Source organism: Cetorhinus maximus, chromosome 3, assembly GCF_964194155.1.
Source record: "Cetorhinus maximus chromosome 3, sCetMax3.hap1.1, whole genome shotgun sequence".
NCBI lineage: Eukaryota > Metazoa > Chordata > Chondrichthyes > Lamniformes > Cetorhinidae > Cetorhinus > Cetorhinus maximus.
In genome coordinates this window covers 22383176-23425734 of record NC_135881.1, presented here as the reverse complement: position 1 = coordinate 23425734, position 1042559 = coordinate 22383176, and the positions used below count along the sequence as shown (strand labels likewise).

Sequence of the window (1042559 nt, the reverse complement as noted above, 5' to 3'; positions counted from 1 at the left end):
GCAGATTCAACAACTCTCAAGAAGCTTTACGCCATCCAGGACAAAGCAGCTCGCTTGATTGGCACCCCATCCACAAACATTCACTCCCTCCACCACTGACGCTTAGTAGCAGCAGTGTGTACCATCTACAAGACGCACTGCAGAAACACACCAAGACAGCACCTTCCAAACCTACGACTACTACCATCTAGAAGGACAAGGGCAGCAGATAGATGGGAACTCCACCACCTGGAAGTTCCCCTCCAAGTCACTCACCATCCTGACTTGGAAATATATCGCTGTACCTTCACTATCGTTGGGTCAAAATCCTGGAACTCCCTTCCCAACAGCACTGAGTGTACCTACACCACATGGACTGCAGCGGTTCAAGAAGGCAGCTCACCACCACTTTCTCAGGGGCAATTAGGGATGGGCAATAAATACTGGACTAGCCAGCGATGCCCACACCCCTTGAATGAATAACAAAAACTTAGATTGTCCTTGGTTAGGACTGATAAAGACTGTTGAAGGCAAGGCTGTTGGTAAACTTCAACTTTTATTAAACGTTCTTCTCACTATGTACCGTCCAAGGCTTCTCACACCACTATCTCAGCATACTTGTGTCATGTGATGTTACATCACTGATACAAAAACTATCAATTTAGTAAACCCTTTACACTAAATCTTCCCCCAAGTCTCTGCCTCTACTAAATATATTATTTACATCATCTTACAGCCCCCCACCACCACTGAGGCCTTCACTCCTGCTTCACAGAGATAACCGTTGTGATGGTTTCATCAATTCTCCCAACCTTATTTTCAGTGCTCTCAGAGGATCTCTTTGTTTGCTCTCTAACTTGGTAGAGTAGTGTGTGAATCAGCAGACCACCAGCTCACTGTTCTGGTTGTCTTCCTGATCTTCCACTCCGTTGAAGGTGGTTGTCTTGTAGAAGTTTGCTTCTGTTTCTTCTCACTATTCCATTTTCACTTTCCACAAGATGAGGTGTAGACGGTTAGCCTCGATCCATCTGGAGTAATAGTCAACAACTCCCCTGTGAGCTTGAAGACATCCATTCCAAGACATCGCCATGATCTGGATGGAAATATGAATACCATCAGTGGTTCTTTTTGTTCCTGGCGATGGATCTCACAGGTGACACAGTTTGAAATCATGTCTTCTAATGCCTTTGAGATCAGTGGCCACCAAATGGAATTTTGTGCTCTAACACAACACTTTGTAATGCCCAGGTGTCCCTGGCGTATTCTCTGAAGGAAGAATCTGAGGACTCTGGGTCTGGCTAAGCTCTCATCCTAAATCAGGTCATCCATAACACTCAGTTGTCTGTTGCTCAAAGCATTGCTTCAGGATGAGATTATTAGGAACATGTTCTGGCCATCCTTTGGAAATCCTGTCCTGAATTGTTTCTGTTTGTCTTGGCTTTCCAATTTGTCGTCTTTATAGGTGAGTTCTAGGTCTGTTTAAGCTTTTCGGCGTCATAGTAAACACTCTTAGTTTTGGATCACATGCAAAGTTTATGCAATTTCTCTCCCTTTACTGAAGTGTAGCAGTCAACCATCCCTTGACCCTCAGTTCAATGTCTCCTGGACTGTGGAGTTGAATGGCCAATGGCTGGAGAAACTGTTGCTTTCACCACTTCTGTGTCTGAAAGAACTGAAATTCCTGCTCCAGTGTCTAATTTGAAGTTTGTTTTATGTCCGTTGACCATAATGCCTGTGCTCCAATAGTTCTTATTACATCCTGTAATTTCTCCCATGAATGGCTCTTCATTCTCTTTTACACCTTTAATTATTTGAATGCTGCATGTTTTAATTTGTTTCTCCTTAAATATCTGAGTTGGGAGCTTTTTTGCTGTGGCATACACCTTTAAAATGTCCTCTCTTACAGGAATAGCACTCTGCATTTTTGGCAGGACACTCCACACTGATGCAGCCTTTTCCCACTACAGCAAGAACACAGAAATCATCGCTATCCTGCCCTCTTTGCTCTTTCCCTGCTTTTGAGCAGCTGAGCTGCTACTTCTGGTGTCCTACAAACTGTACTGTCGGTTGTTTTTCTCCACAAAATCTCCCTGTTTCCTGGAATAAATGCCCAATTTCAACTTCTGACTTACTGCCTGCGTTGTTAACTGCACAGCCTTAGATCGTGTTAAATCCTCCCTCGACTATAGACAATCTGATAGTCTCCTCTGAGACTCCCACAACAATGCAATCCCGAATTAATTAACCTTTCAGGAGCCATACTTGCAATCCTCAGCTCATCGATATACATTGTTAATGAAGGACGCTCCACGCTCTCCTGGTCTTTGGGTATGTCTATTGAACTTAGCCTTTTCTATGATTATGTTCCTTCTAAGGCATAAATATGTATCAAAAACTTTTATTACATCTTTACATATCGCTGTTTCTTCTTTTATGCCCTGTCTGACCATTAGCTGTGGTGTAGAGAAGGGCACTGACCTGTTCCCTGCTAGACTCCTCTGCTCGTCCCTAAGTGGCTCTATGCCCGGTTAACCTATGACACCTGTTCTGCCTCTTCTCGGCTTTATCCATGCCTTCCAGATGTTCACGGCTCTCTGATAAGGGTAAGATTTTCTCCATGGCTCTTCTTCACTCTAGCCATTCTTTGAGTTTTGAACTTTCCTTGCAGTCGTTTTGCTTGCTGCTTTTTCAGTTGCTGGGCCATTCACTCAAGGTGATTATCTTTACCATTGTTACCATCTGTTATCATTGTGGGTCTTCGCTGAGGCTGTCCTTGGTTAGGATTGATGGAGACTGCTGGAGGCAAGGCTATTGGTAAACTTTACTTCTCATTAAATGTTCTTCCTAACTATGTACAGCATAAGGCTTAGCACAAGGCTTCACATAGGACGCTTTCAACCAGAATACTCTGTTATCATGTGATCTCATATCACTGATGTAGACCATCTATTTACATTAGCACTACAATTTTAAACAGCAGTTGTGTACCCCATTGCACTATTGACCACTTGTTGCATGAATGTACATAAACAGCTCTGGCGGAGAACTGTTAGTAATAATAAGAAATAACTTACATTTGTATGGCATGTTTTCACATTGTGCTTTGCAAACAATGGATTACTTCTGCACTGCGGTCCCAGCTACATAAGCATCTAGAGGGATTGGAAAAGATCACTGCAGTCCATCTGGCCCATCTCAGTGTCCAGGAAATATCGGATCTCACCACACCACTTATGCCCCTCACCACTGTTGTTATGGAGGTAAAAGCAGTGAATATGCACACAGCAAGTCCCCACAAGCTGTATGAATGACCTGATGAAACATTTTGGTGATGTTGGTTGAGGAAGAAATGTTAGCCGAGTTACCAGGTGAGTTTCCTGCTCTTCAAATACGGCCATCTTTTGCATCCACTTGAGTGGACAGACAATGCCTCTATTCAATGATGGCACCTCCAACTTGAGCATTCACTCCCTGCGCTGAATCAATCTAGGCCTTGAACCCAGAGCCTTCTGAATTGAGAGACAACAGTGCTACCAGCTGCACCAAGTAATGCACAATGAGAATTGCACACCAGTTGCTTGTAATAAAACCTTTCATTTTGTCTGGTACCCAACTATCAGTGATACTTTGTGGGGGGTGGGGGGAAGAAATGGGTGAGTTATTATGAAGGTATCACTTTCTCTGTGGTTTATCCTTCTGATTATTGCTGTGACAATTGCTATGCTGAGGGGGAATTCCAAATCCTGAGAGGGGTGTTAAAATTTCAAAAACTGGAGTGACCCCCAACACACCCACTTTTGGCTTTAATTGTGGTATTTGAGGGTAAGTGAGTAACCTCTCGTGAGGCAAGCCAGCTATTTAACCATGTTAATAAGGTTGTGTGCCTCAAGTTTCACCACATCTTTAACACCAGTGGGCGGGGTTTTTCACAGCTCGAGAAAGCTGAAGGGAAGCAAGGATCCAACAGGTAAATCCAGCACTGCTTGTGGAGGAGCAGAAGTGCTCCCTCTCCTCCACCACCCCCACCACCACCGGCCCCCCCAAAACAAGCAAACATACTTCCCTCCCTGCAATCTACCGACCTTACAATCCCCACCTCTGGGTCATGATGTCCCCTTTCTCTCCATTCCCTGGCTTCAGCTTTCTAATAACATAAGAAATAGGACCAGGAGCAGGCCATTCGGCCCCTCAAGCCTACCCTGCCATTCAATAAGATCATGGCGTGCCAGGCCTTCTCACTCGCTAGCCTCGCAACCTGGCTGTCTGCCATTTAAGTGAGGTCCTTCCTATAAATTCAGTAAGCCCTCTGCATTAGCTACGTTTCTGAGTTTCCAGGCTGCCACAACCTCCTTGCTTCCCAGAAAATATCAGGGTTTGAGTGTCGTGTCACATTACAAACATGTTCATTGTTATTGAGCTGTTTGTGCTCTGGCCAGGTTCTGTTCTATCTGCATTACCCTACCTAACTTGTATTTCAAGTTTCATCTACTTTCTGACTTTAACAAAATCTCATGTCAATGTATGTACTGGACTGTTAAGTTTAATGATAAATATAAAGATCTCCAACTGATCCAGTTGCTAGTATTTGCATAACTTGTTTAATCTCATTTATTCACACCTTGCTCATTTACACCATCTTTCAACTCTGATTTGGGGCAGAATATTTCTGATCCTCTGCCCTTCTATTTAGATATTTGATTTCTTAATGAGACTTCAGTTAAGAACCAGGGACAGGAGTAGACCATTCAGCATCGCAAACCTGTTCTGCCATTCAGTTAGATCATCTCAACTCCATCTATCTATCTTGCTTAATAGCCTTATCTAACAAACATCAGTCAAGCTCACAAAAACAGAAAAATGCAGGTCTGACAGCACCTGTGGAGAGAAAGACAGTTAACGTTTCGAGTCCGTATGACTCTTCATCAGAGCTAAAGGGAAATAGACTTTATTTTGCCTTTATTAATCAAACTCAGTTTTGAAAGTTTCAGTTGACATTGTGACCTCAAAAGTTTTTTGGGGGGAGAGATTTCCAAGTTTCAGCTATCCTCTGTGCAGAAGTACTTCCTGATTCAGGTTCCCAACCTTCCCCCTTTGGGTGGGAATCTGCCGGAATGGGCTGCTGCTGGTGACTCAGGAGAAAAGGTATTTCATGTGCAGTGCTCCAACTATCCAGCGAAATCCAACTGTGTTGTCTGAGCACCTATGGTCCCGCTGTTATTTGGGAATACACTACTTCATTACCAGCTGTGAGAATGATGGCATCAGGGCCAATAAAAATTATTTGGAACTGGGTGAGTCCTGAGGGAGAAACAGAGGAAGAGGGAGAGAGACACACAAACTGGGGGAAAGAGGGAGAGAAGAGCATGAATTGGGAGGAGAGTGAGAGTCACAAACTGGGAGGGAGACAGAAATTTGTAATATCAATGATACTTCTGTTGAATTAGCTGTATTTACTTTGTGTTTCTCATTGTGTTCAATACTATAGAAATGTCACGGGAGTAATTCATTGGGAGGGAGAGGATGAATTTGAATTCTTCCCACTTTTTTCTCCATGCAGATAATCCTGTAAAACAAAATCCTAAAAGGTCAAGTGGTTCTAGCTGGACAAGTAATGGGAAACCATCACTGATGTGTTCACTGAACTACACTGTCTCTTGGCCTAACAAGTCCTTGATTTTGAGTGAAGAAATTTTTCCTTATCTCAGTCCAAAATGGCCTGCCCCATATCCTGAGTCTGTGGCCCCTGGTTCTAGACTCTCCAACCAGGGGAAACATCCTCCCTGCATCCAGTCTGTTTACCCCAGTTAGAATTTTATACGTTTCAATCAGATCCCCTCTCATTCTTCTAAACTACAGCGAATACAGGCCCAGTCGAACCAATTTCTCCTCATGCGACAGTCCTGCCATCCCTGATATCAGCCAAGTGAACCTTCACTGCATTCCCTCTATGGCAAGTAAGTCCTTTCTTAGGTAGGGGGACCAAAACTGCACGCAACACTCCAGTGTGGTCTCACCAAGGCCCTGTATAACTGCTGTAAGACATCTCTACTTCTGAACTCAAATCCTCTTGCAATGAAGGCCAACATACCATTTGCCTTCCTAATTGCTTGCTGCACCTGCCTATTTACTTTCATTGACTGGTGTACAAGTACACCCAGATCCCTTTGTCCATCCACATTTCCCAATATACCACCATTTAAATAATACTCTGCCTTTCTGTTTTTCACACTGAAGCATATAACTTCACATTTATCCACATTACACTGTATCTGCCATGTGTTTACCTACACATGCAACTTGTCTAAATCTCCCTGAAGCCTCCTTGCATCCTCCTCACAACTCACAACCCTGCCCAGTTTTGTGTCATCAGCAAACCTGGAAATATTGCATTTGGTTCCCTCATCTAAGTCATTTATATATATTGTGAATAGCTGGGGCCAAAGCATTGATCCCTGCGGTACACCACTAAACACCGCCTGCCACTGGAAAAAGACCCATTTATTCCCACTCTCTGTTCCCGGTCTATCAACCAATTCTCAATCCATGCCAGTATATTACCCCCAATCCCATATGCTTTAATTTTGCCCACTAGCCTCTTATAAGGGACCTTATCAAAAGCCTTCTTGAAATCCAAATACACCACATCTACTGGTTCTCCCTTATCTATTCTACCAGTTACATCCTCAAAAAACTCCAGTAGATTAGTTAAGCATGATTTCCCTTTCACAAACCCATGCTGACTTTGTCTAATCCAATTAAAGCTTTTCAAGTGTTCTGTTACCACATCTTTTATAATAGACTCTAGCATTTTCCCCACTACTGATGTTAGGCTAACTGGTCTGTAATTCTCTGTTTTTTCTCTCCCTCCTTTTTTAAATAGTGGGGTTACATTTGCCACCCTCCAATCTGTAGGAACTGCTCCAGAAAATAGAATTTTGGAAGATGACCACCAATGCATCCATTATTTCCAGGGCACTTCCTTTAGCACTCTGGGATGTAGATTATCAGGCCCTGGGGATTATTTAGCCTTTAACCCCAATAATTTCTCTAGCACCATTTTTTTAACTAATGCTGATTTTCTTCAATTCCTCCCTCTCACTAGACCCTTAGTTCCCTAAGGGGCTCCTTTCTCATTGCATAATACCCAGTCTTGGATAGCCTGCTCTCTAGTTAGTTCTTCAATGTATTGGTGTAAAAAACCATCACGCACACACTCCAGGAAATCCTCCTCCACAGTATTATTGTTCGTTTGGTTTGTCCAATCTATATGTAGATTAAAGTCACCCATGATTACAGTTGTACTCTTATTGCATGAGTCTCTAATTTCCTGCTCAATGCCTTCCCTAAAATCTCCATTACTGTTTGGGGGCCTATAGACAACCCCCACCAATGTTTTCTGCCCCTTGCTGTTTCTTATCTCCAATCAAACAGATTCCACATCATGATTTTCCAAGCCAATATCCTTGCTCACTATTGCATTGATTTCCTCCTTTACTAACAATGCTATCCCACCTGCTTTCCCTGTTTGTCTGTCCTTCCCAAATATTGAATCCCCTGGATGTTCAGTTCCCATCCTTGGTCACCCAGCAGCCATGTCTCCATAATTGCAACTATATCATAATCGTTTATATCTACCTTATTGTGAATGCTCCACGCATTAAGAATACAATGCCTTTAGACTTGTCTTTTTAACCTTGTCATCTTAGCTTTATTTGGCACTATGACCCCATTAGTTTTTTACCCTTGTTTTTTCTGCCTTCCGCTTTTGCTTCTTACTTTTCTATCTTTTGTTTCTATCCTTGTTTCCCCTCCTCTGTCTCCCTGCTCAGGTTCCCATCCCCCTGCCATTCTAGTTTAAATCCTCCCCGACCACACTAGCAAACCCCCTGCTGTCCCCGCACCGCCCCCCGCCACCTCACACCCTTCACTGACAACACTCGTCCCGGTCCTGGTCAGATCCAACCCGTCCTGTTTGTACGGGTCCCGCCTTCCCCAGAACCGGTCCCAATGTCCCAGGAACCTGAATCCCCCTACACCACTTCTTCAACCACGTATTCATCTGATATATCTTGTTATTTCTACTCTCGCTAGCACGTGGCACTGGTAGTAATCCTGAGATTACTACCTCTGAGGTCCTACTTTTTAATTTACGTCCTAACTCCCTATATTTAGCTTGTAGGGCCTCATATGTCTTGGTACCAATATGTACCACAACCACTGGCTGTTCACCCTCCCCCTTCAGAATGCCCTGAGCCTCTCTGAGACATCCATGACCCTGGCACCAGGGAGGCAATGTACCATCCTGGAGTCTCTTTTACGGTCGCAGAAGCACCTGTCTGTTCCCCTTACTATTGAATCCCCTATCACTATAGTCCTGCCATTCTTCTTCCTCCCCTCTTGTGCAGCAGAGCCACCCCGTGGTGCCATGGACTTGGTTCCTGCTGCTTTCCCCTGAGAAGTTGTCTTCCCCAACAGTATCCAAAACGGTATATCTGTTAGAGAGGGGGACGGCCACAGGGCACTCCTGTACTACCTGCCTTCCTCTACTCTGCCTGGCTGTAACCCATCCCCTTTCTGCCTGTTCAGTCTTTACCTGCGGTGTGACCACCTCTCTGAACAAGCCGTCCACGATAATCTCAGCATTGTGGAAGCTCCATAGTGAATCCACCCGCAGCTCCAGCTCCGAAATGTGGTTAGACAATAGCCGCAGCTGAACACACTTCCTGCACACATGATCACCAGGGACATTGGAAATGTCAGTGACTTCCCACATAGCGCAGGAGGAGCGGATCACGGGTGCGAGCTCTGCTGCCATGACTTCCCTTTAGATTAAGCTCATTAATTACTCCCTTTAAAGAATAATTATGCTTCAGGCCTTATTCCACTCCAAACACTCCCACTACAGTCCAAAATCCTCACTTTATTTTGTTTAAGCTAATGGACTGCAGCAGTTTAATTAGTAGATAAAATAGAAGTGGAAGTACTCTCTTGACCCTACTTACCAATCAGCTGCCTCCCCTGTGTCCCATCACTTTTTGAATTGTGACGTACTAGCATCTCTTTCAGCCCCGAGTCTCCCCGGAACTCTCGCTCTGTCCTCGCGCCGCTTTCAGCCCCAAGTCTCCCCGGAACTCTCGCTCTGTCCTCGCGCCGCTTTCAGCCCCGAGTCTCCCCGGAACTCTCGCTCTGTCCTCGCGCCGCTTTCAGCCCCGAGTCTCCCCGGAACTCTCGCTCTGTCCTCGCGCCGCTTTCAGCCCTGAGTCCACCTCCCGCTCTTTTTAAATCTCTGCTCTGACTCTCAGCTCCCGCTCTTCTTAAATCTTACTGAGGCCACAGTTCCTCTCGCACTGGAGGCAAAGGGGTGAGGGCAGAGGTGCGGGAGATGGGTCAGACACGGTTGAGGGTCCTGTCAACCATAGTGGGAGGGAACCCTTGGGTTAAGGAAAAAGGAACAATTTCAAAATTTGCGGACAATACGAAACTTGGAAGCATTATAAATTGTGAGGAGGACAGAACTTCAAAACGACATAGATGAATTGGTGGAATGGGTGGTTAGCTGACACATGAAGTTCAATGCAGGGAAATGTGAGGTGATACATTTTCGTAGGAAGAACATGGAGAGACAGCATAAAATAAAGGGTACTACTATTAAGGGGGTGCAAGAGCAGAGGGTGTGTATATATGTATAAGTCATTGAAAGTGGTAGGTCAGGTCGAGGGAGCAGCTAATAAAGCATACAGTATCCTGGGCTTTGTTAATAGGGGCATTGAGTACAAGAGCAAGGGAGGTTATATTGAACTTGTATAAGACACTATTTAGACCTCAGCTGAACTATCGTGTACAGTTCTGTATGCTGCATTTTCAGAAAGATGCGAAGGCAATGGAGAGGGTGCAGAAGAGGTTTATGAGAATGGTTCCAAGGATGAGAAACTTCAGTTATGAAGATAAGATTGGAGAAGTCAGGACTCTTTTCTTTGGAGAAATGAAGATTGAGGGGAGATTTGATAGAGGGATTCAACGTCATGAGGAGCCTGAACACAGTTGACAGGGGGAAACTGTTACCACTCATGAAAGGATCAAGAGCAAAAGGGCACAGATTTAAAGTCATTGGCAAAAGAAGCAAAAGTGATGAGAAAACAGCTTTTCATACAGCAAGTGTTTCAGGTCTGGAATGCACTGCCTGAGGATGTGATGGAGGCAGGTTCAACTGAGGCACTGAAGAGGAAATTAGATGATTATTTGAAAAAAAAACAATCTGCAGGGTAACGGGGAGAAGGCAGGTGAATTGCTCATTCAGAGAGCCAGTGCAGACTGGGCTGAATGGCCTCTTTCTGTGCTATAACAATTCTGGGATTCTGTGAACGGTGCAGGTTCAATCCACACACTGATTGTGGTAGTTTATGGAGGCCTGCCTCCTTGCCTTGCCCCACACTTGCTATGGAGAGGTGCCCCTCAAGCTATATAACCAATTGTCTCTCTCGAATAAAGAGAGATGCCTATAGTCCTTCATGCATAACAGTAATCATGCAATTTATTTATCATCATAAATTCTGGACTGGCATCCTCCCCAACATTTTTCTCTTTTGTAAACACAATTAAAGCAGTAAGGCCGACTCCTCCTGCTCCTAATTTGAATGTTCGTATGTTCCCTATACACAAAGGTCTAGGTCATTTAATATACATCAGTATAAGCAAGGGTCCCAATACTGACCTCTGGGAAACTCCACTACAAACCTTCGTCCAGCCTGAAAAACATCCATTATCCATTACGCTGTTTCCTGTCACTCAAGCAATTTTGCACCTGTGTTGCTATTGTCCCTTTTATTCCATGAACTATAACTTTTCTCTCAAGTCAGTTGTGCAGCACTCTATCAAATACCTTTTGGAAGTTCATGGGTGCCACATCAACAGGTATTGCTTTCATCAACCCACTCTGTTACCCCTTCGAAAAACTTTAGTAATTTAGTTAAACACGATTTTTCCTTAAGAAATCCATGCTGGATTTCCTTAATTAACCTGCATTTGCCCATGTGGCTATTAATTCTGTCCCAAATTATAGTTTTTAGAAGTTTCCCTGCCACTGAAGTTAAACTGACTGGCCTGCAGTTGCTGGGCTTATCCTTACACTCTTGTTTGAGCAAGGGTGTAACATTTGCAATTCTTCAGTCTTCTGGCACCACCCGAGTCTAAGGAAGACTGAAATGTTATGGCCAGTGCCTCTGCAATTTCCACCCTCATTTCCCTCAGTATCCTCGGATGCATTTCATCCGGTCCATAAGATGTAGGAGCAGAAGTAGGCCATTTGGCCCATTGAGTCTGCTCCGCCATTCAATGAGATCATGGCTAATCCGATAATCCTCAACTCTTTCCTGCCTTTTCTCCATAACCCTTGATTCCCTTACTGATTAAAAATCTGTCTATCTCGGCCTTGAATATACATAACAACCCAGCATCTACAGCCCTCTGCAGTAAAGAATTCCACAGATTCACTACCCTCTGAGAGAAGAAATTCCTCCTCATCTCGGTCTTAAATGGGCACCCCCTTACTCTGAGATTATGCCCTAAAGACGCTCCCACAAGACAAAACAACTTCCCAGCATCAACCCTGTTAAGACGCCTAAGAATCTTATATGTTTCAATAGGGTCGCCTCTCATTCTTCTAAACTCCAATGAGTACAAGCCCAACATACTCAACCTCTCCTCATAAGAAAATCCCTCCATCCCCGGGATCAACCTAGTGAACCTTCTCTGGACTCCAATGCCAGTATATCTTTCCTTAGATAAGGGGACCAAAACTGTTCCCATTATTCTAGGTATGGTCTAACTATTGCCTTGTTTTGTTTTAGCAAGACTTCCCTATTTTTATACTCTCTTCCCTTTGAAATAAAGGTCAACATTCCATTTGCCTTCCCTATTACCTGTTGAACTTGTACATTAGCTTTTTGTGATTCATCCACAAGGACCCCCAAATCCCTCTGTGTTGCAGCTTTCTGCAGTCTTTTTCCATTTAAATAACATTCAGCTCCTCTATTCTTCCTGCCAAAGTGCATAACCTCACATTTTCCCACATTATATTCCATCTACCTAGTTTTTGCCCACTCACTTAACCTGTCTATATCCCTCTGTAGACTCTTTATGTCATCCTCACCACTTGCCTTCCCACCTATTTTTGTGTCATCCGCAAACTTGGTGATAGTACATTCACTTCCCTCATCTAAGTCATTAATATATATTGTAAATAATTGTGGGCCCAACACTGATCCCTGTGGCACTCCACTAGTTATCCTGAAAATGCCCCCCTTAATCCCAACTCACCCAGTGTCTTGTCAACTTTAAGTACAGAGAGCTTATCCATTACCTCATCCTTATCAATTTTAAACCCTCCTCCTCTTTCACCATGGCCTGGGTGGCATCTTCTTCCTTGGTAAAGACAGATGTGCCACAGGGTTCGGTCCTTGGGCCCCAACTATTTACCATCTATATTAATGACTTGGATTCAGGGATAGAAGGTACTATAGCTAAATTTGCAGATGACACCAAAATAGGTGGGAAAGTAAGTTGCAATGAAGAAATAAGAAACTTACAAATGGATATGGGCAGGTTAGGTGAATGGGCCAAAACTTGGCAGATGGAGTTTAACATGGATAAATGTGAGGTTATCCATTTTGGTCAGAAGAATAAAAAGGCGACTTATTATTTAAATGGAGAGAAACTTCAGAATGCTTCAGTGCAGAGGGATCTGGGTGTCCTTATGCATGAATCGCTGAAAGCTAGTATGCAGGTACAGCAGGTAATAAGGAAGGCAAATGGAATTTTGGCATTTATTGCTAAAGGAATCGAGTATAAAAATAGGGAAGAGTTGTTGCAACTATACAAGGCATTGGTGAGACTGCACCTGGAGTACTGTGCACAGTTTTGGTCCCTTTACTTGAGGAAGGATGTAGTTGCACTGGAGGCGGTTCAGAGGAGGTTCACTAGATTGATTCCAGAAATGCGGGGCTTGTCTTATGAGGACAGATTGAGCAGTTTAGGCCTATACTCGCTAGAGTTTAGAAGGATGAGAGGAGATGTAATTGAGGTATATAAGATGCTAAAGGGGATAGACAAAGTAGACATGGAGCAAATGTTTCCCCTTCTGCAGCATTCTAGAATGAGAGGCCATAGCTTTAGGCTAAGGGGTGGCAGATTTAAATCAGAGATGAGGAAGAATTACTTATCTCAAAGGGTCATGAATCCATGGAATTCACTACCTCAGAGTGCTGTGGATGCCGGGATGCTGAATAAATTTAAAGAGGAGATAGACAGATTTTTAATTAGTAATGGGTTGAAAGGTTATGGGGAGAGGGGGGGAAATTGGAGTTGAGGCCGAAATGAGATCAGCCATGATCGTAATGAATGGCGGGGCAGGCTCGAGGGGCTGAATTGCCTACTCCTGCTCCTGGTTCTTATGATGTCAAGTATTCACCTCCATCATGCCTCCTGTGGGTATCATTCTACATTACATTCTGGCCAACTGAGCTGACTGACCCTCACAGTAAATAAAGGAAAGTGAATAAGCAGGGATGGATAACTTCCATCACAAAGATGACACAGACATGATGGATTAAATGGGCTCCTTCTTTGTGCTATGATTCTATAGAATTAGTTAAAGATTTGGAGAGATTGGGGAAGAAACACAGAAACCCTAAAATTTACCATTTTTGGATGTGCAACTTTCACACAGCAGGTTTTATACTTCAAAAGTGTATTTTTATAATGGGATGTGGGCGTCACTGGCAAGGTCAGCATTTGTTGCCCATCTATAAACACCCTTAAACTGAATAGCTTGCTTGGCCGTTTTAGAGCCAACCACATTGCTTGTGGATCTGGAGTCATATGTAGGCCAGACCAGGTAAAGATGGCAGCTTTCATTCCCTAAAGGGGCATTAGTGAACCAGAAGGGCTTTTACAACAATTGATGATAGTTTCATGGTCACCATCAGTGAAGCTACCTTTATATTCCAGATTTATTAGCTGAATTCAAATTCTACCAGCTGTAATAATGCGATTTGAACCTTTGACTTGAGAGTCTTAGCCTGGATTATTAGTCCAACAACATCACCACTACGCCACTGTCTCCCCTGTGAAATAATTGTCCAAACCACCCCCAGTTTTGAATGCATCAGGTGCATTGGGATAAAATTGTAGCTTATATTTCAGATTTCTATTCAGAATGATGTGTGCCAGAGGACTGGAGAATGAGCAATGTATTATTATTGAACAGACAGAGCTAACCCGAGTAATTAAAAACCAAGATAGTTTAACATCTCTGGCAGGGAAAATATTGGAATCTTTAATTAAAGACGAAATTACTAAACACATAGAGGGGGTGGAAATAATTAGAAGCAGCCAACGCGGATTTCAAAAAGCAATATTCTGCTTGACGAACCTGATTGAGTTCTTTGAGGATTTTAAATTCAGCGTTGGTCATTCAGGAAATCAAGGAGTGCTTTTCAAAAGATGGTAATGAATATTGTGAAACTCCCCCAAAAAGCCTGTGGATGCCGGTGCCAATTGAAATTTTAAAGACTGAGATCAGCAGATTTTCATTAGATAAGGGATGTGGATCAAAGGTGGGTAAATAGAAGTGAGGTACAGTTGATTTGTAAAATCCTGGAAAAATTTATTAATTTTGCTTCCAATCTCCACCCCTCCATCATTTTCACATGGTCCATCTCTGACACTTCCCTTCCCTTCCTTGACCTCTCTGTCTCAATTTCTGATGATAGACTGTCCACTAATATCCATTACAAGCCTACCGACTCCCACAGCTACCTCGACTACAGCTCCTCACACCCCGCTTCCTGTAAGGACTCCATCCCATTCTCTCAGTTCCTTCGCCTCCGTCGCATCTGTTCTGATGACGCTACCTTCAAAAACAGCTCCTCTGACATGTCCTCCTTCTTCCTTGACCGAGGTTTTCCACCCACGGTCGTTGACAGGGCCCTCAACCGTGTCCGGCCCATATCCCGCGCATCCGCCCTCACGCCTTCTCCTCCCTCCCAGAAACATGATAGGGTCCCCCTTGTCCTCACTTATCACCCCACCAGCCTCCGCATTCAAAGGATCATCCTCCACCATTTCCGCCAACTCCAGCATGATGCCACCACCAAACACATCTTCCCTTCATCCCCCCGGCGGCATTCCGTAGGGATCGTTTCCTCCGGGACACCCTGGTCCACTCCTCCATCACCCCCTACTCCTCAACCCCCACCTATGGCACCTCCCCATGCCCACGCAGAAGGTGCAACACCTGCCCCTTCACTTCCTCTCTCCTCACCGTCCAAGGGCCCAAACACTCCTTTCAAGTGAAGCAGCATTTCACTTGCATTTCCCCTAACTTAGTCTACTGCATTCGTTGCTCCCAATGCGGTCTCCTCTACATTGGAGAGACCAAACGCAAACTGGGCAACCGCTTTGCAGAACACCTGCGGTCTGTCCGCAAGAAAGACCCAAACCTCCCTGTCGCTTGCCATTTTAACACTCCACCCTGTTCTCTTGCCCACATGTCTGTCCTTGGCTTGCTACATTGTTCCAGTGAAGCCCAACGCAAACTGGAGGAACAGCACCTCATCTTCCGACTAGGCACTTTACAGCCTTCCAGGCTGAATATTGAATTCAACAACTTTAGATCTTAAACTCCCCCTCCCCCCATCCCCACCCCATTTCTTCCCCCTCCCCTTTTTTTTCAATAATTTATATAGATTCTTCTTTTCCCACCTATTTCCATTATTTTTAAATCTAAAACTAAAACTTTGTTAGTCTTTCCACCCCACCCCCACTAGAGCTGTACCTTGAGTGTCCTGCCATCCATTCTTAATTAGCACTTTTCTTAGATAACATCACCACCTTCAATACCTCTTTGATCCTTTTGTCTGTGACATCTTTTGATTATCTGCTCCTATCACTGCTTGCTTATCCCTACAACCACCCCACCCTCAACTTCTCTCTCCCCCCGCCCCCCACCTTAGACCAGCTTATATTTCACCTCTCTCCTAACTATACTTCAGTTCTGCCGAAGGGTCGTGAGGACTCGAAACGTCAACTGTTTTCTTCTCCACCGATGCTGCCAGACCTGCTGAGTTTTTCCAGGTAATTCTGTTTTTGTTACAGTTGATTTCATTGAATGATGAAATGGCTTGTGAGACTGATTGGCTGACTCCTGTTCCTATGAGGAGGTGACAGATATGCTGGGTGAAGTGAAGTGGATGCGGACGTTAATGAACTCTGACAAGGTACCTCAAAGGAGGTTATTGGAGAAGATTAAGGGGCACATTGTACACCATGCGTTTTGCATGGGATGTGTCAGCTATGGCTCAGCTGGTAGTGCTCTTGCCACTGAGTTGGAAGGTTCTAGATTCAAATCCTATTTCAGGACTTGTGGGCCAAAAACACATGGCTGACACTCCAGGGCAATACTGAGGAAGCTGCATTGTCCTTTAGAAGAGGTGCTAAACAATTAAACCCTCTGTATCACAGTCCTATTTACTCACCTTTGATCCATATCCCTTACCAAATGAAAATCTGTCGATTGCTGTCTTTAAAATTTTGGTTGACACAGCATCCACAGGCTCTGTGGGAGAGTTTCACATATTCATTGCCATTTCTGTGAAAAAAGCACTCCTTGATTTCCCTCATGAATGACAAACGCTGAATTTTAAATCTCCAAAGAATTCAATCAGGTTCGTCAAGCAGAATATTGCTTTTTGAAATCCGTGTTGGGCTGCTTCTGATTATTGTCGCCCCCCCCCATCTATATATTTAGCAAAAGGTCCGTGACACTATTTTGAAGAAGCGCAGGGGAGTTATCCCTGGTGTCCTGGCCAACATTTACCGCTTGATCAACATCACAAAAACTAGTTTATCCGGTTATTATCACATTACTGTTTGTGGGAGTTTACTGTGCTGCGTTCCCTATGTGACAACAGTTACTACACTTCAAAAGTACTTCATTGGCTGTGAAGTGCTTTGGAACACTCTCATATGGTGAAAGGTGCTATAGAAATGGAAATCTTTCTCTTCTTACTCTGGTGCTATTCCTTTCGTCAGAACATTTCTTCACTGACACAGTATTCAGCATGCCTGTGACCAGCTCCCATGCTTAGCTCCTCATCTTCAAATGTGGGGGTTGGTTAGCTCAGCTGGCTAGGTGTCTAGCATGGTGATGTAGAATGACACCAGTGGTGTAGGTTCAATCCTGTGGTACTAGAAGCTGTGGTAACTAATGGAGGTTAGCCTCCTTTGCCCCATGCTTGCTCAGTGGTGTCCCTCAAGCTATATAACCAGTATTCTCTCCAAGGGAGAGAGATGCCTATGGTCCTTTGTGGCAAATTAGTTACTTCAAATGTGACAGACATCCTCACCCACTAGAAAGGGTCTACACAACCAGGGTTACTAAACGTCCAGGATTGTCCTGGAGTCTCCAGGAATGAAGGATGAATTTCCAGGATAAAGCATGAAAAAGCTCAGAGGACAAAATATCATAGGAACAGTAGAATATTTTATTTATTTCTTTGAATACATTGACATGAGGGAAAAGCAAGTTGTTCAACTGACCTTAAGACCCATCCAATCAATGAGGTAATGTGGAGATCCCCCCGCCACCCTTTCTGATTGCTAAGGGAAGGTAACACACTGTGAGTATGGGATGGGCAATGGTGGGTGACACAAAGGCCTGAGTGTAGGGAGGCAGAATGGTTGGAGGCATGTGGCCAGGGGTTGACATCTCCAGGAGGATGGTCAACACTGAGGAGGACTGCAACAAATTACAGGAAGAGATTAATTAACTTGCAGAATGGGCAAATGTTTACCAAATGAAGTTCAACGCCAATAAATGTGAGGTAGTACAATTTGGTACGAAGCATAAAGAGTTGGAAGTCCAGGTGGATTAAAGGAGCAAAGGGCTCTTGGACTACAAATGCACAAATCACTAAAAGTTATGCCATTACCGAGGTCATAAAAAGAGCAAACCAGACACTCGGCGTTATTTCTAGTGGGATAGAATTGAAAAGTAGGCAAGTTGTGCTACACCTGTATTGAACCTTGGTTAGACCACACTTTGAGTACTGTGTGCAGTATAAAATGGATATAGAGGCACTGGAGAGGGTGCAGAGAAGTTTTACAAAGATGATGGACAAGAAATGTGAGGGTATACGTATCAGGACAGGATTGACAGGCTGGGCCTCTTTTCTTTCATAAAAAAAAAGGAAGGCTGAGGGGGTGGCCAGCCAGAGATTATTAAAATTATAAAAGGTTTTGATAGAGTGGATACAGAGAGAGTGTTTCCTCTTGAGGAAGAGCACAAATAGAGGTGATAAATATTAGTCACCAAGAAATCTAATTGGGAATTCAGAAGAAACTTCTTTACCCAAAGAGTGGTGAGAATGTGGAGCTCGCTATCACAGGGAGTGGTTGAACAAATAATATAGATGTGTTTGAGGGGAAGCCAGATACCATATAATGGAGAAGGAAATAGAGGGTTACGATGATAGATTTAGATGAGGAAAGATGGGCGGAGGTGCAAGTGGAGCATATCAACATGAACTGGTTGGACTGAATGGCCTGTTGCTGTGTCGTATATCCTATGTAATCCAACGAATATATCTGACCAGTGTTGGCGACTCTTCCCACTCCAACAGTAGGAAAGTATAGACTTCTGTATCGCAGCTCAGGATGAAAGCAGCAGGACCACCAGCACCTTCTGATCACGAGATGCTTTCAGTGCTTGAAGGCATAATACATTCGAAGTTGGTGGCACTGATTGGGGAGGCCAGGCCCCACACAGAAGGTTATGGTGTGCGGTGGCTGCCAAATGTACTTCACTCTCCAATCTCCCTTCCACTGACATGAAGGGGAAGGAAAGCTGAGCTAGTTCAATGTTGTCCATTTTACACCAACGTTGCAGGCCAAAGTTAGAAAATGATCACCTGTCAAAATGTTATTTTTCCTTTCAATAAGCGGCAGAAGTTTCTTTTGTGAAGGAAAAACTGCTTTGAAAGATGGCAGGGTGTTTTTGTTTCCTTAACTTGGCCTTTGGTACCATCGGAAAGAAGTGTCATCTTTCTGACCTGATTGTTCCCATTCAGGTCGTGACCGGTTGGAGGAAATAGCAAAGGAGCCTCTTAACCTGTCTGACAGACTTTGATTTACACTGACCTCTCACTTCTCTAATGATGCTTGAAAAGGGGCCAAAGATTATAATGCAGGATGAAAGTCTCTGTTCAAACTATTGCCAGATAGAAAGGCTTTTAGTAACAGAACTAACAGCACTTACAGGTGAAAGCTTGACCCCTGAAGTACCAATTATAATTAATAAGCTCACCTGCTGCATACAACAGGAGGATAAAATGTTTTTCTTTAGAGATGAATTGGATAGATAACGTGGAGAAAAGAGGCGTGGGATGATTGAGTCATACATTACAGACGGGGAACAATGGTCCAGCATTCACATTGCAACTGCACTCCCCCCACCACCCCTATATCGGTACCCAGGCGTCCCTGGGGAAGCTAATAATCCTATCAGCAGGCTGAATTCCAAGAGAAAATTAAAGGACTCCAGAAGAGCCCCCTTGCGGAATCCCAGTCTCCCCAGGACCGCCAGTCTCAACATTGAGCCATGGCCACAGTGGCCCCTTGCCAAATAGGTTCAGGATCGGCCAGGGCATCTGTGCTGCTAATCTCCACCACGGAGGCCTCAGTACAAGCCCCTTGTGCACTTGTGCAAAGACACATTAGCGAGGAATATCCCCCACCTACAGACTAAATGGTGGACTAATCGCCTTAAACTTAGCAAATGGGGAGACTTGCTTGGCTTCGGGGATTTGCATTTGCTAAATAGAAATATCAGCACAGAAGAAGGCCTTTCAGCCCATCGAGCCCATGCAGGCTCTCTGTAGAGCAATTCAGTCATTCCCAATCCCACGCTTTAACCCCCTAGCCCTACAAGATTATTTCCCTCAAGTGCTTTCCCATAATCACAGCTGAACAAAGAGGTACACAAATAACCTGAAAGTACCTACCTGGTTTCTTGTAACCCTTTGGAAGCAATTCTTTTAATTTTTAGACTGAGTAAAAGACTTACATTTGTTTGGCGCCTTTCAAGTCTTCATGACATCCCAAAGTGCACTGCAGCCAATTGAGTAGTGTTGTAATGCAGCAAAGGCGCCAGGGTCCCACACAAAGCAAGCTGATAATTAGAAGATAATCTGCTTTTTATTTAGGTGTTGGTCGAAGGACAAGTATTGCTGGGACATCAAGGAGAACGCCCCTGCTCTTCTTCAAAATATTGCCATGGGACCTTTCATGTCCACCTGACAGAGCAGACAGGGATAAAAACAGAAAATGCTGGAAATACTCACGATCCGGCAGCAACTGTGGAGAGAGAAACACAGTTAACATTTCGACTCACTGATCCTTTGTTAGACAGGGAATTAGTTTAGCGTCTTATTTGAAAGATAGCACCCTCGACTATGTAGCCCTCCCTCAGTACTGCACTGGGACCGTCAGCGTATATTTTGTGCTCTTGCCTCGAGGGGAGCTTCTGACCTCTGACCCCCTCTTTAAGCAGCTCTCCTTCATGGGGCAGAGCCCATAGGGGCTCGCTGGAAATGCTTACCCTAACCCACACGCAAGATCCCTGATGAAGCTGTGAGGTGGATTTGTGGCAAAAAACAGGGGAGATTCTATGTAGGAAAAAAAGACACCAACTTTCTCTGAACTACCCTTGAGCACCCTCAAGATTTAATCAGCCTTACCAATCAGAATGCTGCTTTGTCCCAAACCTCTTTACCTGAGGACCTGGGTTAAGCAATTGGTGGTGAGTAAACTGAATCCACAATGCTGGACTTGAATGCTTAAAGCTTCAGGGTGTCTGGTGCACCGTGGGCTGCTATGGGTCAGTCCCTTCACTGTGCTGGAGGCAAAAATATCAGTCACACAGCTGATGAAAAGCATTGAGACTTGGAGCAAGAACTGTTGAAAGATGCCATGTGAAGCCTCGATATGAGAACAGGCACTCATCTATCCAGGTGTGGAAGGTGAAGGAATGAGCAGTTTGGCGCTGGGGCTCTGAACATCCAATGGGGAAATGGGTGACTCACCTCATGAAGGATATATTGGCCTTGGAGGGGGTACAATGCAGATTCATTAGAATGATACTGGAGCCAAAAGGGTTCAGTTATAAGGACAGGCTGCATAGGCTGGGCTTGTATTGCCTCGAATTAGTGAACCAGAGAGTTATTACAATCTGATACTTTCATGGTTAACATTACTGATGCTAGCTTTTTATTCCTGATTTATTTAATGAACTCAATTCAAATTCCCCGGCTGCCATTTGAACTCATGTCTCTAAGTCATTAGTCCAGACTTCTGGATTACTCGCCCAGTAAAATAACCACTGTGCCACTGTCCCCACATTTCTAGAGAAACCCAAAGTACATTGTGAAAGAGAAAGTCATTCTGCCAGGTTTTAGCTAAATTAGCTAACGCAGAGGATATTTTATACGTATTAACTCTATCTCTGTTTGATGTGGAGTCATGGAGAATGTTATATATAGTCCTTGGGACAAATTAACTTGAATGGAAATGTTGACCTTATCTTGTTGTACTGTTTTCTAATGGCCTAAAGCATGTTTGTCTACACTGCACTGACTGGTGGGGGCAGACTTTCCCACCAAGTGGGCTTGGCAGAGCTGGTCAGAGAAGGCAGATTGACTGCCTAATAATCACTGTGGGAGACCCAGTCCATTTTGAATATTGGGCCTTATTATCGTTGATCCAGTGGACTGTGCCTATAAATTGAGTACCCCAGAGCCTGCTGGGTCTGTGCTGCTGCAGTCAGAGTAGCCCAGCTGGCCTCCAGCCAGAAGAAAGTAGGTCTATTGGAAGAGGGGGAGAGGTGGTACGGTGACCTTTGGGTTAGGCGGGAGAAAGAAACAGTCAGAGTGGTGCAGTCCAAGCTGATTTTTGTGTGGCCTGTGAGGAATTCTCCACACAAAAATAAAGACATTATTACCCCTGCGATCTTCTTGGGCCATGAGCAGTAGCATCGGGGCTCTATTGCGATCATAGATTCTGATTTAAATGTTTAAGTTAGCTCTTTGAGGGAGCTTGCTTTGCACAAATTGGGTGCCATATTTCCTACACTACAACAGTGACTACACTTCAAAAGTACAAATAGTCGCTTGGTAGTACAGAATTTGAGTATTGCTGAAAAAGGAGACTTTTTGTCAAAGCTTTTTGTCTTGCACTCATCAGGACAATCACAAGAATACCAATGTCAGGGGAAGCAACAACTTTATGTTATATGTCAAGAGAGTGCTGACTGATTGGCAAGTGGACACTGATCACAGAATCACACACCATCCTGAAGTCACATCTATGGCCGCAGAAATGCCTGTCTGTTCACCTAAGCAATGAATCCCCTATCACTATTGTTCTTCCATTCTTTTTCCTCCCCTCCTGTAGAGCCAGGCTGCTCATGGTGCCACAAACCTGGCTCTGACTGCACTCCTCTGAGGAACCAGTGCCCTCACCAGCTTCCAAAATGGAAAACCGATTTGTGAGTGGGACCTAGGGGGCTCCTGCACTACCTGCTTAGTTCTCTTGGACTGCCTGGTGGTCACCCAATTCCTTCCTGCCTCGAGGCTTCTAAGCTGTGGTGTGACCACCTCTCTGAACATGCTATCCATGTAGCTCTCAACTTCGTGGGTGCGCCATAGTGACTCCAGCTGCCACTTAAACTCCAAAACCCAGAGCCCTAGGTTCTGCAGCTGGCAACACTTCCTGCACATATGGTCATCTAGGACACAGGTAGTGTCCATGAATTCCCACATATTACAGGACACACATTCCACTCGACCTAGCTGCCCTGCTATGTCTTAGCTTTATTTTACTTTAGTTTATTTATATTATTACTGGCCCTGACTTTCCCTTATTGCTGGTGTTTCTCACTTAAATCCAAGTATAGTTACTTCTTTAAAGTAACTTTCTAATTTAGATTTAGAAATAATTTAGAATTAGAATAATTCTAATCTAAAGTAATTTTCTAATTTACAGCAATTTAAAGAGAGTCCCAAACAGCAGTTTCTTAGCAGCCAACGAACGTACAGTTTTCCTGTGATGTCACTATTTGCTTTTTTCACTCTCCTTTCAAACTATACTCCCTCACTCTGGGTTGCTTCCTTGTAGGTCCACAGCCTCTCCGATTCCCAGGTTGGTAGAGGCATGTAGAATGCGCATTTGCGTGTACTGGAGCTACATAAATTAATACACAGGGCCCTATTCTCAGCAGACAGAGAGAACACATACACACATTGTGCCTGATTCAGCTAAACAAAATAAGTGACAGCCATTCACTGGTTCATTTCTCAGGGCAATGCCTTGACTAATCAGAGTCAAGCTGCCTGGTTTAAATTTCAAACAATGCTTGGCAGTTAATTGTCAATCACCATTAACTGGTGCATTCTCCATGGCAACGCCTCTACCAATCAGTGTCCACTTGTCAACCAGTCAGCACTCTCTTCTCATACAGTATAAAGTTGTTGCTTCCCCTGACATTGGTATTCTTGTGATTGTCCTGATGAGTGCAAGACAAAAAAGCTTTGACAAAATGTCTTTTTTCAGCAATACTCAACTTCCAAAGTACTTCATTGGCTGTTAAGTACTTTGAGTCCTAAGGTTGTGAAAGTCACTATATAAATGCAAATCTTTTCTCTCCCTTTTTCTTCACTGTTAGGTTGCCTCTTCCAAGAATGGCAGGAAAATGGAGGCAGCCACAGCAATGCGGCAGCAACAGGACTATTTTCCAAGGCGCTACCGCCCCATTTCCATCAGGCCTGGGAATTCCACCTATGATTTCAACTCAGAGCACCAAGAGCTCACAGATTGGATTGGGGAAGGGGATGAGTGGGGGAAGACGGCTGATGTCCACAGCAGGGAAACAGTTTATTTTTATTTTTGTGAAGGGCCCGTTGTTCAGCTCATGGGCCATTATTCATTTTTATTATTCATTCAACTAGGGATGTGGGCATCGCTGCCTGGGCCAGCATTTATTGCCCTTCCCTAGTTGCCCTTGAGAAGGCGGTGGTGAGCTGCCTTCTTGAACCTTGAAGCTTACTTTGCCTTTATCCTTAGATTTGTCTCGACAGCTTCTTTTGCTGCTCTGGTAGGGAGCTAGATTCCATTAACTCATCTGGGCTTCTCGAAATGAAGAGTTTTCCGTATCTTAACATTAATAAACCAGAGCAATTTTCTTTCAAAATATCATCACGGCCATGCCATTTCTCCTCGTTATCTTTCCTCCGAAAATGTTTGCTTTTCTGGACCATTTCTACTGCAAAGATTAATTCAAACAATTCGGCCCTTGCATTCCAATTTTTGTCCCCAGCAATGGCCCCTTTGTCACTCACGCCTAGTTTCTGTTTTGTTTCTGTTACTGAGTTTATCTATTCTATTATTAAACAGAAGCTTTATCTTTTTATATTAGATTAGCACTGAGTATATTGATTCAAGGATTTTTTTTTTTTGCCTTCAGTTAGGATTATTTGGATTTATTACCAGGAGAAATATCAGGGTTTAGTCAGTAATTCTGCATGCGTGCATTTTGTCAGAAATTGATGCTGAGAGTCAATAGTTCCCGTCAAAGTTATTAAGAACCAAGTCAGAAAGGGCTAGAGGCCTAAAAATCATCTGGCTATTACTTTCCATCACTGTGGGTTTTACTTATTGCTAATTGAGATTGTAACCACTGAAGGGATTAAGGGATTTGAGTATCAATACACCATTATAGAAAGCAAATTTTTCAAGGAAGTGATGATGGGAAACTGGTCTATTGTCTATGCGTGATTTCTCAGCTCATTATTTCAAACACAATTGCAAATGGGTTTACGATTTTGCTGCAAACAGTGACTGGAGGAAACCCTTATGAACACACTTACAAAGTTGCCTCGTAAAGAAAGTATTGATCAATTTGTGCCTCCCTGGTTTTATGCACAAAACACTCCTCGACGTTTACTTTGTCGATTCCATCGTAGAATTTCAAAGTGCACCCGTGGCCACAGAACGTGGCGCTGTCACGCTGACAAAGACAAGATTAATTGTCCTCAGCTTCACTCCGTTGCTCAAACTTGCGACCTCATCTTCCTTATGCCTGAATCAAATTCTTGGCCCCTGTGCCTTTAGCCCAAATCCTCCGCGGCACAGCAGTCACAGTCGGACTGCCGCTCCGCTCGCACTTTCCCGTGCCACTGCGGAGCTCCGCATTCCTGGGAAGAAGAGCCAGTGGCTGCCGTATTCTGGTAAGCATTCACCAACACACTGAGACGCTGGGGCATTTAAAGTGTGCTTTACAGTATGTGAATGGGTGAGCGAATGGGTGAACGTGTAGGTGCGTAAGTGGTTAGGGTGGGGTCGGATGGCAGACGGGCAGGGTGGCAAGCTAGGTACGGGTGGCGGGTGATTAGGGTGGCAGGGTGGCAAGTAGGTGAGGTGAGGTGGGCCGGAGGTAGTCGGGTTGGGTGTCGGGGGCTGTTGTCAGGGTCAGGGGTTAGTCAGGTCAGGTGGCGGGGGGGATTCAGGAGGTCAGGGAGGATGTCGGGTAGCGGGGGTTAGTCAGGTCAGGTCGGAGAGGAGGCAGGGAGCAGGTGGGGCAGTCAGATCAGATCTTGGGAAAGTCGGGGGGAGTGTGTGATGGGGATTAGTCAGGTCGGGTCGGGGAGTGGAGTCGGGTGTCAGCGGGTAGTTGGGTGGCCAAGGAGGTAAGTCTGGAGGGGGGTTTCAGTTTATAATTACCCAGGAGTTAGGCTGGGAAGTTTCTGTCTAACATTTCCCGGATAGACATCTAGGTAAGTAAGTTTGAACTGTCCAAAGTTTCTGACTCTAATGGAAACCGGAAAACCTGGGCCTTTGCATAACATGAAGTGTTTTTTTTATTCGTTCACGGGATGTGAGCATTGCTGGCTGGGCCAGCATTTGTTTCCCATTCCTAACTGCCCTTGAGAAGGTGGTGGTGAGCTGCCTTCTTGAACCACGGCAGTCCATGTGGTGTAGGTTTTGTGTATGAGCTTGTTTCTGTGATAAGTATATGAGGAATAGAAGGATATGTTGATATGGTGGGATGAAGTAAGGTAGGGAGGAGGATTACGTGAAGCATAAATGCTGGCATAGACTGGGTTCAATGGCCTGTTTCTGTGCAATAAAATTTTATTTATTTTATACAATCTCCAAATTGTATAAAAATGAAAATTATGATAGTTATCATTTTTGACAATATATGCAAATCTTACAAAAACTGAAATTGAAATTGCATAAAGAACAATTTATCTTTACTGCTCATTATAATGAATTTCATCAGTGTTCAGTACCATTTATAACTTCTCAGCCCATTCTCGCATGCAGCCAGACCTTGACAACATTCAAGCTTCAGATGATAATGTGGCAAGCAACACTCGTTCCACATAAGTGTCAGGAAATAGCCATCTTCAACAAGACAGAATCTAACCATATCTCCTTGACGTTCAATAGCACTACCATTACCGCATTCCCTACTATCAACATCCATTGACCAGAAACTGAACTGGACCAGCCATATAAATACTGTGGCTACAAGAGCAGGTCAAAAGCTGGGAATTCTGCAGGGAGTAACTCTCCTCCTGACTACAAAAGCTTGTCAACAAGGCAGAAGTCAGGAATGTGATGGAACACTCTCCACTTGCCTGGATGAGTGTGGCTCCAACAACACTCAGGAGCTTGACACCATCCAGGACAGAACAGCCTGCTTCATTGGCACCCCATCCACCAACTTAAACATTCACCCCCCTGCCCCCTCACCACTGATGCAAAGTGGCAGCAGTGTGCACCATCTATAAGATGCATTGCAGCAACTCACCTGCAACGACTCCTTTGACAGTAGATGTATTGATTGTAATCTTCCAAACTTTACTAGGTTCTGTAAAGGTCCCAGCAGATTGGAAAACTGCAAATATAACACCTCTATTCAAGAAAGGAGTGTTATGACCACAGACAATGTTAATTGCTGCGTAAACCAAATCCCAGAGGGAAACTTGGCTTAAGGGCCATATCCTTTTTTTTTGCATTCTGAAACTGAGAAGAAGATCTGTCGATCTCAGTAGTAAGAGGTCCAGTAACACTTTTGGGATTTTAAAAATTATAAGTAGAAGCTTTATTACCAAAAAAAAATAGAAAACTTCAACACACAAGATTACAGTAACACAATTAAGGTTAATCTTACAAAACATTCCCCAAAAACTCGATACTTCGTCAAACCCATGAGCAAACACCTTCCAGGCAACACTTCCTTATAGATGTTGACATGAAATCCAGTAATATTACATAAGGCAAACTGCTGTAGCTTCAATAAATTACCTTTAATTAACAATCAAGGTATAATAATATACCTTTTTTCCCTTTCATCTTATTTCCATTGTTCCCACACCCCTTTGAACCTCAAACTCTTCTAAATATAATATCTTTCATGTTCCCATCTGGTCTTTGCTTTTGGTTCAATAACACATATCCCCACTGATGTTTACCCATGGAACTACTGCAAGGTGCAAATATGCTTCTTTCCACTTCTGACTCCCCTTTGATATTCAAACAACCTCTCAACTTATCTAAAAATGCAAATGTTAGATCTAACCTATTTGCTTCTACCTCAAACTTAACATCTCTATTCTTTTCATGTTTCCAAACCCCCATACAGCCTGACTCCTATCAACTCTGCCCAGCTTAATTAAATCACTCACACACACACACACACAGAGCCTTCTTTACAGAATAACACAACATTCCCCAAAATATTTAAAAAATAACATCCATTCTCATAGAAGGGAGACAGAAAGCATAAACTATAGGTCAGTTAGCCCAACATCTGTCATTGGGATAATACTCGATTCCATTATTAAAGAAGTGGTAGCAAGACATTTAGAAAATTATAAGGCAAAGTCAGTATGGTTTTGTGAAAGGGAAATCATGTTTGACAAATTTATTTGAGTTCTTTGAGGATGTAACAAGTAGGGTGGATAAAGTGGAACCAATAGATATTATTTTTGGATTTCCAAAAGATGCCACATAAAAGGTTACTGCAAAAGATAAGCGCTCATGGTGTTGGGAGTAATATATTAGCATTAAATAAAGTAGGACATCAGAAGAGTCACAGGTGTAGGTGGGAAGAGAAATGTAATGTTGGCCTTTTCCCATGGGAGAGTCCCCATGGGAGAATCTAGAACTAGGGGGGGGCTCTGATTTAAGACAGAGATTAGGAGGAATTTCTTCTCTCAGAGGGAAATTATTCTGTGGAATTCTCTTCCCCATAGAGCACTGAAGGCTCAGTCATTGAATATATTCAAGGCTGAGTTAGACAGGTTTTTGATCTACAAGGGAATCAAAGGTTAATGGGGGGCAGACAGAAGAGTGGAGTTAAGGCCAAAATCAGCTCAGCCATGATCTGATTGATTGGTGGGAAAGCTCAACGGTCTTTATGATCTTATAATTACCTTCCAATCCCATGACCTCTACCATCTAGAAGGACAAGGGCATGGGAACACCACCACCTGAAAGTCTTCCTCCAAGCCACTCACCATCCTGATTTACTCCCTCTCTAACAGCACTGTGGATGTACCTACACCACATGGACTGCAGTGGTTCAAGAGGGTGGCTCGAACCTTCTCAAGGGCAATTAGGAATGAGCAATAAATGCTGGCCTAGCCAGCAATGTTCACAAGATGGAATAAATAATAAAAAAATTTACAACAAGGATAGTAAAGCAAAATACTGCGGATGCTGGAAATGTGAACTATAAACAGAAAGTGCTAGAAATACTCAGCAGGTCTGGCAACATCTGTGGAGTGAGAAACAGAGTTAACATTTCAGGTTTTGCTGAAAAAAGAGAAATGTTGAAGATTTTTGTCTTGCACTCATCAGGACAGTTTGCAAGAATACAAATATAATTGTTGTTTTCCCCTTTATACTGATATTCTTGTGAAGTGTCCTGATGAGTGCAAGATGGAAAGCTTCGACATGTCTCCTTTCTCAGCAATACTCAAGTCCTGTACTACCAAACAAAAATTTCAGGTTTTATTTACCTTTCGTCAGGGCTGGTGTTAACCCTCTTTTTCTCTCCACAGATACTGCCAGGTCTGTTGCTTAATATCAGCATTTCCTGTTTCCATTCCTTACTTTAATGAAATTGTAATGACATAAAATGCAATTTCTACCTACGTTGTTATCTAACGGGTTCTGCCCAGAGTGCATATAAATGTCGGCAGTTTTTCTATGCCTGCTCTTTAACCCTGAATTTAAAGTGCATGAAAACTATTTTGGCTAACACGGTACTTTACCAAGTGCTGTTTGTTGGGATGCAAGCTCTTATTTTTATGCATGCACTCATGTAAGAATTAAACACATTTAATTTCCGTGAAGCATCGGCCCTGTGCAAATGCCAAGAACAAGCAGCTCGCACAGGGAAGCTTGTGTTCCTTCAGATGGACCTCTGATATCGGTCACTTTTTTATACACCTGACTGGCTATGAGCTCATACCATAATAGGCAGTGGGCTGGATCTTACGTGCCCTTGCCAGGCACGTTCTTGGTTGGGGGGTGGTGATACATAAAATGGGGTGGGCGTCCACCCTGCCACCTTTCCGCCCAGCCCCAAGCCCATCCCCTTAAATATGGTGGTGGGCAGGTGCCAAAATTGGCAGCCCGCCCGCCATGTTTAAATAAATAATTAAGGGTCACAGAATCACAGAATCACACAGTGCAGAAGAGGCCCTTCGGCCCATCGAGTCTGCACTGACACGTGAGAAACACCTGACCTACCTACCTAATCCCATTTACCAGCACTTGGCCCATAGCCTTGAATGTTATGACGTGCCAAGTGTTCATCCAGGTACTTTTCAAAGGATGTGAGGCAACCCACCTCCACCACCCTCCCAGGCAGTGCATTCCAGACCGTCACCACCCTCTGGGTAAAAAAGATTTTCCTCACATCCCCCCTAAACCTCCTGCCCCTCACCTTGAACTTATGTCCCCTTGTGACTGATCCTTCAACTAAGGGGAACAGCTGCTCCCTATCCACCCTGTCCATGCCCCTCATAATCTTGTACACTTCGATCAGGTCGCCCCTCAGTCTTCTCTGCTCCAGTGAAAACAAACCAAGTCTATCCAACCTCTCTTCATAACTTAAATGTTTCATCCCAGGCAACATCCTGGTGAATCTCCTCTGCACCCCCTCCAGTGCAATCACATCCTTCCGATAATGTGGCGACCAGAACTGCACACAGTACTCCAGCTGTGGCCTCACCAAGGGTCTATACAACTCCAACATGACCTGGACCATGACCCCACCACTGAACATCAAGCCATTGTTTCCAGGACTGTTACTAACCTCATCTCCTCTGGAGATCTTCCTTCCACAGCTTCCAACCTCATAGTCTCCCGACCTCGCACGGCCCGCTTCTACATCCTACCCAAAATTCACAAACAGGGCTGTCCCGGCAGACCGATTGTGTCAGCCTGTTCCTGCCCCACAGAACTCATTTCTTGCTATCTTGACTCCCTTCTCTCTCCCCTTGTCCAGTTCCTTCCCACTTACACCCATGATTCCTCTGACACCCTACATCATATCAACAATTTCCAGTTACCTGGCCCCAACTGCCTCCTCTTCACCATGGACGTCCAATCCCTCTACACCTCCATCCCCCACCAAGATGGTCTGATGGCTCTCCGCTTCTTCCTTGAACAGAGACCCGAACAATCCCGATCCACCACTACTCTCCTCCGTCTGGCTGAACTTGTTCTCTCGCTGAACAATTTCTCCTTAAACTCCTCTCACTTCCTCCAAACAAAAGGTGTGGCTATGGGTACCCGCATGGGCCCCAGTTATGCCTGTCCCTTATGGGGTATGTGGAACATTCCTTGTTCCAGTCCTACTCCAGCCCTCTCCCACAACTCTTTCTCCGGTACATTGATGACTGCTTCGGTGCTGCTTCATGCTCTCGTCTGGACCTGGAAAAATTTATTAATTTTGCTTCCAATTTCCACCCCTCCATCATTTTCACATGGTCCATCTCTGACACTTCCCTTCCTTTCCTTGACCTCTCTGTCTCAATTTCTGGTGATAGACTGTCCACCAATATTCATTACAAGCCTACTGACGCCCACAGCTACCTCGACTACAGCTCCTCACACCCTGCTTCCTGTAAGGACTCCATCCCATTCTCTCAGTTCCTTCGCCTCCGTTGCATCTGTTCTGATGATGCCACTTTCAAAAACAGTTCCTCTGACATGTCTTCCTTCTTCCTTAACCGAGGTTTTCCACCCATGGTGGTTGACAGAGCCCTCAACCGTGTCCGGCCCATCTCCCACGCATCCGCCCTCACACCTTCCTCTCCCTCCCAGAACCATGATAGGGTCCCCCTTGTCCTCACTTATCACCCCACCAGCCTCCGCATTCAAAGGATCATCCTCCGCCATTTCTGCCAACTCCAGCATGATGCCACTACCAAACACGTCTTCCCTTCACCCCCCCTGGCGGCATTCCGCAGGGATCATTCCCTCCAGGACACCCTGGTCCACTCCTCCATCATCCCCTACACCTCAACTCCCTCCCACGGCACCTTCCCATGCAACTGCAGAAGGTGCAACATCTGCCCCTTTACTTCCCCTCTCCTCACCGTCCAAGGGCCCAAACATTCCTTTCAAGTGAAGCAGCATTTCACTTGCACTTCCCTCAATTTAGCCTACTGCATTCCCTGCTCCCAATGCGGTTTCCTCTACATTGGAGAGACCAAACGCAGATTGGGTGACCGCTTTGCGGAACACCTTCGGTCTGTCTGCAAGCATGACTCAGACCTCCCTGTCGCTTGCCATTTGAACACTCCACCCTGCTCTCATGCCCACATGTCCGTCCTTGGCCTGCTGGATTGTTCCAGTGAAGCTCAACGCAAACTGGAGGAACAGTACCTCATCTTCCAACTTGGCACTTTACAGCCTTCTGGACTGAATATTGAGTTCAACAATTTTAGATCATGAACTCTCTCCTCCATCCCCACCCCCTTTCCGATCCCCCTTTTTCCCAATAATTTACATAGATTTTTCTTTTCCCACCTATTTCCATTATTTTTAGATGTATTTCCATCCATCGTTTTATCTCTACCTTTTAGCCTATTTCGATCCCTTCCCCCCACCCCACCCCCACTAGAGCTATCTGTACCTTGCTTGTCCTGCTTCTACCCTTAATGTCACCTATTAGCACATTCCTTAGATAATATCACCACCTTCAACACCTTTGTCCTTTTGTCTATGACATCTTTTGGCTATCTCCACCTATCACTGGCCCTCTATCCAGCTCTACTTGTCTCACCCCCCCCCGCCACCTTAAACCAGCTTATATTTCATCCCCTATCCATTTTTCCTTAGTTCTGTTGAAGAGTCATACGGACTCGAAACGTTAACTATGTTCCTCTCCGCAGATGCTGTCAGACCTGCTGAGTTTTTCCAGGTATTTTTGTTTTGGATTTCCAGCATCCGCAGTTTTTTGCTTTTATTCAACATGACCTCTCTACTTTTGTAATCTACGCCTTGATTGATGAAGGCAAGTGTCCCATATGCCTTTTTCACCACCCCTCTAACACCCCTCTGCCTTCAGAGATCTATGGACAAACACCAAAGTCCCTTTGTTCCTTAGAACTTCCTAGTGCCATGCCGTTCATTGAATACATCCTTGTCAAATGACTCCTTCCAACGTGCATCACCTCACACTTTTCAGGGTTAAATTCCATCTGCCATTTATCTACCCATTTGGCCATTCCATCTATAATCTTCCTGTAGCCCAAGACACTCAACCTCACTGTTAACCACCTGGCCGATCTTTGTGTCATCCACAAACTTACTAATCCTACCCCTCACATAGTCATCTATGTTGTTTATATGAATGACGAATAATAGGGGACCGAGCACAGATCCCTGTGGTACGCCACTGGACACTGGCTTCCAGTCACTAAAGCATCCTTCTGTCATCACCCTCTGTCTCCTACAACTAAGCCAATTTTGAATCCACCTTATCAAATTACCCTGTATCCCATGTGCATTTGCCTTCTTTATAAGTCTCCCTTGTCAAAGGCTTTGCTGAAATCCATATAAACTACATCAACTGCACTACCCTCATCTACACACCTGGTCACCTCCTCAAAAAATTCAATCAAATTTGTTAGGCATGACCTCCCTCTGACAAAGCCATGCTGACTATCCCTGATCAAACCTTGCCTCTCCAAGTGGAGATAGATTCTCTCCTTCAATGTTTATTGAGTTCCCTTTGAATGTGCTTCAATCCCATCCCTCCATTTTTCAGGCAGCTTTTTCTAGAGATTTTAATTTCCTCATTGTTTTCAGCACCTAGGTTTCCCTCTCCTTCAGGTATGCAACTTGTGGCTTCTTTTTATTCTTTATGGGAATGTGGGCTAAGCCAGCACTTTTTCTTGTCTATCATGAAGGCTCAGTGTGGAAAAAAAATTTCCCCTCATATCCTCTGTTTTTTTCCACTGACTATCTTAAATCTGTGTCCTTTGGTTACCGACTCAGCTACCAGTGGAAACGCAATCAAAAACTGTGTGTGTGTATGTGTGTGTGTGAATCTCCCTTTTCCTTCTGTGTGTGTGAATCTTCCGTGTGTGTGTGTGTGTGTGTGTATGTGTGCTGGGAGTCGGGGTTTAGGGAGAGGTTTGTTGGACTGAGAGTCCTGTGAGGGCCACAAATAACATCAGTACCAGGTCAGCCTGTATTTTGCGATGTGTTGCCAGCAGCTGCTTGATGTGTGCCAACCCCCTACCTTCAAGAGGATGATCTGCTGGTTCTTGGCTGAGCTGGAGGTCACATTATATAAAAGCTAAGAGGATTAACAGTTAACGTACAAGTGGTCAGTGCGATCTCCCGGGCTGGTTTCCGTCACTTGACTGGAGAGGAATTCCAATTTTGCGTTGCGTTGTTGCTGATTAAAACGCTGTGGCTTGTGGAGACTTGATGCCCTTTACCTGTTCCTGAAAAGAAATTTGCATAGCTGTGCTAAATATTTCATGGCTTCATGGTATTTAATTGACAGCTTTAAAAGTCCCTCTGTGAACAGGCTTAAGTTAATTCCAAAGACCTATTGATTTCCAGTGTGACAGAGCTTTAATGAAGTGGTGCTTGACCCTAAATCCTTTCATCTTTTGGAGTTGATTCTGAAGTTGTTTCTGTTAAATAAACTGCTGGAGAATCTGGCACTAAATTTGAAATTATTGGGTATGACTTTCTGCTTTTGTGAGGCCACCTGTTTGAAAAGCTGGAGAGTTTCGATCTGATCCCTCAGCACCTGTTTAAATAATTAAGTGTGATGGAACGAGACAGGTCCATCAAAGAGATCTTGAAGTGACTTCCGAGTTATAAATCCTTAATCGGAAGTGTCTCCATTATCTTCCTCAAATACAATTTTTTTATTCGTCCACGGGATCTGGGCATTACTGGCTAAGCCAGTCTTTAATTGCCCATCCCTAGTTGCCCTTGAGAAGGTGGTGGTGAGCTGCTTTCTTGAACCGCTGCAGTCCACATGGCCTAGGTACACCCACAGTGCAGTTAGGGAGGGAGTTCCAGGATTTTGACCCAGCGACAGTGAAGGAACGATGATATATTTCCAAGTCAGGATGGTGAGTGACTTGGAGGGGAACTTCCAAGTGGTGGTGTTCCCATCTATCTGCTGCCCTTGTCCTTCTAGATGAAAATGTCATGGGTTTGGAAGGGGCTATCGAAGGAGCCTTGGTGATTCTGGTATTGCTAACTTCTCCTGCAGTACATCTTGTAGATGGTACACACCGCTGCTACTGTGCGTCGGTGGTGGAGGGAGTGAATGTTTGTGGATGGGGTACCAATCAAGCGGGCTGCTTTGTCCTGGATGATGTCAAGCTTCTTAAGTGTTGTTGGAGCTGCACTCATTCAGGCAAGTGGAGAGTATTCCATCACACTCCTGATTTGTGCCTTGTAAATGGTGGACAGGCTTTGGGGAGTCAGGAAGTGAATTACTCGCTGCAGGATTCCTAGCCTCTGACCTGCCCTTGTAGCCACTGTATTTGTATGGCTAGTCCAGTTCAGTTTCTGATCAATGGTAGCGCCCAGGATGTTAATAGTGGGGGATTCAGTGATGGTAATGCCATTGAATCCTATTTTAATTCATGTGGTGGGGGAGCCCTTACTGTTCGATGTCGAGGTTAACAATCTATTCAGCAGCTTCAGCTGACACAGTGAGAATGGTTGCGATGCCACCAGGAGTGGCTCTCTCAGGGCGGGAGTCCAGTACGTGGGCAATGGTCTGACTTGGATGGCCACAGTCACAATGTGAGCCGCTCCTGGTGTTCCACTTGTGGAGCAAGTGACCACATCGTCCCCGGCCCATCCTCAAGCAGCTGAAGGTTGTTCCAGATTTTCCATGGAAGGTTGAAACAGTCACGTGGTCCCCCTGTTAAAGTAAGTTTTCCAACGTGCCACTTAATGCTGTCCAGATGGTGGTCACCAGGCTCCCAACCCAAAGCAGTAATAGCCCACTGGAAAATGGATTGCCGGACCAATCGGAGAGGATTCCTCCTACCAAGAAGCTCTCTGCTGCCCTCCAGTGCTTTATTCCGGTATTGCTAACTTCTCCTTAAAATCAACATTGAAAGCAGCAGAAGGTGAATCTTTCATGCACAGCTCACAACAGCATAGAAAGTACAGTGCAGGGAGAGACCATTCAGCCCGATTGGTCTGTTCCAGCATCTATTCTCCACATGATTCAAAACAAAGAACTGCAGGTGCTGGAAATCTGACATAAAACCAGAAAACGCTGGGAACCCTCAGCGGGTCCGGCAGCAAGAGTAAAACAGAGTTAACGTTTCAGGTCAACGACCCTGGATTAGAACTAGAAAGAGATAGCTATGTAACACATTTTAAGCAAGTAGTGAACCAATTGGATGTTTAACAACATTTCAACAGTTTCGTGGTCACTTTTACTGATACCAGCTTTTTGTATTTCCAGGTTTTTAAAACTGAATTCAAATTCTTGTAAGAACAGCTGATTCTTCTAAACATCGATACATTTTGGACATGTCACTTGGCTCAAGCAACCCGGCGTTTGGACATATTAAACATGAATGGTGAATTCCTCCCCCCCCACCCAATCCCTGGATGAGAAATCACCATGAAAGGGTTAAGTGCCCCTTGCTTAATGTTCCTTACAAGCTTTATGCACTCACTGACGCTACATCGCGGCCTTGAGTTGAATCCTTCAAGATTTATTGGGAACACTATTAAGCTTCCAAAGCCTGCATTCATTCTGATGCTGTTGCAGGCATTTTACAAGCCAGCAAGGTATAACTGAGTGAATGGAACCCTGGCTGAAAAATGAATGATTGACGCAAGTGTCCAAGTCATAAAGTTTGCATTTGCTGAGACCCTGAAGTGACATATGAACGCCAGGGCCAGTGGATTACTGAGCTCATTACAGCCTTGGTCCAAGCAATAGAGCTGAACTCCAGGGTTGAGGTGAGAGTGACTGCCCGTGACATCAAGGCAGCACTTGACCGAGTGTGGCATCCAGGAGCCCGGGCACGATGGAAATCCATGGGGATTAGGGGAAAGCTTGCCCACCGGTTGGAGTCAAATAGAAAATAGACTAACTGGTCGACACCACATTGCTGTGGGAACCTGCTGTGCACAAATCAGCTTTCACTTTTTGTATATTACTGCAGTGACTACACTTCAGAAATACTAAGTTGGCTGTAATGCACTTTGGGATGTTCTGAGGTGCCATATAAATATGAGGCTTCCTTATACCTATAACTGTAGTTGTGCCTCAAAAAAGCAGTAGATCACCAAATGCCATCTGAAACTTGACTGTGTACTCAGTGTGAAGATCACCGAGAGTGATTTAATACTCCGCTCGAGTAACGGAGGACCCGAGTAACAAAACAAGCTCAGGGCACAGGTAATAAATAGAATTCAGAAGGTTATGAGGAGGTTCAAATACTTCCCACCTGATGCCTGCACAAATGCACTTTATAATGGTAGTGGGGTGGGTGGGGGTGGTGTTGGGATCATTGCCAGCCGCAGTATGTGCTGATTCTTTCACACGGTGCCTACCCTAGGAATCTGTGCCCATTGTAATACCCCAACCACGGCCACAGCTGGGATCATGAATCTATGTACAGGCAGTGAGATGGAATCAGATTCATGCATCAGTACTCTGCTAGAACAATCCATTGGCGTGTTGTTACAAGGCTCAACTCAGCTCATTGAAAAGGTGTCTGGACATGCACCTCAAGTGCCATAACCTCCAGACCAAATGCTGGAAAGTGGGATTAGATTTAGTGGTTCATTTTTTGGCTGGAGCAGACAGGATGGGCCAAGTGGCCCCTTCCTGTGTCATAAACCTTCTATGATTTAAAGGCTGTCATTGTCCAGTAAGACTGGTAGAGTTGTGTAGCATTGCGATAGACTCCAGATTACATAAGAACATAAGAAATAGGAGCAGGAGTTGGCCATTCGACCCCTCAAGCCTGCTCCGCCATTCAATAAAATTATGGCTGATCTGTTTGTGTTTCGATTTCTACATTCCCATTTCCCCCCGATAACCTTTGGTTAACTTGCCTAACAAGAATCTATCTACATCCACCTTAAAAATATTCAGTGACCCCGCCTCCACCACCTTCTGAGGCAGAGAGTTCCAAAGTCGAACAACTCTCTGAGAGAAAAAATTTCTCCTCATCTCTGTCCTAAAAGGGCAACCCCTAGTTTCAAAACAGTGCCCCTTGCTCCGGACTCACCCACAAGAGGAAACATCCTTTCCATGTCCACCTTGTCAAGGCCGTTCAGGGCCTTATACACTTCAATCAAATCACCCCTCACTCTTCTAAACTCCAGTGGAAACAAGCCCAGTCTGTTCAACCTTCCCTCATAAGACAACCCACTCATTCCAGGTATCAATCTAGTAAACCTCCTCTGAACCACCTCCAACGCATTTACATCCTTCCTTAAATAAGGAGACCAAAACTACAAACAGTATTCGAGATACGGTCTCACCAATGCCCTGTATAACTGAAGCATAACATCCTTACTTTTATGTTCAATCTCTCTCGTAATAAAGAATAGCATTCCATTAGTCTTCTTAATTACTTGCTCTACCTGCATACTGACCTTTTGTGACTCAGGTACTAGAACACCTAGATCCCTCTTTTAGCTGTTCTTCGTTTAAGCAATACTCTGCTTTTTTATTCTTCATGCCAAAGTGAACAACTTCACTTAGCCGTCACGTGTTGCATGCTTTGCAACTTTGCCAGGGCAAAGGGGGCAACTAATCAAGCCACCTTCAGAGGAAGACATGGAGGTGGAGGTATGTAAAGAATGAAGATGTAGAAGAGGAAGAGGAAGGACAAGTCCCACTTATGCTGCAACAACAGGTTATCCAGAACATGCTGGTCAAGTCATCCCAATTCCCCAGCACACGGAATCTTACCCAATGTGAATACCAGCCTTGTCCAGCCTCCGTCTTCAGGACTGCATTCAATCTTTCTCTCATTTATTCTCCCTGGTAAAAATATACTCACCAGCCAACTGGGCACATCAATTATTCCATGAAAAGATGTTGCCAGTGGCAAACATGATCAACTCCAGGAACTAATGATCACCAGGGAACAAGCCCCGACTGCCCGTCTTCAGGGTCCTGGTGCTCCTCCCAGATGTAAACCTGTTGATTTGAGCATGGGGAGAGGCCAGAAGCTGCCTCAGTTCTGTCAGATAGTGTCAGGCATCTCTGCTCAGCTTCTTCAAGAAGGCTGGGCCAGCTGAAAACGGGCAGCATCTTGGCAACGGGCAGGGCAGTCTCCCTGAGCTGGCTTTACAGTGCCATTGGCTGGGGGGATTGGCAGGGCAGCAGGCACCATCCATCCTCCGAGAGAATGCCATCTGCCTCTCTGGTGGCGTACTGTCACTCACAAGGGGCTGTACCCGAGCACTGGCATGGGAAGGCAGGCAGCAGGTGGGCTGTGAAGCCCCTAGGCATCCTTCTACGCAAACTCGGGGAACTTGTGGAGAGGGGCGAGCTGAATCCTGAAGGGCAGCAGTCAGAGCTTCCATCGAGACTCCAGATCTGTCGCCACCAGTTCCATGGCTGAGGATCCCATTGCCACATGCAGGGGCACCAAGGGTGATGCCACCTCCTCTGATCCCAAACAAGTCGGGCATGGACTCCTCCGCACCTTCAGGCATGGTGTGGAAATTCTCTGGTGTGACACTCAATGCAGTGAAAAGTAGCAGCTACACATCAATAAGATCGAGATAGAAGCAAACTGTTTAAAATGGTGCAGGAGGTCAAGAATAAGGAACCACAAATACCAGATTATAAAAAATATATCCTTTCACGGGACGTGGGCTTCACTGGCTAAGCCAGCATTTATTGCCCATCCCTAATTATCCCTGAGAAGGTGGTGGTGAGCTGCCTTCTTGAAGCGCTGCAGTCCATGTGGTGTAGGTACACCCAAAGTGCTGTTAGGGAGGGAGTTCCAGGATTTTGACCCAGTGACAGTGAAGGAATAGCGAAATATTTCCAAGTCAGGATGGTGAGTGGCTTGGAGGGGAACTTCCAGGTGGTGGTGTTCCCATGCATCTGCTGCCCTTGTCCTTCTAGATGACAGTGGTCGTGGGTTTGGAAGGTGCTGTCAAATGAGTTTGTTGAATTCCTGCAGTGCATCTTGTAGATGGTACACACTGCTGTCGCTGTGTGTTGTGGAGGGAGTGAATGTTGAAGGTGGTGGATGGGGTGCAAATCAAGCAGGCTGCTCTGTCCTGAGTGTCGTTAACATCTTTCACAGAGTGCTTACCCTTGTTTTCCTATTATCACATTCTGCTTTCTTACCTTTGCCACTATCAGCACCTCCTTTAGCCCTTACCGCTACCATTAACACCACCTTTGTCTTTTTGTTCATGACATCTTTGTCAATCTCTCCTTAGCCCCCAACTATTGCTGACCTTTTATCCAGCTTCACCTGCTCCACCCCCCTTTAAACAGTATAAATTTAATCACATTTTTACTACTCTTTAACTCTGAAGAAGGGTCATATAAACTTGAAATGTTGACACTGTTTTTCTATGCACAGATGCTGTCAGACCTGCTGAGTTTTTCCAACAGTTTCTGTTTTTATTTCAGATTTCCAGTATCCACGGTATTTTGCTTTTGTCCTCCATTGTTTCAAGCTTCTTGAGTGTTGTTGGAGCTGCACTCATCCATCACACTCCTGACTTGTGCCTTGGAGATGGTGGACAGGCTTTGGGGAGTCAGGAGGTGAGTTGCTCGTCGCAGGATTCCTAGCCTCTGACCTGCTCTTGTAGCCACAGTATTTATATGGCTAGTCCAGTTCAGTTTCTGGTCAATGATAATCCCCAGGATGTTGATAGTGGATGATTCAGTGATGGTAATGCCATTGAATGTCAAAAGGAGATGCTTAGATTCTCTCTTGTTGGAGAGAATCATTGCCTGACACCTATGTGGTAAAAATGTTACTTGTCACTTGTCAGCCCAAGCCTGGATATTGTCCAGGTCTTGCTGCATTTGTACATGGACTGATTCAGTATCTGAGGAGTCGCGAATGGTGCTGAAAATAGTGCAATCATCAGCGAACATCCCCACTTCCAACCTTATTATGGAAGGAAGGACATTGATGAAGCAGCTGAAGATGGTTGGGCCGAGGACACTACCCTGAGGAACTCCTACATTGACGTCTTGGTGCTGAGATGACTGACCTCCAACAATCACAACCATCTTCCTTTGTGCTAGATATGACTCCAGCAGGTGGAGAGTTTTCCCCCTGATTCCCATTTACTTTAGTTCTGACAGGGCTGCTTGATGCCACATTCGGTCAAATGCTGCCTTGATGTGAAGGGTAGTTGCTGTCACCTCACCTCTTGAGTTCAATTCTTTTGTCCATATTTGAACCAAGGCTGTAATAAGGAGCTGAGTGGCCCTGGCGGAACCCCAACTGGGCATCAGTGGGCAGGTTATTGCTCAGTAAATGCTGCTTGATAGCATTGTCAATGACCTCTTCCATCACCTTGTGAATGATCGAAAGTAATTGGTCAGGTTGGATTTTTGTGTACAGGACATACCTGGGCAATTTTCCACATAGCCGGGTAGATGCCAGTGTTGTAGCTGCACTGGAACAGCTTGGCTAGGGGCACGGCAAGTTCTGGAGCAGAAGTCTTCAGTACTATTGCCGAAATATTGTCAGGGCTCATAGTCTTTGCAGTATCCAGTGCCTTCAATCGATTCTTGATATCACGTGGAGTGAATCGAATTGGCTGAAGACTGGCATCTGTGATGCTGGAGACCTCCAGAGGAGGCCAAGATGGATCATCCACTCGGCACCTCTGGCTGAAGATGGTTGCAAATGCTTCAGCCTTATCTTTTGCACTGATGTTCTGGGCCCCTCCATCATTGACGATGGGATATTTGTGGAGCCAACACCTCCAGTGAGTTGTTTAATTATTCACCACCATCTACCACCGACTGGATGTGGCAGGATTGCAGAGCTTAGATCTGATCTGTTGGTTGTGGGATCACTTAGCTCTGCCTATCACTTGCTGCATCTGCTGTTTGGCACGTAAGTAGTCCTGTGTTATAGCTTCACCAAATTAACACTTCATTTTTAGGTATGCCTGGCGCTGCTCCTGGCATGCCCTCCTGCACTCTTCATTGAACCAGGGCTGAGCCCCTGGCTTAATGGTAGTGGTAGAGTAGGGGATATACTGGGTCATGAGGTTACGCATTGCGGTTGAGTACAATTCTGCTGCTGCTGATGGCCCACAGCACCTCATGGATGCCCAGTTTTGAGTTGCTAGGTCTGTTTGAAATCTATTCCACTTAGCACGGTGGTAGTGCCACACAACACAACGGAGGATATGCTAAATGTAAATTTAGGACTTTGTCTCCACAGAGATTGCACAGTGGTCACTCCTATATTGTCCTGGACAGATGCATCAGCGACAGGTAGATTGGTGAGGACAAGTTCAAGTAGGTTTTCCCTCTTGTTGGTTCCCTCACCACCTGCTGCAGACCCAGTCTAGCAGCTATGTCCTTTAGGACTCAGCCAGCTCGGTCAGTAGTGGTGCTACTCAGCCATTCTTGGTGATGGTGGTATATGGTAATCAGCAGGAGGTTTCCTTGCCCATGTTTGACTTCATGGAGTCTGGAGTCGATGCTGAGGACTCGCGGGGCAACTCCCTCCCGACTGTATACCACTGTGCCGGTGGGACAGGACATACCCAGGGATGGTGATGGTGATGTCTGGGACATTATCTGTATGGCATGATTCCATGAGGATGACTACATCAGGCTGTTGCTTGACTAGTTTGTGGGACAGCTCTCCCAGGCCCTCAGATGTTAGTAAGGAGGGCTGGGTATGCCGATGTTGTTGCCAGTGCCTCAGTTGATAGTGGGTGCTCCGTATGGTTTCATTCCTGGATTAGACCAGTGAGAGATTTAGAACAGAGACCAAGAGAAACATCTGCACCACAGAAAATAGGGAGTGGCTGAGGGACAAACTATGTCACCAGTTGAGATTGGATTGAATAGCTAGAATAAACAGAAGGGATTAAAGCGATATGGGAACAGGGTGGATAAATGAGATTAGGACTATTTGTTCATGTGGAGAGTCAACACCGATAAGGATGCAGGGCCTGGTTCTGCACAGTAACTTCTATTTTAATTTCTCTGTACTTAATTTCAAAGACTTGAATTAAAATATTGAGCGGTGATTTTTTTTTTGTGTGTTCGGTGTTAACTGGACAATAATGGCCTCAAAGTGGGGTTGATAACATCAGCACTCCGTTAACACCAGCAATGCAGCCATTTTGAAGGGGTCCTGCTGCTTGCTGCCTCGTGCCTGCCTGTTTCTGTTTATAGGTCTCTTTTAAAGTGGAAATCAGAGTCCCATGGCATAAACAGAACCCATTTGCCATTTTCAGTCAGAACAGGTCCGACCCTATGCCATGCACTTCCCAATAAACACCACAAGCAATTGGGGTCGAAGGGGCCCCACCAATGGGGCCTCTTCTGCTGAGTGTCGACTTCTATTTTGTGGACTCCGGAGAGGAGCTGCTCTGCTACCGCTCTGCTTCCACCGGGCAGGAGGCGGGGAAATGCAGCCCATCCATCTCGAAAGCCTGTGGCGGCTCTGCACAGCCTCCCTCACTCCCTGTGTGGCTCACTGGGAGCCAGGCTGATGTTGATCAACAGCCTGTTTCCCTCCGCTCAGCCAGGAATCAAACTCAAAGCTCAGCCTGTCCTTTGCTATGACAAAGAGAAATGATCCTTCTCCGGCGACTGTGACTGTTTAGCTGCAACACTCCGAACACGCGAGAGCCAATTCCTCGCTGTGGGAGACGTGCCTCCACAGTTGTTATTAAACCTGGCCTTCGGAGAAACACTCTGTTCCTGAAGCAAAATTATACAATCTCTGTCGCTACTGGGTGAACATGCAACGGAAAGAATTACATTTCCTTTCAAACCCCAGGAGTTTGGTTTTTAGGGAGGGCAGGCGGGGGCAAAGATGGATCGAACTGTTGCTTTTGGCAAATTGAGATTGGTGACCTTTTCTTGGCTCTTTTCTTCCACTCACTAATATGACAGGCTGCATTTCAAGTTTTCTGTTCAGTGCCGTGTACAAGATTCAGAGGGTGACTTATTCAAAGGCCAACCCATTATGGAGTACTGCCAGTCATTTACTTTTGCAGCCCATTGATTAAAGCCCATTTTCCAGGCCCTGGGCTGCCTTCACTCTCCAACATGATGGACAAGCTTGAAATCAAACTGCAGACCAAAGGTAGGGAGACAGGAGCAGTCGCAGGCCATTCAGCCCCTGAATGTCTGTTCCACGATTCAATTAGGTCAGAGCTAGTCTGTGGGCGGATTGGTCCGTGCCCGCTGGCGTCGGGCGTGTTGGGTGGCGAGAGCGGACAAAGTGGCGAGAAGACCAAAAACCGGTTTCGCGATGTCATGAAATCGGTTTGTGATCGTCCGCTTAGCCTGTCGATGGCGTCGGGAACCTCATTGTAATACATCAGCATATAATTTTCAGGCCAGCCCGCCGGACTCATCCCCCCACCCCCACACCGCCCCCACCAGATTGTCCGCCCACATCATGGGGAAATCACGCCGGTGCAGAATACGTCTTGACAAGTGTGACGTGCAGAAGTCGGGACTTACCTGCCAGGGCCTTGCTCACATCGCGGACATCCGAGGAGCAGAAGATGCTGCAGCCCGACACGAATAGCACACTGGAGGAATGTCCATGCCACGCTGGGTGGATTCTCACGGACATGGCTCTGCTGCGAAGCAGCTCATGGAAGTTGGAAAGTCACCGTTGATGCTCACAACAAATGATGGTCGAGGGGGTGGGAGAGGCAGGGCTAGGATAGAAGGGGAGAGGAAGAGGTATTGGGTGGGTGAGTTTTGGAGGGTGGAATGAAGGTGTTGGGGGAAGCAGATGTCGAGGGAAGGTTGGGCAGGAGGGAGTACGGGGGAGGAGGAGGTAATGGGGGAGAAGATGGCAACTGGGGAGGTAGGTGTAAAGGGAGTGGAAGTTGTAAGGGAAGGACTTTGGAGGGGAAAGGAGTGTGGAGTGGGGAATGAGTAAGGGTGGAGCAAGGAGTGCAGAGAGGGGAGGGAGTTCAGGGGGAAGAAGGAGTGCAGAGAGGTGAGGGAATCCAGGGGGAGGAAGGAGTGTGGAGAGGGGAGAGAGTCCTGGGGAGGAAGGAGTGCAGAGAGAGGGGGGAGTCCGGGGGGAGGAAGGAGAGTGGAGAGGGGAGGGAATCCAGGGGGAGAAAGAAGCAAGGGGGGAGGAAAGAGTCAGGAAGGGGGAAGGGCTAAGGGTGGTGGAAGAAGTAAGGGTGTCTGAAGGAGTCAGGAAATGGGAGGGAGGGGTGGGGTGGGGGAGTCTGGGGGAGGGTGAGAGGACTAAGAGGAGGGGAAGGGGTTCGGGGAGGGAAGGGTTCCATGGGGGGAAGGGGTCCAGAGGGAGAAGGGTTTCTGGGGGGAAGGGGTCTGGATGGCGGGAGGGGTTCCAGCGGGGGGAAAGGGTCCGGAGGGGGAAAGGGGTTCTGAGAGGGAAAGGGTCTAGAAGGGTCCAGATGAGTGTGCAAGGGAGGGGTCTGGTGGGTCCATGACACCCTCCTAGGAGTGAACTGAGGCTGGGCGTGGCATGAAGGGATGGTGAGAATGACCGAGGGCAGAGTGAGACGGTAGGGTTGGAGGGTGAGGGTTTGATGGTAGCAGTAGAAGGGATGGTGAGGGCGGTTGGTGGGGACCCAGAGGTAGACACGGACCCTGGGGGCAGGAAGGAGGAGGTCGGGGAGGTGAATGTGGATGGGGGTGTGATTTTCAGAAAGGAAGGGAACGTGCACGTTTGCCTGGACATCCCTGAAGGAAAAGGGTTGTGGCTGGTAGGTCACGGAGGGGAGGTGGAAGGTGATGCCGGGGGGTGGGGGTCAACTGTGATGTGGGAGAGGAAATGGCTGGCTGGGGGAGGGTAAAGGATGGGGGAGCAAAAGTAAAACAGAATTAGCACCATGCTGTCCAAATCGAAAGTGAAATAAGAGTCGCTGTGGGTGAGATCAGGTGCTGCATGGGAGTGTGATCATTGGGTGGGCGGAGATGCAGGTCACTCAGATGGACAACTGAGAGTGAACCCCAGCAGGCAGCATTCAAAATGCTCAGGACAGTGAGATGCATGTCTTCCAGGATGAGTTGGAAGGCCAAATCTAGAAGTTCATCGTCTGACTCAGACCTCACAGATGCCTCTACCCCAGCCGTCCTCCGAGTGCCGGGAAGCTCGGCTGAACCTGCCTCCTCCTGCTGCGGACACGTGTCCGTGCGGTGACCACCAGATTGTGAACCCGAGCCTGCTCGGTTCCACTGAGGTGTGTGTCCCTGTGCTGGTGCAGGGTGTGGGTAAGCGCTGTGATGGGTCTTCCAGGCTGCTTATTTCCAGCTCTTCAATGGAGGAGGTGTCCTCTTGGCTGGAGGTGAGGACGTGGATGGAGCTGAGGGACTGGCTGGCTGAGGATGTCAGTCATTTAGCAGAGCTCCCTGTGAAGCGAAGTAGAGATAATTAGTGTATGGCAGCAGAGTCAAAAGCAGGAGAGAGAGCACTCATAGTTGCGTTGAGAGAGGAATGATGTGGTGCAGGATCCTTATGTGGGTGATCGCTGCCAATGTCACTGACACCTCAGGCACAGTCCACGTCCTCACTAGTCAGCGCAATGGCACGCTCCTCAAAGTGAAGGAGGGGCCTGATGTGGGCCACTCCACCCCTGGTCTGGGACCTCTTCTTGCTGTTGTGAGCAGGCTTCTCCTGCAGGAGAGTGTGAGCAGGACACATGGCACTGTGTGGAATGTTTGTGTGGTGAGCGGAGCCATGGACGGGAAGAGGACCTGAGCTCCAGAGGATATGAGCCTGATGGAGATGTGAGACTGTGTGTGAGAGTTAGTAATGTTGTCCCTTGAGGTGTGAGATCCCCGTGGATGTGTGATGGGTTTATGAGTGTGTGAGTTGAGAGGGACGAGAGGAGTGAGTTACCCTGGCAGAACGGATGAAGCCATTTATCCTGTAGTAGCACTGGGTGGCTCAACTCTTTTGCAGGGCATTGGCGCTGACCACCACTGCCACCGCCTCCCATGGTGGATTGGTGATGCCGCTGCCCCTCTTGTGGCCAGAGCAGGGTACAGGATATCTTGGCAGACCTCCACAGTGTCCAAATGGTGCTCGAGGGACATGCCTTTCGGGACCATCCTGTCTTCCGTGCGGCAGCTGTGAGCGGGAAGCACTGAGATGTGTGTGCGCGCCCGGATTTTAAATATGGCGCCCGGGGTAATGAAGTGCCGAAGTGATGGTGCGGCGGGCGAATGAGAACCCACCCGCCATGGAAACGACAAGTTTCCCGTGATTAATGCAGCGGGTTTGGGACGACACGGCGTGAAAACCACATTGCGGCCGACGGGTAAAATGTCGTTTTACTTGCTCACTACTGCACTTAGTAAAAATCTGGGATGGTTCCCCCTGTATTCTTAACTCCGTCTACTCAGTTCCCTAACCTTATAAACCCTGTTTAATAAAAAAATCTATCAAACTCAGTCTTGAAACTTTCAATTGACCTATAGCTCATAAGCTTTGATGGGGGAAGAGCGTTCCGGATTTAAGGGCAGTAATATATCAGCCTTGAACTTTCCAACTATAAAGCAGTCAGGCATTGGTCAGGTGATGCTCAATAATTTTAACATTCACATAACTTTAGAGTAGTAAGCACACTTCAGGTAAGGCGGAGTGATTGAAACTGCACATTACTGTCCTCGAATACACAATACGTTCTTGGCTTTTTCAGGAAGGGAAAAGTAAGGTACTCATTCTTAGGGTGTGGGTGTCATACAAGTCTGGCACTTAATGCTCATCATGAGGTGCCACAGCAGTTTGATACAGTTTGAATGGTTTACTGGGCTACTACAGCAGGCAGTTAATGTCCACCAGGTCAGTGTAGGATTGGAGTCATACAGAACCCAGACTGGGCAAGGATGACAGATTTTCCTTCCCCAGGAGATTTCAGTCAACCAGCTGGGCTCTTATGAAAATCTGACAGCTTTGAGGTCGCTTTTCCTGATTCCAGCTTTTCATCCCTGATCTCTTTTCTCCAAAAAAAAACTCAACTCAAACCCTGGGACTGCCAAGGTGGGGGTTTGGTGTTCTCGGTGTTTCCAGTGGCTCGGTCAGTGGTGGGCCGTCCGTCTGGTTTCACTCCCGGATCAAACGTGGGAGATTTGGAACAGAGACCAAGAGAAGCTTCTTCACCGCGGAAAATCGGGAGTGGCCGAGGGAGAAACTGTCACCGGCTGAGATTAGATTGAATGGCTAGAACACAATAGGTAGAATAAGCACTTCCATTTTCAATGTGGCCGCCATACCCCTTGGAGTCCTAACCTGCTCAATGTTAAATATGCCCAATGTCAATTGGACATCCATTCACAGGTCGCCCATTGGGGGTGCGGAGATGAGGGGGCAGGTGGTGGGGGGGTGGTGGGGGGGTAGGGTGGTGCTAACCCAAAGTAACAAACTCCAAAGCCGGTAGAATATTGAGCGTTTCACCAAGACAAGTCAGAAGAAGCTTGTCATCAAACTGTGGAGTGCTGTGGTCAAACAACACCTTGAACTGAATGCTGAAAAATCTGAAAAAAAAACCCAGAAAATGCTGGAAATCCTCAGAGGGTTACGGCAGCATCTGTGGAGAGAAACAGCGTTAACTGGTCACTGAATCACAGAATGGTTATAGTACTGAAAGAGACCATTCAGCCCATCATGTCTGCACTGGCTCTCCGACTGAGCAACTCACGTGGTGCTATTCTCCTGCCTACAGGCATCAAGTGGTCATCCCATTGCAGCTGGTCGCTCGGGGCCTAACCAACCTCAGTCAGCTCAGGCCCCCAGGAGGTGGAGGCGGGTGGGCAGGGTCAAATGGTGAGTGCAGGCTGCTGGAGCATTCCCCCTCCTCCTGGTTCCATTTTAATTTCATAAAAACTTACCAGCAGGCTTGTTCTGCAGTAGCCAGAGCTCCCTTTATGGGTGACTGCAGGGTTAGGCCATTGTAGGTTCTGAAGGAGGAGTCGGTGCTCGACATAATAAAGGTCCTGACCACCTAAAACAATTTTGCAAAAAGTCCTGGATAAAGAGAGCCTCCTTTCAATAATGAAGCCGGTATTCGATTCAGGCACCAGCCATTGCCAACTAAAATAAGGACCTGCCAAATCTAGCGATGGTCCAGGCACAGGAGTCAATTGGGTGCAAGAAGCCCCACTGCTAAATTTGCCTTTGTTGAACCTGTTTTATTCCAGTACAAGTGGTGAAACAATGTGGAGTTCCTCGCCTAAGGTTCTTAAGGTTAACTCAAACCGTTCAGGGAAGGGGGAAAGTAAATCCTAGCATTATGCCAAATTAAGTTGCAGGAATGGTAGAGTCATTACGGGCACAGAAGGAGGCCAGTCAGCCCATCGAGTCCATGCCTGCTCCCTGTAGAGTAATCCAGTCAGACCCATTCCCCTGCTCTATCCCCGTAGCCCGGCAAATATATTTCCATTAAGCGCCCATCAAATTTCCTTTTGAAGTCATTCATCGTCTCCATATCCTCCACCCTCAGAAGTTCCAGATCATTACCACACTTTTAATGAAATTCCACTTATTTTTTGCTGAACAACAACAACTTGCTTTTATATAACGCCTTTAATGAACCCATCCCAAGGTGCTCCGCAGGAACATCAGTAAACAACATTTGACATTGAGCCACAGAAAGATATTAAGATAGGTGGCCAAAAATTTGGTCAAAGAGGAGTGTCTGGAAGGAGAGGGGAGGTAGAGTGGCCAAGAACTTGAGGAAGGGAATTCCACAGCGTTGTTTCAAGCTATTCACTTTTACATACTTGCAAGCACGTGAATACATTGGAGGGTGATTTTGAGGGAAGCAGCTCATCCAAACAATATCATATTGTAGCAATGTTGTTATCTACAAGCACTTCACCTTGCCTCAGCAATGCAAACACTGTTTGCCACAATGCCAATGGGTTTGCTGAGCAGCAGCTGGTATACGTACAACTTTCTGTTTCTGTCAACAGGAGCAATTGAAAGCCAATATTTGTGTTATTCTGGGGGGAAGTGGGGTGGGGTTAAGTGAGAGTGGACGCTGCAGAGGTTACCTTATGTCATCATAAATGTTTTATATTAAAACCGTCCGCACGGTATTTTAAAAAGTGTGTATTATTTTGTGATAAGTAGCAGGGAGTCTGCACAAATATGAATAACTTGCTATTATATTGCACCTTTCACATTGTAAAGCATGCCTTGGTGTTCCAGAGGAGCATAAGCAGACAAAAATTTGACAGCAAGGCACACAAAGAGACATTAAGGCCAGTGATTACAACAACCACAATGATGGTGAAGCTACAACACAGGGCTGCAGGAATGCTAAACAATGGAAGCAGCATCCCTGAGCCAATGGATCAGATCAAAGCTCTGCCACACTGCCATATCCACTTGTGGTGTTGAATAATGGCACAAATAATGGGAAGGGGAGGCTCCACATACATTCCCATTCTCAATAATGGCGGAATCCAGCACAAAATTGCAAAAGGCAAGACTGAAGCATTTGCAACCACCTTCAGCCAGACTTGTTGGATTATCCATCCATTTTAGCTGATTTCTACAAGCAGACAAAAATATGGCTGCCCCCCATGTGGCTTTGCACAAGTTCAACTCCTTTTCCAAACAAGGGATGGTTTATGTTGATATCACATCATTTGTTGTGGACTAACAGTTCTGAGGTTCACCCAGTCTAGTTTGGATAGGAAAAGCCATCATGCTACAGTGGGGCGGTGAAAAGAGCAATTCACTTCTGTCTGCCACCAACTGAGTTTTGATCTTCCCTTTTGTTCAGCATGAAACAGAGAGTCAGGCAGTCTGGAAATTCCATAGTCATTTGGTGTTGGTCCATCCTTAAACAAAGAGATGTGTGAATTCCCTAGATAGCTGTGAATGTCCATATTTGATTAGGTATTGACCAGGGACTTGATACTGACTGTAGTTCAAATGCCAAGGCTTACATGATTTGTAGCAGCCATTTTAATAGCTTGTTTGTGTCCAGTTTCTAAAAATATTGACTGAATGCTCATAATACACTGGGCTTGACAGGAAGGTGCTCTGCCTCGTTGGAGGATGAGGGTGAGGATGAGAAGCAGCCAGAGGCTTGTCAGGGCCAACCAGAGATTGGGATTATGCAGTGATGCACTGAACAGGATGGCAGTGAAGTTTAGGATCCCCTGATCCAGGAAGGTTTCTCCTGAGCAGGGCAGATCCTCCAATGGCAGGATCGAGTCCAGACTGCCAGTTTATACATAGCGGGCCTGATCCAGAATACAACCAGAGATCCACTTCTCATGGGCATTAACAATCATGATGCATCGTGTCTTCTGCCAGTGCAAATAGCTACATGGCCACATGCCCACGTGGCACTCTCACACAGCCAAGACATAGCTCACAGTTTCCCAGAACATCTGGCATCAGGAAAGCTAGTTTAGGATTATGCCATTTTTACTCTCATTAAAGTGCAGGCATTGAACAAAAGGTTTATAACCTGCACCCAGGAGAAATCCAATGTGATGTTATTGCCATCTCTCTGGCCTCTTGTGAGAGCCTTCACATGGTGCTCGTGGCTGGAGCAGCTGCGGAAGCTTCTCGAGCAGAAGGTGTCTCAGTGGCTTGGATGCCTGTGGTGACCATCCTCAGGGTCGCAGTGTGCCCGATGGCCCCTCGAGAGGGCGCGGCAGCTGCATTTGTGCAGGAAGAGCCTCAGTCACTGGGGCATGAGGTTTATTGTGTGTGCATGAGCTGGGGGTGGGGGGAGGGGGGCAGGGAATGGTTTCAGGAGATGGAGGTCCCTTGAGTAGATGGTATCATTCTATCCTGCCTCAGCCCTGTCATGGTCCAGCTCCATGATGGCACACAGCAGGCGTAGGAGAACATCTGTTTGGGCATCCATGCACCATCACTGCAACGGACCAGTCAATACTTAAGAATGCATAAAACAATCCCCTCAGGCCGCTGCTCCTCTATCCCTTCCGTGGACGGCTGCACGAGTCTCTAGGGTGGTGGCCACCATTTCAATGGAACAGCTCGTGTGCTCATAGTTCTGATATGTTGCGGTGCCCATTCATGAACGGTTTCCTCCATTTTCATTTCAAGGGTCCGCACTGCCTCATGAAACTCTGACCGATGTCCACACACCTCCCTTTGCTGCTCCACTAGCGCCCGCTTTGTATAAGGGCCCCACGTGGCTGAGCAACTCTGGCTGGCTGGATCTCTCCTCCATCTTCCAATAGAGACTGCCCTCAGCTGACACCACCCCCATCGCCTGCTCCTTCTCATATTGCCCTTGTGTCACTCTTTCTGTTACACACAGCTAAGTTAGTGTCATCTCTGCACAGATCCGAGATATAAAAGATACAACGCTGATGTCCTCAGGGATAGCATCCTCCTCAAAGAATACCACCGGCTAACAGCTAACACAGCTCTCCCCTTGGCACAAGACCTCAAACAAGACCCCACACGCTTGTCTGAAATTCCATAGACCCCGCTGCACACCCTGCAAACTGACCACAGGCCCACCTCTCAAAGGCGCTCCTCCTGGTTGACTGCAAATATGGCCAACCGCAACCCGGTAATCAAACCCGCGTGGTGAAGTCCCAGCTTTCAACCTTCCGCTGAAATTCTGGACAACCCTCAACCACTTGGATGGGCCGGGGACGGTGTGGTCACTTGTTCCACAAGTAGGACATGACGAATAGCTCAAATTGTGACTGTGACCATCCAAGTCAGACTATCGCCCGCATACTGAACTCCTGCCCTGGGAGGCACCGCAACCATTCTCACTGCTGCAGATAAGCCGTTAAATGGATTGTTAATCTTGACCTCGAACTGTAACCGCTTCCCCCAGTCACGCGTATAATAAAAAAATACATCTCTGTAATTGCAGCTTCCGAGAATGTTGATACACATCAGCCACTGGAGAAAGAGGAGGCCTAAATTCCTGGAGCTGCTCCGTTAGTTGTGATATTGGAAGCACCAGCTCAGATATTTACGCCACTTAAAGATTAGGCTTGAGGCGATTTCTCGCATGTGGTCGCTCAGTGGGCACAAGAGCTAGGACATGGGGATGGGGTGCCACAGGTGCTGGCCTGCTGGAGGGTGAGGTCACATGACACTGCCGCAGAGGGATAAGATGCAGGAGGCCTCAGGCTACAGGATAAGTTTGTTGGGCCTACACCAAGAAATGTCACGTGCCCTGGGGAGCTTGCCAGAGAGTTTTCACACAATGTTGCAGATGATGGACGAGTTCAGCTCCAACATGTCTCAAGGCGTTGCCCAGGATATGGAGGCCGGATGGTGAGCTCCATCAGCACCGCCTGGAACCCACTATGATGGACATCTCTGACAGGTTCCTTGGCAGCACAAATTGTGTCTGTTCTCCCCACGTGTACTGCCTGAAACACTGTGTGTGTGTTTCTCGGTTCCAGTTTGCAGCATCAGCAGTTTAGGTTTACCTGGCGTTGGTTGAGTGAGGAACGCGGGCTGAGACAGCAGGAGAAATCCATATTCGGCCTCCAAGTAATGCGGCGGGATCTTTAGTGTCCACATCCTCAGTCAGGGAGGCGCTTCTGCGAATGCTGCACCCCCTCAGTTGGTGCACTCATGTATCGGCCTGGTGTATGTACTGAAATCTTGGGTTGGGGGAAGCGGGATGGGTTCAAAAGCAAGGAAGTTATGTTAAACCTGCTTAAACCATTGGCCTGAACTTTTCGCTCGTCAGGCGTGCGTGATCGTACCCCACCCCGCAACCCCCCTTCCCCACCCCGGCCCGGTCCAGATTTCACACTGGCTGGCCAACTACCGGCCAGCCAGCATGAAACACACCCTGAGAAAGGTTCAGCACTGCCGGTGGGGGCGGGAAGAGATTTAAGGTGAGAGGAGAAAACTATAGAGGTGATGTGCGGGGCAAGTTCTTTACGCGGAGGGTAGTGAGTGTCTGGACTTCGCTGCCAGAGGAGGTGGTGGAAGCAGGTACGATAGTGGTGTTTAAGAGGCAGCTTGACAAATACATGAATAGGTTGGGAATAGAGGGATACGGACCCCGGAAGTGCAAAATGTTTTAGATGACAGGCAATATGATCGGCGCAGGCTTGAAGGGCCGAAGGGCCTGTTCCTGTGCTGTACTTTTCTTTGTTCTTTGTTTCTTTGAGCTCCCTGACGGTGGACAGCTGCCTCAGGGACTTCCACAGAATAAACCAAACAGCAAAAATGCTGCAAATTATCTCCATGCAGCACAATCAAGCGCCTGAAAGCATACCTCATAAAAAAAGAGCAGTCCCCAGGTATCTCTTATTTTATTTCCCCGCGGAGATTTCACCCCGCCCTGGATCGAGGTTTGAGCCAAAATGTAAAGGCCGCCTGGCCGATTGGCCGGTCCGCCAACCGTAAAAGTGGACGGGCCACGAAAATTGCCTCCTTAATGGGCTTAATCGCCTGCTTAATTGTCAGTGGGCACGCTTCCGACTGCCGCACGTGCCCGCCCGCCTGCCGAGCGAGATATCGCACGATGGCATCGGGGCGCCCGCCCAGCGTCATCTCACAGCCGGACAGATCGGGGCGCCCGCCCGGCGTCATCTCACAGCTGGACAGATCGGGGCGCCCGCACGGCGTCATCTCACAGCCGGACAGATCGGGGCGCCCGCACGGCGTCATCTCACAGCTGGACAGATCGGGGAGCCCGCCCACAGGGAAGTAAAATCCTGGGCCATGGTCTCAGCCTCAAATGGAATTTTGCATCTAGCTCTTGGCATCGCCACACCTTAGGAAATATGTGAAGGCATTAGAAAGAGTGCAGGAAAGATTCACGTGCATGGTTTCGAGGAAGAGGAGCTTCAGTTCCGTAGAAAGGCTGGAGAAGTTGGGGCTTCTCTTCCCTGGAGGGGAGAAGGTTGAGAGGAGATTGGATTGAGGTATTCAAAATCATGATCACGCAAGGTGACGCCGGGCAAGCATCCTGACCTCATCGCGCACTCGCGCAACATTTCGCTCGGCTGGCATGTGTGGCAATCGGAAGAGCGCCTGCTGACAATGAAGCGGGCAGTTAAGCTCACTACGGCCCAATTGTAAATGATTTTTCGTGGTCCGTCCAACCTTAGGGTTGGCAGATGGACCAATCGTTCAGGTGGGCTTTACATTTTTGATGAAACCTCATCCAAGGGCAGGATGAAATCTCCATTAGGATATAGGATAAAAAGAGATATCTGATCTATGAAAAATAAAAAGAAATATCTGATCTATGAACTTTGCCCTTTCTATGGCTGTGTTCCTTCTAAGCTTGAAATATGTATCAAAAGCTTTTATAACATCCTCATATGTCACCGTTTCTTCAGTTATGCCTTGTTTGACCAATATGTCATCTGCACTACCACCTATGGTGTAGAGAAGGATACTGACCTGTATCTGGCTGAGTTTCTCTGCTAGTCCCAAAGTGGTTCTGTACCTGGTAAGCCTATGATGCCAGTTCTGCCACTTCTCAGCTTGGTCCAGGTCTTCAACTCGGTGAAGGACTCTAGTAAGGATAAATTAGATTTTCTCCATGGCTTTTCTTCACTCTAGCCTTTCTTTTGAGTTCTGTTGGTGTTTTTCCCATGCTGTTCTTTGCTCACAGTCATTTTGCTTACTGCTTTTTCAGTTGCTTGGCTTTTTCCCCTCAGTCTTTAGTCTTGCTGGGATTTTCACTCAGTGCTTTTCTCTGTTGGCTTTACCGCTAGCACCATCTGTCATCATCGGTGTTGGTCTTAGCTTAGGTTGTCCTTGGCTGGGATCGACCGCAGGAGACAAGGCTTTTGGTAAAATTTACTTTCTTTAAACATCCTGCTAACTATATACAGGACAAGGCTTAGCACCAGGCTTCACATAGAACCATCTCTCAATAGACTCTGTTGTCAAGTGATCTTACAAAACTGATGATGTAAACTGTCTTTTTATATATTTAACATTAACCCTTTACGCTACAAGAAGCAATGGCCACATGAGGAAAATCAGTTTCACATATTGAGTGGTTAAGAGTGTGAATGCAGTGCCTGAGGCTGTGGAGGCAGGTTCAACAGGGAAAAGGTGAGGGAGTGACTCGAGATAAATTGCTGTTACCAGGATCCAGCACAGACATGACAGGCCGAATGGCCCCCTTCTGTGCTGTAAACTATTCTATGATTCTAAGCTTCTATGTTTACAAATATGAAAGGATGGTACAGTGTAGATAGGAGCAAATCGCTTCCGGTTGTTGAGGAGCTAAGGATGAGGGCCCACAGATACAAGCTTGAATGTCAGAGATTTCGATCGGGGGCAGGAGAAACCTTTTCACACAGAGAGTTCTGGGACTGTGAAGTCCACTTGCAGGGTTAGTGGTTCAGGCAGAAACTGTGTCAACACTCAGCATTAGATTGGACACGTGGATGAAGAGGGAGTGTTATGGGAGAAGGATGGGTAAATATGATTAGAACTATTTGCTGTCATGGTGGGTGAACATCAGTATGGACTGGCTGGGCTGAATGGTCATTTATATGTTCTACATTCTTTTTATTTTCTCTCCAGAGAGACGTTCCTATTCTGAAAGAAACCGCTCAATCAACAGTTACTACAACAGAAGAAGGAAAACTAAGCAGGGAGGGCACCAGGAGAACTTACACAAAACTACTCTGTCCCTGAGGAGATAAACATTACATTGACCTAATTTAAACAATGACATGCAAATTGGCAATGTCTTTTTAAAAAAATCTTTCACGGGATATGGGGGTCGCTGGCTGGGCCAGCAATTATTGCCCAGCCCTAATTGCCCTTGAGAAGGTGGTGGTGAGTCACCTTCTGGAATCGCTGCAGTCTATGTGGTGTATGGAGGGAGTTCCACGATTTTAACCCAGTGACAGTGAAGGGACAGTGGTATAGTTCCAAGTCAGGATGGTGAGTGGCTCAGAGGGGAACTTGCAGGTGGTCGTGTTCCCATGTGTCTACTGCCCTTGTCCTCCTAGGCGGTAGACATCACGGGTTTTGGAAGGTGTTTGAGTTCAGAATATTCAAAACTTGAGTTCAGAATGCTGCCTGACAATTATCGGGTGCGTCAGCTCCTAAGAGCCTTGGGACTGAATTTTTGTTCTGTTCTCCTGATTATGCATCACAACGTTGGAGGGAAAGTCGATGAATCCAGTGGAACCCAATTCTTGCCAACACAGAAGGGATGATGTTGATACATTGCCCTCGGTGGCCCAGAGGAAGGCATTCACACATGATTATACACTCACTCAGGATCACAAAGTTGACAATAATTAATCAAGTAGTTTGTGTTTTTGCTAGGAATCTTTGCACTCTGATCCTTTTTTTCCCCAAAACCCACGACCACTGCCACCTAGAAGGACAAGGGCATCAGATCGATGGGAACACCACCACCTGAAAGTTCCCCTCCAAGTCACTCACCATCCATGGAAATATATCACAGTTCGTTCCTTCACTGTCACTAGCTCAAAATCCTGGAACTCCCTTCCTAACAGCGCTGTGGGGGTACCTGCAGCGGTTCAAGAAGGCAGCTCGTGGCAATTAGGGATGGGCAATAAACGCTGGCCCAGCCAGTGACACTCGTATCCTGTAAGTGAATGAAGAAAAGGATCAGAGTGCAAAGATCCCTAGCAGAAACACAAACTTCTCGATTAATTATTGTCAACTTTGTGGTCAACATCACAACATAAATACACTTCTTCCCCAGCAGAGGGAACCCTACCACCAAAAAAAAGGCAGAAATGATCTCCAACAGCCACTTGTGCCAACGAAGATTAATGTACTGGTGATAGGAAACCATCTGTTACATATAATGCAATATTAAACTAACAATTTAATTATAGGGGCAAGGAAAGTAAAGTGACAGTAGTTTGTTTTATAATACAACAGCATCATGATGGAGATCTAAGGCCATGAATCAATTTTGAATATCTTTATTGAAATATATGTTTGAAAATGCGAAGACAGATTGAGTTTTATCTATAGAATGATAATTTCAGCATTGGGGCTACATTTTACGGTCCCCTCCCCACCCCCCTACGAGTGGACTGGCAGCTGAGGGGGCTTGTAAAATCGGATGGCATGGTAAAGGGCACTGTGCCCATTGCCTAATATGTTGGTATTTTACCACAATGGATAGGTGTCAGGCAGGCTACCAGCCCTTGGGTCAATTAAGGCCTTTAAGTGGCTAATTAATGATCACTTAAGGCTCCCTCCCACCACCACGAGGATCTTACCAGCAATGGTGGTGTCTGTAGTATAAGGATCTGGTACATAAAGGGTTAATTTGGGACTGAATACAGTACCCCCACCCCCACACCCCCACACTGTGATGCAAGATGACACCTGACCCAGAGCCAGGATCAGTCTGGAGATGGACACAGTTGGGTTAAGACCTAGAATGGAGACAGCTCCTTACCTATACCTTCTACTTTAAATATGTGCATCGATATGAGTTGTTAATAAAGACTTGCTGTTAACATACTCCAGACTATGAATCCTATTTCACGGTGCCCTAAGTAGGATTCTTCAGTGCCGATGCCATGACTTGGTTTCATGCCAATGGACATCTGGGACAATATTGCTCAACAACAATGAGCTTGCGTTTATATAGCTCTTTCAATATAGTTAAATGCACAAATAAAGGGATAGGAAAAGAGTCACTTCAGATTGACTTTGCTACAAGTTATCCTGGCAACAGTAACTTCAACTCACTTAAAGCAAGTATTACCAGTCACTTACCTTGTCAGTGGTGCGCAAAGGGTCAGGGCTTCCATATCCCTGTTCCATTGTGATTTTCTTCAGGACAAGCATTCTGAATTCGGAATACCGTTCCTGGGCTGCTATTTACCAGGGAAACTTTGTAGGCGGCAAAGAGGACCAGAACACGGACATATATGCGGTAGATCTTCTTGTTTTATCTGTGGTAATACCGCCAATGTCTCCCATACATGATGTGAAGACCTGCAAGTGTTCTGACGTCATTTACAAGATGCATCTTTTATCTCTCCATTCTTTTCCCCTCATCTCTCATCATCCCTCCACCACCGCCCCCTGCCCACCATCAAACCGTTCTTTTTCATGCTATCCTTTTGGGACCTTTATTATTTGACTTGATTATTTCATCTTTCCTCTCTGTTCCAAAGCTGTTCAAGGTGCAGGAAAGTGTTGTATTCAAACATGGCTCCTTGTTTGGGCTGCCTAACTATGAGTGGTTTGAGTCTGTGTTTGAGCAGCAGATACCCGCCTGAGAAATGGGAAGATGGTTTGAAAGACTTGAGAATCGGTGGGGGAGGAAGGGGGCCAGGAATGCAGTGGAGGCTGAGGAGTTCGCAGTGGAGGTGGGATTGGAAATAGGAGGAGGGGGATCGGGAGCTGGGGCCAGCCGGGAATCAGGGAGCACTCAGGAACTGGAAGAGGGGACCCTGGGAATTGGTGTTGCTTGGTAATCAGAGGGCATTGGGAATCTGACTTAGAGGGAGGCTGGGTATTGAAATCAGGGCATGAGGAGCAGAGATGAAGACACAGTAGGGTTGACCCTACATCTATATTTTTTGATAGAACTTTTTTTTTAGTACCTGTTCACACCTCCATCTCGATTTGTGCCTAATCCTCTTGTACTAGGATCAATTGTGTGCTCAGTGTGAACAACAGTTAAGGGACCACAGCAACCTTAACCAATCCCATAATTGTAGTGTAGGTGTTTAATTCTAACTATATAATGTGCTAATAAGATACAGTGTACATCATCGTAGGAAGTGAGGTAATATTGCATGGTTTGCTCTCTCTCTTACAGCCTCATATAAGATACAGCCAGCGCAATAAGATGTCTTAATAAAGCTCCTGTTTTTCATACCTCAGCATAATCAGTAAATATTCCACATTAGTAAACAATACCGAGGATATTATATGGTGGCAGCGAGTGAAAGAACAGTTATGGAAAAGTCTCTACCTTTAAGAGAAAGCTTCAAGAACATCATGGGCTCCAACTAAGCAGAAGCGAGTCTGAATTGGTATCAGAGATTTGCTAGGTATTGAATTATATTGGCCCTCGTTGCAAAGGTGAACTGCGGGCAGGTGAGTATATTCAGTCAAATGCTGCCTTGATGTCAAGGGCAGTCACTCTCACCTCATCTCTGGAGTTCAACTCTTCTGTCCATGTTTGAACCAAGGCTGTAATGAGGTCAGGAGCTGAGTGGCCCAAACTGGGCATCAGTGAGCAGGTTATTGCTAAGCAAGTGCCGCTTGATAGCACTGTTGATGACCCCTTCCATTACTTTACCGATGATTGAGAGTATACCCTTGATGGGGCGGTAATTGGCTGGGTTGGATTTGTCCTGCTTTTTGTGTACAGGACATAGCTGGGTAGATGCCAGTGTTGTAGCTGTACTGGAACAACTTGGCTAGGGGAACGGCAAATTCTGGAGCACAAGACTTCAGTACTATTGCCAGAATATTGTCAGGACCCATAGCCTTTGCAGCATCCAGTGTCTTCAGCTGTTTCTTGATACCACGTGGAGTGAATTGAATTGGCTGAAGACTGGCATCTGTGATGCTGGGGACCTCCGGAGGAGGCCGAGATGGATCATCCAATCAACACTTCTGACTGAAGATTGTTGCAAATCTTCAACCTTATCTTTTACACTGATGTGCTGGGCTCCCTCACAATTGAGGATAGGGATGTTGTGGAGCCTCCTCCTCTAGTGAGTTGTTTAATTGTCCATTACAATTCACGACCGGATGTGGCAGGACTGCAGAGCTTAGATCTGACCAATTGGTTGTGGAATCGCTTAGCCTTTATTGCTTGCAGCTTATGCTGTTTGGCACCCAATTAGTCCTGTGTTGTAGCTTCGCCAGGTTGACACCTCATTTTTAGGTGTGCCTGGTGCTGCTCTTGGCATGCCCTCCTGTACTCTTCATTGAACCAGGGCTGACCCCCTGGCTTAATGGTAATGGTAGAGTGGGGGATATGCCGGGCCATGTGGTTACAAATTGTGTTTCAGTACAATTCTGCTGCTGCTGATGGCCCACAGCGCCTCATGAATGCCCAGTCTTGAGTTGCTAGATCTGTTTGAAATCTATCCCGCTTAGCACAGTGGTAGTCCCACACAACACGATGGAGGGTATCCTCAATGTGAAGGCGGGAATTTGTCTCCAGAAGGACTGTGCAGTGGTTACTCCTTTCAGTCAATACTTAATATTTTTAAAAATAGAGCAACAGGTCTGCAAAGATGGCTGCCTGAGGATCACCTGACTTCTCTGGTGGACGGAAACCGCTCCCCGTCTCAAGAGGGAACCAAAGTAACCTTCCAGACTGGTGTTGAATCAATGCCCTTTCCTGAAACTAATTCAAAAGGGTATTATCCATTGAATGGGTCCCTCAAACGCAATGAGCGGAATCGTCCCAGATTTGCACGAAATGCGGTAGTGATCAGGAAACAGAACATTTTACCTGCTGGCCACAATGGCGGCTTTTCACACCGTATTATCCAAATCCCACCTCATTAATTATGCATTTCCAGGAAACACACCATTTTGACGGCGGACAGGCCCTCATCGCCCGCCAAGCCGCCACTTCGCCTCTTCCTCACGCCGGGCGCCATATTTAAAGTGCAGCCGTGCGCACACCTCTCAGTGCTTCCAGCCCAGGACTACTGCAGGGAAGACATGGCCCTGAAAGGCAAGAAGACTGCAGCCCCCTGATCCAGTGACGTGTCCCTCGAGCGTCTTTTGGATGGTGTGGGGGCATGCTGTGATGTCTTCTAACCCCCCCCTCTGCGGGGCAAAGGCCAGCAAGCAAGGCCAACAATCCATCATGGGAGGTGGAGGTCAGCACCATTGCTTTGCAAAAGAGGACCTCCAGCCAGTGCCGCAAGAGGATGAATGGTCTCATCCGCTCTGCCAGGGTAACGCACTCTTCTCATCTCAACTCGCACATTCACAAACCCATCACACATCCACAGGGATCTCACACCTCAAGGGACAACACCACTAACTCTCACACACACCCTCACATCTCCATCAGGCTCATACCCTCTGGAGCCTGCGTCCTCATCCTGTTCACGGTTCCGCTCACCACACAAACATTCCATGCAGTGCCGTGTGTCCCGCTCACACTCTCTCCATCTGTTTTCATACAGGAGAAGCCTGCTCACCTCAGCAGGAGGAGGTCCCAGAGCAGGGCTGGTGTGGTCCACATTCGGGCCCTCACTCACCTTGAGGAGTGTGCCATCGCACTGACTGGTGAGGAATGTGGACTGTCCCTGCGGTGACGGTGAGGTTGGCGGTGAACACCCACATAAGGATCCTGCAGCCCATCATCCCTCTCTCAACACAACTGTGACTGTTCTCTCTCCGGCTTTTGACTCTGCTGCCATGTACTACTTATCTCTACTTTGGTTCACAGGGAGCTCTGCCAAGGAACTAATGCCCTCAGCCAGCCAGTCCCTCAGCTCTATCCAGCTCCTCACCTCCAGCCAAGAGGACACCTTCTCCATTGAAGGGGTAGAAATAAGCAGCCTGGAAGACCCATCACAGCGCTTACCCACACCCTGCACCAGCACAGAGACACACACCTCAGTGGAACCGAGCTGGCTCAGGTTCACAATCTGGTGGTCACAGCGCAGACACGTGTCCGCAGCAGGAGGAGGCAGGTTCAGCTGAGCTCCCCGGCACTCGGAGGACTGCTGAGGAAGAGACATCTGTGAGGCCCGAGTCAGATGACAAGCCTCTGGATTTGGCCTTCCAACTCTTTCTGGAAAGTCAGCAGAAGGCGGGTAATATCACACAGGCTGTTGGAAGCCCTCAACATAGTGGCACGCAAGTTGGAGGAGTGCGGCCGCCTGCTCTCTGATGAAGTGGTGCCAACATGTGCCCGTATGGAGGTCTCCATGGGAAGGATGGTGGACACCATGGAGATTCTAGTCCAGCATAATGCGGAGATATATGCAGACGTACACTCCATCGCGGGAGCCATGGGTGAGTTCCTGCATGGCAACATGAGAGGGAAACAGGGCACCTCAACATCCCTCCAGGTGCTCCTTCCCCTCAAGAAGTCAGGCTGGTGCCCTTGGCCACTCAAAGGGAGGAGGAGCGGCAGCTGGACACTCCTGGGTCATCCACTCAGGAATCTGAGAGGCTGTCTGCTCCCTCCGAGTCCCCTTTGCCTGTGACCCCCTGAACCTCGTCCTGTGTCACCACAGAGGGAGCAGCTGGCACACAGGAGGACAGCCAAAGCAAGCCGGGGCCCTCAAAGCTTCAGGTCTCCGGTGGACCCGCTTCAAAGTAATCAGAGGCAACAGGGCCAACCATTGCACAGGCTGTCTCCAGCTCCATCCCTGCTGTGGATGTCAGGGCAGCACCTAGAAGTGTAAGGCCTAGAAAGGTTAAGAAATTCTGATTACAGTTGGTGTCCCTTCTTGCCACACTGACGGCATTCAAGGTCTCTGCACCAAGATTCAGATGGATGGTGACCAGGTTTTCCACAACGGTAACATTCTTGGCTGCTTGCTATCTTGTGTGCGTGCTCAGCTGTCACATTATGCACTCGAGTTGATGCACTCAGCTGCTGTGCAGCCTGCTCCATGGAGACTGCAATCTCTATAGCTTTCTGCAAAGTGAAGTCAGCCTCTGTCAGGAGGAGTTGCTGGATTGCTTCTGTACAAAGGCCACAGACCAACCTGTCACGGAGTGTATCGTTCAGTACTTCCTTGAATTCACAATATTCAGCGAGATTTTTAAGTACCGCACCATACTGCGCAATTGTTTCCCTCTCTTCTTGGTTTCATTTGTGAAACCTAAATCTTTCTGCTGTGACAAGTGGCTTAGGAGAAAAATGCATCTCTAGGACTTTTATAATGTCATCATATGATTTTGTGCCAGGTTTGTCAGGCTGCACCGAGCTTCTTAATAAGCCAAAAGTTTTTAGCTCCCATCACACTTAAGAAAGTTGCCACCTTTCTATCATTTTCAATTCCATTTGCAAGGGCAAAAAACTCAAAGCACTCAGTATAGGAGTTCCACTGTTCAACAGTCTCATCGATATGTCCCATAGGTCCATTAAGTGTAGTTATTTTCCGCCTTAAATGAGATACCACTTTAAGAGCTGTAACTCTTTTACTTCAGGCTTTCTCTGCAGCTGTCAACTTTCTATCTTTGAGTTCCCTGTGCTTTTCTGGTTTTGGCGGACTCCCAGCAAGTGTGGTCATTCTTTTTCTAAACTTCTGAAGAATCACTGTAGAAACCACTTCGACCTCAAGGTAATTTTTTTTGTTTTGTTTTGTGTTTATTTTGCAGATGTTGCTATTTTTTGAACTTCAAAGGGGTGTCTGCAGCTAGCCAGTCCTTGCCCAGTAATTTTCCCGCGCTTTTCGAGCTAGAGAGGATCCTAGTGATTTTTTTCTTTTAAAACCCTCAAAATTTTTAGAACTGCAGCAACTCTTTTCTGGGCGATTCTTTTCTTTTCTTTTAACTCTACAGGGCCTTGTTGTTTTTGAACTTTATGCTTTGGGAGTATCGCCGGGCATGCTTATTCTTACTAGTAATTTCCGTTTACTAGCTCTTTCACTTTAGTTTCGCTTTTCGAGTGACATTACCGCAAAGGTCCGTCGTCCTTGTTGCCAATTTGTTACATTTTAATACTGGTACTGCCGATAACTTTTTAAAGATTAATCAATACACACGTAGATGCAGAGGTGATTGAACATTGCTGCTTCCATTTTATTTCACTTCAGCAACCAAACTAACAAACAAAATGGATTCTGCAATCCCATAATGCACTGGCTTGCAAAGTACGGCAAGCTAAACAAGACATACAGTACATAACACCATCGAACTCTCTGTCCAGAAATAAAGTCAATGTGTCCATTTACACATTCTCATCCAGTCTTGCCAAGAGTAAAGAAGGAAATTGACTCTATGTTGAAGAGGGGGGGTTAGGGTTAGGGTAACAGAACCAACAAGCTTATGCTCGGAGATGGTCCCAGTGCCAAAGCCCAATGGATCGATCAGAAATTGCATAGATCTTATAAAACTGAACAAAGCAGTTGAATGCGAAGTTCACCCATGTCATCTGTGAATGAGAGCTTAGCTAAATTGGGAAAGAGTTCAATCCTCATGAAGCTAGATACATGGCGGGTTTTTGCACCATATCATCCCAAACCTGACACATTATTTATGCACTCCCGGGAAACATGCTCTCAGTCGCTGCTTCATCACGCCGGGCGCCATATTTCAAGTCCAGACACATGCACACATCTCAGTGCTTCCAGTCCATGACTGCTACAGGGAAGATGTCCACAAAAGGCAAAAATCCTGCAGCCCCTAGGTTCAGTGACGCATCACTGGAACGCCTTTTGGATGCCATGGAATCCCACTACGATGTCCCCTACCCCTGCTCTGGCTGCAGGATGGGCAGCGGCGTGACCAACCAGGCTTGGGAGGCGGTGGCAGCGGTGGTCAGCACCAACGGCCTTCAAAAGAGAACAGGCACCCAGTGCCGCAAGAGGATGAATGACCTCCTCCGTTCCGCCAGGGTAACTAACTCTTCGCATCGCTCTCAACTCACACACTCACAAACCCAGCACACATTCACAGGGATCTCACTCACTGCCAGCTCAAGGGACGTCACCAATCACTCTCTCACACACACCTTCATTGTCTTCATCCCATTCATAGGACCAGTCCTGGGGGCGGCAGTGATGTGGTGATATTGTCACTGGATCAGTAATCTGAAAACCTAGGGGGCCTGGGTATGAATCCTGCCACAGCAGATGGTGGAATTTGAATTCAATAAAAGTCTGATGATGACCGTGAAGCCATTGCCAATTGTCATAAAAACCCATCGGGCTCACTAATGCCCTTTAGGGAAGCTGTGCTTACATGTGACTCCAAGCCCACCAGCAATGTGATTGACTCTTAAAATGCCCTCTGAACAAGGGCAATTAGGGATGGGCAATAAATGTTGGCCTAGCCAGTGATGCCCACAACCCATGAACAAAATGGGATGTTTTTATACAGTGCAAGTTGTTGCTTTAACTATTGTTATTCCCTTGTTTAAGTCTTTGCGATAAATACGTTAGTGAATTGGATTAGAGTTTCTCTTAACAGGCAGAGAGCTGTGTTTTTCTGTATGTGTTTTGGGTGCATGAAAAAGAGCTAAAAAAAAATTCCAAATATTTCCCTGCCTATCACCACCCTCATCCATTTTCCACACTTCCTACATGAAGCTGTTGACAAAGTGATCAGAAAGAACGGGCTTGCATTCGCATAGCGCTTTTCAAAACAGGGCCAGCCCAAAGCCCTTTGCAGTTAATGAAACACTTTTTACTGTTGTCATGTAGAAAAACATGGCATCCAATTTACACACAAGTTCCACAAACAGCAATGAGATAATGAGAAACAAAAACAGAATTACCTGGAAAAACTCAGCAGGTCTGGCAGCATCGGCGGAGAAGAAAAGAGTTGACGTTTCGAGTCCGCATGACCCAAGGGGTCATGAGGACTCGAAACGTCAACTCTTTTCTTCTCTGCCGATGCTGCCAGACCTGCTGAGTTTTTCCAGGTAATTCTGTTTTTGTTTTGGATTTCCAGCATCCGCAGTTTTTTGTTTTTATCAATGAGATAATGAGATCTGTTTATTTAATGCTGGTTGTGGAATAAATGTTGGACAAGAGCTGTCAGCTCTTCAGAATAGTAGCATGTGGCCTTTTTATATCCACCTCAGAGAACAGACAGGGCCTTGGGTTAACACTTCATCCAAAAGGCAGCATCATCCCCTAAGTACTGCACTGAAATGTCAGCATGAATTAGGTGCTCAAGTCTTGGAACAGGCCTTGAACCCATAACCTTCAGAGTTAAAGACAACAGTGCAACCAACTGAGCCTCAGCCAATGCCGAGTTATGAGCGAGGTTGACATCAGGACAGCTGCAATGAATCTGAAATACACATCAGGTCCCAAAGTATCTGAACTGAGAAAATGCAGTCCAAGAATTTGGGTGGAAACCCTTGTTTCAGAATTTACCTCAGGAGGATGTCTCTTCTGGCAAGAGGTGAAGCATTAACCTGTCAAGTTTTTAGATGCTGACACACCTGCTGTGCATTTTCAGCACTTTCTTTTCTTGAATTTTGTGAGTGAGCTGCGTGAGTGAGTCTTTGTCCAAGTTCTGTTTGCAATGCTTCACCTGAGTCAATATTCACCCCACTAGAGGGCAGTCTATCTCATCACCGAGCAGCTGAAAGTACAAAGAAGGTGAGGCAGTTCTTCCAAGCATGAAGTCTTAAATGCATCTTCTTAGGCAGTTTTCCATTGGTTCACTGACAGCGAACTGTTAAAACTGAATAATCCCATTAATCAAAGCATAATTTGAGTTGCGTTGTCAATAAATACTGGAAAAATCTTTGAATACACGTTAAAAATTCCAACATGTTCAAAATATACAACACAAAACTTGAGATATTTCAGAACATTTTTTAAAAATTCATTCATGGGATGCGGGTGTCACTGGCAAGGCTTACATTCATTGGCCTTGAGAAGGTGGTGGTGAGCTGTCTTCTTGCACTGCTGTAGTCCCTGTTGTGTAGGTACACCCTCAGTGCTGTTAGGGAGGGAGTTCCAGGATTTTGACCCAGCGACAGTAAAGGAACGGCGATATATTTCCAAGTCAGGATGGTGTGTAGCTTGGAGGGGATCTGAACTAAACCTAAGATAAAAGCAAAACACTGCTGGAAATCTGAAACAAAATCAGAAAATGCTGGAAAAGCTCAGTAGGTCTAGCAGCAACTGTGGAGAGAGAAACAGAGTTAACATTTCGAGTCCATATGACCAATTTCCACCCCTCCATCACTTTCACATGGCCCATCTTTGACACTTCCCTTCCCTTCCTTGATCACTCTGTCTCAATTTTTGGTGATAGACTGTCCACCAATATGCATTACAAGCCTACCGACTCCCACAGCTACCTCCACTACAGCTGCTCACACCCCGCTTCCTGTAAGGACTCCATCCCATTCTCTCAGTTCCTTCGCCTCTGTCACATCTGTTCTGATGATGCCACTTTCCAAAACAGTGCTTCTGACATGTCTTCCTTCTTCCTTAACCGAGGTTTCCTCCCGACTGTGGTTGACAGGGCCCTCAACCGTGTCCGGCCCATCTCCTGCGCATCCGCCCTTACACCTTCCTCTCCCTCCCAGAAACAATATAGGGTCCCCCTTGTCCTCACTTTTCAACCCACCAACCTCTGCATTCAAAGGATCATCCTCCGCTATTTCCGCCAACTCCAGCATGATGCCACCACCAAACACATCTTCCCCTCAACCCCCCGTCAGCATTCCGTAGAGACCATTCCCTCCAGGACACCCTGGTCCACTCCTCCATCACCCCCTAAACCTCATCCCCTTCCCACAGCACCTTCCCACATGTTTGACCTGATGCCATGAAACTTCATGGGGTCCGAAGTCGATGTTGAGGACTCCTAGTTCAACTCCCTCCCCAATCTATACCACTGTGCTGCCACTTCTGCTGGGTCTGTCTTGCCAGTGGGACAGGGCATACCCAGGGACGGTGATGGCGGTGTCTGGGACATTGTCTGCAACATATGACTCCGTGAGGGTGATTAGGTCAGGCTGTTGTTTGACTAGTCTGTGAGACTGCTCTCCCAGATTTGGCACCAGCCCCCAGATATTAATAAAGAGGGCTTTGCAGGGTCGACAGAGCTGGGTTTGCCATTGTGGGTCACATGTTGGCCAGACCAGGTAAGGACGGCAGATTTCCTTCCCTAAAGGGCATCAGTGAACCAGATGGGCTTTTACAACAATCGACAATGGCTTCGTGGTTATCATCAGACTTTTAATTCCAGATTTTTTATTGAATTCAAATTTCACCACCTGCCGTGGTGGGATTCAAATCCAGGTCCCCAGAGCATTACCCTGGGTCTCTGGATTACTAGTCCAGCAACGATATCACTATGTCACCATTACAGAATCACAGAATCACACAGTGTAGAAGAGGCCCTTCGGCCCATCGAGTCTGCACCGACACGTGAGAAACACCTGACCTACCTGCCTAATCCCATTTACCAGCATTTGGCCCATAGCCTTGAATGTTATGACGTGCCAAGTGCTCATCCAGGTACTTTTTAAAGGATGTCAGGCAACCTGCCTCCACCACCCTCCCAGGCAATGCATTGTTGACCATCACCACCCTCTGGGTAAAAAAGTTTTTCCTCACATCCCCCTTAAACCTTCTGCCCCTCACCTTGAACTTATATCCCCTCGTGACTGACCCTTCAACTAAGGGGAACAGCTGCTCCCTGTCCACCATGTCCACGCCCCATATAATCTTGTACACCTCGATCAGGTCGCCCCCTCAGTCTTCTCTGCTCCAACGAAAACAACCCAAGTCTATCCAACCTCTCTTCATAACTTAAATGTTTCATCCCAGGCAACATCCTGGTGAATCTCTTCTGCACCCCCTCCAGTGCAATCACATCCTTCCTACAATGTGGTGACCAGAACTGCACACAGTACTCCAGCTGTGGCCTCACCAATGTTCGATACAACTCCAGCATGACCTCCCAACTTTTGTAATCTATGCCTTGATTGATAAAGACAAGTGTCCCAGATGCCTTTTTCACCACCCCACTAACATGCCCCTCCGCCTTCAGAGATCTATGGATACACACGCCAAGGTCCCTTTGTTCCTCAGAACTTCCTAGTGTCATGCCGTTCATTGAATACTTCCTTGTCAAATTACTCCTTTCAAAGTGTATCACCTCACACTTTTCAGGGTTCAATTCCATCTGCCACTTATCTGCCCATTTGACCATCCCGTCTATATCTTCCTGTAGTCCAAGACACTCAACCTTACTGTTAACCATCCGACCAATCTTTGTGTCATCCGCAAATTTACTAATCCTACCCCCCACATAGTCATCTATGTCTCCCCCTTATTGAATAAACCAATCAAACTCAAAGGGGATAGGGTCCCTGGTCCAGGTGGATTGTACTCATGTATTTTAGAAGAATTTAGGGATGGATAGCAGAGGCATTGCTACACAAATTTAATGATTTGTTAGAAAAAGGTTTGGCGCCAGATCACTGGAGGATAGCTAATGGAATTCTTATATTTAAGAAGGAGAACAGAACATGGCCAGTGATTTATAGACCAGTCAGCTTAACATTGATGGTAAGAAAAAACAATGGAATCCCCACTAAGGAGAGAATATGAGAACATCTAGAAATAAAAAAATGTAATAATGAATAGTCAGCGTGTATTTCAAAAGAGAAATTCTTACCTGACCAACATAATTGAATTTTTTTCTGGAAGTAATAGAGAGAATAGATATTGAGTTGCCGTAGATATAATTTATATGGATTTTCAAAAGGCCTTCATAAGGTGCCCCACAATAGACAAGTGAATTAGGTCAGGGAATGTAGAATTAGGAGATTAGAGACAGAATGGACTGTTTGCTGGCCTCAAGACAGTAGAGAGTGGGAGTAAAGGGTAGTTATTCAATCGGTGGGAAGCGGTGTTCCACAAAGATCGATGCGGGAACCACTGCTGTTCACAATTTATATCAATGATTTGGACTTTGGAAGCAAAAACACACTTTCTAGATTTGTGGATGACACCAAATTGGAGGAGATATTCATAGAAACTTAGAAACTAGGAGCAGGAGTAGGCCATTCGGCCCTTCGAGCCTGCTCCGCCATTCATTATGATCATGGCTGATCATCCAACTCAATAGCTTGCTCCCGCTTTCTCCCCATATCCCTTATCCCTTTCACCCCAAGAGCTATATCTAACTCCTTCTCGAAAATATTTTTGCCTCAACTACTTTCTGTGGTAGCGAATTCCATAGGCTCACCACTTTCTGGGTGAAGAAATTTCTCCTCATCTCAGTCCTAAGCGGTTTACCCCGTGTCCACAGACTGTGACCCCTGGTTCTGGACTCACTCACCATCGGGACATCCTTCCTGCATCTACCCTGTCTAGTCCTGTTAGAATTTTGTAGGTTTCTATGAGATTCCCCCCTCAGTCTTCTGAACTCCAGCGAATATAATCCTAACCTACTCAATCTCTCCTCATATGTCAGTCCGCCATCCCAGGAATCAGTCGGGTAAACCTTCGTTGCACTCCCTCTATAGCAAGTACATCCTTCCTCAGATAAGGAGACCAAAACTGCACACAATATTCCAGGTGTGGTCTCACCAAGGCCCTGTACAATTGCAGCAAGACATCCCTGTTCCTGTACCCGAATCCTCTCGCTATGAAGACCAACATACCATCTGCCTTCTTTACCACCCGCTGCACCTGCATGCTTACCTTCAGCGACTGGTGTACGAGGACACCCAGGTCTCGTTGCACATTCCCCTCTCTCAATTTATAGCCATTCAGATAATAATCTGCCTTCCTGTTTTTGCTACCAAAGTAGATAGCCTCACAGTTATCCACATTATACTGCATTTGCCATGCATTTGCCCACTCACTCAGCTTGTCCAAATCACACTGAAGCATCTCTGCATCCTCCTCACAGCTCACCCTCCCACCCAGCTTTGTGTCATCTGCAAATGTGGAGATATTAAATTTAGTTCCCTCATCTAAATCATTAATATATATTGTGAATAGCTGGGGTCCCAGCACCGATCCCTGCGATACCCCACTAGTCACTGCCTGAGGAGTGTTATGATCCTAGACCAGACCCCCAAGTTGTTGGTAAGATCCAGTTAGGAACTGGTAACGTTTTGTTTAATGTAGACAAGGTTTGAGATTTAAGATTCTTGCTCAGTGAGAAAGCAAACTGTGGTCGAAAATACCACACTACCCAATAAATGACAAGTGCAACCAAAGCAGAGTCCACGGATTTCACAAACAACCCACCCAGACATCAGTAAGCATGGTGAGTCAGCCAATTTCACTGAAACTCTTTCTTTCTCATGAGGGATTCTAGTCTTCGCCTTCGAAGAGTTAACCTCAGAATTCTCTCCAAATGTCACTCCAACTCGGATAGCATCAACAATGGCCACCTCGCAGGGTTTCAATCTCGTGTCCTGAGATTCTGTTCCCCTGGATTCCCAATTATGCACTCAAACACAACTTCAGCTCTTCGGCTACACTGAGCAGGACACTACTACTCCAAAGGGAGACATTTGCCCCAATGACCTGCAGGTCAGAGTCACCAACCTTTGGCTCTTAAAGTCTGCTCCCCACAGCCTTTTTCCTGTTTGGAGCCTGTTTCTCTGCTCCTCTATTTTTTTTACTGAACTGGGACCTTTTTCTGTCCCTGTCCCTTATCTGGGATACTTCTTCTGGCACCTCTCCCTGTCCCCCTCTCCCTGTCCCCTCTTCCTTCCCCCTGTCCCTGTCCCCTCTCCCTTCCCCCTGTCCCCGTCCCCTCTCCCTGTCCCCTGTCCCTGTCCCCTGTCCCCTGTCCCCTCACCCTGTCCCCTCTTCCTTTCCCTGTCCCTGTACCCTCTCCCTGTCTCCTGTCCCTGTCCCCTCTCCCTGTTCCCTGTCCTCTCTCCCTGTCCCCTGTCCCCTCTCCCTGTCCCCTCTCCCTGTCCCCTCTCCATGTCCCCTGTCCCCTCTCCCTGTCCCCTGTCCCCTCTCCCTGTCCCCTGTCCCTGTCCCCTCTCCCTGTCCCCTGTCCCCTCTCCCTGTCCCCTGTTCCTGTCCCCTGTCCCCTCTCCCTGTCCCCTGTCCCTGTCCCCTGTCCCCTCTCCCTGTCCTCTGTCCCCTCTCCCTGTCCCCTGTCCCTGTCCCCTCTCCCTGTCCCCTGTCCCTGTCCCCTCTCCCTTCTCCCTGTCCCTGTCCCCCGCCTAGGACACTGGTCCTCCTTGGCAACTTCACTCCCGGTCACCTGACCCAGGTTTTCACTCTGTTTTTCTCTCTGCGCTGATACGCTGGGCTCATCCTGAACCCACAGAGCTTACACTGCTGAACTGCGCATGTGTAGCCAGCCGGTGGTCTGCACATGCATGGAAAGTCCGAGGTTTGGTGCAAGTTGAAGTTCCTGATCTCTGCTCTCAATGTTAAGGTAAGTTGACTTTCATCACAGAAAGACAACAGCAAAGGACATTAATAAGCTTGCAGAATGGGCAAATAGTGCAACTGGCAAATAAAATTCAGCAGAGATAAACGTGAGGCAATATATTTTGGTAGGAAGAGTAGGGAGGTCACTTATTACTTGGAAGGTGCAAGTCTAGGTGGGATAGAGGAACAAAGGGCTCTCGGAATACAAACTGACCAATCACTAAAAGCTGAACTAGAGGTTAGCAAGGCCACAAAAGAACAAAGCAAGCAGCTTTATTTCTAGAGCAATAGAATTGATAAGTAGGGAAGTTGTGCTAAACCTGTACCGAGCCTTGGTTAGACCACACTTCGAGGAGTGTGTGCAGTTCTGGTTCCCATATTATAAACAGGATCTAGAGTCACTGGAGAGGGTGATGAGAAGATTTACAAGGATGATACCAGAAATGTGTGACTATACATATCATTGACAGGCTGGGTCTCTTTTCTGTTTAAAAGAAGGCCGAGGGGCGAACTAATAGACGTCTTTAAAATTATGAAAGGTTTTGAATGAGTGGATACAGAGGGAATGTTTCCTCTTGTGGGGAAGAGCACAACTAGGCACCATCATATAAGATCGTCGTAAAGAACTCCAACAGGGAATTCAGGAGAAACTTCTTTGCCCAAAGAGTGGCTGCCACAAGGAGTGGGTGACGTGTAGATGCATTTAATGGGAAGCTAGACGATTTTATGAGGGAGAAGGGAATAGAGGGTTATGCTGATAGATTTAAATGAGAAAAGATGGGATGAGGCTTTAGTGGAGCCTAAACCCCAGCGTGGACTGGGTGGGCCGAATGGCCCATTTCTATGATGTATCTCCTATGCCATCCTATGTGCTCTGTTCTGCTTCTATTTCTCAAGTCATAGGCCCAAATCTTGGAGATTGGACACATGTTGAGAGATGTGTGTCGGGACTCTGTGGAAGTTCTGAAGTGCAGACACACGGGCTGATTTCCTGCTGCCCAGAAACCCGCATGAATGTCTCCGATCCTGAGCTTAGTGCAAAGACTTGAGCTAGATACATAGGACTTACCTGGATACTTACACAGAAAATGTTAGGCAGTTTAATATCTGGTCTAATATCTGGGTAACTCCACAACAAACCCTCCCAATCACATCCCCCCCACCCCCCACCGACCATCCGACGACACCCTGACCATTCAAATAACCCCCAACCCAACCCGACTTAACCCCTCCTCGACTCAACCCAACTACCAGTCTAACCACCCGAATACCCACCCGACCCATCTACACCTAACCACTGACCATTCCCACAACCACCTAACTACCACTCACCAGCTGTCCATTTATCCACCTACCTGCTCTCCCATCTCACCCACCTACCCACCTCTTCCAACTATCTACCTACCTACACCCACTTACCCACTTCACCCGCCAAGCCATTCATCCACTCACCCAGTCACTCATCCACTCACTAACCCCCACTCATTCATTAAAAGACCGGGCTTTTCAAAACTTACCCGAATATGGCTGCTTGTGCCATAAAAAGGGGCGTGTCCTCTCCTTCCTCCAACTCTACTATGCTATCTGGAGTTAGACAGGAGACTCTGCGCTGTGCGTTTCTCTATCAGCTGGGTTGGTAAAATCTTCGTGGGCAGTGGCAATGTGCCCACTATTGCCACTGACTGGAAGGCCTAGGCCATAATGTTTTCATACCCACTAAATAAACAATACCTGGACAGCGAATGTAGGGGATTCCAGTGCATTCGTTTTTGCTGAAGTAAATGTCCCTTGTTTTTATTTATTAGCACCGTGCATTTTCACAATTAAGTTTCACATGAATGGTCGTAGTTGATCACCAATGGGGTACTCTCAGTCCTTACTCCGAAACCATAGTACGAAGGGGTGCTGAACTGGAGAATTTCCACCCAATAAACGATAATAAAGAATTGCATTTATATAGCCTCTTTCACATCTTCAGGTGGTCCCGAAGCACTATCCAGCCAATGAAGTACTTTTGCAGTGTAGTCACTGCTGTAACATCGGCAGCCAATTTCTTCATCACAGTGTCCCTGTCAACAATGATATGCTCATGACCAGATATTTTTTAACTATTTTTTTTTATTCTTTCATTTCAGAGGGCAGCTAAGAGTCAGCCATATTGCTGTGGGCTTGGAGTCACGTGTTAGGTCAGACCAGGTGAGGATGGCAGATTTCCTCTCCTGACAGATATGAGCGAACCAGATGGGCTTTTACAACAATCAATGATAGCTTCATGGTCACCATTACTAAGGTTAGCTTTCAATTCCAGATTTTATTCATTTGAATTTAAATTCCACAATTGGAATGAGATTTGAATTCATGTCCCCAGAACATTAACCTGGGCCTCTGGATAATGAGACTAGTGACACTACCACTACGTCGCCCCTATGATATTGATTGAGAGATAACTTTTGACCAGGGCACCGAGGCAGACTCCTCCGCTCTTTGTTAAAATAGTGCCATGGGATCTTCAATGCCCAGCTGAGAGGACAGACATAAAGTACTAAATGTGGTACAGAGTATAGATACATACACGCGGATCAATGCTCTGAGTCTTTCATCAAAATACTTGGGGGAAAGTTAAGGTTATCCGCAAGAGCAAAAACAAATCCAAAATTGGCACTTCATATTATATAATCAATATATAAAACCAATTTAAAATCTCTCGCTCTCCAGCGTAGTAAAACTACGTGCACAGTATTACTGAAGCAGAATTCTGTCCCCTCAGGGCAAAAATTGCCGCTGCTGTACCTGCTCTATGTATTATACATTAGCTTGATTCATTCAATCTGGCAAACAATTCCATATGCTGTGCAATACTCTGCAGACACAACTGTCATAACTCTACACTGGGGATAAATGAGCAGTCACAGGCTTTTGTCCTCTGGCAGCACCTTTTCCCTTTCCCTTGCCGTTTCACAGTTTGCCTCATCTATGTTAGGACAAATCTGATTAGGATCTCGGAGGAATGCTTCACGCTGTATCATTTTTTTTTGAAGTTTACATATGGTCAGAATGAATGATCGGTTCTGTCAGTTAGACTCGCACCTTTTCCTTTGAGGAGGCTGTTTAAACCTCACGGCCCACGCCCCTGTACAGGCGAAGGACAGAGGGTGCCAACTGTAAGCTTGTTGGCCTGACGCTCGCCTGAAATTGGGCCTCGTTCTAATCGCTGGGGAGAGGTGAGCCATCGAGGTTCTTTGTTTGTGTGTTCAGGGGCAAGCAGCTCTCAGTGGTGCTGTGGGGCAGGGAGGCGAACTCCTGCTTCGCCCATCTACACAATTAAATGTGGCTTTCAAAAAAAGGTGCTTTTTAGTGACAGCTCCTTTAAGGGCTGCTGGTTAGGCCGCAGGCAGGGGTAGAAAACCTGGGCAGGGCAGGTCCAGCGTTTTTTTTTTCATTCAGCACTGCCCAATTTGCCAGGCAGGCCCCATAAACGGGCATTAGATTGCTCATTAATATATACAAAGGGCCTAATGCCGGTTATAGGTGACTGCTAAGGAAGCCTGGTAACTGGACTTTATCAAATTGGCGGCACCCATCATACAGGTGGGAGAACGGGCACTGGGCATTGAGCCTCAAAACTGCTTCTTTTGTCCCCAGTTCATAGCCCAGAAAATGGGCAAAACACAGATTGATTTCTCTCCCATTAACTCCTCGTGGGCCTCACTCCAGCATTTTACCTTGTCCTGAATCTTCCCATCTGGCACTCATGGCATGGTGTTCATATTTGGTCCAACGGTTTACCTCTGTCACTTGCCAACTCTTGGCAAACCCAAGAAATAACGTGCCCAAGGGTCGCATCACCCATCACGTTACAGTCCCCGAAGGTCTCATCAGTCCTTACAAGCCATTATCTCCATCCAATCACCTAGAACGTGGCCCTGGAGTCCCACATGCCTGGAGTTGTACCTCAGGATCGGGATCCAGGAGGCCACATGCTTGGTAATTTTCTACACTGACAAACAGCCTTTTGAGCCCTGAAGATTAATTAGGGTTTTCAGAAATTGGGTCATTCAGTTCTCTCTGGGCTGTTGTATTTTCTGTTGCAGAGGTTGTCAAGGCAGCTGTCGTGTTCAGTGGTTTAATCGATCTGCATTTGATTATGTTAGTCTGGTAACTGATCTATGTACACTTGCTTGATTGTTTAAGCCTGGGCAGAGCCTCAGGGAGCTAAAGTAAACAGGCACTTCAGGACTCGAAACGTCAACTCTTTTCTTCTCCGCCGATGCTGCCAGACCTGCTGAGTCTTTCCAGGTAATTCTGTTTTTACTTCTGGAGAAAGACCTGAGAAGACCTGAGCTGTGAACATGTGTGGAGACATCTTGTAATTGAAGAGGCATTTCAAATCACTGTAAATAAACCTGTTGTAGACTTAAAACTAGTGTCATTGCTGCATTTCTCTGAGATAAATCATACACATAAAGTATACAAAAATCCAGAGAACTCACAACAGTAGCCAAGGAAGGTTACGGATCTACTTAACACTGGGAGGCCACAGTAAAGAGATGACTGTTGATTAAGGTCTTCAGACCCTATTGGATAATTTCCCTCCTTTAGTACTATTACAGTGATGAGCATTATTAGATCTTTGTGTTAAATCTACATCCACATCTTTACTTCTGCTGTCACAGAGCATTGTTCCTGGGAGAGCACACTGAGAATTAGGCCTGGATGAAAATGAATGGACATACCTACATGGGAGAGTGTATATTGCTGAAATCCTGATGGTGCTTCAAGCTTATGAAGTTTGCATGAAACATGAGGGACAGAAAGGTAGCCACACAGTGAAAAGCTGTCATTAATCAAAAAAGAATGCAAAGTGACCAAATTGGAAAGAAAACTTAGCCAATATAAAAAGAACAACAACAACAACTTGCATTTATATAACATCTTTAACATAGTGAACTGTCCCAAGGTGCCTCACAGGAATGCGACCAAACTCAATTTGACACCAAGGCCCATGAAGTGCAGATAACCGAAAGCTCGGTCAAAGAGGTAGGTTTTAAGGAGCATCTTAATAAAGGAAAGTGAGGGACAGAGAGGTCTAGGGGTGGTATTGCAGAGCTGGGGATGTAGGCAGCTGAAGGCTCGCCTGCCCAAGGTGGCGTGATTACAATTGGGAATTTAAATAATCGAGAGTAACAAAAAAACTTAGTTGGTCTGGACCCCCAGGTTGGAGCACTGGCCTACATGGAATAATCTGGGAATTTTACAGAGATCCTTTTGTAATCTTTAAATCGCTGGAATAAAGAAGTGGAAAGATCAGGCAGCGTTCGTGATCCAGATCACTGTCTAGTGGCCGCTGCTGGAAGGTGTATGTATAAATGAATCACCTGCCAGTATTCACTGCCTAAACTCGCACATGAAAATGAGTCAATTGGACAAGGTCCATCAGGGAATCATGAACATGATCTTCATATCCACATGTTAACGCACATTCCAGCATTTTATGTAATTGGGGATCAGTTGGTAGAACCCTTGCTTCTGACATTTTGGAGCATCTGGTGGTTGTGAAAGAAACCATACTAATGCAAGACTTCTTTCTATCTGAATGAGCCTAGCAGGAAAGGCAGTGGAACAGCAATGGCAGGAGTTTCTGGGAGTAATTTGGGAGACACAGTAAAAATTCATCCCTAGGAAGAAGAAGCATACTAAAGGGAGGACGAGGCAACCATGGCTGACAAGGGAAGTCAGGGACAGCATAAAAGCTACAGAGAAAGCATACAATGCGGTGAAGAGCAGTGGGAAACCAGGGGATTGGGAAGCCTACAAAGACCAACAGAGGACAACTAAAAAAGAAATAAGGAGGGAGAAGATTAAATATGAGAGTAAACTAGCCAGTAATATAAAAGAAGATTGCAAGAGTTTTTTTTAGATATATAAAGGGTAAGAAAGAGGCAAAAATGGACATTGGGCCGCTGGAAAATGACGCTGGAGAAGTAGTATTGGGGAACAAAGAAATGGCGGAGGAACTGAATAGGTACTTTGCGCAGTCTTCAGAGTGGAAGACACGTGTAACATCCCCAAAGTTCAAGAGAGTCGGGGGACAGAGGTGAGTATGGTGGCCATTACCAAGGCGAAGGTGCTAGGAAAACTGAAAGGTCTGAAGGTGGATAAATCACCTGGACCAGATGGATTACACCCCAGAGTTCTGAAGGAGATAGCTGAAGAGATAGTGGAGGCGTTAGTGGTGATCTTTCAGGAATCACTCGAATCAGGGAAGGTCCCAGAGGACAGGAAAATAGCTAATGTAACCCCGCTGTTTAAGAAGGGAGTGAGGCAAAAGACGGGAAATTACAGGCCGATTAGCCTGACCTCCGTCGTTGGTAAGATCCTAGAGTCCATTATTAAGGATGAGATTTCAGAATACTTGGAAGTGCATTGTAAAATAGGGCAAAGTCAGCATGGTTTCATCAAGAGGAGGTCATGCCTGACAAATCTGTTAGAATTCTTTGAGGAGGTAAAGAGTAGGTTAGACAAAGGAGAGCCAATGGATGTTATCTATTTGGACTTCCAGAAGGCCTTTGACAAGGTGCCGCACAGGAGGCTGCTCAGTAAGATAAGAGCCCATGGTGTTCGAGGCAAGGTATTAGCTTGGATAGAAGATTAGCTGTCTGGCAGGAGGCAGAGAGTGGGGATAAGGGGGTCCTTCTCAGGATGGCGGCCGGTGACTAGTGGAGTTCCGCAGGGGTCAGTGTTGGGACCACAACTTTTCACTTTATACATGAATGATCTAGATGAAGGAACTGAGGGCATCCTGGCTAAGTTTGCAGATGATACAAAGATAAGTGGAGGGACAGGTAATATTGAGAAGGCGGGGAGGCTGCAGAAGGATTTGGACAGGTTAGGAGAATGGGCAAAGAAGTGGCAGATGGAATACAACGTGGGGAAGTGTGAGGTCATGCACTTTGGTAGGAAGAATAGGGGCATAGATTATTTTCTAAATAGGGAGAGAATTCAGAAATCTGGAGTGCAAAGGGACTTGGGAGTCCTAGTCCAGGATTCTCTTAAGGTTAACTTGCAGGTTGAGTCGGTGGTTAGGAAGGCAAATGCAATGTTGGCATTTATTTTGAGAGGACTAGAATATAAAAGCAGGGATGTGCTGCTGAGGCTTTATAAGGCTCTGCTCAGACCACATTTAGAATATTGTGAGCAATTTTGGGCCTCGTATCTCAGGAAGGATATTCTGGCCCTGGAGAGGGTCCAGAGGAGGTTCACGAGAATGATCCCAGGAATGAAAGGCTTAACAAGTGAGGAACGTTTGAGGACTCTGGGTCTATACTTGATGGAGTTTAGAAGGATGAGGGGGGATCTGATTGAAACTTACAGAATACTGAAAGGCCTGGATAAAGTGGACGTGGGGAAGATGTTTCCATTAGTAGGAGAGACTAGGACCCGAGGGCACAGCCTCAGAGTAAAGGGAAGACCTTTTAGAACAGAGATGAGGAGAAACTTCTTTAGCCAGAGAGTGGTGTATCTATGGAATTCATTGCCACAGAAGGCTGTGGAGGCCAGGTCATTGAGTGTATTTAAGACCGAGATAGATAGGTTCTTGATTGGTAAGGGGATCAAAGGTTACGGGGAGAAGGTTGGAGAATGGGGTTGAGAAACTTATCAGCCATGATTGAATGGTGGAGCATACTCGATGGGCCGAATGGCCTAATTTCTGCTCCTATGTCTTATGGTCTTTTGGATGTAGAAGAAGGCTTTTTTAAAAAACATATTCATTCATGGGGTGTTGGCATCACTGGCTAGGCCAGCATTTATTGCCCAGCCCTAATTGCCCTTGAGAAGGTGGCGGTGACCTGTCTACTTAAACCGCTGCAGTCCATGTAGTGTAGGTACACCCATAGTTCTGCTGGGAGGGAGTTCCAGGATTTTGACCTAGTGATAGTGAAGGAACGGCGATATATTTCCAAGTCAGGATGGTGTGTGACTTGGAGGGGAACTTCCAGGTAGTGGTGTTACCATTTATCTGCTGCCCTTGTCCTTCTAGATGGTAGCGGTCATGTGTTTGGAAGGTGCTGTCTAAGGAGCCTTGGTGAGTTCCTGCAGTGCATCTTGTAGACGGTACACACTGCTGCTACTGTGCAGTGGTGGTGGAGGCAGTGAATGTTTGTGGATGGATGCCAATCAAGCCAGCTGCTTTGTCATGGATGGTGTGAAGCTTCTTGAGTGTTGTTGGAGCTGCACTCATCCAGGCAAGTGGAAAGTATTCCATCACACTCCAGACTTGTGTGTTGTAGTTGGTGGGAAGGCTTTAGGATGTCAGGAGGTGAGTTATTCGCCGCAGGATTCCTTGCCTCTGACCTGTTCTTGTAGTCACAGTATTTATATGGCTAGTCCAGTTCAGTTTCTGATCAATGGTAACCCCCAGAACGTTGATAATGGGGGATTCAGTGATGATAATGCTGTTGAATGTCAAGGGCTAGATTCTCTCTTGTTGGGGATAGTAATTGCCTGGCACTTATGTGGCGCAAATGTTACTTGCCACTTGTCAGCCCAAGCCTGGATATTGTCAAGGTCTTGCTGCATTTGGACATGGGCTGCTTCAGTACCTGAGGAGTCGCGAATGGTGCTGAACATTGTGCAATATCAGCGAACATCCCCACTTCCGGCCTTATGGTGGAAGGGAGGTCATTGATGAAGCAGCTAAAGATGGTTGGGCCTAGGTTACTACCCTGAGGGACTCCTGCAGTGATGTCCTGGAGCTGAGATGACTGACTTCCAAAGAACCACAACCATCTTACTTTGTGCTAGGTATGACTCCAACTAGCGGAGGGTTTTCCCCCCTGATTCCCATTGACTCCTGTTTTGCTAAGGTTCTTTGATGCCACACTTGGTCAAATGCTGCCTTGATGTCAAGGACAGTCACTCTCACCTCACCTCGGAAGTTCAGCAATTTTGCCCATGTTTGAACCAAGGCTGTCAAGAGGTCAGGAGCTGAGTGGCCCTGACGGAACCCAAACTGAGCATCAGTGAGCAGGTTATTGCTAAGCAAGTGCCACTTGATAGCACTGTTAATGACCCCTTCCATTACTTTACTGATCATGGAGAGTAGACTGATGGGGCGGTAATTGGCCGGATTCGATTTGTCCTGCGTTTTGTGCACAGGACATACCTAGGCGATTTTCCACATAGCCGGGTAGATGCCAGTGTTGTAGCTGTACTGGAACAGCTTGGCTAGGGGCGTGACAAGCTCTGGAGCACAAGTCTTCAGTCCTATTGCTGGAATGTTGTCAGGGCCCATAGACTTTGCAGTATCCAGTGCCTTCAGCCATTTCTTGATATCACGTGGAGTGAATCGAATTGGCTGAAGACTGGTATCTGTGATGCAGGGAACCTCTGTAGGAGGCTGAGATGGATCATCCACTCGGCACTTTTAACTTTGTACAACTGTGAAGTTGAAAGAAACGTGTATGTGTGTGTGTGTTTGCGTGTGTGTGCGTGTGTGTGTGTATGGCTGGGATTTTCTTTGCCCGCTGGCGTCAGGCATGTTCAGTGGTGTGGGCGGACAATAAGGTGAGAAGGCCAAATACCAGTTTCATGACGTTGTGAAACCAGTTTGTGATCATCCGTTCAGCCTGTTGGTGGTAGGCAGTGTTCCCCTCCATCAGACGTTGGGAACCTCACTGTTATACATCAGCATACCATTAATAGGCCAGCTCGCTGGACTCATCCCCCCTCCCCAACTGGATCGTCCGCCCACATCGGCGGGAAAACACGCCGACATATTTCACAACAGCATATATAAGGTGTGCACTTGTCGGCCGGCACTTTGCTCAGGACTTCAAGGTTTGTTTGCCTACCTTGCTTCGGTCAGCACTCACAGTCATCAGCTCCAGGCTTCACAGACAGCACCATATCACTTTTAGGGGGCTCGTGGGTAGGCCTCTACCTACCAGATCAGACATATGTGGGTGGCTTTTCAATAGCTGCAGGACTAGGGCTTGCTTGGTGAAGGGGGAGAAGTGGCCTCAGGCAAGGGAAGAAGCTGCAGGATGAGGGTATTGGGGAAGGAGGGTATCCCAGGGCGTGTGTGGGGGCACAAGTTGACCTGTGCAAGTGGCCTCAAGATGGTGAGGGCTGAGGAGGCAGCCTCCAGAGGAGATGAGGCCAGATGGAGATGTGAGGGTGTGTGTGTGAGGATGGATGGTGATGTCCCTTGAGCTGGCAGTGAGTGAGATGCCGGTGAATGTGTGATGGGCTTGAGTGTGTGTTTAGAGTGATGAGATGGTTGCCTTACCCTGGCTGTACAGATGAGATCATTCATCCTCTATCCGCATTGGATGGCCAACCTCTTCTGTGCAACATTGGCACTGACCACCACTGCTAATGCCTGCCAAGCCAGAGTGGTAATGTAGCTGCCCCTTCTGAGGCCAGAGTGGGGGTAGAGGATACCACAGCAGCCACCAAGGCATCCAAAAGGCGCTCGAGGGCTGCAGTCTTCTTGCCTTTCGGGGCCATGTCTTCTCTACTGCAGTCCTGGGCTGGAAACACTGTGCGCGGCTGGACTTTAAATGTGGTGCCTGGCGTGATGAACCGGTGAGGTGACAGTGAATCGGAGCCCACCCGCCCTCAGAATGGTGTGTATCCCGGGAATGCATAATGAATGCAGCGGGTTTGGGATGATAATGCGTGAAAAGCTGCCAGTGGGAAAAAGCCCCCACCACCAGTTAGTGCAAATCTGGGACAATTCCGCTGTGTGTGTGTGTGTGTGTGTGTGTGTGTCTGTCTACGTGTATGTGTGTGTCAGTCTATGTGTTTGTGGTGTCTGTCTATGTGTTTGTGCATGTTTGTGTTTGTGTGTGTATATATGTGTGTGTGTGTGTGTCTGTCAATGTATTTGTGTGTCTGTGTCTATGTGTCTGTATGTGTGTCTGTCTATGTGTTTGTGTGTGTGTGCGTGTCTATGTGTGTGTGTGTGTGTCTATGTGTGTGTGTCTGTCTGTCTATGTGTGTGTGTGTGTCTATGTGTGTGTGTGTCTGTCCATGTGTTTTGTGTGTGTGTCTGTCTATGTGTTTGTGTGTGTCTATGTGTGTGTGTGTGTGTGTGTGTCATTGTGTTGTGTGTGTGTCTGTCAATGTGTTGTGTGTGTCTGTCTATGTGTTGTGTGTGTCTGTCTATGTGTGTGTATGTGTGCGGATACACTCGGACACATTAGTCAGGATTTTATGGGCCCACAGGCGTTGGACTGGGAGGGGCAAAATAATTGCAGGAGCCACATTGGCTCAGCTCCCTGATGAAGTCCCGCCATTGAGCGTTTTCCAATTGCCTGGGACTGGTTGTGGAGAGGCTACCCACTTCAAGAAGGTGGGCAACCAATTTTCTTAATTAAAAGCCCAATTAGAGGCCATTTTATGAGGATTTACTTGGCCAATGATGAGATGACCCTTCTGTTGTGAGGGGAGGCTACCAACTAAATGAAGGTGGCTTCCCTGTGTCAGCCGAAAGGACCAGGCCCAATGGCCCAAAATTCTGCCCATTTTTATTTAAAAAAAATTAATATCGGAAACCTCATCCCGCCTGTGGGATGTAAGGTTGGGCGGACAATGAAAAGTCTCAGTTAATTACTACTTTAATGGCTTTAATAGGCCTCTTAAGTGTTGGCGGGCACACTCCCAACTCTCTCACATGCCCGCTGACCGAAATATCGCACGAGTGCGCGATGATGCTGGGACGCTTGCTGCAGACACGGACGAAAGCTTCCTTGGCACCGCCCATCTCCCTGGAGGTCTTTCCTCTCTGACCCCTGGTTTTTATTTTTTTTTGGAAAGTACCAGGCCAAGCTCCTAAGGCCCCCAACCTACCTCAGCTGCGCCCCTCTCTCCTGGTGACGCTGCTAACCCTCTTCCTGAGCCAGCTGCATCCGGAAATTGCCGGCATCCTTAATTGGACGGTGAGCCAACAGGCAGCCAATCAGGAGACCGCCTGCAAAGTTGGGGTCTTGACCCTCCTGATGAAAACCAGGCTAACGTTAGTGAAAACAAGATAGATGTGCATGAAAAGGTCCTTCCAATTCTTCTAACATTTTCACACCATATTTATTGATAAGATAAATGAAGCTGTTTTAATGTCTTTAAGGGGTATCAGCATGACATCACCAGAAAGGAAATATGTCATGTGATCCTGTCTGAGTTTTACTTTTGCTTTGTAGAGTACACACACACACAGCTCTGATGCCATCAAACTTTATACCCAGGTGTAACTATTCTCATCTGCTTAGTCTAACTAAATGAACCCACAATGTGTTTACCCAATTCCTTATGAGCAATTGGTGTCCTTGTGTCTTGTACAGTAAATAAGCCCAAGGTATTATATCTTTATAATAACACAACAGAAGCTATGGAAACAATAACAAAAAATGCTGGGAAAGCTCAGCAGGTCTGACAGCATCTGTGGAGAGAAAGACAGAGTTAACGTTTCGAGTCCGTACGTTGTAGTTCTCTAAAGAGAAGTACAAATGTGGTGAAATATATACTGTTTAAGGGGAGTGGGACAGGTGAAGCTGGATAGAAGGCCAGTGATAGGTGGAGGCAAAGGAGAGGTCGCATAAGATGTCATAAACAAAAGGTCAAAGAGGTGTTGATGGTGGTGATACTGGCTAAAGGAGGTGCTAATGGTGACATTAAGAGTAGAAAGCGGAATGAGCAAGTGACAGGTGGCCCTTGTGGGGGTGGGGTGGGGGGAGGGGACGGTATGGGAGAAAATATCAAAATAGGCTAAAAGGTGGGAATAAAACAGCGAATGAAAATGAAAATAATTTTTGGAAAAATAAATGAATAAATTAATTAATTTAAAAAAATATAAAAATAAAAATTAATATTGAAAAAATGGGATCAAAAAGGAGTGAGGATGGAGGAGAGAGCTCATGGTCTGAAGTTGTTGAACTCAATATTCAGTCCGGAAGGCTGTAAAGTGCCTAGTCGAAAGATGAGGTGCTGTTCCTCCAGTTTGCGTTGAGCTTCACTGGAACATTGCAGCAAGCCAAGGACGGACACGTGGGCATGAGAGCAGGGTGGTGTGTTGAAATGGCAAGCGACAGGGAGTTCTGGGTCATGCTTGCGGACAGACCGAATGTGTTCCACAAAGCGGTCACCCAGTCTGCGTTTGGTCTCTTCAATGTAGAGGAAACCGCATTGGGAGCAGCGAATGCAGTAGACCAAATTGAGGGAAGTGCAAGTGAAGCTTTGCTTCATTTGAATAGAGTGTTTGGGCCCCTGGATGGTGAGGAGGGGGGAAGGGGTTGCACCTGCCATATTTCCTTCCTCAGTGACTGTCTCCGTTTCCAACTTACCCCATGTGGATTCCAACTGAAGTTCCATCCCTCATGTTTCGAATCCACCCAGGGTTACAGGTATCTCTGGGACATACAACACTCCTCAGACTGCTGTTATCGTCACATCCTGAGATCCACACTCAGTGCCATGCGCCGCCATATGAACACACTCGACCTCTCCCTCCAGCAGCACCGACTCACCTTATCTCAAAGCTGTCCTTGCTCCCAGTTTCATTTTATTCTTTGTCTCATCCGACGCCTTAACAAGAAACTTTGTCTCTTTCTTTCAGGTGCTAAGGAACGCAAGCTCCAACAACTCATTGATATCAACGCCCATCCAGGGCCCTCCACCCTTTCCCGTCTCTCTGACTCCATCCCGTCTTCCAATTCCAGCCCCGGCCATGTATTCACCATACCCCCTGACCTTCCCCTCTCTGATGCTGAACACTCAGTGCTCAGCAGAGGACTCAGTTTCATACCCTTGTGCCCTCACCTCAATGAATTTCAGGCTCGGCACGATGCTGAACACTTCTTCTGCAGCCTTCGTCTCTGTGCTCACTTCTTTGGGCAGGAGTCTTCCTCCCGCCCCATTCAACGGATCCTTTTACCCACCTCCAATATTCTCCCTCCACCTGGACCGCTCCCTCTGGCTCCTTACCTACTCTTGATCTTTTCATTGAGAACTGCTGGCCTGACATCAGTCATCTCAATTTCTCTGCCCCTCTCACCCACTCTAACCTGTCTCTTTTTGAACTTGCTGTACTCCGTTCTCTCAGGTACAACCCTGACTTTGTGATCTAACCTGCTGAAAAGGGTGGTGCTGTTGTTGTCTGGCGCACTGACCTCTACCTCGCAGAGGCTGAGCGTCAACTCTTAGACACTTCCTCCTACCTCCCCCTGGACCATGACCCCAACACTAAACATCAAGCCATTGTTTCCAGGACTGTTACTGACCTTATCTCCTCTGGAGATCTTCCTTCCACAGCTTCCAACCTCATAGTCTCCCAACCTCGGACGGCCCGCTTCTACCTCCTCCACAAAATCTACAAACAGGACTGTCCCAGCAGACCGATCATGTCAGCCTGTTCCTGCCCCACGGAACTCATTTTTCATTATCTTGACTCCCTTCTCTCTCCCCTTGTCCAGTCCCTTCCCACCTACATCCACGATTCCTCTGATGCCCGACATCATATCAACAATTTCCAGTTCCCTGGCTATAACCACCTCCTCTTCACCATGGACGTCCAATCCCTTGACACCTCCATCCCCCACCAGGATGGTCTGAGGGCTCTCCGCTTCTTCCTTGAACAGAGACCCGAACAATTCGCATCCACCACTACTCTCCTCTGTCTGGCTGAACTTGTTCTCACACTGAACAATTTCTCCTTAAACTTGTCTCACTTCCTCCAAATAAAAGGTGTGGCTATGGGTACCCGCATGGGCCCCAGTTATGCCTGTCTCTTTATGGGGTATATGGCACATTCCTTGTTCCAGACCTACTCAGGCCCCCTCCCACATATCTTTTTTCGGCACATTGATGACTGCTTCGGTGCTGCTTCATGCTCTCACCTGGACCTGGAAAAATTTATCAATTTTGCTTCCAATTTCCACCCCTCCATCACTTTCACATGGCCCATCTCTGACACTTCCCTTCCCTTCCTTGATCACTCTGTCTCAATTTCTGGTGATAGACTGTCCACCAATATTCATTACAAGCCCACCGACTCCCACAGCTACCTTGTCTACAGCTCCTCACACCCCGCTTCCTGTAAGGACTCCATCCCATTCTCTCAGTTCCTTCGTCTCTGTCCCATCTGTTCCAATGATGCCACGTTCCAAAACAGTATTTCTGATATGTCTTCCTTCTTCCATAACGAGGTTTCCCACCCGCAGTGGTTAACAGGGCCCTCAACTCTGTCCGACCCATCTCCCGCGCCTCTGCCCTCACACCTTCCCTTCCCTCCCAGAACCATGATAGGGTCCCTCTTGTCCTCACTTATCACCCCACCAGCCTCCGCATTCAAAGAATCATCCTCTGCCATTTCCGCCAACTCCAGCATGATGCCACCATCAAACACATCTTCCCTTCACCCCCCCTGACGGCATTCCATAGGGACCATTCCCTCCGGGACACCCTGGTCCATTCCTCCATCACCCCCAACACCTCAACCCCCCTCCCACGGCACCTTAACATGCAATTGCAGAAGATGCAACACCTGCCTCTTTACTTCCCCTCCTCCTCACCGTCCAAGGGCCCAAACACTCCTTTCAAGTGAAGCACTGCTTCACTTGCACTTCCCTCAATTTGGTCTACTGCATTCGCTACTCCCAATGCAGTCTTCTCTACGTTGGAGAGACCAAATGCAGACTGGGTAACCGCTTTGCGGAACACCTTCGGTCTGTCTGCAAGCATGACCCAGACCTCCCTGTCGCTTGCCATTTCAACACACCACCCTGCTCTCATGCCCACATGTCCGTTCATGGCCTGCTACATTGTTCCAGTGAAGCTCAATGTAAACTAGGGGAGCAGCACCTCATCTTCTGATTAGCTTTTTTACAGCCTTCTGGACTTAACATTGAGTTCAACAACTTCAGACCATGAACTCTCTCCTCCATCCTCACCCCTTTTTGATCCCCTTTTTTCAATATTCATTTTTATTTATCGATTTTTATTTATTTATTTTTCCGCTTATTTTCATTATTTAAAAAAAAATTATTTCCATTTTCATTCGCTGTTTTAGCCCCACCTTTTAGCCTATTTTCGATCTGTTTTCCTATCACTGTCCCCTCCCACCACCCCACCCCCACGAGGGCCATCTGTCACTTGCTCATTCTGCTTTCTACTCTTAATGTCACCATTAGCACCTCCTTTAGCCAGTACCACCACCATCAACACCCCTTTGACCTTTTGTCTATGACATCTTTCACAATCTCTCCTTTGCCTCCACCTATCGCTGGCCTTCTATCCAGCTTCATCTGTTCCACCCCCCTTAAACAGTATATATTTCACCACGTTTGTTTTGTACTTCTCTTTAGCTCTGAGGAAGGGTCATACGGACTCGAAACGTTAACTCTGCCTTTCTCTCCACAGATGCTGTCAGACCTGCTGAGTTTTTACAACATTCTCTGTTTTTGTTTCAGTTCCAGCATCTGCAGTATTTTGCTTTTATCTTTCAAGCTATGGAAAGTTGTATAACCAAATTTGCAGATGTGATCGGAATCACAGTAAATTATGTGGTTAGGAGCAGCAAGTTACATAGGGTCACAGACGGACTGAGTGAGTGGGCAAATAGAGTTGAATGTGGGAAAATGTGAGAAAGAAAAATATTTTCTTAGTGTTAATGTCACACTCTCGTTGTAAGTATTAACCCAACAACTACAGGCTAGCCAGTTTAACCTCAGTAGTGGGAAAGCTTTTGGAAGCAATAATTAGGGAAAAAATAGCAGTCACTTGGACACATGCCGATTAATTAAGGAAAGCCTGCTCGGATTTTTGTAAAGGTGCATCATGTTTAACTAATTTGATTGAGTGTTTTGATGAGGTAACAAAGAGGGTTGATGAGGGTAATGAGCTTGATGTAACTCTTGTAGAGTCAAAACAATTAACTAAATTAACAATAACAAGGGAGAAATCAAGCACAGCCCCTAAGTCAGGTCAGCTGTAAAATCAAGGAAAAAAACTTTAAAGGAACCTTACAAACATCAAATCAAGATGTGATTAAAGGGGTCAACAAAACACCCCAGTCCCCACGGTGCCCACCGGGCACGGAAGGCCTCGATGGTGCCAACAGACACCGCGTGCTCCCTCTCCAGGGACACCCGGCCGCGAACGTAGCTGCGGAAGAGGGACAAACAATCGGGCGGGACTCCCCCCTCGATCGCCCGCTGCCTGGACTTGTTAATGGCCAACCTGGCCAAGCCCAGGAGCAGGTTCACAAGGAGGTCCTCCTCCTTCCCGACCCCCTTCTGCACCGGGTGTCCGTAGATCAGGAGCGTGGGACTGAAGTGCAACCATAGATTGGCTGAGTGACAGGAAACAGAGAAGTGGTGAACAGTTGTTTATTAGATTTCAGGGAGGTAAATAGTGGGATTCCCTAGGGCTTAGTGCCCAGCGCACTGTTTTTCTTGATTAAAATGTTAATGATTTAAATATGTGCGTACAGGGCACAATTTCAAAACTGCAGATGACATGTAACTTGGAGGTATTGTAAGCTGTGAGGAGGATAGTGATAGACTGCAAGAAGGCATAGACGGGCTGGTGGAATGGGTGGACAAGTGGCAGATGAAATTTAATGCAGAGAAATGTGAAGTGATATATTTTGATCGGAAGAGCAATGCGAGACAATATAAAATAATGGATACAATTCTAAAATTGGTGCAAGAGCAAAAGGACCTGGGGGTATATGTGCAGAAATCATTGAAATTGACAGGACAGGTTGAGAAAGTGTTAAAAAGCATACTGGATCCTGGGCTTTATAAATAGAGGCATAGAATACAAAAGCATGTTAAATGTTAAACCTGTATAAAACACTGGTTTGACCTCAACTGGAGTATCGTGTCCAGTTCTGGGCATCACAATTTAGGAAGGAGGTGAAGGCATTAGAGAGGGTGCAGAAAAGATTTATGAGAATTTTTTTTCTCTTTATTCTTTTATGGGATGGCATTGAGATAGAGGATCAGCCATGATCATATTGAATGGTGGAGAAGGCTCAAAGGCCTGAATGACCTACTCCTGCTTCTATTTTTCTATGTTTCTCTGTCACTGGCCAGGATAGAATTTGTTGCCCATCCCTAACTGCCAACTGAATGGCTTGCTTGGCCATTTCAGAAGGCACTTAAGAGTCAGCCACATTACTGTGGATCTGGAGTCACATTTAGGCTAGACTGGGTAAGGGTGGCAGATTTCCTTCCCAAAAGGACTAGCTGAGTTGCTCTTGCAGAGAGCTGGCATGTACATGAAGGGCTGAATGGCCTCCTTCTGTGCTGTAATCATTCTCGATTCTATGATTCTAATGGTGATAAACTGGGGCCTGCGGGGAAGCAAAACAAAAATTGGTTTCTGTTTGCACAGATTGTTATAAGCTAGCACTTAGGTATAAGAAGGACATTGAAATATTGACCTTTATTTCAAGGGGTCTCGAGGTGTCTCATATCTCAGGAGTGGGATTTGTACGCACAGCTTCTGACTCAGAGATAAAATGCTACCAACTGAACCACATCTGACAACCTAAAGGAGAAGAGGAAAAATATATTTACATAACTGCCATTTTCAAGCAGCCTCAAGACAGAACATTGTTAAGGCAAATGCGTGCTAAATTTTTTCATTAAAAAAGATCTTGTTTTGTGACAAATTCCTGAATAAATTGTTACTCTGAAGGCTTTGCTAGTCTGCTGTAGAGAACCTCAATTTGTTTTCATAATGAGCGACGCTAATGGCAGCAGCACAACACACAAGGTAATTTGTTGAATTTATAGTGCATGGTAATCCTGACCAAGGTGGAAAGTGTTCCTACTCTTCTTTTCAACTGCTGTATTTCAGCCCTATGCAATTTCTCAGTAATCGTTGTGAAGAATTGCAGATAACGGGGCCGGTGGTGGTGGGGGGGCGGGGGAAACAGAAAGCTTTTTATAAACTTACATTCAGATCCTAATCACCTCACTCTTCTATTGAACTGCTACTTAATTTTAAAATAATTTCCCCTACCTTTGCCTATCACTGGAACTGAGACTAGTTTTGTCTTTGTAAGTGTTGTTTGACTGGTTGGTTGGCAATGAGGGGTCCATTAAAGCCTTTAATATGATGCTCAACTTTTCAAACTCATTTTGCTTCACAGGCTGCGAGCTGTCAATCCACTTGCTGTGTGTGAGATTAAATGGTGGTGGGGAATCAACACTGATTATTTAGTTATTGCGGTAATGCGAGTCTGTGTGAGGACTGCAGAAAGGCATTGCCGCACTTGAATGCATGTCATGCTGCAATTGTACATGCAGCATGCATTGGCTAACCTGGATCTCCTTCAGTCAAGAGCTGTGCCAATGGCCCGTGTGAATGGCAAACTCAGCAGCACTGTGAGCAGTGTCATGAGAGCCAGCTGATAAGTAAAGGATTGATCTCAACATGAATGATCAGTTACAAAAGTGGCAATCCTTTCATAAATGCATAAATACATTTAGCAGCAGGTGAAATTCTCTGTCGGTTGGCTAGTGTGGAGTTATTTTCTATGCAACGTGCTTTGTTTCAAACATTGTTCCAGATTTGCCAGTTCGTTACTGGTTAATAATTTTCCAGGTTTTAAATGTTAACCTTGTATCAGTGGTAGCGCCCTTGCCCCAGAAGAAGAGAGTAAAAGATCTCCTGGTGCCCTGGCCATCAACCAAAAATCATTAAAGCAGTTTATCTGATTATTCATCTCATCCCTGACTCTGAGATTGTTCAGTGTGCAAATTGGCTGCCATGCTGCCCTACAGTGAGTGAGTGAATTATAATAGTACTTCATTTACCTAGATAAATATAAAATCTTTTGATTTCCATAGCCATTAGCTAATAAAAAAGTATTTAGTCGTTTGGGAGTACAGAACTTGAGTATTGCTGAAAAAAAGTGACATGTTGAAGCATTCCATCTTGCACTCATCAGGACACTAAACAAGAATTCCAATATAAGGGAAAACAACAATTTATACTGTTATGATCCCCAGCTGAGGTTACCCCTGGACAAGCCTGATCCCAGAGTGGATCCCAGCTTGATAGATCCTAACTTTTATTTGCTTGTTTAGATATGCGGAGAGGGGCTACTGAACACCGGAGTCAGCTAATGAACTTTCAACAAAAGCATAAAACGTTTATTAACAAGAAAAGATGAACTATATTACAATACTCATTCACCCACAAAGATACCTTTACAGATTTATACAGAATTGTAAGGATAACACAAGTTACAAAAGCTATCTTATACTCTAATGTACCAAGTAGGTACACAGTCCGTGTACCAATAGGTACCCGTGGTCAGACACACCACAGTCCATGTAGCAATAGGTACCCGTGGTCAGACACACCACATTCTGAAACCAAGTGACAAATGCCACCTCAACCAGCTGCTATTACTCGCTCATCAACTCCCCCCAGGAGTTGTCACACCATGAGCCAACCAGTCTCACTGCACTCCCTCTTTCAAATGAGGGTTTCCAGTCTCCACTCTCCAAGAGCTCATCTTGGAATCTTCTCCCGAACCAATGCTTTCTCTCAGACAGCTTCTGCAAGGGTTCACCTCCAGGGTTTCACACTTTCCTTCTGATGTTCCTCTTCCCTGGGTCAGCATATGCATTCAAGCTGTCTTCCATGCACTCTCTCTCACCAACTCAGCTATCAACTGTACCACTGCTTCACATGCCCATATTAAAGAGTTACAGACCTTCAGCTGTATCTTTGGACCTTCTTGCCTCTTGTAATCAGTTCTCACTTTAAGTCTGCTTTCTGCAGCTTGAAGCTTTAAACTGGAAGCTTAGAGCTTTTCTCTGCCCCTCACTCTTAACTTCACTTAACAGGACCTTTTCCATGTTCCTGTCCTCCCTTCGACCAGAAGGTCTGCTTGGGACTTTCCCCTGTTCCGCTCCCCTAGCTTTTTGGGATTTTTCTTGAGCTTGGGACTTGACATCTGTCCACCTTTGCTCCAGTCTCTCCTGGCAGCTACTTTTAAAACCAACTGAACTCAAACATTTTCCAAAATCAAACTGCTGTTTCCCTTCTGTGTGTGTGTCCATGGGAGGGACCTACCTCTCTATACCCCTGTTACTAGGCAACAGCCCATTCTTCTACTCTTGTTTGTTTAACCTAGCTGCAACAGTCATAAAAACCTGATTAGAAATGCAAGCACCTTTTAAAGTGAAACTAAAACTCAATTTGATCTTTTCTTAACACACAAATACAGAAATACAAATCAAATGTAAGCTTTAAAGCCAAAACTCATTCGCAACACCTTCAAATACCAATATAACTTACTTAAACTAACAATACTGTATGTAGAGTGCTGATTGGTTGGCAGGTAGACTCTGATTGGTAGAAGTGCTGCCATGGAGAATGCACCAGTGATGTTAACTGACAGTTAACTGCCAAGCATTGTTTGAAATTTAAACGAGGCAGCTTGACACTGATTGGTCAAGGCGTTGTGTTGAGGAATGAGTCAGCAAATGGCTGCCACTTATTTTGTTTAGCTGAAACAGGCACAATGTGTGTACATGTTCTCTCTGTCTGCAAAGAACAGGGCCCTGTGTATTAATATATGCAGCTTCCAGTACATGGTATTTCAAATATATTCAAAGTTTTTAAAAGGATGATAAATTCAGCCTAAACAAATGAACTAACTTGAATAATAAGCAAGATAACAGATTCTATTTTAAGGGGAAGGCTGCTGGACCACATATAAAGTAATTGTTTAATTGGAAAGAGTCAGGATGGATTTAGAAGAGAAAGTTTAAACCTGACAAACCTTGTTTACATTTGTGAAGCTCTTACAGATAAAGTAGATAGTAGAATTCTCTGAGACAGATCATATGGACTTTCAGGAGGCTTCCAAAAACTTCACCATGAAAAATATTCTGATTAAACTACAACTTTTCCACTAACGTACTTTTGCAGGTTTCCACATTAGAACAGGACTTTCTCTATAAACATTGTATTAGCAATAACTATCTGGCTAAATATTGAAACCTTGTCTGTCAGGCAAGGAAAGGAGGGGGCACTGATAGAATAAAATGAAGAGATCTGTGGTATGGTGAAGGGTAGGAGTAATCAAACACCAAAAGACAAAAGGAAGTGATAATCAGACAAGTATAGAAATAAAGGATGGGTCCAGAGGAGGTGTAAATTGTTAAACGGGAATAGCAGAAGGGAGAGGGTAGGCCAGAAATTCTGGCTAGGAGAGAGAAAGGTGTAGTGTTTTTATAATGATATAAAGGTACCAATCACTCATAAAGGATTGTGTAAAATTTAGACTACTCAAGAAGGCAGCTCAACAACACCTTCTCAAGGGCAATTAGGATGGGAAATTAATGCTAGCCTAGCCCGCAATGCCCACATCTCATAAATGAATTTTTAAAAAAATCATAAGAACAGCTATACAAAGGCAGAAAGCTTGAAGACATCAGCAGCAGAGCTGTGTGTTCTGTTTTCTGCTCACAGGCCAAAGTGAAATTGAGACTGGATCACATGACACACTTCCCTTCGAGTGATGACGTGTTACTATCTCTTAAAAGCATATGACACCAGAAGGTTCTGACTGGCCCCAGTAGCAGAAGAAGGACAAGTAGATCCCAGGCGTGTGGGGTACTTCTCTGGCTATGTACAAAGAAGGGAACCTCCTCCACTGCTAGTAACATTCCTACAGCAAAGAATTTGGCCATGAAAACGACAGACAACGAAGGGTGAAACTTAAGCATTGCCCATTTGCCCTGTATGTTCGTAGCAGATTTTATGTTTGGCAATATGCAAATGAGCTGGAGCAGAAGCTTAAGAAACAAACACTTATCAAAATGGTCGGAATTTGCTCCTGGCCCGCCGATTGTGCCCAGAACAGAAAATCCAGGCCCATATATTTTCAGTCAATTTCACTATATGACCAAACTATCTTGGCAATGAGGTTGTGGCAGGTCCGTGATAAAACATCAAAAACCGTGCCGAGGGTATCCGTGAGAAATGTTGTGCAAAAGCTACTGGCGTTTCCAATTGTTGCTCAGTTCAACTTTACAAACACATGGTATGATTGGGGGCGGGATTAGTCTTGATTGAATGGCAGTTAAATATCCATTCCCTTTTTCCTTCCACTTTACCAATGAATGGCCTGGATTTTGCTACCAGTGCTCGCTGTTTTTAGAGAGTAAATCGGATAACATCGTCCAGTGGCCGCGAGTGCGGTAATGCGGAAATCAAGAAGTCGCTGTCCAAGTTGCCTTATTCCCCCAGAAGCTTCACTGACTCGACATTGAAACACATGTTCTACTGTGGTATATACCAAACAAGTCAGAATAAATTAAATGTTGCCAATTTGATTGGAACTAAATTTTTAACAGCATGCTAAGTCTTAGAGCTGGATTTCATTGTGGGCAGACAGCTAGCCCTATCCGTTCACTAACCCCAGTCCCAAATGGACAGACTCTTAAAAAGCTGGGGTCAGGCTAAACACTCTGAAGGCGGACTTTTACTCCTCAGTGGACAGGAAGTCCCACCATTGAGAGCTGCTCTGATTGGTCGGCAGCTCTAGCAGTCCCACCAGAGCCAGAGCTCCATAGTGGGGCACTGCTGAGACTGCAAGGAGGCATCAGGAAGAAGATGATGGCAATGAGAGACAGGTAAATCCTGGGCTTTTTGGGTGGGGAGGAATCAGGGAGGGGAGAGCAGTGTGGGTGTGGAGGGGGGTGGGGGGACTAGATTTTGGAGGGAGGAACAAAAGTGGGGTGACATCTTGGGAGGGTTGACCCCGATGGGCATAGGACATCCCCCAATTGTTGACCACCTCCCCTTACTTTCAGCCTTTTCAAAGCAGCCATTTCAAAAATGGCCTTTGCACTCTGGCCCACCAGCCACTGCCCAGCGTTTTATGGCAATGGAGGTGGAATAAGGCCCTTAATTTCCAATTAATTGAGCAGCTTAGGGTCTAAGGGTGGGCAGGCTAGTGGGCAACTTACCCACCCCCCATATTATGGGGAACAGGTCAGGGGTGAGAGGGAAGGACATGGGCATGGCACCTGCAGAGTAAAGGGTTAACGTTAGAAGCACATGATGTTGAAGTAATGATGATGTAACATCACATGACAGCGAGTTAGATATCTGGAAGGAGCAGAAATTCCAACCTCGTGCAGAGGTCCCAATATGTACATAGTAGCTGTAAATAAATAGTAATGCCTTTAAGAAACTTTGGTCCTGAGAAGCTTACTTTGCGATATTAGACAAGCCCCAAAGAACCCCCTCTAGACCCCAACTGCACAATGAAACATGGTGGCAGCGGATAGTGAGTAATCTCGGGATCAAAAAGACCAAGTCAGTACATTACCTTATGCAGTTGGATCTATTGCCGGTGAGATGAGAGCAAGGCAGGGGGTTGCTGCGACTTAACAAAGCCTTACAAAGAAGTCCTGTAAGATTTCGATTTATATTTCAGCAATGTCGGAACCTAATAAAATGGCTAAATTGAACAAGAGAAAGCAAAGACCAGGCAAAAGTATGGATTCGTTCATCAATAATCTATAAAGACTGGCAAGGAACTGCGATTACAGAATCTTAAGGGATGAGTTGATTTGCACACATAATGAGGCTTGGCTAAGAGCCCACAAAACCATTAGAGTACTAACAACTGCTCCCCAGAGGAAACATTGTTTGATTGGCAACTCAAGCACTCCAATCTCTGCTGTCAATTTAACAACTCTTGTTTACACAAGCGATTTCAAGGGTTTGTGGTTTTTCTTATTGATACTTTAAAGGATCTGGATGATTGATACTTTTATTAGCTTGTACTGAAGACCTTTTTTTTCAACATAGGAGGAAGTTATAAACAAATTGCTTTTTTGAAAGGTTTTTTTTTTAGATATACCACTAAACACATGAATCATGGCTCTTTAAAAACCTGGCCCAATTGTGAAAATTGTGGAGGAGTAGGAGACGCCTGACTCCGCAATGGAGCAGGCCACGTCAGCATTGCCGGATGGGGGCTTTTGACAGGAACCAGCCCGCACCCTTTAAAGTCACTCCTGAAAATCAGACAGTCCTGGAATGGGGTCTGCAATCCCGGAATCAGGACCTGCTCCCCCAACTCGCTGAAAATTCAGGCCAATGTCACTGCAAATAACCACATGATGGTAAAACAGCATGAGGAAGAACAGAGAAACAAACAGGCCCTTAACTTCAACCACAGGCATAGAGCACGTGAGTTACCAGCGCTAAAGCCTGGGGAGAGAATGTGGGTTCGAGACCAACAGAGAGAAGGCAAAACCATTGATAAAACTCCACAACCAACATATATCCTTGGAAAGAAATCCAATAAGAAACTTAGGCTTACTATGCAGATCCTGAACAGAAAGAAGTAGTAAACCAAAACTATACAGCCACCCATGAGAAGGACACTCCAAACCCATGATTTCTACCACCTAGAGGGACAAGGGCAGTAGATGCATGGAAATACCACCGCCTGCAAATTCCCTTCCAAGTCACACACCATCCCGACTTGGAAATATATCGCTGTTCCTTCACTGTCGCTGGGTCAAAATCCTGGAACTCCCTCCCTAACAGCACTGTGGGTGTACCTACACCACAGGAACTGCAGCGGTTCAAGAAGGCAGCACACCACCACTTTGTCAAGGACAATTAGAGCTGGGCAATAATGCTCGCCTAGCCATCGATGCCCACATCCCATGAATGAATTTTTTTAAAAGCACAGACACCGAAAGGAGAGTGCGGAACATTCCCAACCTCCGAAAGAGACCAGAACAAGATCAGGGAGATTGGTCAAAGCACCTCAGGGGCGAAACCTGTGAAGCCTGAGACATTGCGGGGAGGTGTAGGAGGCTGTATATAGTCAGGATAAAGGCCTGGGGAGAGATATGGAATAAAAGGTTAACATCAGAAGCATATGATGCTGATATAATGATGATGTAACATCACATAACTGAGAGATAGAGATCTGGAAAGAGCAGAAATTCCAGCCTCACGCAGAGGTTCTAATGTGTAGATAGTAGCTGTAACTAAATAGTAATGGTTTTAGGAAACTATAGTCTCGAGCTGCTTATTTTGGGAGAATAGACTAACCCAAAGAACCCCAGCTAGACCCTAACTGCACAAAGAAACAGCACCCAACATATTTCATGTGTCTCCCACCCCCAGTGGCATGTGGCGTAAAACACAGCCCTTAATTACTGCCAAATACCCTGTCACTGGAAATTAAGCTGTATGAGAAGTCATTCCTTCAGGTTTTAATTATTCTTAGAGATTTATCAAAAAAAAGGAAATAATTTGTTCTTTAAATTTTTCCTTCCATCTCTTTTACTTCCTCCTTTCTTAATCCCATCTTTCTTTCCCTTTCCTTATATTGCTATGTGTAGATGATTTGACATTGATTTAAATGTTGTAATTTACGCTTCCTGCTTCAGACTCTGCAGGCTTAATTAAGAATTCTTCAACCTGATTGTTTAAGGAGAGACATGTGCTTACCCTATTCACACAGGTCCCAAGTCCCCTCGAGAGGGCACTGTGCCAAAATGGGTCTCCAATCAGCACACGTTACAATGCAAAAAAGTCCAAGGAACGGTCAGTGCTACTCATTCACCACTGACCACAAAATCTGGGTTCATGTGACACTGGTTCTTCACTCGTCATCACTACAAAGGAGTTGAAAATGATTTTTATATGCTGTCAGAGTTATTACATGGCATCAGTACCTACTTTTTCAGGTTAAAACTGGTTGTAGACGTTGAAACTTATTCTGGAGAAAAATAATCATGCTAAATGATTCCCCCGAGCCCTTATAACTGCTACGAAAAAGTTCTGTTTTCAGAAATAACTCCAGACCAGTAAATTGAGGGATCTCAGAATTTAATGCTGTTCAGTTAATAAGTTTGGTAGGAAATGATAATATCTTCAACTCATCGAGACAGTTTTACATACACAGCAATAATAAAAATGAAATGTTTAAAGCAATGATATAAATGCACCTATCATAATAGTTATTGATACTTTGACAGCAAGATTTTATAACATGATTTTCTAATGTGAATGTTGCTAAACTATAAAGTTGGAGTACAGGATTGGTAGTCCGATGGTAACATGTTAGTACTTTGATGGCAATGTGTTAGTACTTTGACTGTTTTACATTTCTTTCATCTCTTTCTTAGGTCCCAAGGCCCAGTCTTCATCACAGTGGTGAAACTGTCAGTGAACATTTTGGGATATATGTCGTCTTAAATGTAACATATGAAAGCTCTAATGTTTACAGGTTTAAATAATATTGGAAGCAAGTGTTCCAAAAAGACAGCTGTGACAGGGTTAACCATTAGTGATCAAAAGGGCTTCTTCACACAGACAATGCTCGAGGTTGCAACAGGTTTTTGGGAACAGTAGTTGAGGCCAGGACTAGTTTAAGAAACAACTAGATACTGCAAGGGGAAGGCATAGGGTTGTTATTCCAGATTAGGTTAAGGGCTAGATTTTCCCAGCCATGTGGAGATGAGGTTGGATTTGGGGGAGTTGGGGGGCAGGAAAATAGGGGAGAGTCTCATCAGGGTAGATCTTCAAATGCCTTCCCACCACCTACAGCCTCAGGAGCCTGCCCACCATCCTCAATAAGATGGCAAATGCAGATGTGGCCAGTTAGGAGGCCTCCTGGAAGGGGTGGGGTTGAGACCCCCCGCCCCCACATGGGCCCAAATCGGGGTCTTAACACTTGCTGGAAAATCTAGCTCTTAAGTGTTTCCTTTGGCCAATCTAATTGTATGATTGGTTTCACTGTAGTTTATTTTTAAAAAGAGAGAGCTCATGTAAAGGGTTGACACTCTGCTTCCCACTTGGAAGTGTAAATTTGCAAAATTAGTCATTTACTAAATTTGTGGACAAAACGCTTAAAAAAAATCCATTATTAGAGATGATTTCAAAAGAACGTGTCCACATTGTTAATCCTCTGAGTACTAAATCAACTTTTTTGCACCATGAATGACTTTAGTTTTCACCCCCTTTCCACCCTCAATTATTTTCAGTTATTAAAAAATGTAGCCGATGCAAGGATTACATGGTAGCTCATATGTAAGATGCTTGGGAATGCTTATTTATTTCACCATTTTCTTTAAGACCATTTACAAAACATTGACGATTTGGTAACTGTTGTCCATCTACCCCAGTCACATTTGTTGGCTAATAATCAAATTGGATTTTATAATTAATCGGGGGGGTGGGGGGGGGGGGGGGGTGGAATTGGACAATGAATGCAGTTTCTGTGAGACGCAGAGAACCAATCTTCCCAAATCAATGGATCTTTCAGTTGTCTGGAACTTGCAATGCGATCAGCAGCACTCAGAGGATTAAAGAAATGTTTGCGAACACCAACACAAGTTCAGTGAGAAGTGTGAAGGAGATGGAGAAGGTGACCCTGTTGACACACGAAGCTCTATAGACAAAAAATATACATAGGCATATTTATGAAGAAAACACATTCACATTGCCAGAAAATAGCGACACTGCAACCGTACACTTAAAGCAAGCACTTCGTAATCATTCCGGAGATGGTGAGATGTGTTGCCATGCACAGATGAATCTTGTAAGACTGGCACAGAAATACAGAAGAATGACATTTGGAAACCTGTAACATTATTGTCAGCAACTAGGATATATATTCATTAAATTAACAGCAAAGGATGTGCCAACTCTGAACATTGCAGTTGACCTTCAGTTTTACTGTTGGAATGGGTTGAACTGAAGATTGGCAAGTCAATTAATGAAAATGAATGTGTACCTTTGCACACACAAACAGAAGAGATGAAAAAAGGAGAAAAATGATGTTCAAATAAAGAGGAGTGGCAGTTTAGTTTATTCGGCCAATGTATCACCACATTGGGTAAAACCAAATGGTTCCAAGCTGTAGAATTACAAGCAAAGTCTTCATTATCTACCATCATAGTGATGGCCCTGCCTACTGTGTAGAGGGAATTGGTGGATAATTGCAAATCTCCATGGTCCAGCCAATACCTTAGAGTTGGGAATGGAGGCCAGAACAATTTATACAAAATATAGTGAATTAAATATTTCTAGGGCAATGCGGCTGACTTAAAATCAAGGCAGGGAGGGTACGCAGAGTGACAACTGAAATACAAATAATGGAGGTTCCACTGCAAGTCAAAGTATTTTGTAGTTGTTGAAATATTTGTTGTGCTATAAAACTGCTTGCGCAGTTTGGTTTCCACCTGAAGCCATGAAATAACTTGAACGTTTGCTGACATACTGGGGTTTGTTGTTGTTGATAGCTAGGTGACCCTGACAGAACATTCGCTGAATGTGTGGGCAAACCTTCTTGATCTACTTGACCTCCGCGCCTGCTGATGCTCCCCTCAATCATCCATTAAGTGTATTTTTGTGATGCCCCCATCACATGAGAAATTACAAAGGTTGACACCACATTTTTTGGGGAGGGGCGGTGTTGGGAGTTGGGGGCTGGGGGACAGGGATGTCAATTACATCGGAACAGTCAACCACTTTGATTGTTATTTTCATGCTGGAGATTCTTCCGATGAGGACGCAGTGACGTCGGTGAAGCAGGCAGTTGCTGCTCTCAGTCTTTGTAACATGCTAACATAACACTGTTCTGAAAAACAAAATCAGTTGTATTTTATAAAAGAGATGTTTGTGCTTGGCAAGCCGCTCAAAAAAATTTAATCATCCTCTTCCCCCTCCACTTCTGTTTTTGCTGCGATCTTGTCCGGGGACCTGAAGCATTTCTCAAAGAACCTGACAATCGATTTGTGCAGGTGCAGCCTAACTGCGGTATTTTCCATGTAATGACCCTCATCGGGATATATCTGTAAAAGAGTTAGTTTCACATATAAGTACCATAGAAACGTACAGCAGCCGACATATGACCTGCTTTGACATCATTATATAAATACCAGGAGTTGTTGTTAATGTCTGTGACATGTCCAAGGTGCTCCACAGGAGTGTTATCAAACAAAAGTTGACAGCAAGAAATTTGGCCCAGATTTTATGTCAAAGACATAAAGGTTATCGGTGCTCACTGTTAATAAAACCAAAAGGGACAGAATTTCTGGCAACCACGTAGAGCAACCCAGTTTGTCTCACTCCCTCTCTTGCTCCCCCATATTTTTGCAATGTTTTTCTCCTCCAAATATTTATCTAATTTCTTTTTGAAAGGCACTACATAATCTCTCTCCACGGTCCAAACCCTAACGACTCGTTGCATAAAAAATGTTTTTCCTCATGTCACCTCTGGTTCTTTTTCCAATCAACTTCAACCTGTGCCCTTTGGTGTTCAACCCTAACAAGTTTCTGCTTAATTACCCTATCCAAACCCTTCATGATTTGAAACACCTCTACCAAACCTCGTCTTAGCCTTTGCTGCTCCAAGGAGAACACCTCAGGTGGTCCAGTCTATCCATGTATGTAGTGGCAATGTTACTGGACTAGTAATCCAGAGCACTGGACTAATAATTCAGAAAATTCCAGCACAAATCCCGCCATGGCAGTTTGAGAAGGAACAGCGCCCTTTTTTAATACAAAGCAGCGACCTTGTAAACCGCGCAAAGATAAAATACCTGCAAAGAATAGTTAGCCTTTGCATTGATTAAGTGGGTTATAAGGTCTGCCGTATGTTGGAAATGGACAGTTTCTGTAAAAGAAAGAGACAGTCATGAGATTAAAAGGGAAAACAGACTGTAAACCCTGAAAGCTTAAATTAAGGAAACAAATTGTGGAATAAACAGCAGGGTTGAAAAGAGAACAAAGCAATACTGAGAAGGTCTACAATTAAAACATTAATTGACTTTTAGGACTATATGAACAGGAGTGAGCCAGTCAGTCCCTCAGACCTCTTCCCCCAATCAATTAGATTCTGGTTGTTGTGTATCTTACCTCCACTTACCCACCTTGGTTGCACATATCTGAATAGCCTTACCTAATAAAAATCTATTGATCTCAGTCTTGGGATTTTCAATTGACTTATAGCCTTAAGAGATTTTTGGGGACAGATTTCCACCACCTTTTCTGCGAAGATGTGCTTTCTGACATCACCCATGGATGGCTCAGCTCCAGCTTTAAGATTTTGTTCCCTAATTATGGACTCCCCTACCAGAATGAATGGTTTCTCTCTCCATATCCCATCAATTCCTTTAATCATCTTAAACACCTCAATTCTATCACCTCTTAACCTGGTGCATTTTTCATGGCGACGCCTCTGCCACTTGCCAACCAATCAGCACTCTCTTCTCATGCAGTGTAAATTGTTGTAACCTTTTGCATTTTGGTATTCTTGCAAATTGTCCTGATGAGTGCAAAATGAAAAGCTTTGACAGCATGTGTCTTTTTTCAGCATTACTCAAGTTCAGTACTACCAACTGACTATTTCTACACTCTGTGGAATAGAAGTCTAGTCAATATATCATCTCATAATTTAACCCTTTTGGCCCTGCTATCATCCTGGTGAACCTGCATTGCATCTTCTCAGAGTCCAATACTTCTTTTCCAAGGTGCAGTACCCAGAACCTTCCTCTTTTCAATGCTAAGCAACCTATTATACATTTTCACTGTGCTCTATTTTTTAAATTAAATAATTTAAAAAATATTTTTCTCTCATCCTGTAAAAGAAATATAACATCATTATTTCTGACTTCAGTTCAATGTAATTTATCATTTAATGAGCTGCTCCTCAATACTAACATTCAATGACTTATGGTATCTCAAAGTGCAGCCAAAAGCACAGTGATACAGCAAAGAGCTTGGGCGGGATTTTCCACACCCGCCCGCCGCTGGGATCTTCCGGTCCCGCTGCAAGTCAGTGGGCATCTGTCTGGGGCGCCGCCTCACCCACGATGAGGCCGGAAAATTCCGGCCTTTATCTTCAAGTGACTGAAACTTCTGTAATTGTTTTTTATTTGAATGACATTTTGCTTTTCTGAGCAAACAGTCAAGATGTAATTTGATAATTGCCTACTGCATTTGAGTGTCATTGATTCAGTCAAACACTCCTGAACACTTCAATGCATGACTTTAAAATGCTCACTTCTAATTGCCTTCGATCATCTCGTTCATTCATATCTCATAAAAGAGCCATCTAGAGAGTAAACATGGCCTTGAGATCAATTGAGACGATTCCCACAACAAATTCAGCCTGCTTCGTTCTAAGTAGGGCAAACACAGAGTTTGAGTGCGCAACAGTTTAGTATTTAGGTTCCAGTGTGCCCAAAGCCAGTTCACCAAAATTATGATGGGGGAGCATCTGGAACCAAGCTTGCTTAGAGAAATGGGAACTCTACGCAAGCAAGATTCGACACTGGGGCTGAACACATCAACATCTAAATGCTGGTTAACTTTTTCATACTAATATCCCAGCTGGGAGCTGTGTCCACAATGACTGTAGGTCACCAACAAGGCTATATTGTTGTGGGACCAATTCTCCACCCTCACATCCCCTGGTAGCCTGGCTCCCTGCTGGGAGGGTAGGATTGCGCAGTTACTCATCTAAAATTCTAGAAAGATCTCGGCCTCTTTCCGAACACCGCAAAGATCAGAAATAGAAGTAGTCCTGGGAACTCTTTAACCTGGGTGGTAGCACCCGACTACAGTTGCACTGCAATTGGTGTAAAACCCAGATGATGTGAGCCTACCCAACCTAGGAGTTGTTCATGTGATTCTTGTCATTATTACAGTTCCCTGTTAGACCACTGACCTGACTCATGCAATCTTACAGCCACTTAATCCGTCAAATCTGTGGAAGGAGAATTTCTGCAGGAGTTCCACCTATTCCCCTTGTAACCTTAGTGGAACATCCACAAATACATCAGAGAAATAGTGTAAATGTTGTTTCGCTGGCTTCTCTGCCAACCTTCTGATGATGTTATTGGAGGGGTGGGTGAATCAGAAAACCCCTGTGGAAATTCCAGGCCTTTCGGTCCATCACACCTGTGCTGGATCTCTGAAAGAGCTATCCAATTAGTTCCGCTCCCATACGCTTCCCCTTTGTCCTGAAAATTTCCTTTTTAAGTAGAGATCTAATTTACTTTTGAAGCTACAACTGAATCTGCTTCCAACCATTTTGCCTGTGCCGCCTCTTTGAAAGAGCTTTCCACTTAGACTCACTCTCAAGTCTTCTTTCACCAGAGCCTTTTCAAGTATTCATCCAATTCTCCAACAAAGGTTACTGTTGAATGTAAAGACAACTCTCCCAATTATTTTTGTAGTAACTATCTTAACTTCATATCCACCTCTTTCTGTCTCACCAGTAGAAACAATCAGTCACTATTGATATCAACATAATCCTTTGTTATTTTAAGGACCTTGATCTGGTCACCCCACCCACCCCCTTGCCTCACCCTTCTGAGCTCTCCTGAAAATAGCCCTAACTTCTTAAGTCTCCCTTCACAACTGTAGTCACGTTTGTCTGGTAACATCCTTGTTAATCTATGTTGTACCTTTTCCATTGCTTTAATATCCTTTCTATAAAGGGATGCCCAGATCCGAGCACAATACTCCAAGTGTGGCCTTACTAATATTTACCTGTGAACTTATATACTTTCTGCCTCTACATACAAATTAAGGACTCTTTTTGCTCTTTTACAGCTATATCTACTTGCACTTCCACCCGAAATGATTGTGCATTTGAAAATCAAGGTTCCTCTTCTCCGTTAAAAATTATACCACTTGAGATGTACATTGTTGAAAAGGGAGACACGTTGAGCTTTTCATCTTGCACTCATCAGGACAAATGCAAGAATGCCAAATTTCAAACAATCATAGCAATTTATACTATAGGGGAAAAAGGTGCTGATTGGTTGGCAAGTCGACTCTGATTGGCCATGGCATTGCCATGGAGAAAGCTATAGGCTCCCCAAGTTCCCAGGCAATTCAAAAATTGATTGCTCATAATAGGAAGAGCACGGCCAGCCTGCATGTGCAAAATCCAAACAAAGGGCAGAATCATCCCAAATTTGCAGTAAGTGCGGTAGCGGGCAGGTAAAACGACGTTTTAGCCGCCAGCCGCGATGACGGGTTTTCACACCATATCGTCCCAAACCCATTGCATTATTTATGCATTCCTGGGAATCATGCCATTTCCATGACTCCTGCCACACCATCACCTTGCCCTTCACACCGGTGCCATATTTAAAATCCAGCTGCGTGCACGCATCTCACTGCTTCCAGCCCACAGCTACTTACAGGGATGATGTCCACAAAAGGCAAAATACTGCAGCTCCCAGGTTTAATGACGCATCACTGGAATGCCATTTGGATGCCGTGGAGGCCCACCGTGATGTCCTCTACCCCTGTTCAGGCCGCAGAATGGGCAGCGGCATCACCAATCCAGCATGACAGGTGGTGCTCAGTGACAATGGTGCACAGAAGAGGTTGGCCATCCAATGAAGATAGAGGATGAATGATCTCATCCGTGCAGCCAGGGTATGGCAACCATCTCATCACTCTAAACTCAGACCTCAAGTCCATCACACATTCACTGGCATCTCACTCACTGCCAGCTCAAGGGACATCACCACCCATTCTCTCTCACACACACCCTCATATGTCCATCTGGCTTCATCTCCGCTGGAGACTGACTCCTCAGCCCTCACCATCTTGAGGCTACTTGCACAGGTCAACTTCTGCCCCCACACACACCCTGAGTTACCCTCCTTCCCCAGTACAGCTCTCATCCTGCAGCCTCTTCCCTTGCCTGGGGCCAGTTCTCCCCCATCCCCAAGCAAGTCCTAGCCCTGCAGCCATTGAAAAACCAACCACGTATGGCTGATCTGGTAGGTAGAGACCTGCCGTGAGCTCCCCTAAAAGTGATGTGGAGCTGTCTGTGAAGCCTGCTGACCGCAGCAAGGTAGGCAAACAAACCTTGAAATCCTGAGTGAAGTGCAGCCCGCCAGGTGCACATCGCTTCTGTGCTGCTGTGAAACACGTTGACGTGTTTTCCCATCGATGTGGGTGGATGACCCAGCGATGGGGGGGACCTAATAATGATATGCTGATGTATTACAATGAGGTTCCGATGGCAGGAAACATGGCCCGCCATTGGCAGGCTGAGCGGACAATCGCAAACTGGTTTCATGCTGTCGGGAAACTAACTGCGCCACGTTGTCCACTCACTGAACATGCCCGAAGCCGACGGGCACGGAATATCCCAGCCGAAAAGTCTGCTGTTAGACATGATTCTGCAATTGGGCAGCACTTGCTGAACATTCTTGAATGCGCTAATAGGTACACTAAAAACCAATTTAAGATAATCAGTTGAACTCATAATGTGGCTCATTTTTGCTAGAAGTATCTTACATTCATATGCAGGGGCCCATTCTCTGCAAACAAAAGGAATATGCTCAAGCATTTTGCCTTTTTTGAATTACCCAGGAGTTTGGCAAGCCTTTAGTTCCCCATTGCTTTCCCCATGGCAATGCCTCAGCCAATCAGAGTCAATTTGTCAACCGATCAGCACCCTTTTTCCCTGTGGTATAATTTTTTGTGATCGTTTGAAATTTGGCATTCTTGCATTTGTCCTGATGAGTGCAAGACAAAAAGCTTTGGCAGCATGTCTCTCGTGTCAATAATATTCATGTTTTGTACCTACTGAGCAACTACTTAAGATGTACTTCATTTTCCAATTCTTACTTTCAAAATATATTGCTTTACAGTTTTCTACATTGAACTGCATTTGACATTTTGTGCCCATCTGTGTCTTCTGGCATCCAATTGCAATCCTTGTTGCAGTTGGGCATATTCCATCAGCCCTCCAGATCCGCACATTACACACTGAGCTGGTAGCATGATGAAAAGTTGTTGACCTAAAAGGTTAACTCTTGTTTCTTTCCCTACTAATGCTGTCTGACCAGCTGGGTGTTCCTAACATTTTCTGTTTTTATCCCGTATTACTTAATGCCCCTTTAAAAATTCCTTTTGTTGTCCATTAGGGTTTTTTTTTGTTCATTTTACTCCTTCTTAACTTTATGAATCACCCTTTTTGTATGTTACAAATATTAATTCTAGTTAGCTGTAATTTACATATCCATGAATCCCAGCATTTCATACACTATATTTTGTTAATAGAGCCTACTTGGTTTTACCCTTTCCAATCCCACCGTGCAAAATGAACTGCAGAAATCTTAATGCAGACGAGGGCAATATGTCCACCTGACAGCAGCAAAATAAATTCAGCACTTCAGAGACTCAACTGGACTTAATAACAATAAAACAGTCAAATAGTGCCCCTTACAGTTGAAGCATTGTTGTCATGATCTATACTAATCCTGCAAATCTGAGAGAATGTATGGCACGTAAAGCCTTAATGATTTTGCGAGTGCAGCAGTTTATCACAGGGTACCACATGACTATCGAATACATTGCCAGAAAGGGTGGTGATTCAATAATGACTTTCAAAAGGGAATGGAACCTTAGTAAGAAAAAAAAAACTTGCAGGGCTATGGGGAAAGGTACCGATTGGCAGCTCTTTCAAAGAACCTGCATAGGCATGAATTTGTGCTGTATCATCCCATGAATGCTCTTGACTTTCATGCTCATAACACTCACAATTCCTCAACTTCAACATCACCAGAAAAGCAAAAAAATTGAGTTTTCTTTGCTGATGCGCCATTAGGTTTATCTGGCACCTATCTGTTATAAAACTGCGCTTAGGCCTATAAGTCTAAAAGTCCCTTGATTTGTCACTTTAAAGGATCTTTCAATGATGATTCTCACGGCCTGACATCAGAAAGTGGTCAACAGCCTGTAAACTCTTTAATCTGTTTTCCCAAGACCAATCTCAAGCTTACAGATTCAGTCAAAACTGGAGTCAGCTGCTGGGTCAAGAGGAACTGGTTTAACAACCTAAGTCTTGGACATCCGTCTCATGGTTGCTGGACTCTTGAACCCTGAAATTATGGGGAGGTGGAGAGGGTTTGAGGAGTGAATGACCTGGAAAAATTAACAGAGAGGCCGCATAATACATTTTTTTCTTTTGTTTCCTGCCTGGGAATGGCGAGGGAGGGGGAGATTGGGACTTGGGTGAGGGGATGTCACTGATCATGGTCGTAAGGAGAGGTGGCCTAGGACAGAAGGGAGGCTGAAGGCTTCATTGAGGGGATGCAGTGGGTGGGGAGGGGGGGGCCCCTCCTGTTCCTCCTGGCCCACAAGGAGTGCTGTAAAAAGCACCATCTTGCTGGAGCTGGTAGCTCCCACATCCTTCTGGTGGGTTTGCTATGCCCATGTAATCAAACTTTCAGTCAGACAGTGTGTTTGCACGACATGTTGTTCTCCCTCTCTGTTTTGTCCTCAAGTGGCAGCAAGTGGATTTGCAACTGTGGCTGCCGCACAACTCATCTTGATTGTGTGACCAGGGAAAGCTAAACGTTTACCCATAGGAAACTTTTTTTTTTAATCCCCTTATTTTGACCCTTGCCTTTAATTTCTCCCTTCTCTTCAAAATGCTCTTCTTGGCCCCGTGGGAAACTACGCCTGAAGCTGGATGAGCTAACTGCAGAAGAATATTGTGCAAACTGGTCGTATGCAGTTGGGCCCCTAAAACCAACTGGTCACCGGTTGAGTGTCAACTGCAACAATATTGGAACATCCAGGCTTCAACTGAGGTAGCTCAGCATGGACCAATCACCATACAGTGAGCAGAAGTTTCACCTGAAACCCTCAATCATTCCACAAAAATCCTCCTGCACAATTTAAGACTGTCACTGGGATGTTACGGAATTAGGCTCTTACCATCTGCAGTTCCATGGATTAGCAACAATTCCTCCTCTCGAAGTTGTAGCACTCGATATGAAAATTCAGACACCTATAAATTAAGGAAAAAAGGCCCTGTTAGCGTTAGATTAGACAGCACGCCTATGATTACTGATCATGACATTAAAACCATTTTAAACCGGTAGATGTTTTATTCTAGTCAAAGCAATGGAAATTAGGGGAGGCGGTGGTGCAGTGGTAATATCACTGGACTACATACGAACACACAAAAATATGAATTAGGAGCAGGAGTAGGTCACTCGGTCCTTTGAGCCTGCTCCGCCATTCAATAAGATCATGGTTGATCTGATTGTAACCTCAACTTCACATTCCTGCCTTCCCCCAATAACCTTTCACCCCTTTGTTTTCAAGAATCTATCTTGCTCTGCCTTAAAAATGTTCAAAGACTCTACTTCCACTGCCTTTTGAGGAAGCGAGTTCCAAAGGCTTACGACCCTCTAAGAGAAAAAAATTCTGCTCATCTCTGCCTTAAATGAACGATCTCTTATTTTTAAACAGTGACCACCTAGTTCCAGATTGTCCCACAAGAGGAAATATCCTCCCCACATCCACCCTGTCAAGACCCCTCAGGATCTTAAAGGTTTCAATTAAGTTGCCTCTTACTCTTATAAATTCCCGTGGATATAAGCCTAACCTATCCAGCCTTTCCTCATAAGACAACCCGCCCGTTCCTGGTATTAGTCTAGTAAAACCTCTCTGAACAGCTTCTAACGTATTTACATCTTTAAATAAGGAGACCAGTACTGTACACAGTACTCCAGATGTGGGCTCACCAATGCCCTGTACAACTGAACCTTAGCCTCCCTACTTTCGTAATCAATTCCCCTCACAATAAATGATAACATTCTATTAGCTTTCCTTATTACTTGCTGTACCTGCATACTAGCCTTTTGTGATTTGTGCACTAGGACACCCAGATCCCTCTGAATCTCAGACTCTGCAACCTCTCACCATTTAGATAATAAGCTTCTTTTTTATTTTTCCTGCCAAAATGAACAACTTCACATTTGCCAGATCTTTTCCCACTCAATTAACTATCTATGTCACTTTGTAGCCTCCTTACGTCCTCTTCCCAATTTACCTTCCTATGTTTCTTTGTGTCGTCATCAAATTTAGCAACCATTCCTTCAGCCCCTTCGTCCAAGTCATTTATATGAATTGTAAAAAGTTGAGGCCCCAGCACCGATCCCTGTGGCACAGCACTCATCACATCCTGCCAACCAGAAAAAGACCCATTTATGCCTGCTCTCTGTTTCCTGTTAACTAGCCAACCTTCTATCCATGCCAATATGTTACCCCCCTACACCATGAGCTTATTTTCTGCAATAACCTTTGATGTGGCACTTTATCAAATGCCTTCTGGAAATCTAAGTACAGTACATCCACTGGTTCCCCTTTATCCAAAACACATGTGACTCCTTCAAAGAACTCCAATAAATTAGTTAAACATGATTTCTCTTTTACAAAACCATGTTGACTCGGACTGATTGCCTTGAATTTTTCTAAGTGCCTTGCTATAACATCTTTAATAATTGCTTTCAATATTTTCCCTATGACAGATGTTAGGCTAACTGGCCTATAGTTTCCTGCTTTCTGTCTCTCTCCCTTTTTGAATAAAGGAGTTATATTTGCCATTTTCCAATCTAATGGAACCTTCCCCAAATCAAGGGAATTTTGGAAAATTAAAACCAGTGCATCAACTATCCCACTAGCCACTTCTTTCAATACCTTAAGGCGAAGTCTTGGACCTGAGATTTGTCAGCCTACAGCCCCAACAATTTGCTCAATACCACTTCCCTGGTGATTGTAATTTTCCCAAGTTCCTCCCTCCCTTCCATTTCCTGATTTACAGCTATTTTCAGGATGCTACTTGTGTCCTCTATAATGAAGACCGAAGCAAAATACCTGCTTAATTCATCCGCTATCTGCCTACTTTCCATTATCAATTCCCTAATTCTATAGGACCAATGCTCACTTTGTTAACTCTTTTATAATTGAAATATCTATAGAAACTCTGACAATCTGTCTTAATATTACTAGCTAGCTTTCTCTCGTACTCTAGTAATCCAGAGGCCCAAGCTAATCCTCTGGGGACATGTTCAAATCCCACCACAGCAGCTGATGGAATTTAAATTCAATTTAAAAATCTGTAATTAAAAAGCTCGTCTAATGGTGACCACGAAACCATTGTAGATTGTCACAAAAACCCATTTGGTTCATTAATATCCTTTAGGGAAGAAAATCTGTCATCCTTACCTGGTCTGGCCTACATGTGACTCCAGACCCACAGCAATATGGTTAAATCTTAAATTCCCTCTCAAATGGCCTAGCAAGCTACTAAGCTGTATCAAACCGCTACAAAGTCTAAAAGGAACAAAACTGGAATGACCACCCAGCATCGACCTAGGGACCGGAAATGACAACGCCAAACTCAGCCCTGTTGACCCTGCAAAGTCCTTCTTACTAACATCTGGTGGGGGCAGGGGGGGACTGTGCCAAAACTGGGAGAGCTGTCCCACAGACTAGTCAAGCAACAGCTTGACATTGTCTGGAAGGTATGATTCCTTCAGTACGACTATGTCCTAGACACCACCATCACCATTCCTAGGTATGTCGTGATACACACCAGAGGAGGCAGCATAGAATCGGAAGGGAGTTGCCCTGGGAGTTCTCAATATTGACTCTAGACCCATGAAGTCTCATGGCATCAGATCAAACATGGGCAAGGAAAATCTTGCTTGTTACCATGTACCGCCCTCCCTCAGCTGATGAATCGGTGCTCCTCCATTTTGAACACCACTTGAATGAAGCACTGTGGGTGGCAAGGGTGCAGAATGTTCTCTGGGTGGGGGATTTCAATGTCCATCACCAAGAGTGGCTCGGTAGCACCACTACTGACCGAGCTGGCTGAGTCCTAAAGGACATAGCTGCTAGACTGGGTCTACGGCAGGTGGTGAGGGAACCAACCAGAGTGAAAAATCTACTTGACACCATCCTCACCAATCTACCTGTCGCAGATGCATTTGCCCATGACAATATCGGTTGGAGTGACCACTGCACAGTCTTTGTGGAGAGAAGTCCCATCTCCACATTGAAGATATCCTCCATCACGTTATGCAGAACTATCACTGTGCTAAATGCAATAGATTGTGTTGATCTGGCAACTCAAAACTGAGTATCCATGAGGCGCTGTGGGCCATCATCAGCAGCAGAATTGTACTCGAACACAATCCGTATCTTCATGCCCTGGCATATCCCCAACTCTTCATTCCCAACGGGCTGGGGGATTAATCTTGGCTCAATGAAGAGTGCAGGAGGGCATGCCAGGAGCAGCACCAGGCATACCTAAAAATGAGGCGTCAACCTGGTGAAACTACAACACAGGGCTACAGGCATGCCAAGCAGCAGAAGCGGCATGCAATAGGCAGAGCTAAGTGATTCCACAGCCAAACAATCAGATCTAAGCTCTACAGTCCTGCCACATCCAGACATGAATGGTAGTGGACAATTAAACATCTCACTGGAGGAGGAAGCCCCACAAGTATTCCAACCCTCAACGATGGGAGAGCACAACACATCAGATGCAAAGACAAGGCTGAAGCATTCACAACACTCTTCAGTCAGAAGTGCCGAGTGGATGATCCAACTTAACCTCCTTCTGAGGTCCCCAGCATTACAGATGCCAATCTTCAGCCAATTCAATTCACTCCATGTGATATCAAGAAATGGCTGAAGGCACTCAATACTGCAATTCCAGCATAGTACTGAAGGCTTGTGCTCCAGAACTAGCCGCACCCCTAGCCAAAATGTTTCAGTACAGTTGTACCAGTACAGACGCAACACCTGGCAATGTGGAAAATTGCCCAGCTAAGGCCTGTACACAAAATGCAGGACAAATCCAACCCGGCCAATTACCGGCCCATTGATCTACTCTCGATCATCAGCGAAGTGATGGAAGGTGTCGTTGACAGTGCTATCGAACAGTACTTACTTAGCAATAACCTGTTCACTGAGGTTCTGTTTGGGGTCTGCCAGGTCAGCTCCTGACCTCATTCCAGCCTTGGTTCAAACATGGGCAAGAGAGCCAAATTTCCGAGGTGGGGTGAGGTGAGAGTGACTGCCCTTGACATCAAGGCTGCATTTGACTGAATGTGGCATCAAGGAGCAATAGCAAAACTGGAGTCAATGGGAATCAGGGGGGAAACTCTCCGCTGGTTGGAGTCATAAATAGCACAAAGGAAGATGGTTGTGGTTGTTGGAGGTCAGTCATCTCAACCCCGGGACATCACCAGAGGAGTTCCTCAGGGTAGTGTCCTAGGCCCAACCAACTTCAGCTGCTTTATCAATGACATTCCTTCTATCATAAGGTCAAAAATGGTGATGTTCGCTGATGATTGCACAACGTTCAGCACCATTCGCGACTCCTGAGATACTGAAACAGTCTGTGTTCATATACTGCAAGACCTGGAAAATATTCAGGCTTTGGCTGATAAGTGGCAAGTAACATTCACGCCACACAGGTGCCAGGCAATGGTCACCTCCAACAAGAGAGAATCTAAGCATCTCCCACTGACATTCAATGACATTACCATGGCTGAATCCCCCACTATCAACATCCTGGGGGTTACCATTGACCAGAAACTGAACTGGATTAGCCATATAAATACTATGGCTACAAGAGCAGGTCAAAGATGGGAATTTTGAGGCAACTTTCCCTCCAGGTTACACCCCATCCTGACTTGGAAATATGTTGCCCTTCCTTCACTGTCACTGGGTCAAAATCCTGGAACTTCCTTCCTAACAGTACTGTGGGTGTACGTACACCACAGGGACTGGAGCAGTTCAAGAAGGCAGCTCTCAAGGGCAACTAGGGATGGGCAATAAATGATAGTCTAGCCAGCGATGCCCACACTCCATGAACAAATGAAAAAAATTTAATCTAGTACATACTGAAAAGCATACATTCAATTACTGATGTTCTAAAAGCTAAAACATTAACTCAGTTTCTCTCTCCACATATGGTGTCAGACCTGATGAGTATTTTCAGCACTTTCTGCTTTTATTTCACCTAATTAGTGGGGCATGTGAAGAAAGGATAAATTTACATTTGTACAGCAACCTATCACCTCTTCAGGATATTCCCAAAACACTTCAGCATCAATGAAGTGCTTTGAAGGCCTACAGCAGCTAAAGAGATTTTTTTTTTGCACAGGAGATTCTTGGAAGTGCAAGAAATTTAAAGGATACCACCACTGATTCTGTTGCTGGAGCAAGTAATTGTTATGATCAAGCTGATGTTAATACTGGACAAGTCAGATCCCAGAATGAAACCTGGCTTGGTAGTTGCTAACACCCTTTGCAGCTCCGTTCCTTCTTCTGTCCTCAGGCACCTCCTCATATCCCCATCTGTGAGTGTGATACTCACACTCACCCTCATCCTATTGCCCTTTCACAGCCATGGCTAACAGTCACATTTTCTCCTCACCACACTAGTCTTTAAATATATTCACATCTACAGTTTTTCTTTGCAAGTGAAGAGAGCAGCCAGCTTGGTGAGAGACAGAGACCTGGCAGGGGAGAAGAGTGAGGTTCCAGTGACAGGTACCTTGATGACCATTGACAATATGTGCCCATCTGGGGAGGTGGTAGCATAGTCGTATTGTCGTTGGACTAGCATTTCAGAGACCCAGGGTCATGTTCGAATCCTGCCATAGCAGATGGTGAAATTTAGAATTAAACATCTGATGATGACCACAAAACCATTATAATAATAAAAACAAAAAACTGCGGATGCTGGAAATCCAAAACAAAAACAGAATTGCCTGGAAAAACTCAGCAGGTCTGGCAGCGTCGGCGGAGAAGAAAAGAGTTGACGTTTCGAGTCCTTATGACCCTTCAACCAGTTCTGTTGAAGGGTCATGAGGACTCGAAACGTCAACTCTTTTCTTCTCCGCCGATGCTGCCAGACCTGCTGAGTTTTTCCAGGTAATTCTGTTTTTGCTTTACCACAAAACCATTGTTGACCCATTTGGTTCACTGATGCCCTTTAGGGAAGGAAATCTGCTGGCCTACATATGACTTCAGGCCCATAACAATGTGGTTGACTCTTAACTGCCTTCTGAGCAAGGGACATTTAGGGATGGGCAATAAATGTTGGCCTAGCCAGCATTGCCCACATCCCTTGAATGAATAAAAAATAAATCTGCTCCACTGAGAAGGAGGTCTTGTTCCAGGAGGGCTCACATGTCAGCTCCACCTGCTGTGAAAACCTGAAGCGCTGGTGCTCAGACATGTCAAAAGAGCTGATCCTCTGCCAGCAGGCCCTGTGTTGGAGGTCTCACCTCCTTCCAGTTGGATTTTGTGTCCATCCCCTCAGCCCTAAGGGAGCTGGTGCTCATGCTGCTGCTGGTGTTTTTTTTAATTCTTTCATGGGCTATCGGCATTGATGACATCCCTAATTGCCCTTGAACTAAGTAGCTTGCCACAGGATTTCAAAGGGCAGTTAAGATCAACCACATTGCTGTGGGTCTGGAGTCACATATAGGCCAGAACAGGTGCAGATGGCAGATTCCCTTCCTTAAGGGCATTAGTGAACCTGACGGATTTTTGCGATAATCGACAATGGTTTTGCAGTCACCATTACTGAGATCATCAATTCCAAATTTAATAATTGAACTTAAATTCCACCAGCTGCCATGGTGGGATTTGAACCCTTGTCCCCAGAGCATTAGCCTGGGCCTCTGGTGTTGTTGTTCCTTGTCAGGGGCGGAAGGTAGAATGCATAAGCTGCTCTCATGCTGTGGTGATGGCTGGCAGCAGGAAAGTGCAGCTGAAGGTGATGGAAGTGGGAAACGGGTGACGTGCCTTCCAAGCAGTTTGCAATCACCGATCACACAGCGAAAGCATTCCCTGTGAGAACAAATGGTTTAAAGAGAGGCCTCTTATCTGGCCATGGCTGGAGCTCTTCAGTGTAACTTGTGTAACCTGTTTGTTAGTTTCACTGAAGAAGCTCTTCCCACTATGCACTTGCTTTGGTGACCCTGATGACTTATTGACAGGTCAGCGAACACGTGCCATGGTTGGAAAATCAATAATTTAGGGTTAAAACAGATCCTAATTGACCCTTAGTACCTTCATTACTTACCTGATAGATCCAAGGAAGTGACCCTCTTGCCTTCAATCCCACCCCACAGAAGCCCAGAAGAGGATAGGGTGATATTGGGATCGATCCCAGCCTGACATCACTTTTTGGGGATTTAACTCCCCAATGTTATGATCCAAGCTGAGATTACTCCTGGATAAGTCTGATCCCAGAGTGGAACCCAGCTCGATAGATCCTAACTTTTATTTTGTTTGTTTAGATATGTGGAGAGTAGCTACTGAACAGAGTCACAAGAGTCAGCTGAACTTTTATCAAAAGAATAAAACATTTATTCAACAAGAAAAGATGGACTATATTACAATACTCCTTCACCCACAACTATACCTTTACAGATATGTACAGATTTGTAAGGATAACACAAGTTACAAAAGCTATCTTATAGTCTAGTGTTCACAGTAAGTACACAGTCCATGTAAACCTATGGCACCCAGTGGTCAGACACACCACACTCTGAAATCAAGTGACAGATGTCACTTCAACCAGATCTTATGGATCTCTCCTCAACTCCCCCCAGATGCTTGTCACACCGTGAACCAACCAGTCTCACTGCACTCCGTCTTTCACACAAGGGTTTCCAATCTCCACTCTCCAAGGTCTCATCTTGGAGTCTTCTCCCAAATTGATGTTTTCACTCAGACACCTTCCACAAGGGTTCACCTCTAGGGTTTCGAACTCTCTTTCTAATGTTCCTCTTTCCTGGTCACCACATGCACTCTCTTCCACCAACTCAGCCTTAACAGGACACCATTGCTTCACATGCAAAGAATTATAGACCTTCAGTTGTCTCTTTGAACCTTCTTGCTTCTTACAAGCTGTTCTCGCTTTAAATCTGAAGTTTGGAGCCTTTTCTCTGCCCCTCACTCTTAACTTCACTTAACAGGACTTTTTCCCAGATTCCTGTCCTTCCTTTGACTAGAAGGACTTCTTTGGACTTTCTCTTCTTCCACTCGCCTGGACTTTTGGGGTTTTTCTTAGCGTGGGACTTTCTATATGTCCCCTTTTAGGCTGCTTCTGCTTCACAGCTGCCTTCAAACTAACTGAACTCAAACAGCTTTCAAAACAAACTGCTTTCTTTTTCTTCCGTGTGTGTGCCTGTGGGAGGAACCTGCCTATCTGGCCCCATGTTGCTAGGCAACAGCACTGCTCTTCCTACTCTTGTGTGTTTACTTTCACTTTATAGGGGTCGTAAATGTCTCATTAGAAATGCAAGCATCCTTTTAAAATGAAACTAAAATTCCATTTGACCTTTCTTAACACACAGATACAGAAATACAAATCAAACTTAAACTTTAAAGCTAAAACGCATTCCTAACACCCACAAATACAAGTATAACTTACTTAAACTATCTCTATTTCCTAACACCAAACACATGCAAACCCATCACCGCTTGCCTGGAAAACACTCCCTGTAGTCAGAAATTCTGCATCAAATGTGACTGTCTATTTAGCGTACCTGGCTTTATAGTGCTGTAATGATGAATGCCTTTGCTGTGCTGAGGTAAGAGACCCTACCAAAGGTTTATATTGATGCTGTGTACCAAACTCACATGGCAGCAATTTTTCTTACACAGTCTTACAGTGCTTTTAAATGTTTCCCATGAAAGTTTTAAACACCTGTAGCCTTTTCCTGCAAGTGCCTCTTAAATGATTTTTTTCCATTGTTCCTTTCATTTACTATATCTGCACAATGCAATCTCCTTCTAGTGTTGCAAGAGTCTGTCCTCTGTCTCACAAAGAGATTGAGTCTTGTGTGGGTGAACATTAAGTGTTTATTAATAACACATAACTATGTACATATACACAGGGTATAGCCCAAGCTCTGAGCTAACTCCATGCTTACTTCTACACAGGTCTCTATCCAGTCCACAACTGACTAGCCTCAGGTTATGTGTCTCTTTACATCACAGTGTGGGTGGTACTGTTTCCCAGTCCCACATTGTCAATTGTATGCAAATGGAACAACTCACTGGGTGTTCCTTTAAAACAAAATGTCTGGTGCGAGAACCTATGGCAATAGATAAAAGGAAAACTTGCATTTATATAGCGCTTTTCATGACCACCAGACATCTCAAACACCTTACAGCCAATGAAGTACTTTTCGAAGTATAGTCAATGTTGTATTACAGGAAATCCAGCAGCCAATTTGCACGCAGCAAGCTCCCACAAACAGCAATATGATACTGACCAGATGATCTTTTCTTTAGTGATGTTAGTTGAGGGATAGATATTGGCTAAGACACCAGGGGCAGAATTCTAAGCTGGGCCTACGTAAAACAGCGTGTGATGATGTTGGGCAAGCGTCTCGATGTCATCCCATGCTCATGCAATATTTCGGTCAGCGGGTGTGCGCCCCCCACCCCGGCAGCACTGAGCACTTCAGCGTGCGTTTCATGCTGGCCGACCGTTAATTGACCGGCCGGCGTGAAATCGCGGTCGGGGGTCAATCGCGGGCGGTGGTCCGTTCCCCAGCTGCTTCCGTGCCTGCACGCCGACCTAGAAATGCTGCCCCAGGGATAACTCCCCTGCCTTTACCTGTACTTGAGCAGGCACGTAGGCCCTTGGTTTAACATCTCATTTGGAAGGCATTACAGGTTGAATACAGCTTTAACAGTCAGAAAAAGGGTTTTTCAGGAGCGCAAGCAATAAGTCAGAAAAAATTACTGTGTGCCTTTGCTTCATATAATTCAACAAAGTAATATATTTAATGTGACATTCATGATCGCTGGCAGGTATTGTGTTTGCTTCGCTTGCATTCAATTAGCCTCTGACCCCCTTGGGAGCACAGTGATAATACAGTATGTCACTGAGCTAAATATTCAAACATAGTAAATTAATGCTATGGGCCAAATCTTAATTAAATGGTATGCTACAGAAGTATATAGGCTTTAACAGATGGAATGCTCTTTTTACTTCATTAAACATTTCATATCTCTTAGTGGACTGGAATACCGGGAAGGCGAGGAAGTAAAGTTAAAGCGGGAGGTTAGAACATTAATATGACTGAGAGAGAACTGTGCATTCTTTAGCATTTGGATACATTTAGAAGACTGACTCTTAGTTACCTGTTCCATTATCAAACTCAGACAAAAAGTGATTTGTCCTGGGCCTGTACCCAGGTACACTATCTGAAAAACTGGGTCAACGACTGTAAAAGAGCCCATCTCGATTCTGTCAGTTCATATTTAAATAGTAAAAAATCTTCCCTACAGTGTTTAAGAAGACTAATTCAGATAGTCCAAAAACTTAGCATTGGTTTCTTTGCACTTACGCCGTAACCTCTCTCAGCCCTGTTGAGTGCACCAAAATATCGTTCGGAGAATGCAGATGCTGTGAAGAAAGAGGTGGCAGGTCAGATGTGCAAGGAAAGGCTACACAGCTAAAAGACAGATACAACAAAATCCTACATTTCTCTGCAAGCGTTGGAAAGAAGGACAAGTTTATATTGTCAATGAAAGGCATCTTAACCAGCAAGACCAACAAGTCTTCTCCTTTCCATCACTTTTCATGTGCTCAAATTTTCAGCAGATTTAGCCTCTGTCAAAATAGCAGGAAGTCTTACAAATATGTTACGCGTTTGAGCACTAATATCATGAGTGACAAGTTCTTGGCTGATTTTTTTCCATAAGATCGAGGAGGGATGGAGTTAAGGGCAGGAACCCAGCTTCCCTGACAGCTTGGTTGGTACTAGCATCAGTGTCACCTTAGAGGGAGGTGATGGCATAGTGGTATTGTAATCCAGAGACACAGGGTAATGCTCTGGGGACCCTGGTTCAAAGCCTGCCATGGCAAATGGTGGAATTTGAATTCAATAAAAATCTGGAATTAAAAGTCTAATGATGATCATGAAACCATTGACAATTGTTGTAAAAACTAATGCCCTTTAGGGAAGGAAATCTGCCGTCCTTACCTGGTCTGGCCTACATGTGACTCCAGACTCACAGCAATGTGGTTGACTCTTAAATGCACTCTGAACTAAGGGCAATTAGGGATGGGCAATAAATGCTGGCCTAGCCAGTGATGCCCACATCCCATGAACGAATTTAAAGATGTCTTCAATCTATTCTGACCTCAGCAGGGTTAGTGGTAAGGCTACACCAATTAGTCTCAGTGCTCTGAGATAGGAGGGACACAACCAGGGCTCATGCTGCTCACCATGATGCAATATTAGGGTTCATTTCAGTGTTGTGGCTGATCCATGAAGTAGGGGATTCCCGGGAGCGCCGCAAGGATAGAAAGTTCAGACTCCAGGCTAATAATACAATACCTTTTACACATGTGCTTAGGCTTGTTTTCTTGGAAAATTAAGAGGTTTTTTTTGGCAAGATCTCATAAAAATTTTTGAGCTTATGAAGAGATGTATCTAGGAAAGTAGTTAATCACGGTGAAGGATTCAGATGCAGGGGACCCAGGTTTAACATCAGGAAATTGGAAACAAGAAGGGAAGTCAGGCAGAGCTTTCACTTGCCAGATCAAAGGTAATTATACATGAAAAAGGCCATTTGGCTGATCTAAATTCATGCATCCAGAGAGTTCTTACAGCCTTCCCATTTCAGCATCCAATTATTTTCTAAATGATTTCAGTCTTATTGCCCTAATTAAGGCTCCGTAGAAGTTTATCCTACATGTTGATCACAGCAGGACTGGGACCAATATCCTCGCAGGGGTATTCATTAGTACTTTGGGTAAGGTTTAAAGTAGAGTGTGGGGGATGGGAACTGAGTGGGCAGACACAAGAGAGGGAAACAAAGTTAGGAATGAAAGATAGAAAGGTAAAAATCAAAAGTGGAAGGCAAAGGAAACAAGGGCTAGCAGCAAATGGGGCCATAGAACAAAAGATGTGTAAAAATGTTTAAAAGGCAAAACTAAAGGCACGGTATCTGAATGCAAGGAGCATTAAGGTAGATGAATTAACAGCGCAAATAGATGTAAACGGGTAAAATGTGCTTGCGACTACGGAGGCATGGCTTCAGGGTGACCGAGGCTGGGAACTGAATATCCAAGGGTATTTGATATTTAGGAAGAACAGGCAAAAAGAGAAAGGAGGTGGGGTGGCGTTGTTAGTTAAGGATGGAATCAGTGCAATAGTGAGAGAGGATATAGGCTCTGAAAAGCAAGATGTAGAATCAGTCTGGCTGGAGCTGGGAAGCACCAAAGGGCAGAAAACATTAGTGGGAGATGTCTACAGACCTCCAAATAGTAGTGGTAAGGTAGAGCATAGCATTAAATAGGAAATTAGAGATGCATGTAACAAGGGTGCTACAGTAATCATGGATCACTTTAATCTACATATAGACTGGGCAAACCAAATTAGCAATAATAGTGTGGCGGATGAATTCCTGGACTGTGTACAAGATGGTTTTTTAAAACAGTATGTTGAGGAACCAACTAGGGAACAGGCTATCTTAGATTTGATATTGCGCAATGAGAAGGGGTTAATGAATAACCTTGTTGTGCGGGGTCCTTTAGGGAACAGTGACCATAACATGATAGAATTCTTCATTAGGATGGAAAGCGATGTAGTCTAATCCAAAACTAGGGTCCTAAATCTAAACAAAGGAAACTACGAAGGTATGAGAGGTGAGTTGGCTGCGATAGATTGGTGAACTTCATTAAAAGGCCTGATAGAGGACAGGCAATGGTTAATATTTAAGGAACGGATGCAGGAATTGCAACAGTTATATATTCCTTTTTGGCACAAAAAGCACAACAGGAAAAGTATTGCAACCATGGCTAACAAAAGAAATTAAGGATAGTATTAGGTCCAAAGAGGAGTCACATAAAGTTTCTAGATAAAGTAGCAAGCCCAAAGATTGGGAGCAGTTTAGAATTCAGCAAAGGCTGATTGATTAAGAGGGGAAAAATAGAGTATGAGAGTAAACTTCTAAGGAACATAAAAGCTTCTATAAGTACGTAAGAAGAAAAAGATTAGTGAAGACAAATGCTACAGTCTGCAACAGGAGAATTTATAATGGAGAACAAGGAAATGGCAGAGCAATTAAACAACTACTTTAGTTCTGTCTTCACGGAGGAAGACACAAATAACTTCCCAGAAATGATAGGGAACCAAGGGTCTAATGAGAAGGGCGAATTGAAATAAATACAAAATACAATTGAGAACCAAGATGAATAGAGAAGGTTCAGAGGGGAGGTGAAATAGCATATTAGAGAAACGAAGAGGGATTATGTGAAAAGACTGGCAGCCAGCATAAAGGGAAATCCCAAAGTCTTCGATAGGTATATAAATAATAAAAGGGTGGTAAAAGGAGGAGTAGGGCCGATTAGGGACCTAAAAGGGAATTTACACATGGACAAAGGGGCCCATGGCTGTGGTATTAAATTAATACTTTGCATCTGTCTTTACCAAGGAGGTAGATGCTACCCAGGCCATGGTGACAAATCAGGAAACTCTGTCACTAGAAGGGTTCAAAATTGATAAGGAGGAAGTGTTGAGTAGACTGTCGGTACTTAAAGTTGACAAGGCAGCGGGACCGGATGAGGTGCATTCAAGGATATTGAAGAAAGTGAGAATAAAAATTGCAGGGGCACTGGCCATAATCTTTCTGTCTTCCCCAGACTCAGGGGAGGCGCCAGAGGACTGCAGAATTGCAAACATTACGCCTTTGTTCAAAAAAGGTTATAAGGATAAGCTCAGCAGTTACAGACCAGTCAGTTTAACTTCAGTGGTGGGCAAGATTCTAGAAACAATTATTCGGGATAGAATTGGTAATCACATTGAAAAATATGGGTTGATAAGGAAGAGCCAGCATGGATTTCTAAATGGGAAATTGTGTTTAACTAACTTGCTAGAGTTTTTTGAAGAGGTAACAGAAAAGGTTGATGAGGGTAATGCTGTTGATGTGGTGTACATGGACTTTCAAAAGGCATTTGATACAGACTTGTGAGAAAAGTTATTGTTCATGGAATAAAAGGGACAGTATCAACATTGGTACAAAATTGGCTGAAAAACAGGAAGCAGAGAGTACTGGTCAATGGATATTTTTTGGGCTGGAGGAAGGTTTGTAGTGGAGTTCCCCAGGGGTGGGTATTGGGACCTTTGCTTTTCCTGATATATATTAATAATCTAGATCTTGTAGTGCAGGGGACAATTTCAAAGTTTGTGAATGATACGAAGCTTGGGAGTGTTGTAAACTGCGAGGAGAACAGTGTAGAACTTCAAATGATATAGACAAGATGGTGGAGTGGGCAGATAGGTGGCAGATGAAGTTCAATGCGAAGTGTAAGGTGATGCATTTTGGTAGGAAGAACATGGACAGACAATATAAAATAAGGGGTGAAATTTTGAAGGGGGTGCAGGAGCAGAATGACCTGGGTGTATATGTGCATAGATCATTGAAGGTGGCAGGACAGGTGGAGAGCAGTTAATAAAGCATATAGTATCCTGGGCTTTATTAATAGGGGCATATAGTACAAAAGCAAAGATGTTATGCTGAATTTATATAAGACACTCGTTAGACCTCAGCTGGAGTACTGTGTACAGTTCTGGGTGCCATATTATAGGAAGAATGTGAACACATTGGAGACAGTGCAGAAGAGGTTTACAAGAATGGTTCCAGGGATGAGAAACTTCAGCTATGAGGATAGATTGGAGAGGTTGGGACTGTTCTCCTTGGAGAGAAGAAGGCTAAGAGGAGATTTGATAGAGCTGTTCAAAATCATGAGGGGGCTGAACAGAGTAGATAGGGAGAAGCTGTTCCCGCTTGTAAAATGATCAAGAATGAGCGGGCACAGATTTAAAGTGATTTACAAAAGAAGCAAGTGTGACATGAGAAAAAGCTTTTTCACACAACAAGTGGTTTGGGTTTGGAATGCACTGCCTGGAAGTGTAGTGGAGGCAGGTTCAATCGAGGCATTCAAGAGGGCATTAGATGATTATTTGAATAGAAGCAACGGGGAAAAGGCAGGGCAATGGCACTAGGTCATAAAGTCATTTGGGGAGCCGGTGCAGACACAATTGGTTAAATGGCCTCCTTCTGTGCCATTAAAATTCTGTGATTCTGTGATTCATATGAGGACAGTCTAGGTCGATTTAGCCTGTATTCATTAGATTTTAGAACAATGAGATGGGATCTCATTGAAATCTATAAAATTCTGACAGGGCTGGACAGACTGGATGCAGGAATGATGTTTCCTCTGGCTGGGGGTCTAGAGCAAGGGGTCACAGTCTCAGGTTACGGGGTAGGCCATCTAAGACTGAGATGCAGAGAAATTTCTTCACTCAGAGGGTGGTGAACCTGTGGAATTCTCTACCACAGAAGGCTGTGGAGGCCAATTCCCTGAATATATTTAAGAAGAATATAGATTTCTAGACACTAAAGAAGCCACGGGGTGTGGGGAGAGAGCGGGAGTTTGGCGTTGAGATATGCGATCAGCCATGATCTTATTGAATGGCGGAGCGAGCTCGAAGAGGCAAATACCCTTGTCCTGCTCCTGTTTTTCATGTTTCTATGTTTAAAAACCTCCTGATGTCAATTCTAATTTTACTTTGCACTGGTTTGAAACTGTTACTTCCATAATTTAACTATTATGCGTTATCCATCTTATATAGTTCCATAAAAATCACCTGTCGGATATTTTGTTTTCAGGTTGAATAGTCCTATTTTATCCAGTCTTTTCTCATAAAGTAGCATCAAAAACCACACCTGTGACTTGACATCCCCCAGGTGCCAGAATATTTTATTACTGGCACAATATTTAAGGAGATGTAGTGAGATCCAGGGGTCAAATAGACGACCTTTACTACTGTGTTCTTGCCAACTTTAAAAAAAAAATTATTTGATCATGGGATGTTGGCATCACTGGCTAGGGCAGCATTTATTGCCCATCCCTTAATTGCCCTTGAGGAGGTGGTGGTGAGCTGCCTTCTTGAATTGCTGCAGTCTGTGTGGAATGGCGATACATTTCCAAGGCAGGAGGGTGAGTGGCTTGGAGGGGAACTTGCAGGCGGTGGTGTTCCCATCTATCTGCTGCCCTTGTCCTTCTAGGTGGTAGATGTCATGGGCAACTGCAATTATTGGCCACCACTTAATCTCCTTGCCTTTGGTAAGGTTTAGAATATACATTCAATCTGACCACAGCTCAAGAGTATGAATTAATAGAAACATTTATTTTACATTAACCAGGTAAATGAAGATTACCATGTGAAAATCAAGATAAACATCCCACATGACTTCACAGAAGTGCAAGGTACTGAGCTAAAGGAGGACTGGTTAGGAAGGATGACTAAAAACTTGATCAAGGACGGCCTTCAAGAGGGAGAGGGAAGTAGGCGGTGGAGAGGTTTAGGCAAGGAATTTCTATTAAACGTCAAGCCTCGAGGGTTGAAATCACTGTTGCCGATGGTGGGATGGAGAGAGGGAAGATGTTAAAGGTCAGTCAGAGGAACAGAGATCAAGCAGGGTTGCTGGACTGATGGATAATCCAGAGGTCAGGAAGGGCGTGACCAAGAGGGATTTAAACATTAAGTTGAGAATGTTAAATGTGAGGTTGGGGCACTGGAAGTCAATGTAGATCAGTGAAGACTTGGGCAATGGATGGGAGGGAATTAGTGTGGAACAAGATTAGGACAGCAAAGTTTTGGATGATTTGAATTCCATGGAGAATAGGAAGCTGACCAAGAGAGGATTGGCACTGAGTCAGCAGGTGACAAAAGGGTAAGAGTTCCAGGTGGGCTGATACTTACCGTATAGTTTAAAGTCTGTGATTGGAGAAAGTGCAATTCCGCACTTGAATAAAGCATCTTTTTTGTCAAATTCTTTTTCTGTGGTGAGCAACATCAGACTTAAATAACCACCATAGGCCTGCAGAAAGTAAACGGAAGTTAATCTTTCACATGATGACAGTTAATACTTCTAGTATAAGTACAGTATTTGGACATCAATAAGGCAAAAACATAATTCTTGTAAAGTTCAGTTAATGATGCACATGAACATATTATTGGAATTATAATGATATTTTTATGGGATTATACGAAGACATTATTTATCCCTGTTGGACTGTAAAACTTTCCCATTATCATTTACTCCTTGAAGATAAGTGTGGTAGTTTGCATTGTCCAATGCAATCAGCATGCAACTGTATTAATGTCTCACCATCACCCCCGTCCCTCCCACAGGATCATTGTATTGAATTATGACAAACAGCATATTTTTAATCCATTCATGGGATGTAAGCTAAGCCAGCATTTATTGCCCAAATTGAACTGTCCTTAAAAAGGTAATGATGAGCCGCCTGCTTGAACTGCACTGGAGTCCTTGTGGTGTAGGTTCACTCACAGTACTATTAGATGCGGAGTTCCAGGATTTTGACCCAGTGAAGGAATGGCCATATTGTTCCAAGTCAGGATGGTGTATGACTTGAAGGGAAGCTTGAAGGTGGTGGTGTTTCCAGGTGTCTGCTGCCCTTCCTCTTCTAGGTGGTAGAGGTCCCGGGTTTGAATGTTGTTGTTGAAGAAACCTTAGCACATTGCTGCAGTGCATCTTGTAGATGGTACACGCTGCTGCCACAACATGCTGCTGGTGGAGGGAGTGAACACCCTTAAAAATGGTTATCATGCAAATTGTGTTGGTGCACTACTGGTGACATTTTTATTCTCACATGATGAGATAATGTTTTCATTATGAGAACAGAAGAACACACTGGACTGAATGTTCACAGCTCTTCACTCTTGGTGTCACTCCAGCATAATGTTGGGGTTACTGTGGGGCCTTTTAGGGAGCAGAGCCTCTCTTCCAAGACAATGAATGCTGGAAGGGTGGGGCCAGGGTTGGGGGGTGGGGGGGTTGCGGGGGGGGGTGGGTGGTCAGCGGGGAGGGAGTGGTGGCGGTTTGTGGGAGCTAGGATGTGGAACACCAGGGGTTCCTTTTGTCTCCAGCCCTCAAAAGAACCTAATGACTGGCCCATCAAAGGGTGTACATGGGTTGCAGCTGGGGGAACCAAAATGGGGATGGCTGGAATCCCAGCCACAAAGGGCTAAGGGGAAAGCTAAGTGTTCTTTCTGCAGGAACACTACCCCACTCTCCACTCTACCACCCCCACACCACCGCTGCAGAATTGTGATATCGGTCCCAAAATCCACCTCTCCATGCCCAGCATACACAGGTGGCTCAGCAGAACAGGCCTCATGTGGGTTAATCCCAACACTAAATGCAGGAGGCTCCCTCTAACACCTCTGGAGATTTTACGTCCTCCATTCTACATATGATCCAAAGAAGGCCATTAAAGTACATTATGTCAGAAGCAATATTCATTAACAAGGGGGCACTCACATTCAAAACACGATTCGTTCTCCGCTATTCAATGTGTCTTTTGACCACGGATTACACAGAAGGTGACTCGCTCACCTGAGGGGCAGAAATTCCGTGATCCCATGGTCTTGGCCACGACAATATGGTTGCAACACATACATGCCTGAACTGGAAGGACTGAAGCCGGCCTGAAATTGGGCAGGTATCTGTCATATTGCCTCCACAGGCGGACAGTTGTCCTTTCTACAGCAGCAAAGTTTGGGCTGGCTGCCTGACGGGCGACAACCTCAGATGAGAGCCAGGAAGGGTGGGCAGGGTGGGTGAGGGTGAGGTGGGGAGGTGAAGGACAGAGTGAGGTGTGCTGTAGAGCCAAAGAGAGACCTCTCGCTACTCCTGGATCCACATCAAAATTGAAAGAAAAAAAAATATTATGAAAAACATTTCGCGAAGTATAACATTACCTGTCCAAACACACCAACTCTGCTTGCGTCAATGTACTCTTCCTTTAAGAGGCTCCTGAAATCAAAGCACAGAACAGGTCAAATTGAGGAGTCGAAGGAGCCTGTTTTGTTTTTGTCAAGTGTTAATTTTAACAGGCTTTTCCAAGATGTATGATGGCAATCGTGTATTGTTTTTAAACTGTGGAGCAGTATAAAATAACAGTGGCACAAGAAAATCTAAAAAATAAGGCAATGGGATAAACTTAACGGATTCAATATAAAAGTTATAAAAAAATACAATGGAGAAAATAATGAGACTTCATTTAGAGAAATCTCCAGCAATGAACGATTTTCATACTCAGGGTATCGAAAGAGATAACTCAAGAAATCACAAACATATTTAGTCATAAGTTTCACTTTAGGAACCGCAGCCTTAGATTGAAAAAATTCCATTATAGAATCACTGAATAGTTTCAGCTCAGGAGACCATTCGGCCTGTCATGTCTGTGCTCGCCCTCTGAAGGAGCAATTCACCTCATGTCACTCCCCTTGCTTTCCCCCGTAGCCCTGTATTTTTCCCTTTCAGATAATGATCCAATTCCCTTGATTGAACAAGCCTTCACCACACTTTCAGGCAGCACATTCCAAACCTAACCACTCACTGCATGGAAAAATCTTTCCTCATGTCGCCATTGCTTCTTTTGCCAATTACCTTAAATCTTTGTCCTCTTGTTCTCAATCCTTTCATGAATGGGAACAGTTTCTCCCTATCTGTCCATAGCCCTCATGATTATGAATGCCTCTATCAAACTCCTCTCAGCCTTCCCTTCTCCAAGGAAAAATCAGCTTCTCCAATCTGAAGTAACTGAAGTTCAACATCCCTGGAACTATTCCCACAAATCTTTTCTGCACCTTCTCTAATGTCTTCACATTCTCCTGAAAATGAGGTGCCCCGAACTGGATGCAATGCTCCAAGCAAAGCCGAACCAATGTTTTTAAGAATCATTTAACTAAAAGAATGAAGCCATAAAGTTCACAGTTTAAACAAAAGAACTTTCTTGTCCTTCGTCAGTTCTCTGCCCAAATGCAGGTCCAGCCCACAGCGCAACAACCTACTTGACCTCATCCTCACCAGTCTATCTATTGCAGATGCAACCGTCTATGACAGTATCAGTGGGAATGACCGCCGCACAGTCCTTGTGGAGACGAAGTCCAGTCTTCACATTGAAGATGCCCTCCATCATGTTGTATGGCACAACCACCATGCTAAATGGGATTTCAAACAGGTTCAGCAACTCAAAACTGGACATCCATGAGGTGCTGTGGGCCATCAGCAGCCTCAACCACAATCTGTAACCTCATGGCCCGGCATATCCCCCAGTCTACCATTACCATCAAACCGGGGGAATCAACCCTGGTTCAGTGAAGAGTGCAGGAGGTCATGCCAGGAGCAGCACTAGGCATACCTAAAAATGACCGGTCAAGCTGGTGAAGCTACAACACAGGACTACTTGCATGCCAAACAGCAGGAGTGACATGCGATTGACAGAGCTAAGCGATCCCACAACCAATGGATCAGATCTAAGCCTTGTCACGTCCAGTCATTGAATGGTGGTGGGCAACTGAACAACTAACAGGAGGAGGAGGCTCCTCAAATATCCCCATCCTCAATGACAGGGGAGACATGCACATCAGTGCAACTCACAAGGCTGAAGCATTTGCAACCATCTTCAGCCAGAAGTGTCTGGTGGATGATCCATCTCACCCTCCACCTGAGGACCCCAGCATCACACATGCTAATATTCAGCCAATTTGATTCACTCCACATGATATGAAAGAACAATTGAAGGCACTATATTTTGACCCTTTAACTTGCTGACTTTTTTTTCTATTGCTCCTCTCTCAGGCAAACTGGTCCCGTGATCATTTCCTGGAACCCAGTTTTATTTTTACAGAAATCAGATTCTAATTCTTCACCACCCCACATAAAATATGTTTTGTTTCCCCCAAAGGTGATGGGCCATCACAAAAGTTAACACTTGAGTTATAACCCTTCATCACAAGTCTACTTGATATGTTAATTCACCTGTTCTCTCCACATAAGTTAACTGATTTCCTTAATGTTTCCAGCACTTTTTACTTCAGTTTTAGATTTTCAGCAGTTGCATTTTTTTCACTCCTGATTTAACTAAGTTGAAAGACTACATATTATTTTTCTGTTTTGAAAATTTCTCGTGCTCCTATATGGATATATTGGCATTGATTGAGAGTTGGTTAGCAGACAGGAAACAGGGAATAGGAATAAATGGATCTTTTTTGGAGTGGCAGTCAGTGACTAGTGGGGTACTGCAGGGATCAGTGCTTGGGCCCCAGCTATTCAAAAGATATGTCAATGATTTGGATGAGGGGACCAAATGCAAGATTTCCAAATTTGCTGATGACCCAAAACTTGGTGGGAGTGTGAGCAGTGAGGAGGGTGTTAAGAGGCTTCAAGGTGATTTAGACAGTTGAGTGAGTGGGCAAATACATGGCAGGTGCAGTATAATGGGATAAGTGTGAAGTTATCCACTTTGGTAGGAAAAACAGAATGGCAGAGTATTATTTAAATGGTGATAGATTGGGAAATGTTGATGTACAAAGGGACCTGGGTGTCCCTTTACACCAATCACTGAAAACAAGCATGCAGGTGCAGCAAGCAGTTAAGAAGGCAAATGGTATGTTGGCCTTCATTGCAAGAGGACTTGAGTACAGGAGCAATGATGTCTTACTGCAGCTGTACTGGGCCTTTGTGAGACCAGACTGGAGTATTGTGTACAATTTTGGTCTCCTTACCCAAGAAAGAGTATACTTGTCTTAGAGGGAGTGCAGAGAAGGTTCACCAGACTCATTCCTGGGATGGCAGGATTGTTGTATGAGGAGAGATTGGGCTGACTGGGCCTGTATTTACTGGAGTTTAGAAGAATGAGAGGAGATCTCATTGAAACATAAAATTCTGACAGGGATGGATAGACTGGATGCAGGGATGATATTTCCTCTGGCTGGGGCGCCTAGAACAAAGGGTCTCAGGATATCGGGTAGACCATTTAGGACTGAGATGAGGAGAAATTTCTTCACTCAGAGGGTGTTGAACCTATGGAATTCTTTACTACAGAAGACTGTGGATGGCAAGTCACTGAATATATTTAAGAAGGAAATTGATAGATTTCTAGACTCTAAAGACGCCAAAGGGTATGGAGAGCGTGCGGGAGTATGGCGCCGAGATAGAGGATCAGCCATGATCATATTGAATGGTGGAGCAGGCTCAAAGGGCTGAATGACTTACTCCTGCTCCTATTTTCCATGTTTCTAATACCATCTCATAAAGTAATTGCACAACTAAGCATTTGCAGCCAGACCAATGCATCTGCAATAAAAACCTTGCAAGATTGTTTCTTGACATAGATTTACAATTGTTTTTGGACAAATACAGCACTGCAATTAGGTATTAAGGCTCAGGGAGCAAATAATCTGCCATCTGAACCTTCAGGTACTCACAGTGATCACCATTCAATTGTATTAATGACCAGCAAATTGTAACTCCAGGATTATAAGCTTCCCACTGTCAACAATCTCACTTAAAAGTATTGAATCCAGAAGTGATATATGCCAAGTCTTATTAATATTAATAATTGGTTTTTCAATTCTGGCTTCTTGGAAGCACATTTGAAACAGCCTCAGGAGTTCATCAGTTCCCCTTTGTTATTGAAGACAGCTGTTTCTTGCGTGCGTAGTTCATGTGTTTGAGTGTGGTTGTGAAGCCCGACTGCAAACCTGCATGTCTTTGCACAGTGCAGGCAAGGATGAATTGTCTGATTTTGTTGGGACTGCCTGGTCTTTCTAGCTTGCCTTTTGGCCTTATCTGCCTGTATTCTCTGCTGTTCGAAGGAAATAACACTGTTGCGTGAGATCGCTCCCCAGGTGGTTCTTTCTTGCACATTTTTCTCCCAGTCTGTGGTGGACACGCCATATTTCCAGAAATTTGCCATAAGGGAGTCCTTGAACCTTAATCTCAGCCTATCTCACAGGCGGTCTCCAAGTTTAAGTTGTGAATACATGATTGTCATAGCGATTTTATCGTACAACATGTCCACTTCATCTGAACTGGGCTCTGAGGATGAGTGCGTCAATTCCGGACATTTCTGCTCTTTGAAGTACCTCGGTATTGGGCACTTTGGCCTTCAGTTTGATGCCCATGATGTTCCAATTGCAACCCATGTGGAACCAGTCCAACTGCTTAACATATCTGGAGTCCACGTCTCACAAGCATATAGGAAGGAAGGTATGATTGCAGCTTTGTACACAGTAGGTTTTGTTGTTAATCTGATATCTTGTTTCCATCAGTCTCTTTCTTGTCCAAGAGAGACAAATGCCGAACCTGCTCTGGCAATTGTGTTTGCCCCCTAGCTGTCAATGTAGACATTTCTGGAGACTGTGCTTCCGAGATAGGTGGTTGTGTCATTGGTAGTTATAGTAGGTGGGGTATAGTCAGAGTTTGGTGGTGATTGCTTTGAGTACCTCTGTCTTCCTTAAGCTGATGGTTAGCCTCAAGTCTATGCTGATCAACATGATATGAGGAATTTCTATAAAGCCCTGAAGACTGCGTATGGTCCTCCCTCACACGGCTACTCACCTGTTCTCAGCGCTGACAGAGAATCTCTCCTGACGGACAGGACAGTTATCAAAGAGCACCAGCTTGAGTACTTTAGGGGTGTGCTTAATCACCCATCCACTGTAAATGGAGTAGCTGTAGACAAGCTTCCAGACTGGCTCAAATGTGAAAACCTGGACAACAAACCCTTTGTCATGGAGCTTGGAAAAGCTTTCAGATCCTTAACCTTAAGGTAAGCTCCAGGTTCAGATGGGAACCCAGGAGAAATTTATAACTCTGTGGGACCCCAGCTAGCCATCAAATTCAGGAGATAATGACAAAATTAATGGGCATTTGATGAGGCTAATGAGAGGAACAACCTGACAAGACCTTTTTCTACAACTCTTTATTTATTCAAAAGCATACCGGAGGTGCACCTATGGTGTTTAACATCAAAAGGTACTTACTTCAAAGCATCTGTTTGATCCTTTACTTCCACTGTCCCCAGGTTTTTCTTTATTTCATACAAGAGTTTAGTGCCTTGGAAACCACTGCCGCGACCATCGAATTTTACCACAATGGCGTTGAATGAACTGACAAGTACAGTTGTCCAATCGACTTGGAATTGCTCTGTGACAATCTGGCTACCAGGACTATCACCACTGTAAGAAAAAAAAAACACAGGTTCATTCATCAGGTGAGGGGGTTATTTTTATGAAACAGGTTATTATAATCCGGAACGTACCGCCTGAAAGAAAGAGTAGGGCCAGAATGTTTCCCACATCGGGCGGGCTCAGCGGGGGCGATCGGGAAGCCGACGGCAATATTCTAGCCTATAAAATCAATGCTCCTGAGCTGGTTTCCAGTGTTTCCACTGTTGAATCCAGCTCCCTTAATCTCAGCAACGTACTCCTAGGCCCATGAAAACCATGTCTATGTGCTTTCCATTGGGTTAAGGGAGCTACATGTGAATTCCATGAACTGTTGTCTGGATGTCGATCTCACAAAATTCAAATTTTTAAAAAAGATAGCTTCAGCAGGAGAATAGCTAAAGATTCTCCTTCCTAATTCCTTAAAATATCTTCAATGCTGAATATTATACACACCTATAATTAAATTCTGAAGAATTGGGTCACAGGGCTTAATTTCCTCAGGGAGTTGTTTCACACTCTAGTTAACACATTCACACTAAGTTGTGTATTATTTCAATATGGTCAGCAGCGTGTTTAAGGTACGCGTTGTTACATTTGGTAGGCTCTAAGCATTATTAATCACCTCGCTATTTTAAATTTCAACACCAATGCATGGCCTCATGATAAATCTTTTAAAAGTTATGTCTGAGCACTGGCTGGGAGATGGTGTCAAAGTGGTAATGTCACGAGTCATTCAACTTGTAGCCATAGTATTTATATGGCTAGCCCAGTAAAATGTGCATAATTCATTGAATGCTTTTATTTAAGTTCATTCTTTCATGGGATATGATCATTGCCTGCAATTAAAACCAGCATTTGGTGCCCATCCCTAAATTGCCCTTGAACCTTGTGGCTTGCTCAGCCATTTCAAAGTCAACCAGATTGCTGTGAATGCTCTGAGGATATATGTTCAAATCACCCTACATGTGACTCCAAATCCACAATGATCATATCCCATGAAAGAATGAACTTAAATAAAAGCATTCAATGAATTATGCACATTTTACTGGGCTAGCCATATAAATACTATGGCTACAAGAGCAGGTCAGAGGCTAGGAATCCTGCAGCAAGTAACTCACCTCCTGACTCCCCAAAGCCTGCCCACCATCTACAAGACACAAGTCAGGAGTTTGATGGAATACTCTCCACTTGCCTGGATGAGTGCAGCTCCAACAACACTCAAGAAGCTTGACACCATCCAGGACAAAGCAGCCCACTTGGTTGGCACCCCTTCCACAAACATTCAGTCCCTCCATCACTGATGCACAGTGTCAGCAGTGTGTACCATCTACAAGATGCACAGCAGAAACTCACCAAGGCTCCTTAGGCAGCACTGCTACCAACTAGAAGGACAAGCGCAGCAGATAGATGGGAACACCACCACCTGCAAGCTCCCCTCCAAGCCACTCACCATCTTGACTTGGAAATATATCACCATTTCTTTGCTGGGTCAAAATCCTGGAACTCCCTCCCTAACAGCACTGTGGATATACCTACACCACGTGGACTGCAGCAGTTCAAGAAGGCAGCTCACCACCACCTCTCAAGGGCATTTAGGGATGGGCAATAAATGCTGGCCTAACCAGTGACACCCACATCCTGTAAATGAATAATAATTAAAAAATCCTTCTTGGGATGTGGGTGTTGCTGGCAAAGCCAGCATTTATTGCCCACCCCTAGTTACCCTTGAGAAGCTGGTGGAGAGCCTTCTTCTTGAACTGCTTGCTATCAGGCAGGGAGTTCCAGGATTTTGACCTGGTGATAATTAAGGACCATATGTTTCCAAGTCAGGATGATGTGTGGCTTGGAGGGGAACCTGGAGATGGCAGTGTTCCCATGCTGAAAGAAGCTGGTACAATTTTGAACAAAATCTGATAAGTAGAACTGATTTGACTGGCACAGGATTAATTATGTTTTTTTTTATACATATCTATGGATAAACTTCAATAATGCTTGTCATCTTGAAATGTCAGATGCAAAATGGCCTGCCAACATTCCTCCTTCAACCGACACCATTAAAAAAACAGATCAACTGATTATCTGGTTAATTGCTTTTAGTTGGATGAAGTAGGTACAAAATGGCTGCAGTGGCACCTAGGTAACAGTCCCTACCAACTAAAATAATTCCACATAAGAACATCCTGTGTTAATCCAGGTATTTTAGACAGCTGTTGTCTTGTGCATAAAGCATGGAATTGGTCAAGCATCATAAAAATGGCACTCCCCCATTTAAATTAAACTACAAAGGAATTGCAGGGTGAAAAAAACCCAAGGCTCATAGAGTTCACCGCCTATCATCCTGGTAACTGTATGCTACAAAAATAATAACATTGTTGACTAATCATTGCAATCAATCTCAGTCAATTAGTCTACAACAGACCCTGAAATGATGTGACGAAAAGCGATGGAGAGCTCTGGGGACCATTGGCCCATTCTTCCTATGTCTTATGTAATTGAAATCTAGGCAATCTAAATCAACGAGAGCAGAGTGCTCTGACCAGAAGAACATTTATAAAACTAAGCCCCATTTCGACCACAAGTCTAAAATAATACTCACACAATAAGTAACAAAGGATATTGGGACTTATTTGAGAACGCTGCTGGCTTTATTATTTGCATTTTCAGTGCTGAAAAACAGTAAGATGCAGCTGCATTAATGTTAACAATGTCCATAACAATCAAAGAGTAAAACACTTCACCAGGACTAATACACCTTCAAAAACTACACGTACATCTCTTGGCATTTCAAACATTTCTGTGACATTAGTCAGGGAATAAGACAAGGAAGAAAACGATACAATTGTGAAAAGCTATTTTTATTTTAATTAGACTAGGTTTAAGCTAAGTAAGTCTACCTGTGATACCCTTTGAACAATCTGCCCTGGTATCTCCTTACTTTATAACACTCCTATGAAGTGTCTTGGGACATTTTTTTTTCTGTTGAAGGTGCTATATTAACACTTGTTTCTGTTATTTGTTATTGTGCTTGGTGTCTGCCAATATTTTACTTAAACCCAAGACCAATTTCTACCCATTGACTCAAATCACAAGATACATCCGCCTGACGAAGGATAGTTGGCCCATTGTAGCTCAAACATTACATTCTCCTATCAAAGTGTCCAACTGTTTCTTAAATGATTCCAGGATTTTTGCCTCCACTACTCTACTGAACCTTTAGCTTTTGTGTTGATGACTGTGTGTGAAAAAGAAGCTCCTGACATTGAGTCCTGGAGTTTGGATTTTCTCGGTTTGAATTTGAGCTCCATTGCTCAGTTGCCGTGGTTTGCTTTGAAATAATCTCCTGTATTTACTTATAAAGTCTGCCTTGTTTTCCTTCAATCATCCTGGTAGTTGCATGATGAAGTTGTTAATTAATTGTAGTGATCAATCTCTATCAATTAGTCTATAAAAGACCCACACATGACAATGAGAAGAACCCCAGTGGTGGAAACCAAAGGCCCAAAGTCACCGATTCCTTTCAAGCACGGTACACTTCCCACACATCAGTCTTAAATCACTTATATACTGTATCCTAAAGTGTCGTTTGCTGAAAGAAATCTATCTAATTTGTATTTCCAAACCTTTTGCTAGTTTCTCAAGCTATGTGAGGTCCGCTCTTCGCTACCTCCTTCTTTGCAAGGAAGAAAAACCCAGAAGGTTTTCCAGTCAAAACTCAGTCTTCCACTGCTGCTGCTGGTCAGTCTCAAGGCACTGGAGTCACTAACAGGTCCCTGTGCACCAGTGAACTGTCCTCCCGTGGCAACAGAAGGTCAGCTCACTGGAATTATTTTTTGGTGCTCTGGGTATGCTGCTTGAGGAGTGCACAGGGTTGGAATTCCGGGCACTGGGAACCTCAGCGAAGGGCTGCTGACTGCTATCGAGCAACTTTGCTAGCAGGGGAGCGAGGAAAACCAAGCAGTGGGGTTTTGGGGTTTGTGAGGGGATGGCAGGCAATGTGCAGCAGGATCATGGGAATCTCTTAGCAGCTGGCTCCTGCAACTCACGTACGCCTAACATATTTAGTGAATGAATAAAACCTTGACATTTATCTTCAACGGTTGGTTTTGACCACTCTCTAAAGAGGTATCAAAGCATTGACAAAGTGCTCCAGCCACAATGTGGAGTAGCTGTCTATTTTAAAAGAAAGCTGGTTTTCTTAATAAGCCCAGCATATGGGCCGAGGGAACATTTAAGTGCTGATCCACAATCAATATTATTTAATACTAGACACTGAATACTGGATATTACAAACACTGCATATCAAACTCATTTACATTGCAGAATCTCCCATGTATGTCTAAGAGAAGGTTTGATTAGCGTGAATAGTTGTTAATCCCAGTTGCACAATTTAGATCGCTAACCAGCTGGAGTGTTAAAAAGTCAATTTCCCTTGTTGCTTTGCAGTGACATAAATTGAAATGTAATAGGAAAACAGTTTACAATCGTAGGAAATCGATTAAATTGCAAATTAACACAAAAAAAACTTTACACCTAAAGGAAATGAATTAAATTGCCCAACAGACAATCCGCCAGTCTGAACATCCACCAGTCTGAAAAGCAGCCATTTACCATGGCTCATTGTTAATCTGTCCTTAAGCCAAACTTTTATTGCTGACACTGACCATCCTATTCCATTTGCCTCAATTTTGTTAACCAGCCTTTTATGTGGTACTTTTTCAAATGCTTTCTTAAAATCCAAATAGACAACACCCATTGCATTCAATTCATCAATCTTCTCTGTTCCCTTTAAAATATAAAACCTTTGATGTGAATATTTTGAATATTTGACTTTGTGTCAGTGAATAGTAAATGTAGTTTCTATTTCTAGGGATGGGCAATAAATGCTGGCCCAGCCAGCGAAGCCCACATCCCGTGAATGAATTAAGAAAAAATTAGATTTTTTTTTTACAAATCCAAGGAACTGAAAGAGGCAGCCAACAGGAGGAAAAGTTTTGACAGACAGCAATTCCCACAGGACAATATCAAATCCGTTGCCTGCAATATTTTATTCACTTTCCCAGAGTCCAGTTAGAAAAAAAAGCATTTGTGTCAAAAAGTGATGGAGGGATTGGGATCTTCCCATTTAAGGCACCCACGAAGCATAACAAAATGCAAAGGTCGACTCTCTTAATTATATCATAATGTAGGAATAGGAGTAGACTATTCAGTCCCTCAAACCTGTTCCGCCATTTAATTAGATCACAGCTGATCTGTATCTTAACTCAATTTATGTACTTTGATTCTGGAACCCTTAATGCCCTTGCTGAACAACAACATTTCACGTCTGAACTTCAACTGATCTCCAACATCCACAGCTGCTTTTGTGGGAGGAAGTTCCGCTAGGTGTTGTGTGAAGAAGTGCTTCCGACAAAACTGCTTCGAAAACATGATGAGGTAAGGTATCCCTTTGGAAAGGGTTCTGGGATGCCTTTGGGAAAGTTGAGGTACCCTTTAGGAGAGGTAAGGTACCCTTTGAGATTGTTAAAAGTGAACGCTTTTGTGTTCTCTTTCTATGCACAAACTCATTGGAAATGTCCAGCTGTGTCCAGGAACAATCCAGCTGCCAAGGAGATGTTAAGGAGCTGTCCAGCTGTCAAATTTGTCAAAGCTAGGTGAGTTAGCACGGAGGGGATAAGGGCAAAGGATGGTGGGAGTGCATGAGTTGGCATGAATCGGCACTAAGATGGCATTTGGGCATGGGGCAATGGGGGAGGGTAGAGGGGCATTAAATTGGCATGGGGTGTGAGGGGCCATAGGGGGTGGGTAAAGAGTATCTAAGTTGGCATGGGGTGTGGGGGCCATGATGGGGGTGTGGGTGGATGGCATGGGTTGGCATGGATTGGGAAAATGGAGTGTGTGGGAGGGGTGTTGTGGGGATGAGGGGTGCGGTCTGGAGGGATGCTTTTTGTTTTATTATTATGGTTGATTTATTTAAACACAGTGCTCGGGCACGGAGGTAGGCCTTATACCCAGCCCGCCTCTGCACTCGGCAGCCTGTGGATTCGTTCCTGGGTTGCCCACCCCAACTCCTGCTTCAGCCCACACTCCCCGAGCTGAAAATCCCACCTGTGGGGCCATTTTTAAAGGTCGGGCTCACCCAGCCGGGAAATGACCTGACTCTGCACTCCTGACCTGGGGCTGAATACCTGGGCCCACGTCCACTGTTCCCTGTCCTGCACGGAAGCCACACTGTGATTCTGGGTACACAGAATCAATGAGATTAGCGACAATTTGATTAGGAACAACCTTTGCAAGAATGTTTCCTGCTGTTGAAAGAATTGATATTCCACGGTGATTGTCGCAGATGGACTTGCTCCCTTTCCGTTTGTAGGGATGAGCTGTAGAGGCCTCCTCGTAGTCTTGGGCCACAGCACCCTGGTTCCAGAGTAGGCTGAAGATACTAGCTAGTTTCCTAACTTTGTGAGTCCCTCCATACTTGAATACTTCAGGAGGGATGCTGTCAGCTCCCCGTGACTTGCCCATAGAAAGCCGCTTTATGGCCTGAGAAGGATCGAGAGAAGCTCCTCCAGAGCGGGTGCTTTGGAAGTGACTCATTGCACACTACGGATTGTTGATTTAGGAGATTGCTGAAGTGTTCTGCCCAACGAAAGAGAATCTCATGCCTATTTGTTAGGAACCAATTGCCATCTGCTGAGAGGATGGGTGTCACACGGTTGGATTTGGTGCCACAGGCTGATCGCAGACCTTCATGTTTATCAGCAGCTGCCTGAAGCTCATCAGCCTTGTTTTCCCACACTTGCTTCTTCAACTCTCTTAGTTTGACCTGCAACATGTGTCTTGCACGATGGTGTCGAGCGTTCCTTGCTGGTGATTTATTGTCAGATATGCAAGATCGGTGAAAATCATGCACCCCGGCTAGAAGCTTGCCTATGTCATGGTCGTTGTTGTCCAACCATTTTGTTGTTTCCGTTTAATGAATCCATGGCTCTCAGATGCCGTGCTGTGAGTAACATCCTTTAATTCTTCCCAAAAATCTCCAATGGCAATATTATCCTCTGGGATGTCAGAAATTACTGTGGCTAGATTGTGTTCCAGTTCTTGTCTCTTGGCCATATCTTTAGGAACAGTTACATCAAGCTTCTTTTGTGGCTTGACTCTGTGCTGAAGATTTTATCTTTAAAGGCACAATGCTCCTGACAAGTTGATGCTCAGACTAACATTCTAAGGGAGCAGGCGGAGTGCATGTCCTTGAGACCTCTCTGTTGTACAATAATATAGTCCAACATGTGCCAGTGTTTGGATCTGTTGTTTTCAGTTTTTCTGCTTGTTGGAGGACTGTGTTTGGGAAGTTAGGTCAGACTCTCTGCATTTAGAGAGAAGGAGCTGGCCGTTGGAGTTTGCTCTGCCAATACCGTGCAGTCCTAGTACTCCACCATTGAATATGATCATGGCTGATCCTCTATTTCAACGCCATACTCCCGGCAATGGAAAGAATTGCAATGTCAGCCTGCTCAGTGGCTCATCTATGAGAAGGACAGCTCCAAAGTCAAACCCGCATCCTTTCAGTTCAGAATCACAGAATTGTTACGATGGAGGACGAGGCCATTCAGCCCATTGTGTCAGTACCAACTCTCCAAATGAGCATTATGACCTAGTGCCATTCTCCTGCCTTTTCCCCATACCCCTACACATTGTTCCAATTAAATAATCATTTTATGCCCTCTTGAATGCCTCGATTAAACCTGCCTCCACCACACTTCCAGGCAGTGCATTCCAGACCCAAACCAGTCGCTGTGTGAAAAAGTTTTTTCTCACATCAGATTTACTTTTTTTCAAATCACTTTAAATCTGTGCCCTCTCATTCTTGATCCTTTTATGAGCAGGAACGGTTTCTCCCTATCTACTCTGTCCAGCCCCTTCATGATTTTGAACATCTCTATTAAATATCCTTAGCCTTCTCCTCTCCGAGGGGGAAAAGTCCCAACCTCTCCAATCTATCTTCATAGCTAAAGTTTATCATCTGTATAACCATTTTTGTAAACCTCTTCTGCACTCTCTCCAATGTGTTCACATCCTTCTTATAATGTGGCATCCAGAACACAATATTCCAGCTGAGGTCTAACTAGTGTCCTATACAAATTCAGCATAATCTCTTTGCTCTTGTACTCTTTGCCCCTATTAATAAAGCCTAGGATACTGTGTGCTTTATTAACTGCTCCCTCCACCTGTCTTGACACCTTTACTGACTTATGCACATATACACACAGATCCCTCTGCTCCTGCACAACCTTTAGAGTTGTACCCCTTATTTTGTATTGTCTCTCCATGTTCTTCCTACCAAAATGAATCACCTCACACTTCTCTGCATTGAACTTCATCCCCCACCTACACTTGTGGCACACAATTGCATCAGTATATTATTAGCTGCCTCGGACAATGGAGTGGGAGAGACTCTGCACATACCCCATCCACTTAAATATACTCAACGTGCATGCAGTTCATCAAGTCATCAACCAGAACATCAGAGCCCTGTGGTGATGTGCAAGCGACAATGGCAACAGGTTGAAGATGCTACTGGCAGTCTTCAGTTATAATCCTGCCCAAGGGCGGCCTCGAGTGATGTTTGCTCATTTTATATATATGTAAATATATATATATATAAATATAACATATATATGTTAGTTAAACAACAGGCATTTTATTGGGCAATGTTCATTTTACCTCCAGTGGCAAACAGAAACCTAAGTTTGTAAAATGCAATAAAAAACCCTTGTAAAATGGATACCTTCAGGATTAAAATGATATTGGTAGGCGGAATCATTCCTATTGCTGATGATCCGAATGTGCAGATACTTACTGTAATCCTTTATCAGAATGTCCTTGTATTCTATTTTGGGCATTTGCATGCTCTCTGTGGCATTTTGAACCTTGTCGTTTTTCTCCAGCTCATAACATTTTTCTAAAAGGGGAAAAGAAAGAGCGAATTAGATCTTAACATAGCTTTTTGCCTAATTCGGCTGACACTGCACTATTGGAGTGTAATCACGCTGTGTAATGTTACTGTCCAACACATTCCTATGACATTTCTTGTACAGTGCCATTGTAATGGGGGCGCTGATTAATTTGCATCATCTTTAACTCATTTCTTGGCTGCACTTAGTGCAGTCTTTTTCAAGCTTTCTTTTTTTTTTGTTAAGGGCCTCCATAATATATTGTGAAAATCTGTGGAAACCCAACTCTCTCTCCCCCCCTCCCCTCCATATACATTATAAAACAGAAGTGAAAACAAACTAGGACACTATTGAACAAGTGAATGAAGATGCAAATTTTTTAATGATTATTTTTCATCAAATGTAAAACCAATATATCTTAAAATTGAAAAAATTGGTACAATTTTCAAACAACCTGAAAATTGCAGGAACCCTTTCGGGATGATCGCGGAACCTTTGGGTTCTGGGGAACCTTGGGTGAAAAACACTGACTTAGCGACTAAACTTCAAAAGCACATCATTGGCTGTAAAGTGCTTTGCAACGTCCTGAGGTTATGAAAGACGCTTTATAAATGCAAGTCTTTCTTTCTTTCTATGGTTAGGATATGTGGTCTGGCAGGCACTACCAACATGCTAAATGGGATAGACTTGAAACAGATCCAGCAATTCATGACTGGACATCCATGAGGCGCTGTGGGTCATCAGCAGTAGCAGGATTGTACTCGAACACAATCTGTAACTTGATGGTCCGGCATATCCCCTGATCTACCATTACCACCAAGCCAGGGGATCAACCCTAGTTCACTGAAGAGTGCAGGAGGGCATGCCAGAGTCAGCACCAGGCATACTTAAAAATGAGGTGTCAACCTGGTGAAGCTACAACACAGGACTACTTAGGTGCCAAATGGCATAAGCAGCAAGTGATAGACAGAGCTAAGCGATTCCACAATCAACGGATCAGATCTAAGCTCTGCAGTCCTGCCACATCCAGTCGTGAATGGCGGTGGACAATTAAACAACTCACAGGAGGCAGAGGCTTCACAAATATCCCCATCCTCAATGATGGAGGAGCCCAGCACATCTGTGCAAAAGATAAGGCTGAAGCATTTGCAACAATCTTCAAGCAGAAGTGCCGAGTGGATAGTAATGATTGTTAATTAAACCATTTCTGACTGTTATGGGGCTCATGTGACTATATAGACCAATAGCCCTTAGTGTGGGGAATCTTGGGGGTGGAGTTTTTGGTCTTGGAACAAGCATGTAACCCCCTCTGAAGTCTGTTAATAAAATTCACTGTTTCTTAAAAGAAACCCACCCTGCACTCTCCAAGTTTATTACAAATGGCGACGAGGATAAAAAGTGCCAATGCAGCACCTCGCCTCGCAACTGAGTATTTCAATATTTTAGGGGACGGAAAGAAGCATACTCACCAGCAATGCCTCTCTTTGGCCGAATTGACCTGTACGACTCATCCATCGAGGACTGGAGTCAATACGTAGAACCATTAAGTTTCTACTTTGTAGCCAACGAAATAACGGTGGAGGAGAAACAGAAGGGAATTCTCCTAGGAATCTGCGGGAGCAAATCCTATCAACTAATCTGTAGCTTGACGGCTCCGACCATGCCAAATTCCAGATCCTTCACCAAGCTAGTGGACCTCGTGAAAGGACATTTGCAGCCTAAATCTTCAGTGATCATGCAAAGATTCAACTTTAACTCTCGAGTAAGGGTCAATCGCAATGTACATCGTGAAGTTAAAATAGTTAACGGAGCACTGTGGGTGTACCTACACCACATGGATTGCAGCAGTTCAAGAAGGCAACTCACCACTACCTTCTCAAGGGCAACCAGGGATGGGCAATAAAAGCTGGCCCAGCCAGAGAAGATGAGGCCCCGTGAATGAATAAAAAAGAACTGTGACTTCGGTGATACTTTAACGACATGTTGCAAGATCATTTGGTTTGCGGCATAAACGACAACACCATTCAGTGCTGTTTGCTTGCAGAAGTTGAGATGGACCTGAAACACACCATGGAGATAGCGCTGACAATGGAGAGCACTGAGAGGGATTCGCAGGCTCTGCAGAGTGTGCAACATGAAAATCAAAGGTCTAGAAGCTAAAATATTCATGGACCCTGAAGCAACAGGTTTTTTAAGGCAAGACCTGTGCCTTATGCTCTGAGAGAAAAGGTAAATATGGAATTATGCCATTTGGAGAAGTTAGGAATAATACCACCAGTCCAATTTTCAGAATGGGCAGCACCCATAGTCCCTGTGCTGAAACTGGGCCAAACCATTCACAACTGTAGAGATTAACAAGGCTGCAAAATTAGACAAATACCCAATCCCAAGGATTGAAGATCTCTATGCTAAATTCGCAGGAGGACGATCCTACTAAACTGGACATGAGTCATGAGTATCAACAACTCGAGTTGGACAACACATCAAGAAGTTATGTCACCATAAACATGCACAAGGGCCTGTACCAATATACACGCCTACCCATCAGTGTGTCCTGTGCCTGTGTGCTTTTCCAGAGAACCATGAAAAGCTTCCTACAAGGACTTCCCCGAGTTATAGTGTACCTGGACGATGTCTTAATCACAGGACCCACAGAAGTGGAGCATGTGTCAAACCTGGAAGAGGGTCTGAAGAGATTTTTGGAGGCTGGCATCCGTTTAAAGCAAAGGAAGTTATGTATCTGGGTCATCGAGTTGATGCCCAAGGGTTGCATCCATTAGAGGCAAAAGTCAGGGCAATCAAGGAAGCACCCTCTCCTATTAATGTCACAGAGCTAAAGTCTTTCTTGGGCATGGTAAACTATTATGGTCAATTTTTGCCTAATCTGTCTCCAGTGTTAGCTCCATTGCATTTATTATTGAAGAAGAACCACAGATGGTCCTGGAAGACACAACTCTCCACTGTTTGGAGTCATACCTAGGACAAAGGAAGATGGTTGTGATTGTTGGAGGTCAGTCATCTCAGCTCCAGGACATCACTGCAGGAGTTCCTCAGGGTAGTGTCCTTGGCCCAACCATCTTCAGCTGTCTCATCAATGATCTTCCTTCCATCATAAGGTCAGACGTGGGGATGTTTGCTGATGATTGCACAATGTTCAGCGCCATTCGCGATTCCTCAGGTACTGAAACACTCCATGTCCAAATTCAGGAAGACCTGGACAATATCCAGGCTTGGGCTGACAAATGGCAAGTACAAGTGTCAGGCAATGACCATCTCCAACAAGAGAGAATCCAATCATCACCCCTTGATGTTCAATGGCATTGCCATCACTGAATCTCCCACTATCAACATTATGGAGGTTACCATTGACCAGAAACTGAACTGGACTAGCCATATAAATACTGTAGCTACAAGAGCAGGTCAGAGGCTAGGAATCCTGTGACAAGTAATTCACCTCCTGACTCCCCAAAGCCTGTCCACCATCTACAAGGCACAAGTCAGGAGTGTGATGGAATATTCCCCACTTGCCTGGATAAGTGCAGCTCCCACAACACTCAAGAAGCTTTACACCATCCAGGACAAAGCAGCCCACTTGATTGGCACCACACCCACAAACATTCACTCCCTCCACCACCGACGCACAGTGGCAGCAGTGTGTACCGTCTATAAGATGCACTGCAGGAGTTCATCAAAGTTCCTTCGACAGCACCTTCCAAACCCACGGCCACCACCATCTAGAAGGACAAGGGCAGCAGACAGATGGGAACACCACCACCTGGAAGTTCCCCTTCAAGTCACTCACCATCCTGACTTGGAAATATATTGCTGTTCCTTCACTGTCGCTGGGACAAAATCCTGGAACTCCCTTCCTAACAGCACTGTGGGTGTACCTACACCACATGGACTGCAGCGGTTCAAGAAGGCAGCCCACCACCACCTTCTCAAGGGCAACTTGGGGTGGGCAATAAACGCTGGCCCAGCCAGCGAAGCCAACATCCCGTGAATTAATTTTAAAAAAATCTTTTTGATAGAGCTGATGCACACTATGGAAAATGCCATTTCACTCCACTTCATCCAACCCACTCTTGAGCTTCTCCTGTGTATGCATGGTGCACTTTCTAGGAGAGTCAACTGACGGGTTTGCATATCTCTGAGGTGTAGTACAGCATCACCTCTGAAATTTCCTATAGGCATCGAATCTGTCTAGGTATATCTGTTATAGGTCATGGACTGCCTTAATGGGATTATTTTTGGCCTCTTCTGCCATGATTGGCGCATTGGTGATCTTGTATGTGGTCATAATGTTGAGTTCCACACATGCTGGTAACCTTAATACTGCTGCTTCGCTCGTGTCTACCCAGTAGAATACATCTGGTTTCCATGCAGACTTGCCATAGCTGCACTGCAATGTCAATGTACCAATGCAATGAATGGGTGACCCATTTTATTCAGCTCGGATCACTGACTTCCAAAGGTCCATATATATATATGCTTCAGGATTTTGACTGGTAAGGCGTTTGCGCTCGCCCTTTGCTGAATTTGATGTTGAGCGTGTGTTTGCTGCTTTTCTTTGGGCATATCATGCTGATAGCAGCAAAAGCCTCTAACTGTTTGACTTCATCCACACGTTGGGCCACATTCACAATGTTGAAAGCCTATTCACTTTCTAGTTGGAGATTTCGCCACTCTGAATCTTCAGCCTGGATTGTCTGGCCGCTAACCTCGCGTATGTGCTTGCGTTTATGTGGATCTCTGGCACACTCCCTGTTGTTGCTGCCAGTAGGCTGCACATACTTTTTGTATGATCATTTCTTATTGTCCTTTGGTCACACCCCTGGAACCATTTTAAGAGGGTATGCCCTCTTACATTGCATACCTTGCAAAGGTCTTGAAACACAGGAGGGTTTCGTGGTGGGTGGGCTTCCCAAACAGCTTGCTTGCTTTCTGCCTCCTGGCGACTGAGCCAATACTGGCCGCTGCACCCAATGCTTGCAGATAGTGTTGTCCAGCCACATTGGTTTCATACTTTCTGCCATCTTTTAGTGATGTGTCAATACTGTGACCTTTCTTTTTCTCCAAAAACTCTTTTCAGAAGGCTTCGGTTGGCGTTGAAGTTATGACCGGCTTCACCATCCATTCAGACAGTTCAGCTTCTGAAACACTGCAGCTTTTGCCCTCATCATGGCACCTGCTGGTGAACTGATCAGTTGATTCCTGTGGTTGTTGTCTGTAAGCCATTAGCTCCAATCAGTGAATACTGAAGTTCACCTTTACACGAAGCTGATCCTCCAGCATGATAAACAGTTCAACAGCATCCTTCTGATCATCCTCAGACAGGCCCAAAGTGTTGCCTCTGTGCAACCCCTCACTTCCAATGACCATCTTTATTTTCACCACTGGTTCATCCAGTTCTGTGATGGATGAAGCGAAAAAGCAAAGTTCCATCCCTCGTTTAGAAAGCTTAAATTCGGATAGGATATCCGTAACCTTCCAACTGATGCTGGTAATTTTGGTGGTCATCTTTATGATGTTCTCTGTCTTTCACCGACACTCCCAATTTATAGGGTTTCGAACCTCTCTCCTCCATGGAGAGATTCAATGCAGCTGCTGGTTTTTAAATTCTCTCCCTTTTTTCTTTCGGCTGCAGTTCAGGTTTTCGCCACATTCATCCCAGTGGCACTGTTTACCCGTTTCTTTTGCATGGGATTGGCACCAAGCGTTAAATGCCTACGGGACTGTCAGCAGGGATACCTGCCCCGCTGACATTTTCGGTGGTAGGACGGGAATCCTTTATTCGACAGCTAACATCCTTGCTTCAAACACCAGGTGCGAGCAACTCTCAGATTTCTCCATCAGCAAGATTGACATATCTGTTGCATTCTTCTTATCCCCTATCCCAAACCCTGCAAGATTGACACTTAAACCAATCCCGAACCCCTCTGTCCCATTTTCCGCTCTGCCCTCTCCAAGTGAATCGCATCGCTGAGACATTTTAGCATGTTAAAAGGGCTAAATAAATGCAAGCTGTTTGTATCAGTGCACGACGATGATTTGCATGGGATCGTGGGAATGTTTTGTGGTGGAGGTTGCTGGTCCCTTCTGACTCGACAGGACCAGCTGCACGTTTGATTGAAGGACGAACGTCAGGAAACATAGCGTTAAGAGTAAGGATAACGATCTCTGAAGGCGGAGGGGCATGTTAGTGGGGTGGTGAAAAAGGCATATGGGACACTTGCCTTTATCAATCGAGGCATAGATTACAAAAGTAGGGAGGTCATGTTGGAGTTGTACAGAACCTTAGTGAGGCCACAGCTGGAGTACTGTGTACAACTCTGGTCGCCACATTATAGGAAGGATGTGATTGCACTGGAGGGAGTGCAGAGGAGATTCACCAGGATGTTGCCTGGGATGAAACATTTAAGTTATGAAGAGAGGTTGGATAGACTTGGGTTGTTTTTGTTGGAGCAGAGAAGACTGAGGGGCGACCTGATCGAGGTGTACAAGATTACGAAGGACATGGACAGGGTGGATAGGGAGCAGTTGTTCCCCTTAGTTGAAGGGTCAATCACAAGGGGGCATAAGTTCAAGGTGAGGGGCAGGAGGTTTAGGGAGGATGTGAGGAAAAACTTTTTTACCCAGAGGGTGGTGACGGTCTGGAATGCACTGCCTGTGAGGGTGGTGGAGACGGGTTGCCTCACATCCTTTAAAAAGTACCTGGATGAGCACTTGGCACGCCATAACATTCAAGGCTTTGGGCCAAGTGCTGGTAAATGGGATTAGGTAAGTAGGTCAGGTGTTTCTCACGTGTCGGTGCAGACTCGATGGGCCGAAGGGCCTCTTCTGCACTGTGATTCTGTGGACGATGTCAAAGGGCCTGAGACCTTCAGTAAAATGTCAGGAATTCTGTAAAATAATTGAGTTGAAGTATTTGAGAGAAATATTTCACAAAGACAAGTTCATGCATTAGCATGAAGTTAAATGTTCATTTAAGGTAAACATCGAGAGAGAAACATTTAATTGGACAGAGTGTACAAGGGCAATGATAGAAATCTCTAGAGACAATTAAATTCAAGGAGATCACAAACCAGCATTCCTCTGTGCTTTCAAATTTTCACTGCTATCAAATTTTGATGCTTTATTCTGCTCAAAAATTTATAAAGAAGAAAAGAAAATGCTTGAAAGGTTAACCTGATTTCTCCATTAAAATAACTGTGAAGGGAAATGCTCCAGTGCATTGACGAGCAAGGATGTAAATTAGGAATTAAAATTTCAGGTGAGAGTCTGTTTTTGAGGATTGCAAACATGGGTAGAAATCCTTTACTGGTCTGAGGAGCCTGAAGCCATTGAGGATTCCCCTTCTTAACTGCTGTTGAAAAACAAGGGGTGGATTTTCATCTGGCAATCACTTCTGAAACCAGACTTCGAAAAGATGGGGTGGAGATGCCCAGTGCTACCTTGCTGCTCTGACCTGAATTGCCATTGCTGGGACTGCTGCAGACAGCTCATTCCTCAACCCACCCCATCTGCTGCCCCCTTGCCGATATATTGAGAGTGACAGATTGGGCGGGGGGGGGGGGGGGGAGTGTTGTGGTGGGTATGGGTATGACCTCTCCCCCTCTGATAATCTACAGTGTCAGTCATGGCTCTCAGTGAATAGCACTATTGCTTGCTCAGTCAGATGGCTGTAGGTTTAATTCCTACTCCAGAGGCTTGGACACAAATTCTAGGTTGACACTTGGTGCGTTTCTCAAGGAGTGCTGCGGTGTCAGCTGAGCTGTCTTTTGGATGAGACGTAAAACCAAAACTCTGTCTGCCCTCGCAAATGCAAATGAAAGATCCTGTGGTACTATTTTGGAGAAGAGCAGTGGAGTTCTTCCAGTGCACAGGCCAATATTTATCCCTTGATCAACGTCACATAAAGGAACAGGCTACATGGTCCTTATTACATTGTTGTTGGTGGGAGCTTGTGTGCATTTTGGATGCCGCTCTTCTTTATATTACAACACTGACTGCACACCATGTCTATAACCCTGCATACACACACTGCACTTTGTGCATATAACTCTGTCCACAGAGATTGCACTCTATGTATATAACTCTGTACACAGAGACTTAACTCTGTCCACAGAGACTGAATTCTATGTATATAACCCTGCATACACACACTGCACTCTGTGCATATAACTCTGTCCACACTGCACTCTATGTATATAACTCTGTACACAGAGACTTAACTCTGTCCACAGAGACTACACTCTATGTATATAACACTGCATACACACACTGCACTCTGTGCATATAACTCTGTACACAGAGACTGCATTCTATGTATATAACTCTGTACACAGAGACTGCACTCTATGTATATAACTCAGCACACACTGACTGCACTCCACGGACAGGATCTTTAGGTTGGTGAGCTGGGGGGGGCCCACTCGCCGATGCGTAAAAGGACGCGGGATGACGTTGGGCTGAACTCCTGATGTCACCCCGCAGCATCTCCATTTTCAGGTCGGCGGGGGTGCAGCTGAATCAGCTGTGCGCTTGCTGACCTGTCAACAACCTATTGAAGCCATTTAAATAGTCATTAATATAATTAATGGACCTGCCTGTCCAACCTTAAGGTTGGCGGGCAGGCCAGGAGCCCTGGCGGGCTTTGGAAAAAGCATGAAACCTCATCCACGGATGGGATGAGGTTTTATGAGGGTTTTTAAAAATTTAATAAATGTTTGAGTTAAAGTGATGGACATGTCCCAACTCATGTGATAGTGTCACATGAGGGGACATGTCAGGGAAATGTTTTCAACATTTACCTTCAAAGCTTTAATTCTGAGCCGATCTCCCTTAGCCTCAGGGAGATGAGTGCGTTCTTTTGCGCACACACTGGGTGGGCCTTAATTGACCTGCCCACTTAAAATGGCGATGCGCCCCCGATCGGAGGCGTGCCTGCCCACGCCCACTCCTGCACCTCCCCCCCAACAGGGGGAAAATTCTTCCCCATGTGTACAACCCTGTACACACAGACTGCGCTCTATGTGTATAACCCTGTACACACTGACTGCGCTCCATGTGTATAACCCTGTACACACAGACTGCGCTCCATGTGTATAACCCTGTACACACTGACTGCACTCCATGTGTATAACCCTGTACACACAGACTGCGCTCCATGTGTATAACCCTGTACACACTGACTGCGCTCCATGTGTATAACCCTGTACACACTGACTGCGCTCCATGTGTACAACCCTGTACACACAGACTGCGCTCTATGTGTATAACCCTGTACACACTGACTGCGCTCCATGTGTATAACCCTGTACACACAGACTGCGCTCCATGTGTATAACCCTGTACACACTGACTGCGCTCCATGTGTATAACCCTGTACACACAGACTGCGCTCCATGTGTATAACCCTGTACACACTGACTGCGCTCCATGTGTATAACCCTGTACACACTGACTGCGCTCCATGTGTATAACCCTGTGCACACTGACTGCGCTCTATGTGTATAACCCTGTACACACTGACTGCGCTCCATGTGTATAACCCTGTACACACAGATTGCGCTCTATGTGTATAACCCTGTAGACACTGACTGCGCTCCATGTGTATAACCCTGTACACATTGACTGCGCTCCATGTGTATAACCCTGTACACACTGACTGCACTCCATGTGTATAACCCTGTACACATAGACTGCGCTCCATGTGTATAACCCTGTACACACTGACTGCGCTCCATGTGTATAACCCTGTACACACTGACTGCGCTCCATGTGTATAACCCTGTACACACTGACTGCGCTCCATGTGTATAACCCTGTACACACTGACTGCGCTCCATGTGTATAACCCTGTACACACAGACTGCGCTCCATGTGTATAACCCTGTACACACAGACTGCGCTCCATGTGTATAACCCTGTACACACAGACTGCGCTCCATGTGTATAACCCTGTATACACAGACTGCGCTCCATGTGTATAACCCTGTACACATTGACTGCGCTCCATGTGTATAACCCTGTACACACTGACTGCGCTCCATGTGTATAACCCTGTACACACTGACTGCGCTCCATGTGTATAACCCTGTACACATTGACTGCGCTCCATGTGTATAACCCAGTACACACTGACTGCGCTCCATGTGTATAACCCTGTACACACTGACTGTGCTCCATGTGTATAACCCTGTACACATTGACTGCGCTCCATGTGTATAACCCTGTACACATTGACTGCGCTCCATGTGTATAACCCTGTACACACAGACTGACCTTCATGTGTATAACCCTGTACACACTGACTGCGCTCCATGTGTATAACCCTGTAGACACTGACTGCGCTCTATGCGTATAACCCTGTACACACTGACTGCGCTCTATGTGTATAACCCTGTACACACTGACTGCGCTCTATGTGTATAACCCTGTACACACTGACTGCGCTCTATGTGTATAACCCTGTACACACTGACTGCGCTCTATGTGTATAACCCTGTACACACTGACTGCGCTCTATGTGTATAACCCTGTACACACTGACTGCGCTCTATGTGTATAACCCTGTACACACTGACTGCGCTCTATGTGTATAACCCTGTACACACTGACTGCGCTCTATGTGTATAACCCTGTACACACTGACTGCGCTCTATGTGTATAACCCTGTACACACTGACTGCGCTCTATGTGTATAACCCTGTACACACTGACTGCGCTCTATGTGTATAACCCTGTACACACTGACTGCGCTCTATGTGTATAACCCTGTACACACTGACTGCGCTCTATGTGTATAACCCTGTACACACTGACTGCGCTCTATGTGTATAACCCTGTACACACTGACTGCGCTCTATGTGTATAACCCTGTACACACTGACTGCGCTCTATGTGTATAACCCTGTACACACTGACTGCGCTCTATGTGTATAACCCTGTACACACTGACTGCGCTCCATGTGTATAACCCTGTACACACTGACTGCGCTCTATGTGTATAACCCTGTACACACTGACTGCGCTCTATGTGTATAACCCTGTGCACACTGACTGCGCTCTATGTGTATAACCCTGTACACACTGACTGCGCTCTATGTGTATAACCCTGTACACACTGACTGCGCTCTATGTGTATAACCCTGTACACACTGACTGCACTCCATGGGCTGAATTTTGCCATTGGCGAGCAGGGGGCGGGGCCCGATCACCGACACGCAAAATGACACGGGATGACGTTGGGGGAACGCCCAATGTCATCCCGCCCCATTAAAATTTCCAGGAAGGCCGGGACACAGCCAAATCAGCTGTGCACCCGCCGACCTGTCAATGGCCAATTGAGGCCATTGACAGGATCATTAAAACAATTAAAGGACCAGCCCGTCCAACCTTAAGGTTGGTGGGCAGGCCAGGAGCCCTGGCGGGGAATAGAAAAAACATGAAACCTCATCCACCGGCGGGATGAGGTTTCATGTAGGGTTTAAAAAAGTGTAATCAAGTTTTTGTGAAATTTATTAACATGTCCCATCTTGTGTGACATTGTCACATGAGGGGGACATGTTATGGATTTTCTTTTTCTATTTTGAATGTTTGTGCAACTTTCAGTGATCTCCCTGAGGCTGCACTTAGCCTCAGGGAGATGTGCGCTCTTCTGTGCGCATGCGCGAAAGAGCGCACCCTCGCATTTGGGGAATCCCACCCCCGCCCGCACAGGAACCCACCGGGCGTCACCCTGGGCGGCCCTTAATTGGCCCGCCCACTTAAAATGGCGGCGGGGCCTGCTTCTCCGGCGGGGATCAGCTCCTCGACTGCCGGAGATTGGGTAGGGCCTGCCCGCCCGGTAGGCAGAAAATTCTGCCCCATGTGTATAACCCTGTACACACAGACTGCACTTCATGTATATGACTCTGTACACACAGACTGCACTCCATGTATATAACCCTGTACACACAGACTGAAATCCATGTTTCTAGCCCTGTATACACATACTGCATTCCACTTATATAACTCTGTAGCCTCTTCCGTTGCCTGTACCATCCCCCCACACTAGAACATCTGGGCACATCGGTGTGATCGCACTCCAACGTGTTTCACAACTCTACGAAAGCGACGTGCACCTGGTGAGCTGCACTTTGCTCAGAGCTTTGAGGTTTGTTTCTTCAGGCAGCATTCGCGGTCATTAGTGCCAGGCTTCGCAGGCAGCACCACATCACTTTCAGGGGGCCTTGCTTGGGGAAGGGGAAGAAGTGGCCTTAGGCAATGGAAGTGGCTGCAGGGCAATGGCTGTACTGGGGAAGGAGGGTATCCCAGGTTGTACGTGTGTGGGTGCACACGTTGATCTGTGCAAGTGGCCTGAAGATGGTGAAGGCTGAGGAGGCAGTCTCCAGTGGAGATGAGGTTGGATGGTGATGTGAGGTTTGTGTGAGAGAGTGGGTGGTGATGTCCCTTGAGCTGGCAGTGAGTCAGATGCCAGTGAATATGTGATGGCCTTGTGAGTGTGTGACTTTAGAGTGAAGAGATGGTTGCCTTACTCTGGCAGCTCGGATGAGATCATTCATCTGTTCTCTGCACTGGGTCGCTGACCGCTTGTGTGCAGCATTGGCACTGCCCACCTCTGCCACTGCCTGCCAAGCCGGAGTGGTGAGACTGATGGGCCACCTGCGGCCAGAGAGGAGGTAGAGGACATCGCGGTGTGCCTCCATAGTTTTCAGAAAGCGGGCAAGGATGTGTCACTGAATTGGGGGGGGCTGCACTCTTCTTGGCTTTTGGGACCTTGTCTTCATCGGTGTCCTCCTGGGCTGTAAGCATTGAGAAGTGTGTGCGCAGCTGCAGTTTAAATATGGCGCTCTGCTTGAGGAAGTGCTGAGTTAATGGCATTGGGGGGCAAATCGGAGGCTGCCCGCCAGCAAGACGGTGAGTTTCTTGTGGCTGCATAATTAACAAGGCGGGATTGGGACGATCAGGCACGAAAAGCCATCATTGCGGCCGGCGGGTAGATCGTCCTTTATCCTGCCTGCTACCGCACTTAGTGCAAACCTGGGTCCGCCCCATGTATATAACCCTGTACACATTGACTGCACTCCATGTGTATAACCCTGTACACATTGACTGCACTCCATGTGTATAACCCTGTACACATTGACTGCATTCCATGTGTATAACCCTGTACACATTGACTGCACTCCATGTGTATAACCCTGTACACACTGACTGCACTCCATGTGTATAACCCTGTACACATTGACTGCACTCCATGTGTATAACCCTGTACACATTGACTGCACTCCATGTGTATAACCCTGTACACATTGACTGCACTCCATGTGTATAACCCTGTACACATTGACTGCACTCCATGTGTATAACCCTGTACACATTGACTGCACTCCATGTGTATAACCCTGTACACATTGACTGCACTCCATGTGTATAACCCTGTACACATTGACTGCACTCCATGTGTATAACCCTGTACACATTGACTGCACTCCATGTGTATAACCCTGTACACATTGACTGCACTCCATGTGTATAACCCTGTACACATTGACTGCACTCCATGTGTATAACCCTGTACACATTGACTGCACTCTTATGTATATAATCCTGTACACATTGACTGCACTCTATGTATATAATCCTGTACACATTGACTGCACTCTATGTATATAACCCTGTACACATTGACTGCACTCTATGTATATAACCCTGTACACATTGACTGCACTCTATGTATATAACCCTGTACACATTGACTGCACTCCATGTATATAACCCTGTACACATTGACTGCACTCTATGTATATAACCCTGTACACATTTACTGCACTCCATGTATATAACCCTGTACACATTGACTGCACTCCATGTATATAAAAGTGGCGTCAACATTATGTACCGATTGACATCACGATCTGCCTAGTCTGCATGTTTCCAGTGGATGTACCCTCAGCAAAATGCTCTCTGACACAGCCAGCACCAGAACTGTGCACGCATGCTGCAGGTACCATTTTGGAGGTAAAATGCCATTTGCAGCGCCAAAAAAACTGGGTGCAAATTTTGCAGCCTCTTAATACAACTCCAACACATTGTGCATGACTGCAGTCCACGTACATACCCATTTAATTGGCCAACTGCACCCCATTCACTTCTTAACCATAGAAGAAAATGGTATTTTGCTCATTAGGTATTCTAATAATAGGTGTTCTTAGTGAAGTGTTCCCTTCCTTTCTCACGCACCAAGTTTTAATTTATTCTTGCACCTATTAAGGAAACTGCTTGTGTTGTGCAGATGCTCAGTGAGTTCATTAACTTTCAGGCTTAACGTTCTTCTCCGCTGCAGCTCCATTGTCATTTGAAACTTGACTGCTTTTACAGCTTTTATCAGAAAGTGGCATTTTTGATTACAAGTGAGAGGTAACGGATTCCCACTCTGATCACATCGTAACTTCACTCATGCCACAACTCAGAGAACTCACTTGGTTTGGTTTGGGTTAAGGCTTTGGGTTAAGCTTTGGGTTAATTTTCCAGCCCTGCCGCTGGATGTGGGGGATGTGGCGGGCCAGTCAGGAGTCCCGCTGACTTTCCGCCGGACTGGACGATCCCAGCGACGGGCGGGGCAGGAAAATCCCAGCCTAATTATTTGTTCAGAGCTTCCGGCTTGTTACTGTTTGCCATGGTTAAAATAAAGCTTTCCTTTGGCCTTCGTTGGATATCCTGGGAGTGGTGGGGGAGTGGTGGGGGTGGTGCGGAGGGGCTGTGCGCTTGACCTTTTAGACAATTAAGGGTTAACAGTCAAACTTCTTGTAACTTGGAGCAGCTGATTTTCAAGATAAAGAGGGTGGCTTTGAAGTGTCACGAGGGGGAAAGCACGGCTTGTCTTTGCTTTTCATGCTTGAGGGTGGAATTTAATGAGGCGTGCGGGTCTCGATGGCGGAACTGGAAGTAGGCGGAATTTCCGCTTGCATGTCTGGAGCTGGCACACACGCAACTCCGTTTAAAATGGAAAGGGCTGCGGCAGGCATGAGCGACACGTGCGATTACACACTGGGGGCAGCTATTCATTGGTGGATCCCACCGTCGGGTGACAATTCAGCAAGTCTGGGCAGGCTATCAAAGAGCCTACTGGACAAACAGGGAAAATCTGCATCAAGGTCACAGGCTTCACACCCCCCTCCTTTCGTTCATTACTCTGAGCCATAGTTATTGTACCCCCTTGATCACCCTCAGCCACGCTTACCCTTTTCCCCCATTGCTCCCTCCCTTATTATTCTTTCGTGTCCTGCCCACCCTCCACCCCTCCCCCCCCACCTATCCCCTTCAACTGTGCCTTGGAGATTCCTGAGCCAAGATAGAGGCTGGCCCCACGGTTTCACGCACACCTCCCTGAACAGCGGGGAGTGCTCTTTCTCACAGACGGCAACGGAAGACCCTCTTACTGACCCAGGTGGCCTGGGCGGAGATCGTGAGGAAGTAAGCAACCGTGGAGTCCAGCCATAGATCCTGAGCTCAGTGCAGGAAGAGGGTCAAATTAATGACCTGCTCTGACCCGCCATGGGTAAATGGCAAGGTCGCATGTTTCCTACGGGTTTCCCATGGGGTCATCAAGCAACGTATCCTCGCGAATGAGCAGTTAGGCCAGTCAGGTGAATGTGTGATCAGCCCCAGTACCGCAAGACAATTCAGGCCAAAGTGGGGTGACAGTTTGGCTTGAGTGAGCACTTGGATACAACATGCCAGTGATGGGCCAGTGATGGGGATGTGTGCAGACAAGGGAGGTGCGTGCCATTTTTCATGTAACTAAATCTGAATGTTGTCATGCAGCAGATCCACAAATCCATGGAGAGGGCAAACACCAGAGGAGGAGTGCCTGACCTGAAGGTTCTCACCCCTACTGAGGGAGGGGCACTTCAGATCGCAGGAGAGCAGGGCGGCTGAGTGATCACAGACAGCGAGGTGTAGTGGCCAGGCATCAGAGTGAGAATGCTGGTGCTGGCATAGGGGCACGCGTAGGAACATACGAACATATGACTTAGGAGCAGGAGTAGGCCACTCAGCCCCTCGAGTCTGCTCTGCCATTTAATAAGATCATGGCTGATCTGATTGTAACCTCAGTTCCACATTCCCATCCACCCTGATAACCTTTCACCCCCTTACTTATCAAGAATCTATCGAGCTCTGCCTCAAAAATATTCAAAGACTCTGCTTCAAGCGCCTTTTGAAAAGAGTTCCAAAGACTCACGATCCTCTGAGAGAAAAAATTTCTCCTCATCTTTGTCTTAAATGAGCGACCCCTTATTTTTAAACAGTGACCCTTAGTTCAAGATTCTCCCACAAGAGGAAACATTCTTTCCAAATTCTGCTCATTAAGACCCCTCAGGATCTTATATTTTCAATCAAGTCGTCTCTGACTCTTCTAACCTCTAGTGGATACAAGCCTAGACTGTCCAACCTTTCCTCATAAGACAACCCGCCCATTCCTGGTATTAGTCAAGTAAACCTTCTCTGAACTGCTTCCAATGCATTTAACATCCTTCCTTAAATAAGGAGATCAATACTGTACACAGCACTGCAGATGTGGTCTCACCAGTGTCCTGTACAACTGAAGCATAACCTCCCTACTTTTGTATTCAATTCCCCTTGTAATAAATGATAACATTCTATTAGTTTTCCTTATTACCTGCTGTACCTGCATACTAACCTTTTGTGATTCATGCACTAGAACAGGCAGGTCCCTCTTAATCTCAGAGCTCTGCAATCTCACACCATTTAGATAACATGCTTCATTTTTTATTCTTCCTTTTATTACCTCAAAATACACGTGAGGAAATGTGATGTGCTCAGAGACTGTACTGATCCTTAGGGCAGAATCGTCCCAGATTTGTACTAAGTGCGGTAGCGGGTGGGAAAAAGGAAGTTTTACCCGCTGGCCACAATGGCGGGTTTTGGCGCCATATCGTCCGATTCCTGCCTCATTCATTATGCATTCCCAGGAAACACGCCGGGTCGCTGATGGGTTGTCCTCTGATTCGCCCACCCAGCCAGCACCTCAGGCCTTCAGTAAACTGGACGCCATATTAAAAGGCCGCCCCAGCAAAGAGCTAGCACTCTTCAAGTGACAGGAAGCTGCTGGGAACTGACGGCTACCAAAGGAAGGAAATATGCTGTCCTTAGATTTAGCAATGCCTCCCTCGAGCGCCTACTGGATGCAGTGGAGGCCCGCTGCCAAGTCCTCTACCCCCGCTCTGGGCAAAGACCAGCAAGCAATCGTGCATGGGAGGCAGTGGCAGGGTGGTCAGCACCAACGCCCTTCAAAATAGGACCACCACCCAGTGCCGAAAGAGGATGAATGACCTCCTCCGATCCACCAGGGTAAGTCACTCATCTCATCACTCTCAACTTAAACACTCACAAACACATCCACAGGGAGCTCATTCACTGCCAGTTCAAGGGACGTCACCATTCACTCTCTTACACACACCTATTTGCCCAGCAGATCGTGTCCTCATCCCATCCATGGCACCACTCACCACCCACACATGCCAGGCATTCTCATCTCGCCTGGCAGGCATCCTGCTTACGCTCTCTCCATCTGTATTCTTGCAGGACAAGCTGGCACCCAACAAAAGGGAGTAGTTGCAGATTACAGGAATGCCTGAAATCAAGGTCCTCACAGACTTTTAAAATAGAGTCATCCAGCTGGCTGGTGACAATCTGGACCATTCCTGTGCTGACGGTGAGGTCAGCGGTGCTCTACCAAGTGAGGATCCAGCAGTGCAACATCCATCAGACAACCATGCTGTGAGTCAGTTCCCCTGTTCCGCAGTCCCCTGCCAGGCACTAATTATCTCTCCTTGCTTTCGCAGGCACAACTGGGAAGCAGCTATGGGGGTCCACAAGCCAGGCCCTCAACTCAAGCCCCATAGAAACCTCAGAAGAAGAATCTGATGACACCTCATTTAAGACCCATCCCAGCTCTCACCCACACCCTCCACCAGCACAGAGATACACACCTCAGTGGGACCTAGCTTTAGAGTAGCCTCGGGGTCAATCTGGTGAGCACATCTCACTGTCTGATCCACAGCAGACGGAGGCAGGGACTCCTCAGGCATTCAGAAGACTGCTGCAGATCAGAAATCTGCTGAGTCTGAGTCAGATGATGAACCTCTGGACTCGGTCATACCTCAGTCGCTGGAGCTACAAAAGCAAGCTCGGGAACATCAGGAAGGGATGTCCGCTGCACTCCTCACATTGCAAGGCACGATGGAGGAGTCCGTCCACCTTCAGTCTGAGGTGATAGTGCCAGCATGCCAATGAACCGAGGTCAACACTGGTGGGATGGTGGCCGCCATGAAGGCTTTGGTCTTGGACATCGCTCCTGCACTGCTGCATGGGCTGAACTCCATCACTGATGCCATAGTTGGCCTCCAACAGTGTCAACGCGAGAAGGGTGGGGGCAGCTCGATCTCACTCCAGCATCCCCTCCTCCTCAAGGAGTCAGCCAGGGGCCGTCAGGCACCACAGGGAGGAGAATCAGCAGGTGCATATCCCGGGGCCATCCACCCAGGTGGTCCCAGGTGTGTCCGGCCCATTCGAATCTCCTATTTCTGTGGCTTCAGCAGCTCAAGCTCCACAGGCCAAGGAGGGTGCCACTGCCACACAGCAGGACCTCGAAAGCAGGCCGGAGACCTCCAGGTCTCAGCCGTCCAGAGGTCGCCCATCAAGGACAACTCAAGCAGGGCGTAGCAGTCAGCAGGCTGCCTCCACCTCCGCTGTGGATATCTGGGGAGCACCAAGACAAAGCGGCAGGGTTAGGAAGGTTAAGAAAATGCAGATGCACAGCCAGGGTGCAAGTGTCAATCACTTATATATAATGTTCGCTATTGTAAATAAACTCCCAACAATGTCTCCTTGCCTATGGCTCCTTGTTCTGATGAGCAGTGTTCATATTGCTGAGATGTGAAACCTTGCTTCCTGCACAAGATAAAGGCACGTGTCTCAGTCCAGGGCCTCTTATCTGTGTTTTGTGCAGCCTTCCCAGCACACTGATGCTGTGCCTTCACTGTCACTGGTCACATTAGCCATGCCTGCACCTTGATAGGGCTTATCATTGCTGCCAGAATGTCCTGGGCTGGCGACACAGAGTTCCGTCCTTCTCTCTGTGTGCTCCCAGCACCTTTGAGGTGTGGCTGGCCCCCATCTCATCAGCATCTGTGTCCGGTGACAGTTTGGTCCTGAAGGGTTCAGCTCACAAAGGATGTCATAGGATCATGAGAAGTTAAAGTTTCCCCACTGCATCTCCATGATATGACCCTGTTCACAGAGCACAAGCGAGCTGCCATCAGCCAGACAGGAGTCAGACATTCACATCAGCTATATGAGGATCTATGGAGTGTCCCCACTGCATGTCGTCATCATCCTCCTGGAATGTAAGGTCTATGGGCACCTGCTGCATCTCCAATGACAGGAGCCTTATCACAGAGGGTATGTGTACTGCCATCAGCCAGACAGGAGTCACACGTTCACAGATGCAATGTGAGAATTTATGGCATCTCCTCACTGCAAGTCAGCATCATCCTCCACATATCTAGCAGCTATGAGAGCCTCCTGAGCATGCCTGCCTCATCTGGCGAGTACAATAGCCTCATCGCCATCATCCTCTCCTTCGAGTACCTCATGCCCGTCGATGTCCTCCTCATCGGAGGAGGCCTCCAGCTCCTCCATCTCCTCCTCAGCCAGCTCCTTCCCCCGTTGCAGCGCCAGGTTGTAATGGGTGCAGCAGGTGTCGACGATGCGTGACACCCTCTGTGGGCTGTATTGCAGGACTCCACCAGACCGGAATCTCATTTTCATCATTCCAATGGTTTGCTCCACCAAATCGCAAGTTTCAGCATGAGCCTCGTTGTACTTTCTCTCTGCTGCATTCTGATGGGAATCATTTGCCACATCCTCTGCGGGTACCCCTTGTCCCCGAGGAGCCAACCTTGCAGTCTCTCTGGACCCTGGAAGATGTCAGGGAGCTGTGACCTACTGAGAATGTAAGAGTCATGGACACTCCCTGGGAATCAAGCACAGACCCACAGGATGCATCTGTGATGGTCGCACACCAGCTGAACCTTGTGTAGCTAACCGTTTGTTGGCATGAAGATCTGAGTGCCACATGAATGCAAACAATGGCACTCTGCACCTGTGGGAAATCTGAGATCTGGGCAAATCCCAGTGCTCTTGCTTTCTAGCTTTCCTGATCCTGGGCGAAATGCACATACTTACGTGCCTTCGCGAATGTGGCGTCCGTGGCCTCCCGGGGGTGCATTTGTGTGGAGGTTTGCGATATCCCACAGGGATCACCTGTGGAGTCCTGAAAGGAGCCACTGGCATAAAAATTGAGCACCACAGTCACTTTCATGGCCACTGGCAGTGAATACCCTCCATGTCCCTGTGGCACCAATACCTGCAGCAGATGGCAGATGTGAGCGACCAGTTCCCTGAATATGCACAGCCTTTGGTGACACTGGTTCTCAGTCATCTGCAAGAATGACAAGTGCCATCTACAGACCCTGGGTCTAGCTAGGCTGTGGCTCTTTAGCAGCGTCTGCAGGAGTTCCAGCCACCTCCTCTTCTTATGTGTGCTGCTCCTCCCTCTGCCCAGACAGGTGCCTCCATTGCTCTCTTCTCCTTCGTCTTTGCTTTCTCTAATTCATGAGGCATACAGCTAGGTCACCGGGCTCCATGCTCCTGATGTACTCCTCCTGCAGAGTGAAAGAGAGATGCATGGGTTAGCATTAAGAACCTCTCTTTGTTAAGTCTGAAAACCCCTTAACACATTCCAGAGAGTGCTGGCCACCACTTGGATGGCCAGAGTTTAGTGTGCTCCATGGCTGCCCGAAACCCTGCCCACCTCCGCCCCACTCTGCCTGACCGATTGACGGCAGCTTTGCCCATTGGACTGCATGCTGTGCTCTCAGCTCAGGTGCAGGCATTCTCCTAACCCGCACTGCAAGTCTGTGCTGTTAGCTTGAACCATCGGGGAGGCTGGTCCAAACCTGAATGCTGACATTGCAAGGGGCTGTGAGCACCTCCATCAGCGACTGCACCAAGGCCAGCTTTAGCAAGTAGATTCTGCAACGTGCCCAGTCGTCCAATTGTTCTTCAGTCCACTAAAATATTCATTAGTTTGCTGTCTGTGTCTGAGGGGTGAAAAAATCTGGAGCATTTGGTGGCACTTTCATGCCTCTGCGTTGCTTGAGTGGGAAGATAAGCTAGAGGCCCAACTCCAAGCATGCCAATGTTGCTGTGTCTGAACTATATCAGCTGCAGAAGAATGGTCACTTTATACCAGGTTTCCCTAATACTTGGCTACTTCGCTCCCCACCCGCAGCACGTGCTTGTGCACTACCATCAGATCGGGCTTCCTTGCCCCCAAACTCACCTCAGACGCAGTGCAGCCCTTTGCTGACATCCCCGGATGATCCAGTGTGGAGGGATGACTCCAGTGAGTAGGGCTCATAATGATATGCAGATGTATTAAAATAACGTCCCTGATGCCCGGCAGCAGGAAACGTGGCCTGCCACTGACTGATGGAGTGGACGATTGCAAACTGGTTTCACGACATTGTGAAACCCCAAAGCCAACGGGGACAGAAAATTCCAGCCTTATGGTGGTTCTTTTTGTTCTCCACTAAGGCTCTTGCAATGCCCAGCCCAGGCCATAGCAAGGGCAGGAACATGAAGATGCTACTTCTGGACACAATGACACCAATGACCCAGATGATCCACAGTCACTGACCTCCTCCACACCATCCACCAGCTCAGTGACACCCACACACAGGGTTCGCTTTTACAATCGGGAACCTGTTGACCATATCCCAGTTACATTCCAACCTCATTGCCTGGCATATCTCTCATACTGCCATTATCATCAAGCCAGAAGAATCAACCTTGGTTCAATGAGGAAAGCAGGAGTGCATGCCAGGAGCAGCATCAGATATACCTAAAAATGAGGTGCCAACCTGCTGAAGCAACAACACAGGATGACATGCATACTAAATAGGGAAAGCAACATGTGATAGATAGAGCTCAGTGATCCTGCAACCAATGGATCAGATCAAAGGTCTGTAGTCCTGCCACATCTAGCTGGTGAAAGGTGGCAGACAATTAAACAACTTAGCAGAGGAGAAGACTCCACAAACATTCCCAAATTCAATGATGGGCAAGTCCAGCACATCAGTGCAAAAGACAAATCTGAAGCATTTGCAACCATTTTCAGCCAGAATTGTTGAGTGAATAATCCATCACTGCCTCCTCTTGTGGCCTCCACTATCACAGAGGCCAATCTTTAGCCAACTGGATTGACTTCATGTAATATTAAGAAATGGCTGAGTGCACTGAGGTTATAATCCCTGACAAAATTCTGGCTGTGGTACTGAAGACTTGTGCTCCAGAATTAGCCACCACTCACACCATTCTGCAGCCAAGTTGTAGAGCTGCAACACTGGCATCCACTTGACAATGTGGAAAATTGCTCAGGTATGTCCTGTCCACAAAAAGCAGGACAATTCCTATCTGGTCAACTAACTGGTCAACTCGGTCTACCCTCAATCATCAGTAAAGGGATGGAAGGTGTCGTTGACAGAGCTATCTAGCATCATGTACTCAGCAATAACTTACTTAAGGATGCTCTGTTTAGTTCTGCCAGGGTCTCACAGATCCAGACAGAGGTAGCTAGTCTGGGTGCTTTGATCTAAGAAGAGTGGATATGTTTGCAATGTCAATTAGATAAACATGGGGAAGGTTAGAAACATAGGTGTCAAGGGAACATTTGCATTTTGAAATAAACAAGACTAGTTTGTTTTCAAAGGAGGGATGAACTGTGTCACCTGGCCAGGTAAAGGTTAGAAACAGTGGCCAGAATATTATGCTCGTCGGGCGGGCGTGCACCCAACCCGAATGAGCGTAAAATGACGTGCAACGACGCTGGGTGAGTGGCCCGACGTCATCGCGCACTCACGTGATATTTCGGTCGGTGGGCGGGCACAGGTGTCAGCAGCCAACAATTAAAAGGCCTATTAAGGCCATTAAAGTTATAATAGAAAGAAATTTTGTGCTGCCTGTCCAAACTTATGGTTGGCGGGCAGGTGAAAAGGCCAAGTGGCCTTTGTATTTTTTCGGAAACCTCATCCATGGGCGGGATGAGGTTTCCAACAGCTATTAAAAATTAAATAAAAATTTAAACATTTAATTAATAACATATCCCTCCTCATGTGACAGAGTCACATGAGGGGACATGTTTTTATAACATATTACAATTTTTTATTTTCAAAACTGTTCATCTCCCTGAGGCAGCTCTGTGCCTCAGGGAGCTTTTCCAGCGCGCACCCACACAAATGGATGAAGTTGTGCGCTCGCCCTCCTCCCCCCTCACAGAATCACAGTGCAGAAGAGGCCCATCGAGTCTGCACCGACACGTGAGAAACACCTGACCTACCTACCTAATCCCATTTACCAGCACTTGGCCCATAGCCTTGAATGTTATGACGTGCCAAGTGCTCATCCTGGTACTTTTTAAAGGATGTGAGGCAACCCACCTCCACCACCCTCCCAGGCAGTGCATTCCAGACCATCACTACACTCTGGGTAAAAAGGTTGAGCGCTCCTGCACGTGTTTCACGCTGGATGGGACTTAACTGACCCGCCAGCGTGAAATTGCGGTCCGGCCCCGATTGTAGGCAGCAGTCGGCTTCCCGGCCTCTCCCACCCACCCAATGAGGGCAAAATCCTGGCCAGTGTGTTTATTTTTCTCAAAGATTACTGGTAAAAGTGAGTGCTATAAGAGGGCTTTATTATCAGGGAGATAAAGTCCAAAGACATAGTGAAACAATGGGTATTTGCATTAAAAGCAGAAGATATGTATAAAGAAGAGAAAGTTGTTTTGTAAGGGAAGGAATTTTTAAGATCTTACAAGTATGAAAAGCCTTCAGCATCTATGCCTCAAGCTGCTGTCTTCAAAGGACTGAAGTTAAGAAAACTCATTTGAGAGTTGACTTGTTCAGGATATCATGTTTCTTTGCCTGAGTCTTTTAAAATCAATGTTTCTTACTGTTGCCTTAATGAAACTGTAACTGGGAGTTAGATTGAGTAGAGGATTTAGAAGTTATTATAGTAATAATTTGTAGATCTATGTACATATTGAAAATCATTTCTCTTATTAATAATTGTTTAATTTAGGTTTAAAAAGACTTGGTGGTCTTATTACTACTGAATTCAAGGCACAGATCTCAAAATTTATACCAACTGCAAAACAAGTTGTGGTAGTTGTTTCAAGTTTCCCTTTGGGATTTGAACAACTCAGCATTCACCTTTGGCTGCGCCAAAACACTACACAACATGGGCTGCAGCTGTTCAAGAAGGTGGCTCACCACCACCTTCTCAAGGGCAATTGGCCTAGCCAGCAATGCCCACATCCCGTGAACAAATTAAAAAAAAACCGAGCGAGCATGAGTTCAAATCCCAACTTGACAAGTTGTAAAGTTTAATTCAATAAATTTCTAAGTTGTAGAGTCCAGATAAATTGAAAACAAAAACAGATCATAAAAGCTGCTACTTTGCCTTAAAACCCATTTGGGAAGGGAACCTGGTGCTCTTTTCTGATTTAAGTGAATAAACAATCCTTCTACATTCAATTTAGAAGGTCCATCTTGTCCTTGGGGCAACCAGAAATGGGTCACTAATGCAGCCTCCCCTTTCAAATCCTAAACCAGATTTTACCATGAATAAATCATTAAGCTCTCCCCGAAAATAAATAGATCAAATTGTGCGTGCAATATTATTACTGTTTAAATTATTGAATGCTTTCAAGCCATCCTGGAAACTCTTGCATTGTGATAAAGGTTAACGTAGCAGAGGAGTTTCATGCAAAGGTATTAAATACCAATAATGCAGTGTGATTTCAACTTAAGGGTCACTGAAGCTCTTTGGAATTATTGTTCCAATTAACGTTTTGTTGTATTTTGCATAGAGAGCAGGCACATAGATTTCTAGACAATTTCACAACTTGCCTAATCCAGGTGGGCAAGGTTGACGTTCATTTCTATGAACAGTTAGAGGGCCTTTTTTTTTGAACCACTGCTACTGTCTTGACAGGTCAATTCAGTGAGCAGTGTTGGTAAGAGTAGAAAAGATTGAGAGGAGACTAAAAGAGGTGTTCAAAATCCTGAGGGGTCTAGGGAGAGTAGGTAAAGAGAAACCATTTCCATTGGCAGAAGGGTCAAGAGCTAAAGGTCACAGGTTTAAGGTGACTGGCAGAATAACCAAAGGTGACATAAGGAATATCTGTTTTACACAGCAAGTGGTTATGATCTAGAATGCACCGCCTGAAAAGGTAGTCCGGGCAGATTGAACTGTGGCTTTCAAAAGGGAGTTGGAGAGCCACCTGAAGGGGAAAAAAAATGCACGGGTAAGGGGAAAGGTTCGGGGTGGGGGAGGGTGGAGTGGGACTAGCTAAATTCCTCATGCTGAGGGTTGCCATGGGCTTAGTGAGCCGAATGGCCTCCTTCTGTGCTATAACCATTCCATGATTCGAAGAGTGGGACTGGAGCCAATTATAGGCCAGGCTGGGTAAGGTCACTGGATTTCCTTCCCTGAATGACATCAGTTCAGTTTTCACAACAATTTAAGAATCTCATTATCACTATTAGCTCTACCAGATTTCAATTTCCAGATTTTTAAAACTGAACTCAGACTCTCAAACTGCTGCAGTGGGATTTGAACTCACATTCTCTGGATTACTAGTCCAGACTTCCCAGGTTATTGGTTCTGCAACCAGACTGGCTACCCTACCCTGGTGGCTCATCAGCAAAAAATTGACACAGCATTTGCTGATATGATGATTGCATCTTTGGGCAGCAGCAATTATTAACAGAACCAGTCGAAATTATTTCAAGAAGAGTTGGATGTATCTTTTCACAGGGACGTTCACAGCTTTCTCACAATTCATTATAGTGTCAAAGATTTGACTTAATGCGTAAATTAAGGCATCAATCTGGGGATAATTTGTACTGAGACAGAAGTGTTAATATCTGAAGTAGGATCTGAATCCTAAAATGCTGTCATTGCAACTGTTAGTGAAATATACACACGTTCACAGATAATTTGCATTTATATTCCACCTTTCATGACCTTAGGATGTCCCAAAGTGCTACACAACCAATTCAGTACTCTTTGAAGTTTTGTCACTGTAGTAATTTAGGAAACCAAGCAGATAATTTGCACACAGCAAACTCCCACAAAGACCCATGTTTTAAAGACCAGATCATCTTTGTCGTGAATGTTGGTTGAGGGATAAATGTTGTCCAGGACAGTCAGTGAACTCCACTGCTCTTCCTTGAAACAGTGCCATGGGATCCTTTACATCTTTCAAAACGGCATCTGAGACAGTGCAGCACTCCCTTAGTGCTGGCCAGAGTATCAGTCTAGATTTTGTGCCGAAGTCACTAGAATGAAAGCGTTGCCACCTGAACCATGAATAATATCAGAAATGCACGAAAGTCTGGCTCCTTGGGTGAAGACATTGCCTAGTGTGGTACCAAGTTGTTCAGAGTGCTGGAGGCCTGGTCATTATTGAAATAGTTGATATCAGTCATGGTAGGAGTTGAGGCAGTGCGAACTGGCCATGGTGTCTTTAGGACAGGGAGCAGACAAAATGTAGCTGGATCCCAATTCTGACTGCTACAGAGTGATTTGTGCCAGGAAATGTCTATGTGTGAAAGCAGAATTGGGTTCAGATTGCACCTCCTCCCCTTCTCCTCCCCATGCACAGTGCCTTGAACTATCGCTCTCACTCTTAAGCCCCACATATAGGATGGCCATATGACATGATATATGGAGGGCAGCAGGTAGGCATTAGACCATTCCACAGCATGATTTAGTAACTTCAGGGGAGGAGAAGGGAAAGGAAAGAGAAAACTGGAACAAGAGAAAAATAATACACGCACATCAGATGACTTTATTGAACAAACCTAGCCTTAGTGCGACTTGAGCTCTGATACGTCTCCACTTCTGGTTAAATGTTGTTTGAATTTGGCATTTTAAATTCACTGCCACATTCTAATTAACAATGGGCCTGAATTTCAAATGTGTGTTGCACTTAGTGACCAAAGAACAATGATATTGCCGCCTCGAGGAGAATAGCTGAAGAAACACAAAAATAAGACTTGGGCCTCCTGTGACCTGTCTCTTGCTGAATTTCCATTAGTTGATACCAATTTATTTTTTCTGCTCATCAGACAAGGACCTATTGCTGACTATTCTGACAACACTGCTCTTCAGCATAATACATTCCTGCCCATTTCCAAATGTGCCAAATCCTGTTGCAGCGTACTGACAATATTGAGTGACTGAGGGGATAAAATCTCAGGTTGAATCCATCTGTCACGCTCTCAGTGAGCATTCATACTGGAAACCAAGCATCTGCACGCACAGGGAAAGGAGGGGAATGCAAGGGAGACACAACTGGTAATTGATCCCACAAAGATCAAGTCGGCAGTTTGACTTGGTGGAAGCATATTGCTAAGGAGTTTCTATCGGTCAAGTGCGATCCTGTAAGGTCAAGGGTCAAGGTGAAAAGTGACTACTTACTGTGTCTATCAGTGGTGCTGTGAACTGTGACCCTCGGGACTCTTGGACCTGAGAAGGTAAAGAAGATAGTTTACAGATCAGATATATGGGAGAGAGAAAGAACCATGAAGTTAATTGGGACTTGCTCAGCATGGGGGCAGTGTGTGAGAATGGGGTGGTTCATTTGAGCGTTATATGTATAGAACATGTAAGCCATATGTTCTCTCTGGTGTAGTTACAATAACAAATTCAACAATTAATATTATAGTTTGCATGAACAATAACATCTTAAAAAGAAGCAAAACAAACTGTTTGTCTCATAAAGTATTCTAATAAATCCCTAATTGCGTTTGCTCGGTCTGTCTTAATTTAAGAAGCATGATTGATACCTTGTGAATTGAAATGTTTTTTGCCAAGTTTTATTTTGAGCTTAGTGCTTTTGTTGGTTGGGAGGGGACAGAGGCAGTGGCAAAGTGGTCTTGTCCACTGGACTAATATTCCAGAAACCCATTGTAATACTCTGGGGGCCCAGGTTCAATTAAAATTCAATTTTTAAAAATCTGGAATTAAAGATTTGATGATGACCATGAAACCATTGCTGATTGTTGTAAAAACTCACCTGGTTCACTGATGTCCCTTTGGGGAAGGAAATCTGCCATCCTTACCTGGTCTGGCCTATATGTGACTCCAGACCTACAGCAATGTGGTTGACTCTTAAATACTCTCTGAATAAGGGTAATTAAGGTTGGGTATTAAATGCTGGCCTAGTCCCATGAATGAATTTTAAAGAATCCCATTAGAAGTAGATGACTTAACTGGTAGCTGGCACAGGCATGGTAGGCTGAATGGCCTCCTTGTGTATAAACTCCTGTATACAACTCCTAACATATTGAGGTTAACTACACTGAGGAATAAATATATTTTGTACATTTTGGTAGAGCTATGTGTGAATGGTTTATAGAGCCAGGGTGATTCATTGGTAAAAGAGGATTTGAGGCCACTGGAGGGAATTGTGACTGTTGTTGGGGTGGGTGGGAACAGAGGCAGTGGTCTTGTCCACTGGACTAGTATTCCAGAGGCCCAGTGTAATACTCTGGGGACCCAGGTTCAAATCCCACCATGGCAGGTGACAAAATTTGAATTCCAAATTAGACAATGAATGTTGGTGGTCTTGGACTGAGCATAGCCTCTCAGTCTTTGATGCTGCATGACTATTAGCACAGGCACAATTGACATCTTCCTAGTAAAGTGTTTTGAAAGAGCCAATAACTTTGCTATTTTAAATGGGTTAAGGACTCTGTCAAAAAATTTGACAAAGGAAAATTTCACAAATGCATTAAGCCTTTAAACACTCACAGTCACGTGGATGAACTTAAGTGCCCCAGAATGATCTCTGCGTGTGGAATAAGATTTGGGCAGCTTGTACTCTGTGGCCAAATCATTGTGGGCAATGGGAAGGTCCAGTTTTCCCAATTATCTGAAGATCCTCCAGTTCTTTCTTTGGGCAACGGTAGGGCCTAAGGGCAAGATGGACTAAATTGAGTTGCTGGGAGACTGCCCACATTTCAGAGTGCACCATCCGTTCAGATTAGAAACAGCATTTTGGTGTTTTATGCATTAAAGGGAAACACTTCAGAAATGAGTATCTGACAGTCCTTTTTTCCATTTCTTTACAAACCCATGGCAGATGGTAAAATTTGAATTCAATAAAAAATATGGAATTTAAAGTCTAATGATGACCATGAAACCATTGTCGATTGCCGTAAAAACCCATCTGGTTCACTGGTGTCCTTTAGTGAAGGAAATCTGTAGTACCTGGTCTGGACTACATGTGACTCCAGACCTACAGCAAAGTGGTTGACTCTTAAATGCCCTCTGAAACGGCCTAGCAAGCCACTCAGTTCTCAAGGGCAATTAGGGATGGGCAATAAATGCTGGCCTAGCCAGCGATGCCCCCATCTCATGAATGAATTTTTAAAAGTGCTGAAGCACATCAAATACAGCCACATTGATGTCCAACTCTCCTGTAGAAAGTATTCCTTTTAATCAGGAAGATAAATTTCCTTTAAAAAAATAAACTGCTGCAGTCATTAATGTTGAAGAAAGTGACAGAAATTCACTGTAGGGAGAAATCAGTTATGAAGAGTCTTGACCCTAACAAAATCTTAAATTAAGCCAACATTAAGCAGTTTCGATAGTAAAATGATTTTCATGAGATTGTCCATGTCAGACAGTATAAAAGAAGGCACATTTATTCTGTCATTCACCCATTGCGACCCGCATTAATACAGGCTAAAAAAAAAAATCACATTGGGGCAGCAAATGCTCAGGCCAAGATTTTGGTAATTACGCTGGGATTGCACTTCACTGGTGACTTCTAGCTGAAAAGCGTTCAGGGTTAGCAGGATGGCACCACTGGGCCAATAAGTCAAGTGGGCACCTTCACCATTAAGGGGTGCATCTTGAGCCTTGCAGGCTGATGGACTGGCCATCCCATTGGAGTTGAGTGAGGAGAGGTTGCCAAGGTCCTGGTGGATATAGGAGCAGGATTTCACATTGGCCCCCTTTATGAGGGGGCTGAAATCACTCTTTAATAAATTGTTAAAGACTTCCAGCAGGGTTTTACATCTGTCAGTTGACTGGCAGGCCCTGTGGGCCTTTTGTCGCTGGGTTTCCCACCTACCGATCTCCCTCCAATCTATTCCCAGGTTGGGAAACATCCAAGATGGAAGTGCCAACACATACAAATACAGCCATATTGATGTCCAACTCTCCTGTAGAAAGAATTATTTTTAATCAGGAAGATAAATTTCCTTTAAAAAAATAAACTGCTGCAGTCATTAATGTTGAAGAAAGTGACAGAAATTCACTGTAGGGAGAAATCACTATGAAGAGTCTTGACCTGAACAAAATCTTAAATTAAGCCAACCTTAAGCAGTTTCAATAGTAAAATCAGTGGTAGCACAAAAAAGACCATTGGAAACTTCAAGGAAAGCTTGGTACCCAGTGCATGTGGTCTTCAATCAGTCAGCACATTATGACAGGAATAGGACTGAACATTTTCGGCCCCATTGGCTTTCAAAGCTACTGACTATAAAGTTACTGCTTTGTCAATGCATCACTGAACTATTCTGAAATGCAAGCTCTTTCAATTGCAAGCTTCTGACAGGAAAAAAATGGTGGCTACTTTGCTGATAAGAGCTAGGACTGCACTTCAGGTCTTTAGAAAAAGGCAGAATTCCCTTTAGAATGATCATAACTGCAGCATCAAAAGTTATTGCAGTCCACTCTGTTAGGTTGCAGGTCTGAACCCACCCCTTTATATAGACAAGAACCTTGCAATATTCTGTGATGTGCCCACACTGTCATAACGTAGATCAGTCTGATAAACTTTCAAATAACCACGTTCACATATAGCTTTTCAGGGTACATCCCACAAACACTTGGACACATCTAAATTGTCACATATTAGACCCTCACCTCTGCCTGAAGTATGGGGATTGCAGGGGCAAAGGACAAGCAAGGGCAATTCATTAAATTTGCTCTTTGAATGTGAGAAAAATTGGAAAGTCAGAATTTGTCCAGAGGGCACTAAGAGAAAACCATGTCACCGTCGGCTATCCCTCAATTTAAAGATGATGTCTACCCAAGGTCACGAGTTTCTGCCATGGTTCATCCTGTGACTGAACAGGCCGGTTCTTGACCCGTGTACCTTTGGGCACACGGGACAGGATGTCCCACACGTGGGATCCAGAGTGCAGGATTTTCTTCCCCTTCTTTCCTTCTCTGCTACTGCTCTGCCTCATCATTAAGACGTTGTGACTTTAAATGCAGCTTGAAGTACAAGAATGTCTTTGAAGCATTTTCTTGTCCTCCCCTGGAATGTTGGCCATTTGAGAACTGGGTAAACAGAACCTGCCAGGAAAGACGGCTGTCAGCCATCTAGACACGTCACCCACTCCATCAAAGTTGATCTTTGCAGGAGTTTGCCTAGATGTTTCTGGAGCTGGCTTCAAGAAGGACTAGCTTTTCGATGGTCCTCCCATTGAATCCTTTTACTCATCTCTGTCAGGACAGATAAATATCCATGAGTTGAAAGGAGACAAAGAAGGAAAGAAGTAATGAAGAAATCTGTGTCTATATGCAGAAAGGCTTGGACAACATTCAGGCTTGGGCTGACAAGTGGCAAGTGACATTCACGCCACACAAGTGCTGGGCAATGACCATCTCCAACAAGGGAGAATCTAACCATCTCCCCTTGACATTCAATGACATTACCATTGCTGAATCACACACTATCAACACTCTGGGGGTTACCATTGCTAAAACTGATCTGGACCAGTCATATAAATACCGTGACGACAGGGGCAGGTCAAAGGTGGGAACTCTGAGGTGAGAAACTCACCTCCTGACTCCCCAAAGCCTGTCCACCATCTACAAGGCACAAGTCAGGAGTGTGATGGAATACTCTCCACTTGCCTGGATGAGTGCAGCTCCAACAACATTCAAGAGGCTTGACACTATCCAGGACAAAGTAGCCTGCTTGATTGACCCTTCCACAAACATTCATTCCCTCCACAACCGACACACAGTTGCAACAGTGTGTACCACCTACTAGATGCGCTGCAGGAACTCACCAAGGATCTTTAGACAGCACCTTCCAAACCCAATGACCTCTACCATCTAGAAGGACAAGGGTAGCAGATGCGTGGGAACACCACCACCTGGAAGTTCCCCTCCAAGCCATTTACCATCCTGATTTGGAAATATATCACTGTTCCTTCACCGTCGCTGGGTCAAAATCCTGGAACTCCCTCCCTAACAGTGTTGTGGGTGTACCTACACCACGTGGACTGCAGCGGTTCATGATGTCAGCTTACCACCACCTTCCCAAGAGCAATTTGGGCCGGGCAATAAATGCTGGCCCAGCCAGCGATGCCCAGATCCCATGAACGAGTAAATAAAAAGTATCAGCCTATGACCCTGATTGGAAAGATCCAATGGTCAGTGAAATAGGGTTTAAACCATCTGTAATGCAATTTAACATAAACTAATAATGTAGATCTTTCCTCGACCATAATAAATTATCTTCTAATACAAGGAGAAGGTGGTTTTAAAATATAGAACATGAATTCATTCCCGAATGACAGAGTAATTTTTAATTAAATTGAGCAAATGTCTTTTCTTTTTAGAGAAAGCACTGCAAAGGCCACATTAACAATTGCACCAATCCTGGAAAATAGACTCCTATGAAAAGTTGATTTTGTAACATGGTATGGCAGTATTTAAACTCAGGACTTCTAGGGTATCACCAACGCTACCAAGGGAACAGGAGTAGGCCATTCAGCCCCTCAAGCTTGCTTCACAATTCAATTAGATAATGGCAGTTTCCTTACCTATCAAAACTCTTTCGATGTCATTCTTGAACATTTCAATTGAGCCAGCATCCAATTGTGTGAGAGAGTTCTACGTTTCCATTAGCCCTTGTGTGAAATAGTGCTTCCTGATTTCACTCTGAACGGCCTAGCTTTAAAAATTAGACTGTGCACCCTTGATCTGGCTCCACCCATCAGAGGAAAATGGCTCAGCAGAAGAGTCACATTGGACTCGAAATGTTAACTCTGTTTCTTTCTCCACAGATGCTGCCAGACCAGTTGAGCTTTTTCATCATTTTCTGTTTTTATTTCAGATTCCCAGCATCTGCAGTGTTTTGCTTTTATGTTTTTGAAATGGGTCCAGATCTCAACTCCAACGACTTCACGCCTATTTTGGGCAGAAGGCAGAAACATCATCTTTCCCACCCTGCTGTCACCCTCCCCACCACCCACCCACCCCCCACCAAAACTGTGAACCTCTCTTCATACCCTGCTCTCTTCAGAACTGTGAGCCTTTCTTCACCACCCTGAATCACAGAATCATAGTATTTTAACGGCATAGGAGGCCTATCATGTCTGCACCAGATCTCCAAATGAGCATTATGACCTAGTGCCATTGCCCTGCCTTTTCCCTGTATCCCTGCACATTGTTTCTATTCAAATAATCATCTAATGCCCTTTTGGATGCCTCGATTGAACCCGCCTCCACCACACTTCCAGGCAGTGCATTCCAGACCCGAACCACTATTTGTGTGAAAAATTTTTTTCTCACGTCACATTTGCTTCTTTTGAAAATCACTTTAAATCTGTGCCCTCTCGTTCTTGATCATTTTACAAGCGGGAACAGCTTCTCCCTATCTACTTTGTCCAGCCCCCTCATGATTTTGAACATCTCTATCAAATCTCCTCTCAGCCTTCTTCTCTCCAAGGAGAACAGTCCCAACCTCTCCAATCTATCTTCGTAACTGAAGTTTCTCATCAGCTAAGATCTAACGAGTGTCTGAGATAAATTCAGCATAACCTCCTTGCTCTTGTACTCTATGTCCCCATTAATAAAGCCCAGGATACTATATGCTTTATTAACTGCTCTCTCCACCTGTCCTGCCACCTTCAATGATCTATGCACATATACACACAGGTCTTTCTGCTCCTGCACCTCCTTCAAAATTTTACCCCTTATTTTATATTGTCTGTCCATGTTCTTTCTACCAAAATGCATCAACTCACACTTCTCCACAGTGAACTTCATCTGCCACCCATCTGCCCACTCCATCAACTTGGCTATGCCCTTTTGAAGTTCTACACTGTCCTTCTCGCAGCTTACAACACTCCCAAGCTTCGTATCATCCGCAAACATTGAAATTGTCCCCTGCACACCAAGATCTAGATCATTAATATATATCAGGAAAAGCAAGGGTCCCAATACTGACTCCTGGGGAACTCCACTACAAACCTTCCTCCAGCCCGAAAAATATCCATTGACCATTGCTCTCTGCTTCCTATTTTTCAGTCAATTTTGTACCCCCAAGAGGGCTCGAACCTGCAATTCTCTGCTAACACTGCACAAAAGACTGGAATTAGATGCCTTATCCAACCCTCTATGTCCCCAATACCATATGACCTGCCATCCTCAAATTGCTCATCTTCTGAGTCTGCGCTCCCATCAGTGAGCAGCACCTGCAGGGAGTGCACATCAGAAGCTCAGGTCTGTGAGGTACGTCACTTCCTGTGGTCAGAAGATTGCACTCGGTGAGTACACAAATTTCTGACATGCTTTCTTGGTTGACCAGGTTGCTTCCCAAGAGTATGAAGGCTCAAAATGACCCATACAGTGCACACTTAACCAATAGAACATTGAAGTTGTATTTAAGCCAATAAGCAAAACTACATCAACGCGGGTTATAACAAGGATAGATCTTCCTCTAATGACGTTTGCTAATCAAAGGAAAAATTCTGCCCTTATATATTTCCTACACTGCAACAGTGACAACACTTCAGAAGTATTTCATTGGCTGCAAAGTGCTTTGTGTCATCCTGAGGTCGTGAAATATATTGCATATCACTGCAAGTCTTTTGTTAAGTTAGGAAAATACTGATTAGCACGCAATAAGTTAATAGAATTTCACTGAATTTACAGCATAGAAACAAGCCATTCGGCCTGTCTGGTCTATATCAGTGTTTACGCTCCACATGAGTCTCCTCCCAGCCTACCTCATCTAACCCTATAAGACCATAAGACATAGGAGCAGAAGTAGGCCATTCGGCCCATTGAGTCTGCTCCACCATTCAATGAGATCATGGCTGATCTAATAATCCACAACTCCACTTTCCTGTCTTTTCCCCATAATCCTTGATTCCCTTACTGATTAAAAATCTGTCCATCTCAGCCTTGAATATACTTAACGACCCAGCCTCTACAGCCTTCTGCGGTAAAGAATTCCACAGATTGTTGACTCTCTAAGAGAAGGAATTCCTCCTCATCTCTGTTTTAAATGGGCGACCCCTTACTCTGAGATTATGCCCTCTGATCCTAGACTCTCCCACAAGGGGAAACAACCTCTCAGCATCTATGCTGTCAAGCCCCTTAAGAATTTTTTATGTTTCAATAAGGTTGCCTCTCATTCTTCTAAACTCCAATGAGTACAGGCCCAACCTACTCAACATCTCCTCATAAGAAAATCCCTCCATCCACAGGATCAACCTAGTGAATCTTCTCTGGACTGCCTCCATTGCCAGTATATGTTTCCTTAGATAAGGGGACCAAAACTGTTCACAGCATTCTAGGTTTGATCTAACTAGTGCCTTGTATAATTTTAGCAAGACTTCCTTAATTTTATATTCTATTCTCTTTGAAATAAAGACCAACATTCCATTTGCCTTCCCTATTACCTGTTGAACTTGTATGTTAGCTTTTTGGGATTCATGCACAAGGACTCCCAAATCCCTCTGTGCTGCAGCCTTCTGCAGTCTTTCTCCATTTAAATAATATTCAGCTCCCCTATTCTTCTTGCCAAAGTGCATAACCTCACATTTTCCCACATTATGTTCCATCTGCCAAGTTTTTTCCCACTCACTTAACCTGTCTATGTCCGTCTATGGACTCCTTGTGTCATCCTCACCACTTGCCTTCCCACCTATTTTTGTGTCATCTGCAAACTTGGCGATAGTACATTCACTTCCTTCATCTAAGTCATTAATATATATTGTAAATAACTGTGGCCTCATCACTGATCCCTGTGGCACTCCACTAGTTACAGGTTGCCATCCCAAAAATGCCCCCCTTATCCCAACTCTCTGTATTCTATTAGTTAGCCAATCCTCTATCCATGCTAATATACTACCCCCCAACATCATGGGCTCTTATGTCATTAAGTACTCTTATGTGCGGTACCTTATCGAACACCTTTTGGAAATCCAAATATATTACAGCTACTGGTTCACCTTTATCTATCCTGCGTGTTACCTCCTCAAAGAATTCTAATAAATTTGTTGGGCGTGATTTCCCCTTTATGAATCTATGCTGACTCTGCTTGATAAGATTATGTATTTCTAAATGCTCTGCTATTACATCCTTTATAATAGACTCTAACACTTTCCCAATGACAGATGTTAAGCTAACTGACCTATAGTTACCTGTTGTTTGTCTCCCTCCCTTTTTAAATAATGGTGTTACATTGGCTGTTCTCCAATCCTCTGGGACTTTTTCAGAATCTAAGGATTCTTGGAAAATTACGACCAGTGCATCGACTATCTCTGTAGCTTCTTCCTTTAGTACCTTAGGATGCAACCCATCAGGTCCAGGGGTTATCGGCCTTTAGCCCCATTTGGTTCCCTAGTACTTTTTCTCTAGTGATAGTTATTGTATTTATTTCCTCCCCTACTTTTGCCCCTTGATTATTTGGTATTTTTGGAATGCTATTAGTATTTTCTACCGTGAAGACTGAAGCAAAATATTAATTCAACTCCCTTGCCATTTCCTGGTTCACCATTATTATTTCCCCAGCCTCATTCTCTAAGGGGTCTATGTTCACTTTGGCCTCTCTCTTTCTTTTTATATATTTAAAGAAGCACTTACTGTCTGTTTTTATATTACTTGCTAGATTACCCTCAAAGTTTATTTTCTCCCTCTTTATTAATATTTTGGTCATCTTTTGTTGGTTTTTAAAAACTTTCCCAATCCTCTGGCTTACCACTAACTAATCTTTGCCACATTGTATGTTTTTTCTTTCAATTTGATACTGTCCTTAATTTCCTTGGTCTACCATGGTTGGTTTATCCCCTTCCTTGAATCCTTCTTCTTCACTGGGATATATCTTTGTTGAGAGTCATGAACTATTTTCTTAAATGTCTGCCATCTTTTCTGCTAAACTGCTTTCCCAGTCCACTCCAGCCAACTCTGCCCTCATTCCATTGTAATTACCCTTATTTAAGTTTAGCACAGTTGTTTCCGACCCAAGTTTCTCACTCTCAAATTGAATGCTAAATTCTACCATATTATGGTCACTGTTTCCGAGGGGATCCTCTACTCTGAGATCATTTATTAAACCTGCCTCATTACACATTACCAGATCCAAAATAGCCTGATCTCTGGTTGGATTCACAACATGTTCTAAGAAACTGTCCTGAATACACTCTATGACTTCTTGCTCGTGTCTACCTCTGCCAATTTGATTTTCCCAATCTGCATTAAGATTAAAGTCACCCATGATTAATGTACGGCCTTTTTTACATGCCCTCATTATCTCCTGTTTTCTTCTCTGTCCTACAGTATAGCTATTGTCAAAGGGCCTATAGACTACTCCCACTAGTGTCTTCTTCCCCTTGTTATTTCTTACCTCCACCCACGTGGATTCTACATCTTCCGACCCAAAATATTTACTTGCTATTGTACTTATTGCATCTCGTGGTAACAAAGCTACCCCACCACCCTTTCCTTCCTGCCTGTCATTTCGAAAAGTCACATACCCCTGAATATTTAGTTCCCAGCTTTGATCTCCTTGTATCTACATCTCCATAATGGTTATAAGATCACACCCATTAACCTCTATTTGTGCCGTTAATTCATTTATTTTGTTCCAAATACTACATGCATTTAAGTGAAGGGCCATTAATTTTGCGTTTTTACCATTTTCCCCCCTTGACTCTATTTGCTGCTTTTTTAAATGTTTGTATACTCTGTCCCTTCCTGTCACACTCTTGGTATCATTACCTAAATAGCTGCTCCGCAATGCTGCCATATCCTTTTGCTTTGTAAGCGTACATATCCCCTCTCCAGAACCCTCCCCCCACCTCTATTTAGTTAAAGCCCTTTCTACAGCCCTAGTTATGCGATTTGCCAGGACACTGGTCCCAGCACGGTTTAAGTGAAGCCCATCCCACCGGAACAGCTCCCTTCTACCCCAGTACTGGTGCCAGTGGTCCATGAACTGAAACCCATTCCTCCCACACCAACCTTTGAGCCACGCATTTAACTCCTTAACTTCATTTACCCTATGCCAGTTTGCCAATGGCTCAGATAGAAACCCTGAGATTATTACCTTAGAGGTACTGCTTTTTAATTTAGCTCCTAACTGTTCAAATTCTTTAAGCAGGATATCTCTTCTAGTCTTATCAATGTCGTTGGTACTAACGTGGATGATGACAACTGGATCCCTCCCCTCCCACTCCAAGTTCCCCTCCAGCCCTGAGGAGATGTCCTTAGACCTGGCACCGGGCAGACAACACAGCCTTTGGGACTCACGCTCACGGCTGCAGAGAAAAGTTTCTATCCCCCCGAAATTATACTGTTCCCTACCTTTACTATGCTCCCATTTCCTTCCCCCACTTGAATGGTTCCCTGTACTACGGTGCTGTGGTCACTTCGCTCATCCTCCCTGCAGTCCCCGCTCTCATCCACACGGCTTGCAAGAGCCTTGTAACTGTTGGACAGTGGCAGGTGCCAAGGCTCCTCGAATGCTACCCCCTGGGTCCCCAAACCTGCTTCACCTGCAGTCACATTCTCCTGTCCCTGGTCATAGACCAAATTTGAGTTACCTAATCTGAGGGGTGTGAGCGCCTCCTGGAGCAAAGTGTCCAGGTAACTTTCCCCCGCCCTGATGTGGTGCAATGTCTGCAGCTCGGACTCCAGCTCCTTAACTCGGATCCGAAGTTCCTCCAGCTGCAAACACTTGGTACAGATGTGTTCGCCTATGATCACCTTGGTGTCCAGCAGCTCCCACATGTTACAGCAGCAACACATCACCTGTCCTGCCATCGCTATCGTCTTTAATTAAATTAATCAACTAATTACTCTAGTATCCCTGCTCTTCACATTTTATTATAATTATTTTTTATACACACCAATATTGATCTTATACTTAACAAGCGATCTTTAAGAAAAAGAGAAAAAAAAGGCTAGAGAACTAAACACAAACTAAAGACCTTACTTTACTTTAAAGACTAGAAATACTCACCAATCCTGCTCACCAATCAGGTGCTCTCCGTGCTGTTTTGCCTCTCATGCTCTTTAATGGTCTCATACTCTTCTCACACTCTCTCACTGCTAAAGGCCCCACTCCTCTCGCACTTGCTCCCTGTAAATGACCACGCTGTTTCTCTCATACACTCTCGCTATAAATGGCCCCGCTGTTTCTCTCACATGCTCTCCCTGTAAATGACCTGTCAGGCTATCCTTTTATTCCTTTCTTCCTCATCTGTTTACCTAGCTTCCACTTAAACACATCCATGCAATTTACTTCAACTACTCCTTGTGGCAGCAACATCCACATTCTTACCGCTCTCTGGGTAAAGAAGTTTCTCTGAGCTCCCTATTGGGTGTATTAGTGACCATCTTACATCTATGTCCTAACAGTGCTACACTCCTGTTCCATGGCTCTTGAGTAAAGGGACTTGAGCACAAAAATCAATCCTGAGCAGTACTGAGGGAGTGCTGCACTGTCAGAGGCACTGTTTATCGGTTGTGACGTTAAACGGAGGCCACATCTGCCCTCTCAGGTGGACGTAAAAGATCCCACACAAGGCTATTTCAAAGAAGAGCAGGTGAGTTATCCACAGTGCCCTGGTCAATATTTATTCCTCAATCAACATCATGGGGAGAATTTTCTCCCCGTCAGGCAGGCCGTTCAGGAGTGGGCGTGGGCAGGCGCAGAGCTGATCACCGCCCGCGATTGGCTCTGCACTGCCATTCTACGTGGGTGGGCCAATTAAGGCCCAACCAGCGTGAAGCTCGGCTCCCGAGGACAGCGGGAGTGGGCGGGCGGTGGTGGGAGTGCAGTGACCGCCGGGTCCAAAGACAACCTGGCATCCTGTTTAAATAGGGTGCTGGCAGCCTTGCAAAGGCTGTTAATCACGGCCAACAGAAGGACTCCCCAGAGTGCTGCTGGAGAGCAGACCAGGTAGGAGGGTAGAGCAGCGGATCACTGTGCCCCTTGGTTTTCCGATGAGTGCCTAGCTGCCCTCCTGGAGGAGGTGGCAGCACGGCGGGAGGTCCTCGTTCTGAGGGATAGGAGGAGGAGGCCCTCCCACCTGACCAAACGTGCCTGGGAGGAGGTGGTGGAGGTGGTGAGCTCCCACAACGTGGTGCAATGCACCTGGGTCCAGTGCTGCAAGCGTTTCAACGACCTCTTGCACTCGGGAAGGGTGAGCACCATGTTGGCAGAGGTCACTTAACACAGCAGGTAGGCTTTCCCCCCAGCAACCCCCCACCCCAAACTCTGAGCGCAGTTACAGCATTGAATCATTCATGGCATGTATCCCTCTCTGGGTGGGCCTGCAGGTATTGCCCATGCCTAGTTCACCCTGAGAGGGTTGTGCTGAGATGGGTTCTGCACCCGCAGCATGTGTAACACTGACACCCAGAGTACTGTTTTGGGGACTACCTCAAGGACCTTCACCTAGGCACAGTGCTGGAACTACGAAACATGTCAAAGTCAGGGTGCTGACATGCTGGGAGGGGAGCTTCCTGGTGGCGGGGCACCCATCCATCTGCTACCTTTGGCGTCCCATGTGCTTGTGCGTCCTTGCTTTGCAAGGTTAGACCGTGTGGTGATAAATGTGATGGAGGCAGCATGTGGACAAGGGGTGGGGTCAGCCCTGGCTTCTTGGTGTGAGTGTGTGGCAGCTGCAGGGTGAGGATTCACTGCAGCCCTGCAATGTCCCACTCAGGCTGGGGCGGCAGGGATGCAGTGGGAATCCAGGTACAGGGTGGACTAATCAATGCTCCTCTCTCCTTTTCAGGAGAAGACAGCTCACAACGCTGCTGAGCAGATGTGGGCTGGTGGAGGCCCAGTTGGCCATCATCAGATACGAGCAGGAGGCAATGGAGCTGGAGAGGCACCATGCGCCCAGGTTCACAGGTGGCGGTGAGGCTGGGGTACCCGTGGGAGGTAAGAGTGCCAGGCACTGAGGTAACCATGTGTGTCCCAGCAGCCATCCCACTGTTGAATGTTCAGCGATTTAAGCTTCCAGCATGGGTTGATCATTGATTATGGAAGGATGAGTGCTGACTGATCCGGGGGCCAGGCATGCACATTGACATTGTCTCCACTTTAACTAATCAAATGTCCTTGTTCTTCCTTTCAGTATCACCGGAGCAGGGCCGGAGGAGGAGGAGGAAGAGCGGCCACCTCAGACACCTGAGGGCCCTGAACAAATGGAAGCACCAGCGTCACACCATCTCTGCCAGGAAGGCACCAGCGCAGATACTAGCACCTCGGCGGGAATTAGATCATCGGCTAGTGTCTCAGGGCACGGCGGTGAGGGCACTTCATATTCCCTTGAGGTGGGCAGAGACAGAGTGCCCATGGGGCCAGCAGTTGGAGGACTGCTGGGGACCAGGTACATGCTCGGTCAGTGGCTGATAATGTGCCGCTGGAGTCGCCCATGAGGCAGCAGACACTGGAAGTCCAACAGGGTATGCGGGAGGATCTTGTGGGGATACATGAGGCATGGTCCTCGCGCTGGGGGAATCCATGCGGAGCATCACCGATACAATGAGCCTCATGGCCGAGTGCCATGCTTCCTCCATAGAGAGAATGGTGACTTTCGTGGAGAGGTTCCTCCAGGAGAGCAATGAGGGCCTCCTGGGGTTGGGCTCGGACCTGCAAGCCCTCACAGCGTTATTACCTCAGCTGGTCAGTGTGGGAGATGGATTGGGCATCAAGTATCCCAGCTCAGTGCCCATCCATCAATGGTGGGCAGGGAGGTCTAAAGCGACCTCACGTCAGCGCAGGAGCTGCCTGCCGTCTCCGCGGGCTCCTCTCAGGGCGCTCTGGATGAGGGTAGCAGCTCCTCCATTCCTCTGCCAGTGACCATGGGATCCAATGGGGCTGCAGGGACTCGGGAGATGTCAGCCATGGAAATGGCCACTCCCTCCCAGGCGGGGCCATCAAAGGCTCCACGGGCCAGAGGGTGCCCGCCAAGGTCATCGAGGTCATCAGGACAGCACAGTGAGCAGGCTGTCTCCAATGCCGGTGCCAGCGAGGGGGGAGCACCTAGATGTAGCATCTGGAAATGTAAACGTAAGGCACCTTAGGCTTCTCGCTGTTGGTTTTACGTTGCCCTGCTATTTGTTGATGACAAGTCGGTGTGATGTGTAACACCTTTGCATTCATTTTATTTTCTGCTTCGTTTTTTTAATTCATTAAATTTTTATATGTGAGCATGGCTCAGTGTGATTCCTTACTTCTGCAGGTGAAGGTGAAAAAAATGTTTTGGATTGGGGGAGAGCGGATTTTAGTAAAATAAGGCAGGAATTGGCAAAGGTAGATTGGGAACAGCTACTTGTGGGGAAATCTACAGAAGGGAGGCAAGGGAGGAGATCGCAGGGGCTCTGACCCAAATTTTTAATTCCTCTCTGGCCACGGGGGAGGTTCCAGAGGACTGGAGAACAGCTAATGTGGTTCCACTATTTAAGAAGGGTTGTAGAGATAAACCAGGGTACTACAGACCAGTGAGTCTCACGTCAGTGGTAGGGAAACTATTGGAGAAAGTTCTGAAGGAGAGTATCTATCTCCACTTGGAGAGGCAAGGTTTGATCAGGGATAGTCAGCATGGCTTTGTCAGAGGGAGGTCATGCCTATCAAATTTGATTGAATTTTTTGAGGAGGTGACCAGGTGTGGAGATGAGGGTAGTGCAGTTGATGTAGTTTATATGGATTTCAGCAAAGCCTTTGTCAAGGTCCCACGTGGGAGACTTACAAAGAAGGCAAATGCACATGGGATACAGGGTAATTTGATCAGGTGGATTCAAAATTGGCTTAGTTGAAGGAGGCAGAGGGTGATGACAGAAGGATGCTACAGTGACTGGAAGTCAGTGTCCAGTGGCGTACCACAGGGATCTGTGCTGGGTCCCCTATTATTCGTCATTTATATAAACAACATTGATGACTATATAGGGGGTAGGATTAGTAAATTTGGGAATGACACAAAGATTGGCCGGGTGGTTAACAGTGAGGTTAAGTGTCTAGGGCTACAGGAAGATATAGACGGGATGGTCAAATGGACAGATAAGTGGCAGATGGAATTTAACCCTGAAAAGTGTGAGGTGATACACTTTGGAAGGAGTAATTTGACAAGAAAGTATTCAATGAACGGCATGACACTAGGAAGTTCTGAGGAACAAAGGGGCCTTGGCGTGTGTGTCCATGGATCTCTGAAGATGGAGGGGCATGTTAGTGCGGTGGTGAAAAAGGCATTTGGGACACTTGCCTTTATCAATCGAGGCATAGATTACAAAAGTAGGGAGGTCATGTTGGAGTTGTATAGAACCTTGGTGAGGCCACAGCTGGAGTACCGTGTGCAGTTCTGGTCACCACATTATAGGAAGGATGTGATTGCACTGGAGGGGGTGCAGAGGAGATTCACCAGGATTTTGCGTGGGATGAAACATTTAAGTTATGAAGAGAAGTTGGATAGACTTGGGCTGTTTTTGTTGGAGCAGAGAAGACTGAGGGGCGACCTGATCGAGGTGACAATATTATGAGGGGCAAGCACAGGGTGGATAGGGAGCAGCTGTTCCCCTTAGTTGAAGGGTCAGTCACGAGGAGACATAAGTTCAAGGTGAGGGGCAGGAGGTTTAGGGGGGAAAAACCTTTTTACCCAAAGGGTGGTGACGGTCTGGTATGTGTTACCTGGGAGGGTGGTGGAGGCGGGTTGCCTCACATCCTTTAAAAAGTACCTGGATGAGCACTTGGCACGTCATAACATTCAAGGCTATGGGCCAAGTGCTGGTAAATGGGATTAGGTAGGTAGGTCAGGTGTTTCTCACATGTCGGTGCAGACTCGATGGGTCAAAGGGCCTCTTCTGCACTGTGATTCTGTGATTCAGTGATTTCGTGAAGGGGAATCCGTGATGTTATAAGTGATTTGTTTGCCATTGAGCTTTATTGACAAGGCACATAGTTAATGTTCCTAACCAGGCAGATGTTGGTCTCAGGTGTCGAGTATGGAGCCTGCAGCCCTGGCTTGTGTTGGAGGTCGATCTGTGATGGGCTAGCTGGAGATTCGTTGGATTAAAGCCTCATAGGTGTCCCTGCCTCCCTGGAAGATGCCCGGGTCAGCATCTATCCCCTCAACATTCTCCTGTGTATGCTCATCCTCGGACTCACTGCTGAACTCATCGTGTGCAGCAGGAGCAAATGCGCCTACATCTTCTTCCTTCACTGCCCCCTTTTCTGCGCCAGACTGTGGAGAGCGCAGCATGCTACCACTATCAGTGACATGATCTCGGGGGTACTGGAGTGCGCCCCCTGAGCGGTCCAGGCATCGGAAGTGTATCTTGAGAAGACCTATGGTTCTCTCTACCACAGCCCCTGTGGAGGCGTGGCTCCTGTTGTAGCGCTGCTCAGCTTCTGTTCTTGGATGGCAGAGAGGTGTCATGAGCCACCTTTACAAGGGATAGCCCTTGTCACCCAGCAGCCATCCATCCAGCCGAGCCGGAGCACTGAAGAGCCTCGGGACCTGGGAGTGTCTGAGGATGTAGGCGTCGTGTGAGCTGCCTGGGTACCTTGCACAGACTTGAAGAATCAGCATCCTGTGATCACACGCTATCTGCACGTTCATGGAGTGGAAGCCCTTCCTGTTGATGAAGGCACCGGGCTCACCTGCTGGTGCCTTGATGGCCACATGTCTACAGTCTATTGCACCCTGGACGCGGGGGAAGCCAGCAATGGCCGTGAAGCCTCTGGCTCGCTGTGCCTGACTTGCCTGGTCCCAACGGAAGTGGATGAAGGTCAATGCTGGAACAGAGTGTCTGTAACCTGCTTGACACAAGTGTGGACAGCTGATTGGGAGACACCGCAAAGATCACTCACCGACCCCTGTGGTGTGCTAGCCTCATAGGTGTACCTGCCTCCCTGGAAGATGCCCGGGTCAGCATCTATCCCCTCAACATTCTCCTGTGTATGCTCATTCTCGGACTCACTGCTGGACTCATCGTGTGCAGCAGGAGCAAATGCGCCTACATCTTCTTCCTTCACTGCCCCCTTTTCTGGAAGGAACCAGAGGCATAGAAGTTGAAGGCAGCCATGACCTTCAGCGCCACTGGCATGGGGTGCCCTCCTGCACAGTTGGCGCAGATCTCAGGGCCTATCATCTGACAACTGGAGGTCACTGACTCCCTTGAGAGACGGAGCCTCCTTCGGCATTGCACCTCAGTCATATTGGGGTAGCTGCTTCCCCGCCTGTATACCCTGGCAGCAGGGTAGTGGCGTCTTCTGCGGCCCTTCCACCTTGGACAACCTCTTGGCCCTGCGCCCATTGTGCCTGCACCTCTCCATTCCCCTGGAGGCTGAATGTGGACTCCTGGCCTCCTCCCCCTTCTGGCCCTCCCTTCCTCCTCAGAGGAGGTGCCTCCAGTGGATAGCACAACTCCCATTCCCAGGCTAAGGGAAGGCTTCCTGAAACCAGCAAAGCCGCAAAAATTATATTTACTCAGAGTCCTGACCTAAAGGCTGTTACTCCTGTCCAAGCAACTGCGAAGAATTTTGAACTATTCCTGCTCACACAGGCAAGTATCAGTAACTTTAAGCATTAAATGTCTAACAAGTAACACTCGTGACCCCATTCACCCCTCTTATCCTGCCCGTGGATGAGGTTTATAAAAATGCGGCCTACCTGCCTGTCCGTTGTGCCCGTGCGACGAACTGAAAATTGCACGGGCCCCGAAAAATTGGTGTCGTTACTGCCTTAAGTGGCCCGCTAATTAATGGTGGGCGCGCATCAGAGATCATCGCGTGCCCGCCCATCGGAATATCGCGATAGCCCGCGGTGACATCAGGATGTTCGCCCGATGTCACTGCGCACCATTTTACCCGTCAGCTTGCAGGGCCCACCCCCGCACATCGACGTGAAAATTCTGGTCCATGAAAACAGATCATCTGATTAATATCACATTGCTCTTTGTGCGAGCTTGCTGTGTGCAAATTGGCTGCCATGTTTCTTATATTATAATAGTACTTAGAAAGTACATTATTATCTATAAAACACTTTGGGGTGCTCAGAGGTCATGAATGGCCTATAAATTCAAAGGTTGACTCTTTGGGTGAAGGGGTTGTCTTTCTGAGGAAAGGTTGAGTGGGCTGGGCCTGTATTCATTGGAGTTTGGAGGAATGAGAGGTGATCTTATTGAAACATATAAGATCCTGAGAGCACTTGACAGGGTGGATGCTGAAAGGATGTTTCCCTTCGTGGAGGGATGTAGAAGTAGGGGGCACAGTTTCAGAATAAGGGGTCTCCCATTAAAATGGAGATGAGGAGGAATTTCTTCTCTCAGATGGTCGTTAATCTTTGGAATTCTCTACCCCAGAGAGCAATGGAAACTGAGTCATTGAATATATTCAAGGCTGAGTTAGACAGATTTTTGCTCCACAAATGAGGTAAGGGGTACGGGAGGAAGGCAGGAAAGTGGATTTAAGGCCACAATCAGGTCAGCCATGATCTTGCTGAATGATGGAGCAGGCTCAAAGGACTGAATGACCTAATCCTGCTCCTATCTCTTATGTTTTTAAATCACTGTCCTTCTGTAGTTCTCCACTAGAGAATTTTCACCGGAGGTGCACAATGAGTGCAGTCGATGGTCACATTAATTAAAGAAGTTCCAGAGATTTTCCTTAAATGGTTCCTTCAAGAGCATGGAGATTAAGGTTTCTGGGAGGTTGTTCCAGTTCTTAATTGCTTAATAATTTGGGAAAAAGGAATCGACAAAGGAAGCACATTGGGGCAGATGGAGCTGTTGGTTCTGAACGCTTTGAACCCGGTCACTTTTGGACCCGATATACTGTTAGAAATACTTAATTGTTCACTCAAAATTTTATAGAGGCATGTCAACCTGTGGGCCTTTCTTTGGTTCTGGAGAGTGTGCCAACCTAGCGTGGCCAACTGGGAGACACTGGTATCTTGCGAGTCATTGCCTGCTGTTGAGCTTTCTCACAGAGGGTCATATTTTTAGCCGTATATGGGTCGGAAGCTGCTACGCCATATTCGCGGTGTGGTCTGACTAGCGTTTGGCACAGCATCTCCTTCACTGCAGTTGAAGAATGATGGAAGCTCCGGTTCACAAACTCAAGCCCCTTTGATGCCTTGGAAGCTGCTTGTTGACTTTGTATGTTCCACTTTAAATTATTTTGGATGTGGATTCCTAAATAACGGCATTCTTTAGCAACGTCAAGGGGGGGGGGGATATCATGCATTGTGCAGCTGGGTACTGATGGGCATCAGGTCCTGTTGATTCGCATGCTGTCACATTTCTCGACATTGAATTTCATTCCCCGTATATCGAGTTCCTCGCTACAGAAATCTGCATTTATCTCATCATCTTATTATGCATATAAAGCATGCAACAAAGACAAGTTTCCACAGCGTTATCTGACCTTGAATTCAGAGGAGATGGTAACTAGGAGGGTACAGAGCAAAGGTATACTCAGGGATACAATATTTTGTCTCTGACTTTACATAACCAGCTTACAGCAACCTCAAGTCTTGTCAAAACACACAGTATGATTACAGAAATACAAAACACAGGGGACAGATTTTAATGAGAAATTGTCTTTGATTCTGACATCAAATATGGCAGTGTGTACAGTGGCTACAATATTGGCATTAATGTGACAGACAAGTAAACAACAGCTGTGCCCTATCTTCATCTTCTGTAATCAGGGTCTGAAGTTAGGAAGGTGCACATTTGTGTGCTGAGGTGCTGCCAATTAGGTTTTTAGCGTTGGAAGGCAATTTGCATTCCCAGAGACGCTGCAGAAGGGTCTCCTCCCATCTCCATCCACATCCCAGTCTCCAGCACCCCCGCTGCCCCCACTCAGGGCTGGACTTCCAGCGGCTGCAGAATTAAATCCTTCACAGCACCCTTTCAACTCACTCGCTGCCAAATCATTCAAGACAGCGGCTATGAGCGGTGAGCGCTGAGCAGGCTCCAAATCCAGGCCTGCTTATAACTACTGATACAAGTCTCCTCTGAGCAGCAATCAGATCTCTTCATTTGCAGAGGTGTGAATTATTCATGAGCTTCTTTAGAAACTAATAAAACATGAAGATGTTATCATGACCATTAACAATCCTTTACAGGCCAGCGTGTGATCAGGACATGGACGATGCCATCAGCTAGCTGTTGCCGAAGACAGGCAGCAGCTGATAACACTTTGTCTTGTCTTGGAGGTGAGTAAGCTTACAAATACAGAACTGGAAGAAACTGATGCGTTTTGCACTTTATGTAATGTTAACTTTGAACCATCCTGTAATGTACTTAGGCTTTTTTTGGGGAAAAAAATCTTGGTCCTGTAATTTCACAAAATCAGATAAATAAAAGGAAAGAACTTACATTTATCCAGGGCCTTTTGCAACCCCAGGACATTCCAAAGCAATGAAGTAGTTTGGAAGTGTAGGAAAGGTAGCTATACACATGCGAGATCTTTCTTTCCAAACCAAAGTCTCAGGTCTACTGTGGGAGCCTGCGGGACTCTTTGACAGAAACTACTGAAGGAAGTAGTGACAGTCCTGCCACTGGTAATGCTCTTCAGATGAATCTCCTTGCAGTTCATCAATGATCAGCTGGCACAACTCAGGTCACAGTCTACCTGGAAAAACCGAGCCTCCTCGAGCACTACTTCCCAGAATGTCATTGGTAGCTAAGTCTAACTGCGAAATACCCATTGCCTGGAAAGTCAGACACCCTGTTCTATACCCTGCACTTCCAATTTATTATTTGTTTTCATTATTCATTCATGGGATGTGGGCGTCACCAGCAAGACCAGCATTTGTTACCCATCCCTAACTGTCCTTGAACTGAGTGGCTTGCCAGGCCATTTGAGAATGCAGTTAAGAGTCAATCACATTGCAGTGGGCCTGGAGTCACAGATAGGCCAGGCCAGGTAAGGATGGCAGATTTCCTTCCCTAAAAGTCATTAAATGAACCCAGATGGATTTTTACAGCAATCAATAGCTGAGATGAGCTTTCAATTCCAGATTCAATTGAATTGAATTTAAATTCCACCAACTGCCGTGGTGGGATTTGAACCCGTGGCCCCAGAGCATTAGTCTGGGCCGACTGAATTACTAATCCACTGACACTACCACAATGCCACTGGCTCCCATTAAAGAGAGAACTCCTCCTCCCTCTTACCAATCCAGTGCAACATTGCCACGAGATCTACACTCTGGTGCAGATATGTTCCCTCTATTATTCACGTCCACTGATCTGGTGGTCCTCCAAAATCTCTCCCTTCATTAAGTTCACTGCTTGCAGCTCTGACCTTTAGAAAAATGCTAACTCTTTCATTTGGCCATGCAGCTGGCAAAGCTTGAGTTCATCATATTTGCTTGTGAAGAACTCTAAGGAGAGAGTCTGTGCAGCAAGATGTGCAATACAGGAATGAGACCAAGAAAAGAGATACAAAGTTGTGTTGCACTCATTGCACCTAGCACAAAGGAAGATGGTTGTGGTTGTTGGAGGTCAATCATCTCATTGGACAAGTTGAGTGAGTGGGCAAATGCATGGCAGATGCAGTATAATGTGGATAAATGTGAGATTATCCACTTTGGAAGCAAAAACAGGAAGGCAGATTATTATCTGAATGGCTATAAATTGAGAGACAGGAATGTGCAACAAGATCTGGGTGTCCTCGTACACCAGTCGCTGAAGGTAAGCATGCAGGTGCAGCAGGCGGTAAAGAAGGCAAATGGTATGTTGGCCTTCATAGTGAGAGGATTTGAGTACAGGAGCAGGGATATCTTGCTGCAATCGTACAGGGCCTTGGTGAGACCACACCTGGAATATTGCGTGCAGTTTTGGTCTCCTTATCTGAGGAAGGATGTACTTGCTATAGAGGGAGTGCAGCGAAGGTTTACCAGGCTGATTCCTGGGATGGCAGGACTGACATATGAGGAGAGATTGAGTCGGTTAGGATTATATTCGCTGGAGTTCAGAAGAATGAGGTGGGATCTCGTAGAAACCTATAAAATTCTAACAGGACAAGACAGGGTAGATGCAGGAAGGATGTTCCCGATGGTGGGGGAGTCCAGAACCAGGGGTCACAGTGTGAGGATATGGGGTAGACCATTTAGGACTGAGATGAGAAGCAATTTCTTCACCCAGAGAGTGGTGAGCCTGTGGAATTCGCTACCACAGAAAGTAGTTGAGGCCAAAGCATTGTATATTTTCAAGAAGGAGTTAGATATAGCTCTTGGGGCGAAAGGGATCAAAGGATATGGGGAGAAAGCTGGAGCAGGCTATTGAGTTGGATGATCAGCCATGATCATAATGAATGATGGAGCAGGCTCGAAGGGCTGAATGGCCTACTCCTGCTCCTATTTTCTATGTTTCTATCTCAGTTCTAGAACACCACCACAGGAGTTCCTCAGGGTAGATTCCTAAGTCCCACCATCAATAACCTTCCTTCCATCATAAGGTCAGAAGTGGGGATGTTCGCTGATGATTGCACAATGTTCAGCACCATTCACGAATCCTCTGACATTGAAGCAGTCCATGTCCAAATGCAGCAAGACCTGGTCAAAATCCAGGCTTGGGCTGACAAATGGCAAGTAACATTCACGCCACACAAGTGTCAGGCAGTGGCCACCTCCAACAAGAGAGAATCTAACCATCGCCCCTTGACATTCAATGGCATTACCATCGCTGAATCCCCCACTATCAACATCCTGGAGGTTACCATTGACCAGAAACTGAATTGGACTAGCCATATAAATACTGTGGAAGAGCAGGTCAGAGGCTAGGAATCCTGCATTGATTAACTCACCTGACTCCCCAAAGCCTGTCCACCATCTACAAGGCACAAGTCAGGAGTGTGCTGGAATAGTCTCCACTTGCCTGGATGAGTGCTGCTCCAACAAGACCATCTAGGATAAAGCAGCCCGCTTGATTGGCATGCCTTCCACAAACATTCACTCCCTCCACCACCGATGCACAATAGCAGCAGTGTGTAACATCTGCAAGATGCACTGCAGAAACTCACAAAGGCCCCTTTGACAGCACCTTCCAAACCCATGACCACTACCATCTAGAAGGGCAAGGGCATTAGATGTATGGGAACACCACCACCTGGAAGTTCCCCTCCAAACCATTCACCATCCTGACTTGGAAATATATCGCCGTTCCTTCACTGTCACTAGGTCAATATTCTGGAACTTCCTTTCTAACAGCACTGTGGGTGTATCTACACCACATGGACTGCAGCGATTCAAGAAGGCAGCTCACCACCACCTTCTCAAGGGCAACTAGGGATGGGCAATAAATGCTGGCCCAGCCAGCGAAGCCCTAAGCCCATAAATGAAAAAAAACCCTTGTGGCTTGGCTACGGGAGACAGGCAGAAGCAGGAAAGGGCTGCTGAAGGTGTTAGATGGCACTGAAGATACACTGTTTGGAATCATTGTTATGCCACACATTGGGTAGACCATGCCAGGCAGGTTTACCTGGGATTGACTGAAGGGCAGTGGCTTAGGGGCCTGTGGTTTAGCAGGGTGGCAGGGACTAAGCCACACATTCACCGGCAGGAAGGTCTCCAGGCGATAATTGCAGTCCAGACAACATGGCCAATGGTAGTGAAAATTCCCTGTCTTTCTGTTTCTTACCCTCTGAATTCAGGAATTTCCCCCGTGCTTTTCTACAAAGCTGGACACCAGACCACCCTTTCTTTGGTGCTAGTATCAGAACTTTCTGAGCCATTTGGAAAAAAAACCCAGAAAATGCTGGAAATATTTAGCATGTCAGGCAGCATCTGTGGAGAGAGAAACAGAGCTAACGGCCTGGATTTTCTCCGAGTCGCGTTGACTCGGGAGCCCTTTGAGAATGGCAGGCGGGTTGCGATTCCGGGATTGTCAACCCTATTCCCGGGCTCTCTGACTTTTAGGAACGGTTTTAAACAGTGAGGGGGTGGTTCCTGTCAAAAGCCTGCATCCAGCACTCCTGACCTGGCCAAAGTGGGCATCCCCTACAAGTCTGCAATTTTCATGGAGTTGGGCCAGGTTTTCAAAGAGTTGTGGCTCATGGCACCTCTGAGGAGTCGTGAACCTTAGTCTGCATGAGGGGACCTTTTAAAAGGTAAGTTCAAAAGGACCCTCTCATGCCCCCTATGCCAAGTTATGTCCCCCCCCATCCACACCCTCCCATGGCCCCTCATGCCCCCTATGCCAAGCTCCACCCTTCCACCCACCTGCTTTGGCCCCTCATGCCCCCATGCCAAGCTATACACTTCCATGCCCATTGAGCGACTGTACACTTTCTAGAACCAATGAACCAATGTGTAAAAACAGAGCCTTGAATACTTGGCTGAGATCACAGGCAGCTATTAGAATATTAGAACAACTGCTCCCCAGAAGAAACATTATTTGCATGACAGCTTAGGCTCTCTGATCTCTGCTGTCAATTTCACAATGTTTGTTTATACAAGTTAGGTGTTTCAGGTGCACAAGACCAGTTCGGACATGTTTTCCTGGTACCAGTCATTTCAAAGTATTCTCAACAGAGTGTCAAATGTATGAAATTCACTACATGGAATTACATAAAATGTACGGCACAGAAACAGGTTGTCCAACGCAACTCCTCGATGGCAGCCTCCCCACCCTAGTTCATTGCACCTTATCAGCTTAACTTTCAATTCCTTTCTCCCTCATGTATTTATCTAGCTCCCCTGTAAAGGCATCTATGATCCCATGCACTGAGTGATTAGCGTCAGTCTGTTTTGCAGGGCCTTGAGTTACAGTGACCTAAACTTTTGGCAGTGTCCCACGAACAGCCACTTGTTCAACTTCAGTATGACGCCCAGGGATGAGAGGTTCTCCACAGGGACTGGCGGTGCTTCTTTGGGCAAGGATTTAGTTAGTTTTTCCTAACATCTCCACATTCCGAGGTGGGGTGAGATATTCCGTTGCAAAGGAACATGTACTTGACTGCATCAGAAGGTTTGGGTTTGATGGTCAGAATACAATGATTCCTCCACAGAATGAATGCGATTCTCCAAGGGACAAAGTAGTTGCTGGTTATCAGTGATTTAAAATCTGTCACAGCTTCAAATTATTTTTCATCTTGCTGTTTTGGACACAACTGCCTCCAGGAAGTCTTAATGGGTTAGAAACATCCGAGTGTCACTTAAGGTTAAATGTCTGTTTGAACAGCTGACTGAAAAGGCACAAAGATGGGAAATCGCCGGCATTACAAGAAAAAATGATTTACGGCTTTTCCCAAACCATTTATCACCCCATCCCGCTCAGCTTTCTAACAAACCATTGCCCTTTAATAGTCTGTGGCCACATCCATTCACCCCAGTCCAATCAGAGCTTCCTAGTCTTTTCTCAGAACAAAAGAGATATCTCACCCCAGCGACAACCTTTAGCTGGACTCTGTGAAAATAATTAGTTGAAATAATTCATTTTCGATAGCCCACATTCTCAGCACTCTCCCGCCTGCGAGGTTTTGATGGCTTTGCTAGATCCTTGAGGCACGGCAATGTTTAGGGAAATCCCATCTTTGCCAGTAGCTAATCTTAAGACCATGGGGGTGTATTGTGATTGGGCGTGACAGTGTAAAACGGGACCCGGTGAGTCGGAGGCCAATGTCCAAGCAAGTCGATGGAAATAAAAGTTGGAGGGGAGATGTGAAACAGAATGCCAACTCGTAATCAACCATTTTACAACATTTCAGAAAGCCAAGATCCATCTGTGAAAACTCATAGATTCATAGAATCATACAGCATAGAAGAGAGGCATTCAATCTATTCTGCCCATGCTGGCTATCCAGAAGAGCTATCCAGTTTGTTCCATTCTGCTGCATTTTCCACTTAGCTTTGCAGTTTTTTCTTTCTTCAGTAGGGATCTAATTCCCCATTGATCCAATTTTCATGTTGCTGTTGAATCTGCTTTCCCCAGCCATTCCGACAGTGCAATCCAGATTATAATGTCTGACTGCATAAAGAAAAATCTCTTCATTGCCCTTCTGCTTATTTTGCCAATTACCTTGAAGCTGTGTCCTTTGTCTATCTACCCTCCTGCCAATGGAAACAGTTTCTCCTTATCTACACTATTGAGACGTCTGATGGAAACTCAATGGAGAAAACATTCCTTGCTCTGCACTTGATAGCAGTGAGTGTAGGCAAATTGGGTTTGGAGGAATGAATTGCTAATAAGGAACCTTACCTAATACTCAACCCGTTTAAATTCAAAACAAAAAAGTCTAGCATTGATATCGTGCCTTTTACAACCTCAAAATGTCCCAAAACAGTTTACAGCCAATGAAATCCCTTTTTGAAGTGTAGTCATTGATGTGATCGGTGGAATAAAAAAAGTCAAGTGCACTCCTTTAGCGACATCTTACCTGATTTTCCTGTACTTGCTCGTTCGGGCAACCCAATAACTCCACGCAGCAGGACCAGGAAAATCTGCCCCAGTGAGACCAAAGCGCTGTGTGAATAATGCAGCTAGCAAAACTCAAATCAATTTGTTAGCTTGAATATATCATTGACTCACTTCTGAAGAGCATGGAGCATTATGGGTCTCACTTTAGTTAGCTTTTGAAGCACAAGTAACTGGGGTAACTATCAAAGCTTTTTTGACAGATATAATTTATCTTCTTTGCAGCAGAATTATTAAGTAATGCATCAGCTTTAATTTGTAAAGAGCGTCTAGTGTAAAGGAAAATGCCGCAGGCTTCATCACAGGGCAGAAGAAAGATAGATACCGGATAGAGGAGAAAGAACATAGACTTACAATGTACCAAAAACAAAACCAAAGCAAAGGTTTTGCTGGAAGCTTTTGATACAGGGTGGAGGTGATACGGTAGAGGGATGTAGGGGTTTGAAAGAACAGGCACCGATAGTGGAGTGATGGGAACTGGAGCAGTTCGTTACATGGTCTCTTAGGAGCAGAGAGTGTATGCAGAGACATAGCTCTGGAAAAAACAAATACTGTCCACCTGATATTCTCCAGCTTGATAAAAAAGGACAGTGCGACATATGGCTTGTTTCTCACCTTGGCTTCCAACCAGATTCAAGCTCCATGTGCACCTGACGCTAAAGTTTAAGAAGCTATTGCCACTTCATGGCAACACAACAACACAAAGGCAGAAAACTCCTGAGGCAATTTAGTAAAAGAGAAGCATGAACTAATTATACACTGACTGTTGTAAAATCATAGAATGATAGAACACTCTGCCCATTGTGCCTGTAGAGGTTCTTTGATAAAGCTATCCAATTAGTCTCACCTCCTTGTTCTGTCCCCATTGCCCTACAAATGTTTTTTTCTTCAAGTATTTATTCAAATCCCTTCCGCTTCCAGCACCCTTTCAGAAACTGGAGGAGGTCTACAAGATGCACTGCACCAACTCACCAAGGCTCCTTCGACAGCAGATTCCAAGCCCACGACCTTTACCATCTAGAAGAACAAGGGCAGCAGATGAGAACACCACCACCTGCAAGTTCCCCTCCAAGCCACACATGATCCTGACTTGGAAGTATATCATTGTTCCTTCATCATCGCTGGGTCAAAATCCTGGAACTTCTTTCATAACACCATTGTGGGTGTTCCTATGCCACATGGACTGCAGTGGTTCAAGAAGGCAGCTCACCACCACCTCCTCAAGGGCAATTAGGGATGGGCAAAAATGCTGGCCTAGCCAGCGACGCCCACATCCCATAAAAGAATGAATAAAAGCTCTGGAGGATATCCAGTGGAACTGACCTCAGCATGAGCTAGGAGGAGGTGAGGAAATTGGAGATAAAATATAAATTTTGATGTACCTCAAACACACTAAGTTATAACTTTAAAATGCATTTGAAGGGGGCTGCAGAAATAAGACAAGTATAAACATTGTAGTTGCACATAATTGTGTCAGCTGTGGCTCAGTTGGGTTTAAGTCTCACACAACAAACCTGAGCAATAAGATCTAGGCTAAAACTCCCAGTGCAGTACTGAGGGAGTGCTGCACTGTCAGAATTGCTGCCTTTTGAATAAGATGTTAAACTGAGGCCCGGTCCATCCTCTCAGTTGGATGTAAAAGATCAAAACAGCACTATTTTGAAGAAGAGCAGGGGAGTTCTCCCCGGTATCTTGGCCAATACTTGTCCCTCAATAAATCTAAATCACAGACTATTTGGTCATTGTCACATTGATGTTTATGGGAGCTTGCTGTGTGCAAATTGGCTGCCGTGTTTTCAGTGATTAGACTTCAAAAATACTTCAATGGCTGTGGAACATGCTGAGGTTGTAAAAGACATGATAGAAATTCAAGTTAGATTTCAAAATAGAACCATATAACCATAGAAAGGTTACGGCACAGAAAGAGTCAATTCGGTTCAGCGTGTCTGCGCTGGCTGAAAAGAAAAGAATAAAAAACTAGCCACCCATTCTAATCCCATCTTCCAGCACCTGGTCTGTAGCCTTGCATGTTACAGCACTTCGGGTGCTGATCCAAATGCCTTTTAAATGAGTTGAGGGGTACTTCCTCCACCACCAAATCAGCAGCAAATTCCTGACACCCACCACCCTCTGGGTGAAGAAGTTTTTCCTCATGTCCCCTCTAATCCTCCTACCAATCACCTTAAATCAATGGCCCCTGGTAATTGGCCTCTCCACTAGGGGAACAGGTCTTTCCTGTCTACTCTAACTAGGCCCCTCATAATCTTGTACACCTCAATTAAGTTACCCCTCAGTATCCTCTGTTCTAAGGAAAACAACACTAGCATATCTAATCTTTCCTCATAATTTTCAAGGAATTTTCAAGTCCTGGCAACATTCTCGTGACCCTCCTCTGCACTCTCTCCAGAGCAATTCTGTCCTTCCTGTAATGTGGTGACCAGAACTGTACACAAAATCCCAGCTGGGGCCTAACCTAAATGGTATATAAGTGTTGAAAACTTGTTGCCGTCCTCCAGCTGATGATTGTTGTTTATGGTACCACAAGGCAGCTCCACATGTGCAATTATTTTGCGAATGCTTTTGGAAGTCAGCTCCTGACCTCATTACAGCCTTGGTTCAAACATAGACTAAAGAGCTGAACTCCAGAGGTGAGGTGAGAGTGACTGTCCTTGATCTCAAAGGAGTATTTGAGCGAGTGTGGCATCAAGCAGCCCTAGCAAAACTGGAGTCAATGAGAATCGGGGGGAAAACGCTCCACTGGTTGGAGTCATACCTAGCACAATGGAAATTGGCTGTGGTTGTTGGAGGTCAGTCATCTCAGTTTCAGGACATCACTGCAGCAGTTCCTCAGGGTAGTATCCTTGGCCCAACCATCTTCAGCTGCTTCATCAATGACCTTCCTTCCACTGTAAGGTCAGAAGTGGGGATTATCGCTGATGATTGCACAATGTTCAGCACCATTCATGACTCCTCAGATACTGAAGCAGTTCAAGTCCAAATGCAGTAAGACCTGGAGAGTATCCAGGTTTGGGCTAACAAGTAGCAAGTAACATTCGCGCCACTCAAGTATCAGGCAATGACCATCTCCAACAAGAGAGAATCTAACCATCCCCCTTGATGTTTAATGGCATTACCATCGCTGAATCCCCCACTATCAAAATACTAGGGGTTACCATTGACCAGAAACTGAACTGGACTAGCCATATAAATACTGTGGCTACAAGAGTAGGTCAGAGGCCAGGAATCGTGCAATGAATAACTTACCTCCTGACTCCCCAAAGCCTGTCCACCATTTACAAGGCACAAGTCAGGAGTTTGAGGGAATACTCTCCACTTGCCAGGATGAGGTCAGCTCCCACAACACTCAAGAAGCTTCACATCATCCAGGAAAAAGCAGCCCACTTGATTGGCACCCCATTCTCAAACATTCACTCCCTCCACTACCAAAGTACAGTGGCAACAGTGTGTACCATCTACAAAATGGACTGCAGGAACTCATCTAGTCTCCTTAGACAGCACCTTCCAAACCCATGACCACTACCATCTAGAAGGACAAGGGCAGCAATTAGATGGGAACACCGCCCAGCTGGAAGTTCCTCTCCAAGCCACTCACCATCCTGACTTGGAAATGTATTGCTGTTCCTTCACTGTCACTGGGTCAAAATCCTGGAATTACCTCCCTAACAGCACTGTGGGTGTACCTACACCACATGGACTGCAGCGGTTCAGGAAGGCAGCTCACCACCATCTTCTCAAGGGTATTTAGAGATGGGCAATAAATGGTGGCTGAGCCAGCGACGCCCAAATCCCATGAACTAATAAAAAAAATTATTCATGTGGATGGTTTCTGTAAAATGTTTGTCATTCAATTTGATCAGTGCAAGTCTGCTACTTTGCTATTTTTTTTACTATAATGTGTAAGTAATTGAAAAGTTGCAAATAACAAAATTTTTGCACAAAGACAAAAAATGTTAAATGATACCAACGACAAGTTGTGTCACGCCATGATTAATAGCCCCACTTTTATTTCAAATGGAGATTGTTCTTGCATTAAAACATGGCACTGACTCTGCATAAAATGAAGCTGCAATCAATAATTAGTTACTGCTCACAAAGGTTTGTCATGGGCTGCATAACTTCTGCATCATTCTGACATTATACTCTGTTCGTCCTGATAATATTGATGTTAAACCAGCGACCATCAGTTATATTGTCCATTCTCGGGATAGGGGCATAGCTGTCAATGCCTGCATATGTCGTCCATCCCCCTATTTGCCCTTGTGAAGGTGGTGGTGGTGGTGAGCCGGCTTCTAGAACCGCTCCAGTTCATGTGGTGGAGATACACCCACAATGCAGTTGGGTTATATGTTTCAGGATTTTGATCCAGCGACGATGAAGTAATAGTATCACAGTTCCACGTCAGGATGGTGTGTGGCTTGGAGCTGGTGGCTTTCCTGTGCACCTCCTGCCCATGTCCTTCCAGATGGTAGAAGTTGCAGCTTTTGAAGGTAGTGTTGAAGAAGCCTTGGCCAGTTGCTACATTTTATATATGGTGCACACTGCAGCCATGGTGTGCACAGGGAGTGGACGCTGAAGATGGTGGATGGGCTGACTATTAAGCAAACTACTTTCTCATGGATAATGTCAAATTCAAATTTATTTTAATTATTCAGCGATGATTATGGGAGTGCAGTGGAGTGCAAAGGCAAAGGGTATGGTTTAGGAGCTGAAGGGCAATTACTTTAGCCAATATTATTTTGTATCTACTGATAGCATGTCTTCAGCTGAAAATCTATATCAGAAATTCCAAAACAAAAATGATTCACCCTTCTATGCTTTAAATGATTATATTCAACCCCATTTAAAGTCAGTGTAAAAACTCACTGCAGCAATAAAACTCTAAATAACATTGATTTTAAACCAAGAATGTTGGAAATGTGAAATTATGAAATATATGTAGATACACAGTGGGGATGGGGGATGGCGGGGTGGGGTGGGGTGGGTGATGGGGACTAATTCGCTCCGTCAGCTATTTTTAGAGGATTTATTAATGGAGTTACATTAAATTTCTGTCTGCACATCTTTAACACAGTTATCAACCCATTTATTATATCCTAAATAGGTTAATGACTGCATTAAAATAGCACACAAAGGAAATGGACACTCGTGTGCTTAACCAGTGTGCTGCCAGATAAATTTAAGCCCCTTAGGTTCCATTATATTCCGATTAAGTGGATAATAACCGGAGGAGGTGCAAAAAGGATTTACAAGAACTGAGAGCACTATCAGGGAAGACAGAACAGGCTGGGATCTTTTCTCTAAGAGAGGAGACCTGATAGGAGTCTAGAAATATGAAGGGATTGACAGGGTAGATGTGTGGTGGTGGAGGGCAAAAATTAGGGGCCATAAATATAAGATAGCCACAAATAAATCCGTAAGAAACCCAGGGAATTATTTACCCAGAGAGCAGTTAGAATGTGGAACTGTGGAATATGTGAGATGAATAGAGATGAATAGCCTTAGCAAAAGCTGCATACATACATGAGGGAGAAGGGAGGAAACGGATATGCTGATAGGTTAGATTAGGTAGGGTGAGTAGAGGCTTGTGGAGGATACCGGCATAAACCAGTTGGCCCGAATGGCCTGTTTTTATGCAATAAATTCTATGCAATTGGCTGTATAACGGGAGGGATAATTATCTCAGTGCCAACCTAAGGTCATTCTCCATCTGGGCCCAAGTTCTCAATATGAACAATAACAATCACATCACAGGCATTGCAGTGTCATCCATTCCTTCCCATTGATGTCATGTCTCTTAAGAGTCATGATCCAAACAATAGTTGAAATATGTTGACAACAACCTTTAGTCTGTGCAGTGAGACACTGAAAACCTGAAGCCTTTCTAAACAGAGCAGTATAGATTAATTATTACAGCAGGACATAGTCTGAGGAGATGTCAAGAGATAGAAGTTACTGAACCACGGGAAGCAAAGTTCTGTTCTCTTGATAGTCAATCTTTGAAGATCTGTGCTAATTATATCCTCCCACGAAAAGGGTGATAAAAAGCACCAGTAGCTACTTATTAAGGCAACTCATTATTGTCTTATTCCTCGATTGTTGTTCAATCAATGACCCACCTTTGGATGATTCTTAAAGAAAGGAAACATAAGAATATAAGAAATAGGAGCAGGAGTAGACCATTCAGCCCTTTGAGCCCTCTCCACCATTCAACAAGATCTTCGCTGATCTTCTACCTCAACTTGATTTTCCCACACTATCCCTGTGTCCCTTGATGTTTTTATTATGTAAAAAATCCATCAGTCTCAGTCTTGAACATACACAGCAACTGAGCCTCCAAAGGCATCTGGGGTAGGGGGTTCCAAAAGAAACACAATTGGGTGTCTGGAATTCGCTGCCCAAGTTGGTGGTAGAGGCAGAAACTTTAAACCCTTTTAAAAAGTACCTGGATCTGCACCTAAAGTGCTGTAAGCTGCAGGGCTATGGGCCGGGTGCAGGAAGGTGGGATTAGAAAGGGCACCTGGGTGTCCTCGGACTGGCATGGACAAGATGGGCCGAATGGCCTCCTTCTGTGCTGTAACTTTTCTATGGTTCTAATTATAAAATGGGGGCTACTGGGGAAAAGATTAACCTCTCAGCGGTGAAATGGAATAAAAATGAGAATGATGCAACCTAGAAAACGGAGAAGACTCTAGAAATAAGTACCAGGTCTGTCAGCATCTGAGAGGACAAAAGATTAGATAACATTCTGCACTGAGTATTGTGTGTTTCTATAGATTGCTCTACTGGAAGAAGATTTGAGCTGTTCATGTGTGTTTTTGAATATATTTCTTGAATTTTCCCACATGGAAACCATGAATCACTAATTTCCTGGTAAACTCTGAGCAAGTGCTAGCTGAATATCAGCATTAATCGATAGGGAATTGCTGCCTGCGTCAATATTTCATGCTGCCTGAGATGTTTTCAGTCAATAGTTAATCAGTCCCAAATCCCCCTCTACCTTTATTTATAGAGCTTGCTTGATCGTATACATGCTTCATCTTTCTTTCTCAAATGCACATTACCTTACATGTGTCCAATTAAAACTTATCGATCCTTTCCGGAGGCACTGAACAACAATATTTTTTTTTTTGCCCTGGATTCAAGCTTTGCACAGGCCTGAGATTTTTATGACTGTACATGCACAAACAATACCATGGGCCAGGATTTTTCCTGTGGTGGGCAAGCCGGGTGGGAGCGGGCGGGGGGGTGGGTGCGCGGAGCCAAGTGCCACCCACGATCGACCTCGCGCCGCCATTTTACACAGTCGGGCCAATTAAGGCCTGCCCAGCATCACGCGCAGCCGGTAGCACTCAGCCAGTTGTGCGGGCGGAGGGGGGAGGATGGAGAGTCGGGGCCTACGCTCATTGTCCTGTGCAAATGCGCGTGAAAGGACGCAGAAATCTCGTGCCTCGGGGAGATTGAATGGATATGAAAAATATTAAATAACCGATTTAAAAATTTATTCAAACATGTCCCCTCGTGTGACTGTGTCACAGATGAGTTGGGACATGGTTGTAAAGGTGGGAAAATTTATTTATTTGTTTTATTAAAAACTTCAGAAAACATCACCCCGCTCGTGGATGAGGTTTCCTGAAAAATGCGAAGGCCGCTTGGGCTTTTCGCCTGCCCCCCACCCCCCCTGCCAACCGTTAAGTTGGACGGGGAGCATTCTTAAATACTTAAATTAATTTCTTAATGGCCTTAATGGGCCCCTAACATTTCGGCGGGCGTGTGGCTGACTCTGGCGTGCACCCACCAAACAAAATATCGTGACGGCGCGCGATGACTTCGGGACGCACGCCCAACGTCACCGCCCGTCATTTTACGTGTCGGTGTGTCGGGCCCTGCCCCCGCACCCAACCGGAAGATTCTGCCCATTGTTTCAAGTAAGCAGGGGAGAGGAAGCACCTGAATACTGCGACTGTCAATCAAAATATTTAACTCTTCCTGCTCTAGAGGCCCCAAAACTAATTTGACATTGACCTTCAGCTAAACTCCTACAGTTCCATTGTCCACGGAAACAGTCAATTCTGATGTAAAGTGGCAAATCAGGTGCTATTGACATCACTGAATCCTGATTTTCATGTTTAAAGGGGTGTTTCACCTAAAGCAGGCAGGTGCTTTGCACACCCCTACCCATCCCCTCTCCTGCCCCCACCCCACCCCACCCACCCTGACACTAGGCCCCTTTCAAAATGGAGCCAGTTACGTTACGTTTGTCCGTTGATGAACTCGGGAGATTTCGTGAGATTACGGCAGAGGGGCCAAGGGATTAGAGAGCGCCAAATCCTTATTCGCTCAAGTAAGAACATACCTAGTTTTACATCAGCGATGGGTAGGGTTTTAGAAACAATAATCTGAGAAAAAAAAATCAACAAGCACTTGGATGGTTTCAGTGAATTAAAGGGAGCCAGCAGAGATTTGCAAAAGGCAGTTTATACTCGACCAGTTGAATTTTTTGATCAATTTACAGTGAAGGTTGAGGAAGGAAATGCAATGGATACATAGATTGTCTGTATAGATTTTTAAAAAGTGCTTGTACCATATAAAAGGCTGGTTAACAAAACTGAAGCTCGCTCCATCGAATAGGAGAGTCAGCGGCAGCCAGGCTAGGAGAGTGAGCAGACAAGTGGCAGACAGAGTTTAATACCAAGAAGTGTGAGATGACGCATTTTGGAAGAAGAGGTTATGTAGATTTAAGGGCACAGTTCTAAAGAGTGAGCAGGGACACAGGGACCTGGGGGCTCACGTGCACAGATCTTTGAAGGTGGCTGGGAATAATGAGAGAGTGATGAGCAAAGCATATGCAAACTTGGGCTCCATAAATAGAGATATTGGCCTGAATTTTCAGCTCGTGGGTTGGCACGGTCGGCGGGCCCGGGAGCAGTCGGGAAACGGACCGCGATCAGCCCCTAACCGCGATTTCATGCTGGCGGTAAAGCGCGCACTAGTACCATCAGCGCTGCCGGGGTTGGGGGCGGAAGGAGGGTGAGCGCTGAAGTCAGGGCGGGCGCGGAAGGTAAGCGCCCTGAAGGCAGAGAGCTGCCCTCAGGGAGCTGAAGAATTTAAATACAATAAAAATAAAGGTTTTAAAAACCGGGAAAAATTGCCCACACATCAGAAACAGTCACCTCAACATATACAACATGAATATTCCGTACAAACATTCAAAAAAAAATTTAATGACGGAATCCTCATCCCACCCTAGGATGAGGTTTCCTGAAAAATGCAAAGACCATCTGGCCGACTCGCCCGCCCGCCAACTATAAGGTTGGGCGGGCAGCGAAAAATCCCAGTTAATTGTGCCGTTAATGGGCTTAATAGTCCTCTTAATTGTCGGCGGGCGCGCCTCCGACTTTAGCGTACACCCACCGACCGAAACATCGTGTGAGTGCACGATGACGTGGGGACGCTCACTCAACATTGCCGCGCGCTATTTTACTCTCGAGTGTGTTTTCTATCAATGATCAAGCACTTTTCATGGCCAAGCCAGTTTTCATCCAGCTAGTTAACATTTCATTCATTACATTGTCCTTCTCTTCATAAGTCCCATGTGTGAAACTCTATCTTTATGAAAAACCAAATTGATTATATAAACGGAATTTCTGTAGTTCTCCATCTTAGTAACTTGCTTCTAGAAGATTCTTGAGGCATGGCCCATTGTTTCTCGATCGCCGCTGGTCCCTTAAGTCTTTAGAAAACATTGAGAGCTCTCCTTTAAACTAATAGTAACTACAGAGGGTAGGCCAACAATTTCTGGGTTCATATCTCATGTTATCCTGGGTTAACATGTATAGTTTAGCTAGCAGAAAACCACAACCTACTTCTTACAGTTTGTGGTGAAGAACACCTTAAATTGGATTATGATCTCGTCGTCCACGAGTAATCATTCAAGTTCCTCTGTTTCACCAAGTCAAATAATATTATGTAATTAACGTAATGCCAGTCATTATTTTCAGCTTAGTTTGTCTTTACATAAAATGTTCAGCATAGAAACAAGCCTTTCAGCCCAGCTTAATCCATGCTGTATTTATGCTCCATACAAACCTTCTCCAACCCCTCTTCATCTAACTCAGTCAACGTGTATATCCTCTATTCCTTTCTTCCTCATCGGACAGTATGTAATCCAGGCAACAGGGGTTTCGCCCCCTGGATGGAGAGCTGGCAAGATCCATGGGTCGGTTCCTCTGGGGAAGGCCTGCCTTATTAAAGTACCAGTCAGGCACTTAAGTGGCCAGTGCCTTTCCCAGGCTCCAGGACGCTGGAGTCGGAATTCCTGCACCCCCACTCACCCACCCACCCCGGGAGCTGCGGGCCAATCAGAGGCCGGCAGCTTTCCATTACAGGCAAAGACACAGGTTCAGCGAGGGACATAGGCCACAGTGGGGTGAGGGCGGGATGGGGGGAGGTCACAGGGTGGAGGCTGCGGGAAAGGAGGGAAGAGGGACCAACAGCAAGGGTGGGGTGGGCTTTCAGCATTCCCCGCTTCCCAATGCCAGGTTCCTCGATCATGCACTGACTGCCTGACAAGGAGTGACCCAACCTGGAGGTAACAAACAAACATAATAAAGACTTCATCAGGGCAGGAAATAAGATGGCAGGGACCCGACCCGGCATCCTTCCCCCTGGTTAAATGTCCCCCCCCGCATCCAAACTTGCCATGGGGGTGGGCATTAAATTCCTCCTATGTGTTTATCTAACTTCTACTGAAATACATCTGTGCTGTTTACCTCAGCTACTCCTTGTGGTATAGTCCCACATTCTCACCGCTCTCTGGTTAAAGATGATTTGCCTGAATTCCCAATTGGGTTTATTGGTGACCATCCTCTGCTTACGGTCCCTAGTTTTGGACTTGCCCATAAATGAAAACATCTTCTCTTTGGGGAGAATTGTCCCCCTGTTTTGGGGGGTGGGGGTGGGGGTGGGGGTTGTGTGGGGTGGGTGCGGACCCGACTGGAACCACTCCCCCCGATCGGGTTCGCGCTGCCATTTTACATGGGCCCACCCAGTGTGACGTGCGCCCAGAAGCGCTGAGCGCTACCTGTGCGGGTGGGGGGGCGGTGGTTTCCCTGAGTCGGGGAGGCACATGCGCGTGAAAGAGTGCAGAAAGCTCCCCGAGGCATAGAGGTGCCTCAGGGAGATTAGTTTAAGTTTTTAAAAGTCTAAATAAAGAAAAGAAAAAATTTTAAGACATGTCCCCTCATTTGACAGCGTCACATGAGCTGGGACATGTCAATGAATTTTTATAAAAATTTTTATTCAATTTTTAAACACTCCACGAAACCTCATCCAGCCCGTGGATGAGGTTCTATGAAAAATGCAAAGGCTGCCTGGGCTCTTCGCCTGCCCCCCGCCGACCTTAAGGTTGGACAGGGCAGCTCAGTTCAGTAGTTTAACTAGTTTTTAAAAGGCCTTAATAGGCCTTTGACAGTTCAGTGGGTGCACAGCCGGCTTGGCTGGCCGCCCACCGAGCTGGAAATCTAAATGACGTGCGGTAATGTCGGGACGCCCACCCGACATCACCCTGCCCCGACCCTGCTCACCGAGCTGAAAATTCCAGCCTTTATCTATCCTAATCTTAGAGCCCTCTATCCGGTCACCCCCCCTCAACCTGAAACTGTCTGGATAGGTATAATCTCCTAGTTACCGTATCATCGTAATTAACATAATACCCTCCATTATTCGACATTTAATTTGTCTTTGTGGTGTTAACTGTGTCGCAAAATCTTTTTTCTGCAGATTTCTTTCTCCAAAATACTCCCCCGTTACTGTTTTCCTTTTCCTCTCTGTCTGTTCATCTGGTGGCTATCCCACTGTCCCCGCCGCTCCGCCCGTCCCCGCCGCTCCGCCCGTTCCCACCGCTCCGCCCGTTCCCACCGCTCCGCCCGTCCCCACCGCTCCGCCCGTCCCCTCTGTCCCCACCGCTCCGCCCGTCCCCACCGCTCCGCCCGTCCCCACCGTCCCCACCGCTCCGCCCGTCCCCACCGCTCCGCCCGTCCCCACCGTTCCCACCGCTCCGCCCGTCCCCACCGCTCCGCCCGTCCCCACCGCTCCGCCCGTCCCCACCGTTCCCACCGCTCCGCCCATCCCCACCGCTCCGCCCGTCCCCACCGTTCCCACCGCTCCGCCCGTCCCCACCGCTCCGCCCGTTCCCACCGCTCCGCCCGCTCTGCCCGTCCCCACCGCTCCACCTGTCCCCACCGTCCCCACCGCTCTGCCCGTCCCCACCGCTCCGTCCGTCCCCACCGCTCCGCCCGTCCCCACCGCTCCGCCTGCTCTGCCCGTCCCCACCGCTCCGCCCGTCCCCACCGCTCCGCCCGTCCCCACCCAGAATCTCAGAATTGTTACAAAGCAGAAGGAGGCCATTCAGCCCAATGAGTCTGCACTGGCTCTCCAAATGCGCATCATGACTTTGTGCCTTTCTCCTGCCGCTTCCTTGAACCCCTGCACATTGTTCCTATTCAAATAATCTTGAATGCCTCGATTGAACCTGCCTCCACCACACTTCCAGGCAGTGCATTCCAAACCCCAACCACTCGCTGTGTGAAAAAGCTTTTTCTTACATCGCAAATCACTTTAAATCTGTGCCCTCTCTTGATCCTTTTACAAATGGGAACAGTTTCTCCCTATCTACTCTGTCCAGCCTCCTCATGACTCTGACCACCTCTATCAAATCTCCTCTTACCCTTCTGCTCTCCATGGAGAACAGTCCCATCTTCTCCAATTTATCTATCTCTCTCTCTCTTTCTCTCTATTTTTATATATATATATGTATATATAAATCAATCTATCTACATCAATCAATCTATCTATACCACCCCAAGCTCTACTTTTTCTTGACTGAAGCTTGCTCAGAATTCACTGTGCTGAAACGTAAAGGTTACTATGTACCCTGTGGTGTGCTGCGAGGTGCAGGAAGTCTATCAGCATGAGTACCGTCTTAGTGAAACAGCCCAGCGAGGTAGCAGCTCCTGGGAGCATGGGCGTGCTATCAGAAAAAGGAAATGTGAATAACAGCTGTTGCAAAATAGCAGCTCGGCACTTCAATCACTTACTGTCACTTCCAAAAAAAAATAATCTGTCAAGGTACTGAATATTTCACGATCTCATGCCAATCCGCAGACCGGGCCCCATACTTTGCCTCCGGTGATCCCTGGCCAATTAAAATTTTAATTCGTATAGAGCAAAAAAAAAAATCAAAATTCATTTCTACTGCGATTTCTAACTTGACGCACAAGGAGAGGGGAAAGAGTCCAGCTGAATTTCACATTCTTTCCCCCTTTATTCTCCACTGATCTGCCAGAAGAAACTTGCTCTGGCTTCCGTTGATAATAATCCAGTTTGCTACATCTAGGTCACATGGGGTGTGGGAGATCTTCCGCCTGGCCAGGGTTTTCCGTGACTGCGTATGTCATCCCAGGACGTTCCTCCCGTTAATATCGAGGGGGCTGAAGAAAGAGAGGCCGGAATTTCCGGGCCCCGCCAAGGCGGACGCGACAGGCCATTCAAGCGCCCGTCAACTTCGGCAGGATCGGAAGATCCCGCCAGCGGCAGGGGCTCCGAGAGGTTCCCAGGCTTTCTTGAGTTTTTTTTTTTAAAATCCGTTCACGGGGATGTGAGCGTCACTGGCTAGGCCAGCATTTGTTGCCCATCCCTAATTGCCCTCGTTCGGAGGGCATTTAAGAGTCAACCACGTTGCTGTGGGTCTGGAGTCACACGTAGGCCAGACCAGGGAAGGACGGCAGATTTCCTTCCCTAAAGGACGTTAGTGAACCCGATGGGTTTTTACGACAATCGACGATGGTCATCATTAGACTTTTAATTCCAGATTTTTATTGAATTCAAATCCTGTGGCGGGATTCAATCCCAGGTTCCCCGGAGCGTTACCCTGGGTCTCTGGATTACTAGTCCAGTGACAATACCACTATGCCACCACCTCCCTGGGATGTACATTGAAATCCCACCAGGGCAATTTGATGATCTGAATTCGGTTTTCAAAAGTATGGAAATGAAAACCCGCTCTCTGTAAACGTGACCACAAAGCTGCCAGATTGTTGTAAAAAACCTGTCTGGTTCACTAATATCCTTTGAGAAGGAAGCCTGCGGGCCTTAATGCGACTTCACTTCCGGGCCAATGTGCTTGGCTGGCAAATCACTAAGTTGGGACAAAGCTTGAAAGAAATCTGTTCATCTCCCTGTAGCAAGTCCTTCAGCGGGAATGCATTCGACATAAGGGAAGCTAACATTTAAAGTTCAAGATATGATACTGCAGAGAAAAAGCCATTTGTAATAGGCACTTTCCAGACACTGACCAAACTTCACCTCCCAGCATTCCATGGGAGTTCAGGACTGGACTTAAAAAAATACCATGGAATGAAACACACACACAATGAAGTGACTCCTTGAATATACTAGTCAAGAAATGGCAGAGACCATCAGACCACACAATGACCTGCATCTATCCAAGATTTAAATCAATTTTCTCGGCCAGTGAACTCCTATGGTCAAATTGTAGAAATGTAAATAGCCCTTACAAGCTCATTAGGTGTGGGTTCCAGGATGTCTGTGTGGATACCCATATTTCTTGGAAATGCTGGTCCCAAAAGTTTTTTCATTGGAGTGAAACTCACTCACCAATCTGAAAATGCTGGTCAGCCAAAATCTTTCCCATCAAAACACCTCCATATGTTAATGGGCTATTCACAAACACAGAATGTGGAATTGTTTCAAGGTGTAAGATGGTACAATCAAAAGTGAGAGGGGTTTGCATCAGTCATCTTTATGGATGCGATTTTTGCACTATAAGAAACGTGTGTTTAGGGATGGGGCAGCGGCTTGTAAGGTTAACCGTGAGTGGGATTGACCATCCACGCACACCGGAATGTACAAGTGATCAACAAGGCGATTGCAGTTTGGGAGTTAAGGAAACAGCATTTGTAAGTATTGATTTAGCTTTAAGTGCTAATGTTTGTAGGCTGTTGGAGAGTATTAATGTCTGGAAGTTACTGGTGGTAAACTGGCAAAAGAATACCAAGGCAATCTGAATAATGAGTTTTGACCATTTTGTCCCCCCAGGTGGGTTCAGGTCAGACTTCAGCGTTAAGAGTGTAAGAGGGGAGGTGGAAGTCCACCTATCCACACCCCTTTGCAGGGCAAATAACAGACCCTGTTCAGCAACAAAACCTGCATTAAGTAGAACCAAGCAGCATAGAGGCTTGGTGTGACATTCTGTTGACTAGGTATGGGTTCGTTGTATTAAGTTCGTGGATTAATTAGCACTAGAATGTCATTTGAATTCTTAGCTGCTGACAGCGAGCAAGAAGAATTTTTTAACCGTAAGTCCTTTTAAAAAAGCTTTCACCTACCTTTACAGTACAACAAGAAATAACGCATATTGTGGCTGAATGATGCACTGAAATATGTACAGTTAGGGATCAGGTCACATGATAGGCAGCGTCGATTAAAGGTTCCACTGGTCTCTGCACTGAAGGAAGAAGGATGCTCTTTTAGCAGATCAGCCTGAAGCTAGTCATTTGCAACTAATATCACTTGCATTCATACAGCACCTTATCGAATCAAAACACATCAGAGTAATGATCGACTGTGAAATGAAGCAATGGGTAGGCAGATACTACTTAAGTCACAGGGATGCATGTTAATCTCCCCCAGCTCCACAACCCTCAGGGAAATTGTGCTCCCCCAATTCTGGCTTCTTGAGCACTCTTGATTTTTATCGTCCCGCCATTGGCGGTCATGCCTTCAGCTGCCTTGGCTGCTCTGGAATTCCCTTCCCAAACTCCGAAGCCTCTCTAATTCTCTTCTGGCTTTTAAGTTCCACCTTTTTGACTGAGGTTCTGATCACTTATTCTAATTCCTCCTTATTTGTCTGGGTGTCAAACTTGGCTTAATAATGCCCCTTGGGAATTTTTAAACTTAGGTTTGAGGCACTATTTTATGCAACGTGTTGTTGTCATTTAATTACTTTTAAAATGTGTTATACAAATGTTCAAAAGTTGCTTCAGCCACTCCTAAACCCAAACAGCTCCTTAAGTTCCACTGGACATTAAAAGAAAAATACATTGTCCTAAGACCTAAACAACTACTTGAATTTCAAAAATCATTTCAAGCGCAAATACTTTTTCGGGATTGACATTTAATTGATTTATTTTGTTTCAAAGAAAATCAGGTTTTAACCCATTTTTTTTATTGTGCCTTGTTCTGAGCTCTCCCCATTTCTACACAATGCACCAGGCATTCAAAAAGGATGGGAATGAACTTGCTCTTTGATTGAGCTTAAGCCAGCCACTAGATGGCGCAGGCGAGCAGGTTACGTACACTTTGAGCTCTCTCCTTACCCTTTACAGCCCGTCTTGTGTGGAAGTATTTCTTGCCTCTGTTGGGCCCCTCCCCATTCTCTCTGATGTGCTGGGTGATTATCAGAAACTTACTGTGTAAGCAATCATTGGCAGAAATCCAAGCTTCAGCTTTTGCCATCAATATATCAGCACGACATACTTCATGGCCAGTACAGTAAAGTAAATTGGTAGACTGCATACGAACAAGGAGTAGGAGTAGGCCATTCAGCCCCTCGAGCCTGCTCTGCCATTTAATAAGATCACGGCTGATCTGGTAGTAACCTGAAATCTGCACCCCACCTCCCCCCAATAACCTATCACCCTCTTGCTTACCAAGAATCTATATCCACTTCTGCCTTAAAAATATTCAAAGAATCTGCTTCCACCACCTTTTCAGGAAGAGAGTTCCAAAGACTCACCACCCTCTGAGTGCACAAAATTTCGCCTCATCTCTGTTTTAAATGGGCGGCCCCTTATTTTTAAACGGTGAATCCCGAGTTCAAGTTCTGAAGTAAATCATTGAGATAGTCACTCCCCTGAGCATGTTGCTTTCAAAACCCTCCATGGCTTGGGACCCCCTGATCTCTGTAATCTCCTCCAGCCCCACAACCCTCCCAGATACGTGCAGTATCTATTCCGGGCCTCTTGGGTATCCCCAATTTTTATCGTTCCATATTGTAAATCCTGAACTCCTCCATAAAGATCAGATAAATAAGCAGGAAAAGACTGGCTTTCTTTCCTTCTTGATACATCTGTAACAAGATATGATGCTTTGAAATGTGACGTTCATTATGTGATGCCAGAAGTGTTCAGGACTTAAACCTTACAGGTCTTACATGCATAAACGTGCGAATGCACACATATGCACACACACATACAGACACACACACACGTATATGCACCCACATACATGCATTCACACGTGTGCGCACACATGCGAGGTGGGCACTTACCTGTACAATTGTCGGCGCAAAGGAGAGTCCTCTGTGCTCAGAAAGTAACTGCGGATAAAAGGAATATATTTATTAAATAGTTTCCTTTTCTATAACGATGCAAGCAATGGTTTGGATCAGATTAAATACACACTCATCTCTCAGGGGGACATAAAAGGCCCCGTGACATTATTTTGAAGAAGTGCAGAGGAGTTCCCCCTCAGTGTCTGGGCCAACGTTCATCCCTCAACCAACATCACTGAAAATAGATTATCCGGTTGTTATCACATTTCTGTTTTTGGGAGTTTGCGGAGCACAAATTAGCTTCGGCGTTTCCTACATTACAACAGTGACAATCCATCAAAGCTACCTTATGATCCGTAAACCTCTTTGGAACATCCTGACACCATGAAAGGCGCTATAGAAATGTACATTATCTACAAATGATCTGAACGGCCTCCTTCTGTGCTATGTGATTCTATGAGGAGTTGAGATTTTCAGCCATGGTAGATATAAGACTAGAAGGAAATGTAAGTCGCTTTGAAAGAGTTATCTAAATAGTCCAACCACCCTCCTGCTCTTTCCCCAAAGCCCTGTGAATAATTCTCCTTCGAGAATTTATCTCAACCACTTTTGAAAGTTATTATAGAACCTGTTTCCACCACCCTTTCAAGCAGTGCATTCCAGATCATCATAACTCACTGCAGAAGAAAATTCTCATTTCCTCACTTGTTCCTTTGCCAATTGCTTCAAATCTGTGTCCTCTGGTTACCAACCCTCACGAATGTAGGCTATTTAGCCCCTCAAGCCTATTCATGGTTGACATGTAACCTAACTCCATCTACCCACCTTTGTTCCATATCCCTTAGTACCTTTGGTGATCCAAAACCTATCGGTCAGGTTTAAAACTAACTGACCGAGCATCAATTGTCATTTGCGGAAGAGAGTTCTGAATTTCTACCGCCCTCTGTGTGTAGAAGTGGTTCCTAATTTCAGTCTCAAAAACCCTGGCTCTAACCTTTAGGCTCTATCTCCTAATCTTAGAACACAAGCAAAATACTACAGACTTTTGGGGATCTGAAATAAGAAGAGAGCGCTGGAGAAACTTGGCAGCTCCGCCAGCGTCTGTGCAGAGAGAAACAGAGTTAACATTTCAAGCCCCCAAACTCTGTTTCTCTCTCCACAGATGCTGCCAGACCTGCCAAGCTTTTCCAGCACTTCCTGTTTTTATCTCCTAATCCTGAACGCACCAAAATAGCAGCTTTTTAAACCTTTATTTGATCATTTTCAGGTCTGCAGCTCCGTGAGGCACCTGTCTGCAGCTTCAGGGAGCTTTCTTGCAGTGCTCACCCGAGCCCGCCCTCTTCCCGCCCCCACCCCAGCAGCGTTAAGCTTTTCAGCACGCGTTTCACGCGCTAATTGGCCAGCCAGCCTGTCCACTCTAGTCCGTCTTCCGCCAGCCAGTGTATTATAGTAGTGGAGACAGACTTAGGCCCTTAAGTAATTGGCCATTTAAGGGCCTCAATAAGGGTGGGTGGCCTAATGGGCGCCTTACCCACACCCCCACTCCAACTGAGTTTTGGGTCGGGGGGGGAGGCAATGGGTTAGTCACCCAACATATTTTACATGTGTCCCCCACCAAAAGCACATACAGCCAGGGGAGGTGGGGGGGGGGGGGGGTGGGTTTGGTCCGTAATATCCAGCCCAATTCTTGTAAATGGTCTATGGGCAATTAAAGCCTTTTAGTTGTCTGGGCCAGTGGATGTCAGATGCAGTTCACTTCAGAGAAGAATACAATTAATATTGGCCTAGAATTTTCCTGCAATGGCATAATTGGTGATGATAACCATAAGTAAGACTGTTGTTTGCCCCGATCCTCCAGCGCTGATTCAAATCCAAGATTGGCTGAGGAACTCATTGTGATAGGTCACTGAGATGTTAGTGCAGATCCAAGCAGCTTTGAAGCAGCCACTCAGACTGGGCCATCTGTATACACAGACCAACTTCGCTTTCAGACCTGGGGGATCCAGTTGCTCTTCAACAGAGATTTGAAATGAATATACATGAACCTGGAGTTAGACAGTGGCTGGAAGAACTTTCACGTGTATAGCACCTTCCATGATCACAGGACGTCCCATAGCTCTTTACAAATCACCATTGTAATGTAGGAAACACAGCTGCCAATTTACTCACAGCAAGATCTCATAAACGGAAATGTGATCATGACCAGGTAATATATTTTTTTAATGAGATTCGTTAAGGGATAAGTATTGACTAGTGTTATGACCACAGCCGTTGCTAATTGTTGCGCAAACCAAATCCCAGATGGAAACGTAGCTTATGGACCATACCCTTTCTTTTGTATTCTGAAAATGAGAAGGAGATGTACTGATCTCAGCAGCAAGAAGTCCGGTAACTCTTCTGGGATTTTAAGAATTTAAAGTAAAAGTTTTATTAAGAAGAATAAAAGAAAACTTAAGCACACAAGATTTATCATTTAAAATCCCAGCAGGATTTATTTCTGAAGAAGAGTCATATGGCCACAAAACGTTAGCTCCTTATCTCTCCACAGGTGCTGCCAGACCTGCTGAGTTTTTCCAGCATTTTCTATTTTTGTTTCCAATTTCCAGCATCCGCAGTATTTTGCTTTTACACAAGATTACAGTTACACAGTTAAACTTAGCCTTACAAAACATTCCCCCCAAAAGACTCTTTACTTGGTCGGACCCACAAAAAACACCTCCCAGGCAACACTCCCTTATAGATGTTTAACTATAAAAATCCAGTAATATTACCCAAGGCAAACTGCTGTAGTTTTGATAAAGGCATACCACATAACATGTAACTCTCTTCCACTCTGCTGTGGGAACTCAAGACTCCAAAACAAGACGACTTGTTGCAGCCCAAGACTTCTCTGGCTTGATTGGATGGTTGATTCAAACTGTATCTTCTCCCAGAACAGAGCTAACAGCCCCCAACTCAGCTCCAGCTACAGCTAACAGCTACAGTAACTCTAAAATATATTTTTATTCCCCCCTTTCATTTCAGATTCAATTGTTCTCACATCTCTTTGAAACTCAAATCCTTCCAAATATAAAATCTTCCATGCCTCCATTTTGTCTTTGCTTTCAGGTCAATAAAATATAATATCCCCACTTCTGTTTACCTATAGAACTCCTGCAATATACAAACATGCTTCATGGCACCTCTGACTTCCCTTTGATATTCAAACAAACTCTCAACTTATCTAAAAAAAAATGCAAATGTTAGACCTAACTTATTCATTTGTACCTCAAACCGAACACCTCTATTCTTTTCATGTTTTAAACCCCAGCCCCAGACAACCTGTCTCCTATTAAACACTGCCCAGCTTAATTAAATAATACACATACACACCCTTCTTCACAGAATAACACAATATTTCCCAAACATATATATTAAAAAAAACCTCCATTTCTCGCACTAGGATACCAGGGAGAACTCTGTTCTTCTTTGAATGGTGCCATGGGATTTTTCATGCCCCCCAAGAAGGCAGCTGGATTAACATCTCCTGCGAAAAGACAGTGGCCTGGACTTTCCCAGTCCCGCCCACCATGGGGCCCTAAATTCCCACCCAAAATCAATGGACCCTTTGGCTGGTCCGTCAAATTTTCCGTCCCACCTGTGACAATTCCCGCCATAGGTGGGACCGGGAAAATCCCGAAAAGTACCTCCAAAAGTGCAGGACTCAGCAATGTCCTCAATCAGGGCGGATGCTGAGAGAGTGTTTCCCCTTGTGAGAGAGACTAGAACTAGGGGACACAGTTTAAAAATAAGGGGCCTCCCATTTAAGACGGAGATCGAATATTTTTAAGGCTGAATTCGATAGATTCTTGATTGACGAGGGAATCAAAGGGTACAGGAGGTAGGAAGGAAAGTGGAGTTGAGGCCACAATCAGATCAGCCATGATCTTATTGAATGATGGAGCAGGCCCGAGGGGCCGAATGGCCTACTCCTGCTCCTAATTTGATGTATGTAATCGCCAAGTTACACTGCTCTCTTCATACCGATGAGCCCTCAAAGACGCTGTGCTTCGAGACGACAGTAATTTTATCCCTGTACTCCTACATGACTTTCCAAGTAAAGAACAAAATGAACAGGCCGTCATAATTACAGAAATTAAATGCTAACTTTCATTTTATTGTCAGTTTCGATGCGGAGCTATTAAAAAGTCAGGAAGGCGAAACTGAAATTTTAATGGCTTTCTTGCATGAGAGAGTTTCACACACGTAGGCTAACTGAAACTTAAGATTCGTGCACTGCCTCTCGAGAGCAGTTCTACATGAAAATCGAGGGCTTGGTAAACTGCTGTGTTTTCCAAATCTTACACATGGAAGAACTTCAATGTAAAGAATTTGGATTTTTGAAATGTAATCAATTCTGCTTCATCAACATTGGTTTGCAGCAACATGGTCCAGGGCCTTTATTCAGGATCCAATATTACTTCTCATCTGTGGCCACTGAGCCTTGTAAAAGAATCCTGTAGCACATGCATCGGTCAAGAGGATAATAAGAACTGGACTATTACAATCTTCCATTGCACACAAGGGTAAATCTATGCTATATAAACTGTTTAACTCAGAGATGTGTTTGCAATATCCAATAAAAAAAACTGTGAGAGTGGAGAAGGATGGTATAGAGGGAACAGCGGGGCAGGAGGTATGGAGGGGAGGTGAGGGAAATGGGGTGGTGGGGGGAGATGAGGACAATGGAGTGCGGAGGTGAGGTGTGGAAGGTGTTGTAGGGAAGGGAGGTGTGGAGGGTGCAATGAGAAGAGAAAGTGTAAAGAATAGAGCCCAAGTGTTGTGTGGCATCCAAACAATGAGGAACAGGTCATGTTTTAGGTGCCAAACCTCATGGAGACAACAATATAGAATCCCAACTGAAACATTAACCTATCTCTCTCTTTGAGATGCCAGCTTAGTTGTTGTGATATTTAATGTTTACTGCTTCCATTTCAGATTGCATCAAGCATGACTCTGATTCTGCCCAGATACTCAAGGCGCAGCATAAGCCAAGTAATTAAGCTCTGCACATAATTTGAAATCTCTAGGTGCCAAGATCCTACTTGGGGGTAATTGTAAGTTTGGATCCTAGTATAAAATGGCCATTATCAGTTGGCCATATGTTATACATATCTCCCGATTTTCAATTCCGTGGAATGGGTGACCATTCTCATATTGTCCTGATTTACACTATAGCCGTTAGTCAGAATTACCCCACATTATCTCTAATTTATTTCAATACTTTCTGGAGACTTACATTTTTTGGTGCAATTCGTCATATGACAAAATCCGTGTCACATCCCAGTTACCAGAGGTGATGGACTGCAAATTATCATTACTATTGTTAACCTGAAACAGATGAAAAGACAATCAGATTTACTGGACTGTCAAAATTGACAATACTTGGAGGTTGTACACCATTTATCCCTCCTTTTATGCATTTAATGGATGAACTCTTAGTTGGCATAAGTAGATTTTGTGACTAAAAGTAACAATTTGTTTTTTTTTGCTACTTCCAGCAAAACCATGAATGTCATTTTAAGATGGTTTTACACTTCAAGCAGTAACAGTAAATCTTTCTGCTTCATTTAGGAGTTTGGCGGTACATAGGGATTACAGGAAACCTCCCCCTATATCCTTCATTACACCATTTTTGGTCACTGTGAAGAAATCTCAGCAACAGTTGTGCCTAACGTTGGAAAGTTCGAGGTATCTCAATACTCTATGTAATTGCTGAAAAAAGAGACTGTTGAAGTTTTTTGTCTTGCGCTCATCGCAAGAATACCAATAATTTATATCGCATGAGAAGAGGGTGCTGATTGCTTGGCAAGTGGACTCTAATTGGTAGAGGTATTGACCATGGAGAATGCATCAGGGGACAGTTAACTGCTTAGCCTTTGCGCAAGTTCAAACTAGGCAGGTCAAACTCTGATTTTTTTAAAAATTCGTTTGTGGGAATCTACTGTCTAGGCCAGCATTTACTGCCCATCCCTAATTGCCTTGTTCAGAGGGCATTTTTAAGAGTCAACCACATTGCTGTGGGTCTGCAGTCACTTATAGGCCAGACCAGGTGAGGACAGCAGATTTCCTTCCCTGAAGGACATTAATGAACCAGATGGGTTTTTATGACAATCGGCAATGGTTTCATGGTCATCAGTAGACTTTTAATTCCACATATTTATTGAATTCAAATTCCACTATCTGCCTATTCCACTATCAATGGCACAGTGACAATACCACTGTGCCATTGCCTCCCCAATGCATTGATCAATGCATTGCCATGAAGAATGAACCAGGGAATGGCTGCCCCCCAAACACTTTGTTTAGTTGAAAAAGGCGCAATGCGTGGACATGCTCCTCCTGTCTGCAAAGGACAGAGCCTTGTGTGTGAATATATGTGGCTTCTAGCATGCGTAAGTGAGCCACATTATGAGCTCGACAGATAATCTTAATTTGGTTTCCCATGTTATGGGGAGATGGTGCCATAGTGGTAATGTCGCTGGACTAGCGATCCAGAGACTCAGGCAAATGCTCTGGGGAGATGGGTTCAAATTCCACCATAGCAGCTGGTGGAACTTAACTTCAGTTAATAAATCTGGAACATAAAGCTTGTCTTAGTAATGGTGACCATGAAACTATCATTGATTGTTGTAAAAACACATCTGGTTCACTAATATCCTTACCTGGTCTGGCCTAAATGTGACTCCAGACCCACAGCGATGTGCTTGACTCTTAACTGCCCTCTGAAATGACCTGGCAAGGACAATTAGGGATGGGCAACAAATGCTTGCCTTGCCAGCGATGCCCACATCCCATGAAAGAATAAAGAAAATAAATGTAATTCTTAGCGCAATCAGATTATTTAGCAAGTGTTGTCCAATCGCAGAATCACATTTAATGTTGGGGGCTCTTTGTGATGCTTATTAAGTTACTTTCCTCCAAAATTGCACTGGTTAATGCGTTAAACAATATAATAAGTGGCTATTTTAGCATCATTGCTAATTTATCTATAAATCTATCTTAAAATAGAGCATAGGGGAGCTTTGTATGAGTGCACTAATGAGTGGGCCAATCTCTCCTAATGTGGAATTTACTAGGATCCTGCTCAATATTTCCTGACAGTGACTCAGACAGAAAACTCTGGGGATGTCAGGATGGAGCTGCAGAAACAGCTCTCATACTCTAACGTTGTATAATTTACGATCATTCATGCCGCACCATCGTGCTTCATTGGGATGTCCTTTAATCAAAAAAAGTCTCCATCCTCAATGCAATCCTATTGTTTGTGTGACAGCAGTGGAAGCTCAAATGAACATTGTGAACATTCAAATTATACTCCAAGGAAAATCATTGTAGGTGCGTGTGTTATCATGCATGGTCACTGGGGAAGAGTACTGTCTCCAATGCCTTGCAGTCCTTTCAATAATGTCTAATTATATTTTAATTATATATCTAGTCTAATTATATATTAGTTATATTTTCAGAATATTTATATTTGAGTGTCTGGCAATGAGAGATTAACAAATTGCACAAACATTAGCAAAGTGTTAAGATGTACAAGAACAGTCAGGGCAAAAAAAATTGACTGTCTACCGTTGTGGAGTCAGAAGACTGAAATTAGATTCCAATCTTTCTGTAAAGAATATTTTATTTGAATGCTGAATAATTCAACTGCAATGAAACCTAGGAATTGAACTGATCCAGTGAAGTACTTACTTGAGCGGATGACATGGCAATGTGGTAAAACTTCCCTCTGCCTCCCTGCGGAACCGGGCGGATGAAAAAAAACTTCCTTCCATCTTTGGAAAATAATGGGGCCTCGTTCTGTGATCAGGATAAAAACATTGAGCTTTTAGACGTGAGGTGCATAATGAACAAGAACATTAAAAGAGTCATAAGAGTGCCATTCTGCTGTGTTCAGTGGGACTACATTCATATTTCAAAATAATGGGGAGAGGGAGCCAGCTTTTAAATGAAAATCATGAAGACTATTTGGATCTTGGGAGTAGATCCTGACTTTGTGAGACAGTGGGAAGCAGGTGATAACCAGTTAGCAGCCCATTCTGCAACTTTCCTGAGTTTTATTTCCATTGACTTTAATCATATGTAAAATGGCCTCCTGACTCACGGTCACTCAGTTAACGCTAGTAGCCAAAGTCAAGGTCTACCCAAAGGATCTAACTGGAAACCTTTGTACAGCAACATTAAAATGGGCTCCACTGACCAAATAAACTCAGGAGCTGGGAGTGGAGGGAACAGCATTTTTTTTAACAACGGCTTTCAATTGAGAAGGTGAAGATCAAAGACCAACAGTGCAGGATGCCAGCAAGGATGGAAGGAGCAGGTAAAGATAACCAAACAATACATGTACTGTTGGTTAGGTATGACACCAAACTTGGGGTTTTAAAAGCTTGTCAACTGTAGTAGAAAAGGAAATTTGATGGAGGCAAGGAATTCCACACTTCCAAAGGCTAGGAAAAAACGAGTAGGAGACCAAGTGACAACTCTTGGACATGGAAAGAAGTAGGCACGGGAAGAAGGGTGTTACTAATAATCTCTGCTGGGGAATGCAACTACTTCACTCAATACCTCAGTGCTGGTCAAAGTCAAACAATCTGCCAGATCTGGAGTAAACCCTAACCTGAGCGCACCTAAGGTTCAGGAAGGAGCGGGGGTGGGGGTCGTTGAAATAAACTTGGCACTTAAGACAACTTTAACATGGGCACAAATCTCACAACATTTACTTTGGTGTCCCAATAATATGAGGGAACACAAGAAAATGCAAAAGTTGTTAAAGCTCCTTGTTGGGTCAATCTACTCTTCATTTCATTACTCCACATGCTTAAACACGCACACACAGCGACACACACTCCCTTAAACTGGCATTTGAACTGCTGTCTTTCAGATTTTGTCCTCTATGTCCTTTATTCCATCGCTTTCTCAGCCAAGCAATGGACGGTGCAAACACAGTTACATTGCCACCATCAAATAAGAAATTCCAAAGTGTCAAGAAATAAGTGCCCATCATTGGGCTGAACACAGACCTCAAGGGGCCTATCTTCAGCTTGTAACATCAAAATAGGGCATGGTTTTGCCGGCAGTGCACTACACCGCTATACTCCTGCACTGAATTTGCTGTTGGACCCATTCTGCAGCTGGGAGACCAAGTTCCCACTGCAGCCGACGAGAAAGGTGGGAATCATTCTTCTACACGTAGTCAGCGGCGAACGGCTCTGCTTCGCCGCTGACCGCCACATCCCGGCCAACAGAGCTGGTCGAGAAAATAATTTCGAATTGGTTTTTCAAAAACCGCGGGCAGAATTTTCCGGTTGGCGTGCAGGGGCGGGCCCGACATGCCGACGTGTAAAATGACGTGTGCGATGACGTTGGGCGTGCGTCCCGATGTCATCGTGCGCCATCGGGATATTTGGCTCGGTGGGCGCGCCGCCGCAGTCGGCTGTGAGCACGCCGAAATGTAAACAGCCGATTAAGGTAATTAAGAAACCAGTTGAGCCACGTGAGAACGCTGCCCGTCCAACCTTGAGGCTGGTGGGCAGGTGGAAAGCCCAAGCGGCCTTTGCGTTTTTCAGGAAACCTCACCCACCAAAAGCTTCCTGAAGCTTTTATTAAATAAATGAATTAATTTTCATAAATATAAAAAAATGTCCCCACTCATGTAACACAGCCACACGAGGGGACATGTTTAATAAACTTTTAACTCAATGCTTTAATTATTTTAATACTCATTCAATCTCTCTGAGGCAGCTCCGCATGCGCGCGAAGGAACGCTGACCCTGACTCTCCCTCCTCCCGCCGCCCGCACAGGTAGCGCTGAGCGCTACCATCCGCGTATTACTTTGAGCGGGCCTTAATTGGCCAGCCCACGTACAATGAGGGCGCGGAACCGATCGCGGGCGGCAATCAGCTCCACGCCCGCCCCCGCCCGCTCCTGCCCAGCCCGCCCGCCAAAGGAAAAATCCTGGCCCATGATGTTTTCATCTTTAAAACTCACTTATTAACAGGTTACATTTTATTGAAATCTAATTTGCATGTGTCAATAAGAAAGACCAGCTTTAGCTGATAGCCTGTTACAGTCCTGTTCAGTAAAGCTTAACAAAAAGAGGAAAATAGTCATTGAGCTGCCATTGCAAATAAATTCTGGGGCTGTAAATGTATTTCATGGCTTCAAAGAGTTCACATGTTTTATTACTCTATTCCCTTTTATTACTTCAAATGTGTCAGATCCATATTTTTTTCCTAACCAGACTTGACAAGGTACTGTGATTGTTGTGGGAACTGGACAGGACGCTGCAGCATTCTGCATTCAGTTCTGTCTCCGAAACAGCGTCGCGTCAGCTTTTGCATTCATGTGACATTACACCCTCAGTACAATGAATCACTTTAGATCGCTGTATATTTACATTTTCCTAGCTTTCACTTTGCCGTTTAATTTCTTGTCAAGGCGACGTTGTCGGCCTATGGCCAAGTATTCAGGGTAGTCACTCAACGATGCAACAGGGCTGTCACGATGGTTCAGCGTGCTAAGATAGTGGGATGGGCTTTCCAAAGGTGTGAAGCCTCGCCCACCAAGAGTGCCCACTCACCTCAGTAAATGGCTCGGCCCCTCCGATTACGACAATACATGACTGGGCCATCTAGATCAGGAAGCTCCAGGTTTGATTCCGGACTTGATGATGAATTAGCCGACCTCTGTTGCCCCTTTTACTGATGGTTACTGTACCTCTACCTTCATCTGTTGATCCACTCCTCCTCCCCGTCTCTTCTCCTCCTCCTCATCTAGTGCTGCAGCGTTTGTGGTTCAAATACTGTTCTTGAAATTTGCTCTCTTTCTTTTAAATTTAGAATTTTTATTTTTATTCACTCATGGCATGTGGGCGTCGCTGGCTAGGCCAGCATTTATTGCCCATCCCTAATCCTCAATGACTTCCATGTACTTTCTTTAAGGACACAAGTGTGTATAGATCAGTTGGAAATGCACTGGGGATATCACAATTTCTTGCCGCAGAATTTGGTCGTGCTTGCAACTGGAATTGGCTTTGAGGCGCTGCAGAATCTGAGGGATCCTGACTATACAGAAGGAAGCAGAACTAAAAAACTAGCTGGCACTTTGAGTCAAAAACACCCTGTAGCAATAGAATGACAAGTGAATGCTGAGAAAGGAAATAGAAGTGGCTCTCGCCACAATCCTGAATACATCATTCATCCATGACCTCCCCTTCATCATAAGGTAAGAAGAAGGGATGTTAACTGATGATCGCACAGTGTTAAGTTCCATTCACAAGTCCTTAGATAATGTAGCAGTCCATGCCTGCATGCAACAAGCCCTGGACAACATTCAGGCTTGAGCTAACAGGTGGCAAATAACATTCGTGCTACACTAGTGCCAGGCAATGACCATCTTTAAGAAAAGAGAATCCAACTATCTCCCCTTGACATTCATAGGCATTATTATTGTAGAATTCCCCCATCATCAACACCCTTGGGGTTATGATTAACCAGAAACTGAACTGGGCCAGCCATATAAACGTTGTGACTACAAGGGCAGGTCAGGGGCTAGAAGTTCCTCTAAGGCAAGGAACTCATCTTCTGAATTCTCAAATCCTTTCCAAGCCCAAAGCACAAGTCAAGAGATGCCTGGATAACAATTCAAGAAGCACAGCACAATCCAGATCAAAGCAACCAGTTGGATTGGCATCCCATCACCACCTGAACCATTCACTCCTTTTACCACCCGTGCATTGTGGCAGCAAGTGTACCATCCGCAAGATGCATTGCAGCAACTCAACAAGGCTTCTTCAACAGTACATCCCAAGTCTGCAACCTCTACCTCCTGGAAAGTCAAGGGCAGCAGACGCATAGGAGCACCACCAGCTGCAAGTTCCCTCCAAACCACACAGAATTCTGATTTGGAACTATATCGTTGAAGCAAAATCCTCAATCTACCTCCCTAACAAATGTGAAAGTACCTTCACCAAGGGGACTGCAGTGGTTCAAGAAGGTGACGAGCCACCACCTTCTCAAGGGCAACTCGGGATAGGCAAGAAATCTTGGCCTTGCCAGCAATGCCCACGCCCCATGAACGAAGAAAAAAATCCTCAGTTGGAGGGTGAAAAAAACTGGAGAATTGCTGAGATAACACCTCTGTTCAACAAATCTGCTACGATGGACTAGTCAGCCTGATGCTAGTAAGGCTGTGCCGATCACAATATTTGGTAAAATATAAATATATAATATATATCATATCTATTTCATTTTTCATGACCCACTGGAAATGGCCCAAAGCGTTTTACAACTAATGAAGTACTTTTGAAGTGTAATCACTGTTGTAATGTAGGGGAGGAAAGTGAACTGGGTATGGATTTTCTAAAGGCATTTAATAATGTGCATATATGAGGCTTGTTGATCAAATTATTTTTTTCTAATTCAAAGTCCAAGAGAAACATGGAAACATGGATACAAAGTTATGGCTAATGGATCGGAAACAGATAGTAATGGCTAATTGATATTTTTTGAATTTGAGGTACTCATGAATCCAATTTATCTGGAACGCACTACTGAGATTATTGAATCTGCATCCTAACTTTCAAAAGGGAGATTTGATAGGACTTTGGGAAAAGAGCAGCAGAGAGGGACTAATTGGATAGCTCCTTCAGCACGCACAGGTATGATGGACCAATGACCTCCTTCTGTCCTGTATGATTCTTTTATATTCAATCATCTAGTGGTGGTGGAGAGTCCAAGTTGCTGTGGCAACATGCACTTTTACATTCATGTTGTAGTCTAGAGCATGGATAGTGAGGGCAGAGGCTCTAATGTTCTTTCCATCACATGCCTGACCAGAAATCTTGCCCAGTCTTACCTCCTGCCAGTGGTGTGTTGGAAGGGTTTGCAGGTTGATAATCAACTTGTTATAAACACTGCTTCTGTGACCATCAAGTCCTGGGGTGGGACCCAAACCCAAAGCTTCTGGCTCAGAAGCAGGGACGCTACCCACTGCACCACAAGACCTCCTCCAAACATCTAGTACCCTTCTTTAAATATCATTGTGACCCTTGAGCTCACAAACACAGAAGGCCTCATTACAATGTTGAACGGCTAATAATTGGGAGTGAATATACGTAAATAATCTAATTGAGGGTTCAGATTGTGCAATGGGTCATGAGTGACAAGCACAAGTGGTGCATCAACATCTGAAAACCCATTCATACCTTGGATGATCTTTGGTTGTGTGTTTGAGCTGGGTCCAGATGTTGGGGTGATAACCGATATCATTGATACAGCATTCGCACTGAACCACTAATGGTTTTATTCCTCTCTTCCTCTCCCAACGGTGTTAGCTCAGGCTGGGGTGGGGGTTGGGTGGAGGGTGAGCGCTTGTGGTTATAGATCTATGCATGCCAGCAGTCCTTATGTAGTGTCAGTGATACTACTCTTGTTCCTAAATCAGAAGGTTATGGATTGCGACTGAGGCTGTGACTCTGCTGAACTACTGAGGGAGCTGTGTATTGTGGGTGCTGCTGTCCTTCTGATGAAGGGTATCGTTTTAGTGATGGTTGAAACGGCCGATATTGGACGTTTTACCATTACACCAGCTGCCAGATTTTCCTTCCCACTGTGGGTATAATGGGAAGCCAATTCGACAGCATGCATTTTACACCATAACCAATGTTAAAATGACCTCTGAGACGTTCCTTCTCAGGGAACAGGTCGATAATAAAAGTCCCATGAAACTGCTTCAGTATCCAACTTTAACATTCCTCCATCCACACTATTTGCGCATTCTTTTCAGTGCAATTCATGGGATTTTACAGTTTGCAATGGCTGCTTTGGTTGTCTATATAAGCCACTGCACTGCAATCTAAATGAAGGGCTTTGTGACATTTCTTAGAGGTGTGATGAAGTACTGTATATTGATTGTCAATTATGGGTCAGTGGATAACACTCCCACGTCTGAAGGTGGTGGGTTCAAGGCCCATTCCAGAGACTGTAAGCACAAAATCCTATGCTCAGTGCAGTATTGAGGGAGTGCTGCCCTGTCAGAGGTACAAAAAACCATGCTGGTGTGAGTGGTTCTGGATCACATCAGGTTGTGCATTTACCTACTCAGAGATGCCGTTGACTTACTTTTAATATGAGCTCCATTTTAGCACAGTGCCTCTGTTCAATAAATTGCAGCATCTTAGAGATAATTCTACAAGCAGACAAAATAAAAAAAACAAGTGAGAGAGAGAGAAACAGACCATTCTGTTATTTTATTTCTTACCTGCCTGGAGAGCCAGCTTTCACTTTCATCCTCATGTTTCTGTAACAGTAAAAAGGTGTCCATGTCAGTACAACATAAGGCTCGTTCAACAGCCTTTAATAAGCTGCACTCCAAAGACCTGTTTGTAAAACTCTAGGCTGACACTCCACTGCAGAACTGAAGGAGCACTGCGCTGTTGGAGATGCTGTCATTTGGATGAGGCATTAAACTAAGGACCTGTTTGCTCCCTCAGTGGATGTAAAAAAAAATTCCCATGAATTATCCCCGGTGTCCAGGTAAATAGTTACCCTCGTTCAACATTACACAAACCGATTATCTGGTCATTATCACATTGCTGTTTGTTTGCTATGCGCTAAGTTGGCTGCTGTGTTTCCTACATTACAACAGTGACAGAGATTTTGTATCGACCTTCCCCTGGCCACAAGCTCAAAGACCCATAGACCCAATCAACAGCACATCCCTCAGCTCAGGAGTTCTGCCATCTTGCGAGTATCCTGTCCACCAACACCACATAGGATGACGTAATTACCCATCACCAGGCAAAAGCAAGCTCAGCATTTGGCAGGCTCACCCACAGGCTTTGGCGAGAGCACGGAGTTTGTCTCAAATCATACCAGGCAGTGATTCTCACATCACTTCCCTATCACCGTGAGGTGTGCATACAACAGCTGGGGTCATCACTGCTTATGATCTATCTACAAAATCAAGTGGCAGCACCAAATCCCTAGCGCCAAAGTTCTTGCAAGGTGCCACATACCTGGCATTGAGAGCATGTTCATCAGAGCTCAGCTTCGCTGGGGCAGCCAGGTGGCCTGTACGGAGGATTCCTGCAGACCGAAGGTGCTACTCTACAGCCAGTTGAGCACGGGAACCCGCATCAGAGGATGTCCCAGACTCAGGTGCAAAGGTATCCTGAATGCCAATCTCAAAGCCTGTAAGTTGGAACCCACTACATGGGGCAAAAAAAACCCTGGACAGACCCAAGTGGAGGCTCTGTCATTGAGCAATCTCAGCACTCAAGTAGAACAGAATCAGGCCCCACAGGACAAGTGAGCACCAATGCAAGTCTTCCTTTCTTTTTAAACACTTAAAAAATAACTTCAGGAAGAATGTCCTGGAAAGGCTTGTCTGCTGATTCCCTCTCCCCCTTCCCAACCCAAGGGAAAACAGCAGGCCTCCATTCCCCCTCAAGTTTGACTAAACTTGTCCAGGACGACCAGTTTCTATGGGTCACTTCCAACCTACAGGCCTCATAGACAGTGAGTGCTAGCAGGCTATTCCAACATGTTGTGAATCATAGCTGAGCTTCATCTGCGTTTGCTATCGACATATAGGGTCTTTGCAGCAGGAGTCAGTGGACAGCGGCCGGGAGTGGGAAACCCCAGCCTAATGATTTGCCTTTAGCCAAGGGGCGCTGAGCCCAATGGTGTAGTGCCCATATCATGACCCAGCCTGAAAGCAGCTAACTCAGCACAGCCCAGGGATTGAACCTGGGATCTTTCTGTTCCTTGTAGGTGTGGAATCTGAAGCACACAAGCCAGGATGCCAGCTGTCCATGTGTTTCAATTTGCTTCTCATCATCAGTGAAGCCTTATCGATGTCACCACAGACTCAGAGATATCACTATTTTCTTGTGCCATTTACTCGCTGGATGTGCCCATACCTTTGTGCAAATGCCCGTGGTGGCCTCGCATAAAGTCAGGATGGAAACGTTCTGGGCTCTGTTCAGCCAGTTTACTGCTAGTTTAGTGCTGCTTGCCCACGTCACCATGGTAACATAATACTCCCTGAAAAGATAAAAGAAAAGAAACATTTTTGCAGGCAAGACACTGGCAAAGAACAAGTATTTCATTTGCTCTGCCTATCTCCGAAAATCACACTTACAACAAGTGACCTTAACACCTCAGCCACCCAGATTCTTACTGCAGCTAAAATTACATTGTTATAATGGTCCCATCAAATGATGTATTATTGGTTTGTCTTGGACTACACTTGGAATGCACTGATAATGCAGAAACTGTATAGCTGACTTATCAGTCATTGCTTCAAAAGGTTTGTGTCCGACTAAACAGATTTCTTTAGCACTCTGAGAAAGCTCATGGGTTTCATGCCTATACCTAGGGTGTAATTTAACGTCCTCCCCTGTGGCAAGGGAGGGGGGGGGTGGGCGGGGTCACTTAATCAGGCAAGAGAGTGGCAAGTAGAGACATTGCCACCTTTCTGCCTCAGTCTCAGTTAAGTACGTGAAGGAAGGATCGTGGATGGCCTTCGGGCCCTGCCACCAATTAATTGCCCACTTGAGGGCCTCATCTCGCCTGCCACTGGTAGTTATCCAGCAGCAGGCATTGGATTCGCCATGCGGGAATCCCAAAAAGGAAACCAGGTTGCTTGCAGGCTTCCGGGGTAGCAGTCGGTCCCTCATTCAAAGGCACTCAGTGCTTGTTCGAGTAACCCAACATTGGGAAGAGGGAGCGGCCCAGTGAAAGCCAACCTCCTGCCTTTCCTGGCAACCACCCTCTGCCACCCCCCAGCCATCCATGGACAGCACTAGCGAAGAGGAGCAGTGATAGGACACGCTGCCTTCTTAAGACATCAGCTGCTGTATTCAGGTAAGTGTTGAAAGTTGCAATGGTTTCCAGTAGGTTAGTGATGAGGGAATAGGTGTGTAAGTGATTGGGTGGGTGGGTGAGTGGGTAAGTGGGCAAGTGGGTGGGTGAGCAAATGGGTGGGTCTGGTGGTCAGGCTGGGTGGGTTTGCAGGGTGGGCAGTCAGGTCGTTGGGCATTGGTAGTTGGGTGGGTGGGGATGGGCAGTTGGGTCAGGAGGTGCAATTGGGTGTCGGTTGGGGTGAGTTGAGTGACATTGTTAATCACTGAACTACACCAAAGACTGAATGTGTATCATTTCCAGGGTAAGTATCCAGGTAAGTGCCACTTAGAAGGATAAGAGCAGCAGATGCACCACCACCTGCAAATTCCCCTCCACACCGCACAATATCCTGACTTGGAACTATATTGCCGTTCCTTCACTGTCACTGGGTCAAAATCCTTGAACACCCTCCCTAACAGCACTGTGGGTGTACCTACACCACATGGATTGTAGCAGTTCAAGAAGGCAGCTCACCACCACCTTGTCAAGGGCAATTATTAATGAGCAATAAATTCTGGCCTAGCCAGCGACGCCCACATCCTGCAAAAGAATAAATAAAACGTCAAAAGCCTTTCACGAAAAAATAAAATGACACTGGGAAATGCATTGGGCCTGCTGATGAAAAATTATCTGGTATTCCAAAAGTCTAGTTCCAATTTATTGTTCCTGAAATGCAGTTAATTGTCCTCACTAATTAATTTTTATACAGAACGACTGCAATTCAGTGGAAAAGTATTTTCCACCTCATTAAGTGCAGATTCTGCATGACCCTTCCTTCTTGTACAGGTTCAATGTAATGGAATGGTAACATAGTGATAATGTTGCTGGGCTCATAGTCCTGAGGCCTGGACAATGCTCTAGAGAAATGAGTTCAAATCCTACCATGACATCTGGTGGAATTTAAACTTAATTTAGTTAATAAGTCTGGAATAAAAGGTTATTCTCAGTAGTAATGACCATGAAAATATCAGATTATCCAAAAAGCAAAAAATATGATTCATTCATGCCCTTTAGAGAAGGTAATCTGCTGTCCTTACCTGCTCTGGCCTACATATGATTAGAGGAGAAGGCTCCACAAACGTCCCCATTCTGATTGCTGGGGTAGACCAGCACATCAGCGCAAAGGACAAGTCTGATTAGCATTTGCAATTACCGCCAATCAGAAGTGCTGAGTAGATGTCAGTCTTCAACCAATTCAATTTGCTCCATTTGATATCAAGAAACGGCTGCAGGCAATGGATACAGAAAAGGCTATGGGCCCTAACAACATCCTGGCTTCAGTGCTGAAGACTTCTTCTCCAGAATTAACCACATCCCTAGCCAAGTTGTTCCAATGCAGCTACAACATTGGTATCTACCTGACCATGTGGGAAATGGCCTAGGTATGTCCTGTCCACAAAAAGCAGGGCAAATCCAAACCATTCAATGACCATACCATCAGCATACACTCAATCAGCAGCAAAGGGATGGAAAGTATTAAAACTTAATTGCAACTGAAAAGTGGGATTGTCATGTGGCATCACTAAGGAGTGGAAGAATGGTTGGAATGTGGAACTCACTATCATAAGAACTAGTTGAGGGAATGGCATAGATGCATTTAAGGGGAAGCTAGGTAAGTAACAAAGGAGAAAGGAATAGTCGGACATGTTGATAGGGTTTGATAAAATAGGGCGTTAGGAGGCTTGCATGGAACATGTATGCCAGCGTAGATCAGCTGGGCCGAATGGCCTTCCTCTGTGCTGTAAATTCTATATAAATCTATGTCATGTTTCTGCAGATGAGTTTTGAATTTGAACTAGATTCCCTGGGGAGAAACAGGTGCTTATGTTTCAGCTGGGATCCGGGGACCTTTATTAGGAGTGAGCCAGTTTTGATGGAGGGTCATAGCTGAAATTTTCAACTTTCTTCATTTGTTTCGAGATCAACCTTCCCAGTGTTTTCTGTCTGGACCAATTAATATCGTAGACCTTTGGAAGTAAGGCAATGGCCTGCCCAAATGCTGGCAGCCTCGTTAATAAACACAGACAGTGAAATCTTGATATACTGAAGGTGGAGGGAGCTGCCAAAAATGTTGCATAATTAATATTCGATGCATGGACAATTCTACCACTGGCATTTTCTGCTTCTCAGCTCCAAAGTTATAGGAGTTCTGCTTCCTTAAGTGTGCTGGAATGAAATTCCTGTCCACCCATGGAATATGATAAAGGGCCAAAATGGTGATAACCCTATGGGATTGACAATCTTTCTCATGGGCGGTCATGGTGTCTTATTAATTCCCTTAATAGAAGCTGGTGAGTCCCACTATGTAAAGGGAGGATGTACTGGTGAGCGTTGGGACTCCCAGTGATATGTCGCCTTGATTTGGAGAAGATGTTGTTAGGGCCCATAGCCTTTCCAGAAGGTTTGGGACCTCTGAAGTTCCCGGTGCTGCACAGGGAGAGGTGGGTACTGCTGAGGCAGCTTGGTGACCTTGGAGGGGTAAGTATCATTTAAAATTAAGATTGGCCAAGAGCAAAAGGCCTGCTGATCAAAGGGGATACCCCACCAGGGAGGACTGTTGAGGCCATGGGGAGTGTGAAGTGCAGGCGTGCCAAGTAATCCTAAAGCCAAGAGTATTTGCGCAGCTACCCTGAATCTAATGCCCCCTTTATCTTACTCTTTCACAGGAGGTGGGCATCACTGGCAAAGCTAACATTTGGTTACCCTCCCTAATTGCCCAAGTGCCTTCCTGGGTCACTTCAGAGTCAACATGTAGGCCAGACCAGGTAAGGATGGCAGATTTCCTTCCCTATAGGACATTAGTGAACTGGATGGGTTTTTGATAGTTGCCATGGCCACCATTACTGAAACTAGCTTTCAATTCCAGATTTATTAATCGAGCTTGAATTTCACCAGCTGCCAGGGGGGAATTGAACCTATGTCCCTAGGACATTAGCCTGGGTCTCTGGATTACTAGTCCAGTGAAATACTACTACACCACCATCTCCCCCAAGTTCCCAATGTGCTGTGTCAGAATTTATAATTTGTAAAAGTTCTCTTTCTAATACAGTAGCAGAAAACAAATAGATGCTGAAGTGATTAGGCAGAAGAAAAATAAGTTCAGAGATTTTACTTCATTCTCGTGTCCTCCGGAGGGATCATCTCGCGAGTATGAGTGGGTCCATTTAAATTCACCACATACAGTGAGATTGTCGGATTCTCTTGGCCAGCCTACAGTTAAACAGTAAAGAACGGGCATAACATTCGAATGAAGAAAATACATTTTAATCATTTCATCAAGAAGCTCAGTGTCCTAAAGGAAAAGCAATGTTTTTGAAAGTAAGTTCCTTAGAACTCAAAGTTCAAAGAGAGACATGTCCAGATAAAAGTAACCCAACACATTTTGCAATTTGGTTATCGTTCATTGTGATCTAAATATTTCACTTGAAACAAACCGTGCACCTCCCCACAGAAGGAGAAACCAGTCAAGCTTGGTCCAAACTGGGGCTCCATTTTATTGTATACAAGGCTAGTTCAGAGCAGTACCAGCCATTTCTCAAGCTTTACTAGTTGTTCCTTTTGCAAGTAGCTTTCCCATTTAATAGTTACCTTTGGATAAGGGTACATTTTCCCGGTCGGGTACAGGGAGTCAAGGTACGTCGGGATTTCCATTGTGGGCACCTTTGAATCATTAATTGTAGCGTATGCCAGCCTGGCTCCATCTGGGGACCACCAGTGAGCAATGTTGGTTTTCAGTACTTCCTCTGTGAAGATAAGCAGAGTGGCAGCACTGTAAGAGAGATGTCTGCAAAATGTTCTACCGCATAAAGAAACTCCGTATTTGCACATTTATGACTGATCTGCCAGAATGATAGCATTGGGGTAATGGTGCTACATTAAAATCTCTCGAGGTTGTGAGTGATAATCCCAACAGGGAAAGGTGTGAAATCGAATTCAATAAATGCAGTAGCAAGAAAATGACTATAAAAGTGACTCGTGGTGTAAGGAGCAGATGATTCACTGGTCAGGTTGATTCTCATCCATACTATGACCAGAATTTTACACCCCTCCCCCACCCCCAGGAATGGGAGCATAAAATTGGGTGGGATTTCAGGGGGTGGGGGTGGGAAGGGGCACCCTGCCTGTCACCTACCCACCTATGCGGGGTAGGAGTCGGGCAGCCTGTCTGCCCTTGGACCAAACGACACTCATGAATGGCCAATTAATAGTCACTTACGGGCCTTTTCTCACTGCCGCGGATGTTTTACCAGTGGTTGAGGGGGGAGGCAAACCCTCGCAGCGGGCTTCGTTGTGAGCGGTCCCTCTGCTTCGGGCACCCTGTGCCCCATGGAGGGCCTCCTGCCAGAAAGGGTCACCAACCCCCACCACACCCCCTGTTTGATGATTCCACTCTCGATCCTTGCATCCCTCCTTTGCCAGGGCCTGTCTGGCTGGCTTCTCCCCACTTAGCTTCTTCTCCGGCCTCCAACACCAGTTTTGCACGAGCCTGGGCTGCAGTCTCAGCAGTGGCCATCACTTTTAGTGGCACTGCTGGGACTGAAGAGTTGCCAGCTGTTTGATTGGCTGGCAGCTCTTTTGGGGGTGGGGGGAGCGGGACATCATGCCTCAGAGGGCTGGAACCATGATCTCAGGCAACTAATTGCCTGAACCAAGTAAAATCGCATCATGGCTTCCAAGACCAGCAGAGGCAGCCTTGCCTTACACTTTTCAGTCAGAAGGCAGGGCATTGGCTCTGCTTTTAATCCTGGTCTAAATTGTTGATTCTTAATGCGTCCTGAATTGGCCTAGCGAGACACTCAGCCATACAATTGGTTAAGACTGGGGGAGGACCGCGCTGATATTTTCTACCTGCTGGGTATATATTTTAAAATCAGTCTCCGTGTTTTGTAAATGACAGATGCAGACAGACTTTTAAAAAATTCATTTATGGGATGTGGACATCACTGGCTCGGTGATGGTGATATATTTCCAAGTCAGGATGGTGGGTGGCTTGGAGGGGAACTTTGTAATACAGTTCATGATTTGCTTAATGAAATGTATTTATGAAATATCCTGAGGGCACGACTGCTCTCCATTATCTTGCAGTCCACCCTTTGGCCTCTCTGACTCACACATCAGATGCCTCCCTGGCCACTGTAAATCCCGATATATAAAAGTGACCAGGTGCTGACCCTTCCCAATGATCTCTCTGAACAGCATCTCCCACATCAGCACGGCTGAAATCAGAAACTCACAAGATCACAGAATCACAGTGCAGAAGAGGCCCTTCAGCCCATCGGGTCTGCACCGCCACGTGAGAAACACCTGACCTACTTACCCAATCCCATTTACCAGCACTTGGCCCATAGCCTCAAATGTTATGACGTGCCAAGTGCTCATCCAGGTACTTTTTAAAGGATGTGAGGCAACCCGCCTCCACCACCCTCCCAGGCAGCGCATTCCAGACCGTCATCCCCACTGGGTAAAAATGTTTTTCCTCACATCCCCCCTAAACCTCCTGCCCCTCACCTTGAACTTGTGTCACCTCGTGATTGACCCTTCAACTAAGGGGAACAGCTGCTCCCTGTCAATGCCCCTCATAATCTTGTACACCTCGATCAGGTCGCCCCTCAGTCTTCTCTGCTCCAACGAAAACAACCCAAGTCTATCCAACCTCTCTTCATAACTTAAATCTTTCAACCCAGGAAACATCCTGATGAATCTTCTCTGCACCCCCTCCAGTGCAATCACATCCTCCATATAATGTGGCGACCAGAACTGCACACAATACTCCAGCTGCGGCCTCACCAAGGTTCTATACAACTCCAACATGACCTCCTTGCTTTGTAATCTATGCCTCGATTGATAAAGGCAAGTGTCCCAAATGCCTTTTTCACCACCTCACTAACATGCCCCTCCGCCTTCAGAGATCTATGGACACACACGCTAAGGTCCCTTTGTTCCTCAGAACTTCCTAGTGCCATGCCGTTCATTGAATACTTCCATGTCAAATTACTCCTTCCAAAGTGTATCACCTCACGCTTTTCAGGGTTAAATTCCATCTGCCACTTATCTGCCCATCTGACCACCCCGTCTATATCTTCCTGTAGCCCAAGATACTCAACCTCACTGTTAACCACCCGTCCAATCTTTGTGTCATCTGCAAACTTACTAATCCTACTCCCCACATAGTCATCTATGTCATTTATATAAATGACAAATAATAGGGGACCCAGCACAGATCCCTGTGGTACGCCACTGGACACGGACTTCCAGTCACTAAAGCATCCTTCTGTCATCACCCTCTGTCTCCTACAACTAAGGCAATTTTGAATCCACCTTATCAAATTACCCTGTATCCCATGTGCATTTGCCTTCTTTATAAGTCTCCCATGCTGAAGTCCATATAAACTACATCAACTGCACTACCCTCATCTACACACCTAGTCAAAAAATTCAATCAAATTTGTTAGACATGACCTCCCTCTGACAAAGCCATGCTGACTATCCCTGATCAAACCTTCCCTCTCCATGTGGAGATAGATTCTCTCCTTCAGAATTTTCTCCAATAGTTTCCCTACCACTGACGTGAGACTCACTGGCCTGTAGTTCCCTGGCTTATCTCTACAACCCTTCTTAAATAGCGGAACCACATTAGCTGTTCTCTAGTCCTCTAGCACCTCCCCCTCCATTGAATGTTGAATGAAACCTGCATCTGATCATTGTGTGGCATCATTGCAATGCCCAGACCAGAAACAAAAGGTTAACAGAAGGTTAAGCGGGGGTTTAATAGAGATACTCAACATTATAAGAAGGGTTTTGATAGAAAAAAATTAAGAGAAATTATCATCAAGCAAAGGACACAGATTTAAGATAATTGGCAAAGGAAGCAAGGGGGAGATTTATTTTTAAAGCAGTGAGCTATGGTGATCTGGAATGCACTGTCTGAAAAGCTGGTGGACGCATATTCAATAATAGCTTATGAAAGAGGCTTGGGTATATACCCGAAAAGAGAAAAAAATGTGCAGGTCCATGGGGAAAGAGCTGGCACAGCCATGATGGGCTGAATGACCTCCTTCTGTCCTGCATGTGTCTATGATCTCTAGGAATGAACGCTAGAGAAGTTTCAGGATCAGTCCCTGCTCTGTGCCAAGTTAGCTACATCGCAGCTAAGTTGGCGGTCTGACTTGCCTTACCATCTGAGTGCTGCCAAGCAGGAAAAACCAGCCAGGAATGAAACAGGGATTTGCAGACTATCCATGAGGACGTCCCTCTGATCGTCTCCACCACCAAGCATCACGCTGACTGTCGCTCATTTAGGTTCACACATGAAGACTGATAATTGGATCCCACGCCAGATGGTGAAGTATGAAACTAGATGTAAATCCTTATCTTGATAATAAGTTTATTTACAGAATGCAGCATCACTTCTGCCTGCCTCCAGCCTACTACCAACAGTAACCCAGCCGCCTCCCTTTGTAAGTGACGTAAGTATTCAATTAAACAATTCTGCAAAAAGGGACATGCTGTCAAAGTTTTTCATCTTGTACTCATCAGCAAAAATTCACAAGAATACCAACTGTAAAAGGAACAGCAATTTATACTGCAGGCAAAGAGACTGCATTCCCCATGGCAATACCTCCACAAATCAGAGACCATTTGCCAACCAATCAGCACTCTCTTTTCATGCAGTATAAATTGTTCTTCTCTTTACAATTGTTATTCTTGCAAATCTGTCATGAGTGCAAGATGAAGAGATTCAATAGCATGTCTCTTTTTCAGCAATACTCAAGTTCTGTGCTACCAAATGATTAATTAAATAGTGCTCTTCACCTGTGTATTGTGACAATCTAATTAACATACCATTAACAAAGACTGCCAACTTGGAGGAGGAACTGGAGGGGTTCCCTGCATACCTGATCCCCGACTAGAATCAGCATCTTCAGGAGAGAAGGGGAGAAGGTTGAGGGAAGAATACCATGAACAGGGATAATCAAAGGCTGCTTCAGACAATTATTTCCATGTCCTTGGTGGATGATATTTTAGGTTTCGTGGGCACATTTTACATTTTAAAGATGCAATCATCACGAGGTGAGATTAAATTTTGTCACAAAATGCCAAAGGCTTTCAACAGAGGAAACCAGGACCAACATTAGAAGAAAATTTAAGACAGCTCCTGATATCACTTTCTACATGTTAGGACTCTGAAAAAGCAAGGCTTTTCTGTAAAACATTTTAAATTTATGTTTGATTGGACTCCCTGTGAGTTATTCCAATTTATGATAACCTACCTGACAGAAATAATTAATTTGTCTAAAAAAAGAAACTGATAGGACCAACTCAATGCCCGTCACCAATGCTTTGATCACCAAAGTTTCATAGAAACATTGCAGAAAAGTTTTAAAGCTATTCCCTATCTGAGAATTGCTGCAAAAAAGAGACATGCTGTTGAAGCTTTTCATCCTGCACTTATCAGGACAGGTACAAGAATGCCAAATTTCAAAGAGAGCAACGATTTATACTGCATGAGAAAAAGGTGCTGATTTGTTGACAGGTCGACTCTGATTGGTCGAGGCATTGCCAGGGAGAAATGACCAGGGAACTGCTTGATTAATTCAAAGAAAGGCACAATGACACGTTCCTTTTGCTTGCAGAGGATAGGTCCTTACATATGAATACATGTGGTTTCTAGTAAGTGTAAGTGAGCCAGACTGATAATCTTAAATTGGTTGTTAGTGTAATTCTTAGCACACTCAGGATTGTTCAGCAAGTGCTGCCTAATTGTGGAATCACATCTAATGTTAGACATTATATTCTGAGTTTTGCAGCACGGTGTCTGTCCTGATGAATGCAAGACATTTCAACGTGATGGGTTCACCATCTTACAGAATAGATAATATTAATGGTCTTGTCCAGATGGCTTTCCTGCCTCCCTGTACGTTTACAGTTTCATCAGTGTCTCCTCACTTTGCTGCCAATACCATGTTAAACCCTCTGTTCACTGCCAGCAATCCATATCATAGTATTGTGGTGCTGGCATTGCCAACTAAGAAGTCTACCAAAAGCCACCGTGGAATTAGATGGGAAGCACTTTTAGATAATGGATGAAAATCCTCCAGTCTCCATGACATCAGAGACCGATGTATGACCCAAGATGTGCATCAGGACCCTGCAGAAGTCCCAACATGCTGAACTCCGTGGGAATTGCCTAGAAAGTCTGAACTTTCAGGCAATTCTCCTATTCCCCGGCACCCTCCGCAAAAATCTCTGACTCTGACTTAAAGTCAGAGGTTTCAAACAGTTCCATGGGACTTACTTGGATAGTTGCCCAGGAAATGTTAGGCAGAAAAATCCTAGTCCCCCTGACTACCCCACAACCAACTGTTCCCCCTCCCGTCACTGGCCCTGACCAGACCTGACTACCCTTTCACCACCCGACTACCCCTGAACCTGACACGACTGGCCTTCCCAACCCACCTGACATCCTATCCACCTACCCACCTCACCCACCTGCCACCCTACCCACCTGCCACCTCACTGACCTACCACCCTACCCACCTGCCACCTCACTGATCCGCCATCCTACCCACCTGCCACCCTACCCACCTGCCACCTCACCCACCTGCCACCCTACCCACCTGCCACCTCACTGATCTGCCATCCTACCCACCTGCCACCTCACTGACCTACCACCTCACCCACCTGCCACCCTACCCACCTGCCACCTCACTGACCTACCATCCTACCCACCTGCCACCTCACTGACCTACCATCCTACCCACCTGCCACCTCACTGACCTACCATCCTACCCACCTGCCACCTCACTGACCTACCATCCTACCCACCTGCCACCTCACTGACCTACCATCCTACCCACCTGCCACCTCACCCACCTGCCACCTCACTGACCCACCATCCTACCCACCTGCCACCTCATCTGCCTGCCACCTCACTGACCCACCATCCTACCCACCTGCCACTTCACCCACCCTGCCACCTCACCCACCTGCTGCCATACCCACCTAAAACCCTAACCACCTGTCATGCCACCCACCCACATTCCTACCCACCTGTCAGTTCACCCACATGCCACCTTACACACCTGCCATGATAGCCACCTGCCACCTGTTTTAATCCTAGGCCAGACCCCCCAATATCTGGTTAGGGATCAATAATGTTTCCTTTAAAGCAGACAAAGATTTAAGATACTTGCTCCAAGAATAAAGCCACAAGATTCCATGGATTTTGAACAAACAAAAATAAACTTTACTAAACAAGGTCAGAACGATAAAAGAGTTTACAATATCTATCTGAGATCTAACATTCAGGGTAAGTATGTGGTACATGTGAATTAATAAGCGAACTGTGATTGAACACACCACCCTACACAATAAATGTCAAATGCGACCAAAACAGAGTCTATGGATTTCTCAACAACCCCCCAGACATCAGTAACACTGTGAGTTAACCAATCTCACTGAAACTCTGTTTTTTTCATGAGATTCCAGTCTTCACCTTTAAAGATTTAATCTGGGATTTGCCTCCAAAAGTGCTTCAATGATGGCCCACTTCACAGGGTTTCAATCTTGTCTCCCAAGATTCTGCTCCCTGCACCAACTCACAAGCACAATTTCAGATCCTTGGCCGTGCCAAGCGAGTAGGGCACTACGGCTCCAAATGGATGCCTTTGCTCCAGTGGCCCACAGCATAGAGTCACCAACCTTCGGCTGCCTTCTTGGATCTTCAGGGCTTCTCCTGAGCCCTGTTCAATTAAAGTCTGCTACCCACAGCCCTCTCAATCCCCTCTCTGGGATTCTTCCTTTGGGACATCTCTCTGTCCCCTCTCCCTTTCAGGCCTCCCCCTGTCCCCTCTCCCTTTGGGACCTCCCCCTCTTCCCTCTTCCTTTGGGGCCTCTCCATGTTCCCTCTCCCTTTGGGACCTCTCCCTTTCGGGCCTCTCCCTTTTGGACCTCTCCCTGTCCCCTCTCCCTTTGGGACCTCTCCCTGTCCCCTCTCCCTTTGGGACCTCTCCCTGTTCCCTCTCCCTTTTGGGGCCTCTCCCTGTCCCACTTCCCTGTCCCCTGCCTGGGACTCTTCTTCTTGATAACGCTCTGCTCCCAGCCACCTGACCCAGGTTTTCATGCCGTTTCCTTATGTACAAGTGCACTGGACCTAAAAAAATATTAAAATGCCGATCTACACATGGGCAGCCTGCTCCCGGTCTGCACATGCGCAAAACCTCCGCGGCCCGTCGGGAGTTGGAGTTTCCGACCTCTGCGCTCCCCAACGAGTTAAGTTTGGGTTTCATAACACGCTACTTACCCACTTACCTCACCCACAACTCACACTAACGCCCTGCCAATTCACTCATTCATCCACTCACCCGTTCACCTATTTGCTAACATTCACACCGGACATTTAAACTTTGCTTACAACAGCTCATGCTGTAAAAAGGGAGAGTCTCCAGTGTCCAGTCCTCCCTCCCGAGAGTGCTGTGAGCAAGCTCTTCGGAGGGCTGTACATTCCGCATTTCTGAAGAAGAAACGCAGAGCAGAGTAAGGGTATTGAAAGTTTGAGTGGAGTGGCAATCCAACCATGACTGCCGCTTCATGGAAGATCCAGGCCATCATGAATGGGAATGGATAAGGACTGTTGTCAATGCTTTCTCATTTTCTGTCTTGGTGCATCAATCACAGCTCTCATCATGCTCAACCGATGGCCCTTAATCCAGATTAGGCTCTAAACAGGTTCCCTGTTGAGCTGCCTGATAAAACCCTCATTGTACAGTTTGCTGTGGTAAACCACCTGTCTCTACAATTGAGTTATTCGATCATTTCCACAGCAGTTTGTTGGTGAATAAATGCAAGCCTGTCAATAATTCCCACCCTTTCGAAAAAACAAGAGATTCCGCATCTGCAGGTGACTGAAAAGCCTTCACACCAGCAGGCTGGCAAGGCTGGGGGTCTTTTCTCTAAAAATGAGATGGCTGACGGGTGACTTAATAGAGGTCTTTTCAGATAATTAAAGTATTTGATAGGATAAACATAGCCAAAATGGTTCCACTTGTGGTAGAGTCCAAAACGAGAGGTTATAAATGTAAGGCAGTCGCTAATGAGTCCAATAGACAATTCAGGAGATGCTTCTTCACCCAGAAAGTGCTTAGGATGTGAAACAAAGAACGACTTCAATTTCCATGACACTTTTCACATCCTCAGGATGTCTCAAAGCATTTTACAACCAGTGTAATGCTTTTGAAGTGTAGTCACTGTTGTAATATAGAAAACACTACAGCCAATTTGTGCACAGCAATATGGAATTTGCTATCACAAGAAGTAGTTTGCACAGATGCATTTTTTTCCCTTATTTATTCCCTCATGAGATGTGGGTGTCACTGTTAAGGTCAGCAATTGTTGCCCATCCTAATTGCCCTTGAGCTGAGTGGCTTGCTAGGCCATTTCAGAGGGTATTTAAACATGTAGACCAGATTGGGAAAGGATGGCAGGTTTCCTTCTCTCAAGGACATTAGTGATCCAGGTGAGTTTTTACAACAATTGATGATAGCTTCATGGTCACCATTACTGAGACAAGCTCTTCAATTCCAGATTATTAAATGAACTTAAAATTCCACCAGCTGCCACAGTGGGATTTGAACCTTTGCCCCCAAAACATTAGCCTAGGCCTCTAGCATACATGTTTTACCACTATGCCACCATCACCCTTTTTAAAATAGATAAATTGATGAGGAAGAAAGGGGTGGAATGTTATGCTGATAGGATTAGGTGATGTATAAACACCAGCAAAGACTAGTTGGGGCGAATGGCCTGTTTCAGTGCTGGAGACACAATGTAACCCTAAAATAATAATCAAAGAATCAGCACCAAATGATGCCCCACTCAGCTTGATCCAGTCTTGTGTTATTCCTCTTCCTAACAACAGATGGACCCATTGCATAGCTTGATTTATATTTCATCTAATGGACAAAACATCGTACAGAATCTCTGAGTTAAAAACTGCACCATCTCATTCATTTCATCGCAATAGGATTGATGTTGGGTTTTGAATAAACCTTCTTCACTCTTACTGCGAAAATAAAATGATTCAAATACTGGTGACTTAATCACAGCACAATGGTTGTAAAATCAAAAGACATAAAATTATCACGTCGAATTGTGACCAGGAATAACATTAGATGGTTAGAAATAAAATACAGCCATTAATAGATACACTGGGCGGTGTAATAAACTAAACCCTGTCTGGGTTTATAAAAGCAATTCTGAGATTTAGGGCGAAAATAAATTAAATAATGCATGTACTTTGATGGTTCATTATCATGGCTAATGATCTCTAAGCGATTCATGCAATTACTTTGAAGCAAAAACTGTTGTTGCGTGGGAAAACATTGCACCTATTCTGTGCCAGTACAATCGCAAAACAAAAAATAGACTGCTTTTTTCAAAGAATAAACTGTAGAGTGTTACAGAAAAGAAGGAGGGCATTTGGCCTATCGTGCCTGTGCCAGCTCTTTAAAAGTGCCGTAATGAATGTTTTGGCACACTAAGTTTAACTGTGTAACTGTAATCTTGTGTGCTTAAGTTTTCTTTTATTCTTGTTTATAAAACTTTTACTTCGATTTGTTAAAATCCCAAAAGTGTTACTGGACCTTTTGCTGCTGAGATCAGTACGACTTATTCTCGCTTTCAGAATACGAAAAAAAGGGTTTGGCCCATAAGTCAAGTTTCCCTCTGGGATTTGGTTTCTGCAGCAAATTAACACCAGCTGTGGTCACAGCACTTTCCCCAACCTCAGGATGTCTCAATGCATTTTATAACAGTAGTCCTACTGGCCCGGTCTTGCCCACTTCTGCGCAATTGTTTTTTTCCTTTTCAAGTGTTGGTCCAATTGCCTTTTGTAAGTTGCTAATGAATCTGCTTCCACTGCCCTTTCAGGCAGTGCATTGCACATCACAGCAACTTGCTAATATTTCTCCTCATCTTAAGAATGTGTCCTATGGTTACTGACTCTTCTGCCAGTGGAAAACAGTCATTACTTACTGTATCAAAGCTTCTGGCAAACACCATACCGGGAGGAGGACCCTTCGCGTTTGCTGAAAAGCGGGATCTTTTTGACAACTGATTATAATTTCATGGTTGCCGTCACTGAGACTAACTTGCAATTCCAGATGTTATTGAATTCACATTCCACCAGCTTCCATGGTGGGATTTGAGCCAATGCTCCAAGAACATTAGCTTGGGTCTGTGGATTACAAGTCCAGTGACATTACTGTCAGCAATAAAGTCTGCTTCTCTTCACTGTCGCTGAGTCAAAATCCTAGAACTCCCTCCCTAACAGCACTTTGGGTGTAGCTACACATGGACTACAGCAGTTCAAAAAGGTAGCTCGCCACCACTTTCTCAAGGACAATTAGGATGGGTATAAAAATGCTGGCCTAGCCAGCGATGTCCGCATCCTGTGAAAGCCCAACACATCAGTGCAAAAGATAAGGCTGAAGCATTTGCTACAAATGTCAGCCAGAAGTGCTGAGTGGGTGATCCAACTCGGCCTCCTCCAGAGGTCTCCAGCATCACAAATGCCAGTCTTCAGCCAATTCAATTCCCTCCATGTGATATCAAGAAACAGCTGAAGGCACTGGACAGGGCAAAGGTTATGGGCCTCTGATAAAGTGGAGTGCTATGTACCTTTAAGAGAATGTAGTTAGTTGACCATGTGACTGTATTGACCAATCGCTACACAGCATGGGCTTCTTGGGTAACTGTAAGTCTAGAGCTGGAGGTGATTGAAGAAGCACATGTGGTGTTAGTGCTCTTTTCTTAGTTCCAATATACTACCAGTGTTTGTTCAGTTAGTCGGCCTCTCTGCCTATATTGTTTCAAGCACCAACTAATGTATTAATATCAAGGGTGTAGCTAACATTCGCCGGACAAAGCGAACTGAATAACCAAAAACATAAAAGGCCCTGACAATATTCTGGCAACAGTGCTGAAGACTTGTGCTCCAAAACTTGCCGTGCCCCTCGCCAAGCTGTTCCAGTACAGCTACAGCACTGGCATCTACCCAGCTATGTGGAAAATTGCCCACATATGTCCTGTACACAAAAAGGACAAATCCAACCTGGCCAATTACCGCCCCATCAGTCTACTCTCAATCATCAGTAAAGTAATGGAAGAGGTCATCAACAGTGCTATCAAGCAGCACTTGCTTAGCAAAAACCTGCTCACTGATGCCCAATTTGGTTGCATTTGACTGAGTGTGGCATCAAGCCCCAGCAAAACTGGAGTCAATGGGAATCGGGGGAAAACTCTCCGCTGGTTGGAGTCATACCTAGCACAAAGGAAGATGGTTGTGGTTGTTGGAGGTCAGTCATCTCAGATCCAGGACATCACTGCAGGAGTTCCTCAGGGTAGTGTCCTCGGCCCGACCATCTTCAGCTGCTTCATCAATGACATTCCTTCCCTCATAAGGTTAGAAGTGGGGGCGTTTGCTGACAATTGCACAATGTTCAGCACCATTCGTGACTCCTCAGATACTGAAGCAGTCCATGTCCAAATGCAGCAAGACCTGGACAATATCCAGGCTTGGGCTGACAAGTGGCAAGTAACGCTTGTGGCACACAAGTGCTGGGCAATGGCCATCTCCAACAAGAGAGAATCCAACCCTGCACCACCGATACACAGAGGCAGCAGTGTGTACCATCCACAAAGTGCACTGCAGGAATTCGCCAAGGCTCCTTAGACAGCACTTTCCAAATCCACGACCACTGCCATCTAGAAGGACAAGGACAGCAGGTAGATGGGAACACCACCACCTGGAAGTTCCCCTCCAAGTCACTCACCGTCCTGACTTGGAAATATATTGCCGTTCCTTCACTGTCGCTGGTCAAAATCCTGGAACTATCTTCCTAACAGCACTGTGGGTGTACCTACACCACATGGACTACAGCGGTTCAAGAAGGCAGCTCACCACCACCTTCTCAAGGGAAACTAGGGATGGGCAATAAAATGCTGGCCCAGCCAGCGAAGCTCTTGCCTCCTGAATGAATTTTAAAAAGAGATAGCTCACCACCACCTTCTCAAGGACAATTAAGATGGGTAATAAAAATGCTGGCTAGCCAGCGATGTCCACATTCTGTGAAAGAATAAAAAATACCGTAGTATAAGGAGTTAAGTCTAACTGTGTGAAAAGCTAATAAGACATAGTATACAGCGTCACAGGAAGTGATTTTGCTCTCTCTTGTAGACCTCATGGCAAGGTGAAGCTACAATAAGCTGTTTCATAATTAAGTTAGGGTTTTGCTTTTCAGAAATTGGTAAAGTGGAGAACAATCTGAATTGTGTAAACTGGTCTAAAGAGATCACAGTAGATGAATGAGCAGACCCTCTGCAGCCTCTGGACAGGAGCCCACAGTGTACCACTTTGTGTAACACTTAATTAAGCCATTGATGTGTCATCACCGTCTGTTCCATGTTTGGATTTAAGCCTCAGAACTTGTCTTCTGTGGCTTTTCAATTGATCAGGCTCCCCACTGATCGTCTCCTATCATTATCGCCTCACATTATCATCGCTACTGTACTTCAAACACTCATTTGAAGGTGCTACATTCTTGGTTGTCACTATAAACATCCAATGCCTTTTTTATCTTTGCTCACACAACTTACAGGAATATTACAGATGAAAAGGAAGATGAAGGTAGGAAAGGAGCTTTGTAAGATTATGGTCCTGGAAAGGGCATTTTGATTTCAAGTTGCTGGGGATGTGTGGGAACAGCACTGTGCTTACAAGAGCAGGTCAGAGGCTAGGTATCCTGCAGCGAGTTACTCACCTCCTGACTCCCCAAAGCCTGTCCACCATCTACAGGAGTGTGATGCAATACTCTCCGCTTGCCTGGATGAGTGCAGCTCCAACAACATTCAAGAAGCTTGACTCCATCGAAGACAAAGCAGCCCACTTGATTGGCACCCCATCCACAAACATCCACTCCCTCCACCACCGACGCACAGTAGCAGCTGTACTATCGACAAGATGCACTGCAGAAACTCACCAAGCCTACTTAGGCAGCACCTTCCAAACCCATGACTGCTACCACCTAGAAGGGTAAGGGCAGTAGATGGATGGGAACACCACTACCTGGAAGTTCCCCTCCAAGCCACTCACTATCCAGACTTGGAAATAAACCGCTGTTCCTTCACTTACAGTGGGTCAAAATCCTCCCTAACAGCACTGTGCATGTACCTTCACCACAGGGACTGCAGCAGTTCAAGAAGGCAGCTCACCACCACCTTCCCAAGGGCAATTAGGGATGGGCAATAAATGCTGGCCCAGCCAGCGAAGCCCACATCCCATAAATGAATTTTAAAAAAGCACAGAGAAGGCCCTTTTTGGAACTTACATTGCATGAATCAATATAGTGGAGACAAATCTATACAACAAAAACAACTTACATTTATATAGCACCTTTAACTTAATAAAATGTCCCAAGGCGCTTCATAGGATCATTATAAAACAAAGTATGATACCGAGCCGCATAGGGAGGCATTAGGTCAGATGACCAAAAGAGGTAGGTGTTAAGGAGTGTCTTAAAGAGGAAAGTGAGGTAGAGAGGCAGAGAGGTAGAGGGAGGGTATTCTGTCATCTTCTTATAATGTTATAAGTCCTTAAGCTTATTTACTGTACAAGCCACAAGGGACCAATCACTCATAAGGGACTGGGTAAACATATTGTGGGTTCATTTATTAAGGCTAGTTACGTGATTATAGTTCTACGTAGTGTTATGGACCAGAGGGGGATTATTTTAAACAGCGCTGATTTCTCCTCTTACTACTTGTCCATAAACAGAAAGGTGTTTCTGATTTCTGATTTCCCCCTTTATAAGTGGTGGCGTAGTTTCCCCAACCCTTCAGTTTGGAGTGATCCAATCCTCTATTATTAACCCCACAGCAAACTCAAGATCGGGTAAAATAAGCGGGCTGGTTTATTTTACACACACACTAAATACGGGAAGGGGTTTCACAACACCTGCCCCTTTTTTCACTTAAACAGTAAAAGGGGGATAAGGGAAAGAAAGGGGTACATGGCAAGACCACAATAAAAATAAGTGTTATGGTTTCACATGAGTCCAGAATCAAAAGTCTAGTGGTGTATTCCTTCAGAGATTAGCAGGCTGAAACTGTTGCAGAATGATCCGTCTGTCTAGAAGCGAGGAATCCCCGGATGGAAGAGGACACAGAGAGATCCATTAGTCTAATAGGCCCAGATACCGGAGTTCCGATGTTCCAGTCGTTCACAGTGTGGATGAGGACCGGGCAATTTACCTGGACAGGGCTCTTTCTGCTGCTACCATGTTAGGTCGTAAAATGGTAGACTGCCTGAGTTCAGTTCCACACAGCAATATTACAGGTTCTAGCAGCGTGGGGGACGTCATGTGACATATCTCCCACTTCGTCTCCTGGGTGTTGGACAATGGACGTATTTTTCCAGATCTGGAATCTTGAGAGGTTTGATGGAGGAGCCAGGATTTCTTTTATCCTTGCAGACATACCGTCTCTGTTGGCCACAGCTTTGCCTTAGAAATGTAAAGGGCGTTGGTGCATTTCTTTGGAATTTGATTTTCTGCAGTCACAGGCACCTCTTTAAAGGTAACGAGGCCTCTACTGGTTTCTGAAGGTTAGAAATCCTCTGGTACGAGTCATGGCTATTCAGGCATTTCAGGGTAAAAGCCTTTGTTTAGTTTTAAAATTAATGATTTTATAAAGTAGCAAGGTTGACATAGATATATATTTTTCTTCTTGTCTTCTGGATGGGACAGACGGCATAAAGCTTGAACACATCAGAGCTGCGTGGTGTGCTCTGCTCAAAGCAAAAGTGAAACTAGGACTGGATCACATGCCATGTTTCCCCATATCACAACATATTCCAGAACTTGGGTCCAAGGCAACTGAAGGCATGACCACCAATGGTGGAGCGATGAAAATCAGAATGCATGAGATGCCAGGATTAGAGCAACGCAGATATCTCGGAGGGTGTGGGGCTGGAGAGGATTACAGAGATAGGTAGAAGTGAGGCCATGGAGGGATTTGAAAACCAGGATGAGAATTTTTGAAGTGACGACATTGCTTGACCTGAAGCCAAAACTGATCAGTGAGCACATGGTGATAGAAGAACAGGACTTGGTGTGAGCACGACAGAGGCAGCAGAGTTTTGGGTGACCTCAGCAAAGTAGGGGCAGAATTTTATGACAGCGAGATATTACGTTCCCGCTGTTGTCAATGGCATTTATAACAGCTCGCAGCAATTTACGGCCCCGTCCCCGCCGAAACAGGGCCGTAAGATTCTGCCCTAGTTGTGTATCACACGGCATCCATATTTCAACGTCCTCCTTTTAGTACTGCATCTAGGTCAAGGGTCATTATGTCACATTGACCAGTATTTTTTATTGATCCAAAAATTACAATTCATCCCTTTATATGTGGTACAAACTCTTAAAAGTCTTTGACATTTTTTAAAACAATCACAACATTTCCCAAACATTTTAAAGTGATTACAAATTTTCCTCATGTGACTGCTCCCAGGTCGAAGTCTGTCACATGTTACTTTTTAAAAATTCTTTCATGGGATGCGGGCATCACTGGCTAGGCCAATATTTGTTGCCTATCCGTAAGCGCCATTCAGAAGGTGGCAGTGAGCTGCCTTCTTGAATCACTGCAGTTCATCTGGTCTGGGTACTCCCACAGTGCTGTTAGAGAGGGAGTTCCAGGATTTTCATCCAGTGACAGTGAAGGAACGGTGATATATTTCCAAGGCAGGATGGTGTGTGACTTGGAGGGGAACTTCCAGGTGGTGGTGTTCCCATGCCTCTGCTGACCCTGTCGTTCTAGATGGTACAGTTCACAGATTTGGAAGATGCTGTCGAAGGAGCCTTGGTGAGTTGCTGCAGTTCATCTTGTAGATGGTACACACAGCTGCCACGGTGTCGATGGTGGAGAGAGTAAATGCTTAAGGTCGTAAATGGGGTGCTGATCAAACAGACTGCTTTGTCCCAGGTGGTGACGAGCTTCTTGAGTTGGAGCTACACTCATCCGGGCAAATGGAGAGTATTTCACCATACTCCTGACTTATATGCCTGTAGATGTCAGGCTTTGGGGAGTCAGGAGGTGAGTTACTCACCTCAGATTCCCAACATCTGACCTGCTCTTGTAGCCACAATATTTATATGGCTAGTCCAGTTCAGTTTCTGGTCAATGATAACCCGCAGGATGTTGATAGTGGGAGATTCAGTGATGGTAATGCCATTGAATGTCAAGGGGTGATGGTTGGATTCTTCCTTGTTGGATAGTCATTGCCTGGCACTTGTGTGGTACAAATGTTACTTGCCACTTGTCAGCCCAAGCCTGAAAATTGTCCAGGTCTTGCTGCATTTGGCCATGGACTGCTTCAGTATCTGAGGAGTCGCGAATGGTGCTGAACATTGTGCAATCATCAGCGAACATCCCCACTTCTGACCTAATGATGGAAGGAAGGTCGTTGATGAAGCAGCTGAAGATTGTTGGGCCTAGGACGCTACCCTGAGGAACTCCTGTAGCCATGTCCTAGGACTGAAAGGATTGACATCCAACTACGACCAGAGACAAGAGCATCTGAGCCAATATGTATTTTGCTTCTGTGCAGTCTGTGAGGAAAGGTGATTCGCATCCAGAACACCATCACCATTACCATCAGTAGAGAAAAAGTACTGAGCAAACTATTGGGATTAAAGGGTGACAAGTCCCCAGGACCTGACAGCCTACATCCCAGTGTCTTAAAGGAAGTGGCAGCAGAGATAGTGGATGCATTGGCTATAATATTCCAAAATTCCCTGGATTCTGGAAAGGTTCCAGTGGATTGGAAAAATGCTAATATAACGCCATTATTCAAAAAGGGAGTGGGGGGAGGCAGAAAGTAGGAAACTGTAGACCAGTTAGTTTAACGTCTGTTGTTGGGAAATTGTTGGAATCCATTATTAAGGAAGTAGTAATGGGGCATTTGGAAAGTCAAAATGCAATCCATCAGAGTCAGCATGGTCTTATGAAGAGTAAATCGTGTTTGACTAATTTGCTATAGTTCTTTGAGGATGTGACAAGCAAAGTGGATAATGGGGATCCTGTAGATGTAGTATATCTGGACTTCCAGAAGGCCTTTGATAAGGTGCCGCACAAAAGATTGATACACAAGATAAGATCACACGGAGTTAGGGGTAATATATTAGCTTGGATAGAGGATTGGCTAACCATCAGAAAGCAAAGAGTAGGGATAAATGGGTCTTTTTCTGGATGGCAAGCTGTAACTAGTGGGGTGCCACAGGGTTCGGTCCTTGGGCCCCAACTATTTACAATCTATATTAATGACTTGGATTCAGGGATAGAAGGTACTATAGGTAAATTTGTAGATGACACCAAAATAGGTTGGAAAGTAAGTTGCAATGAAGAAATAAGAAATTTACAAATAGACATGAACAGGTTAGGTGAATGGGCCAAAACTTGGCAGATGGAGTTTAATGTGGATAAGTGTGAGATTATCCATTTTGGATATCCATCCGGAAGAATAAAAAAACAACTTATTATTTAAATGGAGAGAAACTTCAGAATGCTTCAGTGCAGAGGGATCTGGGTGTCCTCATGCATGAATCGCTGAAAGCTAGTATGCAGGTACAGCAGGTAATAAGGAAGGCAAATGGAATATTGGCATTCACTGCGAAAGGAATAGAGTATAAAAATAGGGAAGTGTTGTTGCAAATGTACAAGGCATCGGTGAGACTGCACCTGGAGTACTGTGCACAATTTTGGTCCCTTTACTTGAGGAAGGATATAGTTGCACTGGAGGCGGTCCAGAGGAGGTTCACTAGATTGATTCCAGAGATGTGGGGCTTGTCTTATGAGGAGAGATTGAGCAGTTTAGACCTATACTCACTAGGGTTTAGAAGGGTGAGAAGAGATCTAATTGAAGTATATAAGATGCTAAAGGGCTAAGACAAAGTAGACATGGAGTGGATGTTTCCCCTTCTGGGGCATTCTAGAATGAGAGGCCATAGTTTTAGGCTAAGGGGTGGTAGATTTAAATCTGAGATGAGGAGGAATTACTTTTCTCAAAGGGTCGTGAATCTGTGGAATTCGCTACCTCAGAGTGCAACTCCTGCTTGACGGGTCTCTTTCCATTGGTCGAATAATGGGTCAAATATTTTGGTCTTTGGATTGTTTAAACTTCCGATGGGCAATTCCCCTAGTCCCCAGGATTCTCTGTGAACATCTCTGACTCTAAGTTAGAGCTGGAGGTTTGGGAGAGGTCCATGGTCTTACCTGAACAGTTACCGAGGAAATGCTAGACATGCTAAAATCTAGTTTAACATCTAGGTAACTCCACAACTGACCCCCCCCCACCTCCCAATGACTCACACTCACCTCCTGACCCTCCCAACTACCCCCCAACCACCTGACTACCCCCAACTCAACATGACTACCCCCCCAAACCACCCAAGTACCCAATGACATGATTTGAATACCCCCTGACCAACCAGCTATCCCCCATTGACCTGATTAACTCCCTGACCTGACTACACCCATGGCCACTTGACTACACCCTGACCTGATTGCCCACCTTATACCCCTATCACTTACCCATGTATTCTCTACCCCACTTACCCTTCTACCTCACTTAATTACCCACTTACACACCTCATCCACTTACCCAACTAACCCACTTAGCCACCTTATCCACTTACTCACCTCACCCAAAGGTGGTTGGGTGGTGGGGTAGCTCTGTTAATTAAGGATAACATTGGTGCAATATGAGAGATGCCCTTTGTTCTAAAGATCAAGATGTAGAATCAATAAATGTTGGAAAAACTTAGCAGGTCTGACAGCATCTGAGGAGAGAAAGATAGAGTTAACAAAACATTAACTCTGTCCTTCTCTCCTCAGATGCTGTCAGACCTGCTGGGTTTTTCCAGCATTTTTTGTTTTTGTTTCAGATTTCCAGCATCTGCAGTATTTTTTATTTATCTAAGATGTAGAATCAGTTTGGGTAGAGATAAGAAACAGCAAAGATAAGAAATCATTTGTGAAAGTAGTTTATAGATCCCCTGAAGTAACTGCACAGTAGGGTGGACTATACAGGAAGAAATAATGGGGGTGTGTAAGAAAGGTACCGCAATAATCATGAGTGATTTTAATCTACATATAGATTGGATGAATCAGATTATGAACATATGAAATAGGAGCAGAAGTAGGCCATTCAGTCCCTTGAGCCTGGTCCGCCATTCAATAAGATCATGGCTGAACTGTTTGTGTTTTGAATTCCACATTCCCATCTACCCCCGATAACCTTTGATTCCTTTGTCTAACAAGAATCTGCCTTAAAAATATTCAATGACCCCGCCTCCACCACCTTCTGAGGCAGAGGGTTCCAAAGTCGCACAACCCTCAGAGAGAAAAAAATTCTCACCTCTGTCCTAAAAGGGCAACCCCCAATTTTAAAACAGTGCCCCCTAGTGTTGGACTCACCCACAAGAGGAAACATCCTTTCCACATCCACCTTGTCAATACCGTTCATGATCTTATATACCAAAATCAAGTCACCACTCACTCTTCTAAACTCCAGTGGTAACAAGCTCAGTCTGTCTAACCTTTCCTCATAAGACAACCCATGCATTCCAGGCATCAAACTAGTAAACCTCCTTGGAACCACCTCCAACGCATTTACATCCTACCTTAAATAAGGAGACCAAAACTGCACACAATTTTCAAGATGTGGTCTCACCAATGCCTTTTTAACATCCTTACATTTATGTTCAATTCCTCTCATAATAAAGGGTAGCATCCCTTTGGCCTTCTTAATTACTTGCTGTATCTGCATACTAACTTTTTGTGACTCAGCACTAGAACACCTGGATCCCTCTGCACCTCGGAATTCTGCAGCCATTCTCCATTTAAGTAATACTCTGTGTTTTTATTCTTCCTGCCAAAGTGGACAACTTCACATTTCCCACATTATACTCCATCTGCCAGATTTTTGCCCACTCATTCAACCTATCTATATCTGTCTGCAACCTCCTTATGTCCTCTTCGCAACATACTTTTCTACTTTCCTACCTATCTTTGTGTCATCTGCAAATTTAGCTACTATACCTTAACGGCCCTCATCTAAGTCATTGATGTAAATTGTAAAAAATTGAGGCCCCAGCACAGACCCTTGCAGGACTTGTCACACCCTGCCAATCAGAAAAATACACATTTATGCATATTTTCTGTTTTCTGCCAGCCAGCCAATCTTCTATCCATGCTAATCTGTTACCCCCTTTGCCAAGAGCTTTTATTTTCTGCAATAACCTTTGATGAGACACCTTATCAAATGCCTTCTGGAAATCCAAGTGCAGCATGTCTACAGGCTCCCCTTCATCCACAGCGCATGTTACTCCTTCAAAGAACTCCAATAAATTGGTTAAACATGACTTCCCTTTCACAAAACCATGCTGACTCTTCCCGATTACCTTGAGTTTCTCTAAGTGCCCAGCTATAACCTCCTTAATGATCGATTCTGACACCTTCCCCACGACAGACATCAAGCTAACTGGCCTATAGGTTCCTGTTTTTTGCTTCCCTCCCTTCCTGAATAGAGGGGTTATATTTGCTACTTTCCAGTCTGATGGAACCTATCCAGAATCCAGCGAATTTTGGAAAATTAACATCAATGCATCTACTACCTCATTAGCCACCTCTTTTAAGACCCCAAGATGAAGTCCAGCAGGGTCTGGAGACTTGTCAGCCCGTAGCTCTGTCAGTTTGTTCAGTACTGTTTCTCTAGTGATTTTAATTTCACCAAGTTCCCCTCTCCCTTCCACCTCCTGATTTACAGCTATTACTGGAATAATTTTTATATCCCCTATAGTGAAGGCAGAAGCAAAATATTTGTTCATTTCATCTGCCGTTTCCTTCTTATCTACTATTAACTCCCCATTATCACTCTCTAAAGGACCAACACTCACTTTACTTACTCTTTTCCTTTTTAAATACCTGTAGAAACTCTTGCTTTCTCTTTTTACATTTTCTAGCCAGCTTCCTTTCATACTCTAATTTATTTTTCTGATTAACCTTTTAGTCATTTCCTCCTGTTCTTTATATTCTGACAAATCATCTGACCTGCCACTAATCTTTGCACCGTTATTTTCCTTAAGTTTGATGCTTTCCTTAACTTCTTTACTTAACCACAGATGGTGGGTCCTCCCCTTAGAATTTTTCTTTATAGTAGAAATATAATTATTCTGAGTATTCTGAAATATCCCCTTAAATGTCTGCCACTGCTTCTCTATTGCTCTATCCCTAGCCTGGTATCCCAGTTCACTTCGGCTAGCTCAGCTTTCACACCCATATAGTTGCCCTTATTTAAGTTTAAAATATTAGTCTTAGACCTACTCTTCTCCCTTTCAAACTGGGATGTAAAATTCAAGCATATTGTGGTCGCTGCTACCTTGGGGTGCCTTCACTCTAAGGTCAGCCATTAATCCTATCACATTACACAATGTCAAGTCTAATATAACCTGTTCTCTTGTTGGTTCCAGAATGTGCTGCTCTAAAAGAACTACCTTGAAAGCATTCTATGAACTCCTCATCCAGGCTATTACTGCCAATTTGATATTTCCAGTTTATATGTCGATTAAAACCACCTATGATTATTACCATCCCTTTGGCAAGGTAGCCTGGAAGATGAGTGTACATAGAGTGTTTTAAGGACAATTTCTTAGAGAAGCACATTCTAGAGCCAAACAGAGAGCAGGCTGTTCCAGAACTGGTAGTGTGCAATGAGGCAAGATGAATTAATAGCCTCATAGTGAAGGAGTCTCTAAGTAACAGTGATCATAACATTATTGAATTTCACATTTAGTTTGAGGGTGAGAAGTGTGGGTCTCAGACTAGTGTTTTAAAACTAAATAAATGCAATTATAAGGGTATGAAGAACGAGCTGGGTAAAGTGACCTGGGAAATTAGGTTCAAGGGTGGAATAGTAGAAATGCAGTGGCAGATATTTAAAGAGGTATTTCATAACGCTCAGCAACAATACATTCCAATGAGAATGAAAGACTCTAGGAAAAGGATGCACCATCGGTGGTTAACTAAGGAAGTTAAAGAAAATATCAAATTGAAAGAAAAAGTGTGCAATTCTGTGAAGATTACTGGTAGGCCAAAGATTGGACAGAATTTAAAAACCAGCAAAGAATGACTAAAAAAAATGGAGAACTTAGAGTGTGAGAGAAGGCTAGTTAGCTAGAAATATAAAAACAGAGTTTCTACAAGTACCTCAAAAGGAAAACAAGTAATGAAAGGGAGCATTGGTCCTCGAAAGAGTGAGAATGGGGAGTTAAGAATGGGAAATAAGGAAATGGTAGGAGCATTGAACTGATATTTTGTTTCTGTCTTCACTGTAGGAGACACAAATATCATCACAGAGATACCTGTAAATCAAGAGGTGAAAGGGAGGAGGAAACTCAAAACAATTATAATCACCACGTGAAAGGGTACTGAGAAAACTATTAGAACTAAAGTCTGAAAGTCTCTACGACCTGCATCCATGGATCTTAAAAGAAGTGGCATAGGTCGTAATTTTCCAAAATTCCTTTGATTCTGGAAAAGACTCATCAAAAAATTGAAAGGAGTGATTGTAACTCCTCTATTCAAGAAAAGAGGGAGACAGAAAGCAGGAGACTACAGGTCAGCTAGCTGAAAATCTGTCACAGTGAAAATGCTAGAATCTATTACTAAGGACTTTATAGCGGGGCACTTAGAAAATCTTAATACAATCAGGCAGACAACATCATTTTGTGAAAGGGAAATTGTGTTTGACTAATTTATTAGAGTTCTTTGAGGAAGTAACAAGCCATGTAGATAAAGGAGAACCTGTAGGTGTGGTGTACTTAGATTTCCAACAGGCATTTGATAAGGTGCCGCATCTAAGTTTACTCCACAAAATAAGAACTCATGGTGCAAGTGGTAACATAATAGCATGGATAGAGGATTGGTTAACCAACAGCAAGCAGAGAGTAGGATAAAATGGGTTATTTTTGGGTTGGCAAGCTGTAACTAGTGGAGTGCCACAGGGATCAGTGCTGGGCCTCAACTATTTATGATCTATGTTCATGACTTAGATGTAGTGACAGAATGTATGGTTGCTAAATTTGCTGATAACACAAGATAGGTAGGAGAGTAAGTTGTGATGAAGACAAGGAGTCTGCAAAGGGACATAGATTGGATAAATGAGTGGGCAAAAAAATAGCAGATGGTGTATAATGTGGGAAAATGTGAACTTGTCCACTTTGGCAGGAAGAATAGAAAATAAATATATCATTTGAAAGGAGAGGAATTGCAGAAAACTGCGGTTTAGAGGGATCTGAGTATCCTGGTACATGAATCACAAAAAGTGAGTATGCAGGAACAGTGAGTGATTGGGAAGGCAAATGCAATGTTGGCATTTATTGCAAGGAGAGTTGAGAATGAATATAGGGAAGTTTATTATAGTTGCACAGGGGTGTTGATGAGACCACATCTAAAGTACTGGGTACAGTTTTGGTCTCCTACTTAAGAAAGGATATAATCGCATTTGAAGCAGTTCAGAGAACCTTCACCTGACTGTTTCCTGAGACTAAGGGGTTCTCCTATGAGGAAAGTTTGGACGGTTTGGCCCTGCATCCACTGGAATTTGGAAGAATGAGAGGCAATCTTGTTGAAACATTTAAGAGCCTGAGGAGACTTGACATGGTGAATACCGAGAGGATGTTTCTCCTTGTAGGGGAGACTAGAACTAGGGGACACAGCTTAAAAATAAGGGGTCTCCCATTTAATATGGAGATGAGGAGAATTTCTTTTCTCTAGGAGGCTCATTGGTATGTCGAATTCTCTTCCCCAGAGAGCAGGGGAGACAGGCATGTTGAATATTTTTAAGATTGAGTGAGATGGATTCTTGATTAACAAGTGAGTCAAAGGTCAAAGGGGGTAGACAGGAAAATAGAGTTGAGGCCATAATCACATCAGCCATGAGCTTATTTTATCTTGGAGCAGGCCTACTCCTGCTCCAAATTCGTATGTATGTTAACCCACATTACCCACTTCAACCCTACCCACCATATCCATTCACACATGTACCCCCATACTCACTTACCCACACAGCCATGTCACCAACCTCACCCACTTACCCACCTATCCCACTACCCCACTTACCCACCTTATCCCCTACCCACCTCACCCACTTGCCCACTCATCCATTTATTAACATTCAAACTAACATTTAAACTTGCCATACGACAAGTGGTGCTGTAAATAGGGGCTGTGTCTTCTGTGATAACCCTCTTTGCAGATCTCTCTCTGTGATTCCTGCAATGAGGGATGTTCTTCCAGATGCTACATTGGAAGTCAGACCCTTTTCAGTGTAACCGGGTAAGTGGGCAGCTCTGACTGATCAGCATTGGATGCAACGGTTCTGATGCTGATTGGAAGATTTTGGCCAATATGCTTAACACCCACCATTGCACTATTCAGAGTAATGTGCAAATATTTCACTGGCAGGGTATTCAGACACAACTCGTGATGTATTTCAAACTGAGACTAAAATAAATTGTCTTGTCAATATTTTGACCAGTTTGGTCCCAGAAAACAGTATTTGTAAACCCCATCACTGACTCAACTTGGAAACCATGTTAAATTCACACAGATTAGTTGCGAACCTTTTCGTGCACTGACTGACCGACATAAGGACAATCTCTACAATGAAAACGTGATCCACTTGGGATTCCAGTCTGAGGTGTTCTATCGTGGCACTTACTGCATTAGTGCAAGTTTGTTCTTTAGTTTCAACAGATCCTTCATCTGTTTCTGCACAAACTTTACAGTGTGCACTGAAATGAGGCTGTCGATATATGAGCCTATAAACATTTATTGTGCTTCGATGAAGTTCTTTTGATTCCCACTTCAGTGCAGGGATTAACTGGTTTATTTTAAAGCCTGTATTAAAATAGCACATGAAATAATTTTCTCCTAACATGCTAGGCGTTCACACACTAATGTAAGTACAGCCTCATTTTAAGGCCTTGGTTGTTAAGTAAATCGGAGGAGTAAATGCCAATTGCCGACACCTGGTGTAATTGGAGATATGCTGCTCCATTACTGTGCAAAACCACATCAAATTGTTAGCACAAAGACACTGCCCTTCTATTTAAAATGGCCTTCAGTTTTACCTTTCTTTTGATCCTTACTCACCACTCACTACTAAGGTAGTGAGTAAGGCAAATGATTCACTGTCACCGATCACGCTGCCTCTTCGAGCCACCAGAGGAGGCTTAGTCATTTGGCATGTGTTGACTCACTCTTTGTCATCTTTCTTTCAGAAGGAACTCACCCGCCTTCTACTCGACACTTATTCATTCTTTAAAGGTCCATGGACCCGTGATTGATATCTGTCTTAGATTACTTGTTAAAATAGTGATTTTCTTTTGCAGGAAGGTTAATTCAGCTTTAACGACAACAAATTTCAATTCAAGTGAAACGTATTTCTTTTCTCTGTCACCGATTTTTGTCCTTTCCTCCTCCCCCACGGCCCCTGATTCCTTGACAGGACGTGCTCCGGGAGCTCGAGTCATCCTGCAGCGCCTCACCCAAAGGACGATTCTTCATAAATCAGCCTTGACGAACAGGCTAATTAACCACGAGAGGGTATTACAGCTGAATTTACCAGCACGCACAGCACTCACGTACACGCATTCCCGGAGGAGCTTTTCAGATTGTGACACGGGCCTGTAACTTTCCCGTTCTCTATCATTACTCACTCATCAAGTGATCGGGGGACAGGGATAACTGTGGCAAAACACGGGGGTGACCACACTGCAGAATTGCGTCAAGAGGATTCAGGTGATGTTACGAACAGTAAAAGATGACCTTATGCCTTGAAACCTCTCCCATGTATCCCCTCCCTTTAGTAGCATGTAAGCTGAAAGAATGATTTGGATCTATACAGCGTCTTTCAGTCAGTGAAATATTTTTTGAAGTGTAGTCACTGTTGTCATGTACTGTTTATTAGATATTGTCATGACTCTCTGGGATAGTGCACTGTAGTATCAAGCCCCGCTGCTCCCCAAGCTGTGACAAGTGTGAGAAGTTTAATCAGACCACCAGATTGCCCCAATTCTACCTAACTGTTTAATTTAGGTTAAAAGAATATGAGAACCAGGTTTGTAAACTTAACAAATAATTGTTTATTGAACAAATTGTCTTCAACTAGTGGCAAAAGAAAGAAATATGAACTGCTAATTTTTAACTCTATAACTTAAACTCTACCCCTTCTTAAACCCCTATACACACAAACACACACACACACATAAGACACACAAAACATGAATTTTAAGGGTGAGATAAAACAGCTCAATAGCACCAATCTGCAGTTCAGGATTAGATGGGTTGACTTTGATTGCTTTCTTCCAAATTCCTTGCAGGTTGTTGTGGCTGACACGAGGTGCTCTCCCAGCACTTGCAGTCTGTGGTTCTCTGGTTGAAACTTGCTCTTATTGCCTCTACTGGTGATTTTTTTCCCTTTTCCTCCTGACTGGGGTTTCTCAAAGAAAGTAGGATACAGTGATGTGAGGAATAGCCAGCAAGCTACTATGGCAGGATTACTGGAGTCTTACAAAACACAGGAGAGGGAGGTTTCAGGTCTTTCCTCTTTTCAGGCTAGGAGCTGATCCACTGCGCTATCCTCACACAGAACCTGGTCACTTGGTCAGCAGCCAATCAAAACACCATTGCTAGGCAGTCCCCTCTTAAACTAGGTCTCTTTTCCAGCACCATTCTGTCCAACCTGGCACACAGTGTTCCAGAAGATAGCAACATTGTAGATTTTCTTTTTCCTGTTCCAGTGAACATCTCCTTTAAATTGCAGCCATGGTAACTTTTAAAGCCACAGTCCAATATTAAAGCCACAGTCCAAGAACAAATAAAAATATGTTCTTTACAATATTCTCACCCTTACTCTCTGGAACTCCTTCCTTAACGGCCTCTGCCCTGCTATATCTCTCTCCACTTCTAAAAGATTCCTCAAAACCTATTCTACAATGCTCCATCCCAATCCACAAATATTCACTCTGTCCACCAATGATACACAGTGGCAGCAGTATGGACTATCCACAAGAACTCACCAAGCCTCCTTAGACAGCACCTTCCAAACCCATCTAGAAGGACAAAGGCAGCAGACACAAGGGAACATCACAATCCTGACTTGGAAATATATCGCCGTTCCTCCACTGTCTATGGGTCAAAATCCTGCAATTCCCTCCCTAACAGCACTGTGGGTGTACCTACACCACATGGACTGCAGCAGGTCAAGAAGGCAGCTTACCACCACCTCCTCAAGGGCAATTCAGGATAGGCAATAAATGCCAGTGACGCCCACATCCCATGAATGAATAAAAAAATGCTTACAAGCAAAGGAGAGAAAGATCTGCATTTAGATTTTTTTTTATTCATTCACGGGATGTGGGCTTTGTTGGCTGGGCGAGTATTTATTGCTCATCCCTAGATAACACCTTCCACAACTTCAACATGTCCCAAAGCACTTAACAGCCAATTAAATGCTTCTGAAGTATAGTTACTATGGCAATGTATGAAACACAGCACCCAATTTTTACACAGCAAATTCCCACAATGATCAGATAATGTGCCTTTCTGATATTGCTTGAGGGATAAATATTGGCCAGGACACCAGGGATAACTGCCCTGCTTTTCTTTGAAATAGTGCCATGGGATCACTTATGTTCCCCTGGGATAGCAGATGGGGTTTCGGGTTAATATCTCATCCAAAAGAGAGCACCTCTGACAATGTAGCCCTCCCTCAGTGCCATACTGGGAGCGCCAGCCTTGACTTTTGTGCTGTGGGGAAGGTGGGGGCATCATGATATTGTCACTGGGCTAGTATTCCAGAGCCCCAGGGTAATGCTCTGGGGACCCAGATTTGAATCCCACCTCGGCAAATGGTGAAATTTGAATTCAATAAAAATCTGGAATTTAAAAAACAAGGTTTGATGATGACCATAAAACCATTGCCGATTGTCATAAAAACCTACCTGGTTCACTAGATGTCCTTTGGGGAAGGAAAACTGCTGCCCTTACCTGGTCTGGCCTACAAGTGACTCCAGACCTACAACAATGTGGGTTGGCTCTTAAACGTCCTCTGAACAAGGGCAACTAGGGAAGGGCAATAAATGCTGGCTTAGCCAGCGACACCCACATCCCATGAAAGGATGAAGAAAAAAAAATTCTAGAGTGGGACTTAAATCGATGACCTTCTAACTCAGAAGCAAGAGTGCTACCAACTATGCTACACTGAGCATGTTGCAGGACTATCTGCATCTCCTCTGTCAAGCTCTTGGGGCATTCTACTGTATTAAAGATGATATAGTAATGTAATTTTAGCTCCAGCAGTGATAACGGTGGATTGGATTTTGTTCTGGTTTTGCTCTACTATTTACTGACAACAAAGTGGCAGCAACCAGGAGGATCGATGTTACTGCATGAGGCCCAATACACACAAGAATTAGCAAAGGTGTTTAAATCACACTAGTGGTGCTTGTCAAATTTGGAATTTATTTTAGAATTTCAAAATCACACACTTTCAAAACGCAAGTGAGCAAAAATAATTCTACTGGTATTTAGCACTTAATTTTCTTAGTTCCTAACTACTTTTTTGCTCTTCCCCAGCTTACTGAATGAGTGAGGGTGATTGGAACTTGCCTTCTGCTGGCATTAACAGGGCAATAATGAGGGGGTTGGGACCTTACCGATCCATTAAGCTTGACGGTGCATCTGGCATGCATTAATAAATAAACATTTCTTTTTCAATTGCTTTGAACACTTCTGTTGACCAGTTGTGAAAGTCTTGGACATGGGCAGAAAAGGCCGTTTAACTACAGTCAAGCGATGAAGATTATGTCCACTTTCTGATTGGTGTGTGGGAAGGAGGAACAGCCTGAGTCTGGGTGTGTAGGGGGACCAATGGCAGGAGATGTGGGGTTGGGGTGTGGCAGTTTTTTCTTTATTCTTTCATGGGATGTGGGCATCGCTGGCATGGCCAGCATTTGTCACCAATCCCTAATTTCCCTTCAAATGAGTGGCTTGCTCGGCCATTTCAGAGGGCTGTTAAGAGTCAACCACATTGCTGTAGATCTGGAGTCACATGTAGGCCAGACCAGGCAAGGGTGGCAAATTTCCTTCCTTAAAGGACATTAGTGAGCCAGATGGGTTTCTATGACAATCAATGATAGTTTCATGGTCACCATCATTGAGACAAGCTTTTAATTCCAGGTGTATTAATTGAGTTTAAATTCCACCAGCTGCCATGGTGGGATTTGAGCCCGTGTCCTGAGAACATTAGATGGACCTCCGGATTACCAGCCCAGTGACATTACCACTATGCAACCATGTCCCCACAGGAGGCAGGAGGTCATGTGATGACACCTCCAGGGATATGTCCAGAGCTGGCAACCCTAGCCAGTCATTTTCAGGCAGGAGGCACACTTCAACAGGAAAATCAGAGTCCCATGACCCTGACTGCACACCAAGCACACTCCAACCAGTGCCATGGGTAATGGAACCAAAGCGGGCTGGCCAAGCTGAGTGTGATATTATTTTGATGGGGGTCAGAGGAGCAGCAATGTTTTTCTGGGCTACCAATACCGAGAAACCTCCCTTTTCCACAATGGTGCCAGCCTCCCATCCCAACAGTGGGGTTGCCTTGATGGTGGTGTAGGATTCCCCATAGCTTGATAGTCCAGATCAAATGAGGCCTACTGGCCTCTCTCTGTGAACTATGATTCCATGACAACCAGTAAAATCCAGCTCCACAGCTCATTAAAACCTCCCGCCTTCCTTCAGTAACATGTTCTAAAATGGCCAACAGGATTAATAGATTAATAATTATGTAAGAGCTATGATCAGGTGCTAGTTGGATTTTAGATGCAATTAAATATTATCAGCAGTTTTCTATTAGATAAATAATATCGCCAAAAACTAATGCAAAATGATTTTAGAGAATCAGTCTGTCTTTTTGTCATTCATTCATGGGATGTGGGCTTCGCTGGCTGGGCCAGCATTTATTGCACACCCCTAAGTTGCTCTTGAGAAGGTGGTGGTGAGCTGCCTTCTTGAACCGCTGCAGCCCATGTGGTGTAGGTACACCCACAGTGATGTTAGGAAGGGAGTTCAAGGATTTTGACCCAGTGATAGCAAAGGAACGGCGATATATTTCCAAGTCAGGATGGTGAATGACTTGGAGGGGAACTTCCAGGTGACAGTGTTCCCATCTATCTGATGCCCTTGTCCTTCGAAATGGTAGTGGTCACTGGTTTGAAAGGTGCTGTTGAAGGAGGCTTGGTGAATTCCTGCAATGCATCTTGTAGATGGTACACACTACTGCATGTCAGTAGTGGAGGGAGTGAATGTCTTTTTTAAAATTATGTTCATTTGATTGATGTTGTCAATGCCTAATTGCTCTTGTTGAGAGGGCATTTGAGAGTCAACCTCATTGCTGTGGGTCTGGAGTCACATGTAGGTCAGACCAGGTAAGGACAGCAGATTTCCTTCCCTTTAGTGAACCAGATGGGTTTTTTTTTTAAACAACAATCAGCAGTAGTTTCATGGTCATCATTAGACTTTTAATTCCAGATTATTGGATTCAAATTCCACCATCTGCCATGGTGGGATCTGAACCCAGGTCTCCAAAGTGTTACGCTGGGTCTCTGGATTACCAGTCCAGCAACAATACCACTATGCCAGCACCTGGATGTGGTGCCAGTTAAGCAGGCTGCTTTATCCTGGACGGTGTCGTTTCTTTGGTATTGTGGGAGCTCAGCGCACGGCATGAATTTTAATTTCACAAATATGTGAATCACAATCACTGTAATATGTAGCACTCAGATGAGGCGTCGTACAAAGTGCACAAACTGGAACAATCTCTTGCAACAAGGCAGACATTAAACCAAGGTGGTCGCAGCCTAGAATGATAAAGAATAATGAGGAGAAACAAAATGAGATATAATTTTGTGGCATTAGGAGCCAATTGGGACAATTTGCACAGTTCAGTTGCTCTTTGGGTTTAAGGCCTATTAGTGCCTTGTTTTTTTTCTTGGCATATGTTTCCCTGGTTTTGTTCCTTTAAGGTAAGTCCTTTGAAGCTGTGCTATTTTTCACAGGTTTGACAGCAGTGTGGGTGAATCTGCTTGCAGTCTCAGTGCCTTGCACATGGAGGGGAGTGAATCTGAGCGGCTTCCTTGTAAAGGCAAACGTTTTTCTCCCTACTCCCCCAGAACATTAAAACGAAACTGGGGGAGTCTCTCATTGAAGGGAAGCTCAGCCACCAACATGAAATGGGCCTGGATTGGGAGTCTAATCCATGGCTACAAGGCGTCCTTGATGTTTTTGAATGAAGCAGTTTCTCAGTTCCTTGGAGTTGTATTCCGTAAGCTAGACATTCCATTTTTTGTTTGCCTCTTTTTCGCCACCACTTGATATCATTCTGACAATTTAAAGCTATTTTTCTGCTGTTACCCTAAAGATACTTAGCTGTGTCATTTTCTGTAGCTCGCTCCCACTCATACTGCACCCCTTGCTTATTAATTGTCCCTGCTTCATGACTGTGTACTTTGATTTGTGACCTTGCGGTAACTACTCACTGTGAGGACTGTAACTATATGGGCTGCTCCCATTTCAATGTCAGGCTGGTAAACACCTGTGACAGCCTCAGGTATTAGAAGTCCTCTTACTAAAATGAAAGTGCCAGCATCAACTCACTGCCTGTGGTATCAATATTGAGCCTTTAATGTAGCTTTCCAGTTAGGGAACCATACACAAGACTGTTCCCCAGTGGCATCGCTTTTCTCTTAGTTAGCTCCCTCTGCTCGCCGATTAGCTCCTGAGCTGTCAACACCTCAATTTTAAAATTCCCCCCTGTGTGTTGAAATCGCTCAGTGGCCTCATCCACCTCCTTTACCTTCTCCAGCCCTACAACCCCATGAGATCTCAGTGCTCCTCCAATTCTGTGCCCGTCCTTCCCCCATATTAAAACATTAGGTAACCTGCGTCCATTTGATAAATAATTTATGCAGGTAAATGCACTGTGCAGGTTGTGACATTTTTGTACTGCCTAGGAAGCAGCTTGAATCATGCATGAAGTTGTGGGATTCCTACAGTGTTACAGAAGCATCTATTCTTCAGCAAAATGTCAGATGGAACACACAGGGGCATCCATTACGCAGGCTTGGCAGCCAACAAAGGTCAGCTGGATGAATTTTACTGCCTCTGTGAAATCAAATTACTTAAATCCTCTCAAAATCCTGTCACATTGTCTAATTGGCAAGAAGCTGCTGCCTTCAACAGTGTTTTGAGGTCTTGAACTGCTTACAACTGAATTGTGTAGCATGGTCCTTTTGTAAAGGCACTGAGAGGGGGCATCACAGAGCATTATACAGGTGGTCACTTCCAGCATCCATACAAGCAACTTCATTAAGAAGGAACTAGTATTTACATTGTGACTTCCACAATCTCGGGGCCTGAATTTTGTGCATGCTGTGCGCGTGCGATCAGTGGGCCTAGAAGCGGCCATGATTGCCACTCCTGCCTGTGAACATCAGAAGAATGAGATTTCCCCCTGGCTGGCCAATTAAGGGCCGGCCAGCATGAAATGTGCCCCCCACATTGTGGAAGGGGCTGCCATCAGGGGAGGGAGTGTGGCAGGCACCCAGCCCATTGGAGGCCCAGTGGGAGGTTTTAAAATGATTGGGCATCACCATGAAAGCTGCCAGGAGTTCCATAGGAGGCACAGGGTGCTGTCCAAATCTAAGCTGAAGGTATGGGACCAGCACCCGCTCGACACACTAGGCGGGAGGGCCATGCAGATGGGCATTCTGACCCCGCTTCTCAGACAAGTGCCTGTACACTCTCGTGGAGGCAAGGAGGCAGTGAGTGCCAGGCAGGACATCCTGATGTTGTGGGATGGCAAGAGGAGGCCACCTCACCAAGTGAATAAGGCCTGGGCAGTAGTGACAGCCCAGGTCAGAGGGCACGACGTGGTGCGCCACAGCTGGATTCAGTGCCGAAAAAGGTTTAATGATCATCTGCGCTCGGGGAGGGCGAGTGCCAATTTGGCATGGTACAGTGTGGAGAAGACTTGAAGGGCGGCCATCCTTTATGGTACTCAGAGGTGTAAGATTCAGAGTAACAGAAGGCACATAGACCTGTGCCTGCTAAGGCTGGGAGATCAGACCAGTAGGCCTGGGTTCATGCAAGGGTCAGATGTGCAGAACTTCCTGGGCTGGCAAGTGGGAGGGGTTGGGGGAGAGAGGAAGGGGGAGAGGAAGGGGTTGGGGGTGAGCCTGGTATGATGTTACACATAGCGGGTGGACTAATGATTGGACCTTTGTCTGTACAGGAGAGCTCGAGTGCGAGTGTGCACCAAAGTCATCAGGTCACAGATAGGCAAGCACATCAGAGGAAGATAAGAGTCCAGTGGACAGATGTGGGCCAGATGGAGGCTGCAAACAATCTAGGCTCCTCTCATCTCAAAAGATAACTTCTAATCCAGAGTCCCTTGTGATCCAGCAATGTCGGTGCACCATGATGCTGTTTTCTATAGTCTCACCAGGCCGCCTAGCAGGCATATTCAATACGTGATGATTGAAACCACTGACATATTGTCTTCCTTCCTCAAATGCACCATCCTCCAGAGGCTGCCAGGACCCTGAGGGCCCTCAATTGACACTGGAGGAGGGGCCACACACACACACATCCTCCCGCGCCACACCCTCTCTTACTAGCAGGCACCAGCTCAAATACAAGGATGTTGGTGGGCTTTAGCTAGTCAGCTCAGATGGTTGTACACTGTGCGGAGGTCACGGCACAGTGGCGTGAGAAGTTGGCAGAGCCAGAGCGTGTCCATGCCATCTGTTGGAGGACTGCTGGAGACCAGGGTGATGCTGAGTCTGAGGCAGATGACGGGCCTCTGGAGTTGTCCATCAGGCAGCAGATGTTGGATGTCCAGCGGGATGCGCGGGAAGGTCTGGCAGAGATCCCTGAGGGTTTGCGTGCCATGGTCTATGTCATGGGGGAGTCCATGAGGAGCATGAGCAGTGCGTTAGCCCAGAGCAGTGAGCGCACTGCCTCTTCCATTGAGAGAGTGGCGATTCTCATGGAGAGGCAGCTCCAGGAACAGAATCAGAGGTTCCTGGGTCGTGCTCGGACCTGCACTCCCACACACCAGCAGTGACCTCAGGAGGTCTTCTCGTGAGATTTAATGCTCTTCCGGATCGGGCATGTGCCCGCTACTAGCGCGTAAAATTCTGGCCCGGGACATTCCAAAGTGTTTTTACAGCCAATGGTGTACTTTGGAAGTGTTACCGCTATTTTGTTGGAAACACAGTAACCAATTTGTACATAATTTGATAATGATCAGATAATCTGGTTTCAGGATAAATAATACCCAGTTCAGTAGGGAGAACTCCCCTAATATTCTTCAAAAATAGTGCCATGGGGTCCTTTACATCTGTCTGCGGCTCTCTTTTGGCCCATTTGGGTCTCAGGTTACAGTCTCGTCTGAAAGACTATGCAGTGGGGGTTACGTTCCCACGAATTCTGGCAAAGGGCAAAATCGAGAATGGCGAACATACTTTATAATGGGAGTGAATTAGGTAGGTTCCAGTCACCCCAAAATTTGGATGTTAATTGGGTTTTTTCTCTCTCACTGAGAGACTTTCCTGTGATGAAGACACCAACTGATCCTTTTGCTGTTACACATGCCTCTCTCTCTGATCCAGTTCCACCCTCCCCTTCTTCGTAATTATTTTCATGACAGAAAACTGAAAGCAAAAAGCACGGTCTGAGCCCTGAGCCAATTCCTTTCACTGCACCATCACAGGGAGAGAGATGAGAAAGCAGGGTTTTAAGGACTCAGCCTCACTCTCTTTCTCCAAGTTATAGACAACATCACATAATTGTCCAGTATTCAGACAGCTCAACGCCTGTAATCCCAGCACTTACTCCTCCTTTCCCCAACATTTAACATGGCCAAATGCCAGGATCTCGTCCATTCGGCAGCCCTTTTAAAGCTTCTCTCTCTCCCTCTCTCTTTAATGAGTGCTCTCTTCTCTCCAGATAAAAGCAAAGTACTGCGGATGCTGGAAATCTGAAACAAAAACAGAAAACGCTGGAAAAACTCAGCAGGTCTGACAGCATCTGTGGAGAGAAAGACAGAGTTAACGTTTCGAGTCCGTATGACTCTTCTTCAGGGCTGAAGAGAAGTAAAAATGTGGAGGGTGGAGCAGGTGAAGCTGGATAGAAGGCCAGTGATAGGTGGAGGCAAAGGATAGATTGACAAAGATGGTCATAAACAAAAGAACAAAGGGGTGTTAATGGTAGTGGTACTGGCTAAAGGAGGTGCTGATGATGGCATTAAGGTTAGAAAGCAGAATGTGGTAATAGCAGGACAAGGGTAAGCACTCTGGAAAGAACAACATGAACAAGTGACAGATGGCCCTAGTGGGGGTGGGGTGGGGGGAGGGGATGGTGGTGGGAAAAGAGATTGAAAATAGGATAAAAGGTAGGGATAAAACAATGAATAAAAATGAAAATAAATAAAAATAAAAATGTGGATAAAAAAATAAAAATTAAACAAATTAAAATGAATGTTGAATAAAGGGGATAAAAAGGGGTGAGGATGGAGGGGGGATAAAAAGGGGTGAGGATGGAGGAGAGAGTTCATGGTCTGAAGTTGTTGAACTCAATGTTAAGTCTGGAAGGCTGTAAAGTGCCTAGTCATAAGATGAGGTGCTGTTCCTCCAGTTTGCATTGAGCTTCACTGGAACATTGCTGCAGGCCAAGGATGGACATCTGGGCATGACAGCAGGGTGGTGTGTTGAAATGGTAAGCAACAGGGAGGTCTGTGTCATGCTTGTGGACAGACCAAAGGTGTTCCGCAAAGCGGTCACCCAGTCTGCGTTTGATCTCTCCAATGTAGAGGAGACGACATTGGGTGCAGTGAATGCAGTAGACCAAATTGAAGGGGGTGCAAGTGAAGTGCTGCTTCACCCGAAAGGAGTGTTTGGGCCCTTGGACGGTGAGGAGGGTGGAAGTAAAGGGGCAGGTGTTGCACCTTCTGCAATTGCGTGGGAAGATGCCGTGGGAAGGGGATGAGGTGTAGGGGGTGATGGAGGAGTGGACCAGGGTGTCCCAGAGGGAATGGTCCCTACGGAATGCTGACAGGGGGGTGAAGGGTAGATGTGTTTGATGGTTGCATCATTCTGGAGTTGGCGGAAATGGTGGAGGATAATCCTTTGAATGCGGAGGCTGGTGGGGTGAAAAGTGAGGACAAGCGGGACCCTATCATGGTTCTGGGAGGAAGAGGAAGGTGTGAGGGTAGAGGCACGGGGGAAGGGTCAGACATGGTTGAGGGTCCTGTGAATCACTGTGGGTGGGAAACCTTGGTTAGGGAAGAAGGAAGCCATGTCAGAAGTGCTGTTTTGGAAAGCGGCATCATCGCAACAGATGCGACGGAGGTGAAGAAACTGACAGAATGGGATGGAGTCCTTACAGGAAGCAGGGTGTGAGGAGCTGTTGTCGAGGTAACTGTGGGAGTCAGTGGGCTTGAAATGAATATTGGTGGACAGTCTATCACCAGAAATGGAGACAGAGAGGTTGAGGAAGGGAAGGGAAGTGTCGGAGAGGCGAGAAGCTGCCACTACAACAGGGACCCAGAATGGTTGCCAGGCCCAAGCAAGAGGCGAGAGCAACTAAAAAGACAGACTGTAACAACTGGGAGAAACATATACAGTTTTACTAACCTTCTTTCACTTATAAAAACATCTCTATATGAATGTGAGCACATATTCAACTAACCTTCATCTCTTCTTTCCCCCTGTCAATGTCATACACACACGCACACGCAGAAAGAACTGGCTTGTTACAAGAATTCATTGTTTCTAATTTGCTTAAAGCACGGATAGGTGAAGATTTGGGGCCACAATGGGCAATCGTGTATACAAGGACTTTCACGCCGGTAAACAAAATCACGAAAGAAGCAGTCGCGAGCTGCAGCATTGTAGCGCTTCACAGTTCTGCACTGGAGTCCCAGCCTGGATCTTGTGCTCATAGGGAACGATTTTTCCCTTGTCGAGTGGACTCAGCGGGGGTGGTCAGGAAGCTGACTGCAGCCCGCAATCGGGGCCGGGCCATGATTTCACGTTGGGTGGGGGGGTGGGGGGAGGATAGCAAGCGCGCAAATTCATGCATGTGCACGAAGGGTGCGCTGGAAGAGCTCCCTGAGGAAGATAAAACATTAAAAATAAAGATTACCAAAATGTTATGAAACATGTCCTCTCATCTGTCACATGAGCAGGGTCATGTTATTAATGAAATCTTTACATTTTTATTTAATTTTTAATAGCTGCTGGAAACCGCGTCTCGTGCGTGGATGAGGTTTCCTAAAAACTGCAAAGGCCGCTTGGCCTTTTCGCCTGACCGCCAATCATAAGGTTGGACGAGCAGCGAAAAATGTAATTCAATTACCTTTTTAAGGGCCTTAATAGACATTTTAATTGTCGGTGGGCGTGCTGCCGACTCCCGCGGCATGCCTGCTGACTGAAATATCGCGCAAGTGCGCGACGATGATGGAACGCTCAGCCGACGTCATCACGCGTCATTTTACGCTCGGTCGGGTTCGGTCGCACGCCCGGCCAACGAGCGTTATATTCTGGCCATGGAAACATAGAAAATAGGAGCACGAGTCGGTCATTCATTCCTTCGGGCCTGCTCCACCATTCAATATGATCATGGCTGAATCCTCTTATCTTACTCTCGCTCTCCCGCCTTACTCCCACTCTTTCCCCATACCCTTTGATGCCTTTAGAGTTCAGTAACCTATCTATTTCCTTCTTAAATATATTCAATGATTTGGCCTCCACAGCCTTCTGTGGTTGAGAATTCCCCAGGTTCACCACCCTCTGAGTGAAGAAGTTTCTCTTCATCTCAGTCCTAAATGGTCTACCCCATATCCTGAGATTATAACCCCTTGATCTAGACCCCCCCATGCTGAGGTAATAGCACACCCTACATCTAGTCTGTCCATCCCTGTCAGAATTTTAGGTGTTTTAATGAGATCTCCTCTCATTCTTCTAAACTCCAGTGAATAAAGGCCTAGTCAGCCCAATCTCTCCTCATACGCCAATCCTTCCAACCCACGAATCAGTCTGGTGAATCTTTGCTACACGCCGTCTATGGCAAGTATATCCTCCTTAGGTAAGGAGACTAAAACTGCACACAATACTCCAGGTGTGGTCTCACCAAGGCCCTGTACAGCTGCAGTAAGACATCATTGCTCCTGTACTCAATCCTCTCGCAATGAAGACCAACTTACCATTTGCCTTCTTAACTGCTTGCTGCACCTGCATGCTTGCTTTCAGTGATTGGTGTACAAGGACATATCAACATTTCCCAATTTATCACCATTCAAAAAATACTCTGCCATTCTGTTTTTCCTACCAAAGTGGATAACTTCACACTTATCCACGTTATACTGCATCTGCCATGTATTTGCCCACTGACTCAACCTGTCTAAATTTCCTCCAAGCCTCTTAACAGGCTCCTCATCGCTCACATTTCCACCAAGTTTTGTGTCATCAGCAAACTTGGAAATATTCCATTTGGTTCCCTCATCAAAATCATTGATTTGTTGTGAATGGCTGGGGCCTAAGCACTGATCCTTGTGGTACCTCGCTAATCACCTTCTGCCACTCCAAAAAAGACCAATTTATTCCTACTCTCTGTTTTCTATCTGCTTACCAATTCTCAATCCATGTCAATATATTAGCCCCAATCCTATTTGCTTTAATTTTACATACTAATCTCTTATGTGGGACTTTATCAAAAGCTTTCTGAAAACCCAAATACACCACATCCACTTGTTCTCCCTTATCTAATCCGCTAATTACATCCTCAAAAAACTCCAGTAGGTTTATCAAACATGATTTCCCTTTCATAAATCCATGTTGACTTTGTCTAATTCTATTGATATTTTCTAAGTGCCCTGTTATCACATGCTTTATAACATACTCTAGCATTTTCCCTGCTACTGATGTTAGGCTAAACGGTATGTAATTCCATTTTCTCCCTCCCTCCTTTTTTAAGTAGTGGGGTTGCATTTGCCACCCTCCAATCTGCTAAGACTGTTCTAGAATCTACAGAATTTTAGAAGATGCATCCACTATTTCTACGGCCACCTCCTTTAGCACCCTGGGATGTAGATTATCGGGCCCTGGGGATTTATCAGCTTTCTGTCCCATTAATTTCTCTAGCACTATTATTTTAGTAATACTAATTTCCTTCACTTCCTCCTTCTCGCTAGGCCTTTGGTTCCCTATCATTTCTGGGAAGTTATTTGTGTCTTCCGCTGTGAAGACAGATCTAAAGTTGTCTAATTGCTCTGCCATTTCCTTGTTCTCTATTATAAATTCACCCATTTCAGAGTGTAAGGGACCTAAATTTGTCTTCACTAATCTTTTTCCTTTTACCAACCTATAGAAGCTCAAATCTCTGGAGTGGGACTTGAGCAGTAAGAGTGCTATCACTAAGCCACAGCGGACACAACCTACTGCATGATCAACAATTCTGCTCAGTTGTTTGCCAAGTTAAATTTCAGCATCTGTTGTGCCTGTTCTTAGAAGTCACTTACCTTAATAATTTGTGGTCTTTAAATGAAAGCTCCACGCTTAGCAATCCAGTACTTGAGGTGTTCTGCCTGTGGCTTAGACTTGGTAACCTGTACCTTTGTTTTGGGGAGATGGTTAGCTTGCAATTCTGAATAACATCAACAAGCATAGGTTCAATTCCCAAGCTGGCTGAAGTAGACCTAGGTCCTGCCTCTTGGCCCTGCCCTTGAGAGTGGAAGGCAATGGCAAACCACCATTGACAAAAACTGTCAAGAAAACAGTTCAGGACAAAGCATCAGCCTGCCTTTGGGAAGAGCATACATGAATGAATCTTCATTTTAATATGCAAGTGAAGCATCCACCACACCTGAAAATGCAACCAGGTGCACACTGGCCAGAGTTCAAGTGGGCCTCATCTGCATTCATTCTTTGGGTAGAACATACACCAATATTGGTCCGAATTGCACTAAAACACAGGGCACGCGTTTTCAGGGGATTTAATGTTCCACAAAAGGGTCAAATATGTTTAAAGATTTACAGCTGGTGGAGCAGTGGAAACATCAGAGATATTCTATGATTCAGAACGGGGTAAAAGCGAATATAATACATGCCAGAAATGTTGCAGGGATCAGATCCCACTCATCCACTCCAGAGGTGCAAATCAATATTGCCCGATATCATTACAAGTGGAAAATGTGACATGTGTATGCACTTTACAGTGCAACAGTTTTTCTTAAATGCAGTGTGCAATATATACAGGTACATGCTGCCTGTTAACGAGTTGTGATTCCCTCCCGTTGAAAATAAATAATGTTTTATTTCTTCCAGATTGACTTTCTCTTACTTTTCACACAAGATTAACTTCAAGCTCACAGATCTGGCATCCCTGGAAGATGTTGTCTGGGATGTTTAAGACCAATCTGACTGAATGGCTCCGGGTGCTGTCCCACATTGGCCCACCTGCCATTCACCACAGCGCCATCACGCTCCGTCAGATGGAAAAAGTCTTGAGCAACACCGGCCTTCCCCTTTCACAAAGACAGGAAAAATCCACCACGAAAACGCTTCAAATCACCCAGGCCATTCTTGGAAACAGCAGCTAATATTCAAGAAGCTGGTATCGCCCCATTATCCAGACGAATGGAATGGTGAGACTTAGGCAACATAAGGAACCAACACCTCGTCACTGAACCAGCAGCAGAGGTCCCTGGCTTTGTCCTCCCCAGAAGACAGTGGACAGCGCTCAACCAAATCAACCCAGGTCATGGAAGGTCCAGCCTCCTGATCCATAAGTGGAAGATGAGGGAAGACCTGAAGTGTGATTGTGGCCGTGAGTCCCAGACCACGGAATACATCATATCAGCATCCTAGAAGGTCATCAAATGGATAGCCAAACTAGACTAGTAACATTTTCCTGTCATACAAAAGTAGTAGCATAGTAGCATTTAGCATCGGTAATGGTTTAACGGTAAATCCACCAACCGGTTGAGTCTTGCAGTTTGGAAATGTCCCTAATTTGAACTGAGTTATCTGATCTCAGCAAAGGCACTAGAGGGGATGCTGCACATCACCTTGGTGTCTCTTGGCTGGAAGACACACATCTCATTTCTGGCATCTCAACCAATGCCTCATCTGAAAGTATTTTTTCTCAAGAAGCAACATTTTCCACACAGCGAGTGCTTCGGGTCCGGAATACACTGCCTGGGAGTGTGGTGGAGGCAGGTTCAATTGAGGCATTCAAGAGGCCATTAGATGATTATTTAAATAGAAACAATGTGGAGGGTTACAGGGAAAAGGCAGGAGAATGGCACTAAGTCATAATGCTTATTTGGAGAGTCGGTGCAGACAAGATGGGCTCCTTCTGTACCATAACAATTCTGTGATTCTGAGATAAACTCACCTGGTCAATGTTTCTGGACCTGGAACCTGTCATAAACTTGAGCTCATCCAAAACTCTGTTGTTCATATCCTACCTTGCACTAAGTCACAGTCAGCCAACACTCTAGTTCTCACTGACCTATACTGGCTCCTGGTCTGGTAACATCCTGATTTTAAAATTCTCATCCTTGTTTTCAAATCTCTCCATGCCCTTCCTTCCTATATCTGTAACCTCCTCCAGCCTTGCAACCCACCAAGATCCCTGTGCTCCTCCAACTCTGGTCTCTTACACATCCCCAATTTTCATTGCTCTACCACTGACAGCTGTCAGTGCCTTCAGCTGTCAAGGCCCTAAGCTTTGGAATTCGCTCCAGAAAGCTCTCAACCTCTCTCTCTCTCCTCCTTTAACAGGTTCCTGAAAACCTACCTCTTTGACTAAGGTTTTGGACAGATCTCCTAATATCTCTTTTTGTGGGTCACTGTCAAAGTTTTATTTGATAATGCTCCTACGAAGCAACTAGGGACATTTTGATAGGCTAAAGGTGCCATGTAAATGCAATGTTTTGATGTTTGTTTGGAAATTGGCACATCTTCATGTTAGGTAAAATTAGGATCAGGCTTGATTCTGTGATTACATAGCCTGCCGATACTTACATCTATGCTCATAACATATGAATGAAAGACTCGGGTTAGGTACTGGAAAGATATTGATACCAGCTGTAGAACTGTATTGCATCGATGTCAATAGAGCCGTGAAGGAATTTCAGAAACAGTTACTGCGATATTGCTGGAAAGAGAGACATGTTGCCAAAGCTTTTTGTCTTGCACTTATCAGGACAAATGCAAGAATGCCAAATTTCAAACAATCACAATTTATACTACAGGAGCAAATGGGCTTTCTCCATGGCAACACCTTGGCCAATGAGAGTTGACTTGCCAACCAATCAGTACCCTTTTCTCCTGTTGTATAAATTGTGATTGTTTGAAATTTGGCATTCTTATGTTTGTCATGATGAGTACAAAATGAAAAGCTTCATCAACATGTCTTTCTTTATATCAATATTCAAATTCTGTACTTACCAGGAAACAGTTACTGCTGAACTCAGGAAAATCCAAATCTGGTTTCCCGGTGAACAACGACAAGTTAGCACCAACCCGGCAGGGTTGGGTGATTGCGTCACTCAGATTGCATCACTCAGATTCTTTCCTCACCTGCAAAGTGGCCAAAGCTTTTCATTCTCGGTTTGTGAATAATGGCTCTTGTGTCTCATTCCCAGCAAACTCCTTGGCCCTCTTTTGGCCTTTGAAACTGAGACCAGTTAGCAGGCCTCACCACCCAATCATCATCTAGGTTTGACTGAATAGTGTGAATATTGCAGAATTTCTTATGGTTTGCATCATTGGCTCAAATGACGTGAGGAAACAATTGTTTGTGCAGCGGGTTGTTGTGAATTGGAATACACTGCATGGAAGGGTGCTGGAAGCAGATTCAATAATAACATTCAAAACTCCTCAAGCCTCTTTCAACAGCACCTCCCAAACCTCGAACTCTACCACCTGGAAGAACAAGGTTAGCAGACGCAAGGAAACATCACCTCCTGCAAGAACCCCTTAAGCCAAACACCATCCTGCCTTGGAACTTAGCAGAAGGAAAAAACAGTTCAAAATTTTCAAATCCCAGTAAAAATCTGTAATGCTGGCACCAGTAATACTGGAGTTCCATTTTGAGGTGTTCAGACAAGTTTTACTGGTACCCTTCATTTCCAAGATTTACTGGTCTTTCCTTCTCACTGTTCCTTTACGGTCGTTGGGTCAAAATCCTGGAAGTCCCTTCTGAACAGGACTGTTGGTTGTTCCTCCAACACATGGACTGCAGCGGTTCAAGAAGGTGGCTCACCACCGCCTTCTCAAGGGCAATTAAGAATTGGCAATAAGTGCTGCATGGCCGAGCCAGTGATGCCCACACCCCATGAACAAATAAAAGAAAAGAGAATTGGATAAATACTCGAAGAAAAAATATTTATAGAGCAATGGGAAAAGAGGAGAGCAGTGAGTGGGATTAAATGCAGAGAGCTCCATCACAGGCCAAATGGCTTCGGCCTGTGCTGCATAATTCCCTCAACATTGCATCGTGTGCCCAATGTCTAGGAGTATAAGGAAGGTTGCAGAAATGGTCCGACACAATGAAATGTAGGGACAATGGTGCTACAACAGCAGGCAAGTCAACAAGAAACTTCAAGGCACTGACATAACATGCTAAAGTCAAGGCTATTAGTTATGTTTCCCCAGAGATCCTGTTGAAATTACAGAGGGAGGTCAGGAGAATACCCAGCACCCAGCCTTGACCACCCACCCAGCCCTGCTGAAAACGTACCCCTGTATGACTGAAGAACTGAAATAAGCGAAGTTTCGGAGGGGCTGAGGATTGAATGATTTAACCTTGAAAGGACTGGGCTGAAAGCTGAAAGGAACATTTCAGGTTAGGTACATCTGAGGCAAGAATCCGAATGCTATCATTTCTGTTTTGATGCAAGTCATTTTGTAATTGAACACAAAGTCAAATCCATGCCAAGGGCAGTGTTTTTTTGCACAGAAGGAAAGCAATGATGTGAGGCGGCAGATTATCTGAGGCAGCTGCTAGGTCCTGGCTTGAAGTCTTTGTGGTGATGTAATAAAAATGTCAGATGAGTACGCTGGCTGAAGCAAAGGGTGGTCGAATGGGTTACAGGAAGCTGCTTCTTCACAGGAAGATAAATGCTGGAGCCACCGGCCACTGGTTCCACCGAGGGATTATTGACATCATCACAGAACTGTATGGGCGCAGCTCAGATGCTTCATCAGCCTGATCGAAACCGTGCCCAAAGCCATGGGCTGAATTTTCTGGTTGGGGTGGGGGGGGGAGGGGGGGGTGGAGCGGGAGCGGGCGCAGGCGGGCGCGGACCCGATCGATCGCCACTCGTGATGCCCCATTCGTAAAAGCATGCTCTCTGTTTAAATTGGGCAGTCACAAACTGGAGCTGCACAGAAGCAAAATACTGCGGATGCTGGAATTTGAAGCAGAAACTGAAAACGCTGGAAAGACTCAGTGGGTCTGGCAGCATCTGTCGAGAGAGAAACAGAGTTAATGTTTCAAAGCCTGTGAGCTTTTATTAGAACTGGGAGAAGTGGAAATGGCAAGGGTTTTGAGCAAGTGAAAGGCAGGAAGGTGGGTAAAGGAAAGGCCCATGATAGAGTGGAGGGCAGGGTAGGTCAATTTGACAAAAGGGTTTATGGTGCGAGGCCAAGGGGAGTGGTAATGAGACAAGTAAAGAAACAAAAGTTGTGAATAGAGGAGGTGTGAATGGCAGGCTGACGAATAGCTACCTTCAGAAACCAAAGCAAAGGGGAGAAAAGAGAGAAACAAGAGGGAAAAATAAGCTAATCGAGCAAGGATAAGGGGAAAAAAATGAGGGCAGAGGGCTCTGAAGAAGAGTCATACGGACTCGAAATGTTAACTCTGTTTTTTTTCTCTCCACAGATGCTGTCAGTCCTGCTGAGTTTATCCAGCATTTTCTGCTTTTGTTTCAGATGTCCATCATCCGCAGTATTTTGCTTTTATCTGAGGGCAGAGATTATGACCGAAAATTGTGGACTCAGTGTTAAGTCCAGAAGGCTGTAATATGCTATTCCTTGAGCTTGCATTGAGCATCATTGGAACACTGCAGCAGGCCAAGGACTGAAAGGTTAGAGTGGGAGCAAGGTGGAGAATTAGAATTTCAGGTGATTGGAAGCTTGGAGTCACACTTGCGGACTGAACAGATGTGTTCTGCAAAGCAGTCACCCAGTTTATATTTGGTCACTCCAATGTCGAGGAATCCACATCATGAGCAGTCAATACTAAATAAAGAAGTTCAAGTAAATTGCTGTTTTGTCTGGAAGGAGTTTGGGGCTTTGAATGGTATGGAGGGAGCAATTAAAAGGGCAGGTGTTGAATCTCTTGAGAAACTGGGAGAATGGAATAGAGTCCTGATAACAAGCAGAGTGTGAGGGAGTGTCGTCAAAACAAGTGTCCATTTTTTAGTCATCCTTGGGATGTGAGCAGGCAAGGCTAGTATTTATTGCCCATCCCTAACTGCCCTTGTGAAGGTGGTGGTGAGCTGCCTTCTTTAACTGCTGCAGTCCACCTGGTGTAAATCCACCCACAGAGCTGTTAGGGAGGCACTTCCAGGATTTTGATCCAGTGACAATGAAGAAACAGCAATATAATTCCAAATCAGGACGTGTGTGGCTCAAAGGGAACATGCTGGTAGTGTCCCTTTGCATCTGCTGCTCTTGTCCTTCTAGGCGGTAGAGGTTGTGGGTTTGGAAGGTGCTTTTGGAAAAACTTGGCAAGTTGCTGCAGTGCAACTTGTAGATGGTAAACACTGCTGCTGCGATGTACCGCTGGTGAAAGGAGTGAATATTTAAGGTGACTGATGGGCTGTTGATCAGGCAGAATGCTTTATCCTGAATGGTGCCTAAAACACAACCCTGAGGCACTCCTACAGCGATGCCCTGGGACTGAGATGATTGGCCCCCCAACAACCACAATCATCTTCCTTTGTGCTAGATATGGCTCCAACCAATGAAGAGTTTTATACCTGGTTCCCATTTACTTCAATTTAATGAGGGCTCCTTGATTCTACACTTGGCTGGCAATGGAAAGGGGTGGGAAGTGAATCACATAGGTGAGAAATCCTAAGCCTGGAATGGCCATTTGTACTCAGTGCTGAGTTCAAACAGATCCCATTTTTGCTGTAGCAAGGACCTTAACCTGCAGTGTGGGAGTCACACATTTATTGAAGAAATTTAAATGCTAGTGAAAGTCAGATAAGGTCGATATAACTGTCAAGCTGTGAAGTTATTTAAATCCCCAGCCCTTCAAAATTAAATAAGATATAGGCTGCCTGTGTCAGTGGAAATAAAACTGCTCTAGTAGTTACAATAGCTGTTTGTTAACATTATCCCAAGGGCTATCATTAATGTTTGGCTGCTTTCCACAACCTAAAATTCCAGCAGGGGTTCCTAAATTCACAGTTTGATTGATGGCGTGACGAGGTTATGAAAGGATTAATTGTCTTTGACGTGGAGATGTGAATACAAGTTTGTCTGTTTTATTAAGGGATATAGTACATGAGGATTTTTAAAGTTTTGAATGGGCTTTCATGATTGGAAGTTTCTTTTAATATAGTGATGGTTGTAATAACTATTTAGACCTTTATTTTATTTATATTAACATGGCTCCTGAGGTCTACCCATGGTGGATACTGTATGTGTTGGCATGGAGGATATATGGGCAAAGGGTGGTGGGTGGGTTGATAAGAGTCGGCATGGGTTAGCAGTAAGTTAGCCTGAGGACTAAAAGGGGCCATGGTGGTAGGTGGGGTCATGGGCTCGCATTAAGTTGGCATGAGTGCATGGAGGTGGCATGGGAAGTGGGTGGGGAAGTGATGGGGTGTGAGGGGTTTGAGGTAACAACTCCACTTAAGACCCACAACGATGATAACAGAGCTCCTTGCGTAGTAAATGATACATCATTCAAGAAAGAGGATGGAAAAAACAAATTGCAAATATATAGTCTGCATCATCAGTGATGGAAGATCACATGACAACAGAGAATTGAGAAAGATAGTTCTATGTAGAGCCTCGTGCTAAGTCTGTGTTGTACTTAGTACAATGTTCAATAAAAGGTTCCGCCGGGATTTTCCAGTCCCGCCTGCCGCCATGGGAATCGTTGCGGATGGGATGGGAAATTTGACAAACCAGCAAAAGGTCCATTTGACCAGAAAATCCTGACCTATGTTTACCAACAGTCTTGCCTCCAGCAGTAACTATGAGCCAGAATCATAACAACTCCATCTAAGACCCACAACGATGATAACATAGCTCCTTGTATAGTAAATGACACATCATTCAAGAAAGAGGATGGTAAAAAAACAAATTGCAATGTTCATAGCTTTTATGGATTCTCCCAGGGCTAGCAGATAGTGCAGGATATTGGCAAGTTGAATTAGTTGGCTGGCAAATACAGTGCTGGAAAGATGTGATAAGTGATGTGTCACATTGGTCTACATTGTATCTGCTCTTATTTACTACATGCATAAACTATCTAGTAAGATTTTGACACCACATTTTGTTGGAGGGGCTATGGCAAGGATTGTGGATGACTGCAGGGTGTATAAATACACTAGCAAGTTGGGCGGCCAGATAGCAGAGACAGTTCAATGTAGAAAACTACATTCGCAAAGTAAAAATTGGTTAAAGGGAGACATCTTAAACTGTAGGATTATAAATAGTCAAACATGGGGCTGTCAAGAGTGCAAGTATACAGTGTCATTCTGGCACAGGCACAATGGGTTGAATCGCCTCTTTCTGTCCTGTATGACTCTATAAAACAAATGGCAGTCTAAGTTGATAAGGCCCAATAGAATACTTGGCTTTACGGGCCCCTGCTGGTTTTGGGGCTGGGAGGTGGCGCCACAAAATTCCCCAGGTGGCTTTTCCACCACCTATTCACCTGGCCCTATCCTGTCTGAAATTTTATGGTGGGCGGGCAAGGCTCGGGGTGGCTCACCCACACTTGCCCCAATTGAGGCCCTTAAGTGGCCAAGAGCTGCTTCCCACCGGCTGCAAATTTGAGGCTGGCGGGAGGAGGTTAGGGAGAGTGGGGAGGGGGAAGCCTGACAGGTCATCCTGCTTGGGCCTTGGGCAAGGAAAAGGGTAGTGGGGGGGAGTGGGTGCTGATGCATCACTCACTGGTCCCCTTTCCTGATCAGGCACCCTCCTCAAGGTAACCCCACACCCCCCCCCCCCAATCCCCATCCCACCCCACCCCACCCTACCCCACCCTGGGCGCTCCCTCCCACCCAGCCTTTTCAACCCAATCCCCACCCCCCTCGTATACACCCCCGCCCGAGTCCTCACCAGGAAACCTCCACACTTTTCTGGCCCTGTGGCTCCCAGCACGTAAAATCTGCAATAAAAACAGAAAAGGCTGGAAAATTCAGCAGGCTTGGCAGCATCTGTGGAGAGAGAAATAAGAGTTAACGTCTCGAGTCTGATATGACTCTTCTTCGGAACTCAGATTTCTACTCACTGGGGACAGAATTCTACTCGTGTAGAATCTGGGGACTGCCTGTCATCCCGGCAGTGGCCATTGCTCCCGGTTGCGCTGCCAGGACGACAGAGCTGCCAACCAATCAGTGCGGCCGACAGTTCTCCAGGGCGGGACTTCCTCCTGAGTGAGGGGGGGGGGCGCAGAAGTCCCGCTTCCAGCCAATGAACATCCCCAGAGTGTTAAATGACTGCTGGGCAGCTGAAATCAGTGGGGATGTGATCCAGCCAACTTTTTTAGTGGCGGGGCAGTCCAATAAAGCTGCCCTTGGTTTTGTAGCTAAAGTTATAAATAAAAAAAGCAAGGTATTAAAGTTAAATTTGAACAAGAGTTTACGGCACAGTCTTAGGTCACCCATTACAGACAGGACATAAAAGCGGTAAAAAAAGATGAAGATTTACGAGGAACTTACTGGAATGGGAGGTTGCAATTATGAGGGAGAGTTGCAGTTTTGCTAGTTCTTTCTATAGTAAGTAGTGTGTCATAAATGATCAGCTGTCCTTTTTTACTGACAGCTCGATGTTCGTTCTTGATCATGCGCAACTTAGTAATATCAGAAGGCAAAGCATGCTTTTCTTTAAAAAATTTAAAAAAAATAAAGTTCAGGATTAAGATCATCAGGTTTTAAGTTAAAGCCCAAAAGGAACATGAGAGAGGCAGATTTGTTGCCGACATACAGCAGGTTGTGGATGGAGATGGTAAATGTAGTGTGATTATAGCCAAGCCCTGCATATTCAATGCTCAATCTTCAAGCTTGCTCATGTTTGTGTGCCAAAAAGAATTATAGAGAAGGCTGGAAAACATGTCTTTAATCAGAAGATGATTAGAAAGTGTAATTCTCTGCTGGAATGGTTGTGTCATTTACTAGGTGCAAATTGTTTACAGTTAGAGCTAGTTTTGGAGACCAATGTCTTGCCCTCAAGATGGCTGAAGAATATCTAACCCAAAATTAGGTCCTTTACATATATATTTAGTGGGTTCTACCACCTGTTTTACTTCCCCTCACGGAAAAGGGAGTTTGAGGAACCTGCTTCCCTTGGGGTTTTCTGATAGCTGCTGCAGCCTAAGCAACAGCTGTCAACTTAAAGGGACTGTGATTAAAAAAAAACTATTTTAGAAACCTTTCTGTGTAAGTCAGAAAGAATGGGAGCGCAAGTGACCTTTGAATTAATTACTGCAAAAGGGCGAGCTGTCTGGAAGTGCTACGGGTGACAGAACATCCAAGTTTTTTTAGCTTGGCCCAATTTCAAGCAGGCCTCAGATCTCCCAACTCGTGCGTGCCTGCTGTGGCTGCCTTTGTGCCTTGAACTGACCACTGACGAATTTCCACTCCCCTATGCAATGGAAAAGAGCAGGGGAGTGCGGTTGGGTGCACACCAAGATTAATGGACGGAAGCTCAATGGGCTGAATGACCTCCCTCTGTGCAGTGATGTCCTAGGGCTTCAGATTGCAGCAACAATACGTGTTCTTAAGAAGCCTGAGCTAGTTCTGGTGTGTAGTGATATGCAGCAATGTGGAAGACAATGGCGTCAATGTGAAACAACTAAGATAGCATTTACACACTGTCAAGAAAATTGAAAAATATAAGTGTCAATGTTCAGCAATCACTTATCAAAGTCGCAATGGTACAACATTACAGTGACAGAGGACACACTGGGGGTAAACGAGTGCACAAGAGGATTATATTACCCAGCAGCTTTCTTGTGCCAGCTTGATTATATCAAACCTTTTGCTTGTGCTTGGTCCCTTTGGGGAATCGCAGGCCCTTTCTCAACAAAGGATTTGTGCATCATTTATGAATTATTTATAATCCTGTGAACAGCATAGCCTGTCGAGATTATAAAGAGAGCAGACTGTAGCAATGATTTGAAGCTCAAAAGAATTGTGCATTGAACAGTTTGGTAGCTTAAAAAAGAATAAGGCCCTTAGAAATTACAATTTAGAAGCAGGCCATTCTGCCCCTTATGCCTGTGCTCTCAATCTGCTTAGAGATGTCTGCTCTAATTACCTCCCCTGCCCACTCCCTGTTATGCTTTCTCTTGTCAAGTAATTAATCAATTACATTTTAAATAATGCTAAAGCCTTTGGTGGTTATGCATTCTGGGCACTAACAACCCTCAGTGTGAAGTTATTTTAACTTCCCCATTCCTTCTTTCAGTAGTGGTCTATCTCCCCTTGTTATGATCTGCCAGTCAACTCTTCCGCAAAATCTCAAGATCCCTCAAAATTTTGAGAATCTATTTTGATTCCCCTTAACCTTTTCTGTTCTGGTGACAGAAAAGGAACTAGCATTTAGCTTCACAATCTTGGGATGCCCACAAGCACCACACAAGCAATGAATCACTCTTTTAAGTGCAGTCACTGTTAAGTAGGCAAGGGCAGCGGCCAAATTGCACACAGCAAAGTCCTACAAACAGCAGTGGGATCAGTGACAAGTTAATCTGTTTCTCCTTTTGAATGATATTGGGCAATGATAATAATTGGCCAGAACACTGGAGGAAATCCCCTGCACTTCTTCAAATAGTGCCCGGGGCTCTTATATCTCCATCTGAAGAGGCAGACCTCATATTAACACCTTATCTAAAGGATCACACCACCAACAAAGCAGTACTCCCCCGGTACTGCACTGAAATGTCAGCCCAGATTATGTGCTTGAATCTCGATGTGAGAGACTGGAACCCACAGAGGTAAGATTGCCATTGTTTTAGACTCAGAGCTGAGTGTTACAATAGATGCAGTACAACGGGACTCAATTATTTGCATCTTTCTTTATAATCAGAATACATTTCCTTGATTCTAATATTCTTCCTATGGGGAGTGTCCCAAAATCTAACTGTGATCTTGCGCGAGAAAAAAGCGCAGCAATCTCCCCGGGGAACAGAGCTGCTTCAGGGAGATTAAGTTGGTAATGTAAATTTTGAATAAATGATCTGAAAAATTATTTAAACATGTCCCCTCATGTGACAGGTGTCACATGAGCTGGGACATGTTTGTGCGTTTCGCAAATTTTATTTAATTATTTTATTAAACTTTCAAGAAGCCTCATGCTGCCCGCGGATGAGGTTTCCCGAAAAACGGGGAGGCTACTTGGGCTTTTCAACCTTAAGGTTGGACGGGCAGCGCTGTTAATTAGCTAAATTACTTTCCTAATGGCCTTAATAAGCCTTTGACAGTTCGGCGGGCGCGCAGCTGCCTCCGGCGTGCACCCGCCGAGCGAAATGTCTAAATGATGCGCGATGACATCGGGGTGCACGCCTGACGTCATCACGCGTCATTTTGCGCATTGGGGTGTCGGGCCCGCCCCGCCCCCACACGCCAACGGCAATATTCTGGCCTATGTTACTAAACTGGTAGTCCAAGGGTTTAGACTAACAACTCCGTCGAACCTGAGTTCAAAACCAGCACTGAATTTGAATTCAGTTTGAAAGAAAAGCCAGTGACCTTGAAGCTGTTGGATTGTTGTAAAACCCCAGCTGGCTCACTCATTTTCTCACTCAGACTGACCTATTTGAGAATCCATTCCCACTCAGCATCCAATTGCATCAAATGGCTGTGAGAGCATCTTCAGCAGATGGCCTGCAGCAGTTGAAGACAAAGGCTCACCACCAGCTTCTCAGAGTGCCGCCTACTCTCTCAGAATAATTGATGCAAATAACTCGGTAATTTGGGTGCAGCAAGTATCACAGAATCAGACAGGCTGGAGTGCACACCTGTAGAGGAACCTGCCAAATGGCTCTTCCATTTAAATTGTTCCATTTGTGAGCGAATGCGGGCCCAAGAAAATACCCTCTTAAAAATTTAGCTGTGTACTTTTAGATGTGGGTGTCGCTGGTGAGACTGACATTCGTTGCCTCTCCCTAGTTGCCCTTAGAAAGTGATGGCAGGCCTTCTTCTCAAACCATTGCAGCCTGTATGTTGAAGGTGTTTGTGACGGTCGATGTAGATGAATTAATTACTTGGCCAGCAACAGCCAGATGACCCCAAACCCAGAGGCCTGATCTGCAACTGCAGGTCTGAGAGGCCTATGCTGTGCTCAGATTTCCTCTTCTTTTTCCTCGCTGTGGTCCTGTCAAAATGAATGCCTGTTGCATAAGTCCCCTAATTGGACCGGGTAATTATTGTGCATGCAGAAAATTTCCGTGATCTTATAACAAGACTTCACCTGCTCAGCGATTAGGGGAAGGGGGCAGAAAATCATTCCCTCTGGTCTTTGATTTGACATGATTCATTTCACTGCATGAGGATTATTGCTACTTCTGGAGCTAAAGTATTGAAGTTTATTCACAAACAGTGTGATGACACAGAGACAGCAGCAGCAAATTAAAGCTCACTCACAGTAAATGACCACATTACATCTGAAACTGCTGCACCATCAACATTGATTCAAAGGGTCACCAATGGAAGCAACGCCCTGCTATCAGCACAGGGTCTTGACTGCAAAGAAGATACAGCAAGCTCACCATTGATCCAAAGCCTCAATAACTGGAAGCAGGTCTCTCACCTTCAATATTGATTCATGACCCTCAACAGGTAAGATGTAGTGCTCTTCATTAATTCACACACCTTCCAATCAGAGGGACATACTCCGATTCCACATTGATTCAGAGCGTTCTATAAAACTTAGTGCTACAGGACTGGACACATTTAATAATTGCGAAAGCTAAAGTGTCAAAAACAACCAATCAACAGATGAAATGCAATGTGATCAGGCATACATGTTTCCCGTGGACTGAATGTTACAGTCATTGTGATCGGACATCCATAATTCAATAGCATGTGAATTCCATTAGCTGTTCTGTATGAAGCAGAAAATGAAAACCTAATAGTAAAATTCTCAATTACACTCAGTGTGCAAGCCTTCCATCACCAACTCAAATACACTGAGTATCCCAGCCTCCCATCACCGACTCAAACACACTGAGTATCCCAGCCTCCCATCACTGACTCAAATACACTGAGTGTCCCAGCCTCCCATCACCGACTCAAACACACTGAGTGTCCCAGCCTCCCATCACTGATTCAAATACACTGAGTGTCCCAGCCTCCCATCACCGACTCAAACACACTGAGTGTCCCAGCCTCCCATCACCAACTCAAATACACTGAGTGTCCCAGCCTCCCATCACCAACTCAAACACACTGAGTGTCCCAGCCTCCCATCACCAACTCAAATACACTGAGTGTCCCAGCCTCCCATCACCGACTCAAATACACTGAGTATCCCAGCCTCCCATCACCAACTCAAACACACTGAGTGTCCCAGCCTCCCATCACTGATTCAAATACACTGAGTATCCCAGCCTCCCATCACCGACTCAAACACACTGAGTATCCCAGCCTCCCATCACCGATTCAAACACACTGAGTGTCCCAGCCTCCCATCACCAACTCAAATACACTGAGTGTCCCAGCCTCCCATCACCAAATCAAACACACTGAGTGTCCCAGCCTCCCACCAATTATCACTACAATTCAACTGCCAGTCCCTTGTGTTAGATTTCTAGCCTTCACCTGTTCTTTACCAGCTGTATTGGTCCATGTTATAAATTAAACCTTGCAGGCACCACCTGAAGTGCCGGACCCCCACCCTCCAGCATTTCGCCAAAGCAAGCTGCCCTGAAACTAAGTTTCAGATCCTGCACAATACCAAGCAGCTATTTCAAACTCTCCCCTGAGGCCGGCAAGGATGAGAACAGAATATCTGGCTGACATAGTGAATGCACGGAAGCCAGCATGTTATTTCTTGAACTTTTTTAGGTGGCAAGCACCCCAATTCTGTCTGCAGACCTGACTAATTCTAAATAATCCTTTGCTATCTACAATAGGTAATCACTGCTGCATTATTGCAAACCCCATAAAACTAATTGAGCATTCAATTACACAAACATTCAATTAATTTCTTTTCCTCCGACAATCAGAAGCCAAAGCTTTACAAATTGTACTGCGATACTAGTGATGCTTAACAGTCAATCCTTCTAGTATATTTATTTGCTAAAGTATCCAATATTTTTGATGCGAGTGTCCCATGGAGCTGATGCAAGGTCACCGTTTCACCTTTTCCTGACCATTACACCAAATAAATTATGTTTCAAGACAAAATTAATCATAATACAGCATTTTTCAGAATTGTTTGCATTTTTATTTTCTAATATGCAATGTCTGTGAAATGATCCTGTGCTGTAACACTTTTATATTATGTAATAAAATGATGGAGGAAGAGTATATATATGCTGTTTTAGTTTGTCTTTTGGATGCGGACATTGTTGGCAGGGCCACAGTTACTGACTTCAGTGAAAGAGGAAGCCAGGCAGAGTGTACAATGGGGCTGCTGATTCCTTATTACTCATCTATTAGTATCGCCGAAGATCAGTTTCATCCCCACTATGTCCAAAATAGGATTTCTTATTATGCAGATCAGATTAATAAAACTTTTATAAGTTTCTGTGCATAAGAGCTCCTTCTTTCCACTTGCATACAACCTTTCTACATTAGTGTGACATTTCCATTTTTTTATCATTAATCTTATCCACCTCTTTGAAGGGATTGCTGTGAACTTAATTATTCATTAATTACTAATCAACAATTATTGCATTGCCTCCCTAACGTGAATGAAAGGTTACAACTTCCACTTACATGCATCAGCTTGAATATATGTGTAGAAAAATGTCCCAAACTGCTTCATAGGTACTGAAAGCAGGGCCCGGGAGGACTGACCAGACCAAAGTGGTCAACGCAATCTATTTAGAGAGTCTTAAAAGAGAGGTAGACTATTTAGAGGAGCAAATGTGGCTGAAGTTAAGGCTCAACAGTAGGTAGAACAGAACAGGAATTAGCAGAAAAGGAAGTTCGGACTGGAGGAAGGAAGAACTTCAAGAGGACATAGGCGGGAACTTCAAGAGGACATAGACAAGTTGGTGGAGTGGGCAGATAGGTGGCAGATGAAGTTCAATGCGGACAAATGTGAGGTGATGCATTTTGGTAGGAAGAACATGGACAGACAATATAAACTAAGCGGTGAAATTTTGAAGGGGGTGCAGGAGCAGAAAGGCTTGGTTGTATATGTGCATATTTCATTGAAGGTGACAGGACAGGTGGAGAGAGCAGTTAATAAAGCATATAGTATCCTGGGCTTTATTAATAGGGGCATAGAGTACAAGAGCAAGGAGCTTATGCTGAATTTATATAAGACACTCGTTAGGCCTTAGCTGGAATATTGTGTACAGTTCTGGGCACTATACTGTAGGAAGAATGTGAACACATTGGAGACAGTGCAGAAGAGGTTTACAAGAATGGTTCCAGGGATGAGAAATTTCAGCTATAGAATAGATTGGAGAGGTTGGGACTGTTCTCCTTGGAGAGAAGAAGGCTAAGAGGAGATTTGATAGAGATGTTCAAAATCATGAGGGGCCAGACAGAGTAGATAGGGAGAAGCTGTTCCCGCTCGGTAAATGGATCAAGAACAAGTGGGCACAGATTTAAAGTGATTTGCTAAAGAAGCAAATGTGACGTGAGAAAAAACTTTTTCACACAACGAGTGGTTTGGGTCTGGAATGCACTGCCTGGAAATGCAGTGGAGGCAGGTTCAAATGAGGCATTCAAGAGGACATTAGGTGATTATTTGAATAGGAACAATGTGTAAGGGTACGGGGAAAAGGCAGGGCAATGGCACTAGGTCTTAATGCTAATTTGGAGAGCCAGTGCAGACATAATGGGCCAAATGGCCTCCTTCTGTGCCATTAAGATTCTGTGAACTTGCTAAAGCGTTTCACAGTCAATAAATTACTTTTGGAGTGTAGACAGTTAATTTTGTGCAGAGCAAGGTCCCACATTAAGTGGTGCAATAAGTAGTTAGTCAAACTCATTTAGTGGTATCGGCTGAGGATTCAATGCTATTAAGGACACGAGGAAATCTCCCCTGTTCTTTGATTTGTTCCAAAGGATCTTTTATGTCCACCAGAAGAGGGAGAAGATGGTCATGGTTTAATCTTTCATCTGAATGCCTCTGACAATGCAGGGTTTCTTCAGTTCTGTGCTTAAGTGTCAACCTAGATTATAGACCCAAATGTCTGAATTGGGCTTGAACCTTCTCTCTCAGAAGCAAAACTACTACCACTGAGAGAGGGAAGGGTTATGCCATGCAGAACTTGAAGTGGAAGGATGAGCAGTTTACATTTGGGTTGTTGAAGGAATGAGAGCCCAGGCTGATCAGTAGACACAGGGGTTCCTCCCCCCTCACCCCATCCTCCCCCCTCACCCCATCCTCCCCCCTCACCCCATCCTCCCCCCTCACCTCATGGGTGAACACGATTTGATGCTGAGTTTTTGATGAGCTGAAGTTTTAGAGGATGCGAGGGCAGCCCGGAGTGCATTGGAGTCAGAGAATCCAGGGATTAGAGTTTCAGTGGCAGTAGGAACATTCACACCACACAAGTGTCAGGCAATGACCATCTCCAACAACAGAAAATCCAACCATCTCTCATTGACATTCAATGGCATTACCATTACTGAATCCCCCTCTATCAACATCCTGGGGATTACCATTGACCAGAAACTGAACTGGACCAGCTGTATAAACACTATGGCTACAAGAGCAGGCCAGAGGCTGGGAATTCTGTGGAGGGTAACACATCCCCTGACTCCCCAAAGCCTGTCCACCATCCACAAGGCACAAGTCATGAGTGAGATGGAATACTCTCTACTTGTCTGGATAAGTGCAGCTCAAACAACACTCAAAAAGCTCAGCACCATCCAGGACAAAGCAGGCCACTTAATTGACATCCCGTACACCACCTTCAAAATTCACTCCCTCCACTATTGACACACAGTGGTAGCAGTATATACCATCTATATGATGCATTGCAACAACTCACCAAGGCTTCTTCGACAGCACCTTTCAAACCCATGACCTCTAACACCTCGAAGGACAAGGGCAGGAGATGCGTGGGAACACCACTACCTGCAAGTCCCCCTTCAAGTCACACACCATCCTGACTTGGAAATATATCGCTGTTCCTTTACCGCTGCTGGGTCAAAATACTGGAACTCACTTCCTAACAGCACTGTGGGTGTCCTACACCACATGGACTGCAGTGGTTCTAGAAGGCAGCTCACCACCATCTTCTCAAGGACAATTAGGGATGGGCAATAAATGTTGGCCTAGATAGCGACGCCCACATCTCATGAAAGAATATTAAAAAACAGTACAGGAAACTTAAACTAATGAACTATCCCAAGCAAGACCCGGGGGTTCACATACAGACTAAGAATGGGAAAGAGAATTAGGGGAGGTTACTAAAGGTAAGATTAAAGAGAATAGATTTCGAGAATACCTTTGACGTCTAGGCACAGAGTAGGTGGAGGGGCTCAAGGAAAGGGAATGTGCGACTCCAATGAATAAAAACTTTGTTGATGATGGTGAGGGTGAATGAATGGAACACATCGTATTCCAAAGTCAGAAAAACATAGGTAGTACAACAGTGCCAGAAGTTCTGCTTTACATACTACTGAGGTTGTGTCCACTTGCTTTGGTCGATTCAAAAAAATCCTACAGGCACAATTCGCCCCTGAATCAGAAGGGTTCAAGTCCCACACTAGGACACAAAAAAAATCAAGGTTGACGCTTCAGTGCAGTACTGAGGGGAGCATTGCACTGTCGGAAGTGCCGTCTTTTCGATGAGACATTAAATCAAAGTCCCATCTGCCTACTTGGTGAATGTAAGTGATTCCATGGCACTATTACATAGAAGAACAGGGGAGTTATTCCCAGTGTCGCGGTCAATACTGATCCCCCAATCAACATCACAATGAACAGTTTATCACACTGCTATTTGTGGTAGATTGTTGAATTGGCAATCGTGTTTCAACAGTGACTACACTTCAAAAAAAAGTACTTAACCAGCTGTAAAGCACTTGGAGACATCCAGCGGTAGCGAAAAGCACTATATAAATGTAAATCTCTCTTTCTTTATTCAAGCAAGAACAGGGAGTTCCCCAAATACCTTGGCCATCACATCTCCTTCAAACACCATGGCCAGAATTTTCCTGTCGGCAATTTGGGGGCGGGGCCCGCTCACCGACGGGAAAATTACGCGGGATGACGTCGGGAGGAACCCCCGACATCATCCCGGTCCCTTTAAATTTTCAGGAAGACGGGTGGACAGCGAAATCAGCTGTTCACCCGCCGACCTGTCAATGGCCAATTGAGGCCATTGACAGGATAATTAAAGTAATTAAAGGCCCTGCTCAACCAACCTTAAGGCTGGCGGGCAGGCCAGGAGCCCCAGCGGGCTTCTGATAATAGATGAAACCTCATCCACTGGCAGGATGAGGTTTCATGTTCCTTTTTAAAAACTTCAACAAATGTAACGTGATATTTATTAACATGTTCCACCTCGTGTAATATTGTCACATGAGGGGGACATGTTAATAATATTTTTATTTTTCTATTTTTTAAGTTTTGTACACTGTCACTAATCTCCGAGGCAGCACTTAGTCTCAGGGAGCAGTGCGCTCTTACGCGCACACAATTGTCAAAGTGCACGTGAAAGAGCGTACTTTGAAAATTGGGGATTCCCTCCCCCCCGCCGCACAGGACGCATAGCGCTTCCCGTTGGGCAGGCCACTGGGCGGGCCTTAATTGGCCCGCCCTCTCAAAATGGCGGTGGGTCCCATTTTGGCGGCGGGGGTTGGCTGTCTGCCTGCCGATGAGCCGGTGAGGCCCACACTCCCACCAAGGGCAAAATTCTGCCCTACCAGTAAAAACAGATTAGGTGCTAATTCATTCATTTTTGCTCTTTTAGGATCTTTTTGTATGCAGATGGGCTGTTGGGCTTTAATAGCAGCAACTGCACAACTCCTTGTTCCACCATAGCTGGAAATACCCCAACCCCATCCCAACTACATCCTCACTGAGTCGCAGGATCTCATACTTCCCAGAGACTTGATGTTTTCAGTGTCCACCATGCCATAAACTCTTCCCTTCATAAACTGCAACTGCTTTAACATGCTACAATTCCATTGCCCCAACATTCCTCTCCCCACGTTGATGCTGTCTGTCCATCTTGAATTTGAAATTCTCATTCTCATCTTGCAATCCCCACAGTTGAGCCATGATCTAGTTGAGTGGCGGAGCAGGCTCAAGAGGCAGAGTTGACCCCCCCACCCCCCCCACCCGTTTCTATGGCTTCAACATATTCTACTTTTGCAACCTCCTCCAGACATCTGCCTCCTTCTGTATTCAACTCTGTTCTTTTCTGCTTCCCTCACTCTATTTGCCCCATCGTTGGTGGAAGAGCCTGCGGCCACCTTGCTAACATATTCTGGCACTTTCTTCCTCTCATAGGAACAGGAGAAGGCCATTCAGCCCGTCGAGCCTGCTCTGTCATTCAATTTGATCACGGCTGTTCATCTACTTCAATGCCACCTTCCTGCACTATCTCCAACTCCCTTGATGTCATTAGTCTCCAGAAATCTATTGAATTCTGTCTTGAACATGCTCGATGATTGAGCTTCCACAGCCCTCTGGGGTAGAGAATTCCAAAGATTCACCACCCTCTGAGTGAAGAAATTCCTCCTCATCTCAGTCTTAAATGGCCTACCCCTCGTCCCGAGATTATGTCCCCTGGTTTTAGACTCACCAGCCAGGGGAAACATCTTATCTACGTCACCCTGTCAAGCTCTGTAAGAATTTTGTAAGTTTCAATGAGATCACCCCTCATTCTTTGAAATTCTAGGGATTACAGACCCAGTCTCTTCAATCTCTCCTCAAACAACAATCTTACCATCCCAGGGATTAATCTGGTGAACCTCTGATGCTCTCCTTCTATGGCAAGTATAGCCCTCCTTAGATAAAGGGACCAAAACTGTACACAATACTCCAGGTGAGGTCTCAGCAAGGCTCTGTATAACGGCAGCAAGACATCTTTACTACTGTACTCAAATCTTCTCACGATGAGGCCAACTTGCCATTTCTCTTTTCTCTACACCTTCTCAAAAATAATATTTCTTTTCGATCAAGGTTTTGGCCTGCTCTCCAAACTCTCCCATTGTGGTGTGACCTTTGCTCGTTTTTTTAATTTATCCCTCTGTTCAGCAAATATATTTTTTCTGCATCAAATATACAAATTATTGCTGGTGCTCTTCCTATTATTGATGGCCTGTAATTATTACTTTCTGACATTTTGCCCATGCATCAGAGCAATTGCTAAAAGTATCTGGCAAGATTGATAAAAAAAATATGCTCCATGACTTGAAGAGTGATAAGTAGGATATCACTGTGAAGAGTAAACAGCTTATTGGCAGCATCTTTCCCCCAACTCCCACATCCTTCTGAGCTGTAAGGCGAAAGCAGCACTGAATCTCGACTTGGAGCACACGCCTCCCTTAATAATTTTAATATTAAAGCTTCAGGCGTTAAGCTACTGATGTGAACACAACAGTTTCAGATTCAATCAGGGCTCACCTCAGGATGTGTGTGCTTGAATGAGCATCAATATGTAAACTTGATTTAAAGAAGGAAATCATTGTTGGTTAATTGCAAACACCAAGGGAGATCCACTTTCAGAAACCAATAATTTCTGTCTGGAGATGCTCTTAAAGAGCTCACTTTGTAAGGCTCCGCTCCTGGTAACTAGAGGTACAAGTTGAACAACTGTCTGTGCGCCCTTACCTCCTCATCTCTAATCCACACGTCCACTGAGTGAGGCTCCATAACATAAGTGGACTGTTCTAAAATTACCTTTTTAAATGTCCAAGGCAGTTAAGAGGATCATCTGTCACCACTTATAATACCACAGATGTTTGCACCCCACAATATTACAGCGCAGAGCATTTGGCAGTTGTACAGGCAATGGGAGGGACGCAACATCCAACTCTGTTTACATAGCATTTCAACAACAACTAAACAGCCTTATAATAAAAGCAGAAAATGCTGGAAGCACACAGCAGCTCATCAGTATACAAAGAGAGAACATAGGGGTGGAAATTTTGGGCAGATGGAGAAGGGTCCAGCCCAAAATGCTAATGCCCCTGTAGAAACTGGCAGAAACATGGCAGATGTAACTTTACACAGAGAGCTGCAAAGTGCTCAATTTTGCCGGGAAGAATAAGGAGAGGCAAATGTGGACATAATTATAAAGGGGTGGAAGTGGACTTGATGCACAGAAGCACAGGGGGAGTTGTAACCCCCCTCACACACACCACCACACCACCCCCCCCCCCACCACCCCCAGCGTGGGCAGGGAAGCTTAAATTCTTAGTAAAAGGAGCCCAGCCCCAACCAGCATACTTGTAGTTTAATCGGAGCAAGGTGGGTCATGGGAAAGCATTCTGTTCTTGAGAGGCAGAAATGACATGGCAGGTGGTGGTGTAGTGGTATTGTCAGTGGACTGGTATTCTAGACACCCAGGGTAATGCTCTGGGGACCCGGGTTTGAACCCCGCCAGGGCTTATGGTGAAATTTGAGTTCAATAAAAATCCAGAACTGAAAGTCTAATGATGATAACAAAACCATTGCTGTGAAAACTAATCCCTTTTAGGGAAGGAGATCTGCGTTCCTTATCAGGTCTGGCCTACATGTGACTCCAGACCCACAGCAATGTGGTTGGCTCTTAAAATGCCCCTCTGAACAAGGGTAATTAGGGAGTGGGCAACAAATGCTGGCTTAGCCAGCGATGCCCACATCCCATGAACGAATAAAAAAAACAGAAAGAATCTTACCAGCCCCACGGAGGCGGGGTTGGTGGTGGAGCCGGGACAAAACTTAAAACGAGCATGTTGGGGGCCAGCCTGCCGAAGCATTTCTGCAGCACCCTCTACCCGCCGTCCAGCGGAAGGCACGCCCCTACCAGAAAATATGGACATCATTTGCGTCCAGCAGCATTCAACAGGCATCATATGCACTTATTTGTGATCAGCTATGCTCAAAAGTGATCATTCAGCGATCACTTGACATCCCAATAGCGATCAACTGACATCATTAGTCATCAATTGATATCCAATGAAATCGCACAGTGCTCAAACAACATGACTTGCCATCATTTGGCATCATTTAATTTCCTTCAAAGCGCTGAGAAGCATTCAGCTGACGTCAAAAGTGGTCACAGAGCTTGTTTGTGAGGAAATATTCCAAGGCCAGGCTTTTTCCGGCTGCGGTGCAGCACCTCCCACCAAGGCAGGTGCAGCGGGTCACTCAAACATCCATTCACTTCGGCGGGAGCGGAAGGTTCCGCTGGAGGCGGGGGCTGGAAAGGTTTGGCCTAAGTTCTAGCGATCATGGCAAAATTTGCCTAAGGCATCAGACATCAATTGACAACAAAAACATTTGTGCCGTGGGTTTTTCTAAGTCCCAGCTGATGCAGTGTGTCATGCACGCATTGCGCAGGTTGTTTAACATAGTGTCAGTGCACAAATCACTTGTGGGGGTGCAATCATGCCTCCATTTTCCTCTACACCCACAATTTTAATAAACTCCTTTCCTTTCCAATGACGAAAGTTTTGTCTCACCCTGTTTATGCCAATCAGACCCCTCCATGCCCGCTAAAATGCCTTGACCAATCATGTTTCCAAGACAGTAGCCCAATGGACTCCTGGCAAACCCATTTCACATCCCTCCCTTTCAGAATCCTATGGGTTCCATTGAGTCTAACACACATGCAAGCATAAGCTTTATAAGCATAATTAATGTGTATGGAGGGGGCACATATTCAGCATTATCGTGACGGGGTAGATATCAAACTGGTTAATACCTCCAATGTTAGGAGGTAAAACTTTGGTAAGACCATGTAAAATCACTTTTACAATTCATGTATACACATATCCATGCAACTTACAGTGCCTCATTCCATTCCACACAGAGAAAAATGCACTGGAAATAAAGCAATTACGCACTTGGAGTTAATTCACAAGTGTATGTTCCATGTTTTTAGTTTTTTGTTACAAGCGGTTTGGTACAAAGCAGCCAAGAATTCCTGGAAAATTCAATCACAGGGTCAGCCAATCAGTGAAATTAGGCTCACCCTATCGGCAGCAAATGCAGAGAGAGGCAGCCTGTGATTGAAGGAGCAGCGAGCAGTGGGAAGGTGGGTGGCGGCAGTGAGCGAGGCCTGAGGGCCGGAGCGGCAGCAGTGGTGAGCGAGGCCCGGGGACTGGAGCAGCGGCAGTGAGCGAGGCCTAAGGGCCAGAGCAGCAGCAGCAGTGAGTGAGGCCTGGGGACTGGAGCAGCGGCAGTGAGCGAGGCCTAAGGGTCAGAGCAGCAGCAGCAGTGAGTGAGGCCTGGGGACTGGAGCAGTGGCAGTGAGCAAGGCCTGAGGGCCGGAGCGGCAGCAGTGATGAGCGGAGGCCTGGGTACTGGAGCAGCGGCAGTGAGCGAGGCCTGAGGGCCGGAGCGGCAGCAGCAGTGAGCGAGGCCTGAGGGCCGGAGCGGCAGCAGCAGTGAGCGAGGCTGGAGGGCCGGAGCGGCAGCAGCAGTGAGCGAGGCCCGGGGACTGGAGCAGCGGCAGTGAGCGAGGCCTGGGGACTGGAGCAGCGGCAGTGAGTGAGGCCCAGGGACTGGAGCAGCAGCAGTGAGTGAGGCTCAGGGACTGGAGCAGCAGCAGTGAGTGAGGCTCAGGGACTGGAGCAGCGGCAGTGAGCAAGGCCTGAGGCCCGGAGCGGCAGCAGTGATGAGCGGAGGCCTGGGTACTGGAGCAGCGGCAGTGAGCGAGGCCTGACGGCCAGAGCGGCAGCAGCAGTGAGCGAGGCTGGAGGGCCGGAGCAACAGCAGCAGTGAGCGAGGCCTGGGGACTGGAACAGCGGCAGTGAGCGAGGCCTGAGAACTGGAGAGGTGGCAGCAAGCAAGGTCCAAGGGTGACAAACCATCCCGGATTTTCTGGATTTCCCGGAATTTGCCCTCCTATCCCACGTCCTGTGCATGTGCTTCTGAGGGCTTTGTCTGTCTCCTATTCATCTGGCAGTGACTCAGAGGAGTGGGCAGCATCTCCTCCTGTGGCTGCCTGAACATGTTCGGTGTATGCGTGTGTGCAGGGCAAAGCAGTCAGCCACCACGAGGAGCAGCCAGGACAGGGGAACAACGCAGGTAGATGTGTGAGGTTGGGGTCGGGGATGTCGTCCATGCTGCAGGCCCGAGGCAGCGGTGGGGAGGGGGTGGTGCCGGGAGAAGGTCCAGCCACTATCCCGGTTCTGGCAGGAGGCAATAGGCCAAAGTCAGGGCCCGTGGGGAGGTGCTGGGGGAGGGGTGGGAGCTCCCCCATATCTGGGCAAAGTGCCAAAATCCAGGTAGTGGAGGGGAGGTGGTGGGGGGGGGGGGGGGAGGGGGGGTGTGGGGGGTGGAAAAGGAGGAGGGGATGAGTGAGAGGAGGCTGAGTGAGGATGGGAGAGCATGAGCTTCAAAACTATTTATAAAACAAAGTTAAGAAGAAGGAGAAATTAATGAAGACAATGGAGAATAAGCTGAACTCCATGAGGAAGCAACCAGAAAATAAGAAAAAGTCCAGTGAGAAACTGAATCAGGAGAGTAGGAGCTTGAAAAAGAAATTTCTAGAAGAAACAAAGCAGTGCAAGTGTTTATATAAAAAAGAACAGTCGAATTTGGAACTGACAATTAAGCCTCAACAACAAGCAATCTGAAGAACTATTCAGAGCCTTCAGAAAGAAGCTGGAGAGGGAAAGTTTGACAATGAAAAATTAACTGAAGAGATAAAGACCTTGACGTTGACAACAGGAGCAGCACTTCAGAAACAGAAACAAAAACGATGTACCAGAACAAGATTGCTGAAATGGTGACACTGGTGGAAAAGCACAAGCAGCAGAATGATAAAACAGTCAATGAAAAAGATGTTGGGAGGAATCTTCTGCCCTCGCTGGTGGCGATCTGAGAGGTGGGAAGGGCATGTAACTAGGCCGGATGGTAACGTATTATTCTGACCTCCCACCTCCATCAGAGTTAAGTTCTGGGCGGGAAGCCCCAGGGTCGAACTTCCCACCCCGCTGCCAACTGAGCCCTTTAAGTGGCCAATGAATGGCCACTTAAGGGCCTCATCCCACCACCGCTGGTATTAACCCAGCTGTAGGCGGGTCTGTCACCATCAGGCATGCACAGCAGCTAAAACCATGTGGCCAGCTTGTTACCTTCTGGGGGAGATGTGGGTCCCTCAGTCAAAGGCACTCAGTGCCTGATGAAGGGACGGGACATCGGGAAGTGTGTTGTTGGGGGGCTGCTGCTCAGAGCTACCTCACTGCTCTTGCTGCTGACCCTGTTAAACCCTCAAGCCCATGACACCCAACCCACGAGCCCCCTTCCCCCCAACCCCCTAACCATAACTTACTTGTGGCTGGGGTTGCTCTGTGATCCTGGGGCTCCAGTGCCTGTCCTTCCGGCAGCAGCAACTGTGGCTCTAGTAGGCCTGCTGAGCACAAGAGCTGCCAGCCTCTCATTGGCCAGCAGCTCTCGGTAGGCGAGACTTCTGTCCCTGGGGTCTTGATTCCAGGAGAAGGCCTGCCGTTGACCTCGCCACTGCCTGACTGGCTTGTGATTGGGCAGGCCTTCCCGAAAAGGGGCAGCACAGGTCTCTCCCCGGCCCTCCAGCCGTCAGGTGAGACCCCCCCCACCCCCGCCGCCACCTCCCCTCCCCCAGATGCCTCAACAAGATTCTGCTGGCTGAATTGAAATTCTGGAAGGAAAATGAACTAAATTTCAACTCATATAAAAAGCCTTTGAAAGTTAAGTTGCATTATTATCTGTCAAAAGTGAGCTCTCAGGTATAAAAGAAGGACTTAAAAAAGTGACTGAGGAAAAGGGAGCTTTTGCAAAGCAAAACAAGGCAATAAAGGACACAGTCAAATCTTTGAACGAAGAAAGCGGAATCAAACCCCATGTTGAAGGTCCTCGATAACAGTGCACCAAATTGTGAAGTAACTTCGACTTCTGTTAGACAAAAACAGTTTATCAGCTGCCTCCAAATCAGCAGAGCTATCTAAAGAGTCAGGTTTAATTATTCAACGCCCTCATACTGGACACCTGCAGGACAAAACTAGAGTTGTCCCAAATTATCAGACATAAACAATAAGAATATCTTGCTTCATTCAAAATAAGATTCTTAAAGGGCACGATGAAGCCACCTTAATTGTGGTGAACCATAGAAAAGTTACAGCACAGAAGGAGGCCATTTGGCCCATCTTGAAGTACTGCAGAAAAAGAGAAAAGCGGTTTTGGAGTTGGATGCACATTTTTTTCCCCCTCTTTATTCTTTCATGGGACGTGGATGTCACTGGCAAGGCCAGCATTTGTTGCCTATCCCTAATTGCCCCAGAACTGATTGGTTTCCTGGGCCATTTCAGAGGGTATTAAAGAGTCAAACTCATTGCTGTGCGTCTGCAGTCACATGTAGGCCAGACCAGGTAAGGATGGCAGATTTCCTTCCCTAAAGGACATTAGTGAACCAGATGGATTTTTTACAACAATTGATGATAGTTGTCACGGTCACCATTACCGAGACAAGCTTTATATTCCAGGTTTATTAATTGAATTTAAATTCCATCAGCTGCTGTGGTGGGATTTGAACCCATGTCCCCAGAACGTTAGCTCGGGCCTCTGGATTACTCGTCAGGTAGATACATTCAGATAGCCCGGAACACGGTGATCTTCTGAGCATGATTCCGGAATCTGAAATGTTCCGAGGGTTGCATAAAGGAAACTCAGAACGTGCCTGTCCCTTTTGGAAAGCCACTACAACAGCTGCCCAGCTCAGCGAAGCCCAAAACCTGTGGCAGTGCTCTCAAACCGGCTGCTGGTAAAAAGGTGTGAGCAGCTGGGTGGGAAGCTGTAGCAAAGGAAAGCAGAAAGAAGAGAATGAAATAAAAACTGGCAGTGCTGGAAAGACTGAGTTCCAAAGAGTCACAGAATCAGAATCACAGAATCACAGTGCAGAAGAGGCCCTTCGGCCCATCGAGTCTGCACCGACACATGAGGAACACCTGACCTACCTACCTAATCCCATTTACCAGCACTTGGCCCATAGCCTTGAATGTTATGACGTGCCAAGTGCTCATCCAGGTACTTTTTAAAGGATGTGAGGCAACCTGCCTCCACCACCCTCCCAAGCAGTGCATTCCAGACCATCACTGGGTAAAAAAGTTTTTCCTCACATCCCCCCCCTAAACCTCCTGCCCCTCATCTTGAACTTATGCCCCCTTGTGACTGACCCTTCAACTAAGGGGAACAGCTGCTCCCTACCCACCCTGTCCATGCCCCTCATAATCTTGTACACCTCGATCAGGTCGCCCCTCAGTCTTCTCTGCTCCAACGAAAACAACCCAAGTCTATCCAACCTCTCTTCATAACTTAAATGTTTCATCCCAGGCCCACTGAGCTTTTTCCAGCATATTCTGTTTTTTTTCCAGATTCCCAGCATCCGCAGTATTTTACTTTAGGAAACTTTAGGAAAGAATGAAAACAGCTGAGGAAATATTCTGAATTTATTTAGATATTGTTTAGCTTTTTATTTTGAATTCAGTGACTTCAAAGAGGAGTCCTGTTTATTTGGAAATTCAAACATGCTCCAATCGGTAAATGATTTCACATGTTTTGCTATATTTGAAGAGGAGGATGCTTGGCGGGGTACGTTGGCGGAAGGCCGATGTTAGTCGATGATGCTAACGCAACCAAAGCAGAAACAGAATTAGAGGTGAGTGGGTGAGTGGGGTTGAGTGGGGAAGGGAGAGTATGAGTGAGAGAGAGGGGCTGATAGGGGTGGGAAGAGGGCATGGGTGAGTGGGGGTGGGGAGGTGAGGCCTAATGATTGCTTTTGATGCCTGCTGATCGCTTCCCTGATGGCGTTAGAAGATAGCGTTGAGCACTTTTGATGATTGCAGCGTCTCTCCGAATGACACCTTTCAGTGTCAAATGATCACTGATCATTTTTGAATGTAAGTGAGCTCAGAATTTTCTGGCAGGGTCAATTAAGTGACCAATCGAAGGCAATGATCCCGATGGCGCTGGGGTCTTCCCAATGTCGGACGTGAAGAGAACGCTCAGAGGAGATTTAATTGAGGTGTTCAAAATTATGTAAGCTTTTGATAGAGTAAATACTGTTTTCAGATTCAACAGTAGCTTTTAAAGTGGAATTGGATACATATTTGAAAAGGAAACAATTATAGGGCTATGGGAAAAGGGTGGGGGAGTGGGAATAATTGGATAACTTTTCAAAGAGGTGACACAGACATGATGTGTCAAATGGCCTCCAACTGTGTTGTAAGATTACACAATTCTCTATACAGATGCCAACAGACCTGTTGGCATGTATTCGGCTATTTTGCTTTGGTTTTAGGCTTCTAGTGTTTACAGCTGTTTGTTTTTTAAACAGTTTGGTGGGAGTGAATAATACGAGGGGGTGGAAGGCTTGCACCCCTGCCCCCATCCCATTGCCCCCGCCGGAAGTAAAGTTGACGTGGAGCCAACCCGCCATAATGCGCAGCAGGCGGTCTTAACAAGGGCAAAGTGGGCCTTCTGCCCCTCACTGGGGAGGAAGTCCCGCCCTCTGGATCTGCCAGCCAATCAGATTGTCCGGCAGCTCCATCAGTCCTCACAGCGCCAAGGACGTGTTAGAGGTCGCTGCCAGGACCGCAAGAAGACGGAGAGGGTCCAGAGCTCCCCGAAGCTTCTAAGTCCAGGCTCTTGGCCATGGAGGGTTTCAGCTGGTCAGGGAGTTGAAAACAGGGGTGGAGAGAGGTTGGGTTTAAGGCTGGAGATGGTTAGGAAGAAAGGGGGATCTTGATCTTAAGGGGACCACCCCCAATCCTTAAAGGGCACCCCCTAAAGATTAAAACCCCCCTTCCTTCCCACCTTTTTAAGGTTCCGTGTAAAAAAATCGGGTTTCCCACTCCCGCCAGGCTGCTCACGCCAAGTGTTTCTGGCGTGGGAAGCATATTATCAGGGTCAATTGACTTGGTAATAGGCTTAATTGATCCTTGATTGCCTGTTCTAAGATGACGGGCAGGTTGCTGATTTTGTCACTCGTCCATTCCCTGTATTATGGGAGTGAGCGAGGGGCGGGTGGTAAGGTGGCGGGGTGGGCACTCACCCTATTTTACTTGCCCCTCCCTCCGCCCCTCCGGAAACACACCAGGCAGGGGCACGTAAAATGCAGCCCATAGTTTTAACTGAAACTTCACAGCTTAAAATATATATATCACAACTTGAAATGTTTGAAGAAAAGGTTACTCCTTGTAAGACAGACACATAGTTTGGTCTAGCTTGATGTAGCTAATTGGTACCCTTATACCAAAGTGACTTGGTACCTGTCACATTGGAAGAATAAAGGTGAATCACCACCTAGAACCTTCAGAGAGATCAGTTGTCACTGTGCTGTCTGCTCCCAGAGGTTCAAACGTTGGGAAGAAAAACGGATGAAAGAGAAGTTTCATTTTAATGAAAAACTCATTAAAATATTGCAATTGTAGTTGCTGAAGTGTCTATTTGGCTGTGTAAACCTTTGAAAATACTCCATGTGATTGATCGCTTTATCTCACTTCAGTAACAGAGATGTGAGCAGCTCTACCATGACAGCTTGGACTTGATTTTCTACCAAGCTGATGTCTTCTAGAACTAATTCTCCCTGAGTCTCACTAACAAGATAAGCATTATTTTCAATCAACCCACTGTCAAGAATCAAGAGCAGCCAATGATTAGTTCTAATATCTGAGGAACCATCCCTTATGAATTGAAGCTGCTTCTTTTCTTGGGCGACATCACGGTGAATAACACCATCAAACAAGATTGTCCCTTTGAGGCACAACACAATCAGCTTGTCTGTCATTGAGCAACAGTTATGACCTGCCCAATCAAATTTAACTCCAATTTAGGTTGGCCAGCGAGGCCACAAATCACTAAGCACCCTCTTCTTGGGAGACTGCCCCGAGTAAGATTCAAATTCAACTTCTTCTTCCATTCTATGCCCGAAGGCATGTCTGACCCACAACACCAAAATCTCCACCACAGGTAAGGCAAGGAGGCAGCTCCTGAATCCATCCCAGCCCGCAATAAGTCCCAAGTCACACAAGTGCTAAACAATGACTATCTCCAACAAGAGAGAATCTAACCATCTCTCCTTGACATTCAATGACATTACCATCACTATCAACATCCTGGGGGTTGCCATTGACCAGAAACTGAGATGGACGAGCCATATAAATACTATGGCTATAATAACAGGTCAGTGGCTGGGAATCCTGCGATGAGTACCCCACCTCCTGACTCCCCAAAGCCTGTCCACCATTTACAAGGTACAAGTCAGGAATGTGATGGAATACTCCCCACTTGCCTGGATGAGTGCAGCTCCAACAACACTCAAGAAGCTCGACACTATCCAGGATAAAGCAGCCCACTTCATTGGCAACCCTTCCACAAACTTTCACCCCCTCCATCACCAATGCATAGTAGCAGCAGTGTGTACCATATACAAGGTCCATTGCAGGAACTCAACAAGGCTCCTTTGACAGCAGCTTCCAAACCTATGACCACTACCACCTAGAAGGACAAGGATGGAAGACACCACCAAATGGAAGTTCTCCTTCAAGCCACATACCATTCTGGCATGGAACTAAATTGCCGTTCCTTCAGTGTTGCTGGGTCAAAATCCTTCTTAACAACACTGTGGGTGTACTTACACCACATGGCTAGCAGTTGTTCAAGAAGGCAGCTCACCACACCTTCTCAAGGGCAGTTAGGGATGGGCAACAAATGCTGGCATAGTCAGTGACACCTACATCCCATGAAAAAGTAAAAAAAAAATTTTTGGCCAGGATTTTCCCCTCGGCAATTTGGGGGTGGGGCCCAATCGCCGAGGGGAAAATGACGCGGGATGACGTCGGGAGGAATCCCCGACGTCATCCCGGTCCATTTAAATTTTTAGGAAGGCGGGCAGACAGCGAAATCAGCTGTCCACCCGCCGACCTGTCAACGGCCAATTGAGGACATTGACAGGCTAATTAAGATCATTAAAGACCTGCCCGTCCAACCTTAAGGCTGGTGGACAGGCCAGGAGCCCCAGTGGGCTCCTGATAATACATGAAACCTCATCCACTGGCGGGATGAAGTTTCATGTCCGTTTTTAAAAAATGTAATAAATTTTATGTGTTTATTATTAACATGTCCCATCTCGTGTGACATTGTCACGTGAGGGGGACATGTTAATAACTTTAATATTTATCTATTTTTAGACTTTACTTACCTGTCACTAATCTCACTGAGACAGGACTTTGCCTCAGGGAGCAGTGTGCTCTTTCACGTGCATGCGAGAAAGAGCGCACTTTGACAGATGGGGAATCCCTCCCGCCCTCTGCACAGGAAGTGCGTAGCGCTTCCTGTCGGGCAGGCCGCCGGGCAGGCCTTAATTGGCTCGCCCACTCAAAATGGCGGCAGGCCCCGTTTTGGTGGCGGGGATCGGCTGTCCGCCCACCGCCGAGACAGTGGGGCCCGCCCGCCATCCGAGGGCAAAATTCTGCCCAATGTTAGTAACCCACTGAAGTGTAAGCCTACAACCGTCTGACTCAGAGGCTGTAATGCTACCATTGATCCATGGATGATAACTTATTTGCATTACCCAGACGCCACATTGGTGGAGTGGGAGGGAGGGGGCAGCATGTTAGGAACACTTTAGGAAGGTGAAATAAGATGAACCTAATGGCCTCTCCCATCTGTAATACCTTGTGAATCATGAGGTACCTACTAGATTTTCCGAGTCTTTCCAAATGAATCTTTTCTGATGATTCTTTGTTTATCCCTATGTCTAGGATACCCCCCACCTGAAAATTTTGACATCATTTTTGCATTCAAGTGTGCTCAATGCACTCAATTCCAATTTGACATCAAAGGTTCTAATTTGCAATTAATTTGACATAAAATTTGATAGTCAGAAAATGGATAAAGAACTTCTAAGGTCACCACATCTACAGGCTCTCAGCGCATGAGAAGCAGCAAATTGTCATCAAGATATTTTGAAATTCTCAGTAGGCATTTTTTTTTGCTGTCTGGCCAACTGGTAATGCTTTTTGTGATTGAGGGATAAATATTGGCCAATACACCAGGGACAACTCCCCAGCTCTTCTTTGAAATAATGCCATGGGATCTTTTATGTCCACCTGAGAAGGAAGACAGGTTTAACATCACGTCCATAAGAGGACACCTCCAACAGTGCGGAACTCCCTCACTGCAGCACTGGAGTGTCCACCTTGATTTTTGTCCTCCAGTTCTAGAGTGGGACTTACACACCGTTCCTTCACTGTCGCTGGGCCAAAATCCTGGAACTCCCTTCCTAACAGCACTGTGAGTGTACCTACACCACATGGACTACAGCGGTTCAAGAAGGCAGTTCATCACCACCTTCTCAAGGGCAACTAGGGATGGGCAATAAATGCTGGCCTAGCCAGCGAAGCCCACACCCTGTGAATTAATTTTTTAAAAACCTTGTGACTCAGAGGCACGTGTGCTTCCAAGTGAATCATGACGGAGTCATTGTTGCATGCCTCCTACATTACCACTGTGACTGCACTTCAACAGTACTTCATTGGCTCTACAGAGTTTGGGGCGTTCAGTGGGGTCGCAAAAGGCACTATACAAATGCAAGTTTTTCTTGTCTTTCGACAGGGATTGGGAAGGAGGGAAAAGGAACAGTAAACAAAATGGAGAGAAAAAGCGAGGAGGGAAGACAATAAGGAAAATAGTAGGAGAAGAAGAATTAAACAAAATAAACCAAAGAGGAACAAATCGAATGGAATGCGAAGAGGAAAGTGTGAGACAAATTGCACATAGGATGAAACAGAAAGAAAGATAGAAGCAGAGAGAAGCAAATGAAGTAAACTGTAAATTACTAGCATGTTGCAATCCTGAGGAATACAACTGCAACACACTCAGAAAAGGACAGATTTGCATTCAGGTAGGAATGAAAGCATCTCTTAGAAAAATCCCAAAGCGCTTTGAATTCTGGTAGGAATATGGTGGCAGGATTGCAAAATAATCCTGGATACGCTGTATTCTGATATTTCTTGGGAGCTTTTCAATGGTCTTTGTTAGGGGTGGACCCTCCACCAATGAAGGGGTACGACAGAGTGAGGTGTTTGAGGCTGCTTATTCCTCTCTGCCTAGAACAACATCTGACACAGGCAACCCCTCCCTCTTAAAATCTATTTTACTTGAATATTGCAAACTGAACATGAGATGGTCCCTCAAAGTAAGTACATTGGGTGGAATTTTCCGTTTTTGAAACTAAGTGTGGCAGTGTGCGGGTTCCGCAGCATGTATCCCGCTGCTTGGAATGGTGGGAAATCGTGCCTGATCCCACGCTTGGAAGCTCATTAATTATGCACAGGCGAGTATTGCTCCTTATCACCTGGTTGGTCGGGAGCTGATTCGTCCTCCCAGCCGTCACCTGGCGGAGTTGAAGGCCCATGCGCCATTTTAAACCCCACCCGAGCACACATATCTCACTCTCTCCAGTCTACCTGTCTCCAGGAGACCGATAGAGATATCTCGCAACCAAGTGACAAAGGCAGTTGCACCCTGCTTCACCCATGACGCCCTCCAGACCTTGATAAGAGGAGTGCATGCGCTTAGGGATGTGCCGTAATCCAGGGACAGCTCCAAAAGCATACCAGCCTCACCACGCTGGTCAGGCAGGCCATCACAGAGGAGGTCTAGGGCAAGCCTGCCTAGAACAGGTGGGAAAGATCTCAGGCCTGGGGGAGGGAAGACTGGCTTAATTGCCCTCTCAGAATTTGAGGAGGATGCCACCGAGGTTGCTGGGGAGGATAGTGTTGGTGGCTGCGGGGATTTCCTCAGCAACATAGTACGGATCAGTTCATCACATCCTGACAATCACAGTGAGTGAAATGCAATCTTGTAATCCGCATGCTCATGAATGAACACTCACTCTCTTCTCTTTCTCGGCCAGCAGATTGAGGCCCATAAAGCTGGCTATGTAAGTCCCAGCACCTAGACCACGTCAGATGAGGAAGCTGAGGGAGAACCACCTCTGCTCACCCGCACCCTCCACCAGTGCAGAGACACACACCTCGGCAGGGTGTAGTTCCAGGTTAAGCTCGGGGTCACCCACTGGAGAACATCTCACTGACACATCCCCGCAGCGGCCGGAGGCAGGGACAGCCCAGGTCTCCGACACTCGGAGGGCTGCTGGAGACCAGTCACCTGCTCAGTCCAAGTCAGATGATAAGCTTCTGAGAGCGGCTGCCAACTCAATTCTGGCGATGCAACAGGCAGCAGCAGAACATCGGGCATAGATTTGGCAGTCACTCAGCAGACTCAAGCGAAGGATGGAGGAGTCCCTTTGTATTCTGTCTGATGTTGTGGCTCCAACATGCAAGTGCCTCAAGGTCACCATGGGAAGGTTTGCTACCACCACGGACATCTTGGTCCAGCAGGTTTTAACAGATCTGCGCTAGGCCCCGGACTCCATGGCCACAAGTACTGGCGGGCACCACCAATGCCTAGGCGAGAGGGGGACGAACACCCTGACCTCCTCCAGGTGCCCCTTCTCCTCATGGAGTCAGGGAGGGGCCCTCGGGAACCCACAGGGAGGATGAGCATCAGCTGGACAGCCCAGGGGCCTCTACTCAGGACACTCCAAGGGTGCGTAGCCGCTCACAGCCCCCTCTGCCTGTGACCCCATCCACTCCAGCTGTTCAGGCTGAGGAGGCTGCATCTGCCCCTGAGCAGGAGACCATTATCAGGCCGGAGCCCTCCAGACCTTGGGCCAACAGAGGGCACCCGCCAAGATCAACACAGGCATCAGGTCGAAGCAGCCAGCAGGCTGCCTCCATCTCTGCTGCAGATGTTGGGGCTGCAACCAGGCGTAGTGGTAGGGTTAGGAAAGTAAAGAAATATTGAAATCACTTTTGGATCGCAGGTGTGCGACCACTGTAAAACTATTGCACTTTTGTTAATACATTTGATGTTTATGTGAATGGCTTGGTCACCTGAAGGCATTGTGATTATGTACATTTGAATCCTCTTATTTCAAGCTTTAGCCCTTCCCCCACTCAGTGATAGTCTCCCTCTATGAGATTCACATTCATGTGATGTCAACCTCGCTGAAGACGGTTTCCACACCCTGTGTGACCTCAGGCAGGTGTGTTAAAAGCTTCATTGGAAGTGAGTGATTAAAGCACTTGTAACCTTTCCTCCTCATAAAACACCATTGTGTGAGGGCAGCTCAGCAGCCTTAAGGGATTACGGCAGTTGTGTCTCCTCAGTTGTAGTGACAAAGGACAAGACCTGGACTGGAGGAGGACATCCTCAGCCATGTCCCCACTTTACTGGCGGCCTCATTAATGTGGCGACGACTGCTTCAAGTCGTTACCGCTGTTGCATGGACTCTCACTTTGCAGAGTGAGCACCTACAGGCTGACCTTCTTAGTGACCAAGGCCTAGTGAATCATGAGGCTGGAAGTTCCAAATGTGAATGCTGAACTAGTTTTCAATGTGGGCATCCCTCCATTGAGAAGGAATGACATTCAGGGCCAGGAGAAACATGGCCATTTCCCCTTGCCTTCACTTTACACCTACTGAATCTGTTAGCAATTAAAGTGGCACGGGCACATCTCCCACCTCTTGCTTCCTCTGTGGCATCGTCCCATGGAAGCTGACCCTCATCACCCTCTTGAGGTTCCTGGGCCTCCTGATCTTCATCCTCCGAGGAGCCCTCATCCTCTTCCATTTCACTCTCTGGCAAGGGATCAGCTCTTTGCAGTGCCAGGTTGTGAAAGGTGTAACGCATAGTGATGATGCAGGAAACCCTATCGAGAGCGTACTGTGGTGTGTCTAACAGCAGTCCAAACATCTGAATCACATCTTCAGAATGCCAATGGGTCTGCTTGATTAGGGAGCGTGTGGAGCTGTGAGTAGCATTGTACCTCTCCTCCGAAATACTCTGAGGCTGACGCACCGGTGTCATCAGCCAGCGTTCTAGTGGGTACCCCTCATCCCTACAGATGTTCAGGCCCTTTGAAAATCTCAGGCACCTTGGAGTGACTCAGGATGTATGAATCATGGCAACTCCCAGGGTACCGGACACACACGTGCATCATGTTCTTCCAATGATTGCACACCAGGTGAACATTTATGGAACGAAAGCCTTTAAGGTTGATAAGCATTAGGGGCTGCTGCTATGGAGCCCTTAAAGCCACATGGATGCATTCAATTGCACCCTGCAATCTTGGGAGGCCTGAGATATCTGCAAAGCCAGTGAATCTCGCAGCCTGACTATGTTCGTCAAGGGCTAACCTCGCATAGTGATGTGCCTTGTTAGAGAGGGCATCTGTGACCTCCTTCATGCATCTATGTGTTGCGACTGTGAGATGCCGCACAGGTCCCCTGTGGCTCCCTGGAATGACCCACAGACAAAGAAATTGCAGTGCGGCAGTCACTGTTAAAGCCACTGGAAGGGGATAGCCTCCCACTCCATGGGGCATTAGGTCTTCATGAAGAATGTGGCAGAGGTGATCTACCAGATTTCAGGACAAGCATTGACGTGTGTGGCATTGTCTCTCAGTCATCTGTAAATATGTGAGTCTTCTTTGGTATATTAAGTCTGGCAAGTCACCTCCATTGTCTGGGTCTATCCTCCTGACCCCCCCATGTTCTTGCTGTGGCTCCCCTTGACCCTGGACCTCAGGAGGGGCCTCCTCCTGGAGCTGTGCTCAATGTGGCCTCTCACTCCTTCTCCTCCTCCATTGTATTAGAACCCTCAAAAAGGCATCTTTGAGCCCTGGATCCATAATTGTTTTATCCTGCTCTCTGAAATGAAAGATTGATTAGACTACTGATTAATGGGTGAGCATAGTGAAGCTCACAGTCTGTAACCAATAGCAACAGTCTATAGTCATTTCAGCCCCATGAGCCTTGTCACTGATACAGTGTTGTATATGAGGCACTAACAGGCACATCAGGTGACCAGGACACCATCCATGAGACTTAACATCTGAGACCCACATTGTTTGGAGAAGGTTTGAATGGCTTGGCCTAACTCAGTGCTCCAATTTCAGATCTGGCATGCTAATTAACAATAAGTTGCTGATGATTAATCACTGAATACCCTTTGGCCCATTATGAATGCTAAACCTGGAAAGCACATGACAATCCACCATTGATGGGATGCCATATATGCTACACCTGTGCCTCCTTAATGGTTGCCTGCATTCCCAAATTTCACATTCCTGTGTGTTAAGGTTGAAATACAGTGACTGTGATGTTAAGCCACAGACGCCAACATTTCCCTGTTACTGTGCTGAAAAAGACATGGGTTCTAATGGCTACCTTCTCAAGGAGGTTCTCCTCCTTTCTCTCAGCTCAGACTCCAGTTTACTCTTGTGGCACCAACAAGTTAGAGGGTGCCCAGAAAGGCCCTTTAGTCCAGCAGTGTGTTCCTCCCACACTGCCTCAGACCCCTCCCGTGCAGATTCGCTTGTGTTTTCGATTTATAACTGTGGCATTACTTCAATAGTGTAAGGTGGTGGTTCTCCACTATTACTTCGAGACCAGCTTCAATCTTTCCCCTCTCGCTGTCCACATCCCAGGAATCCACCTGGAACCTCACCCATGTGAAGGTAGAGCTCCCTCCTGTTATTCTCCAACCTCCCCCAGTAATATTGGATTCCATTGTTGTTGTTGACATTCCTACCCTCCCTCTTGAGCCCTTTACCACTGGGTTGCCCATGCCCCGTGTGGACCTCTACCCTCCCCGTCTAGAGGCTGTATGCATGGTCACCTATCAAGGAGAAGCCCCCCCACCACAGGAAAGCTTCACCTACCCCACTCCCTTTATTATGTTTTCCCCACAAGCAGGCTGCAGATGTCTCCCATAGCAATTAGCATCCCATCTGCAGCCCAGTACAGAGACAGCAAACCCATGGGCAGTGACTGTGAAAACCTCTGCCTTGCACACCAATCTGTGCATTATTCAAATATAGCACACAGCCCTTGCCTCTCCCTGGAACAGGAGTACAACATGGGCACCATGAATAGCCCTGCAGTATGGCCCGATGCACCCCATGACTGTCTCAACTCTCTTACTCTTGACTGTGAGGTCCACAGAGCCCCAGGACTGTCTCTACTCTCTGACTCCTGACTGTAAGCCCGACGAGCGTCTGTACTCTCTGACTCTGACCTGCCAGCCCCAGACCGAGGACTTTGACTTTCAATGAGTTCCCCTTTGCCCTCATGACTGAAGACAGCATTTTCACTCTTTCCAACTTATGGGTCTCTGTGCAACCCATCCCTCTTGTGTCACACTAACACAGCACCCCCACTCTCCTATTCCAGGTCTGCATAAATCCATTCCCGTTCGTACATGTGGTATCCCATTCACTCCCCCACCTTGTTTATCATTGTTTCAGTTTCTCTTGGCCTGCTCCAGTTTCCCACCCCTCAGTCTCTCCACTGCCTGCCATCATTCCCCTCCTTGCAAAGACTCTCTGCCTCCACTGTTCCCCCTTCCCTTCAGCTGCCCCTTTCAAAGCCTTCCTGCCCTTTTGCTCCCCGCCTGTGCTGGTGATTCTTCCCCTCCGCCCCAACCCCCGGTTGAAATGCTGTTCTCTGAATGTTCAGCCCTGTCTGAGTTCCGCTGCATAGCCCACCTGAAGCAGACCAACTCTACAGCCATCCGGGTTGCAATACTGGTCTCTGTCTGTCTGTCTGAAGGCTGAGCCCAGCCTGAGTACCGCTGCACAGTGGCATCCTTGTGACTGCAGGAGCAGACCAGCCCTGCACCCCCAGCAGTGTGGCGTTCCACTGGCATCGCGACGAGACTGGCACAGCGCCATGGCAGACAGGCTATATGCGGTGTTGCACTCACCTTGAAGTTGCGAGCGAAGTGAGTGAGGTCAGACCGGTGCACGCCACTCTCCTTCACACGAGATTCAGACCAAGGTGGGTTTGTCGCTGACAAGATTGGAAACTCTTTCGAGTTACCAACAGTCACAGATTGCAACTCTTTTCGAGTACAATCACAGTTCTTGGTTTCCAGGAGTGGGACATGAACCCACAACCCTCTGATTCAAAGGCGAGGGTGCTATGAACTGAGCCACAGCTGACACCTCTTGACAAGATTGGAAGGCGGCACATGATTCCGGCCAGAAGCTAAATCTAATGAGCTTTCATAAGATGGTGATGAATGCAAAAGGCGTTCACGCCACTACTCAATGGGTTACCAGACATTGGGAAAACTGCAAACTATTTTTACGCTGGCAGGTTTCCGATTTTTTTTTTGGCTCCCGTTAGATTCCCCACTCCCACCCACCAGGAAACCTGCCGTGGACAGGGTGGGGAAATTACACCCGTTGTAGCAGTTAGGCTCCAAGGTCTCTCTTGTGTGGTTTTTGTTAGTTTTTGACGAAATACTCAGAGAGTCTTGAAATAAAAGCAGCCAGGTATTACCACAGCAATTTCAGTGGCTATTCAGACATAACATCGGGACTCTCGCGGAGGATGCATCAGCAAACCAAGTCAACATATTGAATAATTTCTGTCTGCATTCACAGCGCTGCAGTATTTGTAAATAATAAAAGAACACAGGTTATCCTTACACAGAGATAGACTGACAGAATTCATTTGAGGAAGACTTTAGTAAAACCAGTGTTGAGGGGTTTTTTTTTTGTCATACCACTGTAGTGGATTCAGACACTCTAATCAATAGGAAGTGGACAATTCCCACAAAATGAGATACTTTAATCAATTGTATTTGCTTTTATTTCTGTTGGAAGCAAGATTGATGTAACCCTGCAGGTTGAATTAAATTCTACTTCAAACAGCCCTTTGCTTGAATAAACAATGCGGTTATAACATTGCGTTTGGTCTGAAAGGTTTCGGTTTACATTATCGCAGGTCAGCAGTTTAGTGCAACTGCTACTCTCTCCATTCACGTGGCAGGATCTTGACTCATGAATGGCACAGCTGGAATACAGTTCTGTCTTTTCTCGTTCACAGTGCTAAGTGCCACATTGCCACTTTTTCATTGCCACCCTGCCAATGAAAGTACGAGCTGATCTCTGTTCTGGCTCACCATGTGGTGTCTGCCACCTACTGAAGGTAGCCTGGTCATATTGTACTCACAGTTTATTCCCCAGCTGGTAAGGGGCATGCCGTCCAGAAAGGTCTGGGAGACTGAAACTGAGATTTTTCCATCTTAATTAAGAATCAACCTTGGCCGAAATAAAATCAGCTAAAAGCTAGCTGGTCCCGTCTTTATCCGGCAATACTCTTTACTCTGGCTTGACCTCAACATGAAGGGAGCTCATAACTTTGACACAAGCCTGTGTTAAATGACAAATGTGTGATTATGTTGTTCCCTTTTACTTTGTGGTGTTAAGCAAAATTACCAAATGTAGCCTGAAAAGAGCTACACAGAAGGTATGAGCTTTTGAGGAATCATGGCACTTTTAACAATACAACCTAGCCAATGTACATCCCTCAATCTCGTTGTGATTTTTGAGGGATAAATTTGGCCAGGGCGCCCAAACAGAATTCCTGAACTCTTCATCAATTAGTGCCATGAGGTCTTTTACCTCCATATGAGAAAGCAGATGGGGCCTTGGTTTAATATCGCATTCAAAAGACAGCACCTCCAACCGTGCAGCAGTCCCTCAATACTGTACTGAAGTGGCAATATAGTATATGCATTAATCTCTGGACTGGGACTTGAACCCACAATCTTCTGATTCAAAAGTGCTACCAACTGAACCACAGCAAGAAAGGGGCTGGCCAGGTAGGTGCCACTTCGAGTGAACTTGATTTGTGGCTATTTATAAAGTCCGACAGCTTCACCAAGCAGGCAATAAAATCAAGGTCCGAATTTATTATTGTGTCTTGCCTATTATTTCAGGGGCTATGGAATCGAGGTATAACTAATAGATCAATAAAGAATTGCAGGTTGCATTGAATAAACCATCCACAAACTTCCGCTTGAATGCACAAAACAGAGGCACAACAGATCAGCAATTCAGTTTGATCTGAGATGTTGCAATGTGAATTATCACAGTTCGGCAGCTCCAACACAAACATTGCGCTCAGTCAATTCTTCAGGAGATTTTAACATACTGGTAACACAGTGGAATACCAACCAGAAAATACTCGCGGAGCATTAAATGACCAGGTGCACCTTACCTTCATACAGCCAGTCGCTCAGGCCATTGAAAATGACCCCCTCCTTCCCAGTCGCTACCAGACGTATAGCACGGCTATAAACATCCCGCTGATAGAAGATGTTGTTCTCAAAAATGAAAATCTGGTCAACAAGGAATAAAATGATGCATTAGGGCTGCAGGATTAAAATGAGAGTCAATTACAACTACAGGTAGGAACAAGCAGATATCTCAGACTGCACTTGTCAAAGGGAGAGGGTAGGGTTCATGTAGAACTGAAATGGAAAGTTCATGTGGGAAAATTTTGAAAGTGTGAGGTTTGATAAGTCAAATCATTATCACCATTAACAATAAGTAATCAGGAGTCCACACAAGATACACACTCAAAGCTCCAATTCAGTCAATGAAACACCTCCCCATTTTGTGTGGTCTTTGAGTAAACATTTGCCTGTCGGCAACTTTGGCAATTGTAATTCTCCCGGCTGGCCTCCCATCTTCCACATGACAGATAAACCTGAGCTCACCCAAAACTCTGCTGCCCCATATCCTAACTCACACCAATTCCCATTCAACCTTCTGCTTGCTGACCTACATTGGTTCCTGGTCCAGCAATACCTCGCTTATAAAATTCTCATCTTTATTTCAAAACCCTCTAAATCCTCATCCATCCCTACCTCTCTCACCTCCTCCAGCCCTGCAACTTTTCAAGAGCTCTGCACTCCTCCAATTCTGGTCCCTTGCACATCCCAAGGTTTAATTACTTCACCAATGGCGGCCGTGCCTTCAGCTGGCTGGGCCCTGAGCTCCAGAATTCCCTCCCTGAAGCTCTGACGCCATCTTTAAGATGCTCATTAAATACTACACCTTCAATCAGGTTTCTGGTTATCTGTCCTAATATGTGACTCGGTGTCAAATTTTGTTTGATACTAATCCCAAGAAGCATCATGGGGCATTTTATTACATTAAAGATACTCTACAAATGCAAGTTGTTGTTGTGTAAGGGGAGCCAATGAGGACATTATCGCTTATTTTCTGAGTTGCTCAGTGTAGAGCTGTCACCTGTTTTGACTTGCAAGCAAGTACAACTCTGGGAGATGGTGGTTGGCGGCAGTGGTGGGGGGATGGGGTGGGGCAGGGGGGGTGCATGGGGGTGCTGTGGGGAGAAGGTCTAGATTTTAATTATCAGGCAGCTAACTATCAGAGCAGCAACAGCCTGGTAGAGCTGACGGTAGGCCTGAGCCATTTTGATGGTCAGGTCTCAACATCCTAGGAGGGGCACAGGCGGAAATTGAGCTCTCCAGAGCATCTCATCGGCTCCGGGCCTTTGCAATATCCTACAGCCTAGCGGGCGCCCAAGATGGAGGGTGACTAGTTTCATGGGGTTGTGGGTTGGTGGTGGATTTGGTGCTACAGGGCTGTCACTGCTCCCATGCAGCCCAGAGAGGGACATCTGCACCTCCTAGCCACACAAAATTTGAATTGTTGACTGATACAACATGGAAGGTGGCCATTCAGCCCCTGGTATCTCTGTTGGCCCTTTGAAAGGGTTATCCAATCAGTTCTAATCGTCTGCTCCTGCCCCAGAGCCCAATCAATTTCCCCCTTCCAGTAATTATCCAATCCCCTACTACTGAATTTGCTTCTACCACCCTTTCAGACACTGCATTCCAGATCATCATAACTAGCTGCATAAAAGATTTGTTCCTCATCAGATGTTGGGAAGCTTCTAGAAACAATAATTCAGGGCAAAATCAATAGTCACTTGGGAAAATGTGGATTAATTAAGGAAAGCCAGCAGGTATTTATTAAGGGCAAATCATGTTAAACTAACATGCTAGATTTTTTGATGAGGTAATAGAGCGTTGAAGAGAATAATGCTGTTGATGTGGTGTACATGGACTTCCAAAAGGCATTTGATAAGTGCTACACAACACACTTGTGGGCAAAGTTATAGTTCATGGGATAAAAGGAACAGTAGCAAATAGATATGAAATTAGCCGAGTGACAGGAAACAGAGAGTAGTGGTTAATGGATGTTTTTCAGGCTGGAGGAAGGTTTGTAGTGGAGTTCCCCAGGGAATGGCCCTAGGTAAATTGTTCCTACAGAAAGTCAGCACACACAGCCACGGGCCGAATGCCCTCCTTCTGTGCTGTAACAATGTTGTGACCACAACTCTGGTCCTTTTGCCAATCACCTTAAGTCTGTGTCCTCTGATTCCAGATCCTTTTGCCATTTGATGCAGCTGTCCTTATCTATCAAAACTCTTCACGAGTTTGAACACCTTGGCAGCAGTCAGGGGGGGGAGTTGGGTGGGGGGTTGGGGGTAAGATTGCAACATCCACAGGAATAGAGGAAACGTGGCGGTCCACCATTTTAAGGGTGCTAATGCCTCCTGTCCACTGGGGAAGAGGCCTCAAAATCTACCCTAAGGTTTTTTGTTAATTCCAAAATGAAATTAGAAGCTTACAGCAGGTTCACATTGACGTAACTTTCAACCAATAGTCAAAAAGTAAACGCAAACAACTGTCTTTTTTCACCATTTACAATGAACAACTTCCCCAAGTTTGTGCACACAAGTCTGCTTTCAATTCTATCTGACATTCTTTGGACTGTTCAATGTGTCTAAATCACTTTGAACTGACGTATTAGTAAATTAACCAGCCTGACAACAGATGCCGGAGATCCATGATAAATTGGAGCAAACTTTTACCAGTGGGAGTCTGCCTGCATCCTAAACTGTTCATAATAGTTAAGACGATCAGGCTTTCAAATGACACTGAGCTATGTCTCCAGGTAACGAATTAAGTACTTCGAAAGAATAGGCTGCGATTTTTCAGCAGCTATCTGTGTTTTAAAAACCTGGGCCAGGTTAGCTTCAATAGGGTAAGCTGGGGAAGCTAAGTCCGTGGCCAGGATTTTCTGTTCGTCGGGAGGGCCTGGGAGCAGCCGGGAAACGGCCCACCGCCCGCGATCGGGCCCCGACCGCGATTTCAGGCTGGCTGGCCAATTAACGGCCAGCCAGTGTGAAAGGCGCGTTGAGGAGCTCAGCACTGCCGGGGTGGAGGCGGGAGGAGCACGAGCGCCAAAGTTTGTGCATGCACGCGGGAGCGCGCACTGAAAGCTCCCTGAGGGCACAGCCGCCTCAGGGGGCTGAAGAATTTTTGAGTCAAAAATAAAGATTTTAAAAATGAGAGAAACATGTCCCCACATGTGACTCAGTCACATGAACAGCGACATGTTAAAAATAAGGTTTAAATTTAAAAAAAATTATTCTTGGAAACTTCATCCTGCCTGTGGATGAGGTTTCCTAAAAAATCCAAAGGCTTCTTAGCTGATTTGCCCGCCTGCCAACCTTAAGGTTGGACGGGCAGTGAAAATACTACTGAATTAATTGATTAATCGGCTTAATTGTCTTAATTGTCGGCGGGCGCGCTGCTGACTCTCGGGCGTGCCTGTCAACTGAAATATCGTGCAAGTGCGCGATGACGTCGGGACGCTTGCCCGATGTCACCATGATCTATTTTACACCCAATCAGGTCAGATGCGCATCAGTCCACGAAGGTAAAATCCTGCCCCATGCTTAGAGAGATGGTAACTTGTGTTTTTAACATAAGGAATTAGTTTGCTTTCACTGTCAAATCTGTAGTTCATTCATGTATTTTATCCAAGTAAACCAATTATTGGCCTGAACCTGTTGTTAATCTCAGGAATGTGCCATTTCGGTTCACCTTCAGTAAATGGAGAAGGTTGTACATAGCAGCATGTGTCATATTTCAGTAAGGCTTCATCATTTCAAATTAGCATGAAAAGCTCTTCTGGAAAGGGGACTCCTTACCAAGACACCTTCAGCAGCCTTTCCAAAACCTCCGTTGCCTATAAGGACAAGGGCAGCAGGCACATGGGAACACCGTCACCTCCAAGTTACCTTTTGAGTCACACATCATCCCAACTTGGACGTGAATCCGCCATTTCTTCAAGGATGCTGAGTCAAAATCCTGGAATTCACAGCCTAACAGCATAATGGGAGCATATGGACTGCAGTGGTTCAAGAAAATGACTGACCATCACCTTCCCAAGGCTAACTAAACATGGGCAACCATTAACAACAACAACTTACATTTACATAGCACCTTTAACGTAATGAAGCTTCCCAAGGTACCTTGCTGAGAATATCCTGAGAATGAATTGAAGGTTTTTGGGGGCCTAGGCGGCTGAAGACACAATGAAGTGATTAAAATTGGGGAGGCCATAATTGAAGGAGCACAGAGATCTCAGAGGAGATTACTAAAACAGGGAGTAGAGAGGGCATTCACACCATAAAAAACAGCTGGAGAAACATGCTTGTTGGATTTCCGGCTCTGTTCCTGTCCATAATGCTCGTTTGGCCTTATTCGTGAATATCTGGTTAGGTGCGGGATTGAAGGTCATCAAGATAAGTACATACAGAGATGATTCAACACAATAACTTTGCTGGGACCATGGAAATGTAATCTGTGGATAACAGCCAAGTACGGTTGAATAATTCAGGACGGAATGTCCGATAGATATAGCATGGAAAAATATTGCTGCATTTTCTCTCAGTAGATTACGTAAATTGGGTAGAGTCCATGATGGACTAGATTGTTTACAGTCAGCAATAGGATCGGCCTTAATGGCTTCATTTCATTTTATTCTTTATTTGTTCTTAATCCTGTCAATATCTGTTAAGATGGCTTGGTTTGATATCATCAGCAGATATTTTAATATTACTTAAAGTTCTCTCTTTCATTCTGTTCCAGGGATGCTGAATAATCCTCTGCGAAACTCCGTTAACAACAGCCCCTGCTCGGTTTCGGTCAATTTTCAACCCGGCCAGCTAACTTGCGATGAATTCCCACAGCCTTTATCCTATCTAAAAGCCTGGTGTGTTAAATCTTGTGAAATGCTCACTAAATATCCAGAAATAATGTTAGCGAAGAATCACTGTAGGTTTGAAGCTTAATCTAAGGGAGAAAGAACTTGCATTGATACAGCGCTTTCCAAGACTCTAAGATGTCCCAAAGCATGTTACAGCTTATGCAAGACTTCTGAAGTTTACCAGTGTAGGACCTACGGCAGCCAATTTGCACACAGCAAAGTCCCACAAATTGCAATGAGATAAACGACCAAATAATCTGCTTTTTGGTGTTTGTTGAGGGATAAATATTGGCGTGGCCACCTGGAAGACTCCCTTTCTTTGACAATCTTTGAGATCTTGCTTGTAATCTTTTATGCCCATCTGAAAGGAAATACAGAGGTTCAACGTCTCATCCAGAAGATGGCACCTCCAACACTGCAGCACTGCCTCAGTATTGCACTGGGGAGTGTCAGCCTAAATTATGTGCTCAAATCTGTGCAAAGGATTTGAACACACATCCTTTGGACTCAGAGGCAAGAGTGTTAATAACTGGACAGGTCAGGCAGCATCTGTGAAGAGAGAAACAGAATTAACGTTTTGAGTCCTTTTGACTCTCCTTCGGAGCTAAAGAGAGTTCATTTCATTTTATTCTTTCTCATTTGCTCTTAATCCTGTCAATATCTGTTAAGATGGCTCGGCTTAATATCATCAGCAAGTCTCTTTAGCCCTAAAGAAGAGTCACATGGACTCAAAGCTGAGAGGAGATTTGATAGAGATGTTCAAAATCATGAGGGGGCTGGACAGAGTAGATAGGGAGTAGCTGTTCCCACTCGTAAAAGGATCAAGAACCAGAGGGCACAGATTTAAAGTGATTTGCAAAAGAAACAAATGTGACGTGAGAAAAAACTTTTTCACACAATGAGTGGTTCGGGTCTGGAATGCACTGCCTGGAAGTGCAGTGGAGGCAGGTTCAATTGAGGCATTCAGAAGGGTGTTAGATGATTATTTGAACAGAAACAATGTGCAGATGTACGGGGAAAAGACAGGGCAATGGCACAAGGTCATAATGCTCATTTGGAGAGCCAGTGCAGACACGATGGACAGAATGGCCTCCTTCTGGGCCATTAAACGTCTGATTCTGTATTTCTGTGAAACGTTAACTCTATTTCTCTCTCCACAGATGTTGCCAGACCTGCTGAGCTTTACCAGCATCTTCTGTTTTTATTTCGGAGTTCCAGCATCCACAGTATTTTGCTTTTATCTTACTAACTGAGCCCTGGCCACCATTTTGAAACCATACTATCATTAGATCGGTGAATGCTCACTGGATTTTTTATTAATTCATTCACAGGACATAGGCTTCGCTGGCTGGGCCAGCATTTATTGCGCATCCCTAGTTGCCCTTGAGAAGGTGGTGGTGAGCTGCCTTCTGGAACAGTTGCAGTCCATGTGGTGTAGGTACACCCACAGTGCTGTTAGGGAGGGAGTTCCAGGATTTTGACCCAGCGAGAGTGAAGGAACGGCGATATATTTCCAAGACAGGATGGTGAGTGGCTTGGAGGGGAACTTCCAGGTGGTGGTGTTCCCATGTGTCTGCTGCCCTTGTCCTTTGAGATAACAACTAACATCATCTTGTGCAAAGCTCTCAAGCATCTGCCTTATCACAAACATTGAATTAACTCTTTTTAATATCGAGAGGCAGGGCAATTCTCTGATATAACCCTTGTGTTTATGATGATTCTAAAAATACAAACAAGAGTGTTGCCTGGTTCCTCATGCTTGTACTAGAGGTCTCTGTAGAACATCCCATATAAATCAGATGTTCTACATTCACAAAATGCTTAAAATTCATTCAAAACACAAGCTTCATAGGAACATTGGAAGAGGAGCAGGTTATTTAGCCCCTCCAGCCTGTTCCATTATTCAATGAGATTATTACTGATCTGCAACCTAATTCCTTATAGAGTAAAGTACCGCCGTTCGTGACTTCTTCTGTCACGAATTTGCTTATCCACGTAGGTCTTTGTCCATCAGTTCACCCATTGCGGGCCCAAATGTTCACTTATCCACAGATTTAAAAATAAAACGATAGAAGCCATCTTCAGAAAATGCCGAAAAAAAGACAAAACGGCTAATTGAAGTTTAAAAAAAGGCGTCCGTGATGTATTTCCAGCCGTAGCAAGTGTGCACTGCACGTGTGTCGTCTGCCACTATTTGCACATGGGTGTTCCTTGTTGCTGCGATTTAATTCCTGATCACAGCCCGCCTGCACGCTCAAGAAAAGTACTGTAAGTGTGAAACATTTTACATTTTTCTTGCTTTATTAAACAACTTCTCCAGCAAATTTCACTTTAAATGTATTAAAAACATTGGGCAGAATTTTCCGCGCCCGGTTGGCGGTGGGCATGTTCGGCGGCATGAGCGGATCATGTGGCGAGAAGGCCAAGAATCGGTTTCACGACGTCATGAAACCAGTTTGTAATCGTCCGCTCAGCCCGCCAATGGCGGGCTGCGTTTCCCGCTGACGGACGTCAGGAACTTCATTGTGATACATCTGCATGTCATTATAAGTCCAGCTCGCCAGAATCATCCTCCCACAGGAGGGGTGATGGCGTAGTGGTATTGTCGCTAGACTAAAAATCCAGAGACCCAGGGTAATGCTCTGGGGACCTGGGTTCAAATCCCGCCATGCAGATGGTGAAATTTGAATTCAGTAAAAAATCTGGAATTAAAAGTCTAATGGTGACCATGAAACCATTGCTGATTGTTGTAAAAACCCATCTGGTTCACTAATGTCCTTTAGGGGAGGAAATCTGCCATCCTTACCTGGTCTGGCCTACATGTGACTCCAGACCCACAGCAATGTGGTTGATTCTTAACTGCCCTCTGAACAGAAGAAATTAGGGATGGGCAATAAATGCTGGCTTAGTCAGCGATGCCCACATTCCATGCATGAATTTAAAAAAACACTGGATCGTCTGGGCATGTTACCAATGTGTTTCACAACTGCACATATGCAACCTGCACCTGGTGAGCTTTGCTCAGGACTTCAAGGTCTGTTTACCTACCTTGCTTAGGTCAGCACTCGCAGTCATCAGTGCCAGTCTTCACAGATAGCACTACATCACTTTTAGGGGGCTCACAGGTAGGACTCTACCTACCAGATTAGCCACAAGGCATGGGCGGCTTTTCAATGGCTGCAGGGCTAGGGCTTGCTGGAAGAAGTGGCCTCAGGCAAGGGAAGAGGCTGCTGTACTGGGGAAGGAGGATATCCCAGGGATTGAGTGTGGGGGCACAAGTTGATCTCTGCAAGTGGCCTCAAGATGGTGAGGACTGAGAAGGCAGTCTCCATAGGAGATGAGGTCAGATGGGGATGTGAGGGTGTATGTGAGAGAGTGAGCACTGTTGCCCTTTGAGCTGGCAGTGAGTGAGATGCCAGTGAATGTGTGATGGGCTTGAGCGTGTGAGTTTAGAGTGATGAGATGGTTGCCTTACCCTGGCTGCATGGATGATATCATTCATCCTCTATCTGCATTGAATGGCCAACCTCTTCTGTGCAGCATTGGCACTGATCACCACTGCCACCGCCTCCCATGCTGGATTAATGATGTTGCTACTCCTTCTGCAGCCAGAACGGGGGTAGAGGACATCACAGAGGGCCTGCACTGTGTCCAGAAGGTGCTCACGGGACACGTCATTAACCCTAGGGGCTACAGCTTCTTGCCTTTCAGGGCCATTTCTTCTGGGCAGCATTCCTTGTCTGGAAGCACTGAGAGGTGTGTGCGAGGCTACACTTTAAACGTGTCGCTCGGCGTGATGAAGCGGCAAGGTGATGGTGTGGTGGGCGAATCGGAGCCTGCCTGCCATCGAAAAGGCATGTTTCCCAGAAATGCATGATGAATGGGGCGGGATTGGGACGATACGGTGTGAAAAGCCGCCATTGCAGCCAGCGGGTAAAAAGTCCTTTTAACCATTGGTTATCGCACTTAGTGCAAATCTGGGACGACTCTGCCCAAAGTTTTTATTGCCTTTGATCCTTCATAAATGTAAAATTTTAGGATGGCTGGAACCTGTATAATTGACTCCCATCGTAAAGTGTGTTCGTTTTTCGCAATTTCGCCGTTTGCAAGGTTTCATGGGAACATAACCCCCACGGATGGCAGGACTTTATTGTACCCACCTTTTCCATAGCCTTTAATACCTTTGGAGCTACATACCTGCCATCAGTCTACGGGAAAGTGTATGACTAGACAATGTCAACATGGTTTAAGGAAAATGAAATCACATTTGACAAATCTATTAGAGTTTTCTGAGGATGTAACTAGTTGGGTAGATAAAGGGGAACCAGTAGATGTAGTAAACTTGGATTTCCAAAAGGCATTAGATAAGGTGCCACACAAAAGGTTAATAAGCAAGATAAGGGCTCATGGGGTTGGGGGTCATATATTAACATGGCTAGATGCTGCAAAGAGTAGGCATAAATAGGGCATTTTCAAGTTGGCAGGCTGTAACAAGTGGAGTGCCACGATAATCAGTGCTCAGACCGCAGCTATTTACAATCCATGGTAATTACTTAAACAAGGAGGCACAGAGTAATGTAACTACACTTGATGATGATACAAAGCTAGGTGGAAAGATAAGCTGTGAGAAGGATACAGAGAAGCTGCAAAGAGTTCTAGACATGCTAAGTAAGTGGGCAACAAGGTGGCAGATGGAGTATAATGAAGGGAAATGAGAGGTTATTCATTTTTGCCATAAGAATATAAAAGCAGAATATTTTTAAAAGGCAAGAAACTGGTAAATGTTGATGCTCGTAAATGCTTGGGTGTGGTAATACTTGAAGAACAGAAAGTGAGCTTATAGGTACAGCAAGCAACAAGAGGACACTCAGTTGATCATATACCTTTACCATGCTGTGTTACCTTAACTTTATTAAAATTAAACAGCTCTTCCTTGAGCCTTTTCCCTGTCTGGTTGATTCTCTGTAATTCCAGAGCTGAAGAAAGAAATCTTTCATTAAGAGCTTCTATATCGCTAAGGAGTCTTCAGGCCAATCAACATACAACAACTTGCTCTGAAAACTCTGCTCACATTTTAACAGCTGTGGCAAACTCCACCAGAGCAGCTGAGCCAATCCACAACATTCTAAAACAACAACATTCTAAATAAAAAACCCGCATTTAAAAAAATGTAATTTATTTTTAAAGAAGTAAATTCGCCCTATTTCCTAATGCTAATGGATCCTTTAAAATTTCCAAGATCTGCATCACGATCCAAATCTTCACCAAAAACTAATCAGTTTTTCCTTGGATTATACCCTGCTGAAATCCGTCAATTAGTTTTTAAGATATATTGCTTACAGACAGACGAACAAATGGGGAAAACATTACTTCCACCCACTTTCATTGGTAGGGGTAACTAGGAAGGCAAATGACATTTGGCCTTTATGGCAAGGGGATTGGAATATAGGAATGAAGAAGTCTTGCTACAATTATACGGGGTTTTGATGAGACCACAGGCAGAATTTTCTGCTCCCAGTAGCAGCGAGAATCGTGGCATGTGGGGGCACTTAACATGACAAGAGGAAAAAAAATCTGTTTTCCGACGGTGTGATAAAAGGTTGGAATTCTGTTCTGTTTCAAGGTGGGTTAAAGACGGGTCCAACTTCCCAATGTTGGGAACACCATTTGCATGTATTAGCATCTTATGCATGCTCATTAAAAGGCCACCTTATCAGAATTAAGTTCACCCTCCAAATTAAGTTCCTCACCAGCGGGAAATTAGAGCCTTTAGCTTTATGACCATGTATAAGTGACGTACAAGTGGTGAGCTTTACCTCTTCCATGACTTTGAGGTCCGCATATGTTGCATTCTCCTCCTTGGGGACCTTGCATAAACTTCACTCGAATGCCATCAACACACGCTGCCCCAGGGCTAGGCAAGGGAGGCAGGCGAAGGCTAGATGGCAGGGTAGTGTAGGGTGGAAGGGTGGAGCGAAGGCTGGGCAAGGGAGGCAGACATAGGGGGGAAGGGTTGGGAGAGAGTCTGGGGGAGGGGGAGAATGTCTGGGAAAGTGGGGAAAATGTCCAGGGAAGTGTCTGGAAAAGAGAAGGGAAGGTCCAGGGAAAGGGGATCTTTGAGGGTGGGGTCAGTGAGGTCCTGGGGGGAGTACTCAGGGCACTGGTGATAGGAGGGAACAGTCACAGTCAGAGGGAGGAGTGGGATGTGCTAGGGTGGATGGTCCAGGCTGAGAATCTGGTAGGTGAAGGTCTCATCGGGTGGGTTACAGACGGGGACAAGGCAGGGTGGTTCGGATAACAGGAGGGGGCAGGGTCAGAGTGGGCATGGGGATGGTAACGGGTGTCAGCCCTGAGGGGAGGAAAGGCATGTGGAGGTGGATTGTGATAGGGTCCAGGGTAACGGGGGGAGGTCCAAGGGTGACAGAGGAGAAAGGAATGGTGATATTGGGTGTGTCAAGGATGATGTGGGGAGGTTGGTCGGTAACAGGAGGAGGGTAGAAAGTGGTGGAGCAAGTGTGAAAGGTGACGCACACCATTTTTCCTAACTGACCTTGACCACACAGCTGGTCAGTCAGTGAGATCCCTCGAAGTGGGAGGAAGGTCTTTTCAGGTGGATGGAGATCAAGGTCAGCACAAGGGACACCCTAATAATTCTGAGGCAACTGGGTGTCAAAGATGCTCAGTTGTGTTTTCCTCTCTATGCTGAAGCCCGCATTGCAGCAGCTTTGTTCCTGAATCACACGTCTCGTAACATCGAGATCCCAGCAAGGTGTGGAGCTGCCGTTCATGCAGTGTCATTTGCCATTGGCTGCAGTCAGACACAGGGATCAAGGGATGGAGGGAGGTGGATGACTTGAAGGGCACGGCTGGTGGAGGACAGCTAGTTTTTAACTCCAAATCTCCACCCTCTCGCGTGAAAGGCTGTGGCTGACAAGGGATCATGCGGCTAGTCTTTCTATGTTGCCAAGGCAATGGTCTCTCTAGAGTTCGAGGGTAGCGAAGACAAGCAGAAAAGTGCCCGCTTGAGACTTCCTGCACATGGCTCTCATCACCCTGGTCAAAGAGCAATGTCCCCATATGCAATCATGCATGAATAGGAGGAACACCCATCTCTGGTCCTCCAGGGTGACTTTTGGGTGGGGTGGGGATTTCATGTCTAGATGGAAGCCAGGTGAAGGGCTTAGCATTGGCCTGCTGGCTTTGAGATGGGGGGAAGCCTGTAAAGGACATGTTCACTTAATGTATCACTTCAATTTGTTCACAGATCCACTGAGGTGTCAATGATGCAGGCTGCAGGCAACCCTGTCTTGGTAAGAGCTCTCATCCAGATGAGGAGAAGGGTGGCCTGTCACTTGTTGGCACAGGGACTGAGCAACAAAAGGCAGTGGGAGCTCAAGAAGGTCAAGATGCTGGCGAACATGGACCACTGCAACAGCGAGCATTGGCCCGAGCATGGGTGCGTTGCCAGCGCTGCTTATCTAGCGATGAGCAAAAGGCAATGCCAGAGGCACCTTTATTTGTCCAGGGATGTGTTTGCTTGCATCTGCCAGTTTCTCCAGTATGAGCTGTGGCTGCAAGGACTCTGGAGGAGTAATGCACAGCTCCTGGCCTGCATTGAGGGAACGGCTGTCCGGGCGCCCTTTAAATATGGCGCCAAGGCCTTCGACCCATGAGGTAATAGTGGGGCAGGCGACTTCCTGCCAGCCCTGCCACGAGATTCACCAAGCTCCTCACTGATGATGTATAATTAATGAGCTGAACAGCAGCAGATTGCGTGTGTTCAGCTGTACCGCTGCCCAGTGGAAATCACGCCGACTTTCCCGCCCCCCCCACCACACTCAGACTTCAGAACGGAAGGTTCCACCTGGAATACTGTGAGTAGTTTTGGTCTCCATATTTAAGGAAGGATATACTTGCCCTGGAGGCAGTCCAGCAAAGGTTCACTTGATTGGTCCCTGGGATGAGAGGCTTGTTGTAAGATGAGAAACTGAACAAATTGGGTCTATATTCTCTGGAGTTTAGAAGAAAAAGAGATGATTTCTTTGAAACATACAAGATTCTGAAGAGGCTTGACAGGGCAGACACTGAGAGGTTGTTTCCGCTGATTAGGGAGTCTAAAACATTAGGGGCATCATCTCAGGATAAGGGCCGATCTTTTAAGACTGAGGTGAAGAAAAATGTCTTCACTCCAAGGGTTGAGAATCTTTGGAATTCCCTATCCCAAGGGATTGAGGATGTTCCATCATTAACGACAGTTCAGGCTGGGATAGACAAATTATTGGTTTCTCAGGGATTCAAAGGATATAGGGAGTGGGTGGGAAAGTGGTTTTGAAGCCCATGGTCAGCCAAGATCATATTGAATGGTAGAGCAGGCTCAATGGGTTGTATGGTCTACTCCTGCTCCTATACAGTATTCTTTCATGAGCCAAGATCCCAGAATTCCCCTCATAACAGCACTGTGGGTGTCCTTACATCACATGGACTGCCGCGGTTCAAAAGGCAGTACACAAGGACAATTAGGGATGGTCAATAAATGTTGGCCTAGTCAGCGACACCCACATCCTGAGAAAGAATAAAAAGTGTTTCCCAATTTCACTTCTGAAAAATCTAGCTTTAATTTTTAAACTTGCCTCCTAGTCCCAGGTTCCCTAACCAGCAGAAATACTTTCTCACTATTTACCCTATAGGTTCCCCTTAATATCTTGGAAATTTACATACCAACATACGAAGATACGAGTTAGGAACAGGAATAGGCCACTTGGCCCTTCAAGCTTGCTCTGCCATTCCATGGCTGATCTGATTGTAACCTCAACCTCACATTTCTGCCTTTCCCCATAACCTTTCACACCTTGCTTATCAGAATCTATCTTTGTCTTCAAAAAATTTGAAGACTCTGCTTCCACCACCTTCTGAGGAAGAGAGTTCCAAAGACTCAAAGCCCTTGGAGAAAAAATTTCTCTTCATCTCTGTCTTAAATGAGTGACCCCTTATTTTTAAATAGCAACCCCTAGTTCTAGATTCTCTCACAATAGGAAACATCCTCTCCACATCGACCCTGTCAAGACCCCTCAGGATCTTAAAGGTTTCAATCAAATCGCCTCTTACTCTTCTAAACTCCAGTGGATACAAGCCTAGCCTGTCCAACCTTTCCTCATAAGATAACCTGCCCAATCCAGATATTAGTTTAGTAAATCTTCTCTAAACTGCTTCTAATGCATTTACATCCTTCCTTAAATAAGGAGACTAATACTGTACGTAGTACTCCAGATGTGATCTCACCAATGCCCTGTATAACTGAAGCATAACCTTGCTACTTTTGTATTCAACATTCTATTAGCTTTCCTAATTACCTGCTGTACCTGCATACTAGCCTTTTGTGATTCATGCACTAGGACACCTAGATGCCCCTGAATCTCAGAGCTCTGCAATCTCTCACCATTTAGATAATATGCTTCTTTTTTAAATTTTTCCTGCCAAAATGGACAATTTCCCACTTTCCCACAGATACTCCATTTTCCAAGTCTTTGCCTGCTCACTTAATCTATTTCCCTTTGTAGCCTCCTTGTGTCCTCTTCACATCTTACTATCCTACCTATCTTTGCGTCATCAGCAAATTTAGCAACCATACCTTCGGTCCCTCCATCCAGGTCATTTATATAAATTGTAAAGAGTTAAGGTCCCAGCACTGATCCCTGTGGTACTGTTAATGGTTTATCTTTACCTCTGCCGCCCCTCCCCCTGGCAAGGTATTCAACTGCTATCTTAAAGTCTCAAGTAAAAAAGATTTCTAAGTATTAAAGGAATATATATATGAGAACCCAGTCTAAAACTAAGTCTTCCCTTCCTGGAGTCTCAAAGCCCACAAAATTATCTGAGTATGGGATAAACATTGAGGCATGTCTTAGCAGATTAACTTCTTTGAAAGTTTACAAATACCAGCTCTTAGAAATCTAATCCAGACTTCTACAGTAATCTGTTTATGTGGATTTTCAAGGTAAGATGTTTTAGACTACAGCTTTTGTATGCTTCAAAGTTACACGTCTTTTATTGAAGCCAATTATAGATTACAGTTTATACATGAGGCTATGAGTAGTAACTAAAGCTAATCATAACATGTCAATAATGTAGTCTAAATTCATGCAATTTTGATTCCACCTTATCAGCAAGGCTTATTGAAAAACACTCAAACAAATATAAGAAAGAAAATTGATGCTCTCAAATTCCAATATAGTTAGAATAGTAACTCTGTTTCAAAACCCAGGGAGGGGGAAGGGAACTCGACCCCTTATGTGTCTCAAACATGGCTGACTAATTGTGACTGCTAATGGTGTGTGTTTTTAAAGAAAATCTCAGCAGAACTTAAACTGACTTCGATTGTATATTGTGTATTGTATAGTTCTTATCTGAGGGTTCATGAAGTTTCAATTCATGAAGACGTTAGAGCCCAGACAAACACCTAGAAATTCTGGCTGTGTCTCAATTTCTCATAGTCTGAAGGCCTTGTGTTTATATAGGACATGTTTGCAATGATTCAGATTGGCAGCCATGGTTATGTCAAGCTGCCATTTTATAGTGCTAACTTGTTATACTGTTAACCTGGGATTAATACGTTAAAATCTTAGATTCCCCCCATTAGATTTGTGAGTTTCTTCACACACCACTCGTTACATCCCGCCAAGCAGAAAAATACCTATTTATGCTTACCCTCTGTTTCCTGTTAGCCAGCCAACCTTCTATCCATGCCAATATGTTATCCTGTACACCAACAAGCTTTTATTTTCAGCAATAACCTTTGATGTGTCACCTTATCAACTGCCTTCTGGAAAACTAAATACAGCACATCCACCAGTTTGTCTTTATCCACAACATATGTCACTTCTTCAAAGAACTCCAATAATTTGGTTAGACATGATTTCCCTTTCACAAAACCATCTCAGCTCTGCCTGATTATCCTGAGTGTTTCTGAGTGCACTGCCATAATGTCCTTCATAATAGCTTCTAACATTTTCCCTATGACAGATGTTAAGCTAACTGGCCTCTAGTTTCCTGCTTTCTGTCTCCCCCGCTTTTTGAACAAAGGAGTTACATGCGCTATTTTCCAATCTAATGGCACCTTCCCCAAATCTAGGGAATTTTGGAAAATTAAAACCAAAGCATCAATTATCTCACTAGCCACTTTGACCAAATCACCCCTTCACCTTCTAAATTCCAGGGAATACAACCTAGTTTATATAATCACTCCTTGTAATTTAACCCTTGTCATCTGATAAATTAGGCTGTACTTCCTCCAACCATTATGGCATCACGAGTGAATTTGCCTGGATCTGGGATTTTTCAGCAGTGAACTGAAATGCAATGCAAGACTTGGATTATGGACGAAGGAATCCGAGAGCCAGAGGAAGTGAGGGAGAAGCAATTAAAATGGGAACAAGCCAGAAAAAGCAAGACAGGTTGTCATGGCTGATTTGCATATTTACACTTACCTTTGATAGAGTGTTGGTCAACGACAATATTAAGCAGTACATATTGAAGTTCACATAATAACTTTTAAGCCAACCCCTAAAATACATTAGTGTCAGCCTTCACAGGATCACAGTATCTTTACAGTGCAGAAGGAGGCCATTCGGCCCAACAAGTCTGCGCTGGCTCTCTGAAAGAGCATTCCACCTTATCCCATTCCCCTGCCTTATCCCCATAACATCGCACATTCTTTTCAAGGGAATGAGGTAGCTAAGTAAATCTAAAGGCATATTTTATACAATATTATTTGCAATTTATGCAAATTAAGGATATATTTGACCTTACTTCCTCCTACTCCTCCTGCACTATTCGACTCTCCTTGCTTGAACCAAGCTCCTGATGATGCTATTACAGAATGATAACTTAAAATTAGTGGTGGTACAGTGGTGCCCAATTCTATTTAACTAGATACAGTAGGATTTCTTATTACCAAAGGAAAATAAGATGGCAAATGACAGAAGAAAGGAATTTAGCTTCTTTCAGGCACAGCAGGCGCCCTTCTCCACACACAGGTGGGGACCGGTTCTTATATATACTTAATAACCTTTCCCCAATGAGTGACAGCTGCTGTCACTTACAACTAAAGCATGCACTCCATTGTGACAGGACTGCAATATTAACAAAACAAAAACAGAATTACCTGGAAAAACTCAGCAGGTCTGGCAGCATCGGTGGAGAAGAAAAGAGTTGACGTTTCGAATCCACATGACCCTTCAGCAGAACTGAGTAAAGTTAGGAGAGGGGTGAAATATAAGCTGGTTTAAAGTGGAGGGGGGGGGTTGTGGGGGGAGAGAGAAGTTGGGGGTGGGGGGGTGTGGTTGTAGGGACAAGCAAGCAGTGATAGGAGCAGATAATCAAAAGATGTCACAGACGAAAGGAACAAAGAGGTGTTGAAGGTGGTGATATTATCTAAGAAAATGTGCTAATTAAGAATGGATGGCAGGACACTCAAGGTACAGCTCTAGTGGGGGTGGAGTGGAAAGACTGACAGGGCATTACAGATTTAAAAATAATGGAAATAGGTGGGAAAAGAAAAATCTATATAAATTATTGGAAAAAACAAAAGGGAGGGGGAAGAAACAGGAAGGGGGTGGGGATGGGAGAGGGAGTTTAAGATCTAAAGTTGTTGAATTCAATATTCAGCCTGGAAGGCTGTAAAGTGCCTAGTCGGAAGATGAAGTGCTGTTCCTCCAGTTTGCGTTGGGCTTCACTGGAACAATGCAGCAAGCCAAGGACAGACATGTGGGCAAGAGAGCAGGGTGGAGTGTTAAAATGGCAAGCGACAGGGAGGTTTGGGTCTTTCTTGCGGACAGACCGCAGGTGTTTTGCAAAGCGGTCGCCCAGTTTGCGTTTGGTCTCTCCAATGTAGCGGAGACCGCATTGGGAGCAACGAATGCAGTAGACTAAGTTGGGGGAAATGCAAGTGAAATGCTGCTTCACTTGAAAGGAGGTTTGGGCCCTTGGATGGTGAGGAGCGAGGACGTGAAGGGGCAGGTGTTAACAACCTATATATCAAGACCAAATAAACAAGACTAAATATATAAATTTAGCTTTATGCTTTGTACCCGATTCTTTCTTTCAAGCAACTGCTAAAATGTGCAAGAGTTTAAATGGAATGAAGGCAGCCGTTAATCCTAAATTTTAAACAACTGATTTAAATGTTGGCTTTGAATGATTGATTGTCAGCTTCAGAAGGGTGGGGTGAGAGCGATGATCAGCACTTGGGAAGGAGAGGGGAGGCACCGCTGTGGAAATGGTGTCGGGCGCACATGCGAAGGGCTGGGGTCCCCTCCCATGCATTTCCATTTAAACCCCTCTTCTGGACATCCTTGGGGGTGGTTAATACTGAAGCCACGAAGTCAGCTTTGTGACTTAACAATTGTTGCATTAGCATCTGGATCCAAGCGGTTAAAATGATTCCAAATTCTGGAAATATCAAGTCCTGTTCCATTGTGTACTTCAGGCGAGCTGCACAGTCATGTTTCACTTTGGATGCCTCTCATTTTTCAGTCAAGCAATCAGCGAGTGGAACATTGTGATCCGACAGGCTGAGTCATCAATTAGTACATTGTTGGCCTACCCATCACGTCCTTACCTTGGCTAATTGAAACAAAAGGACAGACTGTGATTGTGGGGATATTTTAGAGGCAGGAAGTGAATATAGATCACTCAATTTTGAATATTTGATTTTGGAACGAGAATATTCAATTTTGGAATGAGAACTGATACTTAATAGCGTTTGCTTTCCACAAATTATCGTGCACAATGGCTTCAATAATTAGTTGGCAGAGATCTCTTAAGGATATCAGAGGCTCAAATGAACAGTTCCACTCACTGCTTTGTTTGCCCCACTGTTTTCTTCATTACTGCCTCCTTGTCCAAGTTCCAACAAACAAATTTGTTATTTCCTCCCTTCTAGCTTGCTGAGATAGCTGTAAGTGATCTGAATGTCTTAGTTATGGCAGTTGACTCCCACTGTTCAGGTTTTTCTTTCCAATTTGTCCTTGAGATGTGAGCAATTGTAACCCATCCCTAATTGCCTTTGAGAAGGTGGCGGTGAGCCACCTTCTTGAACGCTGCAGTTCATGTGGTGTAGCTACACCCACAGTGCTGCTGTTAGAGAGGGAGTTCCAGGAATTTGATCCAGCGACAGGCTGAACAAACTACAATATACGAAGTTCCAAGTCAGGGTACCAGGTGTCTTAGAGGGGAGCTTGCAGGCGATAGGGTTCCCATGCGTCAGCTGCTCTCCGGGTGGCAGAGAATGTGGGCTTGGAAGGTGCTCATGAAGGACTTTACCAATTCCCCTTTGAAAGCCATGAACGAATCTGCCTCCACCACGCTCTCTGCCGATGCACTCCAGATGCTAACCGTTTTTTGCCAATCGCCTTAGATCAGGGTCCTCCGATACTTGACCCTTCTGCCAATGGGAGCATTTTTTCTTTATCTACTCTGTCTAGACCCCTCATGATTTTGAGCACCTCTATCAAATCTCCTCTCAACCTGAGAAACATAGTGCAAATCTGGGACGATTCCACCCTAAGTGCGGTAGCGAGCGGGAAAAACAATGTTTTACCCGCCAGCTGCAAAGATAGCTTCTCACGCTGTATCGTCCCAAACGCACTGCATTACTTATGCATTCCCAGGAAACATGCCATTTCAATGGTGGATGGGCTCTCATTCACCCGCCACGCTATCACCTCACCACTTTATCACGCTGGGGCCATGTTTAAAGTGCAGCCACGCACACACCTCTCTGTGCTTCCAGCCCAGGACTGCTGCACAGAAGACAGGACGGCCCCAAAAGGCAGAAAGACTGCAGCCCCCTCTGCTTTAGTAACGTGTCATTTGAGTGCCATTTGGACGCCGTGGAGGCCCACCATGATGTCCCCAACCCCCAATCTGGCTACAGGAGGGGCAGCGGCATCTCCGATCCAGCATGGGAGGTGGTGGGAGCGGTGGTCAGCGCTAACACCCTGCAAAGGAGGACAGCCACCCATTGCCACGACAGGATGAATGATCTCCGTTCCGCCAGGGTAGGTCACTCTTCTCATCGCTCTCAACTCTCACACTTACAAGCCCATCACACATCCACAGGGATCTCACTCACTGCCAGTTGAAGAGACATCACCATTCACTCTCTTACACACACATTCATTGTCTTCATTCTGTCCACTCACACATGCCAGGCATACATATCATTTGGCCTGACAGGCATCCTGCTTACACCCTCTCCATCTCTATTCAGGCAGGACAAGCTGGCACACAACAAAAGGGAGAGGTCGCTTACAGTTGCAGGAATGCCTGACATCAAAGTCCTCACGGATTTTGTAAACAGAGCCGTCCAGCTGGCCAGCAAGGATCTGGACCGTTCCTGTGCTGATGGTGAGGTCGGCGCTGCTCTACCAAGTGAGGATCCAGCAGTGTAACATCCATCAGACAACCATGCTGTGAGTGATGTGTCCTGTTTCACAGGCCACTGCCAGGCACTAATTATCTCTCCTTGCTTCCACAGGCGCATCTGGGAAACAGCCGATGGAGTCCATGACCCAGGGCCTCCAGTCAAGCCCCGAGGGAAGCTCAGAAGAGGAATCCGCTGAAACCCTCCCTGAAGGCCGGTCACAGCACTCACCCAACACTCCACTATTGCAGAGACACACACCTCGCTGGGACATAGCTTTAGAGTAGCCTTGGGATCACAATCTGGTGAGCACATCGCGCCTTCTGATCCACAGCAGGCGCCGGCAGGGACTTCCCAGGTGTCCGGCACTCGGAGGACCGCTGGAGGCCAAATAATTTGCTGAGTCCGAGTCAGGTGACGAGCCTCTGGACTCGGTCATGTCACAGTTGCTGGAGCTGCAAAGGCAAGCTCGGGAGCATCAGGACAGGATGTCGACTGCACTCCTCAGATTGCAAGGCACGATGAAGGAGTCCGCCTGCCTTCGGTCTGAGGTGATAGCGCCGACATGCCAATGAACTGAGGTCAACACTCGTAGGATGGCGGCCACCATGGAGACCTTGGTCCAGGGTATCAGTTCTGCACTGCTGTGTGGGCTGAAATCCATGCTGACGCCATAGTTGGCCCCCAACAGTTGCATGCGAGAGGGGTGCCAGGCAGTGCGATCTCACTCCAGCTAATCCTTCTCCTCAAGGAGCCAGCCAGGGTCCCTCAGGAACCAATAGGGAAGAGGATCAGCAGATATACCTCCCAGTGCCAGGTGACTCTGGGAGTATCGGGCCTATCTGAATCTCCTTTTCCTGTGACCCCAGCAGCTCCAGCTCCACAGGCCGAGGAGGGTGCCACTGCCACACAGCAGGACCCTGAAAGCAGGCAGGGGTCCTCCAAGCCTTGGCCCCTCCAGAGGATGCCCACCAAGGTCATCACAGACATAGGGTAGCAGTCAGCAGGCTGCCTCCGCCTCCGCTGTGGATGTCAGGAGAGAACCAAGACATAGCAGGGTTAGAAAGGTTAAGAAGATGTAGTTGCACAGCCTGGGCACGGGTGTTAACTGCTAGTACATAATGTTCACTATTATCAATAAATCCCCAAGAACGTCTCCCCACCTATGGCTCCGTATTCTAATCAGCAGTGTTCTTGTCACTCAGATGTGAAATCTTTCTGCACGAGGTAAAGGCAGGTGTCTCAGCCCAGGGCCTCTTCCTTCTGCTTTGTGCAGCCTTCAGACCAAAGTGATGGTCCGACCTCACACTCCCTGGACACATTAGTGACGCCTGCACCTCGGTGGTGCTTGTCATTGCTGCCTGAATGTGGTGGGCAGGATCACTGAGTTCTCTCATTCTCTCTGCGTGCTCTCAGCACCTTTAGGATGGGGCTGGCCCCCATCTCTTCAGCATCTGTGATCAGGGACGCTGTGCTCCTGAAGGGCTCAGGTGCTGAAGGCTGACAAAGGATCAGATGCTTCTAAAGTTTCACAGCTGCGTCTCCGTGATATAACCCTGATCACAGAGCACAAGCGAGCTGCCCTCAGCCAGACAGGAGTCAGACATTCTCAGAGCCTACGTGAAGATCTATGGAGTGTCCCCATTGAATGTCGTCATAGTCCTCCTGCAATCGAACGACTATTAGGACCTCCACTGCGTCCCCATCACAGGAGCATGATCACAGTATGTGAGGGTATGTGCGCTTCCATAAGCCAGGCAGGAGTCAAACATTCATGGATGCAATGTGAGGATCTATGGTGTGTCCTCACTGCAGGTTGTCACCATCCTCCACAAATCTAGCCGCTACGAGTCCCTCCCAAACACGTCTGCCTCATCTGGCCAGTGCAAGGACCTCATTGCTGTTATCGTTGCCTTCGAGGACCTCTTCATCCTCATCATCATTGACACCCTCCTCATCGAAGGAGACATCCAGCTCCTGCATCTCTTCCTCAGCCAGCTCGTCTCCCCATTGCAGTGCCAGGTTATAAATGGTGCAGCGTGTCACCCTCTGTGGACTGTATTGCAGGGCTCCACCAGACCGGTCCAGGCACCGGAACCATATCTTCAGCATCCCGATGGTCTGCTCCACTAATCTAGGAGTTTCTGCATGAACCTCGTTGTACCTTCGTTCTGCTGCAGTCTGAGGCCGCCGTATGAGTGTCATCATCCACGGCCTCTGTGAGTAGCCCTTGTCCCCGAGGAGCCATTACTGCAGCCTCTGTGGACCCTGAAAGGTGTCACGGATCTGTGACCGACTGAGAATGTAGGAATCATGGACTCTCCCTGGAAACCGTGTGCAGACCTGCAGGATGCATTTGTGGTGGTCGCACACTAGCTGCACATTCAGCAAACGGAAGCCCTTGCGGTTGGCATAATTGTTCGCTTGTTGGGATGGAGATCTGAGCACCACGAGAGTGCAGTCGACGGCACCCTGCACCTGTGGAAAACCTGAGATCTGGCAGATCCAATTGCTCTTGCATCCTGGCTCTCCTGGTCCTGGGCGAAGTGTAAGGAGTTGTGTGCCCTCGCAAAGATGGCATCCGTGACCTCATTGATGCATTTGTGGTTGGAGGCTTGAGATATCCCACAGAGGTCACCAGTGGAGCTGCAGTCACTTCCACGGCTACTGGCAGTAAATGCCCTCCCATGTCCCCGTGGCGCCAAATCCTGCAGTAGCTGGCAGATGTGATCGACCAGTTCCCTAGACATGCACAGTCTTCAGCGACACTGGTTCTTGGTCATCTGCAGGAATGAAAGGCGGTGCCTACAGACTCTAGGTCTAGCTAGGCACTGACCAATGGCAGCTCGCTGTGGCTCTACAGCAACATGTGTAGGAGCCCCAGCCACACCTTCTTCCCGAGGGTGCTGCTCCTCCCTTTTCCCAGCCAGGCACCTCCATCACTCTCTTCTCTATCGCCTCCGCTCTCTGTACACCACGAGGCACACAGCTAATTCACCAGGTTCTGTGCTCCTGATGTACTCCTCCTGCAGGAAGAAAGAGAGACGCGTGGATTTGCTTGGGTATACTAAGAACCTCTCTTGGTTAAGTCTGAAGGCCCCTTAACGCATCCCAGAGAGTGCTGGCCACCACTTGAATGGCCAGAGTTTAGTGCGTTGCATGACTGTCCAAAACCCCACCCACCTCCGCCCCACTCCACCTGACCAATTGGCGGCAGCTTCACCTGCTGGACTGCAGGCTGTGCTCTCAGCTCAGGCACAGGTATTCTCCTAACCCGTGCTGTAAGGCTGCACTGTTAGCTTGAACCATAGGGGAGACTGATCCAAACTGGGATGATGACATTGCCAGGGGCTGTGAACACCTCCACCAGTGACTGTGCCATGGCCAGCTTTAGCAAGGAGATTGTACAATGTGTCCAGTCGTCCAACTGTTCTGCAGCCCACTAAAATGCTCATTAGTTTGCAGTCTGTGCCCAAGGGGTGAGAAGCTCTGGAGAACCTGGTGGCACTTTCATGCCTCTGCGTCGCTTGAGTGGCAGATTAAGCTAGAGGCCCAACTCCACATGTCAACGTGGCTGCATCTGAGCTTTCTCAGCTGCAGAGGAATGGCCACTTTATACAAGGCTTCCCTAAAGCGTGGTCGCTTCCCTCCCCACCACCACGCACATGTCTATTCAACCGCAGAGCAGCCCTTGCCCCCACTTCCAATACACCTCACCCTCAGGGCAGCCCTTGCCCCCACTTCCAATACACCTCAACCTCAGGGCAGCACTTGCCACTCCCCCCAATGCGCCTCAACCTTGAAATACAACAGGCAACCCGGGCGAGCGCTGCTCAAAGTGTCTGTGCACTCACCTCCGATTTCCCCTCAAAGTGCAGCCCGCCAAGTGCACGCCTTATATACGCTGTTGTGAAGCACATCGATGTGGTGGGCAGGTGGTCCAGCTGTGGGGGGATGATTCCAGCAGGCTGGCCTCAAAGATATGCGGACGTATTACAATGAAATTCCCGACGCCTGATGGTGGGAAACGCGGCCCGCCATCGACAGACTGAGCGGACGATCGCAAACTGATTTCACGACATTGTGAAACTGATTTTTGGCCTTCTTGACATATTGTCCGCTCACGCCCCCGAACACGCCCGACGCCAGCAGGCACGGAAAATTCCGCCCATAGAAACACAGAAAATAGGAGCAGGAGTAGGTTATTCGGCCCTTTGAGCCTGCTCCGCCATTCAGTATGATCATGGCTGATGCTCTATCTCAATGCCATGCTCCCGCTCTCTCCCCAGAGCCCTTGACGCCTTTAGAGTCTAGAAATCCATTTATTTCCTTCTTAACTATATTCAGTGACTTGCCCCCACGGCCTTCTGTGGTAGAGAATTCCACAGGTTCACCACCCTCTGAGTGAAGAAGTTTCTCCTCATCTCAGTCCTAAATGGTCTACCCCGTATCCTGAGACTGTGACCCCTTGTTCTAGAACCCCCCCCACCAACTTCCCAGCCTGAGGAATCATATTCCCTCCATCCAGTCTGTCCAGCCCTGTCAGAATTTTATATGTTTCAATGAGATCTCCTCTTGTTCTTCTAAACTCCAGTGAATACAGGCCCCGTCATCTCTAAAGAGAACAATCTCAGCTTCACCAATCTGTCCCTGTAGCTGAAGTCATCCCTGGAATAAATTCATAATTTATTTCATAATAAAAGGTGAACAATAAAAGATCTGTAGTTGTGACCCGACTCACTCAATACAGTCAGTCCAATTTATCTTCACGCAGTTGTACAGAAAATGTGTCAGGCTTGGCCACACCGAAGGTAGTCAATTGACTTAAACAAAATATTTCACCCACATCCTGACCTTCACACGTCTTCAGGGTTTTGTGAGCCACCTGGCTGTACTACACCCTTTATTATATCACTCGCTGTTCACAGTCAGGGAGGAGATCAAATATTGCCCAACAGAATGGACATGAGGTGTTCTTGATGTCTGAAACATGACTGAAGTGCTTATTCTTTACAATCTATGACTGAACAACATCAAAGTTGGCTCATTTGCATCTTACTTGCATAATGTAACAGACACTGCCTTCTTAAAAACTTGGCCTAGAATTTCTAACAACCCCTGCGCGTGAATGGTGAGGCTCGAGGTGTCCCCGATATTGGGCCTCGGGCCTCATTTGCATTGGTCCGTTGAACTATTAAGGGCGGCAGGTGGTCCTCAGGTGAAGCAGTGACCCTTAGGTAAGTGAGGAAAGGAGGGTGACTGGGTCAGGAAGTAATAGAAGGCAAGCCAATCCTGCCATGGGGGTCTCAGACACATATTAGGTCCCTTATTTGTTTCTGCAAAGGAGCTAATGCCTGCATCTGTCATGGGCACAATGAGCATTTGGCCTTTAACAATATGATAAACAGCACACTGCCGGCTCGCAATGAGTGTGTGCTTGTTGCCTGCCATATTGAAGGCTTAGGAGGCCATTTCATGCCTGAAAAATGGGTGCTCTGTGGCTGAATTTCTGGGCCATCAGCTGTAAAACACACCTTAACCCAGCTTTTCTTTGAAAAAAATGGTCGCAAATCCCCACAACGTGACAACTGTCTTATTCTTTTTGATCGCAAATGTCATGCCTAAAGATTATTTTGATGTTGACAGTTCTGCCTCCCCTTTCTTTAACAAATCACTCTTTCCCATTTACTCTGAACACAGGTGAAAGGAATGTTAACTCGCTCGCATAGTTCCTGTCCATCTGCCTTTACTTCTTTCACTTTTCATTGGACATTCCTTCTACACAGGTTACCCCAACCACCCCTCCCTGCCTTCACATACAGGGTGCCTCATCCACTGCATCCAAATCCAAGATGTCCTGTGATATGCCCAGGCTCAGTATTGGAGCTTCCAGGTTATATCCTTCCGACAGATTACAAATGTCGATTTTGCACCCTGCCTCACAGGCACATGGGTGGAGATTTGGAAGCCTCCCTTGCCCAGTGGAACCAGGTTGGTGCTGGCCTAACAATGGTGAGTATTAAACTTTGAACTGCTCTTCCTGTAATCTTTCCCTGGGCCGATTGCTTGGCTACCACAAGGCCCCCCCCGCCTCCAGTCAGGTGCTTAATATCCAGATCAGGGGGCACTGGCCATGTACCATTTTAGGACTGTACCGGGTGAGCTACAAGCCACTCTGACTAGTGTCAGTGGCCAGCGTTTGAAGACTGGTGGTGGTGTCCCTGACATTCGCACTGCAGAGGAGGAGGTAGTCGAACTGTCCGGGGAGCAGGGCGGATGCTCAATTGAGGACAGCAAAACCAAAGCGTCAGGATAACAGAGTGAGGGTGTTGCCAACTTGGTGTCAAGAACTAGACATACAGGAGACATGTGTGACACTGTATTGGGAATAACGATTGTGCATAACCGTGAGCTAATTCTGTGTGTTCTCCACCACAGATCCTCACAGTCAGGAGACATGTCACACACAGTCTGCGGCAAGTCAGAACTCCACCTCTGAGGATGATCTCACGGAACACTCAGAGCATGCACAACTACAACATCCCCCCACACCTTCCACCAGTGCAGAGACAGCCCCCATGGTGGGAATGCACATTCTCCATTAGGCTCGAGGTCACAATCTGGTGAGCACATCACAGACACAATACAGCAGCTGATGGAGGATGTAACAGCCAAGATCCTGACAGCCAGGGGACTGCTGGAGACCAGGCACACGCTGCTTCTCATGCTGTTGACATGCCCTGTGGAACGGCCACAAGAAACCTGCCGGAGATTCAGTGACAGGCAGGGAACATCTGGCAGAGGAAACGTACAGACGTGAGCTAATGGTGGATGTGTCCATCCAAGTCATTAGTTCTGTCATGGCTCTGGTATAAGAGCGTAAGGCTTCCTTTAAGGAGAGGTTGGCGACAGCCATGGACAGCCAGGTCCAGCAGAACACAGTGGCCACTGGATATGTGCTTCGACTTGCATTCTGTCACTCTGGCCATGGGCTCAATACACCGTTGGCTAGGCGAGAGGAAAACGAGGCACCTTAACTCCCTCCAAGTGCCCGATAATTCTCCTAGATTCGGGGGTGGCGGTGCCACCGATAGGGAGGTGGAGCACCATAAATCTGCCTCAGGGGCATCATCGCAGGGTGCTCCAAGGGTGAGCTGCCGCCCCTCCTCCACTCTGCCAATGGCTCCAGTGCCTCCAGTAGGTGAAGCCAGCAAGGGCGCAAGGGACCCTCAGCAGGTTGGAGGCCTCACAGCCGCGGACCACCAGAGCATAGTCGCCAAGGCCCTCTCAGGCAAAGGGGGCAGAGCGTTCAGCAGGCTGCCTCACCTCAGCTGTGGATGTTGTGGTCAAGTAAGGCATAGTGGTCGAAAAACGTTAAGTGAAAGACTTTCTAATGGCACAAAGGTGGCATGGGTGCCCTGTCAGTTATTCCATGGCATTGTAGGCTCATGTGTAAATATTATGCTTTGGGCACATTATTCAGGTGGGTTGAGTGGTCATGTTGTTGGGGCTTTCGAAACCAGACGGGGGGCTCTTAAGGGCTTGGCATTTCATTGAAAGTCAATGATGGCTGATGTGGCGGTGGAGGTGGAGAGGTTATAGACAGACCATTTATTGTGAAGCCTCAGAGGTAGTAGCAAAACCAAGCTTCTTGGTAATATGGTGGTTTTTACGTTTGACATTCTTTGTTAAGTCGGGGCATTGAAACCTTGCTGGTGAGTCAGCATATCATGCTCACCCCCTTATCACCCCTCAGAAGCTGGTGTCTCAGCAGCTGCAGCTGAGAAATTCCCTTTTGGAGGTGATTGTGCAGAGCTCTTAACAAGGCCTTGCCAAGATTGGAGCGTGCGTGACAGACATCTGCTACCGCCTTCCAATTCAGAAGCTTGTGTGGCTTTGATGGGACCATACATACGGGCTTGTTCATGCCAAGGGCCTGAAGCCTTTTCCCTTCTAGGGCCCAGAGGTCATGGGCCTGTAGGTTGGTCTGGAGGGAGTGTGCCGCATACGCAGGGTGACATTTCCACAGCGACTTTTCTTGAGGTGGAAATCAAGAGATCCTGCTGGGGCCTCAGTCGGCAGAAATCAGGATGCAATGAGGGTGTCTCGAACCTGTCTGGCGTGTGTTTCCATTGCCCTGGTATCTTCAGCTGGAGCAGCATCGCACATCACCTCATGGTCTTCTGTTTCTTCCTCTTCATCTGCGTCCGAGGGTGAATCCGGTTTCTCCATTTTCCCAGCTCTCAATTCCTCACCTCTTTGCTGCACAGCAGACCAAAATAATACATGAGACGCACCAATGCTCCTATATCCATTGGAGTTTAGAAGAAAGAGAGGTGATCTTATTGAAACACACAAGATCCTGAGGGCACTTGACTTGATGCTAAAAGGATGTTGCCCCTTTTGGGAGAGACTAGAACTAGGGGACACAGTTGAAAAATAAGGGGTCTCCCATTTAAGATGGTGATGAGCAGAAATTTTTTCTCTGAGTGTCGGGAGCCTTTGGAACTCTCTTCCCCAGAGAGCAGTGGAGGCAGGATCATTGCATATTCTTAAGACTGAATGACATAGATTCTTGACTAACAGGGGAGTCAAAGGTTATGGGGGCTAGGTGGGAATGTGAAGCTGAGGCCACAATAAGATCAGCCATGATCTTATTGAATGGTGGAGCAGGGTCAAAGGGCTGAATGGCCTACTCCTGCTCCTGATTGGTATGTTTCTATGTTCCACCAGGACTGTCCAGGAAGTGGAACCTCATCTTCAGCAATCCTTGTTGAAGCATGGGGAAGCATTGCACCTCTCTTCTGCTGGGCTTTATGGGTCTGCATGGATGTCAATAGTCAGGTCTTCTGTGGGTATCCCCAGCCACCCCTGCGAGTGCAGAGGGGGAGTTGAAGCACTTGAGAATAAATGAGGATGTAAGAGTCAAGAGAGCTCCCTGGGAAGCAAGCACACACCTGAAGGATTCCTTTTCAATGGTCACAAACCACTGCATGTTGATAGTATGAAAGCCCTTTCGGTTTATGAATGGTGCTGGCTCTGCCCACATGTGGCTCAGAACCACATGTGAACAGTCAATTGTACTTGGGGAAATCCGACAACGGAGCCAAATCCAATAGCTTTGGCTGCTGGCTCGCAGGGTCTGTGGTGAATCTGACAAAATCAGCGTTTCTTTTGAACATGGCATTGATGAACTCCCTTACGATTCTGTGTGTGATTCACTGGAGTATACTACACATGTCCCCCATGGAGCCCTGGAATGACCTTGGAGCATAGAGGCAGTGACTTGTAAAGCTACTGGCAGAGGATTTTCCCCCATCCCATGGGACTATAGGTCTTCCTGCTAGAGCTGACATAGGTCAGTCACTGACTGCCGCGACGTTCTCAGCCATCTTTGACATTGCCTCTCTGACATTTGCAGGTAGTTACTCTGCCTGCGGTGTATTTGGTTACATGCTATTGCTCGGCATCACAGTTGCCCCTGGTTCCCAGATTCTTGAGCTGCCTGGTCCTCTGCTGCTGCCTTTTGTTGTCCTTCTGGCCGTAGCTGTGCCTGTCCCTGGGACCTCCTCTGCCATACCTTTAAAAAGCACTGGGTGCACGAGACCCATCCTGTTTGCCTCAAGTGAACTGTGGCTACGAGGCAGTAAAAGATGTGGTCATCATAGCCTATTTGGCCCTCCTTCCTGACTTGATGACTGTTGACCATTGGAGAGCCCACTGCTGTGCATCAACCTCACCCTGGTTGGCCCCCACCCAACTGTGGACACTCCCTCCTCAACAGCATCTCCAGCCACCTCTTCCAGCTGTCACAGCTATGTCCCACTCTAACACTGGAGCTCCAAGCCATCACCCTGCACCCTCCCTCAGCCAGCATTGACCTTGCCTCATCACCCTTGCTTTGCCTTAGGTGACCCACGAGCCACCCACCATCACCCTTGTTTAACTGTCTGTCAACCTACAGCTGATTCCCATCAACGTCAAGCTTCCCAATAGATGACAGAGTTGGGATATGGGCGGGGTGTAACTAGTGGAGTGCCACAGGGATCAATGCTGGGGCCTCAGTTATTTACAATATATATTAATGACTTGGATGAGAGAAGTGAATGTACTATCGCCAAGTTTATGGATGACACATAAATAGGTGGGAAGGCAAGTGGTGAGGATGATGCAAAGAGTCTACAGAGGGATACAGACAGGTTAAGTGAGTGGGAAAAAACTTTGCAGATGGAATATAATGTGGGAAAGTGTGAGCTTATGCACTTTGGCAGGAAGAATAGAGGAGCTGAACATTATTTAAATGGAGAAAGACTGCAGAAAGCTGCAGCACAGAGGGATTTGGGGGTCCTTGTGCATCTAACCAAAAATCTAACATAAAAGTTCAGCAGGTAATAGGGAAGGCAAATGGAATGTTGGCCTTTATTTCAAAGGAAATGGAGTATAAAAATAGGGAAGTCTTGCTAAAACTATACAAGGCTCTTGTTAGACCACACCTAGAATACTGTGAACAGTTTTGATCCCTTATCTAAGGAAAGATATATTGGCATTGAAGGCAGTCCAGAGAAGGTTCACTAGGTTGATCCTGGGAATGGAGGCATTTCCTTATGAGGAGAGGTTGAGTTGGTTGGGCCTGTACTAGTTGGAGTTTAGAAGAATGAGAGGCAACCTTATTGAAACATATAAGATTCTTAGGGGGCTTGTCAGGGTAGATGCTGAGAGGTTGTTCCCCCTTTTGGGAGAGTCTAGGACCAGAGGGCATAGGGGGCCGCCTATTTAAAACAGAGATGAGGAGGAATTTCTTCTCTCAGTGGGTAGTGAATCTGTAGTATTCTTTACTGCAGAGGGCTGTAGAGGCTGGGTCATTAAGTATATTTAAGGCTGAGATAGACAGATTTTAATCAGTAAGGGAATCAAGGGTTATGGGGAAAAGGCAGGAAAGTGGAGTTGAGGATTATCAGGTCAGCCATGACCTCATTGAATGGCGGAGCAGGCTCGATGGGCCAAATGGCCTGCTTCTGCTCCTAAGTCTCATGGTCTTATATTGTCCAGGTCTTGCTGCAATTAGACATGGGCTGCTTCAGTATCTGAAGCTGGCTTCGGCAGAGATTGACTTTCCCTCTGTCTTAGGGCCTCCACAACTCAACCACGAGCTGTCATACCCTCCCTCCCTGGACGCTGCCACACGATTTCATTTCAACAGCTCAGCCTCCTCTCCCTGGTCCTCACTCCAAATCCAACCAGAAAACTACCTCGCCCGCTGCACACCATCTTTAATCAGTCGGGAATCTGAAGGCACATGTTTCTCATTTGCTGCTAACTTAATTGCAAAGGTTCAATTTACTCTGGCGAACGTTGTTTAATGAGTATGTGTGACATGCTAATGCATTAAAAATAGGTCATCGCCTCTTGCCGTTAGAAACGAGAATCTACCTTTAATCCACCCCCAATTTACTTCCTAACTTTCATCCCGCTGTCGGGAAACTGTCATTTCACCACCCACACAGCTAAATGCCCCCCCCAACCAGCTTCATTTCACACTCCCAGAAGCTTCACTAGTTTCTGCCCATAATCTTAAAAGCATCTAAAGGCCACCCCTCAATCTCCTTTTCCTAGAGGAAAGAGTCACAGCCGATTCAATATTTCCTCATAGGTATAACTGATATCCTTCTCTGGTGCCCCTATATCCTTTGTACGCTATGGAGACACAGGAAGACGGTAGTCTGTAAAGTAAAACTCCAGTGCTCAGGATTAAATAGGTTTTAAGTGATGCAACTGTTAGAGCTTCAGTGAATCTCAGCGCACATCTCATATTTCAGCACAGAGCTGCTAATAGTTCCAATCATTAATCTTCGCACTGAAGCAAGTGTACCGCGGTGTTATAACATTCTCCACGGATTCACATCCACCTGCACTGCCACTTCCTTCTCCGCAACAAATTGCATCAGGTATCTTTGTAAGCGCATGTGATGTCCATGGAGGAAGTCACGGGGAACTCTTTCCATGTGCTCTTTATCTAAAAACCAGGGCCTCTGTTTTTAGACTGGGCATCAAGACAATTGAGGCAATTACCCATGTTCCGGGTGAACCGCATGAAAGTGTTGTTGGGCTTCTAACATACAATGCTGGTTTGGATTCACTGCTTCACTGGTGATAACATAAGGCATCCAAACAAATGTTAGCACTGAGCACAATTCTTCTTTTGAGTTCTCTGCTGAAAGTCACATCCGACGCACAGCACCACAACCCTCACCACGGATAGGGAGAGAAAGCAGGCCCCGAATCGAGGAAATCAAACCCCCTGCTGTTGGCACGTCTAGACAATGGCACCCCCACCCCAACCCACAAAGGAGTCCAAGTTGCTGTGGCAACAACCACTGTTATATGCATGTTGCAGCCTGGAGCTATAGATAGCGATGGTAAAGGCTCCAATTTCTTTCCATCGCTTGGCAGACCAGGAATCTCTCCCGCTCTTACCACCATGATTGTGTTGGAAAGATTTAAAAGTTGATCCTCGACCTATTTGGACATGACATGAATGCATCTTCCTTGGCCATCAAGTTCTAGAATGAGACTTAAACCCAGAGCTTCTGGCTCAGAAGCAGGGACCCTACCCACTGCACCACAGACCTCCTTAAGTATAGTCAAGGAGTTGCAAATCAACCATGGCCTACTTGCAAAACAGGATAATAAGCTCACTAAATTGCCTATGCATGCTCCTATGTATATTAATGCAAATGGCATTGACAAATACAGCTGGACACTAGGTGGTGGTAAAAATACAGATTTCTAGAGCAATAAGCTTCAAAGCCCAGCAGGCAATGACCAAATTGGTCATTGACCTTGTATCCAAAATACAAGGTCCCTTGTTGTTTATCTCCTACAGCCTCTACCATTTGTTCTTAATCGCCTACTAGCACCTTACAAAAGAACTTCAGCCTTTAAAAGTGGAAGGTTGAATCCTGAATTAATTCTTTTGTTTGAGGTTTACTAATGTACTCAATTAAAACAACACAACATCCTTCTACAAGGCCCTGTCTGTCAAATGGAATAGATATATTATACACATGAGATGCAGTTCTATGGAAAATGTTCTGTTTGAGCATCAGGGAGAGTGAACCCATCATTCAGATAGCATCATTCCCAGAATGTTTCTCTCAAGGCAAAGAGTTGGCTTCCCTTAGGAGGTGAGATTGTAGCACAGCTCTACTTTAACATTACAAAGAGCCCAAGGGTGGATTTTGATGTGGTTAGAGGATAAAATAAGATCACTGAGGCCATCAGGGAGAATTAATGAGTCATGGCCAATTTTATACAGGCAGCTTTGCTGCTGCCATTCTGCGCAGATTCATTTTTTGAGATTGAATCCTCACCTGTGCCACCATCTAAACACACTGAACAGTCCAGAGACTGATTTCAGTAGTGACAAACCGCATGAAATCACAAAAAGCAAACATTTCTATTATTACAGGCCTAGGGGCTGGTAAGTTCCACGGGTGAGGATAAGGTTGTCAGTTAAGGAGTGCGGCAATTATGACATGAGCACTTGAGACCCTCTTTAACTTGAGATTTCTTAGCCTAGATAAGCTCAGGAATAAATAAAAACATGAGTGAGAAAGGAGTAGAAGGTTATGCTGATTGGATGAGATGAAGAGGGGTGGAAGGATTTGGAACACAAATGCTTCCGCATACCAGTTGACCTGGTTCTGTACTGTATATTCTATTTAAGAGAAAGATGTGGATCAGGACGTTAGGATGGAGGAAGGTGTTTTGAGGTTGTGCTAGGGAGCTGGCATGTGTTAGCGGTGGTGTGGGCACTCTTACCCAGAGCGTAGGGTGAAGACTTAGCTACATGAGTGTTGCTTTAGCAGGGTGACAACTGTGGTAGGCAGGGGAAATGGAGGGTGCGGTGCTCCACTAGCCTTGCCTGTCCTCTTTAAACATTTTCACTCCTTTCAACATGTGTTGTCAGTCCTGCGTGTGAGGGGACTGAGAGCCAGTTCTGGTGCCAGTTCTGTGTAGCGGTAAGTCTGATGTTGGTGTCCGACTTTATGAAAGGGAGACCAGGGAGTGTCAGGCTCCAGCCTTGTTCTCCTGGAGGAAGGACACAGGAACAGGAACAGACCATTCAGCCTTTCAAGCCTGTTCCTTCATTCAACTAGATTGTGGCTTAATTCCCTTAATCTCCTTACCTAACTGAAATCTATTAATCAATCTCAGTTCTGTAATTTTACTTCTCCTAGCATCAATAGTTTTTTTTTAAGCGAGAGAGTTCCATATTCCCCCATCATCTTTTTTTTATTTGTTTGTGGGATGTGGGCGTCGCTGGCTAGGCCAACATTTATTGCCCATCCCTAATTGCCCTTGTGTCCTTGTTCATAGGGCATTTAAGAGTCAATCACATTGCTGTGGGTTTGGAGTCACATGTAGCCCAGACCAGGTAGGGACAACAGATTTTCAGTGAACCAGGTGGGTTTTTACAACAATTGACAATAGTTTCATGGTCATCATTAAACTTTTAATTCCAGGTTTTTATTGAATTCAAAGACCACCATCTGCCATGGTGGGATTCAAACCTAGGACCCCAGAGCATTACCCTAGGTCTCTGGATTAACAGTCCAGTGATAATATCACGACGCCACCACTTGTGTATGGAAACAAAGAAACATAGAAACATAGAAAAGAGGAGCAGGATTAGGCTATTTGGCCCTTCGAGCCTGCTCCGCCATTCATTATGGTCATGGCTGATTATCCAACTCAATAGCCTGCTCCTGCTTCCTTCCTATATCCTTGATCCCTTTCGCCCCAAGAGCTATATCTAACTCCTCCTTGAAAACATACAATGTTTTGGCCTCAACTACTTTCTGTGGTAGCGAATTCCACAGGCTCACCACTCTCTGGGTGAAGAAATTTCTCCTCATCTCAGTCCTAAATGGTCTGCCCTGTATCCTCAGACTATAACCCCTGGTTCTGGGCTCCCCCACCATCTGTCTAGTCCTTTTAGAATTTTATAGGTTTCTATGAGATCCCCCCTCATTCTTCTGAACTCCAGTGAATATAATCCTAACCGACTCAATCTCTCCTCATATGTCAGTCCCGCCATCCCAGGAATCGGTCTGGTAAACATTCGCTGCACTCCCTCTATAGCAAGAACATCCTTCCTCAGATAAGGAGACCAAAACTGCACACAATATTCCAGGTGTGGTCTCACCAAGGCCCTGTACAATTTCAGCAAGACATCCCTGCTCCTGTACTCAAATCCTCTCGCTATGAAGGCCAACATACCATTTGCCTTCTTTACTGCCTGCTGCACCTGCATGCTTACCTTCAGCGACTGGTGTACGAGGACACCCAGGTCTCGTTGCACATTCCCCTCTCTCAATTTATAGCCATTCAGATAATAATCTGCCTTCCTGTTTTTGCTACCAAAGTGGATAACTTCACATTTATCCACATTATACTGCATCTGCCATGCATTTGCCCACTCAGCTTGTCCAAATCACACTGAAGCATCTCTGCATCCTCCCACCCAGTTTTGTGTCATCTGCAAATTTGGAGATATTACATTTAGCTCCCTCATCTAAATCATTAATATACATTGTGAATAACTGGGGTCCCAACACCGATCCCTGCGGAACCCCATTGGTCAGCCTGCCATTCGGAAAAAGACCCGTTTATTCCTACTCTTTGTTTCCTGTCTGCCAACCAGTTTTCTGTGCATCTCAATACACTATTCCCAATCCCATGTGCTTTAATTTTACACGCTAATGTCTTATGTGGGACTTTGTTGAAAGCCTTCTGAAAGTCCAAATAAACCACATCCACTGGCTCCCCCTCATCAACTCTACTAGTTACATCCTCGAAAAATTCCAGTAGATTTGTCAAGCATGATTTCCCCTTCATAAATCCATACTGACTCTGCCTGATTCTGCCACTGTTTTCCAAGTGCTCAGCTATTAAATCTTTTAGAATGGACTCTAGAATTTTCCCCACTACCGACATCAGGTTGACTGGTCTATAATTCCTTGTTTTCTCTCTACCTCCCTGTTTAAATAGTGGGGTTACATTAGCTACCCTCCAATCTGTCGGAACTGTTCCAGAGTCTATAGAATCTCAGAAGATGACCACCAATGCATCCACTATTTCTAGGGCCACTTCCTTAAGTACTCTGGGATGTAGATTATCAGGCCTGGAGATTTATCGGCCTTCAATCCCATCAATTTCCACAACACCATTTCCCTACTAATACTGATTTTTTTTCAGTTCCTCCCTCTCACTAAACCCTGTGTTCCCCAACAGTTCTGAATGTTATTTGTGTCCTTCTTTGTGAAGGCAGAACCAAAGTATGTATTTAGTTGGTCAGCCATTTCTTTGTTCCCCATTATAAATTTCCCTGTTTCAGACTGTAAGGGACCTACATTTGTCCTCACCAATCTTTTTCTCTTCACATACCTATAGAAACTTTTACAGTCAGTTTCTATGTTCCTTGCAAGCTTATTCTCGTACTCTATATTCCCCTTCTTAATCAATCCCTTGGTCCTCCTTTGCTGAATTCTAAAACTGCTCCCAATCCTCAGGTCTGTTGTTTTTTCTGGCCAATTTATATGCCTCTTCCTTGCATCTAATACTATCTCTAATTTCACTTGTAAGCCATGGTTTGGTCACCTTTCCTGTTTTACTTTTGCGCCAGACAGGAATAAACAATTGTTGCAGTTCACCAATGCGCTCTTTGAATGTTTGCCATTGCCTATCCACAGGGTATCCCTTTAAGTACCGTTTCCTAATCCATCATAGCCAATTCGTGCCTCATACCATCGTAGTTTCCTTTATTAAGATTAAGGGCCCTAGTTTCAGAATCAACTATGTCACTCTCCATCTTGGTGAAGAATTCTATCATATTATGGTTGCTCATCCCCAAGGGGCCTCACACATCTAGATTGCCAATTATTCCTTTCTCATTACAGTCTCAGTCTAGGATAGCCTGTTCTCTAGTTGGTTCCTCAACGTATTGGTCCAGAAAACCATCCCATATACACTCCAGGAATTCCTCTTCTAGGGTATTCTTACTAATTTGATTTGCCCAATCTATATGCAGATTAAAGTCACCCATAATTACAGCTGTTCCTTTATTGCATGCGTCTCTAATTTGCTGTTTAATGCCATTCCCAACATCACCACCACAGTTTGAGGGTCTATATACAACCCCCACTAACGTTTTTTGCCCTTTAGTTTTTCTCAGCTCTACCCATACAGATTCCAAGTCATCGGAGCTAATATCAGTCCTCACGATTGCGTTAATTTCCTCTTTAACCAGCAATGCAACTCCACCATCGTTTCTTTTTTGTCTGCCCTTCCTAAATACTGAATACCCCTGGATGTTCACTTCCCATCCCTGGTCACACTGCAGCCATGTCTCCGTAATCCTGACTATATCATACCTGTTTACATTTATTTGCTTAGTTAATACATCCACTTTATTGCGAATGCTCCTCGCATTAAGGCACAAAGCCATAAGGCTTGTCTTTTTAACATTACTTGTCCCGTTCCCACTATTTTTCACTGAGGCCCTGTTTGATTCTTGCCCTTGATTTTTCTGCCCATCACTTTCCTTATTCCCCTTTCTATCTTTTGTTCTTGTCCTGGATTCCCCCTCCTCTGACTCCTTGCAGAGGTTCCCATCCCCCTGCCATTTTAGTTTAAACCCTCCGCAACCACTCTCGCAAATATTCCCCCTGGGACATCAGTCCCAGTCCTGCCCAGGTGTAACCCGTCCAGTTTGTACTGGTATGACGAATTACTCTTTGACAACATCCCTCAATGGTCTCGCTCTCATTTTAAGATTATGCCCTTGTTCTAGATTCTTCCACCAAAGAAGATTGTTTCCATCTAACCCAGCAAATCATTTTTGTACTCCCATGGACATCAATCATATCCAGAAGACAACAGGAGATTCAGGACTATCTGGGAAAGGCAGAAACACGGGAGCCATCTCCCAGACCTATTTGATGACAAACAAAATCTGTGGCAGAAGTAAAAATCTACCTTCATCCAACTTTACTGTGTAGTGTACATGTTGGTGGCACTCTTGCCTTTGGGTACCAGGTTCAAGTCCTGCTCCAAGGCATGAGTGCAAAAATCAAGGCTGACACTCCAGTACAATACTGAGGGAGTGCTGCACTGCCAGAGGTGTCATCTTTCAGGAGACGTTTAACCAAGGCCCCATCTGCCTCCTCAAGTGGATGTAAAAGATCCCATGGCATTATTTTGAAGAAGGGGAATTATCCCTGATGCCCTAGCTAATTCTTATCCCTCAATCAACATCATAAACAGATTATCTGGTCATTATCTCATTACTGTTTGTGGGGTTTTGCTGTGTGCAAATTGGATGTATGCTTCCTACATTCCAACGGTGGCTGTAAAGCATTTTGAGACCTCTGCTGGTCATGAAAAGTGCTATAAACTGCAAATCTTTCTACTCTAATAGAATAGTCTCTGCCACTTGTTCTCACACTTCAATCCTTTTAGCTCCAGTATCATTGGTGAATTTGTGTTGCAACTGGACTTCTTTTGTGCAAACTCTTAATAATTTAACCAGGTTTCATTCTAGTGAATCTAAGTTGGGTTCCCTCTCATGCCAATACATATCCATCAAGTGCCCAGTACTAAGTGCAGGATCGCTGTGACAGAAGTGTGTGTGTGTGTGTGTGTGTGTGTGTGGGGAAAGGCCAACACTTCATTTTTTATTATTCCTTTTAAACTATTTTTTGTATCTGTCCACTAGCTTTTAGTGGTTTCTGTTCTTTTGGACCCTAATTTCTCTGCTCATCCACAGCCTCCAGATTGTCATTTATTTAGAAAACGCACTGATATATCCTTCCTCGGTCCAAAGTGGACAACCTCACTTTCTACATTCCATCCTCTGCAATTTCTCACTCACTTAATCTAGCAATGTTCCTTTGCAGTTTTCTTCTTCCATCTACATTGCTTATTGTGCCACTTAGTGTCATCACTGTGCGGTTCTCTATGCCTTCAGTCAAGTCATTTATAAACACAGTAAAAAGCTGTGGCCACAGTACAGATAGATCCCTAGGGGATACCACTTGTCAAATTGTACCATTTGAGTACAGAGCCATTATCCCTATTCTGTGCCTTGTACCTTCTAAACAATTTCTTGTTCAAGCTGAGAAGTTGCCTCCAATTCTATGCACTCTCATTTTGTTAACAATCTCTTATGAGGAACCTTATCCAATGCCTTCTGAAAGTCCAAATAAATAACAACCATAGACACTCCTTTATCATGCTGTTAGTTACCTCCACCAAAAAAACCTATTAGTTTTGTTTGACATACACTTTACAAATTCATACTGGATCTCTCTACCAGCTTATATTTGTCCGATTGCTCTGTCATTTCTCCCTCATGACAGATCCTAGTAAATTCCCCACAACTGATGTTCAGCTGATAGGTCTATAATTTCCTAGTTTAACTCCAATACTCTTCTTAATAGGAGGGCTAGGAGGTCTTCACCAGAGAGCCAATTATGCTTTTTTTTTACAGCTGCCCTGGCATGTTGCCCAGTGGGCACAGCTGGCAAGTTAATGGGCAAGATGTTGCCACTCTCGCTCCCCAAAGCTCCTCCACCTGCTGAGTCCATCCAAAAGGGCTAACAGTGGCAAATCAACTACAGAATCCATGGACTGATGCTCAGGATGACAGATGTGTCAAGTTATTTGGTGCACAATGCCAACAAAGCCATTTTCTGGCTGCTAATGTCACTGTGGGACAGTGTCTTGCATCTGTAGATCAATTTTGAAGAATTACACTATTTATGCGCAGAGGTTTCCTGGGGGGTGGGGGGGGTGGGGGGGGGGGGGGGGGGATGGGGTTAGGAAGGGATCAGCAAATTACACACATTTATTCATGCAATTTAACCAGAGCTGCATGAGCATACTCTATGAGGGACCATAGGCATCTCTCTTATCTGCATCAAACATGGGGCATGGAAAGGAGGTAGCGCTCCATGAAGCACCACAGCCGGTATAGGGACTCAGCCCGTGCTGTTGACATCATTCTGTACCACATGCCAGCCACCTAGCCAACTGAGCTAACCAATCCCCACAGAGCTGTAAGAAATATATTTAAATTAATGCAACCTGGGAAGCCTGTATGTAACTTCCTTGGCCATTGAATGGCGTAACTTTCTGGCATAATAAAGGTGTAACATCACTGAGGAAATTCAGTGCTAAGGTGTCTCAACATTAAATTAAGAACTAAATCTGCCAACTATCTGTATGGCTAATGTGAATAAGATTGCTTATTAGTGACAAGTAGTAGATGGCACTGAGTAGGAACAGATGTGATTTTTTATATTGAAATTTATGAGCAGCCTTTAGAGCGTCAGGATTTTAACTACAAAAAGGAAGGTAGGACATAGTTTTTTTTAAACTTTCATTTGTTTCTGATAGCCGTACTCTTCAATGTAAGGACCATATTACAACACATACAAAATTTGGGCAAAATCAAGCATATTATTCCATATTAGGCCTCAGCTGCAGCATTGGGTCCAACTCACCACACTTTAAGGCCTTGGAGTAGGTGGAGCATAGATTGTTTTTCTCATTATTCTTTCAAGGGTTTGGCTGTCACTGGCAAGGCCAGCATTTGTTGCCCATTTCTAAGAGCTATTGAACTGATTGGCTTGCTATGTCAATTCAGGGGGCAGTTAAGAGTCAACCACGTTCACAGAATCACAGAATCACACAGTGCAGAAGAGGCTCTTCGGCCCATCCAGTCTGCACCGACATGTGAGAAACACCTGACCTACCTACCTAATCCCATTTACCAGCACTTGGCCCCCAGCCTTGAATGTTATGACGTGCCAAGTGCTCATCCAGGTACTTTTTAAAGGATGTGAGGCAACCCGCCTCCACCACCCTCCCAGGCAGTGCATTCCAGACCGTCACCACCCTCTGGGTAAAAAAGTTCTTCCTCACATCCCCCTGAAACCTCCTGCACCTCATCTTGAACTTGTGACCCCTCGTGACTGACCCTTCAACTAAGGGGAACAGCTGCTCCCTATCCACCCTGTCCGTGCCCCTCATAATCTTGTACACCTTGATCAGGTCGCCCCTCAGTCTTCTCTGCTCCAATGAAAGTAACCCAAGTCTATCCAGCCTCTCTTCATAACTTAAATGTTTCATCCCAGGCAACATCCTGGTGAATCTCCTCTGCACCCCCTCCAGTGCAATCACATCCTCCCTATGGCGACCAGAACTGCACACAGTACTCCAGCTGTGGCCTCACCAAGGTTCTATCCAACTCCAACACGACCTCCCTATTTTTGTAATCTATGCCTTGATTGATAAAGGCAAGTGTCCCAAATGCCTTTTTCACCACCCCACCAACATGACCCTCCGCAATTCTATGGACACACATGCCAAGGTCCCTTTGTTCCTCAGAACTTCTTAGTGTCATGCCCTTCATTGAATACTTTCTTGTCAAATTACTCCTTCCAAAGTGTATCACCTCACACTTTTCAGGGTTAAATTCCATCTGCCACTTATCTGCCCATTTGACCATCCTGACTATATCTTCCTGTAGCCCAAGACACTCAACCTCACTGTTAACCACCCGGCCAATCTTTGTGTCATCCGCAAACTTACTAATCCAACCCCCCACATAGTCATCTATGTCATTTATATAATTGATGAATATTAGGGGACCCAGCACAGATCCCTGTGGCACGCCACTGGACACAGGCTTCCAGTCACTAAAGCATCCTTCTGTCATCACTATCTGTCTCCTACAACTAAGGCAATTTTGAATCCACCTTAGCAAATTACCCTGTATCCCATGTGCATTTGCCTTCTTTATAAGTCTCCCATGTGGTACCTTGTCAAAGACCTTGCTGAAATCCATATAAACTACATCAACTGCACTACCCTCATCTACACACCTGGTCACCTCCTCAAAAAATTCAATCAAATTTGTTAGGCATGAACTCCCTTTGACAAAGCTATGCTGACAACCCCTGATCAAACCTTGCCTCTCCAAGTGGAGATAGATTCTCTCCTTTAGAATTTTCTCCAATAGTTCCCCTACCACTGACGTGAGACTCACTGGTCTGTAGTTCCCTGACTTATCTCTACAACCCTTCTTAAATAGTGGAACCACATTAGCTGTTCTCCAGGCCTCTGGCACCTCCCCCGTGGCCAGAGAGAAATTAAAAATTTGGGTCAGAGCCCCTGCGATCTCCTCCCTTGCCTCCCTCAGAAGCCTCAGGGACACAAATCATCTGGACCTGGAGATTTGACCACTTTTAAGCCTGCCAACACCTCCAATACCTTGTCACTCCCTATATTCATTTGCTCAAGAACCTCACAGTCCCTCTCCCTGATTTCCATACCTTCATCCTCATTCTCCTGGGTGAAGACAGATGTGAACTATTTATTCAACACTCTACCGACGTCCTCTGGCTCCACCCTTGGTCCCTCATGGCCCCTACTCTTTCCCTCATTATTCTCTTCCCATTGACATACTTATATCATTTTTCCTTCTTTTACCAGCCAGAGCTTTCTCATATCCCCTCTTTGCTCTGCTAATTGCTTTCTTAAGCTCCACCCTGCACTTTCTGTACTCCACTAATGCCTCTGCTGATTTGCTCCCCTTGTACCTGCTAAAAGCCTCTCTTTTCCTTCACATTGTATCCTGAATAACTCTGGTCATCCATGGTTCTCTGGGCTTGTTACTCCTTCCTATCACCCTAGAGGGAACATGTTGAGCCTCCCCATTTCATTTTTGAACACTCCCCACTGCTCTTCTGTAGATTTCCCCACAAGTAGCTGTTCCCTGTCTACCTTGGCCAGATCCTGTTTTATTTTACTAAAATCCGCTCTCCCCCAATCCAAAACATTTTTTTGCAACTTGTCTATTTCTTTGTCCATAACAAACTTAAACTGTACCATGTTGTGGTCGCTATCGCTAAATTGCTCCCCCACCACAACCTCAACCACCTGTCCGGCTTCATTCCTCAAAATTAGGTCCAGCACTGCGCCGTCCCTTGTTGGACCCTCTACATATTGACCTAAAAAGTTCTCCTGCACACATTGCTGTGGGTCTAGAGTCATCTATAGGATGGACCAAGTAAGGATGGTAGATTTCCTTCCCTAAAGGACACTAGTGAGCCGGACGAGTTTTTTTTACGACAATCAATATTTATCAGGTCAACATTACTGAGTCTAGTGTCACAAGCTTGTAGTTGTGATGTGATATTATACATTTTGTAAAAAGTTTTAAATGGGCACAAGATGGCTGCCAAAAGTCACCTGACCTGGAAGGCTCCAAGTGGATTGCAAGTAGGCATATCCAGACATGTGAAGAGTAAACAGAAACTAATAGACAATGGCTTCCCTGGAGGTGTGAATAGCTCTTTCCCATCTCAGCAAAGCTTGAAGAATGGGAGTCATTCAAGTTAATCGCTGAGACATGTAAAAGTTTAATTACTTCAGCTAAAAGACAATAGATGGCACTATGCTCCCAGACCTGGGCGAACCAAACACCTAATTTGGAAGCATGATTTGACAGTTTGGGATAGCAGCCATTTTGAGTTTAGAACTGTATAAAGTCAGCACAAAATGGCTGTTCTCAGCCAGAGAACTCAGAAGACCTCAGGAAGTCATTCTTAATTAGCACTTTTCTCAGACAAAGACCACCACCTTCAACACCTCTTTGACCCTTTTGTCTCTGACATCTTTTGATTATCTGCTCACACCACACCCTCAATGTGTCTCTTTCCCCCCCACCCACCTTAAACCAATTTATATTTCTCCCTTGTTGAAACTATGCTTCAGTTCTGCTGAAGGGCCATGAGGGCTCGAAACGTTGACTGATTTCTTCTCCGCCGATGCTGCCAGACTTGCTGAGTTTTTCCAGGTAATTCTGTTTTTATTTTGCTCAGGAAGTCAGTTCCAGCCCACAGCTCTCAGCTGAACGAACTGTGATCAGCAATGCAAGAGCTGGACTTCTCTCTGCCACGGGGAATCACAGAGGAGGTTGTCCAGAAATCATCACTGTTGTGCTGAAAAGAGGAATCCAGGTAGTTGTTGAGCAGAACCATTAAGGAAAAGGGACCTTTACTCGCTCCCCAAAGTTCCTCCGCCTGCTGAGTCCAACTAAAAAGGCTAACAGTGGCAAATCAACTACAGAGGCCATTGCAGCTGCTGAACACAACCCTTCACTCCAGACAGCGAATACTTCAACTGCAAGCTAGGAGCCTGCAACAATGTCTTAAAGGACTGCAGTGAATTTATATCTTTATATCTATTCTTTTACCTTTATCTGCTTTTAATCTTTGTATCTGCATTTTAATTAATAACTTTATCACTTTTATTTAGGTAACTTTCAGCAGTGGTATTATAATAAACTAACCTTGATCTTACTTAAGAATAATGGTTCACTGCTGAGTTATTTTAAAATTGAACCCCTCAAATTAAAAAGGGGGTTACATACGCACACAAACTCTTAGCTTACAAACCACTTTGAGGAAACACCTTTCACGTGGCCATGACGCAAGCTTTATATTCCAGGTTCATTAACTGAATTTAAATTCCACCAGCTGGGTCATAATACTAGCCTTTTATTCCAGATTTATTCATTGATTTTCAATTCCACCAGCTGTTAGGGTGGGATTTGAACCTCTGGCCAGGATTTTACGTTCGGCGTCCGGGGAGGGGGGGTGGGGGCAGGCCCAACATGCCGGAATGTAAGATGACGCGCGATGATGTCAGGCGTGCATCCCGACGTCATCACACAGTCTCGCAATGCTTCGTGAGCCGGGCGCGCCAATAATTAAAAGGCCTATTGAGGCCATTAGCAACCTCATTAACTTGAATCTTATGCTGCCCGTCCAACCTAATGGAACCCTCATCCCGCTCCTAAAGCTTTTACAAATCGAATAAAACTTCTTTTGAAAGATAAAAACCATGTCCCATCTCATGTGACACAGCCACAGGAGGGGACATGATTCATTACATTTTTAATGTTTTTAATAATTTCTTTAAAAATTGCTTCAATCTCCCTGAGGCAGTTCCGTGCCTGAGCGCTGGACCCGACTCTCCCTCCTCCCCCACCGCCCGCACAGGTCGCGCTCACAGCGCTACTGCTCGTGATCCACGCTGGGCGGGTCTTAATTGGCCCGCCCCTGTGGAAATCGCGGTGCCGAGCTGATCGCGGGCAGCAGTCGGCTCTGCGACTGCCCTGCCCGCTCCCGCCGACCCCGCCCGACGTGGGAAAAATTCAGGCCTCTGTCTCCAGAGTATTTCTCTTAATTACAAACCTAGTGACATCACCACGATGTCACCATCTCCCCATCACCAGAATGGTACCAGAGATGAGGGGCTTCAGTTATGTGGAGAGATATGAGAGAATTTGGATTGATCACCTTAGAATAGAGAAACTTTTAACGTGAATGTTCGAAATTATGAAGGGATTTAATGGGGTAGGGAAGGAAAAACTTTTTCCACTGGCAAGAAGCTCAATAACCAGGGGACACATATTTAAGATAACTTGTGAAAGAACTGGAAGGGAAATGAGGATAAATGTTTTAACACAGCGAGTTGCTATGCTCTGGTATGCATTGTTTGAAAGGGTAACGGAAACAGGTTCAATAATAACTTTCAAAAAGCAAATTGGACAAGAAATTGAAAAGGTAAAAATTGCAGGGCTTTTTTTCAGAAAGCACAAGGGAGTGGAACTTTATCTTTATTCAGTTATGGGATGTGGATATTGCTGGCGAGGCCAGCATTTATTGCCCACCCCTAATTTTCCTTCAGAAGGTGATGATGAGCTGCTTTCTTGAACCACTACAATCCTTGTGGTGCAGGTACACCCACAGTGCTAGGGGATCAGTGTTCACATCGTGTTCCCCTGTCAGCACCCAGACGCCTTTGGGGAAGCTAATGATCCTACCAAAAGAGAAAATTGAAGGGCTCCTAAAGACCCTCCTTGCAGAATCCCAGATCCCCAGAACTGCCAGTCTGAATATTGAGCAGCCCTCTTATAGCAACAGGACATAGTCCCTCAACATTAAGCTGTAAGATTTGGAGGGTATCAGCCATCAAGCGAAACCTCACTGGGTGTTTTGCCACCAAACACTCCATTGACATCATTTGCCTGAAGGAGACCCATATCAGGACTGGAGAAGCAGGACTGGAGAACTATTACATCAAAGGCTTTGACCTAATGTGCCACTCCCCTCGTGCTAAACACGGCTGTGCCACCTATGTCCGATACAGGCATTCTGTTATCAACCACGTTCTGTGACAAATTCTGATTGGCGGTTTCCATTTTGTGAACGTGGACCTAAGGTGTTGTGAGGGGAGGGAATTGGAAGGTTCTTTCACAGGCCTGAACAGGTACGTGGGACCGATTGACCTCGGCCTTTGCTGTAAGATTCTATGATTGTAGTTTCTCTTTCCCTCTCAAAAGCTTTCTAAGGGCTGAAGCATCAAATTCTCCCCCATGTGGTTCAACAGGCAAACGACATTTTACTTAAACGTTAGAACTAGGTTTTCGGTCACCGCGGTCAGGAGTCCCTCCTGCTCTGCCGCTGTTGCTTTGCATGAAGCGCTGTGGAAAACCCGGGTTAATCACAAAACCACGGTTTCCCGTCACACGTGAATAGTGGGGCCCCAAGTGATTTCTCAGTCAGTGAGTAAGAATAAAAACGTATGAAGACTTTGGAGCAGTGAAAAGTAGCTGCAGAGTAGCTATGCTAGTGTTATGACAGAACAGCCGGAGGAAACCCAGAAGCTAAGTCAAGGGAAAGGGGCTGGAGGCTTCAAAAACAATATGGATGAGGCAGTTTCTGTCGGCATAAAAATACATGATTTGAAAGTTGCCTGACGGCACTGCATCTCCGTGTTATTGGTGTATGTGCAAGCCTTTTCACCTTTCCAATATCTGCAGTCTAATAAAAACTTAGGAACATGTGACCTTAGGCAAAGCTGTTTGCTTATAAAGGTTGAATGTTTCTGGGACTCGAAGGAGAATGTTACCTTTCTGGTTAACCTTTCCTGTAGGTTCCTGGGGTTATACAGATGGAATACTTCACGCTCCCCTTGTCAAACAACAATCAAAAATTGAATTTGTCCAACACATGCTCAAACAACAAATAAAAGTTCACAGTGAAGAAAAGGCAAAATGGTGCATAATGTGTTTCCATTTATGATAACTGGTGAATAGTATTTCGCTTGCGTTTACTTCTGTTTGTATCATGTATGGCTCAGTCGCGGGAATCCAGGGACTTGAGCACAAAAATCTAGGCTGACGCTCCAGTGCAGTACTGAGGGAGTGCTGCACTGTCAGAGATTTTACCCGAGATGTTAAATGAAGTCCGATGGACGTAAACGATCCCATGGCACTATTTCAAAGGAGAGCAGGGAGTTCTCCCAGGTTATCTGGCCATTACTTGCTCAACAGTTATCACCAGAACAGGTAGTGATCTGATCACTACCATGTTGCTTGTTATGGGGCCTTGCTAGGCACAAAATCACTAGTTTCCTGCATTATAACAATGACTACACAACAAAAGTACATAGTAGGGATGTATAAAGCTTTGGGAATGTTGTGAGGTCATGAAAAGCGCTATATAAATGCAGGCCATTTTTCCTTCAGTTGTACATATACTAATAATAAAAGTTCGGAAATTTGTAAAGAATTAGTGCGTTGGTTTTGCTTTCCAATATTCCTCCAAATAGTGGATCATTTTAAACAAACTGACTGGCAGGATCAGTTACTCTCTATTGGATGGAGAATAAAACCAGAAGTATGTGTAAACCACCTTTGCACCCCATCACATCAGTTTCACAATTAACAGGTTAAGTTAAAATTGTGTCCAAACTCAACGAGTCGGGAAGATAAATAAATTAGTTGCCTTCTCTTTAAATTGTAATGCCTAGAATTTTTTAAATTATAAAATAAATACAGGGCTGTTAGCATCTATTAGCCAGACCTTTACATGCACTGCTTTGCACATAAACCATGCAGTCTTCCACTACTTATACTGATGTTGTGTCACTGATCCCAGGAAACCAGCGTGCATGAGTTATATTCACATGACTAAATCTAGTTCTCTCCAATACAGAAGCAAAAGTTATTGACCTATAAAGAACTGGCTTCTATGATACTGCCACTGAAATTTAGTTATGTGAATTTAGGAAGCTTTCCCAGAATCCAAACTAAATCCGTGGCAGCTTAGAAGTGACTTTGAAAGGTCCCAGATTCAATGTCCAGTACTATGTTGCACTGTTCCCAACAATGCTCTTCTGCTGGGGGTAAGGTGGGTAAAAACTGAGTCAAGGCTCCTGATTGCTACCCAGTCACCCCTGCTGGAAAGCGCACATGTGCAGATTATGGATGAAGTCAAGGGCCAGCCATGGTCAACTTTGTAGTGAGGTGACCTACTTTTGGGGAGGCGGTGACAAAGTGGCATTGTCAATGGATTAGCATTCCAGAGACCCAGGGTAATGTCCTGGAGACCCAGGTTCGAATCCCACCATGGCAGATGGTGAAATTTGAGTTCAATGAGAATCTGGAATTAAGTCTGATGAGGACCATGAAACCATTGTCGATTGACGTAAAAACCCTGGTTCACTAACATCCTTTAGGGGAAGAAATCTACTGTCCTTACATGGTCTGGGCCTACATGTGACTACAGGCCCACAGCAATAAATGCTGGCCTAGCCAGAGACACCCACATCCCATGAACAAATCAAAAAAAACCTACACTCCAGGTAGAATAGTCGCTGGAGAGCTGACAATGCCGGTTGAGCTGTACTACAACAACAACTTATATCTACATGGTACCTTTAACACAGCAAAATATCCCAAGGATGCTTCACGGAACATTGTCAAACAAAGCCACATAAGGAGACCTTATGTTACCAAGAGCTGGGCCAAAGAAGCAGCTTTTAAGGAGTGTCTTAAAGAAGGAGAGAGAGGTAATGAGGCAGAATGGGCAAATTCCAGAGTTTAGGACCAAGGTAGCTGAAGGCACAGCTATTAATTGTGGAGTAATTAAAATTAGGGATGTGCAAGAGGCCAGAATTGGAGGAGTGCAGCACTCTCAGAGTTGTGCGGCTCCGGGTTTGAGAGGCCGAGAAAGGGTTTGGAAACAAGGATGAACTAATATTGCTACAAAAGCAGTAGTAATATTTATTTGTATAGCACCTTTTACATGGGGAGAATTTTCCCCATGTCGGACAGGCTGAGCGAGAGCGGGCACCACAATCAGGTCCGTGCTGCCATTTTACACGGGTGGGCCACTTAAGGCCCACCCAGCGTATTTCTCGACTCCTGAGCATAGTGGGAGTGGGCGGGCAGTGGCGGGTGTGCATAGGCCGCCAGGTCCAATGGTGACCTGGTGGCCTGTTTAAATGAAGGCCTGGCAGCCTTAGCAAGGCTGCTCACAATGGCCGGGAGAAGAGCACAGCAGAGGGCTACTGTGCGTCACGCAAGTCTGGAGGGTACGCCAGTGGGGCAGGCCAGGCTGGAGTGCAGGCCAGGCCAGAGGGTAGGCCAGCAGGGCAATGTGCCCCTCGTTTCTCGGATGAGTGCCTAGTTGCCCTCCTGGAGGAGGTGGCAGCACGGCAGGAGGTCCTGATTCCGAGGGACAGGAGACAGAGGCCTCCCCACCTGACCAAACATGCATGGGAGGAGTGTGCCGAGAGTGTGAGCTCCCATGATGTGGTGCGACGCACATGGGTCTAGTGCCTCAAGAGATTCAACGACCTCCTGCGCTCGGGAAGGGTGAGTACCATGCTGGCTGAGGTCACTTCATGCAGCCGTCAACCTTTCCCACCACCCCCACAACTCTGAGTACAGTAACGGCATTGAATCCTTCACTGCATGTACCCCTCGCTGGGTGGGCAGGAGATATTGCCCATGCCTAGTTCACCCTGAGAGGGTTGAGCTAGGATGGGTTCTGCACCTGCAGCATGTGTGACACTGACACCCAGAATGTAGAATGGGGGTGAAACTCAAGAGTCTGCACCTAGGCGCAGTGCTGGAACTGGGAAGCATGTTAAAGTCAGGGTGCTAACATGCTGGGAAGGGGGCTTCCAGGTGGTGGGGCACCAACCCATCTGCTGGTCTTTGCGCTCCACGTGCTTGTGCCTCCTTGCTGGCAAAGTTACACCTTGTGCTGCCGAATGCAATGGAGGCAGCATTTGGGCAAGGGGGGGGTCAGCCCTGGCTTCTTTGTGTGAGTGTGTGGCAGCTGCGAGGTAACAAAGAACTAGAGTCCTGCAATGTCCCACCCTGGCTGGGTTGGCAGGGATGCGATGGGAATTCAGGTGCAGGCTGGAATAATCAATGCTCTCTTCTATTTTTCAGGAGAAGACTGCGCACAGTTCCACCGAGCGGATGAGGACTGGCAGAGGCCAGGCCCAGTTGGCGATCCTGACACCTTTTGAACAGCAGGCCATGGATCTGGAGAGGTCCCATGTATCCACTCCACTGGAGGCAGTGAGGCTGGGGTGCCACGGGGAGGTATGTTTGGTGAACACTCAGGTCACCATTAGTGTCCCAGCAGCCACGGCAGTGCCGAATGTTCAGTGATTGAAGTTTGCAACATGGGTTGACCATTGATTATGGAAGGATGAGCGCATAATGATCCGAGGGACAGGCATGCAAATTGACATGGTCTCCACTTTAACTAATCAAATGTCCTTGTTCTTCCTTCCCTGGAGCAGAGCCAAGAGGAGGAGACAGAGGGGCCACCTCTCACTCCTGAGGGCCCAGAGGAAATCCACTCACCAGCGTCACACCATCTCTGCCAGGCAGGCACCAGTGCAGATACTAGCACCTCGGTGGGAATTAAATCTTCGGATAGTGTCCCGGGGCATGGCGGTGAGGGCACTTCACACTCGCTTGAGATGCGGGCAGAGACAGAGAGTGCCCAGGGCGCTGGCTATTGGAGGACTGCTGGGAACCAGGTACATGTTCAGTCAGTGGCTGTTGATGTGCCTCTGGAGTCATCCATGAGGCAGCAAATGCTGAAAGTGCAGCAGGGTGTGCGGGATGATCTGGCGGGGATACATGAGGCAATGCGTGGCATGGTGCCTGTGCTTGCGGAGTCCATGCTGAGCATAACCGATGCAATGACCCTCATGGCCGAGCACAATGCTTCCTCCATGGAGAGAGTGACGACTCTCATGGAGAGGCTCCTCCAGGAGAACAATCAGGGCCTCCTGAGGTTGCGCTCAGACCTGCAAGCCCTCACAGCAGCATTGACCTGAGCTGGTCATTGCCCGTATGGGAGATGGGTTTGGGCACCAAGTTTCCCAGCTCGGTGCCCAACCGTCTACGGTGAGCAGGAGGTCTGAAGTGACTTCACGTCGGTGCAGCAGCTGCCTGTTGCCCCTGTGGGCTCCTCTCTGGGCGCTCTGGATGAGGGCAGCAGCTCCTCCGCCCCTCTGCCAGTGACCGTGGCATCCGATGAGGCTGCAGCGACTGGGGAGATGCCAGCTGTGGAACTGGCAGCTCCCTCCCAGGCGGGGTCAGCACAGGCTCCACGGGCCAGAGGATAGCCGCCAAAGTCATTGAGGCCAACTAGACAGCAGAGTGAGCAGACTGTCTCAGATACCAATGCCAGCAAGGGGACAGCACCTAGACGTAGCACTCGTAAGCGTAAATTTAAGGCACCTTAGGCACACCACGGGTTTCTCACTGGTGTTTTTATGTTGTCCCATAGTAGTTTATTGAAGACTTGGTGTGATATCCAACACCTTTTTTTTGGTTTATGAAGTTACATTTGTTCTCTCAATAAATTTTGACATGTTGCCATGCCTCACTCATGATTCCTTACTTCTGCAGGTGGACAGGAAGCCATGATGCTATGAGTGAGCTGTTTGTCATTGAGTTTTATTGACAAAGGCCTTAGTTAATGTTACTATCCAGGCAGATTTAGCACTCAGGTCTCGAGTATGGAGCCTGAACCATGGCGTGTGTTGAAGGTCCATCTGTGGTGTTCTAGCTGAAGGTTCTTTGGATTAAAGCCTCCCGGGTGTCCCTGCCTCCCTGGAGTATGCCCGGGTCAGCGTCTACCCCCTCAGCATTCTCCTGTGCATGCTCATCCTCGGACTCACTGCTGGACTCATCGCGTGTAGCCACAGCAACTGTCTCTAAGTCTTCCTCGTGCACTGTGTCTCCCCTTTCCATCCCCAGACTGCAGAGAGTGCAGCATGCAACTGCTATCACCAACACGCGATCTAGGGGGTATTGGAGTGCGCCCCCTGAGCGGTCCAGGCATCAGAAGCGCATCTTGAGAAGACCGATGGTTCTCTCCACCACAGCCCTTGTGGAGGCGTGGTTCCTATTGTAGCGCTGCTCAGCTTCTGTTCTTGGATGGCGGAGAGGCGTCATGAACCACCTTTTGAGGGGATAGCCCTTGTCACCCAGCAGCCATCCATCCAGCCGGGCTGGAGCACTGAAGAGCCCCGGCACCTGGGAGTGCCTGAGGATGTAAACGTTGTGGGAACTGCCTGGGTACCTTGCACAGACTTGTAGAATCAGCATCCTGTGATCACACACTACCTGCACATTCATGGAGTGGAAGCCCTTCCTGTTGACAAAGGCACCGGGCTCACCTGCTGGCGCCTTGATGGCCATATGTGTACAACTTTGCACTCTGGACACAAGGAAGCCAGCAATCGCTGTGAAGCCTCTGGCTCGCTGTGTCTGGCTGGCCTCGTCCCAGTGGTAGTGGATGAAGGTCAATGCACACCTGAACAGAGCGTCTGTAACCTGCTTGACACAAGTGTGGACAGCTGATTGGGAGACACCACAAAGATCACCCACCGAGCCCGGAAAGAGCCGGAGTAATAGAAGTTAAGGGCAGCTGTGACCTTTAGCGCCATTGGCATGGGGTGCCCACCCACACAGCTTGTAGAGATTTCAGGGCCTATCATCTGACAAATGGAGGCGACCGTCTCCCTTGACAGTCGGAGCCTCCTTTGGCAATGCACCTCAGACATATTGAGGTAGCTGCTTAGCCGCCTGTATACCCTGGCAGCAGTATAGTGGCGTCTTCTGCAGCCCCTTCTGCCTTGCACTTCCTCTTGGCCCTGCGCCCCTTGTGCCTGCGCCGCTCCTCCCAAAGGTGGCTCCCCTGGAGGCTGAATGTGGATTCCTGGCCGCCTCCTTCTTTTGGCCCTCCCTTCGTCCTCAGAGGAGGTGCCTCCAGTGGAGAGCACAACTCCCATTCCCAGGCTAAGAGAAGGCTTCCTGAAAGCTGCAGGCCCCAAAAATGATCTTTACTGTAGAGTTCTGAGCTGAAGGCCATTACTCCTGTCCAAGCAGCTGGTATGAGTTTTGAAGTATTCCTGCTCAGACTGGCAGGTACCAGTAACTTTCACAATTAAATACCTGACGGATAACATTCATGACCCCACTCACCCCTCTTATCCTGCCCGTGGATGAGGTTCACACAAAAGTCTCCTACCCGCCTGCCCGTTGCGCCCATGTGACGTCCTGAATATCGCACGGGCCCCGAAAAATTGTAGTCAATTGCTGCCTCAAGGGCCTTAACTACATGAATAATTAATGGCGGGCGCGCACCCGAGAACATTGCGCACACGCCCACCTAAATATTGCGATGGCGCGCGGTGACTTTGGGATGCTCGCCCGACGTCACCCTCGCCTCGCTTTATGTGTCTGCGTGTGGGACCTGCCCCCACACGCCAACAGGAAACTTCTGGCCATAGTTTCCAGCTTGAGTTTGTCTCCAGAGAAGAGGAAGAGAGAAACGTGAAGGGAAAATTAATCTGGCTTTGCAGCTGAATTTTTCAGATATGAGTAAACAACAGTGTACTGAGTCAGAGTCAGAATCCAGAGTGTGCAATAATGTGCTCAGTTGTTGGCTCTGGGCATGATAACATGCTTCCAACTACTATTGTAACTGTTGAGTTTTATCACTACAGCTGAGTTCTAAATTTTCTTTAAGGAGCTTTGGAACCACTGTGGGATCATAAAATAATTTCTAAATGTCTCGCAGTAGTGGCAAACATTTGAAACTTTACTCTGCTCCCCACATATTTCCCTTCACAAAGTCGTGTTTTGCCCTTGTTGACCTACATTGGCTTCTTGCCCCCGCCCTGCCCCGCCCCTCCCCACCCCCGCCACAACAACTCCGGCTTAAAATTCTTCATCACCCCACAGTGTCTCAGCATCTCCTCCAGATCTACAACCTTTTCCCTCCGAGCTCTCCATTACTCTGATTCTGACTGCTTGGGCATCCCCCCATAACCCCATTGGTGGCCTGCCTTCAATGCTTAAGTCCTAGAATTCCCTCTTTAAATCTCTCCATCTGTCCCCCTCCTTCTCTAATTTTCCTTCTAACTTTCCTTCCTAAAATCTAAGCCTTTGACCAAAAGATTGTTCACCTGGCCTAAATCATTTTCCTTGGCTTGCCGTCCATTTTTTTAAATGATGCTTCTGAGAGATACATTGAAGCGCTTTGAGCCATTTTTCTAGTTATGTGATTTAAGAACCTACATACGAATTAGGAGCAGGAGTAGGCCACTTGGTCTCTTGAGCCAGCTCCACCATTCAATAAGATCATGGCTGATCTACTGTGGCCTCCACTCCACTTTCCTTCCACCCCTATACCCTTTTGACTGCCTTGCTGTGGTAATTTGATGTGTAATATACCTTTGAGAAGAATGTTATAATAGAAGATCACATGATCTTATTATCCAATGGCAGAGTAGCACAGGCTACCTTAGTAGTCTGTAGTTTGTAGTTAGTAGTCTAGGGTAAGAGTCTGTAATATAGAGGTAAGGTTTTAGTTGTGAGCACACAAGTGTAGCTGCTGTGTTCCTTTGTAAATATGTGTTTTACATAGCAACCGTCTACTGATCAGCTATGTCTATGGTGCCAACTCGGTCATCCTGAAACAAGCGTGTAGCCTTGTCCAACTAAACTAGTGACCATGATCCAACAAACTGGCGACGAGGTGAAAAAACAGCAAGAAAAAGCGAGGAAGGAAATCAAGTGAACCAAAATCGAGCAATACCTCGCACGGTAAATGTAAGTAGAATTTCCGTCCTAATTGTCGAATCAGTCCCCTCGAAGCTTGCCGCAGTTTGGAAGAGTTGATCCTTTTGATCTGATGGTGGACGATTGGTCACATTATGTTGAACGTCTCGTGTTCTCTTTCCAAGCTAATGACATTGCGGGGGAGGAGAAGAGGAGCACGATCCTCTTATCCACATGCAGGAGTAAGACTTATGGGTCGATCTGAAGGTTAATGGCACCCAGTGCCCCGGATTCGAAAAGTTTTGATGAGTTAGTGAACCTTGTGAAGAAGCATTACCAGCCCAAGCCCTAGGTAACGATGCAACGGTTCAAATTTAACTCAAGAAATACAGCCCCGGGGGAGACAGTTGCTTGTTATGTGCTGAGTCTGAAACAGTTAAAATATTTCGAGTTTGGTACATCTATAAATTAAATGCTTAGAGGTCGTTTGGTGTGCGGTATAAATTAAGATGCGATTCCGAAGAGATTACTGTTCGAAAGAAATTTGGATTTTCAGAAGGCAGAGGAAATAGCTTTGGCTATGGAAGGCGCAGTGAGGGACTCGAAAGCCATACAGGGAGCGTAAAATGGCGTCATCCTCCATGTTGGGCAGGGAGCCCCAGCCAAAAAGGGCGCGAAAATGTACAGCTCTGATGAGAAGCGGGAAACAGCCACAGCTTTCAGACAAATAAAAAGAAATGACTTAGCAGCGAAAACACGGAATAATGGTAACAGAAGTGGAAGCAGACAACCTTGTAATGAATCGAAGTTTAAAAAATTGAATGTTTTTACTGTCATCGAACGGACACCTCATGAGACATTGCAAGGAGAGAATCAGGCAGACTTTCAACCAAAAGAAAAAACCGTGAGATTCATAACATGGAAGAGCCTGAAGTTACAGGTTCAGATATTTACTCATTGTATAATTTAAAGGTAGGAGGAACAAAACCAATCTATGTAACAGCAAAGGTGAATAATCAGAACAGAGATGGATACAGGGTCTTCCACTACGGTGATAGGTGAGCATATCTTTAAATACCTGAACCGTGGGGGAATGTAAATTAAATTTGGAAGGAACAGGTGCCAAATTGAAAACTTACAAGGCAGAAGATATCAAAATCAAAGGCATAAGCAGGGTTACTGTACAGTACGAGAGACAACCAGTGAAATTACCCTTGATGGTGGCAGCAGGTGAGGAGCCAAGCCTCCTTGGATGAAACTGGCTGAGGGAAATCAACCTTGAATTGTCACAGAGATTCCAAAAGGAAACTGAAAACGATCCTGTTCTGGACAAAGAGCGTGCAAAGACCCACCAACCTAAAGAAATGCAGGATGTTCCAGTTCCTCAAGAACTCATTTTATTATTGAACTTCTTAGATTCCACACCAGTATGTGCTAGACAAATTAGAGATTGGACAAGTCAAGACCCAGTCTTATTCAGAATACGAGAACAAGTTCTTCATGGTTGGTCACAAGAGCAGGAATCTGACGAAATGAAATCGTATTTTCACAGAAGATATGAGATAAACAGCCAGGATGGTATCTTATTGTAGGGAGCTAGAGTGATTGTTCCTCCAAAAGGACAAAAGCCTTTGTTAACTGAATTACATAGTGCACATCCAGGTATTTCCCAAATGAAGACCGTAGCACATAGCTATCTATGGTGGCCTGGAATGGATGGAGAAATAGAGAGCTTAGTGAAAAGTTATATGCAATGTCAACAAGTGCAAAAGTTATCCCCAGCAGCTCCGTTACATCCGTGGGAGTGGTCAGGAAGGCCATGGGGTGCGACTGAATATTGACTATGTGGGACCTTTTATGGGAACAATGTTTCTCCTTATTGTTGATGCTCACTCAAAATGGATGAATATATATGAGATAAAGTCACCAACATCTTCTGCTGCAACTGACAAGCTACGACAAAGTTTCACCATCAATGGACTACCAGAAGTGGTCGTATCAGTGTCGGCATTTACCAGTGCTGAGTTTCAATGGTTTATCAGCCTCAACAGTATTACTCATGTTAAAACATTACCATACCACCCTTCTTCGAATGGACTGACTGTGCGAGCAGTTCAAACATTCAAAAATGGTTTGAAGAAATTAACTGGAGACTCCATAGCGACCAAGTTAGCACGTTTTCTTTTCCATTATAGAACCACTCCTCACATGACAACAGGTGTCACACCTGCGGAATTGAATGAATCGCTGTCTCAGAACGAGATTGAGCTTAGTAATGCCAAATTTAAGGAGGGGTGCGGAAGGTGAAAAGGAGTCAGGGAAGTTAGGAAATTGTACATGACTGGCATAGTTGTGACAGAAAGTTTACTTTAGGAGAGACGGTATATGTGAAAAATTTTGGTAAAGAACCTAAGTGGGTATCAGGTGAAATAAGTGCAGTTACTGGAACTCTTTCTTACCACATGAAAGTAGACTGAGTCATACAGAGAAATATAGATCATATAAGGAGAAGAGAAACAGCATCAGGAAACGACTCCTCCAGTGTTCACAACTGTGTCAACATCCCCTGTTAAAATAACTCAACCAAGTACAGATGTGTCTGAAGAATCGGCTGCACCTGCAAGAATTGGGGAAACCGATTTGCAGGTGCCCCCCCGAAGATCCTGATGCTCGGACAACACCAGGAAAAGAAGTTCCTGACAAAACATCTGACGCTGTAGAGCTGAGACGTTCCACACCCATAAGGAAACCCCCCAGAAAGACTGAATTTGTAAATTACTTATCTGTGTAAATAGTTTGATGTTTTGAGAAAAATTGTAATCGTAACTGTAAACTATATCCCTGAAAAAGGGGGGGGTGCGGGATTGTGGTAATCTGATGTGTAATATACCTTTAAGAAGTATGTTATAATAGAAGATTACATGGTCTTGTTATCCAATAACAGGGTAGTGCCGTCTACCTTAGTCATCTGCAGTGAGTAGCCTAACTAGTCACCCTTCTTTGAATGGACTGACTGAGCGAACAATTCAAACGTTCAAAAACGGTTTGAAGAAATTAACTGGAGACTCCATAGCGACCAAGTTAGCACAACTAGTCGAGAGTAAGACTCTAATGTAGAGACAGGGATTTAGTTGTGAGCACACAAGTGTAGTTGCTGAGTTCTTTGTAAATAAATAAAATGTGTTCCACATAAGAACCATCTACTGATCTGCTCTGTCTATGGTACCAACTCGGTCATCCCAAAACAAGCGTGCATCCATTAGTCCAGCTAAACTAGTGACCAGGATCCAACACTTGTCAATCAAGAATCTAACTCAGCCTTAAAAATATTCAATGCCCCAGCCTCTACTACTTTCTGGGGAAGAGAGTTCCAGAGATTCATGACCCTCAGAATAAAATTCTCCTCATCTCCATCTTAAACGGGAGACCCCTTATTTTTAAACTGTGTCCCCAAGTTCTAGTCTCTCCTACAAAGGGAAACATCCTTTCAGCATCCACCCTGTCAAGTCCCCTCAGGATCTTCTATGTTTCAACGAGATCACTCATTCTTCTCAACCCCAATGGTTGTTTGGTCGTACAAAACTTGAGTATCACTGAAAAGAAAGAGACATGTCTAAGCTTTTTTGTCTAAGCGGGTGTCCTGATAAGTGTAGGACAAAAAGCTTAGACATGTCTCCTTTTTCAGCAAAACTCCAATGGATACAGGGCCCAGGCTAATTTATATAAACCAAACTTGTGATTGCTGTTTAATTTCCTTTGATAGCATACAGGTTATCATATACACGCAATATTCCATTCTACAATAAAATTAGTGCTCGTCACTGCGCTTAAATGGGTTAATGAGTATGTCACAACAGCACGCAATTTTACATGAGTGTGTTAAACCTATCATAGGAAATGAAACCCTTTAGCTACACAGGAGTAATATGCCTAAAATGCTGCCATCAATTAGTGAAAGGTTGCTGTTAAGTAAGAGCACACTCAACATGTATCAAAGGTACTAGCTGAAGCAATACTAGTGCCAACAAGCTGGTAGATTTTCTCATCCTGAGTCAGCTGTCGCAGAAGGAAACTCACATGATAAATTGTCGTGACAACCTCAGGCAGTGAAAGAATTACTCTTCAAAATGAAAATTCAGGCCATAACTCAAATAGTTTGTACATTTTGACTAAGAAGTGGAAATTTCATCAGATAGAAACTGCCCTTACTGTACTTTGACTGTTATTTTTCCTTGCCGAGATCAGAGTCACAGGATGACTGAAAACACAGCCCTACTCTTTGTCCTTTAATCAGATTAATCAGTGCTTTCCTTGGCAAGCTTCGCTTTGTCCTTTTGCATAGCAGCGGCACTAACCACAATTCTATTTAATTCTTCTTAGGCATGCAAATAGTGCCAGGTGACTGTGGGAAAGACAATGTAGCACTTCTATCAAAAAAGAATGAGAAGGAAAAAGAGGGAACTATAGATTAGTTGGTTTACCGCCTGTCATAGGCAAACTCCTTGGGGTGGGGGGGGGAATTTTACACCGGTGGCATTTTATGACTCCGCTAAAGTCAATGGAGCTTCAAACAGCTCGCTGCATTTCACAGCACTACCCCTGCCGCGACAGGGCCATAAAATTCCACCCCGGGGGTAAATTGGACTTTGGGTAATAGTGTAAAACAGCTAGATTGGAACATTGAAACAAAAACAGAAAGTGCTGGAAAAATCCAGCAGGCCTAATAGCACCTGTGGAGAGAAAGGCAGAGTTAACGTTTTGAGCCCGTATGACTCTTCAGACCCATACGGACTTGAAACGTTAACTCTGTCTTTCTCTCCACAGGTGCTGTTAGGCCTGCTGAGCTTTTCAAGCGTTTTCTGTTTTTGTTTCCGATTTCCAGCATCCGCAGTATTTTGCTTTTATATAAGATTGGAACTTTGTCTGATTTTCTTTCCTGATTTTCATTTTAGTTGGCTTCAGTCTAAATAATAAATAGGGACAGGCGGATAACAGGCAACCGCTCTGATATTATCTGTTTTCCACATTGAAACAGAGAAATGTAAGAGCATAGGAAGAGGTGTAGGCCACATAGCCTCTCAAACTTGTTCTGCCATTCAATAAGATCACGGCTGATCTGCGACCTAACTCGATGCTGGGGCCTTCGCTCCATATCCCTTAGTACCTTTCGATAACAAAAAATTTATCAATCTCCGATTTAAAATTGACCTAAAATCAATTGCTATAAATCAAAATTAAAATTACCACCTTGTAATCCATGGAAATCAAATTCAAGTGTGTTTAGAAACAGACGGGATAATCAAGAACAATTGGCACATTGAAGTCACTTGACCCATTGGGCCTGTGCAGGCTCCCTGACGGAGATATCAATTAGGCCCATACTGCACTCAACCGCACCCACTGCCCTCCCCGCACGTCATCCTCACTCTTGTTAAAGGAAAGTCACATTTCATCAACTTAAGTCAAATGTTTTGAATGTGCCCAACTCCTACATAATGACAATGCAATAGATATGATGTGTTTCAATTTTCAGATGGTGCTTGATAAGGTGTCTTACAGAAGGCTTGTTAAAAAAACACACAAGTGCGGGTAAGAGGAAAGTGTGGCAGTATGGACAGAAAGTTGGTTGACGGACAGGAAACAAAAGAGTAGGGAGAAAGCTTTCTGTTTCGATTGGGGAAGGTTGTGAATGGTATACAGCATTGTGGTGGTTGGGGGCGGTGGGGTCAGTGCTCGGTCCATATTTATTCTCAGTGTATAAACTATTTTCTCTTGAGCACAAAGAATGCAAAAGCAAACTTTTCTAACAATACAGAAGTAAAGTGGTTTGGCAAACAGCAAAATAGGCTGCTCTGTTAAGCTTATGCCTTAGAGCAAGCTTTTGTCCACCTGTCCTAATGTATCCTTACATGACTTGATATCAAACTATGACCTATAAAACTCCTGTGAAGCACTTTGGGAATTCTTATTATGTTAAAGGCCTTTGCCTCAGATCAGCATAAATGCAAATTGCTACTCTAAAAGATTGCAGGTGAATATAGACAGGTTAGCCTTTTGGGCAGACAAGTGGCAGATGCAATTCAACGTGGAAAAGAGTCAGGTAATGCATTTTGGGTGGAAACAGGAGCATACACTTAATGAGAAGGTGCTGAAAATGTTGAACAGAGATAGACCTAAGGCCTTTTGGGAGGGAATTATGGAGGGCAAGGATGTGATGGTTGGAGGACCTGCCTGAGTGGCGGAGAGGTGGCTGAGCAATATCCCACACTTAGCGAAATGAGGGTGCAGGCTGGGATATAGGAATTACCCAAAGAGCGCGTGTTAAGACCCCGGAGAGATTTGAAGATGAAGGCAAAAATCAATTCATCAAACCACTTTAAAATGAAGAAGGAAGCCATTTGACTGTTTTTTTTAAACCAGCTCTTTGCTCAAGTGCTACAAAATTAATCCTGCTACCAATATCCTATTCTGCACCAATTCCTGCTTATCCTAAATAATCCACAATGATGCCCAGTGCTCCATTGCCTCCAAATTAAAATGATCATACTGTGTTTAAATCCTTCACTATCTCCAACCTAGAAGCCTCACCCACCAATGCTCCCTGTTCTTCTAACTCAAACCTCGTGCAACTCTTCCTCTCACTCCAAGATTGGCAGCCATGTCTTCACCACCCTAGGCCTCACTCTCTGTCCCTAAATTACTCTACCTCTCCACTTGCCCCTCCTTCTTTAAAAAAATTGCTTAAAAACCACATTGTTGGCCCCTCACAATAGTTTCTTCTTCAGTCCTGTGCCCATTTTTGTCTGACTATTTCTTGCCATGATTTTCTACGTCAAAGGAACTATATAAGTGCAAGTTGTTGCTTTTGTGATAGCTTGGCTGAAGAGTTTGAAGTTCAGTTCAGAGTTAACACAGACACTCAGGTTACACATCTGGAGGGAGGTGGAATCAGTGCTGTAAGGATTCATTGTCCTGCACATGTTTCGGAGTTATTGTGCATACCTTGCCAAGGCCTTGAAACCTATTCATTCTTTGACGAGGTATAATTGATTAGTCCAAAAACAAAGGCAGAACTTGCATTTATACATTGAATTTTCATGGCCACAGGCCATTGTAAAGCATATTCAAACTAATGAAGTGCATTTGTCATGCAGTTACTGCTAACATAAAGGAAAAGAAGACAGCCAATCTGTTCACAGTACCCAAAAGCCACAAAGGGTGGGATTTTCCGGCCCCGTCTTGCCGGGTCCTGCTGCGGGAGATTCACTGGCCGAGCCAAAAGTCTTTCGGCTGGACCAGGCAATCCCAGTGGCAGGCAGGGCAGGAAAATCCCACCCAATGTCCAAATGATCTGTTTTACCGGTGATACGGCGTGAGGGGTAAATATACATCAGGCACCAGAGAAAGCTTCACTGCACTTGTTCAAAAAGTGCCATGGGATCTCTTGCTTCGATTTGACAGGGCAGGCACAGCTTCAATTTAACATCTGATCTGAAAGACAGCACCCCTGACAGCGCAACATTCCCCCAGTACTTCACTAAATGCCAGTCTGGATTTTGTGCTGAAGCCTCTGGAGTGGAACTTGAACCCATGATCATCAGACTCAGAGGCAAAAGCCACAGCTGATAAACCATAGCACAATGGGTGGTATTTAATGCAGGCGACAGGGAGTCTCGCCCACGGACTCCTTTGTTGAAGGCCCACTGCATTAACTGCCGATCAGGCACTTAAGTGGACAGCAGCGGGCCTTCTCTGGGGTTGAGGACCCAGGGGGTGGAAATCCCGTCTGCCTGCCTATCAGAGGCCAGCAGCTGTGCATTCTAGGCAGCACCAGAGTGAGCAGTGGCAGCTACCAATAATACAGCCATCAGAGGCCCAGGGTCGAGGGGCCCAGGCGAGTTGTGGGTGGGGTCATGGGGGAATGTGTGGGCAGCAAAGGCAGGGCAGCCCCTCAGACGGACGCCAACTTTCTGATGCCAGGTCCCAAGGGTGCCCCTCCCGCACCACCCACTGCACCCCCCCCGCCAAACCCACGCCGCTCCCAGGAACCCACACGCAAACCCCATAAAGTCTAAGTGTTAATCGCCCACTTAAGAGCCTCACTTGGCAGGATGCTGGGAAGACCATCCATGAGCCTTCTTGCCCTGCACTTAATCGGGGCAGAGGCGGGAATGTGGCAGTGACCCCACCCACAAGCCTCCTGCCCTAATTAAATGCCCCCACCACAAAACTCATCATGGGGGGAGGAATTTAAACTCTGCCCTACGTCTCGGCATCCTGGGCTAAGCTGTAGTGGCCTGCGGCTTGCAGACAGCTTAATACGTTGCAGTTCGGCCGCGAGTTTTCTTCTCTCTCCTGAACCCAGGGTGCTGTAGCTACTACTTTGTGAGTGGGACTCAACTACCTTTCTGAGTCACACTGATCAGAATGACTCATTGTGATAATATGCCATGCATTTATCCACAAGTCCAGGGGTAATGCTATTCTGATTGGCAATAGTGTGATGAGGATATGGAAACCTCTGCCAAAATCCATTGCTGAACAGAAGTCTGCAAATTATTTTAAAAGAGAATTAATTAGTTAGTTGCTCAAAAAAGAAGAATATTAAAGGGAGGGAGGGAGGGAGGAAGAGAATGGGATTAGTCAGGGTTTCCCAAATAGTGGGTTGTGATCCCAGAAGGAGTTCTGGGTTCAGAGACAGCAATGGCTACCGTGGAGCTTGGACTGAATGCTAACAGCTACAAGGCCCTTCAAATCCTCATGTCTTTTCCATTGGTGGCCATGGCCTAATGGATAGATCTTTGAGGCCTGATTGTTGCTGCTGCAAAAAAACAAAGGGCAGAATCTTGCCCTTGGATGGTGGGCGGGCCCCACCGGCTCGGTGGCAGGTGGGCAGCCGACCCCCGCCACTGAAACGGGGCCCGCCGCCATTTTAAGCGGGCAGGCCAATTAAGGCCCCACCCAGCGGCATCCCCGACGGGAAGCACTGTGCGCTTCCTGTGCGAGGGGGAGGGATTCCCCATCTGTCAAAGTGTGCTCTTTCACGCATGCACGCACTTCTCCCTGAGGCAAAGTCCTGTCTCAGGGAGAATACTGACAGTGTCAAAAACATTAAAAATAGAAACATTAAAAAATAATTAACATGTCCCCCTCATGTGACAATGTCACACGAGATGGGACATGTTAATAAAGAACACATACACTTTATTAATTTTTTACAATACGGACATGAAACTTCATCCCTCCAGTGGATGAGGTTCCATGTATTATCAGAAGCCCGCTGGGGCTCCTGGCCTGCCCGCCAGCCTTAAGCTTGGACGGGCAGGTCTTTAATTACTTTAAATAGCCTGTCAATGGCCTCAATTGGCCATTGACAGGTCGGTGGGCGGACAGCTGATTTCGCTGTCTGCCTGCCTTCCTAAAAATTTAAATGGACTGGGATGACGTCAGGGGTTCCTCCCAACATCATCCCGCATCATTTTCCCCTCGGCGAGTGGGCCCCGCCCCCAAATCGCCGAGGGGAAAATCCTGGCCAAAGTTAAAAGGTAGTTGTTTGTTTCTTTCTAAAAAGAGAAACCTGCAGTTTACACAATTCCCACCATGATGAAACTCTTTCCCTCCACCCCACGATTCCCCCTCCCCTCCCCAACCCATGGTCACATGAAGCCTGAGGCATTAAAATGGGGTCACACCAGGAAAAGGTTTGGGTAGCACTGGAAAGGGTGAAAAAAAGATTTAACGAGGATGATACAAGGAACCCAGGGTATACACACATCAGGAGAGGATGCGCAGGCCCAGTCTCTTATCTCTTGAAAGGACAAGGCCAGAGGAATGATCTAATCGGGTTCCTTAAAATTCTGAAAAGCTTTCATAGCGTAGACACAGAGAGAATGTTTTCACTTATGGGGAACAGAAAATTACAGGCCAAGATAAGATAGTCACTAAGAAATTAGATGAGCATTTGAAGGAAATAAACTTGCAGCGCTATGAGCAGGTGAATGAGGCTGAGTTTGTTTGCTTTACAGAGAGCTGGCATTAACTTGATGGGCTGAATGGCCTCCTTCTGAACTCAGATGACTTCATGGCTCTAAATCAAATTGAAAATTCAGAAGAAACTTCTTTATCCAGAGACTTTTCAGAATGTGGAATTTAAGGGGAGGCTGGATAAATATGTGAGGGAGAATGGAATGGAGGGTAATACTGATAGCGTTAGATGAGAAAAGATGGGGGGAGGCTCAAGTAGAGCATAAATGCCAATATAAACTCCTTGGGCTGAATGGTCCATTTCTGTACTGCATATAGTGTGTAATCCGATGTGATTCTATGGGAAGGAGCTGGTTTGACTCCTGTTTTGCAAAAGGCATAAGACTATTAAGAACAGAGAACAGCCTTCTTGGGGGAGATTGTGGCATAGTGGTAATATCACTGGACTAATAATGCAAAGGACCAGGCTAATACTCTGGGGACACTGGTTCAAATCCCACCATAGCAGCTGGTGGAATTTAAAGCTAGTTTTAGCTTTAGCTAAAGCTAGCTGAAATTAAAAGCTAGTCTCAGTAATGATGACCAGGAAATCATTGTTGATTGTTGTAAAAATCCATCTAGTTCACTAATGCCTCTTAGGGAAGGAAATCTGCTGTCCTGACCTGGTCTGGCCTACATGTGACTCCAGACCCACAGCAATGTGATTCACTCTTAAATGGTCCAGCAAATGACACCATTGTGTCCAGCTGCTGTGAAGTCTAAAAATAATGAATCCAGACAGAGCACTTGGCATCGACCTAGGCACTGGAGCCAACAATGGCACACCTAGCCCTATGCTCCCTGCAAAAGTCCTCCTCCTGAACATATGGGGGCTCATGCCAAAATTGGGAGAGCTGTCTCAGACTAGTCAAGCAACAGCCTGACATAGTCATCCTCACAGAATCATACCTTACAGGTAATGTCCCAGACACCATCATCACCTACCTGGGTATGTCCTGTCCCACAGAAAGGACAGGCCCACCACCAGGGGTGGCAGCCCAGAGGGAGTTGCCCTGAAAGTTTTCAACATCAACTCTGGACCCCATGAAATCTCATGGCATCAGGTCAAACATGGGCAAGGTAACCTCCTGCTAATTAACACCTCCCACCCCCACCTCAGTACTTCTCCATGTTGAACACCATTGGAGGAAGCACTGAGGAAGACAAGGTGCAGAATGTACTCTGGGTGGGGGACTTCAAGAGTGGCTCGGTAGCACCACTATTGACTGAGCTCAAAAGGACTTGACTGGTTCTGCAGCAGGTTTTGAGGCAGCCAAGGGGGGAAAAAAACCTACCTGACCTCATCCTCAATCTACTTTTCACAGATGCATCTGCCCATGACAGTATTTGTAGGGGTGACCATCGCACAATCCTTGTGGAGAAATAGAAAATAGGAGCAGGAGTAGGTCATTTTGCCCTTTGAGCCTGCTCTGCCATTCATGGCTGATCCTCTCTCTCCCCATATCCCTTAACACCTTCAGAGCCCAGAAGTCTATCTATATCCTTCTTAAATATATTCAGTGACTTGGCCTCCACAGCCTTCTATGGTAGAGAATTCCACAGGTTCACCAACCTGAGTGAAGAAATTTCTCCTCATCTCAGTCCTAAATGGTCTATCCCATATCCTGAGACTGTGGCCCATTGTTCTAGACCCCCTAGTCAGACGAAATCTCATCCTTGTATCCAGTCTGTCCAGCCCCGTCAGAATTTTAAATATTTCAATAAGATCCCCTCTCATTCTTCTAAACTCCAGTGAATAAAGGCCTGGTCGACCCAATTGCTCCTCATACAACAGCCCTAGGAATCAGTCTGGTGAACCATCACTGCAGTCCCCACATGGCAAGTATATCCTTTCTTAGTTAAGGGGACCAAAACTGCACACGATACTCCAGGTGTGGTTTCACCAAGGCCCTGTATAGCTGCAGTAAGACATCCTTGATCCTGTACTCAAGTCCTCTTGCGGTGAAGGCCAACATACCATTTGCCTTCTTAACTGTTTGCTGCACCTGCATGCTTGTTTTCAGTGATTGATGTACAAGGGCACCCAGGTCCCTTTGTACACCAACATTTCCCAATCTATTAGCACTTAAATAATATACTGCCATTCTGTTTTTTTACCTTCACACTTACCCACATTATACTGCATCTGCCATGTATTTGCCCACTCACTCAACCTGTCTGGATCAGTTTGAAGCCCCTTAACATCTTCCTCACAACTCACATTCCCACAAGATTTCATGCCATCAGCAGACTTGGAAATATTACGTTTGGCACCCTCATGCAAACCATTGGAATATATTGTGAACAGCTGGGGCCCAAGCACTGATCCGTGCAGTACACCACTAGTCACTGCCTGCCACTCTGAAAAAGACCCTTTTATTCCTACTTTCTGTTTGCTGCTTGCTAACCAATTCTCAATCCATGCCACTATATTACCCCCAATTCCATGTGCTTTAATTTTGCACACTAACCTCTTATGTCGGGCTTTATCAAAAGCTTTCCAAAAATCACAATACACCACATCTACTGGTTCTCCCTTATCTATTCTGCTAGTTAAATCCACAAAAAAAACTCCAGGGAGTTTGTCAAACATGATTTTCCTTTCATAAATCCATGTTGATTTTGTCTAACCCCATTGATATTTTCTTAGTGTCCTGTTATCACATCCTTTATAATAGACTCTAGCATTTTCCCTACCTGCTGAGGTTAGTGTGTAATTCACTGTTTTCTTCCTCCTTCCTTTTCAAATAGAGGGTTTATATTTGCCACCCTCCAATCTGCCAGGACTGTTCAAGAATCTATAGAATTTTGGATGATGAGAACCAACGCATCCACTATTTTCATGGCCACCTCCTTTAGTACCCTAGGAAGTAGATTATCAGGCCCTGAGGACTTATCAGCTTTCAGTCCCATTAATTTCTCCATCACTATTTCTTTTGTAAGACTAATTTCCTTCAATTCCTCCTTCTCACTAGATCCTTGGTTCCCATCTTCACATCAAGAATACCCTCTATTATGTTGTTGGTATTACAATCATGCTAGATGGGGATATATTTCAAACAGATCTATCAGCTCAGAACTGGGCATCCATAAGGCGCTGTGTGTTACTCACAATAAGTAGTTGTAGAGGAAGACTTAATCCAGGCTAGTCTTTTGGTTCAAGCTAATTCATTTTCAAAAACAGTTCCTCAGTACAACTAACTTCCAAACAGCTTTCCCACAAACTGTTCCAGCAGTATCTTTTTATTCTGTTTAGATGGGATCATCAATGCCCATCACCTGCTTAACTAGCAATTGTCTTTAACAAGGTGAGTTTAGTTCCAACTGATGTAGTTTTTATTTGCCTAGTTTAATATTTGATGATATACAGTTGCTTTCCTGTATCAGCCAGGGACATGGGCAGTGATTATGTCAAATTGTCTTGCAGCAGCAAGGGCTGCAATATCAGATAGCTCAGAGGTGTCAGCTGTGGCTCAGTTCATAGCACCCTCGCCTTTGAATCAGAGGGTTGTGGGTTCATGTCCCACTCCTGGAAACCAAGAACTGTGATTGTACTCAAAAGAGTTGCAATCTGTGACTGTTGATAACTCGAAAGAGTATCAGATAGCTCAGAGAGGTGTCAGCTCTGGCTTAGTTCATAGCACCCTCGCCTTTGAATCAGAGGGTTGTGGGTTCATGTCCCACTCCCGGAAACCAAGAACTGTGATTGTGCTCAAAAGAGTTGCAATCTGTGACTGTTGATAACTCAAAAAGAGTATCAGACGTGCACCATTCAGTGAGTCCTCAGATACTGAAGCAGTCCATGTCCAAATGCAGCAAGACCCGGACAATATCCAGGCTTAGGCTGACAATGGTAAGTAAAATCAGTGCCACACAAGTGTCAGGCAATGACCATCTCCAATAAGAGAGAATCTAACCATCACCCGTGAAATTCAATGGCATTACCATTGCTGAAACCCCACTATCAACATCCTGGGAGTTACAATTGACTAGAAACTGAACTGGACTAGCCATATAAATAGTGTGGCTACAAGAGCAGGTCAGATGCTAGGAATCCTGCAGTGAATAGCTCACCTCCTGACTCCCCAAAGCCTGTCCACCATCTACAAGGCACAAGTTAGGAGTGTGATGGAATACTCTCCACTTTCCTGGATGAGTGCAGCTCCAAAACACACAAGAAGCTTGACACCATCCAGGACAAAACACCTACTTGATTGGCACCCAATAACTCATCTTAAACATCTACTCCCTCCACCACTGACTCATAGTGGCAGCAATTTGTACCATCTACAAGATGCACTGCAAGAACTCACCAAGGCTCCTTGGACAGTACTTTCCAAACCCATGACCACTACCATCTAGAAGGACAAGGGCAGCAGATAGATGGGAACATCACTACCTGGAAGTTCCCCTCCAAGCCACTCACCATCCTTACTTGGAAATATATCGTGTTTCCTTCACTGTCACTGGGTCAAAATCCTGGAACTCCCTTCCTAACAGCACTGTGGGTCTACTTACACAAGATGGACTGCAGCAGTTCAAGAAGGCAGCTCACCACCATCTTCTCAAGGGCAATTAGGGATGGGAAATAAATACTGGTCTAGCCAGCGATGCCTGTGTCCCATGGATAAATAAATATAAAAATAAAACAGCACCAAATGTTACGCATTATCCTTGACAGCACAATAGCCCAGATTTTGTGGTAAGCGTACATGCACAGGTGCATGAAGGAATCATGAAGCTGCTTTGCAATTTGCCCTGCTTCCCCATAAATTTCACTACACTGATACCTCACCAGGAGACTCAGTTTTTATGTACATGGAAGGTGTGAAGTTTGGGCACTTACCCACTAGTTACCCATTAAATTTACCAGGAAAAGTCAGGGTTTGTCCGTTCAAGTGAATGAATTTCTAATTGCGTGGTATTTACTGCCAAACAACAGCTTTGCCATTTAAAATTTACTTTTATAAATATGGGGACTGCTTCCTTCAGCTTTTGATCATTGTTGGAGATTTTAAAAATATATTTTTTAAACCTTTTCTGTCCTTCTCTTTTCTGTCTCTCTCTCTCTCTCGCTCTTATAATCCCAGTGCTCTTTTCCCCTCTTTATCTTGTGTTCTGTATATTATTTTAATATTGAATTAAATATTCTAATTTACCCTTCCTGTTTTAGATGCTGTGGAGGTGTTTTTCAGCAGTGTTCTCAGGTGCTAACAATCCTTCAAGGTCGCTGAAATGAGGTCTTGAACTGAAATTCTGGATTATCCTGCATTTAGCCAATATCTTCGTAAAGGAATTGAAACTTGTACTCGGAATGGCCCAGAGGTTCATTAAGGGGATGACTGCTGCATCAATTGCCTGCTATAGGAATCATTAAAGGAGCTATGTGGCATTTTAATGGCTAATGCTTGTCCTAAAAGCTCTCACAACAGCAGGCCAGCAGTTTGGCAGTGAACACGACATGTCACCTTTCATGTTCACTTGTGCCTGGAGTTGTGAAGAGGACTTCTGAAGCACATCAGGAAACTTTCTGGGACATTTTGTCAAGACTCCACCTTCCTTTATTCTAGAACTTCCTTGAGCAGTTCACCTAAAAAAAAAATTGCTGTGCTCGTCTTCCTTATTGGACACCTTACATCCACCACTAGAAGAAGGGGAGTGCTTGGTCATGGACATCTGCTAGGGGTCCCCCTTGGTCTGAATGAGGAATGAAAGGAGAACATGAGGCCAGGCAGGAGAGAGGAACAGGACAGCAGGAAGTATGAGGAGGTGTCCTTTCTTGGGGGTGCAGGACATCTCTCCTGTTCTGAACCTCCTCCGCCAAGACCTCCAGTCTTGTGTCCAGAAACCTGTGAGCCCTCCCCTGAGCCACCTTGCAATGTGCTGTAGCATGCCAAAGAAATCCATACCTCATTGGAAGTGGGTTTAAGGAGGCCACAAATACAACTTCATGATCTGCACAAGTGTGAAACTTACAGATGTCTCGTTTCACATCTCCAAGCAGGTTCAAATTATAGTAATTAGCAATTAGGACCAAAATTCCATGCTAAATGCAGCCTTTCAAACAGGCCTGTCTAACAGTGCCCAATTAGCACGTTTTCAGTCTTTGACCAAAATAAAACCCCAGTCCTTTGTAAGGATTCTTCAATTTGATTTGTTAAGATCAAACACCATTGCTTGCTTAGGCCCCAGATCCCCCCTGTGGAGATTGCTGAGCTATTTCAGATCTCTACTGCAATTCACAGTACAAAAGCCTATGGGAAAGTCTATGGGAAAGCGTGAGGGTAATGAACGCTGAGCGCCACGCGTTCATTTGCTGCCGACTGCAAAATCCAAACTGATATTACACCTGGTCTGAAGTCTTTGCAATTTAACCTGTGTCAGTAACTCTTTGTACTGCAGCATGCAGATGATAATGATGATGATGCCTTCTGACTCTGACTGCCTGCTGAAAATGTTGGTTTTCCACCCTCTTCTCCTGTCACTGCTACAGTCGCAATCTGTCTTTCTCTGCTCAATCATCTATGTTCAGTTTACGAAAAGTAAATTGTATAAATGTAGCTCTGCTGATCCCTGCTTATACTCAATAGGACAAGTCCCCAGGGGAATTCTGCATCCAGATGTGCCAGAGTGCAGCTGTTTGAGCTGATATTTCAAGGTTCACAGCTCCTTAGGATTTTATTTTTGTTTTGACAATACAAAATTGTCTGCCATAATTCCTGTATGTGTTGCAAAGCAAATTTCCTCACAGTGTTTGCCCTTAAGGTTCGCTACATTGACTAAATCTTAGTCTCTCATTTGCAATTCTATTGTCCTTGAGTTTAGTTCCAACTGATGTACTTTTTATTTGCCTAGTTTAATATTTGACGATATACAGTTGCTTTCCTGTATCAGCCAGGGACATGGGCAGTGATTATGTCACATTGTCTCGCATCAGCAAGGGCTGCAATATCAGACGTGACAGCTCAGAAATGATGCGATGAGTTGGACAAGATATGTAAGTGGGCCGAACAATGGCAGAAGAATATTAATGCAAAAAATTGCAAAGTACTGCCATTGGAAGCAAAAATAGACATCAAGTGCAACTCATGAATTTAAGATAATTGGCAAAAGTTGCGGCGAGGAACTATGCAAACTGTTTTTATGCAGCTAGTGTTGTTGATCTGGAATGCGCTGTCTGAAAGCGTGGTGGAAGCAAAGGGTGGTGGAATAGCGACTTTCAAAAGGAAATGGGATAAATTACATGGGATTACAGAGGATTGACAGCACCGAAATGGGCAGATCAATCCTTGTGTTCAAACTCTACACGAGCCTCTTCCCACCTTCTCCATCTAAACCTGTCAGCACCACATTCCTTTCTATCTCATGTGCTTATCTAGCTTCCTCTTAAATGTATCCATGCTATTCACCTCAGCAACTCCTTCTGGTAATGAGCCCCACATTTTAACCACTCTCTGGATAAAGAAGTTTCTCTTGAATTTCCTACTGTACTTATTGGTGTCCATCTTCAATTCATGGCCCCAATATTTGAACTGCCCTGCAAGTGGGAATATCTTCTCTACACCTACTCTAACATAATATTAAACATCTCTGACGGGTCACACCCTCAGGCTTCTTATTTTTAGAGGGAACAACCCTAGCCTGTTCAATCTTTCCTGATAGATATAATCTCTCTTTTCATAAAATCACAGAATCATAGAATGGCTACAGCACAAAAGGAGGCCATTAGGCGCATTGTATCTGTGCTAGCTCTCTGAAGGAGCCCCTCATCTAGTCCCACACTCCTGCCTTTTCCTTGTAGCCCTGTAAAATTTATAGCATCATCTTTGTAAATATATTCTGGAAAATGAAATATTTGCAAGAATATGAGGACTGGAGCACAATCCATTTTCAAGGTCTACGGTTCTATTATCATCTTGGTGAAACAGTTCTACCAGCACATTCCTAATTTGGAATTTCTGCCTCTCCATACGCCTCCCCCACCACCCCCATAATTTGATATTTTCACCAGAATCAACTTTACCTGATTTTCTTCATAATGTCTTGAACATTTCAATTCTTTTACACTAACATCTGCTCCTTTTTAAAGGAAATCCCCCCACCCCTGGGTTCCTCTTCACTGCTTGTGTCTAAAACCTCCAACAAGAAAGACTGAAATTTTGGAAATGACCTTGACATACGCCATACATCAACGACAATAATACCTTGCATTTATATTGTTCCTTTAATGCCCCAAAATGTTTCACAGGAACGTTTTCCAACAAAATTTGACACCAAGCTACAAGAAGGACAGGTGACCAAGAGCTTAGATTCTTGTTAGGCAGAGGAATCAAAGGTTGTCGGAGATAGTTGGGAATGTGGAACTCAAAACGCAAACAGATCAGCCACAAAATTTGAGTTGGGATTGAAGACCAATAAATCCCCGGGGCCTGATAATCGACATCCCAGAGTACTTAAGGAAGTGGCCCTAGTAATAGTGGATGTATGTGTTGACAGGCAATATGATCGGCGCAGGCTTGGAGGGCCGAAGGACCTGTTCCTGTGCTGTACTTTTCTTTGTTCTTTGTTCTTTGTTCTATTGATGGTCATCTTCCGAGATTCTACAGACTCTGGAACAGTTCCTACAGATTGGAGGGTAGCTAATGTAACCCCACTATTTAAAAAGGGAGGCAGAGAGAAATCAGAATTATAGACCAGTCAGCCTGACGTCGGTAGTGGGGAAAATTCTAGAGTCCATTATAAAAGATTTAACAGCTGAGCATGTGGAAAACAGTGGCAGAATTGGACAGAGTCAGCATGGATTTATGAAAGGGAAATCATGCTTGACAAATCTACTGGAATTTTTCGAGGATGTAACTAGTAGAGTTGATGAGGGGGAGCCAGTGGATGTGGTTTATTTGGACTTTCAGAAGGCTTTCAACAAAGTCCCACATAAGAGATTGGCGTGTAAAATTAAAGCACATGGGATTGGGGGTAGTGTATTGAGATGGATAGAAAGCTGATTGGCAGACAGGGAACAAAGAGTAGAAACAAATGGGTCTTTTTCCGAATGGCAGGCAGTGACTAGTGGGGTACCACAGGGATTGGTGCTGGGACGCCAGTTATTCACAATATATATTAATGATGGCTGTTTACTAGTTCATGATCAGTACACAGGGCTTGCACAATGTAGTATTTTAGTTCAAAAGTGGTATCAGGGTCCTAGCGATGCCATTGGACTCCAATTAGCCTATAGAAATGATGGTCCGGTGGGAGAGCTGACTAGTTATTTTGAGATCCCCTGGGAAATGGCAGGGAGTGGACCTTAGGTGGGATGATGGCTGTCGGTATTTTTCTTTTAGCAATTTGGTTCCTCTGGTGCCCTGATCCCACTGAGAAATAGGACAGTGGAGAGCAGAAGTTTGCCTATTATTATCTCTTTATAAGGTGATGTTCATTAACAGTGCCTAACATATCATAACTATTGTATTGCTTAGTCCTCCTAGGTAACAGTAATTGAATTTGAAACGAAACTAAAATCGTTAATCAAGATTAATTTTGTCATCGTACACTTGATGCATCTGTACTGATCTGTTTATCATCCTGTGTCTGGTATATTATAGGTGGCTCTGTGTCTGGTCTGTTGACTGTCATTAACATCAAATGGAAAAGTCTGGATGCAGCTGACAAGAGCTTTCATTGCCATCTGTAAGGACAGTGATTTACCTTGCAATTCGTCGGTTTAAAAGGCATTATATTGTTTAATCGCAAGACGGCGACACTGGAATCATTTAAATCGTTAGCTGCCAGAAGAATTGGAAATGTAGGCAATAGGGTGTCATATTTTGTTTGACAGCACTCTTGTGAACGGGCTCTAGACATTTTACTATGGTAAAGGTGATATATAAACGCAATGATTATTTTTGTTGTTACACAGTGGAGCTGAAGGGGGAGGAAATCCAACTCACACCCCTCACAACAAGACGACCCAATCCAGCAAACCCTGGCCCAATCCGACAAGCATGGCGTTTCCTCCATTTGTCTTATGAAGGCATAATTTATGAACTGTAAACCTAGCCTTAATTTGTTAACTCTGAACCAAGTTTCATTGTAATGGTACCCAAAAAATAATTTGACACCAAGACATGTAATGAGATATCAGAGCAGATGTCCGCCTGTTCCTCGTTGACACAGAAGTTTAAAAGAAAGATCTGCACCATAATAAAGGAAAATTTAAACCTCTGTGAATTGACCAAGCTCTACTGAAAATCTTGGTCAAAGAGGTAAGTACTCGGGAGCTTCTTAAGCGAGGAGAGAGAGAAGCGCCGTGGATTATGGAGGGAATTCCAGAGTTTAGGCAGCAGAGACCCAATCTTGATCGCACCCTGCACGCTGTGACAAAAATGAAGTATTTTTATCCGTGGTGTACTGCGTTATTGGCTTCTTTCAGTCATGGTACATATGAAGATTTGGCTCCTGTGGAAAATAGTCCTGCTTGCCTTGATCCCCAAAAGGGAGGCGGCAACTATTCAAAATATGGCTAAACCAGTCAATTCAAATATAAACCTCCTGGGGCGATGAATATGCATTTGATTGCCAGCGTCTATTTCCAGTCAAATATTGAAAACTTACACCAGTTGAACAGTATGTCTGAATTTATCGGAGTGAGATAACTTAGGCACAGAGACTTGGCGAAGGTCAGCAACATACCTACATCAGGTACCAAAGCAAAAAGCCAAACACTGTGGGGTTCTGATGAAACATCATTGACCTGAAACATTAATTCTGTTTCTTTCTCTGCAGACGTTGCCTGACCTGTTGGATATTCTAGTATTTTTTTGCTTTTATTATAATTAATTTAATATTCAGGGAACAATTCACAGGCAAGGGGAGGTGGGTTTGCATTCGTGAATAGAGTTAGATCCCCTAAAATTTGAAGACAAATTGAAGACAGCCTGCAGCTGTCAGGCAAAGCATTTAAGTATTTAAATAAGTAATGGAGATCTGTTTTAAACAAGGGTTCCGGATTTAGCAGCCGGTGCATCTACTTCCCAAGCTGTGTGAAACTTGCCAGGGTCACCAAGCTGAGCATATAGTGAGGGGTCCTTCTTCAGTGAAACTGACAGGCTGGGAAGCCTTTGATCAGTGAGACTGAAGAGCTGCAGCCATGGCCAGGTGAGAGGCTGTTGCTCGCAGAGCTCCTTCTCAGGGCGTGCTTTCAGTGCCTGACAGGCGATTGCCAAATTCTTGGAAGTCACTTTCCCTATCTTGCATTTCATTCACCTTCTGCTGCATTTCCTTGCTGCCAGCCTTCACCATGGCATGGGAGCTCTAGCTTATCGTTGAGAGAAAGCAAGCGTTGGGGGGGGTGGTGGTGGGGGCAACAGCATCAACATTTGCCCCTCAGGACAGAGAGGATGGACACAGAGATCTAGTTGCAAAGATGCGAGGCTCCTAACACAAGGGTCTCCAGGCAGAGGATTAACTCTTTCTCAGGATGTTCAGGCTTTCGCGGCAGGTCACTGCTGGCATCTGCAGCCTCCTGGAACAAGACTTCCATCCCAGAGGAACAAGTGCATTGCCAGTGGCCATCAGGGCATCTGCCACTGGAGCGCCACAAATTACCACCCCCCACCACCACCCCCCACCCACGCAGGTCCCTGCTGCTTTCTGAGACCATGTGTTTCTTCTCCAGCAAGAAGGGAAAGCAGAGAGGTGTGTGTGTTTAGAATGGCCTGCGTGGATAGCAGGAAAGGACAGCATTTGTGCAGCGTGAGTGTGAGGCTGAGTTTGAGTGTTGGGTGTTCGACTGAGGGTATGGGAAGGAGCCTGGAGAGAGAGGGATGAGTGGAGCTGCAACCCTTATTGTTCTGAGGGTCTCTTTGCAGAAGAATGCTGGGCAAGTCAATGTGTTGGTCTTTGCACCTGCAAATGTTATGCCACTCACCTATCCTGCTCTTCTGAGGTCTTGCAAGTTAAAGGTTTGTTAATTATATTGTTAAGAAGCTCAAGTGAAGGGCATTGCTTAATTAAGTACTTAGAGGGCTTAGAAAGAGAGACTCCACGGTTACGTTCGTGGCTGGGTATCTTTGGAGAAGGTGTCTGCTGGCACGGTTGAGGTCTCTGCGACTGGTGGGCACTGGAGGTGCTGGAGTGCATCATTGGTCCTCAAAATGCCATTTTGCTTTAGATTGTTAAGGTTTCATTAAATCCTTAGCCTTTAGCTACAGTGCCCCTTTAAGGGGGTGTAAATTTGGTTAATTCTGGTTAATTTCACAAGTGCTCAAAAGAGCTGCCCCCAGAACCACATTTTCATTTAGTTAGATGCATTTCCTTTTAGAGTTTTGTTTCTGGTACAGTGCCTTTTTAAAGGGCTGCCAATTTGATTAATTTGTTAATCTGATTAATTAGTCTTTTATTGATTTACCCCAAAAGAGCAGGCAGAATTTTGCCGTCGGCGAGCAGGGGGTGGGGCCCGCTCGCCGATGCATAAAATTACGCGGGATGACGTTGGGCGGAACCCCCGATGTCACTGCGCCCCATTTAAATTTTCAGGAAGGCGGGGACGCAGCAAAGTCAGCTGTCCGCCCGCCGACCTGCCAATTAAGGTCATTGACAGGATCATTGAAACAATTAAAGGACCTGCAAATCCAACCTTAAGGTTGGCGAGCAGGCCAGGAGCCCCGGCGGCAAATAGATAAAACATGAAACCTTATCCAGCGGCGGGATGAGGTTTCATGCAGGGTTTTAAAAAGTTTAATGAAGTTAATCTGAAAATTATGAATATGTTCCATCTCATGAGGGGGACATGTTAGGAAATTTTTTTTTCTCTATTTTTCATCTTTTTCATAGATAGGAAAAAGGGAAGAGTAAGTGGGTCTGAACACTCATTTCCACTGGTTAGCATAGTATAGTTCAAAGCAAGCCTTTTTCACAGTGCAAGCGATCTCCCTGACACAGCACTTAGCCTCAGGGAGATGTGCGCTTTTTCGTGCGCATGCGCAAAAGAGCGCACTCTCGCTTTTAGGGAATCCCCCCCCCCGCCCGCACAGGGAGCACATAGCGCTTCCTGCCGGACATCACGCTGGGCAGGCCTTAATTGACCCGCCCACGTAAAATGACAGCGGGGCCCGCTTCTCTGGCAGAAAAGTCTGCCCAATATGAAGAGAGACTCAGCCCCTAAAACTACATTTTGATTTAGTTAGATAAGCTTTCTTTGGGGTTTTATTCTGTTACTGTGCCCCTTTAACGGGGTTATCACTTTAATTTATTTATTAATTTGTTAATTAGTCAAGTTATTTAATTGATATACTCCAAAGATTATAAAGAGAAACTCCACGGCTACATTCATGACTGGGGGGTTCTTGGAAAGGGAGCACACAGTGTCCACTGGCACGCTTCTGCGACCAGTGGGCACCGCGAGACTGGAGTGTCTCACTGGCCCCCAAAATAACATTTTCATTTGATTTGGTAAAATTCTTTTAGATTTCTCCTTTAGTTACAGTGCTCCTTAGGGTGAGTTTGTTTTATGCCCAGTCTCAGGTTTCTCACTCACTCTCACCACTACGCAACTTGCCTTGTTACTATGTTAATTTGACTATTTTGTTTGCTTTGATACACTCAAAAGAGCATAAAGAGAGAGCGTTGGTGGGCACCATGGGGGTGGATTGATTCATTAGCTCCCAAAACAATATCTCCATTTAATTATGTAAAGTTCCTTTAAAATTCTGTTTTTGTCACAATGCCCTTTCAGGGGCGATCGATTGGTTTCATTGGCTTTTTTAATTGGTTAATTTATTAAATCAGTACGCAAAAGAGTATAAAGAGAGACTCCCCCAAAATGACATTTTAATTTAATTCAATAAGGTTCCTTTAAAAAATTTTCTTCTTTGTTACAGTGCCCCTTTAAGGGGCTATCACTTTAATTCGGTCTGTTTATTTGTTAATTTGGCAATTAGTTACAGATGTACTCAACAGAGAAGAAAGCAGGTTTGTCCAACCTTTTCGCTCAGGGTGATGAGCAAATTTCAGAAAGATCAGGTTTGACACAATAATAAACTGAATTTCACAAAAAAAATGTTCAGGTTTTAAGGAAAGAAACGATTGATGAGCATAAGCACAGCAATGTCATAGCAATACATCACTAAGTTAATAAAAATGCCCAGAGTGTGAGAGGGTCAGGTGTGTGCGTCCGGCTCACTCAGTCACCCTGACCCCACTGTGAGTGCGTGTCTGTGCGTGTTGGTGTGTAGTGGTGAGAGTGAGTGAGAAACCTGGGACTGGGCATAAAACAGACTCACACTCAGCCCCTACACACTCAGTCTCTTGCACTCCCCCTAAATGCTTAGTCACTCGCTCTCACTCCCAGACGCACTCATTAACTCACTTTCATTCCTAAACACACACTCAGTCACTCACTCACTCCCCCCACACACTCAGGCACTCAAACACACTCATTAACTCACTCTCAGGCCCACACACACTCATTAACTCACTCTCACTCCTAAACACATGCACTCATTAACTCACTCTCACTCCCACATACATGCACTCAGTCTCTCACTCACCACCCCCCCCACCCAACACACACACTCACTCACCACAGCACGGTCTCCTCCCCGGACCTGACATAACTTTGCCCTCCCTGGGTCTGGCACGACTTTGTCCTCCCATTGGCACCAAAACTTTGCCCTCCCCGGGCCTGATGTACCTGGCTCCCCAGGCACCAGCCTTGCCATTGCTTGGCTCCCCGGGGTCCAGCCCTGCCGTTGCTTGGCTCCCCGGGGTCCATCCCTGCCGTTGCTTGGCTCCCCGGAGTCCAGCCCTGCCGTTGGTTGGCTCTCCGGGCTCTAGGCCACCAAACCTTTGCTTCACTCGGCCCAGCAGCCCTCGGCACACTCGCCAACTCTGGTGTTTGCTACTCCTCCAATCAGAGACTGTTTCTCTCACTCATTTGCTGCTGATAGGCTCACAGCAGCTCCATGCAGAATCTTTCATTGTAACTCAACTGTTTGACTGGGATTTTGAAAACTGGCTCCCAGGGCCACATAGAGGGGCTTTGCGGGCTGCATCCGTATGTTGGACAAACCTGCTACAAAGGGAGACTGCTGGAATACTGAGTGGCTGGTAGATAGAAGGCAAATGTATGTAATTCTGCATTCTGTAAATAAGCCAACTATGAAGAAAAGGATGTGCGTCTCCTTTCCTATTTCACCATCTGGCTTGGGAATCCAACTGCATCCTCTCAGTGCACTGTCTCCAGGTTGGAGACACCACACTCTTGCTGCGACTTCCTCAGCCACTTCCATGCACGCTGGTTTGGTTGGAGAGATTGTCCTCTTCCTCCTGTCCTTGGTCAAATTCCCCTCAATGCAGCCCCTCAGATCCCACAGCAGGACCTCCAGGTAAGAGTGAGAAACTCGGGAAGCAGCCTTCCCAGGTCTCCTCTCCATTCACGAGGCTGCTGTAGCCTGAAAAATCCAAGTGCTGGTGAGCCATTCTAACCAATGCTGTATTCTCTTTGATTAGAAATCCTTTTTTTTGGACAGATCTGACATGTGATCCGGCTGACCCTCCCTGATTGGTGGCAGAACACGGAAGCGGAATCCTAACGCTGTGGCCCGGTCAAAAAGCACAGAAAAGTCGGCTGCAGAGTCCAACAGGTTCCCGACCTGCTAATGATCTCACCTTCCCGGCAGGGACTAAGTTGAGGGAATTGCACCCACTGTCCTTGGCCAGCTCACATTGAAGTTTAAGCACAGTGAACAGTCTGTTCGTCACTCAAACAGTCTGTTAGGGTATTTGCTATCATTCTGTGGAAAAACAGTTAAGACTGTAACTATGGCAGAACTATATTACTGTTCACTTAAACAATGAATGATGCAGTACTTTGTTAACTCTCCTAATAACACTAGTCTTGGACATGAACCCATCATACAAAACTTATACACAGGATTGAGACTATCCAATTAAGCATTCACTTTTTCACTTCTACATAAATAGACCAAGGAGGTCCGAGGAACCGACAAGTAGCTACAGGTCTCCTTTTCTACATGGAAGTAGCTATTGCTATCATTTAGTGATACTTTCAGACGCTGCTGCATTCCCTTTCAGAACCCTTTGTAGGAACATTGTCCCATTGGGTTCAGTCAGCTTTCACAGCAGGTGACTAAAGCACAAAGAGCTTAACATCAAAATCAGGGTTGTGAAAGTAAATTCTTTTTGACACACACAAAGAAGCCAAGTCACCAGAAATCAATTTATGTTAACTGCTTCCTTGAAGGTAGGCATTGAAGAAAACAAAGGCAGGTTTTTCAGTCCTTTCAATGTCTCGTTGCCAATTCAGTGATCAGGGTTGAAGTGAAATATCATTTTTACTTTCAGTATGGCTGGAAACTGCAGATGGCCCCAGATGTGAGACTAATGATTCACACAGTTAGGGCGAAACTGCCCAGTGCCACTCTCAGCTTGCTACCCAGCAGGTAGAATGATTTTATATTCATGACATTTTTAATAGTGGAATCCACCCTTTGAAGTTAGATTGTGAATTTAACCTTGCTAGGCCCATTCTGTAATCACGGGAAGGCAAAGGGAATGTTGTCGTTTATTGCAAGAGGAATAGAATATAAAAGTAGGGATGTTTTGCTACAGTTGTACAGAAAGTTGGTGAGACCATATCTGGAGAACTGTGTACAGTTTTGGTCTCCTTATTTAAGAAAGGATATAAATGCGTTAGAAGCAGTTCAGAGAAAGTTCTCTCGGCCGATACCTGGGATGGTGGGGGCACGGGGGTGGGGAGGTGAGGGGTTATCTTATGAGGAAAGGTTGAAGAAGTTGGGCCTATGTCCTTTGGAGTTTAGAAGAATGAGAGGTGATCTTATTGAAACACATAGCATCCTGAGGGGACTTGACAGGGTGGACGCTGAAAGGATGTTTCCCCTTGTGGGAGAGATGAGAACTAGGGGAGACAGTTTCAAAATAAGGGGTGTCTGTGGGCAGCTGCTGCATTTCAGATATATTAAAAGGGTCATTACATTGTAGAAGCTTTTTGTGGATATAAAGCTAAGCCTACAATTACTATTTAGCATTATTACAGCTATTTAACATTATTTATAGGCTAACTTCCACAAATAAGTTAACAGAAAATCTTTATGCTGTGTTCATGGTTTTGTGCTAATATTAGGAAGGTGCCTGGTTAAAGGCCAGGCAACAAATGGTTAAAAGCCAGGCAACAATTGTTCTTTCCCCAGTTTGTGACCTTTTCGATTGCAAATATCATGTCGAGTTGTTTGTTTAAAACTCAAAATAAGGTCAAAAGGTAATGTCTTAATGTAATGTAACTGATGATTGCTGTTCGCTTAAAATATCATCGAATAAGTATAAATTTGGCAGTTTGTAGTCACCCTTATGCAATGGCTGCTTGGTGGAACTAGGGACAGATGAGGGAGGTGCTGAAGCAAGCAGAACTAGGAGGAGATTGACCAAACTTGTTGTCGGGAACTTCCTGATCTAGGGAGGGTTGCCGGGGGTGAAAATGAGACAATCATAGACCGCCGCTATCAGAGAAAAGAGCCAATCATGGACAGTTGCTACCAGAGGAAGGAGCCAATCATCGACCTGTGCTATCAGAAAGGAGCCAATCAGAAAGTGTCTACATGGTAGGGCGGGAAGCAGAGGTCTATCTAAGCATGGCGTTCGTTAGCTCTAGGCCATTGCTGCAGCCGGAAAAGGAAGGGGGATAGCCTGGTCAGCGATCTGAACAGAGAACAGACAAGGATGGGTCAACCACCCGATCGATCCTGTTTGTTTCTTGGGGAAACCAAGCAACTAAAGCAGAGGGTGAGTAGTCACTGGTACAAGTATTATTGAACTGCCTGTAACAGAAATCAAATAAAAAGTGTAGTTGTTTTGGGCGAAGTCTCAAGTTTCGGGTCATTGATATCCAGAGTAAACCTCTGAACCCAGGTGGTAGGAATGGCCTACATCTCCCATTTAAGACGGAAATGAGGAGAATGTTTTTCTCTTAGAGGGTTGTAAGTCTTTGGAACTCTTCCCCAGAGAGTGGTGGAGGCAGGGTCATTGAATATTCCTAAGGCAGGGGTAGATAGATTCTTGGCTAACAAGGGAGTCAAAGGCTATCAGGAATAGGCGGAATGTGGAATTGGGGCCACAATCAGATAATCTTATTGAATTGCAGAGCAGGCTCGAGGGGCTGAATGGCGTAATCCTGCTCCTAATTCATATGTTCGTGTGGGCATTAACTTTATTAAGTGAAACCAAGCTACGGCTGAGATATCCTGCTACTTAAAATTAAGTTAACACCATGCTTTTATGATTTAGGTTCCATCAATTAATATTAGGTATTGTGCAATCTCACTATAATCACTCAGCCCAAATGTTATGAAGGTACGACTAGTAGCCTGAATTTTATGGTAATCAATGATGGTTTTAGTGTTTAACTGCACTTGATACTCTGGCAAGGAAGAGTTCATTTACATTTCACTCAGTTTCATACTGTACATCCTGCTGTTGGCAGAGTTGGCTTGATCAATAATTGATATATTTCAGACTGGTGGTTTCAAGCATGTTAACTGAGGTATCATGTTAAAACCCTAGTCATAAAGTATTAATCATAACCAAATCTTATGCATATTGCAGGCTTCGATGAACAAAGTGAAGGTCAACTATAGGGTACTCAGGATAATGAACCTAAACTATGATGAGAGCATAGGGAAATATTTATGCTTAAGAGGAGAAGCCTCAGGGAAGGCGATGGTGGTAGTGGTATTGTTGCTGGACAAGTAATCCAGAGACCTAGGATAATGCCCTGGGGACCCGGGTTTAAATCTTGCCATGGCAGATGTTGGAATTTAAGTTCAATAAAAATCTGGAGTTAAAAGTCTAATGATGACCATGAAACAATTGTTGTAAAAACTAATGTCCTTGAAGGAAATCTGGTCTATATGTGCCTCCAGACCCACAGGAATGTGGATTCTTAAATGCCCTCGGAAATAACTCAGTTGTATCAAACTGCTACAAAGTCTCGCTAACAGCACCCTGGATGTACCTACACCACATGGACTGCAGTGGTTCAAGAAGGCAACTCACCATCACCTTTCCAGCATTCAAGAAACATAAACCAAGCCTGAACAACATGTTTAATATAATCCCAAATCAATATCAGGGCAAGAAAAATGAACAAGTTTTACTAATTTTACACGGAAGGCGGTGAATGTTCGGAATGGATTACGCAAAGAGGCAGCACAGAAAAGTCAGTAAGAAGCACGATGAATATTAGGCAAGGAAAGCAACTGAGGGTTATGAGACATGTCGTGCTGTGCCATACCTTTTGATCTTCAGCACTGGCTCTCATCTGGCCATTTCCCTCATTGCCACTTCCTTAAATCCAAGGGTAACAAACTTTAATGGATATGGTGGACAAATGGTTTAGCCATCCACCATCAGATTTGGCTGGACCACATAAAACATTCTTGGGTCCTGCTCTTGTCTGCTAAAACTGTCCACTATTCCAGGATTATGCAAAGCTAACCTCCAGGTTAATTTCCCTACTGTAAGCCATCTTCTTAAGTTACTCTCCCCTGCCTCCTCCACCCTTACCTCCAACAATGACTGTGAGGAGTTTATGGACTTGTCTGGCACGAAGATCAAGATAATCTGATCAGCTGCCTCTGCCACATCCTCCTTTCACTAGCCCAACTGGCAAAACTTTCTCAAAGCACTCCCCTGCCCTATTCCCGAACACTCAACTTTTTCAAGTTCCTCTCCAAAATCCCTTCATGCGCCTTTCGAATTCATCTTGTCCATGAGACTCATCTCCTGTTACCGCAACCCAATTCCTACTAAACTGTTGACCATTCAACATCTGCTACTGGTCCCCGTGTTAATCAATGTTGTTCCTGGCTCTCTCTCTCTCCTTTAAATCTGCCTTCATCAAGCCCTGCCTCAAAAAATGACTCACTGACCTGGCAGACTAATGCCCAATCTCCAACCTCCCTTCGCTCTCCAAAGTCCTTGAATGTGTTGTCACCTCCCAAATCTGTTCCCGTCCTTCCTGGCTTGAATCCTTCCAATCATGGGCAGCATTTTCTCCCTGTCTGGGTGGTGGTGTGGGAGCAGGCGGGGGCGGGAGGGTTCCCGATCGGCGCACCCCCACCATTTTACCTGGGTGGGCCAATTAAGGCCCGCCCAGCATGATGTGTGCCAGGAAGCTCTGAGCCCTCCCTGCGTGGGCAGGGGGGGGGGGTGGGGATTCCCTGAGCCGGGAGTGCACTCTTTCGCGCATGCATGCGGAAGAGCACACAGATCTCCCTAAGGCAAAGTGCCGCCTCAGGGAGATCGGTTGAAGTTTAAAAAAATTTTTAAAGGGTAGAAGAAATTTCCTAACATGTTCCCTCATGTGACAGTGTCACATGAGCTGGGACATGCCCATTACTTTTATTTGAAAATGTTACAAAAATTTTAAATCCTTCATGAGACCCTTCCCGCCCGTGGATGAGGTTTCACGCTTTTTCTGAAGGCCGCCTGGGCTCTTTGCCTGCCCGCCAACCTTAAGGCTCGATGGGTAGGTCCGTTAATCATTTCAATTGCTTTTTAAATAGCTTTAATAGGCCGTTGACAGGTCGGCTGCGTGCCCACCGAACTGAAAATGTAAATGCCGTGGGGAGACGTCGGGACGCACGCCCGATGTCACCCCGCATCATTTTACGTGTCAGCGAGCAGGCCACGCCCCTGCTCGCCAATCGGAAAAAGCTGCCCCATGTTTCTAGCTCAGCCACAGTATCGAAACAGCTCTTAGGAAAGTCACGTGACAAAAGTAAACATTTCCTCCTCATCCTTCTTGACCTGTCTTTGACATGGCTGACCACACCATCCTCCCCCCAATGCCTCTCCACTGCCGTCCAGCTGGATGGATTGCTCTTGCTTGGTTCCATTCTTAACTATCAAATCGTTGCCAGAGAATCACTTGCAATGGCTTCTCTTCATTATCATTAGGTATGGTGTTCCCCAAGGATCTTTCCCTGGCCCCTTCCTATTTCTCATCTACATGCTGTCCTATGGAGACATCACCCAAAAGCACGGCGTTAATTTTCACATATACGCCGACAACACCTAACTCCACTTCACCACCATTTCTAACAACTCCTCCACTGTTGCTTAACAGACTGCTCATGTGACACCTGGTACTGAATAAGCAGAAATTTCTGCTCCATTCCAGCCCAGCTGTTGCTCCTGATGAATCACATGCCCTTAAAAGTTTAAAATTTGAAATTTTTAAAATCTCTAGCAACAATTTACTGCATGCAGGAATGAGACTCAATAGGTTAACTTGTCCTCTTTCTGCTGGGGTGGTTGCATTAGCAATTTTGAAGCTGCAAAAAGACTATTTATACCCTAAGTAGGGGCTGTAACTTTGTGCTGCAAGTTTAATGAGCAGTTAATGTGTAAATCAAGGATGTTCTTCAAATGAACAGGGAGGTTGAGAGTGAGGTGCTGTTTGTGCAAAGAAAACAGCAGAATGGAGCAAATTGCCCAGCAAGTTCTGATGATTAGCAACTCATGACATAACTCTTGCTTGGCTGAACTTGCTGGTCAATTTGTGCATTAGTAACAGAATTCAGCACGAATTCACCATTATTTTTCCAGCCAGACTTGAGATAACACCTTTTATCAATCGTAGCCTGGAAGTTACTAGTCCAGTGACTTACCATACACCACCGTCACTCCTGAGAGATAATTATAACACTAATATTCATTGATTATAATTATTAATAATGATAACTATAATTATAATAGTTATAGCATTATTACTGCTTGACTGCTTCCACAACCTGTCATTATCACTGTGAGAGTTTGTAAATTCTAGTTTGATTGACAGCTCCAAGACATTATTAAAGGATTGATGTAGTCATAAAAACAATTTATTTTTATATTAGGGATTAAGTACTTGAATGAATTTAAATGTATTGAGTGAGCTTTTATGAATGAAAGTGTTTTTATTATATTGTGAAGTCTGTAATAGGAGGTCTTGTGGTGCAGTGGGTAGCGTCCCTGCCTCTGAGCCAGAAGCTCCATGTTTGAGCCCCAATCCAGGACTTGATGGCCACTGAAGATGCATTCATAACATGACCAAACATGGTTGAATATCGACCTGTAAATCATTACAATATGCCTATAGTAGGCAGTTAAAGTGGGAGAGTCTCCAGATGAGCCATGCTTAATGCGGAGTGGCGTGGGTTGGCAGGGAGGGTATGGGGGCTACTGGAGATGAGTGGAGGGACATGGGTTGGCATGGATGGAGCATGGAGAGTGAGGGGGGGGAGGCTGATGGAGTGAGAGGGGTGAGGACTAGAGGGCCTAAGGTTTAACAGCAGAACTGGGCAGCTGCTGTGGCAGCCGCTAATCTGCATCTGGGGGTGGTGGGTGGGACTCCAGCACACATACCCTTCTGCCCCAGCTCAGGAGCAAAAGTCCAGACCAGCGACCCAAGAGATTCAAGAATCTCAGGAGAGCAGGAAAGGTGAGTGGCACAATACTTTCAGGTGCCAAGCTCCACATTCTTGACTTTGCCACGTTCTCCTGCACAGCACTCAGAAGGTCAGACTAACAAACAATGCGGTGCATTTACTCCTTTCTCTCCAGGCACCTCACATCTCCATCTGGAAAACAAATGCACATTCGCTCCTTGTTTCATCTCACACCCATGTCTCTCAGTTTTGTCCTTCCCTCCTTTGCACACAATCCATTTCTCATACTCTCAACTCTCTGCTTCCCCTACCTATAGAGAGAACTGTGGGGTGGTGGGGCTGCTGCTGTGGTCTCTCCGTTGATAGACATCTTGACGACTGTGTCCACTGGGAAGGAGGCCTTGGTCCAGGAGGCTACATATTGACCACCATACAGCCTGGGCCCCCTGAGGCACTGGTGCTTAGATATGTTTAGAAAGCTAATCTTCTGCCTGTAGACCCTGTGTTGAAGGTCTCACCTCCTTGGAGTTAGATCTTGGAGTTTATCCCCTCCATCCTGTGAAACATCATGTGGCTGAGGAGAAGCCAGCTCATCTTGCTGCTAGTATTGCTCCTGGTGCTGTTGGTGTTGCTGCTCCTCATCAAAGGTACAAGCTGGCGCTGCATATGTTGCTCCCATGCCACTGTAATGGTTGATGACAGGGAAGTGCAGATCAAGGTGAGTGAAGTGCAAGACAGGTGAACTGACTTCCAAGAAGCTGGAAATCACATGTAAAAGAGTAAAAGCAACTCTCTGAAGAAGACCTGTGAGCAGCAGCCTCTCACCTGGCCGTGCTCTTTAGTTTCACTGCTTAAAGGCTTCCCAGCCTGACAGTTTCACTGAAGAAGCACTGTGCACTCACCTCGTTGCCGCTGGTGTGCTGCAGAGAACTTGGGCAACCCATGCGGTAGCTGTTAAAGCCAGACTGCAGGGTTAAATTCAAAGTTAATTACCCGTATGCATATTATAATGGCTTTCCCGACAGCTGCACAGGGGCTCCCAACTCACCTGCAAATCTGCTTGGGTCAAACCAGGAAGCGGTGGGACCATATTGGGTTCCAAACCCGATGCCACCTGTAGTAATTATAGTTTTGGGAAATGTAGGACTGTAGCTTTAAGAATAATCCTGTGTTGTAAGGTCACATAATCTGTGTAAACCAATGTGTTGGCAGCGTGGGGAACCACTAGGACAGAGTTCTTCTTTAGTTATGGAGTTTGATGCACACGTGTAGCTGCTGCTGCTGTCTTGTAAATAAAGTTAAATGTTTCCACGAAGAAAAGTTGTCTGATGATAAGCTCCTTTCAGACCACCTTTCAGGGATTTAACCCCATGTCTGCAGCTGGGTCTGCCTCCTCTTCTGCACAAAGATTGATGTTGGATCCTAGGCACCGATCTGTTGGGACTTATGGATCCTGGTTGCACGCTTGTTGTGGATTGGCCGGGTTAGTACAATGGACAGAGTTGATCCGCAGACGCATCTTAGGTGGAACACATTCCGTTTATTTACAAAAGTACTCAGCAGTTACACTTGTGTGCTTTCAACTCAAACATGGGCAGAAGTTTGCCCTTGTCGGGCGGGCTTGGCGGGGGCGGTCAGGTAGCCGACTGCCGCCTGTGATCGGGGCCGGACCGAAATTTCACGCTGGGCTCAGCACTGCCTGTGAGGGCGGGGGAGGAGGGCGAGCGTGTGCATGGCGCATGTGCATGAGTGTGCGCTTGAAAATCTCCCCGAGGCACAGAGCTGCTTCAGGGAGATGAACAGTTTTAAAAATTAGAAATAAAGATTTTTAAAATGTTATAAAACATGTCCCCTCATGTGACTCTGTCATATGAGTAGGGACTTGTTATAAATGAAATTTTAAAATTTTATTTTATTTTTATTTGATGTTGGATGCCTGACCCCACCCACGGATGAGGTTTCCGAAAAAACGCAAAGGCCGCTTGGCCTTTTCGCCCTCCCGCCAATCGTAAAGTTGGACAGGCAGCGAAACATTTGTTACAATGATCTTGTTGGTGACCTTAATAGCCCTTTAATTGTCGGCGGGCGCTCTGCTGACTCCGGCGTGCGCCCGCCAACTGAAATATAGTTCGCCCGATGTCAACGCGTGTCATTTCACGCTCGAGCGGATGGGGTGGGCGTGCCTGCCCACCCACCTGCCAAGGTATAAATTCTGCCCCGTTGTCTCTACACTTCTCAGCATACCAGCATGGGTCAGTTGGGCCAAATGGCTTGTTTCTGTGCTGTAAATTCCACGTAAGAAAATAAAACCAGAATAGGAAACAGAGGGCGGGATTTTATGGCCCTGCTGCAGCAGGGGCGGGGCCATAAAATGTGGCGAGCCATTCAAAAGTCCATTAACTTCAGCAGGGCCAGGAATTCCCGCCGGCGGGAGGGGCCGTAAAATTCCGTCCGGAATATCCGAAATCAGAACGATGGAGCAAGTTGACAAATGTATTCAAAACATTTTATTTTTCGTTAAAACAGGTATTTGCTTTAAACGCTGATGCTAATAATGTTAGCCGTCGGGGGTGCACCCAAAAATAGGTGGTCAAGCGAATGAAAAAATTCAGTCCCTACTGTCTGTCTGTGGTATAACTAGAGCGCTGGAGGGAGCGATAGAATAGCACTGTGTCTCCCACGGCTGGTAACAGCAAAGAAACATCTGCACATTGAAACTGGGTCAAAGTCCATAAATGTCAGAAATTAATTGGAGACAGTGACTATAAAAGCAGAATGAGAGGGCATGATCTACATTTTGAATTATTAAAAGAACTATCATGTTTTGGACACTCAATGCCCTTTGCAGCCATAAAACAGTCATGGCATTTACGGTACTCTCAACTGTAACCCGAAAGCTCTTCTCTAAATGTCAAATTGAACATTACAAATCAGGCTATCAGGGAAATCTACACTTATAAAACATTTAATGGTAGAACCTTGAAACGTTCAAATTTGCTCATTTTCATTTACATTTTTCTAACTTCATTATGATGCAGAAGAGGTTGGCGGAGCCCTTGAAGACTTGAATAAAACATGAGTATATGCGTATAAATAAATAAAACAAATTCTCACCAGTTGTTGACCTTGGACACCCCAGCCTGCGTACAGCAACTCTGCGTCCTTAACCTCAGGTGGATTCAGGGTGAGGTGCTCCCTGTGTCAAGAAGGAAATAGGTCAGAAAAGTCAGATTTCTATCATTTACATATGCCAGTCAGAAAGTCCTGTAACAGGAGTCAGCATGTCTTGTGGCAGCAAACATCAATCACATACCCCTGGAGAGGGTTAAGGAATATTCGCAAGCCAGCATTACAAAATCCCCAAGTACGCAAATTGTCATTGACGAGTCGAGCAGGAAGAGGGAAGGATTTTGATCAAAATTAAATTTTCTTTCCTACTTCTGGTGTATTACGAGATAGTTGACTTGGCCATATGATCCTGAAAGAAATAAAGTAAAACCTTTGTTATCCCGGCATGCTCGGGAAATGGGTGGTACCGGTTAAGTGCCGGTAAACATTACTCCGGTGACAGGACAAGGTGCCACTCTGTCTTTGAGGGGGAGAGGGGAAGCAGCTGTGCAGTCAAGGGCCCCAGCATAGCAGGCATCACCGTGAAAACAGCACAACTGAAGACTAAACTGACACAAATCACACCACAGACCGGCCTTTAACAAAAATCGAGCTGTCAGCTGCCACTGACAGTTGCTTTGTTCAGGCACAAAAAACCAAAACTGACCCAATAATTTAATAATTTGGGTTTACAGCCTAAGGACAGCTTCTGCAAATTTACAATCTATTGTTATTATTAATCATATTTTTTTTAGAGAATGCATTATCTGAACACCGAAGTGGCCAGCTTTTAAAGAAAACAGTAGAGCTATCAGAAATTCTGGTTACTAGAGAATTCTGGTAGGTAAAGTGTTGGATAACACAAAGTTTACTGTAGTTAAATTAGAACAACAGGCTTTAACACTCCTGAACAGAGGATAATTGATGCCTTGGATGTTAGTGCCCGACAAATGCTTAATATTGATGAGGTAATCTCCCATGGGGTTGCACATGGTGTGCCAAGACCAAGAGAAGCCTCTCAGTGAAGCAGGGTTAGAGGGTAGTGGCTAACTGGGCCAAGGAGTTGCTGTAGTACATCTTGTCGATTTTACACATTGCAGCCATTGTGTAGCAGTGATGGAGGGGGTGGATATCCAGTCCAGTGACAGGGGTACCGATCAGGCAAACTACCCTGTTCGGGATGTCAAGCTCCTCCAGTCTTGCTGCAACTTGATCCATCCAGGTAAGTGATGAGTTGAAGGTCAAGTGGAGTCTTGTTTTAAATCCTAAGGCCATAAGATGTAGGAGCAGAAGTAGGCCATCCGGCCCATCGAGTCTGCTCTGCCATTCAATGAGATCATGGCTGATCTGATAATCCTTAACTCCACTTTCCTGCCTTTTCCCCATAGCCCCGATTCCCTTACTGATCAAAAATCTGTCTATTTCAGCCTTGAATATACATAACAACCCAGCCCCCACAGCCCTCTGCAGTAAAGAATTCCACAGATTCACTACCCTCTGAGAGAAGAAATTCCTCCTCATCTCTGTTTTAAATGGACTTCCCCTCGCTCTGAGATTATGCCCTCTGGTCCTAGACTCTCCCACAAGGGGAAACAACCTCTCAACGTCTACCCTGTGAAGCTCCCTAAAAATTTTACATGTTTCAATAAGGTCGCCTCTCATTCTTCTAAACTCCAATGAGTAGAGGCCCAACCTACTCAACCTCTCCTCATAAGAAAATCCCTCCTTCCCCGGGATCAACTGAATGAACCTTCCCTTCGACTGCCTCCAATGCCAGTATATCTCTCCTTAGACAAGGGGACCAAAACTGTTCACAGTATTCTAGGTGTGGTCTAACTAGTGCCTTGTATAGTTTTAGCAAGACTTCCCTATTTTTATACTCCATTCCCTTTGAAATAAAAGCCAACATTCCATTTGCCTTACCTATTATCTGCTGAACTTGTATGTTAGCTTTTTGGGATTCATGCACGAGGACCCCCAAATCCCTCTGTGCTGCAGCTTTTTTCAGTCTTTCTCCATTTAAATAATATTCAGCTCCTCTATTCTTCCTGCCAAAGTGAAAAACCTCTCATTTTCCCACATTATATTCCATCTGCCATGTTTTTGCCCTCTCACTTAATCTGTCTATATCCCTCTGTAGACTCTTTGTGTCATGCCCACCATTTGCCTTCCCATCTACTTTTGTGTCATCTGCAAACTTGGCGATAGTACATTAATTTCCCTCATCCAAGACATTACTATATATTGTAAATAATTGTTGCAGCACTGGTCCCTGTGGCATTCCTCATTATCTATCACCTATGTATCGTGAATGTTAGCTGTCACTTGTCAACCCAAGCCTAGATATTATCCGGGTTTGGCAGTAGACTGGCACAGATTGCTGCTTTATTATCCTGAGTTGTGGAAATCAGTATAAAAATCTTTCTTTCTTATTAGTTTTAAAACATTTGATGCTATCTAGAACCTCAAGTGATATCATGGTTCATTAAATTTAGTTCTAGAACCTCCTGCGATAGCATATCTCAGACAGACACTTGCAGACAGTGCTTACTTAGAGGTGATGGCATAGTGGTATTGTTGCTGAACTAATAGTCCAGAGACCCAGCAAAATGATCTGGGGGCACGGATTCGAATCCCGCCATGGCAGATGGTGGAATTTGAAGTCAATAAAAATCTGAAATTAAAATTCCCACGATGACCAGGAAGCCATTGTTGATTGCTGTAAAAACCCATCAGGTTCACTAATGCCCTTTAGGGAAGGAAACCTGCTGTCCTTACCTGATCTGGCCTACATGTGACTCCAGACTCACAGCAGCAATATGACTGACTGGCTCTTAAATACCCTCTGCCACTCAGTTGTGTCAAACCACTACAAAGTCACAAAAAAGGAATGAAACCGGACGGACCACCTGGCATTGACCAAGGCACCGGAAATGACAATGGCAATCTCAGCCCTGTCGACCCTGCAAAATCTTCCTTACTAACATCTGGCGGTGGCTAGTGCTAAAATTGGGAGAGCTGTCTCACAGACAAGTCATCCTCACAGAATCATATCTTACAGATAATGTCCCAGACATCTCCATCACCATCCCTGGGTATGTCCTGTCCCACCAGCATGACAGACCCAGCAGAGGCGGTGGCACAGTGGTATGCAGTCAGGAGGGAGTTGTCCGGGGAATCTTCAACATTGATTCCAGACCCAATGATGTCTCATGGCATCAGGTCAAACAAGGGCAAGGAAGCCTCCTGCTGATTACCACGTACCACCCTCCCTCAGCTGATGAATCAGTGCTCCTCCATGTTGAACACCACTTGGAGGAAACACTGAGGGTGGCAAGGCTGCAAAATGTACCCTGGGTGGGGGACTTCAATATCCATCACCAAGAGTGGCTTGGTAGCACCACACTGACCGAGCTGGCCGAATCCCAAATGACAAATTTGCTAGACAGGGTCTGCGGCAAGTGGTGAGGGTACCAACAAGAGGAAAAAACATACTTGACCTCATCCTCACCAACCTGCCAGATGCATCTGTCCTTGACAGCATCGGTAGGAGTGACCACCGCACAGTTATTGTGGAGATGAAATCCCACCTTCACATTGAGGATACCCTCCATCGTGTTGTGTGGCACTACCACTGTGCTAAATGGGATAGATTTCAAAAGGATCTCGCAATTCAAGACTGGGCATCCATGAAGCGCTATGGGCTATCAGCAGCAGCAGAATTGTACTCGAGCACAATCTGTAACCTCATGGCCCAGCATATCCCCCACTCTACCATTACCATCCAGCCAGGGGATCAACCCTGGTTCAATGAAGAGTGCAGGAGGGCATGCCAGGAGCAGCACCAGGCATACCTAAAAATGAGGTGTCAACCCGGTGAAGCTATAACACAGGACTACTTGTGTGCCAAACAGCAAAAGCAGCAAGTGATAGACAGAGCTAAGCGATCCCACAACCAACGGATCATACCTAAGCTCTGCAGTCCTGCCACATCCAGTCATGAATGGTGGTGGACAATTAAACAACTCACTGGAGGAGGAGGAGGCTCCACAAATATCCCCATCCTCAATGATGGAGGAGCCCAGCACATCAGTGCAAAAGATAAGGCTGAAGAATTTGCTACGATCTTCAGCCAGAAGTGCCAAGTGGATGATCATCTCGGCTTCCTCCGGGGGTCCCCAGCATCACAGATGCCAGTCTTCAGCCAATTCAATTCACTCCACATGATATCAAGAAATGGCTGAAGGCACTGGATACTGCAAAGGTTATGGGCCCTGACAATATTCCGACAATAGTACTGAAGACTTGTGCTCCAGAACTTGCCGCGCTCCTTGCCAAGCTGTTCCAGTACAACTACAACACTGGCATCTACCCGGCTATGTGGAAAATTCCCCAGGTATGTCCTGAACACACAAAGCAGAACAAATTGAACCCAGCCAATTACCGTCCCATCAGTCTACTCTCGATCATCAGCAAAGTAATGGAAGGGGTCATCAACAGTGCTATGAAGCGGCACTTGCTTAGCAATAACCTGCTCACTGACACCCAGTTTGGGTTCCGCCAGGGCCACTCAGCTCCTGACCTCATTACAGCCTTGGTTCAAACATGGACAAAAGAGCTGAACTCCCAAAGTGAGGTGAGAGTGACTGCCCTTGACATCAAGGCTGCAAACATTCACTCACTCCACCGCAGTAGCAGCAGTGTGTACCATCTACAAGATGCACTACAGGAATTCACCAAGGCTCCTTCAACAGCACCTTCCAAATCCATGACCACTACATCTAGAAGGACAAGGACAGCAGATAGATGGGAACACCACCACCTGGAAGTTCCCCTCCAAGCCACTCACCATCCTGACTCGGAAATATATCACCGTTCCTTCACTGTCGCTGGGTGAAAATCCTGGAACTCCCTCCCTAACAGCACTGTGGGTGTACCTACACCACATGGCCTGCAGCGGTTCAAGAAGGCAGCTCACCATCACCTTCTCAAGGGCAATTAGGGATGGGCAATAAATGCTCGTCCAGCCAGTGAAGCCCACATCCCGTCAATGAATTAAAACAAAGATATGTTTACTAATTTATTTCATCTTCGGTAAACAGAAGCCTAGACTATGTATTCAAGTCCTGGAATGGCACATGGCCCCATAACCTTATGACTCAAGAGTCGAGAATGGTAGTGACTGAGTCAGGATGATGTGTAGCTATAGTTTCATTCATAAGGAGGATTACTTACAGTTGGTGCTGTTCACCCTCCAGTTTAATACAGTTGCTATGTAGCTTTGGTTTAATAGCTCTTGGTCACCAGCAGATGGCATGCCTTTCTCAATATTTGCTTTCACAAAAGCACAGCTAACCCTTTAGGCACTGAAATGTCAAAGCCATGAAAATTACACACAGATTCGCCCCACCTCACCCCATTACTGCTCTTCTGCGCTGCAGCTCCAGGTTTCAATTCTGTGTGAATAAACCCACAGGTAACTCAACTCCCTGTGCCTTTCCTGACATTCTCTAAAGGGACATTCATCACCATCTCATTATGAACAGCAACCACAAATACCTCATCCTCTTCCCTTGTGTCAGCCTGCCCAGCCAGTACGCCCACTAGGAGACAGCAGCACCAACTTCCTTCTCATCCAGCTCAGCCCACCTACGGGGGTCTTTATCAGCAAGCCCCACCCTGTTCTCCTGCTATTCTGTCATCTTCACTTCCTTTGAGCACCTCACTTTATTGCAATCCTCTCATCTCTCCTTCAAAACCCCTGCTCTCTAATAGCAAAATTGAGTTCCTTCCCTTCTCTCTACTAAGCGACTCCTAATCTTTGGTGATTTATCTCCATCTCAACTCCATTTGCAACCACCACTTCCTCAATTATAAATTTTTCCAACCATATCCTCGGCCATTCCTTCAACCTTGCCATCCTCTGTGGCCTCTGTCCTCCCATTACTGACAAGGCCACCTCTCACCATTTCTTTGTATCCCTTACCACTCACACCCAATTATCTCCATAGGTCCCCACTTCTTTCTGCATCCCTTAAAATAAGTTCACCCCAGGTTTCTTACAACTGTAGTTTCAAAGCCCTAACCGCCTAGCCTTTGGGGTTCCATTTGCCATCATACTTCTGCAGTTGTCAATTTGCGTGACCATTCCTCTCGCCTTCACCTCTAATATCCTTGTCCCCAGCAAAACCTTTACTCACCTCCATCTCGGTTGATTCCTGATAAGGATCCCACATTTGCCCCCTCAACTCCAAGGGCTGAAGAAGTGAGTGTATCTGCTACACAACTAGTTTAGCCGCCCATCACCAGATCTGGTTGGAACACATCAAAGTTGTTAGCCCTCGCTCTCCTCTGCCAATACTGCTCACTAGCCCCAGATCATCCTGTGACAGTAAGCATAACCCTTTTTTCACTTCTTTACTGTACTATTGACAGTTTCCTTCAATTCCTCCCTCCACCCTAACCAAATGCAACAATGTGAGGAGCTCAATAATTCTTCGTCAATAAGATTGTTCCGCTACCTCTCTTACCTTCTGTAATAAACTTGGAACGCAAAGCTGGTTTCTTGTAAGAAACAGTGAACTTTATTTACAGACTCCAGATGCTTGTTCCAAGACCAAAGCTAAAAAGATCCACCCCTAAGATTCCCCCACACTCAGGGATGAGATGTCTGTAGTCACATGATCCCCATAACAGTAAGAAATGGTTTAACTTACAATTACTACATTCCTCCCCCTTTAATTTTGTTTTACCTTCTTATTTACAAAAATATCTTAACCCATATCATATACAATTATATGCAGTTCACGCCATTATAAATTTAGTCTTTGAGGTGGTTTCGGATTCGTGTAGAGCGACGCAACTCGACAACTGGAGTTCCAGTTCTGATGAAGAGTCATACTGACTCGAAACGTTAACTGTATTCCTCTCCGCAGATGCTGTCAGACCTGCTGAGTTTTTCCAGCTGTTTTTATTTTTGTTTCCATGACTGGAGGTTCTTCCATTGGATCGACTTGCACAGGAACTGCAGCATCAGGGACATCCTTAGACAATGGCAGTTCAGATTTATTTACTTCAACAGAGACATCAGGTATGTCTGTTCGTTGTCGATCTGAATCCTCGGGGGTCGAAGTTTCGACTTCGATTTCAGGTGGATTAACTGGTTATTGGAGGGTTTCTCGACTTCTGAGACGATCCACGCGTTTCCTAACAATCCTGTTTTCCAATTCTACCTGATAAGATAAAGGTCCTGTTTCAGAGACGATTGTACCAGGGACCCATCTCGATCCAGTTGCAAAATCTCATACAAAAACTGTCTCCCCCACAGTAAACTCTCAAACTTTATTGCGAGCGTCATAATCACTTCTTGACTATTCTGATTTTCTCTCCACCTTCCCCTCTAAATTAGGAAATACTAGACTCAATCTTGTATGAAGTCAGCGCTTTATTAACAATTCTGAAAGTGTTAAACCAGTGGTTGCATGAGGATTTGTGCGATAGTTGAACAGAAATCATTGAAATTCACATTTCTAACGTTCTCTCTGTTAGTTTCTTCATGCCAGTTTTAAATGTTTGTAACGCTCTTTCGGCTAACCCATTGGACGAGGGATGGTACGGTGCTGTTCTGACGTGTTTAATCCCATCTAGGTTCATGAATCTTTGGAATTCGGTGCTAGTGAAAGTAGTACCATTGTCTGACACAATAACTTCAGGTAAACCATGAACACTGAAACTCTGGTGCAGTTTTTCAACGGTCGCAGATGAAGTAGGTGATCTCACTTCAAACACATCCATCCATTTGGAATGTGTGTCGATATTCACAAGAAACAGGGTACCTAGAAATGGACCCACATAGCCTATATGTAGTCTAAGCCAGGGTCGACCAGGCCATTCCCAGGGGTGCAGTGGGGCTGAAACGGGCAACTTCTGCTGTTGTTGGCACTGGAGGCAGTGTTTAACTATTTTTTCTGTATCACTGTCTATACCTGGCCACCAGATATAACTTTGTGCGAGCATCTTCATTTTCAAAATACAAGGATGTGCACTATGAAGTTCTTCTAATAATGGTTCTCTTCCTTGCAAAGGGATAACGACTCTTGCTCCCCATAACAAGATACCATCTTGACAACTCAGTTCAGATCTACGTACAAAGAATGGTTTCAATTCTTCAGGGACTTGTGTATTTCACCATCCCTGTAATACTTGTTCACGGACTCTTGCTAAAGTTGGATCCCGATTTGTCCAATTATTTATCTGCCGTGTACAGACTGGTGAGGAGTCCAGGAAATTCAACGCAAGTACTACCTCTTGAGGTACTGGAACACGTGTAAGACTATCTGGCAAAGCGAGATGATTGAAGGCACCTGCATTTGCTACATGCACACCCATAAAATGTACTCGCATGCCGACAAGATTAAAGCCCATGTTCGAATTCTGGTAGAGGCTATCGGTAAACAGTCCTAACAGTTGTTTGCGATCTGACACTATGGAGGTGTCGACAGTGCAAATATTGATGGAACTTCTTTATTCCAAATATGACAGATAAGCCTTCTTTTTCAATTTGCGGGTATCCTTTCTCTGCTGCAGAAAGGGTTCTGGACACATATCCTATCGGTCTTTCAGATCCATCCTCCATCTTGGGACAATACTGCTCCCACTCCGTAGGGAGATGCATACAAGTGAGTTTCAATTCCTTTGATGGGTCATAGTGCACTAGCAGACACGATGAGTGTAAAAGCTCCTTGACTCTTGTATAGGCTTCCTCTTGCTGTGCCTTCCCGGACCATCTGTGGTTCTTCTTCAATAATAAGTGTAAAGAGGCTAACACTGTAGATAGATTAGGCAAAAATTGACCATAAGTTTACCATACCCAAAAAAGACTTGAGCTCCATGATGTTGGTAGGAGAGGGTGCTTCCTTGCTTGCCCTACTTTCTCCTCTAATGGATATAACCCTTGGGCATCCACTCGATGACCCAGATATGTAACTTCCTTTGCTTAGAAGGTGCACTTATCTATTTTTAAACGAACGCCAACCTCCAAAAATCTCTTCAGAACCCCTTCCAGGTTTGCCTCATGTTCTGCTTCTGTGGATCCTGTGAGTAAGACATTGTACAGCTACACTATAATTCGGGGGAGTCCTTGTAGGAAGCTTTCCATGATTCTCTGGAACATCACACAGGGATGACAGACCGAAGGGTAGGCGTGTATATTGGTACAGGTCCTTGTGCGTGTTTATGGTGACATAACTTCTTGATGTGTTGTTCAGCTCGAGCTGTTGATGTGCATGACTCATGTCCAGTTTAGTACAGGATCTTCCTCCTGCAAGTTTAGCATAGAGATCTTCAATCCTTGGGATTGGGTATTTGTCTAATTTTGCAGTCTTGTTTACCATTAATTTATAATCTCTGCAGATGTGAATGGTTTGGTCCGGTTTCAGCCTAGGGACTATGGGTGCTGCCCATTCTGAAAATTAGACTTGCTGTGACTTAGACTTGCAAATGACATAATTCCACTTCTAGCTTTCCTTTTAGTGCGTACGGCACAGGTCTTGCCTCAAAAAACCAGGGTGTCGCTTCAGGGTCCATGTATATTTTAGCTTGTAGACCGTTGATTTTCCCCAGCTCATCTCAGAATACTCTGTATTACCTTTTCAACAACTCTGCAATTCCTCCTGTCCTGACCTGAAAAATTTCTGGCCAGTTTAGTCTGATTTCCTTCAACCAATCACGACCCAAAAGGCTAGGCCCTTCCCCAGTTACAACAATTATTGGCAGCTGAGCTGTCTGTTGTCTGTATGATACAGGAACAGAGGTGATGCCTTTCACCTGTATTGCTTCTCTTGCATATGTTTTTAACTGAGCAGTGGTTTTCTCCAAACTCAATGGCTTGGTACCTTCTGTGAGGCATTTAAAGATGTGTTCTCCCACCAATGTGGTCGATACCCCTGTGTCCACCTCCATGTGCAGAGGCTTTCCATTTACTTGAAGCATAGCAGTGATTAGTTCATTTTCCCTGGACTTCAGATTGTGTAGGGAATAAAATTCAGCCTCAGTAACTTCTGGCTCAACTATATTGTGCACTTCATTCAACTTGACCTGTTGTCTGAATGGCTGCTTTGACCTAGTTCTGCACTGTTTAACAACATGCCCTTTCTTGTGGCAATAGTGGTTTTCTGCCTCTGTAAATCCACAGACTCCAGGTGCATGATTTCCCCCACGATGGTAACACTTCAACTCTGGGTTACCGGTGAGCTGCTTCCTGTATTTCTTTTTATTTTTTTTCACGGTAGCCTCCCTGGTCTACACGCCACGCCCGGCAGCAGGTTCCTGCCCTAGCTGCAAAACGGCGCCATGTAGCACGCTCTGCAGAGCCTGCGAGTCCCTCTCAGTGCTCTCCATTGCTAGCGCTATCTCCAAGGTGCACTTCAGGTCTAGCTCAACCTCTATCCGCAGCGCTAAATGCTATATTAGTTTATGCCACAAACCAAACGATCTCGCAACATGTCGTTTAAAGTATCACAGAAGCCGCAGTGCTCCGTTAACTGTTTTAACTTCATGATGTACGTTGCGATCGACTCAGTGGGGGCCCTTACTCGAGAGTTAAACTTGAATCTTTGCAATGATCACTGAGGGTTTAGGTTGAAAATGTCGTTTCACGAGATGTACTGGCTTGGTGAAGGATCTGGGATTTGGCGCGTTTGGAGCCATCAAGCTACGGATTAGGTTATATGTTTTGCTCCCGCAGACACTTAGGAAAATTACCTTCTGTTTCTCCTCCGCCGTTGTTTTGTTAGCTACAAAGTAGAAACCTAATTTCTCAATGCATTGGCTCCAGTCCTCAACGGATGAGTCGTACTGGTTAATTTTGCCAAACAAAGGCATTGCTGGTGAGTATAATTCTTTTCTTTCTTCCCTTAAAATAAATCGCGAGGTGAGGTGCTGTGTCAGCGCTATTTATCCTCATTGCCAATTATAATAAACTTGGAATGCAGGGCTGGTTTCTTGTAAGAAAGAGTAAACTTTATTTACAGGCTCCAGATGAAGCTACATGCTTGTTCCAAGACCAAGGCTAAAAAGCTCTGCCCCTCAGGTTCCCTGCACTTAAGGGTGATTCGTCTGTACAGTCACATGATCCCCATAACAGTGAGAAATTATTTAACTTACTTTCCTTCCCATCATTTTTTCCCATCAGACTTGCCCTGCCCTAGCCCTGAACCCACATCTCCCTCCACTTGTTCTTCTATTTAGTCTCTTGCCCTCTCTGAGCTCACCTTGGCGTGAAACCCACCTTCTTTCCCTTGACCCTATTCCTACCAGGTTGATGACCATCAGCTTCCTTCCTTAACCTCCATGGCTGACATCGTAAATGGTTCTCCCTCCTCAGGTTCTGCACTCCTCACTCTCAAAACTGCTGCATGAGTCACAATTGTCTCCAGTGAAACATTGGGAGGACCAAAACCAGTATGGGCTCCATAATCCATAAATTCCATAACCTACCACCATCTGCCTTCTAGACATGGTCTCAGACTAAAACAAACTTTTCACAACATTGGTATCCTAGTCAACTATGAGCTATTTCTAATCCCATATCCTCTCTACCACGAAGTATTCCTACTTCCATCTCTGTAACATCTCCCATCTCTGCTTCTGCCTCATTTGCTGCTGAACCCCTAATCCATAATTTGTCACCTCCAGACTTGACAATTCCAGTGCATTCCTGACCAGCCTCTCCCTCCACCCTCCATAAGATCATCCAAAGCTCTTCTACCTTTATCTGACCCCCTCTGTTCATCCAGCCTTGTCCTTTCTGATGTACATTGGTTTCCTGCAGTTCAACACCCAGAATTTAAATTTCTCACCCTCCTATTTGAATGCATTCATGGTGGGTTTGTTTTCTCTCCCTATTCTGTAAGCTGCTGCAGCATCGCAACTCCCTATCCTGAACTCTCCCTTCCTCTGACTCTGGTCCCCTAGGCATTGCCCTTCCTCACCCAACCAGCGCTGACCACTGTCAATTTAGCTGCCTAGAACACATATTCTGGAGTACCGTGCCTTAGCTGCTTTGCCTCTCTACCCCTTCTCCTCCTTTAAGGCCCACACAAAAACCCGTGTTTTGATTAAGTCTTATGTTCTAATAAGAACACAAGAAATAGGAGTAGACCACACAGCCAATATCTCCTTCTTTGGTTCATATTCATTTGTTTCAAATTCACACCCATGAAGCACCTTGGGACATTTCTCCACGCGAAAGTAGGTATATGGTGATTGTGTGGAGTAAAATTCTTTCTTCTACAAACCAGTAACTAAGAAAACTCAGTATGCTTATCCCACTTTGCATTGGCCAGTCCATCAATACCATTTACTTTGATGACGCCATAGTGGACAAAAGAGTTTTACCTCAGTGAAAAATTAGACTTTTCCAAAATCTTCTAAAAAATGTTACACATCCTGGGCACCAGTACATGCTGACACAATGACATCTGTTCTTATAGTTCCTTGCACAAAAAACGAGTTACTCTGATGGCTTAGTTAGTAAAGGCAGTGTCTAACTGAGCTTTTTGAGGAAAGGACATTGAATAGGGTGACAGCAGTTAGCTCCAGCTGAAGACGCAGAAATCTGGGACAAAGTTGACAAGCCACGTGGCCTCCTTTAATGTTGTAATAAATAGGCAATCCAGTGCAGTACTGAAGGAGTTCTGCAATGTCGGAGATGCCACCTTTCAGGCAAGATATTAAACCAAGCCCCTGTCTGCTCTCTCAAATGGATATAAAAGATCCCGTGGTACCATTTGAAAAAGAGCAGAGGGGTTCCCCCAGGATTTTGGTCAATATCTATCCCTCAATCAACACCATTAAAGACAGGTTATCTGCTCATGATGACATTGCTGTTTGTGGGGTCTTGCTGTGCGCTAACTTGCTTATCTTTTCCGGCATTACAACAGTGACAACACTTGAAAAATAGTGCACTTTCTGCATAGCGCTCTGGAACACCCTGAGGTTGTGAAAGGCACTATATAAATACAAGTCTTTCTTTTTTTTAATTTGTATGATTTAACCATAAAAGCCAAGTAAGCCTGTGAAATCGTAGCTGGTATCAGTAAGGAGGTCCTCAATCGGCTTCAGTGCTCTTGGGCTTGGAAAGAGAAAATTCGCTAGGGTGACAGCAATGGTCCCCATCAGTAGCACTCTCACCTCTGAGCCCGAAGGTTGTGGATTCAAGCTGCACTCCAGAGACACAAGCAAAGAAATACAGACTGACACTCCAGGGCAGGACTGAGGGAGCCCTGCACTGTTGGAGGGGCTGTCCTTTTGGATGAGATTTTAAAACAAAGCCCTGTGTACTCTCTTAAGCCGACATAAAAGTTTTCATGGTAATGTTGTCCCTGGTGTCCTGGCCAATATCCTGATCCTCATCATATTGCTGTTTGTGGGAACCTGCTGTGTTCAAATTGGCTGCTGCAACGAATGCATTACACTATTGACTAGAATTCAAAAAGCACTTCATTGGCTGCTGTGAAAGGTGCCATACAAATGCAAGTTTTTCTTTACCTGATTGTTATCCAATATCCTCTGTTAGAAACTGTACACATGAAGACATCAAATGAGTATCAGGCTGGATTTGACTGTGATGTTCCCTCCCCCAAGGGACTCAGGGTTAAGGCTCTCAAGAACAATGGACGCTTGGATGATGCACTGGCTGATGCCTGGTGCATGTAGAACTGCAGTCCAGCAAGATTCAGCACTTTCAGGGCAGAAGTGGTCAAAAACCAAAGGGGAATAATGCAGCAAAGACACTGAGCAGCAGGTTCACATTACTGTTTCATTTACCATGACGCTGCACTTAAGTGTTTGCAGGCTGGGTAAAGAGTGTGAAAAATATTTTACCAATGTTTGAAAAACCTATAAAATTTTTCAACTAATTTTCACTCCCCTTTTCCCTGAAGGTTTGACTCACACAGGGCGATAGCTCCACGGGAGCTGCTGGCCCTCTTTCCAGTTCTCTTCCGCAGCGATTGATGGCAGTTTGGTGCTCGGATGTTGTAGTATTTCTTTAAGTGGGTGTGTCCATAAACTGAAAACACTATCAAACAGGATATGATCCCATCTGTCATGTGACAAAGAGTTGTAATGTGTTAGTTGACCAAGGAAGAGATGTTAGTAACAACTCCTCTCCTGAAACGTGCATGCTGCTGTCATCTTCAAATAAAAGAACTCCCAACATTGCTCACCAGTCCTACCTGAGTGACTAGTAAGCTTGTGTTCAAGGGTAGAAGGAAACACAGCAGAGAGGATGTGAAGAAATGAAAACTCAAGCTGATCCAGCATGACATCCACACACAAGCACTTTACAGTAGGATAATTGATTAGAGCAGCAGGAAGTCGGGATGATTTTCCCTGTTTGTGGGGAGCTTAGGACAATCTTGGCAGCCTATGATGCTGGCCAGAGCTGAGACCAACTAACATGAGCAGATTTCTGATTGTCACTGAGTCATCGAGACAGGCTCTGTGGTACCCACAGCTTGTGTTTAAATTGAAAGGAAACAAGACGTGGTCCAGACTCAGCAATTCACCTAATGTACGTTCTTTGTAAACACAGCAGTTAGCTCCACTCTGCACACATTTGACTTTCTTGGTCAATTGTCCCAATCGTCAGTACTTTTGGATGGGCTGTTGTGTTATTTTGTCGAGCTGGGTGAGGAGAACGCAAAAAGGAAAAAGTGACCATGATGTGTGCATCCAATCAACTGATGATGGAGCAACTTTTGGCTGCCTTATATGGAAGGTTAAATGTAAGAGGTCTAGGGCAGAGAGCAGAAGAAACCTCTACCCACAGGGAGTTATGAGGCTGTGGAATTCACTTCAAGAGTTGGTGGTTGAAACAAAAACCAAGACAGATTTTTAATCAGTAAGGGAATCAAGGGTTATGGGGAAAAGGCAGGAAATTGGAATTGAAGATTATCAGGTCAGCCATGATCTCATTGAATGGTGGAGCAGACTTGATGGGGCGAATAGCCTACTTCTGCTCCTACATCTTATGGTCTGAACATTCAAGGCTCATTGGATGGATGGATGAAGGAAAGTGGGTGAAGAAATATGGGAACAGGGTGAACTATTTTTTCAAATGGAGGGTATACACGGGCTCGTGTTGTAACTGCTATACATTTCCATGTATCGCAGACCTAATACTTCAAAACAAACAAGTGGAAAATTTGCTGTAACAATGGGCAGAATTTTGGGGGGGCCTTGCATGGGCGGACGCGGACCCAATCACCACCCGCGATCAGATCTGCGCAGACATTTTACGCGGGCGGGCCGCCCAGTGTGAAACACGGCTCCCGAGGACAGCGGGAGTGGATGGGCAACGGAGGGACTGCAGTGACCACCGGGTCCAATGGGGACCCGGCGGCCTGTTTTAAAAAGCTGCTGCAGTCTTTCAAAGGCTGTGAATCATGGCCCAGTGGAAGGGCTCCCCAGAGCGTTGCTGGTGAGCAGGCCAGGCAGGAGGGTAGGGCAGGGGGGGCACTGTGCTCCTCGTTTTTCAGACAATTGCCTTGCTGCCCTCCTCGAGGAGGTGGCAGCACGGCGGGAGGTCCTGGTACCCCAGGAGGGAAGGAGCAGGTGCCCCCCCACATGACCAAACGTGCCTGGGAGGAGGTGGCAGAGGTGGTGAGCTCCCGCGACGTGGTGTGGCGCTCCTGGGTCCAGTGTCGCAAGTATTTCAACGGCTTCTTGCACTCAGGAAGGGCGAGTACCATGTTGGCATTGGTCACTAACCCAACAGGTAGGCTTTCCCCCCCAGGCACCCTCCCCACCCCCAAGTCTGAGTGTAGTGGCTGCATTGAATCATTGACGCCATGTGTCCTTCGCTGGGTGGGCCAGCAGATATTGCCCATGCCGAGATCACCCTGAGAGGGTGGTGAAGAGATGGGTTCTGCACCCGCAGCGAGTGGTACACTGAGACCCACATTACTGTTTTGGGGGCAACCTGGAGGATCTGCACCTAGGCGCAGTGCTGGAACTGCAAAACATGTCCAAGTGAGGGTGATGACATGCTGGGAGGGGAGCTTCAGGTGGCATTGGCACCGATCGATCTGCTGCCCTCTGCGCTCCATGTGCTTGCGCTTCCTTGCTTTGCAAGGTTAGACCGTGTGGTGCCAAATGTGATGTAGGCTGCAATGGGCCAAGGCGGTGGGGGGCGGGGGGACAGGCCTAGCATCTTTGTGTGAGTGTTCGGCAGCAGCGGGGTGAGGAGGCACTGGAGCCCTGCAATGTCCCACTCTGGTTGGGGTGGGCCGTCCGCAAAGAGAATCCAGGTACAAGTAGCACTAATCAATGCTTTTCTCTCCTTTTCAGGAGAAGAATGCACATAATGCCGCCGAGTGGGTGAGGACTGGCGGAGGGCTGGCCCAGTTGGCAATCATTAGCAGGTTCAAGCAGTAGGCCCTCGATCTGAGAGATGCCACGTGCCGAGGTCCACCGGTGTCGGTGAGGCTGGGGTGCCATGGGCAGGTATGTTTGCCCAGCACTGAGGTCACCATTAGTGTCCCAACAGCCATGGCAGTGCTGAATGTTCAGTGATTGAAGTTTGCAAAAAAGCTTGACCATTGCTTATGAAAGGATGAGCGCATAATGATCCGGGGGAAAGGGATACAGATTGTCATTGCCTCCACATTAACTGATCCAATGTCCTTGTTCTTCCTTTCAGCATCAGTGGAACAGGGCCGGGAGGAGAAGCAGCAGAGGCCCCCTCTCACACCTGAGGGCCCTGAAGTCTCGGACTCACCAGCATCACAGCATCTCTGCCAGGCAGGCACCAGCACAGATACTAGTACCTCAGTGGGTACCTCGGCTAGTGTCCCAGGACACAGTGGTGAGGGCACTTCACAGTCGCTGGAGGAGCTGGCAGAGACAGAGAGTGCCCATGGCGTCAACAGTCAGAGGGCTGCAGGGGTCCAGGCACATGCTCAGTCGGTGCCTGATGATGTGCCTCTGGAGTCATCCGTGAGGCAGCAAACGTTGGAAGTCCAGCAGGGTGTGCAGGAGGATATGGCGGACATACATGAGGCTATGCTTGGCTTAGCTTCCATGGTGAAGGAGTCCATGCTGATCATCCCCGATGCAATGACCCTCATGTCCGAGCGCCATGCTTCCTCCATGGAGAGAGTGGCGACTCTCGTGGAGAGGCTCCTCCAGGAGAACAATCAGGGCTTCCTGGGGATGCGCTCAGACCAGCAAGCCCTCACTGCGGCATTGACCTCAGCTGGTCAATGCCAGTGTGGCAGATGATCTGGGCATCAAGTTTCCCAGCTCGGTGCCGATCCATCTATGGTGAGCAGGGAGGTCCAAAGCGACCTCACGTCGGCGCAGCAGCAGCCTGTCATCTCTGCGAGCTCCTCTCAGGGCGCTCCGGATGAGGGCAGAAGCTCCTCACTCCCTCTGCCAGTGACCGTTGCATCCAGTGAGGCTGTGACAACTGGGGAGATGCCAGCTGTGCAACTGGCAGCTCCCTCCCAGGCGGGGCCAGCACAGGCTCCACAGGCCAGAGGACAGCCGCCAAGGTCATTGAGGCCAACAGGACAGCACAGTGAGCAGGCTGGCTCAGTTGCAAGTGCCAGCGTATGGGAAGTACCTAGACGTAGCACCCGAAAGCATAAATTTAAAGCACCTTAGGCACACCACAGGTTTCTCACTGGTGCTTTTGTGTTGCCCCGCAATGAGGTCATGATTAGTTGGTGTGGTGTTTAACACCTTTGTCATTTTGTTTCCTTCAGTTCATTTTGTTGTATCATTAAATTTAGACATGTGACCATGGCTGAGGGTGCCTCTTTTCCTCTGCAGGTGGATGGTTACCCATGATGTTATGAGTGAGTTGTGTCACATTGAGCTTTATTGACAAGGCCCTTAGTTAATGTTCCTTTCCGGGCAGATTTTACACTCAGGTATTGAGAATGGAGCCTGCAGCACAGGCGTGTGTTGGAGGTCCACCTGTGGTGTTCTAGCTGAAGGTTCTTTGGATTAAAGCCTCCCGGGTGTCCCTGCCTCCCTGGAGTATGCCCGGGTCAGCGTCTACCCCCTCAGCATTTCCCTGTGCGTGCTCATCCTCGGACTCACTGCTGGACTCATCGTGTGCAGCTGCAGCCACTGCATCTACATCTTCTTCACCCACAGCGCACCCCCTTTCCAGCACCAGATTATGGAGAGTGCAGCATGCAACCACTCTCAGCAACACACAATCTGGGGGGTACTGGAGTGCACCCCCTGAGTGGTCCAGGTATCGGGAGCACATCTTGAGAAGACTGATGGTTCTCTCCACCACAGCCCTTGTGGAGGCGTGGCTCCTATTGTACCGTTACTCAGCCTCTGTTCTTGGATGGCGGAGAGGCATCATGAGCCACCTTCTGAGGGGATAGCGCTTGTCACCCAGCAGTCATCCATCCAGCCGGGCATGAGCACTGAAGAGCCTCAGCACCTGGGAGTGTCTGAGGATGTAGGCGTCGAGGGAGCTGCCTGGGTACCTTGCGCAGGCTTGTAGAATCAGCATCCTATGGTCACACACTATCTGCACATTCATGGAGTGGAAGCCCTTCCTGTTGACGATCCTGCTGGCGCCTTGATGGCCACTTGTGCAGTCGATTGCACTCTGGACACAGGGAAGCCAGCAATGGCCGTGAAGCCACTGGCTGGCTGTGTCTGGCTGGCCTGGTCCCAGCGGTAGTGGATGAAGGTCAATGCATGCCTGAACAGAGCGTCTGTAACCTGCTTGACACAAGGGTGGACCGCTGATTGGGAAATACCGCGAAGATCACCCACCGACCCCTGGGAAGTGCTAGAGACATAGAAGTTGAGGGCAGCTGTGACCTTAAGAGCCACTGGCATGGGGTGCCCTCCCACACAGTTCGCGGAGATCTCATGGCTATCATCTGACAGTTAGAGTCGACTGTCTCCTTTGGCACTGCTCCTTAGACATATTGAGCTAGCTGCTTCGTCGCCTGTACCCTGGCAGCAGGATAGTGGCATCTTCTGCAGCCCCTTCCGCCTTGGACTTCCTATTGGCCCTGTGCCCCTTGTGCCTGCGCCTCTCCTCCCAAAGGCGGCTCCTCTGGAGGCTGAATGTGGATTCCTGGCCTCCTCCCCCTTCTGGTCCTCCCTTCCTCCTCAGAGGAGGTGCCTCCTGTGGAGAGCACAACTCCCTTTCCCAGGCTAAGGGAAGGCTTCCTGAAACCTGCAGGCCACAAAAAGGATCTTCACTGCAGAGTGTTGACCTGAAGGTTGAGTCCTTTCCAAGCAGCTAGTATGCGTTTTGAAGTATTTCTGCTCACATAGTCAAGTATCAGTAACTTTCCAAATTAAATACCTGACTGAGCACATTCACGACCTCTCTGACCCCTCTTATCCCGCCCATGGATGAGGTTAATACAAATGTGCCCTACCCGCTTGCCCGTTGCACCCGTGCGATGACCTGAAGATTGCACGGGCCCCGAAAAGTCGCAGTCAATTGGCGCTTCAAGGGCCTTAAGTGGCCCGTTAATTAATGACGGGCACGCATCGGAGATCATCGCGCGCCCGCCCAACGAAATATCGCGATGGCGCATGATGACGTCGGGACGCTCGCCCGAACTCACCGTGCATCATTTTACACATCGGCATGTGGGGCCCACCCCCCGCACGCCCACGGGAAAATTCTGCCCAAGAACACGGACACTAGAAACAGGAGCGGAAGTCGACCATATAGCCTGTTGAACCTGCACCACCATTTAATATGATCATGGCTGACCACAGGTTTCAACGTTAGAAACTTCTTTGCGTTTATGTTACATATGACATGGAGGTGAAACCTGCTCCTACGGCTGTCTTTTTGAGGGTTTAAGAAAATGTTAACCCAGAGTGTTACTTCAAATTAAGCAGCAGAAGTAGAGCTAGTGGATAGCGGTTCAACCTGATAAAATATTTTTTTAGGACAGGTTCCAGAAGAATTTCCTTCACGCTCATCAATATGGGGAATAAATGTTCAGATTACAGCAGTAAAGATAGAGACCAGGAATCATTTAAGAAATCACGGCTGAGATTTAGTGCGGGTGACGGGGACCCCAACCCCACCCCAGGTTGGAGTACAGGTGGGAATCCCACGTCGCTTCCATGGGGGAGGCCCAAACCGATTTCAGTGCCCTGAGGCCTTCCACACAATCAATCCCCCCATGAGGCGGAAACCCCAATGCCGGAGAGCTGCCGACTCATTAGCAGCTCTCCATTGCTGGCGGTGCCACAAGAAATGCTGGCTGCTGCTGCTGGTCATGCGCTAAAGCCCAGCCCAAGGATCGTCACTGGGGTCCTGGATACAGGTGAGTGAGGGAGGAAGGGGGTCGAGGACAGGTGGTAGTGATGGGGGGAGTTGCCAGAGGCACTAGGGCATCAGGGGTGGAAGGGGATCGGAGGCAATGGTAGGGCATTCAGTGGCCTCTCCATCTCGATCATTAATGAGCCCAATTGACAGAGCGGCCACCAGTGTGCAAGATTGCTGGGTCAGGTCCTTCCAACCCCCAACTTAATTGGAAACAGTTTTCTGGATGCCAGCAATCTGATGCCCGATTCTCCCAGCAACCCCCCTCCCTTTCCCCGCACTATGATGCCCGCTTCAGTGGACTCCATTAAATTCAGCCCCATGAGGGGTCTGGGCAGGGTAGAGAGGGCGAAGCTGTTCCCACTGGTGAAAGGATCGAGGAGGAGAGGCCGAGAGGTCACTGATTTAAGGCGATTGACACAAGAAGCAATCATGGTAACATGGGGAAAACCTTTTACGCAGCGAGCGGTTTGGATCTGGACTGCTCGACTTGAAACCGTGGTGGAGGCGCCTTCGGGGGCATTCGTTAGGGAACAGGATGATTATTTGAAGAGAAGAAATTTAGAGGGCTACAGGACAAAGTTCACATGAGGGGACGAACCCTTGTCAGTCAGTCTGAAGAGACATACAAGCAGACTAATGTACAGTTGTGGGTTGTATGGTAACAGAAATGTTATATCTACATGTCTCTTCCAGCCTAAAATTTAGTGTGCTTGTGACGAAGTAGAGATATACAGGTTTATCTTAAGAGAGATATACAGGTTTGACTATTTAGCTGGTTATTTTCCAATTGAAGTACCTTTGAAGTGTAGTCACTGTTGTAATGTCGGGAATGCAGTGGCTAATTTACTTATGTACAAGTTCCCAGAAACAGCAATGAAATCAATGACCCAAATATTTGTTTTAGGTGTTGGCTGAGGGAGAAATATTAGCCTATTGGGAGGAACTCTCCTACCCTTCTTTGATGAGTGCCATAGGATCTTGCACATCCACCCAAGAGGACAGACAGAGCCCCAATTTAATATCACAGCCCTCAACACTGCACTGAAGTGTCAGCCTGAATTTGGTGTTTAAATCTCTGGAGTGGAACTTGAACCCACAGCCTTCTAAAGGCAAGAGTGCTACCGCTGAGCCGCAGCTGATACTTAAAGCCATCCGTTCAATTATTTTTTTTTTAAGAAATGGAAAAGAAAAGGGGGCCCCAGCACACACCCCTGGGTCTACAGTCCAGGCTCCATCAATCCAAAATACATCCATTTGCCTCTAAACTCTAGTTCCCAAGATATTTGTCTATCCAAGCAGCCACGTTTCCTCTTAATATGTTAATTTTGTAATGGAATACCTTCAAAACATCACCAATTGTTTTAGGTCACCTAAGCTCCAATTTGCATCTGACATGTTATTAAGGGACAAAAATGGTCATTTACATAAATTGATCTCGTGTATTGTTTTCATTCCTAATTTAGGCCTTGATCGTGATATGATCTCATATTACTGAAAGAGGGAGCTGTGCAATGCCACCCTCACAGGGATCGTGTCGTGCCTGTCACTGAAATTGTCTCCATATGGAAAATAGCGCAGAGATGAGCACTAGACAGCATACAATCAGTTGTTTACATGAATGGAAATTTTCTGAAGGAGTGCACTACTTACCACGTGTGTAAATTGCACAACGTGTAGTCAGCTGTGAAGGAATGCCGATGAGTCTGAAAAAGAAGCACACATACACGTTAATGTATCAATGTGCATTAATTGACACAGTTCAGACTGCTTTGTTCCATTCTCTGAGTACAGTATAATATAGTTATCACAGACAGCAAAAAAGGCTGATTGACATGAATCGTATACAAGTCAAAGGTATCGTGATCGGTGCACATTGAATTTACAGTACTGTGCTTCTCCACTGCACCCCTGCCCTGCAACCCCTTTTAAATCAAATAGTTTGAGACAAAAACCAGAGTGTAATTTACTTTCTGGCGTGTCTTTCACTGGAATGTTTTAGTTTTCCAAGTGCAGCCTCAGGCTTCCATGATCTGGCCTGTCCCAGTCTGAGCAAATTGAGCCGATAAAGTTACAAAACATATGTGGATAAGGGAGGCCATTAAGTTCAGCCTGCTTCAACGTACTACAGTCCCTTCATCACACATCCCAACTGCTTCTTCAATGCTTCCAAGGTTCACACACACTAGGTCCATTCTACATAGTGATGACTTTGTCTGAATAGCTTCCTGATTGGTCCTACATTTGCCTTTTCTCACTTAAGCCTCAATTCTCTTCCTATTATCATGGTTTAACATTAGAAAGCAGATTTCCAGGTTCATATTTTCGATGCTCTTTGGGACTTCAGGGGAGGCAGCGGACTAGTAATCCAGAGACCCGGGTTAATGCTCTGAGACCTGGGTTCAAATCCTGCCATTGCAGATGGTGAAACTTGAATCCAATAAATATCTGGAATTAAAAGTCAAATGATGACCATGAAACCATTGTCAATTGCCTAATAAATCTGCCATCCTTACCTGGTCTGGCCTGCATGTGACTCCAAATCCACAGCAATGTGGTTGATCCTTAACTGCCCTCTGCAATGGCCTAGCAAGCCATTCATTTGTATCAAACCGCTACAAAGCCTAAAAGGAACGGAACCAGATGGACCACCTGGCATCGACCTAGGCACTGGAAATGGCAATGGCAAACCCAGCCCTATTGACCCTGCAAAGTCCTCCTTACTAACATCTGGGGGCTTGTGCCAAAATTGGGAGAGCTGTCTCGAAGACCGACATAGTAATACTCATGGAATTGTACCTGACAGCCAATATTCCAGACACCACCATCACCATCCCTGGGTATGCCCTGCCCTATCGGCAGGAGAGACCCAGCAGAGGTGGCGGCACAGTAGTTTACAGTCGGGAGAGAGTTGCCCTTGGAGTCTTCAACATTGACTCCGCACCCCATGAAGTCTCATGACATCAGGTCAAACATGGGAAATGAAACCTCCTGCTGATTACCATGTAATCCTGTACACAAAAAGCAGGAAAAATCCAACCGGCCAATTACCATCAGTCTACTCTCCATCATCAGTAAAGTAATGGAAGGGGTCATCAACAGTGCTATCAAGGGACACTTGCTTAGCTATAACTTGCTCAGTGATGCTCAGTTTGGGTTCCGCCAGGGTCATATGTTCATATACTCATATGTCACTAAGCTCCTGACCTCATTACAGCCTTGGTTCAAACATGGACAAAAGAATTGAACTCCCGAGGTGAGGTGAGAGTGACTGCCCTTGACATTAAGGCAGCATTTGACCAAGTGCACTTTCAACATGCTCTAGCAAGACTGGAGTCAATGGGAGTCAGGGGAATAACTCTCCACTGGTTGGAGTCATGCCTAGCACAAAGGAAGATGGTTGTGGTTGTTGGAGGTCATTCATCTTAGTTCCAGGACATCACTGCAGGAGTTCCTCAGGGCAGTGTCCCACGCTCAACCATCTTCAGCTGCTTCATCAATGACCTTCCGTCCATCATAAGGTTAGAAATAGGGACATTCGCTAATGATTGCACAATGTTCAGTACCATTTGTAGCTCCTCAGATACTGAAGCAGTCCATGTCTAAGTGCAGCAAGACCTGGACAATATCCAGGCTTTGGTTGACAAGAGGCAAGCAACATTCACGTCACACAAGTGTCAGGCAATGACCATCTCCAACAAGAGAGAATCTAACCATTGCCCCATAACATTCAATTGACTTACCATCACTGAATTGCCCACTATCAACATCCTGGGGGTTACCATTGACCAGAAACTGAACTGGACTAGCCATATAAATACTATGGCTACAAGAGCAGGTCAGAGGCAAGGGATCTTGCAGTGAGCAACTCAGCTCCTGACTCCCTAAAGCCTGTCCACCATCTACAAGGCACAAGTCAGGAGTGTGATGGAATACTCTCCACTTGCCTGGATGAGTGCAGCTCCAACAATACTCAAGGGGCACAACACCACCCAGGACAAAACAGCCCACTTGATTGGCATCCCATCCATAAACATTCACTCCATCCACCACAGATGCATAGTAGTAGCAGTGTGTACCATCTACGAGACGCAGAAACTCACCAAGGCTCCTTAGACAGCGCCTTCCAAACCCACGACCATTACCATCTAGAAGGACAAGGGCAGCAGATAGATGGGAACTCCACCACCTGGAAGTTCCCCTCCAAGTTACTCACCATCCTTACTTGGAAATATATCCTCATTCCTTCACTGTTGCTGGCTCAAAATCCTGGAAATCCATCCTTAAAAGCACTGTGGAAGTACCTACACCACATGGACTACAACAGTTCAAGAAGGCAGCTCACCAGTATCTTCTCAAGGGCAATTAGGGATGGGCAATAAATGCTGGCTTAGCCAGCAACGCCAATTTCCCATGAATGAGTTAAAAAAGCTCACCATAGAATGACACAGCACACAAGGGGACCATTCGGCCCATCATGTCAGTGCTTTCATGGTTCTTTTTTCAAGACTAAAGGACATAAAAAGCATTTTCTTTATTGCAACTATTATGTCTTAACAATGTCCCAAAGCACTTTACAGCCAATGAAATACTTTTAGAGTGCACTGTTGCAGTGCAAGGATATGCAGCAGCCAATTTGCACAGTTCAAACAGCAGTATGGTAAATTACCAGATTATCTGTTTTAGTGATGTAAATTTGAGGGATTAATGTTGACCAGGACACAAGGAACAGGATCTTCCGGTCGGTGAGTGGGGGGGTGGGGCCTGCTCACCGATAAGTAAAATGACGTGGGGTGACGTCAGGTGGAACTCCCGATGTCACCCCGCGTCATTTCCATTTTCAGGTTGGCGGGGGCGCAGCCAAGTCAGCTGCGCGCCCGCCAACCTGTCAACGGCCAATTGAGGCCATTGAGAAACTAATTAAAATCATCAATGGACCTGCCCACCCGACCTTATGGTTGGCGGGCAGGCCGGGAGCCACTGGCAGGCTTTGGAAAAAGCATGAAGCCTCATCCACGGGCGGGATGAGGTTTCATGAGGGTATTTAAAATTTTAACAAAGGTTTCAATAAAACTTATAGACATGTCCCAACTCATGTGACAGTGTCACATAAGGGGACATGGCAGGGAAAATTTTTAAACGTGTTTATTAAAAGTTTTAAATCGGAGCTGATCCCCATGAGGCAGCACTTTGCCTCAGGGAGACCTGTACGCTCTTTCGGCGCACGAGCGAAAGAGTGCACTCCCGGCTGAGGGAATCATTCCCCGCCCTCACAGGGAACGCATAGCGCTTCCTGGCGGACATCACACTGGGCGGGCTTTAAATGGCCTGCCCACATAAAATGGCGGCGCACCCCTGATTGGCTCCTGCACTTCCCTCCCAATGGGGGGAGAATTTTTCCCCAGGAAAGGTGCCCTGTACTTCTTAGAAATAATTCCATAAGATCTTTCATGCTGACCTGAGAAGGCAAATGGCGCCTTGGTTTAACATCTCACCCGAAAGCTGGCCCTGCCAACGCTCCATCAATACTGTACAAGATGTCACAGAATCACAGAATCACAGAATCACAGTGCAGAAGAGGCCCTTCGGCCCATCAAGTCTGCACCGACACGTGAGAAACACCTGACCTACCTACCTAATCCCACTTACCAGCACTTGGCTCATAGCCTTGAATGTTATGACGTGCCATGTGCTCATCCAGGTGCTTTTTAAAGGATGTGAGGCAACCCGCCTCCACCACCCTCCCAGGCAGCGCATTCCAGACCGTCACCACCCTCCGGGTAAAAAGGTTTTTCCTCACATCCCCCCTAAACCTCCTGCCCCTCACCTTGAACTTATGCCCCCTTGTGACTGACCCTTCAACTAAGGGGAACAGCTGCTCCCTATCCACCCTGTCCATGCCCCTCATAATCTTGTACACCTCGATCAGGTCGCCCATCAGTCTTCTCTGCTCCAACGAAAACAACCCAAGTCTGTCCAACCTCTCTTCATAATTTAAATGTTTCATCCCAGACAACAGCCTGGTGAATCTCCTCTGCAACCCCTCCATTGCAATCACATCCTTCCTATAATGTGGCGACCAGAACTGCACACAGTACTCCAGCTGTGGCCTCAACAAGGTTCTATACAACTCCAACATGACCTCCCTACCTTTGTAATCTATGCCTCGATTGATAAAGCCAAGTGTCCCATATGCCTTTTTCACCACCCCACTAACATGCCCCTCCACCTTCAGAGATCTATGGACACACACACCAAGGTCCCTTTGTTCCTCAGAACTTCCTAGTGCCATGCCATTCATTGAATACTTCCTTGTCAAATTACTCCTTCCGAAGTGTATCACCTCTCACTTTTCAGGGTTAAATTCCATCTGCCACTTATCTGCCTATTTGACCATCCCATCTGTATCTTCCTGTAGCCTAAGACACTCAACCTCACTGTTAACCACCCAGCCAATCTTTGTGTCATCCGCAAACTTACTAATCCTACCCCCCACATAGTCGTCTATGTTGTTTATATAAATGACAAATAATAGGGGACCCAGCACAGATCCCTGTGGTATGCCACATGACACTGGCTTCCAGTCACTGTAGCATCCTTCTGTCATCACTCTCTGCCTCCTACAACTAAACCAATTTTGAATCCACCTTATCAAATTACTCTGTATCCCATGTGCCTTTGCCTTCTTTATAAGTCTCCCATGTGGGACCTTGTCAAAGGCTCTGCTGAAATCCATATAAACTACATCAACTGAACTACCCTCATCTACACACCTGGACACCTCTTCAAAAAATTCAATCAAATTTGTTAGGCATGACCTCCCTCTGACAAAGCCATGCTGACCATCCCTGATCAAACCTTGCCTCTCCAAGTGGAGAGAGATACACTCCATCAGAAATTTCTCCAAGAGATTCCCTACCACTGACGTAAGACTCACTGGTCTGTAGTTCCCTGGCTTATCTCTACAACCCCTCTTAAATAGCGGAACCATATTAGCTGTTCTCCAGTCCTCTGGCACCTCCTCCATGGCCAGAGAGGAATTAAAAATTTGGGTCAGAGCCCCTGCGATCTCCTCCCTTGCCTCCCTCAGCAGTCTGGGACACAAATCATCTGGACCTGGAGATTTGTCCACTTTTAAGCCTGCCAACACCTCCAATACCTTGTCACTCCCTATATCAATATGCTTAAGCATGTCAGCCTGGTTTATGACCTCAAGTCTCTGGAGAAGAGTTTATACCCATTACCTTCTTAGAGGAATGAGTACTTATCCCGCTCTCACCCAGCAGCCACAGACACAAGTCCATATGCGGGGTTTAAACAAGTCCTGGAAGTTAAAAGATGGGACGTGGTGTTCCACAGAGATTGGAGCTGGGACAACTGCTGCTCACCAGTAACGTAGATGGATTGGACTCGGGGAATTGGAAGTACAATTTCAAAATTTGCGGGTACCAAATCAGTGCGTGTACAGAGGATAGTGTCAAACACAGGAAGACACTAATAAACATGCAGAATGGGCATGCAATTGGCAAATAAGTTTCAATATAAATAAGAATGGTGTGGTATATTTTGGTAGGAAGAGTAAGGAGGTCACATATTGCTTGGAAAATAAATGTCAAAATGGGGAGGAGGGATATGGGGCACAGACACACAAATCAGTAAAAGTAGTTACATGGGTTAATAAAGCCATATAAAAAGTAAACAAAGCACTGGGACTCATTTCTACATTCAAAGCAGAGAAGTTATGTTAAACTTGCATAGAACCATGGTTAGACCGCAGAGAGTTCTGGTCTCCATTTTATAAAAAGGACATAGAGGCACTAGAGAAGGTACGTAAAAGATTTACTTGATCGACACCTGAACTGAGAGGTGAAACCTGTCAGGGAAGACTAAACAGGCTAGGGCTCTTTTCTCTAAAAGGAGAAGACTGAGGGTTAACCTGATAGAAGTCTTTAAGATTATGAAAGGGTTTGATAAGTTAAATATATGGGAATACATTTCTACTTGGTCAGGCTGTCGGGGCAGATGAGTTTGTCACTAATAAATCCAATAGGGAACTCAGCAGAAACATCTTTGCCCAGAGACAGGTTAGAGTGTGGAACCTGCTGCCTTAAGGAATAGTTGAGGCCAGTAGCATTGATGCATTTAAGGAGAAGCTAGTTAAAGACATGGACTTAAGAGCTTTCCCATGTCTTAGTGACACATGAGGCAGACAAAACACATGCATATGTCTAAGCCTAGATTTTTCTGGAACAGGTCACCAGCAGCTATAGCTTGAGGTACACAACTCAGCATCATGTGTAGCTGACCAGGAGACTCTCCTACTTTTACCACCCGCCATAGGTATATTGGAAGGATTTACAGGTTGACAATCAATCTGTTTGGCCATGTTATGAATGCACCTTCCATGGCCATCAAGCCCTGGAGCGGGACTTAAACCCAGAGCTGTGGGCTCAGAAGTTCTACAAGACCTTCCTGTTAAAGGCATGAGGGAGAAAGGAATAGAAGCACATGTCGATGAAGTTAGATGAAGACGGGTGAGAGGTGGCCTGAATCTGTGTTTTAAATACTATGTTGGAAACTATGAAAAATGTCTTGGCCCTTGCATTCCAGGGAGCGGAGAGGAAGGTCTAGGGCGTATTGCTATCTGCATCAATCCCTGATCTCCCAATTTCAGCTCCAGGTTAAAATTGTGGTTCCGGCGTCCTTTAGGGACCTTTTATAATCTGTATAGTTCCTTTCCACAACAGGGAGTGCATTTATTAAGAGTTAGCTAAAGAGATGCACTAATTGTATGACTTAACGAGCAACAGAATCCCAGTGCAATAATTGCTACATCATTTAATTTGGTTTGTAAATAGAGATGCATGAAAACACAATTGTCACATGGCTTGTTATAGCTACAATGAAACTCAAAGTCCTCTGCTTAACCCATTCATGTAAAATTCCTTTTGGGAACTATTTCAGCACATTTGCCAACCTGTTCAATACAAATGAGTTAACAACCAGCTAGAAGTAACACAGAAAGCAACTTGGTGCTATTCCACTAACCAATGGAAAACTCTGGGGCAGCCACTGCAAAATGTTAATGAGTTTAAATTCCTTGATGCCCTTGTTGGCAAATTATTACCATAAAGCGTTTTTTTTTTTGGCAATCTGTTGTACTTCTGCCGTAATGCCTTTTCCATCGAGACAGAGCATGGTGAAATCGTACCTCCGCAGCCCATGATATTCTGTCCATCAAAATGTATTGATGGAGAGAAGACTGTGGGCTTTCTGATGCACACCTTCCTCTGGCATAATCATCGCACATGAATTTGATCCTATCCTCTTACACATGTGCATTCATTCCCACTGGAATTAATGCTTTTTTTCCCCCCCATCAAGATACAGAGAATTTTGAGCACCTAGTGCTAGGCTTTTGCCCCTTCCAAACCCTGGGATACAGAAGGCAATTACAGCACCTCAGCTCCTGCCCTGTCTGAGATCAGTGACTGGGACTCAATGCTGACTGGGATTCAACCCTGGCACCTCCTAGCTACAACTCCATTTAGGGTCATGTGTTTAAATTTAATTCAAGCTCAACCATTGGTCCGGTAGATGATACGCAACGCGGTCACTGCATCACCAATTACAGACTATTTAAATGTTTGTTTTCATAGAATTATACAGCACAGAAAAAGACCATTTAAAAGAAAAAGACCTATTATGCCTGTGCTGGCTTTTAGAGTCAACTGCCCAATTAGTCTCATTCCCTCGCCCATTCCCCATAGCCCTACATATGTGTCTTCCCCGCCCCCCCAAGAATATATCCAATTCCCTTTTGAAAGTTATTATTGAATTTGCTTCCGCCACTCTTTCAGGAAGTGAATTCCAGATGGTAGAAACTCGTTGCAGAACAAAAATGTCTCCTCATCTCTTCTCTGGTTCTTTTTACCAATTATACTAAATCCTCTCTGGCCTCATGCTAGTGGAAACAGTTTCTCCTTATTTATTCTATTGAACCCCTTCATAATTTTGAAAACCGCTATTAAATACTTTCATGCCCTTCTCTGCTCTGAGGACAACAATCCAAGCTTCTCTACTTTCCCCACCTGATAAAGAATTGTAAAAGAGCCTGGACTGAGTAAGTTTTTCATAAAGGCTGTCCTGGAGAAACTGTTGGAGCACTGTATCACATATCGCTAGAAGGAAGAAGGCATTGTGAACGAATGGTTTGCATTCAGCATGACGCGAGGCGGCATTGCTCTTAATGCAGACAATGTGGAGATTTTTGAAGATGAGGTAATGAATGAAGAAAGTCTCACACTTGGAATGCTATGAACAGTCCTGATCTCCCCTTTTCAAAAAGGATATAGAAGCACTGGAGAAAGTGAAAAAAAGCTGATACAGATGACACGAAAATCGGTGGGGTAGTAAATAGTGAGGAGGATAGCCTTAGATTACAGGAGGATATAGACGGGCTGGTCAGATGGGCTGATCAGTGGCAAATGGAATTTAATCCGGATAAGTGTGAGGTGATGCACTTGGGCAGGACAAACAAGGCACGGGAATACACGATGAATGGTAGGATCCTGGGAAGTACCGAAGATCATGGGGACCTTGGTGTGCGTGTCCACCGGTCCCTTAAGGTAGTGGGACAGGTAGATAAGGTGGTTGAGAAGGCATATGGGATACTTGCCTTTATTAGCTGAGGCATAGAATATAAGAGCAGGGAAGTTACGCTGGAACTGTATAAAACGCTGGTTAGGCCACAGCTAGAGTATTGCGTGCAGTTCTGGAATCCACATTATTGGAAGGGCGTGATTGTACTAGAGAGAGTGCAGAGGAGAATTGCCAGGATGTTGCCTGGGCTGGAGAGTTTTAGTTATGAGGAGAGATTGGATAGACTGGGGTTATATCCCCTGGAGCAGAGGAGATTGAGGGGGGATATGATTGAGGTGCATAAAATTATGAGGGGCATAGATAGAGTAGACAGGAAGGAACTTTTCCCCTTGGTAGAGGGATCAATAACCAGGGGGCATAGATTTAAGGTAAGGGGCAGGAGGTTTAGAGGGGATGTGAGGAAGAATTTTTTCACCAAGAGGGTGATGGGAATCTGGAACTCACTGCCTGAAAGGGTGGTAGAGGCAGAAACCCTCATAACATTTAAGAAGCATTTGGATGTGCACTTACAATGCCATGGCATACAAGACTATGGGCCTAGTGCTGGAAAATGGGATTAGAGTATTTAGGTATTTGTTTGACCGGCGCAGACTCAATAGGCTGAATGGCCTTTTTCTGTGCTGTAGACCTTTATGACTCTGTGACTTTATGACATCAAAGTGGGAACATTTTCACCTTGTAAAGACATTGGACTTTAATTGTGTTAACAACTTACATCGATTCCCAGCTTCTGACACCATCACTGTGGGCAGAATCTTGTGTCCTCCCCCATGGCGAGTTTGATGGCATTTATTCTGGAGGCAGGCAGGGTGGCAGATAGGCCACATTCCTGTCCCCACCCCGATTAAGTCCATGGCAGGAAGGTCTGTGGATGGCCTTCCAGTCATGCTGCTAACTGAGGCCCTTAGGTTTCCAATTAATGCCTTAAGGATCTCATTCCCCCGCTGCTGGTCAACCGAGCGGTGGGTGGTGAACTTGCTATGTAGAGGGCACAGCAAGCAAGACATCATTGGGGTTGTTTTGCAGGCTCCCAAGGGGTGTTCCATCATTCAAAGGCACACAGTGCCTGGTTGAGGAACCTGGCATTGGGAAGGAAGGCCCACTGAGAGCCATCTCCCTGCCCTTGCTGCCTCTCCCAACCCAGGGGACCTGGGCCTTGGGTGGGTATAGTACCAGCAGTAGCCACTGCCTTCCTGGTGGTGCTGTTGTTTAATAGAGCTGCCTGTCTCTGATTGGCCAGCAGCTCTTGGCAGGGGAGGGCAGAGGGAAGAGCATCTCTTGCCTCCCCAACCCTGCCCCACCCCGCCCCACCCTGCCCCTGGGGTCCTTGCTCCCGCATCCCAGGGGGGCAGGTCAGCTGCTGGCCTGTCAAGTGTTGAGTGGAACAAGATACAGTGGGTTTTCTCAAAAAGAGTCAATGCAGGGTTTTTGCTGGCTCTCCAGCCAATGGCTGAGACTCCTGCCACCTCTGCAAGATTCCACCCTCTCTTCTTTATTGTGATGTGGATGTCACTGGCAAGGCCTGCATTTGTTGCCCATCCCTAATTGCCCCTAAACTGAGTGGCTTGCTGAGCCATTGCAGAGGGCAGTTAAGAGTCAGCCACAATGCTGTGGGTCTGGAGTCACGTTTAGGTTAGAGTGGGTAGGGATGGCAGATTTCCTTCCCTAAAGAGACAGTTGTGAACTAGATAGATTTTTTTGACAACAGTGGTAGTTTCAAGGTCATCATTACTGAGACCAGCCTTCTGTTCCAGTTTTAATTAATTTAAGTTAAATTCCACCAGCTGCAATGGTGGAATTTGAACCCATAACCCAAAGTGTTCGCCTAGGCCTCTAGATTACTGGTCTAGTGACATTAGCACAACGCCATCAGCTGCCCCTAAACCTTAAGTGATTTAACACAACTAACATCACTCTTGGTTTCATTACTCACTTTGATTCTTTAGGAGGATGGGAGGACTCTTCCTCTTCATCCCATCAGTTCAACGTGGTAAGCCGCAAATTATTAGAAATTAGCATTAGCTAAAAGAAAAACGAACCATCTGGAGCTCCTTATGTTACACCAGACAGAATCAGTAAAAATAGCAATCAGGATGTCACAATCTATTGAAGTTTGCTGGCAGAAATATTTGCAGCACAACATTGTTCTGCAAACATGTGGCACACAGACTGACAGATGCTTAAAGATGTTACCATGGATATCACGTTGCTGCAGCTAATGGCTAATTTGAGAATAGCTTCTATTCAGCACACTTTGGTCACCTCAAAACTGGGCATTAGTTCCAGTCGGTCTCATTTCAAACTAATGCAGACTTTTAAAGAAATACAAATATGAAAAAGAACTGGGGGGATAAAAAGGAGTTAAATTTATCAGTGATGCTCATTTATGAATGGCATCATTGCTGTAACTTGGACTTCGAGGCAGTGGTGACTGTTCTGATGAAAGATCATAGACCTGAAATGTTAACCTGGTTTCTCTCTCCAGATGCTGCCTGACCTGCTGAGTATTTACAGCATCTTCTGTTTTTATATCAATTTCCAGCACCTGCAGCATTTTGCTTTTGGAAAGGATTTGACAGGATTTACATGAACTACTTTCTTTGCTGTGAAAGTCATGAACAAGAGAGCATGACCTTAAAACGAAAACTAACCCATTCAGGAGCGATGTCGGGAAGCACTTACTCATGCACTTAGGGTACCTCAAAATCCTATTGAGGATAGGTCAATTGAAAATTTCAAAACCAAGATTGATTGTCACACAAGGGTATTAAGAGTTGTAGAATCAAAGTGGGTAAACAAAGCTAAAATGCAGATGAGCCATGATCTAACCAAATGATGGAAAAGGCTTGAGGAGCTGAATGAAGTACACCTATTCCGATTTTCCAAACTGCCCATTTTAATGATGATCCCTTTTCAAGGAGCTTTAATTTTGCATCTTGCAATAACGAATTATCACCATGAATTCATTCTAAAAGAAAAGTTGGGAGTTGACTGAGTTACTACAGTCATTCTGGCACCCACAGTATAAGTTTATTACAGCAATGCGTTGTATGAATTATTCTGGATGTACCCTTGTTCTCAAGAAGCATCTGTAAGAAGCAGTTCAAAGGGGGATGATGGAATCTTCCCATTTTTTGTCCAGGCAAAGTAAATACATTCTACATGTAACTACACGTTTCAAGGTACATTGTTGGCGAGTAAAGGATTGAATGTGGGGCCTTTATGCAGGTTTATAAATACACTAGTGCACAGTGATTCACTGACAATGTAATCATAATACCAATTATACCCTAATATTCCCCAACATAAGAAGAAGATTGAAAATTATACGGTAGATAGAATGCCTGGAAAGAACATAACAATGCCAAGAAATGTTCCAGCCAGCTGTTAGCTGACTGCTAGTAGGGCTAATGGGATTCACACTTGTCTGACATGTCACGTGCAGCCCACGCACTACTTTCCATATCAGCTCCATTTTAATATTATGCATGAAGTTCAGGATTGGAACTAGAGCTTGCCAAGCTTATCCTACCAATGGAAGATGTGTTAGTTGTGTAGAACATGTAAGGCATTGTGGTTAAAGGCATATTTATGGGTGCATGGGGTGAACCTGTCTTAATATCTTCTGAAATGAAGAACCCATTTTGTTCCTACTCTACTTGCTCCTTCTACAGTGTTACTCATCCGTCCCAGAAATGTAGTAACAATATAAACAATGCTGTACTATGGTTAAGGAACAAAGCAGATTGTATTTTTTGTAGTAAATTTTTTAAAAATTCATTGTTAGAGTGTTGGCATTGTTGGCTAGGCCAGCATTTATTGTCCATTCCTAGTTGCCCTTGAGAAGGTGGTGGTGATGAGCTGCTTTCCGAATGTCTGCAGCCCATGTGCTCAGTTTTGATACAACTGAGTTGCTTGCTAGGACATTTCAGAGGGCAGTTGAGAGTCAACCACATTGCTGTGGGTCTGGAATCGCATGTCGGCCCGACAGGGTACAGATAGCAGGTTTCCTTCCCTAAAGGACATTAGTGAACCAGATGGGTTTTTATGACATTTCATGGTCACTATTATGATACTAGCTCTTTATTCCAGATTTATTGTGGGGTACTGAAGGGCAGAGGGTGGTGCAGTGGTAATGTCAGTAACACAGAAGCCCAGGCTAATGCTTTAGGGACACGGGTTCAAATCCCACCATGGCAGCTGGTAGAATTTTAAACTCGATTAATAAGGCGTGGGGTTGAAAGCAAGTCTCAGGAATACTGAGCATGAAACCATCACTGATTGTCACAAAAATCCATCTGGTTAACGCCCTTTAGGGAAGGAAATCTGCTAGCCTTACCTGGTCTGACCTACATGTGACTCCAAACCCACAGCAATGTGGTTGACTCGTAATTATCCTCTGAAATGGCCTAGCAAGCCACTCAGTACAGGGGCAATTAGGGCTGGGCAACAATGCTGGCCTGGCCAGCAATGCCCACATCCTATAGAGGAACAAAAAAAAAAATTGAACTCACATTTTGGGATTATTACTCCAGGTCACTTGATTGCCAGCATAATATGACTACAATGTTATCAGTAACATAACTGCCATGAGTCAGGAAGATACAACAATTCTCATAATATTATTGGAATTTATTGTAAAACAGAGTAATTGTGAGATTTGTTTATGCGTCTATATGTGTCTATGGGCAAAATATTTACCTTGGCAGCCGGCCCGCATTCGACCCACTTGAGTGTAAAATGATGCGCATTGATGTCGGGCAAGTGTCCTGATGTGAATGCGCACTCCCGCGATATATTGGTCAGCGGGTGCACGCCCGAGTTGGCAGCACACCCACCGACAATTAAAAGGCCTATTAAAGCCATTAAAAAGGTAATTAAAATAAAATTTTCACCGCCCATCCAACCTTACAGTTGGCGGGCAGGCGAAAAGGCCAAGCGGCCTTTGAACTTTTTTAGGAAACCTCATCCATGGGTGGGATGAGGTTTCTTAAAGCAAATAAAAATAAAATAAAATTTTTAAAACTTAATTAACAACATGTCCCTGCTCATGTGACAGAGTCATGTTTCATTACATTTTTATTTTCTTTATTTTTTTACACAATGCTCCATCTTCCTGAGGCAGCTTTGTGGCGCAGGGAGATTTTGAAGCATGCTGCTCGCACATCACACCCCCCCCCCGCCCCCCCCCGCCCACACAGGCAACGCTGAGCATTGCCGCTCACATTTCACGCTGGGTGGGCCTTAATTGGCCCGGCAGAGTGAAATTGTGGTCCAGCCCTGACCGTGGGTGGTGGCCGGCTTCCCAACCACCCCGCCCGCCCCCACCGAGTCCGCCCGACATGAATGAAATTCTGCCCAGTGTGTTTATTTTTCCCAAAGATTACTGGTAAAGCTTAGTGCTATCAGAGGTTTTTATTATCAGGGAGATAAAGTCCAAAGACATAGTAAAACAATGGGTCTTTGCAGTCAAAGGGGAAAATATGCATAAAGGAACAAAGGCTGTGTATAAGGGTATGCATTTTTAAGATCTTACAAACGTGAAAAAGCCTTCAGCACATATGCCTCAAGCTGCTGTCTTGAAAGGACTGAAGTTAAGAGAACTCACTTTGAATTTGACTTGTTCAGGGTATCATGTTTCTTTGCCTGAGTCTTTTAAAATCTGTGTGTCTTATGGTTGCCTTATCGAAAGTGTAACCGGAAGTTAGATTGATTAGGGGATTTAGAAGTTATCATAGTCATAATTTGTAGATATATATGTGTATTTAAAATCATTTCTCTTGTTAATAAATGTTTAATCTAGTTTTGTAAAAAAAACCTCGAAATTTATATAAATTGAAAATTAGTTGTGACAGTTGTTTCAAGTTTCCCTTTGGGATTTGAACAGCTCAGCATTTACCATCTGCTGTGTCATAACACCATGTTACCTTACCCTTTCATGGATCAGAAAGTTGCTTATTTTTAATTGGTCATACTCCTTCACCCATGAGGACCTCACCATTTTGTTCATGCTATTTGGCTCTTTCTTTTTTTCATGCTCACTATTACATTAGAGCAAAAGTATGTGATAATTGCAACCATCTCTTACTACTGCACACTGACAAATTTATCCTATAAATTATGCCTTTGATCATTATCTCCCACTTAGTATTCACACCCTATTATAGCTCTGAATGGTTTTTCATTGCAGCGCAATGTAATTCAATCAATCTGTATCTGCCAAATATAGTTTCAACTAAATAAAAATTAGCAATTGAAATGCTACAGTTGCTGTTATTAGTAACTGTGTGATGATGTTGGTCAGGTGGGGAGTGGAATGTGCCACCCCCTCACAGTCATGTACTCATAGATGTGAGAACAGCATTGTAGGTGAAATATTAGAAGTGAGTTCCAGACTTGGAGCTGCATCTTAGTAACACAGGGGAAACAGACACTTCTACTTTCCACAATGAAACAACCGAGAGACCTGACTCTCCAGCAGTAGCATGTTTTTTAAAATCAACCTGCAAGTCTAGTCACTTCTCTCAGAACTCTCAATTTGATTTTTTGCTGGTCCTTGAAAATGAAATGCGATCTTCTCCATCACTTAAAGAAAATCAAGTAGCTTTTATCAGAATCTTTTCACATCTTGAGACATCTGTATCTTGATGTTTAAGTATGCTTCCTAATAGTGAATTTCTCATCAGTCTTCTGTCTTCTCCCTTCTTATTAGCACTCAATCACCTACTGAGGCTTTATTATTGGGAAGTACTGCTCTCTCCAATATTTATGTCCTTTGGCAGCATTTTGGGCAACCGAGATAACTTCACAGTGGTCTCTACACAGTTTTTGCTGTTTGCACAATAACCGGCAATATTCTTATCCTCCTGCAAGACATCACCAATTAAAACGTCTGCAGGAAGTTTTGAAATCTATCCAAATGCAAGGTAGGTTGGTGGAAACATAGTTGGTTCATACAGTTAGGCAAAGGCAATGAGGAAACAGAGGTCTGATCACTTTAAGTATCTAGTTGTTGGTCTTGGCTCAGTGGTAGCACTCCCAGCTCTGAGTCAGACGGTAATGGATTCAAACTCCACTCCAGAGACTTGAGCACATAATCCTGCACACTGACACTTCAGTGCAGTACTGAGGGAGCACAGCAACTTCTGAGAAGGCAATATTTCAGATGACGTGTTAAAACTAGGCCCTGTTTGTCACTGTCAGGTGAATGTAAAAGTTGCCATGAGACAGTCTGTCGAAGAGCATAGCAATTCTCCTTGTATTCCAGCGAAGATTAATCCCTCAACCAACACTGTAAGAATATCAATAGAAAGTTTTTACGATCTTTTGTTTCTGATAAGGTAGTAATGTAGACAGGATTGCTTTAAATGGTGTTCTCGAAAAGCCTGTCTTTCCTCCTCAATAATGCTGATAACATTTGAGAAGGAAGCATTTCAGGACCAGGGTATGATACTGTAAAGATAGGTGCATATAAATAAACAAACCACGTGAAGGGATATTGAGTTTACACAAGTATTAAGATTGAAACATATAAGCTTTTGGAACACAGGCTTTCCATCACAGTAGGAGGAAGTATATGAGATCAGGAGATTCCTGCAATGTAAAAACCAATATGTTGCCATGAGAACATGGACCAAATGTTGTTTCCAAGAAAGATATGGCTCAGAGAAAAACAATGATAAGGAACTAATAGTATGGGACTAATAGTATAGTGCAAAAAGATGTCCCTCTCAAAATCTATGTGGCAATTGTTTTGAATTACTGGGCATTATCATAGAATCCTAAAATGGTTATAGTACAGAAGGAGGTCATTTGGCCCATTATGTCATGCTGGCTTTCTGCAAGAGAAACTCTACTGGTCCCACTTTTTATTTATTTATTCTTTCACAGGGTGTGGGTGTCACTGGCTAGGCCAGCATTCATTGCCCATTCTTAACTGACCTTGAGAAGGTGGTGGTGAGCCTTCATCTTGAACAGCTGTAGTCCGTTTGGTGTAGGTACACCCACAGTGCTCTTAGGAAGGGAGTCCAGGATTTTGACCCAGCGACAGTGAAGGAATGGTGATATATTTCCAATCATGATGGTGTGTGGCTTGGAGGGGAACTTCCAAGTGGTGCTGTTCCCATCTATCTGCTGCCCTTGTCCTTCTAGATGGTAGAGGTAGCCTGTTTCCAAGGTTGAAGGATCCTTGGTGAGTTGCTGCAGTACATCTTGTAGATAATACACACTGCTGCCACTGTGCATCAGTGGGGAGGGATCAAATGTTGAAGGTGGTGGGTGAGGTGCCAGTCAAGCAGGCTGCTTTGTGCTGGATGATGTCAAACTTCTTGAGTGTGGTTGGAGCTGTACTCATTCATGCAAGTGGGGAGTATTCTATCACACTCCTGACTTGCGCTTTGTAGGTGGTGGGTAGGCTTTGGGAAGTAAGGAGGCGAGTTACTAGCTGCAGAATTCCCAACCTCTGACCTGCTCTTGTAGCCACAGTATTTATATGGCTCATCCAGTTCAGTTTCCGGTCAATGGCTCAAATGTAACTTGCAACTTATGAGCCCAAGCCTGAGCGATGTCCAGGTCTTCCTGCATATGGACACAGACTGCTTAAGTCTAAGGAGTTGCAAATGGTGCTGAACATCGTGCAATCATTGGTGAACATCCTACTCCTGACCTTAAGATGGAAGAGATCATCAATGAAGCAGGTAAAGATGGTTGGGCCTAGGACAAGAGGATTTGTCTTTTGCACTGATGTGCTGGGATCCCCCATCATTAAGGATGTGGATATTTGTGGAGCCTTCTCCTCCAGTTAGTTGTTTAATTATCCAGCACCATTCATGACTGGATGTGGCAGGACTGCAGAGCTTAGATCTGATCCATTGGATGTAGAATCACAACTTTGTCTATTATTTGCTGCTTATGCTGTTTGGCACACAAGTAGTCCTGTGTTGTAGCTTCACCACGTTGACACCTCACTTTTAGGTATGCCTGGTGCTGCTCCTGGCATGCCCTCCTGCACTCTTCATTGAACCAGGGTTGATCCCCTGACTTGATAGTAATGGTAGAGTGGGGGATATGCCATGAGGTTACAGATTGTGCTGAACTCAATTCTGCTGCTGCTGCTGATGGCCCAATCACCTCATGGATGCCCAGTTTTGAGTTGCCATATCTGTTTGAAATCTATCCCATTTAGCATGGTGATAGTGCCACACCACACGATGGAGGATATCCTGAATGTGAAGATGGGACTTCATCTCCACAAGGACTGTGTAGTTCACGCTCCTACCGATGCTGTCATGGACAGGCGCATTTGCGACAAGTAGATTGGTGAGGATGAGGTCAAATAGATTTTTCCCTCTTGTTGGTTCCCTCACCACCTTTCTAAGGCCTTGTCTAGCAGCTGTGTCCTTTAGTGGTGGTTATAGACTTATACAGCACAGAAACAGGCCCTTCAGCCCATTGTGTCCATGCCGGCCATCAAGCACCTATCTATTCTAACCCCATTTTCCAACACTTGGCCCGTAGCCCTGTATGCTATGGCATTTCAAGTGCTCATCTAAATACTTCTTAAATGTTGTGAGGGTTCCTGCTTCCACCACCCCCTCAGGCAGTGTGTTCCAGATTCCAACCACCCTCTGGGTGAAAATAATTTTCCTCAAATTCCCTCTAAACCTCCTGCCCCTTAACTTAAATCTATGCCACCTTGTTATTGACACCTCTGCTAAGGGGAGAAGTTTCCTTCTATCTACCCTATCTATGCCCCTCATAATTTTGTATACCACTATCAGGTTCCCCCTCAGTTTTCTCTGCTCTAAGGAAAACAACCCTAGCCTATCCAGTCTCTCTTCATACTGAAACGCCCCAGCCCAGGCAACATTCTGGTGAATCTCCTCTGTACCCTCTCCAGTGCAATCACACCCTTCCTATAGTGTGGCAACCAGAACTGCACACCAGTACTCCAGCTGTGGCCTTACTGGCTGTGGTGCTCCCGAGCCACTCTGGCGATGGACATTGAAGTCCCCCATCCAGAGCTCATTCTGCACCCTTGTCACCCTCAGTGCTTCCTGCAAATGATGTTCAACATGGAGGAGTACTGATTCATCAGCTAAGGGGGAATGGTAGGTGGTAATCAGCAGGGGGTTTCTTTGCTCATGTTTGACCTGATGCCATAAGACATCATGGGGTCTGGAGTCGATGTTGAGGACTCCCAGGGTAACTCCCTCCTGACTTTAGATCACTGTTCTGCCAGCTCTGCTGGGTCTGTCTTGCCAGTGGAACAGGACATACCCAGAATTGGCGATGATGGTGTCTGTAAGGTATGATTCCATGAAGATGACTATGTCAGGCTGTTGCTTGACTAGTCTGTGAGACAGCTATCCCAATTTTGACACAAGCTCTCGGGTATTAGTAAGGAGGACTTGCAAGGTCAGCCAGGCTGGGTGTGCTGTTCTCGTTTCCAATACTCGTCAAGGCTGGATGCTCCGTCCAGTTCCATTCCTTTTTTGACTTTTCTGTAGCAAATTGATACAACTGAGCTTGCTGGGCCATTTCAGAGGGCATTTAAAAACCAACCAGGTTGCTGTGGGTCTGGAGGCCAGACCAAATGAGGACAACAGATTTCCTTCCCTAAAGGACATTATTGAACCAGATGGGTTTTTACGACAATTGACAATGGTTTAATGTCACCATTATCGAGTCAAGCTTTTAATTCCAGATTTATTAATTGAGTTTTAATTTTACCAGCTGCTGTGGTGTGATTTGAAGCCGTGTCACCAGAGGAATAGCTTGGGCCTCTGGATTACTTGTCCAGTGATTCCCCTCTCCCTTTCTCCTTGACCCAGCATTTTTTCCCTTCAAGTGTTTATCTCATTCCCTTTTGAAAGCCGTGATTGAATCTGCCTCCACTATGCTCTCTGATGGTGTATTCCAGATTCTAACCACCCGCTGCATTAAAAAAATTCTTCCTCATGTCGCCATTGTTGCTTTTGCCAATCACCTTTCATCGGTGTCCTCTGGTTCCAATGGTAACAATTTCTCTATTTTCATTCTGTCCATGATTTTGAGCATCTCTATCAACCTTCTCTTCTATAAGGAGAATGAGCCCAGCATTTCCAATTTATCCAAGTAATTGAAATCCCTCATCCCTGGAATCATTCTTGTAAATCTTTTCTCTATCCTTTCTGAAACTCTCTAAAGCGTAGTGCGGAGAGCTGGACACAATGCTCAAGTTGAGGTGCTCTTGTGGTGCAGTTGGTAGTGTCCCTGCCTGTGGCTTCAAGTTCCACTCCAAGGCTCGATGGCCAAGGAAGATGTGTTCATAATGCAGCCAGAGAGGTTGAGTATCAACTTATAAATCCTTCCAACTCACGCCAATGACAGGCTGCAAAAGTGGGAGAGATTCTTGGTCAACCATGTGATGGAAATAAAATTGGAATCTCTACCATCACTATCTATAACTCTGGGGGGGTGTGGGGGAGGGGGGGGGCGTTGGGTCAGTTGGAAGGGGGGCCAGTATGGATCAAATTGGTGCCAATAGTGTGGGATTCGATCCCCATTCTGGCTGTGATGTGTTCGGGACCTGTCTCCTTGCCCTAACTGTGGTAGAGGCCATGGCGCTGTGGGATAGACCTGTATTTGGGAAAAGAACTGAAGAAGAGTTGAGTTGAGGGTGAAATAGAGCTTTCATCATAACTTCTTTGCTTTTGTACTCCATTCCATGTGTTGTGTAAAATGCCCTAAAGCCTTTATTTACATATTATGACATCAGGGATCTCATGAATATGGTAAGCCACGGTGTTGTCATGTCCCTGAGCATGAAAGAGATCATAAAAGGTTAAATCAAAGCTTACTTTTTTTCTTATTTAAAAAGTAAACTTTGCTTAACCAAAAGATAGCTGCTCCACCTCACATGATTCACAAGTTGGCTACAGTTTCTGGAAATTTCCAACAGCAGTTACAGGTCAAAAGCTCAACCTGCATCCTTGTGGAATCTCACACCTCTCATTGTGTGGACGCATTACAATCAACAAAACCAGGGACCTGTAGACAACTTGTCTCCCCAGCCTGTACGATAAATAAGGGGAAGCCATCGAAACTCGTTATATCTACAGAGGTGCTCAAAGCCACTATTTATGTCCTAAGATGAGCAATGGATTTTGACCTGAGACATAGAACTTGCTTGTTAGCCTGCAACTGGCTCATTAATGGGCAACACCACATGACCTATGCTTCTGGCCTTTGGAAAGTTTTAATATAACATTTCCAGATTGGCAACTCAGTCTGCTGTTAAACTCCAGCCTGCAAACATCAAATCAGGACTCCAGGCTGACCAACAGTCTGCAGCAAGTCAAAGCTTCCTCAACCCCTTTTTCTCTAGAAGTTTTCTGCCATCATTGAGCAGACGAAATCTCTGTACACCAAACTCATCTCACATTGTCATCATCAACTTTAAAGGAATTCTGCAAAATCCTGCTTTAGCTAGCTGAACTGTAGCTCCTCCATGAAGGAACCCTCACTGGACTCTGACTTTCTGAACTCTGGAAATCACGAGAACTGATATCCACATCTGTAGTGCTTTTTCTTTAATTTATTCATAGCTGTAAAACTACCTATTTCCTATCTTCTGTGTGTATGTGTATGTGTGTGTGTGTTGTGTGTTTGTGTTGTGTGTTTGTGTGCCTGTGTGTGTGTGTTTGTGTGCCTGTGTGTGTGTGTGTGTGTGTGTGTGTGCATTTGTGTGTCTGTGTGCCTGTGTGTGTGTGCGTGTGTCAGTGTGTGCGTGTGTGTGTGTGTGTGTGCGTATGTGTGTCTGTGTCTGTGTGTGTGTGTGCGTGTGCCTGTGTGTGCGTGTGTGTGTGCGTATCTGTGTCTGTGTCTGTGTGTGTTGTGTGTTTGTGTGTGTGTGTGTGTGTGTGCCTGTGTGTGTGTGTGTGTTTGTGTGTCTGTGTGTGTGCGTGCGTGTATGTGTCTGTGTGTGTGTGTGCGTATGTGTGTGTGTGTGTGTGTGCGTGCGTGTGTGCATAAAGTTGACCTCACCAAACAGTGGATTTGGGGGAACACGCCACAACCTATTTCAAAAATTTAAACACTTCTGCTTGCAGATAGATGGCAAAAAAGAGTTTTGCCTCCCTCCCCTGTCTGTAACAGCGTAGAAAAGTAGTTATCCAAACATCCCCCTTTTCATAAAAAGGACTTCACACACAACCATTTGCAAGTTGCTCCACATTCATTGTCCCTAAGGAAAATTATCACGCAGGAACAGAAAACTGTTTGTCCTTACTCGTCTGTTCCAGTTGTGTCTGCCCCTTACATGTGCATTGCACATATTATGCTGGATTTAACTCTTCCCCATTGATAGGTTTGAAGGCAGGGGTCTCGTTAAATCCAGCAGGTGCCGGCCATCCCTGCCACCCCCACTTCAATTATACCAGCGGGAGGGGTGGCATCAGTCAGCCCACCTGCCAATGTGCCAATTGCAGCTCTTAAGTGGGCAATTAATGTCCAATTAAGGGCCTCATTCCACAATCTCCGGGATGTAACCAGCAACAGGAAAGGCCCACACCGAGCTCCCAGCCTGGCAGGTTTCCCTGCGTGGGCTGGTGGCAGGTGGTAGGGATCCAGCTTAATGGACCCTTTCAGCCCATTGGAGGGTCTCCCCCCATGATTTTTCCATGCCCTAGGTTACTCTCCCTCCATAGCCTCTCAAACCCCACCCTCCTTGTCACCCCCTCTCTCCGATGCTGGGGCCTGCCAGCTTGGCAGCTGGAAAGTCCCCCAAACATACCAAAATCCTGATCCAATGCCGTTCTCTGATTGGCTGGCAGCTATAAGAAGCGGGAATTCCTCTCCCAAGCGGCAAAAGTCCCACTCAAATAGTTGCAGGGTAGCTGGTGTTCCCCTCGGCAGGCTTACCCTCAACTTTTCAGTCGGTGGTGGCGGGGGGAGGTTGCAGGGAATCTGGCACCTCATATAATTCAGCCCATAATCTTTAAAGAATCACATCTTTCTATGGTACATGTGCATGTTGTTGGTGGCAGTTCATCTGAAGAGCTCTCTGTAGCATCTCACTAGACTCTGATCATGGTCTGCGATGACTTCTTCCAATCTCCACATCCATAGACTAGCACATCATCCATGATTGCCTCCACTCCTGGTAGATTATTGACCATCTCATACTCTCTGCGTTGGTACTCTACTGGAGCAGTAGAAATGTCAAACAGCATTTGTAACTATCTGTTCCTCCCAAATGGGCTGCAGAATGTAGTCAAAAAAACTGCTGCTTTCTTCAAACTTCACTTGCCAGTATCCATCCTTAGCATTTATGGTAGTAAAGACCTTTGCCTTAGCAAGTTGAGGAAGAATTTTATCAATGGTTGGCATATGGTAGTGCAACCCCTTCAAAGTTTAATTGAGGTCCTTTGCATCTATAAACACTCTTAGCTTTCCAGAATTTTTTAACTGCACTGGACTGTAGGAGTTCCCAGTTTCTTGATTACTGCCATCTTTTCAAGCTCCTCTATCTTGTCTTTCAGGCTGGACTCCAGGCCAGCTGGACCTCTCCTTGGAAGATGTTGAGTTGGTCTGGCACTCTCATCAAAATCCTGGAAATCCCTTCCTAACAGCACTGTGGGTATCCCTATACCACATGGACTGCAGCGGTTCAAGAAGGCAGCTCACCACCACCTTCTCAACGGCAGTTAGGCATGGGCAATAAATGCTGGCCTAGCCAACAAAGCCCACATCCCTTGAATGAATAAAAAAAAGGTTATATTCACCAGGAAGACATCCAAGACCTGTTAACACATGTTTGCATTTTGTCAGCATCTGTTTAGCAGTCACTAGCTTGGTGTTATGCAAAACTCTACAAATCCCTTCTGGAATGTGGATCTTCTTTCTTCCCATTGCATTGGACTCCCAGCTTAGTTTGTCCTCTTGGGGGGGTGAGCATCATTCCATCATAAAGTCTCAACTTTACCTTCAACAGTTTCACTTTTGGGTCCTCATTTTGATGAACTTCACACAACTCCGTGATGTTGCATGCAGGACCAGTGTCAATCAGACACTTCACAATGACTCGATGCCCTCCTTCTGCAATCGCCATCCCAACAAGCGCAAACCACTTTCAAACTCAAGAGTTGACAGTGCCAACCTGTTCTAGGTGTAGAATGATTCACCAAAACTATTACCTGATATCTCTCTAGCAACCATCTTTATAGGCTTGCTCTTTTATTTCTTAGCAAAACACTTGTGTGCAAAGTGGTTCAGCTTTGTGCAGTTAAAGCCCTGTTTTCCCATGCTGGATGTGCTTCCTGTTCCTTTTTATGGTGTCCTCCACACTATTCACATCCAGCACTCCGACCTTGATCTTCCTTGTAGCCAAGAGGATGTTTTCCCGCATGGGAGAATCTAGAATCAAAATAAGGGGCGTCCCATTTAAGGCGGAGATGAAGAGGAAATTGTTCTTTCAGAGGGTTGTTAGTGCTTGGCACTCTCTTTCCCAGAAAGCAGTTGAGGCTGGGTCATTGAATATATTTAAGGCTAAGTTAGACAGATTTCGAATTTACAAGGGAGTCAAGGGTTATGGGATGGGGGGAGGGGGCACAGGAGGGAGGCATGATCTTATTGAATGGTGGAGCATTTTTGAGGGGTCGAATGGCCTACTCCTGCTCCTGTTTCTTATATGTTATGTTCTGTGAGTTGCCCTTACATTTCATTATTGACTTATGCTTGGAAGTCTTGGGCTACCTCTCAGCAGTGCACAGCTTCATCGGTTCTCCCATCAATGCTCTTAAGCTGATGATTAGCTATCTCAGAGCTTCTGCACTTTTTGATAGCTTTGTTGAGAAGAGGCTTCTCTTCTCTCAGCAGACATGCTCTCACAGCAGGATTTCTTGCACCTAAGACAATCCTAATCATCCTTAAGATTAAAAGCTGAAGAAGAAGAGTCATCTGGACTCGAAACATTAACTCTTTCTCTCCACAGATGCTGTCAGACCTGCTGAGTTTTTCCAGCAATTTTCGTTTTTGTTTCTAATCATCGTTAAGTTGCCCAAACTTACAAGATTCAGCTAGATACCCCTATCTATAATCACATACTGATCAATGTTCTCCTTTTCTTCTTGGGCTCTAGTGTTAAACACATGGGGCTGAACTTTTGTCTCAGGTTCTGGAATTGCGAGTTGGGGCAGTTCCCAACTTCACCAACCCACATCCATCATCTCCCAGGGATGTGGGCAGGCAAGGTTCAGGTCTGCCACCTCCCTCAGCAGACTGAGGCAGCATCTACGGCATGCCAGTGCTGAGACAGGCTGTTTACAAGACCCACCTCGGTTTGCAGGAACATTGGCCCACATTGCTCTAATACCCCCAACCCTCATCTTAACCCCACCTCCACCCATCTCATGATCCTTCATATCCCCATGGCCTTCCATACCACCATCCCCCCTCATATCTCCCATGCCCCCATGTATCTTCCATAGCCACTGATCCAGCATTTGCTATGGACAGACCCCCAGGAACCATGCAATATCAATGGGAAACCTTTGAAATGGACTTGAAAAAAATTAAACCTCGAACAATCTAATAAAGCTGTTAATCTAACACACAGCCATTCATACTACACATGTAAAACTCCAGTCCCATTAAAAAATAAATATCCTTAAGTAGTCATTAAATTGTGAAAATAAACATCTATTCAGAAACTGAAATACCTCATATCCTCTCAAAACTGTCAATCAAACCATGCTCTCAGTCCCCTGGAAGCTGTAAACATGCCCTTTCTAAGCTAATTATTTCTCATTTTTTTCTAAACACAGCCAAGCATTCATAATGGGCTCAGCTGTCAAAACAAACCATTGCATCTCCCGACAATGGAACCTATTGAAACTGAAAGGCTAGATGGTTTTTCCTTCTAAGTTCAAGCAGCAGGCAACTTTTTTTTTCAAAGTTAAAGCACTCTGGACATTTAAACCACTGTTCAGGTCATGACTGGAAAGTTTACAGGCATTGTTTTCTTCAGTTTTGAATACATAGTAGCACTTTTTTCAATAGGAAAAGTACTCTGATCTCAACTGTTACAAAATGATGGTCAATTTAATGGTTAACTTACTTTTGCAGGATAGAGCCCTGTGAGCAATCACTGCAGCAAAAACATATCTAACTTACAAGATAGTATCAACTAATGATATTTGAAACTGTTAAAACATGTAATTCTACCTGTCACAATGTTCCAGACTCCTCAGCAGGCTTCCCCCAAGGTTCCCAAGCTCCCTTACCTGGCAGGTTTTCCAAAGGCTTCCAAAACCCAACCGAACAACAAAAATACTGTGGAACATGAAAAACAAATTTCCTCTAGGCCTGTCAATGGCACCCGACGTCACAGGTGCATGCACGGTTGCAACCCCAACCTAACCCAAACCTCTTCCCACCTATGGGAAATTTGAGTGGGGATAACTTTGAGGGGGAAATCCAAATTTCAGGTCCAGTGCTCTCAATCTTGCTGATTCCCACACCCATTTCCGATGTTTATGGGACACGAAATTCGGACCATAGGGATCATAAGTGACAATGGTAGAGGGTTCAAAGTGGGTATTCAAATTGCTTTTCATCTCCTCAGTGAGATCTAGGTTTCTTGTGCAACTCTGTGACAATCTCACAATTCTGCCATTGAGACTTAAAGAATTGCCAATTCCCTCTCAAATCTCCCTTCGTGTCCACAGGAGTAGGTACTAGAAAATCCCATGCCATAATGACTCGCCCAGGTGTCCTGTACAAAGTTGCAGACAGAGGTTTTAATTATTCTCTACTTTTTTTTAATATTTGCTGGTTCTCTTGCAGATATTAAACTCCACTCAATCCCAGCTTCACACTTGACGCCATGGGCAGAATTTTGCCCTAGGGTGGGCGGGTTTGGCGGGGGCGGTCAGGACTGCGATTTCACATGGACGAGCCAATTAAGGCCCGCCCAGCGTGAAACGCGAGCGGCAGCGCTGAGCGCTGCCTGTGCGGGCGGAAGAAGGTCAAGCAGGCCAAGCGCAAACTTCCCGCATGCTTGTGAGTGAGCGCTGCATAATCTCCCTGAGGCATAGAGCTGCCTCAGGGAAATGAAGGGTTGTTAAGAAAAGAAAATAACGAAAATAAAAATGTAACAGCACATGTCTCTGTTGCATGAGCAGGGCCATGTTATTAATTTAATTTTAAAACTTTAAAAAATTTTTATTTGCTTTTGGAAACCTGAACCCTCCCGTGGATGAGGTTTCCAAAAAAATGCAAAGGCCGCTTGGCCTTTTTGCCTGACTGCCAACCGTTAGGTTGGACGGGCAGCGAAAAATTTAATTTAATTGATCACTTAATGGCCTTACAGGCCTTTTAATTGTTGGTGGGCGTACTGCCAACTCCGGCGTTCGCCCGCTGACTGAACTATCGCATGACTGCACGTTGACGTCAGCACGCTCAGCCGGCATCAACGTGGGTCATTTCACGCTCGAGCGGGTCAGGCGTGTGTCCATCTGCCGAGCGAAAATTTCTGCCCCATGTTCCATGTGGTGTGTAAAATGGTTACTGCCCAAAAGCCTTTGTTTACATATCATGACCTGACGGCACATGAATATGGCAAGCCACAGTATATAAAGGGATTTATCCAAACACAATCCAGGCCTCTATTAATAAAGTCCAGGACCCCATCTGCCTTTTTAACCACTTTCTCAGCTTCCTCTGCCACCTTCAACGATTTGTGCAAATCTCTCTGTTTTGCACCATGCTTTAGAAATTTTACCTGTTTTTGTTTATGATGTCTCTCCTCATTTCCCTCCCAAAATTAATCACTTCACACTTCTCTGCATTAAATTTCATCGACCACATGTTGACCTATTTCTCCAGCCTGTCTATGTCCTCTTGAAATCTATCATTATCCTCCTCACAGCTCATAGTGCGTCCAAGTTCTGTGCCATTTGCAAATTTTGAAACTGTGCCCAGTGCACCCAAGTCTAGATCATTAATACAGAATTAAAATAGATCAAGAAAAACAGTTGTCCGAGTACCGACTAATTAGTGTTGCAACCGGTAGGAATGAATCCTCAAAGTAAATGGTATCTCATGATTCCACTTAGCTGGAAAGAAAGAAAGAGACTTCTTGTTGACTTCAAGACCCAGTGAAGAAACAACTTTCATGCGTTCTCATGTAATCTACTTTCGTGAGTGATTGGACACAAGGCTGATGTGCACTACTCTACATGGTTGTTTAGAGTGTTTAAGATTAATGGCTTGTCAATAATAAATTGAAGTGAATTATCAAACGTATTATCTTTATGAATCATTTTAATTAGCAAAGGACTTATCCAACTGCAACAGCTTACCCGATCTTTTTTCTCATTGTTGTTTATGGGACCTTTGCTATGTGCAAATGGCTGCCATGTTTCCCTGCATCACAACAGTGACTACACTTTAAAAGTACTTCACTGGTTTTGAAATGTCTGAGGTCATGAAAGGTGGAATGTAAATGTAGGTTCCTTCTTTTAGTAAAATTGTTTTATATTTCCACTTCCCACTGGGTGGTAAATAGCGTTTTTTCCGTATCAGTGTCTCCAACAATTATCAAAGTCATAATTAACCTCTCTTTGTGGGAATAAAAACACATGAAAAGAAATGCATCTAAGGCTTCCAGGCCACCTGCTTCATGGGCTGGTTAGGAAATAACAGAGCGATTTTCTTATAATAGGCATCCAATTCGTTGCTCCTGTAATATTTCCAGGGGGTAAGTGGTTTGAATTAGTTTCAATGGAGCTCTGCCCTCTGGCTCACCAGGTTTACTCAACTATTACACCTCTTCACATATTCTTTGTTATCTTTCCTTTGCCATTCCCCAAAGAATCTCTGCCTGTGCAGATGGAGAATTTTCTGCTGGCTCTGAAGACTGCTTTAGAACTTTGATCTTAAGAAGTGAAGGTGCCATAAATTGGAAGCCGTTCTCCCTTGCAGCTCCGCCTTTGCTCAAGTGTTATACCATCTTGCTTCTAAGTCATTTCTTTCTTCTCATACACGTCCTGTGATTCTCAGGGAGTCTTTGGCCTTTCTGTCTGAATTGAAAAATCTCTGGCAATGTTGGTGCCAAAGGATCAAACTGGGAGGGTCTGATGCCCAGGCGTTTTGAGCAACTGGGGGAGTTGCTGTGCAGATATTACTCTCTTACAGGCAGCCTCTTCCCATTGTGTGTGATTCCATAATATATCGTGAACCTCTTGTGGCCCTACTGAATCTGCTCCAATTGACACTGGCCAAATCCTCTTTCTCCAGAACAAGATGGAGGGCACAATCTTGAAATTAGGGCACTGCCATTCAAGAGTGCCTTCAGGAAAGATATTTTCAATATAAGAGGTAGATACAAATGGTTGTGTATCCTAGGTCAATTGAAATTTTTTAGACTGATCTGGACAAATTTTTCACTAGGTTAAAGGCAAGTAAATAGCATTGTCGTGTTGAACAGGTATGAGTGACTGTTTCTGTTCTTATGTTACATAGAATTACAGCACAGACACAGGCCATTCAGTCCAACAGGTTTATCCTAGCTGGGTATGCCCCTCACAAGTCTCCTCCCACTTTTTATTGATCTCACCCAATTGCCATTTCCTTCTATTCCTTCCTCCTTCATGTACTTATGGGTGCATTTAGAATCATAGAATCATAGAAAGTTAACGGAACAGAAAGAGGTCACCTAGCCCATTGAGTCTGTGTCAGCCAAAAAACGAGCCACCCAGCCTAATCCCACTTTCCAGCATTTGGTGCGCAGTCCTGCAGGTTGAGGGTTTCTGCCCCTACTGCCTCTTTCAAGCAGTGAGTTCCAGACACCCAATGACCCTCTGGGTGAAAAAATGTTCATTTCCCCTATAATCTTTCTACCAATCTCTTTAAATCTATGACCCCCTAGTCACTGACCTCTCTGCTAAAGTAAATAGGCCCTTCCCACCCGCTCTGTTCAGGCCCCTCACAATTTTGTACATCTCAATCAAATCTCCCCTCAGCCTCCTCTGTTCCAAAGAGAACAACCCCAGCCTGTCCAATCTTTCCTCATAGCTGCAATTTTCCAGTCCTGGCCACATCCTCATAAAATCTCTTTTGTACCCTCTCTAATACAATTACATCCTTTCTGTAATGAGGTGAACAGAACTGCACACAGTACTCAAATTATTAACTGATGTTTTACATAGTTCCAGAATAGCCTACCTGCTCTTAAATTCTATGCCTCGGCTAATAATTGAAAGGATCCCATATGCCTTCTTAACCACCTTATCAACCTGTCCTGCTACTCTCAGGGATTCACTCCAAGGTCCCTCACTTTCTCTACACCTCTCATTATCCTTCTATTTATTATGTAATCCTTTGCCTTGTTTGACCTCCCCAAATGCATCACCTCACACTTCTCTGGGTTGAATTCCATTTACCACTTTTCTGCCCTCTGACCAGTCCATTGATATCTTCCTGCAGTCCACAGCTGTCCTCCTCTCTATCAACCACGCGGCCATTTTTGGTGTCGTCTGCAAACTTCTTGATCATTACCCCTACGTTTGTGTCCAAATCATTAATATCTACCACAAAAAGCAGGGAACTTAGTGCTGAGCCCTGCAGAACCCCACTGCAAACAGCCTTCCAGTCACAAAAACATCCTTTGACAATTACGGTTTGTTTCCTTCTCTTCCTTCCCCTGTGAAGCAATGTTGTTTTTATTCATTCACAGGATGTGGGCTTTGCTGGCTGGACCAGCATTTATTGCCCATTCCTAGTTGCCCTTGAGAAGGTGGTGGTGAGCTGCCTTCTTGAACCACTGCAGTCTATGTGGTGTAGGTACACCCACAGTGCTGTTAGGAAGGGAGTTCCAGGATTTTGACCCAGCGACAGTGAAGGAACGTGGATATATTTCCAAGTCAGGACGGTGAGTGACTTGGAGGGGAACTTCCAGGTGGTGGTGTTCCCATCTATCTGCTGCCCTTGACCTTCTAGGTGGTAGAGGTTGTGGGTTTGGAAGGTGCTGTTGAAGGAGCTTTGGTGGATTCCTGCAGTGCACCTTGTAGACGGTACACACTGCTACTATGCGTCGATGGTGGAGGGAGTGAATGTTTGTGGATGTGCTGCTAATTAAGCGGGCTGCTTTGTCCTGGTCAGTGTCAAGCTTCTTGAGTGTTGATCAATATTATGGTGGAATTCCTTTTGTATCATTCCTTCCTCGAGCTTCACACACACGTCTCAACTTCTTCATAAAGGGTACGTTTTCCAAGGTATTTTTGGACTCTGACATGTACTTTAGTTTAACTCATAACCTTGAAAACCCATTGCTGTCCAGAGGTTACGCAGCTGTGGCTTTGTCGGGAATAAATCTGGGAATTTGTGAACTGATTTTTATTCAATCAATTTGTTACATTGCATACATTAATATTGTATAGGTGTGAAAACCCCTCAATTTTAAAATTCTAATCCTTGTTTCAAGTCCCTCCATGGCTTCGCTCCTTCTTCTCTCCATAACCTCCTCTATTCCCACAACCTCCATGATCGCTGCATTCCTCTAATTCTTGGCTCTTGAACATTCCCAATTTTAGTTGCTCCACCACTGGTGGCTGAGACTTCAGCTGCCTGGGTCATAAACCCAGGAATTCCCTTCCTAAATCTCTCTGCCTCTCTCTTTCTTTAAGGTGCTCATTAAAACCAACATCTTTGACAAAGCTTTTGGTCATTGATCCTATCCACATCCACCTATGCTCCATATCTCTTAATGCCTTTAAGAACAAAAATCTATCAATGTTAACATTTTGAGTCCGTATGGCTCTTCTTCAGAACTAATGAGGCTCTGGAGAAGAGTGATACAGACTCGAAACATCAACTGTTTCTCTCTCCACAGATGCTGTTAGTCTTGCTGAGTTTTTCCAGCATTTTCTGTTTTTGTTTCAGATTTCCAGCATCCACAGTGTTTTGCTTTTATAAAAATCTTATCAATCTCAGTTTTAAAATTAACAATGGATCTCGCATCAATTGTTGTTCACGGAATAAAGTTCCAAACTCCTATCATTGTTTGTGCGAAGAAGTATTTCCTAATTTCACTCCTGAAAGTCTGTCTCCAATTTTTAGACGAGGCCTCTCTAATTCTCGGCTGCCCAATTCGTTTCTCTCCAGCGTAAGAGATGGCAATATTATTTTAATCAAAATTTATGGTCTCTGCATTCTGTAGATAATTTGCAAGGTTACGGGAGTGGGACGAGGTGGAAAGTGGGACTAGGTGGAAAGCTCTTTTGGAGAGACTTGATGGGCTGAATGGCCTCCCTTCTGCAATGTAAAGATACTGTGATACTACTGTGATACTGTGAGACTTGTGAGGCTATCCAACCCAGGAACATCGATAATTTAAATGAAATGCAGAAAGCTATGCTGTATGCAGGGTGTAACAGCTACTGGATCCATTACAGATTACAGAGGCATTCCCTAACACCTAAAGCTGTGGAATGTTTAACAAGAAGCATAAAATGTTGTACAATAAATTGAAATCAGTAAACAAACATATTTAAAAGCTATGCTTCGCTTTGTTGCCAAGTCTGAGCTCTGTGGAAGTTTTACATATACAAAAACCTGGATCAAAGCTGTGAGGGAGATCAGGAACTGAAATTGATTGACAATACCTCCTTTTGAAATGCAGAGAAATGAGCACACATGTTTAGTTTACGTGCTTTTTCCGATGGACTCTGTCTTTTAATTCTCCAAGCAACAGTTTGTAAGGAGTCAGAAACCTAAGAAACGTGGATTGTTTTATTGTCCTATGAACATAGAAGGACTGATAAAGAGCTTGCAACAGCTGAGAGGAATGGGAAGTTACCAAAGGAGGTTTTAAATATATGCTCATTGTCAAGGGAGTGTCTGTAGTTTGAACAAAGAATTGGATGCCTCACTGGACAATTGTAACTTAAGCTCAATTTCGGTCTGGCAATGCAACACCCTGCCTACCCTGGAAAGGGCATAATGATCACTGTGAAAGGAATCAGCCAAAGAAGCTTGGTCAGCTGCTAGAAGGCATCGGCAGGAGGTTGACTGCTTGCCATGATCGTATGTATAATTTCTTGTAATGTATTTGTGACTAATGGGTGTATTGCTAACAGGTATATTGCAACAGATGTATTGTAATGGACGAATTGTATTGTTAACTAATATTCCTACCAAACTCAGTAAATATATTAGTATTTAATTTGAGCTTTGAGTATTATCTCCTTATTTCTCGTAATCTCCATGTTTGGCCTGTAGAGTAACCTGTCAAGGATAAAAGGCTACTTCTTACGCCAGCTACCCTGTCTGTTTCCATTAATATCTTGAAAACTTCAATCAAATCTAGGCTTGGGCTGATAAATAGCAAGTAACATACGGGCCACACAAATGCCAGGCAATGACCATCTCCAACTAGAGAGAATCTAACCATCGCCCCCTTGACATTCAATGGCATTACCATCACTGAATCCCCCACTATCAACATTCTGGGGGTTACCATTGACCAGAAATTGAACTGGACAAGCCATATAAATACTGTGGCTAGAAGAGCAGGTCAGAGACTATGAATCCTGTGGCGAGTAACTCACCTCCTAACTCCCCAAAGCCTGTCCACCATCTACAAGGTACAAGTCAGGAATGTGATGGATTACCCTCTGCTTGCCTAGATGAGTGCAATTCCAACAACACTCAAGAAGCTGGACACCATCCAGGACAAAGCAACCCGCTTAATTGGCACCCCATCCACAAACATTCACTCCCTTCACCACCGATGCACAGTGCCAGCAGGGTGTCCCATCTACAAAACGCACTGCAGGAATTCAGCAAGCCTCCTTAGACAGCACTTTCCAAACCCATGACCACTACCATCTAGAAGGACAGGGGCAGCAGATAGATGGGAACACCACCACCTGGAAGCTCCCCTTTAAACCACTCACCAGCCTGCCTTGGAACTATATCGATGTTCCTTCACTGGGTCAAAATCCTGGAAATCCCTCCCTAACAGCATTGTGGGTGTACCTACACCACATGGACTGCAGCGGTTCAAGAAGGCAGCTCACCACCACATTCTCAAGGGTAATTAGGGATGGGCAATAAATGTTGGCCTAGCCAGTGACACCCAAATCCCATGAATGATGAAAAAAAATCCGCTAACTCTAGCTTGTTTAATCTCTCCTTGTAGCTTAACCCATGGAGTCTAGGTATTATTCTGGTAAATTTATGCTGGACTCCCTCCAAGGCCACGATGCCCTTCCTGTGGTGTGGTGTAGAGAACTGTTCACAGGGCTCCAGGTATTCAATTAATCGCATACCCCTGTTCTTCCCCCACAGCCCTGTAAATCTTTGTACTTCAAGCGTTTGAGTTATGGCATGAAAGTTAACTACTCTCAACTAGTCAGAATGCATTGGCCCCAAAATTTACAGGGGGCAGGTGGGAAGGGTATGAGAAAGGATGAAAATGAACAAAGAATCTGGCAGGGATGGAGACGCTAGGGTTCCTGCCGAATTTGACGGCAGGACCTCCTCGTCACTTTCCTTTGTTCCGTTTGCCACCTTGCAGTCGGTCCAATGGAGAGCCTGGCCAGCAGTGGGAAAACAAAGGTCAGTGAATGATCGTGGCGGGAGGGGGAGGGGAAAGAAGCCATCAAGGCTGGAGGGTGAGACAGCGATTGCAGCTGAGGGGACAAAGGAAAGACTCGATTAGCAGGAGAGAAGCAGAAGGCTTCCTTGAGCGGCCGGAAGATACACAGTCTTTCTTCTCCTAACCCACAGGGAGTGCTGAGAAATGCACTTACCTTGTGGTAGTAGCAGTTAATTGCAAATTGGGCTTTTAGCTGCACCATGGGAACCTGATTTAAATATGTTAATGAAGTGTCCTGTCTCCCCCATGACAGAACACTCAGGTGCCACAATATCTGTCGCTGTAGAAATGGCGGCTTGAGGGCAATTCCCCACTTTTAAGTTTTCAATATAAACCCTCCCTCCTTTAGAGCCCTCTCTTTCCTTTCGTGCGGGGAGTGTGATGGGTAGGTTTTAATATCAAAACCACTATAACAAACAAAAACGAGACCATATCAACTACAAAGTTCCACTTGTCACACTGGTATGAATCAGTGCCTTGAAGACAGGAGGGATTAAAGACGGGAGAGAGGAGCAGGAAGCTCAAGCAAGCAATCTGAGGCAGATTAGCTCAGAGGTTATCCTATTGTATTTCTGCAATAAACAGTGAGACTAACTGAAGACCACAGCGGCCCCAAAGGAATGCGTTCCTGCTCCTGGGCAGATCCATTTCGAATGAGATTCTTGCATTAACACATAAATCCAAGAACAATTTTGGCCTCCAAGCTCATATCTTACTTGGCTCTATGGAGCTGCAGCCCAAAATCAAGTACATAAACTGCTAGTGAATTCTTATTTCATTGCTACATAATCTGACACTCCCAACGCAGTAAGGCATATCTGTTGCAGGTTTCTGCTGGAAGCCCACATAAATCATCCTTGCCTCCTGTTCAAAATACTCTACAAAGGCACTGACTGCAAATGACATGCATTTTTAACAAGTAATTTCATCACTCACCAGCTTGCATTTCTGCCAAATCAGAAGTGTACCAAGCTACCCATTGTGTTAAATACAGTTCTGATGCACAAAGGGAGAGAGTTGCACTCGAAGTATAAAGGGCCAAATTTGTGACTCAAGTGCGCATACAGACTCAAATAGATGGAGCTTCAATGTGTGCTCATCCAACCTTCAGGTGTCAGAAACAGCCTTTCATTCGTTTGGACAGCATTGGTATACTTGGCAATGGAGCAGCTTGGGACATTATTTCTGATTGTGTTCGCCAGCTGTAGCTGACAGTTAAATGCATCATGTGCTTAAGATGCTTTTTGTTCATACTCGCACCAAGTTCTGTTCACCCATCACCCCAGCGCTCACTGACACTCACCGATTCCTGGTCCAGCAATGCCTCACTTCCCCTCCTCCAGCCATACCACCCTCCAAGATCTTTGCACTTCCCTAATTCCAACCTCTTGGGCATTCACGATCCTAATTCCTCTCCCATTAACAGCCATGCTTCAGCTGCCTGTAGGCATTCCACTCTGGGATTCTCCCCCTGAATCTCTCCACCTCTCTATTTCTCTTTCCTCCTTTGAAACCTACCTCTTTGACCAAACCTTTGGTCATCTGTCCGAATGTCTCCTTACGTGCCTCAAAAGTGTCAAATTTTGTTTGATGACTCTCCTGTGAGGAGCCTTGGGATGTTTTACTATGTTAAAGGCAGCATATAAATACAAATTGCTTTATCATATTCACTAGCTGCAGAATGGTTGCAGGGTCAATTGTCCACTATAGCACAGTGGAGCTGCAGGTTGTGTAGATTGCTAAAAGGGAGAACCGGGGCCATAGAGGGATCATCACAGTGACTCCTGCTCATTGGAGGTTGACATCCTTTCCGGTCAGGGCAAAATACCTACAGCTTATCTGGAAGCAGCATCTAATGAGGCTCAGCTTCAGCAAAGAACCTGTCGGCACTTAATGGTTAGAAGATGAGGACAACAAGAGCAAAAGGTGACCAGTGGAAGTGAAGGTAACTGCTACACTAACCCCCATAACCTTGCACCTTCCCAGCCCTTGACAGGAATTCAACTGCATTGCAGTTTAGAAGATGAAATGGTGATCCAATTGAGGTGTTTAAGATGATGAAATGAGTTGATTGGGCAGATAGAGAGAAACTATTTTCTCAGGTGGGGGAGGCCAGATCATTGGCACCTAATATTACAGCCAGGCCATTCAGCATGATGTCAGGAAGCAGTTCTTCACACAAAGGGCGGAATCATCCTAGATTTGCACCAAGTGCGGAAGCGGGCGTGAAAAAAGATGTTTTACCTGTCGATTGCAATGGCAGGTTTTCGCACCGTATCAACCCCTTCCCGCCTCATAAACTATGCAGTCACAGGAAACACACCGGATCGCTGACGGAAGGCCCCTGATTGGCCCGCCATGCCGTTACCTCACCGCTTCCTCGTGCCAGGCGCCATATTTAAAATGATGCCTTTTGGATGCCATGGCGGCGAGGGCCTCTATCCCCGCTCTAGCCACAGGAGGCCCGTAAGTCTCACCACTCTGGCTTGGGAGGCGGTGGCAGAGGTGGTCAGTGCCAATGCTGCTCGCAAGAGGTAGGTCATCCAATGCAGAAAATGGATGAACGATCTCATCTGCACCACCAGGGTAATTCAACCATCTCACCGAGGTCAACACTGGCAGGATAGCAGCTGCCATAGAAACCTTGATCTAGGACACCAGTTCTGCGCTGCTGGGTGGGCTGAACTCCATCGCTGACGCCACTGTTGGCCTCCAACAGTATCAATGTGAGAGGGGTGCGAGCCAGCTCGATCTCACTCCAGCTTCCCCCTCTCCTCAAGGAGTCAGCGGGGGGCCGTCGGACACCCATAGGGAGGAAGGCCAGCAGCTCGACACCCTGGGGCCATCCACCCAGGTGACTCCAGGAATGTCCATCCTATCCAATTCCCCTCTTCCTGTGACCCCATCATTTCCAGCTCCACAGGCTGAGGAGGATGCACCAGGTCCACAGCAGGATACCCAAAGCAGCCTGGGGCCCTCCAGGCCTTGGCCCTCCAGAGGACGCCTGCCAAGGTCATCACAGACAAGGCATAGCAGTCAGCAGACTGCCTCCATCCCTGCTGTGGATGTCCAGGGGAGCACCAAGGCATAGCGGCAGGGTTAGGAAGGTTAAGAAGATGCAGTTGCATAACTTGGGCATGGGTGGTAGTCGCTTGTACAGAATGTTCACTGTTGTAAAGAATATCTCCTTGCCTACGGCTCCTTGTTGTGATGAGCAGTGTTCATGTCACTCAGACATGAAACCTTGGTTCCTGCACAAGATAAAGGCAGGTGACTCAGTCCAGGGCCTCTTCCCTGTGCTTTGTGCGGCCTTCAGACCAAAGTGATGGTCCAGCCTCACACTCACTGCACACATTACTGATGTCTGCATCTCGATGGTGCTTGTCATTGCTGCCAGAATGTTGTGGGCAGGCATCACAGAGTTCCGATATTCTCTCTGTGTGCTCTCAGCACCTTTGGGGTGGGGCTGGCCCCCCATCTCTTCAGCATCTGTGTCTGGTGATGCTGTGCTCCTGAAGGGCTCAGGTGCTGAAGGCTGACAAAGGATCAGGTGTATTTAAAGTTTCATGGCTGCATCTCCATGTTATGACCATGATCACAGAGTGCAAGTGAGCTGCCCTCAGCCAAACAGAAGTCAAACATTCACAAAGTCTATGGGCAGAATTTTACTATCGGCGATCAGGGTGTGGGGCCCTCTCACCGATGTGTAAAATGACGCGGAATGACGTTAGGCGGAACCCCCGACGTCATCCTGCCCTATTTAAATTTTCAGAAAGGCGGGGGTGCAGCAAAATCAGCTGTGGGCCTGCCAACCTGCCCTATGTGAAGACCTATGGAGTGTCCTCACTGCATGTTGTCAATTACGGGATATGGGAGTCGCTGGCTGGGCCAGCATTTATTGTCCCCTCCTAAATGCCCTTGGGAAGGTGGTGGTGAGCTGCTTTCCTGAATCGCTGCAGTCCCTGTTGTATAGGTACACCCACAGTGCTGTTAGGGAGGGAGTTCCAGGATTTTGACCCAGCGACAGTGAAGGAATGGTGACATATTTCCAAGTCAGAATGTTGAATGGCATGGAGGGGAACTTCCATCTATCTGTTGCCCTTGTCCTTTTACATGCTAGTGGTCGTGGGTTTGGAAGGTGCTGCCGAAGGACCCTTGATGAGTTTCTGCAGTGCATCTGGTAGATGGTACACACTGCTGCTATTGTTCGTCAGTAGTGGAAGGAGTGAATGTTTATGGGTGGGGTGTCAAACAATTGGGCTGCTTTGCCCTGGATGGTGTTGAGCTTCTTAAGTGTTGTTGGAGCTGCACTCATCCAGGCAAGTGGAGAGTATTCCATCACACTCCTGATTTGTGTCTTGTAGATGGTGGACAGGTTTTGGGGAGTCAGGAGGTGGGTTACTCACTGCAGGATTCCTAGTCTCTGACCTGCTCTTGTAGCCACAGTATTTATATGGCTAGTCCAGTTCAGTTTCTGGTCAATGGCAACCCACAGGATGTTGATAGTGGGGGATTCTACGATGGTAATGTCATTGAATGTCAAGGGGTGATGATTAGATTCTCTCTTGTTGGAGATGGCCATAGCCTGGCACTTATGTGGCATGAATGTTATGTGTCACGTCAGCTGAAGCCTGGATATTGGACATGGACTGTTTCAGTATCTGAGGATTCGCGAATGGTACTGAACATTGTGCAATCATCAGCGAACATCCCCACTTTTGATCTTTTGGTGGAAGGGAAGTAATTTCTGAAGCAGCTGAAGATGGTTGGGCCTAGGAAACTACCCTGAGGATCTCCTGCAGTGATGTCCTGGAACTAATTGACCTCCAACAACCACAACCATCTTCCTTTGTGCTAGGTATGAATCCAACCAGTGGAAAGTCTTCCCCTGATTCCCATTGACTCCAGTTTTGCTAGGGCTCCTTGATGCCACACTCCATCAAATGCTGCCTTGATGTCAAGGGCAGTCACTCCCACCTCACCTTGGGAGTTCAGCTCCTTTGTTCAGCTTTGAACCAAGTCTGTAATGAGGTCAGGAGCTGAGTGGGCCCTGGCAGAACCCAAACTCAGTGTCAGCAAGCAGGTTATTGCTAAGCAAATGCCGCTTGATAAAACTGTTGATGACCCCTTCCATCACTTTACTGATGGGGTGGTAATTGGCTGGGTTGGGTTTGTCCTGCTTTTTGTGTACAGGACATACCTGGGTAATTTTCCACATTGCCAGGTAGATGCCAGTGTTGTAGCTGTACTGGAACAGCTTGGCTAGGGGCACGGCAAGTTCTGGAGCACAAGCCTTCAGTACTATTGCCGGAATATTGCCAGGGCCCATAGCCTTTGCCATATCCAGTGCCTTCAGCTGTTTCTTGATATCATGTGGAGTGGATTGAATTGGCTGACGGCTGGCATCTACGATGCTGGGGACCTCCGGAGGAGGCCGCAATGGATCATCCTCTAGGCACGTTTGTCTGAAGGTTGTTGCGAATACTTCAGCCTTATCTTTTGTACTGCTGTGCTGGGCTCCTCCATCATTGAGGATGGGGATATTTGTGGACCCTCCTCCTCCAGTGAGGCGTGCGCTGCCATCAGCCACACAGGAGTCGAACATTCACAGATGCAAGGTGAGGATGTCAGGACTGTCCTCACGGCATTTCATCATCATCATCCAAGAACCCTGCGTCTACGAGGGCCTCCCAAGTGCACCTAGCTCATCTAGCCAGTGCGATGGCCTCAGAAATGCCATCTACGCCTTCGAGGACCTCATCACCGTCATCCCCTTTGACATCCTCCTCATCAGAGGAGACATGCATTTCTTCCATCTCCTCCTTAGCCAGGTCCTCGCCACATCGCAACACCAAGTTGTGTAGCGCACAGCAAGCTACGATGATACGCAACACCCTCGATGGACATGTCAAGGCACCGGAACCTCATTTTTAAGATGCCTCTCATTTGCTCCAACAAAGTCCGTGTCACAGCATGAGCCTCATTATACCATCGCTCTGCTGCAGTCTGTAGCTGCTGCAAGGGCAACATCAGTTATGTCCCACATTGGTAGCCCTGTTCCCGAGGAGACAACACTGCAGCCTCTGTGGGTTCTGGAAGATGCCAGGGATCTGAGACCTGCTATGGATGGAGGAGTCATGGACGTTCCCTGAGAATTGTGCACAAACCTGTAGGATGCGTTTGTGGTGGTCGCACACCAACTGAACATTCGGTGAATGGAAGCCCATGTGGTTGACATAGTTGACTGCTTGTTGCCATGGAGATCTAAGCGCCACGTGAGTGCAGACGATGGGACCAGAGATCTACACAAATCCCAGCGCTCTTGCTTCCTGACTTTCCTGATCCCGGGTGAAATGCCCCATATCGCTCTGTTCCCCATTCCAACTCCATTTAGATGCTTTTGTTTCCAAGGAGCATCTGGCTTCTTTCTTCTTCCCACTAAAATGCACCACCTTGCATTTACCGATATAGAAATTCATTTGCCAATTGCACGCCTGTTTCATAAGTTTATTTTTTACGTATAGAAATCAGGAAGTTCTGGCTAACTTTCCGACCCCAACCAATTCAAACATGGGCCAAATGGTCATACATCTCATCACTGTAAGATTAATGCCCACAGCAAAAAAAAGAATACTCCAGATGTTGAAAATCTGAAATAAAAATATGCAGGAACATTAATTCCATTTCTTTCTCCGCAGACGCTGCCTGACCTGTCGCGCGTGTTCAGCATTTTCTGCCTTTAATCTCATTTGCCGTGGATGCAGTTCTACCTGAGGGCTGCCCGTGTACACTGGTGATTAAGCAGCTCACGAAGCGCTCGAGAACTGCGGGAGTGGCCATCAGCCAAAGTGAGGGTTGGCTGGCCAATTCCCGCTGGGTGAGGGCGTTGAATACGTGAGGCAGGAATCCTGTCTCAGGACTTCCAGATCTATTCGTTTGTTTCGCTCTTCGACAGAAAAATAAACTCAGACTGAAATAAAAATGTTTTTAAGACGCTGGAAACACTAAGGAGGTCAGGCAACATCCGTGGAGGGAAAGAGAATTAACGTTTCAAGTCGAGGTGGCTTTTCATCAAAACTGGTCTTCAGCCTCAAACATTAAGCAAACCTAAAGTACTGGCTAAAAGAAGTTGCTGCAGAGATGCTTGACTGACCACGTGTTTCCAGCACGTGATGTCTTTTATGAAAGATCTGCTGCATTTGCAGCAATTTGCCTTTTGCTTTATTGGATAAATTTTAACATTTGTATCTAAAGATGAAACATTTGACAGTTGTGATGGTGTTAAATTACATTGGTAGATAATGATCCTCCGTGCTGGAAGGCCTCCATACTGTAAACAACACTTTAAAGGGAAGCTCTTGTCTGTTGATGTCAAGTTCCCTGCAATCTAAGTGATGTACTGCAAAGCCAACCTTTGTTCAGGCGCCCTATTACGTTTTTGAGTTTTGGTGATTCATGGGATTTCTTTGTTATATAAACTGTATTTTATAATGATTAATCGCATTTTCCTTCCTACTGGCCTGACAATTCATCTAGCTTCAGAACTCAAACCCTGCTGTCCTTTCACTAGGTGGCACCACAGCATGATCTGTGAAGTAAGTGGTTGGAAAGTAGATCATCGCAGTTTAATGTGGTAAAAATGGCTCTCTTGACAGCACTGTCACTTCTATGTTCACACAATAGCAATACACAGTTCAGAGCACTGAACTTAATTTGTATTGGGAATTAAGCTACAGCAAATTACAGAGAATTTACAGAACAACAACACATCACTCAACCAACAGGCCTGTGCCGGTGTTTATACTCAGCAATAGCCTCCCCCACCCTTCATCATCGAACCCCATATCATATCATTTCATTCCTTTCTGCACACATGATTATCTAGCTTCCCCTGAAATGCATCTATCCCATTTGCCACGATGACTCACTGTGGTGGCGAGTTCCACACTCTTACCATTTTCTTCAATTCTTTATTGGTCTCCATTATTTGTGGCCTCCAGTTTTGGACTCCGCACAAGTGGAAACGTCAGCCAGGATTTTATGTCCGGCAGGCGGGCGCGTGCCTGACCCGAACGGACGTGAAATAGTACGACAATTAGGTGGGCAATTAGCCCCATTAATGATGCATTCAACAGCGATTTTACATGGCCCGTCCACATTTAGGGTTGGCAGACGGGCCATTTTCCCAGGCGGCATTCCCACTTTTGCTCAAACCTCGATCCAGGCGGGATGAAATCTCCGTGGGGAAATAAAATAAAAAGAGATATTGGGGGGACTGGTTTTTTTTATGAGATATGCTTTCAGGTGCTTGATTGTGCTGCATGGACATATTTTGCAGCATTTTTGTTGTGTCCTTTAGTCTGTGGAGGTCTGCAGCTCCCTGGGGCAGCTGTCTGCCTTCAGGGAGCTCACTCAAAACGCTCACCTACACCTTCGGTTACATCGACGCCCGTCCTCTTCCCGCCCCCACCCGGCAGCGCTGGGCATTTCAGCACACATTTCACACTGGCTGGCCGTTAATTGGTCAGCCAGCGAGAAATTGCGGTCGGGAGCCGATCGCGGCTGGTGGCTCATTTCCCATCAGCTCTCTGGCCCGCCGATCACGTGTGCCCGACGACCAAAAAATTCAGGCCATTTTCTTTACATCCACCCAATCAAACCCCTCCATGATTTTCAACATTTCTATGAAATCACCCCACAGATAACCTATTCAATCTATCCTGATAGTTTTAACCTGTCAATCCTGGCATCATCCCTGTAAATCTTTTCTTGCACCTTCACCAGAGCCTCTATATCGATTTTTTGATATGTAGAGATCAAAACTGCACGTGGTAGTGCAAGGACTCTATGTAAATTTACCATAACTTCACTGATGTTCAATTCTACTCCTTTAGGAATAAACTCTGTTTTGTTTGCATGTTTCATAGCTTTGTTAATTTTTATTGCTATTGTTATATGTGTTACTATGTGTACTGCTAAATGCATTTGCTTCTCTACCCCATTTAGAGTCTTATCTTTCAAGGAGTATGTGGCCTCCTTATTCCCCCTACCAAAATGCACCATGACACACTCATCTAAGTGATAGCAATTTTCATTTACATGCCCATTCTGCAAGTTAATAAATGTCTCCATTTATTCAGTCGCAATATACCCCCAATATAGTGTCATCTGCAAAGTTTGAAATTACACTGCCCATTCCCAAGTGAACAGGCCCCAGCACTGATCTTTGTGGAACACCATTTCACACCTTTCACCAATCTGCACAAGGACTTATAACCCCAATGTTTTGTTGTCTGTTTTGCAGTTAGCTCAGTTCCAGTTTATTTTGCATTTCATGCGGAATTCCTTGTTCTCATGAAAATAGAACAAAGTGAACACTTATCAATCCTTACTTACATTTTACTCTAAATGTTCTCCTTGTTCAGGTTCCTGTTCACTAGCAAAGATGCCATGTGTCCAATTGTAATCAGTCTAGTGGTAGAGCAATCATGTATCCAATTGCTTAATGATCTATTTAAATTCAAGTTCTTTCATTTACCAGAATGCCGCATACATTCAGTCACCGACTTCTACTTCCACTTGCAAGCCATACAGCAGAGGTATGTTGAGTAAGGGATGGGCTTGGTGGCTTAAATGTTCATCTATGTTCTTACAAAAAAAAATAATGATACATGAGGCCACTCGGTCCATCATATTTCCAATTAAACCAACAGCATGTTCCCTTTGATCACCACATCTGATGTTTCTTGAAAATTCCTGTTGAAATTAGTTACCGGGTGCAACTGTTGCAACACAAAGCACATTCACGTGGGTATGACATGGTGTTTGGTGACTCATGGACAAAACAGGAATTTATATGTTAATCATGTGTAGCTAATTATCAATGCTCTCCACAAAAGGTCCTGGAGTTAGCGAACATCCTGGTGAGATTTGATTTAAATAATAACAAATCATTCGTTCCACCTATAAATTTATTATTGCAGCACACCATAAAAAATGAGATTATTTGAAACCAATTTTTGAGAACTAATTTAGGAAACTAATTTTTAAGAACAAATTTATGATGAGAAAGTAATCGAAGCGTTGAGAATGTATTTTTTGCACTTTTAGTTGGCTGTTGTTTTCAGGAATATTGTCAATACATAAACCAAAGACTGTACGCACCTTTTTAGCATTGTATGCGAGCAGCACATACTTCATGTCTGGTGATACTTCATATCCGCTGACTTGAAATTCTTGCTGTTAAAATAAAGAAATGATTCATTTAAATAAATGCACTTTAAATTTAAAAAATTACATTTTCCAAATCCTTAGCATGTATCCTGTAGCAAGTATTATCATCTATTCGTAAATCATTGAGGCCTTTGGACCAATCGGGTTTCCTGTTTGGCCCCATACATAATGTCAATGAGCATAGAACTGACTGGATCATGAATTTTCAACCAAGAAATATTCCGTTTCCATAGCATCTACTTCATTCTAGGGGAGCCGTTTTATTTTACTTTGCGGTCACTCTGTTCTCACTAACTTTCCCCTTTCTTTGGTCCCTTAAAAGTTGAGACTGGGAATTAATAATGGGAAACAAGGAAATGGCAGAGACTTTGAACAAGTGTTTTGTATCTGCCTTCACATTAGAAGGCACTAAAAGCGTCCCAATAATCGGAAAGGCAAAAGGGAGGGAGGACTTTAAAATAATTATGGACGCTAGAGAAAAAGCACATGGAAAATTAATGAGACTAAAGTCTGACAGGTCCCTTGGACCTGATGGCCTATATCATAGGGTCTTAAAAGAAGCTGCTGCAGAGATAGCGGATGCATTGGTTGTAATCTTCCGAAATTCCCTAGGGCAGAATTTTCTGGCCCCTCCCGCTGGCAGGATTTTCCGGTCACGCAGAAGTCTATGGACTTTTGAATGGCTCGCCACATTTTACGGCCCCGCCCCTGCCGCAATAGGGCCGTAAAATTCCACCACTAGATTCTGGAAAGGTCTCAGAGGATTGGAAAACTGCAAATATCACCCCTCTATTCAAGAAAGGTGGGAGACAGAAAGCTGAAAACTATAAGCCAGTTAGTCGAAAATCAATCATCGGGAAAATGCTAGAATCTATTATTAAGGAGATAGAAAATCAGGCAGAGTCAACATGGTTTTGTGAGAAACGAAATCGCGTTTGACAAATAGAGGATATAACAAGTAGGGTGTATAAAGGGGAACCAGTAGATATAGTATATTTGGATTTCCAAAAGGCATTCGATAAAGTGCTAAATACAGGTTAAGTGAGTGGGGTAAAAAAATCAGCAAATGGAGTATAATGTGAGAAAATATTAGGTTGAGACTGAGGAATTAATAATGGGAAATAAGGAAAGAGCAGAGACTTTGAAGAAATATTTTGTATCTGTGTTCACAGTAGAAGACACAAAAAGCATCCCAAAGATAGTAGAGAATCAAAAGAGGAGCTTGGGCAGAAAGAATAGAAAAACAAAGGGATCTGGGTGTCCTTGTACATGAAACACAAAAGGTTAGCATGCAACTGCAGCAAATAATTAGGAAGACAGATGGAATATTAGCCTTTATGGCAAAGGAGATAGAACATGAAAGTAGGGAAGCCTTGCTACAACTATACAGGGCATTGGTAAGAGCACTGTGCACAGTTTTGGTCCCCTTACTTACGGAGGGACATACTTACATTAGAAGCAGTTCAGAGGAGGTTGACTAGGCTGATTCCTGGGATGAAAATCTTGTTTTATCAGGAAAGGTTGAGCAGGCTGGGCCTATACTCATTGGTGCTTAAAAGTGTGAGAGGTGATCTTACTGAAACATATGATATTCTGAGGGGCTTGGCAGTGTAGATGGATGATTCCCCTCATGAGGAAATCCAGAACTAGGGGGCACAATTTAAAAATAAGGGGCCTCCCATTTAAGATGGAGATGAGGAGGAATTTCTTCTCTCAGAGGGTCATTAGTCTTAGGAATTCTTTTCCGCAGAGAGCAGTGAAGGCTGGGCTTTTGATTATATTCAAGACTGAGTTGGACAGATTTTTGATCTACAAGGGAGCTGAGGGTTATGGAGAGGCAGGCAGGAAAGTGGAGTTATGGCCACAATCAGATCAGCCATGATCTCATTGAATGGTGGAGCAGGCTTAATGGGCCTACACCTGCTCCTACTTCTCATGGTGATATAATCCCTCTATCATGGGTTGCACAAGTGATGGTAAAGCCCGAACAACCCACCATTTCACCGCCAGCTCAATACAACAGGCATGATGGTTGAGGTCAGCTAATTCAATACAAACAGAGTCTTAACAGTTTCTGATCCATGTAACTCAGCTAGCCACTGAACAGTGAACAAGACTTCATTTCACTTTTCATCCCCAGAGCAGTAACGTTGTTGTCTGGAAAAAAAAAAATCCTTAACTTTATAGAATCTTCAGAAACTTTTATGACCCACAGCCAATTCAGATTGAATTCAATCCAATGTTGAATGAAGGTTTCACATTCAGAAATGATTCTGACAGGCATTCTTCACAAGTAAAAAAACACAGGTCGCTAAAACATCAGATTCCCTGCATTGAAAACGGCTTCAATCCTTGATAGACTGTCAAAACCTGAGGCCATCACTATAAACAAAATGATCTAATAATGCTTTTAGCTACCTATTGCCACAGAGAGAGTCCCTTCATCACTAAAGCCTCATAGTTCCACAATGTAGACTATTGCTAGAGTGGAGTTTATTGCACTCAAACGTCTTCAGAAAAGCATATAATAATAATGGCATTTTATTCAAAGAAACACTTTTGCAGCCCAAAGGCTGAATTGCAGTGCGACTTACTTTGAAAAATTCATATATCAACTAACAATCAGGTTAAAAACACGTAACATGTAACTACCATGTAGTGACAAAAATAGACAAACAAATCCAGCAGGTAACAGGGGAGTGGTGGATGGGATATTGAAGGAAGGGTAATAGCAATCAGTTAGAGTCAACATGGTTTTAAGAAAGGGAAATCATGTTTAACCAATATATTGGAACTCTTTGAAGGAGTCACATGAGCTGTGGATAAAGAGGGACAGGTGGATGTACTGTACTTAGATTTCCAGGAGATATTTGATAAGTTGCCACATCAAAGGTTATCGCAGAAAACAAAAGCTCCCGGTGTAGGGGGTAATATATTGGCATGAATAGAAGATTGGCTAGCGAACAGGAAGCAGAGGGTAACCATAAATAGGTCTTTTTTTGTTTTGGCGGGATATAATGAGTGATGTGCCACAGGGATCAGTGCTGGGCCCTCAACTTTTTACAATTTATTGAAATGACTTGGATAAGGGGGCAGATAGTACGGTTGCTAAATTTGCTGATGACACAAAGATGGGTAGGAAAGTAAGTTGTGAAGAGGACATAAGGAGGCTACAAAGTGACATAGATAGGTTAAGTAAGTGGGCAAAGACCTGGCAAATGGAGTATAATGTCAGCAAATGTGAAATTGTCCATTTTGGCAGGAAGAATAAAAAATAGACATATTATCTAAATGGTGAGGGATTGCAGAGCTCTGAGATTCAGAGGGATCTGGGTGTCCTAGTGCGTGAATCACAAAAGGCTAGTATGCAGGTACAGCAGATAATTAGGAAAGCTAATAGAATGTTATCATTTATTGTGAGAGGAACTGAATACAAAATTAGGGATGTTACGCTTCAGTTGTAAGGCCACTGGTGAGACCACATCTAGAGTACTGTGTACAGTACTGGTTTCCTTTTTTAAGGAAAGATGTAAATGCATTAGAAGCAGTTCAGAGAAGGTTGACTAGACTAATACCAGGAATGGGTGGGCTGTCTTATGAGGGAAGGCTGGGCAAGTTAGGCTTGTATCCACTGGAGTTTAAAAGAGTAAGAGGTGAGGCGACTTGATTGAAACCTCTAAGATCCTGAGGGGTCTTGACAGGGTGGATGTGGAGAGGATGTTTCCTCTTGTGGGAGAGTCTAGAACTAGGGGTTACTGTTTAAAAATAAGGGGTCACACATTTAAGACAGATATGAGGAAAGATTTTTTCTCCCAGAGGGTTGTGAGTCTTTGGAACGCTCTTCCTCAAAAGGTAGTGGAAGCAGAGTCTTTGATTATTTTTAAGGCAGAGCCAGCTAGATTCTTGATTAACAAGGGGGTGAAAGATGGTAGGCGGGAAATTACAATCAGGTCAGCCATGATGTTATTGAATGGTAGAGCAGGCTTGAAGGGCCGAGTGGCCTACTCCTGCTCCTAGTTCGTATGTATGTTCGTATGTTAAATTAAAATGATATTCGAATTACAGACTAATACACCATTCCTACATTACAGGTGTGGGATTGCATATTGGATGTCTCTTGAAATCTCGTCACTCAAATCAAGGCCTCATAAGACAAAAATGTTAGGAAATACAAATATAGAGAACTCCAAATAAATAAATAGTTAATCCAAGCAAGGAAAAATAAGCATTTAAGAATTGTCGGATCCAAGGAAAGACCCTTTTCGAAGATCAGCTTGGATATAATTTTGACTTTGGGGATAGTGTATAACAAAGATATTAATCCAGCTGCCTATTATGTATCTCTCCCCAATTTCATTTCCAATTAGGAGAGGTGGATATAGCTAAAGCCTCATTTTACACTGTCACCCAAAGTCAAAGTGGCCCCTTTCGACCCTTCACTTTGTGGAATCTGATGACAGGAGCAGAGCTCCAGCCCAAGTGTGGCGCGCAGTCACGTTCGCAATTAGCTCCAAATTCACAACAAGCTCCCATGACCCAGAAGAATATCTAAGGCCAGACCATTGAAGTTTAATAGAAGAGCAACAATGCAGGAGTTGCACTGAACTTGAACTTTGTGCAAAGTGCTTCGTGCAGAACATCAAAGGGGTTGATGATGGCTGAAGTAGTTCAGAGGACAGTATTGGTCAATATAGTTCAGGTACGCATGTGGACGGGGTTCTTCTCTTAAAGGAGTGGCCTAGGCACCTATTGAATAGGCTTGGATGTGACATTAAAATGGATTGCTGCAGTTGAATAACCATGACTAGCGCAGACCTCTTTTTTTGGTGTGATTTCTAGCTTTCTGTAGTTAAGCTCTGTGGTATTGCAGTTATGCAGTATTCAGCAGACCATGCTTATCTTGGGCAGGTTTGTAAGGCTTCTGCTGATCTGTTGATACATCTGAGGCTCTGCTATAATGGTTCTGCTCTTTGTACAGCCCTCATTTTACCGCTGGCTGGTGCAAGGGTGCTTTAGAGAAAACAGAATAAAATAGCTTGGGTCCCTGAAGAGCTAGCCCCTCAATCTGTTTTCCTGCAAATATTTCAAACACAAATGCCCTTTGAAAAAGAAAGAATTGCATTTATTTAGTGCCTTTCATGACCTCAGGACATCCCAAAGCACTTTACAACTAATTAAGCATTTTTGAAATTCAGGAAACAAGGCAGCCAATTTGCATACAGCAAGCTTCCAGGTTCAGCAATGTGAAAATGACCAGAAAATATACTTTTAGTGATGTTGGTTGAGTGATAAATATTGGCCAGGCCACTTGTTCTTCGCTGAAATAGTGCCAGGAGATATTTTACACCCACCTGAGAGAGCTGACAGGGTCTTTGTTTAACAGTTCACCTGAAAGGCAGCATCTCCAACAGTGCAGCACTCCCTCAGTACTGCATTGGAGTGTTAGCCTTGGTTTTAGTCAAGTCTCTGGAGTGGGACTTGAACTCACAATTTTCTGATGCAGAGGTGAGAGAGAGAGAGCTACCCACTGAGTCATGGCTAATACCAGCCAAATGTCTCCGTACACACTGCTGTCGGGTTTTCCACAGTCCATTGGGTATCACTTCTTTAAAGAAGCACAGAGGTTGGCCAAGCAGGATCCTTCCATTCTAAGGAGGACTTAAAAGCTGCCCACGCCTCATGATGCATGACACAAAGCATGTCCTTAGGTCTGTTCCTGTAGCTACTTTTTCTTGGGAGAGGTCACCAGCCTGTCGGGGTGACAATTCACATCAAGCCTGGCTGACCAGGAGACTCTCCTGCTCTTATCACCCGCCATAGGTTTATTGGAAAGATTTGTAGGTTGATAACCAACCTGCTTAGTCATGTTATGAGCACACCTTCTGTGGCTATCAAGGTCAGGAGTGGGATTTGAACCTGGAGCTTCTGGTTTAAAGGCAGAGGCACCTACCGGCTGAGCCACAAGGCCTCCAAATAACTCAATTTGGGCTTCATTTTAACCAGGATACTATTATAGAGTGAGTCCCGATAATGCATTATTTCACAGAATGTAACTAAAGTTAATATATCTGTTGTTTACCTATGCCTGCTCTAGTACCCTTTTTGAATGTGGGCACCACATTGAATTTTACAATTTACTGGTACTTCCCTAGTGTGTAGTCTTCTATCATAATGGCTGTCAGTGCTTAAATCTCACCCTAGCTCTTTCCATACTTTGTGGTAAATACCACCTATCCCCAGGGATTAATTGTTTTGAGCCGAGCTGTCCACAACATTTATGTCAAAGTCATTGATTTTACTTTGGTTATCTTTGTTTGAAGAGGCATATAGTTCATGCCTTCCCTTGTAACCAATCAGAATACTGTGTTTAACCTCTGTTTTGATTCCGTTTGTAAATTTTGGGATGTTATTGTTTTACAAAGATCAAGGATCCGTAATTGGCTTAATTTGATCTTACTGCTGTAGATCTTGAATAGTTAGAGAATAAGTCAGGAGAGTGATAAGGAGGCTTGATGCAGAACAGAAACCACATAACTGTGGTTTCCTCAGGCATCAGAACATATAAAGCCCATGTGTGGGAAAGTCAGAAGAATCAGTGATATCTGGAACAAGGTGCAGTTCCTCCTCTTATGTCCTGTGGGATTTAATGCGAGTTGGAACGTTGGAAGCAGGGTTTTGGGTGATCTTGAGTTTCCAGAGGGCAGAATGTGAGGCCATCCAGAAGTACATTGTCGTGTCTAGGTATAAAATAGGCATAATTGTCGGCCTCAGTAGCAGATGAGCTGAGGCAGAGTCAGAGTCAGGTGGTGTTGTGGAGGTGGAAATAGGCAGTCTTAGTGGTGGCGCAGATACGTGGTTGGAAGCTCATCTCAGGGTCAAACAAGGCATCAAAGTTACAAACAATCTGGTTCAGTCTCAGGCATTTGACAGGGAAATCATCTGGTGAAGGGTCACAGAGCTGGGCCGGATTTTCACAACCAGGGGTGGATAGTTTGAGTCGGGAAATTTCTTCGAAAAAATTGCCCTGAGTTTTCGCTCTGGGAGGGTGGGTGTGGGATGGAGTTTGGCCTGCCACCCCAGGGAACAGATCAGAGGTAACCGCTGGGGTTTCCAATTGCCAAGACATGCTGGTTAAAAGGTCCGCCTTGTTTCTCTGGAACACCATCCAGCTGTTTTGTTAAATATTTGGCTCTCTAGCCCTCACCCCTCACATCCCTTCACCCCCAACCTATTCTCCAACCCCCCTCCATTCCAACTCATACACCCCAACCCAAACCCTTAGCCCCTCATACCCTCCATGTCACTTAATGTCATCTCATGGCCCCTATTCACCCCATGGCCCCTTACAGCTTCCATACAAACTTCATGCCAACCCCACCACTCCATCATCCCTTATAGCTGCCATGTCAATGTAAAAAAAAACTCCCATTCATGAAAGCCCATTCAAAACTTTAAAAATCCCTCAAGTACTTACCAAAACAAACAGACTTGTATTCATAACCCCACATCAAAGGCAACTAATCCTTTAATAACTTCTTTGAGCTTCCAATCAAACTGTAAACTTAGCACCTCCACCCCTCCCCCCCACCTGCTGGGATAATTATCAGTTATGAAAAGCAGCCAATTATTAATAATGATGCAATGATAGCCCTTAGAGTAATGTCAACAAACAGCTATTGTAACTGTATGAACAAATTTGCTTTCAACTCTTACTGTCACAGGTAGGCTGTTTTTTATTCACTTTTTAAAAGGCTGGGATTTAAATAACTTGACAGCTTGACAGTTCTACATATCTTATCCGCCCTTCGCAAGCATTTACGTCTTCTCAATCAATTCGTCACTCCCACACTGCAGGTTAAGGCCCTTGTTGCAGCAAAAAATGTGGCCTGTTTGAACTCAGCACTGAGTTCAAATAGCCCTGCTGAGTTCAAGTTTCCCTTGGGCAGAATTCTTCCGTCATCAGGCGGCCTTGGTGGGGGTGGGAGGGGGCAGTCGGAAATCCGACTGCCGTCCACGATCAGGGCCCAACCACAATTTCACGTTGGCGGGCAAATTAAGGCCCGCCCAGCGTGAAATGCAGGTCGTCACTGGCCGGGAAGGGCCACGTGGGGTCGGGGGCCTGTGGGCGGTTGGTTCCAATGGCGGTTTGGTGGCCTGTTTAAAAACAGCCCTGGTATCCCAGAAAGGCTGTCAGGGAAGGACGTCTGTTTGCTGCTGCAAGGATGGAGTCCAGAGTGTCAGCAAATGCCAGGCGGGAGGGCAGGTTGGGGTGGGGGTGTGGGGGGGGCACTCAGACCCGTTTTTCTGACGAGTGTCTCAATGCCCCTCCTGGAGGAGGTGGTTGCCAGACGGGACACCCTTGCCCCCAGAGATGGGAGGGGGGAAGCCACCGCACCTCACCAAGAGGGCATGGGAGGAGGTGGCAGCCCTGGTGAGCAGCCACAATATGGTGTGGAGCACCTGGGTGCAGTGCCGGAAACACTTCAATGAACTGCTGTGCTCAGGAAAGGTGACTACCATGTTGGTATGGGTCACTGTGTTCAATCGTGTTGGGCTGGCCATCCCCCATGGTGCTCAGGAGTGTTAGGGTATGAGTGCCAACTATCAATTACATCAGAGCTGGCCAAGGGGGTGAGCCCTGGCTGCTTTGACTGAGTGCCTTGTGGCTCGAGGGTCACGAATTAGCTGAGCCCTGTGAGGTGTTCCTCGGGTGGGATTGGCCAGGCTGCAGTGGTGCTGCAGGCAGAGAGTGGACTAATCAATGCTCCTCTATTCTTTCAGAAGAAGACACCCCATAACAATATTGAGATGTCGCGGTCTGGTGGAGGACCCCTGCACTTCCTCATCCTCTCCCGCTTTGAGCAGGAGGCCTTGGAGCTCGAGAGGTGCCATACACCTCGGTCAAGCGGCCGTGGTGAGGCTAAGGTGTCAGACGAAGATAAGAGAGCAGTGTACTGAGGTGAGGATTTCGGATTGTACAGCCATTCTAATGTAATCTCTTCACTGATGTGAGCCTCGGACCTGGAGTCCCCATTGATCATTGAAAGACGAGGGCACCATGATGCAGATCTCCATTTCTCACCAGGGTGCCTGGCATGCACAGTGACAGTGTGATGACTTTAACTAATGACATGTCCTTCTTGTCCCTTTTAGGTTCACCAGCAGGCATTCGCTCTCCAGACCCTGAAGGGCCACCCCTGACACTGGAGGACCACCATGCTCTGCAAGCACCTGCATCACACCAACTCTCTGAAGCTGGCACCAGTGGAGATACCATCACCTCGGTTGGCATTAGTTCGGCGGATAGTATCTCGGTGCACATTAGTGAGGGCATTTCACACTCGCTTGAGGTGCAGGCGGAGGCAGAAAGTGCCCAGGGTGTCAGCAGTCGGAGGACTGCTGGAGACCAGGACAATGCTCAGTCGAAGGCTGATGATGTGCCTCTGGAGTTGTCCATTAAGCAGCAGATGCTGGATCTGTCGGAGATCCAAGAGGGTATGCGTGCCATGGTCTCTGTTGTGGAGCAGTCCCAGCGGAGTGTAAGCACTGCATTGACCCTCATGGCCCAGCGCAATGCCTCCTCCATGGAGAGAGCGACGACTCTCATGGAGATCTACTCCAGGAACAAAATCAGGATTTCCTGGGGTTGTGCTGGGACCTGCAAGTCCTCACACAGGCACTGACCTCCGCTGGTCAGTGTCTGTGTGTGAGATGGATGGAGCACCCAGTATCCCAGCTAGGTGCCCATCCATCAATGGTGAGCAGGGAGATCCAGAGTGACCTCACATTGGTGCACGAGCTGCTTGTCGTCTCTGTGGGCTCCTCTCAGGGCACTCTGGATGATGGCAGCAGCTCCTCCGCCCCTCTGTCAGTGACCGTCATGCCTGATGAGGCTACAATGCCTGGGGAGGTACCAGCCTTGGCACTGGCCATTCCCTCCCAGGCGGGGCCAGCACAGGCTCCACTGGCCATACGACAACTGCCATATGAGGACAGCAGAGTCAGCAGGCTGTCTCCAATGTCGGTGCCAGTGAGGGGGGCAGCACCCAGTCGGAGCACCCGTAAACATAAATTTAAAGCACAAGAGGGACTGGTCACGGGTGAGCTTTTGTTCCCCCAATTTGTTTTTTTTTAATGGTGTGACTACCAACACTATTTTTTTTCTGTTTAAGATGATGTGAGTTCAAACATACAATTATATTTGCTTTTGTGTTATTGGCCTGAGTATGCTTCATTTGTTTTCTAGGTGCAGGGTAGGCCAGTATATAATGCTGGACATGGGTGGCTCGAAACTTTATTGCACAGGCGCTGAGTGGGATCAAGGAAAGGGTCATTTCTGCGATCCATGATGGAGGTGGCAGCCCCAGCATGAGCTGGTAGTTCTTACTTGGCAGCCTAGCCGAAGGACAGTTGGATCAAGGCGTCCCTAACTTCCTGGAGGTTATCGGGGTCTGGCTCCACGCCATCAGCGTTCTCCTCACTTGACTTAATACTGAACTCATCATCTGTGGCCTGTGCAGCTGCATCTACATCCTCTCCCTCCAGTGGGTTCCCCCTTGCCGGTGCCAGATCGTGGAGAGCGCAGCATGCAACCACTACCTGTGGCACCAGCTGGGGTGGGGGTTGGGGGGGGCGGTATTGCAGTGCGCCCCCTGAACAGTCTAGGCTTCGGAAGCGCATCTTGAGAAGACCTTTGTTTCTCTCTACCACCGCCCTTGTGGAGGCATGACCCCTGTTGTACCCCTGCTCAGCTCAGCCTCTGTTCTAGGGTGGTGGAGAGGTTTTTTAAAAATTCATTTGTGGGTTGTGGGTGTCACTGGCTAGGCCAGCATTTATTGCCCATCTGTAATTGCCCTTGTTCATAGTGCATTTAAGAGTCAACCACATTGCTGTGGGTCTGGAGTCACATGTAGGCCAGGCCAGGCCAGGCAAGGCAAGGGCAGCAGATTTCCTTCCCTAAAGGACATTAGTGAACCAGATGAGTTTTTACAACAATCGACAATGGCTTCATGGTCATCGTTAGACTTTTAATTCCAGATTTTTATTGAATTCAAATTCCACCATCTGTTGTGGTGGGATTCAAACCGGGGTCCCCAGAGCATTACCCTGGGTCTCTGGATTACTAGTCCAGCGACAATACCGCTATGCCATCACCTCCCCCAGGGGTGTCATGAGCCACCTTTTCAAGGGATAGCCCTTGTCACCCAGCAGCCATCCATCCAGCCGGGCTGGAGCACTGAAGAGCCCCGGCACCTGGGAGTGTCTGAGGATGTAGGCGTCGTGGGAGCTGCCTGGGTACCTTGCACAGACTTGTAGAATCTGCACGTTCATGGAGTGGAAGCCCTTCCTGTTGATGAAGGCACCGGGCTCACCTGCTGGCGCCTTGATGGCCACATGTGTACAGTCGATTGTACCCTGGATGCAGGAGAACCCAGTGATCAATGTGAAGCCTCTGGCTCGCTCAGCCTGGCTGGCCTTGTCCATACAGAAATGAAGGAAAGTCAATGCACGCCTGAACAGAGCTTCTGTCACCAGCTTGACGCAACTGTGGACAGCTGATTGGGAGACTCCACACAGATCCCCCACCGAGCCCTGGAAAGAGCCTGAGGCATAGAAGTTGAGAGCCATTGTGTCCTTCAGAGCCACTGGCATGGGGTGTCCACCCACACAGTTGGAGCTAATCTCAGGCCCGCGCATCTGGCAAATGGAGGTCACTGTCTCCCTGGAGAGGCGGAGCCTCCTTCGGCATTGCACCTCGGACATATTGAGGTAGCTGCATTGCCGCCTGTAAATCCTGACAGCAGGATAGTGGCGTCTTCTGTGGCCCCTTCCACCATGGGCTACCTACTGGCCGTGCGCCCCTTGTGCCTGCGCCTCTCCTCCCACAGGCCCCTCCCCTGGAAGCTGCATTGGGACACCCGGCCTCCTCTCCCTTCTGCTCCTCTCTTCCTCCTCAGAGGAGGTGCCTCCAGCAGAGACCACAATCTCCATTACCAGGGTGAGGGAAGGCTGTCTGATACCTGGAAGAGTCCACACAGTCCGAATCCTCAGGGGGCCTGGAAGACACCAATGAGTCCAGGAATGAAGCCTGGAAATGCTAAGAATGAAGCCCCGATCAGAGTTTGAGCTGCTAAATACCAGTAAGCCACCAGCAGCACACAATCTCCAAAACTCCTCACTACCCACATTGACAATGCTGCTGACCCTTCTTATCCCACCCGTGGGTGAGGTTTTGCAAATTGTGGGCTGCCCGCCTGCCCGTTTTGCCTGCACGTTTTGCCTGCCCGTTTTGCCTGCCTGTTTTGCCTGCACATTGAGCGAAAACTCGCATGGGCAACGTTAAATCGGCATCATTTGGGTTGTCAAGGGCTTTAACTGGCGAGTTAATTAATGGCAGACGCGGCTTCAACTCCTGCGCGCTCGCCGAGCGAAATATCGCATGACGACGTTGGGACACTCGCCCGACGTTGTCGCACGTCATTTTACGCTCGAGCGGTTTGGGCGCGCGCCCGCCCGCTCAGTGAAAAATTCTGCCCCTTATGAGTGGGGTGCGCCTTTCCCCCTTACCCCTGCAGGTGAAAATGGGATCTGTTGTTAGAAATGGGGGCGGGGCTCCAGGATCCAGTCTGTAAGCTCTGTCTCTGTCTCCACAGATGCTGCCTGACTTGCTGAATATTCCCAGTATTTTCTGTTTCTATTTTAGATTTCCAGCAGCTGCAGTATTTTGCCTTTGCATGGCCCACACAGGCAGCAGTGTGTACCATCTACTAGATACACTGCAGGAATTCACCAAGGCTCCTTCAACAGCACCTTCCAAACCCACAACCACTACCATCTACAAGGACAAGGGCAGCAGATAGATAGTAACACCACCACTTGGAAGTTCCCCTCCAAGTCACTCACCATCCTGATTTGGAAATATATCGTCGTTCCATCACTGTCGCTGGGTCAAAATCCTGGAACTCCCTCCCTAACAGCACTGTGGGTGTTCCTACAGCACATGGACTGCAGCGGTTCAAGAAGGCAGCTCACCACCACCTTCTCAAGGGCAGTTAGGGATGGGAAATAAATGCTGGCCCAGCCAGCGAAGCCCACATCCTTTAAATGAATAAAAAAAAGGACAAGGTTGGGGTTGGCTGTGAAAACCTCCATAATCAAATAGCTCACTGACATTCAGGCCGGAATCTTCCAGCCTCCCCCACGACGGGATCCCCCACGGCGAGCCATTGAAACCTCCAGTCCCCCATTGGTGGGACTGGAAGATCCAGTGGGCGTGAGGGGCTAGAAAATTCCGGCATCGGTGACTAACATGGCCCATGATCGATCACTTGAGTGACGTACTCCAGTCAGGACAGCCTCTTTAAAAACTGCACCGTCTCAAGAAAGCACCTTCTGGAGAGGAGGAGAGAACATTGGTTCATTGAAAAACATGCTAGAAGAGAACTCAAGGCGAGGCAACATCCCTACCCTGAGTTTCCTTTCATCCTCAGCTTGTTCAATTTCAAATTAGAGTCTTGAGAAGTGACCAGAGGAATTGAGCAGTGGTCTAAAATCCGAAGCCTCATATTGAGGCGAGTGTCGCCATACTTCTCCTTTGTTCCTTGCTGTCAATCTGAGCTTGATTCCAACTGGTACTGAGCTTGAACTGATTTTCTTTCCAACTCTCATTATGTTCCATATTTCCCCGTAGAGAAGGCTGATGGAGCCTAGGAAACATTCTCTAGGCTGAGGTTTATAAGGAGCAGTTTAGTTTGGTCGAGCATGGAATAAATGTTGTTTGCCATGATTGAAGCCTTGTGCTGGGTGCCTTCTGTGGCACAAGGTAATTTTAGAATGGGCTTCGTATAATAATCGATTGTAAACGCTGGTTATACCTTCCTAGTTTTCCCAATGGAACAGTAATGTGACTTCCCTTGCCCCTCTGTACGAAAGTTTCATAAACCAGCAACAAACAGTTTCACACGGAACTTTATAATAGGTTTTCATACAATATAATTGTCTCCAAGCAACAGTCTTTTGAGTTGGGAAAGCATTGATTCCTCATTCTTCTGCCCCCACAGGAGGGCTCGATTCATAATGTGATTAAAGATTTTAGGGCTTTTCTTTACTTGGAGATTTATGTCATCAATGGCTGCTGCTAGCTTAAAATAGACCTTACGACTTTTTATTTTATTTTAGTTAACCTTTCTTGGGCAAGGCAGCAAAAGGAAGAACCTACTTATACATGGAGCTGTTAGGTTTTTGTTTAATGTTGATATATTTTCCCTGCTCAGCATGGTAGTAAGGAAGCCCTCACTTCCTACAAACCAGAGTGTTACCTTTACACGCCCATTATCAGGTAATGCAGCAAGCTGACAGATCAAGCAAAAACCACCGTCATGATCTGGCAAAATCTCGCTTTTAATATTTTCACCTTGTGTTCAAATCTCACCATGGCCTTGGCCCTCTCTATGCCTGCAACCTCCTCCAGGCCTGAAACATTAGTTCTGTTTCTCTGTCCACAGATATTGCCTGATCTGTTGAGTATTTCCAGCATTTAAATTTTATTTCAGATTTTCAGCGTCTGTATTTCGCTTTTGTACTGATAATTAGGGTGAAATTTCCCATGCCCATTGGTGGCGGGCGTGTTCGGCGGCATGAGGAGCGGACAATATGGCGAGAAGGCCAAAAATCGTTTCCATGACGCCGTGAAACCAGTTTGTGATCATCCGCTCAGCCTGTCAATGGCAGGCTGCGTTTCCCGCCATCGGGCATCGGGAACTTCATTGTAATACACCTGCACATCATTATAAGCCCAGCTCGCCGGAATCATTCCCCCATGCTCGATCATCCGAGCACGCTGGCGCTCGTGAGGGTTGCTTGTTGACTCCAAGGTTGAGGTGCCGCGCATTCAGGCAAGAGCAGAGGAAAGATGCTATTTCCTGACTGTCTGACAGTGTGGTGCCAGAGCAAGGGCTGCCCGTATTTGAGGCAACTTTGTGGGGAGGGGGCAAGGGCTGCCCTGCGGGTGAGGCGAATTGGGGGAGGCAAGAGCTGCACTGCGGTTGAGGCAGCTTGGGGGATGTGGACCAAGGCTGCACTATGAATGATGGTAGTGCGCCAGCACATGCAGTGTCGGGTGGAGGGAAGCAACTACGCATTAGCGGAACCTTGTATAAAGTGACCTCCGCAGCTGAGACAGTTCAGATGCAGCCACGTTGACATGCTTGGAGTTGGGCCTCCAGCTTATCTGCCCACTCAAGCAATGCAGAGGCATGAAAGTGCCACCAGGTGCTCCAGAGCTTTTCACCTCTCGGGCACAGACTGCAAACTAATGAGCATTTTAGTGGACTGCACAACAGTTGGATGACTGGGCAAGTTGTACAATCTCCTTGCTAAAGCTGGCCGTGGAAGGAGTGGAGGTGCTCACAGTCCCTTGCAATGTCAGCATTCAGGTTTGGATCAGCTTCCCCAATGGTTTAAGCTAACAGTGCAGCCTTGCATCATGGGTTAGGAGAATGCCTGTGCCTGAGCTGAGAACACAGCATGCAGTCACGTGGGTGAAGCTGCCGTCAATTGGTCAGGTGGAGTGGGGTATTACAGTATATTTACAGTGCAGAAGGAGGCCATTCGGCCCATCGAGTCTGCACTGGCTCTCTAAAAGAGCATTCCACCGAGCCCAACTACCCTATCTTATCCCCGCAACCTTGCACATTCTTTCTTTTCAGGTAGTAATCCAATTCCCTTTTGAATACCTCGGTCAAACCTGCCTCCACCACCCTTTCAGGAAGTTTGTTCCAGACTCCAACCACCCTCTGGGTGCAAATTCTTTCCTCACGTCACATTTACTCCTTTTGCCAATTATTTTGAATCTGTGCTCGCTAGGTCTTGATGTTCTCTTGAGTGGGAACAGTTTCTCACTATTTACCCTGTCCATACCCCTCAGGACCTTGACTACCTCTATCAAGTTTCCTCTCAGCCTTCTTTTCTCCAAGGAAAATAGTCCCAACCTTTCCAATTTATCCTCAATCTACAGTTTTTTGTCCCTGGAATCATTCTTGTGAATCTCCTCAGTTCTCTCTCCACTGCCTTCACATGCTTCCTCAAGTATGGCACCCAGAACTGGACACAGTACTCCAGATGAGGCCTAACTAGTGCCTTATACAAGTTGAACATGACCTCCTTACTCTTACACTCAATGCCCCTATTAATAAAGCCTAAGATACTATATGCTTTATGAACTGTTTTCTCAGCATGCCCTGCCATCATCAATGACCTATGTACGTATACACTGAGGTCCCTCTGTTCCTGCACCTCCTTTAGAGGTTCCCCCTTTATTTTATACTGTCTCACCATATCTTTCCTGCCAAAATGAATCACCTCACACTTCTCTGCATTGAACTGCATCTGCCACTTCTTTGCCCAATCCACCAACATGTCTATGTACTTTTGAAGTTCAAGCCCATCCCCATCACAGATGATAACATTTCCAATCTTCGTATCATCTGCAAATTTTGAAATCATGCCCTGCACACGACTGTTTAGGTCATTAATATATATCAGGAAGAGCAAGGGTCCCAACACTGACCCCTGGGAAACTTCACTACAAACCTTCCACCAATCTGAAAAATGACCATTTATCACTACTCTCTGTTTCCTGTCACCCAGCCAATTTCTTATCCAAGTGCCTACTTTCCCTTTTATTCAATGACCTAGAATTTTGCTCACAAGTCTGTTGTGTGGCACTGTATCAAATGTCTTTTGAAAATCCACTTCACCACAACAACAGTGTTTCCCTTATCAACCTTCTCTGTTTTTTTATTATTATTCACCTCCTCAAAAAACTCCAGCAAGTTAGTTAAATATGATTTTCCCTTAACGAAGGCTTTCCTTAATTATCCTGCACTTGTCTAAGTAACTATTGATTTTATCCTGTACTATCGTTTCCAGAAGTTTCCCTACCACTGAAGTCAAACTGAATGGTCTGTAGTTGCCAGCTTTATCCTTGCACCCCTTTTTGAACAAGGGCGCAACATTCACAATTCTCCAGTCCTCTGACACCTCCCCCGTGTCTAAGGAAGACTGGAAGATTATCACGAGTGGCTCTGCAATTTCCACTCTCACTTCCCTCAGTACCCTTGAATGCGTCTCATCCGGCCCTGGTACCTTATCTATTTTAAGTAAAGATAGCATTTATCTACCTGCTTCATCTCAATTGTAAGTTCTTCTAGTGTACCAGTTACCTCCTCTCTCACCTCGGCCTGGGTAGCATCTTCTTCCTTTGTAAAGACAGGTACAAAGAGCTCGTTCAACACCTCCGCTATTTCTTCAGCCTCCACATGCAAGTCCCCTTTTTTGTCCCTAATCAGTCCTACTCTTTCTTTTAGCACCCTTTTATTGTTTCCATGCTCATCGAAGACCTTGGGATTCCCTTTTATGTTTGCTGCCAGCCTCTTTTCACACTCTCTCCTTGCTCTTCTTATTAGTTTCTTCACTTCCCCTCTGGTCCTTCTATATTCAGCCTGATTCTCCATTGTATTTTCCACCTGACATCTGTCGTACGCGCGCTTCTTCCTTTTCATCTTTACCTCTATCTCTCTCTTGTCATCCAAGACGCTCTGGATTTATTTGTCCCACCTTTCCCCTTCAAGGGAATATACCTTGACATTGCCTGCAATATTTTTTCTTTGAAGGTGGCCCATTGTTCAGCCACTGTCTTTTCTGCCACCATTTGATTCCAATTCACTTGACTCACATACATTCTCATTCCATCGAAGTTGGCTTTCCCCCAATTAATTATTCCTGCTCTGGATTTTTCTCTGTCATTTTCCAAGGTTCACCTAAACCTTATGATACAATGGTCACTGTACTCTAAATGCTCTCCCACTGATATTTGATACACTTGGGCCAACTCATTCCCAGAACCAGGACCAAAAGTGCATGTCCTCTCGTTGGACTAGAAACATACTGCAGCAGAAAATTATCTTGAATACATTCCAGGAACTATCACCCCTCCTGCCCCTTTGTACTATTCCTATCCTTACATTTGGATAATTGAAGTTCCCCATTATGATTACTCTATAATTCTTGCACCTCTCCATAATTTCCTTGCAAATTTGTTTCTCCACATCCCTTCCACTAGTTGGTGGTCCATATACAGCACCAATCAATGTTATTACACTTTTTTCATTCCTTACCTCTAGCCAGATAGATTCCATCCTTGACCCCTCTGGAACATCCTCTCTCTCCAGCACTGTAATGCCATCTTTAATCAATATTGCCACTCCCCACCCACCTTTTCTTCCTTTCCTGTCTCGCCTAAACACCTTGTACTCAGGGATATTTAATGTCCGGTCCTGAATTTCTTGAGTCAGGTCTCTCTTATAGCAATGATATATTTCCATTTGTAAACCTGTGCCTGCAGTTCACCAATCGTATTAATCACACTCCGTGCATTCACATGCATGCAAATTAGCCCTGATTTAGACTTTTTTACTTTCCTACTTATTCTGACCCCATCTAATGACTTACTGTCACCTATTCTAATTCTATGAAACTCTCTATTCTATCTACCTTGATACTATTCTGATGTATCCTCCTTACCAGTTGACTACTTCACACTGCTAGTTTTCTCCTCTGCACTTTGAATTTCCCCTCAGGTTCCCATCCCCTGCCAATCTAGCTGAAACCCTCCCCAACTGCACTAGCAAACCTCCCCATGAGGACACTCGTCCCAGTCATGTTAAGGTGTAAGCCGTCCTTCTTGTACAGTCCCACCTGCCCCAGAACCAATCCCAATGCCTCAGAAATCTAAAGCACTCCCTCCTACTCAATTTCTCCAGCCAAGTATTGAACTGCTCAATCTTCCTATTCTTATGTTCACCAGCATGTGGCACTTGGAGTAATCCTGAGATTACTTCTCTTGTGGTCCTGCTTTCCAGTTTCCTTCCTGACTCCCTAAGATCTGCTTTCAGGACCTCATCCCTATTCTAACCTACGTCATTGGTCCCAATGTGGACCACGACCTCTGGCTGTTCACCCTCCCCAAAAAGAATGTTTTGCAGCCGCTCTGGGACATCCTTGACCCTGGCACGAGGGAGGCAACATAACATCCCGGAGCCTCATCTACGGGTGGAGTTGGATGGGGTCCTGGACAGCCATGCAGCGCACTAAACTCTAGCCATCCAAGTGGTGACCAGCACTCTCTGGGATGTATTAAGGGGCCTTCAGACTTAACCAAGTTCTTAGAACACCCAAGTTAGCCCACATGTCTGTCTCTTTCAGCCTGCAGGAGGAGTACAGGAGGAGCATGGAGCCTGGTGATCTGGCTGTAAGCCTCATGGCCTACAGAGAGTGGAGACAATGGAGAAGAGAGCAAAGGAGGCACCTGGCTGGCCAGACGGAGGAGCAGCACCCTCCGGAAGAAGGGGCGGCTGGGGCTCCCACACACACCGCTGAAGAGCCACAGTGAGCCATCGCTAGTCAGCACCTAGGTAGGCCCAGGGTCTATAGACGCCGCCTTTCATTCCTGCAGATGACCGAGAACCAGTGTCGCTGAAGACTGCACATGTCTAGGGAACTGGTCGGTCACATCTGCCAGCTACTGCAGGATTTGGCGCCATGAGGACTTGGAGGGCATCCACTGCCAGTGGCCATGAAAGTGACCATGGCGCTCAATTTTTATGCCAGCTGCTCCTTTCAGGGCTCCACAGGTGACCTCTATGGAATATCACAAGCCTCCGCCCACAAATGCATCCTAAGGTCACAGACGTCATCTTCACGAGGACACACAACTTTGTACATTTTGCCCGGAACCAGGACAGCCAGGTTGCAAGAGTATTGGGATTTTCCCAGATCTCAGGTTTTCCACAGGTGCAGGGTGCCATTGACTGCACTCAGGTAGTGGTCAGATCTCCATCGCAACAAGCAGTTAAGTATATCAGTCACAAGGGCTTCCACTCCCTGAATGTTCAACAGTTGTGTGACCACCACAAATGCATCCTGCAGGTCTGCGCACGGTTCCCAGGGAGTGTGCATGATTCCTACATTCTCAGTTGGTCACAGATCCCTGATGTCTTCCAGGGTCCACAGAGGCTGCAGGGTTGGCTCCTCGGGGATAAGGCTACCTGCAGAGGGCGTGTCTGATGACACCCGTGTGGCAGCCTCAGACTACTACAGAGAGAAGTTAAAACGAGGTTCATGCTGCAACTCGCACGTTGCTGGAGCAAACCACCAGGATGTTGAAGATGAGGTTCCAGTGCCTGGAACGGCTTGGTGGAGCCCTGCAATACAGTCCACAGAGGGTGTCACGCACCAACACCGACTGCTGTGCCCTTTACAACCTGGCACAGCAACGGGGAGAGGAGATGGCTGAGGAGGAGCTGGAGGTCTCCTCCAATGAGGAGGACGTCGACAGGGATGTGGGTGAGGAGGTCCTCGAAGGTGAAGGTGATGGTGGTGCGGCCATCCTACTGGCCAGATGAGGCAGGCGCACTCGTCAGGCCCTCAGAGCTGCCAGACATTTGGAGGATGATGACGACAGGCAGTGAGGAGACACCATAGATCCACACATTGCGTCTGTGAATGTTTGACTCCAGTCTGGCTGATGGCAGCATACATACCCTCTGTGATAAGGCTCTAGTCATGGAGACACAGCAGAGGCCCTAATAATCGCTCGGTTCACAAGGATGATGATGACATGCAGTGGGGATAATCCATAGATCTTCACATAGGCTCTGTGAATGTCTGACTCCTGTCTGGCTGAGGGCAGCTCACTTGCGCTCTGTGATCAGGGTCATATCATGGAGACACAGCCATGAAACTTTAAATGCACCTGATTCTTTGCCAGCCTTCAGCACCTGATCCCTTCAGGAGCACAGCATCACCGGTCACAGATGCTGATGAGATGAGGGCCAGCCCCACCTCAAAGGTGCTGAGAGCACACAGAGAGAATGATGGAACTCTGTGATGCCTGCCCACAACATTCTGGCAGCAATGACAACACCATTGAGATGCAGGCATCAGTAATGTGTCCAGAGAGCGTGAGGCCGGACATCACTTTAGTCTGAAGGCTGCACAGAGCACAGGGAAGAGGCTCTGGGCTGAGACACCTGCCTTTATCTTGTGCAGAAACCAAGGTTTCACATCTCAGTGACATGAACACTGCTCACCAGAACAGGGATCCATAGGCTGGAAAACATTTTTGGGAGTTTTTATACAATAGTGAACAAGTGAATAACACCGTGCCCAGGCCAAACTATATCTTCTTGACCTTCCTAACACTGCTGCTATGTTGTGATGCTCCCTTGACATCTTTGGCGGACGTAGAGGCAGCCTGCTGACCGCTACACCCTGTCTGTGATGACATCGGCATGCGTCCTTTGGAGGGCAGAGACCTGGAGGGCCTTGGCCTGCTTTCGGGGTCCTGCTGTGTGGCAGTGCCACCCTCCTCAGCCTGTGGAGCTGAAGCTGCAGAGGTCACAGGAAGAGGGGATTCGGATGGGCCGGACACTCCCGGAGTCACCTGGGTGGATGGCCCCAGGGTATGCACCTCCTCCCTATGGGTGCCCGAGATTCCCTGGCTGACACCTTGAGGAGAAGGGGAAGCTGGAGTGAAATCGACCTGCCCTGCACCCCTCGTGATGACACTGCTGGAGGCTAACTATGATGTCAGCAATGGAGTTTGGCCCACGCAGCAGTGCAGGATTGATGTCCGGGGCCAAGGTCTCCATGGCAGCCGTCATCCTATGAGTGTTGACCTCAGTGCATTGGCATGCTGGCACTATCACCTCAGACTGAAGGCAGACAGACTCCTCTATCATGCCTTGCAATGTGAGGAGTGCAGCGGACATCCCTTCCTGATGTTCCCGAGCTTGCCTTTGCAGCTCCAGCAACAGAAGTATGTCTGAGTCCAGAGGCTCATCATTTGACTCGGACTCAGCAGGTTTCTGACTCCAGCAGTCCTCCGAGTGCTGGAAACCTGGTAGTCCCTGCTACTTACAGCTGTGCTTGAAACAGCGTTTTCTGCTCACCAGATTGTGACCCCGAGGCTACTCTAGAATTAGGTCCCACTGAGGCGTGTGTCTCTGCACTGGTGGAGGGTGTGGATGAGCATTGTGACATGTCTTCAACAAGGATGCCTTCAGATTATTCTTCCGATGTGTATTCAAAGCTTGATTGGGGGCCCTTGGTCGTGAATCCCCTCGGCTGTTTCCCAGGTGTACCTGCGAAAGCAAGGAGAGACAACTAGTGCATGGCAGTGGCCTGTAATACAGGACACATCACGCACAGCATGGTTGTCTGATGGATGTTGCGCTGCTGGATCCTCACTTGGTAGAGCAGCGCTGACCTCACTCTCAGCACAGGAATGATCCAGATCACACCGGCCAGCTGGAAGACTTTATTTTCAAAGTCCACGAGGACCTTGATTTCAGGCATTCCTCCACAGTCTGCGGCCTCTCCTTCTTGTTGTGTGCCAGCTTGTCCTGCATGAATACAGATGGAGAGAGTGTAAGCAGGATGCCTGCCAGGCCAGATGATAAGTATGCCTGGCATGTGTGGGTACTGAGTAGTCCCATGGACAGGATGAGGACAGTGAAGATGTGTGTGAGAAAGTGAATGATGAAATGGCAGTGAATGAGATCCCTGCGGGTTCGTGATGGGTTTGTGAGTGTGTGAGTTGAGAGTGATGAGAAGAGTGACTTACCCTGGCAAAACGGAGGAGAACATTTATCCACTTTCGGCACTGGGTGGCTGTCCTCTTTTGCAGGGCATTGGCGCTGACCACCGCTGCCACCTCCCCTCATGCTAGATTGGTGATGTTGCTGCCCCTCCTGCGGCTAGAGCAGAGGTGGAGGACATCTTGGCGCCTCCACAGCATCCTAAAGATGCTCGAGGGACGTGTCACTAATCTGGGGGTGGGGGCTGCAGTTCTCTTGCTTTTTGGGGCTATATCTTCTTTGCAGCAGTCCTGGAATGGAAGCACTGAGAGGTGTGCAGGCGGCTACACTTTAAATATGACGCCCGACGTGATGAAGCGGCGAGGTGACGGCATGGTGAGTGAATGAAAGCCCGCCCGCCATCGAAATGGCGTGTTTTCCGGGAATGCATGATTTATGAGGCCGGATTGGGAGGATATGGAGTAAAAAGCCGCCATTGCGGCCAGCGGATAAAAAGTCCTTTTTCCCGCCCACTACCGCACTTTGTGCAAATCTGGGATGATTCCGCCCTTATTGTTGTTTACCAGCCAGCAATTTAATATATTTTTTAATGTATTATATTTGTATGTTTTAATATATTTTGGTCTGTCCCATCAGTTTGAACCTTATATATCTTTCACATGGGACACACATCTTCCTGAATTCCAAGTCAATAACACCCATTCTCTTTGTCCTAGCTACTCGGACTGTAATCTAAAGCTCCTAAAACCAAACCGAATATCTTGGATTAGCGTCTGCCCTTGATGATGTTCCCTTATATTAGTTCTTTAAATACATTTTCCCAACACTAGAAAGTAAGGTTGGCAGGTCCACAATCTGATAGTCGACCCCCTGCATCTTTTTCTGAAGATGGGAGTCACATTTGATATTTCCTAATTCTTTGGGACTTAACTTGAGTCTAGTGAACTCTAAACAATTGATTCAATGGGAATTGCAATCAAAAAGGCAGGGCAAAGATACAGCATGAACAGAACAGCATGTTTTGTCACTAATGCCTTGTCATGTCTCAAAGTGCTTCACTATTTGACATCCAGTCAATGTAGCGAGGTAAATAAACATGGTAACCAGTTGTGCACAGTGAGATCTCACAAAAGCAATGAAATGAATGACCAGTTAATCCATTTTTGCTGATGCTGGCTCAGTGCAGAATTTTGGGCTGCACTCAAGGAGGACCCCCTCTTTAACTCTGAAAAAGGTGATGGGATTTTTAACCTGCTCCTGAACAAGCAAGCAGGTCCTCAGTTTCATGTATTTTATAAACATACAAACAAGAAGCAGGAGTAGGCCATTCGGCCCCTTCAGCCTGCTCCGCCATTTTATAAGTTCATGGTTGCTCTGATCGTAACCTGAAATCTGCATCCCGCCTACCCCCCGATAACCTATCACCCCCTTGCTTACCAAGAACCTATCCACCTCTGCCTTAAAAATATCCAAAGATTCTGTTCCCACCACCTATTCAGGAAGAGAGTTCCAAAGACTCACAGCCCCCTGAGATGGCACCTACATCACTTGTAGCACTTTCTGAAGAGACTGCGCCCTTTCATCAGTATCCTGATGTGACCTACTGTGGTCAGTTCTGGTTTAAAGGGAGGCTTTAAGGTTTAGTGATGGTAGAATGTAATAATTGTTGAGGGGGGGTGTTGGTTGCAGAATGGTGTCTCTTAAAGAAGCCTTTGTAGTCTTCAGTAGGTTAACTGTATGTCTTTGTTAACAAGTAGAACTGGATACACATGTAGGGTAGAGTTTTTGAGTCGGCGAGCGGCCGCGATTGGTGGGCCCGGGAGCAGCCAGGGAACGGGCCACCACCCACGATCGGCCCCCGACCGCGATAGGCTCAGTGCTGCCGGGGCGGGGGTGGGGGCGGGAGGAGGGCGAGCGCTGAAGTCAGGGAGGGCACAGGGGAGCGCTGAATGAAAGCTCCCTGGAGGCAGAGAGCTGCATCAGGGAGCTGACGAATTTAAAATCAATTAAGACAGAATTTAAAATCCGGCAAAAATGTCCACGCATCAGAATGAACCACCTGTGCGCAGAGGTTATAAAAATTATTTGCGCAGCTTTTTAAAAAAATTTAATGACAGAAACCTCATCCCGCCCTTGGATGAGGTTTCCTGAAAAATGCAAAGGTCGCCTGGCCGATTCGCCCACCCACCGACTGTAAGGTAGGACGGGCAGCGAAAAGTCCCAGTTAGTTGATACTTTAATGGCCTTAATAGGCCTCTTAATTGTCGACAAGCAGGCTGCTGACTCTCGCGAACACCCGCAGGCTGAAATAACGCACGAGTGCACGATGATGTTGGGACACGCGCCCAGCGTCATCACGCACTTTTTTGCACTCGAGGATGTCGGGCCTGCACCCGCACGCCGAGCGGAAAACTCAACCGGTACAGTAAAGGGGACAGATATTGAGTTATCTCCATGCTTAGGCCTTAACCCATCTATGCTCAACACCACACTGACCACCAGGTCTGGTTCATGTGTCTTCTTACATCACTGTGTACCACATTAACCCTGTATCTGCGAAACACATATACTACAGTAATGGCACTTAGGCATAACAAATATACAGGGGAGGAATTGTTAATTTTATAGTTCATGCTTGCAATTATTGGACTGAGAGTGACCCAGACTATTGATAAGGAATGAATTGGAGAATAACAAGCCAAGAATCATGTGGTAATGGTGGTTTGTTACTGTTCACTCAGGGAGTTTGAGTTGCTGTAACAACCGGGATGGGGGGAATGTGCAATTTATCTAGCCCCATTATTCCACAGGTTGTACCATTAGTTTAAATGTTTAATTTGCTTACCAAAATGGACAATCATTTACCTTCGCTGCTGTTAGACCTAGATAAAAAGAGACTTTAACTTTCAATAAACTCAGAATGATTGATTTACTATAAAACAAAACTTATCTTTGGAACAATTGTAAGAACTGGTTAACACACAATTTGTAATTTGGAAATGTAACTTTCTATCCCTTTTAAAATTCCCCATCGCGTGCACGTGTGCACACACACACGCACACAAACAAAGGACAAACAAATAGGGTCTCTACAGGGATGGGTGGTTGAAAACTTTATAATAAGGATAAGGTTCGCAGAGTTTTGACGCTGTTGATCTGGTGCTCCTTTGTGTGAAGATGCGTCACTAGTCCCAGTAGGTGACTGGAGGTTCCCACCAGTGGAGCTTCAGCGTGGAGGAAAATAGAGTTGGATCAATCCTCCCTGTCTTAGCCTCTCACATTTCCAAATGCAGACAAGTTCCCCTGAGATGAGGATTCCCAGCTGGATATTGATAACCACACTGTATTTCAAGCAAGACAAGGAGAACGCGAGCTGGGCAGCTTTTGCCCTTTTAAGTTCATTCTCAACTGAGTTCAAAACAAGAAGTTCAAAACATAAAGCTCCTCCGTCGGGTGATTTCCAGTCAATCACCAGGCCTTTGTCTTTCAAACAGTTTTTTTTTTCCATCAATTAAAATTATTGCAGTTCAAATAAGCAAACAGCTCTCCCCCCTCACGTGCCACACTAGTCAGGTGATTTATTGGAGAAGGCATGCTTGCCCACAGTTCATGGTGAGGAAAAAACCCAAGTCAAGAAAAAAAAACCCAAGTCAGTTCCTAAGTGTCTAAATAATGCAATGTCCTTCCAAATTTTAAAAGAAAACATAGTTCTGGAAGATGTGCTTCTAACAACACTTTTACATGCATGTTGTAACCTGGAGCTATGGATAGTGATGGTAGAGACTCCAAGATTCTTTCCGTCGCATGGCCGACCAGGAATCTCTCCCGATCTTACTGCCTGCCACTGGTGTGTGTTGGAAGGATTTGCAGGTTGATACCCAACCTGTTTGCCTACATTATGAATGCACCTTCTTCGGCCTACAGGTCCTGGGTGGGACTCAAATGCAGAGTTTAGTGGCAGGGATGCAACACAATGTGCTACAAAATTTCCTAATTATGTAAAAGGAGGGAAATAAAGCAAATGCAAAAGATTTAGAGTAAGGGGAAGAAAGGTGGGAACAGGATAGGCCATTCAGCCCCTCAACCCTGTTCTGCCATTCAATTAGATCTGGGCTGATCTGAACTCCATCTACCCACCGTGGTTTTGTAACTAGCTTGCCTAACACAAATCGATTGTTCTAGCCTCAATACCTTTTGCTGAAGGTTTCTGCTACATTTTGTGTGACGAAGGACTTGCTGATATCACCCCTGAATGGCCAAGCTCTAATTTAAGCTAATGCCCCCGTGTTCTAGGCTCCCCTAACATAAGAAGCAATTACTCTCTATCTAGTCTATCAACTCCTTTAATCACCTTAAACACCTCATTTAGATCACCTTCTTAAAGGTAGAATTATGGGCTGGTAATTGGCTGGATTGGATTTGTCCAGCTTTTTGTGGACAGAACATACCTTGACACTTTTCCATATTGCCGGGTAGATGCCAGTATTGTAGATGTACTGAAACAGCTTAGCTGGCGGCGCAGGTAGAGCAGGTTTTCAGTATTACAGCTGGGATGTTGTCAGTATCCAGTGCCTTCAGCCATTTCTTGATACTGTGTGGAGTGTATCCAATTGGCTGAAACATGGCATGTGTGATGCTGGGGACAACTGGAGGAGGTTGTGATGGATCGTCCACTCAGCACCTCTGGATGGACAACTCATTGGATTTATCTGTTGATGATCCAAAGGGACTGCCTTACGAAATTACCACTTGTGGGGAAGTGTTATACTTATGTTCAGTATTCATTTAGTGCGAGCTGGAGGGGTCATTGATTAATTCAATAAATTTAATTGGGTTGGGCTCAATTTCATTTTATGATTAATGGCAATGTTGTGTCAGATGTTAAATGATTAAAATCTCCTGAAGGCCGAGGGGTGGGAATGTTTGCTTCAAACCTCACAGGTGTATGGTGAACACTTAGAGAAACTTGGACTGACCACAGCTGAAGTGTGGAGAAGATTTAATTGGTAAAAGTTATCGATTATTTATGTGAGACTGTTGGGAAAAAAATGATCGATGCTGTTTACTGCTTAGCTTAGAGGGTCTTGGGGTGATTCAATAATCCTCAGCTTTTCTCGAAACTGAAATGAATAAATTTACTGCAGAAAGCAGTTACTTTGGATAATCTCAGGGGGTTAATTTATTGTTGGTTTTATCCGATCCGCCAGAGAGAGTTAGAAATGTTTTATTTATTGGGCTTGTTAGTTGACTGACTTACAGGGGTGAGGGAAATTACCTTTATCCCTTCAAAATCTGCCATTATCACCCCTCCCCTCAAAAAACGCAGCCAGGATCCCTCTGCCCTTGCAAACTTACCACCTCAGCTCCAGCTCCCCTTTCCTCTCCAAAGTCTTTGAAGATGTTATCGCTTCCCAGAGTTGTGCCCATATTTCCTGAAATTCCATTTAAGAATCCTTTCAGGTTTCCGACATCGTTCCAGTGCTGGTCAAGCAAGACCTTCCATTTTGAAATCCATGCTAACTATTCATTATCACTATTCATATTTTGGGGAGGCAGTGGCATAGTGGTATTGTCACTGGATTGGTGTTCCAAAGACCCAGGGGAATGCTCTGGGAGCTCAGGATCAAATCCCACCGCGGCAAGTGGTGAAATTTGAATTTAATAAAAATCTGGAATTAAAAGTTTGATGCAACCATTGTTGTAAAAACCCATCTAGTTAACTGATGTCCTTTAGGGAAGGGATTCTGCCATCTTTATCAGTGACTCCAGACCCACAGCAATGTGGGTGGCTTTTAAATGCCCTCTGAACAAGGGCAATTAGGGATGCCCACATCCCATGAACAAATAAAGCAAAAATTTTAGTTTTTTTGGATTTTTTTTTCTTTGTTCTCCTTTACTAGGGACTTCATTATCTTTCCCACCACTGGTGTTAAGCTGACTGGTCTATCTTCTTCTTGGGCAGTCCCTCGGGATCCAAGATGACTTGATTCCAATCCGGTTCAATGGTTGATTGACTGGTTCACTGTGCGATATGTAAATTCAGCCACATACAGGGGGTGGGTAGATGGGTTGTGTGGAGGTTTGTGTGCCCTCTGCCGACGCCTTGACTTTGCCTCTGTGTGTGCCTGACGAAGTCTCTCGGCGTGTGCAGTGCCTTCACCGAATGAACCATTTTGGTTGATTGCAGGCCAGGGACTCCCATGAGTAGGTGAGGATGTTTGATCCCCTCAGGGATGCTTTGAGGACATCCCTAAAGCATTTCTACTGTCCTCCTGGGGTTCTCCTGCCATGACCGAGTTCCGAGTAGAGCAGTTGCTTTGGGGGTCTGGTGTCAGGCAAACAAACATCATGTCCTGAAGAGTGGAGCTGGTGTTGAGTGATTAGCGCCTCACTGCTGGTCATGTTGGCTTGGGAGAAGGCACTGCTTTCTTGGCAGTGGACTATAGTTCCCTAAACATGCTCTACCTCCCTTCTTAAATATATGTTTAAAGTTAGCTATCCCCTAGTCCTCTAGTGTACCTTTTTCTAGCAAATTATTAAATATGTGTAACAGTGGCTCTGCTGCTCTTCTAGTTTCTTTTGAAAGTTAATCCATCTGTACTAGAAGTATTTTTTGTCTTTATTCTAAATGTGGTTATATCTTTTCTAATCTCATTTTTGGATAATTTGTCCACCTGATCTTCCCCTTAGGAAATACTGAAACAAAGTAATTATTAAATATTTCTGCCATTTTGCTATTGCTGACTGTGATTTTATCCTGCCCAGTCCTTACTGGGTCTATTTTCATCCTGTCTCCATTTTTATTTATGTTCCTGTAGGATATTTTACCTCTTTATTTTATGCTCCTTGCTAGTTTAATTTCATATGTCCTCCTTGCCATCCTAATTGTCTTTGTTTACTTTGCTCCCAATCTTTTTATTCACCTTCTTCATGATGTATGATGCCTTGATGTATGTCTCTTTCATAAACTGCAATCTTCCCTTTACGTCTTCATTCGTTCATGGGGCAGAAATTTGCGCTGAGTAGGCGGGCACGTGCCCGACCCGCTCGAGCGTCAGACAATACACGATGACATCAGGTGAGCGTCCCGATGTCACTGCGCACTCGCGCGATATTTCGGTCAGCGAGCATGCCCGCCGACAATTAACAAGCCTATTAAGGCCATTAAAGTCACAATTGAATGAAATCTTTCGCTGCCCGTCCAACCTTACGGTTGGCCGCCAGGTGAAAAGGCCAAGCGGCCTTTGAATTTTTTAGGAAACCTCTCCACGGGGCAGGATGAGGTTTCCAGCAGCAATGAAAAATTAAATAAACAGTTTAAAATTTCATTCATAACATTTCCCTGTTCATTTGACAGAGGGGACATGTTTTCAACAGTAGTAACTTGTTTATTTTTGTGTTTTTTAACTCTACAGCTCCCTGAGGCCGCTCTGTGCCTCAGGGAGCTTTCGTTACGTGCATTTGCGTGCATGCGTGAACTTCCGCGCTCGCCCTCCTCCCACCCCGACCCCGGCAGCGCTGAGCGCTGCAGCACGCGTTTCACACTGGTCGGTTGTTAATTGGCCAGCCAGCTTGAAATTGAGGTTGGGGCCTGATCATGGGCGGCGGTCGGCTCCGCAACCACTCTCAGGCCCGCCTGCCGTGCCCGCCGAGGTAAAAATCCTGCCCATGGTGTCTCATTTAGTCTTTAAGTTGTTCTTGTTTTCCTGAGCTCTGTTGAACACACTTTTAAATGTTTCCCATTGCTCTCCTACATCATTGTTTGCCAATATCGTTATCCATTTTATTTTCCGAAGTTCCATTCTCAGTACCCCAAAATTAGCTTTTCTCCAATCTATTACTCTGACCTTTTCTGAGTTTCTGTCCTTTTTACTTATTATGCTAAACCATGATATATAATGGTCACTATTGCCTAAGATACACCTATACTTTTACTTCTCTTATCTGTTTCATTCCCCATTACTATATCCAGGAGAAAACCCTCTCTCTCTAATATTGTCATAAAACCTGCTGCCAGGGGTGGTACCTAGCAGAGGCCGAAGGCCAACTCTCTGACACTTCCTCCTCCTTTGATCATTACCCCACTACCAAACATCAAGCTATTGGGTTCAGGATTGTCACTGCCCTCATCTCCTCTGGAGATCTTCCCTCCATTGAGTCCAACCTCATTGTTCCCCAGCCCTGAAAAGCCCACTTCTATCTTCTTCCCAAAATCCATAAACAGGACTGCCCTGGTAGACCTATTGTTGCAACCTGTTCCTGCCCCACTGAACTTATTTCCTCCTATCTCAACTCCATTGTTTCTCCCCTTGTATAGTCTCTTCCAATCAATATCCATGATTTTTCCAATGCCCCACATCACTTCAACAGTTTCCAGTTTCCTGGCCCTAACTATTTCCTCTACACTGTGGGCATCCAATCCCTATGCATCTGAATCCACCACCAGGACAGTCTCAGAGCTCTCCGCTTCTTCCTTGAATGGATGCCCAACCACCCACCTTTGACCAGATGAACTTGTCCTCACTCTGAACAATTTCTCCTTCAACTCAGTTCACTTGCTCCATGTGTTGCATGGGTCCTATCTATTCCTGCCTTTTTTTGGGATATGAGGAAGATTCATTATTCCAGCCTTATTCAGGCATCTCTTTTTCCAATACATTGACGGCTGTATCAGTGTCACCTCCTGCTCTCGCCACGAACTAGAAAATTTCATTGACATTATTTCCAATTTTCACCCATCTCACCCAGTCCATCCCTTCCCTTTGCTTCCTCGACTTCTCTGTCTGCATTTCTGGAGAGAGGATATCAACTATTGTTCACTACAAATCCATGCCCTCCATGGATTACATTTTACAGAGAGGCAGACTGCTCCACACCCCCAACCCCCACCCCGGAAGCCAACACACCCAGAAGAGGCCGGGAAGCAGTAAGACTTCTGCCCCTCAGTAGAAGGAAGTCCCGCCCTTGAGAGCTGCTAGCCAATCTGATTGGCTGGCAGGTCTAGCAGTCCCGCTAGAGATCAGCGGGCACTGCCAGGACTGCAGGAAGGAGCATGAAAGAGATGGATGGCTGCCCCAGAAAGGTAAGTCCCAGGGTTTTAGAGCTGGGAGGAATCTTGGAGCCCATGGAGAGGGGTGGGGGGGAGAAGGGATAGAGGACTGTGTTTTGGAGGGCAGGTGGTAAGGAAAGAAGGGGGGGTTGCTCACGATGCAAACAGAACGCCTCCCCAAGTGAGGTGCCCACCTTCCCTTCCTGCCGTTTTTCATCCAGGCCACAAAAAACGTGCTGCCTGCTCCCAGCCACCTGCCCACGCCAACCATATAATGGAATGGACAGCGTATTATCCCGGCCAACAGGCTTGGTAACAAGCCTAACTGACCTTTAACTGTTCATTTAAATATGGCAGGCTGGTTGCCGATTCCTGCACACGCCCACCTAGCGTATAATGGGTGTCAGCTCGGGGGTGGGTGGGAAGGTGGTGGCATATTTTATATGGGTGGCCACCCGACATCCTTGTCCTCTCCTTCCACCCCACTAGCCTCCATATTCAACAGATCATCTTCCGCCATTTCTGCCAGCTCCAGCGCGATGCCACCACCAGACACATCTTCTCCTGCCCTCCCCTTTCAGCATTCCCAAGGGGCCATTCTCTCCGCCACACCCTGGTCCATTCCTCAGTCACCCCCAACAACCCCTCCCTTCCCTATGGCACCTTTCCATGTAACTGCTGGAGTTGCAGCACTGGTCCCTTCACCTAAACTGTTCTCACCATCCAAGGCCACAGACACTCCTTCCAAGTAAAACAGCGATTTACTTGCACTTCTTTCAATTTAGTATACAGTACTCACTGTTCACGATGTGGTCTCCTCTACACTGGGGAGACCAAACGTAGACTGAATGACTGCTTTGTGGAACGCCTCTATTCTGTCCACAAGCTTGATCCCGCGATTCCTGTCACTTGTCATTTTAACTCTCCACCTTGCTCCCATGTGGACCTTTCTGTCCATGGCCTGTTATAGTGTTCTGATGAAGCTCAATGCAAACTCAAAGAACAGCACCTCATCTTTCCTTTCGTCACTCTACAGCCTTCTGCACTCAATATTGAGCTCAACAACTTTAGATCATAACCTCGGCCTCCATCGTGTTCTAAGCGTTTTTTTTTTGTAGTTGTTTTTCTTGACTTGTTTCTTTCTTTACCCCTTCATGTTGCTTTCAACTGGCTGCTGCATAGCTATTCATGTCTCACCTGGACACAACCTTTGTCTCTTTACTATACCCATTACCCCTCCTTTTGGCTTTTGCATCATGAAATCTTTTGTTAGTTAATGTCTCCTGCCCTCCATCCTATCACAGACCTTCCCTTTTGTTCTTCCAGCCCCCTTACCCGTCTTAGACTGGCTTAAGAGCTCTTACATTTCCATCTTCCAGCTGATGAAAGGTCATCGACCTGAAACGTTAACACTGTTTCTCTCCACAGATGCTACTTGACCTGCTGAATGTTTTCAGCATTGTTTGTTTTTATTTCAGAGTTCCAGCATCTGCAGTATTTTGCTTTTGTGCAAATCCTCTCTTGTTGTTGGGCTTATTCTGTTCTGGGTTAGAAAGGAGTCCCGTACACATTGTAGGAACACCATTCCCTATTCCTTTTACCTACCTCTTCTGGTCAATTCATTTTGAGGTAGTTGAAATCCCCAGTGATTATTATTCTATGTTCTTTATTCCATTCCCTAATTTCTTCCCTCACACCACCCTTCCACTATCAAGTGGTCCAGTACAAGAAGTATAGTAAAAACGTTTAAACTATGGACATCTTAAGGGCTGGCATCAGCAGTCTTTTTCCAAATTGTCGTTGTATGTAGGGAGGATATTTTCAAAAGAATGAGAAGTCCTCTATGTGGAATCGATAGTATTCAACCCTGGATATAGCATGCGTTCTCTGTTGTTATGGATGCTGGGTGAAAAGCCCACCATTCTACAAAGGCTGTTTACTGCTTAGTGCTGACCTGTTTGTCCCACATTTAAAATGATAAAAGGGCTTGGTGCATTGAAGGCTGACGGTGGTTTGCTATTTGCAAATACCCGTGGTTTCAGAGTGCCTTGCACTTCTTTTACCTTGTCAGTTATCTGAGTCTCTCAATAAGTGTTTTTGCAGGTGCTCGTTGCCTTGCGAGTGTCCACTTATATAAGTTTCGCTGTAGTTGTACTTGACCAAGGGAGCTCTAAAGCAGAGTTAACTAGAAGACAGTGTGCTTCCATGTGATTAGCATCTGAAATAATGCATTATGTATTACATAAGGAGGTTGTTTTGCATAATGCAGTGACTGACCAAAATGACAGGCAATTAGGAAGTCTAAAAACAAAAGTTTCTATGGATGCATGAGCTGGATGCCAGATGATCTCTCTCATCCATACTTAATCTGTAATACTAATAGAATGGCTGATTCAAAAAATTCACTGCCTTCATTTCTTTTGAGTATAATTCATCAACAGAGAAGTGTTACCAAATTAATATGTTCTCTAAGTTCCTATACCACATTTTACATCCTGCTTTTTGTGCCAAACTTCTAACAACTTAAATACACAAATTAATGACCTTGCGATGGGAGAGTTTAACGCAAATGTATTAATTAACATGCTAAAAATTGTATCCAGTGCCATTTTAACTCTCAATTCTCATCCCAACTAGACCACTACTATAGCCTTCATGTTATAAGTCAATATTTAGTACTCTCAGCTTACATGTAGGATGGCCAGATGCGAAGGAAAATTCTGTCAACTCTGTTCCAACTACATGCATTAACCTCCACCCATTGCACAGCACAGTGTACCGCAGCCAAGTGACATTCCCCATCCAATTATTCTTGTCAATTTTTGATTGCCAGTTTGATGTAGTTGTGGAAAGCTTTATTTTTGTGGATTAGCATCCAGTAAGAGCTATGTTGAGACTGCCCAAACTTGTTTTACATAGAACCTTGGCAGTTAGGAGAGAGAAAATCTTTTTAGCTATTCACAACCTTTATCAATGATTTGGATGGAGGACCAAACGTAACATTTCCAACACCGACACACAAACAGTAACTGCAGGAAAAACTCAGCAGGTCTGGCAGCATCGGTGGAGAGGGAAACAGAGTTAACATTTTGAGTCCGTATGGCCCAGCCTCAGAAGAATGGCCATACGGATTCAAGATGTTAACTCTGTTTTTCTCTCTCCACAGATGCTGTTAGGCCTGCTGAGTTTTTCTAATATTTTCTGCTATTGTTTCAGATTGCCAGCATCCTCAGTATTTTGCTTTCATCTCAGTGCAATATTTCCAAGTTTGCTCATGACACAATATTGAGTTACAGTGTGAGTTGTGAGGAGGATGCAAAGAGGCTTCAGTGTGATTTAGATAGGCGAAGTGAGGGAACAAGAACATGGCAGATGAAATGTAGGCCAGAATTTTGCCCTTGGCAGAGGTGCTTGGCGGGGGGGGGGCGGGGGCGATCAGGAAGCCAACCGCCACCCGCGATCGGCACAGCACCACGATTTTACGTGGGCAGGCCAATTAAGGCACCCCCCCTCAGCTTGGAACGCGAGTGGCAGCGCTGAGCACTGCCTGTGCGGGCGGGGGGGAGGAGGTCGAGCGGGCCTAGTGTGAGCTTTGAGCATGTGCGTGAAAGAATGCTTCAATCTCCCTGAGGCACAGAGCTGCCTCAGGGAGATGAAGCACTGTTTGAAAATACCAGTGAAGAAAATAAAAATGTCATAAAACATGTCCCCTCATGTGACTCTGTCACATGAGCAGGGACATGTTTTTAATTCAAGTGTAAAATTTTTTATTTTATTTTTATTTGCTTTAAGAAACCTCACCCTGCCCATGGATGAGGTTTCCTAAAAAGTGCAAAGGCCGCTTGGCGTTTTCACCTGCCCGCCAACTGTAAGGGTGGGCGGGCAGCATAAATTTGAATTTAATTACTTTTTGAATGGCTTTAATAGGCCTTTTAATTGTTGGCAGGCACGCTGCCGACTCCGGCGCAGGCCCAGCCGAACAAAATATTGCAGGACTACGTGGTGATGTTGGGATGCTCGCCCGATGTCATCGTGCATCATTTTGTGCTTGGTCTGGCCGGGTGAGCGCCCGCCCGCCCGCCCGCCCGCTGAGCTCAATATTCTGCCCGTAATGTGGAAAAAACGTGAAGTTGCCCACTTTGCTAGGAGCAACAGAAAAGCAGGCTATTATTTAAATGGTGAAAGGTTGGAAGTGTGAATGTCCAAAGGGGGCTGGGTATCCTTGTTCTTGAGTTACTGAAAACTAACATACAGGTAGAGCAAGTAATTATGGAGGCAAATGCTATGTTGGTCAGTCTCAGAATAAGGGATAGGTAATTTAGGACTGCAAAATGAGGAGGAATTTCTTCACTCAGAGGGTGGTGAATCTTTGGAATTCTGTACCCCAGAGGGCTGTGGAGGCTCAATCATTGAGTACGTTCAAGACAGAGATTGAAAGATTTCTAGATATTAAAGACATCAAGGGATATGGGGACAATGCAGGAAAATGGCATTGAGGTAGAAGATTAGCCATGAACTAGTTGAATGGCGGAGCAAGCTCAAGAGGCCAAACGGCGTACTCCTACTCCTATATCCTATGTTCCTAAACCATTCAGAAAACAGTATGAGGACAGTAATACTAAACTAATAAACATGTACAATTCACATGAGTAGCTTAACAATATCTTGACAAATCATGACAGGGGCTGGGAATTCTGCAGTGACTATCTCACCTCTTGACTCCCCAAAGCCTGTCCACAAGGCACAAGTCAGGAGTGTGATGGAATGCTCCCCGCTTGCCTGGATGAGTGCAGCTCCAGCAATGCTCAAACAGCTGGACATAATCCAGGACAAAGCAGCCCGATTGACTGGCACCTCATCCAGCACTTGAAACATTCACTCCCTTCCACAGGCACACAGTAGCAGCAGCGTAGACCATCTACAAGATGCACTGCAGCAACTCACCAAGGCTCCTTAGGTAGCACCTTCCAAACCTGTGGCCTCCATTACCTAGAAGGATAAGGGCAGCAGATGGATGGGAACACCACCAGCTGTAGGTTCCCCTCCAAGTCACTCACCATCCTGACTTGGAAATATATCGCTGTTCCTTCACTGTCGCTGCGTCAAAATCCTGGAACTCCCTTCCTAACAGCACTGTGCAGGAATTATGAGCAGGAATAGGCCACTCTCGGTCCCTTGAGTCTGCCATTGGACTGTAGCGGTTCAAGAAGGCAGCTCACTATCACCTTTTCAAAGGCAGTTAAGGATGGGCAATAAATGCTGGCCTAGCCATGAATGAATAAATAAAACAAAAACAACTTAATTTAGAAACAAAGAAAAGCCATTCAGCCTCTCCAGTGGGCTTCATCATTCTGGATCATGTTTTGGCGCATTCATCTTCTCAATGTCAGCACTGTGGGTGTACCTACACCACATGGACTGCAGCAGCTTAAGGAGGCAGCTCACCACCACCTTCTCAAGAGCGATTAGGGATGGGCAATAAATGCCGGCCCAGCCAGCGAAGCCCACATCCCGCAAATGAATAAAAAAAAAACATTTTAACAACTTGTATTACATTCCCTTCATTTTCTTCTTTCAAATATGAAAGATTTAAAATCTTTGGTGTGTATTCATAACCCAATCTGGCTGTAAACTCGTCAGGCAATATATCAGCAAAGAATAAATTAAAGCGTTGACATGAATTCCCTCTGCTATTTTAAAGCGTGTGCCAACTTGTTGAAACAAACAGGTTAGCAATTTGCTAAAACAGCAAAGGAATCCCACACAAACACATTATGATATTTATTACTAATACTGAATAGCATGCTTGCAGCTTAGACGATCGAAAACCTCAATACGTCTTCATTGCCCTACTCTGCATCTTCTTTACTGCTTCTCTGACCTGCTGTGAGTGTAAGGTCACTTATCAATTGGATCCTTATTGCACAGTCGCATTGTTTCTTTGCATGAGTTAGCGACAATCCATGGACTTAGGCTCAATGCAGCAAATTTTCTTGCAACCTCAAATTGTGTCCCAAATATTATAAAAGCAAAATACTGTGGATGCTGGAAAAACCCAGCAAGTCTGGCAGCATCTGTGGAGAGAGAAACAGAGTGAACGTTTCGAGTCAATATAATTCTTCTTCAGAGGCTCTTCTTCTGAAAAAGTTACACGGACTCGAAACGTTAACTTTGTGTCCTAAATGTTCCTTTGCTTCAAAGATCTATCCAATTTTCCCATAAAATATGTAACAAAAATGTCAAACACTCCCCGTGGAAAAGCATTCAATTGTTCAACATGCATGTTTACTATAATATGAAAGGTGTCTGCTGGAGCTAGGAGGCAAGTAAGCATGCTACAAAGGAATTATAGATAGGTTAAGTGAGTGGTCAAAGATCTGGCAAATGGAGTACACTGTGGGAAAATGTGAAATTGTCCATTTTGGCAGTAAGATTAAAAAAGGAGCTTATTAGCTAAATGGTGAGGGATTGCAGAGCTCTGAGCTGTAGAGGATCTGGGTGTCCTAGAGCATGAATGATAAAAGGCTCGCATGCAGGTACAGCAGGTAATTAGGAAAGCTAATAGGCTGTTATCATTCATTGCAAGGGAAATTAAATACAAGAGTAGGGGGGTTATGCTTCAGTTATACAGGGCATTGATGAGGCCACATTTGGAGTACTGTGTACAGTAATAGTCTCCTTATTTAAGGAAGGATGTAAATACTTTGGAAGCAGTTCAGAGAAAGTTTACTAGACGATAACCTGGAATTGACGGATTGTATTATGAGGATAGGTTGGACAGGCTTGACTTATATCCACTGGAGTTTAGAAGAGTAAGAGGCAACTTGGTTGTGGAAGAATCTAGAACTAGGGGTCACTATTTAAAAATAAGGGGTCACCCATTTTTGACAGAGATGAGGAGAAATCTTTTCTCTCAGAGGGCCGAGAGTCTTTGGTACTCACTTTCTCAAAAGGAGGTGGAAGAGTCTTTGAATATTTTTAAGGCAGAGGTATATAGGTTCTTGGTAAGCAAGGAGGTGAAAGGTTAGCAGTGGTAGGTGGGAATGGGGGGTTGAGGTTCCAGTCAGATCAACCATGAACTTATTGAATGAAAGAGCAGACTCAAGGGGCCGAATGGCCTACTGCTGCTCCTAATTCTTCATTCCTACAGTCGTACCTGTTAACATTTAATTCACTTTTTAGTTTGTCTGCCTCATTTTCAAAGTCCTGCGTTCCACATGAGTTGATGTTAGCTGCCAACTTTGACATTTTGCTTTTCTCTGCTCTTCAAGTTTTCTCATAAACATTGGAAAATATTCTCAAGGGCAATTAGGGATGGCCAATAAACGCTGGCCTAGCCAGCAAGGCCCACATCCCGTGAAATAATAAATAAAAAATAAACAGTGGCCGTTCCAGGGCCAATCCCTGGAATGCTCCATAACTACCAAATATACCACCTTTTACTTCTGGTTACTTTGCTATCCAAGTTACAACATCCTCCTTTAGATCAAACGCGTGTTCTTCACTGGTGTGAACTGTATTGTCAAACACATTTTCAAAGTATGTAACATTCACCACCATTGCCAACACAAAACAGATATTTTAAACCATCATTTTTTAAATCTGGTTTGTTAGACATGATCTGTCTTTCATAAACTGACAGTGGCTCCAGATTACATTCGATATTTATGTTAATGCTCTTCATCTAGTCCTTTCATTAACAACACAAGGGAACTACTCAAGTTGTGGAGGTGGTGCAGAAGGAGACTGTAAGATACCCAACATCCCACAAGGCTGATATCTATGATCAGAGAATTAAATATTTTCTTCAGTTTGACAGAGAACCTTATATAGGTACAGAATGCTAAACAGTCCTAAAAAAAAAAGTCAATCTGAGCATTAATTTAACTCTGCTTTCCTCCAATTCTGACCTCTTGCTTATCCCTGTTTCCTTTGCTCCACCATTCGTGACCTCTCCAAGCCTCTCTGCTGATGTACCTCTCCCGCCTCCTTTAAGACGTTCTTTAAAAAAACCTATGCCTTTGACCAAGAATTGACCACCTGGCCAAATGTCTCCTTACAAGACATGGTGTCATATTTTGTCTGATGAGCTCCTGTGAAGCGCCTTGAGATGATGCGTTATTAAACATGCTATACAAATGCAAGTAAGTGTTTTCGTTAGGTACAAAGGAATGTAGGTATAGAAATAGGCCATTCGGCCTCTTGAGCCTGCTCTGCCATTTAACTAGGTCTTGGCTGATCTTCGACCTCAATGCCATCTTCCTGCATTATTCCTGTATCCCTTAATGTCATTCGCATCTAGAAATCTATCAACCTTCATTTTGTCCTGGGGGCTTGTGCCAAAGTTGGGAGAGCTGTCTCACAGAGTAGTCAGCAACAGCCTGACATAGGCATCCTCACGGAATCAGACCTTACAGATCATGTCCCAGGCACCACCATCACCATTCCTGGGTACGTCCTGTCCCACCAGCAGGACAGACCCAGCAGAGGTGGCGGCACTGTAGTATACAATCGGGAGGGAGCTGCACTGCGAGTCCTCAATTCCAGACCCCATGAAGTGTCATGGCGTCAGGTCAAACATGGGCAAGGAAACCTCCTTCTGATTACCATGTACCGCCCTCCCTCAACTGATGAATCAGTGCTCCTCCATGTTAAACATCACTTGGAGGAAGCACTGAGGGTGGCAAGGGTGCAGAATGTACTCTGGGTGGGATCTTCAATGTCCATCACCAGAGTGGCTCGGTAGCACTACCACAGACCGAGCTGGCCGAGTCCTAAAGCTGCTAGACTGGGTCTGCGGCCGGTGATGAGAGAACCAACAAGAGGGAAAAACATATTTGAACTTATCATCATGAACCTGCCTGCCGCAGGTGCATCTGTCCATGACAGTTTCGGTAGGAGCGACCACTGCACAGTCGTTGTGGAGATGAAGTCCCGTCTTTATATTGAGGACACACTCGTATTTTGTGGCACTACCGCCGTGCTAATTGGGATAAATTTCAAACAGATCTAGTAAGTCAAGCCAGGGCACCCATGAGGCACTGTGGGCCATCAGCAGCAGCAGAATCATACTCAATCACAATCTGCAACCTCATGGCCTGGCATATCCCCCACTCTACCATTACCATCAAGCCAGGGGATCAACCCTGGTTCAATGAAGAGTGCAGGAGGGCATGCCAGGAGCAGCGCTAGGCATACATTTAATGAGATGTCAACCTGATGAAGCTACAACACAGGACTACTTGAGTGCCAAACAGCATAGCAGCAATTGATAGGCAGATCTAAGCGATTCCACAACCAACGGATCAGATCTATGCTCTGCAGTCCTGCCACATCCAGGCATGAATGGTGGTGGACAATTAAACAACTCACTGGAGGAGGAGGCTCCACAAATGTCCCCATCCTCAATGATGGGAGAGCCCAGCACATCAGTGCAAAAGATAAAGCCAAAGCATACGCAGCAATCCCCAGCCAGAAGTGCCGAGTGGATGATCCATCTTGGCCTTCAATGGAGGTTCGCAGCATCACAGATGCCAGTCTTCATCCAATTTGATTCACTCAAGAAACGGCTGAAGGCACTGGATACTGCAAAGGCCAGAGGCCCTGACAATATTCCGGCAATAGTACTGAAGACTTGTGCTTCAGAACTTGCCGTGCCCCTAGCCAAGCTGTTCCAGTACAGCTACAACACTGGCATCTATCCGGCTATGTGGAAAATTGCCCAGGTATGAACTGTACACAAAAAACAGGCCAAATCCAACCTGGCCATTTACCGCCCCATCAGTCTACTCTTGAATACCAATAAAGTGATGGAAGAGGTCGTCAACAGTGCTATCAAAAACACTTGCTTAGAAATAACCTGCTCACTGACACTCTGTTTGGTTTCCGCCAGGGCCACTCAGCTTCTGACCTCATTACAGCCTTGGTTCAAACATGTACAAAGAGCTCAACTCCGGAGGTGAGGTGAGAGTGACTGCTCTTGACATCAAGGCAGCATTTGACTGGGTGTAGCATCAAAGGAGCTCTAGCAAAACTGAAGTCAGTGGGAATCAGGGGGAAAACTCTCCACTGGTTGGAGTCATACCTAGCACAAAGGAAGATGGCTGTGGTTGTTGGAGTTCAATCATCTCAGTTCCAGGACATCACCGCAGGAGTTCCATTCGGCCCATTGTGTCTGCACCGACTCTCCAAATGAGCATTATGACTGAGTGCCATCCTCCCGCCTTTTCACCGTACCCTTGCACATTGTTTCTATTTAAATAATAATCATCTAATGCCCTCTTGAATGCCTCGATTGAACCTGCCTCTACCACAATTCCAGGCAGTGCACTCCAGACCCAAATCACTCACTGTGTGAAAAAGTTTTCTCATGTCACATTTGTTTCTTTTGAAAATCACTGTAAATCTGTGCCCTCTTGTTCTCGATCCTTTAACAAGCAGGAACAGTTTCTCCCTATCTACCCAATCCAGCCCCCTCATGATTCTTAGCTTTCTCCTCTCCAAGGAGGACAATCCCAACCTCTCCAATCTATCTTCATAACTGAAGTTTTCATCCCTGGAACTATTCTAGTAAGCCTCTTCTGCACTCTCTCCAATGCGTTCACATCCTTTCTATAGTGTGGTGCCCAGAACTGTACACAATACTCCAGCTGAGGTCTAACTAGTGTCTTATATAAACTCAGCATAACCTCCTTGCACTCGTACTCTATCCTCCCATTCATAAAGCCCAGATACTGTCTGCTTTATTAACTGCTCTCTCCTGTTCTGCCACCTTCAATGATCTATGCACATATACATCTTCTGCATCCCTTAAGAATTGTACCCTTTACTTTATATTGTCTCTTCATGTTCTTCCTACAAAAATGCATCTCCTCACACTTCTCTGCATTGAATTTCACCTGCCACCCATCTGTCCACCCCACCAACTTGTCGAGGACCTTTTGAAGTTCCCCTGTCCTCCTCACAGTTTATAATGTTTCCACGTTTCATATCATCCATAAACTTTGAAATTGTCCCCTGCACACCAAGGTCTAGATCATTAATCAAGAAAAGCAAAAGTCCCAATGCCGACCCCTGGGGAACTCCACTACAAGCCTTCTTCCAGCCTGAAATATATTCATTGACCATTACCCTCTGTTTCCTCTTACTGAAGCAATTTTGTATCCACATTGCTACTGTCCATTTTATTTTCAATCATATCATAGTGTAGAAACAGTGCCAACCAAAGTCACAAATGATATTATGGTTCAGGCAGAATGTTGTGGATTCCAGCCCCACTTCAGACACTTGAACACAAAGTCAAGGCTGAAACTCTCAGTGTAGTACTGTGGGTCTGCTGCACTGTTGGAGTTGCTGTCTTTCAGATAACATGCTGAACCGAAGCCCCCTTTGCCCTCTCAGGTGGACATAAAAGATCCGATGGCAATATTTCAAAGAAGGGAAGAGGAATTATCCCTGGTCTCCGAATCAATATTTATCCCTCAACATCAATAAGAACAAATGATCTTGTCATCTCTTCATTGCTGTTTGTAGAAGTTTGCCATGCACAAATTGCCTGCTCTTTACATTACAATGGGAACCACACTTCAAGTGTACTTTGTTGGCCTTAAAGTGCTTTAGGATGTCTTTATTCATGCTCCTGTTCTCCATCATGTTTCCCATTAGCAACATGGGGCCACTTCATGTGTACACTAATGATACCCAGCTCAGCCTCTCCACCACCCTACTGCTAACCTGATATCCAGTCTTGGATCAGCTCCAGTTTACCCCATTTAAACAGTTGGAAGACCAAAACTATCATCTTTGGCCCCCGCCACAAACTCTGTACTATCAACATCAATCCCATTCTCCCGACCCCCCACCACTCCCCAACCCCAGCATAAGTGTTGGGATATGTCTGCTGAAAGCTGGCTCTGTTGTGGTTTAGAGGCTCAGTTAGTTGGACATAAAAATTGAACGTTTAGCACTTGAACAGGTACATCTCTGGTCATAACACTGGAAGAGATTACAGAGTGTCATGTGAGTCATCAGCCAGGAGTTTGGCCCCTTGACTAGAAATAAAATGAGAAAGTTTCCTTTGGCTCTTTTATAATGGGTCTCTCAGCCTTTGACCCTCTGACCCTTTCACAGTCTTTCAGACCCTTTCAGCTTTTTAGTGTCTTTGTTGATTCTTAAAAAGTCTTCGCTCAAAGGCCAGCAGAGATGGTGCTGGTCTACTCCTGAGTGTCTACACATTGCTAACAAACAGGCCATTTGATTGATATCTATGCAAAGAAACTGCCATCTCATAATATTGAACCTTAATGACTTCAAACCTTAGCTATGGCTTTTATTTTTTCTCTGGCAGTAGGTGTTGACAACAAAGGATGTGTGTACCAGTGTATTCCCCGATATCTACCCGCTGAACGCTGTTTTGGTGGGGAGGTCTTCCCCAGACTCCAGGGCTGCTGGACTATGCTTCTTCATGCTTCCCCATCCAAGTAGCTATTTAGCTAACTTCTCACAGTGGCTTGTATGGATCTTTGATTTCTCTCATTACTCCTCCTTTTGCCTCCTGTCCACATCACTTCCCCACTGTGTTCCAGTGTTGAGGTACATGTGCACATCAATGGCTGTGAAGGTGAACGAAGACTGCAGTGGGATTGACATGGCTTGCCATGCCATTGGATGAAGATTGCCAAACCACCAAGATTATGCGGTTGTCTACTGCGCACTGACTTCCTCACGTTAAAAGATGACATGCGCAGTCCTCTGCCAGGGACATCATAAAGCCCTACAGTGATGGACGAGTGACGTTGGAGACAGGGCTGTGAACCTGGAGGTCTCTAGTCATAAATCTGCACTGAGGTGGCAGATACCTCATGGCTGCTAAACTCTTGGATTTGGGGTGAAGTAGGTTCCTGACAGCAGCATCCACAGCTGAGCAGTTCTCTTTAGGGTTCCTTCTGCTCACCTCACTTGAGGAAGGGGCTGGAAAAGGTGCCTCAAATTTAGTCTGTCCCAAACTGTCCCGACTGGGAAACCACACATGGTGGGTCCTCCATTTTTGTGAGTGCAAACACACATAAGTAAAAGAATGTATGAATTTCTGTACCTGGAGTGTGCACACCCTTATGGACAATCGATACGATGAATGTCCTGAAAGGAGAATGGCCATCGTTTTTCAGGAGCTTTCAATGTATAACATCAATGTCACTGCTCTCAATGAAACCTGACTGCCTGCAGAAAACCAGATTAGAGAGGGAAGAGGAGGATGCACTTTCTTCAGGAAGGGGAAACCAGAGGAGGATTGTGGCATTCATGGAGTTGAGTTTGCCATCAAGAATAGAATCACAGATATACTGACAGAACTTCCAACTGGCATGAACAAACTTCCCAATACCCTTTGCCTTCAGCTTAGTGGCAACCAATGGGCCACATTCATCAGTGCTTCTGTTCCCACACTCGGTTCTACTAATGAAACCAAAGAGCTCTTTTATGCAGATCTGGATTCTGTGCTGGCAGCCGTCCCAAAACAAGACAAATTGAATCCCCTGGAAGATTTTAATGCCAGAATTGGACGCAACTACATCGTCTGGAAGCGCACCCTCGGGAAAGAAGGAATGGGGAAATCAAATGTTATGGGCCTCCTCCTCTTCCTCACCAAGCATACTGAACATTGGCTCACCGTCACAAACACAATCTTTCATCGGAAAGATAAACACAGGACAATGTGGAAACATCCCTAATACAAGCATTGGCACATGCTGGACTACGCCATTGTCCGAGCCCAGTGTAAGAAGGATGTACGCATTACCTGAGCCATTCAAGGTGCAAACAACTACTGGAAGCACCACATGAGCATCTGGCACCCAAGCACTAAAAATCCTCAAAGAAATCCAGGAGAAGATTTAACATCCACATTCAGGGCTGAGATAGACAGATTTTTGATCAGTAAGGAAATCAAGGGGTATGGGGAAAAGGCAGGAAAGTGGAGTTGAGGATTATCAGATCAGCCATGATCTCACTGAATGGCAGAGCAGACTTGATGGGCCGATTGGTCTGTTTCTGCTCCTACGTCTTATGGTCTTATGAATCAACAACAACAACTTGCACTTATATATCGCCTTCAACGCGGCAAAAACAGTTTGAGGTGCTTCATAGAAGTGGTCTCAGACAAAACTTGACGTTGAGCCTCAGTGAAATATTACGGTGAAAATTTGGATAAAGTCCTCACGTCTCATCACCAACTCAACTAATCTGGGGAACTATTCCCTAACGGGCAATATTCTGCACAAAACACACATTAGGAGTGGTCATATGGGTCCTATTCGTTAAAGGCATGAGGCAGAATTTTTAGGTGAGTGGACTGACACGATCGGCGGGCCCGGGATTGGCCGGGGAACGGACTGCTGACCGTGATTGGTCCTGGACCACGATTTCACGCTGGCTGGTCAATTAACGGCCAGCAAGCGTGAAGCGCACGCCAAAATGCTCAGCACTGCCGGGGTGGGGGCGGGAGGAGGGAGGGCGCTGATGTTAAGCAAAGGCGTGGGCGAGTGCTTTAGTTCAGAAAGCGCCCTGAAGGCAGAGAGCTGCCTCAGGGAGATGAAGACTTTAAAACAATTAGATAAAGTTATTTAAAATCAGCATCACAATCAGTGACCTGAACATATACAGGATAAAAATGCTGTCTATAGGTTTTCTTTTTTAGTTTAATAACGGAAACCTCACCCTGCCCTGGGATGAGGCTTCATGAAAAACGTAAAGTCCACCTGGCAGATTCACCCATCTGTCAACCATAAGGTTGGATGGACCACGAGAAATCGGAGACAGTTGCAACTTTAATTAAACTAATTGGCCTCTTAATTGTGGGCAGGCACCCTTCGGACTTTTGCACGCGCCCGCCCACTGACCGAAATATCATGCAATTTCGTGTCCAATTGGGTTGGGCGCACGCCAGTCTGCCCACCAACCTAAAAATTCTGCTTATGATCACAGCAAGCCAAAGCATGGCATTCCCTTACCGTGCTAGTTTTGGCCAACAGACACAGTTGGAGGAAATGTCAGGTTTCTCCAGGTGGATGTATTTAAATTGAGCTGAAATTCCTTCCTGATCCACACTTATATTGAGACTACAGCATTTCTCCATCCACAGTAACAGGCTTCAAGATCAAGTTTCTGCCCTTCTTTATATTCTGCAATTAGATGAGCTATTTTCAAGAGGTCTTGGAGCTATCTGTGTGTTTAATGAACTGTGACAAGTTTATGCCGCAAGCTTTGCCCCTCACCCCTCATTTCCATACGCTTGGATACAATCCATCGGGCCCTGTTTTCTTGCCAAAATTAAAAAACTCATTTTTTAATTTGGTCATTCATATTTTCCCATGGAATCTGATCTTTCTCCTTCCTCGCCAATAACTGGAAACAAGGTGGCACTGTCTCCGGTAGCTGCAGAGCCACTGGCATCGCCACTTAAAAAATGCTCAAAGGATTCTGCCCTTTCTATTTCAGCACAGTCAGGCACTACGTGTTGTCCGACGGTATTTTGAGGAGGGAATTCCACCCCCGCCCCCGCCCCCCCACCTTAAATTCTCTGTTTCTGTTGTTAATGCCACTATCACATTTCAATTTTGGTTTCATAATCCTTGACTTATGAAAAAAACAATTTAAAAAGCTCTCCCCCTGCAATTGGCTCGAGCTGTCAGCAGCAATTTGCCATCTCAGTGAGGTCTGGGGCAGCAAATTAGTTCAGGCCTCCAGACTGCCATACTTGGCGAGGACTATACCATGGATACATGTTCATATTGAACACATTCACCAGCCAACCCAAGAGTTTCCAACATTTTCCTTGTCCTCTCTCTCTAACTTACTCTTCTAGTCGGCAATTTCCTCAACATTAGCAATGATTAACTTGCAGGAAAGGTCAACATGATTGCTTGCTGCACCCACATGCTAACTTTCTACATTCTTTGTACAAACACACACAAGGTTCAATGGAGAGCATGCCAGGAGCAGCACCAGGTATACCTAAACATGAGGTGACAAGCTGATGAAGCTACAATTCAGGACTACTTGCATGTCAAACAGTATAAGCAGCATGCAATAGACACAGCCAAGTGATCCCACAACCAACGGATCAGGCCTAAGCTCTGCAGTGCTGCCACATCCAGTCGTGAATGGTGGTAGACAATTAAACAACTCACTGGAGGAGGAGGCTCCACAAATGTCCCCTTCCTCAATGAGGGAGGAGCCCAGCACATTAGTGCAAAAGATAAGGTTGAAGCATTCGCTGCAATCTTCAGCCAGAAGTGCCGAGTGGATGATCCATCTCGGCCTCCTCCGGAGGTCCCCAGCATCAGAGATGCCAGCCTTCAACCAATTCGATTCACTCCACGTAACATCAAAAAATGGCTGAAGGCATTCGATACTGCAAAGGTTATGGGCCTTGACAATATTCCAGCAACAGTACTAAAGACTTGTGCTCCAGAATTTGTCACGCCCCTAGCCAAGCTGTTCCAGTACAGCTACAACACTCACATCTGCCCAGCTATATGGAAAATTGCCCCAGCTGTGTCCTGCACACTAAAAGCAAGACAAATCCAACACAGCCAATTAACGCCCCATTGACTACCCTCAATCATCAGTAAAATGAAGGATGGAGTCACCAACAGTGCTATCAAGCGGTACTTGCTTAGCAATAACCTGCTGACTGGCACCCAGTTTGGATTCCTCCAAGATCACTCAGCTCCTTACCACGTTACAGCCTTGGTTCAAACATGGACAAAAGACTTAACTCCAGGGGTGAGGTGAGTGTGACTGCCCTTGACATCAAGGCAACATTTGACCGAGTGTGACATCAAGGGGCCCTGGCAAAACAAGTCAATGGGAATCAAGGGCAAAACTCTCCACTGGTTGGAGTCATACCTCGCACAAAGGAAGATGGTTGTGGTTGTTGGTGGCCATTCATCTCAGTTCCAGCTCATCACTGCAGGAGTTCTTCAGGGTAGTGTCCTTGGTCCTCGGCCCAACCATCTTCAGCTGCATCATCAATGACTTTCCTTCCATTATAAGGTCAGAAGTGGGGATGTTCGCTGATAATTGCACAATGTTCAGCACCATTCAACAGCGAACCGTTGCTTGTCAGTGCGACACCCAGGGTCTATAGACACCGCCTGCCATTCCTGCAGATGACTGAGAACCAGTGTCTCCGAAGACTGCGCATGTCTAGGGAACTGGTCGCTCACATCTGCCACCTGCTTCAGGATTTGGTGCCATGGGGACATGGAGGACATCCACTGCCAGTGGCCCTGAAAGCGACCTCAGTGCTCAATTTCTATGCCAGTATCTCCTTTCAAGGCTCCACAGGTGATCTCTGTGGGACCTCACAAGCCTCCATCCACAAATGCATCCTGAGGTCATGGATGCCATCTTGGCGAGGGCACACAACATTGTGCATTTCGCCCGGGACGAGGGCAGCCAGGGTGCAAGGGTCATTGGATTCGCCCAGATCTCTGATTTCCCACGGGTTCAGGGTGCAATTGACTGCACTCATGTGGCATCAGATCTCTGTCGCTACACACGGTGAACTATATCAACCGCAAGGGGTTCCATTCGCTGAATGTGCAGCTGGTGTGCGACGACCAGAAACGCATCCTGCAGGAGTGCGCACGGTTTCCAGGGAGTGTGCACGACACCTATATCCTCAGTCGGTCACAGATCCCTGAAGTCTTCCAGGGTCAACAGAAGCTGCAGGGATGGCTCCTCGGGGCCAAGGGTTACCTGCAGAGGCTGTGACTGATGATACCCGTGAGGCGGCCTCAGGCTGCAGCAGAGCGACGGTTTAATGAGGCTCATGCAGCAGCTCGCAACTTGGTGGAGCAGACCATCAGGATGCTGAAGTTGAGGTTCTGGCGCCTGGACCGGTCTGGTGAAGCCCTGCAATAAAGTCCGCAGAGGGTGTCACGCATCATCCTCGCCTGCTACACCCTTTACAACCTGGCACTGCAACGGGGTGAGGAGCTGGCTGAGGAGGAGGTGGAGGAGCTGCATGTCTCCTTCGGTGAGGAGGACGCTGATGGAGATGAGGGAGAGGAGGTCTTCGGAGGCAATGATGACGGGGATCAGACCCTTATACTGGCCAGGCGAGGCAGGCACGCTCTGGAGGCCCTCATAGCTGCTAGATTTGTGGAGGATGATGACAACATGCAGTGAGATGACCCCATAGATCCTCACATCGCATTTGTGAATGTTTGACTCCAGTCTGGCTTATGGCAGCGTGAAAACCCTCTCTGTGACAATGCTCCTGTCATGGATACACAGTTGAGGCCCTAATAGTCACTCGATCGCAGGAGGATGATGACAACATGCAGAGAGGACACTCCATAAATCTTCACACAGCCTCTGAGAATGTCTGACTCCTGTCTGTCTGAGGTCAGCTCGCTTGTGCTCTGTGATCAGGGTCATATCATAGAGACACAGCCGTGAAACTTTAAATGCACCTGATCCTTTGTCTGCCTTCAGCACCTGAGCCCTTCAGGAGCACAGCATCAGTGGTCACAGATGCTGGTGTGATGGGGCCAGCCCCACCTCAAAGGTGCTGAGAGCCCCCAGAGAGAATGATGGGATTCTGTGGATCCTGCCCATGACATTCTGGCAGCAATGACCAGAACCGCCGAGGTGCAGGCATCAGTAATGTTTCCAGGGATTGTGAGGCCGGACCATCACTTTGGTCTGAAGGCTGCACAGAGCACAGGGAAGAGGCCCTGGACTGAGACACCTGCCTTTATCTTGTGCAGAAACCAAGGTTTCACATCTGAGTGACAAGAACACTGCTCATCAGAACAAGGAGCCATAGGCAGGGAGACATTCTTGGGAGTTTAGTGACAATATTGAACAGTATGTACAAGAGATTAACACCTGTGCCCCGGCTGTGCAACTAATTCTTCTTAACTTTCCTAACCCTGCCACTACATCTTGGTGCCCCCTGGACATCCACAGCGGAGGTGGAGGCAGGCTGCTGACTGCAGCGTCCTGTCTGTGATGATTTTGGTGGGCATTCTCCGGAGGGCCGTGGCTTGGAGGGCCCCGGCCTGCTTTCGGGGTCCTGCTGTGTGGCAGTGCCACCCTCCTTGGCCTGTGGAGCTGGAGCTGCTGATGTTGCAGGAAGAGGCGATTTGGATAGGCCGGACACTCTCAGAGTCACCTGGGTAGATGGCCAGGAATGTGCACCTGCTGATCTTCCTCCCTATGGGTGCCCGAGGGCCTGAGGCTGACTCCTTAAGGAGAAGGAGTAGCTGGAGTGAGATCGAGCTGCGCTGCACCCATCTTGCGTACACACTGTTTGGAGGCCAACTATAGTCTCGGTGATGGAGTTCAGCCCAGGTAGCAGTGCAGGAGTGACATTCTGGACCAAGGCCTCCATGGCGGCCGCCATCTTACCAGTGTTCGCATGCCAGGGTATCAACTCAGCCTGAAGGCAGATGGACTCCTCTATCATGCCTTGCAACCTGAGAAGTGCAGCGGACATCCTTTCCTGATGTTCCCAAGCTTGCCTTTACAGCTCCAGCAACTGAGACATGACAAGTTCAGAGGCTTGTCATCTGACTCAGACTCAGCAAATTTCTGGCTGCCAGTAGTCGTTTGAGTGCTAGAGACCTGGGAAGTCCCTGCTACCGCCTGCTGTGGATCAAACAGTGTGATGTGTTCACCAGATTATGTTCCTAAGCTAGGTCCCACTGAGGTGTGTGGCTCTGGGCTGGTAGACTGTGCGGGTGAGCGCTGTGGTGGGACTTCAAGGTGCCTTCAGATTCCTCTCCAGAGGTGTCTTTGGGGCTTGACTGGGGGCCCTGGTCATGGAGTCGCTTGGCTATTCCCCAGGTGTGCCTGCTAAAGCAAGGGGAAATAATTAGTGCCTGGCAGTGGCCTGTGAAACAGGACACATCACTCACAGCATGGTTGTCTGATGGATGTTGTACTGCTGGATCCTCACTTGGTCGAGAACCACTGACCTCACCGTCCGCACAGGGCCAGTCCAGATCCTCGCCGGCCAGCTGGATGGCTCTGTTTTCAAAGTCCGTGAGGACCTTGATTTTGGGCATTCCTCCACCGGTCTGCGACCTCTCCCTCTTTTTATGTGCCAGCTTGTCCTGCATGAATAGAGATGAAGAGAGTGTATGCAGGATGTCTGCCTGGCCAGATGATAAGTATGCCTGGCTTGTGTGGGTGGTGCTTTGTCCCTTAGATGGAATGAGGACAATGATGGTGAGTGTGAGAGTGAATGGTGATGTCCCTTGAACCGGCAGTAAGGTCCCTGTTGATGTGTGATGGGTTTGTGAGTGTGTGGGTTGAGAGTGATAAGAAGAGTGACTTACCCTGGCAGAACAGAGGAGATCATTCATCCTCTTGCGGCACTGGGTGGCTGTCCTCTTTTGAAGGGTGTTGGCGCTGACCACTGCTGCCACTGCCTCCCAAGCCGGGTTAGTGCTGTTGCTGTCAATCCTGCAGCCAGAGTGGGGGTACAGGACATCCCGGTGGGCCTCCACGGCATCCAAAAGGGGCTCAGGGACGGGTTGCTGAACCTGGGGGCTGCAGTCTTCTTCAGTTTCAGGGCCATGTCTTCCACACAGCAGTGATGGCCTGGAAGCACTGAGATGTGTGCTTGTAGCTGGACTTTAAACATGGCGCCTGGTGTGATGCAGCTGCGGGGTGATGCAGGGCGCGTGAATGAGAACCCGTCTGCCATAGAAACAGCGTGTTTCCCTGAAGTGCATAAATAATGTGGCAGGTTTGGGACGATACAGCATAAAACAACGTCGCTTTACCTGCCCGCTGCCACATTTCGTGCAAATCTGGGATGATTCTGCCCTCTGTCTCTTCATCTAAGTCGTTAATATAGATTGTAAATAGCTGAGGACCCAGCACTGACCCTTGTGGCACTTGACTATTCACTGCCTGCCAACTTGAAAAAGCCCAGCTTATGCCTACTCTCTGTTTTCTATCCGTTAACCAATCCTCTATTCATGTTAACATATTACCCCCAACTCCATGAGCCTATATCTTACCTATTAAACTTTTGTGTGGCACTTTATCGAATGTCTTTTGAAAATCCAGTTGTATTGCATCTATTGGTTCCTCCTTATCCACCCTACTAGTTACATCCTCAAACAACTCTAACAAATTTGTCAAACAGGATTTCCCTTTAGTGAAACCATGTTGACTTGTTCTAATCATACTATCCTTTTCTAAGTGCATTGTTAAGACTTATTTAATAAAAGGTTCCAACATTTTCCCAACAGCTGATGTTAGGATAACTGGCCTGTAGTTCCCTATTTTCTCTCTCCCTCCTTTCTTGAAAAGCTGTGTAACATTGGGCAACTTCCAATCTAACAGACCATTCCCGAATCTAAGGAATTTTGGAATATCATCGCCCGCATGCCCATTATCTCTGCAGCTATCCCATTCAGAACCTAGGGTGTAGGCCATTGCACCCTGGGGATTTGTCGGATTTTAGTCCCTTAAGTTTCTTCAATACTTTATCTCTGCTGATATTAATTTTTGTAATTTCTCTTTAGCCCCTAGGTTATCGTCTATTTCTGGTATGGAACTTGTGTCTTCTACTGCGAAGATAGACACAAAATATTTGTTCAATACTTCCACCATTTCCTTGTTCCCCATGATAATTTCTCCTGTCTCTGCTTCTAAGTGACCAACGTTTACTTTAGCGACTCTCTTCCTTTTTGTAAAAGCTCTTGAAATCTGTTTTTATATTTCTAGCTAGTTTTACTCTCATATCCTATTTTTTCCCCTTTTATCAACATTTTGGTGGCCCTTTGCTGCTTTCTAAAACACTTTGAGTTCTCAGACTTGCTACTGTTTTTGTAACATTCTAAGCCTCTTCTTTTAACCTAATGCCATCGTTAAGTTCCTGAGTGAGCCACGGATGGTTCCACTTGCTGAGTTTTTGTTCTTCAATGGAATGTATTTTTGTTGAACATTCTGAATTGTTTCTTTAAATGTTTCCCACTGCTCATTCACTGTCATACCTTTTAGCCCATTTACCAATCAACCTTTGTCAGTGCTCCCTTCATCCCTATGAAATTGTTTTGTTTTAAGTTTAAGATTTTTGTTTTGCGAGTGGAATATGTCACTTTCAATTTAACATGGAATTGAATGGTATAACAGTCACCATTTCCCAGTGGATCTTTTACCACAACATTACTAATTAACTCTGCTTCATTACACAATCTTGACCTAAGATAGCTTTACCCATAGTTGGTTTCACTACGTACTGTCCCAAGAAACTGTCATGAAAACATTCTATAAACTCATCTTCTAGACCATTCTTGCCAATTTGATTATCCCAGTCTACATGAAAATTAAAGTCCCCCATGTCCTTTCCATTGTTTTAATCAGAGACTTCTTTTGCTGTGGCTTGAAACTAAGCACGTCCCTGGAATCTCTGATTATCCAATCAGAGAGTTCTGGTCAAATCGCCAATCAGGGCACAAAAAGGTGAAACAATTAGTGCAGTGAAAAGCTGCCCAATGCTAACGTTTTTTGCGAACTAAAAACTTACGCCAAAGCCAGGCTAAGGATAAGTGGAGATGAAAATCGCCCTGAAAACTGCACAATTATCACAATCGTTAGGTCTGGTCTACAGAACAAGCCATACTGCGCTTTGAGAATTTAGACCGAAGTCTATTACATTGTTCATAAAAGTACTTATTGTGAACAGTGAAGTAGATTAATTTGAGGTTAAATGTGAATAGCGCTTTTGATAGAACCTTCTGATTGATCTTAGACATTAATGCTTCTCTTTAAGTGTCGGCCATCAACTTTTACTTAATCTGTCACTAAATTGTAATTGTCCACCTATAAAAATATGACAGCTTGATAACACCACTATAAATAATTAATGCCTACTTAATAAAAAGCTATAGCAATTTGATAATAATTAACTTGCAGTATTTGGGAAAGCTGTGAATACCAACGCTGACCAACTCATAAAACTTTGATTGATTCTGAAATTTGGAATGCAGCAATAATTTGAAATAAATACGAGTTATATAACGCCTCAAAATTTGAGAGTGTCCAAAGGTAAACCCTTCGCTCTGAGTGCCTGTGATGATCATTGATATTATTATAATGCAAATGGGAAAGTAATTAGAATGAAGCTGCTCCCACCTCTTTGTCAGCAAGGTTTGAGTATCCTTGAAGTAATCTATACAACTATCTACACGGTGGATGGATTTACTGGGTATGGCAGTGACCCTGTCCAATGTCTGGAAAGCCATTGGCAATCCGGGTGACAGCCATTTCTGGGAGCGCCGACAGGATTAAATGTCAGTTAGGCAGACCGCTATCTGCCGCTGGGGTTTCCGGGGCCTTACAGGTGAGGAGCCTGCCTCCATGAGCTGCTGACCAATTAGAGGGCCTGCAGATCTTCGTTCCCGGCAGTGGGTACTGCTCTTGTAGGCCCAGAGTAAAGATAGGTGGGGTGGGCTTGCCAGGGCCTGCCTGGCTGGACGAGGAGCTGCGTAGTTTGTATGGCGGGTGGAATAGGGGCTTTCAGTGGGGGGGCAGCCCTTGCTGCTCATGGGGTCTTGCATGGAGTATAGGCTGCCTGATCAGCAGATACCCCCAAACCTGCCAGGAGGCTGCCACACTATTTCTATGGTCTCCTGTCCACATGGTTCGGGACACCTCCCCACCATGGTAGAATATTGGTGACCACACAATGTTAATTGTTCACTTAAGACCTTCAATTGGCTCAGAGGCGGGAGGGCCAACCTCAGCTTTCCCCGGTCTTGAATTAATTGGGGTGAGTCAGAAAGGCAATGGGCTCTCACCCTCTCACCTTCCTGCCTGATAAAATGGCCCCCAATGCCTGCTAGCCCACACCCGATGGTGAGGTATATTTCCAAATATTCAAGCAGTAACACAAGTGAGATTTATCTACAGTTCAAGATGAAGAAAGTACATCTACCCTTGCTAAGTTAAATATTGTTACAGGGATCACATGTCACAAGGAATGGGTGGTGAAATGGGTTACTGTGCTGGTCTTAAAACTCAGGGGCTTAGCTTCAGGTGCAGCATGTACTGCTGACTTGGAAGCTGCCTGTCACTCTGCTCTGGTTTCACACAGTCACAAATCCAGTTGCCAGTCGGCATATTGGCATGGGTGGGGCAGCCAGAAAAAAAGAGCTGCCTGCAACCTGAGACTTCTCTTGCAATTGCACTCAGAACCCATGATGGCCCAATATGGGGTCAGAGTGAAAGCAGTTTGACTTTATTGCATTGCTTCACTGAGACCTGGGAGTCGCTCGATACCAAGGCCTTCATTTTAACGCAGGTGGAGAGCCTCTTCATCTTTGCGAAAATGACACAGGAGACCCAAATCCAAAAGTCCTGCCTTCCAACCCAGCCCCCACCATTTTTGCAGGGGGGCGGTGGGGGGAGGGGGGGGAGAGAAGGGGGGCCTGTGGTGGACGGCGAAAGGTCAAACTTTGGACATCCGTGGTTCACTGAGACAGCTGCATGTTAAAGTGCAGCTGCCTTCAGTTTGATTTGATTTTCACAAAGAAGGAGTGTGAAATATGGTTTTTGCACATTACACCTGATAGGAGAAGGTCTAAACTTACCAGAGTTCTTTGCAGAGGTAGGATACCCTTTTTGAGAGCTAAGGTACCCTTTTGGATACTGTTCCATGACGCCTTTGGGAGACATCAGGTGCCCTTTGGAAGAGGTAACATGCCCTCTGGAAGAGTCAAGTGCCTTTTGAGATTGTAGACATGAATGTGCGTAAAAAATGGCTAAACTCATTGGAAATCTCAAGCTGATTGGAACCATCAAGCTGTCAGGGCATTTAAATCTCCTGCCCTTTAAATATTTGGAAAAAAACTGCAGGGTTGAAAAAAATCAGTGCTTATTATTCTACTCTGCCTGTTGATATAAGCCTGAGGGCTACCATTACAGGATTCATGCTGCATGACTGATTTCACAACCTATCATTATCGCAGGGGTTCCTGTCAGTTCACAGTTTGATTGAAAGCTCCAAGTGCTCATATACTCTTTGAAGTGGGACTATGAATACAAATGCTTGTTCTTACAAGGGATTCAAAGGAGTTAAATGTAAGAATGGGTTTTTATCAATAAGAGTGCTTTTTAAATAGTGAATTCATCAATATATACTAAAGAACTTTATTTAAACTCAGCATGTTCCTGATGTCTGCCCATGGTGAATACTGGGTGAATTGGCATGGGGGATCTAACGAAAAAGGCATGGATTGGCATGAGTTGGCACTATGCTGGCGTAGGGGCTATAAAGGGATATGCAGGTAGGTGGAGGGGCATAGGTTAGCACTGGATAGCATGAGAGGCCATGGAGTGGTTGGGGGTCCTGAGATGGCATATGTCGGCATGGGTGGGGCATGGAGAGTGTATGTGGAGGGGGGTGAGGGGGTGTGAGGGCTGAGTGCTGGAGGGCTGTTTTTTGTTTCATTCTTTTCTTTCACAGCTGGGACAAGATGTCATTTGCACCAAGGCAGGCCTTGGGCTCAGCCCACTTCCACATCTGGCAGCCTCTGTGTCTGCCTACGAACTCTTTCCAGGGGCGACGGACGCAACTCCCATAAAGCTCAGCCCCCACCCCGGGAAAAAAAAAATCCGAACTTGAGGGGGACTTTTCAAGGAGTTGGACTCGTGGAGCCAGGCGTTCTCCCGACACTGCATGCCTGACCCGAGAGCAAAAATTCAGGCCCAAATGTGTAAAAATTGGACATTCCTCAGCGCTGACATTTCTCATCTCGATGAATTGAAAATTTATAATCTTTATTCAGTTCATTGAAGTATCACAAAATAATAATTATTTTAAGTGTCCTTTGTTCAAGAAGCTGTCTCGCCAAGATTGAATCACACCATAGAGAAGGAGGCAATCTGGCTCCTTTTCTTTTATTCACTCACGGGATGTGGGCTTCGCTGGCTGGGCCAGCATTTATTGCCCATCCCTAGTTGTCCTTGAGAAGGTGAGCTGCCTTCTTGAACCGCTGCAGTCCATGTGGTGTAGGTACACCCACTGTGCTGTTAGGAAGGGAATTCCAGGATTTTGACCCAGCGACAATGAAGGAACGGCGATATATTTCCAAGTAAGGATGGTGAGTGACTTGGAGGGGAACTTCCAGGCGGTGGTGTTCCCATCTATCTGCTGCCCTTGTCCTTCAAGCTGGTAGTGGTCGTGGGTTTGGAAGGTGCTGTCGAAGGAGTCTTGGTGAATTCCTGCAGTGCATCTTGTAGATGGTACACACTGCTGCTATGTGCGTCGGTGGTGGAGGGAGTTAATGTTTGTGGATGTGGTGCCAATCAAGCGGGCTGCTTTGTTCTGGATGGAGTCAACCTTCTTGAGTGTTGTGGGAGCTGCTTTCATCCAGGCAAGTGAGTAGCATTCCATCACACTTCAGTGATGATAATGCCATTGAACATCAAGGGGCGATGGTTGGATTCTCCCTTCTTGGAGATGGTCCTTGAGCCTTTGAAAGAGCTATCCAATTAGTCCGATGTTTCTGCTCTTTCTCCACAGCCCAGCAACAGCTTCAGTAATGCGCTGGAACGAAAGGAACTGGAATTGTTCTCAGAGCAGAGACGGTTAAAGGGAAATTGAATAGAGATGTCCAAGATTATGCAGAGTTTGATGAAGTAGATGGGGAGAAAGTGGCAGGAGGATTAGTAACCAGAGAACACAGATTTAAGAAAATTAGCAAAAGAGCCAGAGGAAGATGAGGAGGAAATGCTTTATGCAGTAAGTTATTATGTGGAATGCATGGTCTGAAAGGATGGTGGAAGACGGTTCAATACTAACTTTGAGTAGGAAATTGGATAAATCCTCGAGAGAGAGGAAATTGCAGGGCTATCGAGAAAAAGCAGGGCGGTGGGACCAACTGAATTGGTCTTTTGAAAAGTCGGCAGAGACATGGTGGACTGAATGGCCTCATAAGAAGAAATCAAGGCAAACGACCAAAAAGGAGCATCTTAAACGAGAAAAGGGGTAGAGAGGCGAAGAGGTTTAGGAAAGAAATTCTAGAGCTTCTGACCTAGGAAGATGAAGGCATGGACTCCAGTGGTGGAACAATTAAATTCGGGGGTGCTCATGAGTCCAGAATTAGAGAAGTGCAGATATCATGGACAGTTGTATATCTGGAGGAGATTACATAGATAGAGTGGAGCAAGAGGAATTTGTAAACAGGGATGAGAATTTTTAAATGGAGGCATTGCTTAACCGGGAACAAATGTAAGGCAGTGACCAAGGGTGTGAACAAGACTTGGGGCAGAATTTGACGCCTTGCGGACGGGCACATGCCTGACCCGATTGGGCGTAAAATAGCGTGAGAAGACCTCGGGTGAGTGTCCTGACATCATCCCGCGCTTGCGCGATATTTCGCTTAGCGGGCGCATGCAAAAGTCGGAAGCGTGCCCGCCGACAATTAAGACGCCAACTAAGCCCATTAACGGTGTAATTGTCTCGGACCTTTCCATGGCCCCTCCAACCTTATGGTTGGCGGACAGGCGAATCGGCATTTGCATTTTTCAAGAAACCTCATCCAAGGGCGGGATGAGGTTTCCATTATTAAATAAAATAAAAATAGACATCTGTGGACAGCATTTTTATCATCTATATGTTCAGGTGCCTAAGTGTGATGCTTCGACATTTCTTTCCTGATTTTCAAAACTTTATTTCATGGTTTTCAGATATGCAGCTCCCTGAGGAAGCTCTCTGCCTTCAGGGAGATTTCTCTCAGCGCTCGCCCGCGCCCTTGTTGACATCATCGCCTGTCCTCCTCCCAACCCCACCCGGCCATTAATTGGCCTGCCAGGGGCCGATTGCAGTCGGTGGTCCATTTCCCAGCCGATCCTGAGTCTGTCAATCGCGCCCGCCCGCTGAGCTGAGAATTCAGGCCCTGGTGTGCATTAGGACATGACAAACAGAGCTTTGGATGACATCAGGTTTATGGACATACGAACATACGAATTAGGAGCAGGAGTAGGCCACTCGGCCTCTCAAGCCTGCTTTGCCATTCAATAAGTTCATGGCTAATCTGATTGTAACCTCGACTCCACCTTCCTGCCTTCCCCCAATAACCTTTCACCCCCTTGTTAATCAAGAATCTATATAGCTCTGTCTTAAAAATGGCCCAGCACTGCCTTTTGAGGAAGAGAGTTCCAAAGGCTCACAACCCTCTGGGAGAAAAAATTTCTCTTCATCTCTGTATTAAATGAGCAGCCTCTTATTTTTAAACAGCGACCCTGAGTTCTAGATTCTCCCACAAGAGGAAACATCCACTCTGTCAAGACACCTCAGGATCTTAAAGGTTTCAATTAAGTCGCCTTTTACTTTTCAATGGAGGGAGAATGTGGGAGGCCAGCAAGCAGTGCATTAGAATAATAAAGTCTAAAGGTAGCCAAGTCATGGGTGAGGCTTTCAGCAGCAGATGAGCTGAGGCTGGTACAGAGTTGGGCGACGTTACAAACATGAGCCTCGTTTCATATAAGAACAAAGAAAAGTACAGCACAGGAACAGGCCCTTCAAGCCTGCGCCGATCATATTGCCCGTCAACTAAAACATTTTGCACTTCCGGGGTCCGTATCCCTCTATTCCCATCCTATTCATGTATTTGTCAAGCTGCCTCTTAAACACCACTATCGTACCTGCTTCCACAAACCTCCTCTGGCAGCGAATTCCAGACACTCACTACCCTCTGCGTAAAAGTCTTGCCCCGCACATCACCTTTATAGTTTTCTCCTCTCACATTAAATCTATGTCCCCTAGTAATTGACTCTTCCACCCTGAGAAAAAGCTTCTGACTATCTACTCTGTCCATGCCACTCATAATTTTGGAAACTTCTATCAAGTCGCCCCTCAATCTCCGTCGCTCTAGTGAGAACAATCCGAGTTTCTCCAACCTCTCCTCATAGCTAATAACCTCCAGACCAGGCAGCATCCTGGTAAACCTCCTCTGCACCCTCTCCAATGCCTCCATATCCTTCTGGTAATGTGGCGACCAGAATTGAATGCAATATTCCAAGTGTGGCCTAACCAAGGTTCTATACAGCTGCAGCATGACTTCCCAGCTCTTATACTCAATACCCCTGCCAATGAAGGCAAGCATGCCTTATGCCTTCCTGACTACCTTATCCACCTGCGTTGCCACTTTCAGTGACCTGTGGACCTGTACACCCAGATCCCTCTGCCCGTCAATGCACTTAAGGGTTCTGCCATTTACTGTATAATTCCTGCCTGTATTAGACCTTCCAAAATGCATCACCTCGCATTTGTCCAGATTAAACTCCATCTGCCATTTCTCTGCCCAAGTCTCCAACCGATCTATATCCCGTTCTATCCTTTGACAATCCTCTTCACTATCTGCAACTCCTCCAAGCTTAGTGTCGTCTGCAAACTTACTAATTAGCCCAGTTACATTTTCCTCCAAATCATTTATGTATACCACAAACAGCAAAGGTCCCAGCACTGATCCCTGCGGAACTCCACTAGTCACAGCTCTCCATTCAGATAATATGTGTCAAAAAGTTCAAACAGAAACTTGAGCAAGCAATTTAGACTGACACACCGGAGCTGTAGTGAGGGAGGCCCACATTGTCTGATGTTCTATCTTTCAGATGAGGCATTAAGTCTGTTTGTTCTGACAGACTTAAAAGATCCTGTGGCTGTATCTGAAAAGGCGCAGGGCACTATCCCAGTGCCTTGGTCAACATTATTCCTTCAACCAATGCCATCAAAACAGCTCATTCATCCGATTTTTGTCTGTGGGATCTTAACGTTGCCAATTTGGCTGACATACTTGCCTACACAACAGATTTAAAGCACATTGAGGCATTCTAAGAATATGCAAAGGTGCTACATAAGCATTCTTCTTTTCTCAATGTGTTAATGGGTTTGCTACAATTGCCATACACAGGAAATTATCCTTCTTCAAGTAAACAGAGGCTGCAACTGAACGCCTACACTTCAACTTTTTGATCACTGAAAGCAAAACAAAACCGAGTGCCTAGGGTGCACTGAGAGGGCACTTGCTGTTTAAAAAAAAACACACTAATTATTCATCAAAATGTCACGCTGTTATAAAACAAAGCTTCACTTTTTTAACAATCACTTATTGCACTTATGTGAAACCTTGAAATGATTTGTTTATAGTGCGTCCCGACAGTAATTTCACACTTTGTGCTGTATTTTTCTGGCATGATTTCTAGATGAAAGGTCAAAGAAATGCTTACAAATTTCTGGTTTGTCATCAGGAGTGTCATTTCCATGGTTTCAACATTCAGCCTCTCCAGATTTCCATCCGAGGTGCGATACAGCAGTTCATTATCTGCGCATAAACAGAAAGAAAATGAAGTGATTGGGCAGAGCCAGGTAGATTCTGCTCTTTCTGTTTAAGGAAGGAAACATAATTGGGATGAAATTGGACATGGGCAGGTTTAGAAAGCAGTTGATTTTGCATCCAAAGCTAGCTTTAAGTTCCATGCAATAGAAAAGCTTACATTTATATAGTGTCTTTCATGATCTCAGAACCTCCCTAAACAGTTTACAAACAATTTAGTACTTTTGAAGTGCACTGTTGTAACACAGCCAATTTAGGCACAGCAAGCTCCCATAAATAGCTACGCGTTCATGAACACATAAGATGTTTTTAGTGATGTTGGTTGAGGGATAAATATTGGTCAGGGGAGAATTGTCCGGGGAGAATTCTCCCACTCATAGGGCAGAATTTAATCTTGGCAATGGGGAGTGTTGGTTGGAGAGCCAGCGGGAGTCCCTCATCACTTCTGTTAGGGAAGGCCCACGACAACACAAAAAATAGGAGCAGAAGTAGACCATTTGGCCCATCGAGCCTGCTCTGCCATTCAATGCGATCATGGCTGATCTTGGGTTTCAATTCCACTTCCTTACCCACTCCCCAAATCCCTTGATTCCCCAAGAGACCAAAAATCTGTCTATCCCAGCCATAAATGGATTCAACGATGGAACATCCACAATACTGTGGGGTAGAGAATTCCAAAGATTCACACACTGTGAGTGAATTAATTTCTCCTCATCTCAGTCCTAAATGATTGGCCCCTTATCCTGAGACTGCGTCCCCATGTTTTAGATTCCCTGACCAGCAGAAACAATCTCTCAGTGTCCACCCTATCAAGCCCCTTCAGAATCTTGTAGGTTTCAATGACATCACCTCTCATTCTACTAAATTCCAGAGAATATAGACCCAATTTACTCAGCCTCTTATCATAGGTCAACCCCTTCATCCTAATTTAGTGAACCTTTGCTTTACACTCCAATGCAAACGTGTACTTAAATGTGGAGACCAAACTGCATACAGTACTCTAGCTGCAGTCTCATCAAAACCCTGAACAATTGTAGCAGAGCGGCTTGCAATAAAGGCCAACATGCCATTTAATTTCCTAACTGCTTGAAATACTTGCACGCTAACTTTCTAGATTCCTTGTACGAGCGTACCGAAGTCCCTTTGAACATCAGCACTTACAAGTTGAGGTATGATGTTATACAGTGGAGTTTAATGGTTGTACACAATGGCAATGCATTGGAGCTATGGAAAGCTGTGACTGGATTTGCTTTTACCTGCACTCACATTAAGAATTTTGACAATTATGTTTTAAAGCAAGATTGGAAAAACAAATGAAAGCCCCCGCCAAGAAGCCATTTTCGAAACCATTGGAGAAAAGCATTCTGAACTGAGACTTGAATGGTTTCTAACTGGGGTTGTTGGGCATTTTCCTATGCCTTGCTTTGAACAAATGTTAAAGCTGAAGTAATTCTTTCCTATCTTGAACTACTGCATGCTAACATTGCAAAGCACTTAACATGCTCAGAGGAAATTCTTCTGTCTGCTATTTTAGTAGAAGCAATAGCCTATTTATGCAGTATAATTTATACAGTATAATAGCAATACATGCTATGCTGTCTGACTTTTACTAAGCAATGGAGCTCTCTGAAGATGCTACATGAATACAAGATTAAAGTACAAGGATTAGTAGTCTGATGACTGCAAATCACCCCTCCTAGCAAGTGACAATTTAATGACAAGGTCTTTAAAAGCATCAGATGATAAAAAAAATCCATGAGTTAAATGAAGTCTTATAATGAACAAATCAGAAACGCTGATCCTCATTTATTACAAATAAAATCACTGGAATTAAAACTCAGTTGAATTTCCAGACACGTGATGTAATCTTATTTTATGCAACAGAAGAAAACTCAAGGTCAAGGAAAAGCCAGTCAGCCCACTGAAGCTTGATGCTTTAAACTTCCAACTCCCCCAGGCCAGCATCCAACTGCCTTTTGGACCACCCGAAAAGTCTGGTCCTCTACTATCCTGCATGCTAGACCAATCCAAGAGTTCATCACCCTCTGTATGAAAAAGTTCCTTCCATTTCCTGTTATGAATTTACCCTTTGCCAACCCAGATTTAGCAATTCTAATGATATAATATCTTGGTTTCACTTTTTGGACTGCACTCCTTATTTGAGAATGGAATCTGGGTTCTTAAAAAATATTCCTATTTGAGAAGCCCCACCCCTGCCACTACAGGCAATATTTGTTATAGCTAATCTGTCTCTCTCCCTGGTCAGGCCTGTATAGACATTCCTTGCTAGTTATCATGCACTTAGCTAAAAGCGTACAGTAGTGCAGTGATTAATAACCCAGTTAACAGTCAGCTCCTGGCTACTTCAGAGTGGGTACTGTCATGAAGCTATTAATTTATATAATATTTTGGAAAATATTTTTCTTTTAAAATAGAGGTTTAGTCTGTGGGTGTGTCTTAATTGGATTAAAGCCAGCTAGTCTGGGTGCTTTGATATGTACTAGTTTTGAGATGTAAACAGAGAGGTAGAGTGCTTTTGCATTTTTTGAATAGAGCATTCAAGAAGTGGGGTGAAAACTAGTATCTATCTAGCAGATACCAAGCAATATGTTTATATTAATAATAAAATTAGTACTATAAAAGGGGTTTTATTGTTAGAAGAGGCTGGTGATACAATAAGAATTTATACTCAATGGGCGGTGGTGGTATAACTTCAGCAGTTTTCAGGCAATGTGAGATCAAAAGACAGCTGTAAGCCTCCAACTGTCACCACAGGAACCAAAGTGAAAAGAACCTCATTTTGAATTTGTACGGTGAAAATGCTTTGCCTGGTGTCTGGTTAAGTGTATGGGTTGCTGTTGCCTTAATGGAGATTAGTTTGGGAATTTGTTAAAGGTGATGATAGTAGTAATTTGTAGCCATGTGTGTATATATTTTAACCTGTGTAAATTAATAAAATATTTCACTTAGTTTAATGTAAAACCTCAAGAACTGGTGGTCCGATTCCTGAATTTAGTGTCGCACCTCAAACATTACACTTAAAATTATAGGTTATGACTGTTGTTTAAAGTTTCCCTCTGGGGTTTTTTAATAACTCTGCTTTACCAACTGCATCGGTCATAACAGTACATAAATGGGCAATTTTAAATTCCCACCTAACTGGTTTCAGGCAGACAGGTGGGATCGAAATTGCTCACCATATGCTTTTCACCACAAGGACCATAGCAGCAGCTGCCTTCACAAATACTTTAGCTCATCTGCTCACGAAACACTTTTCACCTTCAGATTCGCTGCAGTGCCCCCCACCCCACCGCCCCATCCTCCACCCTCCTCAGTTTTCAGTTCATCCAAAAAACTGTTCCTTGTATCCCAGCCTAAGTCAGGATCTTCAGGAGAGGAGGGACAAAAAAACCCTGGAAAATAAAATCTGCATCCTACAGCTATTTGTGCCGTTTACCCATCAACTGTGTGTTTGCTGACCTACATTGGCTCGTAGCCCCCTATGCCTCCAATTTAAAACTCACATCCTTCTGTTTCAATCCCTTCTTGATCTTATCCTCCCAATCTCTATAACTTCCTGCAGTCCTATGGCCTCCCCACAAACTGTCAATTGTCCTACTGTGGCTGACACCTGTGTGATTTTTTTTTTCTGCCCCATCCTCAGCTAGAGTTGACTTGCCAACCAATCAGCACCTTTCTCTCTTGTAGTATAAACTGCTGTGATTGTTTGAAATTTGGCATTCCTACATTTGTCCTGATGAGGCCAAGATGAAAAGCTTCGGTAACATGTCTCTCTTTTCAGCAATATTTAAATAAGACTCAGGAACTTAAATACCCTGGATCTTATTTCTGGCAAAGTGAACCACAGCAATACTCCCTTGACCAAAATTGGCCCGGAGTTAAAGTTAGGCTTATGGTGCCAGAGGTTCAGGATTAAGTTGTTGTAGTAATTATAGTTTTGGGGAAGGTAGGGTTGTAGTTTTAAGAATAATCCTGTGTTGTAAAATCACATGATCTGCGTAAGCCAAAGAAGGCAAGTTGAATTTTGGCCTGTATTGCTAGGGGGTTGGAGTTTAAAAATAGGGAAGCCTTGTTACAACTGTACAGGGTATTAGTGAGGCCGCACCTGGAGTACTGTGTACAGTTTTGGTCCCTGTATTTAAGAAAGGATATACTGGCATTGGAGGCCATTCAAAAGAGATTCACTAGGCTGATTCCTGAGATGGAGGGGTTGGCTTATTAAGAACAGCTAAACAGGTTCATAGGAGTTTAGAAGAATGAGGGGTGATCTTACTGAAACTTACAAGATTCTGAGGGGGCTTGACAGGATAGATGTTGAGAAGATTTTTCCACTAGTGGGGGAATCTCGAACTAGGGGACATAATTACAGAACAAGGGGACACTCATTTAAAACTGAGATACGAAGGAATTTCTTCTCTCAGAGGGTAGTGAATGTTTGGAATTCTCTACCTCAGAGAGTTGTGGAGACTAGATCACTGAAAGTATTTAAAGAGGGGGTAGAAAGATTTTTGAAATATTGGGGAGTTGAGGGCTATGAGGAGCTGGCACAAAAGAGAAGTTGAGGCCTGGGGCAGATCAGCCATGATCTTACTGAATGGTGGGACAGGCTCGAGGGGCCAAATGGCCTACTCTTGCTCCTATTTCTCATGTTCTTATGTGTTTACAGCACGGGGAATCTCTACAGAGCAGTTCTTCTTGAGTCATGGAGTTTGATGCACGTGTGTAGTTGTTGCTGCTGTCTTGTAAATAAAGTTAAATGTTTCCACTAAGAAAAGCTGACTATAGATCAACTCTACAACAAACTGGCGATGAGGATAAATCAGGTTCGGTGATGTACCTCACCCAGCGATTGTGAATACCTAAGTTGATTAAAAATAAAAGAAGATACACTCATCCAAAATGCCACAGTTTGGCAGAATCGATCCCTTTGATTTCTCAATATATAGAACGTCTTGCGTTCTTTTTTCAAGCAAACAAAATCAGAGGGGAGGAAAAGAGGAGAGCGATTCTCCTGAATATTTGTGGGAGCAAGACCTACAGTTTAATTTGAAGCTTGATGACCCCCAGTGCCCCCGATTTGAAGACTTTCAATGAATCAGGAGATTTTGTTAAAGGACATTTTCAACCCAAGCCCTCAGTCACAATGCAGAGGCTCATGTTCAATTCATGGAATAGAGCCCCGGGGGAGACAATTGCTACCTACGTAGCAAAATTTAAACAACTAATGGAATATTGTGATTTCAGTGAAACCCTGAATAAAATGCTCAAAGACCGTTTCGTATGTGGCATGAAGGAAGACACTATTCCGCGAAGATTGCTGGCTGAAGTGAATCTTGATTTTAAAGAAAGCGTTATAAATAGCGCTGGTAATGGAAAGCACTGTAAGCGACTCACACACAATTCAAGAGGTGCCAAATGGCACCGTTCTCCTAGTTGGGTGGGAACAATCAGCCAAAAGTGGCGGGAAAAGCTGGGACTCCGCTGCGAAGCGGGAAAGGGCCCCGCTAACCAAAAAAAAAGAGAGGAAACAGCTTAGCAATTAAGTCAAAAAATAGCTTTCATTGACACGGAAACGATGAATCAGTCTTCTAGCGATTGGCAATTTAAAAACGCAGAGTGTTACTTTTATCACAGAAGTGGACACATAATGAGACAGTGCAAAGCGAGATTTAAACAGGCCTCCAAACAACAAACAAAGTCCAATGAAGTCCAGGGTGTAGAGGAGCTAGAAATAACCAATTCTGACATTTATTCATTATTCAACATGAAAGTGGGGAAGACAGAGCCAATAATTGTTACAGCGCAAGTAAATAGTAAACCATTAAAAATGGAGGTAGACACAGGTGCTTCTACCACCGTAATAGGAGTACACACTTTCAGATACTTAAATAAAGGTGACCAACAATTAAAATTAGAACAAATATCTGCCAAGTTGAAAATGTACACAGGTGAAGAAATCCAAGTAAACTGTATCACCAGAGCAACTGTTCATTATAGACACCAGTCAGCACAGCTCCCAGTGATTGTGGTAGAAGGTAAAGGGCCAAGCCTTCTAGGGTGTGATTGGTTGAAGGAGATTAAATTAAATAGGTCCAAAATCTTCCAGTAGTGGGCAAGTGGACTACCAGGCTAACTGCTAAAAAAAATGACACCGTCTTCAAGGATGAACTGGGAAAAATCCAAGGCCTACAGGCCAAGGTTTACGTGGACCCAGAAGCAAACCCTTGCTTCTTGAAAGCAAGACCAGTGCCATACGCTTTGAGAGAGAAGGGTGAGGCTAAACTGAACCAGCTAGAGAGGCTGAGTGTCATAAAAGCAGTTCAGTTCTCAGAGTGGGCAGCACCCATAGTCCCTGTTCTGAAACCAGTAAGGGTTTTTTTCAACCAGAGGCATGGCAGGGCAGCTCAATCCCATGTTATGTACCGCCTGCAACATGTGGGAAGTCCTAGATTCACCTTGTGCTCTGACCGACCACGTGTGCAGGAAGTGTCACCAGCTACACCTACTTGAGCTCTGTGTTTCAGAGCTTGAGCGGCAGCTGGAGGCACTGAGGTGCATCCGCGAGGCCAAGAGTTTCGTGGATAGCACGTTTTTAGACGTGGTCACCCCACAGGAAGTGCAGTCAGAGAGGGAATGGGTGACCATCAGTCAGAAGAAAGGTGTCAGGCAGGTAGTCAGGAAATCCCCAGGGTGCATATCGCTCAAGAACCATTTTTCTGTGTTGGAAAGCAGTGAGGGTGACGGTTCCTCTGGAGAGTGCAGCCACGCTCATGGCACTGTGAGTAGCTCAGCTGCACAGTGGAGGAGGAAAAAGAGGGGGAAAGCAATAATGGTAGGAGACTCGATAGTAAGGGGAACAGACAGGCATTTCTGCGGCCGTAGACGTGACTCCAGGGTGGTATGTTGCCTCCCTGGTGCCAGGGTCAAGGATGTCACTGAACGGCTGCAGGGCATTCTAAAGGGGGAGGTTAAACAGACAGAGATCGTGGGTACCAACGTCATAGGTAGAAAGAGGGATGAGGTCCTGCAAGCAGAATTTAGGGAGCAGATTAAAAAACAGGGCCTCAAAGGTAGTAATCTCTGGATTACTTCCAGTGCCACACGCTAGTGAGTATAGCAACAGGAGGTTAGTCCAGATGAATGCATGGCAGGAGAGATGGTGCAGGAGGGAGGGCTTTAGATTTCTAGGGCATTGGGACCGCTTCTGGGGGCGGTGGGACCTGTACAAGGTGAACGGGTTGCATCTGAACTGGAATAGGACAACATCCTTGCGGGGAAGTTTCCTAGTGCTATTGGGGAGGGTTTAAACTAACTTGGCAGGGGGACGGGATCCTGAAAGGAGGTTCAGCAGGGGGAGATGCACAGCCAAAATTAGAAGAGAGAGTAAGTGAGTCTGGAAGGCATAGAAATTATAGGCCAGTTAAGGCGCAAGGGAGTTTAACAAGGTTGGATGGTATTTATTTTAATGCAAGGAATCTGACGAATAAGGCAGATGAGTTGAGGGCACAAATTAACACATGGAAGTATGATGTCATTGCTGTCGCAAAGACATGGTTAAGAGAGGGGCAGGATTGGCAGCTCAATATTACAGGACATAGGGTCTTCAGGCGAGACAGGGAAGGAGGTAAAAGAGGAGGGGTATCTCAATATTGATCAAGGAATCAATTACAGCAGTAATGAGGGATGAATCTTAGAAGGTTCCTCAAATGAAGCCATATGGGTAGAACTGAAAAACAAAAAAGGAGCAATCACATTGCTGGGAGTGTACTCTTGGCCCCCAAACAGTCAGAGAGAAATAGAAGAACAGATATGTAGGCAAATTTCAGAGAAGTGTAAAAATAATAGGGTAGTAATATTGGGGGATTTCAACTTCCCCAACATTAACTGGGTTAGTCATAGTGTGATAGGTTTAGAGGGAGCGGAATCCTTAAAATGCATCCAGCAGAGCTATTTTAAGCCAGTATGTAGAAGGTCCTAGATGACAGGGGGCGGTCCTGGACTTAATTTTAGGGAATGAAGCCGGGCAAGTGGTAGAGGCATCAGTGAGGGAGCATTTTGCAGACAGTGACCATAACTCTGTTAGATTCAAGGATGTTATAGCAAAAGACAAGGATGGGTCAGAAATCAGGGTTCGAAACTGGGGGAAGGCCGATTTTAATAAGATCAGATATGATTTGGCCAGGGTGGACTGGGAGCAGCTACATTTAGGTAAATCTGCATCAGAGCAGCGGGACTCATTCAAGAAGGAAATAAGGAGAGTACAGGGCCAATATATTCCAGTAAAGACAAAGGGTGGGACCAACAAATCCAGGGAACCCTGGATGTCGAGGGATATACAAGGTTGGATAAAGAGAAAAGGGAGGCTCATGGCAGATACCGAGGGCTCAAAACAGCGGAAGCCCAAGAGGAATGCAGAATGTGTAGGGGGGGACTTAAAAAGGAAATTAGGAGAGCAAAAAGGGGGCATGAGAAAACATTGGCAGGTAAAATAAATCCAAAGTTATTTTACAAGTACATTAAGAGTAAGGGGATAACTAGGGAAAGAGTAGGGCCCATTAAGGACCATAGTGGTAATTTGTGTGTGGAGCCAGAAGACATAGGTAGGGTTCTAAATGAATACTTTGTGTCGGTGTTCACAAGTGAGAGGGACGACGTGGGTATGGAAATCAGGCAGAAGGACTGTGATATAATTAAAGAAATTAGCATAGAATGGGAGGAAGTTCTAAGTGGTCTGGCAGGCTTAAAAGTAGATAAATCTCCAGGCCTGAATGAAATGTATCCCAGGCTGTTGAGTGAGGCAAGGGAGGAGATAGCAGGGGTGTTGGCAATAATTTTTAATACCTTTCTGGTCATAGCAGAGGTGCCAAAGGACTGGAGGACAGCCAATGTGGTACCATTATTCAAGAAGGGAGGAAGGGATAAACCAGGGAACTACAGGCCAGTCAGTCTAACCTCAGTGGTGGGAAAACTATTGGAAGCAATTCTGAGGGACACAATTAATCTATAGGCATGGATTAATCAAGGACAGTCAGCATGGTTTTGTTAAGGGGAGGTCATGTCTGACCAATTTGATTGAATTTTTCGAAGAAGTGACCAGTTGTGTAAATGAGGGCAAAGCATTTGACATAGTCTACTTGGACTTCAGCAAGGCTTTTGATAGGGTCCCGCATGGGAGACTGATAATGAAGGTAAGAGCCCATGGGATCCAAGGCAATTTGGCACATTGGATCCAGAAATGGCTGAGTGGCAGGAAGCAGAGGGTGATGGTCGAGGGGTATTTTTGTGACTGGATGCCTGTGTCCAGTGGGGTTCCACAGGGATCAGTGTTGGGTCCCTTGCTGTTTGTGGTATATATAAACGATTTAGACTTGAATGTAGGAAGGTTGATCAGCAAGTTCGCGGATGACACGAAAATTGGTGGGGTGGTAAATAGTGAGGAGGATAGCCTTAGATTACAGGAGGATATAGATGGGCTGGTCAGATGGGCTGATCAGTGGCAAATGGAATTTAATCCGGATAAGTGTGAGGTGATGCACTTGCGCAGGACAAACAAGGCATGGGAATACATGATGAATGGTAGGACCGTGGGAAGGACCGAGGATCAGAGGGACCTTGGTGTGCATGTCCACCAGTCCTTTAAGGTAGCGGGATAGGTAGATAAGGTGGTTAAGAAGGCATATGGGATATTTGCCTTTATTAGCTGTGGCATAGAATATAAGAGCAGGGAGGTTATTGTGGAACTGTATAAAACACTGGTTAGGCCACAGCTAGAGTATTGCGTGCAGTTCTGGAATCCGCATTATAGGAAGGATTTGATTGCACTAGAGAGAGTGCAGAGGAGATTTACCAAGATGTTGCCTGGGCTGGAGAGTTTTAGTTATGAGGAGAGATTGGGTAGACTGGGGTTATTTTCTTTGGAGCAGGGGAGATTGAGGAGGGACATGATTGAGGTGTATAAAATTATGAGGGGCATAGATAGGGTAGGCAGGAAGGAACTTTTCCCCTTGGTGGAGGGATCAATAACCAAGGGGCATTGATTTAAGGTAAGGGGCAGGAGGTTTAGAGGGGATGTGAGGAAGAATGTTTTCACCCAGGGGGTGGTGGGAATCTGGAACTCACTGCCTGAAAGGGTGGGTGAGGCAGGTACCCTCATAACATTTAAGAAGTATTTGGATGTGCACTTGCAATGCCATGGAATACAAGGCTATGGGCCTAGTGCTGGAAAATAGGATTAGAATAGTTAGGTACTTGTTTGACCGGCGCATACTCGATGGGCCAAAGGGCCTTTTTCTGTGCTGTAGACCTCTATGACTCTATGACAGACCAGACCATCTGGGTCCCTGTGGGGACTATAAACTAACGATCAACAGAGCAGTCAAACTAAACAGGTACCCTATTCCCAAGATTCAAGACCTATATGCCAAACTAGCAGGAGGGCCAACGTATACAAAGCTTGACATGAGCCACGCATATCAGCAACTGGAGCTGGATGACGCCTCCCAGGAATTCTTAACCATAAATACCCACAAAGGGTTTCGTCAATATATATACCTGCCCTTTGGTGTTTCCTCAACCTGTGCCATTTTTCAGAGGACAATGGAAAGCTTACTACAGGGCCTACCTCAGGTTGTGGTCTACCTGGACGACGTGGTCTACCTGAATTCACTGATTATAGATGCTAATTCCAAGTGGTTAGACGTTTTACGAGGTAAAGTCACCAATGTCTGGTGCTACTATAGAAAAACTACGCCAGAGCTTCACGAATCCACGGATTGCCAGAGGTAATCGCCCCAGATAATGATACGGTATTTACGAGTACTGAGTTTCAATGATTTTATGAGCCTCAGCAGTATCAACCACGTGAAGACTGCACTGTACCATCCGTCATCAAACGGACTGGAGGAAAGTCCAGAAAAAACTTTAAAGGCAGGAATGAGAAAGCTACCAGGTGATTCGTTGGAGACCAAGCTTGCTTGTTTTCTATTTCACTACAGAACAACCACCCCCATACTACGACAGGAGCAACACCTGCAGAATTACTGATGGGGCACCGTCTTCGGACAAGCCTGATACTCCCAATTTGGAGAGGAAGGTGGAGAAAAGTCAACGGAACCAAAAAGCCAATTTACTGTTGGAGAAATAATAAAGAATTTTGGTGGAGGACTCCGAAGTCATTACCTAGTAAAGTGAGTTCTATGACCGGATCATTGTCGTACCACATGGATGTGGAGGGGCAGGTCACCCATAGGCATGTGGATCATTTAAGAAAAAGTGAGATACCCCAACAAAATGATGTTCCACCTGTAACCTTTTATCCATTTCTTCATTGTTTTATCCCCACCTTTTATCCTATTTATGATTGTTTTTCCCCTCTCCCCATCCCACTCCCACAAGGGTCATCTGTCGCTTGTTCATGCTGTTCTTTTCAGAGTGCTTACCCCTGTCCTGCTATTATCACATTCTGCTTTCTTACCTTAATGCCACTATCAGCACCTCCTTTAGCCCTTACCGATACCATTAACACCCTCTTTGTTCTTTTGTTCATGACATCTTTGTCAATCTCTCCAATGCCCCACCTATCGCTGGCCTTCTAGCCAGCTTCACCTGCTTCACCCCCCCTTAAACAGTATAAATTTCAGCACATTTTTACTTCTTTTTAGCTCTGAAGAAGAGTCATATGGACTCAAAACGTTAACTGTTCTTCTCTCCACAGTTGCTGTTAGACCTGCTGAGTTTTTACACAATTTTCTGTTTTTGTTGGATATAGTCAGTCTTTGTAATGGAGAGGAGATAGGCATGATACAGGGACAGGAGACAGATTAATTGGATAATCTGCCAAAGAGGTGGTGGAGACACAATGGTTCAAATGGTCCCCATGTGTGCTGTGTTACTATATGATTCTATGTTCAGTGTGTAGTTGGAAAACACATTGAGGCTGCAAAAAGTCTAGTTTAGCCCAAAACAGTAGCTGGAGGTGGGGTAAATGTCATGGCATGGATACAGAGCAGGGGGTAAAGACAATAGATTTGGTGTACCTATTTCTTTACTGATAGAAAGTATGGCTCATTCAAGGCTGAGTGTCAGACAAGCTGTCTGAAAACACAACAGCAATGGAGTGGTAAAGCTGGGTGTCCGCAGCATATTTTTTGGAAGATAACCTCATCTATGTGGCTGATGCTGTCAGGTGGCCCAATTATATAGCTGCCCTGGCTACAATTGATAGGCAAGAGTTGAACCATATGAAGAGAGATCCATGGGGTTGAGGTATGGAGGGTAGGCATTGGGGGGGAAATGGTTGACCATGTTAATGGTTGCAGAAAGGTTGAGGAAGTCAAAGAGGGATAATGCAGCAGGGTCACAGTCAGAGAGGGTACCCTTTGTAAATTTGTAACTAGCAAAATGATGATATCAGACTGCTGAAAGGAGCAGCTGGACAGTGTAATTACATCTGATATATGTTATTGTCTGTTTCAAATATTTCATTTCACATTTTGTCTGAGTTATGTTAATAGATTCATTATTTGCAATTTTACATGTAATTGAAGTTATTCATGCAATTCATATTTATGATTTAATTAATATAGAAGTTTTTCTGAGCTTTTTTCAGTTTCAAGTTTCACGAATACTGGGCATAGATTACAAGTACTTGACATGTCACGTTAATTAGCTTGTCTATTTGAATAAAGGGCCTACCTCTTCTTCTGAAAAACAAATATCAGTACCTGAACCGGAAACTAATTGTAAGAACATAAGAACATAAGAAATAGGAACATAAGAAATAGTAGACCATTCGGCCCATCGAGCCTGCTCTGCATTGATAAGTTCATGGCTGACCTTCTTGCATTTCGATTTCCACATTCCCATCTAACCCCGATAACCTTTGATTCCCTTGCCTAACAAGAATCTATCTACCTGTGCCTTAAAAATATTCAATGACCCCGCCTCCAACACTTCCTGAGGCAGAGAATTCCAAAGTTGCACCACCCTCTGAGAGAAAAGAATTCTCCTCATCTCCTTCCTAATTGTGTTCTTTGTTTACAACATAAGTATTTGTAACATCTATTATCTTTTAGCTTTATTATCTGAGAGTTACATTCATTACATTATTTATAGAAATAACTTGCAAACATTTCACTGGCGCCATTTTCTAGGCATCTTGGTACATGTGCCTTCTCTCTACCAGAGTTAGTTTTGCTATTAGTGCAGCTGTGGGCTTTGCTGAGTTGGACAGCTCATCCTGAATTACTAAAGCTATTTGGAGCCCACGTTACAGTTAAATAAATAAATAAAATTAAACCTTTTGAACAATATTACTTTTTGAAATGCTGCAAACTGTTGCACGATAACTTTTCCCTTCCTAATCCCATCACAAATGTTCTTAATTAACCAGAAAGTAGCCTCTCAGTCTCTTGTCACCTGTTTTCTTTGATCTCCACGGTCTCCCTCTAGCACCTACACCCTCTTGCCTTTCCCTCATCAGCCTGTTTCTTTCTCCTGGGTAAAAGCACAGAGTCAAGGGAAGCTCATGTGCAGAAAGTTGGGAGAAAATCGGGTGGTTTGGTCAGATTCCCTTTCTTGGTTCTCAGCAGCTCTCTTAATGAACGTCCACGTGGATAAAACTAACAAAATTGTATGGAAGCTAGAAGTGGTGTGAAATTATTGCTGTGTCTCAACACGTTGGGGAAAGGAATGAGCCTGGCACCATTTGCCATGAACAAGACACCGATCACCTCCCAACCACAGCTGGATGTGGCATCTTGCCCAATCCCAAAGAAATCACTGGCAGGCAACCAGCAAGGCTTAAAAGCAGGAGAATTTGTAGCTATTGAATCTTCAAGATTCAACAAGAAGAGTGGTTTGGAGTCATAGAGATACTTATATATCGTCTTCCTGCAATACGCATCCATCATCACTAGAGAAGCTGAATACCTCTGCACACAAGTGCTCGGATTGCTTTGGATATGGCATTTCTCAGAGGTATTGGCTGAAAAATTCAAGCAGAGCCAACACCCAGCGTAGAATGAGTGTTAGGATGAAAGCATGAGCCCTTGATATTGGCCAGAGGTTCGCTGGCACTTGGAGCTGATCCTGATAAAACTGGTGAGCTGTGGGTTACATTCACCTAAGGCTTGGCAATGCAGCTCATTGGACAGGGCTTCAGGAAAATTGTCCGGCTTTGAGCCAGCCTGCAGCTCGGCCTGGGGTTTGGGTGGGGGCTGGGGGTTGGAGATAAAGGGCATAGGAAGAGGCACGGCAGAGGCCAGTTCAAGCCTGCAGAAGCACAGTTATATTATAGAAGCAGGATGGTTCCTATAATAAAATCTGTAACACTAAAAAGCTTCATTCCTGGCACAGCAGCTCCAAGTTGCTTTCTCTGGTAGAATGAATTCAAAAGCACGATGGGGATGATTTTTTTTCCTTTTCTTCCTCCTTGTTTTGTGTGGTCAACCTTTTTCTCAACTTGTACCTCCACCAGAAGGACAATGGCTGTAGCTAAAAGCGTAAGTGTCATGTTTGCTCTCTTACTGCTAAAATCATTGAGTCAACTGATTTGTATGAAGCCCTTAACTCTAGTGGAGAAGACCGAGCGACTGCTGAGAATTTAAAGCACGGCTAAAGTTAATTGCAGCCCCCAAATCATTGACTTAATTGATGCTTTTAACTCCACCAGTTTAAAAGATTTACCACTGTCTTTAATCTCTGCTGGCATTTGTAAATGAGCATAACTGCTGTCCATAATACCTTGACAGCCATTTTCCACAGGACATTAAGTTATAAGATAATTAACACAAACTTGCTCCTTCCATAGAAAATTATCCCCAAAGGCCCAATTTACTGTTTTCAGATTATAACTTCTTAAAAATTTGAAATTACTTGCATTTATATAGCGCCTTTCATGACCCAAAACGCTTTATAGCCAATGAGGTACTTTTAAAGTGTAGTATGTATGCCACCAATTTTTAAACAGCAAGATCCCAAAAGGAACAATGTGATAATGGCCAGATAATCTGCTTTTTGTGATGTTGGCTAAGGGATAGATATTGGCCAGAGAGAGCTCCCCTGCTCTTCCACAAAATAATACCGTGGCATATTTTACATTCACCTGAGGCAGAGGGTGCTTTGTTAAACAGCTCATCTGAAAGATGACTGCTCTGACAGTGCAATACAGCAACAGCATGTTATTGAAGTACGTTTTTAAAATTTGTTTTTGGGATGTGAGCATCACTGGCAAGGACAGTATTTATTGTCCATCTTGAATTTCCCCTGAGAAGGTGGTTCTGATCCACCTTCTTGAACCATGGCAGTGAGTGAATGCATAAGGTGGTTGATGGGGTGCCTTGGATGGTGTTGACCTTCTTGAGTGTTGTTGGAACCGCACTCCTCCAGTCACACACCTGACTTGGGCCTTGTAGACGGTGGGCAGGCTTTGGGAATCAGGAGGTGAGTTACTCGCTGCAGAATACCCAGCCTCTGACCTGCGCTTGTACCCAGTGTATTTGTAAGGCTGGAACAGTTAAGTTTCTGATCCTTAAATCCCTCGAGTGTGACCTGAACCCACAACTTTTTGACTCATGGGTTAAATTATTGTGAATGAGTTACAGCTGACACCTTTCAGGAATAAAGTTTTACTGATCTAAGTACTAAGGGATTGCAACACTTTCAAATTATTGCCAGTATCAGGCATTCCTACTCACGTGTTGGATTACTGGATATACACTCTACTTTGTCCCAGCAACCTCCGTTAACCCTAATCTCAGAATAGTACCCTATAATGAACAAAGGCACCATTTTCATTTCCCATTCTGGCCATCTTTTGGTAAGAACATAAGCAATACAAGGAGCCATTCGGTCCCTTGAGCCTGCTCCGCCATTCAATGAGATCATGGCCTGATCTGATTGTGACCTTAACTCCACTTACTGCCTGCTCCCCCATAACCCTGGTGACCGTTGTCAATCAAAAATTTGTTAAAGTCAGCCTTGAACATGTTAATGATCCAGCCTCCACTGCTGGTTGGGGAAGAGAACTTCTGAGAGAAGAAATTCCTCCTCATCTCCATCATAAATAGGTGGCGATTTATTTTGAAACTATGTGCATGAGTTCTAGATTCCCCTACGAGGGGGGAACATCCTTTCAGCATCTACCCTGTCAAGCCACCTCAGGATCTTATATGTTCCAATATGATCATCTCTCATTGTTCTAAACTCCAATGAGTATAGGCCCAACCTGCTCAAACTTTCCTCATAAGACAAAAACCCCTCATCACAGCAATCAGCCTAATGAACCTTCTCTGAACTGCTTCTGATGCCCTGCTTAGGGAAGGTGACCAAAATTATACACAGTACTTTGGATGTCATCTCATCAATGCTCTGTACAGTTGTAGCAAGATGCTTTTGTACTCTATCCTCCTTTCAGTAAAGGCCAACATTCCATTTGCCTCAAATAAAAACAAAAAAAAACTATGGATGCTGGAGACCTGAAATAAAAACAGAATGTAATAGAAAGACTCAGCCAGTCTGGCAACATCTGTGGAGAGAATAACAGAGTTAATGTTTTGAGTCCAATATGACTATTCTATGGAACCAATTCTGTTTCCATTTTTATTCCATTTGCCTTCCTCTTTATATGCTGGGGTGTAACAAAGAGGGGCAGTGGATTGAATATTACAGAATTGCAAAGAATGTACAGCAGAGGAACTAGCCATTCGGCCCATCTGTTCCCTGCCAGCGTGTACACCCTGCTCAACTTCCTCCCACCCTACTCCATCGAACCCTAGCAACATAACCTTTGATTCCTTTCTCCCTCACGTGCTTATCTAACCAGTCGCTTATGTGATCTTATTATAGCACTGTTGAGTCACGATAGAATGATTACTGTAGCATTGCCTTTGCTGCTTTCTTTCCCTATAGCCCATTAGTGAATATGTAACAGTTGTTTTTCACTGGGTAGTAATTAGAAAATTGGCAAAAAATATGCAAGAAAGGATGCATCTATGTGATTTACCTCAATCACTGGTTGCACATTCCACATTCTTACCACTCTCTGGATAAAGATATTTCCCCTAAAATCACCCCTAGATTTAATAGAGGCTCTCTTATATTTATAAACCCCAGTTTTGGACTCCCCAGCAAGTCAAAAAAACTTTACTACATCTACTCTATTAAACCCCTTCATAATTTTAAGATCACCCTTCAGCCTTTTCCAAAAGAGCCTTCACAAGGGCAATTAGGGATGGGCAATAAATGCTGGCCCAGCCAGTGATGCTCACATCCCCTGAATGAATAAAAATAAAGGCCCCAGCTGGTTCAGTTTTTTGAGTACTTGCTTATTCAAATAACCACCAAATTATCAACAACTTTGTCCTGCATTTTCACAAGTAATCAGAGCGAGTTTGATCACAGGTCACTTCTGAAAAATGAATCTCATCTGGGTTACTGTATATGTGCTTCGTAAGCAAGAAAATCGTGTGACTGTATCTGAATTAGACACTGATGAAGTATAATTGACTCCTGCACGGAGACAATTTTTCTTCAGTCGCCTGAGGATAACTACGGTGTCTTAATGCATATGCATGTGCCGTGTTGTTTTCAACAGCAATTTCCCCTCTTTATTAGCAATGTTTATCTTTACAGCATAAATAATTCAAAAACGAGTCGCTTATGTGATCTTATTATAGCACTGTTGTGTCACGATGGGATGATTACTGTAGCATTGCGCTGGCTGCTTTCTTTGCCTATAAACCAGCCCATTAGTGAATATGTAACAGATGCTTTTCAGTGGGTAGTAATTAGAAAATTGACGAAAAATCTGCAAAAAAAAAAATGCATTGAGGATCACAGAATCTTACCGCACAGAAGGAGGTCCTTTGGCCCATTAAGTCTGTTCTGGCTCCTGGAAAGAGCCATCCAATTAATCCCACCCCCTGCTCTTTCCCCATAACCCTGGAATTTTTCCTGTTCAACAATGTATACAATTTCCTCTTGAAAGTTACTGTTGAATCTGTTTCCACCATCCCTTCAGGCAGAGTGTTCGGAATCATAACAACTTGCTGCATATAAAACTTAGGCAAGAATTTATTTTTGCTGCTAATTTTCTCCTTTCCTTTACCTGGTGACCAATGTCACGGCCTGAGAGAGGTCGCAGAGGAGATTTACGAGAATGGTGCTAAGGAGGCCGGACAGGAGTTCTTCTTAGAGCAGAGGAGGTTCGTGGGCGATTTGATGGAGATGTTCAAAATCAAGAGCAATTTTGATAAATTAAATGAAGAGAAACTGTTTTCAGTGGCAGAAGCCTCGGTAACCACAGAATACAGGTTTACGGTAACTGGTAAAAGAATCAGAGACAACATGAGGGGGAAAAAAATTCCCACTCGGTTTAATGATCAGGAATGCACTGTCTGAAAGGGTGGTGGGAGCAAATTCTTTGATAACTTTAGAAAGGGAGTGCAATAAATACTTGAATAGCTATGGAAAGAGCAGGGGTGTGGGGCCAATTGGTGAGCATTCTCAAAGGGCTGACACTGGCATGATGGGCCGAATGTCCTTCTCCTAAGCTGTTTTATTCTATAAACAACCCCAACTAGGAAATGTCAGCAAGCAATGTGTCTGTTTATGGGAGATAGGGAACAGGGGAGGGGTTCAGATATGCTCAAGGTCCACATGGCTATTAACTGCCCTCGGAAGTGGCCTAGCAACCCACTCAGTTGTACCTGACTTTTGTGAGATGTGTTCTTCTATCTTGAACTCTGGGCCTGGGACTTAGTCAGTAGATAGACCGTAGACCAATTGCAGAATCACATCTAATGTTGGACACTAGGGGTGAATCATCCCAGATTTGCGCTAAGTGCAATAGCGGGCAGGAAAAAGAACGTTTTACCCACCGAGCGCAATGGCAGCTTTTCAATGCATATTGTCCCAATCATGCATTCCTGGGAAACACACCATTTCGATGGCAGGTGGGCTCTCATTTGCCCAACACTCCACCAACTCGCCACTTCCTCACGCCGGATGTCATACTTAAAGTGCAGCTGCGCGCACACCGCTCAGTGCTTCCAGCCAGGGCTGCTGCACAGAACACATGGCCCCGAAAGACAAGAAGACTGCAGCCCTGGAGCACATTTTGGACGCCATGCGGGCCCACCGTGATGTCCTCTACCCCAGCTCAGCCTGGCCGCAGGAGGTCCAGCAATCTCAACACTCCGGCTTGGTAGGCGATGGCAGTGGTATCAGTGCCAACACTGCACAGGAGAGGCTGGCCACCTAATGAAGGAAAAGGATGAATGATCTCATCCATGCTGTCAGGGTAAGGCAACCATCTCATCACTCTAAACTCATACACTCAAGTCCATCACGCATTCACTGGCATCTCACTCACTGCCAGCTCAAGGGACATCGCCACTCACTCCCTCACACACACCCACCCTCATATGGCCTCATCTCCTCTGGAGACTGCCTCCTCAGCCCTCACCATCTTGAGGCCACTCGCACAGGTCAACATGTGCCCACACACACACGCTGGGATACCCCCCCTTCCCCAGTACAGCCCTTGCCCTGCAGTCTCTTCCGTTGCCTGAGGCCACTTCCCCCCCTTCCCCAAGCAAGCCCTAGCCCTGCAGCAGTTGAAAAGCCACCCCCTCCTTATGGCTGGCTTGATAGGTAGGCTATAGGTGAGCCCCCCCCACAAAAAAATGATTTGGTGCAGTCTGCAAAGCCTGGAGCTGATGACTGCGAGTGCTGCCCGAAACAAGGTAAACAAACAACGTGAAACAAGGCAAACAAACCTCAAAGTTCCAGGTGAAGTGTAGCCGGCCAAGTGCAACATGTCGGCACGTGCTTGAATGATCCAGCATGGGGGGATGATTCCAGCGAGCTAGGCTTATAATGAAATACAGATGTATTACAATGAAGTTCCTGACGTCGGGAAATGTGGTCTGCCATTGACAGGCAGAGCAGATGATTGAAAACTGGTTTCACAACACATCATGAAACTGATTTTTGGCCTTCTCACCATTTTTCTGCTCATGACGTCAAACACACCCGCCACCAATGGGCACGGAAAATTCTGCCCTATGTTTTGAGTTTTGCAAGCACGGGCCGGTTGGGTATGGCCCATACCTTGCCTGTTGCGAACAGCCAATGTGATTGGACAACACTTGCTAGACAATCCTGAGTGTGCTAAGAATTACACTGAAAACCAATTTAATATTATGAGTCATGCTCACAGTGTGGCTCACTTATACATGCTATGAATTTATAGATTCACACACTGGGTCCTGATCTTTACGGACAGAAGGAACATGTCCACGCAGTACACCTTTTCCAATTAAACAAAAACTTGGCGGACAGCCATTCCTTGGTTCATTCCCCTGACAATGCATTGACCAATCAGAGTCAACCTGCCTATTTTGAATTTGAAACAAAAGCTTGACAATTAACAGTTCTTTGCATTCTCCATGACAACACCTCTACCAATCAGAGTCCACCTGCCAACCAATCAGCACTCTCTTCTCATGCTCTTGCCTAGCTGTCCTAATGAGTGCAAGACAAAAACCTTTGATAGTATGTCTCTTTTCTCAGCAACGCTTATTTATTAATATTACATCTAAACAGGTTCCAGAGTAGGCATGTTCCTCATGGGCATGATTCCAGCCTTCCTCTCTCTCAAGGGTCCAACCCATGACTGACTGGCATCAGTGGAACATCATCATCTACGTCATACGTTAGCATATCCCAACTGATAACATTTATACTACACTAACCACTACAAACATTGTGGGAGCATCTCCCCACATGGCCTACAGCGGTTCAAGAAGGAGGTTCACCACTGCCTTCTCAAGGACAACTCGGGATGAGGAATAAATACAGGCCTTGCCAGTGATGCCCACATCCCAAGAATGAATAGAAGTTAAAAATAATGCAGGTAAAACCAGATTATTTTTAGGGATGGGCAATGAATAGTGCCCATATCAGAAGAATAAGAAAAGCATTATTTTAGTGATCATTGGATAGCGGCAACAACAACTTGTATTTATGTAACACCTTGAACACAATAAAACATCCCAAGGCCCTTCAGAGGAGCAAGAACTGGTGCTGATTCCTGCCCCCCGCCCCTGCACCTCAATCCACCCCTATGGCCCAAAAGCTTTGAAACAAAGAAACTGTTGATACATTGCAGGCCCAGCTTCAAGTCTGAGATATTCTGGTGGATATCTATTTTGGCCATATTGAAAAAGGTATCCATTGTTTTAGTGAAATAGAATTACATTTTACCTCATCACTGTAACAATTGAAAATTGTTGCCCTGAATTTTGCCATTGTTTTGGCAAAGCTTGGCAATCTCAGGAGGGCCTGGGGCCATTCAATATACTTCAGTAACACTAACAACAACAGCTTGTATTTATGTAGAGCTTAGGGACACAGTAGCTGAAGGCATTGCTGCCAATGGTGGAGGAATTAAAATCAGGCATGCTCAAGGGGCCAGAATTAGAGGAGGCAGGTATCCTGGAGGGTTGTTAGTGTGGAGGAGAATGCAGAGGTAGAAAAGGGCAAGGCCATGAAGGGATTTAAACATAGGAGCGAGAATGGTTTTAGAATCGAGGCATTGCTCAACTGGGGACCAATGTAGGTCAGCGAGCATAGGGGTGATGGGTGATAAGAGTTAGGACATGGGTGGCAGAGTTTTGGATGATGTCCAAAGTTTATAGAGGGTAGAACTTGGGAGGTTGGCCAGAAATGTGTTGGAATAGACAAGTCTAGAGGTAACAAGGCATGAGTGAGGGATTCAGCAGCAAATGAACTGAGATAGGGTTGGAGTCGGGTGACGATACTGAGATGGAAATAGGCAATGCTAGTGATGGTGTGAATGTGCAGTCAGAAGCTCACTTCAGGGTCAAATATGACACCAAGGATACAAACAGCTTCAGCCTCAGACAGTTGCCAGTGAGATGGATGGAGTGAGCATAGGGAACACAGTTTGTGGTGGAGGCGGGAGCCAATGGGCTCAGTCTTCTCAATATTAATGAGGAACTGTCTGCCCATCCTGTACTGGATGTCGGACAAAGAAACTAACAATTTTGAGATAAAGGATGGGTCGAGAGAGATGGTAGAGAGGTAGAGCTGGATGTTATCAGCATACATGGGAAACTGATTCTGTTTATTCAGATGCTTTAACCAAGAGCCAGTTTGTAGATGGCAAATAGAAGGGAGCCAAGGGTAGATCCTTGGGGACACTGGGGGTAATGATACAGGATCGGGAAGAGAAACCATTGTTGGTGATTCTCTGGCTATGATTAGACAGATAGGATTGGACTTAGGTGAGTACAGTCCCATCCAAATGGTTGATGGTGGAGAGGTGTTGGAGGAGAATGGTATGGTCAACTGTGTCAAAGGCTGCAGAAAGGTTGCGAAGGATTGGCGGGGGGGTAGTCACATGGAATACCATTTTGTGATTCTGATAAGCGCCATTTCTACGTGACAGGGCTGAAATCTGACTGCAGGGATTCGAACTTGGAATCCTGGGAAAGATGGGTGTGCATGCAATTTGGAGGTGACAACATTCTCAAGGTTTTTGGAGAAGAAGGGATGGATGGAGATGGAGTGATAGTTTGCAAGGACAGAGGGGTCAAGATTTGGTTTTTTTTTAGGAAAGAGGTGATGAGGGCAGATTTGAGGGAGAGGGCAACTTTACTTGAAGAGAGAGAACCATTAACAATACCAGCAAAGATGGGAGCAAGAAGGGAAGCTGGGTTGTCAGCAGTTGAGTGGGAACAGAGTTGATGGAGCAGGAGGTGAATCTCATAAGAACACAATAAATAGGAGCTGGAATAGGCCATGTGACTTTTCAAGCCTGCTTGGTCGTTTAATACAATCATGGCTGATCTTCATTCAACCCCACCTTTCCACACTATCCCCAAATTGCTTTGGCTCAGGAAGTAGCAAATTTGCCTCTGAATCACAAACTTTTTGGGTTCAAGTCCCACTCCAGGGCTTGAGCACAAAAGTCCAGGCTGGCACCTGGTGCGTTACTGAGGGAACGTTACCCGTTGGAAGCGACGTCTTTTGGATGAGATGTCAAAATTGAGCCCCGTCTGCCTCCTTGGGTGGATGTTAAAGATCCCATGGCACTATTTCAAAGAAAAGTAGGGGAGTTATCCCTGGTGTGCTGGCCAATATTCATCCTTCAATCAATATATTAAAAGAAATACAGATTAACTGCTCATTACCTCATAGCTGTTTGTGGGAGTTTGCTGTGCACAAACTGGCTGCCGCATTTTCTACATTACAACAGCGACTACTCTTCAAAAGTACTTCATTGGTTTTAAAATATTTTGGGATGTCTAGTGATCATGAAAAATGCTATATAAATGCAAGGTTTCTTTTCTTTTATCCTTTAATTCCCTTAGTATCCAAAAATCTATCCATCTCTGTCCTGAATATAATCAATGAGCATCCACAGTTGTCTGGGGCAGGGAATTCCAAAGATTCATAAACCCTTGAGTGAAGAAATTTCTTCTCATCTCAGACCTAAATGGCTGACCCTCATTCTGAGACTGTGACCCATTGTTTTAAAACTCCCCAGCCAAGAAAAAACATCCTCCCAGTATCTACTCTATCAATCTCCTTGCGAGTTTTATATTTCAAATGAAATCACCTTTCATTCATCTAAATTTTAAGGAATTTGGCCTAGTCTACTTGATCTCTCCTCATAGGACAATCCTTCATCCCAGGAATTAGTCTAGTGAGCCTTAATTGCTCTCCTTCTAAGGCAAGAATACCCTTTCTTAGGTAAGGAGATCAAAACTATACACAGTATAGCAAATTTAGTCTCACCCATAATCCAATGCAAGTGCAATAAGACTTTTTCACTCTTATACTCCAATCCCTTTATAATAACGCCAGCATATGTCTTGCATTCATAATCGCTTGCTGGACCTGCAGGTTAACTTTCTGGGATTTGTGTACAATAACACTCACATCACTCTGAATATCAACAATTCCCACCCTATCACCACTGAACAAATATTCTGCTATTCTATTTTTTCCTTTCAAACTTCCCCACATTATTTTCCAGCTGCCACGCTCTTGCTCACTTACTTAGCCTGTCTTTATCTGTGCACCGATGGATGGGGAGGATACTATGCAGGAGTGAGACGTACAGAGAGTGTGTAGTTGAAAATTTGTTTCACGTGTGAATTTGATGCAGAGGGGCAAAGAGGCGCTCCTTTTTCAGCCCCCCAGTACTTGGTGAGGTTCCTTCCTTTGTCTTCAAACTAGGTGAGTGCGATTTTCCATTATTTTATCTGTGTAAATTATTCACTAAATTGACTAATTAAATAAATCAGGTTGGACAGAAGCTGCAGGGCTGGTGGTGTGCTGTGACTGCAGCATGTGGGAATCTGTGGAATGCACTGTAATCCCAGACAACCATATCTGCAGAAAGTGTCTGCAGCTTAGGCAACTTCCGTTTAGATTTGCTGAGCTGGAGACTAAGTTGCAGACATTGCAGGGCATCAGGGAGGGGGAGAGTTACCTGGACACTTTGTTCCATTCAGCCTCTTCCCTTAGGTTAGGCAGAACTTTAGAGCTGGTCAATGGTCATGGACAGGAAGATGGGACTGCAAATCAGGCAGGTATGGGGACCCAGCGTATTGTGATGGAGGAGCCTCAACCCCTGACTTTGTCCAACAGGTACGAGGTGCTTGCTACCTGAGTGGATGAGGTGAAGGCTTGCAAGGTGGATAAGCAGACTGACCATGGCACCATGGCAAAGGGAGCTATTCAAGTGTGGGGAGTGAAGAGGAATGTGCTGGTAATAGGAGACAGCATAGTCACAGTACTGTTCTCTGCAGCTGTGACCGGAAGCTCCAAAGGTTGCGTTGCCTGCCTGGTGCCAGGGTTAGGGAAGACATCTCCTCATGGCTGGAGAGGAACTTGGAGTGGAAGGAGGAGGATCCAATTGTTGTGGTCCATGTGGGAACTAGCAACGTAGGTAGAACTAGGAATGATGTTCTGCAAAGAGAATCTGGGGAGTTAGATTTCAAATTAAAATGCTGAACATCAAAGGTAATCATCTCTGGGTTGTTACCTGAGCCATGTGCCAATTGCATAGGGTCAAGCAGGTTAGAGAATTAAAATGTGGCTTAAAGAGTGGTGTGGGAAGAAGAGGCTTTGATTCATGGGGCACTGGCATCAGTACTTAGGGAAGATAGTCGTTTGGTAGTACTGAACTTGAGTATTAATGAAAAAAGAGACATGTCGAAGTGTTTCGTCTTGCACTCATCAGGAGACTTCACAAGGATAACAATATAAGGGAAAAACAACAAATTATACTGTATGAGAAGAGGGTGCTGATTCGTTGGCAAGTGAACACTTATTGGCAGACACATTGCCATGGAGAATGCACCAATTATGGTGACTAACAGTTAACTGCCAAGCATTGTTTGAAATTTAAACCAGGCAGCTTGACCCTATAGTGGTCAATGCATTGTCCCGAGGAATGAGTCAAGAAATGGCTGTCATGTATTTTGTATAACTGAAATAGGCGCAATGTGTGTACATAAATAAAAACAGAAAATGCTGGAAAAATCCAGCAGGTCTGGTAGCATCTGTGGAGAGAGAAACAGAGTTAATGTTTCGAGTCAGCATGACTCATCTTCAGAGGCAATGTGTGTACATGTTCTTTCTGTCTGCAAAGAACATGGCCTTGTGTATTAATATATGGAGCTTCCAGTACAGGCTAATGCGCTACACTGTAAACCCGACTGACAATCTTAAATTGGTTGTCAGGGCAATTCTTAGCACATTGAGGATTATTTAGCAATCACAGAATCACATCTAATGTTGGCCACTGTGTTTTGAGTTTTGCAAGCACGGGCTGGTTGGGGACAGTCTGTACCTTGCGTATTGCGAACAGCGGCTGGGACATGCCGTTTGATATGATCCGCCAGTCTTTGGGATGTACGGCCCACATACCTAGCATCACACTGGCATTGAAATTCATACACTACATTACCCATTTGTAGGCAGGAGGTCTTTTTGTCTTGACGGCAGCATCCTGCTAGTGGCAAATACCACTCGTGTTGCTACTGCACAGTGGCAGCATGAAACAGCTAGCTTCAGCTGTTGCTCAATTTTCTGAGATGCCTTGCCCTTCCGGGGTAATCTGAGGTAGACTGGGCACTTTTCAGGGCCGAAAGTGACGGCCTTAGGCCCGTTCATGAGTTTGCCTGATATACAGCACATTTTTCTAGATTCAGGAAGTTGGCAAATGTTAAACTGCTTTTCAAGGAAGGATGGAGAGAGAAAACAGGGAAATACAGGCCAGTTAGCCTAACATCAGACATTGGGAAAATGCTGGAATCTATTATTAAGGAAGTCTTAACATTGCACTTAGAAAAGGATAGTATGATTAGAACAAGTCAACATGGTTTTACTAAAGGGAAATCCTGTTTGACAAATTTATTCGAGATTTTGAGGATGTAACTAGTAGGGTAGACAAGGGGGAGCCAGTAGATGTAATTTACCTTGATTTCCAAAAGGTGGCACACAAAAGGTTAATAGGCAAGATAAGGGCTCATGGAGCAGAATTTTGCCCTTGGCATGCGGGCTCAATGGGGGCGGGAAGGAAGCCGACCGCCGCCCGCGATTGGGGCTGGGGGGCAATTTGACACTGGCAGGCCAATTAAGGCCCACTCAGCGTGAAACATGAGTTTCAGCGCTGCCTGTGCGGGTGGGGGTGTGCGAGCACGGGAGCGTGAACTTCGTGCGTGCGCGAGAATGTCCACCACATGTTCCCCCTGAGGCAGGGGAGCTGCCTTAGGAAGATGAAGATATATGAAAAAAAAATAAAAATGTAATGAAACATGTCCCTGCTCATGTGAAGGAGTTTAAAGCTTTTATTTTATTTTTAATTGCTTTTGGAAACCTCATCCCGCCCGTGGATGAGGTTTCCAAAAAAAGTGCAAAGGCTGCTTGGCCTTTTTGCCTGCCCGCCAACCATAAGGTCGGATAGGCGGCGAAAAATTTATTTTAATTAACTTTTTAATGGCTTTAATAGGAATTCTAATTGTCGGCGGTCGCACTGCCGACTCCAGTGTGCGTCCGCCGACCGAAATATCGCGCAAGTGCGCGATGACATTGGGACGCTCGCCCGATGTCATCATGCTTCATTTTATGTTCAGTCGGGTTGGGCACACACCCGCCCGCCGAGCGAAAAATTTTCCCCATGGAGTTGGGTGTAATATGTTAGCATGGATAGTGGATTGTTGAATGAATTGAAAGCAGAGATTGGGCATAAACAGGGGTTTCTCAAGTTGGCAGGCTGTGAATAGTGGAGCGCCGCAAGGGTCAGTGCTGGGCCCTTAGCTATTTACAATCTATATTAATGACCCAGATGAAGACAGATACAGAGAGTAATATATCTAAGTTTGCCCATGATACCAGACTGGGTGGGAAGGTAAGCTGTGAGGTGGACATGGAGGCTGCAGAGAGATATAGACAGGTTAGGTGAATGGGCAACAAAATGGCAGATGGAGTATAATATAGGAACATGTAAAGTTATTCACTTTGGTTGTAAGAATAGAAAAAACAGATTATTTTTTCAAAGGTGTGAAACTTCTAAGTGTTGATGTTCAAAGAGACTTGCGTGTGCTCGTACAAGGAAAGCAGAAAGTTAGCATACAGGTGCAGCAAGCATCTAGGAAGGCAAATGAAATGTTGGCCTTTATTGCCAGGGGATTGGAGTACAAGAATAAAGAAGTCTTGCTACAATTGTTCAGGGTTTTGGTGGGAGCACATCTGGAATACTGTGTGAAGTTTGGGTCTCTACGTTTAAGAAAGGATATTGGCATTGGAAGCGGTACAGTGAAGATTCACGAAATTGATCCAAGGCATGAGAGGGTTGTCCAACGATGAGAGGCTGAGTAAATTGGGCTTATATTCTCTGGAGTTTAGAAGAGTTAGAGGCGATCTCATTGAAACTTACAAAATTCTGAAGGGGCTTCATAGGGTGGACGCTGAGAGATCATTTCCACTAGTTGGGGCATCAAAAACACAGGGGCATAGTCTCAGGATAAGGGGCTGATCATTTAGGACTGACATGAGGAGAAATTAGTTCACTCAAAGGATTGTGAATCTTTGGAATTCTCTACCCCAGAGGGCTGTGTATGCTCCATCATTGAATATATTTAAGGCTGGGATAGATGGATTTTTGGTCTCTCAGGGAATCAAGGGATACGGGGAGCGGGCGAGAAAATGGAGGTGAAGCCCAAGACCAGCCATGATCATATTGAATGGCAGAGCAGGCTCGATGGGCCATGTGGTCTACTCCTGCTCCTATTTCTTGTGTTCCTATTTCTTTTGCAGCCTCTTTATTTCCTCCTCAAATATATTTTCCCAACTTTGTATTATCAGCAAACTTTAATACATTACACTCAGTTCTCAAATTTGAGTCATTAACATAAATCATAAATAGGTGAGGCCCAAGCACTAATTCTTGAGGTACCCCACTAGTTACAGCCTGCCAGCCAGAAATGAGCCTTTAATTCGTACTCTCTGTTTTCTGTCCGTTAACCAATATCCCATGTGCCCTAATCCTGTGTATTAAAAAAAAACAAAACAAATGTGTATTAGCCTCTCATGTGGAACCAAATATTCTTTGAAAATCCAAAAATATGACATCCACTGGTTCCCCCCTTCCCTCCCTGCTGGTTATAACCTCTAAAATCTCTAACACATTTGTCAAACATGATTTCCTTCTCATAAATCCGTGCTGACACTGCCTAATCACATTATGATTCTTTAAGTGCTCGTTATCATGTCCCTAGAAATAGATTCCAGTATTTTCCTTACTACTAATGCCTGGCTAACTTACCTTTCGTTCTGTGTTTCACTCATCCTCCTTTCTTGTATAGCAGGGTTATGTTTGCTACCTCCCAACCCATGGGGACTGATCTAAAATCTAGAGTGTTCTGGAAGACCAAAATTACTGCTTCCTCTGTCTGTAGCTCCCTCTTTTGAAACCAGAAAGCGCTTAAGAACATAAGAAATAGGAGCAGAGATAGACCATATGGCCCGTCTTGCCTGTTCCACCGTTCAAAACAATCATGGCTGATCTTGGGCTTCTCCTCCATTCTCCCACTTCCTTCCATTATTCCTTGGTTCCCTGAGAGACCAAAAATCTTAAATGTATTCAATGATTCGGAGCCCCTGGGGTAGAGAATTCCAAAGATTCACAGCCCTTAGAGTGAAGGAAGTTCTCCTCATCTCACCGCATAAATGTTTGGCCCTTTATCCTGAGATTGTGCCCCCGTGTTTTAGATTCCCCAAACAGAGGAAACAATCTCTCAGAGTTTACCCTGTCAAGCCCCTTCAGAATCTTATGTTTCAATTCTTCTCATTCTTCTAAAAATCAGCCAATTTATTCAGCCCCTCATCATAGGACAATCCTCTCATCCCAGGAGAATCCTCTCATCCCAGACCTTTAACTCCAAGGGATTTCTCAACTTTTTGTCATGTTAATTTCTCCAGTAGTATTTCTTGATTAATTTCTTTAAATTCCCCATTCTTGCTAGACTTAGCTCCCTACTGTTTCCAGAAACACTTTGCGTCTTCTACCATGGAACCAATTGAAAGGTATTTGTTTAATGCCTCGGCCAATTCTTTGTCCCCTATTATAATTTCTCCTGTTTCTGCCTCTGAGAGACACAGAATCACAGAACTGTTGCGGCACAGAAGGCGGCCATTTGGCCAATGGTGTCTGCACCTGGTCTTCGGATGAGCAACTTACCAAGCTCCATTCTCCCGTCTTCTCTTCATAACCCTGCACATTCTTCCTTTTCAAGTAACAGTCTAGTTCCCTACTGAATGCTTCAATTGAACTTGCCTCCATGACACTCAGGCAGTGACTTCCAGATCCTAGCTACTCACTGCATGAAAAAGCCTTTCCTCATATCGCTATTGCTTCTTTTATTAATTATTTTAAATCCGTGCCCTCACGTTCTCGATCCTTTCATGAGTAGAAACAGTTTCTCTCTAGACAGTTTCTCTGTCCAGACTCCTCATAGTTTTAAATACCTCTATAAAATCTCCTCTCAGCCTTATTTACTCTAGTCCTCACTTCTTCAATCTATCTTCATAACTGAAGTGGGAATAGGTGAGAATGTGTTTTTTGTGGAAGATGCAAAGCAGCTTCAAAGAAATTTGGACAGGCCTAGTGAGTCGACAAGAACATGGCAGATGGAATATAATGTGGAAAAATGTAAGGTTATCCACTTTGGTTGGAGGAACAGATGTGCCAGGTATTTCTTAAATGGTGAGAGATTACCATTAGGTAATCTCATAAAGGAACTTGGGTGTCCTTGTAAATAAGTCACTGAAAGTAAGTACGCAGGTGCAACAAGCAATTAGGAAGGCTAATGTTATACTAGCCTTTATCGCAAGAGGACTTGAGTGCAGGAGTAGTGAAGTTTTGCTTCAATTGTATAGAACCTTGGTTAGACCACACTTGGAGTACTGTGTGCAGTTTTGGCCCCCTTACATTAGGAAGGATATTATTGCCATAGAGGGAGTGCAGCAAAGGTTCAACAGACTTGTTCCCGGGATGGTAGGACTGTCCTATGAAGAGAGATTGGGGAAACTGGGCCTGTATCCTCTGGAGTTTCGAAGAATGAGAGGTGATCTCATTGAAACTTACAAAATACTTAAAAGGGTAAATGCAAATAAGAAATTAATCAAGGGTTGAGAGTGAGAGGGCACAGATTTAAAATATTTAGTAAAAGAAGCAATAGCGATATGAGGAAAAACATTTTTGTGCACTGAGTGGTTAGGGTCTGGAAGTCACTGCCTAAGTGTCATGGAAATAAGTTCAATTACCCCTGGGCGGGGAGTCTGGAACCAGGAGCCACAATTTCAAAATAAGGGGGAAGCCACTTAGGACCAAGACGAGGGAATTTTCTTTGCTCAGAGGGTTGTGGAGCTTTGGAATGCCCTAGCCCAGGAGGCTGTGGAAGCTCAGTCATTAAGTATGTTTAAAGCAGAGATTGGCAGATTTCTAAATACTAATGAGATAAAAGGATATGTGGGTAGTGTTGGAAAAAGGCATTCAAGTGAATGATCAGCCATGATCGTATTGAATGGCAGAACAGGCTTGATGGGCTGAATGGTTTTCTCCTGCTCCTATGTTCCTATGTTCCTTATCCTTGGGACCATTCTCGTGAATCTTTCCTGCACTCTCTGCAATGCCTTCACAACCTTCCTAAAGTGTGGTGCCCAGAACTGGACGCAATACTCCAGCTGAGGCCAAACTAGTGCCTTACACAAGCTCAACATAACCTCCTTTCTCCTGTACTCTATGCCCCTGTTAATAAAGCCCAGGATACTATATGCTTGATTAACCACTCTCTCAACCGGTCTTGTCACTTTCAATGACTTATATGCATCTACACACAGGTACCTCCTCCACCCACTTTAGAGTTGTACCCTTTATTTTATATTGTCTCTCCATGTTCTTTCTACCAAAATGAATCACTTCACATTTCTCTGTACTGAAATTCATCTGCCATCTGCCTGCCCATTCCACCAACTTGTCCTTGTCCTTTTGAAGTTCTACACTATCCTCCTCACAGTTCACAATGCTTCCAAGTTTTGTGTCATCTGCAAACTTTGAAATTGTGCCCTGTACACCAAGGTCTAGGTCATTAATCTAGGACACATCTTTACTTTCATTAATTTCTTCTTTTTAAAATACCTATAGGCCAGGATTTTCCCCTCAGCGATTTGGGGATGGGGCCCGGTTGCCGAGGGGAAAATGACGCCGGATGATGTCGGGAGGAACCCCCAATGTCATCCTGGTCCATTGAAATTGGAAGGCGGGCGGACAGCGAAATGAGCCATTGAGAATTGAGGCCATTGACAGGCTAATTAAAGTAATTAAAGACCTGCCCCGCCAAGCTTAAGGCTGGCGGGCAGGCCAGGAGCCCCAGCGGGCTCTAGATTATTCATGAAGCTTCATCCACTGGCTGGATGAAGCTTCATGTCCGTTTTGTAAAAAATTAATAAAGTTTATGTGTTCTTTATTAACATGTCCCATCTCGTGTGACATGAGGGGAGCCATGTTAATAATTTTTAAATGTTTGTATTTTTATAGTTTTTTCCACCGTCAGTATTCTCCCTGAGACAGGACTTTGCCTCAGGGAGAAGTGTGCACTTTGACAGATGGGGAATCCCTCCCCCCTGCACAGGAAGCGCACAGCGCTTGGGGATGCCGCTGGGCGGGCCTTAATTGGTCCGCCTACTTAAAATGGCGGCGGGCCCCGTTTCAGTGGCGGGGGTCGGCTGTCCGCCCGCCATCCAAGGGCAAGATTCTGCCCAGAGAAGCTTCTACAACCTGATTTTATGCTTCTTGCTAGTTTGCTGTCATATTCTCATTTCTCTTTATTAATTTCTTGATCATCCTATGCTAAATTCAGAAATCTTGAGGATTACTAATCTTTTTGGCAACATTATTAGCCTCTTCTTATAATCTATTACTATATTTAACTTAGCTTTTTAGCAACTGTTGGACCACTTTTCATTTACAGAAATGTATATTTGTTGCAAATCTTGAATTAATTCTTTGCATTTGCTTATCCACTATTGTATCTTTTAACCTAATTTTCCAATCTACCTTGTACAACTCACCCCTCATACAAACATATGAACAAGGAGCAGGAGTAGGCTATTTGGCCCCTTGAGCCAGCTCTGCCATTTAATAAGATAATGGCTGATCTGATAGTAGCCTCAAATCTGCATTGCACCTACCCCCAGTAACCTATCACCCCCTTGCTTACCAAGAATCTATCCACCTCTGCCTTAAAAATATTCAAGGACTCTGCTTCCACCACCTTTTCAGTAAAAGAGTTCCAAAGACTCACGACCCTCTGAGAGGAAAGATTTTGCCTCATCTCCGTTTTAAATGGGCGATGCCTTATTTTTAAACAATGATCCCAAGTTCTAGATCCTCCCACAAGAGGAAACATCCTCTCCACATCCGCACTGTCAAGACCCCTCAGGATCTTATACGTTTCAATTAAGTCACCTCTTACTCTTCCAAACTCCAGCGGCTACAGCCTAGCCTGTTCAACCTTTCCTCATGAGACAATCCACCTATTCTAAGTATTAGTCTGGTAAACCTTCTCTGAACTGCTTCCAATGCATTTACATCCTTCCCTAAATAAGGTGACCAATACTGTACACAGTACTCCAGATGTGGTCTCACTAGTGTTCTGTATAACTGAAGCATAACCTCCCTACTTTTGTATCGAATTCCCCTTGCAATAAATGATTACATTCTATTAGCTTTCCTAATTACTTGCTGCATCTGCATACTAGCCTTTTGCGATTCATGCACTAATCCTTCTGTATCTCAGAGCTCTGCAATCTTTCAGCATTTAGATAATATGCTTCTCTTTTATTCTTCCTGCCAAAATGGACAATTTCACATTTTCCTACATTATACTCCATTAGCCAGATCCTTGCCTGCTCACTTAACCTAGCTTTTTATAGCCTCCTTATGTCCTCTTCACAGTTTACTTTCCTACCTATCTTTGTGTCATCAGCAAATTCCTTCCATCCCTACATCCAAGTCATTTATATAAATTGTAAACAGTTGAACCCCAGCATTGATCCCTGTGGCACATCACTCGTCACATCTTGCCAACCTGAAACCTAAGTACCTAGGTAGTTTGCTTTGTTCAAATTTAAGACCCTAGTTTCAAACCTACCGAAGTCGCTCTCAAATTTAATATTAAATTTAATTGCATCTTCCCTAGAGGCTAATTAACCTTTCATTATTGCAGAATACTAGATCTAAAAAGGACTGTTCCCTATTTTGTTGCTTGACATACTGATCTAGCAAACTATTATTTTTGCAATCTATGAACTCAGCCGTCACACTATTACTACAAAGTTAGGTAGCCGGGCTACATGAAAATTAAAGGCTCCCATAATTATTGTGTTATCCTTGTTACATGCTCCTCTAATATTCTGATCTATGCTCTGCCTGGCACGACAACGGCTGTCAGGGGGCCTATAAACTGCTCCCACTGCTGTTTTCTTAACTCACCCAAACTGATTCTACATCTTAATTTCCTGAGGTAAGCTTTTTTCTCTCTTCTGCCTATATCCCATCCTTTATTATCAGACTAACCCCTGTCCATCTTCTCCATTTTGCCTGTCCCTTCTAAAAGTCAAGTGTTCTGGAATATTTAGTTCTCAATCTTGGTCACTCTGCAACCACGTCTCCATAATGGCTATAAGATCAAACCCATTAATTTCTATCTGCGTTATTAGTCCATCCATTTTGTTACGATATTTGGATATATTGCCTTCAGCTTTATCTTTTTTTCTATTTCTCCACGATGTCACTTTGAAGTGCGCTGAAACTGAAGGCAATGTACTGGCGGAAAGAACAGGTTGCATGCTGGTGTTTCTGTATCCAGAATCGTCTGTTTTTCACGACTGTTATCGCAGTTGATAGGGAACCTTATAACTCGATTTGATGACAAGGAGTTTTGCTGGACCTTAGAGAAATCTGGTTTCATGAGAGGGTTTTCATGTAGCTCCTGACTGTCGCATGGACAAGGTGAGATCGGACAAGGCCTGAGGGGAGATGGGAGGGAAACTGGAGGATGATGAAAGTTCACGGTTTGGACAGTGGGGAATCATATGAGGAAATTGTGCTGGCGGGCTAGATGAAGGAGTTTGTGGCAGCTAGTAGGATGGTCTCAATCTCCATTAAAAGAAGTCCATAAGATCCTTACATGTGTTGTTGGAGGTGAGAGTGGAGGAGATAGGGGAGAAGGATTTAAGAAAATGTTTTGCAGCAAAGTAAAAAAGGCAGGGGTAATCTTTGCATTCCAGGGTATTCATGAGCAGTTTGTCAGACAATGGCAGGATTCGACAATAATTTTCTGTGGTCCAGCCAGACCTGCCAGTTCTCCAGTGTATGCATTTCAGACTGACCCCTTTGACTTAAGGGAGCAGAGATAAGGCCAGGGTGAGTGAGGGGGAGAGAGAGAGTGAGAGAGAGAGGGAGTAGTGATTCAAATGGGGCATCAAAGGTGGAAGTGATGGTGTGGCTGAGCAGACTGGTAGCTGCAGGAGTGTTGTAGAGAATGGAGGGCCGAAGGCCAGACAGCTGGGATTTGAAAGTACAGTTGCTAGTAAATTGAAAAAGAGCTTCCTCCAGAGACAGGCACAAACAGAAGTAGGACTGGGAAGGTGGAAAGATGATGTTGGTCACGAGTGATACAAAGGACAAGGTTAGAGATGGCCTGATCTGTGGTTGAAATGATGGGACAGCAAGACTATGTTAGATGACAAGGTCAAGGGGTGACCGTGAATATGGGTTGGGATTTTCACAGGGAGGGAGAGGTTAAGAGAGGATAAAAGGGCAGTTATCTCAGAGGAGAGACAACTTCACAATTCACAGTCACAGAATCGTTACAGCACAGACGGAGGCCGTTTGGCCTATCATGTCTACACCGGTTGTCCAAATGAACAATGTACCTAGTGTCATTCCCCCACCACCTCCCCGTAACCCTGCACATCCTTCCTTTTCAGATAATAATCCAAGTCCCTCTTAGAAGCCTCGATTGAAACCGCGTCCAGGTTGAAACTGCATTCCAGAACTTAACCATAAGCTGGATGAAAAAGTTTCTCCTCGTGTCTCCACTGCTTCTTTTGCCAACTACCTTAAATAAGCTTGGTGAATTGAGATGAAGGTTGAAACCTCTAAGGCTGAGAATCCATTCAGTGCAGGGGCAGAGGAAGGAAAGCAGTGAAGCTATCTCAAGTGAGAATTTTTAAAAATACTATTTGGCTGGACGGTAGAGAAATGTGAGGAGCGAAGGGGTAGGACAAGGTGAGGTGCTCAAAGGAGGGGTAAAAGGATAGACGTGATTAGTGATAAGAGCTGCAATGCCACCTCGACAGTCTGGGTGGGGCAAGTGGTGGAAGGCATAGCCAGGCAGAGGGAGGCTTCATTCAGGGGGAAGGTGTCATTCCTCCCCCCTCAGACAGGTTTCTATCAGGCCATGATGTTGAAGCAATCAGGAATATTTGTCAACTTGTACAAGTTTGTGGGGGCCTCTCACCTTCGTACTGCGAGTGGTGGCCTTCTTATAACTGTTGCTATTCTTTTGACACCCTGAGAGTGTGGTGAAGGCAGGTTCAGTCAAGGTATTCAAGAAGGAATTGGATTATTTTCATGAAAATCAGGAATGTGCAGGGTTACAGCAGAAGGCAGGGGAATGGCACTAGGTGCATTGGGTCAAAATCCTGAAACTCCCTTCCTAACAGCACTGCGGGCGCTCCCACACAACATGGACTGCCGTGGTTCAAGAAGGTAGCTCTCCACCACCACCTCAAGGGCAATAAGGGTTGAGCAATAAAAATGCTGGCCTAGTCAGCGATGCCCACATCCCGTGAAATAACTTTTTAAAAAAAGGCCCGTTGGGAGTGTGTGGAAAGAGGGCAGTGACCCAGCAGCTGCTGAAGAGAAATATTTGCTCCCGGGCAGCTCTCAAAGAGTTAATTATTTTTCATCCACTCCAAAGTGGTGAATCACAAGCGCTTTGAGTGATGCAGTCGTGGCGCGGTTGATGTGGACGACACCATTAGCCACAGTGGCGATGTGGCGTTGCTTTTAATGATATGGGTTTCAATCAAAGATAAATGGCACTGTTTAAAAGTCTCCCGGTAATGAATCCTGTCCGACGGCTAGATGAGAATTTTCGGTCTGATTTATTGTTGTTACTGCAAGCTGATCAAGGTCATTGTGGAATCTCATTTCTCAAAAACCTGTTCCTTCCACATGGGTGACATTTGGCGTAAATGATGCTGAAAATGGCAACTTTGAGACATAAATCCTCTGATTTCATTGTGTAATGAATTTTCTAAATGGAGGATTTCTGTAATAACGCTCAACCCCTGAGGAAATGGACTCTCTTTTTGAAGGCTGATAACAATTGTACTTTCTGACTTTGCAACAGCAGTGAAGTTGTGATGTGAGAAACGTTGCTTTTGTCACCCCCCCCCCCCCACCAGATTCAATGTCACGTTTGCTTCCCCGTGTCCCTCTTTTCAAGATTCAATTGTCCTAGGGAATGGGGAGTAGCTGTGACATTGGCTTTGTTGCTTCGGAAAGTTGGCAGGCCTGACACTAATGAGAAACATGGTTAGAAACAATCAATAATAGAGATTGAAAGACTATGAACCCTTGTATTCTTCCTCCTCAGCAACTTCCTGAGGTACCCTTCTGGTTGCATTTTGATTAACAATGTTCAGCTCAGCTGGAATGCCTGAAAGCCTGTCTGCAACAATCACTATTAAACTGGAACTCCACAAACCAGTCACCAACAGGTAAGCCTAAGATTTAATTCGCACATTTCCCACATTGAGTTCCATCTGCCTTTTGATTTGTTCACTCACTCAATCAGGCAGTCTATGTCCCTTTGTAACTTCATGCGCCCAACTACACAGTAACTCTTAACACAGAGACACCTGCTACTCCCTGTCCTTTCAACCAAGCCATGAAAGCAAATTGAAAAAAAAGTTAAAGCCACAGTGCAGATCTTGAGGGGTGAGAGTGGAGGGGAACATCAATCATCACCTGCTGCCAATCAGAGTACATTTCCTTTATCCCCTATTCTCTGTCTCCTACCTCCCAAATAATTACCAATCCATTTTACAAGGTTACCTCCAATCCATGTGTTTTCACATTTGCTAATAATCTCTTGTGCGGAACCTTATCAAGTGGCTTCTGGAAGTCCATACAGACCCTCTCCTTTTCACCATTTGGTGAATTCCTCCAAGAGTTCAAGTAGGCTAGTCAGACATGACCTACCCTTCACAAATCCACGCTGACTCTTTTTGATCAGTTGATAATTGTCCGAGTGGTCTGCAGCCACTTCCCAACAATAGATGCAAAACTGATAGGTCTGTAGTTTCCTGGTTTCTCCCTTCCTCTTTCTTTCAAAAATAAACTCACCCAACAAAAGTTAGCCCGCATTTAAAATTGGGACTCTTAAATGCTTTTAGCACAATATAAATCAGTCACTTTCTTGACTAGTCTTAAAACTTATGTGGAATTGAATCTCACCAAATGCATCCATTAGAGACTATCTCACCGTTACATTGGGTTGTCAGAATTAAAATTAGTTGGCTTGTTATTCAGTTAAACAGTGATTTGATCGAAGTTTTCAAGAAATTAAGTGAATAGACAGGATAATTAGAAACTATTTCTGCTGGTTGGGGAATGTAGGACTCCAGATTTTTCAGGAGTGGAATTAGGAAACACTATTACGCACAAAGAATGGTAGAAATTAGGAATTTTCTTCCACAAATAGCAAGTGATGCTACATTCGCTGCAAATTTTCAATCTGAGATGATAGACTTTTGATAATCAAAGATATTAAGAGATATAAGGTAAAGACAGGTGTACGGAATTATGTCTCAGATCAGCATGATTTTGTTGCTTGGCAGAACAGGCTCGAGGGGCTGAGTGGCCTACTCTTGTCCCTAGAATAAATTAGATCAGAGTAACAGTTGCATCATGGAAGAAGGAAACAGGACTTCAGAAACTCTCTACATTAGATCTTGACCATTGCTTCACAAGGCAACGAGTGAATGAATCTGTTGAACCGTCACAACATGATGCCAATTCTCTTCACTGTCCCGTGTGTGATCATAGCAGAGGGAAGGAGACATCCTCCTGTGATCCAACCTGTGCTTTTAGATAAAGAAGTGCTGGAGATGTATGGGAGATTGGCAGCTGCTACAGTGGCCACCAGTAGAATATTGACCAAGGATCCAATAGAACATCCTGACCACAGACCAAAGCTTAAAGAAGCTTGTCAGATTCACTACCCAGAGGTATAAAGAAATGTGCGCAGACTTATATTGAGCTTACAGCACTTATTGAGAGGGCAGAGAGAATTTTGTCCGAGGAGTTCAAAAGAAAGATAAAATCAATCTAAATAGTTTTGAAATGGAATGTACCTAGAATTGGTGCAGGGTTTAGAGTTATCATATAGATAGGGATGATTCAATGATGAATGGAATATATCTGTTTCCGCATGGGGTATCTGGAGTTATGCCAAAGATGATAACTGATCAAGTATAGTAATTGTAGCTTTGTGTGAGTCTCAGGGTATTTGTGTGTATCAGCATTCGCTGAAGCAATGTTACGAGGAAAACATACACAGAGATGAGCAATATTTTAACGTCCTCAACTCTATTGATATTACCCTCATACCTGTCAATTCTGCTCCATTATAGTATGCAATAGCCGTGCTGTTACAAGACTAGACGTACAACCTAGTGGTCGTAAATTCAAACCACAGCACTGCGAGTTATAAAATCTCACTCAACACATGTAGCACTTTGTGGACGAACACCAGAGAATGACTGTGGAAGCTACTGGGAAAATTGTTAAAACCCAACAGGTTCACTAAATGTCCTTCAGTGAAGGGAATCTGTTCCTAACCTGTCCAATATGCCACTCCAGTACCACATGGTTGAATCTTCGTGCTGTCAGGGCAATTACAGATGGACAATAAATACTGTGCTTGCCAGTCTTGCCTACATCCAATGAACAAATTTAAAATAATGCAGAATATTTTAACTTGGATGCACAGTGCAATGCTGCCTGCTGCCTTGGAATTGTTTTTGCTGATGATACATTTTTGCCATTCAAAAGTTCCTCAAGTGGGATCTTCAAGTCCATGTCCTAGCTTGGCTTTTAGGAAACTCTTTCGAGTTATCAACAGTCACAGATTGCAACTCTTTCGAGTACAATCACAGTTCTTGGTTTTCCGGGAGCGGGACATGAACCCACAACCCTCTGATTCAAAGGCGAGAGGGTGCTATGAACTGAGCCACAGCTGACACCTCCTTGGCTTTTAGGAAGGTGGTTTGAATTTGTATGGCTTTATTCTGTTTCATTTGATTCAGGTGCTGGCAGATTTCTCTCTTTATTGCTGCAGAGATTGGATCAATATTGAGCCCCATTGTATAATGCCAGGGTAGGTTACTGGAATGTCAGCCTTCAGTTTTTGAGTGGGAGTATGATACTGATTCCGCCCTTTGTCAAACCAACAGTAATTGAATCAGTACATGGCTCAAATTAGTGTGAAGGAAAACAAGTGCAAGGTGATTCAGTCAAACTTGTAAACAATGTGGGTATTTACTAGAATCCAACAGCTTCCATGCTCATTTTCTGATGCTAGCAATTTACTAATTTAATTTTTTATTGTATTTCATAGCTTACCCTGCTGGGATTTGAGTTCATACCCAATGATCGATATGGCGATAAGTATGATAGCCATTAGTCTACTGTACCCATACTCGATCTTTAATCTCCGCTCTCCCCACATTGTTTGCTCCATCTATTTGTCACCCTCTAAGAAAAGTCATTAAATTTATTCCTCTTTTAGAGGAAGTCTGAGCCCCGGTCCACTTATTGTATAAACTGAATATAAATATGCAAGCTTTCTATAGCTGCTCCTCATATCTCAGGTGCCTAATCCAAGATCTTTCTTGATTCGTTCCTGTGAGCATTGCTGACACTGCCAGCATTTATTGCCCATCCCTAATTGCCCCCGAACAGGGGATGGTGAGCCTGAATGGCTTGCTAGGCATTTCAGAGGGCAGTTAAGAGACAAGTTGCATTGGTGTGGTTTCGGGTCACTTATATGCCAGACTGGGTAAGAGCAGCTGAAGCACATTGGTGAATCAGATTGGTGAATTGCAACAATCTGGCAGTTCCAAGGTCATTGTTAATTCCAAATGTATTAATTAATTAAATTTAAATTGTCTCAGTTGCCATGGTGTGATTTGAACTAATGTCTCCAGAGCATTAATCCAGGCCTCTGAACAACTTATCCAGGTAAAATGATCACCTTACTACCATCTCCCTTAACCACTATGCCACCGTCACCTTTGCCTCTTTGCTATCGTCCACCTTGGACAAAAAACAGGAAAAGGGTGGTGCAGGAGGTAGAGTTTTGAACCTTGAAATTGGTGTTGGGCACCAGTCAGGGATTAACTACAGGTTCCTAAGCAATTTCAGGGTACATATGTGGAAGGACTAGTCTTCTTCATCAGCTGTGAACTGCAACTATGAGAGAGTTAACTAGCTAGCCCAGCACGAAGAAGGCAAACAAAGATGTTCACAAATATTTACTGAGCTAAACTGCAGTAGACGTTGCCATTAAGGAGGGAGGAAAGGCCAGGTCGTTTCCCAAGCAATAAACTTGGAGCTGATGAGACCAATGGCTGCCATCTGGCAGAATTAATTATTTCACCAGGCAATTAAGAAAATGGCAGAAAGTAGGCAGCATTGATTTCTGGAATGAAGGAGTTATGAGGAAAATTTGAGCAACTTGGGCCTATATTTATTGGAGTTTAGAATAGTGAGAGGTAATCATGTTGAAACATATAAGATCCTGATGGAGTTTGACAGTGTAGATGCTGAGAGAATGTTTTCCCTCATGGGGAATCTCAAACCAGGGGGTACAGTTTCAAAATAAGGGGGTCTCCCTTTTGAGATGGAGATGAGGAGTAATGTCTTCTCTCAGGGGATCGTTAATCTTTGGAATTCTCTTCCGCGGAGAGCAATGGAGTTGGGTCATTGAATGTATTCAGGGCTGAGTTAGACAGCTTTTTGATCTTTGAGGACGTCAAGGGTTATGGGTTGCAGGCAGGAAAAGTGGCGCTGAGACCACATCAGATCAGCCATGATCATATTGAATGGCAGAACTGGCTCGAATGGGGTCAAATGCTCTACTCCTGCTCCTAATTCTTAGGTTCTTATGGCTACAGTCAACCATTGCGATTCCAGATATGTAGGGTCCTTGCAATGCATAGCCGCAGAGTGCAAGTATCCCGTCCACATTCCCAGTAGCCTGTCAGTGAACATCTGTAACTGACCAGCACACTTACTCCTTCCATTAGGGAGTCACATGGAAAAAGTGGCACGTTACATTTGAAATAAAATATAAGCAGCAGCATTGCGTCAATAGTCAAAGTGCAACAGAAGAGACAAATTACCTGCATTTGCTTTGAACATTGTGCTTAGTATTTACTGGTCTTTGGTTTTTAATATATAGCAGAACCCCAATGGCAAGAGGTGGTATTTGAAAAACTGAATATAAAATGGTAGGAAAAGGTGTTTAAGCACAGTTTACTTCACACACGTAGTTTTTTTTTTTCTCTTAAAGAAACAACATAGTGATGGTGGTATTTGAAACTTGTCTGGGATTAGTGTCTGGTACACCAGGCTTCTGACTGTATTGCTCATACTAATGCTGATTCCCCCTTGGTTTTTAAAATCTTCTTAAACTATCCTGTTGAAATTATAAAGAGAGGGGAAAGTTGTGCTCTAAGGCAGAACTCTCCTCTCCTCGACTTTAACAGGCATGTGAAGTCCTGCTTTAAGGGCCCGATTCTGTTGCAGCATGAGTTGCGTTTCTGCTACCGTTACTGCCATTTTGTCCATAGCTGTTAACTGGATGACTTAACAGGATAAGGTAGCTGTCCATTTCCTCTGCATTTCCCTACAAGTAAGGGTGACAGAGATGTTTGGTATAAAGACATTGTGAGAGAGAGCAGGTGTTGACCTGTACAATTCTGCACTGGCAGTCAAATATCAAAGGAGAATAAAATCCCTTTCAGATCATATTGAACAGAGTAAAGAGACATGAACGGCAACATCAATATAATTGATGATCCCTCATCAGTTCCGTAGAATTGTGCTGTCCTTTCATGTTGGTACTGTTGCTTGGTGGTAGAAGTCCATGAAATTGTTGACCTCTCAAGCGATTCAGGAAGGCAGTTCACCATCACATTCTCAAGGGCAATTAGGGATGGGCAATACATGCTGGCCTAGCCAGCAACGCCCACAACCTGTAAATGAATAATAAAAAGAAATAATCCATATGTGACCTCCTATGTAGATTGGAGGGCACAGCAGATGTTCTCAGCGCCAGCTTGCATGGCCCCTAATGCTTAAACGTTGACAGTCACTAGCAGCACTGCACAGATGTTATCTGGAAATGTTCCAGAGGGTGACGTGACATGCCTGCTAAATGTCAGCCTTCTTAACCATTCAATATTGTCATTATCAGTTGGCTATGCCTGATATGGGAGACCCGCTATGCCACTATGCTTCGTGTTGTGCTACCTGGGCAGTCCTTTATCACTCTTGCTGGTCCTCCTCTGCTTCAGCCATTGCAAGTGGAACACTGAACACAGTCCTCACAGAGCACCAAAATCCAGAACATAGAAAGGCAATTTAGATCAGCTCCCCTTTAAATGACAACTTTCTGGTTTTCTTATTGCAACCCTTTCAAGCGAAAGAGATTAATGCATCAAATTCTCTTGGCAATAAAGGGGCCAGTGCACTCCACATTGCCAAATCTGTTGTCTAATTAGCCTTTTGCATGAACTAATAACATTAGCAATTTTGCAGCTGATTAGAAATAGGCATTAAGCAACTGTTAAACATCAGTCCTTATGTTACAAACCACTATCGCATAATAGCTTAGCGCCCACAGCGATTTCCTCATCTTTTCTTTGCTTCTAAACTAAAATTCATTTCAACTCACAATAAACCAACATCTTCATGTTGGAAGCAAGTGCAGGACTTGGGTTTTGTGAACCAACTTTTTGGTAGAGAGTTTCAGAGAGTCCCTTCAGAAAGCAGACTAGCCTGAAATGACACATGGTAGACATCCTCTGGGCTCCAGCTTATAGGAGTTCTAGATGGTGCCACTCGCCTAGTTGGTAAGTAAGAGATCCTTCACAAGGCAATCTGTGGCATGAGGTGAAATCCCTTTCCATTTCTTTGCAGTAAATAACAATCTGTTGTATCAGTTCATGCAAGCAATGTAATAATGCATATGGTTAATGTGGGTCTGAAAATTTCAGAGATCGTTTTCACACGAGGTCATTGGGATGAATCTGAATCTCCTGAGGAGTGGCAATCGCTGTCGGATTGCCGCTCTGTTCCTAGCTTTTTTACACAATGACGGAGCTCTGCATTGCTGGCTCACGACTCCTGAACCCAGCCTCTTCAGGAACGCTGACTCCCTGTTCTGGGAGTCCTTCTTCATGAGGCAGATTTAACGGCACGAGCTGCCGTATTTTGGCAAATCTTCATTCACTGACACATTGAAAAGCTTTGGGACATTTAAATAGCTTTTCATTGTGCTAGTGACCGAGGGTGAGTGAGATAAGAGGGTAAGTTGGCAGGGTGGATAGGGTGGCAAGGTGGGTAGGGTAGCGGGTGAGTTGGTGGAAGGTAGGTGAGGTGGTAGGTAAGGTGGTGAGCTTTGGTCAGTTTGGGTTGGGAGTAGCTGGAGGTCAAGAGGGGAAGTCAAAGGATATTGGGGAGTTGGAGGTTCAACAGGGGAAGTCAGAGGATTGGGGGTACCGGAGGATTGGGAGGGTAGTTGGAGGGTCTGGGAGGAGTTGGGGAGGGGTCAGTGGGGAGTGAAGGGGGTGGGATAAGTTGTATAGTTATCCCGGAGTTCCAACATGGGCCCAGATCTTCCAGTTTCCTGATGGTTGTACCCCAGAGGTACCCCAGAAATTGTGCTGAGGACCCCACAGACATCCCAATGCAAAGACTCTAAGGGAATTGCCGGGGAAGTTTTAACTTCCGTTGGGCAATTACCCTGCACCTGGAACCCTCCGAAATTCTGACATGAGTACCTTCGGCTCTCTTAGCAGAATAATTACCCAGGAAAAATTAGAAGGATTAAAACCAGTTCGAACTAATGGGTAACTATAGTACTGAACCCCAAACTCCCCACTGCATCCCCAACTAGCTGACTATCCTGACCACCTGACTACCCACCCTCTGCAATTACCCTCCCAATCCCTGACATACCCACTGGCCCCCAACCCGACTACCCTCCCAAACCCTCGACTATCCCCTACACACAACACCCCTCACTCACCGAGGACCCCTCACCCCTCACCCCCTGACTATTCCCCAACCCCCCGACTACCCCCAAGCCCTCCCAATTACCCCAACTGATCCTCCAACTACACCTTCACTGCCTGACTCCCCCCCACTCCCCGAATGTTCCCTGAAACCCCCTAAACACCTGACTACCCCCCGCTATGGCCCCACACCCCCTGACTATTTCTCACAGCCCTGCCCAATTATCCCCCCGACTACCCCACCTTCCGACTGCACCACCGACCCACCTTGACCATCCAACTACACCCCACTGTCTGACTACCTGTCCACCCCCACCTACCTGCCCCACCCCCGGCTACCTGCCGAGTCCCTTAACCACTTGACTAACCCCTCCACATCCCAAGACTACTCCCCCCCCAACCCCACATCAACTACATCTCCCAATCCATCTGACTACACGACTACTCCCCCAACACCCCCGACCCCTTGATTACACACCCACCCCCTAACTACCCCCATCCCCAGCTACCTTCCTGACCCCTGTCTAACCCCTACCTTCCCCCACCTGATCCACCCTACCCCCTCACCCACTATGGCCCCACATGATCCCCTCACCCACTTAGCTTACATACTTATCTTTGCTCCGTAGCTTGTCAAAGTGGCCTTGGGACACTTAAACTTACTGGAGTGTGGCAGCTAGTGCAGTTAAAAAGGGGGCGTGGCTAGGCCTCCGCCTACGCTTCTAAGCTACGAGGGATGGGTTCCAGGAGCAGGTCCACTCCACTTTTCTCAGGAGACCCGGTTCAGATGCCTGGACGAGCAATATGGGTCTTCAGTGCAGGGTAAGTAAATAAGAATGGAGTAGCATTCTGATGGTGATTGCCCACAAGGAAGATTCGGCCCATGGGTTTTTTTCTGTCTGTCATTTCCTTAGTGACTATCCAGGTAACTGAGTCGGAACCCTTCGACTCTAACTCAGGGATGGAGACTTTTTCGGACGATTGCAGGAGAAAGGGAATTTCCAATCAGAAGTTGAAACTTCCCAGGCAATTCCCGCGGAGTCCTTGCAAGGGGTCCTGTAGTGCATCCCCCGGGGTACATCCGACCATCGGGACACTGGAAGATCTGGGCTATGGTGATCTCCACTAGGTTGCAGTATCACCTGAAGTGTAAATATGATGAAAAATAGTCAGCACTGATTTCTAAAGGAAAGGTTATGTTTAACCTACCTCATTATACTTAGAGCATAAGAACATAAGAAATGGGAGCAGGAGGTAACAGCTTGATGCCATACACAGTCAAATGTTGTCTTGATGTCAATGGCAGTCACTCTCACATGTAAGTACCGCTTGATATAGCACTGTCAATGAGACCTTCCATCACTTTGCTGATGATCGAGCGTAGACTGATAATTATTGGCCGGATTAGGTTTATCCTGCTTTTTGTAGACAGGACATAGCTCAGCGATTTTTCACATTGTCGCGTAGATGTCAGTGTTGTAGCTGTACTGGAACAGCTTGGCTAAGGCCTAAGCTTGTTCTTGAAGCACAAGTCTTCAGTACTATTGCCGGAATATTGTCAGGGCCCATAGCCTTTGCAGTTGCCAGTGCCTTCGGCCGTTCCTTCACGTGGAGTGAATCGAATTGGCTGAAGACTGGCATCTGTGATGCTGGGAACCTCCAGAGGAGGCCAAGATGGATCATCCACTCAGCACCTCTGGCTGAAGATGGTTGCAAATGCTTCAGCCTTATCTTTTACACTTGCATGCTGGACACCGTCATCATTGAAGAGGGGGCCGTTTTTGGAGCCTCCACCTTCAGTGAGTTGTTTAATTGTCCACCACCATTCATGACTGGATGTGGCAGGACTGCAGAGTTTCGATCTGAACCATTGGTTGTGGGATCATAGGAATCTAGGAAATAGGAGCAGCTCTACCATTCAACTGGCTCATGGATGATCTTCTACCTCAGTACCATTTTCCTTCACTATCCCCATGTCCCTTGACGTCTTCAATATCTAAAATTCTGTCATACAAATATACAAACATGAAGCAGGAGTAGACCCTTGAGCCCGCTCCGCCATTTAATAAGATCATGGCTGATATGGTAGTAACCTCAAATTTGAACCCCAATAACCTATCAGCCCCTTGCATACCAAGAATCTATCCACCTCTGCCTTAAAGATATTCAAAGATACGGGCAGAATGCGATTTCATGAAGTGTTTATAAATTAAATAAATGTTTTCATTAAAGTTCATTGACATGTCCCAGCTCATGTGACACTGTCACGTGAGGGGACATGTCTTAAATTTTTTTTTCATTAAAATTTTTAAAACTTAAAACTTATCTTCCTGAGGCACCTCTGTGCCTCAGGGAGATTTCTGCATGAAAGAGCGCACTCCCAACTCAGGGAACCAGCCCTCCCGCCCGCACAGTGAGCGCACAGTGCTGACACATAAAATGGCGGCACGGACCCGTTTGGGGGCGCCGATCGGGTCCACACCCGCCCGCACCAGCCCCCGCACAACCCACCCTGACGGGGGGAAAATTCTCTCCTTAGAGCTCTGCAATCTCTCACCATTTAGATAATATGCTTCTCTTTTATTCTTCTTGCCAAAATGGACAATTTCACATTTTCCCACATATATTCTATTTCCCAGATCGTTGCCCACTCACTTAACCTATTTATATCTTTTTGTGGTCCCTTTATGTCCTCTTTGCAATTAACTTTCCTACCTATCTTTGTGTCAACAGCAAATTTGGAAACCATCCCATCAACCCCTTCATCCAAATCATTTATATAAATTGTAAACAGTTGACGATCCCTGTGGCACACCACTCGTTGCATCTTGCCAACCTGAAAAAGACCCATTTATGCCTGCTCTCTGCTTCCTGTTAGCTAGCCAATCTTCTATCCATGCCAATATGTTACCCCCTACACCATGAGCTTTTATTTTCCGCACTTTATCAAATGCCTTCTGGAAATCTAAGTACAGTATATCCACTAGTAATCCATTATCCACAGCATATGTTACTTCCTCAAAGAACTCCAATAAGTTGATTAAACATGATTTCCCTTTCACAAAACCAAGTTGACTTTGCCTGATTACCTTGAACTTACCCAAGTGCCCTGATTTGCTTCTTTAATAATAGCTTCTAACATTTTCCCTATGACAGATCTTAAGGTAACTGGCCTGTAGTTTCCCGCTCACTGTCTTCCTCCTTTTTTCAATAGTGGGGTTACATTTGCTATCTTCCAATCTAATGGGACCTTTCCTGAATCTAGGGAGCTTCAGAAAATTAAAACTAATGCATCAACTATCTCACTAGCCACTTCTTTGAAGACCTTAGGATGAAGTACATGAGGACCCGGGCACTTGTCAGCCCACAGCTCCAACAATTTACTCAGTACCACTTCTCTGGTTATTGTAATTTTCCTGAGCTCCCTCCCTTCCATTTCCTGATTTCAAGCTGCTTCTGGGATGTTACTTTTATCCTCTATAGTGAAAATTGATACAAAGTACCTGTTCAATTCATCTGCCATTTCCTTGTTTTCCATTATCAATTCTCCAGACTCATTTGCTATAGGACCATTGCTCACTTTGTTAACTAATTTCTTTTTAAAATATTTATAGAAGCTTTTACTATCCGTTTTTTATATTTCTGGCTAGCTTTCTCTTGTACTCTATTTTTTCTCCTTATTAATCTTTTAGCAATCCTTTGCTGTTCCTTATATTCTGTCCAATCTTCTGGCCTTCCACCTATCTTTACACAATTATATACTTTTTCTTTAAGTTTGCTATTACCTTTAACCTTTCTAGTTACTTGTTGGAATGTATCTATTCTACGTATTCTGAAATATCTCCGTAAATGTTTTCCACCGCATCTCTATTGACCTATCCCTTAACCTAACTTACCAATTCACTTTAGCCAGCTCTGCTTTCATGCTATCATAACTGCCCTTACTTAAGTTTAAAAACTTAGTCTCGGACCCACTCCTCTCTCCCTCAGGCTGAATGTAAATCTCAAACATATTATTGTCCCTGCTACCTAGGGGCGCCTTCACTGTGAGACCATTAATTAATCCCATCTCGTTGCGCAATACCAGGTTTAGTATAGCCTGCTCTCTGGTTGGCTCCAGAACATGCTGTTCTAAGAAACTATCCTGGAAACAATCTACGAACTCCTCATCTAGGCTACCTTTTCCCATCTGACTATTCCAGTCTATGAGCAAAATTTTACCCTTGTCAGGCGGGCTCAGCGGGTGTGGGCGGGGCGGTCAGGAAGCCAATTAAGGCCCGCCAAGTGTGAAATGTGTGCTACACCACCCAGCGCTGCCTATGAGGCGGGGAGGAGGTGGAGGAGGGCGAACGGGGAACTTCATGCGCTAAGTGCACACTGGAAAAGCTCCCTGAGGCAGCTCCGTGCCTCAGGGAGATGAAGAGTTCTGAAAAATGGAAATAAAGAATTTTTAAACGTTAAAAAACATGTCCCCTCATGTCACATGAGCAGAGACATGTTATGAATGAGATGTAAAATGTTTTATTTTAATTTTATTTGCTGTTGGGAACCTCATCCCACCTGTGGATGACGTTTTCCAAAAAGTGCAAAGGCCGCTTGGTCTTTTCGCCTGCCCACCAACCATAAGGTTGGACAGGCAGCAAAAAGTTTAAGTTAATTAATACTTTAATGGCATTAATAGGCCTTCTAATTGTTGGCGGGTGCGCTGCCGATTCCCTTGTGCGCCATCCGGCAGAACTATCGTGCAACCACCCAACGTCATCGCGCATCATTTCACGCTCGAGTGGATCAGGCGCGCGCCCGCCCGTCGAGGTGAAAATTCTGCCCTATATGTAGATTAAAATCTCCCATGTTTATCCATTATTTCTTCCTTTATGCTCCATTCTACCATGTGGTTACTATTAAGAGGCCTGTACATGACTCCCACAAGTGACTTCTTGCCTTTAACATTTCTCATCTCCACCCAAACCGTTTCCACGTCCTGGTTTCCTGAACTTAGGTCATCTGTCTCTATTGTGCTAGTACCCTCATTAACCAGTAGGGTCACCCCTCCACCTTTTCCTCGCTTCCTGTCCTTCATAAATGCCCAAGCCCTTTAATATTAAGGTGTCAATCCATGTCCTCTGGCAGCCAAGCCTCTGTAATGGCTATTAAATCAAACTTATTTATTTCTATGTGCACTCTCAGTTCATCTGTTTTGTTTCGAATGCTTTCTGCATTCAGGTATAGAGCCTTTAGTTTTACCCTTTTATTCTTTTTATAATCTCTGTTTGATTTACTGTTAGATTTGTACTCTCTATCCCTTCCTATGTTATGATCCCCAGCTGAGGTTACCCCAGACAAGCTTGATCCCAGGGTGGAACCCAGCTTGATAGATCCTAACTTTTATTTGTTTGTTTAGATACGTGGAGAATGGCTACTGAACAGAGTCACAGGAGTCAGTTGATGAACTTATAACAAAAGAATAAAACATTTATTCAACAAGAAAAGATGAACTATATGACAATATCCTTCATCCACAACTATACTTTTACAGATATATACAGATTTGTAAGCATAGCACACGTTATAAAAGCTACCTGATACTCTAATGTACATAGTAAGTACACCGTTTATGTACACCAATGGCGACCTGTGGTCAGACACACCACACTCTTAAATCAAGTGACAAATACTATCTCAACCAGATGCTATGGATCTCTCCTCAACTCCCCCTAGACGCTTGTCACACCATGAATGAACCAGTACCTGTAAGGTATAATTCTGTGAGTATGACTATGTCAGGATTTGCCGTTGTTATTTCCAGTGCCTAGGTTGATGACAGGTGGTCTGTCCAGTTTCCTTTCTGTTCATTGGCTTTTTAGCAGTTTGATACAACCGAGTGGTTTGCTGGGTCATTACTGTGGATCTGGACTAGACCAGGTGAGGATGACACATGCCCTTCCCTAAAGGACCAGATGGGTTTTTACAACAATCGACATGGGTTTTATGGTCATCATTAGACTTTTAATTCCAGGTTGTTACTGAATTCAAATTCTACCATCTGCCGTGGTCACCAGAGCATTACCCTCAGTCTCTGGATTACCAGTCCAGTGACAATACCACTACACCACCACTTCCTCCCCAATTTGCCTTCCTAATTGTTGCTGCACCTGCATGTTAGCTTTCAGTGACTTATGAACAAGAACACCCAGGCCCCTTTGGACATCCCCAATCTCTCACCAATTAATAAATACTCTGCATTTCTGCTTTTTCTACCAAAGTGGATAACTTCACATTTATTCACATTATATTTCATCTGCCATGTTCTTGCCCACTCACTCAGCCTGTCTAAATCCCCATTGAAGCCTCTTTTCATCCTCCTCATAACTCACATTCCTATCTAGTTTTTTTTGTCCTCAGCAAACTTGGAAATATGGTTGCCACGCTCAAATCATTGATACAGATTGTGAACAACTGGGACCCACGTACTGGCAGTGCTCCACCAGTCACAGCCTGCCAACCTGAGGAAGGCCCGTTTATTCCTATTCTGTTTTCTGTCAATGAACCAATCCTCAATCCATGCCCGTATTTCACTCTCCATCCCATGTGCTCAAATTTGCTTACCAACCTCTTATGTGGAGCCTTATCAAAAGCCTTCAGGAAATCCAAATACACCACATCCACTGGTTCCTCCTTATCTACTCTGCTAGTTACATCCTCAAAAAGCTGTAACAGGTTTGTCAAACATGATTTCTCTTTCATAAATGCACATTGAATCTGCCCAATCTCATCATTAATTTCCAAGTGTCCAGTTATCACATCCTTTATAATCGATTGTAGCATTTTCCCAAAAGAGAAGCATTGGTGTAGAGAGGTATTGTCACAGGACGAGTAATCCAGAGAGCAAGGGTAATACTCTGGGGGTCGGGTTTGAATCCCACCACAGCAGATCTGGGATTAAATGTTTAATGGTGACTGTGAAACAATTGGCCATTGTCCATCGGTTCACTAATGCCCTTAAGGGAGGGAAACCTTCAGTCCATGTGACTCCAGACTTACAGCAATGTGGTTGACTCTGAAATGACCCAGTAAGTCACTCAGTTGTACCACACTGCATACCTTAAAATGAGGTGTCAACCTGGTGAAGCTGCAATGCAATATGCCAAATAGCATAAGATGCACATGATAGACAGAGCTAAGCGATCCCACAGCAATGGATCAGGTCCAAGCTCTGCAGCCCTGCCACATCCAGTCATGAATGGTGGTGGATGATTAAACAACTCACTGGAGGAGGAGACTTCACAAATATCCCCATCCTCGATGATGGGGAAGGCCAGCACATCTGTACAAAAGGTAAGGCTGAAGCATTTGCAAGAATCTTCAGCCAGAAGTGCTGAATGGATGATACATCTCGGCCTCCTCCAGAGGTCCCCAAGTAACACAGATTCCAGTCTTCAGCCAATTCGATTCAAACCAAATGATATCGAAAAATGACTGAAGGCACTGGGTACTGCAAAGGCTGTGGGCTCTGACAGTAGTACTGAAGACTTGTACTCCAGAACTTGCCGTGCCCCTAGCCAGGCTGTTCCAGTACAGTTATAACACTGGCATCTACCCTGCTATGTGGAAAATTGCCCCAAGTATGTCCTGTACACAAAAAGCAGGGCAAATCCAACCCGGCAAATTACCGCCCCATCAGTCTACTCTCCATCATTAGTAAAGTGATGGAAGGGATCATCAACAGTGCTATCAAGTAAGTGGCACTTACTTAGCTCACTGACACTCAGTTTGGGTTCTGTCTGGATCACTCAGCTTCTGACCTCATTACAGACTTGGTTCAAACATGGACAAAAGAACTGAACTCCAGAGGTAAGAGAGTGACCGCCCTTGACATCAAAGCAGCATTTGACCGAAAGTGGCATCAAGGAGCCCTTGTAAAACTGGGGTCAATGGGAATCAGGAGGAAAACTCTCCACTGGTTAGATTCATAAATAGCATAAATGAAGATGGTTGTGGTTGTTGGAGGTCAATCACCTCAGTTCCAGGACATCACTGCAGGAGTTCCTCAGGGTAGTGTCCTGGGCCCAACCATCTTCAGCTGCTTCATCAATGATCTCCCTTCTATCATAAGATCAGAAGTGGGGATGTTCGTTGATGATTGCACAATGTCCAGCACCATCCAGGACTCCTCAGATACTGAAACAGTCCATGTCCAAATTCAGCAAGACCTGGACAATATCCAGGCTTGGGCTGACAAATGGCTAGTAACATTCATACTACACAAGTGTCAGGCAATGACCATCTCCAACAAGAGAGAATCTAACCATCGTCCCTTGACATTTAATGCCATTGACATCAATGAATCCCCCATTATCAACATCCTGGGGAAGACCATTGATCAGAAACTGAACTGGGCTAGCTATATAAATATGGTGACTAAAAGAGCAGGTTAGCGGTTAGGAATCCTGTGGCGAGTAATTCATTTCCTGACTCCCCAAAACCTGTCCACCATCTACAAGACACAAGTCAGGAGTGTGATGGAATACTCCTCACTTGCCTGGATCAGTGCAGCTTCAACAACACTCAAGAAACTCAACACCATCTAGAACACAGCAGCCTGTTTGATTGGCACCCCTTTCACAAACATTCACTCCCTCCACACTGAAGCACAGTGGCAGCAGTGTGTACCATCCACAAGATTCACAGCAGGAACTCACTAAGCCTCCTTAGACAGCAGCTTCAAAGTCATGACTACTACCACCTAGGAGGACAAGGGCAGCAGACAGATTGAGCCACCACCTGAAAGTTCCCCTCCAAGCCGCTCACCATCCTGACTTGGAAATATCTGGCCATTCCTTTGCTGTCATTGGTTCCTAACAGCACGATGGGTGTACCTATACAGCATTGTCTACAGTGGCTCAAGAACGCAGCTCACCACTACTTTATCAAGGACAATTAGGGATGGGCAATAAATGCTGGCCTAGCCAGTGACACCCACATCCCATGAAGAGAAAAAAAAAGTTCCCAGCTACTGATGTTAGGCTATCAGATCTGTAGTTCCCCATTTTCTCAGAATGGCAGCAGTCTCTGTGTTTGTAATGAGTAGACTCTGCATCTCCCAAAGTTCCAGAAAGGTGTTGAAGGTATCGAGTTGTACTGAAAACCATCCCTTTATTTTTGAGATGAAAGGGGAGTGGAGTCAAAAATAACTAATTAGCATAGTGTACTTCACGTTGCCATGGGGAAATGGATAGATGAAGCCAGTTTTGAGGTCAGGTTACAGGCTTCCCTACAAATCACTGAACATCTCAGACAGAAAGAGGTTCTGTGTGGTCAGCAGGGAGAAAAGGCTGCTTGACCTTCGAGCTACCGCATCCAGATGCAGGAGGGAAACAACCTCCCGTTGAAGAGATACATCCTGCAGCCTTTCAGGTGATTTATTCTGGGATGGTCAGGCAGAAGTCGAATCATTGGAACTGGTTTTACTGCTGGTGGTACATGTCCAAAAGATGAGGAAAGTGCCTGGAGATGGTCACTTGACATTACTCCTCGGCAAAATAGGGATATAGGAACCCTTTGCAAGCTGGGATTAACTGTAGACTGTTTGCTATAATTCCATGGAGAGTGTGATGTGTGATAAGTGTAAAAGGGAATGTTCCACTCTGTAATTAAAAGTATAAGATGCCTACAAAAAGAAAATAGTGTCTAGTCAATAGTGTTTTGTTTAGTCATTTGTTACAGTTAAAGCTTTAAAATGTGAAAGTTTGGTGTGCCGTTCATTCAGCTAATAATTAGGAGTTTGATTCCCTTTTTACAAGTTATTAGTCTCTACAGAAATCAGTAACAGTATCTGTCAGAATTTCAGAGTAATGATAATGGGCAACTTCAATTATCCTAAGATAAAAGCAAAATGCTGTGGATGCTGGAAATCTGGAATTAAAACAGGAAATGCTGGTAAAACTCAGCAGGCCTGGCAGCATCTGTGGGGAGAAAAACAGTTAACGTTTAGCGTCCATATGACTCTTTTCAGAGCTCTGATGAAGAGTCATATGGACTGGTTAACTCTATTTCTCTATCCACAGATGCTGCCAGACCTGCTGAGTTTTACCAGCATTTCCTGTTTTAATTCAATTATCCTAATGTACACTAGAACATTCACAGTGTAAAGGGCAAAGGGGAAGGAATTCTTCATATGTATAAAAGGGAATTTTGTTGATCAGTATGTTTCCAGCCCAACAAGGAAGGAAGCTGCGCTGAATCTTGTTCTGGGGCATGAGGATAGAGTAAATAAGGTGAAACTGTTTCCAGTGGCTGAAGAGTCAATAACCAGAGGGCACAGATTTAAGGTGATTGGCAAAAGAAGCAAAGGCAATTTAAGGAATATTTTTTATTCAAGGAGTGATTAGTATTTGGAATGCAATGCCTGACAGGATGGTAGATACAGATTCAACAACAGCCTTCAAAAGGGAAGTGAATGAATATTTGAAGGAGAAATTTGCAGGGATATGGGGTCTGAGACTAACTGCATTGCTCTTTGAATGACCCAGTGCAGATTTGATGGGCCTACTCGTCTTCTTCCATGTTGTACTATTCTATAGCTCTGTGAAGTGGGACATGTGTGGCGAGCATACATGACCAGAGATATAGAGGTTGAAATGAGACAGAAAATGGAGGTTTATGACAACTGAAAGGATCATAACTCAGTAGAGAACCAAGCTGAATATAGAAAGTTGAGAGGAGATTTTAAAGAAGGAAGTAAAAGGAGCAAAGGAAGGCTATTAGCAGCTGGCATAAAAGGAACCCAAATTCCCTTTTCATAACAAATGAAGGGTGGGACGAAAAAGGAGATCTTCTTATGGAGGCAGAGGTTATGGCTGAGGTAGAAAATGAGTACTTTCAACCTGTCTTCACTAGAGGATGCTGCCACGTAGCAGTAAGGGAGGAGGCAGTAGCAATATTGCATGAGATGAAAATAGGAAAGGAGGATGTACGTAAATGTTTGGCAATCATCAAAGTGGAAAAGTCACCAGGTCCTGATTGGATGCATCCTAGGTTACTGAGGGAAGTAATGACGGTAATTGTGGAGGCTCTGGCCACAATCTTCCAATCCTCCTTAGATATGGGGATGGTGCCATAGGATTGGAGGATTGCAGATGTTATACCCCTGTTTAAAAAAAGGGGAGAAGGGTAAACCTGGGGGTGTGAAAGCTGTCCTGTAAAGATAGATTATTTCTAAATTTTAGTTTGAATATAACAGTCTGGAGAAAACAGTGGCATAATGGTAATGTCAGTGCATTAGTAATCCAGAGCTCCAAGCTAATGCTCTGGGGACATGGGATCAAATCCCACCACGGCGGCTGGTGGAATTTAAATTGAATTGATAAAATTTAGAATTGAAAGCTAGGGCTGCATCTTCCGGTTGGGGGGGGCGGGGCCTGCCCGCTGACCCGGGTGCCCTCGGGTAGGTGTCCCGACGTCACCCCCTGTCGTTTTCAGGTTGGTGCACGCGGACCTGAGTTGGCTGTGCACCCACCGACCTGTCAACTGCCACCTAAGGCCATTAATAAAGTAATTGAGGTAATCAATGGACCTGCCCATTGGCGGTTGGCGGGCAGGCCGGGAACCTGGGCGGGCTTCTGAAAAAACATGAAACCTCATCCACGGGCGAGATGAGGTTTCAGGAGGGATTTTAAATGTTTATAAAAAGTTGAAATAAAAGAAATTGACATGTCCCAGCTCACGTGACAGTGTCACATGAGGGGACGTGTCAGGAATTTTTTTTTCACAGTTCTAAAAATTTTTGAAACTTCCAGCAATCTCCCCGAGGCGGCACTTTGCCTCAGGGAGATCTATGCACTCTTTCGCGTGCACAGCGCTTCTGAGCAGACGTTAAGGCCCGCCCATATAAAATGGCAGCGCGCCCCCAATTGGGAGCACTGATCAGGAACCCGCCCGCCTGCGCCCGCTTCCGCACTTCCCCATCGACGGGGGGAAAATGTTGCCCCTGGTCTCAGTAATGTTGACCATGAAACTATCATTGATTGCTGTAAAAACCCATTTGGCTCACTAATGCCCTTTAGGGAAGGGAATCTGTCCATTCTTCTCTGGTCTGGACTACATGTGACTCCAGACCCACAGTAATGTGGTTGACTCTTAATTGCATTCTGAAATGGCCTAGCAAGCCACTCGGTTCAAGGTTCAACTTGGGATGGGTAACAAATGCTCGCTTTGCCAGCAACAGCAACATTCCATGAAAAAACAGAATGTGGCAGATGGAATTTGAGACAGAGAAATGTGGGGTGATGTATTTTGGCAGAAGGGATAGGAAGGGGCAATATAGACTTAATGGCACAGTTCCAATGAATGTGCAAGGACAAAAGGACCTTGAAGTCCATGTGCGCAGATCCTTGAGGATGTCAAGACAGATCGAGAGGGTAGTTAGCACGGTATATGGAATCTTGAGTTTCATAAATAGAGGTATTGAGCACAAAAGCAGGGAATTCATGCTGAACCTTTACAAAGCTCTGCTTAAGACAGAACTAGAGTATTGCTTCCACTTTTGATCACCACACTTTAGGAAAGATGTGAAGATTCTTGAGAGTGTGAAGGATTTCAGCTACAAGGTTAGGTCGAAGTAGCTGGGATTATTCTCCTTGCATCAAAGTAGATTGAGGAGAGATTTGATTGAAGTATACAAGATTATTACTGGTTTAGATAAGGTAGACAAAGGAAAGCTGTTCCCATTTTCTGATCATACAAGGACAGAGGGTACATTTAAGATTTTAGGCACGAGGTGTAGGGGGGGATGTGGGGAGGAGCCTTTTTCACTGCCTACAAGGCTAGTGATAAGGGAGACAATTAATAATTTCAAAAGGAAATTGGATGGGCAATTGAAGGAATAAACTTGCCAGGCTATGGGAATAGAGCAAGGGAATGGGGCTGACTGGATTGCCCTATAGAGAGCTGGCATGGATTTGATGGGCCAAATGGCCTCCTGTACTGTAATGACTCTATGATTTGAAGTGATGTACAAGAATGGTATCAGGGATGAGAGACTTCAGTTATCTGGAAAGTTTGGGGAAGGTGGGGTTGGTCTCCTTAGAGTGGATGAAGTTAAGGTGATTTTTGATTGAGGTTGTCAAAATCTTTTATGGTTTTGATAGAGTAAATAAGGAGATGAGGAGAAATTGGTTGCAATAGTAGAAGGGCCAATAACCAGAGGGCACTAAAAATAATCTAAGCTGAAACTACAAAGCAGTATTGAGGGAGTGCCGCAATGTCAGGGGTGCTGTCTTTTGGAGGAGACATTAAAACTAGTCTGCACTGTCAGGTGTATGTAACAAAAATCCCATGACACTTTTTCAAAGAAGGGCAGGTTAATATTGATCTGGTCATCATCTTTTGCTATTTGTGGGACCTTGCAGTGTATGAATTGGCTAGATTTCCAGGGGCTGAATTTTCCATTCGGTGTGCGGGCACACGCCCAACACTCTGGAATGTTTAATGACGCGCGATGACGTCGGGTATGCGTCCCGACATCATCACGAAGTCGCGCGATATTTCGTTCGGCAGGCGCGTGCTGGCGTCAGCTGCGTGCCTGCCGATAATTGATAGGCCTATTAAGGCCACTAACCAAGTAATTAACCTGAATTTCATGCTGCCCATCAAACCTTACGGTTGGCGGGTAGGCGAAAAGGCCAAGCGGCCTTTACGTTTTTTAGGAAACCTCACCCACAAGCGGGATGAGGTTCCCTGCAGCTTTTATGAATTAAATAAAAACCCTTTCCGTAAAATAAAAACATGTCCGATCTCAGGGGACATGTTTCATTAAATTTTTATTGTATTTATTTATTTTTTTAAAAAGCGCTTCAATCTCCCTGCGGCAGGGAGCTGCCTCAGGGAGATTGAAGTGCTCTTTCGCATGCACGCGCAAAAGAGTGCTGGACCCGACTCTCCCTCTTCCCCCCGCCTGCACAGGTAGCGCTCCACTTGCGTATTACGTTGGGCGGGCCTTAATTGGCCTGCCTGTGTAAAATGGCGGTGCAGAGCCAATCATGGGCAGTGGTTGGATTCCCGACCGTCCCCATCCACTTCCGCCGCATGGAAAATCCTGGTCTAGGTTTCCTACATTGCAACAGTGTCTACACTTCAAAAGTTTGGGTCTCAAGCACTTTGTGATGCCCTGAGGTTGTGACTGTTGCTCTATAGATGCAGATGCTTTCTAAATTTTAGCCTTTTAGCCTGGGTGTAGCAGTGACCGTTTGATATTCATCATTGCTATAAATTGTGAGTCTACATTAAATAGTCATAAGATTATAAAAATAGGGCAGGAGTAGGCCATTCGAGCCTTCTCCGCCATTCAATAAGATCATGGCTGATCTTATAGCGGCCTTAACTCCACTCTCTTATCCGTCCCCCATAATCCTTGACTCCCTTGTCTATCAAAAATCCAACTCACCCTAGAATATGTTCAACAACTCAGCTTCCGCTGCTTTCTGTGGAAGAGAATTTTGACAGTTTTGGCTACAAACCTGTCCCTTCATCCAAGTATTAATATAGATCATAAATAGTTGAGGACCCAGCACTGATCCCTGTGGCACTCCACTCGTTACCGTTTGCCAACCTGAAAATGACCCAGTTATCCCAGGTCTCTGTTTCCTGTTAGTTAGCCAGTCCTCTACAATGCTAACATATCACCCCTGACACCATGAGCTCTTGTCTTGAGTAAACATTATGTGGCATCTCCTCGAATGCCTTTTGGGAATCCAAACACACTATATCTACTGGTTCCCCTTTATATGCCCTGCTAATTACGTCCTCAAAGAACTCTAATAAATTTATCAGACACAATTTCCCTTTTGCAAAACCATGTTGACTCTGCCTGATTGCATTATGATTTTCTAAATATCCTGCTACTATCTCCTTTAATAATGGATTCTAGCAGTTTCCCAATGATAGATGTTAGACTAACTGGCCTATAGTTTCCTGCTTTATGTTTTGCTTATTTTTTGAATAATGTCAGTAACCTTTTTTGTGGCACCTTATCGAATGCCTTTTGGCAATCTAAATACACTACATCTATAGGTTCCCCTTTATCCACCTTGCTTGTTACATCCTCAAAGAGCTCTAATAAATTAGTTGAACAAGATTTTCCTTTCACAAAACCATGTTGACTCTGGCTGATTATATTATGATCTTCTACCTTCTTAATAATAGATTCTAGCATTTTCCTAATGATAGATGTTAAACTAACTGGCTATAGTTTCCTGCTTTCTGTCTCCCTCCTTTCTCGAACAGAGGTGTTACATTTGTAGTTTTCCAATCTGCTGGGACTTTTCCGGAGTCTAGGGAATTTTGGAAGATTATAACCAATGCATCCGCTATCTCTGAAGCTTCTTCTTTTAAGACCCTAGGATATAGGCCATCAGTTCCAAGGGACTTGTTAGACTCCATCCCCTTTAGTTTTCCGAGTACATTTTCTCCGGTGATCATAATTGTTTTAAGTTCCTTCCTCCCTTTGCCTCTTGATTTTATACTATTCTTCGGATTCTTTTTGTGTCGAATACTGTGAAGGCAGATAAAAAAATACTTGCTCAAAGTCTTTGTCACTTCCTTGTTTCTCATTATTAATTCCTCGCTCTTGCCTTCTAAGGGACCAATTCTTACTTTAGCTACTTTCTACATTTTTATATACTTGCAGAAACTGTACTTCTGCTTTTATATTTCTTGCTAGTTTTCTCTCATACTCCAATTTCTCACATTTTTTTTCATCATCTTTTGTTGGTTTTTCAAACTTTCCCAATCTTCTAGGCTACCACTAATCTTTGCAGCATTGTACATCTTTACTTTCAAAGTGGAACCTGCCTTAACTTCCTTAGTTCATCATGGATGGTACATCCTTCTCATCACGTCTTTCTTTCTCAGTGGAATATATCTTTGCTGTGAGTTATGAATGCCTGGCACTGCTTCTATGCCATCTTACCTTTTAACCTATTTCCTCATTCCACTTTAGCCAACTCTGTCTTCATTTCCTTGTAATTGCCTTTAGTTAAGTTCAAGGCACTAGTTTCTGACCAACATTTCTCACTCCCAAAATAAATGTGAAATTCTATTCTGTAATTTTCATGGGTACAGTGGTGATAGTCATTGCCTAAGTGGCTCAAGCATCTTACATTCAGGAGTCTGACAGAACTGCTCAATGTCCAATTATGCAATGATATGCTTGGGCTGTAACAAATAGGCTTTTATGATCTGACAATGTCAGCCAGGATTTTTCTCTACTACAACATTTTGGGTGGCAGAGAATGACAGCAAATTTGGGGCCAATCATTGCCCCAGCACCCTGAGTGGCATTTTCCTAACCTCACTGTTCCCTACACCAGCCAACCAGACAACAGCAGATGCATTATCAAGAATTCCAGTGGAAGGAATCAATTTAAATTTTATTGAGGAAGTGGGATCATTTCCTTTGTTCATTACCAAATGGCTACTGAGAAGGGATTACAAGAAATTAAACAGCCACAACAGCAGGATGATGAGCGCATCAAAATAACAGTATTGCCAGAACAGATGGCCAGAGCACATGCCAAATAATTCAGTACTTCGCCAATACTTGGAACAGAGAAAACATCTCACAATCATCGATGAAGTCTTCATTTTTAGCAATGGACTAGTCATCCCTAAAACACTTCAACTTGACATTCTCCAGAAAATCCATCAAGGTCACTTTGGAATAGCAAAATGCAGAGCAAGAGCCCAACAGTCAGTTTGGTGGCCAGGCATCAGTCACTCCACTGAATATAATTACAAATTTCCTTACATGTGCAGTGCATAGCCAGGAGCAGAGTGAACCACAGCACCATCCACCTTTCCTACGAGGCCATGAGAGTGCCTGCGGATGGATTTATTTGAGTTCAAAGGCAAAGTTTTCATCATTATCATTGAGTACTACCACAGATGGTTTGAAATGAACAGACTGCAAAGCACCATGGTAGAAACAGTCATTACATCACCAAAAAATAACCCTCATGACACATAGCGTCCTAAACGTTGTGGTATCAGACAAGAGTCCTCAGTTTGCTAACGAGCTGTTCCATAACTCGCACGAATATAGTTTCGTGCATGTGACCAGTTCCCCTAGGTATCCTCAGGAGGAGCAGAAAAAGGAGTTCAAATAATCAAGGAATTAATGAAAAAGAACAAAGATATTAACTTAGCCTTTCTTAACTATAGGACCTCACCGCTAAAAATGGGTTCTCGCCATCAGAACTGTTCATGGGAAGACAGCTGTGAATGCAACTTCCATCTCTACAACAAGCACAACCGAACATTACCTCAGATGATGATGAGAGAATTAGGAAGCGTGAGGAGCAAGAAGGAGATAGCCAAGCTCATAATTACAACTTCAGGCACAGAGCACAAAATCCTTAAAAATGTTACAGCCCAGGGAGAGGATGTGGATATGAGACCAACAGGAAGAAGGCATTGTAATAGAAAGAGCTCCACAACCGAGATCTTATAGAATCAAAACAGACCAGGGAAATATCAAAAGGAACCAAAGAGCCTTGATATCTTTGGGAAGGAAACCAATGGAACCTTGGACATACTATTTAGATCCGGATGGAGACAAGGAACCAGAGACAAGCAGAAACTCTACAATCACCCAGATGGAAGACACTCCAATCAAACGATGAGCAAGTGCAGTTCGTCCTCAACCTCGCAACAAAATCAGGACCAGATCAGGAAGATTGGTCCAGAGGCTAACCCTGTGTAGTCTGAGACTTTGTGGGGGTGGGAGAGGGGGTGGATGTAGGAGTATGTATATAGTTGGGAGAAAGACTTGGGGGAGATGTAAAGTTGTAACATCAGGAGTACCTGATACTGATGTAACTGTTGATGTAACCATGACTATCAGTCTGAGATCTGGTGGGAAGCAGAAGTACAACCTCATGTAGAGTACTGAGATGTACAGAGATCTGTAAATAAACAAGAATGGTTTTTTATGAATAACAGTCTATGATAGAATTCTTAGGGTAAGAGGCAAACCCTAAAGAAACCCCATCTAGACCCCAAACTCAAGGTGAAGCAAAAAAAGCTGTTCCATGCTTCCAGCAAGTTCTGCAGTTGCGTTTACTTTTCTATCGGCAGAATTTTCCATCTGGCTGGGGTGGGGGGGGGGGTGTGGAGCAGGAGCTGACGCGGACCCAGTCGCGTTGCGTTGCCATTTTACATGGGCGGGCCAATTAAGGCCTGCCCAGCGTATCTCCCGACTCCCAATGATAACGGGAATGCGCGGGCGGCGGCAGGCGTGCACAAACTGCCGGGTCCAATGGCGACCTGGTAGTCTGTTTAAAAGAAGGCCTGGCAGCTGACAATGGCCAGTTCCAGGCCGCAGCAGAGGGGTTCGGGTGAGCAGGCCAGGCTGGAAGGAAGGCCAGAGGAGCAGGGCAGGTTGGAGGGTAGAGCGGGGGGGCCAGTGCGCCCTTGCTTTTCTGATGACTGCCTTGTGGGAGATGTTGGCCCCCTCACATGACAAAACGTGCCTGGGAGGAGGTGGCGGAGGTGGTGAGCTCCCGTGACGTGGTGCGGCGTACCTGGATCCAGCGCTGCAAGCGCTTTAACGACTTGTTGCGCTCTGGCAGGGTGAGTACCATGTTGGAATTGGGCATTTAATCCAGCAGGTAGCCTTACCCTCTGTGCCCCCACCCCCCAACTCTCAGTGTCGTGACTGCATTGAATCATTGACGGCACTTTTCCTTTGCTGGGGGGGCCAGCAGATATTGCCAATGCTGAGGTCAGCTTGAGTGGGTCATGAGGAGATGAATTTTCCCCCCCAGCATGTGTTACACTGAGACCCACATGACTGTTTTGGGGACAACCTGGAAGAGCTGCACCTAGGCGCTGTGTTTGAACTCCAGGACATGTCCAAGTCAGGGTGATGACATGCTGGGAGGGGAGCTTCAAGGTGGCATGGCAACAAACCATCTGCTGCCCTCTGCGCTCCATGTGCTTGTGCCTCCTTGCTATGGAAGGATATACCATGTGGTGCCTAATGTGATGTAGGCAGCATGTGGCCAAGGTTGGTGGGGGGGGGGGGGGAGGTGGGGAACAGGCCTAGCATCTTTGGGTGAGTGTTCGGCAGCAGCGGGGTGAGGAGGCACTGTTCAGTTGGCAGTAATTGAAACACACCACACCATTTAAAGGATTTTTACACTGGATTAGACGAGCCCCATCAATTTTTGGCCAGGTTAGTCTACACATTCTACATACCTGAAAGGTGAGTCTCTCAGCGAGATACTGGGATAGCGAAACTTCTGAAGGAGCAAAACAACTCGGACATTAACTCCCTGATTTCCACGCTTAACCATACACGTATGGTGACTGGAGATTGCTGTCTGATTTCCACAAAAATAATGGTGAACGCTGGTAACCTCACCCTTACTTCTACTGCGAAATCCAGCTCAGTTATTTTACAAGGGTATTACACACATTTTACTCACCTCTACTTTTTCAATAAAATTATTGAAGAGAAAAAAATGATTGAATTTGATGAGACCGCAACTGTAGAGGGCTCACTGATTGCACGTGTAGTTCCAGTGGCTGTGACATCGTCCCCAGAGGTGGCACAGACTGAACTCAGCCAGAAAAGAATTACACCTTGGACTGGAAATTGTAAACAATGCTTTATCCTCTTCTTTCAAAAGAAGTCACTTGCCTTTTTTAATAAAAATGGCAATATTTAAGCAGATTTAATGTCAGATAATTATCGCATGAGATTATGATGGATCCTGGGATAACTGTTTCAAGCTGTGACTGTAATGCTCCAGAAAACAGCACTTTTCTGATGTGATGGGGGACTGGCAGGTATTTTGACAATTTAAATGGGCAGTGTACCACTTTACTCTGTATCTAATCCATCTTGTATCTTTCCTGGTAAGTGTAGTTTCCTCTATATCTAGCCAGTGCTGTAAGTGTAGGAGAGAACCATAGAACCATAGAACACTACAGCACAGAAAACAGGCCATTCGGCCCTTCTAGTCTGTGCCGAAATATTATTCTGCTAGTCCCATTGACCTGCACCTGGTCCATAACCCTCCAGACCTCTCCCATCCATGTATCAATCTAATTTATTCTTAAAACTTAAGAGTGAGCCCGCATTTACCACGTCAGATGGTAGCTCGTTCCACACTCTCACCACTCTCTGAGTGAAGAAGTTCCCCCTAATGTTCCCCCTAAACCTTTCCCCTTTCACCCTAAAGAGGGGCAGCGAAAGTTTGAGAAAGGGATGGTAAGAAAGGTGGTGGAGAGAGGGGAGAGGCACAGCAAGGGCTCGGGAGAGAGACTGTGTAGGCTCAGGAGAGCAATGGCTCGGGTGAGGGGCAGCGAGGGTTTGGGGAAGGAGCAGCGAGTGAGGGGCAGTGAGCAAGAGGGAGCAAGGGCCCAGGGCAGCAGCAAACTGGATGGTGCATGTGGAAACCAGTACTGGTACCAGCTGACGGGTGCATGCCAATGATATTAGCGGTGGGAGGAGCCGTGCACATACCAGTGGACACAGTGCAAGCTGAATGCCACAGCACAACTGCTCCTGGTGCCTGATCGGTCAGCATTGGGAGGTACAGTGAAAAGAAATAAACGTCTAATCCAGAGTAAATCTAAAGATAAGATAATATGTGAATATATTGGGTGGAATTTTCTGAGCCCACTGGTGTCGGGCGTGCTTGGCGACTTGAGCGGACAATATGGCGAGAAGGCCAAAAATCGGTTTCACAACGTTGTGAAGCCAGTTTGCAATCGTCCAATCTGCCCGTCGATGGTGGTCCATGTTTCTTGCCGTTGGACATCGGGGAACCTCATTTTAATACATCTGCATATCATTATAAGCCCAGCTGACCAGAATCACCCCCACCCCCCCACCCGCCCCCCCACACTGGATCATCCAAGCATGTCGACGTGCTTCACAACTATACCTAAGCAATGTGCACCTGGCAGAGCAGCTCACTCTCCGCTCGTGACTTCGAGGTTGCTGTGGACAGCATTCGCGGTCAGGCTTCGCAGGCAGCAACACATCACTTTCAGGGGGTGCTCACAGGCAGGTCTCCACCTACCAGACCAAAAGGCAGAGGTGGCTCTTCAACTACTGCAGGGCTAGGGCTTGCTTGGGGAAGGGAGAGAAGTGACCTTAGGCAAGTGAAGAGGCTGCAGGGCGAGGGATGTACTGGGAAAGGGGGGCATCCCAGGATGGCCTCAAGATGGTGAGGGCTGAGAAGGCAGTCTCCAGAGGAGATGAGGATATGTGAGGGTGTATCAGAGAGTGAGTGGTGATGTTCCTTGAGCTGGCATTGAGGGAGATGCCAGTGAATGTGTGATAGATAGTCTTGAGTATGAGTTGAGATTGATGAGATGGTTGCCTTACCCTGGATCATTCATCCTCTTTCTGCATTGGATAGCCAACCTCTTTGGTGCATCACTGGGGGCTGAAGTCTTCTTGCTTTTCGGGGCCATGTCCTCCTTAGGGGTGTGCGCATGGCTGCATTTTAAATATGGCACTTGGCGCGGGGAAGCAGCGAGGTGATGGTCTGGTGGGCAAATGAGAGGCCAACCACCATCGAAACAGCATGTTTCACGGGAATGTATGATTAATGAAGTGGGATTGGGACGATACAGTGTGAAAAGCCACCATTGTGGCCCATGGGTAAAACGTTCCTTTTTCCTGCCCACTACCGCACTTAGTGCAAATCTGGGACGATTCCGTTCGTTGAGTTTTTTCACAGAGTTACATAAGATATATGGCACAACAACAAGTCCATGACTACGTTTATGCTCCACTTGAGCCTCCTCATCTTTCCTCATCTAAATGTATCATCATAACCTTCTATTCCCTTCTTCCTCATTTGCTTGTCTAGTTTCCTTTTAAATGCATCTATTCTATTCGCTTCAACCACTCCCTGTCATTGCAAGTACCACATTCTCACCACTCTTTGGGTAAAGAAGTTTCTTCTGAATTCCCTATTGGATTTCTTGGTGATTTTCTTATATTGACGGTCTCTAGTTGTACTCTTCTCCACAAGAGGAGACATTCTCTCTCTCTATCCGCTCTTTCAAAACCTTTCATAATTTTAAAGATCTCTATGAGGTTACCCCTCAGGTTTCTTTTTTGATTAGCAAGAACACTTTCCTGAGAGGTATAGCCACACATTTCTGCTATCATCTTTGTAAATTTTCTCTGCACCCTCTCCAGTGCCTCTATATCCTTTTTATAATATGGCAACCAGAACTGCACACAGTCCTCGAAGTGTGGTCTAACCGAGGTTTGCTAGATGTTTAGCACAACTTCTCTACTTCTCAATTCTATCCCTCTAGAACTAAAGCTCTGCTTGGTTTGTTTTTTTTTTATGTCCTTGATAACCTTTGGTGCAACTTTCAGTGATTGGCCTATTTGTATTCCGAGAGCCCTTTGTTCCTCTACCCCGCCTAGACTTGCACCTTCAAAGTGATAAGTGACCTCCCTAATCTTCCTAGATCTTTCCCGATCTTCGCCAGCCAGTTGGACGGTACTATTTTCAAAGTTCGTGAGGACCTTGATTTCAGGCATTCCGCCACCAGTCTGCGACCTCTCCCTTTTGTTGTGTGCCAGCTTGACTTGCATGAATAGACATGGAGAGAGCGTAAGCAGGACATCTGCCAGGCCAGATGATAAACATCTTTGGCAATCTCTCCTTTGCCTCCACCTATCGCTGGCCCTCTATCCAGCTCCACCTGTCCCACCCCCCTCAAACAGCTTATATTTCACCTCATTTCTATTTCTCTTCAGTTCTGACAAAGAGTCATATGGACTCAAAACGTTAACTCTGTCTTCCTCTCCACAGATGCTGTCAGGCCTGCTGAGTTTTTCCAGCAATTTTTGTTTTTGTTTCAGGTTTTCAGCTTCCACAGTATTTTGCTTTTAATCGGATGATAAGTATGCCTGGCATGTGTGGGTGATGAGTTGGCCCCGTGGATGGGATGAGGACAATGAAGATGCGTGTGAGAGGGTGAATGGTGATGTCCCTTGGACTGGCTGTGAGTGAGGGCCCTGGGGATGTGTGATGGGTTTGTGAGTGTGTGAGTTGAGAGTGATGAGAAGAGTGACTTACCCTGGTGGAATGGAGGAGATCATTCATCCTCTTTCTGCACTGGGTGACTGTCCTCTTTTGTAGGGCATTAACACTGACCACCGCTGCCAAGCCGGATTAGTGATGTTGCTGCTCCTCCTGCAGCCAGAGCGGAGTTAGAGGAGGACACGGCGGGCCTCTGCTGCATCCAAAAAGATGGCTCGAGGGACACATCATTAAACCGGGGTGGGCGGGGGCTGCAGCCTTTTTAACTTTCTTCATTACAGCAGTCCTTGTCTGGAAGTACCGAGCGGTGTTCACGCGGCTACACTTTAAACATGGCGCCTGGCATGATGAAGTGGCGAGGTGAAGGCGTGGCGTGTGAATGAGAGCCGCCTGCCATCGAAACGGTGCGTTTCCTGGGAATGCATTATTAGTGAGGCAGGATTGGGATGATACAGCGTGAAAAGCCGCCATTGCGACCAGCAGGTAAAACGTCCTTTTTCCTGCCCACCACCACACATAGTGCAAATCTGGGACAATTCCACTCAGAGTTAACGTTTCAAGCCCAATATGACTCTTCTTCGAACAATTCTCTTATGTCCAATATGACTCTCGTGTATTTTTATTTCAAATTTCCAGCATATGCAATATTTACTTTTATAATATAAATCTTACTATCTGATCTCCCAGAACTATGTGATTCTCTTGAAGTCTATTACAAAGATAGAACATCAGACTTGAACATTGTTTTCAGCCTTTTTTTTTAATGATATTGCTTGTTAGCCTTAACTTAGAATCTCAGAAGTTGAAAAACGAGATAGGTGCCCTCCTCAGAGAAAATAAATAACATAGATATGATGAATGACCGTGTGTCTTTTTTTAAATCAAATTGAGTAAGAATCCCTTAGGAAATAATGTTTGCCCGCACTATCTCCCTCAACTTCATCAATGGTTTGGCAGACATCATCCAAAATGACACTGCTCTCTTTATTGATAATAATACCGACCTCTGCAGAGTGGAGGTTTCCCTGTCTGGAAGACAGCAGGTGATTGTACCACTGCCAGTAGTTACAAAGATAGAGTGAGTTTGTGTTTCTGCAGCATTTGGTCCTCAGGAAATGAGGTGCATTATTGCTTTCCAGCCAATGAATTACATTTTGTCATCTAAGCAAAATGAAACAACTGATCTGTACAGAACAATGTTCCGTAAACAGCATTTGAACAAATGGCCAGATAATTTGCTTTGGAAAGAAATAGAAAGATATGCTGATAGGGTTTGATGAAGAGGGCCAGGGAGACATGCTCATTTGAAGCATAAACACCAGCATAGATCAGTTGGACTAAATGGCCTGTTTCTGTGCTGCAGACTTCATGAAACTCAATGACTATGATATCTTAGAGCTATAAAGTAGTCCAGGATCGAAAAGCAACTACCAAAAATGACTTGCTGTTCACAGACACATTGCCAAAAGAACACATATTTCCTTTGAGAATTAGATCAGCTGGGACTCACCTATGAGACCGATCTATACAAAAGCTGAAATAATCCCAAGGTCAGAAGTTATAAAGGGGTTAAAATAAGGTCAGTGCCAGAACAAAGAAATTGTGCAGGTTGCAGGCCATTTTCTGGCTACCCAATATCACATTTTACTGACATCCAAATACTCCGCTGGTTTTTGACTGCCTTTTAACTCTGGATGGCCTTTAAGTCACAATTGTTTCTCATGTTCTTGACATCTTCAGTCAACTTTTGCTGCCTAACCAGTTTTTTTTTAAGAAGATCGTCTGCGCCCTACCCTTACAGGCTTTAATGAATGTGTTAATGTGGTCGGATTAACCTCCCTCGTCCACTCTTTTAACAAGGGGATTAACAGATATATTTTAAACACACTGAAACGTTTGCTGAATAGCGGAGAGAATGATTTCATATTTCAGTTACTGCATTACACATAATGTGATTACAACACCCTGCTGTGACCATCAAGGGGCCATCCATTTTCATTTTCTTTTCTTTTTGATTATTGTGTCACAGCACCCATTCAACACAAATAAAGACACTGCCATGCTGTTTTATTTGATAGATGCTTATTTGAAACAAAATTTTTTTTTTTTGTAGTTTAACAAGCACATTGTTGTTTTCAATATATATTTATACCTACTGTTTTTTTCCTTCCTTTTCAATGTATCATTTTTCTGTTTAAAATTTTGTGGTTGAGTGGAGGCACCGGTTTGATTTGACCACATTTTGTGACCGATTGGCGTGAAGCACACTCGTGTGCTCAAATTAGAGGCCTAGGGGCATTTTAGCACCCCGGGCCTTAGCCACAAGTCACCCACCAAACAGCTTCGGGCAGAAGGTTATGAACTGGAGGGAGTGTCCAGCTGGCCGGAGGGTTCCTGGAGTGGCTTTAGCTGGGAGGGTGTTTTGGGAAGCTGGCATGGGAGGGAGAAGGAAAGTCTCGGAGCAGGGGGGACATCAGTGGCTACCTTGTGGGGTACATGAAGAGTTTTATGGTGAGGTTTAGAGGGCTTCTCTGTCTGCAGACCAGTATTTTATCCAGGGAAGCTCAACGCAAACTGGAGGAACAGCACCTCATCTTCCCACCAGGCACTTTACAGCCTTCCGGACTGAATATTGAGTTCAACAACTTTAGATCTTGAACTCTCTCCTCCATCCCCACCCCCTTTCCGATCCACCCTTTTTTCCAATAATTTATATAGATTTTTCTGTTCCCACCTATTTCCATTATTTTTAAATGTATTTCCATCCATTGTTTTATCTCTACCTTTTAGCCTATTTCGATCCCTTCCCCCCACTAGGGCTATCTGTACCTTGCTCATCCTGCTTTCTACCCTTAATGTCACCTATTAGCACATTCCTTAGCTAATATCACCACCGTTAGCACCTCTTTGTCCTTTTGTCTATAACATCTTTTGGCAATCTCCACCTATCACTGGCCCTCTATCCAGCTCTACCTGTCCCACCCCACCTTAAACCAGCTTATATTTCACCTCTCTTCTATTTTTCCTTAGTTCTGTTGAAGAGTCTTACGGTCTCGAAACATTAACTGTGTTCCTCTCCGCAGATGCTGTCAGACCTGCTGAGTTTTTCCAGTTATTTTTATTTTTGTTTTGGATTTCCAGCATCTGCAGTTTTTTGCTTTTATCTTAGTTTTTCATTCTTTTTTGGGACGTGGGCATTACTGGCTTGGCCAACATTTATTGCCCTTCCCAAATTGCCCTGGAGAGATGGTGATGGTGAGTCGCCTTCTTGAACTGCTGCAGTCATGTAGTGTTAGGAAGGGAGTTCCAGGATTTTGACCCAGCAACAGTGAAAGAACGATGACTTATTTCCAAGTCAGGATGGTGTATGGTTTGGAGGGAACTTGCAGGTGGTGGTGTTCCCATGCACCTGCTGCCTTTGTCCTTCTGGGTGGTAGAGGTTGTGGGTTTAGAACGTGCTGCCGAAGAAGCCTTGGTGAATTGTTGCAGTGCATCTTGTAAATGGTACATACTGCTGATACTGTGCATCACTGGTGGAGGGAGTGAAAGTCAAAGGTGGTGGATGGGGTGCCAATTAAGTGAGCTGCTTTGTCCCAGATGGTGTCAAACTTCTTGAGTGTTGTTGGAGCTGCACTCATCCAAGAAAGTGGAGAGTATTCCATCACACACCTGACTTGTGCCTTGTGGATGGTGGACAGGCTTTAGGGAGTCAGGAGGTGAGTTACTCATCACAGAATTCTGAGCCTCTGACTTGCTCTTGTAGCCATAGTATTTAGATGGCTAGTCCAGTTCAGTTTCTGGTCAATCGTAATGCCCAGTATCTTGATGGTGGGGGATTCCATAAGACCACAAGACATAGGAGCAGAAATTAGGCCATTCAGCCCATCGAGTCTGCTCTACCATTCAATCATGGCTGATAAGCTTCTCAACCCCATTCTCCCACCTTCTTCCCGTAACCTTTGATCCCCTTACCAATCAAGAACCTATCTATCTCGGTCCTAAATACACTCAATGACCTGGCCTCCACAGCCTTCTGTGGCAATAGGTGGAGGGACAGGTAGTATTGAGGAGGCGGGGAGGCTGCAGAAGGATTTGGACAGGTTAGGAGAATGGGCAAAGAAGAGGCAGATGGAATACAACGTGGGGAAGTGTGAGGTCATGCACTTTGGTAGGAAGAATAGAGGCATAGACTATTTTCTAAATGGGGAGAGAATTCAGAAATCTGGAGTGCAAAGGGACTTGGGAGTCCTAGTCCAGGATTCTCTTAAGGTTAACTTGCAGGTTGAGTCGGTAGTTAGGAAGGCAAATGCAATGTTGGCATTTATTTCGAGAGGACTAAAATATAAAAGCAGGGATGTGCTGCTGAGGCTTTATAAGGCTCTGGTCAGACCACATTTAGAATATTGTGAGCAATTTTGGGCCCCATATCTCAGGAAGGATGTGTTGGCCCTGGAGAGGGTCCAGAGGAGGTTCACGAGAACGATCCCAGGAATGAAAGGCTTAACATATGAGGAATGTTTGAGGACTCTGGGTCTATACTCGATGGAGTTTAGAAGGATGAGGGGGTATCTGATTGAAAGTTACAGAATACTGAAAGGCCTGGATAGAGTAGACGTGGGGAAGATGTTTTTATTAGTAGGAGAGACTAGGACCTATGGTGAATCTATGGAATTCATTGCCACAGAAGGCTGTGAAGGCCAGGTCATTGAGTGTATTTAAGACCGAGATAGATAGGTTCTTGATTGGTAAGGGGATCAAAGGTTACGGGGAGAAGGTGGGAGAATGGGGTTGAGAAACTTATCAGCCATGGTTGAATGGCAGTGCAGACTCGATGGGCCGAATGGTCTAATTTCTGCTCCTATGTCTTATGGTCTTATGGCAATGAATTCCATAGATTCACCACTCTCTGGCTAAAGAAGTTTCTCCTCATCTCTGTTCTAAAAGGTCTTCCCTTAACTCTAAGGCTGTGCCCTCGGGTCCTAGTCTCTCCTACTAATGGAAACATCTTCCCCACGTCCACTCTATCCAGGCCTTTCAGTATTCTGTAAGTTTCAATCAAATCCCCCCTCATCTTTCTAAACTACATCGAGTATAGACCCAGAGTCCTCAAACGTTCCTCATAAGTTAAGCCTTTCATTCCTGGGATTGTTCTCATGAACCTCCTCTGGACCCTCTCCAGGGCCAGAACATCCTTCCTGGGTAATATCAATGAATGTTAAGAGGTGATGGTTAGATTCTCTCTTGTTGGAGATGGTCATTGCCTGGCACTTGAGTGGCACAAATGTTACTTGCCACTTATTAACGCAAGCTTGGATATTGTCGAGGTCTTGCTGCATATGGACAGGACTGCTTCAGTATCTGAGGAGCCAAGAATGGTGTTAAACGTTATGCAATCATCAGTGAACATTCCCACTTTTGAGCTTATGATGGAGGGAAGGTCATTGATGAAGTAGCTGAAGATGATTGTGCCTAGGATACTACTCTGAGGAATTCCTGCAGCAATATCCTGGGACTGAGATAATTGACCTCCATCATCCACAAGCAGCTTTCTTTGTGCCAGGTATGACTCAAACCTGTAGAGAGCTTTCCCATTGACTCTAGCTTTGCTATGGCTCTTTGATGTCACGCTCAGGAAAATGTTGCCTGGATGTCAAGGCCAGTCACTCTCACCTCATTTCTTGAGTTCAGCTCTATTGTCTACGTTTGGACCAAGGCTGTAATGAGGTCAGGAGCTGAGTGGCCCTAGCAGAACCCAAAATGAGCATCGGTGAGCAGCAACAGGATCCCACAGGCCAGAATAGATCAACGGAGTTAAAGAGAACCCATTTGTTTTTATCCAACTTCCTTTACTGACGAAAAAAAAAAATTCTTTTACAGGTACTTGCAACCATGCCTTTCACATTCTCGAGCTACCTACCCTTTCGCTGTCTGAGGTTCCTTTGCTCTGTGTGCAATCATTTCAGTTGCCAGTTTTCCATAACTATTTGAGTCACACAAGTGCAAGATGAAGATTTTCAGCTGAGTTCCTTTCACACAAACCTTTGAACTTGGCTTTTATAACAACTGATGTGCTTTCCCTGTATGGCGGCCTCAATTTCCAAAGAGCAGCTGCTCTTTGGAGACCATGCAGTATATTTCAATGCACAATATGAATCCCTGAACATTTTATCAGAACAAAAATTGCCCTTAGTTCACCACTAATGCACCTCACAAGAGTTACCGTGGAACTAAAAGTTACAAAAGTCTTGAATGTAACTTATGTAAAGGAGGATCTGTGCCATGAATTTGGAAAATCTTGGACAGTAATAAAAGTCAAAGATTCTGCAGCATGGGAATATTTATGAGGCCTTAAACACAAGGGGACCAATTTTCCTTCACCTCTGCCTGCAGGGAACACTCATTCCCCTCGCACGAAAGGTGAGAGAAAAGAGACTGGAATTCCATCAAATTATTTCCCAGGAGGCTGGCAAGGCGATACTCACTGATTTCCGAGCAGGATCAAAGAGCTGAATGGCCTGTTCCTCTTCCTGTGTTCTTCTTGAAACGCTTTTTTGTACAATCGAATGGTTTGCTGGGCTACTTCAGAGGCATTAAGAAGCAACCACATACTGAAGCCACATATAGGTTTCCATCCCTGAAGGAGTTCTATTTTTTAAAAAAAAGTTAGCTCTAGGGTGAATCTAACAAGGCAGCATTTATTCAGCATCCTAAATTGCCAACAGTTGGGGTGGCAGGTTCCTGTCTCTGAAATGCATTCATGCACAAGTCGGCTTTTGACAATGATCTTTACAGTCATTTTCTCTGGTTCCGGCCATGAGTTACAGGGATTTATTAAATTACAATTCACAACTTGCTACGATGGAACAAATGATGACCCGCTCAGAATCCAAAAGTCACTAACTTCCTGTAATTCTGCATTAAAATGCTATTGCAAGGTAGTGAAGTGTTTAAAACTAATCACCTTTAATATAGGAATTCTGACTGAGGCATGTTCTCAAATACTTCCCTTCTTTTTGAATTCTAAAGGTTATTGTAACCCAGATCTGAGTCCATTAACCACCATTTTCCTCATTATCTTGTCTTCTCTCCTATTCCTTCCAATGCTGTCGTGTTCCATAGACTTGAGATTTTTCAATGTAAATAAATAATAGTAATCAAGGTTAAAGCTAACGGGAAATAAAATATAAAATGATCTAAATATAAAATATGGCATTGGCAAAACATATAAAATGTGATTTAAAATTATAATGACATTGATACATTGAATCTTCATTCCAAACTTTCTAACTTGACGCCTTGGTCCTCCACCTGTGGTGAAAAGGGTAATGCCAGCTTCCGAGATCCAGGCCCTAGAATTGTGTCATGTGATGGCAGTAAATTAATTAGAATATTCCATTTACTAATGTCAGTGAAACACTCCCACAGTATATCTTAAATGGAGGTGAGGGAGTTCAAATTATTCCTGGGTTCAGATCCAAATGGAAGGATGTTATTAGTCTCCTTGGGTCAAGATGTTGTCGTCACAATTCCTCTATGGGCACAATGTGATAACATATGAACATATGAATTAGGAGCAGGAGCAGGAGTAGGCCACTCGGCCCCTCGAGACTGCTCTGCCATTCAATAAGACCGTGGCTGATCTGATTGTAACCTCGACTCCACATTCTTGCCTACCCCCAATAATCTTTCACCCCCTTGCTTATCAAGAAACTATCCAGCTCTGCCTTAAAAATATTCAAAGACTCTGCTTCCACCGCCTTTTGAGGACGAGAGTTCCAAAGACTCACGACCCTCTGAGGGAAAAAAATTCTCCTCATCTCTGACTTAAATGAGCGGCCCCTTATTTTTAAACAGTGACCCCCTAGTTCTAGATTCTCCCGCAAGAGGAAACATCCTTTCCACGTTGACCGTGTTAAGACCCCTCAGGATCTATGTTTCAATCAAGTCGCCTCTTACTCTTCTAAACTCCAGCAGATACAAGCCTAGCCTGTCCAACCTTTTCTCATGAGGCAACCCTCCCATTCCAGGTATTAGTCTACTAAACCTTCTCTGAACTGCTTCCAATGCATTTACATCCTTCCTTAAATAAGAACATAAGAACATGAGAACTAGGAGCAGGAGGAGATCACATGGCCCCTTGAGCCTACTCTGCCATTCAATACAATCATGGCTGATCGTCAGCCTCAACGCTACTTTACTGCCCACTGCCCATATCCCATGATTCCCTCAGAGACCAAAAATCTACCTGTCTCAGCCTTAAATATATTGAACAATGAGGCCTCCAGAACCCTCTGGGTTGAAAATTCCAAAGATTCATAACCCTTTGAGTGAAGGAATTTCCCCTCATCTCATTGCTAAATGGTCAGTCATCCCCTCATCCTGAGACTGTGCCTCTGTGTTCTAGCTTCCCAACAAGGGGAAACAGCCTCTCACCGTCTATCCTGTCAAGCCCGTTCAGAGATCATCTCTCATTCTCCTAAACTCCAGAGAATATAGACTCAATTTACTCAGCCTCACATCATAGGACAACCCTCTCATCCCAGTGACAAATTTAGTGAACCTTTTGTGGGGTAAAGGGTTATCAGGAGCATACATGGTGCAGAAGTAATAACGATGTCACATCACATGACTGAGAAGTAAGAGAGATCTTGAAGAGAGTAGAAGCTCCTACCTCGTATGGAGGTTGGACTTTGTAAATATATACTGTAAATAAACAGCTCTGATTAAAAAGACTATGGACTCAAGCAGCATATTTTTTGGGAGACTAGACAATCACCAAACCCCATCTAAACCCCTATCACACAACAAAACATGGTGGCAGTACTGCCTCCAAGGCAAGTACATCCTTCCTTAGATAAAACTGCACAGACTACTCCAGGTGTTGATTCACCAAAGCTCTATGCCATTGCAGGCTTCCTTAATCTTGTACTCCAGTTCCCTTGCAATAAAGGCCAACATGCCATTTGTCTTCCTAATTGCTTGCTGTACTTGCATATTAGCTTTCTGTGTTCCTTATATAGGCACACCCAAATCTCTCTGAATGTTAATATTTACTACTTTGTGCCTTTTTAAATATATTCTGCTTTTCTATTCTTATAACCAAATTGAATAACCTCACACTTCCCCACGTACCCCATCTGTCACCTTATTATCCATTCGCTTGTCGAAATTTCTTTGCAGTTGCTTTGTATCTTCCTCACAGCCTACATTCCCATCTAGCTTCGTATCATCAGCAAACTTAGATATGTAATTCTCTGTCGCTTTGTCGAAGTCATTGACATGGATTGTAAACAGCTGAGGACCTAGCACTGATATTTGTGGCACTCCCATTAGTCACAGCCTGCTGACTTGAAAATACCCTCTTTGCTTCCTATCCTAGCCAGTCCTCTACCTATGCTAATATATTACTTCCAACTTCATGAACCTTTATCTTGTGTGGTGCCTTGTTGAATGCTTTTTGATAAGCCAAGTCTGGTTCCCCTTTACCTATTCTACTGGTTACATCCTCAAAAATCTCTGATACTTTTCCCTATTATAAGACCACGTTGACATTGTCTGATCATACCATGATTTTCTAAGTGAATTGTTAAGACTTCCTTAATGATAGATTCTAGCATTGACTGGTGACTGATGTCAGGTTAACTGGCCTGTAGTTCACTGTGTCTCTCTCCCTCCTTTCTTGAATAGTAGTGCTACATTTGCTAACTTCCAATCTGCTGGGATCATGCTCATCTTTTGCAACCCATCCACTATATATGAGACTCCTCTGGCATAGTACATATGATGCCACAGCCCAGCAGTCTCGGGCATACAGGTCTGGACTCTCAAGTTCCCGACCTAGGCTTTCCCTCTGGGTGCACTGTTCTATACCAGAGCCCTGTGATTGTGGAATTCACTCTACGTAGTCTATTTTCCTTTCCATCAGTAGAACCACTATATCAGGCTTTTGCTTATAAATTCATTCTTGAACTGTGACAAGGCTGGCATCTACTGCCCATCCCTCATTGCCCTGAGAAGCCTATGATACAACTGACAGCTTTGCTCGGTCACATGCAGGGGACAGTTAATATTCAGGCATAAAATTGTTGCCATAATAGTTAAACCTTGTACAGTGGATTGCATGAAGGAGACTGAGTATGCACTGCTGTTACTATTCATCCTTGCACTATCCTTCATCTTGATTCAATAAATTGGAGACAGTGCGATAACATCAAGGTCCAACTCAAAATCTGTCAATCTTCTTATACAAAATATGCTTCTGCTTTGACCTACTACCGACTATCAGACTCATAGGACAGTCAGGTTATTTGTGAAACTGAGTGGATTCATTTAGCTTCTTGCAGATAGTGGCCAACACATTGCCTACTCTGCATTATCCTTCACAGAAGAAATGGGCCTTGAATATTTAAGCCTTCACCTAAAGAAGATTCTCTGACATCGGGGCACTCTTTCTGTGGGCAAACATTATGGGCTGAATTTAATACTGGTATTGGAGGTCCCACCGAAAGATCTGAAAGTGGGGAGGGGGGGTCAATACTGCTTTGGTGACTTGGGACCACATCTTGTCAGCCACCAGGGCGGCTTCAGCCCCCAAGGACTGCCAGCCAATCAGAGGATTGGCAACTGAGCAGCATCACCGCGAGCGGGGTCTGGGAATGCTGGGGCCAGTCAGGTAGGCCCCAGTGAGGGAGAGGGTGTTGATGAGTCAGGCAGTGCTTTTTCCAAGGGGGCACCCTTGCACAAGCCAAAAAATGCCCAAATGTGAGTGTCGTCCTTGAAGCCAAAAAGGAGGCCACTGGTAAAATGCCAACAGAGGCGGGAGGAGGCCCTTAATTGGCCACTTAGGAGGACCATACGCCATCTTCCCTGCTGTTGGCAAGATGACACGGCAGCAAGAAGACAATGGGCATGTCCCTTGCCTTCCTGCACCATTTTATGGCACCCCCTCCCCCACCCAAGCCTCCTTAGACAGCACCTTCCAAACCCACAACCACTACCGTCTAAAAGGAGGAGGACAGGAGATAGATGGGAACACTGCCACCTGCATGTTCCCCTCTAAGCCACTCACCATCCTGACTTGGAAATATATTGTCATTCCTTCACTGTCACTGGGTCAAAATCTTGAAACTCCCTCCCTGACAGCACTGTGGGTGTACCTACACCACATGGACTAGAGCGATTCAAGATGGCAGCTCACCACCACCTTCTCAAGGGTAATTAGGGATAGGCAATAAATACTGGCCAAGCCACTGACACCCACATCCCATGAATGAATGAAAAAGGAACACCTCCCAGCCCATCCCGATAGGGCTGGTAAATCCAACTCTATATTCCCTCTCTGTTGAGTAACAATTGTGTTTTGGATCAATCGATGAATTTCCTGATGCTGAAATGTTGCTTATACAGTTCCGTGGGCCATCTTAAAATAATCAACTTCATCCCCCGAAAATACTGGTGAAAATATCGCCCTCATAATGCAATTCATTCCAGTGGAGATTCAAAACCACACAAGTGCCAGGCAAAGACCATCTCCAACAAGGGACAATCTAACCATCTCCCCTTGACATTCAAATGGCATTACCATTGCTACATCTCCCACTATCAACATCCTGGGCATTACCATTGACCAGAAACTGAATTGGACTAGCCATATAAATACTTTGGGTAGTATTTTGCCCTTGGCGGAGGTGCTTGGCGGGGGTGAGCGGGGACAGTCAGGAAGCTGACCGCTGACTGCGATCAGCTCCGCAACGCGATTTCACGCGGGCGGGCCAATTAAGCCCCACCCTGTGTGGGTCGCGAGCGGCAGTGCTGGGCGCTGCCTGTGCGGGCGGGGGGGGGGAGGGAGAGCCAGGCCTAGCGCACAGTTCGCGCATGCACGGGAAAGAGCTCTTCAATCTCCCTGAGGCACGGAGCTGCTTCAGGGAGATTGAAGCGCGGTGTGAAAATAACTTAAAGAGAATGAAAATTTAATAAAACATGTCCCCTCATGTGACTCATGAGCTGGGACATGTTTTTAATTCAAAAATAAAGTTTTTATTTAATGTTTATTTGCTTCAGGAAACCTTATCCCGCTCATGGATGCAATTTCCTAAAAAATGTAAAGCCCGCTTGGTGTAAATTTGAAATTAATTAGATTGTTAATGGCCTTAATAAGCCATTTAATTATTGGCAGGCACGGAGACGACTCCAGTCTATGCCCGCCGAATGAAATATCGCGAGACTGCGCGATGATGTCAGGCCGCATGCCCGATGTCATCGCGTGTCATTTTACACTTGGGCGTGTTGGGTGCGCGCACGCATGTCGAGCGTAATATTTTGCCCTGCGGCTACAAGAGCAGGTCAGAGGCTAGGAATTCTGCAGGGAGTAACTTACCTCCTGACTCCCCAAATCTTGTCCACAATCTACAAGGCACGTGTCAGGAGTGTGATTAAATACTTTCCACTCGCCTGGGTGAGTGCAGCTCCATCAACACTCAAGAAGCTCGACACCATCCAGGACAAACCAGCCCACTTGATTGGTGCCACATTTACCACCTCCGACATCCACTTCCTCTACCACCGACGCACGGTAGCAGCAGTGTGTACCATTTGCAAGATGCACTGCAGGAATTCACCAAGGCTCCTTCGACAGCACCTTCCAAACCCGCGACCTCTACCACCTAGAAGGGCAAGATGCATGGGAGCACAACCACCTGGACGCTCCCCTCCAAGTCACACAACATCCTGACATGGAACTATACCACCATTCCTTCAGACTGTCACGAGTTGGGACATGTCCATAATTTAAAAAAAAACTTTAATAACATTATTAAAAACCTACATGAAACCTCATCCCGCCCGTGGATGAGGCTTCCTGCTTTTTCTAGTTCCCGCCGGGGCTCCTGGCCTGCCCATCAACCTTAAGGTTGGAAGGGCAGGTCCATTAATTAGCTAAATGACTCTGTCGATGGTCTCAATTGGCCATTGGTAGGTCGGCGGGCGCACAGCTGATTTCACTGCGCCCCCACCTACCGGGACATTTAAATGGGGTATGGTGATGTCGGGAGTTCCGCCCAATGTCACTGTGCATCATTTTACGCGTCAGTGAGCTGACCCCACCCCGCCCCCCTGCTCACCGACAGGAAAATCCTGCCCTAGGTTGCTTTAGGTGACAGAGGGCCTTTGGTCCATTTGATTTTTTTTTTGAGAATTTGAAACATACTGGGTTGGATTTTCAAAGCAGGTTTGAGTCCTGGACAATCTGTGGGTCCCAAGCCACACCCTGCAACCTGCGATTCTCATGCGACACTATTTGGAAATGTAAATGCCTCAATTATCTGGAGTTGAGCTCGGCGCTACTGCGGCACCCAGTTAGTTGCACCGAGCGTCTCCAGAAGATGGGAGCTGCCTGCAGATTGCGAGTGTCAAAGGGAGAGGGATGCCAAAATGGGGCCTGCTGCTGCCTTGCTGAAGACAGGCATAACTGCTTATGAAAGTAGACAAACAGCCAAATCCAATGTAATGAGCACAATGCAGTGCAAGGTCCCCCAAGTACCGATATTTTTCGCTGCATTAAAATAAAAAGCTTCACTTTGCCCCTGCTTTGAACCCAACAACTTTGTGCTGACATGCGCCTGGCCGTTCGGGATTGCCAAATTCACAGTTGATAATTGCATTCTCGTTCTCTCCAGCCCATTAACAAGCTCCTCAAGGGTCCTTAATTGGAGGTGAGCTGGTTCTCTGTTCCCCTTGAGGTGTCAGCTGTGGCTCAGTTCATAGCACCCTCGCCTTTGAATCAGAGGGTTGCGGGTTCATGTCCCACTCCCGGAAACCAAGAACTGTGATTGTACTCGAAAGAGTTGCAATCTACGACTGTTGATAACTCGAAAGAGTTTGAGTGTGAGCTGTGGCTCAGTTCATAGCACGCTCGCCTTTGAATCAGAGGGTTGTGGGTTCATGTCCCACTCCCGGAAACCAAGAACTGTGATTGTACTTGAAAGAGTTGCAATCTGTGACTGTTGATAACTTGAAAGAGTTTCCTGCTCTCCCTTTGAAAATCAGAGTGTGAACTGGAGGAGTTGGGATTCCAGAGATGCCCTCTGGGAAAGCAGTGTTTGAATCGGGCTCAGCTCCATTCCGACCCACTGTTTTTCCAATATAGGATCCATCTGGTCGAGATGAAGATTGCAACCTCATCCAACAGTTCTGATGTCCATCCTAAACTGGTCCATCACAATCCAGAAACTGTGTCCTGTTGTCCTGTTACCATAGTGTATCTGAAAGTAGTAGTTCAGTTTTTCTCCTCAATGTTGAGGTTGAGACGTGACATAATAGAGGTCTTTAGGATTATGAAGAAGCTTGATAATGCAGACAAAGAGATGTTTTTACTTGTGAGGCAGTCAAAATCTCAGGGTCATATACTTAAGATAGTCAAATAAATTCAATTAGGGATTCAGGAGAAACCTATTCATTCAGAGAATGGGTAGAATATGGAGAGCTTTGGCTTCACAGAATCACACAGTGCAGAAGAGGCCCTTCGGCCCATCGAGTCTACACCGACACGTGAGAAACACCTGACCTACCTGCCTAATCCCATTTACCAGCACTTGGCCCGTAGCCTTGAATGTTATGACGTGCCAGGTGCTCATTCAGGTACTTTTTAAAGGATGTGAGGCAACCCGCTTCTCTTGTCATTCTTTAATGCTCAATCCCTTAACTCAAGCTGTCAGCCCCATTGCTCTCACGTCACTCTATACTGGTGCACAAGCATTTTGAACACCTCGAATGTTTTTGTTTCCACTACTTTATTTGGCAGGTTATTCCAAATGTATATCGACATCTACAACTTGCATTTATACAGTGCCTTAGGGCAAAGTTTCCCAAAGTATTTTAGAGGAAAAAAATAAAAAGGTATGGATGCCAAGGGTTAGATTTTCAGGCTCGCCTAGGGCCTGCATTGGAGGCAGGCGGGAACTACATATTGCTCTGTTGGCTAGGGTACCAGTTCCCCAGTTCCATCCTTCATCCAGGCCATTTTTGCACATAGCCGAACAGGCTCATTTAGAGTCTAATTGAGGCCAATTAAAGGAAGCTGTCAGCCTCGTCAGCTGTGGCTCAGTTCATAGCACCCTCGCCTTTGAATCAGAGGGTTGTGGGTTCATGTCCTACTCCCGGAAACCAAGAACTGTGATTGTACTTGAAAGAGATGCAATCTGTGACTGTTGATAACTCGAAAGAGTTTCCTGCAGGTGGTGGTGGCCACTTTAATTATCCAGCAACAGGCAAGGAGGCCACCACTCTATTGGCAGGTGTAAAGGCCCTCTCTGCCTGCCAGGGTGTAGGAGCATCCATAGGCTGCTCGGTAGAGGGGCTTCCCCACTACACTGGTGTCTGGCTGCTGAACCTATTTTTTAAATAAAGGTTTTAAAAAATTGGAGAGAGCGAGCATGCTTCCATCTGAAGCACCCTCTGCCTTACTTACCATCCACTGAAGCCTGCTGTTCCCTTCAAGCTGGAAGGCCTCTGATTGTTTCTGGTCATTAGTAACCCCCCAGGATGTTGATGGTGGGCAATTCAGGGATGGTAATGGCATTGAATGTCAAGGGCAGACAGTTAGACACACTCTTGTTGGGGATAGTTATTGCATTGCACTTGTGAGGTGCTAATGTGACTTGCCACTTACCGGCCCAAGCCTGAATATTGTCCAGATCTTTCTACATGTTTCAATATCTGAGGAGTTGCAAATGAAAATTAAATCAATTATCAGAGAATATCCCCGCTTCCAGCCTTATAGAGGCAAAATCACAGCTGAACTTGGCTGAGCCTAGAACATTACCCTGAGGAACTCCTGCAGCAATGCCCTGGGACTGAGATGATTGACCTCCGACAACTGCAACCACCTTCCTCTGTATGGCTCCACTTGGGGGAGAATTTCCACTCCCCCAAACCCTCCTGAGGCCTATTAACTTTGATTATATTAGTGCTCCTTGATGCCACACTTGGTCAAATGCTGGCTGATGTCAAGGGTTTCGCCTCATATTTGGAACTCAGCTCTTTTGACCATGTATGAACTAAGGCTGTAACGAAGTTTGGAGCTGAGTGGTGCTGCCAGACCCCAAACTGAGCAACAGTGAGCAGGTTACTGATGAGTGAGTGCTGCTTGATACACTGTCAATGACACCTCCCATTACTTTGCTGATCACTGATGGAGGACTGAAGGGGCAGTAATTGGCCAGATTGGATTTGTCCTTTTTTATGGACCAGGTCATACCTGGGGAATTATCACTTTGTCATGTTTACAGCCCAGTAAGAGGCTATTCAACTCTTCAGTCCACCATGCCAACCTTTGTTGGAGCAATGCAAACCTAATCACACTTTCCAACTCCTTTCCCAAAGCCTTGACTAGAACTATGCAAATCTGTGTCATGACATTTTTATATTTAAAAAAAATTCTATCTAGCTATTCAATACTATGTAACGTGAATCATTCTACAAATTACAAACTGACTTCTCAGTCTTTACTGTTGTCACAATCTTAGTTTCTTCTGTAAACCTGATGAGCTTACATTTTCTTAAATATAGAATGCAGACCATATAACTCCAGGCTTGTCTCCATTCACCATCTTCCCTACTCAAATGATACTACACCATTCATGAGTATCCTGTGTTCCTCATCTTTTAACCACTTATCTAATCTCGTGTTCTAACAAGGAGCCCCTAGGCTTTCAGTTTAATTGGAACTCTTTGATGTGGCTGTTTTGTCAAAATCTGTTCAAAGCCCTAATGATCCATGCCAGAGATAATTCCACTGCTAGTTGTGATATCATCAGAGAAGTTGAGCTATTTTATCAGGTAAGAGCCTCTCCTCCTAAATCCAGGTTGACTATTCACACCTCTGATCCTTTTGTCTCTGTTAACATGTTTAAGAGATTATTCCAAATATTTATCATTCCGCTACCCCTCCATTCCACTACTTAGAACCATTTCCATTACGTTATCTGTCACTAAGGTGAGGCTAAAAGGTCTATAGTTGTCTGGGTCAAATTTGGCACATTTCACTTCAAAGCCTTTGGAATGCCATCAGCATTCAATAATCCCTGCATTACAGCCAATTGTGCCTCCCCTAATCTCCTCAGTATTTTAGGAATTATATTACTTGCTTCACAAGATATGTTAGTCTTAAGACATTTTTAATTTTTCATCTGTCACACTCAGTTCAGATGTGTACTGAAATTGAACTGTGAGCTGTGTATTGAATAGCATTTGGAACTTTCTAATCATCTTTGATTTCACCATTACTTTTCTAATGTAGAATTCTAACTTTCTCTCAAATTATTTTTTAAGTCATATTGATTTTGTTTTAAACAATTATACTTCACATGTTAATTCCTAATAGATTTCTATGCTGCTTGAGAGCATTCCAAGTCTCTACGCAATGCATTCCTTATCTTTGCCTAGGCATTGAACAGCTTGATCTCCTTCCTTAGCTTTGTTTTAATTGCTCTATTCACCCATTTTCAAGAAGGTTTGATTTTTTTTTTGTATATTTTTCTTGGATATTTACTATTGAATAGATGCAAGTATGAAGTTCAAAGGTGCCCAATTCTTTCCTTCAGCAAAGATATTATTCAGCAATAAATGGCAATTAATTTATTTGAATTCATCCTTGATTCCATAAAAGTTTGCCTATTTGAAATTTGAAATTGTTGTTTTGGCGCTGCTAGCTAAATAATCATAAATGTCAAATTAGTCTTATATAAGACATTGGGAGCAATTTTCCAAATTTGTACTCTTGGCAGAGAATGTCACCTGCTGCAAGTGCATATTTGAAATTTGACATATACCATACTTTTGTAAGCACATACCCTTTTTTTAGCACATTGTACTACATGCTGTTATATTCCTTTCCCTGACAGAGAGGGTGGGGTTGATCGGTAGCAGATCCTGACCCCTTGATTGGACATTGATAATCCTATTTTTCTGTTATACTTGAGCCAGACGCCATTGAGGCTAAAAACAAAAAACTGCGGATGCTGGAAATCCAAAACAAAAACAGAATTACCTGGAAAAACTCAGCAGGTCTGGCAGCATCGGCGGAGAAGAAAAGCGTTGACGTTTCGAGTCCTCATGACCCTTCCACAGAACTGAGTAATATTAGGAGAGGGGTGAAATATAAGCTGGTTTAAGGTGGGGGGGGGGTGGGGGGAGAGAAGTTGGGCTGTCCTCGGCTTGCTGCATTGTTCCAGTGAAGCCCAACGCAAACTGGAGGAACAGCATCTCATCTTCAGACTAGGCACTTTACAGCCTTCCGGACTGAATATTGAATTCAACAACTTTAGATCTTGAACTCCGTCCTCCATCCCCACCCCCTTTCCATTTCTTCCCCCTCCCTTTTGTTTTTTCCAATAATTTATATAGATTTTTCTTTTCCCGCCTATTTCCATTATTTTTAAATCTATACCTTTAATGCCCTGTTGGTCTTTCCACCCCACCCCCACCCCCATCCCCACTAGAGCTATACCTTGTGCGTCCTGCCATCCATTCTTAGTTAGCACATTCGTTTAGATAATATCACCACCTTCAACACCTCTTTGTTCATTTGTCTGTGACATCTTTTGATTATCTGCTCCTATTGCTGCTTGCTTGTCCCTACAACCACCACCCCCCACCCCAACTTCACTCTCCTCACCCCACCCCCCCACCTTAAACCAGCTTATATTTCACCCCTCTCCTAATATTACTCAGTTCTGTTGAAGAATCATGAGGACTCGAAACATCAACTCTTTTCTTCTCCGCCGATGCTGCCAGACCTGCTGAGTTTTTCCAGGTAATTCTGTTTTTGTTTTGCCATTGAGGCTAACTCTAACCTAACTTACTGGGTAAAAAACCCACAGGATCAAGCGCTATGCTGGTTTTGCATCCCACCCAATATTAATGTACGTTGACATTAATGGCGAGTAAAGTCTGTACCAGGTGCAAAAACCAATGTTGCTCCTAATCACATCAGTTTCTTGACGGGAAAGTTAAATTAAAATTGCCCCACATCATTCTTTTGACTGGGAGATATTACTTCAGCTATTTTAATTTCCATAAATGCTGAATATATAAAGCTACCTGTCACCTCTTGCCCTTTCTTGAATGTGTTATATCCCTTCTAGTTGAAATAATTTCCGTGATCTGTGGTGAGCTATGTTCCGGTAATCTACATTAATGTAATAATGCCCTTCTGTTTTATGTCCAATTCCTACTTCAAAATTCTGTTCCAAATGCAATTATACATCATTCCACAATTACCTAGGATAGCGAGAAAGAACAGCTCCTGTTGAAGAGCAAGCATTGGTGTAATGGGTCAAATGAGCCCCTTCTGTACTGAAATTTCAATGATCCTGCCATTTAGCATTGAACTGTAGCCACTTAATTGTGTTTTTTTGTCTTAATGGTTAGTCTCCTGAAAACAAAGTACTTTAATCCTTAAACTGCTCTTCCCCCAGAGCAAATCAGCCATGCATGAAAAACCTTAAAGTATCAATGCACCCTCGAGCACTGTGTAATCAAAATGGTTTCATAAAATATGAACAAAGTAGGCTTTTGAAAATACAATTAAAAACTGTGCACCACAAGTGGGCTCTAAAGTAGCTGTCGACACAGTCATCAGTACTTCTCTATAACAGGAGTGTCACCAGAGTCTACATCGTTCTAGATATTACGTAATGGGTGCAAAATTGGGCTATTAGGAACCTGTTATTTCAGGGCTACAGATGCTGTGATGGAACCAAATCCCACTGCATACATTCACAAAATTGCTGTGAATTGCTAGATACTGTCTTGGCGTTAACATGCACACAGCTAATGTCTGCTGGAAGTATACAGAGCAGGCAGATTATGAAGTCAATCAGTGTACAATGTTATTATGATGCCAGTACTGCCACACTCTAGCTAACGTCCTCTCTTATGTTTTCAGCAGCAGGAAGGAACCATACCAGTGCTACTTAAAAGGATAATCAACTACCTTATAAGTTGATTTATTTTGTCTAATGCTACAAATCTACAAGAATTTGGTGCTTTACATAGTTGTTTCAAGTAGCAAAGGTCTAAAGGGAGTGATATGGCCAGGGCCAGTGCTGAAGGATTTTACATTGGCTTCAAGGCTTCGGCACAAATCAGTTGTTCCTAGACATGGGTGCACAAGTAGCCATTTCTCTTGAAATAATAATTAGCAGAGACCATGCAGAGCAGGATAAATTGCTGGAAGAGGGAGGAGGAGGAGAAGGGCTCACAGCAGAAGGCCATCTCCACCCAGGTGTTCAGAAAGCAACTCTCCTACTCATACCCATCAAGGAACAATGTGTGAGATATCTGCATTCCAATAAGGATGTCCTCACTGAAATCTGCCAAGTTTTCTGCCAAAACTGCAACCTCAGAGCAGGGAAAGGCCTGCATTGCTAGCGGCTGTGAAGGTGACAGTGGCAATGAATGTTTATGAGTCTGGCTACTTCCAGGCTGGAAATGGAGATATTAACAACGTCTCGCAGTTTGCCATCCAAAGTTGCATAAAGAGATTTCATTCCCTCTTGCCATGGGCATGTGGTGTGAAGGTTTTCAAGGATTATATGGTGCAGGATGCCATTGACTGCATGCACATTGCTTTGTGGGTATCACATGACAACTCTGCCATGTACTGGAACAGGAAAGGAGTCTATTCCCTAAATAGCAGGCTGGTGTGTGACCTTAGGTTTATTTATCATACTGGTAAATGCCTAGTATCCTAGCAGCAATCATGATGCCTTCATTCTGCAACAGCCTGCTATGCCAGCTGTATCTGAGCCACCGCAGCAAAGCAAAGGCTGGCTGCCAGGTGTCCAGAATTATCCACTGATGATATGGCTCATGACTAGTGCTAAACCCATGCACACATATGCAACAGGCATCCAATAAGAGCCATAGTGCTACTAGAAATATGACAGAGCAGACTATTAGGAGCTGAAGCAACAATTCCACTGCCTGGAGGACTCTGGAGGAAGGCTGCAGTATCAGCTGAACGGGTCTTTTGATTCATGGTGGTCGGTTGCATGCTGCACAACCTCGCAATCATGAGGGGGCAGCCCATGCCACCAGCTATCAGATCTGCAACTGAGGAGCAGCAGTATGAGGAGGAGGAGGGAGAAGGAGGAGGAGAAATAAGAAGAGGAAGAGACGCAGGAATTTAGACAGCCTATTTCAGCCTTGGATATACGTGAAGAGCTAATTCAAGTTAGATACCTGTCACTGTGCCCTAATTCCTTATTCACCAGCAGTCCCAAACTCCTTCCCAGTACTAGCCATCATGTCATCAACTGGGCCGAAATGCAAAAATAAACACCAGCACATTCCAAAACAAACTTACATATGAAATGATGCCGTATTGCAGATAAACATAAACTAATCAACATTGTGCATTTCCTTATGCCTGTCTTCTGTGTGCCTCTTTACCGTGTTACCCCAGTCCTGTTCATCCTTCAAAGTGAAGGTGACCAGGTTCATCATCTGTAGTATTTGGTAGGGGTCCATTGGGTATGTAGGTGATGGCGAAGACCAATGTGTGCCCAGAAGGATGGGCTTCTATTGGCTATTCAGATGTTATTGGTCTTTTGGTTGAAAAGGAACTCTGGCAAGCTACACCATCAGAACTGTTGTGACCCAGAAGAGTGAGGGTTCATAGAAGTGTGCCTCACTGATCATAATCATACCCATGAAAGCTGGAGGTGAAATCTGCCATCAGATATGATTCCTGACCTACCCTGCATGGATAAAGAACATCATATTGTGGAACTATGTAGCTACACACTGCCTCATGTCTGCGGGGAGTAATGCAGGCGTTCGTGATTGCATAAGGGGCATCTTTGTTGTAACAACTATTTAAAGTGAAATTTACTTTTTTATTCGAGGTATCATTTGGATGTGAATAATTTGCCTTGGTTCTGATCTGTGTCAAAGTAAAAGCTACAAAAAGTGCAATCTTGTTTGTAATTTGTTTATTTGGGAGTCATTCAATAAATTTAGTTATTTTGGTTTATAGTTTCTCCACAGGAATTGTATCAGGTATCTGAAAGGAGAAAGGCACAAGAGTAAGGTTATGGTGAGAGAAGACTTAGAGGAATGCAAGAGGTGTTTACTTACACCATTTGCAGTTCTGAGTCAGAAGGGATTGAGGGAAGAGGAGAAAGTGGGATGTGTGAAGGAGAAGCTGGTATGAGGTTAATGTCGTCTTCAAATGATTCAGCTCTGCCACTGGCAAAAGGGTCAACAACACCTCAGCGTGTCAGTGAGTGTGGCTGTCATGGTTGACTAACTGGCTGTGTGTGCTAACTATAAGTAGTGAAGGTGAAGCTTTCAGCTGTGCTAACCGTGTGAGAATACAGTGAAGCATATGAATGCGGGCATCTAGCTGAAAAGGTAATAGGAAGGGAGACCAAAGGCTGGCTCAAAAAAGTGAGTTTTAAGGATGGCCCTAAAGAAAGGGAAGGATGCAGAAGGAGGGAATTCCAGGACACCAAACTCGGGCATACAGTTAATGTAGAGGAATGCAACAAGTTACAGGAAAACATTAAAAAATCCGTGTAATGGGCAAATTAATTTCAATATAGATAAGTGCAAGGCAATACATTTTGGTAGGGAGAATAAGGAGACCTCATACTTCTTGAAAAAAAATTTCCTAAATAGGGTAGAGGAACAGAGGGATATTGGGACATAAATACATAAATCACTAAAAGTAGCAGCAGAGCTCAATAAAGCCATTAAAAACGCAACCAAGCAGGAGGGCTGATTTCTTGAGCGATAGAATTGAAAAGCAGAGTTCTGTGAAACCTGTTTAAAGCCTTGGTATACCACACGTGGAGTACTGCTAACATTTTAGCAGGGGTAAATGCTAGTGTATTGGTAACGTCACTAGATTAGTAATCCAGAGGCTAATGCTCTGGGGACACACACATGGCAGCTGGTGGAATTTGAATTTAATTAATAAATCTGGAATTATAAAGCTCATCTCATGGTGACCATGACAACTATCATTGATTGTTGTGAAAACCATCTGGTTGACTAATGCCCTTTAGAGAAGGAAACCTTCCCTTTCCTAAATCATCCTTTCCTACCTGTGACTGCGGATAATTGAGACATGTTACTCAAGGTAGATGGCTCTTCACTGCCCCCTGAAGTGGCCTAGTAAGCCACTCAGTTCAAGGGCAATTATGGATGGGCAATTAGGATGGGCTTGCCAGTGACACCCACATCCCATGAAAGGATTAAAAAAAAAATCTGATCTCAATATTAAAAAACTGTTACAGAGAAGGTGCAAAAAAGGGTTACTAACATGATACCGGAACTGAGAAGTGACCTGGTAGAGATTTTTAAGATTATGAAAGGGTTTGATAGCGTAGATGTAGAGGCGATGTTTGCAATTGCAGGCGAGACCAGAATTTGGGCCTTGAGTATCAGGTAAATTCAATAGTGAATTCAGGAAAATCTTGGTTAGATGTGGAACTCCCTATCACAAGGGGTAGTCGAGGTGAACACCAAAGCTATATTTACAAGGAGGTTAGATAAACACAAACGAGAAAAGAATGGAAGGTTGAATTGATAGAATGAGATAAGGTAATGCGAGTGGAGGCTTAGAACATAAGAATTAGTAACATGAGTAGACCATTCGGCCCCTTGAGCCTGCTCCACCATTCAATAAGATCATGGCTGATCTTTTTGTGTTTTGATTTCCACATTCCGATCTAACCCCGATAATCTTTGATTCCCTTGCCTGACAAGAATCTGTCTACCTCTGCCTTAAATATATTCAGTGACCCCGGCTTCACCACCTTCTGAGGCAGAATGTTCCAAAGTCGCACAACTCTCTGAGAGAAAAAAATTCTCCCCATTTCTGTCCTAAAAGGGCGATCCCTAATTTTAAAACAGTGCCCCTAGTTCTGGAGTCACCCACAGAGGAAACATCCTTTCGATGTCTACCTTGTCAAGACTGTTCAAGATCTTGTATACTTCAATCAAATCACCCCTCACTCTTCTAAACTTGAGTGATAACTAGCCCAGTCTATCCAACCTTTCCTCATAAGACAACCCACTCATTCCAGGTGTCAATCTAGTAAACCTCCTCTGAACCGCCTCCAATGCATTTACATCCTCCCCTAAATAAGGAGACCAAAACTGCACACAGTATTTGAGGTGCAGTCTCACCAATGCCCTGTATAACTGAAGCATAACATCCTTACTTTTATGTTCAATCTCTCTCGTAATAAAGAATAGCATTCCATTAGTCTTCTTAATTACTTGCTCTACCTGCATACTAACTTGTTGTGACTCATGTACCAAGATCCCTCTGCACCTCAGAATTATGCAGCCATTCTCCATTTAAGTAATACTCTGCTTTTTTGTTCTTCCTGCCAAAGTGAACAACTTCACATTTTCCCACATTAAACTCCATTTGATTGATCTTTGCCCACTCACTCAACCTATCTATATCCATCTGCAACCTCCTCATGTCCTCTTCACAACATACTTTCCTACCTATCTTTGTGTCACCTACAAATTTAGCTACCATGTCTTCACTCCCCTCATCTAAGTCATTGATGTAAATTGTAAAAAGCTGAGGCCCCAGTACAGACCCCTGTGGGACTCCACTCATCACATCCTGCCAATCAGAAAAAGACCCATTTATGCATAATCTCTGCTTTCTGCCAGCCAGCCAATCTTCTATCCAGGCTAATATGTTACCCACTATGCCGTGTGCTTTTATTTTCCATAATAATCTTTGATGTGGCACCTTATCAAATGCCTTCTGGAAATCCAAGTACAGTACTTCTACAGGCTCCCCTTTATCCACTGCGCATGTTACTCCTTCAAAAAACTCCAATAATTTGGTTAAACATGATTTTCCTTTCACAAAATTATGCTGACTCTTCCCTATTGCCTTGAGTTCTTCTAAGTGCCCAGCTATAACCTCCTTAATGATCAATTCGAATAACTTCTATACAACAGATGTCAAGCTAATTGGCCTATAGTTTCCTGTTTTCTGGCTCCCTCCTTTCTTGAATATAAGGGTTATATTTGCTACTTTCCAATCTGATGGAACCTTCTCAGAATCCAGCGAAGTTTGGAAAATTAACACCAGCACCTCGACTCCCTCATTAGCCAACTCTTTTAAGACTGTAGGATGTAGTCCATTGGGACCCAGAGACTTGCCAGCCTGCAGCTCCATCAATTTGCTCTGTACCATTTCCCTAGCAATTTCAACTTCACCAAGTTCCTTTCTCTCGTTCACCTTCTGATTTTCAGCTTGTGTGGAGCGTAAACACCAGCACAGACCTGTTGGGCAGAATGGCCCCTTTCTCTGCTGTACATACTATGCAATTCCATATAAATCTACGAGAAAGAAAAGGTGTGTAACTATATGCCAGTGAGCTGAACATTAGCCTAACATTGAAAAATTTCTGGTTTCCACCATTAAGGGTAGACTAAGCGAGCACTTCCAAAGGCATAAATTGATTAAAGAGAGTTATATGATTTTTTTGAAAGGCAGGTCATTTCCAACAAACCTAAAAGTTATTTTTGACAGAATCTCTGTGTAGGAAGATCAGTGGTGTTGTATACATGGATTTTTCAAATGGTTTTTGATGAGATTCCATGAAAAAGATTACAAACTGAAATTGAGATGCATGGAATTGAAAGCAACTTTTTGATATGGATAAGAAACTGGTTAGGAGATACGAGGCAGGGAGATGAGATAAAAGGGATATTTTTGGATTGTCAGGCAGTGCCAAGTAACAACACTCTGTCGGGATTGGTGCCGGAAAGCCAGTTTTTCAATCTATTTACAAATAACCTGGTTTTGAAATAGAGACAAGCTTGTAGGTGATCCTAGGCTGTACATTATACAGTGTAATTATGATCAGGAGATTAGATTTAGGTGGAACAAAGATGCGTTTTGATATCTGAGGTACTGCACTTTGGACATAAGAATGGCAAATAGAATACATTCTAAATGGAAAGGGCGGGGGGGGTTAGATGAGTACAAGGATATTGGATTTCAACTTCATAACTATACCGGGTATTCTGCAGCGAGTAACTCACTTCCTAACTCCCCAAAGCCTATTCGCTATCTACAAGATGAGTCAGCAGTGTGATGGAATACTCTCCACTTGCCTAAAACACTCAAGATGTTTGACACCATCCCAAAAAATGCAGCCTGTTTGATCGGCACCCCATCCGCCTCCTAAAACAGTAACTTCCTCTACCAACGGCATAATCTGGCAACAGTGTGTACCATTCACGAGATGCACTGCAGCAGGAACAGCACGGGGTTAAATACAGAGTAAAGCTCCCTCTGCACTGTCCCCATCAAACAATCCCAGAGCAAGTACAGCATGGGATTAGATACAGAGTAAAGCTGCATCTACACTGTCCCCATCAAACCCTCCCAGCACAGGTACAGCACGGGGTTAGATACAGAGTAAAGCTGCATCTACACTGTCCCCATCAAACCCTCCCAGCACAGGTACAGCACGGGGTTAGATACAGAGTAAAGCTGCATCTACACTGTCCCCATCAAACCCTCCCAGCACAGGTACAGCACGGGGTTAGATACAGAGTAAAGCTGCATCTACACTGTCCCCATCAAACACTGCCGGGGCAGGTACAGCATGGGGTTAGATACAGAGTTAAGCTCCCTCTACACTGTGCTTATCAAACACTTCCAGGCCAGGTACAGCATGGGTTTAGGTACAGCACCTCTGAAACCCAAAACTTCTACCACTTAGAAGGACAAGGGCAGCAGATGCAAGGGGACACCACCACCTGCAACCTCCTCTCTGAGTCACACACTATCCTGACTTGGACATGAATCATTATTCCTTCACTGGTGCTGAGCCAAAATCCTGGAACACCCACCCTAACAGCACTGTGGGAGTAGCTTCAGTTCATGGACTGAAGTGGCTCAAGGAGGTGGCTCACTAGCATCTTCTCAAAGGCAATTACAGATGGGCAATAAATCCTGGCCTTCCCAGTGATGCTCACAACCCATCAATGAATAAAAAGTCACCAAAAGCTAACAGACATTACCAAAAAACAACCAAAAAAGGGAGAGGAGATATTGGAGTAAATCCAATGACTGTCCACCAACTTGATACTTGCAGTGAAGGGGCTGCACTATTATGAGACATTGGATAAAATTGGGCTATATTCCCTAAGGATCAAGAAATTAAGGGATGATCTAATTGAAATTATGAGGGGAAATACGGTCAATCCAAAACAACCCTTGCTGCCAGCAAGCGTATCCATAACAAAATAATTTGGGTTCCATCAGGAGAAGGCAAATTAAGGAAGAAAAACCTTCACAAAAATAAGTTGTCAACTTTGCAAGCTCACCGCCCCAGAAGGACAAATATACCAAGTCTAATGATCTGTCTCAGAGGGAGGTAGACACTTGGAAATAGTCAAGTACTGTGGCTATAGGGCCAGTTAGTTCACTTGGCTAGATGGCTAGTAGGTGGTTCAGAATAATGCCAACAATAATGCGGGTTTGATTCCCGTTCTGGCTGTGGTAGGCTTGGGACCTGCCTCCTCGGCCTTCCCCTGAGGGTGGAAGGCAATGACCAACCACCAGTGAAAAAAGCACCAAGGAGACAGCTCAGGATGAAGCATCAGCTGACAATGAGCCAAGAACCTAACTTCAGACAGAGCACACATGAATGAATGACTATTCTTCTACTATTAAGAGCTTCAATGGTTAACAGAATGGTGGAATGATGTTTAATCCTGTTCCTATCTTTACTGGAAAAATTCATGGGCGCTCATACCAAATTCACTGACTTTTTTCGAGTGATTTTATTGGTTCTCATTTGCAATTTTTTTTAAGCTTTAGTTGATTGACCATTTTTGGTTCATATTTTTTTAAACTGCCATATCTGTTCATTTATGCTTTATTTCCACATGATCAATATTAAACCTGAGTCAATAAACTGAAAAAAATCTGCATTTGAGAAGTTGCGATCCACAAAGTGTAATACAGATAGGGTGATGGACAGGCAGGAAATGGCTCAGTCATCCTCTTTTATTTCATTGTAAGACCTCAGTCAAGGATTGTCTCTTTTAGGCAGATCAGCCCCGCATACCAAGCTTGAATCCATTTACAATATCTGCTTAATTAGTTCACAATGAATGGTAACATTGCATGCGATTTTGACTTTGTGAGATAGTGTAAAATTGCTGACGTCCATTCATTCTCAATATTGACTTCAAGAGAAAGGGAAACTGGGAGAGATGTATATTGGCCAGCTGCTCTGATATCACTGGCCTTACACTATCTCTCAAAAGTCAAAATCACCTCATGTCCGGCACAGCTCATGGAAGAGAAGTGGCAAAACAAACTGCAACATAAACACAGGTTAATTGGCATCTGATGCACATTTTAAACATCCCAATATTGTTACAGTTCCAGTCAAATAATGCCTTCAACAGTCTTTAGTGAATTTAAAGAGGAAAAATTGGTATGAGAACCTATGATCAACTGTAAAGGAGACATATGTAGGAGAGTTAAAAAGCACATGGGCAAATGTTTTCTCTCCATCAAAGCATTAGAGAGAGAGAGAGAGAGAGAAAGAGAGAGGGAAAGAGACAGTGGAAACCTCACTTGAAATAAACACCTGCATCTTTATCATGGCATGAAACATTGGGGAGGCTGAATAGCCTACTTCGGTCCCTATGCTCCTACAAGAGATAGAACGTTAACTGTGTTCCTCTCTGCAGATGCTGCCAGACTTGCTGAGTTTTTCCAGGTATTTTTGTTTTTGTTTTGGATTTCCAGCATCCGCAGTTTTTTAATTTTATTATAGAAATAAATTATGTTTTCCCCTAGATCGTGAGCTCAGAAAGGAGGGATGAGGAACTTGAGAAAGTAAAAGCTGGATGACTGATATGACTCACCCACCTCGAGAGTTTCATTAGCCCGGATTTTGCAGTTATAATGATGGCGAAACTGTCAGCAACTTCAGCATCTGGGCAGCTAAACATAGGAATCCAGAAGGTATTGTCAGTGATTCCCTGCTCCCTCCATAGCGTGCACTGTTGTCCTCACAGTCCTCACTGCTAACTGCAAAGTCTGGGTCACTGTAACTTATAGACTGCATATATATTCTACAGTGATGCAGAAATAGCGTGACAAGGTATGGTTAAGTTATGTTTACATATGCCAATATGCCATGTATGAACATTTTGATCAGAAACAACTCAGAATGGTATAACATGTGGTGAGTTATAATGGATTTTGAATGCAACAAGGGAAATTTGATTGTAACTTTAAATATTTCTTTTCTCTGACTAAATTTACTTGATTTGTAAGTACTGTATCAAATTTGGAGGATTAAACATTGAGTAAGTGAAATTTTGCTTGAGAGCTTAATTGTCTCATGGTCATTGATTGATTTTGCACACATTTATGAGCTAATTAACACAATCCAAACACGACAGATTCTGACAAAATGATCCAGGTCAAAAGCTAACATATGACATTGCATTCCATCTGTGTTATTCATACACTGCATAATGTAATTCTCAGAAGGTTTGTAATTAGTACCTGTTAACATGTTATATTTAGGGGCAAATAGCAATGCCACAAAATATTATGGTATCCTTAGCTACCCGAAAAATAATATATTGTCTATTAAAATAAGGGGTGGGGGTGGGTGGGGGGGTGTCGGTGGGATGAATATTGAAAAAGATTTGGGGGGGAAAATATCTGAACCTATAAAGTTAACAGATTTTCATAATGGTGAGAATATCATTTTTGACAACTTCTGTCTGATAGATCTGGATATCTGCAGACTCCCTACAAAGCAGTGTCGCTGGCATAGAATCATCACCTTTAATACAATTTGAGGCTTGCTGTACCATGCCAAGCTCTTCAGATACTCAATTCAACATTCTGAACGGATCTGTGAACAACATGATTGCTGTTTGTAGGAGTCCAAAGGGACGACATAATGCAGACCATGACAAGCTATTATATCTTGTACAGAACAGCGTAACCAGAAGATGCAGCTTGTTCTTGAAGTGGGGGAGGGGGTGGCGCGGAGGCAGAGGTGGTGATTTCAAAATGAATCTGCAAAAACAATATTTCAGCGGAAGGAATGGTCAGTCAATGGAACAGGCTAAAAGCAAATAACTGCGGATGCTGGAAATCCAAAACAAAAATAAAAATAAAAATACCTGGAAAAACTCAGCAGGTCTGACAGCATCTGCGGAGAGGAACACAGTTAACGTTTTGAGTCTGTATGACCCTTCAACAGAACTAAGGAAAAATACAAAAGAGGTGAAATATAAGCTGGTTTAAGGGGGGGTGGAACAGGTAGAGCTGGATAGAGGGCCAGTGATAGGTGGAGATAGCCAAAAGATGTCATAGACAAAAGGACAAAGAGGTGTTGACGGTGGTGATATTAGCTAAGAAATGTGCTAATAGGTGACATTAAGGGTAGAAAGCAGGATGAGCAAGGAACAGATAGCCCTAGTGGGGGTGGGGTGAGGGGAAGGGATCAAAATAGGCTAAAAGATAGGGATAAAACAATGGATGGAAATACATTTAAAAATAATGGAAATAGGCGGGAAAAGAAAAATCTATATAAATTTTTGGAAAAAAGGGGGTGGGGATGGAGGAGAGAGTTCATGATCTAAAGTTGTTGAACTCAATATTCAGTCCGGAAGGCTGTAAAGTGCCTAGTCGGAAGATGAGTTGCTGTTCCTCTAGTTTGCGTTGAGCTTCACTGGAACATTGCAGCAGGCCAAGGACGGACATATGGGCATGAGAGCAGGGTGGAGTGTTGAAATGGCAAGTGACAGGGAGGTCTGGGTCATGCTTGCGGACAGACCGAAGGTGTTCTGCAAAGCGGTCACCCAGTCTGCGTTTGGTCTCTCCAATGTAGAGGAAACCGCATTGGGAGCAGCGAATGCAGTAGACTAAATTGAGGGAAGTGCAAGTGAAATGCTGCTTCACTTGAAAGGAGTGTTTTGGCCCTTGGACGGTGAGGAGAGGGGAAGTAAAGGGGCAGGTGTTGCACCTTCTGCGGTTGCATGGGAAGGTGCCGTGGGAGGGGGTTGAGGTGTAGGGGGTGATGGAAGAGTGGACTAGGGTTTCCCAGAGGGAACGATCCCTGCGGAATGCCGCCGGGGGGGTGAAGGGAAGATGTGTATGGTGGTGGCATCATGCTGGAGTTGGCAGAAATGGCGGAGGATGATCTTTTGAATGCGGAGGCTGGTGGGGTGATAAGTGAGGACAAGGGGGACTCTATCATGGTTCTGGGAGGGAGAGGAAGGTTTGAGGGCAGATGCGCGGGAGATGGGTCGGACACGGCTGAGGGCCCTGTCAACCACCGTGGGTGGAAAACCTCGGTTAAGGAAGAAGGAAGACATGTCAGAGGAACTGTTTTTGAAAGTGGTCTCATCAGAACAGATGCGACGGAGGTGAAGGAACTGAGAGAATGGGATGGAGTCCTTACAGGAAGAGGCGTGTGAGGAGCTGCAGCCAAGGTAGCTGTGGGAGTCAGTGGGCTTGTAATGAATATTGGTGGACAGTCTATCATCAGAAATTGAGACAGAGAGGTCAAGGAAGGGAAGGGAAGTGTCAGAGATGGACCATGTGAAAATGATGGAGGGGTGGAAATTGGAAGCAAAATTAATACATTTTTCCAGGTCCAGGCAAGAGTATGAAGCAGCACCGAAGCGATCATCGATGTATTGGAGAAAGAGTTGTGGGAGGGGGCCAGAGTAGGACTGGAACAAGGAATGTTCCACATACCCCATAAAGAGACAGGCATAGCAGGGACCCATGTGGGTACCCATAGCCACACCTTTTATTTGGAGGAAGTGAGAGGAGTTTAAGGAGAAATTGTTCAATGAGGGAACAAGTTCAGCCAGACGGAGGAAAGTAGTGGTGGATGGGGATTATTCGGGCCTCTATTCGAGGAAGAAGCGGAGAGCCCTCAGACCATCTCGGTGGGGGATGGAGGTGTAGAGGGATTGGACGTCCATGGTGAAGAGGCAGTTGGGGCCAGGGAACTGGAAATTGTTGATATGATGTAAGGTGTCAGAGGAATCGCGGATGTAGGTGGGAAGGGACTGGACAGGGGGAGACAGAATGGAGTAAAGATAGAATGCAACTGGCTACCCCAGGGAGAGGCTGGAAGCAGTGAGTATTGGTCCAATCAAATGCAAATAAGATCAATTTCTTTCAGAAAATAACATTTTGGGATACAACACATAAGTAATTTGAGACATGATATGTGCTAAGTGTAAGATATTTGTGAGAAACAGGTAACGTTGGGCCTCTGGTTCTAAAAATTGTCCACCGCTGTGGTTTTTCTCTTGTTGTAGATTAATTGAGAGAAATTGATTGTTATGATTTGTCAATGATTCCATTATCATTGGTATCATGCACCCTAGGCACTGACCAGGAAGTTACAAAAAAGACGTACAGTTAGACACCGTCTTTCACAAACTCAGGCACTTTACTGCCAATTAAATACTTTTCAAGTGCAGTCACTGCTGTAAGATGGGAAATGCTGCAGTCAATTTGCACACAGCAAGCACCCATAAAGAATTAACGTGATAATGGTCAGATATCTGTTTTGTTTTAGTCATTTTTGATTGAAGGATAAATATTGGGAGAAGACTGGGAGAACTCTCTACTCTTCAAAGTAGTGCCTCAAGACCTTTGATGTCACCCTGAGAGGGTAGATGGGGCTTAGATTAATGTCTCAGCCAAAAGACAGTACAGGAAAGGCAGTCTAGATTTTTGTGTGGGGTTTGAATCCAAAGTCTATTGACTCAGAGGCGAGAGTGCTTCCAACTGAGCCACAACTGACACTGTAAAAAAGAAAATTAGACACACCTTGGTCCTTTATCATCTAAAAGTCCCTATACTTCTCTGAAGAGGATGGTAATTCAGAAATGGTCAAATGCAATGTAATTTTGTTCTGGTGTATGAGGTCCAGCCAGCAAGAAGGAATCTCTCATTTAAATGGACGACTGGCCCCGCTTGACCAATTAGCAGGGTGCCTGATTTTGTGACTGGTAATTTAGTGGCTTATAAAGAGATGATCCTAGTGGCATGTGCAGTCTCAGCCTCAAATTTAAATTTCATTAAAAAGGGACCGTTGTTGGATTTCTGCAATACATCTTGTAGATGGTACACACTGCTACCACAGAACTTCAGTGTGAATGTTTAAGGTGGTGGATGGGGTGCCAATCAAGTGGGCCTCTTTGTCCTGAATGGTGTCGAGCTTTTTGAGCATTGTTGGAGCTGCACTCAGCCAGGCAAGTGGAGAGCATTCCATCGTACTCCTGACTTGTGCTTGCAAGCGGTGGGCAAGGTTTGGGGAGTCAAGAAGTAAGACACGCAGCCTCATGCTGCTTTCATGATGGCATCCCATAGGGAATTCCAGGACTTTTGCCCAAGGATTCAAATCAAGATGGTGAGTGGCTTGGAGGGGAATCTGGAGGTGATCATGTTCCTATGACAGATTTGCTTTTGTATTTTTTTGTCAGTAGTGGAGGTCACTGTGATTGGAGGTGCTGTTGATGTAAACTTGGTAAGATGCAATAATGATCCTGCAGTTGCCACGTACAGCAGCCACAGTGCACCTGTGCTGGAGGGGATGGATACCTAACAGACTGCCCTGTCTTCGATGATACAGAGCCTCTTGAGTTTTGATGCAGCCACCAGATGAGTGCTGAAGACTGCATCACAATTCTGGCTTGAGTCTTGTAGGTCGTGGAGAGACTTTGAGGAGTCATTGTCACAGAATATCCAGCCTCCAACCCGAATCTCCAGCCACTGTGTTGATATGGTTGGCCACCTAGCCTTAAATGTGCTTTGCAGGCTACATAGATCTCCAGCTGAGAAACAATATTAAGTTTTGAGCTTTTGTTGCTTACCTGCATATTTTATTGCACAGCTTTCGTGCTTCACGGAGTATTGAACCATTTTTTAACATTTTGTTCTTGGTAATGGAATTTATCATATTGCAGAAGAATAATATAACATTTATAATGTAGTGATAGAAAATACACTTGCTACAATATTTGTTTAGGCTATGCGTGTGACTTTCCTTTCCCACCCCAAGCACAGTGACAAGTATAGCCAATAGATTATTGACTAACAACTGATAAACTGGATGTGTTTTTCACCCATGTGAAACACACACACAGGTTAGCAGTGATCCCCCAGGATGTTTATGGTATGTACTGAGTGATAGTGGTCTTCAGGTGGTCACAAGGAGGTGATTGGGTCTTCTCCTTTTGTCACTTACACAGCATGAACAGTATCTGCCACTTGCCAATCAAGGCTTGGATTAAAACCAGAGAATGTTGGAAAAACTCAGCAGGTCTGGCAGCATCTGTGAAGAGAAAAACAGAGTTAATGGCGGGGCCCGGTTGCCGAGGGGAAAACGACGCGGGATGATGTTGGGAGGAATCCCCGACGTCATTCCAGTCCATTTAAATTTTTAGGAAGGCAGGCGGACAGCGAAATCAGCTGCCCGCCCGCCGACCTGTCAATGGCCAATTGAGGCCATTGACAGGCTATTTAAAGTAATTAAAGACCCTGCCCATCCAACCTTAAGGCTGGCGGGCAGGCCAGGAGCCCCAGCGGGCTCCAGATTATTGATGAAACTTCATCCACTGGCGGGATTAAGTTTTATGTCCGTGTTTTAAAAAATTAATAAAGTTTATGTGGTCTTTATTAATATGTCCCATCTCGTGTGACATTGTCACATGAGGCGGACATGTTAATATTTTTTTAATTTTTGTATTTTTAAAGTTATGTTCAATTCTCTGGTGTTGGGACTTTGCATCCATATCAAGAACAAAGCTTGTTTTGCTAAAATCTTTAAGCAGGACCGGTTCTTCTGCTTCTGCTCTGTTGATTGAACTATATCAAGTGCAAAAACGTCTGAATTTCTGCCCTCATTTTGCTCAGCAATTTCAACACTTGCCAATTTAAATCAGGTGCAAAAATCTCTCCCTTGATTCGATCCATGAGAAACAATTTGACAAATGTGGATAATTCTGCATGTTTTTGGTTGGCAGTTTAAATTCTTTTGATCTATTTTAGGGTTGCTTCGAAGATGAAATGAAGAAATTATTCACAGTGGAAGGCTATCAAGACTCGAGCACTATAAACTTAAACGGCATGTTCAGTCTGTCAAGCAATTTAGCCAATTTATATTCAATCTACCTATTTATCCCGAAGCTTTATCAGATGAAGGGTCATGGGCTCTCATCTCGCGGCTCACTTTCAGTGTTTAATCAGGCCTACAATTGTTCTTCTGATGCATTTTAAACAAAAAGTGTCACTTCAGAGTGTCAGAGGTGACTTTGTTTTTGCAATTCCACGTTTTATCGATTCAAGCCTGTATTTTATACTTAAGCAGCAAATTGCTGCTCCTAATGCATATTTTTAATAAGCTCGCTTATTAAAGCGAGCTTATTAAAGCCAATTCCACCACGTCGGATTTTTTCTTTACTGAAGATCAGGGAAAAACCAAGCTGGCTTGCACATTTTATTCATAACTGCACCTTAAAGGCTCGACAGACTCCCAACTGAGAAACTGCATTATGTTTCAGGGTTTTGTTGTTTGCCTGCATTGTTTTATTGCACATCAAAATCAAAATGATGATTTTAGTGTTTCATAGATTACTGAACTGTGCTGCATTCTGCCAAAGTCTCTGCTCATATTGGATATGGTATGCAGGCGGTGGTGTAGTGATATTGTCACTGGATCAGTAACCCAGAGACTGAGGGTAGTGCTCTGGGGGCCCAAGTTTGAATCCCACCATGGCAGATAGTGGGATTCAAATTGAATTCAATAAAAATCTGGAATTAAATGTCTAATGTTGACCATGAAACAATTGCCGTAAAGCCCCATCTGGTTCACTTGTGTCCTTTTGGGAAGGAAATCTGCCGTCCTTACCCGGCCTACATGTGACTCGAGACCCACAGCAATGTTAACTGCCCTCTGAAATGGCCCAGCACATCACTCAGTTGTACCAAACCACTAATAAGCCCATAAGGAATGAAACCCGGCATCGACCTAGGCACCGGAAATGACAACGGTAAACTCAGTCCCGTCAACCCTCCAAAGTCCTCCTTACTAACATCTGGGGGCTAGTGCCAAAATTGGGAGAGCTGTCTCACAGACTAGTCAAGCAGCAGCCTGACATAGTCATACTCATGGAATCAGGCCTTACAGATAATTTCCCAGACACCATCTGTCCCACTGGCAGGACAGACCCAGCAGGGGTGGCAGCACAGTGGTATACAGTTGGGAGGGAGTTGCCCTGGGAGCCCTCAACGTCGACTGTGGACCCCATGAATCTCATGGCATCATGTTAAACACAGGAAAGGAAACCTCCTGCTGATTACCACGTACGGTGCCACTCAGTTGAAGAATCAGTACTGAAGACTGGTGCTTCAAAACTGGCCATGCCCGTACCCAAGCTGTTCCAGTATAGCTACTTCACTGGCATCTACCTGGCTATATGGAAAATTGCTCAGGTGTGTCCAGCACACAAAAAGCAGGACAAATCCAATCTGGCAATTACAGCCCCATCAGTCTACTTCCGATTATCAGTAAAGATGGAACGGGTAATCAACAATGCTATCAAGTGGCACTTGCTTAGCAATAACCTGCACACTGAAGCTCAGTTTGGGATCCGCCAGGGGCAGTCAGCTCCTGACTTCATTACAGCCTTGGTTCAAACATGGATAAAAGAGCTGAACTCCCGAGGTGAGGTGAGAGTGACTGCCCTTGACATCGAGGCAGCATTTGACTGAATGTGGCATCAAGGAGCCCTAGCAAAAGAGGAGTCAATGGGAATCAGGGGGAAAACTCTCCACTGGTTGGAGTCATACCTAGCACAACGGAAGATGGTTGAGGTTGTTGGAGGTCAGTCATCTCAGCTCCAGGACATCACTGCAGGAGTTCCTCAGGGTAGTGTCCTAGACCCAAACATCTTCAGCTGCTTCATCAATGACCTTCCTTCCATCACAAGGTCAGAAGTGGAGGTGTTCGCTGATGATTGCACAATGTTCAGTAACATTCGCGACTCCTCAGATACTGAAGCAGTCCATGTCCAAATGCAGCAAGGCCAGGGCAATAACCAGGCTTGGGCTGACAAGTGGCAAGTAAAATTCACGTCATACAAGTGTCAGGCAATGACCATCTCCAACAAGATAGAATTTAACCATTGCTCCTTGACATTCAATGGCATTACCATCACTGAATCCCCGCTATATATATCCTGGGAGTTACCACTGACCAGAAACTAAACTACTGTGGCTACAAGAGCAGGTTAGAGGCTAGGAATCCTGCGACGAGTAACTCACCTCCTGACTCCCCAAAGCCTGTCCAGCATCTACAAGGCACAAGTCAGGAGTGGGATGGAATACTCCCCACTTGCCTGGATGTGTGCAGCTCCAACAACACCCAGGAAGCTTGACACCGTCCAGGACAAAGCAGCCTACTTGAGTTGCACCCCTTCCACAAACATTCACTCCCTACACCACAGCACAGTGGCAGCAGTGTGTACCATCTACAAGATGCACTGCAGAAACTCACCAAGGCTCCTTAGGCAGTGTCTTCCAAATACTTGACCGCTACTATCTAGAAGAACAAGGACAGCAAGAGCATAGGAACACCACCACCTGAAAGTTCTCCTCCAAGCTACTCACCATCCTGACTGGGAACTATATCACTGTTCCTTCACTGTCCCTGGATCAAAATCCTGGGACTCCCTTCCTAACAGCACTGTGGGTGTACCTACACCACATGGACTGCTGCGGTTCAAGAAGGCAGCTCACCACCACCTTCTCAAGGGCAACCAGGGATGCGCAATAAATGCTGGCCTAGCCAGCGATGTCCAGATCCCATGAATGAATAAAAAAACAACAAGAGCTTTCTTCCATGTGAGTGGCAAATGCCATTGCTTTGTTGGTGACTGCAAAATCTAGGTCAACAAATTTGTGCTAATTTGCTGCTCACAGTAGTGCAAGAGGAAAATCAGCCTCGTTTTCCATTCTTGATCACTGTTCAGTCACCCTTCCTGCAAGTGTACTCATGTAGATACCATTGAAGAATCACATTGCACACATTTGTGACGCCAGCATAGTGGAACAGCAAGATAACATTCACTTTCCAGTCATTCACACAAGGAATCATTACTTGGGCAAGGCAAGGGAAGTACCTGTGGAACTGTACCCTCGTGTTCTAGGGGGCAATGGGGGGGATGGAGCAAGAATTTTAAGCCCTCCCCTGGGAATGTTTGAGATGGGGGGGCCACATAAAACAGGACATTGCTAGCTCACAGCCTTCTCGCCCATCCCCGAGCTGTCCCCCATAATAAAGTGGGTGTGTAACGCATCAACCGGCTCGCCCACACTTAGGCCTAATGAGGCCCCTAACTGGCCAATTAAAGGCCACTTAAGGGCCTGTTTCTGTCCCCGCTGCCATAATATGGTGGGTGGTGGAAAGTGGATGCCAGTGGTAAGTGCTTTTTCACCAGCTGAGGTAAAAACATGGGGAGCGGAAGTACCTCCTTTGGGAGGCCCCTGGTGCGCATCGGCGGCATCCCCCTCCAAGGTGGTACCCCCACTTTGGCCTTCACCCCCAGCCTCAAAAAAGCGACCTCCCACACCTCCCTCCCCAGTGTCTCCAATCCCTCCCTCCGAAAAAGCCAGGACTTAGCCGAGTCCAGTCTCCATCTTCTCTTCCACTCGGGGACTGAGTATAGTCCCAGCTGTCAGGCACTCAGATTGGTCAGCAGCTCTCGAGGGTGGGACTTTCTGAACAGGGATGGAAGTTCCATTCTCACCTCGTTAGGCACCCCTGCCTCACCACCCCACACTGTAACATTCAGCCCCTGGCATTAATCACTCCCTTCAAGAGATGTGAACTAGACCTTCCCCCAACCCCTCACACACTCCCTCTCAACCAACCATCCCTCAGTTTGACCTTAATTGCACACAGAGGCTACAAGAAGGACTTTGAGCTCCTGCTAAGGCCGGGAATGGAGGCAGGAGGGAGCTTAAGTGGGCCTATGGCCAGCATGCCAATTTCCAGCTCCATCCTGCTCCCACAGGCGGTCTTCCTGGAGAGGGGATGGAGGGAGGCAGGGTCACCTGCCCACATGTGACGGGTAGCTAATTCAGCTCATTAATGGCCACTGAGTCAACTAAAAGGGGCCGACTGGGATTTTCCAGTAAGTCTCCATGTTCCCACAGGAAGCGGGGTACAGTTTAGGTGCCTGAAGAGAGCTGATACTGCACCAACACTCTAGGTGGACCTAGATGCCCTCTACGCCTGCATTGGTGCAGGGACAGCCATAGGCTGCCTGATAGTGGGGCTCCCCTGCAACTCCCCCACCACAGTGGTGGCCTGGTTGCAAAAATTTAACTTTTAAACAAACACTCCAGTAAGGACATAGGGACAAGGAGCAGGAGTGGGCTATTCAGCCCCTTGAGCCTGCTCTGCCATTTAATATGATTGGGGCTGATCTGATAGTAACCTCAAATCTGCATCCGCCACCCCCGAAAACCTATCACCCCCTTGATTACCAAGAATCTATCTAACTTTGCGTTAAAAATATTCAAAGACTCTGCTTCAGCACCTTTTCAGGAAGAGAGTTCTGAAAACTCACGACCCTCTGAATGAAAAAAAATTCACCTCATTTTAAAATGAGCGACCCCTTATTTCTAAAGAGTTGCCCCTAGTTCTAGATTCTTCCACAAGAGGAAATATCCTCTCCACATCCACCCTGTCAAGGCCCCTCAGGATCTTATATGTTTCAATCAAGTTGCCTCTTACTCTCCTAAACTTCAGTGGTACAAAGCTAGTCTCTCCAACCTTTCCTCATAAGACAACCCGCCCATTCCAGGTATTAGCCTGGTAAACCTTCTCTGAACTGCTTCCAATGCATTTACATCCTTCCGTAAATAAGGCGACCAATACTGTACACAGTACTCCAAATGTGGTCTCACTAGTGCCCTGTATAACCGAAGCATAACCTCCCTACTTTTGTATTCAATTCCCTTTGCAATAAATGATAACACTCTGTTAGCTTTCCAAATCACTTGCTGTACTTGCATACTAGCCTTTTCTGATTCGTGCACGCGGGCACCCATTCATCTCTGCACCCCAGAGCTCTGCAATCGCTCACCATTTAGATAATATGCTTCTCCTTTATTCTTCCTGCCAAAATTGACAATTTCACATTTTCCCACGCTATGCTCCATTTGCCAGATCTTTGTCCATCCACTTAACCTATCTATTTCTTTTTGTAGCTTCCTTATGTCCTCTTCACAACTTACTTTCCTACCTATCTTTGTATGATCAGATAATTTGGCAACCATCCTATCCATCCCTTCATCCAAGTCATTTATATAAATTGTAAAGAGCTGAGGTCCCAGCACTGATCTCTGTGGCACACCACTCATTACATCTTGCCAACCTGAAAAAGACCCATTTATGCCTACTCTCTGCTTCCTGTTAGCCAGCCAATCTTCTATCCCTGCCAATATGTTACCCCCTACAACGTGAATTTTTATTTTCTGCAATATACTTTGATGTGGCACCTTATCAAATGCCTTCTGGAAAGCTAAGTACAGTACATCCACCAGTTCCACTTTATTCACAGCGCATGTTACTTCCTCAAAGAACTCCAATAAGTTGGTTAAACATGATTTCCCTTTCACAAAACCATGTTGACTCTGCCTGATGAGCTTCAGCTTATCCAAGTGCCCTGTTATAACTTCTTTAATAATAGCTTCTAATATTTTCCCTACGACAGATGTTAAGCTAACTGGCCTGTAGTTTCCCGCTTTCTGTCTCCCCCCTTTTTGAATAATTGAGATACGTTTTGCTATCTTCCAATCTATTGGGACCTTCTCTGAATCTCGGGAGCTTTAGAAAATTAAAACCAATGCATCAACTACCTCACTAGACACTTCTTTTAAGACCCTAGGATGATGTCCATCAGGACCTGGGCTGATTTACTCAGTACCACTTCTCTGGTGACTGTAATTTTCCTGACTTCCTTCCCCACTCCCATTTCCCAGTTTATAGCTGCTCCTGGGATGTCACTTGTATCCTCTATAATGAAAACTGATGCAAAATACCTGTTCAATTCATCTGCCATCTCCTTGTTTTCTTTATCAATTCTCCAGACTCACTTTCTCTAGGAACAAAGCTCACTTTGTTAACTCTTTTCTTTTTTAAATATTTATTAAAAAAACCTCTTCCTATCTGTGTTTATATTCTGGCTAGCTTTCTCTCACACTCTAATTTTTTGTTCCTTATTAATCTTTTAGTCCCTCTTTGCTGTTCCTTATATTCTGTCCAATCTTCTGACCTGCACCTGTCTTTGCGCAATTATATGCTTTTTAAAAAAGTTTGATACTATCTTTAACCTTTCTAGTTAACCACGGATGGTGTGTCCGTTCCTTGGACTTTTCATTGGAATATATCTATTCTGTGTATTCTGAAATATCCCCTTAACTATTAGCCACTGCATCTCTATTGAACTATCCCTTAACCTAATTTGCCAATTCACTTTTGCCAGCTCTGCTTTCATGCCCTCATAATTGCCCTTCTTTAAGTTTAAAAACTTAGTCTCAGACCCACTCCTCTCTCCCTCAGACTGAATGTAAAATTCAATCATATTACAGTCGCTGCTACCTCGGGGCACCTTCACTGTGAAATCATTAATTACTCCTATCTCATTGCACGACACCAGCTCTAGTATAGCCTGCTCTCTGGTTGGCTTCAGAACATGCTGTTCTATGAAACTATCCCGAAAACATTCAATGTACTCCTCATTTAAGCTATCTTTGCCCATCTAAATGTAAATTAAAATCTCCCATGATTACCGCTGAGTCCCCTTACCTGCATCACTCGCAGTCACACTCTCCTGTCCCTGACCACTGAACAGGTCAGAAGACCCTGTCCTAAGAGGTGTGACTGAGTTCTGGTACATAGAATCTAGGTAACATTCCCTTTCCCTGATATGTCACAGTGTCTGTAATTCAGCCTCCAGCTCATAAACTCTGAGCTGAAGCTGCTCAGACTTCAAACACTTACTGCAGACGTGTTTGTCCTGGATCAAACTGGCATCCAGAAGCTCCCACATGCTGCAGCTGTGACACATCACCTGCCCTGACATCCTTAATGTGTTCAAATTAACTATTTAATTATTTTATTCAATTATATATTTTACTTTTGTTTTTATATTCTATTAACCTTACCACCAGTTGCTAGACTATTTTGAACCTGAGGAATGGAATAAACCTGAGTCACTTAGCAGATACTCACTAAATAACTATCTTCTTCTCCTGTAGCCAAGAAAGTTAGCAGAAAGCAAAAGAGCACCTCTTTCCCTTCCTTCCCTAGCATTAACTCCCAGCACTCTATTCTAATTCACACTCTTTGCAGTAAGCCTTACCTAAAGCTCCTCTTTCCCCCTATGCACTGAATCCCCACTTTGAACCAAATTCCCAAGTATACTCGCTCGGTCTCTGTCTCACTCAGGCCAAAGTCTCCCCTCACGATTGTGCACCTCTTCCTTCTACATCTTGAGGTGCCCATTCCCTGACGTTACCGAGCATTGCAGCCTGCTGCTTCTTACAAGCTGGATGGCCTCTGATAGCCCTCAAGGTTCAAGGGCTCACCCGGTGTCTTTAATTAGATGGCAAGCCCAACCTCTGGCCATTAATTGGCCATCCCAGGGAAAAACCACAATGGAAGGCAGTTTCCCCACCCTCCCTACTGAGGCCAGGTTTCTGACCCACATTTCAGCCTAAATGCAGGGTTCAGAAGCGTACAGGGAAAAGGATCAATTAGTTGCAGGACTGTCATCAAAGATCATTTGATTTGAAACATTTGTTATGCTTAATTCATTGTATTGAAATTTAGAAGATAATTCACAATAGTTAAGCAGTATGGACCCAATGGAACCAAATTCACCAACATGGAATCAATAAAATCTGGAACATAAACTAGTCACTAGGCTCGTTGATAGTCACCACGAAACTATTATTAATTCTCCTAAAAACCCATCTGGTTCACTAATGTCATAGGGAAAGAAGTCTGCTGTCCTGGTCTGGCCTCCATGTGACTCCAGACCCACAGCAATGTGGCTGACTCAACTGCTCTGAAAGGGCAATTAGGGATGGGCAACAAATGCTGGCATTGCCAGAGACACCCACATCCCGTGAAACAATAAATAAAAAAATACACGTACTATTATGTCTGGAACGGAATACAGGTAAGATGCTGCTAAGAAAAACTTACCATTAAACAAAATGCAAAAATGCTTTACAAGGACTGCAGTTATTCAAATCCACTCTTATTTTTATAGCTACTTGGGCTACAGGTGGATAAATGAAAGTAGAGGACAATAAATCCATGTGAGCAATTAATAGCCAACCATCAAACCAAGGGTGTTTGAAAATGGCAGGAAACATGAAACCGAAGCTTAAATGGTTAACAAAATCATTTGTACTCCAAGATCAGATCAAAGCCATTGAAATCAGACATTGCTGTTTAGTTAGAACGTAGTCCATTAACCTTTTGGCACTTGGTCTTAAATCCTGACTAGGTTGACGGGTGAAGTACCCTAGTGACAAGCCGGATAGTCTCATAACATAAGTGAAGGCATACTTCATCCAGTTCCATGCAGGCCTCATTTCACTTGAATAGAGTGTCACACTTCACCTGTCAGTGGCGCAGAAACATGGGGGTGTTTTGACAGTTCCTTCAGGTGGTAAAGAATGCCTGAGAAGACCAAGATGGGATCTGGAGCTGAAACAGTGGGTTCGCCTGGGTCTAGCGAAGACACCATTTTGATAAAGGAGCTGAAGTTTGGGCTGGAATGATTGTTAAGGGTTTAATGCCATTTAAGTTGCCCGATAGCACTCATTAACATGGTTACAGGGCATTTTGATGGTCAGCGCTTGGCCAAACACCCTCTCCTTGTAGTGACCAGCTGATTGGGAGTAAACAAGTTATTACAGGGAATTTTGAGCACCACTTAAAGGCATATCGCATTTTAGTGTTCACTTGCTGCTGGAGGTTTGAAGAGTCTTTTGAAACACATGGGCAGACACTTTATCAAGGATTAATCAATAATCTGTCAACGTTTATTTCAGAAATTCACAGAGGGTTTCACCCCCCAAAAAATGAATTCTATGCTACTCTACCTTTTTGTCCAGCATATAGGAGTCACAGGAGAAAGAGGGTGCTTGAACATGAACATCTTTCTAGGGGTCTCACTTAGTCTGCAAGGTGAATGGGAGGAGGACGTTGGGCAAGACAGAACAGGACCTGTTGCTACAGGAGAGAGGGGCAGGATGTACAGGAGGGCAAGCTGGACTGCTTCCATCCCCACTGTGGATAGAGGAGTCCTCCTCCCCCATCATAACCTCCAGTGCTATTTTCAAGAACCTCTCACTCAGTCCCCAGGACATCCTAAATCCTGGTGTTGTGTATTAGCTAGCCCATTACACACCTTTGGTGGAAGTGGGTGAGTGGAGCACACATATACTGCTCCTCGAAAATTGAGTCTAATGAGCACTTGAGTGTTAAACTTGCCAATGTTTCTGCTTTAGCACTTCCAGGCAAATTCAAATTAAGATAATTAAGAATTAGGCCTGAAATTGTGGGCTGAGTCCAGGCTTTTAAACAGGCGTGTCTTATTAACACGGCTCTAATTTAGCACCTGTTTTCATTCTTTCATCAAAACAACTCCGTTTAAATCTTGGCCAAGTGGCTGGTGTGAACACAACAAGAACAACTTGTATTTACATAGAGCCTTGAATGTAATGACCTAACTTACTTAACCTATAGAGCTGCAAGTCTCACACTGGTACAATAGCAGTGATGCTGAAATTGGAGTTAAGCTGTGTTGTTAGAGCAGGGTAAAGAGAGCTTCATTCCACATCATAGACTTTTTTTAAAATAGAGAACTCAAGATGAGAGGCCATCAGAAACTTGCTGATTTAGCAGATCTGTCTCCTTCAAAAAGGCCCCTGCCCACCATATTTTTGTTGCGGGAAGGTGGGGGTATGATGGAGTCAGGCCCTCATCTCCAGAAGCAGGCCCAAAGTGGCAAAGAGGATGGTGCGGCTGCAGGCTGGAATGCTCACCTCTGTTTACTGGCACAACGGGCCAGCTGCAATGATGAACGTCAGGCCCTCAAACCCTCACCCCCTCCCAACCTAGATGACCCCAATGCTCCCTCACACCCTTCCATGCCCTCTCAATTCCCCGCATATCCTTCATCCCCACCCCTTGTCCTCTCATATACCTCATTCCCCCTCCATGCCTCCCATGGTCGTTCATATGCCCCATGCCCACTCATATCCCCCCGCCCATGTATCCTCCATAGCCACTCATGCAGTATCCACTGTGGGATGGCCTCAGGAGCCATGTCTTTGAAATGGACATAAAAAATAAACTTCTAACAATCTAATTGAGCTCTCACTCAAACACACTTCATACTGAAACAAAACATCCATTCAGAGAAGCCATTCAAAAAATTTAAATCCCCTCAAATAATCTGTTGTACAAACAAATACTTATTCAATGACCACATAAAAGGCATATATTCCTTTAATAACCTCTTAAAACAGTCAATCAAACTGTCTACACAACCCCAGCTGAGGTATATGGTTCTACAGCTTTTGAAACTCAGCCAAGCATTTGTAATGACTCCAGTTGTCAAAACATTATAAATGGAAATGATGGAGTCTATTGAAACTACAAAAAATGATAGCTATTGTTTTTTTTTCTAAGCTACACCAGATGGCTTGCCAATCAAAACAGTCCAGGATCAAGTGTCTTTTTTTTTTCTCTTAGTGAAAGCTGCAGACCAGTTTTTTTTCTTTTCAAATTTAAAACACTTTGGACATTTAAATAACCTCAAATCATGACAGCAGAGTTCCCAAGCAGTGTTTTCTTTGGTTTTGAATGCATAATAACACTTCTCACGATGGGAAAATTATTCTAATATATCTCAAGCATTTACACAACGCTGAGCAATGCATTGGTCAACATATCTTTCTAGGACAGAGCCCTGTGATCAACCACGGCAGTAGAAACACAGCATCTAACTACTGACACAAAAAGAACAGGTTTTTTTGCATTTCAAAGCCTATACATGAAAGAATTCCAGGAACAGGCGGTTCCCACTTGGGACAGGACTCCTCTGAGAGGCCGTGGACCAGGGGTGCTTACAGAAGGGGCTTGACTCCACAAGTAGTGCGGGTGTGTTTAAATTTCACACTCCAACAATGGAGTTGGTCTGCTGCGTGAGGGCTCACTAGCCGCACCTTTACCCCTGGCTGGCAAAAGTTGCCAGAAATGGGAATTAGGGCACGGATCCTGGAACTGGGTCCCACCTGCCATTTTTTAAGTCTACCAAGTGTCTGACTCGCTGAAAATCCAGGCTCAACAGTTTGGGGGCCCAGTAAAGAAATCAGCTAAGATAAAATCAAAAGTCTTCACTCTTGCAGGTAATTTAGTGATGAGAAATAAAAAGAAAGTGCATTTATATGGCATCTTTTGTGACCTAAGGACGTCCCAAAGCACTTTTTATGAGCAGTTTTTGTGAAGACGTAACAAGGTGTGGCAGCCAATTGGTGCACAGCAAGATCCAAAATTCAGCAATGAGATAAGTGATCATTTTATCTCTGTTAATAAGGGGTAAATGTTGACCAGCAAACTGGGAGAGTTTCCCCAACTTTCCTTTCAATAGTGATACTCTTAGACATGGGAAAGGAATTTAATTCTACTGAACTGACATTGTTTCACATCCCTCTCTTCACAAACAAAGCAGCCATTACGGGATAGAAATGCATGAAGTCAAGTGGGATTGATCACAGGTTTGGGGGGAAGGGTGGTGGGGTAGGGGGTAGGCGGACAATGAAACAGGTGACCTATGCGATACGGCCTGTTTTGCCCTCTTGAAAAAATTGCACACTACCTCAAAAGCTTATGTTTCATTGTATGTTTTAGTGTTATCCTAGTTATGGTCAACTTTGTGCTGCTAAATATTACCAGACGTTAACTACCTGTGTGCAGTTACACCATAACTCTTACATGGGAAGATTTGTGATAGTCATGTTGTTGTTACTGCAGTCAATTAGCAGGAAGTTGATTTCCACCAATCACGTATAGGTTGTCGTTGGTTTAACATTAACACGTGCCCATTATGTATTCTGGAAGCTTTGAGCCTAACGTCACATCAGTTCATAGCACCCTCGCCTTTGAATCAGAGGGTTGTGGGTTCATGTCCCACTCCCGGAAACCAAGAACTGTGATTGTACTCAAAAGAGTTGCAATCTGTGACTGTTGACAACTCGAAAGAGTTTCCAGCTGATGTGCAACATATTTGAAGTCCTCATGCATGATAACTTCAATTTGTCTGGAATAATTGACACACTAAATGACTCCTGCACTGATTGCAAGTAAAGTGTGAAGCTAAGGCACTTAATCAAGTCAGGAATTGTGTATGGCTGAGGAAACTCTAGACTAATGGAGCCACTGCTCAGGCTGATTTTATTTCTTATGCAGCTTATTGTAACATAGAAAAAAAAATCATTTTTTTCTGTCAGAATGCTGAGGGAGATGTTTTGTGAAGCCTATTAATATTTTAAAACCAGCTTTCGCATTTAGCAATAGTGAGAGAATACCTTCTACCTATCTAATGTATTGCTGAAAAAAGGGACATGTCGAAGCTTTCCATCTTGCACTCATCAGATACTTTGCAAGAATACCAATATAAGGGAAAACCAACAAAAAAAGTATTTTTGGCTTGGCGGCAGCATCCTGTTAGTGGTGAATGCCACTCATGTTGCTCCTGCGTAGTAGCAGTATGAAAGTGCAAGCTTCACCTGTTGCTCAAATGTTTTGAGATATCTTGCCGTTCCAGGGTAATCTGAAATAGACTGGGCACTTTTCAGGGCTGAAAGTGATGGCCTTGGGCCCGTTCATGAATTTGCATAATATACAGTGCAAAATGATCTGATCAGGGTAGCCATTATCCTGCAGGATAAAAAGACACTCTGCCTATCACACAAATGAATAATGTGGTATATGAATTTCAGTGCCAGTGCAATGCCAAGTATGTGGGCCGTACATCCCAAAGACCGGTGGATCGTATCAAACAGCATATCCCAGCCGCTGTTCACAACGGGCAAGGTACAGACTGTACCCAACCAGCCCGTGCTTGCAAAACTCAAAACAGTGTCCAACATTAAATGTGATTCCGTGATTAGACAACATTTGTTAAATAATCCTCAGTGTGCTAAGAATTACGCCAACATCCAATTTAAGATTGTCAGTCGGGCTCACAGTCTGGCATATTTGTGTGTACTGGAAGCTACATATATTAATACACAGGGCCCTGTTCTTGCAGAGATGAAGAACATGTACACACATTGTGCCTGTTTCAGCTAAACAAAAAAAGTGACTGCCATTCGTTGACTCATTCCTCAGGGCAATGCCTTGACCAATCAGGGTCAAGCTGCCTGGTTTAAATTTCTAACAATGCTTGGCAGTTAACCATCAGTTACCATCACTAGTACATTCTCCATGGCAATGTCACTTGCCAACCAATCAGCACTCTCTTAACATACAGTATAAATTGTTGTTTTCCCTACATACCATTGCTGAACCCCCCACTCTCAACATCCTGGGCGTTACCATTGACCAGAAACTGAGCTGGACTAGCCATATAAATATTGTGGCTACAAGAGCAGGTTAGAGGCTAGGAATCCTGTGCCAATTAATTCAACTCCTGACACCCCAAAGCCTGTCCACCATCTCCAAGGCACAAGTTAGGAGTGTAATGGAGTACTCTCTACTTGCTTGGATGAGTGCACCTCCACCAACACTAAAGAATTTTGACACCATCCAGGCAAAGCAGCCCACTTAATTGGCACCCCATCCACAAACGTTCACTCCCTCCACCACCAATGAACAGTGGCAGCAGTGTGTACCATCTACAAGAAACTCACCAAGGCTTCTTAGGTCGTACCTTCCAAACCCACGACTACTACTTTCGAGATGGACAAGAGCAGCAGATGCATGTCAACAACACCACCTGGAAGATCCCCTCCAAGCCACTCACCATCCCGTCTTGGAAATACATCGCCATCCCCCACTGTTGCTGGGTCAAAATTCTGGAACACCCTCCCTAACAGCCCTCTGGGTGGCCTATAAACAACTCGCACTAATGCTTACTGCCCTTTGCTGTTTCCTAGCTCCACCCAAACTGATTCTACATCTTGATCCTTTGACCTAAGATCCTCTCTCACTCATGTACTGCATGATCTTGTTGCTTATTAGCCGCACTACCCACCTTATTTTCCTTTTTTCCTATTCTTCCTAAATGATGAATATCCTTGAACATTTGGTTCCCTGTCCTGGTCATCCTGTAACCATATCTTTGTATGGCAATTAAATAATACCGATTTACCTCTGTTTTGTCTTCAAGTCATCCACCTTGTTGCAAATGCAGTGTGCATTCAGATAGACTGCCCTTAACTTTGTCTTTTTAACATTATTCTACATTCTGATCCGATTTGACGCCTGCCTTTGCTTTGCCTGCCTTGTAATTCCTCACGCTTCTTTTCTACTTCCTGTTACCAGTTCTGCTTTCCTCCAATCTGAGCTCCCTCTCAAGTTCCCATAACCCTGTCAATCTAGTTTAAATCCTCCCCAGCAGCACCAGCAACTCTCCCTGTGGGGATGTTAGTCCTGGTCCTACTAAGGTGCAACCCATATATCTTGTACAGGTCCCACCTGCCCCAGAACTGGTCCCCATGCTTCAGAACCATGATACCCTCCCTCCTACACCAATTCTCCAGCCAGGTGTTCACGTGTTCAATCATTCAATCCTCCTATTCCTATGCTCGCTGGGAAGTGGCACTAGGAGTAATCCTGATATTACTGCTTTTGAGGACAAGAAGAGAGATTTTGGTGTCGTGGGAATATCACTGGAACTATAATCGAGAGGCCCAGGTTAATGCTCTCGGAACGTGGGTTTAAATCCCACCATGGCAGCTGGTGGAATTTAATTTCAATCAATAAATGTGGAATATAATGCTAGTTTCAGTTGTGGTGACCATGACAACTATTGCCGATTATTATAAAAACCCACCTCGTTTGCGTATATGCTTTAGAGAAGGAAATCTACCATCCTTACCTGCTCAGGCCTGCATATGACTCCAGATACACAGCAATCTGGTTGACTCTTAACTGGCCACTGAAGTGACCCAGCAAGCCATTCAGTTGAAGGGCAATTGGGGATGGGCAACAAATGCTGGCCTTGTCTGTGACTCCGACATCTCATGGAAGAATAAAACAAAAAGCAGTTGGATGGGAACACCACCACCTTCAAGTTCCCCTCCAAGCCACAGACCATCCTGATTTGGAACACTATTGTCGTTCCTTCACCATAATTGGGTAAAAATGAGAAGAAAAAAAGGCAGAATATAACATCTGTACAAAACGATAATGTAAAGGTTTAGAATGGTTTTTCAAAAGTTCTCATTCTCTGGATGTGGCAGTCACTTGAAAAGGTGGAAAGTTGAACTGCTGCAGCCAGTATCATGAAGCCCCTCTAGTGCTGTTAGGGAGGGAGCTCCAAGGTTTGACCAAGTGCCGGTCAGCATTGTGTGTGCCTTGGAAGGAAACTTAGAGGAGGTGGTGTTCCCATACATTTTCTGCCCTCGTCCTTCCAGGTGGTAAAGGTCATTGGTTTGGGAGATGCTGTCAAAGAAACCCCTTGGACAGTTTGCTGCAGTGCCTCTTGTGGATAGTGCACACTCAAGTCAGAGTGTGCCTTGTCAGTCTCCAGAGGGATGGGATGCAGGCTGACGTGTGATCCAAGCACACTGCTGGTGGGAGGATAGGGTTTGCACCAATAAGTTGGGTCAGCATTTCCAGGATTGAATGGTCCACTCTGTTTTGCTGACCATTTTTTGGTCTCTTGCTCCTGAGTTTTTTTTTTCCTTTGGCTTTGCTTTTTACCTCTTTCTCAAACTTTTCCCATTTTCTCGTATTTTCTGCCTCTTAGCTACCTAAAGATTCTTTTATTCTTTTTGAAAACAATTTCCACTGCCTCATTGAGATGGCCTTTTATATCACAAAACTGTTTCTTGATAACTGGTTTGCTGGTCATTAGACCCGTGGACTCCTCCTGTGTCTGGGAAGAGTGTTCTCTGCAGTCACTGTCGCCAGGAAGCAGTTTGGGAAGAGTGTCCTCTGCAGTCACTGTCGCCAAGTGAAAAAAAACAAAGAGTGACATCACAGGAAAACTGCAAATTCATTGGTTGGTAAGTAACTGCTAGTTTGAACTACCTATCCGAAGTTGATTTCAGATTAAAGGTGACTACTGGGTCCCAGGGTCAGAAGCCTAACACTTCAGCAGAGACAGTGAGTTCCAGTTCATTTTAAAAAGTGTATTTTGAATCTCTATTCTAACTTGCTTTCAGATTAAAGGTAAATAGGAGAAATATTTTACAGATTGATAAACTAAAGACCAGTAGGAAACTTAAAAACAAATTGAAAACTAATTAAATAAAATAGAGATGCAGGGCCAGGCGATGTGTTGTAGCTGCATGATGTGGGAGCTGGTGGACCCCATTGTGGTTCCTAGTGACCACATCTGTAGCAAATGTTGGTTGTTCAAGGAACTCCAGCTCAGAGTTGATAAGCTGGAGTCTGAGCTTCGGACGCTGTGACACAACAGGGAGGGGGAGAGTTACCTGGACGCTGTGTTTCAGGAGACAATCACACCCCTTAGATTAACTACCTTAAATTTGGCCAGTGATCAGGGACAGGAGGGTGTGACTATGAGTGAGGCAGGCAGAGGGATCCAGGAAGTAGCACTGCAGGAGCCTCAGCCCTTGCCCTTATCCAATCGAGATTCTTGCTCCCTGTGTGGGCGAGAGTGGGAACTGTAGCGAGGATGAGCAAACTGACCATAGCACCGTGGTACAGGGAGCCATTCAAGTGGGGGGAGAAAAGAGAAACGTAGTTGTAATCGGGGATAGTACAGTTAGGAGAATAGTTACTGTTCTCTGTAGCCAGGATCGAGAGTCTTGAAGGCTGTGTTGCCTACCTGGTGCCAGGGTTAAGGATATCTCATCAGGGCTGCAGAGAAACTTGGAGTGGGAGGGGAAAGATCCAATTGTCGTGGTCTACGTAGGTACCAACGATATAGGTAGAACGAGGAAAGAGGTTCTGCTGAGGGAATACGAGCAGCTAGGGGCTAAATTAAAAAGCAGAACCAAAATGGTAATAATCTCTGGATCACTACCTGAGCTACGAGCTAATTGGCACAGGGTCAATAATATTAAAGAGGTAAATGTGTGGCTCAAAGATTGGTGTGGGAGAAATGGGTTAGAATTCATGGGACATTGGCACCAGTACTGGGGAAAGAGGGAGCTATTCCGTTCAGACGGGCTCCACTTGAATCATGCTGGGAACAGTGACCTGGCGAATTGCATAACTAGGGTTGTAGATAGGGCTTTAAACTAAATAGTGGGGGGGAGGGTTCAGTTGCATGGAAATATAAAAAATCAAAGTTCAAGGAGAGGGTAAGAGTGCAGGTTAGTGACGAGGCTGATTGTTACCAAAAAGGAAGGGACGGAGTGTGTGAACGCCATATTGCACCAAAGAATCATATAAGAGTAGGGAAAGTTGACAATAGGGCAAACTTAAAGGCTTTGTATCTGAATGCGCGTAGCATTCGGAATAAAACTAATGAGTTAACAGCACAAATAGAGATAAATAGATATGATTTGGTGGCGATTACTGAGACGTGGCTACAGGGAGAACAGGCTTGGGAGTTGAATATCCAAGAGTATTCAGTGTTTTGGATGGATAGGCTGGAAGGAAAAGGAGGTGGTGTAGCTTTGTTAGTAAAGGAAGAGATCAGTGCTATAGTGAGGAATGATACAGGCACTGGAGAGCAAGACGTAGAGTCAGTCTGGGTAGAAATAAGAAATAGCAAGGGAAATAAGTCCCTGACGGGAGTAATCTATAGGTCCCCAAACAGTAGTTCAGCAGTAGGGCACAGTATAAACCAGGAAACACTGGGGGGGATGTAAGAAAGGCACAGCAATAATCATGGGTGATTTTAATATGCAGATAGACTGGACTAATCAAATTGGCAAGGGTAGCCTCGAGGGAGAGTTCATAGAGTGTATTAGAGATTGTTTCTTGGAGCAATATGTTGTGGAACCAACCAGAGAGCAGGCTATTCTGGATTTGGTTTTGTGTAATGAGACAGGATTAATTAATGATCTCATAGTAAAGGATCCTCTAGGGAAGAGTGATCATAGCATGCTAGAATTTCAAGTTCAGTTTGAGAGCGAGAAACTTGAGTCCCACACTAGTGTTCTCGAGTTAAACAAAGGTAACTACATAGGAATGAGGGCAGATTTGGCCCTAGTGGACTGGGCAGGAAGACTACAAGGTAGGACAGTTGATGAACAGTGGCAGATATTTAAGGAGATATTCAATTCTTCCCAAGTAAAATATATTCCAAAGAGGAAGAAAGATGATAAGAGAGGGAAAAAGCATCCATGGCTAAGCAAGGAAGTTAAAGATAACATAAAGGCAAAAACTAAGGCAAACCAAATTGCAAAAAGGTCAGTGGCAGGCTGGAAGATTGGGAAACTTTTAAAGATCAACAAAGGGTTACTAAAACAGATGATAAAAAGAACAAGGGTAAATTATGAAAGAAAACTAGCGCAAAATGCAAAAACTGATAGCAAAAGCTTCTACATGTATATAAAAGGAAAGAGAGTAGCTAAAGTGAATGTTGGTCCCTTGGAGGATGAGACTGGAGAGTTAATAATGGGGAATGCAGAAATGGCAGGGACGCTAAATCAATATTTTGCCTCAGTTTTCATGGTGGAGGACACTAGTACCAGCCAATAGTAACAGGTAGTGCAGAGGGTATAGAGAAGGAGAAACTTAGAACAATCACCATCTCTAGAGAAAAAGTACTGAGCAAACTGTTGGGATTAAAGGGTGACAAGTCCCAGGGTCTTAAAGGAAGTGGCAGTGGAGAAAGAGGATACATTGGCTATAATATTCCAAAATTTACTGGATTCTGGAAAGGTTCCAGTGGATTGGAAAAATGGTAACATTAAAACATAGAAACACGGAAAATAGGAGCAGGAGTAGGCCATTCGGCCCTTCGAGCCTGCTCCGCCATTCATTATGATCATGGCTGATCATCCAACTCAATAGCCTGCTCCCACTTTCTCCCCATATCCCTTGATCCCCTTTGCCCCAAGAGCTATATCTAACTCCTTCTTGAAAACATACAATGTTTTGGCCTCAACTACTTTCTGTGGTAGCGAATTCCACAGGCTCACCACTCTCTGGGTGAAGAAATTTCTCCTCATCTCAGTACTAAATGGTCTACCCTGTATCCTCAGACTGTGACCCCTGATTCTGGACACCCCCACCATCGGAAACATCCTTCCTACATCTACCCTGTCTAGTCCTGTTAGAATTTTATAGGTTTCTATGAAATCCCCCCTCATTCTTCTGAACTCCAGCGAATATAATCCTAATCGACTCAATCTCTCCTCATATGTCAGTCCCGCGATCCCAGGAATCAGTCGGGTAAACCTTCACTGCGCTCCCTCTATAGCAAGAACATCCTTCCTCAGATAAGGAGACCATAACTGCACACAATATTCCAAGTGTGGTCTCACCAAGACTCTGTATAATTGCAGCAAGACATCCCTGCTCCTGTACTCGAATCCTCTCACTATGAAGGCCAACATATCATTTGCCTCATTTGCCTGCTGCACCTGCATGCTTACCTTGAGCGACTGGTGTACGAGGACACCCAGGTCTCGTTGCACATTCCCCTCTCTCAATTTATAGCCATTCAGATAATAATCTGCCTTCCTGTTTTTGCTACCAAAGTGGATAACCTCACATTTATTCACATTATACTGCATCTGCCATGCATTTGCCCACTCACTCAGCTTGTCCAAATTACACTGAAGCATTTCTACATCCTCCTCACAGCTCACCCTCCCACCCAGCTTTGTGTCATCTGCAAATTTGGAGATATTACATTTAGTTCCCTCATCTAAGTCATTAATATATATTGTGAATAGCTGGGGTCCCAGCACCGATCCCTGCGGTACCCCATTAGTCACTGCCTGCCATTCAAAAAAAGACCCATTTATTCCTACTCTTTGTTTCCTGTCTGCCAACCAGTTTTCTATCCATATCAATACAGTACCCACTCTCTAAAGTGGGACTTTGTTGAAAGCCTTCTGAAAGTCCAAATAAACCACATCCACTGGCTCCCCCTCATCAACTCTATTAGATACATTATTGAAAAATTCCAGTAGATTTGTCAAGCATGATTTCCCTTTCGTAAATTCATGCTGACTCTGTCTGATTCTGCCACTGTTTTCCAAGTGCTCAGCTATTAAATCTTTTAAAATGGACCCTAGAATTTTCCCCACTACCGACGTCAGGCTGACTGGTCTATAATTCCATGTTTTCTCTCTACCTCCCTTTTTAAATAGTGGGGTTACATTAGCCACCCTCCAATCTGTAGGAACTGTTCCAGAGTCTATAGAATCTCAGAAAATGACCACCGATGCATCCACTATTTCTGGGGCCACTTCCTTAAGTACTCTGGGATGTAGATTATCAGGCCCTGGGGATTTATCAGCCTTCAATCCCATCAATTTCCCCAACACCATTTTCCTAGTAATACTGATTTCTTTCAGTTCCTCCCTCTCACTAAACCCTGTGTTCCCAAACATTTCTGTTATGTTATTTGTGTCCTCCTTTGTGAAGACAGAACCAAAGTATGTATTTAGTTGGTCAGGCATTTCTTTGTTCCCCATCATAAATTCCCCTGTTTCTGACTGTAAGAGATTATAATTAGTCTTCACCAATCTTTTTCTCTTCACATACCTATAGAAACTTTTACAGTCGGTTTTAATGTTCCCGCAAGCTTATTCTCGTACTCTATTTTCCCCTTCTTAATCAATCCCTTGGTCCTCCTTTACTGAATTCTAAAGTGCTCCCAATCCTCAGGTCTGTTGTTTTTTCTGGCCAATTTGTATGCCTCTTCCTTGGATCTAATACTATCTCTAATTTCCCTTGCAAGCCACAGTTTGGCCACCTTTTCTATTTTACTTCTGCACCAGACAGGAATAAAGAATTGTTGCAGTTCACCCATGCGCTCTTTGAATGTTTGCCATTGCCTATCCACTGTCATCCCTTTAAGTAACGTTTCCCAATCCATCATAGCCAACTCGCGTCTCACGCCATCGTAGTTTCCTTTATTAAGATTCAAAACCCTAGTCTCAGAATCAACTACATCACTCTCCATCTTGATGAAGAATTCTATCATATTATGGTCGCTCATCCCCAAGGGGCCTCGCACAACTAAATTGCCAATTATTCCTTTCTCATTACACAATACCCAGTTGAGGATGGCCTGTTCTCTCGTTAGTTCCTCAACGTGTTGGTCCAGAAAATCATCGTGTATACACTCCAGGAATTCCTCTTCTACGGTATTCTTACTAATTTGATTTGCCCAATCTATATGCAGATTAAAGTCACCCATAATTACAGATGTTCTTTTATTGCATGCATCTCTAATCTCCTGTTTAATGCCATTCCCAACATCACCACTACAGTTTGGGGGTCTATATACAACCCCCACTAACGTTTTTTGCCCCTTGGAGTTTCTCATCTCTACCCATACAGATTCCACATCGTCGGAGCCTCATTATTGCGTTAATTTCCTCTTTAACCAGCAATGCAACTCCACCACCTTTTCCTTTTTGTCTGTCCTTCCTAAATACTGAATACCCTGGATGTTCAGTTCCCATCCCTGATCACCCTGCAGCCATGTCTCTGTAATCCTGACTATATCATACCTGTTCACATCTATTTGCATGGTTAATTCATCCACTTTATTGCGAATGCTCCTCACATTAAGGCACAAAGCCTTAAGGCTTGTCTTTTTAACATTACTTGTCCTGTTCCCATTATTTTTCACTGAGGTCCTGTTTGATTCTTGCCCTTGATTTCTCTGCCTATCGCTTTTCTTATTCCCCTTTCTGTCTTTTGTTCTTGTCATTGATTCCCCTTCCTCTTACTCCTTGCATAGGTTCCCATACCCCTGCCATTTTAGTTTAAACCCTCCCAACCACTCTAGCAAATGTTCCCCCCAGGACATCAGTCCCGGTTCTGCCCAGGTGTCCAGTTTGTACTGATCCCACCTCACCCAGAACTGGTGCCAATGCCCCAGGAATCTGAAACCCTCCCCCTCACACCATCTCTTCAGCCACGTATTCATACGATATATCCTGCTATTTCTACTCTGACTACCACGTGGCACTAGTAGTAATCCTGAGATCACTACCTTTGTGGTCCTACTTTTCAACTTACTTCTTAACTCCCTATATTCTGCTTTTAGAACCACATCCCTTTTTTATTTATGTCGTTTGTACCAATGTGTATCACGACCTTATAACACCCTTATTCAAAAAGGGGGAGAGGCAGAAAGTAGGAAACTACAGACCGGTTAGTTTAACGTCTGTCGTTGGGAAATTGTTGGAATCCATTATTAAGGAAGTAGCTATGGGGCATTTGGAAAGTCAAAATGCAATCCATCAGAGTCAGCATGGCTTTAAGAAGTGTAAATCATGTTTGACTAATGTGCTAGAGTTCTTTAAAGATGTGACAAGATAAGTGAATAATGGGGATCCTGTAGATGTAGTATATCTGGACTTCCAGAAGGCCTTTGATAAGGTGCTGCACAAAAGATTAATACACAAGATAAGATCACATGGAGTTAGGGGTAATATATTAGCTTGGATAGAGGATTGGCTTTAGCAATAAATGCCAAAATTCCATTTGCCTTCCTTATTACCTGCTGTTCCTGCATACTAGCTTTCAGCGATTCATGCACGAGGACACCCAGATCCCTCTGCACTGAAGCATTATTGCTAAAGGAATAGAGTATAAAAATAGGGAAGTGTTGTTGCAACTGTACAAGGCACTGGTGAGACTGCACCTGGAGTACTGTGCACAGTTTTGGTCTCCTTACTTGAGGAAGGATGTAGTTGCATTGGAAGTGGTTCAGAGGAGGTTCACTAGATTGATTTCAGAGATGCGGGGCTTGTCTTATGAGGAGAGATTGAGCAGTTTAGACCTATACTCTCTAGAGTTTAGAAGGATGAGAGGAGATCTAATTGAGGTATATAAGATGCTAATGGAGATAGACAAAGTAGACATGGAGCGGATGTTTCCCCTTGTGGGGCATTCTAGAACAAGAGGCCATAGTTTTAGGCTAAGGGGCGGTAGATTTAAATCAGAGATGAGGAGGAATTACTTTTCCCAAAGGGTCGTGAACTTGTGGAAATAACTACCTCAGAGTGCAGTGGATGCCGGGACACTGAATAAATTTAAAGAGGAGATGGACAGATTTTTAATTAGCAACGGGTAGAAAGATTATGGGGAGAGAGTGGGAAATTGGAGTTGAGGCCAAAATGAGATCAGCCATGATCGTATTGAATGGTGGGGTAGACTAGAGGGGCTGAATTGCCTACTCCTGCTCCTAGTTCTTATGTTCTTATGTGTGACTACAGTATCTGTTGTTTCTCTCCCTCGCTTTAATCTTCCCTCTAATTTACAAACCGTGCCACACCGTATGCTTATCTTTTCATTTTCAATTCCCGCAAAGGGTCAAACCCAAAAAAAACTAACTTGTCCTTTTTTTTTTACTGTTGTGTATTTCTGTTTTTCCTCCAAAATGGCTAGTCCTGTTTCCCCATGCAGCACAGCTCCAAATTACACACAGTTTACCATCTGTGCTTCCTTTTTTTTTTTGTCTTGTTCATGTATGCTGCGTTCAGGGCCGGCAAGATGCTCTGAGCACAGGGTGCAGATGTCCTGAATCGCCCCTGGATGCCCTCCAGCCTTCGACTGCCTGAATACTTCGATCAAAACACAATTTCACCATTGAGAAAGCCAGCATTGCCACCTGCCCTGACTCTCTGAAACACAACAGTACATTCTTTAAATATTCAGCTCACGCCAGCTGCTGGCAAACAGGGCTCAGCAGACATACTCCAGAATAAAGAGTAGTTCAGAAATAAGAGGGATCAGACAGGGGGAAAATGCGAGGCAGACTAAGATACGAATGTGCACGCAGCATGATAAATAAGATTGGTGAGCTTACAGGCACACGAGATTATGATATAGTGGCAATAACAGGGACCTAGCTCAAACAAAGTGGTGGAGGCTGATTTGAGGTTGTTTGGGCAGTTCATTTTCTTGGCTAAAAAGCAATCCAGAAAGATAGGGAAAGGGAGGAAAAAGGTTGATGGCAATATTGATGAAAGTTACCTCAATAACACTAGAACAGGATGATGTCCTTGAAGGTTCAAAGACAGAAACTATTTTGTTAGAATTAGGAAACAATAGAGGAGCTATTACAGTGCTGGGTGTACACTATAGGCCACCAAATATTGTGAAAGAGATAGAGGGGCAAATTTGCAGGCAAATTTGTCCCAAACCAAAGAGTGGGATAGAAAGACGACCCAGAAGACAGTCCCAGACAAAGGACAAGGACCGAGATCAGATAAAGATCCTGTTAAGTAAAGTTGAGAGAAATGAGCAGTGAAATAGGCTCCGAGTTAAAGAGAGAGCTGCGAGGGGCAGACTTGAAGGGTAGTGGGCTTAAGGGAAGCCCTGAAGATCCAAGAGGACAGCCAAAGGTTGGTAACTTCATGCTGCAAGCCGCAGGGGCAAAGGTACCCCTTTGGAGTGGTGGTATTCTGCTTGGCATGGCCGAAGATCTGAAATTGTGCTTGGAAAGCCAACTCGATCTAGAAACTGGACTTCCCCCAATACAAGGAGTGTTTTATATCAAACAGAATCACTGGCAGGAAACTCATATTCATCAACCGCTCCACCCTGCTCCGTATAGGAGCTTGTATACGCAGAGATACAAAGGAAAGGAATCTCAGACGGCAAGATTCAAACGCTGGAGGTAGATCCTTGTTGAAGCCATCTGAGTGGGGCCAGTGTTTGGAGAGAATTCCAAGGCGAGTTCTTCAAACGTGGAGATTGGAAGCCCTTGTGAGAAAGACAGAGTTTCAGTGAGATTAGTTGGCTCACAGTGTGATGTCCTGATGGGTTGTTGAGGTATCCATGGAATCTGCTTCTGTCACATCTGTCATTTACTTTGGAGTGTGACATGTCTGACAACAGTTTGCCTGTTAATTTATATGTATCACATACTCACCTTGAGCATTAGCGTATAGGATAGATATTATAAATTGTTTTTTCTTTCCAAATTTGTATGTACCTGTAAAGATATAGCTGGGGTGAATGAAGAATGAATATTTGAATCATTTTCTTGTGTTTGTGTTGAGATCTTTGTAACCTTTTTGTATGGTGTAATATAGTTAATTTTTCTTGTTTAATAAATGTTCTATTCCTTATGTTAAAAGTTCATCAGCAGACTCCTGTGAATTTGTTCAGTAGCCTTCTTCCACAGGTTCAAAAAAACAATGTTAGAATCTATCAAGCCAGGTTTCACTCTGGGATCTGACTTGTCCAGTATTAACATCAACTGGGATCATAACAATATTGACCCAAATCTGACCAACAGCAATGCTGTGCACACTGGAACCATGTGCAAACATTCTCCTGACCTGGTGCTGCTGAGCATTTCTTCTGGGATCTTCATCAAGGGAACTCCATTGAAGTGGAGAAGCGTTGGAGGAAGACAGGACATGCCCCCTTTTTTGGTACCAGCTGCCGTATTCTGTCTGGTAAATTTGAAGGTCCAGTCTTTGAGTTTGAGTAAGTGAATGAGTGAGTGGAGGAATGAGTGAAGAGTGAGTAGGTGGATGAGTGGGTGAGGTGGACAGGTAGGTGAGGTCGGTAGGTGATGAGTGGGTATATGGGTAGGTGGGTGAGGTGGGTAAATGGGCAGTCAGGTGGTTGGGGGTTTGTCGGGTGGTCGGGGGTAGTCAGCTGTGGTCGGGGGTTAGCTGGGTGGGGGAGTGTAGTCAGGACTTGGTGGGGGTGGTGTTATTGGGTCCAGTTGGCTGCGGTGGGGGGTTAGTCTGGTGGTCAGGGCAGATTGGGGGGTAGTCGTGTGGTGGGTTGTAGTTGGGTTGCATGGTAGTCATGTTGGGTCATGATGGTAGCTTGGGCGGGTGGGCATGTCTGGTTGGAGGTCCCCCACTCTCAGAATAAGGGTTAGGTCAGTTTGGACTGAGACAAGGGACAGAATTTTTGCCGTACCATCAATGAGTCTGCTGCCAGGCCCTGGAGAAGTGCAGAATCTGGTGGTGGAGGGGGTGGTGGGGGAGTGGAAAGGGTGTGGTCGCCTAAATGCAGCTGAAGGCTCATGAGTATATGTGAAGTAGGCTTGCTGCCAGATCACGTGGCAGGAAAAGGTGCCACATCTAATGGGCAGAAGGCTCTGGTTAAAAGCTGAAATCCTGCACGCAGTCTTTCTGTGGGAGGGCTGCAATTGAACGGGCCAGCATTGCCAGATATGTGAATACTGCGACAGGAAACCTTTGAGGGCCCAGGTAGGAGAAATCTCCATTTGATGTAACGGTTCAGTTGGTGTCATCTACAGATTCGGCTGTGTTGGGAGATATCACAATCTGCCCGACATATCGCCTCACTGTTCAGCAACAGCTCGCTACGCGACCTCCTCCAAGGAGAAATGTCTTCACTCATTGAGTTAAAACCTTTGGAATTCTTCAGCCTAGACAACAGTGGATGCTCAGTTGTATATTCAAATCAGAGATTGATAGATTTTTTTGGATACTAAGGGAATCGAGTTATCATGGGGTTAAAATTAAAGCGAAACACTGCGGATGTTGGAAGTTTGAAATAAAAACTGAAAGTGCTGGAAAAACTCAACAAATCTGGCAGCATCCTTGGAAGAAGAGTCACATTTGGCTCAAAACGTTAACTCTGTTTCTCTCTCCATCGATGCTGCCAGGCCTGCTGAGTATTTCCAGCATGTTCTGTTTTTATTTCAAGTTATACGGGGGGATATTGCAGGAAGGTGAAGAGCAGCATGATGTAATTGGAAATGGTGCAGAAAGCATGAGGGGCCACATAGCCTACCCCTGCTCCTATTTCTTTAGTTATTTCCTTATGAAAAAGACAAAGGAGCAGTCAAACGTGAAAACACTCATCTGGAGGAGAGGCAATTTCAGTGGGTTGGAAAGGGATCGGGAACAGATGGATCGGAAAGAAAGACTGGCCGGTAAAACAGTAAATGAGCAACTATACCTACCGCTAACTGCCTGGCCCATGTGCCGGTCCTTATAAGTGCATTTGAGGGGAAGCTAGCTAAGGACATGAGCATCAAAAGCATAGAAGGACATGTTGATAGTGTGAAATTAAATCACATTAGAGGAGGCTTGTGGGGTATAAACCAGCTGGGCGGAATGGCCAGTTTCTATGCTGCAAATTCTATGCAATCCCACTACAAACCCCAGCGTCCCTCCATCAAAGGAGGATGGATCGATGTTGATCCTTGCTGTGATACTGATCAGGTGTGGGCTTGAATTACTTGCCTCCCCAGTGTTTGTTTTGTATGTTTCATTCTCTCTGTGGGTGGTCTTCTTGGACTGCTTCTTCTCATCATTCTCTCTTTGTGTAGCATCGTTGTTTTCCCAGGTTTGCTCACCATGGATTGTGCCACAATAGTGTGATGGCGTAAGGCAAGGAGGCTGGCCACAAAAACGACCTGAGCTGGTACAGGGATTGAGCTGTTATTTTGTACCACTCACTAGCCATCTAGTCAACTGAGCTAACCACCTCCAGCCCCCTTCTTGTCAGTACTTCTAGCGAAGCAGTGTGCAGGTTCTTTTAGAATCCTTGTACAATGTTGTAATTGATTTATGGTTCTACCTTCTTGCGAACAAAGAGGAAATGTCCACCTCCTCCTTTTCTTTGCATGACAACATTGCAGGAAACCAACTCCCTGAGACATTAAAGGCCTTTGATTTTCAACTTTAAATCAGGATTGAGTGCATATATGGCACTAATGGTGTAACCTCAATCCACTTATCCTCCTGTGTGATCATGGACCTGAAAAGCTTTTCTTTGCACCCTATTGAATTCACAAAGTACAGCAGAGATTGAAAGTGAAGGAACACCCGCACTGCAACATTTGCACCATGGTGAGAATTTACTGCTTCTTACTTGCCTTGAAGCATTGATATGTCAAACAAAATTGACTTTCAGAAACCCATGACTAAGCCAAACATCTTTCAGAAACATAGACAGTTCTTTCTTTCAGTTTATGTATTTTTAGATCCAATTTTAAAGGTTTCCCTCTCTCCCATTGAGTCCTGATTCTGATTTGCAATGAAAAATTGAAAAACAAAAGCTAGAGACAAAGACAAAAAGTGTTGGGAGTGGAAACAATTTAATTTCAACAAGATGAGGGGGGAAACTAACACAGGTTAGCTGGATGGAAGTGGGTGGCATAAGAATATATTAAGCATTGTCCAATAATTTTCATATTACAGCTTCACAAGGTTATCTCCAGAAAGCTAAGGGTATCAATTCTTATTTTTCGATGAGGTTACACTTGTTTTGCAACCAAGGACGGAATTTTCGGATCGGCAAGTGGGGACGGGGCCCATTCGCCAACGTATAAAGTGACGCGTGGTGACGTCGGGCGTGCATCCCAACGTCATCGCATGTCATTTAGATTGTCAGTTCGGTGGGCGCACAGCCAGCTGTCAAAGGCTTATTAAGGCCATTAAGAGAGTAATTAAAGTTGTTAAGAATGCTGCCCGTCCAACCTTAAGGTTGGCGGGCAAGCGAAGAGCCCAGGCGGCCTTCACATTTTTCATTCCACGGGCAGGATGAGGTTTCATGAAGGGTTTATTAATTATATAAAAAACTTTGAAAAAATTAATGGACATGCCCCAGCTCATGTGACAGTTTCACATGAGGGGACCTGTCCTTAAAATTTTCTTTTCCTCTTATAAATTTTTCAGAACTTAAACTAATCTCCCTGAGGCACAGAGGTGCCTCAGGGAGATTTCTGCACTCTTTCACGCACATGCGCTAAAGAGTGCAAGCTCCAACTCAGGGAATCCCCCCACACCCGTACAGGAAGGGCTCAGTGCTTCCGGGTGTGCGTCACACTAGGTTGGCCTTAATTGGCCCTCCCACATAAAATGACGGTGCGCAGCCGATTGGGGCCCCTCCTTCCACTCTTTATGGTGCTGTATGGTCCATGAAGAAGAGTCTGAGGGTTGAATTAGTGCATCATGGAAGTCTTTTAAATTCTTTCTTACTAAGACATGGAGGCAAAGGAGCAAGGGCCAGACATCACTAAAATTGAAAATGGTAGGAGAGAAATCAGGATAATTACAGAGATAATGAAAGTCCTAAAGATAGTAAGAAGCAGGGAGGTCAGAGAAAGGAGTTTCACAATTTTGAGATCTAGGAACAGGAATTAGAAAAAGAGGCATGCCAAGAAATCAGTTTTGTTTGTTCTCGTCTACCAAAAATAATTCAATACCTCTTCATCGACTGTTAGTGATAGGTCTGTAATTTTTTATTATTACTTTGATAGGTAAGTCATATATAAAATAATACAAGGCTTGCGAGCTCCCTATTCGAATCTCATTTCACAGTCTTTTCTATCCTTTTGTTTTCAAATATTTATCCAATATAACAATTAATTCTGCCACATGAAATGTCACACTTACTTCTTGTAACACTTTACCCCTTTTCGTTTCATCGATTTGAACGCCATTGAAATAACTGACTCACTGTGAGCAAAAACACAGGACAGCTGCTAGTTTATCTATGAAATAAAGAAATTGATTTTTCTTCCTGGGAGTAAATGGTTGCAGTATTTCTGCTGCACCAGAAAAGCATACCTTTTCCATACAAAAATAAAAACCATGCTATTATGGCACAGCTGATGGTAAATGCTGAGCTGCTCAAGTCCCAAAGGGAAACTTGAAACAACTGCCACAAATGTTTTGTAATTTCTATAAATTTCAAGTAGTAATAAGACCACTGAGTCTTATACCTTTCTTATAAAACTAAAATATACCTGTATTAATAGAAGAAATGATTTTAAGTACACGCATAGATCTACAAATTACTACTATGATAATTTCTAAATCCCCTAGTTAATCTAACTCCCAGCTATACTTTCGTTAAAGCAACAATAAGACACATTGATTTTAAAAGACCCAGGCAAAGAAACACAATACCCTGAACAATCCATTTCAAAGTGAGTTTTCTTAACTTCAGTACTTTGAGGGGTAGATGCTGGAGGCTTTTTCACACTTGTTTTAGATCCTAGGATGCCTTCCCTTGCACACAGCCTTCTCTCCTTTATCCATATTTTCCTCTTTGAATGCAAATTCCCATTGTTTCACTATGTCTTATGACTTTACCTCCCTAATAACAAAAATCTCTCATAATACCAATAATCTTTGGGAAAAGTAAACACACCATTTCTTAACTTCTCCTGGCTAGGTGTAATATTTTACTCCCTCTTTTAAATTCAATCCAGCTAAGTTTATTTTAATATGCAATTGTTCCCTTTACACCTAATATCCTAAAACTTCCCCCATATTTACCTACTTAACATTTCCAACCTAGTTTATCTTCTGTTACATCAAAGCCTTCAGATCATCTGCCTTTAATTCAATTGAGTCCCACACACACACTCACACGGAGACCCATAGACACAGACCCTACTATTACTCTACTTTGCAATAAATTCCAATTACATTATGAAAATCATTATATCTTCCTGACACATACATTGGGCAGAACCCAGTTTAACATAGAATGATGGTCAAAAGCCTCCAATTTGGGTGCAATAGGCTCAAAATGGCACTAGTTTGAGAAGCACTTATGTTCCAAAGCAGGCTTGTCCAACCTCTTCACTTGTGGGTGGGGGAGGGGGGGGGCTACATTTCCATTTTCTTCTCACTCACGGGACCAATGAGCAAATTTCAGAGAGATAAGGTTTGGCACAACATCAAATGTGAATTTGAAAATAAAGGTTTTTTTTAATTCATTCATGGGATGTGGGTGTCACTGGCTAGGCCAGCATTTATTGCCCATCCTTAATTACCCTTGTCCAGAGGGCATTTAAGAGTCAGCCACATTGCTGTGGGTCTGGAGTCACATATGTAGGCCAGACCAGGTAAGGACAGCAGATTTCCTTCCCTAAAAGACATTAGTGAACCAGATGGGTTTTTTTTTACAACAATTGACAATGGTTTCATGGTCATCATTAGACTTTTTAATTCCAGATTTTTATTCAATTTCCACCATCTGCTGTAGCAGGATTTGAACCTGGGTTCCCTCTGGAGGATTACCCTAAGTCTCTGGATTACTAGTCCAGCTACAATACCACTACACCATCACCTCTCCTAAAGTTGAGGTATGAAGAACAGAAGCAACTTGCTGAGCAAAAATAAAGCAATGTCAAGACCAAGTCTGTTTGACTGGCTCACTCCCAATCTCTTGATGCTCACTCACTCACCATCACTCACTGTGGGTGTGATTGTGTGTTGATTGTGTGAGGTGAAGGTGAGTGGGCATCCTGAGACTGTGAGTGAGCCCACCCGCCCCACACACACACACTCCCATACTCACTCACTCTGTCAATCTCCCAAACTCACTCTTCCCCAGTCCCATACTCACTCATTCACACTCCCTCTCCCAAACCCACTCATTCCCTCACTCTGTCTCCCACACTCACTCAACTCACTCTCTCCCACACCCCTGGACAGTGAGTCTCTTCAGCCTCACCACACACACACCCCACTGCACCACCCCCAACCGCATCCCCTCACCACATCCCCACCCACTCGGCACCATTGCACCCAGCTTTTCCAGCCCGGCAGCAAGTCTCTCCCTCCCCCACCCCAGCCCAGGCACAGCCTGGCATTGAGTCTCTCCTTCCCCGACCTGGCACGGCACCCTCACTCTCTCTCCCAACCCCTAACCAGTACCTCTTTTTGTGGAGCCCACTCGCTTCTGGGTGTTGTTGCTCCTCCAATGACAGGCAGCTTCTCTCCCACATTTGCTGCTGATAGGCTCACGAGTGAGCCTATCAGTGAGCAACCACGGGAGAGGACCGGCCTGTGATTGGAGGAGCAGTTTCTTTCAGAATCTTCCACTGCGCTTACTGACATTTTGAAAACTACCTCCGTCGGCCACATTGGGTGGTTTTCGTGTGCCACATCCGGCCTGAGGGCCATGTTTTGGATAAGCCCCTTCTACAGCTTCCATTCAAACACATTTGCGCATTGCTACACATAAAACCTGCTGTGAACCAAGGCAAACAGCCAGCATTTTAGGGCATAATCCTTTTAGAAAATGCGTACTAAAAACTATTCCTCGATATATTTAAGTGTGGTAGCTTGGTGCAGTTTTGTCAGTGCAGTTGAAAACACGTTTATCACAAAAATAAGCATTTTCAATCCAGCCCACTACCTGTGAGAGCCCAATTTTAAATAATTGGATAAGACTCTTTAAAAAAAAAGCATACAGGACCATTTTCCGGTTACTAGTAGTCAGTTTCTTAGTAAAGTACAAAATACCTAATAACTTTTAGAATATGCCTAGTGGTGTTGTTGCAGCTAAAAACTCTTAAGTTTAAGAGCCCGGTGAAAGGTCTGCAATGGATGAAATTGGCAGAAACCCCCGATGCTGATTAATTTATCCTGTGGTGGCAGCCAGTTTTGTGGGCAGGAGTGGCAGATTTGCACTAGATGCAGCAGCGGGCAGGGAAAAAGTTTTACTCACCGGCCGCACGCCATATCATCCCAAACCTGCCGCATTAATTATGCATTCCCGGGAAATACGCTGTCCCATGGGGGCAGGTTCTCATTCACCCGCCACGCCATCACCTTTTCGCTTCATCACGCCAGGCGCCATGTTTAAAGTGCAGCCATGCGTACACAACTCAGCGCTTCCAGCCCAGGACTGCTGCACGGAAGACATGGCCCCGAAAGGCAAAAGGACTGCAGCCCCCAGGTTCAATGACGTGTCCCTCGAGCGCCTTTTGGACGCAGTGGAGGCTCGCCGTGATGTCCTCTACCCCCGCTCTGGCCGCAGGATGGACAGCAACATCACCAATCTGCCTTGGGAGGCAGTGGTAGCAGTGGTCAGTGCCAACGTCCTAAAAAAAGAGGACAGCCACCCAGTGCCACAAGAGGATGAATGATCTCCTCCGTTCCACCAGAGTAAGTCACTCTTCTCATCACTCTCAACTCACACACTCACAAACACATCACACATCCACAGGGCCCTCGCTCTCTGGCAGTTCAAGAGACATCATCATTCACCCTCTCACACACACCTTCATTGTCCTCATCCCGTCCGTGGGACCATTCACCAACCACACATACCAGACATATTTATCATCTGGCCTGGCAGGCATCCTGCTTACACTCTCTACATCTCTATCCATGCAGGATAAGCTGGCACACAACAACAGGGGAAGGTCGCAGGCCGGTGCAGGAATGCCTGAAATCAAGGTCCTCATGGACTTTGAAAACAGAGCCAACCTGCCAACTGATGAGGACCTGAACCAGTCCTGTGCTGACGGTGAGGTCGATGGTGCTCTACCAAGTGAGGATCCAGCAGTGCAACATCCATCGGACAACCATGCTGTGAGTGATGTGTCCTGTTTCACAGGCCACTGCCATACATCTGGGAAACAGCCGATGGAGTCCACAATCCAGGGCCTCCAGTCAAGCCCTGAGGGGAGCTCAGAAGAGGAATCTGCTGAAACTCTCCCTGAAACCCCATCACAGTGCTCACCCACACCCTCCACCAGCACAGAGACACACACCTCGCTGGGACATAGCTTTAGAATAGCCTTAGGATCACAATCTGGTGAGCACATCGCACTATTCTGATCCACAGCAGGCAGCAGCAGGGACTTTCAAGGTGTCCAGCACTTGGAAAACTGCTGGAGGCCAGAAATTTGCTAAGTCCGAGTCAGATGATGAGCCTCTAGACTGGGTCATGTCACAGTTGCTGAAGCTGCAAAGGCAAGCTCGGGAAGGGATGTCTGCTTCACTCCTCATATTGCAAAGCACGATGGAGGAGTCCGTCCACCTTCAGGCTGAGGTGATAGCACCGGCATGCCAATGCACTGAAGACATCACTGGTAGGATGGCGGCCGCCATGGAGGCCTTGGTCCAGGACGTTGCTTCTGCACTGCTGCATAGGCGGAACTCTATCACCGACGCCATAGTTAGCCTCCAACAGCATGGACGTGAGAGGGGTGTGGGGCAGCTCGGTCTCACTCCAGCTACCCTTCTCCTCAAGGAGTCAGCCAGGGGCCATCAGGCACCCATAGGGAGGAGAATCAGCAGATGTATCCCTTTGAGCCAACCATTCTTGTGACTCCAGGAGTGTCTGGCCCATCCCGAATCCCCTCTTCCTGTGACCTCAGCAGCTTCAGCTCCACAGGCAAAGCATGATGGAGGAGTCCATCCACTTTCAGGCTGAGATGATAGTACTGGCATGCCAATGCACCGAGGTCATCACTGGTAGGATGGGAGCCGACATGGAGACCTTGGTCTAGGACTTCGGTCCTGCACTGCTGCTTGGGCTGAACTCCATCACTGATGTCATAGTTGGCCTCCAACAGTGTGTACGCGAGAAGGGCATGGGGCAGCTTAACCTCACTCCAGCTACCCCTGCTCCTCAAGGAGACAGCCAGGGGCCCCGGGCTCCCATAGGGAGGAGGATCCACAGATGCACACTCCGGGCCCATCCATCCAGGTGACTCCGAGAGTGTCCGGCCCATCCAACTCCCCATCTTCCTGTGACCTCAGCAACTCCAGCTCCACAGGCCGAAGAGGGTGCCACTGTCAGACAGCAGGACCCTGAAAGCTGGCCGGAGCCCTCCAGGTCTCAGCCCACCAAGGTCATCACAGACAGGGCGTAGCAGTCAGCAGGCTGCCTCCAACTCCGCTGTGGATGTCCGGGGAGCACCAAGATGTAGCAACAGGGTTAGGAAAGTTTAGAAGATGTAGCTGTGCAGTATGGGCACGGATGTTAATCACTTGTACATAATGTTCACTATTGTAAATAAATTCCCAAGAATGTCTCCCTGCCTATGGTTCCTTGTTCTGATGAGCAGTGTCCATGTCACTCAGATGTGAAACCTTGGTTCCTGCACAAGATAAAGGCAGATGTTTCAGTCCAGGGCCTCTTCCCTGTGCTCTGTGCAGCCTTTAGATCAAAGTGATAGTCTGGCCTCACACTCGTGAACATATTACTGATGCCTGCACCTCAATGGTGCTTGTCATTGCTGCCAGAATGTAGTGGGCAGGCATCAAAGAGTTCTGTCACTCTGTCTGTGTGTGCTCTCAGCATCTTTATGGTGGGGCAGGCCCCCATCTCTTCAGTATCTGTGACCACTGATGCTGTGCTCCTGTAGAGAACAGGTGCTGAAGGCTGACAAAGGTTCAGGTGCTTTTAAAGTTTCATGGCTGCATCTCCATGATATGACACTGATCACAGGGCGCAAGGGAACTGCCCTCGGCCAGACAGGAGCCAGACATTCTCAGGGGCTATGTGAAGATTTATGGAGTTTCCTCACTGCATGTCATCATCATTCTCCTGAAACTGGGTGACTATTAGGGCCTCCACTGTGTCTCAATGACAGGAGCATTATCACAGAGGGTATGTGTGTTGCCATAAGCCAGACTGGAGTCAAACGCTCACAGATGCAATGTGAGGATCTATGGTGTCTCTTCACTGCATCTTGTCATCATCCTCCACAAATCTAGGAGATATGAGGAGTTCTTGAGTGGGCCTGCCTCGTCTGGCCAGTGTGAGGGCCTCAACATCATCATTGTCGCCTTTGAGGACCTCCTCACCCTCACTGCTGTCAACATTGTCCTCATCGAAGGGGACCTACAGCTTCTGCATCCCTTCCTCAGCCAGCTCCTCTCCCCGTTGCAGCACAAAGGGCACAGCAGGTCACGCCAATTCATGGCACCCTCTGCGGGCTATGTTGCAGGGCTCCACCAGACCGGTCCAGGCACCAGAACCTCATCTTCAGCATCCCGGTGGTTTGCTCCACCAATCTGGGAGTTGCAGCATGAGCCTCATTAAACCATCACTCTGCTGCAGTCTGAGGCCGCCGCATGAACCACATCCTCTGTGAGTAGCCCTTGTCCCCGAGGAGCCAACAATGCAGCCTCTATGGACCCTGGATGATGTCAGCAATCAATGACCGACTGAGGATGTAAGTGTAGTGGACACTCCCTGGAAACCGTGCGCAGACCTGCAGGATGCTTTTGTGGTGATTGCACACCAGCTGCACGTTCAGCGAATGGAGGCCCTTGCAGTTTACATAGTTGACCACTTGTTGCAGCGGAGATCTGAGCGCCACGTGACTGCAGTTGATGGCACCCTGCACCTGTGGGAAACCCGAGATCTGGGCAAATCCAGCCACCCTTGCATCCTAGCTCTCTTGGTCCTGGGCAAAATGCACAAAGTTGTGTGCCCTTGCGAAATGGCTTCCGTGACCTCATAGATGTATTTGTGGGTGGAGGCTTGTGATATCCCACAGAGGTCACCAAAGGAGACACTGGTGTAAAAATTGAGTGCTGCGGGCACTTTCACGGCCACTGGCAGTGGATGCCCTCTATGTCCCCTTGGCACCAAATCCTGCAGTAGCTGGCAGATGTGACCAGCCAGTTCCCTAGACATGCGCAGTCTTCAGCGACACTGGTTGTCGGTCATCTGCAGGAATGAAAGGCGGCATCTGTAGACCCTCGGCCTAGCTAGGCGCCGACCAATAATGGCTTGCTGTGGCTCTTCAATGGCATGTGAGGGAGCCCCAGCCACCCCTCCTTCATGAGGGTGCTGTCCTCCCTCTGTGCAGCTAGGCGCCTCCGTCACTGTCTTCTCATTCGTCTCTGCTCCCTGCCCACTATAAGGCACACAGCTATGTCACCAGGCTCCATGCTCCTGATGTACTCCTCCTGCAGGATAAAAGAGGGAGATGCATGGGTTAGCTTGGGTATACTGAGAACCTCTGTTGGTTAAGTCTGAAGGCCCCTTAACACACCCAAGTGAGTGCTGGCCACCACTTGGATGGCCGGAGTTTAGTGCACTGCATGGTAGCCCAAAACCCCAAAAACCTCCGCCCCTTTCCACCTGACTGATTGGCTGCAGCTTTGCCCATTGGACTGCATGCTGTCTCCCCAGTTCAGGCACAGGCATTCTCCTAACCCGCGCTGCAAGGCTGCACTGTTAGCTTGAACGATGGGGGAGACTGGTCCAAACCGGGGTGATGATATTGCAAGGGGCTGTGAGCACCTCCACCAGTGACTGCCCCATGGCAGGCTTTCGTAAGGAGATTGCACAACGTGCCCAGTCCTCCAACTGTTCTGCAGTCCACTAAAACTCTCACTCGTTTGCAGTCTGTGCCCGAGGGGTGAAAAGCTCCGGAGCACTTGGTGGCATTTTCATGCCTCTGCATTGCTTGAGTGGGCAGATAAACTAGAGGCCCGACTCCACTCATGTCACTGTGGCTGCGTCTGAACTATCTCAGCTGCAGAAGAATGTCCCTCTCCACGCGCCTCAACCTTGAAGTCCAACAGGCGACCGGGGCAAGCGCTGTGCAACGTTACTCTGCACTCACCTCCGAATTCCACACAAAGTGCAGCTCGCCAAGTGCACGCCTTATACATGCTGTTGTGAAACATGATGGCGTATGCACGCCAGTGTGGGTGGACAATCCAGCGGGGGAGGGGATATGACTCCAGAGGGCTTTATAATTATATGCAGACGTATTACAATGAGGTTCCCAAAGTCCGATGGCGGGAAACATGGCCCACCATCGATGGGCTGAGCAGACGATCGCAAACTGGTTTCATGATGTCGTGAAACCGATTTCTGGCCTTGTCGCCATATTGTCCGCTGATGCTGCCGAACATGCCCGCCACCAACGGGCACGGAAAAGTCCGCCCTCGGTTTGCCCTGACTGACATGCGCTTTAAATTCCACGACCTTTTGCGCTATTTGGCCGATTCTGGGCGAAATAGATCGAAAGGAAAACTGTGGAAACTTCTGACTCATATTTATTCATTAGTATAAGGCCTCATTCGTCACTCTAATAGAATAAATATAACAGCACAATTGGATTAAGCAGGTGTGTCAGCCTCCAGTCTGACCCTACTGACCGAGCGCATTCTGCTCCAAGTCTGACAGCGTGACTCACTTATCCATTGGCTTCAGGGCTCCACCCGGCAATAGCTGTACTAAGTGAATGCATCTATTTCAGAGCGGTTTGAAAGGGAAGGCACATTTGAGAATTAATTTGAATCAAAGTGTTCTCCAAAGTAAAAATCTAGATATATCTGCCAACGGAGAAGATTGTGAAATTTGTAACGGTCGAATTCATTTTAATGGGTTTGCCTGACTGTTCATCCAGAACTACCTGCCTCTGGGAAAACATGTCAACAAATTGGAAAACTTGCATTATTTTAAAAACAGCTGTCAACTGCCTCGAAAATAATTGGGAAAGGGCCTTATGATTTCAGATGGAGTGAAGGTGCAGAGGGACCTTGGTGTGTTTGTACAGGAGTCATTAAAGCTGGCAGCACATAGATAAACTCCTATAAACGGCAAGCGCAATGCTTGGTTTTGTGTCTAGAGGCGTGGAAGAAGAATCGGGGAAGGCTTTCATGAGACTGCGGTGGGAGCTTTGTGTGGCATTTTGGCATCCCATCACAGGGAACGTATAAAGGCAACGGGAAGGGAACAGAGCAGATTCACTTGGGGTACTAACAGTTATGGATGTGATAGATAGGTGTGAGAAGTTACAGTTTTTTTTACACAAGGGCTGAGCAAAGGAAGCAATCACCTGGTAGAGATCTTGAAGGTTATGAAGGGTTACGCTGGGGTGAGAAGTGATGGATTGCTTCCAATAAGCACTAAAGGAAAATGTGGGCACAAACTCAACAATTACATAAAGAAGTAAACAGAAAGTGAGAAAACATATCTTTGCTCAGAAGAGATTTTGCAATTTTCTGCTACCGATGTTCATAAGAACTTTTAAAAGGTAATTAGTTGTTGCTTGAATAAGAGGAATATTAAAGGCTATTGAGACTGAACAGGAGATTGGGATTAGACCAGATGATTTGGTGTGCAGGAAAGACACACTAAAGACTTAGTGGGATGAATAGTTTGCATTTCCTTCTCCTTTTAGCTTCTCTTTTTGCTGCACAGCCTGCATTCTCATGGCCTTGCTATGTTTGTGTGTTAGCTGTGGCTCAATGGTAATGTTCTTGCCTTTGAGTTAGAAGGTTTTGGGTTCAAGTTCCACTCTGGAGACTTAAGAACAAAAATTTAGGCTGTCACTTCACTACAATACTGAGGGAGCACTGCAGTGTCAGAGGCATTGGGCAGAATCTTGGGGCATCTGTGTGTGGAGAGCAGGCGAGAGACCCGTGTGCTGCCTCTTTTCAGGAAGGCCCACTGAACCGCACACCAATCAGGCAGTGGCAAGGCCAGGGCCTTCCCCTGGAATAAAAGCCCGGAAATCTTGCCTACCGAGAGCTGCTGGCCAATCAGAGCCAGGAGCTCTTGTGCTCAGCAACACCGCTGAGGCTGCTGCCAGAAGGACAAGCACCGGAGTCCCAGGATCGCGGAGTGACCCAGGCCACAGGTAACTACATCTCCACATCTCCATCTGGCCTCATCTCCCCTGGAAACTGCCTCCTCAGTTCTCACCCTCTTGAGGCCACTTGCAGAGGTCAACATGTGTCCCCACACACATTGTGGGATACTCCCCTTCCCCAGTACAGCCCTCGCCCTGCAGCCTCTTCCCTTGCCTGAGGCCACTTCTCCTCCTTCCCCAAGCAAGACCTATCCCTGCAGCCATTGAAAAGCCATCCCGGCCTTAGGGCTGGTATCATAAGGAGAGATCTACCCACGTGAACCCCTCTAAAAGTGATGTGGTGCTGCCTGCGAAGCCTGCCACTGATGACTGCGAGTGTTGCCCGAAGCAAGGTAGGCAAACAAGCTTTAAAGTCTCAAGCGAAGTTCAGCTCACCAGGTGCATGCTCTGAAGAAGAGTCATATGGACTTGAAATGTTAACTCTGTCTTTCTCTCCACAGATGCTGTCAGACCTGCTGAATTTTCGTTTTCGTTGCATGTTTTCTTTTATTCATTCACGGGATGTGGGTTTTGCTGGCTGGGCCAGTGTTTATTGTCCATCCCTAATTGCCCTTGAGCAGATGGTGGTGAGCTACCATCTTGAACTGCTGCAGTCCATGTGGTGTAGGTACACCCACAGTGCTGTTAGAGTGGGAGTTCCAGGATTTTGACCCAGCGACAGTGAAGGAATGGCGATATATTTCCAAGTCAGGACGGTGAGTGACTTGGAGGGAAAATTCCAGGCGGTGGTGTTCCCACCTATATCGCTTATGTTCAGTTGTGAGACACCTCGGGGTTGTGCCCGGAGGATCCAGCATTGGGGGCGGTGATTCCGGTGAGCTGGGCTGAAAATGATATAGAGGAGTATTACAATGAAATTCTTGACTTCAGATGGTGGGAAATGCAGCCCGCCATTGACGGGCAGAGTGGACAGTTGCAAACTGGTTTCACGACGCCGTGAAACATGATTTTTGGCCTTCCCTCCACGTTGTCCACTCACACCGCCAAGCACACCCGCCGCCAATGGGAGCGGACAATTCCGCCCACTGTCTTTCAGGTAAGATGTTAAATTGAACCTCTGTCTGCCACTCAGGTGAAGAAGAAAAGACCCCATCGCACTATTTTGAAGAAGAGGAGGGGAGTTCTCCTCGGTGTCTTGGTCAAATATTTATGCCTCACCCAATTTCAATAGGAAAGAATCAGATGAGCTGGGCCCTATCTCACTGCTGTTTGTGGGACTTCTGTGCACAAATTGGCTGCCACTTATCCAATATTACAACAGGACCTATACTTTGAAAGTACATAAAGGATTATTAATCGACTTGGGAAGTCCTGAAGTAATGTCAGGTGCGATATAAAGGCAAGCTCTTTCTTCTCTTAAACACATACTGAACATTCAAGTTACTAGTCATGGTGGATTTAATTCTTTTCACAGCATTCTTCCTCATGAAGTAATCCCTTCTTGGTAAAAAAATTCACATGTATAATTTATAAGACCGCATTCTGCATAGAGAATTGCTAATTTGCTGCATTAGGTAATATAATGAATTATCTCTGGCCTGCAGGGTTATGCAGCAAATGGTGGTTGCACATGAGTTCCCAAGTGGCAGTCTGCAATTATATCCTGCAGTTTAAAAATGGTGATGTGCGTTCGGAAGACTATCGGAGAACAGCGGACTGAGAACAAACAGTCATTTCCGAAAATTTACCATGGACAATTTAGACTGCTTTAAAAAAAAACTCAGATGATTTCATCAATGCGAATGGGATCTTGCTGTGTGCAAGTTGGCTGCCACATTTCCTACATTATCACAGGTACCTACACTTCAAAAGGTTTCATTGGCCTTGAAGCACTTTCTGACATCCTGAGGTTGTGAAAGACGCTACATACATTTTATTTTTCTTTGACAAATATATAAGCTGGCAAATAAGATAATTGATTTAAAAGGTTTAATTTTAATTTAATTTATTTTTTTCAAATCTAACTATTGCAAGGGTATATAAAAGATTTGCCACAGCAAAGCGTCCGTCCAGTAATTATACACTTTGCTGGATAATTGAGGGTCCTCAAAATATTCATCTTGTTCAGCAATACACTAGGGAAGGAAGACAAATATAAGTAGCAAAGAAATTATGTATGATTATTCACCAAGAAAAGATGAAGTATAATTTATCTATCCTGTTAGCACTCCTATTGCAAAGCTTGGAGCTTTAAGAGAGGAGTGGGCAAGAGGAGGACACTGAGACAGGAGGTCGGCAGCACCTAGAGGAGCGAGTGAGAGGAGGACCCTAAGACAGGCAGTCAGCAGCACCTAGAGGAGTGGGCGAGAGGAGGACCCTGAGACAGGCAGTCAGCAGCACCTAGAGGGGTGGGCGAGAGGAGGACCCTGAGACAGGCAGCAGGCAGCACCTAGAGGAGAGGGTGAGAGGAGGACCCTGAGACAGGCAGTCAGCAGCACCTAGAGGAATGGGCGAGAGGAGGACCCTGAGATAGGCAGTCAGCAGCACCTAGAGGAGTGGGCGAGAGGAGGACCCTGAGACAGGCAGTCAGCAGCACCTAGAGTAGTGAGTGAGGAGGAGGACCTAGAGACAGGCAGTCAGCAGCACCTAGAGGAGTGGGCGAGAGGAGGACCCTGAGACAGGCAGTCAGCAGCACCTAGAGGAGTGGGCGAGAGGAGGACCCTGAGACAAGCAGTCAGCAGCACCTAGAGTAGTGAGTGAGGAGGAGGACCCAGAGACAGGTAGTCAGCAGCACCTAGAGGAGTGGGCGAGAGGAGGGCCCTGAGACAGGCAGTCAGCAGCACCTAGAGGAGTGGGCGAGAGGAGGACCTTGAGACAGGCAGTCAGCAGCACCGAGAGGAATGGGCGAGAGGAGGACCCTGAGACAGGCAGTCAGCAGCACCTAGAGGAGTGGGCAAGAGGAGGACCCTGAGACAGTCAGTGAGCAGCACCTAGAGAAGTGGGCGAGAGGAGGACCCTGAGACAGGCAGTCAGCAGCACCTAGAGGAGTGGGCGAGAGGAGGACCCTGAGACAGTCAGTGAGCAGCACCTAGAGAAGTGGGCGAGAGGAGGACCCTGAGACAGGCAGTCAGCAGCACCTAGAGGAGTGGGCGAGAGGAGGACCCTGAGACAGTCAGTGAGCAGCACCTAGAGAAGTGGGCGAGAGGAGGACCCTGAGACAGGCAGTCAGCAGCACCTAGAGGAGTGGGCAAGAGGAGGACCCTGAGACAAGCAGTCAGCCCAGTCTGTGGCCCCAGAGTGGACCAACCACATTCTGAGAAAAACCTAGCGTGACATCACAGGAAAACAGAGAACTGATTGGTTCGAGGTTCTTGCAGCCTATGAGGATGAAAGTGGGACTTACCTGGGAGTCAGAGAGGTGGCAGATCTGTGTGGGACGAGTCTAGAGTGGGAGGTAATAAATTGGGGCCAAGGCCTACATTAACTGGCAGTCAGGGGGACATACCATTCAACTGCTTGGATCAGTGTGCGCTGAGTTTGAATGAAGGGTGAAATAAAGTCCATAAGACCATAAGACGTAGGAACAGAAGTAGGCCATTTGGCCCATCGAGTCTTCTGAGCCATTCAATGAGATTATGGCTGATCTGATAATCCTTAACACTTTCCTGCCTTTCCCCATAACCCTTGATTTCCTTACGGATTAAAAATCTGTCTGTCTCAGCCTTGAATATACTTAACGACCCAGCCTCTATAACCGTCTGCAGTAAAGAATTCCACAGATTCACTACCCTCTGAGAGAAGAAATTCCTCCTCATCTCTGTTTGAAATTGGCACCCCCTTACTCTGGGATTATGCCCTCTGGTCTTAGACTCTCCCACAAGGGGAAACAACCTCTCAGCATCTACCCAGTCAAGCCCCCTTATATGTTTCAATAAAGTTGCCTCTCATTCTTCTAAATTCCAATGATTACAGGCCCAACCTACTCAACCTCTCCTCCTGAGAAAATCCCTCCATACCCAGGACCAGCCTAGTGAACTTTCTCTGGGCTGCCTCCAATGCCAGTATATCTTTCCTTAGATAAGGGGACCAAAACTGTTCACAGCATTCTAGGTGTGGTCTAACTAGAGCCTTGTATAGTTTTAGCAGGCCTCCTTATTTTTATACTCCATTCCCTTTGAAATAAAGGCAAACATTCCATTTGCCTTCCCTGTTACCTGCTGAACTTGTATGTTAGCATTTTAGGATTCATGCACAAGGACTCCAAAATCCCTCTCTGCTGTAGCTTTCTATAGTCTTTCTCCATTTAAATAATATTCAGCTCCTCTATTCTTCCTGCCAAAGTGCATAACCTCACATTTTCCCACATTATATTATATTTGCCAAGTTTTTGCCCACTCACTTAACCTGCCTATATCCCTCTGTAGACTCCTTGTGTCACCCTCACCACTTGCCTTCCCATCTATTTTTGTGTCATCCGCAAACTTAGCGATAGTACATTCACTTCCCTTATCAAAGTCATTAATATATATTGTAAATAATTGAGGCCCCAGCACTGCTCCCTGTGGCACTTCACTAGTTACAGGATGCCATCCCAAAAATGCTCCCCTTATCCCAACTCTCTGTCTTCTATTAGTTAGCCAATCCTCTATCAATGCTAATATACTACCCCCAACACCATGGGCTCTTATTAAGTAGCCTTATGAGCGGTACCTTATCGAACGCCTTTTGGAAATCCAAATATATTACATCTACGGGTTCCCCTTTATCTATCCTGCTTGTTACTTCCTCAAAGAATTCTAATAAATTTGTTAGGCATGATTTCCCTTCATGAAGCCATGCTGACTCTGCTTGATTAGATTATGTATTTCAAATGCTCTGTTATTACATCCTTTATAAATGCTTTTTGTCTCCCTCCCTCTTTGAATAAAGCCTGTTGCATTGGCTGTTCCCCAATCCTCTAGGGCTTTTCCAGAATCTAAGGATTCTTGGAAGATTACTACCAGTGCATCCAATATCTCTGTAGCTGCTTCCTTTATTATCCTAGGATGCAACCCATCAGGTCCAGGCGATTTATCGGCCTTTAGCCCCATTAGTTTCCCTAGTGATAGTGACATTTTCTCTAGTGATGGTTATTGTATTTATTTCCTTTCCCCGCCGCCCCCCCACCTCCCCCCACTCCCCACCCCCCGCCTAAATTTTGCCCCTTGATTATTTAGTATTTTTGGAATGCAATTAGTATCTTCTACTGTAAAGACTGAAGGAAAGTATTTATTCAACTCCTCTGCCATTTCCTGGTTTCCCCATTATTTCCCAGCCTCATTCTCTAAGGGGTTCACTTTGGCCTCTCTCTTCCTTTTTGTATATTTAAAGAAGTTCTTACTGTCCATTTTTATATTACTTGCTAGTTTACCCGCAAAGTTTATTTTCTCCCTCTTTTTTTTTTGGTCATCTTTTCTTGGTTTTTAAAACTTTCCCACTACTTACAACTAATCTTTGCCACATTGTCTGTTTTTTCTTTCAATTTGATACTGTCCTTAACTTCCTTGGTTAACCATGGTTGGTTTATCCCCTTCCTTGAATCCTTCTTCCTCACTGGGAAACATCTTTGTTGATAGTCATGAACTATTTTCTTAAACGTCTGGCATTGTTCATCAGCCAGCCTTTCTGCTAAACTGCTTTCCCAGTGCACTCCAGCCAACTTTGCCCTCATTCCATTGTAATTGCCCTTATTTAAGTTTAGCACAGTTGTTTCTGACACAAGTTTCTTACTCTCAAACCGAATGCTAAATTCTACCATATTATGGTCACTGTTTCCTAGGGGATCCTTTACTCTGAGATCATTTATTAAACCTGCCTCGTTACACAGTAATGATCCAAAAACTGTCCCGAATACACTCTATGGATTCTTGCTTGTGTCTACCTCTGCCAGTTTGATTTACCCAAGCCACATGAAGATTAAAGTCACCCATAATTAAAGTAGCCTTTTATATGCCCTCATTATCTCCTGATTTATTCTCTGTCCTACAGTATAGCTACTGTCACCAGTGTCTTCTTCCCCTTGCTAATTCTTACCTCCACCCATATGGATTCTACATCTTCCGATCCAAGGTCCTTTCTTTCTATCGCACTTATTCCATCTTGTACTAACAAAGCTACCCACCAACCTTTCCTTCCTCCTGTCCTTTCAAAAAGTCACATACCCCTGAATATTTAGTTCCCAGCTTTGATCTCCTTGTAATTGCGTCTCCATAATGGCTATAAGATCATATCCATTAACCTCTATTTGTGCTGTTAATTCATTTATTTTGCTCTGAATACTACCTGCATTTAAGTAAAGAGCCATTAATTTTGCCTTTTTACCATTTTTCCCCCCTTTGACCCTATTTGCTGCTGTTTTTTTATGTTTGTACACTCTGTCCCTTCCTGTCGCACTCTGGGTATCAATACCTAAATAGTTGCCCTGCAAGACCGCCATATCCTTTTGCTTTGTTAACTTACGTATCCCTTCTCCAGAACCCTTCCCTCCCCCCAACCCAATTTAGCTTAAAGCCCTCTCTACAGCCCTACTTATTCGAATTGCCAGGACACTGGTCCCAGCCCAGTTCAAGTGAAGCCCTTCCCACCAGAACCGCTGCCTTCTACCCCAGTTCTGGTGCCAGTGCCCCAGGAACTGAAACTCATTCCTCCCGCACCAATCTTTGAGCCACACATTTAACTCCTTGACTTTATTTACCCTATGCCAGTTTGCATGTACTTCAGGAAGTAATCCTGGGATTATTACCTTGGAGGTTCTGTTTTTTAATGCAGCTCCTAACTGTTCAAATTCTTTCAGCAGAACCCCCTTTCTAGTCTTACCAATGTCATTGGTGCCAATGTGGATAACGATAAGTGGATCCTTCCCCTTCCACTCCAAGTTCCTCTCCAGCCTTGAGGAGATGTCCTTAACCCTGGCACCGGGCAGGCAACACAGCCTTCAAGACTCACGCTCACGGCTGCAGAGAACAGTTTCTATCCCCCTAATTATACCATCCCCTACCACTACTCTGCTCCCATTTCCTCCCCCCACTTGAATGGCTCCCTGTACTACGGTGCCGTGGTCAGTACGGTCATCCTCCCTGTAGTCCCCGCTCTCATCCACACAGCCTGCAAGAGCCTTGTAACTGTTGGACAGTTGCAGAGGGTGAGGCTCCCGAACACTACCCTCTGGGTCCCCAAACCTGCTTCACCTGCAGTCACGCCCTCCTGTCCCTGATCACAGACCAAATTTTAACTACCTAAACTGAGGGGTATGACCCCTTCCTGGAGCGAACTGTCCAGGTAACTTTCGCCCTCCCTGATGTGGCGCAATGTCTCCAGCTCGGTCTCCAGCTCCTTAACTCGGAACCAAAATTCCTCGAGCTACAAACACTTTGTACAGATGTGTTCGCTCTGGATCACCTTGGTGTCCAGCAGCACCCACATGTTGCAACAGCAACACGTCACCCGTCCTACCATCACTATCGTATTTTATTCAATTTATTAATTAATTACTCTAGTATCCCCACTCTTTACACTTTATTATAATTATTTTTATGCACACCAGTTTTCAACCTTGTACTTAACAAGCTATCTTTAAGAAAAGGAGAAAAAAAGACTACAGATGTAAACACAAACAAAATATCTTACTTTACTTTAAAGGCTAGAAATACACACTAATCCTACTCACTGATCAGCTGTTCTCCATGCTCTTTTCCCTCTCGCGCTCTTTAAAGGTCTCACACTCATCCCTCACTTTCTCAATGTTAAAGGCCCCACTCATTTCACACCCGCTTCCTGTAAATAACCTGCTGCTTCTCTCACACTCGCCACTGTAAATGACCACACTGATTCTCTCTCACTCTCTCGCTGTAAATGGCCCTGCTGTTTCTCTCTCACTCTCTCACTATAAATGACCCCACTTCTCTCACACTCTCCCTGTAACTGACAATGCTGTTTCTTTCTCACTGTCTCACTCTAAATGGCCATGCCTATCTCACACACTCGCCCTGTAAATGACCACGCTGTTTCTCTCACACTCTCTCCCTGTAAATGACCACCTGTTTCTCTCACACTCTCTCACTGTAAATGACCACGCTGTTTCTCTCACACTGTCTCACTGTAAATGACCACGCTGTTTCTCTCACTCTCTCAATGTAAATGACCACCTGTTTCTCTCACACTCTCTCACTGTAAATGACCATGCTGTTTCTCTCACTCTCTCACTGTAAATGACCACGCTGTTTGTCTCACACTCTCTCACTGTAAATGACCACCTGTTTCTCTCACATTCTCTCATTGTAAATAACCATGCTGTTTGTCTCACACCCTCTCACTGTAAATGACCACGCTGTTTCTCTCACACTCTCTCACTGTAAATGACCACGCTGTTTCTCTCACACTCTCTCACTGTAAATGACCACGCTGTTTCTCTCTCACTCTCTCACTATAAATGACCACGCTGTTTCTCTCACTCTCTCACTGTAAATGACCACGCTGTTTCCCTCACACTCTCTCGCTGCAAATGACCACGCTGATTCCCTCGCACTCTCTCACTATAAATGACCACGCTGTTTCTCTCACACTCTCTCACTGTAAATGACCACCTGTTTCTCTCACACTCTCTCACTGTAAATGACCACCTGTTTCTCTCACACTCTCTCACTGTAAATGACCACGCTGTTTCTCTCACACTCTCTCACTGTAAATGACCACGCTGTTTCTCTCACACTCTCTCACTGTGAATGACCACCTGTTTCTCTCACACTCTCTCACTGTAAATGACCACGTGGTTTCTCTCTCACTCTCTCACTTAAATGACCACCTGTTTCTCTCTCACTCTCTCACTATAAATGACCACGCTGTTTCTCTCACTCTCTCACTGTAAATGACCACGCTGTTTTTCTCACACTCTCTCGCTGTAAATGACCACGCTGTTTCTCTCACTCTCTCACTGTAAATGACCACCTGTTTCTCTCACACTCTCTCACTGTAAATGACCACGCTGATTCCCTCGCACTCTCTCACTATAAATGACCACGCTGTTTCTCTCACACTCTCTCACTGTAAATGACCACGCTGTTTCTCTCACTATCTCAATGTAAATGACCACACTGTTTCTCTCACATTCTCTCACTGTAAATGACCACGCTGTTTCTCTCACACTCTCTCACTGTAAATGACCACCTGTTTCTCTCACACTCTCTCACTGTAAATGACCACGCTGTTTCCCTCACACTCTCTCACTGTAAATGACCACGTGGTTTCTCTCTCACTCTCTCACTGTAAATAACCACCTGTTTCTCTCACACTCTCTCACTGTAAATGACCACGCTGTTTCTCTCACACTCTCTCACTGTAAATGACCACGCTGTTTCTCTCACACTCTCTCACTGTAAATGACCATGCTGTTTCTCCCTCACTCTCTCACTGTAAATGACCACGCTGTTTCTCTCACACTCTCTCACTGTAAATGACCACGCTGTTTCTCTCACACTCTCTCACTGTAAATGACCACGCTGTTTCTCTCACTCTCTCACTGTAAATGACCACCTGTTGCTCTCACATTCTCTCACTGTAAATAACCATGCTGTTTCTCTCACACTCTCTCACTGTAAATGACCACCTGTTTCTCTCACACTCTCTCACTGTAAATGACCACGCTGTTTCTCTCACACTCTCTCACTGTAAATGACCACGCTGTTTCTCTCACACTCTCTCACTGTAAATGACCACGCTGTTTCTCTCACACTCTCTCACTGTGAATGACCACCTGTTTCTCTCACACTCTCTCACTGTAAATGACCACGTGGTTTCTCTCTCACTCTCTCACTTAAATGACCACCTGTTTCTCTCTCACTCTCTCACTATAAATGACCACGCTGTTTCTCTCACTCTCTCACTGTAAATGACCACGCTGTTTTTCTCACACTCTCTCGCTGTAAATGACCACGCTGTTTCTCTCACTCTCTCACTGTAAATGACCACCTGTTTCTCTCACACTCTCTCACTGTAAATGACCACGCTGATTCCCTCGCACTCTCTCACTATAAATGACCACGCTGTTTCTCTCACACTCTCTCACTGTAAATGACCACGCTGTTTCTCTCACTATCTCAATGTAAATGACCACGCTGTTTCTCTCACATTCTCTCACTGTAAATGACCACGCTTTTTCTCTCACACTGTCTCACTGTAAATGACCACCTGTTTCTCTCACACTCTCTCACTGTAAATGACCACGCTGTTTCCCTCACACTCTCTCACTGTAAATGACCACGTGGTTTCTCTCTCACTCTCTCACTGTAAATGACCACCTGTTTCTCTCACACTCTCTCACTGTAAATGACCATGCTGTTTCTCTCACACTCTCTCACTGTAAATGACCACACTGTTTCTCTCACACTCTCTCACTGTAAATGACCATGCTGTTTCTCCCTCACTCTCTCACTGTAAATGACCACGCTGTTTCTCTCACACTCTCTCACTGTAAATGACCACGCTGTTTCTCTCACACTCTCTCACTGTAAATGACCACGCTGTTTCTCTCACACTCTCTCACTGTAAATGACCACCTGATTCTCTCACACTCTCTCACTGTAAATAACCACTTGTTTCTCTCGCACTCTCTCACTGTAAATGACCACGCTGTTTCTCTCACTCTCTCACTGTAAATGACCACCTGTTTCTCTCACAGTCTCTCACTGTAAATAACCACGCTGTTTCTCTCACTCTCTCAATGTAAATGACCACCTGTTTCTCTCGCACTCTCTCACTGTAAATGACCACCTGTTTCTCTCACAGTCTCTCACAGAAAATAACCACACTGTTTCTCTCACTCTCTCAATGTAAATGACACCTGTTTCTCTCACACTCTCTCACTGTAAATGACCACCTGTTTCTCTCACACTCTCTCACTGTAAATGACCACGCTGTTTCTCTCACACTCTCTCACTGTAAATAACCACGCTGTTTCTCTCACACTCTCTCACTGTAAATGACCACGCTGTTTCTCTCACACTCTCTCGCTGCAAATAACCATGCTGTTTCTCTCACACTCTCTCACAGTAAATGACCACGCTGTTTCTCTCTCACTCTCTCACTGTAAATGACCACCTGTTTCTCTCACTCTCTTGCACTGTAAATGACCACGCTGTTTCTCTCACACTCTCTCACTGTAAATGACCACGCTGTTTCTCTCACACTCTCTCCCTGTAAATGACCACGCTGTTTCTCTCACTCTCTCACTGTAAATGACCACCTGTTTCTCTCACACTCTCTCACTGTAAATGACCACGCTGTTTCTCTCACAATCTCTCACTGTAAATGACCACGCTGTTTCTCTCACACTCTCTCACTATAAATGACCACGCTGTTTCTCTCACACTCTCTCACTGTAAATGACCACGCTGTTTCTCTCACACTCTCTCACTGTAAATAACCATGCTGTTTCTCCCTCACTCTCTCACTGTAAATGACCACGCTGTTTCTCTCACACTCTCTCACTGTAAATGACCACGCTGTTTGTCTCACACTCTCTCACTGTAAATGACCACCTGTTTCTCTCACACTCTCTCACTGTAAATGACCACGCTGTTTGTCTCACACCCTCTCACTGTAAATGACCACGCTGTTTCTCTCACACTCTCTCACTGTAAATGACCACCTGTTTCTCTCACTCTCTCACTGTAAATGACCACCTGTTTCTCTCACACCCTTTCACTCTAAATGGCAATCTGTTTGTCTCTCACTCTCTCACTGTAAATGACCACGCTGTTTCTTTCACACTCTCTTGCTGTAAATGACCACCTGTTTCTCTCATGCTCTCTCACTGTAAATGACCGCCTGTTTCTCTCACACTCTCTCACTGTAAATGACCACGCTGTTTCTCTCACACTCTCTCACTGTAAATGACCACTTGTTTCTCTCACACTCTCTCACTGTAAATGACCACCTGTTTCTCTCTCACTCTCTCACTGTAAATGACCACGCTGTTTCTCTCACACTCTCTCACTGTAAATGACCACGCTGATTCTCTCTCACTCTCTCAATGTAAATAACCACGCTGTGTCCCTCACACTCTCTCACTGTAAATGACCACCTGTTTCTCTCACAATCTCTCACTGTAAATGACCACGCTGTTTCTCTTACACTCTCTCACTGTAAATGACCACCTGTTTCTCTCACACTCTCTCACTGTAAATAACCACGCTGTTTCCCTCACACTCTCTCACTGTAAATGACCATGCTGTTTCTCTCACACTCTCTCACTGTAAATAACCACGCTGTTTCCCTCACACTCTCTCACTGTAAATGACCACCTGTTTCTCTCATACTCTCTCACTGTAAATGACCACGCTGTTTCTCTCACACTCTCTCCCTGTAAATAACCACGCTGTTTCCCTCACACTCTCTCACTGTAAATGACCACGCTGTTTCCCTCACTCTCTCGCTGTAAATGACCACGCTGTTTCTCTCACACTCTCTCACTGTAAATGACCACGCTGTTTCTCTCACACTATCTCACTGTAAATGACCACGCTGTTTCTCTCACTCTCTCAATGTAAATGACCACGCTGTTTCTCTCTCACTCTCTCACTGTAAATGACCACCTGTTTCTCTCACACACTCTCACTGTAAATGACCACGCTGTTTCTCTCACTCTCTCAATGTAAATGACCATGCTGTTTCTCTCTCACTCTCTCACTGTAAATGACCACCTGTTTCTCTCACACTCTCTCACTGTAAATGACCACGCTGTTTCTCTCACACTCTCTCACTGTAAATGACCACCTGTTTCTCTCACACTCTCTCACTGTAAATGACCACGCTGTTTCTCTCACGCTCTCTCACTGTAAATGACCACGCTGTTTCTCTCACACTCTCTCACTGTAAATAACCACGCTGTTTCTCTCACACTCTCTCACTGTAAATGACCACGCTGTTTCTCTCACACTCTCTCACTGTAAATGACCACGCTGTTTCTCTCACACTCTCTCACTGTAAATGACCACGCTGTTTCTCTCACAATCTCTCACTGTAAATGACCACGCTGTTTCTCTCACACTCTCTCACTGTAAATGACCACACTGTTTCTCTCACACTCTCTCACTGTAAATGACCACCTGTTTCTCTCACACTCTCTCACTGTAAATGACCACGCTGTTTCTCTCACTCTCTCAATGTAAATGACCACCTGTTTCTCTCACTCTCTCAATGTAAATGACCACGTTGTTTCTCTCACACTCTCTCACTGTAAATGACCACGCTGTTTCTCTCACACTCTCTCACTGTAAATGACCATGCTGTTTCTCTCACACTGTCTCACTGTAAATGACCACGCTGTTTCTCTCACTCTCTCACTGTAAATGACCACGCTGTTTCTCTCACACTCTCTCACTGTAAATAACCACGCTGTTTCTCTCACTCTCTCACTGTAAATAACCACGCTGTTTCTCTCACACTCTCTCACTGTAAATGACCACCTGTTTCTCTCACACTCTCTCACTTTAAATGACCACCTGTTTCTCTCACACTCTCTCACTGTAAATGACCACGCTGTTTCTCTCACACTCTCTCACTGTAAATGAGCACGCTGTTTCTCTCACTCTCTCACTTTAAATGACCACCTGTTTCTCTCACACTCTCTCACTGTAAATAACCACGCTGTTTCTCTCACACTCTCTCACAGTAAATGACCACGCTGTTTCTCTCTCACTCTCTCAGTGTAAATGACCACCTGTTTCTCTCACTCTCTCACACTGTAAATGACCACGCTGTTTCTCTCACACTCTCTCACTGTAAATGACCACGCTGTTTCTCTCACACTCTCTCCCTGTAAATGACCACGCTGTTTCTCTCACTCTCTCACTGTAAATGACCACCTGTTTATCTCACACTCTCTTACTGTAAATGACCACGCTGTTTCTCTCACAATCTCTCACTGTAAATGACCACGCTGTTTCTCTCACACTCTCTCACTGTAAATGACCACGCTGTTTCTCTCACACTCTCTCACTGTAAATGACCACCTGATTCTCTCACACTCTCTCACTGTAAATAACCACCTGTTTCTCTCGCACTCTCTCACTGTAAATGACCACGCTGTTTCCCTCGCACTCTCTCACTGTAAATGACCACCTGTTTCTCTCACAGTCTCTCACAGTAAATAACCACACTGTTTCTCTCACTCTCTCAATGTAAATGACCACCTGTTTCTCTCACACTCTCTCACTGTAAATGACCACGCTGTTTCTCTCACACTCTCTCACAGTAAATGACCACGCTGTTTCTCTCACACTCTCTCACTGTAAATGACCACGCTGTTTCTCTCACACTCTCTCACTGTAAATGACCACGCTGTTTCTCTCACACTCTCTCACAGTAAATGACAACGCTGTTTCTCTCAATCTCTCAATGTAAATGACCACGCTGTTTCCCTCACACTCTCTCACTGTAAATGACCACGCTGTTTCTCTCACACTCTCAATGAAAATGACCACGCTGTTTCCCTCACACTCTCTCACTGTAAATGACCACGCTGTTTCTCTCACACTCTCTCACTGTAAATGACCACGCTGTTTCCCTCACACTCTCTCACTGTAAATGACCACGCTGTTTCTCTCACTCTCTCAATGTAAATGACCACGCTGTTTCTCTCACTCTCTCACTGTAAATAACCACCTGTTTCTCTCGCACTCTCTCACTGTAAATAACCACGCTGTTTCTCTCACACTTTCTCACTGTAAATAACCACGCTGTTTCTCTCACTCTCTCAATGTAAATGACCACGCTGTTTCTCTCGCACTCTCTCACTGTAAATGACCAGCTGTTTCTCTCACAATCTCTCACTGTAAATGACCACGCTGTTTCTCTCACACTCTCTCACTGTAAATAACCACGCTGTTTCTCTCACTCTCTCACTGTAAATGACCACCTGTTTCTCTCACTCTCTCGCTGTAAATGACCACACTGTTTCTCTCTCACTCTCTCGCTGTAAATAACCACGCTGATTCTCTCACACTTTCTCACTGTAAAGGACAATGCTGTTTCCCTCACACTCTCTTGCTGTAAATGACCATGCTGATTCCCTCGCACTCTCTCACTGTAAATGACCACGCTGTTTCTCTCACACTCTCTCACTGTAAATGACCACACTGCTTCTCTCACACTCTCTTGCTGTAAATGACCATGCTGATTTCCTCGCACTCTCTCACTGTAAATGACCACGCTGTTTCTCTCACACTCTCTCACTATAAATGACCACGCTGTTTCTCCCTCACTCTCTTGCTGTAAATGACCATGCTGTTTCTCTCTCACTCGCTCGCTGTTAAAAGTGACATCATAGCAAATTCCTAAGTTGATTGTTCAGTGAGTATCTACTGTAAAAGTTGTGTGCAAATAGCTAATTTAATTCACTAATTTTAGGAAAGATGTGCAAATAGCTGGATTATGGTAAAACATAAAAGTTTTACATAACCTTTAGTCACCTACCTTTTGGCACAGGAGAAGGAGCTGATTTTTGAGTAAGGTTGACTAATTTCTAATTTCCACTACCTAGTCTCCAGTTTTTATTTATTCATTCACGGGATGTGGGCTTCCCTGGCTGGGCCAGCATTTATTGCCCATCCCTAGTTGCCCTTGAGAAGATAGTGGTCTTGAACCGCTGCAGTCCATGAGGCATAGGTACGCCCACAGTGCTGTTAGGAAAGGAGTTCCAGAGTTTTGACACAGCAACAGTGAAGGAATGGCGATATATTTCCAAGTCAGGATGGTGAGTAGCTTGGAGGGGAACTTCCAGGTGGTGGTGTTCCCATCTATTTACTGCCCTTGTCGTTCTAGATGACTGTGGTCGTGGGTTTGCAAGGTGCTGTCTAAGGAGTCTCGGTGAATTCCTGCAGTGCATCTTGTAGATGGTACACATTGCTGCTGCTGTGCATCAGTGGTGGAATGAGTGAATGTTTGTGGATGTGGTGCCAATTAAGCAGCATGCTTTGTCCTGGACGGTGTGCAGCTTCTTCAGTGTTGTAGAAGCTGCACTCATCCAGGCAAGTGGAGAGTTTTCCATCACACTCCTGACTTGTGGCTTGTAGATGGTGGAGAGGCTTTGGGGAGCCAGGAGGTGAGTTACTCGTCACATGAAATCTAGCCCCTGACCTGCTCTTGTAACCACAGTATTTATATGGCTAGTTCAGCTCAGTTTCTGATCAATGGTAACCCCCCAGGATGTTGATAGTGGGGGATTCAGTGATGGTAATGCCATTGAACATCATGGTTAGATTCTCTCTTGTTGGAGATGGTCATTGCCTGACACTTGTGTGGCGCAAATGTTACTTGTCACTTGTCAGCCCAAGCCTAGATATTGTCCAGGTCTTGCTGCATTTGGACATGAACTGCTTCAGTATCTGAGGAGTCGTAAATGGTGCTGAACATTGTGCAATTATCGTGAACATCCACACTTCTGACCTATAGTTTATATAGTTCATAGTAAATAGTTTGAAAGTAAGCTTAAGACATGGCAGGGCAGCTCAGCCACCTGGAATGTGCATCCTGTGGCTTGTGGGGAGTCTAGACACTTCACATGGCCTAGACAAACACATGTGCAGGAAACCTCACTGGCTGCAGAAACTTGAGCTCTGGGTTTCAGAACCTGAGCGATGGCTGCAGTGTATCTACAAAGCTGAGAACTATGTGGATAGCCCGTTTAAGGAGGTGGTCACACCGCAGGTTAGAAGTATGCAGGCAAAGAGGAAATGGGTGACCACCAGGCAGTCTAGGAGTATCAGGCAGGTAGTACAGAAGTCCCTTGAATCTATCTTGCTCATTAATTAGTTTTCTGTTTTGGATCCTGGTGAAGGTGATGGTTCCTTAGAGGAGTGCCACCAAAGCCAGGTTTGCTGCACAATGGGTGGCTCAGCTGCAGAGGTCAGGAGGAAAAGACTGGAAGAGCAATAGTGGCAGGGGATTCAATAGATGGGAGAACGGATAGGCTTTTCTGTGGCTGTAGATGTGACTCTAGGATGGTATGTTGCCTTCCTGTTGCCAGGATCAAGAATGTCATTCAGTGACTACTGGACATTATTCTGGGGAAGGGTGAGCAGCCAGAGGTCATGGACCATATTGGTACCAATGAGATAAGCAGAAAGAGGGGTGAGGTCCTGAAAACACATTTTAGGAAGCTAGGAAAGAGATTGAAAATCAGGACCGCTAAGGCAGTGATCTGAGGGTTACTCCCAGTACCACTTGCTGGTGAACATAGAAATATGAGGATTGAATGAATGAACACATGGCTGGAGAAATAATGTCGGAGGGAAGGCTTTAGATTTCTGGGGTATTGGGAACAGCATGTGTACGAGGTGGTTTTCTCCAGCAGAATGCTGAGGAACCAAATGAGGAACAAACTATTTTAGATCTAGCATTATGCAACAAGAAAGGACTAATTAATATTTGAATTGTAAAGAACATTTAGAGAAGAGTGACCATAATATGGTGGAATTGTACATGGAGTTTGAAATTTATGTAGTTCAGTCAAAACTAGGGGCTTAACTCTAAACAAAGGAAAGTATGAAGCTATGAGAGGCAAGTTGGTTGTAGCAGTTTGAGAAAATACATTAAAATGCATGACAGTAGATAGGCACTAGCTAGTATTTAAAGAATTAATACATGGTTAATAACAAAAATACATTCCTTTAAACAACAAAATCCCAACAGTAAAAGTGAGTCAACCATGACTAACAAAGGACGTTGAAAATAGTAATAGATCAAAGGAAGAGGCTTATGAAGTTGCTAAAAAAAAGCAGTAAACCTGAGGATTGGGACAATTTTAGAATTCAGCAAAGGAGAACCAAGAAACTGATAAAGGGAGAATAGAATGAACGTAAACTAGCAAGAAAAATAAAGACAGGCTGCAAAAACTTCTCTGGTATGTAAAAAGGAAAAGTTCAGCAAAGACAACTCTGGGCCCATTACAGGCAGAGAAAAGAGAATTTATAATTGGAGTAGGGAAACGGCAGAGAAGCTATATAATTACTTTGTGTCTGTCTTCACGGAGGAAGATACAAAAAAAACTTCCAGAAATAATAGGGAACCAAGGGACTAGTGGGAATGAGGAACCGAAAGAAATTAGTATTAGTAAAAACGTAGCACTGGAGAAATTAATCGGACTGAAAGTTGATAAACCCCCGGGACCGATGATGAAAGGGGTGCCTATAGAGATAGTGGTTGCATTGGTGGGGTCATCTTTCAAAATTCTGTAGACTCAGGAATGGTGCCTGCAGATTGGAAAGATGCAGATATAACCCCACTATTTAAGAAAGGAGGGAGAGAGAAAACAGGGAACGACAGATCTGTTAGCCTGATGTCTGTAGTAGGGAACATACTACAATCTTTTATAAAGGATGAGATAACTAGACTCCTAGATAATAATGGTCTGACTGGGCAGAGTCAACATGGATTTCTGAAAGGGAAATTATGTTTGACAAACTGACTGGAGTTTTTTTGAGGATGTTACCAGCAGAATAGATAAGGGGGAACAAATAGATGTGTATTTGGATTTGCAGAGGCTTTTGATAAGAAGGGATAGGTGGTAATATACCGGCATGGACTGAGGATTGGTTAATGGAAAGAAACAGATAGTAGGATTAAGCAGAGCATTCTCAGGTTGGCAGGCTGTGACTAGTGGGGTACCGTAAGGATCAGTACTTGGACCCCAACTGTCCACAATATATATCAATGATTTGGTTGTGGGGACCAAATGTAATATTTCCAAATTTGCTGATGGAACAAAACTAGTTGGGAATGTGTGTTGCGAGGATGATGCAGAGGCTTCAAGGGGATTTGGATATGGCTTAGTGAGTGGGAAAGAACATAGCAGATGGAATATAATGTGGATAAGTGCAAGGTTATCCACTTTGGTAGGAGGAATGGCATGCAGAGTATTTCTTAAATGGTGAGAGGTTAGGAAGTGCTAATGTTCAAGGGGACCTGGGTGTCCTTGTTCTTAAGCCACTAAAAGCTAACATGCAGGTGCAGCAAGGTAGGCAAATGGTATGTTGGTCTTTATCGCAAAAGGATTTGAGTACAGGGGTAAATATGTCTTGCTACAATTGTATAGACCCTTGGTGAGAACGTGCCTGCAGTATTGTGTGCAGTTTTGGTCCCCTTACCTATGGAAGGATATACTTGCCATCGAGGGAGTGCATTGGAGGTTGACCAGACTAATTCCTGGGATGGTGGGACTGTTCTATGAGAAGAGATTGAGGAGACTGGGCCTGTATTCTCTAGAGTTTAGAAGAATTAGAGGTGATGTCAATGAAATTTACAAAATTGTTACAGGGTGTGACAGGGTAGATGCAGAAAGGATGTTTCCCTTGGCTGGGGGATCTAGAATCAAGAAACACAGTCTCAGACTAAGGGACAAGCCATTTAGGACCAAGATGAGGTGGAATTACTTCAGTCAATGGGTAGTGAGTCTTTGGAATTCGCTACCCAAGAAGGCTGTGGAAGCTCAATCATTGAGCATTTCGAGACAGAGATTGATAAATTTCTAAATATTAATGACATCAAGGGATTTGGGGAGAGGGCAGGAAAATGACTTTGAGGTAGATGATCAGCCATGATCATGAATGGGGGACAGGCTCAAGGGGCTGAGTGGCCTACGCTTGCTCCTATGTTCTTTAGGGCCCGATTTTCATCCTTGAGGCGGGTAGTCAGGAAAATTCCTAGCTTGGCCTGCCCACCCCTCAGGGAAAAGTGCCAGCAAGGATTGGATTATCATTGTGGGGGGACAAATGCAGGCTGAAATTGGGAAGTTGGGTCAGCCGACCCGGGAAAAAGTTCAAAGGCAACCAGAGGGGCTGCTGGGTATGGAGGCGGGCAGTTAAAAGTCCCGCCTTGGTGCTGTGGGACTTCATTCCCAGTTAAAATAAAAACAGAAAGGCCGTTCAGCCCACACCCCTCACACCCCCTCACCTGCCACACATTCCCCATGCCCTATCATGCCCTCACCCACCTCCTATGGCTGTTCATGCCCCCATGCCAAACTATGCCCCTCAAACAGCTCCTATGGTTTCTCATGCCCCCCTCCCCCCTGATGCTGAGCTATGCCCCCCTATGGCTCCTCATGTCCCAAGTTAAGGAATGCCCCCCAAACAACCCTCTTCGTCCCTAATGCCCACCATGCTGAGGTATGCCCTCTAAAAATGCCTATGGCCCCTCGTGCCCCGATGCTCAGGCATGCCCCCATCCCCTATGACCTTATTATGTATGCTTCACTGACAGCTCAGAAATCCGTTAAAGTACTAAAACAAAAGAGCCCCTGGGAAAACATTACTTGATTGGCAGTTCTGACTCTCTAATCTATACTGACAAATGTATAATGTTTATTTATAAAAAAATAAAGAGGTTTCAAATGTTTGCAGTTTCAGCTATTGATACTTTAAAGGCTTTGGATGATTGACACTTTTATTGGGCTGTAGTAAAAATGATTTTTTTTAAAGTGGAAAGTTATCAATGAATGATTTTTTTTAAAGCTTTTTTCACACATCCTACAGTCACTACATGGTTCATTGGTTCTATACTGTGTGCATTGGCTGAATGGGTATGTAAGTGCCACAGTTTGGTATGGAGGGCATGAGGGCTCTAAAGGTTGTTTGGGGACATACTTGGCATGGGGGCATGCCGGGGGGGGACCTTTTGAATTTATCTTTCAAAAGTTTCCCTCATGCAAACAATGGTTTATGGCACTTCTGAGGTGCCATGACCACGGCTCTTTGAAAACCTGGTCGGACTTCATGAAAATTGTGCAGGAGTAGGACATACCTATCTCCGCAAGGGAGCCAGCCAGGTAGGGAGTGCAGGGTGTGGACTTGCAACCGGAACCAGCACACACCCTTGAAAGGCACTTCTGAAAATCAGAAACTCTGGGAATGGGGTTGCCCACCATTATCAAAGGGCTGACAAGTCATCCTGACTCAGTGAAAATCCAGCCCCACATCTATGGAAATTGGGGCCATCATGCCTTTCCTCTCTCAACCCAGGGTTTCCCATCCTTTAACAAAGTTCTGTATTGGAAGCATTCAAGTTTGCTCCATAAATAACAAAAGTCATTTGTCCAACCAAGGCAAACACTCTCACAATGCTTTGTCCTCTGAATATACCAATGCATAATTTGGATTGCTGAGGCAATGGCCAGTAGTAGGACAGGATCAATTTAACAGTGCAATGCTGAAAGTGAAAAGCACTCTGGTTCTAGTAATGCAAAAATACACAACTGAGTCATGCAGTAGGTCCATTTAAATGAATGAACCACCCTTTCAGGCAGTGAGTTCCAGACTCCCACCACGCTCTGGGTGAAGAAATTTCTCCTCAACTCCCCTCTTAGCCTTCTACCTCTTAACTCAAATCTATGGCCCCTGGTTATTGACCCCTCTACTAATGGAAAAAGTGCCTTCCTATCCACTCTATTTATGTCCCTCATAATCTTATGCACCTCTATCAAGTCCTCCCTCAACCTTTGTTGCTCCAAGTAAAACAACTCCAGCCTATCCAATCTTTCCTCATAGCTCAGACCTACAGGCAGCATCCTGGTAAATCTTCTCTGCCCCCTCTCCAATGCAATCACATCCTTCCTATAATGTGGTGAAGAGAACTGCACACAGTACTCCAGTTGTGGCCTAACCAGCGTTTTGTACAGTTCCAGCATAACCTCCCTGCTCTTGTATTTTATGCCTTGGCTAATAAAGGCAAGTATCCCAAATGCCTTCTTAACCACCTTATCTACCTGCTACCTTCAGGGATCTGTGGATATGCACACCAAGGTCCCTCTGATCTTCAGTGCTTTCCAGGGTCCTACCATCCATAGTGTAATCTCTTGCCTTGTTAGCCCTCCCCAAGTGCATTACCAGATTGAATTCCATTTGCCACCGCTCTGCCCACCTGACCAATTAATTGATATCCTTCTGCAGTTTACGGATATCCTCCTCACTATATATCATCCTACCAATTTTCATGTCATCCGCGAACTTCTTGATCATACCCCCTACATTTAAGTCTGAATCATTTATGTACACCACAAACAGCAAGGGCCCCAGCACTGAGCCCTGTGGAACCCCACTGGAAACAGACTTCCAGTCACAGAGACATCCCTCTACCATCACCTTCCGCTTCCTGCTTCTCAGCCAATTTTGGATCCAACCTTGGATCTTGGTCTCTTACTTATGACTGTATGAAGGACCCCATTTGCCTGTTTAGCACAGTACCGTGTAGAGTATCAGTTATAGGTTCAGATGAAGAGGAGCTTCCGGGTAAGTTTGTGTTCATTTTTGTGGGACTGGTAGGAGTAAGAGTTCTCCTGTGAGCTTCACAAAATCAACCTGGACTGCTGTCGCTCCCTTGATCGCCCAGCACACCGCCCCCCCCCACCACACCAACCAGGTTAGCTTTCTTCTGGTGCAGAGGTTCAATCCGATATTGAGGTGGGCCAGAGTCAGCGGGTTGGGCCTGGCCCCCAAATGTGTCTCCTGTTTCCTGCCTGTGGTCTGCCAGCAGAATGTCAAAGAGGCTCAGCCCTCAATTGGGTGTGTGCCTCCCACCGAGGTTGTTGGGCAGCTGACTGGCCAATAACGTGAAAAGCAGAATCATCAACAACTGCTGTCCAGAGCAAAAAAAGCGGTCCTCCGGGATGATTCTGCAATTCTCATTTACACCTCTAGACCCATATTTATTTCTTTAGTTCTCCCGCATCACCATCTCCTTTTTCTCTGCATCATCACCTCTCCTGCCTTTCTGCCACCCGATCACAGACCCTCCATTCTGTCCTTTCCACCAGCTTCCTCCTGGCCCTTTCCCTGTCTCTGCATTTGCTTAAAATCTGTTACATCTCAAACTTTTTCCAGTTCTGACGCAAGGTTATCAACTCTGTTTCTCTCTCCGCGGGTGCTGAATATTTTCAATGTTTTTTGTTTTTACACGATTTTCGAAAGGCCTTGCACAGACTAGCTTAGGCCGAATAGCCTCTTCTATCTATGCTGTGATATTCTGGGATTCTATGGTCGGTCTCCAGTGTGACTCCTAGCAACACGTTTTATTCCCATGATTTGGCAGATCTGTGGGCCAGATTTCCAACAAAATCATTTCGCCTTCTTCGGAAACAAGTTTGACAAATATGTGGTTTGCTTATTCTGACTGTGGAACACAACAGTTTCTATTGAATATGGTTGGGCGGGTGGCAATGTTGGCTCGAGGACAGCACACCAGACCTGAACAATAGGAATGTGAGGATGAATGTATATTTTGGCATTTTGCCCTAATACAGTGAGATACTGCACAAAATCTTCCCCTGAAGTTAAATTCATTGAGTAAAGTCCCTGATGTCCTTTACAGTCTGTGCTTTGTAGAAGTAGCAGACCTGGCTAATTGTACCTCCTTCCACATTGTCCTATGTTTTTAATCCTTTGATCAGCTCTCAGTTTTCTCCAACTGTGCTCTGTAAACAGATACTGGAAACATGACAACAGTTGGTGGTTGGGTGTTTGGATTATGTTCCTCCTGATGGGAAGATGGCAGGACCTTTGCTGTAATGCTAGCTGAGACCTGAACCTCATAATGTTCGTAATCCTGGGAGTGACCTAGATCTAATGGGTGGCTGCCTCTGTAGTTCCAGTGCCATTGTGAGTGGCCATCCCTATCATGTGAATAATCCTATCTCCAGGACTTGGGGTAGGTTCATAGTGGTGAAAAGGTGACAGGCGGAATCTCCAGAGTAGTTTGCAACAAGGCTTCAATTTAAACAAACCAACCTTGGGAAGTTCTTGTAATAAAAAGAAATGCAACAAGTTCTTTGCTCATGAATGATTTGTCATGCTGCTTCTTGGTGATCCAATTTATATTGGTTATGAGCTTTAGATTACATTTCAGTTGGAACTTATGGACTTGTTTCAGCTGTGCTAGGGTGACCTGCCAAGGGCAGTGCTAATAATGTGCAGCAGGAACGTTATTATGGAGCAAGCCACAGTTATTACTCGAGTCAAGGTGGATGTTGCCGGCTCGAGAAAAGTAAAGGACAAACTCAAATAGCTCGATCAGGTTGGCCATAATGTTTCTACAAAAAGCTGAGATCCCGGTTATTGTTACTCTGTGGCCGAGTTCGTAAGGACGTAAGAAATAAGAGTAGGCCACTCAGCCCTCGAGCCTGCTCCACCATGCAATAAGATCATGGCTGATTTGATAGTGGCCTTAACTCCACTTTCCTGCCTGCCCCCCATAGCCCTTGACTCCTCTGTCAATCAAAAATCTGTCTAACTCAGCCTTGAATATATTCAATGACCCACCCTCCAGTGCTCGCTGGGAAGAGAGTTTCAAACACTAATGAGCCTATGAGAGAAGAAATTCTTCTTCACCTCCATCTTAAATGGAAGGCCCCTTATTTGAAAACTATGCCCCCTTTTTCTAGATTCCCCCACAAGGGGAAACATCCTCTCAGTGTCTACGCTGCCAAGCCCTTCAGAATCTCATCCCAGGAATCAGCCTGGTGAACCTTCTTTGAACTGATTTCAATGTAAGTATGTCCCTCCTTAAGTAAGGTGACCAAAACTGTACATAGTACTCTAGGCGTGGTCTCACCAACCCCCTTCAAATTCTCTGCATTGCATTTATAAAGATGCTAGCTTTGTAAGTACCTTAAAGCTGTGCTAAGCTGTCTGGCTCTGGCCTACAATGAACATAGCAATGAAGATGTGAGAGAGATTACAAATCACATAGGCTAGTTGATTGCTATGATCAGTCAACAATTCCATTATCGTTGTATCAATAAGTTAGAAGGCCAACTAGATAGGCGGTGACCTTTCATCTTACAGTCCCTACATTTCTACAGATCCTTTACTCTCTGCTTTAATGCTCATTTTGCAACTAGTTTTAACATATTCTCTATGGTTATATATTAATGCAAAGTATGCTGATACCCTCATGCAGTACCTGCCCAGCACAAAACAACCATAGAATATTTTTAAAGTGATGTTACTAATACATCGGATACTACAAGACTTTCTAAATATTTTTTCATGGGATATGGGTGTCGCTGGAAAGGCAATTTGTTGCCCATCTGTTATGGCACAGCGAATGGAAAATGCTGAGCTGCGTAAATCCCAGAGGGAAACTTGAAACAGCTGCCACATCTGTTTTGCAATTTGTATTTTTATTTTGAGAAGTGTGCCTTGGGGGAAAATATTCCCCCTGTCGGGGGGGTTGTGCAGGAGCGGGCGGGGGTGGGCGCAAGCCCGATTGGCGCCCCCGATCAGGTCTGGCCGCCATTTTACGTGGGCAGGCCAATGCTGAGCGCTCCCTGTGTGGGGTGGGAAGGGGCGGGGGGGGGTGGATTCCCTGAGTCGGGGCCTGCGCTCTTTCATGCATCGCACGCAAAAGAGCACAGATATCTCCCTGAGGTACAAAGGTGCCTCAGAGAAATTAGTTTAAGTTTTAAAAGTCTAAATGAAGAAAATAAAAAATCTTAAGACATGTCCCCTCATGTCACAGTGTCACATAAATTATGCACAGTGACGTAGGGATGCACACCCGTCATCACCCCGCGTCATTTTACGCCTCGGCGAGCGGTCCCCACCCCCGCTCGCTGAGCCGAAAATTCTGGCCTTGAATTCAGTAGTGATAAGTCCACTGAGTCTTAGATGTTTTATTTTACAAAACTAAATTAAACATTTATTAGTTTAAAAAAAGATTTTAAGCACATACATAGGTCTACAAATTACTACGATGATAATTCTTAGCTCCCCTAATTAATCTGACTCCCAATTACACCCTCGTTTAGGCAACACTAAAACAACATAGATTTTAACTGACCCAGGCAAAGCACACAATACTCTGGACAGTGATATTCAAGTGAATTCTCTTAGCTTCGGTTCCTGGAGACAGCAGCTTGGTGCATAGAGGCTGGAGTCTTTTCACACTGATCTATTATGAGCCCCAGCTAAACTTACCCCTGGACAAGCCTGATCCCAGAGTGGAACCCAGCTTGATAGATCCTAACTTTTGTTTGTTTGTTTAGATACGTGGAAAGTAGCTACTGAGCAGAGTCACAGGAGTCAGCTGATGAACTTTTAACAGAAGAATGAAACATCTATTAAACAAGAAAAATGAACTATGTTGCAATACTCCTTCACCTACAACTGTACCTTTACAGATATATACAGATTTGTAAGGATAAGGCAAGTTACAAAAGCTATCTTTTACTCTAATGCACACAGTAAGTACATAGTCCATGTAAACCTATGGCACCCTGTGGTCAGGCACACCACACTCTGAAATCAGATGCCACCTCAACCAGATGCTGTGGATCTCTCCTCATCGCCCCCCCCCCCCCCGCCACCCCACCAGATGCTTGACACACCGTGAGCCAACCGGTCTCACCGAATTCGTCCTTCACACAAGGGCACAAGGGTTTCCAATCTCCACTCTCCAAGACCTTGCCTTTGAATCTTCTCCCAAACTGATGCTTTCTCTCAGATGCCTTCCACAAAGGTTCACCTTGTTCACTTTGAGGGTTCAAACTCTCCTTCTGATGTTCCTCTCCCCTGGGTCACAACATGCATTCAAGCTGTCTTCCAAACACTCTGTTTCTTTGACTCAGCCATCAACATTACACCACTGCTTCACATGCCCATAGCAAAGAGTTACAGACCTTCTGTTGTCTCTTTGAATATTCTTTCCTCTTGCAAGCTGTTCTCACTTCAAATCTGCTTTCTGCAGCTTTTCTGTCTTTAAATATGCAACTTGGAGCCTTTCTCTCTGCCCCTCACTCTTAACTTCACATAGCAGGACCTTTTCCCAGGTTCCTGTCCTTCATTTGACTAGAAGGTCTTCTTTGGACTTTCTCTTCTTCCACTCCCCTGGGCTTGTTGGGTTTTCCTTAGCTTGCAACTTGCTATCTGTCCCTTTTTAGGCTGTATCGGCTTCATAGCTGCCTTAAAATCAACTGAACTCAGGCAGCTTCCAAAACAAACAGCTGTTTCTCTTCTTCTGGGTGTGTGTCTGTGGGAGGAACCTGCCTCTCTGAGCCCCTCTTGCTAGGCAACAGTCCAATCCTTCTATCCTCATACGTTTACTTTTTCTTTAGGGGTTGTAAAGCTCCTCATTAGAAATGTAAGCACCATTCTAAAGTGAAACTAAAACTCCATTTGACCTTTCTTAACACACAGACACAGAAATACAAATCAAACTTAAACTTTAAAGCTAATACTCATTCCGAAAACCCACAAAATATAAATATAACTTACTTAAACTATCTCTATTTCCTAACAAATCTTAGGATGCTTTCTCCTTTACACATAGCCTCATCTCCTTTATACATGTTTCTCCCTTTCTAATGTAAATCCCATTGTTTAAATATCTCTTTGCAAGTTTACTTTTTTCATAACATAAATCTTTCATAGTACTCATATTATCAATAGTCTTTGGGAAAAATAAACACACTGTTTGGCTTAGCCTCTGTTGGCTAGGTGTAACACCTTACCATCTCTTTGAAATCCATGACTCTGGTTTATCTAAAAACGCAAATGTTCTTCACACCTCACATTCTAAAACTTCAACCATGTTTATATATTTAGCATTTCAAACCTAGTTTCCCTTCTGATACATCAAAGCAGCTGGGCCAGCTGTCTGTAATTCAATTAAAACCTACATACACACCTACACACAGAGAAACTAATCCAAACCTCACTATTAACCTACCTTTACAATACATTACTATAATGCTATGAAAATTATTATATTTTCATGGCACCATCCCCTAAGTGCCCTTGAACTAAGTGGCTTGCGAGGCCATTTCAGAGGTCATTAAAGAGTCAGCATATTGCTGTGGACCTGGAGTCACATGTAGGCCAGACCAGGTAAGGATGGCATATTTCCTTCTCTAAAGGGCATTAGTGAACCAGATGGGTTTTCACAACAACTGATGACAGCTGTCATGGTCACCATTACTCAGATGAAATATACAAACATGCGAACGTGCAAATTAGGAGCAGGAGTAGGCCACTTGGCCCCTTGAGCCTGCTCCGCCATTGGAAAGCATATAAAGAACAGCAAAGAATGACAGAAAGATTAATAAGGTGGGGGGGAATTAGAGTACAAGAGAAAGCTAGCTAGTATTATAAAGACAGATAGTAAGGGTTTCTATAGATATTTAAATAAGAAAAGTTAACAAAGTGAGCGTTAGTCCTATAGAAAGTGCATCTGGGGAATTGACAATGGAAAGTAGGGAGATGGCAGGTGAATTTTGAAGAGGTATTTTGCATCAACAAAAGTAAGATGCCATAAATAGCTGTAAATCAGGAAATGGGAGGGAGGGCGGAATTCGGGAAAGTTATTATCACTAGGGAAGTGGGTTTGAACAAATTGTTGGGGCTGCGGGCTGACAAATCCATGGGTTCAGATTCACTTCACCCTAAGGTCTTGAAAGAAGTGGCTAGTAAGATAGCTGATGCATTGGTTTTCATTCTCCAATCTTCCCTAGATTTGGAGATGGTTCCATTAGATTGGAAAATAGCTAATTTAACACCTTTATTCCAAAAGGGAGGAAGACAGAAAGCTAGAAAATACAGGCCAGTTAGCCTAACAACGGTCATTGGGAAAATGTTAGAAGCTATTATTAAAGATGTTATAGCAGGGCACTTAGAAAAAAATCATAGCAATCAGGCAGGGTCAACATGGTTTTGGGGAAGGGAAATCATGTTTAACCAATTTATTGGAGTTCCTTGAAGGAGTCACATTGCTGTGGATAAAGGGGAACTGGTGGGTGTGCTGTACTTAGATTTCCAGGAGGCATTTGATAAGGCTGGCGAGGACACCAGCCCCAACATGGTTCAGGTGTAGACCATCCCAGTGGCACAGATCCCACTTTCCCCAATACTGGTGCCAGTGCCCCTCAATCTGGAACTCACTTCTCCCACACCTGTCTTTCAGGGATGCATTCATTTCTTTAATCTTATTTGTCCTATGCCAATTTGCATGTTCTGTTTCTTAATTGGGTGCCTAATCCCTCATACTGATGATGCAAAGCCTCCTTCCTCATCCTGCCTATGTTGTGAGTACCAACATGGAACACAGGATCCTCCCCCTCCCACTGCAAGTTCCTCTCCAACCCTGAGCAAATATTCCCAAACTCCGGCACCAGGCAGGCAGCATAGTCGTTTGGACTCTCACTCCTTGCTACAGGACAGTGTCAATCTCTTTTACTCTACTGTCCCCTACTAACATTAAATTCCTTTGTGCTCCCCCCCACTTGAATGGCTTCCTTTACCACAGTGCCATAGTCAGTCAACTCATCCACCCTGCAGCCCCTACTCTCATCCAAAGAACCTCAAACCTCTTGTACAATTGCAGAGACTGACACTCCTGCCCTCTGGGTCCCCTGCCCTGTCTCAGTTACAGTCCTTCCTAAGCAGGAGATCTTATCCTAATGGGTGTGTCTGCCTAGACTCATTCTATATTACAGCTTTATTAACTGAATACAAATCCCACCAGCTGCTGTGGCAGGATTTGAACCCATGTCCCGAGACAATTAGCCTTGGCCCCTCAATTAGTAGTCTAGTGACATTACCACTACACCACCATTTCACACAGCATTAGCTGGCAGGCCTCTAAACAACAGGTTAGCTGACTGTTTCAACATGGTTAAATTATGTAGTGAGTGAAAACAAGTCTGCAAATCTTAAGTGAGGGCGGTCAGGATAACGTTTACCCCACAACCAGATATAGGAATGACGAGGAGATTCAGACATACACAGATGCATACATGCTGTCACGTACACTAGGTTATAGGGAATGCATTCCAGAAATAGTGAAGAGAAATAGTTGTGCCATGGTTATGTCACTGGGGTAGCAATCTTGCATCAAGTTAATAAGCCTAGAAATAAAAAGCTGATATCAATAAAAGTGATCATGAAGATTCCAGATGATTGCAAATGGGCCATTTGGCTCATTAATGTCCTTAGGGAAGAAAACCTGCAGTCGTTATCCAGTCTGGCCTATATGTGACTCCACTCTTACACTAGTATGGTTGTGTCCATAACTCAGTCAGGCCAGTGAGGGATAGACAATAAACCTGACCTTGCCAGAGATACCCACATCCTAGGAATGAACTCTAAGAAGGAATTTAAGAAATCCAAGCGAACCTGTTTCTCACTGAAGTTAGTGTCATGTCTTCAGGTAAGCTCAATTCTTCTGTGCTTCCATACTCAGAAGAAGCGCAGGTCAGAGAATTATTAACCTGATCACTGAGCTTCTCTTCAATCTCAGTTCCATGAGCAAAGTACTTTTGCAGCCTTCCATTTTGGAATAAGGCTTCTATTTTAGCATAAGGTTTTGCATTTGAATGTGTCATCATTAACAATTAGGTTTCTAAAGATTGAAACTTTGGCTGGAATTTTCCACTCCACTGCCGGCGGGCGTCATGGCGGGCGTGAGTGGACAATATGGCATGAAGGCCAGAAATTGGTTTTACGCTATTGTAAAACCTGGTTTGCGACTGTCCGCTCCACCCGTCGATGGCGGGCCGCGTTTCCCGCCACCACACGTCAGGAACCTAATTTCAATACTTTAGCATCTCATTATAAGTCCTGCTCACCAGAATCCTCCCCCCATGCTGGACCATTACACCAATGTGTTTCACAACTGTACACAAGCAACATGCACCTGGTGAACGGCACTTTGCTTGGGACTTCGAGGTTTGTTTGTTTACTTTGCTTTGGGTGTGCTGCATGGTCATCAGCGCCAGGGTTCGCAGGCAGCATCACATCACTGTTAGGGAGGCTCACGGGCAGGTCTCTACTTACCAGACCAGCCATAAGGCGGGGGTGGCTTTTCAATGGCTGCAGGACTAGGACTTGCTTGAGAAAGGGGGAGAAGTGGCCTCAGGCAAGGGAAGAGGCTGCATGTTGAAGACTGTACTGGGGAAGGGGGGATATCCCAGGGTGTGCAGGGCACATGTTGCTCTGTGCAAGTGGCCTCAAGAGGTTGAGGGCTGAGGAGACAGTCCCTAGAGACGATAGGGCCAGATGGAGGTGTGAGGGTGTGTGTGAGAGAGTGAGTGCTATTGTCCCTTGAGTTGGCAGAGAGTGAGATGTTAATGAATGTGTGATGGGCTTGTGAGTGTGTGAGTTTAGAGTGATGGGATGGTTTCCTTACTCTGGCGGCACGGATGAGATCATTCATCCTCTTTCTGCACTGGATGGCCAACCTACTCGGTGCAGCATTGGCACTGACAACCAGCGCCACCACATCACCGCCTGGAGTGATGAGATTGCTGGATCTCCAGTGGCCAGAGTGGAGGTGGAGTACATCACGGCGGGCCTCCAAAAGGCATTCCAGTGATGGGTCACTGAACTCTTCTTGGCTTTCAGGGCCATGTCTTGACTGTAGCAGTCCTGGGCTGCAAACATTGAGAACTGTGTGCGCAACTGCAGTTTAGATATGGCGCATGGAGTGAGCAAATGGTGAGGTAATGGTGTGGTGAGTGATTCAGGGGCTGCCCATCAACAAGATGGCGTATTTCCTGTGGCTGAATAATTAATGAGGCGGGAAGTGGACAATACGGTGTGAAAACCCCTCCATTGCCAGCGAGTGAAATGTCTATTTTCACGCCCGCTACCACACTTAGTGCAAATCTGGGACAATTCCGCCTATTGTCTTGTCAAGTCTGTCCTCGGAGCATTCAATTTAAGGAGGCACCCATTCGGTTTTGATATCTTATACTTTACTGGACGGTTTTGGGAAGGCTTGGAGGAGTCAGAGGTCAGGTTTTGAGGGCGGCCTTAAGATGTTGTGACAGAATACGAGACTTGAGAGCCTGGAGTTTCTGTTCGACTGCAATGGTTTTTTCCAGTGCAACTCCCCTGAGATCAAGCACAAAAGATCGCGGTATTTTAGCACAAACAGAATTCAGCACAACTTGCCTTTCTGTGATCTATTGTGCCAGTTTTAAAAACCATCACGCTAGAACCAGCCCTCATACAAAACACTTGCCATGCCCTCCACACCCTCAACACCACCCCCACCCTCCACTCCACCACCCACCCCCACCCCCCACCACCTCACTGGGTGGACTAATTGTCACTGGGGGCTTCTGCGAATTGTGCTCATTCACAGAGTTTTGAGGAGAAATTACACTGGATGGAAGGACAGTGATAGGTACATTTCAAAAGGTTTTGAATGTATTTTTTGAAGTTAATAAAGAACTGACTATGCTGTACCCCAATCAAACTAGAAAATAGTTTTGTTTTAGAAGTAATTTTCAGTAATTTAAAATCACAGTTGGTTACTAATGTATGATGGATTGACACTGTGATTTAAAACGGTCATTTTTTTGAGCTAAACGCTTCTTCAGCTGTATTAATCAAACTGCACCAAGTTGCGGCTGTTAAATAGATCAAGGAGCATTTTACGAAGCAATACTTCTTCTTTTTGAGTAAGTTACGGTTTAAAACACTGCCTGTTGCATTCGGCCGTATGCAAACGAGTGAATGGAATCTCATGTATCAGAATTTTACAGCCCTGTCGCGATGGGGGCGGGGCGGGAAAATGCGACGAGCCATTTAGAAGTCCATTGACTTCGGCGGGACTGGAAAATCGGGAGGGACCGCGAAATTCCGCCCATTGAAGAAAAGACTTTTTAAAGCAGGCACTATTTTGAGCAAAACTCACACTGGAACTGCTGCTTGTGCCCAAACGGACATTCTACCCCAGAGAACACAACTGATAAGAGGCTACCAGGGGAACAAGGACAGGTAGTAACTAGGGTGTCTTTTTAATCTTTATAAAGGGAGACGCAGAGCCTAGATTTTTAGTAAGCTCTCGGAGCAGAACTGGATGCAGTCAAGTGTAAAGGAAAGGTACATCGAGCCTGATCATCTCAAAACCTTGGGATGTTAGTTAGGTCAGAGGCTAGGAATCCTGCGGTGAGTAACTTATCTTCTGACTCCCCAAAGCCTGTCCACCATCTACAAGGCACAAGTCAGGAGTGTGATGGAATATTTTTCATTTGCCTGGATGAGTGCAGCTCCCACAACACTCAAGAAGGTTGACACCGTCCAGGACAATGCAGTCCACTTGATTGGCACCTTTTCCAAAAACATTCACTCCCTCCACCACCGACGTACATTAGCAGCAGTGTGCACCATCTACAAGATGCACTGCAGGAACCCACCAGGCTTCCTTAAACAGCACCTTCAAAACCCACAACTGCCACCATCTAGATGGATAAGGGCAGCAGGCTCATGGAAACACCACCACCTGGCAGTTCCCCTCCAAGCCACTCACCACCTTGACTCAGAAATATATCGCTGTTCCATCACTGTCGCTGGGTCAAAATCTTGGAACTCCCTCCGTAACAGCACTGTGGGTGTACCTACACCACATGGACTGCAGCGGTTCAAGAAGGCAGATCATCGCCACCTTCTCAAGGGCAACTAGGGATGACCAATAAATGCTGGTCTAGCCAGCGATTCCCATGTCCCATAAACGAATAAAAAAAGGTTGCCCATAAATGCCTTATTTACTGTTTATTTGTATAAGTTTTGTATTTGAACTGCTTTGCTTTGTGCATTTCAGTTTCTTTTACAAGAATAATAAAAACACATGCTTTGGAACAAGGCTCCCTCTAGTCTCAAAGTATCAAAGACCAAAGATCTAATGTAAATTACTTACAAATTTCCCACTGGAATTTGGAATTTATTCTTCTGTGCTCTATTCTTTATAATGATGTAAATCACACAGAAGCTGCAGGAGAGGTTCATCATTTACTCTTTACTTTCTGCCTTCACTTTACAATTCATTTGAACCCATTCTCACTGGTTATGTATTTGAAGAGCGCATGTTGATTCACCCCGCCAATGAAAATCAGCTGAAACTAGTGAAAACGGCAGCCGTATCGAACAGGGTTCTTACCAAAATGACCCCAGTGCACTGGGAGCAACCAGAAGAACTGGGAAATCCAGCTGGAAATCAGTGCCACTTGATTTTGTCAGCCAACATTGGCTGCGGATGGTTGTGATTTACTGGAAGCAGTTGACTTAACTGGGAGCTGGCTGTCTGAAGTCCAGACACTGTTATTCTCCGGTATGGTCGCCTGCGTTCTGAGTGTCACACATGCCTCATATCAGACTAGTGTTCTCCATTTTTGTGTATGCCCATGTGCAACCGACGCGGCCAACCGTCCAATATGTACTTTCCTCGCTTGTCCTGGAATTTGGACTGCTGGCCAGTGTCTCGCACAACAAGCGTGGCGGTGGGTAGTCCCACAGGCCCAGGTGGACAGGGGTGTCCAGAGGCCATGTGGGACTGAGTTGGGTGGTCTGCCAGGCCCGAGCGTGTGGGCAGTCCACCAGGCCCATGTGTGTGGGGATGCTGCCAGGCCCACAGGTGCTGGAGGCCCAGCAAGCATCAAGGTGTCAGGGGGGGGGTGGGGGGGGGGGAATTTGGCTGGCCCGTGGCTGCAGGGGGTCCGATAGGCCCATGGGTGCGGGGGTCTAGTGGGCACGGAGGTGCAAGGTTCTGGTGGGCCTGTGGGTGAGTGGTGCGGGCATGGAGGTGCGGGATATCCAGTTGGTTCCCTAATGTCCCTGCTTTCCTGGTCATGAGTGTCAGCAGTATGCCCCACCCTCAACAAAATGTACCTTTTTTTCCAGCAGAATTTTACCTGCCTCCATCATTCAAACCAATTAATTCAATTGATACAACACAATAGGTTTTGCAGGCATAAGATAACTCAAAGTCCCATGAGCCTTTGCAGCTTCTGCCCCCAATTTCCCCCAGTTCGCTAGAGCTACTTCCTGTCTCGGCCATGTGGCAATTGCAGCACCAGCATGGTTTTCACTCGGAACAAATTTCAAGCATTTTGGTCTGTCACGAATCTAATTCTAGCTAGGTTTTTCCATGGATAATTGCAATTGGACCACTTGCAGATGGTTTATACTAAGAGAAGGACAAGTACAAAAGGTCAGTGCTATTCAGGTTCTTTTATATTCATTCACGGGATGTGGGCTTCGCTGCCTGGGCCAGCATTTATTGCCCAGCCCTAGTTGCCCTTGAGAAGGTGGTGGTGAGCTGCCTTCGTGAATCACTGCAGTCCATGTGGTGTAGGTACACCCACAGTGCTGTTAGGGAGGCAGTTCCAGGATTTTGACCCAGCGACAGTGAAGGAACGGCGATATGTTTCCAAGTCAGGGTAGTGAGTGACTTGGAGGGGAACTTCCAGGTGGTGGTGTTCCCATTTATCTGCTGCCCTTGTCCTTCTAGGTGGTAGTGGTCGTGGGCTTGCAAGGGGCTGTCTAAGGAGCCTCGGTGAATTCCTGCAGTGTATCATGTAGATGGTACACACTGCTGCTACTGTGCGTTGGTGGTGGAGGGAGTGAATGTTTGTAGATGTGGTGCCAATCAAGCGGCCTGCTTTCCCCTGAATGGTGTCCAGCTTCTTCAGTGTTGTAGGAGCTGCACTCATGCTGGCAAGTGGGGAGTATTCCATTACATTCTTGACTTGTGCCTTGTAGATGGTGGTCAGGCTTTGAGGAGTCAAGAGGTGAGTTACTCGTCGCATGATTCCTAGTCTCTGACTTGCTCTTGTAGCCATAGTATTTATATGGCTAGTCCAGTTCAGTTTCTAGTCAATGGTAACCCCCAGGATGTTGATAGTGGGATATTCAGTGATGGTAATGCCATTGAACATTAAGGAGCGATGGTTAGATTCTCTTTTGTTGGAGATGGTCATTGCCTGACACTTGTGTGGCACAAATGTTACTTGCCACTTGTCCGCCCAAGCCTGGATATTGTCCAGGTCTTGCTGCATTTGGACATGAACTGCTTCAGTATCTGAGGAGTCGCGAATGAGGGGGGATCTCATAGAAACCTACAAAATTCTAACAGGACTACTAGACAGGGTAGATGCAGGAAGGATGTTCCCAATGGTGGAGGAGTCAGGAACCAGAGGTCACAGTCTGAGGATATGGGGTAGATCATTTAGAACTGAGATGAGGGGAAATTTCTTCACCCAGAGAGTGGTGAGCCTGTGGAATTCGCTACCACAGAAAGTAGTTGAGGCCAAAACATTGTATGTTTTCAAGAAGGAGTTAGATTGGGGCGTCTTAGGGCAAAAGGGATCAAAGGATATGGGGAGAAAGTGGGAGCAGGCTATTGAGTTGGATGATCAGCCATGATCATAATGAATGGCGGAGTAGGCTCGAAGGGCCGAATGGCCTAATCCGGCTCCTATTTTCTATGTTTCTATGAATGGTGCTGAACATTGTGCAATCATCAGTAAACATCCCTATTCCTCACATGCTGTATTTCTCCCTGCACCCTCCCCACTCTCTCTCTCCTCCCTCTCTCTCTCCCTCTCTCTTCCCCTGCTCCCTGTGCTCTCTCCTCTTTAGCCCCCTCTCCTTTGTTTCCTTATCCCTCTCCCCTCCTCTCTCTCTCTCCCCTCCTCTCTCTCTCTCTCCCCCCTCTCCCCCTCTCTCCGCTTTCCCTCTCTCCCTCTTCCGTCTTTCCCGCTCTCTTTGCCTCACCCTCTCTTCACCCACCCTTCACGCCCCATCTCTTCACGCCCCATCTCTTCACGCCCCATCTCTTCACGCCCCCTCTCTTCACGCCCCCCCCTCTCTTCACGCCCCCCCCTCTCCTTCCCCCTCTATTTCCAACCGCTCATCTCTTCACCACCCCTCCCAAGACCCCACCCTCCTATTATTTGAGCAACACATGTTGAAATCCTAGTTACACAGCAGACAAAGTGGGATTTAACAACTCCAGATCATTCCTAAACCAATTAAATAATAATCCAGACATCACAAATTGTTTATTACTGTGTTGGATTTTTTTTGATAGCAAGTGCTGAATGACTTAGATGACTGAGCTCTTGATTGTCAGGGCTAGAAGCCACTAGGCCTTGAATTGCAGTAAGGCTATGTGGTAGGCCCAAAGCTGTATACAGCATGCTCGCCACATGGTCACAAGTACTCTCCTCCACAACAGAGACCTGCATCTTTGCAAACAATGTGGTGCCAATGTAAATCTCTCCCTCTTTTCAGTAGCAACCTTCATTTGCAAATCGGAATAGAAAATCTGCATCGCAGCCATAGTAGGAATTCAACTTCAGGGGCTCTTGAGTTCTGGAGCAACAAACCAAGAGTGATGAAGAACAATGGCGAGCAGGGGCAATTAAATGCTACACTGGGCAGTTTTATTCTACTCTTCCTAGGCAACTCAGAAGTTCCACTTAATTCAACCCTGTAAGACGCAGGTTGGAAAGGTCCCAATGCAACCCTATTCCTCACATGATTCAGGTCCTCAATGAAGTGCTTAAATGATTAAGTTTGTTTGTGCTTCAGTGCTTGTAGTGTAGGAATATTTTATTTATGATTTTAATATAATTGTAATTCAACATATCCCGTCCACCACTTTCCTGTCTGCTGCTGAAATTGTTTATTTTTTTCTCTTAATACATGATTGTTATGTGTTTGCAGGTTTTTAACTAATTACTTGGCCTGAATAAAATTACATTTCAATTCAGCCTTTAGGCTGAGATAAAGGTTGTTGAATAAAATACCATTATTATTCTTACTCTTTTAATTTACCATGGCATTATATGCAATCTCTCCGAAATCTTAAGACCCCATTAGACCTGAAACTGTTCATGACCTGATCCTTCAGCTTGATAACAAATTCAGTTCAGAACAATGCATTTTTTTTTTGGCAAAGAAGCCTGGAATCAGTACAGCGCAAATGTGAAGTCTGCCTTCACGGGATAAAAATTCCTTGGTGACACCAGAAACGCATTGCAATGATTTGCTTTGTCTGAAATATCTAGCAAACCTACAAACACTATTTTCCAGAGGAAGAAGAAATAAGAGGAGATATTCACAAACGCTCTTGCAATGTCACCTTGCAAAGAACAGACAAATTCTTAATTTGTGTGCCTGCATGTGTACATGGGGTAGTGCCAATAGTACACATATTTTACACATCCTTTGTTGTACATTTTGACCATGGCACTTTCCTAGACCTCCCCACCTGATAAACCCATCACTCTACCTACCGTTAATCCACTTGGCCTCTACATCGTGAATCTGGAATTCTTCGCTGAAGAGATCCTCAATTCTCACCTTCGCCTTCAATGCCAGGCTGTTATCTTCAGCTGTGAACAGATGCAAAATAACAAAGAACAATTAGACTTATTTATTGTTATATATCCAGAGACAGAGAGGACCATGGCAGCTCAGGAAAAGAATGTCTGAGGACGAGAAAGAGGGAGGTGTTAAGAATCAAGAAACGCTTTTAATTTTTGTTGCTTGTTTTGAAATTTTAAATGAGACAAAAAGTGCCACATGTGAAAAGTGCAAACTAAAGACCTTGGCTGAAAGTTGATATATGAGGGAACACACTTATGCTCACATCAACTCACTCTCCCAAAAAGTTGTCAAAGCTTATTACAAGCCCCGTAGAGACCAATAGCTTTTAAAGACATATTTGAATTTTAAGTGGCTGACTGGAAGGTTCACATGGCAAGATTCCGAGGTTTAAGACTTTTTCTGTCATAAACAAGCTAAAGGCAACATTGACTAAGCACAATTCGATAGGCAGCTTGTACTCTAAAATACAGAAAAGATCTCCCGTTTAACTTTTAAAATGTCTGAAAATTCCCCTCCACAATTACACCTTTATTCTGTCCCTTAAATGTATACTTCATTTCCAGAAACTAGTCCAAAGCCATTCTCAGCTCCTAATAGCTTGCTCCCTTTTCCCTTTTCTAGCTGGGCAACTTCAAATATCCCAGAGCTGACATGTACATGCAGGTTATCCTGGAGATTCCTCCCTCTAGCCAAAGCTAGGTGAATCTTCCAGCTTTATTTAAATCCTCATGAACTTGGTCTCTTTAATCCAAGCTCCCACCTGCCTTCTGCATGGTGAACAATAGAGACTGGTTGCCTTCATCTGCTCTCTCCCTCTCTCTCTCTCTCAGGTTCTTGCAGAATTACCTGTCTCTGAGGTTCAGGGATATCTTACGAAAGATCCTACCCGATATTACAATGGCTTGCTATGGACACATCCCCTCTAAAGCCCGTCTCCATAGAAACATGGGCCTTGTAACAGACAAATGCTAATTAGCTATCCTCGACCATCCCCTCCCCCAACAACTCCATTCTAACTTGGAATTAAATAGACAGTTTAAAATATAACTATTTATAAAACCTGACACTCCTAACACCTCCCTATAAGACTTGGAGACTAAAGCAGTCTGGGCCTCACTATCCCCATTGCAACCAAGGCTTGCTGTCAAGCAGGATTCGAAGAAGGTCACACGACCCACTTCACTACTCTGTTTTACCTTTAATTAAACAGACAGTGCCAAAACATAACAAACTTAGAAACTTCATATTTATAATGGGCTAAATTGAGCTTGAGGGGTTGAATGACTGTTTCCTGTTTCTATTTGACTAACAAAGAGAAATGTTAATTATTGTGCATTTGGTCTCATTTCATCAGCTTAAATGCAGGCTGTTTGTATTACAAGATCACAAACTAGACACATGAGGCAGATCACTCAAACCAACTCATCCCATCCACTCAGAAAGAGCAGTGATTCACCCCCCTCTCCAAATCTAAAGGAGGGAGCCTCCATTCACTTTGGGCTCTGACTCCATATTTACACTAGATAGCTTGGTGGTTTGTTGACATGGAGGAGGGCAAGAGATTGGGAAGGGCTTTGAATGGAGGGATTTGAAAACAAGGATGAGAATTTTAAAAATTGAGGCATTGCTGGAACCAATGAGCATAGGCATACATAGATGAGAATTAAGAACTGTATGGTTGCTCAAATCTGCCAGCATTTCTCTATTCTCCGTGTATTGCTTGCTCTTGGCAAATAACAGAGAAGGTGAAGCAGGCAAAGGATGTAGAAGTGAATCAGAAGGGAGAGGAAGAAAGGTGAGGTTAGGGAGAGCAAAACAAAAATGAAACAGGAAAGACAGAAAAACAGAGAGGCAAAAGAGGGCAGAGGAAAGGAGAGAGAAACGCATGAAGGAAAAAGAAGTGGCAGTGCAGTGAAAGAAAAAACAAAGTATCAAAGGCTAAGAAGAATGATGACAGGAGAAGCTTCATAGGCATGCAGTTAATTCTCTGTATTGGTGAGTTACCAGTACAATGGGAATATTTTTGGTGGGATCATTTCCATTAAGTTTGAGAACATTTGCATCAGCTACCCTTGGGCAAGGCTTTTGTGGACTCCTTTTGTGATTTATTACAAAGTCGTACAACTCACTAGGTTTCGTGTCACAGATGTTGTGGTGCTGATGAGAACAGGGGTGTCAAATTGTAAGTGCTGATCTGTGGTAGCTTCCTGAGCAGAGCAGCCTGAATCAACTGCATCCTGCCTGTTGGTGAGAATATCCGGAGAAGATAACGTTCCATCTGCTAACATTTCTCATGCAAAATGCGTTTTTCAAATAGTCCCCTTATTCATGTGAGGAAATTGTGGCACTGTGGTTTTTCCCCCTATTTCACTTATTATATGTGAGTTACCCCCAAAGTCTACTCTATGGACCATAGCTCCTCTGGAGTGGAAATCCGAGATTGCCAGTCCACTCCTCGTTACTTACCCAAAAATGAAACTGCACCTTCTTTGCCTGACCTTCCGACTCGAGCCGGGTGAGAAAGGGACAGTGCAGTGGTTCCCAAGGCCTTGTATTGAGGACAGCTGAGTCCAAGGCATGGAAGACATGCTCTCTTTTTTGCAGCACTGACTGCCATAAAGCAGGTACGTTTAAAGGTCCAGCCACTTTGAGAAGCCAGGGAGAAAGTAAGTGTGCAAGATAAGTGAGTAGGATTGGAGGTGGGGGGGGTGGGGGGGGTGGGGTCAGGGGAGGAGGTCAGGTGATCAGTGGGGGGTGGGCAGGTGGATGAGGGAGCTGGGTGGTCAATGGGGACAGTTAGGGTGGTCAGTTGGTGGGTGTCGAGTTCTCGGTAGAGGAGGGTCAGGTGGTCAGTGGTGGTGGTGGGGGATGTTGTTTGGTTAGTAGAGATGTTTGGGTGATCAGTGGAGGGGGTGTTGGTGGTCAGTGGAGGAGTGTTGGATGGTCAGTGGGGGGATGTTGTGGGTGGCCAGTGGGAGGGGGGTTGGGTGGTCAGTGGGGGATGTCAGATGGTCAGTGGGGGGATGTGGCGGGTGGCTAGTGGGAGGGGGGTTGGGTGGTCAATGGGGGATGTCAGATGGTCAGTGGGGCAGGGTCAGGTGGACCGTGAAGGAGGGTCGGGTGGATAGTGGGAGGGGGTTGAGTGGTCACTGGAGGGGCTCAAGTGGTCAAGGGGGGTTGTGGTCATTGTGGGTTGGTCAGTGGGGGGTTTCCATTTGAGGGGTCAGGTGGTCAGTGGAGTGGGTTGAGGTAGTCATGGGTAGGGAGGGGAATCAGCAGTTAGAGAGGGCAGTCGGAGTCGTGGGCATATTCTGGTGGCGCGGTGTGTAGGTGGGCATTCAACAGGGCAGTCAAGGGTGGGGCTGTAGTCAGAGGGGTGGGGGTATAGTTATGGGGTGTAGAGGGTGGTCGGGGGAGTGGGTGTGTAGTCGGGGTGGGGAGGGGAATCAGGGGGTGGGAGTGTAGTTGGTGGCTGGGGAGTGTAGTCAGGGTAGGTGGTGGGTGTTGTCATGGATGGTGAAGGCAATGAGGGGGGTGGGGGTGTAGTCAGGAAGATGGGGGTATAGTCAGGTGGGTGGGGGTGTAGTCAGGCGGGTGGGGCTGTAGTCAGAGGGGTGAGGGTATAGTTATGGGGTGCAGAGGGGGAGTGGGTGTGTAGTCGGGGTGGGGGTGTAGTCAGGGGGGTGGGGGTGTAGTTGGTGGCTGGGGGGTGTAGTCGTGGGTGGTGAGGGCAATGAGGGGGGTGGGGGTGTAGTCAGGGGGGTGGGGGTGTAGTCAGGGGGATGGGGGTGTAGTCAGGGGGGTGAGGGCAATGAGGGGGGTGGGGGTGTAGTCAGGGGGGTGGGGGTGTAGTCAGGGGGGTGGGGTTGTAGTCAGGGGTGTGGGGTGTAGTCAGGGGGATGGGGGTGTAGTAAGGGGGGTGGGGGTGTAGTCAGGGGGGTGGGGGTGTAGTCAGGGGGGTGGGGGTGTAGTCAGGGGGGTGGGGGTGTAGTCAGGGGGGGTGGGGGTGTAGTAAGGGGGGTGGGGGTGTAGTAAGGGGGGTGGGAGTGTAGTCAGGGGGGTGGGGGTGTAGTCAGGGGGGTGGGGGTGTAGTCAGGGGGGTGGGGGTGTAGTAAGGGGGGTGGGGGTGTAGTCAGGGGGGTGGGGGTGTAGTAAGGGGGGATGGGGATGTAGTAAGGGGGGTGGGGGTGTAGTCAGGGGGGGTGGGGGTGTAGTCAGGGGGGTGGGGGAGTAGTCAGGGGGGTGGGGGTGTAGTCAGGGGGATGGGGGTGTAGTCAGGGGGGTGGGGGTGTAGTCAGGGGGGTGGGGGTGTAGTCAGGGGAATGGGGGTGTAGTCAGGGGGGTGGGGGTGTAGTCAGGGGGGTGGGGGTGTAGTCAGGGGAATGGGAGTGTAGTCAGGGGAATGGGAGTGTAGACAGGGGGGTGGGAGTGCAGACGGGGGTGGGGGTGTAGTCAGGGGGGTGGGGGTGTAGTCAGGGGGGGTGGGGGTGTAGTAAGGGGGGTGGGGGTGTAGTCAGGGGGGGTGGGGGTGTAGTAAGGGGGGTGGGGGTGTAGTAAGGGGGGTGGGAGTGTAGTCAGGGGGGTGGGGGTGTAGTCAGGGGGGTGGGGGTGTAGTCAGGGGGGTGGGGGTGTAGTAAGGGGGGTGGGGGTGTAGTCAGGGGGGTGGGGGTGTAGTAAGGGGGGATGGGGATGTAGTAAGGGGGGTGGGGGTGTAGTCAGGGGGGGTGGGGGTGTAGTCAGGGGGGTGGGGGAGTAGTCAGGGGGGTGGGGGTGTAGTCAGGGGGATGGGGGTGTAGTCAGGGGGGTGGGGGTGTAGTCAGGGGGGTGGGGGTGTAGTCAGGGGAATGGGGGTGTAGTCAGGGGGGTGGGGGTGTAGTCAGGGGGGTGGGGGTGTAGTCAGGGGAATGGGAGTGTAGTCAGGGGAATGGGAGTGTAGACAGGGGGGTGGGAGTGCAGACGGGGGTGGGGGTGTAGTCAGGGGGGTGTGGGTGTAGTCAGGGGGGGTGGGGGTGTAGTAAGGGGGGTGGGGGTGTAGTAAGGGGGGTGGGGGTGTAGTCAGGGGGGTGGGGGTGTAGTCAGGGGGGTGGGGGTGTAGTCAGGAGGGTGGGTGTGTAGTCGGGAGTGGGGGTGTAGTAAGGGGGTGGGGGTGCAGTCAGCGGGGTGGGGGTGTAGTCAGGGGGGTGGGGGTGTAGTCAGGGGAATGGGAGTGTAGTCAGGGGAATGGGAGTGTAGACAGGGGGGTGGGAGTGTAGACAGGGGGGTGGGGATGTAATCAGGGGGGTGGGGGTGTAGTCAGGGGGGTGGGGGTGTAGTCAGGCGGGTGGGGGTGTTGTCAGGGGGGTGGGGGTGTAGTCGGGAGTGGGGGTGTAGTCGGGGGATGGGGGTGTAGTCGGGGGATGGGGGTGTAGTCGGGGGATGGGGGTGTAGTCAGGGGGATGGGGGTGTAGTCGGGGGATGGGGGTGTAGACAGGGGGGTGGGGGTGTAGTCAGGGGGGTGGGGGTGTAGTCAGGGGAATGGGAGTGTAGACAGGGGGTGGGGGTGTAGACAGGGGGTGGGGGTGTAGTCAGGGGGGTGGGGGTGTAGTCAGGGGGGTGGGGGTGTAGTCAGGGGCGTGGGGGTGTAGACTAGGGGGTGGGGGTGTAGACAGGGGGGTGGGGGTGTAGTCAGGGAGGTGGGGGTGTGGTAAGGGGTGTGGAGGGCAGTCCAAGGTGGGGGTGGTGGACAACTCCCGGGCTATTACCGTGCAATCTTTATGTGGGGATTTCCGGGAGGGGGTGTTCCCCAGCGCATCTTTGGGGCAGTATTGAAACCAAGCTATCCGCAACCTTTGTTGTCCTATTTGATTCGAAGCTGAGTTTCCAGTACATTCTCTTCTCCATTCTAAAGACCGCTAGTTTTATTAAATCAGCTGCCTCTGCAATACTTCAGCCTACGTACCATTGAAACCTGCATCCATGTTTTTGTCACTCCAAGGCGCCCAGACCACTCTTATTCCCCAGTTTCACTGGTGTTCCGTTTTAAGGTAGACAAGGGCAGTTCAGACCAGTATTCTTACTTCCCAGTTTTTACTGTTTTCTCGTTAGATAGCCTGCTGTCTTTCATCATCTGTAAAGTTCAGCTCATTCAAACTCCATTGCCTGCACTCTATTCCACGCAATCATTACCCAATCCTTGATAACCAGCAATTGCTCCTGGTCCTAAAATTTAAAATTCCCTACCTCAAGTTTAAATGACGCCATGTCCCTTTCCCCTCCTTCATCCAGCGCTAAAACTCCACCAAACTCTCTCTCTTCATTTGACTCTGACCTCTGTCCCTCCCTTCACCCCACCATTTGCAGCCATGCCTTCAACCAACTAAGACTCCATCTCTGGGATCCCCTCTCTAACTTATTGCAAATCGCTTTACCTTCTTAAAGCACAGCTCTTTGACCAACCATTTTGTTCCCCCTCTTATTTGGCTAGGCATGTATTATTGCATCGTGTCTTATGAGATGATGTGGCATACTTTTCTGTATTTAAAGATGCTACGAAAGTTGTTGTTGCTGCACTAGAGGACTCAAAGTTTCACCTTTCTTTTCAGTGAATCCGGACTGTTATTGACTCTTCTGGGTTCCAGAGGTTGATGCATGATCGTGCAACATGGGACCCTGTCACCTTTGACAAGCAACAATATTTCCCAGCAATGGTTTGGACAAGTGAACTTTTTAGCATTATCTCCTACAGTAATGATGCCACTGAAGAGATAGGACTGGTGAGATGTCATTATCCACTGGGGTTCCAGCCAGTTTAACGTCCACTGTTCTCAGTATAATGGGCACCGATATGAAGCAGGCATGCATTAAGTGTGAGTACCACATTGTTTGCCCTGGCATCTCCAGGAATTGAAGATCAATCTCCAGGGCACTGCTGCAAGAAACTTGGGAGGAAAAAACATCGGGGCAGAAGGCAAAATCGTGCCTTTTTCATTTTCTTTCGTACGAATGCAAGACTTTATATGGCGGTTATGTTTTAAACTGTCTCCTTTAATTTAAGGTGAAACAGAATGCCCTGGAATCACGGATAGTGAAATCACACTCAACTCAGCCTGGGGACAGCCCCATCTGATTTGGTTGTCATGGGAAAAGAGGCCTAGACTGAAACTTATAGAAAATTAAGTGCCAGTTTTACACCTTGATGCGAAAGAGGGGCAGCTGGTCTTTCTGCACATGGACTCTCAGACTCAGAGACCTGGGGAGAGAGACCATTAACAGCTGCTGCTGTGCAATGCAGAGTAAAAGCCTGCTTTGTGTTAGCCACCAAGTACGATGCCAAGGAGAACTGTTTTTCTGTTTGAAGAGGCTGGACTTGTGGAAATATAACGAAGAATAGGACCTGCAGCTGGAAGTCAGTTCGAGGGTCTCATGGGATTTTGGGCCATATTGTTTCTACTGTGTACTGCAGTGCTCAAATGCTATTAGAATGCTCTCCCAGAATTCCACACCTTTTCCTAGAATTACAGAATTTAATTCTCTGCTATGGTTTTGCGCACTCGCATGATCTATACAATTTGCATTTGTGTGCTTTGGCATCTCAAGACAGGAGTGGTGATCAATTTTTTTTAAAAAGTGTGACCTTTAGCGTGGGGCTGCTGAAGCATTATCGGTGGAAAAACACAGGAAAGGTTGTTAATCCCTATGAGACACCATTAATATAGTGTTGCCATGGTAGCAATTCTAGAAAATTATATCATGCTATCAGAACAATATTATGCACAGTTCACCATCTGCTATGCCTGCAGTTTGCTAGAGATAATACTTTCAAATCAATAAAGGTTCAAATCTTTAGGTGGGAGAGGTAAGGAAACGCATTCCACCAGTGAATGCATACCCATTCACCTCCCTTCACATCACATGGTTTAAGGCTTTGTACAATCCTGCCATACATAAGAGTGCTTCGTTAATCTAATGAACAGTTTTCACTGCTCATAATAGCCCTGTCTTCACTGAGAACAGCAAATACAAATAACTGCTCAGTTGAACATCTCCATTCTGTGCACAAATATAATGGTGAGCTATGTGTGTTTTGCAGCTTGAATTCTCCCCTCCCCTTCCAATTCTCTGTCCTTGACCTCTTACATAGTTCCAATGAAATTCAAAGCAAGCTATCTCTCCGCTACCCTTTCCATTTCACTCTTGTCTGTGCATTAAGATCAGTGACCTCAGGTTTGAGCTACATTCTCTGTTTCCTTTGCAGTGGGTGATACTGATGTTATGCAGTGGGGTAGGAAGAGGAAAAATTTGGAGGTGAGGTGTGGACCTGCTTGCGTCCAGGATGGGTCAGAGGTAAGGTGAAAGTAGGTTGTAGATTGTATGAAAGGAGATCCTTTGACAGAACACAACCCCAAGAGGTGAGGGCGTGACCTGGAGTTGGTGGACCCATTATTAAAAGGAAGAATTGTATTTATGGGGCTGAATTTAATGGATGCAGTGGTAAGCCATCCACTGCAACAACCCCCCACCCCCTCAGCATCCCCACCGCCGCGGCCATTTTCAGAAGCCCCGATGGAATTCACTGGCAATCAGGCCTCCCTTTAAGGGCCGAAATCACGTCTCCAAGAGCTGGCGGCCAATTAGAACCTACACCACTTCAGTCGAGCAGTGCCACGTGGAGCAGTGGCCACTGCTGGTACTGCAACAGGCCCAGACCAGTCACATGGAAGCGGTCCTGGAATCAAGGTGAGTTTGTGGAGCTCGCCGGGGCCAGCCAGGCAGGGTTCAGTGAGGAGGGGTGGGGGGGAGGGGGCATCAGGCATGAGGGCAGTGGGAAGTATTTCACAGGGATGGTGTTTGCCACTGGAGTGGGTCACAGGGTGCCCGATCAGGAGACCATCCCCTACCAAGCCTTTAGGGAAGTTGACAGTTTTTATAGATCATCCTCCCCACATGGTGCATAGCTCAGGTGCTGCTAGTATAATACGAACGGCACTTAAGTGACCATTATTTTACCACATAATAGCCTCACGTGGCCTAAAAGCAGAAAGGCCATCCTCAACTTTCCCTGCCTCCAACATAATTGGTGAAGTTGGGAAGGCAATGGGCTCTCCACTACCCCTTCCCTCTTGATTCAACTCCTGCCTCTCAGCCCACTTCCGAGTGATGTATTAAGTTCCACCCATATATTGCTTTTCATAACCTCAGGTTGTCCCAAAGCACTTTACATATAATAAAGTGCTTTTAAAATGTAGTCACTGCATTAATGTGGGAAACATGGCAGCCATTTGTGAACACCAAGCTCCTATAAACGGCAATGTGATATGACCAGATCATCTGCTTTAGTGGTGTTGGTTGAGGGATACATATGGGTGGGACACTGGGAAAAACTGCCCTGCTCTTTTATGAACACTTGACAGAGCAGATGGAGCCTCAACTTAATATTGTAACAGCACTCTCTTGTGGCCATTCATCTACATTTGTATACAAACCAAAACCAGAATAAACCAGTTCGGTTGGCACTCAAGCTCTGTTTGCATCAGTGTTTTTGTTCCAAGATATCACAGTGTGGTGACAAGGGTGGGATTATAGATTTCCCTTGCCAAACAAATTTGCATTGGAGGAGGTTTTTTTGCTGAGAAATAGGCTTAAAAATCTGGTCTTAAAAACAAAAGGCTGTTTTTACACATGGGTGGACTGACCTTTAAAGATGGCTATATCAACTGGCATTATTTGGCAACTGGTAAATTATAGCCATGAACGAGAGTCTTTCAGTGTGTATGTGGAGCAGCTAGAGATGTTTTTCACTGATGATAATATGCTCAATGATCCTGATAATCCAGGTATTAATTAGACACTGGGGGTGGGGGGGGGAGAGGAAAACTGTTATATTTTTGACTGGAGTAGGTCCAGAAGTGTATGAAACTCTCAAGAATTCACCCCTGCTAAGCCAAAAAGCAAACCACTGTTAGACATTTTGTGTAAGCTTGAGCAGCACTACAGTCAAAAGCCATTGGAGATTGCAGAAATCTATTTTTCTTTATTCGTTCATGGGATGTGGGCTTCGCTGGCTGGGCCAACAGTTATTGCCCATCCCTAGTTGCCCTTGAGAAGATGGTGGTGATCTGTCTTCTTGAACTGCTGAAGTCCATGTGGTATAGGTACACCAATGGTGTGTTAGGGAGGGAGTTCCAGGATTTTGACACAGCAACAGTGAAGGAACAGCGATATATTTCCAAGTCAGGATGGTGAATGACTGGGAGGGGAAATTTCAGGTGGCGGTGTTCCCATCTATCTGCTGCCCTTGTCCTTCTAGACGGTAGTGGTCATGGTTTTGAAAGGTGTTGTCTCAGGAGCCTTGGTGAATTCCTGCAGTACATCTTGTAGATGGTACACACTGCTGCTATTGTGCTTTGGTGGTGGAGGGAGTGAATGTTTGTGATGTGGTGCCAAACAAGCGGGCTGCTTTGCCCTGGATGATGTCAAGCTTCTTGAGTGTTGTAGGAGCTGCACTCATCCAAGCAAGTGGGGAGTATTCCATCACACTCCTGACTTGTGCCTAGTAAATGGTAGACAAGCATTGGGGAGTCAGGAGGTGGGTTACTCGCCGCATGATTCCTAGCCTCTGACCTGCTCTTGCAGCCACAGTATTTATGTGGCTAGTCCAGCTCAGTTTCTAGTCAATGGTAACCACCAGGATGCTGATAATGGGGGACTCGGTGATGGTAATGCCATTGAACATTAAGGGGCTATGGTTAGATTCTCTCTTGTTGGAGGTGATCATTGCCTGACACTTGTGTGGCGCGAATGTTAATTGCCACTTGTCAGCCCAAGCCTGGATATTGTCCAGGTCTTGCTGCATTTGGACATGGACTGCTTCAGGATCTGAGGAGTCACGAATGGTGCTGAACATTGTGCAATCATCAGTGCACATCCCCACTCCTGACCTTATGATGGAAGGAAGGTGATTGATGAAGCAGCTGAAGATGGTTGGGCCTAGGACACTACCCTGAGGAACTCCTGTAGTGATGTCCTGGAACTGAGATGATTGACCACCAACAACCACAACCATCTTCCTTTGTGCTAGGTTTGACTCCAACCAGTGGAGAGTTTTCCCCTGATTCCCATTGACTCCAGTTTTGCTCGGGCTCCTTGATGCCACACTTGGTCAAATGCAGCCTTGATGTCAAGCGCGGTCACTCTCACTTCACCTCAGGAGTCCAGCTCTTTTGTCCATGTTTGAACAAAGGCTGTAATGAGGTCAGGAGCTGAGCGGCACTGATGGTACCCAAACTGGGCATCAGTGAGCATGTTATAGCTAAGCAAGTGCCGCTTGGTAGCACCGTTGATGACCCCTTCCATTACTTTACTGATGATGGAGAGTAGCCTGATGGGGCAGGGTTGGGTTTGTCCTGCTTTTTGTGTACAGGGCCTACCTGGGCAATTTTCCATATAGCCAGTGTTGTAGCTGTACAGGAACTTGGCTAGGGGTGCAGCAAGTTCTGGAGCACAAGTCTTCAGTACAATTGCCGGAATATTGTCAGGCCCCAGAGCTTTGCAGTATCCAGTGCCTTCAGCTGTTTCTTGATATCACGTGGAGTGAATTGAATTGGCTGAAGATTGGCATCTGTGATGTTGGGGACCTGTGGAGAAGGCCAAGATGGATTATCAACTCTGCACTTCCAGCTGAAGATTGTAGCAAATGCTTCATCAGCCTTATCTTTTGCACTGAGGTGTTTGGCTCCTCCATCATTGAGGATGGGGATATTTGTGGAGCCTCCTCCTCCAGTGAGTTGTTTAATTGTCCACCACCATTCATGCCTGGATGTGGCAGGACTGCAGACCTTAGATCTGATCAGTTGGTTGTGGGACCACTTTGCTCTGTCTATCACTTGCTGCTTATGCTGTTTGGCATGCAAGTAGTCCTGTGTATAGCTTGGTTTGGAACAAGGAATCAGTTGCCCAGTGAGGACATTGGAGATGTTATCATGGCTTTGAAAAAGCTGTCCGTTCATTGTAATTTTGGAGAATTTCAAGAGAGAGCATTGCAGCCCAGATTTGTGTATGGTGTAAAAAGTGAATGCAGTCACAGTAAGTTGCTGACATTGTCAAAGTTAACTTCCGACAGTCCAACGTTGGGCACGGAATTGTCCATTTCTGAAGGCAGAGTGTTACAGCAACAAGAAGAAGGATCATCTTGCCAAGGCATGTCGGAAGAATGTAAATGAAAGAAATGCTGACTGGAGGAAATGGCAGTCACTGCATACAGTTGTCGAACAGCAGCAGGTAAATGAGGGGTCAGTTCAGACCATATGATCCAAAGCACAAGGATGTCTAGTGGAACTTCGCAAGGCATCGTTGTCCAAATAAGTTCCCTCTTGCCTGGATGAGTGCAGCTCCAACAATACTCAAGGAGCTTGACACTATCCAGGACAAGGCAGCCCACTTGATTGGCACCCCATCCACAAACATCCACTCCCTCCACCAGCGACACATAGTGGTAGCAGTGTACCCCATCTACAAGATGCACTGCAGGAACTCACCAAGGGTCCTTAGACAGCATCCAAGCCCATGACCATTACCATCTAGAAGGACAAGGGCATCAGATACTTGGGAAGGCCACCACATGGAAGTTCCCCTCCAAGCCTCTCACCACCCTGACATGGAAATATATCACCATTCCTTCAATGTCGCTGAGTCAAAATCCTGGAACTCCCTTCTTAACAGCACTGTGGGTGTACCTTCACCACATGGACAGCAGCAGTTCAAGAAAGCAGCTCACCACCATCTTCTCAAGGGTTATTAGGGATGGGGAATAAATGCTGGCCTAGCCAACGATGCCCATATCCCATGAATGAATTGAAAAAAAGTCGCTTTGGATGGAGCTCCGGTAAACATGGAGGTCAACACAGGTGTATCAGTTGGCATGATTCCTGAATCAACATACCATGAAAAACTGAATCAACATCAGCTGGAGAAATCACACATAGAATTGCAAAGTTATGGAGGAGGGACAATTCCCCTAACGAGAGGTGTGTTGGCTCCAGTCTCATATAATGAGCAATGTGCAAAATTGCTCATCATTGTAATGAGGGGTGAAAAACCAGCCTTGTTAGGAAGAAACTGGTTAACAACACCTAAGTTAAAACAGAATGGGTTTTTTTGTGTTGAAGCAAAACTCACATCACATGATGATGTAATCGACAAGCACCCTCAGGTAATCAGTGAAATCGCCAAACCAATTCAAGAGTACAAGGCTAAAGTCCAGGCTCAGGGGAATGCAAGACAAGTTTATTGCACACCTCGTTCAAGTGCCCTATTCTCTAAGAGAAAGTAGAGCAAGAGCTGAAAAAACTTGAGGCTGAGAACATTGTCTCTCAGGTAAAGCTGGGTAATTGGGCTACTCCCATTGTGATGGTACCAAAGTCAGATGATCATGTAAGAATGTGTGGGGATTATAAGGTAACCGTAAATCAGGTACTGGACTGTAATCCACCCGATATTTTACCAAACGTGGAGGATCTGTTCCCAATGTTGTCAGGAGGCCAGGTTTTCTCAAAGTTAGACCTGACAAATGCCTACCTGCAACTTGAGTTCGACAATGAGTCTAGGTTGTATTTGACTATTAATACAGTCATGGGTCTATTTCAGTTTCATAGGCTGCCATTTGGTGTTCCTTCAGCCCCGGGATTTTCCAAGGGGCAATGAACTAAAGTTTGCAAGAGAAGAGAGTATGTGCTATTTGGATGTCATACCTATTTCAGCTCCGAAAGGCAGGCCCATGATGGCAGGTTGAAAAAGGTGCTCCAACATTTGGAAAAGCATGGAGTTTGGACAAAGGCGCATAAATGTGAAATATTTCAAAATTCTGTTTGGTCACAGGGCAGAGAAAGATGGGTTACATCCAACCGAGGGTAAGGTTCAAGCAATAAGAAATGCACCACACCCTCAAAATATCTCTGAGCTCAGATCCTTTTTGGGCCTAATGAATTACTACGGTAAATTCATACCAAATTTGGCAACCTCATTGTAGCCATTTTGATTGAACTTTGAGGAATGGTGTTCTGTGGAATTGGACAAGGGAATGTGATGAAGCATTCAAGTTACATAAAAGTAAATTAGCAGATGGTACAAAGATTAAGCTAGCATGTGATGCATCTCCATGCGGAGTAGGTGCTGTGATCTCTCATGTGTTGGATGATGGGGAGGATGGCCAATTACATTTATCTCATGTGGCCTCAGTGCAAGTGAGCGAAATTATGCTCAGATAGAATGTGAAGCGCTGACTTTGAATTTTGGAATAAGAAGATTTCATAAATACTTCTTTAGTCCTAGTTTCACGATCTAAAGTGATCATAAGTCATTGATGGCTATTTTGAATCCAAAATCTCTGATATCCACTTTAGCTGCAGCCTGAATGCAGGGATGAGATTTGATATTGCTTATCAGCACACCATTAAGTACAGGCGATCGGAAGGTAATTGTAATGCCGATGTGATATCTAATTTACCATCTCCATTTGAGGCAGGGTCCAACAGGTAAGATATATTTTTCTTTTCACAGATACATGACTTGTCAATCGCAGCAGATGACATTGGTAGAAAAACTTGCCGGAAAAAGAATAACTAAATCCAGTGCTGGCCCTCCAGAGAGTGAGTCTGGGGAATTGATAATGGAAAACAAGGAAACTATGGAAGTGTTGAACAGGTAATTTATGTCTGTCTTCACTGCAGAAGACTTAGAAAACTTTGCAAAGACACTTGTAAATCAAAAGGTGAAAGGGAGGGAGGAACTTAAAACAATTACCATCGTCAGGGAAAAGGTACTGGGAAAAGTTTTAGACATAAAGGCTGACTAGTCCCCAGGGCCTGATGGCCTCTACACTAGGGTCTTAAAAGGAGTGGTTGCAAAGATAGTAGGGGCATTGATTATAATCTTCCAAAATTCTTTAGATTCTGGAAGGGTGCGGCGGATTGGAAAATATCCAACCTTTATTCAAGGAAGGAGACAGAAAGCAGGAAACTATAGGCCAGTTAGCCTAATATCTAGAATTTCTTATTAATGAGATTGTAGAAGGATACTTAGAAAATCATAATGGGATCAGGGAGAGTCAACATGGTTTTGTGAGAGGGAAATGGTGTTTAACTAATTAATTAGAGTTGGTTGAGGAAATAACAAGCAAGCTGGATAAAGGGGAACCTATAGATGTGGTGTACTTGGATTTCCAAAAGGCATTTGTAAGGTGCCATATCAAAGGTTACTACAGAAAAAAGCAGCTCAAGGTGCAGGGGGTAACATATTAACATGTATAAAGGGTTGGTTAGATAACAGGAAGCAGAGAGTAGGGATAAATATGTCTTTTTCAGATCGGCAAGCTGCAACTAGTGGAGTGCCACATGCAGCAGAATTTTCAGGTTGGCGAGCGGGGGTAGGGCCTGCTCACCAACGTGTAAAATGATGTGCGATGACGTTGGGCGCGCGTCCCGAAGTCACCGGGCGCCATTCAGATTTTCAGTTCGGCGGACGCGCACCCGCCAAACTACCAAAGGCCTATTAAGACCATTTAAATATCAATTAAAACAATAAACTGAGCTGCCCGTCCAACCTTAAGGTTGGCGGGCAAGGGAAGAGCCCAAGCAGCCTTCGCATTTATCATGGAACCTCATCCACAGGCAGGATAACTTTTCATGATGGTACTTAAAGTTTTATAAAAAATTTTAATAACATTCATAGACATGCCCCAGCTCATATGACACTTTCACATGAAGGGACATGTCTTCAATTTATTTAATTTTCTTTATTAAAATTTTCAGAACTTAAACTAATCTCCCTGAGGTAGCTCTGTGCCTCAGGGAGATTTCCACAGCTCTTAAGTGGCCCACTCACTTAAAATGGCGGCACCCAGCCAATCGCGGGCGGCCATCAGCTGCAGGCCCGCCCGTGCCCGCTCCCGCCCAACCGCCCCCGAAGGGGAGGAAATTCTCCCCATGGATTCGTATTGAGGCGTTAACTATTTACAATCTGTATCAATGACTTAGATGAAGGAACCAAATGACTGGTAGCTAAATTTGCCAATGACATCAAGATATATAGGACAGTAAGTTGTCAATAGGTGTTTAGGAAACTACAAGGTTAAGTGAGTGGGAAGAAAGTGGCAGATAGAGCATAATGTGAGGAAAATTGAAGTTGGCTGCTTTGACAGGAAGAATAGAAAAGCAGTCTACTGTTTAAGCAGTGAGAGTTTGCAGAACTTGGTGGCACAGAGGGTGTCTGGTACATGAATCATGAAAGGTTAGTATGTAAGTACAGCAAGAGATTAGGAAGGCAAATGGAATATTGACATTTATTGCAAGGCGAATGGAATATAAAAGCAGGGGAGTTTTACTGCAGCTGTACAGGGCCTTAGTGAGATACACCTGGAGTGCTGTGTGTAGTGTGGTAGAGTATGTTAGACCAAGTCCCAAAGGGTTAACTATAATAGTTTGTGATGTCATTGAAAGAAGTAATATATTCTTATGTAATGCAGGCTTATCTTATAAAGAAAGGTTGAACAGGTTGGGCATATACCCATTGAGGGGTGATCTTATTGAAACATATAAGATCCTGGGGGGACTTGATAGAGTGGATACTAAGAGGATGTTTCCTCTTGTGGTGGAGACGAGAACTAAGGGACACTGTTTAAGAAAAAGAGGTCTCCCTTTTAAGACGGAGATGAGGAGAATTTTTTTTCCCCCAGAGGGTCGTTAGAATGTGGACTTTGCTTCTGCAGGAAGCAGTGGAGGTTGGGTCATTGAATTTATTTAAGGGTGAGTTAATTAGATTTTTGACAGACAAGGGAGTCAAGGGTTATGAGGGGCAGAAAGGAAAGTGAAGTTGAGACCACAATCAAATCAGCTGTGATCTTATCGAGTGACACAGCAGGCCCGAAGGGCCAAATGGCCTATTCCTGCTCCTAAGTCCCTGTGTTCCAACAGCACCCCCTGATCCCCATTCCGGCTGGGGTGGGTTTGGGGGCTGCTTCCTTGTCCTCCCCATGGTGGAGGTCATGACACTGTGGGTTGGAGCTGCCTTCAGGAAGCGAGCTCAAGAAGAAGAAGAAAGGTGGCGGCTCCAAAGGTGCGGTACTTCCTCAGAGCTGCATGGGAATGTTAGACTAGATTTTGTATTCAGATCTCTGGAATGAGATTTGAACAACCAACATTCTGACTAAGAAGCAAGAGAAGCGACAGCTGACATTGTTCCCACTTACGAAAGGATCGAGAACGAGAGGTCTCAGATTTAGAGTAATCGGCAAGGGAAGCAAAAGTGATGTGAGAAAAATCCTTTTCACGCAGTGAGTTGTTAGGGTTTGGAATGCACTGCCTGAGAGTCGAGGCAGGCTCGAATGAAGCGTTCAAAAGGGAACTGGACTGTTATCTGAAATGGGAGAATGTTCAGCGTCATGGGGGGGGAAGGCGGGACAATGGCACTAAGTGAATTGTTCATTGGGAAAGGCGATGCGGACGTGATGGGCCGAATGGCCTCCTTCTGCGCTGTAAAAATTCTGTGATTCTGTATGTAATGCAGCCCATGCCGGCGGGTAACAGAGCAGCCAGGCCCACGTAATCGTAGGAGAGGTCCCTTGTTTGCATTAGGAAATCTTTTAAACAGTTAAATAATCCCGTGTGATTCAGGCTCTCATGTGTGTGTTGTCCAAGTACACATTTATTATTCAGACACCAATAGTAATACGGTTATACTATAGATTCACTACAAGCTGGTTTCTTCCAGACCTAAGGTGATCAAACTTAACCTCCGTAAATGTTATCCCTCTGGAGGTCTGTTCCCTGAAATATTGGGCTGGATTTCATAGTGGGGTGGACTGCTACACTCCATACCCCCTGCTCCCCACCTCCAGCGCCCCAAATGGACTGACTTTTAAAAAGCTCGCCCGCAGAAATAATACGCTGCAAGCGGCCTAAACAAGGTGAGGGTCAGACTTCTGACCCTCAGTGGACAGGAAGTACAGCCCTCAAGAGTTGTTGGCCAGCCTGACTGGCTGGCAGCTATAGCAGTCGCAGCATCGCCAGAGATCAGTGGGCACTGCTGGGACTGCAACCATTCCTTGCGAAGAAGATCATGATGACTGGAGGCAGGGTAGTGCCGGGCTTTTCGGGCTGAAGGGATCAGAGAGCCTAGGGAGCAGGGAGAGGGGTGTGGGGGCCTGAGTTTTGGAGGGCAAGCTTGGAAGAACAAAAGCGGGAAGACATCTTTGGGGTGGGGGGGGTTGCCCCCACCAATGGGCACAGGGCACCCCCGGTTGACCAGCCACCCCCTTCCTGCCAGCCTTCTCATTGCAGCCATTTCAAAAATGGCCTTTGCACTCTGGCCTGCCTGCCACTGCCCAGCATTATATGGCCGTGGAGGTGGATTGAGGCTCTTAATTGCCAATTAATTGGGCAGTTAAGGGCCTCAAGTGGCTGAAGGACTGGCAGCCTAGGGGTGGGTTACCCACACCCCCACCCCCCGCTATATTATGGGGAACAGGTGGGTAGGACTCAACATTTTTTACGTGCCCCCCCTGCCAAAAACGTGTCCAGCAGGGTGCTGTAAAATCCAGCGCAACGTGTCCCCTTTCTTTGTGAGTGATATCATTGGAAACCTAGAATGCATATTAAAGTGAGTTCCTCCTCCCCCCAACCTCCAGACTTGACATAATGGCCTTCTTGATGCTTTAAATGTTAAGCAGTTAATATTATGAAGGGAGCAGCATGATTTAGACAATCTCAAATAGTTGAGTTATACAGCTTGAGTATTTCCATTGTTCCAGCCAATACCTGATTCTTGCACCTGACGTGGGATGTAGCCAACATGTCTGCTATAATTTCTATTCCCATTGCTCTAACCAATAACTGATGACACAAATTCAAACTCGAGCAGTGATTATCTGATAGGACTCGGGCAAATTCTACCAGTTAGTCTCCCGGCAGTGGGAAAATGTCCTCTGATTAAGTTGGGGGGTGCGGGGAGGGGGGGTGACAGAAGGGGCTGATGCGGGGTTCCCATCCGCTGGGGTAGGGTGTCAATTAGTGAGCCAAATGACATTCATTAACCCTAATCCCATCGCAATTTAGTGGCAGCTCTGGGATTAAGTGAAGGCCGCACAGCTTTTCCCACGCCCTCCGAAAGCCTCCCAGAAAACCCTGTTGGATTTATCAGCGTCTTCCCAGGGCAGAAAGGGGCACCCGGCATGAGGTTATGCTTGAGTGAGATGTAGAATGATTGAGGAGCTGGGAATTTGGTTCAGGTGGGAATTCGAGGCCATTCGAGGAGGAACATGGTGCTTCTTTTTCTACTTTATTCCAGCCTCCAGAGGTTGGTGAGCTTCCTTCCTTGTCTCCGAGCTGGGTGAGTGCAACTTTCTATGACATTATCCGTGTAAGTTATTAACTAATTGACTAATTAAATAAATAAGGTTGGACAGAAATGGCAGGGCTGGTGGTGTGCCATGACTGCAGCATGTGGGAGTCTGTGGGATGCACTGCAATCCCAGACAACCATGTCTGCAGAAAGCGTCGGCAGCTTTGGCAACTTGGGCTCCCAAGTTGCTGAGCTGGAGTCTGAGTTGCGGACATTGCCGGGCATCAGCGGGGGAGAGAGTTACCTGGACACTTTGTTCCAGGAGGGAGTCACACCTCTTAGGTTAGGCAGAACTTTAGAGTTGGTCAATGGTCAGGGACAGGAAGGTGTGACTGCAAGTCGGGCAGGTACGGGGAACCAGCTTATAGTGATAGAGGATCTTCGCCCCTGATTTTGTCCAACAGGCACAAGGTGTTTGCTATCTGTATGGGCGAGGAAAAGGACTGAACGGTGGATGAGTGGACTGACCATGGTCAAGGATGCCACTCATGTGGGGGGAATGAAGAGGAATGCGGTAGTGAAAGGAAACAGGATAGTCAGGGGGATAGGTACTGTTCTCTGGGGTCGAGAGCATGAGTCTAGACAGCTGTGTTGCCTGCCTGGTGTCAGAGTTCAGGATCTACTTAGGGCTGAACTTGCAGTGGGAGAGGGAGGATCCGGTGCTCAATGTTCCTGTAGGTACCAATGACATAGGTAAGACTAGGAAAGGGGTTCTGCAGAGAGAGTATGAGGAGGTAGGCACTAAATTAAAAAGCAGAACCTCAAAGTCAATAATCTCTGGATATTACTTGAACCACGTGCAAGTTGACGTAGGGTAAATAAAATTAGAGAGATGAATGTGTGGCTCAAAGACTGGTCTGGCAAAAGTGGGTTCTGGATCGTGGGCACTGGCACCAGCACTGGGGAAAGTTGGGGTTGTACCATTGGGATGGTCTACACCTGAACCATACTGGGACCAGTGCTCTAGTGAGCCGCATAACTAGGAAAGTAGAGATGGTTTTTCACTAAATAGTTGGGGTAAGGCATCAAATTTGGGAAGCTGTGGTAAACCAAAGAGTAGGGACAAGGCAAGAGAGAAAGGTATTAATATGGGAAGGGATAAATAGACTATAGCATGTGACAAGAAGGGACAGAGAGTACAAATCCACAAGTAAATTAGCAAATAAAGCTAGACGCTACAAAAATAATAAAACAACAAAACTAAAGGCACTGTACCTGAATGCATGTAGCATTTGAAACAAAACAAATGAATTGATAGCGCAAATAGAAACAAATAAGTACCATCTGAGAACCATTACATAGACATGGCTGCAGGATAACAGATTGGGACCTGAATATTGAGAGACAGGAAACTAAGACAAGGAGGAGGACTGGCTCTGTTAATTATTGATGTTATTAGCACAATAGAGAGAGATGATCTGAGTTCAGGAAATCAGGATGTAGAAGCTGTTTGGTTAGAGATGAGAAATGATAAAGGCAAGAAGTCACTTTTTTTTATTCATTCATAGGATTTGGGCTTTGCTGCCTGGGCCAGCATTTATTGCCCATCCCTAGTTGCCTTGAGAAGCTGCCTTCTTGAAGGTGTAGGTACACCCACAGTGCTGTTAGGAACAGAGTTCCAGGATTTTGACCCAGCGACAGTGAAGGAATGGCGATATATTTCCAAGTCAGGATGGTGAGTGACTTGGATGGGAAATTCTAGGTAGTGGTATTCCCATCTATCTGCTGCCCTTGTCCTTCTAGATGGTAGTGGTCGTGGGTTTGGAAGGTGCTGTTGAAGGAGCCTTGGTGAATCCCTGCAGTGCATCTTGTAGATGGTACACACTGCTGCTACTGTGTGTCAGTGGTGGAGGGAGCGAATGTTTGTGGGTGTGGTGCCAATCAAGTGGGTTGCCTTCACCTGGATGGTATAAAGCTTATTGAGTGTTGTGGGAGCTGCACTCATCCAGGCAAGTGAGGAGTATTCCATCACACTCCTGACTTGTGCGTTGTAGATGGTGGACAGGCTTTGGGGAGTCCGGGTTACTTTTTGCACTATTCCTAGCCTCTGACCTGCTCTTGTAGCCACATTATTTATATGGCTAGTCCAGTTCAGTTTCTGGTCAACAGTAACCCCCAGGATGTTGCTAGTGGGGGATTCGGTGATGGTAATGCCATTGAACATTAAGGGGCGATGATTGGATTCTCTCTTGTTAGAGATGGTCATTGCCTGACAGTTGTGTGGTGCGAATGTTACTTGTCAGCCCAAGCATGGATATTGTCCAGGTCTTGCTGCATTTGCACATAGACTGCTTCAGTATCTGAGGAGTTGCGTATGGTGCTGAACATTATGCAATCATCAGCGAACATCCTCACTTCTGACCTTATGATGGAAGGAAGGTCATTGATCAAGCAGCTGAAGATGCTTGAGCCAGGGCCGAGGACAGTACTCTGAGGAACTCCTGCAGTGATGCCCTGGAGCTGAGGTGACTGACCTCGAACATAACATGAGGGACTGGCTTGTGGGAGTGGTGAATAAGCTGCCTAACAGTAGCCAGATGGTAGGATGGGATATAAAGGAAGAAATAATGGGAGTTTGTCAGAAAGGCACAACAATAATCATGGGGGATTATAATCTACATATAGACTGGAAAAATCAGATGGGCAAAGGTAGCCTGGATGAGGAATCCATAGAATGTTTTTGGGATAGTTTCTTAGAACAGTACATTCTGGCACCAACCAGGGAGCAGACTATACTAGGATAAAAGCAAAATACTGCGGATGCTGGAAATCTGTAATAAAAATAAAAATAGCTGGAAAAACTTTTTTCAGCTATTTTTATTTTTGTAGCAAGCTATACTAGACCTGGTATTGTGCCATGAGATAGGATTAATTACCGACCTCATAGTGAAGGTGTCCCAAGGTAGCTCTGATCATATGACTGAATTTTACATTCAGTTTGAGGGAGAGAAGTATGGGTCTAAACCTAGTATTTTAAACTTAAATAAGGGCAATTATGAGGGCATGAAAGCACAGCTAGTTAAAGCAAACTGGCAAATTAGGTTAAGGGATAGGTCAATAGAGATACAATGGCAGGCATTTAAGGGGAAATTTCAGAATACACAGAATAGGTACATTCCAATGAGAAAGAAAAATTCCAAGGGGAGGACCTACCATCCATGGTTAACTAAAAAAGGTAAAGATAGTATCAAACTTAATGTCAAATCATATAATTGCACAAATATGGGTGGCAGGTCAGAAGATTGGACAGAACAAATAAAAAAGCAAAGAATGACAAAAAAAGAGGGAAAAATTAGAATATGAGAGAAAGCTAGCTAGAAATATAAAAACAGATAGTAAGAGTTTCTGTAGCTATTTAAAAGAGAAAGGAGTTAGCAAAGTGAGCGTTGGTCCTAGAGAAAGTGAGTCTGAGGAATCAATAATGGAAAATAAGAAGATGGCAGATGAATTGAACAGCTATTTTGCATTGGTCTTCACTATAGAGGATACAAGTAACATCCCAGATATATCTGTAAATCAGGAGATGGAAGGGAGGGAGGAACTCAAGAATTTTCAATCACAAAGGAAATGGTACCGAGCAAATTGTTGGAGCTGTGGGCTGACAAGTCCCTGGGCCCTGATGGACTTCTTCCTAGGGTCTTAAAAGAAGTGGCTAGTGAGAGAGTTGATGTATTGGTTTTAATTTTCCAAAATTCCCAAGATTCGGGGAAGGTCCCATTCAATTGGACAATAGTGACAATAACTCCTTTATTCAAAAAGGGAGGGAGAAAGAAAGCAGGAAACTAGATGCCAGTTAGTTTAACATCTGTCATGGGGAAAATGTTAGAAGCTGTTATTAAAGATGTTAGAGCAGAGCATTTTCGAGTCAACATGGTTTTGTGAAAGGGAAATCATGTTTAACCAATTTATTGGAGTTCTCTGAAGAAGTAACGTGTGCCATAGATAAAGGGGAACCGGTGGATGTACTGTACTTAGATTTCCAAAAGGTGTTTGATAATGTGTCACATCAAAGTGTATTGCAGAAAATAAAAACTCACGTTGTAGGGGGTAACATATTGGCATGGAAAGAAAATTGGCTGGCTGACAGGAAGCAGAGAGTAGGCATAAATATGTAATTTTCTGGTTGGCAAGATGTAACAAGCCGTGTGCCACAGGGATCAGTGCTGGGACTTTAACTTTTACAATTTATGTAAATGACTTGGATGAAGGGACCGAAGATTTGATTGCTAATGCACTGATGACACAAAGATGGATAGGAATCTAAGTTGTGAAGAGGACATATGGAGGCTACAAAGGGATGTAGACAGGTTCAGTGAGTGGGCAAAAGGTCTGGCAAATAGAGTATAATGTGGGAAAATGTGAAGTTGTGCACTTTGGCAGGAAAAATAAGAAAGAAGCATATTATCTAAATGATGTGAGATTGCAGGGCTGTGAGATGCAGGGGGATCTGGGTGCCCTAGTTCATGAATCACAAGAGGTTAGTATGCAGGTACAGCAAGTAATTAGGAAAGCTAATAGAATGTTATCTTTTATTGTGAAGGAAATTGAATACAAAAGAAAGGAGGTTATGCTTCAGTTTTACAGGGCACTGGTGAGGCCACCTCTGGAGTACTGTGTACAGTATTGGTCTCCTTATTTAAGGAAAGATGTAATGCATTAGAAGCAGTTCAGAGAAGGTTTAATAGGCTAACACCTAGAATGGGTAGGTTTCTTATGAGGAAAGGTTGGACAGGTTAGGCTTGTATCCGCTAGAGTTTAGAAGAGCAAGAGGCGACTTGATCGAAACCTTTAAGATCTCGAGGGGTGTTGACAGGGTGGATGTGGAGAGGATGTTTCCTCTTGAGGGAGAATCTAGAACTAGGGGTCACTGTTTAAAAATAAGGGGCCACCCGCCTAAGACAGAGATGAGGAGAATTTTCTCTCAGAAGGTCGTGAGTCTTTGGATCTATGTTCCTCAAAAGGAATTGGAAGCAGAACGTTTTTAAGGCAGAACTAGATAGATTCTTCTTAAACAAGGGGGTAAAAGCTCATCGGCGATAGGCGGGAATATGGAGTTGAGGTTACATTCAGATCAGCCATGATCTTATTGGATGGCTGAGCAGGCTCGAAGGGCCGAGTGGCCTACTCCCTCTCTAATTCGTATGTTCATAGGTTTGCATGATTCCTCATAGTCAGGCTCTTTGTGCCCGATCAAGGGACCCAGCATCTGTCTGGACGGGTGGCCACTGAAAGCTACGCCCCTGCTTTGCCTCCGGCCCCCCTCTCCCCTCTTCTGCAACTCTTATCCTGCCATTACTCACTTATGGCCTGGGCTCCCTTGGTGATGCACAGCCTCTGGTGGGAGCATTACTGCCAGTAGCCACTGCTCCTGCTGGCGCTGGTGGCAATGGCGAGCAGACAGAATCTGATTGGCCAGCAGCTCTTGGCAGGCAGGACTTCCACCACCAGGTCCTCAATAACAGGGAAGGCCCAATGGTGGCCACTCAAGTGCCCAAAGGGCACTTGATTCCGTCGGGTCTCTTCCAGGGAACGGTCGATGATTTGCCGCTAGTTCTCCGACTGGTGGATAAGAACCCCATTGGCCTGACAAAATAGCAGCCCTTATAAATTTTACCAGCATCTTCTATCTCAATCTCAAACCTGATCCTCAAACTTTTCTGTGTTTTCTATCTCTCCTTTTATCTCCCATTTGCCTTAGGCCTTAATCTATCTTCGCTGTGCACATGTCATCTCTTTCAATGATGCCTTTTATTTCTTTAATGCATCCATCTCCCACTTGGCTGACTGAGATGGTCTGTCACACTAGCAATCATTCCACAGATACTTCCTCTGTGTGGTTGCCTATTGCTATGTTTTGTTTTCTTCACTTTCCCTGAGGCAATTTAACATACTCGTCCCCTTACTTTCTTTCAGGTCTAAAGAAGGGTTGAGGCCTGAAATATCACATGTATATTCTCCCCTCAGATGCTGACTGACCTGCTATGAGTGTGCAGCTTTTGCTGTTTATTATTCTGATTTCCACCAATGCCAGTAATTTGTTTTTTTTTTAAATTCTGTAGGTCATGTTCTACTTTAGTTTCAATGATTGGTCAAATATCTGTAAGTTGGGACGTTCAGCTACTAGTATATAAACCCTGAATGAATTCCCACTAGTAGTGTAACTCACCCTGGATAAAATTCCAACAGCAGTGTACCAGCAATAAATCTAATTTTTTAAACATGTATTCCTCGGACCTAGGTCTCGCTGGCCAGGCTGGCATTTGCTGCCCATTCCTACTGCCCTGGGAAAGTGGGAATACAACCGAGCGGATTTTTTTGGCCATACAGATGGGGCCTAAGAGACCCCTATGTTGTTGTGGGACTGAATGACCGGGGAAGGAGGTCAGGGTTCCTTCCCTAAAGGACATTAATGAGCCAGTGTGGGATTTACAGCAGCCGGCAGCATAAGTGGTCATGTTACACTGTGACCAGCAATTTTCTTCATTTCCAGAGATTTTTTTAAAAAAAACTGAATTCAAGTTCTCAAACTCCCATGGCTAGATCTTAACTTGTCTTTTGTGAATTATGAGCTCGGGCATCTGAATTGTTTGGTTTGCAACATAATCGGCGAACTCCTGTAAAAATCTCGCGTGGAATTTTCGAACGTATTGTGCAATCACTGTATGCAAAGCTAATCAATGCACAAAGATAAAAGCAAAGAACTGCGGATGCTGGAAATCCAAAACAAAATCAGAAACAGAAATACCTGGAAAAACTCAGCAGGTCTGGCAGCATCGGCGGAGAAGAGCACAGTTGACGTTTCGAGTCCTCACGACCCTTCAACAGTTGACTATTTTTACTTAGTCCTGTTGAAGGGTCATGAGGACTCGAAACGTCAACTGTGCTCTTCTCCGCCGATGCTGCCAGACCTGCTGAGTTTTTCCAGGTATTTCTGTTTCAGTTTTTGTTTTGTAATCAATGCACAAGTTGTGTATTGCCAGGGGGACGGACAGCAGAGTGAAGCATTAAAGAGAAGAAACAAAGTGCACAGAGCATGAGGAGAGACAATAGCACAGGAATAAAAAAAGTAGTTCAGAAATAGAAGGGACCAAAGGGAAATGCAAGGCAATCTACAGGTAGGTGTGGAGTGCATGTGTGCGTGTACTTGGAGGTTGGTGAGCCACAGACACAAGCAGCCAAGTGGGATGGTGATTTAGTGTCAACGTCAGGGATTTTTCTCAGAAAGGTGGAGATGGGGTTGGGCACTCAATGGGCTGAGTTTCCCGGATGTAGAATATTTTCGGCTGCCTGGGCCGGTTAGGGGTCCGTAACGCGACCGCCAGAGCCGCGTGTCTTCCGGATCGAATTTTCTGGAAGGCAGCCCATTAGCAGATCGCGTTCAGGTTTGCCGTCCAGTTAGGGACAGCAGGTGAATTGAGGAGGAGGGTTACCAATCAATCCCGTCACGGCAGATGTTGGAATTTGAGTGCGATAAAAATCTGGAATTAAAAAGTCTAATGATGACCGCAAAACCATCGTCGGTCATCATGGAAACCCATCTGGTTCACTCATGTCCTTTTAGGGAAGAGAATCTGCCGTCCTTACCTGGTCTGGCCTACATGTGACTCCAGACCCACAGTAACGTGGTTGACTCTTAACTGCCCTCTGAACAAGGGCACTTAAGGGATGGGCAATAAATGTTGGCTTAGCCAGCGACGCCCACATCCCGTGAATGAATTTTTAAGAATTTCAGTCCGACAGAAGCCTTCACAGATACAGCAGAGTCAGTGTGCTACTGAGGCAAAAACCTCAAAGGAGACCAGAGTGTAATAACTGCAAGAAAAGGCTGAGGGAATGGGCAGTGGGGGGTGGTTGTGGTGGCATTATTGATCAGAGATAATGCTATGGTACTAGAAAGGGATAATGCAGTGGAGGGTTCAAGGACAGAATCTATTTAGCTAAAATTAAGGAACAATAGAAGAGCTAGTAAGTTTTTAGGCGCACTCTGTCGGCCACCAAATAGTGGGAGATAGAGGACCAGATTTACCAAGGAGTAAAAATGTGGAACTTCAATTATCCTAACATAGGCTGGGGAAATTCGGGTGAAGGGGAAAAGAGGGGGAGGAAATCAGAACATCTTTGCACGAGAATTTTTTTTTAAATCAGTTCATCTGCAGTCGAAGGAGGGATGAGGGTGTTCTGGATATGGTTCCGGGGAATGAAGTGGAGCCTGCTTCGGTGGGGGACCATCTGGGAAACAGTGATCACAATATCATTAGATTTGTAGTTATGGAAAAGGACAAGGAAAAAAAATCAAATGTGGAAATACGCAGCTGGAGGAAAGGTCACTTCAGTTAGTTGCAAAGGGGATCTGGTCCAGGTGGTTTGGAATCAAAGAGTAACAGGTAAACCGCTAAATGAGCAATGGGAGGGCCTCAACAAGGAGATGGTGTGGGTACAGACTTGATACATTACCACAAGGGGGAAAGGAAGCTCCTTGGATAACTAAAGATATAGGAGTTAAAATGAAAACAAAAAAAAGTAGCTTAAAAAAATTGTCAGGCTCACAATAGAGTTGCGAACCACCTGGAATACAAAACGAACAGAGGAGAACCAAAACAGGAAGGATTGAGGAAAAGAGAGTTCAAGAGAATAGGTTATTGGTTAACATAAAAAGTAGCCCAAAAGTCTTTTACAAACATGTGAGTAGTAAAAGGGTAGTCAGAGGTAGTGTGGGACTAATTAGGGATCAAAAAGGAGATCTTGTAGAGATAGAGGGCACGGCTGAGGTACTAAAGTACTTTGCCTCTGTCCGACGTCCCTGTGCGTTATTTTATGTTCCGGCGTGTCAGGCGCGTGCCCGCACGCCGAATGTAAAATTCTGCCCATGGTTGCTAAATTTGCTGATGACACAAAAATAGGTTGGTAAGTAAATTGTGATCAGGACAAAAGGAGTCTAAAAAAGGCATATAGATAGGTTAAATGAGTGAAAAAAGATTTGGCAGATGGAGTATAAAGTGGGAAAATGTCATCTTGTCCACTTTGAAAGGAAGGCTTGAAAAGCAGCATATTAGTTAAATAGAGAGGGATAGCTGAACTTTACAGTACGGAAGGAACTGGGTGTCCTGGTACATAAACCACAACACGTTAGCATGCAGGTACAGCAAATGATTAGGAAGGCAACTGGAATTATCTCATTTATTGCAAAGGGAATGGAATATCAAAGTTTTGCTACGGTTGTATAAGGATTGGTGAGAGCATGGGCAGAATCATCCCAGACGTGCACAAAGTGCGGTCACAGGCAGGAAATAGGATGTTTTACCCGTCAGCCGCAATGGTGGCTTTTCACGCCATCTTGACGCCATTTTGACGCCATATTGTCCCAATCCCACCTCATTAATTAGGCATTCCCAGGAAAAACGTCATTGCGATGGCTGGTGGGTTCTCGTTCGATGGCGGCTGCCACACCAACACCTCGCCGCTTCATCACACCAGGCACCATATTTAAAGTGCAGTCGCACGCTCACCTCTCAGTGCTTCCAGTCCACGACTACTGCAAAGAAGACAGGGTCCCGAAAGGCAAGAAGACTGCAGCCCCCCCCTGATTTACTGACGCGTTCCTCGAGTGTCTTTTGGACGCATTGGAGGCCGGCCGTGATGTCACCTACCCCTGCCCTGGCCACAGGGTGGGCAGCAACATCACGAATCCAGCATGGGAGGTGGCGGCAGTGGTGGTCAGCGCCAACGTCCTAAAAACAGAGGCAGCCACCCAGTGCCGAGAAAGGATGAATGATCTCTTCCGTTCTTCCAGGGTAAGTCACTCTTCTCGTCACTCTGAACTCACACACTCACAAACCCATCACACATCCACAGGGATCTCACTCAGTGCTAGTTCAAGGGACATCACCACTCACCCTCTCATAAAAACCTTCATTGTCCTCAGCCTGTCTGTGGGACAACTCACCACCCACATATGCCAGGCTTACTTATCATCTGGCCTGGCGGGCGTCCTGCTTACACTCTCTCCATTTCTATTCATGCTGGACAAGCTGGCACACAGCAAGAGGTAGAGGTCGCAGACTGGAAGACGAACGCCTGACATCAAGGACCTCACGGACATTGAAAATAAGACCCATCCAGCTGGCCGGCGAGGATCTGGACCGTTCTTGTGTTGACAGTGAGGTCGGCGCTGCTCTATCAAGTGAGGATCCAGCAGTGCAACATCGATCAGACAACCACGCTGGGAGTGATGTGTCCTGTTTCACAGGCCACTGCCATGCACTAATTATATCTCCTTGCTTTTGCAGGCACATCTGGGAAACAGCCAAGCGAGTCCATAACCCAGGGCCTCTAATCAAGCTCCAAAGAAACCTCTGAAGAGAAATCTGAAGGCACCTTCATTGAAGACCAATCATGTTGCTCATCCACACCCTCGTGCAGAGACAAACGCCTCGGTGGGACCTAGCTTTAGAGTAGCCCTGGAATCACAATCTGGTGAGCACATCGCACTGTCTAATACACAGCAGGTGGCGGCAGGGCCAGCACTCGGAGGACCGCTGGAGGCCAAAAATTTGCTGAGTCTGAGTCAGATGACAAGCCTCTGGACTCGGTCATACCTCAGTTGCTGGAGCTGCAAAGGCAAGCTTGGGAACATCAGGAAGGGAGATTGGAAGGCGCGATGGAGGAGTCCGTATGCCTTCAGGCTGAGGTAATACCACCGGCATGCCAGAACGCCAACATCAACACTGCTATGGATGCGGCCATCATGGACACCTCGGTTCAGGACATCGCGCCTGCACTGCTGCACGCATCACTGGTGTCATAGTTGGCCACCAACAGTATGTAAGTGAGAGGGGAGCAGGGCATCTCCATCTCACTCCAGCTATCCCTTCTCCTCAAGGAGTCAGCCTAGGGCCCTCGGGCACCCATAGGGAGGAGGATCAGCAGGTGAAAACCCCGGGGCAATCCACTCAGGTGACTCCGAGAGCGTCCAGCCCACCGAAAGCCCCTCTTCCTGTGGCCCCAGCAGCTCCTGCTCCACAGGCCGAGGAGGGTGCCACTGCCACACAGCAGGACCCCAAAAGTAGGCCAGGGCCCTCCAGTTCTCGGGCCTCCATAGGATGCCGGTCAAGGTCATCACAGACAGGGTGTAGCAGTCAGCAGGCTGCCTCCACCTCCGCTGTGGATGTTGGGGGAGCACAAAGACATTGCGGTAGGATTAGGATGGTTAAGAAGATGCAATCGCACTGCATGGACACAGGTATTAATCACTCGTCTATAATGTTCACTATTGTAAATAAGCTCCCAAGAATGTCTCCTTGCCTATGGCTCCTTGTTCTGATGACCACTGTTCATGTCACTCAGATGTGAAACCTTGGTTCCTGCACAAGATAAAGGCAAGTGTCTCAGTCCAGGGCCCCTGAATTGGTGAAACAGAGTGCGTGGAAGACAGCTTGAATGTTTGTGGTGACCCAGGGGAGAGGAACATCGGAAGGAGAGTTTGAAACCCTGGAGGTGAACCCTTGCAGAAGGTGTCTGATAGAAAGCATTGGTTTGGAAGAAGATTCCAAGGCGAAGTCTTGGAGAGTGAGATTGTAAACCCTAATGTGAAAGACGGAGTTCAGTGAGACCAGTTGGCTCACAATGTGACAAGCCTCCGGGGGGAGTTGAGGAGAGATCCAGAGCATTTGGTTGAGGTGGCATCTGTCACTTGGTTTCAGAGTGTGGTGTGTCTGACGACAGGGTGCCACAGGTTTACACAGACTAAGTACATACTGTGTGCATTAGAGTATAAGATAACTTGTCTTATCCTTACAAATCTGTATACATATGTAAAGGTATTGTTGTGGGTGAAGGAGTATTGTGATATAGTTAATATTTTCTTGTTGAATAAATGTTTTATTCTTTTGTTAAAAGTTCATTAGCTGACTCCTGTGCCTCTGTTCGGTAGCCACTCTCCACGTATCTAAACAAACAAGTAAAAGTTAGGATCTATCAAGCTGGGTTCCACCCTGGGATCAGGCTTGACCAGGGGTAACCTCAGCTGAGATCATAACTTAATGATATGCAGATGTACTGCAGTGAGGTTCCTGACGTCTGAAGCCAGGAAAAGCAGCACGCCATTGACGGGCAGAGCGGACGATTGCAAACTGCTTTCACAACATTGTGAAACCGACTTTTGGCCTTCTCGCCATATTGTCTGCTCACACAGCCAAACACGCCCGACGCCAGCAGGCACGGAAAATTCCACCCCACATGTGGAGTACTGTGTACAATTTTGGTCGTATTACTTAAGAAAGGATATAATTGCATTAGAAGCAGTTCAGAGAAGCTTGACTCAACTGATTCCTGGGATGAAGGGGCTATCTTATGAGAAAGGTTGGGAGGTTGTTCCTGTATCCATTGAGTTTTAGAAGAATGAGAGGTGATCTTATTGAAACAAATAAGAGCCTTAGGAGACTTGTAAGTCTGGATGCTGAGAGGATGTTTCCCCTCATTAGAGAGATTAGAACTAGGGGTCATAGTTTAAAATAAGAGGTCTCACGCTGAAGATCAAGATGAGGAGAAAAAGTTTTCTTCAGGAGGGTTATTAGACTGTGGAATTCTCTTCCCCTGAAAGCAGTAGATCTGGATCATTAAATATTTTTAAGGCTGAGTTAGATAGATTTTTGAATGACAAGGGAGTCAAAGGGTATAGAGGGAAGTAGAGTTGAGGCCACAATCAGATAAGCCATGATCTTATCAAAGGGCAGAATAGGCTTGAAGGGTCGAATGGCCTATTCCGGCTCCAAATTCCTATGTGCGCACGTTATGGAACATTTTCTCTTGAAAAGTGTTTGAAGGTACCCTGGAATGTTTTTGGTGGTGTTTTAGTGAGTTCCTTCATTTGCCAGATTTAACGTTCACTCTCTCCGTCACCGGCACACAGTGGTAGCAGTGCATACCATGTACAAGGTGAACTGCAACAACTTACCAAGGCTCCTTCAGCAGCACCTTACAGACCCACAACCTTGACCACTTAGACAAACAAGGTTAGCAGACGCATGCGAACATCATCACCTGCAAGTTCCCCTCCAAGTCACACACCATCCTGATTTAGAACTAAATTGCAATTCCTTCACTGTCATTGGGTCAAAATCTTGGAATTCTCTTCCTAACAGCACTGTAGATGTACCCAACAGCACATGGAGTGCAGCGATTCAAGGAGGCAGCAGCTCACCACCACTTTCTCAAGGCCAATTAGGGATGGGCAATAAATACTGGCCTTGCCAGTGGTACCCTAAATGAATTAAAAATTGGCAGAGGAGTATGTGAATTGTGCACAAAAAGTACTGCATCAGGGGGCAGCAGTGGCAGTGCCTCTGGGTCTGCAGCCAAAAAGGTAGATCATAACTTAAGGAAAAGGAGCAGGAGTAGGCCATTTGGCCCATGAAGAGGAACTGGGGTTAGAACAGAGGCTACAGAGAGGGCAACCTCTGCGCCATTCCCTCTACCAACCTGGAACTGGACAACTCCAAGCTCCGTGATAGTGGCAGGAGTTTGTCTGGCAGATGGGCAAATGTATCAGGAATCTTGGTGTACCTGCCCATTCAGTGTTCTCTTTTATGCCACATTGAGGTCCTCATCTGACTCCTCTCACAGGACTCGTCTGCCACCTCACCCTCGAGCCATCCCTTATCCCTGTCCTGGCTACTGCCCATTTGTGCCCTGTGACTCACCACCTGCTGATGCCAACTCTATGCGGGCCTCCAAAGTAGGTGCAGTCCCAGTATCGGAGCTGGTGGCCATGATTGTCGGATGAAATCACAGTGTTTCTTCATCAGTGCTGTGCTGTTGCACTTTTTTTCTCCTGGGGATCCTGTTGCTGGGCAGGCAACAGTTCTTGGGTCTGTGAAAGCAGGATCTGAAAAGGACAAGATTGGTGTGAGGGAAGGGGGTTGGAGAGGGAAGCAGGAGGCCCATAGTTACACCAGCATCAGCAGCTAGGTCATCAGGCCAGAAAGCAGGATGAGGGTGAGAGGGATATGAGGCAGGAAGATATCATCATCCTGAATGTTCTTCAGTGATGTTGGATGCTATGGGCCCAGTCGCAGATAAAACCATGATTCAGAGAACCACCTTGTCTATAAGGCTCAGGGGATAGCAAGGGGAGGTGGTGGCATAGTGGGCATAGTGGTATTGTTACCAGTCCAGTGCTCTTGAGACCCAGGTTAACGCTCTGGGGACCTGGGTTTGAATCCCACCATGGCACATGGCAAAATTTGAATCCAATAAAAATCTGGAATTAAAAGTCCATGAAACCATTGCTGATTTTTGTAAAAACCCACCTGGTTCACTCATGCCCTTTAGGGAAGGAAATTTGCCACCCTTACCTGGTCTGACCTACATGTGACTCCAGACCTACAGCAATGTGGTTGACTCTAAAATGCCCTCTGAGTAATAAACGCTGGCCAAGCCAGCGATCCCATGAACAAATAATAAAAAGATGCAGATGTTTATGTCCATTACTAGCTCTGCTCTGCTTCCTTCCATTGTGTGTTACCTTGCCCTGTGAGACAAAGGGCAGAGTGCCAGTGATTGCGCACCATTACGTTTGAGTGATATGGCTTCCATAACTGAATAGCTGGAGGTCTGTGGAGGCAGGTGGGCATGAGGCTGGCAGCATCGGTAGCTGTGTGAGGGTGAGGCGGACTGTCTGGATGTTAGGCGGGTTGAGTGAGTGATCGGGTTGTGGTGTATTGCAGCATGAGAGGCTAGGTAGATGTCATGTGAAGATGCATTCACTGACCTCGACCATAGACATGAAGTCATTAGACCTCTTATGGTAATACTGCCAGGTTCTTGGCTCCAGACGCCAGGGTTAGGGCACCTGGGCGTCCTCGGGCTGGCATGGACAAGATGGGCCGAATGGCCTCCTTCTGTGCTGTAACTTTTCTATGATTCTATGGAATTAACCTCCAACTCCCTCCTTGAGGTTCTCCTAGCCCCCACAGAACCAGGGCATCTCTCCTTGTATCCAGCTTCGGCATTAATGCCTCTTGCATTGTACCCATCATTATGGATCACTATGTCTTCCCTGGCATTCAATTTCCAACAATTTCCATTGCAGCAATGATCAAACTTTCCTTTAAGAGGCAGCCTACCTTTATGAAGAGCAGGCTGTCTGTTCCTTGTGATTTGCAAACAACAGCACTGGCACCTCCTGCTGTGCGCAGAGCTCGCCAGTAGTGTTAAGAAACAACGAGTAGTGCTGGAGACCCAAACAGCCATCACAATCATTCAAATGCAGTATGTACACCTCATGCTGCTCACCTTGATCTGAATCTACACGGGCATATTGAAAATTGTGTACCCACCCCCCACAATCAAAAATTGAAGCAAATGAATTGAGAGCCTCTGTAAACAGGGGCTTAGAGTACACAAACAGGGAAATTATACTAAATCTTTATAAAGCACTGCTTAGGTCCCAGCTGAAGTGCCATGCTCAATTCAGGGGACCACACATTAAAAGGATGACAATGTCTTGGAGAGGGTGCAGAGAAGATTTTTTTTAGCAAGGTACTAAGGATGTGGGACTTCAGCCACATAGAGACAAGAGAAGCTGGGGTTGTCCTTCTCAGAGTAAAGACGGTTAAGGGGAGATTTAATAGAGGTGGTCAAGATCATAAAGAGTTTTAATAGAATAAATGTAGGAGAAACTGTTTCCAATAACAGAAGAATCGATAACACATTAAAGAGACATGGCAAATAAACTAGGCAACAGGAATTGGATAATTACTGTATAGTAAAAATGCAAAAGGCTATGTGTAAAGGGCAGTGTTATAGAACTAATTGGATAGCTCTTTTAAGCCTCCGTCGCATCTGTTCTGATGACGCTACCTTCAAAAACAGTTCCTCTGACATGTCCTCCTTCTTCCTTAACCGAGGTTTTCCACCCACGGTCGTTGACAGGGCCCTCAACCGTGTCCGGCCCATCTCCCGCGCATCCACCCTCACGCCTTCTCCTCCCTCCCAGAAACATGATAGGCTCCCCCTTGTCCTCACTTATCACCCCACCAGCCTCCGCATTCAAAGGATCATCCTCCGCCATTTCCGCCAACTCCAGCATGATGCCATGACCAAACACTCTTCCCTTCACCCCCCCTGGCGGCATTCCGTAGGGATCGTTCCCTCCGGGACACCCTGGTCCACTCCTCCATCACCCACTACTCCTCAACCCCCACCTATGGCACCTCCCCATGCCCACGCAGAAGATGCAACACCTGCCCCATCACTTCCTCTCTCCTCACCGTCCAAGGGCCCAAACACTCCTTTCAAGTGAAGCAGCATTTCACTTGCATTTCCCCTAACTTAGTCTACTGCATTCGTTGCTCCCAATGCGGTCTCCTCTACATTGGAGAGACCAAACGCAAACTGGGCGACCGCTTTGCAGAACACCTGCGGTCTGTCCGCAAGAAAGACCCAAACATCCCTGTCGTTGCCATTTTAACACTCCACCCTGCTCTCTTGCCCACATGTCTGTCCTTGGCTTGCTGCATTGTTCCAGTGAAGCCCAACGCAAACTAGAGGAACAGCACCTCATCTTCCGACTAGGCACTTTACAGCCTTCCGGGCTGAATATTGAATTCAACAACTTTAGATCTTAAATTCCCCCTCCCCCCATCCCCATCCCGTTTCCTCCCCCTCCCTTTTGTTTTTTTTTGTTTTCAATAATTTATATAGATTTTTCTTTTCCCACCTATTTCCATTATTTTTAAACCTACAACTAATACCTTGTCAGTCTTTCCACCCCACCCCCACTAGAGCTGTAACTTGAGTGTCCTGCCATCCATTCTTAATTAGCACTTTTCTTAGATAATATCACCACTTTCAACACCTCTTTGATCCTTTTGTCTGTGACATCTTTTGATTATCTGCTCCTATCAATGCTTGCTTGTCCCTACAACCACTCCACCCTCAACTTCTCTCCCCCCACCCCCCACCTTAAACAAACTTATATTTCACCCCTCTCCTAACTATACTTCAGTTCTGTTGAAGGGTCGTGTGGACCCGAAACGTCGACTCTTTTCTTCTCCACCGATGCTGCCAGACCTGCTGAGTTTTTCCAGGTAATTCTGTTTTTGTTTTGGATTTCCAGCATCCGCAGTAGTTTTTTGTTTTTAGCTCTTTTAAAGAGCTGGTACAGGCATGATGGGCTGAACAGCCCTCTTCTGTGCTGTATGCGTCTTTGATCCTGTAATTTTATTCTCATATCAGCGAACAAAGCTTTGGTTGAGAATTTCTCTGCCTGCCATTTAATATGGACATTAATCTATTTGTTTTATATGGTTTAGCCCATCATATGATGACCCTGTTCACCGTTTGTATATTAAGCCTTGACGAAGTAAATTTTAAAGCATGAGTTGATTAGACAATAACATACATCCTTTCGAAATAGCTGATAAAATGTTTTTCTCACAAAAGTTAAACATGGATAGCTTTAATTTACTCAGTGCACCATCAGATTATGTGCATTATCAACCCAGATAGCTAGCTAAATCTGACAAGCAGCTATGAGAAAACTGAGACAGCTCCAAAAAGTTGAATGCCAGCCTTAGGGTGTGCACAGACAAAGAGTGAGACTGAAATTGCAGTTATCAAAGCTCAAGCTGCAATTACCTCTATGTCTTATATCATTTTTATTGAAGTACACAAAGAAAGGTTTACAGCCCTGGCAGATGTAGAGCTGAAGACGCGGGATTTATATTGCAGCTCCTTTCTGTTGAAACATTTGTTTCGTGACACCTGATTTGACAGATTTCTCCAACTTACTTTAGTTTTGAGACAAGTTCTCAGTATATTTTTTTAAAAGAAAAGAAACTATAAACATATGATAGTCACTAGTAAATTCAGTAAGGAATTCAGAAGGAACCTCTTGACCCAGAGAGAACATGGAACTAGTTACTGCAAGGTGTATAAAATAGATTCCTTTAAGGGGAACCTAGATGAGTACTTGAGGATGACAGGAATAAAAGGTTATGCTGAAGGTTTTGTGTCTGATTTGACTGTGGAAGCTACAAAAAACACATCAGGAACACTTGAAAATCATGAGGTAAAAAGGACGGGGTAACTTAAAACAATGACAATCACTAGGGTAAAGGTACTGGGGAAACTATTCGGAATGAAGGTTGACAAGTTCCCTGGACCTGACAGCTTTAATTCTAGGTTCTTAAAGAAGTGGCTGCAGAGATAATAGATGCATTGGATGTGATCTTCCAAAATTCCCTAGATTCTGGAAAGGTCCCAGCAGAGTGGAAAATTGCTAATGTGACACCGCTATTCAAGAAAGGAGGGACACAAAAAGCAGGAAACTATAGACCAGTTAACGTAACAGCTGTCACAGGGAAAATGCTAGAATCCATTATTAAGGAGGTAATTGCAGGACATTTAGAAAATCATAATATAATCAGGCAGAGACAACACGGTTTTGCGCAAAGGAAAATCATTTTTAACTAATTTATTAGAGTTCTTCGAGGAAGTAACAAGCAACGAGGATAAAGGGGAGCCAACAGATGTATACCGGCAAACTTGAATTTCCAAAAGACATTCGACAAGGTGCCACATCAGAGTTACTTCACAAAATAAGAGCTCATGGTGTAGGGGGTAATGTTTTCGCATGGAGAGGGGATTGTTTAGCCAACAGGGATCAGAGGTTAGGGGTAAATGGGTTATTTTCGAGTTGGCAAGCTGTTACTAATTGAGTTCCACTGGGATCAGTGCTGGGGCCTCAACTATTTACAATCTATATCAATGGCATGGATGGAGGGGCTGAAGGTGTGGTGGCTAAATTTGCTGATGACAAGAGGACATAAGTAGTCTACAAAAGGATTTAGATAGGTTAAGGGAGTGGGCAAAACTTTTGCCGCTTTGAGTATAATGTGAGAAAAATTGAACTGGTCCACTTTGAAAGGAAGGGTAGAAATGCAGTATAAAAATAAAAATACCAGGAAAAACTCGGCAGGTCTGACAGCATCTGCAGAGAGGAACACAGTTAATGTTTCGAGTCCGTATGACTCTTCAACAGAACTAAGGAAAAATTTTATTACAATTCTATTTTTCCTTAGTTCTGTTGAAGAGTCATACGGACTCGAAAAGTTAACTGTATTCCTCTCTGCAGATGCTGTCAGACCTGCTGAGTTTTTCCAGGTATTTTTATTTTTGTTTTGGATTTCCAGCATCCGCAATTTTTGCTTTTATAGAAATGCAGTATATTATTTGAATGGAGAGAGGCTGCAGACCTCTACGGTACAGAGGGATCTAGGTGTCCTGGTGCATGAGTCACAAAACATTGGTATGCAATACAGCAAGTGATTAAGAAGGTTGATGGAATGTTGTGTATTGCAAGGGGAATCAAGTAAAGGGAATGGAGTATAAAAATAGGAAAGTTTTACTAAAAATATACAAGGCACTAGTTAGAGCACACCTAAAATACTGTGAACAGCTTTGGTCCCCTTATCTAAGGAAAGATATGCTGGCATTGGAGGCAGTCCAGAGAAGGTTCACTCGGTTGATCCTGGGTATGGAGGGATTTTCTTATGAGGAGAGGTTGAGTAGGTTGGGGTTGTACTCATTGGAGTTTAGAAGAATGAAGTTTAGAAGAATGAGAGGCGACCTTATTGAAACATGTAAGATTCTTAGGGGGCTTGACAGGGTAGATGCTGAGAGGTTGTTTTCCCTTGTGGGAGAGTCTAGTACCAGAGGGCATAATCTCAGAGTAAGGGGTCGCCCATTTAAAACAGAGATGAGGAGGAATTCCTTCTCTCAGAGGGTGGAATTCTTTACCACAGAGGGCTGTAGAGGTTGGGTCATTAACTATATTCAAGGCTGAGACAGACAGATCTTTAATCAGTAAGGGAATCAAAGGTTATGGGGAAAAGGCAGGAAAGTGGAGTTGAGGATTATCAGATCAGCCATGATCTCATTGAATGGCGGAGCAGTCTCGATGGGCCGAATGGCCTACTTCTGCTCCTACGTCTTATGGTCTTATGTACAGGGCCTTGGTGAGGCCGCATCTGGAGTACTGTGTACGGCTTTGGTCTCCTTACTTTAGAAATGATATAATTGCATTAGAAGCAGTTCAGAGAAGGTTCACTCGACTGCTTCCTGGGATGAAGGAGAAAATTAAGGTCTTCTAAGAAAAGATTGAGCAGGTTGGGCCTATACCCTTTGGAGTTTAGAAGAATGAGAGGTGATCTTATTGAAACATATAAGATCCTGAGGGGACTTGACAGGGTGGATAGAAGGAGTATGTTTCCTCTTGTGGCAGAGAGGAGTACTAGGGGTCACAGTTTAAAAAGTATGGGTCTCCCATTTAAGACTGAGATGAGGAGAAACTTCTTTCTCTGAGGGTTGTTAGTTTGTGGACTTCTCTTCCCAGTAACAGTGGAGACTGGGACAGTGAATATACTCAAGGCAGAGTTAGACAGATTTTTGATAGACAAGGGAGTTGAGAGTTATGGGAGGCAGACAGGAAACTGGAGTTGAGACCACGGTCAGATCAGCCATGATCACATTGAATGGTGGAGCTGGCTGGAGGGACAGAATGGCCTACCCCTGCTCCTAATTCTTGTGATACAGTTAGATGGACGGAGGCTCTAGTGGAGCTTGAATAATGACATAGACCAGTTGGGCCAAATGGCCTGTTTCTGTGCTCAAATACTACCTAACTCTATGTGAGTAAAGCCTGTCAACTGTCCAACCTCACTTCCAATCTTACTTCCAAATTGTGGCAATTTTGCAAGTGACAGGAATGCTCAAATAAAGTTCGTTCACACCAGGAAACATCCTCATTGCCTCAACCAGTCTCAAAGAATATTAACCTTCACATAAAGACAACAGGTGGCATTCCTTCAAGCCTCCATTTTAGCCATTTATATCACGTGTATAATTTACTTGGGGAAAAAAAACACTGAATAAAGAGGCCTGTAACTGCAGCTCATCAAATTATTTTCTGTCTGATGTTTATATGCAACTAATAATTTGCAGCGTTAAGAGCTGAGTGATTTGTTACAGTACCATCATCCAACCAATTTGATTGGCTCCAACAATGCCCCCCACCCCTGTCCAAGCTCTAGGTTCTTGTTGTCTCCAATCTCACCCCGAGACTGATCTAATTCGTCCTAACATTTATCTGCTAATCCAAATGTTCTAAATAAGCTGGAGAGACAACATCCAATTCCAGTGAAGAAAGTTTATTTTACTCCTGAAATGCTGATGCATTGACATGTGTTGACAGTAATCTTAAACCATTGACCCCTGGCATGTTTAGGAGGAAGGTGGTGGCATAGTGGTAATATTACTGGACTAATAATCCAAAGGTGCTAGGCTAATGCTCCGGGGTTCAAATCCCACCAGGGCAGCTGTTTGCATTAAAATTCAATTAGAAGTGAAATAATTTATTTGTCTTGTCTTGGCTTAAACAAATGACAAACAATTTGCAGGGGTAATAAAGGTTAGGCTCTCAACATTTGCCATTATTACTAGGTCAAATTGACAGCCGCTCCTGGTGTCCATACATGCACTGGTAAATCCCACAGGTTTCGGTCAGAGATACCTTGCTCCTCCACAGGGTCTTCATGAATGGAATCAGCACAGGGATCACTGCTAAGGCATGGGCTTCAATTAGTTGTTCACCAGTGTCACTGTAAAGACTGGTGAAAAACTGAGGTCTTGTTCAATTGGAATTAACTGAGTTTTTAATTGTATAGTAAGTCATAATTACTAATGAACAACCTCTCTTGCCCTGAAAATGTCATTTTAGAAGTTTGGAGTCTTATTCCCAAAGAAGAAAAGTTAAACGTTGCAGAATTTTAACTAAAAGTTAAAATATTTCTGTATCAGTTTTCGTTTTCCTATTTGGGTTTCACCCTTAATCCTATGCGTATGTCCCAATCTTTATTTTGCTCTCTGTATAATGATTTGGAAGTCTTGTGACTCAGTGGGTAGCGTTCCTGCCACTGAGTCAGGAGCTCCAGGTTTGAGTCCCACCCCAGAACTCGATGACCACGGAAGGTGCACTCATAATGGGGCCAAACAGGCTGATTTTCAACCTGCAAATCCTTCCAACATATGCCAATGGCAGGCAGGAAGAGTGGGAGAGATTCCTAGGCAGCCAAGTGATGGAAAGCAAGTTAGAGCCGCTACCATGGCTCCAGACAACAACATGCATTTTGCCACAGCATGTGTGACCTGTGACACACCACCACCACAATGATTTAAATAGAATATGTACATCTATTTTTCTCAAGCTTTGCTGTCTGTGAGAATCCTTCAAACCGATTGACTCCCTGTTGATTTCCCTGCTCACAGGTAGATCCCCTGTAAAAGGTGCCAAATATAAATTGCCGTTGGAAAGAGTAGGTCTGGGCACTAAAGCCTGCTAAAGCTATGTGGGAAACATTTCTCATAGTGAACAGCAAGTGCCATTCCTTTGCTGCTAAGCACAAATCCACACCAAGGACTTTAAAAGCCAACTGCAGCTGGAATCTTCTACCACACTTAACACGATGCAAATACTTCAAGCTACTTCAGTTATCTGCAAGACCTAAGGGGGGGGCTAAGTTACCTGCGGCTGACACAGGCAAGATGATTTATGACAGTTTGTTATCTTTGAGTGTGGCTGACTCTTATTTAAATTCAGGAAGTACCAGTAACAGTTTAGGAATATTTTCAGATCAAAGTTGTCGGTGTTTGAACCTCAGTTGGAATTTTCAATTGGTTTAGTGAGCATCAGCTTCTGAAATAGTAGAGTGGACGAAATGAAATATACGTAAACATATTCTGCGAAATAATAGCAGGGCTTTTGATTGTAACTGTTTATGCTTTTCTTTTTCTATAGCTCAATAGAAGAATTTTAGTGTACGTGGGGAGGTGGTGGCATAGTGGTATTGTCATTGGGCTGGTAATCCAGAGACCTAGGCCAGAATCTCCTGTTCGGCATGTGGAGGCGGGCCCCGCACACCGACACGTAAAATGACGCCTGGTGAAGTCAGAGGTGTGTCCCGGCCTCACCGCGCGTCATTCTGGTCTTCTGTTCGGCAGGCGCGCACCAGAGTCGGCTGCGCGCCCGCTGAATTGTCAAAGGCCTGTTAAGGCCATTAATAAAACTATTAACCCAATTGAGAAAGCTGCCCGTCCAACCTTAGGGTTGGCGGCCAGGAGAAGAGCCCAGGCGGCCTTCGCATTTCGCATGAAGCCTCATCCACGGGTGAGATGAGGTTTCATGAAGGTTTTATTAATTAAATAATTCTTTAAATGAAAATTCATAAACATGTTCCAGCTCATGTGATACTGTCACACGAGGCGACATGTCTGAATAATTTTTTTCCCCCAACTTTTAAACTGAAGTTAATCTCCCTGAGGCAACTCCATGCCTCGGGGAGATTTCTGCGCTCTTTCGCCCGCATGCGTGAAAGAGCGCAGGCCCCGACTCTCCCTCCTCCCCCCGCCCGCACAGGGAGCACTGCTACCAGGCACACGTCATGCTAGGCGGGCCTTAATTGGCCCATCCACGTAAAATGGCGGCGCGCAGCCGATCGCGGGTGGCCCGCCCAACAGGGAGAAAATTCTCCCCCTAGGGTAATGCTCTGGGGACCTGGGTTTGAATTCTTAGGATTAAAAAGTCTGATGTTGACCGTGAAACCATTGTTGATTGCTGTAAAAAAAAACATCTGGTTCACTAATGCCCTTTAGGGAAGGAAATCTGCTGCCCTTACCTGGTCTGGCCTACATGTGATTCCAAACTGACAGCAATGTGGTTGACTCTTAAATGCCCTCTGAACAAGGGCAATTAGGTGTGGGCAATAAATGCTGGCCTAGCCAGTGACATCCACCTCTCATGAACAAAAAAGAAACTTCCAGTGCATTATTAATTTGTTCATATTTTATAAAATAAATTTACATCAATCTCAGACCATAAATTTATAATCAACACATAGGTAATGCTGAATTGCTGTCACATGACCCAATGGCCTTTGCATTGCTTTTGTCAATTAACTGTATCTACAAATTATTTTTCTAACCAGTATTAAAACTTTAGGTTTGAAGATTCTAAGGTTAATAAACAATTGTTAGTTCTGACTTCTTCTTTGATAATTGCCATTTACTCAGTAGCTTTTAAGGCTGCTGATAGGAAGTTAGTCGGGGAAATGGTAATATAACCTGAACTGGTTTGGGTAAAAGAGTTTGAAGAGCTAAATTTAAGCATCATTAACTACTAGGCGTAGACGAGGTGGTACAACTCAGATGGGTCTTTACTGAGAAATTAATGAGATGAGATTAAAAATTCATCTGGAGTCCTTAAATATTCTTGTAAAGGCGTCAATCCTGTGTTCTTACATTCCTCATCCCTTTTATTTATTCATTCTAAAAAGGGCCTTATGTATTTTCCATTCCCACACCTGTTGTTTATTGCTAATACAGTATTTTTACTTTCATTCAGATTTCCAGCATTTTCAGTACTTTTTCTCTAGCTTTTGCTATATGTGGGACAAGAAGAAACCTTTACCCAATGGTTATCAGGGAAGTTTACCCCTTTACATTTTGATTGACACATAGCAATGATGTTTCAGTTTAGAACTACCTTTTATCTCAATGTATTCTATTGCTCTTTGTCTGACAGTATATAGTTGAATCAGGTAATGTGGCAACATCTATGTTCTGTTATTGAAGGCTCTTCAGACAGATTTGCCTACATTTCAATAAATAATTCTTCTTCAGTAACTCCTCACATTGAGCTCTCTTCAAAATGATAACCTACCTTTAAATCAATCTGATGGGCTTAATTTGAATTTGAGGATGAGGTACATGAATTCGAGCAAGAGCATGTATTACTGTGATGGATAAGACAACTGCTCTGACAACTAAATACCTACTATGTGCTATTTCAGTGGAGCCTTATTCATCCCCCTTTGTTACTAATGAGGCCGTCTTGTCATGTCTTACTTTAGCAGAGCTCTCCATTGTCACAGCCTCTGCTATTCAGCAAATTGCAAATCAGTCTTTATGAAACTCCAAAGGCCAGAAGTTTTTAGAGTCTTATTCACTGGAGATAAGCTTTCAAGGTGGTCTCCCTTCTTCTTCTCCCCATCAGATACCTCAAACTGCCATGATTGTGAGATGCCACAGCAGTGTCTTCTAACTCTGGTGTGCTTTATGTCCAAATACGTCATTCACTTTCGAAACATCTTGCTCACTGAATTGATCAGCAATGTTTTCTACAGCAGATGTTGAGTTAATGACACTTTGATGAGTCAAACTCTTCAGTGTAACAAAAAAACACCAATGAGCGTGGGCAGAATTTAGGCGTCAGGTTTGGAGGCAGTGAGGAGCATTTAAGAGGGCTGGAGGGTGCTGTGGGGGAAGATGCCGGGTAGGGAATCCTCCACCTTCCTGCCTCCACCCAAATAAGTCCAGGGTGGGAAGGCTTGTGGGCGGCCTTCCCGCCTGGATGTCAATTGGTGCCAATATCCTTTTTTTTCCCCCCACACAATGTGGGTGAGGCTGGCAAGGCAGAATTTATTGGCTCTCTCTTGTTGCCCTGAGGGTGCTAAAAAGGCAGCCAAATATAGTGGAGCTAGAGCAATATGTAGGCCAGGCCAGGTAGGGGGTTGGCAATCCCCTTCCTTGAAGGACATTAACTTAAGGGCGCAGTGGACTACTGGTAATGGCAGTGGGTTGCCTAGTCCACTGTCATCCCTGTTGTGGGCAGAGTTCTGGCAGGTGATACAGGCTTTGAGAATCCCCTTCAAACATGGCGGGTTAAGGACAGCCACGTGTTCTTCTGATAATTCTCTAAGGGAGTTGTGGTGCAATTTATAAAACGTTCCCCACCAGGTACCGCAGACAGTGCTACGATGAAAAGCGAAGCTTATACATAGCTGCAAGTTCTGGTCAAGAGTAGGCAATACATTGCAGACAGAACATATACATGTGCTCTGTCTCCAGCAAAAGTGATGGCTGAATCAATATTCCGGTTCTGCTGTGCCTTGAGGTTGATGACATGATTAAAATTACGTTCATGATGGTATAATTGATTCGTTTGGAAACTATCGTACTCGCATTACTGTTCTTAAAGGTCTGACAGGAGAGATCAGTGTTAGCCAAATTGTAAAGATTATACTTTCTCCTCAGCTCTGCGTGGGTTGCAGTTCTGGTTACAATTCCTACTAACATAAAAGATGCCTGCTCTTGGTACAGCAAGAATGAATTTAATTAAAACCACAGAACCCGTTCGACTTGACCTTTCATGTTTCTCAGACTCTCTTCGAATCCGAACTATCCCTTCCCAGGACCTCAGGAATGTGGGCCTTAAGTCATTGGAAATAAAAATCAGAAGACATTTTAAATAGGCTGTCGTATCACTCGCAATCAGCCTTTTTAAACTCTTGCACAAAATGGCTACTCCGTGTAGTGAGATGACCATACCAATAAAATCTGCCTGTGTGGAACATTACATTACTTAAACTTAATACATTTACTAAATTAAGTTATATATGGCCTTCCTATTGGTCCTGTCAATGGAATCTTTTTACACAGAAAGACGTATTAATCAGGAACTGCCTATGATGCCGTAAGGAATAAATCTAACTTATACGGGAATCGGCAGACGCATGGGAACGCCACCACCTGGAAGTTCCCCTCCAAGCCACTCACCATCCTGACTTGGAAATACATCGCCATTCCCCCACTGTCGCTGGGTCAAAATCCTGGAACCCCCTTCCTAACAGCACTGTGGGTGTACCTACACCACATGGACCGCAGCGGTTCAAGAAGGCAGCTCACCACCACCTTCTCAAGGGTAACTAGGGATGGCCAATAAATGCTGGCCTAGCTGGCTAGGCTCGAACCCCGTGAAAGAATAAAAATAAATTCCCTCCCTAAACCTCTCTAAGTCTCTCGCTCCTTCTTTAAGGCAGTCCTTCAGACCTACTTCTTTCACCAAGCTTTTCTTCAGCTGCCCCAATATCTCCTTATGTGGCAAGGGGTCAAATTTTGTTTGATAATACTCCTGTGAAGCGTCTTGGGATGGTTCGCAATGCTAAAAACGCAATATAAATGCAAGTTGTTGTTGCTGTTGTATCCTCCCAAATGTTAAAGTGGCCAAATCGACACATATGTTTCAGTACTTTTTTCTCATCAAGTAGGCACACCACCTCCCTTCCCCACAAGCATCTCCCAATCCTTACCCCGCCTCCCGAGTCCTCTTTAACCTGCTATTTGTAGCTCATTACATTTTTTGGTCATTTTTAAGTGCTGTTTTCATGTGTTTCATAAACTTTTCTTTTTGACAGTAGTCCTGGATTATTAGTCACAGTGAGGCCATCTACAAGTGGCCCGATGGTATAATTCATATTGCATCATGTGTTTCTAGAGCAAGTGAAAACACTTTGAGAAAATAAATAACCACATTAAGAATTTGGTCAAGAATCTTTTACTACACTGTGGAAGAAAACTTGTAACATCTGTTCCTTGTTATTTAAAGGAGTAATTCAAGAGAACAGAAAATGGTGCAGATCCAGAGAAACTCAGTTGTCAGGGAAAGATGAGCAGTCTTTTCTAAATTATTATTTTTCCTATATCCTAACATTTTTGCGACTGTAAAGTTCCAGAAACAGCAATGTGACAATGACCAGATGATCTGTTTTCCTGATGTTGATTTTGGTAGAAATATTGACCAGGGCATTGGGGCGAATCCCCCTGTACTTCTTCAAATAGCACTATGGCGTCTTTTGCATCAATCCCGAGAGGGCAGTCTCAGGCTCGGTTCAACATTCTACCCAAAAGATGGCACCTCTAACAGCGTAACACACGTCCAGTACTGTGCTGGAGTGTCAGCCTGGATTATGTACTCAAGGAGAGGAACTTAAACCAACAACCCGTTGTTCTAAGCTTACATCAACTCATGCACATTTCCAGCAAAGGTCCAGAGTCAGCAATCTGAAGTGGGAACTTCAATCAATCTCCCTAACCTGAAGATGTAACAGCCCAAGGCAGCATCCTTATCACTAAGCGTGTTGCAAAGGGCCAACTCAGCACCTGCCATAGATCAAATCTGGGTCCTCTCAGTTCCGCACTGGCTTAGCTTTTGACCAGATGAAACGACAGTCCCATCAATGCAGCAGCCTAACTCAAACTGAAAGCACTCGAGAGCAAATTGCAAAGTAGATATCCCTAGTAGATATCCCTCTAACCAATACGACTGCATGCTTCAGGAGGAATTTCAATGGGCGAGCTGTTTTCCCTTGCTGGACTCCCTGGATCTAAAATCATTCCATTTCCATCTTTGTGCCTACTCTGAAAAGCTTATGCCAATTCTTGACCCTTCTGACCACTGAGTCACACTTAATGAATGTGAAGTAATACTTTACATTTCCCTATTACTTATAATAGTCGTTGTGGTTTTCTGCAAAGATGCCCTTACTATCCCTATTTAGGTTCCATGCATGTCTATTAATAAGACAAATAAGAATAGGCAGATTGCCCTTCTACTTCATATTATGTGTTCTATGATGGAATTCTTACATTAATGGTCGATACTATAATCAACGGTACGTCGTCTCATCCTTTCATAAGGAATTTTTGTAAGCTTCAACGTAGAATTACGTAGGGCTGCATCTAACCTATGTTGGGTGGGCTTGGTAGGAGCGGGAGTGGGTGGTCGTGGAGCCGATCGCCGCCCGCAATCGGCTGCGCGCCGCCATTTTATATGGGCGAGCCAATTAAGGCCCGCCCAGCGTAATGCGTAGCCAGTAGTGCTCAGCTCTACCTGTGCGGGTGGGGGGAGGAGGGAGAATCGGGGCTTGCGCTCTTTTGTCCATGCGTACGAAAAAGTGTAGCAATCTCCCTGAGGCATGGCGTTGCCTCAGGGAGATTAAGTGGTTCAAAAAATTTTGTGGTAAATGAAGTAAAAAATGATTTAGACATGTCCCCTCATGGGACAGTGCCACATGAGCTGGGACATGTTTGTCAAGTTCACCAAATTTATTTATTAATTTTATAAAACCTTCAGGAAACCTCATCCCGCCCGTGGATGAGGTTTCCTGGAAAACTTGAAGCCCATTAACGGCGCAATTGTCTCCAATTTTTCGTGGCCCGTCCAACCTTTATGGTTGGCGGATGGGCAAATCGGCCAGGCGGCCTTTACATTTTTCATCAAACCTCATCCAAGGACAGAGTGAAATTTCCGTTATGAAATAAAATTAAAATAAATATCTGTGGACAGCATTTTTATCAGCTATATTTTCAGGTGATCGACGATGATGCATGGACATCAGCTTTTTAAACCTTTGTTTTAACACTTTCAGGTCGGCCGCTCGCTGAGGCAGCTGTCGGCTTTCAGGGAGCTTTCTCACAATGCTCACCCGCACCCATGAAAATGTCATCGCCCGCCCTCTTCCCGCCCCCATCCTTGCAGCGCTGAGCTTTTCAGCGCGTGTTTCATGCTGGCTGGCCGTTAATTGGCCAGCCAACATGAAATCATGGTTGGGGGCCAATTGCAGTGGGGGGCTCCTTTCCCCACTGTTCCTGGGCCCACCGATCGCGCACGCCTACCAAAGGTAAAATTCATGCCGTGGAGTTCTGATACCCAACTGAAACTGGTTTATTCTGGTTTGCTTATATACATACATAAACAAATGGCCACAAGAGGGTGCTATTACAAAGATCTCAAACAGGTTACCCCCTCAGCCTTCTCTTTTTTGAAGAAAAGAGACCAGGCTGTTTAACCTTTCTTAATAGCTACAATCTCTCAGTTCCTGTGTCATACTAGCCAAACTTGTTGCACGTTTTCCAGTGCTTTTATACATTACAAAATACTATATCTTAAACAAAAATGAAGTGTAAGAATTCTATGTTAAAGAATGTCAGCTGGTAATTATTGTTGGTGATAAGAGTGGATGATCATGTTTGTATGACATGCTTCTGTCTACTTATTTAGTAAAGGAGTGAAGTGGTTTAATGTTTGGGGGAGTTGGTGGCGTAGTGGCAATGTCAACAGCAATAATCCAGAAAGCTAGGCTAATGCTCTGGGGGCATGGGTTCAAGTCCCACAATGGCAGCTGGCAGAATTTAAATTCAATAAAAAAATCTGGAGTCTCAGTAATAATGACTATGAAACCATTGTCAATCATTGTAAAAACCCATCAGGTTCACTAATGTCCTTTAGGGAAGGAAATCTACCATCCTTACCTGGTCTGGCCTACATGTGACTCCAAACCCCTAGAAATGTGGCTGACTCTTAACTGCCCAGTACACAGTTGGTGGCAATTAGGGATGGGCAATGAATGCTGGCCTTGCCAGCTACAACCACATCCCATGAAAAAAACAGTGGACGGGGCTCACAAAAAACAATTGTCAACTATTAGAACTGACAGTCGTTTCTCATCTTACATCTTGCTTTGCTACTCCTGCTTTTCCTATTTACCAACAGTTGAGAAAAAAGTTCCTTTTTTATTGTAGTAAAATACAGGTGTGAAGGCTTTTTTCATGAAAAGAGAAATATAGGTCAAGCTGTGTTTCTACACCAGCACGCAGTGGAGCACGGATTACGTGGTCTGAATGAAATTACTGTTGCAACAAAAATTAATCTTTGATGCAGCTTGTATAACAGGACATGATAGAAAAAGAAAATACAAAAAATTACAACTGAAGCTTGAAAGCGTTGGCGTAGTGTAAGAACAGCATCGACCAATTATTGTCGTGTGTACTGGGTGCATTGTCTGGCTGTGTGAACAAAGCAAAGTTGTCCTGTCCTTGAATTTCATTTTAAGGATGTCAAGGATTCCATCAGTTGTCTCAAAGTGTCAAGAGCACACAGAAAAAAAAAAAGAGCTAAGCGAGCTCCTAAAATAGAAATGTTGTCTTTTCCCCACTGTGTCTCAAGTCGGCACTCTTCAGGAAGCCATTGATTGAAGGCCAGGCAGAGGTTGGAATTAGGAAGGAGGCAGGCTGAAGAATGTTCTTGGGAAAGGGTAAACGTGTCGAATCTCCAAAAACGGCAATCGGCAAAACAAAGTGAACATTGAAATATGTGGCCAAATCAGCACAGCACGACTCACAGAAAGACGTGCGTGGATAGCGGAGAGTGGGGGTAATGGAGTGGGGATAATGGAGAGCGCGGTGAATTGGAAATGTGGGTCATAGAGTGGGGATAGCAAACAGTAGGACTAACAGGGAGTGAGGAAAACGGGGAGTGTAGATAGCCGGGAGTGGGGATAACGGGGAGTGGAGATAATTGAGAGTGGGGATAATGAAAAGTGGGAATAATGGACATTCAGTATAATGGGGATTCCAGATAATGGAAAGTGGAGATAATAGAGAGAAGCGATAGTGGAGAGTGGGGAACCAGAGAGTGGGGAGAGCGAAATGTGGGAATAGCAGAGGGTGGGGTTAATAGAGAGTGTGGATAATGGGGAGTGTGGATAACGGAGAGTATGGATAATGGAGAGCGGAATGTGGGGATAGCAGAGGGTGGGGTTAATAGAGAGTGTGGATAATGTAGAGTGTGGATAATGGAGATTCTGGATAATGGACAGCAGGGATAATGGTGGGGATGATGGACAGTGGGGTTAATGGCGAGTGGGGGTAACAGAGAGTGGGGATAATGGAGAGTGGCGATAGCGGAGAGTGGGGACAATGGAGAGCAGGGACAGCGGAGAACAGGGACAGTAGAGGGTGGGGATAATGGAGAATGGAAATAATGGAGATTCAGGATAATGGAGAGTGGAGATAATGGAGATTCCAGATAATGGATAGTGTGAATAATGGGAGTGAGGATATCGTGGACTAGGGATAGTGGAGAGTGGGGATAATGGGGAGTGTAGATAATGAAGAGTAAGTATGATGAAGAGTGCGGATAATAGAGTGGGGATTACCAGGAGTGTAGATAACAGGGAGTGGGAATAGCGGAGAATGTGGGATAGCAGGGCTGTGGATAATAGAGTGGGGATACGGAGAGTGGGGATAATGGGAGAGTGAGAATAATGGAGAATGGGGTTAATGGTGAGTGTGGATAACAGAGAGTGGGGATAATGGAGACTCTGGATAATGGACATTTGAATAATGGAGATTTGGATAGGGTTAGAATGTGGAATAATGTTAAAAATACAAAGTTAAGGCTTCCTACCTGAATGCACGGGTCATTCGCAACAAGGTAGATAATTTAGAGGTAAATGGATATGATCAAATTGCCATTATGGCTACAGGGTGACCAAGACTGGGAACTGAATATTCAAGGATATTCGACATTTAGGAAAAACAGGCAAAAAGGAAAAGGAGGTGGTCTTGCACTGATAATAGGGGATGGGATCAGTACGTTAGTAAGGGAGGATCTCAGATCGTAAAAACAAGATGTGGGGTCTGTTTGGGTGGAGCTAAGAAACAGCAAGGAGCAGCAAAGGTTGGTAGGAATTTTTTATAGGCCACCAAACTGTAATGGTAGTGTGGGGCATGGTATTGATCAGGAGGCTAGAGGAGCATGTAGCATGGGTAATACAGTAACCATGGGTGACTTCAGTCTGCTTATAGACTGAATAAACCTAATGAACACTAATGCTGTGAAAGACAAGTTTCTGGAGTGTGGATGGTTTTCTAGAGCAGTATGTTGAGGACAAAACCTGAGAACAGTATAGTATTATGCAACAAGAAAGGGCTAATTAATAACCTAGTTGATAAATAACCTTTTAGGAATGAGTGACCACAACATGATAGAATTTTACATTATGTTTGAAAGAGAGGTAGCTCAATCTGAAACCAGGGTGTTAAGTTTGAACAAAGGAAATTATAGAGGTCTGAGGTGCAAATTGACTGAGGTAGGTTGGGAAAATTCATTACAAGGTATGATGGTACACAGGCAATGTAAGTCTGTAAAGAATTATTATATAATTTACAGCAATTATACATTCCTTCAAGGCACAAAATCCCAAAAAAGAAGTCAGTCAACCGTGTCTAACAAAGGAAGTTAAAAGTTGTAAAAGATTAAAAGAAAAGGCCTATAAAGTTGCCAGAAATAGTAGTAAACCCGAGGATTGGGATCATTTTAGAATACAGCAAAGGAGGACCAAGAAACTAATAAAGAATGGAAGAATGGAATACGAATGTAAACTTGCAAAAAACATAAAAATGGATGTAAAAGCTTCTTTAGGTACTTAAAAAGGAAACATTTGGTTAAGACAAATGTGGGTCCATTACAGGCAGAGTCAGGAGAATTTATAATGGGGGATAAATAGGAATATAATAGGAATTCACCAAGGCTCCTTAGACAGCACCTTCCAAACCCACGACCACTACCATCTAGAAGGACAAAGGCTGCAGATAGATGGGAACACCACCACCTGGAAGTTCCCCTCCAAGCCACTCACCATACTGACTTGGAAATATATCGCCGTTCCTTCACTGTGTCAAAATCCTCCCTAACGCACCATTAGTGTACCTATACCGCATGGGCTGCAGCAGTTCAAGAAGGCAGCTTACTACCACCTTCTCAAGGACAGCTAGGGATGGGCAATAAATGCTGGCCCAGCCAGCAAAGCCCACATCCCGTGAATGAATTAAAAAAAATAGAGAAATTGGCAGAGAAGTTAAATGATTACATTGTGTCTGTCTTCACTGAGGAAGATACAAGAAATCTCCCAGAATTTGAGATCCAAGGAACTAGGGCAAATGAGGAATTGAAGGAAATCAGTATTAGTAAGAAGGTTGTATTGGAGAAATTAATGGGACTGAAGGTTGTTAAGTCCCTGTGGGACCTGATATTCAACATCCCAGAGTGTTGAAAGAGGTTGCTATGGAGATAGTGATGCACTATGGAGGCAGTGGTTGCATTGGTGATCATCTTCCAAAATTCTATAGATTCGGAAATGGTTCCTGCAGATTGGAAGGTAGTAAATGTCACCCCACTATTTAAGAAGGGAGGGAGCGAGTAAACAGGGAACTACAGACCTGTTAGCCTTACATCAGTAGTAAGGAAGATGCTGGAATCTGTTTAAAGGATGTGATAAATGGACACTTAGATAATCATGATCTGATTGGGCATAGACAACATGGATTTATGAATGGGAAACAATGTTTGACGAACCTGTTGGAGTTTTTTGAGGATGTTACTAACAGAATTGATGAAGGGGAGTCAGTGGACATAGTATACTTGGGTTTCCAGAAGGATTCTGATAAAGTCGCCCACAGGAGGTTGATTAGCAAAATTAAAGCACAGGAGTGGGAGGTAATATACTGGCATGGTTTAAGGATTGGCTAACAGGCAGAAAACAGAGTAGGAACAAACAGGTCACTCTCGCGTTGGCAGGCTGTGACTAGTGGGGCACCATAAGGAGGCCCAGCTGTTCATAATATATTTCAATGGTTTGAATGTGGGTAGCAAATGTGATAGTTCCAAGTTTGCAGATGACACAAAGCTAGGTGGGAATGTGTGTCGTGAGGAAGATGCAAAGCTGCTACAAGGGGGTTTGGACAGACTTAAGTGAGTGGGCAAGAATGTGGCAGATGGAATATAATGTGGAAAAATGTGAGGTTATCCAGTTTGGCAGGAGGAACAGATGTGCAAAGTGTTTCCTAAATGGTAAGAGATTAGAAAGTGTAGATGTACAAAGGGACCTGGGTGTCCTTGTCAATAAGTCACTGAAAGCTAACCTGCAGCTGGAAGGGTCATGGTATGTTAGCCTTTATCACAAGAGGACTTGAATACAAGAGTAAGTGAAGTCTTACTACAATTGTACAGAACCCTAGTTCGACTGCACCTGCAGTATTATGTGCAGTTTTGGTCTCCTTACCTTAGGAAAGACATTATTGCCATAGAGGGAGTATAACGAAATTTCACCAGACTTGTTCTGGGGATGGAGGGACAGTCCTATGAAGAGAGATTGGGGTAACTGGGCCTGTATTCCCCAGAGTTTCGAAGAATGAGAGGTGATCGCATTGAAACCAACAAAATACTTAAAGAGATAGACGGGGTAGATGCAAGTAAGATGTTTCTCCTGGTTGGGGAGTCTGGAACCAGGGGGCACAATTTCAAAATAATGGGGAAGCCACTTAGGACCAAGATGAGGAGAATTTTTTTTTTACTCAGAGGGTTGTGAATCTTTGGAATTCTCTACCCTAGAGGGCTGTGGATGCTCAGTCACTGAGTATGTTTAAAGCAGAGATTGGTAGATTTCTGAATACCCATGACATAAAAGGATGTGAGGATAGTGTGAGAAAAAGCCATTGACGTGGATGATCAGCCATGATCGTATTGAATGGTGGAGCTGGTTCAATGCGTTGAATGGCCTCCTCCTGCTCCTATGTTTCTAGGTTCCTTAAACACAAAAGTCCTCCAGCCCTCACCCTTCACACCTCCCCACCCCCCAAACACTCCCCATGCCCCATCCATGTGACCTCATTCTCCCCATCCACCCCCTATGGCTGTTTATGCCCTCCATGCCAAACTATGGCACTTCCATGCCCATTGACCCTCTATTAACTTTATGGAACCAATGAACCCTATAGGTCATTGTACGCTCGTAGGATGTGTTAAAAAAAAAAGCTTTAGAAATAGCTTCTTTTTATTCGTTCATGGGATGTGGCCAGCATTTATTGTCCACCCTTAATTGCCCTTGAGAAGGTGATGATGAATTGCCTTCTTGAACTGCTGCAGTCCCTGTGTTGTAGGAATACCCCAGTGCTTTTAGAGAGGGAGTGCCAGCAACAGCAGAGGAATGGCAATATAGTTCCAAGGTGTGTGATTTGGAGGGGAACTTGCAGGTGGTGGTGCTCCTGTGCATTTGCTGCCCTTGACTTTCTAGGTGGTAGAGGTCGCAGGTTTGGAAGATGCTGTCGAAGGAGCCTTGGTGAGTTATTGCGGTGCATCTATTTTTTATATTTACTCATGGGATGTGGGTGTTGCTGACTAGGCCAGCATTTATTGTCCGTCTCTAATTGCCCTTGTTCAGAGGGCATTTTAAGAGTCACCCACATTGCTGTGTATCTGGAGTCACATGTAGGTCAGACCAGGTAAGGACAACAGATTTCCTTCCCTAAAGAACATTCGTGAACCAGATGGGCTTTTACAACAATCGATAATGGTTTCATGGTCATCATTAGACTTTTTAATTCCAGGCTTTTACTGAATTCAAATTCCACCATCTGCCGTGGTGGGATTCGAACCCGGGTCCCCAGAGCATTACCCTGGGTCTCTGGATTACCAGTCCAGGGTAATGCTCTGGGGACCCAGAGCATTACCCTGGACTTGTATGTGGCACACACTGCTGCCACTGTGTGTCAATGGTGGAGGGAGAAAATGTTTAAGGTGATGAATGGGGTGCTAATAAAGTGGTCAGCTTTGTCCTGGATGGTGTCCAGCTTCTTCAGCATTACCTGAGTGCTCATCCAGGCAAGTGGGGAGTATTCCATCACACTCCTGACTTGTGCCTTGTAGATAGTGGACAGGTTTTGGGGAGTCAGGAGGTAAGTTACTCGCTCCAGGATTCCCAGCCTCTGACCTGCTCTTGTAGCCACAGTATTTGTATGGCTAGTCCAGTTCAGTTTCTGGTCAATGGTAAAATCCACAATGTTGATGGTGGAGGATTCAGTGATGGCAATGCCATTGAACGTCAAGTGGAGATGATTAGATTCTCTCTTGTTGGAGATGGTCAATGCCTGGCACTTGTGTGGCGTGAAGGCTACTTAGACTACTCTCCACTCAAAGAATAATCGACACTTGGAATGGACTTCGGATCGATAAGAGTGGGAAAGTGAAAACCTTGGAAATATTTAAGAAAAATTTAGGTGCAGCGGTAGGAGGAATGAAGAGTTGTTCTTCATATTAAGATGGGCTGAATGATCTTACTAACAGATAAGCATCCTGCAATCAAACTGAAGCAATGCCCTTCATACAATTGGGGATCCATAAATCTTTGTTGTTTCTAGCAGTATTTAAATTCTCTGGCTTAGACAAGTGCAGTGTGTCACCAGGAGAATACATGCTTCATAATATATCAAAGAAATTACCGCTTGGGAATTTGGTTTCTGAATGTAGCAGACTCCCAACTCAACCAAAACAAAGGGCAGGATTCTCCCCGTAGGCTTTGGGGCCTCACCCACAGGGTCAAATGGGGGGTCAGAAGACCACACCATGTAGGGAATTGTCACGTGACTGTGATGTTCTCTGAATTGGCCATTTACTGGCCAGAGGGCAGGCTCCCCATCCTTAAAGTAGGCTGTTGAAATTGGAGGGCCAATAGAAGGCCCTGCAGCTCTGAATAAACAGCAGGCTGCCTTTTAAGGTAAGTGAGAGAGAGGGTGCCCCAACTTTGTTTAATTTTAAATAAAAATGCAGCCTAGAAACCACTGTGGAGGGGGAGTGCCTCCACTGGGTGGCCTGTGGTTGCAGCAGAAGGCAAGCAGGCAGGGAGGGCTTCTAAGCCTGCCTGGAATGCTGGACCCCAGGCGGCAACAGTCCTCCCGATGCCTCGGAACGCTTGAAGATTGGCGGCATATTTCCAGGCCTTGATTGGCCTTCGGCTGGTTCAATTGGCAATCCAATGCTTGCAGGAAGGTCGGCTTGCCAGCCACCAATCCTGCCTCTGGAAAAATGGCGGGGGGGGTGGGGGGGGGTCAGCACGGTGCCAACAAACTTGCACGCTGGCCGGTGGCACAAACTTCAGTGCTCGCCACCCCCACCCCTCTGGGTTAATCCCCATCAGGGCCTAGAAATTCAGCCAAAAATCTCTAAAACGTATTCTGGTTTTTAGGCAGTACATTTTTTTACTATTTGAGGCAAAATGCTAGTCATAATATTCGGGTTTCCTTTGCTTCCCAATCTGTCTTCAACAACAAAACAAAAACAGAAACAGAAATACCTGGAAAAACTCAGCAGGTCTGGCAGCATCTGCGGAGAAGAGCACAGTTGACGTTTCAGGTCCTCATGACCATTCAACAGAACTAAGTAAAAATAGGAAAGGGGTGAAATATAAGCTGGTTTAAGGGGGTGGGGGGGTGTTGTTAGGACAAGCAGCCAGTAATGGATAAGGGGAGAGAGAAGGGAGTCAAGATAGCGAGAAATGAGATCCGTGGGGCAGGAACAGGCTTACACGATCGGTCTGTTGGGACAGTCCTGTTTGTGGATTTTGGGTAGGAGGTAGAAGCGGGCCGACGGAGGTTGAGTGACTATGAGGTTTGAAGCTGTGGAAGGAAGATCTCCAGAGGAGATGACCTTGTCCACTCCCTTCCCACCTACATCTGTGATTCCTCTGACACCTTACGTCACATCAACAATTTTCAGTTCCCTGGCCCCAACCGCCTCCTCTTCACCATGGATGTCCAATCCCTCTACACCTCCATCCCCCAATGGGATGGCCTAAGGGCTTTCCACTTCTTCCTCAAACAGAAGCCCGAACAATCCCCATCCACCACTACTCTCCTCCGTCTGGCTGAACTTGTTCTCACACTGAACAATTTCTCCTTTAACTCCTTTCACTTCCTCCAAATAAAAGGTGTGGCTATGGGTACCCGCAGGGGCCACAGTTATGCCTCTCTCTTTATGGGGTATGTGGAACATTCCTTGTTCCAGTCCTACTCCGGCTCCCTCCCACAACTCTTTCTCCGGTACATCGATGATTACTTCGGTGCTGCTTCATGCTCTCGTCGGGACCTGGAAAAATTTATTAATTTTGCTTCCAATCTCCACCCTCCATCATTTTCACATTGTCCATCTCTGACACTTCCCTTCCCTTCCTTGACCTCTCTGTCTCAATTTCTGGTGATAGACTGTCCACCAATATCCATTACAAGCCTACCGACTCCCACAGCTACCTCGACTACAGCTCCTCACACCCCGCTTCCTGTAAGGACTCCATCCCATTCTCTCAGTTCCTTTGCCTCCGTCGCATCTGTTCTGATGATGCCACTTTCAAAAACAGTTTCTCTGATATGTCCTCCTTCTTCCTTAACCGAGGTTTTCCACCCACGGTAGTTGACAGGGCCCTCAACCATGTCCGGTCCATCTCCCGCACATCCACCCTCACACCTTCTCCTCCCTCCCAGAAACATGATAGGGTCCCCCTTTTCCTCACTTATCACCCCACCAGCCTCCGCATTCAAAGGATCATCCTCCGCCATTTCCGCCAACTCCAGCATGATGCCACCACCAAACACATCTTCCCTTCACCCCCGCTGGTGGCATTCCGTAGGGATCGTTCCCTCCAGGACACCCTGGTCCACTCCTCCATCACCCCCTACTCCTCAACCCCCTCCCACGGCACCTTCCCATGCAAATGCAGAAGATGCAACACCTGCCCCTTCACTTCCTCTCTCCTCACCGTCCAAGGGCCCAAACACTCCTTTCAAGTGAAGCAGCATTTCACTTGCACTTCCCTCAACTTAGTCTACTGCATTCGTTGCTCCCAATGCGGTTTCCTCTACATTGGAGAGACCAAACGCAGACTGGGTGACCGCTTTGCAGAACACCTTCAGTCTGTCCGCAAGCATTACCCAGACCTCCCTGTCACTTGCCATTTCAACACTCCACCCTGCTCTCATGCCCACATGTCTGTCCTTGGCTTGCTGCATTGTTCCAGTGAAGCTCAATGCAAACTGGAGGAACAGCACCTCATCTTCCGACTAGGCACTTTACAGCCTTCTGGACTGAATATTGAGTTCAACAATTTTAGATCTTGAACCCTCTCCTCCATCCCCACCCCCTTTCCGTTTCTTCCCCCTCCTTTTTGTTTTTTCCAATAATTTATATGGATTTTTCTTTTCCCACCTATTTCCATTATTTTTAAATGTATTTCCACCCATTGTTTATTTCTACCTTTTATGCCCTTTTAGTATTATTTCACCCCACCCCCACTAGAGCTATCTGTACCTTATCTGTCCTGCTCTCTGCTCTTAATTAGCACATTCCTTTAGATAATATCACCACCTTCAACACCTTTTTGTTCTTTTGTCTGTGACATCTTTTGGTTATCTCCACCTATTACTAGCTGCTTGTCCCAACAACACCCACCCCCCGTGCCACCCACTTAAACCAGCCCATATTTCACCCCTTTCCTATATTTACTTAGTTCTGTTGAAGGGTCATGAGGACTCGAAACGTCAACTGTGCTCTTCTCCGCCGATGCTGCCAGACCTGCTGAGTTTCTCCAGGTATTTCTGTTTCTATTTTTGTTTTGGATTTCCAGCATCCGCAGTTTTTTGCTTTTATCTCTGTCTTCAACGACATTAGTTTTGAAAGCTGCATGGACACCGAGGGCAGAAGGAAAATGCAGATGGAACATCAAATACGTCAGGTGTTCCTTGTGATGTACAAAGTCAGCAAACTTTAACACTGAGAACCAATCAGCACATAGCTGCAAAACTGCTTTAATGTTATAAGTGATGAATTAATCGTAATGAAGCAAAAGAATGCACATTTGAAATGATGTGTAAGAATTTGGAACAGGTGCTGTCCTGAAGAGCTGTCACTCCTACATTGTCCTTGACTTTGTTTTTTTAAAGAGTCGAAGCAGTCATCCAAATTCTGTCACTTAATTCGGTGATGACATCGATATTGGGAAGCAAGCATGAAGATGGTATTTTTTGCACAAAATTCGCATTGTCTATCAGTCATTGTACACATTAGGACGGCTGAATCCAATCCTCAATGCAAAACAATTTGAGCTTCACACCGCTTTTAGTTCTGGTAACACCGTTATGAAGCGATCCATTAATGTGACAAAAGAATTTTGCTAAAACACTTATCAAATGTTGCTGAAGGTGTAAGTACACTGTGAACTGAGCATTCATTTGTGTTCCTCTCCCTTGTTTTGCCAAGCTGTATCATGTTGCTGTCTGAAATTACAGACATTACTCTCTGCCTCGCGATCTGAAGGGGCTTTCAGAAGATCAAAAACAAATTGCAAGTTTTTTTCAAACGGATATCACAGTGAACAAAAATTTCAGCCTTCACCTACAATGTTACTTAGTCGGCAGCAAGTGTCAGCCTTAGCTCAGTGATGGTAGCCTTGCCTGATGGCGGAATATTGCGCTCGTCGGGTGGGCGTGTGCCCGACCCTAACGAGTGCAAGATGACGCGCGATATTTCGGCCGGCGAGCGCGCGCGGGAGTCAGCACAGCGTGCCCGGCGACAACTGAGCGGCCCTGTTAATTGATCAGAATTTTTCCGCTGCCCGTCCAACCGTTCGCTTGTCGGGCAGGCGAAAAGGCAAAGCCGGCCTTTGCATTTTTGGCAAAACCTCATCCACGGGCAGGATGAGGTGGTTATATATATAAAAAGAAAAATTTTTGCACTCATCTCTAACATGTCCCTTGCTCATGTGACAGAGTCACACGAGGGGACGTGTTTTGGAACATTTTTAAATCCTTTATTGTTTATTTGGAAAATCTTCAGCTCCCTAAGGCAGCTCTGCGCGTCAGGGAGCTTTCACCGTGTCCACCCGCACGCATGAGCGAAGTTCTGCACTCGCCCTCCTCCGCCCCCCCTAACACCGGCAGCGTTAAGCACGTTTCACGCTGGATAGCTATCAATTGGGGCTAGCCAGCGTGAATTCGCAGCCGCCCCCTCCCCATCCACCGCTGAGCCCGCCCGATGACCGGAAAATCCTGGCCCATGAGTCAGAAAGTTCTGGGTCCAAGCCCCGCTGCAGGTAAACCTGAGGGTGTAACCGAAGCTGACAATCCAGTGAAGCACCGAGGGACTGTCGGCCTACACTGCTGCAGGTGCCGTCTTTCAGATGAGATGTCAAACTCAGGCCCTGTCTTCCCTTCTCCAGAGGATGTAAAAAGATTCTGTGCTACTAGTTCCAAAGAGGAGTCACACTGGGCTTAAAACGTTAACTCTGTTTTCTCTCTCCACAGATGTTGCCAGATCGGCTGAGTTTCTCCTGGCGGAATTTTATGGGCTGGTTGTGGTGGGGGGCGGGGCTGTAAAACGCAGCGGGGGGTTCAAAAGTCCACTGACTTCAGCGGGACTGGAAACTCTCGCTGGTGGGAGGGGCCGTAAAATTCCGCACTCTGTTTTTATTTCAGCTCTCCAGCATCTGCAATATTTTGCTCTCATTTTAGCAATATTTGCAGTTCTCCTCCTGCCCTAGCCAGCTGTTTACTGTTAATCACTACCTCAAACAGGTAGTCTGGTCTTTACGTCATTGGGTGTTTGTGAGACTTCTCCGTGCGCAAATTAACTGCTGGGAGTCCTGCATTCTCAGAAGTGCTGCTCAATTGATAAAATGGTAAACCAAGGGCCTATCCACTGGTAGATGTTCAAGATCTCATGAAGCTATTTGGAGAGGTGGAGGGAAATGTCCTGCTTATCAAACAATTGGACAGAAGAGAAAAAAAATGCTCCACTTGCTGTCAGCAGTAATACATTTACAAAATATTATGGGTTCTAAGTCTGCTCCATGAGTTGAACAAACAATTTAGCTTGACGCATCAGTGCACTATTGAGGGAGTGCTTTTCTGATGAAATGTTAAACCTGCTTGCTCAGGGTCCCATGGCACTTTCAAAGAAGAGCAGCAGGGGAGGTCTCCTGATGTCCCTCGCCCAAACTAACTGGAGATTTATCTCACTGCGGATTGTGGGACATTGCTGTGTGTACATTAGCTGCTGTATTTGCCTATGTAATGACGGTAACTACACTTCAAGAAGAGATTTCTTGGCCTGTGACTCCTGGAGCATTGTGAAGATTTGGAAGCTTCTGAATAAAAGCAAGTTATTTTATTCCCTTTTCACATCGCAAACAGAACAATTCTTCTTTCCAGCCATTCGTCTCCATTCTTCGTGTATGCTATTGGGCTGCTGCATTTGTTAACACAACAAAAGACAATCGTTCCAAAAGCAATTCATTGTGCACAAAGAGGTGTACATAGGATATACGACACAGAAACAGGCCATTTGGCCCAACTAGTCCATGCAGGTGCTAATGCTCCACTTCAGCCTCCTTCCATCTTTTCTCATCTAAATCTATTATCGTGATTTTCTATTCCCTCCTCCCTCACATAATTGTCTAACTTCCCCTTAGATGCTTCTACTCTATTCCCTTCAACCACTCCCGATGGTAACGAGCTCCACATTCTCACCACTCTTTAGGTAAAGGAATTTCTTCTGGATTCCCTATTGGATTTCTTGGTCATCAACCTTCTATTGATGGCCTCTAGTTATGCTCTTCCTCACAAAAAGAAACATTCTCTCTAAAAGAAGAAAGAGCCCCACAAATTTAGCAGTGGGACCAAAGAGAAATCCAGATGTCTATATAAATCCACAGGTCTTTTTTTCCTATTAGAGTCAAAGGGCACCTATCTTCCATTGGTTATTTGGGACTCTGCACCATCATAAAAACAGCATAGCAATTTGTTGCCTAATAATGACACGTGTACATCTCCCAATTTGGGCACCCAGCCTCATTTAAACAACAAGTTCCATGTGACCCAACATTTTGGTTCCAAACTATTATGCTTCTCACAGAGAAATTAAGTATTGAAGCTGCTCACGTTCAGTAAGGAGGATGACTGAGGTTACAATCAGTGAGCAGATGACCAGGATCACGAGAAGTGCGATTGCTATTCCTTTCCAGTTTCTTTGAGGAGGGTTACTGCCCACCAGCTCCTGTAGGAAGAAACAATGTTGTCAGTTCATGAGTAAAGGCAAACACATGACATGCATCATCTATTCGGGCCAGATTATGACATGATTAAACATTACACGCACTACATACAGCTGCACTTAAAAGCACAGAGACAATGAGGTAGGTGTTTAATTGGATGTAAAACCAACAAAAAACTGCACCAATTTTACAATGAATGGACTGTGTGGCCCTACTGCTAAATTGGTGGGGCCTTTTTTTAGAGATCCGAAGCAAAAGCCAAAACATGTGTTAGCTGTCTTATGTATGTAAATGAAGGGAGTGACACCTGTTGAAGGGCCCTGCTAGTGATTCTTTATCAATTTCTGTGGAGCAAGAGGGAGCAGGGATGTTCCTGTGACTCTGCAGGAGTTGCCATCACCTCTACCACCCTCCCTCGCTAGCCGGCTCCAAACACCCCATCCCAGGGCTTAGCTAAGCACCACTGCCAGTGAGGCAGACAGACAGATGGTGTACAGGTGACTTGCCAGTGGAGGCACTGCCAGTGGTTGGCAGTTCACGAGTGTGTAAATGGGGCTGGAAGATTCATTTCCGTTGCTGTTTGGGCCTATTGATTCGGAGCAGGCGCTGATCGCGCACTGCCGAATCTTGGTGCCCGGACCTGCCACTTTGCAAGAGATCAAGGTCTCCCTCCCTTGTTGTCAGCAAAATGTGGTGCTTTACTGTTCCCTCTTCCCTCTGTGCTGCCTCTAATTGTCCCACCTCCACTGGAAGTATGGGCTTAAGATGTGATGTGGCAGCACCGAACTCAGGTGAGCACTTTTTGTGTGTAAACCTAGATGGGGACTAGCGACAGGGAATTGAATGGTTGGAGAAGTGAGGTTAGGCCTGATCTGTCCCTCATCCAATATATATACACACACACACACACCAATATACACACACACAATAAACACGCACATTTGAGCACGCACATGCAGGAATCACCATTAGTGACCTTTGACTTTCCCAAGGTCAGTGAAGTCACCCATATGGTGTCCCTTTCCCCGGTCAGACAGCTTTATCAAATTGCACCTTCAAGCAAATCATTTCTTTGCAGCCTGCCTTAATATTCAATGTAAAACAGTACAATTTTAGCAGTCTAAATTAAATGGTCTCATTTTACTACTGCTTTGTTCCTGACCTTAGTTGAACTTAGCCGAATACACCACGTGTCTCGGCTGTCTCCAGTGTCCCAAGATACTATTATACTGAACTTAGCTGGTAGAGTTTAATAGGAAGTACAATGTGTGAAATAACCTCTAAAATGTGCTAGTAATGCATGTACCATCATTTTTACACTGTTAATATTATATACTGTATGCACAATGTCTTTCTTACCTGCTATAACAAAGCAAAGTGTATTATAAAGGGTCACCTTAAAGAAGGACCATTGAAATGAGCTAACATACATCAGAGGTTGCAATCTATCAGAAAGCCTTATTGTGTGAATTATCAAAAAATTACATACGTATTTCTCTCAATCCTTACACACTGCTTAAAGGGCCACTATTTTCATCAATAACACATTCTCCCAATTGATGAACTGTATCTAACAATACAGCTGGAAGCATTTTGAATAATATTTTTCTACCTGTTCTCCATGCATGAACAAACTAAGAATTTTGATGGGCACAATGTTGTAGAGAACAACTCTGTTAAGCCCATTTTGCTATTTTTTTTAAATTGAGAAATGGAGGTGAGGGGGTCAAGGGCCAGAGGTCTGGGACACTATCAAGACCGAACAAGGAACGGCGGAAGGCAGACAAATCAAGTAGTAATAAACTGGGTGCCTAAGCTCGGGTGTTCAGAAGCTGAAAGATTGCAGGAACAAAGAAAGAGTAAGAAACAAGCAGCATCACAGTAGTGAGATCATCGAGAAGAATCAGTTACACTCGGAGACAACGTCATGAGAGCCAGAATGATTCTTTTCACAAATCATGAAACATTCCACTAAGCTATTTTCTGAATAAGGCCTAAATTTTCATCCTCGAACTGGGTAGGGGGAGACGGGAAAATTCCTGGCTCACCCTGCCCGCTTCAAGGGAAAGTGCCCGTAAAGATGGAACCTTCATTGCTGGGGGACCGTGTGTGAACTGGAGTCTGGCCAGCCGACCCGGGAAGGAGTGCGGAAGAAGCCACAGGGGCTGCCGGGTGCTGAGGCACCCTTTTAAAAGTCCCACCTCGACGCTGTGTGACTTAGTCCCAGTGAAAAGACACAAAGGCCACACCCCTCACGCCCCTTTCACCCTCCATACACTACCCATGCTCCATCCATGTCATCTCATGCCCCCTGCACACCCCATGTTCCCTCATGCACCCCCCATGCCAAATTCTGCCCTTCCACCCACCCCTTCAGGTCCCTCATGCCCACTGTGCCAGGCTCTGGCACCTCCATGCCCATTGACCCGCTGTACGCTTCCAAGAGCCAATGAAAGCCACAGTGTAAAGTGGGACGTGCCAAAACAAGCTTTGAAAAAATGTAATCCATTGCTTACTTTCTCCTTTTTTAACTTCTTTCATGAGGTATGGGCATCACTGGCGAGGCCAGCATCGTTATTGGGGAAGCAGGCCATCCTGAAGTCACTCCGACGTGGGCGGTACATTTGTGTGGGGAATGATTCCGGCGAGCAGGGTTTATAATTAGATGCAGGCGAATAAAATGATGTTCCCGACATGCAACGGCTACTGACGGTGGAGCAGGAAATGCAACTGCTACTGACGGTGGAGCAGGAAATGCAGCTGCTACTGACGGTGGAGCGGGAAATGCAGCTGCTACTGACAGTGGAGCGGGAAATGCAGCTGCTACTGACGGTGGAGCGGGAAATACAGCTGCTACTGACGGTGGAGTGGGAAATGCAGCTGCTGCTGACGGTGGAGTGGGAAATGCAGCTGCTACTGACAGTGGAGCGGGAAATGCAGCTGCTACTGACGGTGGAGCGGGAAATGCAGCTGCTACTGACGGTGGAGCGGGAAATGCAGCTGCTACTGACGGTGGAGCGGGAAATGCAGCTGCTACTGACGGTGGGGCAGGAAATGCAGCTGCTACTGACGGTGGGGCAGGAAATGCAGCTGCTACTGACGGTGGAGCAGGAAATGCAGCTATTACTGACAGTGGAGCGGGCAATGCAGCTGCTGCTGACGGTGGAGCAGGAAATGCAGCTGCTACTGACAGTGGAGCAGGAAATGCAGCTGCTGCTGATGGTGGAGCAGGAAATGCAGCTGCTACTGACGGTGGAGCAGGAAATGCAGCTGATACTGACGGTGGAGCGGGAAATGCAGCTGATACTGACAGTGGAGCAGGAAATGCAGCTGATACTGACAGTGGAGCAGGAAATGCAGCTGATACTGACGGTAGAGCAGGAAATGCAGCTGATACTGACAGTGGAGCGGACGATCGCAAATTGGTTTCAAGATGGCATAAAGACGATTTTTGGCCTTCCCGCCATATTATATCCCCCACCCCCCCCCCACCCCCCCCCGCCCACCCAAAATGATGCCCGACGCCAACAGGGCCGGAAAACTCCGGCCATCGAGTGCAATTCTGCTGCTGCTGATGGCCCACAGCGCCTCACAAATGCCCAATTGTGAGTTGCTGGATTGATTTGAAATCTATCCCATTTAGCATGGTGGTAGTGCCACATAGCATAATGGAGGGTATCCTCAGTGTGAAGACGGGACTTCATCTCCACAAGGGCTGTGCCATGGTCGCTCCTACCAATGTTGTCATGAACAAATACATCTGCGGCAGGCAGCAGGGTGAGGATGAGGTCAAGTGTGTTTTTCCCTCTTGTTGAATCCCTCACCACCTGCCTGTAGACCCAGCAGTTACGTCCTTCAGCACTCAGCCAGCTCGGTCAGTAGTGGTGCTACCGAGCCACTCTTGGTGATGGACATTCAAGTCCCCCATCCAAAGTACATTCTGTGCCCAAGTCACCTTCAGTGTTTCCTCCAAGTGGTGCTCAACATGGAGGAGCACTGATTCATCAACTGAGGGGCGGTAGGGGACGAGTAGTATGTGGTAATCAGCGGGAGGTTTCCATGCCCATGTTTGACCTGATACCATTTGACTTACATCACTTACGCCATACATACCAAGGCTCTTGGCATGTCAAACAGAAAAGCAGAGCCAGGTGCTGAATCACTTCAAGAGTGATGGTTCATTCAGGGAGCGGAAAACATGGGGGAGAATTTTCTCCCCGTCGGGCGGGCTGGGGCAGGAGCGGAAGCGGGCAGACGCGCAGCCGATCGCCACCCGCAATTGGCTGCATGCCGCCATTTTGCGTGGGCGGGCCAATTAAGGCCCGCCAAGTGCGACGCACACCCGGAAGGGCTCAGCGCTACCTGTGAGGTCAGGGGGAGGAGGGAGAGTCGGGGCCTCGGAGGGAGCACGGAGCTCCTCAGGGAGAATAATTTGATTTGGAAAACCTGAAAAAGAGAATTTAAAACATTATTCAGACATATCCCCTCATGTGACAGTGTCACATGAGCTGGGACATGTCAATAAACTTTAATAAAAAATTTTATCACAGTTATAAACGCTTCATGAAACCTCATCCCGCCCGTGGATGAGGCTCCATGAAAAATGCGAAGGCCGCCTGGGCTCTTCGCCTGCCCCCCGCCGACCTTAAGGTTGGACGAGCAGCCCAGACAATCATCTTAATTAGGTTATTAACGGCCTTAACAGGCCTTTGACCATTTAGCGGGTGCACGCAGCCGACTCTGGTGCGCTTCCCGCCGAACTGAAGATCGGAATGACGTGCGGTGACGTCAGGACGCATGCCTGACGTCGCCCCGTGTCCTTTACGCGTCACCGACCGGAAGATTCAGGTTTCAGATGGAACACTGTTTCTTAGACCGTTTGAGGGGAGGTAGGAAATGGATCACAAGGTTGTCAGTGCTTTGATCACTGAGCTCCTAAATTAGATTTATTAGAGGCTCATTGAATGCGCAGAAGTCTGTCTATTACTTTTTGATCGTTATGTAATATTGCCTTGTATGCCATAGTATTTACAACACAGAACTATGCCATTTGAGCCAACTGGTCTATGCTGGTAAGTCGCCTCTTACTCTTCTAAATTCCAGTGGATACAAGCCTAACCTGTCCAACCTTTCCTCATAAGACAGCCCGCCCATTCCTGGTATTAGTCTCGCAAACCTCTGAACTGCTTGGAACATACAGGCCTGAATTTGCAGGTCGGCGGACCCAGGATCGGCCGGGGGGAAACTGCCAATGGACAGCCAGCCAGCGTGAAACACGTGCTGAGAAGCTCAGCGCTGCTGGGGTGTGGGTGGGAAGAGGGCGGGCGATGACGTCAATGTGGGCACGGGCCAGCGCTGACAGAAAGCTCCCTGAAGGCTGAGAGAGTTGCCACAGGAAGCTGAAAACCCGAAACAGCAAAAAATAAAATAAAGATTTCAAAAGCTGAAATAAAAAGTGTCCGTGCGTCATAATCAGTCACCTGAAAATTTAGCGTACGAAAATGCTGTCCAGGGAAATTTATTTATAGTTTATTTCATCACGGAAATCTCATCCCACCCGTGGATGGGGTTTGCTGAAAAATGCAAAGACCGCCTGGCCTGCCCTCTTAATTGTCGGCGGGCGCACTTCTGGCTTTTGTGTGCGCCCACCGACCGAAGTATCGCGTGAGTGCGGGATGACATCACGCGATTTCACGCCCAATCGGATCGGGCGAGCACCCGTCCAATCAGCGTAAAATTCTGCCCATAAGATTGAAATTGATTGAAACATATAAGATCCTGAAGGGTCTTGACAGGGTGGTTATGGAGAGGATATTTCCTCTTGTGGGAGAATCTAGAACTAGGGGCCACAGCTTAAAAATAAAGGGGTCGCTCATTTAAGACAGAGATGAGGAAATTTTTTTCTCTCAGAGGGTTGTGAGTCTTTGGAACTCTCTTCCTCAAAAGGCGGTGGAAGCAGAGTCTTTGAATGTTTTTAAGGCAGAGCCAGGTAGATTCTTGATTAACAAGGGGGTGAAAGGTTATCGGGAGTAGGTAGGGATGTGGAGTTGAGGTTGCAATCAGATCAGCCACAATCATATTAAATGGCGGAGCAGGCTCGAGGGGCTGAATGGCCAACTCCTGCTCCTAATTCGTATGTTTGTATGTTCAATCAAGTTGCCTCTTACCCTTCTCAACTCCAGCATATACAAGCCTAGCTTGTCCAGCCGTTCCTCATAAGACAACCTGCCTATAATCTTGAAGTCGTCAATCAGGTCTTCCCTAGAGAAATCTTCCCTGACAGGTATAACCTCTCAGTTCTGGCATCATCCCAATATATCTTCTTTGCATCTTCTGCAGTGCCTCCATAACCTTTTTACAACCAGGACTGTTCACAGTTACTCCAAATATGGTCTAGCCAACAAGCTAAATATAATGCCCCTGCTTTTCAATTCTATCGCACTAGAAATAAATCTCAGTGTTATGTTTGCATTATTTATGGCTTTATTAACCTGTGTTGCTACTTTTACTGATTTGTGCTCCAGTACCCTAGATACATTTACTCTCTACCCACTTAAATACTTATCTTTCAAGCAGTATCTGGCTTCTTTATTCTGCCTGCCAAATACACATATCTATACTGAAGCTTGTTTGACCATTAAATGCCCATTTCCAAGATTATTAATGTCTTCCTGTATTTTGTCACGTTCCTCCTCTATATCAACCAACTCCCCCATTTGGTGTAAATTTTGAAATTGTACTTTCAATTCCCGAGTTGATGTAAATAGAAAACAGGAGTGTTCTCAGCTCCTCGCCTTGTGAAACACCACCTCTGCAACTTAAATATGCAGAGAAAGAAAGGGCACTCTATGATAGGTAGTAAAACCTGATTTTCAAAGGTAGACTAATGGCCTGACTGAGGTTTTTTATATGTATTCTCAGGATGGGAGGGTCGGCATATTTTGTCTATCCCAAATTGCTGTGCTTGTGCTGGGCCTTCTTGAACCACTGCAATCCATGGAGTGTCCGTCCCACAGTACTGCTAGGGAGGGGGTTCCAGTATTCTGACCCAGCGACAGTGAAGGGATGGCGATATATTTCCAAGTCAGGGTAGTGTATGACTTAGAAGTGATGGTGTTCCTGTGCCTAGCTGCCTTAAGAAAGTGGTGGGCATGGTTTGATACAACTGGGTGGCTATCTGGGCCACTTCAGAGGGTAGTTAAGAGTCACCCACGTGATGAAGTAAATGAGGTAAAGTCAGACAGGAATGAATATAACCAGTCGATACAAGACAGAAAACCTGCCATTCTAGACGCGCTGGCTTCTATTTTAACTCCCCTGCCTGCCCAGAAACCAGGGACTGAATCTTCCAGTCAGGGTGCGGGGGCGGGCCTGACACGCCAACGCGTAAAGTGACATGTGATGATGTCAGGCGTGCGTCCCGATGTCAAGGTGCATCATTTTGATATTTTGTTCGGCGGGTGCACGCCGAATAATTAAACTAGTTAAGAACACTGCTCGTCCAACCTTAAGGCTGGTGGGCAGGCGAAGAGCCCAAGCGGCCTTCGCATTTTTCAGGAAACCTCATCCACGGGTAGGATAAATAAAGTAAATCAATAAATTTTCCACACGTCACAAATATGTCCCAGCTCATGTGACACTGTCCCATGAGGGGACATGTTTAAATAAATATTTACTTTATTTATTAAAAAGTGTTATAATCCATTCAATCTCCCTGAGGCACGGAGCTGCCTCAGGGAGATTGCTGCGCTCTTCCGCGCGCACGCGTGAAGGAGCGCAGGCCCCAACTCTCCCTCCTCCCCCCCAGCCACACAGGTAGTGCTGAGCACTACCAGCTGCGCGTTACACTGGGCGGGCCTTAATTGACCTGCCTGCGTTTGATCGTGGTGCGCAGCCGGTCATGAGCGGCAATCGGCTCCATGCCTGCCTCCGCCCGTTCCCGCCCAGCCCGCCCGCCATAGGAAAAATACTCCCCCAGGTTTGGGTAATTAAAGTGGAGGGGTAAATGTATGCACTCCTTGCATGCCCAAATCTGACCAACATTCCCCATGTTAAATTGCAGGCAGCAAGGAACTTATCCCAAGCTGGCGGGGTCCTCTTTAAATATACGTACTGGACTCTGATGACAATCCTCATTGTGACAGAGATATCCTTCTCATCAGTGCATGGATGTATATGAAGCTGTGAAAAGAGGCCAGTGTCCAATGCACTATAATCCTGAGTTCTCTATATTTTACCACTTGAGCTTATTAACTAATGAACCAAAAATCATGATGGGTGGAGTGTGACTGCTATAGTTTCTTAGATTGTCAAAAAGAAGCAATATTTAGCCAGTTTTCAAATGAATAAATACAAGTGTCTTTTATCTATTATGAAAGTTGAAGAGAGTTATGAACAAACATCAGTTGTTTGTATGGTTGTCACGAAGAGATATTAATGTCTATAATGTTATTGGAAATGATTTTTAAATTGGAATTGCAGTAAGGTCTGTGTCTATGCACGTGTCTGTGCGTGGCTTAATTGGATTAAAGCCAGCTAGTCTGGGTGCTTTGATGTATAGCAGTTTGAGATGTTAATTAGATAAATTTAAGGAAGTTAAAAGGTAAAGTGTAAATTTGCATTTTTCAAAAGAATGGGTAAAATCTTGCACCTAGCTAGGAGACAACAAGCAATGTGTTTACATTACTAATAAAATTGGTGGAATGAAAGGGTTTATTGTTAGGAGAGGTGAAATTAAAAAACCTAGTAATACAATGGAAAATTTACATTCAAAGGGAAAGCTAGGTATAAACAGAAAGGAGTTTGTGTGTAAGTCAGAGGCATTTAAGATCTAACCAGCCTGTAAGCCCATAACTCTGTCTGCAAAGGAATCAAATTGCAAGGAACCTCATTTTGAAGTTGTAAGACCAAATGTGCTTTGCCTGGTGTCTGTTTAAAGTCTATGGGTTACTGTTGCCTTGGTGAAGATTTACCTGAGAGTGATTAATTTGTGGATTTATTTAAAAGTTATTATGATAGTAATTTGTAGACATGTGTGTGTGTTTAAGTTGTTGTTAAATTAATAAATGTTTAATTTAGTTTTATATTAAAAAAAACCTTTCGATGCCCGGTGGTCTTATTCCTGAATTCAGAGCTGCATCTCAAACCTACCATTTGAAGATATAGGTCATGACAGTTGTTCAAGTTTCCCTCTGGGATTTAAACAACTCAGCCTTTACCAACTGCTGTGTCGTAACAATGGTAATAAATACAGCACAGGAACAAGATGTGTAAAAGTGTGTGGGTTAGACGAGGACTTTGTGCGATAACATAAAACTGTGATAGTGAGTAATCAACCTCCTCTCTCCCGATTTTCATTTCAGTTGGTAAGCAGAAGCAGCTGTTCGGTGCATAAAAAGGATTTCCAATGCACTTTTGGTGAAGTCCCAGTAACAGAACAGGAGAAACTCTGAAGAAATTTTCACCACCTGCCACCCAACCCCCCACCACCCACTACCACCCAGAATTCAAATTGAATGGAAGTGGAAAAATACATACTGCATTTCTGTTTACTAAAACCCACTGGCACAAAACAATGCAAATGATTACAGTACTTAGCATGAAATACTAATACCACCTGAATTTCCCATAATTTATATATACATATGTGTGTGTGTGTGTACGTATATCTCTCTATATATTTATATTTAAACAACTTTCCAAACAAAAACCCATTGTGAATGAAACAAGAATAAAGTCTAAATTGTTTCTGTCTTAAACCCAGACACTTCAGAGCAATGACATTGGGAGGAATCTTGTTGAGGCATCAGGGTCTCGCCTGTCAGTTGGGGGAGCCAGTGCCTCTTTTCCGGAAGGCCTGCCAAACCACAAGCCACGAAGCCAGCAGCGGGCATTCCCTGGAAACAAGACGCCAGGGGCGGAAGTTCCGCTAATGAGAGCTACCAGCCAATCAGAGGCCGGCAGTTCTTGCGCTCAGCAGTGCCTCAGGGGAGGCTGTGGCCACTGTTGGAAGAACAGCTCCAGGGTCGCAGAACAACCCAGGACACAGGTAAGTAATGTGGGAGGGGGTTTTTGTGAGGGGGGGGTGGGGGGGCGGTCATGGGGAGAGGGTGCAGGGGGGTCAGAAGTAAGAGCATGGGTGTGGCTCTCAGCAACCACCCATGCACCCCACTCCTGATGCCCTGCCCCTCGAATAGGCACTGAGTGCCTTTGATTGAGGAACCTCCCCGGGGGACTGACAGGCTGTCTGCCTGTCATGGCAACATGCCAGCACTGGAGGGACGAGGCACTTAGTCAATGAGTGGTCAATTAATAACCACTTATGAGCTGCAATTGCTGGAGGGGCAGGAAACTCTTTTGAGTTATCAACAGTCACAGATTGCAACTCTTTCGAGTACAATCACAGTTCTTGGTTTCCGGGAGTGGGACATGAACCCACAACCCTCTGATTCAAAGGCGAGGGTGCTATGAACTGAGCCACAGCTGACACCTCCCTGGAGGGGCAGGAAGGTTGACCTGGGCCTTCCCGTCCTGAGTTTATTTCAGGTGGAGGCAGGAAGGAGGCGGAGTTCATGCCATAATCCCAACTAAGTAAATGCCCTTCCCGCCTCCAAGCTCGCCACTAGCGAGAGCTTCAAATTCCATCAACTGTTTCCTGTCGATGGTCTTTTTATTTGAACTTTAACCCTTTCCTCCAACAATGGTTGTCATGGTTTGGAGGTGGCTTGGAGACCATTTGACTGGTAGGTTGATGGTCCCTTCCTGTGTATTATCATTGTACAAATGTTTGTTCCTTGGCTCCGAAATACGAGGGCATTGCACTTGCAGTACGAAATGGCCATTCCTTCAGCTCATTATCGGAATGGATTTTTCTTGGTGGGCAATTAAGCTTTTGAAGCAAATTACAGCACAACGAGTAATAAAATGAAGGCAATTAGTGGCTGCAGTCATCTTTTTTCCTGCATTTATACTGAGTGGGTGAATTCTAGTACAAAACTATTAATATTCAAACTAATTGAAGCTACTACAAAGCGCATTTTTCCTGTAATGCATCTTATTTTTAATTAGTCTTGAGAAAGTAAGGTAAAGGTTCCAAAGGGAGCATGCTGCCTGGGCAGAAAAGAGCAAAATAATGAGATAATACAGAGCAGGGGTTAGACAATGCTAAGCTTCTGTTTTAAAGGCTTAAAGGTTGTAGGTGGGAGGAACAACCAACGGAATTATGTGTTCCACGGTTTTGAAGTCCTGGAAAAGAAATAGTTCAGAGGCTCTGTGATGTACATTGCTTCCAAGCAAGTGAGGATGCAAAGGGGAAGAATTAAATATAAGAGGACACTTGTAGCTTTGGAGGCACAAGAGAAGAAATTTTGGAGGAGAACTGACCATACTACATTACAATAGTGACTAGACTTCAAAGAGAACTTTATTGGTTATGAAGTTCTTTGGGACATCCTGGGAGGTGCTATGTAAATTCTCATCTTTCTTTCTTATTTTTAATTGGTAAATTAGGGAAAGTCAAAGCTGCAAGGTCTGAAATGCTTTGTGTGAAATTTGACTCATTCTGCTCGAGTACCATTTGCACTTAGCAGGCTGTCTCCAATCTGGTTTCATTTTCGATATATTGAGCTACCATATCTTGGGCTAGAAACCTGGCTGTTTCATTCAATTCTGTCTCTGTCATGTGATACCTCAAATCTTATCCTTTGATACGCCAACTAATGCCAAAATTGAAGTGGTGTAAAATCATGAACACATACAAGTTCCTCATTATTGACCTTCTCAAGCAAAAATCCCCTTTTATTAAAAAGATTGTTTTACTAATTTTCATTAATCCATTTATGAAGGTAAGGAACCTTCACAGCAGCATTAATGGATGAATAATCCTAGCACTGGGAGAGCAGAGGAGCTATATAAACAGTGAGAGAAGGGATGAGATTTCAGAGAGCAGAGGGGCTATGAAAACAGTGAGAGAAGGAACGAGATTTTGGAAAGCAGAGGGGCCATAAAACAGTGAGAGAAGGGACGAGATTTTGGAGAGCAGAGGGGCTATAAAAACAGTGAGAGAAGGGACGAGATTTTGGAGAGCAGAGGGGCTATGAAAACAGTGAGAGAAGGGACGAGATTTTGGAGAGCAGAGGGGCTATGAAAACAGTGAGAGAAGGGACGAGATTTTGGAGAGCAGAGGGGCGATAAGACAGTGAGAGAAGAGACAAGATTTCAGAGAGCAGAAGGGCTATAAAAACAGTGAGAGAAGGGACGAGATTTCAGAGAGCAGAGGAGAGTCACCGCTGCTGCTCATGTTGCCCGTAGACAGTCTGAGCTGTGTTTATATATCAATATTGGGAAGGGTTTTTGGCAGTAGCAAGGTTAACTATTCAATAAAGAAAAGGGAAAGCTGCACCAACCGCTAGAGTGCACATCCTGTACAATGTGGGAACTCCAAGATGCTTCCCATGTCCTGGACAACCATTCATATAGGAAGTGTTATAAGTTACAGCAACTTGAAATCCAGGTTTCGGAACTTGACCAGCAGCTGACATTACTATGGTGCAACTATAAGGCTGAGACTAAGTGGATACTACATTTATAGGTGTGGTCACTCCACAGTTTAAGAGTACACAGGCAGAGAGGGAATGGGTGACCAGCAAGCAGCCAAAAAAGAACAGGCAGTTTAACTTTGGTAGTGGGGAAGCTTCTAGAAAAAATAATTTGGGACAAAATTAATAGTCACATGGTCAAATGAAGGTTAATTAAGGAAAGCCAGCATGGATTTCTTAAGGGACGATCATGTTTAACTAACTTGCTGGAGCTTTTTGAAGAAGTAACAAATAGGGTTAATGAGGAAAATACCATTGATGTACATAGACTTCCAAAAGACATTTCATGCAGTGCTGCACTGCAGACTTGTGAGCAACATTATAGCTCATGGATACAGAATTGGCTGGACAACAAGAAACAAAGAGTAGTGGTTAATGGGTGTTTTTTTATGCTGGAGGAAGATTTGTAGTGGAGTTTCCTAGGGGTCAGTGTTGGGGCCCTTGCTTTTCCTGATATATATTAATGACCTAGACCTTGGTGTAAAGGCACAATTTCAAAGTTTGTGGATGATATAGAACTTGGAAGCATTGTGAACTGTGAGGAGGGTTTTGTAGAACTTCAAAAGAACATAGACAAATTGGTGGGATGGGCACTGTAATCAACTTGGTATACCGGACAGCTTTCTTACTTGAAACAGTTAACTTTATTTACAGAGCTCCTGAAGAGGCTACATGCTTAAACCACGTCCATGATTAGAAAACTATGACCCTAAGATTACCCACGCTTAGGGCTGATTCGTCAGTACAATCATGTGATCCCTTAAACAGTAGGAAAAGCTTTTACTTACAATTGCTAAATTCCTCCCCCTTTATTTTTTTTTACATTTCTTATTTACAAGAATATCTTAATCCATAACATATACATATATACACAGGTCATGCGATTATAGATTAGGTCTCTGAGGTGGTTTTCTAAATCAGTTAGAGCGATGCAGCTCTACAACTTGAGGTTCTACCACTGGATCAACATGATTAGGAATTGCAGCATCTGGGACATCCCTAGACAATAGCAGTTCAGATTTATTTACTTCAACAGGGACATCAGGTATGTCTTTTCTATGTCGATCTGGCACCTCAGGGATTAAAGGTTCAACATCAATTTCAGGTGGAATAATTGGTTGTCGGAGTATCTCTCTACTTCTTAGATGATTCGCAAGTTTTCGAACAATCCAATTTTCCACTTCCACTTGGTATGACAAAGGTCCAGTTTCAGAGACAATTATATCAGGAACCCAACAAGGTCCATTTCCAAAACTTTGCACGAAAGCTGTCTCTCCCACAGTAAATCTTTGAGCTTTGCTGTGAATATCACGGTTTACTTTCTGACTACTCTGGTTCTTCTCTACCTTCCCCTCTAAGTTTGGAAACAGCAGACTCAACCTTGCATGAAGGCAGTGTTTCATCAATAATTCAGATAGTATTGAACCCTAGTTGCATGAGGAGTCGCGCGATAGCTGAGAAGAAACCGTGAAATTTGTGTTTACAACGTTCCTTCAGATAACTTATTCATTCCTGTTTTAAAGGTTTGTACTATTCTTTCTGCTAACTCATTGGATAAGGGATGATACGGTGCTGTTTTAATATACTTAATTCCATTTAAACTAATGAATCTCTGTACTAGTGGAGGCAGTACCATTATCTGAAAAATGACTTCTGGTAGGCCTCGTACACTAAAACATTGGTGCAGCTTTCAATAGTTGTAAACGATATCGGTGATCTAACTTCATACACATCCATCCATTTAGAATGTGCATCGATGATCAATTAAAAACATGCTACCTAAAAATGGACCTACATAGTCTGTATGAAGTATAGCCCAGGATCGACCAGGCCACTTCCATGGATGCGGTGAAACTGAAACGGGCAACTTCTGTCATTGCTGACAATGGAGACAGTGTTTATCCATTTTTTCTATATCACTGTCTCTACCTGGCCACCAGATATAGCTTCGCGCAAGCATCTTCATCTTCGAAATGCCTGGATGTGCGCTGTGAAGCTCTGTCAAGAGTGGTTCTCTTCCTTGTGGAGGGATGACGGTTCTCACTCCCCACAACAAGATTCCATCTTGACAACTTAATTCAGTTTTACAGGCATAGAATGGTTTTATCTCTTCAGAGACTGGTGCATTCGACCATCCTTGCAGTACCTGGTCTCAGGACCTTTGATAAAATTAGATACCCGTTTATCCAATTCTTTATTTGCTTCGCACAGACTGGCAAAGAGTCCAGGAAATTCATTGCAAGTACAACTTCTTGTGGCACTGGAGCATGTATAATGCTATCTGGCAAAGGAAGATGACTGAGAGTGTCTGCATTTACAATATGCACACCAGGACACTGCATAAAGGTGTACTCATATGCCAACAAAATCAAGGCCCATCGTTGAAGTCTGGCAGAGGCTATCTGTGGAATTACTTTATCTTCACTAAATAAACACATTAGTGGCTTGTGGTCTAACACTATGGTGAAATGTCAACCATGCAAATATTGATGGAATTTCTTTACTCTAAGTATTATGGATAAACCTTTTTTGTCAAGTTGTGAATAACCCTTCTCGGCTGCAGAGAGGGTTCTGGAGACGTAGCCAGTTGAACTTTCGGAACCATCTTCCATCCTGTGTGGCAACACTTGTCCCACCGCGTAAAAAGATGCATCACAAGTTAATATTGATTCTTCTGGTGGGTCATGATGTACTTGTAGACAAGATGAGTGTAATAGCTTCTTGACTTTTACAAAGGCTTCTTCTGGTTGCGCCTTCCATGACCATCTATGGCTTTTTAAATAATAAGTGTAAAGGAGCTAACAGCGTTGACAAGTTGGGAAGAAGCAACCGTGATAATTTATCATGCCCAAAAAAGATTTAAGTTCAATGAAATTGGTAGGAGAGGGCACCTCCTTGACTGCCCTGACTTTCTCCTCTACTGGACGCAACCCTTGGCCATCCATTTGATGACCCAAACAAGTGACGTCAGTCGCTTGGAAAATACACTTCTCTTTCTTCAATCATACGCCAGCTTCCAAAAATCTTCTTAAAACCTCTTCTAGGTTGGCCAAATGTTCGACTTCCGTTGATCCTGTGATCAGGACATCATCCAGGTACACTACAACTCAGGACAGTCCTTGTAGTAGGCTTTCCATGGTCCTTTGGAAGATTGCACATGCAGATGATACACCAAAGGGCGGGTGTGTATATTGGTACAGGCCCTTGAGCATGTTGATGGTTACATACCCTGTAGGCATGCTGTCCAGCTCTAGCTGTTGGTATACATGGCTCATGTCCAGTTTGGCATAGGACTTTCCTCCAGCAACCTTAGCACACAAATCTTCAATCCTCGGGATAGGATATTTATCTAGTTTAGCAGCCTTGTTCACAGTCAACTTATAGTCTCCGCAAATGCAAATAGTTTGATCTGGTTTCATCACAGAAACTATGGGTGCTGCCCATTCTGAAAATTAGACTGACTAGATTATGCCTAACTTCTATAAGTGGCACAATTCTGCATTCACCTTCTCCTTTAGGGTGTAAGGCACAGGTCTGGCCTTAAAGAACCAGGCTGTCGCCTCCAAATCTACACATAATTTTGCTTGTGGGCTTTTTATCTTTCCCAATTCATCAATAAATACGTTGTCATACTTCCTTAATAGCTCAGGAATCCCCCTTGTTCTAACTTGAAAAATTTCTGACCAATTGAGCTTAATTTCTTTTAACCAATTGCGGCCCAAAAGACTAGGGGCAGAATTCTTACCTCGATGGGCGGGCGGGCCCCACCAGCTTGGCAGTGGGCAGGCAGCCAAACCCCGTCGCCAAAACGGGGCCCGCCATCATTTTGAGTGGGTGGGCCAATTAAGGCCCGCCCAGCGACCTGCCCAACGCTTCCTGTGCGGGGGGGGGGGTGTGGAGGGAATTCCCAATTGTCAAAGTGCGCTGCTCCCTGAAGCAAAGTCCTATCTCAGGGAGATTCGTGACAGGTAAGTAAACTCTAAAAATAGTTAAATATTAAAATTATTAACATGTCCCCCTCATGTGACAATGTCATGAAATGAGATGGGACATGTTAATAATAAACACGTAAAATTTATTACATTTTTTAAAAAACAGACTTGAAACTTCATCCCTCCAGTGGATGAACTTTCATTAATAATCTGCTGCCCGCTGGGACTCCTGGCCTGCCCGCCAGCCTTAAGGTTGGCTGGGCAGGGTGTTTAATAAGGTTAATTAGCCTGTCAATGCCCTTAATTGGCCATTGACAGGTCGGCGGGCAGACAGCTGATTTCGCTGTCAACCCGCCTTCGTGAATATTTAAAGGGACCGGGATGATGTCGGGGGTTCCGCCCGGTGTCATCCCGCATCATTTTCCCCTTGGCGAGCGGGCCCCGCCCCCAAATCGCCGAGGGGAAAATCCTGGCCTAGGTCCTTCACCTGTTATAGTGATTACTGGAAGCTGGGCTGAGTGTTGCCTTTAGGACACAGGTACTGTGGCGATGGCTTTTATCTGTATTGACTCTCCAGTGTACGTCTTCAGCTGAGCAGTGGTTTGCTCCAGATTCTGTGGCTGGGTACCTTCATTTAGGTATTTAAATGTGTGTTCTCCCACCACTATGGTCAAGGCTCCCGTGTCTAATGTCATGGGCAGAATTTTCCCCCTGTCAGGAGGGAAGTTTAGGAGATAGCGAGTGGAGGTGCGCCTCCAATCGGCGCCCCCGATTGGGGGCGCGCTGCCATTTTATGTTGGTGGGCCAATTATGGCCCGCCCAGCGTGACGTCTGCAAGGAAGCGCTATGCAGGGGGATTCCCTGAGCCGAGAGTGCGCTCTTTCGCTCATGCGCATGAAAGAGCGCATTCATCTCCCTGAGGCTAAGTGCTGCCTCAGGGAGATCGGCGCCACAATAAAAAATCTTAAAAATAGAAAGAAAAAATTTCCCTGACATGTCCCCGCATGTGACACTGTCACATGAGTTGGGACATGTCCACCACTTTCAAAAAAACTGATATTACATTTTTTAAAACCTACATGAAACCTCATCCCGCCCGTGGATGAGGCTTCATGCTTTTTCTAACGCCCACCAGGGCTCCTGGCCTGCCCACCAACCTTAAGGTTGGACGGGCAGGTCCACTAATTACTTTACTGATTCTGTCAATGGCCTCAATTGGCCATTGACCGGTCAGCTGATTCTGAAAATTTATACGGGGCGGGGTGACTTCGGGAGTTCCGCCCAACGTCATCCCGCATCATTTTATGCGTCGCTATGCACTCCCTGTGTGGGCGGGGGGAGATTCCCTCAGCCAAGAGTGTGCTCTTTCGTGCATGTGTGCAAAAGAGTGCACTCATCTCCCTGAGGCTAAGTGCTGCCTCAGGGAGATCGGCGCCAAATTTAAAAATGGTCAAGGTACACAGACAAAATTTCCTTGACATGTCCCCTCATGTGACATTGTCACATGAGTTGGGACATGTCCATCACTTTTGATCAAATATTTATTACATTTTTAAAAACCCTCATGTAACCTCATCCCGCCCGTGGATGAGGTTTCATGCTTTTTCTTAAGCCCGCCAGGGCTCCCGGCCTGCCCGCCAACCTTAAGGTTAGATGGGCAGGTCCATTCATTATTTCAATTACTTTTTAAATGACCTCAATAGGCCATTGACAGGTCAGTGGGCGCACAGCTGATTCGGCTGCGCCCCCGCCAACCTGGAAATTGAAATGATGCGGGGTGACGTCGGGAGTTCTGCCCATCGTCATCCCATGTCATTTTATGCATCGGCAAGCGGGCACCGCCCCCCCAATCCAAAGATCCTGGCCATGGTTACGCCCACATCGGTAACAAATTAATTTCTGAATTGCTGATGAGATGCTTCCAGTATTCGTTTTCATTTCTCGAGCAGCAGCGACTGTTTCCCGCTTTGCAGTTGTCTCCCTGGTTTTCGCGCCACACCCGGCAGTAGGTTCCCACCCCAACTGAAGAACAGTGCCACGTTGCACACCCTGCAATGCCTGCGAGTCCCTCTCAGCACTCTCCATTGCTCGCGCTATTTCCATGGTGCGCTTCAGATTGATCATAACTTCTGCAAGTAAAAAGGGCTGAATGGCATTGTCGTGTATCCTGCAAACCAAACAATCTCACATCATGTCATTGAGAGTATCTCCGAAGTTGCAGCGCTCAGTCAACGGTTTTAACTTCATGATATACATTGCGATTGACTCACCCGGGGCCCTTACTCTGGAGTTCAACTTAAATCCTTGCATAATTACTAATGGCTTAGGTTGAAAATGTGTCTTCACAAGGTCTACCAGCGCATTACAAGACTTGGAATTGGGTGCGTTCGGGGCGGTCAGACTAAGGATGGGGTTATATGTTTGTTCCTGAAGGCACTTCGAGGAGTTGCTTTCTGCTTCTCTGCTGTTATTTTGTCCTCCACAAAATAGAAACCTAGGTGCTCTATGTAATGGCTCCAGTGTTCCATGGCTGAGTCAGAAGGGTCGATTCTGCTGAAGAGTGCATGACTGGTGAATATACTTTTCTTTCGTTCCTTGAAAATTGATATACTCACATTCGCGAGGCAGAGCTATTTATCCTCATCACCAATTGTAATAAACTTGGTGTGCTGCACAGGTTTCTTACATGAAACAGTTATCTTTATTTACAGAGCTCCTGGAGAAGCTACATGCTTGAATCAGGTCCACGAATAGAAAACTCTCCCCCTAAGATTACCCGCGCTTAGGGCTGATTTGTCAGTACGATCACGTGATCCCTTAAACAATAGGAAAGGCTTTTACATACAATTACTCCAGACGGACAGATGGCAGATGAAGTTCAATACAGAGAAATGTGAAGTGATTCATTTTGGTAGGAAGACCATGGAGAGACAATATAAAACAAAGGGTACAACTCTAAAGGGGGTGCAGAAGCAGAGGGACTCAAGTGTATATGTGCATAAGTCATTGGAGGCGGCAGTTCAGGTTGAGAGTGTGGTTAATAAAGCATACAGTATCCTAGGCTTTATGAATAGAGTTATAGAGTACAAGAGCAAGGAAGTTATGTTGAACTTGTATATGTCACTAGTTCGGCCTCAGCTTGAGTTTCAAATCCAGTTCTGGGCACCACACTTTAGGCAGGATGTGAAAGCATTCAAGAGGGCACAGAAAAGATTCATGAGAATGGTTCCAGGGTCGCGGAACTTCAGTTATGTTGATAGATTGGAGAAGTTGGGGCTGTTTTCCTTAGAGAAAAGAAGGCTGAGAGGCGATTTGATAGAGATATTCAAAATCATGAGGGGTCTGGACAGAGTAGATAGGGAGAAACTGTTCCCACTCGTGAAAGAATCGAGAATGAGAGGGCAGAGATTTAAAGTAATTAGTAAAAGAGGCAAAAGTGATATGAGAAAAAACTTTTTCACACAGCGAGTAGCTTGGGTTTGGAATGCGCTGCCTGGGAGTGTGGTGGAAGCAGGTTCGATGGAAGCATTCAAAAGGAAATCAGACTGTTATCTGAAAAGGAAGAACTTGCAGGGTTATGGGGAGAAGGCACAGGATTGGCACAAGGTGAGTTGCTCATTCGGAGGGCCGGTGCAGACACAATGGGCCAAATGGCCTCCTCCTGCGCTGTAACAATTCTGTGATTCACTCTGTTCCAAGAGCTTACCATTTTTTATTGAAGACAGGGACTCAAGGTTTTAAATCAACTCCAGCTAAGTTGGGTGATAGAAGATGACAGACCAGGAGCAGCACATGCTCACTCACCTGTTTCCAGCGAAGAGTACTTTTTTGGTTATCCTCATGGGGAACCAGCAGCAAAGGAGCAGGGCTCCAGGGACATATATTCCCCCCTGTTTCCTAAATTTAGAAGAAATAGTTTCACCTCTCTATGTGTGCCAACTACTTTTGAGTAACACCAAAGAATGGAGGGAAATATATTCCAGTGTACCAACAGCATCCCACAGAATACACCGATGCAGATAGAAATCAGCCTGTTCAAACACTTGGTCGCAAATTGACAGAACCAATGATCAACCAGTGAAAAAAAATATTAATTTGCTGGATCTGATGTTTTAGCTTGTTCCATCTTTATTATACTCGAAGGAAGCAGGGTGATAATCGATTTAACAGCTGTGCATGATTACTGAATAATCCTTTGGATGAAATGCCATCTCATCTTGGCAGCAGGAGAGACCTAATAAATAAATGACTGTTTCTCCTGCTCAGAGTGCGACTGCTAGTTGCCCAATGTGAAAAGAAGCTTCCTATTACTCAGCACAGTGGGCTGCATAAAGCGGTGGAGCCAAGGAAAGTCAGAACAGGAATTCTGTCGTTAAAAAAAACATTAAGTGAGGCAAAAAGGAGATGAGCGGAACAATTACAGGACACAGGGCAGGATTTTGCGCTCGGCCTGCCGGCGTGCTCCCCACATGCCTGAGGGTGAAATAGCGCGCGACGGTGTCGGGTGACCGCCCCGACATCATCGCGCACTCGTACGATATTTAGGTCGGCGGGTGCATGCAGGAGTCGGCAGCCCGTCCGCCAAGAATTAAGGGGCCTATTAAGGCCATCAAAGTATGAAGTGCTATTTTTCGCTGCCCATCCAATGTAACGGTTGGCGGGCGGGCGAATCGGCCAGCCGGCCTTTGCATTTTTCGGGAAACCTCGTCCATGAGCGGGATGGGGTTTCCGACATTAATTTTAAAAAAACAATGTTCTGACATAATTGTTATTACGTTTCTGTTCATGTGACTGAGTCCTACGCGGGGGCATTTTTTTTTCCGATTTTCAAGATTTTCATGTCTGATGTTAAAATTCTTCAGCTCCCTGAGGCAGTTCCCTGCCTTCAGGGAGCTTTCAGTGCGCAATCCCCCAGCGCATGTGCAGACTTTTGCGCTCGCCCGCCCCCTGCCCTCACCCCGGCAGCGCTGAGTTTCTCAGCTCTCCTTTCACGCTGGCTGGTTGTTAGTTGGCCAGTCGGCGTGAAATTGAGATCGGGGGCTGATCGCGGGCAGCAGGCCATTTCCTGGCTGCCCACGGGGCTCGCCCGCCGTGCCACCTGACGACCTGAAAATACTGCCTATAGAATTCTTTTCATTTGTACCAGCTCTGAACTAGCTCTGGATCTAGTCCTGTGTTCAGTCTATGAAGCATCAAGGACTCTTTAAGGCACAACAACTTGCACTTATAAAGTGCCTTGAACGTTGAAAACATCCCAAGGCACTTCACAGGAACGTTATCAAATAAAAATGTGGCACTGCGGCACGCAGGAGATGTCAAGGCAGGGGACCAAAGCTTGGTCACAAAGTTATATTTTAAGGAGCTTAGTAAATCAGGGAAGTGAGGTAGAGAGGCAGAGTGGTTTAAGGAGGAAAATTCCTGAGGTTAGGGCCAAAGCAGCTGATGGCACGACCACCAAGTGTGAAACAATGAAAACCGGGAAGCACAAGAGACTCGAATGGGAGCAGCAGAGAGGTTGAAGGGCCGGAGGGAGTTAGAAAGATAAGGAGATGCCAAGGCCATGGAGGGATTTGGAAACAAGGATGAAAATTTTAAAATCTTTGCTTTGCTGGACCAGGCGCCAATGAGGGCCATCAGGTAATGGGTGAACGGGACTTGGTACAACTTAGGATATAGGCAGCAGGGTTTTGGATAAACTCAGGTTTACAGAGGATGAATGATGGACAGCTACACTCACAGAAAGATGGAGAGCACTGGAATAGTCATACCTAGTGGGAAGGAAGGCATAGATGATGTTACAATTAGCTTTACGACAAGACGGTGGTGGGGATTTGAAAGGGCGGCAGAGGCAGAAACCTTCATTGCGTTAAAAAAAACACTTGGATATGGACTTGAGGTGCTGTAAGCCACAGGTTAGGGACTAAGAACTGGAAGGTGAACTAGCGCAAGACAAATGCCAGGAAATCAGAGCCAGGGAGAGAAATCATGGGCCCTTTGGCTTCTCCTGTTTCCCCAGCCCTTCTTTTCACCCTCTCACTTTAACCCTCCCCATCAATCTTGCATAACATTTTTTCCCCTTTCTAGCGGTGCGTCCTGTAGGTGATCCCACTGTGACTATCAAACAAACTAGAGAGTACAAATTTTACTTAAACAGCATCATGCAATATTGTTAATTTGACAGGAAAATATCCCATTAGTTATTTATAACACTGTGCAGACAATAACACTGATTTCAGTTACTGCCTCAGCCCTCATTAACATGTTCCACACATTGCACTATGTGGACACGGTGACAGTAACCTCATATTTGGGGGAAAAATTCAATACTTGCAACCCAGATAAACTGCACAAGATCTTTCCTATTCTGAGGGAGAAGTAGAAGACTTTCTCCTGCCTGGGTTCATGATATTATGTAGTGTAATTATTCCAGACACAGGTTGTAATTGGATTCTATTTTATCAGTCATCTTACAGATTCTTTCTAGAGTAGAAAGGTCAAATGACTCCTGAGCAACAAAGTTTAATGATTGAACAACTTCAGTGAGAAGCAGTGGAGACCTCAGGTGTCTCTGTGCAACACAGCTTTTAAGGGGCCAGAGGACAAAGACTGAATGGTTCACAACTGCACCTGTGTTTTCTTGATCAGCACATCTGAAGATGCTGCTGATTGCTGCTTCTCCACAATATATTTTCAATATCTACTCTGCAACACAACTTTATCACAATATTTCAATACTTCAAAAAGCTCATAAAAAGCACCAAGATAGGGTGGGTTAATTGGTAAGTAGACAGAAGGACAAGATTGAAGTCAATGAAAAAGACTCTTGAGAATTATGTGCAGTGTAAAACAGGTTACAGATTCACAATGAGCCCATTATGCATTTCTGTCCTGGCAATCTCACCCTACAAAGCCTGCTCACAGTAAACTTCCAATAGCAACAAAATAAACAGAACTCCAGCCATGATTCCACCCTCTGTTCACAAGATAATCATGGATGACAAAGCCCATCTAGCCCAGCTCATCCCACCATCTAGAATGACATACAAACACACATATTCGGACCAGGGGTAAGCCATTTGGCCCCTCAAGCCTGCTCCTCCATTTGATAACATTGCCTACATTACGCCAGTGACTATAACTCAAAACTGATGAATTGGCTGTAAAGTGTTTTGAGCCATTGTAAAAGTGTTGTATAAGTGTAGGTTTTATCTTCCTTTCATTGCACCTGCATGCAGTAGGCAGAGTGACAGTAGTAATGGTGAAATCGGAGGCCCAATGCTGATTCTCTAAGGATAATGAATCACAAAGCAATCAACTGATGTTAGGAAAGTGGTTGCAAAGAAATCACTACCTTTACAAAACAATTCAGCTCTGTAGCTAAAACAACCTTACCATTCTGACTTCTCTGGCTACAACCCACAATATACCATAAATGTCATCTTCCTCTTACAATCCCCAGGATTTGTCAATCAGCCATGTACAAGCAGCTCAGGAAAAATGTGGATTGAATTGTAGATCTGAACTTTTCAGAGAAGAATGATACATGGCACAAAAATTCAGTACAGCCTTAACTCAAGAACTGGATTGTTTCCCCTTCCCCCAGAAGCTTTCATATAAATGGTGTTGTGCACTGTGAATTTACAGCCTATTTGGGGTGAACCTAGGATAGAGTAGAGATTTGTAAAACCTTTCTTTAATCAATCTCCTAGTGACAAATAGGGGTTTCATTCCCAGACGTTGCAAGGGTAATAACACGGGTGATAGCGATGTAACACCCTTTTTGCATCAGTCCCAGTTTTTAGTTTCTTACTTATTTATTTTGATGAGGCCCAAGATTCTCAAGCCTTCAGTACATCAACACAGCGCGTCATACTTTAGGGTATAATGAAAAGTTAAACCGATATTTGCATGCTGGTTTAAATTCAAAAGAGAATTTTGGGAAGAATACAGTATTTAATTTTGAGGTACTAAACGTTAAAAGTGATCCCCACAACACCAGCCCCTCACAACCCCACCCCTTCACCCTCCAAACAACCCCTACCACACCCCCAACCATCCTGTCACCCCTACCACCCCTCACATCCCCTCACATCCCTCACCCTCCCCACGCCATCACCCCCTCACGCCACCCCTTCACAACCCCACCACCCCCTCACCCTCACCATCCCCTCACCCACCCCTGACACCACCCCCTCACAACTCCACCACCCCACCATCCACTCACTGCCCCACACCATCAACCTCTTACTCCCCACACCGCCCCCTCAAAACCCCCACCATCCCCACCACCCCTCAAACCCCCCACACCCTCACCCTCTCACTGCCCCTTTAACCCCTCACCCTCCACCATCCTCTCACCCCCCCACACCACACCAACACACCCCTCCACCAGCCCCTCATCCCCACCACCCTCCACCGTCCCCGCACCTCTCTAACCCATCATTCCCTCATCCCCCACACCAAACCGTTACATCTCCACCACACCCCCACCATCCCCTCACCCCCAACATTCCTCACCTTTCCCTTATCCCTCCAGTCCTCACTCCCACCATCCCCTCACTCCCCCATCACCCTCTCACCCTCCACCAAAACCTCAACCCCCTCCACACTAACCCGTCACACTGCAACTACACCTCCACCATCCCCCCACCCCACCACCCCTCACCATTTCCTCACCCCCCATGACTTCACCCCCTCATCCCCACACCACCCCCTCACACCTCTCACCATCCCCACCATACCCCACCCTCCCCCACATCCCCACACCCCATGACCCCCTCACTCCCTCATCACCTCCTCATTGCCCACCAACCCCTCATCCCCCACCACCACACCAACCCCCGCCACCGCCCATCAAATCCCCATTCCTCCATGCCCTCACCCCACCACCCCCATACACCCTCACCACTCCCCCACAACCAAAACCCCACCACTCCCTCACTGCTCACCGCTCTGCCCCCACAGCATCCAGTTGGTTCTAGAATTATTACAGGAATTTCACTTGCCATTTTTCAAGCAGGTTTTCAACCGAGACCACTTCCGACCTTTGGGTAGCTTCGTGGTTCCGATTTGTTTTTTTAAAAGCCCTTTAGAAAACCACAAAGCTGCCCGAGGGTTGGAAGCAGCAGCACAGCAACTTGGTGAAAGTGATCTGACAGACCTGCTCTAAAGAAAAATTGGAACAGTCAGGCTGACAGTTCTGATTTTTTTAAAAGCCTGTCTTTCAGGTCTGCAGCTCTAGCTGATGAGAAACTTTGTTTAAAACGCTGAGCCTGGGCTCCCCCTAGCCCCTGGGCCGCGGTGTTCGACACCGTCTGCATCCCCTCTCCTGGGCCCTGCAGGCAAGGAATCATCCACAACAGAAGGGAATCTAACCATCTCACCTTGACATTCAATGGTATTACCATCGTTGATTACCCACCACTCTGCATCAACTTCCTGAGGGATGCAGTGGCATAGCGGTATTGTCGCTGGACTGGTGATCCAGAGACCCAGTGCTGAATCCCACCAGGGCAGATAGTCGAATTTTAATTCAATGAAAATGTGGGATTAAAAGCCTAATGATGACCATTAAAAATATATTGTCTAGCGTCAGCAAAAAACAAACCTATTTTGGTTCACTAATGCCCTTTAGGGTAGGAAATCTGCTGCCCTTACCTGGTCTGGCCTACATGTGACTCCAAACCCATAGCAATGTGGTTGACAGTGGACCTAGCAAGCCATTCAGCTCAAGGGCAATTAGGGATGGGCAATAAATGATGGCCTAGCCAGTGACACCCACATCCCATGAATGAATTTTTAACAGACTACTGACCAGAGACTTAACTGGGCCAGCCATTAAAATAACAACAGAAAATGTTGGAAAAACTCAGCAGGTCTGACAACATCTGTGGAGAGAGAAAAACAAAGTTAGCGTTTTGGGGTGAAAGGGATCAAAGGGTATGGGGAGAAAGCAGGAACAGGATATTGAGTTGGATGATCAGCGATGATCATAATGAATGGCGGAGCAGGTTTGAAGGGCCGAATGGCCTACTCCTGCTCCTAGTTTCTATGTTTCGAGTCCGTATGACCCTTCTTCAGAGCTTTCTCTCTTCACAGATGCTGTCAGGCCTGCTGAGTTTTTCCAGCATTTTCTGTTTTTGTTTCAGATTTCCAGCATCCGGTGTATTTTGCTTTTATCAGCCATAAAAATACTGTGGCTACAGGAGCAGGTCAGAGGCTGGGAATTCTGTGGTGAGTAGCTCACCACCTCACTCCCCCAAAGTCTGTCCATCACCAACAAGGCACCAGTCAGGAGTGTGATGGAATACGCTCCACTTGCCTGGGTGAATGCAGCACCAACAACACTCAAGAAGCTCAATACCATCCAGGAGGAAGCAGCCCGATTGATCGGCACCCCATCCACCACCTTAAACATTCACTCCCTCCACCACTGCCGCACAGTGGCAGCAGTGTGCACCATACACCAAGATGCGATGTGGCATCTCACCAAGGCGCCTTTGACAGCACCTTTGAAACTCGCGACTTCTGCCACCCAGAAAGACCAGGGCAGCAGGTGCACGGGAACACCGCCACCTGCAAGCTCACTCCCAAGCCACACAGCATCCTGACTTGGAAATGTATCGCCATTCCTCCACTGTCACTGGGTCAAAACCCTGGAACTCCCTCCCCAACATCACTGTGGGTGCACCTACACCACATGGACTACAGCGGTTCGTGAAGGCGGCTCACCACCACCTTCTCGAGGGCAATTAGGGATGGGCAATAAATGCTGGCCTTGGCAGTGATGCCCACATCCCATGAAAAAATATAAAAGCAAATTTGAATGGCTGGCTCTTTTCCAGCCCACATGAATACCATGGGCCGGCTTGTTTTCTTCTGTGCCATAATCTATATTTGATTAATTTTCTCAACACCATTGACAGCCTTTAAACCTAGAGTGAGGTCACCTGCAAGCATAAGAAGGTACGGAATAAGAGAGGGTCATGCAGCCCATTCTTTCCACAGCTGATGCACAATCTGGCCTCCCTTGGACTCCACCCAACAAGTTTAATCATATGAGGAAAAAGAGATTAAAATAGTAGTACTGACAGCATACTGTAGCAATATAATTTTAGCAAACAGCTTTAAAAAGCTGAAACAGTTTTCACAGCAGGAATGACATGGTCTCATGGAAATACTTTCACAGAATGACAGCAAGATATTGGACACAGAGCTTTCAGAAAGGAACACTCTTTTGTAAGTATTAAATTCTATTTCATACAAATATAGCATCTAAGAATAGCTGAGAGTTGATTAGAGTGGGAGGCCATTTGGCCATTTACACATGCTTGACAAATTCAACACAATACCAAAGGTAAGAGTTGTGCAGGAAAGAAATTCAAAGAGACTTTGATCCACTGCAACGCACCAGGGGACTTTGTAAAGGAATACTGTGTAACTGGTAAATTGAGTTAAAAACAAATCAAGTCATTTCACTGCATGAGGCCTGACAGGCTTGCTTTGAAAATTGAGGCATTTCACAGTTATTATTTTGTTTTAATCTTAGGAATAATGTTCAATCCCATCAGAATTAAACAATATATTGTAATGAGAGTGATTTTCATGCCTGCGTACTTTATTACTTTCGGATAAACATGTGAACAATTGCTGCCTCACCCCTTTCTGTAAATGTGAAGATCAATTGGGTATAGTACAATGCAGGTCATCAGCAACCTTCAATTAGATCTTTCCAGAGAGAAAATAAATGCCGCTATTAAGAATAGATTATTTGCTACTTTGGATGTCCATTAGGGCTAACGAAACCATTGAGAAAATGTGAAATATAATTTGCTAGTCAGGCAATTGAACAGTTTGTGTTTTTTAAAACAGGGATATGGAATAGGATATGGGCTGGCGCTAATGTGGGTGAAATTGGAAAAGTACTTAACATGCTTGTACCACATTCCTATGTCTGCTATTAAGTGGACCCAATTAACATAATGGAGTTATCATCACACTGAAAAGTGTGTATTAATAAATGCAATACAAACACATTAGATGTTTGCCCATTGACACTGGCAACAGTATTTTCTAGTCATACATAGAAACATAGAAAATTTACGGCACAGTCATTGAGTCTGTGCCAACTGCAGAAAGAACCATCAAGCCCAATTCCATTTTCCAGCTCTTGGTCTTTAGCCCTCTGGCTATGTGTACAGCCAAATATTTTTTTAATGCAATGAAGGTATCTGCCTCTTCCACCCTTTCATGCAGTGAGATCCAGAACCATCCCTACCATCCTCCTGAGTGAAAAAAAATTCTGAACTCCCCTCTAATCCTTCTGCTACTTAATTTACATCTATGCTCCTTACCAACAGAAGTAGCCCTTTCTATCCACTCTATTTAGGCCCCTTATTATTTTATACACCTCAATTAAATCTCCCCTCACCTCAACTATTCCAAAGGAAACAATCCGAGCCGACCCAATCTTGTTTCATGGCAAAATTTTCCACTCCTGGTCACATCTTTGTTTATTTCTTCTGTACCCTCTCTAATGTGATCACATCCTTCCTGTAATGTGGTGACCAGAACTGTACGTAGTATCCCAGCTTCAATCTAATAAGTGTTTTATACATTTCAAGCGCAACCTCCCTGTTTCTGATAAGAGACGTTTGCTGTCGAAGTTTTTTGTCTTGCACTCATCAGGACAATTCACAAGAATGCCAAGTTTTAAAGGGAACTACAATCTATACTGCATGTGAATTGTGCTGATTGACTGGCAAGTGGATTCTGAGTGGTCCACTTGCCAACCAATCAGCACTCTCTCCTCATGCGGTATAAATTGTTGTTCCCATTACAATTTGGTATTCTTGTGAATTGTCCTGATGAGTGCAAGACAAAAAGCTTCGACATCGTGTGGCTTTTTTTCAGCAATATTCAAGTTCTGCTTTTGATAAGGTCCTGCATGGGAGACTGATAACGAAGATAAGAGCCCATCGGATCAAAGGAAATTTGGCAAATTGGATCCAGAATTGGCTGAGTGGCAGGAAGCAGAGGGTGATGATCAAGGGGTGTTTTTGTGACTGGATGCCCGCGTCCAGTGGGGTTCCACAGGGATCGGTGTTGGGTCCCTTGCTGCTTGTGGTATATATAGACGATTTAGACTTGAATGTAGGAGGGTTGGTCAGAAGTTCGCGGATGACACGAAAATTGGTGGGGTGGTAAATAGTGAGGAGGGTAGCCTTAGATTACAGGAGGATATAGGCGGGCTGGTCAGATGGGCTGATCAGTGGCAAATGGAATTTAATCCGGATAAGTGTGAGGTGATGCACTCGGCAAGACAAACAAGGCACAAGAATACACGATGAATGACAGGACCCTGGGCAGTACCAAGGATCAGAGGGACCTTGGTGTGCATGTCCACCGGTCCCTTAAGGTAGCGGGACAGGTAGATAAGGTGGTTAAGAAGGCATATGGGATGCTTGCCTTTATTAGCCGAAGCATAGAATATGAGAGCAGGGAGGTTATGCTGGAACTCTATAAAACGCTGGTTAGGCCACAGCTAGAATATTGCGTGCAGTTCTGGAACCCGCATTAGAGGAGGGATGTGATTGCAGTAAAGAAAGTGCAGAGGAGATTTATCAGGATGTTGCCTGGGCTGGAGAGTTTTAGCTATGAGGAGAGATTGGATAGACTGGAATTATTTTCCCTGCAGCAGAGGAGATTGAGGGGGGACATGATTGAGATGTATAAAATTATGAGGGGCAGAGATAGGGTAGACAGGAAGGAACATTTCCCCTTGGTGGAGGGGGCATAGATTTAAGGTAAGGGGCAGGAGGTTTAGAGGGGATGTGAGGAAGAATTTTTTCACCCAGAGGGCAGTGGGAATCTGGAACTCACTGCCTGAAAGGGTGGTCGAGGCAGAAACCCTCATAACATTTAAGAAGTATTTGGATGTGCACTTGTGATGCCATGGCATACAAGGCTATGGGCCGAGTGCTGGAAAATGGGATTAGAATAGTTAGGTACTTGTTTGATTGGCGCAGACTTGATGGGCGGAAGGGCCTTTTTCAATGCTGTAGACCCCTATGACTCTATGACTATGACTCTACCAAAAGACTAACCTCCCTGTTCTTATACCCTATGACTCAAATGTCTATTGAAAACTTTTAAAGGGATATTGTTTTTATATTTTGCAAACCCCATGTGATGCAGAAGAGTCAGAACAATGATGCATCATTATTATATCATATACACATCAATGTGATTTACTGCATGACCAAAAACTTAGAGAAATGCTTTCTCATGATGACTTTGTCTAATAGGACTAAAAGAAAACTCAGCCTTGGTATTGAAGTTTACTTTGGAAAGATAAAATATTAATGCTTTGGATCACAGTTTGGAACAAATATTGTGCCAAGAAGGATGCTCAATGAGGGAACATGAAGTTTTAGGAACAGGAGTAGGCTGTTAACCAAAACAAGCTTGTCCCTTCTAAACTGGAGGAGGTGGTGGCATAGTGGTATTGTCACTGACTAGTATTTCAGTAAACCCAGGATAATTCTCTAGGGGACCTGGGTTCAAATCCAGCAGATGGTAGAATTTGAATTCAATAATTAAAAAAACATCTGGAATTAAAAGTCTGATGATGACCATGAAACCATTGCTGATTGTCATAAAAACCCATCTGGTTCACTAATGTCCTTTAGGTGAAGGAAATCTGCTGTCCTTACTTGGTCTGGCCTATATGTGACTCCAGACCCACAGCAATGTGGTTGACTCTTAAATGCCCTCTGAATGTGGGTAATGAATTCTGGCCTAGCCAGTGCTGCCCACATCCCATGAACAAATTTTTAAAAATAGATCTCAGTCTTGTCTCCATCCCATGACATAAGAACATATGAAAATTGTGGAGAAGCAGAAAACTACTGGTTCAACCACTTGAGTTGCAATGCCTTATACATCACAATCCAGACATGTCCATCCATCTGGAGCCAGGGGAAGCAAAAGCCCAGATTTTTCAAAATCTCCAAGGTCAATTAAGGTAAAAGACAAATTGGAATGTTACTCTTCAACCCTCTTTGATGATCAAAACTTCTCCGGGAGATCTTGCCTTGTGTTATTAGCTGTTGTGCAAGGTGATCTCTGAACAGAGGAATTCAGTGAATAAGCAGTCGACACATGAGCTGCCAACCTGGTCCACATGCCGGCTATATTTTGGTGAAAAAGAGGACTACCTAGCATTCAACCTAGCTCTACGCTTTCACAATTTGTAAGTCTGGCTCCTGGTTTCCCCTAACGTATTTAGTTAAAATAATTGAGCATTGAATTAACGGCTCCACCTTCTCACCAAATCCCTCAATTGCTTCTCTGCAGAAGCAAACTCACTGATTTGAAACTTATGTCTATTGAAATGGCGATCCCTAGCAATGTCTTTCATAACTGTATTCCCTTTGCTAAGTCAAGCAATACTCCATTGATAAATTACATTGGACATTGTCAGCTAGTTGTTTTCTTTGACATTTTTTTTTTACAATTCCAACGGCTCAGGATTGTGCTAACTCAATACTAAGTGCTTTTGTTAGGAATCAATTCAAACAGCCACTGTTCTGTGAAGAAAATAATTCCTTTTAATCTTCTCCTGCACGAAAGTTGTTAGTTTTCACATGTGCCTCCTCTAGTTCATTGTTCACAGTTCCAGTGAGATAGCTTGCTTACATCTACATTATTCTCAACTCCCAGCACTTGAAAAAGGTTGCTTCTTGACTTTAATTTCTTCAATAAAAACAATAGTTCTATGAATGATTTTTCATAATCAGATGCTGCAAATTTGCTGCTACAGCTTGTTACCTTATTGATTATTTTCCTCCTGCAGTGATACATCTGCACACCAAACTATGTTACACTGAAGCATACGGTTTTCACATGGACACAGGTTTTTTAATGGAAAACATTTTAAATTGCATTTTCTGTGCAGAAAATGTTTATTTTATAGCATTTTATAGGCACGCTTAAAAAAGGTGCTTGCAAATGTTGTTATATTAATGTTTTAATGCTACAAACACTATTTCTAACCATAAAAAAGGAATGAAACTGGATGGACCACACAGTATCGATCCAGGCACCGGAAACGACAATGGCAAATTCAGTCCTGTCGACCCTGTAAAGTCTTCCTTACTAACATCTGGGGGGCTGGTGCCAAAATTGGGAGAGCTGTCCCACGGACGAGTCAAGTAACAGCCTGACACAGTAATCCTCGTGGAATCATATCTTACACATAATGCCCCAGAAACCACCATCACCATCCCTGGCTATGCCCTGTCTCACCGGCAGGACAGGCCCAGCAGAGGTGGCTGCACAGAGGAAAACACTTGGGAGGGAGTTGCCCTGGGAGTCCTCAACATCGACTCCAGACCCCATGAGGTCTCATGGCATCAGGTCAAACATGAGCAAGGAAACCTCCTGCTGATTACCACGTACCGCCCTCCCTCAGCTTATGAATCAGTGCTCCTCCATGTTGGACAACACTTGGAGAAAGCACTGAGGGTGGCAAGGGCACAGAATGTAATCTGGGTGGGGCACTTCAATGTCCATCACCAAGAGTGGCTCTGTAGTACCACTACTGACCAAGCTGGCCGATTCCTAAAGGACATAACTGCTAGACTGGGTATGCGGCAGGTGGTGATGGAAGCAGCAAGAGGGAAAAACATACTTGACCTCATCCTCTACAACCTGCCTGCTGCAGATGCATCTGTCCATGACAGTAACAGTAGGAGTGACCACCGCACAGTCGATGTGGAGACCAAGTCCCACCTTCACATTGAGGACACCCTCTATCATATTGTGTGGCACTACCACTGTGCCAAATGGGATGGGTTTCAAACAGACCTAGCAACTCAAGACTGGGCATAATGCTGTGGGCCATCGGCAGTAGCAGAATGATACTCGAACACAATCTATAACCACATGGCCTGGCATATCCCCCACTCTACCATTACCATCAAGCCAGGGGATCAACCCTGTGTGCAGGAGGTCATGCCAGGAGCAACACCATGCCTAAAAATGAGGTGTCAACTGGTTCACCCATCTGGTTCACTAATGTCCTTACCTGGTCTGGCCTACATGTGACTCCAGACCCACAGCAATGTAGTTAACTCTTAAAAATGTCCTCTGAACGAGGCAATTAGGGATGGGTAATAAATGCTGGCCTAGCCAGCGATGCCCAATCCCACGAACGAATGATGAAGCTGTGACACAGGATTACTTGTGTGCCAAACAGCATAAGCGGCAAGTGATAGACAGAGCTACGTGATCTCACAAGCAACTGATCAGATCTAAGCTCTGCAGTCCTGCCACATCCAGTCATGAATGTTGGTGGACAATTAACCAACTCACTGGAGGAGGAGGCTCCACAAATATCCCCATCCCCAATGATGGAGGAGCCCAGCACATCAGTGCAAAAGATAAGGCTGAAGCATTTGCTACAAATCTCAGCCAGAAGTGCCGAGAGGATGATCCATCTCGGCCTCCTCCGGAGGTCCCCAGCATCAGAGATGCCAGTCTTCAGTCAATTCAATTCACTCCACATGCTATCAAGAAACAGCTGAAGGCACTGGATACTGCAAAGGCTATGGGCCCTGACAATATTTCAGCAATAGTACTGAAGATTTGTGCTCCAGAACTTGCCGCGCCCCTAGCCAAGCTGTTCCAGTGCAGCTACAACACTGGCATCTACCCGGCTATGTGGAAAATTACTCAGGTATGTCCTGTACACAAAAAGCAGGACAAATCCAACCTGGCCAATTACCATCCCATCAGTCCACTCTCGATCATTAGTATCAACAGTGTGATCAAGCAGCACTTGCTTAGCAACATCCTGCTCACTGATGCCCAGTTTGGGAACCGCCAGGCCACTCAGCTCCTGGCCTCATTACAGCCTTAGTTCAAACATGGGCAAAAGAGCTGAACTCCTGAGGTGAGGTGAGAGTGACTGCCCTTGACATCAAGGCTGCATTTGACTGAGTGTGGCATCAACAAGCCCCAGCAAAACTGGAGTCAATGGGAATCAGGGGGGAAACTCTCCGCTGGTTGGAGTCATAATCTCAGTTTCAGGACATCACTGCAGGAGTTCCTCAGGATAGTGTCCTCGGCCCAACTATCTTCAGCTGGCTCATCAATGACCTTCCTTCCATCATAAGGTCAGAAGTGGGGATATTCACTGATGATTGCACCATTCGTGACTCCTCAGATACTGAAACAGTCCATGTCCAAATGCAGCAAGACCTGGACAATACCCAGGCTTGGGCTGACAAGTGGCAAGTAACATTTGCGCCACACAAGTGCCAGACAGTGACCATCTCCAACAAGAGAGAATCTAACCATCGCCTCTTGACTTTCAATGGGCAGAATATTATGCTCAGTGTGCAAGTGCGTGCCCGAGCATAAAATGACACGCAATGACATCGGGCGAACGTCCCGACATCATCACGCAGTCTCTCAATATTTCCTATTAAGGCCATTAAAAAGCTAATTAAATTCAAATTTATGCTGCCGTCCAACTTAACGGTTGGCGGGCAGGTGAAATGGCCAAGTGGCCTTAACATTTTTTAGGAAACCTCATCCATGGGCAGGATGAGGTTTTCTAAAGCAAATAAACATCAAATACGAATTTCATTTTTGAATTAAAAATATGTCCCAGCTCATGAGACAGAGCCACACGAGGGGACATGTTTCATTACAATTTTATTTCCTTTATTTTTTTTTTAAATAGCTCTTCATCTCCCTGAGACAGCTCCGTGCCTCAGGGAGATTGAAGAACTCTTTTGTGCACATGCTCGAAGTTCACGTTAGGACTGTTTGCCCTCCTCCCCCCCCCCCACACGGGCAGCGCTGAGCACTGCCGCCCGCGTTCCACACTGGGCGGGACTTAATTGGCCCACCAGCGTTAAATCATGGCGCAGAGCCAATCGCAGACGGTGGCCAGCTTCCTCATTTCCCCTGCCCGCCCCCACCGAGCACCCCCACCAAGGGCAAAATCCTGTCCAATGGCATTACTATCAATGAATCCCCCACCATTAACATCCTGGGGGTTACCATTGATCAGAAACTGAACTGGACGAGCCATATAAATACCGTGACCACAAGAGCAGGTCAGAGGCTAGGAATCCTCCTGACTCCCCAAAGACTATCCACCTCCCCAAGACACAAGTCAGGGGTGAGAATACTGTGTGCGGGGCCCACTCGCCGACAGGAAAATGACACGGGATGATGTCGGACGGAACCCCCGATGTCATCCCGCCCCATTTAAATATTCAGGAAGGTGGGGGGAAAGCGCAATCAGCTGTCCACCCGTCGACCTGTCAATGGCCAATTGAGGCCATTGGCAGGATCATTAAGCCACTTAAAGACCCTGCCCGTCCAACCTTAAGGTTGGCAGGCAGGCCAGGAGCCCCAGCGGGCTTCTGAAAAAACATGAAATCTCATCCACTGGAGGGATGAGGTTTCATGTAGGATTTTAAAAAGTTTAATAAAGCTTTTGTGCAATTTATTAACATATCCCATCTCGTGTGACATTGTCACATGAGGGGGACATGTTAAAGATTCTTTTATTTTTCTATTTTTGCACTTTGACAACCTTTCAGCGATCTCGCTGAGGCAGCACTTAGTCTCAGGGAGAAAGAGCGCGCTCTCGCATTTGGGGAATCCACTCCCCCCAACTCCTCCCCCCCCCACCTGCACAGGAAGCACATAGCGCTTCCCATCGGGCATCACGCTGGGCAGGCCTTAATTGGCCCACCCACTTAAAATGGCGGCGGGGCCCGTTTCGGTGGCGGCGATCAGCTGCCTGCCCGCCACCGAGTCGGTGGAGCCCACCCGCCCGTCAAGGGCAAAATTCAGCCCATGGCGATTGGTTGTAATCTTCCAACATTCCCTAGATTGTGGATGAGTCCCAACATATTGGAAATCTGCAAATGCAACACCCTCACTCAAGAAAAGAGGGAGACAGAAAACAGAAAACTATAGGCCAGCTAGCCTAACATCTGAGATTGGGAAAATGCTAGAATCCATTTTAATGAGGTAGAAACAGGATATTTAGAAAATATTAATACAATCAAGCAGAGTCAACATGGTTTTATGAAAGGGGAATCATGTTTGAAATATTTATTAAAAACTCTTTGAGAATGTAAGAAGCAGCATGGATAAAGGGGAGCTGGTAGATGTGGTGTACTTGGATTTCCAAAAGGCATTCGATAAAGTGCCACATAAAAGGTTACTACACAAGATAAGAGCCCATGGTGTCATGGGTAATATATTAGCATGGAAAGATGATTGGAACAAACAGGAAACAGAGAGTTGGGATAAATAAGTAATTTCCAGGTTGGCAAGCTGTGTGGTACCACAGGGATCAATGCTGGGCCCTCAAATACTTATAATCTATATGAATGACTTGGATGAAGTGGCTGAGTGTACAGTAGCCAAATTTACAGATGATGCAATGATAAGCAGAAAAACAAATTGTGAAGAGGGCATAAAGAGTCAGCAATGTTGTATATATAGTGTGTGGGCAAAAAAATGGCAGATGGAGTGTAATGTGGGAAAATGTGAAGTTCTCCACTTTGTTGGAAGAATAGAAAAACAGAATATTATTAAAATGGCGAGAGACTATAGAATGCTGCAGTACAGAGGGATTTGGGTGTCCTTGTACACGAATCACAGAAAGTCAGTATGCAGGGACAGCAAATAATGAAGAAGGTGAATGAAATGTTGGCCTTTAATGCAAGGGGGATGGAGTATAAGAGTATCAAAGTCTTGCTACAACTGTACAGGGCATTGGTGATACCACACTTAGTGTACTGCATACAGCTTTGGTCTGCTCATTTAAGGAGGGATATATTTGCATTGGAGGCAGTTGAGAGGAGGTTCATTAGGTTGATTCCTGGGATGAAGGGGCTGTCTTATGAGGAAAGGTTGAGCAGTTGAGCTTATACTCATTGGAGTTCAGAAGAATGAGAGGTGATTCTATTGAAACATATAAGATCCTGGGCGAACTTGGCAGGGTAGATACTGAGAAGATGCACCCCTCAAGCAGGAATCTAGAACTAGGGGCACAGTTTATAAATAAGGGATCTCCGATCTAAGAAAGAGATGAGAAGGAATTCCTCCTCTCAAAGTTGGGCTGCTTATTCTGAAATTAGGTCAGGCCACATGACTGGCATACCTAATTGCCACCTAAAGCAGGAATCCAGCAGGATACATGCAAAAATGGGGAGTTTAACCATCATTTGCTATTCCTTTGTAGAAACTGGGCTGCAATGAACTGGGCAGGCGCCGGGCTTGCTCTGCACAGGATTCTTCAGTAGTCATTGCAATAAACAACGGCTGCCTCAAAAAGGGTAATTTTTCTTTTTACACAACACTCAAAATTGTTGCTGTGTGGTCAGGGGTAGCAGGACTGGGCCCCCTAATTCCACAGTACTTGTGACTGTCTCCTTCCCCTATTGCCGCTCCACACCTCTCGCCTGGAGAGGCATTTGCCTACCATTCGACTATTTAAAACGGACGAGCTAGCTGTGGAGGTATGGCAGGTACTTGCAACTTATCCAGATAATGTAACCAAAGCCTGAGGCCCACTCTTGAGCCAACATTGTGTTTCCCAGGTTGGCCACACACAGAGGCGGCGCCTGGCTGGTTTTGCACCCGAAAACAGGTCATTTATACAGAGAGGTCTGTTGGGAGGTGCAGATATCCTAGTTCTATAATAATGTGCATTCCTGGTATGTTTCATTTCCCTTTATTACTGTTTTTTTTTTCAGTAAGTGTGACAAAAACTGCAGCGCCACACTTCATAAAATCATAGAATCGAACAGCATAGAAGATGGCCACTCGGTCCATTGTGCCTATGCTGGCTCTTTCAAAGAGCCATCCAATTACATCTATCGCTTTGCTTGAAATTTTACACGAGGAGCCGAGAGAAAAAAAAGATAAAATGCAAGTTTTTGTAATGTTACAAATTTAATAATAGGATTAGGTTACAGATATAAAATGTTATAAATATAAGCAAAGTACTTCTCAGGGTAAGTGGGCTGATGCGCTGTTTTATAAGGGCTGGCGACATCTGCTTCATTCTGCTGCTAAGGTGAAGCTGTATCAAAGCCAGTTTTCTTTAAGTACAGCACCTGGCCAAGCAGAATTGAAGTGTTGCTTGCTGAAGGAAATGAGCAAACTGGAAATGCTTATAAGTTTAAGGCACACATCAAAAACACCCAGGATCTGCTTCTGCTCTTCAATTCCAAGAGCTTTGTCTCTGCAACAAAAGTAGGCCATCTGGTGTGTGACCTCTTGACTATTGCGGACAAAGTATAGTGCGAGACGCGTGATTTTTATACAGGTGAGCAGATCTCTCAATGTCCTACTCCTAAAGGGGCTTAACGCACGGAGCTCTTATAACAATAGGGAAGCTACGCCACATATCATGTGTCAGAATGATAACTTATAGTGATTGAGTTAAGTGAAATTGAATCCTGATTGTGTAGTATTCCAGGGAATTTACCAATGTTTTGGGATGGAATTCCACCTTTCTGTGTTTTGCCCTGAAAAGTTGTAAATTAGTGTGATTTACACTCCCGACCATATCTCCCCCGAACCGGACCCAACTACCCCACAACAACCTGACTACCTCCCCGACCACCCGACTAATTCCCCCTCCGAAGACCAGCTACCCACTCACCCAACTTGCCCACTCACCAACCTACCCACCCCGAACAGTGTCAGTGCACAGGACACGCTTCCTTTTTGAGGCATGAGCTGCTCTGTTTCAGGCAAGTGTTTAAAGGTCCCAAAGCTTTTCTATGAGCTGCATCTTCCGGTCAGCGAGCAGGCGGGTGGGGCCCGCTCGCTGATGCGTAAAATGATGTGGGGTGACATCGGGCAGGCGTCCCGACATCACCCTGCGTTATTTACATTTTCAGGTCAGCGGGTGCGCAGCCGACTTGGCTGCAGGCCCACCGACCTGTCAATGGCCACTTAAGGCCATATAAATAAAGTAAGTGAATCAATCAATGGACCTGCCCGTCCAACCTTAAGGTTGGCGGGCAGGTCGGGAGCCCAGGTGGGCTTCCGAAAAAACATGAAACCTCATCCACGGACGGGATGAGGTTTCATGAGGGTATTAAAATTTGTATTAAACGTCTAAATAAAATAAATTGACATGCCCCAGCTCATGTGACAGTGGCACATGGGGGGACATATCTGTAATTTTTTTTCTAATCTTTATTTGATCTTTCAAACCTGAGCCGATCTCCCTGAGGCGGCACTTTTGCATGCGCGAAAGAGCACACTCCCGGCTCAGGGAATCCCACCCCTCCACATAAGGAACACATAGCGCTTCCTGGTGGATGTCACGCTGGGCGGGCCTTAATTGGCCCGCCCACATAAAATGGCAGCGCGCCCCTGACTGGGGACGCTGATCAGGAACCCGCCCCCCCGCCCCGCACCCGCTCCCGCACAAGCCCCCCCCACCCCCCGCCCCGAGACGGGAGGAAGATCCTACCCCATGTCATAGAGTCATAGAGGTCTACAGCACAGAAGAAGGCCCTTCGGCCCATCAAGTCTGCGCCAGTCAAACAAGTACCTAACTATTCTAATCCCATTTTCCAGCACTAGACAGTGCCTTGTTTGCCATGGCATCGCAAGTGCACATCCAAATACTACTTAAATGTTATGAGGGTTTCTGCCTCTACCACCCTTTCAGGCAGTGAGTTCCAGATTCCCACCACCCTCTGGGTGAAAAAATTCTTCCTCGCGCCTCTTAATTTAAATCTATGCCCCCTGATTATTGATCCCTCCGCCAAGGGGAAAAGTTCTTCCTTGTCTACCCTATCTATGCCCCTCATAATTTTATACACCTCAGTCATGTCCTCCTCCCTTAATCTCCTCTGCTCCAGGGAAAATAACCCCAGTCTATCCAATCTCTCCTCATAACTAAAACTCTCCAGCCCAGGCAACATCCTGGTAAGTCTCCTCTGCATTCTCTCTAGTGCAATATATATAATAGCAATATAGAAAAAGCACATGATGGAGGTGTTTTTCTTCCTTAACGGCAAATGTTAGTACTGAGTGTTGTATGTCCCATACATACTGTTAGTGAATTACTGTATGAATGAATGAGTGAGTGATTTACAGTGAATAGGTGAAGGATTAAGTGAATGGGGGAATTGGTGAATGAAAGAATGGGTGAATAGGTGAGTGAGTGAATGGGCAGGTAAGTGAAGTGGGCGAGGTAGGTAGGTACGTGAGTGGGTGAGGTGTGTAAGGTGGGTGGGTGGAGTGGGTAGTTGTGTAATTGGGGGAGGTGGATAAGGTGGGTCGTGGGGAGGTAGTTGGGTGGTCAGGGGTAGTCAGATCAGGTCAGAGGGTAGTCAGGGGAATAGGTTGGGGGAGTAGTCAAGTATTTGGGGGCAGTCAAGTCAGGCCATGGTAGTCAGGTGATTGGGGGTAGTCAGGTAGGGCAGTTGAGGAGTCACAGGGAGATGATTGGGGGCTTTGGTTGTGGAGTTACCCAGGTCTTAGGCCAGGTTTAAACTGTCTAATATTCCCTGGGTAACTATCAAGGCAAGGTGCGCGGAACTGTTGCAAGTCTCTGATTCTAACTCAGAGTCGGGGACATTCACGGAGGATCCTGGGCAGTGGGGGATTTGCCCATCAGAAGTTTAAACTTCCTGGGCAATTCCCACAGATGCCCCCACATCAGGAATTCCACAGGGTCCTGTTACGCATCTTCCACTGTCAGTCCGGTTTCCAACAATCTGAAGACTGGAAGATTTGGGCCAAGATGCTCTGTAAAATTTTGTGCAGAATTTTATCGTTTCTGTTTTTCTAAAGTTCAGGAAACATAACAAGACACATCAAGATGGAGGCAGGTGTTTTGGCCTTTGGTAAGAATGGGTTGGGTCTTTCAGTCGGGCAGCAGTTAGATGAGATCCTGGGGTTTGGTAGCAATGAATTTGGGTTCTTGATGTTCGGTAGCATTGGAGGAAATGCTGAGTTGTGGCAATATACAAGTAGTGACACTCAGCTTAGGGAGCAGTGCAATGTAATCCTATTGGTTCAGCAGCACTGGGAATGAGGGTCTTGAATTTTACAGAGGGGTGGCAGTGGCAGCCCATTGAGGGGGAGGGTACTCTTGAACTCCTTAGCCCTGGGGACCAGAATCAGGAGGCAGGGCATATGAAATTATAGATTAGATAATGGGATATAATAGGAGTGCCACTGCTGTATATAAGCAAATTTCTGTGTCTTAATTACGGGCACCTGATCGGCTTAACTATCATGCTCATAAAAAAGTGGAAAGAAGTCAAAAATGAACAGGTTCAGTGCCGAGCAGGGGTCAGATTGCAAGTAAGAATGAGACCAATCAAGAATATCATAAATTACCATTTAATGCTCAGTAGGTAATGGTGTCAACATCACTACAAGAGATTATCTGGTCACATTGCTGATTGTGGGAGCTTGCTGTGTGCAAATTGGCTGCTGTGTTTCCTGCTTCAAAAGTGCCTCATTGGCTGTAAAGTGCTTTGGAATGCCATGAGGTCATGGAAAGTGCTGGATAAATGCAAGCCTGCCCATCTTTTTCAGTGGAAGTGGAAATTGGATGAGATGCATAAAGGCCAGCTGATCCAATATTGCTTGTTTCATACTACTATCAATAGTTGAATTGATCTCTACAGTTGCCAGGAGAGGCACAATGACATAGGAGGAGAGGAACCACAAGTCCAGGAGGGATTTGGTGGAACAAACATCAGCAAAATTCATGGGACACACTTATCTTGCACTCCAGCACTTTACTTACGGTGCCCTAGGGTTGCCAACCCCCCAGGATTGGCCTGGAATCTCCAGGGTACTGCTGTGTGCAACCTTGGAGAAATATCATAGCGGCATTAAAAAAAAATTCATTTTCGTTAACATTCATCTTTACACGATAAAAGAATATTGAAAATTGGGGGGAAGAAAAGGCTGTTTAGCTGACAGTCAAGCATCATCCAATTGGGTAATGAGTCTTTTTGCTTTCCAATGGGTGTAGGAAGGCAGTACATCACAAAGATGGGTGCGTCAGCCGACTGATGGATGGAACGTAGGGGCAAGTATGTGATGAAATCTCCAGGAATACATTTTATCGCAGCTGGTTACCCTAAGTGCCCATCATGTCTTAAAATGTTCAGCCTGTCTTAGCCTGCCCAACATTGAATGAACATTCCCGGAAGATTACTGTAATAATCAATCTACAGTCAGCAAGCACTCAGTTTAGCACCGGTTAACATTACAGCTTGGATAAAATTGCTGTTAAACAGACAACATACCAGCTATAACGGATAGAAGTTGTCCTCGCTCTTAGGCTGATTGAAAACATCGAACATTTCAAAACATGCTGCTCATTAAAATGAAAGCGCTGTGATGCAGAGAAAGTGTCACAGAAAATTGCAGTCGAAATACAGGTTATCTGGCCATTATCACATTGCTGTTTAAGAAGCTTTGCTGTGCACAGATCAGCTGCTTTGCTTCCTACATTACAACAGTTACTGCAGTTCAAAAGTACTTAATTGGCTGTAAAGCACTTTGGGAGGCCGTGTGTGGTGCTACATAGAATATCGCTGAACAAATGTCAAAACTTTTCGTCTTGCACTCATCAGGACACTTCACAAGAATACAAACATAAGAGGAAAACAACAATCTATACGGTATGAGAACAGAGTACTGATTGGTTGGCAAGTGGACTCCGATTGGTACAGGCGTTGCCATAGAGAATGCACCAGTGATGGTGACTGACAGTTAACTGCCAGCCAATGTTTGAAATTTAAACCAGGTAGTTTGTCCCTCATTGATCAGGGCATTGACCTGAGGAATGAGTCATACTCAAGTTCTGTACTATTAAACAACTATAAATGTGAGTCCTGCTTTCTTAACTACAATATATTCTGAGTATCAACATTCCTCTCGTGTAAAATGGTATATGCTCTGAATTACCCGCCAGCAGCATTTAATATTTCATGTACTTCATTGAGATGCCTTCTTGCCCCCTCCAGTGTTAACTTGAGCTTCTCTAATCTTTCCTCTTAACTTATTCCTTTTACACTTGGGACCAAAAAGAATTGGTTGAAGAAAGGTGCTATGAGGCTAAATTGTGTTTTATTTTACTTTACACTCAGACTTTCAAAAAATTTTAGGTGGCTGTTTCCTTAGAGTCCAGGTCTTAGGTTCAAATGGAGACCTGTGACTTATGCACCCAGCTCTCCCTCATTTATATTATAACCTATTCCTCGGGCTGGAACTTCACAGAGTCTGGGAAGACGGCACCAAACTTTAAAAATGGCAGGGGGGGGACACATTGGGTCAGCCCCAATTTCTGACAATTTTTGCTGGCAGGGAGAAAGAGGCAGGGTGTGATTCACAGAGAAGGGAAACCCAAATTCAGCTGGCTCATTTGAACTTAGGGCAGAATTTTGCCCTTGATGGGCGGGCGGGCCCCACTGGCTTGGCGGCGAGCGGGCAGCCAATTGCTGCCACCGATATGGGCTCCGCCGCCATTTTGAGTGGGCGAGCCACCTGACGGGAAGCGCTATGCGCTTCCTGTGTTGGGGGGGGGGAGGGATTCCCCAACTGTCAAAGTGTGCTCTTTCACGCATGCGCGCGAAAGAGCGTACAGCTCCCTGAGGCTAAGTGCTGTCTCAGGGAGAGCACTGAAAGTTTTATAAACTTAAAAAATAGAAAAATAAAAAAATTATTAACATGTCCCCCTCATGTGACAATCTCATATGAGATGGGATATGTTAATAAATATCACATAAAGTTTATTAAACTTTTTAAAAACAGACATGAAACCTCATCCCGCCGGTGGATGAGGGTTCATGCTTTTTCAGAAGCCCGCTGGGGCTCCTGGCCTGCCCGCCAGCCTTAAGGTTGGACGGGCAGGGCCTTTAATTGGCTTAATTATCCTGTCAATGGCCTCAATTGGCCATTGACAGGTCGGCGGGTGGACAGCTGATTTCACTGTTCGCCTGCCTTCCTGAATATTTAAATGGGGCGAGATGACATCGGGGGTTCCGCCCGACATCATCCCACGTCATTTTCGCTTCGGCAAGCAGGCCCCGCCCCCAAATCGCCGACGGGAAAATTCTGGCCTTGGTGTTTTTGGCCGCTCCAAGGGCCTTAATTCATAGTGTGGGAGTCATGAAACAATGGAGTAGACATAAATGTTCTTGAAGGGCGGATAAAGTCTGTTTAAGTGCCATGATCTGAATTTTTTTAAATCCCTTGCTCTTTAAACTTAATAAAAGGTGTACGCAATCAGCAAGAGTTTTTAAAAAAGCACTGTCTCCTGGACTGCTTTAATTGATAGGCCATCTAGTGTAGGTTAGGAAAAAATATTGAAACTGCAGGAACAAATGGTAGAGTTCTTTGTTGATATTTTCCAAGAGCAATTACTTTTATGTCATTGTGAATGTTTGGCTGAGTTTCAAAAACTACAATTATCTCTGTAGAGGATTCTGAATTCCTAGTTTTATTGACTGTTTAAGGAAGCTATTAAATGATAAACTATCTCTAATATGGGGTCTGAATAGAAGTTTGTTTTTATGAGATTGAACACATGAGGGGATATAAAAGCTTAGAATGGATATCATGAATGGGAGTATTTCACTATCAAGTGATCATTAGAAGCTTTTTTCATCTCCATATGGCTCCTGATGTCTGCTCATGGTGGATACTGGGTGACTGGCTATGGAGGAGACATGGGGAGATGGCAATATTAGTGGACATGGGCAGGGCGGAGGGGGGGTGGTATGGGAGATCCTAGCGTATAAGTTTTCATGGAGGGGTGTGAAGGGGCATGGGGGGGTTGTGGATAAATGGGTTTGGGGGAGAGGGCCAGAGGGTCTAAGGGCTTCTAAAATAACTGGATCAAAATCCCAGAGAACTGAGGTGGGCCTCAGCCCATCTTGGCACTCGTCCACCCCTATACTAGCCTCGGTTTGGCTTCCGAGGATGAAAGCTGAGGCAGTTCTGCCGAGTTGGGAAATTTCTCAACTCGAACCACCAGCCTTGGGAGCAAAGATCCATCCCCTACTCTCCCTGTAGATCCACTCATAAAATTGAGAATCATTTTCAGTGAGCGCTTGCTAGTCGTGATTTTTTAAAAATTTATTCTTTCATGGAATGTTGATGTCACTGGCAAGGCCAGCATTTGTTGTTCATCCCTAATTTCCCTTGAACTGAGTGGTTTGCTAGGCCATTTCAGGGTCTGGAGTCACATGTAAGCCAAATCAGGCAACGTTACTGAACCAAATGGGTTTTTACAACAATCAATGATAGTTTCATGGTCACCATTACTAAGCCTAGCTTCATATTCCAGATTTATTAATTGAATTTAAATTCCACCAACTGTTATGGTGGGGATTTCAACCCATGTCCCCAGAGCATTAGCCTGGGCCTCTGGATTACTAGTTCAGTGAAACTACCACTATGCCACCATCTCCCCCAGTGTCATCTGGCCTTGATGGCAAAACTGTGGTATGACCTAAGATTGCCAAAAGCGCTATACAACACAAGCACACAGGAAATGGAAATACAAGTAGATGATATTGCCCATCTAGCTCACTCCACCATTCAATATGATCATGGCTGATCTTGGACTTCAACTCCATTTTCCTGCCTGCTCCCCATATCCCCTAATTCCCTGGAAGAGCAAGCATCAGCCTACCTCAGCCTTAAATGGATTCAATGATGGACCATCCACAACCCTCTGGGGTAGAGAATTCCAAAGATTCACAACCTTTTGAGCCAAGTAATTTCTCCTCACCTTAGTCCTAAATAATCAGCTCTTTACCCTGAGATTGTGTCCCCATGTTTTAGACTTGCTGACCAGTGGACACAATCTTTTAGTGTCCACCCTTTCAAGCCCCTTCAGAATTTTGTAGGTTTCAATGAGATCACCTCTCATTCTTCTAAACTCCAGAGAGTATAAATAATATATAAAATAAAATTTACTTAGCCTTTCATCATAGGACAACCCACTCATCCTAGGGTTCAATTTAATGAACCTTCACTGTACCACCTCCATTGTAAGTACTTCCTTTCCTAAGTGTGGAGACCAAAATTGCATACTGTACTCCAGATGTGGTGGCACCAAAACCCTATACAACTGTAGCAAGACTTCTTTATTCTTGTACACCAATCCCCTTGCAATAAAGGTCAACATGCTATTTGCCTTCCTAATTGCTTGTTACACCTGCATGCTGACTTACTGCTTTCCTTGTATGAACATACCCAAGTCTCTTTGAACATCAACATGCTCAAGTTTCACACCTTTTAAAAAATATTCTGCATTTCTATTCTTACGACTAAAGTGAATAAATTCACCATTCCCTACATTATTCACCACCTGCCATCTTGTTGCCCACTCACTTAACCAGTCTATATCTCTTTGCAGCCTCTGTGTCCTCCCCAGAGCTTACTTTGCCAGCTAGCTTGGTATTATCAGCAAACTTTAGATACATTACTCTCTGTCTCTTCAGCTAAGTCACTAACGTAGATTGTAAATAGCTAAGGCTCCAGCACTGATCCTTGCGGCACTCCACTATCCACTGCCTGCCAACTTGAAAAAGCCTCATTTATGCCTGCTCTTTGCTTTCTATCCATTAATCAACCCTCTATCCATGCTAAAATTTACCTCCAACTCCACTGGCCCTTATCTTGCCTTTTGTGAGGCACCTTATCGAATGCCTTTTGGAAATCCAGGTTTACGACATCTACTGTTCCCCTTTATCTACCCTACTACCTACATCATCAAAAAACTTTAACAAATTTTCCAAACAGGATTTCCCTTTAGTGAAACCATATTGACTTGTCCTAATCATACTATGCTTTTCTGAATGCATTGTTAAGACTTCTTTATTAACAGATTCCAGCATTTTCCCAACAATTGATGTTAGTCTAACTGGCCTGGAGTTCACTGTCTTTCCGAAATATTGTGTACCCTGGAATAGTTACTTCCCACCCTTCATCACCTTGTAACCAGAGGAGTGATTAGATTTTAATCATTTACCTCTCCTTGTGCCACCAGTTCATCTATCTTACTGCAGAGGCTTCGTGCATTCAGAAAAAGAACCTTTATTTTCATTTTTTTACTTGCGCTCCCTGCAATGACCTTATTCGCCAATGTACATTTTTTTGTGAAACTCTCTGCCCCTTCCTTCCCCATTCTGCATGTCTTTACCCACATTGCTACACTGATGCCTCCACCTTTCTCTTTGGGTTTCTAAACCTCCCTTCACTCGAACACTCAAGCTGTTTCATCTCTATTCCTTTCCAGTTAATTCAAATTATTTCATTTCTTTCCTTTTTATGCAACATCTCTCGGTCCTGCGGTTAAAAATATAATCCCTGCATTCAGCACCAGCCTGTGTTCATGACTCCACTGAGTCACTTTTTGACGAATAAAATGATGAATGTTCCTTCTTTGGGAGAAGCACTCACAGCAACAGCTTTTATTTATGTTATTTCTGAGGAAAAAGCACTTTCTTTGTAAGAGCCTTGTCACTCTCTGAAAGGTCTCAGTGTGATAGTAAATCATGTTCTCTCATAGAGGTCTATCAGTGTAATATCAAGATGATGGCTAAGAATTTCTAAGGGTTTTGTTTCTGTGCTGAATTGTAAACGATTAATATTAGTTTATGAATTGGTAAGAGAGAAATGCACATTTCTATAGCAATGTATCAGCTATCTCAGAAACATTCCAAAGCGCTTCACTGGCAATGAATTACTTTGAAATACAGTGACTATTCTTCATAAACAGATGCACCAGTCATTTGCCGCACCTCAAGATTCCACTAAAAACAACAATCAATGGTCGATCAACCCATTTTGCTCGAGAAATGGAATGATTCCGAGGACACTGGAAGAACTCCCGGTTCTACTTTGAAGGTACCACATGATGTTCACTGCTCATTGAAGCAGGCGGAATGAGCAAACAGGATCTCCCCTCAGTGTCTCATCTAAAGGTTGGCACCCACGGCAGTGTTTGCTGAGTCCGGGGTTGTGCAAAATGGCTACCATGTTTGCCAATATGGCCATGGCTGTGCTCCAGAATTGTCGTGTATGAGATGTTTCCGAGAGAAAATAAGCTGCTAAGTACAAATCTGATGTTCCTTCTTTCAGCTCAGCGGTCCTTTGAACTCGTCTCCTTCGTTCCCTCTGAACTCCACATAAGTCGCCCTGCACCCCCTCAGCACTGCACTCGAGTGTCAGTCTAAATCACAGCTTCAAAACTTGGGTCTTAAATCCTTCTGGCTCAAGATAAGACTACTACTGACTAAGCTATGTTACGGAGAGGAAGGTGACAGTTCAAACTGCACTGATTTCCTCATCACCTGTCCATCAGCAGGTCGTTTTGAAGTGGTTTGTAAAAGAACAGATGGTGGCATGTTTTCCCAATCCCTAGGTTTTGGTGATCCAATTTTTACTAGTAATCCACAGCAAACTCGAGTTAGATTTAACTCAGGAGGCTAGTTTATTTTACACATTCAAAACCCAGAAAAAGGAGTGTTCGCCACTTCCCACTCCGCACATTCACACGGTAAAGGGAAGGGAGGGGTGGAGAAAAAGAGCTTTACAGTATAAAGACCACAAAGAAATTAATGTTAGTTCATGTGAGGTCCAGAGGGTGTTCCCTTTGTGGTGGGGTTCCATTCTGATCTGTTTCTGGTTGGATAAACGATACGAAAATCCTCGAAACGAGCGATGCTGCTGCACAATGGGCTTTTCTGTGTTTCGACCACTTAGCAGGTGTTGGTCAGAGACTTTTAAAAATCAAGCAGGCTTCGTGGAGCTGAGACTGTTTGCCCAGCCCAGCTGCAGGAGTTCTGTCCAGTTGATGTTAAAACAGCAGTCTGCTGTGAAGGCCAGAGATGTAATATTAAACCGTCTAAAAGGCCGGAGGCTTGCGTCGTGTGACCTTCCTCCTTCACAATAGCTTCAAAAGGAAAGTTTATCCAGCATCTGGAATTGGCTTTGGTTTCAGGACTGATAATGCCTCAGTCATTAGTTGTTGAAAGGGGTGCCATCTATGTCGAGGGTCTGGCATTCGAGAAACCATTGTCTCAGCGGACCCAAAAGTTGGCTTATAAAATGCAAATGACGTCTCCACAGTTCCCTTTGAAATTGGTCTGAACAGTTCCAGGTCTGATGTGAGTCTGTTGGTAGCTTTCCAGGCATAATGAGGTGTGACGTTCCAGAAACTGAGAAAATAACCCCTTCGCCCTTGAAACTCCTGCGGCTAGCTCCCAGACAGAGGGGCAACCCTGTGGTCGGGTGAATTGTGGCACCCATCTTAATTTTCTTTGTTCAGTAGAAAAAGACTAGTTTTAAAAATAAAGAAGGATAAAGTTTTTAAATATATAGCGGTTTCTTTCCATGTCGTAGGAACCCAACACATGCCAGCACTTTCTGTTATTCATCCTGTGAGAAGATTAATGTCGGAAGTTCACTTAACGCAAGTAAACATATTTTACCTTGAAAGACTCAGATAATGCTGCACAAGCTGAGTTATTCATCTCAGCCATGGATATTTGGCAGATTTCAAGTTAAGACATCACCATAGAGAAGCTCATCGCTGGGCCACTCAACTTGAGACCAGAGTATTCCTGTATCGCGACGACAACTTGCATTTATATGTCACCTTTAGCTTTGTAAAACATCCCAAGCTGTTTCACAGGAGCTTTACAGAATCACAGATTTGTTACAGTACAGAAGGAGGTCATTCGGCCCATCGTGTCTACACCAGCTCTCCAATGAGAAATGCACCTAGTTCCTTTCCCCCGCCTTGTGTAACCGTGCACATCTTTCTTTTTCTGATAATAATAGTGTGGTGCCCATAATTGGGTGCAATACGCCAGCTGAGGACAAATCAATGATTTATACAATTTTAACATAACCTCCTCATTTTATCAAACAAAATTTGATAACGAGTCACATAAAGTAATATTAGGGCAGATGACCAGGCAGATTTTAAGGAAAGTATTAAACTAGGAAAGAAAGGTAGAGAGGTGGAGAGGTAGGAAGGGAATACCAGAGTTCAGGGCCTTGGCAGCTGAAGACACAGCCACCAATGATGGCACAATTAAAATTGGGGTTGGGAAATGCCCAGAATTGGAGGAGCGCAGATATGATGAAGGGTTTTTAGGGCTGGATGAAGTCACAGACACATAGGGAGAGGTGAGGCTACGGAGGATTTGAAAACGCAGATAAGAATTTTACAATTGAGGTGGAGTCATTGTAGATCAAGGAGCACAGGGATGATGGGTGAATGGGTCTTGGTGCGACTAAGGACACCAGCAGTAGAGTTTTGAATGAGCTTAAGTTTATGGAAGCTGGAGGCGAGCCAAGTGGTCAGAGGAATAGTCAACTCTAAAGGCAACACAGGCAAGAATTAAGGTTTCCGTGGCACGGGTGGAATCAGGCAATGTGACAGATGTAGGAACAGGCGGTCTTGATAATGTCACTGATGTGTCATTGGAAGCTCATCTCGGCGTCAGATGCAGCACCAAGTTTGCCAGTAATCTGGTTCAGCCTGAGACAGTTGCCAAAGGGAAACAAACTGAGTTCAGAAGCTGAAACAATGAGATGTTGATTCTAAGGACAGAACCATCACATGTACAGGCCAAGTGATGACCTGTACTGACATATACATGTTTCAATAGGGAAATCTTCAAACGTATCTCTTCAACCTCTAGACAGGACATAGCAAAAAAGAACTTGTTCATCATATCCTCTCACATCACAAACCTCCAAGCTCTAGGTTGTCTCTATTTTATCAATACTACAGATAAAATTTTAAACTTGAAGCTCCATCTGCTTGTTACAGTGATCTAGGTGAGCAGTAAAGGTTCAATAGTATTATTTGTACGAAAGTAGTGAGTTCTCCTATTGCCCTGGTTATTATTCCTCTATTAACAAAAAATGATTAACTGGTTATCCTCCTGTTGCTTATGGAACTTTGCCATGTGCAAACCGGCTGTCATTTTTGCCTAAATAAAAATGGTGACTGTAGTTTAAGACCTTAAGACATAAGAGAAGTAGGCCATTCGACCCATTGAGCCTGCTCCGCCATTCAATGAGATCATGGCCGATCTGATAATCAGATATAATATAATAATAATAATAATAATAATGATAATAACAACAACAACAATAATTAAAGTTCATTCATTGAGATGTTTCTGAGAAACAACAGCTACCACACACAAGTCTTTCTGTCTTGGACCACAGTCAGTGCTACTTGCACCTTCTCCTTCTCTTCCCTCTGGCTCTTGTACTCACTCAGAACTTCCCCAGCCCATCAGCCAAGATTAAGTACACATGAAGATGGAAGGTTGGCCAGGAGAACATTGGAATAGTCAAGGTTGGAGGTTGCAAAACATGGATGAGACATGGTGGTGACAGGCAATATTCCACAGATGGGAGTAGGCAGTGTAGGTGCCGGAAGGTTAAGGGTTAGGAGCAACTTAGGGTCAAATAAGATGTTGGGTTGTGAGCAGTCTGGTTCAACCAAAGTCTGTGGCCAGGAATGGGGATGAATTGGTGGCAGGGGGAAAGGAGTTTGTGGCAGGGACTGAAGACAATGGATTTGATCTTCCAAATGTTCAACTGGAAGAAATTTCTGCTCACCTAACACTGGCATTTGGACAAGCAGCCCAATAACACAAAGGCAGTGGTGAGGCCAAGAGAGGAAATGGAACTGTAGCGCTCGACTGGAATCAACTTTGGTCGTGGTGTTCTGCTCCATTGGCCCTGGCTTTTTACCTGAATGGGAGCTGTAAGCAAGGTCCTTCCTTATCTTGTAAGTGCATTGTTTTGGATTGAAATATATCCCAACATCTCCTCTCATTGAATTAAAGAACTGGAGAGATAAAACAAATTGCCTATGCTCTCAGCTCGGGGGGAAAAAGAAAGCGACTGGGGTGTAAATATTTCCCTCATGATTAACATTACAGGCTGTGTAATACTTTTTTGCATCTTGGTATTATTAAAATGTATAGATTTCCACGTTTAATTGCCACTGATACAATTGCACCCAGCCTTCTCTGCTTTTCCTCACATTAGCTTCTTGGAAATAGTCATGGCATAAAGCTTTATTGTCCTGCGAACCAGTGATTATGATGGGCAGTCCAGCTCTCTAACTTCAGCAAGACTTCTCAATGCGCCAAGAGTCATCTGCGACCAAAAGTCAACTCTCAGGCTGACTTTGCCCTGTCCACTTTCAGCAGGACTGAATTTTAAACTCACCCAGGAAGGCAAATCCTAATGTTGCTGAATTCTGAAAACAGCACGTCACTAGCTACTGACACAGGTTTGCAGACTACGCCGACTTCCTGCTTTCCCTGCCCTGATCAAGCTCCAGGAAAGATGGAAGGTGGCTATCCTGCCTGGAGGCCAACAGAAGCCCTTAAGTAGCCACTTAACGGCCTCACCCCACCGCCGGTGGTATTCAACCAGCAGTGGGCGGGGAACTTGCCTTTCATGCCCTTTCGGGTTTACCTGTAGCCTAGTCGGGGGCGGGGGCGGGGGAGGGGTTGGGGGGTGCAGTTCCCTCATTCTCCGGTACTCTGCGCCCGATCGAGGGATGTGGCATTAGAAAGATTGGGGCCTGTATAAAACCGTCTCCCTGCCCTTTCTTTCGACCCCTCCAACTTCACTTGCCATTACCAGCCTTGTCTCTGCTTCCCCAATTCACCCACACTCACCTCTCTCCAGGGATTCAGCATTGACCCCCTCCTGAAGGCCCGAGTTCCATACCAACAGAAGCCACCATTTCCGGTGCTGCTGCTAGTACATGACAGCTGCTGGCCTCTGATTGGCTGGTAGCTTTCTGAGGTGGGACTTCCTGCTCGGGGCTTAATTCAATGGCTAGCCTGACGCTGTCTTGCCTTGAAATAGTGTTAGGTCTCCCAAAGGCAAGTGACATGGGGTTCCTACAGGTCCTCCAGCCAGTGGGCCCCCCTGTCAATAAACAGCTGGTGGGTGGGTGGGGGCGGTCTTCCTGTGTGGCAAATTCCCTATCCACTGCTAGCCGAATAACAGCAGCGACGGGATGAAATCCTTAAGTAAACCTTAAGTAGCTATTTAAGCGCTTTAATTGGCTTCTGGACAGGAAGGGCACCCTCTACCCTTCTCACCCAGAGCTTGATTGGGGCGGGTGGTGGGAGGGGGCAGTCAGGAAGTTGGATGCATCTCCACCACGCATCCTCCGGCCCAATCAAATGCCCCCCTCTAATTCCAGGGGGGGGCATTAAATTCCGTCCCATAACTTAATTACATTACAAAGCACATCCAGGCTCTCAAGGGCACACGTCGATTTCAAAATTCTCATCTTTATGTTATAATGCCTTCTTGGCCTCATCTTACCCTATCTCTGTAATGTCTTCTAGTTCTACAACCCTCCGAGGCTTCTGCGCTCCACCAATTCTAACCTCTTGAGCATGCCCAATTTTAATCATTCCACTATTGGCAGCTGCTGAGGCCATAAGCTCTGGAGTTCCATCCCTCTTTCTGCCTTTCTACTCCTCTTTCCTCCTTTAAGACACTCATTGAAACTTATCTCATTTCCTGAGCATCTGTTCTAACATCTTGCTGCGTGGCTCAGTGTCAATTTTTGTTATGTGAAGCACCTTAAGATATTTTACTCTTAATGGTGCTATTAAATGCAAGTTGTTGTGAGCTTTCAAATATTTCAACATTCGATTGGGATTCTCAGAAAGGCTCCTCCCAATAGTTCAGCTGACTGTGAATAGCTGAATGACAAAAGCCAGGACATTCCCCAGTCTGTGCTGAGGTAGCAGACCTCTGCCTATTCCCAAAGCCAACTCTGGCATGCTTTAATTGTCTTGGAAGTAGGTGAGTAACAACTGGCTTCAGTATCTCTAAGTAAAGAACTTAACTAATCAATTGGAGAGCTGTTAGATTAGTTGATGTGCACTGACATTTAACTTTTCAATCACAGAGTCAACAACAATAACTTGTACAAACATAGGAAATAGGAGCAGAAGTAGGCTATTTTGCCCCTCGAGCCTGCTCTGCCATTCAATAAGATCATGGCTGACCTGATTGTGTTTCGAGTTCTACATTCCCATCTCCACCCGATAACCTTTGGTTCCCTTGCCTAACAAGAATCTATCTAAGATAAAAGCAAAATACTGCAGATGCTGGAAATCTAGAACAAAAACAAAAATACCTGGAAAAACTCAGCAGGTCTGACAGCATCTGCGGAGAGGGGTACAGTTGACGTTTCGAGTCCGAATGACCCATCATCAGAACTAAGACATACAGAAATGAGATGAAATGTAAGCTGGTAGAAGGGGGTGGGACAGGAGAGCTCGATAGGGGAATCTATCTGCCTCTGCCTTAAAAATATTCAATGACCCTGCCTCCACTGCCTTCTGAGGCAAAGAGTTCCAAAGCCCCACAACCCTCTGAGAGAAAAAATTTCTCCTCATCTCCATACTAAAAGGACAACCCCTAATTTTAAAACAGCGCCTCCTGGTTCTGGACACACCCACAAGAAGAAACATCCTTTTGACATCCACCTTGTCAAGACCATTCAGGGTCTTATATACTTCAACCAAATCACCCATCACTCTTCTAAACTCTGGTGGAAACAAGCTTAGTCTGTCCAACCTTTCCTTATAAGTCAGCCCACTCATTTCAGGTATCAATCTAGTAAAGCTCCTCTGAACCGTCTCCAATACATTTACATCCTTCCTTAAATAAGGAAACCAAAACTGCACACAGTATTCCAGGTGCAGTCTCACCAATGCCCTGCATAACTGAAGCATAACATCCTTACTTTTATGTTCAATTACTCTCGCTATAAAGGATAGCATTCCACTGGCCGCCTTAATTACTTGCTGTACCTGCATACTAACTTTTTTGTGACTCATACACGAGAACACCTAGATCCCTCCGCACCTCAGAATTCTGCAGTCCTTCTCCATTTGTATAAATATAGCACCTTTAATGTAATGAAACGTTCCAAGGCAGCATTATCTAGAACAAGATTTGACACTTATCTTTGTGTGGCTATGTTAAGACTGCTGCTTCTGAAGAGGCTTGGCAGTATATACACTAAGATGTTGTTTCCCCTGGCTGCAGAATCTAGAACATGGGCCATGGTCTCAAGGTAAGTGGTCATTTATTTAGGGCTGAGATGAGGAGAAATTTATTCGCGCAAAGGGTTGTGAACCTTTGGAATTCTCTGCCCCAGAGGGTTGTGGATACTCCATTGTTGAATACATCTATGGTTGGGACAGACAGATTTTTGGTCTCTCGGGGAATCAAGGAATATGGGGACTGGGAGGGAAAATGGAGTTGAGATAGAATGTCGGCCATGATCATACTGAATGGTGGAGGAGGTTTGAGGGGATGAATGCTCTCATCCTGCTCCTATTTCTTACGTTCTTATGACCAAAAGGTTGGGCTAAGAGCTAGGTTTTAAGTAAAGGAGAAGAAGAAAGAGGTAGCAAGGTGGAAAGGTTTAGAAAGGAAATTCTGGAGCTCACGACGAAGGCAGCTGAGGCACGGCCACCAAAGTTTTTTTATTTCATTCATTCATAGGATGTGGTGGCCACTGACAAGGTCAGCATTCATAGCCCATTCCTAATTGGCCTTGAAAAGGTGATAGCGGACCGCCTTCCTGAATATATCTGAGTGGCCGTTTGGCCCATTTCAGAGGACAACCAGGTTGCTATGGATCTGGAGTCACATACAGGCCAGACCAGGTAAGGACAGCTGATTCACTTAAGGATGTGGTGAACCAGATGTGTTTTTACAGCAATACGAGAGTTTAATGTCATCATGACAGATACTAAGCTCTTTTATAAAAATTCTGGGTCTACTTAGTTAATTGGATATAAATTCTCCAGATGCTGTGGTGGGATTTGAACTCGTACCTCTGGATCAATCATCCAGACTGTTGGATCACTACCAGTGACACAACCATAATACTACCATAAAAAGCACAAGAAGTTTGAATTGGAGAAATGCAGGGATCTCCGTGGATTGTAGGACTGGAGGACATTACAGACATAGAGAGGGCTGAAGCCGTGGAGGAATTTGATTACAAGGATGAAAACTTTTAAATTTGAGGTGTTGTCTGATTCATTTAATTTCTTTTCATCTGAAACAATTTCCTCAAGCTGAATAAAAAAAAAATAACCTTGTTGGGATTTATTTTTGTGGTGTGTGTATGCAAGACATCTGGCGAGGGTAAAAGCAACTATTTTGACAGCCTGTGTGTGAAAACATTAACTTCCCACATAGAACTTATGCTGTTAAATAGAAGATGGTCTTTCTGTTGAGCTATCATTATCTATGCCCTAAATCATTGCAATCAACAACAAATCTAATTTGTTTATCATTTTGATAAAAGATTGCTAGTTTGATGTTTTAAAGTTTATTTTTGAAAAACTTGTAGCAATTAATGCAACATTTCCACTTGTCATACATCAGTAGTAACCGTCTGAAAACCTAAAGGCCATATTTAAAGCATTCCTGTATATTAAAAAGACACAAGGGGGGCTAAATGAAGACCAGGAGGGCATGCTAGGGGCAGCAGCAGACATACCTAAAAATGAGATGTCAACCTGGTGAAGCTACAACACGGAACTGCTTGCATACCAAACAGCAGAAACAGAGTGCAACAGGCAGAGCTACGTGATTCCACAACCAACGGATCAGATCTAAGCTCAGCAGTCCTGCCACGCCCAGTCGTGAATGGCAGTGGACAATTAACCAACTCACTGGAGGAGGAGGCTCCACAAATATCCCCGTCCTCAATGATGGGGGAGCCCAGCACATCAGTGCAAAAGATAAGGCTGAAGCATTGCAGCCATCCTCAGCCAGTTGGTGGTAAAGGCTGTTCCGTTTGAATGGTAGTTGTGCAGCACGCAGCACACTGCCACAGATCTTGAGACCTGCTCAAAAGAGCACTGCAGGGCTCCTACAGGGCGGTTCAAGCAGTGGATTTGTTTGTTCAGCACATTAACCCTCGGCCTATCATCTACTCCACCACATATCTCGTGGCAGCATGGCTCTCATTGTATCCATGCTGTGCACATGTGCTTGGGTTGCAAACTGGAGTCATGAGCACAAATGTGGCTGGCAAAGCAGACCGCCGCAGAATGAAGGCATCATGATTGCTGTGAGGATACTGAACATTGACCTTCATGATTCACTGCAATGGTCACACACAAGTTGGATCTTGAGGGAGTGGAATCCCTTTTGGTTTCCAAAGCGATGCGCATGGAGTCAATGACATCTTTCACCATGGGAAAACCTGGAATGCTCACTCCGCCCACTTGCCTCTGGCAAGAGGGAATGAAATGAAGATATCTCCCTTTGAATAGAGAGCCTCAGTGACCACCCTTATGCAACAGTGCATGGTTAACTTGAGGTGTTGCCAATATCTCCAGCACCCACCAGCAAGGGGCCAGGCACATAAAAGTTCATTGCTATGGTCACCTTCGCAGCCATCGGCAACGTGGTCCTTACCATGCTCTGAGGTAACTACAGCAGTTAGCAAATTTTGGTAAGCACCTCCTTGGTGAAGTGCGATAACAGTTCCAACTGTTATTCATCACTGAGGTTCAGGGCGGACATGGTCTCCTTCCGAGAATTCTTCTCCCCCTTCTTGTAGCTTGTCCTGCTCAGCGTGACCTCTGCTCATTCTCCCAGCCAAGCTCTATTTCAGGGGAATGCCTACTAATCCACCCATGGTCTGGGAGAAATTGGTTTTGCTGACTTTACGGTTTCTGCACAAAAGCACGTCAACACCACACTACTCCACACTACTCCCTCTGGACTTTTAAAGCATGAAACAATTAAGGAAAGCACCCAAAGTAGAATTGTTGCAACAGCAAAAGAAATTAACCAGCAACCAATTTGTAAGTCATTATTAATCCATTTAAATAGCATTGATGGGAGGTGCTTCTTGTTGCTTAACACGTGTTCAGCTGTGTGAGTTTAAGAAAAGGCATCAGCTGGATTGTTGAGCTCCAAAATAGTAGAGCCAGCATTCAATCAGTGTGGGACTCTGATGTAATGCACAGTCTGCTCTGTACATCTCTGGTGGATGCTCACTGCACACACGCTAAGAAGAAGTGCGCAGTCCTGCTGAGAATGCCATTTGGTATCCTACCGGCAGTCATTGCGCCCAATTTCTCTCCCAAGTAGTTTTGACTGCAGCCTTTTGTGTCTTCAATGTCATGCCTTTTCACTCAGGACTGCTTACCTCAGCTATCTGTGATCAACTGAATTATTGATTCTGTAACATAAAGACACTAGTTAAAGGTGAAAAAGGCCTGAACTTGGCAGCGGCTGAGCGCTAGTCAGTCCCCGCAAATCGATTCAGCTCACAGGGGCAGGGCTCAGCAGCAGCTCATGCATTACATGCTTGCCTTCCGTTGATCCCCACTGTGGAAGCACACGTAGCTGCACTAAATTGCAGTCACTTGTTCTCGGTTGAAGATACAACTTTGTATTTTGTGTGGTGATAAAGTTGTCAGGTTGAACCCGGCATTTTAATATTTTTAAAGAGAACTTACGTACTTCTACAAACATAAACCCACTCACCTGCTCACCCTACTCCCTCCAAACCATAACTTGCACGGTGAAATATATGAACTTCTGGCTGCCCTTCTATCTTCATATGCTGAGACACATGTTATCATATATTTGACTACATCTGATTATCTCATGCCACGCTCCCTCAGATTACCCTTCTGTCTCCTCCTAGTGTCATTTGGCAGCTTTCAACATTCAGTATGACCATGAGTGAAGCATCCTCATGTTCTCAATGGCAGAAAATCCAATTTTCATATCAATAAAACCTTTTGCAAACTATTAAACCTCTTTCCACTGCTTTGTGTTATGGATAGGAGGGGGGGGTTAATTTAAACAGCACTAATTTCTTCCCTCACCACCCGTCCATAAACAGAAAGGTGTTTTGATTTGCTTCCCCCTTTATAAGCGGTGGCTTATTTCCCAACCTCTCAGGTTTGGTGTGATCCAATTTCTATTAATAACCCCGCAGAAAACTCAATAAGATGAACTCAAAGGGTTAGCTTATTTGCACACATTCAAAATGCAGGAGGAGCAATGCTGCCACCTTTACATTCCTACAGTAAAAGAAGGATGGAGAAAAGAAAGATTTCCAGTGCAGGGACCACAGAGAAAAAATATATTGTTTCATGTGGGTTCCAGAGTCCAGAATCAAAGTCCAATGAAATTTCCCTTCACAAATGTCGGCGGGTTGAAAACTGATGCTGGATAGTTCACTTTTCCAGTGGTATTGACTTCACACGGTGAGATAGGCATGCAGAGATAAATCAGTCTTGTAGGCGCTTGTACAGAATTTCAATCAGAAACAGTGTAGAAATGACCAGGTGTCCAACTTGGTCCAGGGATTCTTGTCTGTGAGGCTGCTAGTCAGGTGGTAAAAAGCAAACTGAGACTTTGCAGTCCAACAAGGCAATATTATTGTTTCCACAAGTCAGAGGCCCATGCCACATAACTCCCACCTCTTCACACTGTCTTTGATAAAGGACGTGTATGCCTTATCTGGCTCCCCGAGATTGTTAAATGTCTCAACCATTAGGAATTGACAGGAAGGTTGCGGGGCCCTTTGTCTTAGCAGACTTCTGTTCTCCAGCCAGGGTTATGAAATGCAGATGGCCTTTGTATAGCTCTTTTTGAATTTGGTCTGGGTAGCCACAGGGGGTCATTAGCGGCTATCCAATATTGCCAGGTAGTTTCTTTTGTTCGGGGTCACAGACAGACATTGATTCAGCCATTTTAGGTCTTTGTCCAGTTTGAAATTTTTAGAGATAGCAATGAGCATACTTCTATATATTTTATTTAAAAAATTAAATAAGGTCTTAGTCCCTCACATTTGCAATTCACACAAACTAGAAATCTGAGTTAACAGATCTCTGGTTTAAGGACAATAATGTTAGAGGCAAGTCAGTAGAACTCAGCCACAGAAAAGGCTTTATTTTAGCACAATTCCAATTCTTCCATGTATGCGATTTGCCTGGTTTTAATAGCTGCCTGGGTGCGAGATATTCACTGTACAGCATCCCAAGCTGACTAGAACTTCAAAATGCCTCATATGAACATTCCACCAAACCATTCCTAACAATGAGGTAACATTCTGAAGAGTCCTGAGAAGTGCGTAGGATTTATTCCAAATGAAGCCATAAGTAACAGCACACGTTGGGTCCCTACATGAAATGTCTTTGGCTAGTCTCAGTCCAGTTCCTGTTGGGCATGAGCCCAAATGGCTGAAGCTGGTGTTGGTTAGTGATTGCTTCCTCTGAAGCCACCTGCAATTTAGTGTGGGACTGGTCAGATTTCTGGGTAGTATAGACAGTGCTAACCCTTTTTTCAGTCGAATGAATCTAACCAGGCATGAGGATCCTTGCTATCAATTAATAGGGGTCTAAAATGGAAAGTATTTAATTACCCCCAAACTAACACAATCTAACTTGATAAACACTAAATGAATAATCATAGAGGAAAATGTTCTCCTCGTCAGGGGGGTTGGGTGGGAGCGGGCGCGCAGCCGATCGCCATCCGCGATCAGCTGTGTGCTGCCATTTTACGTGGGCGGACCTTAATTGGCCCACCCAGTGTGACATGTACCCAGATGCTCTGAGCGCTCCCTGTGTGGGCTGGGGGAGGAGGCTGAGTCAGAGCCTGTGCTTTTTCGCGCATGGGCGGAGCTGCCTCAGGGAGATTAGTTTGAATTTGAAAATTTTAAATAAAGAAAAAAAAATGTTAACACATGCCCCCTCAGGTGACAGTGTCACATGAGCTGGGACATGTCTATGACTTTTATTAGAAATTTTTATTAAACTTTAAAAATCTTCATGAAACCTCATCCCGCCCGTGGATGAGGTTTCATGATAAATGGGAAGGCCGCCTGGGCTCTTCGCCTGCCCCCCGTCAACCTTAAGGTTGGACGGGCAGCTCCGGTAATTAGTTTAATTGATATTTAAATGGCCTTAATAGTTCGGCGGGTGCGCAGCCAACTCCGGTGTACGCCCACCAAACTGAGGATCAGAATGTTGCGCAGTGCCATCGGGACACACACCCGATGTCACCGTGTGCCATTTTACGTGTCACCGAGCGGGGCCCGCCCCCTGCACACCAACCCGAAGATTCTGGTCATAAAGATCAATTCTGCTCAAAATTGCCATTCTCTCAGATAGCACTAATCAGAAAATGCGGCACACGCAAAGAAATGTTTTGATGGCACGGCATTTGAAGTCCCAGATTCTTTTTATTGCCACCCCTTTTATTGGTCCGTCAAATTGAAACTAGATTCAGTCAGAAGCAGCTGTCGCTTACTTATCATTGCTTGGGTTAGATGAAGCAGGGTGGAAAGAGGCTTGTGTTGAGCATAGATAATCATCATAGACCAGTTGGGCCAAATGGCCCATTTCTGTGCTACATTCTCTGTAGTTATGCGGACATATTTTATTTTTACGGGCTCATTGCTGGAAGCGTCAAGCTGCCACTCTGTCTGTGTGCTCGGAGAAGTCACTCGTAACCCGATAGATAAATTAGCAGTCTAAAGATTCATTTCACCTGAGAAGATAAATCCCTGTGCACATATTAGCTTGTAAAGTCCTTATCAAGTCAGGGCAGGGAAAAGCAGATCATCTGAGACCTGCTGCTGAGTCAGTGTCTCAGTGTTTTCAAGCAGCTAGCTATTTATTAAACTGTCTGTTTAAGGTTATCAGCTCAAAACCATGCACACATAGCACAGTCATAAAAATAAAGCCAAAAACAAATAATAAGCACTTAATTTCTGTCTGGTTAGTTATGGAATATTTGTGTGGTCTGTTAACTACATCATGCCCCCAAACCTCCCATCACCATCCACTGTGATACTTTGAAATCCAAGTTAAATTCACTATAGAACTGATAACATGCAGGTAGGTTTAAATTTCTTCGTGGGCATGTACCTATAAAGATTTTCCCACCCACATTCTTCTCGCATTCAATTTAAAATTCCCATTTTGAAATATATACATTATTTTGAAAGTAGCAGCAGACCCATGTTTGCAAAATGCTTCAGTGCATAAATTGAGAAACATTTAATTAGATTTAATCAGGAGTGGCAGCTAGTTAGAGTGTCCTGTATCTCATGGCACCTAAAGCAACCCCATTATTTCCACTACAAAAATAAAAATACCTGGAAAAACTCAGCAGGTCTGACAGCATCTGCGGAGAGGAACACTGTTAACGTTTCGAGTCCGTATGACCCTTCAACAGAACTAGAATTATTTCCACTGTTGTCTGTCCACATTTGATTCCACCTTGTCTGACATCCGGAGAATTGAGGTGGCTTTTTAAATTTTATTCATTTTCAAGATGTGGGTATCGCTGGCAAGGCCGGAGCTTATTGCCCATCTCTATTGCCTCCGGGAAGGTGGCGGTGGCCTACCCTCTTTGTTGGGTCACTTCAGGAGGGCAGCTAAAGGTAAACCACACTGACAAGGGGCTGGAGTCACACAGTGGTCAAGACGTGTAAAAATGGCAGCTTTTCTTCTCTAAGAGAGGACATCAGACAACCAGTTGAGTTTTTCAATAATCCAACAGCCTTCATGGTCACTTTTATCATTACCAGATTTTTCTAACCTGATTGAATTTAAATTGCTATAGTGGGATTTGGACTCATGTTGTCTGGACTACTAGTCCAGCCCTTTGGATTACTAGTTCGGTAATAGATATATCTATTATCTATACCAGTTGCTATAAACTAAGATTCTCTAATCAAATATGCAAACATCAAAATCAAAGAGGGTGAACTAGATTTAGATGATGTTTTGATCCAGGTATTTGTTCATCAAAGTATAACATTAATAAACCTAGAGACAATTAGAAGTAATTAAGGCATATGGGGAGAAGTAATTGAACCAGTACAAATATTGACTCCAGCAGGAAAATGTTCTTCTATGGGCTCAGCAATTATAAATCTTTTGTAAGCCTGAATCTAAATACAGAGGACACATTCTAGCACTGAGGTCACTTCTGTAATTGAAAGGTTAATAGTATGAAAATTGCAATCTAACCAATTCATCTTCAATTATTCCTTCACTTATGCACCCAAGTCTCAGCCTTGGCTCATTGCTGGCAATCTTATCTCAGGTAGTAGGTTTTGTGTTCAAACCCACTTCAGGGGTTGAGCACACAATCGAGGCTGACAGTCCAATGCAGTACCGAGGAATGCTGCTGCGCTGTCAAAGGTGCTGCTTTTGGATGACTCACTAAACCAAGGTTTCTACTTGTGCCCTCAGGTGGACATTCACTCTTCGAAGAAGAGCATAGAAGTTATCTCAGCATCCTACCCAATATTTATCCCTCAACCAAAATCAGCTTTTCTGGTCATTCCTCTCGCTGCTGTTTGTAGGGCTCTGCTGTGTGAAAATTAGCTCCCATATTTCCTTACATTTTCCTACATTACACCAGTGACTGCACTTCAAAGATACATCACTGGCTGTGAAGCGTGATGGGACACCCTGAGGTCATGGGGGTTGCTATATGAATTTTTCTTTCTATCTGTCCTATGGCTCATAAGTTAAGAGCAAAAGAATCTACTGGTTCATATTGGCAAAGGTCTCAAATGAGCCTAATATGTACTTAGCTATATTCCTGTGCGAATATATATATATATAGATAGAAAGCACATTTAATATGGTAAAATTTGCTTCACTGGAGCGTAATCAGACAAAATTTGACACTGAGCTACCATAAGGCGATATCGGGAAAGGCCACCAAAAGTTTGATCAAAGGGGTAGGTTTTAGGGAACGTTTCAGAGGGGAGACAGGTGGAGAGGTGGGGAGGCTTAAGCAGATTAAAATACTGCCAACCCCAGTGTACTCAAATTTATGCAGCAGCCGTTTGTGTCGAACTTTACTGAAAATCCAGATGCACAATATCGACTAGGCTATCATCACTAGTCAAGCTAAATTCAACTAAATTGGTGAGATAGGCCCAACGTTTCTAAAAGCCACATTGAGAATCATCAATTTCTCTATCCTACTGATGGTAAAGCATATCTCTAATAATTCCTTAAGGTATTTTTTTATATAGCTCAGGTCAAATTAACTGGCCTATAGGGACTTAGAATGAGGAGTAGGCCCTCAAATCTGTTCCACCATTCAATTAGGCCATGGCTGTTCTGTACCTGAACTCCATTTACTGCCTTAGCTCCAAATCCCTTGATTTCCTTGCTTTAAAAAAAAATCTTTGGCTTCTTTATTTCTGAGGCTTTGATCTTTTTTCAAAAATTCAGGCGCCACACCCAGACAGTTGACACTTTCCCAGATCATAACAAGCTATTTTATATGTGAGTCAACAGCTAGAATAATGCAGCCTCCATTTCCCAAGTTCTTTAGGATGAACAATAACAGAGCCAGCAGCCCTGTTTGTCTTAACTCCCAATCTTCTCGAGAACTAATTTTGCATTGGGTTTAAGTTTGACATTGCATATATGATGAACGCAGTGACATCCTCATTCATGATGTGGAACTAGCGTGGGGGAGAACAGAGGACACAGCAGGGCCTTGATGGGTATGATCGACATCCAACAGTCATATCCAAACAATTGCTTACAAGTAGTCGGTTTGCCATGGTTGTGACTGCAGGGAGCATTTAATTGGTTGGTTTAGGTCTTCTGTTCATTGGTGGCAGTATTGCAAAGAGAATGATTGCTGCCTGCAGGACTTTATGCAGTAGGTGGATGAAAGGGGAAAGAGCTTTTGGCGTTTGATTGTTCAATGTATCCTGCCTGTATCTGAAGAGTTGAACAATGTCGCCTGTGGTGTAAAGGGCAGTGATGACTGCCGCGTGAATTGTGGAAATGGAATTCCATTCCACAAAGCTTTTGTAAAAATGTGCAGGAAAGAATGATTCTGAGACGGTAGATTCTTCGATACATTCTCCCTCTCCTACCCCTCCCTCCCCCACTCCATGCTTAATTCACCTGTCTAGGCCTTCACTTCGTGAATTCTCCCCCTCCAAAATGTCTTCGCCTCTCCTCCTCCTTTCTTCTTTAAACAGCTGCTTAAAAACTACTGCTTTAATCAAGCTTTTCATCACTTATCCTACTCACAGAATCACAGAATTGTTACGGTGTAGAAGGAGGCCATTCAGCCCATCGTATCTGTACCGGCTCTCCGAGCATTTGAACTTAGTGCCAATCTCCTGCCTTTTCCACGTAACCCTGAACATTGTTTCAATTTAAATAATCATCTAATGCCCTCTCAAATGACTCAATTGAACCTGCCTCCACCACACTTCCAGGTAGTGCATTCCAAACCCTTACTCACTGTGTGAAAAAGCTTTTCTCACCTCACATTTGCTTCTTTTGCAAAACACTTTAAAACTGTGCCCTCTGGTTCTCAATCCATTTACGAGTGGGAACAGTTTCTCCCTATCTACTTCTGTCCAGACCCCTCATGATTTTGAAAACTTTTATCAAGTCGCTTAGCCTTCTCCGCTCCAAGGAAAACAGTCCCAACTTCACCAATCTTTCCTCATAGCTGAAGTATTTCATCCCTGGAACCATTCTCATAAACCTCTTCTGTACTCTCTCCAATGCATTCATGTCCTTCCTATAGTGTGGCGCCCAGAATTGTACACAATACTCCAACTGAGGTCTAACCAGTGTCTTCATCATAACCTCCTGTGCTCTATGCCTCTATTAATGAAGCCTAGAAGACTGGATGCTTTAGTAACAGCTCTCTCTACCTGTCTTGCCACCTTTAATGACTTATGTACATATACACCCAGGTCTCTCTGCTGAGTTTTTCCATGTATTTCTGTTTTTGTTTTGGATTTCCAGCATCCGCAATTTTTTGTTTTTATCTCTCTGCTCCTGCACACCCTTTAGAATAGTATCCTTTATTTTATACTACCTTTCCATGTTCTTTGTACCAAAGTGAATCACCTCACATTTCTCCACATTGAACTTCATCAGCCACCTATCTGCCCACTCTACCAATGTGTCAATATTCTTTTGAAGTTCTACCCTGTCCTCCCCACAGTTTACAATTCTCCCAAGTTTTGTCCTCCGCAAACTTTGAAATTATCTCCTGCACACCAAGATCTAGATCATTAATATATATTAGGAAAAGCAAGGGTTCTAATACAGACCCCTGGGGAACTCCACTACAAACCTTCTTCCAGCCCGAAAAATACCCATTAACCAATACTCTCTGTTTCCTATCCCTCAGCCAATTTTGTATCCACATTGCTACTGTCCCTTTCATTCCATGACCTATAACTTTCTTCACAAGTCTGTTGTGAGGTACTGTATCGAACGCCTTTTGGAAGTCCATATAGATCACATCAGCAGCCTTTCCCTCATCAACCATCTCTGTTACCTCTTCAAAGAACTCCAGCAAGTTAGTAAGACACAATTTTCCTTTAACAAGTCCATGCTGACTCTTCCGAATCAATCCATGTTTTGCCATGTGACTATTAATTATATCCTGAATAATTCTTTCTAGAAGTTTCCCCACCACCGAAGTTAAACTGGCTGGCCTATAATTGCAGGGCAGATCTTTACAACCTTTTTTAAACAAGGGTGTAATGTTTGCAATTCTCCAGTCCTCCGGCACCTCCCCCAAATCCAGGGAACATTGAAAGATTACTGCCAGTGCCTCTGCAATTTCCACTCTCACTTCTTCAACATTCTTGGATGTATCTCATCCGGTGCTGGTGCCTTATCAACTTAAGTACCAATACCTCATCCTTATCAATTTTAAAACCTTCGAGTGACTGGGTTTCCTCCTCTGTCACTATGGCCTGGGCAGCATCTGGATTTATATCAAATTTTGACAGTAGATGGTCATGTGAAGTGCCTTGGCGCTTTATACGTCATTAAAGGTACGATATTATTGCAAGTAGTTGTTGTAAGATCATCAGCAATAAGAGCCTGAACTTTTGCACTTGGGTTGGGAGCACTGACACAGGACAAATCCCGGCTCCGCAATGCCTGCCCAGGAGAAAGTGCCCCAGAAGTTGGGAATTTAATTCCAGGACAATGGGGTTCCCTGGGAATCAGGCTAGGCAACCCCGGAATGAGTGCAAAGGCTGCTGGGTGTGGAGGTGGGCTGGGCAGAAGGCCTGCCTCAGTGCCTCCACATTTTATTGAAGTTGTTTAAAAAAAAGAATAAAACAAAGGAAAGCCTCCAGCCTTCTCCTCTCGCACGCCCTCAGACCCCCACACACTCCTTATACCCTATCCAAGCCAACCTGTGCCACCTCATGTCCCCTCACCCACCCCCATTACCTCTCATGGTCCCCATGCCAACCTAGTCCCTCCACCTACCTCCATGATCCTTTATAGCCCCTGTGCTGATTTAGAACCCCCAACCACCGCCCCCCTCATGGCCCTTTACAGCCTCTATGCCACCTATGCCCCTCTACTCACCCCATAGCCCCTCATACTACTTGTGCCAACTCATGCTCCCCACGGTCTCTCATGCCCCCTATGCCAACCTATACACATATACACACCACCACGGCCCCTCATACCGCCTATGCCAATCCATGCCCCCAACTCATCCTCAGGGCCCTTTATAGACCCCATGCCAACTTAGTGCCAACACATGCCAACCCATGCCCCCACCCACCACTCTTTGCCCTTAGCCCCTCTATGTCAACTCACCTAGTATCCACCAAGGGCAGATCGCAGGGGCCATGCTGACATAACTTCATGGGCTGAATTTTATGTTGATCAGGCGGGCGTGAAATCGTGCCCCAATGTCATCGTGCATTTGCGCGATTTTTCGCTCGGTGGACATGCACGTAAGTCAGAAGGGTGCCCGCCAACAATTAAGAGGGCGACTAAGCCAATTTTTCTGCTATTTTTCGTTGTCTGTCCTACCTTACGGTTGGCGGATGGGCAAATCAGCCGAGCGGCCTTTACATTTTTCATGAAACCTCATCCAAGGGCTGGTTGGGGTTTCCGTTATGAAATAAAATAAAAATAAAAATAAAAATTTGTGGGCAGCATTTTTATCAACTATATTTTCAGATGCCTGATTGTGATGCTCGGACATTTTTTTCTGCTTTTTAAAACTTTATTGGAACATTTTCGGGTCTGCAGCTCTCTAAGGCAGCTCTCTGCCTTCAGGCAGCTTTCTCTCAGCGCTCACCTGTGCCCGCATTAACATCATCGCCCACCCGCCTCCTGTCCCTACCCCGGCAACGCTGAGCTTTTCATCATGGGTTGCCGGCGGTCCATTCTCCGCCCGATCGCACCCGCCTGCCAAGCTAAAAATTCAGGCCCATGTGTCTATTGATGGCATCATTATTTTAAAAAAACATTCTCATTGATAAGAAAACTCATTCAATGCTTTGAAATTCCTTCAGCTAACCTCTTAGGAAAACGAGCATTTTACTTAAGTACTTAATCCCTCTCCTTATGAAAACAAACGTTTCATTCAAATGCTTAAATCTCTTATGACAACAAACATTTCAATTCTACAACCACTTGGACCTGTAAATCAAACTGTTCACCTAACAGGCATCCCACTGAAATAATGTTAGGCTGTAAAATCAGTTATGCAGCGCAAATCCTATAATAGTCCTCAGGCTTACGTTAACAGGCAGAGTAAAATAGCAAACATGTTTTTAAAACTCTACAATTTTTTTTAACTTAAAGCCCAGCGCAGTTAAATCTCCTGGCAGTTTTGACAGTTCCAATGAACTTTAACAGGTCCAATGAGTTTTTAAAGTTCTTTGACAACTTTACAATTCTTTGACAACTTTGACAGTTCCAATTTGTTGATGCGCATTTTAGGGACATTCATGTCTACTTTTAACAATCCAAAAGGGTACCTGACCCCTCCTAAAGGTATCGCAGGACCATATCCAAAGGGTGCCTTACCTCTCCAAAAGGGTTTCCTACATATCCACTAAATTCAGACCTCTCCGATCAGCTTTAATCTGCACACTTTGGGTTTCAGATACCTACCTCACCAAACATAACACATGAATGGAGGCAGCTGCTGATTTATCTGGGCAGCTGCCTCCAGGAAATGCGCACGCTCAAATTCCAACCAGTTCATTCCACATACCACCTCTCCTCACCACCCCCCACCCCACCCCACAGCACTGTAAAAATGGTGGAGGCCGAGTTCAGGAGAGCAAGGGGGGACTTCCGGAGTAGGGCTACTGCCACTATTTTTGTGCGGGCGGAGAGCCTTTCTGGCTGTGCCAAAGTTCAGGCCAAGGTATCTGAGGAGAAACCAATCAAAAGGTGTCTGTTTTTGTTTTCCAAGATTGCAAGCTACCACCTCAAGCCTGAGTCCTGGAATGTAGGGAAATGCTCAAACTTGGAGAATCTGCCTTTTAAGGTAACACAAGTTGAACAAAGCATGAGGATGTTTCACCAGTTTCTGTGAGTGATGAAGATGGCCTATGTGTTGTTTCTGACATTGGAAGGTAATGGCCTAGAATAAAATGATGGAGGGGTTCGACAGGATATGCATAGAGATGTTTCCACTTGTGAGGGAGATGAAAACTAATGGCCATAAATATAAAATAGTCAACAATAAATCCAAAAAGAAATTCAGAAGGTAACTCTTTACCCAGATAATGGTTAGAATGTGGAACTTGTCACCACAAGCAGTGGTTGAGATGAATAGCATAGATGCTTTTATGGGGGAAGTTGGATAAACACATAATGGAGAAAGGAACAGAAGGATATTCAGACAGGGTGAGATTAAATAGTGTGGCAGGAGGCTTGTGTGGAGTATAAACTCTGGCACAAATCAGTTGGTTTGAATGACCTGTTTCAGTGCTGTACATTCTGTGCCAAATCTGACCACAACCTGGCACCACCTGCTACGTGCATAATATTCATGTTGCCTGGTAATTTTAATCATGCAGCCACTGCTACCCATGCTACTCACTGGCTGCAGGCCTACGAAGGCTAGGAGGGAGATATTGGCCTCTATGACACCACTTAAAAGCAGCCAGCTCTTGAAGGGGAGATTCATTCCGGCCGCAGGCACCAGGGAAACATGTTTGGAAAGGGAAATGGCTGGAGTAAGCATTTAGAGACCACCAGGGTACTTTGCTGGCTCAGTCATCCTGTTACAGACAGTGGGCAGAAGGGGGAATGTCCTTCCCTCCCAGGAGGTAGCATGCCCTCCTGGCATCAACCTCACCTGAAATGGGAAGAGAGTGTCACGTATGTGAATGCCAGGAACCTAGCACCTGGGATATGCTGCAGTACTGGAAAATGTTCAATGATCTCGCCGGAGCTGTTAAATTAAGAAAACTATTCTCCTCCTCTCTGCTCACACCCATATCACTTAATCACAGGCTCCACTTATCATGGCTCACAGCACTCAGAACTACCTCTCCTTCACTATCCTACAATCACCGCATTACACTTCACCACACCCCTTTTTCCTCATGCGCTCACCATTCTTGCAGTCCTCATTAACCATAAGTCACATCTTATACACACACCATCAGTTTTTCCACCATGACAGGCACATTCTCCAAACATCACACAAGACTGTCAGTAACGCACTCCCTTCCTTCTTGAAGGAGAAGGTTACACACAACAGGTAACAAGCTGACATCACAGGGGGAACACCCTCTCTTCACTTGAAGAAAGCGTGTTTGCTATCCTGAGCAGGAGCACCATTCAGGCTGTGGTGACTGGCAATGGTGGAGGAGATGTTGCTTACCATTTATTCTTCCTTGATCCTATTTGTCTCTTCTGAGAAGTATTTCACACCACACACACTGGCCAATGGGCTGCAGACACTTTCACCAACCACTTCTCTCTCTCTCTTCCATCACACTGTAAGCTAAGCCTTTTCTCTCTCTGCTATTTCTGGTGCTGGGAATATTTAAGTCTTGAGGAAGATGGGATCAGCCTTCAAGATGATCCAGCCTCAAATGACCCGACCCTCGCAAGCACCAGCTCAAAAACTTGCACTACATGTACTTTAGAGGCCAGGTTCGGTGCCTATATGTAGCGACTCACTGAGCACAAGTGCACTGCAGCAAGGGTGGTTGTGTGGGACTGGAGGGCTGGGGGGGGATAGGGGTGGGTGAGTTGGGGATTGGGAGAAATCAGATGCCACAAGTGCCAGCTTGCCAGAGGGCATGGTTGTTTACTAGTTGCAGAGCACTCAGACGCTAACTCTGAGGGCTCAGGCTACCAAACAAGGCTCATGGGCAGGAAATGCTCAGGCAGCCTGTGAGAGAACATGTGCACAATTTTGTGAAGCATGAAGGAGCCCAGCTCCAACTTGTTTCAATCTTACTGTTGCACACTGATGGTATTTCCTTGAGATTTCATGGTGGAAGCATCTGGGCCATGTTTTCACAAATTTCAAAAGATCTCAGGAAAGACGTCTCACTTATCAATCAGGAGCTTGCTCTCATAAATCTTCTTTCAATAGATTTGTTCTGAAGTTAGGTTTTAATCCAAACTACATTTTCTCTTTTTTTTTATTCTTTTCATGGGATGGGGGAGTCACTAGGTCACTGGCTGGGCCAGCATTTATTGCCCATCCCTAATTGCCCTTGAGACCTGAGTGGTTTGTGAGGCTATTTCAGAGGGCATTTAAGAGCCAACCACATTGCTGTGAGTCTGGAGACACATGAAGGCCAGACCAGCTAAGGACGGCAGATTGCCTTCCCTGAATGCCTTTTCAGGCAGTGAACTGCCCTGAAGATTAACTTAGCATATGCTTACTTGTACCCGTTAGTGATATCTTCCTTGAAACTCCAGTCTCCTGGTGATTGTCCAAAATGGCTTGCACTGACAGAAGAAGCTTTTGGCAAAACTTTGTAGAGGTTGAAATGAATATGTAAGAGTAAAAGACAGTGTAATAAAGAGGTTATGCAAAAGTCATTTCTTCCTCATGGTAAATTCATTACGTGAGGAACCAAGTGGCCACAGCTAGTCACTAAAACTATTGAGGTTTTAATTTTTACTGGGTGCCATTTTTCGCACTCATTCAAATATGGTTGGTCATTCTCAAGATCTGTCAATGACAAAATATAGGGCTATGTTTCTGCATACAGTGGCACCCCAATTATTAAACTTCCTGAGAATCTTCTGGAATCTTTGTGCAGGAAGGTTTACACAAGAGGTGACCATGTTGTTCAGGTGGCTACATCGGCCTCTTCCTGCTGATATAAATCCATTTCTCTGTCTAAGCAATGCTACATACAGTATCTGCTATTCGTGTTGAGTTCAATACCTTTACTGTGTTACATTCAATATATGGTGCTCAGACTGTTCTCTCCATCATTGTTCTTAGGATATCTTAAGAACAAATTTGGCCCATTTGTATTTGCGTATAGTAGCATAGTAGTTATGGTCCTGATCTGACAACTCATAAATTGTGAGGTTACATCTCTCTATAATAAATTATAAAATTAAACTCAATAAATCTGGTAATTGTGGGCGAAAAGGAAAGCTGCCATTTTGTCAGAAAAATCCAGATGGTTCATTAATCCCCTTCAGGGAAAGAGCCCTGCTACCTGCACATGACTATGCAATTTAACATGAATGCTTTATGAAGTGAAACCATTCAACTGCAACACAATTGCTTCAAGAAGATGGCTCACTAGCAGGTTTTCAGGGCAAGTGAATTTTGGCAATAACTGTGGGCTTCCCAGTGTCACCACATCCCAAGGTTGTCGTTTCCATTATAGTGGATAACATAGGTTCCACTGTAAAGGCAATAAAAAAAATGACACCATTTGAAGTCATCATTGATTTTAGTCATTCCCTTTGCAAGTTAATGATTTTCAATGGCTTAAATGTTATGGTAACTGTTTCAATAGTTTCTTAAATGATGACTGACAATGTTGTGAAATAAACCTCATGAACACTTTGTTTATCTTAGCAACACTAAATCCTTCTAGGCCATCTGCAATGAGTTAATAGGAAAGCTACACAAATCTAAGATTGCCTATAATCCCTTCCTTGGGAATAAGAAAATCTTTTTGGAGGCATCTGTCAGCATCTACAGTTCCCATAATGTCAATATTTCTCAGAGGTAAACCCAAGATAAGGGAAATGTTGCTTGTGCATCTAAACAAGGAAGCATCGTGATTCACTGCAGCATTCTGCAGTTAACACTTTCCACGCTTACGACAACTAGATTTTATGGAAGCACATGTACAATGTGCAATGAGGTAGGAACTCTTTTTTCAAATTCTTTTGTGGGATGTCGGCATCGCTGGCAAGGCCTGTATTTATTGTCCATCCCTAATTACCCTTGAAGGTGGTGGTGAGCTGCCTTCTTGAACTGCTCCAGTCCATCTTGTGTGCTGTTAGGAAGGGAGTTCCAGGATTTTGACCCAGCGACAGTGAAGGAACAGTGATACAGTTCCACCTCAGGATGGACTGTGGCTTGGGGGTGAAATTGAAGGTGGTGGTGTTTCCATGCATCTTCCGCCCTTGTCCTTCTAGTGGTAGAGGTTGAGGGTTTGGAAGGTGCTGTAGAAGAAGGCTTGGTAAATTGTTGCACTGCATCTTATAGATGGTACATACTGCTGTCACGGTGCATCAGTGGTGGAGGGAGTGAATGTTTAAGTTGGTGGTTGGGGTACCGTTCAAGTGGGTTGCTTTGCCCTATATAGTATCAAGTTTTTTGAGTGCTGTTGGAGCTGCACTCATTCATGCGAGTGGACAGTATTCCATCAGACTCCTGACTTGTGCCTTGTCGATGATGGGCAGTCTTTGGGGAGTCAAGAGATGGGTTACTCAACCCAGAATTAGACCATAAGACATTGGAGCAGAAGTTGGCCATTCAGCCCATCGAGTCTGCTCCACCATTCAATGGGTTCATGGCTGATCTGATAATCCTCAACTCCACTTTCCTGCCTTTTCTCCAAAACCCTTGATTCCCTTACTGATTAAAAATCTGTCTATATCAGCCTTGAATATACTTAACGACCCAGCCTCCACAGCCCTCTGCAGTAAAGAATTCCACAGATTCACTACCCTCTGAGAGATGAAATTCCTCCTCATCTATGTCTTAAATGGGCGACCCCTTACTCTGAGATTATACCCTCTGGTCCTAGACTCTCCCACAAGGGGAAACAACCTCTCATCACCTACCCTGTCAAGCACCCTAAGAATCTTATAAGTTTCAATAAGGTCGCCTCTCATTTTTCTAAACTCCAATGAGTACAGGCCCAACCTACTCAACCTCTTCTCGTAAGAAAATCCCTCCATACCAGGGATCAATCTAGTGAACCTTCTCTGGACTTCCTACAATGCCAGTAGATCTTTCCTTAGATAAGGGGACCAAAACTGTCCACAGTATTCTAAGTGTGGTGTAACTAGTGTCTTGTATAGTTTTAGCAAAACTTCCCAATTTTTGTACTCCATTCCCTTTGAAATAAAGGCCAACATTCCATTTGCCTTCCCTATTGCCTGCTGAACTTGTGTGTTAGCTTTTTAGGATTCATGCATGAGGACCCCCAAATCCCTCTGTGCTGTAGCTTTCCGCAGTCTTTCTCCGTTTAAATAATATTCAGTTCTTCTATTCTTCCTGCCAAAGTGCATAACCTCACATTTTCCCACATCATATTTCACTTGCCACGTTTTTGCCCACTCACTTAATCCCTCTGTAGACTCTTTGTGTCACTCTCACCACTTGCCTTCCCAGATATTTTTGTGTCATCCGCAAACTTGGTGATAGTATATCCACTTCCCTCATCTAAGTCATTAATATATAATATAAATAATTTTGGCCCCAGCACAGAACAGATCCCTGTGGTATTTCGCTAGTTACAGGTTGCCATCCCGAAAATGCCCTCCTTACCCCAACTCTCTGTCTTCTATTAGTTAGCTAATCCTCTATCCATGCTAATATACTACCCCCAACACCATCGTCTCTTATCTTATTAAGTAGCCTTATCAAAAGCCTTTTGGAAATCCAAATATATTACATCTACTGGTTCGCCTTTATCTATCCTGCTTGTTACCTCCTCAAATAATTCTAATAAATTTGTCAGGAATGATTTCCTCTCCTGAAGCCATGCTGACTCTGCTTGATTATATTATGCATTTCTAAATGCTCTGCTATTACGTCCTTTATAATAGACTCCAACATTTTCTCAATGTTGTTAAGCTAACCAGCCTATAGTTACCTGTTTTTTTTTGTCTCCCTCCCGGTTGGAATAAGGGTGTTACATTGGCAGTTTTCCAATCTTCTGTGACTTTTCCAGAATCTAAGGATTCTTGGAAGATCACTACCAGTGCATCCACTATTTGTGCAGCTACATCCTTTAATATCCTAGGATGCAACCTATCAAGTCCAGTGGACCTATCAGCCTTTAGCACCATTAGTTTCCCTAGTACTTTTTCTCTAGTGGTAGTTATTTTATTTATTTCCTCCACCCCTTTTTCCCCTTGATTATTTAGTATTTTTGGAACGCTTTTTGTGTCTTTTACCATGAAGACTGATGCTAAGTATTTATTCAACTCCTCTGCCATTTCCCGGTTCCCCATTATTATTTCCCCAGCCTCATTCTCTAAGGGGCCTTTGTTCACTTTGGCCACCCTCTTCCCTTTTATACATTTGGAGAAGCTCTTACTGTCCATTTTTATATTGCTAGTTTATCCTCAAAGTTTATTTTCTCACTTTTTTTTTGTCATCTTTTGTTAGTTTTTAAAACTTTCCCAATCCTCTGGTTTACCATTAGTCTTTGTCACATTATGTTTTTTCTTTCAATTTGATACTATCCTTAACTTCCTTGGTTAACCATGGTTTGTTAATCACCTTCCTAGAATCCTTCTTTTTCACTGGGATACATCTTTGTTGTTAGTCATGAACTATTTTCTTAAATGTCTGCCATTGTTCATCAACTGTCTTTTCTGCTAAGCTTCTCTCCCAGTCCATTCCAGCCAACTCTGCCCTCATTCCTTTGTAATTATCCTTATTTAAGTTTAGCACAGTTGTTTCCAACCCATGTTTCTCACTCTCAAACTGAATGCTAAATTCTGCCATGTTATGGTCACTGTTCCCTAGGGGATCTTTTACTCTGAGATAATTTATTAAACTTGCTTCGTCACACATTACCAGATCCAAAATAGCCTGATCCCTGATTGGATCTACAACATATTGTTCTTGAAAACTGTCCTGAATACACTCTCGGCGGGATTTTCTGCACCCACCCGCTGCCGCGACCTTCTGGTCCCACTGTAAGTCAATGGACTCCTGGCTGGGGCGCTGCCTCACCCGTGGCAGGTCCCGCTCGCGACGGGACCGCAAAATCCCAGCCCCTATGAATTCTTACTCGTGGCTACCTCTGCTAATTTGATTTTCCCAATCTATATTATCTCCTGATTTATTCTCTGTCCTACAGTATAGCTTCTGTTAGGGGCCTATAGACTACTCCTACCAGTGTCTTATTCCCCTTGTTATTTCTTACCTCCAACCCAAATGGATTCTACATCTTCCGATCCAAGATCATTTCTTGCTATCATACTTATTCCATCTCGTGGTAACAAAGCTACCCCACCACCCTTTCCTTCCTGCCTGTCCTTTCGAAAAGTCACATGCCCCTGAATATTTAGTTCCCAGCTTTGATCTCCTTGTATCACGTCTCGGTAATGGCTTTAAGATTATACCCGGTAACCTCTATTTGTGCAGCTAATTCATTTGTTTTGTTCCGAATACTACATGCATTTAAGTAAAGAGCCATTAATTTTGCCTTTTTAACATTTTTTCCCCCCTTTGACCCTATGTGCTGCTTTTTTATGTTTGTACACTCTGCCCTTTCCTGTCACACTCTGCGTATCATTACCTAAATAGTTGCCCTGCAATGCTGCCATATCCTTTCGCTTTGTTAGCCTACGTATCTCCTTTCTAGAACCCTCCTCCCCCACCAACCCAATTTAGTTTAAAGCCCTCTCTACAGCCCTAGTTATTCGAATCGCCAGGACACTGGTCTCAGCACAGTTCAAATGAAGCCCATCCCACCTGAACAGCTCCCTTTTACCCCAGTACTGGTACCAGGGCCCCATGACCTGAACCCCATTCCTCCCACATTAATCTTTGAACCACACGTTTAACTCCTTGACTTTATTTACCCTATGCCAGTTTGCCCATGGCTCAGTTTAGTAATCCCAAGATTATTACCTTGGAGGTTGTGCTTTTTAATTTAGTTCCTAATTGTTAAAATTCTTTCAGCAGAACCTCCTTTCTAGTCCTATCAATGTCATTGGTATCAACGTGGACGATGATCCCTCCTCTCTTACTCCAGGTTCCTCTCCAGCCCTGAGGAGATGTCCTTAACCCTGTCCTCAGGCAGGCAACACAACCTTCGGGACTCACGTTCATGGCTGCGGAGAACAGTATCTATCCCCCTAATTATAATGTCCCCTACCACTACTATGTTCCTACTTCCTCCCCCCACTTGAATGGCTCCCTGTACCACAGTGCCGTAGTCAGTTCGCTCATCCTCCCTGAAGTCCCCACTCTTGTCCACACAGCTTGCAAGAACCTTGTAACTGTTGGACAGTTGCAGGGGCCGAGGATCCTCACGCGCTACCCCCTGGGTCCCCAAACCTGCTTCACCTGCAGTCACACCCTCCTGTCCCTGATCACAGGCCAAATTTGAGTTACCTAACCTGAGGGGTGTGACCGCCTCCTGGAGTAAAGTGTCCAGGTAACTTTCCCCCTCCCTGATGTGGCGCAAAGTCTGCAGCTCGGACTCCAGCTCCTTAACTCGGATCCGAAGTTCCTCCAGCTGCAAACACTTACTACAGATGTGTTCACCCTGGATCACCTTGGTGTCCAGCAGCACGCACATGCTGCAGTAGCAACACACCCGTCTCTGACCTGCTCATATAACCAAAGCATTTATATGGCTTTTCCAGTTCAGTTTCTGGTCAACGGTCAACCCCAGGATGCTGATGATGGGGGATTCAGTGATGATAATGCCATTGAATGTCAAAGGAAAATGATTAGATTCTGTCTTGCTGTCACTTGTGTAATGCAAATGTTACTTGCTATATATCAACCCAAGCCTGAATGTTGTCTTGGCCTTTCTGCTTCAGTATCTGAGGAACTGCAAATGGCATTGAACATTGTGCAATCGTCACCGAACATCCCCACTTCTCACCTTATGATGGAGGGAAGGTCATTGATGAAGCAAATGAAGATGGTTGAGCCTGAGGCACTACCCTGAGGAACCCCATTAGCGATATCCTGGGCGTGAGATGATTGGTCTTCAACAACCAGAACCATCTTCCTTTATGCTAGGTATGACTCGATCTACTAGGGAGTTTACCCCTGATTTCCATTGACTTCAATATTGCTAATGCTCCTTGATGCCACACTAGGTCAAATGCTGCCTTGATGTCATGGGCAGTCACTCTCACCTCACCTTTTGAGTTCAGCAATTTTGTCCATGTTTAGGTCAAGAGTATAGTGAAGTCTGAAGCAGAGTGACCCTGGTGGAACCCAAACTGAGCATCAGTGAGCAGGCTATTGCTGTGTAAGTGCCACTTGATAGCACAGACCACGTCCCCTTTGCTGATGATCTAGAGTAGACTGATGGGGCTGTAATTGACCAGGTTGGATTTGTCTTGCTTTCTGTGGACAGGACATACCTAAGCAATTTTCAACATTGTCGAGTAGATGCCAGTATTGTAGCTGTACTGGAACAGCTTGGATTGGGGTGTGGGTTGACTACTCCAATCGAAAATGAACCTTGATTGCTACTTGATTGTTAACCAATATGTCTTTAATATTTCAATCATAATGATGCAATGGTGATTTGTACAGCAAAAAAAAATCACTTGCCAAATAATGATCAAAGTCAATCAAATCTACACTTAGGAACAAATACTTAGCAAACATTGAATTGTTTGATATGACTTAAGTAGCTGAACAATTTGTAGTAATTTATTCATTGAATACTTAATAGTTTATGCAAATATATTTGCAAATGTATCTAAATTAGTATCCGTGGTACTCTGAGTTGTATAGTACTTACACTGTCCAGGCATTAGCCCATAATGTGTTAAATCAAATATAAGAGAAGGTCAATATTAGTATTCATTGCCTATTAATAAGTTAAACAGATTCTTGTTATAAGAGGAATTAGGGTTTTATGCAAAACTAGGTGGCTTAATTAGTGTACTGTCCAATAGACCTTGATACTTCACCTATGTTTCTTAATTAAGAAGAAAAATAGACCTCTATAAATGTTATCCTCTTATAACACATGAAGAAGCAGCTGGACCACTGACACTTTCATAATATTTCAGCATTTCCTACAGTCATTAAATCTGATAGTGATTGTCGAGGGCAGTTTATCACACAAAGGATGGTAAAAATTTGAAACTCTCTCCACCAAAGGAAGTATAGATTCTGGGACAGTTGGATCTTTCAAGGCTAAGTTAGACAGTTTTTGTGAGGTAAGGCTGTCAAGGGAGGTGGAGCAAAGGCAAGGGAAATGGAATTGGGGTGCATATTAATCATAATGTAATTCATAGGATCATAGAATGGTTACAGCGCAGAAGAAAACTATTTGATCCATTGTGTCCCTGGAATTGTAACTCACCTAGTTGTCCCCTACCCGCAACCCTCGCCCCCACCTTTTCCCGACAGCCCTGCAAATTTTTTTGTTTCACACAGTTTCCAATTCTCGCTTGATGGCTTCGATTGACCATTAAGTGAGTTTGAAATGTTTTTCCTCAAGTCACCATTGCTCCTTTTGTCAATTATCTTAAATTGGTGTCCCCTGGTTTTCTGATCCTTCCACCAACAGGAACATTTCTCTCTATCTACTCTGTCCATGATTTTGAAAACCTTTATCAAATATCCTCTTAATCTTCTCTTCCCCAAGGAGAACAGTGCCAGCTTCTTCAATCTATCCACCTAGCTGAAGACCCTCATCTCTGCAACCGTTGGTGTAATTTTTTTCTACACCCTCTCTAATGCCCTCACATTCCTCCTGGTGTGGTACCCAGAATTGGACACAGTACTCCAGTTGAGGCTGAACCAGGTTTTATATAGGTTCATCCTAACTTCCTTATCATTGTATTTTATGTTTCAATTTATAAAGCCCTGAATTCCTTATGGTTTATTAATTACTTTCTCAACCCACCCTGTCACCTTCAATGATTTGTGTATATATACCCCCAGGTCCCTCTGCTCCGGCACCTCCTTTAAAATTGTACCCATTATTTTGTATTGCCTCCCCTTATTCCTCCTACCAAAATCCTACCTTGTTCTTGCTAGTACTTTACACTTCCTTACATTAATTGTAATCTGCCACTTGTCCTCCCATTCCTCCAGGCTGCCCAAGTTTATCAACGCTCCTCACAGTTCTCAATTGAATGGCAGAGGAGGCCCAAGGGGATGGATGGCCTACTCCTTTGTGGCAATTATGGTTTTATGTAATGTGTAATATACCTTTAAGGAGGATGTTATATAGGAAGATCACATGATCTTATGTATCCAATCGAGGAGTAGTGCGGGCTACCTCTGTAGTCAGTAGTCTGAGTTAGTAAGGAGAAGTATGGAGACAGGGTTTGAGTTGAAAGCAGACAAGCGTCGCTGCTGAGTACCCTTGTAAATAAACAGAATGTTTCCACCTAAGAACTGTCTGCTGATCAACTCTGCCTATCGTACCAACTCGGCCATCCCAAAACAAGCCCATAAGTCCCAACAAACCGGTGACCAGGATCCAACATCCTTGTTCTTATGTTGTATAATATACAAGATTTAAAGAGATTGTCATGGCTTCTGTTGTATTAAAAAGTTCAATGGAATGACAGAAAAATGGTAAAAGCACTATAAAGCTGCATTCATCATTGTGAAACTATCCACACTATTGGAAGGGTGATTTTATTAAATATTTTATTAAATATCACCATGCCAGGAAAAGTGCAGCACGGTACCTGAACATTGCAGTGCTCTTAGCTGCTGAATGAGCAACAATGTGTGAAACTTGCTGCACACAAGCTTAGGGGGTCAGCAAACTGTGAATCCAGATAATCCTGCTGAAGCCATGTTATCTGTGAGGACGGCTGCTCTAGAGCCATGTTAAATTATGCCACAAGCAATTTCACACCCAGTGAAAGGACAGTATGCTTAATGTGTGTAGATAGCAACAGAACCCATAAGTGTCACTACCTCCAAAAACACTTATTAGTCACATTTTTAACAATGTACATTAGCTCTTGTGCATACTGTGATAAAAGGTAATCAATATGAAGCATGCATTCTCTTATAAATAATTGATTCCAACATCACGTTTGCATTATCCTTTTTTCATGCTGTGCACATAATAATAAAATGTGCTGTCTCTTCCATTAATGCTTAAATCATCACTTTTGATATGCACACTTTTGAAATAACAGTATCGGTTTCCAAATAAGTTTCAGGTCGTATTACTGTCAGAAATATATTCAGTGATCTCATCTCCCTACTCCTTATCCTTTACAACTGGTTTTAGATGCTATTTTTAATGAAACAATCGACATAAAATTGGATAGCTCTTTAAAGCAGCTAGAACAGGGAGAATGGGCTGAATGGCCTTCTATGCTGTACAATTCTATAAAAAGTACATTAAAGTCTGTGCTCTAGAAACACAGAAAATTTACTGCACAGAAGTGGGCCATTCAGCCCATCGTGTCCGTGCCAGCCACAAAAGAGGTAACCAGCTTAATCTCATTTTCCAGCTCCTGGTCCGTAGCTCTGCAGGTTACAGCACTTCAAGTGCATTTTCAAATATGTTTTTAAATGCCTTGAGGGTCTCCGCCTCTTCCATGCTTTCAGACAGTGCATTCTAGACCTCCAACAAACTCTATGTAAAAAAGTTATCTTCAATTCTCCTAATCCTTCCACCAATTACTTTAAATTCATGCACCTGGTTATTGACCTGTCTGTTAAGGGAAATAGGGATCTTTTATACCCATTCTGTCTTGGTCCCTCATAATTTTATACACCTCAATTAAATCTCCCCTCAGCTTCCTAAGTTCCTAAGGAAACAACCCCAACCTATCCAATCTTTCCTCAGAGCTAAGATTTCCATTCCTGGCAAAATCCTCATAAATCTTCTCTGTATCCTCTCTAGTGCAACCGCATCCTTTCTGTAATGTGGTGACCAGAACTGTATGCCCTACTATTATATTATTGTCATGGGGTGTAGGCATCGCTGGCAAAGCCAGCGCTTGTTACCCAATCCCAATGTCCTTAAGGGAAGGAAATCTGCTATCCTTACCTGGTCTGCCCTACATGTGACTTAAACCCACAACAATGTAGTTGACTCTTAACTGCCCTCAGAAATGGCCTAAGAAGCCACTCAGTTCAAGGGCAATTAGGGATGGGCCTTGCCAGTGGTGCCCACATCCCATGAAAGAATCAATAAAAGAAAAACTGTCCTTGAGAAGGTGGTGATGAGCCGCCTTCTTGAATCACTGTAGTCTATCTGTTTCTGTACACTTTTAAGAATTTAGTGTGTATTCCCTTGCCTTGTTTGCCCTCCCCAAATTCATCACCTCACACTTCTCCAGATTGTCTATTTGCCTCTTTTCTGCCCACCTGACCTCTCCCATTGATATCTTCCTGCAGCCTACGGCTTTGTTCCTGACTGTCAACCACACAACCAATTTTTGTATCACCTGCAAACTCCTTAATCGTGCTTCTTGCATTGAAGTCTAAATCATTGATACATACCACAAACAGCAAGGGAGCCAGCACACCCTAGTGGGAACAGCCTCCCAGTCATGAAAACACCCGTCGACTGTTGCCCTTCGCTTCCCGCCACTGAATTAATGGTGGATCCAGCTTGTCACTTTTCCTTGGATCCCATGACTTTTTATTTTTCTGACCGGTCTGCTATGTGATACCTTGTCAAAAACCTTGCTAAACTCCACGAAGTCTGAATATAGTATTTTGCTTTTGGTACCATTTTGTCTCCCCATGATGAAAGGTCATCGACCTGAAACCTCAACTCTCTTTCTCTCACCACAGATGCTGCCTGTTTCTGCCTGCCGCTGAGTCTTTCAAGTATTTTCTGTTTTTATTTTAGATTTCCAACATTGCCAGTATTTTGTTTTGACCATGACAAGTATAACCATTTTGCTCAATTGTCCAATTGCTCCATACAGTTCTCACAGACCCACAGTCCTGCATAGGTTGTGCATGATATCACTAAATTAGTTACCTCAGTGCATATCACTATGATACCACTAAATTAGTCACATTAAAGAAGAACGTTTTGACAAAATTTAAGCAGGATAATAAATTTTGATGAAAGTAGTGTGTCTTTCACTGAACCACATAGCGCATCATATGGATGTACAAACTAAGAACAGAAGTCCCTTGGAGCCTCCTCTACCATTCAACAAGATCATGGCTGATCAGTTTGTGTTTCAAATTCCACATTTCCATCTACCCCCAATAGTCTTTGATTCCCTTCCCTAACGAGAATCTACCTCCACCTTAAGAATATTCAATGACCCCACTTCCGCCATCTTCTGAGGCAGAGAGCATCAGAACCCTCTGACAGAGAAAGTTTCTCCTCATCTCCGTCCTAAAAGGGCGACCCCTAATTTTAAAACAGTGCAACCCTAGTTCTGGACCCACCCAAAAGAGGAAACATCCTTTCCACGTCGACCTTGTCGAGGCCATTCAGGATCTTATATACTTCAATCAAATCACCCCTCACTCTTCTAAACTCCAGTGGAAACAAGCCAAGTCTGTAAATAATTTTTGCTAACTTTGCGATTATGACTTTACTTCGCAAGCGTCTGCCCACTTCTTTCCTTGGTTGTTCATCAATCTGTATTCATGTGAAAAAAAGCCCCTACAGGAAGCGGTGCTCTGATCAAAGCTTGAAGTGGATGAAAACCAAACTTACTTTCCTCCCAAGATTTGAAAGATGCCATCTCCCAAGACATGCTCCTGTTTTATTAAGCAATAAAGAACAAAATTGCATTGGGCTGTTTGTTTACAAGCAGTTAAAATTACTTTTCATTGATTTGAAATGTCTCTGTGACAATACGGCTAATGTTTGACAGAGGTTTCGAATTGATCCACTTTGCCTGAGTGCTCCAGGACTACAGGCAACACGTGACTAATGAATTATAAAACACAGAGATCATTCTGTGCGTTTGCAAGTCAACCAATCAATCAATAGAAGACATCAGAAGTATCTTAAAGAGATACCCATTTTGTAAAATGGACTGAATACCAAAGAAAATTGAATTATTCTCTGTGAAGTTTTTTCTAATATCAAATTCCCCTTGCAATATATTTACAAAGAGCATATAGTTTCACTCACGCCAATGAACCTAACTTGTTTACCTGCCAGGCAAAGTATTCCCTTAAATTTAGAAGATTAAGGGGTGATCTGATCAAGGCGTTTAGAATGTTGAAGGAATTAGGAGTAGATACAGAAAAGCTATTTCCTCCTGTGAGACAATCAAGTCCAGGGCATTATTTTAAAATTGGAGCTAGACCATTTAGGAGCTAAGTCAGCGCACACTTTTTCACACAAAGGGTGACAGAAGTATGGAACTTGGACTTGGATGCTGGATCAATTGGCACTTTCAAAGCTGGGATTTGATATATTTTCCTTAGCGACGGTGATATGTGTCGTGTAAAGGGTTAACGTGAGTATGTAAATGAGGCAGTTCACATCATCTTGGGGAAGTGATGTAAGATCACAAGACTATCATGATCAGCCTCATGGCAAGGATGAAGTCTCACTCTAGATATAGATATTCTTTATGTTTTGAATAAAGTTGATGTCAAATCTTACCTCAGAAGAACTCAACAATAGCCATCAACAGCACCTCAAACACAAGAATGTTAGAATATGCAGCACCAACAGGTAAATAGAATTGAGGTACTGATCAACCACGACCCAAGTGAATGGCAGACAGGCAGGATGTTCCAAGTAAATAACTACAGGCAATACACCTCTGTAACTATAAAGATGCTTCTACCTTGGTGTCATTCATCTAATGAAGCTGAACAGGGGTGATATTCTTGGTGCTCATTTGGGTGAGGGACTTTAGTGCACAGAGAATTTTCACTTTAGACACTTCAGTGCCAGTGCAGAATGACCAAATGGAAAGCCAAGCTCCCTATACTCTGCCCCAAAATATCTCAGCTCCAACCTCTGAAAAGTGCCAGTGAGGCATTTCTCCATTTTGTGCACTCACCAACTCTTGAGTGCAATTGTTAAATGAATCCCAATTTACGCTGAATTAGGGTCGGTTTTGCGTTGAGGGATCGTGCGGACTCATAGTTGGGTTAAAAGTTCCCAAACTCATTTCACATTGCTGGAGAAGATGGTTGTCACATTGTTTGGAGCTGGACTTGAACTCATGTTCAGAGTGCATTGCAGTGATTGTAAATAATCGAGTGGCCTTGTAAGTAACGGAATGTGGGTGTTTCTTAACAACATAAGAAATACAGTGGGAGCCATTCAGCCCCTGGAACCTGCTCAGCCATTTAGTAAGTTCAGACCAATCTCCTGTTTCAGTTCCACTTTCTCACCCGATTCCCATTTCCCATGATTAATTTAACGCCAAAAAATCTATAAATCTCAGCCTTGAATGTACTCAATGATGGAGCATCCACGACCCTCTGAGTAGAGAATTTCAAAGATTCAAACAGCCCTCTGAGTTGAAGAAAATTCTCCTCATCTCAGTCCTAAATGGCCAGCTCCCTTATCCTGAGATTGTGACTCCTCATTCTAGAGTCCCAAGCCAGAGGGGAAACAGTCTCTCAGTATCTCATCGACACCAACACCCATCTGGGACCCTCCACCCCTGCTTGTCCCTCCGTCCCCACCCCATCTTCCAATCCCAATCCCAGCCCCAGCCGCGTATTCACTATACCCCCTGACCTTCCCCTCTCCGATGCTGAACGTTCAGTGCTCAGCAAAGGACTTAGTTTCATACCCTTACGCCCTCATCTCAATGAATTTCGGGCTCGGCATGATGCTGAACTCTTCTTCCGCCGTCTTCGTCTCCGTGCTCACTTCTTTGGGCAGGAGTCCTCTCCCCGTTCAACGGATCCTTTTACCCACCTCCAATATTCTCCCTTCACCTGGACCCCTCCCTCTGGATTCTTACCTTCTCTTGATCTTTTCATTGAGAACTGTCGGCGTGACATTAGCCGTCTCAATTTCTCTGCTCCTCTCCCCCATTCTAATCTGTCTCTCTCTGAACTCACTGCACTCCGTTCTCTCAGGTCCAACCCCAACATTGTCATCAAACCCGCTGACAAGGGTGGTACTGTTGTTGTCTGGCGCATTGACCTCTACCTCCCGAAGGCTGAGCGTCAACTCGCAGACACTTCCTCCTACCTCTCCCTGGACCATGACCCCACCACAGAACATCAAGCCATTGTTTCCAGGACTGTCACTGACCTCATCTCCTCTGGAGATCTTCCTCCCACAGCTTCCAACTTGATAGTCGCCCAACCTCGGACGGCCCGCTTCTATCTCCTACCCAAAATCCACAAACAGAACTGTCCTGGCAGACTGATCGTGTCAGCCTGTTCCTGCCCCACGGAACTCATTTCTCGTTATCTTGACTCCCTTCTCTCTCCCCTTGTCCAGTCCCTTCCCACCTACATCCGTGATTCCTCTGACACCTTACGTCACATCAACAATTTCCAGTTCCCTGGCCCCAACCGCTTCCTCTTCACCATGGATGTCCAATCCCTCTACACCTCCATCCCCCACCAGGATGGTCTGAGGGCCCTTAGCTTCTTCCTTGAACAGAGGCCCGAACAATCCCCATCCACCACTACTCTCCTCCGTCTGGCTGAACTTGTTCTCACACTGAACAATTTCTCCTTTAACTCCTCTCACTTCCTCCAAATAAAAGGTGTGGCTATGGGTACCCGCATGGGCCCCAGCTATGCCTGTCTCTTTATGGGGTATGTGGAACATTCCTTGTTCCAGTCCTACTCCGGCCCCCTCCCACAACTCTTTCTCCGGTACATCGATGATTACTTCGGTGCTGCTTCATGCTCTCGTCGGGACCTGGAAAAATTTATTAATTTTGCTTCCAATCTCCACCCCTCCATCATTTTCATCTGGTCCATCTCTGACACTTCTCTTCCCTTCCTTGACCTCTCTGTCTCAATTTCTGATGATAGACTGTCCACCAATATCCATTACAAGCCTACCGACTCCCACAGCTACCTCGACTACAGCTCCTCACACCCCACTTCCTGTAAGGACTCCATCCCATTCTCTCAGTTCCTTCGCCTCCGTTGCATCTGTTCTGATGACGCTACCTACAAAAACAGCTCCTCTGACATGTCCTCCTTCTTCCTTAACCGAGGTTTTCCACCCACGGTCGTTGACAGGGCCCTCAACCATGTCCGGCCCATATCCCGCGCATCCTCCCTCACGCCTTCTCCTCCTTCCCAGAAACATGATAGGGTCCCCCTTGTCCTCACTTATCACCCCACCAGCCTCCGCATTCAAAGGATCATCCTCCGCCATTTCCGCCAACTCCAGCATGATGCCACCACCAAACACATCTTCCCTTCACCCCCCCCTGACGGCATTCCGTAGGGATCGTTCCCTCCGGGACACCCTGGTCCACTCCTCCATCACCCCCTACTCCTCAACCCCCACCTATGGCACCTCCCCATGCCCACGCAGAAGATGCAACACCTGCCCCTTCACTTCCTCTCTCCTCACCGTCCAAGTGCCCAAACACTCCTTTCAAGTGAAGCAGCATTTCACTTGCATTTCCCCTAACTTAGTCTACTGCATTCGTTGCTCCCAATGCGGTCTCCTCTACATTGGAGAGACCAAACGCAAACTGGGCGACCGCTTTGCAGAACACCTGCGGTCTGTCCGCAAGAAAGACCCAAACCTCCCTGTCGCTTGCCATTTTAACACTCCACCCTGTTCTCTTGCCCACATGTCTGTCCTTGGCTTGCTGCATTGTTCCAGTGAAGCCCAACGCAAACTGGAGGAACAGCACCTCATCTTCCGACTAGGCACTTTACAGCCTTCCGGGCTGAATATTGAATTCAACAACTTTAGATCTTAAACTCCCCCTCCCCCCATCACCACCCCGTTTCTCCCCCCTCCCTTTTTTTTCAATAATTTATATAGATTCTTCTTTTCCCACCTATTTCCATTATTTTTAAATCTAAAACTAAAACTTTGTTAGTCTTTCCACCCCACCCCCACTAGAGCTGTACCTTGAGTATCCTGTCTTCCATTCTTAATTAGCACTTTTCTTAGACAATATCACCACCTTCAACACCTCTTTGATCCTTTTGTCTGTGACATCTTTTGATTATCTGCTCCTATCACTGCTCGCGTATCTCCACGATCACCACACCCTCAACTTCTCTCTCCCCCCCGCCCCCCCCACCTTAGACCAGCTTATATTTCACCTTTCTCCTAACTATACTCAGTTCTGCCGAAGGGTCATGAAGACTCAAAACGTTAACTGATTTCTTCTCCACCGAGGCTGCCAGACCTGCTGAGTTTTTCCAGGTAATTCTGTTTTTGTTTTGGATTTCCAGCATCTGCAGTAGCTTTTAGCTTTTTGTTTTTATCTCAGTATCTACTCTGTCAAGTTTTCTAAGAGTTTTTAACAGTTTTTTGTTTGGTGGGGAATGGGAGGCAAAAATGTCAAAGCTAGTCAAAAATATGCTTGAAGATGCTAATGTTAATTATGGGCCTCAGTCGCTTGTGCTATACTACAAATTATGCTAATGAAAAAGTATTACATTTTGTGTGGAAATATCAAGAGGCGTTCTCCTCTGTGCCCCGTGATCAATCTGGAAGTAAACTGCAATCATTACATTTCAAACCAAACAATGTTTTCAATCAAAATGTTTCAAGCTAGTTATGTTGTCGTTTTATGAATAGGTTTTATTGCTCATATTTTGTTACATTACTAATGCGATACTTGATGCTGGCAGATTGTAGTGACATGGAGCTGCATTCAGTCCTCTGTACACCAAATCCACCAAGCACTGTTAAAGCACTGGCCATAGTCCATTAACATAACTACTAAGCATTTTTGGAGCATTCTCAGGATTATAATACACGGTGTAATTGCAGCTTAATTACAACACTGATTGATAGTTAGCGGCTGCTATCTGCCAGTGAGTGCACTAGCTGCTCAATTACCAAAGTCCAATTTGCCTGAGTAACAAAATTCTATAGTTCTGCCTTAGCAAGTTATAATTGGCCACTAAATATCCGAGAACTAGATTTTATCAGTGACTTCAATTTTGCATTGCACTAAATATAAATCAGTGCACAGTCTGGCGTGTGTTAGTGCGCACTCCTGGGTGTGCGACTCAGTTCCAACACGTGGCGATGTCATCATTTTCTGTATTTAAACACCAAAATTGCTACTAAACTAAAAGGAAATGAAAGGAAAAGTGGAAATTCAGGGGACTGAGAGAACTAACAAAAAGAATAGCTTATTCAAGCTCATTTTGCCGATGAGATCTGTCTCTTTCTCCCTTGACCACATTCCCACTAAAATGTTGACCATCCAACTGATCCTCTTAGCACCGTTTCTGGATGATATGTTCCCATCTATTTGAAAAATTCACTCCCAACCATTATATCCTTGCAAACTACTGCCCAACATCTAACTTCCCTTTCCTTTTCACAGTTCTAACTGGCCATAGTCCATTAACATAACTACTAAGCCTATATGTCCCTATATATATATTGGAATTGATTTTTTTTTTGCAATACAGCTTCAAACAGCAAGTATCCAATAAGCATTTTTGGAGCATTCTCAGGATTATAATACACGGTGTAATTGCAGCTTAATTACAACACTGATTGATAGTTAGTGGCCGCTGTCTGCCAGTGAGTGCACTAGCTGCTCAATTACCAAAGTCCAATTTGCCTGAGTAACAAAATTCCGTATTGGTCTGCAAAGAGTCCACTTGATTTCACTAATTCAGTTTGGCCTTCAGCTCCAAATCACCTTGGAGTCAAAAGTGAATCACATCACACAATTGACAAAATTTGGAAAGATATACAAATTTGTCCATCTGTTGTAAAACAGATAAACGTTGTCAAGACAAAGAAAAGACAGATGAACAACAACAACTTTCATTTATATAGCATCTTTAACACTGTCCCAAGTCCCCTCACGAGAACGATTATCAAACAAAATTTGACATTGAGCCCACTGAAGAGATATTATGACAGGTGACCAAAAGCTTGGTCAAATAAGTAGGTTTTAAGGAGTGACTTAAAGGAGGAGGAGGGATTTAGGGAAGGAATTCCAAGCTCTGGGCCTAGGCAGCTGAAGGCATGACCACCAAAGATGCAGAGATGAAAAATCAGGGATGTGGAAGAGGCCCGGATTGGAGGAGCACATAAATCTTGGAGGGTTGTAGGGCTGGTGGAGGTTACAGAGATAAGGGTGGGGGTAGCCATGGGGAGATTTGAGTACAAGGATGAGGATTGTAAAATTAAATTAGGGCCAGGATTTTACGGCCCCGTCGCGGCATGTCTTCCCAGGCGAGTGCGGCGAGCTATTTAAATCTCCATTCAGTTCAGTGGGACCGTAATATCCCGCCGGGTGGGAGGGGCCGTAAAACCCTGGGCTAGGATAAGGAAGGAGAGCCTTGGATGAGCTCAGGTGCACAGAGCAGAACTCAGTAATTCACTTCAAACAGAAGTTTATGCTGATAAGGTTATATTTTCAAACTTAAAATTATCCCACGGAAAGGTAGCTTAAGAATGGATCTCATAGTTTATGAATAACCAACCTGAGAGTTGCACATTGCCTCAGAAACTGTATAATGGAGAGTTATCACTTCTACATATATATATTATATATATATATATATAAAATACAGGCCAAAGGCTAAATTTTGAATTTCATCTCCTCAAGTCCTTACTTTGTAATCCATAAACCTTCAGCTTTGGGTCCGGTCCAAACTGTGCAACCCTTCAGCTCCCTGAGTGTTTTCTTCCCCCTTCAACAAAATATGGGATTTTCCAACATTGACAGAAACAACTCGCGTGCATGTAGCATCCACGTAAAGGAATGGAGAGCTTCACAGGACGGAGGCCTGCATTTTACAGGCGGGTTTGAAGGTGGGGGTGGATGGTGGCTTGTAAAATCCAGCCCATGGACACTGAACAGGAAACAGCATGGGTAGTCAAGACCATGAGAAGGCAAACGGGGGGCCCTCGATCCTCACCATTCTAACCTCTCCAGCCGAGGCTGCCAGCTGCATTTTGAACAAACCAAGTTTGCACTCCTCTCGTTGATACTTCTCCATTGTTCTTCTCTGTTGGTATCCCTCGCTACAGTCCATCAGCTGCATTTCTCAGTTCAAAGCGCGGGGTTGGTTTTGTTGTAACCCCGCTGTCCTCGCCTCCATCCCAACCTTTCGCAGAAATTAAAGTGAAATCACCAGATTCAGTCTTGTGCGACCTCGCCATGATTTCTGGATTAGAACAGACCGTGTGACTATGAGCGTGACTATGTGAAAAAGAACGGCTGGGATATATTCGGTATATTCATTGTGCGCTGTATGCTACCTCACAATCTGACGAGCAGGTAAACATACGGATAAAATAAAGGATAGAAAAATAACGGAAACAAGAAAGAGATGCTTCAGCCTCAAGAAATTCTCTTCAAGCCTATCTGTAGAAATCCATTTTAAATATAATCTTTCCACTAGAGGGATTGCTTGGCTGACCAAATATGCACGTTTGCTGGCTGCTGGGAGCTCTGTTATTTCTTGTTTTAAACATTTCCCTCCCCTCTTTCCTTGATGTTATGTCTGAATAAACACGAAAGTCACGGTGTTGATGCAAAGGCTGCTTTTATTTCAGACCCTCCTGACCATTCCCTGAAACATGGAACATCCCAGTGTAGGAGAAAACCCTGGTGTGTATACTTACTCCCGTCAGAAGGCTCTCTCTACTTATAATATGCAGATACAATACACACCACTTGAAAGGGACTGCGGTCTGGAGCTTGTTGAGGGCCCAGGGAAAGGATGAGCAGAGACATATTTTTCAACTGAGGAATATTTTGTGATTCTAACAGGTTGTTGAAATGAATCTATGTATCTGTTATGGGGCGTGTGGAGATTCTATGTGACTATATCTATTACTTCTCTTGCTATGACTGGTGAAAAAGATGGGGGTGTTGATTGAAAAGCTAGGGTCGGATTTTGGCCACAGAGGTTGGAACTGTGGGGGGGGTACCTCGAGTCGGGAAATTTCCCAACTCGCCAGACCCATCTCTAAAAAGTATCCCGAAACACATGATTTACACTCCACGGGGCGGGGGCCAGGGTGGGATAGAGTTGGACATGCCGACCCTGGAAGCAGAGAGTAGGCAGCCACAGGGTCAGGCAAGGGCGAAGGTGAGAAGGCCCATCTCAGTTCCAGTTTGTTTGTTCCAGTTGTTTTAGAAGCTGTGAGGCCTTCTATCTCTGACCCCTCATACCCCCTCAACCCCGCCCCCCCCTTCATGGAGCAACATACCCTCCATGTCAATTCATGTCCCCCACTCATACCCCCATGGCCACTCATACCCTCCATGTCACCTCCATAGCCAATCACCCAGAATCTACCATGGTAAGACCTCAGGAGCCAAGCAAAAAAAGAGCTTCCAACAACTTAATAGAGCTCTCACTCCTGCACACTTGAATAACAACCCCCATTTATAAAATCCATTCAAAGCTTTTCAATCTCCTCAAGTGATTAATCTCTCTTGAAAACAAATCAACTTCTCTTCAGACCCCACATCAAAGACAGCTAATCCTTTAAAAGCCTCTTTAATGTGTCAATCAAACTGTGAACTCAGAACGCCCTACTGAGATAATTGTCACTGTTGAAATTCAGCCAAGCATTCATGATGACATACAGATAGCCCTTGCTAAAATATCAACAAGGAGATCTATTAAAACTGCAACCAGGTGCTACTTTTTTCCTTCTAACATATGGCTGTTAATGAAAACAGTCCCAGGAAAGGTTTTTTTCTTAAACTCTCACTGACAGCTATGGCCTTTTTCTGCCTTGCAAGAGCATATATTTCCACTCCATTAAATTGTGATTCCCACATTGTACATTCAGGCCCTTGGATAAGCCAAAATGGAGCCTGTTTGAACACAGCACGGAGTTCAAAAACCCTGCTAAATTTGGGTTTCCTACCTATGTGAGTCACCAACTGGCAAAAATTGGATCTGTCAGAAATGGGGGATGACTACATGGCTGGGTCCCATTCACCATTTTTAAAGATCCATGGAGTCTTCCCAACTCTGCAAGTCTGGCCCCGTAATTGTTCATTATAGTTTCATATTTCTCATCCACTAAATATTCTTGCCATCAAAGGAAAGAAAGGCAGAAAGCTAAAAAAGAAAGACTTGCATTTATGTAGAGCCTTTCATAACCTCAGGATATTCCAAGGCACTTTACAGGCAATGAAGTGCTTTTGAAGTATAGTCACTGTGTAATTTAGGAAGTATTCAATTTGTGTTGAAATAGTGCCAACCCATGAGCCCCCAGTCATCCCCATGATGCCTTATAGCCTCTGTGCTAATTTAGCACCAATTCACTCCAACTCATGCCCCCACCTTTTGCCACTTTTGCCCTTACACCCTTCAAGTTCTAAGTATGTATCACAGGCTTCATCAAATTAAAAAAAACTTATTCATGAAAGATCATTCAGCACATTTAAATCCCTCAAGTGCTTAATCCTTTATGAAAACAAACATTTGTATTCATAAGCTCACATCAAAGACATCTAGTCCTTTAATAACCTCTTGGAGCTGTCAATCAAACTGTGAGCTTACAAACCACCACTGTGATAATGACAGGTTGTGGAAGCAATCAAGCAGTAATAATCATATAATGATAACACTTTGGGTTATATCAATAAACATCTATTGAAACAGCAGGCATAGTTTTTTTTTCAACTCAAAGACACAGGCAGGTTGTTTTTTTCCCCCCAAATTTTAAAGGGCTGGAGATTTTAATAACTTGAAAGCTTGACAACTCCACAGACCTTATACACCCTTTACAAGCATTTACATCTACTCTAAAGATCTGTAACTCTCACACTGCAGTATGAGGCCCATATTCCAGCACAAAAAAAGGTCTGTTTGAAATCACCAATGAGTTCAAATCAGCTTGCTGAGTTTGGGCTTACCCCATGTGTGAATCACATCCTGCCCCTTTCCCCTACCAGCAAAAATAGGATATTCAAAAATGAGGTCTGGGCTTCAGGTTCCAGCTTCCTAGCACTATTTTGGATACGCCATAGAGTTTCCATGACACCGCAAAAATCTAGGGCAAAATAAATGTTCAATGTCTTTGCTGCTTCCTTATTCCCCATGATCATTTCTCCTGTCTCTGCTTACTTTAGTCTCCATTTACTTCAGCTACTCTCTTCCTTTTTATATACTTATCAAAGCTCTTATAATCTGTTTTTATATCTCCGGCTAGTTTACTCTTATATTCTTTTTTTTTCCCCTTTTATCATCTTTTTGGTGACCCTTTGTTGCTTTCTTATACATTCCCAATCCTCAAATTCGCTACTGTTCCTTGCAACATTATAAGCCTTTTTCTTTTAACCCTAATACTATCATTAACTTCCCGAGTGGGCCATGGATTGGTCTTATTTGCTGATTTTTTGTTTTTCAATGGAATATATTTTTGTTGAACATTTTGAACTGTTTAGTAAAATTCTTCCCACTGCTTATTTACCACCATACCTTTCTGTCTACTAACCCAATCAACCTTAGTTTTCCTCTCATACCTATGTAATTGTTTGAGTTTAAGTTTAAGTTTGAAAACACAGACAAGGGTCCTTTTTTTAATTCATTTACGGAATGTAGGCATTGCTGGCTAGGCCAGCATTTATTGCCCATTCCTGATTGCCCTTCTCATTCGAGACCACACTTGGCAATTTACTCTTCATACAAATTGGGAAAGTCAAAGCCCTCACAATTATTATATTGCCTTTGTTATAAGCTTCAAGAACTTCTTCTTTAATGCTCTGTTAGGGGCCTCTAAACTACCCCCACCACATTTCCTACCCTTGGGGCAGAATTTTACGACAGCGGGACTTTACGTTCCCGCTGTCGTCAGTGGGATTTATAACGGCCCGCAGCAATTTTACGGCCTCGTCCCCGCCGAAACGGGTCCGTAAAATTCTGCCCTTGGTGTTCCTAATTTCCGTGCATACTGATTCTACTTCACGATCTTCTGAACCCAGATCCTTATGTCATGCTTTAGTATCAGGGCTACCTTTGGTCCTTTGCAATTCTCCCTGTCTTCCTGAAAATTGGGCAGAATTTTACGCTGATCGGGCAGGCGTGCTCCCAACCCGAACGGACGCGGGATCACGCGAGATGACGTCGGGTGAGCGTCCTGACGTCATCCAGCGCTCGCGGGATATTTTGGTCGGTGAGCGCACACGAAAGTCGGAAGCGCGCCCGCCGACAATTAAGACGCCAATTAAGGTGACTAAGGGTGCAACTGTCTCCAATTTTCCGTGGTCCGTCCAACCTGACGGTTGGCGGACGGGTGAATCGGCCAGGCGGACCTTGCATTTTTCATGAAACATCGCCCAAGGGTGGGATGAGGTTTCCGTTCTAAAATGAAAGAAAAATAAAAATCTATGAACAGCATTTTTATCATGAATATGTTCAGGTGAATGATTGTGATGCTCGGACAGTTTTTCCCTGATTTTAAAAACTTTATTTAATGCTTTTCAGGTCTTCAGCTCCCTGAGGCAGCTCTCTGCCTCCAGCGAGCTTTCTGCCAGTGCTCTCTCGTGCCCACTCAGATGCTCCTGTCACCAACACATGTCCTTTTCGCTCCCCCCACTTGAAAGGCCTCCTGCACTACGGTGCCGTGGTCAGTTTGCTCATCCACCCAGCAGCCCTTCTCCTCCTACCCTTACACGAGTAACAAGTTGGACAAAGTCAGGGGCTGAGGCTCCTCCATCTGTACATGCTGGTTTCCCCATACCTGCCCCGCTCCCTCCACCAGCCCGGCAGCGCTGAGCTTCTCAGGGCCAATCGCAGTTGGAGGTCCGTTCCCTGGCTGATCCCAGACCCACCGATCGCACCCGCCCACTGACCTAAACATTCCGCCCAGTGTGGAATATTGTGTACCCTGGAATATTTATTTCCCAACCTGGATCACCTTGCAACAATGAGCAGGATTTTCCAGTCCCAATTCCTGCCAAAGGTCAATGGGCTTTTGGTTGCTCTCCAAATTTTCCAGTCCCATTTGCACCAATTCCTGCCACAGATGGGACCAGAAATGTGTCCTGGCCCATGTCTCTGTAATGGCTAATAAATCTAAACCATTTACCTCTATTTGTGGCATTAGTTCATCTATCTTATTGCAGATGCTTCTTGCATTCAGACAAATAACCTTTAATTTAATTTCTTTGCTACTATTTCCTGCATTGACCTCATTTGCTGATGCACAATTAACGTTAAACTCTCTGTCCTTTCCTGTCCCACTCTGCTTATCTTTACCCATAATAAAGATCATTACAACATCACTACACTGTCCTGTTGGCTCTACCTAACCCTTTGGATTTCTAAATCTCCTGAACCCTCTCCCCACCACACCCCTCAACCCTACTCTGTTAGTTTAAAGCCTTGTCCACAACCCTACATACACAATTGAACAGCCCAGTTTAAGTCAAACCCCTCAAGTAGCTCCCTCTCCTCTGAGTACTGATGCCAGTGCCACTTAAATCAAAACCCCTCTTCCCACACCACTCTTTGAGCTGCGCATTTAATCCTTGAATCTGTTTGATCCTATGCCAATTGGTATATGGCTCAGGTAACAATCCCACGATGTTCTTTGATGTTCTGCATTTTAATTTGGACCACAACTCCTCAAACTACTCTTTGGTCTACCTCTGTCGTTGGCTCCCCTACGAACCATGACAACTGGATTTTGCACCACCCACCCACCCCCTCCCCCAACCCCCACTCCAGGTTCCTCTCCAGCTGCAAGGAGATGTCCTTAAACCTGGCACCAGGCAGGCAACACAACCTTCGGAGCTCCCGGTTGTGGCTGCAGCGAACAGTATCTATCCTTCTGACTGTCTCCTATCACCGACACATTCCTTTTTGCTCCCTCCACTTGAATGGCATCCTGCACTACGGTGCCGCGGTCAGTTTGCTCATCCATCCAGCAGCCCTTCTCCTCATCCACATGAGTAACAAGTTGGTCAAAGTCAGGGGCTGAGGCTCCTCCATCTCTACATGCTGGATTTCCCCATACCTGCCTGACTCGCAGTCAGACCTGACTCTGATCATTGACCAACTCTAAAGTTCCATCTAACCTAAAGGCTATGGCTGCCTCCTGGAACAAAGTGTCCAGGTAACTCCCCACCTCCCTGATGCTCTGCAATGCCTGTGAATCAGACTCCAGCTGAGCAACCCTGAGCTGAGGTTGCGCAAGCTGCAGACATTTACTGGAGATATGGTTGACCAGGATTGAAGTGTATTCCACAGATTCCCACTTGTTGCAGTCACGAGACACCACCAGCCCTGCCTTGTTTGTCTAACCTCATTTATTTAATTTGTCAAATAGCAGGCGTAGACACAATGGACTGAATGGCCTCCTACTTTGCTATAATTGTTCTATGGTTATTTTGAAGAAGGAACATCAGTTGGATTTATTAATTGGACGTTTAGTTAGGAAAGGACGTATTTAGAAATGTGCTGCATCGCATGTGACTCCAGACCTACAGCAATGAGGTTGACTCTTAAATGCCCTCTGAACAGGGGCAATTAGGATGGGCAATAAATGCTGGCCTACCCAGCAATGCCCACACCCCATGAAGGTATAATTTTTAAAAATGTAGTTTGCATATTGTGGAAGTGTTCTGCTCTAGTGAGAGCACTGAATATTAATTCATGCGTATTAAAAATTCAAACTGGAATGAGTTCTCGGGTAGTGCTGCAGTTAAGATGCTTGTTGTACATTTGCTGACTTTTCATTCCGATGCATCCAACACTGCAGTTTAATTACTAAGTTAATTACTAGAATGAAAACCAGAATGAAAATTGTATTGTATATAAATTATTTTCTCATTCTTCATTTTAAAAGACATAAAACTGCATCAGAGACATTATTCCCCTTCGTTAAGAATCCGTAATGATAATAGGTACATAAATGTACCTCCCATACTGCAACATGCAGTACTATTTCTTGTACTCCCAAAGCTACAAAGCCCATAGAAATCCAATACATGATCACCCTGTCTCCATGATATCTTCTCCCAACTGGACAGTGGAATACATATGGCATGAAATGCTCCAGCAGGACTTAAAACTCATTCACTCATCCTTATTGCTAGAGAGAGTGAAAGTATTAAGTTCCAGGGAAAGTGGGCATAAGTCTCTAATCTGGCTGATCACACTGTAATTTATTCTTTTGTGGGATGAGGGTGTCTCTGACAAAGCCAGCACTTGTTGTCCATCCTCAATTGCCCTAGAACTGAATGGTTTGCTCAGCTGTTTCAGACAACAGTTAAGAGTCAACCACATTGCTGTGGGTCTGGAGTCACATGTAGGACAGCAGATTTCTTTCTGTAAAGGGCACTAGTGAACCAGATGGGTTCTTACAACAATCAGTGATAGTTCTATAGTCATTATTACTGAGACTAGCTTCTAATTCCAGATTTATTAATTGAATTCAACTTCCACATATTGCCATGATGGGACTTGAACCCTTGTCCCCAAATCATTAGCCTGGGCCACTAGTCCTGTGACATTACCAGTATACCACCATCTCCCCTGAAATAAGCAATTCTATGTTAACAAATGAAGAGGAGGGGAATCAGTACTCACTGTTCGATCTTCCATTTACATGTACCAATGTTTCTTTCGCATTGGTTTTTAAAAATCCTATTCGTCCAAAGAAATTCATCGGACTTGACATGTGCAGGTTAGAAATTATGGGCCGGATTTTGGAATGACTGCGGAGATGGGAGCAGAGGCATGAGCGGAGTCGAGAGTGGAGGTGGGCTAAGGTGATCCAGGAAACTAGGTTTAAAGGTAGGATAGTAGAGTTGCAGTGACAGACTTTTAAGGAGATATTTAATAACTCTCAGCAAAGATTTATCCCAGTGAGAAAGAAAGGCTTTTTGAGAAGGACACCTCATCCATGGCTGAATAAGGAAGTCAAGGACACTATTAAATTGAAAGAAACACTGTACAAGTCTGCAAAGAATAGTTGTAGGCCAAAGGATTAGATGGACTTTAAGAACTCGCAATGAATGACTAAAAAGATAATAAAGAGGCAAAAAGAAGAGGATGAGAGAAAGTGAGCGAATAATGTAAAAACAGAAAGTAAGAATTTCCACAAGTATTTGAATAGGAAAAGAGTAACTAAAGCTGGTGTTGGTCCTCTATAGAGTGAGCCTTGGGCATTGATAGTGGAAGACAAAGAAATGGTGGAGGACTTGAACAGGTATTTTGGGTCTGTGCTCATGGTAGAAGACTTAGAAAGCTTCCCAAAGATAATTGAAAATCAAGAGGTAATAGGGAGGGATGAACTTAAAAACAATCTTCATCACCACAGAAAAGATGCTATGAAAACTATTAGACCTAAAGGCTGACAAGTCCCTAGGGTCTTAAAAGAAGTGGTGGTACAGGTAGTAGGTACATTGATTACAGTCTTCCAAAATTCTTTAGATTCTGGAAAGGTCCCAATGGGTTAGAAAATAGCTAATGTAATGCCTTTATGCAAGAAAGGAGGGAGGCAGAAAGCAGGAAACTATAAGCCAGGAAAAAGTGCTAGAATCCATTATTAAAGGAGGTTATAGCAGGATACTTAGATAATCATAAAGGAATCAGGCAGACCCTGTGGAAGGGAAATTGTGTTTAACTAATCTATTAGAGTTTTTTGATGAAGTAACATTCAAAGTGAATAAAGGGGAACTGGTAGATGTGGTGCACTTGGATTTCCAAAAGGCATTTGATAATATGCCACGTGAAAGGTAAGAGCACATGGTGTAGGGAGTAACGTATTAGCATGGAAAAAGGATTAGTTAGCTAACAGGAAGCAGAGAGTAAGGATAAATGGGTTATTTTTGGTTTGGTAAGCTGTAATCAACGGAGTGCCATGGGAATCAGTGCTAGGCCTTCAGCTGTTTACAATCTATATCAATGATTTGGATGAAGGGGCTGAATGTATGGCAGCTAAATTTACCAACGGCATCAAGATAGGTAGGAAAGTAAGTTATCAAGAAGAGATAGAGAGTCTGCAAAGGGATATAGATAGGTTAATGAGTGGGCAAAAAATTGGCAGATGAGGTATAAATGTGAACTTGTCCATTTTGGCAGGAGGAATGGAAAAGCAGTATATTATTTAAATGGAGAGAGATTACAGGACTCGGTAGTACAGAGGGATCTGGGTGTCCTGGTGCATGAATCATTTAAATTCAGAGTGCAGGTACAGCAAGCGATTGGGAAGACAAATGGAACATTGGCATTTATTGCAGCTGTCCAGGGCTTTGGTGAGGTCACATCTGGAATACCATGTACAACTTTGGTCTCCTTATTTGAAAAAAATATATAATTGCTTTAGAAGCAGTTAGTAGAAGGTTCACTCGACTCATTCCTGGGATGAAGGACTTATCTTATGAAAAGAGGTTGACAAGGTTAGGCCTATACCCATTGGAGTTTAGAAGAATGAATGGCGATCTTATTGAAACATATAAGTTCTTGAGAGAACTTGACAGGGTGGATACGGGGAGGATGTTTCCTCTTGTGGGGGAAACTAGAATTCAGGGACATGGTTTAAGAATAAGAGGTCTCCCATTTAAGACAGAAGTGATGAGAATTTTTTTTCTCTCAGGGGGTCATTAGAGTGTGGAATTCTCTTCCCCAGAAGGTAGTAGGGGCTTTGTCTTTAACTTTATTGAAGGCTGAATTAGATAGATTTTTGTTTGATTAGGGAGTAGAGGGTGATGGGGTGCAAGCAAGTGGGGTTGAGACCACAGCCAGCTCAGCCATGTTTTTATTGAACGGTGGAGCAGGGTTGAAGGGCTGAATGGCCTATCTCTGCTCCTAAGTCCGATGTTCCTCTGCTCCTACGGGTGCACCTGCTACATTCAACTGCTGGCTAGCACACCGGGTTGCTGGCATGTTCCTGTCTTAGATTTATTTTCAAAGAGGCTAGTGGGGTGGGATGTGCGGTTACCCAGCTGAAAATGGTCAGCAGTCGGGCCTCCCCACTGAGTCCCAGCCAACGAGTGAAGCTGGCCTCTTGGCAGCAGACCAGGCGGCCAGCGCACCCTCTAGCATTTTTTGTAATATGGGCTGAAAAGCCTGAAATGACGATGTAATTGATTAATTTTCAATGACCTGTTATTCTGTGAGATTATACATAAACCATAATATATTAAATCAGATTGACCACTGTTGAATTTGCTAGCTTGATCCGTATGGGAACACAAAGGTTAAGGGAGCAAAAATTTAGTAAGGAAAACTTGGTCAATTCACCTTTGTATGGAATGTCCTGAAACAGGATATGGGCAATAAAATGACTAAAATCTGTAATTATAACAGGCCAGGAAACATTCCAATGGTACCAATATCTCCTCAATATATCCCCAATGACCTTCCTTCCATCATAAGGTTAGAAGTGGGGATGCTCGTTGATGATTGCACATTGTTCAGCGCCATTTGCGACTCCTCAGATACTGAAGCAGTCCATGTCCAAATGCATCAAGGACAATATCCAGGCTTGGGCTGACAAGTGTCAAGTAACATTTGCGTCATACAATTGCCAGGCAACGACCATCTCCTACAAGAGAGAATCTAACCACCACGCCTTGACATTCAATGCCATCACCATCACTGAATCCCCCACTATTAACACCCTGGGGCGTCACCATTGACCAGACACAAAACTGGCCTAGCCATATAAATACTGTGGCTACAAGAGCAGGTCAGAGGCTAGGAATTTTGCGGTGAGTAACTCACCTCCTGACTCCCCAAAACCTGTCCACCATCTACAAGGCACAAGGGGAGATGTCTGCACACACTAGCTAACTAACTGAAACTGTAACAGTCAAAAAGGTCATTTTGAAAGTCCTTAGAGAATCCAGCTATGAGGAATGACAACATCTTTGACCACTCACAGAGCTGACCGTGCACAAGTCAGGAGTGTGATGGAATACTCTCCACTTGTCTGGATGAGTGCTGCTCCAACAACACCCAAGAAGCTTGACACCATCCAGGACAAAGGAGCCCCCTTGATTGGCACCACATCCATCAACATTCATTCCCTCCACCATCGACGCATAGTGGCAGCAGTGCGTTCCATCTACAAGATGCACTTCAGGAACTCACTAATCCTCCTTAGACAGCATCTTCCAAACCCACGACCACTACCATTTAGAAGGACAAGGGCAGTAGATAGATGGGAACACTACCACCTGGAAGTTCCCCTCCAAGACACTCACCATCGTGACTTGGAAATATATCGCTGCTCCTTCACCGTCACTGGGCCAAAATCCTCAAACTCTCTACCTAACAGCACTGTGGTTGTACCTACACTTCACATGGAGTGCAGTGGTTGAAGAAGGCAGTTCACCACCACCTACTCAAGGGCAATTAGGAATGGGCAATAAATGCTGCCCTAGCCAGCAACACCCACAACCGGTGAATGAACGTAAAAAAACCTATGAATATCAAGACACTGACAGGGACCTAATTAAGGGAATTTTGAAACTTCTCAGATTTCATGGGGTTATCATTATGGCCAGGGGGAGTGGGGACCCTCGAAAAACTATGAGGATGCACCTGCATGATGCTTATCAACCATGCAGAATGCTAGGCCTCTTTGGGTGTATTGTAACAGTCAAAAAGGTAATTTTGAAATAGTCCATAGAGAATCCATCTATGAAGAATGACAATACCTTTGACCACGCACAGAGCTGACTGTGCAGCATGCAACCAATCCTTGATCGCCACAAGTTTTGAACACATGTACAGGGGGTATAAGAAAGGCATATTTTTCCTTTGTCCTTCACTGCACAGCCGGACATTGGTCAGCAAATGAGAAGTTACATCTTTTCCCCTGAGCAGTCTGATCGGTGCTACAGGAATAAACAGGGGCTAGAAGGGATCAGTTGGGCTGAGTAAGAGGAAAGCTTGGGAGTATCGTTCAGGGAAGGTGTAACCTTTTAGGCTTCTGGCTGAGTTAAAGTTGAAAGCTGGAGGGGAATGCCAATTTTCCTTTGGGTTAATGACAGAATCCCTGGGTGAAAGAGACCAGTTCCTCCCAATGGGTTAAAGTATAGAGATTGTGGGCAAGGCTGGGGACTGTGTGGAAGATTCAGCTTTGCGGATATCATCCAGGATGTGTAAACCTTTGGTCTCATAGTTTAAAGTAAAACAGGAAGCTAGATGTAAAAGGCCAAAGAGGTTACCTGACCATCAGTCTGTGGATTTCAGAAAACACTGCCACACTGTCTCAGCAGGAAAAAGGGACATTCCAGAATAAATATGAGAAGACCCATATCCTGAAACCATCCTAATGCCTTCCAGACTTGAATGGGTCATTCTGAGACCAAGACGATGACTGTCTCAAACTCCTAGGAGAGATGTCTGCAAACACTAGCTAACTAACTGAAAACAAAAACTATATTTGGAATAGAGCCGTGAAGGAACATATGGTTGGCAGCCATGTCGGTCACTCTTTTTAAAAAAAGGGTTTTTTAGGGCAATCTGCAGAAAACACCGAAAGAGATGGCAGCTGCAGAAAAGGGCTGTGTCATCTTTGCCTTTAAAAATAAGAGGCTGTAAAATCTTAAAAAGCATCCCAGCCTGATTCCTCGATCCAAGTCCACCTGTAAAGAAATTGGACCTCCTGATACGAAAACCACAAGCACCTTGCTTCATGACCTGCTGAACCTTCATCTCTTCGAGGGAATCCTGCAATAATCCTGACATTCGACTTCAACTATTTAACCTCATCTAAATTCCAGCTCAAGGATGGAAAAGGCTCCTTTATTTACCGGGCCCGCAATGACTTTTCTGCTACAGCAAGCCAGACACGTGAACTATGAGCTATTCTTTCAACTTGTAAAAGGATACTATTGTCTTTAACTGTTTTTTTTCTCTTGAGTGGTTGTACGTGTGAGAGTGCTCAGTGATTGATGTAACCTTTAGGCTTTCGGGGTGAATGCATGAATAAATAATCCTCTTTATTTAAACCCACAAAAGCTTGTTGCTGTTATTTAACTTGACCAAACACTCTGGGCCCTCAGAAACACACACATCTTTATCTCTAAGAACCACACCATCTACGGCCAGTAAGAAACGGGGATTGGGGGGGTTTCCGTTTATCTCTCCTCCCATGTCCGTAACAGTAGGGAGCAGGAATCTAATTCCTCTGGTGACAGAATCCAGAATAAGGGAGCATAATCTTAAAATTAGAGCTAGCCCATTCAGGGCTAATATCAGGAAGCATTTATTCACACAAACAGTAGTGGAAATCTGGAACTCTCCCCTCAAAAAGTTATAAAGGCTAGGCTTGGTCAAAAATTCAAAACTGAGATGACAGAATTTTGTTACACAAGGATATTAAGGGTGACAGATGCTATGTAGGTAATTGGAGTTGAAATCAAGATCAACCATGATCTAACTGAATGACAGAAAGTTCTGAATGGCCTTCTCCTGTTCCTAAGTTCCTTCCTACGCTCCTAATGTTAAGACAAACAGGGACTAAAATGGTGAGTCTACAAGAATGGAAATAGTGATAAGACTAATATTAGCCAGTGCATTGTGCTGCTGGTGTTTAAATTAAAACTGGTTAAATTTGAGGCACACAGCCACATTGACATATTTAGGCAACACATTAGCTGCTTGCGTTCCCACATCAATCACCTCCATCCTACTCCCTTAAAACTGGACGTTGAAATTGAGTTGGGGTTGGAGTTGGGTTTCAGGCTATCTTAATGCTTCAGCGGACCCCCACCCAACATCACCCATCGATCCAATGTTTCAAACACTGGGTAACAATAATTGGGATAGACCAAAAACAGGATTCTGACCTAGTCTGCTAAGATGCTTGCTAGGAAATTCAGATTAATTAGCTGAGGTACATTTTATTGGCTGCAGGTGAATGAAGATTATGTATTTGAATTTTGAGCCATTAGTTTTAACTACAGCCTCTAGGACTGGATACATTGCAAAGCTCTCAGGACAGATGCACTTGGAAGGTTTCCCATATTTATGAATATAATTTTCCATAGTGCATCTGTGCTCTTCTCTTATCACTTTCACAGAGAGTATACTTTTTTAATGGTTTAAGAGATTCTGGATTGTACGTCTTCCTTGGTACCCTTTTGAGAGAATGGTAAGGAGAATTGCAGCATTTTGAAGATTAAAACGTCTTTTTAGGCCAGGATATTGAGGTCGGCGAGCGGGGGACGGGACCCACTCGCCAACGCGTAAAAGGACGTGGGATGACGTCAGGCGGAACTCCCGACCTCACCCCGCGTCATTTCAATTTTCAGGTTGGCGGGGGCGCGGTCGAATCAGCTGTGCGCCCGCCGACCTGTCAACGGCCTATTGAGGCCATTCAAAAACTAATTCAAGTAGATAACGGACCTGTCCGTAAAACATTAAGGTTGGCGGGCAGGCCGGGAGCCCTGGCGGGCTTCAGAAAAGGCATGAAACCTCATCCACAGGTGGGATGAGGGTTCATGAGGGTTTTTAAAAATTGAATAAAAGCTTGAATAGATGTGATGGACATATCCCAACTCATGTGACAGTGTCACATGAGGGGACATGTCAGGGAAATTTTATTTTTGTCCATTGACCATTTTTAAATTTGGCATCGATCTCCCTGAGGCAGCACTTAGCCTCAGGGAGATGAGTGCGCTCTTTCATGCGCATGCGCGAAAGAGCACACTCCCAGCTTAGGGAATCCCCACCCGCCCGCACAGGGAGCACATAGCGTTTCCTGGCAGACGTCACGTTGGCGGGCCTTAATTAGCCCGCCCACGTAAAATGGCAGCAGGAGGCACGCCTGCACACGCCCACTCCTGCACTTCCCCTCCGACGGGAGGAAAATTCTTCCCTTGATGTAGTCAAGGAAACACAAGATGCTCGTATAAAGTATAAAGAGATATAAAAAGTATGAAGAGGCTCTGCAAATATGAAATGCATAATCACCCTCTTTCTAGGCTCTTAAGGGAATTTATGGTCTGATATAAACCCCTCTTCCATCTGTTGGACATTAATTTAAATGGTGAAGATATGTCCTGATGATCAAAGATGGCTACATTCATTTGGAATTAAAAATGGATTTATTGAGACAGCTGGATCGAAACGGAACTTTAGTAAAGTTGAAGTGCTGTAATAATTTAGGAGTTACATTAATGTAACAATTATTATTGTTTCCAAAAGGCTCACGTAATGGTGAGCCATTGCTCATTGGAATCCTATGGGGTGCAATGCTTTTTGATATTCCAAATGGAATGCGTGGTGCCACTTTCAATGGAGAGCTAGTCACTTTGGAATCCAAATTACTACCCGATGACTGAGAATTAACTGATACATCATTTCTTTGAGCACATAGATCAGTAGGGACAGGTTTTTGCAATTCAAATAAATGCAGGGACAAAGTTATTGCAGAAATAAAGCTCAAAACAGAACAGAGGAACAGAAGTGAAAGGCGATCCACTGGTTGAAATCCTGCTGTCTGACCCAAGTAATGAACACATGAAATTCTTCTGTGCTCTATTTTGAAAGGTGTAAACCTACCAAACTCACTTCAAGTCTCGTTCGCCACTGACTTACGCGAGCTCCTGGCCACTGAATTCCATGATTTAAAATTTCTCTTCCTCAGGTCAAAGCCCCCCCAAGGGCCTTGCTCCTCCATATCTCTGTAACCTCCTCCAGCTCTGTGACCAGCCAAGATGCCTGTAATACTCCAATTCCTGGACTGGATTTTCATCCTCAAGGCAGGTAGCGGGGGTCAGGAAAATTCCCGGCTCAGCCCGCCCACTTCAGGAGAAAGTGTTCGCAAAGGCGGGATCTTCATTGCTGGAGGCAGGTACGGGCTGAAGTCAGGCCAGCCGAACCGGAAAGAAGTTTGGAGCGAGCCACAGGGGCAGCCGGGTGTGGAGGTGGGCTGTTTAGAAGATCCTCCTTGGTGTCATGGGACTTTGTCCCAGTTGAAAAAAAAGGCCCTCCAGTCTCACCATCCAAACACTCCGCAGGCCCCATCCTTGCCACCTCATGCCCTGCATCTACCCCCTATGGCCTCTCATGCTTCCTATGCCAGGTGCTGCCCTTCTACCCACCCCTACAATGACCCCCTCATACCCCCTGTGCCAAACTCTGCCCTTCTACCCATGTCCATTAAAAAAGCTGTCAATCAAACAATGTTTTCTCCGGGGGGGCGCAGCTGTTTTAACAAGCTTAATGGATGCCTGGGCTCTCTGTCAAGTCTCATTGTGTATACTTGGCTGAAAGGCCCCAGAGAAAACATTGTTTGAATGACAGCTCCAGCGCCCTGATCTCTGCTGTCAATTTCACAATGTTTGCTTACACAAGTTAAGTGGTTTCAGGAGTTTGTGGCTCTTGTTATTGATACTTTAAAGGGTCTGCATGATTGGCACTTTTATCAGCTTGTGGAGAAATTAGTTTTTTTCAACGTAGAAGAAAGTTATGAATGAATTACTTTTTAAAGCTTTTTTTAATACATCCCAATATGCAGTATAGGTTTCATTGGTTCTGGACAGTGTATAGTGGGTTATTGGGTGTGGAAGTGCCATAGATAGGCATAGGGACCATGAGGGGCCATAGGGGGTGAGTGGAAGGGCAGAGCTTGGCATAGGGGACAAGAGGGGCTATAGGAGGTGGGCGGACAGGCGGAACTTGGCGTAGGGGGGCATGAGGGGGACTTTTTGAACGTACCTTTAAAAGAGTACCCTCATGCAGACTAAGGTTCACAACTCCTCCAAGAGTCTTTAAAAACCTGCCACGACTCCATGAAAATTGCAGAGGAGTCGGAGATAACTATCTCCGCAATGGAGCCTACCAGGGTGGGTGTGCCAGATGCAGGCTTTTGACAGGAACCAGCCCACACCCTTTAAAGGCAGTCCCGAAAATCAGCCAGCCCGGGAATGGGATCGGGAATCGTGAAATCGGGACCCACCTGCCATTTTTACCGGGCATTCCGAGTCACCTTGACTCGGTGAAAATCCAGGCCTTGCCGCTTGGGCATCCATGAATATCTTCGCTCCACCGCTGGCAGGCGTGCCTCCAGCTGACAAACCCCTGCGCTCTGGAATTCCTACTTGAAATCTCTCTGCCTTTCCTCCATTAAGAGGCAGCCTAAAGCGTACCTCTTTGTCAAGCTTTTGGTCACCGGCCGTAATATCTCCTTCTTTGGCTCAGTGTCAAATTTCTTTGTCTGATTATGCTTCAGTGCAGCGCCTCCAGATGTTTTAATATGTCAAAGATGCTATGTAAATGCAAGTTATTGACGCTTAGAATAAATAAAGACATTTGCTATAATCACTAGACAACAGTTTCATTTAAAGACATTTACAATTTTGTCACGAATATTTCACAGCTTTTAGGTGGATTAGTTCATGGATTGAGCTGATGATGCAACACTGAATGGAATTTTCATGCTATCGGGCATGGCACCCAATTAAGGAAAAATACATTTTCTCTTTTCTTAACAAAACTTCACTTTGGCCAATAGAGGCAGGTTTCGAAATGAGTATTGACTCTTCTAATCTCCCCTGACCTTAAGCGTGCTGAGATAGAATTCGTTCCTCAACCCCAATAAAAATATAACACCAGTCAATACGTTGCAGCATCTGCTGAAGGACTACAACTGCTCTGCGTTACGGGTCACAGCCAGCTAGCTACAAGGTTACAGCAAGAACTTTGACACAGCTATATTCAGCAGTCCCAGGGAGCTGTCAGTTGAGACTGCTTAAGCCCAATTTACTGCAAGCCTCATTTACATGAGGAATGTAATTGTTAACGCCCGAAGCATTGCCAGGGCACCGTGCCAGAGGTGACACAACAACGGCCAAATTATTAGCCCTCTGCTGTACTTTGAAGGGTTGGGGGGGAGGGATGGGGCGGCCATTTTGTTGAAATGCTCACTGTTAAGGCTAAACGTTTAATTATTTCTTCCCTCCCCCTGCTGTTTAATTTTAATTCGGTCCCAGAAAGGACAGGTGGATCGCGTTCCTCACTGTTGTTTTAGGTCGACTCTGTCATTTGTTAAGATTATTTTCAGAGACAATGCTCTACGAGTAGTGATCACTGACATTTTGACTCTGTGGTGAAGGTGAACAAAGAAACAGATGGTTAAACAGTGCAGATGTGCCTACCATTAGGAATTTAAGATAAGCCACATTAACACTATATGCATCAACTCCTGCAAGAGCTACACCCATTTCTGTTTCTCAGGGGGGTTGAGTACAAAAATAGATCAATTTGGAAACTTTTGCATGTCCTTAGGTATCCTGGAAAATGCATTATTCCGACTGAATAAGCCGTGCATAGAACCTCATGGTTTTAACCTGCATAATAATCCATCCATCCCAGTAGCGTGTATTGGTGATATTATTTTTAGTTTAATTATGACCAAAGCCATGAACATCTGGCTGGTACATAAGCTGTGATCTATAGCAATCAAAGGACAGAGCATCGGCTTCTGTTTATTTCAGGGAGAGGTATATACCTATCAACATTTCTGCACTGAAAGGTTTCCAAACAGGGATCTGTTAAACAGATTTGTTTAAGGGACCTGAGCTACTACACGACCTTTTTGAGGATTTAGCTTCAAAGTTTAAGAACTGGAACATCACAAATATTCCAACCATCAATTTCATTTGTAGTCACTTTCCTCGCCTGTGCAGCTACACTCATTTCCATCTGAGAGGGCGGGTTGTGGGTGGAGGAAGGGGTCTGTTAAGGAGATTGTTGGTGTCCGAGTTGTCCAGTTGTTTCGCCTCCTTTTATTCCTTAGCTCAATCCACAGATTCTGCATTATTGCTTGTCATATTTTTCACCCTCTCGAGTCAGAACGTAATGCCTGCTCTTTGTTGTATTGCCTATCTTTTCTAGGCTTGTTGTCAATTGGATTGTTAGGTCCCATTGTGCCCAAGCGAAACCCAGTTTTAATTACAGTCACAGCATTATATTTTTCTATTGCAGTGATTCTAGCTCTCCGATTTTCTTCCATGTGCTTCTACATTATTGTGTGCATCATTTAGCCCCTTACCTTTATTGCTATTGGCAAATTTTCATTCTTCTTCTCTTGCCTACTCCTGCTTCATTGCCTCGATCCACTTTCTGCTCTACTTCCTGAAATCACCCTCTGCTCAACTTCCTCAATGCTTTGCTCTACTATTCTGAAGCAGTTCAGCTCCACTTACCGGGCTTGGCCTCTACTCCGTTTCTCAGATATTAGGCTTTTGACCGAGATTTCTGCCACAATAGAGAGGCTGTCCCTCATGGCGAAAACAGTGGAAACCGCCGAAAATCATAAGTTCCAACTCTGAACAATAGAAATTCCCATTTTCGCAGGGGGGCAGGATTCAGGGCAGGAAACATTTCGTCCATGCATGGTTTACAGAGGCAACTGGTCATTTAAATCATCAGCTGCCTCCAATGAAGTGGGGTTTTGGTAGGCCAGGAGTGTGAAACCTGAAGTGTACAGGTGTGGGCAGGTTCAAACTTTGTGGTTTTGTTTCCCTTGGGGAGATAAGGTGTCCCTTGGGGTATAATCCTAGAATACCTTTTATGGTGGTCAGGTGTCCTTTTGGGTATGTCAGGTGCCCTTTGGAATTGTTAAAAGTTGGCAAAAATATGCATAAAAATTACTGTTAAGCTCATTCGAACTGTCAACAGACTAGTTAAAATCAACTGTGAAAACAGTCAGAAGCATCTGTCAAAGGAACCTGTCAAGCTGTCAAGGAATTTAAAAGTCCTGCCCTTCAAATCTTTGAAAGAAATGGCTGGAGTGTTAAAAAATACTGCTTGCTATTTCACTCTGTCTGTTGCCATAAATCTGTTGCCATACATGACTGGTTTCACAACCATCCATTATCATAGTAGGGTGCCTGCTTTTTCACATTTTGATTGACAGCTTCAAGTGGTTATGGATCCTTTGATGTGGAACTATGAATCCCAATGTTTGTTGTCATAAGGCACTTGAATAAAATGTTTGTTGTTAAAAAGCTATATTTAGTTAAAGGAATGTAAATGTAGTAAATGGGGTTTTCAGAATGAGAGTCCTTTTTTCAAAATAATAAAGTCTGGAATAGATACTTTATTCTATTTATTTTATAGAACTTTATTTTATCTTATCTCTGAATTGGTCCAAAGGTTTGCCCATGGTGGATACTGGGCGAGTTTGCATGGTTGGTGTCAGGGAAAAAGGTGTTGAGTAATGGGTTCACATGAGTTAGCACTAAATTGGCTTAGGGGCTATAAATACCCATAGAAGGTGGGTGGGGGCATAGTTGGTATGGAGTGTATAAGGATTTATGGGGGTGGATGAGTGGCATGAGGGGCATAGTTGGCATGGATGGGGCATGGAGAGTGTGTGAGAGGGTGAGTGATGAGGGCTGGATGGATGATTCATGTTTTAATCTGTATTTTTAAACTTTGGACACAGTGCCGGAGCCCTGAGCCTGGCCTTCTAACCAGCCCACCTCTGCACCTGACATCCATCTCAGCTCTTCCTGGGTCACCCGCCTCAACTTCTAATCCAGTCCACAAATACCCCCACCACCCGCCCCCAAAAACATGTTAAGCAGTGTGCTATAAGCAAGTCCTTTTTCCACCACACAAATTATTTAACTTTAGAATAGGAAAATGACAGTCATGCAATTGAAGCATTTAAGACTTTACTTTAAGGTTTCAAACGCAAAATTGGGATTGATGTATCACAGTATCTTTGCATGGCAGAAGGAGGCCATTCAGCCCATCGAGTCTGCACTGGTTCTCTGAAAGTGCAACCCACCTAGCCCCACTCCCCTGCCTTATCCCCGAAACCTTGCACATTCTCTCTTTTCAGGTAGAAATCCAATTCCCTACTGAATACCTCGATTGAAGCTGCCTCCACCACCCTTTCAGGAAGTTTGTTCCCGACTCCAACCACCCCCTGGGTGAAAAAATTTTTCCTCACATCACATTTACTCCTTTTGCCAATAATTTTGAATCTGTGCCCTCTAGTTCTTGATGTTCTCTTGAATGGGAACAGTTTCTCACTATTTACCCTATCCATACTCCTCAGGATCTTGAAAACCTCTATCAAGTCTCCTCTCAGACTTTTCTGTACTCTCTCCAATGCCTTCACATCCTTCCTCAAGCATGGCACCCAGAACTGGATGCACTACTCCAGATGAGGTCTAATTAGTATCTTATACAAGTTCAACATAACCTCCTTACATTTGCACTCAATGCCCCATTAATAAAGCCTAAGATACTATATGTTTTATTAACTGATCTCTCAACATGCTCTGCCATCTTCAATGACCTACGTACGCATACACTAAGGTCCCTCTGTTCCTGCACCTCCTTTAGAGGCTCTCCCTTTTTTTCATACTGTCTCACCATATCTTTCCTGCCAAAACGAATCACCTCACACTTCTCTGCATTGAACTTCATCTGCCACTTGTCTCCCCCGTCCACCAACATGTCTATGTCCTTGAAATTCAAGACTATCCCCATCACAGTTGATAACAATCTTCGTATCATCTGCAAATTTGAAATCATGCCCTGCACACCACAGCCCAGATTATTAATAATATATATCAGGAAGATGTCCAGGTGATCGCTCAGTATCACATGTGATTTGATTTGAAAAAGTGGATGTAGAGTTAAATAATGAGTGAATAAAAATCTCAGCTACATTGCCTCTCTGCATTCCCACAAATAAGACAGTTTCTCCATTATTGGTCAAAGTGTCCTGCTATTTTTAGGACTAATTAGTCTTTTTTTTTCTGGTTGTCACTCAGCTCAGCTATTGTTTGGGTTTCCCGTGACATTTAAGTATAGATATTTTGCTGATCTTCCTGTTTCTTGACAACACCATTTACAAGCCAACAGAAGCAATGAGATAACGGATTTAATTTCTAAGGCTCTCACAGATTCTAATTTTCATTCTAAATCTTCCAGAGTCTTTTCTATAATGTAAAAGCAGCAATTAGGCAAAGCTAGTATGAGCTGCAGCCTCTTGAATTAGTTAGAAAGCTCCAGCTCCAACATGAAATGTCCTCAAATGTTCACCTTCCCTATGAGCAGTCAAGGAGAACAAGAGGTCACTTCACAACTCTTTATGCTTCCACTTTTGAAATCTACTTCTTGTTCTTCTCTTAACGCATGAAGAATTTTCTGACCAACTAGATTCTCCTGGCAGCACGCTCCCAAACACGTTTGTGTAAAATTCCTCTGTGTGCTATTCTAACACTATTTAAAATAAAAGCATTACCAACTGCATGAAAGACACATACAGGGATAACCAGTGTGCTACCAGGGAAAGATAAGGCCCTTGCCTGAAGCCTAGTGCAGTACTGAGGTGATGCTACATTGTTGGAAAATGTTAAATCAAAGTCCTGTCTGCCTATCATGTGGATGTAAAAAATCCCACAGCAGCACTCAAAGAAGCAGTGGACCTGGGCTGTACCATAAACAGATTAAATGGTCAATCATCATGATTGCTCCTTGTGGAATCTTGCTGTTGCATTTGCCCACAGAACAACGATGACTACACTTTAAATAGTAATTATTTGGTTGTGATGTGCTTTGGGACATTCTAAAAGGTGCTAGAGAAAAGCAAATTCAAATCTAGGCTCCAGAAGTGTGCAAACACCATTTTAAGCTGCTGCACCACAAAGTCCTTCTGGTCAACAAAATAATTGCATGAATATAACAGCTTATCATGTGACCCAAATGTCTCAAAGCACTTTACACAGTGAGCTGGCTTTCTTTTTGCTAAATTATGTTTTAATATATTTGTATAACATAATATATATATATATAATATAATATATTATATAGATACATAAATTTTAGCTATGCTAGAACTGTCACTTTACTCATACCTGTTTTGGAACTGAACCAGGCTCAATGGCAGGGGAATAGTGGGGGTGGTGGTGAGACAGACTTTACATTTTTGCCTCCAGCCTTTTCCCACATTCCATTGAGCAGCTTAAAGGACAAACGGGAGACTAAAGGTATTATCATAGGTACATGGCCCAGCAGGTAACTTGCTTTCTGTCCAACACACCACAGGTTTACTCTGCAGGCAATACACTATTTTGCACAGGGCTACACTTGGTTTACAGGGAAACAAATATACATGCGAAGACCACTGTGCAGTCCAAAGCCTGGCTTTTGTTGTGCTTACTTTTCCGCATGCTGCTATCCTATAAATACCTCTGTCTCCCAGGAGGTACGTCAGAGGCAACATCTCCTGTAAGCCCTCTGTGCACAGGGTTTTCAGACCATGTAGAAAATGATCCTTACTCCTGTTACCTGCTGATGCGTGCTGCTCCCCCACCATGTTAATAGCTTCTCTCATCCCCTTTACACATCATTCTCTGGAATTTAGCAGATTAAGGAATGATTTGATTGAAGGTTTCGAGGCTTCAAGGGGAACTGATAAAGGAGATAGAGAGCAGCTATTTTCAATGGTTGAGGGGGGTTTAGAACTTAAGGGCATAGCCTAAAAGTTAGAGGCAGGCTTTTCGAGAGCAAAATTAGGAAACGCTTCTACGCAGAAAGGATGGTAGAAGTTTGGAATTCTCTTCAACAAACAACAATTGATGCTGAATAAACTGTTAATTTTAAATCTGAGATTGGTAGATTTCTATTAATCAAATGTACTACGAGGTATGGGGCAATGGCGCAGAGATGGGTTTAGGTCATTGATCAGCCATGGCTTCACTGAATGGCAAATTTCATAAGATAGACCTTTGGCACCTCCCCCTCCCCCTATCCCTCCCCCCACCCCAGTCACTGAGGTCTCAGATGCCCCGTTGCCCTCACCTTCATCAGCTCGCACTCCCAAGCAGTATACATCGCAAACATTTTTCCAGCTGAAGGATGCAAAAAAAGTCAAACTAACAGGGTCCGCCTGCGAAATGCCCCACCCTGGCAAGTCCAGCACAATACTGCACTGTGCCCTACAATTTATAGCTAATTTATTACTTTAAAGAAAGTGCAGATTCCACCTTTAGGCCCTCTGTAAATGTAGCTACGAACAGAACTCATGCCTGATTTTAGTGAAATGTTAAACTGATAATGTTTTGTGTAACAGCTATCACTTTTCAGACAGTTAATACACAGCGAAGTTCTATATCTAATCCCAGGAGCAGCATCTATTAAAGTCTTAAGAGGAACAGAACAAAGTATTCCATTAGCAGCTATTTGGATCAAAAAGCCTGTGGAAGATCGACCTTCAAAAACGCAATCATTAGCTCACTTTGTGATGTAGCTGCGACTGAATTGTCCTGACATTTGCATATCGCTTTCTTTCCATAAAATCGTCTCTGAATATCTAGCCAGATATTTGAATACATTTCAAACATAATTGCACATTGCCAGCATTAAAAAAACTTTTTTTTTTTTTGCATCAATCGTTAGGGAGGCAGTGGCATAGTGGTATTATCACTAGACTAGTATTCTTCTATAAGACCCAGAGTAATGTTCTGAGTTCAAATCTCACAACGGTAGATTGTGAAATTTGAATTTGGTAAAAATAGGGAAAGTCTGATGATGAAACCAGCTGATTGTTGTAAAAACCCTTCCGATTCACTCGTGTCCTTTAGGGAAGGGAATCTGCCACCTTTACTTGGCCTGGCTCCACACTCCCAAGCAACGTGGTTGACTCTTCAATGCCTGCAAGATGGCTTCCAACAAGAAAGGAAAAGAGCTTGCATTTATAGAGTGCCTTCCATGACCTCAGTACATCCCAAAGCGCTTTTCAATCAATTCTTTTAGGCACACGGCAAGCACCCACCAACCACAATGTTTTTGGTAATAACAAAACAAACAAAACAATTTCGGTAGCATCTGTGAAGAAAAGAAAGATACAGAGGCCGGGGTTTCCCAGACCCCCCCGCAGCAGGAATTGCCGCCAGCTGCAGGACTGGAAAATCCCGCCCGGAGTTAATGGGCTGAGTCTTTAGGCGCGGATGCTGGTGAACACGGGGGCATCGGATACATAAGCTGATCGGCACTGATTGGTTTCCCAGGGCGGAGCGGAGGTGGAGGGTGTTGGGGGGGAAAGGTGGGGGGTGGAGGGCGAGGAGGGGAGGAGGTGGGGGGTGGGGGTGGGGGCGGAGGTGAGGGGTGTAGGGTGGTGGTGGTGTTGGGGGGATGGTGGTGGTGGTGGGAGGGAGGTGGTGGTGGTGGAGGGGTGGATGGTGGTGGGGGGGTAGATGGCTGTGGTGGGGGTTGGGTGGTGTTGGTGGGGGGGGGGTAATTGGCGGTGGTGGATGTGGTGGTGGTGGGGGGATTATATGGTGGTGGTGGTGGGAGAGGTGGTGGGATGGTGGTGGTGGGGGGATTATATGGTGGTGGTGGTGGGGGAGGTGGAAGGGTGGTAGTGGGGGGATTAGATGGTGGTGGTGGTGGGAGAGGTGGAAGGGTGGTAGTGGGGGGATTAGATGGTGGTGGTGGTGGGAGAGGTGGAAGGGTGGTGGTGGGGGGATTAGATGGTGGTGGTGGTGGGAGAGGTGGTGGGGTGGTGGTGGTGGGGGAGATTAGATGGTGGTGGTGGTGGGGGAGGTGGGGGGTTGGTGGTGGTGGGGGAGATTAGATGGTGGTGGTGGTGGGGGAGGTGGAGGGGTGGTAGTGGGGGGATTAGATGGTGGTGGTGGTGGGGGAGGTGGTGGGGTGGTGGTGGTGTGGGGGATTAGATGGTGGAGGTGGTGGGGGAGGTGGGGGGTTGGTGGTGGTGCGGGGGATTAGATGGTGGTGGCGGTGGGGGAGGTGGTGGGGGGATTAGATGGTGGTGGTGGTGGGGGAGGTGGGGGATTGGTGGTGGGGGGTACGGGTGGTGTTGGGGGAGTAGATGGCAGTGGCGGGGGGGGTAGGTGGTGGCGGTGGTGGGGGGGGGGGGGAGTCCGTGGTGGTGGTGGCGGGGGCGGGTGGTGGCTGTGTTATGACAGGACAACACCTCCTGCAAGCAGTTTAACCTCATTAAAGGCCGGTTCAGACCTACTGTTGGAGGCCGACTGGCATTTTCGAGTTGGCCTTCAGGTCCCAGGGGAACATTGTAGCTGCCTGGAGGCAGCCTCCCGGTGGCCGACCCTGGGGGGCCCAGCACTCTCGGTGAGGCTTAGAGGCCCTCCCTGCCTGCTGAGCTCCTCCTCAGCAATGGTGAGCCTGACTTCCGAGGTCATTTTTTATTTCAAAGCTTTAAGAGCTGGGGAGTGGTCAGCTCCATCTTTGCGCACACTCACCCTCACTTACTTGAAAAGCCAGCCTACTGCTTCTACAGTGCTGCAGGGCCTCCTATTGGCTCTCCAGCTTCGAGACCTGCCTGAGGCCCTTCATCTGGGGCAGTGCGCCGGCCAACAGGCCACAAAGGCCCAATTGGGGGAAAACCACATCCGGGTGACCGCTGCCACACAGTGCGAGCTTCTATTTGGCCATGATGGTGGGGTTATCAAGCCTGCGGGGAAAATCCTGCCCAACGTTTCAGGTGGATGATCTTTCCTCAAAACTGGAAAAGGTTTTACGGGGGCAGGGAATGGGGGTGAGGGGGCAGGAAAGAACAAAAGGGAAGCTGCTAGGGCGGAAGGCAGGGGAAATTAAACGGCAAGAAGGTTTAATGGTTAAGATCAAAAGGGATGTATAATGGGTCAAGTAAGGAAACAAAAGATGGCTCTGGCATTTTAGCAGAATTGGACTGGATTTTGTGCAGCATGCTAGAGCGTACTAAGTGGCAGGAGGGCCTGCATAATCGGGGGAGGGTGGGGGAACAAGGCCACGCATCCCAATACACCATCAGGAAAACTGACCCCCACCACCATCCCCCCACCCCCTCCCCAGCAATTAAGTCAGCAGCAGGAATGGGCTCATGTGGGGAACACACCCTCTAATTAGGCTCATTATTGAGCCACTTAAAGGTCATTATCCCTGAGCCAACCAGAATATAGGGATTCTCCTGAACCCGCATGCATTTTCTGTACCTCCTGAAGGCTGCCCATATGCTTGGGGAAGCATGGATGACCAGGAAACTCTCCCTGCCATCAGGCATATTAGAAGGATTGACAGGCTGATAATCAACCTGTTTGGCCACATTATGGACACACCTTCCATAGCCATTAAGTCTTGAAGTAGGACTTGAACCCAGAGCTTCTGGTCCAGAGGTAGGGTCATAAGACCTCCAACACAGGACTACTTCTCTTGAAAGTAATCAATAATTCAGTATTAACTACAGATGTCAAAATATAGTGCGCAAGAATTATAGAAATTTCAACAATTGTGAATATGAATATTGGTTCAAAGGAGACTGCAGTATGCCCAACAAATCCAACTGAATAGCACTAGTTTGGTTCCCATGTGCTCCCCAAATTGTGCACATCCCATGTGCATGAATTCGCCTTACAAAATGTTATCTTTCTGCAAGTGAAAGCAATGAGCATTCAGAAACCTATTCTCTGTATGTCTGCAAAGCATCAGTTGTTAAAAGTATCAATCATTCATTTTGGGTTAAAAACGCCACGTTTTTTTTGAGATGTATTCCTTTAATAAACACTGCTTTATACATCTAAAGGTGTTTGTACTGCTGTCACTCTAAATTATCCTAAATGCCAGCCCTGACAATTCCACAGTGTGGAGGGCTTTGATTATGTTGTGATGCCATTGTTGTTAGCTGGCTGCTTTATAATATCGGTGCAGGAACTAACAATTACTAATACTGTGAATTTTAATACATGTCTTTTCCTTTTATCCTCTTCTAAAGCTGCCATGAGATAATACATTTTCATTTAAAAAAACTTAATTTACCACAGTACCTAAAGTCTGAATTGAAGTTAGCTCAGTGCTTTGGAAGAACAGAATGATTTGGGGGTCGGGGTTCACAGGGCATTAAAGGCAGCACCTCAGATTGATAAGACTGTAAAATGATGAATGAAATTCTGGATTTTAACACAAGAGGTATAGAATGCAAGAGTCAAATCATAAGGATCATCCTAAATAAAACCACAATGGGAATACTGTGTGCAGACTTGGGTTCCACACAGCAAAAAGCTCTCTGGGACTTTAAAGACAGTGCAATGCAGATTCACTGGAATACCATGTGGTAGGAGGAAACACAAGTATGAAGAAAGCCCTAAAAGAATTGGGCCATTTTTTTTGTTAGAATAACAGCGACGTTTATATAGCACCTTGATTGTGTCAAAGTGCATTCAGGGAAGCATTATCAGACAAAACTTGACACCGAGCCACATAAAGGGTTATCAGGACAGGTGACCAAAGCTTGGTCAGAAGAAGTAGATTTTAAGAAGACGTTTAAAGGCGGAGATTGAGCTGAAGAGCTGGAGAGGTTTAGGGAAGGCCTGGGCAACTGAAGGCTCAGCAGCCAATTGTGAAGCAAAGGAAATCGGGAATGTGCAAGAGGTAAGAGCTGGAGTGGTGCAGAGATCTTGGACGTTGAAGGGTTTGAGAGATAGGGAGGAACAAGGCCATGGAGGGACGTGAAAGCAAGGCTGAGAATCATGGATTGATATAATGGAAGCATTTAAAATCAATAAAGGATAAGAAACTCGCAAGCTCTTCCATTAATTGATCAGGCCAGATACAAGATTAAATGTAAGATTTAAATGTAAGAGGACAGGAGAACCATCTTTACACAGGGAGCTGAGAGGCTGTGTAGTTCACTTGTAGGGTTAGTCGTTCAGTCAGAATCCATATATGTCAACATTTGAAATTAAGTTGGATAAGTGGTTGAAAGGTTGTGGGAACCGACGATAAAATGCAATTTGAATGATTTGCTTGTGTGAAGGGCAAATGTCATCATATTTGAGTCGGATGACATCTTTTCATGCGGTAACTTCTTTGTGCTGACCGGTGTTGGCTGTTCCTTGGCCTGTTTGCGTGTACTAGTCCAGACAATGAGTGGAGGCAGTGTCAGCAGGAGGCTGTCTGAGTCCTTGTTCGACATCCCATAATAATCAGGGAGGGTGGCTAGGCATGGACATGGATATGGATATGGAAATCTTGGAACGTTGTTTGATTTCTCTCCTCCTCAAGTCTAGGGTATTGAAGCCAATTTTCACCATTACTGAGAAGAGCAAAGTTACATAACAGGGGGGGATTCAACTTGGAATCTTTCAGAACTACGTGGTGAGCTTCTCACTGGGTAGTGCACTTACCAACTGAGGTATGTGGGACACATCCCATTAATGTTTCATGCAGCATCTCTCGGAAGCCTGCTGAAATATTTAAGTGCAGTGAGCTGCACATCACTGAATTATTAATGTCTGTTTTAAATGAGTTGAACAGCGGTAAATGATGTATGTGTAAGGGAAGAAGATTTATTTTGGGCAATATTAAGTCGTGATACTTTTATCAGTTTGGCAGCTGAATGTGTGTTAGTCAAATTGCCCTCAAACTGGAAATTCAGAAGTGTGCCGATTCCTGCAAATCTGCCATTCACCACTGTTGAGTTTTCTGGAGCACCCTCACTGATAAACCCAGCATATAGCAGAAAAGAACCAGAACAGGCGGGACTGGATATTGGCTCATGATGGGCCAGCCTGCAAGATGGGGACAGGGAACAATCCCTGCACAAGGTGGATAGGCGCAAAGCTCACTCAATATTGGGCTTGGTGCCAATTTCACACAAGGCTGGTGAGTTACAGGTGAATGCTGGCCAACCACAGGCAGCTCGCCAACAAAGAGGATCTCACTCTCAGGTAAGATCTGGGAGAGGGAGGGGAAGACTGATAGGCAGGGAGGAGTTGGGGGCAAACAAGAGAGGGAAAGGAGATCAGAAGGGGGGGAGGTGATTGGAGGCTGGTGACCATTGTGAAAAAGGTGGGGGGGGGCACAGGTGGGAGCTAGGGGGTGACCAAGCTGAGTCCAGCTGGAGGCAGGGGGCAGGCAATTGGGAGGAGGGGCCACTACATTTGGAGGGGCCATCAGAAGTGACGGGGAAGGTCAATAAGCAAAGGCGAGAAGTGATTAAGAGGGAACATGTGACCGAAAGAGCAGGGAAGGCAATCGCGGGGGCGGGGGGGGTGGGGGGGGGGGGGCGGTGTTGGAACTGACAGAGAGGGATACAATCGGAAGAGGCAGGGAAGCAATTTGAGATGGGGTGAGAAGATGAGCAGAAGCTGACAACAGTTTTTTGCACTGCTGTGGTATCAATGTTGCAGAAACAGTCCCACAACTCACCATTCCACATGCAGGCAAGTATTTTTTCTAAAATAAATTTACATTTTTGGTGGTGGCTGCAGTGGTCCCATTACACGCAATCACAGAATCACAGAATCACACAGTGCAGAAGAGGCCCTTTGGCCCATCCAGTCTGCACCGACACGTGAGAAACACCTGATCTACCTACCTAATCCCATTTACCAGCACTTGGCCCATAGCCTTGAATGTTATGACGTGTCAATTGCTCATCCAGGTACTTTTTAAAGGATGTGAGGCAACCTGCCTCCACCACCCTCCCAGGCAGCGCATTCCAGACCGTCACTTCCCTCTGGGTAAAAAGGTATTTCCTCACATACCCCTAAACCTCCTGCCCCTCACCTTGAACTTATGTCCCCTTGTGACTGACCCTTCCACTAAGGGGAACAGCTGCTCCCTATCCACCCTGTCCATGCCCCTCATAATCTTGTACACCTTAATCAGGTTGCCCCTCAGTCTTCTCTGCTCCAACAAAAATAACCCAATTCTATCCAACCTCTTTTCATAACCTAAATGTTTCATCCCAGGCAACATCCTGATGAATCTCCTCTGCACCCCCTCCAACGCAATCACATCCTTCCTATAATGTGGTGACCAGAACTGCACACAGTACTCCAGCTGTGGCCTCACCAAGGTTCTATACAACTCCAACATGATCTCCCCACTTTTGTAATCTATGCCTTGATTGATAAAGGCAAGTGTCCCAATTGCCTTTTTGACCACCCCACTAACATGCCCCTCCGCCTTCAGAGATCTCTGGACACACATGCCAAGGTCCCTTTGTTCCTCAGAACTTCCTAGTGTCATGCCATTCATTGAATACTTCCTTGTCAAATTACTCCTTCCAAAGTGTATCACCTCACACTTTTCAGGGTTAAATTCCATCTGCCACTTATCTGCCCATTTGACCATCCCATCTATATCTTCCTGTAGCCCAAGACACTCAACCTCACTGTTAACCACCCGTCCAATCTTTGTGTCATCTACAAACTTACTAACCCTACCGCCCACATAGTCATCTATGTCGTTTATATAATTGACGAATAATAGGGGACCCAGCACAGATCCCTGTGGTACACCACTGGACACTGGCTTCCAGTCACTAAAGCATCCTCCTGTCACCACCCTCTGCATCCTACAACTAAGCCAATTTTGCATCCACCTTATCAAATTACCCTGTATCCCATGTGCATTTGCCTTTTTTATAAGTCTCCCATGTGGGACCTTGTCAAAGGCTTTGCTGAAATCCATATAAACTACATCAACTGCACTACCCTCATCTACACACCTGATCACCTCCTCAAAAAGTTCAATCAAATTTGTTGGGCATGACCTCCCTCTGACAAAGTCATGCTGACTATCCCTGATCAAACCTTGCCTCTCCAATTGAAGATAGATTCTCTCCTTATGAATTTTCTCCAATAGTTTCCCTACCACTGACGTGAGACTCACTGGTCTGTAGTTCCATGGCTTATTTCTACAACCCTTATTAAGTAGTGGAACCACATTAGCTGTTCTCCAGTCCTCTGGAACCTCCCCCGTGGCCAGAGAGGAATTAAAAATTTGGGTCAGAGCCCCTGCGATCTCCTCCCTTGCCTCCCTCAACAGTCTGGGACACAAATCGTCCAGACCTGGAGATTTGTCTACTTTTAAGCCTGCCAACATCTCCAATACCTTGTCACTTCCTATATCAATTTGCTCAAGAACCTCGCAGTCTCTCTCCCTGAGTTCCATACCTTCATCCTCATTCTCTTGGGTGAAGACGGATGTGAAGTATTCGTTCAACAATGATAACTATGCTTTTCTAAACAAAGTTGACAATGAGCCATGCTGCCCGCCTGGCCAATTCTCAATCTGAAAATTTCTTTCCTGTCTAAAATGCTATGAAAATTCTAAGGCCCTAATTTTCACAGAGTCGTGGAGACTCCCGGCCTTAGCCAAAATGGCGCCAAAACCACAGATCAGCCCCCATATCTGACAGATCCTTTCTGCACCAGGGTGGGAAAGGGGGTGGACTATGATTCACAGATAGGGCAACCAGAACCCAGCAGGGGCATTTGAACTCGGTGCTGAATTCAAACAGACCCCAGTTTTGCTGGAATGAGGTTCGTTTCCGCAGTGTGTTACTTACGATTTTTAAGAACAGACATGAGTGTGCATAAAAAGATGAATGAGGTCTGTGGACCTGACAAGCTGTCAAGTTATTTCAATCCATTACTCTTTAAATTTTGGAAAAAAAACAGCCTGTTGTGTCTCTGAGTTGACAAAACTGGTACTTACAATTTCCATAGCTGTTTGTTGACATAAGCCTGAGGTCTATTATTAGAGTGCTATTACTGCTTGGCTACTTCCACAGTCTATCATTTTTACAATGAGGTGGAGGGGGATGGTGGCTGCTGTAAGCTCACAAATTTGATTGACAGCACCAAGAGCTTATAGAGGAATTAGCTGTCTTTGATGTGGGGCTACGAATGTTTGATTTTATAAAGGATTACGTACTTGAAGGGATTTAAATCTATTGAATGGGCTTTTATCAGTGACAGCGTTTTTTAAATATATTGAAGTCTGCAATAGATAGTTGGAACGTTATTTTGTTTCATCTCAGCATGGCTGCTGAAGTTTGCCCATGGCCTACACTGGAGGAGTTGGCATGGAGCACCTGAGGTCAAAGGCTGGTGGGTGTGGTGGAAGGGTTGGCATGGTCTCACATTAAATTGGCATAGGGAATATAAGGGGACCTGGGGGTGGGTAGTGAGGCATAGGTTGGCATAGAGGGCATGAACAGTCATGAGGGTGGGTGGGAGCATGAGTTAGCATGGATAGGGTGGGGGGGGGGGGGGGGGGGGTGGGGTGAGGGGAGTGTGAGGAATGAGGGCTAGAGGGCTCAACTGCCTTGATTACAACTGGGATGAAGTCCACAGCAGCGAGGTGAGCCTAGCCCGACTCAGCGCTTGGCAGCACCTGTGACCGCCTCCGCAGTCTTTCCGGGTGCGGCAGGCCCGGCTCCAGCACACACACACACACCCCCCCCCACCCCCCCACCCCCGGAAGGAAAACCCGGAACAACATGCCTGCTTCTCGTGAGGCGGCTGCGGATATTTTCCTGACCCTGCCCACCCACCTTGAGAGCGAAAATCTGGGCCCAAGTTGTCGCTGTTGTGTTGGATCCAAGATCTAACAAAAGAGGGTACGGAATTTAAGAACCAAATCCATGTTACCGGCTGGCAGTGAGCCCCTCATTGACAACAATGCTGACCACCAATTCGCCACTGCCTGCTGTTTATGATTCTTCCTCACAGCGGACAAGAGCAAATTAAAAAGTCTCCACAGCAGATAACAAATGTCCAGTGGCATTCAAACTCACCACCTCATTGTCAAAAGCCCAAAAGGAGTGTCTGGTAGAAAAAAAATCAGACCCAAAAGTAAACGAAGAAATGGCCACCAGGCCCGAAATGCCTTGCTCGTAAACACAGCATCCTCTCATGGTATTTGATCACCCAACAACGAGCCTACAGCTCCCATCAGGATAGCTATTCTATTTTCCCCTCATCAATCCTGTCAGGTTAATTTTAAAAAATCCCTTAAATTGTCATGAGATGGGGAATTGATTTATTCTACATATGACTTAGGAGCAGGAGTAGGCCATTCGGCCCCTCGAGCCTGCTCTGCCATTCAATAAGATCACGGCTGTATTGTGGCCGCAACTCCATATTCCCGCCTACCCCCGGTAACCTTTGACCCCCTTGTTAGTCAAGAATCTATCTTCAAAATATTCGATGACCCTGCCTCCACCACTCTCTGGACATTTGAACTGGACTACCTGTAGAGAGTGAATGATCCATTGAAACTATTTTTGCAAAACTTTTCATTATCACCAGGAGTATTTTATGTGGTCTTTTGGCAACAATTTGTGCCATAGTATTTACCATGCTATATCACCACGCCACCTTAAAGTACTTGGACAGATCATGGAATGGCAGGCTGTTCCAATACAATAACACTGTGAAATATTGCCCCAGGTTTGTCCAGTCCACAAAAGTCAGGACAAATCCAACCTGCCAACAGGGATATTGGTTATGGGCCCTCAAAACATCCCGGCTGTAGTACTGAAGACTTGTGCTCCAGAATTAACTGCACCCCCAGCCAAGTTGTGCCAGTATACTGACAACACTGTAGAAAATTGCCCAAGTATGCTCTGGCACCAAGTAGAAGGACAAATCCAATCTTTCATCAAGGAGCCCTTCAAACTGAAGTTCATAGGAATCAGGGGAAAACTCTTCACTGGTTGGAGTCATACCTAGCACAGAGGAAGATGGTTGTAGCTGTTGGAGGCCAATCATCTCAGCTCCAGGACATCACTGCAGCAGTTCCTCAGGGTAGTGTCCTAGGACCAAATATATTCAGTTGCTTCTTTAATGACCTTCCCTCAATCATAAAATCTTAAGTGGGGACGTTTGCTGATGATTGCAATTTTCAGCACCATTTGTGACTGCTCAGATATTGAAGCAGTCTGTTCCAAGATGCAGCAAGACTTGGACAACATTCATGGAATGGAATGTATCATTCACACCACACAAGTGCCAGGCAATGACCATCTCCAATCAGAAAGAATCCAGCCATCTTCCCTTGACATTCAATGGCTTTACCATTGCTGAATTCCCCATTATCAACATCCTGAGGTGGGGAAGGGGAGAGGGAGGCACCATTGACCAGGAACCTAACTGAGCCAGCCATGTAAATACTCTAGCTACAAGTGTAGGTCAGAGGCTGGGAGTTCTGCAGAGAGTAACTTCCCTCCTAACTCCCGAAAGCCAGTCCACCAGGCACAAGTCAGGAGTGGGATGGGATACTTTCCAGCAGCCTGGATAAATGACAACACTCAAGAAGCTAAACATGATCCAGGACAAATCAGCCTGCTGGATTGGCACCCTGTTCAATGCTATAAACATTTACTCCCTCCACCACCAGTGCACAGTGGCAGCAGCATGTACAAAATGCACTGCAACAACTCACCAAGGCTCCTTCGATAACACCTTTCAAACCCATGACCTCTACTGCCTAGAAGAACAAGGACAACAGATGCATGGGTACACCACCACCTGTAAGTTCAACTCCAAGCCAAACATCATCCTGTTTGGGAACCACATCGCTGTTCCTTCACTGTCATTGTGTCAAAATCCTGGAACTCTCTACCTTAAGGCACTGTGGGTGTACCTACACCATCATATGGACTACAGCAATTCAAGAAGATGGCTCACCACCACTTCCTCAAGGGCAATTAGGGATGCGGAATAAATGCTGGCCTTTCCAGCAAAGCTTACATTCCAAGATAGAATAAAATAAGTGTCCAACCCTAAATATGCCCTCACAATTTATTTCTATTTTGTCATTTATAACTCTTGTTAATATGCAATCCTAATAGTCATCAGTGGCAGTCCCTCGATTCGAGGATGACATCTACTCAGGGTCATGAGTTTCTGCCGTGTATTTTCACGTGACTGGACTGGCCGATTCTCAGCCCACAGATCTTTGAGCGCACGGGGCAGGATGTCCCATGAGATAGTGGGATCCGAAGTGCAGGATTTGCTTCCTTTTCATTTCACTGCCGACATACTGCCTCATCATTACGGCATTTGGACTCAAAGCATAATGCAGCTTGATGAACAAGATGTTGCCATTTTGAATGATTGGTAGGAAGCTCCTCCCAGTCATTAATGTCACTGCCGCCGTGCTTCAAGGAGAGCTGCAGAGTGTCTCAGAAGTGGTTTCTTTGTCCTCTCCTGGAATGTTGGCCATCTGAGAGTTGGGGAAATAGGATCTAGCAGGAAGATGGTTTTCAGCCATCCAGGCACGCTATCCAGTTCGTCGACCTGATTTTGCAGGTGTTTTGCCTGAATACTTGCATAGAATTTTACAGCAAAGAAGGAGGCCATTCAGCCCATCGTGTGCCTGCTAATTCTTTCAAAGAGCAACTCATTGGTCTCAGTCTCCTACTCTTTCCCCATGCCCCTGAAATTGTTTTCTCTTCAAAGCATTTATCCAGTTCCTTTTAGAAGGCTGCTATTGAACCTGTATCAGGCAGGTTGACTCGTGTTGCCTCTGGTGCTTTTGCCAATCACCTTAAACCTGTGTCCTCTGGTTATTGACCATACTGCCAGTGAAAGCAGTTTCCGGATTGCTCTGATTTTCAAAATTGTTGATTACTTACTATTTATCTAATCAAAACAGAGAGAGAAGCCTGCCTTTACACAGCATCTAATTGTATCACAGAAACAGCACAAGCACTTCACATTGAACAAATTGTGTGTTCGCTCTTAGCCGCATTAATATGAGAGCAATTTAGCACACATATCCAGGTATCACAAACATCAAACACCAAGGGAACAGTGAAACGCAGAACATTTGAACAATATGAACAATTGAATTAAGGAAGCATTGGACAAAATTTTTAAAAAGCCTCCAGCACAACAAGCCAATTCTTTCCATAGATCATGTACAATCTCTCTTCTCATGGAATCGACCCAACTTGTTTCTTTTGGGTGAATTATTTAGCAAAGCCCCCACTGACTCCCTGAGGTATTCAAATGAAATTCCAGAATATCTTTCTAACCTCACTGCCTACAGCATTCAGACACCACTGGTTGTTTTCCATTGCATGACATATCCATTAGAACAAGAGCTCACACCTCATTACATACTTGGTCCTTTTTAAATGGTGTTGTTCAACGCAGTATTAATTTTGCAAGCTGCTCCATGTGACTGCTGCTCTATGGGAAAAATAATTCTTCTGATCTCTGCTCTACCTCGAGGCTTGTTACCTTTGTACACGTATCTGCTGGTTTATCTATTCCATCTGCCAGATAAATACTCTGCTTATATCAGCCTACTCCGGCTTCTAATTTGTAAGTTCATAATGCTATCCTTACCTGTCAGTATCCCAATAACATATAGACCATAGCCTCCCTTGATCTTCATTTATACCAAATACAAGTTTAAAAGGGGTGGTAAATGGCACAATTTTAAAGGTGGTGTAGGAACAGAGTATAGGGTTTCATGTACATGAATCTGGGAAGGCAAATTCCTAAGGTTGACAATAAAGTGTATGGAATCCTTGGCTTTATAGATCAAGGCACAGAGTACAAAAGCGAGGATGTTATGGTAAACATTTTTAAATTGCTGATTAGGCCCCACGTGGAGTATTGAGCCTGATTTTGGTCACTGCACTTCAGGGAGGCCTTGAAAAGAGCGCAGAGGAGATTTACTGGAACGGCACCAGAAATAAGGGACTTCAGTTATGTGAGGGGATCGGAGAAGCTTGTGTTGTTCTCCTTAGAGCACAGAAGGTTTAGGGATGATTTAATGGAGGTGCTCAAAATGATGAGGGCTTTTCACAGGGTAATTAAGAAGAAACTGTTTCCAGTGGTGGGTTGGTTTAAGATAATTGGCAAATAACGGGGGAAGATGAGGAGAATTTATTTATAAAGTGAGTTGTTCTAATTTGGGATACACTGCCTGAAACAGAGGCGGAAGCAGATTCAAAAGTAAATTTCAAAAGGAAACTGAATATGTACTTGAAAGGGAAAAAATGCAGGACTATATAGGAACATAAGAAGAAAAATAGAAGTAGGCCATTCAGCCCTTTGAGCCTGCTCCGCTATTCAATTAGACCATGGATGAACATCTACCTCAATGCCACTTTCCCGCATATTCCTCATTGCCACATTCTGCTACCTCCATATCCCTTGATGTTATTAGTCTCCAGAAATTTATTGATTTCTGTCCTGAACAAGCTCGATGATTGAGCTTCCACAGCCCTCTGGGGTAGAGAATTCCAAAGCGTCACCACCCACTGAGTGAAGGGATTCCTCCTCATCTCAGTCTTAAGTGGCCTGCCCCTCATCATGAAATTATGTCCCATGGTTTTAGACTCACCAGCCATGGGACACACCTTATCCACATCTACCCTGTGATGCCCTGCAAGAATTTTGTCAGTTTCTATGCGGTCACCCCTCATTCTTCAAAATTCTAGGGAATGCAGACCCAGTCTCCTCAATATCTCCTCAAACGACAATCCCACCATCTCATGAATTCATCGGGTGAACCTCTGTTGCACTCTCTCTATGGCAAGTACATCCCTCCTTAGATAAAGGAAAAGAGCAGGGAAGTTAGAATAATTAGATAGGTCTTTCAAAGAACTGATGCAGGCGTGATGGACAAATGACCTCCTTCAGTGCTGTAAAAAACTAGGGGGTGAATTTTAACCCCAAAAATGGATGGGTTAGGTTTGCTCCCAGGGAGTGGCTGGCCATTCAAATATTATAGTGAGTCTGGAAACCTCACATTAAACTTCTCTTGCAGGTTTAACCCTAACCAACCGAGTTTCTCAGGTCTCAGGAAACCCAGCCGCTCAATGGAGGTGAGTTCAGCTTTGGGGAAAAGCTAAGTGCCCTTACAGCACCGTTTGTGTATCAGGAGCAGCAAGAGTGCTTTCTTCCTCTGACCCTCATTTTTACCTGTGTCCCTGGGACCCAAACCACACCCTTCCCCCTCCCCGATCGGGGATCAGACCCTTAACTGCAGCTGTGGCCTGCTTTAGAGTGCTCCCCGCTTGAATGGAAGCCAAGTCTATCAGACTGACTGCTGGGAGGGGCTCCTGTCAAAAAATAAATACACATGCTCTGATGTCAAACTCCAGAGTGCACAGACTTTCTGTGAACCACGAAGCTTTGCATCCATGCTCAGGAAGCCTGGCCATCAATTTTGGGGCCTATGATTCCAGTTTAATAACTCTCCCCTCACAACCCAGGTCACCAAGTCTTGAAGTGATCCTTGTTTCTATATTCTTCAAACCAACACCTTGTCTTTCTGTTCAGGTTCTTTTAGCTTTTATGAACCCCTGTCCAGGTTTAAACACAAGAGTGTGACGAGTTAATATTCTATTATCCCTCTGTTTTGACTTTGGTCATGTCAGCATCACTGACTAACATCTGTATTCCGCCAACATTTATGAATGTGGTTAACAACGTAATAATGACCAGATAATCTATCTTTTTTGTGAAGTTGATTGGTGGATGTTTATTGTCCAGGATAACTCCCCTACTCTTGTTCAGATGGTGCCATGGAATCTTTTACATCCACCTGAGCAGGCAGATGGGACCTCAGTTTAACTTTTCAACCAAGAGATGGCACCTCCAACAGTGAAGTATTCCCTCAGAATTGCACAGGAGTGTCACCCATGATTTTTCATGCTCAAGCCTTGGAGTGAGACTTGAACCCAGACCCTTGTAAGTGAGAGGTGAGAATGCTACCGACTGAGCCACAGCTGAAGGCATCCCACTCTTGACATTTGTCACATGAGAATACCCTGAAGCTGGCCTCAATCTGCTTTGAGTGCCTTAACATAAATTAGGATGGTTGACTTTGAACAGAATGGAAATGTTATGAGTAGCTATTACATTGGGCTAGTGTTGGGCGTCATGATGGGCGTGAACGGACAATATGGCAGGAAGGCCAAAAATTGGTTTCACAATGTCGTGAAACCAGTTTGCAATTGTCCACTCGTCTCACCAATGGCAATCCGCATTTCCCACCGCCGCACATCGGGAACTTGATCGTAATAAATCTGCATATCATTATCAGCCCAGCTCGCCGGAATCTTGCTGGATCAGCCCAGCAGGTGGTTCACAACTGAAAATAAGCGATGTGCACCTGGCGAGCTGCACTTCAATTGGGACTTTGACACTTGTTTGCCTACCTTGGTTGGGCAGCACTCATGGTCATCAGCACCAGGCTTCGCAGGCAGCACCACATCACGTTTTGGAGGGCTCAAGGGCAGGTTTCTAATTATGAGACCAGCCACAAGGTGAGGGTGGCTTTTCAACGGCTGCAGGGCTATCTATAGCTCGGATGGGAAAAGGGGAGAAGTGGCCTCAGGCAAGGGAAGAGGCTGCAGGGCGAGGGCATTACTGGGGAAGGGGGATATCCCAGGGTGTGTGTGGGGGGACAAATGTTGATCTATGCAAGTGGCCACAAGAGGGTGAGGGCTGAGGAGGAAGTCTCCAGAGGCCATGAGGCCAGATGGAAATGTGAGGGTGTGTGAGAGAGTGACTGGTGATGTCCCTTGAGCCGGCAGTGAGTGAGATGCCAGTGAATGTGTGATGGCCTTATGAGTGTGAGTGTTTGGCATGAGATGGTTGCCTTACCCTGGCAGAATAGATGAGATCATTCATCCTCTTTCTGCACTGGATAGCGAACCTCTTCAGGGTTGGCACTAACCACCGCTGTCGCCATCTCCCAAGCCGGAGTGGTGATACTGATGGGCCTCCTGCGGCCAGAGCGGGGGGGTAGAGGACATTGCGGTGGGCCTCCAAGGCATCCAAAAGGCGTTCCAGTGACGTGTCACTAAACCTGGCGGCTGCAGTCTTTTTTGTCTTTTGTGGACATCTTCCCAGCAGTAGTCCTGGGCTGGAAGCACTGAGATGTGTGCACATGTCTAGACTTTAAATAAGGTGCCTGGCGTGATGAAGCAGCGAGGTGATGGCATGGCGCGTGAATGAGAGGCATGTTTCCCAGGAATGCATAACTAATGCAGTGGGTTTGGGATGATGTGCTGTGAAAACCTGCCATTGTGGCCGGCGGGTAAAACAATGTTTTACCCGTCCTCTACTGCACTTAGTGCAAATCTGGGATGATTCCGTCCTTTGTTACATATTCATTATGATGCCCTTTAACTGAAGCTAGAATCTTGATTGCTTCAAGTGGTCACAAGAGAAAATTACTTTCAATATTGGGCAGTAATTGGCATCAATGGGAATAGTGTCCAGTCAGTGATGTCAGCTGGCATAGGTTTCACACTGCTCAGAATATTTTCTTGGAATGAGTCTAATAAAAAAGTATATTGAATGAATTTAAAGGTAAAATGTCACCTTTTGTCACATTAGTTGCACAATTGACATGGAGCAGGTGGTATCAACAACAACAATTTGCATTTATATAGCGCCTCTGGGATGTTTTGCTACATTGAAGATGCTATATCAATGAAAGATGTTGTGCTCTGAAGAAGGGTCATATAGACTCGAAGCATTAACTCTGTTTCTCTCTCCACAGATGCTGCCAGACCTGCTGAGTTTTTCCAGCATTTTCTGCTTTTGTTTCAGATTTCTAGCATCCGCAGTATTTTGCTTTTACGAAAAATGTTATTGTTGTTTAATGTGGAAAAGTGTTCCAAAGTGCATTACGGTACAGTCACAAAAAACAGGTGTGGAGTTACAGAAGGAGGGTGACTAAAAGAGGGGCATCTGGAATTTCCTTGGGGACATTTCTGACTTGAAGTGTTACCTTCAGCAAAGATTGACAGTTAGCTCAGAAAGTGGCCATTTGAACAGTTTTGGCCAATTAGTTTGTCAAAGTCGTGGTGAGAAATCAGGGAAGCCCTGTGGAAATTCTACCCTGTGAGGTCCTGATAGGATTATCAGGGCAGAGAGCAAGGTGGGGAGGTGGAATATTCCAGACTGCGGGTCCTAGGCAGCTAAAGGCACCATCAATAAGAGTGGGTAAAGGGTGCAGTGGATGCAGAGAACAGAGTTAGAGGTACAGGGATTTTGGGGGTTTAGGGCTGGAGGACGTTAAAGAGGTAGGGAAAGGAAAAAACACAAAGAAATTTAAACATAATGGGAACATTAAATTTGATACATTAGAGCACTGGTAGCCAATGCTGATCAGCGCAGACTAAGGTGTTGGGGTGAGTAGGACGTGGTCCTGGGCAGGACAAAGACATCCATCTGAAGTTTACAGAGTGAAGAAGAGGAGGTGGCAGGGAGAATATCGGAATATTTGTGTTTGTAGGATGAGGACTTTAGCAAGATTGGCTGGGGGTAGGGGTGTACATAGATGGTGTGACAAAGGTGGAAGCAGGCAGTTATTATGGTGAAAAGAATATGGAGTCAAAGGTTCCAGCTCAGGTTCAGTAAGGTGGCAGCCAGGAAGGGAATGTAGTTAATGGTAAGGAAACAGAGTTACTGGGAGGACCCAAAGGCAATGGCATCCATCTTCCCAATGTCTATGACACCAGACAACCCAAGTGAATTGAAATTCCTCTGCAATTTTTTTTTAATTTAAACAGGTTATCGGTTTTGCTAAAATAGCACCCACATGAATACATTAGTGATGTGCTACAATTGACACTTGATGCACAATGTAATTTCGTGTTGCTGGTCCCTTCAACAATTTGCTTCCATGTCCCTCACATTTTCCACATTCAGAGCTGTTTTAAGGTGCTTTACAACAAAGAGAGAAAGAAAAAAATTCCCGATAACCCCATCGTCAATATCTTTCTGCTTCACCCTCCACCAAGTCGCTGTTTGAATATCATGGTTTAGCAACGTGGCTGCAGTTCGCAAATTAACCAAGCGATGTGAATCAAGCTGCAGCGACATTTAATTCTCTGCATTATGCAAACTCTGCAATATTGCACAAGAGAAATATTAACTTTTGTGGAAACATCAGAATGGTTTGATTGTTTGTTGTACTGGGGAGTTTTCAGGTCTGCTGAGTATCTGAAACAGCCAAGAATGAAAGAGCGCAAAGCTTCCGTTTTCTCCTCTCACCTAGGGTTCCCATAACCTCGTGTCTCCTACAATTGAAGGGTGTAGTTTGCAGTGTATATTGTTGCTACTTTAAGAATGTTACATACTATCTAGCTGTCACATATATAAAGACATAATCATGAATTTCCCCAGTCGCAGTTTTTCTTATATAAATATGTCCGTATAAAAGGTAGCCCAGAGAGACATGACAATGGCAACAACTGGAGTTCCAAAATGCATTGGAAAACATCCAATCCAAACCATTGTTGGTGCTACTTCTGGTTGCCTATTGGGAGGCATGTGGGAGAACTTTCTGAATGCTTTCCCTATCAAATTTTTCTCTTCCGTAGGGAGAGAAATACCCGGCTACAGTGAAGGCGTGAAGACAGAACTGAGGCTACTACCACACCACAGTTAAATAGGCTGCTGCATCTTCATGCATCACCAGCAAGAGGGTCTCATCTTAACCCCAACAGTGGTGTTTCAATCCTCATTTATTTTTTTCTAATTTTTTAGAGCACTTCAGTTCCTGGACACTTAGCTGCTAACCGGCTTTTTATTGCTGCGCATCACCATTATTATTCGTTCAGACTTTAATGTCTTTCATCTTCAGCAGACTGGTCCAGTGCCATGGACAGTTAAAGGGGCAGTGTCAAGAATTAAGCTGCTGCACAGAACAGCTTATTAAGCAGGTTAGTGCACTACAGTCACATTAGATTAATAAAAAAGATAAATGTGCATTTATACTTCACGACCTCAGGATGTCTGAAAGTGCCTTACAGCCATTGGAGTACGTCTGAAGTGTAGTCACTGTTGTAAAATAAGAACGAGGCGGCTAATTTTCACACAATAAGGTCTGACAGCATCTAAATAAATGACCAGATCACCCATTTTAGGTGTTGAATGAGGGGTTAAATATTGGCCTGGACAAGGCAGAACTGTCCCACTCTTATCAAATAGTGATGTGGATCTTTTATGTACAGAATTCAATTTAACATCCAATTCAAAAAGCAGCACCTCAGATAGTGCAGCACTCCATCCGTGCTGTATTAAATTGCCAGCTGAGCTTTATGCTCATGGCTCTGGAGTGGGACTTGAGCCCACAACCCTCACAGGCAAGAGTGCTACAACTGTGCCTTCTATAGAATCCAAGTGGTTACATTACTGGACTGATAATGCAGGGACTGAGAGTTCAAAGCCCTCCTTGGCAAGGCATGAACCTGACCAGGAAAATCTGGTCCTAAAATCCAATAAGTTCATGAATGCCCTCACCCACCACCCATTACTGCCCATGTGACATCAGTCCCATGCTATGTCCTCAGGGAAATAATTGCTGCCGTGTCAGTGTCGCATGTATCGCAAGAATGTTTTTTTAAAACTTTAATCTTGGCTTCCATTCTGTTTCTCCCACAACAGCACTCTCAAGATCAAACATTTGCTACATGAGGGACTGTAGAATGAGCTCTCATCTTACTGCTCCCTTGTAAAGTGCATCAGTTCACCATCTGACTATCGCAACAAGTGGATTTTCATTCAAGAGACGCGTTTCTTTTCCCACTGGAGCATAAGGTTGCCAATCCGCCAATATTGTTCTGGGGGCCCTATCAATTCAAGGTTAGTGCACTACATATATATATATGTTCACAGCTCCGAGCAACCCGGGAGATAAATCATTGAGCAGTTAACAAGACTGGCCTGTTTTCATTTACATTTTCTTTGAACACTTTGTTAGTTATAAAAATATTGGAGATGAGATAAAAGGCTGTTTGACTGGGTGGACCAGTTGTGTTGAAACCTTCAGGGATACACCCTAAAAAGTCGGCAGCCCAACTGCAGCAAACAACAGGACTGCATGATAATTGAGTTATAAAATAATACTGGCTGATGTAAGGCAAAGATATCCGTAGGACTGGACATTTGTTGGCTTCTGAGATAGCTCAGGCAATATTGCCCATTTATTATTGACCTTACTATGCGGCAGATGTTACATACAGCGATGTCTATGAGGCAGTGATTCCAAAGCGGTAATCTCACCGAGGGGTTCAGATAACCGCATGAGGGCAAATCCAGAGCTTTTTTTTTGTTTTTTTATCCGAAGATAAGATTACAGGTTTGAGATCACTGTCTGTTGTTGGCAGTTTAAAAAAATACACAAAATGAATTTGCAGAAGGAAAAGCTTTTTGTTCAGTTTTGGGTGATTTCAGCAGCATCAGTTGTCAATTTGGGTCATTCGTGGCTAGTGTACAGAGAGCCCTTGATGTATGATAATGTCTACACAAGAAAATCAATGATTGTAATGTAAGTTAGATTTTCCACCGATTGAATAAGAATGAGTGGGAATCTAGCCCATGCTCTGCACATTTATCAGGAACTAATTTATCAGGAACTAGCAAATTGGTGACCTTTCTTCAGTTGGTGTTACTGTAATGTGCTTGTACCCTCCACCTGAAGGCAAGCACAACAAAGCGTTGCCCTGTACATTTATGGCAACAGGAGTAGGCCATTCAGCCCCATGATTCTGTTCCGCCATTCAGTTAGATCATGGCTGATCTGTAACTTCATCTGTCACTTTGGTTCTGCAACTCTCAATATCCTTGCTTACTAAAAATCTAGCAAACTTAGTTTTAAAATTTTCAAGTGTCCTAGTCTCAACGGCTTTCTGGGGGAAGAAAGTTCCACATTTCCATTACCTATTATGTGAAGGAGTGCTTCCTGACATTACTCCTGAACACCCAGGCTCTAATCTTAATGAAATAAAAACAGAAAATGCTGGAAAAACTCAGCAGGTCTGGCAGCATCTGTGGAGAGAGAAACAGAGTTAACGTTTCAAGTCTGTACGACTCTTCTTCAGACTCTCCTTCATCATACAGACTCGAAATGTTAACACTGTCTCTCTCTCTGCAGATGCTGTCAGACCTGCTGAGTTTTTCCAGCATTTTCTGTTTTTATTTCAGATTTCCAGCATCCGCAGTATTCTGCTTTTATCTCTAGTTTTAATGTTTTGCCCCCTTATGAAAACAGGCCAGTCTTGTTAACTCCTCAATGATTTATCTCCCGGGTTGCTTGGAGCTGTGACCATATATATATATAGTGCACTAACCTTGAATTGATAGGGCCCCCAGGACAATATTGGTGGATTGGCAACCTTATGGTCCAGTGGGAAGAGAAACGCGTCTCTTGAATGAAAATCCACTTGTTGCGATACTCAGATGGTGAAATGATGCACTTTACAAGCCCCTTGGCAGAAGAAATAGTTTCCATCATTTAAGCATCTTAAACACCTCAATTAGATAACCCTTTAATCTTTCAACTCAAGGGAATGTAAACCTACATCCACCATCCGGAGAGTCGGCGGGGATATGTTCCCTGATGCCATAATGCGCTTTAACGAGCGTTTATTGGCAGAAGGCAGGACTTCCACCCCTCAATCGGGAGGAAGTCCTGCCTTGGAGAGCTGCCGGCCAATCTGATTGGCCGGCAGCTCTCCAGCCCCTCCAGGCACAGTGCTGCGGTGGTCGGAAGGGGCACTGCAGGGAGCTGCTTGGCACTAGGTCTCGGGAACTGGAGGACAGGTAAGTGGCAGGGATCCCAGTGCAGGGTAGGGAAGGCCTGGAAGGTTGCGAGCGGGATGATTGGTGTCTTGGGGGATAGGCCAGTGGGTGCGGGATGATGGAAGTCTGGAGGTCACTGGGCCTTAAGGAGAGGATTCCCCACCTCCCTCCCCTCCCTCCCCCCCGCCCCCCTCCCTCCCTCCCCCCTCCCCCCTCCCTCCCCCCTCCCCCTTCCCCCTCCACCTTCCCCATCCCCCTACCCCCCACCCCCTCCCCCTCCCCTCAGAAGGAGGCTTCTGATGGAGGCGCCCCGCCCCCCCGTTCCCCGCCAACCCCTTCCCGCCTGAGATCGAACTTACTTTGTTTTCTAGTTTTCCCTTCCTGACCTGTCGTCTGCCCGCCAGCTTACAAACTGAGTCTGGGTTGGAAAAGGCCCTCGAGCGGCCATTGACTGGCCACTTAATGGCCTTAATTGGGTCAAAGGTGGGCTTCCCGGCCGGGACCCTGCCTGCCCCACCGTAAAATCGCCTCCTGGTTGGGGCGGGTGGGAATCTGGAGGGAATCCTGTCCGTGCAATTTCACTCTCCCCCTCGCCTCAGAACCCGCTGGGGGAGGGGGACAAGCGTAAAATTCAGGCTTCGGTTTTCAATTTTTGCTTTCAAATATGAGGACTTTTATTCCAGCAAAATTCCAATAGTACAAGCAACTTTTACAACTTTCTAGGTAGGTCAGGGAATAAATACAAGAAGAGGACTATTTTGAACCCCTGACTATTGGTATAGCTTTTGCCGGTTGCTACACAGTAGAAGATGCGATCACTGTTACTGAGGCCCTATGTGTTTGTTTTATTGAGCATGGACTCAGTTGTGGGGCATTGATAGTTTACACCTCTTTTCTATTTTTACTCAGTTCTGTTGAAGAGTCATGCAGACTCGAAATGTTAACTGTGTTCCTCTCCGCAGATGCTGCCAGACCTGCTGAGTTTTTCCAGGTATTTTTATTTTTGTTATTGATAGTTTACTGTTTGCCGAGAAGCATCGTTACTGATTGTCAAGGATGATGCTGTGTTTACTCAGTATATTTTGAAAAGGACCAGGACCAGAAGAGGCCCAAGGAGGGGCAGGCTTTGTCACTGTCTTTCCTTGAAGAGTCAGGAGGACCAGAAACAGGACCCTGCAACAAAATCTTATGTCTATCCTGAGGCAGACGCGTCCCTTCCCTGATTGCTAGATACACCTCACCCCCCTGACCATGAGCCAACCCCAGCAGCCAAACCTGCCAAGACTTATGTGATTTTCTATTGCCGGGGAATTGGCCAACGAGATCTTAAATGAGGCCCCAGGAGGTAAAAGAACCTAGGCCTTATTTCGGGGGCTGCAGGTATGTTTCTAACTCAAACCTCTGCCCACCTGTCCAATGCCCCCTCCCACACTGGTGTTAAAATTGGGGGCGATTGATGTGCTCACCCACACCTACAATGGGTGGGTATCAATGTTCCCGTGTTATTCCTGGCACCAGACATTTCTTACAAATTATTCTGTGGTGCTGAAAAAGAAACTCCCTGTGATGACTGATTTATTTGCATCAAAATTCCAAAATGTTACCTCTTCCAAAGTGGAGTGATACAAAGGAGTTCAGGTTAACGTGTAAGAATTTGAATTTCAATGAAGCATTGATGGTTCAATGGATGTTGATCAATTTCTCACTCTGAGAGGAAAATAAAGACACCAAGGCTGTTTTCATCAGAACAAAGATTACCATGGGATCTAATAAAAGTGTTCAAAATAATGAAAGGTTTTGGTAAGGTTAACTAGAGAAACTTATTGGTTGGTGGGTCCTTCTGTTTCAATAAAATCATCTCTCAATCTTCTAAACTCCAATACAGCCTGTCCAACACTTACTCACAGAATAACACCCCCACCTCCCCTCCAACCCCACCATCCCAGGTATCAGTGGGGGGTCATCAAAAGAAAGAAGCGAGATATTTGGAGTGTTTTTTTTTACACAGGGGTTCATTAGGTCCATTACCAGAAATGGTGATGGGAAGCAGAATCTGTAAGGGTTCTTAAACAGTAAGTGGATAAATAATTGAAGTGGAAGAGGGTGCAGGCAAGGGCAAGGAGATGGAAGAAGTGAACAGTTCTTTCCAGCATGAACTGAATGACTTTCGTGCTCTAAAAATATATGATTCAATCAATTGTGCTTTATACCAGTTATCAGTCATCACTGTTCACTCCACCGATACCCTGGGATGGTGGGGTTGGAGCAGGGGGGGTTGGAGTGGTTATTCTATGAGCAAGTGTTGGACAGGCTGTATCCACTGGAATGAATGAAGAATGTGGGATGATCTTATTGAAACATATAAGATCTTGAGGGAACTTGACAGGGTGGATGCTGAAAGGATGTTTCCCCTTGTGGTAGGAACTAGAACTACGGGTAAAAGCAAAATACTGCAGATGTTGGAAATCTGAAATACAGAAAAGAAAATGCTGGAAAAACTCAGCAGGCCTCACAGCATCTGATGGGGGGGTGGGAGAGAAACAAAGTTAACATTTCGAGTCTGTATGACTATTCTTCAGAGCTAAAGAGAGGAAGACATGAGATGGGATTTATCCTGATGGGGTGGGGGGGTGGTGGAGCAGGTAAAGTAGAATAGAAGGTCAGCAATAGGTGGGGGCTAAGGAGAGATTGACAAAGATGTCATGGACATAAGACAAAGGGAGTGTCAATGGTAGTGGTGAAAACTAAGGAAGGTGCTGTTGGTGCTGATAGTGGCATAAAGGTGAGAAAGCAGAATGTGTTAATAGCAGAACAAGGCTCGGCATTCTGTGAAAGAACAGATTGAACAAGTGACAGATGGCCCTGTTGGGGGTGGGGGGAAGGGGGCAGTGGTCGGGGAAAAAGATTTTAAAAAAGGGATTAAAAAAATGATAAAAAATATAAAAATAAGTAAATAAAAAATAAAATATAAAAATAAATTTAAAAATATTAAAAAAAGGGATTTTAAAAAAAAGGGGCGAAGATGGAGCAGAAAGTTCATGGTCTGAAGTTGTTGAACTCATTATTAAGTCCAGAAGGCTGTAAAGTGCCTAATCGGAAGATGAGGTGCTGTTCCTCCAGTTTGCGTTGAGCTTCACTGGAACATTGCAGCAGGCCAAGGATGGACATGTGGGCATGAGAGCAGGGTGGTGTGTTGAAATGGCAAGCGACAGGAAGGTCTGGGTCATACTTGTGGACAGACCGAAGGTGTTCCGCAAAGCGGTCACCCAGTCTGCGTTTGGTCTCCCAAATGTAGAGGAGATCACATTGGGAGCAGCGAATTCAGTCGACCAAATTGAAGGAAGTGCAAGTGAAGTGCTGCTTCACCCGAAAGGAATGTTTGGGCCCTTGGACAGTGAGGAGGGAGGAGGTAAAGGGACTGGTGTTGCACCTTCTGTGATAGCGTGAGAAGGTGCCATAGGAAGGGGATGAGGTGTTGGGGGTGATGGAGGAGTGGACCAGGGTGTCCCAGAGGGAACAGTCCCTACGGAATGCCGATGGGCAGGTGAGGGGAAGATGTGTTTGGTGGTGGCATCAGGCTGGAGTTGGTGGAAATGGCAGAGGATAATCCTTTGAATGCAGAGGCTGGTGGGATGAAAAGTGAGGACAAGGGGGACCCTATCATGATTCTGGGAGGGAGAGGAAGGAGTGAGGGTAGAGGTGCGGGAGATGGATTGGACTTAGTTGAGGGCCCTGTCAACCACAGTAGGGGGGGAAACCTCAGTTAAGGAAGAAGGAAGACATGTCTGCCGTTTTAAAAAGTGGCATCATCAGAACAGATGCGACAGAGGCAAAGGAACTGAGAGAATGGGATGGAGTCCTTACAGGAAGCAGGGTGTGAGTAGCTGTGAGAGTCGGTGGGCTTGTAATGAATACTGGTGGACAGTCTATCACCAGAAATGGAGACAGGGAAGTCAAGGAAGGGAAGTGTCAGAGATGGACCATGTGAAGGTGATGGAGGGATGGAAATTGGAAGCAAAATTGATACATTTTTCCAGGTCCAGACGAGAGCATGAAGTGGCACCGAAACAGTCATTGATGTACCGAAAAGAGTTGTGGGGTCGGGCCTGAGTAAAACTGGAACAAGGAATGTTCCACATACCCCATAAAGAAGACAGGCATAACTGGAACCCATGCAGGTACCCATAGCCGCACCTTTTATTTGGAGGAAGTGAGACAAGTTTAAGGAGAAATTGTTCAGTGAGAGAACAAGTTCAGCCAGACGGAGGAGAGTGGTGGTGGATGGGGATTGTTCAGGCCTCTGTTCAAGGAAGAAGTGGAGAACTCCCAGACCATCCTGGTTGGGGATGGAGGTGCAGAGGGATTGCACATCCATGGTGAAGAGGGGGCAGTTATGGCCAGGGAACTGGAAATTGTTTATATGACATAGGGCATCAGAGGAATCGTGGATGTAAGTGGAAGAGACTGGACAAGGGGAAAGAGAACGGAGTCAAGATAGGAAGAAATGAGTTCTGTGGGGCAGGAACAGGCTGACACAATGGGTCTACCAGGACAGTCCTGTTTGTGGATTTTGGGAAGGAGGTAGAAGCGGGCCGTCCAAGGTTGGGAGACTATGAGGTTGGAAGCTGTGGAGGGAAGATCTCCAAAAGAGATGAGGTCAGTGACAGTCCTGGACACAATGGCTTGATGTTCAGTGGTGGGGTCATGGTCCAGGGGGAGGTTGGAAGAAGTGTCCGAGGGTTGGCACTCAGCCTCTGTTAGGTAGAGGTTAGTACACCAGACAACAACAACAGTGTCATCATTGTCGGCAGCTTTAATAACAAAATCAGGGTTCGACCTAAGAGAACAGAGTGTAGCAAGTTCAGAAGGAGACAGGTGAGAGTGGGTGAGAGGGGCAGAGAAATTGAAACAGCCAATGCCATGCCGACAATTCTCAGTGAAAAGATCAAGAGCAGGTGAGAGGACAAAGGGCCTCAGGGACACAGTTTAAAAATAAGGGGTGCCCCATTTAAGATGGGAAGATGAGAAGAAGTTTTTTTCTCTCTGAGGGTCGTGAACCTTTGGAACTCTTGTCTCCAGAGAGCGGTGGAGGTAGGGTCATTGAATATCTTTGAGGCAGAGGTAGATAGATTCTTGACGAACAAGGGAGTCAAAGGTGCTCGGAGGTAGATAGAAGGTGGAGCAGAGGCCACAATCAGATCAGGCATGATTTTACTGAATGGCGCAGCAGGCTTGAGGGGTTGAATAGCCCACTCCTGCTCCTAATTTACATGTTCCTAAGCAGGTGGTAATAGAGTCAATTCCATTCTGTTAACTATTTTGAAAGACTTGTTTTCTTCAAAATACTTTTAGGAGATAGTCAATAACCCAACAATCAGGAGGCCACAAACATTCTCGTCTCTGTGAACGGGTTTTAAATTTGGCAGAATAGACTTGACGGGCTGAATGTTCTGATGTTCCTAATTAATGTCTCCTGGTGGTATTTAAGCAACTTTAAATGTATTTTTAATGCATCCATGCTTATTCAGTGGTGGAGGTCAGCCTGTTTGTCATTTATGCATCTTGTTTGCAAGTTCTCATGGGACTGGATTTCCGGCTGGTGGGCTTTTGCGGTCCCCCCCCCGAAGTCAAATGGGCTTTTGATTGGTTCGCTGCATTTTATGACCCCGCCCACGCTGCGACGGAGGACGTAAAATTCCACCCATAAGCTGCGTCCGGTGCCTAATAGTCCAGTGAGCACAGGATTGGTGATATTTTGTGTACCTTCGATTCTGTGTGGGAGAGAATGGAGGCAACTTTGTGAACATGAGCCACCAAGGAGGTGTTTACTGTTTTGTTTTGTTTTTTGTTTGAATCACCAGCTTTGGGAATATGTCCAAATTTCTAAAACATGTCTAATTTCCACAGAGCTTACCTGCTCTGAACACCCGCTTTTTGGGCAAGAGACACTGTGTAAACAGCGTGGTGTGGGAGCTGGGAGCACAAGCTGGACACTGGGATAAAGCCTTATTTCCTCAGCCATGTGACAGGAGTCACATAAATAGTAGTTCTCAGCACACGGCAAGCACGATCAAAACACAATTTCAACAACATAGAAAGGTTTAGCGGCTTATGGATTGAGCTGCACTGTGCGATGAGTGGTTCAGCATGAGCACTCTCACCTCTGAGTCAGAAGGTGGTGGGTTCAACTCCCACTTCAGAAGCATGAGCACATAATCCAAGCTAGCTCTTCAGTGCAGTGGTGTCAGAGGAGGGGGAAGATGGTGGTGTAGTGGTAATGTCACTGGACTGATGAATCAGAGGCCCAGCCTAATGCTCTGGAGGTATGGCTTCAAATCCTACCAGGGCAGCTGGTGGAATTTAAATTCATTTAATAAATCTGAAATTGAAAACTTATCTCAGTAATGGTGACAACAAAACGATCATCAGTTGTCATTAAAAACTCATCTGGTTCCTTTAAGGAAGGAAATCGGCCACCCTTACCTGGTCTGGCTGGCCTACACGTGACTCCAGATCCACAGCAATGTAGTTACACAGTTCAAGAGCAATTAGGGATGGGCAACAAATGCTGGCCTTGCCAGTGATGCCCACATTCCACGAAAGAATACATTTTTTAAAAGATGCTGTCTTTTGGCTAAGATGTTAAACCAAAGTCCCTTTTCCCCTCTGATATAGAGATCCTGCCACATTATTTAAAGAAAAATAATGGAGTTCTCCCAGTGTTCTGGCCAATATTTGTCCCCCCAAACACCTAAAATAAATCATCTGGTGATTTAATTAATGTTCTTTGTGAGGCCTTGTTTTTGCAAGCCAGCTGCAGCGTTTCCTACATTGCAGCAGTAACTGCACTTCCAAATTACTCCCTTAACGGTAAATCACTTTGGAACAACCTGAGGTTGTGAAACGCAATATGTAAATACAAGCCTTTCTTCCTTAGATTAGTGTTGAACAATGTACTTGGTTGTGTTTATTTTTCATATACATTCCATTCTTTGTTACAGCCTTGGTCCAAACAAAAGAGCTGAATTCCAGAGGTGTCATCACAGAAGCATTTGAATGACTGTAGCATAATGCAGCCTTAGTAAAATTGATATCAATGGGAATCAGGGATAAATCGCTCCGCTGGTTAGACTAATACCTAGTACAAAAGAAGATGGTTGTGGAGGCCTGTCATCTCAGTGACATCACTGCAGGAGCAGAAGTTCCTTAGGGTAGTGTCCTATGCCCAACCATCTTCAACTGCTTCACCAATGACCTTCCCTCCATCATAAGGCCAGAATGGGGATGTTCGCTGATGATTGCAGTGTTGATTTCCATTCGCAGCTCCCCAGATAATAAGGCTGTCCGTGCCCTCATGCATCAAAACCTGGACAACATTCGTGCTTGATAACACTCATGCTACAGATGTGCCTGGTAATGAACAGCTCCAACAAGAAAGAGTCTACCCACATCCCCTTGACATTCACTGCCATTATCATTGCTGAATCCTGTGCCATCAACATCCTGGCAGGTCACTATTGACCAGAAACTTAACTGGTCCAACCACACAAATGCTGACACTACAAGTTGAAGTCAGAAACTGGATATCCTGTGACAAGTAACTCACCTACTGACTTTCCAAAGCATTTCCATCATCTACAAAGCACCAGCTAGTAGTGGGTTGGAATATACCCTTGAATGTAGCTCCAAAAACACTGAAGAAGCTTGGCACCATCATGGAAAAAGCAACCCATGTATGTCAACCCATCAACCTAGATAGCGCTGTTACCAGAATAGTACTCCAGATATTCTGGGTAATTCTCTGGGGACCTGAGTTTGAATCCCACCACAGCAGATAGTGAAATTTGAATTCAATAAAAAATCTGGAATTAAAATTCTAATGATGACCAGGAAACCATTGCTGATTGTCCTTAAAACCTATTTGGTTCACTAATGTCCTTTAGGGAAGGAAATCTGCCATCCTTACCTGGTCTGGCCTACATGTGACTCCAGACCCACAGCATGGTGGTTGATTCTTAAATGCCCTCTGAAATGGCCTAGCAGGCCACTCAGTTCTCAAGGGTAATTAAGGATGGGCAATAAGTGTTGGCCTAGCCAGCAACACCCACATCCCATGAACCAATAAAAAAAGATTAAATATATTCACTCCCTCCTCCGCCACCAGCACACAGTGGCGGCAGTGTGTACCATTTACAAGATTACTGCAGCAATTTGCCAAGGCTTCTTCAACTGCTCTTTCTAAACCATGGCCTTGACTGCCTAGGAGGACAGTAGAACACTGCCAGCTTCAAATCATCCTCCAAGTCACACACATCCAGACTTGGAAATATATTGCCATTCTTTCATCTTATGGGATCGAAATCCTAGAACTCCCTTCCTAACAGCACTATGGGTATACCCACATCACATGGACGGCAGCTGTTTGAGAAGGCAGCTCACCATCAATTAGGGATGGTAATAAATGCTGGCTTTGCCAGTGATTCCCTCATCCCATGAAAAAATCTCATTGATAAGGCTGGCATTCATTGCGCATTCCTGCAGGCTGCCCTTAAAAAAAGGCGAGATTGTGTCTTCTTCATGAACCACTTCAGCTTGAGTGGTGATGGTACTTCCACAGAGCTGTTAGGTCAGGAGTTCCAAGATTTTAACCTAGCGATGATGGAGGGACAGCGATATATATCCAGGTCAGGATGTTGTCACTTGAAGATCACTATGTTGGAGATGTGTAATATTGATATGACAAGCGAGCAGTGGCAAAGTCTTCCCAACAGGTCATCTTTTAAAAATCACCAAGATTTTTGATTTTCTCATGTCCTAAATAATTTTGTCTAAACGGTGAGAGTTGAGAATATAATTTGTGGTGCTTGCTGCAAAGAATTACTTAACCTTACCATGAAGAAACTATATTATCATCAGTACAAATCCAGTTATGAACCCAGGCCTGATCGAGCCCTGAATATGGATGTTAATCAGGCTCCCTCACTTAATCAAGATCTGTCTGCCTATCAGGTCACAGTCTCCAAGATGACATCATTAGCACGCACTGCTTAATTAAATATAATCTTAAATGAGACTAAAACGGAGAGAATGAACAAAGGGAATGTTGTGTCAATTACATTCTTGATTCTCAAAAACTTTCCGAGATTGAAACTTACTTTGTACAATTATGGCAACTGTCAGATAGATCACAGCGGAGTCTTAACCTGGATTGTTCCCTTAATATTCAGACAAGCACATTCATTAACATAGCATGCATAAGTTAGCTAATAATTGCAATACGATATTGGTTGTGAGCCATTCCAGTGTGTTGCTCTGCTCAAGTTCTCCAGTTGCCTGACACCCATAACACTTCCTTAGCTCCCTCAACCGCATAACAACACATCACAACTCCCCTCAGCTCCGTCATTCCCATACTAACACGTCATAACTTCCCCAGGTCCCTCGCACTCACAGGCCTGAATTTTTCCCATGGCGATCGGTTCGGTGCTGTGATTTCACGTGGGCCAATTGAGGCCCGCCCACTGTGGATGGCGAGCGGTAGTGCTGAGCGCTACCTGTACGGGCTGGGGGGGGAGGAGGGAGAGTCGGGTCCAGTGCTCTCTCGCGCACACGCACGTAAGAGCGCTTCAATCTCCCTGAGGCAGTTCCATGCCTCAGGGAGATTGAAGCGCTTTTTGAAGAAATTATTAAAAACATTAAACATTTCATGAAACGTCCCCCCATGTGACTCTGTCGTGTGAGATGGGACATATTATTATTTTTCAAAAAAAAGTTTTTACTCAATTTGCGAAAGCTTTAGGAAACCTCATCCCACTCGTGGATGAGGTTTCTTAAAAAACGTAAAGGCTGCTTGGCCTTTTCGCCTGCCCGCCAACGGGCAGCGTAAATTTTGGGTTAATGAGGTTGCTAATGGCCTTAATAGGCTTTCTAATTATCGGCGGGCGCGCAGCCAACTCTGGAGCGCACCCGCTGAACGAAACATCGCGAGACTGCGCGATGATGCTGGGAGGCACGTCCGATGCTGTCACGCATCATTTTACGTTCCGGCGTGTCGGGCCCACCCCCGCACACCGAATGTAAAATCCTGACCATAATAAAGCTTTTCCCCAGCCGCCTCACACCCGGAACACATCACAGCCTCTGCAACTCCCTCGCACCCATTTAAATACAATTCCCCTACTCCCCGCCCTCCCCACCCCAAGCTCCCTCATGCCCATAATAACACATCACAATGCCAGCCAACTCCCTCCAGAAAATGACAGGACCCTCAGGATCACACTCCAGTAATCAGTTATCACACAAGACCTGAGAGTCTCACAGCTACTCAATCAGACTGGGCATCATAACCTATCTTCACCTAATCTGGCCACAAACCTGCATCTTGGATAGAGAATCGGACTTGGAACTCCCAAGTGACCTCCTTTTGTTCTTTGTCTATCCCAGGGAGACTGCTGCCAATTGGAAAACCCCTATCTGTTTCCCCAGTAAGATCAGCCAGGCCAGAAACTACAACTTGCACCATCTGGTCTGTGTGGCTGATAACTCTGCTGGGGTGAAGCCTGTAGCCATAATGCGATTGTAGGAGTGGGGACCACATTAAATGGACCTACAATATCGATGCCTGCTCAATCCTACTGGGAAATATTACACCTGGTGCACAGTATGGGGTAAATGTCATGAGTTCACACAGCCAGTGAGCAGCCTCGTCCAATAAAAGGTTGGATGACAATTCAGGGGCACGAAGTCCACTGCCTTCCAATCCTTTCTGACCAGACAATCACGACATTGTGTGATTGATTTTCACTGCATGTGCTCGAGGCTAGCTTGTAAAATTATCCTGCATTATTTACATTACACATGATGCTGCCAATGTGTCTAATGTAAATATGTATTACATTTCTCTACACAAGATACATCCCACCTGTGGTGCTCCATAAAACTCACTTTAAAAGCTTTGCCCATCGTGAGTAATCAAACCTATTCGCAGGATGAAATTGTTATCAAAGTGCTCTCTCCCTGAGGTATCAATAGTGGCCACATACCAATATTGCAGGGTCGCTGATCATCAGAGAAGATCCCCTCTGTGTCCAACTAAATGGCAAATTTGTTTATAAAGGGCAGACTTATGACTAACAGGCAATGCACAGAAGCATTGCTGTCCGAGTGATCGTGTAAAAGAAAGACTTGCATTTATAGAGCACGCTTCACTAAATCAAAACATCTCAAGTCTTTTGAAGTGTAAACAGTGCTGCAGCGTAGGAAACACAGCAACCAACTTGCGCACTGCATGACCCCACAAACAGCAACGTGATAATGACCAGACAAATCTTGTCTTTTGGTGATATTTGATTGAAGGGTAAATATTAGCCAGGACAATGGGATTTTTTTTAATGTTTACTTGAGAGAGCAGACAGTGTCTCAGTTCCTTGTCTTGAAAAGAGAAGGTTGAGAGGTAACCTAGTAGAGGCTGTTTTAAAAATAAATATGCAAGGATTTCATATAGTAGAGAGAGAGATTGTTTCTTCTTGTGGGGAAGAGTAAAATCAGAGGCCATTGATATAAGATAGTCATTAAGAAATCCAATAGGGAATTCAGAAGAGCCTTCTTTACCCACAGAGTGAGAATGTGGAATTTCCTAAGACAGTGAGTGGCTGAAGTGAATAGTGTAAAGGGATAAGATGAGCATATGAGGGAGAAGGGAATAGAGGGTTACACTAGTAAAGTTAGATAAGGAAAGGTGGGAAGAATCTCAAATGAAGCATAAATGCCAGCAGAGACAGGTTGGCTGAATGGCTTATTTCTGTGTAAGCCTATGTACTTTTTTTTTATTCTTTCATGGGATGTGGGCATCACTTATTGCCCATCCCTAATTGCCCTTAAACTGAGTGGCTTGCTAGGCCATTTCAGGGGGCTATTAGGAACATAAAAGCAAAATTAGACCATCTGGCCCCCTGAGCCTGTTCAGCCATTCTACTAGAACATGCCGGTCATCTACCTCAACGCCATTTACCCACGCTCTCCTCATATCCCCACATATATCCCCACATCTGTGTCTTGAGCATAGTCAATGACTGAGCCTCCACAGCCCTCTGGGATACAGATTCACAACTCTCTGAGTGAAGAAATTCCTCCTCATCTCAATCTTAAATGGCTTGCCACTTCATTCTGAAACTGTGTCCCCTGGTTCTCGACCCCCAGTCAGACGAAACATCCTTTTTGCATCTACTCTGTCGAGCCCATTAACAATTTTGTAAATTTCAATGAGATCACCTCTTCTAAACTCTAGCGAATACCCTGTTCCTCAATCTCTCCTCATAAAATAGTCCCGCCGTCCCAGGAATCAGTCTGGTGAACCTTCACTGCATTCCCGCTATGGCAAGTATATCCTTCCTTAGTTAAGGGGAACAAAACTATACACAATACTCTAGGTGCGGTCTCGCCAAGTCTCTAGACAATTGCAAAAACACCTCTTTACTCCTGTACTCAAATCCTCTTGTGATAAAGGCCAACATACCATTTTCCTTCCTAATTGCTTGTTCCAACTAACCTTAGTTATCCACATTATATTCCATCTGCTATGTTCTTGCCCAATCACTCAACCTGTCAAAATCCCCTTGAAGCCTCTTTGCATCCTCCACACAGCTCACACTCCCACCTAGTTTTGTGTCATTTGCAAAGTTACATTTCGTTCCCAAATCCAAATCATTGATATATATTATCTGATCCTTGCAGAGCCCCGCTAGTCACACTAGCCTGCCACCCCGAGAAAGGCTTGTTTATTCCTACTCTCTGTTTTCTGTCCATTAACCAATCCTCCAATCCATGCCAGTATATTACCCCCTATCCCACGTGTTCCAATTTTGGGTATTGACCTCCTGTGTGTGACTTATCAACAGCTTGCTGAAAATCCACTGGTTCCCCTTTTCTATTCTGCTAGTTACATCCTCAAAAAAGCTCCTGGGGCAGAATATTATGCTCGGCATGCAGGCGTGTGCCCGACACGCCCGAGCGTAAAATGACGCGCGATGATGTCGGGTGTGCATCCCGACGTCATCACACAGACTCGCAATATTTCATTCGGCAGGTGCACGCCGGGGTCAGCTGCACGCCCGCCGATAATTAAAAGGCCTTTATTAAGGCCATTAACAATCTAATTAATTCAAATTTACGCTGCCTGTCCAACCTAACAGTTGGTGGGCAGGCGAAAAGGCCAAGCGGCCTTTACATTTTTTAGGAAACCTCATCCACGAGCGAGATGAGGTTTCCTAAAGCAAATAAACATTAAATAAACACTTTATTTTAGAATTAAAAACGTGTCCCAGCTCATGTGACAGAGTCGCATGAAGGGACATGGTTTATTAAATTTTTATTCTCTTCATTTTCTTTTTTACACAGCGCTTCAATCTCCCTGAAGCGGCTCCGTGCCTCAGGGAGATTGAAGCGCTCTTTCTCGTGCATGCGCGAACTGCGCGCTAGACCCGGCTCTCCCTCCTCTCCCCCTCACTCGCACAGGCAGCGCTCAGCGCTGCCGCTCGCGATCCACACAGGACGGGCCTTAATTAGCCCGACCACATGAAATCACGTTGTGGAGCTGATCGAGGGCGGCGGTCGGCTTCCCAACCGCCCAATCCCGCCGAGCACCCCCGCCAAGGGCAGAATCTTGCCCCTACAGGTTTTTCAAATGTGATTCCTCTTTCATCAGTCCACGTAGACTCTGCCCAATCAGATCATTATTTTCAAAGTTTCCAGTTATTGCCTCCTTTATAATAATAAATTCTAGTATTTTCTATACTACTGATGTAAGGCCTGTAAGGTCTGTAGTTCCCTGTTTTCTCTCTCCCTCCCTTCTTAAATAGTGGGATGACATTTGCTCCCTTCCAATCTGCAGGAACCATTCCAGAATCTACAGAATTTTGGAAGATGACCACCAATGCAACCACTATCTCTACAGCCACCTCTTTCAACACTCTGTGAGGTAGATAATTGGGTCTCAGGGATTTATCTACTTTCAGTCCCATTCATTTCAACAATACCTTTTTACGAATACTAAGTTCCTTCAGTTCCTCATCCTCACTAATCCCTTGGTTCGCTATTATTTCTGGAAGATTTCTTGTATCTTCCCCTGAAAACAGGCACAAAGTAATTATTTAGCTTCTCGTTCCCAATTCTCCATTCTAATTTCTCCTGTCTCTGCCTGTTAAGAGTCAACCACATTGCTGTGGGGTCCGGAGTCACATGTAGGCCAGAAAGGATGCAGGTTTCCATCCCTAAAGGACATTAGTGGACCAGATGGAATTTTACAAGAATCAATGATAGTTTCATGGTCAGTATCACTGACTCTAGATAGCAGATTTTAAGAACCGAATTTAAATTCTACCAGCTGCCACTGAACCCGTGCAAAAAGTCAGAAGCGCACCTGCCGACAATTAAGAGGGCAAAAAGTTGTGGCTGCCCCCGATTTTTCATGGTCAGTCCAGCCTCAGAGTTGGAGGACAGGCAAGTCGGCCAGGCGGCCTTTGCATTTTTCATGAAACCTCATCCAAGGGCGGGATGAGGTTTCCGTTAGTAAATTAAAAAAAAAATAAAAATCTATGGACAGAATTTTTATAATGTATATGTTTAGCTGACTGTACGTGATGCTTGGGCGTTTTTGTTCCGATTTTAAAATCTTTATTTAATACTTTTGAAGTCTTCAGCTCCCCGAGGCAGCTCTCTGCCTTCAGGGAGCTTTCATTCCATGCACGCCCGCGCCCGCACTGACGTCAGCGCCCGCCCTCCTCCCACCCCCACCCTGGCAGCGCTGAGCATTTCAGCTGCGCCCTTCTCTGGCCGCTCTTGGACCCGCCTATCCATCCCCCCCAACACCCCTCCCCTGCCTCCTGCCGACCTGAAAATTCTGCTCCATGTCCCCAGGACATTAACTGGGTTCCTGGATCACCAGTCCAATGGCATTACTACCACGCTACTACCTCTCCATAGATTTCCATTGAATATACCACACGTAAACAATCTGTCCAATCTATGCTAGTGCTTATGCTGCACTCGAGCTTCCTCTCATCCTTTCTTTTCTAAGTCGATCGACATTACCCTCTATTCCCTTCTCTCTCATATGCTTATCTAGATTCCCCTTAAATGCACCTACACAGGTTTAACTGAACCATTCCATGAGGTAGCGAGTTCCACATCTTCAACAGTCTCTGGGTAAAGAAGCTCCTTCTGAAATCCCGATTTGATTTCTTGGTGACAATCTTGTACTCGAGGCCTTTAGTTTTGTACTTCCCCAAATACATACTAACATTGGTTCAACGCTTTCCCGACATGACCGCCTGTCTTCAATCACTCTGCCCGCTTTTTTCACACCTCCACTTAGCTCTAGTGAATGAAAGTGTCCAAGCCAAATAAACATCTTTTTAAAATCCTACTTTGCGTGTAACAGTATCCGGAAGACTAATCCTTAATTCCTGGGTAGTCCAGGGGGAGAATTTTCTCCCCGTTAGGGGGTGGGATTGTGAGGGGGTGGGTGCGGGCGGGCGGGCACGCCCCCGATCGGGTCCGCGCCGCCATTTTATGTGGGTGGGCCAATTAAGGCCCATCCAGTGTGACGCGCATCCAGAAGCGCTGAGTGCTCCCTGTGCGGGTGGGTGGGTGGGGGTGGGAGAGGCGTTACCTGAGTGTAAGTGCGCTGTTTCAAAAGAGCGCAGAAATCTCCCTGAGGCACAGAGCTGCCTCGGGGGAGATAAGTTTAAAGTGTAAAAAGCTTAATAAAGTGGCAGAAAATTTTTTAAGACATGCCCCTTGTGCGAAACTGTCACACGAGCATTAACTTTATTCAAATTTTTTGTGAAAATTTTAAATCATTCATGAAACCTCATCCCGACCGTGGATGAGGTTCCATGAAAAACGCGAAGGTCGCCTGGGCTCTTCGCCTGCCCCCCCGCCAACCTTAAGGTTGGACGGGCAGCTCCGTTAATTATTTGAATCGAAAGCTAAATGGCCTGAATAGGCCTTTGACAAACTGATAATCTAAATGATGCACGGTGAGGTCAGGACTGCACGCCCGACGTTACCCTGCGTCATGTAACGCCTCGGTGACCAGGCCCCGCCCCTGCTCGCCGAGCCGAAAATTCTCCCCCAGGACTATCCTCGACAGACGGTAGCTCTAACTGTGATACTCAATCCCACAAGAATACACAAGACAGCCATTTTTTAACATAAGTCAATATTTCTCAATTATTTTCCTTTTCTAGAATTTATTTAAACAAACTTATAGTGCTCAATTTTAAAAAGCTAATGATCTCCTTATGCCCATTCTCTCTTTGGTCGACCCACTCCAAGTTTTCCTTTCTCCCCAAGTGCATCCACACATGTATTTGTGTTTGGCATATTGGCATTGTCACTGGATTAATATTCCAGAGATCCCAGGGTAAGGCTCTGGGGACCCAGGTTCTAATCCCACCACAGCAGATGGTGAAATTTGAATCTAATAAAAATTTGGAATTAAAATGATGATGACACGTAACCATTGCTGATTGTTGTAAAAACCCATCTGGTTCACTTATGCCCTTCAGGGAAGGAAATCTGCTGTCCTTACCTGGCCGACATGTGACTCCAGGCCCACAGCAATATGGTTGACTCTTAAATGCCCTCTGAACAAGGGCAATTAGGGAAGGGCAATAAATGCTGGCCCAGCCAGCGACGCCCATATCCCATGAATAAATAATAAAAAAAAAGTCGCCTTGTTTCCCTCTGAAGGGAAATGTCATGTGGACTCGAAACGTTAACCCTGTTTCTCTCTGCACGGGTGCTGCCAGTTTTTCCAGCATTTTCTGTTTTTATTTCTCGTTTCCCTCTTAATTGTCTGAATTGAACCTCGCTCCTGAAGGCTATATATTCCAGGAAGATCCTGCTTCGGAAAACCAAAAACTACCCAGCGGAGAACGGGCCCAGAGCTGGGACTGATCATTTAATCATAAGGAAAGTGAATTTCAACCTGCAAATGAAGAGAAGTCAATTTACAAGAAGATACAGAGTGAAAGTCAAAGGAGCAATAGAAGATGAGAAGGAAAGTAGAAAGCAATCAAGTTCAAAAAGATTAAAGAATAATTAGATGACAAAGGAGAATGAAGAAGGGATGTGACGTGCACACAAACCGGCAGAAATACAGAAAGAGAAAAAGGATATAAGGTTTAAATATTAGAGCCAAGCAGGGCCACTCTGATTCTATCCCATTTCCCAGAAGGTATCGGGGGTGATTTCTGTATCTCATGCTCCCAGCCAGGAGCCACCCTCAGAGTGAGTGTGGATCAGAGCTGGGGCCACCACATCGCAGTCCCCATTTTCTCATCATCTAGGGAGTGCAGAATCATGCCTTTGGACAGAGAGAAGGAGATGCAGACAGGTACAGAGAGAGAGAGAGACACACGACATAGCATGGGAGACGTACAGAAGAGAAGAGAGCGATGATTGACAAAAGGGCAGAGTGAGAAAGGGAGAGAGGCAGTGGGGGAATAGAAAACAGTAAGATGCGGACAGTGTAATCCACAAAATTAAAGACAAGCGTAGACAGTTATATATATCAAGAGAGATAGAAAATTTTTCTGTTGTTGCAATCAATGCCATGGGAAATAAACTGATTCACACAAACACATTTCAGTGCATCGATCTATATATAATTACAATCCTTCTGTAGGGAGTTCATTTCAAGTCCATAAAACTTACTCCCTTTGATTTTTGGTCCTACTTTTCTGCTGACATTTCCGAATGTCGACGCGTCCCATAATTTTTGCTGTGCCACACTCCAGTAGTAGGTTCTGACCAGTGGGTGGCTTTGAGGAGTGAATTTCTGAAAGCTTTCTCAACTCCACATCTTGTTTATGTAATAAACGTAGGCCCAGACCTTTGTCCCCAGGTCAGGCGCACAGAGCTGAGAGATTTTGTGGCTTGGCGAACCCAACCTTTAAAAATGTCTGCCCGCAGCTCGGATTTTCGGTTGGTGGCAGGGGAGGTTGGCTGAAAGAGGAATTGGGGCAGGCGACCCCGGAACGTGTGTGGAGGCTGCTGGGTGCAGAGGCAGGCTGGGCAGAAGGTCAAAAAATGAAATAAATAAATAAATAAAACAAAAAACCGCCCTCCAGCCCTCACCCCACCACACACTCCTTGTGCCCCTTCCACGTCAACCTATTCCAAGCAATGCCTCCACCCACCGCACCCGCCCCCCACCCCCCACATGGCCCCTTTTACACCCTATGACAACCCATGCCCCTCACACACCACCCTTTAATGTTTACTCCCCTGCATGCCAACTCACCGGGTATTCTTGGGCACTTCCTTGACAGGTTTGACAGTTCTTTGACAGTTCCTTTACAGTTAGATAGTTCCTTGACAGCTGGACAGTTCTTTGGCAGCTTGACAGTTCCAATGTTTAAAAAATGCATAGTCATGATTGATTTTAACAACCCCAAAGGGTTCCTTACCTCTTCCAAAGGCGTTCTGGGACCCCCTATCCAAAGGGGTACCTTACATTCCCAAATGGGTACCCTGGCGATCCAAACAATTTCACAAGTTCAGACCTCCTCTTACCTATTCTAATCTGCACACACAGGGTTTTGCACTCCTGGCCTTCCAAAGTCCCATTTCAGTGGAGGCAGCTGGTGATTGAAACAGCCAACTGCCTCCGCCAATAGAGCGTGTGTGAACCCCAGCCCGACTCCACTCCTGCCCACGCAAAGATGAAAAATGCCAGGTTGAGGGGGCGGAACTTAGAATTTTCAGCCATTTCCGGGGTTTTCGCCATGACGGAGAGCCTCCCTGTCATGTCGAAAATCTTGGCCATATTGACCGACTGACCAAGGATAATGCCACAATCAATCTACATATAGGGCGGAATATTAAGCTCGGCCGGCTGGCGCGTGTCGGGCGAGCGTCCCGCCGTTATCACGTAGCCCCGCAATATTTCGTCCGGCGACCGTGCGCCGGAGTCAGCAGTGCACCCAACGACAATTAAAAGGCCTGTTACGGCCGTTAAAAAGGTAACTGAATTCAAATTTACGCTGCCCGTCCAACCTTACGGTCGGCGGGCGGGCGAAAAGGCCAAGCGGCCTTTGCACTTTTCAGGAAACCCCATCCGCAGGCGGGACGAGGTTTCCCAAAGCGAATAAAAATAAAATTAAAAAATGTTATGCTTGAATTAAAAACATGCCCCTACTCATGTGACACACATGAGGGGACATGTTTCATCACATTTTTATTTTCTTCCTTTTTTTTAAAACAGTGCTTCATCTCCCTGAGGCAGCTCTGTGCCTGAGGAAGACTGAAGCGCTCTCTCACGCGCATGTGCGAAGTTCGCGCTAGGCCCGCTCGCCCTCCTCCTCCTCCCCACCCCCGCCCGCACAGGCGGTACGGTGCCGATCGCAAGTGGCGATCGGCTTCCCGACTGCCCCATGGAGCCTGCGTGCCAAGGGCAAAGCTAACCAATTTAGCAGCGGAATAGTCTGCATCTAATCCAAGCAGATGCTGATCCCACCGCTAAATTTGTGAGGCGCTTTTTAAATGCCCCAAGAAGGTGTCTAAAGTGGATTCCTTATATATATATATTAGAGAGCTTATGCATGTTAAAGGATTCCTTCCCAAAATTCAGCCCCAGTCAACAGCATAAGTGTCAGGCACGCTCCACCTAGGATTCCTCATTGCATTATTCCCTCCCTGCTAATGACAGGTGGGCGGAACCAGGCACAGCCAAGGTTTACCCTGACTCCATCGAAGTCACAATCAGCCTCCCCCTCCTGCTAGAATTTCCTTGAGGTAGGAGGCCTGGTACTGATTTCTCCACTTGGACAGGCTGCCTGTGAATGCTTGATGGTGCTGCCAAGGTTCGAGGACCTCTCAGTCGAGGTGTGTGCTGACCATGCATGTCAGCACCTGGGCCCTAGATTGGGCCTACTTTCTAGGTTAGAGGCACACACCGACAAGGAATCATGGCACTGGCACCAAACAAACACAATTTCCCACAGCCCTGTTAAATACTGAACGCTAATCATGCATGGTTTCTAACTAATTGCTGAAATATACCAAAGGAAATATCTTTTAAGAATATTGAAAAGGAAATTATATGATTGATGCCCTGCCATTCCCCCAAACATACAATACACACGTATATTGATTAATTTCCTGACAAAATTTCGCGGTTGAACAAAATTACCTCATTTCTGATTTTTGAGGCTATTCTACTATCGCAATTTGAACTCGACCTTCACTCAGAACCGCTGCAGTTAATGAAGTGATGTCACAGACAAAGCCCTGGCTCACACCCAACATGTTATCAAACAGGGTTTTGTCTTTCCCGAGCAACAGACAAAAGTCAGGGTTTTTATAATTCTGGAAATTGGAATTGAGTAAAGCTTGGCTGTTCTTTGTCCTGTCTCTATCAGATCAAAGCCAGCTACCATTAAGGGAAAGAATGAAGAAACTCACACTCTTATCTACCTTTAAGAATCTTACACCTTCTCCGACAGTCCGATTCCGCTTAGTAAGATGGAGCGTTAACATCAAAGGAACAAAGCAACACAATGTGCAGATTGATTCTGAAGTCAGTGAAGAAAAGTCTCAAGTGCATATCTGTTCTATAGATTCAATATTATTGTATCTTTAATTAGAGGAAAGGTTGTTTAAGGAGTAGACTTAGGGGGCAATGGTAGCACAGTAGTAATGTCACTGCACTAGTAATCCAGAGGCCTGGATTGATATGCTCCACAGAGATGAGTTCAAATACCTTCACAGCGTTGGGGAAATTTTAATTCAATTAATTAATCTGAAATAAAAGGCTAGCATTCGTAATGATGATCATGAAACTACCGGATTGCTATAGTTCACCAATGTGCTTCAGAGGAGAAAGTCTTCTGTCCTTACCAGCTCTCGTCCTCGTGTGACTCCAGAGCCACTGCAATGTGCTTGACTGTTGTCTGCCCTCTAAAATGGCCCTGCAAGCCACTCAGTTGTACCAAACCGTTAGAGGGAACTGAAAAAGGCATAAAACTGGATGGACCAACATGGCATCAACCTAGGCACTGGAAAATACAAAGGCAACACACTGCCCAGTCAACCCTGCAAAGCCCTCCTCACTAACATCTGGGGATTTGTGCCAAAATTGGGAGAGCTGTCCCACAGACTCTTCAAAGACTAGCCCTTAACTAGTCATGCTGAATCACGCCAGCATGCTATTGACGAGCTAAAGGATCGCACAACCAACAGATCGGATCAAAGCCCTGTCATCCTGCTAGATCCAGTTGTGAATGGTGATGGTTAACTGAAGAACTAACAGGAGGAGGAGGCTCCAAAAACTCCATGCTCAATGAAAGGAGAGCCCACACATCAGTGTAAAAGACAAGGCTGAAGCATTTGCAACATTCTTTGGTCAGAAATGCCAAGCAGTTGATCCATCTTGGCCTCCTCCTGAGATCCCCAGCATCACAGATACACAGTCTTCAGACAATTTGATTCATTCCATGTGATATTAAGGAACGGTTGAAGGCATTGGATACAGCAAAGGCTATGGACCCTGACGAAATCCCGGCAGTAGTACTGAAGAGTTGTGCTCCATATATAGGCTCACTCTTAGCCAATCTGTTCAAATTAAGCTACAACACTTGCCTCCAGCTGACAATGTGGAAAATTTCCCAGGTATGTCCTGTCCACGAAAAGACAAATCCAATCCAGCCAATTACCATCCCATCAGTCCACTCTCGACCATCAGCAAAGTGATGTAAGGTGCTGTCAACAGTGCTATAAATGGCATTTTCACAACAAAATCCTGTCCATCAATGCTCAGTTTGGGTTCTGCCAGGGCCATTCAACTCAAGAACTCATTATAGCCTCAGTCCAGACATGGGGAAGTGAGGTGAGAGTAACTGCCCTTGACATCAAGGGAGTATTTGAGCGAGTGTGGCATCTTCTTGATGCCACACTCACTCAAATGCTCCCTTGATGTCAAGCCCTAGCAAAATGAAAGTTAATAGCAATCAGGGAGAAATCTCCCCGCTGGTTAGAGTCATGCCGAGCACAAAGGAAGATGATTGTGACTGTTGCAGACCAGTCATCTCAGCCCTGGGACATCACTGCAGGAGTTCCTCAGAGTAGTGTCCTAGACCCAGCCATCTTCAGCTGCTTCATCAATGACCTTCCCTCCATCATAATATCAGGAATGAGAATGTTCACTGATAATTGCAGTTTTCAGTTCTCTTCAGGTACTCAAGCACTCACATGCCTGCATGCCCAAAGACCTAGGCAACATTCAGGCTTGAGCTGATAAGTGGCACGTAACATCCATGTGATATAAGTGCCAGGCAATGACCATTTCCAGGATGGAGGATATAACCACCTCCCCTTGACAGTCTATGGCATTATCATCGCTGAATTCCTCCATTTTTAATATCCTGAGCGTCACCGGAAACCGAACTGGACCAGCCACATAAATACCGTGGCTACAAGAGCAGATTAGAAACTGGGAATCCTACACAAAGTAAATTACCTCCTGACTTCCCAAAGCTTGTCCATCATTTACAGGGCACAAATCATGAGTTTGATGGAATACTATGCAATTACCTGGATGAGTGCAGCTCCAACAACACAAGAAATTTGGCACCGTCCAAAACAAAGCAGTCCGCTTGATCGGCACCCCAGCCACCAACTTAAACATTCATTCCATCCACCACCAGTGCACAGTGGCCGCAGTGTCTGCCGTCTATAAGATGTATTGCAGCAACTGACGAATGCTCCTTCAACAGGACCTTCCAAACCCGCAACCTCTACCACCTAGAAGGATAAGGGCAGCAGATGCAAGGAAACATCACCACCTGCAAGTTCCCCTTCAAGTCACACGCTATCCTGACTTGGAACTATATCTCCATTCATTCATTGTCGTTGGGTCCCCCACTAATAGCACTGTGAGTCTATTTACACCATGTGGACTGCAGCAGTTCAAGGAGGTGGCTCATCACCATCTTCTCAAAGGCAATTAGGGATAGGCAACAAATGGAGCCCTCACCAGAGACACTCACATCCTGTGAGAGAATTAAAACAAAATGCATTCTTTTGAATGATACACAAGGCAACTTGTGAAAATGACTATGCAGCAGCTATGCGAGTGGCATTTTCCACTAACAGGATGCTGCCATCAACCCAAAAAGACGTTCTGCCTATTGCATAATTGAGCAACATCATTTATCAATTTCAGTGCCAGTGCGATGCCAGGTACATAGGTCATACGTCCCAATGATTGGCTGATTGAATCATATTCCTCCAGATGTTTGTAATAGACAGAATACAGACCATACACAACTAGCCCTCACTTGCAACACCCAAAACAAAACATCCACTGTCAGATGTATTTGTTGACTGGGCAGCACTTGCTGAACAATTTTGAGTGTGCTAATATCTACACTAACAGCTAATTTAAGATAATCAGTTGAGCTCGTAACATGGCCCATTTACTTTTGCTAGAAGCAACATACATTCATACGCAGGGACCTGTTCACTACAAACAAAGCAAATATGTTCAAGCCTTGTGCCTTTTTCTTTTGAATTACCCAGAAGTGTAGGGTGATTATACTTCCCCAGTGCTTTTTCCATGGCAATGTCTCAGCCAATCAGAGTTGACTTGCCAACAATCAGCATCCCTTTTCACCTGCGGTATAAATTACTGTGATCATTTGAAATTTGGCATTCTTGTGTTTGTCCCGATGAGTGTAATATGAAAAGCTTCAGCAAAACGTCACCCTTTTCAGCAATTAAAAGAAAGTAATGGAGCTAAATGGGCTTTGACCTTCATGTTACACAAATCCACACAAACGATGCTTGGCAGAATAGAATCAGAACCTAACAGCACACCAGGAGGCCATTTGGCCCATTGTACCTGTGACGGCTCTTTGAAAGCACGGCATGAGAGGGTAAGCAGTTCTGGGTTTATCAAAGGCAGTATGAGGGTGCTGTCTGGCTGGTGCAGTTTGTTGGTGATCTGGTGGGTAGTCAAGATTCTATTCAGAATGAGTTCCATACTTCCACAAAGGTACTGGGTATGGGTCGAGGGCAGAGTCACTCAGAGACACCTTTGCACATTTGCAAACATCCAGCTACAATAATAGCTTTGTCAGAGAGGCTCTGCAGAAGACTGCTGTTCATGCTGTCTTTTTGTTTTAAACACAGCCAGTCTGGAATACACTGCCTGAAAGGATGGTGGGAGGAGATTCAATAATGACTTTCAAATGGGAATTAAATATATTCCTGAAAAGGAAAAGCCTGCAGTCGGGGAGTGGAAATAATTGGATAGCTCTTACAAAGAGCCAGCACAAGCACGAGGGGAAGAATGGCCCCCTTCTGTGCACTACAATTCTATGATCCTTTTGGAATCTTGCAAAAGGAAAGGAACACTCAAAAAGCAAAAATAAAACAATCGTTAGTGATTGTAGAAACTCATCAACAGCACCTTCTTTATCAAGCTCATAGATTATTCGCTAGTGCAAACACTAGTAAGAGAAGATTGTAGCATCAGCACTGGGGACAGAAAATAATTTTTATTCTCCACCTCCACACCTCCCCCACCCCCACCCCCTCCCCGCCAAGTCCCACCAGAATTGGGGTGGTCTTGGAAAAACAGGAGGCAACGATTACTGAGCTGCACAAATGTTTTTAACGTGAAGCCTTATCGTGGGAAAGTCATACTGCTGTTTCAACTCTGACCCTCAATACTCGCAAACGGAGCTGGGCTGACCGTACCCATGTTTTGAGAGATTATGATTAAGAACGAAAGGGCTTGCATTTATATAGCATCTTTCACAAACTCAGGAATGATAAGGTGCTTTACAGCCAATGAAGTACTTCTTCTTAAAGTGCAGTCACTGCTGCAATGTAAGGAATGTGGCGGCCAATTTTAATTGGACCACGGCAAACCTCAACAAAGAGCAATGAGATAATTACTGGATAATCTGTTGTTGGTGATGTTGGTTGAGACATAAAGATTGTACGAGGACGTCAGGGAGCACTCTTCTATATGGCTTCAAAATAGAACCAAGGGATCTTTTCTGTCCACCTGAGAGCTGAGACGGCAGGCTCTCATACTTGGTTTAACGTCTTATCCAAACAACCGCACCTCCAACAGTGCAGCGCACCCTCAGTAATGCATCAAAGTGTCAGCCTGGAATTTATATTCAAATCTCTGAAGTGGCGCTTGAACCCTCCGCCTTCTGACTCAGGGGCAGGAGCGCTACCAACGGATTCCCAGATCGGGGTCTTCCCGTCCTGCCAGCGGCAGCCATCATGGCGGGCGGGACGGGAAAATTTGGAGAGTGGCCGCCAAGAGTCAATGGACCTTTGGCCGCTCTCCAGATTTCTCTGTCCAGCCTGCGCCGATGCCTGCTGCTGGTGGGACCGGAAAATCCCGCCTCCAGTTACTGAAGACGTAGGTCAAATGTTTGTATGCACTACTGCGCCTATAGTGTTGAGACCGAGCGTCTTGAACACATGAAGATATAGCACATGAAAATGTGTGGTAGGATGCTCACTTTATAAGTGTAAAAAATGATTCAGTTACCCACCTGAACTATATTTCGCTGTTACTTTAACTTTCAAAACAAATTTGACTTTATTTTTCCCCTCGTGATAGTCTCACACAGTGATATATCCCTTGTGTTAAGTTTGTGTAATATCATATTTTTTAATAGCAGCTTTGTTCTTGCTAAGACTGGTGCAGATCACTTGTTACATATATTTATTCAGCAACGGAACATCTACTTGCAGTACTTCTGGCTGAAAATATCTCTCTGTTATTAGACAAATCTGTTTAAGGCAGAGAGAGGTGGACACCATTAAGCCTAATCTTCCATCTCATTTCACACTCAATCAATTCCCCAAACCTTTCCCATCTGCAGCACCCCACCACCCTTCCCAACCCTGAAATCCCACTCCCCCAACCAGCTTGGAGGAAGATACAGCATTTCTCTGCTTGGTTTGAGTTCAGAAACGAAGGAGCAGGGAAGCAGCAAACAATAAAGAAAGAAAGGGAAGAATTATAGAATGATACAACACAGGTAGCCATTCAGCCCATCATACCTGTGCCAGCCCTTTGATAGCGTTGACCAATCCGTCCCACTCCCACTGCTCTTTCCCTACAGCCTCGCAAATGTTTCCCATTCAAGTACATGTGCAATTGCCTTTAATAAGTTGAATCAGCTTCCACTACCCTTTCAGACAGTGCATTCCAGACTATGACAACTGTGTCAAAAAAATTCTCCTCAAGAAGAAAGTAGGGGAAAAATGGACAATGCGAAAGAAGAAAGGAACAGGTACAGATTTAGAATTAGCAGAGAGTCAGTGACAGAGTATGTGGCCGTACACAATCAGTGCAATTTGATATAGGAACAAGTTGCTCACTTCACTTGACTGGTGATGCACAGCTGGTATGAAAAATTGATGCAAGCTGCAACTATGCTATGTAGAAAGTCACAGACGACATCCAAAGACTGCTCAGCTTCCTAAAAAATTAACATCTCCATCTCCCCCGTTAAGGTAACCTCCAGTGGTACTTTATCACCGTTTAAACACAGTTGCTGGGAAATCGCTGATAATATGTCACCTTTTTCAATGCTCTGTAAAGCTTGTGCCTGACCAGCAAGGTTAAGGTTGACAGAAAATATTTACAGTTATGATACAAATAACCTCCTTGTCCCCCCCACTGTGCAGCTACCCCACCCCAACCCTCCCACCACTCCCGGCTAGCACTCCGCAGCCCCCTCATAGTCCATCAGCTTGCTTATTTACTTGCATATTTGACCTGATGGATAAAATATGCCCCAGTCAGTGCTGAGTGTTACCATTCGTCAGATGCACAATAAAAAAAAACTGATGCCACTGGATAGATTAATAATGTAATTTTTAAAAAAAAAGTCTGAACTGAATACAGAAATACCTGTTCCTGTTGCTGGACCCCTTTCCCTGAAGCAGTCCCTTCCTTTGCTGTGGTCATGTTCACCTACTCGCACCCACCGCAGAGGTTGCAGGATGTGAGTGTTTAAGCAAAGAGGAAGCCCTGTCCTCTCAGCAGTCGTGTGAGTATTTTAAAAAAATAACATGCACAGTAAAAGCACTGGCAGGAGACAAAGAGAGAGAAAGAAATAGATAGGCAAACAGTACGACAGTCTTCTCTGAAGAGAGGATGATGCAGATTGGAAGGTTAACAATCCTCTGCTCCTCAATGAGCTACAACCCCACTGCAGTCGTCACAGCAACTGATAACTGCCTGGCAACCGACACTGGGCAGCCAAGGCTTTAGAGACAACTGACTGAGGTTTGTCCCTGTCGCACCGGGTATGCAGCAGCACTGGCAGGAGGGAGAAAGGAGCTTTGTCGGCACTCATAAGATAGTGCGTCCGCTCACGTGTGATGCGATTCTGTGTAAATGATGGAAGGAGTCGTGGCAGGTGGGACCTCCCTAAGGTCCGTGCTCCAGGTAATTAATGTGGCGGGCAAAGCTCGCGTGTCAAACTCAATATAACTGCTTAAAGTGCAGGCAGTTCAATGTGTGTGTTTGTGTGTCTATGTGTGCCTGCCTGTGTCTATACCTGGTCTGTTTCTGTGCATTTTAGAGAAAATAATTAGAATTTAAAATACATGCTTTTTATTAGGCTAGATAATACAAAGAAGTAAGTGGACATTTAGCCATGGATATGGGGTCCCTATTGCATTTTGATCTTATGTACTATTGACAGACAGTAAAAAGAAATAATCTGAATGAGGAATATTGTGCTCTCACAGGGTAGGGACTGGGATTCCTGTTTGAGCTTGAGGTACTGTGTTCATATAAGACTGTATACTGCTATATTACATTCTCCTGTATTACAACAGTGGTTGCACTCCAAAAGTACTTGGCTGGCTTAAAAAAAAGACACTCAGTGACATTCTAAGGATGTGCAAGGTGCTAGATAAATGCAAGTTCCTTTTTTTTAATGTAAATATCAAAATCTTTCCCATTTCACCTCAATATGCTCCACAGATTTTCTCCCCCTCTCCTTCCACCAGCAAATGGCCATTTAATCGAAAATTTCAATTGGGTATTTGCCGCTCAAAGATAATATTCCCAGGATTGTTCTGGTCTGGGAACCAGGTTGCCAACCCTCCAGGAAGGTTCTGTATTCTCCTGATACTGCTGCGGGCAAAGATTTTTTTTGGAAAAAAAAGTGGCTATTTTTGGTACACTTTCTTTGAACAACTTTGCTTATTAGTTGTAAAAATATTAGAGATGGGGATGCGGGGTGTGGGGTATCTGGTGGGAGGAGATGAGGCTGTTTGACCCAGTAGGGGTGGTTGGGCATAAGAGGTCAAATGATGAAGATTCCAGGATTATATTTAACCAGGGTTGGCAACCATTGGCCATTGCAAAGTCCGAACAGAGGCCTACAAGCCGGCTGACCCGGACCATCCCTGACCACACCAGCGTATCAGAGAAAGACTGGAGAACAATGCCAATATCATAATGATCTGAAAGCAGCAAACTCTCCAATCTTCAGAAGAGGCGTCCTTTTCCACCATATTATTTCTAAGATTCAGCATAGAAACAACACAAGGCAAAGTTCACAGCTTGTTTGTACTTTTGTCAGGCTGGTTAGTAATAACCCATATTCCAGCAGTGATATTTATGGTTGTAAAGTAGGTCAAAGCATTTAAAGGGCACTGTCATTTGTTGAAGCATCTTGCAAAGCTCTTTAGCAGAAGTGCGAGGAAGGCACAAACAGTGAGTAATATGGCAAACCTCTCAAAGTCATTGACTGCCTATACTCCCTAATCATTTTTTGAACTTTCACTCAAAGACTTATAAAACCTCCGTTGCGAAAGTTCATTCTGCTGCGAGAAAATCAAGTGCTGGAGTGCCAGGCTGTCTGAGTGGAATTTCACCAGCTTCCATACTGACCCACTTCTGGTCATGGACCATGGGTTCTGGACAATTTCCCCAATACGGTGACATCAACCAACCCACCCCACCCATACCCCCTCGCCCACCAATTCCTTAAACTAAGCACTGTAAAATCTAATGTGTAAATTGCATCTCCATGCTCACTTTGTGCTCTCAAAAATGTTGGTGCAACTTAGAAAAAGGCTTCCTTTGACTGAAAGGTCAACACAATCATCGCACCAGCTTCTCATCAGAGTAATTCCTTCAAAACTGTTAATCTCCTTTCTTCTCACAGTCTCTCCCCTATAATCTTCAAGCTTTTAAAATTCAAGCCTTACATCAGCTACTTACTGATCTATCTGGTCCTCTTGTTTCAATCTAAATAGTAAGGGCCTCCTCTTATCTTCACCTTAGGCTTCATCTTTGTTTTCCAATATTGTGGCAGGTATGAATTATATTTGTAAGCAGTAACAATGCCAAAACTCAGTAAGTAGTGGGGTGGACTGGGGGAGCGGGAATAATTCCTTTCGTCCTCCTTGGCCTCTCCATAGCGTCAACAGCGTGGACCATCCTTCTCCAATTCTGCTCCTCTATCTCAAAATTCACTGGGCTTCCTCACACAGTTCCATTACTACTTTCCAGAACACGAATAATGCATCTTTACCCTCGCCTGTCACCTCCTCATGATCCATCCACATTTCCCCTCCCCTTTTATCTACATGTCGTGCCCAGTGTTATAGTTTCACACATGTGATTACCTTTCACAGGTATACTGATGGCGCCCAGCTCTATTTGTCTAATCACTTCTCTTGATCCGGCTCAACTCTCTCTAGTTCAACATCAGGAAGACTGAAACCATCGTCTTCAACCTTCCTCTCCATCCACTTCGCACCCTTTTAAAGCCTTTCCAAAATTCAGTTCTTCAAAGGTCCCTCCTATCAGCTTCCCTTATATCTAGCTGAGAAGCACTTTGGAAGTTCTTTGTGTTAAAGATTTTATGTCATGTCTATCTCATGAACACTAATGAAGGTTTTCTCTTCTTTGCTATCAATGTTGATGCCAGCTGAGGATTTCTCATCTGGTACATCAAGATTCCCCAACCTGGTGTATCTTGAGACCCTCAGTTCATTTTGTGGGCACTAATTCTGAGGGGAAAAAAAATCAATCTCAGTCATCAAGGGACTCACTGGAGAAGTCTTTCATGCAGTTGAAGAGCAAACTAACTCCTTAACATAAAACGTCTGTGACTTTACTGAACAGAAGAAACCTTCACAAATGTCTCGCTCTCTCTAGCAGTCTCTGGAAGCAAGGAGGAGGTTTGCCCCAGAGCCCGTGGCCAGGGCTTGTGCATGGAGTTTTTTAATGTGGGATGGCTGTTCTGCTGCAGCTCCTACATGATTCTGGCTGACCAGGAAACTCTCCCGCTCTTACTGCTTGCCTTATTGGAGGGACTTACAGTGGATGATCAACCTCCTTCGCAAATGTATTTAGGAGTTTTGATGGTTCCTACGTTACAACAGAGACCACACTTCTAAATTAATTCATTTGGCTATAAAGTTCTTTGGGAGGTCGTGAAAGAACTCTCGCTGTTGTGACATTCTAAGTACAATCATGAAAATTTCTTCCGTTCTGGAATTCTTGCTGTCCGCAAGCTGGCTGCCCTGTTTCTTCTTACGTTACAATAGGGATTAAACTATGACAGTACTTCATTGACTTTAAAATGCTTTTGGACGTCCTGAGGTTGTGAAAGGCACCAGGCTCTTTCCAATAGACTTGCTCCTTTGCACCCTGCCTTTTCTGCAACTGTAAACCCACGTATAAAGAAAACATTAATAATTTTACGAAACGTCATTCATGGAAGCAAGCTTCCCAGGACAATGAGACAATGTTAATGTGCAGGCTTAACTCGAAAGCCACAAATTTTCCAATTTGCCATTATTTTAACTATCATCAACCTTTTTAAAATGAATCAGTTAATGTCAGCATTAAATAACACCAGTTGAAAATCTAGAGGGCAATGTTGTTATTCTACTTCATTTGTCACTGATGTACAGTTTAACTCTTTGAGGACTACATGGCTGTATTCCTGAGAATCTGACAGGGTTTCTATCACTTTTTTTTTTCTATGCTTGAAACTGCTGAACAGTGTAGAACACAATTAGAGCACAGCACAGACACAGGGAAGAGGCTTCTATTTATAGGACAGTCTGACACAAATGGGAAATGAGAAATCTTCCTGTTATTTCTTGGAGTCATGATGCAGACAAGCTCCACTGAATTCTTCAAGAATGAAAAGGGATCAGAGAAATGCCAGCATCTTGTTTTGCGGAAAAACACTAGGACAGGCAGTTGGGACAAACTCCACCGAGGAAGCTCTCTGCTGTGGGATATTTTTGATTGCTGATATTTTTCAGTATCACCTTCATCCGATGCCGCCTACTGACAGCAAGACTGACAGAAAACTCGCGTTACAACCAATCGTCAATGTGAACAACAGTCTGCCATCACATCGCACAGCTCCACCTCTGACTGTGCACGGTACCACCGAATAACGTTCGAACTGTAACATCTCTAGCTGATACCAATATTCCTTCCCTTCACTCTTAAAAATTGAGGGACAAAATTACAGAAAAATATATGCTAGGAATGCATTATACATAGCTGACGTTTGTTAACCCAGTGCGCGGTCCACTCCTGGGTGCAATTACATTACCAAGTTAGCGTCATGTGTAAGAATAAATGCAACACACTTGGTGAATAACAATGGACCGTCAGTGCTTCCCCCATGCAGGAGAAAGGTCAAAATAACTCTCTAAGAATTAGAGTAAAAATAGTACTACCCAGTGAGCATCCAATTTCTACTGAACTTTTTTTTTTAAAAAGAAAGGAGCGTGTTAGATATTAAAGCACTGAAATATTGCAAATGAAGCCATGAACACAAAATCTGAATTCAATCCATAAAATAATGGAAGTACACAGCAATTCAGACAGCATTTAGAAACGTTAAAAAGTCGGATTAATGTTTTGGGTGGGGTCTTCACTCGGTTCTGCAGAGCGGCCCGGTCTCTAAAAATTATCTGTTGTAATATACTTTGACGTTCATGGCAGTGAAAACCTGCTTTAATTCTATTCAAAGTCATGTGTCTCTAGTTTCAGTTCTGTTCTTAAGCAATTTTAACCACTTACTGAGCACAACAAGTACCCAGGACAACTACCCAACACCCTCTCCTTAACTCCACTCCCCCGACATGCACCCTCCCAACCCACCCCCAAACCACCCAAGTCAAACCTGGCGGGCACCCAGCCAAGACCCTGACATGCATGCTTAAAACCCACCTTCTTGAAGCCTGGAAGGTCATAAAGTATGGGCCCTGACCCTTCCTACCCCAACCCTTCACCGCAAAACCCTTCAGAATCCCTGACCTCCGCCTTCCTCCAACCCCTGTGGCATGACTAACTGCTGCTCTGTTAGCCTCCAGCTACCTGACCTTTGTAAGCTCAGTGGGTAAGCCAGTGATCTGCCTCCAGACAGCCATTTTAGACATGTCGCCCGCTGCCAGGATGGCACTGAGGTCCGATCGTTAGAGCTCAGTTGGTGGCACTCTCACCTCTATGTCAGAAGATTGTCGATTCAAGACCTGCTGCAGAAACTTGACCACAAGAATCTAAGGTCTGCACTGGAGTGCTGCTTTGGGCTGCATTAGAGTGCTTCAACTGGAGTTTGGTGAGAGAGGGACTTTTAAGGGTTAATTTCTATCTGAAGTCTAATCGTTCTTTAATTTAGCAACTAACTAAAAGTTGCTCTTTGGGTTGGGAGGTGAGTTTTAGCCCAGCTTTAAAACAGGGGTTATACAGGCTCTGCTTGCAGCTGCAGCTAGTTAGTTAGTTAACTGGCTGAAACAGGTTTTCAGAAGCTAGACTCAGGCAGCATAAAAGCAAGCCATCCGCAGTGCTGCTTTAGGCTGCAACAGAGTACTTCAGTTGGAGTTTGGCGGGATTTCGCTGAAGAGGAAAGGAGATGATCCTTTAATTTTCTACCTTTCCTCAATAAGAAGAGCGGCAGCCTTGGTAAGTGTGACCTGGTAAGCATTTCTTCTACCCTTAATATTAACTAAACTAGAGGAAGTAAAATGAAAGGGAGTAATTTAAGGGTACGTCATGGCAGGGCAGCTCGGCTGAGTGGAAAGCTCCTCCTGTGTGATGTGGGAAGTCAGGGACACTTCAAGTGTCCAGGGCAACCATGTGTGCAAGAAGTGTCTCCAGCTGCAGATACTCGAAATCCATGTTTCGGAGCTGGAGCTGCACCTGGAGTCACTGTGGAGCATCCGTAAGGATGAGATCTTCGTGGATAGCACATAAAGTGAGGTGGTCACAACCGCAGGTAAAGAATGTACAGACAGAAAGGGAATGGGTGACTGCCAGACAAAGTCAAAGCTCTAGGCAGGTAGTGCAGGAGTCCCCTGGGTCCATCTCCCTCTCCAAAGATTTTCCATTTTTGATACTGCTGGGGGAGATGGTTTCTCAGGGGAATGCAGCAAGAGCCAAGTCTATGGCACCACGAGAAGCTCAGCTGCACAGTGGGGAGAAAAAAGAATGGGAGGGTAATAGGGGATTCATTGTAAGGGGAACAGACAGACGTGACACCAGGGTGGTATGTTGCCTCCTCGGTGCCAGGGTCAAAGATGTCAATGAGCAGCTGCAAGACATTCTGAAAGAAGAAGATGAACTGCCAGAGGTCGCGGTCCATGTTGGTACCAACGACATACATAAAAAGAAGGATGAGGTCCTGAAAGAAAAATATAGGGAGCTAGGAAATAAATTAAAAAGCAGGACCTCAAAGGTTGTAATCTCAGGATTACTCCCAGTGCTATCGAGATCAGGAATAGGAGAATAGACCAGATGAGTGTGTGGCTGGAGAGATGGTGCAGGAGGGAGGGATTTAGATTCCTGAGGCACTGGGACTGATTCTGGGGAAGATGGGACCTGTACAAGCTGGACGGGTTGCACCCCAGCAGGACCAGGACCAATATCCCCGCAGAGGTATTCGCTAGTACTGTGGGGGAAGGGTTTAAACAAGATTGGCAGGTGGATGGGAACCTGAGCAGGGAGACACAAGAGCGGGAAACAAAGATAGGAATGAACAACAGGAAAGTAGAAAGCAAAAGCAGAAAGCAGAGGAAACAAGGGCTAGCGCCAAATAGGGCCATAGTACAAAAAAAGATGTGTAGAAATGTTAAAAAGACAAGTCTAAAGGCATTGTATCTAAATGCACGGAGCATTTGCAATAAGGTAGATGAATTAACAGCACAAATAGATGTAAACAGGTAGCGGTTACAGAGACATGGCTACAGGGTGACCAAGGCTGGGAACTGAATATCCAAGGGTACTCGATATTTAGGACAGACAGGCAAAAAGGAAAAGGAGGTGGTGTGGTGTTGTTAGTTAAGGATGAAATCAATGCGAGAGTGAAAGAGGATATTGGTTCAGAAAATCTAGATGTAAAAACAGCTTGGGTGGAGCTAAGAAGCAACAAGGGTCGGAAAAGATTACTGGGAGTTGTGTATATAAGCCTCCAAACAGTAGTGATAAGGTAGGGGACGCCATTAAACAGGAAATTAAAGATGCATGTAACAAGGGTGCTACAGTGATCATGAGTGACTTTAATCTATATATGGATTGGGAAAACCAAATTAGCAATTGTACAATGGCGGATGAATTCCAGGAGTGTGTACGAGATGGTTTTTTAGACCAGTATGTTGAGGAACCAACTAAGGAACAGGCTATCCTAGATTTGGTATTGTGCAATGAGAAGGGGTTAATTAATAATCTTGTTGTGTGAGGTCCTATATGGAACAGTGACCATAACATGCTAGGATTTTTAATTTAGGGTGGAGAGTAAAGTAGTCGATTCTGAAACCAGGGTCCCAAATCTTAACAAAGGAAACTATGAGGGTACGAGGCATGAGTTGGCTATGATAGATTGGGGAACTTCGTTAAAAGGCATGGCAGCGGATAAACTATGGTTAATATTTAAGAAATTAATGTATGCATTGCAACAGTTATACATTCCTTTCTGGCACAAAAACACAACAGGAAAAGCGACCTAATCATGGCTAACAGAAGAAATTAATGATAGTATTAAATACAAAGAGGAGTCATATAAAGTTGCTAGAAAAAGTAGCAAGCCTGAGGATTGGGAGCAGTTTAGAATTCAGCAAAGGTGGACCGAGAGATTGATTAAGAGGGAAAAAGTAGAGTATGAGAGCAAACTTGCAAGGAACATAAAAGTGGACTGTAAAAGCTTCTATAAGTATGTAAAAAGAAAAAGATCAGTGAAGACAAATGTAGGTCCCTTACAGTCCAAAACAGGGAAATTCATAATAGAGAACAAGGAAATGGCAGAGCAATTAAACAACTACTTTTGTTCTGTCTTCAGGGAGGAAGACACAAATAACGTCGCAGAAATGCTAGGGGAACCATGGGTCTAGTAAGAAGGAGGAATTGAATGAAATTAGTATTACTAAAATAATAGTGCTGGAGAAATTAATGGGGCTGAAAGCCCATAAATCTCCAGGGCCCGATAAGCTACATCCCAGAGTACTAAAGGAGGTGGACATGGAAATAGTGGATGCACTGATTGTCATCTTCCAAAATTCTGCGGATTCTGGAACAGTCTCAACAGATTGATGGGTGGCAAATGTAACCTCACTATTTAAAAAAGGAGGGAGGGAGACTGGTTAGCCTAACATCATTAGTAGGGAAAATGCTGGATGCTATTACAAAGGATGTGATAATAGGACACTTAGAAATTATCAATGGGATTAAGCAAAATCAAAACGGATTTATGAAAGGGAAATCAAGTTTGACAAACCTAGTGGATTTTTTTGAGGATGTAACTAGCAGAATAGATAAGGGCGAACCAGTGGATGTGGTGTATTTGGATTTTCAGAAAACTTTTGAAATGGCCCCACATAAAAGATTAGTGTGTGGGGTGATATATCGGCATGGACTGAGAATTGGTTAGCAGACAGTAGGAATAAATGGGTCTTTCCTCGAGTGGCAGGTGGTGACTAATGAGGTACTGCAGGGATCAGTGCTTGGGCCCCAGCTATTCACAATATACATCAGTGATTTGGTTGAGGGAAACAACTGTAATATTTCCAATTTTTCTGACAACACGAAACTTGGTGGGAATGTGAGTGATGTGGAGGGTGTTAAGAGGCTTCAAGGCGATTTAGACAGGTTGAGTGAGTGGACATATACATGGCAGATGCAGTATAACGTGGATAAGTGTGACCTTATCCACTTTGGTAGGAAAAACAGAATGGCAGAGTATTATTTAAGTAGTGATAGATTGGGAAATGTTGATGCACAAAGGGACCTGGGTGTCCTTGTACACTGAAAGTGAGCATGCAGGTGCAGCAAGCAGTTAAGAAAAGCAAATGGTATGTTGGCCTTCATTGCGAGAGGACTTGAGTACAGGAGCAAGGATGTCTTACTGCAGCTGTACAGGGCCTTGGTAAGACCTCGCCTGGGGTATTGTGTGCAACTTTGGTCTCCTTACCTAAGAAAGTGTGTACTTTCATAGAAGGAATGCAGCGAAGGTTCACCAGACTGATTCCTGGGATGGCAGGATTGTCATATGAGGAGGGATTGAGTTGACTTGGCCTGTATTCACTGGACTTCAAGAAGGCAGCTCACTACCACCTTCTCAAGGGCAACTAGGGATGGGCAATAAATGCTGGCCCAGCCAGCGATGCCCACATCCCGTGGATGAATAAAAAAAAAAGTTTAGAAGAATGAGAGGAAATCTCATTAGCACATGTAAATTTCTGACAGGGACGGATAGACTTGATGCAGAGATGCTACTTCCTCTGGCTGGGAGGCTAGAACAAGGGGTGACAGTCTCAGGGTACAGGGTAGACCATTTAGGACTGAGATGAAGAGAAAGTTCTTCACTCAGAGGGTGGGGAACCTATGGAATTCTTTACTACAGAAGGCTGTGGAGGCCAAGTCACTGAATATATTTAAGAAGGATTTATTTCTTATTTCTTATTATCTATATATATATATTTATTTATTATGTTTATTCATTTATTTTATTATATCATTTATTTATCCAGGTAGATTTCTGGACTCTAAAGGCGTCAAGGGGGTATGGGGAGAGCACAGGAGTACGGCGGTGAGATCGAGGATCAGCCCATGTTCATACTGAATGGCAAAGCAGGCTCGAAGGGTCGAATAACCTACTCCTGTTCCTATTTTCTATGTTTCTATGGGCTTAATTTTACCCCTGTCGGTGGGGGGTTGTGCCGGGGTGGGCGGGAGCGAGCGTGGACCTGATCGGCGCCCCCAATCAGGTGCGCGCCGCCGTTTTACGTTAATAAAATTAAGGCCCGCCCAGCGTGCCACACCTCTGGAAGCATTGTGCGCTCCCTGTGCGGGGGCCGGGGGCGGGGGCGGGGGGGGGGGGGGGGGGGGGGGGCGTAATTCCCTGAGTCGGGGCCTGCGCCAAGAGCGCAGAAATCTCCCTGACACACAGAGGTGCCTCAGGGAGATTAGTTTAAGTTCTGGAAAATTTAATAAAGGTGAAAAAAAATTTTAAGGACATGTCCCCTCGTGTGAAACTGTCGCATGAGCTGGGGCATGTCCATTAATTTTTTCAAAAATTTTTATTTAATTAATAAACCCTTCATGAAACCTCATCCTGCCCGTGGATGAGGTTCTAGGAAAATTGCGAAGGCCGCCTGGGCTCTTCGCCTATCCGCCAACCTTAAGGTTGGACGGGCAGCATTCTTAACAAGTTTTATTACTTTGTTAATGGCCTCAATAGGCCTTTGACAGTTCGATGGATGCAGAGCCACGTCGACTGCGCCCCCGCTGAACTGACAATCTAAATGACACACGGTGACGACGGGACGCCCGCCTGATGTCACCGTGCGTCATTTTATGTGTTAGTGAGCGGGCCCCACCCTTGCTCACTGACGGGAAAATTCTTCCCTACGTTTCACCTGACACTCAGGTGTAGTACTGAGGGAATACTGCATTGTTGGAGGTCCCAGCTTTCAGATGGGATGTTAAACCAAGACCCTGTCTGTGCTCAGGCGAATGTAAAGGATCCTTTAGCACTTCTTTGAAGAAGAGCAGGGGAGTTATCCCAGGTGTGCTCACCAATATTTATCCTTGAATGAACATCATTTAGAAAAAACTTCAGACTGTCTAGCCATTGTCACGTTGCTGTTTTAGGAGCTTGTCACGCATAAATTGGTTGCCTTGGTTCCTAATTACAAGTAACTAGACTCTAAAAGTACTTCATTGGCTATCAAGTGCTTTGAGACGTACTAAGTTGTGAAAGAAACTATATAAAGGCAAGTCTTCCTTTCTTTCATTCTTTATCCCTCACTATAGACAAAATCTATTGTCTTTTTAACCTAACAGGTTTGTGTGGAAACTAATGGAATTGGGTCCTTTGGCAGTCAGTAGAGGGGTAATGCAGTGTGGGCTGTAAAATCAGCATTCCACCCTGTCCCGTGAATTTCCTAACAAGTGCGTTAGGATACAAATTGTTCTGAGCTGGGAGACTGTACCTTCACTCAATTCCACGCAGGTTCTAATCTGAGCCATTATTATTTCATAAACAATTGCAATTCATAAATAGCCTGAGGCTGTTTGAACACCTCTGCATCGATATCAAAGTAAACAAGTGGAAGATTTGTATGAAAGCAAAACCAACTTAAGAAAGAGGCTGACATGAAATCTTCAAACATATTTCTGTAATTAATTGTTATCTCAGGATTCATGATGCTTCATCCCATTCATTTGACTTAGTATCAATTTACAGCACTTTGTTTCTAAATCGGGCTGCTGTTGCTGCACTGTTAGAGGATACCGTGAAAAGGTAATCCCTCAATCGTAGCATAGGGTCAGGTTGTGGATTCATTAACTCAGAAGGAGTTAGATAGAGCTCTTAGGGCGAAAGGGATCAAAGGATATGGGGAGAAAGCGGAAGCAGGCTATTGAGTTGGATGGTCAGCCATGATCATAATGAATGGCGGAGCAGGCTCGAAGGGCAGAATGGCCTACTCCTGCTCCTATTTTCTATGTTAACAAAGCTCTTTTTGCAGTTGGAGCTGCGGGCTGACAAGTCCCCGGGTCCTAATGGACTTCATCCTTTGGCCTTAGAAGAAGTGGCTAGTGAGATAGTTGATGTGTTGGTTTTAATTTTCCAAAATTCCCTAGATTCGGCGGAGGTTCCTTTAGATTGGAAAATAATGAATGTAACTCCTTTATTCAAAAAGGGAGCAAGAAAGTGGGAAACTACAGGCCAGGTGGCTTAATATCTGTCATAAGGAAAGTGTTAGAAGCTATTATTAAAGGTGTTATAGCAGGGCACTTAGAAAAATTCAAGGCAATCAGGCAGAGTCAACATGGTTTTGTGAAAGGGAAATCATGTTTAACCAATGTATTGGAGTTCTTTGAAGAAGTAACATCTGCTGTGGATAAAGGGGAACCAGTGGATGTACTATACTCAGATTTCCAGAAAGCATTTGATAGAATGTCATATCAAAGGTTATTGCAGAAAATAAAAGCTCATGGTGTAGGGGTAACATATTGGCATGGATAGAAGATCGACTAGCTAACAGGAACCAGAAAGTAGGTGTAAATGGGTAATTTTCTGGTAGGCAAGATGTAATGAATGTTGTGCCACAGGGATCAGTGCTGGGGCCTCAGCTTTTTACAATTTATATAAATGACTTAGATGAAGGGACTAAATGTATGGTTGCTAAATCACATGTTAAGTCAAAGATAGGTAGGAAAGTAAGTTGGGAAGAGGACATAAGGCAGCTACAAAGGGGTATAGACAGGTTAAGTGGGTGGGCCAAAATCTGGCAAATGAAGTATAATGTGTGAAATTGTCCATTTTGTGCATGAAGGTTAGTATGCAGATACAGCAGGTAATGAGGAAAGCTAACAGAATGTTATCATTTATTGCAAGGGGAATTGAATACAAAAGCAGGGAGGTTATGCTTCAGTTATACAGGGCATTGGTGAGACCACATCTGGAGTACAGTATTGGTCTCTTTATTTAAGGAAGGGTGTAAATGCGTTAGAAGCAGCTCAGAGAAGGTTTACTAGACTAATACCTGGAATAAGTGGGTTGTCTTGTGAGGGAAGGTTGGATAGGCTAGGCTTGTATCCGCTGGACTTTAGAAGAGTAAGAGGCGACTTGATTGAAACCGTTAAGATCCTGAGGGGTCCTGACAGCGTGGATCTGGAAGGGATGTTTCCTCTTGTTGGAGAATCTAGAACTAGGGGTCACTGTTTCAAAATAAGAGGTTGCTCATTTAGGACAGAGGAGAATTTTTTCTCTCAGATGGTTGTAAGTCTTTGGAACTCTCTTCCTCAAAAGGCAGTGGAAACAGAGTCTTTGGAATTTTTAAAGCAGAAGTAGATAGATTCTTGATAATCAAGGGGGTGAAAGGTTATCGGGGATAGGCGGGAATGTGGAGTTGAGGTTACAATCAGATCAGCCATGATTTTATTGAATGGCAGAGCAGGCTCGAGGGGCCAAGTGGCCTACTCCTGCTTTTAATTTTTATGTTCGTATTTTTGTTTCCAGGCAATGGGAAAACAAAAGCCTCCTTCTAATATAGTTACAACTGATGGATTGGAGAGTGATAGTGTAACTTTGGATAGGAATCAATGGCTAAAATAAAAATAAAATACTGCGGATGCTGGAAATCTGAAACAAAAATAGCTGGAAAAACTCAGCAGGTCTGACAGCATCTGTGGAGAGGAAGACGGAGTTAACATTTCGAGTCCGTATGATTCTTCATCAGGAGGAATCAATGGCTACTGTGTAGAACAGGGATGGCTGATGATATCTTAGAAATGAAACTGAGGGGTGAGCAGGAACGAATATTGCAAATGCAACGTTAGCCAGATGTTCCACGAGTCTATTTGATGTAACTACTGGGGACAGGGCAGTAAAAAAGGAACTAATGCTTAAAGGGGTAAGTGAATGGGGAGGGGTCCATGACTGTATTCAGTCTGGGGAAGGAGTAATGGGCTGAACCACATTCAACTAGGTTAAAGAACTACAGCTGGCCACCAAAAGTATCACACAGCAAAGCATCAGAAAAAGACATTGTCGTGAAGGGAATAAATGTGGTATGATGTGTAAAAAGGTGATCAATATTGTTTCTCAAATCACCACGGCTGGAAATTAATCTGCCTGAAGGTAGTTAATAGTGGCCTTCCCTGCTCCTAACTGTAGATGACGCCTAAATTGAAAGCACTTAAAAACTCTCAATGATTCAGGGTCTCAGGCGTGAGATAAAATTCTGTTGGGCAGACCATATCAGGAAACCAAATTAGGAGCTAACTCTGAATGACAATCAGGCAGATTGCAGGAGAGCATAGTCAAGTTAATGGATTGGGTAGTAAAGAGGCAAATGCAGTCCAAATGAAAAATAAGTGAATTTGCAGCATATAGGCATCACTAATAAGGTGATTATTGCCCATTTCTAGTTGCCCTAGAGAAGGTGATGGTGGTGTCTTCGTCATGAACTGCTGCGGTCCGTGTGCTGAAGGCAATCTTGGAGATTTGTGAGGCAGGGAGTTCGAGAATTTTCATCGAGCAATGATGAAGGAATGGTGATGTATGTCCAGATTGGGAGAGTGTGTGAATTGGAGGGAAATTTGGAGGTGATATTGCTCCCACCTGCCTGCTGCCTATGAGCTTCAAGTACACTCCTTTAAAATCTAAATCATCTTTTGGAGGCCCACAAAAACAGTGGGCTTGTGGTACACTGACACTTCTTGTGTCTAGCACTGCTACGGAAATAATGACACTGTGCCGTACGTGATCGCTCCATTATTACCATTCACATTGAAAAGTCCAGTCAGGTTTTAATTATCATGGTCATTTAGTGAAGAACGGGGTTGGTGGCGGGGATGGGGGCGGTGAAAGTGTTCAATGTTCAATTTTCTACACCAACCCTACACCACACCCACACTTCCCCTTTTCCCCCAGCCCCTCACTGATCCACCTGAAACAAGAGAGAAAGACAGCAGGGAACCTATTCTGATAGCTCCAATTGTTTACTTTGCACAGGCTTGATGGGAATGAAATCCTTATACCAAAAATGTATGATTTAGAGCAACATGCAGTCGTACTATTAACAGCATCACTTCTCAAAGAGACCGCCATGTCTTTCGGAGGCTAACATGGCAGTTCCATCCCATCATTTCGCCGCCACTCATAAAATAATACTTGACAGCATTCCAAACTTGTCAGCTTGGCACACGTCAACTTAAAATATTTAAAATATTCCTAATTGGCATATGTCCAATCAGTGGAGTTAGAATCTGAAAGGATAATATGTGCCTGCCCAGCTCAAAGAAAGCACAATATTATTCATCCAAATCTGACTTTAAAAGCAATCTGTGTGAAACTGTGAAATGCAGCTGTTGCCGTGACAGGCGGCCCTCAGTGCCATGCTTGATGCTGGTCTACTGCAGCAGCTTCTGTTGTCTCGATCAGCAAGCAGTTCCATTGGTGTCACCCGTTTCAAGGTGACACTCATTCTCCGGTCTCCGAAGTACAACTTGCTCACTAGCATCACATGCAACCTTCAATATTTTGCTGTCCCAGGAGGGGCCTGTTTGTCACTGGAAGTCCATTGCAAATGTCATTGCTTAAATATTTTACAGCACATTAACAGGCCATTCAACCCAACCACGCTCCATCTGAGCCTCCTCCCACCCTACTTCGCCAAAGCCTTTCAGCATATCCTTCCAGCTTAAGGGTTCCCAATTCAAACTTACGAGGAACACACAATCATGGAGTTACTGTATAATAAAAGCAAAATGCTGTGGATGCTGGAACTCTAAAATGAAAACAGAAAGTGTCGGAGAAACTCAGCCCATCTGGCAGTATCTGTGGAGAGAGAAACAGAGTTAACATTTCAAGTCTAATTTGACTCTTCTTCAGAGCTGAACCATTCCGTTGAATGGTCAAATGGTTCTAAAGAAGAGTCATTTGGACTCAAAATGTTAACTCTGCTTTTCTCTCTAGAGTTACTGTATACCTGATATGAAATTCCCATTCTACCAATGGAGACACACACCACTTAGTCAAGTCCAGAGCTACAGGGCCCTGGAACACTGTGGTGTTGACTGGATGAGATGTCATATTATCAAGCTTGTCACAGTGGATTGACTCAATTACAGTCTCCCTTCACTCAGAGTGTCGACCTAACTTACCTCTCCCAAAAAGAAAGGTGTGAAAGTAAGATAATGAGAAGGAGACTGCTGATAATATTACTGTAGCCTTTATGAGAGCAAATCTAAAATTGCACCACACTGAAAATGCGTGCACAAGCTGAAAAACTGTCGTTGGGCTGAAGCATCAGCTTTTTGTCTTGGCTCATTTACCAGCAATTCCTAGGCCAGAAAAACCGATAAAACCTGTTGACCTAGCTCCCCAAATTGGGAGGTCGGGTTAAATGAAACAAGGCAGACTGGGAAGTTTTCAAATGTAATGTTTTGGTCCGCGATGAGTTAGTTGACGTGAACCTGCACTAAGAAGGCCACTACACAACAATGCTTCGTCTGTTTAAAGCCTGCCAACATCCATGGTTTTGGGTGACCAATGAAAAAGTTGGCATATTGGAGATGCATCGAAGGGCAGCTGACTCCCATGGAACTGTACCCCAGCAGAAATCAAGAGCTGCACTCCTTAGGAAAGAAAACATGGAAGGAGGAAAGACCAGTTTTCTTCAAAGCTACAGTTAATCTCCGTATAACTTTAATACTTCAAATGATAACTAGAATACTTTATGATCTAACATGAGTAGATTGCAGAAACAATAATGACAAATCCGAATAATTTTCATTAAGTTAGCAGCATTTGGAAGCTATTGCGCAGAGTTAATGGTGAGGTTCTGATGCAGTAACAGTAAAGATGAATCGCTTGGTTGAGAACTACATTCAAATGATTTGAGCGAATGAGTCATACAATCAGAGAATACACACAGCACCATAGGAGGCCATTCAGCCCATTAGAGTCCATGCTGACCCTCTGAGAGAGCAATATCACTAATCCTGCCCCCAGCCTTTTCCCTGCATCCCTGAATATTTTTATCCTCAGATACTTATCCAATTCCCTTTTGAAAGCCACAATTGAACCTGCCTCCATCACACTCTCAGGTAGTGCATTACAGGTCCTAACTACTTGCTGCATAAAAATGTTTTCTGACTTAAATAGTCAAAACTTGAGGAATTCAGGAAAACAAATTAGCAAGCCTCAAAACAGCCTTATGATGCCTTCACGTTAAGAGTTTAGTATTTGTACAATGTTGTTCTGTCTTTATACCGACAAATCTTGTGAGGTCTGAAATACAACACCTTGTGCAAAGGAAGACGGTTGTAATTGTTGGAGATCAATCATATCAGTTCCAGGCATCACTGCAGGAGCTCTTAGTGTCCTAGGCACAACCATTTCAGCTGCTTCATCAACAACCTTCCTTCCATCATAAGGTCAGAAGTGGGAATGTTTGCTGATGACTGCACAATGTTCAGCACCAGTCATGACTCCTCAGATACTAAAGCAGCCTATGTCTAAATGCAGCAAGACCTGGACAATATCCAGGCTTGGACTGACAGGTGGCAAGTAACATTCGCATCACACAGGTACCAGGCCATGACCAGCATTTGACGGAATGTGGCATCAAGGTGCCTGGCAAAATTGGAGTTAACGGGAATCAAGGGGAAAACTCTCCGCTGGTCAGAGTCATATCTAGCACAAAGGAAGATGGTTGTGGTTGTTGGAGATCAATCATTTCAGTTCCAGAACGTCACTGCAAGAGTTCCTCAGGGTAGTGTCCTCAGCCCAACCATCTTCAGCTGCTTCATCAATGACCTTCCTTCCATCATGAGGTCAGAAGTGGGGATGTTCACAAATGATTGCACAATGTTTGGCATCGTTCAGGACTCACCAAATACTGAAGCAGTCCATGTCCAAATGCAGCAAGGCCTGGACAATATCCAGTGGCAAGTAACATTCACACTACATAATAGCCAGGCAATGACCATCTCCAACAAGAGAGAATCTAACCATTGCCCCTTGATGTTCAATGGCATTACCATTACTGAATCCCCCCACTATCAACATCCTGGGAGTTACCATTGACCAGAAACTGAATTGGACTAACCATATAAACACTGTGGCTACAAGAGCAGGTCAGAGGCTGGGAATCCCGTGATGATTAACTCACCTCCTGATTCCCCAAAACCTGTCCACCATCTACAAGGTACAAGTCAGGAATGTGATGGAATACTCTCCATTTGTCTGGATGAGTGCAGCTCCAACAGCACTCAGGAAGCTTGACACCATCCAGGGCAAAGCAGCCTGCTTATTGGCAACCCTTCCACAAACATTCACTCCCTCCACCACTGATGCACAGTGTCAGCAGTGTGTACCATCTACAAGATACACTGCAGAAACTCAGCAAGGTTCCTTAGATGGCACCTTCCAAACCCACAACCACTACCATCTAGACGGACAAGGGCAGCAGACAGATGGAAACACCATCACCTGGAGTTCCTTCCAAGCTACTCACCATCCTGACTTGGAAATATATCGCCGTTCCTTCACTGTCGCTGGGTCAAAATCCTAGAACTCCCTTCCTAACGGCACAGTGGGTGTACCTACACCACAGGGACTGCTGCGGTTTACGAAGGCAGCTGACCACCACCTTCTCAAGGGCAATTAGGGACGGGCAATAAGTGCTGGCCTAGCCAGTGACGCCCACATCCTGTAAATGAATTTTAAAAAACCTCCTGGAGTGCAGCACTCCCTCAGTACTGCAAGGGAGTGTCAGCCTTGATTTTTGTGCTGGAGTCCTGGAGTGGGACTTAAACCCAGAACCTTCTGACACAGAAGGTTTTATATGTTCTTACAGCTTCACACTGATAGGAAATATTGAGGACTGAAAATGCACCACTATGTTAGAAACGTCTTACAAAGCAATGCTCTGGTGAATGATATATTCCTTCCAAAAGAGGACTGACAGGCCTGTTTAATTTTTGCCTAGCAAACGTAATCGAGGTCTTTAAAATTATGAAAGGTTTTGATAAAGTAGATTCAGAGAGAAAGTTTACACATGGGGAAGAGCATAACTAGAGGTCATAAATATAAGATCATCACCAAGAAATCCTGGAGAAACTCTGTTACCCAAAGAGTGGTGAGAGTGGCATTCGTTACCACAGGAATTAGTTAAGGTGAAAATTACAGATACATTTGTATGAGGAAGAAGAGAACATAAAATTATGTTGATGGAGTTCAATGAGGAAGGATTGGGTGATGCTCAAGCAGATCATAAAGGCTGATTTATGCTCGAGCCAAATGGTCTGTTTCTGTGGTGTATATTCCATGTAATTCTAAGCAAAACCAAATAATGTGGCTTTTTATTCTCAATCCTGGTCTGAGTCTCTATTTTACTGTGAGATATATCAAATTTAGGGACTAAAATCATAGAGGTCTTTAAGATTATAAAAGTAAAAAAGGTTTGTATTTATATAGTATGTTTCATGACCACTGGACACCTTAACACACTTCACTGCCAATGAAATGCCTTCTGATTTGTGGTCACTGTTGTAATGTAGGAACACAGCAGTCAATCTGAGCACAGTGAACTCCCACAAACAACAATGTGATAGAAATAATCTATTTTTGTGATGTTGATTGAGGGATAAATATTGACCCGGGAGAGCTCCCCTGCTCTTCTTCAAAATAGTGTCACGGGATCTTTTACGTTCACTGGAGAGGGCCTCATTTTAATATCTCATTCAAAAGGCATCACCACTTAACAGTGCAACACTGCCTCGGTATTGCATTGGAGTGGCAGCCTTGAGATTTTTGCTCATGTCCTGAGCCTGATGACTCAATGGTGACAGTGCTACTAAATGAGCTACGAAAAGCACTCAAAAAGGTTATGAAAGAGTGTGATAGGATCGGGAAGATGTTTCGACCTGCAGACCAGCAAAACTAGAGCTCGGACATAAGTTCAAGGTGAGCGGCACGAGGTTTAAGGGGGGATGTGAGGAAAAACTTTTTTACCCAGAGGGTGGTGACGGTCTGGAATGCACTGCCTGGGAGGGTGGTGGAGGTGGGTTGCCTCACATCCTTTAAAAAGTACCTGGATGAGCACTTGGCACGTCATAACATTCAAGGCTATGGGCCAAGTGCTGGTAAATGGGATTAGGTAGGTAGGTCAGGTGTTTCTCACGTGTCAGTGCAGACTCGATGGGCCGAAGGGCCTCTTCTGCACTGTGTAATTCTGTGATACTAATAAATCCAACAGTGAATCCAAGAGAAGCTTCTTTATTTGAAGAACAATTAGAATGTGGAACTTACTACCATGAGAAGTGGTTGAAGTGAAGAGTATTGATGTATTTAAGTGGAAGCTAGATAAGCACATGGGTAAGAAAGGGACAGAAGGACACATTGCTGTTATTAGATGAAGAGGCTTGAATGCAGCATAAAAGTGGCACAGTTTTTCCTCACATCCATCTGTTTCTGTGCTGCAAATACTTTGTAATGCTTTCTAAAATAAAAGATTGTAAATGAAAAGATAACCTAGAAACTTACTGGTTTCTGGGATGAATGTGTGTGTGTTCAACTGTCTGTTGAATAATCCACTTACTCTGAAGCCAGACATTTTAAAGTAGCTAACGATAAAAAACTTACAATACCTACTAAGAAAAAGTAGAAATAGATCAGTTAAAGTGATGTTTCTGCATAAGGAAGTCAGCTTATCATATTGATGCCTGAAGTCTAGTATGACTGTGGCTTCAAGTTACTTAACTAAACCGATCTAAACCTTCATAAGCAGTGTGAGATCATCTCACGGAGGAAGATAGTCTCATTTTACTTCAACACTACATGAGCTGTGTTGCTGTAACCACCATTGTAATTCAGTCCGTGTTTGAGTTGGTAGTCACCACTATCTCTATTAGTGCCTGTTTATACTATCAAATTTAATTCCAGGCCAAATCTGGAAGTTAACTGAAAAAGATCTTCAATTCAAACCTGCTCACATTGTTCTATTGTCTTTAGGAAACGTATGTTGGTGCAGGACAATAACACAGATACCATTTTGACGTTTCAATTCTGCAGCTTTCCTTCAGGCAATTATTATGATATCACAGCACTCCACAGTTGTTTGTTTTTTTCATGCTTACCAAAAACTGTCTGCTAAGGTCTTCGATCTAGAGTTGTGTCAAGAATACAGACCTTTTTGTCACCCTTACCTGTACATTAGTGAGGTCACTTCAAGTACAAAACAAATTGGGGCTTAACCCACTCAGAGTTGATATTCGATAAGTATTTCACCCTCTGATTTTCCTCATCTATTTGTCTGCCCTTTTCTCTTGTCTGCCCCTGCTGCAGTTAGCAGCGTGTGTTGAAATTTGAGGACACGATCGGGGGCACCAGCAGCGACGGGGGAGAGTAAAAGGGATAGAGGGGTGGGAACAGCATGGACCTGATCAAAGGCACCAGAAAAGGAAAATAAAGGAGTGAGAGGGGGGGGAATAGCACAAACCTGACTGAAGGCACCAGCAACAGTGGCGCATGGTGTATTTCCAAAAATCAACAAATGCTGGCCTAGCCAGCAACGTCCACATCCCATGAAAGAATTTTTAAAAAAAGCATGGAATGAGGTCACAGGATTGGTTGGTGAGTATCAACAGGTTTTTAAAAAATTAGGCCAGTGGTTTTAAACTAGGACCGGGAAACTATAAAGCACTGTATTAAATTTACAACAACAACTTAAATTTATACAGCGCCTTTAACATAATGCAATGTCCCAATATGTTTACAGCTTAATGAGTAAAAATAAGAATATAACTAAAAATAATCTTTGAATAATCGGCTAGAAGGAGAGGCCAAAAACAGAGTTGCACTGGCTGGGAGCCTGAATTGAACAGGAGTGCAAAAACAATTTTAGCGTGAAGTGGCATCATACATCAAGTAGTCACGTGGGGTGAGTTTACTGGCATGCCTTTACTTTAATTTAAAATAATTAACTATAAGTTAAGAAGAGTAGACAGGGATGCCCTGATTCCTCCCGCAGAGAGGTCAATTGCCAGGGGCACAGATTTAAGGTGATTGATAGAAGGATTAGAGGGGCCATGAGGAAAAACTTCTTCACCCAGAGGGTGGTGGGTGTTTGGGATTCACTGCCTCATTTGGTGGTGAAGGCAGAAACTCTAAACTCATTTAAAAGGTACCTGGATCTGCACCTAAAGTGCTGCAACCTGCTTTCGGAAGCTTGACACTGTCCAGGACAAAGCAGCCCGCTTGACTGGCATCACATGTACAAACATTCACTCCCTTCACCACCAATGCACAGTAGTAGCAGCATGTACCATCTACAAGATGCACTGCAGGAATACACCAAGGCTCCTTCGACAGCACCGTCCAAACCCAGGACCGCTACCATCCAGAAGGACAAGGGCAGCAGACAGAAGGGAATGCCACCACCTGGAAGTTCCCCCTTATCCACCGTTCCTTCACTGTCACTGGATCGAAATCCTGGAACTCCCTGCCTAACAGCACTGTGGGTGTACCTACACCACATGGACTGCAGCGGTTCAAGAAGGCAGCTCACCACCACCTTCGCAAGGGCAACTAGGGATGGGCAATAAATGCTGGCCCAACCAGCGAAGCCTGTATCCCATGAATGAATTAGAAAAAAGGCTACGGACCAGGTGCTGGAAGGTAACACTAAAATGGGCAGCTCGTTTTTTTTATTTGTTTCCTTTTGCGGCCGGCACAGACACAATGGGCTGAATAGCTTCTTTCTGTAGCTTCTCTATGGTTCTAAGACCATATTAATTAATTACAATTAAAAACTTAAGCCAAATTGATAAGTTATCATATAATTACAATCAGCATTCAATTAATTAATCAATCAAATTCAGGGGATAATGTTGAAATTAAATAACTAGGGTTAATAACACTAATAGGGGTATACATTTTTCAGTAAATTAAAATCTGAGATATACAGATAATGCGAGTTAAGAAAAACATTTAAGTTAACTGCCCATAAAATCAAGTGATGTAAGCACAAGGGAAGCAGCTGATTGGTGAGTAGCTGGTGAGTCTTCAGTTAAGTCTTAAGTTTATTTTTGTTAAGACAATTAATGGTTTAATAAATGGAGGCATGGCAGGGCCACTCAGACCCATGCAGCGCACATCCCCTTCCATGTGGAAACTCCAGGGTGCTCGATATGACCTGGGCATCTATATGTGGGAGAATTGCCATCAACTGAGCTCTGAATTTTGTAGTTTGAGCAGCAGTTGGCGTCACTGCTGTACATCCAGAGGTTGAGAGGTTTCTAGATAGGTTTATGGTTTGTGGATGTGGTCAGCCTGCAGCTAAAGGCTATACAGGCAGAGAGGGAATGAGCGATCAGCAGGCAGTCAAGGAGGACCAGTCAGGTAGTGCAGGAGTGCCTCGAGTGCATCTCACTCTCCAATTGATATTCAGTTCGGAACACTGGTGAGAGTGATGGTTCCTCTGGGTGTGCCAGATCAAAGTCCAGGGCACCATGGCCAGGGTCCAGGATGTCACTGAGCAGCTGCAGAGCACTCTGAGATCAGCTGGGGTCGTGATCCATATCAGTACCAACAAAATAGGTAGAAAGAGGGATGAAGACAGATTTTAGGAAGCTATAAAAGAGGCTGGCGAGCAGGACCTCAGAGGTAGTAATCTCCAGACTATTCCCACTGCCACGCGCTACTAAGTGTAGAGATAGGAAGACACAACCGCTGACTGCGTGGCTGGAGAGATGATGCAGGAAGGAGGACTTTAGAGTCCTGGGATGTTGGGTCTGGTTCTGGAGAAGTTGGGGCCTGTACAGGCCAGACCTGAACAGAATTGGAACCAATTCCTTGCCGGGCAATTTTTTGGGGATTTAATCAGGTCTAAATTTGGTTTAAAGTGCATATGTATGAAAGCATGGAGTGTGTTCATGGGCTACAGGCACAGGTAGCCACGTGGGAGTATGACGTTGTGGTGTTTATGGAGACTTGAATCAAAAACTGTCAGGACTAAGTATTCTATCTTCCTGGATACTAGGTGGTCTGGAAAGAGAATGAAGGAATCGATTTGGTCCAGGTCAACTGGAATCAAAAATTGTCAAGCAAAGTGAGAATATGAGAAGAGACTGGCAGTCAACAGGCAAGGGACCCCAAAAGTCTTCTATAGGCATATAAATATTAAAAGGGTAGTAAAAGGAAGAGTGGGGCTGATTAAGGACCCAAAGGATCTATGCATGGAGACAGAGGGCAAGCCTGAGGTACTGCCCAAGTGATAGTGAAAAAGGAGGTAGTTGAGCTGAAAAATTGATAAACTGGAGGTATTAGAAAAGCTGGTTGTAATTAAAGTTGATAAGAAACCAGGGCCAGATGAGATGCGTCTCTGGATACTTCGGAAAATAAGAGTGGAAATCGTGGAGGTACTGGCCATAATCTTCCAATCCTCCTTAGTTAAGGGGGCGGATAAAACGGGCAAAATGACCTTCTTCAGTGGTGTTAGCATTCTACAATTTTGTGAAATATGCCCATTTTTGTTATTTTGTGGTTTTGATTTATTGGCTGACTTACAGGTTTTTTGGTTAATAATAATTTTGCTTTTTCAAGCTTCATTTCATTCATTCTCAAGCTGAAAGCTTAGTTCCATGAGGTTTTTTTGTGTTTTGCTTCAACCTGAAAGGAACATTTAGAACTTCAGTTGACAGCTACTGATCAGGGCTTAGAGGCAGGTTAAGTAAGCCCATCGTATAACGCCATGGTGTAAGTTGTCACCTGCTGCCAGAATTTAGATCACCAGGAATGCACACCTGAAATTTGGACATATGCCTAAATCCCCGATACAAGCTCCGGGTATCTGCGTCACTGGGCAGGTACCGCTGGACATAAGAGTTTTTCTCCACAGTCAGAATTTTACACTCCCCTGCTGTGGGCAGCAGGCGGGCGTAATGCCATGCATGCCATTCCCTGCACCTTTTTTTCTTTACTCTTTCATGGGATGTGGGCATCACTGGCAAAGCCAGCCTTTGCTACCCATCCCTGATGGCCTTGAACTGATGACAATTAAGAGTCAACCACATTGCTGTGGATCTGGAGCCACATGTAGGCGAGGCCAGGTAAGGTTGGCAGATTTCTGGGTTTTGGACAACAATCGATGATAGTCGTCATGGTCGCCATTACTGCGACTAGCTTTATATTCGAGATTTGTTAATCAAATTTTAATTCCACCAGCTGCTGTGGTGGGATTTGAACTCATGTCCCTAGAGCATTAGCCTGAGCCTCCAGATAGGCCAGTGACATTACCACTACGCCACCATCACCCCCTAAACCAACCTGCCCCCACCACAATTTTACACGTGGTTGGGCGGTGTGGGTAGGCCTGCCTGCCTGTGGGCCAATTGAAGCCATTTAATGGCAAGTTAATAGCCATTTAAGGGCCTCTTCCCTCTTCCTGCCACTGCTGCTATTGAACCCATGTTGGGCAGAGGCAGTCACCGAGTGGGAAGCCCGGAAGCCCTCACTACTCAGGTTGCTTGCAGGTAAGGGGTTGGTGGGGGAGGGGGTGGGCACGACTGTCTTTATAGACAATCCCAAGATCATCCACCGCACCTTGGGTTTCCCCTCACCTCCCCCACACCCCCCTCTCCACCGGCTTGTCCACCCCAGCACCCCAACCCCCTCACCACAGCCTGCCGAAACGGCTCACCCTTCCTCCCGCACCGATTTATCTCCCCACCTGGCTTCAGCAGCGATCTCTGTCAGGGGCTGGCTGCACTCCCATCAGTGGTCATTGCTCCTGGTGGCACTACTGGGATCACTTGACTGATCAGCAGCTCTCAGAGGCGGGTCTTCCTCCCCAGATGGGGGCGCAAGTCTCTCTCTGAGCCCCTTAACTCCCTGCCGAGTGTTTAAAGGCTGTGGGGCAGCCTGCCAGAGCGGGGGCGAGTTCGCCCCTGATATACATGCCAGGGGGTATGGACCCTTAGGCACCACTAAATTTTGCCCCATGTCTTCATCGTCCATGCTTGCAGTTTAGACATCACACACTGTTTAATGTAACTCTATGTCACATTCAGAAACAAACAAGAGTACGAAGAGAAAAGACAACTGTTCAAAATCTGCATAGACCCTCAGTAACAACAAAATATATCAAGCTGCCTTCCCCTTCTTCATTGATTTTCCAACCAATTCAAGAGTTTTAATCTCCAGCCTGCCTGGCAATTAAACTTTGAATGAACTCAAGCCACTGTTTACTTAAGATCAATTAGATTAGGTGCAGCCTTAAAGGGACAAATCCTATAATTTAGTTAAAGAATAATACTTTTGTGCTGCCATAATCATCCAGAATTTGTTGAAAAATAATGGAGTGTGAATGATGCACAAGCAGCAAACGATTTGCTCTGCTCTGCTCTAAGCTTTGTGAATATGGCACCTTGCACTGAACCACCTCTTGATTTTTTATGAGGTTTTATCATTTGCACATTAATCACCCATTAAGCTTGATGTAGAAAATTAATTTAGTAATTAATAGCGTAGATACCTTTTAAACAATGTGATAATTGTTCATGATTACCAACCAACCACTTTCCCCTAGAAAGTTGACAATAAGAATTGGGCGGCTCCTTCCTTCAGACAGTACATTGTTGTTGGAGGTTTTACAATTGCCAAATTTTATTTTGTTTTACACCTTTCTTTTCTGTCTCTTTATCTCTTTCCCTCATAATCTAATGTTTATCTACCTCTCTTCCTTTATTTTGTTTTGTACATGATTTGATTTTGAATTCACCACTCTAATTCACCTTTCTACTCAGCCTGTTAATTGTATATCAATTGTAGTTAGCTATAAGCAAGTGGAGGGCATTGATTGGGTTGCTACGCGAGCACATATAAAGAGACACTTGAAGTTCAGGTAGCTTAGTCAGTAGAGAATCAGACTATTCATCCAGGGTGCAAGTCGCTGTTCGAGTGTTACTTTCAGCTCAATTTGTTTTCTTCTCGTGAAATGCAGAAAAACAAGCTATTTACCCAGAATTTTTGTTTGAGGCCTTCCATGATCAGTGGGCACTGCAGGGGCTGGAGTGCCCCAGGAACATTATTTTAATTTAATTTGACAGGCTTCCTTCAAAGTGTTGTCTTTTTGTTACAGTGCCCATTTAAGGGGCTGTTAATTTGTTCATTAGTGTATTTCCTTTTATTGGTACTCAAGAGTATTTAAAAAGTCCCAGTTTGCTCCTTTATGAGGCTGTTAATTAATTTGATTATTAGTTCATTTGTTTGTTGTACTTGGTATATTCAAAAGAGACACTGGCACTGGGGTGAGGGCTTGCATTTGAGGTGTATAATCTACACATAAGTACTTGTAATGTTTCACTCTGAATAAATCTAAACTGAGTAAACTAAACTGGTTTCATCCTTCACCAACCGGCTATCAGTTTAGCACTTGGTTTCTCTATCATTTAGTTCATTGGTTTCATCATTCTCAAAATTCTCAAATGTCCCATTGCCTGACGGGGCCTACGAGCAGTCCACAGATTCTAAGTTCAGGACCAGGTAAAGTGCGGGGGGGTCTCGCAGCAGGGAGGTAAGGGTGGAAGGGTGTGGGGACTTTGATGGAGAGGCCGGAGAGGAGGGAACACTCGGGGTGGGGGGGGGGAGCGGTGGCAGCCCTTGGCCCAATATGGAAAGAGGTCCTTGAGGGAGACACCCCCTCCCACCCAAGGCCTGAGCAGGGTAATCTGTTGGTCTTCCCCACTTCCCCTGAACTACTCCTGCCAGCCCCAAAATTGAGTCCACTTGAGGGCCTCAACTGAGGCGGGGGCAGACAGGCTGCCCGAGGCCTCGCCTGCCCCATGTAAAACTGCGGACAGGTTGGGGGCAGATGGGATGCCTCCTCCCCCACCAGCCTACAAACCTACTGAAGAGGGACCATATAATTATGAACATAGGAAATGAGAACAGAAGTAGGCCATTCGGCCCCTTGAACCCGCTCCACCGTTCAATGATACCATGGCTGATCTGTTTGTGTTTCGCGTTCTGATTTCCCATCTACCCCTGATAACCTCTGGTCCCCTTGCCTAACAAGAATCTATCTATCTCCGCCTTAAAAATATTCAATGAGCCCGCCTCCACCACCTTCTGAGGCAGAGAATTCCAAAGTCACACAATCCTCCGAGGGGAAAAATAAATTCTCCTAATCTCTGCCCTGCTGCCAAACTTTGCACTTTAATGCTCCTGTGAAGGACCTTTGGGTGCTTTATTACATTAAAGGTGCTAAATAATACAAGTTGTTATTTTTGTTGTTGATGATGAATCATTGCTGTAGCTCTCCTCTGCAGAGCTTCCAAGACAACAATATCACTCACCATGTGAGTGAACCAAAACTGGGCACAGTACTGCAGATACATTCTGACTAGAGACTTGTATAGTGGCAACATGGTATCCTTTGATTTATACTGAATGGTTCTATTAATACATCCCATTACCTTGCTACCTTTAGCTAGAGTTTCTTTACGTTGGTCATGTTCTTATGTGATCAGTGTCCAATAAGACCTAGATCTTTTTCTCTTTCAACCTCACTCAGCATTATTCCCTGCAAATGATATAATAGGGAATTGGATAGTTATATGAAAAGGAAGAATGGGGAGGACTATGGGCAGAAGATGGGGAAGTGGCACTAGGCGTGGACACGATGGGCCAAATGGTTTTCTTTTGTGCTGTAACAATTCTGTATTATTATCAGCTCTCCCTTCCAACAACTTTGAACTGAAATTATGCAGGAACAAGTCTAACTAATCGGGCATGCAATGAGATGCTTCAGCCTAGCAAACTCTGAGCCAATATTCCTAATCTCCTAACCAGTGTATTCCAAGGTTTACCACAGACAGTGCCATTGGACATTTGATAGTAATTTTACAAAAACAGCTCCAGTTATCCTTTGACACTTACATATTTTATTGAAAGTAATAGATAGATCATTTGAGGAGCCCGTGTGTTCACTGTTGTTTGAATGCCAATGGTTGGTTTGAGTATCCTGAAGTAACTGTTCCTGAATACATGTTAATCTTACCTTCTACCCTGTCAGAAATCACATCCTCTCAAATAAATGATTAAAAGTATCTCTAGATCAGTACCATTTCCATTATTTACTGTGAGTTTAAAGTTATTAGAATATGAAACATAATTGAGAGAGTGGGAGTAACAAGAATACAAATCATGTGCAAAGGGGTAAATAATAATAAGTCAAGAAGTTCTAAGATGATAGTGTATCAGGAGGCTATTATCCAATGTGGGGATTTAATCTGTCACAAAATAATTAGACGAGCAAATGCCTGTTTTCATTCTAGGAGGCAAGGAAGATTTATTCAACATGCAAAACCTGCTGTGCAATTGCCTAAAGAGCATGGGATCAAAAATGTTAAGCTCGAGTTCTACTTAATGTGCACTGACATTGCAGTATCCACCCTTTTGAGATCATGCTAGGATTGGACACAGGTAAAGGTGCAACTAAATGATAGTTGACAGTAAGTGTATGCTGGAAAACCTTTACAATGTTAGACCTATTCTATGTTACAACCAAAAGCCATCACCAAGGGCCTTCCAACAGCTCAGCAGAAAGATGTTCTGTAAAGTGGGGTATTATGTAATACCAATCAGGTAAATTCCCAGTCTGAATGTTTTGTGGATTTTAAACTGACTGATGTCAGCCTAGGGCAGTGACTGACCACGTACCCACTCCTCACCCAGGGTTAGGAGGACAGAGTCAGCCAGAGTTCCACACATCCTGAAGACTGTCCAGTGGCCTCTGATGTTTGAGCTTATAAATTAGTGCATTCACTGCCTTACTATAGGCTTTGCCATTGGACATTCCAACAAAAGTTACTAGTTTAGTTTGTCTTCCAGCTCCAGTTGGACAGGAACAGAATGGGATTAGCTATGTTGCATGCAGTTGAATGGTTTGCCAATCTTCACTATCTTAGATTTACACAGAAGACTGATCTCTTGAGTATATACTGGTGGAGCAATGCTCTGTATAAGCAATGACCTTCAGGAGAGAAAGGGACAAAATAGGAAGAAAAGAGCCATGTTTAGACTAGTTTGCAGTTTTGGAATGACAGGAATACGTTCCTGAGCAGCCAACGTGATAGCATTTGGGCCAATTTAGAACATGCAGTTTAAGGCTTTTCTGAGATAGAAACCTCACCACAAACCTCTCAATGTTGTATTGACATCCCTTTCACAGAAACCTATATTTACACAAAACGGTTGGGTTTGTACTATTTCAACATAGACCAGTTGGGTTGAATGGCCTGTTTCTCTGCTGTAGATACTCTGCAATATATTACTTTCTCCATCAGCAGATCATCATTGATTAAGACCCTGGGAATTAAAAGCTGGATAACTGTCATGCAGAAGGACCGTGTGTTTTGATATTTGATTTGAATTCTGAGCAGGACGGGTTGGGCTATGATTGGATACATTGGAAATTTTGCTTCTGAGATTATCCACCCATCTAGAGCCAGCTACAGCTAGGGAGTTGCCACTGAGGGGGCTAAATGAGCTTCATTGCCTCTGTTGACAGTGTGCACACAAAAGGAACGATTAGATGGGATAGCTACTTCAGATAAATGATGTCGCACTACTACCTTAAACTAAGATCTTAAAAGGGAGAGAAACCCTGACCTAAACAGATTTGAAAATAATGAGTTAATTTCCCAGGAAAACTGAACCAGATGGTCCAAGTCACTTGTAATAGTGACTAAACAGAACACTAAGTAGCTGTGGCAAGCAATGACTAGAAAATCTTGTGTGAAATGCCTCATTTTGAGCTTTAAGCCTGATACAGAATACACAATAATGACCATTTAGGCTTCTTGTTGTTTGCTGCAGAGGCTATTGTCAATTATCTATCTGGTCATGTTCACTGGCATTGCAGTTAAAAAAGTTTGGCTTTTATTCTTCTTCCCAACATCTAACACCTTTAACATAGCAAAACATCCCAAGCTGCTTCACAGCAGCATTAACAATCAAAATTTGACACTGAGGTAAAAGGATATTGGAATGGATTTTCACCGAGTTGGGGGTGACTCCAGAGCCCTTTAAAAATGGTGGCTGGGTCTCGATTGTGAGGTTCTCAATTCCATTCCTGGGTTGTCAGGTTTTTGGGAGTGCTGGCTCCATTGCAGAGATTGATAGGCATGCCCTACTCCTCCGCAATTTTCATGGAGTTGAGCCAGGTTTTTAAAGAGTTGTGGTTCGCGGCCCCTCAGGGGAGTCGTGAACCCTAGTCTGCATGAGGAGACCTTTTAAAAGGTGAGTTCAAAAGGCCCTCCTCATAGCCCCTATGCCAAGCTAGGCTCCCATCCACCCCCCATAGCTTGGCATAGGGGGCCTGACAAGCCATGAGGGGAGGCTGGACTGCCAAAGATTGGCATAGGAGACATGAGAGGCCACGGGGGATGGGTGGATGGGGCACTGGGTGGAATTGGAGACATGAAAGTCCATAGTGATGGGTGGGGGATATAAGGTGGCATGGGAGCTGTGTGGGGTGTGATGGGATATGAGGGGTGAGGGCTGAGGGGCTTTTCTGTTTTTATTTTACCTGGGATGAAGCCACACTGCACCAAGGTGGGTCCTTTAAACAGCCTGCCTCCTCAAACAGCAACCCTGGTGGCACTTTCCCCCCCCACCCTCACACCCCGGCAATGAAGATCCCACCTCTGAGGGTACTTTCCCCCAAGTCTGGTGGACTGACCCGGGGATTTTTACGACTCAGGCTACCCGCCTTGGTGATGAAAATCCAGGCCATTAAGGCAGATGACCGAAAGTTTGGTCGAAAAGGTTGGTTTTAAGGAGTGTCTGAGAGGAGCAGAGTTAGACAGGCAGAGAGATTTAGGGAGAGAATTCCAGAGTTTAAAAGCAATTAAAAAGCAATGCCACCAATGGTGGAGCAATTAAAATGGGGAATGAGCAAGAGACTAGAATTAGGGGAGCGCGGAGCTCTGAGGAGGTTCCAGGGAAGGAGGGGCGAGGCCACAAGCTGATTATGATGACATTTTACTAATCCTTCTCTGCAAGATTGCAATCTATGTGAAATGGATCTGTCAGTCCGGAAATGACAAGACTGGTAATTTTGCGATTGCGTCCATCTGAGACAAGGGTGCACCTACACTGGCAGGGGGGGGCAAGCTGGCCCTACCTAAAAATTGCAAGGCTAGCCCACATGGTCATCTGCATCAATGGGAAACGTTTACATATTGTCCTGCACTTCGGATCTGTACAGCAGAGAATTGGATTTGCTGGGACCTACAGTCCAGATGTGAACCTCCAGCTGTGGAATTTCATTTCTACCCAGTGTGCTTCTTGGTGAAATCACCTGAAATCATACTGTTACAAGTTAGGTAAGGAAGAATGGGAGGAGGCTCGAGTGGAGTATAAACACAAACATGGACTGGTTGAGCGAAATGGTCTGTTTCTGTTCTGTGTGTTCAATGTAATATCTCTTCCTTGGATTCAGTGCCAGTTCTTGTCTAATTTCAGTACGTTGCTCACATACTCATCTCTTAGCCTGCAAAGAAGCTGAAATGAAAGTATATATGTGCCTTTAGACACCAGGCCTCCACCTTTGAGACCTCAGTTTAAGTCTAGCCCAAAGGTGGTTGAATGTCTGCACTGTTATGGTTTACAACTACTGATGGGAATGTCTTTGGACCATTTCAACCTAGTTCTAAGGAGCCACGAGCACACACTGCAAAACTATCCTTAATTTAGCAATACAGGAGAAAACATTACAATTCTGAGCTTCTAGTGCAGTACCTAGGGGAAATTGTGCAATGCCAGCCTATGAATTTCTGTCGATGAATTTAAAGGAGATGGAATGGTGACCTATGCTGTGAAATTTCATGATGTGCTCTCAGCAGGAGCACAGGAGCAGAATATTCATCCCATCTTGACAATCTCACCAAGACAGGCACGGGATAGTTGGTCTGACAGAAGAAAAATGTCACACTAGTTCAGGACAAAGTGACTTTGGGATTGAGAGTTTACAAATGAAAGACAATGTAACCCATGTTTATTGTCCCCTCTGGCACGGTATAAGCGTCGGACTTAACTACTCTACTCCAATGCTTTCCTGCCAGTCTTCCATTTTCTAGCCTCCATAAACTTGAGGTCAACTGAGGTTCTGCTGCCCATGTCATAACACGTACCAAGTTGTGTTTGCCTATCAATCCTGTGCTCGTTGTACCATGTTGGCTCCCGGTCCAGCCAGATGTGTCCCTATCAGGAGAGGGTGAATAGGCTGGGTCTGCTTTCTCTTAAAAGAGAAGGCTGTGGGGTGACCTAATAGATTTAATGTAGGTGATGGGAGTCTCGTCCACTGGCTGGAGAGGCAGCAAGAGCCCAGCATCACCTACTTTCAGGAAGGCAGGCTGAATTAAGTGCCATTCTTGCACCTAACTGGGCAGTGGCAGACTTTCCCTGGGATCAAGGGCCCCAGGGGCGGAAATCCCACCCCCTGAAAGTTGCCAGCCCATCAGAGGCTGGCAGCTGTGCGTTGCCCAGCAGCACCATTGGGGGAGGTGGTGGCTGCTGCCAGTAATGTACCCAACAAAGGACCAAGATCACCAAGGGACCCAGGCCAGTGATGAGTGTTGATGGGTGGGGTGGTCGCTACCACAGGGAGCAGTTGAGGTGAATGATATAGATGCATTTAAGAGGATGCTAGGTAAGCATATGAGGGAGAAGGAAATGGGGGTCACACTGTTACAAGTTAGATAAGGAAGAATGGGACAAGGCTCGAGTGGAGTATAAACACAAACATGGACTGGTTGAGCAAAATGGCCTGTTTCTGTTCTGTATATTCAATGTAATATCTCTTCCTTGGATTCAGTGCCGGTTCTTGTCTAATTTCACTCTTGTGAAGCCTTGTGATGGTTTTCTGTGTTAAGGGTGCTATATAAATGCAAGTTGTTGCAGATGGAAATATCATCCTCTTCAATTTTTTTTCTAAGTGAAAAAAATTGAACAATTTCTGACATTAGTTAAAAATGAGGTGCCAACCTAGCGAAGCTACAACACATGACTACATGCATGCTAAACAGTGAAAGCAGTATGCTAGAGACAGAGCTAAATGATCACCCAATCAATGGAACAGGTCAAAGCTCTGCATATGAACATACATGTGAGCATGTGAATTAGGAGCAGGAGTAGGCAATTCGGCCCCTTGAGCCTGCTCCACCATTCAATAAGATCGTGGCTGATCTGATTGTGGCCTCAACTCCACATTCTGCCTACCTCTAATAACCTTTAACTCCCTTGCTAGTCAAGAATCTATTTACCTCTGCCTTAAAAGTATTCATTGACGATGCCCCCACCGCTCTCTGGAGATGAGAGTTCCAAAGATTCACAACCCTCTGAGAGAGGGTTGTGAAGGGTCCTTCAACATCCAATCTTGAAATGTGGTGGACAATCAAACAACTAACCAGAGGAAGAAGCTCCACAAATATCCCCATTCTCAATGATGGAGCAACTCAGCACTTATTGCAAAAGACAAGGTTGAAAAATTTGCAACCATCTTCAGCCAGAAGTACTGAGTGGCAGATCCATCTCAGCCTCTTCCAGAGGAGTCACCATCATAGGTGCCAGTCTTCAGGCAATTTGACTCATTCCTGGTGCTATCAAGGCTTAATGTCATGGGAATATCCCAGCTGTAGTGCTGAAGATCTGTGCTCCAGAACTGGCTGCGCCCATAGCCAAGCATTTCCAGTACAACTATAGCACAAGCATCTACCTGACAATGTGAAAATTGCCCAGATATGTCCTATCTACAAAGAAAGACAAATCCAAGCTGATCAATTACTGCCCCATTAGTCCACTCTCGATCATTAGCAAAGTAATGGAAGATGTTATTGACAGTGAGACCACCTGCTCACTGATGCTCTATTTGAATTCCGCCAGGGCCACTCAGCTCTAGACCTCATTATAGCCTTGGTCCAAATATGAACAAAAAAAGCTAAACTGAAGATGTGAGGTGAGAGTCTGACTGCCCTTGACATCAAGTCAAGATTTAACTGAAAGTGACATCAAGGAGCCCTAGCAAAACTGAAGTCAATGGGAGCTGGGGGAAATTTCTCCACTAACTGGATTCATTCCAAGCACAAAGGAAGATAGTTGTGGTTGTTGGAGGCTAATCATCTCATACCCAGCACTGCAAGAGTTCCTCAGGGTAGTGTCCTTGATCCAACCATCATCAGCTGCTTCATCAATGAATGACCTTCTCTCCAGCATGTGTTCAGAAGTGGTCTGATGATTGCACTGTGTTCAGTACTACTCGCAATTCCTCAGATACTGAAGCAGTTCATGCTCACATGAAGCAAGACCTGGACAACATTCTGGCATCGGCTAATAAGTAGCAAGTAACATTCATACAACACAAATGCAGGACAATGATCACCTCCAACAAGGGAGAATCTCTATATAGTGTTCACTGACTGAATCCCTGCATTCAACATCCTGGGGGTTACCACTGACCAAATATTCAACTGGACTAGCCATATGAAAGAGTTATCGTCTGAGTAAAGATTAGACTGGTTGAGGTTGTATCCATTGGTGTTTAGAAGGATAAGAAGTGATCTTATTGAAACATGTAAGATCCTGAGGAGAGTTGACAGGGTGGATGTTGAGAGGATGTTTACTCTTGTGGGAGAGAGTAGAACTAGAGGAAACCATTTTAAAAATAAGGGAACTTCTAGTTAAGACTGAGATGAGGAAGAATTATTTATCAGAGGGCTGTGAATCTGGGGAATTCTATACAACAGAGAGCAATGGAGGCTGAATCATTGAATATATTCAAGGCGGAGTTCAATAGATTCTTGACTGACAAAAGTTATAGAGCACAGACAGGAAAGTAAAGTTCAGGCCGCAATCATCAGCCATGATCTTATCAAACGGTGGAGCAGGTTTGAGGGGGCAAGTGGTCTACTCCTTTATATACTGATCTTTTTTAAATTCATTTGGGAATGTGGGCTTCGTTGGCTGGGCCAGCATTTATTGCCCATCCCTAGTTGTCCTTGATAAGGTGGTGGTGAGCTGCCATTTTGAACTGCTGCAGTCCATATAGTGAAGGTACACCCACAGTGCTGTTAGGAAGGGAGTTCCAGGATTTTGGCCCAGCGACAGTGAAGGAACGTGGATATATTTCCAAGTCAGGATGGTGAATGACTTGGAGGGGAACTTCCAGGTGGTGATGTTCCCATCTATCTGCTGCCCTTGTCCTTCTAGATGGTAGTGGTCGTGGGTTTGGAAGATGCTGCCTAAGGAGCCTTGGTGAATTCCTGCAGTGCATCTTGTAGATGGTACACACTGCTGCTACTGTGCATCTGTGGTGGAAAGAGTGAATGTTTGTGGATGGGGTGTCAATCAAGTGGGCTGCTTTGTCCTGGATGGTGCCAAGCTTCTTGAGTGTTGTGGAAGTTGCACCCATCCAGGCAAGTAAGGAGTATTCCATCACACTCCTGACTTGTGCCTTGTAGATGGTGGACAGGCTTTGGGGAGTCAGGAGGTGAGTTACTTGTCACAGGATTCCTAGCCTCTGACTTGCTCTTGTAGCCACATTATTCATACGGCTAGTCATGTTCAGTTTCTGATCAATGGTAAGCCCCAGGATGTTGATAGTGGGGGATTCAGTGATGGCAATGCCATTGAACGTCAAAGGGCGATGGTTAGATTCACTCTTGTTGGAGATGGTCATTGCCTGGCACTTGTGTGGCAAAAATGTTACTTGCCACTTGTCAGCCCAAGCCTGGATATTGTCCAGGTCTTGTTGCATTTAGGCATGGACTGCTTCAGTAACTGAGAAGTCGTGAATGTTGCTGAACATTGTGCAATCATCAGCGAACATCCCCACTTCTGGCCTTATGATGGAAGGATGGTCATTGATGAAGCAGTTGAAGATAGTTGGGCCGAGGACAGTAACCTAAGGAACTCCTGCAGTGATGTCCTGGAACTGAGATGACTAATCTCCAACAACCACAACCAACTTTCTTTGTGCTAGGTATAACTCCAACCAGCGGAGAATTTTCCCCCTGATTCTCATTAATTCCAGTTTTGAATGGGCTCCTTGATGCCAAACTCGGTCAAATGTGGCCTTGATGTCAAGGGCAGTCTCTCTTGCCTCACCTCGGGAATACAGCTCTTTTGTCCACGTTTGAACCAAGGCTGTAATGAGGTCAGGAGCTGAGTGGCCCTGGCGGAACTCAAACTGGGTGTCAGTGGGCAGGTTATTGCTAAACAAGTGCCACTTGATAGCACTGTTGATGAGCCCTTCCATTATTATATTGATGATCGGGAGTAGACTGATGGGGCGTTAATTGGCCGGGATGGATTTGTCCTGCTTTTTATGTACAGGGCATACCTGGGCAATTTCTCACATAGCCAGGTAGATGCCATTGTTGTAGCTGTACTGGAACAGCTTGGCAAGGGGCGCGGCAAGTTCTGGAGTACAAGTCTTCAGTACTATTACCGGAATATTGTCAAGCCACATTTTCTTTGCAGTATCCAGTGCCTTCAGCCATTTCTTGATATCACATGCAGTGAACTGAATTGGCTGAAGACTGGCATCTCTGATGCTGGAGACCTCTGGAGGAGGCTGAGATGGATTATCCACTCGGCACTTCTGGCTGAAGATTGTAGCAAATGCTTCAGCCTTATCTTTTGCACTGATATGCTGGGCTCCCCCATTATTAAGAATGAGGATATTTGTGGAGCCTCCTCCTCCAGTGAGTTGTTTAATTGTCCACCATCATTTACGGCTGGATGAGGCAGGACTGCAGAGCTTAGATCTGATCCATTGGTTGTGGGATCTCTTAGCTCTGTCTATTACTTGCTGCTTATGCTGATTGGCATGCAAGTAGTCCTGTGTTACAGCTTCACTAGTTTGACACCTCATTTTTAGGTATGCCTGGTGCTGCTCCTGCATGCCCTTCTGCACTCTTCATTGAACCAGGGTTGATCCCCTGGCTGGATGGTAATGGCAGAGTGGGGGATATACCGGGCCATGAGGTTACAGATTGTGTTTGAGTACAATTCTGCTGCTGCTGATGGCCCACAGTGCCTCATGGATGCCCAGTCTTGAGTTACTAGATCTGTTTGAAATCTATCCCATTTAGCATGGTGGTAGCGCCACAAATGATTGAATGTATCCTCAACGTGAAGGCGGGACTTCATCTCCACAAGTGATCACTCACTAGGGTGGTCACTCCTACCGATACTTTCATGGACAGTTGCAACTGGGGCAGGCAGGTTGGTAAGGACGAGGTTGTTTGTTTTTTCCCTCATCACCTGTCGCAGGACTCGATCAGTAGTAGTGCTACCAAGCTACCCTTGGTGATGGACCCAGGGTACATTCTACGTCCTTGCCACCCTCAGTGCTTCTTCCAAGTGGCGTTCAACATGGAGGAACACTGATTCATCAGCTGAGCGGGGGGGGAGGCGGTGGGAGTATGTAGTAATCAGCAGGAGGTTTCCTTGCTGATTTTTGACCTGATGACATGAGACTCAATGGGTCCGGAGTCAATGGTGATGTCTCCCAGGGCAACTCTCTCCCTTCTTTATACTACTGTGCCACCACCTCTGCTTGGCCCGTCCTGCCGGTGGGACAAGACATACCCAGGGATGGTGATAGTGATGTCTGGGGCATTATTTGTAAGATATGACTCTGTGTTGCTTGACTCGCCTGTAGATTTTGGTGCTTGCCCCCAGATGTTAGTGAGGAGGACTTTACAGGGTCGACAGGGCTGAGTTTTGCTGTTGTCGTTTCTGGTGCTTAGGTCGACACCAGGTGGTCCGTCCAGTTTCCTTTCCTTTTTTGAGGCTTTGTAGTGGTTTGATACAACTGAGTGGCTTCCTAAGCTATTAAGGGTCTGGGGTCACATGCAGGCCAGACCAGGTAAAGACAACAGGTTTCCTTTCCTAAGGGAAGGGCATTGGTGAACCAAATGGGTTTTTACAACAATTATCATTAGACTTTTAACTCCAGATTTTTAAAAATTGAACTCAGATTCCACCATCTGCTATGCCTGGATTCAAACCCAGGTCCCCAGAGCATTACCCTGGGTCTCTGGATTACTAGTCAAGCGACAATACCACTACGCCATCACCTGGTATATAAATATTGTGGCTTGGAGCATGTCAGAAGCTGGAAATTCAACAGCTGATTCCCCAAATCTGTTTACAATCTACAAGGCACAAGTGTGTGATTGAGTACTGCCCACTTGCCTGGGCAAGTGCCACTCCAACAACACTCAAGAAGCTCGACACATATCCAAGACAAAGTAAAAGCAAAAACAGCTGGAAAAACTCAGCAGGTCTGACAGCATCTGCGGAGAGGAACACAGTTAACGTTTCGAGTCCGCATGACTCTTCATCAGAAGAGCTGACTTGATTGGTATTTCACACATCACCTTAAGCATTCAATCCCCTCACTGATGGTATACCATGGCAGCAGTGTATATCATCGCCAAGATGCACTCTAGCAACTCCTTTGAAAGCACCTTACAAACCCACAGACTCTACTACCTAGAATGACAAGGGCAGCAGATGCATGGGAACACCACCACCACCCGCAAGTTCCACTTCAAGTCACACACCTCCTAACTTGGAACTATGTTGGCCTTCCTTCACTGTCGCTGGGTCAAAATCCTGGAACTCCTTCACTAACAGCACTGTTACTAGTCAAGCAACACACGGACTGCAGCGGTTCAAGAAGGCAGCTCACCACCACCTTCTCAAGGGCAATTAGAGATGGACAATACATGCTGGCCTTGCCAGTGACACCCACATCCCATGAAAGAATGCATTTTTAAAAATCTGTAAATTTCTTTTGCTTTTCCTATCATATTCACTACTTTACATATCAACATCTTAGAATGGAAGTGAGTCACTTTTAAGTGGTAATCAAGCAATTTTATGGAAATTTCAGGGGGAAAAAAAACAGAATTCATCACCAGTTTATGCAATGTACCTTTCACACCATGAATAAAATTTGCTCAATAAGCCTTTGGTTTTTACCAAGTGTAACCATAACCTTTCTACGATTCAATTCATGCAGTTGTAACAGTATAGTTCTTTCAGTAGCCATTTTTATTTTGTAATAAACTACAAAAGTGTGACTAATCCTCTAAAATCCACTGTTTATAATCAAATGCTTCAGTTCTTCAAGTGCTTAATTATATATTTTATCAGCATTATGAGTTATCAACTGTGAGCACACAAGCGCAGCTTAGGCAAGAGTATGTGTTTAACATTTTTACCAGCCCTACCTACAAATAGTTTTTTTTCATATAAATTAAACGCATGCATGTACTTTAGCCAAAACATAAAGTGAAAAAGTACATCAAGGTGAACACTCTCGACTCATTCCTGGGATGAAGGGCTTATCTTATGAAGAAAGGTTGAACAGGTTGGTCCTGTACCCACTGGAGTTTAGAAGAATGAGAGGCGATCGTATTGAAACATATAAAAACCTGAGGGGACTTGACAGGGCGGAGACCGGGAGGATGTTTCATCCTGTGGGGGAGATTAAAACGAGGGGATAGAGTTGAGGAATAAGAGGTCTCTCTTTTAAGACAGAGATGAGGAGAATTTCTTTCTCTCAGAAGGTCATGGAATTCTCTTCCCCAGAAAGGAGTGGGGGGGCTGGGTCTTTAAATTTATTCAAGGCTGATGTAAGTAGATTTTTGATAGATAAGCGAGTTAAGGGTTATGGGAGGGGAGCAGACAGGAAGGTGGAACTTGGGACCACAACCAAATCAGACATGATCTTATTGAATGGCAGAACAGGCTCGAAGGGCCAAATTTCCTACCCCTGATCCGACGTCCTATGCTCCTATGTTCCTATTGCTGAATCATGCATATTTAAGTCCTGGGCTGAAACACTCTTCTTTAACTCCAGGATCCACAGAAGCTGGTTGCGAAGTTAAAAAAAAAAAGAGCACTTTTGGCTGGGGTTAATGGACATAGGAAACAATTGTTCATCGGATTGTAAGCCGTCATGATTAGAATACAAGAGCTGACCAGTAATTAGCTTTCCTGCCATTATTCATGCCAAATAAACAGTATCACAAGGCAGTATAATATATTGGAGAGACATAGGCATTGTATAACAGCAGAGGAAACAATTTAAGAGTCTGTGTAAAATTGCTTCTGGAATATTCAATTCGGTCCATGTAATTTGGGAACCAAACCGATTGAAATGAATTATTTTGAGAATTACATTGAAGGCCTATAATAAAGTGCCCTGTCACAGCTCACAACATCATTACCAATCCATTTCAGTTGAATACATTTTTCCAATTTAGCATCTATCAGCACACACAGGGATGCATACCATCAGAGGCTATTGAGAAAACAGGGAAGAGTGTGATGGTCTATTACCTAGGTTTATGTTATATTATTATAAAGGGCGACTCCTAACACTCTGACATTTATATTGAATTGCGAAAGATAGAGGAAATCAGTATATATTGGGCCAAAATGTGCAGTTATTTAACATATAAACTGAATGATGACCTTTTCTCATCGAGAAGTAACATCAATACAATTGTGAGGGGGGAATGAAGAATGAAATGAGGCACTTTGTTATACTGAGAAGGCATTGCAAAAGTAAGGGATATAAATATAGAAAGAACCGAATGCAATATTCCATTAGGAAATACTGGAATAGGGAAATCAAATTTAATTCAGATTCATTATTTTTGGAAATAGCATTTTACAACTTCAAAGGGCTCAGCTCATTTCATAATCTCAGCACATTTCTACTGAGTGTTTTTTTTAAATTTAACATTCATTGGTACGCATCGAGGTTCCGTGTCATCAAAGGCTACTGGAAGATAGAGAGACAGTGTGAAAATTCAGACCCATTGTCCAATTATATTACATTGCACCTTTACCCTTGGTTATCACATATTACATTATAACTATCATTGGTCCCAGTACACATGCAATCACCCAACAGTGAAAGTTTACCCTGTTTTATCACAATACATTATACCTATCAGCAGTCCAGTACATGTACATTAACGCGATGCAGTATAATCGACAACATATGGAAACAGGTAGTGCAACCAGTATGCGTTGTCATTAGTTCTACAGTTTCAGCATTTGCTTAGTTGGTACCATTCTTGCCTCCAAGTCAGCAGTTGAGCATTCAAGCCCCACTTCATGGGGTTAAGCTGAAAGTCTAAGTTGGCATTTACGACTGAAGGTGCAATTTTTTGGATGAAATAATAAACCAAGGCCCTATCTGCTTTCTCTTGGAGAGCTAAAAGATCCTGTGGCAATATTTGAAAGGGGCGGGGGTTATTCCTGAATAATAATTATCCCTCAATCAACATCATTAAAAAACTGGTCATTATCACATTGCTGTTTGAGGGATTTTGCTGTGTGCAAATTGATAGTCACATTTCCTACATTACAATGATGATTACACTTCAAAAGAATTTAATTGGCTGTAAGCGCTTTACTGTGAAAGGCATAATGTAAGTTTTTCTTTGTTTCTGTCATTGTCCAGGTATTGCACATGCCTGTGCACAAATGAGCCAATCTTGCCAGATAACAGGAGGCTATCTAACTTACATAATTTTTGGCTGCACTGCTCATGATGCACCAAGTGCACTGGGATCGGAATGTCAGCGCCAATTGAAAGGTGGGGTGTGGTCACCAGGTGCAATACACATGTTTCATCTGGTGTACAAAATGGTTATTTGCATACATTGGCATCAGAGGTCACACGTGTACGGCAAGCCAAAGTGTACAAAAATATTTACCCAAACATTCCCCTTTTTCATGGGGGAGAGAGAGTATCAGTGGGGAGTGACACAATCCCTGATTGTGCTTTGAAAATGCTTGACACCTATGGAACTATACCTCAACAAAAGTTAGCACCTTTGGTTGAGGAAGAGAAAAAAAAACAAAGGAAATATGCCATTTTGATATATATCAGCTTTGGAAGAAAGAATACACCACCCCAAAAGCAGGCAATGGTGTAGGTACACAGATTAAAATAAGGATTAACATCAGATTATAACTCTACCTCAGATTGTAGCCATCAATTTTTATTTATGTTTTTCACACAGTTTTCCTTTTAATCAGTTTCAGTGAGGGGGAAGATGTCTACTCCATGCTTAATCCATGCTCTGTTTGGGATATTAAATGGCTCTTTAGCTTGCTCAGCTTGATGTTCATTGCAAGCATTGCATTGCCTGATGTGGTCCTTAATCTTATTGCTCACATTTGGCCACTTAGAGCACTTCTCTGCCTTCCTCAGGATAGACTCGGTTCCTTGATGGCTTGCACAAACGTGTTCCAGCATCTCTTTTCTCATCTCTTTAAAGATGAGACCCCAGTACCATTGTACTAGATGCATCTTGAGTGATCACTTCATCTCTGTATGCCCAATACTCTATTATAGGGTCAGATGGCTCCTTGATGGTTTCAGACCATCCTTTCATCACTATTTCCTGTAGCACTTGAGGAGCGGCATCTCATCGTGTATATGATGAAGTTGCTTGCCTGTCAGGTACAATGTCTCTGCTACAGTAATGACTTACAAAACATGTTCTGCTGTTGCTTCCTGTTGAATCTGGAAGATTTCACACTTTGTGCCAGTATCATCAAGTTTTTTCATATGGAGTGCAGCTTTAAACAGGATGTCGATGATGTACATCTGCTTGTACTTCACTTCCAAGTGATATCTCTGCAAATGATGTAACATCTTTTGCAAACGTTTTGGAGCAGATAGAAACAGTTTGAGCAAAATGCTTTGAAGTGACTTGTGGTCAGGCTCTACCATCACTTTCTCTTTCCCAAACTCTCTCCAGGTACTGAATAAAATGCTCACAAGCAGAAAAAAAAATGGCAATACCCTTTCCCAAGCTATGCATTGCATTAATTAGTTTGCATTAACATTCTGGATGCAAACTCAACCAGTTGCCCATAATGCATGAGGGTTGCTCCTTACAAATATAGAAAATAGGAGCAGAAGTAGGCCATTCGGCCCCTTCAGCCTGCTCCACCATTCAATAAGATCATGGCTGATCTGTTTGTGTTTCAAGTTCCGTATTACCATCTACCCCCGATAATCTTTGATTCCCTTGCCTAACAAGCATCTATCTTGTCTTAAAAATATTCAGTGACCTGGCCTCCACTGCCTTCTGAGGCAGGGAGTTCCAAAGTTGCACAACCCTCTGAGAGAAAAAAATTCTCCTCATCTCTGTCCAAAAAGGGTGACCCCTAATTTTAAAACAGTGCCTCCCTAGTTCTGGACTCACCCACAAGAGGAAACATCCTCTCCACATCCACCTTGTCAAGACTATTTAGGATCTTGTGTACTTCAATCAAGTCACCCCTCACTCTTCTAAACTCCAAAGGAAACAAGCCCAGTCTGTCTACACTTTCCTCATATGACAACCTACTCATTCCAGGCATCAATTGAATAAACCTCCTCTGAATGGCCTCCTCTGAATGGCATCCAACGCACTTACATCCTTCCTTAAATAAGGAGACCAAAACTACATACGGTATTCGAGATGCGGTCTCACCAATGCCCTGTAAAACTGAAGCATGACATCCTTACTTTTATGTTCAATTCCTCTCATAATAAAGGATAGCATTCTGTAAGCCTTCTTAATTACTCGCTGTACCTGTATACTAACTTTTTGTCACTCATGCACTAGAACACCAAGATCACTCTGCACCCTGGAATTCTGCAGTCATTCTCTGTTTAAGTAATACTCTGCTTTTTTATTCTTGCTGCCAAAGTGAACAACTTCACATTTTCCCACATTATACTTCATCTGCCAGATTTCTGCCAACTCACTCAACCTATCTATGGCCGGAATTTTCCGGCCCCATTGGTGTTGGGCATCATGGTAGGCAGGGGGCACAAAATGGCGAGAAGGCCAAAAATCAGTTTCAGTTTGCTCAGTACCACTTCCCTAGTGATTGTAACATCACCAAGCTCCTCTCTCCCCTCCGCCTCCTGGCTTACAGCTATTACTGGAATGTTTTTTGCATTCTCTGTCGTGAAGACAGAAGCAAAGTATTTGTTCATTTCATCTGCCATTTCCTTACTATCTACTATTAACTCCAGGCTGTCACTCCCTAGAGGACTGACACTCACTTTACCTACTTTTTTCCTTTTTAAATACCTATAGGAATTCTTGCTAGCCGTTTCTATATTTCTCACTAGCTTCCTTTCATACTCTAATTTCTTTCTCCTGGTTAACCTTTTAGTCATTCTCTGCTGTTCTTTATATTCTGACCAATCATCTGACCTGCCTCTCATCTTTGCGCAGTTATATGCTTTTTCCTTAAGTTTGCTGCTTTCCCTAACTTCTATAGTTAAACACGGATGGTGGGTCCTCCCTTTAGAATTTTTTCTTTATTATAGGAATATACTTATTCTGAATATTCTGAAATATCCCCTTAAATGTCAACCACTGCTTCTCTATTGACCTATCCTCTAACCTGGTATTCAAGTTCACTTCAGCTAGCTCAGCTTTCATGCCCACATCGTTGGCTTTATTTAAATTTCAAATACTAGTCTTAGACACACTCTTCTCCTTTTCAAACTGGATGTAAAATTCATTCATATTGTGACCACTGCTACCGAGGAGTGCCCTTACCTCCGAGGTCATTCATTAATCCTGTCACATCACACAATACAAAGTCTAATATAACATGCTCTCTGGTTAGTTCCAGAACATGCTGCTCAAGAAAGTATCTTGAAAGCATTCTATGAATTCCTCATCCAGGCTCCGACTGCCAATCTGATTTTTCAAGGTTATACGTAGATTAAAATCATCCATGATTATTGCTGTCCCTTTATCACAGGCACCCAATATTTCTTCTTGCATACTTTGTCCTACATTGTATTACTGTTAGTGGCCTGTGGAGCACTCCCACTAGTGACTTCCTACCCCTACTATTTCTCATCTCCACACAAACCAATTCTACAACCTGATGTCCTGAACAAAGGTCATCTCTAACTATTGCACCCAGTGCCATCCTTGATCAACATTGCTACCCCTCCACTTTTACCTAGCTTCCTATTCCCATTTACTCTTCAGTATTCAGGATCCAATCCTTGCCATCCTGCAGCCACGTCTCTGTAATGGCTTTCAAATCATATTTATTTACTTCAATGTGCGCTATCAATTCATTTACTTTTTATGAATGCTGTGTGCATTCAGGCATAGAGCCTTTAGATTTGTCTTTTTGTTACCTTTGTAACATGACTGTTGGTGAATTCTTAGATTTTTTCTCTCTGTCCCTTCCTGGCATTCTCTGACCCTCATTTCCCATTTTACTATTTTGTTCTCCTGCCTTGATTCTATCCCTTAATTTGCTACATCTACCCAAGCTTGATCCCTCACCCCAAGTTTTGTCTCACTGGCATCACGCTGCAGGGTGACTACATCATAGTACCACAGTACTGGCATTATCATTACTAGTTTTTTGATGCGAGTAAAAGTTGCTTCTTGTTTTGTGCCCCAAAACCATTGAATATCCTTTGCAGTTGGCTTGCGTAGAAGCTCATACACTGACAACAGATTGGGCAAGAACTTAGCTAGCTAGTCCACAAACCCAACAACTCAATGAATTGTCTTCATATCTGTTGGTTGCTGTATCTCTGCTACAGCTTGCACCTTATTAGGATCAGGGCAAAGTTCTTTCACTGTCAGTACATGGCCAATGTACTTGACTTCAGTCATTTTCAGCTGCAACTTTTTCTTATTCAGGTGCACGTTCACCTGCCGAGCTTTTTCTAGCAGTCTCTTGAGATTCCGATCGTGGTCTGTGATGATGACATCCATCATGCCTCCACAACCATAGCCTAGAAGATAGGCCATGATTGTTTCCACTCCTGGTAGACCATTGACTAACTCATGCTGTCTGCGTTGGTGGTCTTACAGCGCATTAGGAATTCCAAACGACATATGCAACCATCTGTATTTCCCAGATATAGTCCAGAAAGCTCTCAAAAAGCTGCTGCTTTCATCCTTGCCAGTGTCCACCCTTTGCATCTAGGGTAAAGATCTTTGCCTCGGCAAGATAAGGCAAAATCTTTTCAATGGTAGTTATAGGGTTTTGAGATCTCTCCAAAGCTTTACTGAGGTTCTTTGCATCTAAATACACTCTCAGCTTTGCAGGTTTGTTCACTGCTACCATGCTGTTAATCCAGTCTGTGAGAGTTGTCAGTTTCTTCATTACACCCACCTTTTCAAGCTCCTCTATGTTGTCTTTCAGGCTGGACTTGGGGGCAGCTGTAACTCTCCTCGGAAAATGTTGAGTTGGCCTCACACTCTCATCAGCTTCAAGAATCCATTCACTAGGGAGATATCCAAGACCTCAGAAAACATCTTTGTTATCTGTCAGCATCTGTTCAGCAGTCACTGGCTTGGGGCCAAGTGAAACACCGCAAATCTCTTCTGGTACATGGAGGGCTACCAGTGCAAGCTTTTAACTTGCTTCAACCGAGATGAGGGGAGTTTGTTTAGTGTCCGCTATCTGAAACTGAGGTTCTTTTTCCTTCCCATTGCATTGGGCTCTCAGCTTAATTTGTCCCCTTAGGGTGAGCATCGTAGCATCATAGAGCCTCAACTTTACCTTTGATGGGTTATTTTCGGGTCACCACCTTGGGCAATTTCACACAACTCTACAAAGCTCATGGGGCACATAGAACCAATGTCTATCTGATGCTTCACATCAGTTTAATATGCTCCTTTGGAGTCACTATTCCAATAGACACAAACCACTTTCTACCTCGAGTCTTTATGGTGTCAATTTGTTCTAGGGTGTAGAGGGATGCATCAGAATCTTCGTCTGATATCTTCCCATCTTTACAGGTTTGCTTTTCTTCTTTCTAGCAAAATACATGTGTGCAAAGTGGTTCAGCCTCCTACAGTTAAGCACATCTCTCCCAACACCGAACATGCTTCCTTTTCCTTCTTGTAGTGTACTCACAATATTTAAGGGGCGGCAATGGCATGGTGGTATTGTCGCTAGATTACTAATGAGAGTAATGCTCTGGGGACCTGTGTTCAAATCCCACAACAGCAGATAATGGAATTTGAATTCAACAAAAATCTGGAATTAAAGTCTAATGATGACCATGAAACCATTGTCAATTGATGTAAAAACCCATCTGGTTCACTAATGTCCTTTAGGGAAGGAAATCTGCCATCCTTACCTGGTCTGGCCTACATGTGACTCCAGACCCACAGCAGTGTGGTTGACTCTTAAATGCCCTCTGAACTAGGGTAATAAGGATGGGTAATAAATGCTGGCCAGGCTAGTGAGGCCCACATCCCATGAATGAATAATTTAAAAAAAAAAATTACAGCCAATACTCTGGCCTTGATCTTTCTGCTAGCCCTTCTGAAAGTTGCCCTTCCTTTTTATCCTTGGAAGATTTGGACTCCATCTCAGCATCGTGCAAAGCCTCATCAATATTTTCAGCTGATGATTAGCCACCTCAGAGCTTCTGCTCAAGCCAATAGCTTTCTTAACAGTAAGCATCTCTTATATCAGCAAACGTGCATGCACAGCAGGATCCCTAGTTTCTAAGACAACCCTACCTCTGTTGAAATCATCCTTCATTTGCCCAAACTCACCGTACTCAGCTAGATGTGTCCGTACAGTCACATAGTGATCAATATTCTGCTTCTCTTCCTGAGCGCTCATGTCAAACACATTGGTTGAACAGGGCTGGGAGGTGGGGGATGCCATGATCATTGCCTTCCCGCCTCTGCTGTTATGTTACCAGTGCTGGGGTAGGTGGTGGGTAACCCACCTATGCTTAGACCAATTGAGGCCCTTAAGTGGCCAATTAATGTTCACAGAAGGGTCTCTTCCCTCTGCCACTGGTATTTTACCAGGAGCTAAAAGGGCACTCTGGCATCTGGGGAGGCCGCCCAGTAAAATGTGGTAGCCTCCCTACAAACCTGGGACATCGGAGGGGGAGGGGGATGGTGTGGGTGGAGAGTGGGAGTGGGGGGTGTTGGGGGGGGGCAGTCCCTCCAAATCAGCAAGAACCTACTCAGCACCAAGTAAAGCTGTTCTGCCTTCACGATCAACATGCCCCCACACCCCCCTCACCAGAGCCTGTTTGATTGGTTCCAGCAAGATCCCACCCACGACTTCAGGCAATTGCCTGAGGATGTAAAATCCAGTCATTGTTTCCAGGGCAGATGGAGGGGGGCTCGCCCCCAACTTTCCGACCAGCGAGCAGAGTCACTGCCTCTATGTAAAATCCTGCCTATCGTATTCATAAATGGCATTAGTAGAGGATTCAAACTGTGTCTTCAAAGCTTCCAAAATTTCACACATCTTGCGTTTCTTCTCCTCAGTGAGATCTAGGGTGCGATACAGCTTGTAGCACTCCTTCCCCATCATCAATAACAGAATTGTTACTCTTATCTGCTAGGGTTTCTTATTCAGCTCAGTGTCAATCTCATAATTCTGACACTGAGACTGGAAGAATTGACGATTTTCTCTCAAATCTCCCTTCATCTCCATGGGAGAACCTCTGGAAAATTCGAAGTCATCATGGTTTACCCAGCTATCAATGCCCTGTGCAATAGTGCAGCCAGTCAATAATACACACATAGCCAAGCATGGCCAAGTCCTAACAAGTCAAATTTCTGCTCAAAATTGCACCAAAATTTTCCCTGGCAGGATACCAAAGGGCATAATTATCCTCTGATGGTTTTCACATCTGCTGGCTGCCTCACAGCTGGCATTCTCAATACGAAGGCCATCTTCTCAAATCCCAGCAACTCACTTCTGACACCATGGCCTTGATTTTCATCCTCGAGGCGGGTAGCGTGAGTCAGGAAAATTCCCGGCTTGGCCCACCTGCCTCAGCAGAAAATGTCCGCAAAGGCAGGGCCTTCTTGCCAGTGAGCGGGTGTGGACTGGAGGCGGGCCTGCCACCCCAGGAAGAAGACTGGAGGAAGGCACAGGGGCTGCCAGGTGCTGGGCTGTTTAAAAGGTCCACCTCTGTGCAGTAGGACAACGGCCCAGTTAAAGTGAAAACACAAAGACCCTCCAGACGTTGCCCATCACACCACCTCACCCTCCAAACACTCCCCATGCCCCATCCATGCCAACTCATGTCCTCACCTGTCCCCTATGACATAATGAGGCTTGGCTGAGAGCCCAACGTCCACTAAGTTTGTTGAAATGGCTGTGCTCCAGAGAAAATGTTGCTTTATTAGCAGCTCAGGCTCTGATCTCTGCTATCAATTTCACATTGTTTATTTACACAAGGTTAAGTGGTTTCAAGGGCAGAATTTTGCCTGAAAATTGAAATGACGTGGGGTGATGTCAGGAGTTCTGCCCAACGTCACCCCACCTTATTTCATGTGTCAGCGAGCGGGCCCCACCCCCCCGTTCACTGACCGGGAAATCCTGGCCCAAGGGTTTTTGGTTTTTGTTACTGATACTTTGAAGGGTCTGGATGATTGACACTTTTATTAGCTGGTAGTACAATGACGTTTTTCAACATAGGAGAAAGATATGGATAAATTACTTTTTTGAAGTTTTTTTTTTACACACATTCTACTGTCACTACAGGGTTCATTGGTTTGAGATAGTGTATATTAGCTCAATTAGCATGGAAGGGCCATAGTTTGGCATGGGGCACTTGAGGAGCCATGGGGGATGGTGGAAGAGTAGAGCTTGGCATGGGGGAATGAAGGACCACAGGGGGTGGGTGGAAGGGCTTGGCGTAAGGTACAAGAGGGACCATAGGCATGGATTGAAGGACGGAGCTTGACATAGGGGTCATGAGGGGCCATGGTGGGGGGGTGGGGGGTGGGGGGGGGGGGGGGCGGTGTGGTGGTAGGGCAGAGCTTGGCATAGGGGGCATAAGGGGCCACGGGGGCTTGGGAGGAAGGGCGAGGATCTTTTGATTTTACCTTTGAAAAGGTTCCCTCATGCAGACAGGGTTCATGACTCCTCTGAGGGGCTGTGAACCACGACTCTTTAAAAATCTGGCCCAATTCCATGAAAATTGTGGAGGACGTGTTGTGGAACCGGCCATGTCGGCAGTCCCAGATGCGGGCTTTCGACAGGAACCAGCCCACACCCTTTAAAGACACTCCTGAACAACAGGCAGATTCCCGGAACCTGGTCCTGCCTGTCACATTTAAAGGGCTCCCTAGTTGTCCAGGCTTGGTGAAAATCCGGCCCCGTGTTTCAATGTGGTGTATAAAATGGCCAAAGACCTTTATTTGCATAGATAAACATCTGAGGTTTCATGTGTACGGCAAGCCAAAGTGTACAAAGGTCATCCAAACAATGCATGTTAGTGAGATTCATCAGGCAGAGGCACCAGGACTTTTATCTTCCCTTCTGATCTACATACAAAATTACAAAATAGGAGCAGAAGTAGGCATTCAGCCTCTTGAGTCTGCTTCGCCATTCAATAAGATCATGGCTGACCTGCTTGTCTTCCAAGTTCCACATTCCCATCTACCCCTTTGATTCCCTTGGCTAACAAGAATCTGATGAAGAGTCATACGGACTCGAAACGTTAACTGTGTTCCTCTCCGCAGATGCTGTCAGACCTGCTGAGTTTTTCCAGCTATTCCACCTCTGAATTCTGCAGTCGCTCTCTGTTTAAGTAATACTCTGCTTTTTTTATTCTTCCTGCCAAAGTGAACAGTATCACATTTTCCCACCTTAAACCCCATCTTCCAGATTTTTGCCCACTCACTCAACTGTCTATATCCATCTGCAAACTCCTTATGTCTTCTTCACAACATACTTTCCTACCTATCTTTGTGTCGTCTGCAAGTTTATCTACCATGCCTTCACTTCCCTCATCTAAGTCATTGCCAGCCAAACAGCTGTCCATGCTAATATGTTACTCCCTGCGCCATGAGATTTTATTTTCTGCAATAACCTTTGATGTGGCACCTTATTAAATGCCTTCAGGAAATCCAAGTACTGGCTGGCTGGCAGAAAACAGAGAGTATGCATAAATGGGTCTTTGTCTGATTGGCAGGTTCCTACAGGTCCGTGCTGGTGCCTCAACTTTTTACAATTTATGTCAATGAATTGGAGGCAGTTCAGAGGATGTTTACTTGATTGATACCTGGAATGAGCGGGTTGTCTTATGAGGAAAGGTTGGACAGGCTGGGCTTGTTTCCACTGGAACTTAGAAGAGTGAGGGGTGATTTAATTGAAGCATATAAGATCCTGAATGGTCTTGACAAGGTGGATGTGGAAAGGATGTTTCCTCTTGTGGGTGACTCCAGAACTAGGGGGCACCGTTTTAAAATTAAGTGTCGCCCTTTTAGGACACAGATGAGGGGGAATTTTTTCTCCCAGAGGGTTGTGTGACTTTGAACTCTCTGCCCCAGAAGGCAGTGGAAGCAGGGTCACTGAATATTTTTAAGGCAGAGGTAGATAGATTCTTTTTAGGCAACGAAATCAAAGGTTATCAGGGGTAGATGGGAATGTAGAACTCGAAAAACTAACAGATCAGCCATGATCTTATTGAATGGTGGAGCAGGCTCGAGGGGCCGAATGGCCTACTTCTGCTCCTTATTCGTATATACGTCTGCAGGCTCCGCTTTATCCACAGCATATGTGACTCCTTCCAGGAACTCTAATAAATTAGTTTAACACAATTTCCCTTTCACAGGACCATGCTGACTCTTCCTGATTGCCTTGAGTTTTTCTAAGTGCCCAGTTATAACCTCTTTAATGATCGATTCTAACACCTTCCCCACTACAGACGTCAAGCTGACTGGCCTGTAGTTTCTTGTTTTCTGCTTCCCTCCCGTCTTGAATAGAGGGGTTATATTTGCTACTTTCCAGTCTGATGGAACCTATCCAGAATCTAGGGAATTTTGGAATATTAACACCAACGCATCCCACGTTAGCCACCTCTTTTAAGACCCTAGGATGAAGTCCACCAGGACCCAATGACTTGTCAGCCTGCAGCTCTATCAGGTTGCTCAGTACCACTTCCCTAGTGATTGTAATATCACCAAGTTCCTCTCTCCCTTCCACCTCTTGATTTACAGCTATTACTGGAATGTTTTTTGTATCCTCTATGTGAAGGCAGAGGCAAAATATTTGTTCATTTCATCCACCCTGTCTTTATTTTCTACTCTTAACTCCCCATTCTCATTCTCTAGAGGACCAACACTCACTCTACTTACTCCTTTCCTTTTTAAGTACCTGTGGAAACTCTTGCTATCCATTTTCACATTTCTAGCTAGATTCAAAAAGTCTGTGCAATCCCTCAGCACCTGCTTCAAGGGTTTTGTGCTGGTTTGACACACTGCTCAGGCACTCCGGCAGCAGTATAAGGCAAATGCTTCATTGGTATGATAGCCTGCACGCACTCTACACTGAACACACACACTGGGCCCCTCGGACACTTTATAGTAAGCTTGAAACTTATGTGTCCGATAATACCAGGTGCCTATCATTGCATATTCAGACCCACTGCTTATTAAAAGAAAGTAGTTAATGGTTGATCTAAATAACAAATCATTTGGAAATATTAGAGAAAACAGATTAAATGTGCAGAAAGTTCAACTGGATGAGAACTGATACCATGAACAAAAAAGAAGTGCATGTTGGCTAAAGTACAATCTAAATGTCAGATAATCTATTGATTTCCCTAATTGAGAAGTCTTGTAATGTCTGTCATCGCAGTTACAGGTTGTATCAGAATATTGATATTTACCAAGTTAATTGGTATAAAGTTCTCCTGACTTAATGTTGCCAAAGACAAGTGGATTTATTAAGACTGTAATGTTACCACATTAATGACTGTGTATTGAATAATGGTTAGCTTGGGTGAATTATATACATTAGTACTGAGTTGGTTTTACATGCCCATCGATAAGCATATCAAAGAAGGATCTCATGGATCTCTAATTCATTTCCTGACTATCCATTATTCTGTACCATAAAGTTAGAGGGTCCAGATTTCAAGTTAAACAAATAAAACTATTAATTGTCCCCAGCAGAAAATGTCTCAATTTGGAATACTGGAAAACAATTAAAATGCAATTTGATTGTTGATGTTTATTAACGTTTGCTGTCAAAGAGTGCCAACATAAAAGGAGGTTCAGTAGAATAGAAGTGAAATAATCACCTTTGTGACAAAAGTACAAAATCCTAACCTCAACACTCCACACGCTCCTAGCCTTCGCTGTATTAAGAAGCTTTCCACTAACTTTACAAATGTGCCTTATATTTGGAATTTCCAGGTTTTAACAGCATTTTCCTTTAATTTCTATTTTTTTTTTAAATGATGCAAAACTAAAAGCAGCAATTTTGGAGCAAAATGTTAAAAGTGAAGAGTGGAGTTAAAAAAAAATCACTGAAAACCAGAAACCTTACATATAAAAAGTATAGCTCTCACATTTTTTATATATTCATTCATAGGATATGGGCATCGCTGGCTAGGCCACCATTTATTGCCCACCCCTAATTGCCTTTGAGAAGGTGGTGGAGAGCTGCCTTCTTAAACGGCTTGCAGTCCATTTGTTATGAAAAATATCCCAGATCGGGTCAAGTTGAATTCAACATTTAGCTATCAACACGAGCGCAATAACACAAAGGATACTGGGGTATCTTTACCTCGATTCACATGCTGCGTACCTGTGTGTGGGTTGCGCACTGGAGTCGAAAGCTATGTGGTCAGTGGAAAGCCCTCACCATCAAATAGCCATCATTTAGCTTGCTGCGGTACCCCAAAGGTAGCTGACTGGACTGCCAGAGAATGAAGACCTCATGATTGCTACTGGGATACCGGGCATTGAACTGTATAGTCAGAAGCTTTTTCCCAGGGTGGAAGAGTCAATTACTAGGGGACATAGATTTAAGGTGAGAGGAGGAAACTTTAGAGGAGATGTGCGGGGCAAGTTTTTTACGCAGAGGGTAGTGAGTGTCTGGAATTCGCTGCCAGAGGAGGTGGTGGGAGCAGGTACGATAGTGGTGTTTAAGCGGCAGCTTGACAAATACACGAATAGGATGGGAATAGAGGGATACGGACCCCAGAAATGTTTTAGTTTGACAGGCAATATGATCGGCGCAGGCTTGGAGGGCCAAAGGGCCTGTTCCTGTGCTGTACTTTTCTTTGTGCTTTGTTCTTTGTTCCTTGTATGACTTGCTGTGCATGATCACACACCAGCTGGACATTGAGGAACTGGAATCCCAGTCAGTTCTGGTATAGGGTAGAGTTGACATGCAGGGCCCGGAAAACAATGTACATGCAGTCTATAGCATCCTCTACCATAGGGAAGTCTACATTCCTCATGCGCTCGTTTTCTCTGCTTGTCTCTGCACAGGCAGAATGAAATGTAGTCAGCTCTTGAGTAGAAAGCCTCAGTGGCATACTAAATGCAACAGTGGGTGGAAAACTGAGATGTTGCAAACATCTCCAGCTTCAGTCCAGAAGGAGCCAGCCACACGAATGTTCATTGCCAAGGTCATCTTCACAGTCACTGGGAATGTTGTCCTCGCCTTTCTCTGAGGTTACAGTTGTGGATTCAATGGGTGGCAAATTTCACTGAGGACATCCTTACTGATGTGCAGATGTCTCACACAATGATCCACTGAGGTTCAGGTAGTAGAATTGTTCCCTGAACACCCTGGGTGGCCATGGCCTCCTGTTGCAAGCCCTTCCCTTCCGCAATGCCACCCCAGTCCTCCTCTCTCTTTCAGCAGCTTGTCCTGCTCTACAGGACCTCTGTTTATTCTCCCAGTCATGATCTATTCCAATGGGAATGCTTATTAACCCATCCCATGTCTGACAACAACTGATTTGGGCAGATGCCTTGAAGTCAGCAAAATCTCCTAGCGCTTACCACATCACTCTCTGCAGAAATTTGCAACTTGAAACAACTATGGAAAGCACCAATCTCTTCTCGAATCAAAGCAACAGCCAGAAGAAATCAATCAGCAACTAACCTTTAATTAGCTGATGAAACCCTTAAATAACACTGTTTTTGGGGTCCTTCCCGCTGGCGAACATGTGATCAACTGTGTGAGGTTAAAAGAAGGCATTAACTGAAGCTGGGCACCAAAATGGCACCACTGGTGTCAAATCAGTGTTGCCCACTGATTTACATCATGATCTGCCCGCTCTGCATACTTACGATGCCCATTCACCGCGTGCTCAGTAACGCCCTAACCAATATGGGCTGGGATTTTCCAGTCCCAACAGCAGCGGGTATCGTTGCAGACTAGACGGGAAAATTTGGAGAGCGGCCAGTGGTCAATTGGCTTTTGGCTGCTCACCAATTTCTCCTGTCCTGCCTGCAACAATACCCACCGCTGGTGAGACCAGAAAATCCCGCCCATGGTGCCCAGTGTGATTTTCCCCAAAGCTGTGCTGTAGGTGCCATTTCAGAGCTTAAGGGCACTCAGCGCCCAAAAGATGGATCCCAATTTCTTGCCCAGAGTAACTATTTCCTGGGGGGGATGAAGCACAAGAGGAATAAATTCGAACTAGGCTATTTAGGAATGAAATTAGGAAGCTTTATCTCATGCAAGAGGCGTTAGAAACCTGGAGCTCCTTTCTCCAAATGGCTACAGATTTAGGGTCAATTGAAATTTGCAAGGCACAATCTGTATATTTTTGTTGGGTAAGAATATCAAGGGACATGGAGAAGGTGGGTAGATGGGAGTTATATAAAAATCAACTGTGATTCATTTGAAAGATGGAAAATGCTAGAGGGGCTAAATAGTCTAATGTTTCTACAACTTTGCTAAAGATTATAAAATTGATTGCAAGGACCTTATTTGACATGAGTATGCAGTTTATGAGGATACAATCAGAGCCTTTGAGAAATCGAGGTACTGAGAGTTATCACAAAGCGCCTAACCCGATGATGGGGAAGGGAGTTTGATTGATTGCAGTTCAGCAATTTGATTCTTATTGTTTACGAGTGTGACCTGAAATTATAATTTTCAAATCACTCCAAGCTATCCATTATTCTTTTGTAATATCTAAGTCGGGAAATTTAATCTTTCAATTCTTTGTGTGCCAACAGAGCAGGCAGGCATGGTAGAATGCATTTTTTCTGCTTTTGAGGTCATCCAAACTGAAGGAACAATACATTTGTGCACGGATGTGTTTAAGGGGATTCTATAAGGACCAATCGAGGCAGAGATTACAAAAGTCGGGAGGTCATGTTGGAGTTGTATAGAACCTTGGTGAGGCCACAGCTGGAGTACTGTGTGCAGTTCTGGTCACCACATTATAGGAAGGATGTGATTGCACTGGAGGGGGTGCAGAGCAGATTCACCAGGATGTTGCCTGGGATGAAACATTTAAGTTATGAAGCGAGGTTGGACAGACTTGGGTTGTTTTCGTTGGAGCAGAGAAGACTGAGGGGTGACTTGATCGAGGTGTACAAGATTATGAGGGGCATGGACAGGGTGGATAGGGAGCAGCTGTTCCCCTTAGTTGAAGGGTCAGTCACAAGGGGGCATAAGTTCAAGGTGAGGGGCAGGACGTTTAGGGGGGATGTAAGGAAAAACTTTTTTACCCAGAGGGTGGTGACGGTCTGGAATGCGCTGCCTGGGAGGGTGGTGGAGATGGGTTGCCTCACATCCTTTAAAAAGTACCTGGGTGAGCACTTGCCACGTCATGACATTCAAGGCTATGGGCCAAGTGCTGGTAAATGGGATTAGGTAGGTAGGTCAGGTGTTTCTCACGTGTCGGTGCAGACTCGATGGGCCGAAGGGCCTCTTCTGCACTGTGTGATTCTGTGATACATGAGTGAGAAAGAAATATAAGGATATGCTGATAGGGTTGGGTGAAGTAGGATGGAAGGAGGCTCATGTGGCTTATAAAAATACCAACATGTAACAGTTAGGCCGAATGGCCTTGTTTTAGTGCTGCAGATTCTATGGACGGATTTTTTGCTCAGTGTGCAGGCATGCGCCCGACACGCTCAAGTGTGGAATAACACGCAATGACATTGGGCGATCGTCCCGACTTCATCACGCACTCGTGCGATATTTCGGCAGGTGCGTGCGAAGGCCTGCAGCGCGCCCGCCGACAATTAAGAGACCTATTAATTATATGAATTAACTGCGATTTTTCGCTGCCCGTCCAAGGTTACGGTTGGCAGGCGGGCGAATCGGCCGGGCGGCCTTTGGGTTTTTGAGGAAACCTCATCCAAGGTTTTGGATATTCGTATAAAAAGAATAAAAAACGTTTGGGCAGAATCTTTTACCATCAGTACGCCTAGGCGAGTGATTCTTGTGGGTGGAAATTTTTTTCCAGAATTTTGTCACGTTTATTTTGTGGCTTTTAAATTTTTCAGCTCCCTGAGGGAGCTCTCTGCCTTCACGGCACTTTCGCTCCGCGCTCCCCGGCAGCCATGCTGACTTCAGCGCTCGCCCTCCTCCTGCACCCCACCCCACCCCACCCCAATCCCAGCAGCGTTGGGCCTTTCAGTGCGCCTTTCACACTGGCCGGCCGTTAATTGGCCACGCAGTGTGAAATCGGGGCTGGGGGCCGATCGCGGGCGGGGGCACATTTCCCGGCCGCTCCTGGGCCCGCCCACCACGCCTGCCCCGCGACCCGAAAATCCTGCCCTATATAACATTATGCAACAATAATTATGACTTAGTGACATCAACAGATGTAGCTGCGGTGCAGTTTTCTGCATGTTACCAGCTGGCAGCACGCTGAGCATTTGAGATAGCACCATAAACTATCAGGGATTCATTGGATAATCATGCGAAAGAAGCCCTTGGATTTGGCCAGATGTTACTTTCCAAAGCTACCTGGATGAGGCAGTGCACTGCTAAACACGTTGCTGAGTGTTGACTGTGGTCTCACCAATAATATAATGTAACTTTCCTGGCTTATACAACAAAGAAAAACAATTTCATCCACTTTTCAACTTTTCTCATCGAACATAGAGCGCACTTAAGAAGTGGAAAAGGCTGAAGACTTCGTCAGTGGAATGTGATGAGCTGAGCTGGACTGGGTTCAACTGGCGTGGGATGGACTGAGTTGGAGTGCGATGGGCTGAGTTGAAGTGGGTTAGGGTGATCTGATGTGGAATGGATTAAACTGAGGCGAAGAAAATGAAAACAATGAAACTAAAAGCCCCAAAGGTGCCTTATTACCTGGGCTTATCGAAACTACATCAAAGGTAAGATGATCTTAACTAAACTGAAGCTGAATGGGTGAAGAAAATACAGTAGTAACTTTCAAAATGAAATGAATAAATGCTTGAAGGAGGCAAATTGGCAGGGCTGACAGGATAAACGTAGGAGAGTTGGATTAATTGGATATTTCTTATGAAGAGCTGACACAGCCACAGTAGGTTAAATGGCCTCCTTCTATTCTGTATAAGTCCATGATTCCATGATCAAATCAGCTTTAACTGGGTAGAAGTAGAGTGGACTCTAGGGAAACAGATAAGTCACTGAATAACAATACGTGCAATCGACATCGTCGTTTGCAACTGCTTGCGATACAACATGGGATGAATATGTCAAAGTATTCTTTTGTAAAGAAACAGGAACATGTTTATATCTCATTTACAATGATTCTTGGCATCTAGAATAACCTCAACTAAATTATTTTCCATAACCCATTAAAATATTTTAAACATTAAAACTGAAACATTACATTACATAAGCCACCATTCACTCTTTAACAAAAAAGCACTGGAAGAAACAAGGTTGTAAACCAATAAAATCTTAATAATTAAAGATTACTCAAAAATGTATTTTGTTCAGCATTGCTGACTTGAGATTCCATTAATTTAATGAGTACTTGGCTAGAATCTTGGAACTCTAAATTAGTTCCAATTGCTGGTGAAGATCAGAAATTGACATTACTGATCAAACCCCTGGAGCCAATAACGGTTGGGAATGCAAACCTAAATGTTGTCTATTATAATGTACTATCATATTCATAATTAACTTACAAAATGAAATGAATTTGCTCATTGCATATTTTTCACAAGTAACAATTCACAAAGGGCCTGCTGCAATGCCACTGCACTCAAAGTGGATGAATATTTATGGGCCAGTACATTCATGATCTGTGTCTGGCCAAGTGAACAAGGGCATTCAGTTGAGGGCTGGGACTGTGTAGGTAATCAACTCAACCAGCACTGTCTTGAGCCACCATTTAATGGCGAGTCAAGGAGCGGCACTGGAAGGCTAGAACTGGTTTTGAGCCTTCAAGGGTCAGCCTGGCAATCCATTGCGAATACAACATTGCACCAACTGGCGAATGCTCATGAGGGAATTGATTAGCAATAGGCAAACATACTTCAAGAGGTCCTTCAGGCAGGAGAGAAAGGGAACTTCCAGTGCATGTCTCAACTCGGTTTTAACTTGTCAGGGTGTCAGGAACAAAGCCATAGGGCTCTATAACAAACAGCATCATTGAGTATACCGTCTGAAAACCATTTTAAGATTGATGTTTGATTTAATGCAATTCTCTTCATTTTCTTCGACAACGATATGGTTCCTTCATATTTGATGTATGGGGTGAAAGGTTGGGTTGAGGTCAGCTGAGATGTAACAATTTTTAAAATCGCAATCCCAACTGAACTCGCTTCCAACCCTGATCCGAGCTGAACAGAGGCAGGACAAGTAACCCAAGAGGCAGGTTATAAATTTAAACATGTTAATAAGGCGGTAAATTGCCTTATGTTAAATGGCCTTACAGGCTTACCACTAGCTGGCTAAGTTTCCTAGGATTTGGGAAACCCGTTAGCACAAGGGAGGTGGGGACTGCTTTGAGGAGAAGATAAGTGACCTCATAGCACTGCTTGTGAAGAAGAAAGAACATGAGTACATCCCCCAGCCCACCAAGCTTACCTGAATTCCTGGGATCATACGCCCAAGGACATACGTCTCAATCGGGAATCAGAGCCTCCCAGTATCGGACCCCCCCCCCCCGCCTCCTCCCACACTGCCCCCGGCCCTCTGTCAAGGTCAGGATCAGAGACCCAGTTCCCTCGCTTCCGTGGTTGGACCCCCTCCCCCGGCGTCAGGGTTCCAAGCTCCCCCCACCACTGTCCCCGACCCCTCCCAAACTCCCTTGAGCAACTGTAAACTCCCTGTCTGCTGAATGTTGCAGTGCTCCCCCCACCTGATAAGAAGCTAAGCCTGTCAGTCAGGCCGCTATCCGGGTGGAGGTACTGCCAAAATAAAGATACCCAGCCTGCTGGGCTTCCAGGATTCCTATCTGAAATACCATCCCCCACCCGCCTTCACCTACGCTGCCCCCCCCCATAATATTGAGACCGTGAGGGTGATGAAGTACCCGCTCTCTTGTTAGTAGGATCAGCATTTGCAATGGGCAAATCTAAACAATAAGAAAATTAAATGGGGGGAAAAAAAACAACCAGGTGAAACCCAGTGGAGCTTGATTACATTTAAATTGATATGAGCCTGAGGCAACCTTAAAGGAATGGCAGAATCCATTTAAATAAAGGGCATTTTGTTCTTCTGCTTGTAACAACTCATTGTGGGAAATACAGGGTAAGAAAACGAAAAGCGCCTTGGACCATCAAGAAATTGCAGCGTTCAGTTTCACTTTCGCTAGCCCTCCTATCTCAGCGAGTAGGGATAACTACAGATGAAATTTCCAAGGACATGAAACTGTGAATCTTCTTTCATACTGGGAATCAAGGAACAACCCCTCTAAGACAGTCAGCTTCTCAATTATTATTGCAATTTGTTGCATTCTATAGACAACATTCTCAAGTTCGTGAAAGAGCTGGGACTAATCGTCCAAAGCCAGCCTTATCCTAGCATTTTTGCCATAAACCTTCTACTCCAAGCCTAGATATTACTGCAGCTACCTTTTAAAGGGAGACTGATAAGGCTTTAAGTGCTCCTGACATGAGTCTATTCCATGTGGTATAACACTTTCTGGGGAAATTTCTTCTTCTTCACAGTCTCTTTGAGCTTTGACAGCTTTGGGCTTGCGACCCTCAGTTTTACAATTCAAGTGCAAGTTAGAGAATCACAAATGCTGTCAAATGTTCTGAAATATGCGCAGTTGTAATATGGAGAAATGTAGTTCATATGCTTAACCATTTTTCTTGCAGCATTGCTTATTTTTTCAGGCTTCATGCTGACTTCACTACTGTCAGAACCACGGACTCATTATCTAGCGTGCCGTATAGCAAAATGTTGTCACAATCAAGTACAGCGGAATGATCCTTTCTTTCATAAACTAAGCCAGTTTGCACGAAGCAGTTTCTGGTCCATCAATAGCCAGTTGATTAATCTTTCTGAACTGCTAGGAGGTACATTTGAGAAAGTAAAGGAAAACCTCAGCTGTTCTATCACATCAGCTGTCCTGAGACAACATGGTTCAACCTCTATACCATTAAACCCACCTCCCTTACTTGGTGATGTCAACTCTGATTGGACATAGGGCAGAATTTTATGTCTCACAGGTGGTAGCGCGGCCAACTCGATCAGGCGTGAAATCGCGCCCGATGACGTCAGGCGAGCGTCTTGATGTCATCACGCACTCGCATTTCGCTCAGCAGGCGCACGTAAGAGACAGAAGCGCACCCACCAACAATTAAGGGGACAAGTAAGCCCTTTAACGGCGCAATTGTCTGCGATTTTTCATGGCCTGACCAACTTCACGGTTGGCGGTTGGGTGATTCGGCCAGGCAGCCTTTGCGTTTCTCATCAAACCTCATCCAAGGGTGGGGTGAAATCTCCGTTGGGAAATAAAATAAAAATAAATATCTAGGGTATGGTTTCAGGTGCTTGATTGTGATGCATGGACATTTTTTTTTGCAGCTTTTTACAGCTTTATTTCATTATTTGCAAGTCTGCAGCTCCCTGAGGTAGCTGTCTGCCTTCAGGGAGCCATCTCCCAGCGCTCCCCCATGCCCGTGGTGAATTCGGCACCCGCCCTCTTCCTGCCCCTGCCCCGGCAGTGCTGAGCTTTTCAGCGTGCATTTCACGCTGGCTGCCCGTTAATTGGCCAGCCAGCGTGAAATTGCGGTCAGTGGTCCGTTTCCCAGCCCCTCCCGGGCCTGCCGATCACACGCGCCAGCCAAGGATAAAATTCAGGCCATAATCTTGGAGGTTTCATCATATGACCTCCTGCCTTCAAACTCACCGCCTTCACACTCTCACTATTGGTTGCCCAAAACATCAATCCACCTGGTACACACTCTTCCCACGCCAATTGGAAAGTTAATAGGTCTTCATTACCTGACTGGATGGTTCTTGGCTGTCAGTCAGATGCACTGCAGTTAATTCATCAAGGCTCCTTCAACAGCACCTTCCAAACCCACCACCTCTACCACCTAGGACCAGGGCAGTAGGTAAATGGGAACACCACCAACTGCAAGTCCCCACCCCCAAGCCACACACCAGCCCTGACTTGGAAATATATCACTGTTCCTTCACTGTCGCTGGGTCAAAATCTGGGAACTCCCTCTCTAACAGCACTGTGGGTGTACCTACACCACAGGGACTGCAGCGGTTCAAGAAGGCAGCTCAGCACTACTTTCTCAAGGGCAATTAGGGATGGGCAATAAAAGCTGGCCCCGCCACGACACCCCACCCACATCCCGTTAAAGAACAAAAAAAAGTCAAACAGTTTTTACTCCCCCATGTCCAATATTTTTAGAATTAGCAAACAAAAGTGTTCAGAAGAAACTTTTTTAAAGAAAACATTTTTTTATTTGTTCCAGTGATTATTTAACCTAGGTTGCTTTCAACAGTGTCCTGCTGATTAGCTTTTTTTTGATTCCTGGAGATGCCAGGGCAATCTTGGGGAGTTGGCAACCCTACTCTCCGCAATAAATCAATCTTGCGAGGGAGGCCAAAAAAAAAAACAGGCAGAATAAAAAAAAAACCTTAAGGCAAAATAGGAAACAAAATCCTTTTCCTCCAGTGGTCAGAGAAAAATTTACCATTCAGCAAGCGCCATGATACTGAAATGCAGTTTGACAGCAAACATCTTAGCTTGCAATAGTTACATTCCTGAGACCAAGTAAGAACAATTCCAGTGGCTCTCCTCCAGGGACATGCTTCAAGTTGTTGTGTGGCCTGACGCTTGACTGTTAAGATAGTGACCCCACCCCCCCCCACTGCCCCAGCATCCCCACCCCTAATACTGGCCCTTTCCAGGTTGTTGAAATGTAATGACTGCTTTGAAGAAAGGGTTAATTAAGAGAATTAGTGTGGGTAAAGAGGATAGACCTCCATTGATCTGAAAGGAGGTTTTTGCTGCTTCTTTACAAACTGCCATTACCATCTGTCACTTATCATAAAGAAGTCAAGACAGTGAGTTATTTTTTATCACTGTAATCGGAACTTTAAAAATATTATGGTTTGTTACAGGCAGATACCGCAGAAATTAAATAGCACGCCTCTCCTGATATGTTTGCAGAATCATAGAATGATACAGTACAGAAAGAGACCTTTCAGCCCAACCATGCCTGTGTTGTAGCCAATTAGCTGTCCAGTTAGTCCCAATCCCCTGTTCTTCCCCACAGCCCAGCAAGTCTTTCCTTTTCAAGTATTTAGCCAATTCCTTCTTGAAATGTACAATGGAATCTGTTTCTACCACCCTTTTTTTCCCTCCAGGTTCAATGTTTTTATGTAAAAGTAGTGCAATCCAGGTCATGACAACTCACTTTATAAATTTTGCTTTCCGTTAATCACATCTGGTTCCTTTGCCAATTACCTTGAATCCGTAATGAAAGCAAAATACTGCGGATGCTGGAGGTCTGAAATATAAACCGAAAGTGCTGGAAAAACTCAGCAGGTCTGGCAGTGTCTGTGGAGCGAGAAACAGAGTTAACATTTCGAGTCCAACATGACCCTTCTTCGGAAATCAGTTCCGCACTGAAGCTGCCGGAGCTGCTGAGTTTTTCCAGCACTTTCTGTTTTTATTAGTTTAAATCTGTGTCTTCTGATTGTCAAGCCCTTCTGTTTTGCCTTATTTACTTTGTCAAAATCCTTCAAGATGTTGGACACCTCTAACAAACCTCAACTTGACCTCTCTGCTCAAAAGAGAGCAGCCCCAGTTTCGCCATTCTCTCCATGTAACTGAAGTCTTTCATCCCATTGTCATTATTGTCCATGTTCTTTCCACACTTTCTAAGGTCTTGACACCTTCCTGAAGTGTGGCAAGCTGGAGCCTAACCAGTATTTTGTAAAGGTTTATCATAACTGCCAAGCTCTTGTCCTCTGCGGTCACAATTTTAATCGAATCCGCCCATTGGGAAACATGGGATCAAGTGCAACTCTGGCTTTACACCCTGCCTGATTTTACTAGCTGTTGTTATCAAAGGAGTAATACTGGGCAGAGCGTAAAATCAACATTCCACCAAATCCTACGTGGATTATAACCTGGCGAGTTAGGTTAAAGTTACCCCCGTACCTCTGTTTCTAAAGTCCAGGATCCAATTTGCTTTTTTAGGAGCCTTCTAAACCAATCACGCTACCTGCACAGACTTACGTGCGTAAACCCTCAGGCCTCTCTGTTCCTGCACCCCTTAAAAATTTTACCAAATTCTTTATATTGCCTCTCTTCATCTTTCCTATCAAAGTGAATCACTTGTCTGTCATGTGTTTGGAAGGCAATGCCGAAGACCCTTGGTGAGCTACGGCAGTGTATCTGATGTACACTGCAGTCACAGTGAGCTGGTGGTAGAGGGAGTGAATGTTTTAGGTGATGAATGGAGTGACAATCAAGCCGGCTGCCTTGTCTTGGATGCCACCAGGTTCTGGAGTGTTGTTGGAGCTGCACTCATCCAGGCAAGTGGAGAATATTCCATTACGCACCTGATTTGTGCTTTGTAAATGACTGAAAGGGTTTGGGTGGAGGTTGGGTGGGGGGTGGGGGCGTGGCAGTGGAGAGGTTGGGTCAGGAAGGGAGTCACTCGCCGCAGAATACACAGTCTTTCACCTGCTGTTGTAACTACAACATTAATGTGGCTAGGCTAGTTAGGCTTCTGGTCAATAGCGGTCCCCAGGATGTTGATGTTGGGGAAGTTATTTTCTCTTGGGATTTAAGCTCACTGGGCAAGGCCAACATTGGTTCCTCTTTAGCCTGGCACCAAGGAGATAATACAATATATGAATATGTCGGCAGTTGCTGAAGTGCCAATTTATTTCCCTATAGAATCCTTTATGGCCTCTGCATTTCTACACTTTGCTGTGCACCCCACGCCCCCAAACATATTCTGCAGCTATTTGTCTCACAGTGCCATGGATGTACTCTAGACCTTATTACAACCTTGGTTCCAACATGGACAAAGGAGCTGAACTCCAGAGGTGAGGTGAGAGTGATTGTCCTTGACATCAAGGCAGCATTTGACCGAATGTGGCATCAAGGTGCCTGGCAAAATTGGAGTTAAAGGGAATCAGGGGGAAAACTCTCCACTGGTCAGAGTCATATATAGCACAAAGGAAGATGGTTGTGGTTGTTGGAGATCAATCATTTCAGTTCCAGGACGTTACTCCAAGAGTACCTCAGGGTAGTGTCCTTGGCCCAACCATCTTCAGCTGCTTCATCAATGACCTTCCTCCCATCATGAGGTCAGAAGTGGGGATGTTCGCAAATGATTGCACAATGTTTGGCACCGTTCAGGACTCACCAAATACTGAAGCAGTCCATGTCCAAATGCAGCAAGGCCTGCACAATATCCAGGCTTGGGCTGACAAGTGGCAAGTAACATTCACACCACATAGAGCCAGGCAATGACCATCTCCAACAAGAGAGAATCTAACCATTGCCCCTTGACATTCAATGGCATTACCATCAATGAATTCCCCACTATCAACATCTTGGAGGTTACCATTGATCAGAAACTGAACTGGACTAACCATATAAATACTGTGGCTACAAAAGCAGGTCAGAGGCTAGGAATCCTGCAATCCTGACTTCCCGAAACCTGTCCACTATCTACAAGGCACAAGTCAGGAGTGTGATGGAATACTCTCCACTTGCCTGGATGAGTGCAGCTTCAACAAAATTCAAGGAGCTTGACACCCATGCATGACAAAGCAGCCCACTTGACTGGCACCCCTTCCACAAACATTCACTCCCTCCACCACTGATGCACAGTAGTAGCAGTGTGCACCATCTACAAGATGCACTGCAGAAATTCACCAAGGCTCCTTAGGCAGCACCTTCCAAACCCACGACCACTACCAGAAGGACAAGAGCAGCAGATAGATGGGAACACCACCACCTGGGAGTTCCCCTCCAAGCCACTCACCATCCTGACTTGGAAATGTATCGCCATTCCTTCACTGTCGCTGGGTCAAAATCCTGGAACTCCCTTCCTAACAGCATTTTAGAAACATAGAAACTAGCAGCAAGAGTAGGCTATTCGGTCCTTCGAGCCTGTTCCGCCATTCATTATGATCATGGCTGATCATCCAACTCAATAGCCTGCTCCCGCTTTTTCCCCATACCCTTTGATCCCTTTCGTCCCAAGAGCTATATCTAACTCCTTCTTGAAAGCATACAATGTTTTGACCTCAACAACTTTCCGTGGTAACAAATTCCACAGGCCCACCACTCTCTGGGTGAATGAATTTCTCCTCATCTCAGTCCTAAATGGTCTACCCTATATCCTCAGACTGTGACCCTTGGTTCTGGACTACACCACCAGGACTGCAGTCATTCAAGAAGGCAACTCATAAACACCTTCTCAAGAGCAATTAGGACTGGGAAGTAAATGCTGGCCTAGTTAGCGACGCCCACATCCCGTAAGTGAATTTTAAAAGCTGCACACCGAGGTTGCGCTACCCTCAATGGTATTCAATACTGAAAAGCAGCACTCCCGGAGGATTACTGCACTGACCATTTCATGCTACAATCCTCGGATGACCATGCACGTACCCACACTTGGACTTTCGCTGGCTGTGGAGTGACCACCCCCTGGAATGCGCACTGTAGGAAATTCTCAGCCGACTCTTTGCCCGACAGAAATTTCAGCCTCTCCTCAAGTTCAGAAACCCTGAACTTGAGTTATTGCAACTCGAGGTACTTCCTGCATATCTGGATGTCGAGAACACATGAACCACTGTGGCAATCCCACATGGCACAGGAACTGCAGGCAACAGGTTGCAGTGTTCCATCACTTTGCTTAAAAACCTATTGATTTATGCTTCTGATATATATGTAGCCCCATATTCCTATTTATTACTTATTCATTTAAGCATACCAGATTTTTATCATTTGCAATTTGGATACTTTTAATTTTAGTATCCTCTACTTAGTTAATTTTAATTTTATCCCTTCAGAGCTAATGAATTACTCTCCCGCGCTTCCCGATTAAAATGCTTAGTTCCTAATTTTCCTATACACCTAATTCCCACTCTCGCCAATTCCCATCACCATCCTGTTTAGAAGATTTACCCAACTCTGTCTTCACCAAGCTCTGTGCACACACTGGGAAAATTCCTCAGTTTCCTCCTTTTCAAAGTCCTTGCAATAATCTTGGGGCAGGAAAACACATTTTTAAAAAATCAAATGGAATAAAAGTAATAAACTGAACCAAACGTTCAAGGATTTAAAATTAATTGTTAAACAGCCCTAACAAAAGATTAAAGACTTATACTGTTGTCTGGGTGTATTAAAAAGGGTCAAGGATACGAGCACATCAAATGGCCCTGATTGGAACTTAAAATGAAATATAAAGTCTACAATTTAGTAGAGAAAGGTTTGGTATTGGGATTTCTTTGGAGTTGAGAAACTCAAATTAAGGCCCAAAATATAATAAATGACCTTGGTTGAAAAGAACTGAAGAGAAGACAAGGTGAATGGGAAAATGATGTTGGGTTTTAGGTAGAAAAAGCCTATAGACTGTAGGTGGAAAAGCTGCAATGCATTTTCTTAAACAAAAACAGAATTACCTGGAAAAACTCAACAGGTCTGGCAGCATCGGTGGAGAAGAAATCAGTTAACGTTTCGAGTTTTCACGACCCTTCGGCAGAACCCTGCTGAGTTTTTCCAGGTAATTCTGTTTTTGTTTTGGATTTCCAGCATCCGCAGTAGCTTTTAGCTTTTTGTTTTTATCTATGCATTTTCTTAGCTGGCTATTACAGAAAGCATCACCTGTTCAACAACTGCCAAGTTTTTGCGGATGTGCTGATTTGTACAAACTGCTGGCCTGTTGATAATTTTCCACATTGCTGTTACCAATACCATACTGTAGAGACCATTAAAGGGGCCAACAGTCAAATCACACTATAACATCAATAGTTCTCCTGTGGGGCATTGCTCGTGCATGACAGGCATACTAATAAATAGGTGAAAGGGACAGGAATTCTTTAGTGCATTAGCACTGACCATATTCAAACATTCAAATGAACTCAAATTACAAAGATGTCACCACAAACATCATTGAGTGCAACAATGCAATTGCTAGTGAATAAAACATAGCTGGTTGAAGGTTACAAAGTTACTAAACATAAAAAAGTTTAATTTTCTGTAACTTTTGCATTTAATGAAAGCTGTCCCTGTGCTGTTATGGCTCAAAAATTGTTGACAAAGAAATGGGGAGGCTAATGGCACTCCCAGTTATCCATGAACAAACGCCACAGTAACTTCAGACAAGGTCAGACGTGCCATTAAAGCTGGAAATCTGAAAGTTGCTATGTGAGGTGGCCTGCTCCACCGCTAGCTTTGCTAAAACAACACCTCGCTGTCTGGCTCACTATTCACATATGTTGAATGACATGAAGTTCCTGTGCTTGCAAGATAGACACAAGGACTCACCGTCAATAGATATGATCTGTCCACTTCAGTCCCATTACCTGCTTAGCGCCGCTACGGTAGGTGTTATTGACTAACAGTCAACTTCTCTGCAACAGTGTGAACTTTTTCTTTGCCCCGCTGCCCTGTTCCCAAATGCCCGTTAGAGGGTACTGCGCTGTTTTCATCTCTCAATTCTAGCCATTTTCATGGAAAATATCATGGTGATTAACCAGGCAAAGACAAGTCTAACTAATGGCAGGCACATTTTAATGGCCTGCCACAGCAGTTCTTGGACCGCTTGCGCGCACAACAGCAGCTGCATCAACAGTCTGGCTATAAATTGGATAAGCATCAATAATACATTAGTCTAGTGCAGCAAGACCATTAAAGACATAACCAGGATGACATACAGCCAATCTTGAGGGTATACAAAGCAGGAGGAGAGACAACATATAATCACAATAGTCTGAGGGTTAAAAAAATAAACGAGTTACTTTGAAAAGGAAACTAATTTCTGTACTGAGCAGTTTTGAGACAGCTATTTAAATTTATGCAGATATTGATTGCAATATGTCCATTTGATTTAGCTCCGGAATGGGATACAATTTCATAGTGAGAAACACTGGATGACCATTAGGCTGGTCTGGTGCTGAATTTAGCTGCTTGGCCTTTTGACTGTTATCTCTCTTTCTGCTTATTCACAAGTCCTGAGCTCTCATTCACCTAATCTGCATGCTGGCAACTGTTAGTCCCTCCCTCTGTCACTCATCTGTTTCTACCTTACATCCTACCTTACCAGAAATATCCACACTCTTGCAATTTTGACTTTATTAAGAAGCCTTTTGTGTAATGGCAAGACCGGTGTGTAGAACGCTGCCAAAGAGTAAATGAGGAGTAACTGAACATCTTACAGCTCTGAAAGAGGCCATTCAGCCCATAAAGAGCTGTGCCCTTTGAAAGAGTTATCAATTTCATTCCACTACCCTGCTCTTTCCCCATAGTCCTGTATTTCTTTTCTTTTTGAAGTACACATCCAATTCCAAATAGTAATTTGGTAGTACAGAACTTGTGTATTGCTGAAAAATGACATTTGGTTGATGCTTTTTGTTTTGAACTCATCAGGACAACTGCAAGAATACTAATGTCAGGGGAAGCAACAACTTTATACTGTATGAGAAGAGAGTGCTGACTGGTTGGCAAGTGGACTCTGATTAGCAGAGCCATTGCCATGGAGAATGCACCAGTTAATGGTGACTGACTGTTAACTGTCAAGCATTGTTTGAAATTTAAACCAGGCAGCTTGACTCTGATTGGTCAAGGCATTGCCCTGAGGAATGAACCAGCACGGGAAATATCCAATTCCCTTTTGAACGTTGTGATTAAATCTGCCTCCGCCACCCCTTCAAACAGTACATCCCACATCATAATAACTAAGATCATAAGGAATAAGAGCAGGAGCCTATCAAACTCATTCGATAAGATCATGGCTGACCTGACTGTGGCCTTGATTCCTCTTTCCTGCCTGTCCCCCATAACCTTAGACACCCCTGTCAATCAAAAATATGTCTAACTCAGCCTTGAAAATATACTGAATGACTCAGCCCCCACTGTGCTCTGTGGAAGAGAACTAATGACTCATGAAGAGAAGAAATTCCTCATCTCCATCTTAAATGGGAGACACCTTATTTTGAAACTGTGTTCCTTAGTTCTAAATTCCCCCATGAGGGGAAACATCCTCTCAGCATCTACTCTGTCAAGTCCCCTCAGGATCTTATATGTTTCAATCAGATCACCTCCCATTCTTCTAAACTCCATTGAGAACAGGACCAACCTGTAACCTTTCCTTATAAGACAACCCCTTCATCCCAGGAATCAGCCTAGTGAATCTTCTCTGAATCGCTTCCAATGCAAGTATATCCCTCCTTAAGTAAGGAGAGCCAAACTGTTCACATACACTTTGTGGGCTCACCAACGCCCTGGACAGCTGCTGCAAAACATCCCTACTTTTGTACTCCATCCCCCTTACAACAAAGGCCAACAATCCATTTACTTCCTTAATTACTCGTTGTATTTACATGCTAACTTTTTATGATTCATGTACAGGGACACACAGATGTGTACTGCTGCATTTTGCAATCTTGCTCCATTTAAACAATATTCTGCTTTTGTGTTCTTCCTGCCAAAGTGGACAACCTCACATTTGCCCACATTTTTCCTCACCTGCCAGTTTTTTGTCCACTCACTTAACCTATCTATATCCCTCTGCAGAAACGTTGCAGAGTCTTTTGCAGTGCTCACTGCAGGGAAAAAAAAAAACCCAATGAATATCTTTTATTTGTCAGTTAAGTAAAACTGGCATTTGAAAAGTCTCTTGGTTGTAGGTGCGAGGAAAGAGGATTTAGAGTTTGTGATTCTGCACACAAATGAATTGGAATAAGAGATGACCTGAATTGGGTTTAAGCACAACGTAGTTGTTGGGATGAGCTAGGGAGAGTAAGATGGTGGACTGGATTTTCAGCAACTCAGGATGGCTCGAGAGCCCATTATAAAAAGGAAGGGGGCTGGTTTTTATTTTGGGGTTCCCGACCCCATTACTGGACTGTCCGATTTTCCGAAGTACCTTTAAAGGGGGCATGAGATGCCATGGGAGTGGATGGAGTGCCATAGCCGGTTGAGGTCAAAAGCCCACACTTGGCACTCCCCACCTGGCCAGCTACATTGTGGAGATAGGCATGTCGTACTCCCCCGCAATCTTCATGGAGTTGAGCCAGATTTTTTAAGAGTCATGGTACATGACCCCTCAGGAGAGTCATGAACCCAAGTCTGCATGAGGGACCTTTTAAAACATCCTCCTCATGCTAAGGTAAGACCCCCATCCAACCCCTGGCCCTCATGCCCACTATGCCAAGATAATGCTCCCACCTATATACCCCCATTTCAAAGTAAGGACCCCTACAGCCCCTCATGCCAAAGTAAGTCGATCTGTGACCCCTCTTTTTTATTCATTGGATGTGGGCCTCAACAGTCCTTGCTCAGAGGGCATTTAAGAGTCGACCACATTGTCATGGGTCTGGAGTCACATGTAGGTAGTGACTAGGTTAGGGCATTAGTGAACCAGTGGGGTTTTTACAACAATGGTTTCATTAGACTGCTAATTCCAAACTTTTATTTAATCTGCCATGACGGGATTAAAACCCGGGACTCTGGATTACTAGTCCAGCGAGAATACCAATACACCATCACCTCCCCTTATGCCAAGCTATGGTACTTCCATGCTCATTGACCCTGTATACACTGTATAGACCCACTGATCTCTATAGTGACTGTAGAATGGGTAAAAAAAAAGGCTTTAAAAAAAGGAATTCATTACTTACTGTTCACTATGTCAAAAAATGTTATCAGTACAGGGCAGTGTCAGTTGTCCAGACCCTTTAAAGTATCAATAACAGAAACCATAAGCCCTTGAAACTACTTAACTTTGTGAGGGGTGGAGGGCCTTTCTGTTTTTATTTTAACTGGGATGAAGTCCCACAGCACCGAGGTGGGCCCCTCCTTAGCACCCGGCAGCCCCTGTGGCTGCCTCCAACCTCCTTCCCAGTTAGACTGACCCAACTCCAGCCCACAACCCACCGCCAGCAATGAAGATCCCGCCTTTGTGGGCACTTTCTCCCAACTCCCGCTCCCCGCCTCCAGGATGAAAATCCAGCCCGGTGTATTTAAGAATTACAACAGAAGGAAGGTCAGCAGAGAATTGCCCATTTTAGTAATAATAAAATAGGGGAAGATAATGAAGGCAGTGACAGAGTAAGAGTGAAGATTAGAGGTGAACGAATTAAACACTGGGCAGAAAATTTGCACCTTGCTCATATTTGAGGGCACAGGGAACTAATGTCACAGGCTAAGGTGGAATTCTATTGAAGAAAAAGGAAAGCTGCTTGTAATTTATAGCTAAATTACATTTCATTGAGTAGGAAGAAAAAGATGGTGATGGTCAAACCAGAGCAAATAACTTTCTCCTGGGCCTGCTCTATTCCTCTGTTGCCTGTCAAAACTTGCCCTACTCAATCCTTCACCTCAAATGGTTTAGAAGTGACTCATGCCCCACCACGTTCCTTAGTAATCAATGAAGGTTAACATGCACTGAACAAATGGAAATTTAGTGAAGTACTCATATAAACATATATTATAATATATATATGATCAGGAAAGAAAACACAAGCCCATGTTTGGGCAAAGTGGAATTACTTCTCAGGATCTGTGTGTCGGATTAAAGGCCATTTGTTTTTAAAGGCAGGGAAAGGAAATTCATCTGAATGTGCTAATACATTCATTACTAATATCACACAGTGCGATTGCAACCCAGTTGTGTGAAGTTTGCTGCAGCTTTTTCTCAGTTAATTACTTTTGGAACGCGCACATCTGAATGTGTAGCACATTTGTAGCACTAAAGCCTCGATTATAAACTCCCGGGCGACATTAGTGTGGACCTCATCGGTCTACCATCCAGACACGAGGTGACACGATTTGGGCTGCTGGACAGGGGTGGGACTTTGGTCAGCAGGAGGCCACTGTCCATGACCCCCAAAGAATGGATCCACGGACCTTGGGCAAGTGGTTGAGAGAAGGTACAGAAGCGTTTCGTGGTTGGAGGAGGGTAGGGGTAGGGGGGGCGGGGTAAAGGAAAGGCCAAAAGATTCTTTGTGGGGTTCGAAGGAATCACTACTCGTGTGTTCAGTCTCACAAGGAATTCAAAAATATATTAAAATTAATCTATCTTTCAAGGCTTCTTTGGAGCCTGGCTCCTCATGCTTTCTATGCAAGCCTTGAGTTGTAATTAAAGATGGGCCCCAATGACACCATCAGCAGGTTAAAATTACAACTCGTGCAAAGGGAGTGTTATCAAAGGCAGTCATTTGCTGCAGCTACTTTGACTGCCCACATGCTCAGTTCCACAGAATCATAGGACCATAGAAAAGTTAGGGTGCAGAAAGAGGCCATTCAGCCCATCGTGTCTGTGCCAGCCAAAAAGAGAAAAAAGAAACTAGCCGCTCATTTTGATCCCATTTTCCAGCACCTGGTTCATAACCTTGCAGGTTACAGCACTTCACATGCAGATCCAGGTCCCTTTTAAATGAGTTGAGAGTTTCAGCCTCAGCCACCAACTTAGGCAATGAATTCCAGATGCCCACCACCCTCTGGGTGAAAATGTTTTTCCTCATGTCCCCTCTAATCCTTCTACCAATCACCTTAAATCTATGCCCCCTGGTAATTGACCCCTCAGCTAGGGGAAACAAGTATTTTCTGTTTACCCTATCTAGGCCCCTCATAATTTTGTACACCTCAATTATGTCACCCCCTAGCCTCCTCTGTTCTAAGGAAAACAATCCTGGCCTATCCTCATAGCTGCAATTTTCAAATCCTGGCAACATTCTTGTAAATCTCCTCTGCACTCTCTCCAGAGCAATTACGTTCTTTCTGTAATGTGGTGACCAGAACGATACACAAAATTTCAGCTGTGGCCTCACCAGTGTTTTATACCATCCCATCATGACATCCTTGCTTTTGTATTCTATATCTCGCCCAATAAAGGAAAGCATTCCATATGCTTTCTTTACCACCTTGTCCATTGTCCTGCCACTTTCAAGGATCTGTGGACATGCACTCCAAGGTCTCTGACTTCCTCAACACCTCTCAATAACTTCCCATTTATTGAGTATTCCCTTGCTTTGTCCTCCCCAAATGCATTACCTCACACTTTTCCGGATTGAATTCTATTTGCCACTTCTCTGCCCACTCAACCAAACCATTGATATAATTCTGGAATCGACAACTATCCTCTTCACTATCAACTACATGGCCAATTTTTGTGTCATCTGCAAATTTCCCATTCATGCATCCCACATTTAAAGTCTAAATCATTAATATATACAACAAGCAGCAAGGGCCTCAACGTTGAGCCCTGTGGAACATCACTGGAAACCGTTTTCCATTCGCAAAAATATCCATCCTGTCACTGAGCCAATTTCTTTCTGATTCATTCAAGGGATGCGGGCTTCTCTGGCTGGGCCAGCATGTTTTGCCCATCCCTAACTGGCCTTGAGAAGGTGGTGGTGAGCTGCCTTCTTGAACCACTGCAGTCCATGTAGTGCCGTTAGAGAGGGAATTCCACAATTTTGGATCCAACTCGCCACCTTCCCCTGTATCGCATGAGATCTCACTTTCCCAACCAGTCTGCCATGTGAGACCTTGTCAAATGCCTTACTGAAATCCATTTAGACAACATCCACTGCACTACCCTCATCAATCCTCCTTGTTACTTCCTCAAAAGATTCCATTAAGTTAGTATCAAGAATTAAGTTACAATCTACCCCTAACTAAACCATGCTGTCTATCCCTGATCAATCTGTGCCTTTCTAAGTGACAGTTTATCCAGTCTCTCAGAAATGTTTCCAATAATTTTCCCACCACCAAAATCAGACTGACCGGCCTGTAATTTTCTGGCCTACCTCTCGCACCCTTTTTAAATAATGGTACAATGTTCACAGACCTCCAATCCTCTGGGACCTCGCTTGTATGTAGTGAGGATTGGAAAATGATCCTTAGAGCATCCGCTATTTCCTCCCTGGCTTCCTTCAATAGCCTGAGATACAATCCACCTGGCCCTGGTGATTTATCCACCTTCAAGGATGCCAGACCCCAGTATTTCCTCTCTCACTATGCTAATTGTATCTAATATTTCACATTCCTCCTCTTTAACTAGAACGTCTGCATCATCCACTTGCAAAAAATTCTTCATATAATGAATGCTATATTGGAGGCATCATTCCTTGACAATAGAACAATTAAGCTCTGATTATACCTCTGAGCGCAAGACATCAAAACAAATAAGCAATTTCAATTCCCCACACACATGAACATTGACGTATGTAGCGTTAGCACGCCCGTTTGGTATACTGGAATTCCTTATTTCAATGTCTTGTGCTGCTGAGACTGCTGTTCCTGCAGTGTGTACCATCAACAACATGCACTGCAGCAACTCACCAAGGGTACTCCAACAGCACCTTCCAAACCTGTGACCTGTACTGCCTAGAACAGGACAAAGCCAGTAGATGGATGGGAACAAGAGCACCTGCAAGTTCCCCTCCAAGCCACACACCATCCTGACTTGGAAATATATCGCCGTTCTTTCACAGTCACTGGATCAAAATCCTGGAACTCCCTCCCTAACAGCACTGTGGGTGGACCTACACCACATGGACTGCAGCGGTTCAAGAAAGCAGCTCACCACCATCTTCTCAAGGGCAATTAAGAATCGGAAACAAATGTTGACCTAGCCAGCGACGTTCACATCGCTTGAAGGAGTTAAAAAAAAACATTTTGTTCTATATACAGGGATTTTACTGAAAAATTATTTTGGGTAGAAATTGTTTTTAGCCCGTCATTGGGGCGTAGAATGACTGGCATGGTCAGCGCAAGAGTTCAGTCATGTGGAAGTAACTAAACTTACCGCAAAGTTGACCCCAAATTGGCCGAAAGATTTCCTACAATTTCAACAGTGACTAGGCCTCTGCAGTAGTTCATTGGCTGTGGTCGTGACAGGTGCTATATAAGTGTAGGCTCATGTATTCCTCATTAGATAAAATAAAACAAGAACTAATCTTAATTGTAGCAAGGGCCTGCAGAGAACAGCCAATCAAGTCAGGCTAGTGAGAGGCCACAACAGAAAGGTCTCTTTGTGCAGGACCACTGTGAGTATACACTGCATCGTAGCTGTTTGGTCATATCATTTATACCACTGCAGTTTAACTTTCAGCAATTTTCAATTATCCTCCAATTTCTATTACCCACTGGCGGTGATATCCTTTATTCTGCCAGGCAATCGAGATTAGTTCCATTTCACAGTAAGCCTGCTGAAATTGTTCAAAGTAGTTTCAAACAAAGATGACATTGTGCAAGCAATTTTGGAATGGAAAACAAACGACATTCAGTGACAAAGCTGGTGCTGGTTTATCTACAGCCAAGACGAGGCAATGCAAGAAACTCTCAGTGGGTCAGACTGACAAAGGATCTGGGCCTAAGGCAGTGGTTGTCTTGGCTCTGACCTGCTGGATGATTGCAGTGCCCTCTGGTTTGGTTTCGTATTCCAGCATCCAGAGTTTTTTTCGCTTATAATGTACAATTCCAGCAAAATATGAGCTGATCCCATCAGCCAAGAGTTCGCCAAAGATTTTAGGGAGATCAGCCAGCCGATGATATAAAACTCTTGAGTTCAATAGCTGTTCATTGTTTTATTAAAGCCCCATTAAGTAACCAAGCAGCACTATCAAGTGGCACTTACTCAGCAATAGCCTGTTCACTGATGCTCAGTTTGGATTCCTCCAGGGCCATTCAGCTCCAGACCTTATTGCATCTTTGGTCAAAACATGGACAAAAGTACTATATACCAGAGGTGAGGTGAGAGTGTCTGCCCTTGATGTCAAGGCAACATTTGGTTGTTTGTGGCATCAAGAAGCCTTAACAAAATTGAAGTCAATGGGAACCAGGGTGAAAACTCTCCACTGGTTGGAGTCAAAGGAAGGTGGTTGTGGTTGTTGGAGGCCAATCACTCACTCCCAGGGCATTGCTGCAGGAGTTCCTCAGGCTACATTCCTAAAGTCCAACCATCTTCAGCTGGTTCATTAATGACCTCCCATCCATCATAAGGCCAGAAGTGTGAATGATTAGTGACTGCGCAATGTTCAGTACCATTTGCAACTCCTCAGATACTGAAGCAGTCCATCACCACATGCAGCAAGACCTGGACAACATTCAGGCTTGGGCTGATTAGTAACAAGCACCATTTATGCCACTCAAGTGCCTGGCAATGACCATCTCCAACAAGAGAGAATCTCCCCTTGACATTCAATGCATTACCATGCTTTACCCACTATCAACATTCTGGAGGTTACCATTGACCGGGGACTGAACTGGACCAACCCTATAAATACTGTGGCTACAAGAGCAGGTCAGAGGCTAGGAATTCTGTGGCAAGGTGAGATCTCACCTCCTGACTCCCAAAGCCTGTCTGCCATCTACAAGGCATAAGTCAAGAATGTGATGGAATACTCTCCACTTGCCTGGATGAATGCAGCTCCAACAACATTCAAGAAGCTCGACACCATCCAGGACAAAGCAGTCCAATTCATTCACAACCCATCCACCACCTTAAACATTCACTCCCTCCACCACTGGCACACTGAGGCAGCACATGTACCATCTACAAGATCAACAGCATCTTCCAAACCCACAACTTCTTCCGCCTAGAGGAAAAATAGCAGCAGATGCACGGGAACACCTCCAAGACACCCACCATCCTGACTTGCAACTATATCACCATTCCTTCACTGTTGCTGGGTCAACATCTTGGAACACCTTCCCTCACACCACATGGGCTGCAGAGATTCAAGAAGGTGGCTCACCACTGCCTTCTCGAGGGTAATTAGGGATGAGCAGTAAATGCTGATTTTGCCAGTGTGCTCACACCTAATGAACGAATAATTTTTTTAAATAGTTAATGTCACCTTTGGCTGCAGTGACCAAGAAGAGGCAGATGAATGTTCCAGTTGGCAGAGTGTTTCATCGGAATATTTGCCGTTCAAGGTCTATGGTGCATGAATATTGGTGTCCTAACAATGGGTAAATGCATCAATCATCCCACCAGCAAAGCAAATCTTGCAGTTTTTCTTTTGAAACAGCAATAAGCAGATGCAGATCAATGGTCCTGGCATCTCAGCCTCTATTGATTGGTGACACCTTTCTTCCCACGACCAGTCTGCTGGGGCACTGACAGGCTGCTGGTAGTCTCTCTTACAGCTTTGAGAAAGCCAGAAAGGAGAATGATCCTTCGCAGGCACCAACTATGCAGGCAATTTGACCTACCATCATTAATATGTACCATTTCACCGATTGCACCTTTTAAAAAATTATATATAACCTCATACTTAATAACTAAATTAAAGGAATAGTTAGCAAGCCAGATCTAGGCATAAATGCCTCTCTTCTGCCACGGTGAAACATTTACACAAGAAAGAAACTCTCTCAGAACTAAATTAAGCACAGAACCCTAGTCTTAGATAATTCTGATGATGACACTGAATACTCTATTTGTCATCGAGGGAGACTTGGGGAGTAAAGTATCAATGGGCAATAAGTTAAAAAGTGGTCAAACGGTCCATAATAGAAACCATTTGTCGTAGTGGTTTGTTTAAAGAGGAACCTTGATCACACGCCATCCTGACTTGGAACTATATCGTCGTTCCTTCACTGTCGCTGGGCTGACATCCTGGAACTCGCTCCCTAACAGCACTGTGGGTGTACCTACAGCACGTGGACTGCAGCGGTTCAAGAAGGCAGCTCAACGCCACCTTCTCAAGGGCAATTAGGGATGGGCAACAAAATGTTGGCCCAGCCAGCGACACCTCATCACGTGAAAGAATACTTACGTTAAAAAAAAGTAGTTTGGGCATAGGATAGGTGATTTTTTTTTAGATTTTGGTGTTTCTTACATCATTAAGTTCAGCATGCTTTAAAGGAAGCGGTGTTTTCTGTTGCAATAAACTGTGCCATCAGAAAACTGAAGAAGATCGTGGCATAAATTGCAGGATTGTTCCCTAATTTTTTACGGAAAAATTAGGCCACAACTAGAATTTTGCTTCCAATTCTAATCACGAAATTTTAGAAAGACTATGAGGGTCCTAGAAAGGGTGCGGAGGAAATTTACCAGAATCTTTCCAGGGACAAGGGATTTTAGCTACAAGGTCAGATTGGAGAAGCTGGGGTTTTCTCCTTGGAGCAAAGGAGATTGAGGGGAGATTTGATCGAGATCTACACAATTATGACAGGTTTAGACTGGGTCGACATAGAAAAGCTGTGTCTATTAGCTGATGGTGCCAGGACTAGGAGATATAGATTCAAGGTTTTGGACAAGAGTTGGGGGGGTATGTTAGGAAGTAACTTTTTACACAGCGTGTTGAAACGAGCTGGAACTCACTGCCTACACAGGTCATCAAAGCGGAGACGATGAATGCTTTCAAAAGGAAATTGGATGACCACTTGAGGAAAATAAACATGCAGGGCTACAGGAATAGAGTGGGGAGTCATACCAGAGAATAATGTGGGGAAAGCGTGAGGTTATTCACATTGATCCGTAAGAATAGAAAAGAGGAATAGTTTTTTTAAAAGGTGTGAAACGTGTAAACATTGATGCTCAGAGAGACTTGGGTGTACTCGTACAAGGGACACAAAACATTAGCAAGCTGGTACATCAAGCAATTAGGAATGGAAATGGCATGTTGGCCTTTATTGCAAGGGGATTGGAGTACAAGAATATGTACAGGGTTTTGATGAGACATATGGAATATTGTGTTCAATTTTGGTGTCCCTGTTTAATGAAGGATATACTTGTATTGGAGGAGGAACAGTCAAGATTCACCAGGTTGGTTCCTGGGATGACAGTCTTGTCCTAAGATGAGGGGCTGAGTAAATTGGGTCCATATTCTTTGGAGTTTAGAAGAATGACAAGTGATCTCAGTGAAACATTCAAGATTATGAAGGAGTTGTTCATGTAAAAATGGACCTTGTTACAGAAAGAACTCAGAGCATTATCCGCTGAATGTAAATGGAAAGAAGGGGTTGCGTCATGTGCCGTTAGGCAAGAAAACAGCAGAAAAAAAAGAATAAAGAAATATTTGCATTTATAGAACACCTTCACTGAACTCAGGGCACCCTAATGTGCTTTACAACCAATGAAGAGTTTTTGAGGGATAGTTGATATTGTGATGCAGAAAGCTTCCAATTTGCACACAAACAACAATGAAATAAGTGACCACGTCATTTGTTTAGTTGTTATTTGCGCGATAAATACTCCCCTGTTCTTATTTGTATAATGGTATAGGATCATAGGGAAATAGGAAAATGCTAGAATCTCTTATTAAGGAGGTTATAGCAGGGCATTTAGAAAATCTTGAGCAATTAGGCAGGGTCAACATGGTTTTGTGAAACAGAAATCATGCTTGCATAATTTATTAGAGTTCTCTGAGGAGGTAACAAGCAATGTGGATAAAGGGGAACTGGTAAATGTGGTGTACTTGGTTTTCCAAAAGGTGTTTAACAAGGTGCCACATCAAAGGTTACTACACTAAATAAGAGTTCAGGGTGCAAGGGATAGCATATTAGCATGGATTGAGGATTGGTTAGCTAACAGGAAGCAGAGAGTGGGGATAAATAGGTCATTTTTGGGCTGGCAAGATGTAATCAGTGGAGTGCCACAGGGATCACTGCTGGGGCCTCAACAGTTCACGATCCATATCAATGACTTGAGTGAAAGGACCGAATGTCTGGTTGCTAACTTTGCTGATGACACAAAGGTAGGTAGCGGAGTAAGTTGTGAAGAGGGCATAAAGAGTCTACAAAGGGATATAGATAGATTAAGTGAGTGGGCAAAAATTTGGAAGGTGGAATATAATGTGGGAAAATGTAAACTTGTCCACTTTGGCAGGAAGAATGGAAAAGCAACATATTATCTAAATGGAGAGAGATTGCAAAACTCTGGTACAGAGGCATCTGTGTGTCCTGGTCCATGAGTTGCAAAAACATTGGTATGCAGGTACGGCAAGTGATCAGGAAGGCAAAAGGGATGTTGTTGTTTATTGCAAGGGAAAAGGAATATAGAAGTAGGGAAGTTTTGTTACAATTGTACAGGGCATTGATGAGACCACATCTGGAGTACTGGACAGTTTTGGGTCTCCTTATTTAAAAAAGAATATAATTGCATTAGAAGCAGTGCAAAGAAGGTTTAGTCAACTGATTCTCGATACAGAGGGGTCGTATTAAGAGGAAAGGCTGGACAGGTTGGATCTATATTCATTGGAGTTTAGAAGAATGAGAAGCGATCTTATTGAAACATGTAGGCCAGGATTTCCCGGTCAGCGAGCGGGGGGCGGGGCCCACTCGCCGACGTGTGAAATGACGTGGGATGACGTCGGGCGAAACTCCCGACATCACCCCGCCTCATTTCAATTTTCAGGTCGGCGGGGGCTCAGCAGAATCAGCTGTGCGCCCGCCAACCTGTCAATGGCCAATTGAGGCCATTGACAAAGTAGTAAAAGTGATTAATGGATCTGGCCGTCCAACCATAAGGTTGGTGGGCAGGCCAGCAGCCCTGGCAGGCTTCAGAAAAAGCATGAAAACTCATCCAAGGGCAGGATGAGATTTCATGTAGGTTTTAAAATTTTTAATAAAAGTGTCAATGAAAGTGATGGACATGTCCCAACTTGTGTGACAGTGTCACATGAGGGGACACGTCAGTAGAATTTATCTGTTCCGTTTTTAAAAAATTTTCACACAGGAGCCGATCTCCCTGAGGCAGCATTTAGCCTCAGGGAGATGAGTGCGCTCCTTCGCGCACTCCCAGCTCAAGGAATCCCGCCCCGCCCGCACAGGGAGCGCATAGCGCTTCCTTGCGGACGTCACGCTGGGCAGGCCTTAATTGGCCCACCTACGTAAAACGGTGGCGCACCACCAATCAGGGGTGCCGATCGGAGGCGCGCCTCCATGCGCCTGCTCCTAAACCTACCCCCACCCCCCCCCCCCCCCCCCACCCGACGAGGGGAAAATTCTGCCCATAAAATCCTGAGGGGACTTGACAGGATGGATGCTGAAAGGATGTTCTCCTTAAGGGAGAGACTAGAACCAGGGGGCACAGTTTAAAAATAAGGGGTCTCCCATTTAAGATGAAGATGAGGAGAATTTTTTTCTCTCAGAGGGTCGTGAATCTGTGAAATTCTCCTCCCCTGACAACAGTGGAGGCAGGGCCATTGAATGTATTTGAGGCTGAGGTAGATAGATTCTTCATTGACAAGGGAGTCAAAGGGTATAGGGGTAGGCAGGAAAGAAGAGTCCACAATCAGATCAGCCATTACCTTATTGAATGGTGGAGCAGGCTCGAGGGGCAGGATGGCCTATTCCTGCTTCAATTTGTACATTCGTATCATTGTATGTTCCTTTACGTCCATCCCTCCTCTGAAAGACAACACCTCCAGCAATACAACACTCTTCAGCACTGCACTGAACTCTCAGCTTAGAGGATGATGCACTCAAGGCTCTGGGGTGGGGCTTGACTCTATAAAATTCCGACTTAGAGGTGAAAGTTCACCACTGAGTCATGGCCGATACCAAGGCAAATCATCAGCAGCATCAGGTACAAGTGTGGAATGGTGGTGAGGGGGTTAATTGGGTAATGAAGCAGGATGATTTCTGTGGAGGAGGAGTATTAACTCTGCCAGAGCATTGTGTCTTTCAGGGATTCCCATGATAAACAATTGTTCACGATATTGCAGCAGCACTGGCAATAACTGAAGTTGCTGGAACATTCGCTTCCTCGTGGCTTCGATACCCACATAATCACAACAGCACAGTAACAGAACAAAATTCAGTAATTAATAAATCATATCAATGTTATTTATGAAAACTGAATTTGTAGAATCCAGCTGCTGACTAGAACGCCATGCCCCCAAACGTTAAAACTTCTCAAGGGCAATTATTGAGCGGCAATAACTGTTGACCATTCCTACAGCGCTCACGTCCCATGAACAAATTTTAAAAATCAGAAATATACACGCTGTACCTCTTAGCTTTGGAATATAGGGACAGGGGTAGACTATTTAGCCCCTCGAGCTTGCTCCACCATTAAATAAGGTTGTGACTTATTATACAAATATGATGTTTTATAAGACTAGCGTCTGATTGTCTGGCAGCTGTCAGTGGGCAGGACTTTCCGCCCCAAGTTCCTGATCCCATGGAAGGCCTGCCAGTGGCCTGTTAATTGAGTGATTGGCTTGTAATTCAGCAGGCCTTCCCCATAGAAGGCAATGTGGCTCTCTTGGCACACCCGCCACTGGCCGGTCAAGACTCCCATTGCTTCCATAAAACTCCCCCCGCGGTTTCCAGACTTTCGCCATTTAGGAACTACGCTGTTCTATCCTTTTTTAGGTCCAAAGTGGATGACTTCATGTTTGTCTATACTGAAATCGATTGGCCACAGTTTTGCTCAGTCACTTAATCTATTCATGTCTCTTTGTGATTTTATGCTTTCATCTGCACTATTTACAGTGTTGGCTATCTTTGTGGCACCAGCAAATGTGGATTTGTGGCTTTCTATCCCATAATCTAAATCAGTAATGAATATGGTGCAGAGTTGAGGCCCCAACACAGATCCTTGAGCAACGTCGCTAGTCACATCCTGCCATTTGGAATACCCGCACATTACCCATACTGTCTGTCTCCTGTTGCCCAGCCAATTTCTCAATCAGGTCAATAATTTACCTTCAATTCCATGAGCTTCGACTCTAGCTAAAAGTCTCTCATTAGGGACTTTATCAAGTGCCTTCTGGAAGACTGTATAAATAAAATCCATAGGGCAGAATTTTTCGCTCAGCATGCGGGCGTGCACAGGCCCCGCCCAAGTATGAAATAGCGCGTGATGACGTTGGGCCATCGCGCACTTGCACAATATTTCGGGCGCCAGGCAGGTGAGCGCGAGAGTCAGAAGCGCGCCCGCCGACAATTAAGAGGCCGATCAAGGCCATTGGAGCAGTAATTAACCGAGACTTTTCGTTGCCCGCCCAACATTACGGTTGGCGGGCGGGTGAGCGAATCGGCCAGGCGGCCTTTGCATTTTTCAGGGAGCCTCACCCACAGGCGGGATGAGGTTTTTGATATTAATTTTAAAAATATAAGAACGTTTGGACAGAATATTCATCATCCACATGTTCCGGTGGCTGTTTCTGATGGGTGGGCATTTTTCCGTTTTTTAAAAATCTTTATTTTTTTACGTTTAAATTCTTCAGCTCCCAGAGGCAGCTCCCTGACTCCAGGGAGCTTTTGTTCAGCGCTCCCCTGCGCCAGCGCTGACTTCAGCGCTCGCCCTCCTCCCCGCCCCCCACCCTGGCAGAGCTGACCCTTTCACACTGGCTGGCCGTTAATTGGCCAGCCAGCATGAAATCACGGTCAGGGGCTGATCACGGTCGGGGGTCTGTTCCCCAGCCACTCCCTGGGCCCACCAAGCTAAAAATCCTGCCTACAGACATTGCCCTGCCACTCATTTAGTCACTTCTTCAAAAGACAAAATCAGTTTGTCAGTCATGGCCTATCCTTTACAAATCCATGCTGGCTCTCTGATCAGCTGAAAATTTCAAAGCGTTCAGTCACCCTGTGCTTAATTATAGATTCTAGAAACTTCCCGGCAGCAGATGTTGGGCCAACTGGTCTGTAATTCCGTAGATTACCTTTCCTATCTTTCTTAAACCGCAAACTGGCATATGGAATTTTCCCATCCAAAGGAGCAGTTCACGAATCGAGATAATAATAGTTAGGAGATTATAGTTAGGGCGGCTGCAATGTTCTCACCCACTTCCTTTCAAATGCTAGGCTGGAACCAACTGGTCCTGGGGACTCGCTACTCTTTAGTGCCACTATTATCTTCATTTCTGTTATGTTGTTTGCATTAATTTTGGTGAGCCCCAATCCCTAATTCAGGAGCAGTTTCCTTGCTATGTCTGGCATGCTGACCTCTTCCTCTTCTGTTAATGCTGACGCAAGGTAATTATTCAACATTTCTGACATCTTCTTACTTTCAATGACAATGTTAGATCCCATTTCCCAGCGTCTGTTCTACCTTCTGCATTTTCCTTCTGGTTTTATGTTGTTGTTTACCTCTTTAGTCGTCCACGGCAGTTTTTTTTTTGGTAAGTAGAGCTCTTGCCCCTCAGCAGTATGAACTGGTTCTGTATCACACAAAATTATTTTTTTAAACACCTCCTACTGATCTGCTGTTGTTTTTCCCCTTAACAGATTTGCCCAGTTTAGGCTCTGTCTCACTGCATTGAAGTCAGCCTTACCTACATCTAGAATTTTAGTAGCTGTTTCTCCCTTTCAAACGCCATGTTGAGCTTGATCATATTATGATCAATATTAAATACATGTTCATGCACCATTAAGCTAAATCTGGCTCATTGCTCACTGTTAAATCTAATACGGCCTGTCTCTTTGTTGCTCCAGAATTATCATCCTCTGCCTACCCATCCCCCACAGTCTTCTTAACAATGGACAGAATCGTCCCAGATTTGCACTCAGTGGGGTAGCGGGCAGGAAAAAGGACGTTTTACCCGCCAGCTGCAATGGCGGGGTTTTCAGGCCATATCGTCCCCTCCCCGCCTCATTAATTATGCAGCCACAGGAAACACACTGTCTTGCTGGCGGGCGTCCTCTGAATCACCCACCACGCCGATACCTCACCGTTTCCTCACTCTGGGTGCCATTTCTAAACTGCAGTCGCGCACACAGTTTTCAACGCTTGAAGCCCAGGGCTGCTCCGGTGAAATCCAAGAAGCGTACAGTGATCCATCACTGGAATGCCTTTTGGAGGCCCACTGAGATGTCCTCTACCCCCGCTCTGGCCACAGGAGATCCAGCAATCTCACCACTCCAGCTTAGGAGGCAGTGGAAGTGGTGGTCAGCGCCAATGCTGCACTGAATAGGTTGGCCATTTCAGTGCAGAAAGAGGATGAATGATCTCATCCGATCTGCCAGGGTAAGGCAACCATCTCATCACTCTAAACTCACACACACACACACACACAAACACAAGGCCATCATGTATTCACTGGCATCTGACTCACTGCCAGCTCAAGGGACATCACCACTCACTCTCTCACACACATACCCTCACATCTCCATATGGCCTCATCTCCACTGGAGACCGTCGCCTTCGCTCCCACCATCTTGAGGCCACTTGCACAGATCAACATGTGCCTCCACACACACACACCCTGGGATACCCCCCTTCCCCAGTACAGCCCTCATCCTGCAGCCTCTTCCCTTGCCTGAGGTCACTTCTCCCCCTTCCCCAAGCAAGCCCTAACGTGCAGCCGTTGAAAAGCCACCCCTGCCTGCCCGTGAGCCCCCCTAAAAGTGATGTGCTGCTGCCTGCAAAGCCTGGCACTGATGACCGTGAGCGCTGCCTGAAGCAAGGTAAACAAACAAACCTCAAAGTCCCGAGCAAAGTGCAGCTCGCTTACGTACAGTTGTGAAACACGTCAGCCGGGTGATCCAGTGTGGGGGGGATGATTCCGGTGAACAGGGTTTATAATAAGATGCCGATATATTGAAATTAGGTTCCTGATGTGCAGCAGTGGGAAACGCAGCCCACCACTGACAGGTGGAGCGGACTATCGCAAACTGGTTTCACAATGGCGTAAAACTAATTTTTGGCCTTCTTGCCATATTGTCCACTCACTCCCACCATGACACCTGCCACCAATGGGACTGGACGATTCCACCCAATCTGTCCAAACTCGACCTTAGTTTTCAGCCATTGCTCAGTTAGACCTGTCAGAGATGGCTCAGTTGGTAGCTGGTTTCCTTTGAGGTTCTGGATTCAAGTCCCGCTCCAGGACTCGAGCACAAAACACAAGACCTTCACTCCACAGAGGGCGTGCTGCGCTATGTCATATTTTGGATGAGATATTAACCCAAGGCCCCCTCTCTGCCCTCTCAGGGCTAACATAAAAATCCTATGGCACAACTGCAACAAAAAGCAAGAAAATTATCCCCAGTATCCTGGCCAATATTTATCAATCAACATCTCAAAACCAGATGATCTGATCATTAAGCACTTTGCTGTTTGTGGGAGTTTGCTATGTGTAAATTAGCTGCCACATTTCCTACATTACATCAGTGACTACACTTCAGGACTATTTCATTAATTGTAAAGCACTTTGAGTTGTTTGGTGGTCATGAAAATCACTATATAAATGCAAGCTTTTCTTCTAAAAGCATTCTCTACTGTACCAGTGTGACATTTCCATTTTCCACACCACTAATACTTGGAATGAGACTGTCAGCTCTCTGCGCCGCTAGAATCAGTTGTGTGCTTTGTGTCTAAGTGTGCTATGTTGGAGATGGCCATAACCCACTTTACGTAGCATTCTTATAGTCAGCAGAGGGACAGTCCAGGTTGAGTCAGGTATGAAGGAACGATGCGCTTAATGACCTTCTAGGCTATGGAATATAAAAAACCAGAGACAGGCAGCTCACAGTGCGTCTAAATTATCATACAAGATCATTTGAGTTTTGAATCACTAAAGGCATGATTTTTTTTTTTATATCCTGCTCCAATTAATGTATTCTAATATGCAGTATCAGGGATTCAAACCAGATGCATATTTTATTGCTTGTTCCTTAGTGGCACGTATTAATTCATTTGAATGGCCTGCCATCTGTAAATTCTCTCTTCATTCTAACAATAAAAACTGTTCACTGCATAAATATTAAGGTAAAATTAGTTTAATGCTGGAAGTTGATGTTCTGAGGTTCAATTATATATAGAGGTGATTGTATTACAGACCATTAAGTGCCTTACGAACGTTCTTTGTGCTGCTTATCTATTCCAGTGATGCATTTTCCTCTGTCAAAATGGATTTTCTGTCAATAATGTATTAGGCTATAGGACGGAGTGGCTCTCATTGAGTGGCAACCCATCATTTATATACTTTTAATAGGCCTATCAAAAGTTAATGAGCATGACTGGCTTGTAGCTTCACTTCCGCTGATGTTATTTGTCTGCATTTAGAACAGTTAATTTTAAAGGACAGAGGTGCCAAGTGGAGGTGAAATTCTTCCCCATAGTCTTGTTTTTGATGGCCTTCCACCAAATGAGATGCCATCAGATACTTCTCAAAAAATATAATATTCTGTCTTTGGTGCATTGCTTTCACCTGACAACAATCAAAGCACAATACGATCAGTTCTGTTACCACCCCGTCAATAAATTCTTGTCTCCAACATCAAGAGTAGAAAATTTAGATAGATAGGCTGGTTTATTGAAAAATCATCGTGGCAGCATGTGCCAAATTGTGACGATGACACAAATAAAGCAAGTAATCATAATTCATAACATAGTTACTGATAATCATTAAAATCAAAATAAGGCATGAAATAATAAAAGGATTGTGCAATTATGACCATTTTAGTGTACAAATAGTTACAATGCATGGCAAAATACAGGTCTCCTTAAATTACAGAATAAAAATGAAAAGTCTTCTGCACTTTGCATTTTCTATTAAAGCCTATTGCTGCACTCTGCATTTTCTATTAAAGCCCATAGACTAAATTGCCCCACTTGACTGTTGAGCATAACCAGCTAACTTGACAAGTAGTCAGGAAGGGCGTGGAAAAAACAGGGGACAAAGAAATGACCAGATGATGGAAAAGAGAGCCCGTCTGAAGGAAAAAACATCAGTCAGCCTCGGGCCAACACTATTCATCTGTGTCACTTGTGGAAGGGACCGTCACTCACGAATCGGCCTCTACAGCCACAACAGACGACATTCAATACAGAAGTGACATGCACCCTGGGCACAGTCTATCATTGCCCGAGACAGACGGATGCCAATGGTATATCCAGCTACCTTTTATAGGAGGTCCAATGGAAAAACCCTTGCAACATGTGGCCTGCCTGCCAACTTGGCCAGAAAATGAAAAGTAGCACTTACTGAGAAAGAGGTGATTAAGTAATGTTAAAATGGGAAGAAACTATAGGCCTAGCGTGGAATACTCAGCACTTGCCAAGATAGGTCCAGCTGCAACAGCACTCAAAAAACTTGACAGCAGCCAGGACAAAACAGTCCGCTTGATCAGCTGCTCACCCACTACCTTAACTCCCTCCACCACCAGCGCACCATGGCCTCAATGTGTACGACCCACAGGATGCACTTCAGCATTTCCTTACGGCTTCTTTGGCAGCACCTCACAAACTCACAAGCCACAATCAAGGCAGCAGATGCATGGGATCCTGATGACCTCCAAGTTTCCCTCCAAAGTTGGAATTTAACATTGTTTTACCTCCCAATCATCCTTAAGGTTTAAAATCCTCTCCCCCCACCCCCTCCTTTTATGGTAGAAAAGAGTTGGTGAAATAGTGAAGAACAAGAAGCTTAAATGGCAGTTAGCTGGGATTTTAAAAACTCCGTAGATTGTATAAGGAAAGGAGGTGGGAAAGATGAGGTGTTTCATGGTTTATATAGAACCCAAAAGAGCAGTAGATGGTCTTCGTAGCAGCACAGGGTATAGTGAGCAGGCAGAACATATTGGAATATATGAAGGCCAAGGGGCTTTCAAATTAATTTCTACATTATCTAGTACATGTTAACTGCTGCTGCTGAAAGTTAGTACTATTTTGATAAGTTAGTTAACAGTTTATTCAACAGTATCATGTTTCTCAGCTTGTTAAAGAGGCAGTTACTATCTAAGTACTTGCCCTTGAAAGTACAGGAGGTTCAATTCGAATCTAAAAGTAAGGTTCAGTTGTGACGTTAAACTACACATGGGGCAGAATTTGCCCCCCGCCAGGGGGGATATTTAGGAGTGGGCGCGAGGAGGCGCGCCTCCGATCGGCGCTCCCAATCGGGGGCGGGGAGTGGGGGGATTCCCTAAACCGAGAGTGCGCTCTTTCACGCATACGCGCAAACGAACGCACTCATCTCCCTGAGGCTAAGTGCTGCCTCAGGGAGATCGGCGCCAAATTTAAAAATGTTAACAATAGAAAAAAAAAATTCCCCTGGCATGTCCCCTCATGTGACACTGTCACATAAGTTGGGATATGTCCATCACTGTCATTAACACTTTTATTCAAAATTTAAAAACCCACATGAAACCTCATCCCGTCCGTGGAAGAGGTTTCATGCTTTTTTCCAATGCCCGCCAGGGCTCCTGGCCTGCCCGCCAACCTTAAGTTGGACAGGCAGGTCCATTAAGTACTTTAATTAGTTTGTCAATGGCCTCAGTTGGCCACTAACAGGTCAGCGGACGCACAGCTGATTTGGCTGAGCCCCCGCCCACCTGAAAATTGAAATGACGCAAAGTGATGTCAGGAGTTCTGCCCAGGTCATCCCGTGTCATTTTACGCGTCGGCGAGCGGGCTCCGCCCCCCAACTTGCCGACCGGGAAATCCTGGCCGTGAGATCTAAAGCTACAATTTTTCTACACCTCTCTACAGGACACTATGCTTGGGAGGTTATCCAGGAGTTAAGATTAACCTGTATCAAGTCCAATTGTTATTGCTTTTCTGTCAGGTAATATCAGCACAGCCTGGCAGGTGATTGACAAAATGCTAATATTATGCAGCACAATGATGCTCTGAAAATTCACCACTGAAGAAAATGTCACAAATTCATCACAAGAGCATATTTTGCAACCAAGGGCTCTGAATAGCATGTTAATTATTCAGGATCAGGAAGCCTGTTTGCAACTGAGGTAATTGTTCAATATAAGTATTGAAGAAAGAAGACATTTCAATATTTAATATTAAATTTCACTACAATAAAGAATCTTTTGGTGAGAAACAGAATAACTAATTTTAACATAGCGCATGACACAACTATACCACAGGCCAAAAGCTATGTTTATAATTACATGGAACATACAGCAGAGAAACAGGCCATTTGGCCCAACTGGTACATGATGGCGCTTATGCTCTAAGGAACCCCCTTCGACCCCACACAATTACACAAACCTGGGTCGTATTCGCTGGGATTTATAAGGTTAAGGAACGATTTTATTGAAGTTTTCAAGTTTCTAAGGGTAACAGATAGGATAGAACGGGAGAAATTATTTCCGGTGGTTCCAGAGTCGACAACTTGGAAGCTTAGTCCAAAAAATAAAGCTAGATGTTTTTGGAAACATTTCTTCATGCAAAGGGGGGTAGAAGCTTGAAAATCCCTTCCAGAAGCAGCAATTGATGCCAGATCAACTGTTAAATTTAAAATTGAGACTGATGGATTTTTGTGAACCAGGGGTATTAAGAGATATGGGCTGGAGTTAGGTTGCAGATCATAGTAAAGATTTGAATGGCTCGAGGGGCTAAAGGGTCTACTCCTATTTCTATGTTCCTACTTCATATCACCCTATTAGCATAACTTTCTATTCTTTTCTCCCTCACATATTTATCTAGCTTCCATTTAAATGCACCTATTCGCCTGGGTTACTGCCTGTGATATCAAGTTCCGTATTCTAACCACTCTTTGGGTAAAGAGGTTTCTCCCGTATCTCCTATTGGATTTATTAGCATCTACCTTCCCTTTCATAAAGTTAAAAGCTTCGAACAGGTCAGCCTGCAGCTTTCTTCAGTGCAGACTTGATGGGCCGAAGGGCCTCTTCTGCATGGTGTGAGTCTGTGATTCTCCTTTCTGGAGAAAAGTGCCCCGGTTTGTTTAGCTTGATAGATGTAAACCCCCTCAATCCTGCTTTCATCCTTGTCAATGCTTTTTGGACCTTCTCCAGCCCCTCTATATTCACACACAGACCACACAGCGCTCTCAGAACTTTAAAAATGAAACGTTGAAGGAAACGAGGGAAGAATTGAGACAAATGGACTGGAGGAGGATGTTTGTTGACACATCAGTAGGACAAATGGAACACCTTTACCAGAATAATGTTGGATATGCAGGGTGGATTTCACGGAGAGCGTAGTGGAGATCCGGAACCTGCTCTATCAAAAAGCTGTTAAGGCTACGAATCAATTGAAAATGTCAAAACTGAGACTGATAGACTATTGTTAAGCAGCTGTATTAAAGGGCTATGGAAGCAAGATGGGTAAATGGAGCTAACATGCAAATCAGACATAATCTAATCTAATTGAGTGGCAGAGGAACAAGCTTGTTCCAATGTTATACGAACGTGTGAACTAGGAGCAGGAGTAGGCCACTTAGTCCTTCAGGCCTATTCCGCCATTCAATAAGATCATAGCTGATCTGATTGTAACCTCCCACCTACCCCCAATAACCTTTCAACCCCTTGTTAATCAAGAATCTATCTAGCTGTGCCTTAAAAATATTCAAAAGCTCTGCTTCCACTGCCTTTTGAGGTAGAGAGTTCCAAAGACTCACAAACCTCTGAGAGAAAAAATTTCTCCTCATCTCTGTCTTAAATGAGTGACCCCTTATATTTAAACAGTGACCCCTAGTTTCAAGTCCTCCCACAACAGGAAACATCCATTCCATGTCCACTCTGTCAAGACACCTCAGGAGCTTAAAGGTTTCGATCCAGTCACCTCTTACTCTTCTAAACTCTAGTGGATACAACCTAACCTGCCCAATCTTTCCTCATAAGACAATCCGCCCATTCCTGGTATTAGCAACTATTAGTGGTTACCTAACAACAAAAACTTATATTTACATGGTGCCTTTAATGTAATAAAACATCACAAGGCGTTTCACAGAAGCAATATAAAACAAAATCTAACACCCAGCCATAAATGGAGAAACAATGTCAGATGACCAAAAGCTTGGTGAAGGAGAGGAGTATCACAAAGGAGGGAAGCGAGGTAGAAAAGTGGAGAGGCGTAGGGAGGGAATTCCAGAGCTTGGCACCGAGGCAAATGAAGGTGTGACCACCAGTGGTGGAACGATTAAAATTGAGGTTGCACAAGAGGCCAGAATTAAAGGAGCGCCGATATCTCAGAGGGTTGTGGGGTTGGAAGAGATTACAGAGATAGAGAGGGGTGAGGTCATGGAGGGACTTGAAAACAAGGGTGAGAATTTGAAAATGAAGAAGATGCTTCACCGGGGACCAATTTATGGCAGTGAGCACAGGAATGAAAAGTGAACCGGACTTGGTGTGAGTTAGGACATGAGCAGCATAGTTTTTCATGACCTCAAGTTTAGCGAGGGTAATATGTTGGCGAGCAGCCAGGAATGTATCGGAACAGTCAAGACTAGGGAGAACAATGGCATGAATAGGTATCAGTAGCTAGGGAACCGAGTTTGAAGACAGTAATATTCTGAATGATT

The 1042559-nt window shown here is 45.1% G+C and overlaps 1 protein-coding gene across 1 annotated transcript; it reads right to left on the bottom strand.

Moving 5' to 3' along the window:
* Positions 1–99659: 99659 nt before the first annotated feature.
* On the bottom strand, positions 99660–948141 carry dpp6a (dipeptidyl-peptidase 6a). Its single transcript, XM_078537068.1, has 26 exons — positions 947819–948141; positions 782567–782681; positions 719611–719709; positions 538556–538650; positions 476519–476593; positions 431704–431756; positions 409719–409800; positions 318795–318915; positions 236470–236624; positions 235994–236091; positions 231897–232020; positions 230234–230272; positions 223666–223773; positions 221207–221298; positions 215926–215973; positions 213983–214101; positions 171336–171383; positions 143600–143701; positions 137339–137408; positions 134557–134751; positions 129484–129538; positions 127459–127576; positions 121027–121085; positions 110555–110627; positions 103396–103469; positions 99660–102645 (listed from the first exon to the last, which is right to left on the bottom strand). Exons 1-26 carry the CDS (start codon positions 947873–947875, stop codon positions 102499–102501), a joined length of 2421 nt encoding a protein of 806 aa, XP_078393194.1. The 5' UTR covers positions 947876–948141; the 3' UTR covers positions 99660–102498.
* Between the last annotated feature and the right edge of the window lie 94418 nt (positions 948142–1042559).

What these genes read in the sequence shown, in the direction of transcription:
- dpp6a (XM_078537068.1), bottom strand. Translation starts at nt 947,875, where the DNA reads ATGACCACAGCAAAGGAAGGGACTGCTTCAGGGAAAGGGGTCCAGCAA. An exon ending in AGAGGCCAAGTGGATTAACG is followed by an intron (nt 538,651 to 719,610) that starts GTAGGTAGAGTG and finishes GTTTATGCGCAG; the next exon opens with ATAATGAACTGCTGTATCGC. An exon ending in TTGCCATGTCATCCGCTCAA is followed by an intron (nt 221,299 to 223,665) that starts GTAAGTACTTCA and finishes CATCTGTTTCAG; the next exon opens with GTTAACAATAGTAATGATAA.